This window comes from Ovis aries, chromosome 17 (genome assembly GCF_016772045.2).
Source record: "Ovis aries strain OAR_USU_Benz2616 breed Rambouillet chromosome 17, ARS-UI_Ramb_v3.0, whole genome shotgun sequence".
Lineage (NCBI taxonomy): Eukaryota > Metazoa > Chordata > Mammalia > Artiodactyla > Bovidae > Ovis > Ovis aries.
The window spans coordinates 9706585-10860017 of record NC_056070.1 but is presented as its reverse complement, the minus strand read 5'-3'; the positions used below and the strand labels follow the sequence as shown (position 1 = coordinate 10860017).

The 1153433-nt window shown below is 41.8% G+C and overlaps 5 protein-coding genes, 5 long non-coding RNA genes and 3 other non-coding genes across 21 annotated transcripts; 9 read left to right on the top strand and 4 right to left on the bottom strand.

Moving 5' to 3' along the window:
• Nucleotides 1-53096: 53096 nt before the first annotated feature.
• On the top strand, nt 53097-126234 carry EDNRA (endothelin receptor type A). 3 transcript variants are annotated; one of them, XM_015101366.4, is made up of 9 exons: nt 53097-53452; nt 54682-54955; nt 57813-58313; nt 92504-92631; nt 107670-107868; nt 113636-113788; nt 118568-118701; nt 119105-119213; nt 123710-126234. In XM_015101366.4, the coding sequence occupies exons 3-9, from the start codon at nt 57894-57896 to the stop codon at nt 123848-123850; spliced, it is 1284 nt and encodes a 427-aa protein (XP_014956852.1). In that variant the 5' UTR covers nt 53097-53452; nt 54682-54955; nt 57813-57893; the 3' UTR covers nt 123851-126234.
• Nucleotides 63545-63648, bottom strand: LOC114108928 (U6 spliceosomal RNA). Its single transcript, XR_003585654.1, has one exon. It is a non-coding gene; the product is annotated as a U6 spliceosomal RNA (small nuclear RNA).
• A 4720-nt stretch (nt 126235-130954) lies between the features above and the next one.
• LOC132657983 (uncharacterized) lies at nt 130955-141952 on the top strand. The gene is made up of 2 exons (XR_009596834.1): nt 130955-132816; nt 138617-141952. It is a non-coding gene; the product is annotated as an uncharacterized LOC132657983 (long non-coding RNA).
• A 57366-nt stretch (nt 141953-199318) lies between these two features.
• TMEM184C (transmembrane protein 184C) lies at nt 199319-232715 on the top strand. Of its 2 annotated transcripts, XM_042234954.2 has the most exons (11): nt 199916-200009; nt 200089-200195; nt 207765-207895; nt 208025-208061; nt 208758-208963; nt 225383-225457; nt 226951-227044; nt 229617-229729; nt 230955-231054; nt 231577-231748; nt 231972-232715. In XM_042234954.2, the coding sequence occupies exons 2-11, from the start codon at nt 200115-200117 to the stop codon at nt 232235-232237; spliced, it is 1275 nt and encodes a 424-aa protein (XP_042090888.1). In that variant the 5' UTR covers nt 199916-200009; nt 200089-200114; the 3' UTR covers nt 232238-232715. The 2 variants fall into 2 exon arrangements, with proteins under 2 accessions (XP_011952783.1, XP_042090888.1); XM_012097393.4 differs by lacking the exon at nt 200089-200195 and having other exon boundaries at nt 199319-200009.
• A 608-nt stretch (nt 232716-233323) lies between these two features.
• Nucleotides 233324-270768, bottom strand: PRMT9 (protein arginine methyltransferase 9). Its single transcript, XM_012097392.3, has 12 exons — nt 270401-270768; nt 267991-268139; nt 265590-265826; nt 264918-265085; nt 262039-262141; nt 260922-261028; nt 253707-253899; nt 251077-251260; nt 247382-248099; nt 241495-241648; nt 234726-234848; nt 233324-234437 (listed from the first exon to the last, which is right to left on the bottom strand). The coding sequence occupies exons 1-12, from the start codon at nt 270587-270589 to the stop codon at nt 234222-234224; spliced, it is 2541 nt and encodes an 846-aa protein (XP_011952782.3). The 5' UTR covers nt 270590-270768; the 3' UTR covers nt 233324-234221.
• A 4533-nt stretch (nt 270769-275301) lies between these two features.
• On the top strand, nt 275302-311238 carry LOC105602721 (uncharacterized). The gene is made up of 3 exons (XR_003591975.2): nt 275302-275387; nt 309787-309895; nt 310355-311238. It is a non-coding gene; the product is annotated as an uncharacterized LOC105602721 (long non-coding RNA).
• A 14425-nt stretch (nt 311239-325663) lies between these two features.
• ARHGAP10 (Rho GTPase activating protein 10) lies at nt 325664-701407 on the top strand. 5 transcript variants are annotated; one of them, XM_060400982.1, is made up of 24 exons: nt 325924-326020; nt 367224-367745; nt 368868-368959; nt 418799-418894; nt 418968-419029; nt 447548-447619; nt 464091-464192; nt 473237-473347; nt 475817-475921; nt 484391-484520; nt 489572-489678; nt 492388-492482; nt 525710-525791; nt 527714-527759; nt 529834-529899; nt 555157-555231; nt 561615-561702; nt 570614-570672; nt 582382-582487; nt 583855-584014; nt 643803-643950; nt 674397-674556; nt 694008-694160; nt 695453-701407. In XM_060400982.1, the coding sequence occupies exons 5-24, from the start codon at nt 419027-419029 to the stop codon at nt 695835-695837; spliced, it is 2253 nt and encodes a 750-aa protein (XP_060256965.1). In that variant the 5' UTR covers nt 325924-326020; nt 367224-367745; nt 368868-368959; nt 418799-418894; nt 418968-419026; the 3' UTR covers nt 695838-701407. The 5 variants fall into 5 exon arrangements, with proteins under 5 accessions (XP_014956856.1, XP_060256963.1, XP_060256964.1 ...); XM_015101370.4 differs by lacking the exons at nt 367224-367745; nt 368868-368959 and having other exon boundaries at nt 325664-326020; nt 695453-695544; nt 700751-701407; XM_060400983.1 differs by having other exon boundaries at nt 367224-368959.
• TRNAG-GCC (transfer RNA glycine (anticodon GCC)) lies at nt 411352-411424 on the top strand. The gene has a single exon. It is a non-coding gene; the product is annotated as a tRNA-Gly (tRNA).
• LOC132658033 (uncharacterized) lies at nt 530025-554003 on the top strand. Its single transcript, XR_009596987.1, has 2 exons — nt 530025-538519; nt 539164-554003. It is a non-coding gene; the product is annotated as an uncharacterized LOC132658033 (long non-coding RNA).
• On the bottom strand, nt 690739-690810 carry TRNAC-ACA (transfer RNA cysteine (anticodon ACA)). The gene has a single exon. It is a non-coding gene; the product is annotated as a tRNA-Cys (tRNA).
• A 6661-nt stretch (nt 701408-708068) lies between the features above and the next one.
• NR3C2 (nuclear receptor subfamily 3 group C member 2) lies at nt 708069-1142865 on the bottom strand. 2 transcript variants are annotated; one of them, XM_060400978.1, is made up of 9 exons: nt 1142650-1142865; nt 1132959-1134723; nt 932668-932807; nt 847388-847504; nt 802107-802451; nt 799665-799809; nt 756009-756139; nt 749080-749237; nt 708069-710810 (listed from the first exon to the last, which is right to left on the bottom strand). In XM_060400978.1, exons 2-9 carry the CDS (start codon nt 1134719-1134721, stop codon nt 710655-710657), a joined length of 2955 nt encoding a protein of 984 aa, XP_060256961.1. In that variant the 5' UTR covers nt 1134722-1134723; nt 1142650-1142865; the 3' UTR covers nt 708069-710654. The 2 variants fall into 2 exon arrangements, with proteins under 2 accessions (XP_060256961.1, XP_004017255.1); XM_004017206.6 differs by lacking the exon at nt 1142650-1142865 and adding an exon at nt 1140307-1140543.
• On the top strand, nt 710607-729637 carry LOC121817001 (uncharacterized). Its single transcript, XR_009596986.1, has 3 exons — nt 710607-714471; nt 715166-715339; nt 720831-729637. It is a non-coding gene; the product is annotated as an uncharacterized LOC121817001 (long non-coding RNA).
• On the top strand, nt 1140859-1142533 carry LOC121817000 (uncharacterized). Its single transcript, XR_006056768.1, has 2 exons — nt 1140859-1141114; nt 1141962-1142533. It is a non-coding gene; the product is annotated as an uncharacterized LOC121817000 (long non-coding RNA).
• Nucleotides 1142866-1153433: the final 10568 nt, after the last annotated feature.

The window sequence follows — 1153433 nt, the reverse complement described above, 5'->3', positions numbered from 1 at the left end:
GGCCTTATGTTTAGATCTTTAATCCATTTTGACTTTATTTTTGTGTATGGTGTTAGAAAGTGTTCTAGTTTCATTCTTTTACAAGTGGTTGACCAGTTTTCCCAGCACCACTTGTTAAAGAGTTTGTCTTTACTCCACTGTATATTCTTGCCGCCTTTCTCAAAAATAAGGTGTCCATAGGTGCATGAATTTATCGCTGGGCTTTCTATTTTGTTCTATGGATCTATATTTCTGTCTTTGTGCCAGTACCATACTGTCTTGATGACTGTGGCTTTGTAGTAGAGCCTGAAATCAGGCAGGTTGATTCCTCCAGTTCCATTCTTCCTTCTCAAGATTGCTTTGGCTATTTGAGGTTTTTTGTATTTCCATACAACTTGTGAAATTATTTGTTCTAGTTCTGGGAAAAATACCGTTGGTAGCTTGATAGGGATTGCATTGAATCTATAGATTGCTTTGGGTAGTATACTCATTTTCACTATATTGATTCTTCTGATCCATGAACACAGTATATTTCTCCATCTATTTGTGTCCTCTTTGATTTCTTTCACCAGTGTTTTATAGTTTTCTGTATATAGGTCTTTTGTTTCTTTAGGTACATATATTCCTAAGTATTTTGTTCTTTTCATTGCAATGGTGAATGGAATTTTTCCTTAATTTCTCTGTTTTCCTATTGTTAGTGTATAGGAATGCAAGGGATTTATGTGTTGATTTTATATCCTTCAACTTTACTATATTCATTAACTAGCTCTAGTAGTTTTCTGGTGGAGTCTTTAGGGTTTTCTATGTAGAGGATCATGTCATCTGCAAACAGTGAGAGTTTTACTTCTTCTTTTCCAATCTGGATTCCTGTTATTTCTTTTTCTGCTCTGATTGCTGTGGCCAAAACTTCCAAAACTATGTTGAGTAGTAGTGGTGAGATTGGGCACCCTTGTCTTGTTCCTGACTTTAGGGGAAATGCTTTCAATTTTTCACCATTGAGGATAATGTTTGCTGTGGGTGTGTCATATATAGCTTTTATTATGTTGAGGTATGTTCCTTCTATTCCTGCTTTCTGGAGGGTTTTTATCATAAATGGATGTTGAATTTTGTCAAAGGCTTTCTCTGCATCTATTGAGATAATCATACAGTTTTTATTATATAAATAAGCATTCACTGTACAGGGAACTGTACAGCACAGGGAATTGTATTCAATATCTTGTAATCACCTGGAAAAGATCTCTAAAGCTGTATACCCAAACCTAACACAACACTGTACATCAGCTATAATTAAATAAAAATAATGAATTAATTTAAATTAAATGGCCAGCTGGTGTAGTGCTGAAGTGTCACCTAGTGTCCGTAAGTGCAAGAAGGCTGTGCTGTGCCTTAAGGGAAAAGTACATGTGTTAGATAAGTTTCATGGAGACATGAGTTACAGTGCTGCTGGCTGTGAATGTTAATGCCTCAACTATATATGTTAAATAAGGTGTTTTTAGACAGAAGCACATATAAAACAAGATGACATGTACTGATTAACTGACCAAAAACTGCATGACAAGAGGCTTCCAGGAATCTAACTTTGTACCTTCCCTAGAAGCAGTGCTGTTGCTAATGTGTTAGTCACCCAGTCCTCTTTGCAACTTCATGGACTATAGCCTGCCAAACTCCTCTGTCCACTGAATTTTCCAGGCAAGAACAGTGGAGTGGGTTGCCATTTCCTTCTCCAGGGGATCTTCCTAACCCAGGGATCAAACCCACATCTCCTGCATTACAGGCAGATTCTTTGCTGTCTGAGCCACTCTATATGTGTCAATCAGTTGACAAAAAATGTATGACCAGAGCTTCCTAGGAACCTAATCTTGTAGTTCCCCCTAGGAGCAATGCTGTGGTATTTGTGAATTTACTGTTCACAGCAACCTTATAAAGACCATAACTACCACGAATAATGAGAAGCAACTGAAGATAGGATTCGCTCATGCTTTCTACAAATATCATATTAATTGCATCATGAGCTAGACTTAACACAGTATCTAGGTGAAGAAAAATGGGTAATAAATATCTGTTGAATAAACTTAATGTTGCCTTAAATGGAAATAACAGATGTCATAATAAACCTGTTTTTAATCCAATATTTACGTACACTTTCTGAAAAACCTCAAGCATAGTAACTTTATAAACTTCCTTTTCCCGGGCTATCTTTGTTTGCAATGGTAATTAAACCTCCATTTCTTACAAGCCAACTCAACACTTTGATAACCAAATATTCTTACGGAGGAGAACATCCAAAACAGCTTCACAATTGCATCCTGGCCTAAAGGTAACTGTTGATTCTCCTTGAGGAGAGCTTTCTATTCATTTAAGTTATTTCTTCAAAGGGCATTTAGTTTTTCTCTAGCCCAATCTATTCTCCTCCTGAATAGGGATACAATTGCAATGTCCTTTTCATTTAATAATGGAGGTACAGTGATTCTACAACATTCAATATCCACATTTCCAAAAGAAAAGGGAAGAAGGAAACAAACTGTTCAAAGAGAAAAGGAAATATCCATAACCTCAATCTGACCATGAAGAAAGATCAGAAAAATTCAAACTGAGGCACATTCTGCAAAATACCAGTACCCTTGAAAAGTTTCAAGGTGACAAAAGACAGAGGAGTTGCCACAGACTTGAGAAGACTAAGGAGGAAGGACATGTAAATGTATGATCCTAGGTTGGGTCTGAAAACAGAAAAAGACATCAGTGGAAAACTGAAGAAATATGAATCAAGTCTTTAGCTTAGTTAAGAATATTGTATCAATGTCATTTCTTAGCTTTGCCAGTTACCTCTCAGTTATGTTTAGTCTTAACATTATAGGAAATCAGGTGAAAACTATGAGAAATCTCTGTAATCACTTTGCAATTCATCCCTGAGTCTAAAATTAAATTTGAAAAAAGATTTTAAAAGAGAGAGGAGAGGGCAAGAGAAGAAAGAGATGGCTCATCCTATAGTCCAAGTATAAATGTTGAGTTGAAGCCAGGATGGGGAGGAGGGAGGGCCTGACTAATAGTTACTTTGATTAATCGGGCAAATTCCCTGGAGCCCATAGGGGCCCATCATTTTCTGAAAAAACTGACCAGAAGTAGTTCCTTACTAATACAACATGGGAAGCCACTTTCTCCAGAGCCCTTACCTTCCTGTCCCCCAGAAGATTTCTCCAGGCACCCTGAGTGCTAAGACATGTTCTGGACTGGAATGATCCAGACAGAGGAGAAACCTGGAAAGCTGGAACTCTGCAAATTCAAGGCACTTTGGGAACCTGTATCTCCCCTGAAATTGTAACATACAAGGCTCTTCATGGCCTGGCAGTGTTTCCTCTGGGCATGAACGCTATGTCAGACGGACAAGTGTCTTCAGATGTCCTGAGAAAACAGAGGCCCTTGAGCCCCAGTATCATGCCGTCACAGGACCTTGATGATTCTGGTTCTTAATTATCACAGGCTACAATTTCCCCCAAGTTCTTTTGGAAGTCTGTTTCTGTGTAAACCTTTGCCTTGGTGTGATTACTAAAAATCACAATGGGCATGATCCAAAGAGAGGGTAGGGAACTACACAACCCCTTCCTGAAAATATATCAAAGCTGGAAAGTGTTCATCTGCAATACTGGGAAATTTCTTAATTTTCATGAGTTATATGAGCCCTGACGCTGGGAAAGATTTGAAGGTGGGAGGAGAAGGGGACAACAGAGGATGAGATGGTTGGATGGCATCACTGACTCAATGGACATGAGTTTGGGTAAACTCCTGGAGTTGGTGATGGACAAGAAGGCCTGGCGTGCTGCAGTCCATGCGGTGACAAGGAGTTGGACACGACTGAGCAACTGAACTGAACTGAACTGATATGAGCCAGTCTTTCCTGACAGTAGCTGGTGAGTAAAAGGCACTGATCCCTGAGACTAGAGATCTGACCATCCATGGGGCATCTTTCCAACTTTAGAACCATCTTCATGATCATAACCTACATCTAGCCAGGAAACAGGACAGCTCAGAGCTATGCACCAAGGTCAGTCTATCAGATGCAAGAAATCCAAAATACTTGCCCGAGAGTGTCTGTCCATGAGATTCTCCAGGCAAGAATACTGGAGTGTGTTGCCATACCCTCCTCTAGGGGATCTTCCCAACCCAGGAATCAAGCCCAGGTCTCCTGTATTGCAGGTGGTCTTTACCATCTAAGCTACCAGGGAAGCCCAGGAAATAGCAGAGCTCAGAGCTACACCAAGGTCAGTTTATCAGGGGCAGGAAATCCAGATACTCGCCTAAGAGTGTCACACTTCCTTTCCCCAGAAAAATTCAAGGCCATAAACTTTGAGTCTGCTTGGAAGAAATGCTTAAATTCTGGGATATATCGAGGCATAGATGACCCAAATGTGGCGGCAGTAATGACAGGGTAGAACTGTAACACAGCAGCAGTAATAATAATGATGGGGACTTCTCTGGTGGGCCAGTGGTTAGGAATCCACCTTGCAATGCAAGGGACACGGGTCTGACTCCTGCTCGGTGAACGAAGATCCCCCATGCCACAAACGAACTAAGCCCCTATTCCACAACTACTCAGCACACACACTCCAGAGCCTGCACACCACAACTAGAGCTCATGCGCCAAAACTAGAGAGTTGGTGCACCACAATAAAAGGTCCTACGCGATGTGACAAAGATCCCGCATGCCACAACTAGCACCCAATGCAGCCAAATAACTATTAAAAAAAAGAATGATGGTAACAAAAATGCCAACATTTACTGAGCATCTACTATGTCCCAGGCACTGTATTACACACTTGATGTGTGTTATCTCATATAATCCTCTCCATAACCTTCTGAGGTCAACTGGATTATTGTCTGCCATTTGAATGTAAAGCAACCAAGGCTTTACGAGATTAATAATTAGTCAATGATCGCAGAGCTAGTAAATGCAGCAAATGAACAAAACTGCTGTGACCCAAAGCCTACCAGCTTAACCACTACACTGCACTGAACGCTGTGTCCGTGATAAATTCCAGGGTATCCTGTCAACCTAATTTCTGTAACAACATGGCCTCTATGAGATGCTTCTGGGAAGAGTAAAATGCTGAGAAACCATCTTTGGTCCCTTCCCACTCCCTTCTGCCTCCCTACAGACACACCTTGCTCAGGCACTGAGGCTTCACTCTTGAAACCATCTGTACAGTCCCAGAGGCTTTGACTCACAAGGGAGTTTCCTACCCAGTGTTTGAATGCTCCCTGGTCCTCAGGGAAAGCTCTCCTCTAGCTGATAAGGGAAAGAGCCAGGAATAAGGCCTGTTTTCTGATCCTACCTCTGTCCCTAACCATCTCCTTTGTCTTGATTAAATCTCTATTTCTGTGGGTTTACCTCTGGGTGCATATTCACATTTACTTCATGGAGATGTTTCAAGACACAAGAATTTATCTTCTCAGGAGGGAGGGGATATGTGTATGCTGCTGCTGCTGCTACATATAGCTTATTCATTTTGCTATACAGCAGAAACTAACACAACATTGCAAAGCAATCATACTTTAATAAAAAAAATTTATCTGGGCATGAAAATACTTATTACTAACCAAATTGATTTAATACTGAAAAATCCTGAGAGTTTAGAGTCACTCTTTGGGATGTAAAAGTCATCTCACTGCTATATTACATATCTATATCACAGCCTCACATTACAGATGAGGCTCACCATCTACATTACAGATACCACCCAGTCTCTTTAGCGGAATCACTGTCACAGCTGCAGGCAGGCTGGCAGTGTGGCATGGGTTGGTTTTTTTGTTTTGTTTTTTTTTGGTAAATTTCCTCTGGCTCTCCAAGTCATTCTGTTGAGTCCATCCATCAAAAAGCTCTACATCCCCTGCCATGAATGGTAGACATATCACCCAAGATGACCAATCCAAAAAAAATGTATCTTCCTCACTGCTGAACAGCCCAAGAAGGGTTCACCCAAGTCCTTTCTGACAGATTGACATGAATGTCTCTGTTGCACTTTGATCCCAAGCTGTAAGAATGTGTGTGTCCACTGGGGATGTGTTGCCATAGAGAGAGCCTAAGAATAAAACAGAGTAGTGAAAAGTAATACTTATCACTCAGAGACATGCGAGTCAGACAAACAGAGACTGTGATGGAAACAGCAACAGACAGAGAGCTGATGAGTTGGTCTGAAGCCCTGGATTCAGCCATGTCTGAAACCAGACCTACCACTTGAAGTTCCCAGTTAAATAAACCAAAAATGTCCCCTTGTATATTTGGTTTGTATACGGAATTGTCTCTCACTTGCAACGTATTAATTCAGTCCTAACATACATTACAAGGTCACTGATACCAATGTCTCCTAGTAAGTCCTTTTAATTTAACTGTTGAGAAAGTAGAAAAGTATAAAATAGTAAATTTCCTCTTACAAAATAGAGAATCATAATTTTTCATGGACTAGCGGTTCTAAAGTTGAACAGAAAAATTACAGTAGTATGTTTGGGAAGTTAAAATAATAAGCTAAAAATGCCCAGAGGTTGTTAGCTTCAGAAATAGTGAATAACATTACACATAAATTAAATGTGCATATTAAAACCACATTTAATCTAGAAAACTGTGTGTGTGTGGGTGTGTATGTGTGAACGTGCTAAGTCACTTTAGTCGTGTCTAACTCTTTGCAACTCTGTGGACTGTAAACTGCCAGGCTCCTCTGTCCCTGAGATTCTCCAGGCAAGGATACTGGAAGGGATCTTCCTGACCCAGGGATCGAACCCCTGTCTCTTAAGTCTCCTACATTGGCAGGTGTGTTCTTTACCACTAGCACCACATGGGAAGCCCATGTATGTGTATATGTACATATGAATGACTTCCAGCACCTCGCCTCTAAATGCAAGACTCATTTGTCCATTTGCCAACTGGATATCTCCTCTATGATGTCACTAGGCATCCAATGTCAAAAAAACAATTCTGGATCCCTCTGCAAAACCCGATCCTCTTTAGAGCTTTCTTTTTCAATAAAAATCTTTAATTCACCTAAAGGCTAAGGTACAATCTTCAAGTTATACTTGATTCTATTCCTTCTTTCACCTCACATCTAATCAATCTATAAATTCTGTTGTTTCTGCTTGAAACCGTATCCTGAACCCAACTACTTCTATCTCCACCAGTATGAGCCCGGCCCAACCCACACCACCTCTCCTCTGGGTTACTGCCACAGTCTCTTAACTAGGATTTCTGCCTTCATTCACAACCCCTTCAAGCTGCTTGCTCACACAGTAGTCAGGGGTATAATTTTTAAAATATAAATCTTATCATGTCACACCTGTTTAGAACCTAACCCCCCACCCCACCATGGCTTCCCATTACATTCAGAAGAAAAGCCCAAGTATTTACCATCATCTGCATGATGACTTGGCCCCTGGCAACCTATGATGTCATCTTTATTCGTGCTTACCTCATTCATTCTGCTCGAGTAGCAATCACTACAATACAGCCAGCATGTACTCACAGCAGTGACTTTGCACTTCCTATTTCTTCTGTCTAGAATGCTCTATCCCTCAGCTATCCTCACGGCTTGTTTCCCCTCTTCATTCAGGTCTTCACTCAAATGCCACCTCAACCAAGAAAACTTCTTGGCAGCCTGAGCAAATGCACCTCTCCTTTCAGCTGCTGCTGCTGCTAAGTCGCTTCAGTCGTGTCCGACTCTGTGCGACCCCACAGATGGCAGCCCACCAGGCTCCCTGGTCCCTGGGATTCTCCAGGCAAGTACACTGGAGTGGGTTGCCATATCCTTCTCCAATGCATGAAAGTGAAAAGTGAAAGTGAAGTCGCTCAGTCATGTCTGACTCTTAGCGACCCCATGGACTGCAGCCCACCAGGCTCCTCCATCCATAGGACTTTCCAGGCAAGAGTGCTGGAGTGGGGTGCCATTGCCTTCTCCGTCTCCTTTCAGAGGTGGCATTAAATTCCCCAACCTCTACCATAAGAGTAGGCTGCATGAGTGACTTGTTCCTGAAGAATAGAGTATGGAAAGTGAAAAAATAGTAATTTCACAACAGAAAAACCTGGCAATCACCACCAGAACACAAAGATCAAGGTTAATATCCCAGCGCTAAGTCATGCTGACAGGCATGTGCCCCATGATAGGATGTGATGAAAAAGGCCTCTAGCCTCTGTGGTATTCTTCCCAAATACCTACCTTCCCAATCGAACCATGAGAAAACATCAGACAAACCCAAAGTGGGAGATACTCCACAAAATATCTGACCAGTACTTTGAAAATGTCATGGTCATGAAAAAAATAAGACTGAAAAACTGCTACATATTACAGGCAACTAAAGATACATGAAGATTAAATGCAATGTGATACCCTGGACTGGATCCTAGAATAGAAAGAGGACATTTGTGGAAAAACTAGTGAAATCTAAATAAAGTCTGAAGTTTAGCTGACAGTGATGTACTAATGTTAGTTTCTTAGTTGTTAGACATGGACCACAATGAGGCAAAATGTTATATGGGAGACACAGGAACTTTCTGTACCACCTTTGCAGCTGTCCTGTAAATGCAAAATTGTTCCAAAATAAACACCTATTTTCCTTTAAATGGACAAGGAGAATGAATAGGCAAATCATTAAAGAAATACATATGATCAGAAATCTATGGGGACTTCCCTGGTGGTCCAGGGGTTAAGACTTCTTTCAGTGTAGGTAGTATTGATCCCTGGTTGGGGAGTTAAGACCTCACGTGGCTCATAGCCAAAAAACCAAGACATGAAGCAGAAGCAATATTGTAACAAATTCAATAAAGACTTTTTAAACGGTCCACATTAAAAAAAAAGACTTTTTAAAAAAACTATGAAAATTATGTATAATACAGATAATCAAAGACATTTAAATGATAATAATGAGTTTTCACCTATCAGAATGATGATTATTTTCAAAAAGGATAATACCTAAAGTTCCTTAAAAGCGAGGGGATTATGAGTGATTTATTTTTCCCTCTACATAATTTTTGCATTTTCTGATTTTCTGCAATGAAAATGTATAATTCTGATTACGGGAAGCACACAAATCTTTTTAAAGAAAAAATTCAATACCAAAAATATGTAATTTGCCAATGGAATCTAACATCTTTATCAAATACATACCTCAATTCATTTCCCAAGGAAAAAGGCAAGTACTCAATATAATAAATAATATTTATTGAACACTTACAATGTGCCAGACACTGTGAGAAACAGTACACAAGCATGGGATCATTTGATGCTGCTGCTGCTGCTGCTGCTGCTGCTAAGTTGCTTCAGTTGTGTCCGACTCTGTACGACCCCATAGACAGCAGCCCACCAAGCTCCTCTGGCGATGGGATTCTTCAGGCAAGAGTACTGGAGTGGGTTGCCATTGCCTTCTGATGACAGATCTATGAAGCAGATACTCTTATGATCATCTACATTTCAAGGAAGAGAAGCCTAAAGTGTAACCTTGCTAGATTATTCATTACAACAATGGCTGTTCCACTAGCCATGCCTCACTGTGTCTATGGCCTGGCACGGCCCCTCCCAAAGCAACTCTGGGTTTGTCCATCTCACTTGTTTGAGCCAACAAGATATAAAGCACACACTGCAAATAGAGGATCTGCTTTTGAAATCTTGCCTCAATGTTAAAAAAATTCTCAGCCACTGACGATTCAAGGTCAGCCAACAGCCACCACCAACCACCAGATATGGGAGAGAAGTCAGTTGAGACCATCCAGCTTCTGGTGAGTGCTCACGTGATTTTAGCCATGTTAAGGGACTCCAGGTGAGAGAAGCTGAAGATCCACCAAGCTGAGTCCAGAACACATACATTCATGAGCAAATAAAACGCTTATTTCAAACCACCAAGTTTGGGGATAGTTTGTTCTGCAGAAATAGATAACTAGTCACCTTATGAGAATTTGTTCTTTCTAGTTTATACCTGAAGAATCTAAGACTTAGGAATTTGTCTAGTATGTGGCTTTACAGAGACATAGTAATTCATTTTTTTGTTTGTTTTTTTGGTCACACCATGCAGCACCCAAGATCTTTGTACCTCAACCAGGTATCGAGTCCACATCCCCTGCATTGGAAAGGCAGAATCTAACCACTGGACTGCCAGGGAAGTCAGGGACATAGTAATTTTAATTTTAAAAGTCAGCATTCTTTCACTCTGTACTGATCCTCCCATCACTCAATGCAGTAAAGTTTAAAAATGAGAAATTACAATTGAAGGACTGCAAAAGGGGGTTGTTTCAGTAATCTATGATACAGATACAACAGGTGATACAAGAAAGTATCACTAATGACAGAATGGAAGGTAGTTATGCTCCTAACCATATAAATCTATTGTTGAGATGAGAAGATAATGAAAGCTCACTTTTGCTGGCTGTTACTATGTATCAGACATTATTCTTGGAGTTTTTTACATTCTCTATTTCATTTGTTGTTCATGACAATTCTGTGGATAGATTGTAAATTATTAATTATTATTCTCAATTATTTCAGGTCCTCACTTCCCTAAAAATAAAGAAACAGATTCAGAGTAATTAAACAACTTGCTGAAGGTCACAGAGCCAACAAGTGGCAAAGCTGAGATGCAAACCCAGGGACAAATGGCAAAGCTGAGATGCAAACCCAAATGTCCAAGGCCAGGTTCCTAATCACATCATGCTATTCTTTCCACGATGTATTTTTCTGTGAGAAAGATCAGATTACAAAAACAATAGGTGCTTCCATTTTGGTAACAGAAAAGAAAGGGTGGGTGGTCGTGGTGTGGCTTTACATAGGCACAGAAAAGAATACGAAGGAACTTCTAAACATCAGGGTCAACCGCACTGACTCCTGAGTGGCTTGTGAGTGACTTATTTCGTCTATACTGTTTTCTGTATTTTCTGATTTTCTGAAGTAAAAATTTATAACTCTGATTATAGGTAACAGACAATTCTTTTTAAACAAAAAATGCAATACTGCAATATTTAAAAATAAGAGATTTACAAACTCACAGAATAACTATCAAGTCCCACATGACCATGTAAAGAAATACAAACAGTTTTGTACCTATGTCTGGTGCCAGATGTTAACCAGACTTATTTTGGTGAACTCTCTGCAATATATACAAATATGGAATCATTATACTATACACCTGAAACCAATATAATGTCATATATCAACTATACTTCAGTTTTTAAAAAGAAAATATGGTACAAACTAAAACAATCAATTAAAGTAATTCTTCAGTTACAATAATTAATCTTTTTTCATCAAATGGGCATCTTTTAAATGTCAATTATAAGTGCATGTTAGGGTTCCGGATGCAGTCTTCAGCTGCTGTCACTGGGAACATTATTGACAGAATCTTTCTGGAATTAAATTTAGCAACATATATCAAGAAGTAATTCATATCACATGAAATAGTAGTAATGAAGTACTACTTAAAAGGCAACAAATTTTTGAAAAAAAAACCTAAGTCTGAAGATAAGAGAATGGCTCACAAGGTAATGCAATGTTTATCTAATAGGAAAGAATACAGCCATTAAAAATGCTGTTTTCAGAAAATATTTGATAACATTCATTATCCCATATTGCTTTACTTATCATATTAAAGAGTAAAATATTGGTAAATATCAATATAATTCATATGAAAGTGAATATGTATATATGCATGTGTAAACGCCCTCCCCAAAAGACCTTTGAAATCAAATACACAAAATTTAAAGCATTATCTCTGATAGATAAACTTCAATTTTCTGCTGCAGAGGTGTCAAGCACCCATGATAAGCCCATGTTGAAAGCAGTGGATCCTAAGAGGCACAGAGGTTACTTACATTCAAGGTCAGGCTCTCTGGGCCGGTTCTGGGTCTGGGCAGCCACTGCACATTTGAATCCTGGCACATGGAGGACCACCACAGGGGCAAAGGCTGGGGGAAACTTTGTGTGCATCAGTAGAGCACACACGGTACAGTTAGAGAACCTACACACTGAAATTCTCAAGAAAGGGAACTCACAAAGCTGCAGTTATTTCAAGGGAGTCAGATACACACTGGATCCCCAGTCAGAGCACAGAAGGGTCTTCTCAAGCTGCTTTGGCTTGTAAGTCATTTTGGAATTGCACCTGTTAAAGAATAGCACCCATAAGCACCTGCCACTGGTATGTGGACCAGTTCAGTTGAGTTCAGTTCAGTCGTGTCCGACTCTTTGCGATCCCATGAATCACAGCACGCCAGGCCTCTCTGTCTATCACCAACTCTCGGAGTTCACCTAAAGTCATGTCCATCGAGTCAGTGATGCCATCCAGCCATCTCGTCCTCTGTCGTCCCCTCCTCCTCCTGCCCCCAATCCCTCCCAGCATCAGGGTCTTTTCTAATGAGTCAACTCTTCGCATGAGGTGGCCAAAGTACTGGAGTTTCAGCTTCAGCATCAGTCCTTCCAATGAACACCCAGGACTGATCTCCTTTAGGATGGACTGGCTGGATGTCCTTGCAGTCCAAGGGCCTCTCAGGAGTCTTCTCCAACACCACAGTCCAAAAGCATCAATTCTTCAGTGCGTAGCTTTCTTCACCAGATCACCCCAAATCATAACATCACATCTTGAACGCAGCCACAGTAATCAGAATCTTCCATTGTGAGTACTACTAACCTGCCAAGCCACCTTGTAGGAGGAGCAGAGGAGACCTCAGATCCTTTCTGAAAGACAGAGAGCTACCTCTGAGTCAGTGTTGTCATCTCATCCATACAAATAAATGAACAAGCCAGGATTCAAACTGTCAGTCTGCAAAGCCCAGGATAAATCTTAACCTGGGCTTTCAGTCTTCTCCCCATCTGCTCCCTATTAAGATCATGGGAGGAAAGCACTGTACTAATACTTGCATACAGTGTGGGCTTAACCTAATGGAATGGATGAACTCATGGGTCTGATGGCAATTCCTAAGTTTGATCCAAATTAACTAAATCTTGACTTGTAGTTCAAATTATTATTTGTTAATTTTTATCCCCACTTTATTACCAAAACACAGCTTAAAAAATACATAAAGTAAAATGAATTAGAAGTAGATGAAAAAGAAAAGTGAACGCAGATAGGGGCACGTAAAGGTGCCAAGATTGATGCTAAGACAAAATCACAGAACAACAATGTCCTTCTATGTACTTGAGGGTTCATTCTTTTGTAAACATACATGGCATTTTAGAGTTCTGCCAATAAAACTCCAAATCACATGATTTACCACCTAGTACCTAGTTACGTCCTAAAAAGACAGGTCAGCTTTGGTATAAATGGCTTTACGTGAACACTCATCACAGGTCAGAAAAGTTTCATAGTTCAGAATTGCTTTTAGAAACTAAGACATTATCATGGATTGTGGATCAAAAGACAGTGAGGGACTCGTCACACCAGTGTTCCAACTTCTCTATCATACAGGTTGTGGTTACCAGTGCCTACAGGGGATAAAGATTTAATTTAAAATCGGGTAAATATTACATTCACTACCCACTATCATAAGCCTCTATCATATGCTACAACTTTCATTCCCCCAAATAATGATAGAACGGTGCTATCTAGAACAATGATAGAACAGTATACAGCAGTCATAAACATACAGCATTCAACGTTTATGGTGTTTAATGCTATTAAGATATTAATAATATCTTGAAAAGTGACTTACTTGATAGGAAACAGAAAACAAACGCAGATGTTCATTTGCACTTTGAAGAGTTATCAGTGAACTACACTGCCTATCACAGAGCACAAGTAGGCACTTACTTGGAAGCAAAGATTTTTCACTTTAAGATAAAGTCCTAAGATTCAAACATGGTACCCTTTTACATCAAGAGAGCAAGGAAAAAGGTTTAGAGCAGATGGGTTGCCGTTGTTGTTTAGTCGCTCAGTTGTGTCAGATTCTTTGTGAGCCCATGGACTATACATAGCCCATCAGGCTCCTCTGTCCATGGGCTTTCCCACCCAAGAATACTGGACTGCACTGCCTTCTCCTCCAGGGGATCTTCCCAACCCGAGGATCAAATGTGCACCTCCTGCATTGGCAGGTGGATCCTTACCACTGAGCCACCTGGGAAGCCCAAAGGGATGTGTAGAGAGCTAGAAAAACATCACTCTGGGGTGTGTCTGTGAGCACTTTTTCCAGAAGAGATTATCATCTGAATCAGTAAAACTGAGTGACGATCACCTCTCACCCCTGCAGGTGGCCATTGCCCAATCTGTTGAGCACCTGGATAGAACAGAAAGGTGGAGGAAGGACAAACTTGCTCTGCTTATGACAAGACATTCATCTTCTCCTGCCCTCGAACATCAGTCTCCAGATTCCTGTGACTTTGGTCTCAGACTGGATTCCACCATTAGCTTCCCTGGTTCTCCAGCTTGCAGACAGCAGATCATGAGACAGCCTCCATAGCTGCATGAGCCAATTCCTACAAGAATCTTCTCTTTTCTGTCTCCAGCTCTATCTCTTATCTGTATTTCTCTCTCTTACTTCTATTTCAAGCTCTTAACTCCATCTCTATCTCTCTTTTCTCTATCTCTATTTATCTCCATCTCTAATCTCTGCTTCTTCTTGTTGTTGTTCAGTTGCTAAGTCTTGTTCAGCTCTTTGTGACCCCATGGACTGCCGCATGCCAGGCTTCCCTGTCCTTCACCATCTCCCAGAGTTTGCTCAAACTCATGCCCATTGAGTCAGTGATGCCATCCAACTATCTCATTCTCTGTCGCTCCCTTCTCCTCCTGCCCTCAATCTTTCCCAGCATCAGGGTCTTTTCCAATGAATCAGCTCTTTGCATCAGGTGACCAAAATATTGAAGCTTCAGCGTCAGTCCTTCCAATGAATATTCCGGGTTGATTTCCTTTAGGATTGACACGTTTGATCTCCTTGCAGTCCAAGGGACTCTCAAGAGTCTTCTCTAGCACCACAGTTCAAAAGCATCAATTCTTCAGTGCTCAGCCTTCTTTATTGTCCAACTCTCACATCAGTACATGACCACCGGAAAAATCATAGCTTTGACTATTTCTACCTCTCTCTCTCTCTATCTCTGTGTGTCTCTATCTCTACTTCTACCTCAGTCTGAATATCTATATCTCCTATTGGTTCTATTTCTCTGGAGAACCCTAACTAAAACACGCGAGTAAAAACAAACTGGACCTTGTATGCATAACTGACTCACTTTGCTGTACAGCAGAAACTAACACATTATAAATCACCTATACTGCAATAAAAAAATCAGTTAAAAAAAATACTGGATTTCACAGACTTCTCAGATGCTCTTCCCCAGTTATAATCCTCAAATTTGGCTCACATAAAAATTTCCAATTCCTACTCAAAAAAAAAAAAAATACTGGAAATCGATATTTGGAAACAGCTGGATCTGTACTATGCAATATGGTAAATTCTAGCCTTGTGTGGCTATTTCATTTTCAGTGTAAATGACTTCAGATGAAATAAATCTTAAAATTTAGTTCCTCAGCCACATTAGCCACATGTTTAAGTGCTTACAGACACATGGGTCTAGTGGCTACCATACTGGGCAGCATGGAAGTACATTTCCATTACCACAGGAAGTTCTATGGAGCAGTGAGATGGTTCCATTACCAAGCATGAATTTAAAGAATAAACTACCAAGTTTACTCCACTGTAAAACAAATCAAAAAGTGACATCTTACACTGTCATCTGTAAAATTCCAGCCACCTTTGCTCAGGGGGGAAAAAAAACAAGCATGGGTCAGGACAACATGAAACCCATTAATAAAAGCAGCTTACATTCCTTCTTCCCAGCAAAGAGCAGTACAGCTCAGCCTCAAATGGAACATGACATTAATGGGCTAAAAGAGAGAGATGGGTAACAGAGAACAGCTGAAGCTAAACAGAACATGCCCCAGACTCTGCATACTTCATTCCAAAGTCATTCTTAACTGTTATCAGTCTATCTCGTGACCTGATGAGGAAACTAATACCAGTGAGAAAGTGGCTAGGTAATGGGGAGCATCATTCTGTGTCCGGCTCTCTCACAAGCAACAACAGCCAAAAAAAGAAAAAAGAACGTATTAGTCAGGGTTCTCCAGAAAAACAGAACCCATAAGAGACAGATAGGCAGACAGATATAAAGATAAAAAGATAGATATAGATAGAATTATATATATATAATTTTAATTTTATAATTTATTGTTAGAGAGAGAGGATTTCTTTTAAGGAGTAGGGGCATGGGATTGTGAGGACTGGCACATCTGAATCCAAGGGGGGGCCCACAGACTGGAACCCCAGGGAAAGCTGATATTGTACTTTTGAGTTTGCAGACAGTCTGAAGGCCAAATCCCTTCTTCGTCAGGCCTACACTTCTCATGTAAGACCTTCAACTTATTGGATGAGGCCTGCCCACATAGAGGAAACACCTGCTTGACTCAAAGGCTACTTATTTAAATGTCCCATCTAAAAAATACCTTCACAGAAATATCTAGACTGGTGTTTGACCCAACAGCTGGGCATCACAGCCTAGTTAACAAAGGAAATTAACCATTACAGGAGCACAGAGGTGATAAAAATCCTTGGCTCCAGGTGCCTAGTATTTAAAGGCTACCTACCCAGAGTCCCTGATGGCTCGGCTGGTAAAGAATCTGCCTGCAGTATGGGAGACCTGGGTTGGGAAGATCCCCTGGAGAAGGGAACAGCTACACACTCCAGTTTTCTGGCCTGGAGAATTCCATGGAATATCTATAGTCCATGGCGTTGCAAAGACTGGGACACGACTGAGCAACTTTCACTTCACATTCTACCCAGATCCTTTCCTTGCTTCTTTCCTCCAACTCAGCAGCCACATCAGTGGAAACTATAATGATATTGATGTTATAATAAAGGCAGACTGAGCTGTGGGGACCCCTGTCACCAGTCCCACTTAAGTTTGCTGACAAAGTCACCATGAGCCTTCAGAATGGAACACCTGATGTCAACCCTGAAATTGTTCCAGGACAAGGGAAGAATGGAAAGCGTTGGCATTTCTCTTTTCCCCAAACTCTCCCTTGCCAAGGCCCACCTAAGATAGTGAAAATTGAAATTGCATGTCACTTATTACATAATCACTTGGGAAATCTGGAAAATGAATGAGATGTTTGTCAACTATGTTGAATATTTCAAAAAAACAAGCATGGCTCAAAGGGAAAAGGGGCTTTCATTAAAACAGCCTTTCTAACCTGCTAAACACAACTTGAATTTTTCCCTGGATTAGGTAGGTGGAGAAGGTAATTTGCTCATCTTCTAGGAAAAGGGAAAAAAAAAAATTCTTTCAGACCATGGATTTCATGGTCTATGAAGATTATCAGTTTCTACTCCCACTAGAAAGTTCCTTCTGCCTTTCATTATTCCTAATTTTATATTCAGAACTGATGAATATATAGCCTGCAGTGGTGTTATCTGAGTGAGAAGAAATTAAGTTATAAATCTATAGAAAGCCTTCCTCCTCACAAATGATATTAAATACTGAGGGAGCAGGTTTATGGATTGATTTCTTTGAGCACTTATTTCAAAGTCTAATCATAAACTTTGTCAATCACAGATACTAATATCCAACTATACAACCTGGAATCTAACTGCAGCTCTCTGCCATTGCCTTGGCATAATCCTTGGGGTGTTTTTTTCCTAAGCATTTTGGTCAGAGACAGAGCCCCCCTTGGAATATCACAAGCCACATTATCTGCAGCTGCTTAATCCACAAGACACCGCTAAAATCCACGATTACCAGTTTCTCTCAGTTGTTGGTGAGAAAAGATTAGCAAAAACACAATTATTTAAATCCATAAAAGTATCAATTTATTTCCACTCCATGCAGACTTTGAAAGATTCCATGGACCAAACGCCACCATAATTGGGTTTCACAGGAAGTAGAAGGATTCTATATGACTAAAAGGACTTGTTTCCACAGTCAATGTAAGTTCAAGGAACTAGCAAACTCATTCATATGGGATGAAAAATTAGAGTGAGAATATGTCCCTTCTACAACTTGGCCTTCTACCCACCTTTCCACACTCCAGACTTACTTCTTGCTACCCTTACCTACCCTGTCTTAAATCCCACCTTCTCAAATTCATCCTTCCCTTTGAATTAATCCAATCTATTCCCATTTATTAGACTCACTGAAAGTCTCATTTGAAGAACCCAGAAAAACAGTATGCTGCTGCAAAGTCGCTTCAGTCGTGTCCGACTCTGTGCGACCCCATAGACGGCAGCCCACCAGGCTCCCCCGTCCCTGGGATTCTCCAGGCAAGAACACTGGAGTGGGGTGCCATTTCCTTCTCCAATGCATGAAAGTGAAAAGTGAAAGTGAAGTCGCTCAGTCATGTCCGACTCTTAGCGACCCCATGGACTGTACCCACCAGGCTCCTCCATCCATGGGATTTTCCAGGCAAGATTACTGGAGTGGGGTGCCATTGCCTTCTCCAGAAAAACAGTACAGATGATCTTACTTGCAAAGCAGAAAGAGAGACAAGAACAAATGCATGGATACCAACGGGAGAAGGGGGGTAACTGGGAGGTTAGGACTGACATATACACTATTAATACTGCATATAAAATAGACAGGGGCTCCCCAGTGGCTCAGCAGCTACAGAACCCACCTGCAATGCAGGAAACACAGGAGACGCAAGTTTGATCCCTGGGTTGGGAAGATCCCCTAGAGGAGGAAATGGCAACCTGCTCCAGGATTCCTGCCTGAAAAACCTCATGGACAGAGGAGCCTGGCAGGTTAGAGTCCAGAGAGTTGCAAAGAGTCGGACACAACTGAGCCACTAAACACACACATAAAACAGATAACTAATGAGAACCTAATATGCAGCACAAGGAACTTGGCTGTATGCTCTGTGGCGGCCTGAATGAGGAGGGGGTCCAAAAGAGGGAGGGGATACATGTGTGGCTGGTTCATTTTGCTGTACAGTAGAATTTAACACAACATCGTAAAGCAAAGTTAGTTGTTTTTTTTTTTTAAATCCCATCTGCTAGGTACTTACCATTCATATCTCACATCTTTCATAAGCCTTCTAGTTCACGTCTCTAAGCACTGAGAATTTAATCTCTCCACCTCCATACTCTCAGAATGCACTGCCTTCACCAGAATTAAAGCCTTTAGACATTTCAGATTGGGGTTCCTCATGTTTCTCTCTCATTATTTGTGAACTCTGATTCAAAAATTTACTGTGTATCATTTTTCTAGCATTTAACACAACCATTTGCCCAAGTAAACGGTGTGTTTTATTTAAACAGAATGGGAGAGAAGGGAATGGAAGTAGTTCTAAGGGATAGCTTTGCAGGACCAAGTTAAGTTGCCAAAACAGCTTTTCTGAAGGTCCAGGAATTCTGTAATATAATACAATGTCTTTAGGCCATGGGACCCTAAAAACAGGGGACAAAATGTCCTTAGAGAAACTGACACAGAGAATTAGAAGAGGACAGAGTATCCAGTAAAGGGGATACTTTAGCAAAAATCAAGGTGTACTCACTCTTCCGGAACTGCCTTAAATTCCTTCTTCTTGCAAGAAGAATCTCCCAACTCTGCCACTGAATCTTCCCCCATCAAGGTGAACTATGACTCCCTGCCGCCACCCCTACACCACAGACCACAATAACAGAGTAAGTGCATTAAAAGCTCCTCCATACACACTGCCACGTTCCATTCCCTTGTACCTTGCGAGGGCAGTTTTCCTCATTTTATAGATGAAGAAAGAGAATCACAGAGATTCAGTCATTTCCCTGAGGTCCCATAAGCAGTTTATGGCAGAGCTGGGACTGTCAGCCAGGTCTTTTTTATCCCTGTTTGAGAACTGGAGTTGCCGTCTACCCTCCCACTTTGTAGGAGTAAGATTTCCAAGCCGTGGCTACAACTGAACCTTTGGGGGTTGCAGAGGGAAGAGTAGCAAGCAGTTCCAGCTGTGGAAGCAGGGGGCTCAGGCAAGGCAAGGAGGGAAGAGGGTGAGCCCTGAGGCTGCAGTTTATTGGGAAGTTCAGAAGCAGAACCTTCCTCTAGCAGCATACTCTTTGTTCTATTCAGTTAAGATAAACCCTTCAAAGAGAAGCAGTAATTCAAGTCAAGTTCAAGGAAAGGACTCTATTCCTGCTGGCAGGCTGGGATGAGAGAGTGCTTGTGACCCACTCAGGAGTCGTAGGTCCAGTTAGGGTGGAAAGGATGAGAAAGGAAAAGGCAGGATCCTTTGAGCCCTGAAAATATGCAAACTTGAGACAACCGATCTTCAGAGACAGTGCAAATACCTCCTTGACTAAAGTCCATGACATTCAGCCACAGGCTGAAGTAGCCACTTCTCATGGACAAGAGTTGCTGACAAGGATGCCAAATTCAATGTTGTGACATTTCATGGCAATTAACCCAACACCCATGGTTATATATTAATGATAGGCTGGATAGAAAAGATGGTCCACAATTCAGGGCAAGTTTCTTCAAGAAAACTTTCTGACTCTTTGACATTTGGTATGAAGCCAACATTAACATATTAAGTCAACACTGAACTAATGCAAACGATACATCTAGTAATGAGAGGAGAAAAGCAAAACAAGATGATGGAAAGAGATAATTTAAAATGGAGATAGGAAATAAGCAAATCTCTATAAATATGAACATCTGCTCATCATAAAAAGATTTTACATTGTAACATAGGTTGTATGAGTACGAATTTATAAATTTATTTTAAATATTATTCTATCTTGCTTCAGTAGGTTTAAGATATGCAAAAAGAATCTGAAATTATAAAAGTGTATGTGTATATACACATACACACATATATATACACACACACACATATACATACATATATACCTATATACACATACATATATACGTCTACACACACACGTATATATATATACACACATGTACATGCTACATGGCTTCCCTTGTAGCTCAGTTGGTAAAGAATCTGCCTAGAGTGCAGGAGACCTGGGTTCGATCCCTGGGTTGGGAAGATCCCCTGGAGAAGGAAATGGCAACCCACTCCAGTACCCTTACCTGGAAAATCTCATGGACAGAGGAGCCTTGTGGGCTGCAGTCCATGGGATCATAAAGAGTTGGGCATGACTGAGCGACTAACATTTACTTACTTACATGCATATATACTTTCCTTTAAGATACTGGCAAAGACACAGAAATCTTAAGCAGGTTGTGAACTTTGGGTTCACTAGGCTAAACAGAATAATAATTGAGCTAAACAAACAAATTTTAAATGTCCATCAACAAAGGCGTGGATCAAGATGGTGTGGTACATATATACAACAGAAGATGGCTCAGCCATAAAAAGGAACAAAGTTGGGCCATTTGCAGAGACGTGGATGGATCCAGAGCCTGTCATACAGAGTGAAGTCATAAAAAGAGAAACAAATATTGTATATTAACTCATATATATGGAATCTAGAAAAATGGTATAGATGATCTTACTTGCAAAGCAGCATAGAGACACTTATGTAGAGATCAAACATATGGATACCAAAGGGGACAGAAAGGCGGGTGGGTTGGATGAATCAGAAGATTGGGATTGACATATACAGCCTACTTATACTATGTATAAAATAGAAACTTACACAACACTGTAAAGCAACTATACTCCAATAAAAATCAACTTTAAAAAATAAATTTCGAGAGGAATGAATGACTGTGCTGATAAGGGAATTTTCTCCTGGCTGGTCCAAAAAGCTACAGGGAAAGACTGAAAGTGGGAGCTGTCCTCACTCCCTCCCACACTCACAACTCCCAGATGTCAGCCACTAGGAAGTGAAGCGGGAAAGAAAAAGACTCAGTAGAATAGTCTCTGGAGAGCTGGAGACCATGAGAAATTCAAAGAACCAAACAGAAAAACCACTTCCTCCTTTCCTGATCTAGAGGAAGAAATGTAAGACTCAGTTACAGCATCGCTATAGAGTGTGTGCGCATGTACGTTCTAATGCAAACTGAAACCAAGTTCTAAATGACTGTCAGATAAGCAGAACTTACAAGCCTAGGAAAAATCCCAAAGAACTGTATTTTATCTGAAGAAGTAAATCCATTATTATTTATGTATTATGATTTCTTGCCTAATTAAAAGACGGTAGGGGGATTTGATATAGCTTTTTGCTAAAGTCAGGCATAAATACTGTTTGAATAGAAATTAAAACCAGAAAAGGAGTAAGAAACAAATATCCTAACCACAAAGGATAATACGGTTACTGTGACTGAACGCCACGCCTGGCCCCAAGCTTCTTGGCAGTCAAGACCAAAAGGAAAACACAGTGAGTTATACAGTGCCAACGAAGGAAAGCCTACAAATGCTTCAAGGGAGAAAACCTTTGTTTCTGGTAATAAATTTTCCAAAAAGCATTCATCACTAAATTAAACAATAATTGATAACAGTTGAGGCCTTGCGGAAGGAGCTTGCATTTGTATTTCTGAAAGAGAGCCATTTTTTATCATGGCATAAATGTATAATTCATCTCTTACTTATGAGAGGTTAATATGTCTGTGACTGATGCTACAATTAATTGTATACCTATACAAAAATGTCTAAGATCATGGACAATATGTTAAAAGTCTCTCTTGGTTTTTTTAATTAGCAAACTTTACCATTTCAATCACAGCCAAATGCCAGTCCATGCTGGCACCCAGGAGAACTGATTTTAATCTTCAAATCTACTAAAAGATACAAGGCACCATCTCTAGCTTCATAAGTGAGTGAGCATTCTAGTCCCAATGGGATTTTTAAATAGCTTGGATATTTTACTATAGTCCAAAGTTTTTTTTTGAGTACAGTGGGTTTGTTCTCATTTGGATTTCAGAAGTGGCAGAATGGTTTTCTGCTTCTGCGTTGGAACACTGACACGTGGAAAAGGGTTATAGAAAAGATTAAGAAGTGAAAAACAAAGTTTCAAAACAAGAGACAAAACAGGAAGTTCAAATATCAAGGAAAAGAGTGTCAGCTATGAAGGACACAAGAAACATTTGCAGGTGGATTTTCAAGGAATAGGTAACTTTTAGAAAGGATTGAAAGTCACTGAAAATCTGCTTTAAAAGCAGAACTCATGAACTAATAGGAAGAAAAACTTACAAAGACTACAGACATTTTGGAAATCCAAGGGGTTACTTCAGAGTTCAAGGGGCCTTATTCTAGAATATATATCAAGTGTAAGAACAGAAATAATCACATCCACATGGGGATTTAAAGCCTGTGACTATTGCTAGCAGCGTTGAACAAAGTGGAACGAAGAGGGTAGACAGGATAGGAGATTTGGTACAGAAATAAGAGAAAGACCACCTACAGAGCAGCAGCATAGAAGGGCCAGTAGAAAGAGGCTGGACTGGGAGCTGGACGCACTTGGATGTGACTTCTCTTTTACCACTCACTGTCCTGTCATATGAGTCAAGTTACAAAACTTCTCCAAGCGTCGCATTCTTCATTCATAAAAATAAGGATAAGAACAGAGTTATCAGGCAAGGTAAGTGGCATCATACACAAAATACCGAGCATAGTGCCCTCCACAAAGACTGCTGCTGCTGCTGCTGCTAAGTTGCTTCAGTTGTGTCCGACTCTGTGTGACCCCATAGACGGCAGCCCACCAGGCTCCCCCATCCCTGGGATTCTCCAGGCAGGAACACTGGAGTGGGTTGCCATTTCCTTCTCCAATGCATCAAAGTGAAAAGTGAAAGTGAAGTCACTCTGTCGTGTCCGACTCTTCGGGACCCCATGGACTGCAGCCTACCAGGCTCCTCCGCCCATGGGATTCTCCAGGCAAGAGTACTGGAGTGGGGTGCCATTGCCTTCTCCGCCACGAAGACTACTGAGGCATTTACAGGGACTAGAGGTGGGGTCAGAGAAAGAGTGAGAGGTGAAAAAGGAAGGATGGGGAGAGAGAAGGGAAGGATGAGAGAAGGAGTAGGGAGGGAAGGGAGGAGAGGAAAGGAAGAAGACCCAGAGGAAGAAACGAAGGATGGAAGGAAAGGAGGGAAGGAGGAAAGAGAAAGAGGGAGGGAGGAAGGAAAAGAGGCAGGGAGGGAGAAAGAGGGAAAGAAAGGCGAGGGAAGAGGAAGAAGGAAGCAAAGAAAGAGAAGACTCTCTACTCAGGGAGCCTGGAAAAAAATACAGACAGCCAAGTAAAATAGCGAAGAAAGCCCATGCTGTTATACACTACTGGACGGAGTTATACTGGAGTAGCTATGCCTCAGAGACTGTGGTCCATGGGGTCGCTTAGAGTCGGACATGACTGGAGTGACTGAAAGCAAGGTGCCTCAGAGATGAGTTCAACTCCAATCTCATAGAAAGTTAAGTCGTGTCCAACTCTTTGTGACCCCGTGGACTATACAGCCCATGGAATTCTCCAGCCAGAATACTGGAGTGGGTAACCATTCCCTTCACCAGGAGATCTTCCCAACCCAGGGATCGAACTCAGGTCTCCCACTTGGCAAGCAGATTCTTTACCAGCTCAGCCACCATGGAAACCCACAGATAGTTAAACTGATGCCCAAAGTAGTTCTATCTCAAGATCTCACTGTGAGTTTGCAATAGATCTCTTCTCTGGGGGGAAAAAAAAATCTATTATACTCATTTTAGAAAATTAATGTCAGGCAAGGTTGGGTGATTATTTACAATCATAAACAGGGGATGAGCATAGCCCTGGCTGACCTACATTTCCAAAATTTATTGCCTGAATTTTTTTACTTGCTTTTGGCCTAGTCACTTGAAGACATTCTCCTAAGTTTAATGAATAGTGTCTCAGATTCTACTTAAGTATAAATCTAAAGAACCTACTGTACATTTTATTCATTATAAGACTGCCAAGACTGAGCATGTTGCTCTTTGGAGTAAATAATTATTACCTCTTTGTTACTGTAACCACTGTCTCTGAAGGCAATTTAGCCCAGACATGTCAATTAATACCAGAATCATTAGTTCTTGGCAGCCAGTGCCCCTTGATACCTTCTCCCTTATTCTAGCCAAATCCTAGCAGCTATAATAACAGAGATCCTTTTCAGTGTCCTGTACCCTTGGTTGTTATTTTTGAATTGTAGCTAGAAAGTGTGTTTCTGAAAGATTAAAAAAAAAAAAAAACTTTTGTTTTGAAAAAAACTTACATATCCCAGCCAATGAAGCCTATTGTTGAATACTTATAGGGAATACAGGAACACGTTTCAGTTCTTTCTTTCATTGTTTCAAAGTCCAAACTAAAAAGTCACTAAAAAAATACTCATTGGAATGGGATTTGGGTTTATGCTTATTTTTGACATCAGCATATGCCCCAGGATCTACTCAGGTTGAGTTCATCTTAGGAAAATGGCAGAGGGACTTGGTTCCACCTTTTAATCAGATTTCACTTGGTGACCGCTATCAATCTCTTTTCAGGGATCAGACGTCAGCTCCGTTTTTAGACTCCTACATCTTTACAGAAAAGTACCAGGCAGATCCCTCATTTCCTGAAGAAGCTTAGCACCTAAAAGGGGAGATAATACTTGAAAAGTTTAAAAGATGATCCCACGAGTTGGTAAACATATTAAAATTTTTATTGCATTCTAAACACAAAGGTAATTACCAACCAAGAGAAGACATCATCCTGTCAGTTACTAAATGTGTGTGTGCATGCTCAGTCACTTCAGTCATGTCTGACTCTTTGTGACCCCACAGACTGAAGCCCTCAAGGCTTCTCTGTCCATAGGATTTCCCAGGCAAGAATTCTGGAACAGGTTTCCATCTCCTCCTCCAGAGGGTCTTCCCAACCCAGGGATTGAACCGGTGGCTTCTGCAGCTCCTGCATTGGCAGATGGATTATTTACCACTGAGCCACTTGGGAAGCCCAATTACTAAATGAGCAATTATTAAATGCATAATTTAGTCAATAAATGCTCAGCTGAGAGGGGTAAGATGGTCAAAGAAGACCTACTTTCTCATCATGTCATCATCATCAATATCAAAATCACCATGCATCTAACATGAAAATTGCTTATCATGTGCCACTGGCTAGTTTAAGTACTTTATGCACACTACCTCATTTAATTTTTATAACAACTTATGAGATCAGGGATATTATCTTCATGTACAGATGAGGAAACTGAAGCTCAGAAAGGTTAAGTGACTTGTCCAAGATCACACAATTAGTAAGTACCAGAGCTGAGACTTGAATCCACACATTCTGGCTTCACAGTCTAAACCCAAAGGAAGTAAGGTTTGATCTCGGTCTTGAAGGACTGATAAGATTTCACTAAATGAGGAGGAGACTGAAGTGGGAAAGTATGCGCAAAATCAAAAAGGTGAGAAAACTCAGTGGAGAAAAACTCACTTTCGCCAAAGTGGAGAAATATGATTGGAGAGTTGTTCTTAACAACAACAAAACAACTGAGACTTCTTAGCAAGAAACAGAAAAATCAAAATGACATTTTAGGAAGATGACTCTGACAGTAATGTGCTTCAATTCAGTTCAGTCACTCAGTCGTGTCCAACTCTTTGCTAGATGGATTCAAACAGCTAAAGGACTAGTTGACAGACCTTCGTTATAAGTCAGGCTTGGGGATGTAAAGACTTGGAGAAGCAGTAATGAGAAGAACAAAATCAATGAGAAACATTACAATAAGAAGTGTCCGTCTCAGTCACTGAATGAGCCTAAGGGGTCAGAGAAAATGGAGCCCCAAAGATGGCTCTGAATTCAACCTGGACAAATAGGAATATGGTGTCATCCTAACAAATTTGGAGAGTTGATTTTGCAAAGACACGGATGAACTAAATTGATAATTTCCCTGAAGTCTCTGGTTTTCCTACGCAACTCAGTTCTTCATTGCTTACTTCTGTCTCTGACACGCCATGTTTCTATTCCCCAAGGCTTAGTCTTTGATCCTCTTGTCTTCTTTCCCATCCATTAACCTACACTTTCACAAGCACTCTTGACAGAAGTGTGATAGAAGATCACCCTTCTCACGATCACTCTGAAGGTTTGGATAGGTTTTCATAGGGACAGTTGTGATAATATGGATTGCCTAAAATATTTTGCTCCCCCTTTGCATGAAGATGGCCTGAAAGTCTGGCATACCCTGTAGCCTGCACACTTTAGGATAGCACCCTTGCTGAGATCTCTGTGTCTAGCTTTGAATTCAGAGGATCTGGGCTGGCTGAATGATGCCTCTAGAATATTGTCACGTTTGCCTTAATGATATTTCCAAACAAGCTGTGATCAGAATGCCTAAAAGTGGACTAAGATTTGAGATTCGTGTACCCTTTTGTGCCTGCTTGCTAGTAAATGTCGCACGTGTGTTCAGATGTGTTCCAAAACTTGCTTTCGTTGTAACCTGGTAATTAGGTGGTGAAGGAATGGCAAAACCTTTCTGGCCTCTCTTGATGGCTGTACCCAAAGGAACAGAATAATCATACATAACCAATTAGTCTGGGCTAGTTCATATTCTGTGGATTTAAGAGAGAACAAGGGAAAATAGAAACTGGGGACAGTAAGTACAGACAATTCTTTCAAGACATTTTGTAAATGAAACAGAGATTTAGGACCATGATGTGGTCAGGCTGGTGGAGGGGGGCAGGGTAGTAAAGTCAAGAAGGATTATTGCATTCTTTCTGAGTCGTCAATAAACTAATCCTCCTTTCTAACTTCTTAAAAAAATATTTTCCCAATACACGAAAAGTATCACAAAGAAAAATAATTGAGAGCATGTGATGCTCAAAGGTGTTCTAAGTTAATTCACATCTTAATAATTATTGTCTATATTTGAATGCACACATATGTGATCTATTTATTATTCCAAAGAGTTTGGCAAGTTAAGCAGTTTATTTAGACCAATAAAATCCGTTTTTAAGTTTTTAACATTTTAACCACTGAGAAAGAGGACAGTCTTGGGCTTTCCAGAAGGCATCTGTTATTCTGTTCCATTTCTGTGGAATGCCATTCCCCTTCAACCACCACAAACAAACATTCAACAGTATTTGTTCTTTGGAGCATTTTGTTTCCATAACTTCAGGTCACAGGAAGGTTGGACAGAAGAGAGGGACTTCTTGTTAACGAATCCTTCTCTTTTTCCAAAGGCTTAACCCTGATCCATTAGAATGCTTGATTTTCTTCTACAATAAATATACCCCAAGGTTATTTTCCTTGGTGAATTAGCTGGGCACAAATGAATCCTGAATTTTCATGGCCTGACTTCAATTTTTTTTTTTCTTTTACAATTCTCTGCCTGGCAGAATTCTCAGATTAAAGACTGACTCACACAGATGGCCAGATTAGGCATTCTGATTAAAAGAATGAGTCTCTTCAGCTGATGCTAGTTATTGTAAGGAACTAACCAAGGAAAGGTGAGTCCTAAATATCCATTCTAGAGGAAAGACTTAGTCAGCCAAAATAAATTAAGTACATTTAGACAAGGCACATTCTAAACATTTCTAACCCACTATCCAGATGTTTCTATGCAAACATCTCCAAATTGGTTCCTTTTGGGAAGCATAATTTTGAAACACTGATGAAAACAAATGTCCATTTTTCAACAGATCTAATGAACTGTTCAACTTTATTAAACAGAGAACTTATTATTCTGCATTTTTCTTTCTATATAAAAAGTCTCATTTTCATAATCAAAAAATAATAAATACTTGAGTTCAAGTTGTCCTCCACTTGAAGGAAGCCATGAATTCTATCAATCTTAAAAATCCATCTTTGAAGAGATATCGTTGGTAAGGTATGAAGACATTAATAACTGACACATTTATTTACTTTAATTTCTTAAAGAAACTTCAGATTCATTCTCTCACAACCTATGCAATACAATAGAGATAGACAGGCATTATCATCACCATTTTGCAAATGGGTAAACTGAGGCTCAGAAATTTAAGGGACTTACTTGAGGTCCCAAAGCTTGGAATGCTAAAGGCAAAACACAATTATATGACTTCAAACTCCAACCCCACAGCTTTTCATGACATCACTTATGTCTTGTTTCAGTATCTGAGAAGACAGTGAATCTACCAGTACAGTTCCTATTTCCAACAGGTTTCATAACAACCATTTCTCAGCTGATTTAGTGACTGAATTCCATACGGGCCTTTCTGAATAGATTGCTATAAAGATCATAGCTTCTATAGTTTAAAAAAATTTCAGCCACAAAATTTGTAATGCTCAAATAAGCTGATGGATCAAACATAATAAGGAGTCTAAAGATTCAGAAGTGATTGAAATAAATATTTCTAGTTAATACTGCATTCATACTATAATGTTAAATAATTTTTTAACTCTAATATTAACTCAACAGTTAGAAAGAGGGAAGGAAAGAGTGTATGTTTGTTTAAAAAGAGACTAAACAAGATCTAATAAAGTCATAAACAATTGCTGTACAGAGCTCAGGAAGTTTTCAGTTCAAGGTGGCAGAAGAAACACATATGTTTACTTTTTATTCCTTCCCAAAACCCATTTGAAAATAAGAAGTTCTTTTTAAAGAATAAACCCCTAACAGCAATGGAAACAAGAAATAACATAATCAGTAGACCAGCAACTTTGAGGAAATAAAAAGCAGATGAGATCAAACTGATGGAAAATCCAAACCAGAGAAGACTGCAACACACAGTAGGTGTGGGAAAGACAGCCGTGAAAGAGACATTCATCTCTAAGGACTCGTCACAGAGAAACTGCAAGTTCTGAATCCACAAATGAGAGGGCAGAGTGGATGAGGAGGAGATTACCAAGATAAGCAATCAAAGAAACACCGATAGAACAGGTGAGCAAGGGTGGCCCTGGATCTCCCCATCTATGGAAATTTTCTGGCTGGGTATTGCTTCCATAGGATCCGACTAAGAAGGGCTCCCAGCATAGGGCATGAAATGGAAGCATAGCCAAGGCTGGGTTGCCATTCCCTTCCCCAGGGGATCTTCCGGATCCAGGGATCAAACCTGGGTCCCTGCATTGCAGGCAGATTCTTTATAGCCGGAGCCACCAGGCAAGCCCAGAGGTAACTCTAGACACCCACAATGGACACACGCACAAAAGGAAGCAATTTCCACACCCAAATATTTCTTGCCCTGGAAATCCTGCAGTCTCAGCCTGAACAGCTGCTCCCAGTATGTAGTCTAGAAGAAACCATGTCTGCTTACACAGAAATTTTAAAATTCTCAATGAAATGCTATGTTCCTAGAAAACATAAATATACACAGTTCCAGAAGAAATTGTAAACCCAAACTAGATAATAATTTAGGGGCAAATTAAGTACATATGTGTGATCCCAAAAGGGTACTGGGTCCAGATCATTTTATGGGTGAATTTGTCACACAAAAAAATACATAAATGAAATTAATTCTATTTTATTTAAATTGTCCCTTGACATTTAAAAAGAGAATAGCCTCCTAACTCATCCTGTGAGGCTGGCACAAATACATACACAAATATACTAAATGCTACTAGCTGGGTTCTCTGGGCCATGCCTATCTTGCCAATGATCATACTTAGCATTTTTAATGCTGAATATACATGTTATAGGAGAAGGAAAAGGCAACCTACTCCAGCACCCTTGCCTGGAAAATCCCACGGATGGAGAAGCCTGGAAGGTTAGAGTCCATGGCATCGCAAAGAGTCAGACCTGACTGAGCAAACATATCAAGAGACCCAATATCCGTTCTATTATCACACTCTCCACTTCTCTTTGTGACCCTCATCTACTCTACTTAAACTTTTTAGACAAATTAGCTCCTCTAGGCATCTCAGTTTATAGATCTTACCATAAACTAATTTCACGTGTGGGCGGCAATTTTAACTTCTTTTTAAAATATTAGCAAATTAAGACTATTCTTTAACTAGAGTAAAAAGAATAGAGCCTTGTAACTAAATACAGCTTTACAAGGCCTCATTTAACGTTGGAAACTTAATTCACAGAACTCACTCTGTTAACATAATAAAGAACCATTTGATGGATGGACACACATACACAAACTGGAACACTTTATATCCATTCCTGACTCTTTCATAATTCTTAGTAAGTTAAGAATAGAAGGAAACTATTTGAAAACCATTAAATTGATAAAAAGAATGTATCTGAAACATGGGGCAAATAACATTCTTAAGGGTAAAAGATAAGAAAGAATTAAGAAAAAGACAAATCACCACTATTACTCAAACTTATCTTGAAGTTACTAGACAAGAAAGGAAATGAAGTATAAATATTAGAAAGAAAATAGACAAGTCTATGAATAGTTATAGTTCAAGATAATCAATTGAAAATTATTGGAACTAATAGTTTCCTGAGGGATCAAGATGTAAGATACATCAAATAATTACATTACCATAAAGCAATAATACCATTAAATGAAATTTAAAAATCATATTTATAATAATTTAAATATTTATATATTTAAGAAAAACCAAAAGGTGTAAAAAAATGTTTAAATATTTCTGAGAAACTTTTTCAAAAGTCTGAATAAATATCAAAATGCATAAATAACTATATCAGTATTCTTTTATACATAGGACTATCCCATTGGTAAATGTATCAATTTTTGGCAAATCAATAGCTACAAATTCCAGGTGACTCTGATAAAAATCCAAACTATTTTTAGTGGAACTTGAAGAGTTGATTTTAAAGTTTATTTGTAAATGTGACCAGAAAAAGAGCTTAACGTTGAAAAGAACAATTGAGACATTTTTCCCCAGCAAATAATAAAATGAACTATAAAATCATTCGAACTAAAACAGAATTCATAATAAAAATATGTGGAGATGACACAGTAGTAAAGAAGCCTACCAATGGAGGACACCCAGGTTCAACCCCTGAGTCAGGAAGATCCCTGGAGGAGGAAATGGCAACCCACTCCAGTATTCTTGTCTGGAGAATCCCATGGACAGAGGAGCCTGGCGGGCTACAGTCCACAGGGTCACAGAGTCCAACACAACTGAGCAACTGAGCACACGTATATACATAGATACACACACACACGAATCTCCAGAATATATCCACAATAGTGAAGAAAACACATGAAACAAGGAAATAAATGAATCTTACTAAGCTCTGCCCTCTCAGTGCAGCAGGATCAGCCAGAGAAAAGTCTATGAGACTGTGCAGTTGATAAACACTTTAAATGCAGTGTGGAATAGCTGTAAAGACAAAATGCCAGTAACCTGTTAGTGATATTATATATAAATGTAACAGTGATAATCTGGTTAAGGGTGAGCATTTTAGTTATTTTTAATCATGGGTCACTGTTGGCTTTTTCTTTGAAATACATGAAGTATGACCCAGTAGCAAAAGAATGGATGGAGGAGCCTGGGAGGCTGCAGTCCATGCGGTCGCTAGGGGTCGGACACGACTGAGTGAATTCACTTTCACTTTTCACTTTCATGCATTGGAGAAGGAAATGGCAACCCACTCCAGTGTTCTTGCCTGGAGAATCCCAGGGGTGGGAGAGCCTGGTGGGCTGATGTCTATGGGGTCGCACAGAGTCGGACGCGACTGAAGCGACTTAGCAGCAGCAGCAGCAGCAGCAAAAGAAAACACTTGTACTTGGAAACATGTGGACCAAGGTTTCTCAGCTGACGTTATGGAAATCTGCAGCATCTAATCCTCGATTGTGGGCATGTCCCTGTGCATTTTAGGATGTTTAGCAGCATCCCTAGCTTCTACCCAGGCCAGAAAAGCATTTGTTATAAATAAATCAGAGCACCTTTCTCCCTTATTCAAAATTCTCCAATGACTTCCCATTCAGTTCAATCACTCAGTCATGTCCAACTCTTTGTGACCCCATGAACCGCAGCACACTAGGCCTCCCTGTCCATCACCAACTCCCAGAATTCACCCATATCCATGTCCATTGAGTCAGTGATGCGATACAACCATCTCATCCTCTGTCGTCCCCTTCTCCAGACTTGGCAAAGTAATGTCTCTGCTTTTAATATGCTGTCTAGGTTGGTCATAACTTTCCATCCAAGGAGTAAGCATCTTTTAATTTCATGGCTGCAATCACAATCTGCAGTGATTTTGGAGGCCAAGAAAAATAAAGTCAGCCACTGTTTCCACATCTATTTCCCATGAAGTGATGGGACTGGATGCCATGATCTTCGTTTTCTGAACGTTGAGCTTTAAGCCAACTTTTTCACTCTCCTCTTTCACTTTCATCAAGAGGCTCTTTAGTTCCTCTTCACTGTCTAACATAAGGGTTGTGTCATCTGCCTATCTGAGGTTATTGATATTTCTCCTGGCAATCTTGATTCCAGCTTGTGCTTCTTCCAGCCTAGCATTTCTCATGATGTACTCTGCACAGAAGTTAAATAAGCAAGGTGACAATATACAGCTTTGATGTACTCCTTTTCCTATTTGGAATCAGTCTGTTGTTCCATGCCCAGTTCTAACTTTTGCTTCCTGACCCGCATACAGGTTTCTCAAGAGGCAGGTCAGGTGGTCTGGTATTCCCATCTCTTGAAGAATTTTCCCCAGTTTATTGTGATCCCCACAGTCAAAGATTTTGGCATAGTCAATAAAGCAGAAATAGATGTTTTTCTGGAACTCTCTTGCTTTTTCAATGACATTACTTTACAGTAAATTCCAAGTTCTCCTCTGCTCTGTAGCTGCCGGAAGAATACACCACACAGGTCTCCAACCCTAGATGGGGAGAACCCTTCTCCCCACTCACCCACCTTCACAGCTGTGAAACCAAAAAGGTCTCCAGACACCACCAGATGTCCCCTTGGGGACAAAATTACCTCTAGTTGAGGACCACTACTGTGAACAATTGAAATCAAGTCTCTTCCTCCTCCGGGTCTGAAGAACACCCCCCAGTGGGTTTGGCCTCATTTCACGAGTATTGTTAACACTCATCTCTGACCATCCCTCTGTATTGCCTGGACTTCTGACACTGCACACTCATGGGTCACTCTCCCAGAGTCCAGGACCAGAAACAACAGTTTCATCCCTTCTCTTTTCCTCAAATCTCCATCATTCTCCACCCTCGCGTTCAACTAATGGCTTTACTTCCTATTTTACTGAGAAAATAGAGGCAATTTTAAAATACCTTTCTCATCTTTCTATTACAAATCCTACCAGCATCCATGTGTCTGTACCTCTACACTCAACCTTTCCTCTTATAAGAGTGGGTGATTCCTCCCTGCTCCTAGCTACACTCATATAATGAGAGGTAGCACACACATTAATTTTCTAGCCATTAATAATGCATATTTGCCACCATCCAAAGTATATGCCATACGTTAATCAAGATACTACCTTATTCCAGTTGTAGAACTATTTTGATAATGCTCCATTTTTTTATATCTGATTCTATAGCCTGGTAACATTATTTATAGACATCAATAAAGTGTGAGGAAACTTGATATACGATAGCTATTGACAAACTGTTTGGAGGCCCAGTGTCTTTTCAAAGAATGGATGACTCCATCCATCTGGTATCAAGCAACCACATTTATAAGTTTGAATAAATTGAGGATGTTGACGCGAGTAAAGGTGAAAGTCATTGGGTGTTATTTTTAAGAACAATTCAGTGAGGAAAAAATATGAAAGCATTTTGTCAGGTATTTCATTGAGAACCTACTATACTGCTTTTAGACTACCTCTAAGGTAAGTGGAAGTCTTCGGTAAGGTAAGTAACCTCAAAGGTTGACTTTTTCTATTTGGGGGGAAGAGGATATCCTTACAATGATTCACCTTATGGTGCAGTTTCCTGAGAAACTCTGGTAATAAAATAAGATTTCCCTATTCCTGCCCCACTTTTCTTATAGGGATGCTATGAGGCTTCACAAATGTTGGTTATACATGCAATTTGAAAAAGTTAAGTGAATTAAATGCAAACTATTACCCCCTTCAAAAAGTTTCACTCCCCACCCTGGAAATATTCCATCCTAAGGTAGGCAGAATGATTGCTCTACGTTGCTCTATAAGCTCCTTTTAGCTTATAAAATTTGCAGAACCAGGGACTATTGTATTCTTTTCCATTATGAAGCCTAAATAAGGGGGGGAAGGGAATACAATTAAATAAGCATTTAAGTTATCTAGAAGACAGAGGAAATGGACATATTCTAACTTCTGGAGTGATGAGTATAAATGAACTCAGCTGGCCACATCTGGAAAGAGCTCACAGGTGAAATGAGTCAGAGGTTGTGATGGAAGAATGAGTGTGTTTCTGAAAAGGACCTGGGAGGGTGCTCTGGTCATGGTGGGTGGCAAGTGCCAAGGCTAGACATCAGGACAGGGCGGAACTGGAGAGCCTTGCTAGAGAGTTGTCAAATGTATCTGCCCAACTAAATTCAGAGAACATGTAGGCTTTAAAGTTAGTGCCTATGGAGTAACACATTAAGTGAAATAAGTCAAAGACAAATATCATGGTATCACTTATATATGAAGTTTTAAAATGATACAAATGAACCTATTTATGAAACAAATAGACTCACAGACACAGAAAACAAACTTATGGTTACCAAAGAGGAAACACGGGGGAAGTGGGGGGGGGAATACATTAGGACTTAGGGATCAACATATACACACTGCTGCTGCTGCGTCGCTTCAGTCGTGTCCGACTCTGTGCGACCCCAGAGACGGCAGCCCACCAGGCTCCCCCCATCCCTGGGATTCTCCAGGCAAGAACACTGGAGTCGGTTGCCATTTCCTTCTCCAACGCATGAAAGTGAAAAGTGAAAGTGAAGTCACTCAGTCGTATCCAACTCTTAGCGACCCCATGGACTGTAGCCTACCAGGCCCCTCTGTCCATGGGATTTTCCAGGCAAGAGTACTGGAGTGGGGTGCCACTGCCTTCTCCCATATACACACTATAATATATAAAATGGATCACCAACAAAGACCTACTGTATAGCACAGGAAACCATACTCAGTATTTTGGAATAACCAGGGAAAAGAATCTGAAAAAGAACAGATATATACATATATATTTATAACTAAATCACTTTGTTATACACCTGAAACTAATACATCGTAAATCAACTATATTTCAGTTCTTTTAATGGTTAAAAATAAAGCTTAAAAAAAAGGTAGGGCCTGACCTGTAACAAATTATAAACACAGACTAGTAGGATTTCAGTTTGCAAAGCTGTGGAGAGATAAGACAAGAAATAAGGTGTTTAAGTTTTACATAGTTCAAGGTAGAAAATAGTGAAATACTGGCAGTGTCCTAGCAAGAGAGTGTACATGTGACTAAATGTGGTTCTAAGGATGTAGAGTTGGCTCTGAACAAAGACAGGAAGAGGGGATGGGGTGGAGTCATTTATACAACTCTTAAGTTAGTTCCTGCTGCTGCTGCTAAGTCGCTTCAGTCGTGTCTGACTCTGTGCGACCCCATAGACAGCAGCCCACCAGGCTCCCCTGTCCCTGGGATTCTCCAGGCAAGTACACTGGAGCGGGTTGCCATTTCCTTCTCCAATGCATGAAAGTGAAAAGTGAAGTGAATTCACTCAGTCGTGTCCGACTCTTACCGACCCCATGGACTGCAGCCTACCAGTCTCCTCTGCCCATGGGATTTTCCAGGCAAGAGTACCGGAGTGGGTTGCCATTGCCTTCTCCAAAGTTAGTTCCTACCAGGTATCAAATTACCAGGTATCAAAAAGAAAATTTTTTTTTAAATGTTTTGAGGAAATATTACCATGTCCCAAAAATGAAAAAAAGAACATCTCCAAGGATAAAGTAGGCAATGGCTCAACATAAAAGAGCTTAAAACGCTTTTTTTTAAATGTCTAAAATGTAATATCCTGGAGGCATGATTTTTTTTTTTAATCTCATATGGACAGAAATCACAAAACTAGAGCATGAATAAAGCTTCTCTGTAGTGACTAACAGCAACACAGTACAGCTAAAATGGTGACTAATAACATCACCACATCCTCGAGACTCAGCTAATACCAGCATTTCCTAACATTACTTAACCACAGAACACTTTGTCAATGATAAAATGTGGATGAAACACCAACCTAGAAGATAGTCTGCACACTTGACTAAAAGGGGACAGCAAAATATAAGTGCTTCAGGAAGATCTCAAAGTTGAATTCATACGTTTGAAAAGAAACATTTAATAAAATCACAAGTGAATTCAATACCAAAAGATTCTTATGGGACTTCCCTGGAGGGCTTGTGGTTGAGACTGTGCCTTCCATCGCAGGGGGTGTAGCCAACGTACCTCAGGGCAAAAAACAACCCCAAAACATAAAACAGAAGCAATTCTGTAACAGACTCAATGAAGATTTTTTAAATGGTCCACATCAAAAAGTCTTTAAAAGAAGAAAAAGTTCTTACAGTTGAGAAATAATCAAATATCTAGACATGAAGCTTATAATGTCTGTGATTTACTTTAAAATATTTCCACAGACGCATATATACTTGTGAAGCACCTATAGCAAAGGGCGGTACACAAAGCCGCAGGCAGGACCAGACCCTGGAGCGCGGGGTCCATGGATGCTGCCGTTTTAGACCCAGAGTGCACGTATTAGATGCAGTCATGGCAAATATCGTATATTAACGCATATATATGGAATCTAGAAAGAGAGTACTGATGATCCCACTTGCCAGGCAGCAAAGGAAACACATCTTGGACACAGTGGGGTAAGGAGAGGGTGGGATGATATGAGAGCACAGCACTGAAACACATACATCATCATATGTAAAGTAGGGCGCCAGTGGGAGCTTGCTGTATGTTGCAGGGAACCCAAAGGCAGTGCTCTGTGGCAGCCTAGAGGGGTGGGGGCTCAAGAGGGAGGGGACACGTGTATACCAGTGGCCGATTCATGTTGCTGCATGGCAGAAACCATCACAGTATTGTAAAGTAATCATCCTCTAATTTTAAAAATTATATATATATATATAAAGTTGTAGTCACAGAGGAGCTGTATCTCCTCCAAGATTCCTATGTTAAACTCCTAACCTCAATAACTGCATGCGGAGACAGGGCTTTTAAAGTGCTAATTAAGGCAAAATGAGATCATGTGGTGGGCCCTAAACAAACAGAATTAGTGTCCTTGTAGAACGTTAAGACTAAAAACAAACAGGAACTCACATGAGCAAAGACCAGATGAAGACACAGCAAGAAGGCTGCCATCTACAAGGCAAAGAGAGAGGAAATCTCAGAGTAAACCAAACCTACTAACACCTGGATCTCAGACCTACAGCTCCCAGAACTGTGAGAAATCAATTTCTGTTGCTGAAGTCACTCAGTCTGCGGTATTTTGTTGCAGGACCCCTAGCAAACGAATACAGGTGCCTGCCCAAAAATATTCAAACCAGAGAGCTTGTCAACAAATGTCCTTGAGATGCTGTCTAATCCACCCATCCTCCTTTAGGCAAAGCCACCTCTAAGTCTTCCAGTTGAGAGATAAAAAGTGCCTGGGAAGGAGACTTCATTCATGGAAGATGGTTGAGCTGTTGGTAATGGCACATTGAAAAAATTCTGAAATCTATATTTTAAGCTCTATAGAGCACAAAACCCATCATCAGTTTTGGACATCTAAGTTGTAGTCCTAAGGCCCTGGTTGACAAATTAATATGAAAAACATTGGAAAGCTATGTTACAGAACTCTGCATTAAACATTACTTTAAAATCACCAATAAATAAACATGAAAAGCCAGAAGTCTTGATTTTTCTTGTATTTTTTTTGTTTCATTCTTTACATTTAAATTCTTGATTCATCTATTTATTTAACAAACAAAACAGAGGTAAAGCCCATCCCTAATGTTTAGTCATTTCTCAGATAGTCTTTTTCCCACCGACCAATGATTTGTAACAGTTTATTGATACCACTGAGACTTCTGGAGTCAGACTGCCTGGCTTAAACACTTACCAGTGATGGCTTTAGGTAACACTATAAAATCAAGATAGTAATTGCACCTATCGGAGGGTCAAAAAAAAAAATCTGGGAAAGGGTTCCAGTAGTTGACATGTAAGCCCTCAACAGACGTGAGCTACTATGATTCTATTAAGTGCTTATACATACACCGCAGTTTATTTCTGGATTCTATATTCTGTTGACTGGTAACTCTCCCACATCGAGGTGATCCAGCCATAAACACTCCATAACCCAACTCCCTGCCCCACCTAAAAGCTCCGCTTCCCTCATTTGGAAACCAAGGAGGACATGTGGGGCTGCTGGGCACAGGTCTTTCCGTGTCCCTGATTTCTTTTTTAGACACACTGCACAGCTTACAGGATCTTAGTTCCCCAACCAGGGATTGAACCCAGGCTCTGCAGTGAAAGCACCAAGTCCTAACCACTGGTCTGCCAGAGAATTCCCTCCAATTTCTTGATTATAGGAGATAGGCGTCCTTCAGCCTCCATGACCTTCCCTGAGTTCCAGTGAGCAGGTTCAAACAGTTGCTAATCAGGGAAGGGAGGCGAGGAGGAGACAAGGGAGGAACAATCAATAAACAATCAATCAATAAACAAAGGACTTCCTTGGTGGCTGAGTGGTAAAGAATCCACCCGCTAATGCAGAGGACATGGGTTCCATCCCTGCTCCAGGCAGATTCCACATTCCTCGGAGCAACGAAGTCCCTGCACTGTTAACTACTGAGCCCACACTAGAGGCCACGCTCTGCAACAAGAGAACCCACTGCAACGAAAAACCTGAGCACCACAGCTAGAGACAGCCCAGGTGTGGCAACAAAGACCCGGGGCAACCAAGAATAAAGAAAGAAACAATAGAACAGGCTTGGGGCAAGGTCCTGGTTCCCCCTCAAAGGATACACAGAACTCTACCTTTGAGCTGTTTTGCAGATATGGAAACCCCTACCAGGTGGGAGAAGTTAACCGTGTGCCGCCCACAAGCACAGAGACCTCAGACCAGTTGAAACCAGAGGTTGATGATACTGACTCCCATTTACCGACCACCAACCAATCAGAAGGTCTAGGAGCTGGTCTCAATCACGCCTTCTTTGATCTATTACAATAAAGGCACCTCACTACCCGCTCCAGGTGGGGACACACAGTCTTGACAGCGTTAACCCACTGTGGCCCATTTTGTGTGGCAAAGCAAAAAAAAAAAAAAAAAGCTATTCTTTTCTAGTTCACTCAAAACGCTGTCTCTGAGGCTTCATCCTGTGTCGGGGTACCGAAGTCAGATTCAGCATCCATTTCAGCAACAAATGTCTTATCTCAACTGCCTTTCTAATTGTAACTAGAGCCTGAAACTGTGAACCTTGGTGAGGTCTGGGTGGAAATAAGCCCCTGCTTCACAAGAGAGCAAGAATCAAAATCCAATCAAGGAACCAAACTGGCAAGGGAAGGGGCCAGGTTGGGGGCAGGGGGCGGTGAGCAAGTTCTCCTGCCTCATTTTCTGGAAGGTCTCAGCCCTCACCATATAACTGAGGTTCTCAAAAATCAGTACCTGTCTTCCTACTCTAGTTTGCAGCTAGGCAAAGTCATTCACCTTGGTACCCCAGTGGGCCCTGAACTAGAGGTCACAAGTTTGAAGATTTGGAGCCACCGGCGTGAGGAAGGATTCCTACCTGGGCCTGGGTCCTGACCTGGCCATTTCCTCTTGGTTGATGGTGGGCAGGAGACTTCTGGACCTCTGAAATGTGCAGGGTCCAGCACAAGGGCAGGCAAGACAGGACCGCCAACAGAGCCCTCACAGAGAAGACGGCGGGGAGAGGCGGCAGGGAGGAGAAACGAGGGACTGGGAAGAAACCCTGAGACCTTGTCTAGGGGAGGAGCCAAGGGAGAGCCGCTTCCTGCTCAACTGCACAGGCGTGACTGGTGCCTGGAAGCTGGTGCGGTCCCTGGGCTGTGTGTCCGCCTCAGCTCCAAGCATCCCTGCTGTGCGCCAGTAACCCCATACTTCACTGATCGCTTGCTTCTCCTGCCCTAACCTGCTCACTTCCTGGGCATGCGTGTTAAGTCGCTTCAGTCGTGTCCGACTCTTTGTAACCGTATGGACTGTGGCCCTCCAGGCTCCCCTGTCCATGAGGTTCCCCAGGCAAGAATACTGGAGTGGGTAGCCATTTCCTTTTCCAGGAGACCTTCCCGACCCAGGGATCAAACCTGGGTCTTTGACATCTCCTGCACTGGCAGGCGGGTTCTTCACCACCAGCACCACTTGGGAAGACCACTCACTTCCTGCCTCTCTCCATGACTGCTTCTTTCCTTTTTTTAAGTTTTAAATTTTATATTGGGGCATCATTGATTTATGGGCTTCCCTCGTAGCTCAGTGGTAAAGAATCTACCCGAGATGCAGAAGACACGAATTTGATCCCTGGGTCAGGAAGATCCCCTGGAGGAGGAAATGGCAACCCACTCCAGTATTCTTGCCTGGGAAATCCCATGGACGGAGGAGCCTGACAGGCTACAGTCTGTGGGGTCGCAAAAGAATCCGACAGTACTTAGCAACTATCCAACGACAACATAATTGATTTGCTATGTTGTGTTAGTTTCAGGAGTACCGTAAAGTGGTTAAGTACATATATCTATTCTTTTTAAATTCCTTTCCCACTTAGGTTATTATAGAATATTCAGTCGGGTTCCCTGTGCTACAGAAGAGGGTCTCGTGATGATCTATTTTATATATATAGCGTGTACATGTTCATGCCAAACTCCTACTTCATTCCTCCCCACAACCTCTCCCCTTTGGCAACCATGAATTTGTTTTCTTAGTCTGTGTTCTGTCGTGTAGGTAAGTTCATGGGTATCCTTTTTTTTTTAGATTCCACATACATGCTGTCTTTCTCTGCCATACATCACTTGCTATGATCATCTTTGGGTCCATCCATGTTGCTGCAAACGGCACTATTTCATTTGTTTTAATGGCTAATATTCCATTGTGTGTGTGTGTGTGTATCATACATATATAATACATATAAATACACACCACATCTTCTTCATCCATTCATCTGTCGATGGACACTTAGGTTCCTTTAACTCAGCATTCAGATAAAGCCACGGAAAACATCTTCACTTTTTAAAAATGTAAATTAGAAATTAGGAAAAGGCTTTGCTTCGAGCTTTACTTTACAAGCAGACTTCCTTGTCACTTGTTCCCCTCCATATAAAAGTAGAAATGGAACTATTTCCCAAGAAAATTATTTTCCAAAAGTTACCAAGCAGTTTTGAAAAAAAGCTTAATGTAGCACACACTAATTGTAGATGGTGTTGATTTTTCTTCCACCTATTACAAAAATAAACTTAACAAAAAAGAGTAATACTCGATATTTAGCAAAGTTTCCGCATGTCTTTCTGCACTGTTTCTAATTACTAAGCTATTTTGAATGCGTGTAAAGCAGAAAAGTTTCCCTAAAGGCTCGACTTGGCAGCCTTAGAACAATATCCCCCTTATTGCCCATCTCCGTGACCCGTCTCCACTCTTCATTCCCTTTGACCTCTCTTGACTACTCATTCATTCCTGAAACCCTCTTCTTTCTCTGTGCCACCAGCACTGCCCTTCCCTGGTTCTTTCTCGGATATTCTCTCCGTTTGACCAGCTTCTTACTGAATGCTTGGTATGAAGCTCATCCTTGTTTCTTTGCCCTTTTCTTTTACACATTCTCCAAGTGAAATGCATCCAACTCTTGGCTTCAGTTACTGATAACTATAGTTCTATTTCAAGCCTGAAGCTCTCCTATGCCCTTAGATTCAAGCTGTTTAAAAACTGAATTTCTCTTCTTCCCACATAAACTCCACTGGCCCCATCAAACCTGGTTTCCCTTTCCAGGCACCCTAATGGATTCACTGTCCCTCTTTTTCACTTGGTCACTTTGTTACATGTATTCTAAGGCTCCTCTCAAGTGATCACAGCAGAGTTCACTGGTTGTGATAGAGGCTATTGGGTTCACAGAGACAAAACTATTTACTAGACATCACTTTACAGAGAATGTTTCCCAGCCCCTTATCTAAGGATATCTAAGACCCAGATAGGTCTAATCCTAACACTTACTGGATTGTTTTTAAGCTGATTGCATAACTTTTCCTCATTAGATTCAAGGCTTCTTTAGGATAGGGTCCTATCTTATTTGTTGTTACTTTTTCAAATCTCTGTTCCTAGCTGAACCTAATACAGCTTTCGCTCAGTAAATATTGATGAACAGTTCTGAAGTCCCTCCAGGAAATTTTAGTGTCATTCGTTAGACTCTTCTCACTTCATCCTATAGATCCTATCTGCACTCCTTCATCAAAAAAAGAAAAATGCTGGGTTGCATTAGCTGATTTGCACAAATGACTAGTATAATTTCCTTTCTCTTTTTTCATGTCATTATCTAGTCTTCTTCAGTTCTGACCCTGGGGCTTGTGTCACTTGCTTTAGCCAATAGATTAATAGCAAATATGAAGTTCTTAAAAAGTACTTGTTCATTGGGGCTTACCCTTCCTCGCTGCCCTGGGAACCCTGATACCACTAGATGAATGGGCCAGGAAAGCCTGCTGGATGATGGAAGACACATGACCCTGATAACTAACCCCTGACTCCAGCCAAGAGCCAAATATGTGAGCAAGGCCATCTAATGCTAGCTGACGGCATTATGTGAGCCGTCAGCATACCTGACAGCAGATATGTGAGCACACTCTACTGCGTGAAGGAGCCTAGGCAAGGCCAACAAAAAGAACCACCCAGATGACCGAGCCCACATTTCTGATGTACAGAATCTTGAGCTAGGAAACCACTGTTGCTTTCAGCCAATATGTCTTTGGTGGGGGGAGGGGGAAGGATTGGTTTATAGAGCCTAAGCAGCGTAAGCTAGCTGCTACACCAGTCTTCTTCATTTTAAATGTCTCCAGGACTTTTGCCTTAAACATTACCTCCAAACCACCAAAGCGGTGACCATTACCACTTTATTCTCTGCCTCCATGCTTCATACTAAGATACACCAACCTAATCTGTCCTCTTGCCCCTAGTTACTACTAAGACTTGTAAAACACTTTTGCCAAATTAATCTTCCTGAAACTTTTCTTTCACATATCCTGATCAATGATAAATAAGGACATCTTTTTCCTAAACACAAGGTCCATTTTATCTCCTGAATATCTATTTTTATATTCAAAATATCCATTTTGATCCTAAAGCCAAGGAGCTTATACGATAAGCTCCATGCAAAAGAAATTGTAGAATTATAAAGCATCAAAAAGCCTAAAGTTAATACGACTTTACAACTTCCTGTTACATATGAGGAAACTGTCTATCCTATGACTATCCCACCATTGTTTCTGTAAGCATATGGCTTGTCTGGTTTCACAGGTTCACAGCAGGAGAGAAATTTTGTCTCAGGGTGAATCATACCTTGAGTCTACTTGTATCTTATTTAGATAATGTTTAAGTGAAACTTTTGGACCTTAGACTTAAGAACTGATGCTGGAATGAATTAAGATTTGGGAGATGTTGGACCAGAATGAATGTATTTTGGGAGTTTTTATTAATTTGTCTATTTATTCATTGGCCATACTGTGTGGCTTGTGGCATATTAATTTCCCAACCAGGGACTGAACCTGGGCCCTTGGCAGTGAGAGTGCAGAGTCCTAACCACTGGACCACCAGGGAACACCAAGGAATGTATTTTGCATGTGAGAACATGAATTCTGGTGTGGAGTGATATGAACTGAATGTCTGTATCCTCCCCTCCATTCATATGTTAAAGACTTAGCCTCCATTGTGATGGCATTTCAAGATGAGGCTTTGGGAGGTAATTCAAATTAGATGAGGTCATGAGAGTTGGGCCCTGAGGACAGGATTCAGTTCAGTTCAGTCCCTCAGTCATGTCTGGCTCTTTGCAACCCCATGGACTGCAGCATACCAGGCCTCCCTGTCCATCACCGACTCCTGGAGCTTACTCAGACTAATGTCCATCAAATTGGTGATGCCATCCAACCATCTCATCCTCTGTCATCCCCTTCTTCTCCTACCTTCAATCTTTCCCAGCATCAGGGTCTTTTCCAATGAGTCAGTTCTTCACATCGGGTGACCGAAATATTGGAGTTTCAGCTTCAGCATCAATCCTTCCAATGAATATTCAGGACTAATTTCCTTTAGGATGGACAGGTTGGATCACCTTGCAGTCCAAGGGACTCTCGAGAGTCTTCTCCAACACCACAGTTCAAAAGCATCAACTCTTCAGTGTTCAGCTTTCTTTATAGTCCAACTCTCACATCCAAACAAGACTACTGGAAAAACCATAGCCTTGACTAGACGGACCTTTGTTGGCAACGTAATGTCTCTGCTTTTTAATATGCTGTCTAGGATGGTCATAGCTTTTCTATGGGATTAGTGCCCTCATAAGAAGATACCAGAGTACTCTTTCTATCATCTCATTCTTTCTCCCTGCCATGTGAGAACAGAGCAAGAAGGTAGTCATCTGTAAGGCAGGAGGAGAGGACGCTTATCACACCCTGAGCATAATAGTCCCTGATGTTGGAATTTCAGGCCTCCAAAACAACAAAATTTCTGTTGTTTTAGCCATCCGGTTTGTGTATTTCATTGCAGCAGCGCCAGCTGACAATATCAGCATCCACAAGGCACTAACTAGTCAGGACACCTACCAATCTTTTCTGTCAATGTCAAAGCCTACCATGTTTCCGTGATATACCTAAATAACAATTAAAACCTAATTGCCTTTCCCTCTCCTGATATGAAGTTTCTACATATGAGACCTGCTATTGCCTTGTATGGCCAGACCGTTCAAGATGGCTGTTCTCTTGCTCTCTGCACATTCCCTGCTTGTCCACAACCTACGAACATAAGTGACCTTCTCACGTAATCAGAGAGCCCAATCAGCAAATACCTACATATTTGCCCCCTGCCTTAGTTGGTGATTTTTCTAATCTTTAGATCAGAATGGCTCCCCTACAATAATTTATCAAATGGAAGACCTCTGCCCCTTAAAGATACTTAGATGAAGGGGCTAAGAGGGCTGTAACTCTCTGCTGGTTTCCTTGGTAAATGATGAATCAATTCCCCTTATAACTGATAGTCTTCCTATTTGCCTCAGGAGTGAAGACTACTGCTGTGTCCTGCCGGCTGTCTGCTCTCCACAATGGGCTGTCAGTTCAGGACACTTTTGCTTCAGACGTGTAAGATCTCCCATCTAAGAAAGCCCCAATGTGTCTGTCACTGACTCCAGGCTCTTTCTTCAGTCTTAAGGCTGGGCAATACAGGGCCTGCAGGTCTGTGGGGTGCAGCCCAACACACCTCCTTTCACTAAGTCTCCTTAATTCGCAATCAGGCTTTTTGTTTGTCTTCTTTGATTACAAGCGCAACTCACAATTCTCAAGCCCATTTCAGCCTAAGGCTCATTCAAGAGCCAGAGACACAGTGATGTCATGAGAGGACCCATCTTGGCCTGTCCCCACTAACAAACTCTGGAACACTTAGGCCCCTCCATCTCTTTTACTTTTAATTTCTTTTGGCCACACCACGCAGCATGTGGGATCTAAGTCCTCCAACCAGGGACTGAACCCTTACTCTCTGCCGTGGAAGCACAGAGGCCTAACCACTGGACCACCAGGGAAGTCCCAGGCCACTTGCGTCTTGTTAAGGATTCCTGCCGCAGTGTTGGCATCAGCTCTGCTGTGGATAAGTATTCTCCTCCTGACCAACTCAAGGCAGCAGAGCCCCTGCCAGCTTTTACCTGGCGGCTCCTCAGATGCGCTGGTCTCCCTGGCCTTAGTCCCTCCACTGTGCCCCCTTCCTGAAGTCACCCAGGCCATCACATGCTGCAGTTTATTCTGCTCCACCAGCCACCATGCAGACAGACCAGGAAGGGACCCATGACCGCGAAAAAAAGCTATCATTTATTGCCATTACTCCTGTCACGTGCCAAGACTGCAGGTATTAACACTTTCTTCTTTTTTTTTCCCTTAACTCTTATCTTTTTCATTTCTTCTTTGGTAGTTAAAAGTAAATTCTATCTCTCCTAAGAGAATCTTGAAAAGATAAGACATTCTTCTATATGCCTCTCAAATAATGTCACTGAATAAATTAATAATTTCTTAATAACGTCTAATACCTTGTGGTGGTTGTTGTTCAGTCGCTAAGTCGTATCTGATTCTTTGCAGATCCCTTGGGTTGCAGCATGCCAGGCCTCCCTGTCCTTCCCCATCGCCCAGAGTCTACCCAAGTTCATCTCCATTGAGTCAGTGATGCCATCCAACCATCTCATCCTCTATCACCCTCTTCTCCTCCTGCCCTCAGTCTTTTCCAGCAGCAGGGTCTTTTCCCATGAGTAGGCTCTTCACATCAGATGGCCAAAGTATTGGCACTTCAGCTCTTCCCTGTTAGCTCAAACAGTAAAGAATCTTAAAAAAAAAAGAAAGAAAGAAAGAAAGAAAGAAAAGAAGCAGAATATTCTCAAAAAAAAAAAAAAAAGAATCTAATGCCTAGTCCAAATCTAAATTTTCCGTTCTCAAAAAAATGTCCTTTATAATTGGTTTATGAAAACCAGGATCCAATCCAGGACAATGTAACTCCTCTATGTTTCTAATCTAATCCTTTTTTAATTGATTAATTCATTGAAGAGACAGGGTTAATTGTCCTGTAAAATGTCATAGTTTCTGGATTTATCTATCTGCTTCTCTATGGTATTTGTTTAACTTGTGTGTTCATCTTCCATCTTTCCTGGAAACAAGAATAGCTAAAGTTTTGATTCAGGTTAAACATTTCAGGCCAGATGGAATATGTCATAAGAGGACACCTAATATCTGCTCAGCCAATCATGAATGATGCTTGATTTTTCAGCCCTCCAATGAGGCCACCAGCAGTTTACAAAACACCGGGGCTACATTCTACCTTCAGTATATTTGGATGAGATATCCTGCAGTCTTGACCACCAGGTGCAAAACACTGTTGCAATGAGAAAACACTTTAGAGGGACTTTGCTGGCAATTTAATGATTACGAATCCGCCCTCCAAAGCAGGGGACAATCCCTAGTCGGGAACTAAGATCCCACATACTGCAGGATAACTAAGCCTGAGCATTGCAACTCCTGAGCCCGCAACTACTGAGCCCCCATGTGCTACAACTAGAGAGCCCACGAGCTGCAACTTAGACCCAATGCACCCAAATTAAATAATCAATCATTTATTTATTTGAAAAGCAACAGTTTAAAATACTTCCTTTTGTGAATTTAGATTAAAAATGGACCTTCAATTCCCAGGGCTTGCTTTTTCGCCTCCAGACCAGTGACACTCACTGCCAACAGCAAGTCTCAGCTCTGATAATGCCTAGTGCTGCTCTAACAGCTTCAGGATCTGGGGTACGCTTCCCCAATCTCTCAGTATCTCTCTTCTCACAACCAGCTGTCCAGCCTTTATCTCTGTGGTTCACACTGTGAGAGTCAGACCTTTTATTGCAGTTCAGATTTGGGGAGCAATTGTGGAATGGGTCTGCACATTTGAATCAAGGAACTTAAATTCATAAGAACATTTACCCCAAGGACACATGAAAAGTTGCTTTTTAAGTGCTATCTTGAGTATGTCTTAATCTGCAATTATTCTTCAGGAGATCAATGATAATATGACACTGAGAAAAACCACTGTAACTGCCATTACAGTAATTCTCCACTTAATGAGCAGCTTGAACCAGAAGTCAAGTACACCTGAGAAAGACTCCCTGCAACCTAGAAGATCTGCATATTGCATCCAATCTACCTTCCAGGGAAAATAAACAACCTTTGGGAGCTGAGTTGAAAAACTTGGTCGAAATATAAATTATATGTTTTTTAAAAGTATAAAGCAGAGAATACAGAAGTGGGGCAAGTATTTAAAGTCTTGGCTATGGGGAGAGGGTACGTAATTTAAATAGCTGGTTTAAAATCCACTGAAGTCATTTTCCTCAAAGTAAAGCAGAGAGGATGAGAAAATAAATCTCCAAAAACTAAGGAAGGTTTCGATTGTTCTCACCTAGAATGAGGCAAATGTCTTACAAAGGCAGATCTATGCTGGCGATCCATATAAACATATTTGTTTGTATCTGAAGATCTTTCCAGAGAGACAGAAAGCTCTTTAATGAACTTATAGAGCAGGTCAAAAGATAATATTATAGGTGAGAAGATTTCATCTTAATGTCAGGAAGAATTTTTTTTATTGTGGTAAAATATACATAAAATCAATTTCTCATTTTAACCATTTTTAAGTGTATGGTTGTGGCATTAAGTGCAACTGTTACCACTATCCACCTCCAGAACATTTTCATCATCCTATACTGAAACTCTGAAGCCCATTAAATAATAAATCCTCCTTCCCAGAGTCCCTCTTAACCACCATTCTACTTTCTGTCTCTGTGATATCAACGACCATTTCAACTACCTCATATAGAAAGAAAGAAAGTGAATTCGCTCAGTCGTGTCCAACTCTTTGCAACCCCACAGACTGTAGCCCATCAGGCTTCTCCATCCATGGAATTTTCTAGGCAAGAGCACTGGAGTGGGTTGCCATTTCCTTCTCCAGGGGATCTGCCCAACCCAGGGATCGAACCCAGGTCTCCTGCATCGTGGGCCGACACTTTACCCTCTGAGCCACCTACCACCTAAATGAGCTGCCATGCCTCTCCTTCTGCATTTAGCTTATTTCACTTACATCATGTCTACAAGTTTCATCTATGTTGTAGCATGTGTCAGAATTGTACGCCTTTATAAGCCTGAATAATATTTCATTTACATGTATATACTACATTTTATTTGTCCATTCATCCACAGACGGACATCTGAATCGTTTCCATCTTTTGGCTATTATAAATTATGCTGCTATGCTATTGTAAAATATGCTGCTATGAATTATGTGTATCTGTTTAAATTCCTGCTTTCAATTATTTTGGGTATGTACCCAAAAATGGACTTACAGTGATTTTATGTTCAATTTTTTGAGGAACGGCTAAACTGTTGTCCACAACTGCTGGGCTGTCTACATTCCCACCAGCAACACACACGGGTTCCAATCTCTCCACATTATTACCAGCACTTGTTGTTTTCTACTTTTTGATAATACCTATCCTAATGAGTGTAAAGAAAAAACTTTGAATAATTAGACCTGTACCACAGCAGGATGAACTGTTCCAAAAGGTAGGGACTGACGGATGTGCTCTACCAGAGAATGAACAGACTGACAGGTTCAGTTGTGCAAATATCCAAGTCATGCAGATATCCAAGCGCATCTGGTCACAAAGTAAATAAAGGCTGAAAATTAACACATGTTTTACATGCCAAGGTTTGAGCCCTGGTATAGAACATTTTCTTCCCTAAAATATTGTCAGCTTGCTAAGCCATGTGCCTGAAGTGGCACCTTTTATAATGCAAACAAAGGCACTTATAAAAGCTGTTAATTATTCTGACTGACTGACTCTTCATCATGAGGAAGATGCAGATAGAACAGATTAATGCACAGGCTAACATCCAGTCTATTGGACTAGATGACTATTGAGGTCCTTTCCAATGGTGGTATTCTGTGGATCTCTTCGATAGTATTACAAAATGAACCTTGAATCCTTTGGCACGCCTTGCCTTGACAAGTGAAGTGGATAACCCCTTACCTTGACTCTGTGATCCGTGACTGCTTCACTAATAGGAGTAACTGGAATAGGAACAGGAATTCTGCAGGAGGAACAGTGTATCAGTTTCTAAGCCCAGACTTTAAGAAACTGGCAGCTACCATTTCCTGTCTCTTGGGACACGCCTTCTTGGAACCCAGCCACCACTCTGTGAAGAAACATAAACCACTTTGTAGGGAGACACACATGGAGCAAACCCAACACTCATTACCAAGAAAGCAAACTATCCTGGAAGTGGAGCCTCCAGCCCCAATAAAGAGGATGATCTGTCCCAGCCAAACCCTGCCCAAATTGCAGATTGATGAGTAAGGTATGTTGTTCTAAACCACTACCATTTTAGGGTGATTTTTCTTTAGCTGCAGCTGATAATCAGAACAGTCTGGAATATAATGTGACCTGTGCTCCAAACTCACATTTCCACAACATGCCTCACACCAACAGTGCACTGAAGGATTCCCGGGTGAGGTCTTCCCTAAGGAGCCCTTGATTAATTTTTTTCCATAGAATGTTTTATTTTGATTATTTACTTGATATTAAACAATCAGATTATTAAATATTCTCTCATGATTTTTATCAAGGTGTAGTTAATTTACAATATGATGTGAGTTACAAGTATATAACATAGTGGTTCATAATTTTTACAGATTATACTCCATTTAAAGTTACTATATTCCCTGTGCTATATATCTTTGTAGATTATTTTATACATAGCAATTTATACTTCTTAACCCCAATTCCTGTCTAATCTCTTCCCTCCCTCTCCCCACTGGTAACCACTATTTTCTATATCTGTGTGGTTTCTTTTTGTTATATTTATTGTTGTTTAGTCACTCAGTCATGTCTGACTCTTTGCAACACCATGGATTATGGCCCACCAGGCTCCTCTGTCCATGGAATTTTCCAGATAAGATTACTGGAGTGGGTTGTCATTTCCTTCTTATATTTATTAGTTTGTTTTATTCTTTAGATCCCTCATATAAGTGATTACATACAGTACTTGTCTTTCTCTGCCTTATTTCACTAAACATAATATCCTTTGAATCCATCCATGTTGCAAATGGCAAAATTTTGGGGTTTTTTATGGCTTAGTAGTATTCCATAATATATATATGTACTTTATTAAAAATCAGAGACATTACTTTGCCAACAAAGGTCCATCTAGTCAAAGGTATGGTTTTTCCAGTAGTCCTGTATGAATGTGAGAGTTGGAACATAAAGAAGGCTGAGCGCCGAAGAACTGATGCTTTTGAACTGTGGTGTTGGAGAAGACTCTTGAGAGTCCCTTGGTCTGCAAGGAGATCAGACCAGTCAATCCTAAAGGAAATCAATCCTGAATATTCATTAGAAGGACTGATGCTGAAGCTGAAGCTCCAATACTTTGGCCACCTGATGCGAAGAGCTGACTCATTAGAAAAGAGCCTGATGCCAGAAGTCAGGAGGAGAAGGGGACGACAGAGGACAGATGGTTGGATGGCATCACCGACTCGATGGACATGAGTTTGAGCAAGCTCAGGGAGATGGTAAAGGACAGGGGAGCCTGGTGTGCTGCAGTCCATGGGCTCACAAAGAGTCAAACATGACTGAGTGACTGAACAACAACAACTTCTTTATCCATTCATCTATTGATACATACTTGGGTTGCTTCCAAATTTTGGTGATTGTAAATAATGCACTGGGGTGCATGTATCTTTTTGAATTAGTGTTTTCAGTTTTCTTCAGAGATATACCTAGGAGTGGAATTGCTGGATCATATGGCAGCTCTATTTTTAGTTTTTCAAGAACTCTCCCTACTGTGTTCCACAGTGGCTGCACCAATTTACATGCCCATCAAGAGCATATAAGGGTTTCCTTTTCTAAGGAGTTTTTATTTCTTTTCCTCATCTGCCTCATCTCCTCTCCCATATTCCCATTTAAGATAAAACTGTTGAAACCCACCTTTGGCAGCATCTGCATCCTCCCTGATTGGATTTCGTGAGGAATCATAGGTTTCTCAGAGCCACACACTGGACCCCTCCACAGTCTCTTCAGGAGCTCCTATTTCACCCTGAGCCAGTAGTATATAGCCTTCACGGGACAACATAGACACAAAACGTCCTTGAAACAGTCAGCTGCTGTGCACACTGGCTCTTTGTTGTTGCTGTTCAGTTGCAAAGCTCTGTTGGACTCTGCCACCCATGGACTGCAGCACACCAGGCTTCCCTGTCCTTCACTATCTCTTGGAGTTTGCGCAAATTCATGTCCACTGAATGGGTGATGCAACCTAACCATCTCATCATCTGCCGCCCCCTTCTCCTTTTGCCTTCAATCTTTCCCAGCACTTTAACTTGCTATAAACTTAAGAGGGAGCTTAGAAGCAAGCAAAGGGGCAGGGAACGCAGAGCATAAACCGCTGGTTCCAGACCCTGACTCTCTGCAGCTGCTCCAAGCAGAAAAAATCTGCTTGCACTCACTGGGGAGGGAAAGGTTTCTCAGCAAGCCCTTCCGTAGTTCTGGGTCTTGTTTGTTAAACTACCCTCCTCCTCGACGACCGCCCCCTCATCACCACCACTTTCATTTCAGGAAGGAAATAGTTAAAAAGACTCCAGCCCTTCAGGGCCTGGGAGGGGGCGGCCGCCTAGTGCTTATAGTGGCTGCATCCCTGGAGGGCTGGAAGGCTGGGACTTTCTCGCCGCCCTTGAGTGGACTAGATCTGGGAGCTTTGCGAGGAGAAGTGGAGGACAGACGCGAGGCGCGTTCCTTCGGAGTTTTCTTTTTCTCGCGAACCCTCGCGCGCGCACACAGCCAGCCCTTTGGTCTGGCGATTGCGGACCAGAGGTGGAGAAGCTCCATCCCCCCAAGTGGCTGAAGCCTGGCGGCTCGGGGAGGACCTCCCCAGAGAAGCTGTGCCCAGGAAGTTTTCCGAAGCGGAGGCAACGGTGCAACCGGGGCCGCCGCCGCACCGGATCCCGGGACACTCGCTATTCACCCTCGCCGGTTCGGCTTCAACTCGCCCGGGCGCCGCACACGGACCGCGCAGCCGTCTGAGCCCGCGGAGCTCCACGGTCGGTGCCAACTCTTTACTCTCCGGGTCCCGAGTCGGGTGGGGGAGACGCTGGCGGGCCCCTGCGCAGGGAGGAGAGGTGACCTCCGACCGTTGTCGCCCGGCGCCGGCACCTCCTGCACCGGGGCTGGTATCACCTGCCCGCGGGGGCGCGTGGCTGCGCGGGCGCCTTCCTGGGCGGGTGCGCGCCCGCGAAAGTTTGGGGTTTGGGAAACTGATGCAAAGCCCCTCCGCCTTCCCGGGCGGGCGGCGTTTTCGTCAAAAGAAAACCTGGGTCTCCCTTTTCCAGGCGTGCGAGAACTTTGCGGACCATCACGCCCGTGTCGCTGGCTCCAAAGCCCGCCTGTGAAGTTTGCCCCGCAGCCCGCTGCTCCCGCACGCCCGGGACGTGCCAAGGGTAGCCAAGGGCACCGGGTGTGAGGGGCGGATGTGTTCGGGAAAGATGTTTTTGGAGAACCCCCAGGTCAGCTACTTTGGAAACCTGCCTGTGGGGGTCTGGGCGTTTTGATCTGTGTCCTCCTTTTAAAGGACACTTGTCGCCCTTCACGTGCGGTAAACGAGGGCCGTTCCCACATAATAATCAGCCTCTGTTTACGCCATCCTAATGGCGTTCTGGGTACTTGGCGGCAGAGGAGGTGGGCTGGGAGGCATATTAAAGACAGGCGTTGTCAGTCAAGAGAGTTACTAATTTCTTACTCAGTGAGCAAAACCCACCAAAGTGGGGGGAGGGGGGCGGGGCGGGAAACTTATTTAAAAGTTCCTAGTTTATCTGTTTTTTTTTTTTCTCTTGTAGATTATTTATGTTCCCTCGCCCCCACCCTCTGTTTTGTGTTAACTAATTGAGAAATACCCTGGCAATCATTTCATGTAAATTACCTGCTCTAAACTCATGCCATGTGGGTAAGGTTGGAATTTCCAAATCACGAATTTGATGAACTTTGATCTGGAGAGTCCCCAGATGTGAAAAGGTTTAAGCATCAGGATAGAGTCCTCTTGCTTCATAATAGCTTTTGAACTCCAGCAAATCCTTAGACCCCAAATATGAAGAATGCTTAATCTGTAAACCAGGTTCCTCAGGTCTGAACCTGAGAGGCTTCACTAGAGCTATGACTGATGATGAGTGATGATCTGAAGCCAGCGTGACTTAGATCCATGGAGATGAGCTAAGACTCATCCTTGGAGGAACATGCAGTTCAGAGGGTTTTTTCCCTTTGGTTTTGTGTCTTTCAGCCAATGATGATATGGCAGTCACATGCCTTTGCCAAGTATACCTTAGCTCTGCAGCTTCATGTGTGAACAGACAAGGCTGAGCGAGATGACTTCAGAAATGGTGGTGTCACTGTTGGAGGAGGGAGACAAGTGGTTTTTATGGGAGCCAGCTCACACTATGATAACAACCCACAGTTTGATAAGACTCCTCAACTCTTGCGGTAATCAGCTCACCAAGCGAACTGAAGTGCTGATGTTCAAACAGTAGTGCTGCTTTTGTGAACCACCTAGCCAGGTCTGTTCACAAAATATCCTCCTAGCAGACTATGATGGGCACAGAGCCATTCCATTTCTGAGAAAGGCCTTCTTGTCTCTTACTTTGAAGAAAACTCATTAAGGTTCATTCCCATTGGGAAACTGGAAGGCATTAATCACTTAAATAGCATAAGATATTGAAGAATTTCCTTTTTTCATCTCTGATCTGAAGAGGAGGGTGACGATATGCTTTATTCTTGGAGCGGTGTGGGGTGGAGTCCTGATCACCACTGTGTAACTGAAATAGCGGCGTTTCATAGGTCTATCAATATTTTGTCAGATACTCCAAACTGTAAGCAAGGGAAAAAAGAAAAACAAAACTGCATACTATTTGACTTGGTCAAAAAGTTCATTTTGTACCAGCTTTTTCCATAAGCTGGTACAAAAAACCCAAATGAACTTTTTGGCCAATCCAATACTTGCAATTGTCTAGGCAGAACCATGTGCCCAGTATGCTTGTAGCTTAGAAAAATTGATATTTGAATCATTTAATCAGACTGAATCAAGTCCTATGATTAATTAGACTGAAGGGTTATACTTGGCCTACCACTTCTTGGTCACAAAAACGTAACTTCTTCAAGGCTGTTTCCTCTTGATATTCTCCCTGCCTACCTAGAGCTGTAAAGCTCAAGTCAGATAACAAATAGGTGTAAAATAGATTACCATAGCACGTAAACTTTTTTTGGCCTCGTGGTATAGTTGCCTGACCAGGATTGGAACCCATGCTCCCTGCAGTGAAAGCACAGGGTCTTAACCACTGGACCACCAGGGAAATCCCAAACTAATTCAGGTTCCTGGGGAAAAAATCTCTGGGGAAGGCAGAAGTATACAGTATTGCACCTTACATTTGCTTTAGACCTGTACACCTTGCATAAATCTCATTTCTTCATGTATTAACTATGCCCTGAGCTTTATTAATCACCAAGATAACTGTCAAACTCCTAAACATGGTTGATATCAACCGTGGATAGACTCAAAAGGACACAATTCTTAAATTGTGACCTGGGTGTGTTCATCCTATACATACACTACATCACAAATGAAAGATTCACAAAAACTCACAGAAAATATCCAAAAGATCAAAATGGGAAGCACCATTTTTATATATGATTGTTGTGTAATCACCAGCCTCCCTCATTTCCCAGCATCTTTTCTTTAAGCACTGAAGTAGAAATCTAGACTTCCTGAACAAGAAGGACCACTTGCTCTCTGCCAGTGACTAAAACAAAACAATGAAATGGTCTTTTGCAATCATATCTAAGCACCCTGCAATGTCTGTTACTTCTTCAGAATGCTTGAAACATTGTTGAATGTTTTAAGTGCTGAGTGTACAGTCTAGCAGTTGGGAGCTCAGACTCAAAGTCAGACTCACCTGCCTCGGTGTCATAGAAGGGCCACATCAGCTATGGTCTTGACAAGCTACTTGACCTTCCTGAGCCTGTTTCCCTGTGTTTATAATGGAAACAGATATACAGTTCTCGTGGTCATTGTATGGATGAGATGACATCACACGTGTGAAGTGCTCAACGTGGTGAATGGCTGGTCAGAATCGATGTAGCTATAAAGGATGTTTAAAGAATGTATAAAGGATATTTGGAAAATCCAATAGTACACCTGGTCTGGGAAGGTCCGTTACTCCTAGTTCTACTCATTGACAAATATTCTTACAGTAATTTCTGATAAATGGAAGAGCAAAAAACTCCTGTCAGAGGATATAGATTGGAATTCCCTGAAGGTTAAGACCTGTGGTTAAGACTTCCTGTGGTTACAACTCCATGCTTCCAAAGCAGGGGGCGTGTATTCAATCCCTGGTCAGGGAACTAGGATCCTACATGCCGTGCAATGCCCACCCCCCAAAAAAGAGGTAGACTGTACACATTATTCATCCAAGTTTTTAATAAAATAAATATTCTGTCTTTATCAACTATCTTATTTTTAATTGACTAAGATTGTTAAATGTATTGATGGTTTACTCACAGTTCTGATTTTCAGTGAACATAATACTTAATAGCACCTGAGCTGCACTTTATTTCTATTTTATTAAACACATACATGTGCCTTTTATTTCTATGTTCATCATAGAAATAAACACACACATGTTAACAGCACACGTGTTGAAATACTAGATTGTTAATTATAAAATTTGGTGATCTTATGCCTTACTACTATATGACTTTCACTCAGTATGTAATGTCTTTTCCATTAGTAAATAAAATATTGTTATCTCAACTCTTGAAGATTTTCTGTAATTCAGGCTATCAGTCTAAGTGTAAGGGAGAAAAGAAAGTAACTTCTTCTGTTCTACCTAAAGAGGAAACTGTCAAGGCCTCATTCATATTATCATCTAGATGTAGACGTGTGCATGCGTGTCCAGTTGCTTCAGTCACGTCCGACTCTGTGCAATCCTATCGACTGTAGCCCGCCAGGCTCCTCTGTCCATGGGACTTCCCAGGCAAGAATACTGGAGTGGTTTGCCATGCCTCCTCCAGGGGATCCTCCCAACCCAGCGACTGAACCGGAGGCATCTCCTTCATCTTTTGTATTGCAGGCGGTCTCTTTACCACTGAGCCATCCAGGAAGCCCCAGATGTAGGTATAGCTATGGGAGAAAGGTGAGAGAGACAGAGGCAGTGGCAGAGTAACAGAGATATAACTTGCCCTGATAGAGAGCTTTGATCTTGTCTGCTTTTGTTCTCCCATGGGGTAACCTGACACAGATGTTATCTACTTACCAAATAAATCCTGCTTTTTAACTGAAGCAGTAAATTATCATCAATTGCAATCTTACTGGCAGCTGGATTTGTAACCAAAATCATTTTTTCTCTTTTCTTTTTCCAGGTGGAGAAAGGAAGGAAAAAAAAAAAAAAAGAGGGTGTCAAATCAACAGATTAAGTGGCATTTCCTGAAATTTGCATCGAGATGGAAACCTTTTTGCTCAGGGTGTCCTTCTGGGTGGCGCTGGTTGGAGGTGTCATCAGTGATAACCCTGAAAGCTACAGCACAAACCTAAGCATCCATGTGGACAGTGTCACCACTTTCCGTGGGACAGAACTCAGCTTCGTGGTTACCACACATCAACCCACGAATTTGGCCCTCCCCAGCAATGGCTCAATGCACAACTATTGCCCACAACAGACTAAGATTACTTCAGCTTTCAAGTACATTAACACTGTGATATCATGTACTATTTTCATCGTGGGAATGGTGGGGAATGCAACCCTGCTCAGGATCATTTACCAGAACAAGTGCATGCGGAATGGCCCCAACGCGCTGATAGCCAGCCTTGCCCTTGGAGACCTTATCTATGTGGTCATTGATCTCCCTATCAATGTATTTAAGGTAGGAAATCACCGCACGTGCATTTGCAGGTTGGAATGCATGCTCTGGTTCCATAGTTGAGAGAGGTGCTACAGACCTTTCTGTCCTTTGGAATTCCAGTCTGTGCTTTTACTGAGAGCCATTTCTGCTGTCTTGAAACTGGGTGACATTTCCTATTTTTATTATTTCTTCAATGTGACGCTGATTTTCTGACTTATTGATTAACAAAAGAGTATCTCAGGGATGACTCTTCAAAGTTATGGTCTTCCATGAATGGGGTTCTCATGCCAGTCCTAAGCTGGCTGAGTGGATGGGCAATATGGGAAAAGAGCAGTGGATGTTTTTGAGATTCCATTTCTGGGGTGAGACCTACTGAGCCCAACAAGTATTTAAAATAAATGTATCTTCAGTTTTAGTTACCTTTTCAGCGTGATGCTGTCTGGGAGCCAGATATCCACAGTGTGACTTGAAATGAGAGGGCTTGTTTTATTTTGGCTGTCTGGCTGATTGAAGTCAAAGGTCATGCTGGCTTCTGCAGTTATCTGGGTGACTTAGAGATAACAGGGTGCATGTGATGGCAAGCCTGGTGACCACGTTGAGCAGCGTTGCTAAAACCATTTAAAACAGGCATCGCTTTACCACTGCCTCCCTCCTTGTTTCAGCTTACATTTATGCAGCACCCACCATGTGCCTGCGTGCACCCACTGTCCAGAGCTAGGCAGGAGGACCCAAGGTAGTGCCTCAGTGGGAGAAAATGGTAACGCACCCATTGTTGGTGTGATCACCTTGCTTTCAGGACGGCTGCTGCTGCTAAGTCACTTCAGTCGTGTCCGACTCTGCGCGACCCCATAGATGGCAGCCCACCAGGCTCTGCCGTCCCTGGGATTCTCCAGGCAAGAACACTGGAGTAGCTCTCGGGTTTAGTTAGTACCAAAACAACCACAGCCAAAAGGAATTAGTCATTCCATATTTGGTTTAGTGGTTGTGAGGGGAAAACTGCTGCAAGAATTCAAATGAGCTAAAATTCAAATGAAATTTCATGGTCTTTGCCAGATGTTTCGGAATGTCTTTATTCCTAGCCCAGGGAAAGCACGTTCCTCAGCCTTCTTTTTTTTTTTTCCCCTTCTATGTATTATCTGTAGAAACAAAACTATTCTGAGCAAGAATACTCTGAAATATGACTGAGAGTGGAAAGTTTTGTCAGTTACAGACATGATTAGTTTTACGAGAAATAATAGCCTCTCGGTTTTAAGTAAATAGACTGCAACCGTGGTGAAATGACACTGGCCTACTAGAAGAAGCAGTGGTCTGACAACAAAGATGAAAACACTGATGAAAACTTTGAACATTACAAGGAAATAAATCATCTCACAATTATTCCAGTATTCTGTTTGCCAAATTGGGGGAATTAGACAACAAAAAGTTAAAAATCACATACCATCTCTTTCCACAGAAGGGCATGAACACATGTGTTTTCTATTTGAACTTAAAGCAGAATTTCAGAACCAAATTAGGAGGCAAAATTGTAAATAGGCAAATGTGTAAATAATTTAAAATATTTAACATATGCTACAGAACTTTATTTTTTTTCTTTTCAAAGTTTTTTATTTTCTCTTTGTGAAATAGTATATGTACTCAGCATAGCTTCCTCAAGACATCTCTTTAGTAAGAGATTAAAAAATGTCAACATGACTTATTCACAATCATGGTGTAGAGTATTAAATAAACATTGATTATTCATATTTATACAGCTAGTTAACCAACCCATTATGGCTCAGGAAAACAACAGAACTGTCTCTGAATAATAATCCCTATCTGACCATGTGCAAAAGCAGCTTTTTGGCACATCAGTATCTGCTGAGAAGGAGACTTCTCTCTTTGAGGTGCTACCTGCCACTCACCAGACTAAACTTCATTTCTATTCCATAATAACATTTTAAGTCAGATCACATGGAATAACTCCAAATTTGGTGAAAATTCAAATAAATCTTTGTTTTACATTCATACAGCAATGCGTGAAAACTAGCACTTCCTTATTTGACTTTATAAGTCTTCCATCTTGGGAATCCAATACTTCATAGTGCCGTTTTCAACAATGTGGACAGTTTGATGTGTTTCTTTGTTGTGGGAGTACTTTCATATAATTCCTGTTTTTCTAAAACTCATGTAATGAGTCATTTAACCAATGGTTATTTTAGAAAGTAAACCTTTGGGGTTAAAAAAAATTACTCTTTAGTCATTTCAGTCTTCTTTCAGGGGAAAAGAGAAAAGCACTGGAGTGAGCATAAAAGTCTCACAATATTCAGGAGTTATTTCTACTTCCTCCTGGCAGTCCTCTTGTCTGGATTAGGGAACCATAAGTTGTTACTGTTTCTTTGACTTCTGCCTGAGAGGGTCAAGAGAATTCCTTCTAAGCAAGCTGCCTCCTGCTGTAAGAGTCTGATGCCTTGAAGTCTCACACATCAGACCTATGGATTCCTCTGACCGTGTCGAACTGTCTCTGTATTTCAGGGCAAAATAGTAGCCATCTAGTTTCACTGTGCCATTATGTTTAGGTACCAGTGAAAAGTGCACAGACTTGAAGAACATTCTGTTGAAGAGATGCATGAAGCTTCTTTATCTCCCCTACTATTAGAATTAGGTTGAAAGAAGAATGGTTGAAAGGACGTGCCATGTTCTTCAAAGAAAGATAAGTTTTCAAATCTCACATGTGGTCATTGTGTTTAAGAGTTCCATCACTTGCTTTTAGACTCAGTTCTAAGGTGTCTCCAGAGGGCAGATATTGCCCTGAGTTGGGTTAGAATCAGAATAAGTGAAAGCAGTGTACAGGCGGCAAGCTAGACTTGCTGATTAGACTATTACAATAAAAAGGAGAGTACGTGACAAAGTGTTCTTTCTATTCGCATTTTGTTATCTTTCTTTCACTTTGAAAGAGGTTGCACTGAAACTGTCTCATGTACTGATGTGCTGGAAGAGCAGAGCAGCCAGTCTCAGACGACTAGGCTGTTTCTGTTCGGTCATCATCCCGTGCAGCTGGTGTTGGGTGGCTTGGGATGCTCTGTGGGCATGGAAGAGGCGTTCACTACATATCTGAATTTCCAGGTTTCCTTGTTGATGTCTGTCATGTCAGGATTTCTTCCTCCAGGCTGTAATGGACATTGCCTGCACTTATCATGTGCTTCTCTGTTTGGACACCCCCAAGAGCTCCTGCTTCTTCCTAACATGCACGTGCAGCTGTTGTGCGAATGCCTCACTCCCCCTAAGTAACATTCTCCACCCTGAGGCTGGATATAGTCACTGAATTGCCTCTGCTGAAGCATGTACAAATCCTGAATTTAAAACTGAATTAGGTCTTAAGTTATATACATTGCATGGAGAAGAAATAACCCAAAAAGTGAAGAGAAATTCCTCTGGCCCTGTTTACACTTGTGCGAGTACACACACACACACACACACACACACACACTCACACATTACTTGATAATAAAAATCAAACAGTCTGAGACAATAAACTATAAAGTAGAAGGAACCAAAGGATGCAAATAATGCCAGTTACCTTGTTGGCTTTCAAATGGCAATGTTGAAGAAACGCTATTGTTTATCAAGGGATTACTCTAATTTTGAATTGTACAAAGAAAACACACATATCATTAGCTTCATGAGAAGACTGACAAAAATAAGAGAGAGGAGAGAAAAGGAGTTAGTACACCCTTCTAAATAGTCACACTTATAACCAAACTGATGATGGATTCAATCTGTCAAGAATTACACTATCTGATATCCTGAATTTTCAAGGAAGGTAAAAACATAGCAAAATAGATCAATCTGTATATAAAATATTTACATTCATTACAATGACAAAGCATCATATCTGTGTTGCGAATGCAAAAATACCCCCTAATGACTCAATGACAATATAGATTAGAAGTATAGAATTTAATAATTCTATATATTTTTAATAACTCATTTATGTCAACTTTAGGGAGAGAGGTTTTAAACTTGAATAGAGTGGAAACCCTAAAAGTGATGTTGGTGCATGGGTGGGCCAAAGCTTGGTATCATGTGCTCTCAGTTCAGTTCAGTCGCTCAGTCGTGGCTGATTCTTTGTGACCCCACGAACTGCAGCATACCAGGCTTCCCTGTCCATCACCAACTCCTGGAGCTTACTCAAACCCGTGTCCATCGAGTCGGTGATGCCATGTGCTTTCAGAACAACAGTAACTCAGATGTACACACAGATATGCCCATATGCCATTGCACCTCAGCCTCTTAAGTAGAAGCTGGAATGTGGGGAGATTTTTGTAGGCAGGAAGCAGAATGGAGAGGATGAGATTGGCAGCCATGGGAAGAGGAAAGCAGGTGAGCCCAGGGACTTGGCATGGAAATGTCATCACAGGGGGGAGCTGGAACCAGTGACGTCATAGACAGTCCTGTAGGTGAATCACGGCTCCACGCGGCATGTAGGTTAAGGCAGATCTCTGAGAAGGAGCTAAGCGGCCGGTGACACATCCAGTAATTAGTTGTTGACTGATTGGGTCCACTCCAAGCAACCACCTCTTCCTGAGGACAACAAGGAAAAATAAACAAAGACAATTTCTGTATGAAATTATCAAGGATATTTTGCAATGAAAAGCCAAGGTTCCCAATATGTTGCTCTGGCAGAGGATCTGAGCAATGTGGAAACCAGAGACGTTCACACAAAGCCAGTTTATCTCCATATTCACACAGACTTTGACATCTTGTGCAACTGAAATCCATCTTGTTTGGGCAGCCATACAAGAGTTGTTTCCGGACACATCAAATCACCAGGGCAATATCTGTGTTGGAAACAAATTGCCCCAGCATATAAGGCATATGCCTCAAACATAGAACCTGTTCAATAAGTGCTTTTTAATACAATTTAATGAAACCACGTCAAAATGATGCGATTAAAATTAACTTCTTTTTTTTCCCACTGAAGTAGAGTTGATTGACAAGGTTGTGTTAATTTCTGCTGTACAGCAAAGTGATTCAGTCAAACAGATAGATCCTTTTTCATATTCTTTCCCATCATGGTTTTTCACAGGATATTGAATCTAGTTCCCTGTGCTATACTATACAGTAGGGCCTTGTTATTTATCCATCCTATAGATAAGAGTTTGCATCTCCTAATCCCAAACTCCCAGTTCTTCTCTCCCACCCTACTTCCCCCTTGGCAACCACAAGTCTGTCTTCTATGTCTGTGGGTCTCTTTCTGTTTCTTAGATAAGTAAAAAATATAGGAACACTTCGCAGATTTGCATGTCATCCTTGCCCAGGGGCCTTGCTAATATCTGTATTGTTCCAGTTTTAGTATATGTGCTGCTGAAATGAGCACCAAAACACACTTGTAATCTGATTTTTCTGAGCGCTTCAAATTAAAATATTGATGATGATAAGGACGATGATGTTGATCTGTCAGGGGGGTCTTCATTTACGAACAGGGCACAGTGTATTCTCTGTGGTCTGCACATGCTACTCTCCCAAGTTGATCAAATTACCCACCACTGCATGTATAATCATGATGTTTGCCTTTTACTCATCATCAAGCAAATAAAAACTGGCCTTTCTCATATATTCCAGTAATAGCCCTGGAATCATAAAATTAGGTGTGCCCTAAATTTTCAGAAAGAGAACGTGTCCCTTCACTGAGCTTTCTGTCTTCTTATTGGTACCCCATACCCCAGCTCATCATGTCCTGTTAGGTGTCTCTGATTTGGCCTCATCTCTCCATGCTTCTCATCTGCTCCTCTTTATCTAGCTAACCAAGCTAAGCAAGATGATCCTTCTGCCTGAAGTGTTCTCCCTCATGCCTCCTCTGGTTTATTCCACTGTATGCTTCAGATCTCAGCTGCAGCATCTCTTTGTGTGGCAGGCGTGCCTGACCTAGACTGGGTCAGGGCCTTTCTCCTGGGCTCCCATGATGCTCTCTGTTAGCCCTGTAAGATCACGGAACACACGCTCTATTGTCTCTGACAATTCCCTTGCCTGTCTGCCCCTTATAGACTGCAGGTCCCCTGAGGCATGCTGCCATCATCCTCATTTATCACGGTTTCTCCACATCCCACAGTGCGCCCAGTTTCAAAACTACTTGATGAATGAGCAAAATAAGAAAAATGTACTGTATTTGTCTCTATAAGAATGTTTTTCTCCCATGCAATTCCAGATCTAAAGACAGGCTTGCTTTTTGAATTTATTGAATCTCTACTATGCCCCTGCAAACCAGGATAGCTCAAAGTCCATAAATCTAGGAGATAAATGCATGCACTATCACAAGATTGTTTTCTGTTTGTCTTTAGAGGTCAAGAGTTCTTTTTCTATGGTTCTGCCATTATATTGTTTAATTTCCTCTCTCTTGAGTGATGTAACCAATTAAAGAATCTTGTTTCAAGATTTTGTGCAATACACAGTCCTTCAGCGTAGTTGTAATTGTGGTTTCAACTGAAATATTCAACCTACAAGTGATTTAGAATATCAAAATGAACATTCATATCACCAAACATTTTATTTGCTCTTTAGAGAACAGGAAACAGATTGATTTTCTGGCATAGCTGAGACACAGGAAGATTGTAAAAGTTCATTATGCTAACTAGCTGACCTAAGGATATATGTACATATTAAATGACAGAGTGATAAATTTGTTACCCAATTTGCTGTTTATTATAAGGAAGTTGCTGTCTGCAAAGGCTTCAGAACCCTTTCCAACTCTACCTCCCCTTCTGGCTTTTCGTTTCCTGTGTCTGGGAATCTCATTGCTTTCTGTCATGGTCCTGTTAAGTAATTATTCTCATGTGAGGTTACTCAGCTAACCCTCAGCATTTGGCTCACAGCACAGTTACTCCCATTTCGCTGATGGGGGATGGAAACCATGTATCACGGCAGGATTGTTCCCAGGGCTGAGAGGAGCTTTCAGTCCCCTTCTCCCTGGGAAGGTGTTGGGATGTACAGAACATTGTGACGTATACTTCTCCATCAAACAGGACAGATCACGGAAGAGGGTGCTGTGTTCTAAACTGAAATAGTGATGCATAAATGCTTTACTTTTGAGAAAAGAATTTTCTCATATATACTGTGTGTGTGTGTTGCAGTAATTCCATCATTCTGTGTAGTAAAAGCAGATGTCCTGGCTATTGTATTCTGAAATATTTCTATAGTGTCTTTGTCCCATGAGTTGCTAGCATGGAAGTGTCATTTCTTTATTATCAAACAAAATTTACACAGTTTGTATATAGAGTGTATGAACTAAAATGAAAGAGGATGGGGTATGAAGTTTCTGTCTCTGAAGCTGATTTGAAGGCTAGAGTGGTTAAATAAGGAATGTTCTTAAGCAACTCTGTCAAAATAAATTTGATACCCAGCCAGAAATTCTACTACTGCTTTCTGGATCTACCATAATCTCTTGGGAGCTAGAATTATTGCTTTCTATAGCTACCATTTTATTTTTAACTAGGTCTAGTTTTTCTTGGAAAAACTTTCCTACATTATAAAGGTAATAGTTGATATTAAACTGTAATAGAACTGAACATAAGTCTCATTCAGTGTTACTATTTGATAGCCTTATTTTCAAATTTGAACATCAAATTTTACAAAACCACATACTCTAAAATATTTATTTAAATTTGGGAGGTTTGATGTCTTATGTTCCTGAACTCAAGAAGCAAAAATCAAGTGTGCCCTCAGATTTAGTATTATTTTTGTGAATGTGCAAATTTAAATTTCTCAAAAATTTAGAGAATTTAGAATTTAAACTTCTCTAAAAGTTTCATCAGCATCATTTGCCATCATGACTTACTTGGCAAATGGGATAGACAACAGAAGTTACTCAAATCGTGCTTCTCATAAAACTTACACATGGGAGTCCTATAATTTTAGATCGAGTTTTATACTAGAAAGTAATGGAGGTGGGCAACTGTTGGCCATTTGGTTACTCAGTTACATCAGATCTCTCTTCTCTAAATATTCTTTATCTATTTATTCATAAATATTTATTGAGCTCCTCCTATATGTCAGTTATTGGGGAAATAGCAGTGAACAAAAGCAATCCTTGTCCTCAAAGAGTTTCCATTCTAGTAGAAGAAAAAGACAACAGTCAAGTTAAGTCTGTGAAATAGCAGCTAAGGAGAAAAGCAAAACAGAGAAGAGGAATAAAAGTGGGAGGAGTGAGCAAAGAACTCAATAGAAGCCGATGTCAAATAAAAACTAAAACTTAAAGGAGCAAACCATCCCACTGTCTATAAAGAAAGAGCATCCAGCCAGTGGAAATGGCAAGTGCAAAGGCCCTGGGGCAAGAATGTGCCCAGAGGGTCAGTGGAGCAGCAAGGAAGCCATGGTGGTTGATTGGAAGGAAGAGAATAGTAACACATGATGTCACAGAAATACTGGGGTAGGGTAAGCGATGCAGGGAAGCAGATAACATAGGGCCTAGCAATAGATGACCATTTAATTTATTGTCCAAACCAAGATGCTTTAAGGGTAAAAGGAGACACTATCAATAATTGCATCTGGACAATAGGCATTAAAGGAGACACTCAATAATTGCGTCTGGACAATTTGTAGGCATGAGAAAAGTAGGAAGCCTAGTCACCCTACCTATACACCTTTATAAAACCTTTAGCTTCTTTCTGTGAGATAGGAAAGTTTTAGAAGGTTATGAACAGATGAGTGACATGATCTATTTTACATTTTAACAAGAACTTGCTGGCTACTGGGTTGAGAAGCATTTCCTAAATCGACGAAGGAAAAATATACAATGAAAATACATGATGTGTACCGGTTTATAGGGTTTCCCTGGTGGTCCGTTCAGCAAAGAAGCTGCCTGCGATGCCAGAGAGGCGGGTGTGACCCCTGGGTCAGGGAAGATCCCCCTGAAGAAGAAAATGGCAACCTGCTCCAGTAGTCTTGTCTGGAAAATCCCATGGACGAGGAGTCTGCTGGGTCACAGTCCGCAGTTCACAGAGTTGGACACGACTGGGCAACTAAACCAGCACCACCATGCCAATTTATAACCGGAGAATACTGCCCCCTAAAGCTTAATTAGTGTTTACTCTGTACCAAGCTAACTCATTGGATCCTCACAGCAAACTGACTGCACTGCTATTGCCTGAAAATGAAGACTGAGGCGCAGTGTTTCAAGAATGTTCTCAAGGTCACACAGTCAGCAAGTTGCAGAGCCAAGATCAGGATCCAGCCTGATCTCAGAGGCCATGCTGTTAGCTGAGCCGCCACACCGCTTCTCTTCCATATGCCTCGGAAGACAAACTTGATGGGCGTCCAGATGTCAGCCCTAGTACAGAAATAAATTTCCAAAGACTGTGTTCAAAAATAGTCATCCCCTTCCTTCCCTGCATTAAATCCAATATTTCTTTAGTTGTTTATTTAGGACAGAAGTCACACACTACAAAGGACGGATGTATATGAAACAGAGATTGCTCTCCAGAATAGCATTTGTGTTCTAAGTCTTGCAGATTGCATTGGAACATCTGGTAAACAGATTTTTGTATTCTATACTCATTGTCATGCTGGTGAGATCAGCTGACAGAAGGAAGCCAGAAAATAAAGATAAATAAACTGTAAAAAAAAAAAAAAAGGTTAAGTCCTTTGATGGTCTGATTGCTTAGACATATATATCTGCTCAGAGGAACATGTTTTGCCAAACTGATGTCTCATCCAGTTATTACAGGAACGGCTAGGCAATCTGTAGGCATGAGACAGGAACATGAATGTCTATGGCTTTACCACAGTTCCAGGTGGGATATGAACACCTGATTTTATTGATAAAACTAAATGTTGCATTTCTAGGCCCTCCTCCCCAGGAGTTTACCAAATGCATAGGAATTAAATGGGGAATATGAAGGAATAATGAATGACATTTGGGGACATGTCTCAAATTATATTTAAAAAGAAGCTAGAAATAAAATGCCTAGGAGTAAACTTAACCAAGGGGGTAAAAGACCTATACTCTGAAAATTGTAAAACACTGACGAAGGAAATTGAAGATGATATAAAGAAATGTAAAGATACTTCATGCTCTTGGACTGGAAGAATTAATAATGTTAAAATGGCCATGTTACACAAAACAATCTCCAGATTTAGTATAATTCTTATCAAAATACCCATGTCATTTTTCACAGAACTAAACAAATAATTCTAAAATTTAAATAAAACCACAAAAGATCCAAATTGCCAAAGCCATTTTAGGAAAAAGAGCAAAACTGGAAGTATCACCCTTCCTGACTGCAGGCTATACTATCAGTTCAGTTCAGTCACTCATTCGTGTCTGACTCTTTGCCACCCCATGGACTGCAGCACACCAGGCCTCCCTGTCCATCACCAACTTCCGGAGTTCACCCAAACTCATGTCCATCGAGTCAGTGATGCCATCCAAACATCTCATCCTCTGTCATCCCCTTCTCCTCCTGCCTTAAATCTTTCCCAGCATCAGGGTCTTTTCCAATGAGTCAGTTCTTCTCATCAGGTGCCCAAAATATTGGAATTTCAGCTTCAGCATCAGTCCTTCCAATGAATATTCAGGACTGATTTCCTTTAAGATGGACTTGTTGGATCTCCTTGCAGTCCAAGGGACTCTCGAGAGTCTTCTCCAACACCACAGTTCAAAAGCATCAGTTCTTCAGCACTCAGCTTTCTTTATAGTCCAACTCTCATGTCCATACATGACTACTAGAAAAACCATAGCTTTGACTAGATGGACCTTTGGTGGCAAAGTAATAGCTCTGCTTTTTAATATGCTGTCTAGATTGGTCAAGCTTTTCTTCCAAGGAGCAAGTGTCTTTTAATTTCACAGCTGTGTCACCATCTGCAATGATTTTGGAGACCAAAAAAATAAAGTCTGTCACTGTTTCCACTGTTTCCCATCTATTTGCCATGAAGTGATGGGACCAGATGCCATGATCTTAGTTTTCTGAATGTTGAGTTTTAGGCCAACTTTTTCACCCTCCACTTTCACTTTCATGAAGAGGCTCTTTAGCTGTTCTTTGCTTTCTGCCATAAGGGTGGTGTCATCTGCATATCTGAGATTATTGATACTTCTCCCAGCAATCTTGATTCCAGCTTGTGCTTCTTCCAGCCCAGCGTTTCTCATGATGTACTCTGCATAGAAGTTAAATAAGCAGGGTGACAATATACAACCTTGACGTACACCTTTCCTGATTTGGAACCAGTCTGTTGTTCCATGTCCAGTTCTAACTGTTGCTTCCTGACCTGCATACAGATTTCTCAAAAGGCAGGTCAGGTGGTCTGGTATGCCCATCTCTTGAAGAATTTTCCTCAGTTTATTGTGATTCACACAGTCAAAGGATTTGGCGTAGTCAATAAAGCAGAAATAGATGTTTCTCTGGAACTGTCTTGCTTTTTCAGTGATCCAGCGGATGTTGGCAATTTGATCTCTAGTTCCTCTGCCTTTTCTAAATCCAGCTTGAACATCTGGAAGTTCACAGTTCACATACTGTTGAAGCCTGGCTTGGAGAATTTTGAGCATTTGAATGCAGAGTTCCAAAGAATAGCAGGGAGAGATAAGGAAGCCTTCCTCAGTGATCAATGCCAAGAAATAGAGAAAAACAATAGAATGAGAAAGACTAGAGATCTCTTCAAGAAAATTAGAGATACCAAGGGAACATTTCGTGCAAAAATGGGCACAATAAAGGGTAGAAATGGTATGGACCTAACAGAAGCAGAAGATATTAAGAAGAGGTGGCAAGAATACCCAGAAGAACTATACAAAAAAGATTTTCACAACCCAGATAATCACGATGGTGTGATCACTCACCTAGAGCCAGACATCCTGGAGTGTGAAGTCAAGTGGGCCTTAGGAAGCATCACTACAAACAAAGCTAGTGGAGGTGATGGAATTCCAGTTGAGCTATTTCAAATCCTAAAGGATGATGCTGGGAAAGTGCTGCCCTCAATATGCCAGCAGATTTGGAAAACTCAGCAGTGAGCAGTGGCCACAGGACTGGAAAAGTCAGTGTTCCTTCCAATCCCAAAGAAAGGCTATGCCAAAGAACGCTCAAACTACCACACAGACTATATATAAACCTACAGTGAACAAAATACATGGTCCTGGCACAGAAGCAGCCACATCATTGATCAGTGGAACAGAATAGGGATACGAGAAATAAACCCATGCACCTATGGTCAATTAATCTGCAACAAAGAAGGCAAGAATATACAGGGGAGAAAAGACACTCTCTTCAGTAAGTAGTGCTGAGAACTGGATGGCTACATTTCCTTATACCATATAGAAAAAAGAAGAATCACTCCAAATGGATTAAAGACCTAAATGTAAGACCAGAAACCATAAAATCACCAGAAAACTCTTTAACAAAAATCATAACAATATGTTTTTGGATCTGTCTCATAAGGCAAAAGAAATAAAAACTAAGAGGAATAAATGAGACCTAAATAAATTTAAAAACTTTTGCATAGCAGAGGAAACCATCAGCAGCAAACCAAAAAGACAACCTACAAAACAGGACAAAATTATTGTAAATGATATGACTAACAGGGCTTAATATTCAAAATAAACAGTTTGTAGAATCAATATCAAAGAAAATTAAACAACCCAATCAAAAAATGGCCAAAGACCTGAATTTTTCCAAAGACAGCATACATATGGCTAACACACACATAAAACAATAACTTGACTAATTATTAGAGAACTGCAAATCAAAATAATAATGAGATATCACCTCATACCTGTCAGCATAGCTATCATCCAAAAGTCTACAAATAACATATGTTGGCAAGGATGTGGAAGAAAGGGAACCCTTGTACACTGTTGGTGGGAATGTGAATTGGTGTAGCCAGTGTGGAAAGCAGTGTGAGAGTTCCTCAAAAAACTAAAAATAGAAATATCAAATGATACATTCTTGGGTATATATCTGAGGAAAAAATGAAAATACTAATTTGAAAAGATACATGCAACCCCATTGTTCATAGCAGCATTATATACAGTAGCCAATATGTGGAAGTAGATGAATGTACAAAGATGTGGTATATTCCTACAATGGAATATTACTCAACTATAAAATAAAGAATGAAATTCTGCCATTTTGTAGCAACATGGTGGACCTAAAGAATATCATGCTTTATGAAGTAAGTGAGAGAAAGGCAAATCATATATGATATAATTTATTTGAGGAATCTAAAATATAAACCAAATGGATGTGTATCACAAAACAGTAAAAGGCTCATGGATATAGAAAAAAAACTAGTGGTTACCATTGGTTTAGGGGAGTTAGTATAGGAGATAAAGAGATACAAGCTACTGTGTATAAAATAAACAACAAGTATATGTTGTACGGAACATGGAATTATAGCCACTATTTTGTAGTAACTTTAGTGGAATATAATCTATAAAAACACTGGATCGCTATGCTGTACACCTGAAACTAATATGATATTGTACATCAACTATGCTGCTGCTAAGTCACTTCAGTCGTGTCCGACTCTGCCGACCCCATAGACGGCAGCCCACCAGGCTCCCCCGCCCCTGCGATTCTCCAGGCAAGAACACTGGAGTGGGTTGCCTTTTCCTTCTCCAATGCATGAAAGTGAAAAGTGAAAGGGAAGTTGCTCAGTCGTGTCCGACTCTTATAAAAATAAGCTAGAAATTCTCAATTTTTAAAAATTTACATATGAAATATAATGAAATGATTTCATTAAATCTGAAGCTATTTGAATAGGAACTTTATTAATATCCCTAAATTTGTTTTTTTTTAATTTTTATTGAAATATAGTTGACTTATAATATTCAGGTGTACAGCAAAGTGATTCAGTTCTTTTTACATTCTCTTCAATTACAGATTATTACAAGATATTGAGTATAGTTTCCTGTGCTACACAGTAGGTCTTTGTTGGTTATCTATTTTATCTATAGTGATATATATTTTTTAATCCCAAACTCCTAATTTACCCTCCCCCTGCTTCCCTATGGTAATCATAAATTTGTTGTCTATGTCTGTGAGTCTATTTCTGTTTTGTAAATAAGTTCACTTGAATCATTTTTTGGACTCCACATGTATCATATGTTATTTGTCTTCGTCTGGCTTACTTGACTTAGTATGATCTCTAATATCCCTAATTTTAAAAGCAACCAGTAAAGCTAACAATATTGAGCATGTCCGAAATATCCAGAATCATTCATTTCAAAATAAAAAGTAATGGCGCATATGTCTTTGCCAAATATTGAATAATGTAGTATGCCCAGTCCCGCATGAGTTTTATGTCACATAAAGCAATTCTATAGAATATCTGCCTTCTAAAGAATATGTGAAGTTTAAACTTAGTTTCAAAAACAAAAATGTCTAGAATACTCCAGAATCTGTCTTTTGTGTCATGTATATCACAAATGCTGTGTCTCTGCCTATTTCCTTTGTTTCCGCAAATTTGATGTTCTTATAAAAGCTAAACCTAAGAAGGTTAAGGTAGTGTTATATCATTTAAGACTTCCCTGGTGGCTCAGACGGTAAAGCGTCTGTCTACAATGCAGGAGGCCCGGGTTCCATCCCTGGGTTGGGAAGATCCCCTGGAGAAGGAAATGGCAATCCACTCCAGTACTCTTCCCGGGAAATCCCATGGATGGAGGAGCCTGGTAGGCTACAGTCCATGGGGTCACAAAGAGTCGGACACGGCTGAGCAACTTCACTTTCACTTTCACTTATATCGTTTAAGAGCCATAATACTTCATAAACTTTTTGACATTTTATTGAAGTATAACATACATGCAGGAACAAAAAATGCACAGAAGTGTCAGCTCTGTGAATTTTCACCAAATGAACTTGATCCTGTGTACCCAGGATCAAGAATTAGGACATTACCTACACCCAGAAGTCCCTCAGTCACTAACTACCCAAACTCCCAAGGCAACCACTTTCCTGGCTTCTAACAGCATGAATTTGTTTTCCTACTTTTGTGTTTTATATAAATGGAACCATACAGTAAATATTCTTTTCTGTCTGACTTTCTTTGATCAACATGATGTTTGTGAGAGTAACCCATGCTGTTGGGTGTAGCTCATTCATTCTCATTATTGTATAGCACTTCACTGTCTGAATATATCACAATTTATTTATTCATTCTACTTAAGTAGGAATTTGAATAGCTTCTGATTTTGAGCTCATACAAATAGTGTGTACATATATATTGCTGAAATATATAGATAGATAGATATAAAGACAACATCTTATAATTTGTATATACTTAAACATCAACATATATATCTGTACACTAAATATGCTTTAAATATAAATCTTGAGCATAATCCTTTTATATTTTGATCAGAATTTTAGAGACCCACCAGGGCATGCACAGGGAACTAGGCAGAATTTCCTAGGCAGAATTCTTTTCTAAACACTTTAAAGACTTGTGTGGCTTATGTCTGAACTTTGTTCATTATAATTCTTCTTGGCATTTCAGGCAAATCCACTATCTGCCTTCATATTGGATAATCCCCAAATCAATTCACACATTTACTAAGTGTCTACAAAAAGCACAGAGAAATCTGGGACAGACATGCCTTTGAGTGGCTGGCATTCCATGTTGAGGATACAAACATATATTCCATCAAGTTAGCCTGACTGCCAGGGGAATTTTATATTCCACTGTTTTGTTAAAATTTGGAGGATCACTGAACACAATTTTACTGGAAAAAAAAATTACATTTTGAATGTGAAATACCTATTAACATTTTCTTTAAAAACAGAGAAACTGTCATTTCTCCTTCTAAAGTAATATATACAGCTATACTGAAATTAATCAAATTACTCCCAGAGACACAAAGATAAAATTAGGTTTCAAGCCTTTTCCATTAATGTTACAGTTAATGGTCATTTATTTTAAAACTTTACAATGCCCCATGAAACACAGATTAAAAAGCACTGATTTCAGACAGTAAATGTTATGAGAGTTTAAGTTGGATTGATGAAATTTTCCAGACAATCTCTCTGAGGTTATTTTTGTTAAATGACATATAGGGTATGCCAGTTGCTCGGTAAAACTTGGAGGTTTAGTTGTAATCTGGTTGCTACATTATTCTAAGACAAGATTGGTAAGAGAGGGTTGTTACAGAAATTTACCAAATCGTAGCATATGAAGACAGATCTATTAATATCATGTAAGAAACAAATCGCCAGTCTAGGTTCGATGCAGGATACAGGATGTGTGGGGCTGGTGCACTGGGATGACCCAGAGAGATGGTATGGGGGGGGAGGTGGGAAGAGGGTTCAGGATTGGGAACTCGTGTACACCCATGGTGGATTCATGTTGATGTATGGCAAAACCAATACAGTATTGTAAAGTAAAATAAAGTAAAATAAAAATTTTTTTTAAATAAAAAGAAAAGAAAATCTTCCTAATATCAACACCCAAATTTGCATTGCAACATCCCTAAAGAGAAATTTTATTTATCAAAACCACTGACTAGATTTAAATGGAACACAGCAGTGGTCTTACAAGGCACTTAATACATCCTCCGAGAAGGAACTGCGTGAACACTGAGTTTTGGAGTCTTATGATCATGCTTTTATCTTTAAAGGTAGATGATTAGTTGAGACTTTTCCTGCTTTTTGTTCTGAGGAAATTGTATCACAGGAATATTTTTATTGGTTTTATGGTGTAACCTTAAAATTGCCTCCAGCTCCTGGATTACCATAAAGGAGGGAAGTAAATCCACAGGGAGTCTGGAAGCATGAAGGTGATATTCCAGGGTCTAACTTGCAAGCAGTGAGTGCTCACCACTTCAGCTTAATCCTGTCTGATTCTCTGACCCAGGGATGGGTAAACTACAGCCATGAACCAAATCTGGCCCAAAGCCTATTTTTGTAAATGAAATTTTATTGGAACACAGCCATACCCATTGCTTACATAAATGGTTTCAACAGATACCAGAGGATCTGCAAAGCCTAAAATATTTACTATCTAACCATTTACAGAAAAGTCTATCAACCCCTGCAGCATCTCACCAACTGCCCTGGCCCTGCCTTTCATCTCTGTCTCTCATCCTCCTCCATTTTGTCCCATAGCAGCTCAGAGCTCAAGAACTGAACCTCAAAATATGAGTAAGCCTTCATCACCTTCGCTGTTCTTAAGTGACTGATGCCCACAACCACCAAAATAGTAGATGGCATAATCCCAAGAGATCAAAGTACGTTTCTTTTTTAAAATATTTTTGTGACTGATCTGAAATAAATCACTGATCTTTCAAATCACTATCTTTTTTCAAGATTTTTTTTCCTTAATATGGACCACTTTTAAAGTCTTTATTGAATTTTGTTACAGTATTTCTTCTGTTTTCGTTTTTTGACCACAAAGCACGGGATTTTAGCTCCCCAGCCAGGGATTGAACCCACACCCCTTGCATTAGAAGGTGAAATCTTAACCACTGGACAACCAGGGAAATTCCTTCAAGTCATCATCTTTGTATGAAGAAATAAAGAGAGGTCATCTCATGGAATCCCACAGTCAGCCTGTTCCTGAGGTGACTGCTGACATAAATGAGTCGAATAACCCAGGGCTATTACCTTCCCTCTGTCTTCCCCATTTATGTTAGCAAACTTCCAAACTTCCTGAAAGGTCTTAGCAGCTGGGTATCCATCAAACTTGTTGGACAAAACAGTATGTTTTCTGATCAAAATTGAAGAAGTTTTCAATTCTTTGTCACACACTTAGAGACATTCATTCCATTATCTTTCAAGCAATAGGTAGTAGTTCTGAACCAAGGGGCTTAATCTTCAAGCAGCAATTCATGTTGCAGTTAAAAAAGAACAAAACAAAGTTTCCATTTATTTCAGGGAAATTTCACACAGAAGACAAAAAGAGAGATACTCTCCAGAGATCGTAAAGATAAAAGCTTTACATACTTAAAGTTATTTGATCTCAAAAATCACTGCATTTTATATTTCTTTGATAGACCAATTAAACTTTATGGTCATAATTAAACATAGATGAATTTTTATCTCTGGGCTATAAAATTCAAGGAATATGTCTTTGGTAATGGGCAGAACTATTCCAGTAGAACTATTCCAAACGCTAAAAGAGGATGTCATCACGGTGTTGCATTCGATATGTCAGCAAATCCGGAAGACCCAGCAGTGGCCACAGGACTGGAAAAGGTCAACATCCGAATTCCCAAGAAGCATAGTACTAACAAATGTGTTAGCCATCAGACAGTTGCACTCCCATGCTAGTAAGGTCATGCTTAAAATCTTGCATGCTAGGCTTCAGCATTGTGAGAACCAAGAACTTCCAGATGTCCAAGCTGGGTTTAGAAAGAAAGAGAAACCTGAAATCAAATTGCCAACAGTTGCTGGATCATAGAGAAAGCAAGGGAATTCCTGAGAAATATCTTTTGCTCTGTTTCATCAGCTATGCCAAAGGTTTTGACTGTGTGGATCATAATAAACTGGGGAAGCTCTTAAAGAGATGGGAATACCAGACCATCTTACCTGTCTCCTGAGAAACCTGTATGTAGGTCAAGAAGCAACAGTTAGAACCCTGTTAGGAACAATTGATTTGTTCAAGAGTGAGAAAGGAGTATGACAGGGCTGTCTGCTATCACTCTGTTTAATGTATACACTGAGCACATCATGAGAAATGCCAGGCTGGATGAGTTACAAGCTGGAATCAAGAGAGGCAGGAGAAATATCAACAACCTCAGATACGCGGATGATACTACTCTATGGCAGAAATCGAAGAGGAACTAAAGAACCTCTTGAGGTGGGTGAAGGAGGAGAGTGAAAGAGCCAGCTTAAAACCAAATATTAAAAAAACTAAGATTATGGCATCTGACCCCACTACCTTGGCAAATAGAGGGAAAAGGTGGAATTAGTGACAGATTGCCTCTTCTTGGGGTCTAAAATCACCATGGATGGTGACTGCAGCCATGAAATCAGAAGACATTTGCTTCTTGGCAGGAAAGCTGTGACAAACCTAGACAATGTGTTGAAAAGCTGAGACATTACTCCTCCAACAAAAGTTTGTATAGTCAAGGCTATGGTCTTCCCAGTGATCACATACAGTTTTGAGAACTGGACTGTAAAGAAGGCAGAGTGCCGAAGAATTGATGCTTTCAAAGTGTGGTGCTAGAGAAGACTCCTGAGAGTTTCTTGGACTGCAAAGAAATCAAACCAGTCAATCTTAAGGGAAATCAACCTTGAATACTTATCAGAAGGACTGATGCTGAAGCTGAAACTCCAGTTTTTTGGTCATCTGATGCGAACAGCTGACTCATTGGAAAAGTCCCTAATGCTGGGAAAGATTTGAGGGCAGAAGGAGAAGAGGGCATCAGAGGATGAGATGGCTGGATGGCATCACCAATGCAATGGACATGAACTTGGGCAAACTTCAGGAGATGGTGAGGGGCAGGGAGGCCTGGCGTGCTGCAGTCTATGGGGTCACAGAGAGTCGGACATGACTGGGTGACTGAACACAGTAACAATGGACAGAAAGGCCTTGTCACAGACAAAGGGGAAGGTGGGGAAACAAATGAGACCTACTCCAAGTTCCTTCTTTTTAAAAACTATGTATGTATGTATGTGATTTTGTGGCACAGGTATTAATCTGTATACAACAACCTCTAAAAATTATTGGGGAAGGAAGGGGGAGCTACAGGGGATGGAAGGAAGAAGACAGAGTTGGGTGATGGAGAGTCATCCTTGAGGCCCCACTTTTAGCCACTGTGTAATTCAGCAGTCACACTGAAGACTATCGGATATGTTTAAGAAAGGGGGGAAGTGAAGGAAGGAAGAAGGAAGAGAGGGAGGGAGCCTAGACTCTCAGAATGTGAGAAGTCAACGTTTGTAGTTCCAATTATGTGAACCAGAACTTGGAGCTATTTATAATTTTACAAACACTAATCCAAATTGGCCCTGCTTGCAGGCGATAGAATATAGGCAGTCTCTCAGCTGATGGCCCAATTCTACCTTTACTGTGGTTTTGAAATTTTTTACTTGTTTGCAGTAACTGTGATGAACTCTGATGAAGTGATAAATACTGAGTTTGCGGAAATGGCCCAGAAGAAAAAGCTGGTACTAGAATTGAACATGTCTAATAAAGTGTCACATTTAATTCCATTCATCTTGAACTGACAGAGTTATTGAGATGGAGGGCAGATTAATGGTTGCCAGGGATGAGGGAGTTCAAGAGAGAGGGCAAAGGAGTGTGATTTTTATCATCACACTTATGAGGTCATTATCAGGGATCCTTGTGGTCATGAGTTTGTTCCATATCTTGACTAGAGGTCAATACACAAAACTATACCTGTGATAAAATTGCATAAATACAAACAAATAAGTAACAATGGAGACATGTGAATATCACTGGATCACACCAATGTCAAAAAATGGTTGTACCAGTTTGCATTCCCACCAGCATTATATGCGGCTCCAATTTCTCCACATCCTCACCAACATTTATTATTGTCAGTCTTTCTTATTATAGCCATTCTAATGATGTGTGGTGGTAGCTCACTGTGGCTTTAATGTACATTTCCTTTAATGATGAATGATGTTGAGCATTTTTTATTTTCATGTACCTAGCTATTTGTGGAGAAGGCAATGGCATCCCACTCCAGTACTCTTGCTTGGAAAATCCCATGGATGGAGGAGCCTGGTAGGCTGCAGTTCATGGGATTTCGAAGAGTCAGACACAACGGAGCGACTTCACCTTCCCTTTTCACTTTCATGCATTGGAGAAGGAAATGGCAACCCACTCCAGTGTTCTTGCCTGGAGAATCCCAGGGACCCGGGAGCCTGGTGGGCTGCTGTCTATGGGGTCACACAGAGTCAGACACAACTGAAGCGACTTAGCAGCCCCAGCAGCAGCTATTTGTATTTATACTCTGGTGAAATGTCTATTCAGGTCTTTTACTCATTTTAATTATGATATATTTTAATTGTAGTTCTTTATCTTTTTTAACTGTAGGAGTTTTCATGTTATTGTTGTTTTGCTTCTTTTTTAATAGAGTGAAGTTGATTTATCACACACATGTCTGACAATGGACAAAATGTTGTTTACATGAAACATCATAGATTAAAAATATATAGTATTTATATTTTAATAGATAATATTTATCCTGGACAGAAGTCCTTCATCAGATATATGATTTGCAAATATTTTCCCACTCTGTGGCTTTTCTTTTCATTTTATAAATATAGCTTTTGAAGAGCAAAATTTTAAAATTTTTATTAAATCCAATATATCAAGTGTTTCCTTTGTGGATCACAAGTCTGGTGTCATATCTATGAAATCTTTGCCTCAGCCTAGATCACAAAGAAACTTTTAATTTTTTTCTGACAATATTATAATTTTAGCCCTCAATTTAGATCTATAATCACAAGTAATGTTTTTGTAGTATGTAAGGTAAGCATCTAAGTTCATTTTTTTGCATAGGCATATCCAGTTGTTCCAATGCCATTTGCTAACAAGACTGTCCTTTCCTTACTGAATTACTTTGGCACCTTTGTTAAAATTCAATTGATAATGAATATAAGGGTTTATTTGTCTTTTCTTTCTTAGTCCAGTGACCTCTGTGTCTACTGTTGTGCCACCCTGCCTTGATTACTGTAGTTTATAGTAAGTTTTTAAACAGGTACTATAAGTCATACTTTGTTTTTTTTTCCTCCAAAAAATTTTTTGGCTATTCTAGGCCCTTTACATTTCTATACAAATTTTAAGATCAACTTGCTAATTTCTTTGAATTTACATAGGGATTGTATTGACTGTTTGGATGAATTTAGAGAATATTGCCATCTTAACAAGGTTGATCCTTCCAATCCATAAGCATTAATATACATCTTTGATTTGTCTAGTATTTGGCAGCTTTCAGCATACGTGTCTTATACTTCTTTAGTTAGATTTATTCCTTATATTCTAAGTATTTTCTTCTTTTTTGATACAATTTTGAATGGAATGTCTTAATTTCATTTTTGTAGTTTTCATTTCTAGAAAAATAAATTGGTTGTATAAATATAAATGCAACCAATATCTGTCTGTTGCTGTTGTGGCCTAGGACCTGGCTGGAGTCTTCACCATTTCTCTTGCAGCATAAGCTTTTTTCCCTGCTAGTGTGTGATGGGTAAGAATGCAACTAGTGTTAGAACAGTCTGGTGCCACTGCTTGATACATGCTAAAGCACCAACAGTTTTACCCACTGTCACTTTTACACCAACAGTGCAAAAGTCAACCGGTGGAAAAGGCAGCCATCTCAGTGGTTTCCTGATCTTGCAAATGCTGTGGAAGGTTCCCCTGAACCTTGACAGGGAATCTCCAGGGCTCCAAGGACAGCGCTTAGAGAATCACTGATCTAGATGATCTCTAAGCACTTGCCTAAGTCTAAAATGCTGTCGCTTTTCAGATCTAAGAGAAATATCATTTACCAAACTTACAATAACATTTGCTTAAGTGACTGATTTTCATGAGTCAATATCCTTAGACAGTTGCTGCATGTAGAAAAATGTGCCAAGTCTTTTGAGAGAGGTTAAAAGGAAATAGAACTTTGGCCCTAAATCTCAAAGAAATAGCACAAGCCTCTCTCAGTACTCAAGGGTCTATGAAAGGAAACCCAGCCACTGTAGGCTAGTTACATTCGACCCCAGATTTGTATGTTTTCTGTTCTAGGTAGCACTAAAAATAAACAAAGTGCTTACAGTGGAAATACAGCATGTGTCAAATATCAACACTGAGAAGTAAAACTAGGTTAAACTCTATTATTATTGACTCATACAGTTTAGTATTGTCTCATTTCCAAATGTCTGGAAAAAAGACAAAACAGGATCAAACTAATTTTCAAGGTTTTTTAAAATCCTTTATTTTACACTATGATTTATAACAAGCCCTTGACTAGAAGCTTAAAATAGCCATTAACCTACTGTTTTTTCCTACATTTTATAGTATGGTGCCTATTATATTCACTGGGCAAATTTTCCATGTATTTTAACTTCTCCCTGGAGAGGAATAAAATACTATTTATATAGTCAAGGTAAATAAATAGTCTCAGGGCTTCATCTGTGGGATTCCATAATATCTGGCATCCTTCATCTTTTGGGGTGGAAAAAGGACAAAGAAAAGGCAAAAAGAACTAAAGAAAAAGGCAAAAAGGGCTAAAAAGAAAAAAGCAAAAAGGACTAAAATATTCATGGTTGGGAAGAATAAAAGAGAAATTGGGAAAACAAAATTAACCATATAAAATTAAGGGACAGACTTTCCTAGTGGTTCAGAAGTTAAGAATCCATGTTTCCACTGCAAGGAGCACAGGCTTGACCCCTGGTCAGGGGACTAGATCCCACATGCTACACGGTGCAGCCATAAATAAATAAATATATATATAATAAATAAAGTGAAGGGAGGGATTGAGGTTAGACTAGGTTAGGGATAAATGGAGCTGATAATAGTTTCAGAGAAACTACTTACAGATTGGAGTTGTGATTTTTTTTTTTTTAATCATGCAATCTAAGAGCTGGAAATATTGGGCAAGAACAAGATTATACGGCAGAAGAGGAAGCCACAGCCCAGAGATTTTCGACAGGGCTAGAGCTGGAAGCCAGAATTTCTCCTTCCCTGCAGTATGGTCCATCTTTCCCTCTTCTAATATTTAGTGGGTGAAGAAGCACACCATTCTTAAGGGAAGCATGACAGTTACCTGACAGGTAACTCAGACGTCTTGAACAGGTCTTCCTAATTCACTTTATGCCTCAGCTATTGCAAATCGTGAAGTCTTATTTCCCAATGAATTTCTGTTAAGTATTCAAAATCACCTCGACCTTGTTTACTGTACTACATCACCTTTAGCATCAACCATATTCTTTGCTCTCCACAAGACACATATGGTATCATTTTCTTCACACCACATACCGTATCTTAGTTGGGTCATCGTTTCCAGCGACACAGGATAATTGTGAACACGTGACATACTTTACAATGAAGAACGAACCCCAGTTCTTAAGATTTTACATATTACATTGTTCAATATGCTGCATGCTCTAAAATATGCCGTTGGTTTTTGCTTTTTGCTACTTATTACCACCTTCCTGATAAGTTTTTTGGGACTACTGCCTAAAGCTACATGTAGAAATCTCTGCCGGTTATTTCATTTTGTTTTATTCTGCTTCATTTTCACCTTCATGTTTCTTTTAAGTAAGCACTAGAATGGCACCCCACTCCAGTACTCCTGCCTGGAAAATCCCAAGGGTGGAGGAGCCTGGTAGGCTGCAGTCCATGGGGTCACTAACAGTCGGACACGGCTGAGTGACTTCACTTTCGCTTTTCACTTTCCTGCCTTGGAGAAGGAAATGGCAACCCGCTCCAGTGTTCTTGCCTGGAGAATCCCAGGGATGGGGAAGCCTGGTGGGCTACCGTCTGTGGGGTCGCACAGAGTTGGACACGACTGAAGAGACTTCGCAGCAGCAGCAGCAACATGTACTACCATAAAGAGTGCTTAAGATAAACAATAACATTTTTTCAATAAGTTTTGAGTCTCACTGTGTGTCCAGGTCAGAGCACTTATTTTATATAATTAACTATAATTATATAATTTCTATAATTGTATTTTCTCCATTCAGGAAAAGTCGACTTCATTCTTTCCAATGTAAAGCTTCTCTCCATTATGAATTAAATCGTAAAGTACTGACAGGAAACTGTACAATCTTGATATTGAGTGCTTCTCACTTTTCTTTTTTAGATAATTTAATTCTTCTCCATCCAAAGATCCTTTGGTTTAGGTATACTGACAAAGTGGAAGTCTGAAGTCTCTTGATTCTAGATTGGCATCCTTACAGCAGAGTTATCTAAGAGAGATATTTCTTTTCATCCCCAGCCTCTGAGAATGAAACTCTTGGGTGACTGAGATTCTTGGAGATACTAAGCCCATATCTTGGGTGAACCATCTTTCCTCTAATGAAATAACCTTCCTGGGTTTGGAATTTGGTTTTTAAAATATTTTTTCCTCCTTCTTATTCTCTCCTTCACCTGGTTATTAACATCTATGTATTTCAGATTCTAAAAAGTGAAGGCCTCATCCAAAACCAAAACACTGAATATTGAATAGTTAAATAGATGGATAGCAGGTAGTAGCAACAACTTCAAGTTTCTGATCTAAGTGCAGAGTAGCCGGAGCAGTTCCTCAAAATCCATGTTTACAGGCACTCCCAGTTATGATCTTTGATGAGTCAGGCCCTGTTCTAAGGGGCTCTGATTTCCTGTCCACATCAACCATATATGGCGCAGGTTCTCTTTCATCTCTGGTTTTCACTGAGAAAGACTTCCATTGCATGAGTCACGTAGGTCCAAGGCCTTCATCTGCTGAGCTGCTACAGGATGCCGCTTGCAGCTTCCTTAGGGACCATTGCATCTGTTCCTCTTCTGGGTAGACAACTCCTGGTCAGTGGGGGCCTTTGTGCCCGTGGGGTCTGCCGCCACCCTGCACCTGGTAACTGGGATGACCCTCCTTCACAGTCTCACTGGAAAAAGCAGACACAAAGCGGAGACTGATAAAGGTAGGCTGTGCAAATAGCTCCCATTGCCAGATACTTACTTCTGCTAAGCACTTTCTCTGGATCGTCTCTTCTGTCACCCACAGTAAACTTGCAAGGTAGCTGCCTTCACCGTTTCCGTTTTCGAGAGGAGGAAACTGAGAAGTGTGAGGTTAACCAGCATGCCAAGGTCACGTGATCTGGATTATAGAGGAGCTGGGATTTGGTCCAACCCAGGAAGTTGAGCTTCAGGGCCCACGCTCTTTATAACGCTAAGCCGCTTGCTCTCATTCAAAGGAGTGCTTCTCCGTTCCCCCTTACCCCCGACCCCCAGCCCTCATCACAGAGAGCACCCAGCACCAGAGTTGGTTACCTTTATGGAGTTTCTGCTCTGTGTCTGTCATGCTCTCCAAATTCTAGGGCTGGCCAGGAGGTATGAGAACCCTGTCAAAGGAAAAATCGTAGGAGTAGGGCAGAAGCCATTGGTTTTGCTTTATTGATTTGATTTGATTTCATTTGACTTCTGTGAAAATTCTGCCTCAATTCTGAAGCAATTAAAGCCTCCGGGAAGAGCAAAATTCATTCTCAGTCACGCACAGTGATTTATTTTATTACAACCAATTTGAGATTTGCAACAGCCTGAAAACATGTTCTCATGAAAGGCCTCAGCATCACAGGCTTTATTACCATGCCAGTCTGTATTGTTAGAAGATGTAAAACATCTTTACTGCTGGTTTGATGATGTACCAACTTCTAGAATACCTCCTAGCCCCACTCCCAGAAAGGAAAAACCTCAGAACCCTACTTTTTCAAGACTATACCTGGTTCACCATGTCCAACTTCAAGTGACCTGCGTAATCCATGTTGAGGGGAAGAAAACATTGTATTTACTTTGAGGTTTGCAGCTATTACAAAGTGTACTCATAAATCTCTCATTCCTCCCTAGGATGGGTGGAGTGGGATGAAGGGAAGGAGGAGAAGCCGTCAGCCTCACTGGATGGGCTGGAAGTGAAATTAGCACAAAGAAAAAGGCACCCCTGGTTTTACTTATCCCATTAATAAGATGTCATGACAATAACAAAGATAATGTCCAAATAGTGGCATTAACATCTGCAATGGATTTTAAAAGGGGGGATAAATTTATTTTTATTATCCTTTTCTTCATGGTCATGAATAATTGGTATGTTTCGGTTTATAATTACAAACTATAGCCGTTCAGAATAACTAACATCTGTGCAGTGTACATTCAGTGTGTGAAGTTCCGGCCCTCCGGATGATTCTGATGGCAGCCAAAGCTTGAGAACAAGTACGCTAAAGCAGTAAGTCTCAACCTTGGCTCTACATTGGAACCGCCTGGAAGCTTTACAAACTCCTGGACATGGAGGAGAGAAAGAGGCGAGTAAGATGGAAGAGGAGAAGGTCACTGGGGGTTGGCGCAAGGGTTTGGGTGACCCACCAAGGACTCAGAGTCATGAGTCAGACCGTGCCGCTTGGCCACTTGCGGTCAGCAATAACAGTTTATCATGTTCATTAATTCATTATTTGGGGATGTCAAAACACAGATGAGAACTCCTGACCACCCATGCTCAAGCACATGTCTTCATCATGTAAAAGCAAGTTCCATTTAAAAAAAAAAAATAGGAAAACTGCTGGCCTTGTGTCCCAACTCAAGAGACTATGGGGCTTCCCCAGTGGCTCAGCGGTAAAGAATTCACCTGCAATGCAGGAGACATGAGTTGGATCCCTGGGTGTGAAAGATCCCCTGGAGAAAGGGCTCAACAACCCACGCCAGTACTCTTGCCTGGAGAATCCCATGGACAGAGAAGCCTGGTGGGTTATAGCCCAGGGGGTTGCAAACATTCATACATGACTGAAGTGACTGAACACGCCCGAGATTCTGATTTCATTGGCCTAGGACAGGATTTTCAACCTAAGCACCATAGATATTTTGGGCTAGATAATTGTTCATTGGAGCGCCTGGCCTATGCGTTGGATGTTTATCCTTGTTTATCCTTGGCCTCTGCCCCCAGATGTTAATAGCCTCCCAACAAGCTGTAAAAATCAAAAATGTCACAAGATGTTGCCAAATGTCCCCTGAAGGACAAGATCACCCCAGGATGAAGAGCAGTTGTCTAAGGGCACAGCCTAGACACTGGAATTTTTAAAAACTCCTTCAGTCATCCTGATGTACAGCCAAGACTAAGAACCATTCATCAGGAGGGTTCATATTAATAAGTAGCTTTGTATGTGCAATGATGAATAATAAAACAATAAACTTGTGTGTAAAGTAAAAGTAAATCAACTTGTGTGGAAGACTCAGGCAGTCTGCCCATAAGTAAAGGACAAGAGCTTTGGGGCATAAGTTTCACAGCAAGCATTTGGCGCCTTACATTTTTGCTTACTTTCTGGTTGTCAGGTATGTTCCAGAAACCTGACATAAACAGGTACACTGCATTTATCTAAAAGGTCACAATCACATAGAAATTGCTTTGTACTAAATATAGTAGTGGCTGGACAGCCTGCTTTGGGACCTACTCATTCTAAAACCAGGGTGCTTATCAGTGGATCATGTGGTACAAGTAGTTAAGTAAGTCTGTGTCAATGGGTTAAAAAATGCAGCCTGTCAATTGCTTTTTTGATGTATTTCTAATGCAAGCATTGTATTTCAAGTGGGTATACCTTATAGAAGACATTGAGTATTTATAGGGCACTTATTGGAGAAGGAAATGGCAACCCACTCCAGTGTTCTTCCCTGGAGAATCCCAGGGATGGGGGAGCCTGGTGGACTGCCGTCTACGGGGTCGCACAGAGTCGGACACGACTGAAGTGACTTAGCAGCAGCAGCAGGGCACTTATAAAGGGAAAAAATTACTTCTCTGGAAATAGAGGAAAATAGAAAAAAATCACGGAGAAGGCGATGGCAACCCACTCCAGTACTCTTGCCTGGAAATTCCCATGGATGGAGGAGCCTGGTAGGCTGCAGTCCATGGGGTCGCTAAGAATCAGACACGACTGAGCAACTTCACTTTCACTTTTCACTTTGATGCATTGGAGAAGAAAATGGCAACCCACTCCAGTGTTCTTGCCTGGAGAATCCCAGGGACAGGGGAAGCCTGGTGGGCTGCCATCTATGGGGTCGCTCAGAGTCAGACACGACTGAAGCGACTTAGCAGCAGCAGAAAGAAATCTATTGCATTTATTTTTAAAACTTTTTATTTTATATTGGAGTATAGGCAGTTAGCAAGGAGATCCAACGAGTCCATCCTAAAGGAGATCAGTCCTGGGTGTTCATTGGAAGGAATGATGCTAAAGCTGAAACTCCAGTACTTTGGCCACCTCATGCGAAGAGTTGACTCATTGGAAAAGACTCTGATGCTGGGAGGATTGGGGGCAGGAGGAGAAGGGGACGTCAGAGGATGAGATGGCTGGATGGCATCACTGACTCGATGGACGTGAATCTGAGTGAACTCCGGGAGTTGGTGATGGACAGGGAGGCCTGGCATGTTGCCATTCATGGGGTCGAAAAGAGTGGGACATGACTGAGCGACTGAACTGAACTGATAGCCAGTTAGCAATGTCATGATAGTTTTAGGTGGACAGCAAAGGGACTCAGCCTTTGGATCCTTTACATGAATATCCATGTATCCATTCTCCTCCAGACTCCCCTCCCATCCAGGCTGCCACATAACACTGAGCAGAGTTCCCTGCGCTATATAGTAGGTCCTTGCTGGTTATCCATTTTAAATATAGGAGTGTATACATGTTGATCCCAAACTCCCTAACTATCCCTTCCCCCGTCCTCCCTCTGTGGTTATTTTCTAAGTCTGTGAGTCTCTTTCTGTTTTGTGAATAAATTCGTTTGTATCATTTCTTTTTAGATTTGGCACATAAGGAGTGTCATATGATAGGTCTTCTCCATCTCACTTTTTTCACCCGCCATCCATGTCGTGCAGCCTGTCAATTTCATAATGTTGATTTTGACACCATCCAAACCAGCCACACAAATACAGAACTTCTACACGAATTGTGCTGTTTAGTAGTTCTTTAATTTTCAGGTGGAGATCAGGACTTTAACTACTTTTTGACTGAAGAAAATTCCCCCGTACTAGAACCACAGCAGGGGGTCCTAAAACGAAATCCATATTCAGCAGATTGCCCTCTGCTGCCTCAGTGACCCTGGACTCTTCCTCTGCAGCCCACTTGAGTGCTTGATTGGACCACAGGACGGGCGTCCTCTCAGGCGCTGCACTGGGTCTCTCATCCAGCTGGACAATCTCAGCGCAAGGGGAGGGCTCCCCACGCAGAATCTGGCAGCTCCTCTCCACTGCGGACTTTTCAGCAGAGCTCTGATCTCCCGCCTCCTCCAACAACTAGTTGAAACGGTGCCTTGTTTGTTTCCACATAAAGAGTGGAAATACGACTTCCGGATACTGTTAAACAATGTTCAAATAGTAAACTATAAGATGATTGCATTTTCTGAGGCAAATTGGTACTGTCAGATTTCAAAATGTGAAAGTACTTTCCTGAATTAGTGAATTGAAATCATTCATTGGTTTCCCTGGTGGCTCAGACAGTAAAGTGTCTGCCTGCAGTGTGGAAGACCTGGGTTCAATCCCTGGGTTGGGAAGATCCTCTGGAGAAGGCAGCCCACTCCAGTACCCTTGCCTGGAAAATTCCATGGATGGAGGAGCCTGGTAGGCTATAGTCCATGGGGTGGCAAAGAGTCGGGCACGACTGAGCAACTTCACTATTGGTTCAACACCTACAGGGTACTAGGTACCGTGTGATGCTCTCCCCACTTCATGTGACGAGTTGACTCATTGGAAAAGACTTTGATGCTGGGAGGGATTGGGGGCAGGAGGAGAAGGGGATGACAGAGGATGAGATGGCTGGATGGCATCACCGACTCAATGGATGTGAGTTTAAGTGAACTCTGGGAGATGGTGATGGACAGGGAGGCCTGGCGTGCTGCGATTCATGGGGTTGCAAAGAGTCGGACACGACTGAGCGACTGAAATGAACTGAACTGAACTGAGAACCAGTTCTCAGAAATCTGCTCTAGGAAAAAAAGATCATAGAAGACTGCTGAAAGGTATTATTTCCATATGCTCTCACTTTTTTTTAAAATGGCACATGCTTTTAAGTACAGAGGGAGTTTTCTGGAAGAAAACACACTGTATAATTAACTCTGACTGCCTTTGGGCAGGGAATTTAGAGTTCTTGAATAGAAGGGTGACTTCCTTTTCATTATATAAGTTTTTATACAGCTTAACTCTTGCAATTTTAAATACTGTATTTTCCATTTTATATGCTAGTAAATAACAGAATGTGTGCATTTCCAGTAGCCTTTTTTAAGCTCCAAAATGACTCCTCTAAATAAGAGAAAAATAGGTGGGCTACCCTTTATGTCTCTTTGCCTTCCTCTTGTATATGTTTTCTTGCTAAGGCAGAGTGGTCTGAAAGGAGTCTTTGAGTATAAAATTACACCAACATTGGTGCCATGAAAGAGGTTAACAGGCAGATCCTACTTGAGGTTGAGCAGGTAAGGTCATGGCAACCCACTCCAGGATTCTTGCCTGGAGAACCCCATGGACAGAGAAGCCTGGTGGGCTACAATCTGTAGGGTCGCAAAGAGTCGGACACGACTGAAGCAACTCAGCACAGCACAGTACAGTTAAGCAAGCCCTGCTTAAGAAAGCCGCTTTAACCAGAAAGAGAAGTTGCCTGCAGGCAGGGACCTAATTTCCTGTTGGCAGCATTAGAATAGTCACTGTCCATACATCCCTTGAGAAGAAAGTGTAGATGTACATCAGGGATGTCTACACTGTGATTGGACCTAAAATTTTTTTCCAATGATTTCTTTCATTCACCTCTGTCTATAATTCCCAGGAAGAATCAATGCTGGCAAAGAAAAAAAAAAAAGAAAAAAGAACAAAAATAACCAAACACCCATTTGTGTCAAAGAAAAACAGTTCTGTGATCTTTTTAGTGCCCATCAATGGTGGCTCAGCGGTAAAGAATCCACCTGCAATGTGGGAGATGCAGGTTCAATTCCTGGGTCAGGAAGATCCCTTAAGAAGGAAATGGCAACCCACTTCAGTATTCTTGCCTGGAGAATTTGATGGACAGAGGAGCCTGGAGGGCTTCAGTCCGTGAGGTCACAGAAGAGTCAGACACAACTTAGCGACTAAACAATACCAGTTCCATGGTGCTGGAGAAGACTCTTGAGAGTCCCTTGGACTGCAAGGAGATCCAACCAGTCCATCCTAAAGGAGATCAGTACTGGATGGTCATTGGAAGGACTCATATTGAAGCTGAAACTCCAATACTGTGGCCAACTGATGTGAAGAACTGACTCATTTGAAAAGACTCTGATGCTGGAAAAGATTTGGGGGCAGGAGAAGGGAACGACAGAGGATGAGATGGTTGGATGGCATCACCGACTCAATGGACATGGGTTTGGGTGAACTCCGGGAGTTGGTGATAGACAGGGAGGCCTGGCGCGCTGCGGTCCATGGGGTCGCAAAGCGTCGGGCACGACTGAGTGAACTGAACTGAACTGATATCTTTCTCTTGAGCTCTTCCTTTACTCCTAACCCTAATTAAGAGTTTAAGTAAGCATTGTTGTCTCCTGTTGTTGTTGTGCTCAACCCTATGGACTGTAGCCCTCCAGGCTCTTCAGCCCATAGAATTTTCCAGGCAAGAGTACTGGAGTGGGTAGCCATTCCCTTCTCCTGGGGAATCTTCCCAACCCAGGGATCAAACCCAACTCCCCTATGTCTCTTGCACTGGCAGACAGATTCTTTACCATCAGCCCCATCTGGGAAGCCCCAAATCTTTTTCAGTTGAGACTGGAAGAGCATGAAACCATGCACTGTGGGGTTTTCCAGATCATTTTCCTTAGCCCTTGTTACGTAGACTTTCACAGGATTTCAGAGTCTCCCTTGTTAAAGCCAGAAACATCCTTTTCTCTTGTTGTTGGATGTATGAATTGGAAAATTTGTTCACATGGATTTCAGGATCCTCTGTCTCCAGGAATGAACCAACCATCCAACCTTAACAGTTCAACTGTTTCAAACCTTATCCTATAACAATTCCTACATGTTTAAATTACATCTCTCTAGTCTTTACTGGAGAATTACTGTTGTGGAACAAAATACTAAACTCTCATTCTATAAAAAGTAATTTTCAGGTCTTCTTTTTAGGGGGTGATTCATCCCAGAAATAATGTTTCGTGTCTTTACTTGCATCAGGCCCTAATAACTAGCAATCAGCAATGGTATAATTATTTTTTAGCTTCATGAGAACTGAAAGTGTTTAGGGAAGTGTTTCTGTGAAGAGTTCACTGGTTATCCTTGGACAGGAGTTTACATGGAAATTCTGAGAAGACACCAAGCAAAACCAGTAAGAATGAGAGGGAAAAGATACCTGAGACAGGACTGGATTGAAGGAAAAGGCCTCTCATAAAACAATACAGAAAAAGGGGGGAAATATGTTTAAAAGTCATACAGGGTCTTAGCCATAAAAAATATAATTATAGAGAGCCCTATGTTATTAAATTTTCAAAATGCATACGTTCTGATTTTGTATTTCTGGAGTAACAGTTTCCCCGCCTCTTTCCATGGACTCATATTAATGACCACACCAGCCATGAAATTAATCCTCAATATTTTAGGCATGGTAGAACAACACTGGAAGGTCAACTTAGAGTTAGTATGGCAATGGGTGCTTTGAAAAACAAGAAAATTTTGTCAGATTAGCATGGTATTATTTCCTATTGAGTAGAGTAAGTTTAAGTTCTGAGTCACTAAGCAAACATTAGAAAGGAAATCAATGCCATTTTTACTCTTGAAAAGGCATCATATATTCAGTTGGGACTTCCTCCATTTATGTGGCTGCGCTGTTATTTAAGCCTATGCTTCTAGTACAATACCTAAGTAGATGAATACCAGCAACTCACAGAGGACTTGTATTCTTGCTACTTATCACACACAGCCTCTAGAGGGTCATCACCCTCTCCTTAGAATTTCAAAGATTTCAAACTGTCAACATGGAAGAATAGACATTCCTGCAAACACTACAAACAGATCATAGTAACCACATTTTCCTGTGTGATAAAGAGAAATCTGAGCCTAAACAAAGATAGGTCACTGGTGTCATCCCTGCTAAAGCAAGGCAGCCTGTTAAGCACAGAGGAAAGTGTGAGTTCCAAGTGATTTTAGGTTGGCAAAGCCAGTATATCCTAAACCACTTCATTTTCCCAGTATTCTCCATAACATCTTATTCAGAGCTTTGGCTGCTTGTCAGGAGTGAATATAATCTCCCAATGCCACTGGTTGAAAATGACTCATTTAACTCATGACTTGGTAAGAACTGATCAAAGATGACTTCCTGCTTCTTGGTTAAACTGTCATCCAAACCCCCAACTTTTGCTCTTCTGAAAAGTGGGTCACGTGACCACTTCCTATAAGATCAAAGATTTATCTCTTGTTATTATATTTATTTATCATTCTCCACATCTTTCAGGGATAGAAAAACTCGCTGAAGCATTAAATTATGAAAAGATAATGTCGATGACAATCTCCTGCTATCACTCCAACTGAAAATCATCGTAAATGATAAAATTTAGAAGTTCAGAAGTGTGATTAGAAATGTGTGTCCAAGTGTCCCATGCTGGCTCTGCCATCTGTCTTACACGCTCTTTCCCTTTTTCAGCTGCTGGCTGGGCGCTGGCCTTTTGAACAAAATGACTTTGGCGTTTTCCTCTGCAAGTTGTTCCCCTTTTTGCAGAAGTCCTCAGTGGGGATCACCGTCCTTAATCTCTGCGCACTAAGCGTTGACAGGTAATGTGGCTCTTTCTCCTCCCTCTTTTGTTGGATTTAGAAAACTGTTTTTCTCCGAAAAAAGAGAACTCAAGGAGTTTTGAGAGCGGATGCCCAGGACAGTGGTTCACTAGTTCCCAGGAATTAAACTATTATCAATCTTGCTGTACTGGTCACAATTACTTTCCACAGTTGCTTATTACTAGCCATCTTTGGTTTAGGCAAACTTGCACCTAGAGCATTTTGCCAGCTATATCCATTTGATATCCTTATGGCGATGAGCTATCAGAGAAGCCCAAGGAATATATTAGATGGAATGAATTTTGGAAAAGGAAATTCTAGGACATCCAAACTCTATATTTTCAGTGGTAGATTTCTCATTGGAAAAAAAGAAGATATGGCTCAATTATGTTTCTAAAGCTTGATTCCTTGAACTGAAGAATGAGTACTCAGAATTACATTCTAATCTATGCTTGAAAGTCTTCCTAAAAAGAGGACAATAGAAGTGCCCTTTCATCCAGCTCTGAAAAACCCATCAAGTGTCTCAAAGTCTTTCCAGAATTCTTCTCAAACATGGATGTCAAGACTTCTTTAAAGAGGTCTTTCTAAATTCCATGAATTTCTAGGAGGTATTTTATATATCTTCTAATTTTCATAGTGGGAATTTTATAAAAAAATGAAATTAGGAACTCTGGTGCTCTTTTTTATATTGAATACAGTCCTTTAAGGGCTTCCCAGGTAGCTCTAGTGGTAAAGAACCTGCCTGCCAGTGCAGGAGACATAAGAAATATAGGTTCAGTCCCTGGAGCAGGAAGATCCCCTGGAGGAAGACATGGCAACCCACTCCAATATTCTTGCCCGAAGAATCCCATGGACAGAGGAGCCTGGCGAGCTATGGTCCATAGAGTCACAAAGAGTCGGACACGACTGAAGCAACTTAGCATGCATGCATAATCCTTAGCAAACACTGTTTAATGGCCTATTTAAGTGGTTTACCTACAATTTAGAAGGTCTTCATTTTTCCTTTCACACTTTAACAGTCACTTTATCAGAGCACCCAAGTCCCATCAACATAGAAATAACAGGCCCACTTTCTTAAAGAACAATGTAAGTGTTTACAGATTCTGTTATTTATCATTTACAATTAATTTTCAGGACCAAAACTTTTATTGTTAAACCATAAGGATACTCATTCCATTGGTAGTAGAAAACTATAATAACATCCTTATTTTAAATGTATGGTTATAGTAATTGTGAAGCACTGAAACAAAATGTTTAGTGGTATTTTAAAAAATAAATTTATTGCTGAAACCAAAACAAAGAACATTTCATTAGCATTTAAGTTGCAGTAAGGTATTGACAAAAATGATAAACACAGCAATGGTAAAAACAAAGATCATAAATAAAATCATGAATAATTAGGATTCGCAGTGATTCTCAGGAAAACCTGAGGCATAGGTTTCTTCTGCATCACATCAGATGTTAAAGGCTGTTGCATACAAATATTTGCATGCCATAAGTAGCTACTATATCACTTCAACTTAATGAATAATTATTATTTGTGACCATGTCTCAAAATATGAGTAAATAATCTGGATTTTATTCACTAATGAATTCTCACTCTGCTGTTCCCACTCCTAGCACCCCAATAACATCATTTTTAGATAATACAGTACTTATGATCGGAGAAGGCAATGGCACCCCACTCCAGTACTCTTGCCTGGAAAATCCAATGGACAGAAGAGCCTGGTGGGCTGCAGTCCATGGGGTCGCAAAGAGTCGGACACGACTGAGCGACTTCACTTTCACTTTTCACTTCCATACATTGGAGAAGGAAATGGCAACCCCCTCCAGTGTTCTTGCCTGGAGAATCCCAGGGACGGGGGCGTCTGATGGGCTGCCGACTATGGGGTCGCACAGAGTCGGACACGACTGAAGCGACTTAGCAGCAGCAGTACTTATGTAAAATAATCATGACAATTTTTTTAATTGTGTTTCCTATATGCAAATTCTTCCTAAATGGTATTCTTAATTGTTACAAAACTACAATTGTGAAACAACATAGTATACACCCATAAACACGTTGACAAATAAATGGGAAAACAGAAACAGGTTTCAAAGTGTACAAGAATATAATAGAGGCTGAAATTACTTTGATTGTAACAGGAAAAGGGAAGATTCATCAACAAATAGTGTTATGTACCATCTGGGGAAAAAACATGTTAAAGGCTTATCTTGTGCTACATATCAATAATATTAGTTACAATTACTCAGTTCAGTTCAGTCGCTCAGTTGTGTCCAACTCTTTGCGACCCCATGGACTGCAGCACGCCAGGCCTCCCTGTCCATCACCAGCTCCCAGAGTTTACTCAAACTCATGTCCTTTGAGTCGGTGATGCCATCCAACCATCTCATCCTCTGTCGTCCCCTTCTCCTCCTGCCCCCAATCCCTCCCAGCATCAGGGTCTTTTCAAATGAGTCAGCTGTTCGCATCAGGTGGCCAAAATGTTGGAGTTTCAGCTTCAACATCAGTCCTTTCAATGAACACTCAGGACTGATCTCCTTTAGAATGGACTGGTTGGATCTCCTTGCAGTCCAAGGAACTCTCAAGAGTCTTCTCCAACACCACAGTTCAAAAGCATCAGTTCTTCGGCACTCTGCTTTCCTTATACTCCAACTCTCACATCCATCCATGACCACTGGAAAAACCATAGCCTTGACTACACAGACCTTTGTTGGCAAAGTAATGTCTCTGCTTTTGAATATACTATCTAGGTTGGTCATAACTTTCCTTCCAAGGAGTAAGCATCTTTTTATTTCATGGCTGCAATCACCATCTGCAGTGATTTTGGAGCCCAAAAAAATAAAGTCTACCACTGTTTCCACTGTTTCTCCATCTGTTTGCCATGAAGTGATGGGACCAGATGCCATGATCTTAGTTTTCTGAATGTTGAGCTTTAAGCTAACTTTTTCACTCTCTTCTTTCACTTTCATCAAGAAGCTCTTTAGTTCCTCTTCACTTTCTGCCATAAGGGTGGTGTCATCTGCATATCTGAGGTTATTGATATTTCTCCCAGCAATCTTGATTCCAGCTTGTGCTTCCTCCAGCCCAGCGTTTCTCATGATGTACTCTGCACATAAGTTAAATAAGCAGGGTGACAATATACACCCTTGATGTACTCCTTTTCCTATTTGGAACCAGTCTGTTGTTACAATTATTACCATTTATTAAGTATTAGTATGTACCAGGCCCTGTTACAAATACTTCCCAGAAATTATTTTATTTAATCCTTATAACAGCTGTGATGGTGCTATAGTTATCCCCATTTTACAGGTGAGGAAGCTGAAGTTGAAAGAGCTTAATCAAGGTCACTCAGCTACTAAGTTTTGGAGCCAGTCAGCAAATAAAAGTAGTGTGTGTTCTTAAACACTATGCTTAAGCATGCAAAAACTCAAACCATCAGGCAGTAGAAGAAGATAAACCAGTATCTTTTTGGTCTCCAGAAAAGGAAGACTTTTTAAACCTAAAAGGGATGGTAGAAAATCTGGGTAAAACTATAAATGCATTTTAGGACATAAAATTTTAAAAGAAGATCAAAGATTCATAAAATTAAAAACCGAATAAAGCAATAATCTGGGGAATATATTTGCAGCAAAACTACATGTTAGTATTCTTGATATTTAAAGAATCCATACAATTCATAGTTAAAATGATAGTACTTTCATATTAAAAGGCATAAGTATAAAAATCACCAAAGAAAAAATCAAAATGGCTAACATTAGTCACTAACATGAATACTGTTCATGTAATCAGAGAAATTCTCATTAAAAAGCATACTTCTCTGGTAATGGTAGAAACCTGAACAGCCCCTCCAGAAAGTAAAGTCCTACAAGTACTCTTGCGCTCTGTTTTAAATTTATTTATTTATTGACTGTGCTAGGTCTTTGTTGCTGTGTGCAGGCTTCTCTTATTGCTGAGGACAGGCTCTAGAGCACTCAGACTTCAGTAATTGCAATTCCCAGGCTCTTGAGCACAGGCTCAATAGTTGTGGCTCACAGGCTTAGTTGGTCCAAATGGATTCTCATCCATTGAGCCATCAGGGAAACCCTGCTTTTGCCTTCTGACCCAATAATTACAATTTTTAGGATAAGTCCTATGGAAATAATCTAAAATTTGAACAAAGAAATTAGGTACATAAACAAGATAATTTACAGAAAATGTTGAAAGCAACATTTTAGGGAAAAGGATAGGGATGTTAAATGCAATTTAAATGTGTAGGTTTGTGAATATAAAATTCCTTGAAAGTAATATGATCAGTATTATTAGTAGTTATGTCAAAGGATAGAATAATGGGTTTTCATCATATTATTAGTAGTTGTTCTATTAATACAAGCAGAAAAAAGCTCTGAAAGTTTATTTAGTTTTATTATCTGTGACCAGTTTTCCTTATTTACTTCATGCTATTCTTTACGTTTTATTTTTCTCATTTGCCCAGCTCATTCCTATGACTTTTTTTTTATATTAACACTAATTTCCTATGACTCTAGCTCTAAAACACAAATGTATATAGGCCTTGTATGGAGATACATGTATATACTCAGCTCAGAGATATTTCCACGCCTACACTTGCCTTTACAGAAGCACCATCAAATTTGGGAAAATAGCATTTTATTTTAAAACTGACTTTTTATTTAGAAAATTTCCCAAACTTTAGGTAAAAACTAGGATGATAACAAGTGTTAGGAAAGAGCCAATCAGTGTTCTAAGAAAGCTGCACCTCTGAGGAAACATCTAACCAAACCCAGAAAAGAACAGCCTATGACCCAAGAATGAGAAAGAAACAGGAGAAAAAAGGCAAGGAAGATGCTTGGCTCCTATAAATAGTAAAACCTTTTTAAGGCAGCTGGGTATAATCCTCTGAGAAGAGAGGCATTGATGAAAAGAGAGACCAAGGAGAGAAAAGAATTTGCTTGGTTTGATAAGAAATATAGGCAACTTTTCATCTCTCCAGAATATTTTCGTGTTACAAAATTTACAGTATGTGCCCTAAATAGTGTTATGTGCTATAGTTTAGTGGTCCGTTTTGCAGTTCATATGAATCTTAATATAGAAAATATACATTTTTTTTCTTGGGACTTACTTGGCAGTTGGGTTCAATTCCTGGTCAGGGAACTAAGATCCCACATGCCATGAGTCACAGCAAAAAAAAAAAAAAAAAAAGAACAGTATAAAAAACTAATTTTTTCTTGATTGAAAAATATTTTAGGACACTTATTCCTCAGTGATATACTATATCATGAATTATCCCTAGATTGAGAAGCATAAGTCATCGTTTAGTTCAACAGAACAACTGGAGAGAAGAGTATGAGGTACAGACATGAGGAATCAGGCCTGGCTGCTGCTCTTTAGAGTTTCAGTGGTTGTGAGCATATGGACATGGGAACCAGGAAGAATGAAATGCACAAGGGAGATATTCATGCAGTGGGATTCCCAAAAGTCCTCAGTCATCAACAACTTCCAGTTCCTTCCTTATTTCATCTTGTTCTGCCCTCTCTCAGGGGACAATATTGCTTCACCATCCCCAGTATAAACCCTACCTGTAAAAAAGAAAAATACCCTACCTGTAGATGGGAGGAAGAAGGGAGCTGGGAGGAGATGATGGGGGAGGAAATGGAAGGACTGGGTCATAGGCTCCTGGTTCTGGCATAGGCTCACCTCAACCACACCCTTTCCTCCCCTGTCTCACGCAGGGAGAAAAATTAACGCAATGGTTCAGTCACCAGTTATCAGTTATGTATCAAATAAAATGTCCTTGGTTTGAAAAAAGAAAGAAAAAAGAATGCCAAGCATCTCGTTCATTAAGACTTGCTCTCAGGTGGTTTTTTTTTGTTTGTTTGGCTTCATCAGATCTTATTTGCAACGTGGGGGATCTTTAGTTTCAGCATGGGAACACCTGACCGTGGCATGTGAGATTCGACTCCCTGACCAGGGTCCAACTGGGACCCCCTGCACTGGGGGCTTGGTGTCTTAGCCAGTGGACCACCAGGGAAGTCCCTAGTCTCCGTTTTAGAGCAAGGAGATGAACCATTTTAAAATTCCACTTTCTCAGAAATCTGCCTTATTCCAGGTTTTTCCCTGGTAATCAGTTCACCATCCTGTGTTCCCTCGCCCTTTCTTTATAAACTGTTGCATTTCACTTGGTACTGACTCAACTTTGAGATCTGTATGGAAGGAATCTTTTTTGACATTTCTGTTTCAAAAGCTTTCACACTGTAAAATGAATCATTCACACTTCATTCCTGAAGATTAGATACCATTTGCTTTGCATCTTGATTTGGTTGCATTATATTCTACTAAAAATAAGAAAATTTCTTCCTTTTTTAAAAAAAAAAAATAAAAGCAAGGAGTAAAAAGAGGGAATTTGGATTCTGTTATGAAACAATTTGCAACTTGGGAATCTCTGCTTTCCGTTTATGAGCTGAATCAAATTATGGCCCAGGAAGAGTCTGTGATTTTTTTTTTTTATATGTTGCTTTTGAGGGAAAATAATGAGAGTAACTGGGCTCAGTAGTAAAGAATCCACTTGACAAAGCAGGAGATGCGGGTTTGATCCCTGGGTCAGGAAGATCCCCTGCAGAAGGAAACAGCAATCCACTCCAGTGTATTTGCCAGGATAATCCCACGAACAGAGGAGCCTGGAGAGCTACAGTCCACGGAGCTGCGAGGAGTTGGACACAATTTGTCAACTAAACAACAATTCATCCAAGCTCTATAACGATTTATCACTTCATTGATTGCTTAGTGAATACTAATACTGGAGGATCAAAAAGGAAAAAAAGGCCTACCTTTCTCAGTCTAGGTATTTGGTTTGGGTTTTTTTGTTTTTCTTTTTTTAATATTTATGTATTTATTTGGCTGCCCAGGTCTTAGTTGCTGCATGTGGGATGGATGAGGGATCAAAACCCGGCCCCCTGCATTGGGAGCGCAGAGTCTCAGCTACTGGACCACCAGGGAAGCCCCCTCCCTAGAGGTTTTTTTAATCCAAATAAGGTAAACAAAACAGAAAAAGCTGATCACTTATACCAGCCATTACCAATAATTTGAAGAAGTAGTCTTACATGCTTTAAGTGGCAAGCACTCTATGTTACTTTGTTTCAGGGAAAAAAGGAGGGGCAGGGATTGGAAAGAGGAATTAAATGTTATTCTTTGTAAGGTTAACAGTGGTGTTTAAAGTGGGAAATGATGGGGGTCAGACCAGTAGAGGTCTGGTTACAGCTCCAAATTGTAGTTAAAAGCTGCCTGGGAAAGGAAGCTATAAAAAGATAAAACTCCTTTAACAACTACACCAGATGATGTGTAATTAGATACCTGGGAAAGTTGCAAGGATCCATTAATAAGGCAACTTTGATTGATTTGCGTCAGTTCCGCATCCCTCATTTCAAGTAGTTACTCCGTGGTTTCTGTGACAGTCTCAGAGATTGACCATAACTCAAGAAGCATGGAAGTGATTTTCTAAAACACTTCATTTTTACTTGGTCTTGGTTTCTCTTTTTTCCTCCTGTGTTTTGATTTTTCTTTTACCCTACATGTAATGGGTTTCCCTTGTGGCTCCTATGAAGTGGTAAAGAATCCGCCTACCAAAGCAGGAAATGTAGGTTTAATTCTTGGGTCAAGAATATCTCCTGGAGAAGGAAATGGCAATCCACTCTAGTATTCTTGCCTGGGAAATCCCATGGACAGAGGAGTCTGGCCGGCTACAGTTCATGGGGTTGCAAAGAGTTGAAGACAACTTAGGGACTAAACCATAAAAACTGTGTGTGGTGCAACTCAGGATCTCATTTTGGAGTCTGTTCCCCATTGCAAAGTTTCTCACTCTTAATTCTCTTGTCAAGACCAGGTGACTGGTTAATCTTGCTGCCGCATTTTTCTTTGGTAAGAAACTACCCCCAAACTGAGTGGTTTAGAACAATCGTCATTTTCTTACAGTCTGACCATGTTGCAGGGCAGAAATTGGGGCAGTTCTTCCACTCCTTGTTACTCTGACTGGGCTCTCCTGGTGGATTTCAGGTGGCTCCTGAGCTTGTTTCATGGTTCCAAGACTCACATGACTGGCCCTTTGATAGGAACAACTAGACATGTGAGCTCAGTGGAGCGCATCTCCCTCCCCACGAGCCCAGGGCTGCTGAACCCTGCTCCAGCTGGCTCGGAGCTCCAGGGTAGAACCTGCTGCTCCATGGAAAGGACAGGTGTGAAACTGATAAAGCATGATTCCAGCTGTGCTCAACTGGTCAAAGCAGCCACAGGCCAGCCCAGATGACACACCCAACCAAAGAAGTGTCCGAATATCTGCAGCTAGATTCCGCATGTATTCGTTAATATACAGTATTTGTTTTTTTCTTTCTGACTTGCTTCACTCTGTACAACACAGATAAGCCTATTGGCAAAGCAGAAATAAGAGACACAGAAGCAGAGAACAAATGAATGGACACCAAGGGAGAGGAGATGGCGAGATGGGATGAGCTGGGAGATTGGGATTGACATTATACGCTATTGATACTATGTATAAAATAGATACTAGTGAGAACATACTACATAGCACAGGAAACTCAACTCAGTGCTCTGTGATGATCTAAATGGGAATGAAATCCAAAAAAGAGGAAGCAGATGCATCAGTTCAGCTCAGTCGCTCAGTCATGTCCGACTCTGCAACCCCATGAATCGCAGCACACCAGGCCTCCCTGTCCATCACCAACTCCTGGAGTTCACTCAGACTCACGTGTCGATCGAGTCCGTGATGCCATCCAGCCATCTCATCCTCGGTCGTCCCCTTCTCCTCCTGCCCCCAATCCCTCCCAGCATCAGAGTCTTTTCCAATAAGTCAACTCTTCGCATGAGGTGGCCAAAGTACTGGAGTTTCAGCTTTAGCATCATTCCTTCCAAAGAAATCCCAGGACTGATCTCCTTCAGAATGGACTGGTTGGATCTCCTTGCAGTCCAAGGGACTCTCAAGAGTCTTCTCCAACACCACAGTTCAAAAGCATCAATTTGCTGTACAAAAGAAACTAACAAAATATTGTAAAGGAATTATACTCCAATAAAAATTGAATAATATATATATACACATATCTGCAGCTGTCTTTTTGGTTTTTAATTTTTTAATTTTATTAATTTATTTTTTCTTTTTGTTGTTAAAATATAGCTGATTTATAATATTGTGTTAGTTTCTGGTGTATAGCAAGGTAATTCAGTTTTACATATATAAGCATTATTCTTTTTCAGATTTTTTCCATTATATGCTATTATGTGATATTGAATATAGTTCCCTGTGCTATACAGTAGTTCCCTTGTTGTGTATGCTGCTGCTGCTGCTGCTGCTGCTGCTGCTAAGTCGGTTCAGTCATGTCCGACTCTGTGCGACCCCATAGACGGCAGCCCACCAGGCTCCCCCGTCCCTGGGATTCTCCAGGCAAGAACACTGGAGTGGGTTGCCATTTCCTTCTCCAATGCATGAAAGTGAAACTGAAGTCGCTCAATTGCGTCCGACTCTTAGCAACCCCATGGACTGCAGCCCACCAGGCTCCTCCGTCCATGGGATTTTCCAGGCAAGAGCACTGGAGTGGGTGCCATTGCCTTCTCCGTTGTTGTGTATGTGTTTTATATATAGTAGTGTATATCTGCCAATCCCAAACTCCTAAATATCCTTTCCCCCAATTCCCCTTTGATAACCATAAATTTGTTTTCTATGTCTGTGAGTCTGTTTCTGTCTTATTAATAAATTCAGGTATCATTATCTTTAGATTCAATGTGTAAATGACATCATACAATATTTGTTTTTCTCTGACTTCACTGAGTCTAATAATCTCTAGGTCCATCCATGTCACTTCAAATGGCATTATTTCCTTCTTCTGCAGCTATCTTTTAATCCATCTCACCTGGCTTCTCTTTAACATTCTTTCTGCTGCTGTGTTGCCCCCAAACCTCTACATGGCAATTAGTTTGCCAATCACATAGGAGACACAGATCATAAAAAAATGTTACAAATGGTCATATTTGTTGCTAGTTAATGATGTACATAAAGATGTAAGTGCTATTTTGCCTTATGAAAGTGGCAAAATTGAAAAAAATAAATTCTAATGAAGGAAAACAGGCAGGCACTTAGCAGAAACATTTTTTAAATGTACTTTAACTATTTTTTCATTCCTTTGATTCAGTAACCTCAGTTAAGATTATTAACCCAGGAAAATCACTCAAAAAACCTTATGCAAACATAATTATAGACATGTTTTTTACAACCTTGGAACACTAGAAATAATGTAACCATAGGAGGAAGATTTAGGTAAATTTTCTCGATATCTTATTATACTCTGTAGCCATGAAATTAATAAATGCCATGCCTATGTAGAAACATTAAAAAGTGAATACAAAATTGTAGCAAAATTGACAAGATTATAATATATATTTAAATCATACTTATGAGAACAGAAATGGGCAAAGGATAAGGAGAAATGAAAATAGATTTTGCTGAAGTGATCCTTTGAATTTAAATTTTATTTTACATTGTTTATTGAATAATATTTACTTTTATTTGAATGAGTTTCCCAGATCATAAAGATTCAAAAACGTGTATTAATGACTCTAGCCTTGAAAACATGTGTAATAACTATTTATATACATATACAGTAGCACACATGTTTTGCATAAATATAACATGTAATTTATTCTTTTATTTTGCATGCCACATGACAGGGCTCAAGGTGGTGTCATGAGAAAAGACTGCCCTGGAACCTGGTAGACCAGAGCCCTAAGCCAGGTGCCCCACGCTCACTGATGACCAGGCAGAAGACTTGCTTACACACCCAGAACACAAAGAAAGAAAGGTCAGAACAGGTTCCCAACCAGAACACAAAGGAAGAAAGATCAGCCCAGAGTTCCCTCTTGGTTTTAAATTATTTCATGTTAGGATTCTAAAAGTATTAGCTGTTTATTTGTTGCCTAATTCAAGTCTGGCTTGAAAAATAAGAACACATTGGGATTGTAGATTGGCTTTGCCCAGTAAAGCCAAATGCATGGTAAGGAAACAAAGATGCTTGATTCAACAGATATTTATTTGGCATCTACTGATGTAGGTCTTGTGACCAACACACGAGATGTCTGCCCTATGGAGATTATATTCTAAAGGAAGAGGTTGACATAGAGAGTAAGCAAAATAAATAAGTAAAATATTGCGTTGCTGGCAAAAGTGTTTGTTTGGGTTTTCCATAACATAGAAAAACCTGAACAAACTTTTTGGCCAACCCAGAATTTATCACACCTAATAAGAACATATTATGTGTTATGTTTTTCTCTCCAGATAGAAATCATTTTTGGAACATCCAGTATTTCTTATTTTCCACATCTTTCTACACCTCTGTCATCACAAATGATTATTTGTAATTGCTCTTGTTTTCTCAAGAAACAAGATCAGTGCGATTAAAAATAGAAAACATTCTAATTCTTAGTCCTGAGGGTTAAGGAAGGAGCAGACTGATTATGAATCATTTGCTCAACTAGATATGAAAAATTACTTCTACTTATTTTTAAATGTTGAATTTACATTGGATTATGGATATGTAATATTCTGGCAACTCATTGGTGCGTTACAAAATGAAGCTGCTCTGTGAATATATTCATCATTAGAACATGTAGACCACATTTTCTTACTAAACCACCTTCTATCTCTAATCCTGCCTAAGAAATCTGGCTCTCTGACTCTCTTAAAAGATAAAGTGTTTTATTTACATCACCTTTCCTGATAAGAAAAAGGGAGAAGAAATAGATAAAATTTATCAGCAGCCTCAAGATATAGACATCCCGTCTCCATTCCTTTTAGCTTTTACTGGACATCAGCCTGCCAGTCTAATAAGGCAGCAAAGTCAACAGAAGCAGAAAGCAAAATAGATTGCAGTCTTTATTCCACTGGTAATAACCATAAATTTTAAAATGCAATGTTGGCTATATCGTAAAAGGATTTTCTTGGTCTGTTTGCATAGCTGTATTTTATCCCATTCTGGACTAGTCTGGACTTTTTCAGAGATTCTGATTGTACACCAATCTTATTTACCCTAAAAATCTTTTGCAAAACATTTCTCCAGCAAATTGAGCTATATATATGCCAAGTGGCATCATTGTGTGTACCAAACTCCAGGTTCTAACCTACAGTGAAGAACAAGGTAGGATAATTCCTAGGAGTTGTGTTTTCACACATGTGCTTTTTAGATGCGCTGAGACAGAACACTAACTTAGGTGATCAAGGGCTCATTTCAGTGGCGATGGCTATTTTGTATCTTGCCTTGGTGTTGCTGACTAATCCTTCCGTTAAGTTGCCTGGCCTGCAAACCCACGTGCACCTGTCTCCAATGCCTTGGTCTGTTTTATGGCCTTCTTCTGGCACTCTCTAATGACAGCTATAAAAAGAAAATGTTTCCTTTCCATTACAACAGCAGCAAAAATTTCGAGAATGAAGCCACAAAAATACTGTACCACATCCCAGGTCCTTTCTTAACTGTAAATCTGAAAGCAGTTAGCACCAGACCATCACATCAGGTCAAAGAGCACAGAGTTTCTGAAAACAAACTTTCTTTAGACTTAACATTTAAATGTGATTATTATGATAAAGTATTAAGGTACGAAGTAAGGCAAACACAATTTTTTTATGCCAGTTGGTGTTTTGATTGGCAAAATTGTTCAGTTACATTTATATCCTGTGCTTCTATATGAACTATTCTTTTTATATTGTAAACCCTAAAGATTAGGAACCAAGGTATATTTAGTTCAGTTTTGCATAGTCTGGCACCAGGCCACATGGGAGAGCTATAGTCATTCTTTTACATTTTTAACTATTATGATTTTGTTGGTGTTCGGTTGCTCAACCATGTCCAACTCTTTGCAACTCCATGGACTGTAGCACGCCAGGCTTCCCTGTGCTTCACCATCTGCCAGAGCTTGCTCAAACTCATGTCCATTGAGTAAGTGATGCCATCTAGCCATCTCATCCTCTGTCGTCCCCTTCTCCTCCTGCCTTCAGTCTTTCCCAGCATCAAGGTCTTTTCTAATGAGTCAGTTTTTCACATCAGGTGGCCAAAGTATTGAGCTTCAGTTTCAGCATCAGTCCTTCTAATGAAAATCAGGATTGATTTCCTTTAAGATTGACTGGTTGGATCTCCCTGCAGCCCAAGGAACTCTGAAGAGTCTTCTCCAGCATCACTGTTCAAAAACATCAATTCTTCGGTGCTCAGTCCACTTTATGGTTCAACTCTCACATCCATACATGACTACTGGAAAAACATAGCTTTCACTATATGGACCTTTGTCAGCAAAGTAATGTCTCTGATTTTTAATACACTGTCTGGGTTTGTCATAGCTTTTCTTCCTAGGAGCAAGCATCTTTTAATTTTGTGGCTGTAGTCACCATCTGCAGTGATTTTGGAGCCCAAGAAAATAAAATCTGTCACTGTTTCCATTGTTTTCCCATCTATTTGCCGTGAAGTGATGGGACCAGATGCCATGATCTTAATTTTTTTCAATGTTGAGTTTTAAGCCAGCTTTTTCACGCTCCTTTTTCACTTTCATCAAGTTCTCTTCACTTTCTGCCATAACGGTGGTGTCATCTGCATATCTGAGGTTATTGATATTTCTCCCGGCAATCTTGATTCCAGCTGTGTTTCATTCAGCCCAGCATTTCACATGATGTACTCCACACAGAAGTTAAATAAGCAGGGTGACAGTATAAAGCCTTGATGTACTCCTTGCCCAATTTTGAACCAGTTCCAAAAGTTCCAGAGAATAGCAAGGAGAGATAAGAAAGTCTTCCTAAGTGGGCAATGCAAGAAATAAAGGAAAACAATAGAATGGGGAAGACTACAGATCTCTTCAAGAAAGTTAGAGATACCAAGGGAATATTTCATGCAAAGATGGGCACAATAAAAGACAGAAATGGTATGAACCTAACAGAAGCAGAAAATGTTAAGAAGAGGTGACAAGAATACACAGAAGAGCTGCAAAAAAGATCTTAATGACCTAGATAGCCACGACAGTGTGATCACCTACCTGGAGCCAGACATTTTGGAGTACAAAGTGAAGTGCGACTTAGGAAGCATCACTATGAACAAAGCTAATGGAGGTGATGGAATTCCAGCTGAGATATTTCAAATCCTAAAAGATGATGCTGTTAAAGTGCTATACTCAGTATGCCAGCAAATTTGGAAAACTCAGCAGTGGCCGCAAGACTGGAAAATGTCAATTTTCATTCCAATCCCAAAGAAAGGCAATGCCAAAGAATGTTCAAACTACCACACAATTGCACTCATTTCACATGCTAGCAAAATAATGCTCAAAATTCTCCAAACCAGGCTTCAACAGTACATGAACTAAGAACTTCCAGGTGTTCAAACTGGATTTAGAAAAGGCAGAGGAACCAGAGATCAAATTGCCAACATCCGCTGGATCATCAAAAAAGCAAGAGAATTCCAGAAAAACATCTACTTCTGTTTCATTGACTACACTAAAGTGTAATGATTAAAAATATTTATTTACTAAAATGGCCACTGTAACCATAATTTGAGGGTCAAAGAAGGGAGAAAACAATGGAATATCTATGGTCATGATTCACTTAAAGATATCTAGATCCACTTCATATATAATATTCCAAGTTTTTTTAATATAGAAACAGAAATAAGATATTACCGTAATAAATGCCAGCAGTTTTCACTACCCAATTTTCCCCACGGCTTAAAAAGCATAGTACACCTGTCTTAGTGGCCACATCCTAAACTCTCACGAGATTTTACTAAACCCCAAGTGAAGATCTCAGACTCAGACCTGCCAAATGGGTGGAACTTTTAATGGCCCCAACTGTTTTTCACACACAGAAAATTCCTAGAAAGCCATGGTTGGTCAGTGGCCAGTGGAAGGGTTTTCCAGCATTTATTAATAGAATTTTTATTGAATTGAAATAACAAAATTTCCTAACAACTTGGTTCCATCACTTTCCTCTTTTTTTTGTTGTTGTTTTTCCCCCCAGGTACAGAGCAGTTGCCTCCTGGAGTCGTGTTCAGGGAATTGGGATTCCGTTGGTCACAGCCATTGAGATTGTCTCCATCTGGATCCTTTCTTTTATCTTGGCCATCCCTGAAGCCATCGGCTTTGTCATGGTACCTTTTGAATACAAGGGTGCACAGCACAGAACCTGTATGCTCAATGCCACGTCAAAATTCATGGAGGTATGAATGGTCTGAAGGAAATTAATTAGGGAGCGGGAGAGGTCTTCGTTTACCATCACCAGACTTGATATCACTACACTGCCCAGCGTGATTTACGATGTTGTGTGCTGTGTGTGCTTAATCGCTCAGTCATAGCTGACTCTTTGCAACCCCATGGACTATAGCCTGCCAGGCTCCTCTGTCCATGGGATTTTGCAAGCAAGAATACTGGAGTGGGTAGCCATTCCCTTCTCCATGGAATCTTCCCAACCCAGGGGTTGAACTCAGGTTTCCTACATTGAAGGTGGAATTTTTACTGTCTGAGCCACCAGGGAAGCCTGGTTTACTCTGTTAGTTCAGTCAAATACAGTAAGTCCCCTACAAATGAGCCCTCAAGTTGTGAACTTTCAGAGATGTGAACATGTGCCTGTATGCCAGCTGTCATACTATACTACTGTGCTTTTTCAAGATACTACGCTGTAAGATTAAAAATATTTTCTTTATATTTTTTATATATCATTTATTATTTTTATATATTATTTGTGTGAAAAGTACAATAAACCTGTTACAGTCCAGTACTGTATAACTTACTGTGTTAGTTCGGTACCTAGGCTGACTTTGTTGGGCTTATGAACATATTGGATTTATAAACGCTCTTGCACAATGTAATTCATTCACATGTAGGAGACTTACTGTATTATTCAATTTCATGAAAAGTAGATGTTAAGCCAGGGCTTAGCTTCTTGACTAGAACAACTACTCTGTTTTCCCTTTTGTAACTGTAGACAATTGGCTGCTCTGTGCCAAACAACTCAGAATTCTGAAACTAAGAGAGATTGATGTGTATACATGGAGTGCTATTTGTTTTGAGAATAAGGAATACAACACAACAATTTCCCTCTGACAGACACGCTGACACTTATTTGATGCTACTTTGGGAAATGCACGTTTCTCACATGTTTTTCAAAGATAGATGTACTAATTAAAAGTAGGAAGTCATTCTCATGTGTACTTATCTTAGTTCAGATTCTAATATGATATAAATTTTCAGAACTTTTTAAAAAAGCATTTTAGTGTAACAAATTCAGTTGCTGTTTATTATACCTGACCACCGTAATTTTTATCAACAGCTTACTTACATAGCCTAGCGTGTAAGGAAGCGTTTCAAATGCATATTTCCTCTGCAAAACTAGTCCCATGCAGACCAAGGAGAAAAACCAAGAGTAACTATTTCTATTTCTCTTAAATCAGCATAATTCAGTGCTTTGATGTAAGTTTCACAAAGTCTGGTTCCACCTTTAATCATTTACAGACAACTTATGGTATGTTTTCTACCTTGGAAAATTCACAAAAATTAGTGGAGATGAGTGCAATTGTGCAGTAGTTTGAACATTCTTTGGCATTGCTTTTCTTTGGATTGGCATGAAAACTGACCTTTTCCAGTTTTATGGCCACTGTTGAGTTTTCCAAATTTGCTGGTATATTGAGTGCAGCACTTTAACAGCATCATCTTTTAGGATTTGAAATAGCTCCACTGGAATTCTATCATCTCCGCTAGCTTATGCTTGTCACTACACATAGTGACCAGTAAGGCCCACACATAGTCAAGTAAGGCCCACTTGACTTTGCATTCCAGGATTGTCTGGCTCTAATTCAGTGATCATACCATCGTGGTTTTCTGGGTCATGAAAATCTTTTTTGTGTAGTTCTTCTGTGTATTCTGAGAATTTGGGCAGTGTGAATGAGTGATCTGGATACCTCTGACTAAAGCGTTAGAGAAGAGGCTCAGTGTAACAAGGAACTTACTGATGGATCTTGCTGGGTAAAAGGAAATGGGTTTCTTCACAAGAAAGCATCTCCTTGTTAGCAATGAAGCTAAGAGTGGCTGCCCTTCAGGCAGGGGCGGGGGTGCCTGGAGGGTTGCATAAGGAGCACTGAGTTTGAACTGATAATTTTTTGGTCACACCCTTCAGCATGCGGGATCTTACATGCATGCATACTAAGTTGCTTCAGTCACTTCCAACTCTTTGTGAGCCCAAGGACTTGGAGCTGCCAGGCTCCTCTGTCCATGGGATTCTCCAGGCAAGAATACTGGAGCGGGTTGCCATTTCCTCCTCCAGGGGATCTTCCCAACTACGGGATCAAGCCCACGTCTCTTACAGCTACTGCATTGGCAGGCAGGTTCTTTACCCCCAGTGCCACCTGGCTTCCCTGATGGCTCAGCCTGCAGGATCTCAGTTCCCTGATTACAGATCCAACCAGGAACCTCTGCATTGGAAGCACCAAGTCTTAACCACTGGACTGCCAGGGAAGTCCCATGAACTGATGATTCTGTAGATTTCTTTTCAAGTCTAAGGTTTTAGGCTTCTCTTTCCCCCTGGTCTCTTTTTCTAATTTGATTCCCCTTCTGTTTCCAGTCTTTCCTCCTCAGCTTTGCTCTAACCTAGACTGGAGGGAGGGGCTTCCCAGGTGGTGTTAGTGGTAAAGAACCCATCTGCCAATGCAGGAGACGTAAGAGACACCAGTTCAATCCCTTGTGGGAAAGGTGCCCTGGAGTGGGCATGGCAACCTCTCCAGGATTCTTGCCTGGAGAATCCCCATGGACAGAGGAGTCTGGCAGGCTACAGTCCATGGGGTCACACAGACTCGTCCACAACTGAAGTGGCTGAGGACTTACCCAGACTGGAGGGAGGCCCCTCTGTACCCTTGTTGATGACATCAGTTCAAAAGAAATGTGTGATCCCGTTCTCCACTGGCCTCTGCCATGGAAGGGGCAGGGGACTCCATCCAGCCTCCTCCAGCAAGGGCTAACTCCCAGGACCCCCACAGCTGCTTCTGGGCAGTCACACCCCCACCCGCAGTGCACCCAGAAGGAGGGGGTACAAAGGAAGGGGCTTCTTCAAGAGGTGTGTGCATTGTGCTTAAATGAAGAGTTCTTCTGAATTTTTTGTTTGTGTTTTAAGTTCAGTACTAAGATCTTTCTACAGTGGGATGTGAATAGGAAAATATTTGTATAAACAGATTTGAATACGCCAGCTCCTTTGAGATTCTGCACTTAACCTGAGGCTACAATTCAGTGGTCTGTGAACTTGAAGGAAGAGGAAATTACATGATTATTTTCACTAACTTCTAACTGAAATTTATCATTTCCTTCTAATTAATGTGGATGTAGGCAACAAATCACAGTAGTGTTTAACAGTACCATGTTATTTTTTTTTTCACTAAATGGAAATAACAGACATTTTCATACCATATAACATATAATCTGGAAATGTCATTTACATTCATCATTGGTTCCACATTCTGATAGAACTCATTAGACCTGTCATTTAATTTGTTAATCAACCCTTATATTGTGATATTAGAATTTTCTTTCTCACATTTTTGTTAGCTATGTTTTGATGTAATTTGTTTCCATTGTATTGGTACATATTTTATTTCGTGCATTTAAAAGCATTATTCTCAACAAACTTATGGTTGCCAGGGGGAAAAGAATATGGCAAAGAGATAGTTAGGGACTTTAGGATCGACATGTACACACTGCTATATTTAAAATGGATAACCAACAAGGACCTACTGTATAGCACATAGAACTCTGTTCAGTGTTATGTGGCAGCCTGGATGAGAGGGGACTTTGGGGGAGACTGGATACATATGTATATGCATGGCTGAGTCCCTTCATTGTTCACCTGAAACCATCACAAAATTGTTAATCAGCTATACTCCAATATAAAATTAAAAAAATTTTTAAGTATTAGTCTCAGAAAGAATTATAGTCTTCACCAGAAATCCAAAGGGGTTCCTGACATAAAAATAGTTATGAACCCCTGCCCAGAACTTTTTTTCCTCAGGAACCATTTATAGCACATTTTAATAGACATGTTATAAGTGCAGCCTACTGGGCCTCTTTCTATATTCAGAAACTCTCCAGTTTTTCACAGAGCAGTGTGATTATTTTTTACTGTGGGAACTGAGATATTGCAGGAGGCTGCATTATCCTTAGTAAATAAACTATCTGGAGAAACAGCATTAGGAAAGGGAAAGCGTTCTTCCCAAGTTGGTGATTAATTTAGTGGGAGGAAGAATTTAGCTATAATTTTATTTCCATTTTTATTGGGTATTATATTTTCTCCTTTAAAAAGACATAAAATTGAGTAATCCTAGTATTTACAAATGCTGTCCACAGGGAAATCAGGTTCAGCATGCCTTCAGATAAGCTACTCTGCCTCGATAGTTTCCAGGTGGTAAGTATTAAGAGAGAGAGGAAGGACATGGTTATTGATGGCTCACACTGGCTGGCTGAGGTCGCATAGCAGACATACCAGACAAAGGGTTAACTCCCAGTAACCAGGGCTCCACAGATAAGCCATTCATAACCTTCGCTCTTTCCAAACAAGACAGGCACATTAAGTACACTTTCACCACAACAGTCAGAGGTAAACCAGGCACTAGCAAAATGTTGAGAATCACCAATAAAGATACAGATTCTGTATGTCTCAAAAGCATGTTTCATGAGCTTTGAAAGGGAATTCTTTTTATTGGTGAGGGTTCTTCCACTGTGTAATTCAAACCAACTTCAGTTTATTAAAAATGTTAATAATTGTTAATAATTATTAAAATTAGTTAATAATTTGGGTAATTTTAAACTTATTGTAGCTGATTTACAGTGTGTTAATTTCTGCTATATAGTAGAGTTATTCTGTTATGTATTTTCTTTTTCACATTCTTTTCCATTATGACTTATGAAAGGATACTGAATATAGTTCCCTGTGCTATAGAGTAGGACCTTGTTGTTTATCCAGTCTATATATAATAGTTTGCAGCTGTTAATCCAGAACTTCCAACCCATCCCTCTCCCACCCGGCCTCCCACTTGGTAACCACAAGTCTGTTCTTTGTCTGTGCATCTGTTTCTGTTTCATGGATAAGTTCATTTGTGCTATATTTTAGATTCCACATAAAGTGATATCATATGTTATTTGTCTTTCTCTATCTAACTTACTTCACTTGGTATGATAATCTCTAGGTCCATCTTGTTGCTGCAAATGGCATTATTTCATTCTTTTTATGGCTGAGTAATATTCCATTGTATATGTATGTATAAGTAAGTGAAGTCGCTCAGTCGTGTCCGACTCTTTGCAACCCCGTGGACTGTAGCCCACCAGGCTCCTCCGTCCATGGGATTCTCCAGGCAAGAATACTGGAGTGGGTTGCCATTTCCTTCTCCAGGGGGTCTTCCTGACCCAGGGATCAAACCCAGGTCTCCCGCATTGGAGGCAGACACTTTAACCTCTGAGCCACCAGGGAAGCCTCTATGTATGTATGTATATATATACATACATATATATACATATATATAATATACATATATGGTGTGTGTATATATATGGTGTATACTGTATATATATTTGGGGTGTGTGTGTATATATATATGGTGTGTGTGTATATATATATATATACCACATTCGTCTGTCAATAGACATTTAGGTTGCTGTTATGTCTTGGCTATTGTGAACAGTATTGTCAGAATAATATTAATGCAATTTCTTTGTGTGCTGTTATAAAAAGCAACACACAGCACACAACACACAGCTAAACCAGAAATTACATGTTTGGAGTTTTCAGTTTAGTTGAGTTTTGAGCACGACCTCCAAGCCCATTACTGCCAGCAGAGAGCATGAGTATACAAACATAGCTGTAAGCATGAAGACCTTGAAGCCACCAGACGCTGTGCAGCGAACTTTCCTTATAATGCTTTTCCTCCTCTCTCCCTCCTCTCCTCTTTGCAGTTCTATCAAGATGTTAAGGACTGGTGGCTATTTGGGTTCTACTTCTGCATGCCCCTGGTGTGCACCGCGATCTTCTACACCCTCATGACTTGTGAGATGTTAAACCGAAGGAACGGCAGCCTGAGAATTGCCCTCAGTGAGCATCTGAAACAGGTAAACCTGATAATATCATGACGGTCTGGCCAAGACCGGTTTGTCCTTGACAACGAAAGGACTGTGGATATTGTGTTTTGAATATTTAGCCTGATTTCCTAAAAATTAAAATACTGTCTTGCTTGTCTGTATGCCTTGTTTTCTTTAGAGAATTGAGCATTTCTCCAGTGAAGTCAGGATCCGACCTGTGAAACAGATGGCCCTGGGGGCAGGGCCCAAACAGAGAGGAACTATTCGTTAATTTTGCCAAGAGTATCTATCAAACGTGTGTTTGTGATTAGTAGCACACTGAACTGGGCTTGGAATTGTGCCAGGACTATAAAAAAAAAAAAAAAAGAAGAAGCACATGACTTTCTCCCCGGCAGGCTTTGCAGTCCTGTTGTGTCTGTTGTGGAAATAAAACACAAACATGAGATAATTGAAACATGGAATCACAAGGTGTGGTAAAAAGTTGCTTGTGCTGTAGAAAGCGGAGGAGGATATGAGATCAAGTCTTGGAGAAACTGTTCACGCATGAGGAGGATTGAACTGTTCCTGATGGGGGTCTAGCTAGAACACGCATGAGTACCATGCATTTGAGGAGAAGGGAAAGGAGGCAGACCTCATTAGAGCAACATCTAAGGTATAACTCATGGAAAGAAATGGGACTGGGTACATAAGAAGTCACATTTTGGAAAGCCTAAAGTCCTAGAAGAAATCTGAACCTTTCAGTAGGAGGCTATCTGTTTCTCCCAGGCAGCAAACAGGGCAGATAAAGCTATGAAGCTTCTGTTTGCTGACCCTGTGACACTGGGCAATTTCTTTCTCTCTCTGAACTTTTAGTTTTTTTAAAAATATATAAAATAATATCTGCCCTTTAAAATATTTATTTATTTGACTGTGAGATCTAGTTTCCTGCCCAGGGATCAGACCTAGGCCCCTTGTATTTTGAGAGCAGAGTCTTAGCCACTGGGTCACCAGGGAGGTCCCACCTGCACTTTTCTGTACAAATACTAACTCAATTTTGAGTCTTAAATATTTTTATTGAAATGTATATAATAGTACATCAAAGGGGTTATGTAATGCATGTACGGTGTCTAATAGAACCCAGCAGATACTAAGTAGTCAGATACTGTTGATATATATTAATTCAAAGAGTAAAACTAGGACTGGGTAACTGTTCAGTTTCAACAGACAAGTATGTAAAGACGACCAGCCACACCGAAAGTCAGTGTGAGTTGTTGATGTAGCCTGGATAACTGCCCTGTGTGATTGCCATACACAAGCATCAGTCTTCATCGGCAACTCTTTTTGACCAGAGTACCGATTTTTTTGAGCCTCAATTCATTATCTTAAACTAGACATAATAATATATGAATCAGTATTATTATTGAGAATCAAAGGAATTAACATGCATTCACATACTTCATAAAAATCTAACATGTTATACAAATGGTAGCTATTATCCTTTATTAAAATTTAACAGGAAACTTATCTTGAGAAACTTTAGCACGACATCATCCAGGCATGAAAGTTCGGACTACTCCAGATGTGAAACAGATTAAGCTGTTATTACCTTTCATTCCTGCAATAGAAGTAACTAATTAGAATAGATTTGTGAAAAACAGTGTTTTTGAATGTCGATTTTTGCATTAGCACCACAATTGAGTCTATTCAAGCTATGAGTGACACCTGCTCTGAAAATAATTAAATACGGATTGGGAGCAATAAGATGCTGCTGCTTCACATTTTCATAGCATTTTTTAAGTTCCCAAAGAGCATTTCCATGTCATTTTGGTATTTGATTCCTCCAAACACGCTGTGAGATAAGCTAGACAGGCATGCACCCTTATTACACAGGTGTTTAAGAGACTAGCGCAACCAAATGGACATTAGAATCCAAAACTTGGTCCCCATGCAGTAGACATTCCCTTGAGTCCCACTCAAAGATCGAGCAGGTTCTGACTGCAGGAGAGCAAGCCTAGCTGGGAGGCCTTTGGGGGTGGAGGGTGGCAGGGGAGCTAGCTTAGAGTGAAAACCCTGCCACTCCATCCAAGTCCAACATGATGCTTGATCCTGCTTCTGGTATGTTTTTCTAGAATTTCTCTTCACTATACCGACAACATCTTTATCAGCTAGGGCTTGTGTTTGGATGCTGGTAGCAGAAAATCTTCCCAGGTGGCTCAGTGGTAAAGAATCTGCCTGCCAACACAGGAGATGTGGGTTCGATCCCTGGGTCAGGAGGATCCTCTGGAGGAGGAGATGGCAACTCTCTCCAGTATTCTTGCCTGGAGAATCCTATGGACAGAGGAGCCTGGCGGGCTACAGTTTATGGGGTGGCAAAGAGATACAACTGAGCGAATGAGCACAAGGGTGAACAGAAGACCCAAAATAACAGGGAGTAGGCCAGTAGGGGCTTATCTGTCTTGCGTAGCAGAAAGCTTAGATGTCATCAGCTCAGTGGTCAAGGGACTCAAGAAGCCAGGGTTCTGCTGCTGTGCTCGCTCGCCTTTCCTTTATTGTTGGAAGACGGCAGCTACAGCTCTGCCCTTAGACCTCCTTTCCAGGCAGCCAGAAGGGGAAGAATACAGCTCACATTAGTGTGTGCACCAAAGGAGGAGCCCCCACGTTTAAGTAGCTTTTCCACTCTGGACACGCTTGATCTCGTCAGAAACCCCACACAACGGCTTCTGCCTAGTGTAACTGGTAAGATCTGTGTGGATGAGGAAGCCAGGCTCCTCTGCTGCCATGACAAAATCAAGGATCTGACTGATAGTAAGGAAAATTCAGAAGGATGGATATTGAGTAACCAAATAGCTGTCTGTCATGTGGCAAAGTATTAATATTACATTTAAAAAATTATCCTCTTGCAGACTTCCCTGGAGGTTGAGTGGTTAAGAAGCCGCACTTCTGTGGCACGGGGCATAGATTCAATCCCTGCTGAGGGAACTAAGATCCCACATGCCATGTGGCATAGCCTAAATAAATAAATAAGTTTACTCACTTTGAGGATGTGTTCCAAAGAGATAGCCTCTCCCCCAATACGCTTTCTACACTGTCTTTCTGTGTACACAAAATAGCCCTTTAAAGTGATCCCCCATTCCTATAGATTAATAAAGAATCCTTCATTGTTCTCAAGCATCTTTCGGTTTATACATTCTCTGAAGCCATAGCCAGCTAGCTAGCTAACTCAAAGATTAAAGAAATCCCAGTTCTTGGGGCTAAAGCCACAATTTGTGACAACTGCCCTGAGATCTTTCTAAATAGCTCTATCAATCACGTAGGTTTATTGCAGGCTTCCCCTACTTAATGCTGTATGCTTTGGATTGGACCAGCCTTACCCTTCCAAATCCTGTTTTCAATCAGTTTTATTTTGACATTAAGTGATCCCAATTACAGACAAGTTGTATTTTATGTTCCCAGTTGGGCTTCCTAATGCCATGCCCTGTAATACTCAAATACAGGGCACCCAAATGACTGGCTGCAGATAATTCCTAACCTATGATTTTACTGATCCTGTGCAGACCCCAAAGCATGTAAACCTGCCATTGGAGTCAGGCCAGAGTCAACATGTCCCCGTTTTTCCAATTGTCTGTGCTGATAATCCTTTACCCTCAGGTGGTGCTAAGTGGTCAAGAACCCGCCTGCAAATGTAGGCGACAAGAGACGCAGGTTTGATCCCTGGGTCAGGAAGAAGGAAATGGAAACCCACTCCAGTATCCTTGCCTGGAGAATCCCATGGACAGAGGAGCCTGGCGGGCTATGGTCCATAAGGTTGCAGAGTCGGCCAGGACTGAAGTGACTTGGCACGCACGCACTCTATGTTTGCAAACAATGTATCTTTGGAAGCTACCTGTCATTAATGAAAGAATTTTAAAAGCCAAAAAAGTCCGAATGCCAGCTTTCTCCAAGATCAAGAAATGGAGAAAACATGTTGTTCTTCCTTTTCCTTTTCTGTTCCGTGCTATTTTGTTTTCCAAACATCTTTGTAGACTTATTCATTGTTTTGGGGGTGGGCCATGCCACACAGCTTACAGCATCTTAGCTCCCCAACCAGGGGAACTGGTTTCAGGCTAGACTGAACCCAGACCCTCAGCAATGAAAGCCAAGAATCCTAGCCACTGGACCACCAGGGAATTTCCTAGATTTGTCCCATTTTGTTATTATGGTAGGGTCAGTCACCTTGACTACCATGCTATCATTAATGCAGGTGAATTACCTGCTATGGAGACTTTTAACTAACCTTCCCCCCATATGTTCGACAGACATGCAAATACACAGACATACAGACCCAGTCACAGTGTTGGCTCAACCCCAGCCCGTCCCCCACTCTGCCCACCATCGAACCTTTGACCTGGCCCTAATAACCAGCCTGAGGCTACCATGCTTCCTGGCAGCTGCCCCAAAAGAATCACTAACAACTCCTTGCTTAAGACAATTGGACTCCAAACCTTATCTATTTTTTTATTTGGCCGCACTATGCTGCATGTAGGATCTTAGTTCCCCGACCAGGGATCGAATTCACGCTTCCTGGAGCAGAAGCTCAGAGTCCTAACCACTGGACCAAGGGGGTTTCCTGGACTCCAAATCTTGACGAAGTAGAGGGTGGTGAGGTGGGCTGCTCTGGCTCTTCTTCGAGTACCCTGTCCCAATCTACTACTCGTTTTTTAATTGCAGTATAATTGCTTTACAATGTCGTGTGGAAACTAACATGACATTGTAGTACTTCTTTTGTGTATCTCCTTTCTCTAGTAGAAAAACACTGAACTTATTGTATTTTTTTCTCTCACTTTTCTTTAGCGTCGAGAAGTGGCAAAAACAGTTTTCTGCTTGGTTGTAATTTTTGCTCTGTGCTGGTTCCCTCTTCATTTAAGCCGCATTTTGAAAAAAACCGTGTATGATGAAATGGACACGAACCGGTGTGAATTACTTAGGTATGAGCCTTTGTACTCAGAAGGAAATTGGAGTTTCTCTGATCTCACATTTCTAAGACTTTTACAAAACCACCTCTTATATACTCATGTTAGCCCTGAAAATTAAATCTTCTAAGTTGATTGTTTTTCTTTGCTGTCACAGCCCATAACCAACCTCAAAATTTTGTGCAAGCCCTATCAATAATTTTGCTGCACCCCTCCTGGGTTAAGCAAGTGGTGGGTATATCTGCACATGTCCTGCAGAACTGAAACTGCCATTTAAACAAGGGCTTTAAAAGTAATTTTGACTGCTACCTCTGAGAAATGTCTCCTGGGCAAGAAAAATGCTTATTTTAGAGATAAATGCTAATTAGGTTTTAAAACATGATGTTCTAATTTATCTCTTCTATTTCCATTGCTCAAGTTTCTTGCTGCTCATGGATTACATCGGTATTAACTTGGCAACCATGAATTCATGTATCAACCCAATAGCTCTATATTTTGTGAGCAAGAAATTTAAAAATTGTTTCCAGGTAAGTATTTCTTTGAACAAGAAGATCTTTTTCATAATAATTATTGGCATTAATGATTGATTATGTGTGATGGTCGTTGCTGTTGTTGTGTAGTCACTCAGTCCAGTTCAGTTCAGTCGCTCAGTCGTGTCCAGCTCTTTGTGACCCCATGAATCACAGCACGCCAGGCCTCCCTGTCCATCACCAATTCCGGGAGTTCACTCAAACTCATGTCCATCGAGTCAGTGATGCCATCCAGCCATCCCATCCTCTATTGTCCCCTTCTCCTCCTGCCCCCAATCCCTCCCAGCATCAGAGTCTTTTCCAGTAAGTCAACTCTTCGCATGAGGTGGCCAAAGTACTGGAGCTTCAGCTTTAGCATCATTCCTTCCAAAAGAAATCCCAGGGTTGATCTCCTTCAGAATGGACTGGTTGGATCTCCTTGCAGTCCAAGGGACTCTCAAGAGTCTTCTCCAACACCACAGTTCAAAAGCATCAATTCTTCGGTGCTCAGCTTTCTTCACAGTCCAACTCTCACATCCATACATGACCACTGGAAAACCATAGCCTTGACTAGACGGACCTTTGTTGGCAAAGTAATGTCTCTGTGTAGTCACTCAGTCATGTCCAATTCTTTTGTAACCCCATGGACTGTAGCTTGCCAGGCTTCTCTGTCCATGGGATTTTTCCAGGCAAGAATGCTGGAATGGGTTACCATTTCCTACTCTGGGGGATCTTCCCAACCTAGGGATCAAAATTGCATCTCCTAAATTGGCAGGTGGATTCTTTTTTTTTCATCAGGGGATCATTGCTTTACAATATTGTGTTGGTTTCTGCCATACATCTGCCACAGGTATCCGTATGTCCCTGCCCTCCTGAACCACCTCCCACCTCCCTCCCCATCCCATCTCTCTAGGTTGCCACAGAGCCCTGGGTTGAGCCTCCTGTGTCACACAGCAAATTCCTACCTGGCAGGCAGATTCTTTACTGCTGAGCCGCCCATAGACAATAGTATATAATAGCAAATTCAATTGTTTTCATTTAATTGGATTTTTTTTCTCTTCTGTCTTTTCTTTATTTTTATTTCTAATAGAGTATAATTGCTTCAGAATGCTTTATTAGTTTCTACTGTCCAGCAACGTGAATCAGTGATACATATATCCCCTTTCATATATATATATATATATACATATATATATACACATATATATATCCTTTGGAAAAGGCGATGGCACCTCACTCCAGTACTCTTGCCTGGAAAATCCCATGGATGGAGGAGCCTGGTGGGCTGCAGTCCATGGGGTCGCTAAGAGTCAGACACGACTGAGCGACTTCCCTTTCACTTTTCACTTTCATGCATTGGAGAAGCAAATGGCAACCCACTCCAGTGTTCTTGCCTGGAGAATCCCAGGGACAGGGGATCCTGGTGGGCTGCCATCTATGGGGTCGCACAGAGTCAGACATGACTGAAGTGACTTAGCGAAATAGCAATAGCAATATATATCCTTCCCATTTAGGCCACCACAGAGCGCTGAGGAGAGTTCCGGTAGATTTTCATTAGTTCTCTATTTTATACATGGTATCGGTGGTGCGTATATGCCAATCCCAGTCTCCCAGTTCATCCTACCTCCTCCCTGTCCCCCTTGGCATCCTTAACGTTTGTTCTCTACATCTGTGTCCCTATTTCTGCTTTGTAAGCAAGTATTTTTTAAGAACAGCCAACTGTGTGTATTAGATATCCAACAGGCATGGCTCATTCCAGTTGTAAATAGCACTTCATCTGCTGAACTTTTCAGATGAGAAGTGAAAATCACAATAGTACTTTCATCAGCTGAACTTTTCAGAAGAGAAGTGAAAATTACATTTTGTTACCTAGAAAGAGCATCAAATTGTCAGCGTAACAGAAAAGCAATATATATTCAAACAACATACTCAAAAGTTAAGATAAAAAGAACTAATTTAGTAGCATGCCAAATTAGTATCATGCTTTGAAAAGAAATAGTCCAAGTTGAGCTCCAAGGCTAACAGAAGAGATTAAGCTTATTCATGCCTTACATAGCCTTAGACTTTTAACCATAGTCTCAACAAAACATAAACTCATTGTTAAGAAAGCTCTTGCTAAATGCTACTTAATAGTATACTTCATAATAGTCTTTTCAAGAAAAGTAAATGTTTATGGCTCTGGAAATCTGAACTAATGTAATTTAATTCAAAATCAGTTTCCTTCCGTTCTTCAGACCTCCTTGTAGCTAAGCCAACGCATTTTCTCCAGAAGTTCCAAGCACTTCTTACTGAAGTATTATTTTTCCAGTTCCTAGAGTGATTTTAGCATGGAATTAGTCCTAATTGGAATCCACTAACTTTGGCCAGGAAGTTTAACTTCATTTTATGGTACATATTAGGAAGAGTAGCACAGCGTTTAAGGGTGCAGGGTCTGGAAGGGAACAGTCTTGGTTTACATCCCAGCTCTGCTGCTGCTGCTGCTGCATCGCTTCAGTCGTGTCCGACTCTGTGCGACCCCATAGATGGCAGCCCACCAGGCTCCCCCGTCCTTGAGATTCTCCAGGCAAAAACACTGGAGTGGGTTGCCATTTCCTTCTCCAATGCAAGAAAGTGAAAAGTGAAAGTGAAGTCGCTCAGTCGTGTATGACTCTTAGCGACCCCATGGAGAAGGCAATGGCAACCCACTCCAGTACTCTTGCCTGGAAAATCCCATGGACGGAGGAGCCTGGTAGGCTGTAGTCCCAGCTCTGCACTAGCTGTCTAAAACCAGGTCCAAGTGGGGCCACTCCTGCTTCCTCAGTTTGTCCGTCAGTAAATCTGGTCCCATCACTTCATGAGAAATAGATGAGGAAACAGTAGAAACAGTGTCAGACGTTATTTTTTTGGGCTCCAAAATCACTGCAGATGGTGACTGCAGCCATGAAATTAAAAGACGCTTACTCCTTGGAAGAAAAGTTATGACCAACCTAGATAGTATATTCAAAAGCAGAGACATTACTTTGCCGACTAAGGTCCGTTGAGTCAAGGCTATGGTTTTCCTGTGGTCATGTATGGATGTGAGAGTTGGACTATGAAGAAAGCTGAGCACCGAAGAATTGATGCTTTTGAACTGTGGTGTTGGAGAAGACTCTTGAGAGTCCCTTGGACTGCAAGGAGATCCAACCAGTCTATTCTGAAGGAGATCAACCCTGGGATTTTTTTGGAAGGAATGATGCTAAAGCTGAAGCTCCAGTACTTTGGACACCTCATACGAAGAGTTGACTCATTGGAAAAGACTCTGATGCTGGGAGAGATTGGAGGCAGGAGGAGAAGGGGACGACCCAGGATGAGATGGCTGGATGGCATCACAGACTCGATGGATGTGAGTCCGAGTGAACTCCGAGGGATGGTGATGGACAGGGAGGCCTGGCATGCTGCGATTCATGGGGTCACAAAGAGTCGGACACGACTGAGCGACTGAACTGAACTGAACTGAACTGAAATCAGATGCTATCTGTATCTGTATCAGATACTGTATCTATCTCATAAGGTGGAATAAGTGGGTTCGGTGCTTGAGACAACAGAAAGTGCTCGGTATGAGTTTATCAGTCTTAGGGATAGAAGAGAGGAAAAACACAAGTGACTGCCTTCATGACTCCTGCAGTCTAAAAGGAGACAGACAGATATTAACCAGAGAATATGGGAATCAATAAAACTTGGTGTGGAAGTTCTTACTGCCACACTTTGGCAGTCTTTGGGGTCATGTTTACAAGTCATGAAATGCCCTAAGAAAGATTCTGCCCTAAGAAAGATTGACTAAAATGCAGGTCATAACAAATACATTTATGTAATCTGGAGTAAAATCAGTTGCTAATTAGTTTACATATTTTACATATAAATTAAAATTATATGTTATATATAAAATTATATTACATATAAAGTTAGTTTACATATACCCCCAGAGGGTAAGGGGGAAAAAAATCCAGGTGCAAACTCTCAGAAATTAAACACAATTTTGACTGATATTCATAAAAAGGCAGCATACCCAGGGGAAAGAGTCCAACAGAGAGAGTCCTGGGTTCTGAGCTCAGTTCTGCCTCTTCTCTAAGCCTCCCTGTTCTCATCCAGGAAGAAAATAGCACCTACCCCTAGGGCTGTTTAAGAGCCTCAGGTGAGGTGCCCGATGACAAGAGACACGCAGGCGGTGCAGTCAAGACATGCCAGGCCCTTCCCAGTCCTTCCCACCCACGCCCACCCCAAGTCATAGAACAGTCTCCCCCCACCGACACTGCCTTCCTTTCCTGTTTGACTTGGTGAATCAATTAAAACAAGAAACACAGGATCTGTCTCTTTGCACTAGAATAAACCATTCAACTTCTCCCTAGAGCTTACAAACTCCCTACTCCAGATGACTGGCAAGGCCCACGCTCTCTCCTCCGGTGCCTCTGGACTGTTCCCCCTTGTTGGTGAGCCTCTGTGCTCTGCTGGGAACAGGCTGGTGGCCCCTCTTAATCTGAGTCTGCTCCTTCTCCCAGTCTTGCCTCTGCTGCTGCTGTTACCAGTCCAAGAGCCTGATGACCTCGGTGCCCATGAATGGCACCAGCATCCAGTGGAAGAACCCTGAACAAAACAACCATAACACAGAGAGGAGCAGCCACAAGGACAGTATCAACTAAACTGAAGGAACAGTCATCAGTGTGCTTCAAGCCCGACTGGAGGAAAAAAATCAACACAGCAACTGTGTCTCCAGGAATCTGTTCCATCCTTCTCTTACGACTCAGACCCACCCCCTGGAAAAATGTTTTCCCAAACGTTGAAGGGTTGACTGGTTTATACCCACAAATTCAATGAATCTTACTTCTTTTATTTATCTGATTTACCTATTCTGCATGTTATATTCAGCCCTAAAAAATGGTGGGAGTTGGCAGGGGGAGCGGAGATGGTTCAGTTAAACCAGAAGGATATTTACTACCTTTGCATGAAAATAGATTTTTTCAAGTACATGGCAAACGTTCATGGTGGTTCTGTAGAATGTTCAATAAGAGCAGTCACCGTGAAAAAGTTATAGAGATTGTAACAAGATTTTCTATTTTTTTTTAAGTAATTTTGTTTTTTTGGCCAAACACAGTATGGGTTGAAGTCTCCTTTATTTGAAATGTCATTCAGTGCCAGTATTTTTTAACTTCATAGTAGCCTACAGATGATAATTTGAGCTCATTTACACATATTTCCCCCCCCCCCCAAAACAAATAAAGTGGAATTCAGGTGAGAAGTTAGGTTAGTGTTTCTCATGTCACTGGCTTATTTTTTAAAACATAAATTCTCAAGCTTCAGGAGCTTACAGGACTTTAAAGCACAGACTGATATCCATATATGGCAGTTTAATAGCTGCTATGCAAACTTTTTAAGAACCTATATTTTCTTTTTTAATGGGGTTTCATTTTAGGAGATCTTGTGCCTATTCTTCTGTTAAATTGAAAAATAATGCTTGAATCAAACAGTTCTATTTTTCACAAGCCTAGTTTTTTAATGGAAGAATTTTATGTAAAAGCAAAATACCATTTACTAAAATTTAAATGTATGTATCATTTAACTATGCCCAAGACTTTCAGTGAAATGCATAGAAGTCCAGAATAAAGCAAGCAAGAAAGAATTGCATATTTTTAGAAAATTTGGAAATTCTCATTGAGGTTTATTTTTGGTAATAGTAACATGTATATGTGTGTGCAAATATACACATATGTATCATGTATGTATATACATGCACATACATATACACATGTATGTATATATTCCTTTGCTTGCTTTTAAAATGTTAACTGGCAGTGAGACTTTTTTGCTCATTCCTTTTCCACATAGGAATATGGAAAACATAATTTCAAAGTGGCCAGCTGAGTTTATTGTGTCAATGAAATATAATTACTCCCAGATGCTGCCATGAACTTAAGGTTCTTCATGTCCCTGGGTTTTCAGCCTAAATGCCTTCCCTACCAACACTCCTCACACGGTCCCCATTTCAAAAGGCCCTCAGTGACTTCTGCTGGGCATTTTCCACGATGTTTACAAACTGTGATTACAGCAGCAAATCTTTTACTGTGTGTATATAAATATATGTGTATATAAACAACCATAAATTTCTTTCAGCCAATTTTTCTATGATCGTCTCTGTGGAATGTATCCGTGTGTGTGGTATATGCATGCGATCAGATGGCATGTATGGATTTCATGTAATCTAATATTAATGCCTTGCAGTTGTGCCAAAGCACACACTCCAGATGGAATCTGTTGTCCCTCACAACAACCAACCTGTCAGTTTTAATCTATCCATGTTCATAAATCTCACGACCATGTTACCATTACAGATGGAATGTGAGAGGCCTCATGAAAAAGGATGAGCCATGGGTTGACAATGGATTTTGGTTTCTTGGTTGGTTGGTTAGTTGGAAAAAGCAGTATTTGGGGTTGTATTTTTTCCTGTGCTAGAGTAAAATTCATTAAAGTCTGAAGTATTATATTGTCCCAGTCCTCAACATGGTGATGAGACTGACAAGTGGGCAAATGCTTCTATCAGATTTCACCAGAAAAATGTCTGATGATAAATTAGCTCAGCTGATTCCTTGGGCTGCATTTTAGAACAGTCATGTATAAAATGATATCAGGTGCCAGCAGGCACCCAATTGCAGGGTTCCTTTGTGTGTTAGCAGTCAAATTCCATTAGTCCGCTGGTGCGTTACATACAGTGATATAGCCCCATAATATAAGCCATAGGTTCACACCATTTTGTTTAGACAGTGGTCTTTTTCTTTAAGATGCTTTGTCTCTTTCATATCAAAAATGCATTTTACAAGTTCAGAAAGTCATAGATTTCTGAATAACCACACGGGCTTCCATGTGCATTTTGTTTATGGACCAGTAAGTGACTGTGGTTGATAAGTAGGAATACTTTCAGTTTCTACGTTTATCACATCTTTCCAAGTAAATCTGTAGAAATGAGCCAGAAGCCACGGCCCTGCACTGGCAGTGGCCCATAAGTACAAAATAAAAGTTTACAGAAGCCTTGTGAGTGTCTCTTCATTTGTATTAATACATAGTTCAATCTAGGAAATGTTTGCTACACAATGGTTGCAAACCACTCCTGACTAATAGCCAGGTAAGTGGTTTTCAAACAGATAATTCCTAACTGTACTGTATTCCCAACCAACTTTGTTGTATTGAACACTTAAGGCTCCCATTCAATCCTTCATTCACCTTTCCTGTAAATTTTACTGAGCATCTACTATGCACCAGGGGTTCTTCTAGCGACTGGGGGTATAGCAGGGAACAAAACAGGCCAAGTGCCTGCTCTCATGGAGCTTGCATCCTAGAAGAAGCTAGAAAATAAAAAACTATCATCAATAAGCAATATGTCAGGTGGATACCTGGACTCGTGTATATATAACTGGTTATTTGACATTTTCAACTAGGGAGCTAGTCAATGGGGTTTCCCAGGTGGCACTAGTGGTAAAGAACCCATCTGCCAGTGCAGGAGATGCAGGAGATGAAGGTTCGATACCCAGCTCAGGAAGATCCCCTGGAGGAGGGCGTGGCAACCCACTCTAGTATTCTTGCCTGCAAAATCCCATGGGCGGGGGAACGTGGCAGGCTACAGTCCATAGGGTCACAAAGAGTTGGACACGACTGAAGCGACTTAGCATACATGCACACAGCTAGTTCACAGATATACTGCATCTAAAACCAAGCTTCTAGTGGCTTTCTAACCTGTGCTGCCATATTATTCCTCTGCTCATGTATTACGCAAAATTCTCCAGGGCAACAGAACCAATAGGAGAGATAAATGTTAAACAGATAAAGAGAAGACTCTGTGGCTGCTGAGATATGTATGCTATGCTGTGCTGTCTACAAGCTGCAGAAACAGGAAATTCAGAAGCATAATTCAATCCAAATCCTAAGGCCTGAAGAACACAGGAGCTGATGGTAGAACTCCTAGTCTGAGGCCAAAAGCCTGATAACCATGGATGGCTCGCATAAGCCCCAGCGTCCAGAAGCCAGAGATCCAGGAGCACCAGTGTCAGATGGATGTCCCACCCCAAGGAGAGACAGAGGGAATTCATTCTGCAGCCTCCTTATTGTTCCTTCCAGGCGCTCTACTGATTCCCGATGCCTGTCCCCACTGGTGAGAACAGATCTGCTCTAGTCTTCTGATTCAAGCGCTGATCTCTTCTGGAAACACTCGCACAGATACACCCAGAGATCACATCTTCCTAGCTACCTGGCTATCCCTTAGCCCAGCCAAGCAACACTGAAGATGCCCCATCACAGCTCAAAGAGCCCCATCCTTTGAGTTGTCACGACAGAGTCATGTCCCACTTCTTTCTCTCAGTGCTTATACCCAGCCCATCCTCAGATTATCTCCAGAATCTGACTGTCTCTCTCCACCTCCCTTTTCTGAGCCACCACTCTCTCCTGATCTCTTGCCAGGATAACTGCAATTGGATCCCAAATGCCTACTTTTTTCCAGCCTTGGAAACATCATACTCTAATGGGAGCCTATCTCTTAACCCCCGTAGTGGTCTAAAGGTGCTGACATTTCCAAGGTAGGCGAACCAGCGATGGGGAGTTTTCTAATAACAGCTAAAGTAAGAAAAACCCCACTAGCGCAAGCCTGGAAGGTTGTGAGCTGAGGAGGTGCGAGCCACCGCTGGTGTGGGCGTTCTGAAGAAGGTTAGTCTAGAGCGTAACAAAGATGAAAAAGAGCATTTTAAGTCCTGGCTCTGGTTTTCCCTGATGCTTTCCCACAGCTTGAGCAAGCAAACTAACATATTTACCTCCGTCCCTCACTATTTACATTTAGTTTTCTCTTGCTTACAATACACATATTCTAAGAACATCTCAGCTGATTTATCTTTTCTTACTGCTGTTTTTAAACTAAGAGACCATGTGCTTTAGACTAGCTTTAGTTTTACCACCCCCCCAAAAAATTGATTGGCAAATCCAGAGAGCTCCCTGTGCCCGCTTCTCCCAGATTTCTCATACACAGCTCCCTGCTATTATCTACTCCTTGTGTTAGTGGGGTATATATGATGAACCAATAATGAAATATTGTTAACTAGAGCCCATATTTTACATTAGGGTTCGCTCTTTTGTGTTGTACATTCAGTGGGTTTTGCCAAATGGAGTGTCACAATGATCCACCATTGTGGTATCTTTCAAAAGAGTTTCACTGCCCTGAAGCCCCTCTGTGCTCCACCTTTCCTCCCCTCCTCCTCTCCCTCTTGATTTAGCTTTTCATTCAACACAGATGTAGTAAACACACACCATATTACCCTGTGCTAGTTGCCGGGAATGTGAGATCGGACGCACAAATAAATACATGCCCTGACGTGCTTCGTGGAGACTCAGTAGATGTCAGCATCCAGGACAGTAAAGGCACAGAGGCAAGAGCAGTCCAGATTCGTGAAACTTCAGCTGGTGGCATCAGTGAACACACTGAGAGGACTCTTCTATAACTCTTCTTTTTACAACTTTAAAAAAAAAAAAATCCACATGGCTTGCAGGATCTTTTTTCCCCAAAACAAGGGATTAAACCCTGGCCCCAGCAGTGAAAGTGCTAGTCCTAACCACTGTACTGCCAGGGAATTCCCTGAAATCCTTCTTTTGGTGAGTATAATCGTGTCACTGCTACAGAATTACATAACACGAAGCAATATAGCATTGTCTCTACAGTAGAAGCTTTTTAAAGGTCTGTAAAGGGAATTCCATGGCGATCCAGCACTTAGGGCACCACATTTTCACTGCCAAGGACCCAAGGGCCTAGGTTCCATCCCCTGGTCAGAGAACTGAGACCTAGCAAGTGGCATAGCCCAAAAAAAAGAAGTAAAAATAATAAATATCTGCAACTGTATGTTATTCTCCATCCAAAAATAAACCTACCCAGGATAATTCAAGTTATTATGGGAGCAAAACAAATTGGAGATTAAGTCTGGGAAATAGCCAAGACAAATGTGAATCTTTCATTATTACCTCTATTGTTATTTTCAATGGTATTGTCAGTCCACGAGAGTGTATTAAACACTATATATGTGCAGAGTGAAGAAAATGCACTGTCTTCCAAAACCTTTCCAGGCCTGAAATTCTGATTCCTGTGTTTGAAATATAACCTAGCACCATACTGAATTTACTGACATTTCTCCATACTTCAAACAAGCAGAGTGAAGTCAAGGCACAAATCAACCATATGCAGTTGAATATTTCTAAAATTCCAATGGAGTCTTCACACTGAAAAACCTCAGGGGTTTTTAACAATCCTTCACTAGAGAAGCTACTGTCACTCTCTTCTATAAGTAGTCACAAAAACAAACTAGAACCTATATTTGGTCAGCACTGATACGCCTGCTTTTTCGTTTCTAAAACTGAAAGGAGACAAGCCACGGTCCTTAGAATCAGGGAATGAGGAAGTACTGGAAGTTATAACTACAAAGTCAGCTTTCCCTATGAAGCATGCCAGCAAAGGTCACGTGATTTGACCTTTGGTCACTTGATTTGATTTGATGAAGTCAGAAATCCGAATATCTTACAGTTTCCCAACCCTTTAGCATCAACATTATTCAGTTGACTTTCTATTTCTTCCTGGGAGGTAATAAATTAGGAACAGCAATACCAACCTAGATAGAATCAGAAGAGTCATGGAATCTTCCTAAGGGAACATAGAGAATTCCACAGATTTTTCCTTTTTGGTCCTCATTCACAGTCCCCTTACCTAATTTAAGTACATGGAACTGATCATCTTTTACTTGAATTTGATTCCGTGACGGTGTAGGCAATTGTGTACTTGATGTCATGTAACAGATTTGTCCCAGATGGGAGAGGGCAAGAGATGCTGCCCAGACCACACAGGATCACACGATCGGCCAAACCACAGGCCCCAGGCATAGCCTATCTCCCTCCATCGACATGCATTTTTACAGAATAAGACATTTCTTCATGAACTATACCTATTTCTCTCAGAGTGTAACAAGTCTGGCTAAGTAGAGTTAAATTCTTGTATTTTAAAAATATCCTGAAATGAGAAAATCTGCTAAATGTGATCAAGTAAGGGGAACATATGTGCCTTTTAGCTTTTCATGGCAAACATTCATGCATAATGAAAATTTGATCTTCCAGGTCCAGGCTTTTGTCTATTTTATGCAACCCAGTGGGGTTCGGCCTGGATCACTTGTTCTCAATCAAGACCGTGATGGGAGGGGTAGAAGTCTGTGGACCAGCTTAGGCCAAGATGGGCCAGTTCCTGGAACTGGAGGTGGGGAGCAGGGTGTGCGGAGAGTAACGTCTCAAAGGAAAATCCACATCGCCTTAGAAAGGGAGAGACTAGCTGAGCCACTTCTCTACTCCATCTTTAAGGAGATTTCTCCATCTATAAGGATATATTCCACTCCTCCTATTTTCTGCTGCTTTTTCACATTTTTCACAGTTAATTCCTCAATTTTTATTATTTTCTTTAAAAGTAACTTTTTGCCTTCAAATTATAAAAAATAAAATAGCTATAGGATATATTCAAAGCCAATGCAAGCAAAACAATAATGAATGAATGATCCATGTATGCAAAGAGAGGAAATTCCTCTACCTGGGACATTTATATATATATATAATATATACTATGTATGCAATATATTATATATAGTGTCTTATATTTTAATATATTGCATTTGATTTATCCAGTTCCTTTGTTATCACAAACAAGCTACATTGACTGTACATCTTTGTACGAGTCTCCATGGAGATGTTGGAGAAGGCAATGGCACCCCACTCCAGTACTCTTGCCTGGAAAATCCCATGGACTGAGGAACCTGGTGGGCTGCAGTCCATGGGGTCGCTAAGAGTCAGACACAACTGAGCAACTTCACTTTCACTTTTCACTTTCATGCACTGGAGAAGGAAATGGCAACCCACTCTGGTGTTCTTGCCTGGAGAATCCCAGGGTTGGGGGAGCCTGGTGGGCTGCCGTCTATGGGGTCACACAGATTCAGACACGACTGAAGCGACTTAGCAGCAGCAGCAGCAGCCGTGGAGATACGTGTGATTTCTCTAGGAAAATTAAAGAGGAGCAGGATTGCAGTCGATTCATACATCCTGCCAAACGATCTCCAGAATGGCCCACCAGTCCTGGGTGATCCATTACTAAAGATTTCCGGGCGCTCGGTGCCTTGCAATTGCTCCTCTTTGCGTGGGTGCCATCACACTGGGGGACCCTGCCGTTAGGTCTCTGTAGCCGACAGCTGGACGCCTGACCAGATCCTCCTGGATCCTTTGTACTAGCTCTGTTCACCCATGTCCACTTTCGGTGTTTTTGCTACTATCTGCGCATGTCGGCGGCCTGCCCTTGGACACTGGAGCCCTGTAGCTTGAAAGGAGAAGAGGAGGAGCCTGGGGATTTTACACCCCCCTCCATCGCCACCATGACCTATGGCCAAGGACTGGCCAGTGTGGGAGTGTAAAAGCCCAGCTCTTGTGTCTGTGGGGGGGTGGTAAACAGCAAGCGCCCCCAGAGAACAGGCTGAGTCTGCAGCCTCACCTGAAGCATCACCTTAATGAAGACGAGGGAGCGTCTTCCCTTTCCCTCACTGGTTTCTGCTGCGGGACTGTGCCTTAACAAACCACAGATACCCAGACACCTGCCTTGAGGTCTTCTAGAAGAATCTGACCAAAGACAGCACACATTTCTATCTCACTGCTGAACTTAAATGGGAAATTGCAAGACACTGAACATGTCAGATTCTTTAGCATACCAAATGATAACTGGTATTTGAAACCGCTTTTGATTTTTCTCTGAGGCATCTGCGTATGCATGAGAGCTCTCTGCTAACTAGCACTCCAAACTTCCTCAGCCACAGTCCTATTGGCTATGGAGACCCACTTAACCACTCTAGGACCTCCATTACAGGCTCCTTGGAGCATGGCAGTTAAGTTTTCCTGTATATCCAAACATCCCTCATATAAGAATTCAACTGCAATTTCTCTTAGGAGGACATGTCTCTCCCAAGTGGCTGCCAAATGAAGGTGTAGGTCATTTGTGTATGAAGCTAGAAATGTGTGAAGCTAGAAATCAATGAGAAGGCAAGCGAGATTACTCGCCTGTCAGTTGGGAAGTGCTGGCCACAAGCAATAGTTCACTCTTTCAAAGGGTTTGCCCACGAGTGTACTAAGAGCCAAGATGACAAGGTGAGGAAGGCAAGGTCAAAGGAAAGGTTTTCATCTCTTCAAGAGAAAGACAACCAGGGACTTCCCTGGCGGTCCAGGAGATAAGACTCCACACTCCCAATGCAGGGGATTGCGCCTCACCCTGATTAGGCAACTAGATCCCACATACTTTAACTAAGAGTTCACAAGCTGCAACTAAAGATCCTGCATGCCTCAACTAAGACCCAGTGCAGCCAAAAATATAAACAATTTTTTTTTAATGAAATAGAAAAACAGCCTCAGCAATTTTAAGACAGTAGAATTAGGCCAGTGATAGGAACAGATCATGCATGGATGAAAAAAAGAAGAAAATAATTGATGGATCAAGCTCCCATACAAGACAAAAGAAGACGCAAATGGCAGCCTTGGAAAAGAAGTATTCTTCTTCACTAGTCAGTGAGGAATCAAGGTAAGTAATCAACAACATCTTCAGTTCAGTTCAGTTGCTCAGTCATGTCCAACTCTGTGCACTCCCATGGAATGCAGCATGCCAGGCTTCCCTGTCCATCACCAACTCCCAGAGCTTACTCAAACTCATGTCCATCAAACTGGCGATGCCATCAAACTATCTCATCCTCTGTTGTCCCCTTCTCCTCCTACCTTCAATCTTTCCCAGCATCAAGGTCTTTTCAAATGAGTTATTCTTCACATCTAGGTGCCCAAAGTATTGTAGCTTCAGCTTCAACACCAGTTCTTCCAGTGAACACTCAGGACTGGTCTCCTTTAGGATGGACTGGTTGGATCTCCTTGCAGTCCAAGGGACTCTCAAGTGTCTTCTCCAACACCACAGTTCAAAAGCATCAATTCTTCGGCGCTCAGTTCTTTAGTCCAACTCTCACATCCATACATGACTACTGGAAAAACCATAGCTTTAACTAGATGGACCATTGTTGGCAAAGTAATGTCTCTGCTTTTTAATATGCTATCTAGGTTGGTCATAACTTCCCTTTCAAGGAGCAAGCATCTTTTAATTTCATGGCTGAGGTCACCATCTGCAGTGATTTTGGAGCCCCAAAATATAAAGTCTCTCACTGTTTCCATTGTTTCTCCATCTATTTGCCATGAAGTGATGGGACCAGACGCCATGATCTTAGTTTCCTGAATGTTGAATTTTAAGCAAACTTTTTTACTCTCCTCTTTCACTTTCATCAAGAGGCTCTTTAGTTCTTCTTTGATTTCTGACATAAGGGTGGTATCATCTGCAAATCTGAGCTTATTGATGTTTCTCCCAGTTACCTTGATTCCAGCTGTGCTTCATCCAGACTGGCATTTCACATGTTGTACTCTGCATATAAGTTAAATAAGCAGGATGACAATACACAGCCTTGATGTACTCCTTTCCCGATTTGGAACCAGTCTGTTGTTCCATGTCTGGTTTTAACTGATGCTTTTTGACCGGCATACAGACTTTTCAGGAGGCAGGTGAGGCGATCTAGTATTCCCACCTCTTTCAGAATTTTCCACAGTTTATTGTGATCCACATGGTCAAAGGCTTTGGCATAGTCAATAAAGCAGAAGTAAATGTTTTTCTGAAACTCTCATGCTTTCTCAATGATCCAGTGGATGTTGGTAATTTGATCTCTGGTTTCTCTGCCTTTTCTAAATCCAGCTTGAACATTTTCAAGTTCACAGTCCACATACTATTGAAGCCTGGCTTTTACAATTTTGACCATTACTTTGCTAGCATGTGAAATGAGTGCAATTGTGCTGTAGTTTGAACATTCTTTGGCATTGCCTTTCTTCGGGATTGGAATAAAAACTGACATTTTCCAGTCCTGTGGCCACTGCTGAGTTTTCCAAATTTGCTGGCACATTGAGTGCAGCACTTTCACAGTATCATCTTTTAGGATTTGAAATATCTCAGCTGGAATTCCATCACCTCCACTAGCTTTGTTCATAGTGATGCTTCCGAAGGCCCACTTGACTTCACATTACAGGATGTCTGGCTCTAAGTGGGTGACCACATCATCATGATTATCTGGGTTGTGAAGATCTTTTTTGTATAATGCTTCTGTGTATTCTTGCCACCTCTTCTTAATCTCTTCTGCTTCTGTTAGGTCCATACCATTTCTGCCCTTTATTGCGCCCATCTTTGCATGAAATGTTCCCTTGGTATCTTTAATTTTATTGTAGAGATCTCTTGTCTTTCCCATTCTATTGTTTTCCTCTATTTCTTTGCATTGATCATTGAGGAAGGCTTTCTTATCTCTCCTCGCTATTCTTTGGAACTCTGCATTCAGATGTTCCTATCTTTCCTTTTCTCTTTTGCCTTTAGCTTCTCTTCTTTTCTCAGCTATTAGTAAGGCCTCCTCAGACAACCATTTTATCTTTTTGCATTTGTTTTTCTTGGGGATGGTCTTGATCACTACCTCCTGTACAGTGTCACGAACCTCTGTTTCTTTAGGCATATGATTGCCTATTTCTACTCATGAATGTCCTCTGTCTATATTAACGATAAGAGGCCTGTTTGTACTGTAGGTATAAGAGTGCCCTTTCAAAATCATACCCTCAAGAATTTCCTGGAAAGATACCCACGCAAGTATAATGTGAATGAACTCTTCAACTCCTCACTGGAGGGACTCAGGGAAGACAGACCCACAGGTAGAGTCGGAGGTTCCCATCCACACTCAAGGCTGTCCAGAGATGCCAGGGAAACATAACTGTATGACTTTCCTATAATGAATGTGTTTTAATCTGTAAACAGCATACATAAAAAAAGAAAGTTTATCTAATTTTTGGCGATGATAGTGTTAAAGTTTCTTCAGTTTACCAATTGTGTTAGTCAAGCTTCTTCAGAGAAAGAGAACCAACCGAATATACATATATAGCTACATATAAGAGATTTGGGCTTCCCAGATGGCTCAGTGATAAAGGATCCACCTGTAAAGCAGGAGAGACACAGGTTTGACCCCCTGGGTCAGGAAGATCTCCTGGAGGAGAAAAAGGCAACTCACTCCAGTATTCTTGCCTGGGAAATCCCATGGACAGAGGAGCCTGGTAGGCTATAGTCCACTGGGTCACAAAGAGTCAGACATGACTTAGTAGACATGACTAAACATAAGACATAAGAGATTTATTACAGGAATTAGCTTGCATGGTTGGATGATGCTCTCCTGCACTGGTGAGAGCAATCTTTATTCAGTCTATCAAATGCCAGTCCCCTCTCCCAGAGACACTTTCACAGACACACCCACAAATAACATTTTAGGAATGTCCCTGGTGGTTCAGTGGCTAAGGCTTCATGCTCCCAATGCAGGGGACTAGATTCAATCCCTGGTCAGAGAACTAGATCCCACACGCCACAACTGAAGATCTCGCATGCTGCAACAAAGACCAGGCAAAGCCAAATAAATAAAATAAGCATCTTTTTAAACCAGAAATAACATCTTACCAACTATCTGGACTATCCCTAGTCTAAATCAAGTAAAAATAAAAATAGCTCATAAAGTTAATCATCACGGTGATGTAACCAATACTCAAGATAAATCAAAACCTTTTCGTGATATGCTTCCTTGGAGAATCTATCAGGGAAAAAAAATTTTCATAAATAATACTACCCACATAACTATGCCTTAAAGCCTTTATTTTCCAAACATCTCCTACTCCCATAGCAATTCCGTGCTAAAGAGTCTTTCTCCGTCTTCCAAATCTATCAGTCGGGGTGGCTGGTGGAGATAAAGCCCTGCAGTGGTCCAACATGTTTCCCTCCCCTTCCTCTGTGTATCCGTAGAGAATCTATAACATGCTAGACCATTTTCTAACTCCTCCCTCTTCACTGAGGGCTCCATTTCAAAATTTAATCAGGCAGAAGGAGCCTGAGTTGTACTTCCTCCACTGTGGACCCTCCATTTCCCACATTCCACATTATTTTCAGGTATTCAGCAATTGCATTATACTGTAAATTGCACAATTCTTTGGGCTTGGTTGCTTGGTGCAGCCACGCACTTGCCATCAGTCCGACATCCCAGGGTCTCTTTCAATCAGAAAGCAGCAAGGTCATGGGAAATTTGTATTCTATTGAACCATGAATTAATTCAGGCAAAATAATGGCGTAACTTCTGACCATGCTGGGGATCACTCGTCATTCCACCAGGTTGTCCCAATACTCCAGGGAATGCTGTGTGGTCACAGCTGAATACTCTCATCCGGAATTTACACTGTATGACTTATGATCTTACGAGCTCTTGACTCTGTGGATTAGACAGTGTGCAACACGTAAAAGGTTGTCATCCTGATTTCAGCTTAAAGGTCACTTCCTCTGAGGGCCCTTTCCTGACCACATAATGTAAATGACTCACCCATTCACTCCATCATTTCACTCTGTTTTAATTTTCTGCATAGCACACATGGCTACATGACATTTTTCATGCTCATTTGAGTTGGTCTACTGTTGGCTCCCTTCCACTAGATAAAGGACCTGTTCTATCGTGTTTCAGTTCAGTTCAGTTCAGTCGCTCAGTCATGTCCAACCCTTTGCAACCCATGAACACCAGCACCCCAAGCCTCCCTGTCCATCACCAACTCCCAGAGTCCACCCAAACCCATACCCATCGAGTCAGGGATGCCATCCAGCCATCTCATCCTCTGTCATCCCCTTCTCCTCCTGCCCCCAATCCCTCCCAGCATCAGAGTCTTTTCCAATAAATCAACTCTTCGCATGAGGTGGCCAAAGTACTGGAGTGTCAGCTTTAGCATCATTCCCTCCAAAGAAATCCCAGGGCTGATCTCCTTTAGAATGGACTGGTTGGATCTCCTTGCAGTCCAAGGGACTCTCAAGAGTCTTCTCCAACACCACAGTTCAAAAACATCAATTCTTTGGTGCTCAACTTTCTTTATAGTCCAACTCTCACATCCATACATGACCACTGGAAAAACCATAGCCTTGACTAGACGGACCTTTGTTGGCAAAGTAATGTCTCTGCTTTTAATATGCTATCTAGGTTGGTCATAACTTTTCTTCCAAGGAATAAGCGTCTTTCAATGTCATGGCTGCAATCACCATCTGCAGTGATTTTGGATCCCCAAAAAATAAAGTCTGACACTGTTTCAACTGTTTCCCATCTATTTGCCATGAAGTGATGGGACTGGATGCCATGATCTTAGTTTTCTGAATGTTGAGCTTTAAGCCAACTTTTTCACTCTCCTCTTTCACATTCATCAAGAGGCTCTTCTTCTTTGCTTTCTGCCATAAGGGTGGTGTCATCTGCATATCTGAGGTTATTGATATTTCTCCCAGAAATCTTGATTCCAGCTTGTGCTTCTTCCAGCCCAGCATTTCTCATGATGTACTCTGCATATAAGTTAAATAAGCAGGGTCTATCTTGTTTATTGTAATATTATTCCCAGTGCCTGAGAAATAATTCTGGGCTTCCCAGGTGGCTCAGAGGTAAAGAATCTGCCTGCCAATGCAGGAGACAGGGGTTCATTCCCTGGGTTGGGAAGATTTCCCTGGAGGAGGAAATGACAACCCACTCCAGTATTCTTGCCTGGAGAATCTCATGGACAAAGGAGCCTGGCAGGTTACAGTCCATGGGGTCGCAAAGAGTCAGACACGACTTCCTGACTGAGCACACAGGCACACTAGAATAATTCTGAATGCACAGAGGAACCCCAGTATGTATATGTTAAATGAGTGAAACCAAGGTAACAATAAAAATGGCTAGGAGGCTACCTGGAGGATACTTTTAATATAGGATGGTCGAAGAAGGTCTTTCTGGGGCGACAACTCTTTAGTTGAAATGTATATAATGACAATTAAAGAAGAGTACAGGATTTTGATTATTACATCAGCCTGCATGTTTTTACACTGATATGAGACTGCTCTTGTGAACAAAACCTTTATAACTATTGAAGAGTGACCCCCAAAATTATGGACTTGACCCAAGAATTCAACAGAACAGGTATAAGACTGAACCTACAGAGTGGGTTTAAAGGAGGTAATGAAAGGGACTTCCCTGGTGGTCCAATGCGTTAAGACTTCATGCTTCCACTGCAAAAGGTATAGGTTCAATCCCTGGTCAGGGAACTAGGATCCCACATACTGGTGGCACAGCCAAAAATTTTTAAATAAAAGAGGTAATGAGAGAAATCAGTTCATGGGGTCACAAAGAGTCAGACACATAGTGACTGAACAACAAGAAAAATCATTGTCAGGGCTTTCCAGAACATGTTCCCTTTCAATATTGCAGATTTTTTTTTTTTCTCTGAAGGTTCATCCATCACTGGATCACCTGAGGGAATGGGATGGCAGAATACCACCTAGAACAAAAATCCACAGTGGAAGACATGATGAGAGAAGTATCCTCCAGAATCCGCCGGAATGGAAAGAACGCACACTCTTCTGATGCACAGTGGGACAGCCTCGTGGGAACACCATGCATATTCCACCTGGATTCTTTAGGGTTTCACGACTCCGACCTACACTCCTAAGATTTGGCCAGTTGAGGTGCTGGTTGACTGTGGAGACAGAAATCAGACAAAGAAAGACAAGATGGAAGCCTCGGGATGGCGAATTGCACCCTTTGTAGCAAAAGGCCCTGTGCACTACAGTTCCTATTTAGAACACATGAGCAGACCACCTCAGCTGACCTAAACCAATGTGGTTGTCTTCAGCTAAAGACAAATAAGTATGAGTGACTAGAGAGAGAGGATTGTGCTAACTATCCTCAAGTCTCCCATGTAGTACAGAAAGGATATAGAATAGAAGTTCCAGTCGCTCCCAGAGAAGGTCACGGAAGCTCCTTTGGGTACTAGAGAGAGAGCTGTGATGCCACTGAAGTCCACAGGGGAGACAGGGGAGGTCAGAGAGCCCAGAGAGGACAAGGCTGGACATTTCAGCAGTGGAGACAGCAAGAACAGGTTACTCCCTGCAGAGGGGAGGGTGTATCTTGACCGGTGAGCAACAGATATTACATAAGCTCCCTTTTGCACCCAGACACCAACTTGGGCATAAGGAGGAGGAAAGGAAACTCTTCAGAAGAAAAACAACTCTGGTGCATGCGTGCTAGGTCAGTTCAGTCATGTCCAACTCTTTGCGATGCTATGGACAGTAGTCTGCCAGGCTCTGCTGTCCAGGGGATTCTCCAGGCAAGACTACAAGTAGGTTGCCATGCCCTCCTCCAGGGGATCTTCCAGACCCAGAGATCGAACCCGAGTCTCCTACATCTCCTGCATTGGCAGGCAGGTACTTTACCACTAGTGCCACCTGGGAAGCCCCAACAACCCTGGTAGGAAGTTGGAATTTTTAATTGCTTGAATATGAGTATATAGACACCCACACAAATGAACCTATTAAACTGGAATAAGCTAAATTACCTGTTAATCATGAGCTTTAAAAAATGACTTTCTACAATCACCAGAAATTTAACTAGGTGCAGAGGAAGAAGTCAAGTATAGAAACAGAGAAGTTAAACTTATCTTATAGTCACTGTAGATTGATTCTGGCTTTATCGTACTCTGTACATTACAGCACAAGTGTCTGCTTCTAATGTTCCAAACTGAGATACTCAAGAATGCCGAGTTCAACTCACAAATCTCATCAGGTGTCCAAGGATCTCCTTAATCTTTAGTCGTCCTGGAGGCAGAGGTAGGGTACCAATAAGAGAGTAGCTTCCTCTACTTGCTGCAGAGTCATGGAGAGTGGAGACAGGTAGGCATTGCTTCCACACCCACAGTGGCTGTATCATTTGTGGGCAGGACACGTGAGGCTGGCAAAACGAAATTCCCAGTAAAGATCTGCAACATTGCTGGCGTAACCTTGAACTGCCCTGGCAGTGACGCCTCCCTCCAAGCCCTGTGTTCACCTCCACACCCAAGTATACACCACTTCTCCCTCAGCCTCTTCCAATTAAACCTATGTCCTTCTTCTTCTGTTGCCTATTTACTCTTGTCCTAACATAGTAGCTATTAATGACTGGTACGTAGAGCTGTGACCATCCGGTAAACCTGGATGCCATGGCATCCATTCCTTCTGTTCAGGAGTAGGAAGCGTTTTCTCCAGAAGCATTATTTCCAGATCTCCCATTCCTGGAAGGAAGGAGAGAGCTTTGCTTCCCATGCTTCAGAAGGTCACCCAAACATTCTCCATCCCCAGTAAGAAAAATGACTTCTATTACTACCAAAAAGAAAAGACAGACCTGAGAGAGTTTGGTGGACAAAGAGATTGACTCTAGTCAAAACAAGAGGGTTAACCAAAAAAAGAGAAAGTGTGAGATTCAGAAAAAACAGAGGCTCCAACACAGGAGAGAGGCAAGGAGACTTCCCAGAATACGAGTGAAGAGAAGTCTCAGGGTGACAGCTGAGCAGCAGCTGGCCTAGAGCAATCAGTCCAGATGGGAGCAGGAGGATAGAAAGTTCTGGAAAGGGGGTATTGTCTTCAGAGAGAAAAAAAAGAAAAAAGTAGTAGATGATCTAATGTTGTCCAAATTATGACTTTGCTCCGTTGGGGTAATTAGAGAAGGGAAAGTGTGTGTGTGTGTGTGTGTGTGTGTGTGTGTGTAAGACAGAAGAGGGCAGTGGGATTGATTGAGGTAAGATCTCACTTACTCTGAAAAGAAGCCAAAAAGTAAAGCATAAATTTGACAAATCCACAGAAATGCAGTGCAACCATTGTTCAAAAATACAGAGTTAAATACCAGTAAAAAACAGTTAAAAGTTTAAATGGTTGCGAACTATGGTGCTGGAGAAGACTCTTGAGAGTCCCTTGACAGCAAGGAGATCAAACCAGTCAGTCCTAAAGGAAATCAACTCTGAATATTCATTGGAAGGACTGATGCTGAAGCTGAAGCTCCAATACTTCGGCCACCTGATGCAAAGAGCCGACTCATTGGAAAAGACCCTGATGCCAGGAAAGATTGAAGGCAGGAGGAGAAGGGGATGACAGAGGATGAGATGGTTGGATGGAATCACTGACTCAATGGACATGAGTTTGAGCAAACTCCAGGAGACAGTGAAAGACAGGGAAGCCTGGTGTGCTGCAGCCCATGGGGTCACAAAGAGCCGGGCAGGACTCAGCGACTGATCAACAACTGGGGAGTAGGTCTCAAGAGAGGAAAAGGAGGGGCAGGGGGCTTCCTTTCTTTGTTATTAGCTGTGGTGTATTAAAGACCATCACAAAGTCATTGACATTCTTCCCACGGAGGGCTGGGATATATTTTGCCTCCCCATGAATGAATTCGGACTGGCCTGTAACTGCTTCCCAGTAATGGGCCTGACACTCTACCATTTCTGGTCCTGGCTTTTAAGATTAGAAGTTTCCAGTGTGGGCTCATGAATCCCTGAACCAACACCTCCCTCAAGAAACCACACAGAGAGGCCCTGAGACAGCATTGAGAGAGAAATAACCAACCAAGCCCAACCTTCTAGTCACTCCACCAAGACACCAGACATCTGAACAAGACTGTCTTCAAAGAGCCAGACCGAACCAGACACCGGCTGATCACCACCAGTCACTACCACGTGGAACTGAAAAATCACCCAGCCAAGCCCTGCTTGAATTCCTCATCTGCAAATCATGAGAATAAAATCACAGTTGGTTTAACCATTCATATATTGGAGTACTTTGTTGTCCATCGATAAATAACTAGAACCTAAGTCTTTTAGTATTGATACTTAAGAGTAGTACGTTTTTAGTACTAATCTTTTAAATGTACGTGAATCATTTTCATTAAAACAGAAATTAATTTGAAATTCTTCGATCTGGCGACTTTCCTGGTGGTCCAGTGGTTAAGAATACGCCTGATAATTCAGGGGACACAGGTTTGATCCCTGGTCTGGGAAGATTCCACACGCCTAGGGGCAACCGAGACTGTGCACCATGACTGCTGAAGCCCACAGTAAGAGAGCTCCAGAAGAGCAGCCACTGCGATGATAAGCGTGTGCATCTCAAGGAAGAGCAGCCCCCACTCGCGGAAACCACAGGAAGCCCAGGCACAGCCACGGAGACCCAGCACAGCCAAAAGCAAACAAATGAATAAAACGTTAAGGTTAGTTTGCTCTGAGTAGGGTCAATATACTGCATTGATGTCAGTGTCATGGTTTCAACATTGCACTGTAGTTACACAACCTGTTAGCATTGGGGGAGACAGGAGGAAGGGTGTAGGAGGTCTCTATTTTTTACAACTGCACGAGACTCTACAGTTATCTAAAAATGAAAAGTTTACAAAATAACAAGTTTGAATGTTTATATCTCCTCACATTTATATATTTTTAACAAAAATCATGTCATACTTTACATATCATCTACATTTTTCCATTTAATACATTTTATACCTATTTCCAATCCAGCACTTACAGATATAGCTCACTACTTTAAGTGACTGCATCATATTCCACTGTGTGGATTTACTAAAAGTGGTTAGCTAGCAATTTACTGATGGATATTTAAGTTATTTCTCTTTCTAGAGACTACATATTCTAACAAATCAGAATTTTACATTCCCTTTGAGTTACAAAATCAGAGGCTGGGAAATATGACAATATTCACCCTACTGTAAACTGAAGGCACTTACTTCTATCCTTCTTATGATAATTCCTTTCTTATCTAGATATCTTCCACAATTATAGAATCATTAATCCTTTTATATCCACATAGTGTCCACATATATATGTATAACTAGCTCAGCTTCTGGCTAGCAGATTGCAACTCAAACTGCTAGATGTCTGGAAAAAAGCACAATAATTAAAACTCAGAACCTGAGCCCTGAGTCACCCTGCATTTGAAGGGGTTTCAGAAAAAAATGAAACCGGGAAAGAACTGATCTTGAAAACTAGGTCTCAAATCTCAGTGTTTCCAACATCCATCCTCCCCGAATAATTATTTAATCTGATTAGCATGTTTTATATTAACAACATCATTAAGATCTAAAGAAAAGTAAAAAGGATGTTCTAGGTGGATACACCCATGAATTTCTGGGCAAGAAGAACTCTTGCATTAAAAGGTTAAAGACTCTCTGTGCTTTTAAGAAAGTGTGTCTGAGCTGCACTATTCACTCATTCATTCAACAAATATTTAAGAGCCTAATAGTGTGTCAGGAGCAGACAAAGTCAGCTATTGCCCTGGAGGACCTCATCCGCTAGTGGAGGGACAAAAAATTAGACAGACAAGTATAAACAATGTGGCAGAGAGGAATAAGAATAATAAGCACTTTGTACTTGTGTGGCAGCCTGGGTGGGAGGGGAGTCGGGGAGAACAGATACATGTATATGTACGCTGTTCACCTGAAACTGAATCTATCACAACATTGTTAAGTGACTGCCAAAACAAAATAAAAAGTTTAAAAAAATAAGCGCAGTGTAGCATGGGGTTACACAGGAGGGCACCCAAGGCCTCTATGAAGGAAATTAACAATTTTTTTTTTTTTTTAAGGCCAGGCCCTATGGCATGTGAGATCTTAGTTCCCTGAACAGAAAACAAAGCTGTGATCCCTGCATTAGGAGCATGGAGTCTTTACACTGGACCACCAGAGAAGTCTCAACACAATCTCAAAGTAGGAAAAGGCATCGTTGTTGGGTAGAAAGAGGTCATTCCAGGAAGGGAGGCGCAGGGGCAGCCCCAAAGCAAGCACTGGGTTGAGTATAGCTTGCAAGTGGGGCTGGAACATGGTCAGAGATGGCTCTATGAGCAGTTACACGATGCCCAAGTAGGCTCTGGAAGCGTGGAGTGACACAACAGGGCACCCTGCCTGGGGCTATCACACTGGGCTGTGTGCCTTTCTGAAGAGTCTGACATTTATTCCTCAACTAAGCCCAATTCAGTGAAGAAGAGCTTTGCTTAGAGTGAACGGATGTCCCTGTTCAATCAAACCTATTCCAGTTTATGCCTGTGTCCCAGGATAATTATTCATTAATAGTGCTCATTTTCACATTCAAATAAATATGTCCTGCTTAAGATGACAACCCTAGTTATCACTGTAGTTATGCAGATCTACTTCCAATGGTACTCAGGTCCCTGAAAATCTGCTTAAGGGGAAAACAGCAGAGAATTTAGAGAAGGAAGGAAGGATAGAGGGAGGAGAGAGAGAGGGAAAGAGAGAAAGGAAGGAAGGGACTAGTTCCCACTCTGAGAGACTGATCAATGCTTAATAGCATCAAAAATCAGATGCAAAGTTTTCCTCAAAGACACACAGTAGCAATTTTTATGAAGACTTTTGCAGTGAGAAACCCTAAAATATGGATTCTACAAACTTTTTCTTTGTTTTTTTTCATTTGCAAGATTATCTTTTCCTTGAAATGATACTTATTAATTTAGAAAGTAATACATGAACATGATAATAATTATAAAAGTATAAAAGGAAAAATTAAAGTCTATCTTTCCTCTGCAACTCAGGCCCATTACTCAAGTGACACCATATGAATGCATCAGCAGGATAAACCCAATTAGATAAAATAAAAGAAATATTTTTTCATTCTTCTCCTACTGCCTCTTTTGTTGTTGTTTAATCACTAAGTCATGTCCAACCCTTTCATGACCCCATGGACTGTACCTCTCCAGGCGCCTCTGTCCATAGAATTCTCCAGGCAAGAATACTGGAGTGGGTAGCCATTTCCTCCTCCAAGAGATCTTTCTGACCTGGGGATTGAACTCACGTCTCTTGCATTGCAGCTAGATTCTTTACCACTTATCCACCAGTGAAGCCCCACTGCCCCTTTTTAGGATTAGCTAATTCCTAAGATCGGAGAAGGCAATGGCACCCCACTCCAGTACTCTTGCCTGGAAAATCCCATGGATGGAGGAGACTGGTGGGCTAAGATAGAAAACAACTGACCTGCAAAGCTCACCTTTCATATGTAAACCAACTAACCTAGAGCCCACACCATCTTTACCTGGCTCTCACACTCAGTGATACTAATCCTTTGCTCTAATCACCCGAGAACCAAGTACCAAACAACTTGGAACAGCCCCTAAGTTTCAGAGCTCTCCAAAATGATTCATACTAGGAGCGACATCAGCAAGATGGCCAAATAAGACATCCCCCACTCATACTGCCTCCCTCAAAGACAATGTGGCATTCACCCACAGACAAAAGTGCCTTTGTTGGAGCTGTGGGGTTCCGCATCACATGCCAAGAGACCCAGGAAAAGTCTTGGCCCGCCTCCCACTCTGTGCATTGGGTAATAGGCTTGCAGATCTTGGACCTGAAGTGGCCCATGAACCAGCTCCAACTACTCTCAACCAAGGACTGGGAGCCCCTGGGGAACACTGTCTTAGATAGTGATGACCCCATGCCATCCATGGAAGTCCAAGTTTTCAGCAGAGAAGTTCTAGCACAGCCCTGAAGGAAAAAAAAAAAAATCTATGTCTGGACACGTGGGAGAGGGTAAGTGGAACAGCCTGGCTTTAACTACACAACTCCTTCCCGAGACAGCAAAGCCTAGGGCCAGGAGAGCCCTTCTCAGCTGTGACTCCTCCCATGGGGGGAGGTGATGGATGGTGCAGGGAAAGGGAACATGTGAATGAGCACCTGGCTTCTCCAGCTATGCAGGGTGCTACCAAAGAGGCCCACTTCCCTCTCACACCAACAGAGTACTGAATCCTCAGAGGCAAGACTGGAGGCAGTAGAGAATGATGGAGAGAGAGGCAGATAAGACTCTCAGAGGGCATGAAAGGGAAGCAGATCCTACTGATATGTCACAGATTTCCTTCGAACAGCCTGTTCACAAGGCCTGGGGGACAACTTGCCTCAGATGTCCCCAAGTGGCCCTCAGACACCCCCAGCATGCCCCATGCCACACGCCTCACCCACACACGCTCCACCCCATTGCCAGCTGCCTTGCATGCTCATAACATGCTGAGCACGTTGTGAGAGTGAGCTTTGGCAGATTCAAATAGATAAAATCAGAGATGGAAGAGGCGACATCACAACCAATACAACAGTAATGTGAGGGATCATTACCGATGAATATGAAGAGTTATATACCAAGAAACTGGATAACCTGGAAGAAATGAATAAATTCCTAGAAACATACAACTTACCATGAATGAAACATGAAGAAATAGAAAATTTGAACAGATCAGTTCTGTGTAAGGAGCTTCAATCAATAATCAAAAACCTACTAACAAAGGAAAACTCAGGATCAGATTGTTTCACTGGTGAAATTCTACTAAACATTTAAGGAATCAACACTATTTCTTCTCAAACTCTTCCAAAAAATTTGAAGAGTGGGGAAAACTTCCAAACTTACTTTATGAGGCCAGCAAAACATTGATACCAAAGCCAGACAAGGACACTACAAGAAAAGAAAAGGTACAGGTCAATATTCCTGATGACTATAGACACAAAACTTTTCAACAAATAGTAGCAAAATCAATTCACTTAGGCCATGAATCAATGAGCATTCTCCACTCATCATCAATGAGTATCCAGTTGCAATAATGCTCATCAACCTTTGGAGACTTTAACACTTTGTGGAATGACAGTAAGATAATGAGAAAGCCTCATCTTCCAGCCAAGATGGGACCAGGCAGAACTACCTAGAAATTGCTCTACAAACCAAAAGATAAGTAAAATTTGCTTTGGTACGTATTTGGACTATGTATGGGATAAAGTATTTTACTTTCTGTCTTCCATTTATTTTTTTGACAACTGAAGAGAAATATGCTTTCATGATATGAAGATGCTGTGTTCTTAATCATACCAGTTGTGGTTGGAAATAGCTTGCTTCTTAAAGACACTCTTTACAGAGCTGCTGTCATCCTGTTCTGTTATGGGTTTTGCTTTCTGAGCCTCTATAGACATGCCATCCTGCAGTCACTTTGTTGTTGTTGTTTTAATATAAATTTACTTATTTTAATTGGAGGCTAATTACTTTACAATATTGTATTGGTTTTGCCATACATCAACATGAATCCACCACGGGTGTACACATGTTCCCCATCCTGAACCCCCTCCCACCTCCCTCCCTATCCCATCCTTCTGGGTCATCCCAGTGCACCAGCCGTGAGCATCCTGTATCATGCATAAAACCTGGACTGGTGATTCATTTCACATATGATATTATGCATGTTTCAATGACATTCTCCCAAATCATCCCACTCTCGCCCTCTCCCACAGAGTTCATAAGACTGTTTTATACATCTATGTCTCTTTTGCTGTCTCACATACAGGGTTATCATTACCATCTTTCTAAATTCCATATATATGGGTTAGTATACTGTATTGGTGTTTTTCTTTCTGGCTTACTTCACTCTGTACAATAGGCTCCAGTTTCATCCATCTATTAGAACAGATTCAAATGTATTCTTTTTAATGGTTGAGTAATATTCCATTGTGCATATGTACCACAGCTTTCTTATATTTGTCTGCTGATGGACATCTAGGTTGCTTCCATGTCCTGGCTATTATAAACAGTGCTGCAATGAACATTGGGGTACACGTGTCTCTTTCAATTCTGGTTTCCTTGGTGTGTAGGAGTGGGATTGTTGGGTGATATGGCAGTTCTGTTTCCAGTTTTTTAAGAAATCTCCACACTGTTCTCTATAGTGGCTGAACTAGTTTGTATTCCCACCAACAGTGTAAGAGGGTTCCCCTTTTCTCCACACCCTCTCCAGCATTTATTGCTTGTAGACTTTTGGATAGCAGCCATTCTGACTGGCATGAAATGGTACCTCATTGTGGTTTTGATTTGCATTTCTCTGATAATGAGTGATGTTGAGCATCTTTTCATGTGTTTGTTAGCCATCTGTATGTCTTTGGAGAAATGTCTCTTTTGTTCTTTGGCCCATTTTTTGATTGGGTCGTTTATTTTTCTGGAATTGAGCTGCAGGAGTTGCTTGTATATTTTTGAGATTAATTCTTTATCAGTTGCTTCATTTGCTATTATTTTCTCCCATTCTGAAGGCTGTCTTTTCGCCTTGCTTATAGTTTCCTTTGTTGTGCAGAAGCTTTTAATTTTAATCAGGTCCCATTTGCTTGTTTTTGCTTTTATTTCCAATATTCTGGGAGGTGGGTCATAGAGGATCTTGCTGTGGTTTATGTCGGAGAGGGTTTTGCCTATGTTCTCCTCTAGGAGTTTTATAGTTTCTGGCCTTACATTTAGATCTTTAAACCATTTTGAGTTTATTTTTGTATATGGTGTTAGAAAGTGTTCTAGTTTCATTCTTTTACAAGTGGTTGACCAGTTTTCCCAGCACCACTTGTTAAAGAGATTGTCTTTTCTTCATTGTATATTCTTGCCTCCTTTGTCAAAATTAAGGTGTCCATAGGTGCATGGATTTATCTCTGGGCTTTCTATTTTGTTCCATTGATCTATATTTCTGTCTTTGTGCCAGCACCATACTGTCTTGATGATTGTGGCTTTGTAGTAGAGCCTGAAATCAGGCAGGTTGATTCCTCCAGTTCCATTCTTCTTTCTCAAGATGCTTTGGCTATTCAAGTTTTTTTGTGTTTCCATACAACTTGTGAAATTATTTGTTCTAGCTCTGTGAAAAATACTGTTGGTAGCTTGATAGGGATTGCAGTGAATCTATAGATTGCTTTGAGTAGTGTATTCATTTTCACTATATCAATTCTTTCAATCCATGAACACAGTATATTTCTCCATTTATTAGTGTCCTCTTTGATTTCTTTTGCCAGTGTTTTATAGTTTTCTATATATAGGTCTTTTGTTTCTTTAGGCAGATATATTCCTAAATATTTTATTCTTTTCACTGCAATGGTCAATGGAATTGTTTCCTTAATTTCTCTTTCTATTTTCTCATTATTAGAGTATAGGAATGCAAGGGATTTCTGTGTGTTGATTTTATATCCTGCAAATTTACTATATTCATTGATTGGCTCTAGTAATTTTCTGGTGGAGTCTTTAGGGTTTTCTACATAGAGGATCATGTCATCCTGCAGTCACTTTGCATTGAACTTCTGGCTGGTACTGCCTCTGGATTCAGTGTCATCCTGTTAAGGTTTTTTGTGGGTTTTTTGTTTTGTTTTGTTTTGTTTTCCCTGGTGAATATCCTTAGGTAATTTTTTCAGATGGGAGAAAATGTCTTCCTTTTGAAAGTATTGAAAATGCGGGTTTTTTTTCTCCTTTAAATGGAAATTATAATTTTGCTGCATAACAAACAAGGTACAAAATCATTTTCTCTTAAAAAATTTGAAAGTATTGCTTGTGTCATCAGGATCCACAGATACTGAAGAGACATTTCAATTTCTATCAATATAATCACTTAGTCGTGTCTGACTCTTTGCAACCCCAAGGACTGTAGCTCACCAGGATCCTCTGTCCACAGGATTCTCCAGGCAGGAATACTGAAGTGGGTAGTCATATCCTTCTCCAGAGGATTTTCCTGTCCCAGGGATTGAACCCAGGTCTCCTGCACTGCGGGCAGATCTTTACTGTCTGAGCCAACAGAGAAGAGACATTTTCTAACAATCAAATGCTTATTCTTTTGAAGTATGCTGTTCTTTTATTCTCTCTGGTTACATTTGAGATTTTTCTCTTTTTCTTTGGTTTTGAGGCTTCATGGGAATATTTTCATCTGTTCATTTGTTCATTCAGCAAGTTTTTACTGAACAATTGATATAAGTGCAAGTGACAGCTGTGAACAAAACAAATTAATGCTCTTTTCTGTTTTGTTTTAGTTTTTATTGTTATTTGCTTAGAACTCTGTGAGCCCTTTCCATTTTAAGATTCAGGGAACTGTATTAATTATTATCATATTTTTATTTTACTCAAGGAAGCAAGGTATAAGGAAAAGATTTCTCATGTTTTTTCATCTTTTTTTCTTTTCAGCTCTAAATTCTAAGAGATTACCTCATTTTATCCTTAAATTATCAAATTTATCTTTTCCCCCATTAATTTTATAACTCAGCTCATCTGCACAAATTTTTAAAATTTTACCATTCCTTCTTAAATTTCTGTCTATTCTTTCTTGAAATCCACTTTCTCCCTTTATATAGCAGCCTGGTTTTTGATGGACATAATAGTTTCTTTAATATCTCTGAGGATAGTCTTCAGAATTTTAGAAATTCTCTTCTGTTCTCTGAATTATCTCTTTTGTCCAGGATCGATTATTGATTCCACTTTAGTCTTCCATTTCTGTCTGCTTTCCTCCTGTGTCTACTAAGCTGCTATCTGTTCATATCCATCAATGATGGACAATACTAGTTAACACAGTATAACTGAGACAGTTTTTCTCTCTAGTTGTATGGGTTCCTTTCTCCAGTGGGCTCTCCCTTGAAATCTGACAGTGGGTAAGTGGACAGCAGTGTGTTTCCAGGCAGCCGGTATGGGCGAGGAGCCGAGTACTCTTTTAAATATTAAATTATGAAGGACTTCTTAGTGCATTCTACCCCCTGGAAAACTTCTTCCTTCTTCCTCTTCCTTCCATTCCCTCTCTTCCTCCTCCTCCTCCTCCTCCTTCCTCCCCTCCTCCCTCTCCTTCCTCTCCTTCTTTTTCTTCTTCTTCTCCTCCTCCTTCTTCTTCATTTTGTTTTGTTTTAGAAGTCGACAATTATCTTAAATCCTGTGCTACTTTTTTGTTCAGAGTAATCTCTCCAGGATCCTCATGCAAGCCCGTTGTTGACTAAAAACAGTTACTGTGGGCCTAAGAGTAAAATGACTGTTCCTCACCACCCCAATTTAGGGGTAGAAGAAGAATACTGGTAGGACCCAGTATATAATTTGCAGGTCTTGGTGCAAAATAAAAATGCAAGATTCTTCATTTTAAAATTAAGGATTTCAAGATGACAACAGAGCATTAAACCAAGTTGAGGCTGCTTCTAAGCACAGGGACTTCAGCACTATACAGATCACATACCCATGGAAACAGCCCTGGCTTCCCATTGGGCATTTCAGCATGTTTTTCCACCAATGAAAGTGGAAGTGAAAGTCACTCAGTCATGTCTGATTCTTTGGAACCCCACGGACTATACAGTCCATAGAATTCTCCAGGCCAGAATACTGGAGTGGGTAGCCTTTTCCTTCTCTGGAGGATCTTCCCAACCCAGGGATCGAACCCAGGTCTCCCGCATTGCAGGCGGATTCTTTACCAGCTGAGTCACAAAGGAAGCCCTTTTCTACTAATGCTGCTGTTAAGTCACTTCAGTTATGTCCAACTCTGCGACCCCATAGATGGCAGCCCACCAGGCTCCCCCGTCTCTGGGATTCTCCAGGCAAGAACACTGGAGTGAGTTGCCATTTCCTTCTCCAATGCATGGAAGTGAAACTGAAGTCGGTCAGTCATGTCCAACCTTCAGTGACCCCATGGACTGCAGCTTTCCAGGCTCCTCCATCCATGGGATTTTCCAGGGAAGAGTACTAGAGTGGGGTGCCAGTAAATATCCTTAAATTCCTTGCCATACATTCTTATGTTTTTCTACTGCTGTGCTTTTTCCATCAATACTATGCCTTCTGCTTTCTATCAATCTGAAACTCTCCAGATCTTCTGGTTTGCTGCTGATAGTCCTCTTCACCTTCCAGTGATTTTTTTTCTTTTGGTCTTATTCTTTTATGAAATATATTGTTATTATTTTGAGACTTTGAGAAGAAGAGGAAATAGATGTCTATCTGAGCCAAAATCTGGTTTCTTTTAATCACAAATGTTTAAATAAAATATGTGAGCTGTATGAAAGTGAAAGTGTTAGTGGCTCCGTTCTTCCAACTCTTCATGACCCCATGGACTGTAGCTCACCAGGCTCCTCTCTCCATGGGATCTTCCAGGTAAGAATTTTGGAGCATGTTGCCATTTCCTTCTCCAGGGGGTGTTCTTGACCCAGGGATCAAACCCAGGTCTCCTGCATTGCAGGCAGATTCTTTATCATCTGAGCCACCAGGGAAACCCTGTGAGTAGTATACTGACTTCAAAACAACCCAGTCCACTATAATTTGTTTACCTTCTAGCCCCCAGAGCCTAAGCTAAACACTAAAATAATACATTTCTGGGGCACTTGTGAACTTCTCCTTTAATATTCCACAATATTTCTTATGTGATCTTATTTTAAAAACAAACTTTGGTATCAATTACGTTCTCAGTCTTCAAAGTTAGTGAAGTTTCCCATTGCACAAATGAACATCACTTACCAGGAAAGTCAACTATTTTTAAGGTCTATTTTTCTTGAGCCAAAGGATGTGGTTTATATAGTGAAAGATAAATGAACACTAAATTTGAGAGGGGAGAAAGTAATTTTCTGGTTTAGCTTATTATTTTTTGCTTTCTATCTGTACATCTTCATAAACTCCACCCCCATCAAAAAGACAAAAATTTAGGTGATACTTTATTACCTGGTAGAATTGATGCTTTTGAACAGTGGCATTGGAAAAGACTCCTGAGAGTCCCTTGGACTGCAAGGAGATCCAACCAGTCCATTCTGAAGGAGATCAGCCCTGGGATTTCTTTGGAAGGAATGATGCTAAAGCTGAAACTCCAGTACTTTGGCCACCTCATGCGAAGAGTTGACTCATTGGAAAAGACTCTGATACTGGGAGGGATTGGGGGCAGGAAGAGAAGGGGACGACAGAGGATGAGATGGCTGGATGGCATCACTGACTCGATGGACGTGAGTCTGAGTGAACTCCGGGAGTTGGTGATGGACAGGGAGGCCTGGCGTGCTGCGATTTATGGGGTCGCAAAGAGTCGGACACGACTGAGCAACTGAACTGAACTGAACTGAACTGAAAGCCCTTAAGGGAAGAACTTCCCTCATGGCTCAGTAGTAAAGAAGTCATCTGTCAACGCAGGAGATTTAGGTTCAATCCCTGGGTCAGGAAGATCCCATGGAGAAGGAAATGACAACCTACTCCAGTATTCTTATCTAGGAGATCCCAAGGACAGAGGAGCCTGGTGGGCTACAGTCCATGGGGTTGCAAGAGTCAGATACAACTGAAGCTACTAAAGAACAACAAAGCCCTTAAGGGAGAAGAGACTTTCATTTGTTTCTCTAAAATACACAGCAGTTTTATTGAAATGACTTATCAGAAGGTATTCAGAGTCCTAGGACTTTCTTGTACCTGAACATTTTTTTTTCTGAGAATTTTCTTTTGTGAAGGACAACTATATTTAGTCATCTCTTGCTATACTGTCAATTAGTAAGAAGTGGATTTGATTAATGACACATGACATGAGAACCATTATTTAAAGTCACTCCTACTTGATGACTTTTCAAACAAGCCACTGATTTCCTAAGCTTTTTTCTGGCAAATTCAGAAATGATAATTGACAAGGAAAGCAAGACATAACAGTATTCAGTTTTTTTCTAGAAATAACACTGTGTTCAATGGACAGAGCAAGAACGTTCTCTAGTTCAACAGTTTTTAAACTCCTTTACCCACAGAACCCTTTGTTCAAGTGAAGTTATACTAGAAGTGTTCAGATAAATATATAATGGATAAAAGCTTCTCTTGTATAAATGGAGCCAGAAGGACCAGGATCTCCGCTTCCTATATCAGATTATAAGGATAGGAGCTTCACAGAATATTACTAGAAATCTCCTTATCTTCTTTTCTGTTTAATTCAGGGAGTAATTGATACGTACCAGGAACATGGAGAAAATAGGTACATAAGGGCTAAGAGGTAAAGGAAGAAAAAAGTGAATTTTTGAAGGGCTGGAGAGGAGATGGCTATGGCCATCTTCAGTATTTAGAAGATGGAACATCACAAAATAACCAATCTGTGACCTCCTGGAAATACCAGGAGAGAGAGTAAAAAGATGAAGAGAAAAGGAAGGATGGCCCTTTTTATACAATGATTTAGAGTAGCAGTTAGTGTTTTTATGGCCCTAACATGGACTCATAGATGAAGCTCTAGAGTTTCCTGGGTCAAGTTTGAGGCAATTAGCTACATAGTGCAGGCAAGTTTATACTAAATGACTTAGAGATCTTCAGTTTCCCAAATAAGTAGATAAACAGAAGACTTCAGTCTCCAGTCTCATTAATCTAATACCTTCTGTGAGCACTCAGCATGCATACAAGGCCAAATAAAAGCATTCAAGATAAATAAATCAATAACAATTTATATCTTTTGATCTCTCCAAGGAGAAATGTTTATATGTGGAGAAAAAATAAATAAAATGACATTTAGGAAGAAACATCCCTCCACACAAACCCACAGGACATTAAAAAAAAAAAAAAGTGAGACACTAAGCCATTCAATGCGTCTTTAGAATCTTTACCAAAGGGGGGAATTATCTGTCGAAACGCCAAGGCCTATGAGGCAACGGGTCAGCTAAGTTTTTCTGCAGTCCTGCTCCCAAGAAAGCACTTCAGTTTGTTGTCCTAGATAGTTTAATAGTTTAATGTATTAATTATCGTATCTTAGAACTTGCTGAGTCTGATATTGGACAAATAGCCAGTTGGGAACAACTTTTTTTTTTTTTTTTTTTTTGGGAACAACTTTAATATCAAAATATTGCTAAGTGGTATTACAAACATTATTGTGAGAACTGAATACGGGATATTTCACCCAACAGACACTGTGCCAACAACTCCAACTTCACTAGTTCTTGGTACGAGGGGCTGTCTCTCTCTGAGCTCCTTCAGGATACCATAGGCTCAATGGCTTAAAAAAAAAAAAAAACTATTTCTCATGGTTCTAGAGCTGAGAAGGCTAAGATCAAGGTACTTGCAGACTGGGTGTCTAGTAAGAGTCACTTCCCGGCTTGCTGATGGCCATCTGTCTGCTTGCTGTTTCCTCACTTGGTGGAGAGAGAGAGAGAGCCATCCTCCTTTTCTTGTAAATGCATTAATTTCATCACGGGGGCTGGACTCTCCATGCCTCCTGTAAACCTAGTTACCTCCCAAAGGCTGTACCTCCAAAGGCCATCACATTGGAGTTTAGGGCTTCAACATAGGAATTTGGAGGGCCACACAAACTTTTAGACTTCAGCAGGGGCTCTTAATATCTTAGGGGTCATGCACCCTTTTGGAAGGCCAGTGAAGAGTATTCTTAAATGCATTTTTTAAAACGTATGGAATGTATTTCTAGGGAAAATATAAAAGCTCCAACAGACATGCCTGTGTATGCGTAGGCACATGTATATCCTCACCTCCATATATGACAGTGAACATTACTTGGGGGTCGAATTCTGCTTTAGGGATCAACTCTGCACCCTCTAAAAAGAAAAACAATAGTATAATACATAGAACTATAAGAATACTAATTACATTAAAATACATTTATCAGAATATTTTTAAATAATTTTATTCATGTATTTTTGTCTGTGCCACGTGTGGGCTTTCTCTAGTTGCGGCGCTGCAGGCTCCTTGTGGTGGCTTCTCTTGTTGCTGAGCTATGTGGGCTCAGCAGTTGCGGTTCCTGGGTTCTAGAACACACTCTCAATAGTTGTGGTGCACGGGCTTAGCTACTCCAGGGCATGTGGGATCTTCCTGGACCAGGGATTGAATCTCTTTACCCCTGAGCCACCAGGGAAGCCCCAGAATATTTAATTGATTTACAATGTTGTGTTCATTTCAGCTGTACAGCCAAGTGAATGTTATATATATTTTTTATATATATATCCACTCTTTTTAAGATTCTTCTCCCATATAGGCCATTGCAGGGTAGTGAGTATGGTTCTCTGTGCTATGCTGTAGATAACTACTAGTAAGTAGTTATCTATTTTATATAGAGTGGTGTATTAGTTATGTATTTTATGTATAGTAATGTGTCTATGTCAATCCCAGTCTCCGATACTCCAATTAAAAATTTTTAATAATTTTTTTAAAATAAAGATACTCAGAAGAAAAGAATATTTTTTAAAAATGAATTTGTGATATGGCAATATATGTCTTCTGTATTAGCACATTAAATAATAAGATCTAGTGGCAGGTCAAGTAACTATCATTGTTTCAAAGTAGTGATGAGTATAGGTGATAGTTTGAGAGACCTTCCAATAACTGTAATATGACATGAAAATACTCGTGATTTTTACTGATCACAAAATCATAGGTTCTGCTAACTGCTGAGGTATGTTGCCTATGTTCATAATTGAAGGAAATGCTAATTGTCCAGTTGGAAGTGAGTGACTATAAAATTGCAGTTTTTTTCCCATTCACACACTTAGCCCCCCAGATTCAGAAGTCCACAAGGTTCTCTTTGATTTCCAAAGTGCTACCAGTTTTCTTTAGTTTTACTTGGGGCAGAAAGACCAGGAGGGTGACCATCTCAAAACAGCACAGACAAAACATCAGGAATACATAAATACTTCATGAGACATGATACATAGTCCTGGTTCTAGAAGCAAAATACCTCAACTCAAATTAAAGCTCTACCGCAGAACAGTTGAGTGAGCTTGGGTAATATCTGATCTTCTCTGAAACTCAGATTATTCACCTAAGATGTAAAGATTCTGTAACACTTGCTTTACCTGAACATAAGGTTGCTGTGAAAAAATAAACAAGATACTGTATCTGAAAATACACTATAAATTATAACGTGTTCTATAAATCAGTTATCATGATAGATATTTAAATACAAAAGCCAGAAAAGTGGTTCCAAAAGTCACAATAATGGGACTTCCCTGGTGGTCCAGTGGCTAAGACTCCAAGCTCCCAATTGATGGGGCCCTGGTTCCATCCCTGGTCAGGGAACTAGATCCCACATGCCGCAACCAAGAGTTTGCTTGTAGCAACTAAAGATCCTGCATGCCACAGTTAAGACCCAGAACTGTCAAGTAAATCAATAAAATCAATTTTTTTTAAAGGGCCAGTTAATTTTTTTAAATAGAGATGCAAGACTCAAGACTCAATGGAAGAATCTTGCAACAAATGATATAAAGCCTGTCTTCTTTAGTGGTTGGTCTCAGGCTGTCCCTGTCATGACTTCATCAATATTTGTGCTAATTCCTTTTGCCCTGTGCTGAAAGCAGACTCAATTCAATTAGAAGTCTCAAAACTGATGAAAATGGTCCAGAAGTGGAAAATGGGAAGCAATTACTGGCAAATGAATTTTTTAAAAAATTTTTTAATGAATGAACTAGAAAAAAATTACAAAGCGTTCTCCTTTCCTCAGGGCTCACAAGGAGCAACAAGCCTGGATGAAGAATCATGCCCTCAGAAACACCTCCTCTTTCAGATCCTGCTCATGGCTGTTCAAATGGAGGACGTTCATATCTATCCCACCTCTGCCACCATGTCAAGGGGCTACCACTCCTGGGGTATGGGAAAGAGGGCTGTTGTCACCAGCATCAGATATTCAATTAATAGAAAGGGAAACCTGATCTCTACTGGAAAAGCAGAAAGCAGGCAGAAAGGAAGTAGGGGTGCTTCACGGGCCATTGTGCAACTAACCAACCAAAGCAAACTCCTACGTGGGTCAGGCACCCTAGGATGTTCCAAGTGCTGTGTCCAGGAACCAAATGTGCTTTGGCTCAATAATTCACATAACAAATGTGCATCGAGGACCTATGGGCTAGGCACTGTGCAAGGTTCCAACAGTGAGCACCCTGGTTCTCCTGGGGTCCTGGTCTACCAGACTGTGAAGGTGCCGGAGTTCATCAGTATGATTAGCAAGAAAGCACAGAGAGGCCACACAGGCCATGACCAAGAGCTCCATTTCCCAAATGATGCTTGGAAACCAGGATACAGGTGGTAGAAGGAGAGAAGAAGGAGAACTAAGGTTTATCGAGAAACTGCTCTGTACCTGGCAATCTACTGCAGGCACTTAACATTCGTTATCTCAAGACATCCTTAGGAAAGGGGAAGAAAATGGGTCTCTAAGTGCAGAAATGGTTATTTGCCAGTTAGTACATACCTGGTCTTGGTTTTGAATCCAAGTCTGTCTAATTCTAACATGTAGGATCTTTTTTGAGTCCATAATGTGTTGCTGACTCTGGGCTGACCTCTTGATCATTCAGAATCAGTTTCCTTATCTGGACATAAAGCTCTTGTGGATCATTTGAGAATACGTACACAAGTGCTCTGTAAACTGTAAAACACTAAGCACGTGCTACTGCTGTTGTAATCACATGTCACTGTTGTTAGTATTATCATTATCATCTTCATAAATTTGGTATACAGTAAAACTGAGCTTACCAGAAATCCTGGGCACCTAGACAATTCTACAATAGATGGGCCAAGGCAAGAAAGATTATGTCACAGTAATGAGGGAAATAATATATGCTGCTTTTTCCTGATAATCACTTTATTATTCAAGGAAATTGGGTCCTTTCTAATAAGGAAAATAATTTGCAAACCAAGTCTCACTTAATACAATATTTAGCTTCTAAGAAGTTATGAAAAGCAAAACAAAGTAATAAAATTAATAACATTCTAACTGCAATAAGGAAATCTCTTATTCAACAATGAAGTGAGGTGTAAGCTTTACCGAAGGAGGCAGAATTTTCTGCAGTTCTTGGGCTGAAGTTCTGTGAAAACAGACACTCAATATCTTCTCAAGTGAAACTTGCTTTGATTTTGTTTCCCAGAAGATTTCACTGTGCTGGTGTTCACTGATGTGCATTTGCTTGAAATAAAATGGCTTGTTTTGTAAACGTTTTAATAGTTTTTTCCTGTTTACAAAAATAACACTTGCTCATTACTGGGGGGGGGCAGGTAAATGTAGATGAAAATTAAGATACCAAAGACAACCATTACTAATACACTGTGTAAACTTTTCAATAAATTCAATATTCTTTTCTGAACTCTGACTCCTTTTGGCAATCAGGCTTCCTTTAGCAGATTTAGCAGCACTGACTTTCTATATATGGGCATAAACATCTCTCCTAATAAAGGGAATCTGTTCCAGTGACCCAACCATGCAGCAGTGTTTAATAATATAGGAGAGCCATGGATCTATTTTTTAAAGTTAATTTCGCATCTAAAATTCAGACTAAAGGAATGTTGTATCAGAAAACACAAAGCATATCTGAGGACCTTGGGGAGAGGCAGGGGAGGATAGAGTCGGTTAAAAGAGGAGGTTCACTTGTCCCGTGGCTCCCCCACCGGGGCGTGGCTCCCCCACCGGGGCGTGGCTCCCCCACCGGGGCGTGGCTCCCCCACCGGGGCGTGGCTCCCCCACCGGGGCGTGGCTCCCCCTCCGGGGCGTGGCTCCCCCTCCGGGGCGTGGCTCCCCCTCCGGGGACAGCAGGTGGTGCTCTGGCGTTCCCACCAGCGCTCTAGACCTGGCTCCTCACCCACCCGATCCCAGCCTCACTGTGGGGCTGTGGAAAGCGGGGGAAAGCTATGCCCCTTTCCTTCTAACCTTGCTTATTCTCATTCTGCAATGTAAAACTGGTATTCGGGTCTTCTTGATCCATTGATTTAAATAAAATGTGAATTCTGGAGACTCCAGTGTTCCACATTTTCTCACCAGTTTACTAATACTGGCATTTCTTTTAAAGACCAGGGCTGAGTCTTCAATAAAGGAAATGACAAGATTAAATTCCCACAGTCTGGCTGAGGTAATACTGTGACATAATTCGCTTTAATCAAATCTAATCAGGTAAGGTGTGAAGCCATTTCAGATGAGGGCAGATTAATCTGGGCAGGAAGAAGGTTGGCGTGAGGACATTCATGAAGAAGACATGATATTTCCTAGAATAAACTCTGTTTACTTTCCATTGACTGGGAGCAAATAAAGGTCAGGAGGAACTATTTTTGTCATTGAGTTGCAAACATGGGCAATACCACACACACAGCGTTGAGGGTGTGTATGTGACATTGTCGGCTGGCACACAGGACTTCCCTTGCAGTTTATTCATTCAAGAACCCAAGATCCTGGAGCTGCCAGTGATTTTTTAAAATTATAGAGGGTCTTGGGTTATTGTGGTTTAGTCGCCAAGTCGTGTCCGACTCTTTTGTAACATCATGGACTGTAGCCCGCCAGGCTTCTCTGTCTATGGGATTTCCCAGGCAAGAGGACTAGAGAAGGTTGCCATTTCCTTCTCCAAGGGATCTTCCCAACCCAGGGATCCAGTCCACATTTCTTGAATCTCCTGCATTGGCAGGTGGATTCTTTACCACTGTACCACCACGGAAGCCCATGGGCTTGAAGGGAGGGATAAATTAGGAGGATGGGATTAACCAATACTCACTACTATGTGTGGATAGCCAACAAGGACCAACTGTATAGCACAAGGACTTCTACTCAATATTATGTAATAATTATAAAGGAAAAAGAATATATATGAATATATATACATATATATAAGTGAACCGTACCTGAAACTTATACAATATTGTAAATCAACCATACTTCAATAAAAATTTTTTAAAAAACAAAATAATTTTAAATAAAAAATAAATTGATAAAATGGGGATAAAAAAATTAAAAGTCATCTAGCTTTCAAAAGAAAACAGCCAATTCTCAAAAGATAAAATAAATTGCTAAAGACCAAATCTCTAATTAGTAACTAGAATGCAGTTTCACAGTCTTGATTTTATTTTGCTTATAGTCTCTCTTGCTAATTTCAGTGCTGAGCCTTCACACATACTCTAAATAGAATTTACCTACATAAAATGGGCTTCTCTAGTGGCTCAGTTGGTAAAGAATCTGCCTGCAGTGCAGGACACATGGGTTTGATCCCTAGGTTAGGAAGATCCCTTGGAGAAGGGAATGGCTACCCACTCCAGTATTCTTGCCTGGAGAATTCCATGGACAGGGGAGCCTGGTAGGTTACAGTCCTTGGGGCAGCAGAGAGTTGGACATGACTGAGTGACTATTTTTCTTTTTTCTAAAGTAGCTGACCTACATCTGTTTTTACTCAAGATTTTGTTGCCCACTATTTTCTTTACAACAGAAAATAATTAATGGTGGATATAAAAGAGTGACTTTGATGGCTAATTTTATGTCAACCTGATTGGGCTATAGGGTACCCTGATATTTGGTCAAACATTATTCTGGGGGTTTCTGTGGGAGGGCTGTGGATGAGATGAACATTTAGACCAGTAGGATGAATAGAATACATGGTCCTCCCTCGTGTGAGTGTCCCTAGTGTGGGTGGGCCTTACCCAATCAGTTGAAGGCCTGAATAGACCAAAAAGGCTGACCATACCCCAAGTAAGAAAAGAATCCCTGTCTGGAGCCTTTTAGCGGGGACATTGCCTTTTTTGCTGCCTGTAGACTTCAACTTAAACATCAGCCTGTCTGGTTCTCCAGCCTGTCAGCCCTCAGACTAGAAAACTATACCATTGGCTCTCCTGGGCCTCCCCATTGTCAACTCACCCTGAAGATCTGGGGATTCATCAGCCTCCATAAACATGTGAACCGATTCCTTATAATAAACACATAAATAATCTGTTTCTCTGGGAAATCCTAAAAAGGAAGCTTTCCTAATATTTAGATGTTCTGTTTCTCTGGTGCCTCAAAACATGCTTTCTAGGTAATTCTGCAAGCTTTTGCCCAGCTTCCATAGAAACCATCTGGTACCACCACCCCATAGTTGAGATACATTAATGGACAAAGAAGCGGAATAAATATGAACTTCTAAACGTCACTCCTAACTTGAGTACTACAATATTTTGGCTGTCTTCTGTTGATTAGCTGGGAAATTTGGAGGTTAAGTTTCTGGACTGGTAAAAAAATGCTAATATTAGGTCAAAAGTCCTCTGGGAAAGCAGGTCAGCTTGTGGGGAGCTGGCCAGGGAAAGACAAAAGAAAAGCCTGACTAAAAACTAGCGATAACTAGCATTTATTTGGTGCCTACTATATGTCACATGCTTTGCAATCATTCATACATCCAACAGATATTACTGAGCACTTTTTAAATAACTTTTTAAAGTTTTTTTAACTTCTTAATTTTTGGCTGCTCTGGGTCTTCTTTGTTGCATGGGCTTTCTCTAGTTGAGGCAAGATGGGAGCAGCCGTTCAGTTTGGTGCTCGGGCTTCTCCCTGTGGTGGCTTCTTTTTTTGTAGAGCACAAGCTCTAGGTGCATGGGCTCAGTAGTTTAGGCTGGCAGGTTTACTTGCTCTGCAGCGTGTGGAATCGTCCAGCAGGGATTGAACCCATGTGCCCTGCACTGACAGGTGGACTCTTAACCACTGGACCTCCAGGGAAGTGCACTGAGCACTTTTTTACATGCCAGACGTTGCTCCGGGTGCTGGGGATAGGGCTGTGTAAACACAGACTTGTCTTCCTGCTCTTGCAGATCTTAGGGTTTAGAGAAGGCAGACAGACAAGTAACACATGTTATGGAGAAAAAGGAAGCAGGAAGAAGGGAGAGGTAGTACTAGGTGGAAGGAATTATAATTTTCAATAGTGTCGTCAGAGAAGGCATGACCGAAGCCAAGGTGACATTTGAGAACAGTGCTGAATGAAGAGGTGAGGAAAGAAATGATGCGGGTCTTTAGTAGGAAATAAGTGTCTCTAATAAGACATATTAAGTCAGCATGTGCAAAGGACCTGAGGCAAGGCGGTGTTTGTGTACTCAAAAAACAAGGAAGCCAGGAGGGCTGGAACAGGGTAAACAAGGGAAGAGCAGTAGCAGATAAGGTCATAGAGACAATGGACCAGAGGCTGCAGAGTCTTGAATATCTGTGAGATAGATAGTAACAGTAACGTAAAGGGAATAACTGGAATTCAGAGTGGTTTGTAACTTTTTCACAATAACTTAGCTGGTAAATGGTGGAGCTCAGCATAGACTGAAGGTGCATCTGGGTCTAACGCCCTTACTCTTGCCACTTCGTTGTGTTAGCTTTCTCCAGAAAAAGCTTAGAGCCTCTTCAATTGTTTTGTGTATCCCTAGTAAAGTAACTGCAGTAAATATTTGCCTTTTTTTAACTACTCAACATACCACATATCCTTCCTATTTGGAGCCCCAAAGTGTGAGTCTTGGCTTGCCAGAGTAAAACCAAATGACCAGATAGTCCTTTTTCCTAGGCCAAGACAGCTGGACTGAGAGTATGGGACTTGGGCCAACTTGATGCCCCTGCCCTAGACTTTGAATAGTGAGGGAGTAACCCAATATGGGACACAGAGCAATGCAGGGGACACGTGTCTGTCAGAGTTGGTGGCAGCAGCAGCACCCTGGCCACAGGTGCCTGCAGGCAGGCCCTTTACTGAGCCACTGACTCCTCCCATTTCATCAGCTGCGTTTCATCCCTTTCGTGAGCCCAAAGAGATGAAGGAGCATCTTTTTCAGCTCCAATTATGCACTTCCATTGGGAGAAATTATGCAAGACTTTTTGGACTAGAAAATAAATAAGATTATTGTGTATCCTCTTCAGCATACCCTTCCTGATCGTATCTGCCTTTTATTGTTTCTGAGCTATTTTACAATGCTATAATTTGTAGACAGCTGAAAACAATGCAAATGATTCTTGTCCATACAAATGCAAATTAGTTGTGTCAGATAGAAGCAATTGATTATTGCCTGTGGATAGATTCATATTGCATATGCTTTTAATGTTAAAATTCATTTCAGCATTCCTTATGTACCTATGTAAGTGTATGGTTCTTTGAATTCTCCTTTCAACCAGTTGTAACTTCTTATCAAGTTCCCTTAATAATTAATGAGTTCAATAAAATCTATGTCTTGTTGCATTTATTTAATTCATTTCAGGATTCCTTGTCTGTGTATGTATGTTATACATATATATGTGTGTGTTACTTTGAATTCTTTCAACCTATAACATTCTGCTGGTTCCCTCAACAATTAATGAGTTAAAATCAGTGATGCATATTCATGTTATATTTGTATCAGAGGCATGATTTTGCCACTTAAAAATACTATTCTCTAACAACAGTGAACAGGAAAATCATATCACTGTTCTGTCTTAGCTCAGAACTCTCCCCCACCCCCTGACCTCCGCTCATTGCACATAGCCATGTACTTCATAGGACAGGAGACAAAGGTACTGGTTTTAGCTCTGACCTTAACAATTCACTAATTCACATAGCCTCCCTGGACTTAAGTTCCCTCCTCTTTGAAATAAAGAGGACGGATTCGATGTTTTTGAAGATCCAGCTCTGCTCTAACTCCTTCTGATTGACTGTGTTACATACCTTTATGCTTTCTTCCCACTGTCCTTTGTGAGTTCCTCGTCCCTTTGCCCGGTTCTGCTGTATTTATTTCTCTTTATTTCACTTTCCACCACAGCATGCCTTGTTTTCCTTCTCGCACTTTCTCAAGGCTCAGTTCCCCTGTCTTCGCTTCCTGTCTCCCCACTCCCAACACACACGCACACACACACACACACACACACACACACACACACACACACACACACACACAGAATACAGACCTCTTTGTGGGAACCAAAAGACTACAACAAACTTGTAGTTATTACAGGATTACATGGAAGAAACGAGTCATCTCCACTCTGCTTTGCCCTAAATCCCCCCAAAGAAACTACCCCAAAACAAAACAAACAAGTACTTCACTAAAAAACAAACTGAACAAAGAAATCATTTTGATCTCACTGTTCAGTTAAACCCAGAGGTAGATGAGTAATAGCACCCATAATTCATTTTTTTCTTCTCCACCATTTCCCTTTCCCAGCTGGGTCAGGAGAAAGCTCACCCCCGAGGATCTCTTTGTAGGTGACTCAGGCCCCATATGGCAAAGACTCGGGAGTTCTCGATTCTTTTCCTGCATTCCACACAACAGACCAAGAGTCCTCAAGGTCAACCACCCTCAGGGAATCTGCTCTCACAAAATGCTTTCAGTAGATTTTTCTACCGAGTTCAGTTAAGAATTCAGATGGTATCTTTTATATCTAAAAGAAAAGACACAAGAGGAAAGTCAAAGTGGATTCTCCCAAGAGTTGTTTCTAACATTTAATTGCAGGCCAATGTGATGTGATATCTAAGGTTTCTCATAGCTCATAAAATATCACAGAGTGTTTGGAGGTTGGAGGATTTGCACCAAACGAAGAAGGCAAGAGAAACGGCTAGGCCGAGGATATGCATTTGCAAAGCATGGACTCTTCGAGGTTCCCAGTGCTCTGGGCATGCAAGTAAGCAGTTCAGTGTGGCTGCAGCAAGGAGCAGTATGGGGTAAGGGAGAAAGAAAGGGAGATTTGTTGTTATTGTTTAGTCGCTCAATCATGTCCGATTCTTTACTATCCCATGGACTGCAGCCCGCCAGGCTCCTCTGTCCATGGGATTTCCCAAGCAAGAATACTAGAATGGGTTGCCATTCCCTTCTCCAGACAATCTTCCTGACCCAGGGATTGAACCCACATCTCCTGCATTGGCAGGCAGATTCTTTACCACTGAGCCTTATGAGAAGGTAAGTCTTCAAAGATAAGTGAGAAGCAGACTGCAAGGGCCAAACTGCCTCTGCACTGCCAGGGAGCTCACCAAAGGAGACCTCCCCCAGATCAGCTTCTTTATAATCCAACAAAACATGGAGATGTGACTTTGGAAGCTTTCCCTTTCAGGTACTAAAAGCGTTTCCCCATACGCAATACCAAGAAGTCATTGGACCCTCATGTTTGCTGAAAAGTACAACTATGAAAAATGATGTGTAGTCGAGAGCTTTGTTTTTCTCCATCAGACACATGGGGGTGATGATCTTTCCCTCCCTACGCCCCACCCTCCCTCCAGCATCAAGAAGTCATTGAGCAATCATCAGTCGAAGTAAACATGCATAGTTGCAGTAACTCCAAATATTTTATGGAGTGTTCATGACTTGGGAATCTGGGTCAAAGAACATGACCGTTCTCCATCAAAGTATTTCAAGTACATGTTCACTTTGATTTTGGCCTCCTGAGGGACATAGGGACAGGTAGTGCTTCAGGCACCTTGTTTAACAGCCTGCACTGGGCTCTCTGCTGAGGCCTGCCTCCCCAGGCCTGGTGAACTTATGATGAGAACAAGGCTGGTAAGAAGAACTGCTGTTTTGAAAAACTCACCCGGTTGCCTGAATCTAAGATCTCCTGCTCCAAGCTGCGACCAGCCTGGAACAAACAATAAAGCAGATCTGCCTTCAGCATGAAGTGAAGTGAAGTGAATTCGTTCAGTCGTGTCTGACTCTTTGCAACCCCATGGACAGTAGCCCACTGGGCTCTGCCGTCCATGGTATTTTCCAGGCAAGAATGCTGGAGTGGGCTGCCATTTCCTTCTCCAGGGGATCTTCCCAACCCAGGGATTGAACCCGGGTCTCCTGCATTGCATACAGATGCTTTACCATCTGAGCCACCAGGGAAGACTGCTCCCACCTTATTTTTTGGCCTTTTTCTTTTCCACTGAGATTCACTGAGTGTCTTAGGCAGGCCAGGCTGCCGTAACCAAATAAGACTGGATGGCTTAACTTTCTCACAGTTCTGGAGGCTGGAAAGCCAGGATCAAGGTGCCAGCAGGGTCACTGTCTGGGGATAGTTCTCTCTCCATGGGTTGCAGACAGCTGCCTCCACTGCATCTTCATATGACCTTTCCTCTGTGCTTGCGCAGAGAGAGATTCACTGTCTGTTGTCCTCTCTTTCTCCTCTCCCTTTCTCTTTATAAGGGCACTAATCCCATCATGAAGGCCTCACCCTCATGACTTTATCTAATCTTAACTGCCTCCCAACCACCCCATCTCCAAATACCATCACACTAGAGGTTAAGGCTTTAACATATGAATGGGAAGGACAAACATTTAGACTATAACATTCTGCCCCTGGCCACTCCCCACTAATTCATGTCCTTTTCACATGCAAAATGCTTTCATTCTATCCAAAAAGTCTCATCAGTCCTAACTCATTCCAGTATTAACTCTAAAAGTCAAAGGCTCATTTAAACATCATCTAAATCAGATACAGGTGAAGCTTGAGAGAGGATTTGTCCTGAGGCAAATTCCTCTTCAGCTATGAACCTACAAAAACAGAAAAATCATGTGCTACCAAGATACAGTGGTAGGACAAACAGAAGACAGAAATCCCATTCTGGGAGGGTGTGCTTAATTGCTCAGTCGTATCCAATTCTTGCATCCCCGTAGACTATAGCCTGCTATGCTCCTCTGTCTATGGGATACTCCAGGCGAGAATACTGGAGTGGTTTGTCATTTCCTTCCTCAGGGGATCTTTCCACCCCAGGGATCAAACCCAGGTCTCCTGCATTGCAGTCAGACTCTTTACCGACTGAGCTATGAGGGAAGCCCTCTGGGAGGGAGAGACAGGACAAAAGGAAAAGGCAATGGGTCCTAAGCAAGTCCAAAACCCAACAAGGCAGACTCCGTCAGATATTGAAGCTTGAGAAACATCCTCTGTGGTTTGATGCCCTTGCCTTCAAGACCTGCTGGGGTTCCAGCTCCAATGCCTTGACAGACAGGAGTTACACCATCAAGGCTCTAGGAAACTTGGCCCTTAAGTTTCTTCCAGGCAACTGTACTCCTAAGGCACTGTGTGAGACCTTCCTGACCCACAGAAACGGAGAGGTGGTCCTACCCTTGGTAACTGAGGAAGAAACAGCCTTGCCCCCAGGAGTGGGAGCGCAGTCCTCAAGAACTCAGAATCCTGTTTGGTATCATTCTTCCCTTTCCTTTAGGAACAGCACAAGCTCACAGTCATGTAGGTCCCTGGTCCTGTCCTGCGGAATCCAAGAAGCCCAACAGCCTTCCTTCATTTTGCCCCATCCCTGTCCCCTTCCGTTCAGCTGGCGCTGTCCCTGCTCCTGTAATCCCATAGGCTTTCCTCTACTGAGTGGTAGGGCAACCACACCCTTGGTGTTCTCTTCAGGACAAGCTTTCTCCCTTTTCAATATGGGCGGGATGAGAATTTTCCAAGTCTTCAAGTTCTGGTCCCTTTTTACTCAACAATTTCTTTCTCAGTTCCTCTCTCTCTTCTCTCTTCCTCTGTCAGAAGGAATCAAGACACTCCTTCAACACTTCGCTCAGACATCTCCTCAGCTAAACGTCCAGTTTCATCAGTCACAAATTCTACCTTCCGCAGAACACCAGAACACTGCTCAGTCAAGTTCTTTGTCACTTTATAACCAAGATCACCTTCCCTCCAGTTTCTAATAATATGTTCCTCATTTCCATCCGAGGTGTCACCAGAATTGCCCTTAATGTCCACATGTCCAGTGTGCACTCCAGCCTTACAGCCTCTGCCCATCACCCAGTTCCACAGTTTTAGGTTTTTCTTACAACAGCACCCCACTTCTCACTACTGGTACCAAAATCTCACTTGGTCTGAGTTCTCCAGAGAAACAGAATAGGATATATATATATACACACCCTATGTATATATATGCATATATACATACAATAAGGCATTGACTCACACAATTATGGAGGCTGAGAAGTCTCAAGATCTATAGTCAGCAAACTGTAGGCCCAGGAAAGCCACTAGAGTCCAAGTTCAAAGGCAGGAGAAGACCCATGTCCCAGCTAAAGATAGACAGAGAGAATTCTATTTTACTCAGCCTTCTTATTCTATTCAGGCCTTCAGTGGGTTGATGAGGCCATTCACAGGGCGGGTGGGCAGGGGAGAGCAATCTGCTTTACTCAGCCTACTGATTCAAATGTTAATCTGCTTCAGAAACATCCTCACAGACACACCCCAAAATAATATTTAACCAAATATCTGGGTACCTCACAGTCTGGTCACTTTGACACATCAAATTGACCATTACACCAGGTGGAATCTCCCTTGACCCACTTTCTTGTTTTTTTGCTCAAAGTTTAACCCTCAGCTCAGCTTAGCTGTTGATCACAATTTTCTGATTTTGTCCAATAATCAGAATCTTTCTAAGACACTGTTTGATTGCTTTAAAAATTACTACAAAGATATTGGTGAGTGCAAATGACTTAGCAATTATCCTCACTAGTGCCTTTGACCTGACCTTTAATTAAGGAAGAAAAAAATTTTATCGTGATAAGATACACGGAGCACAAAATTTGCCATTTTAACCATTTTAAAATGTAGAGTTTAGTGGGATTCAGTACCTCCACAGTGTTGCAAAACCATTACCACTATCTAGTGCCAGAACTTTTTCAACACCCGGAAAGGAAACCCCATACCCCTTGAGCAGTCAGCCCCCACTCCCCCTCCCCCTCCCCCAGTCCCTGGCAACCTCCAAACTGCTTTCTGTGGAGTTGCCTTTTCTGATAGTTCATGTAAATGGATGCATACACTATGTGGCCTTTTGTGTCTGGCTTCCCTCCTTTGCTAAGGGAAGGTGGAAAAAAAAGGAAAGTAGAATATCTTTTGTGATGTTAACACTTTGAAGTATCTTTAAAATCAGCTTAACTCCCTATTTAGTTGTTTCACTAAGATTTGGGACACCCGGCTGTGATGCCTGTGTCCTAGACATTCTGCTTCATGTTATTTATTCTTTCTGGGAGTCTAGGCATCGGGACAGGGCGGCAAATGTGAAGACACTTCAGGGGGCCCACTCCCCAACCCCAACCCCACCCCATCAGCCTCTTCCTTGCCTGAAAGTGACCAGCAGGACTATGGGGTCAGAAGGTCATTCATCCCTGAGAGCCACAAAAATGTTGTGTCCCGGCACTGTAGGGTCTGAGGAAAATAAAAGCAAGCATGTGTCTGGCAGAAAGGTATACCGTTTAAGGGCTTTCTCCACCCCCGGAGCGCACAGCACAACTACGGAGCTGCGGAAGGACCCCAGGTTTGCCGAGATGCCGGTTTCTACCGTGTGGGGGACTGTCTTGCTCAGCCAGCCAGTCCAGGCTGCGAGCCTGCTTGTGGGAAAGGAGCAACTCGGCAGGCTTCAGTCTAAAGGGTCAGAAAATGAAAGCCAGAAGGGCACAAGGGGCCACTGCAAAACATCTGTGTCCCCTGGTGCTTTTCTTTGTTTGGGCCAAACAGGGCAGCATGCGACCAAGGGTTGAACTCACGTGCCCTGCCGCAGAAGCTCAGTCTTGACCACCGGGCCACTAAGGAAGTCGGTCCAAAATGCCTAAACCTGAGAATTCCCTGACTGTCCAGTGGTTAGAACTCCGCGCTTCCACTCCTAGGGGCCTAGGTTCAATCCCTGATAGGGCTGCGAGGTGCTGGCAAAATTTTAACATAAATAAATATATTTATTTTTTAATGAAAACTTCCAAACTCTGGAGGTCCTCCTCAAGTGCTTCAGCTTGAGGTACATATTCCATGTGCTGTAGACTCTCCAGGTTTATATGACCTGACGTTCCTAAGTACTTACGTTGAAGCTTCACTTTTCCTTTTCAGCTCTTCCTTTTTTTTTTTAACCCATCCGCATTTTTATTAATAAACAAACACAAAGAGATTATAAATATTTTTAGTCTTTCTATCCTGTTACTATTAATATTTTTGCTAAGACTAAAGTCTAGAGTCATCGTAAAATGAGTTCGAGTTGTTTTTAGCCTTCTCTTCCAAAATATGGACCACACATCTTCATCATTTTATTCCCTAGGGACCAGCTTAGATTTAATCATATACGCAGAGCTTCAGCAACTCGATACACAAATCCACATGAGGGTAAAAGGAAGACCGTATGCTGGACTGGGCACAAAAGCCTTTATATTACTCCCCTTTTCAGAAGCCTCTGAAGTCTACAGCTGAACATGGACTCCGGTTAAAAATCCACAATGCTTCCTTTTTACATAATAGCATTTGTCTATGCAAGGTCCATTCACCCAAAATGATCCCTGTTTGAGTCCATATATATTTACATTCAAAAGACTTGACTACAGACAAGGCCACTAGATTTTAACAAACACTCCTGAATTTATCCATACAAATAAATGCTTTCCCCTCAAATAGGTAGCAATATTCCAAGGACTTTGCTATTGCTTGAAGCAGCTTTGGGACTCCAGTTAGGACCTGCCTTTCTCCTCACACTGAGGTTGCCAGCCTCCTGAACAAAGCAAACTTTCCATTCCTACCAGCACTTATCACTCTAGTACTGGCTTTTGACCAGTGAGCAGACAAACCTAAGTTCAGCAACATGAATACTATGCACAACAGATAAACACATGCTATATGTACATATAAATATTAACAAAATGTTAACATACTAAATCTACCTACTAGAATTTATACTTTTGGTCTCAAAGTCCTATTTCCAAAGCTAATTTTAAACATGTCTATGGATTGCAGAACAGCACATCCTGGAATGTCAGGTACTGTGCAAATTAGTTTAAACAAGTTTTGTATTTGACCCCCTTAGAGATGTTCAATATGCGGATGAACGTGTTCTGCTCTTTGTGTTCCTGTTGATGATGAAAGGCAAAGGGAAGTCATCACACCCTGGGCTCCCACTGTGCACGAAAAACTGAACACGGTACTGATTTAATTCTCTCAACATCTCTGAGCTAAACAGCTCATCCCCATTTATGGATGAAGAAACAGATATGGGAAATGTAAACAGCTGGCACACCACTGGCAGGTGGGGGCAATGCACTCAGAATTACCTAATCACTGAGAAAAAAGTCAAAGACTTTTGGAGAATGAAATGCAATTATCTTCCCACAGAGAGCCATTTTTTCCCCCCAAAAAACCTGATGTTAGCATAGCCCCTAATGATTTTTTTCATTAATCTCAATATTCTTTTGGCCATAATTTTCCCCAAAATGAAAGTGCAATTATCTCCCAATCTGGGAAAATAAAACGTACTATGAATTTTTATCTTGTTATTTATACAGGAGTCTTGGATACCAGTTAAGTGTTTGAACCAGTTAAGTGTTTGGGTGGGACATAGAAAAATAAAGCAAGCTAAATAAAGAATTGTTTAAATAAATAGATAAAGGGAAAAGAAAAAACCATGAACCCTAGTTAAAAGATATTAAGAGACTTAACCACCTATGAAAGTAACAGGTTAAAGATTTGAATTAGAAAAAAAATAAAGAAAGAAATGACCCTTCAAATAAAACAAAGAGGAAGTTGGGAATCAATGTCAGGGCATTTCAACTGACCTTAGAGACATATTTTACTGGTGACTTTTTTGTTTTTAAAATGTTTCTGATTTTTTTTTTCATTTGTTAATGACCCCAATTTTCCAGCTTATTCCCTAGTTTATTGTGCCTAGTAAAGCTTGTTCATTTTCAGCTTTATTTTCTTGTTCAGCCCCTAATGACTGACAATTTGAAAGGAAGCAAACTAAAAGAAGGCATTGGACTAAATAATGAAGTATTTTCATCATCTTGATGGATGACAACTCAACTTTAAAATAAATATAAGCTCCAGTTTCCTAATGTTTTCTGAGATTATTTCTGTGAAGATTTCATTGTCATTGCCTTCTGTTTAAAACTAACGCTACCCAAATCCTAAAAGGAGTTAAACCTAAAGTGACTGATGTTTTGACAGTGACATGGCAAAAAAGGTCTTATCCAGAAAAAAAAAAAAACAAAAAACTTTTAACTGAATAAATTTGACAAGCAATATTCGGAAATTTAGACTTGTAAATATGTTATCTGAGAAGTTTGCAAAAATCTCAAAATTGCTTGCACAATCCTGGGCTTTTTGTTTTCAGTAAGTCTGCATCTGTTTTATACCACAAGGCTATAACAGAAACCTGTATGCATTGCTCAGCTTGAGCTGACATCTTACGAAGCACAGCTGAGTACAGAATTTTCCGTCACTTCAAAGGACATACCACAGGGCGCAAAGAAAGAAAAGATTGGGTCCTTCCAGCCAAACGTTGCCCTCTGGCACTCATGCTCAACTCCTCGGGGAAATAAGAGGGCAAACTCTGGCCCCTTGCAGCTCTAGGTAGCGTTCCCATAACCCCTGACTCATAAATATTGACATTTGGGAAAAACAAGAGCAGAAAAGAAAACGGGAGGAGGAGGAGGTGCTTTTTCTTTTTTTTAAGTTGTTTCAAGTTGGAATGTTCATATATTTTCCAAAGCCTGATTTATATCAAAGATATGACTATGATTTTAAATTAGATATACCTTATCTTGGTATCTTAAAAAATAGTCTTATCCATCACCAACTAGAGAAAATAGAAAACAAAACTTTCGACAGAGTTTTGTTTTGTTTTGCTTTGCTTTGTTTGCCATCAGGAAAATAGTTTTAACTAATAAAACTGAGTTGAATGCAATCTTTTCTAAAAAGGGTTATAACAATGTCTTCAGAACTTTTGTTGTTGTTGTTGAATACCACAGTTTTCAATCAGAGTGAATTTGGAATTCTTTATTTTCAGCAAAATCTTTTCTGTTTCATTTTAAGTATTTATCTCTACCCTTCTTTGCTTCAAAAAACAGAAATAATACGGTTTAAAGAAGAACTCGAGAAATCCTCCGATCACAGACTGCTTCCATTGTGGAACTACAGCGCAACCTGGTGGTGACTATTGTTATTACCATGGTTTGCGCCTGTGAATGGCCAAAATTACGAACAGAAATTTAAAAATACCTTATATCTAGGCTTTTAGAAAATAAACTACCAAGAAAAAGAACAGTGGAATGGCTCTCTTAAATCATAATTATGAGTAGAGCTTTTTATTTTTTTAATATAATATATCTTTTAAGTAGTTTATAAGGTTGCAGATGAGTGACCCAAAATTTACCACGCTTTTATGTTTACAATAATCCTCATCATTTTTGAAATTATATGACCAACACTTCAGAAGCATTTAAGAGGCTAAATATCTTCAATGAGTGATAAAGGAAAGTAAATTAAATAGTTTATCAGCCTTTTGAGGATTCTTTTCCCCTTTGTGCCTTGGATACAATAAGCGCGTTTAGAAGGAAAAAAAAGATGCATTTGTCATAAGACTTTTTCCCCCGCCTTGAAATTTCAGCTAACAAAAATTTAGTTAATTAAGTTCATCTCCATTCTTAAAAAGAACATGTATTTTTGATATTTTTTCCCTAAAAGAGAAGACAGTGTTCCTCACTCCTCTTTCACATCTAGCAACACCACTGAGGCGGGGCCTGATACGCAAAATGGTGACTCAGCATCTGTCCTCTTTTTTGTGTTTATGGTACTTTATTCTCATTCTCTTACCTAATCATGTCAACAACCCTATAAATTAAGGATCGGTGTGCCCATTTTACAGATTAGAAAACTGAGGTGTAGAGATATGAAACAACTTATTCAAAGTCACTCAGCTGGTGAGTGACAGAGGGGCTGGACCCTTCTCCAAAACCCATGCTGAGTCTGGTGGACGGTCAGCCCTCAGTAAACCATTGTGGACAGTGGGAAATGCACTTGTTGCAGGGATAGTACAGGTAAGTTTGGACTGGATCCGAAGTCCTTCGACTCTACACCCAGTAATTTTTCCATCAAGGTTTAGACGTGCTTTGACTTTCTCTTGCTTCTGCATGCAATTATACTCTTCTGAGCCTGCTAAGTGTCCCTTAGTTTCCGTAAAAGAACAAAGAAGTAAAATCAGGCAGGAGTCACCTGCGCCTCAACCCGAGGCTATGCCACTCATGAGGCACTCTCGGGGCATCTTTACAACTTTTATGCCATAGATCCCTTTGGACATCTGGTGAAGTTTCTAGAACCCATTACAAAAAAAATCTTTTAAATATATTATAAGGGAGTCAACTTTTTAAAAATGAAGTTTTCAAAATATTTTTTAAAATCTAATTTGCAACATATGTGCTCATTTATTAATGCATTAAATGAGATGTAACAGTAGATTTAATAACTATTCTTAAAGCAACAATGAGTATGAATGATATTTTGAGATACCTGTAACCCTTATAATGTGACTCCAATATATCTTTGATTTCTATTGTTAACAGCAATACAGTTAATGTTAATATCTGACTTATATCCATAAGTAATGAAAATATCAAATTTCAGTCACTATGAAATTAATGAAAATAAAAATTTCTTCTCATCAAAGTTCATGGCCCCCTCATCCTCTTAAATTAAAAAGTTAATTGAAGTGAATTACTACTAGATAAATCTTTTCAAAACCTAAATTATAAAACAGAATTTAATTCAAAAATGCCCACAGCAAATATATATATCATATACATAAAATCCATTGATTCACACATGAAATATTCACTTCAATGTGAATGATCCAATGTGAGGCAAGGTTCTGGTTAGATAGCATCACCAACTCAGCAGACATGAAGCTGAGCAAATTCTGGAGATAGTGGAGAACCGGGAAGCTTCCCATGCTGCAGCCCATGAGGTCACAAAGAGTCAGACATGATTTAGCAACTGAACAACAGCAAAACTCAAAAAATAAGCACGTGTAACACCTGGTTCCAAATTGGGAAAGGAGTATGTCAAAGCTGTATATCATCACCCCACTTATTTAACTTATATGCAGAGTACATCATGTGAAATGCCAGGCTGGATGAAGCACAAGCTGGAATCAACATTACCAGGAAGAATATCAATAACCTCAGATATGCAGGTGACACTGCCCTTATGGCAGAAAGTGAAGAAGAGCTAAAGAGTCTCTTGATGAAAGTGAAAGAGGAGAGTGAAAAAGCTGGCTCAAAACTCAACATTCAGAAAACTAAGATCATGGCATCCAGTCTCATCACTTCATGGCAAACAGGTGGGGAAACAATGGAAACACGGACAGACTTTATTTTCCTGGGCTCCAAAATCACTGCAGATGGTGACTGCAGCCATGAAATTAAAAGACGCTTACTCCTTGGAAACAAAGCTATGACCAACCTAGATAGCATATTCAAAAGCAGAGACATTACTTTGCCAACAAAGGTCTGTATAGTCAAAGCTATGGTTTTTTCAGTAGTCATGAATGCACATGAGAGTTGGACTATAAAGAAAGTTGAGCACCAAAGAATTGATGTTTTTGAACTGTGGTGCTGGAAAAGACTCTTCAGAATCCCTTGGATTGCAAGGAGATCCAACCAGTCCATCCGAAAGGAAATCAGTCCTGAATAGCCATTGGAAGGACTGACGCTGAAACTGAAACTCCAATACTTTGGGCACCTGATGCAAAGAACAGACTCATTGGAAAAGACCCTGATGATGGGAAAGATTGAAGGCAGGAGGAGAAGGGGACGACAGAGGATGAGATGGTTGGATGGACATGAGTTTGAGCGAGCTCTGGGAATTGGTGAAGGACAGGGAAGCCTGGCGTGCTGTAGTCCATGGGGACGCAAAGAGTCGGACACGACTGAGTGACTGAACTGAGCTGAATTTTATTAGCTTTTTAAATGCGTCCTGTCTGCACCAGCAGCCCACACAATGTTAAAAATCATTTTACTTTCCTTGTGTTCGGTAGTTAGAATAAGAAAAAAAGGAGTCCGAAACGGCGGTAGTTAAAAGACAAAGAAAGGGAAAAGCCTGCAAAAATGGAACAAAAGAAAATCCACAGACAAGTGTGAGAACCTCAGGTGAAACAAACATGCCCCCTTCTTGGATAGCCCAATTTGTACAGGGCAGGATCAGTGGGGAGGAGACAAAACGTATAAAAAGAGGAAGCCAAGACTCTCCTTTGGGATCAGTCCACCCTCACTCCTGGAGGGTGTTTGCCAAATAAAACTGAGCTGTAACTGAACTATCACACTGGTCTGCCATTTTCAAATCTTTGCTGCCACGAGACAGAACCAAGGAAATTACACTCTCCTGACACTTGGCCACCCAGTCCTCCCCTCTCTCTGCCTCCCACATCCAGTTTATTTGATTTACTTAAAAAAAAAAAATCTAAAATTGGCCCTAGAAGCACACCCTCCCTTATGTGGCCACTAACAAAGGAGGACCTCCAAAAAGAGGAGAGCAGCAAATAACCAGGTCCAGATGACAAGTGAACTCTGAGCCAGACCTTGATTTCAGCCCAGTGAATGCTCAGCGGAGAAACTGACCTACTGAAACCATGAAACCCAGCAGGACTCTGTGGGGCTCCTGTGCACTGAAGTTTTCTATGTCTCCACCATCCCTCTCCCACCCCTGGCCATTTCCTGTGTGTAGGGAATAAATAGGCTTTAGCCTCCAAGACCTTCCCTGAGTGCCAAAGGGCAAGTTCAAACAGCTGCTGATCAGGGAAGAGAGGAGATGCAGAGACCAGGGAGGAGCAGCCAAGAAACATTAGAGCAGCCTCGGGGCAAGGTCCTGGTTCCCCGGCAAGGGATGCACAGAACAGTATCTCTGAGCTCTTCTGGAGAACTAAGTGAAAGTGAGAGTGAAATCGCTCAGTCGCGTTCGACTGTCTGTGACCCCATGGACTGTAGCCCACCAGGCTCCTCCATCCATGGGATTCTCCAGGCAAGAGTACTGCAGTGGCTTGCCATTTCCTTCTCCAGGGGATCTTCCCAACCCAGAGATCAAACCCAGGTCTCCCGCGTTGCAGGCAGACGCTTTAACCTCTGAGACACCAGGGAAGCCCTCTGAAGAACTAAAACCCTCAACAAGTGGGAAACGTTAACGTGATGACGCATTCTTCATTCCAGACACAAGGTCACAGTTTGATAACCTTGAGAATCACAGAAGCTCATCGGGAGACCATCTGAGCCCACATTAAAGGAGGGCTGCCCCTGCGCACACCCTGATCCTTCTCAGCAACCTCCCCTCCCTTTGAACCATATCTATAAAACTCCTCACCAAGCCCCACCCACCCACCTCCATGGTGGGACACATGTATTTATTTGAGGGCGTTAGCCCACTGTGCTCCCCTCTGTCTGGCAAAGCAGTACACCCGTTCTTTTCTACTTCACCCAAACCTCTGGCTCCCAGATCCAATTCAGTGTTGGTGCACAGCGGCTGAGTTTTGACATCAGTCATGAGATAATCAGTCTGGATTGTCGTAAGCCACTAAGTTTCTGGTAATTTGTTACCCAGCAACAGAAAACAGACGCAACCACTTGCCCTTCACCTTAGGAGGGATGTCTTGGCATGTCCTAAACGACTAGACCTTAGGAAATACACAAAATGATGACCCAGTCCACACTGGAGGCAGAGTTCTCCTCCCTGTTCAGTACTGGCCCTTGATCATCCACGGCAGTAAATATGGTCAAAGCTCCTTCTGATTTCTTACATGTAGCAAGAGAATAGTCTGTGTTCACTCTCAAGTACATTTAGTTTAAAAATAAATATTAGTCGCTCAGTCGTGTCTGACAGTTTGCGACCCCATAGACTGTAGCCCGCCCGGTTCCTCTGTCCATGGGATTCTCTAGGCAAAAATACTGGAGTGGGTTGCCATTTCCTCCTCCAGGGGACCTTCCCAACTGCACATAAAGGAGACGTCATTAATGTGCATTAGAGGATACCCCAGGTTAACTGTCTCTTGAGCCTTTAAATTCTATACCAATTCTATACCATTTCTACACCTCTGGTTGGCAGACTGTTTGTTTCTTTACTTAGGTTTAAGGTGAATGACCTGGGGCTATTTGTTTCCATCAACCTAACTGCGAATCTAAAGGAGCAGTTGAAATGTCTATTTTTCTTGCCATCCTCAGGAGAAGACTGCTGCAGCTCTACTCTGATTCTCATTCTTTTCAGCTTACAATACGAATAGCTTATTATTTTTTGCAACCTATGTCTTATAATAAAGCAAGTGATAAAGAATTTGCCTGCAATGCAGGAGATGTGGGTTCAATCCCCGGATTGGGAAGATCCACCAGAGAAGGAAATGGCAACCCACTCCAGTATTTTCGCCTGGGAAATCCCATGGGCAGAGGAGCCTGACAGGCAACCATCCACTGGGTCACCAAAAGAGTTGAACATGACTTAGCGACTAAACAACAACAACAAATCGAAACGAACACCCACACTTGATAAAAGCATGCAAAGTGCTATTGACGCTCTTTCAGACTTAAGAACCTTCAACTAGAGAGAAAGGTCAAAGCAAAGTGGAACAATGGCTTGGAAGTTTATTGTTTCTTTTCCTTCCAGAATTTCAACAACAACTAATATGTATTGAGCATGCTATTATAAGGCACTGTACCAGGCATAATAGAAAAAGTTGGTGTATAATACACAGTCCTAGCCTTTTAAAATTTGATTGAGTGTTTAGAATACAAACACAGAATATAACCAACTCTTTATGATAGCATATTCTAACTACTAAATGGAAGATACAGAATAAAGAATAATCAGGAGGCCCAAACAGTCAGGAAAGATACTATAGGGACTTCCCTGGTGGTCCGGGGGTTAGGACTCCACACTTCCAATGCAGTGGGTACAGGTTCAGTCCCTGGCCAGGCAACTAGATGCTACATGCCAAAAAACATAAAGGTGCTCTATATATCTGAATCCCTTTGCTGTATACTTCAAACTAACAGAACACTCTAAATCAACTACACTTCAATAAGGGTAAAGAGCAGCAGGGTACAGACTGGATAAGAGGTATCAGAGAATCATGAAAGATATTATTCCACTTGTCAACAAAAGTTAGTCAGTTGATCAAAGAAAGAGATGGAAAATTTTATTTCGACCAATTTGAGGATTATAACCCGGGAACAGCCTCTGTCCATCAGAGGTCAAAGCAATTATACAAGTCTTTGAGACAGAGGGCTGTACATTAAAAGATATACTCATCTTTTTAAAAGTTTTTAAAGTTTCCTCAGGAAACTCAAACAAGGGCTCTCTATCAACCTAGAAAGGGTGGGATGGGGAGGGAGATGAGAGGGAGGTTCAAAAAGGAGGGAATATACATATACCTATGGCTAATTCATGTGATGTTTGACAAAAAACAACAAAATTCTGTAAAGCAATTATCCTTCAATTAATAAATAAATATTCTAAAAAATGTATTATTCACAGTTTATACAATCTAGTGAGCAGTAGGTTATGGGTCATCATGGTCTCTTACGAGATTTGGAAGGAGGTTGTAAGCTAAGGATACATGAATATTCATGAGGGGTGTGGATGATATATGCATATTCATCAAGGGGCTTAAGCAAAGGAGAATTCGGTATAGAACTAGAGCAACAGGCTGACAGAGTCCAGACGTGGGTTCACTGGAGTCACGAGGGTCAGAAAGGTCAGCAGCATCATTCCTTAGGTTCAGGTTAATCTGGTGGTTGAGTGGTTTGAATTCTGCAAAACAGCTGAAGAAAGTGCTTCTTGCCAATCTCTGCTTTTGGAACAGAATTGGGAGTCTTTACTACTGATATATTGTCTCCTGGGACAGTTGTCTCCCTAGCCTGCTATTAACTGTTTTTATTTTCCTTGGTTCCCTTAAAATCTTTTAATTCCTAAGGTCTATTCTTCTACAATGGCAAGAATTGTCTTAGATCACAAAATGACTTCGGCCTAAAATAGCTTCTCTTATGTTAGGAAAACTATGTCTGGTCCTCCTCCCCCTGACCCCATCCCAGGGACTCCTTGCTCTATCTGCTTACAAGTTCCCCTTGAGCAAAAGTTAAAAAAAAAAAAGGGTAATGAGAAAAGCAGCTGAGAGGTAGTAAGTTGTAACACTGATAACTCTTCTTGAAAGTGTTGCCAGTTAAGACTAGAGAAATCCTTTTCTTTCAGTCAGCGCTGAACTGGATGATGTGGCCTCCTCAATAAATATTATTCTACATTACTTACATGTAATGCATAATATGAGAATTTCCCAGGTGGCTCAGTGGTAAAGAATTGCTTGCCAATGCAAGAGATGCAGGTTTGATTGCTGGGTCAGGAAGACCCCCTGGAGAAGGAAATGGCAACCCACTCCAGGGTTCTTGTCCAAAGAGCTCCATGGACAAAAGCGGGCTATAGTTCATGGGGTCTCAAAAGAGCTGGACATGACTTTGAAACTAAACAACAATATATAACATATTTGTAATAAATAAATAATATAAATATTAGATATATGAGTTCATATCAGTAGGCTTCCATAAGACAGTGTCTAGCTTTACAAACCATCTATGGGGAGAAAACAAAAACAAAATCTTGCTCTATCTAACAATTTGTAACTGTACACACACACACACAGACACACACACACACACACACAAATCTCCTAAAATCAAAATAATCTGATTAAGAAACTATAGCTACCCCCTTAGAGCTGAAATTTTTTATAAGGCCATTAGTGATGATGACAAAGATATAGCTATTGTAATATACCATGATAGTTCTTTATTCGAGATTTTAAGGGTTAAATATAATTGAAAAAAAACTAAACCAACCTCATTTCGGTATCATATATTTTAGCATAAAATTTTAACTAGTCTTCAGTTGCAGATTTTGCTCTCACTCTGCTTGATTTCAACCTCTTTTCAGAAAATATATGTCATGTAGCTCTGGGCTCCCTGAGGATAACCAGTATGGTCGGTTCAGTGTTGCTGTAAACTTCAGATCTAGATATTGTCACCCATTTGCTCTTTCCAAAGACAGGGCACTTATTTCAGGACACCTGTCCTACTGTATTAGCTATTAAAAAAATGCTGGTGACAGTGTAGCTGAAAACTCAAATGGAAAAGAATTGGAGAGGGTCAGCATCTTTCCTTCTGCTGATTTTTAAAAACTGATTCTTGAGAAGACTGTTTCCATGCAGCATGACCAGGCTATAGCACTGCTGATCCTATCATTTGCATGCAGGTCCCTTCGTTATCAATATAGATGGCCACACAGTTCATTCCACCTGTAGTGATGAGAATCAAACATGAAGATGGCTGAAATAATTGGGTCAAATCTGCAGCAGGCCAATTCAGTGGTCACATAAAATTGAGGGCATATTAAAAAATTATAACAAGTCACTCTCTGCTGGTAAAAGAGGAGTGATGCTAGTGAAGTATCAGCCCGTTTCAGAAGGACACTAACAGGTAAAATGATGTAAATGGTGCACTTACATTGGAGCAGAATGAAAATAAACAACACTGTTTACTATCAAAGAAATGTAGGCAGACTCACGTCCCAAACATCTGATTTCCAGTTCATTCCCTCTCATAATAAAAAAGTTAGCCAAGTAATGGAAACATTGAGGAGTCAGGATATTTTATTTCACATCCCTTCCCTGCTGCGGTCCCCAACATTTTGGGCACCAGTGACTGATTTCGTGGAAGACAACTTTTCAGCAGACCAGGGAGGAGGGGCAATGGTTTCAGGATGATTCAAGGGTGTTACCCTTATTGTGCATTCTACTTCTATGATTATTACTTCAGCTCCACCTCAGATCATCAGGCATTAGATCCTGGAAGTTGGAGACTGTGAGTTATGTTAGGCTGGGTTGGCTGTGTCACTCCAAATCCATCCTCTAACCTTCTTTGCTGCATCCTGTACCCTGGGAGGCTCATGTGCTTGGATTACATCAACAGGCTCCTTTGTCCTCTGGTTCTCAGTTGGGTTGGGTCAATAAGGGACATGAATGCAAGATCAGGGAAGGCAGGAGGGTGGGGTCCTGCACTAATGGTTTCTGCTCTCCTTGAAGGGACCATCCCTCCACAGACAATCATAACTTTTCTTTTTTTTAATTCTTAGCAAGATTCTGACATTTTTACTTGAATAAGCACTCCTAGGATTGTTGCAAGCCTTTAGTTAATACCCAGAATTCTGAAAAGGTAATTTTGGCAAGTGTTGGCCAGTGTTTTTATCGCTTTTATGGAGGAGCAGGTTTGGGACAGCCATAACTCTTGTCATTCAGATGTTAACCTCCTTCTGATGTTGCAGGAAAAAGAGTGAGATGCAAGAGGATGGTCAGATCCCAGGTAATGTCCAAGTCTCTGGGACAGCCCCCAAGCATGGATTTTTGGCCTCGCACAGGGAAGAATTCAACAGCAACCCATAGTAAAGAGAAAGAAGGTTAATTCAGGAAAGAAACACACTCCATAGACAGACAGTGGGCCATCTTGGAAGGAAAGAGGCCCCAGGGTATGCGATTGTCAGATTTTATGGAGGTGGGTAGTTAATTAGGCTAATGAGCGGAAGGAGTATTCTAGCTATTTTGGGGATGGGGTGGGGATTTCCAGGAATTGGGCCACCTACCATGGGATCACTTTATGACCCTTTGTGGTCACTGTCCATATAGTCAAAGCTATGGTTTTCCCAGTAGTCATATACAGATGTGAGAGTTGGTTCATAAAGAAAGCTGAGCACCAAAGAATTGATGCTTTCAAATTTGTGGTGCTATAGAAGACTCTTGAGCGTCCCTTAGACTGTAAGAAGATCAAACCAGTCAATCCTAAAGGAAATCAACCCTGAATACTCATTGGAAGGGCTGATGCTGGAGCTCCGATACTCTGGCCACCTGATGTGAAGAGCTGACTCATCGGAAAAGACTCTTATGCTGGGAAAGATTGAAGGCAAAAGGAGAAGAGGGTGACAGAGGATGAGATGGTTAGAGAGCCTCGCTGACTCAAAGGACATGAATTTGAGCAAACTCTAGGAAATAGTAGAGGACAGAGGAGCCTGGCATGAAACAGTGCACCGGGTTGCATATGACTTAGCAACTGAACAACAACAAGTAGAATCATGGCACCTGGGGTGTGTTACAGTGAGCACATACTGAGGCTCAAGGTCAAGTGGAAGTTGAGCTCACCGTCATGAACCTAATTGGTTCTAATCAGTTTATGTCATGTCCTGGGGCTATGTCATTCTCTTAAAGGTTGTGCCCTGCTCCCTTCCAGTCTCACTAGGACAGCATTTTTGAGATTCATTTAAGGTGGATTCGGAATTTGCTCTTTTTTTTATTCTAAGTAGTATTCCTAGCATATCACAGTCGTTTATCTATGTATCTGCCAACATATGTGTTTCTTTGTGAATATGTCTTCTTTGTTCTTGAATAAAATCCTAATACTTGCTGGGTTATAGTTTTATAAGGAAGTAAGACATTGTAAGTAATTTTAGAAGGAACAACTAGCTTTTCAAAATAATTGAATTATTTTATACTCCAAGTGATATTATGAAAGCCACAGTGATTCACTTCATTATTATCATGTCTTTTTTGGTCAGTCTTTTTTTAAGTGATTTATAGTTGATTTACAATGTTGTGTTAGTTTCAGATGTACAGCAAAGTCATAGAGTTAGATACATATATGTATCATATACATATGGCACATACATATCAAACATATCTCAGAGCTCTTTTTAGATGACCCATTCCTTCCACACAGCCTCCCAGCCTTTGTGTTCCAGTAACTGCATCCTCCTCTTTGCTATTACTGCACCATCTCAAGGGGTTTCTATGCTCCTTGAACAAATCTTTGTAAATAGTCCCTGGAGTGGGAATGGATAAAAAAAAAGATGTGGAACATGTATACAGTGGAATAATCCTCAGCTGTAAAAAAGAAGGGCTTCTCTAGTAGCTCATATGGTAAAGAATCTGCCTGCAATGCAGGAGATCCTGGTTTGATTCCTGGGCCAGGAAAATCTGCTGGAGAAGGGATAGGCTACCCACTCTAGTATTCTTGAGCTTCCCTGGTGTCTCAGCTGGTAAAGAATCCACCTCCAATATGGGAGACCTGGGTTCGATTCCTGGGTTGGAAAGATCCCCTGGAGAAGGGAATGGCAACTGACTCAAGGATTCTGGCCTGGCTTCCCCAGGGGCTCAAGCGGCAAAGAATCTGTCTGCAACACAGGAGACACAGGAGATGCGAGTTTGATCCCCGGGTCAGGAAGATCCCCTGGAGGAGGAAATGGCAACCCACTCCAGTATTCTTGCCTGGAAAATTCCATAGACAGAGGAGCCTGAACGGGTACAGTCCATAGGGTTGCAAAGAGTCAGACATGACTGAGCACACACTGCTGCTGCTGTTGCTAAGTCACTTCAGTTGTGTCTGACTCTGTGCAACCCCATAGACAGCAGCCCACCAGGCTCCCCCATCCCTGAGATTTTCCAGGCAAGAACACTGGAGCGGGTTGCCATTTCCTTCTCCAGTGCATGAAAGTGAAAAGTGAAAGGGAAGTTGCTCAGTCGTGTCCGACCCTCATGACCCCATGGACTACAGCCTTCCAGGCTCCTCCATCCATGAAATTTTCCAGGCAAGAGTACTGGAGTAGGGTGCCATCATGCTCTAGGGCTATAAAAAAGAATGAAATGATGCCATTTGCAGCAACATGGACCTAGTGATTGTCACACTGAGTGAAGTAAGTGAGACACAGAAAGACCTTATCATATGATATCGCTTAGATGTGGAATCTACAAAACAGGCTCAAATGACCTTACCTACAAAACAGGAATGGAGTAACAAATGTAGAAAACAAACTTATGGTTACTAAAGGATAAGAGAAGGGGAGGGATACAACAGGAGATTGGGACTGTCATATACACAGTGCTATATATGTAACAGATAATATGGACCCCCTGTGTAGCACAAGGAACTCAATACTCTGTAACAGCTTACATGGGAAAAGAATCTAAAACAGGGTGAATATATAATATGCATAACTGATTCGCTTTGCTACTATACACCTGAAACTAAGACAACACTGTAAATCAACTATAAAGTGAAAGTGAAGTCGCTCAGTTGGCCAAACTCTGCGATCCCAGACTGTAAACTACCACGCTCCTCAGTCCGTGGGATTTTCCAGGCAAGAGTACTCAAGTGGGTTGCCCTTTCCTTCTCCAGAGGATCTTCCCAACCCAGGAATCGAACCCAGGTCTCCCACATTATAGTCAGACACTTTACCATCTGAGCCACCAGGGACATCCATAAAAATCAACTATACACCAATAAAAAAATTTTTTTAAGTCCTTCCATTGAACACTCTTCAGATTATCTAGTTTGACCAACCATGACTGAATTGCACAATGGTAATCATTATTTAGAATCATTTTGTTATGCCCAAGTCACGAAATCTCCCAGTGACCACCAGGGAGCCAATATCTGATGCAAAAGCAAGAGAGGTTTTATTATCAAGCTCAAGCTGGGGCTCCCACCGTTACCGTTGCAGCGGCTATAGGGAAGAGCTCTGGGTTTTGGATTACATTGCTTATATAGGGAGTGTTCATGAAAAAAAAGAATTTCTAGGTAGGGGGACATCTGGTTGGTCACTTTCTTTTGAAGGGTTGTGTGTTGGTTTTTGATTGGTCCCTATTACCTAGGTAGACCACAAGTTCCTGAATGCTAAGTCAGGAGATTCTGGTCTGGGGTCAGGTCGGCTCCTGGGTGGTGGGGTGAGGTCAGGGGATTTCCGAAGTCTCTTTTCCCGGAACCTTACAAAATGGAGTTTTTCTGTTAACAAAATGGATAGCTTAGATTCTTCATTTGCCAACTAGTGTTAATTCAAAACAATTTGATGATAATAAAAGGTGTGGCTATTTCCCTTTACCTTGTGTATACTTCCTTTGATAAATCCGAGACAAGATTCACGGAATGTATCTTCAATATTATCTCAGACCTTCCTCAGGGGTATGTGGCCTCACTTTTATTAAAATGGTTCTAGGTCTAAAAACTGCCTTGGAGAGGGAAATCAAGTAATTCCATCAGGTCTACTCAAGTCAAGCTTCCATTCACCAAATGTGTAATTTTGGTGATACAAATCACCTGGTCATCCAGTTTAATCTTTGCTGCTGCTGCTAAGTCCCTACAGTCGTGTCCGACTCTGTGCAACCCCATAGATGGCAGCCCACCAGGCTCCCCCATCCCTGAGATTCTCCAGGCAAGAATACTGGATGGGGTTGCCATTTCCTTCTCCAATGCATGAAAGTGAAAAGTGAAAGGGAAGTCGCCCAGTCATGTCCAATTCTTTGAGACCCCATGGACTGCAGCCTACCAGGCTCCTCCGCCCATTGGATTTTCCAGGCAAGAGTACTGGAGTGGGGTGCCATTGCCTTCTTCAAGTTTCACCTTTCAGTTCACTTCAGTTCAGTCGCTCAAGCGTGTCCGACTCTGCGACCCCATGAATCGCAGCACGCCAGGCCTCCCTGTCCATCACCAACTCCCAGAGTTCACTCAGACTCACGTCCATCGAGTCCATGCTGCCATCCAGCCATCTCATCCTCTGTTGTCCCCTTCTCCTCCTGCCCCCAATCCCTCCCAGCATCAGAGTCTTTTCCAATGAGTCCACTCTTCGCATGAGATGGGCAAAGTACTGGAGTTTCAGGTTTAGCATCAGTCCTTCCAAAGAAATCCTAGGGCTGATCTCCTTTAAAATGGACTGGTTGGATCTCCTTGCAGTCCAAGGGACTCTCAAGAGTCTTCTCCAACACCACAGTTCAAAAGCATCAATTCTTTAGTGCTCAGCCTTCTTCACAGTCCAGCTCTCACATCCATACATGACTACTGGGAAAACCATAGCCTTGACTAGATGGACCTTAGTCGGCAAAGTAATGTCTCTGCTTTTCAATATGCTATCTAGGTTGGTCATAACTTTTCTTCCTAGAAGTAAGCGTCTTTTAATTTCATGGCTGCAGTCACCATCTGCGGTGATTTTGGAGCCCCCCAAAATTAAGTCTGACTCTGTTTCCACTGTTTCCCCATCTATTTCCCATGAAGTGATGGGACCAGATGCTATGATCTTCGTTTTCTGAATGTTGAGCTTTAAGCCAACTTTTTCACTCTCCTCTTTCACTTTCTTCAAGAGGCTTTTTAGTTCCTCTTCACTTTCTGCCATAAGGGTGGTGTCATCTGCCTATCTGAGGTTATTGATATTTCTCCCGGCAATCTTGATTCCAGCTTGTGTTTCTTCCAGTCCAGCGTTTCTGATGATGTACTCTGCATATAAGTTAAATAAGCAGGGTGACAATATACAGCCTGACGTATTCCTTTTCCTATTTGGAACCAGTCTGTTGTTCCATGTCCAGTTCTAACTGTTGCTTCCTGACCTGCAGACAGATTTCTCAAGAGGCAGGTCAGGTGGTATGGTGTTCCCATCTCTCTCAGAATTTTCCACAGTTTATTGTAATCCACACAGTCAAAGGCTTTGGTATAGTCAATAAAGCAGAAATAGATGTTTTTCTGGAACTCTCTTGCTTTTTCCATGTCCAGCAGATGTTGGCAATTTGGTCTCCGGTTCCTCTGCCTTTTCTAAAACCAGCTTGAACATCAGGAAGTTCACGGTTCACGTATTGCTGAAGCCTGGCTTGGAGAATTTTGAGCATTACTTTACTAGCATGTGAGATGAGTGCAATTGTGCGGTAGTTTGAGCATTCTTTGGCATTGCCTTTCTTTGGAATTGGAATGAAAACTGACCTTTTCCAGTCCTGTGGCCACTGCTGAGTTTTCCAAATTTGCTGGCATATTGAGTGCAGCACTTTCACAGCATCATCTTTCAGGGTTTGAAACAGCTCAACTGGAATTCCATCACCTCCACTAGCTTTGTTAGTAGCGATGCTTTCCAAGGCCCACTTGACTTCACATTCCAGGATGTCTGGCTCTAGATGAGTGATCACACCATCATGATTATCTGGGTCATGAAGATCTTTTTTGTACAGTTCTTCTGTGTGTTCTTGCCACCTCTTCTTAATATCTTCTGCTTCTGTTAGGTCCAGATCATTTCTGTTTTTTATCGAGCCCATCTTTGCATGAAATGTTCCTTGGTATCTCTAATTTTCTTGAAGAGATCTCTAGTCTTTCCCATTCTGTTCTTTTCCTCTATTTCTTTGCATTGATCACTGAAGAAGGCTTTCTTATCTCTTCTTGCTATTCTTTGGAATTCTGCATTCAGATGCTTATATCTTTCCTTTTCTCCTTTGCTTTTTGCTTCTCTTCTTTTCACAGCTATTTTTTAGGCTTCCCCAGACATTTTTTGCATTTCTTTTCCATGGGGATGGTCTTGATCCCTGTCTCCTGTACAATGTCACGAACTTCATCCATAGTTCATCAGGCACTCTATCTATCAGATCTAGGCCCTTAAATCTATTTCTCACTTCCACTGTATAATCATAAGGGATTTGATTTAGGTCATACCTGAATGGTCTAGTGGTTTTGCCTAAATTCTTCAATTTCAGTCTGAATTTGGTAATAAGGAGTTCATGATCTGAGCCACAGTCAGCTCCTGGTCTTGTTTTTGTTGACTGTATAGAGCTTCTCCATCTTTGGCTGCAAAGAATATAATCAATCTGATTTCGGTGTTGACCATCTGGTGATGTCCATATGTAGAGTCTTCTCTTGTATTGTTGGAAGAGGGTGTTTGCTATGACCAGTGCATTTTCTTGGCAAAACTCTATTAGTCTTTGCCCTGCTTCATTCTGCATTCCTAGGCCAAATTTGCCTGTTACTCCAGGTGTTTCTTGACTTCCTACTTTTACATTCCAGTCCCCTATAATGAAAAGGACATCTTTTTGGGGTGTTAGTTCTAAAAGGTCTTGTAGGTCTTCATAGAACCGTTCAGCTTCAGCTTCTTTAGCATTACTGGTTGGGGCAGAGACTTGGATTACCGTGATATTGAATGGTTTGCCTTGGAGACGAACAGAGATCATTCTGTCGTTTTTGAGATTGTATCCAAGTACTGCATTTCAGACTCTTTTGTTGACCATGATGGCTACTCCATTTCTTCTGAGGGATTCCTGCCTGCAGTAGTAGATATAATGGTCATCTGAGTTAAATTCACCCATCCAGTCCATTTTAGTTCGCTGGTTCCTAGAATGTTGACAATCACCCTTGCCATCTCTTGTTTGACCACTTCCAATTTGCCTTGATTCATGGACCTGACATTCCAGGTTCCTATGCAATATTGCTCTTCACAGCATCAGACCTTGCTTCTATCACTAGTCACATCCACAGCCTGGTATTGGTGTTGTTTCATCTTTACTGGGGGACAATTCTCCATGACATTTCTGTATGCTTTTGTTCTGGAATATCTTTTCAAGGATATTCATATAGCAAACAGGCTTGCACATTAGGAATACTATGGACCTCAACCAGAGCTTCCTCTGGCTTCTCCTTGCCCAAGGATAGTTCACCATATTTCGGGTCCCAATGAAATCTAGCAATACATATATATATATATATATATATTTTTTTTTTTTTTTTTTTTTTTTTTTTTCTTCCCTGGTGGCTCAAACAGTAAAGAATCTACCTGCAATGCCGGAGACCCAGGTTTGGTCCCTGGGATGGGAAGATCCCCTGGAAAAGGGAATGACAACCCACTCCAGTATTCTTGCCTGGAGAATCTCATGGACAGTGGAGACTGGTGGGCTACAGTCTCCTATAAGTCCATGGGGTTGCAAAGAGTCAGACATGACTGAGCGATTAACACTTCTACTTTGAAACAGCCTTGCGAAAGTGAAAGTGAAGTTGCTCAGTCATGTCCGACTCTTTGCGACCCCATGGACTGTAGCCTACCAGGCTCCTCCATCCATGCGATTTTCCAGGCAAGAATACTAGAGTGGGTTGCCATTTCCTTCTCCAGGGGGTCTTTCCCATCCAGGGATTGAAACCAGGTCTCCCACATTGTAGGCAGACGCTTTACTGTCTGAGCCACCAGGGTAGAGATACCTTTCCCTGTTAGGGCAAAGAACACATGTGTTTCCCGACTAGGAGGATAAAGACAATGTCTCTCTCCAGGGCAAAGGTTGATGGGTTTACTTTCAGGTCATTATAAAAGATGAGGGTTTACTAAGCTCCGAGTTCCTCAGCTGCAAACTCCTTCCAGAACAGCATACATCTGGGTGACTTGGGAGGCAACAGGAACCAATGAAACACGAAGCTCTGACTGCCTGCTGCACTGTTCATAGAAAAGTCCTTTGTCTCTGTTCCAGATGTCTCAGGTTTTGTCTGTATCTATGAAACTGTAGCAGGCAGACCTGTTCACTTGCAAATGGGTAGAAATCTCAGACCCTTCACAGTTATTAACAGCCTAAGGACTCCTAACCCGATGACCCAGCATCCTGAAGCCTCGTGTTTCTACATCAGTCACTAACTTTGTGGTCATTTGTTATGGCAGCAACAGAAAATACGTCAGGGAAGGTATTTTTGTACTAAGTCTTCCTTCCTGGGGGCACTGACCACACACCCAGGGTTCCTGAGAATAAGGAAAATTGAAAAGTTTAGTTCTGGGACGCTTGCTTGATTCTTACATCCTGACTTAGCAAGGATCCTAGGAAGAGTGTCAAGGAAGAAGGGAGAAAACAGACACTGCGCCCCTGTTTTCCTCTCCTCTTCAAGTGAGAAAATTGAAAAGTACAAATCATAAGGTTTACACTCTAGGAATAAAACCCAAAAAAGCCTAGTACTACATCCACAAAGTAAAGAGGATACAAAAATATCAATACAAGCACCAATTACACAGGCCCTAGCCTGGTGAACTCCACACAGAGCTATGCGTGGAAGAATAAGGGCTTCCCTGGCGGCTCAGACGGTAAAGAATTGACCTGCACCATGGGACACCCAGGTGCAGTTCCTGGGTTGGGAAGATCCTCTGGAGAACGGAATGACTACCCACTCCAGTGAGTCTGGCGGGCTACAGTCCATGGGGTCTCCAAGAGTCGGACACGACTGAGTAACCGATATGCACAGAGTATCACTCTACAGGGCAGGAGAGGAATCAATTCTCACCCCACCCCTATGTTCAACCCACATAAAATCACGCAGAACATGTGCTCACGAGTTTACACAGGGAACCAATATAGCCTGAAATACACGAAAAAAGCAAGAGGTAAAACTAAAGCTCCATAGAGAGCTCTGCTCACATGTGAAAAAGGAAACTTCTCCCACCCTAGGGCAAAATCCTCCCATGAATACTCCTTACCTCACGAAGAAAGCCTTCTTTCTGTGGGAATCAGCACAGCATCTAGAGTACACTAAATGACACAGGGGTTTGTGCTTAAATCCTAAAAGAATCTGTCTCCATAGAAAATGTGTTTCTCTAATACACAGAATCTTCTTCCTAACCAAACACACCTTTTTTCCTCCCAAATCTCCTAAATTATCTAGCTGTGAATCTCAAATTATTAAAACTTTTCCACACAGCTTTTAGCCTGTGACTTGATATTCAAGTGTCACTTAAACCAGTCTGAAAATAAAAAATCAATTAAAAAAGAAAACGTCCCCATCAGATAGAGCTACTGGAAAGTTCGTCTCATGAGTAATAATTTATAGACAAGGTAATGTATTATTTACCAAGCAAGTCATTTGCACCATTTACAGCGTCTTCTTTGCTTGAGCAAAAAACAACAACATATACCACACTAAGGATTATCAGGTGGCTTAAATGGCAACGCACTCCAGTATTCTTGCCTGGAGAATCCCACGGACAGAGAAGCCCGGTGGGCTACAGTCCACGGGGTGGCAAAGAGTCGGACACAACTGAGCAACTTCACTTTCACTTTCACTTTAAGATACTTTATCACCTTTCTTGTGAGGTAATTGGAGCTCCTGACAGTCATTAATCCCGTAATTCCAGTAACATGCTTTTGAAGAAGACAGCAAATGTGCTATTTAAATATTTCAGTAGTTTAAATAAAGAGCCTTTCTAAAGAAAAGCCAACATGAAAGTTAATGTACTGATGGAATAAACCTGGATCAAGAATATGACAATTAGGGACTCCCCTGGCAGTGTAGTAGTTAAGACTCCACACCTGCTATGCAGGGGGCACAGGTTCGATCCCTGATCAGGGAAGTTAGATGCCAAATGCTGGGTGACCATAAAGCAAAACAAAAACAACAACAAATACAAAAATAAAAAGTCAGGAGAGTGATGGGAGAGTTTAAATTTTTGAGAGACATCTGGTCAAACACTATATGAATGTCTACAATTAGGTTGTTTGGACTCTAATTCCTTAATAAATGGAGCTATTAGAAATTTCATTGGCCGTAAGAACACCATGACAAAATTACTACATTGTAATAGTGCAATGAAACAAGAAGATTTAGGGACAAACTGAGATTTAAAGGACATTTAAACCTGCTCAGAGTAGAATCAGAAAAGTATCCATAATTACACAGGTGGGGCCTTTTGATTCACTCTGACATTCCATGTATACAAGGTGGGGCCTTTTCATTCATCTGACCTGACTCTAAAGAAAAGGACTGTTGGGACTTCCTGGCAGTCCAGGCTTAGAACTTCTACTTTCACTGCAGGGGCCCAGATTCTACCCCTGATTGGGGAACTCACAGCCACAACTACTTGTGAGATCTTGTGGCTTAAGATCTCACAAGCCACATAGTGTGGCAAAAAAAAAAAAACCAAACCCAAAACCTTGTGTCCTGGATTTACTTAAACACAAAAACAAATCCTAATAACAACAACAACAAAAACATGATTTTTCAATGTTGATTTGGAGACAGAACTACACAGCTCCCTAAATATTAAGTGTGAGAAAGTCTGCTGAAATTTAAATACACTCCTCGTGAAGATATGGCAGAACTTTATGTTGAGATTCATTCAGCAACTTCATAACAGCCCACTATAAACTTTTTGAAATTTATTCTAAATTAGGAGTTGGAAGACTATTACTATAAAAGGCCAGATAGTAAATATTTCTAAATATTTTCTTTACAACTTAAAAAATGTAAAAGCCAAAAAGAAGTGAGTATATTCACATTATCCAGCCAATCTCCAGATCACTTTACATCTTGCAAAACTGAAATTCTGTCCGCACTGAACTGACAATCCCCCATTTCCCCTGTACACCAATGTATTGGACACTGTTAGTGGATAGGAAGGAGGATTCTCTGACCAAGGTCAAAAGCAGCAGAGAAGGGTCATATCCATACCTCCTCCTCCAGGTATATACACCAGTGTTCACAGCAGCATTACTCAAAATGGGCAAAAAATGGAAAGAACCCCATTGTCCTTCGACAAACGAATGGATAACCAAAATGTGGTTTATACATACAGTGCAACACTGCAATAGTGCTCAGCTGCTCAGCCGTGTTCAACTCTTTGAGAACAAAACCAGTATTCCATTGTATGTATAAACCACACTTTATCCACTCATCTGCTAACGGACAACTGAATTCTTTTCCACTTTTAGCCGATTTTGAATAATGCGGCTGTGAACATTGGTTTCCACTTTTTGCTTGTTGTGAATAATGCTTCTGTGAACACTGGGGAATCTCATTCAGCCTTAAAAAAGATGGAAATTCTGATAGGTGCTACAACACAGATGAACCCTGAAAACATTATGCTAAGTGAAGTGAGACATAAAAGGACAAATATTCTCTGCCTCCACTTCTATACAGTATCAATACCTAAAGGAGCCAAATTCAAAGAGGGAGGAAGTAGAATAGTGGTCACTTTTAGTAACATAGGGTCTGGGGCAAAGGGGAATGGAGACTTAGTGTTTAATGAGCACAGAACTTCAGCTGCTTGATGAAAAAGTCCCAGAGGTGGACAGCGGTGACGGTTGCGCAACAATGTGAATGTACTGATCACCACTGAATTGCAGCCTCTTAAAAAGAGTCAAAATGGTAAATTTTACGTTATGTGTATTTTACCACAATAAAAAAAAAAAAGAAACGAAAAAACTGTTCTAGGTCAGAGTCATACAGAAGCAGACTGCTGGCCACAACTGGGTCGCATGCTACAGTTTGCTCTAAGTCATTGAATGAAATGAAGCCACTCAATGAAATGAACAAAATGACAGAAAATAATTTTTTAAATTATACTTCATTTTCCTTTCAACGTAAACATGTTACTATTTCATATTTAATATATTTGTTGTACTTGCCAAAACTTATAAATGCAACTACAGTATTTATGGATCAAAAACTATTGAGTCTCTTTAAGATGAGGTAGAATGTATGTAAAGACAGGGTGTAAAGACAGGGTGATACGCACAAGTATCCACAGCTTTACCTGTTAAGAGATGTAGGGAGGTACAGGAGAGGTAGAGATGAATTAATTATGGTGTCTGCAACAAAGTGTAAAACTTAGCCGGAAAGATGTGGTGGGTAAAGCTGAAACAATGGGTGAAAATACCCAGTCTCAAAGTTCAGATTTCAAAGTCTGGTATTACAGCCTATACCACTTTTACCTTCTTCCCCACTCACCTGGTTGCAGAATAAACCATTTTCCTTCCATGGGGGAGTGACACATTACAAAATTAAGCATACTGCCGGAGATCTCCCCTGAGCTCCCCCCTGCATTCTTGCAACATTTAAACCTAAAACTCACTCAATTCTTTGGCTGGTTGGCACAATCTCAGACTGTGAAGGCAACATATTCCTAAAGGAGAAAAGCCTGAGGCAATCTTTCTAGTCTTCAAGTCAGCTCAAAGCAAAAAAAAAAAAAAAAAATCAATAATCACTTTCAGACTAGGTAGAGAGTATATACATACATCGACAAAAGATATTGTTTCAGTTATTGATTCACTGGAACAAATCCAACAAAGAATCCTAAACTCAGTGAGGGAAAATTATTTCATTTTACTCGTGGACTTTTTTTAACTTCATTTTTCTAGAGCAGTTTTAGGTTTACAATAAAATGGAAAGAAACGTACAGAGAGAATTCCCACATCCCCTCCACTCCCACACATGCATGGCCTCCCCCCATCATCAGCATCATTCACCTGAATGGTACATTTTTCATCAAGGACGAATCTAAACTGATACATCATAATCACCCAAAGACCATAGTTAACCATCCAGAGTCCACAGTTTAACTTACGGTTCACTCTTGGTTTTTGTACATTCTGGGTTTGGACAAAATTATAACGACATATATTCATCATTATCATATCATATAGATATTTTCACTGCTCTAAAAACCCTCTGGGCTCTGCCTATTCATCTGGCAATTACTGATCCCATCTGACAATTATTCATCTTTTTATTGTTTCCATAGTTTTGCCTTCTCCAGAATGTCATACACTTGGAATCATACAGTATGTAGGCTTTTCAGATTGGCTTCTTTTACTTGGAAATATGAATTTAAGATTCCTCCATGTCTTTTCATTGCTTGATAGCTCAATTTTTTTTAGTGCTGAATAATATTCCATTGTCTGAATGTATCACTGTTTATTAACCTGTTTATCTACTGAAAGACATCTTGGTTGCTTCCAAATTTAGGCAATTATGAACAAAGGTGCTATAAACATCCATGTGCAGATTTTTTTTTTATGGACATAAGGTTTCAACTATCTTTGGATAACCAATAAGGAGTGTGATTGGTGGATCGTATAATAAGAGTGTATTTCATTTTGTAAGAAACCACCAAACTGTCTTCCAAAGCAGCTGTACCATTTCTCACTCCTACTAGCAGTATGTGAGAGCTCACATATTGGTGAAAATCTCAGCAGCATTGGGTGTTGTCAGTTCCAGATTCCGGCCACTTTAATAGGGATGTGGTGGTATGTCATTGTTGTTTTAACTTGCATTTCTCAGATAACATATGATGAGGAGCATCTTCCCACTACGCTTATTTGACATCTGGATATCTTCTTGGGTGAGTTCTGTTAAGGCGGTTGGCCCATGTTTTAATTAAGCTTTTGTTTCCTTACTGCTGCATTTTAAGAGTTCTTCGTACATTTTTGGATCACAGTCCTTAACAGATGTGCCTTTTCCAAATTTTTCTCCCAGTCTGTGCCTTTCTCCTAGTTCTCTTGAGCTCATGGGTTCTTCAAGTCAGGAATCAGGGTAAGGCGGAGCTGGAATGGCTTTCTCTGGTCCACAGGTTTAGCACCTCAGCTTGAAAGATGCAAAACGCTGATGGGTGACTCCAGTTCTGGGAGGCAGAATCAGCTTCTCCACTCGTGGGGCAGGCACCTGGGCTGGCTACCTGGAGGGCTGGGCTCAGCTGTGACTGTCACTCAGCATACCTTCAGGGGACCTTCTGATGTGTATTTGGCTCTTCAGAGCACATCAGCCTCTGGCAGTCAGACTTCTGCATGATGGCTGACAGTTTGGAAAGCAAGTGTTCCAACAGACAAGGTGAGTGACCTAGCCCCTGAAGTCAAATGGTAACTATGATCACCTTTCACTATACTCTAGTGGTTCAATCAGCCATGCCCCACCTATATATAAGGGAGGGGATAGAGAGTCTATATCTTTATGGGACAAGTAAAGAAATTGCAGCTACATTTTAAAACCATCACAGACATATTTACACAGAGAAATGGGAGGATACAGGCCAAGGGCTTAACAATGTGCACCTCTCAGAATTCCTCAAAGCGAATTTTGTTAACCTATTAAGTCAGACTAATCCAAACATACCCTCCCTGGATGGCAAAATTTCACCTGCTTATTCTCATATGACACAGTAACATATCAGCAGAAATTCATTTTCTCTATGTACACTGCATCAAGAATGACTAACAGCTTGCTTTTGACCCTAGAACCACCTGCTAGTCATAACCATTTACTTTTCAAACACAATCAAGTTCAGATCCACCCTCAAATTTAGGCTAAATCATATCCAGAAAGAATACAGACAATACCTATACCAAGTCAGGAGAAGACACTGCCAGCCCACTCCAGTATTCTTGCCTGGAGAATCCCATGGACAGAGGAGCCTGGCGGGCTACAGTGCATGGGGTTGCCAAGAATTGGACATGACTGAGCAACTAAACATAGCAAGTAAAGGAAGGAGATGAGGATCAGGCCAACACTATGGTTGCTGAAATCAGAGGCCATTCCCTGTCTCACTGATTTCATGGGCCAAGAATAATTTCAGAAGTAAACTAAATGGGAGCAAATAAAGTTACTAACTTCTTATTTTCCAAAGTAAAAATATTTAGAAAGCAACTATTCTATTCCTGTCCTCACATGAAAGAAAAATAGAACGAACAATTTCAAAATAAAGCATAATCACTTAGAAAGAATAGATTAAAAACTACACAATTTTTTTTTTTCTCATTTCTCTGCTGACCTGCAAACTTCACCGTGGATGAACCTCAGTTCACATACTGGGGTGGGAAACCACCTGTGCATCTGACATTCCGGTCCCTTCCCTCACTCCCTTGCTTTATTCTAATAGTTCTAGAACTTCTGCTTGCTCCTAGAAATTCAATCTAAAAGACAAATAAGGAAATGATTTATAACACACAACAAGTGCTATAAGCATATGGGGAGCAAGGGGAATCAAGGAAAGTTCCACAAATTATGTGAAAAAGATTTGTCCAAGAGAAAGAACGGGGAAGATTACTATGGATGCCAGTGACTGTAGCTGAAAGGCACAGGGACAATCTATGTATCCAAGGCAACCATACTGTGTACCAAAAAAGTAAGTAGTGATTATACTTGGTTGTAGAGTAAAGGTTACTTTTCTTTCATTTTTCTATTTTCCAAAATTTAACAATGGAGCACGCATTAATTTAATGATCAGAAAATTTTAAAATATGATTTCAATTTTATGTGTTAGCTTAGGAAGAACAAATAAAAGGCCCATTTCCCCTTAAAAAAAGCAGTCTGTATTAAAAGAGGCCAGGTTGTAAAAAGGACAGATGACACTAGGGAAGACGACATTCTGTCAGTGCCTCCGTCAGAATCCTAGGCTGGGTATATTCAATACTGTAGGCCTTCTTGTTCATAGATGGTCATTATCAGAAATTCTCAGGTGGTAGGTATGGACAGATCCAATGCTTGAGTCAGATACTAAGGTTAGAATCCTGGCTCTACCACTAACAAGTTCAACGAGTTCCTCAAACTTTATCCTTAAATACTTGAATCTGTCTTCTCGTCTGTGACATGGAAAACTGCCTACCTTTTAGGAATTTTGCACAGATCAACTGATATAATGTAAGAAAAGCGCTTAGTACAGTGCCTGACCCTCACAAAATAACAGCTACAAGACATATTTGTTTATCAAATTGAGAAGTAGATAATTTGTTTGCTCTATTGGCTTAGAAAGGCTTTAAGATCCCACCATTGTTTGCCTCAAAGCTTTGAGCACGTAAAACTTGTCAGTAGTAACGTAAACCTTTTGAAACTTAAATATATGCCAGTTTTTACCAAGTTCCAAATACGGAAAAGATATTCAGTACTGCTTCTAAAGTTAAGCTTTCCCTAGAATGTTCTTTCGGAGGATCCCGAAATAACTAAGTGGCTCCACCCCCAGATTTTAGCAATTGACACAAAACTAGGCGGACGTTTCCCATTTCCTCTTATTCCAGCGGACTCCCCTATCCACTCCCTGAGAGAATCGCAGATCTTTGGGTCAGAGAAAGGTTCAGCTCTAAGGTAATGGCTTCTTACACAGCCTTTCTTAAAGCTGGAATACAGTCAGCAGAACAGTGTAGTAGGAGTTCCTCAAATGTTTTCAAAAGACTTGTACAGCTTGCAGAATCTTCCTGGGCCACTAAGCCAGCCGGGACCAGCTGCACAACTTCCGAATATTTCGACTTCTTCCACACTGGTACCTAGGTACGTGCCTAGAAGCCCCGCCCCCGAAAAGTGACCAATCACAGAACTAGAAGTGTGCCGGATGGGGCGGGCCTATCTTGCGCAGTCCTCGAATCACCAACCTCAGACAGCGAGGGCGGAAACGGAAGCCCTGGTTTGGCCTTGGGTTCCGCCTTGGGGGAATGTCCCGAAAGAACAAGTGAAGAAATCCTGAGGCTGGTGGGTTGGCGTTCTCGTCTGTTATCTATCCGCGGAATCATCACTGACGCCTGCAGCCGCCGCAGGGAAGGGACACCACCACCCAAGAAAAGAGCGAGCAGGCCGGCAGCCGCGGGGCAGAAAAGAACTGAGTGCAGGGTCTTTACAGGCTGGTCCCTTTCGGCGCCGCTCCCCTTGAGGCCATGGTGCCGGCGGAGCTCTGGGCAATCCCCAGGTGAGGGCAGCGGCTCTGCCGGGGATTCCACCGCGGAAGAACTGGGTCGATGCTTTGTGGGGAAGAAAGAATGTTGCCCGCACTGCTCCCCGGTAGCCCCGTGAGCGGCCGCGTTTGTGGCAGCAGCAACAGTAAACACAGCGTGGGCCGAGGAGGCGGTTCAAGCTGCTGGTAGAGTCGCTTGTCGGCTCTTTTTCCGTAATATGCGAGACGAAAAAACAGCCCAAGAACAGGGCTCCGCGTTACCATCTACTTCGAGCTTCTTTTCCTTCCTACTCGGAGCTGATTTATGCGGAAACATGCCTTGCACTTGTACCTGGAGGAACTGGAGACAGTGGATTCGACCTTTAGCGGTGGTTCTCTACCTGTTGTCCATAGTGGTTGCGGTTCCCCTCTGCGTGTGGGAACTACAGAAACTGGAGGTAAGAGGGTCCCGCACCATCAGGCACCTACCCTTTTTTCTACCATCCTGTCCATCTAAGGTAGCCTGTTTTTACCCAGATGCTCCGGGCTTGATAGCCTGAAAAATGTCATGTAACGAACCTATAGCAGAACCGACGTCTGGCTTCTGGTTGTTCATGGTGTTTCAGAGCGTGCCACTGGTGGAGGTAGGAATGAGAAAATAAAATATATTACTATAGCAGCTTCGGAGAGCACTGTTTTGCAGGCAGTCATCCATTTCCGGAAAGTAGTAACTTTATTACTGAAATCTGATCTGTTCAAATACTGAACTTAATTAGATCTACCTTAAGGACCAGGTGTAGAATTTTATTAGCATTTAACTAGCTTCTTGAGTTGGAGAAGGCAATGGCAACCCACTCCGGTACTCTTGCGTGGAAAATCCCATGGACGGAGGAGCCTGGTAGGCTGCAGTCCATGGGGTCTCTAAGAGTCGGACACGACTGAGCGACTTCACTTTCACTTTTCACTTTCATGCATTGGAGAAGGAAATGGCATCCCACTCCAGTATTCATGCCTCGAGAATCCCAGGGACGGCGGAGCCTGGTGGGCTGCCATCTATGGAGTCGCACAGAGTCGGACACGACTGAAGCGACTTAGCAGCAGCTTCCTGAATTAAAGGATTGAGTTGGTTCGACTTTGTTCTTACTTTAAAGTTGAACTCTTAGCCAACAAAGTTTGCAGGGAAAATGCCTTGTATGTTTTTTGATGTCATATTCTTATTATGACATCAGGAAAGTACTATAAGCTGAAAGACCCCAAAGTAAATGCTTAACTAAGCACTTTGTAAAAAAGTTGAACTTTCAAGTTTGACGTTAATAAAACCCAACGGACTATTTTTACTTAGAAACAACTGTTTCACAAGAGTTATGACAAGACTCTGGCAATTTGGGGCCTTTTGTGTGGAAATATTTTTATATAATTAAACAAATTGTATTCAATATATGTTTGTTTTCTGTATGTTCACTCAGTTTTTTTGTTCACTTGCCCATACTAGCATAGTCCATATAGTTATTTTTAATGTTACTAGAATATTACACTACATTAAGTATTTCTCATCCATTAGAAATTTAGGTTATTTCCATAATTTGTCTTCCAAACTTCACGTATAGACATCTTAATACTAATAGAGATTCCTTACTTTTAAGTATTTCTCTAGAGTATTTCTTACTCTGAAATATAGGAACTATTTTAAAGATTAATTCTGTGTATCATAACCTAATTTAAGACTTCTCTTATTTGTTGGTGTCAGTGACAAATAGTCAATCTAAGAAAGAGATGGAAAATTGTATTCAAGACAAACTGAGAATTAGAGCCTGGGAGACAACCTCTCAGAGAGCTCTGAAGCACTGTCCTGAAGAGAGACAGGGGAAGCCCGTGTATGTGTGATTCTGGCTAAGGAGGCAGATGCAGTCAAGTACTCGGTAGAAGATCACTAGTCACAAGGAACAGGTGTGAATTTAGTGAGTTTCTAAGTATGAAAAGGTGCAAGAATCCAGGTTCATAAAAAATTTCTCCTGAAAACAGCCGACTGAAGGCCAGATTTGCCAGTTTTCACAGTCTGCCCCGCCCCCCTCACCCCGAATTCCTTCCAGGGTGTATTGTAGGTCAGCGCCCACAGTGGCTAGTGACTTAGTTCTCAAACAACTGGATGGGCAGTATTTATTATTTTACAGTCCTTTCCCTTTCGCTCTTAATTTAGACCAAATTTTGGGAGGCATTTTGCGACCAATTTGTCCCACGGGACTGGGAATGCTTGTTCTCAGGTCAAATGAGGATTTTCAAGTTAAGCCATTCAGTGTACTGTTACTGAACTAAGTCCTGTCAATAGTAACCAAAAGCCTCTGGGCCTCTGTCTTGTGTCCAGGAAATGGTTCCCTCTTGTTGCTTCTTCCCACAAGAAAAAGTTACACTGTCACAGTCATGGATCTTATATAACTGTATATTGGGTCAATCATTTCAAGTGGCTTAATCATTAGTTTTATCGGAGATTCGGACACATTTGGTAGTGCCAGAACCAATAACCATAAACAGGCATGAATGCAAGTAATATAGTTAGTAATATTACTGAGGTTATAAGTTAAGTATTTAAGTTTGAACTTCATTACAGCCCAACATCTCCCCATGTCTGACCACTCTTCAGCTCCAGTCACCATCTTTAAGGGGAGTGATAACGTTGGCATTGTACATAAAGCTCAGCAATGGACATGAACTTGGGCAAACTTCAGAAGATGGTGAGAGACAGGGAAGCCTGGTGTGCTGCAGTCCACGGGGTAGCGAAGAGTCAGACACGACTTGGCGACTGAACAAGTACAATAAAGCTCACCAGAGATGTCTGCGCTTACAAGTCAGGTGCTGGGTCATCATGACCCCTTTCAGAATCGAGAAAGGAATGCTGTCTTCTAAGTAGAGGCCGGAAGGAGGGAAAGTGATCTTTATGTTTGAGCAAGTACTGCTGCCGCTGGAGAGGTCTGGCTAACACAGTGCAGACCCACATTGCACCCCAGGCGGCGGGGGGAGGGGGGCGGCGGACGCCAGAAGGCAGAGAAAAAGTTCTGTGTGAAAGTGTTTCTTGTTTTGCCTTAAAGTGCAAATTTTTATTTCATCATTGATGTCAACTCTACTTTTTCTGTACCAGCTTTGAAGGAATATTTTAATCTACAATCTCCACTGCTACAATCTCCACTCATCCTGTATTGCCTGGACTATCCTGAGCACACCAGCCAAACTACCTAGTGAAAACATAAGTCACGCTGTGTGTGTCCTCGTGAAGTTTTCCAGTCACTGCTAGTCCCGGATTAAAACCCATTATGTCCCTGACTGTGACACCAAGCCCCAGCATGATCTGAACCCACCCCCACCCCATCTCATCTGACTTTCTCTCCTTAGTTCCTGAGCCTCCTCCATACTTGTTTTGCTCAAACGTGTAGGGCATGCTCCCTCCTTAGGGCCTTGGCATGTCATAATATGCCTTTCCCTAGATAGTATTTTTGTTCCTTTGTGTCCTTCAGGTTTTTACTTCAGTGTCACCCAGCTCCCCTGTTTAAAAATAACAAGTTTCTTTTCCTCAACTCTTCATATCCTCTTCCCTTCTTTATATTTCTTAGGACTCAACCAGCATCTAACACGATTTATGGTTTACTTGTTTTCTCCTTTTGCCCAAATGTCTGATACTTAATAACTGATTGTTTGAGCCCCACTGCTGCTGTATTCTGTATAGTTAGAGAGAGAAACATGGCTCCTGCTTTCCTGGAACTTAGTGATAGAGGCAAATACAACCAACACAAACAGATCAATAAATGATGTGAAGTGCTATGAGGAAATTTTAAAAGATCTAAAAAGTGAACAAGTGGGGCAGCATTGTTGCACACCTTCCAAAAACAACTCTACCGGCCTGTGGAAAATTAAGTGAAAGTGGAAAAAAGTTAGAAAGCTCTTCAAGGTGATTCAGAGGTAATGGGTGCCCAGGCTATGATGACTTACAGCCCAAGTCAGGATAGCAGAAATAGAGATGGAAAAGTGAATTTTAAGCATCATGGAAATTGAAGAAACAGAGCTTGACAGGGGATATGTTGGGGAAGAGAGGCAGTGAGAGAAAGGGGGACGTCAAGAACCACTCCGAGGTTTCAGTCTTGAACAACAAGGTAAATGGTGATGCCAGTTCCCAAGATGGAAACTCAGACTTGAGAGCACTTGAGTTCTGCTTGGGACACACAGTTCAAAGTATGTGAGAGACATTTACATGGGCTCGTCAGATCTGCATGTGCGAAGCTGCTTCAGTCGTGTCTGACTCTGTGTGACCCCATGGGCTGCAGCCTGCCAGGCTCCTCTGTCTATGGGGGTTCTCCAGGCAAGAATACTGGAGTGGGTTGCCGTGCCCTCCTCCAGAAGGCACGGTGAGAAGTGAGAAGTCTGGTGCTGCTGCGCTGTCCATTGGTCTTCACAAGCAAGGGGGTCCTTTGTGAGCCTCGTCCTGGTTTCGACGGAAGCATCGGTGGTGGTGGTGGTTTAGCTGCTAAGTTGTGTCCAACTCTTGCGATCCCCATGGACTGTAGCCTGCCAGCCTCCTCTGTCCATGGGTTTCTCCAGGCAAGAATACTGGAGTGCGTTGACACCTCCTTCTCAGGGGATCTTCCCGACCCAGAGATTGAACCTGGTCTTTTGCATTGCAGGCAGATTCTTTACCGACTGAGCTATGAGGGAAACCCTGGAGGCATCCGGGCAAAACCTAAAAATAAGTGTGGAGTGAGGAAGTGGTATCAGTATATGAAGACAGGTTTTTGTTCATTTTGTTTGTTTTGAGTATTTTTTTACTCAGGGGAATGAATGGCACAGTAGATGGAAAGGAGTGTGGATTAAGGGGCAGGCTGCTACTGTCCATGGGGCTGCAAAGAAGCGGACACGACTGAGCGACTTCACTTTCACTTCCCCTGCCATTGTGTTTTGTTGTTAAAATGTTAGAAACACTAACTACAGCATGTCCCTAAGATAAGGTATAATTTTCTTTAATCTTCATTAAAGCCCGGAAACAGGAATTATCCCCATTTTACAGATGGGAAAACTGAGACTCATAAGTGGATAAAGTGACACCGTGCTAAGTACTTATTCATCACTCATTCTCATTATTTACTGGATGAGTTTATGTCTTTAAAATGCTTCGCACTGTCCCCAGCACATAGTAGGTACTCAGTAAGCCCCGAATTACCACTGTTGTTTTAAAAATAGCACTGTTGTTATTGCTGTTTATTTGATATTTATTTGCTGTTGTTATTGTTATAGTGGGGCAGCAGTATGATAGCGTTTTTGGATAGCATTTTCATTGGGATTAGGTTCACAACTGAGCACATAAAGCAAAGTTATTTGCATCTGATTAAGCACTGGAAAAAGTAGTTGACATGTTTAGAGCCAGTATTGTATGAAAAAAAAAACTTACCTTTTAAACACTATAGTCAAAATGCTCACGCTGTGAGAAGCCAATGGGGACTGAGGTTGTAGAAAACTGGGGGTTCGGCTAGCCTGTCCCATGCCCATGAGGAATGCACTCAGGACTGGAGTGGCCAGGCCACTCTCTGCCGCCATCTGTGGCACTCTTGCTGGGCTGAGCGTGTATTAACATATATAACGGTCATGCAAGGAACATGCCCCCGGGACACCGCACTGCCCTGCTAGTCTTTTGTGTCACGAGTAGCCACTCTCTGGCAGTGCTCCCTGCTTCTCCCTGAGAAGTGAGCCCAGAAGAAGGCCGCTGGCTGAGGGACAGCTGACTCACTGCTGGATGCTGGTCTTTAATGGTTTTTTCTTTCCTCTCTGCTTTCTTCAAATTACCTTAGGAAAAAATCTACACTACTTGTCTCCTTTTTTCTGAGCCCAAAAGTGGCTGATAGTTTAATATTATTAATTACATCCTTCTACCAGTGTCTCAAGTGTGAATAATTTATTTAGAGAGAAATGTAAATTAAATGTAATAATCATTAATAATTTGTGCAGATACCTAGAGTAAGATCTTATTTTATAATATTACTTTAGTAGAACATATATCATTTTGTTACATTTTATTATAACATTACATAAACATGTATACACATATGATAGGTTCAATTTCTTAGGCATACAGCTTTTTAAATAGCTCAAAAACCAAAACAGTTCTAAGACCAGTGATTCAAATTAGTAGCATTGATGTGGATGGATGATGCTTTTCTAAACCGAAATTACCACTTGCAGTGTAAAACTGGTACTAACTCTCCCATGCAAGATTTCTAAAGTTTGGAATCACCATACTGAAATGAATCAGTTCTCGAGTTACTTGTTTTATGATCATTTGAAGAAGAACTTTCTCCTTTATAGCACACTGAGGGTGCTTGGCTTTCTTTAGTCATGAGCACATCAGTTTTCTCTCAAGTCTGCCACCAAGTCCTACCTTTTAGCACTAAAGCAGTCATGAAAACAAATGTAGGTGTTAAAAGTACTTGGCAATACTGTTCTTAATGATCACCTTATAATAAAGAAAATCTAGGGTATATTACTGTTATTGCCATCACTAAAATGAGTGGTTGTTTAATTGCTAAGTCATATCCAACTCTTTTGTGACCCCATGGACTGTGTAGCTCTCCTGTCCCCTCTGTCCTTGGGATTTCCCAGGCAAGAATACTGGAGTGAGTTGCCATTTCCTTCTCCAGGGTGTCTCCTTGACTCAGGGATCGAACACGAGTCTCCTGCATTGGCAGGCAGATTCTTTACCACTGAGCCACAGGGAAGCCCAGTACTGAATTTTAAATGAAATTGAGCCAAGCAAAAATCTCTGGAAAATTATTGCTCAGACATTCTTTTTAGAATCTGCACCTCTGCATATTCACTTTTGACTTACTGCTTTATTAATTTCCAGCATTCAGCAAGACTTTTTAATCTGCTTTTCAAGTTTTCCATACAGTTGAATGTAGAAATTCATTGTTACAAAAATACATTTGTTCTCTTACTTTGCTGCCTCTGTAATCTTTGACTCTTGATGAAAAAAAAATCTTGTTCAAAACAGCAAAAGATAGAAGTTGTGGACTTCAGTTCTATTTCCATTAACTACTCAAACTCCTCAAATACTAAAAATAAATTCCCAGCTTTTTTGCTTTAAAAAGCTAGCATTTGCTTTTTTTTTTTTTTTTAATTAAAAGGATTCACATTCAGGAGTACAAGGAATAAAATTTATTCTGGAGGGCTCCTCAGATAGAACAGGGGTTCAAATAAAATTTTTTTTTTACCAGAAAATGAGGGGACTACTTTAGCTCTGCCTTAGGATGAAGCAGTTCAAATTATATTTTTAGACACTGAGCTTTTAAAGGAAAAAAATATTGATCAGATATTGACCTTAAAAAGAAATTAGATCTTTTGAAAATGTCTTGTCCTGAGTTGATAATATTGTGTATAAGAGACATGGACGTGTGCTTGGTCGTGTCCAGCTCTGCGACCCCATGGACTGTAGCCTGCCAGGCTCCTCTGTCCATGGAATTTTCCAAGCAAGAATACTGGAGTGGGTTGCCATTTCCTCCTCCAGGGGATTCACCCTATTCAGGCATCAAGCCTGCATATCATGCACCTCCTGTACTGGCAGGCAGATTCTTTACCACTGCGCCACGTGGGAAGCCCTGTGTGCTCTTACAGGGGCAATCTGTGTTAGCATGGGTCCTCTGGACGGGTCCCTTGGACACTGGCAGTGCCTTAGCCAATGGGAGGATTAAAAGACATGATGCATGTAAAGAACTTAGCAAGGTTATCAGGCAAACAGCACTCAATAAGTGTTCTGTTCATATTTTGAGTAACAGTAAAATTTGCAGAAAACTTTGGTAAATTTTATCCCAACATAAAAGCAGAGGAATAAACCAGAAGAGTTTTAGATTTGACTTCTAGAAAATTCTAAAATTTCTATACATCCTTAATCAGAAAAATATAAAAGACCAATAACAGTCTGAGGGAAATGATATGGGATTAGTATGCTTAATCTATGCAGTGCTGTATAACTAAAGACCATATGATGAAAAATCCACCCCCTCTTTCCATAAAAGCACAAATAGGCTGTCATTGAAGAAGAAATAAAAATACCCACTAGTTATTTGGAAAATACTGAGCCTCAGTAATAAGTAAATTAAAATTTTAAAAAATACAGAAATCATATTTACCTGTTTAGCTTTAATATCAGAGAATTATACTAATATGTTCTTTGCTTCCTAAAGGTTGGAATACACACCAAGGCTTGGTTTATTGCTGGGATCTTCTTGCTGTTGACTATACCTATCTCGCTTTGGGTGATACTGCAACACTTAGTGCATTATACACAGCCTGAGCTACAGAAACCCATAATAAGGTAAGTCCTTACATGTTGGTTCTACCAGTGTTGTGTTGGCTAATCTCATAAAATGTAAGTTATATAAAATGTAAAATTTTTGTAATCATGTAAAATGTTTTAAACTTATGTTTTTTGCTTTCTAAATAGGATTCTTTGGATGGTACCCATATACAGTTTGGATAGTGTAAGTATGCTTCATTTTAACTCATTAACTAAAAACTTGTTTTATGATACTAACTATAATTAACGTAATAAAAGTAATGTTATTTGGCAGTAAGGAGTTAGGTTAATAAGTGTTTTTAATGTTAATAAAGAAGATAAAGTATAACCATAGAAAAGGCAGATGTTTTTAAATTTCAAATGAGTTGTTCTTATTCCTCTAAAGATTATAATACTTAAAATTACCTTATCATCCTTTTTATTTATTATAATTTTATTTGGACCAAAACAGAAATCTTCCCCAGTGGATCCTGGTATAGGTAATTGTTACAAATAACTGCTTTAATATGATTAAATATAAAGAAAATGTCTTTAACATCATTTTTCTATGGTCATGTCAAGAAGTTTTGGATTATATTCATATTGAAGAACTCAAGTACATAATATAACTTTTCTCTTCATATTCATTGTTTACCCCCCAACACAAATGTTTTTGTTTACCAATATGCAAGATGTTTATTGCTTTTAAAATTTCATTTCACTGATTGCCTGGTAGCCCTCATAATGATAAAATTTGGTAAGTTTGATATAAGTATGTGACAAGACAACTCAAGTTTTAAAATAGGCCTATTGCGAGTACTATGAATTGCAGTAGTAATTCCTTTTATTGTTTTTAACATCTGTTAAAACAACTGTTTTTAACATCTGTGCTTCTTCATAGTGGATAGCTTTGAAATATCCCAGCATTGCAATATATGTGGATACCTGCAGAGAATGTTATGAAGCTTATGTCATTTACAACTTCATGGGATTCCTTACCAATTATCTAACTAACCGCTATCCGAATCTGGTATTAATCATTGAAGCCAAAGATCAGCAGAAACATTTCCCTCCTTTGTGTTGCTGTCCACCATGGACTATGGGAGAGTAAGTATGTCTGGTTTTAATTCTTTAAGTTTGGTTTTACTTAAACAGATGTAAGTGTCATTTTTCTGCAGTGTGTTAAGTGCTATATGCAGGACAAAAAGTATAACACAGAGTCCCTACCCTCATGTAGTTCATAGCCAAGTTTGAATACTTAAAAAACACATTTTTATAATCCGCACATAAGAGTTAGTTTCTTTTACATTATTTACCCTAAATAGAAAACTGGTAAAGTTGTAGTTGCGGGAGGGGGGGGGGGGGGGGGGGGGGGGGGAACCTTAGAAATCATTTAATCAACATTCTTTTACGATTGGAAACCAGAGTCTGCAGAGATTAACTTCCTCAAATCACATAGCAAGTTAAAGGCAAAATCGGATCTAAGACTTGAGAAGATAGTCTAGGTGGGCAAACAGCATTGGACATGAAATAAGAGCAACAAATAGCAGTGTTTATTCTAGTTATATGTAAGTTAGTTGGCCTTGTTATTCATTCATGTAGGACAGAAAGGAAATAAAGCCTGCAAAGGTATGTTGAACCTAAGATTTCATTTACTCTATGAATGAACCACTGGATGTTTTTCAGCAGGAAACATTTGAAGACTGGCATTTTAGGAAGATTAATTTTAAAATACTATGCAGGATTCATTAGGAGAAGAGTCCAGAAGGGGAAATAAATTATGTTATTAGAATAGTTTGTTTGTGAGATAAGCTGAAAAAGAGGGGTGTGGAATTGAAATAGAAAGGAAAGATAATAAGAGAATCCAGTGGAGAATCAACAAGACTTGACTGCTGATAGATGGGGATGTAGATGGGTGGAATGACTTGGAGGATCAGTGTAGACATACGCCCTAGGGTTAGCTATGTTGCCTTTCATGCAATACAGAACCACTTAGATGACATCGGTACCAAACGAGTCTCTCCTTAACACCCTTGCAGTAACAGGGAGCTGCCTGGCTATTTGAAATAATAAATTCGTGAGGTGTTTATTTGACAGATATGTAGTGAACACCTAGTATGTGCTAGTAGATAGGTATATCATAATACATGTAACAGATGTAGAACTCATGGAACTTACAGCTTGGTTAGGAATTAAATGAAGACACAAATATATAGTTAGTTACTTCAGGAAACACTATGAAGGAAAAACAACTGGATCCTATGAAAGAGGATAGTGAGAATAACGGTTGGGGGGTGGAAGGATGTTGTACTCAACTCCAAGTACAATAAGAACAAACAGGGATTTATAACCAGAGAGATTGGGGTGGTCACTGGGTGGAAAATTACTAAGAGGAGACATCAGGGTAGGGGAATTCTCTCTAAACTGCCCTAAAAAGAATGTTACTTAAGGCAGACCAAGAAGACATCAAGAGTGACGGATGAGGAGCTGGATTCGATATCAAGGGTAATCAGATATTGGGGGGTAGGGTGAGATGATGGAGGGGCGATGGTAATAGGTGTCTTAGCAGGATTTTTTGCTTAGACTGGTTTCCCAGGCCAAGGACAGGGCCTAGCTGATGCCTAGTTGAAAAGAAGGCTAAGAGGAACCCTGCCTGTCTAAAGCTTGGTCCAGGAGAGAGATTGTCAAGTGAGAAGCCAATATAGGATGTTAAGCAAAGGGCTGATATCCAAGATTCTTTCTCAGAGATTACTGTACTCTTTGTGTACTGAACTGGAAGTGGGCATAGATGCAAGAGATTGCAGTGGTCTAGTAAATATGATGATGGTGGTGGAGGTGGCAATGGCAGCTTGGCTTTGATCAGGACTCCTCTGTTAATACAGAACCTGAGATGCGGTCCTAGCTGCCTCTTCCGGCTGGCTCATCCCAGTTAGTAGGTGGTCAGCTAAAATCCAGAACCTTTTTGAAGGCTTCAAGGCTGTAGACCAAAATTTCCCTTTTCTGTGCTTGTTCAATTTGTTTGTTCCTAACTACACAAGTAGTTACATTTATTCTTGTTTACATTTTTCTAAGCATCACTTTTATTCAGGGATAATTTTACATCAAATTTTTAATTTTTATATTTAATCACATTTTCTCTTTTTAAAAAACTGTGTTAAAAGTTCCTGAGACTCTTGAGATCCAACAGCTACTACCTGAATGGTATCAGCAGTGCATCCGTAACTATAAACGAGGTTTTCTCTCCTTTGAAGACTTCGAACCTTGCCAAAGCCATGCAGTTTGGGGATATGGCTTTAGTGACATAAACCCCTCATTCTCTGTACATACATGCAGCTTAGGTTACCAGTCTCCTCCTGTTGGATTGCTGGTGTTACATGTCTGATCATTAATCAGCCTGTTGCTGTTGAGGATAACTCAGTGTGATGCTTTGGTTTTAAGCATTAGACTGAATTTAAGATGCAAGTTTCCAGTCTTTAGATGTAAAACTGCATCTGCTTTTTAGACTGTGATTTATGTGACATATGCAGTGAGCGCAGTGAGTTTTCTTTTAATGAATGTTAGATTTTATGTATGTGAGTTTATGAGAGGAGGGGAACATTTCACCTAGTGAGTTAATGCTGTTAGGAAACAAATGTTTTCATGAAACAGTACTAACTCTTGCTGTGTATTCCCTTCCACCCTCTTGTTTTTAAAACTGAGTCATAGCCCACCATGTTGAATTTACCACACTTTGAGAAAATTCACTGTAGGGTGTATACCTTGGAGTGGATATGCTGCATCTTTGGCTTTTGTGTGATTTTGTGATAAATTATTTGCTGAAGTGACAGTACCAAGTTACTCTCCCATTACCAGTAGAAAAGATTTTATAATTACCAGCACTTCTTTATGTTTGCCTGTCAAGAGGTCATCAAGGTTTTTACTGATTAGGAGTGAGATTAAATAAGTTTTCATATGTTTATCAGCCATTTCTGTTTTCCTTCTGAGAAGTGATTATTTCTGTTCCTCATGTTTTAATGGGTTGTCTTCCATAAGGGATCTTTATAGATTAAGATACTAATTATTTAATGCATGTTAAAAATACCGTTTTCTAGTTTTTGGCATGTTTTGGCGCTTCATTGAGGATGTTTATATTGTTGAATATAGTCTTATTTCAGGCACTTTTCGTCTGGTTCAAAAAATTCTTCCTGACCCCAACATTATAAAAACAACTCTCCTGTGCTTTTCTTCTAAACATTTTACTTTTCCATTAAGACTTATAAATGTATATTGATTTCTTTTTCATATGTTATATGAAGTAGGAATGCAGTTTCACTTTATTCGATTGACTTGCTATCCTAGCACCATTCTCTCTCCTGCCTCACTGGTCTATGTTGCCATCTCTGTCATATAAAGGTTCCATATATGTGGGTCTATTTGTGATCTTCCCTTTTTCTGTTTTATTGATTAACTTTTCTATCCCAGGACCATTTCCATACATTGACTACTATATGTTATTAATAAGTCTTAAATGGGCTATTCTTAACTTGGTGCTTTTATGTATAAATTTCTGATTCAGCTTGTCGGGTTACTTGAAAAACTTTATTGGGACTTGTTGATTGGAATTGAATTCAGTCTTCAATTTATTGAATTCAGTCTTCAATTTATTGACATCTTTATGGTTATTTGAATCTTCTTATCTGTGAATATGGTCTACTTTCTGCTTACCTAGCTCTTCATTTATCTTTCAGTAAAGTATAATTTTCTCATAAAAGTCTTGTACATCTTTTCTGACTTTTTAAATGTCTTATATTTTATTTCTATTGTGAATGACATATTTTTAAAAAGTTAGTTTAATTACTACCAGTGTATAGAAAGGCTATTGGTTTTTGCATATGGAGCCTATATCCAAAAATCTTGTTAATTTTTCTTATTCTGTAGATCTTAAATTCTCTGTGTAACCAGTCACCTTCAAAAGGATTTGTTTCTAGTTTTTATACATATTTTTCTTCTCACTGTGCTGAGTACCTATAGACTTTCTTATATCATTCCTGGTTTTAAAGGGAATTCTTATAAAATCTCACATTTGAATATAATGTTTCTAAAGATGTTTTGTAGGCATCCTTTATTAGCTTAAATAAACTCTTTTTTTATCCCTAGTTAAGAGTTTTTAATCATACCTAAGTGCTGAATATCATCAAATACTTTTTCTATCCCTGTTGAGATGATCATCATTTTTTGCTTTTGACTTGTTAATATAGTGAATTAGACTAATGACTTTTCTAACATTATAATCCACTTGCATTTGAAAGACAAATTTTAAGTGGTTATGGTGTATCATCAACTTTTCTACATTATAAGTTTTGGATTGCTAATATTTTGCTTAGAATATTTACATCTTTGTTCATGAACAAAATGAAGTTATGATTTCCCTTTCTTATACTGTCACTGTCTTCATGTCCAAGTTTTACTGCCTACACAAGAGTTACTACCTTTGCTTACATATTACAGGAAGAAATGGGGTATTATATACCTTGAAAGATTTGCCCTGGACTTTTCTTTCTGGGAGGACAAGTACAGAACTATTTAGGCTTCCTGTTGTTTCTAGAACAAAAATTTTCTCAACTACACCATTTAGGAATTAGGCAGACTAAATGAAGTTTTTAAATGTATGGACATATGTTTGAACATAGACTTCATTTTAAAGCAAATGAACATGATCTTGGTTCACGTCCAAGGCAAACCATTCAATATAATAATAATTCAAGTCTATGCCCCTACCACCAATTCCGAAGAAGCTGATCAGTTGATCAGTTGAGAAGCTGATCAGTTCTGTGAAGACCTAGAAGACCTCCTAGAACTCACACCAAAAACAGATGTTCTACTCATCGTTGGGGATTGAAATGCCAAAGTAAGAAGTCAAGAGATACCTGGAGTAATAGGCAAGTTTGGCCTTGGAGAACAAAATGAAGCAGGGTAAAGGCTAACTGAATTCTGCCAAGAGAATGTACTGGCCATAGCAAACACTCTTTTTCAACAACACAAGAGACGATTTACAAAGACATCACCAGATGGTCAATACTGCAATCAAATTGATTACATTCCTTGTGGCCGAAGATGGAGAGGCTGTATACAGTCAGCAAACTGGAGCTGACTGTAGTTCAGATCATCTGCTTCTCATAGCAAACTTCAGGCTTAAACTAAAGAAAGTGGGGAAAACCACTAGGCCAACCAGGTACGACTTAAATCCCCTATGAATATGTAGTAGAGGTTATAAATAGATTCAAGAGATCAGATCTAGTTAAACAGTGTGCCTGAAGAACTGGTCAGAGGTCTGTAATATTATACAAGAGGCAGTGAACAAAACCATCCCAAAGAAAAAGCAAGAAGGCAAAGTGCTTATCTGAGGAGACCTTACAAATAGCTAAAGAAAAAAGCGAATAGCAAGGGAGAAAGGGAAAGGTACATCCAACTAAATACAGAGTGTCAAGGAACAGCATAGAGAGGCAAGAAGGCCTTCTTCAATGAACAGTGCATAAAACTGGAAAAATACAACAGAAAGGAAAGACTAGAGATCTCTTCAGGAAAACTGGAAAATCAAGGGAACATTTTGCCCAAAGATGAGCACAGTAAGGGACAAAAATGGTAGAGACCTAGTAGATGCTGAAGAGATCAAGAAGAACTGGAAGGAATACACTTAAGAAATGTACAAAAAAATCTTAATATACTGGATTAATAGGATGGTGTGGTCAGTCACCCAGAGCCAGACATTCTGGAGAGTGAAATCAAGTGTGCAAAAGGAAGCACTGCTTTTATTTTATTTTAATATAAATTTATTTATTTTAATTGGAGGCTAATTACTTTACAATATTGTATTGGTTTTGCCATGCATTGACATGAATCCACCACGGATGTACATGTGTTCCCCATCCTGAACCTCCCACCCACTTCCCTCCCCGTACCATCCCTCTGGGTCATCCCAGTGCACCAGCCCCGAGCATCCTGTATCATGCATGGAACCTGGACTTGCGATTCGTTTCACATATGATAATATACATGTTTCAGTGCCATTCTCCCAAATCATCCCACCCTCTCCCTCTCCCACAGAGTCCAAAAGACTGTTCTATACATCTGTGTCTCTTTTGCTGTCTCACATACAGGGTTATTATTACCACCTTTCTAAATTCCATATATATGCATTAATATACTGTATTGGTGTTTTTCTTTCTGGCTTACTTCACTCTGTATAATAGGCTCCAGTTTCATCCACCTCATTAGAACTGATTCAAATGTATTCTTTTTAATGGCTGAGTAATATTTCATTGTGCATATGTACCACAGCTTTCTTATCCATTCATCTGCTGATGGGCATCTAGGTTGCTTCCATGTCCTGGCTATTATAAACAGTGCTGCGATGAACATTGGGGTACACGTGTCTCTTTCAATTCTTGTTTCCTTGGTGTGTATGCCCAGCAGTGGGATTGCTGGGTCATATGGCAGTTATATTTCCAGTTTTTTAAGGAATCTCCACACTGTTCTCCATAGTGGCTGTACTAGTTTGCATTCCCACCAACAGTGTAAGAGGGTTCCCCTTTTCTCCACACCCTCTCCAGCATTTATTGCTTGTAGACTTTTGGATAGCAGCCATTCTAACTGGCGTGAAATGGTACCTCATTGTGGTTTAGATTTGCATTTCTCTGATAATGAGTGATGTTGAGCATCTTTTCATGTGTTAGTCATCTGTATGTCTTCTTTGGAGAACTGTCTGTTTAGTTCTTTGGCCCACTTTATTTTTCTGGAATTGAGCTGCAGGAGTTGCTTGTATATTTTTGAGATTAATTCTTTGTCAGTTGCTTCATTTACTATTATTTTCTCCCATTCTGAAGGCTGTCTTTTCACCTTGCTTAGAGTTTCCTTTGTTGTGCAGAAGCTTTTAATTTTAATCAGGTCCCATTTGCTTATTTTTGCTTTTATTTCCAATATTCTGGGAGGTGGGTCATAGAGGATCCTGCTGTGATTTATGTCAGAGAGTGTTCTGCCTACGTTCTCCTCTAGGAGTTTTATAGTTTCTGGTCTTATGTTTAGATCTTTAATCCATTTTGAGTTTATTTTTGTATATGGTGTTAGAAAGTGTTCTGGTTTCATTCTTTAACAAGTGGTTGACCAGTTTTCCCAGTACCACTTGTTAAAGATATTGTCTTTTCTTCATTGTGTATTCTTGCCTCCTTTGTCAAAGATAAAGTGTCCATAGGTGCATGGATTTATCTCTGGGCTTTCTATTTTGTTCCGTTGATCTATATTTCTGTCTTTGTGCCAGTACCATACTGTCTTGATGACTGTGGCTTTGTAGTAGAGCCTGAAGTCAGGCAGGTTGATTCCTCCAGTTCCATTCTTCTTTCTCAAGATTGCTTTGGCTATTCGAGTTTTTTTGTATTTCCATACAACTTGTGAAATTATTTGTTCTAGCTCTGTGAAAATACCGTTGGTAGCTTGATGCTGCTACTAAGTCGCTTCAGTCGTGTCCGACTCTCTGCAACCCCATAGATGGCAGCCCACCAGGCTTCCCCATCCCTGGGATTCTCCAGGCAAGAACACTGGAGTGGATTGTCATTTCCTTCTCCAATGCATCAAAGTGAAAAGTGAAAGTGAAGTTGCTCTGTCGTGTCCGACTCTTAGCGACCCCATGGACCGCAGCCTTCCAGGCTTCTCCATCCGTGGGATTTTCCAGGCAAGAGTACTGGAGTGGGGTGCCATTGCCTTCTCTGGTAACTTGATAGGGATTGCATTGAATCTATAGATTGCTTTGGGTAGTATACCCATTTTCACTATATTGATTCTTCTGATCCAAGGATTGCAAGCACTGCTTTTAATAAAGCAAATGGATGCTGTGGAATTTTGATAGAACTATTCAAACCCCTAAAGGATGATGCCATCAAGGTGTTGCATTCAATATGTCAGCAAATCTGGACAACCCAGCAGTGGTCACAGGACTAGAAAAGGTCAATCCTCATCCCAACTCCTAGGAAGAGTAGAACTAAAGAATGTTCTAAACATCAGACAGCTTCACTCATTCCCCATGCTAGTCGGGGCTTCCCTGGTGGCTCAGCAGTAAAGAACTTGTCTCCAGTGCAGGAGACTTGGGTTTGATCCCTGGATAGGGAAGATCCCCTGGAGGAGGGCATGGCAACCTACTCTAGTACTCCTGCTTAGAGAATCCCATGGACAGAGGAGCCTGGCAGGCTGTAGTCTATAGAGGTGCACAGAGTCAGACGTGACTGAAGCGACTAAGCAGCAGCAGCCCATGTTAGTAAGGTCCTGCTTAAAATCTTGCATGCTAGGCATTATGCAAACCAAGAACTTCCAGATGTCCAAGCTGGGTTAGAAAAGGAAAAGAAACCAGAGGTCAAATTGCCATCATTCGCTGGATCATAGAGAAAGCTAGGGAATTTCAGAAGAACATCTACCTCTGTTTCATTGACTGCGCTAAAGCCTTTGACTGTGTGGATTATAATAAACTGTGGAAAGCCCTTAAGAGAGATGGGAATAGCAGAACATCTTATCTGTCTCCTGAGAAACCTGTATGCAGGTCAAGAAGCAACAGTTAGAACCCTGTATGGAACAACACATAGGTTCAAGATTGAAAAGAGAGTACGAGAGGGCTGTCTGCTGTCACCCTGTTTGTTTAACCTGTACGCTGAGCACATCATGAGAAATGCTGGGCTGGATGAGTTACAAGCTGGAATCCAGATAGGCGGGAGCAACATCAACAGCCTCAGATATGTGGATACCACCACTCTAAAGGCTGAAAGAAAAAGGAACTAAAGAGCCTCTTGATGAGGATGAGGGAGGAGAGTGACAGAGCCAGTTTAAAACTAAATATTAAAAAAACTAAGATCATGGCATCCGGTCCCATCACTTCATGGCAAATAGAAGGGGAAAAGGTCGAAGTAGTGACAGGTTTCCTCTTCTTGGGCTCTGAAATCACTGCAGATGGTGACTGCAGCCGTGAAATCAGAAGACAGTTGCTTGTTGGCAGGAAAACTGTGACAAAGCTACACAGTGTGTTGAAAAGCAGAGATATTACTCTGCTAACCAAGGTCCGTATAGTCTTGGCTGTGGCCTTCCCAGTGGTCATGTACAATTGTGAAAGCTGGACCGTAAAGAAGGCAGAATGCCAAAGAATTCATGCCTTGGAACTGTGGTTCTGGAGAAGACTCCTGAAAGTCCCTTGGACAGCAAGGAGATCAATCAATCTTAAAAGAAATCAGCCCTGAATACTCGTTGGAAGGACTGATCCAGAAGCTGAAACTCCAGTGTTTTGGTCATCTGATGCAAACAGCTGACTCATTGGAAAAGATCTTGATGCTGGGAATGAGTGAGGGCAGAAGGAGAAGAGGGAGTCAGAGGATGAGATGTCTGGATGGCATCACCAGTGTAATGGACATGAACTTGGGCAAACTTCGGGAGATGGTGAGGGACAGGGAGGCCTGGTGTGCTGCAGTCCATGACGTCACAAAGAGTTGTACATGACTGGGCGACTGAACAACATATACCATAAATGAAATGACAACCACAAGAAGTCTATTTAAAATCTTATTGCCCCATGAATCGGTTTTCATATTTAACATTTATTTCATCCAGTTTAAGGTTTGTAAACTTCCATTTGGATTTCTGAAGTATATTTTAAAAATTTCCAAATATAAAGATTAAAATTTTTTTTTCATTTTATATATTTGCATTGTAGTCAGAGAATGTACTATGAGACAGTCTTCAAACGTGGTTAAGGTTTATTTCATGCCCACTAGTACATGATCAGTTTTTGCAATGGGTCTCTGTACACTTGAAGAGAATGTGTATGCTATGCTAATGAGTGGCTCTGTTATATTTATGTGCATGAGGTCAGTCTTATTGTATTATTCAGTTTGTCTACATTTGTGTTGATTTTAGCTACTTGTTCTGTCAGCGAAAGAGATGTTGAAATTCTGTCACGGATAATTTGTCAGTTTTTTTGTGTACTTTTGTCAGTTTTTGCTTTATATTTAGACGCTGTTTCTGTTCAGGAGGGCTCACACAATGGCTCAGTGGTAAAGAATACACCTGCAATTAGGAGACACAGGAGATGTGGGTTCAGTCCCTGCGCTGGGAAGATCCCCTGGGGGAGGAAATGGCTTATCACTCCAGTATTCTTGCCTGGAGGGAGAATCCCATGGACAGAGGAGCCTGGCAGGCTACAGTCCATGGGGTTGCAAAGAGTAGGACATGACTGAGCATGCACGCAAGTTATCTGTTCTGGACCTGTTTTTTGGGGTTTTTTTTTTTTTGGTCTTAAAGTTATTTTGATATTAACAGATATCCTGTCTTTCCTTTGTTTAGTTATTTGCCTGGCTTAACTTTCTCTGCCTTTTATTTTCAGGAGAAGATAGAGAAAATTAGGTGTACAACTTTGAGCGTTTTTAGGTGTATTACTTTTTTTTGGGTGAGCCTACACGGCATGACTCATAGTTTCATTGAGTTAGAGGTTAAAGCGTCTGCCTCCAATGCGGGAGAACCGGGTTCGATCCCTGGGTCGGGAAGATCCCCTGGAGAAGGAAATGGCATCCCACTCCAGTATTCTTGCCTGGAGAATCCCATGGACTGAGGAGCCTGGTGGGTTGTAGTCCATGGGTTCTCAAAGAGTTGGACAGTCGGACACGACTGAGTGACTTTACTTACTTACACGGCATGACTCATAGTTTCATTGAGTTAGAGGAGGCTGTGTGGTCCATGTGATCAGTTTGATTAGTTTTCTGTGATTGTGGTTTTCATTCTATCTGCCCTCTGAAGGAAGTGACAAGAGGCTTATGGAAGCTTCCTGATGGTAGAGACTAACTGTGGGGGAAACTGGGTCTTATTCTGATGGGTGGGGCTATGCTCAGTAAATCTTTGATCCAATTTTCTGTTGATGGGCAAGGCTGTGTTCCCTCCTTGTCCTTTGACCTGAGACCAAACTATGGTGGAGGTGATGAAGATAATGGTGACCTCCTTCCAAAGGTCCCCTGCATGCACTGCCGCACTGAGTGCCCCCGACCCTGCAGCCGGCCACCACCCACCCATGCCCACCGGAGACTCCTGGACACTCACTGGCAAGTCTGGGTTAATATCTTGTGGGGCCGCTGCTGCTTTCTCTTGGGTTCTGCTGCATACAAGGTTTTGTTTGTGGCTCAGATCATGAACTCCTTATTGCAAAATTCAGACTTAAATTGAAGAAAGTAGGGAAAACCACTAGACCATTCAGGTATGACCTAAATCAGATCCCTTATGATTATACAGTGGAAGTGACAAATAGATTCAAGGGGTTAGATCTGATAGAGTGCCTGAAGAACTGTGGATAGAGGTTCCTGACTTTGTCCAGGAGGCAGTGATCAAGACCATCCCCAAGAAAAAGAAATGAAAAAAGGCAAAATGGTTGTCTGATGAGGCCTTACAAATAGCTGAGAAAAGAGACGCCGAAGGCAAAGGAGAAAAGGAAAGATACAAACATCTGAATGCAGAGTTCCAAAGAATAGCAAGGAGAGATAAGAAAGCCTTCCTCAGTGATCAGTGCAAAGAAATAGAGGAGAACAATAGAATGGGAAAGACTAGAGATCTCTTCAAGAAAATTAGAGATACCAAGGGAACATTCCATGCAAAGATGGGTACAGTAAAGGACAGAAATGGTATGGACCTAACAGAAGCAGAAGATATTAAGAAGAGGTGGCAAGAATACATAGAAGAGCTATACAAAAAAGATCTTCATGACCCAGATAACCAGGATGATGTGATCACTCACCTAGAGCCAGACATCCTGGAATGTGAAGTCAAGTGGGCCTTAGGAAGCATCACTACAGACAAAGCTAGTGGAGGTGATGGAATTCCAGTTGAGCTGTTTAAGGCAGAGGAAGTGAAGTCGCTCAGTTGTGTCCGACTCTTTGCTATCCCATGGACTGTAGCCTACCATGCTCCTCCATCTACCGGATTTTCCAGGCAAGAGTACTGGAGTGGGTTGCCATTTCCTTCTTTAGAGGATCTTCCCAACCCAGGGATCAAACCTGGTCTCCCGCATTGTAGGCAGATGCTTTACCATCTGAGCCACCAGGGAAGTCAGGAAACAGAGATCAAATTGCCAGCATCTGTTGGATCATCAAACAAGCAAGAGTTCCAGAAAAACATCTACTTCTGCTTTATTGGCTGCACCAAAGCCTTTGACTGTGTGGATGACAACAAACTGGAGAATTCTTCAAGAGATGGGAATGCCAAACCACCTTATCTGCCTCCTGAGCAATCTGTATGCAGGTCAAGAAGCAACAGAACCGGACGTGGAACAACAGACTGGTTCCAAATTGGGAAAGGAGTACATCAAGGCTGTATATTGTCACTCTGCTTATTTAACTTACATGCAGAGTACATTATGCGAAATGCCAGGCTGGATAAAACACAAGCTGAAATCAAGATTGCCAGGAGAAATATCAATAACCTCAGATATGCAGATGACACCACCGTTATGGCAGAAAGTGAAGAGGAGCTAAAAAGCCTCTTGATGAAAGTGAAAGAGGAGAGTGAAAAAGTTGGCTTAAAACTCAACATTCATAAAACTAAGATCATGGCATCCAGTCCCATCACTTCATGGCAAATAGATGGGGAAACAATGGAAACAGTGATAGACTTTATTTTTCTTGGGCTCCAAAATCACTGCAGATGGTGACTGCAGCCATGACATTAAAAGACGCTTGCTCTTTGGAAGAAAAGCTGACCAACCTAGACAACATATTATAAAGCAGACATTACTTTGGCAACAAAGGTCCGTGTAGTCAAGGCTATGGTTTTTCCAGTAGTCATGTATGGATGTAAGTTGGACCATAAAGAAAGCTGAGTGCCAAAGAATTGATGCTTTTGAACTGTGGTGTTGGAGAAGAGTCTTGGACTGCAAGGCAATCAAACCAGTACATCCTAAAGGAAATAAGTCCTGAATATTCATTAGAAGGACTGATGCTGAAGCTGAAACTCCAGTACTTTGGCCACCTGATGCGATTGGGAAAGACTCTGATGGTGGAAAAGATTGAAGCCAGGAGGAGGAGGGGCCGACAGAGGATGAGATGGTTGGATGGCATCACTGACTCCATGGACATGAGTTTGAGCAAGCTCTGGGAGTTGGTGATGGACAGGAAGGCCTGGCGTGCTGTGGTCCGTGGTGTTGCAAGGAGTCAGACATAACTGAGCGACTGAACTGAACTCTTTTTTTAAATTTAGTGTTATTTTTAATTCTAATCTGACAATCCATCACTTGTACAAGATATACTATTTATATTTTTGTGATTATCAATGTATTCATTTATAATTTTGCCACTTTTTATTTATATCTGTCTCCCTTTTTCTAATTTCCTTGTTTTCAATGATTACGTCTTCAAAATAAACTTTTAATTTGGAATAATTTTTAAATTTACAGTAAAGTTGCAAAGACGAGACAGAGATTTTCTATTACCCTTCATCCAGCTTCCCCTAACATTTTGTGTAATCCTGGTACGTTCATCAAAAGGAAGAAGTAATAATGGTATAATACTATTAATTGCGGACTATTCAGATCTCTTCACATTTTCCACTAATGTCCTTTTTCTGTTCCAAAATGCACCCCAGGAATGTGGATTGCATTTAGCCTTTTTTTTAAAAGTACAGATTTTCATTAAATTCTTTAAAAATGTACTTAAGAAGTTTGAGAAGATCCTTCTAATTATTTAATAAAGATTCTGACAATTTTGAAGTTTTTCAAACATGTGTGGGATACCTATGTAGTAAAATGTAATAGACAAGTCTATTTTATACCACTCACATTTAATAAAAATATGTTACAGGTCTGGGACTCCTTATTTCCAGTTGTTTATATGTATATCTGCATGTGTGTGTGTGCTAGGTCACTTCAGTTGTGTCCAGCTCTTTGTGACCCCGGGGACTATAGCCTGCCAGGCTCCTCTGTCCATGGGATTCTCCAGGCAAGAATACTGGAGTGGGTTGCCATTTCCTCCTCCAAGGGACCTTCCCCACCCAGGGATTGAACCTGAGTCTCATGTCTCCTGCATTGACAGGTGGATTCCTTCCCACTACCACCACCTGGGATATTTTATTATATGTATATATATATGTATATATATATATATATCCTTAGAAACCAAAGCTTTCTCGTAGCTTTGCTGCTGCTGCTGCTAAGTCGCTTCAGTCGTGTCCGACTCTGTGTGACCCCATAGACGGCAGCCTACCAGGCTCCCCTGTCCCTGGGATTCTCCAGGCAAGAACACTAGAGTGGGTTGCCATTTCCTTCTCCAATGCATGAAAGTGAAAAGTGAAAGAGAATTCGCTCAGTCGTGTCCGGCCCTCAGCGACCCCATGGACTGCAGCCTACCAGGCTCCTCCGCCCTGGAGATTTTCCAGGCAGGAGTGCTGGGGTGGGCTGCCATTGCCTTCGTTCTCATAGCTTATCTGATGCTAAAACTTTATAGTCTTTGAATATTTGTAGTTTGAATGTGGCTGTCTTAGCAGTGCTGCTCCACATGCCCCTGCTAGTTGTTTACCTGTTTCTGTTGATGTTTTTCTTATGGCTTTTTTTTTTTGCCCTCATGACTAGTTTGGAAGTTATACTTTCTGTTTCTAGTCTTTAATCTTAAAAAAATAGATATCAGTTTGTATAGAATGTTTTTGTAATGTTTTTATAGATTTCACTGCAGTGTAACGGTTTGTTCATTACTCCCCCTTGCATCTCAGATCTTCTATCTGGGATCATTCGCTTCTCTCTGTGTGGTTCTTAAAATTTCTTGCAGCATCAGCATAGCAGTGGCAAATTTTCTCAGATGCACTTAATCCAAAAGTGTCTTTATGTTGCCTTCATTCTTGAAAGATTGTTTTGCTGGATGTAATTCTTTGTTGACAGGAGTTTTCTACAAACTTGGGGAGATTTTATTCCACCCTACACTGGCATCAGTTGTTACTGTTAAGTCTCTACTTTCAATCTAGTTGTCATTCTGTTATATAAGCAGGAGACCTGTCTTCAGCTGCATTTTTAAGACCCTGTCTTTGATATTTCGCGGTTTCGCTACGAGGTTTCACCACGAAGTCTCTAGGGAGGTTTCACCACGAAGTCTCTAGGGTTTTTTTGGTTTTAGTCCTGTTTAATTTACACCGTGCCCCAGTCTGTAGCTTTGCGCTTTTGACTGGTTCGGAAAAGTTCTCAGCCACGATCTCTTCTGCGTTTGCTCTTCCCCTGCTCTTCCCTCACTGCGTGTGTGTTAGACCTTCTGAGTCTGTGCTCTTTGTGCCAGCATCATTGCACTCTGGAAAAGGTCTTCAGGCCCCATCTTCCAGTTCATTAATCCTCCACAGCCTTCAAAGGCATCTAACTGACCGACGCATTTGCTTAGTCATCCTAGTGGTCTCGAGTTTGATTTGACAGCCAGTTTACAGAGCACTACAGGTCTAACTCAGCTCCTGCTTGGTTTAGCTTTGTAGGGGGCACAGCCTGTGTGGCCCAGACGTTGTCATCCAGAGCTCTTGCTGCACCCCCAGGTGCAGCTCCCGGACCACCTCCACTCGGTTGTCAGTGGGAGTGAACTCGCTCGGCACGGAGAAGGCTCTCAGCATGTGGAACCCCCTCAGTTTCTAATTCAATCCTGGTAACCCCGGGCCTCAAGATGTGTGTGTCAGACTCATTCTTCTCAGTCTGGATGTCATTCTTAAACTAGGGGACCTGTAATACATAGACTTGATAAAGGAGTGTTAAATAGACATTTGCCCTTGGAGCATCTTGGTCTTTTTAAGAAAGTTCCACAAGGCTCTCAGGTAGCTGGCCTTTTTGTTTTGGTAGTAGCTGTTTGGGGACTTTTTTGTTTTGTTTTTCTTTGTGAATTTTCCCCTACATTAAGTGAGCTCAGTGATTAAAAACTGTTTTATGTAGGATCTTTGTTTTGTTCTTTCAGAGTATCTAGTCAGTGATACTGTCTGGAATGATACATATATATAAAGGCCAAGCTTGAAAGGAGACTGAATCCTAAGTGTGAATATTATTTTCTCAATGCACTTCCATATATGCAAGCCTGCATGTAATTTATTTGTTACTTGGTTTTTCTTCCAGAAACATACAGGGACCCACTTCCATTCTTTTTGTTCCTGTTCTGTGCTGCACTACTCGGGAATTTGGAATTAGACATAGAAAGGGAAATCTTTCAGATGTCATTGTTAAATAATTTAAAAAACAGTATTTAAATAATGTGTTTGCTTCCATCCACATTCTTCCCCAGTAGCCATTTAGAATAACTAAATTTAAAGAATTACTCTAAAAAGGAGTAGATGTATGTACATGTATAATTGACTCGCTTTGCTGTACAATTGAAACTGATACAACGTTGTAAATCTACTACAATAAAAATAATTTTAAAAAATTAAATATAAATATGGCATCATTTGTCAAAATGATTTTAATTTGGGGGCTTTGGAGAAAACCTGATAGTATGAAATGAGTAATTCAAATGCTAAATTATTTTTCTTTGACAGAGTATTGCTGTTTAGATGCAAACTGGGTGTGTTACAGTATACAGTTGTCAGACCATTCACCACCATCATTGCTTTGTAAGTACACAGAACTTACATTATTTTGGTTTTTTTTTTAATTCTCATGCTCTTACCTAAGTGAGACAACTGAGTAGAAGGCACATAACACTTGTTACTTGTTTATAACACATCTAGTCTTAAGTATGTATAAACCCTACTATGTTAGAATAAATAAGGTAACCATAGGAATGGTCTAAGGAATCACCATGTAATTTTTCTAAATAATATTCCCTGTAGAGATTTCTCGAAAGCATTTTCAAAATAGTCTTTTTCAAGTATTAATATTCACACAGCGTTACAGAAACATCTAGTATATGAAGTATGCCACTTCAGATTCATTACATGGCTTTATTTTCTTATGAATACTGTATTTTAAAGAAGAAAACACATCTTTCCTTTTTAAAACTTCTGTCAGGTCTTAGCATTTGAGGTAAAATGGGGCATCATTAAGCTGCCTGGTAACAACTATTCCCTAAGAAGCTAAGAGCATCAGATAGATTGTGCGTCTTACCTGCTTGTCTTGCTAGCATGCTGTCTGCTCACAAGAATGGGGAGAAAGCTGAGACAAGCATCCAGCTCTTTGTTCTGCTTTTGTGCCAGCAGTTCTTTAGCAGCATTTGCCTTGGAATTAAGATTAATTTAATTTACCTTTTTTTAAGGCTACTTTATTTCTCTGCTGTTTAGAAATTGGATAACCATACACGTAAATACTTAGATCTGGGTTATCATAAAAGTTGCCTGCAAAACAGTTTGGCAGAAAAAATTATAGTTTAGTTATAAACCTGCATTACATGTTTTTAAAATTAGGCAGCATCATTTTTTTTAATCTAATAATTACCCCTTCTAATTCAATGTTTTTGTCTTTTGGATTTATTTCAGATTGGAGGGATAATCATATGGTAACATCTCTAGAAAAATGTTTTTAATTTTTGAACCACCTCTATGGCCAAAATCAAGTGATTATCTACAGAAACTTTGAAATAATCTTACTTCTAAATTTAAGTATTGGGGCTTCTTCTAAGTGGGCCAGTGGTTAAGACTCTGCACTCCTACTGCAAGAGACATGGGCTCAGTCCCTGGTCAGGAAACTAAGATCCCGCATGCCATGTGGTAGGAGAAGGCAATGGCACCCCACTCCAGGACTCTCGCCTGGAAAATCCCATGGGCGGAGGAGCCTGGTGGGCTGCAGTCCATGGGGTCGCTGAGGGTCGGACACGACTGAGCGACTTCACTTTCACTTCTCACTTTCATGCACTGGAGAAGGAAATGGCAACCCACTCCAGTGTTCTTTCCTGGAGAATCCCAGGGACAGGGGAGCCTGGTGGGCTGCCATCTATGGGGTCGCACAGGGTTGGACACGACTGAAGCGACTTAGCAGCAGCAGCAGCAGCAGCAGCCATGTGGTACAGCCAAATTAATTAATTAATTAAAGTATTGCTGTCAATGTTGTATTTTAAAATATATTTTTGACTTAGTTGTTCATAGAGTCTCATTTTTACCATCTCTTTTAGAGTCTGTGAGTTACTTGGTATATATGATGAAGGGAACTTTAGCTTTTCAAATGCTTGGACTTACTTGGTTATCATAAACAATATGTCTCAGTTGGTAAGTAAATATTCATCTTAATTGTACTTCATTTACATCTATGACTAAAATTTTCCAGGGAAAGTTTCTTCTGGAGTAAAGTTTAATTGTAACTTTAATATTGAATTTGATTTGTAGGAAGAACTTGAAGAAACTTTCATATAAATCTTTATACATATGTAAAGATATAATATGTTAATTATCTTGTGACTTATACATTGAATTGTTTATGTAATGTGGCTCAAGGGCACAGTGTTTTTTTTTTTTTAAACACCGAAACGTTTTGTATTGGGGTATAGTCAGTTAACAATCTTGTGATAGCTTCAGGTGAATAGTGAAGGGACCCAGCCATACATATGCGTGTATACATTCTCCCCCAAACTGCACTGAATTGTTGATTGTATTTTTTCATTGATTCTGGTATTCATTGCATAGTTCTGTGGATATGCCATTAATAAAAGCATAATGCCTCTCCTTAAAAATCCTAGGTATATCCAATAAAAAAATCTTACTGGTATATGACAGCATAGGGTTTTAATAAAAGTGGGAGAGTAAAATTCTCTCCTTTATTTGGAATTGAAAATTGAGAATGCCAAGTGTTTTAAAATGTTATAGAAACTGAAATGAAATGAATCCTTTCAACTTAAGAATGTGTACTTTATTGAAAATCTATTAATATAGAGATTTTTTAAACTGGAGGATAATTGTTTTACAGTGTTGTGTTGGTTTCTGCCATACAACAGCACGAATCAGCCATAAGTTTCAGATACATACACACACACCTTCCCTCTGTCTAGAGCCTCCCTCCCGCTCCTGTCCCACCCCTCTAGGTCATCACAGGACACCATACTGTGCTCCCTGTTACACAGCAGCTTCCCACTGGCTAATTATTTTACACATGATTATGTATACATGTCAGTGCTACTTTCTCAGTTCGTCCTAGCCTCTCCTTCCCCTGCTGTGTCCACAAGTCAGTTCTCGACATCTGAGTCTCCATTCCTTCCCTACAAATAGGTTCATCAATACTTTTCCTAGATTCCATATATATGCATTAATATACGATATTCATTTTTCTCTGACTTCACTCTGTATAACCGACTCTGGGTTCATTCAGCTCTACAACTGACTTAAATTCTCTCTTTTTATCGCTGAGTTATGTTCCATTGTACATATGTATCACATCTTCATCCATTTATCTGTCGATGGACGTCTAAGTCGCTTCCATGTCCTGGCTATTGTAAATAGTGCTGCAGTGACCACTGGGATACATGTGTCTTTTTGAATTGCGGTTTTTCTCAGGGTATGCCCAGGAGTGGGATTTGCTGGGTCATGTGGTGGTTTTATTCCTAGTTTGTTAAGCATTCTCCATAGTAGCTGTATCAATTTACATTCCCATCAACAGTGCAGTAGGATTCCCATTTCTCCACGTCCTCTCCAGCATATATTGCCTGTAGTTTTTTTGATGATGGCCATTCTGATTGGTGAGAGGTGTGCTGAAAATCTTTAGTGCTTTCTCCAAAATAATAGTTTAGGTACAGTGGCACGCATGTGAGTTATTAGAGATTAATAATAAAAATTAAATGTTTGTGTATTCAAAGCTTTTCCACGTTTGTATTTGCTGGAACCAGTAATTCCATTTTGGGGAATGCCTCAAGAAATGGCCAGAAGTATTTTTGCTTTCAGTATGTTTGTATAGAAGGCCTGTTGTTTGCAAAAGCCTGGAAACAGTCCAGAGTCTAGTGATGAGAACTGGTTAAATATTCTGTGTCCTTCCATTGGTCAAAACAGTAGGCAGTTATTTAATCAAATATATGGAAGGGGGTACTTTAAGTGGAAAACCGTAAGACAACAAAATTTTATATTTATGATACCTGTTAAAAACCACATTATGTGTAGAAAGGAATGGTTGGATGATGGGACTGTGAACAACTTTATACTTTGCTGCTTTCATATTCTAAAATGTTTTAAATGAGCATTTTATGGTGGGGAAAAGTAAGCTTTTAGAAAAATGTTTATGCTGTGCAATGCTAATTACAACTGATTTTTTAAAATAATTACTATCTTGAGCACTTACCTTTAAAAAGTAAATTCAGCAGGATTAACATACCGCCCTCAAGAAAAATGGTCTCCCTGATTCCTTACTTTCTGATTTCATGGGCATAGTTTTACTGAAATAGTACTTATTGAATGTATTCACTTACAAATAATATATGTACAGTTAGTAGTAAGCTCAGCCCTTATAAAATGAATGGTAACTTGTATATAAAAGCTGTTAATAAGCAGACAGATGTTTTTATTTTGCTTAAATGAGAGCCTTTTCTTCCATTCACAGCAGTCACTTCTTACTGTGTTTTTTGTGGGCCCTGTAAATGAACAATTAAAATCATTTTCAGAGATTATGTTACACGTCTCTTCTGAGAAGTTTCATATTGGATATTTTCATCCATAGTAAACTATTTAAAGCCTCTTGTTTATCTAAAAGGAGCATAATAAAGCCTAGAGAATTTTGCCTGAAAAATCACTCTTTGCCTTTGGCATCCCTGATACCGTATTTATCCTTACTGAATATGCATGGTCGGTTGATTGTTTCCAGTTCGCCATGTACTGTCTCCTGCTCTTTTATAAAGTGCTGAAGGAAGAGCTGAGTCCAATCCAACCTGTTGGCAAATTTCTTTGTGTAAAGCTGGTGGTGTTTGTTTCTTTTTGGTAAGTGTTGCTTTCTCTTGCATGTTGCCATTTTCTAAAGGGCAGTTTAATGAAAATTTGTAAGTCTTAATATGGAAGAGGAATTAAAATGTCTGCTTCCCTTTTAAAAAGTTCATTCTTTTAGCCATCCTTGGTTTTTCATAAAGAAATAATCAAATGGCCACATAACATTTATAAGAAGAAAATAATTTGAGACACTAAATGTCAACACTAAGGGAATCATTAAAATAAATCATGGTTTTTTCATATAGTAGTTTGGAAGATAACACATGATATAGAATACTTAATAATGTGAGAAAATGTTCACTAGTAAAAATTTTTAAACAGATGACAAAACTGTACATGGTCCCAGTTTAGTAAAGCGGGGGTGGATGATAGGGGCCTGGAAACAAATATACCAAATATAACAATATACAAATAATACAAAGTGGGGGGAAATCCTTGCAATCCCACCACCCAAAATGAACGACATTGTGGTCCACATCATTTATAAAACCACAGAAAGAGCGTCATACTATAAAAACTTGTAGAACTCAATGTTTAGTATACTGTAGTTCTTTGTAAATACAGGGAGAATGTAATTTTGTTGTTACTGGGTTTTCTGCTTTTGCCACACACAGTATTCTAATGTATGGATACAATTTTTTAATCAGTTTCTTATTGACATGTAGGTTTTCCTAATTTATTTTTTTACAATTACAAGTAATATGGAAGTGAATATTCTTGCATATAGATATATGAAAACGCATCTCATTTTAGCTGTTTAACAAGACTGGTTCCAAAAAAAAAAAAGATTGGTTCCAAAATGTTCTTTAAAATAATCTAAATAACCAATTAATATGTGTATAAATTAACATTTAAGTATCTTTTATTTCATTTTAAATTCCTATTGTGTAAGGTGTTAGGCATGGTCTGTGTATGGGACCAACTTAAAATATAATGACTTGTGCACACTTTCAAAACAAAAAAAGACTATAAACCAAGTACCGAAGTTCTAAGAATACATAGTCAAAATTCGTATGATCATACTGTACTGGACGAGTCAGTGTGTAAAGCAAACGTATCTAATACAGTTATACAGTCTCTTCGGGAATATGCTGTAAAGGCAGGGTGGTTGTGGTCCACAGGTTGTGCTGGGGTTTCACTTTTTAAATGGCATATTTTTAAACAACTGTTGGTTTTATGCTTGATATAGATTTGGCGTTTACCTTTTCCTAACATATAGGCAAGCAGTAGTTATTGCTTTGTTGGTAAAAGTTGGCGTTATTTCTGAAAAGCATACATGGGAATGGCAAACGGTAGAAGCTGTGGCCACAGGACTCCAGGTAAGCAGTGCTCTCTGACTCCCAACAGAACTTTGCTGTTTGTTGAGCGTTCTTACGTACTCTCTCCTGAGCCTGACAGCATGTGCATATGCAGGCTGAGGGGCTACTGCTCCCTCACTTTACACGTGAGGAAATGAGGAGCCCCACAGAGATTGGCCATACTTCCTGGTTCTTCTACAAACTAGTAACAGAACCTAGATTTTGTTATTCCTGCTCAGTTTCTCTTTTCTGCATTTCTCCTCTAAGTCCTTGGATAGTGGAAGAGAATACATTGTACTTGGCCAAGAAATACTTGTGGTGACTGAAGTAGTACAAAATTGAGTTAAACTTCTGGCATTTTGTGTTTTTATGAAGGGGTCAAAAATCATTATTTTGGAAAATGAAAATATGAGGACAGTCTTGTGAGGGAACAAACAGCTGTTGATACAAGTTATTTTTGAAGAGAGACATAGTGCTTTTTGCCTGCAAAACTAGATGTAAAATCCAATATGGCTGATGATGATGTTGATGTTGTTGTTGTAGGACTTTATTATCTGTATTGAGATGTTCCTTGCTGCTATCGCTCATCACTACACTTTCTCATATAAACCGTATGTCCAAGAAGCAGAAGAGGGCTCATGCTTTGATTCCTTTCTTGCTATGTGGGACGTTTCAGACATTAGGGATGATATTTCTGAACAAGTGAGGCATGTTGGTAAGTACCAGCCATTTTATTTATTCGAATAGCCTATTGTAGTTCTCCTGTCCAGTCTGTAGAAGAAGTTTTTGAAAAGATTTTGTGTAAAACAGTACCACAGTAAGGCTCTCCAAATTGGGAGTGGGGGGAAAGAGCTTAACGTTTAGCATGGCAACATCATAGTAAATTTCAAAATAACCTAACTTTTGGCTAACTCGGACACTTTTATTCTACTTTAAAGGAAGGACAGTCATGGGACATCCTAGGAAAAAGTTTTTTCCTGAGGATCAAGATCAAAATGAACACACAAGCTTGTTATCCTCATCATCACAAGATGCACTCTCGGTTGCCTCTTCAGTGCCGCCCTCACCTGTGGGCCACTATCAAGGGTTTGGACACACTGTGACCCCCCAGACTACACCGACCACAGCTAATGCACCTGACGACACAGGGAACGATGCTGCAGAAGCGAGAGAAGAGCCGTCAGAGAAGTCCGTGGCCTCCTGAGCAGTGTGCAGAAGCAGGCTCAGCTGCTGCCGTGTTACTTCATTACCTGGTGTCCCGCTCAGGATTTTGTGCTTAGGACAAGCCATTAATGATGGAAAATTTGAACACAACGGCGCAAACCAGGTACAACCACCGGATTTATACAACTAGGTTTTGTATATCACAAATAATCAGTCTAAATATCCTAGACTTAGACTTGACTTCTTAACACTACAGAGTATCACATCCTCAAATGGTAGACAACGACTACTAACCATTCCTGACATTACAGTACTTTATCAAGAGGAGGACATTTTAAAAAATCAGTGCTTCCTACCACTGCTGCATGAATATAATGCTCTGGAACTAGCAGAAAGTATAATTCAGAAATGCGAATTAGTGGACCTCAATCATAATCATGTGCCATATATGCTTACCTAACAATTATTTCTCTATTTCTCAAATGAATGTCTTTCAATAAATGAGAATTTATCATTTATTTTCTGCAACCTTTTATGTCTCTTGTGATTAGAGGCACAGCAGAAAAACTTAAGCCCCCAAAATTAAAGGGTTGAAAATCATATACCTACAGTGAGAGATGCCTGTGTCTTAACATTCCTACTAGGAGAAATGTCTAGGACCTAATCTATTAATCTTAAAACAACTACTGTCTAAAAAATCATTATTTGCACCAAGGCGAACAGATTAATAGGTTATCTAGGACTTGGAGATGAAAAGAATAAACTGGACAAAAGAGTGGAAGAATAAGAAACTTGTGATAGAAACAGAGTCTGCTTTTCTTTAAGGCTACTAAAGGTGTCAGCAAATGTAAATCTGGGCTGAGTAGTCCTAACTGTTTATCAAACCACAGTCACAAGACTTGCAGATACTCTCTGGGAGAAATTTACTACTTAGGTTAGAGTTCCTCTAATTGTTAATCACAACCCCTTGCACCTAACATTTTACACTGAAAATAAATATAGAAAGTGCCAGAGCAGTATGTGGCAAATAGCAAGGGTAAGTATTTATTTCTCAAAATCTATGCTTTATATATTTAAGCGCGTGCGCGCACACACACACACACACACACACACAGGTACACAGTAATTAGGTACAAAGTTTTTATTGTCTATTATAAATGAAATGTTTCTACTGAAAGTAAAGTTGGGCAGTATAATCCTAAAGGCAAGGTGAACAGGCAGTGTGGAGAGAAGGTACATCTTATTTTCTGCGTGGCTTACCTACAGAGCACACAGTATACATAAGGCATGATAATCTGTATTAATCTCCCTATTTCAGGTCTGGATTTTTTTTTTTCACTATGTATTCACATCAAAACTTTGAAAAATACTGGTTTAGGTTTAACTTTCTGAATTTATCAGCTTTAAAATTTTTCTTTCCCAAAGGCAGACCAGGAAAATTTTTGTCCTCCTTTTATTCTTTAATTACATTTAGTCTGTAGCTTAAACGTCTTATTCAGATTTGCATTCCCAAAACACAAAACTGAGAAGGTGGTTCAGAAGTATTTCAACATTTACAAGAAGCAAGCTTAGAATTTACAGGTAAACATAAACCCTCAATCTTCAGTGGAAACCAACTTTTTGGTGAGGTATCCTCACCAAAAGTTCAGATTTAAGGAAAATAGCCAAGATGTCTAAAAACTGAATAGGAGACTCAAAATTCCTTATCTTTACAGTTTTAGGGTACAGACTAACAAGTTTGGCAAATTTTAATAAGTAAAAACAAGCAATAAAAAGTTTCTAATTTGAAAAATTAATGACAGCCTTTGCCAGAAAGGAAGTCTACGGCAAGATTTTTATAATAATGCTACTCTTTAGTTAGGGTCTTTAAATATACTTTATTAATGTCAATGTTTTAAAACTATTTGACCATTTCAAGGACCTAAATACACCTCCATCTTATGGTTGCAATCCCACTACTAATTCAGCCTAGAACTGGAAACCCACTGCTCTACTTGCACATTTTTTCATTAGAAATCTGCTCTTCATTGCTTTATGGTGATGCTGACGTTGCTTTTGTGGTGCTGGATGTTGAGTACAAGTTCGTCTCCCATTTCCACTTGGATGGGGTTATCTAAAACAACTGCAGCCTGTTTCCAGTGAGAGGCTTCATTCGAAGTATCTAACCTAATCTCATCGTCGAGGTACATATGATACCAAAACGGAATGGCAGTCACTTGTCCAGATTTACAAATGCGTACCTATGAAAATTAAGAAATCGCAAGAATTTCATCAGATGGAGTAGACTTGGATAAGTCTTTGTCTTTTTAGTAAGTTTTAGATCCAAATTTTATAAAGAAATACATTTAATCACCCAATTCAGATTAATACCAACCTATTCTAGAAACTGATATTTACGCAAACTCAGGTCTGGATACTGTTTAGAAAGTAACATTTAAATTCAAAGAAAGTGGCTAAAGCTATTTTAAGTATGTAAAGTATTACATAATTTCAGATAGTTCTGAATATGACAAGAATAATCATTTTACCTTTACTTCTCGGTTAGAGGTGTTCAGATAGGGCGTCATTAAGTCTAGTCTTAAGAGTTCCACTGGTTTGCTTAAAGGTATACAAGGCAATGAGGACAGGTCCAAAAATACACGTATAGGTACCTAAAGAAAGTATAACATTTTTGCTTTTAATTCAGTACTTTTTGTGACCCAAGTTTCTTGCTTTGTACTTAGCTCAATGATATGGTACTTTTTATATCAATTACCTCACTTAATTGCCACATCAACCTTAAAGCAAAAAAAGACTTCCACGATTCCAGTTTTACAGGAAGAATGAACAAACCAAGTTTTACATTTGTTTAATAATTTTCTATGATTTCAATTATCTGTAGATTCTTTGCTTGGATAAAAGCAGATTAAACAGCTCCCCAAATTGTTAAACAAGGATGTGCTTATGTGTGAAGATGAACTAATAAGCAAACACCACAACATTAATTATTGTACTATTTAAGAAAATATGCCAAATTCTACTGAACACTTAGTAGATTTCATTTTGAAAATTGTTTATTATCTAGAAGACAGCGGTTCTCAACTTTGCAAATTATAATTAAAAAAAAAAAAAAGTCAATCACTTCCTTAGTGGCTCAGACAGTAAAGAATCTGCCCACAACGCAGGAGACCCGGGTTCTATCCCTGAGTCAAGATCCCCTAGAGGAGGGAATGGCAACCCACTCCAGTATTCTCCTAGAAAATTCTACGGACAGAGAAGTCTGGCAGGCTACAGTCCATGGGGTCACAAATAGTCGGACATGACTGAGCAACTAACACTACAATAAAATCTTGCATCAGTTTTAGTAACAACTGAGAAAGTGAAAGTTGCTCAGTCGTGTCCAACTCTTTGTGACCTTATGGACTATACAATCCATGAAATTCTCTAGGCCAGAATACTGAGTTCAGGGTTCAGTTCAGTCGCTCAGTCGTGTCCGACTCTTTGCGACCCCATGAATCGCACCACGCCAGGCCTCCCTGTCCATCACCATCTCCTGGAGTTCACTCAGACTCACGTCCATCGAGTCCGTGATACCATCCAGCCATCTCATCCTGGGTCATCCCCTTCTCCTCCTGCCCTCAATCCCTCCCAGCATCAGCGTCTTTTCCAATGAGTCAACTCTTCGCATGAGGTGTCCAAAGTACTGGAGCTTCAGCTTTAGCATCATTCCTTCCAAAGAAATCCCAGGGCTGATCTCCTTACAGTCCAAGGGACTCTCAAGAGTCTTCTCCAACACCACAGTTCAAAAGCATCAATTCTTCGGCATTCTGCCTTCTTCACAGTCCAACTATCACATCCATACGTGACCACTGGAAAAACCATAGCCTTGACTAGACAGACCTCAGTCAGCAAAGTAATGTCTCTGGTTTTGAATATGCTATCTAGGTTGGTCATAACTTTTCTTCTAAGGAGTAAGCGTCTTTTAACTTCATGGCTGCAGTCATCATCTGCAGTGATTTTGGAGCCCCAAAAAATTAAGTCTGACACTGTTTCCACTGTTTCTCCATCCATTTCCCACGAAGTGATGGGACCAGATGCCATGATCTTCGTTTTCTGAATGCTGAGCTTTAAGCCAACTTTTTCACTCTCCTCTTTCACTTTCATCAAGAGGCTTTTAGCTCCTCTTCACTTTCTGCCATAAGGGTGGTGTCCTCTGCATATCTGAGGTTATTGAGATTTCTCCCGGCAATCTTGATTGCAGGTTTGGTTTCTTCCAGTCCAGCGTTTCTCATGATGCATATAAGTTAAATAAGCAGGGTGACGATATACAGCCTTGACATACTCCTTTTTCCTATTTGGAACCAGTCTATTGTTCCATGTCCAGTTCTAACTGTTGCTTCCTGACCTGCATACAGATTTCTCAAGAGGCAGGTTAGGTGGTCTGGTATTCCCATCTCTTTCAGAATTCTCCACAGTTTATTGTGATCCACACAGTCAAAGGCTTTGGCATAGTCAATAAAGCAGAAATAGATATTTTTCTGGAACTCTCTTGCTTTTTGCATGATCCAGCGGATGTTGGCAATTTGATCTCTGGTTCCTCTGCCTTTTCTAAAACCAGCTTGAACATCAGGGAGTTCACAGTTCACGTATTGCTGAAGCCTGGCTTGGAGAATTTTGAGCATTACTTTACTAGCATGTGAGATGAGTGCAATTGTGCGGTAGTTTGAGCATTCTTTGGCATTGCCTTTCTTTGGAATTGGAATGAAAACTGACCTTTTCCAGTCCTGTGGCCACTGCTGAGTTTTCCAAATTTGCTGGCATATTGAGTGCAGCACTTTCACAGCATCATCTTTTAGGATTTGAAATAGTTCAACTGGAATTCCATCACCTCCACTAGCTTTGTTCGTAGTGATACTAAGGCCCACTTGACTTCACATTCCAAGATGTCTGGCTCTAGATTAGTGATCACATCAAGATTATCTGGGTCGTGAAGATCTTTTCTGTACAGTTCTTCTGTGTATTCTTGCCACCTCTTCTTAATATCTTCTGCTTCTGTTAGGTCCATACCATTTCTGCCCTTTATCGAGCCCATCTTTGCATGAAATGTTCCCTTGGTATCTCTAGTTTTCTTGAAGAGATCTCAAGTCTTTCCCATTCTGTTGTTTTCCTTCTACTTCTTTGCACTGATCACTGAGGAAGGCTTTCTTATCTCTTCTTGCTATTCTTTGGAACTCTGCATTCAGATGCCGGCGGCCGGGAGGAGCAACCCGAGGAGTGGTGGCTGCGCAGCACAGGAGGGCCTAGAGGAGCTATCCCACTGAGTGGGTAGCCTTTCCCTCCTCCAGGGGATCTTCCCAACCCAGGAATCGAACCCAGGTCTCCTGCACTGTAGTCGGATTCTTTACCAGCTGAGCCACAAAGGAAGCCCAAGAATACTGGAGTGGGTAGTCTACCCCTCCTCCAGTGGATCTTCCTGACCCAGGAATCGAACCAGGGTCTCCTGCACTGCAGGCAGATTCTTTACCAACTGAGCTATCAGGGAAGCCCTTAGTAACAATGAAACCTTCCTATTAACTTTTAGCCTTCTCATTTGAAATGGAGAAGGCGATGGCACCCCACTCCAGTACTCTAGCCTGGAAAATCCCATGGACAGAGGAGCCTGGTAGGCTGCAGTCCATGGGGTCACGAAGAGTCGGGCCCGACTGAGCAACTTCACTTTCACTTTTCACTTTCATGCATTGGAGAAGGAAATGGCCCGCTCCAGTGTTCTTGCCTGGAGAATCCCAGGGACGGGGGAGCCTGGTGGGCTGCCGTCAATGGGGTCGCAGAGAGTTGGGCACGACTGAAGCAACTTAGCAGCAGCAGCAGCACTTGAAATAGAAAGGAAACTTGTTTTAAAAGTGCCCTCTTAGGGGTTCCCTGGTGGCTCGGGGTAAGGAATCTGCCTGCCAATATAGGGAACACGGGTTCAATCCCTGAGCCGGGAAGATCACACATGCTGTGGAGCAGCTAAGCCTGCGTGCCCCGACTACTGGGCCTCTGCTCTAGAGCCTGTGCGCCACAGCTATTAAGCCTACATGCAGCAGCTGTTGAAATCCAGGCACCCTGGAGCCCACGCTCTGCAACCAGAGAAGCCACCGCAGTGAGAACCCCACACCCTGCAACTACAGAGTAGCCCCCACTCTCTCGCACAGCAGTGAAGACCCAGTGCAGCCAAATAAATAAGAGGGCCCTGTGTGACTTGAGTAATGTATTAGAGAACAGCTGTTTGCAGGGAAACAGGACACAGATCCACAGACCGTCCCTACCCGTGAACACGCACAGCAATCCCAGGCCCCTGCCAGGACTGCTGCCCTGTGTCACTCCCATAACCTGCACGCTAACCCTCCCAAGCGGCATCCATCCCTCCTCTGTCCTCACTGCTGCTTCTCCAGCAGCCTACTGGCTTCTCCTGTCATCACTCCTCATTCCTTCCTAGGTTTCCAATCCAGAGCTCATCACCTTGGGAGTTCTCTAGAACTTCGTTCTCGACTCTATATTCTCTTTCTACACATCCCCAAAGTGATCTCATCCCAGTCTTACGGCTTTAAACATCATCTCTAGGCTAGCTATTTCTCTGAATTCTTACCCTGACTGTCTAATGACCCCATAAAAACACAAGCACAGCCTGACCCTCCTGCTGTTTCCCCCTTATCAGTATACAGTAACTGTCCTTCCAGGCGCTTTCTCATACCCCAGGTCCAGTCTGTGACAAAGCCTCCCTTCAGAGTACGCCAGCGGTCTCAACTGTGCACCAAGCCCATTGCTACCACTCGCCTCTCTCAAGTCTCCCCTGGATTACGGCAGTAACCTCGTGCCTTTGCCTGGTGGCTACAGCGGTCTCCAACACAGCAACCACAGCAAGCCTTTCAAAACAAGTCACACCTTATCCCTCCTCTGGCCAATACCCTCCAGTTTTTCCCCACCCCTTTCACAGTAGAAGCCAAAACCCCACGATCCCTATAGGAGGCTCCACAGGATCTGGCTCCTGACACTCTCCTTAGCGCATCCTTCACCTGACTCTTCCTCATGGTTTCTGCCATTTCTGAGAACTCCAATCATGCTCTGGCCTCCGATCTTTGCACTTGCTGATCTTTCCTGATTTCTCTCTGATCTCTGCTTGCTGCTAAGTCACTTCAGTTGTGTCCGACTCTGTGCGACCCCATAGACGGCAGCCCACCAGGCTCCCCCGTCCCTGGGATTCTCCAGGCAAGAACACTGGAGTGGGTTGCCATTTCCTTCTCCAGTGCATCAAAGTGAAAGTGAAGTCGCTCAGTCATGCCTGACCCTCAGCGACCCCATGGACTGCAGCCTTCCAGGCTCCTTCATCCGTGGGACTTTCCAGGCAAGAGTACTGGAGTGGGGTGCCATTGCTTGAATATCACTAATTATCCATGAGTCCTTTCCTTAGGCATTTTACATAAATAGAAGATCCCATGCCTCCAACTCCATTATCCTCTAACCTCACGTCTCATTACCTATCATACTAATCTTTTCACTCCTTTGTTTACTGTCTGTCTCTCGTTTATTTACAATCAATTTGAATATTAGCTCCATGAGGACAGAAACTTCTCTTTAATTTCATGACTATAATCCCCAAACCTAAAAGAGCACATGGAGAAGACATTTGTTGAATGAATAGATTTCTGCTGTTTTCTGTATAACTTTTTTACAACCTCTCATTGTGTATCATTGGCTCACTCGGTTGTCAGTGTAGTAGTCAGCTAATCATCACATCAGATTGGAGAAGGGCATGGCAACCCACTCCAGTTCTTGCCTGGAGAATTCCGTGGACAGAGGAGCTTGGTGGAGTCAGACACGACTGAGTGACTAACACATTCAAAGAGAAAGTGGGGCTTTCCAGGTGGCTCAGTGGAAGAGAGTCCACCCGCCAATGCAAGAGATGTGGATTTGATCCTTGGGTCAGGAAGATCCCCTGGTGGCGGAAGTGGCAACCCACTCCAGAACTCTTGGCAGGAAAATCCCATGGACAGAAGAGTCTGATGGGCTCTAGTCCACGGGGTTGCAAAGAATGGGAAAAGCCTGAGTGACTGAGCACACCACAGAGGCGAAGACAGGACGACAGCTCAGAAAATGAGCCAGCGGACTAGGAAAGGTAAAACTGCCCAGCAAGTTCATGGAGCCTCTTGAGATGCCTGGTCATATGCTGAGGTGAGGCCACAGTCAACATGCTCAGCTGCAGGGGTACCGGTGTAGAGAAGGCAGAAAGCTGAGTTTAACCAAGGTGGGACTGCCCCCAGGCCAGCAGAAAAAGGGCAGGGAAAGATACATGAAAAACGTATCGACCGTGGAATATAAGCTGTTCAGGAAAGGAGGATATGAGGTGGGGGGCAGGGGGAAAAGACGGCAGGATTAAAATATTGTAGATTGTGATGGAATCAAAGAACTGTTGACGTCAGGATCAAAGAAAAGCTAGACAGACAGTAGAATGTGGTATTTCTGGACTACAAACATGTCTTCTGGTAAGTACATTTTCTTTATTAAACTCTCCAAAAAACTGAGATCATTAAATAAACTCCAAAACTTTAGCCTGCTCTGAAAAAAATCATTTCCTCAAAAAAATTATATTTGTTGAGCAAATTCTGCTCATGGAAGATCTAATAATGCATATTCAAGAGCTTACTACCACCTACAGGCTCTAGATATCACTCCTTTAATTCAGTACTCAACACCCCACTTCCCAAAGTGCTGTTCTGGCTTACTCAGCAGATTCCACCTCTTTCCAACCCCAAGCCTCTTCCCTAGATATTCCATCTGTTCCACAGTTACAACTGACAAATTCTACTTGCTGCTGGTACTTTCGCCAGCACTATACCCTTGTTTTCCAAACAGTGAGTAACCCCTTTTCCTTGCGCGCCTACACTCACTCCTGCTCCCTGCGGTCTGAATGCCGGGAGATGAGCTGCTCCCGCCTTCCCCCGCCAGCCTCCAGCCTCAGTGTGATTAAGGGCTCCTGTTGAGAACAGAGGTCTCCTGGTGGCTGCTTTTTTAGACAAGGATCATAATTTTTCATAAGACTAAACCCGGTACCCTATTTTTCATTTACAACAGTGGTTCAGAACAAGAGTCATAGACTTCTGTCAGGAACAACAGAAATCTTGGCTATACTAACCCCAAGGTTTGATTTTTACCACTAGTAAGTTCCTTGGCTCTAAAAAACTGAGTACCAGAGCAATCCAGTTAAACGCAGTGACTATAAACCTGGAGAGAGACTGTGGGTGACAGCCACCGGGCTGAACTTCTCTTCTAAACGCTCACCTGAAACTGGTTAATGAAAGGCGCTATGTTGAAGCCAAGAGTTCGTTCTGTGCCCTGCACGGCACTCTCCTCCAACAGAGTCTGCGATTCCACGAGCAACCCAAACATCAGCACATACTGGGGAAAAATCTTGCCTCCAGACTGTAGCAAACACCTGGAGGAAGGACAAATGCTTTAAAAAGTATCTTGATGCCCTACATTTTATAAATACCAGTAACTAAATTACTGGGGATCTAAGACAGTATACAGTGTAATGGTCTTTAGACTGGTAGTTGGCTGGTAGTTCACAATGGCAGACTGGTGGACCCCCCGAAAAGTAACCAGTGAGCTGGATGAGTACAAGTTTTCAGGTTCGGGAAGAGTCATCAGTGGCTATTAAAACGAGAGGCTGAAAGTTTAATTAGGACAAAGATATTTAAGAGTCTCAAAGTTTCACCCCCATAAAGGACTTATTACAAAGGAAAAATAGCAACTTAAAGAGTGGAAAAAACCTGATGGATACAACTTAAACCAACTGATCTACATTCACATCCACAGATCTAGGGTAAAGCAACATACATGCCTCCTAACGTGACCAAACTTCTGTGGTCTCTCAGATGAATAGTCCGACTCCTCTAGTAAGAAACATGAGGAACATTCTACAAAATAAAAGGCCTCCACTTTTCGAAACTGTAAATGTCATGAAAGACTGAGGAACTGTTGCAGAATAAAGGAGACCAAATGCAATATGTGACCCTGGACTGAATTCTGGACCTATGAAGGGCATTCCTGCCACAAACGGTGGAATATCTGAGTAAGACTGTTTCCCTTAGATATCAGTACTATGTCCATAGAGATTTCCTCGTTTTGGTAAGTGTGTGATGATTACAAAATACACAAGGAAGTATTGAGGGGTACAGGAATATGGTATCTGAAGCTTAAAGTGTTCAGAGAGAATACTAAAGCGTGTGTGGCAATACGGTAACAATCTGTGACCCTGGATGTAAGGTTCATGTGTGGGTTTTTGTACTGTTCTCTAACTTCTCTGTAAGCTTGAAGTTATTTCAGAATAAAAAGTTAAACACTCTGAAAGGAAAAAAGTGATTAAAAATCCAAATACTGTAGAGTAACGTGTATGAATAAAGGGCTAACAAAACACCTTCTCTTCCTATACTTATCTTGGATTCACTTTCTGTTTCCCTGGAAAGTCTATAAAGGTGGAATGTCAGCTGTTATCAATAACACTGCTTATGGTTTAAAAAAAGAAGTTTTTACATGTTTCTTAATGGGTAGATGCACGTGGACTAAGAACCGTGAACTACAGATGCCTGATGGGAAGGACACCACCTCTGGGCTTCCCTGAGTCAGGGGTAACTTGTAACCACCTGTTCCTATGGCTAGAGCTTGGAAGCTATGCCTATGGGAGAAGTTCCCATGTGAAATATGAGGCGCTTAGGCCAAGGCAGCTCCCACGCCCACATATACAGTCTTGTTTCCACAGCCCTGAGCTCTGTGCGAGGTGTGAGAGCAGTGTGGGGTGGGGTCCGGGGCAGGTGGTTGGGGGCGGTGGGAGAGGGGGTGGTCACCTCCTGCCCTCAAATGAAACAGACATGGAGGATAGTTTAAGGCCCTTTAATCATGTGCCACATTTGAAATCAAACATTAAGTCCCTCATTCTTACTGAACAATCCAAATTGGTTTCCATCTGAACTTCTAGACAGGCTGCTACTATAGACAGCTGGACTTCATACTATCATATATACCTTTCGTAGTAAGCTTTTACTCTTAAATATTTCTAGTCAGTAAGGATTTATTTATAAAAATACAAGACAAAGTTTTTGACCAATATATTTGTGCATACCTAAAAAATTAGTTCCTGTAAGTTTCTAAAATTGTTTGCTATGCAGTTTTCCTGAATAGATCATTAAAATCTTGACAAACTATAAAACATCACATTCTTCAAAACCACTTTGGCACTTCGGCTCTTAGTTTAAAATTATTTTAATATTAATTCTGTTTTTACTAAACTGATTATCTCAACCATTTAAAATGATCTAAAACCAGAATATCAACTGAATAACAGTCAAAAGACATGGCAATTAAATGTAATACCCCTTGATTAGAACTCGACTGGGGAGGAAAAAAAAAGCAATGGAGTATTACTGGCATAAGCAGGGGAAATTTTAATACAGACTATCTGTTAAATAATAGTATTTGATCCGTGTTAAGCTTCCTGAGTGTGATCATCTTACTATGATATGTAGGGGAAAGCCCGTGTTCTAAGGAGACATGTGCTGAGCTGTTAAAGTTAAGGGGGAAGGTTAGGAGGCCAACAACCATCATATGGTTCAACAGAGAAAACAGTCTTGTGTTTGCTGTTCCTTTTCTTGCAATTTTTCTTACGTTTGAAATTTTTCAAAGTAAAAAACTGACACAGAAGTTTACAAAAGTTAAACAGGCTGCTCTCATAATAACTTTCCCTAAAGACTAGCTGATAGGAAGTCAAATCATAACTAGGTCATTTCATGAGCAAAGAATCAGCGTAGAAAGAGAGGAATCCTGAGTGTAATGGCATCAGACTGACTGAGACAAGTCTTCATCAGAAGTCAGGAAGATCTGTCTTCACTAAATGTAAGTACGTGATCATTTAAGTTGTGATAAGCTCTTACCTAAATTAGCCTAAAAGCGGCCCCCACTGACCCCAATGCTTTACTCATTTTCATTATTCCTGTCCTACCAACTTTTTTTAGCATTTTGGTAAAGTCTAGTAGAAACTGAATCTCACACAATTAGTAAAATTACATACATACCTCAAAATCACACAGCTCTTAACAAAATTCCAATCTATGCCTTTACCAAATCATAGACAATTTTAACATCTCCCTGAAGAACTGAAAATACTTACCCATTTCCCTCAAATGGATCAAGTTTAATCCTGACAACTCACGGTACTAAATTTTCTGAACTGAAGTTATCTGCTGATTGTGATCCATTTAAAGGAAACCAGATCTAATTTTTCTTAAGATCACCAAGTCTTAAATGAGATACTAAGCCACAGTGCTGCCGATGCTTGACGAATTCCCTCCACCCCTATACAGCCACAAGAGGGTAGTGCTCGATGAAATCAGTAAACAAAAAGCACACAGGTTAATAACAGCCAGCCTTCTAGCCATAAAATCTATAGGAGAGAGAACAGGAGGGAGGGTAATACAGTTAAATCACTTAGGGAGTAACCAGAAAATCAGGCTAAACAAAGTGAAAACTATATCAGTTTTGATACCTAAAAAGAAAGGTTTGCTCATGTACTAAAGCCATGCCAGAGATAAAGACTCCACAAAAGCAAGTATGCAGATTATTTTAAAAGGCCATGTTCACACTATTTTAATCTAAAATCTTGTACAAATCCTTCTTTACTCAGTGTTGCCATTACTAACTGGAATGCGTCTTAGTTATGTGTAGATAAACAGTAACTCCCTGAAGCTCTGCTTGGCTTTACTGACACAGTTTTGTCGTCACACCAAGGCAGCTGCCAGACTCCTCAATGGAATCCTCTGCAAAGCCAATAATATTTCTGAACCATCTGTGCCTTCAAGGAAAAAAATTAAAATTGTTCCAACTCAAAAGTCTAACCATAAATGGCAAAAATTCTGAAGAAACTCTTCACTGTTTCCTTGTGATCCAACACAAAAGTGTTTTAAAACGGGTTTAAATTTAAAAAAAGTTCACCAAGCTTTTAAACTGTCTCCTGTATTTTAATCTAGTGGGACTGAAAAAAATAAATAAATAAACATTTTAAAACAGTAACAACAAAGGAACTTAATAGTTTGTGAAATGGCTTGTTTCCTCCTTGACCTTTCTTCGGGAGGGTTGGTATTCAGTGATGTGACAGACGCCTTTTATCCTTATCCTAAAAACAATCTCTCCTCCCAACCCTGAACTTCATTCTCTTTGACCGGTCCTGAGGCCTCTCTGCTGTCAGTAACTAAAGATGATAATGAAAGGCCTGGGGCAGAGTGTGCACACCACTGGCCCCAGGACCAAGGGAAGCTGTGTCCACCTCCAGAGGAGCTGGTAAGGAACCTGTTGTGCACAAGCTTAGGCTGAAGGGGCGGAGCGCTGGTTCTCTCCCCTACTACTCAGGAAGTGTCCTGAGGGAAGAGCGGGAACACTGGCTAACACGCTGATCAAAGGGCTGCGAGCTTTTTTTTAACTGATGTATGTATTCTCGGTTGTGCTGGGTCTGCGGCACAGGCCTCTCTCTAGTTGCAGACAGCGGGGGCTGCTCTCCAGCTGCAGTGAACGGGCTTCTCTTTTTGCTGAGGGTGAGCGCTCGGGCTCACAGGCTCTCGAGCACAGGCTCAGCAGATGTGGTGTGCGGGCCCAGATGCTCTGCTGCATGTGGGGTCTTCCCTGACCAGGGACTGAACCCGTGTCTCCTGCACTGGCAGGCGGAGTCCTGGCCACCGAACCACCAGGGAAGCTCGCTCCTAGCACTCAGTTCCCAGAGGTGCCAGCCTTCCCGCAACACACTGTCCCCATCCCACCTCTCCCAAAGAGCTGTCCCACCCAAACCATAGTAGGACCCCTCCCTCTACTGAGAGACACACCGAAGAGGAATTGTAAGCAGCATGTAAGTTGTTTCCCACTAAAATAACTCATCAGTCCATCTATGCGTGGATAAGCAAAATGCGACAACATAATACATACAAAGGAACATTATTCCACCTTAACAAGGACAGAAATTCTTACATCTACTACAATATGGATGAACCTGGAGGATATTATGCTAAGTGAAATAAGACAATCACACACACACACACACACCCAAAACTGCATGATTCCAGTCATATGAGGTAGAGCAGTCGAACTCACAGAAGCAGAGAGTAGAATGGTGGTTGTAAGCAGCTGGGGGGAGGGTGGAATGAAGAATTATTGTTTGATGGGTATAAAGTTTCAGTTTTACAAGATGGAAAGAGTTACGAGAATGACGAGCTAATGACTGCACAATATTACTAAAATATTTATAATAATACCATTGAACTTAGAGATGGCTAAGATGAAAAATTTCATGTTATGTTCATTTTACCACAATTTAAAAAAATCAGAAAAAGAATTAAATCAAAACTAAAAATAAACCGTTAGGTAAACAGTACAGTGATTCCACAGTGATTCTGCCAAATAAGTCAAACCTCATTTGTGTGACAAATTCAGAGAGCTAAAATGCCTTCAAAGGCATCTAGTCCAGCACCCCTCATTTTATAACTGAAGACAAGAGGTATTAAATGGCTTACGGAAAATTTTACTACCTTAGGAATTCAGGGACAAATTTGAGACTACTAACCCACTCAGCTCCTTGTTCTACCATCTATCTAAAGTACAGCTGTTTAAAATTTTGAGAGAGAGTATGAGTGTATATTTCTATGTATGCATGCATGTCAGACCTCTATATCCCCATAATCTAGGGTATGCACAAGTTTGTTTTAAAGAATAGAAAATGGTAGTGATTTTTACTGGTTACCTCACATGAAAAGGTAAGTGTGGTTAACAAAAGAAAATGTATGTGAAACCTAAAATATAGTTCACTATATACGCAAATGCTTTTTTCCTAACAATCTGCCTTCTGCTGCCACAATCTGGTCTGTGTTCTCACCAGTGCTCCTATACTGTTTGTGTAACACAGAAGTTAAAACCTATAAATTCAGGGGGGATTCCTTTAGGGGGAAAAAACACAACTCAATAGTAACATGCACAGAAAAAGACAGACATGAAGCCACAGGCCGTGAAACGCAAAGCTTCAGGAACACACAGTGATCGTGGCTCATTCACGCAGCTACGCCATTAAGGAACTGAAAGAGTTCACACGAAGTCTGAGCTCACACAAACCACAGGTTGTAGTTTGGTGTTTTACCTGGATATTGCAGCCTTTTCCATTATTTCCTGCTGAATGAGTCCAGATGGCTCAATGACATCCAATATAATTATACTCCACAACTTGTCTGATTTGGGCCTTTGCAACACAGCAGATTCGTCTTCCACATGTCTCAACCAAAACTCAAGTGTGTCTTTAGGAAAGCGACTGGCTTCACATATGAGGTCCAGGGCCGCACGATGCTGGTCCTTCTCCACAGAACTGTAAGGTTTGACCCGCCCGAGGGTGCCAGCAATTACAGGGAGAAGAGAGAAGCCCTCAGACACATCTAACACATACAAAGGCTCAGGGGTACTCTGGTGAGAATTACTCGGTCCACTTCCACAGCTCATCTCGTTATTCTGACACTGAGTGTCCATGGCCTGACCCAGCTTCTCCGGAGTCAGTGAAGACAACACTTTCTCCATTGCCATTTTAAAGCCTTCATGGTATGGGATGTTATTAAGCAAAGCAATTTCTGTGGATTCCAATACACATATCTGCTCCACAACATGTGGCTTACTGGTCTGAAGGTTGGCCAGAGCACTACAGAGTTCAGCCTCGTTTCCGAAAGACAGCAAGTCTTTATTCCTGGTAAAACTTTTCCCGACCTCCATCTCATGTTCTGAATGGTAGACACTGATACTCTGGATTCTTAAGTAACAATCTTGACAAGACACTTCCATCATCACCTGGTCTCCAGGCTTTATCCAGTAGTCTTTGTAAAACAGGAAGAAAGAAAAAGAAAAAAATGTAATCAATGACTATGAGTGTTTATAAGCCCGAGGATCACACAAACACCTTGGTTCTCCCCTCATTTTTTAACAACTACAGGAAAGACTACATTTATGGACTTAATTACAATTAAGTGAATTAATCTATGTTTTTAAAAAAAAACCTAGGGAGACACCTTCAGCTTTACATAAGGAAAAAGTGAGGTTTGAAGAGCCAATTAACTTACAGCAAAACAGATTCTACAGCTCATTATTTGACCCTAACTAATGAAGAATTGATGCTTTTGAACTGTGGTGTTGGAGAAGACTCTTGAGAGTCCCTTGGACTGCAAGGAGATCCAACCAGTCCATTCTAAAGGAGATCAGCCCTGGGATTTCTTTGGAGGGAATGATGCTAAAGCTGAAACTCCAGTACTTTGGCCACCTCACGCGAAGAGTTGACTCATTTGAAAAGACCCTGATGCTGGGAGGGATCGGGGGCAGCAGGAGAAGGGGACGACAGAGGATGAGATGGCTGGATGGCATCACCGACTCGACGGACTTGAGTTTGGGTGAACTCCAGGAGTTGGTGAGGGACAGGGAGGCCTGGCGTGCTGCGGTTCATGGGGTCGCAAAGAGTCGGACACGACTGAGCGACTGAACTGAACTGAACTGCATTACTGTGCTTTTACTGTAATCACCACGGATCATCAATGACCCCAAAATAGAGGGTGGGGGAAGGACTACAAGAGACTCCCAATCTTCTTTGTTAATGAAGCCAGAAATAACAAAGATAAATGAAATTCAGAAATCAATACCAAACCTCAGTTTAGCTTAAAGGGACATTCTTTTCTCTAGAGAAATTTCTGAAAGAACAAGGCAGCCTTCAATAGCACCTTATCAGTAATATTTCTTAACTGTAAGTATTTAGATACCCTTGAATGTTTAGAAATTTGAAAATGTAAGGAAGGACTAAGTCCTACAATAAAAACTACATCGTGGACTTCCCTGGTGGTACAGCGGTTAGGAATCTGCCCGCCCATGCAGGGGACACAGGTTCGATCCCTGAACCAGGAAGATTGCACATGCCGCCGGCTCTAAAGTCCACCACCACTGAGCCCACACTCTAGAGCCTGTGAACTGCAGCAACTAAGCCCACAGGACGCAACTCCTGAAGCCCGTGCATCTGGGGCCTGTGCTCCGTAACAAAAGCAGCCACTTAAACGAGAAGCCTGGGCGCTGCCAAAAAAGAGTAGCCCCCTCTCACCACAACTAGCAGCGAGGACCCAGTGCCACCAAAAATAAATAAATAGAAGTAATAATAACAGAAAGACCATATTGTCCATCAGCTTTCACATGTGGCAAAGCTTCAAAGTGTAAACATATAATTGCTCTTCCTTCTCAGCCATAGAACCAGCTGAAAATACAAGTTACCTTTCTTGCGTTTACACTTAAAATATCCTTTCCCTAAGGATTTTTTTTGATGCCATCTAAGTTACTGAGAGTTAGAATAAACAAACAAAATGTTTAAATGTTACTCACTCAGCGCTGGTCACCATGGCAGGTATTTTACACGCAGTATGTCCATGAAGTTTCCTAGCACTACAGACTAGGCATCTCACACGCAGTGTGTCTAATAACTCCTACAACAATCCTGCAAAGTAGACAGCACTGGCATCCCCCTCACTTTTCTTTTTCTTTTTTAGCACGGCTGCAACACAGCTTACAGGATCCTAGTTACCTGACCAGGGATTGAAACCGGCGCCCCCACAATGAAAGCTGGGAGTCCTAACCCCTGGACCACCAGGGAATTCCCAGCACCCTTCCGTTTTTATAAATCACATAACAAAAGCTCTAAGAAATAACCGGCAAGACCAGCGAAGGAGTCAGTATTAGCAAAGATTCGATTTCTAATTTACCCGACTGACTCCAGAACCATACTCTGCCACGATACTATACTGATTCATGACTTAATGGCCTTGCCAAATTAGATCCTTGGTTGAGAGACTATACAGAAGTAAATATTACCTTCCAGTTATAAAACAGTAGAATTTTTCTATGTGATACAGCTGCTGTAAACTATACTGAACCACATCAAATTACTAGTAAATCCTTTCTTTATAAAAAAGTTATCTTTGGGACATCCCCTGGTGGTCCCGTGGCTAAGACTCCACGCTCCCAATGCAGGGGGCCCAGGTTAGATCCCTGTTCAGAGAACTAGATCCCATATGCCACAACTAGGAGATCCCACATGATAAAAAATAAATATATTTTTTAAATAAGTAAATAAAAAGTATCTTTAACGTAAGACTTCCCTAGGTAAGTCCATGGATTCATGAACTCTAAACTGCAAGATTTTGTATTTATATGAGTGTGCATATTTTTAGGGCCTGGGGCTCCACAGATGCCGTCAGATTCTGTGAGCGATAAGAACTTCTGCTCTGTAAGCAATATTTCTCCACTGTGTTCCAAAAAAGTGGACTAGCATTTCTCTCATCTACTCATAACAAGAGTGATCAGAGCTGAAGAAATGATTTAATGATAGATATTTTTGAGTGGTCTGCAGCAGATTTGTGTTTTCACCTTTTTTTTTTTAATATTGGAGTATAGTTGATTAACAATGTGTTAAAGTGTACAGCAGTTATACATACACACCTATCTGTTCTTTTTCACGTTCTTTCCCCATTTAGGTTATTCCAGAGCATGCAGCAGAGTCCCCTGTGCACTACAGTGGATCCCTGTCGGTTATCTAGTTTAGAGCAGTCTGTACATGTCGATTTTAGTCTCTCTTCTTAACCATACATATTACTTAAAACTACTTTTAAAAACCAAACAGAAAATTCTGAAAGATTTAACCAATCTCCCTTGACTGGAAACTTCATATTCAAAGTGAACTTTTGACACTGACTCAAATCCTCAGAGGATTAAGACAACTTTTTTTTTTTTTTAAAGAAAAACAATAAAAAATTAGACAAGATATACCTGCAAGATCATGAACAGGGTATACAGCCTGTTCCCAGCACGTTTCCTCACTAGGACTTGTGGATAAACTGTGTTCGTCATCAAGCTGGAGTACAAACCAAACCACGATGGCATCAAGTATGCCTTCTTTAGTAACGGGGACACCAACCTTATCAGGTTTTTTAGTTGCAAGGCTTTTTAATTCCTGACCAAAATGTAGAAGGAATAAGAGGATTTTAGACATTTAATACATGCATGCCCCAGTGTCATACCACTTCCCATCAGCCCCGCCCAGAACCCTCAGGGGATCAATATCACAGCACAGCTACAACCAAATAAACACACTGAATGGGAAAACGTGATATACAGTATATGGTAGTGAATACCGTGAGTTACTACAATGAGGCAGATACATATTACTGATGCAGAAAAAGTCCATAACATACTGCTGAATGAAGGCAAGTGGTGAAGCAATCGGGATTATTCTATTCTAAAAAATGTGTGTGTGCATTCGTCTGTGTGTGTGTGTGTGTGTGTGTGCGTGCGTGCGCGCGTGCAGATTAGAAAAGCAAGTCTGAAAAGATATATTTCAAGCTGGTGACCTGGGGAAAGAAGGAGCTCGATTTTAAAAAGCAAGATATATACTTTTTTCTTCTTCCTTTTTAATGTATTACTTGAAAATATTAAACAGGCAGATATTACTTTCAAATTTCGGGTCTTAATAAGGTGGTTTTTTTTGGGCGGGGGGCTGTTGCGGAGAAGAAACATTAAAATATTGAAACACTTGGTGAACACCTGGAGATTCGAGGAGCATGATGTTCTTGGGGACAGCACGGGAGCCCTGATCGCCTTTGCTCACCCCTATGCCTATGCATCTCCTCCATGTGACTGTTCCCAAGATACATCCTTGTCTAATAAGCCTAATAAGTAAAATGTGTAATAAGTAACGCTTAAGAGCCTAATAAGTAAAATACTTCCCTGATTCTGTGAGCCACTCTAGAAAATCAATAGAACTCAGATCACTGGAACTTAACAATTTATGGACTATCACTTTGTAAAGAATCCACCTGCAATGCAGGAGACCCCGGTTGGGGAGAGGTCAATTCCTGGGTTGGGGAGATCCACCGGAGAAGGGATAAGCTACTCACTCCAGTATTCTTGGGCTTCCCTTGTGGCTCAGCTGGTAAAGAATCCACCTGCTATGAGGGAGACCTGGGTTCGATCCCTGGGTTGGGAAGATCCCCTGGAAAAGGGAAGGACTACCCACTCCGGTATTCTGGCTTAGAGAATTCCATGGACAACATAGTCCAAGGGGTCACAAAGAGTCAGACCTGACTGACTTTCACTCACTCTGAAGCACAGATGTTAACCTGGGTTTGTGTCTGGAGACTGAGGTGGGATGGGGGGAGGGGTAAGGACTGAGGAAGGGAGGTTGTGTAGTCATGCAGGGATGAGGACTTAAAAAGAACAAAAAAAAATTGTAACACTGTTATATCAGAAAAGAAATACTGGCAAAGCTCAGCCTCAGCAATGCCAAAGTATTAATTTAGTTCCAGATCACCTCAAAACAAAACAAAACAAAAAAACCTATTAACAACTAATAGGGGAAAGCTTTTATTAAATTATAAAGATCTTAGGTGAAAATGACACTCACAAAGTCTTCTGTCCCCTGGCAAGTTTCACCTCAAAATCTTAATGTACTTAAGGTTAATATACTTAAACATTTCTGGTGATCCTTACTTAGATCACCAGAGATGATGATCAGAGATTATCACCAGAGAAGGACTCGATGTAACTTTCTCCAGCTCCCTGGGCTCTTTCTTTGCTCAGCACAGGGCCCTCACACACACACAGATACATCAGGATGATACCAGCTGGTCCTGTTTTGCCCAAGACCATTTCTCAGGAGCCGCTCAGTCCTGGGCAAGTCAAGGTGGCTGGTCACCCTAACACACAGACAACCTAGAGATCTGAGTTGTTTCATTTCAAGGAATATTACTAATCTGAGATGAAAAACACAGAGAAAGGCTGGAAGACCTAGGTTATAATCCCTGCCCTGCATTCATATCTGGGGAGGGGGGCGGGAATTAACCTAACAGCACAAGGATAATTGTAACTATTGCAATGCTGTTCTAAGGGCAACCTCAGGACTTCCTTGATGTTACAGTGGATAAGAATCCTCCTGCCAACGCAGGGGAAACGGGTTTGATTCTTGGTCTGGGAAGATCCCACATGCCACGGGACAGCTAAGCTCTCACGCGGCAACTACTGAGGCCTCCAAGTCCTAGGGCCTGTGCGCTGCAACGAGAGAAGACACGGCAATGAGAAGCCCATGCTCTGCAACAGAGAGTAGCCTCCACTCGCCACAACTAGAAAACGTCCACGCACAGCAACGAAGGCCCAGCACAACCAAAAAATAAACAAAGAAGCGGGCCACCTAAGAATACATGTGAAAGCACCAGGTACACTGTACAGTCCCCAAAACCTTAAGGATTTTTTTCCTGTGTATTTAAAAGTAAAGCAAATAATCATTTTCCTTACATACAGGAAGTGGAATTCCATGCCTACTCATAAGACTGTCCTATGTATTAACTATTTTAAACAATGCGTGAAATTTAACACTTAAAACCAAACTAAATTTTTATTTTTACCTGAAGATTGTTGAAATCTACTGTCATAATTTTAAAACACTCTGTCAAAGCCAAATATCCTCCAGGAACTCGACTCATCTTTTCGGTTGTATAAGGTTCAATTGTTTCTTCTCCATCTACAGAAGAATATGCTGGGCTCTGAAATTTCACATTGGTTGGCAAACAGATTCCAGCAACGTCCTTAACACCCACCCTGGTGAGGAGAATGAGAGAGGAAAGGGAAAAGGGAAAGGGAAAAAGATGGGTTGGTTTCTGTTTTTTTCTTTTTCTTTTTAAAAAATCAAGTAACACCGTCTAATACTGAATCCAGCAAAAATTAGCATAAAAATACAATAAAACATCATAGACAAAGGTTTCTTAAACACACTGACATACACAATCACTAACTATAAACGAAAACAAATAACAGGTGAACATTAAAATTAAGAACTCCACTCATCAAAAGATACCCAGGAAGAATGTTAAAGGCAAGCCACTGAGCAAAAGAGATTTGTAATACATCTACTCAACAAAGGACAAATATCCAAAATATATTTTTTAGTCCTCACAATAAAAGAAATCCAAAAATGGGCCAAAGTTTCGGACACTTCACCAAAGAACAAATAGCCAATATGAAGAGTCAGTCAAGAGGGAAATGAAGTTAAAGCCATGCTACCCGACGAACAGAACGGGGAAAATAAACAGCCCATACCAAGTACTGATAAGAATACAATCTTATATACTACTGGTAGGAATATAAAATTAAAAAGACCACTTTGGAAGAGTTTCATAGTTCCTATTCAAGCGGAACATGACTATTATTTTAGATTCAGTCTTAATATGGGAACCTCAAGGTGTCTGGCATTTGCAGTTCCAGAAATATGGCTGAGGGAAATTCATATATACAACCACCAAAAGAATGTTTAAGAATGTTTACAGCTGTGCTATAAACACAATACTCCCCAAACTGGATATGACCTAAACATCCATCAGCAGCAGAATGGAGGAATGCACTGTGGAGTATTCACACAACAGGCATGCTCCACAGCAATGAGAACCAACAAACTACACACAAGAGCACAGACGTGTTGGAAGGAGGCAAGCATGAGCATTCATACCGTATGATACCATCTGCATGAAATTCAAAGCAGGCAAAATAATCTATGGCGTCAGAAGTCAAGACAGTAGATACTCTTGGGGGTGTGGGGCACTGGTAACTGGAAGGGGTTTCTTCCTAAGGACCTGTTGGGGTGGGGCCTTGATCTGAGCACTGGGACACACTACATCAACTTCATGAATCCATCAAAAATGTGTGGTTTATGTGCTTGCTCTAACAATGTTTGATGTCAGTAAAAATTTACACTGAAAAAAAACATTTCATGAGCATTTAAAAAACACCATCTTGTAACAGGAAACACTTTGACCTCCTCTCATACACACTCATTTATTAGCCTATCTGTCTTTACTACAGAAACAGTCTACTACTAGAAATTATTTTGTTATATTCTAAAAAGATGGATTATCAAATGGAAGTATTAACGAGTTTAACAATAACCAAATGAGAAATCACAAGTTACAGAAACAAAAAGAATGTGACAAGTTCCCTTTCAATTTCTTACCAAATACATGAACATAAACTTACTGTCCAAACTTCAAACAATGTAGTAAAAAGTGCAAGTCCACCTCCACAGCATCCATTTCCGCCCTGTTAGAAGTCTGGTGTCTGTCCCCTCCCACTGTTTTCTTTACGTGTGCGGTATCTGTGTATACTGCCTCAGACCCACTGTACTTATTTTCCTCTGCTCTTAACTCTTTATTTTGAAAATGATTTCAAATTTACAGAAAGGCTTCCAGCGTCGTCTAAAGAGCTCTCACATTCTCTAACCACATTCATCAAGTTTTTAATAGTCTACCATATTATTTTTATCACATTCTCTCTCTCTCCACATATATTCTTTCTTCTGAACCATTTGAGAGAAAACTGCATTCATCGTACCCATTCATCCTTTCATAGATATACTTCAGTGTATCTTTATTAGAAACAAGGGTATTTTCTTAATCATAAGTTATCAAATGCAGTGTTATTTCATCTTCATATTAGAATATAGTTCATATTCTATATTAACTGAATCAATAAATCAAAACTAACTTCCGCCCACCAGTCCCAATACAGGATCATGATTTCAATTTAGCTGTCCTATCCTTTAATTCTCTTCAATCTCTGTCTCTCATGATGCTGACAATTTTATTTTGTTTTGGCCATACCATGTTGCTTGCAGGATCTTAGTTCCATTTATTAATCTATTTGTTATAAATAGGAATTTATGGATTCTTACTTTATTCAATGGAACTGCCCTTATATATCTTGGTGCTGAAACTGTCCAAGATTTGGCCAGCAGGAGACACTTCCAAACATGCTTCTGTGACCTTTAACCACCCACATCATTTTCTTCAGCAGCTCCTTAAATTTCTGCCCCAAGTTATTTCACAGTCAGCTTCAGTCTGTTCTGCCCCAGTCTGGGAAGCAGCCATTTCTCCAGAGTTATAGTTCCCCGTGGTGAGGAACGGTATTTAAGAGCCAAGATCTGAGGGCTAGGTATGCTCACTGCTCCTAGAATTATGGCCTGTCTTTTTCACTAACCGTCATTAACTTCCTTCCCTCTCTACATGTGCACCTTGACTGTTTCCTTTTGCCACCGGCAAAGTACTGCACTGGGTGAATGTTTTATCAGACTGCAGTAAGTATGCAGATAGTTTTCTGTTTGGGTTTTTCCAATTACAGTGTTAGAGTAAGCATCCGTGTACACGTTTATTATTAGGACAAACTATCAGAAGAAGACACATCACATGAAAGACTATGCACACCTTTGGCTTGGTTAGTTAACGCCAAACTGAGCTACTAAAATGATGCACCAACAGGGTATACAGTCTCCCATATCTAAAACAGGCTTCCCTGGTGGCTCGGTGGTAAAGAATCCATCTGCCAATGCAGGAGACCCAGGTTCAATGCCTGGGCCAGGAAGATCCCCTGGAGAAGGGAATGGCAACCCACTTCAGTATTCTTGCTGGGAAATCCCACCAACAAGGAACCTGGTGGGCTACAGTTCATGGGGTCTCAAAATAGTCAGACACAACTCAGCGACTAAACAACAACATGAGAAAGTAGGATCTTATCTCTTTTCTGGGCCACACTGTGGGGCTTGCAGGATCTCACTTTCCCGACCAGGGATCAAACCTGGGGCCTCGGCAGTGAAAGTGTGGAGTCCCAACCACTGGGCCACCAGGGAATTCCCCTTATCAATCATTTTTAATGTTTCAGAATGTAAACAGTTAAAAATGTTATCCTATTTATTTAATTTCCATTTCTCTCATTAATAGACAATTGCAAATATGTTTCAGTGCAGTTCAGTCACTCAGTCGTGTCCAATTCTTTGCAAACCCATGGACTGCAGCATGCCAGGCCTCCCTGTCCATCACTGACTCCCGGAGTTTACCCAAACTCATGTCCATTGAGTCTGTGATGCTATCCAACCATCTCATCCTCTGTCATCCCCTTCTCCTCCTGCCCTCAATCTTTCCCAGCATCAGGGTCTTTTTCAATGAGTCAGCTCTTTGCACCAGGTGGCCAAAGTACTGGAGTTTTAGCTTCAACATCAGTCCTTCCAATGTACACCCAGGACTCATCTCTTTTAGGATAGATTGTTTGGATCTCCTTGCAGCCTAAGGGACTCTCAAGAGTCTTCTCCAACTTAACTTTATTCTAAAAGCTGGAAATTTTGCCTCAGATTGTCATCTGCCTTTTAACTTTATACTTTCATTTTTTTTTTTAATGTGTTAAATTTGTCAATCTTTTGTGGCTTCTGGATCCTCCCTCTGTTTTGCTTGGAAAGCCTTCACCACTTAATGGATTTTTTTACACTTAGATACTTAATTCATCTTGGAATTAAAAGTAAAGATCTAACTTTAACTATTTGAAGGACCGGGAGGCTGGCGTGCTGCAGTCCATAGGGTTGCAAAGAGTCAGACACAACTGAGCAACTGAAGAACAACAGCGTTACCCCAGTGAAGCGCTTCATCTCCGCTTCCTGAATAGTTTATCTTTTCTCCACTCATCTAAAATACCTCATCTGTATCACATACTAAATCCCTATACATTCAAAGGTGTATCTAGAGTCTTTATTGTATTATACTGATCTATGTTTTCTATTTCTGCATCAATAAATTACTATTTTTTACTTCTAGTTTTTATAACTAATAAACCAAGCTTCTTAAAACTTAAAACCTCTAAACTCTGGGAACTGTAACACTAGGAAAGTGACTTTTAAGAAATCATGAAGCACATCTATTAACATGAAGAGGCTCACTAAAGCTAATTATTTACTAATATTTTAATATATTTACCGCTACTGATCATTTTTACTGAAGCAAAATTAAATTTATACACACACACATTTGCTTACACAGAGCTGCCAACCAACTAGCTCACTCTAATCCAGCCAATCTGCGGGCAAAGGCCACTTTTTGGTTAATGCCTGTGCCCTGCTGCTGCTAAGTCGTTTCAGTCGTGGCCGACTCTGTGCAGCCCCATAGACAGCAGCCCACCAGGCTCCCCGTCCCTGGGATTCTCCAGGCAAGAACTCTGGAGTGGGTTGCCATTTCCTTCCCCAATGCATGAAAGTGAAAAGTGAACGTGAAGTCGCGCAGTCATATCGGACTCTTAGCGACCCCATGGACTGCAGCCGACCAGGCTCCTCCATCCATGGGATTTTCCAGGCAAGGGTGCTGGAGTGGGGTGCCATTGCCTTCTCCGTCCTGTGCCCCACCAATCACTAACTACTTTTATTTATCACCCTGTAGCATGCACTGAGGAGTGTAAGAAGATAAACTGTAAAGGTGAGCATTAGTTATCTACCAGTGGGGCGTTCAGAATGATTACTTTCTTCTTTTCATCACCAGTATTTCCTGAAATGTTTATGTGTAACATTTACTACTACTGAGTTATCAGATGGAGGGCCTCCTTAAGAAGTCCTGGAACAATATGGATCAATACTTTAGCAAAATAAAAAATTCATTAATGTTCAAGAAAAGGATGTAACCAATAAGTTTTTCTAACTAAAAAAAATTTTCACCTGTATCACACTGCAGAAATCTCAGAATCTCAAGGGTACAAAGATTATGAAATTTCATCCCACCTACCAACAAAACATTACAATGTCAACAGTTATTAAGAACAGAAAACTGGGAGAAGTAAAATTATTTTCACATGGAAATTTTTATTTCCCTCTAAAATTAGTCTGAACTTAGTATTTTTTCTCAGGAATCTGCCAGGGGCCAGCGTGAGGAATTCCGCCCATGGCAAAGGTCATGAGGAAGGAGGCTTGGCATACGCAAAGGCGTGATCAAGCCTCAGGAAACCCCCTGTTCCCGAGCATCAACCCCAAAACCAGAGTCTGTTTTATGCTCTCACCTACACCTCTGACTTTACGGGGGCTCTCCCCCATAACCGTTTCTCTCTGAGAAGGAGTAAACGTGCAGCTCCAAGGCAATAAAAATTCTTGGGCGTGACAAGAGTGTTTCAGCTTACGGACTCCTCTGAAGGTTATCTAGCCCACCTGTATAGGTTTGTCCAGCCACATGTGATTGTTTACAGCCTCCAAACCTGAGAGGCATGAGATGTTTTAGACTTACTAAAGGCAAAATCTTTTGGGGAGTTGGAAATTATTAGTATAGTGTGTTGGTTAGGAATTATTTGGTGAAGGGTTTTTCATTTGTTGTGTCAATAATTGCTGCTAATTCCCTGCTCTGGGTGGGACAAGGATGTCTCAGGTCAAACCTCTCTGCTGACAGACTAGCTTGTGTGACAGCATTATCCATACTCCTGCCACATGATTGTTTACTACCTCTCAACCATAAACAGCACAGAGAGTTTTGGAGTATTTTGAGAGTCTTAATTAGCATAGGATTTTTTCTTCTTGTTGAGTCAATGATTGCCGCCAGGCCTCCATATCCTTAGGCACTTGGGTATATATTAATCAATGTATTTGGAGTATAGCAAAGGAAATATAGTAGTTTTTGATGTTAGCAATACTAGACTTTTTGAGTTAATGGATTTTCTCTTTTGTAATAGATCACTGTACTTATAAATCGCTGTGTCCTTGCTATGTAAAAATGTAACTTTATCATATCTTAAGACTAAACAGATCTTAAGGGGAGCATTGGTGAAAGGATTTTCATTTGTTAGGCTGATGTTTGCTGCTAAATCTCCATATTCCCTCCCTTATAATGAATATAACTAACATATAGGAGAAATAAGTATTAACCTTTATGCATATAGGAGAAATAAGTATTAACCTTTAAGGCTAATCATGTTAACCTTGAGTTAAATACATTCCTTTCTTGATTGTAACTCACTATACCCTCACCCTATAGGAATGTAACTTTATTTGGAGGGTGGTGCCTGGTTTAAAAAAAAACACCCTTGGAAGAAATAAGTTTTTTGGTTATCAGAAAGAAAGGATCATAAAATGTCAGCAGGTCTCATTCATGGCCAGAAGATGATGTAATATCCCTAAGACCTTTTTTTATACATTTATGTGAAGCACCTGATTTTGACAAAGGTCAGGACTGCTGACTCCCACGTGACTCTGTATTCATCCCTATGTGTAACAAAAGGTATATAAGCAAACCCAAAAATAAAGAAATCGGATCAGTTTCTGGAAAGACTGATTCCCCCATTTCGCTTCTTTCTTGCTCCCGTTTTTCTGGCTGAATTCCCATCTGGAGCATGGATGCTATTCCACGTAATCCAAATTATTCAGCCTCCTTTTCTCCACTAATCTTCCTACAACACTATCCATTTCTAATCTCTCTATATCTGTGATTAAATATGTATTTTTCCAAAGACGCCGACTCCGTCCCCCCACCTTCGAATCACCCTGGATCCACCGGGGCTGGACCCCGGCAGGAATCTATCACACATCAAAAGGATACTATGTTGTATCAAAATTAAATTTTCCACTAGGAAATTGAAAGCTGATTGTTAATCCAAGAGTCTTATTTTTGAAGAAAGTTTTAAAGGCAAAAATTAAATTAAGACTGGAATAAATATCATGAATTTAAAGGTCAGAAGATGATACATTCTCATCCGAATGTCCACTAAATAACCTTTTAAGTACAGGCAACTCCTCAAAATTACTGAAATATTTTTTAATATTTACTATTTAAATAATCACTTACCTATGATGTCTTCTTATCTCTGCACATTCTACTGCCATCCCAAATATAACAGCACTTGCTGGTATAACTTTCCCATATTTTTCACAATTACCGTTTTCACCTTTGGTCTAAAAATATAACAGTAAAAATTATACTCTGCTACACTGATGTCAAAATATTTTTGTCAAAATATGTGTGTATGACGGCAAGCTATGAAAATTTATCAGAAAGCTTAGAAAAACAACAGTTAATGATAAGCAGATTAAGGTTTTTTTTCCTTTACAAAGTTTATTTCCATTTATATATATATATGAATATATATGTGTAAGTATACATATATCATATATACGTGCATGTGTGTGTATATATACGTATAAATTTTTTTCTTTTTTTAAGTACTAGTAGGAAGAAAGGGAGGGAGGGAGGTGGGAGCTAGAAGCCTCTAAGTTTGCACACAAGAAAAGATCTTTGAGTATGACTTTACTGAAGAGGCCAAAATCACCATTACCTACTCGAAAAACAAACTGCTCTTCTTTCAACCTTTCATTAGCTATTTTAAATCCAAATAATTTTCTGTAAGTAGTCGATTCTTATTACATGTTAAAATCCTTTCTTTCATAATCCATATATCAATATATACATGAAAGCTACAGTTTACGGGCCAAAAGTAGAGGATTTCAATGTAAAATACAACTTGGCAATTATAAGAGTCAATTATGTCCAGCCTAGGTCCAAGTGGTATCTTAAAATCATAACATACCAGTTAACCCACTACATTCCCTTTTGGTAAATTTGCCATATATACAATATGAGCAGTGAAGCTGTAAAGCTCAAAATATTTCCATTTCTCAACCTCACTCAAGAATTCCAGAGTCAATCCCTTCATCACATAATCTCAATTGCTAAGAACTCCTTCCTGGAGTATTTTTTGCCTGTATACCCCATTTGGGCACACAAGAATACACTGCATTATGTTATTAAATGTTTTTTCTTCGCACGGATTTCTTGCCAGCTAAATAGTATGTACCTCAATAGTGAGACGCATCTCCTATTGCTTTGCAATTATGCTAGCGGCTCAATGAGCCATCTACTGAATAATGAATTCTTAATCAAATTTAAGTGTTTTCATGCTGCTTACCTTTGGCTGCAAAAGTAAATGCTCCCATGCATGAATCAAACTCTCCACAATTCCTTCTCCAAATAAACCTGCATCGACAGTTTCTGTTACAACTAGGGACACTCTATAGAATGATTTTTTAAAGATATATGTAAGTAAAATATCATGCTATTTATGTAAAAGATGTCAAAGCTGAGAGAAGGAAGAATATATTATAGACAGCACAAATATAAAATTTTCTCATACATTTCATGTTTAACATCTACCCTTGAATCCTAAGGAACTCTAATGTTCCTCTAAGGCTCCTCTGTTCTCCACTAGCAGCTTCCTGGCGGGGACAGTAGGGGTCACAGACAACCTTCACTTTACCCGCTGCCTCCTGGGTTATTCTTTCACTGCCTAAACCCTAAGGATTTGTTCATATCCATTACTTTTACCAGTCCCCCTCCTTAACCCTGAGTAACTGGACATCTATCCCCAATATTCTATGAAAATACTTTCTACTATCAGTGACTCCCTACAGACAACAGGTAGTGCAGTGAGAAAGCCTACCCCTCCAAGCCCTCCCTCCACTTCCATTATCCGTGTTTATCTCTTATATGTTCATTGTCCCTCTCCTGTCACCTCTCGTGCTTTACCCACACCTGGAGTTTTCACCAAAGCCTAACCCACAGGGTTCTGGTCTCTGTCCATTCTTTCTAGAAAATCCACTCAAAAACACACCAAAAAAAATCTCTCCCTTTGTCGAACTTCTTTAGTATTCACTGCCAGTATCATTCATTTCTGTGGTTACAAGAAAAAGATATTTTCAAGAATAATCCTATCTTCCTATCTTGACTACAGCTGCCTTGATAACAGAAAGCAACTTTAGTATCCTCTACTGTGCCCATGAGCTTCCCAGGTGGCACTAGCGGTTAAGAACCACTTGCCAATGCAGGTTAAAAGTAAGACATGTAGGTTCAATCCCTGGGTCGGGAAGATCCACTGGAGAAGGGAATGGCAACCCACTCCAGTATTCTTGCCTGGAGAATCCCATGGACAGAGGAGCCTGGCAGGCTGTGATCCATGGGGCTACAACTTCAGCTGGACACGACTGAAGCACAATATGGCACTGTGCCTAAACCCAGTATTGTATATACATACACAAGATTTTCAGTATTTATGACTGCATATATTTAGAATGCAAAAAGCATCTCAAATCATCTGATATCTCCAAGTCTCTAGATTTGCCCAAGGTAAAAATAAATCATTATTAGTTATTATTATTGGGCTTCACTGGTGGCTCAGCAGTAAAGAATCCGCCTGCAATGCGGGAGACATGATTTCGATCATTGGGTGGGCAGACCCTCTGGAAAAGGAAATGGCAACCCGCTCCAGTATTCTTGCCTAAGAAACCCCAAGGAGAGAGGACCCTAGCAGGCTACAGTCCACAGGGTTGCAAAGAGTTGGACACAACTCAGTGACTAAACAACAAATTATTATTATTATAACCATATCTCTTCATTCAAATCCAATACATCCTTTCTATAATACTATGTGTGAGAAAAAAGTGGATTACAGTAATGAAACTTTGATTCACACTATGTACTACATCCTTTCTATAATACTATGTGTGAGAAAAAAGTGGATTACAGTAATGAAACTTTGATTCACACTATGTACTGAATTGGGTACTGACCAAAAATCACACTGAAGCTCTAACCCCCAGTATGATTGTATTTGGAGATAGATCTTTACGAGGTTATTTAAGGTTCAATGAGGTCATGTCCTAATCCGATGGGACCTGTGTCCTAATAAAAGTGGAAGTGATCACAGCAGTGATCTCTCTCTCCTCGCAGCTATGGAGGAAAGGCCACTTAAGGACAGAGCAGGACGGCCATCTGTAAAGCCAGGAAGAGAGCTCCTGCCGGAAACCAAATCTGCCAGCACCCACAATCATGGACTTCCAGCCTCCAGAGCTGTGAGAAGATACACGTCTGTAGTTCCAGCCACCTAGTCTGTGGTATTTTGTTAACAGCAGCCTGATCAGTCTAAGACAATTGAGGATACTAATTCTATAAAATGTATTTAATACCTGCCTAAACAATCCAACAGGACTTCACGAAAACAAAGCCAGAGACAACTGAAAAGCGTAACCATCATGCCAATCTAAATATTCTTATACATACACGGAAGAAGACTTTTCAAAATCATAGTCCCACGTATGACAGAGTGTAAACAGGCCCCATTTCAACGTGAACTGAATCTCAGTGAGATGGAAAGAGAGACGACCCAGGGGAAGTAGTAACACGAGCGCTACACAGAGGAAACTGTGCCTAAGAATGATAGTTTGTTGGACCAGACAATGTTTAAATCCCCTCTAGCTCTAAAATTCCATCCCCTTGTGATATGGATCAAAACGAATAACACTAAAAAGCTGAGACTTACGACATAATATTCAAAGCAATTGAAGTAGGGAAGTGAAAATACATTGACAACTGATGCTTCCAAAGCTTTCATTTTAGCCAAGAATATTAACACCGAATGTGATTAAGTCCATCAAGCTTAATCTACTCACGCATTATGTTTACAATTTTTAAACAGCTATGGACCATATAGGAGGTATGATCCATTTTCACAACTAAAATACTAGAATGAACAAAGATAAAGTAACCTGCTAAAGCTGAAGTTTATTGATTAAATCCCTTGCTGCATATTTTTCTCAAGATCTTTAAATCTTGTCAAGAATATGACCTTATTATGAAAATCCATCTTATGCTGAACTATCCTATATCTGTACCTTTACAATATAAAGGTTTCAGTATTTCTATTTGGACTAGAAGCTAGAAATGTGAATATCTTAATTCTTAAGAAATAAAATATTGGAGTATAAACAGCAAAATTAGTTCATGGCGTAATACCTTTCAGGAATGTGTTTTGGAATTTTTATGTCAAGCGACTTCATGTGCAAGAGTTTGACCCCTTCTTCCATCTTGTTTGCTGCCACTACATCACAGGCCAGTTCATACATGGTCTTGGATAACTCACAGGCATACACAGAATGTGCTCCAGCTTTCCTAGCAAACATGCTGCAAGGGGAAAAAGTGCTCCATCAAAAAAATAATCTACTGTTTTCAAATTTCAGTGAAATTATGAAATGTGGGGTTTTCCTTTTATTCTTTACCACCAACATTATTCACTCTACATTTGGGAAAAAAATGAGCTAATATTCTCTCCAAGAAACAAATAAGACAATGAATCATAACATCCACCTTACTAAGACAACTGTCATGCAGAATGCTAACAGACTTTTAAAAACTAGACTCAATCAGAATGTTAATGTAAAACCTACTCGTAAAAGCATTATGCAAAATCTCAATAACTCTGAATGTTTCTTGGTGGCTATGTCAAATTCTTAATAAAGTAAGTTATAGTGAAATGACAATAATAATAGTTGCATGAATAATCATAACAAGATTATGAGAAATAATCTCTATTTTTAAATTTCACTGTCAAAATTTTCCACATTTGATAAAATCTTTAATTTACATTAGTATACATCTATACATAATTAAAACACCGTTCCAACAAACCTTAGTATTCCAGTTCCTGCTCCAATATCCAAAACACTTTTGGAGCCCGAACACACTGCCTTTTGGATTGCTGCGTTATAAATCGTATTCCTTTTGGTGTCATTAAGCATGATAAAGTGCCAGCGTTCCACCAACCAGTTTGCAACACGATAAAAATTCTCCTTTGCATCATTGAAATCAGGGTTTAGCTTCACTGCTTTATGAAAATACCCAGCTGCTTCATCTCTAAAGCCCATTCTAGAATGAAAAATGACAAATGAAACATTCAACTCTACACCATCAATGCCTTGGTTCATGTCACTCATCTAGCCTGAGAACCCCTCTCCAGCACCCCAAATCCTACCCAACGAGAGTGTCGTCTCCTTGGGAAGCCTTCGGTGAGGACTGTGGGTCTCATTTACTTCTCTCCTTTCTGAATCCCTATTATATTTATGCATTCCAGGACACTAACAAGGAACCTGACTATGAAATACTACTCTACTATCGTGTAGTAGAAGCTCTCCTAGTCATCGTCCATTTAAGCAACTTTCTAGAACACCAGGATTCTAAAAACCACTTCCACTGTAAAAGATACTAATGCCTATGGCTAGCCTCTCTACTGTGCTTTCAACTGAGCAGAACGGTCATCAAGAGTTAGCCATATTTGCAGCCAGACCAATTTACACTTGTTACTAAAATTATATATTTTGTTGTACTTGTTACTAAAAGTATATATTTTAATTAAAAATAACTAAGTGAATATGACTGCAAAAAGAGAGTCATTGTGTCCAAAGGAAAAAACATCAAAGGTGAGTCACCAAAAAATTACTACTGAATTATATGTGAGCAAATCAACAATAAAAGACAGAAGGAAAAAACTATCAAACCACCCTGCTTCTTAAACCATCCAAAAACTCCCTCTCTTTGTAAAATAGCTCCCCATCTGTAGACCAATACACTTGTACTGCACAGAGTTAGCCGCTGTGTAGCTCCCATACCAGATTTCACAGTGGCCCATACTCTCCTCAACGAGTGGGTTACCCAACCACGTGCTTGGATTTACTGCAAACTGCTATTCAAACTTCTAAATGTTTACTCACAATTTCTATTTTTATACCTCACTGTTCAGTTCAGTTCAGACGCTCAGTCATGTCTGACTCTTTGCGACCCCATGAACCGCAGCAGGCCAGGCCTCCCTGTCCATCACCAACTCCCAGAGTCCACCCAAACCCATGTCCATTGAGTCGGTGATGCCATCTAACCATCTCATCCTCTGTTGTCCCCTTCTCCTCCTGCCCTCAATCTTTCCCAGCATCAGGGTCTTTTCCAACGAGTCAGCTCTCCGCATCAGGTGGCCAAAGTATTGGAGTTTCCGCTTCAAAATCAGTCCTTCCAATGAACACCCAGGACTCATCTCCTTTAGGACAGACTGGTGGGATCTCCTTGAAGTCCAAGGGACTCTCAAGAGTCTTCTCCAATACCACAGTTCAAAAGCATCAATTCTTCAGCGCTCAGCTTTCTTTATGGTCCAACTCTCACATCCATACATGACTACTGGAAAAACAGCCTTGACTAGACGGACCTTTGTTGAAAGTAACGTCTCTGCTTTTTAATATGCGATCTAGGTTGGTCATAACTTTCCTTCCAAGGAGTAAGTGTCTTTTAATTTCATGGCTGCAATCACCATCTGCAGTGATTTTGGAGTCCAGAAAAATAAAGTTAGCCACTGTTTCCACTGTTTCCCCATCTATTTGCCATGAAGTGATGGGACTGGATGCCATGATCTTAGTTTTCTGAATGTTGAGCTGACTGGTAATTTACACACCACACTAGTGTATGGTCCACACGATGAAGAGAACTGAGTTAGTAGAACCCTTTCATTCTCATACTTCCTTGCAAGCACCTCTAAGCATTCCACCAATTTTAAAGAAACGGAATCAGACTATTCATTTATGGTATAAGCAAAAAAAACATTCTAGAACCCAAACAGTGAATGGCACTCTTACGAAAGGAAATGGCAAGTTTCCAGGAAGCTCTGGAGAACAGGTTTACAAGAAGTTTCCCGAGCAAGGGACCACAGTGACTTCTCTGCCACCCTGGGAATCAGGCTATGTCCTCTCCAAAAAGGTCTGTATATCTCAACCCAGGGAAAGGAACTCTTTCATGGATACCTGATCTCGGCCCCAAGGGCAGCAGCTATTACACAGTATATGATGTAAAATTATTATATAATGTATCTAATACTCCTATATGCTTTTGAGTTCTCTTTACTTCTCACTAGCCAACTCTCTAGTCTGATCCCTTTAAAGTTAATAATTCTTTGGAGTAAACTTTCCCTGCTCAAATTACTGTACTATACATTTATCCAATCCAGACAGATCCAGAGTAGTTCTGAACTTGTAATACTGAAACCACTGCATACCTGAAGAGATGCTCCCCCATACTGTTGCAAATCACTTCATCATCAGGAAACAGTTCCAAGGCTTGCTCATAGCAGCCAAGTAGGTCTTGTGTTCGACTGAGAGCATCGAGTTCTTCAGCCCATCTGAAGAGCGTATACTGAAAAGTTTCCTTCACAAAAGAGAACATAAATCAGTCAACAACATAAATGATGAAAGAATATTCAACACGGGTTGAAGAGTCCACAGAAAATAAAACTTAATGACAATTGAAAATCACCTGAAGTCTTATTTGGCTTTAATAGACCCTGTTTGCAGAATAAACAAATGCATAAATGAGTAAATTTTATCATCTACATGGTAGTAAAAGGCAAAATTAAGACAGTTTGACCACTCTCCAAACTCTCTCCAGACTTGGCCTCCACATCACATTCTCCACTGACCCCTTTTTTTGAGGATTCCTATGTTTAGGAGTAAGGCCTTGACCCTCTTTTCTTCTCATTCATCCCCAAGGCATCACCTACATGTTGATGGATGCCACATCTATATCTCAAATCAAGACCCTCTCTTCTGAACCTCAGGCCCACAGATACCACTCCCTAGTAGTCATCTCAACCAGGGGCTGTACCTCTACCCAATCTCAAACTCAGCTCAACCCAAACATTTCCTGACCAGTGCTCAGAGAAGAGCACTGTACATCAATCCTGTTCCTATCCCGACAGAGGCCTCCCAGAGAAAAATTCAACATTCAATTTTGAAAAAAATTCAAAATGTTCTAAACTGAACCCATAACATTCTTCTCACAAAGGTTAAGGCACCACCCAACCTCAGGCCATTAAGTCACCTTATAATGCTACCTTAACTCCAAAACAATTAATTTCAAACCCAGCCAATTCTCTCTCATTATCTTTAAATCTATCACCACCTCTCCCCACACTGTTGGGGGCTTTTCACTCATACTTCATGGCCCTTTGCACCCAATACAATGTGGGCCTTATGACCACTTGTGCAACAATAGCAATTGCCTTCCCACAGACACCCTCACTCCAGTCACATCTCCCTCCCAACATTCTCCACGCTGCAAACCAGTGCAGACAGAGAAGCCTGCAGTCATTCCAGCTTTATTACTGACAACATTTATATCATCTTCACATATTTTCCACAGGAGAGTTAAACCTGAAACAGAATTTTAATAGAATTCACTAGAGAGACGAGGATAGGATGAAGACTCTATGTGGGAGAAAAAAAAACACAGATTATACTAAATGGACTGGGGAATTCATAGGTAAGGAGCTTGGTGTGGCTGAAGTGTGAGGATGGGAAGTAGAAGGAAATAAGACTAAAGAAATAGATCTTTCACAGAGGCCCATGAAAAGAAATATGGGGCTTTGTTTTACAGGAAATAGAGCTAGTTACTTAGCCCTACTGAACATCAGGAATTGAAATACAAACTTTATATATATTTGTAATACACACTGTCCCTGTTTTACCAGAGGAAACTAAGGAACAAAGCACTGAGGAAAAAAGCACTTGGACAGATCCATTATTTTACATCTGCCTACCTAGAAGAGCAAACTCAATCTCAAGGTAACACTTTCTCCTCCTTGAGGCTAGCTGGTCCTGAAATTTACACTAAGTTTTTGTGAACTACAAATGTCTATATAAAATTGACATCTATTGGGAAGAAGCTGGGGATTCTAGGATCCTATCCAAAATATCAACAGTCTTGAGGTTGAGAAACCTTGCATGAAATAAAGCGAAGTAGCTTCAGGTTGAAAACTGAATGCAAAATTAAGCTAAATCATTTTTCGAAATTTTTCTAAAATAACCTGGGGGGGTGGGGGGGGAGGAACATACAGAACTTCAACAGAGTAACTCTCACAAATAATCTAATAATTGAAACTTAAAAGAATGCATCACCAAATGATTACTTCAGGCAAATTCCAATTTTAATTTAGCATTCTCTCCACCCAAGAGTAGAAAGGAAAGACAAGTGCAAATGTCCTGGGGCAGGAAGGCCTCCTGTGCAATAACCTTTGGAATTTGAATGAAGTGAAAGTTTTGAAATAGAGGAATGACACCATCCGGCTTTTGTTATGAAGTGCTCACGTTGGCTGTGTTGCAGAAGACAGTCTAGTCTCCCGAGCCAAAGCGTACTGCAAAAGTCAACAGGAGATGATTGAGGCTTGAATCAGGGTAGTAAAAAAGAAGGTGGTGAAAAGAAATACGATTCTGGATGTAAATTTCGAGGGTCACCAAACAATATTTTCTAATAGGCTGGTGTGGTTGCGAATAAAAGAGTCAACGGTAAACAGTAAACAATAATAACAACCACCAGGCACTTAGAGACCACACTCCCTCCTCCAACTACCTACGTATTCATTTACTTATACAGAACAGAGGATCGACCTGCGAGAGAAGGGCCCTCCTCACCTTCACATCATCTTTCAGCTCCGGCGCCAGGCTGAGCACGAGGAGGTAGTGGGCATAGGCGGTGCCGAAGTCCTGGGAACCCAGGCAATGCTCTGCGCTCTGCAAGGACCGCGACACCAGCTCGTCCCGCCCAGGTGCCCCGGCGCCACTCCCGGCGCCCCGGCGGGGCCTGGGCCGCGAGTTCGGCATGACAGAGTCACCGGCCGAAACCTGCGCCACTATCACCAAAGGGAAGATGCTCTGGTAAACGGAAGGAGCAAACAGTCTCGGTGACACCACTTCCACGTAACTAACCGGAGCGCCAGAACCTGCGCAGGTAACCTATTCCCGGGCCACCACAAGCTCGCCCACCTTCGCCAGGCAGAAGCGCAGGAGGGGCGGGGTCCCATTGGCTGGCGGCGCACGCTGCGCTAACGTCAGCACGCCCGACGTGAGCACGTCGCCCCCTCCCCCGTTTAGGCGATAAGGCGCGAGGCGTCCACCGCGCGTGCGCTTAGGGGACCTTCGTTAATAATTTCTTTCTTGTTCGGGCGTCTGACGAGAAACAATAATAGCTTTCTCCCTGTTTTCTGACGTCAGGAGTGTGTAACTTCAGCTGGGACACCCAAACTCGGCCGACCCAACCAAGCCGAAGCTGCACCTTCCTGCGAGGGAGGTGATAACGTATGAGGAGAGCAGTCAGGCGTTTATGGTGATGTGTAAGGCATTTGAGTTGTAATCACCAGATCGCGAAGTGGCGAAAGTGAAAATAACTCGGAAATAGCAAAAGCACCCCAAATAGGGTAGAGGAAATGCTTTCACCGACGTTTTAAAAATCATCCCTCACAGAACCCTGTGAAGTATACCTCTGGATTATTCTCATTTTACAGACTGGGAGGGATATCCTGAGATGGTACTTGCCCAAGAAAATCACACACAGGCAGGGCTCAAATTCGAGTCCCTGGCTTCCTGTTCAGTTTTCTCTAAAACGAACTTAGGATTTATCTCAACTCTTCGGGGTTATCACTGCTGTATACTGGGTACGTTATTACATTTTAAAAGTTTTTCTGCATTCAAGTATGGACCCTAAGGGGTAAATTCAGAACTTTTAAACCTGAGGGAATCAGTTCACTTCAGTTTATTCGCTCAGTCGTGCGACCCTATGGACTGCAGCACGCCAGGCCTCCCTGTCCATCACCAACTCCCGGAGCCTACCCAAACTCACGTCCATTGAGTTGGTGATGCCATCCAACCATCTCATTCTATGTCGTCCCCTTCTCCTCCTGCCCTCAATCTTTCCCAGCATCAGGGTCTTTTCAAATGAGTCAGCTCTCCGCATCAGGTGGCCAAAGTATTGGAGTTTCAGCTTCAACATCAGTTCTTCCAATGAACATCCAGGACTGATCTTTAGGATGGGCTGTTTGGATCTCCTTGCAGCTCAAGGGACTCTCAAGAGTCTTCTCCAACACCACAGTTCAAAAGCATCAATTCTTTGGCGCTCAGCTTGCTTTATAGTCCAACTTTCACATCCATCCTAAACGGAGGGGGTGATGTATAGGAATTACAGCTGAAAAAAGTCATTCTTTTCCCTAGTTTCATACATGCAGATGGTGAATGATTACTTAAGGAACAAAAAAAGGAAACATTTTGCATGTCAAACTGACAGACTTTGGGGACTCCAGTTCTCAGAAACACATCATTTACCTGCCTTTTTGCCTTCTCTTTTGACCTGGTTTTCTGAACCACCCTTCCTCACAGCACACAGGTAAATTCCAATCAATTCTTCAAAATCCGGGTCACTAGATTGTGGCTTGCTGTGGTAGTCAGAAAATGCCTCAAGGACAGGATTATTTTTAATAATTTTTTAACTGTGTACCTGACAGAGTCTGGCTCAAAGTAAGAAATTAGATTTTTTTTTAAATTTTGGTGGAAACTACATCACCCCACTCCTCGGTTTTGCACTTTAAGACTTTACCAACCATTTAAAGTCCTTATTTCTCTCTCAATCTCAATTGCTACTTTCTGTACTAAATTTAAGATTGAACTGTATTTCAGTATATGGGGGAATCATCAGTAACTGATCTATAATAAGAATAGAGGAGATTTTCTTTTGAACCAAACAGAATTAACTGCCTGGGAAACAGGCTGTTGGATAGCTCTGAGGAACTGTTTCATGGAAACATGGTTTCAGGACAGTTTTATATATTGTCAGAACAAAGAGTATCAAACATGACAGAGCTGCATTCTTTCAGGTTTCAAAAGAGACAGAGCAGCACATACACAGTGAATCAGTATGGCCTTGTGCTCGGGGAAGGGAGCCTTATAATCGATAGAGTACAAATACTGACCATTGACGTTCCAGGAAGAGAGAGGCATTTCTATTTTAAAATGGACATTTTTCCTCTGGACATGGCCCCTTTTCTTTAATGGTTACAGCAAATGTACAATGTATGTTTAAATAGGCCGGAAAGCAGGCTGTTCTGTTTAGCACAAAGTTCAAGTTAAATCATGTATAAGCAAGAAGGACTTCCCCATACCTCAGTATGTGAACATTTTTTTCCTTCATCACTTCATGCAACTGAAATGCTAAGGGCTCTTTTGTCCCAGTAGGATGTAGAAGATGAGAAGACTACTAAACTGAAAAAAAAAGTACATTCTGGTCCAAGCTTGGTCCTTCCTGGCCCATTCAAGAACCATTCCTTAAGAGCATTTGAAAAAAGACCTAACAAAGCTGCTTCTACTTTGCACACAAGATGGACTGGACCATCACATGAGATGGTATATGTATCAGCGTTATGTATATAATATATATTTAATGCTATGCATTATTACTCTTATATAGACTCATTTAAAACGTAGCTGGGTTATTAAAAATTAGATCACTAATACCTTTGAGCATTTGATCAGAAGTCTAGACAACTCATATCTTTTAAGAGACCATTGTAATAGACTACTGGGACCATGCTCTAGAGCCCGTGCTCTGCAACAGGAGAAGCCATCATGATGAGAAGCTCTTGCACCACCACTACAGAGTAACCCCCACTCACCACAGCTAGAGAAAGCCCACTTGCAGCAACAAAGACACAGCACGGCCAAAAAATTAATTTTAAAAAAGAGCGCTTGAAGCTTAAAAATGATTGCTAAAACTAAGAAAAGTGTCACAGGTAAAAAAAAAAAAAAAGTCAAATGTAATTGGCTGGACTCTCTCTCCAGAAAGCAGAAGGAGACCTCCTAACCGTTCTCTTCAGAGATTTTGGTTTGGGGGAATCACTTTAGACTTTATCATTCTGTCAGCTCCGTGAGTCCCTGCTTCTGCTGAATTAGACAGTACTTCATTTTATAGATGATCTTGTACCCCAGGGTATGCTTTCCCATTCCACAGGGCAAGATTTCTTTTCTCTTGTTTTGCTTTGTTTTGTTTTTTTGGTCTGTTTGGCTTGTTAAGATAACCAAACTACTTAAAACATTTAGACCACATGAAACTCAAAGTGGACATATTATTACCAAGTCAATATAGGTTGAGATGGAGGGAAAACTTGACAGGAAGTGAGAAAGGGCAGAAAAGAAAAAAGCCAACTTCAGTTGTTTCGTCATCTCCTATAGTATCAACCTGTGGGCAGTGACTACTGCCAAAAAAAAAAAAAAAAGCTAAGGATGCTTCCTGTCCCTTCTGAAAAACCTCAGATAACTTTCTGAGCTACTAAGACGCTTACTCCTTGGAAGGAAAGTTATGACCAACCTAGATAGCATATTGAAAAGCAGAGACGTTACTTGGCCAACAAAGGTCCATCTAGTCAAAGCTATGGTTTTTCCAGTGGTCACGTATGGATGTGAGAGTTGGGCTGTGAAGAAAGCTGAGCACTGAAGAATTGATGCTTTTGAACTGTGGTGTTGGAGAAGACTCTTGAGAGTCCCTTGGACTGCAAGGAGAGCCAACCAGTCCATCCTAAAGGAGATCAGTCCTGGGTGTTCATTGGAAGGACTGATGCTGAAGCTGAAACTCCAATATGTTGGCCACCTCATGCGAAGAGTTGACTCTTGATTCTGGGAGGCACTGGAGGCAGGAGAAGAAGGGGACGACAAAGGATGAGATGGCTGGATGGCATCACTGACTCAATGGACATGGGTTTGGGTGGACTCTGGGAGTTGGTGATGGACCGGGAGGCCTGGCGTGCTGTGGACTGAGCGACTGAACTAAACTGAACTGAAGTCTAACTTACACTGAGTGTTCTAGATAGAGAAATCACAGGTTATTTGCGTTTCTTTGTGGTTTATCTTTAACTCAGACACTCTCTTAGACACTAGGGAAAGTCAGTTGAAAGAAATGGAACTGACGCAAATAGCATGGGGCATTTGCTCACCACAAGAAACTGAGATAGAAAATATACTTCAAGTACTATTTTTTCTTCCTTTATTACCTCATTCATGAGACTTAGAATTCCTCAAGGCTATATATGTTTATTGAAGGCTAACTATATTTATTGAAATTACTTTTCAGTTGTTTTGAAAGAACTGAAAGAACTGTGAAACATAGTTTGAAAGAACTATCTATGTTTGATCACAAAGAACCCTGAAGTATGATGAGAATCATATGCACAATGTACATTTTACTTCTTGGTTCTTAGTCAAAAGTTTCTTTGAAAATATTGAAAGCATCATTCCTTTGTTCACAATAGCCTTCCTCCTCTCCAACCAAAACTGTAATCTTTAACGACTCTTAAGAGTCTGATTCCTTCATTTATATGTTCTTTTTTGCACCCTCTTTTAAGGTTCTAAGAAAAACCTCACTGATGGGGAAAACCACTGCTGACTCAGAAGCAGGTTTAATTGTGGTTATCTTTCACCATGTTCTAGGCAGCTTGTCAACAAACCACATATGCCAAACAAGGAAGCAAAACCAACTGAAGGGCTCTCAGCTTTCCAGTGTGCAGCAGTTGAAGGTTAACAGGGGGAAGAAAGCTCACAGGAACTTCATTAACAAGGGATTAAACAGTTTACTGGACACAAGGTATCTTGGGTTTATATCTTCAGAGGAGACTCGTATGTTTTTCGCACGATCTTGTATGTTCTATGATTTGGAGTCTTGTTTTCAGCTCTGCGCATTTTAGGGTCATTTTGGCAGCTTTTAAACAATACCCACACCTGGGCCTCATTTCCAAAGATGCTGATTTAATTGGCCTGGAGTGGAGTCTGGGAATGAGTCTTTTTAAGAGCTCCCTGGAGAGGCTAATGTGCATACCAGGAATGCAGGGTATGGGGCAGGTTGTCTTCTTTTTTGAAACTGGAGTATAATTGCTTTACAATGTTGTGTTAGTTTCTGCTGTAAACTGAAGCGAATCAACTATGTCTATATACATATATCTGCTCCCTCTTGAACCTCCCTCCCAACCACCCCCATCCCACACCTCCGAGACAGGGCACCGAACTGAACTCCTTGTACTGTGCACTGGCTTCCTGAAAGCTATCTGTTTTACATATGGTAATGTATAGATCGGAGAAGGCAATGAATGGCACCCCGCTCCAGTACTCTTGCCTGGAAAATCCCATGGACAGAGGAGCCTGGTAGGCTGCAGTCCACGGGGTTACCAAGAGTCAGACACAACTGAGTGACTTCGCTTTCACTTTTCACTTGCATGCACTGGAGAAGGAAATGGCAACCCACTCCAGTGTTCTTGCCTGGAGAATCCCAGGGACGGGGGAGCCTGGTGGGCTGCTATCTGTGGGATCGCACAGAGTCGAACACGACTGAAGCGACTTAGCAGCAGCACAGCAGCAGTGCATAGATGTCAGTCTTACTCTCCCAGTTCATCTCAGTCTCCCGTTCCTTGGGGAAGGCTTCTATAGGGTTGCTGGTGTGTTTGAAGTACGTGGTGTAGGCAGTATAGGCATAAAGGCAGTTTGGGGAGTGGGAAATAATCTGTTTATGGCTTAACAAGAATTGTGAAGAGCCAACTAAATTCTTTGGAGTTGAAGTGATTGTTGTATGATGAAAAACAAAATGTTCATCATATTGAATTATTTGTTGGAGAGAAAATTTTATAATTGAATCAACGAAACACTGCAGCCATAGTATAACTGCTTGGCTATTAAAATTTGCATAAATGGATTCTCACTAAATATTCCCAGTTTCTTCCATTTTTCAAAAAGCTTTTACTGTAGTTCTTGTTGCTGTTGTTTACATAACCCTTTCTAACTGCTCCCTGTACATTTCAAAATCTTGAACTCAAAGTTAGATGTAAAACTAACAATGGCAAAACCAATGCTGAATTGAAAATCTGAGTGTACAGGGGCCTTTAGTAGTGTGACAACAGTGTCCAGAGGCAGTGAAAGAGAAAATCCATGTATCAACCATGCTTGGTTCTGGAGAATCTGCCTGAGTCTCCTGCTGGAAATACCAACCAAAATGTTGGTGCCAGAGATGGATTCCAAGTAATCTGAATAGAGTATGTCCTGACAAAGCATTCATAAAAATGCTAAAAATCCACTTAGAGGAAAAAGCTAAATGTGGGAGTCACCTCGACTCTTTGCACTCCTCTCCCTCTTCCCCATCAATCATGACTAGTCCAGGTCCCAGCAGGAGCAAACTCAGAGGGCTTATCAATTAAACAGAGTTTAATCAAAGGACTGTTGACAGAGGTCAGGGAGGTTCAGGGAATCAGCAAAGCTTGTGAGGTGTCCAGAGACCAGCAATACCTGGAAGCTACTGCCATCCTTTGTCCTGAAGAAGCAGAAGGAGAGGACTACATTACCCAAACCCAGAAAGAGTTGTAAGTATGGAAGAGAGGCCACCTAACCGGAAGTATCGCCGTCAGCAGAGGAGAGAATTCCCTGACCTTTTTCTCCCCCTACCTACCAATCTCTTATTGATGCCTCCTACTAGCAGAACCCAATCCAAAGGGAGCTAGTAAGGAATCTTAGATGACACAGTCCAGAGAGTCAGTCACCCTCCAGGGCACAGAGAAGGACAAAGAAAGGTAGAAAATGGTTCTGTAGCAAATGGAGGATAATCAGTGAAATTACCAAGTTTTACCTCTTGACTTCCTAAATTAAAAAAAAAACCTTCCCCCTCCTCTGATTGCTTGCTGCCCTTGCCTGCATTCATCATTTTAACCTTTCCCCTTGTCTGTTATAATGGCCTTTCATCCCCTAGGCTTCGGTCATGCACCTCTTAAATTCATCTTTCATCTTCATTGCTGTAGCTGAAATTATCTAAAAAGCAAATTTCGCAATTCATTGGCTCCCCAACACCTAGAGCTGTGTGTTTAAACTTTTTAAGCAAATAAGTAGCGTAGAGAATAATTCTAAATCCTAATCAAAGTTTTCCCTCAGGAGAGGAAAGGCAAGAGTCATGTTGAGCATGTAACTTTCCACACTGAGATTGTACTAGATTGTACTAAGTGTGGATTGTACGTTCCACACTCAGAATGTACTATTTGAGAATGCATTAAAGATCTGGGTTTCCTTAGTAGCTAAAAGCCCCAAGAATGTCTACTTATAGTGTCCTCCCTGAGCAAAATAATAATTCTTGCCTGGAGAATCCCATGGACGGAAGAGCCTGGGAGGCTACAGTCCACGGGGTCGCAAAGAGTTGAACACGACTGAGCGACTTCTCTTCACTTCTAGAGCCCTGGAGCTGCAACCACTGACTGAAAGGGAGAAGGCACCGCAGTGAAAAGCCCATGCGCTGCGACTAGACAGTAGCCTCCACTCGCCACCACTAGAGAAAAGCCCATGCCGCAAGAAGGCCCAGAGCAGCCCCAAAAAAGGCCAACCCCAGGTCCCAGGCTAGGCTTTCTGGTGTTGGCTTTTTATACCCTTTACATCACAAGGCTCTCTGTAAGGAGGTGTTTTAGCTCAGTCATTGTCAGGGCACGTAACAGGAGGCTATTGTCTGAATCTGAATCCTAGCCCTGCCATATACCACTGAGGCATCTTGAACAAGTTAAGTTACTTAACTTCTAGACCTGAATTTCCTTATACATAAAATGAGGATCATCCTGTACCTATCTCTTAGCTTTGTTGTAACGATTAAATAAGTTAATAGTAGTACTAGTAATGTTAGTCTCTAAGTCAGGCCTGACTCTTTGTGACCCCACGGATTGTAGCCCACCAGGCTCCTCTGTCCATGGAATTCTCCAGGCAAGAATACTGGAATGGATAGCCATTCCCTTGTCCAGGGAAATCTTCCCGACTCAGGGATTGAACCCGAGTCTCCCCATCATGGGCAGATTCTTTACTCTCCGAGCCACCAGGGAAGCCCACAGTTACAGTACCCAGATCATGTTAAGCCCTCAGTAAGAGTTCCGGAGAAGGCAGTGGCAACCCACTCCAGTACTCTTGCCTGGAAAACCCCATGGACAGAGGAGCCTGGTAGGCTGCTGTCCACGGGGTCGCACAGAGTCGGACACGACTGAAGTGACTTAGCAGTTTAGCAGCAAGAGTTACTTGTTCTTACTCCAGCTTCCTCTGAAGGGGAACTCATGGTTCTCAGAAGAGTGAGGCTTCCATCCAAAAGGAGCTGTAGCGCCTGCCAGTTACTTGAGTCTTACTTGGACCTGGAGACCTATAATGGGGGTGGGGGGGAAGGGGGAGAAGGGAAAGGAGACAAGAAGTCTTTCCTCCTCTTCCTACTGCCTCCCAAATAAACTGACATCTGCCTTAAGAGCTGTAAGTGCTTAATTCAGTTTTTTCCCACGATTGAATTTAGGAAAGGAAGCAAATACAGTGTTTTTCTTGGTGCAATATAAAGGATAGATCTTAAATTGTGGTGACAAACCCACAGGTTTTTTGAACTTGGTGGAAAGTAATGATCACAGAAGATTCCGTCTTCTGTGATGGAAAACCTAGTCTTTGTGCAAGGTACTCACTGGATGTGAACCAGACTATTACAGGCTCTGGGGAAATAGTAACTCATCTTGTGATCTGTCTTCAGAGCAGTTGGCTTAAACTATTCAGGATTCATGCTTTCCAAGCCAAAGATACCCTCTCCATCCCCCTTACATGTAAGATTTTGATCAATACCCAACACCTTTAGGTCAGGGAACTATTTTGCTTATGATAGGATAATGGTTAGGAGGCTTCCTATGTGGTGCTAGTGGTAAAGACTCTGCCTGCCAATGCAGGAGACTCAAGAGACTCGAGTTCCATCCCTGGGTCAGGAATATTCCCTGGAGAAGGGAATGGCAATCCACTCCAGTATTCTTGCCTGTAAAATCCCATGGACAGAGGACTCATAAAGAGTAGAACACGACTAAGCAACTGAGAAGAGCAGCAGAGGGATAAAGCTTAACTGAGCTGGCCCCATTGAAATAGACGTCAGAACCGAAGCTGTGACACCCAGTTGGCCTCCCATGCCCTCTTCCAAAGCCTAAGGGGCTTTGTTGAGCCCAGTTTGAAGCCACTCCCCTGTAAGGTTAAGTCTAAGCTCCTTAAGTAAGCCCAGGCTACATGAGTTGGCTCCCGCTTAACCCCTCTAGCCTCAGTCTCCAACATTTCCTGCTTCACTGTCCTCATTCACATTTTTGCTAAGGTAGCCCTCCCCCCTTCATATAATGTGTTCCATCCTAGTATGTTCTGCTCACGCCATATCATCTTTACTTAGTGCAAAATTCTCCACTTCTCCAAATTGCTAATTCAGGCAAAGTATTCTTTCTCTGATTTCTCATAGTCACCAACCCATAACTCAATTTTAGCACATTTGGTTTTGGTTTTAGTCACTAAGTTGTGTCCAATTCTTCTGCAACCCCATGGACTGTAGCCTTCCAGGCTCCTCTGTTCATGGGATTTTCCAGGCAAGAATACCATTGCCATTCCCTTCGCCAGGGGCTCTCCCCAGTCTCCTGCGTCTCCTGCATTGGCAGCTGGATTCTTTACCACTGAGCCACCAGGGGAGCCCCAGTTGTATAAATGAAGTGATGTGTTTATCCTCTTGACTAGAAAGTGAGTTCCTGGGACTCGGGAAGTATGCCTTATTCATTCTTTATCTGAAGCATTCTGAATAACAACTAGAATTAATGAAGTCATTAAATGTCTGATGAGGGCTATCCTGGTGGCCCAGTGGCTAAGACTGCACTTCCAATGAGTTGCCAGGACCAGCTGCTACTGCTGAGTTGCTTCAGTCATGTCCAACTCTGTGCAACCCCATAGATGGCAGCCCACCAGGCTCCCCCGTCCCTGGGATTCTCCAGGCAAGAACACTGGAGTGGGTTGCCATTGACAAAACTGGAATGGCTTCAATGCAGAAACCAAGGGGTTTCCAATGCCCATGGATAAAGATTTGCCCAAGCAGATTCTAAAGGACATGTACATAATTTCAAGAAGTGAGCTACAAATGCAAGAGAGTTTGGGTCCCGTTAATGTGTACCTTAGAAAGAGAAGTTTCATAAACATTCTTGAAAAACATCTGCTTCTCTTTTCCATGTACTTGCAACCTCAAATAAAGCAGCACAGAAACACAGTGCAGGAAGAGTTTTCTCTGAAAAGATACCTGGACCAGAAAGTCTTGGTTCTACCCTATCTGCCAGAGACTCACCTAAATCCAATTAGGGTAGCAGCATACAGAATAAATAGAATCCGAGGAATATGAATAAATTATGTTTTCTCAGTATATTGTAATTTACCTTTATAATGAGAAATTTTTGTGACTCACTGAAAGTGGGAGTTGGACAATTAGATTTTTTTTTTTTTTCCTGGCCGCACTGGGTCTTTATTGCTATGTGGACTTTATCTAGTTTCAGTGAATGGGAGCTGCTCTTCCTTGCGGTGTGAGGGCTTCTCATTGTGATGACTTCTCTTGTTGCAGAGCACAGGTTCTAGACCTTGTGCTCAAGAGTCATGGCCCATGGGCTTTTGACTGTGATGTGTGGGATCTTCCCAGACCAGGGATTAAACCCATGTCCCCTGCATTAGCAGGTGGATTCTTAACCACTGGACCACCAGGGAAGTCCAGAAAGTTAGGATTTATTGATACAGATACAGGGGTGTCTGTATTGCATGCATTCTATATTGTAGGGACTGTTTTAAATAATTTAATGTTTCATCAATCAGCATCTTCCCTCTCTTTTTCTGGGACCTGTGTTAGCTTTCACCAGGTTATTGGGTTTCCCAGGTGGCTCAGTGGTAAAGAATCCGCCTGCCAATCCTGCAAGAGACTCAGGTTCAGTTCCTCAGTAGAGAAGATCCCCTGGAGGAGGGCATGGCACTCCACTCCAGTATTCTTGCCTGGGGAATCCCATGGACAGAGGAGCCTGGCGGGCGACAGTCCATGGGGTTTCAAAAGACTTGGACACAGCTTAGTGACTAAACGACAACAGCAATGCAATTTACCACACTTTTCCTCTATTGTCTTGCTTCCCTGGTAGTTCAGCTGGTAAAGAATCCACCTGCAGTGTGGGAGACCTGGGTTTAATCCCTGGGTTGGGAAGATCCCCTAGAGAAGGGAAAGGGAATCTTTCCAGTATTACGGCCTGGAGAATTCATGTCTCAATGAGTTGGACACAACTGAGCGGCTTTCACTTTCACTTTCTTCTATTGTCTTAAGCCCCGTAGATCCTGTGGGAAAATTGCATGTTCTTTCAAGTTCCCAATCCTTTGGCCACAATTGATTTCTTCAGGCTTGAGGGTATAACCCAAACATTTTCTAATAGGAAGTAAAAATGAAAGGGGGAAAAAGTAGACTCTGATAGCCAACTTCTAAGATGTAAAACCTGGGAGTTATCAATGACCATGTTCCTCATCATATGGAGGAAACTAGGCTACAGTTGCAGGGGACAGAGCTAATAGAGTAAAGCTGAACAGGGACAAAGAGGAAGGCATTATGGGTTGGTTGTTCAGTCCTTCCTTGGATCCTGTGAATCATGAAGTTTTCCTTTGTGTCTAAGCTAAAGCTGAATTTGTTTCTGTTATTTGTAATGAAATCATGATTCACACACCTGTGTAACTGCACTTAATCCTAACACCAATACTTTTAAGCAGTGACCATAATTGACATTTTACAAATGAGTCCCAGAGTTAGAGATGGACGTTCTCCCTGGTACCCTATCTTGAAGAAGTATTTTACAATAACACCCAACTACATTATTCTCAGACCATCAGCTCCTTATTGCAAAATTCATGCTTAAGTTGAAGAAAGTAGGGGAAACCACTAGGCTATTCAACAACAACAACAACGTGCATGCTCAATCATGTCCAACTCTTTGCAGCCCCGTGGACTATAGCCTGTCAGTCTCCTCTGTCCATGGGATTTTTCCAGCAAGAATACTGGAATGGGTTGCCATTCAGGTATGACCTAAATCAAATCCCATATGATTATACAGTAGAGGTGACAAATAGATTCAAGGGATTAGATCTGGTAGACAGAGTGCCTAAAGAACTATTCGCAGAGGTTCATAACAGTGTACAGGAAGCAGTGACCAAAACCATCCCAAAGAAAAAGTAACGCAAGAAGGTAAAGTGGTTGTCTGAGGAGCCTTTACAAATAGCTGAGAAAATAAGAGAAAGACAAAGGAGAAAGGGAAAGATACACCCAACTGAATAAAGAGTTCCAGAGAATAGCGAGGAGAGATAAGAAGGGCTTCTTAAATAAATGGTGAAAGGAATAGAGGAAAACAGTAGCATAGGAATAACTAGAGATCTCTTCAAGAAAATTGGAGATATCAAGGGAATATTTCATGCAAGAATGGGCATGGTAAAGGACAGAAATGGTAAGGACCTAACAGAAGAAGAGATTAAGAAGAGGTGGCAAGAATGTGCAGAGAACTGTACAAAAGAGGTCTTGTCGACCTGAATAACCACGATGGTGTGGTCACTCACCTAGAGCCAGACATTCTGGGATGTGACGTCAAACGGGCCTCAGAAAGCATTACTATAAATAAAGTTAGGGGAGGTGATGGAATTCCAGCTGAGCTATTTAAAATCCTAAAAGACAATCCTGTTAAAGTGTTTCGCTCAGTATGTCCACAAATATGGAAAACTCAGCAGTGGCCACAGAACTGGAAAAGGTCAGTTTTCATTCCAGTTCCAAAGAGGGGCAATACCAAAGATTGTTCAGACTTCCATGCAGTTACACCTATTTCACATGCTAGTAAGATTATGCTCAAAATCCTTCAAGTTAGGCCTCAAAAGTACACGAACCAACAACTTCCAGATGTGTAATCTGGGTTTAGAAAAAGGCAGAGGAACAAGAGATTAAATGGCCAATATTTGTTGGATCATGGAGAAAGCAAGGGAATTCCAGAAAAATATCTACTTCTGCTTCATTGGCTATGCTAAAGCCTTTTGACTGTGTGGATCATGGAAAATTCCCAAAGAGATAGGAATACCAGAACACCTAACCTGTCTCCTGAGAAATCTGTATGCAAGTCAAGAAGCAATGATTAGAACCAGACATGGAACTACTGACTGGTTCCAAATTGGGAAAGGAGTATGACAAGGGTATATATTGTCACCCTACTTATTTAACTTCTATGCAGAGCACATCATGTGAATTGCTGGGCTGGATGAATGACAAGCTGGAATCAAGATTGCTGGGAGAAATATCAGTAACCTCAGATATGCAGATGATACTACTCTAATGGCGAAAAGTGAAGAGGAACTAAAGAGACTTTTGATGAGGGTGAAAGAGGAGAGTGAAACTGCTGATTTGAAACTCAACATTCAATAAACTAAGATCATGGCATGCAGTCCCATAACTTTAAGCAATTAGAAGAGGAAAAAGTAGATGCAGTAACAGACATTTTTCTTGGGCTCCAAAATCACTGTGGGCAGTGACTATAGCCATGAAACTAAAAGACGCTTGCTCCTTAGAAGGAAAGCTATGACAAGCTTAGATAGCATATTATAAATAAAAAGCAGAAACATCACTTTGCTGACAAATGTGCATATAGTCAAAGCTATGGTTTTTCCAGTAGTCATGTATGGATATGAGAGTTGGACCATAAAGAAGGCTGAAAAAAAAAGTGTAGTCACTCAGTCATGTCCAACTCTTTGCAGCCCCCTGGACTGTAGCCCACGAGGATCCTCTGTCCATAGAATTCTCTAGGCAAGAATACTGGAATGGACTGCCATTCCCTTCTCCAGGGGATCTTCCTGACCCAGGGATCAACCCTGGGTCTCCTGCTTTGCAGGCAGATTCTCTACCGTCTGAGCCACCAAGGAAGGCTGAGTGCCAAAAAATTGATGCTTTCAAATTGTGGTGCTAGAGAAGATGCTTGAGAGCCCCTTGGACTGCAAAGAAATCAAACCAATCAATCCTAAAGGGAATCAATCCTGAATGTTCATTGGAAGAACTAATGATTAAACTGAAGCTGAAGTTCCAATACTTTGGCCACCTGATGTGGAGCCAACACTTTGGAAAAGACCCTGTTGCTGGGAAAGATTGAAGGCAAAAAGAGAAGGGGCAGCAGAGGATGAGATGGTTGGAATGCATAGCCAACTCGATGGACATGAGTTTGAGCAAACTCCAGGAAATGGTGAAGGACAGGGAAGCCTGGCATGCCTCAGTCCCTGGGGTTGAAAAGAGTCAGACACAACTTAGCAACTAAACAACAACAACAACATTATTCTACCTACCCTGCTTGCCAAGCAATTTTTCAGCTTGCTCTCTTCCAAAGGTACAAACACACTGGGAAACAGTGACTCCAAAATGATCAGATGTTGATTGTCTTGTCAGTAACAGTTCACATTATGAAATAATTTGTTGATATTATTATTTATAAATTAGGCTATTATGAGTTTGGTTAGTATGAATCATTTCTGAGAATTGGACGTAATGCTTTAGAGTTTAAGAATCCGAAAAGTTGAGGGTGATATTAGACTAAACCTTCTTAGGGACTGGTTTTGCCTAGAACACTTGTACAAACTCTTTCTAGACATCTTAGCTGCACAGCTGCCGTAAACTAAGATTCCTTAAGATGTCAAAGATAGAGGTTCCATCAACAATTGAGTCCTAGCCACAAAATTGAACTCTTTAGTCAGCTGTATCACAACAAAGATTTTTTTTTAATTATTAGTTTCCTACAGTGCTTTTTGTCTCTAGATTAGCTATTATCAAGGTTTAAAATGGGCTGAGGTGACGTCAGTGAAAATAGTAAAATGAGGAACTCCAAATTCCACCCCTCCATAAGAACAACGAAAACTAGACAAAGGACTGTCAGAATCAACTTTCTTTGAACCCTCGAAATTAGCCAAAGGCCTGCAACAACCTGGCAAAAATATTTTTTCAAGGAAAATAGCTAGTTCTTAGTAAGTACTAATGGGATTCCAGTCCCATCACCCACTCCTTGTATCAGCGGTAGTTGGGAAAATAACAGCCTGCATTTCTGGTACCAGAGTGAATAAAGAGTTGTTATTAGTTATTTGTTCTGATCTGCCTGGTGGCTCCCTAGAATGGTGACTCAGAGGCATATATCTATTTTGCCTAACTCCAACTTCCCTGGTGGCTCAGTGGCAAAGAATCCATCTGCCAATGCAGTAGACACAGGCTCGATCCCTGGGTCAGAAAGATCCCCTGGAAAAGAAAATAGCAACCCATTCTAGTATTTTTGCCTGGGAAGTCCCACAGACAGAGGAGCCTGGTGGGGTACAGTCCATGGGGTCGCAAAAGATTCAGACACAACTTAGTGATTAAACAAGAACAACAGCAACTAGCCTAGTAATAAAGCTCCTTCCCAAGGGTATTTGTTGAAAATCCTTGTAGTCTGCTGTCTTAGGTTGCTGCTACCAAGGTGATCATTAACAACTGGGGCAAACAGTAGACCAAACAAAAAGCTTGTGAGGAAAATGAGTGTCCTGTAAGGACAAAATCTTGAGAAGGTCAAAGGCCAAATGCATGCATAAGATTGTATGCATGCTCAGGAAGCCCCCCAAAAAACTCTGAAACTCTCACCTCCTACTGACTTTACAGCTCTAAGGCTAGTGTTGAAAGTAGGCCACAATAAACACCTATGGGTCCTCTGCAAAGGCTGGAAGATTGTTTGGTTCCAGGTACAGGCATACCTTATTATGTTTCACTTCATTGCACTTTGCAGACATTACATTCTTTGCAAATGGAAGGTTTGTGGCAACCCTCCATCAAGCAAGTCTACCAGCACCATTTTTCCAGTAGCATTTGCTCATTTCATGTCTCTGTGTGTCGGGAAGATCCCCTGGGGAATGGAATGGCAACCCACTCCAGTACTCTTGCCTGAGAAATCCCGTGGACAGAGGAGCCTGACAGGTTACAGTTCATGGGGTCACAAAGAGTCGGACATGACTGAGCAGAAGGCACCCTGATGTCACATTTTAGTAATCTCACCATTTTTCAAACCATCTCATTATTATTACGCTTCTTATAGTGAGCTGTGACCAGTGATCTTTGATGTTACTATTTTAATTATTTTGGGGCTCCATGAACCAGGCCCATATAAGGCAGAGAACATAATCAATAAATGCTGTGTGTGTTTTGACTGTCCCATCAGCCAGCTGTTCCCTATCTTTCTCCCTTTCCTAGGGCCTCCCTTTTCCCTGAAACACAACAATTTCAAAATTAGGACAGTTAATGACCCTACGATGGCATCTAAGTTTTCAAGTGAAAGGAAGGCTTTGTCACTAAGTCATGTTTGACTTTTTGCAACCCTGTGGACTGTAGCCTGCTAGGCTCCTCTGACCATGGGATTTCCCAGTTAAGAATAAGGGATCGGGTTGCCATTCCCTTCTTCAAGGGATCGTCCCAACCCAGGATTGAACACGTGCCTTCTGCAGCTCCTGCCTTGGTAGGCAGATTCTTTACCACTGCACCACCTAGGAAGCCTCACATGTCTCTCAATTTAAATGAAAAATTAGAAATGATTAAGCTCAGTGAGGAAATCGTGCCAGGGTGAAAGCTAGGCCTCTTGAACCAGTTGCCCAAGTTGTGAATACAAAGGAAAAGTTCTTATAAGGAAATTAAAAGTGCTACTCCAGTGAATACATGAATGATAAGAAAGCAAAACAGCCTTATTGCTGATACGGAGAAAGTTTTAGTGAATCAAACCATCCACAATGTCCCCTTAAGCCAAAGCCTAATGCAGAGCACAGCCCTAACTCTTCAGCTCTATGAAGGTTAAGAGAGGCACGGAAGCCACTGAAGAAAAGTTTGAAGCTAGCCAAGATTGGTTCATAATGTTTTAAAAAAGAAGCCATCTCTATAACATAAAAGTGGAAGGTGAAGTAGCAAGGACTGTTCTAGAAGCTATAGCAAGTCATCAAGATCTAAGATGATTAATGAAAGTAGTTACACTAAATAACAGGCTTTCAATGTAGATGCTGCTGCTAAGCTGCTTCAGTCGTGTCCGACTCTGTGCAACCCCGTAGACAGCAGCCCACCAGGCTTCCCCATCCCTGGGATTCTCCAGGCAAGAACACCGGAGTGGGTGGCCATTTCCTTCTCTAATGCATGAAAGTGAAAAGTGAAAGTGAAGTCGCTCAGTCATGTCTGACTCTAGTGACCCCACAGACTGCAGCCCACCAGGCTCCTCCATCCATGGGATTTTCCAGGCAAAAGTACTGGAGTGGGGTGCCATTGCCTTCTCCCAATGTAGAAGAAAAAACCTTAAATTGGAGGAAGATGCCATCGAGGACTATCACAGCTAGAGAGAAGTCAACGTCTGCCTTCAAAACTTCAAAGGACAGGCTGACTCTTTTGCTGGGGCCAGCACTGCTGGTGACTTTAAGTTGAAGCCAATGCTCACTTACTATTCTGAAACTCCTAGGACCTTTAAGAATTATGTTAAATCTACTCTGCCTGTACTCTGTAAATGGAACAATGAAGCCTGGATGACAGCCTATCTGTTTACAACATGGTTTACTGAATATTTTAAGTCCAATGTTAAGAGCTACTGCTCAGAAAAGAGTTTCCTTTGAAAATATTCCATTCACTGACAATGAACCTGGTCATCCAAGAGTCTCTGGTATGGATTTACAATGAGATTAATGTTATTTTCTTTCTTTTTCAACAAATTCCTAAAATTATTTATTTATTCTTATAATTTATTTAAATTTATTTTTATGAGCTTCCCAGGTGGCGCAGTGGTAAAGAATCTGCTTGCCAATGCAGGAGATTCAAGAGAACTCATGTACGATCCCTGGGTAGGGAAAGTTCCCTAGAGAAGGAAATGGCAACCCACCCCAGTATTTTTGCCTGGGAAATCCCATGGACAGAAGAGCTTTCGGGCTACAGTTCATGGGGTCACAAAGAGTTGAACATGACTGAGCACCACCACCCATTATTTATTTGGCTGTGATGGTTCTTAGTTGGCACTTAGAATCTTTAGTTGTGCCATGTGGGATCTAGTACCCTGATCAGGGATCAAACCCAGGCTCCCTGCATAAGGAGCAAAACATCTTAACCACTGGGCCACCAGGGAAGATTAATGTTGATTTCAACAATGTGCTTACTAACACATTTATTCTGCTGTCCACGAATCAAGGATTAATTTTGACTTTTAAGTCTTATTTTAGAAATACATTTTGTAAGGCTATAGCTGTCATAGATACTGATTCCTCTGATTCATCTGGGCAAAGTAAATTGGAAAACTTTTGGAAGGATTCACAGTTCTAGACGCCATTAAGAACATTTGTGATTCATGGAAAGAGGTCTTAATGCCAACATTAACAGGAAGATAAAAGACGTTGATTCCAATCCTCATGGGTAACTCTGAGGGAATCAAGACCTCAGTGGAGGAAGTAACTGCAAATGTGGTAGAAACAGCAAGAGAACTAGAATTAGAAGTGGAGCCTGAAGATGTGGCTGAATACTGCAAACTCACGATAAAACTTTAATGAATGAGGAGTTGCTTCCTAAAGATGTACAAAGAAAGTTTTCTTGAGATGGAGTCTACTCCAAGTGAAAATGTTGTTTGAACAACAAACTATGAAGTTTGTTGAACAACAGGATTTAGAATAGTATATAAACTTCATTGATAAGGCAATAGCAGGGTTTGAGAAGCTCGATTCATTTTTTAAGTTCTGCTGTGGGTAAAATCCTATCAAACAGCATTACATGCTGCAAAGCAATTGTTCGTGAAAGGAAGAGTCAATCAATGTAGCAAACTTCATTGCTGTCCTATTTTAAGACTTTGCCACAGCCACCTCACCTTCAGCAACCACCTCTCCAAAAGGTCAGCAGCCACCAACAATGAGGTAAGCATATATACCTGCACCAGCGAAAATATTACAACTTCCTGAAGGCTCAGATGATGGTTAGCATTTTTTAGCAATAAAGGTTTTTAATTAAGGTATGTACATTTTTGGTTTTTTTTTAAGACATAATGCTATTGCATAATTAATAAACTACAGGGTAGTGTAAACATGACTTTTATATGTACTGGAAATCAAAAAGTCTGTGACTAGTTCTTTTGAGATATCTCCTTTATTGCAGTGATCTGGAACCAAAGCTGCAATATCTCTAAGTTGTGTATATATTGAAGGAAGCTCTGCCCAATCATTAGCTGACCACTAAGATACTATAATGGAGACTCCAGGGGCCACATAAAGCAAAGAACAGACTATAGAATTAGTCTGTTTAGAAAAGTCACTAACCAATAGCAACTACAATAAGCAGCAACAGCAAAAAATCCTCGGGAATGGAGAATTAACACAATTATTATCACCCAAAGTCTATAATTTACAGTAAGATTCATTCCTGGTGCTGCACATTCTGTAAGTTTTGACTAATGTATAATGACATGTATCTAAAATTACAGTATTGTGCAAAATGGCCCTAAAATTCCTCTGCGCTCTGCCTATCCAAACTTTCCTCCCTCTAACCCCAGGCAGTTGCTCATCTCTTTATTGCCCCTATAGTTTTGCCTTTTCTAGAAGGCCATATAGTTGAAATCATATAAGATATAGCTATTCCAGATTAGCTTTTCTCACTTAGTAATATGTGATAAAGTTTCCTCTCTGTCTTATCCTGGTTTGATAACTCCTTTTCAGTGCTAAATAATATTCCATTTTCTGGATGTACCAGTTTATTTATTTGTTTACCAACTAAAGGGCATATTGGATGCTCCCAAGTTTTGGCAATTATGAATAAAGTTGATATAAACATCCACGTGCAGGTTTTGTGTTAACATAAGTGTTTAACTTCTTTGGCTAAATATCAAAAGCATGATTGCTAGATTTTGTGGTAAAATTATGTTTAGTTTTTAAGACACCACCAAATGTTTCTAGAGTGCCTGTACTATTTTTCATTCATGCGGGTAATGTATGGGGCTTTCCAGGTGGCACTAGTGGTAAAGAACCCACCTGCCAATGCAGGAGGCATAAGAGACGTGGGTCAGGAAGATCCCCTGGAGGAAGAAATGGCAACCCACTCCAGTATGCTTGTCAGGATAATCCCGTGGATAGAGCATCCTGATGGGCCCATGGGCTTGCAAAGAGTTGGACATGATTGAAGTGACTTAGCACACAGGCAAACAATATATGAGAGTTCTTGTTGCTCCATATGCTCGATAAGTTTTATTGTTTTCAGTACTTTGAATTTTAATTATTCTAATAGATGTATAGTGATATCTTGTTGTAGTTTTCAAGTTCCCAATGAAATATGATGTTGAGCATCTTTTCATATGATTGTTTGGTAACTGTACATCTTCTTTAGTAAGGTATCTTTTCATGTCTTTGGCCCATTTATAATCGAGTTTTGTATTGTTGGGTTGTAAGAGTACTTCGTATATTTTGTATAAAAGACCTTTAACAGAGTTGCCTTTTACAAATATTTTCTCCCACTCTATGGCTTGTCTCCTCCTTCTCTTCACAGTGTCTTTTGCAGAGGAGAAGCTTTCAATTTTAATGAAGGCCAGCTTATCAGTTCTTTCATGGATTTTGCCTTAGGTGTTATATCTAAAAAGTCCTCACCATACCTAAGGTAACACAGATTTTTTCCAGTGTTATCTTCTAGGAGTTTTGCAGTTTTGTGTTTTACTGTTAGATCTGTGATGTATATACTTTAGTTAATTTCCATAAAATGTATAATGTCTGTGTCTAGATTCATATTTTTATATATCGATGTCCAGTTGTTTCAGCACCATCTGTGGAAAAATTCATCTTTACTCCATTGTGCTGTCTTTGCTTCTTTGTCAAAGACCAGTTGCTTGTATTTATACGGATCTAATTCTGAGCTCTCTCGGCTCTTCCATCAATCTACACGTCTTTCCTTTTGCCGACACCACACTATCTTGATTACTGTAGTTTATAGCAAGTTTTAAGTTCAGGTTGTGTCATCCCTCTGATTTTTTTTTCTTTTCCTTCAATATTGTGTTGGCTATTCTGGATCTTTTATCTGTGTACGTTTATTTACTTAAGTTTCTTAAATTTTATTTCATTTATTTATTTTGGCTGCACTGGGTCTTTGTTGCTGCAAGCAGGCTTTCTCTAGTTCTGGGGAGCAGGTACCACTCTCTCGCTGTGGTACACGGGCTTCTCATCATGGCGGCTTCTCTTGTTGCTGAGCACACTCTCTAGGCACATAGGCGGCCGTGCAGCATACAGGGCTTAGCAGTCCTGCAGCATGTGGAATCTTCCTGCAGCAGAGATCCCCTGCACTGGCAGGAGGATTCTTATCCACTGGACCACCATGGATGGCCTCTGTGTACATTTATAATCAATTGTTGATATCCACAAAGGAACTTCCTAAGGTTTTATTAGGATTGCATTGACTCTATAGATCAATATTGAGTCTTCCTGTCCATGTGTATAGAATATCTCTCCATGTATTTAGGTCTTTGAGTTCTTTCATCAAAGATTTGTAGTTTTTTTAGCTAGATGTTGCACATATTTTGTTAGATTTATACTTAAGTATTTCATTTTAGAGCTATGCTAATGTATGTGCTATTTTTATAAATGTTAAATTCCACTTGTTCATTATTGGTACATATATACTTCTGTATGTTAACCTTATATCCTGCAGCTTTACTACAATTGCTTATTAGTCCCAGAAAGATGTTTTTTGCTATTATTTCAGATCTTCTGTATAAACAATCATGTCATCAGTGAACAAAGAATGTTCTATTTCTTCTTCAAACTCTATAACTCCCAACTCCACTCTCTCCTCCGCTGCTGGCAACCACTGTTCTCTCTCTGCTTCTGAGTTCGACTGCTCTAAGTACCTCATGGAAGTAGAATCATACAATATTTGTTTTTGCGTGTGTGTCTTTAGCATAATGTTGTTCAGATTAATCCACGTTGTAGGATATGTCAGAATTTTCTTCCCTGTTAGGGCTGAATAATACTCTATTGTATGTATATTTCACATAGCATGTATTCATCCATTACTGGACACTTGGGTTTCTTTCATGTTTTAGCTGTTTTGAATAACGCTGCTATGAAAATGGATACAAAACATCTCTTTGAGACCTTGCTTGCGGTTCTTCTGCATACATAACCAGAAATGGAATTGCTGGGTCATATGGTAATTCTATTTTTAATTTTGTAGGGAACTACCGTATGTTTTCCACAGCAACTGTACCACTTTACTTTGTCACCAACAGCACCCAAGAGTTCCAATCTCTCCAAATCCTTCCTAGCACTTTTTAGTAACTGTTCTATCGGAGGGGAAATGGTATCTCATTTTAGTTTTAATTTGCACTTCCCTAATGATTAATGTTGTTGATCTTTTTTTAATGTGCTTATTGGCCATTTATTTATCTTTTTTGGAGAAATATCTATTCAAGTCCTTTGCTGATTATTGTATCGGATTATTTGGGGGGATTTTTTAATGAGTTTTAGGAGTTCTTTATATATTCTAAATATTAATCCCTTACCTGATATAGGAGTCCTGGGCTTGAATTCCACATCTACCACTTACTAGTAATCAAGCAGAATTTTGAAACTTGGTTTCCAGATTCCCTGAAGAAGGGAATGGCAACCCACTCCAGTATTCTTGCCTGGAGAATTTCATGGACAAAGGAGCCTGGTGGGCTGTAGTCCATAGGGTATCAAAGAGTTGGACATGACTGAGCAACTAACACTTTCCTCATCTGACAAATGGATAATATAATAAATCCCACTTTGTGTGTTCTTGTGAGATTAACAATACTCTATATGAAGCACCTGGCACACAGAAAGTGATTATTACTTTATATTATTTTAGTGTGCTTTTTTCCCTTTTGAGCTGTTTTAGTTGCATAATTTAGTGGTGTAGGGTGAGATAATTCTAGAGTGGTTTTTATCCCAGTGAAAAATAATGAGACCACTTAGTGCTGTCCCAAGGGATAGAGAGAAGGAATAGGGGATGGGATACAACTTCATGGGATGCTTTATCTAGCTTTTTGATAAAAGAAGAAGAGAAGAAAAAGACAGAAGAATCAGTTATGTTTAATTTTGGTTTAAAAGTTTCCTTCTTGGTCCAACATGTATGGTTTTAAGCCATATGTTTGAGGACACTGACAGAAGGAAGGAGTAGAGATTCCAGACTGTTCTTCGCAGCAAACGGAAATATAGTAAGAAGAATAACTTACTAGCAAGTCTTCGTCTTTCTCTATGGCATATTTGTTTTTTGTTGTTTAGTCCCTGAGCCGTGTCTGACTTTTGTGACCGTCATGGACTGCTGCTCTCCAGGCTCCTCGGTCCATGGGATTTCCCAGGCAAGAACACTAGAGTGGGTTGACATTTCCTTCTCCAATGGCATATAATAAATATATTAATATATATGAATCTGAAATATTTATTGGATGTTCAAATGTATAAAACTATCAAATTACCCTTGAGTGTGAATGTGGTATACAAATAAAATTTTAGAAAAATATTAAAAACTACAAATATATATAAACAGAGCTGTAACAGTTGTCCCTCTGAAAGAGATGATTAAAAAAACAACCTATGGGGTGGGGTGAGGTAGAAAGTGGGAAGGAGTTTCAAGAGGGAGGGGACATACACATACCTTTGGCTGATTCATGTTGATATGTGGCAGAAACCAACACAATATTGTAAAGCAATTATCTGCTAATTTAAAAAAATAATTTTTTTAAGTAAAAATTAAAAAGAAAGTATAGAGCCTTGTTTGATAACCCATCATGTCCATTTTACTCCTAAAAATAGTGAATATTTTAAAGTATAAAAAGTAATATTTATATTCCATAATGAAATTTTTGGTAAAAATGGATGAAACCAAAGAAATCAGATTATATATACATATATATATGTATACAGGATATACATGTATACCGGATTAAATGCTGTTACTTAATAATGCATTTAAGTTAACAGTGATAAATTCATTAAATATCACCATGTATAACATATTTTTATGAAAAATAATTGTATTTTCAAAAAAATTGCAAAAACAGTGGCATTGTTTTACTTTTTTTTCCCCTTATTTTTGGCCTTGCTGTGAAGCATGCAGGATCTCAGTTCCCCAACCAAAGATCAAACCCGCACCCCCTACAGTGTAATGGCAGAATTTAACCACTGGACTGCCAAGGAAGTCCCTGTTTCACATTTTCAAATCTCATTAATATCTGATATAATCAAACATTCTCATATCTTCCTATTTTATGAATGCAATATGTTGCTTTAGTAGAGTTTTATAAAGAAAACCCAGTCTGACAAAAATATGTTGCTATAAAAGTGAAGAGTAATAACATTTTTGTATATTTGAGGATATTTTTCTTTGAAACAGTATTCAACCAGGAATAGTTTCTTAAGGCTAGTTACAGCATGAAGTCTGAAAATAGATCAATGACCTTAAAAAAAAAGTCATCTGGCTAGAACCATTATCATTTCAGAAATAAGCATACTATGTAATTTGAGGTGACTAGCATAGTTATATCTGGATTACTATAATAAATATCTGTCAGAAGCAACAGTCATCATCTCAATAATCATACACATTTATTTTATTCATCAAGAACTTGCATGAATAATTCTTCTGCATCAAAAAACTTACAAATGTCACAAGAGAGGTAAGTAATGGTCTACACAGGAGAAAAGGAAAACTCTGTCAAGGAAAACTGTGAAGAAATTTTTTTCCCCATTACGTTTTTTAATTGGTATAGTTGATGAAGAAAGCCTAGTTTTGCCTTCCTTTTTAGGCTTCCCTGGTTGCTCACATGGTAAAGAATCTGCCAGCAACGCAGGAGAGCTGGGTTCAATACCTGGGTCGGGAACCGCTAGAGAAGGGAATGGCAACCCACTCTGGTATTCTTGCCTGTAGAATCCCATGGACAGAGGAGCCTGATGGACTAGAGTCCACGGGGTCACAAAGAGCTGGATGTGTGTGTACTTGCATGCGTCCGTGTAAAGTGGCTTCCATAGTGTCCGGCTCTGTGTGACTTAGGAGCCTGCCAGGCTCCTCTGTCCATGGGATTTTCCAGGCAGGAATACTGGAGTAGGTTGCCATGATGAGCAACTAACAGTTTGGTGCTTAGTCTGAGAAGGAACACAAGAAACTAATTCTTAGGATTAAAAACTGCTTTCAAAATCTCAAATGTAAGCCACAAACAAGCCTTTTTATATTTATTTTTATTTATTTACTTATTTGGCTGTGCCAGATCTTAGTTACTAACATGAGGGATCTAGTTTCCTGACCAGGATTGAACCTGGGCCCCTTGCACTGGGAACACAGAGTCTTCACCCATGGACCGCCAAGGAGGTCCCACAGACAGGCTCTTTGATAGAAACATCAAAGCTTAAAGAGAGGAGAAAGACAAGTGTGTATTCTATAAAGTATTTCCAAAAATTCAGCGATGATAAACACACCATTTGTATACTTGAAAATACAGTTTTCATGTTTTGAATATTTATCCTGAGAAAAGTATTGACTATTTTGTTCTAAGATTCAGAAATAAAATTTACACATATATATTATGTATCCAGGACTATGGATATATTATGTACATCAGGAATTCTCCATCTGATTAACATTCTGGACTGTATAAACAATGTCAAACAATGAGAAACCAAACATGACCACAGTTCAGTTCAGTTCAGTCGCTCAGTCGTGTCTGACTCTTTGCGACCCCATGAATCGCAGCACACCAGGCCTCCCTGTCCATCACCAACTCCTGGAGTTCACTAAGATTCACGTCCATCGAGTCAGTGGTGTCATCCCACCATCTCATCCTCTGTCATCCCCTTTTCCTGCCCCCAATCCCTCCCAGCATCAGAGTCTTTTCCAATGAGTCAACTCTTTGCATGAGGTGGGCAAAGTACTGGAGTTTCAGCTTTAGCATCATTCCTTCCAGAGAAATCCCAGGGTTGATCTCCTTCAGAATGGACTGTTTGGATCTCCTTGCAGTCCAAGGGACTCTCAAGAGTCTTCTCCAACACCACAGTTCAAAAGCATCAATTCTTCAGCGCTCAGCCTTCTTCACAGTCCAACTCTCACAGCCATACATGACCACTGGGAAAACCATAGCCTTGACTAGACGGACCCTAGTCGGCAAAGTAATGTCTCTGCTTTTCAATATGCTGTCTAGGTTGGTCATAACTTTTCTTCCAAGGAGTAAGCGTCTTTTAATTTCATGGCTGCAGTCACCATCTGCAGTGATTTTGGAGCCCCCCAAAATAAAATCTGACACTGTTTCCACTGTTTCTCCATCTATTTCCCATGGAGTGATGGGACCAGATGCCATGATCTTCGTTTTCTGAATGTTGAGCTTTAAGCCAACTTTTTCACTCTCCTCTTTCACTTTCATCAAGAGGCTTTTTAGTTCCTCTTCACTTTCTGCCATAAGGGTGGTGTCATCTGCATATCTGAGGTGATTGATATTTCTCCCGGCAATCTTGATTCCAGCTTGTGTTTCTTCCAGTCCAGCGTTTCTCATGATGTACTCTGCATAGAAGTTAAATAAGCAGGGTGACAACCTACAGCCTTGACGGACTCCTTTTCCTATTTGGAACCAGTCTGTTGTTCCATGTCCAGTTCTAATTGTTGCTTCCTGACCTGCATGCAGATTTCTTAAGAGGCAGGTCAGGTGGTCTGGTATGCCCATCTCTCTCAGAATTTTCCACAGTTTAGTGTGATCCACATAGTCAAAGGCTTTGACATAGTCAATAAAGCAGAAATAGATGTATTTTCTGGAACTCTCTTGCTTTTTGCATGATCCAGCGGATGTTTGCAATTTGATCTCTGGTTCCTCTGCCTTTTCTAAAACCAGCTTGAACATCAGGAAGTTCATGGTTCACGTATTGCTGAAGCCTGGCTTGGAGAATTTTGAGCATTACTTTGCTAGCATGTGAGATGAGTGCAATTGTGCGGTAGTTTGAGCATTCTTTGGCATTGCCTTTCTTTGGAATTGGAATGAAAACTGACCTTTTCCAGTCCTGTGGCCACTGCTGAGTTTTCCAAATTTGCTGGCATGTTGAGTGCGGCACTTTCACAGCATCATCTTTCAGAATTTGAAATAGCTCAACTGGAATGCCATCACCTCCACTAGCTTTGTTCATAGTGATGCTTTCTAAGGCCCACTTGACTTCACATTCCAGGATGTCTGCCTCTAGGTGAGTGATCACACCATCATGATCATCTGGGTCGTGAAGATCTTTTCTGTACAGTTCTTCTGTGTATTCTTGCCACCTCTTCTTAATATCTTCTGCTTCTGTTAGGTCCAGACCATTTCTGTCCTTTATCGAGCCCATCTTTGCATGAAATGTTCCCTTGGTATCTCTAATTTTCTTGAAGAGATCTCTAGTCTTTCCCATTCTGTTGTTTTCCTCTATTTCTTTGCATTGATCGCTGAAGAAGGCTTTCTTATCTCTTCTTGCTATTCTTTGGAAATCTGCATTCAGATACTTATATCTTTCCTTTTCTCCTTTGCTTTTCGCTTTTCTTTTCACAGCTATTTGTAAGGCCTCCCCAGACAGCCATTTTGCTTTTTTGCATTTCTTTTCCATGGGGATGGTCTTGATCCCTGTCTCCTGTACAATGTCATGAACCTCATTCCATAGTTCATCAGGCACTCTATCTATCAGATCTAGGCCCTTAAATCTATTTCTCACTTCCATTGTATAATCCTAAGGGATTTGATTTAGGTCATACTTGAATGGTCTAGCAGTTTTCCCTACTTTCTTCAATTTCAGTCTGAATTTGGTAATAAGGATTTCATAATCTGAGCCACAGTCAGCTCCTGGTCTTGTTTTTGTTGACTGTATAGAGCGTCTCCATCTTTGGCTGCAAAGAATATAATCAATCTGATTTCGGTGTTGACCATCTGGTGATGTCCGTGTGTAGAGTCTTCTCTTGTGTTGTTGGAAGAGGGTGTTTGCTATGACCAGTGCATTTTCTTGGCAAAACTCTATTAGTCTTTGCCCTGCTTCATTCTGCATTCCAGGGCCAAATTTGCCTGTTCCTCCAGGTGTTTCTTGACTTCCTACTTTTGCATTCAAGTCCCCTATGGTGAAAAGGACATCTTTTTTGGGTGTTAGTTCTAAAAGGTCTTGTAGCTCTTCATAGAACCGTTCAACTTCAGCTTCTTCAGCATTACTGGTTGGGGCATAGACTTGGATTACCGTGATATTGAATGGTTTGCCTTGGAAACGAACAGAGATCATTTTGTCGTTTTTGAGACTGCATCCAAGTACTGCATTTCAGACTTTTGTTGACCATGATGGCTACTCCATTTCTTCTGAGGGATTCCTGCCTGCAGTAGTAGATATAATGGTCATCTGAGTTAAATTAACCCATCCAGTCCATTTTAGTTCGCTGATTCCTAGAATGTCGACGTTCACTCTTGCCATCTGTTTGACCACTTCCGATTTGCCTTGATTCATGGACCTGACATTCCTATGCAATATTGCTCTTTACAGCATCGGACCTTGCTTCTATCACCAGTCACATCCACAGCTGGGTATTGTTTTTGCTTTGGCTAAAAAGAGCACTGAGAAGGAACACTGGAAGAATTAATCACCTATGTCTGTGTTTTCTGCTCAATGCTTTTGATAAGTTCAGTGGACAAATGTAAAAAGAACAATGACTTTTTTGTTTCCAGATAGCCAGGCCCCTCTCACTGGCTCACCACAATTATACAAGTTGTTGTTCAGTCACTAAGCTGTGTCTGACTCTGGACTGAAGCACGCCAGGCTTCCCTGTCCTTCACTATCTCCAGGAGTTTGCTTAGGTTCATTCCTGTTGAGTTGGTGATGCTGTCCAGCCATCTCATCCTCTGTTGCACCCTTCTCCCCCTGCCCTCAATCAGCATCAGGGTCTTTTCAAATGAGTCGGCACTTTGCATCATGTAGCCAGTGTACTGGAGCTTCAGCATGAGTCCTCCCAATGAATATTCAGGGTTGATTTTCTTTAGGATTGACTGGTCTGATCTCCTTACAGTCCAAGAGACTCTCAAGAGTCTTCTCCAGCACCACAATTCAGAAGCATCTAATTCTTCCGTGCTCAGCCTTCTTCATGGTCCACACTCACATCTGTACATGACTACTGGAAAATACATGACAGTGAAAGTGGTAGTCACTCAGTCGTGTCTGACTCTTTGCTGTCCCGGGGACTGTAGCCCACCAGGCTCCTCTGTCCAGGGCATTCTCCAGGCAAGAATGCTGGAGTGGGTAACCATTCCCTTCTTTGGGGGACCCTCCCCACCCAGGGATCAACCCCGGGTCTCCTGTACTGCAGGTGGATTCTTTACCATCTAAGTCACCAGGGAAGCCCAGAAAAGTCATAGCTTTGACTATACAGACCTTTGTTGGCAAGATGACGTCTGCTTTTTAATACGCTGTCTAGGTTTGTCATAGCTTTCCTTCCAAGGAGCAAATGTCTTATAATTTCATGGCTGTAGTCACAATCTACAGTGATTTTGGAGTCCAAGAAAATAAAATCTGCCTCCGTTTCCACTTTTTCCCCTTCTATTTGCCATGAAGTGATGGGACTGGATGCCATGATCTTAGTTTTTGAATGTTGAGCTTTAAGCCAGCTTTTTCACCCTCCTCTTTCACCCTCATCAAGAGGCTCTTTAGTTCCTCTTTACTTTCTGCCATTAGAGTGGTATCATCTGCATATTTGAGCTTGTTGATATTTCTGCCAGCAGTCTTGATTCCAGCTTGTGCTTCATCCAGTACTACATTCTAAATATTTGAAGAAAGTCTGCAGTTGATGCTTTACTCCTCTCCGGTCTCTATGTCACTCAGGATTGTTTCTTAATATACTATGTTCCAAAAAAAAAATTCAGGTAAGCGCAAGCTTACTAAATTTCACTTAACCAAATACATTTTAAAATAGAGGAAACACTTCACTTCTCACAACACAAACCTTAGTATCTATATTCACTAAAAATTTTATAATTACCAAACATGAGAACTGGGGATGTGTTTGTTTATTTGGCTGAGAACTACTAAGTTTATTTTCTGAAAGAAAACCAGGCCTGAAGTATCAAGTTACTGGAACATTTGAAACATGTTGAAAAGTTCTTTTCATACTGTTACATTAAAATTTCATGTCTGTCTCACAACTTTAATGGATCTTTAACATATGCATGATTTTGTAGCATCATGCATTGGTCATTTGGAAGACAGTTCACTGAGCTATATAGATCTTCCAAATGTTGGCACACTTCATTACACAACATTGAAAAATCACATTTGCTAATATTGCCACCAATCTCATCAGAATTTTTGTGTTTTGGGAAGCTATCAAACTACAGATTTTTTCAAAATTCTATTTTTTGCTTGCAAGTTTGAATTTTATCATTGGCAACAAATACTGCCAGTTATTTTCCTGGAGGTATCAGAATTACTTGGCTCATTTCCAAAAAAAGTCTGCCCGTTTTCAAGTCTAGGAAACCATAGTTCATCTTTCAGCTGTTCTTTCAAGGAAAGATGAGATTTCATTTAAAAAATTGACTAGTTTAGCATACAATTTCAAATAATCACATATGATTTCCTCAAGACAACCATTGTATATAAAAGTTAATAATTTGTGAAGTGAAGTGAAGTTGCTCAGTCGTGTCTGACTCTTTGCAACCCCATGGACTGTAGCCCAACCAGGCTTCTAGGCCCATGGGATTTTCTAGGCAAGAGTACTGGAATGGGTTGCCATTTTCTTCTCCAGGGGATCTTCCCGACTCAGGGATTGAACCCATGTCTCCCGCATTGTAGGCAGACGCTTTACCATCTGAGCTACCAGGGAAGCTCAATAATATAATATTATATATTATTAATAATAGAAATAATAAATTGTATTGTTCTGTAAATGACTGCTTAAAGGAAACTGGCTTTTCTTTTTTCTTTCAAGCGTGCAGTGTGGAGAATACAGTAACTTCTAGCAATTGGCACCACAACCTTGATTCATGCTAAGGCACTTAATTTAACCCACCATTTTTTTGGTACCATCAGTGCAAATGTGAACACACCGAAAAAGTCAAATAATGCTTTAGTATTATTAATAAAATGTTTTGACCTTTTGGATACTCTGAGATATTTTTCAGGGGCCACACATTGAGAACTGATAATCTAGAATGTGAGCTCTGTGAGAACATTGAGTTTATTTTGTTTACTGTTATGTTTTCAACACTGTTGTATCTAGAATAACGCCTGACACACAATAGATGATTATAAATCTTTCCTTAATGTATTAATAAAGCAAGGAAAAATGAGAGATTGATCCTTTGTGAAAAACAGAATAACAAAATATATGTGTATATATTTTACTGTATATAGCTCAATAATTAACCAACACTTGCCACAATGACATGGTAATCTAGTTTCATTATTGCCATCTCCTCTGAAGAGTCCACTTACTTCTAAATTATGAACAAAAGAGGCTAAAGGACTTTTGTCAAGAAAGAAATGTAAAGTGTGTCCGAATTGCAGAACAAATGCTGTCCTTTTTCTGTAGAGGCACAGAGCTGACATGCCGTTAGAGACCATTTAGCCTCAAGCTTTCATTTTCACAAATGAGAAAACTAAGCTGTGGGGTTAAAAGACTGGCCCAAAATCATGCTTAGCGACGAGACTAAAATACAGGCTGTTTCACATTTTCTCTTGCACATAGCAGTAATAGGAGTGGGGATGAGAAGCAAGAGAAGAACTTTGGTAAATTTTACATGTAGGAGACTGGTCCAGCAAGCTCAGAGACAAAAACTCAAAGCACTACACTGGTGGAAGAGGAATGGGAAATTAAAGGGTGAGATAGCTAACTGTACCTCCCATCCAGCATCTTGCTTCTCCCCCAAACAGCTCAGGTCCGAGAGATGCAAGGACTACCTGAGGACTGTGGGCAAGAAAGGAGTCAGGCTCTCAGAGGTGAGCAAAGAGGGCCCTGGAGCCTTCCTGTAGGGTAAGAGAGACGGGGCCAGAGGCTGGAAAAGCCCCCAAAGAATGTCTTTGGCATTTTTCAGCAGGGAACTATTGGTATTTTGCATGGCATTGTCCTGCGATTGCAGGATATTTACCGTCCTTACCCTCACCCACCAAATCCCTAAGTCACTGTGACCACTAAAAATGTCCTGCACGTTTCCAAATGCCCACTAGGGGGTTCCTATCACTCCTGATTACCTGTTCCCCCTTTACTTAATCAATAGCAGTCATCACTCTAGAATGAGTGCTCATAGCCCAGGATGAAGAGAACAACTAAATTTCCAAATAGGATTTTAACATCAAAGCTGAAATAGTAGGCTTTTCTTATAGGGCAGGTTTCTTGAAAGAGGAAACATGTGTTCTTGAGTTCTACATGAATAAACACTTGAGAGGACTCAGGACATTTACATCATAAACCAAAGAGGAAGTATGAAGTTGGCTATGGAAAGGAAACAAAAAGAAGAAAATCTGAGGGCAGGTGACTAGAATTTAGAATCTGATAGGGACTTCCCTGGTGGCTCAGATGGTGAAGAATCTGCCTGCAAGGCAGGAGTCCCAGGTACAATCCCTGGGTCAGGAAGATCCCCTGGAGAAGGAAATGTCAACCCAGCATTCTTGCCTGAAGAATCCCCATGGACAGAGGAGCCTGATGGGCTACAGTCCATGGGGGCACAACTGAAGTGACTAACACTTATACTTTGGTGCCTAAGAAAAGACTGTACCCTCTGTCCACTCTCCTCAGTCAACTGAGAAGATGAGAAATCCCCTGCAGGAATACAGAGGGTAGAGAGGATCCTCAGCTTGCTTCTAGCAGACCTCCGTGGATGACTAAGACATTTCCCAGCACCCTGCAGGACAGTGAGCATCCAGCAGTTTTCTGAGCTCCCCAAAGCACCCAGGAGTGGCTGAGAGAGGGATGGCAGAACGGGAGGGGCCCTGTACTCAGGGCAAACTTGGCAGAGGTGTATGGAGACATGAGGCAGCAAAGCACAGGAGCTGGCGACCAGACCAGGGAATCACCCAGCTCAGCAGATCCTGGATCAGGGGCCTCTGAGGTCGGAACAACATGTAAACCCCTGGAAAAGAGAAGGAAAATGGAGAGGGGGAGAAACCCTGGATTGACTGAGTTTAATCTGTAAATTGCAAAGTTCACACAAAAGGTTAAGTTTAGGTTTTTAAGTGGAAAGGGGACTCAGCAACTAAGTGCAGTAATAAGGACAGAGTCCAAGAAATTCTCTCTCTCTATTTTCTTTGCCAGTGTGGCATGCAGGGTCTTAATTCCCCAGTCAGGAATGGAACCCATACCCCCTGCAGTTGAAGAGCAGAGCCCTAACCGCTGACATGCCAGTGAAGCGCCCCCCTGCCCCCAAGAAATTTATTTTCAGTACATTAGTGAATATTCCAGAGACTAGCAAGGAGAGATAAGAAGGCCTTCTTAAATGAACAATGCAAAGATATTGAAGAAAACAATAGAATAAGAATAGTTATCTCTTCAAGAAAACTGGAGATATCAAGGGAATATTTCATGCAAAGATGGGCACAATAAAGGACAGAAATGGCAAGGGCCTAACAGAAGCAAAAGAGATTAAGAAGAGGTGGCAAGAATACACCAAAGAACTGTACAAAAATGTCTTAATGACCTGGATAACCACAATGATGTGGTCACTCACCTAGAGCCGGACATCCTGGGGTGTGAAGTCAAGTTGGCCTTAGGAATCATTCAGTTCAGCTCAGTTCAGTCGCTCAGTTGTGTCCGACTCTTTGCGACCCCATGAATCACAGCACACCAGGCCTCCCTGTCCATCACCAACTCCCAGAGTTCACCCAGATTCACATCCATCGAGTCAGTGATGCCATCCAGCCATCTCATCCTCGGTCGTCCCCTTCTTCTCCTGCCCCCAATCCCTCTCAGCGTCAGAGTCTTTTCCAATGAGTCAACTCTTTGCATGAGGTGGCCAAAGTACTGGAGTTTCAGCTTTAGCATCATTCCTTCCAAAGAAATCCCAGGGTTGATCTCCTTCAGAATGGACTGGTTGGATCTCTTTGCAGTCCAAGGGACTCTCACGAGTCTTCTCCAACACCACAGTTCAAAAGCATCAATTCTTCGGCGCTCAGCCTTCTACTATGATCAAAGCTAGTGAAGGTGATGGAATTCCAGCTGAGTTATTTAAAATCCTAAAAGATGCTGCTGCTATAGTGCTCCTTGGAAGGAAAGCTATGACAAACCTAGACACTGTATTAAAAGTAGAAACATCACTTTGCTGACAAAGGTCCATATAGTCAAAGCTATGGTTTTTCCAGTAGTCCTGTACAGATGTGAGAGTTGGATCATAAAAAAGGCTGAGCACTGAAGAATTAATGCTTTAGAATTGTGGTGCTGGAGAAGACTCTTGAGAGTCCCTTGGACTGTACAGAGCACAAACCAGTCAATCCTAAAGGAAGTCAGTCCTGGGTTTTCACTGAAAGGACTGATGCTGAAGGTGAAGCTCCAATATTTTGGCCACCTGATTCGAAGAGCGTACTTATTGGAAAAGGGGATGCTGGGAAAGATTGAAGGCAAAAGGAGAAGGGAGTGGCAGAGGATGAGATGGTTAGATAGCATCACTGATTCTATCCATTCATGTCCATGCATCAGTGAACATGAATTTGAGCAAAGTCCAGGAGATAGTGGAGGACAGAGGAGCCTAGGGTGCTGCAGTCCATGGGATGGCAAAGCATCAGATACAACTTAGCAACTTGACAACAGTAAGCCTTTTTAATTTCAGGATGTATCTAGGGGCCAAATAAGAGTTATTCAGTTTGTTTAGGGTTGATTATTTGTGTGGCTTTGATGACTGTATATTGGCAGATGGGTGCTCCTTTTACTCCTCTGTGACTGTAAATATCACTGAAGTAGCCCCTACCTACACAGAGGGTGCAGATCTGTTAATTTTGCCATAATTGATGGATGAGAGACTTGAGCTGGAATTCGTTCATTTTGTAATCAGTGAAATATTGATTCTCTATTTTGTGCAAAGCTTAATTTTAAAATTAAGCGTTGGGACTTCCCTGGCAGTCCAGCGGCTAAGACTCTGAGCTTCCAGTGTCTAGGTTCAGTCCCTGGGCAGGGAATTAGATCCCACACGCCACAGCTCAAATGTCAGAACAAAATACTTGGCACAGGCAAAAAGTAAATACCGTTCACATTTTAAAAGCAAATAAAATTAACTGTCATGAAGAAAACAAGCAACTTAGACTTTAGGATAGTTTTCTTGTAACACCCTCCAAAGCATTATAATTCCTAATTGAGAACCATAGTAAATTCAGGGAGAGAAATTCCACCTTAGATCTGACTAAATATCTAGGAGCAAATTGGAGAAGGCAATGGCACCCCACTCCAGTACTCTTGCCTGGAGAATCCCATGGACGGAGGAGCCTGGTGGGCTGCAGTCCATTGGGTCGCTAAGAGTCAGACACGACTGAGCGACTTCACTTTCACTTTTCACTTTCATGCATTGGAGAAGGAAATGGCAGCCCACTCCACTATTCTTGCCTGGAGAATCCCAGGGACGGGGGAGCCTGGTGGGCTGCCGTCTGTGGAGTCGCACAGAGTCAGACACGACTGAAGCGACTTAGCAGCAGCAGCAGCAGCAGCAGCAGCTAGGAGCAAATGATTTTCTCTTTGTTCACACTCTTAGAGAGGTTTTTTTTATTGATGTCATTACCATTTTTATTTTTTTATTTGCTAGATACACTCAGGTAGCTCAGCATTAAGAAATCTGCCTGCAATGCAGCAAATGGGGGTTCAGTCCCAGGGTCGGGAAGATCCCCTGGAGAAGGCAATAGCAACCCACTCCAGCATTCTTGCCTGGGAAATCCCATGCACAGAGGACCCTGGTGGGCGACAGTCCATGGGGTTGCTAAGAGTCGGCCATGACTGAGTGACTAAACAACAGCAAAAGCAACAAATGTGCTACACAGACTCAACCCGCCCATGCAGATGAGCAAAACAGGCACCCTTAGCCTACTGCACACATTCACTCCAGCTAAGCCTGGAGCGGATTTCCTTGTTTTGATACAGGTAGAAGCTCATATTCTACATTAGGTAATTTCTACCTCTCTCTCTTTCTCTCCAGAGAACAAGAGAATTTTAGTTTGTTCTCAAAGAATGCCAGATGAAAAAAAAAATAAAAAGAAGAAGAAAGCCTTAAGCTCATAAGCACAGAATCAGATCTTCCTGCCTTTCATGCAGATGGTTGTTTGGTAAATTTCTGCTCTATGTTCCAAAAGAACAAAGTGGCAATGTTCTCACACAATTCTAGTTTTGCAACAAAGTCTGGTGAAATGTCATGTTCTCAGTATTCAATATGTGGGTTTTTAAGGGCAGTCTCCTTGCCTTAATGTCGAAACCAAGTGTTAAAACAAAGGAATGTGCTGAAGCCAGCCTATTTTATTGCATACCTGACACCTTTTGTGGTTGACCTTATTACTTAATTCGCGAAAAAAATTGCAAGCTTGGCTTTCGGGTCATTTCTGATCGCCTTGTGGTTTCTTCTGCTACTTAGGAACTTCGTATTCTGCTTTTCACTTGTTTGTTTTCCTTTTCAGTGAAAATGTGTTGGTAATTTGAATGGTACCTATGCTTCAGTTATGTAAAGAAGAAAGAGAGATGACTTCTTAAGCTTCTGAATGGTATCAATGTGTTCTTGGGTGAAGATCTCTGAGACTGAATAGAAAAGAAATGCAGTGATGAATGTAGAATTTGTTTTCCTTTGATTACTTCATTCCATAACTAACAAGACATATGAAACGTAAAATTCTAAGAACTAACTTTTAAGCTCAACGTTTAAAAGTCAAACTGTAAATTAGAAACGGGATATTAGTCACCGAGCTTGCCAAGCATCTTACTTCCTGCACTTGTAACTAGTTTTTTCAAACAGGTTAAAAACTGATAAGAAGCTTAGGAAACTCTTATCAGTCATTGCAAAAAAAAAAAAAAAAAAAAATTTAACCTGTTCTAATCTGGCAAGCCTTAAAAGGCCTAAATTCCTTGAAGTATTAGGGGATTTATTTTTGTTTTTTCCTACTTGCTAAGTATGCAGTATAAGAATCATTTTTGTTACCATAAATTCAGATTTGAATATCTTCTTATTTATGTGATATACTGTATGAATGCATCTAGAGGCTATAAACGGAGAAGGCAATGGCACCCCACTCCAGTACTCTTGCCTGGAAAATCCCATGGATGGAGGAGCCTGGTAGACTGCAGACCATGGGGACGCTAAGAGTCGGACAGGACTGAGTGACTTCACTTTCACTTTTCACTTTCATGCATTGGAGAAGGAAATGGCAACCCACTCCAGTGTTCTTGCCTGGAGAATCCCAGGGACGGAGGAGCCTGGTGGGCTGCCGTCTATGGGGTCGCACAGAGTTGGACACGACTGAAGCGATTTAGCAGCAGCAGAGGCTATAAAAGAGATGGTTGCTTAAGCTGATACAGTAGAATGTGCAGGAAGTGCTGATTAGAATTTGCACATTTGCTCTGAGTTTGTGAATTCCAAGCAGGTTTGCTAACAGGAAGTAGCAGCCCTTCCACGGCTGTGTAGCTCTAGATCACGGCCACCACCTGTGTCTGTTTGCCATGGATGACGCCCATTGATATTTTGGTGCATATCCTTAGTGTCTTTTTCTCTCTTTTCATAGACATTTTTTAATTTGCAAAGTCAATCTCAGACTGTACTGTTAGTTCATAATTGTTTTTCATTAATAGTGTGTTACTAATTAAAAAAATATATATATATATGGTCAGGGATTTCCTGGTGGTCCTGAGGTTAAGAGTCCACCTTGAAATGTAAGCGACGGAGGTTTGATCCCTGGTCCCACCTGCTGTGGAGCAACTAATTGAGATCACACCTTGACTACTGAGCTCGGGTTCCACGACGAAAGACCCTGCAGTGGAAGATCCCACATGACGCAGCGGAGACCCCACGTGCCTCAACTACAACCCGGCACAGCCAGATACATAATAGGCAGATAAATTTAAAATTTAAAAGACAAGGTTAGCCATGCCAGCTAACACATCATTTGCTATAATAAATCTGTATGCAGGTCAGGAAGCAACAGTTGCAACAGTTAGAACTGGACATGGAACAACAGACTGGTTCCAAATAGGAAAAGGAGTCCGTCAAGGCTGTAGGTTGTCACCCTGCTTATTTAACTTCTATGCAGAGTACATCATGAGAAACGCTGGGCTGGAAGAAACACAAGCTGGAATCAAGATTGGCAGGAGAAATATCAATAACCTCAAATATGCAGATGACACCACCTTTATAGCAGAAAGTGAAGAGGAACTAAAAAGCCTCTTGATGAAAGTGAAAGAGGAGAGTGAAAAAGTTGGCCTAAAGCTCAACATTTAGAAAACGAAGATCATGGCATCTGGTTCCATCACTTCATGGGAAATAGATGGGGAAACAGTGGAAACAGTGTCAGACTTTACTTTTTTCGGCTCCAAAATCACTGCGGATGGTGATTGTAGCAATGATATTAAAAGACACTTACTCCTTGGAAGAAAAGTTACAACCAACCTAGATAGCATATTGAAAAGCAGAAACATTACTTTGCCGACTAAGGTCTGTCTAGTCAAGGCTGTGGTTTTTCCAGTGGTCATGTATGGATGTGAGAGTTGGACTGTGAAGAAGGCTGAGTGCCGAAGAATTGATGCTTTTGAACTGTGGTGTTGGAGAAGACTCTTGAGAGTCCCTTGGACTGCAAGGAGATCCAACCAGTCCATTCTAAAGGAGATCAACCCTGGGATTTCTTTGGAGGAACTGATGCTAAAACTGAAACTCCAGTACTTTGGCCACCTCATGCAAAGAGTTGACTCATTGGAGAAGACTCTGATGCTGGGAGGGATTGGGGGCAGGAAGAGAAGGGGACGACAGAGGATGAGATGGCTGGATGGCATCACAGACTCGATGGACGTGAGTGTGAGTGAACTCTGGGAGTTGGTGATGGACAGGGAGGCCTGGCGTGCTGTGATTCATGGGGTTGCAAAGAGTCGGACATGACTGAGCGACTGAACTGAACTGAACTGAAATGATTAGGCTTCACTTGACCCTTGACTAACACTGATTTGAATGGTTCAGGTTCACCTATATGCAGAATTTTTAAAACAGGAAGGACCACAGTACTACCTGATCCACTGTTGGTTGACTCTGAGAATACCGAACTATGGAGATAGAGGAGCCGTGGATGTGGAGGAACCACGCGAGAGGGGGGTCAACAGTAAGTTTTATTCGGATTTTCTACTGCAAGGAGGGTCAGCAACCCTAACCCCATAATTAGTCAAGGTCAACTGTACTTCCCTATTGTTAGCCACTTAAGCTATTTCCAATTTTTACCTAGTGTAAATATTGTTGTGACTAGCATTCTTGAACATATATCTTTGGGCATATCCTATTATTTCCTGCAGACAAATTACTAACAGTAATATTGTTGGGTCAAAAGGCAAATAGTTTTAAATAATCACATGTAATATTACCACCCTAGATAACCCCTGGCAACAATTTGATGCATATTTATACAGTCTTTTAAAAAATGAATTATGTGCAGGAATACATATGTAGTTTCTGAAAAGTTGTTATTGTGTTCTGTATGGGAGGGGACCTACTGAAGAATTTTAAGCAGGGGAAAGATACAACTTGATTTTTTTTTTTTCTTTCGGCCACTCCATGTGGCTTGCAGAATCTTAATTCTCCGACCCTGGATTGAACCCCAGCCCTGGCAGTGAAAGCGCTGAGACCTAGCCACTGGACCACCAGGGAATTCCTGGTTTTCTCTTCAGAAGGAGCAATCTGGCTGACCTGTTGAAGACCGACCATCAGCAAGCCAAAGCAGAGGCAGAACCCAGGTGGAGTCTGTGGCAGTGACCCCGGAGAGAGGCCGCAGTGGCTTGCAGCAGGGGGCAGCGCTGGGGGAGTGAACGGTGGTCAGATTCTGGATCTCTCTGCAGGAACACAGACGGAACGTGGAGGGCGAGAGAAAGAAAGCAGTGCAGGTTAACTCCACGTTCCGGTGGTCTGAACACCTGGGAGGATGGTGTAGATGTCGAGTGACCGGGGAAAGGTGTGGGGAGTCCATCTGGAGAGAGTGAGTTTGAGATGTCTAGTACATAGCCAGGTGGAGAGGTCCAGTAGGCTGTTGAGTATGAATCTGCAGTTCCAGGGTGAGCAGGTGCTGAAAATGTATATTGGGAATCATTGGCACATAAATGGTATTAAAAGCCAGGAGAGTGGGTGAAGATGACCAAGGGAGTGAGTACAAACCAAGAGAAGAGGAAGTACAGACCGGTGAAGGGGAGCGGGGCAGCATGGGAGCCCTTCTTCTGCACCGGGCACTTTTCTCCATGTTTTGCAGAGATTACAGGGTGACTCGTTTAATCTCAAAAAAAATCTCAGCGAAGGGATATGATTATTATCCCCATTTTACAGAAGAGGAATCTTGAGGTCCCGAAAGATTGAGTCAGTAAATCAATAACTATTTCCTATTATGAACTGATGAAATAAGTTTTAACTACCTTTTTAAATATTGCAAACATTTTGAAATAAATCATGTGAACTTTTTCTGCACAGGCTGTGTTCATCATGTCTTAAAAATCTTAGCAATTATACATTCCAGTTATACTTTAAAGAATCAGCATGACTAATCTGTTCAAAGGTGCTTTTCTTTCCATTCTTTCCAGCTGACAACACATTCTAGAGTGGAATATTGAGAGATCGAAAGGAGAGAAAAAAAAAAGCTTCTGTTCAAAGAGGAGAATCATTTTTCGTGTCCAACATTTCTTTCTCTTTTTGTTTTGTTATTAATTTTTGGCTGCACCTTCTAGCATACAGGATCCTAGTTCTCCCACCAGGCATCAAAGCCACGCCTCCTGCAGTGGAGGAGAGTCCCAACCACTGGACCACCAGCGAAGTCCCAGTGTTCAGTATTTCTTAAGGATATTTTCTTTGCGTTCATGTGTTTCTCCCTCAAGGATCATGCATTCCCTAATTATATTTGAAGATGGGAGAGGCAAGTTGATAAAGGAAAATTGTCATCATTCCTACCACCTCACCTCAACATATTCAGAATATCTCAATGGGACAGTTTCTAAGGCCATTGTTACTTTTAACAGAAATGTGCAAAAGACAGGGAAAAACAAAAGCACTATGGTGAGTTAATCATTACAGAACGCTTCCAGAAAATATATTTGAAAATTTCCCCAGCTATCCTGGAGAATCTTACATCTCAGAACAAGGATGCAGATGAACGAACCTGCAGTATGATTTTATACCTTCTCTTCTTCTTTGGGAAAAGGATTATTGTGAATGGGGAGGTGGGCAGAAGAACTTGTAAGATAGCTTTTCAAACAGATCAATTTTAGGCAAAAGACCAAATGGAAATTGTGGACCTGGAAATAAAATTTTCTCCGCCAACAGTAATTTTTGGGAAAATTTTACATACATTTGGGGTTCCTGTAAGTCAAGTTGAAGATGCTTGCCTTGAATAATTCCAGTAGGGGGATTTCCCTGGTGGACCCATGGGTAAGACTCTGCACTCCCAGTGCAGGGGCCTGGGGCCCACCCCTCGTCAGGGAGCCAGTCCCCATATGACACAGCTTAGAGTTCTCGTGCCACAGTTAAGACTGGGCACAGCCAAATAAATGAATACTTACAAACATAACAACTGCAACAGGAAAGAAAGAGCAATATCTTCAAAAAACCAGGAGTGTGAGCAGACGCATTCCTCTACTGTGCCAAAAATATGAGATAATGGATAGATGTGTACATTTATCTAAATACCAGTGAGCAGTATGTTATTTAAGCACGACCCTTAACTAGCAATATCTGAAAAAGCAGATCCAGAATGAGCCTAAGCTCATTTCATCTCTAAAGATGTGAAAAATAGCAGAAAAACAAAAAGGGTCCTTTTAAGGTCATGTTCATAGCAAGAACAAAAACATGAAGACTCTGGGGAAAGATGATGTAATGTGAAAAAGATAACAGAGAAGGAGAACTAACGAAACACTCTTTTCCTCCATTCTTCTCTAATAATTACCTTCAGATGGAAAGAGGAAAACGAGTTATGGCAGGACAGAACCAAAATGCAAGAAAGGTAAGAAATAGGAGGAGATCTTCTTAAAATGTATTGTATCCTGAGATATTTAGAGAACTTTTAATTATAATCATGCAACCATGGTTAACAATCTTGGTAAATAATTTCATGAACAGAAAGTCAGCATACGTTCATTAAAAATAAATACTGGGACTTCCCTGATGGTCCACTGGGTAAGAATCGCCGTCAATGGAGGGAACTCAGGTTCAGTCCCTCGCTGGGGAACTAAGATTCCACATGCCACAACTGAGAGTTTGCATGTAATTATGGAAGCCCACATGCCACAACTGAGACCCAAGACAACCACATACATAAATAAAATTAAAACCAACAAACAAAAATCAATACTGTCAAACTAAACTTATATTTAGGAACTCACTGCTCAAGAACAAAGATTTGTATTTTTTTCACTTAATATTATATTGGAGCAGTTCTCCAGTATTCCTCATTAAACATTCGTCTGTACTACAGTTCTAAATAGGTACATCAGTTCAGTTCAGTTCAGTCGCTCACTCATGTCCGACTCTTTGCGACTCCATGAATTGCAGCACGCCAGGCCTCCGTGTCCATCACTAACTCCAGGAGTTCACTCAAACTCATGTCCATCGAGCCAGTGATGCCATCTAGCCATCTCATCCTCTGTCGTCCCCTTTTCCTCCTGCCCCTAATCCCTCCCAGTATCAGGGTCTTTTCCACTCAGTCAACTCTTTGCATGAGATGGCCAAAGTATTGGAGTTTCAGCTTTAGCATCAGTCTTTCCAATGAACACCCAGGACTGATCTCCTTTAGAATAGCCTAGATGGATCTCTTTGCAGTCCAAGGGACTCTCAAGAGTCTTCTCCAACACCACAGTTCAAAAGCATCAATTCTTTGGTGCTCAGCTTTCTTCACAGTACAACTCTCATATCCATACATAACTACTGGAAAAACCATAGCCTTGACTAGATGGACCTTTGTTGACAAAGTAACATCTCTGCTTTTTAATATGCTATGAAGGTTGGTCATAAATTTTCTTCCAAGGAGTAAGAGTCTTTTAATTTCATGGCTGCAATCACCATCTGCAGTGATTTTGGGGCCCCCAAAAATAAAATCAGCCACTGTTTCTACTGTTTCCCATCTATTTCCCATGAAGTGATGGGACCAGATGCCATGATCTTCATTTTCTGAATGTTGAGCTTTAGGCCAACTTTTTCACTCTCCTCTTTCACTTTCATCAAGAGGCTCTTTAGTTCCTCTTCACTTTCTGCCATAAGGGTGGTGTCATCTGCATATCTGAGGTTATTGATATTTCTCTTGGCAGTCTTGATTCCAGCTTGTGCTTCTTCCAGCCCAGCATTTCTCACGATGTACTCTGTATATAAGTTAAATAAGCAGGGTGACAATATACAGCCTTGACAGACTCCTTTTCCTATTTGGAACCAGTCTGTTGTTCCATGTCCAGTTCTAACTGTTGCTTCCTGACCTGTATATAGGTTTCTCAAGAGGTAGGTCAGATGGTCTGGTATTCTCATCTCTTTCAGAATTTTCCACAGTTTATTGTGATCCATACAGTCAAAGGCTTTGGCATAGTCAATAAAGCAGAAATAGATGTTCAATTATATGAATATACCTTAAATTATATGACCAATTCCCTGTGGCCCACTGTTTCACATTTTTAGCTTTTAAAAACTGTGCTGGGGCCATGATAATTTTGTATAAAACTTTGTAAGTTATTTTCTTAATTTTAGGTCAAATTTCCAGAAGAGGAATAAATGAATCAAAGGGCTTCCTATCGAAGGCCTTGTTTTTATCACCAAAATTTCATCCAGAAAGAAGTACCTATTTATTTTCTCAACAACAATATATGAATGCCTATATTTCCAACCCATAGCATTACTGGAAGATTTTGATAGAAAAAATTTGGAGTTATTTTCTAATTGTGGCAAAATATACAAACATAAAATTTATCACTGAAACCATTTTTAAGTGTACCACTCAGTAGCATTGAGAGCATTCACAATGTTGCTCAACCATCACCACTATTGCCAGAATTCTGTCATCATCCCAAACACATCTCTGTACCCATTAAATAAAGAAAACTAAACATTTTGAAAATTGGCCTTCTCTTGCATATATTATTCAATGCTGTTAGTGACATTCTTCCCCCTTCCTAGGATCTTGGAATTCCTCTATGTTAGGATAGGACAGGCTATACCATGGTAACAGTCAACTCCCAAATCTTGCTGCTTACCGCACAAAAGTTTATTTCTTACTCAAGTTACTTAATCTATGCAAGTCAATGAGTGTATCTGCTTCTCCTGGTCTTTCAGAGGTTCAGGCTAGTGGAGGCCCAGCCATCTCATTTCTTCACATTTTGGAATATGAGGGCTTCGTGGTTAACAAGGCAGAGCAAGAAAGCCTTGCGCCAGTAATAAAATGCTCCAATAGATAACTGGGCTTTTCTGGTGGTTCAGTCCTTACAGGATTTGCCTGCAAAGCAGGAGACCAGAATTCTGTCCCCATGCTGGGAAGATCCCCTGGCAGAGGAAATGGCAACCCACTCCAGTATTCTTGCTGGAAATATCCCATGGACAGAGGAGCCTGGGAGGCTACAGTCCATGGAGTTGCAAAAAGAGTAGGACACAACTGAGCAAGTAAACAACAAACAGTTTTCTATTCTAGCTCAGCCAGATAACCAATTCCAAGTGCCCGACAATTTCCCTGAAGGCCCATTGTCTTCTATTGCCAATGTAGGTAAATACCGTTCTTCCTGGGTTGCAAAAAACAAAACAAAACAAAAAAACCCTGATTTTGGCAACTTAGGCAAAGTATGTGGGGTGCTAAAGGAAGACTGAAGAACCATCCTGGGAGTAAGAAGCTGGGTAGCCTGCCAGGCAGCAGGTCTCTTTTGACACTCTTGGCTGGACAGACAGTAAAGCCGGTCTGTGTTTTACTAGGCTCAAGAGTCAAAGTCCTGGGAAAGAGAGTGTGGTTGGCTGAGGGCAGTCATGTGCCCAGCCTTTGGCAGTGGCAGGCCTGACAGGAGGGATTAGCAGGAGCCTCCACAGCTCTCTTTGGGTTTCCTGGTATGAAGTAGGCACACGCATTCTACTGAGACACCATGTTTTGTGGGAAAATGATCACCCAGGTGGAAATCAGAGTGCTTTGGGGAAGTGGGAGTGAAGACAGCCTTCCAGTGTCCACTACCCAGAGCAAAAATGTGATCATATCAGTGGCATCAAAGCCCACAAACACATGAGTCTGCTGAGCTGATATCTGCTGCTTTAATATTTTCTATTATTAGATTGATTCCTTCTTTTCCTCTGCAACAAATAGCCCTAAGTGTATATATCTAAAAAAGTTATTTTGAGACTTCCCTGGCAGTCCAGTAGGTTGACTCTTTGCTTCCACTGCAGGGGGCACAGGTTCAATCTCTGGTCAGGGAACCAAGATCCTGCATGCCACATGGCAGAGCCAAAATAAATCTTCTTTCCCCTTGGGACAAGTTGCCAGGTCTGGAATCATTGCATCCGAAGACATGAGTATTTATATGTTCTCATTTTTTATTTCACTGAAGTGCCCATGGACTCTGAGAATATGCCCCTATTCATGGCAGATCAGCTTTCTAGCGACAGAGTAACTGCCTGGTTGAAGGTCACCCTGCGGAAAGCTCTCTCTGGGTCATGCCAGGATCACTTGGGCTAGTGGGGAGAAACATACTCTTTAGAGCTCTTCTTCTTCCTTCCACATTTTTTTTTAATAACCATTATCCTCTGGATAAAAGATACTGCAAGGCCACTGGCTTGGGTCATTTAACCCACATGTTATAGGAAATAGGGCAGCATTTGCCTGAGGGGCCCAAGGGCAGTGGGGTGCCTCCAGATATTGCATCAGCAAATGCAAGATGGTGTACCCAGCTCCCTTTTCTCCACAGCAGGCCTCTCCAGAAGCTGGGGCAGGGGAAACAATGATTACAAAAGGGCAGGGCTTGCCACCTGGGGAGGGTACTGCCTGTGTGCCTTGACCCAGGTCTCTGAGCCAGCCCAGTTCTTCTAACTCCAATCTTGAAAAGATAATTGTCCCAGATTTCTTCAGAGGATTGTAACTCCCATGTGACAGAATTGGAAAATCTCTCTCCCTTCCCTGCCAACACACTAATTTCCAATTCCCCCATCCCAGCTTCACTAGGAACATCCATTTCTCAGCCAGACCACCATGCTGCCTGGGCCAAGCAGTGGGGTGCTTTTTTTTGTAATTACCCATGGGTCAGCTCGAGCACGTTAGATTGTAAACATCTTGAGACTGGAGGCTGTCTGGCTTTAGTATTCCTTGCAGGACTCTCCACAGTGCATTGCCCATTCCAGGTGGTTGTTCAGTTTCTCAGTCGTGTCCGACTCTCTGCAATTTCATAGACTGCAGCACCCCAGGCTTCCCTGTCCTTCACTAGCTCCCAGAGTTTGGCTCAAACTCATGCCCACCGAGTCGGCGATGCCATCCAACCATCTCATTCTCTGCCGCCCCCTTCTCCTCCTGCCCTCAGTCTTTCCAAGGAGGAAAGATGCTTTTTCCAAATGCATCGGGGTCTTTTTCCAATGAGTTGGCTCTTCACATCAGGTGGCGAAGGTATTGGCGCTTCAGCTTCAGCATCAGTCCTTGCAATGAATATTCAGGGTTGATTTCTGTTAGGACTGACTGGTTTGATCTCCTTGCAGTCCAAGGGACTCTCAAGAGTCTTCTCCAGCACCACAGTTCAAATCAATATTTGCTGACTGAATATCCTTAGTTAACTAGAGTCATTCTAGAACTTCCTTGGGATTCCAAACTCTTCCAAGTTATGATGTCTAGGAGTGTTGGGAAAATTGAGCTCTTCCTAGAAGCAATCAGGGAACCCTGGAGGGGTTCTGAAACCCAGGCTTAATGTTGTTGAGTGAAGAAGAGAGCCTGGTGCAGGAGCCGAGGGGAAGGGCCTTCGTGCCATCTTGGGGCGGCTGTAGCTAAGCCCATGGTGCTTCAGCCCCAGGGCCTTTCCTGTGGCCAAAGTATTGGAGCTTCAGCTTCAGCATCAGTCCTTGCAATGAATATTCTGGGTTGATTTCCTTTAGGACTGATTGGTTTGATCTCCTTGCAGTCCACGGGACTCTCAAGGGTCTTCTCCAGCACCACAGTTCAAATCGATATTTGCTGACTGAATATCTTTCCCTGGGGACGCTTCTTCCCTCTGCAGGTCTCATCCATGTCACGTCTATCCATTAACTCCTCACCCCACAGTTGTCAGCTCAATCGTTAGTTCCTCAGTACCGTCTCAGAATAGGCCAAGTTACCCTGTTTAACACTTGTGCATCTCTTCCTCAGCACTTATCATGATTTTCATGAAGTATTTATATTTGTGTTTGTAATTATTTGATCTATGCTTTCTCTCTGACTGGAGACTGCTGCTCCATGAGGGCATGAACTGTACTTCTTGTGTTCACTGTTGTCTTCCTGGTTCTAGCGTATTTCCCAGCATAAAATGGAAGGACAGTTACTACTAGAGGCAGGAGTAATCATTTTTCTATACCACGTGGGTTTACCAGCTGCAATCCTGGAAGATACAGAGTGTATTAGTCAGGGTTCTCTAGAGAAGCATAATCAACTAATAGAGATAAGATATATCTATGCCTATATACAGGCTTCCCTGGTGGCTCAGCAGTAAAAATCTGCCTGCCAATGCTGGAGTCACCAGTTCCATCCCTGGGTCAGAAAGAGCCCCTGGAGGACAAAATGGCTACCCAGCCCAGTACGCTTGCCTGGAAAATCTCCATGCACAGAGGAGCCTGGAGGGTTACAGTCCATGGGGTTGCAGAGTCGAATAAGACTTAGCGACTAAACAACAAATACCTAGCTATCAATAGATATCACTATACTAATATCAGTGTATTCGTATAGATGGGCTTCCCCAGGGGTTCAGTGGTAAAGAATATGCCCTTGTAATGCAGGAGATGCAGAAGACATGGGCTTGATTTCTGGGTTGGGAAGATCCCCTGGAGGAGGTCATGGCAACCCAGTCCAGTATTCTTGCCTGGAGAATCCCATGGACAGAGGAGCCTGATGGGCCATAGTCCATAGAGTTGCAAAGAGTCAGACATGACTGAAGTGACGGAGCACTGCTCGGTATAGACATAGATGTATATGGAGAAAGGGAGAGGGAGAGGAAGGCGCATTGACTGATTGTGATTTACTATAGGAATTGGCTCATGCAGTAATTACGGAGGTCAAGAAATCTCACAATCTGCCATTTGCAGGCTGAAGATCCAGGAAAGCCTCGGTGTGAGCCCCAGTCCAAGTGTGAAGCCAGAGAACAAGGAGCATCAGTGTCCGAGGGCAGGGGGGGATGGAGGTCTCAGCTCGAGAAGGAAGAGAGGGTATTTAGCCTTACTCTGCCTTTTGTGTTCAGCCCCTCAGTGGGTTGGATGATGCCCACCTGTACTGGTGAGAGCCATCTTTCTCACTCAGTCCACAGATTCAAATGTAATGACACACCCTGAAGTAATGTTTGCCAGCTCTCTGGGAAGCCCTCAGCCCAGGCAAATTGACACACAGGGTAACATCACACAGAGAGCCTGGCTGGACTCTCAGCGAAGCTTGTGCAATGTGCTGCTCTCAGAATAGAATTTCTCAAATTGCATTACCCACATTGCTGGTTCACGAGCTCTCAACAGCGTTCTGTGAAGAAAAAAGTTCTTTAAAAAACACAGATGTAATGAAAATACCAAGCGCATTTAGACAGCTATTATTCTGTGATAACTTCTCTTTAAGAAAACATACACTCCAAACTGCTAACATTGGTTACATATGGGAAGGGGCCTTTCACTTTCCCTTCATTATGCTTTATTATTGTTGTTGTTGTTTAATTGTGGGGAATGCACATTACAAAATTTACCATTTCAGCCATTTTTAAGTGTACATCTCAGGGTACATGTCAATAGATTAAGCATTTTCATATTATTGGGCAACCATTGCCATTATATTTTGTAGATTACTAGTTCACAAAATTTATTGTGTACTATTCTGATATCTTGGTGAATTAACCCACCCCCAACTCAAAGGGTGGCCTCTGGGTTGTCTGAAGCTACTTGGAATTACTCCCACATTTGCCCCAGTGGTTAGTTGAAGGACAAGCCTCCAGGTTTGCTTTTTTAAAACATTCATTTATCTTATCCGCTTTGTCAGGTCTTAGATGTTGGCACACAGGCTCAATAGCTGTGGCGCATGCGCCTAGTTCCGCCTCGCCACCCCCCACCCCCCTACCCCCACCCCCCTACCCCAACCCCCAAACCCTTGTGCCCTGCACGCAAGGCAGACGCTTAACCACTGGACCACCAGCAAGCCCCTTGGCCTACAGGCTTAAGTGAGTGAGGCTTGGCAGGCTCCTAAATTCGTTCGATGTCCAGATTGAAGTAGTTACGATAGGCAGCATCTTTCTAGCACTGGAAGGAATACTATTTTATAGGTAAACCTGGAAACTTTGAGGCGTTTTGGTTCTCATGAAGGAAGCTTTCTGGAGACTGAAGGTAACACCAACAGGGGGGAAGAGCTGAGAGAATCATACAAAAATAAAGTTGGAGTGCTGACAACTTCAGAAGCCTATACCCTACTTCTCCAGGGAGGTTTTCTATGTTATGACTCAATTATGTCTTGTTTATTTTTGCATTTTCCCTCATTAATACCTGTGAGAGAAACCAGCTTGGAATATATAGCTTGGAAGATACTCAAAAGATTAATATTCTGTTTCTTCTCATCATATCATTTATGTTTTGCCATAGCTATAATCTATGTACCTCACTGACAAAGTGTCAGCCTGAGCCAGAGGCTCCCAGGTTCCTGCTCAAAATTGGTTGTCTCTTTGTAAGAAAATTCAGATTTCATTTAGAGTGGCGGTGTACCTGGACAAAAGACCACACTTTCCATTTTCCCTTGTAGGGAAGTGTGGTCATGTGATTAAGTTCTGGCCTGTGAGATAAAAAGCAAAATGTTGTCTAAGATGTGCAGAAAGGCTGAGAAAAGATGCTGATTCAGCTGGGGGAGGTGGGAGGGGTACCTTATCTTTTCCCTTCCTCCTTCACAACAGGAACTCTAGGAGACTGGGGACTATGAAATCAGGTTAGATTATTTACTCATGGATGCAAGAGAGACATAAATTTCTTATTAGTTAAATCACTGTTACTTTGGATTTTCTGTTATAATGTATCTGAACCTAACTGACTCACTGCCTGAAACATATTCAAAGGTTCAGGAGAAGCCATATTTGACTTTACAGGTAGCAACTTTGTGACTCATCAGGGGACACTATTGTATGTAGCGGAACCTAGGGAACCTACATAAAAGGAAGGTTTCAAGGAACCTGCATAAAGGGAAGGTTTCATCTGAGTGAACCTCTGTTTTATCTAGACAGAGGAACCTGACCAACTTCCATTGATTCAAATCCTTTACTCAGGACTTCCCTGGTGGTCCAGTGGTTAGACTCCACATTCCCAATGCAGAGGCTAGATTCCACATGTCTCAGCTGAGTTCAGATGCCGCAAGGAAAGATCCCGCATGTGGCGACTAAGATGCAGTGCAGTTAAATAAATAAATAAGAAGTAAATAAGACTTCCCTGGTGGCCCAGTGGCTAAGACTCTTTGCTCCCATTGTAGGGGGCCTCGGTTCGATATCTGGTAAGGGAACTAGATCCACACACCACAACTAAAGATCCCACGTTACAACTCAGACCTAGCATCGTCAAAGTAAATAAATAATTTTTTTAAAAAATTAAAAAAAGACAAAAGTCTTAATTCTTCCAGGCACTGAGTGAAGCGTAAAAACGCCCAGCTGACATACGTACTTGAGTCTCTCTCAGGCACCTAATGAGTCTGAAATTGAAACTGGTTTTGCCCATCCCAGTCACCACCACCACGTGAACTTCTGTCTCTGGTTTTCTTTGCAGTCGATGTTCAGTAGCGTTCATAGCCGTCCACCTAACTTATCATGCCAGGAGCCTGGGGCCGTCTTTGTCACTTTCTTCCTCATTTCTATATCCAGGCTGCAATCAGGTCCCAGTGTGCTGTGCGCTAAGCTGCTTCAGTTGTGTCCAACTCTTTGCAAGGACTGTAGCCCGCCAGGCTCCTCTGTCCATGGGCTTCTCCGGGCAAGAACACTGGAGTGGGTTGTCATGCCCTCCCCCAGGGGATCTTCCTGACCCTGAGTCTCTAAGGTCTGGTGCATTGGCAGGCGAGTCTTTACCACAAGCACCACCTGGGAAGCCCTATGAAGTCTCGGAATCTCCCTCTAAAATACATTTTGATCTACTGCTCTCTGTCTCCACTGTCACTTGGCTGACAGCTCTACCATTTCCTGCCCAGACCACTCCAAAAGCCTTCCCTCTGGATTCCCATTCCCCACATAGCACCCGGAGAGGAAACCCAAACCAGATCACTTTACCACCATGCTGAAAACTTCATAGGCTCCCCATAGCATTAGGATATAATCCCAAATCCTACTGGTGATGAAAATAATCAACACACGATCTACAGTAGGAAAAGAAAAGAGTTTTATTTGAGCCAAACTGAAGAGTACAGCCCAGAAGACAGCCTCTCAGATAGCCCTGAGGAACTGCTCCAAAGAAGCATGATGTTCAGCAGTTTTATGTCTTGTCAGAACAAAGAACATCAAATAAGTCAGGGATACATTCTTTCAAGGTCTCAAGAAAAATGAAACAAACCAGATCAGCACAACTCGATGAGTCAGTATAGCCTTGGCCTGGGAAGGGCGTCTTATCATCGAAGGAGTACCAGCACAGGCGTCCCAGAAAGGGAGGTGTTGAATCTTGATTTTTTTTTTTTTTTGCTGTGCCGCCCAGGCATGTTGGATCTTAGTGTCTCGACCAGGAATCATCCCCTGCATCTTTCAGTTGGAAGCACAGTCTTAACCACTGGACCTCCAGGGGAGTCTCCTGAATCTTTATTTTTAACATGGACATTCTTCACTTCTGGTCAGTTCACTCTTTTCTTTAAAAATTCAAGCAGATGTACAATGTACATTTGATAGGCCACAGACAGGCTGTTTTAGCATAAAATTTGAGTTAATTCATGTAAAAGCCAGTATGACTCCCCCATACCTCAGTATGTGGAAATTTCATCACTGTATATGGCCTGTGAGACTTTGCCAGGTCTGACCCCTGCTCACCCTCCAGCACCCAGCATCGTCGTCAGCTAGTTTCTCTCACTTACTGAGCTTGATGCCTGATTTTCTCTTTCAGTCTCCAGAATGTACCAGACTCCCAACCCAGGGGCTTGCACAGGCTGCTTTCCTGCCTGGATTCCTCTGCTCCCATCTGCTATTTTGCAGCCAACCCCTACTGATTCTTCTCTTCACTGTTTAATGACTCCTTCAATAAGACCTTGACCCCACTCCCGACTTATATCCCGACACTTCATATTGAATAATATTACATGTGGTGTTTTGTGGCTGGCTTCTTTCACTTAGCATGGTGTTTTCAAGGCTCATCCTGTTGTAGCATGCCTCAGTACATCACTCCTTTTTATTATAGATGAATTATTCCATTGTACATGCATGCCTGCTGAGTCGCTTCAGCCATGTCTGACCCTTTACGACCCCATGGGCCATAGCCCGCCAGGCTCCTCTGTTCATGGGCTTCTCCATCAACAATACTGGAGTGGATCTTCCCAACCTAGGAATCGAATCTGTGTCTCTTAGCCTCCTGCATTGGCAAGAGAGTTCTTTACCACTAGCGCCACCTGGAAAGCCCATTTCACTGTATGTCAAAGTGTTTGTGAAAGTGTTAATCGTTCAGTCCGTCTCTTTGTGACCCGATGGACTGTGGCCCACCAGGCTCCTCTGTCCATGGAATTTTCCAGGCAAGAATACTAGAGTGGGTAGCCATTCCCTTCTCCAGGGGATCTTCCCCACCCAGGGATGGAACCCAGGTCTCCTGCCTTGCAGGCAGATTCTTTACCATCTGAGCCACCAGGGAAGTCCATTCCCTTGTATAGATACAGATTTATCCACTCGTCAGCTGGTGGACATTTGGGTTGAGCCTACTTTTTGCCTATTATGAACACTGTTACCAAGAACAAGCATTTGCGAGGACATATGTTTTCATTTCTCTTGGTTATAAGCCGAGGGAGTGGAGTTGCTGACTCAGATGTTAACTGGGAGGTGTCAGCAGCCCCTTTTTATGAGGAAGGGTTTAGGATTTTGTCCAGAGGATCCGGTGCCTGTCAGTGTTTGGTTGTTTGGTTAACAGCCAACTGTTTACATCCCTCCTGTTCTTGTCTTTCCCTTTTTTATTTGCCTCTTTTCTTTTCTGTAGATTCCAGCTCCCCTGCAGATTGTAGCCAGCACCAGGATTTTCAAGGGGTAAAAGTTGTTTGTAAAACATTTTGAACTCTCTGTAGGATGGACATTAAAGTAATAATGTTTATCTGTTTAATCTGTGGGCTAGCCATTTGCAGGCTGTTTTGTAACAAAAAGAGCTTATTGAGTAGGAGGCTTTTAAAACTAGTTCCTGAGGGTAACACTCCTACAACAAACTGCTCAGAGTCTCAACTACCCAGCTAGCAATCTGCACCTTTTAAAGAACCACTTTGAAGTCCCTTGGTGATATTAACATCACAAGTGAACCTATACATGTAAACATATGTTGTTCCCGAGCTTGTAAAAATGTATACAGAGTTCCTGGTGTGTGCCTGGCAGATAATAATTGCTTAATAAACTGTTGTTTAGTCGCTAAATTGTGTCCGACTCTTGGCGACCCCATGGACTGTAGCCTGTCAGGCTCCTCTGTCTATGGGATTTTCCAGGCAAGAATACTGGAGCGGGTTGCCATTTCTTTCTTCAGGGGCTCTCCCCCACCCAGGGATCGAACCTGGGTCCCCTGCATTGCAGGTGGATTCTGTACCAACTGAGCTACCAGGGGCCCCTAATAAACTGTTAGCTGCTATTATGAACAGTTACTCTAATGAACAATCGGTTTCTTTGAGGTAAGGATTTCAGTCATTCAGAATGCCTATTAACATTGTGAGGACACACTGAATTGTTTGAAGACACATTGAAAAGTACCCCTTTTCAGGGTGCGCTGACAGATTCTCATTCGATCGTCACGCCCATCTGGTGAAAACCACAGAGAACCTGGCAATTGTTCTCAGGTGCTCATTTGTGGTATAATAAAGATCGACTCAATCTACCCTGGCAAATTTAATCTGCTGACTACAGCAGAAACGACTCTACCGTGATCTGACACCCTCTCCCCTACAGCAAGTCGTTCGGTGTGATTACACAGAAGAGTGGAAGAGCAGCTGCCCGCCGCGCAAGAAAATGCTCCTTGCCCTTAAAAAGCTTTCTATCTAAGGTGTAGATTTACAGGCATTTTACTCTAGTCGAGGGCCGAGAATGGGGGGAAAGAGCCCTGCGTGTGCGTCCATTCACAGTTCAGGGTCCGTCCCGGGAGGATGAGACCTAGAGGTCAAACCTTTTACCCCAGCAAGCCAGACCTCAGAGTCGAGCCGTCCGGCTGCGGAGTATTACAGATGCTCCGAAGACACCCCTTCCTGGTCCCGGTCAAGTGCCCCCGCATCAGGGAGCCGACGGTGAGTCACTCCGAAGAGGGGAGCCAAGAAAAGGGGAGGCGCTCGCGCCTGGGGCTGGAGGTGAGCCGCAGGGCGAAATTATACACCAAGGAAGCCTCGGAAGGAAGAGGAGGGGCCACTGCGCGTGGGGAAGAGAAGGAAAAGAAGGAAGAGACGTTCGGGGAAGGCAGGGAGAGGAGGAAGGAGGAAGGCGGAGGGACGAGACAGGGGCGCGCGCGGGCCCGGGCGGGGCGCGCCTCCGGGAGGGCGTGCGGCGCGGGGCCGGGCGGGGCGGGGCCGCGGCGCCCGAGCTCCGGCGGGGGCTGCCGGGATCCCGGCGCCGCGCTCTCGCTCGCCGCTGCCGTGCTGCTGCGTGCGGCCCGGCTGCCCTCCGCGGGGCATGTGCGCGCTGCGCTCGCCGCGCGCCCGGGGCTCCTAGCTTCTCCGGCGCTTGCTACGCTTGCGGCCCCTCACCTCGGCCCGGCGCCCGGCTCGGGCTGTGCGCGCGGAGCGCCGCCGTCATGGGGCTGCAGCCTCTGGAGTTCAGCGACTGCTACCTCGACAGCCCGTGGTTCCGGGAGAGGATCCGTGCCCACGAAGCGGAGCTGGAGAGGACCAACAAGTTCATCAAAGAGCTCATCAAGGACGGCAAGAACCTCATCGCCGCGACCAAAAGTAAGCGGGGCCCCGGGGCGAGGCCAGCAGGAGCCTCTGCCAGAGGGACACCGACCATCCCGTGCCTGGGGCCGGCAGCCGGAGGGTCAGGGGATTCATCCGGCCCCGCGAGGCCCCGCGGTCGTGCTTCCTCGGCTCCTCGGGCAGCCGGGGCGAGTCCCTTTCCCGCCCCTGCCCCCGCGCGGCGGCCCGAGCCGGGAGCCATGCGCGTAAGCTTGCTGCCCGCCAGACCCGCAGCTCCGGCCGGGCGCCCTCGGTGCCTGCGTTCTCCGCCGGACCCGTCGGCAGGCAGGTTCTCTTGCCCCCTAGAGCTGCTCTGTCTCGTCTGAAACACATCAGTTTCACGTCTTGTCTCGTGATCCTTCAGAAGAACTTGCCTGAGGATTCTTTGCAAACCTGCTGAGTTGGTCAGAAGTCCCTTAAGCCGTACCCTTTCTGTGTCTTTTTCGGATCCGCTGCGACAGTCTCGTCCCAGGCGCCTTACTATGCTAAACCCGAAAGTCCACCTGGCGTTGTGAAAATTCCTTTCCTCCTGCTGCGCCGAGGAGGGTTCACAGATCGGAGCTTGTGAGGCTGAGCAGACAGCCTGCCCTCTAGCCCCAGCGAGCCCTGCCTGCAAATAGGGAATTCCACCCCGGCCAAGCTTGCTGCCTTCCAACCCTGTTCGTCTCTATCTTTTGAGCAACTCAGAAGTGGCCACAGGAAAATAAGAGATGTATCCGCTTATAGCGTCTGAAAAGAGTCTAGGAGGGAGGTGGCCTGAAATGCATGCTGAAACACTGAGTTGGTGATGCAGCTGGAAATAGGAAAAAATTAGCTTGAGTGAGGAGCCGGGCCTCCTGAGCACACATGTAACCTATACCCCATCCTGAGGATACCGGTTGAGTGTTGGCTTTTCCCTCTTAAAAAGACCTATCCACGCAGCAGACTGGGAAAAATATCCCATGTCACCGCGTGCCCCCCACCCCAGTTCCCCATTTTGCATTAAGGAAGATGGAAATGTACTGACTGAATTGTCTCAGGTACCCAGCCCAGAGCCTGGAACAGTGCAAATTCAATGAATGAATGAATTGAAAGAAATATGATTTCATGGAAAGAATTCAGTGAGTGAGCCATCTCTAATTTTGGAAGCAAGTCACTCAGCTTCTCTAGGTGATGACCAGGGTTCGTTTTGATTCTGTGACCTCTGGTGTTGCAAAATGAGGATTGGGAATCACTTCCCAAAGTGACATGTGGCTGGTGGGCTATTGCGTTAGTGGCTCTCCAGTGTCTTGGTGTTGTGTGTGTGTTGGGATGGGGATGGGGAGGGGTTGTAAATATGTAGGTGTAAACGGAGAGAGGAGGAGATGAAAAGGACGTGGGATGTGTGTGTGTGTGTGCGCGCGCGTGCAGTGGACATGAGAAAGACTTTCCTTTTGTAGCTTGGTCTTCACTAGTGTCGCTGGCTGGGGGAGTGTCCTTTCTCACTGACTCTAGCAGCTCCCTCTGGCTCGAGGGGTGTGAGGAGGGAGGCTCTGGTGTGGAGAGAGGCAGATGGCAAAGCCAGTCTGGCCACTGGTGGAAAGCTATTTATGTGACTGCATATTCGCTCTTCTGCCAGCAGGACACACGCCTGTGTTCCCGCAGCAGCCAGTGCATCTGGGGGCCCAGCTGTCAGCCCTCCTCTCCAGAATGTAGACTTTCTGGCACTTGCGAATTGACTCCTTACTCCTTTTGATTCTTATCCTTTACTGTAAGACCCATAACTTATGCTTATGCTCTAGAGAGCAACCAAAGTTTCTTTTTTCTCCTTTTCCAGAGAAGGACAGGAACACAGCTTTAGCTCACATGCCTTTGGCAAGTTAGGAAGGACCTGGCCTTTGCCCAGCTTGCCCCATAAAGTTCACATGGAGTTCATATCAAGACTAAGATCGAAGGATGTATCTTGGGACACCTGAGTGTAATTCGCTTCACTGTTAGGGCCTGGCTGCAGGAAAATTAGTCAGGTCACTTTTGAGTTCTGTTTCTCTTGTTCTTTTTTTAAAAAAAATTTTATTTATTTATTATTTATTGTTATTTTTTAACAACTGATTATCGGTTTATTAAAAAGGTTGATTTACATGAGTTCCCTTCTAAGAGGCATCAGTAAGATTCTGCAGTGTTCAGCAGTGACTTGATTAGGTAATTCAAAATTACGGTCGAGGTCAATCATTGGCATAATCAGTTGAGCTTTTCTAGAATATCTGAATCAAGAGGTCGAGGAGAGACCTGAGATAGAGGGAGTAGCTACGGAACGGGGACCAGTCAACTAGCTCAGACTGTGTTTTCTGACACTTTAGGGTTTGTTTTGCAAAAATGGCATTTTCAGAATTGTGCCTTTAAGGGGTTTCCGCTTTTAATTGCCCTGTGTGATGCCTCCTGCATTCACTGAATACTTGTCAGGTTTATGTAACTTTGTTTTTGCTTTTTTTTTTTTTTAAATGTCTTGGTCGTTTGTGAAGGTGTAATCTCTGAAAATTATGAAAACACCCCTATTACCAATACGTTTCTAAATACAAAGCTGACAGCCAAATTGTTACTTCTGTGAAGAATGTATTGAGGCTTTGAATAACCCACAGATTATTAAAGAAGTTGGAGATGAGTTCTGTAGGGCCTGAATGTTTACTCCTGAGTTCAGTTAAGTAGCCAATCAACAAGTGCTTCGCATCTACAGTTTGAGGATCGGGCTGGAGACACAGAGAGGAAACCAAGCGGAGGCCCTTGTCCCTGAGGTTACTGTCCTGTGGTTAAAGTTCAGCTCGATCTAGGAAATGGATTTGAACTCCTGTACACATTGTGCTTAGTTCTTGAAGAAACAAAGGATACACAGACACACAGGTTAAAAGATTCAGAGGATTCAGTGACAGGTTTTCTAACTTGATCAGAAACAAGAGCACGTTGCAAGTTAGAGTGGAAGTTTGGGAATTCTGGTGTTTCAAGGAAGGAATAGAACCTGGTCAGATTGGAAACAGCTGGGAAGAAACCAGACCCCTGTTTGAGTAGGATGAGGAGACCAGTTTGGCCGGAATGGCAGTTTCATTTGAGGGAGTAGATGAGATTGGTGGAAAGGTCAGTTTCAGATGATTGAAGCCGTAAAAGTGGGCTTGGAATGTGGGCTTCATCCTGTGGCGAATCACTGACGGTTTTGCAGCAGAAGCCTGACATAATGGGAAAGAGCTGCTTTAGAGGGATGGTTTGGTGTCTGTCTATGCATGGGGAGTAATTTTGGAGAGAGCAGTGGGGGTGGGTAGGAGCAGAAGAGAGGAGAGTCTGGGATCATTGATTTATGTGATGGGTTTGGAGATCTTTCATTGAGTTCAATGGACTCTTTGTTTAGATGGCTTTTTTTTTTAGCACTTTTCCTTTTTTCCACTCCTTTCTAGAATAATCAGTGTCTTCTTTCAATACAGTTTAAACTTTTGTAAGCCATTCCTCTGATGTCTGTGTAGTTTCAGATGCTTATGTTTCCTAGTGATGTGTATTTATTAGAAATGGCAATAAACCTTATATGCTTTTGCTGTAAAGTTTATAGTTAGTCATTCTTGAGAGAATATGTTCTGTGCTAGAGGAAGACATGTATGTTTTAAACAGATAGTCCTTACAGTCCTTAAGCACTTACATAGCTGAGTAGCAGGCTCCTTAGTAAACTCAGATTGTCTGGGGGTGTGTGTCTGTGTGTGTGAGCTGGAAGGGCCCTCATTAGTCTTCTCTCATCACAGACCTGGGGAATCGTGTTACTGGTGGCCAGAACTAGAACTCGAGTCTTTCAAGTCTTTGTTTTGGTACTTCTTTTAGGCCTTGATATTTTAATGATTTTTACTTTGGTTTTCTTAGGAGCATAAAAGTTCCCCTTTGCTGTCTTTGTGTTTCTTGCTCCAGAGACACGGTTCACGTGGTAATTCCTTTTGGGGAAGTTTGTCAAGTTGCTATTGCATGGAAGCATAGGGAGATTTGGAGGACTTGAAAGAATTTCATTTAGTAAACTTGAGTCTTAGTCTCATTTGTAAAACGGGGTTGTTGCCTATAGCCTTGAGCTTGAACCACATGTGCAAGTGTTTTGAAAACACAAGTGTGAAGCGGTTGTGTAGGTGTTATTGTTTGCCCAGCTAATGTTTTTTCCCTCTGACAATCCAAATTTTGTCCAGATGTCTATGCTGTTTCCCAGATGACTTACAGAAAGGTGTTTAGGGATGATTCTGGTTAGCCTGACTCAGTGGTTCTCAATCCTAATCCTGGTTGACCATTAGGATCACCTAGGGAGCTGTAAACACGCGCGGTCAGGGTTGAGAAGTGCTGAACTCTTAACAACTCAGCATGGTACACCTGTTTTCTGGGCTGGTAATTAGATGAATGAGTGATTGGTATCTCACTTCTGACCAGGGAGACCTGTTAGGAAGTCTGCTGCAGACACTGGGAAAGGTTTTCTTTTTTGAGAGGGGAGACTCGTATGAAGGGTTCTTGCCTTCTGCGATGTGTGTCTGTGTTGCCTGGAGCTGTTCCCGCCATCTCGGGAGGGCGAGTAGAACCAAGATAAGGAGTGGTAACTGAATCTGGAGTTTTGATGCTGTAATGAGAGCCACAGGTGGTCCTGTGCCTGCCTCTCTGGCTCTTCAGTCGCTCGCTTGTGTCTGACCTGTGCGATCACATGGACTGTAGCCCACCAGGCTCCTCTGTCCCTGGGAGTCTCCAGGCAAGAATCTTGGAGTGGGTTGCCATTTCCTTCTCCAGGGGATCTTCCCAACCCAGGGATCTAACCTGGGTCTCTTGCACTGCAGGCAGATTCTTTACCGACTAAGCTACAAGGGAAGTCCAGCAAAATGACGAGCCAGTTTCAGTTGGGTTTTCTGCTACTTAACACTCTTTTTTGTGTTTTGGTTTTTTTGGGCTGCTCCTCATGGCTTATGGGCTTCCCTGGTAGCTCAGCTGGTAAAGAATCTGCCTGTAATGCAGGAGATCCCAGTTCAATTCCTGGGTTGGAAAGATCCCCTGGAGGAGGGCATGGCAACCCAGTCCAGTATTCTTGCCTGGAGACTCCCCATGGACCGAGGAGCCTGGCGGGCTACAGTCCTTGGGGTCGCAAAGAATCTTATATGACTGAGTGACTAAGCACAGCAGCGTACATGTCTTGCAGAATTTTAGTTCCCCAACCAGCGATTGAAACTGGATCCTAACTAAGCTTTGAAAGCATGGACTCCTAACCGATGGACCACCAGGGAATTTCCAACATCCTGATTTTGATGAAGTGGGATAACTGTAAATTGTGGGCTGATGCTCTGATTAAGTGGAATTTCATGAGGCCTGGAAGTAAAATGCTATTTAAGAAGTTAATAAAGTAAATATAATTTTACCGTGAATGGAGGATACTCATCTATATTCTTTGCCCCAAGGGAATTACTGTGGATCCCCTACAGTTCAGGGCATCACTTGGGGGTAAGTCTTAAACTCTCACTTGGGGTTTTACTAGTGACCTGGTCTCTAGTGCTAGGGTAGACTTGCCATGAAAAGAATTCCTATCAGTCTTGACCTGGAATGTGGACCCAGACAGGCTTTAAAGGCTTTCAATACTTTATTCACTGCAAAGGTGGTTCTTGTCTCCATTTAGAGTAGTTCCTATTAATATTTAGCGCTCTCCACCAGCCAGCCCTGTTTGTGTAGAATGTCTGCCAGGTCAGTGCTTGGGGTCTTCTGCTGGGTCATCTGCTGCTCTGGGTCTTCCTGCCGAACTGCTTTTTCCCTGCCCTCCCATTTGCTGCCTCCTACTGAGCTTTCTTTGACCACCTCCTCTTCACTCTGTTTTTTGGTGGTGGCGGGGGTGGGGGGGCACCAGAGAGCATCGTTGACTTCCGGAAGAGGGAGAAGGCAGAGGAGGACGTTTTTGTGTTTTAATTTTTAATATAGCTGGTGAGAGAGTATAGTATAGGAGATAAAGAGCATGGCCAAGGCGCTGCTACTCATTCACCGTGGGACCTTAGTCATGTTGGTTAGCTTTTCTGTATCTGTGTTGTCATCCATAAAATGGAGATGATGAGACTTTCTGGGGAGTCGGGTGGTTAAGACTCCGTGCTTACACTGCAGGGGGCGCAGGTTCAACCCCTGGTCAGTACACTAAGATCCCACACGCTGCAAGGTATGGCCAGAAAGTGAAAAGAAAAAAGAAAATGGAGAGTGTTTCAAACAAGCACACGAACGTGAACAATTATGATGTATTGTCTAATTTGCAGGTATACATTTTTTAATATAAATTTATTTAATTGGAGGCTAATTACTTTACAATATTGTATTGGTTTTGCTATACATCAACATGAATCTGCCACGGGTGTACACGTGTTCCCCATCCTGAGCCCCTTCCAACCTCCCTCCCCATACCATCCCTCTGGGTCATCCCAGTGCACCAGCCCCAAGCATCCTGTATCCTGCATGGAAACTGGACTGGTGATTCGTTTCACATATGATATTATACATGTTTCAATGCCATTCTCCCAAATCAACCCACCCTCTCCCACAGAGTCCAAAAGACTGTTCTATACATCTGTGTCTCTTTTGCTTTCTCGCATACAGGGTTATTGTTACCATCTTTCTAAATTCCATATATATGTGTTAGTATACTGTATTGGTGTTTTTCTTTCCAGCTTACTTCACTCTGTACAATAGGCTCCAGTTTCATCCACCTCATTAGAACTGATTCAAATGTATTCTTTTTAATGGCTGAGTAATACTCCATTGTGTATATGTACCACAGCTTTCTTATCCATTCATCTGCTGTTGGACATCTAGGTTGCTTCCATGTCCTGGCTATTACAAACAGTGCTGCGATGAAAATTGGGGTACACATGTCTCTTTCAGTTCTGGTTTTCTCAGTGTGTATGTCCAGCAGTGGGATTGCTGGGTCATATGGCAGTTCTGTTTCCAGATTTTAAAGGAATCTCCACACTGTTCTCCATAGTGGCTGTACTAGTTTGCATTCCCACCAACAGTGTAAGAGGGTTCCCTTTTCTCCTCACCCTCTCCAGCATTTATTGCTTGTAGATTTTTGGATCTCAGCCATTCTGACTGGCATGAAATGGTACCTCATTGTGGTTTAGATTTGCATTTCTCTGATAATGAGTGATGTTGAGCATCTTTTCATGTGTTTGTTAGCCATCTGTATGTCTTCTTTGGAGAAATGTCTATTTAGTTCTTTGGCCCATTTTTTAATTGGGGTGTTTATTTTTCTGGAATTGAGCTGCAGGAGTTGCTTGTATATTTTTGAGATTAATTCTTTGTCAGTTGCTTCATTTGGTATTATTTTCTCCCATTCTGAAGGCTGTCTTTTCGCCTTGCTTATAGTTTCCTTTGTTGTGCAGAAGCTTTTAATTTTAATCAGGTCCCATTTGTTTATTTTTGCTTTTATTCCCAATATTCTGGGAGGTGAGTCATAGAGGATCCTGCTGTGATTTATGTCGGAGAGTGTTTTGCCTATGTTCTCCTCTAGGAGTTTTATAGCTTGTGGTCTTACATTTAGATCTTTAATCCATTTTGAGTTTATTTTTGTGTATGGTGTTAGAAAGTGTTCTAGTTTCATTCTTTTACAAGTGGTTGACCAGTTTTCCCAGCACCGCTTGTTAAAGAGATGTCTTTTCTCCATTGGATATTCTTGCCTCCTTTGTCAAAGATCAGGTGTCCATAGGAGCGTGGGTACAGGTATACATTTTAGTATGCAGGCTGTTTTCTTGCCCCACAGAATGGCTGCTCTGGCCCAGAGATGAGTGTCTAATCTTTAGTGCCTGTTATCCCTAAGAATGTGTTCGTCCAAATCATTGTGACCAATGGCCAAGAAGAAAGACTTAGTGGTCTAAGGTTGGTAAGGCTTCCAAAGCTTGAATGGAGCTCAGGATGCTAAGAAATCTGGCAGGTTGTGAGTGGATGAATTAAAGCTAAGCGGTGTCTTGGGAGAGTATATTCCAGAATTTGTTTCTGATTCAGAAAGGCCTGAGGGTGATGTGGAAGGTGTCACTAAGAATGTTGGCGATCTAGCCCAGTTGTCTGCAACTAAGGCTCAGGCAGGCAGCCCCAGGCTTGCCATCCAGGGGATTGATAAGACAGAGCCCAAGAGGGCAGGAAGAGCTCAGCTTGAGAAGATAGGGTAACATCGTCAGAGGTTGGAGCCCGCAGATTCTTGAAAAAATCACAACGGTGTTTTTAGAGGATATTCATCTTAGTGTCTAACATGCAGGAGACCCTAACAATTTAGTGGATAGTGTTTGTGTTTACTGTGGGAAATCCACCAGGATTATACAGGGCAGCCAGAGACAGTCTGGAGGAGTTGTTACATAACCTCTTTTCTGCCAAACGATACTCCAAGTCCCCTGGACAGATTTCCAAAGAAGCTGTTTTGAATTCTGACTCCAATAGCTATTTATCACCTTTTGATTTTATTTTTTGGGGGAGAGGTTGAGAGGCAAGAATTACGAAGGAGATGGAAGTACTGTGTAGTCCTCTAGGTACTGTAAGTGCTTAAATGATTGCTGAGTGTGTGTGGTCGTGAATAGGTCCAAGTGTTTACCTCTGACCGTGGGGCTTCCCTGGTGGCTCAGAGTATAAAGAATCTGCCTGCAATGCAGGAGACCTGGGTTCAATCCCTGGGTCAGGAAGATTCCCCTGGAGAAGGGAATGGCTACCCACTCCAGTATTCTTGCCTGGAGAATTCCACGGATAGAGGAGCCTGGTGGGCTACACCGTCCGTAGGGTCACAAAGAGTCAGACATGACTAAGTGACTCACACTGTCACTTTACGTCTGACCATAGTTAATATCATGTGGTGTCTGTTGTCACTTTTTAAAAGTTTAGTGTTAGAAACGTAGCTGTGAATGCACTGCTCTATGGGGTTCAGTGTTCTCTTGTATTGCCTTTGATTTTTCTACAACTTGTTTAGAGAAAACTTGTCAAGTTGGCTTTCTTCACGAGTTGTAGGAGAGTGTTTAGATATTTGTAGATTATGATTCTGATTGACTGTCTTAGATGTTTTTTGCTTGGTTCCTTTTTTTTTTTTTTTTAAGATTGCTTATTTTTGACTGCGCTGGGTCTTCGTTTCTGTAGTTTCTCTATTGCATCGCATGGGGCTTATGGCGCTGGCTTCTCTTATTGTGGAGCTCAGACTCCAGGCCCGCCAGCTTCAGTAGTTGTGGTTACTAGGTTATTTTAACAGAATTACATATCAGAGACTAACAGGCAGTTTACAACTTCAATCAAAAACTGTTATTTGAAATGAACATCATTTAAATGATTTTAACAATGGTAGCTAACCTTTATTAAGCATTTACAGTTTGGTTTCAGTTCAGTCTCTCAGTCATGTCCGACTCTTTGCGACCCCATGAATCGCAGCACGCCAGGCCTCCCTGTCCATCACCAACTCCCGGAGTTCACCCAGACTCACGTCCATCGAGTTGGTGACGCCATCCAGCTATCTCATCCTTTGTCGTCCCCTTCTCCTCCTGCCCCCAATCCCTCCCAGCATCAAAGTCTTTTCCAATGAGTCAACTCTTCGCATGAGGTGGCCAAAATACTGGAGTTTTAGCTTCAGCATCATTCCTTCCAAAGAAATCCCAGGGCTGATCTACTTCAGAATGGACTGGTTGGATCTCCTTGCAGTCCAAGGGACTCTCAAGAGTCTTCTCCAACACCACAGTTCCAAAGCATCAATTATTTGGCGCTCAGCTTTCTTCACAGTTCAACTCTCACATCCGTACATGACTATTGGAAAAACCATAGCCTGACTGGACGGACCTTTGTTGACAAAGTAATGTCTCTGCTTTTGAATATGCTCTCTAGGTTGGTCATCACTTTCCTTCCAAGGAGTAAGCGTCTTTTAATTTCATGGCTGCAGTCACCATCTGCAGTGATTTTGGAGCCCCCCAAAATAGTCTGACACTTTTTCCACTGTTTCCCCATCTATTTGCCATGAAGTGATGGGACCAGATGCCATGATCTTCGTTTTCTGAATGTTGAGCTTTAAGCCAACTTTTTCACTTTCCTCTTTCATTTTATTCAAGAGGCTTTTTAGTTCCTCTTCACTTTCTGCCATAAGCGTGGTGTCATCTGCATATCTGAGGTTATTGATATTTCTCCAGGCAATCTTGATTACAGCTTGTGTTTCTTCCAGCCCAGCGTTTCTCATGATGTACTCTGCATAGAAGTTAAATAAGCAGGGTGACAATATACAGCCTTGACATACTCCTTTTCCTATTTGGAACCAGTCTGTTGTTCCATGTCCAGTTCTAACTGTTGCTTCCTGATCTGCAGGCAGATTTCTCAAGAGGCAGGTCAGGTGGTCTGGTATTCCCATCTCTTTCAGAATTTTCCGCAGTTTATTGTGATCCACACAGTCAAAGGCTTTGGCATAGTCAATAAAGCAGAAATAGATGTTTTTCTGGAACTCTCTTGCTGTTTTGATGATCCAGCGGATGTTTGCAATTTGATCTCTGGTTCCTCTGCCTTTTCTAAAACTAGCTTGAACATCTGGAAGTTCACAGTTCACGTATTGCTGAAGCCTGGCTTGGAGAATTTTGAGCATTACTTTACTAGCATGTGAGATGAGTGCGATTGTGTGGTAGTTTGAGCATTCTTTGGCATTGCCTTTTTTTGGAATTGGAATGAAAACTGACCTTTTCCAGTCCTGTGGCCACTGCTGAGTTTTCCAAATTTGCTGGCATATTGAGTGCAGCACTTTCACAACATCATCTTTCAGGATTGGAAACAGCTCTACTGGAATTCCATCACCTCCACTAGCTTTGTTCGTAGTGATGCTTTCTGAGGTCCACTTGACTTCACATTCTAGGATGTCTGGCTCTAGGTGAGTGATCACACCATCGTGATTATCTTGGTTGCGAAGATCTTTTTTGTACAGTTGTTCTGAGTATTCTTGCCACCTCTTCTTAATATCTTCTGCTTCTGTTAGGTCCATACCATTTCTGTCCTTTATCAAGCCCATCTTTGCATGAAATGTTCCCTTGGTATCTCTAATTTTCTTGAAGAGATCTCTAGTCTTTCCCATTCTGTTGTTTTCCTCTATTTCTTTGCACTGATCGCTGAGGAAGGCTTAAACAGTTTGGTTTACTTTGTGGTAAATCCTCTTATTTACTGTGAAAACTTCCTCAATGAGGTATGTTGTTATTTACCCCGTTCCAGATTTGGAAACTAATTTAGCGAGGTTAACAGCTTGTTCCAGTCACACAGTTCGTCAGTGGTGGAGCTGGAATGTGAACCCACATTTGTCGGACTCCAAAACCCTTAACCACAATAGTAAGCTGTCTCTCTAAAGGGATGTAACTGCGGTCTTCCGTTAGGAGAAGTTACTACAGTAAGACCTGCTTATCTGGCAAGCGTTATACATTTCACGATCTAGTTAGGAGACTGTGCTTATTAGCTCAGTTCAAGGACCATGATTTAGAATTTAAGGCCACCTGGGATGGCTACTGTAAGTAAAACTGATTGTTAATTTGTGTAGTAAGTGTGGGTATTCAGAGATTGGGTTGATTTAGGATCAGTTGCTAGTTGGAGATGTCTCTCTTCCTGCCTCTTAATCTCATCTCTTCCTTTCTCTTAGTGTCTCTTTTCCTCTCCATTTCTCATCCCAGCTTTTAGAAGCGTAAATTTCAATTTTGTTATATATATATACATATATATACACGTGTATATATATGTATGTGTATACATATGTGGGTTTCCCTGGTAGCTCAGATGGTAAAGAATCCACCTGCAATGTGAGAGACCTGGGTTCAGTCGATCCCTGGGTTAGAAGATCCCCTGGAGGAGGGCATGGCAACCCACTCTAGTATTCTTGCCTGGTGAATCCTCATGGACAGAGGAGCCTGGTGGGCTGCAGACCATGGGGTTGAAAAGAGTCGGACACGACTGAGCAACTAAGCACAGCACACATATATGTATATACATATATGTATTTATGTGTGTGTATATATATTGTTTGGCCACACCACTGGGCTTGCAGGATCTTAGTTCCCTGACCAGGGATTGCACCCTCAGCAGTGGAAGTGTGGAGTCCTAATCACTGGACTGTCAGGGAAGTCCTTTGTTCTCATATTTTAGTATTAGGCTTTTTCCTAATGTCGAGTCAGTTTAGAACTGTAAAATGATACAGAGAGTCTCATCCTAAACCACTCTGTATTTGCCGTTCAGCTTTGAAATAAAAGCTTCTGTCTGCCTCTTCTCAATGGCACCCTTTCCCTGAAGAGGTGCAACTATCTCAAATCTGGCATGCATTATTCCCAGGTATTTTAACTCATTATTGACTGGAGGATTTTTGTGGAAACTAATGCTTGTGGCCATCGTTTTGTTACATAAGTGATATTGGTATGTTTCCAATCAATAATGTTCTGGTAACAAAAGATGTATTAATACGTTTCCAGTTAATAATGTGTTAATACATTTGCACACATTCCTAAAGACAGTATGTTTTGCGTGTTTTTAGCACTGGGTGTTCTTTGGAAGGAATGATGCTAAAGCTGAAACTCCAGTACTTTGGCCACCTCATGCGAAGAGTTGACTCATTGGAAAAGACTCTGATGCTGGGAGGGATTGGGGGCAGGAGGAGAAGAGGTCGACAGAGGATGAGATGGCTGGATGGCATCACGGACTCGATGGACGTGAGTCTGAGTGAACTCCGGGAGTTGGCGATGGACAGGGAGGCCTGGCGTGCTGCGATTCATGGGGTCGCAGAGTCGGACACGACCGAGCGACTGAACTGAGTCATCATATAATGGATTCATACTACATGTGTTCACGTGTGCTTAGTTGTGACCGACTCTTTGCAACCCTGTGGCCAGGCTCCTCTGTCCATGGAATTCTCCCAGCAAGAATACTGAAGTGAGTTGCTGTTGCCTTCTCCAGGGATCTTGCTGACCCAGGACTTGGACCTGGGTCTTTTCCATCTCCTGCATTGGCGGGTGCATTCTCTATCACTGCACCACCCGGGAAGCCCATATGGGTTCTTCTGCAGCTTTTTCCCCTTGACATCCTATTTGTGAGATTTATCCACGTGGATGCATGTAGCTCCGTTTCATTGAGTTTGACCTTTTTCCTACAAGTGGCATTTAAAAAGACTTGGTTAATTGAAGTTAATGTAGATACTCTAAGGTGTTTTGTGAGGTACCTTATTTACATGCAGTTTTTGGATTGTGAGACAATATATTTGGAGAATTTATTCAGTATGAAAGCCCTGGTGTTATTTTTATAAACTTTGAAACACTATGTCTGGGGACTTCCTGGGTGGTCTAGTGGTGGGACTCTGTGCTCCTAATGCAGGGGGCCTGGGTTCAATCCCTGGTCAGGGAACTAAGATCCCACATGCCGCAACTAAAGATCTGCATGCTGTGACTAAGACCCAGTGCAGCCAAATACATTAAAAAAAATCCAAACACTAACTCTAACAACCAGCAGATAACGAAGTCGTGAATTTTAAAGATATTTAATAAAATGTCTGTTTGATATTTAATGTTACCAGCTTGGCATGGGCAATCAGAACAAATCAGTTTAAATTTCAAGATTGGAAAAAATAACTGGCCTGAGTCACACAAAATCTTCAAGGGCCTTTTTGCCTTACTGAAATTAGATTTTCAGTATTAGCATGTGAAAAAAAAATGGTCATCTTCATAAACACAGTGCTCTTTAAGCACTCTGGAAACTGTCAGTCTGGTTAGGTCAGATGAGCATGATTTTTAAGGCAGGGATTGGTTGGTATTTTGATAGGCCTCTGTGCAAACAGCCTGTTTATTTAATTACCCTAATGTAGGAAATGTAGGGACATAATTTATGGACTTGCTAGGGGGATGTTTTTCCAATTAGAAAGCTTTGACATCCTTCTCTTTAAATAAACAGGCACACTGAAAAAAAACCCTGACACTGGACATTTTAAGCGCAGACATCTCTTTAAGCCCCGAGATCTGCTGGGATTGCTGCTGGAATGCTGCTGCTAGGCCTGCCTCTCTGGTCAGACTAGAATTTCCTCCCTGCGCTTCCTGAGGAAGATGTTAATCTTGTGCCACTTAATATTTCAACAGGGAGTGTGAGTTTTCTTTCCTTGTTGCCTGGTTCACCCGCAGGCACTGTCTGCCCTTTGCTCCGAGGTTCCATCACCTTCTAGTAGCGGACGAGTCACGATTGGGTATGTGACTGGAGGAAAAATCAGTTTGGCCAGAGTGATGTCACCTCTGGCCTGAATACTGGATATATTTAGGATTCTCATTAAAATGTGCTTTTAAAAAATTTTTGACTATAAAGTTAGCTCCACCACTGATTAGGTGACCTTGGGCAAGTTAGTGAAACCCTCAGTGGCTAATTTTCTGTTTGTTAGTAAAATGGAGATACCAAGAACTCTACCTCAAGGGATGGTGATATTTAATCCTCATGTTACTTATGAAAGATCTTAGAGCTCTCCCTGGCCCATGGTAGGTACTGTCATCATCACCATCATCCCCCTGCTCCCCACCATCATGTTCATTATTGGAAGATGACTTCCTTAGACTGAACTTGAATATGGTTGTGGCTTTCCCCGTAGTAACAGTGGAAATCATCTGTGAACACGTATTCTTTTCTGTCTTTGAGGCTCACGATATTTTGAAATTCAGGGCTGATACAGGCCTCTCATTTATTAAGCAGGAGAAACCTTCTGTAACAGGTTGTTGAAATCCAGCATATTACTGAAGATCTTGGCTTGAAAGTTTTGGAAACAAAGCCAACAAAGTACAAGGGAGCGGAGTGTCATTGACACGTCATCTCTTATATTTGAGAACCTGGCAGATAGTACTTCTATCGCTCTGACAGATAGTTTTGTTTTTCTTTTGTGAAATGCAGGTCAAAGGCAGCCCAGCCAAATGTTAAGGATCATGATGTTTGAAGTCAGATCCATTTACTGTGGATGACCTTGGGTGACTTTGCTTAACTTCTTTGTGCCTTAATTTCCTCATCTGTCAAATGTGGATAGTAATTTTATCTCCCTGAATGTTGCTAAGATTAAATTAATTATTTGTAAAGTGCTTAAAAAGACAGCCTGGTCTATAGTGAGCCTTATATGTGTTTTCTTAAGTCTAAGAAAAAAATTTAAAAATCTGTTTACTATTTAGTTATCACTATAATAATCTCATTTGTCACAGTGGAAGAAAGGCGTCATCTGAAGCCACTGAACCCAACCTGTTGTGGGGTTAGTTGCTAGAGGGTTAGGGGCTTCCCTGGTGGTGCAGAGGTTAAAGCGTCTGCCTGCAATGTGGGAGGCCTGAGTTCGATCCCTGGGTCGGGAAGATCCCCTGGAGAAGGAAATGGCAACCCACTCCAGTATTCTTGCCTGGAGAATCCCATGGATGGAGGAGCCTGGTAGGCTACAGTCCACCGGTTGCAAAGAGTTGGACACAACTGAGCGACTTCACTTTCACTTTCACAGCAATAAGGAGAGCTGGTATATCTATGCCGAAGTTAGCCTTCTCATGGGGGAGATAGATTAATTAAGCATTGTCATTCACACTGTTGAGTGACAATGGAGAATGGGGTGCTGTAGCCATAGTTAATAGGACTAACTGGTTGAGGGGGTCAAGGAGGACTTTAAGAAATTAGAAACTTCTCAGAGACTTCCCTAGTGGTCCAGTGGTTAAGACTCTGGTTTTCCACTGCAGGGGGATATGACCTTGGTCCCTGCTTGGAGAGCTAAGATCCTACATATGCAAGGTGCAGCCTATAAAAAAACAAAGAAGTTGGTAACTTCTACGCTGAGACCAGAAGGAGGTCTATGCTGCGGGTAGGGAAGAAGGATGTTCCCCAGGTAGGGTAGGAGGATGTTCCCCGTAGTGAAATGCAGGCGGGTGGCCTGGAGGCAACAGCGAGCACGTGGGTGTGGCTACGGGACCAGCACGGATGGGGTGGGGCCTGGAGGTGGCGGGGGAGCAGGAAGAGGGGGCTACGGTGCAGAGGCAAGGGCGGGAAGGGTCTGGTGAAGCAGGTTGGGGACTTCAGACCCCTTATCCAAAGGACGGTAGAAAGCTATGGTATGTCACCCCTGTCTTTGAGCAGGGGATCGGCCACATCCGAGTTGTGTCTTAGAAAGGTTTAGGAAGCCTGCAACCGGGAGAATGGATTTGAGGACCGCGGGCCTGGAGGGTGGGCGCTCACTCATTCAGGCCAGAGACTTTGGTGGACGAGGCAGGCTGTTAAGGGGCCGGGATTCTGGGGCTTTGGTGGCCGCTTGGGTCGGGGTGCTGAGGAAGGATGCCTTAGAGATGACTCCTGGGTGCCTGGCCTGGGCACAGTGAGGGCCGTGTGCTGAAGTGGGCCAGCCAGAGGAACGGGTTTGGTGGGAACGCGGAGGTGTTCGTGGTTCCGGCTGCGTAGGCGGCGGTGCTTCCGGGTTCTCCTCTGGCTGTGCTTGAGAGGTATTTATTTCTTTTATGAGTGCGTGTTGCAGAACATCTGCTTCTGCTTTATTGACTAGCCAAAGCCTCTGACTGTGTGGATCACAACGAACTCTGGAAAATTCTTGAAGAGATAGGAATATCAGACCACCTGACCTGCCTCTTGAGAAACCTGTATGCAGGTCAGGAAGCAAGAGTTAGAACTGGACATGGAACAACAGACTGGTTGCAAATTGGGAAAGGAGACCAACAAGGTTGTATATCGTCACCCTGCTTATTTAACTTATATGCAGAGCACATCATGAGAAACACTGGGCTGGAGGAAGCACAAGCTGGAATCAAGATTGCTGGGAGAAATATCAATAACCTCAGATATGCAGATAACACCACCCCTTATGGCAGAAAGTGAAGAAGAACTAAAGAGCCTCTTGATGAATGTGAAAGAGGAGAGTGAAAAAATTGGCTAAAAACTCAGCAGTCAGAAAACGAAGATCATGGCATCTGGTCCCATCACTTCATGGCAAATAGATGGTGAAACAGTGGAAACAGTGTCAGACTTTATTTTGGGGGGTTCCAAAATCACTGCAGATGGTGACTGCAGCCTTGAAGTTAAAAGAGCTTACTCCTTGGAAGAAAGGTTATGACCAACCTAGAGAGCATATTCAAAAGCAGAGACATTACATTGCCAACAAAGGTCCATTTAGTCAAAGCAATGGTTTTTCCAGTAGTCATGTTACAGTTGGGCTATAAGGGAAGCTGAATGCCGAAGAATTGATGCTTTGGAACTGTGGTGTTGGAGAAGACTCTTGAGAGTCCCTTGGACTGCAAGGCGATCCAACCAGTCCATCCTAAAGGAAATCAGTTACGAATATTCATTGGAAGGACTGATATTGAAGCTAAAACTCCAATACTTTGGTCACCTGATGTGAGGAACTGACTCACTGGAGAAGATCCTGATTCTGGGAAACGTTGGAGGCAGGAGAAGAAGGAGATGACAGAGGATGAGATGGCTGGATGGCATCACTGACTTGATGGGCATGAGTTTGAGTGAACTCCAGGAGTTAGTGATGGACAGGGAGGCCTGGCATGCTGCAGCCCATAGGATCACAAAGAGTCAGACACGACTGAGCAACTGAACTGATTGCAGAACAGGGATCACAGCTGAAGAGACTGAAGACATAGCATCAAGATAGGAAATGACGCTGGCAACTGGATCACCAACCTGCTGGAGAGAAACTGTGGAGGAAGAGGCAGGGTGGCTCAGGGCAGGTCCTGGAGAATGGAACTGAAAAATTTTTTTTGTTTGGCTGTGTTAGGTCTTAGTTGAGGCATGTGGGGTCTAGTTCTCTGACCAGGGATTGAACCCAGGCTCCTTGCATTGGGAGCTCGGAGTCTTAGCCACTGGACCACCAGGGAAGTCCTGAGAATGGAATTTCTAAGGAGTGGGTAGAAGAGGCTGAGAAAGACATTTGAATAGTAGCTGTTGAGAGGGAGGCAGCGGGTGGAAAAGGCCAGACAGGATTGCACGAGCAGAAAGATAGTTTTAGAAAGTAGGGAGTAGACAGGGCCGTGCTGTGGAGATGTCAGGTCCCAGGGGCCCAGGTGACACTGTGTTAGCAAGACAGCGGTCATTGACACGCCTCTGTATGAGATGGCTAAGTAACAATGACTGCAGGATAGCGTGGGGAACTCTGTAATCACCTGTATGGAAATAAAATCTGAAAAAGAGTAGATACATGTATAGCTGATTCACTTTTCCGAAACCAGCACAACACTGTAAGTCAACTAGATTCCGATAAAAACTTTGAAGAAAACAACAGCAATTTTTTTTAAAGTTTATTTTTATTTTTGCTGTGCTGCGTTTTAGTTGCAGCATGCAGGATCTTTTTATTAGTGGCATGTGGGATCTAGTTCCCTGACCAGGGACCGAACCTAGGCCCTCTGAATTTGGAGCGTGGAGTCTTAGCCACTGGACTACCAAGGAAGTTTCAATGGATGGGATTTGAACAGGCCAGCGTAAGTGTCCAACAGAGAAGAGGAGATGGAAGGTTCAGGGGATAGTCCAGCAAATACAGTGCTTCGGAACAGTATAGAAGTTGGGATTCAGGTTCCGGGTGAAGGGGAGACGCATCTATTTCAGTAATAGAAGGGGCAGAAATGATGGGTGCAGACCCAGCTCTATTTGTAGCTTTGTGTCAGGACATTGAGGAAATGACGAACTGACGGATTTATGCTCTCTGTGAGGTTGACAGCAACATGGTTTCAGTAATGAACTGTGTTTTAATTTTTCCCCACCACATTCTTTTTCTGCTTAATAAATAGTAGACAACTTGTAAAAGTTTTCTCTCTTTCAACTGGATATGATGGAATACAGTTGTTAAACTGAGGGGAAATGATGAGAGGAGAAAAAAATAGGAATAAAATGTCTGGAAAAACAGTCCTCAAGACATGTGTCTGTTTCAGAGTTCTTTTGGCACCTCAGGTTGAGTACTTCATTCAAACACTCTTTAATTTTTTTAAACACGCTATTGACCTGGAAATTGTTGCAGAAACTAATGCCTGTGGCTGGTGATTTGTTATGTAAGTGACTATTGATATATCTCTGGTCAATAACGTTCGAGTAACAAAAGATGTATTAATATGTCTCTGGTTAATGAGTTGTTAAGCAGTCAGTGGAGATGCCTTTTTTCTTTTTCACTGAGGACCACTGCTGATGTTTCGATGTGATTGCAGTGGAGTCATGCTGGTTCTCTTTGAATGTCTGCAGAGAAGAAATTTCTCTTGACAACATTGGAGAAGCGATTCTAGGACTTCAGGTTCAGAAGAGAACCTGTAAGAATTAAAGGTTGTAGTCAGTATCAGTGATCGGAACATTTCTTTTCCAGTTAACTGCTTAGTTAGGTTCTAACTAGTTTAAGAAACAATTTATGGCCATCCCCTTCCCTTAGGCCCCTGATGAATAGTCTCTGGGCATCTGGTACCATCAAGGTTGGGAAATGTGGAGACTTTCAGGTTCTTCAGTGTGAGGGCTTCTAGGACTTGGTGAAGTTCATTGCCTGTGCCCCTAGAGCTAGAGTTGGTGGCCTGTTCTTGTGGAAAGCAGTAGGATAGGGTTCTGATTCTTTTTTTTTTTCCCCTCTTCTTGACAGTTCAGAATTTTGGCATAAAACATGCTGTGTATCCTCATGTGTTGCCTTCCGTAGCAAGTGAGAGAAATCCAACTAAAACTAGTTGAGGCAAAAAAAGACTTTCTGGTTCATGTGAGCCAAGTCTCAGGAGTGGGGCTGCTTTAGATACATAGGCAGCCAAGGCTTCAAGCAGTGTCATCTGGTCTCTCTTTTTGCATCCTAGCACTTGCTGCAGTTGGCTTGATCCCAGTGGGCGCTCTTTCCCTAAAGTGGTGATAGCTTAGGGTTACTTGCTCCTTAAGGTTACTTTTTAAAAGAGCTTTCTTTCTTTGTTGGCTGTGATGAGTCTTCATGGTCGGACGCAGGCTTTCCCTGGGTGAGGCGAGTGCAGGCTACTCTTACTGGAGCACGCAGGCTTCTTGTGGTGGCTTCTCCTGTTGCGGAGCACAGGCTGTAAACTCACGGCTTCAGTAGTTGGAGCATGTGGGTTCAGTAGCTGTGTCACATGGGGTTAGCTGCCCTGTGGCATGTGGAATCTTCTGGGACCAGAGACAGAACCAGTGTCCCTTGCATTGCAAGGCGGGGCGAATTCTGAATCACTGGGCCACCAGGGAAGCCCCTGCTTGTCTTTCTCATTGCTCTGGGGGTTCCAGAGAACAATGCCTCCTTTTCCTTAGGGCGGATGTTCTCAAACAGATGATTTTGTGATGCCCTGGAGACGTTTTTGTTGTCATAATTGGCATAGATGGCTGCTGGCATCTAATATGTAGAGGCCAACAATACCCTGAGGCTGGAATAGCCTTTGATGCACAGGGGCTACTGCCCCTGCTCTCCCTGCCCCTGCCCCAAGAGCTTTCTAGCTCAGAGCTACTTGCACTGAGGTTGAGAGAGAGACTATGTATTGTGTCTATCAGGATGCTTTGGGGCATAAAGTTCTGCCAGTCCAACAGGCATAAACTGATCTTGTCCTAGGTGAACCTGAACATGTGGTTGCCTTCCCTGAAGGCCCTGTCTCTCCTGGGTCACTTGTCCAGCCTGGAGCCGTCACTCGGTGTGGGGGGTGGGACACCTTGGCCAGCTTGAATCCCATGCCTACCAGTGGGGAGAAGAAGCAGGTGACCAGTGATGATCTGCTTCACCAGAACACCATGGGTCCTAACGAGAGATGTACAGACTGTAGAAAAAAGCTCTGTTCAGTGTGCAAGAGTATATGCATTTTCTAGAAGCTTTCTAAGTTCTTTTTTAAAAAAATTTTATTTTTGTTGTAGTTGATTTACAAAGTTGTGTTTCAGGTGTATAGCAAAGTGTTTCAGTTATACGTATATATGTGTGTATATATATATTAGATTCTTTTCCCTTATAGGTTATTACAGAATATGCTATTATAGTAGGTTCTTGTTGGGAACGTGCATCTTGGAAAGTATCTTTACTAAACCTGGCTTTTCTGGGCCTAAGGGTATGTATGGTGATTGCAGCCATGAAATTAAAAGACGCTTACTCCTTGGAAGGAAACTTATGACCAACCTAGATAACATATTAAAAAGCAGAGGTATTACTTTACCAACAAAGGTCCGTCTAGTCAAGGCTATGGTTTTTCTAGTGATCATATATGGACGTGAGAGTTGGACTGTGAAGAAAGCTGAGTGCCTAAGAATTGATGCTTTTGAACTGTGGTGCTGGAGAAGACTCTTGAGAGTCCCTTGAACTGCAAGGAGATCCAACCAGTCCATCCTAAAGGAGAACGGTCCTGGGTATTCTTTGGAAGGACTGATGCTGAGGCTGAAACTCCAATACTTTGGCCACCTCATGCAAAGAGTTGACTCATTGGAAAAGACCCTGATGCTGGGAGGGATTGGGGGCAGGAGGAGAAGGGGACGACAGAGGATGAGATGGCTGGATGGTATCACCAGCTTGATGCACATAAGTTTGGGTGAACTCCGGGAGTTGGTGATGGACAGGGAGGCCTGGCGTGATGGGATTCATGGGGTCGCAAAGAGTGGGACACGACTGAGCAACTGAACTGAATGGAATCGAAGGGTATGTGGCAAAGGGCTCTGTGAGATTAGCCAGTCAAGATAAGAGTGGCTTCTCTTTTTTTCCCCATTGCTTGGTTGATTCATTTTAACCAAAATAGAGAAGGATGGGAGAGATGAGAGGGTGGAAACAAAGACTCTGGTCTGTGCAGCTCCTCTGGATACAAAGTCAAGGTTGTTGATTCTCTGCTGTGCTGAGTGTCTGTACTGAGCAGCATTTAATCTCTGACCTCCGGAGTAGCTCAGATACTTGTGGTCATTGTGGGAAAGCTGAAAGTAGTTAACATTTACAACGTCTTGTTAGAGTCCAAGGAAACATTTTCAAGTTAAATAGTGATTTTTCTGGGATTGTTTAGATTTCTGACACTCATAGTGTTCTTGTTTAGTTTTGGAGAAGGTATTGTTAAAAAAAACAACAACAACTGATCTTTGTGCGTGTAATTCATCTGGCAAAAGGATTGAGTAATTTTATGTTCTGTTTTCCTTTTTAAACAAAATTCTTGAAGAGAAACGAGGGCAGATTTTAAAAACTTCTGATTTTCTGTATTGCTGGCTTAATTTTAATTTTGAAACCATTTGAGAAATCCTGTAAACACCTAGAAAAGTTGTCCAAATCAATTTATTTTCTTTTGAAATTGTGTGATGGTCTTTGGAAATACTTTCCTTGTCTCTGTTTTACTGTGCGTGTTGCTTAGTATCTAAAACAAGACTTTGGAAGTAGGTAAGTGACCTATTTGGACTGTTTTCTTAGTAGTCTGGGGAGTTGAGATGGTTAAATGTTTAGGATGTGAACTCTGAAATCTTTTAGAATTGACTGCCGTGTCTTGATGGCTGAAAGGCTTGCAAATTAACCTGGTAAGGAGCAGTCCGGCGTCCACACACTGAAAGTATCACTTAACCACAGTTAACAGGTTTTTGTTGCTCTGGGATGGTCCAGTGCCTTTTGACAGTGTCTCCGGGACTGATGTATCTTGACACTCATCAAACAAAATGGTTTTTAAAAGTGCTCCTCTGTCCAGAGACAAAGAGGCAACTTTGTAAAGACCTTCACATTTTGTGACTTGGAAGCTTTCATTTCCAAAAGCTTTAAAGCTGTAAGTAGAGTTTCGAGTTAAAGGCACTTCCTCAGTGTAATGTCTGGTGAGAGCGTAGCTGGCGGGGGTGGTGGTGGGGAGTGGAGATGACTGGGTTCCATGGTGGGAGCTAGTGCACTGGTGAGCATTTGACCTTTGGAAGGTGTGGGAGGGCACGGTGGAGCAAAGCCTGCTAGACTGTGGCATGGTTAATGCCTGTGAACCCAAACCCAGAGTTTATATTAGGAAGAAAAGATGGAATGGAATGGAATGAGTGCACATCCAGCTCTGTGGGTTTACATGGTGTGTGTGTGTAATCTAATCACTCTTTAGATGTAACTAAAAAAGAGGGATCAGAGATGGTTCCTTTATTCACTCCCAGCCTCCTTTTTGTGTGTCTGTGAGTATCCATTAAATTTTTAAAATTGAAATACAGTTGGTTTACAGTGTGTTTCAGGTACACAGCAAAGTGATTCAATTTTATCAGGTTCTTTTCCATGATGGTTAATTACAGGATGTTGAATACTGTGCAGTAAACCTTTGTTGGTTTTCTAATTTATGTATAGTAGCATGTATCTGTTAACCCCATACTGCTAATTTACGCCATCCCCTTCTTTGGTAACCATAACTTTGGTTTCTGTGTCTGTAAGTCTGTTTCTGTTTTGTAAATAAATTTGTGTCTTTTTGGTTCCATGTTTCTCAGTTCGGCTTCATTTACATGATCTTCTCTCGGTCCATCCATGTTGCTGCAGATGGCATTCTTTCTTTTTTTTTGCTTCTGAGTGATACTCTGGAGTGTAAATGTGCTGCGTCTTTATCTGTCTGTGTCTGTCGATGGACATTTAGCTTGTTTCCATGTCTTGGCTCCTGTGAATCATGTATGATAATCCATTTTTATCCACTGCTGCTGCTGTTCAGGTGCTCAGTCGTGTCCGACTCCTCGCTACCCCATCATCCGTATCCTAACAGGCTCCTGTGTCCATGGGAGTTTCCAGGGAAGAATACTGGAGGGGGTTGCCATTTCCTTCTCCAGAGGATCTTCCTGACCCAGGGATTGAACTTGTGTCTCTTGCTTGGGAGACGGATTTTTTTTTTTTACCACTGAGCCACCTGGGAAGCCCTTTGTATATCTTAGTTGGTTAAATGAAGGTGCATATAACGTATCTAACGTTTGAAACAGCAATGGGTAGATTACTACAGTCTCTCAAATTAGAAATATTAGATTTTATTTTCATTTGCCTTATAATCTATTTATAAGTTTAGCTCTTGGTAAACATCTGAGACGTACTAACACAAAGTTTAAGTTTCCTAGAAGTCATGATAATAAGTGGTGGTGGTTGTAGTCTTGGCAGCAGTCAGCAAGGTTTAAAAATTTATTTTTTAACCCCAGTGTAAGGGGACAAACCTTTACGTTCATTAGCATTTGCTTCTCACAACAGTCCTGTTTGGTGGTTTCTCTTACAGTAGATATTATTTTGCAGTACAGGAACCTGGGTTTGGATGTATTAACAAGTTTCTCTCCCCAGGGCCCTAGCCTGGGAAGCCAGGTGGCCTCCGCCAGTTTCACACTGTCTCTAAGACCTTTAGTTTTCTAGAAGAACAAACATTATTGCTGTTGGTATAGTATGTATTTCACAAGCCTTATTTGTGGTGTTATCTTGTATAAAGACTTGAGGGGGCGTTATATCTGCAAAGCACACTTTAGGAAATTTAAAAATTTCCCATGAAGGTGATAAAAGCTTCCTTTAAGCTATTTAAAGTCGCAGGAGAGGAAGTCATTTTCAGATGGTCTGAAATAGTGGCTGTGCGATTCAGTTAGTATTGCATAAAATGAAAAGGATTTTGCCATTGTTTGCTCTTTAGCCAAAGCAGAATCTAGAGAGTAATGCCATTGTTCATGATCCAAAGGGCACGCTGGGTCTGAAAGGTGCTGACAGACGGATGCTGCCATTTTCAGCTTCCATGTCTTACCGATGATCAACAGAGCATTTCTCTCCTTAAAGGAAAACACCTTGCTTGTTTTGTGAAATGCATGCTTTGCTGTCAATGCCAGTTTGGACTCTTGTTAACATTTGCTGCTTATCTTACACTCCCAAACTGTACTGCTATTTAATTTTCTTCACAAATAACTGTTCCCTTTCTTTCTAGATGCATTTTCATTCTTTTTGGTGATGGTGTTCTGCACGTGTTTACCCTGAAATAAATTTTCTCCTGGTTCACTGGGGAGGAACTTGCTGCCCAGAAGATTAAGAATTTTGCCCAAAGCCAGATGGCAGAGTTGGAGACAGTGTTGATGAAGACATCGTAATTGATTTTAAGAGTTTCAGGGTTTGTCTGATCTTCGGTTTAGTAAATCTCAGTTTCCCCGTAGGATGCTGGAGTGTGAATCCTGCTCTCCTGACTCTTGTGGAGTGGGGAGGACTGCTCAGTCCTCTTCCTCTAAGACTAGGAGACATGACCCACGTGCCCACTCAGATAGTCTGTTGGTTTCATGAAGCTCATTTGTAGTGTTGAGTCTCCATTGAGCTCATTTTTCTTCTCTGTGTATCTGCAGTATTAGTGAACAAATAGGAAATCCTATTTAAAGGGTGTTTCCTGCCCCCTTTGGAAACAAATTATTTCCATGATGCTTATGTTGTATTCATGTTCATCAAAAATTTAAGATACGGGGACCTCCGTGGTGGTCCAGTGGCTAAGACTCCATGCTCCCCGTGCGGGGGTCCGGGTTTGATAGCTGTGTGGGGAGCTAGACCCTACATACTGCAGCTAAGACCCGGTGCCCCCAAAGAAATAAAACAAAAATTAAATCTGGAGGAGAGAAAAGACAAGGTCAAGAGGATGGTTACAGCATGCCAGTAAGGTTCCTACTTCGAAGGAGGTTTGGAGTAAAGCCTCTCATCTCTCTTTGTGACCCCATCGACTGCAGCCTACCAGGCTCCCCTGTCCATGGAATTTTCCAGGCAAGAATACTGGAGTGGGTTGCCATCTCATCTCTCAGGGTCTCATAAAAGCTCCTGACCTGACCATCACTGTCAGGTATTTTGCAAATATTAATTATACTTATGTCTCCTTCTATTGAGGTAAGAGATACTGATCCCGATTCTCTGATCTATAGGAGTGCATAAACTACCTTAGTCCCAAGTATTAAGCCTAGTTCAATAATATATGCTGTTTTAAATCTGAGGTTCATAAAGACCTTCAAAAGGAATCCTCAACCTTCCACCATTGAATTATTCCTGTGAGTGAGAGCCCTTCCTCTTGACACCTCCTTTGAAGTTGAAGTAGAGAAATCAATGAGTTGGACAGAGATGGTGCAACATGGCATTGTTTTGTGCTTGAGGCGTCCATTCACCTGCTGCGAGTGGCTGTAATAAAGCCTAGCCATTCCTGAAGATGCCCTGCCACCCACCTTGCTCCTGTTCCAGGCCCTAGTAGATGGCGAGCCCCTTGAGGGCAGTATCTCATTTTGGTCCCCCACTAGTGTTGAGAGCTATATCTGGCTCTGAGGTTTGGGATTCATACTTGCTGAGTAGATTTCTGTCTGGCTCCTTGCATGTTGGAAGCCTTTGAGGTTCAGAGGTTGGATGATATCAGGAAAGACGCAGAGGAGAAGATGAGAATCCAGGGCCTCTGATGGCAGGCCTGTTCTTGAGCCACAGATGAAAGTGGAAACAGCCTTCTGTAACTTTGGACCAGATGTCACCGTCTCCCATCTCAGCTCCTCCACAGATTCCTGCCAGGATACTTTACCTCCGATGAACACAGTCAAAATCAGAACTCTCAGGTGGCGAGAGTTAGAAAGTTGTTTTGACCTGAGTTGAACTGATAAATCTTCAGAGTATGAAGACAGGTCTAGAAGAAGTTAGGGCACGGTTTGGGACAGCATTCAAGGTTCCAAACTGCCTCCAGATGGAAAGAAAAGCTCAGAGTGTGGTTAGTGCTTTATTTCTTTTGGCTGACTTTCTACTGTCACTCCTTAATAGCTGTTTATATTTAAAATGCTGCAAGTTGTATATTGTATACAAGTTATTCTTTAGCCTGGCTCCGTATAGAGATAAGTAGCGTTGGTAAATTTTCACTGTTGCACACAAGTGAAGTAGGGTGTTAATGTTTCATTTGTTTCACATCAAGTTAAAAGAGAAGAACACAAATAAAAATAGTGATTTTCCTACACAGTCCAGTTGTACATTCTTTTGTTAGATTTAACAGAACAAGGTCCCTGAAGGAATGTTAAAATCCGTTCAAAGTGATAGCTTTAAAACGTTCGCAAGCAGTCATGATAGAATACAAGCAGTTACACTATTGAACTGTGATATGAGAAGTCCTTGTTATTTTCAGTAGAGCGCAATGTCATGTTTTTCCTTACTAATTCTTTTTTCCTTACATAGCGAGCTCTTGTGATAAACTTGGTCTGGATGTTCTGTGTTCGTGGCATCACTTTCCATTTGATTTCTTCTAGAAAATTAGGGTGCATTCCATTCCTCTAGCTGCTCTGTACTTGGTGACGGCTTAGCGTCGAGACTGGTGTCGAATAGGGGCAGGGCCTCTGGTCTCAGCGGGCAGGGACTCTGGCTGTAGGAAGGGACCCCTGGACCGTGTTATCCAAAAGAGAGAGGGCTCTTTTTGGGAACAGTGACATCACTGGCCTTTTCCTTGGTAAGCTGCTGGTAAAATATTGTAGGGAGTGGCTCTCCTTTTGCTCACATAGAGGAGAAAGAGACCGCCCTCTTGTGTGGGTCTCCTGGCCTTATTAAAGAACAGGGGATATTTTTCTCTGTCTCCATTAGAAACTAGACTGTCACTGAAGACGGTAGGGCTGTGTGTGGGTGTATGTGTAGTATATGGTGAGTTAGCCTCTGTGACTGTTTGCTGTGTATTTTGCCCTTGGTTTATAGTATGTCTTTTTAAAACAATCTCTTTTTTAAATGCATATATAGTGAGTCCAGAAGGGTGGTACTGATGAACCCATTTGCAGGGCAGCAGTGGAGATAGAACAGACTTGTGGTCACAGTTGGTTAAGGAGATGTTGGGATGAATTGGGAGCATGGCATTGAAACATACACGTTACCGTATGTCAGATGGATGCCTGGATGGTGCAGGGAGCTCAGTGGTGCTCTGTGACAACCTAGATGGGTGGGAGGCTCAAGAGGGAGAGAACGTGTGTATACTTATGGCTGATTCATGTTGATGAACACCATATTGGGAAGCAGTTATCTTCCAATTAAAACTTTTCTTTCTTTCTTTTTAAAATTGAAGTATAATTGATAAACAGTGTTCTGTTAGTTTCAGGTATACAGCAAAGTGATTCAGCTACACATATATACATTTTTAAAAAAATGCTGTTTTCCAGTATGGTTTACCATAGGATATTGAATACAGTTCTGTGTGCTATACAGTAGGACCTTGTTGTGTATCCATCCTGTATACTGTTGTTGCTGTTCCGTTGCCCAGTTGTGTCTGACTCTCTGCGACCCCATGGCCTGCAGCACGCCAGGCCTCTGTCCCTCACCATCTCCCGAAGTTTGCCCAGGTTCATGTCCGTTGCATCAGTGATGCTGTCCAGCCATCTCATTCTCTGACGCCCTCTTCTCCTTCTGCCCTCACTCTTTCCTAGCATCAGGGATTTTTCCAATGAGTCAGCTGTTCTCATCAGATGACCAAAATACTGGAGCTTTATCCTCAGCATCAGTCCTTCCAACGAGTATTCCGTGTTGACGTCCCTTAAGACTGACTGGTTTGATCTCCTTGCTGTCCAAGGGACTTTCAGGAGTCTCTTCCAGCCCCACTTCGAAGGCAAAGATCCTTTGGCACTTTGCCTTTCACAGCTGTACATGACCACTGGGAAGACCATAGCCTTGACTATACTGACCTTGGTTAGCAGAGTAATGGTCTCTGCTTTTCAACACACTGTCTAGGTTTGTCATAGCTTTCCTGCCAAGAAGCAGTCATCTTCTGATTTCATGGCTGCAGTCACCATCCTTGGTTATTTTAAAGCCCAAGAAGCGGAAATCTGTCACTATTTCCACTTTAAAAAAAAAATATTTAAAAAAATTTTTATTTTTACTTTATAATACTGTATTGGTTTTGCCATAACTATTTCTGCTTTTCCACCTTGTATTTGCCATGCAGTAGTGGGGCTGGATGCATCGATCTTAGTGTTTTAACATTAAGTTTTAAGCTGGCTCTTTCACTATCCTTCTTCACCCTCATCAAGAGGCTCTTTAGTTCCTCTTCACTTTCTGCCATTTAAGTGGTATCATCAGCATATCTGAAGCTGTTGATGTTTCTCCCACCTGTCTTGATTCTAGCTTGTAACTCATCCAGCCCAGCATTGCTCATGATGTGCTTAGCGTACAGGTTAAACAAACAGGGTGACAGCAGACAGCCGTGGCATAGGCCTTTCTTAATCTTGAACCAATCAGTTGTTCCAGGCAGGGTTCTAACTGTTGCCTCTTGACAGGCATACAGGTTTCACAGGAGACAGGTAAGATGGTCTGACATTCCCATCTCTTTAAGAGCTTTCTACAGTTTGTTATGATCCATACAAAGGCTTTAAAATAGTCGATGAAATAGAGGTAGGTGTTTTCCTGGAATTTCCTTGCTTTCTTTACGATCCCACAAATGTTGGCAATTTGATCTTTGGTTCCTCTGCCTTTTCTAAACCCAGCTTGGACATCTGGAAGTTCTTGGTTCGCATAATGCTGAAGCCTCCCATGCAAGATTTTAAGCATGACCTTACTAGCATGGGAGATTAGCGCAGTTGTCTGATGGTTAGCGAAATCTTCAGTACTACTGTTTTTGGGAATTGGTACGAGGATTGACTTTTCCAGTCCTGTGACCACTGCTGGGTCTTCCAGATTTGGTGACACATGGAATGTAACACCTTGCTGGCATCATCTTTTAGGGTTTTGAATAGCTCTACTGGAATTCTATGGCATCCATTAACTTTATTAATAGCAGTGCTACCTTAGACCCACTAGACTTCATGCTCCAGAAAGTCTGGCTCTGGGTGACTGGCCACACCATTGTAGTAATCCAGTTCATTAAGATCTTTTTGGTACAGTTCTTTGTGTCTTCTTTCCATCTCTTCTTGATCTCTTCAGTGTCTACTAGATATCTGCCGTTTCTATCCTTTATTGTGCTCGTCTCTGAGTGAAATGTTCCCTTGATTTTCCAGTTTTCCTGAAGAGATCTCTAGTATTTCTGCTTCTGTTGATTCCTTCTAGTTTGATGCACTGTTCATTGAAGAAGGCCTTCTCAGCTCTCCGTCCTGTTGGTTGGAAATCTGCATTTAGGTGAATGTGCCTTTCCCTTTCTCCCTTTCTTTTTGATTCTCTTCTTTTCTTCAGCAATTTGTAAAGCCTCCTCAGATAACCACTTTATCTTCCTCCTTTTCTTTTTCACTTGGGGTGATTTTGTTCTCTGCCTCCTGTTCAGTATTACAGACTTATACCCATAGTTCTTCAGGCACACGCTGCTAGATACAGTTCTTTGAATCTATTTGTTACCTCTTTGTGTGTTCATAGGGGATTTGATTTAAGTCATGCCTGACTGACCTAGTGGTTTTCCCCACTGTCTATAGTTTAAGCCTGAATTTTGCTATGAGGAGCTGATGATCTGAGCCATAGTCAACTCCAGGTCTTGTTTTTGCTGACTGTATACAGCTTCTCTGTCTTTGGCTACAAAGAATGTCATCAGTTTGATTTTGGTATTGACCGTTTGGTGGAGTCCGTGTGTAAAGTCGTCTCTTGTGTTGTTGAAAAAGGGTGTTTGCTATGAGCAGTGCATTCTCTTGGCAGAATTCAGTTAGCCTTTACCCTGCTTCATTTTGTTTTCCAAGCCCAGACTGGCCTGTTAACTCCAGGTATCTCTTGACTTCCTGGTTGTTGCATTCCAATCCCCAGCGATGAACAGAACATCTGTTTTCGTGTTATTTCTAACAGGTCTTCTAGGTCTTCACAGAACAGATCAACTTTAGCTTCTTAAAATGCATGGTAGGGGCCTAAACTTGAATTACTGTGATGGTGAATGGCTTGCCTTGGAAACACACCGAGATCATTCTGTCATTTTTGAGGTTGCACCCAAATACTACATTTCAGACTCTTTTGTTGATTATGAGGACTATTCCGTTTCTTCTATGAGATTCTTGCCCACAGTAGTAGATATAATGGTCATCTGAACTAAATTCACCCCGTCCTGTCCATTTTAGTTCACTGGTTCCTAAGATGTTAATGTTTCTTCTTACTGTCTCCTGGTCGACCAGGTCAAGTTTACCTTGATTCATGGACCTGGCATTCCAGGTTCCTATGTAGTACTGTTCCTTGCATCAGATTGTACTTTCGTCACTAGACACACCTGTAACCGAGCATCGTTTCTGCTTTGATCCAGCCGCTTCTTTCTTTTCTGGGGCTATTGGTAGTCATCCTCTGTTCTTCCCCAGTAGCATATGGGACACCCTCTGACCTGGGGAACTCATCTTTTGATGTCGTATCTTTTTGTCCTTTTATACAGTTCATGAGGTTCTCACGGAAGGCATACTGCGGTGGTTTGCTTTTCCCTCCTCCAATGGATCACGTTTTGTCGGAAATCTCCACTATGACCCGTCTGTCTGGGGTGGCCCTACACGGCATGGCTCATGGCTTCGTTGAGTTAAGCAAGCCCCTTTGCTACAACAGGGCAGTGATCTGTGAAGAGGGGATCCATTGTGTATAGAACAGCTTAAATCTGCCAACCGCAAGCTCCCATTCCATCCTGCCCCCATTGCAAAAGGAGGGCCCTTGTGCAGTGACAGGTCTGTTCTCTGTAATTTCGGTTTGTAGGTAGGGTCATCTGTGTCATTCTAGATCCCACATATAAGTGATATTACGGTATTTGTTTATCTCTTTCTGACTCACTTCGCTTAGGATGGTGCTGTCTGGTTCATGCATCGTGCTGCAAATGACGCTATTTCGTTCTTGTTCTGAGTGTTCCCTTGTGTGCGCCGCATCTTCTTTACCGGTTCCTCTGTTGATGGACATTTAGGTAGCGTTCAGGTCTTGGCTCTTGAGGACAGGGCTGTTACGAACATAGGGATGCGTGTATATTTTTGAATTAAGAGTTTTGTCTGGATATATGCCCAGGAGTGGGAGTGCCTGATCACACCATCATTCTATTTTTAGTTTTCTGGAAACTTCCATCCTATTTCCCATATCGGCTGCACCAATTTACGTTCCTTCTAACAGTGTAGAAGGGTTCCCTTTTCTACACACCCTCTCCAGCATTTGTTGTTTGTAGAGTTTTTAACGGCGGCCATTCTGACCAGTGTAAGGTGGTACCTCGTTGTAGTTTTGAGTTGATTTCGCTGATAGTGATGTTGAGCATCTTTTCCTGTGTCTGTCTGGCCTGACAGACTGCTTGGCTGCTCTTAGATCTGGTGCCAATCCCTGTCTGGCCAGTTGTTAGCTGTCATAGAGAACAGGTTTGCTCAAGACTGCCCGCCTCACCCGGGCCTGGGAGAGGAGGACTGGGCTGGCTAGGGGCTTGCACCGCGCAAGTACAAACCTAGTCTGTGTGCCAGAGCTGGCTTGGTGTTTTGTAATTATTTCTGTATCAGAGGGAGCTGTTTTTCTTCTTGCACTATACAGAGTGTGGTGCAGTTACATATGAATAAACTTTGACTAATCTTTTTTTTTTTTTTTTTGGTATTTTTTAACAGCTTTTCTGGGACATAATTCACACACCGTATGATTCACTCACTTAAAGTTTACACTTCAGGGACTTCCCTGGTGGTCCAGTGATTGGGACTCTGCCCTTCCATTGCAGGGTCACAGGTTCAATCCCTGACTGGGGAACTAAGATCCCACATGCTGTGCAGCTCGGCCAGTAAGTAAGTAAATGAATACTAAAAGAAAGTGTACAATTCAGTGTTCAGTTTCTATGCTCCGATTTGTGTAGCCATCCCACGCCAGTTTAAGAAAACATTCATCGCCCTGAAAAGAAGCCCTGTATCCCTTGGCATAATATTTTTTGATGCTGATAACGGGTATCATGCTTGTCTACTAGCATGCTGTTCTAATGAGGCTGCTGATTTTCCGTATTCTCCCTTCCTCATTCTTCCTCCCTCTTGCTGACTGTTCTGTACCATAGTACATAGCACTTTCTGTGTGTTTTTACATTTCTTTTTTTTTTTTTTTAAATATAACCTGGAAAGTCTTTTTTTAAAAACCACTGTTAATTCTGTTATTTTTAATTTATTGTCTTTGGTGGTGCTGGATCTCCGTTGCTGTGTGCAGGTTTCCTCTAGTTGCAGTGAGCAGAGCTGCTCTTCCTCAGGGTACATGGGCTTCTCATCTCCGTAGCTTCTCTTGTGGAGCGCAGACTCTAGGGCGCTTGTGTCTCAGTAGTTCCGGCACATGGGATCTTCATGGACCAGGGTTTGAACCCATGTCTTCTGCAGTAGGAAGCGGATTCTTTACCACTGAGCCACCAGGGAAGCCCTTTACATTTCTATTTTAATGTTTGTTTTTCTCAGAATGTAAGCTTTATGGAGGCAGGGATTTCTGTCTTGGTTCAATTCAGTCGCTCAGTCCTGTCCAACTTTCTGCTGCTCCATGGACTGCAGCACGCTAGGCTTCCCTGTCCATCATCAACTCCTGGAGCTTGCTCAAACTCATGTTCATTGAGTCGGTGATGCCATCCAACCATCTCATCCTCCTTTGTCCCCTTCTCATCCCGCCTTCAATCTTTCCCAGCATCAGGGTCTTTTCCAGTGAGTCAGATCTTTGCATCAGGTGGCCAAAGTATTGGAGTTTCAGCTTCAGCATCTGTCCTTCCAATGAATATTCAGGACTTGTTTCCTTTAGGATGGGCTGGTTGGATCTCCTTGCAGTCCAAGGAACTCTCAAGAGTCTTCTCCCAACACCACAGTTCAAAAGCATCAATTCTTCAGTGCTCAGCTTTCTTTATAGTCCAACTCTCACATCCATACATGACTACTGGAAAACCATAGCCTTGACTAGACGGACCTTTGTTGGCAAAGTAATGTCTCTGCTTTTTAATATGCTTTCTAGATTGGTCATAGCTTTTCTTCCAGCGAGCCAGTATCTTTTAATTTCTTGGCTGCAATCACCATCTGCAGTGATTTTGGAGCCCCCCAAAATAAAGTCTGTCACCGTTTCCACTGTTTCCTCATCTATTTCCCATGAAGTGATGGGACCAGATTCCATGATCTTAGTTTTCTGAATGTTGAGTTTTGAGCCATCTTTTTCACTCTCCTCTTTCACTTGCATCAAGAGGCTCTTTAGTTCTTCTTTGCTTACTGTTCTTGCCCACAGTAGTAGATATAATGGTCATCTGAGTTAAATACACCCATCCCAGTTCATTTCAGTTCACTGTCTCTTAAAATGTTGATGTTTACTCTTGCCATCTCCTGTTTGATCACTTCCAATTTGCCTTGATTCATGGACCTAACATTCCAGATTCCTATGCAATATTGCTATTTACAGCTTTGGGCTTTACTTCCATCATCAGTCACATCCACAGCTGGGTGGTGTTTTTGCTTTGGCTCCTTCTCTTCATTCTTTCTGGAGTTATTTCTCCGCTGAACTCCAGTAGCATATTGGGCATCTACTGACCTGGGGAGCTCCTCTTTCAGTGTCCTATCTTTTTGCCTTTTCATACTCTTCATGGGGTTTTCAAGGCAAGAATACTGAAGTGGTTTGCCATTTCCCTTTTCAGTGGACCACATTTTGTCAGAACTCTGCACCATGACCCATATGTCTTGGGTGGCCCTACAGAGCATGGCTCATAGTTTCATTGAGTTAGACAAGGCTGTGGTCCATGTGATCAGTTTGATTAGTTTTCTGTGATTGTGATTTTCAGTCTGTCTGCCCTCTGATGGATAAGGATAAAAGGCTTACGGAAGCTTCCTGATGGGAGAGACTGACTGAGGGGGAAACTGGGTCTTGTTCTGATGGGCGGGGCCATGCTCAGTAAATCTTTAATCCAATTTCCTGTTGATGGGCGGGGCTGTGTTCCCTCCCTGTTTGACCAGCCCAAACTATGTTGGAGGTAATGAAGTTAATTGGGACTTCCTTCAAAAGGTCCTGTGTCTAGGTCCCATTTTAGATAGTTTTTTGTCTTAAAATATCTAGAATACCATAAGGATTCAGATATTTGCTGAATGAGTGATGAATGATCAGTTTATTAATTTGTGCTAAGAACTTGCTTGAGAGCTACTGTCTTTATTTTATTCCCATAAGAATTTCAGCTCAGAGGTGAAATAACTTGCCCCAAGTAGGTAACTGGCAGAGCAGATTGGTGAATCAAAGTTTAGCTTATTGCTGTCTAGTGACGGTGTAATGTCAGCCACCCTTGGGGCTTCCCAGGTGGCTCAGTGGCTAAGAATATGCCTGCCAGTGCGGGAGATGAAAGAGACACAGGTTTGATCCCTGGGTCAGGAAGATCCCCTGGAGGAGGGCGTGGCAACCCACTCCAGTATTCTGGCCTGGAGAATTCCATGCATAGAGGAGCCTGGCAGGCTACAGTCCCTGGGGTTGGAAAGAGTCGATCACAGCTGATCACTGCTCATGGACTCCACACACATGCAAGCCAGGCATATAATTTACATTTTGTTAGTAACATAATTAAAAAGTTAAAAGAAACAGGTGAAATGTATAGATTTCATTAATCTAGGACATTCAAAGTATTATCATCTCAACATAAACCTTGTAATCAGTATACAAATTGTCTTCTGCTTTTTTTTCAAAGCAAATCTTTGTAAACCATTGTGTATTTTATGCTAATGGTAACTATCCATGGAGACACATTTCTGGGACTGTTGCACCTGAGTAATAACTTTTCTGTTGGGACCCCAGCTCTAACTGACATCAAATCTCATGGTCCTGCCTCTGTCCCTTGCTGCTTCCCAGTGTTTGAGCTGACAGTCTTTTCCAGTTTGGGAAGACGACAGCAGGACCCACACCTGACGTTTCTCGAGGCTGACCTCACGCAGAAGGTTTGGGTCACATGCTTATTAACTCCTGTGGTTTTCAGAAGAACTCAAGGAGGTCAGTGTGTCAGGTTCCAGATTTTGGCCAGTCAGCAGAGATCTTTTACAGATAGTGGTATGGAGATCTAGAGGCTTAACAGCTTGTCTGAATTTACAAGGTTTCCGCTTGGCAGGGTCAGGTGTTGAATCCAGCTGATGTGCTGCTTGGGATAGTGCTTCAACATAAAGTCTGTCTCCCAAGTCTGTAATTGGCCCAAGGGTCTCTCTCTGAGAAACCCAGAGGTTCTGTGTTGCTGGTTTCAGTCTATGTACATTTGGACCCCTCCCATTTTTTCTCTTAAAAAAAAAAAAAATCCTTATTTATTTGACTGTGCCAGGTCTTAGCTCTGGCATGTGGGATCTAGTGCTATGCATGAGCGCTCAGTCGTATCTGACTTTGCAACCCTGTAGACTGTAGCCCAGGCAAGAATACTGATCAGGGATTGAACCCAGGGTCCCCTGCATTAGGAGCGAAGAGCCTTAACCAGTGGACCTCCAGGGAAGTCTTCTCTTGTTTAAACAGTCCCTCCTTCTGTACTGTAATCCACTTGTTGGATTTCCTTTTTCAGACTGGGTTCCTGGTAAGGCTTTCTTATTTCCCCAAATTCTCCCCTGGAAGTTCCCTGCCCTGTCCCTTTCATGACAAATAACTTCAAACAGTCTTTTGAGAAGAAGATATGTTAATTTGCAGCCTTGACTCTCTGAGGGCCCGTTCATTAGTTGGCAGCACAGAACTAGGTGGAAGAAAGATTTCTCCTTTGTGGCTGGTTCCCTGCCCTCGCTGCTGGAGGGGGCTCTGTGGATGTCTTCTGGGCGGGAGGGGCGAGCCTGCAGCTGTGTGGGCGCTGGGTGGAGTTTTAGGGGTTGAGAGCTGGCAATTCTTGCCAGGCTTGTGGAAACTATGTGGATTGGAACAAAAGGCTGGGTGTAAAGTTAAGAACCCTGAGCTGAGAGCTGGCAAAGAGCTGCCTGTGGGTGATTGTGTCTGAGAGTGTCTGACACGTTGAGGTTTCCTCTTTCCAGTATCCTGGAGTTAAATTTGTTGAGCACAGTTTAAGTCTTCTCTTGGGTTTTCCCTTTTAATAAGTAGTTTCTTCACTGACCTCAGATGAGTTTTGTGTATGTGGCTGGGGTGGGTGGGGCAATAGCATTTAATTCAAACCACATGAATCTGCAGCCTGACCCAGTAGTTCCTCTCTGATTGAAAACTTGGTGTTTGGATTTATTCCACCTGCTCTTCATTGGAGAAGCAGCAGTCTTTCATGAATGGAAGGAACACTTTGGGGAGGGGGTTAGTCATTGCATCAGACTTTTGAACAAATCCACTATAAAATGGAATTGCATGGATTTCTGGAGCATATAAAAGCAAGCAGCATGAATTGGGAAATTGGTCCATTTAGGATGTGTGGATTAGTTTGTCTTAGTGGGCTCTTACTAAGATTTTGTGTTGATTAGTGCTGATTTTAAGCAGTTTCCTAGGACAGAAGGAACAAAGCTGAGTGGGTTCATTCGTAAGTTGTGTTTGCTTCAGTCATTTGAGCAGCGGCATCTTTTCTTGGGTCCATTCCCTTGACTGTGAATTTCATGCTGATGCTTAGATTGGAAACTGCCAGATTCTCCTCTTTGAGAAATTCATTCCTTTTGAAATAGAAAATGATACCAATTAATGCAATTATCTTGTAACAAATTACACTTTTTAACAATGGTATTTTTTCATTTTCAACTTCATTGAGGTGGACAGTATTGAGCAACCAGTCTGACTGCATGAATCCACTTATACACAGGTTTTTTTCTAATATTTACTACAGTACTGAATGGTCTGTGATTGGTTCTGAATCTGGGGATGCAGAGTCACCTGTGTGGAGAGCTGACTAAAGTCACATGAAGGTTTTACCTGCATGGGGGTTGGCATCCCAAATTCCCCATACTGTTCAAGGGTCAACTGTAATTGACAAATAAAATTATAAGATATTGAAAGTGTGCAACACAATGATTGATATATGTGTACATTATGAAGGATCCCCCCTCTGAATTGATACATTTTATTATGTAAAATACAATATTTTAATATGTATAACACAATATTTTATATAATATAGTATATCTTATATAATATTTTATATTATATGTATCTGCTTCAAGTGAAGCAGAATGGTAACCTGATACGTGTGTCAGTTCAGTCTCTCAGTCGTGTCCGACTGTGACCCCATGGACTGCAGCGTGCCAGGCTTCCTGTCCATCACCAACTCCTGGAGCTTCCTCAAACTCATGTCCATTGAGTCGGTGATGCCATCCAACCACCTCATCCTCTGTAGCCCCCTTCTCCTCCTGCCTTCAGTCTTTTCCAGCATCAGGGTCTTTTCACACGAGTCAGTTCTTTGCAGCAGGCGGCCAAAGTATTGGAGTTTCAGCTTCAGCATCAGTCCTTCCAATGAAAATGGAAAAGGAATGTCAGTGGGGTTGGTGAGACCGCACCAAAGATGAATGATTTTTTCATTTCTTCAGTAAGTGAACTAGGGTGGGGAATAGAGGGTATTGTTACTAATCGAAGAACCGATCTGTGCTACTCATCTCTTCTCTGTTGCATTCCCTGGGAATGCTAAAGAATAACAATAACTTTTAGCAATAAACCTTGACAGGACACAAGCACAAAGAAAGTAAAATTAGAGTTAAGCTGTTAATGATATTATATAAAAAAGATCCATATGTAAAAGAAGATGCATATAAGGATGTATAAGAGTTATTGCAAGATAAATATTACAGAACAGTGGCTTTCAACCTTCACTGCATTAGAATCAAATGGAAAACTTAAAAAAGCCTGATACCTTAAAACAAACAAACAAACATTGAGCGATTGTATTCAACTTGTTTTGGGATGAAGGCTGGGCATTTTTGAGAGCCTCCGAGGTGATTGAGAGTAGGGTTGAGAATAACTGGGATGGGGCACGAATGGAAGCCTTATATCGAAAGTGGTTCTTGACATTTAGGGAATCGGAAACACTGAGAATGCAATTTCCTGGTCTTTGTTCAAGTTCTGTCCTGGGTCTTCTCTGTTTGAGAAACCCTCTGGTAGGTGTAGACTGTTGGGTTATGAGATCACTGGGCACTGAATGGGGTTGGACAGGTTTCACGAAAAGTGGGGCATGAACAAGTGTCTGAGTAATGTGTAGAATCCAGGAGAGTGGGTGGGAGAGCGGAAGGTATGTTTGGGGCATTGAGAGAGTTGGTTTCGGTGGAGGAGTCATGTGAGATGAGGTTGGGAAGGTAGAGGGCCTTCAGCGCTGTTTTCGGCAGCTTAGGTTTTACATTGTTAGGCTTGGGGAGACTTGAGTTTGGAGGGCCTAGCCAGATCAGTAAACATGCCCAGAGGGTAGGTGTCCTTGACACAGGAAGTAGCGGTTATATGGTAGGTGACTTGGAAAGGACAGTCTTATTTCACATTAGCTCCCAGGATGCCATAAAATGGTGACATGTGAGCTAAAACTCTCTAAATTTGAAATAATTCAGCAAGCATTAAAAAAAAATTTTTTTAATGGGAGTATTTTTTAAGTTTTAAAAAAAGTTTTGGCCATGCCATGTGGCATGTAGGATCTTGGTTCTCTGACCAGGAATCAAACCCGCACCCCCAGCACTGGAAGTGTGGAGTCTTAACCACTGCCCCACCAAGGAAGTCCTTCCACAAGCATTTATTAAGTGCCTGTTGTACAGCAGATATGCTGAAGCACTCTAAGTTGTTTTCTGAAAGCATGCTGGAATGCTCTGTTGGTAGCATATTTATAAATTAATTCCTGCAGACTCATCAGACCCTAGTCCATCAGACCAGGGAGAAAAATAGCAACTGTGACTTTTATTTGTGCAACAGTTCTAATGTCACGGTCATGGCTCATTGGAAATGCTTTACTCAGGACATTTCACAGTGGTTTGAAGATCTTGACACATACAATTGTGTCAATACAATACAATATAACTAGAAGAAAGCTAGAAGACCGCTGGCCTATTGGGACTGTTTTAAAACTATATTTAGGGCCATGAATCCTTTGAATAGCCAGTAAGAGCAAGAGCTGCCTTTCTCCAAAAACGCATGGAGACATGTAATCTTGCTTATAGTTTTAGGACTTTTAAATGTTCTGAAATTAGTGCATAACCCCTGAAGGTCTCATAGACTCCAGGGTAAGGCTTGGAATAGACTGTGGAGTAACTGATGTCACTTACATCTTAGGGTAGTGGAGTGGTACAGCTGTCCCAGTCATTTTCTTTTCTTTGATTATTTAGCCATAATTCATCACGATCTATGAGTAATTCAATAACTGTTTAAGAAATAGTTTTTTGATGAAGCTGGCATAAGCTACAACCAAGAGTTTCCATAATGGCAACCCACTCCAGTACTCTTCCCTGGAGAATCCCATGGAGGGAGGAGCCTGGTAGGCTACTAGTCCATGGGGTCCCAAAGAGCCAGACACGACTCAGCGACTTCACTTTCACTACTATAATTAAGTATATGTCAGAACATCAAGGGTGTGTGTGTGTGACTTACGCCATAACCATTTTCACTGACAGGCTGCCGAGGAAGGGGCATGTCTTTTGTTAGGCCTTTCGAAGTAACACACGAGATAAGAGCTAGTCCAGCAATTCCCAACATGTTTTCGGGGGTGGGACGGGGGAATGCTAGTGCTGTTAGAAAGAAGCTGCTTGAAATCAGCATCTGAAGTAAACATCGTCCTGTAACTCATGACACGTGGTGTCCTGTCCTGGGGCTACGTAGTACATGCGATTATATTAAAAGAAGTCTGGCAGTAAAGAAGCCTGTTTAGTGTGGTTTAAGCTTATTGATTCTTAACTTTATTTTTAGTACCTCTCTTCTCAAACCTGTCTAACTTCTCAAAGATAAATATCGCAGAATATTATTTTAACTTATTATAATTAAAGTCGACTGCATGAAATACACATGAAGCCTTAACGTTGTGTGAGCTATATCTGTTTTTTAACCCTACAGGGAAGGAATTATGTAGACGCTCTGGATGATAACTTTGTCTCTGTGCAAATCTAGCGTCAGAATTTCGAGTAATGTGAGATGACTGAGACCTGCCTGTCACTACTTTAAAAAAAGCTGTATTTGTTCCTGTAAAGACAGAATATTGCAAGCAATTACCAAGAGTCATGTTAAAGATAAAATGAAAAACCTGACAGTTTTCTTCTTCTAACCTGTGGCTTCTGCTCACCTGGAGTCTTTTCTTTGCCCAGCATGAGTTGCAAACTTGAAAGCAGTCATAATGGGGGTAGGCGAACTGGAGAATAATATATTTGAATGCTCAAGAGAACTGGTCTTAAATAATTAAGACCAATAAATTAGAGTATTTTATTTATGAAGGAGCCCAGATAAACGACGATTGAATCATGAAGTGTATTATTTATGAATATACTGGGGTATGACTCCTCCCCCCAAAATGGTGTAAGTCTTAAGGCACGAAAATTACAGTGTAATTAATGGATTATTCCTTTTTTTATTATGGTTTTTCTTAAATGTTTGGCTGTGCAGGGTCTTAGCTGTGTCCTGTGGGATTTTTCCTCGTGGTGCGTGGACTCCATGCCTGTGGCTCTCAGACTTAGTTGCTTCATGGCACATGGAATCTTAGTTTCCTGACCAGAGGTTGAACCTGTGCGACCCCTGCATTGGAAGGCGGATTATTGACCACTGGATCAACAGGGAAGTCCCCGGTTATTTCTTCTTAATAGTTTATTTATCAACTATTTCAGGATGATTTTCAAACATCTAATGGATTAGATCACGTATCAAACACTGGATAAACATCTGTAATTGAGCTGCTGAATATTAAGGGAAGGGTAGGATATGGCTCCTACCCCCGAGAGGCTCAAAATTTTGGTGGAAGTTGCTTTCTCCATGCAGTTTTCCTCAGGGTGGTGTCTTTTTCCTCTCCAGGCACTCTCTCCTTCAAATCCCTCCTAACCGCCTGCCCCCTGCCCGCCACGTGACTGTTGCTCCCAACTGTTAACCAGCCTCATTTCAGGCTGAGCAGGTTATATAGAGAGGAGCGTGGCAGTAAGTATTTTGCCTTCTTGTATTGTCCAGCATGTCTTGATGGTTTTCAGTGTCTGGAAACATTGTGAACCTATGGCCAAATAATCCTAAAGTCCTCTATTTTAACATCAGTGCACAGACGTGTCAGTGACCTACCATGGATTCCTATCACAGCAGTCTCCCTATTTAAGAAAGTCTTTCCAGTTTTGGATTTAATGAATTTTGCTTACTAAGTTTTCTCAAGAAGAAGAAACTTGAGCATATTCTCATTATGAAAGTGTTCATTCCAGGAATCTTCTCTGCCAAGTTTTCTGTTTTTTTCCAAACATACGTTTGCCATTTTTGAGTTGAAATGGATGATGGAAACTGTGGAAAATAAAAGAATGAGATGTCAACTTTTATGTGTTGTGAACACTTTGATTTAAATATTGTATCAGTACTTAAGTACTTAAAAATAGCGGAAACTAAATTATGCAGTGGTGATACCATCATTGCTTTCAGAAACTGCAGAGCAGCTTAAAGTACCACCGATCTGTTTCAATGATGAGGCATTTTTCTCACCAGGATAGTAGTTCTGGTCTCCAGGGGAATTACTCAGTAAATGTGCTTGAGGAAGAAAGGGAAAATGAAAGTTACCCATCATGGCTTGTAATTTTAAAGTTAAGGTAAATCCCTAATTAGAAATTAAGTATAGATTTTATATGGATCTAAGTCTTTATATATGTGCTTATTCTGTATTGTTTTAATGATAAAAGTGAAAATGAAAGCTGCTCAGTCATGTCCGACTCTTTGCGGCCCCATGGAATACAGTCCATGAGACAAACATTAAAAACAAACCATGCATCAAGTCTTTTCTTTTAAATGCAAACCACGGAGCTTTTCTTTATATAGTAAAGTCCCTGTTGGCTGGCACTCTGTTACCCTGGAATTTCCCTGAGTTGAGGTTCTTTCTGTAGTGATGATTAATACTTATAGTAATTACCCCGAGGATGCGTGAAAACCTCTTTGAGTCATCAAAGATTAAATTGTATCCAGCCCTAGCTGTCATGTCACACATTTAATGCCTTCCAATGGTTTGAAAATTGAAAATCTGTTTGTGATATTGTTTTCTCCTGTTTGAAATGCCCCATTTGCTCACATAAGAAACCATAGGATGGATGCCTCTGGTGGAACCTGTTTTCCTTCGTTATTCTGGTGAAAAAAAAGCAGTGGCTGGAATTAAGAACTGTTCTGAGGTAAGAGAATATGAGGAAACGAGGAACCTGAAGTGCCTCCCACCTTTCCCTGACCGTGGTTTGTGGAGTACAGCTTTGGACTAAGAATGATTGAAAGGAAGGGTAGTGAAAAGTCATCCTGTCTTTTGTGCCCACATTCCAGATCACACGGTCCTGAAGAAAGCAGGGAAAATTATTGTGCAGCTTTGAGCGTGCGGAGATGGAGGTGCGCAGCAGCAGATACTCTGCCCTCTCTGCTCACCTCATGCACTGGGCCTCACCCGTGCCACCTCATCAGTCGTGTGATTGGGGCATCTCCCTCAGTTTTGAACTTAACTTCAAGCAATAGAATCACGGATGCAGTTGTTGTTTAGTTGCTAAGTTGTGACTCTCTTGTGACCCCATGGACTGTAGCCCTCCAGGCTCGTTTGTCCCAGGCAAGAGACAGAGGTTCTCCAGGCAGGAATACTGCAGTGGGTTGCCATGCCCTCCTCCAAGAGATCTTCCTGACCCAGGGATTGAACCTGCATCTCTTGCATCAAACCTGGGTCTTCCTGCATTGCAGGCAGATTCTTTTCAAGATACTGTACTGCAATATTAAAAATGTTTTCTTTATTTTTTTTTAAATGTATTATTTCTGTAAAAAGTATTATACAGCTATTACAGTACCTTACTAAATAGCCTGTTGTATTAGTTGGGTACGTAGGCTAACTTCGGACTTAAGAACACATTGGACTAATGAACACGCTCTCAGATCAGACCCCATTCATATGTAGGGGACTAACTGTACATGTGGATAATGAAATCATTTTTCTGTATACCTGAAACTAATACAACATTGTAAAAAAAAAAAAAAAGAGTGGCCAGTATTTATGGAGCACTTTGTGCCAGGCGAAGTGCTCAACTTGAAAAGAGTGGTCTGAGTTTTGACCTGTACTCAGATTCCAACTTTGCTCTGTGACCTTGTCCAGGGACTCTGCCTCCCTGAGCCCTGCTGTCATTTCCTGGAGAGCAGTTGCGTTGGCTTACTTGGGCTGCCATCGCGAAGCACCACGGACCGCCTGGCTAAAGAAGCGCAGGTTTGCTTTCTCCCAGGTCTGGAGGCTGAAAGTTCAGGGTCAAAGTGCCTGCGCAGTTGTCTGTCCTTGGCTCTTGTGTGGCCGCCTTCTCCCCATGTCTTCAAGTCTCTTCTTTCTCTGTGTGTCTTAGGGGCAGTTGTCTAAAGACCCCAGCCATACTGTTGGGTTAGGGCTCAGCCTGATGATCCTATTTTAACTTAATGTCCTTTAAAAAGCCCCTGTCTGCAAATAGACAGTAGTTGCTTTCTGGGGTACCGGGATTTAAGTCATTGGCATGCATTTTGGGGGACACAATTCAACGGACCACAGCAGCAGTGAAAGTATTTATGTGCGAGTGTCGAGGTATTGTTGTGAGGATTAAATGAAATAATATATTCAAAGGCCTGGCCCAGCAGCTTAGCGCCCACTCACTATAAACTTTTTCGCTCGCGGTGGGGGTGCAGTCCTGCTTTCTTTAAATTCCATCCAAGTGTGAACTGTACACGTTGCTGAGGTTGTGTTTTGAATGCCTCGTGGCCTTTTTTCACTGGATTCTTTGTCTTTTCCCTCCATTCCTGAAGTCAAATTGGTGTTGTGCTCCACGGCTGCTTGCCGTCTCTCCTGTGTTTGTGCGTGTGTTCTGATTCGCTTCAGTCACGTCTGGCTTTTTGCAACTCCGCGGACTGTAGCCTGCTGGACTCCTCTGTCCATGGAGTTCTCCAGGCAAGGATACTGGAGTGCATTGCCATGCCCTTCTTCAGGGGATCTTCCCGACCTAGGGGTTGCACCAGCATCTCTCGCAACTAACTCCTGCATTGGCAGACGGGTTCTTCTCCACTAGCACCACCTGGGAAGCCCCTCTGGTCTCTCCTAGGACGTTAGTTCTCTCTACCTAGTTAGTTCTGCTCCCTGTCCACCCGGGCAGCATTGCTTCCACTTTCGCACCAGGCTGGGCTCTTCTTTCCTTGCAAGTTGGCAGGCGCGTCCGAGACTTTTCTGGTACTCAGCACTGGGCTTTAGTTCCTTCTCTCCCTGGATTCTTTCACCATTTCCTCCTGGCAATAGTGTGTACCTGCCAGGGGACACTTTTCAGATCTCGTGGTTTGTGTTTTTTGGACCCTACTCTGACTCCCTCTACCTCACTTGACTGTAATTTTCACCCCCTCACCTTAAAGCACACAGATTGGAAGTTTAAGGCGAGGTGTGGGGTGGAAAGGAAAATGAGCCCCGGGCTCCGGATAACTTACTGGTTTAGTTCAGACCTGCATCCGGTGGCCCGGGCCTCATGGTGAGTGAGCTGTAATCCCTCTGGGAATGTTCCCTTGGAGGATAATGTTTGACCAGGCATTAGCAAACCATCATCATCCCAGGAATTCCAGATAAACACACATGAGTTTAAAATCCCAGGGTGTAAATGGTCCCCAAATTTTACAAACCATTTACTTCTAGGAGAGAAAATGTATTTTATAAATGTCACTTAAAAAGCTTTTGCGGGCATTTTCACTATTACCTAAAGGGAGTTTCCCATGCTGTGCCCCTCTCAAGTTGAGAAGGGTTAGTACTCAGTGTAGTTTTCCAACTGGAGCTTGGTTTCCTGAAAGCTATTCTTGGTGTGGTGTCCAAGTGCAGCTGTTCACATCTCTTAATATTTCACTTTGAGTCTTTGGGTGGGCGGAACTGATTAGAATTCCAAAAGCAATAGACGCAGGCAGTTAGCGGAACTCTCTGGGAATATACTTGGAGAGATTTTTGAGGGAACCCCTACGTTCTGAAATTAGTTACGTGGTCAAAAGAAGACTTTCTGTACAAATTATCTGAGGAAGTGTCTTTTGCATTTTGCCTTGGTTTTCTTCTTAGATTGGTGGGACACTTTTCTTTGTATATTAAGGAACTGTTAATACGTTGTCAAGAAGGTATTCTCTGGGACTTCCCAGTGGTCCACTGGTTAGGATTCTTATGTACTCACTGCAGGAGGGCACAGGTATTATCCCTGGCCAGGGATCTTAGGTCCCACAAACTGCACAATGTGGCCTCCTGCGCCCAAATAATAAAAAATAAAAGAGTTTGTATTATTAAATAAAACATTCCTTGAAATTAACTGAGAATAATGTTTCCCTTTCTAAAATAGGCTTATTTATTGTGGGTTGTTGGTGGTGGTTTAGTTGCTAAGTTGTGTCCGACTCTTGCAATTCCATGGACTGTAGCCCACCAGGCTCCTCTGTCCACGGAGTTTCCCCAGCAAGAAAACTGCAGTGGATTGCCATTTCCTTCTCCAGGGGATCTTCCTGACCCATGAATTGAACCCGAGTCTCCTGCATTGTAGGCAGATTCTTTATCAAGTGAACCACCAGGAAGGAGGGTTATTGTGGGTTAGTATGACCTTGTTTTCATGAATGATCCTGTGTACATACAAAGCATTCTCATTTTTTCTTTTAAATACTTAACAGAGCTTTTATAGTTATTCCACCCCGCTTATCCCAGGTTTGAATTTTGCTCTTTCCCAAGTACTACTTGAGAAGTTATATTTATCGGATGGAAAGTAACTGTGGAGCTGGCTAGTATAAACATCCTTCTGGACCGTTATCCAGAATAATAGAGACAGGGCCGCAGAAGGCTTCAGAATGGAGGGCTCCAGCTGGCCAGGGACAGCTTGGGAGGCGGTGTTATTTTTTAAAGTTTGCCTTCGGAATCAACTCAAAACCATATGTGGGCTGGAAGATTGCTTTCTGAGTTACGACATAAACTGACATTGTAGTGTTTTCTAGTGTGTGGTTTCCAGGGTTGCTCTGATGTCATCAGTAAGGCTTTAAAAACAGATCTGTTTTTCACAGGCAAAGTTTAGAACAGTGTATTCAGAAGCGTGTGCTCTGTGCAATACAAGCCATCCGTCAAAAGTATTGCGTTGGCCAAAAGCTCGTTCAGGTTTTTGGTCCCATCTTACAGAGAAACCAAGATGAACTTTTGGGCCAACCCAGTACAATGTTGGGGAATCCCTGGGGGCTCATGAGGGGAGAGGGTTCTTGCTTCCCCACCCCAAGTCTTCAGGATCTGAGCACGTTAAGAACCTGGGCAACAATGAAACAGGCACGTTTTAGAGACTGTTGGTAGGATTGAAAGCCCCTTTGTGGGACTGGTGCCTTCTCTCAGTCCTCCAGTCTTGGCTCACTTCTAGAGCGTGGCATGAGATAGGTCTTGAAGCTGTTGATGAAGCAGCACTTCTGGTTAGGAGCACAGGCTGGAGAACCTGCTGGCCGGCTGGTGCACACCTCCTTCTGCCCTGCGGCCTGGGGCGAGTTACATACGTGTCTCCCATAGTTGACTCTCATCACATCAGGTCGATTCTCCATTCCTGATCTAATTTGTCTTGGGTTCTCCACTGAAATCTAAGATCCCCAGGCTAGGCAAGTATTGTCTTCTTCTCAGTGGAATCTCTGTGGCATCATTCGTTTGTGCAGATGTCTGAGGTCATTTGACAAGTTTGGTTTGTGTGGACGGGTCTTCAGTGGAGAACCAGCCCTGGGTCTGTGCTGTAGGGTGTAAAGTATGTCTTTAGGATGAGGGATATTAGGGCGATTTTGAGATTAAAGTTTTCTGGTTTTTTTTAAAGCTTTTTCCTTCCAGTGCTCTCTCTTCTTTGACATACTTAATTTGTCTTTTTTTTTTTTTAAAACTTTAAGGCTCAGCCTCTTTTTTTCCTATGACTTTATTTTGTGGCACAGTGACCATCTGGGACTTTGAGAGCTTGGGGTTTGTGTGTATCAGATTGTGTAACATTCGGGTAATGCTTTTAGCTAGCCACTCGTGTGTGTTTTATTTCTTCACTTGGCCTTGTGTGAAGAGGCAGAGGTAAGGTAAACATTTTGGCATTGCCTGAGCCCCAGCAGGACTCGGAGCTGGTGTCAGCTGCAGTCCGTGGGATCTTCTCCATGGTAATACTGTGGTTCTTTCCTCCTCGATGGTCCTTAACTGCTCTCTGAGTCCTCATTTCTTCATGGAGGTCAGGTGCAAATCTTCCTTACATCCTCCCAGCCAGTCCTGAGCCGTACAGAAATAGATGGGCCTGCTTTGGGCTGCTCCAACTCCATCTCGGGCTGACAGAGATGGCCTTTCTGCAGAGACTGAGCTGGCAGGTGGGAGCTTTTTGGAAGAAAGCACCGCCTGTTGTCTCAGCCTGTGTGAGGGCCAGTGATGGTTAAGACCTTTTCTCAGAGCTGTATCAGGGTTCTGGTCTAAACCTTGTTTTCATGTGAACTGAATCAGCATATTATAATGTGGCCTGGCCTAATGGAGAAGAACGGTGATTAGCATTGATTTCAGCGATCCCCAGCCTTTTTGGCACCAGGGACCGATTTGAAGGAAGGCTGTTTTTCCACGGATGGCAGCGGGCTGTCGTTTCAGGGTGATTAAAGTGCATCGCCTTTATTATGCTCGTGTGAAAATCTAATGCCGCTGCTGATCTGATGGGAGGCAGAGCTTAGGTGGTGATGGGAGTGATGGAGAGCAGCTGTAAATACAGATGAAGCTTTGCTTTCTTCCCTGCTATTCACCTACTGCTTCCTAACAGGCCATAGACTGGTTAACAGTCCACGACCAGGGGACTGAGGACCCCCTGGTCAGTTCCCATGGCTTCTGGCTCCTTTCTGTTTGCCCGGGAGGCAGACTGGGAATATGGGAAGATGACAGGCAGACGTGGGTTTCAATTAAATAGAGACAAATAATAACTCGTACTGAGCCTGTTTTCTCCCCTGGAGCAGAAGGCTGGTTTCTTATTTTTCTCACGTATATCGTGTAGAAACTCCTAGAACATGCAGCCCACCTGGGTAGTGGCAGACAGCGATGCTGGTGGTACTGTGGATGTTGATGGAGGGCTTGCTTTGTACCAGGTATTGTCCTCAGATGTAACGTGTTTTATCACTTGAGCGCCACCAAAACCGCACCTCCACTTTGCACATCGAGGCCCTAGGGCACAGAAGATGAATACAGCACATTGGCACTGAGACTCGGATTTATTTCCAGGCCCTCAAAAGTTTGCTCCTGCCGTTGTCCAGGTGTATAACTTCTTTTTTAAGTTTATTTTTGGCTGTCTTTGTTGCAGCAAGTGGGTGTTTAAGTTGTGGCACGTGGGTTTGATTGTCCCACGGCATGTAGGATCTTAGTTCCCCAACCAGGGATCAAACCCACGTCCCCTGCATTGGAAGGGGAATTCTGGACCACAGAGAAAGTCCCCAGATGTATAACATTTTGATTATTCAGAAGGTTTTTTTTTTTTTTTTAAAGTATTTGGCTGCATCGGGGCTTAGTTCCTGCTTGAGGGATCTATAGCTATGGCATGCGAACTCCTAGTTGAGGCGTGTGGGATCTAGTTCCCCGACCAGGGATCAAACCTGGGCCCCCTGCTTTGGGAGCGCAGAGTCTTAGCCACTGGACCCCCCAGGGAAGTCCTCGAAGACTTTTGATATTAGAAACTAGAGTGACTTCTCAATTCTCGGTCACCAGATAACACTTCCTTCGCTGCCACGTTCACCTCCTGGAGACCCCACTGAGGGCCACAGACAGCCCACTGATGAGAAAACAGCCCTGTTGCAGAGCTGATGGATGTGGTTGAAAGGGCTGTCCCTGTTCAGTGGGAAGCATTCTCCTCCCCTCAGAGACTGGGGGGCGTGCCCCCCACCCTGCCATGGATGGCACACAGGCTGGGAACCATTGTCCTTGAACTTTTGATGAGTCTCCAGAGCCTTCTGGTTTCCCTAGGCATCTGTGCTTCATCCAGGATGTGTTGGGGCTCCGCCGCTGCTTGGAGGTGCGGCTTGACAGGGAGCAGCTGGTCCGGGGATGTGCCCGGGGCCTGGACGGTTTCTTATCTCCTGTGAGGCTTGGATGACATGTGGTTCGTTCTGCTCCTGCTCAGCTTTGGGGGGACTTTGGCCAGGGCCTGGTGACAGCTCTAGGGTGCCTCCTCTGTGTGTGAGAGCCAGCGTCCTCTCTCTCTTCCAGTGCCTTCCCCAGGCTTTAGGGGAAGATGTTTGGCTGTCTTCATCCCCGGCCAGTCTGGGAAAACGCTGGCTGGGCTTGAATCTGGCAGTGCAAAGCCCTGCAGTGCTCTTGTAAGCTGTCCTAGTCGGTTCTCTTCTTCCAGGCCCAAGTGTGTGTTTATGTCAAACTGTTGGATGGTCTGAGTCTCAACTCCGTATCCGTGTCTGTTCCCACACCATTAGGAAATTGGATTTTCTTGCCTTTGGCCAATTGAATGAAGGTTTGTGTGGCTGGAAAGAGTTGTCTGGCTAGGGTGTGTTGTTCAAACTTGGCCTTGTGCTGAACCTACAGCTTAGAGATGGAACCTTCCTGTCAGACAGGCAGATCTGTGAATCACACTGGCTGGGCTGCAGGGGTGATTCATGAGCCTGTCATCCCCAACTGTGTCTTTACTGCACCCCAGGTAGGGACATTTTGCTTCTGTAAACAGTGAATGGGGAGCAACTGGGAGAGTGTTCTCTGCTTTTGATTATCTGAGTGACATACATGAAGTTATACAGTGGAATTCTTATTCCATAAACAGTACAATAATAGTAATATGATGACCTAAGTTTCTTTCTCTTTTTTTGGCTGTGCTGGGTCTTTGTTGCTGCTCAGGCTTTTCTCTTGTGGTGGTGAGCTGGGGCTGCTCTCGCCTTGCGGTGCACAGGCTTCTCATTGTGGTGGGTTCTCTTGTTACAAGGCATAAACTCTACCTGTACGGGCTTCTGGAGTTGTGGCGCACGGGCTTAGCTGCTCTGAGGCGTGTGGGGTCTTCCCGACCCAGGGATGTAACCCGCGTCTCCTGTGTCTCCTGCATGGGCAGGCAGATTCTTTACTGCTGAGCCACTGGGGAAGCCCCCTCTGAGGACATGTAAGTGAGGTTAAAAACAACATAGATTTGTAACAGGGAAGACTTGGTTAGAAATGTTTGCTAACATTGGCACCAAGAGGAACACATGGTTCGAAATAGATGGAACTGTTACCTCTTAGCCTGACTTAGACATGGTATTTTTGTGTGGCTTTCTTTAAAAAAAAAATCTTTATTTGGCTGTTCCAGATCTTTGTTGTGGCATGCAGGATCTCTAGTTGTGGTATATGGGATCCGATTCCCAGACCAGGGATATAACCCTGGCCCCCTGCATTAAGAGTGTGGATTCTTAGCCACCAGACCTCCAGGGAAGTCCGTGTGTGGGTTTGTTAAGCAGAGGGAAGGTGGTGTCATCTGCCAATGACAGATGTTACTGTTATTGATAGGAAATTTCTTTTTTGTTTTTGGTTCCTCATGTCACCCAGGGTAGCACACCTGTGGAATTCTGGAGAACATTTAGATATGCGTGGCGTTTACGGTGTGCTTTATCCTGGGGCATCACATGCTAGGTCCGCAGGCCCTGGGCTGCTCTCTCGCAGACGTATTAGAGTCAGGCCTGTCTGTTACGAGCGCAGGCAGGGGACTGTGCCCCCTGAGTGATGCTTACTGCAGTCTGTTTTGTCTCTGAGTCTTTGACAGCCCTTTCCCCCATCTCAGCTTGGGCTCAAATCCTAGAGCAGGAAAGAGAGGTAGTAAATACGCTATTGCTCTCCTCCAGCCCTCCCAAAGAAACCGGCATGTTGCTCATCGAAATAGCGTTTTCCTACCTGGGTAGAGCATCAGAGTCTTTCAGCACACGTGGTTCCTGGCTGCAGCTTCCAACTTGACTTAACATTGGCACATTTTATGACGCCTGTAATCCCTACCCTAGAGGCTGGAGGTGGCGTCATCTTTTGGCTGTGTTGAGCAAGATGAGAGTCACATGTTAGGATCGTATGTTAGGGTGATCAGGAAAGAGCTGCTGGTGGAAGAAGGGCTGGAGAGAGGGTTGAGATGTATGCATAGTGGGGAGGAAGTTGTCCTGTGAACCTCGGGACAAGAGCCGGAAGGAAGAACAACTGCTAACCTGGAGATGGTGGATAAGTGAGACTTTGAGAGGGTTTCTGTGGGGCAGTGGTTCTTGGTTTCAGTGCATCAGTCCCCTCTGGGCCCCATCCCCAGAGTTTCTGGTTTAGTAGGGTCGGCAGGAGGGCCCGTGAGTTTGCATTTCTACCATCTTTCCAGGTGATGGTGATGCTGTGGATCCTCCCCAGCATCCAGGGAGATCAGATGCTGCTGGAGGAGTCACCTTCCAGTGGTGGTGATGACTGGGGCTGCATTGCTCCCAACTCCGGGGAGCACCATTCCCATGCTCTGTTCCAGGGTGGCCCTGGGCAGCAACCTTGTTGCGGTCTGGAGCGCCAGCCTAAGTGTAGGTTATGAGAAGCCAGGGGAGGATTATATCAGGATCTTGTTATTGGCATTAGCTTTCTGTTAATTTGGTGGCAGACGGGGAAGTGGCCAGAGATGTTTAGACAAGCTGAAGGGCAGTGCCATGTCCAGTGGGTGGGCCACTTCAGCAGTGGACTTGGGAGGAAGCTCTGGAAGGAAAGAAAGAGGAAGAATGCAAAGGTGACCCAATGTTTCCTTCAGCTTGGGAGCCTGGCAAATGGTGCTCACATTGGCATAAAGGGGAAATCAGAGCCTGGGCTGCTGTGGAGGAAACCTCTCAGCTATTTTAAAACGGAGTTGAAATTGCTCATCTTTTCTTCCAGGAAGATTGTTGTCTATTCAGTTTTCAAAATGAAGGATCTTTGTCATGTTCTGTGACTTCCAATTGTCTAAGCATTCCATGAGCTAAACATGCAGTCACTTGTCTCCTGGAACAATTTGCTCTTATACCAAGGTTTAAATGGAAAATTGCTTAAAAATGTCTTTGCCATTCCAGTATAATTTTATTTTGATTTTTATACCCTTATAGTCTTGCCTCTGGGGTTCTCTGGTGGCTCAGCTGGTAAAGAATCCTCCCACCAGTGCAGGAGATGCCAGAGACATGGGTTTGATCCCTGGGTTGGGAAGATGCCCTGTAGGAGGGCAGGGCAACCTACTGCAGTGTTCTTGCCTGAGAAATCCCGTGGACAGTAGAGCTTGGCGGGCTATAGTCCATGGGGTTGCAGAGTTGGATACAACTGAGCACGCACGCACACACATAGTTTTGTCTCGAATATAAGTAAAACAGTTGTTAAAAGTCACTTGTGTTATTAGCAATAGAGCTCTGATTACATTGGGTTGCATTGTATCTGTTTTATTTTTCTGTAAGTTATCAATTTCTTGTGATCCTTGTGATCTTATGATCTCCTGTGATCCTTGTGAACACACAGACATGACGTTACTTTTGGATCTTTTCTTTTTTCAGTCATGTTCCAAATTGGAGAATTTTTGGAACATAGTTCAGTTGCTCAGTCATGTCTGACTCTTTGTGACCCCATGAACTGCAGCACACTAGGCCTCCCTGTCCATCACCAACTCCTGGAGTTCACCCAAACACATTTCCATTGCGTCAGTGATGCCATCCAACCAACTCATCCTCTGTTGTCCCGTTCTCCTCCTGCCTTCAATCCCTCCCAGCATCAGGGTCTTTTCCGAGGAGTCAGTTCTTCGCATCAGGTGGCCAAAGTATTAGGGTTTCAGCATCAGTCCTTCCAATGAATATTCAGGATTGATTTCCTTTAGGATGGACTGGTTGGATCTCCTTGCAATTCCAATGGGATTCTCAAAAGTCTTCTCCAACACCACAGTTCAAAAGCATCGATTCTTCGGCACTCAGCTTTCTTTATAGTCCAGTTCTCACATCCATATTAGTAAGAGTTTAATTAAAGAAGAATCAGCCGTGAATTCTTAAGTCATGCCTTTGCGCTTGTCCATCCCAGTCTCTCCATGGCTGTGTGTGCGTGGCGGCCACTGTGACCTGCATTCTCCTGCCCCTCCTCTACCCCATGACCTGGCGACCCCGGCATTTTGCCTGGAGCCACATGACAGGGAGCGACAGTAGGAAGCCAGATACTGACCTGGACAAGAAAGGGGTCTGGGGAGCAGGCCTGGAAGTAAAGAGGGCCGTGCTTGGGGCTCTGATGGGGCCGGGGAAAATCAGGCTGAAGAGACTGTTGCGGCAGGATTCCCCCCACCTTGTCCACAGAGAGGGATCCAAGAAGGGGAAGTCCCTTACTGATCATGCGGAGAGAGAAGGCAACATTAGGGGTTGGTGACCAGCCAGCCTTGGCTTCCCTGCTGGTTCAGACAGGAAAGAATTCGACTGCAATGCAGGAAACATGGGTTCAGTCCCTGGGTTGGTAAGATCCCCCGGAGGAAGGCATGGCAACCCACTCCATATTCTTGCCTGGAGAATCTCCCATGGACAGAGGAGCCTGGTGGGCTATAGTCCATGGGGTCACAAAGAGTCGGACACGACTCAGGCGACTTAGCAAGCATGCATGACAGGCCAGCCCCAGCCCGGAGTGGCTCTGGTGGGACAGTGGCCACATGCGGACCAGCACAAGTGACAGTCAAGTCAGGTGGTGACAGAGCTGAAGGTGCAGCTGGGTGAACAGATGCCCAGGGGGCATGCTGAAGGCGCAGCTGGGTGAACAGATGCCCAGGGGGCATGCCTGAAGCGCTCCGAGAGGGGGTCCAGGGCTGAGTCAGCAGCCTGGCTTCACCAGGGTGAGTCCCGTCCTCTCCACCTCCGCCTTTGGGAACTCCGGAGAAGAAGAAAGAGGAAGAGCTCAAGTCTGTGTGGTCGCAGGAGCCATTGACCCTGTGGACTTAGGGAATTCCGGAGAGTGGCCTGACGTAGGGCCCCGCAGCTGCTGGGGCTTGGGTGTGGTGACCGTTTAATCTGCTGACCAAACTGGGACACTGTTAATATTTTCACTGGGACTGGACCTGGTAGGCTGGGGTCACCCTAGATGTCAGGGCTATTCAGGTCACACCGACACAGTCAGAGACATGTAGGGACTGCTTCTATAGCTTAAGTACCTCCTTCCCAGGGCCCTGAACTATTTTCATATGTTGGCTTTTTTGTTCTGTCTTAAATAAGGATAGCAGTACTTTATTATAACTATTTTGCTGTACTAAATATTTTACCAAAAATATTGTAATGACTAGTTGGGTTTTGTGTCCTAAATGTATCACCATTTTATTAATTTTATCATGCTGTTAATCCATTTCAGTTGTTTGCTACTCTGAATGATAGCAAAATAAACAACTCTTTGTATATGTCTGAATATTTCCTTAGAAGTCAAATTCTTAGAACAGCTGGGTCAGATTGTACAGTTCTTGATATGTGTTGCCACTTCTAGGCATTTATGTTAAACCTGAATTTTTCAGTTGAAAAATTCTGATGGTTGAGCCACCAGGACTTGGAAATACTATGAAATACATGATTTTTTAAAAAAGTCATTAAATAATTTTTGCCACTTTGTAGTCCCGGGTCACAAGAGAGCTACTAAGGGGTAATTCAGTGAAGAAACAGCTTAAATAAAGAAAACATTTTTGGGAAATTCCCCGGTGGTCCAGTGGTTGGGACCCAGCACTTTCACTACCAGTGCCCAGGTTCCATCTCTGGTTGGTGCTGACTTAAAGAAAAAAAGCACAGTGTGAGAGTTGTGTGTGAGTTGTTTTATTTGGGGCAAACATGAAGACTATGGTCCAGGAAACAGCATTTAAGATAGCTCTGAGAAATTGCTCCAGAAAGCTAAGGTCAGTGTAGACGTGGTTTTGGTGATGGGGAAGTACGTGTATTCAAGCAGGTGATTTTTTTTTTTTTGCAGAAGATTGCTGCTAGCCATGAGGAGCGGTTGTCACCAAGAAGGATTTTAGTGCTTTTCTAGATATGAGGAAATGCAAGAGTTGGACTCATAAACTTGTCTCTTGAAGATATCTAGCTCTGTGAAGACCTCTTCTGCCTGCTTTTCCCAGAGCAGAGTGCCTCATTTCTACTCTCGACTCTGAACTCCTTTCAGGGGGTGTTTAAAATCAGCAGCTGCAGGGACTCCTAGTGGTCCAGTGGTTAAGAATCTGCTTTCCAGCGCAAGGGACGTGGGTTTGATCCCTGGCTGGGGAGCTGAGATTCCACACGCCACAGGGGAGCTAAGCTCCCAGGCTATAACACCACCACAGCGAAGGCACAGTGCAGCCGCCTGCCACCCTCCGCCCTCTCCCCCACTCAGCCAGCAGTGGCAAGCAGCACATGGTTGCATCCTGACAGAGGCTGACGTGTGTATATTCAGTCACTCAGGCGTGTCCCTTGGGAATGTAGCCTGCCAGGCTCCTCTGTCCATGGGATTTCCCAGGCAGGCGTACTGGAGTGGGTTGGCATTTCCTTCTCCAGGGGATCTTCTGACACAGCGATCAAAACCGCATCTTCTGCGTCCCCTGCGCAGGCAGGAGGGTTCTTGACTGCTGAGCTACCGGGGAAGCCCTATAGCAGTAGATGGCAAGTGCCAATCTGTAGTTAACATTGGGGAAATAAGATCCTGCAAACCTAGTAGTGTGGCTGAAGAAAAAAGGCGAAAAACACATTTGTGGGGAGGGGCCTGGATAAATCAGGAGTTTGCGATTAACAGAAACACATTACTACATATGAAATAAATAAAGAACAAGGGTCTATTATATGGCACAGGGAACTATATTCAGTATCTTAGAATAACCTATAATGGAAAAGAATCTGAAAAAGATATGGAGACACACACACACACACACACACACAGAGTGAAACTCTTACACACACACACACACACACACACACACATACACAGTGAAACTCTTACATACACAGAAGCTAACATAGCATTGTAAATCAGCTATGCTTCAAAAATGTTGTTTTGGGGGAAGACATTTCTGTGGACAAAAGTTAACATTTTTTTCACATTGTGAAACAAAATGGCTCCCACTCCCACTTTGATTGCTAACGCAACCTCTTCTCATGGAATGCAACTTGCCATGGAACAGAAGTCTTAGAGAGACTGGATTATACTGAATTAAACTGTGATGTGTGTGTGGGGGGGTGTGGGCAGAAACATATTATCCGGTGGGAAATCCCTCCTTGCTTTATTGACAGTTGGCACACCATGGTTGAAAGATCAAGTACTGGCTGTGTTGAGCTCTGTGTCGTTTTCAGGAGGAACATGATTGTCTGTATCTGCTCAGTGGGTAAACAGTCTGCTTGCAATGCAGAAGACAAGGGATGGAGGTGTGATCCCTGGGTCAGAAAGATCCCGTTGGAGGAGGAAATGGCAACTGACTGCAGTATTCTTGCCTGGGAAATCCCATGGACAGAGGAGCCTGGCGGGCTGCAGTTCAAAGGGTCAGAAAGAGTTGGATAGACTGAGTACGCACGCACACACGTGATGACAATTTCAGAACATCATGGGGATGCCAGTGACATTTCCTGTGTGGCACGTGGATCATACCAGCATGAAAGTAGTGCATTTTCAGCAACGGGTTCTTCCATTGTGAATCAGCCACACAGCTGACAAGTCAGCTACTAGTTATAGAATAATGGTGGTCAGCAAAAAAAAAAAAAAAAAAAAACAAAAAAAACCCGAGTCTGCCTGACCTCAGCAAGACCTAAAGCTGGAAAGTTGGGTTTGAGAGAACCATGCATGCCGGTCATGGGGTTGGATGAAGTGAAGGCGCTTTGTGGAGGCTGCCTGGTAGCTGGTTTAGTCACTGCTTCTGTCTCTGTGCAGCCCGCCAGCCTGTGTCTGGGGTGCACATTACCGACTATGTTACAGCTTGCTCAGAGGGGTCAGATCAGTTTGCAGACAGGAAAGAAGAAGCGTCTGCAGAGTTCAAATGTGAAGACATCCTGGTTAGTTTGAAAGCATTCCTGAGTTGTTCCCAGCTCAACTAGTCTGTAAAGAGTCAAAAGGCCCAGGAAAGATGTCCTTCAGTTTTAAATATGAGAGACTGTAGTCCATTCCAGAATGATGAAGTGTGCAGGTGATTATGTGCTAACAGTCTGGAAAATAAAATGTTACTGTGTGTGTGACACTCAGATAATACCGCCTAAGTTAAAGGGGTCAAATAACTTTGAATTTTATTAAAATGACACCACCGTTATGGCAGAAAGTAAAGAGGAACTGAAGAACCTCTTGATGAAAGTGAAAGAGGAGAGTGGAAAAGCTGGCTTAAAACTCAACGTTCAAAAGACTAAGATCATGGTATCCGGTCCCATCACTTCGTGGCAAATAGATGGGGAAACAATGGAAACAGGGAGAGACTTTATTTTTTGGGGCTCCAAAATCACTGCAGATGGTGACTGCAGCCATGAAAGTAAAAGACGCTTGTTCTTGAAAGAAAAGCTATGACCAACCTAGACAGCATATTCAAAAGCAGAGACATTACTTTGCTAACGAAGGTCCGTCTAGTCAGAGCTATGGTTTTTCCAGTAGTCGTGCATGGATGTAAGAGTTGGACTAGAAAGAAAGCCAAGTGCCGAAGGATTGATGCTTTTGACTTGTGTTGGAGAAGACTCTTGAGAGTCCCGTGGACTGCAAGGAGATCCATCCAGTCCATCCTAAAGGAAATCAGTCCTGAATATTCATTGGAAGGACTGATACTGAAGCTGTAATACTTTGGCCACCTGATGCAAAGAACCGACTCATTGGAAGAGACCCTGATGCTGGGAAAGATCAAAGACAAGAGAAGGGGGTGACAGAGGATGAGATGGTTATATAGCATCACTGACTCAATGGACATGAGTTTGGGCAAACTCTGGCAGATAGTGGCCGATAGGGAAGCCTGGCGTGCTGCGGTCTGTGGGGTCACAGAGAGTCAGACACAGTATAACAACTAAACAGAACTGCCATTGATGGGCTTTCCCGGTGGCTCAGTGGCAAAGAATCCGCCGGCTACTGCAGGAGATTCAGGTTTGATCCCTGGGTTGGGAAGAACACTTGGAGACGGAAATGGCAACCCACTCCTGTATTCTTGCCTGGGAAATTGCATAGACAGAGGATCCTGGCAGAGTACAGTCCATAGTGTTGCAGAGAGTCAGACACGACTGAGTGGCTGAGCCTGCATGCACTGTCATTGCTAACTGTGACTTTGGTCAAGTACTATGGGCTTTTAGCAGTCACTTCATATAAGGAAGATTGGACTCTGAGATTTTGTTACGCTAGGCTTAAAAATATCTGTAAAGGCTTGGCTCATAGATGACTGTTAGCTGACACTCATTTACTTAATCCTTTAGGTATGCAAACCACTCCCTATTTTCATAATCTAATCATGGAATACATTTTTTTTTTCAAGGTCCCAAGTTAGTAGTGAGAAACTGAACCTTTGAATTCCCTCTATAGGATAAACTTAATTTCTGATCTTCAGAAAATTGAGGTTGGTCTGTTGATGTTTATTGATAAGAATTTTATGAGGGCTGGGTTATTTAAAAATTGTTGGTTTCCGAATTTTCCGTGTGCGAGGTTGGTTTTGTTTTTGATGAAAGATAAGGGAGAGGGAGACCCTAGGCAAAGGAGCTGTGACAGTTTAAAACTACCTGAGAGTCGGATGTTAGTGAAACTAGGGCTTCTCAAGTGGCTCTAGTGGTAAAGAACCCACCTGCCAGTGCAGGAGGCATAAGAGACATTGGTGTGATCTCTGGGTGGGGAAGGTCCCCTGGAGAAGGAAATGGCAACTGACTCCAGTATCTTGCCTGGAGAAACCTGCGGACAGGGAAGCCTGGTGGGGCTGCAGTCCGTGGGGTTGCAAAGAGTCAGACTTGACTGAAGCAGCTGAGCACAGCACACCTTTAAGGTGACTGGAGAGCCTCGAAGCCTTTCTTAAACAGCTGATTTGCATTGATGTTCGTACGAAAAGCAGACCGAGTAGGGTGTTTAGATGTTTTATGAATCTGGCAATATCACCATTAAAGTTGTGTGACTCCCTGAATAATTGTGCTGTGGGCGTGGGAAATCCAGCACTCCACTGAGGGATCCAGAAAGTGAAACTGTGTCCCTACCTGTGACAGGGAAAAGGGCATCTCAAAATATATACGAAAGATTTTTTTTTGCCTCTTTCCCATCAGTGCATTTTCCTTAACCTAGATGCTGTCCCACCTGCAGGAACAGAAAGGAGAAAACATTCCATGAAAACGTTTTGGTTTGTGGGATGATAGGAAAAACATTGTAATATTTCAAAAGACAGCTAAGGATAAAGTGGAAAGTCTGCTGCAGGTCTGATGTACTGGGTGGCACAAGTTAGTTTTTGTGTTTGAATTCATTTATAGCAATAATTACTGTCCTTTGATTGTGACTGCGCTGGGTCTTCATTGTGTGCCCCAGCTCAGTAGCTGGGGCAAGTGGGCTCCAGCTGCGACTCATTGCATGTGGGATCTCAGCTCCCCTACCAGGGACTGAACCTGCATACCCTGCATTGGAAGGTCGGTTGTTAACCACTGGATCACCGGGGAAGTCCCAATAACCACTATCTCTTTACACATAAGACCGCTTGGAGCTCTTTGGGGGTGCGGATGGCGGAAAGCTGGGATGATAATGGATCCACATTCAGCCCCCATTTCCTTCTCTGCCTCCTCTCTTTGCTCAACTCATTGTGTGTGCTTTGCTCTCTCCACTCTAGTGATAGTTGTCCTCCCCAAGGTCGTGCCTCTGATCTCCTTGGACTTGGTGTAAAACGGATACTTTTTGCTTCTTATCTTCACCCCTTGGCAGCATGTGCTGTGTTGAAAGTCACTTCTTTGTTCTTGAAGTACTCCCTGCCCTCTTCGGAAGGACCGCTTGGTCCTTCTGCAGAAAAGTTTATCTCTTGTTTACTAGTCTTATCGCCCCAACACATACTCCAGGTGGAAGCTAGGAGATTGGCATACGCACATATAAGGTGCTGCCAGGCTTTATAAGACAGGAGGGAAACGGGGGGACTAGGTATGAATTCCTGGTAGAAGCAGCATTGACTTTTTTCCCCTCTTGTTGAAGTGGGCTTTGAGAGGCACTCGGCACTGTGGGGGCTCATATTTGAATGAATGAAGGCAGGGTTTAAACAAACAGGTTGGACCTGGGAAGAGTAGTTTCAGTGTAGGAAACAGCATGAGCGAAACAGTCAGGTGAGGGAGACGATGGAGTCTGTGAAGGTGAAAATGAATCACTCTTGGCTGGAGGCGAGGCGCTGGGAGGGGACGGGGCAGGGGAAGGGCAAGGCTTCGGATGCCAGCTAGGGAGTTCCGGGCTGTGCTTGCAAGGCAGTGGGTGGAGTAGAAGGACTCTGAGCCGGAGCGGCTGGAGGCATTGGGCAGATTAATTCTGTAGCAGTGCATTGGAGGGGTTAGGATGAGGAAAACCGCGTTTTGGTTTCTCACCTCTGGGCTCTTCTCAGGCGTGCTGCTTTGGAGGGGCAGTCCCAGCCACTGCCTTCCTGCCGCCCCGGCTCAGCCCTCTTGTCCTTCGGCCACTGCACCTGAGCCACCTGGTCCCATGACCACTGACTTCCTGTCACCTTGTGCCAAGCATATCAAGAAATAATGGCCTTCACTCTGATTTGAACACTAATGCAGTAACCTCAGGAGCAGTCTTGGTGCCTGGTGGGAAATACAGCAGGGTGTCAGTGAAAGAGGCTCTGTGATGTAGGAAAGAGCGTGTGAAGGGCGTGGGCCGTGTGAGCTGGGTGCCTTGGATGGGAGTAGGGATAAGGGGCAGAGGGTGAGATCAGGCCTCAGTGTTGGTCTTAACACCCTAATTGGTAAATAAATGGGATTCTCAGGTGGCTCAGGGATGAGGACTCCACCTGCCAATGTAGGAGACACAGGTTTGATCCCTGGGTTGGGAAAATTCCCTGGAGAAAGAAATGGCAACCTACTCCCATATTCTTGCCTGGAGAATCCTATGGACAGAGGAGTCTGGCGGGCTCCTGTCCATGTGGTTGCAAAGAGTTGGACATGTCTGAACACAGATGCGCAGACAGGGAACTGACTTTCCTCTCTTCCTCTGCAGGACTCCTTTCCCCACAAACCAAACACACCTTCCCCCAAACGTCATGTTGACATCATAGTAGCTTGGTTTTCCTTTCCTTTAAAAGAGTAAGTACTTCTGAGGGTAAATGGAAGTGTGAAGAAAACATGTAGAAAGCCCTTCATTTTGTCCAAACCTTGGGGTACATGGGGGCCATTACCAAAGGTGGAGTGGCCTGTGCCTTGGGCTGGGAAGGACAGGTTTTCCCCTCTTCTTCGCCTCCACCAGCCTCTCTCTCCCTGTGTGCCTGGGAGTGTTCTGTGCGCATGACTTGAGCAGTGAGTGGCCAGCAGCCTGCCTACCTTATCTCAGTAAGTGTAATCTATGTTAGGTTTTTCTGCTGGGTAAATATGAAAAAAAAAAACAAAACAAAATAGTGTCATTCAGAGATATTGGTGAACTGTGATTATAAGGGTTTTGGTGGATTCCTGTGACACCAGGAACGTGAGATACTTAATCTTACACTCAAGAGAATATTCATGTGTCATTGATATTTATTTCATGCATTGTTGGTATTTATAAGCTATGAGACAACATCTGGAAAATCCCTCAGATGGAATAAAGCTGAAATAGGTTAGAATTTCAGTTAATGTTGTGATCATCAATATGATCCCGATGTCATAAGTTGATTTGATTCTTGGAGCAGCAGGTTTGCTCCGCTACCTGGAATTTTCTCTGATCTGCTGATCTGAGTGCAAAGGGGTGGCTGTGCTGGTGAGAGCAGATTTCCCTCTTAGCAGTCCCAGCTGTCTCTGAGGTTGAGCCCTGGAAAAAGAGGCTCCTGGGATAAACATTACCTGTGTTCTATTTGTGGAAGTCAGTTTAACAATAATCTTAATTCAGCTTGGTAAATCTAAGCAGTGTTTTGTTCAGGTATATGTCTGTGTGTGGATTGAATGCCACTCAGTTGCCACATTTTAAGCAAGAGAGTCAGAAATTCCTAATTAGCATAACATCCTAACTCTGAACCTGAAGAGACTCTGGTCCTTTGGACCACTCTGGTGCTTTAGATGAGTGTGTCCGATACAAAGAGATGAACTGAGTTGCCCAGTGTCATGCAGGTAGGTGGTGTCAGATCTCAGACCTCACATATTTTCACTTCCTAGTTAGGGCTTTCTCCAATAACCTGCTGTTTTCCTTTGTAAAATGGTGATGGGAATCGTTTAAAGTCAGAGCATTCCTGTTGGTTCAGGGAGACAGGACCCACATGAAATATGGGCATCTTATCAGCTTCCCTTGGTAGGGATTTATGAGCTCTTGGATTTGATGCTTTTCTATTAGCAGTTCAGAAGGTGTGTTCTTCATGAGCAGAGAGGGTTTCTTTTTTGCTTGTTTTTAATCCTACTGTCTTAGCTTGGGTTGCTGGAACAAAATGCCATAGGCTGATTGGCTTAAACAACAGACATTTATTTCTCAGTTCTGGAGGCTGGGGAGTCCAAAATTGCAATGCCGGCAGACTTATTCATGGTGAGAACTCTCTTCCTGAGCACTTAAGCTCTGGTGTCTTCCTCTTATAAGGGCACTAATCCCATCAAGGGCCCCACCCTCATGACCTCATCTCAACCTAATGACCTCCTGAAGGCCCCAAATACCATCACTTGGGAGGTTAGGGCTTGACCATATGGATTTAGGATAGACAGAAACATTGGGTCAGTAACAGGCAGTAATAAATACTGTTTTTGAAATAAGCCATCTGGTAGAAGATATGTGCTCTAGAGGAGATGCAATGTACCAGTAATTATCATTCAGACTCATAAGTATTCAGCAATTAGATACACTATATTTGAAAGTCTTCAGAGATGACTGGATTAACAGTTTGACCTTTTTCTACCTGCTGGTCTAGTTATTGAGCAAATATTTATTTACGCACATTTTATGATTCAGGCCCTGGGCTGGTTTCTAGGCTGAAGGGATAAGAAAGCTGTAGATATCGGAGCCCACATTTGGTAGCTGGTATTAAAGGTGTTTACAGAGTTGTTTTCATCCAATCTTCTTTCAAGTAAATTTTATTAAATTGCAATCTTGTCCTGTTTTTTCTGTGTAAAATTGTGAACATACGTATTAATAATATATGAAAGTGAAAATGTTAGTCGCTCAGTTGTGTCTGACCCACCAGGCTCCTCTATCCATGGAATTCTCCAGGTGAGAATACTGGAATGGTAGCCATCTCTTTCTCCAGGGGGATCATCCCTACACGGGAATCGAACCCAGGTCGCCTGTATTGCAGGCAGATTGTTGACTGTCTGAGCCACCAGGGAAGCCCATTGTAATATGTTGATAATATAACGAATACCTAAGTACTCACACTTGGCTTTGCCAGATCTTAATATTTGAAGGAAACATGCCAAAATATTTTTTAATATGAGAAATGAATATCACTTGGAACTCAAGACCCCTGTGTGCCCCTCCCTGTCCTGCGTGTCTCTGTCCTCTTTTAGAAGCAACCACTCTGCTGCATTTGGGGTATATCATTGCTGTGCCTGAATTTATGCTTTTATTATGCATATATGAATTTAGGAGCAATATAAAATGCCATTTTAAAAACTTTATGAAAGAGATAGCAAACGTGTAGAAATTTTTCTGTGCTTCGAGAGAGAAATAACCATAACGTTATTTGTGAGTTTTATTTGTATGAAACATAGCTCTAGTTCTTTTCAGTGCGCCTTTGTATGGTTGGTCTGAGTTGTAGCAGTCTGTTCTCCTGTTGTCAGAAACGTCTGGAATGTTTCCGGATTTTCCGGATTTTAAGCATCGTTGCTGTGGACATTCTTGTTGACGTGCCCTGCTGTTTGCGTGTGCATATTCCTGGGGACGCATGCGAGTGTGGAGTTGCTGAGTGAAGCTTGACTCCAGCTTCGCCAGAGAGCATCACCTTGCTGTCCTCAGGAGCCAGTTTACCGTTCCTCTCAGTGCATCTGTGATCCTGTTGAACCGCATCTTCTCCAGGACTTGACATCATCAGATTTGGAACTTTTGCTCATCGGTGGGGTGTAAAGTGATACCGTACTGTTTCTAGCTTTCACACTGCCTTTCCCTGATGGCGGTGAGGCTGATTATCCCCTGTGACGCATCTGTTGACTTTGCAGGCTGCTGCTTCTCTTAATTGTCTGTTCATAAGGCACCCCCTTTCTTTACTGGTGATGGGACTTGGCTGCAGAGAAGCAGATCGACCACAGTCTTTATCGTGACATATGACGATCGTTGGGCTTTCTGTGACTTTGTTGTTTATTCATATTTTTAATGGAATGGATACCTGTGAATGCATCAGTGTCTGAAACATTACCTACAATTTCCGTCTGCCTGCGTTTCTTTCTGCTCCATTCCTCTGCCTCTCCTTTCCCCCCATTTTTTTTTTTTAAATATATTATCCTGAGCTTTGTGATTGCTTCTTATCTAATTCTGGGAATGCTGTTTGCTCTGGGCCTTGCTTTTCTCATTCCTTGTTATTAGGATAGTTTATCCTGGCTGTTGCCTTGACTTTGTTTTGGTCCATTCATTTTCACTGTCCTATAACATTCCCCAATGTGACTGTTTTTCTGTCATTTCACCTTTGAGTAGCATTTGAGTTATTTCCAGTTTTGTTGTTATGAACCATTCTTTTATGATTTTTGATTTATGTGAGTCTTGCCGGCTGTGATCAGGAAGGCCTCTTGAATACTATCTGGGATAGGGAATGCTGGATTAGATATTCTAATTCTAACTTGGTTAGCAAATTCCAATTCTCCCCCCTCTAAATTGTACCATTCTTGTTCCCACAAGCAGTGAATCAGGTTATTCTAGAGCTTCTTCTCAACTTACAGTTCTTTTGGTGTGTGTAATTCTCTTGAACAGACATCTGTTGGTTTGGTAGAATTGGTAGTAAGATTTGATTTCCTTGTAACACACGAGCTGCTGTGAAGCAGGCAGAGGAGGAACCCATCGACCTCCTTGGCTCACTGCTGGGGTCTCCCATTATTTGTGAAAAGAACCTGAGGTTGGGCGGCCAAGTGGACTTTGGTCATTTGCAACATTTCTCTTCCTGTCTCACAGATCTGTTATTTAAAGTCGAAGCAGATTGAATCCCTGCAGTTATTTATTTATGGCTGTGCTGCGCAGGGGCTTTCTCTCCTTGTGGTGCCTGGGCTTCTCATTGTGGTGGCTTCTCTTGTTGCGGAGCACAGGCTCTAGGGCACAGGCTCAGTGGCTGTGGTGCGTGGACTTCCTTGACCCAAGACATGTGGGATCTTCCCAGACCAGGGATCGAACCTGTGTCCCCTGCATTGGCAGGCGGATGCCTAACCACGGGACCACCAGAGAAGCCTGAGTCCCTGCTGTTTTGTGGTATCTGCTCTGTTTTGTTCATGGTGGATTTTTTCCCTTGTGTGTTTTAGTTTTGGATTGTGAGGTCCTTTTTGGTTGAGTTTTCTCTGTGAGAGTCCTAGGAGAGCTAGGACTAAGGTGTATTACAAATATAGAGGAGGGATTTGATTGACAAAATACTTTGCAGTGTTGGGCAAGCTATAATAAACATCCTTTAATGCATAGCTGTGATTGTTTGAAAAGTATGGGAAAATCCCTTGAGTCTGACATTGAGGAAAAGGTGATTCTGGACAGTATATTAGGTATATACTGAACTTTCAGCAGAGTCAGAAGCAAGATGCTTGATAGCTTCACACCAACACAAGAAGAGAGCAGGACGCTTTGGGCCAGGAGTGGGAGCTGTGGTCTTCCTCCCAGTCTGGTTTGTCAGGACTGTCCTGTGGCTGCAGCCTTGGTGAAGGAATGGACCGAAAACTCCTGCCTGCCAGCGTAGAAGTTCAAAGTTTACCCATCTCAGCCCAGACTCTGGGTAGGAGTTTCACGTGCTCTGGTCGCTACCTAAAATTAGAAAGCATAGGTGGTTCCCTCACCTCTTAGAGTTCACAGGTATGCTACCCAGGTTTTCTAGGAGTCACCAATTCAGAGAATTAGCATAAAATCCAAGGAATCACCAACTCAGGGATTTAGTCTAAAATCCCTCTGCAGAGGTACCTCCCAGAAACAAACTATGCCTGTTTACACATCTTCTTCCTGAGCAGTGAGCTTCTTGGAACGTGGACACAGGATCCTGTGTACCCGTGTACATCAGTGTGTTTGTGGAATAAATGAATGAGTGAACAAGTGGAAACGTGGACATTATTAAACCTACTTAAGGTTTACCTAGTAGGCAGGTTTCCAATGTGTTCAAAAATAAAGCTTAGCTACTGTGTGACCCTCCAGTCCCACTCCTGGACATGTATCTGGAGAACAACACCCGAAAGGAGGCATGTACCCCATTGTTACTGCAGCACTGTTCACAACAGCCAAGACAGGGAAGCAGCCTCGGAGGCCATCGGAAGAGGAATGGATTAAGAAGATGTGGTACGTATATACAACGGAATATCACTCAGCCGTTAGAAACACCGAAGTAATGACATTTGCAACTACATGGATGGACCTTGAGACTGTCATACTGAGTGAAGTAAGTCGGACAGAGGGGAAATATTGTATGACATGGGGCATCTGAAAAGAAATGATACAAATGAACTCACTTGAAAAACGGAAACAGATTCACAAAGAGATTCACAGACTTAGAGAGGGGATTTATGGTTGCTGGGGGGGAGGGATGGTTAGGGAGTTTGGGATGGACATGTACACACTGCTCTATCTAAAACGGATAACCAACAAGGACCTACTGTATGGCATATGGAGCTCTAGGCTCAGTGTTATGTGGCAGCCTGGACAGGAGGGGAGGATGGTGGAGAATGGATACACGTATATGAGTCCCTTCATTGTTCACCTGAAACTGTCTCAACATTGTTAATCAGCTATACTCCAAGAGAAAATAAGTTTTTTTTAAATAAAACTTAGAAGGGAGGATATTTTGCAGTTTTTTTTTAAACAATTTTAAAATAATTCTTCCATTCAGAACTGTCTTCAGATCCCAGAATCAGCAGACATTTATTGAGCATCTGTGCTGCTCTGGGCGTTGTGAAGGATACAAAGATGACAGTGTGCTCTGCCCTTAGGGAGTTACAAGTGTAGGGAGTGACAAGCTTGAACGTAAATTGTTATGTGCCAAGTGCAGAGTAAGTGCTGTAGTAAATTTTTACTGTAGTTTTGGGATGGCAGAGGTTGGCAGTGTTTCATTTCACCTTAGGGATTTGTTCATTCAGTGAACATTTACCGGAGCTTCTCATGTGGTCAGCACTGGGAAGATTACAGGAGTACCTAAGATTTAATGTACTCTCACCCATGTATTAGGTCACAAGCACTTTATAGACTGTTAATGTTTACAACATAGTTAAATTCTCACAACATCCTCTTGAGGAGCCTATAATTATCCTCATTTTAAAAACTTTTAATTGAAGTTTAGCATATATGGAGATAAATACACATTTTTATTTTTTTGGCTGCATGGTACAGCATGCAAGATCTTTGTTTCTTCACCAGGGATTGAACCCACATCCCTTGCAGTGAAAGCCAGGAGTCTTAACCACCGGACTACTGGGGAAGTCCTGAGAGAAGTATACTTTCATCTGTATACATCTGGATGGGTGTTCATGAATTGTATACATCTGGGTAACCAGCACCTAGAGCGAGAACCAACCACACGTTACAGACACTTCAGAAGCCCCTCTGTGCCTGCTTGCCTTCCAGCAGCAATTTTTTCCTCTTGTATTTTCTAGAAATGAAATCACGTAGTATGTATTCTTTTGTTGTGCTGTTCTATCGTATGTAATTTTAGATTATTTTTTTCCATTTTTGCTGAGTATTCCATTAGCCCCACATTCCAGATGAGGAGACAAGGCTGAGAGGTCAGAGTATCCCCAAGATCATGCAAGTAGTAACCAATGTATTACAGTAGCATTGTTTTTTTGAGACATGAATTTTCATTTTCCCACTGTTGCGTTTCTGTCATGTAAGTTTACCATGGTAAATTTAGCCCCAGTGAACCGATGCTCCTGATGACTGTGTGGGTTCTTTCCAGCATATCATCTTTGTGTGTCATGCCTGCTCGGTCGTCTCCAACTCTTTGCGACCCCATGGACTGTAGCCCGCCAGTCCTCTCTGTCCATGGGATTTTCCAGGCAAGAATACTGGAGTGGGTTGCCATTTCCTTCTCCAGGGGATCTTCCTGACCCGGGGATCGAACCCGTGTCTCCTTCATTGCAGGTGGATTCTTTACCGCTGAGCCATTCAGTGGGGAAACCATCATCACTGATATTTAACCATGAAAGGAAGTATGCATTTCAGTGTTTTAAGTATCCAGCCACTTTGCCATTGACAGTCAGGTCTGTGTAAGTGCAGAGCTAACAAAGCGCTGATTTCCCCCATGGCCTTCTTTGTGAGGTAGCAGCTGCCAGTCGGGTGGCGTTTGCCGTTTTTGTGGCCTACTTGCCTTTCGAAAGTGCCTTTTAAGAGGATGTAGTGTCCTTGCCTTATTCCTTTTATCCTAGCTATGTTGTTTTCTTCCTACTCCCATTATTTTCCCTTTAAAACTTACTAGATCATCTCAGTTCTGTTGCAGCCCCTAATTACATTCCTTTGCCTGAGGGCCGGCTCTCCCTTTGGCCTGCTCATGAAACCTTCAGGGGGCTTTCCAGGAGTTATGGGTCTTCAAAGGACAGAATTTTCTTTTTCTTTTTTATTGAAGTTTAGTATTCATATATATACAGGTATACATGCATATATAATATGTACACTGTATTTTGTAGTTTTTCCACTTTAGTACAAGATAGAGTATAATTCCTTTTCCATACAGTTGGACCTTGTTTATCTGTTTCGTATGTATTAGTTTGTATCTTGTTTATCTGTTTTATACATAGTAGTTTGTATCTGCTAATCCTTAACTCCTAATTTATCTCCGCCAACCCTTCCCTCTTTGGTAACTATGTTTATTTTCTGTCTGTGAGTCTGTCTGTTTTGTCAGTAAGTTCATTTGTATCATATTTTAAAATTCCATCTATAATGTCATATGACTTCCTGACTTCACTTAGTATAATAATCTCTGGGTTCCTCAATGTTGCTGCAGATGGCATGATTTCATTCTTTATGGCTGAGTAATACTCCATTGTATTATATATTCATTCATTTGTTGATGGTTGTTTAGGTGGCTTCCATGTCCTGGCTGTTGTAGATAGTGCTGCAGTGAACACTGGGGTCAGTATCTTTTCAAATTAAGAGTTTTGTCGGGGTTATATGCCCAGGAGTGGGATTGCCGGATCATGTGGTAACTCTCATTTTTAGTTTTTTAGGACACCTCCATACTATTCTCCTTCCTTAGTGGCTGTACCAATTTACATGTCTACCAGCAGTGTAAGAGGGTCCTCCTTTCTTCACCCTTCTCCAGGGTTTACTGTGTGTAGATATTTGATGATGGCCATTCTTCCTGGTGTGAGGTGATACTTCCTTGTAGCTCTGATTTTCGTTTCTCTTCTAATTAGCAGTGTTGTTTCCTTTCATGTGCTCATTATAGACATTTCTCTGTGAAGCATTGTTTACTACTACGACCGACAGAGGGAACTTCCGGAGTGTGAGCTCCTGGAAGGTGGGAGCTGGGTGGTCGTCACCGTGGCACCTTGCCTGTAGTTGATGCTCGATAAATGACTCATGGAGGACCTGCTGGAACCCCAGGCTTGTATTCTTTTGATTGAATGTTATAATGCCGTCCTTTATGTTTTGAGGGAACATGAATAATTTTCTCAGACTTTTCAGTCACAGATAGAATATCCAGAGCTGTTTATTTAAATATTTTTTCTCTATTCTGATAGTAGAGGAGGAGTGATTTAAGAATGCACTAGGAAGCAAATATACAGTGGTTTTGCTACAATATGGAGTTTCCTATATTTTCTCCACTTTTGGATGTTTACTGAAGCCCTACCTACTGACTGGCATTCAGTAGACGTACAAAGGTACATATAAATTATTCCATGCCTTTGGGGAACCTACTAGGAGAGACTGACGCATATATTAACATAATACATTATGGTAAAATCGATCAGGATAGCTATGAGTAGATTTTGGTTTCTGAACACGGTGGAAGGGGAGACCTCAGCCTAGTGAGTGGCGAGGCTGTCTCAAGGGTCCTCTTGGAAGAGATGCTGCCAGAACAGATTCTTAGGGAATCTGTTTTTACTTAACCTTCTACCCAAACCCTACTCCACCTTTTTCCCCCTCTATTTCAAGAGTGGAGATACTGCCCACTTTTTCCCCTCCTTAATGTAAAAACCTCATTTTTGTCTTTTCCTTCTCATCATCTGGCTCTTCTCTCACAGGGTTATGCTGATTCTTGCTTTGAAATGAGTTTAGAATGTGGTTTCTGCCTTCTTGTCCTTTCTGTCCTACCATGGATGCTCTGGGTTTGGAAGAGAAGAGAGAGAAATCAGTTGTCATTGTGTTTTAAGCCTCTGACCTGAGCCTTGCACATCGTGCATCCAAACTTCCGTTGGATCAGAATGAACTGCGTGATCTCTAACTGATCTTTCTTCCCCTTATCTCTTTTCCTTCCCTTTGATTCCATATAGGGTCCTCAAAATTAATATACCCCCCTCCCCAGTATTATTCCTCTGCTTAAAAGTCTTCTGTGACTCCTTCTCACCTTCAAGATGGAAACCCAGTTTCTTGGCCCAGGTCCTTGCCGCTGACCCTGGCTGCATGAGGCGTGCCTCATCCTTCCACTGCCCTGTCATACTGCATATCAGAGCACACCTCAAGATCTTAGCCATTTCCTGGCCCCATGCATTTACTCTCTCTTTTTTTTTCTTTTCTGATGTGTCATTTCTGTGTCAGGCATTAAGATCCAGCTCAGCTGTTACCACCCCTGCAAAACCTTCCCTACCTTTCCCAGGAAGAATTAGTCGAACCCTCTGCTGGGTTTCCTGATGACTGTCCAGGCAGTACTCCTGCAGCACTTTCTGCTACCCTCTGTTTCCCTGTGCATTGCCCCCGCTACACTGAGGACCAGGAATTGTGCCTAATTCTTCGGTCCCCTGGTCAGGCTCTTGTTACATGTCAGACAAATAGATCCTCCCTGTAAACACACCTGCCACTTCCCACCTCTTTAGTTTTGCTTGGGTGATTTTTTAATGAGGGACACACCCTTTCATCAGCTCTATTTAAATATAGTGCATTGTTCAAGGGCCATCTTCTCATCCCTTGGCTGTGAAATTTTTGTCATTATGGAAGCCCAGAATATTGTCAACTACCTCTGAACTGTGTGTGTTAGCCATCGGCTGTGGCATTTATAGAACATCTTCAATTATCTGTTGTGTATGAGTCATCTCTCCCGAGTTAGATTATAAACTCTGAAGGCAAGAGGTGCTCTTATAAGTAATTTTGAATCATCTCTGTTGAAAAATAGAATTCCTTAATCAACCCTCATTTGCTGTTTAAAAGTAGGTTAGTGACACATTCTTTTGGTTACCTTTGAGACTGTCTATTTGCCATTCGTCCCTGAAGGGTACTTTTGTTGGGTATAGAGTTTTCAGTTGAAAATTCTTTTGTTTCAGCACTTAAAAAGTGTGCTACTTCCTTTAACCTCCATGGTTTCAGATGGAAAGTTCATTGTCACGTGAGTTGGGGTTCCCTTCCTGATAGCGTGTCATTTCTCTCTGGCTGCCTTCCAGATTTTTTGTCCTTAGTTTTCAAATGTTTATGTAGGATGTTATAATATTTTACCATGGACCCCAGCTTCTGTGTAGGTTTCTTTGGGTTTATCCTGATTAAAGAATTTGCCCAGCTTTCTTAAATCTGTATGTCTGTGACTTTCACCACATTTGGGATCCTTTCAGTCATCATTTCTTTGAATCCTCTTTCAGCCTCACCCCATTTCTCCTGTCCTCTCTGGGACTCTGATGATACAGGTGGTAGTTAGCTCTTTTGTTGTTCCCTGAGACTGTGTCGGTCCCTGAGACTGTGTTCATCTTTTCAGCATATTTTTGCTTTTCTGCAGATTGTGTTAATCCTATTTGTTTTTTCCTCAAGTTCATAGATTCTGTTCCCTTTCATCTCCACTCTACTACTGAGCCTATCCTGTGAGCTTTTACTTCTGTTACTATATTTCCCAGTTATATAATCTCTATTTGGTTATGTTTCTATCTCCTGTTTATTTGCCAAGAATTTCTATTATTAAATTTGTTGTAACAGAAGTTGTAATAGACTCCTGAAGCACTTTTATGACTTGTTGGCCTTAAATCCTTATTAGGAGCTTCCAACAGCTCATTTATCTGTGGATTGGCTTTTGCCATTCAGCTTGTGGTTTTCCTGGTTCTTGGTCTGACGGGTGATTTTCTGTTGTGTCCATCCATTTTGCTTGGACGTAGTTGAATATTCTGTGTCCCACTTTTGTGCTTTAGCCTGTAGTCACCCTGTTTAGTTTTAGCACATTTGTGGGCTGTGGTTCCAATGATGGGTTAATTTTCAGAGCCTTTTCAGTGTTAATTTAATCTCCTTGGTTGACCAGGTATCACTGGAGCTCCTTGTTCTTACTGGTTGAGGGGGCAGACGGGGTTTCCCTAAATGGGGCCACTGAGCATCTATTGATGGAGGAAGGTAGACTCAGGTGTCTGGGGACTAGAAGCTTCCTTGAAGGTGGTGGATCTCCCCTGCCTGTGGGTGAAGGGGGATAGATAGCTTTTCTTGATCTAGTGACTGTTGAGGTGAGACATCTGCAGTGCTGCGTGGCCCCTCTGAGGTCTCTGGGGAGGGGAAGTGGGGTGTCTGTGGAGCCAAAGAGGCTTCCTGGGCTGGGCTGTGTGTGGCTGGGTTCGTTGTGTGTCTGCTGTTTTTGTTTCTGTGTCTTGGCTCCCTGAGTTGCTTATTGCTGGTGGGGCTTCAGATGGACCCCCTTTTGGATGGTGTGGGACTTGCCTGATGTTGCTGTAGGGGGCTCCTTCCTTGGGGTAGGACTGAGCCTCCGTGTGTGGCCTGCTCTTGTTAGAGTCGGGGTTGGGACCTGGTGGGTCCGAGTGGCCACCTTCTTCAGTGCTTTGTTGTGTGGCTCCTTGAGTCTTGCAGTCACAAACTGATTTGCTTTCTTCCTGCCACCTTTCAGAGTTCTCCTCTGGTTTTTCTTCTGTTATTTCCAGGGTTTTTATTTTTGTTCATTTATTGGTTGCCCAGGGTCTTCATCGCTGCTCAGGTTTTCTCTCTTTGTGGAGAGTGGGGGGTTGCTCACTAGTTGTAGTGTGTGGGCCTCTCTTCAAGGTGGTTCTCTTGTTGTGGATCACAGGCTCTAGGGTGTGCGTGCTTCAGCAGTTGCAGCTCGTGGGCTCAGCAGTGGTGCGCAGGCTCAGTTTCTCCATGGCTTGTGGGATCTTCCAGGACCAGGGATCAAACCCCTGTCTCCTGCATTGGCAGGCAGATTCTAATCCACTGGACCACCAGGGAAGTCCTCTAGGGTTTTTAGAATTTTAGCTGGGAGGATCAGGGGAAGTAAGTCTATGCTATTTTTATCCCTAAGCATCCATCGTTAAGTGTCGGATTTTTTCAAAGGAATTAAAAAATATCAGGAAAATTAGCATTGCTTTTCCTGCATCGGCCACAACATATCATTGAGCGCTTTCATTTTATATTAATAATAGATCAGGAAACTTGAGACCCAGTCAGGTCAGGTGACTGATTTCAGGGGTGCTGTTGCGAGGTAATTGCATAATCCAGATTTGACTCAGGTTCTTAATGAGAAAGCCAATATGTGTTTCCTTGTAGCAAATCAGAGGGTTGTCTGGAAGAGAAGTGGGCCTTGCGGTGCTACAGGGTTCTGGGCATCAGAACATTAACCCACCAAAGAATTTATTGCCCAAATGAAAAACCTGCCTGAACACAAGAGGAAAATAAGCTAGTCTTACATCACACTGATTGAGGTTGAATGCCGTGCTGCATATTTGTCCCCATTCTAATAGTAATCATTTCTTACAAAGTCTAAGGTAAGCATGGGCTTCCCTGGTAGCTCAGCTGGGAAAGAATCCACCTGCAGTGCAGAAGACCCCGGTTTGATTCCTGGGTATACCTTCTGTTTTTACTATAAAAACATCTGAGTAACCTTATAAAATGTTCCTTCTTGCAAAAGAAAAGGCTTTTGCTAGTTATCACCCTTTATATTCTACTTCAAAGAAAGTGGAGAATGTAACAAAAATCGAAGGTGCTGTCCAAACAAGTTAATATCATAGTTTAGCATTCTGTGTGGCTTGTTAACATGTAATCGCCGTATCCTCCATCGACATTAGATACTTCTCCTAGTGTTTCCCTGGGAAGCTTTTTCCTGTATGGCAGAGTTGGAGAAATGGGTAAATTCAGACGTTAACTCTTTGGTGGTTTGCAGTTTTTTTTTTGAAGACTCCAAGGTTTTGCAGATTATAATCTGTATAATACAGGGTCAGAGATGAACTGATGCCGAAACTCTTTGGAGCTCTGAGAAGGGAAGCATTTACTTTTTCCCCTAAGACTTTCCCCGAGGGTCCACAAGAATGAGGTATGATGAACAGGATTAAGTGCTGGCTCTGTTTAGTGCTGCTTGGGTAGCAATGACTGTGGAAGCCTGAAGAAAGGGTGGCACTCTCTGGGACCCGTGTACTTGTTTCTCTTTTTCTGCTTTTTTCCTCCTCTTTCCTACTCACGGATTTTTGATGAAAAGGTGAAACCTATGATCCCTACTGAAGAAAGAATTAAACATATTGTGCTTTGTAGAATTTTTCCAATCACGTATAACGCTTTCCTCAGCAAGCCATGTGCTAAGATCATTTGCTGGGAGTTTGGAGTAAAATTTCATTAAAAATTCCATATACCGTAACCATTAAAAAAAAAAGCCTGTGCAGTATAATGGTTAGGTTTCCAAACCTGCTTCTCTGATCCATGATGCGTGCACTGTATTAATAGTTGAGCTCTGATGCCACTGGTGAGACAGTAGTATGAATGCTACTAGCTCATTGATTGACTTAGAATCAGAAAATGTTAGCCTTGGACAGGGACCCTTTTGGACCACTGTTCTGACCTCCCACCCTCAGCAGTATCTCCACGATACAAAAAAGTGATGAGATCTCGTAATTGTTTTCAGCGAGGAAGCCCATTGCATTACAGTTGGCAAGTTCTGCTTTATCCTAAACCAGATCTGACTTCCTTTAGCTTCTTCCTATATTGGGTTTTTTAGATCATGTAGGGTGAATCGAAGAATTCATAATTAACACCCCCCACAATTCAGGAGGGGGCCCCCAGGTGGCTCAATGGTAGAGAATCTACCTGCCAATGCAGGAGACGTGGGTTAAATTCCTGGATTGGGAAGATCCCCTGGAGAAGGAAATGGCAACCCCCTCTAATATTCTTGCCTGGGAAATTCCATGGGCAGAGAAGCCTGGCGGGCTGCAGTCCATGGGGTCGCAGAGAGCTGGACGCCACCTAGCACTGAGCACACCTTCACAGTTGCGAAACAGAAGTTGTGATTCTGCCTGTCTAACAGTGAGTCTTAAGCAGTGGCGTTTTTGGACTCATCATCCTCTTAACTTTTTTTTGGATGTTCAGTTTTGCCAGTGTCCTCTTCAAATGTGGTCCAAACAAAGCACAGTGCCCCAAAGTTTTCTTACTGAGGCAGGGGGTATGACTTCCTAAAACCTCCCACTCCTGGGCATATGTCCAGAGAAAACTGTTAATTCAGAAAGACACATGCACCCTGGTGTTTATCGCAGCACTATTTACAATAGCCAAACTAAATGTTCATTGACAGATACGTGGATAAAGATGTGGTTCAGATATACAATGGAGTATTATTCAGCCAAAAAAGAATCAAATCATGCTATTGGCAGCAGCGTGAATGGACCTAGAGATTGTTATACTGAGTGAAGTAAGTCAGAGAAGGAGAAATATTGCATGGCATGTGGAATCTAAAAAGAAATGATACAAGTGAAGTTACTTCCTGAATCACTTTGCCACACACCAGAGACTGACATGGCATTATAAATCAACCATGCTTCAATTAAAAAAACAAATCTACTTCCTCTCTCAACTTCCCTTTTTGTTGTGTCACCCAGACAGGATAACTTAGTAATCTTTGATTCATTAACTTCCTTTGCTGCGATTTGTTATAGAAAATCCAGCATTATTCCCAAGTTGTCAGTGTTGACACTGAAGGTTGAGCGGGTGGTCGCTTGCCCAGGGTTACCCAGCGGGTCACCATTGACGCTGTGCGTGAGCCCCGGTCTGTCTGACGGCAGAAGTCATGCTCCCGGTCACTGTGCTTTCCTGTCACCAAGGAGCTTTGCGACTAGACTTTTTCAAGGAACAACTACCTGTTCTTCGTAGACTGTCAAATGTTGGGAGGTGGGCATATCTGCTGTCAGTAGTACTTACACTGGCTATCTGAGTGTTTGCGCTGGAAATGCTGCTCATATGATATCTCTTTTGTGGATGCAAAAGAAATGTGTCATTTTGCCGTGCCAGGTTGTCTACATTCTCCCCTTTAGGGGGGAATAAGGGAGATGTGGCCGTAGTGGGCTGTAGGTTCTCCATTTCTGTATTTCTACCAATATACGAAAGGGCTCATCCATATACTTACAGAGCTTGACTTCTATGGGTTAAAATAGTGTTGGCCACCAAGTGTAAAAGCTGTGATTTAAAATTTCCTTTCATCACTGGTGACATTGAACTTGTGTCTGTGTGTTTATTTGTGGATGGGTAATATCCACCCACACGGGGGAAGGCCATCTGCTCTGCTCAGGCTGCCAACTGGAATGTAAGTTCTCCTGCAAACACTTCACAACGAAACCTAGAAGTGAGACTTGATGTGCTAACTAGGCATCCCCAGGCCCGGTCCAGGTCGCACGTGAAATAAACTGTCATAGACAGGCACATTGAGATCTCTGCCCATCCTGATGATCAGCTGTCAACCGTTCTTTGGTTTTGTTTGACTTCAACTTGCTTTTTTCTGATCATAAAATGAAGTATTGCTAAACGAAGACTATTTTGAAACTGATGAAAATCACTGGTTACGATTTGGGTGGGGGGCTTACCTTCCAAACTGTTTTGTGGGCACGCGGGTACCTTTCTCAGGCTTTACGCAGCTTCACGGGTGCGTGTGTCTTATTTCCTCCTGTAGCCTCCCTCTGTGAGCAGGGCGTTTGTGGGAGGTCCCTGTGCGTGGCAGGATGGCCCTCGAGACCTGGCTTGTGTGGGGTCTGCTGCCCGGGGTCCTGGCGTGTCTGCTGCCCTCCTTGAGGAAGCCTGAGCTGAGAGGCAGCCTCGCAGGCCTGGCCGCCAGCCTGCACACTGGTGTCCTCACAGCTTTTCCACTGTTTGCTGTTTCCGCCTTCCTGTGGGGCTTCCTCTGCAGAGCCTGTTCTCATCCCGGGAAGCTTTCCTCTCCTGGGGGCTGGCCCCAAAACCTTTGCTGGAAATTCCCGACCTCTCCTCAACATTTCGGCACCATCTAGACTCTTTGATCGTCTGTGTGTGTGTCGTAAGGGCATTGTGAGGAAAGCGTCTCGTGGCTGTGCTGTGGTGGCCTCTATAGTTTGTGTTTCCTGCGGTGAGGTAGCACATGGTGTGTGTGTGTGTTTTCTTTTCCCGGTTTTTTAATAAGTTTTTGGCTGTACCTGCTGCCGTGCCAACCAGGGATTGAACTCGTGCCCCCTGCATTGGAAGCACAGAGTCTTAACCACTGGACCTTCAGGGAAGTCCCAAGGCAGCAGACTGGGACGGCTTAAAACGACAGCTGGCTCCTGGGTTCAAATCCTGGCTCCATGACTTAACATTCTGTCTTCTTGTGCTTGTCCATAAAATGCCATGGGAAATGCTTACCAACCTGGATGTAGGGAGGACTGAAGGAGCTAATAACTTGCAGTCTTTCCTTGGAGCAGTGACCAGCACATCTGAAGTGCTCAAGAAACACTTGATGGTGAGGCACACACCTAGACCATTTGGGCATGCTGAATTGCAAATGGTTTTCTAGTCAGTGATGGGTGTTGACATTTCTGTATGTTGAGCAGAGTCCCTTACATGAAAATTGCCCATCTTATGGCCTGCCTTTAGGGTCTTTTTTTGTGTGTGTGTGGAGTTTTATATGATAACATAGAATAACCTTCAGAATTAATTTTGGCCTTTAAAGATGTGGTGTTTTTTCTGTTTTTTGTCTGTTTATTCTGTTGATGGTTGTACCATGTGACATTCAGGGTCTTCTTTCCCCAACCCAAAGATTGAATGCCTACCCCTTGGAGTGTGAGCATGAGTTTTAACTGCTGGACTGCCAGGGAAGTCCCAAAGTGGTGGTTTTTTTAAAAAAATTATTTTTTCAGAAAAAATTGAACTATTCATTTATAGTATTATATTAGTTTCTGGTATACTGCAAAATAATTCAGTTATATATACATATACATACAGTCTTTTTCATATTCTTTTTCACTCTATTTTATTATAAGATATTGAATATAGTTTCCTGTGCTATCCTGTAGGACCTTGTTGTTTATCAATTTCATATATAATAGTGTGTATCTCCTAATTCCAAACTCCTGGAGGTTCGTGACATTGTACAGGAGACAAGAATCAAGACCATTCCCAAGAAAAAGAAATGCAGAAAAGCAAAACGGCTCTCTGAGGAGGCCTTACAAATAGCTGTGAAAAGATGGGAAGCGAAAAGCAAAGGACAAAAGGAAAGATAAACCCATTTGAATGCAGAGTTCCAAATAATACCAAGGAGAGATAAGAAAGCTTTCCTCAGCAATCAGTGCAAAGAAATAGAGGAAAACAATAGAATGGGAAAGACTAGAGATCTCTTCAAGAAAATGAGAGATACCAAGGGAACATTTCATGCAAAGATGGGCTCAATAAAGGACAGAAATGGTCTGGACCTAACAGAAGCAGAAGATATTAAGAAGAGGTGGCAAGAATACACAGAAGAACTGTACAAAAAAGATCTTTGCAACCAAGATAATCACGATGGTGTGATCACTGACCTAGAGCCAGACATCCTGGAATGTGAAGTCAAGTGGGCCTTAGAAAGCGTCACTACGAACAAAGCTAGTGGAGGTGATGGCATTCCAGTTGAGCTATTTCAAATCCTGAAAGATGATGCTGTGAAAGTGCTGCACTCAATATGTCAGCAAATTTGCAAAACTCAGCAGTGACCACAGGACTGGAAAAGGTCAGTTTTCATTCCAATCCCAAAGAAAGGCAATGCCGAAGAATGCTCAAACTACGGCTCAACTGCACTCATCTTACACACTAATAAAGTGATGCTTAAAGTTCTTCGAGCCAGGCTTCAGCAATACGTGAATCATGAACTTCCAGATGTTCAAACTGATTTTAGAAAAGGCAGAGGAACCAGAGATCAAATTGCCAACATCTGCTGGATTAGCCAAAAAACAAGAGTTCCAGAAAAACATCTATTTCTGCTTTATTGACTATGCCAAAGCCTTTGACTGTGTGGATCACAATAAACTGTGGAAAATTCTGAAAGAGATGGGAATACCAGACCACCTGACCTGCCTCTTGAGAAACCTGTATGCAGATCAGGAAGCAACAGTTAGAACTGAACATGGAACAACAGACTGGTTCCAGATAGGAAAAGGAGTACGTCAAGGCTGTATATTGTCACTCTGCTTATTTAACTTATATGCAGAGTACATCATGAGAAACGCTGGGCTGGAAGAAACACAGCTGGAATCAAGATTGTCAGGAGAAATATCAATAACCTCAGATATGCAGATGATACCACCCTTATGGCAGAAAGTGAAGAAGAACTAAAGAGCCTCTTGATGAAAGTGAAAGAGAAGAGTGAAAAAGTTGGCTTAAAGCTCAACATTCAGAAAACGAAGATCATAGCATCTGGTCCCATCACTTCATGGGAAATAGATGGGGAAACAGTGGAAACAGTGTCAGATTTGATTTTGGGGGGGCTCCAAAATCACTGCAGATGGTGACTGCAGCCATGAAATTAAAAGATGCTTACTCCTTGGAAGGAAAGTTATGACCAACCTAGATAGCACATTAAAAAGCAGAGACATTCCTTTGCCAACAAAGGTCCATCTAGTCAAAGCTATGGTTTTTCCAGTAGTTATGTATGGATGTGAGAGTTGGACTGAGAAGAAAGCTGAGTGCCTAAGAATTGATGCTTTTGAACTGTGGTGTTAGAGAAGACTCTTGAGAGTCCCTTGGACTGCAAGGCGATCCAACCAGTCCATCCTAAAGGAGATCAGTCCTGAGTGTTATTGGAAGGACTGATGCTAAAGCTGAAGCTCCAGTACTTTGGCCACCTGATGCAAAGAGCTGACTCATTGAAAAAGACCCTGATGCTGGAAAAGTTTGAGGGCAGGGGGAGAAGGGGACAAGAGAGGATGAGATGATTGGATGGCATCATCAAGTCGTTGGACATGGGTTTGGATGAACTCTAGGAGTTGGTGATGGACAGGGAGGCCTGGTGTGCTGCAGTTCATGGAGTCGCAAAGAGTCAGACACGACTCAGCGACTGAACTGAACTGAATCCTCCCCCATCCCCTTTCCTCTTTGGTAACCATAAGTTTGTTTTCTGTTAGTCTATTTCTGTTTTGTAAATAAGCTCATTTGCGTAATTTTTTCCAGTTTCCACGTATAAGTGGTCGATGATATTTGTCTGTCTCTGACTTCACTTAATATGATAAATCTCTAGTTGTATCCCTGTTGCTGCAAATGGCGTTATTTCATCTTTTTTTTTTAATGATTGAGTAATATTCCAGTGTGTGTGTACCACATCTTATTTATCCATTCACTTACCGATGGACATTTAGATGGCTACTTCCGTGTCTTAACTATTATAAATAGTGCTGCTATGAACACAGGGCTGTATGTTTTTCTCTGAATGAAGAGTGTTTTTCCCTGGGTCTATGTCCAGGAGTGGGTTTGAAGGATCATACGGCACCTCTAGTTTTCAGTTTTTTAAGGAACCTCCGTACTGTTCTCCATAGTGCCTGCACCAGTTAACATTTCCCCCAGGCTAGGAGGATTTCTAAAGGAAATGTTTTGTACTCACTGGCCTTCCATGTGAGTTGTCACTCATGTCCTCTGCCAACTACCGCATAGCGCTTAGTAGGGAGAGAGGCTCCGCCTCTTGAGGAGGTGTCTCCCTGAGGACCTCGGGCTCTCCCTCCTCTCCTGTCCCTGGGCTGGCTAATGTCGCTGGGGAGGGGCCCTAGACAGCTACGTGTGTCACGTCCTTCCGTGGGAAAGAAATGAGCAGGGCCATTTGGAGTCTCCTGAGAATTTCACTTTGGGAACGAAGATGGGAAAATCAGTGGGAGCTGAAGCTGAAAGAACGCATCTGAGCTGATGTGAGGATGCTGGAAGGGCCCCAGCCTTCCAGGCACGGCCAGGCCTCGGACCCTCCGAGGCAGCAGCAATTCCGACAAGAGGAGTTGTCATGAAATAGAAGAAAACACCCGATTTCAAGTGGGAGGAAAGTAAACACTCGGAGAGAAGCTGCGTGGTATTAACGGCAGACAGAGGGTCCCAGGGCAGACTGTACTGCAGGTTCTCAGGACAAGTTGTTCACTGTTTTCCCCCCTGGCTCTTTGCAGTTATGTTCTCATGACTTTATTGCTTACATTCAAAGGCCCTAACTTACACAGAGCACAGAACAGATGGAGCCCTCTTTCCATTGCGAGGACTCACCTCATTTTGTTCCTGGTACCTCACTGTCTCCCCTGTGGTTTATGATATGAATTTAACTCATTTTTGGGGAACCCTGTTCACCCCCCGCACCCCATTCTATGCTGTGTTTTTCTGATGACTTTAATTTTTTTTTTTTTAAGTTTGTCTTCTGCTGAACTCCAGTGGAGTGTGTCATTTTAACTCTTTGCAGAGTGGGTGGTGATCGCCCATCCAGTGGGGGCCGTGGACTCCCTTGGTTGGTGGTCATGCCCTCTTCTTCTTTTATCCCGTGCCCTGGGCCGTGCCGAGTGAACGGGCAGTGCAAGTCATTGGGCATTTCTTGTGAAATGCTTAATTTGGGGTACAAGTGGGGAGGTTTTAGCCCTTCCTTAGAGTGAGTCATGTTTGATTCAAATAATTTTATTTTAAAGGAAATGAGAACCTTCACTGATGGTCCAGTGGTTCAGGCTCTGGCTTCCAGTTCAGGGCTGTGGGTTCAGTTCCTGGTTGGGGAAATAAGATTTGACATGCTGTATGGCGTGGCCAAAAGGTAAAAACAAAAAAGATGAACGATAGTAAAGGAAATGAGTATTTGTTTGTGAGAAATTAGAGACCTAAACTGCAACTCTTGGCTTTGTTCCGCAGCCGAGTTTCTGGTCCGCGCAATGAAATGGTGGCACAGGGGCTGAAGGGTGGGAAAGCTTGTATTCTTTCCGTCAGGTGAACACTTTGACATCTAAATCCTGGCTGATATTTATTTTGGACCTTAAGCATATGCTGTGGTTAACAAGGCAGCTTGTCTTGACATTATCCCCTGTATGTGGTTTGATTTTTCTTTTCTGTCTCCCCTTCCTTAAGATATTTTGGAAACTACTTTGTTTGCCAAGTTACTATATTCAGTTCCGAAATGTTTGAGTAATATTATGTTTTGTCATTGAGCTTAAATCCTCGATCTGAGAAAACAGTACTTGCAAAGAGTGTTCTTGTCTTCTGTATATTACCTTGAACCTCAAGGTTACCTGTTTTTCTCAAGAAAAAATACCATGGAGTATTTGTTTCCTAGGGCTGCCGTAGCAGAAATCCCACAGATGGGGTGGCTGAGGCAATGGCAAGGTACTGTCACATAGTCTTGGAGGTTAGAAGTCCAAGATCAAGGTGTCAGCAGAGGTGGCTCATTCCCGGGGCTGAGAGGGAAGAGCCTGGCCCAGGCTGTGCTCCTTGGCGGTGGATGGACCTCGTCTCCCAGCGTCTCTTCACCTTGTCTTTGTATGTTTCTGTGTCGTTTTTTTTTTTTTTTAAAGGACACCCGTCACTGAACCAGGACCCACCATAATGACCTGGGGACCCCCCACATGGTACTATTGGTAAAGGACCTGCCTGCCAGTGCAGGAGACTTAAGAAATTCGGGTTCAATCCCTGGGTCAGGAAGATCCCCTGGAGGGGGCATGGCAACCCACTCCAGTGTTCTTGCCTGGAGAATCCCCATGGACAGAGGAGCCTGGTGGGCTACAGTCCATGTGGTCACAAAGAGTCGGACACAACTCAGCGACTAAGCACCGCACAGGCTTAGTTGCCCTGCAGTATGTGGGATCTTTCCAGATCAGGGATCAAAGCCATGTCTCCTGCATTGGCGGGCAGATTGTTTACCGCTGAGCCACTAGGGAAGCCCCTCCGTACTGGGTCTCGAGTCCTGGTTTATGCATTTGTTCTGAGGCATCTGCATCTTTGTGGGCTCCGCTTGTGTTCCTTTACCCTCAGAATTTGTCAGGTCAGGCCATTCTATTACTAGTGACTTGAGATGGGGTTTATTCTGTGATTAAGAAGAGCTCTACACAGGCACTCCAGTTGGGTTGGAATTGGAGAGTTAGGGCTAGGAGGGCTTTAACATAAGTTGGACAGATGGTACTGGCCCTTGAGCTGCTCGAAGTATAGCCTGTGATGTGGCCTTCAGGCCATGACTAGCCCCGTAAGGCATTTTGGGCTTGAGAAACATTTGCACCACTTAAAAAATCTATCAGGTGAGTTGTTTTCTTTCTTTTTTGACTAATATAGAGAGGCCAGGCTGCTATTCTTGTACATGGTACAGCAGTCAGTTATGTAAATCTGGAAAAACACGAAGGAGAATGAGAAGCCAGTCCACAGTCCTGGAGGAATTTTGTTTCAGTTCCAAGTTCCTTGGATTAACATCAGCATTATTTCCTTGGCATGAATCTGACGTGAAAGAAATGAAGTTCTTAGAGCCTGCACCCTGTTCTTCTCTAAATAAAACGCAGAAGAATTTGGGGACGTGTTTTGATGTGCAAAATGGGTGGTGGCACTTCCCTTGGCAGAGCTGGTGCATATTTGATAATCTGGTGATTTCAGTCTCTACATGCCGAGGAATGTGAGCTTCTAGGTGCAGTTTGTCCATTTGGAAAAAGAGTTTAGAATTTGATATGGCTGGTGAAGCATCCTGAGTTTCAGATTTTGTGAGTGCGAAGGGTACATTTATTGGTTGCTTCATTTTCCATCTCAAACCCAGAATTAGAGAGCAGGCCACGGTTCCTCAAGTGTGCCAGCTAGTGGCTTGGTTGATGGGACGGGAAGTTGTGGAGATAGTCCTGTAGTTACTTCATTCCCAGGGCCAGGCTTGTCACTTCCAGGGCTGTCATGTGCCCAGAGGGCTGCCTGGCAGTGGCGTAGAACAATATGAATAGAGAGGTTTCCCTTCCTTCCAAGTGTCTGTATGTGTCTAATGGTTCAGAACTATTAGGTTCATAGGTGGCTATGCTGTAAGAAACAATCTTCTCGTTTGTCAAACCATCAAGGATGAGTGGGGCAGTTCCAGCCAGCATCTGGAGGCTCTCCAGATCTGGATTTAAACTGTGGTTGGGGACTTCTCTGGTAGTCCAGTGGCTAAGGCATTGCACTGCCAATGCAGGGGACCCAGGTTCGATCCCTGGTCTGGGAACTGGATCCTACATGCTACAACTAAAGTGTGGTTGGATCTCTTCATGTGGAGGCCTGCATCTCAGACTGAGTGGGTCTCAAATACAGCTCCTCATCTCTCAAATGTCTTCCAACCCCAGGGAGAGTTTTGGTGCCTGTATTTTTCTCTTCCATTGGTCTGCAGATTGAAGACCTAAAATTTCCACTCTGGGAGACTCTGGAAGTGGCAAGTTCAGTTGAAAGAGTGCAGATCCCTTTAATTCTTTTAAGTCAGCTGTGCTTTTTGTGCACACGCAGGGATCCTATTGGGCTTTCCAGGTACCTCAGTGGTAAAGAATCCACCTGCCAAGGCACGGAGACACAAGAGATGTGAGTTCGATCCCTGGATCAGGAAGATCCCCTGGAGAAGGAAATGGCAACCCACTGCAGTTTTCTTGCCTGGGAAATGCCATGGGTAGAGGAACCTGGTGGGCTGTAGTCCATGAGGTTGCAAGAGTCAGACGTAACTCAGCGACTAAATAACACCACCACCAACAAAGGCTTTGTCTTATCCAGTAGTATGTGCCAGCCTTGAAGGTGTTGCTGGAGAGTAGTGCTAATTTACCATCCTTGGGAATTAGCATGCAGGAGAGGATGAAGGACATGGAAGCATATGGTATATGAATTTTCCATTTAGTTCAGCTCAGTTCAGTCACTCAGTCGTGTCCAACTCTTTGCGACCCCATAAACCACAGCATGCCAAGCCTCCCTGTCCATTACCAACTCCCGGAGTTTACCCAAACCCATGTCCATTGTGTCGGTGATGCCATCCAACCATCTCATCCTCTGTTGTCCCCTTCTCTTCCTGCCCTCAATCTTTCCCAGCATCAGGGGCTTTTCAAATGAGTCAGCTCTCCACATCAGGTGGCCAAAGTATTGGAGTTTCAGCTTCAACATCAGTCCCTCCAATGAACACCCAGGACTGATCTCCATTAGGATGGACTGGTTGGATCTCCTTGCTGTCCAAGGGACTCTCAAGAGTCCTCTCCAACACCACAGTTCAAAAGCATCAATTCTTCGGCGCTCAGCTTTCTTCACAGTCCAACTCTCACATCCATACATGACCACTGGAAAAACCATAGCCTTGACTAGGTGGACCTTAGTTGGCAAAGTAATGTCTCTGCTTTTTAATGTGCTGTCTAGGTTGGTCATAACTTTGCTTCCAAGGAGCAAGTGCCTTGTAATTTCATGGCTGCAATCACCATCTGCAGTGATTTTGGAGCCCAGAGAAATAAAGTCAGTCACTGTTTCCACTGTTTCCCCATCTATTTGCCATGAAGAGATGGGACCGGATGCCATGATCTTAGTCTTCTGAATGTTGAGCTTTCAGTCATCAAGAGGCTCTAGTTCTTCTTCACTTTCTGCCATAAGGGTGGTGTCATCTGCATATCTGAGATTATTGATATTTCTCCTGGCAATTTTGATTCCAGCTTGTGCTTCCTCCAGCCCAGCGTTTCTCATGATGTACTCTGCATATAAGTTAAATAAGCAGGGTGACAATATACAGCCTTGATGTCCTCCTTTTCCTATTTGGAACCAGTCCATTGTTCCATGTCCAGTTCTAACTGTTGCTTCCTGACCTGCATATAAGTTTCTCAAGAGGCAGGTCAGGTGGTCTGGTATTCCCATCTCTCTCAGAATTTTCCACAGTTTATTATCCATTTAGTTAGAGGCATTCGAGAGAACTAGTTGAGATCTGTGCAAAGGCCCTGGGAATCATGTCAAATCTCCCAAAAAGTCAGAACAATGTGAAGGAGAAGACATTAGCAGAAGCTTGAGAGACCAAGCTTGATCCTTTGCCTCCAGGACGTAATATGAGCAGTCTAAAGAGGTCTGTGCCCTTGATCAGGTCACTACTTAACCCGTTTGTAACATAAGGTAACAACACTCACCCTACAGGCTGGTTATAAGAAATAAGTGAAATATTACTTGTAAGTCCATTAGCACAGAGTAAGCACTCAACAAAGGTAGTCGCATCTAGTGGGCTCTTCATTGCCTTCCCCTAGCAGAGGAGTGCTGCCAGGCATTGTAGCAGACTGGTTGAGTTTCATGGGCTATGATAAACCTGTATCTTTGGCACAGAGCATCTTTGCACTTTTGTAATGGACTGTGTAAATGTAGAAAAGTGTCTTATGATTTTGTTATGTCTGAAAAGGCAGCAGAGATGTCTCAGAGTATGAACTACATGGGAGAGTGTGCTGTGCTTAGTCACTCAGTTGTGTCCACTCTTGGCAACGTCGTGGACTGTAGCGCACCAGGCTCCTCTGTCCATGGGGATTCTCCAGGCAAGAATACTGGAGTGGGTTGCCATGCCCTCCTCCAGGGGATCTTTGCAAGCAAAGGTTCAAACCCAGGTCTTCCGCATTGCAGGTGGATTCTTTACTGTCTGAGCCACCAGGGATTTAAAATGTACTAAAGAGACTTCCCTCGTGGTCCAGTGGTTAAGAATCCATCTTCCAATGCAGGGGACATGGTCGGGGAGCTAAGACCCCACATGCCTCAGGGCAGCAGTGCCTGGGAGCCACAAGGAAGACCTCATGTAGCCAAAACCAAATATTTTAAAGAATGTACTATTTAACAGAAAAGGTGATAAATTTGTGATGATTAAATGGAACTGGAGTTTGGTGTGGTGAAATTTTTAAGCAATAAGAAGTTTTTGTAAAGAACCCTGTATAATACTGGAAAGAAGTCAGTGGAGGGGAAAAATAATTATATCCTAAAATAAAAATAGACGTAACTATAATACCTAGCAGAGAGGTAAGAGAGAAAAGTATGGTATTTACATAGGAAGAAATGTATCATATTAGCTGTGCAAATATGATTCAGTTTAATTCTGCTGTTATAATATTTTCAACTAATGAGATTAGGAATTATGAAATAAATGTTGAGAAATGGATGCATTTAAATTATAGCTTTCTGGAAAGTATCTTGCCCTGACATTATGAAAGCATGATTCTTGAAGTATTTTTTGACATGGCAGTTTTGGATAAAATACTCAAAGGAAGAGACTCCAGAGGGGAAAAATAGATTTTATACCAGCATTTACGGTTCTGTGTGCTTCTCTGGTGGCTCAGATGGTCAAGAACCTGCCTGCAGTGCAGGAGACCCGGGTTCAATCCCTGGGTGGGGAAGATCCCCTGGAGAAGGGAATGGCAACCAACTCAACTGTTCTTGCCCGGAGAAATCTTTGGACAGAGGAGCCTGGCAGGCTAGAGTCCATGGGGTCATAAAGAGCCTCTGACACGACTGAGTGACTAACACATGGTTCTATATGTATAATATAAGCATTTATATGTTGTTTATATATGGCATATATAAATAAGTACATAGAGGTTTCCATAGATAAACACACAAATGGAGCCAATTACATGCCCCTGTTGAGAACTGGCAAACATTAGCAAAATGGAATATGATAAAGTTATTAAAAATGATAATAAGCCCACACACTCACTATTTGGAAACAGCTGCATGAACTAAAAAGCAAAAACGGTGTGGTCCCTGTTTCAAAGATAGAGGGAAGCACGAGGATGCCCGCTGCTGCCTCTGGGCCCAGGTAAGCTGAGGCAGGAGGAGAGAGAACCCCGAGAAAATGCTGACTAAATGAGGCAGATTCAGGTAAGCAGCGCTGGGAAGGTCGTGCACTGTGGGACAGAGCGGAGTGTAGGGCACAGGGGCGATGATTTTGGGGAGGGTGGTGCGAGGGGCAGGTTTCTGTGAAGGAGCCAGCCAGACAGGGGTGAGGGCAGGGAAGGAGCCCTTCCAGGATGGGACAGCACTTTGAAGCCTGGTAGTCTGGAGTGAGTTTGGCTTGTGTAAACCAAGAACAGGCTGGCACGGCCAGTCCTAGGGAATAATCATATGTCTGCCTGGATTAACTCTGGAGTGGCCTCGATAGCCAGGGTTTATATTTTTTTTTAGAAGATATATACCTTTATTATTTTATTTATCATGCCCCTTGGCATGTGGCATATTAGTTCCCTGACCAGGGATCAAACCCGTGTGCTCCCCTGCCGTTGAAACGCATAGCTTAACCACTGGAATACCAGGGAAATCCCCAGGCTTTACATTTTTATGATTTAAACATTTTTATTGTTTAGTTGTGAAATTTTGGTGGAAATACAGAAATATGGGAGCCAGGTGTATCTTTTAAAAAAGAATGAGGAAGCAAATATCCGCAGACTCCCCACTAGGTTCTGAACTAAAATAACCTTTGAATCCCCTCGTAGCGGTCTGTTACATCCTCTGCCCTCGTCCCAGGTGGTGAACGTCATGTGGCTTTTGCGAGAATGATTCACTTACCGTTCTTAATTGTTCTGTAATTTTGTGACCTGTGTGTGCAACCTAAACATAGGGTTTAGTGGAGCTTGCTGTGAACTTTTTGTGAAACAGCCATACTGTGGGTTCCTTTGGGACTTCCTTCTTTCTCTCCACATTGTGAGATTAGTCTGTGTTGATGCGTGAATGTATGTTGTAGAAAGTACACATCTGTAAGGGCATGTGTGCTGAAGTTTATCTTAGGGATTTACCTGGAAGGACAGCTTTAGGTTGTAGGTTCTCATCAAACTTGTTAGATAATGCCAGAGTGCTTGAAAGGTGATTATATCAATTTTTGGGCCTCCCAGGTGGCTCAGTGATAAAGAATCTGCCTGCCCAGCAGGAGATGTGTATTCTATCCCTGGGTCAGGAAGATCCCCTGGAAAATGAAATGGCAACCCACTCCAGTATCCTTGCCTGGGAAATCCCATGGACAGAGGAGCCTGGCAGGCTGCAGTCCATGGGGTCACAAAGAGCTGGACACGACTTAGCGACTAAATCACCGCCACCACTTACCCATTCTCACCCTTACTGGCAGTAAGTGAAAATTTTTGTTGCTCCGCATACACCAACTCTTGAGGTTTCCAGACTTACGGATTTTTGCCAATCTGATGAGTGTACTGAGCTATGTTGAGGTTTTCTTTTCACTTTTGTAATCACTAATGAGTTTGAGCACCTTTTCATGTGGTTTTGGGCCATTTGGATTTCCTTCGTTTCGTTTTGCAAAGGGCCTATTCAACTGTTTTGCCCAACTTGTTATGGGACTTGCCTTCCTCAGTGATTCATAGCTGCTGTTTGTACCTTTGTGGTGCGTGCTTTTTCTTTACTCTTTAATGTCTTCAAAATTTTAATACAGTCAAATTTCATTAACCTTTCTAATTAGTCTATTTATTACTTAGTAACTAATCACCCCCCTGTCAGTGGCCTAAGCAGCAGTCTTTATTTCAGTTTGGACTCTGCCCATTGGGCAGTGTGATCTCATCTGGGCTGCCTCCTTTAAGGCGGGAAGCTCTGCTTCTATGGGTGGGATGTCTGACCGATGGGGCAATAAGTGGGGGGCCTGGGCCACACATCTTTTACTATTCAGGAGGCTAGCTGGGGCTTGATCACATGGCGGCCAGAGGCTTTCCATGGACCGGAGCAGGGATGTGCGAAGTTCTGAAGCTGGAGGTTCCGGATTAGCAGTGCCGCTTTCATCACATTCTTCTGGGCACAAGACCAGCCCAGATTCAGGGGGCGGGATAGAACTCTCCCTGTTGCCAAAGGAGCTGAAGAGTCCCACTGACAAGAGAAGCCTCCTGCAAAGGAGGGCTGGAGAAGGGGACCATGCTTGCAGCCCATCATGTCTTACATGACGGTTGTGCTTTTGTGCTGTACTCCAAGGGTGAGAAGGTTTCTGGTTTAGCTTTGGAAGAATGAGGTTTCCGAATCCGTGACAGTGGAGGCTGTTGACAATGAGGGAAGCTATGCATATCAGGGCAGGGGTTCTAGGGAAAACCTTCTACCTTCTCCACAATTTGCTGTCAACCTGAAACTGCCTTAAAATAGAATCTGTTAAGAAAAAATTAAGAGGCCTTCTCTGGTTGTCTGGTGGTTAAGGATCCACCTGCCAACGCAGGGGACACGGGTTCCGTCTCTGGTCTGAGAAGATTCCACATGCCACGGGGCAGCTAAGCCCGTGAACCACTGCTAGAGAAAGCCCACATGCCACAGTGAGGACTCAGCGCCGCCAGAAAAAAAATGGGCAACCAGATCATGAGAGCGGCTGGAAGAACTGGTGAGGGTTCTTAGGAAGTTTAAGAAGTGAGCAGCAGCAGCTTGTCAAGGAGGGCATTGGGGAACCATTGTGCTTAATGAGTGGAGGTAAAGAGTGGGTTAGAAAGTTTTTTTTCCAATGTAAAAATAAGAAATTTTTTCTTTCACTCCTTGCTTGTTAGCTATAATACGATGACTAAAAAAGAGAAGCTTTTTGCTGCTACCATCTTACACCATCTTATTAAAAACAGCCCTCAGCGCTCATGCCCAGTGCTCCGGTTTCTTGTCCGAATTAATTTTTTGTGTAAGTGCTCTGATCAACAGTTACGGACTGGTGTTTTGCGTTTTCAGCTTTTCTGTTTGCTTGACAGGAAGGTTTACTTTAACCCAGTCTGTCAGTATTCATTGCAGTGAGCCAGGAGCCGTACAGGGTGCAGGTGTCAGGGAGCAGCGGCTGTTAAAGTGCTTTAGAAACAGGATTGCACCCTGGCAGGGGCGTGGGTTTTATACAAATAACTTTGGAAGCAATCAGACCTTTGCTGTTGTAGTAGCTGTGTGACCTTAGTGCTAATATCTCCATGGTAAAATGGGGATAACCTTTATTTTGAGTATTGAGTGAGGTGCAAGAAATACGTATCCTGTAGCATGGTGTGTGGCCTGTAACATAACTGTTAGCTTGCTACAGAAGTAGAATTTTCCACTATTTTCTGTGAATCATCAATTTAAACAGAAAAAATAGATGCAGCCCTATAGGTCTTTTGGAGAATGAATTTTTTCTGCCATTTAAGCTTGGCCTTTGGCTTACCTCGCTGTTGCTGTTTGCTTTGAAAGCTCTTTGAATCCTCTGGGTTTCTCCACCCAGAGCTGGAGCGTCAGTTCAGGGCTTCTGGTGGGCTGACTGGGCTTTGGGATGTTTATACTGGAAATCTCGGCACCTATGTGGATATCCCAAGCCTCGGGAGACGCTGTCACGTGTAGTGTGCCCCTCATGATAGCTGGAACTTGAATTGGCCCACCTTCTGACCTGAGTGAGCAGAGATCGGGAGAGTGCTTTTGGGAGCAATATAGATATTTCTCCAGCAACTGCTCCATCTTAGAACATAGCAGACAAACTCCCAGGGAGTGCCCAGGTGGGATGCCGGGCCCCTTGGCTGAGGAGCTGGGTTGTGTCTCATCACAGCTCATGTGGAGGAGAGCTCCACAGCTCTGGCATCTGGGGAGGAATCAGTTCATGCTAAACCTCGACTGGAAGCAAGGACGCCCATGGTCACTCCATCTGTCTTTCCAGGTCTCTCGGCAGCCCAGCGGAAGTTTGCGCACTCCCTCAGAGACTTCAAATTTGAGTTTATCGGAGATGCAGAGACTGACGATGAACGCTGCATAGGTACGTAAAGATGAGGTTTTCTTTGGCTTTCCTTTGCTTTGGCCACAAAATAATGATGCCTTTCTCCTTACAGATGCTTCCTTGCGTGAATTTTCTAATTTTTTGAAGAATCTGGAAGAGCAGAGGGAGATCATGGTGAGTGGTGGGGTGTTCATGGACACATCCGTCTTTAAATGGGGGGAAATCTGAGTGTAGAAGCTGGTTCTGGAGGAGGTTTTGGTGCATATATCTGTGGATGAGTAGAACCTGGTAATGGAAGCAAGCCTGGGTGAGGTTTGGGGAGCCTGGACTTCTAGTTCCGCAGTGGTGCTGCTCATGGTGAGATCTTGGACAAGTTTCTGAACCTCTCAACCAAAGCCCTGTGTCTTCATCTGTAAAAGGGTGTTTTGAACTGTATCAACACTTCCTAGATTTTTGTTAGGCCTGGAGCAGTTGCATTGAAATCAAGTCTCATGAAGAATCATCTTAACATATCACAAAGACAAAAGCAGGAAACTGATGGAAGGACTTCCATGCTGGTTTGGTGGTTAAGAATCCATCTGCTAATGCAGGGCACTTGGCTTTGGTCCCTGGTCTGGGAGCTAAGATCCCACGTGTCTTGGGGCATCTAAGCCTTTGAGCTGCAACTGCTAAGCCCACACCACAACTACTGAGCTTGTGTACCCTAGACCCTGTGTGTCGCAACAAGAGAAACCACTGCAATGAGGAGCCCACATGCTGTAACTAGAGAGTGGCCCCTACTCACTCCAACTAGAGAAAACTCATGGGCAGCAACAAAGAGCCAGTGCAGTAAAAAAAAAAAAAAAACAAAAACAACCAACAAAAAGGACAACAACTTATGGAGAGGCAGAGGGGTAGCAGGGCAGTGTTGGAACTTGCCTCATTCTGGGGGTTTCTAGGCTGTGTGCAGAGGAAGAGAACTTGAGCTTGCAAGACTTTAAAATCCCACTTTGCCTTGAAATACACTCTCCCAATAGGAGTAGTAATAGCCCCCCTCTGTGGAATGCTCTCCTTGTGCCCAGGGCTCTGCTGAGTGAACTGTGTGCATGATCTCATTTCACATGAATTCTGAGTGCATTGAATAGTATTTACCAACATTTCTTAAAAACTTGTATTTGTCTCCTGACATTCATTCACTCAACAGAGATTTACAGCAGAATCCCCATTGGATTATGATACACTGTACTGTCACCAGGTTTTTCAGGCCTTAAAAAAAAAGACAGTCTATTTTTTCTGTGTTCTCAAGAATGAGTACTTCTTAGAATTGTGTTACAGTGTAAGTGTATAAGCTGGAGGAGGAAATGGCAACCCACTCCAGTATTCTTGCCTGGAGAATCCCATGGACAGAGGAGCCTGGTGGGCTCCAGTCCTGGGGGGTGCAAAGAGTCAGATGTGACTGAGCAACTGAGCGTGCACATGTTAAGTGTTTGAGAGAGTTCAGCTGTGGTGGTCATACTCCTGAACGTGACAGCTGAGAGAATTGACCCTCACCCTGTGCCTGGTGCTGGTCTAGGCTGTGTACCTGTTACTCAGCCCTTTAATTCTCATATCAGCCTTGTGATATAGACCCTGTGATTGCCCCCGGATTCACAGATGCGGAAACAGGTGCAGCGCCTTGCCCAGGATCACGTGGCAGCTGAGGGCCAGAGTCAGGTCGGGCTAGAACCATACGCTCTGATCCGCCTGCCTGCTTCCTAGATGTTGCTGTCACAAGGCCAGCTGCTGGTCGGGATTTCTAGCTGGTAGAATTATAGTAGGAGAAGGAGGAGCAAGGCGCTGATTGTTTTTACCCCAAGTTGCACAACCAAATGTTGTTTCTTTTTAAAACCTATTTTTAATTAAAATTTTTTTATTGGTGTATAGTTAATTTACAATATGGTATTAATTTCAAGTGTACATCAAAGTCAATCAGTTATACATACACCAATATATCTACTCTTTTTAAGATTCTTCTCCCATATAGGCCATTACAGAGTGTTGAGTAGAGTTTTTGGTGCTTGCTATACAGGGGGTCCTTATTAGTCTATGTTATATACAGTAGAAAGCACTTATATTTTACTTAAAATAACCAATACCCATGGCCTCTAAAGGGTGTAACGTAATTCACACTGCACCCTAAATTCTGAGATGATTTGTGTCTGTTGTAAATACTGAAGTGGGCATGTGAAGGTACTGTGCTTGCACTGGGTTCTTTTCTGGCACAAACTGACATATTCAGCTATTATTAATATGCCCCTGTAGTCACTGATTCTTCAGCTCTTTAGAACAGTCTAAATGTCAGAGTGGATAAAAGTAGTGCCATGAAATCACCCTGTTAGGGCATGGAGTGGGTGTGGGCGTGTGGGTGGGGAAAGCGCATGTTCTTAGTTAATGTTAATAGTATCAGTGTTTTGTTCTCAACCCTCTTTGACCTTTAGTCCTATTTTCCTGAGCATTCTGCATATGTGTTTGATCTGCTTTTATGCTTCAGTTACTGTTGAGAATCTGAGCACACAGAGGCAAACCAGGCAAAGTCCCTGCCCTCAGGGAGGTTATAGTTTGGAAAGGAGAGGTGATAGACAAACTTACTGTCAAGTAGCAGTAAGCTACAAAATAAAACTGAGGGAATTACCTGGTAGTCCAGTGTTTAGGACTCTGCTCTCACTGCTGAGAGCCTGGGTTCAATTCCTGGTCTGGGAACTAAGAGCCCACAAGCCACCTGATGAGGCCAAAGAAAAAAAAGAAAAGAAAAACAAAATTGAGAAGGGCAAGGAGCCAGGGAGCAGGTTGGGGCACCATTACCTCTAGAGTGGCGTGGGAAGGAAATCTTTGCAGTGGAGAACCATGACGGCATCTTGGTACCCGGGGGAGAAGTTTAGGCAGAACGGTGCTGGAGTTTAACTCTACAGAAACACAGGGTGATATTCTGTAGCTGGTGCTCTGCATTCGTGGAGTTTGCCTTGGCAGATCAAAAATATTTGAAAAAAAAAAAAAAATTCTGGCAAGTTCCAAAAAGTAAAACTTGCATTTTCTACATGCTGAAACCCTTTGTCTATCATATACTATACATTGTAGTCACAACTATTTACATAGTATGTTCATTAGGCCTTATTGTGCTTTTCAGATATTGTGTTTTTATTGCAGGTTTGTGGCGACCTTAAGTTAAGCAAGTCTTTAGGTGCCGTCTTCCCAATGACATTTGCTCCCTTTTTGACTCGGTCTCATTTTGATAGCTCTTGTTAAAGTTCAAACTTTTTCACTGTTAATACATTTGTTGTGGCCGTCTGTGACCAGTGATCTTTGATGGCGCTGCGGCAAAGAGATCACGACTCACTGACGGCTCAGGTGATGGTTAGCATTTTATAGCAGTAAAATATTTCTAAGTTAAGGTATGTATATTGCTTTTTAAAGATATAAGGCTACTGCACACTCCGTGAACTGGTGGCTCAGATGGTAAAGAATCTGCCTACGATGTGGATGACCCAGGTTTGATCCCTGGGCTGGGAAGATTCCTGGAGAAGGAAATGGCAACCTGCCCAAGTATTCTTGCCTGGAGAATCCCATGGATGGAGGAGCCTGGTGGGCTACAGTCCATGGGGTCACAAAGAGTCGTACATGACTGAGCAACTAACACTTTCACTTCGTATTAAAAACATAGCTGTGTATACTGGGAAATCACAAAATACGTGTGACTTGCTTTGTTGCAACATTCGCTTTGTTACAGTTATCTGGAATTGAGCCTGCAATTCCAGTTTTCTAAAATTGAACCTCTAAGGTCTGTCTGCTTTTATTATGTATTGCAAGTCATCTAGAGATGATTTAAAGTATATAGGAGGATACGTATAGGTTATATGCAAGTATTATGCCATTTTTATGTAAGGGACTTCAGCATCCTTGGATTTTGGTGTCCGTGGCAATCCTTGAACAGTCCCCACTGGATTCTGAGGGACAACTGTATCTCTGGTTTCTGTGCCTTGAGACGAATTGGCTGGAATGTGGTCTTAGCTCCAGGCTGTCTGATAAAGAAAAGTGTGGGTCTCAGAGCTGTTGGGGAGCTGACCTGTTGATTGAATCTTCAGCGGCGCCGGGGGTTGATTGAGCCTCTGTCTCAGGCAGAATGAAGGTGACAGGGCTGGGTTTCCAGTGCAGGGTAGAAGTAAGAACGGGATGGTGTCTGTATAAGGCCATGAACCTCAGAAAGGAATGGGACAGCATGTCACAGCCCCTGTGTGGGGATGGTAGCTCCCAGATGGCAGGAGACAAACCAGAGCCAGAAAGCAGTGGAGGGCGGCCGCCACCGACCAGGGAGTGCAGCGGACACCTAGTGCTTCCTTAAAGTTAGTATCTAAACTGTTTAGTTTGGAAAATTGTGAGCATGTGCAGACGGAGAAATAGAATTAAACTACACATCCTCAGTGCCCGCCTTCAGTGGGCACTGCCGCAGAGGCAGTCCTGTTTCTCCTGAACTCCTCACCACCCCACCCCATTATTTTGACAGAGAGTCCAGTATTATATTGTTTTATCATAACTCTCAAAGAGAATGCTCTTTTGAACTACAGTATCCTTGTCAAAGATGGGCTCAATAAAGGATAGAAATGGTATGGACCTGACAGAAGCAGAAGATATTAAGAAGAGGTGGCAAGAAAACACAGAAGAACTGTACAAAAAAGATCTTCATGACCCAGATAATCACGATGGTGTGATCACTGACCTAGAGCCAGACGTCCTGGAATGTGAAGTCAAGTGGGCCTTAGGAAGCATCACTATGAACAAAGCTAGTGGAGGTGATGGAATTCTAGTTAAGCTATTTGAAATCCTGAAAGATGATGCTGTGAAAGTGCTGCACTCAATATGCCAGCAAATTTGGAAAACTCAGCAGTGGCCACAGGACTGGAAAAGGTCAGTTTTCATTCCAGTCCCAAAGAAAGGCAATGCCGAAGAATGTTCAAACTACTGCACAATTGCACTCATCTCACACACTAGTAAAGTGACGCTTAAAATTCTCCAAGCCAGGCTTCAGCAATACGTGAACCGTGAACTTCCATATGTTCAAACTGGTTTTAGAAAAGGCAGAGGAACAAGAGATTAAATTGCCAACATCCACTAGATCATCAGAACAGCAAGAGAGTTCCAGAAAAACATCTATTTCTGCTTTACTGACTATGCCAAAACCTTTGACTGTGTGGATCACAATAAACTGTGGAAAATTCTGAAAGAGATGGGAATACCAGACCACCTGACCTGCCTCTTGAGAAACCTGTATGCAGGTCAGGAAGCAAGAGTTAGAACTGGACATGGAACAACAGACTGGTTCCAAATAGGAAAAGGAGTATGTCAAGGCTGTATATTGTCACCCTGCTTATTTAACTTCTATGCAGAGTACATCATGAGAAACGCTGGGCTGGAGGAAGCACAAGCTGGAATCAAGATTGGCAGGAGAAATATCAATAACCTCAGATATGCAGATGACAGCACCCTTATGGCAGAAAGTGAAGAAGAACTAAAGAGCCTCTTGATGAAAGTGAAAGAGGAGAGTGAAAAAGTTGGCTTAAAGCTCAACATTCAGAAAACTAAGGTCATGGCATCCAGTCCCATCAGTTCATGGGAAATAGATGGGGAAACAGTGGAAACAGTGTCAGACTTTATTTTTTGGGGCTCCAAAATCACTTCAGATGGTGATTGCAGCCATGAAATTAAAAGACTTTCCTTGGAAGGAAAGTTATGGTCAATCTAGACAGCACATTAAAAAGCAGAGACATTACTTTGTCAACAAAGGTCCATCTAGTCAAGGCTATGGTTTTTCCAGTGGTCATGTATGGCTGTGAAAGTTGGACTGTAAAGAAAGCTGAGCCCCGAAGAATTGATGCTTTTAAACTGTGGTGTTGGAGAAGACTCTTGAGAGTCCCTTGGACTGCAAGGAGATCCAACCAGTCCATCCTAAAGATCAGTCCTGGGTGTTCATTGGAGGGACTGATGTTGAAGCTGAAACTCCAGTACTTTGGCCACCTCATGCGAAAAACTGACTAATTTGAAAAGACCCTGATACTGGGAAAGATTGAGGACAGGAGGAGAAGTGGATGACAGAGGATGAGATGGTTGGATGGCATCACCAACTCAATGGACATGGGTTTGGGTGAACTCCAGGAGTTGGTGATGGACAGGGAGGCCTGGCGTGCTGCGGTTCATGGAGTCGCAAAGAGTTGGACACGAGTCAGCGACTGAACTGAACTGAATCCTTGTCACACCTAAAAATAAACAGTAGTTCTTTGAGATTACAAAAGATTAGGCCATATTCATTTTTACCCATGAGTATCAGGGGAAAATGTAAATACGCCCCTGAGTATTTGCATTTTGTCTCTCCTATTACCTCCTTCCCGTAACAGTTGGATTTGTTGGAATCTGGATCCAAAGACACTGCATTTGATTGATAAGTTTCTAAGTCCATTTAATATATAGATTTTTCTTCCTCTCTTTCCCTCTTGACTTGAATTCTTGATATTGTTCCATTTGTTAATAGCACTACTACCTGAGTTATCAGTGAGTTATAATAATAAAATGAATAATGATGAGTGTTAAAAAAATGGCATTTAACCCATGTTGACATTATTTAGTGTTTCTTTCTAACTTTATAGTCAGTGATTGCTTGTTTTTAAACCATGAACATCGCATGGCATTATTATGGCTACTTTTGTTACATAACCTTGATCACTTAGTCAACAAAAAATCTTTGATGCTTTACCAGAATCCAGCCTGAAACTTTTGAGTAAGAAAAGAGAGGTGCCTCAACAAGTGTCCAATGTGGTCTTGAGTAACTGGTAAAAAGTGAATTAAAATTTATTATAGTAAGTGCTAAACAGAAGTACAGGGTGTGGTTGCCTGGAGAGGGGAATAGTGGAGCCTGTGCTTCCTGGGAAGGGCTTTATGAAAGAAGCTGTGTTTGAACCGGAGTTTGTGGGGTAGAACCTTGGGGGTGGGGTTCTTTGTATAGTTTAACAAACTCATACCCGCAAGCACAGTGACAAGGAAGTTTTTTCAGGAGCTAAAATGGATGCTAGTACTTTCTGAGAACTTTGGAAAACTCGTTTTTTTCTTAAAGTTGTTACAAAACAGCAGCATATTAAAAGTCACATATTAAAAAAAAAAAAGCATGGAAAATGACAGCTGTGAAATAGAGGTGGACACACTCTGAAATTGGTTCCAAGAGTTTAGCAAAATCTTCATGTCACTTAACCTTTAAAAGTGATTAGTCAGTAGATATGTGAAAAGATGCTCCACATCACTAATTATTAGAGAAAGGCAAATCAAAACTGCAGTGAGGCAACATCTCTTTCTGAGCAGAATGGCCATCATCAGAATATCTACAAATGAATGTTGGATAGGGTGTGGAGAAAAAGGAACCATCCTGCATGGCTGGTGAGGATGTAAAATGGTGCAGCCAGTATGGAGAGCAATATGATGGTTCCTCAAAAGAATAAAGATAGAGTTACCATATGATCCGGAGATCCTACTCCTGAGCATGTATCTGGACAGAACTATGATTCAGAAAGATATATGAAGCCGTATATTCACACAGCACTGTTTGCAGTGGGCAGGACATGGAAGCAACCTAAATGTCCACTGATGGATAAATGGATAAAGAAGATGTGGTGTGTAGACCCCCCCGCCTCCATACACTGGAATATAACTCAGCCATAAAGAAGAACAAAATAATGCCGTTTGTGGCAACATGGATGGAAATAGAGGGTATCATGCTAAGTGAAGTAAGTCAGAAAGAGACAAATACCGTATGATGTCACTGATGTGTGAAATCTAAAACAGGGCACAAATGAACCAGTGTGTGAAACAGAAGCAGACTCGTGGACATCAGGCTTGTTGTGGCTGAGGGGAGTGGGGGGAGGGATAGGCTGGGAGTTTGGGATTAGCAGATGCAAACTCTTACATATAGACTGCTTAAACAACAAGATCCTACTCTGTAGCACAGGAACTATATTCAGTATCCTGAGATAAACCATAATGGGAAAGAATATGAAAAAGAATATGTATATATAACTGAATTACTTTTCTGTTCAGCAGAAATTAACAGCATAAACCAATTGTACTTCAGTTTTTAAAACAGTGATGAGTATTTCCTGAAGTCCTAAATTAAATGATGGTACAGCATAATACTTATATATTTACAATTAAGTCATTAATATAATCTGTGTTTTAGAAGGCAAAGACTGGTACCACATATTTTTAAAGAAGCTTTCCATCTCCTAAATAAATGTTAAAATATGTTTCCAGGCTTTAAGGGATAAAGACATGAGCCTGGACGCTCAGCCATCAGGAACACATGCTTCTCTGTTTTGAGGCTCCAGGTGTGTGTGATTACACGCCTCATGTATGCCTCAGTGGGCTGGATACATGTATGTAGTTCGGCAAACACTCCGTGTCAAGGGCCATCAAGACAAAGGCGTAGTTCTGAGCCTTGAGTGGTTAGTGCTGCACTGGGGAGATTGCCTAATGTGTGCATTGTGGAAAGTTATTGGGGAATTCAGGGAAGGCACTTTAGAGACGTTGTTTCTTATCTGAGTTGATATATTGGAGTTAGCATGGGAATGAAAGATGGAAATGAAGCCCCAGTTTCGTTTCGTTTCTTTTTTTTTAACATTTACTTATTTGGCTGCACTGGGTCTCAGTTGTGGTATACAGGATCTTTAGTTGCTGCATGTGGGATCTAGTTCCCTGACCAAGGATTGAACCTGGGCGCCCTGCATTGGGAGCGCAGAGTATTAGCCACTGGACCACCAGGGAAATCCTCAGTTTCTTCCTTAAGGGAAAGTGGATTGAATGTGGGGAAGAGGGAAGCTGTGTTTGTATATCCTCCCCCCACCAATGGTGTCCGGCTCTGTAGCTGTTAAAATGAAGTGTTAGAAAGTGTAGAGAATGCCAGTCTAGGAAGTCAGTGGTTCCCTCCATGCGTGAAAGTCAAATTTCTATGAACGGATGTGCCATGTCCTTGAAAAGGCCAATATTGCCCTCTTTCAGGACAGTGTTTCCAAGTGAGTAGTTTTTTCCTGATCACGTTGCCAACTGTTGAGGTGGAGAGCCAAGTCCACGGGATGCCTGTGTCACTTCCGTACATATCCCCTGAGAGAAGTCCTGTGTGGTGTTCCCCTGCCAGAATTCCGGACATGCTCTCCCTGGCGGGGCAGGACATGCCGTACTTATCTGCAGTGGGCAGCTGGCCAGGAATTTAGGGACGTTTAAAATAGTGCTGTTGTGTTGATGATGATCTTTTGAAAGCCCTTCATGTTGTATTTACTTCTCCATGTGAGTCCTGTCATCCTGCCTTTTTAATTTTTGTCCATTGCTGTAAATCGGGGATTTTTCAGTGATGCTGAGTATCTGGGAGTTCTGGTACATCAGGGCAGTTGCACGAGGCCCAGAGGTGCAGGGAAGCTTGGGGGAGGCGGGTGTGTCTGCAGAGAGAAGCGAGAGCTTGCCCAATGGTGTCCAGACGTAGGCGGGCATCTTGTCCCTCAGTTGCACCTTCTCCCTCTTGAGCTGTCTGTGTGTGCACAGAATCTTCAGGCTTTTGAGACCTCTTCCTTTCTGTTTTTTCTTCGGCATGTTTTTCCCCACCACGGATTTTACTTTTGTGAACACACTGGGCCAGGAAACACTTGCTGGGTGATGGACCCTGAGCTTATGTCCTGATAAAGAAAGCACTAGGTTGAGTCCTGAAGACTTTAGTTAATATTGGGTTGGCCAAAAAGTTAGTTTGGGTTTTTCTGTACACTCTTACAGACCCAGTGGACTTTTTATCTAACCCAGCAGTTTGGATGCTTCCAGGCAAGGCACGATGGGTGTTTCCTCAACTCATTCTGACATGCTTCACTGCTTTCTCATCATTCTTATATTGTCTCAAGGATCTTCTGGAAGCATTTGCTTATGTGATTTCTGTATCTTTTGGGGGTTTTGACCCTGATTTTTGTTTCAAACTTTCTATGACAATTTTAAAGTTTCAAAAATGCTTCATGGTGTTATTAAAACAATATATGTGGGTTGTGTGTGTGTTGGTCTCTCAGTCGTGTCTGACTCTCTGTGACCCCACGGGCTGCAGCCTGTCAGGCTCCTCTGTCCATGGAATTTTCCCGGCAAGAATACTAGAGTGGCTTGCCATTTCCTTCTCCAGGAGATCATCCTGAGCCAGGAATCAAACCTGGGTCTTCCGTGTTGCAGGCAGACTCTTTACTGATTGAACCACTAGTGAAGCCCATGCGTGTTAATGTGAACTAAGTATCGTTTACCACTGGGAGAAATTTCCATGACATTCGATCTTTACTACCACTTTAGGTGGTGCTTTTCCAGGCGGGGTCCCTGGACCAGTGGTGGAACTGGGAACTTGCTGGAAATGCAGACTTCTCGGCGCCTCTCCAGACCTACTGAATCAGGAACTCTGGGGTGGGGCATGGCAGGCTGTGTTCTAATAACCCCTCCAAGGTTGTTGTGCGGCATTTCTACCTCTGCACCACTGGCCTGGGGTGCTCGAGAAATCTCCACTGGCCTTCTTAGTCTTGGGGCTGGATCTGTCTGAAAGTTTCTGCTGTTGTTGAGTCTCTCAGTTGTGTCCCAGTCTTTGTGACCCTGTGAACTGCAGCAAGCCAGGCTTCCCTGCCCTTCACTATCTCCTGCAGCTTGCTCAGACGTATGTCCACTGAGTCGGTGGTGCCATCCAACCATCTCAATCTTTGTCACCCCCTTCTCCTCTTGTCTTTGATCTTTCCCTGCATCAGGGTGTTTTCCAGTGAGTCGGCTCTTCATATCAGGTGGCCAAAGTATTGGAGTTTCAGCATCAGCCCTTCCAATGAATATTTAGGGCTGATTTCCTTTATGATTAACTGGTTTGATCTCCTTGCTGTCCATGGGACTCTCCAGAGTCTTCTCCAGCACCACAGTCTGAAAGCTGGAGCCACTGTGAATTGCTTTTTGGTGACTTTGTGCCTCTCAGGAGGTTACAGTAGCCTTTATGACCCTAAGTTTTAACGTGTCATTTCCAAAGTATTTTGGACTATATCTAGTTTGCTTTAATGGAACGGATTTCTGCTGTTAGAAATTTTACATATTTATGTATTTGCATCAGGTCAGTTGCAGCACGCGAGATCTCTGTTGCGTCTTGTGGAATCTCCTGTTGAGGCACGTGGGCCTCGTAGTTGTGGTGCAGGGGCTTGGTTGCCCCTCGGCATGTGGGATCTAGCTCCCTGAGCAGGGATCTAACTCAAGTCTCCTGTAGTGCAAGGTGGATTCTTAACCACTGGACCACCAGGAAAGTCCCTCTGCTGCTAGGAATTTACAGTGTTCTTTAGTTTGTGTTTAGTAATTGCTTCCGAATTCCTGTAAAGACATTACATGCCATTAGAAATACTGCCTTTCATGTCATCTATTTATATTTTATACAGTATATCAAACCTAATTTAATTAGTTCTGTTACAGATAAATGAATCCCTTGGCAGGCGCAATTCAGGTGGGAAAGAATCCACCTTCAACTTATTTATGAAAACTTTTCTCAGTTCAGTGTAAAAACTGTCAGTGATCTATATTTATGAAGAATTTTTCTCATAACTGACCTTTACAACTTGACAACACTGTTTTTCTGGGAAATCCACTATAATTCAGCCACATGCAGATGTCATGGTGAACCTTGTTCTTCAGGAATGCACCTTTTGAGAGTTGGATTTTTTTCTGACCTAGAATCCTATAGAGCTGGGGTCCCCAACTTCCGGATCTAATGCTGCTGATCTGAGGTGGAACTGATATCACAATCAAAGCAGAAACAAAGTGTACAATAAATGTAATGCGCTTGAACCATTCTGATACCACCACTGCGACTTGTGTGTGGACATCCCCGGTGGGTGGCCTGGGCTCCTCCCTGGCCCTCTCGCGTGAGGCCTGGCCTCCTGACTCAGTGTTCTCAGTGCTGGTGACTCAGGGTCATCCGTGGCCTTGCAGCCCTGTCATCGTCAGATACTACTTCCCTTGAAACTTGCGGTTCCTGAATTTCAGCTGTTTGGGCTTCTCCTCTGCTTCGGAGGAATCAGCCAGCTCTTGGGATGAACCAGTTAGTACTGACGTGAAGGAGTAAAAAGCAGGCCTTGACCCTTCCACCTGCCCCCGCCTCCCACAGACACACACACAGACACACACACTCACTACACACATTCTCCCCCAGCAGGACCAGAATGTCACCGGCCTGCTCAGTCAGCCGTCTCATCCACATTAGTGGGAATCCGTTCAGCTGCGGCCACAGTTTCCTGAGGCAAAGACTTTCATTCAGGTCCTGTTGTGTAGCACTTGAGCAGTATGGCTTTGGCTCCTAAAACAGAGACGAGGGAGAGCTTAGGGGAAGCTTGGGTGTAATCCCATCATTCCAAAAAAGGAGAGGAACAGGAACTGGAAGAGGTGGAATGATTTGACTTGGGCTCCCTGGTGGCTCCGACGGTTAAGAATCCGCCTGCAATGCCGCAGACTCAGGTTCGATCCCTGAGTCAGAAAGATTCCCCTGGAGAAGGGAATGGCAACCCCACTCCAGTATTCTTGCCTGGAGAATTCCATGGAATGATTTGACTTGTATCACAAAGTAAGTTGGTGGCAGAGATACAAAGAGAATCTTTATCCTGTCTTCTGGTAGTCCAGTGACAGTATTCCTTGCCTTTCGCTCCTCATGAGATTGAATACCCCCACCTCCACCTTTGAATATGGGTCAGATGTATGTGCCTTCTTACAGCTGCTGCCCCTCCCCAGGCAGCGGTCAGGAAGAAACATGAATTTGTTACCTGGCCTGGACAATAGTAACCTCTCACTAGTTTAGTCAACAGACCACTTAAGGACCACTGAAGGAAGAAATATAAATTCTGCGGGTGGTTGGAACACCATTGAGGCCTTCTGGGTGGGTCAGGGAAGTGCCAGTATTATTACCTAAAGATCAGGTGCCATCATTTTCAAAGAAAATCCGAGTACCACAATGGAGCATTCCTTAAAGAAATGATTCAGCTGTGGGACTCTTGATGGCACAGAAGGAAAACACATACGTGGGGAAAACCAGATATTGGTGACTAAGCTGAAACTGACTGAGAAGAGCTGGACTCTGAAGAAGCTTTAGAAATATCTGTGATATATTCTGCCTATTGTTGTTTTAAAAATGTACGCCCAGGAAGGGAACATGAGGGTCTTCCCTGTGGTTCGGTGCTTAAGACTTCCATGTAGAATGTGCAGGTTCGACCCGTGGTTGGGGAACTAAGATACCATGTGCCTCACGGCCAAAAAGCAAAAACATAAAACAGAAGTAATATTACAACAAACTGAACAGAGACTTTAAAAATGGGCCACATCAAAAAAAAAATTAAAAAAAAAAGATGTATGATAAAAATGTATTTGACTCCCAAAGATCATTTTCAGTAAATATGAAAGTTCTTAGAGTTGATAGTGAATGATGTTACTGGCAGCATTTCTTTTAATAGTATAGGAAAATATGGAGTGTCTTCGTTTTAGTGGCTTGTTAGATTTAATGAAACACAGTAGTACCGTTGTGGTGGGGACTGTTAGAGGCCCAGGGGAGAAGTGGAAGGAATATGGAATTGGGAGCAGAGGCAGACTTGATCTCCTGTTGCAGGAAGTGGAATCACCACTGGGCCTCATTGCTTCGAGGTTCCATCGCTGCATTAGTGTGGAGACCACGGTTCCCACATCTGCCCCCAGCCTGTGAATGAGCAGAGCAGAGGTACGAAAGCAGGCTCGTTCCTGTGGACTGGAGTCCTCCGGCAGGCAGCCATGGCTCGAGCAGTCCCTGATGGCCTAGTCCAACTTTCTCTAGGACTGCACTGCAGTCTAACCCCACGGGCACCCGCCCCACGTTCCTTCCTTCCTTGTCTCCTTTCCCTGGGGCCAGACGTTCATGGACATCTAATGACTTCCGGCCTCCCCTGGCTCCTCCCCACTTTTCTCTCATAGACGTTTCTCAAATACCTTGTCCTTCTAATCCAGTCTTGGTGTCTGCTTTTTAGAGGACCTGGTCTAACACTGTTCTGAAGGAGAGAGAATGTGTCCATATGTTGCAAGAAGGGGGGCCCCCTCTAGGACCTTAGAATGGGTTCTTGTTTAACACTCAGAAGTGAATTATTCAAGACACCCATACTGGCAAAGCAAGAGACTTTATTGGCAAGGGGCACCTGGGTGGAGAGCAGCAGGGTCAAGGAACCCAGAAGGATGGCTCTGCCACGTGGCTCCCAGTCTTGGGGTTTTTAGTGATGGGGTTAGTTTCCAAGTTGTCTCCGGTCAATCATTCTGACTCATCAGTCAGGCAAGATGGGTTCCAAACAGGAGGATTCTGGGAGGACGTGTGGACTAGCATCTCCTGTGTCTTTTTACCTTTCCTGAACTCTTCCAGTTGGTGGGGGCTTGTTAGTTCCATGTTCCTTACCAGGAACTCCTGTTGCAAATGGTCACTATGGTGCTTGGCCAGGCTGAGCGGTTTCAGTCAGTGTTTCCCTTAACACATATGGGAAACTCAACTTGGGCATTCATGGCGCCTTTATCACCAGCAGCAGGCAATTGATCCATAAATGCTGTTCTTTATATTATATAATTTTGTGAGAGACTCCTGCTTCGTAAAACAAACACATTTGAATGCCATTATGAGCTGGGCAGAGTTCTAGCACCTGAGGATACAGAGAGAACCTAGGCCCTATTCCAGGATGAGGTGCTTAGCTCGTGGCTACGCAGCAGAGAATGAATTATCAAGGGCCCTGCTGCCCCAGGCCTCACAGAAGGGGTGGACAGCTCGCCTCTTTGTCTTTGGTCAAAAGTGTAGGTGTTCTTTTCTGAATAGTTCTCCTTTCTACCTCTGTCTGTCTCTCATATTTTCTTTATTCAGCAATTTATTGTCTCCTTGTTCATGACGTCCCATTTCTAGCTATGCCACTGAGTTATACTGTTTACCTCAGAAATTAACTTTTCCTTATTTACAGTTAAAAAAATCCCTCTAATTTTCTCAAGATACTTTTACAGCTTTGTGACAGGTTTAACTTTCACTCCTGTGGCATTTTATTCCTCCTCATGATGTTCTGCCCAAGTATTTATTTTGTCTAAAAAATAGAAGCCAGGTTTTCGTGGTCCCTCAGGCACAGAGGGAATGAGGCTCAAGGTTAAACATCCACACATCCTTATTAGGTTGTGCTAAGTCGTGTCCTGCCCTTTGAGACCCCGGGGGCTACAGCCCGCCAGGCTCCTCTATCCATGGAATTTTCCAGGTAGGGATACTGGAGCGGGTTGCCATTTCCTCCTCCAGGGGCTCTTCCAGACCCAGGGATCGAACACGCATCTCCTGTTTATCCTGCTTTGCAGGCGAATTTTTTACTGCTACACGACTGGGGTAGCCCCTTATTAGGTAAAACCCAATAGGAGAAGGCAGTGGCACCCCACTCCAGTACTCTTGCCTGGAAAATCCCATGGGCGGAGGAGCCTTGGTGGGCTGAAGTCCATGGGGTTGCTAGGAGTCGGACACGACTGAGCGACTTCACTTTTCACTTTGATGCATTGGAGAAGGAAATGGCAACCCACTCCAGTGTTCTTGCCTGGAGAATTCCAGGGACGGGGGAGCCTGGTGGGCTGTCTATGGGGTCGCACAGAGTCAGACATGGCTGAAGCGACTTAGCGGCAGCAGCAGCAATAGCTTTTGTTGGAAGATTCTTGATTTTTCCTAAGTATAAAAAGCAAACAAAAAACACTGAAAAACCTTTCCTGGTGGGCTCTGTTTGACTTAAATAATTGAATAAAATTGGTACTTTTATTTTGATTAATGCCCTTCAAAATTGATGCTTCCCTCCCCCCACCCCCAAGCAGTCCCCAAACAAACCCTAAGATATTTGTTTTTAGAAAATAGGCATTAAGTGCATCTTAAAATTTTGTCAAAGTCACTCAGTTGTGTCCAACTCTTTGCGACCCCATGGACTATGCAGTCCAGGGTAGTCTCTAGGCAAGAATACTGGAGTGAGTAGCCTTTCCCTTCTCCAGGGAATCTTCCCAACCCAGGGATTGAAACCAGGTCTCCCCCATTGCAGGCGTATTCTGTACTAACTGAGCTATCAGGGAAGCCCTTTTCGAGGGTGAGGTGGCCAAACATCAGGGGCACTAACTCAGAGCAGAAGTAGTCAGACCTTGAGCTCAAATCCTCTAGCTTTGTTAGGTTTCAAGCTGTTGAGAATTAGGACTGAAAGTTGAAGAACTTTTATTCCTGAATTGTCTGAATAAAAGCACAAGCGTGGTAACTGAAGTCATGCATTTGGAATATATATATCAATATTTTACAAATTATGGTCCCTAGGTTTTTAAGTGAAATTGCCATGGTCTGAAAGAATCAGACGTTGAAGGAACCATCTCCTATTAATTGGCTTCTCATTTTCAGGTGCAAACCCTGCAGAATTAATGTGCAGACCCTCTGCACCTATGTCCCAATTAGAGCTTATTTTACAGGTCCATTAAAATGCTCTCCAATTCTTAGCTGGTGAGTTTGAGCTATTACCACTAGAAAATTTAATTTCATATTTTTCCATTAATTCTTTTCTCTGACCAGGAGGGATTAACTTAGCTTGTACTGTGCTTAGAAATAAAATTACATCCAAGGATTTATTTATTTTGAAGTTAAAATTGTTTCTAGCATGATATACTCTTCCTCTTTTTACTTAATGGTATTAAGTAGGCAGAGAGCAAGTAATGTCCTGTGTAGTTGAGAATACACAGGCAACAAAAGAAAATTGTTTTTCCTGTGGTCTAAAAACAGAACTAGACAGCATATAAAAAAGCAGAGACATTACTTTGCCAACAAAGGTCCCTCTAGTCAAGGCTATGGTTTTTCCAGTAGTCACGTATGGATGTGAGAGTTGGACTATAAAGAAAGCTGAGCGCCTAAGAATTGATGCTTTTGAACTGTGGTGTTGGAGAAGACTCTTGAGAGTCCCTTGGCCTGCAAGGAGATTCAACCAGTCCATCCTAAAGGAGATCAGTCCTGGGTGTTCATTGGAAGGACTGATGTTGAAGCTGAAACTCTAATACTTTGGCCACCCCATGCGAAGAGCTGCCTCATTGAAAAGACCCTGATGCTGGGAGGGATTGGGGGCAAGAAGAGAAGGGGACAACAGAGGATGAGATGGTTGGATAGCATCACCGACTCAATGCACATGAGTTTGGGTGAACTCCAGGAATTGGTGATGGACAGGGAGGCCTGGTGTGCTGTGATTCATGGGGTCGCAAAGAGTCAGACGTGACTGAGCAACTGAACTGAACTGAAAAACAGAGCCTAAGTGAGGAAATGCTGGCCTAGTATTTGTCTCTGTGGCAGGACTCTTTCAGCAAAACCAGCTGTGAAACTGTCATTTTTTGCCAACATTATAGCCTTAAAAAACAAAGGGAAGGAGGACTTTAGTGTTCATTTAAAATTTCCCTTTAAGATTTGAGCCTTGATTGATAGGGGGAAGGTATAGTTCAGAGGGAGAAAGAGCTAGCAAAGGAGCATGTGGATGGGGAGTAATCTAATTAAAAGAGAATTGGTTTAATCAGGAGAAAAATCTTGTTTCGGAACATGGAGAAGGATAGCACTGAAAGCAGTTAGACAAGACGGTTTCAGGTTCTGAACTTTAAAAAAAATATTAGTCTAGATGCTCACTTTGGTGGTCTAGCTTTTCTGAACAGAAAGGAGGTTCGCTGTTTATCTGGCTGCCTTGGGTCTTAGCAATGGCACACGGGGTCTTCATTGCATCACGAGCGATCTTCCTTTGCAGCACGTGGACTCTATAGTTGTGGCGTTCGGGCTGAGTGGTTGTGCTGGGCAGCCCTTAGTTGTCCATGACCTGTGGGGTCTTGGTTCTCTTAGTTCCCTGACCAGGGATTGAACCCGCATCCCCTGCATTGCAAGTAGACCACCAGAAAGGGAGTTTATTAAAGAATAGTGCTAGCTTGCAGTATCTTTTTGGGAACTGGGAATAATGCCGAGGGTTGTACCGCAGAGTTGGGCTTGAAGAGTGCCGCTGTTTCCACCACGTGTGCACCAGCAAATCCACTCCCCCTGGTGGCTGTTGGTGGAACTGCTGTGCCTGGGAGGGAGGAGTTGCTCCCACCACCAGGACTTGGTTTCCAAAGTACTGTTGCTCAGATGCTCAGTCGTGTCTGACTCTTTGCAACCCCATGGACTGTAGCCCGCCAGGCTCCTTTGTCCATGGAATTCTCCAGGCAAGAATACTGGAGTGGGTTGCCATTTCTTCCTTCAGGGGATCTTCCCAACCCAGGGATCGTACGAGTTTCCAAATCAAATTCTTGAGTGGGGGGTCACTGACTAGTGGAACTCTGGACAGGTGCCAGGACCTCAGGCAAGATAGCAGGGAAAGCAAGTGTCTGTCATTTTGGGTTTTGTCCTATTTGGGAGGAGAATTTCTCAAACGTAGAAGGGAGGTTTCAAGTATCCAGTAGCCAAAAAGACAGATATCCGCTACCTATATGTTTATGCCTGATGGTAATGCAATACCATTTTCCCATGAAAAGATTATACCAGAAATTTTTGGATAGCTGAAACTTCCTTACTTTTAAGTATGCATGTATGTGTCTGCCAGATAATCAGATATGTATTATCATGATTTAGTTGATTAAATGTGTGTCTGTATTTAAAAATTAAATTACCAGTGTATACTTTACGAATATTTCCCATATTTCATGAAGTTATTCCAGCTCTTGACACCTTTGCCATTAATGTGATTATGGCATTCTAAATGCCATAATGATGCATTCTAAATTTTTCAGCACAGCTTTCCTTGTGGCCACATCAGTCTGAGTTCTTTGAGATACAGACTTCTTTAAAATGTCTTTCTGATGCTTTCACTGGAAATTTTATCTCAAGCTACAAGTACCGCCTTATAGCATGTTTGGATAGTCTCACTTTAAAAAATTATTCCTGAGATGTATTTTCATGGCTTTCTGTTTTTAAAAATTTACTTTATTGAGGTGTAGGTGATTTACAGTGTTGTGTTAATTTCTGCTTAACAGCAGAGTCATTCAGTTATGCGTGTATGTTCATTCATGACTTTCTTAATGTAATCAATCACTTAGCTTGTTCTTCTAGAGTGGTTTTTATGAAATTACTGAGCATCTCCTGAATGATAAATAAATCTCTTCAATTTCTTAGCTTCCCCTTGTGTTTGTAAGTCAAACCTCTTTGTGATCTCTATGCAGCTGAAACTAGGGGTGTTCAGGGCTATTTTAGGCTAAGAGTCTTGAAACAATTCTGTGTTCATCAAAACTTTGGAAAGTGCACTCCTTCAGGAGGCTAAGAATTCTTATATAGGGCTAAGTCTCTTTTTTCCGGAGGGGAAGTTTGAGAAGCATAGTCCTTATGTTCAGATATATATGAGAGTTCCTTGACACCTTTTCTCAAGGTTCTGTTCAAGGAAAAATAATATGTCTTTGCCAAAAGATTTCTCTGCCACTCTTCTTGACCCTGGAGTTGGAAAATTGAGTTTTTGCTTCAGTCTAATGAAATGGAAGTCTCTGGAAGGTCATGGGAGAAAAATAGTGGAAATCTCCCTTGCTCTCAGATTATGCATTCCTCTGGGGTCAAGAACACTTGGAATCCAGGCTTAAAATAACGAGAGCCATGGGGAATGGTCATAATTCCTTCTGTTTCATTAGAATCAGTCTGTCCTTGTTAGAGTTGAGTGATTAGGAAGGCAGGGCGTGGTGAGTCTACTGGCTGATTCATTATTTGAGCTGGACTGAGACTTAAAAAAAAAAAAAAATTACCAAAGATATCCTGGGATGCAGTTCTGCCTTTGTTGCCTTTTTACTGAATATGGGTTTCTGGTCGTAAATCCTCTTCTCTTTAGAATGTACATCAGAACTTTGCCTTGAGAGGGATAGTTAGGGAGTTTGGGATAGATATGTACACGCTGCTCTATGTGAAATGGATAACCAACAAGGACTTACTGTTTAGCACATGAAGCTCTGCTCAGTGTTATGTGGTAGCCCAGACGGGAAGGGAGTTTGGGGGAGAATGGATACATGTGTATGTATGGCTGGGTCCCTTTGCTGTTTGCCTGAGGCTGTCACAACATTGTTAATTGGCGATACTCCAATAGAAAATAAAAGGTTAAAAAAAAAATAAACTTCACCTTTGGTGTCATACGTGAGGGAAATTTAAAGAGTGGCAGTGGATCTTCCCCCGTAGAGCCTGATCTCTCTGGGTCAGCTAGTATTGGCAAGAGAGTCTCAGCTCTGGCTTAAACTGCAGAGGCAGATAAAGATACCACCCTCTCATTCCTTTTTGAAAATGCTGATTTATTTGGCTGTGCTGGGTCTTAGTTGCAGCATGGGGGCTCTTTAGTCGTGGCATGTGCACCGTTAGCTGTGGCATATAGGATCTCCTTCTCTGACCAGAGATGGAGCCCCGGCTCCCACCCTGCACGGGGAGCCCACACTCTCACCTCGGACCACCAGCGAAGTCCCATCTTCCCTTTCCTTTTTAGACGTTTAAGCTCTCAGATCCAAATGGCTTACAAAAAGGGATTTCAGGCTTAACTAGTGAGAAAAAATTCAGCCCTCCGCACTGTTACCTAGTAATCTGGCTCTCCTACTTTGGATTGTGGGGTTCTGATGGAGTCTGTGGTTTGTCACCATAACACAGCACTGAGATGTGGTGTGTGGTGCTGCCTCCAGCATCTCATGCTGAATCCCAGTTGATAGACATGGGGAGGACCTCAGAGGTCTCTTGGCAGAATCTGTGGTAGTGTCTTAGGTCACGGGCCAGCTTGCTTCAGTGAGTACTTGTTGACGGGGAAGGAACCTGGGTGTCACACTACCTTGTTGGGTCCATCGTAGTTCGTATTGAGTTCCTCTTGGGGGTGAACCCAAATCTGCCCTATAGCTTTTCCTCGTTAGACCTGGTTTTGTCCTCTTCAAGCATATCGAAATGATTTTTCCTTCTCTCGTATTGTACCCTTTTAAATATTTGAAACAGCCTACATCTTGTTCCCTCAATGTTCTTTTTCTCCCTAATCACATTAAACACGGTTTCTTTTTTAACCTGTTTTTCTAAACATTTTTAGCCTGCTCATCTCAGATTCCTCCTATGCGCCCATTAGAGAATGTCTGTCTCTCCTTTTTTTAAATTTATTTTTTAATTGAAGGATAATGGCTTTACAGAATTTTGTTGTTTTCTGTCAAACCTCAACATGAATCAGCCAGGTATACATATATCCCCTCCCTTTTGAACCTCCCTCCTACCTCCCTCCCCATCCCACCCCTTTAGGTTGATACAGAGCCCCTGTTTGAATTTCCTGAGACATACAGCAAATCTATTTTAGGAGAATGTCTCTCTTCAAATGTGAACCTGCTGTTGAGATAGCTTCTGATCTTACAAGACACAATTGAATGATTATCTTATTTGGATTTGACCAATATATGTAATCTATATATGTGTTCGTTATCTTCTAGGGCACTTTATGACAGCCTCAGTTCATGCTGAACTTTTAGTTCACTCAAACTTTCAGGAGCCACAGCCCCTGTTAAAGTCCACTATTAAATTTACATGAGCTGTTGTTAAGACACCTTTTACACTTGAGCATTTGGCTTTCAAGATTGCCTGCTTGGTTGCTTATCTCAGGCAAATACTGCCGCAGCACTTTTGGGTCCTTTTTAACTTGAGAGCTTCTTGAGCTGTGATTTCCTTATCCAGCATTCAACCTTCCCTCCCAACTTTGGTGCCCTGCAAGTATGACAAATGGATATTTTAAAAAAATATATAATCAGTTAAGAGTAAGAAGAACACCTTACGCTCAAGGTGATTCTCTGAGGCAGGGTTGAGTCAACCGGGGTCCATAGGCCCAACACAACTTGCCTCTTGTTTTGTAAATGAAATTTTGTCCGATCACAGCTACACTTGATCATTCGTATACTATGTGTGGCTGCGTTTGTACTGCATGGGGCAGAGTTTAATATTGCATAGATTATTTACTACCTGACCTTCTATAGAAAGAGTTGTCTGATCCCTGCTCTAAGATGAGACCAGCTTATTTATTAACATACTTTATGTTCATGTAGATACATTCTGTTTCTAAGCAAGACTATCTCAGACTCTTCCCATGGCTCATTAGCAAGGCTTCCTAGGACATTTTTTGTGTGTCTGCTTCAAGTATTTTATGTGAAAAATACAGTTTTATATACATGATTGTAAAATCACATTCTAAATTTGCTTTCTCTGTTTTTAAATTATCTGATTGATTTTTAATATTTTAGGATTTGAAAACTCTTCTCCATACTATTACTTCAGCTGTTTCTTTCAAATTTGGTAATTTGCCCATCAGGAATTGCCTTAGAGTTTTAGGCACAGTCCCTGGAATTGGTATATGTTAATCTCTAGGGAAGAAGACTCGCTTTGGCATTAGAAAACTTCCGTAACATTTATTACTCACAAATATTATATAGTATTTTTGTGAAATTTTAGAAGGAACAGAGAGATTTCATGGAGTCTCTATCTTTAGAAAAAGAAGAAAACCATCTTTGTTGTTCAACCCACATTGCCTTACTCCGAAGCATTTAGCAGCTACTTTAGGATTTTGCCTTTGAATAGAATTGTTCAGTTCAGAAGTTACATAATCAGGCTTTTTTTTTTTTTTTTAAGTTTGTGTATTTTTGGCTTTGCTGGGTCTTCGTTGCTCCTTGTGGGCTTTCTCTGGCTGTGGTGCGCAGAGGCTCCCCTTCGTTGTGGTGCGTGCACCTCTCTCCTTCCAGAGCATAAGCTCTTGGCACGTGGGTGTCAGTAGTTGCATCTCGAAGGCTCTAGAGCACAGGCTTAGTTGCTCCGTGGCATGTGGAATCTTCCTGGACCAGGGATCACACCTTTGTCCCTGGCATCGGCAGGTGGAGTCTTAACCACTGCACCACCAGGGAAGTCCAGACTTTATTAAAGAAGAAAAATGATAGTGGAGTTTAAGTTAAAAAATTTTAATCAAAACACTTTTTTCAAAGAATTGGGTTGTAGTGATGCCTGCCGTAACTACTATTTCTGTTATTTTGGAAATATGCTTGTTGATCTGCCAACAGTAAGGTGGAAGCCCCTTATAATTTTTGTCCACACTGGTGCTAGCCCTTGGAAGTTAGATATTGCATCAAATTCTCTTGGTGAGGGATGGATATAAAATTGCTCATGTTGAATCTTTGTGGCATGGTCCTTTTGTGAAGGACCGTGCTTACTCCACAGAGTACAGGGTTTCGGGGTTCTGATTTTAAAGGGTCTTCACGTAGCTATGTTGTCATTGCCATATTTACTGTTGACTCCAGTGGTCATGTATGGATGTGAGAGTTGGACTGTGAAGAAGGCAGAATGCCGAAGAATTGATGCATTTGAACTGTGGTGTTGGAGAAGACTCTTGAGAGTCCCTTGGCCTGCAAGGAGATCCAGCCAGTCCATTCTGATGGAGATCAGCCCTGGGATTTCTTTGGAAGGAATGATGCTAAAGCTGAAATGATGCTAAAGTAAACCCTTTACTTTGGCCACCTCATGCGAAGAGCTGATTCATTGGAAAAAACTCTGATGCTGGGAGGGATTGGGGGCAGGAGGAGAAGGGGACGACAGGATGAGATGGCTGGATGGCATCACTGACTCGATGGACGTGAGTCTGAGTGAACTCCGGGAGTTGGTGATGGACAGGGAGGCCTGGTGTGCTGCGATTCTTGGGGTCGCAAAGAGTTGGACACGACTGAGCGACTGAACTGAACTGAACAGCATCTCTAGGTCCCATCCTGGTGACTCCTGGAGCCCGTCAGACCTCTCCAGCCTCCTCCCCTGATTTCTGATTTCTTCAGGGGCTTTAGTGACGCTGAATTGCTGGTGGTTGCATGCCTAGAATCACTGGTTTCCCCTCTTTCTTTTACTCTTCTCCTTTGACCGGAGAACTCCCATGCCTGTTTCAGGCTGAGTCCCTTCAGGAAGTCCTCTCTCTCTTAAGCATCTGTTCTGGGCCTCACCCACACTGCACACACTGCATTATATCATCTTATGCTGATGGGCTCTTGGAAATAGTCTTACTAGGATGAACCCAACTGCTCACCTTCTTCATGCCTCACTAGAGACAGTCTCACAAGGCCCAGTGGAGGTCCCATAAACTGCTTGCTTCTCAGCCAGGAAGCCCTGTCCCCACTGTTGGTAATGATTCCTTCTTTCATGCTCCTCTTTATTCACACTTTTCTCCGCACCCCAAATCTTGATAACTGACCTTGCCTTGTATGGAAAAAATAACTCTCTGGTAGCAAATCCCTCCGCTTCTGTTCATGAAATCTACACACCCATTTGTGTGAGCCATTGCTTGCTCCTTGTATCCTGTCTCCGCCCCCATTAGAGATTTTGGACCATCTTTTCTGTATTCCTAACAGGGGAACAGAGATGTGCTTTGATCTTTTTAATTTATTTCTTTGGCCGTGCCGGGTCTTAGTTGTAGCGCATGGGACCTTCACTCTTCGTTGTGACATGCAGGATCTAGTTCCCTGACCGGGGATTGAACCCAGGCCTTCTGCTTTGGGAGTTCAGCATCTTAACCGCTGCACCACCAGAGAAGGCCCTACTTTCACCTTTAAAATGTTGATCTTACTAAGAAAACAAACAAACACGCCTTTGCTTTATGTGGTGTTCCCTTTCGGCCGTCCTCCTCTCTCATCTCTGTCCTTCTTGGCCATCCTTGTGAAGAAGGGCTGTTCCTACAGATGTCCTCGCTTTATAATCATAAGCCAGCTCCAGTCTGGGCTTTTCTCTCTCCTTGCTTTGGGTATTGCTAAGGCCTTTGTTCCTTATTTAATTTCTCTGCAGCTCACGCAGTTAAAACCCCGTCTTCATCATCAGTGCCCCAGTAGCTTCTTTCCAGCGTCCCTTGTCATCTCCTCCTCCTGTTTGTCCCTTCCTAAGCCTCCTAAGTGCCTAGTCTGAGACCTCTTGTTTCAACCCTCTACCACATCCTACTTCAGTTCTGTGGCTTCCAATACCACCTACTTGTAAACGACTCTTGCCAGATGTATGTTTTTGATCTAGATGTCTTTCCTGGACTTTGGACCAATGTCTCTGGCAGCCTCTTTTACTCATCTTTTGATTGTCTCTCAGCATCTCCAATGTAACATAACCCTGTAGTGCTTCCTCCCAATTGCCTTTCCTGAAAAGTTTCCTATTTCAATAAATAAATGAATAATATTGTTGTCCATTCAGTTGCACATGGCAGAAATCTAAGAGTCATCCTGGAAACCCCTACCTTTTCCACATTCAGTCCATCACCAGTTCCTTTAATTCTGCCTGTAAATATCTCTGCAGTCTATCTACTTCTCTCTAGTTTTGTTGTCACTGCCTTCAAGCCATCATCTTCTGTTGCCTGTGGTGTTCTGGAAGCTTCCTAACAAATCTTTCTCCTTCCAGTTTTCCTCACCTCTAATCCCTCTTTCTCAGAGACCCGGAAAGAGCCAGAATCTCGTGATTAAGACTTCACCTTCCAATGCTGGTGCTGTGAGTCAGTCACTTGCTGGGGAGCAAAGATCTCACAAGCCTCGTGGCCAAAAAACCTAAACATAAAACAGAAGCAATATTGTAGAAAATTCAATAAAGACTTTAAAAGTGGCCCATATTAAAAAAAAAAAAAAACCTTAAATCGGAGTCATCTTTGAAAAGATCATTGTAATAATTCTGATCTTGAAAGATCATTGTAATAATTCTGAGCTTAAGGCCCCTTAGCGAGTTTCTATTTCTCCCAAAATAAAATGACCCTTTCCCTGGACCCACAGGCACAGCTTGTTTGGGTCCCTTGCCTTCTCTCATCTCTCTGTTCGCTTGCTTGTTCTCTGTGCTTCAGCCTCACTGGTCCTTTGCTGTTGCCTGTGATCCTCCGTCCTTTGCCTCTGCTGGCTTCAGGCTGCAGTTCCAGCCTTGTTCTTTGCACCAACTCTGTCTCATCGTTCAGACCTCAAGCTTAAATACCACTTCTCTGAGGAAGCCCTCCCAGAGCTCATTCTCCCTCTATCTCCTCTAATAGATTTGTCGGCCATGGCCCTACATTTCTCTGTTGGAAGGAATTACTGGAGCTCCTTCTGCACATTTGCTCATGTGTCCACTGTCCATCATCTCCCCACCTAGACAGGAAGCTCCACAAGGGCAGGGGCTGCACTTGGGCGGTATTGTTCATAGTTGTGTCTTTAATACATGGTACTTGGCACGGAGTTCTCAGCACGTATGTGTCTCATGAGACAGTTAATTGATAGTTAATATGGCAGCTTGGAATGAGGAGGTGCCCATTTGGTACTTGTGTTGCAGTATTGTGTGGTAGTTAAGGCTAGGCTAGGCTCATGCTTGCTTGATTTCGAATCCTTGTTCCTCTGTGAACTTGAGCAGTTATGAGCCCCTGTGATCCCAGCATGCAATTCTGGGCTGACTTCTTTCTTGAGTTGACCAAGCCTCCAAGGATGATGTATCATATCTGGGTTTACTTAGGACCACCAGGAGGCTAGGTCCAGATGTGAAAGCCTAGGAGATGGTATTTTTGCTAAGAGAAGTGAGCCTTAAATTATTTTGAGATGGGACTTCCCTGGTGGTCCAGTGGCTAAGATTCCATGCTCCCATTCGGGGTCTGGGGTTTGATCCCTAGTGAGGGAACTAGATCCCAACTAAGAGTTCATGTGGTACAACTAAGAGCCAGCTCAGCCAAAATAACTAAGTGAATGAGTGAATGATTTTTGAGCTGTTGTATGTTGGTTGAATCACCTTGAAAATGTATGGCAGAGCCTCTGATCTGCTTTCCCAGTGGACTTGGGGCCTTCCATATTGTTTAGAGTCATCAGGGTTTCTGGCATGACCTGCTGTTTCCCTGTTCTGTTCTTTGGTTTGGTCTTGTTGCGGATCACGTGGCCTACTAAGTGGACAGGATGAGATTATCATGTTTTAAAAGTGATCCCTTTCCCTTGACTTGTGATTGCTCTTAATTCTGTCTGTTGCCTAAACTCTTCAACACCTAAGTAACAAATTGTCAGGGTGGGAGTGAGTGGAGCCCAGTAGCTGGCCTGGGGAAGAGAGGTTGAGCAAGCTCTAGGCATCTCGATTGTGGATAGGGTCATTTTTTTGAGGATTCTCCAGGGGTCTTCCCTAGTGGCTCAGACGGTAAAGAATCTACCTGCAGTGCAGAAGATCTGGGTTCGATCTCTGGGTCAGGAAGATCCCCTGGAGAAGGGAATGGCAACCCACTCCAGTATTCTTGTCTTTTTTGATTCCATATATAAGGGATGTGTAGATTCTGTATTAAAATGACTTTCCACTTACACCTCACTGGATGAATGGTCTCTGGGAGAAACCCTTACATAATGAATGCAAAGGAGCCTAGGGGGTTAAATGAAGATTGCTTTCCTATTCTAAGTCACTTTTTTTTTTTTTCTGTAATCTTAAGTTTGGATTTCTGGGGACCTTTATTGTAATAGGAGGGGGTGATACATTGTTGTAAAGTGTCTTGAGGTTCTACTGAGATTCTATTCTGGACCTTTCTGGAAATGGTGAGAACACTACTCAGTAGTATATTGTGGTTAAGTACATTCTCCTTAGGTAAATATTCCCTTGTGCATTTTCAGCATTGTTGTAGATTTTTTAAAATTTTTATTGAAATTTTAAAAATTGAAATATTGTTGATATACAGTGATATTATATGTTACAGGTATATAGTATAATTTACAATTTTAAGGTTATGTTTCATTTATAGTTATTAAAACGTACCGACTGTATTCCCCCATATTGTATAATATGTCCTTATAGCTTATTTTAAACCTAACAGTTTGTACCTCTTAATCCTCTAAGCCCTTTGTGGCCCTACTCCTTTCCCTTGCCCTACTGGTAACCGCTGGTTTGTTCTTTGTATCTGTGAGTCTGCTTCTTTTTTGTTTATTCACTAGTTTATTGTCTTTTGATTCCACATATAAGTGTTGTATAGATTCTGTATTAAAATGACAAGCCCCAAATCAGCCAATGTAAGAATGAGTGAGGTTGTGGGTAGTATTTATGTGTGGTTCCTGTCACCGTGACCTTGCCAACTCCCCTAATATTTGGACGACTGACTGTCCTGAGCTCCAAGTGACTCTGTCTTGCTGGCACAGCCTAAAGAGACATTTTCAGTGATGAAGGGCAGTCTGAGTACATTTAAACTTGCAGCCACAAACCTAGCCCTCTGTGTAATGTAGTCTGTTCACTAATAAAGGAACGTCATTGACTTTTAAATTTCTGAGCAGAGGGATAAAAAAAAAAACCAAACCCTCAAACAGAAGTGTTCTGTTAATGAATGTGATAGACCCCTTTGTTGTTTGAAGCCAACCCTCTTGCTGTGTCTCTGAAGAAAGGGCTGTGTTGGGGCTGGGTTGCACATTTCCCTGGCGCTTTGCCCCACCTCCTCTTCCCTGAAAATATTTATGGAGATCTGGTGTGTTAATAAATTCAGAAGTGATTTAATGGCTGCATTGGCAGGGTGAGATAAAGCTGTTCAGTATGTTGTTCGTTTTGTTTCTGGGCGGGGTGGAAGAGGGGAATGGAAAGCTCACTTTTTCCCATGTGGAAACCTAATCCTCTGCTCTTTTGTTATCGCTCTTGTTCTCTAGGCATTAAGTGTCACCGAAACCCTGATTAAACCCTTGGAAAAATTCAGAAAAGAGCAACTCGGAGCTGTCAAGGTCAGTGTCCAATCTGAGCACACTTGTAAACAGCCAGCGTAGACACTTCTGGCGCTGGAGCACATATTCACTCCACACTCGACAGCCGGGAAGGGGCTGTTGGAGACTAATGTCTGTTGTTGAATGTTTCAAATGTGTTGTATCCCCTTTGGGGGAATCTGAAAGCGAAAACAAAGGAAAAACACCTGGACTAATGGTAAAACCCTCGTACTCGTCTTTGGCTACACCTTTTCGTATAGAGTTTTAAAAATACCTTTCACCAAATAGCACATTTACGCTGTGCCAAGCGTCTTATCTCTATCAAGAGGGCACTGATTTCCGTGCCCGCCTCAGTCGGGTGTCAGAGTGTAGCATCATACGAGGGTTTAAGGTTAGAGGTGCTGCTACACTGGCATGCCACTGAAACTAGAAAGAGACTACTCGGTTATTCTGATATACTTCCTGCCATTTAATACAAATTTCTAGCGCTTCTGTTATGTGCTAATGTTGTTATGGGTGCTGGGGATTTTAAAGTGAGTGCATCACAGACTCAGCTTTCAGAAGCTCTGAGATGTAGCCAGGATTTCTGGGAGTACTGCAGCAACTTTGCCACTGGGAGCCTGGGATGTATTTAGCAACTTGTAAGGTTTGCGAACTGATCTTTGAAATTAGTTCAGAGAAATAATATCCACCAGCCTCTTCTGAAGGTTGTGCATGTACTTGAGGGAGGAAAAAGTAGCATCTCTGTGTTGTTGACCATTTTTGGCTTGGCCCAAAGAGAAGGGAATAAATAACATCAGTTTAAAGTAGAAAAGAGAGTTTTTATGTTTGTATTGTTTTTTTCCCTCATACCTTGGGGATGTGAGGTTTTTTTTTTTTTCCCCTTCGTGAACAAACTATTAAAATTCTTTTCTGTAAATAAACATTGTGGTCTCCATGGTCATAGCTATACAGATGGGCCCAGAAAGGGCCAGGTTTTTATGGACTCAGTTCTTCAAGTGACCTGTTAACATACTAGACACTGCTCTTCAGCATAGTTTTCAATGAAGGGCTTTGTGTGTTGAGTGGAGGTCAGTGGGGATACCCCCCAAATCCTCAACCTAGGATTGTTTGCTAAGCTGTGCAAAGCTGCTAACTTGCAGCAGGACTTTGGGGGTCTGGCTTCACATTTCTGTCCTTGGGCAAGTAATTGGCTTTAGTTTCTTACTTGTAAAATGACAGATGAGGGATCTGACTGCTCTTCTTTGCAGTTTAATGATTCTGTTTTCTCCAGTCTTCTTAGACTATTTTAAAACTTGAGTATCTTGGTACTTTCTCTTTGAACATTTCATGGGCAGGCACTGAGTGTAAATGGTGGGTGGTGGTGGACAGATATTATATTATGGAAATGAAAAGTGAATGTGACTTTATTAATAAATATATTTCCTTTCTATTTATTTACCGATCAGATTTTTAGAAATTTCTAGCCTCAAATTTTCTCTTGATTCCTTCTCCACCACAAACCTGCCCAGCTTCTCATGCTGTGGTCATTCAAGGTGTGGTTGACCCTTGAACAGCTCAGGTGCGGACTGTGTGGTTCTACTTGGATATTTTTCACTAGCAAATACTACAGTATTACAGGATTTGCAGTTGGTTGAATCTGCGAATGTAGAACCTTGTATACTGAGGACCAACTATAAGTTACATTTGGAATTTTGGCTGTTCCCGTGTTGATGTCCTTGACCTCCGAGTTGTTCAAGTCTCAGTTGTATAGTCTGCAAAGCAATTTGCAAAAATAAATTGCCATATTAAATGATTTAATTATTTTAATGCTTTTAGTCTATGTTTTGAGCTATTTAGTGGCCAAAGTCTATCCTGAAGTCCTATTTCTTTCTTTCTTTGTGTTCCTGGCTTCAAGTTTGTGAAGGGTGTACCCTACACTCTTGTTCAGTACAGTGTGTGTGTTGACTGTCAGTGATGGAGGTCCCATCATTGTGAGTCACAGGGAGTAACCTTTTTTTTTTCCACTGGCAGTTTTGCTTATTATAGTAAAAAGGGAAGGATAACTTTTTAGGTTATGTAGTGACATACACACATCTGTCTTGTTCATCATGTTGTTAAACTTTAAGAGAAAAGACTATGCTTATTTATTTTCTGTTTCCACTTCCCCCCATCTATTTTCCATGAAGTGATGGGGCCAGATGCCGTGATCTTAGTTTTCTGAATGTTGAGTTTTAAGCCAGCTTTTATACTCTCCTCATTCACTCTCATCAAGAGATTCTTTAGTTTCTTTTCACTTTCTGCCAGTAGAGTGCTATCATCTGCATAGCTGAGGTTTTTGATATTTCTCCCTGCAATCTTGATTCCACCTTGGGATTCATCCAGCCCAGCATTTCACACAATGTGCTCTGCATATAAGTTAAATAAGCAGTGTGACAATATTACAGTTTAAATGTGTTCCTTTCCCAGTTTTGAACCAGGTCATTGTTCCATGACTGGTTCTAAAGGTTGCTTCTTAACCTGCAAGGTTTCTCAGGAGGCAAGTAAGGTGATGTGGTATTCCTATCTCTAAGCATTTTCCTCAGTTTGTTTGATCCACACAGTCAAAGGCTTTCACCTAGTCAATGAAGCAGAAGTAGATTGTGTTTTTTTTGAAATTCCCTTGCTTTTTCTATGATCCGGCAGATGCTGGCAATTTGATCTCTGGTTCCTCTGCCTTTTCTAAATCCAGCTTGTACATCTGGAAGTTTCCAGTTTATGTTCTATTGAAGCCTGGCTTGAAGGATTTTGAGCATTACCTTGCTAGCATGTGAAATGAACTAAGATTGTGGCATCTGGTCCCATCAGTTCATGGCAAATAGACGGGGAAAAAGTGGAAACAATGGCAGATTTTATTTTCTTGAACTCCAAAATCACTGTAGATGGTGACTGCAGCCATGAAATTAAAAGATGCTTGCTCCATGGAAGGAAAGCTATGACAAACCTAGACACCCATTTTAAAAAGCTGAGACATCAGTTTGCCGACCATAGTCAAAGCTGTGGTTTTTCTGGTAGTCATGTATGAATGTGAGAGTTGGACCCTAAAGAAGGCTGGGTGCTAAAAAATGGATGCTTTTGAATTGTGGTGCTTGAGGAGACTTTTGAGAGTCCCTTGGACAGTAAGGAGCTCAAACCAGTTAATCCTAAAGGAAATCAACCTTGAATATTCATTTGAAGGACTAATGTTGAAGCTCCAAAACTTTGGCCACCTGATCCGAAGAGCTGACTCAGTGGAAAAGACCTTAATGCTGAGAAGGAAAGAGGACAAGAGGAGAAGGAGAGGATGAGATGGTTGGATGGCATTACCAACTCAACGAACATGAATCTGAGCAAGCGCGGGGAGACGGTGAAGAACAGGGGAGCCTGGCATGCTGCAGTTCATGGAGTCGCAGAGTTGGACACAACTTAGCGACTGAACAACGATTCCTTTGTTTTCTACCAGCCTCCACTCTGACTGACTTTAAGTTATCTAATAAATAAACCAATTCTACCCATAATTCTTGGCTTCTCAGGTGGCTTAGTGGTAAAGAATCCGCCCAGCAATACAGGAGATGCAGGAGACGTGGGTTCAATCCCTGGGTCGGGTAGGTCTTCTGCAGAAGGAAATGGCAGCCCACTCCAGTATTCTTGCCTGTGAAATCCCATGGACAGTGGAGCCTGGCAAGCTGTAGTCCATGCAGGTCACAAAAGTTCGGACACAAATGAGTGACTAACACTTTCACTTTTACCCTTTATTCTAGAAGAACCAGACAAGGATTTATAATCTGGATATTTCATTTTCTCCATCTGTGCTTCCTAAACACCAATCAAGAACAATCACATGTTCTTTTTCCATTGGTTTGTTTACTTACTTTGGATACTTAAAAAATAACTTTATTCTCTTAGCATAAAGATCTTTTAGAAAGTACCTTGAAGCAGTTTTCATGTGGGGGAGAAAAAACAAAAGTCTTTAAAAGCTGACTGCAGCAGAAGTTTTTGGATATCCTTGTCAAAATGTTCATCTTCTCCTCCCTATCTGGAAAGGTTGCTACCCTTTGACTTTATATGGAAGCTCTTTCAGTTCCCTGTGCTTCCATCTCCAATTTCCAGAATCCCAATGACATGGGAACTTGTGGTTTTAATGTAATCAAAACTGTCAGGTGGCTTTTATAAATAGGGTTTTTTAGGAGTCACTGGATCTTTCTTTTCTACTGTTTTCTCTTCTGTTTGGATATGTTCTCCATCATTCGTGTCTGTTTGGTTTGAGCTTCAACTTCCATCCTGTAGGTTCTGCCACTTTTTCTCATGTGCTTGCCAGGTTCTTACCTCTGTGTTTCAGTTCAGTTCAGTCACTCAGTCATGTCTGACTCTTTGCGACCCCATGAATCACAGCACGCCAGGCCTCCCTGTCCATCACCAACTCCCAGAGTTCACTCAGACTCATGTGCATCGAGTCGGTGATGCCATCCAGCCATCTCATCCTCTGTCGTCCCCTTCTCCTCCTGCCCCCAATCCCTCCCAGCATCAGGGTCTTTTCCAATGAGTCAACTCTTCGCATGAGGTGGCCAAAGTACTGGAGTTTCAGCTTCAGCATCAGTCCTTCCAATGAGCACCCCGGACTGATCTCCTTTAGAATGGACTGATTGGATCTCCTTGCAGTCCAAGGGAGACCTCTGTGTAAAGAGACCCAATGCCCACTGCAGGATGCGGGTGGTTCTGTGCTGTGTCCCATCAGTTTGGAGTTTTCCTGTTGGCTTTCCTCAGCTTTATATCCTCTGAAACTCTTCTCCCTTCCCTAGAAGCTTGTCACTTATTCCCAACTGTCTGCATACACTTTATCTATAACCGTTGCTCATTAACTGTCGGTTTATCCACAGAAAATTAATACAGGCACCAGACAGCATCAGAGCCAGAGACAGACTCAACTGAAATGACTTAGCATGAAAAATTTCCTGTTTTATTCAATAGAATAAAAAAAATTAACCTCAAGAGTTAAAAAATGTTTATGCTGCTGCTGCTGCTGCTGCTGCTGCTAAGTCGCGTCAGTCATGTCCGACTCTGTGCATCCCCATAGACAGTAGCCTACCAGGCTCCCCTATCCCTGGGATTCTCCAGGCAAGAACACTGGAGTGGGTTGCCATTTCCTTCTCCAGTGCATGAAAGTGAAAAATGAAAGTGAAGTCGCTCAGTCGTGCCCGACTCTTAGCGACCCCATGGACTGCAGCCCACCAGGCTCCTCCGTCCATGGGATTTTCCAGGCAAGAGTACAGGGAGTGGGGTGCCATTGCTTATATCATAAATTAAAACTTAGCAGCCCAGCCATTACCAGACTCTCACCTCTTTTCAAGGCTCTGTTTAGTGAATAAACATTGAATAGAAATCGACCTCCTGAGATTCTGTAAATGACTGCAAAATATAGGTAAGAAAGCAAATCTGAATAATTTCTCAATTATGTTTGCTAGAGCAGAAAAAGTGTGACTTAATCACATTTCTTCATTTTAGTATTACAATAATAAAACCACTTTTTAGGCCTCTTGTATGGCACAGTATGAGATAGACTATAAGTATACCTGGGATATACATTAGGTCCCCTACTTACGAACCTTTAATTTGGAAACTTTCTGAGATGTGAACGTGCGTTCCATCAGCACGAGGCGTGAGTGCACTTGCAGCGTGCCCTCCATCTCGTGTTGCTGACGATCCTTCAGCACTACCATCTCCCACCACCTCTGTCTGCTCTGGTCTGTAACACTTTTTGCCTGCTCACTCCATGCCAGCCTCCGTATACCAGCCAGGGTCCTGTCCTTCCGTGCTTTTCAAGATACTGTACTGTAAGATTAAAAATGTTTTCTTTATTTCTGTGTTTTGTTTTCTACATATTTTTTGTGTGACAAGTATTACAAACTTAGTACAGTACTGTTCAGCCGATTGTGTTAGTTGGGTATCTAGGCTAACTTTGTTGGACCTAGGGACAAATTGGACTTAGGAGCATGTTCTTGGATAACAGCTCATTTGTTTGTAGGGGACTTACTGTACAACTGTGAATTAAAACACTGTCCAGTCTTCAAGAAATCGGCGAGTCTGTGGGGAAGATGTTAAAAAAATAAAATAAAAATGCACTGTGAAAAGTGCCTAGGGCTTCCCTGGTGGCTCAGTGGTGGGGAATCTGCCTGCCAGTGTATAGGAGATGTGGGTTTCGATTCCTGGAAGGGTCCCAAGAGCCACGGAGCAGCCAAGCCCATGGGCCGCATGGTTCCATGGAGCAGCCAAGCCCATGGGCCGCAACTAACAAGCCTGTGCTCTCCAGCCGGGAGCCAGAACTGCCGAAGCCTGAACGCTCTAGAGCCCGCGCTCCACAGCAAGAGAAGCCGCAACAGTCAGAAGCCTGTGCGCCGCAGCTGGACAGTCACCCCCACTCTCGACAACTAGAGAAAAACCCGTGTAGCGGTGAAGACCCAGAACAGCCGAATATAAATCGATGTTAATAAATAAAATGAAAAAAGAAAAAGTGCTGTAACGAGAGAAAGCATCAGTGCTCTGTATGGGTGGCCTGTCATCTCAGTTTTGGGTCTGATTGTCCCTTGTTTTGAGTTGGATTTCTGCCCCTTGAATATCTCTGTGATTTGGGGCAAGTTACTTAAGGCCTCCAAGCCTCAGTTTCCTGATCTTTAAAATGGGACCCATTACACCTGTCCCCGAAGGTGATTGCAAAGCTTCGGTGCATTTGATGGCATATTTCTGGGGTCTAGGGCAGGGCCTGGCATATACACGGTTGCAGTTCTTTTATGATCCCCTTTGTGACTTGCTCTGTATCGGCTTGCTAACGACAACTTCTTAGGTTTTACTCCACTCTTTGCCCACCAGGTTCAAGCACTGTGGCTTGTGACTCCTGCTCAGACAGTGCTCAGGTGGTGGGTTGGTGACTGGGGAGCAAGTGCTGAGGAGCCAGCAGGGACAGCTTTTCAGTGTTGGAGCCCCTGCAACCCTAGGCTTCTGCCTTCCTGTGTTCTCTGACCAGTGTCCCCTGGGCATCTACCAGGTGCGGGGATAAAGGCTGACTTCCCAGCGCTTTGGAGAGGCTGAAAGAGCTTAAAGGCAGGAGAGGGCGTGCGTTGGATAGGGCGAATGAACGTCAAGGAGGATGGTTGACACTGGTGCAGGAGTTGAGGGAAGGGGCCGTTTCCCCACTGGCAAAGTCAAGGAGTGCTTCATGGAAGAGGTGGCATTTCACCTGGGTTGTGAGGTGTTGGTGGACCAGTGGAGAAGAGTGGGGATTTCAGAACTATGGTTGGCCTGGATATGCAGGAGGAAGTGCTCCTGCCGAGTGTGTTGCATGTGCTAGGAGTTTCATTTCTTGTGAGTGTGGGCACTGCCGTTGTGCTAAGTTGCTTCAGTCGTGTCTGACTCTTTGCGATCCCATGGAGTGTAACCTGCCAGGTTCCTCTGTTCATGGGATTTTCCAGACAAGACTACTGGAGTGGGTAGTCATTCTCTTGTCCAGAGGATCTTCTGAACCCAGGGATTGAACCCAGCTCTCCTGCTCTGCAGGCGGATTCTTTACCATCTGAACCACCAGGGAAACCCACGTGTGGGCATTATTACCCCCACCTTTTTATTTAAACGAAAAGAGAGTTGGAATCTCTAAGACGGTATTTAAGCCCTTGTCTAGACTAGTTGGGCCTTACTATTTGCTGCTTATAGTCTGAAAATAAATCTTTTCATTTCCTCATCCTAGAAAATTTGTAAAATACCAAAAATACGTAAAAAGGAAAGTTACCTGGTAATTTAAAAATTTCCCCTTTTTCTAAGACGAAACAAAATATTCTAGTAAATGTGGATAGTTTACAAGTATTTTCAAACTTTTGTGAATTTTCCGTATTCTTTACTAATTTTTCTGTGGAAGTGTAATGTATGCTTTGGGCAAAAAAATTGCTTCATAAAGAATATTTTATGTGTTAGGAATGTTAACTCCCTTTCTTCCATATTAATTGTATCTTTTCCCTGCCAGTTGTTGGCCTTTTGCCTTATTTATTGTATAGTTCTAATATCTAGAAGTTCTTCCATTTCTCTTTTCCTCATAAATTCCTTCTCTGTTCTGAGATCTGATGAAAAAGCTCTGTTTTGGTTTCATTTTTCACTTGTGACTCTTTCGGTCCATCTGGAATTAATTTTGATTTGAGACATGGTTCTCTTTTTATTTCCAACTACTTAACCAGTTATACCACACCATTAGTTGAATAATAGTTTTTTATTCCATGATTTGTTATGACACCTTTAAATATATATACTATATATATGTTTTTGGCTTCCCTGGTGGCTCAAGTTTTGAGGTAAAGAATCTGCCTGCAGTGTGGGAGATCCAGATTTGATCCCTGGGTCAGGAAGATCTCCTGGAGGAGGTCATGACAACCCACTCCAGGATTCTTGCCTGGAGAATCCCATGAACAGAGGAGCCTGGTGGGCTACAGTCCATGGGGTCACAGAGAGTCAGACAGGACTGAGTGATTAATGCTTTGACTTTTCTTTTCTTTCATATATATGTTTATTTCTAATAAAACCTGAGTATTTAAGTTCTGTTTCTTAGCTTTAAAGATTTCTATTTACATAGTGTGCATCTTATTTGACTGGCTATGCTGTTTCAAGTAACAGCTGTTCTTCACTGTTTTTTATTTTTTTGCATGTGTGATTTTGTAACAGATTACAAACTGACTTCCCATGAGCCATCTTTAACTTGTAAACATTTTGTTTGGCTTACTCATGTTTGTTTGGCTTACTGAAGTTGAATGCTTTTATGAAGACGTATAAAACCTTCTAGAACTAACACCCCAAAAAAGATGTCCTTTTCATCATAGGGGACTGGAATGCAAAAGTAGGAAGTTAAGTAATATCTGGAGTAATAGGCAAATCTGGTCTTGGAGTACAGAATGAAGCAGGGCAAAGGCTAACAGAGATTTTCCAAGAGAAGCACTGCTCATAGCAAACACCCTCTACCAACAACACAAGAGATGACTCTACACATGGACATCACCAGATGGTCAACACCAAAATCAGATTGATTATATTCTTTGTAGCCAAAGATGGAGAAGCGCTATGCAGTTAACAAAAACAAGACCGGGAGCTGACAGTAGCTCAGATCATGAGCTCCTTATTGCCAAATTCAGACTGAAATTGAAGAAAGTGGGGAAAACCACTAGACCATTTAGGTATGACCTAAATCAAGTCCCTTATGATTATACAGTGGAAGTGACAAATAGATTCAAGGGATTATATCTGATAGAGTGCCTGAAGAACTATGGATGGAGGTTTGTGACATTGTATGGGAGGCAGTGATCAGGACCATCTCCAAGAAAAAGAAATGCAAAAGGCAAAATGATTGTCTGGGGAGGCCTTACAAATAGCTGAGCAAAGAAGAGAAGTGAAGGGCAAAGGAGAGAAGGAAAGACATAAACATCTGAATGCAGAGTTCCAAAGAATAGCAAGGAGAGATAAGAAAGGCTTCCTCAGTGATCAATGCAAAGAAATAGAAGAAAACAATAGAATGGAAAAGACTAGAGATCTCTTCAAGAAAATTAGAGATACAAGGGAACATTTCATGCAAAGATGGGCTCAATAAAGGACAGAAATGGTATGGACCTAACAGAAGCAGACGATATTAAGAGGTGGCAAGAATACATAGAAGAACTATACAAAAAAGATCTTCATGACCCAGATAACCATGATGGTGTGACCACTCACCTAGAGCCAGATGTCTTGGAATGTGAAGTCAAGTGGGCCTTAGGAAACATCACTATGAACAAAGCTAGTGGAGGTGATGGAATTCCAGTTGAGCTGTTTCAAATTCTGAAAGATGATGCTGTGAAAGTGCTGCACTCAGTATCCTAGTAAATTTGGAAAACTCAGCAGTGGCCACAGGACTAGAAAAGGTCAGTTTTCATTCCAGTCCCAAAGAAGGGCAATGCCAAAGGATGTTCAAACTACCACACAATTGCACTCATCTCACACACTAGTAAAGTGATGCTCAAAATTCTCCAAGCCAGGCTTCAATTGTACATGAACTGTGAGCTTCCAGATGTTCAAGCTGGATTTAGAAAAGGCAGAGGAACCAGAGATCAAATTGCCAACATCCCCTGGATCATAGAAAAAGCAAGAGAGTTACAGAAAAACATCTACTTCTGCTGTTTGATTATACCAAAGCCTTTGACTGTGTGGATCACAACAAACTGGAAAATTCTTAAGGAGATGGGAATATCAGACCACCTTACCTGCCTCCTGAGAAATCTGTATGCAGGTCAAGAAGAAACAGTTAGAACTGGACATGGAACAACAGACTGGTTCCAAATCAGGAAAGGAGTATGTCAAGGTTGTATATTGTCACCTGCTTATTTAAGTTATGTGCAGAGTACATCATGTGAAATGCCGGGCTGGATGAAGCACAAGCTGGAATCAAGATTGCCGGGAGAAATATCAATAACCTCAGATATGCAGATGATGCCACCCTTATGGCAGAAAGTGAAGAGGAACAGAAGACTCTCTTGATGAAAGTGAAAGAGGAGAGTGAAAAAGTTGGCTTAAAACTCAACATGAAAAATACTAGGATCATGGCATCCAGTTCCTATCACTTCATGGCAAATAGATGGGAAACAGTGGAAACAGTGACAGACTTTATTTTCTTGAGCTCCAAAATCTCTGCAGATGGTGACTGCCGCCATGAAATTAAAAGATGCTTGCATGTATTTTTGTATGGAAATACAAAAAACCTCGAATTGCCAAAGCAATCTTGAGAAATAAGAATGGAACTGGAGGAATCAACTTGCCTGATTTCAGGCTCTACTACAAAGCCACAGTCATCAAAACAGTATGGTACTGGCACAAAGACAGACATATAGATCAATGGAACAAAATAGAAAGCCCAGAGATAAATCCACACACATATGGACACCTTATCTTTGACAAAGGAGGCAAGAATATACAATGGAGTAAAGACAATCTCTTTAACAAGTGGTGCTGGGAAAACTGGTCAACCACTTGTAAAAGCATGAAACTAGATCACTTTCTAATACCGTACACAAAAATAAACTCAAAATGGATTAAAGATCTAAATGTAAGACCAGAAACTATAAAACTCCTAGAGGAGAACATAGGCAAAACACTCTCTGACATAAATCACAGCAGGATCCTCTATGATCCACCTCCCAGAATTCTGGAAATGAAAGCAAAACTAAACAAATGGGATCTAATTAAAATTAAAAGCTTCTGCACAACAAAGGAAAATATAAGCAAGGTGAAAAGACAGCCTTCTGAATGGGAGAAAATAATAGCAAATGAAGCAACTGACAAACAACTAATCTCAAAAATATACAAGCAACTCATGCAGCTCAATTCCAGAAAAATAAACGACCCAATCAAAAAATGGGCCAAAGAACTAAATAGACATTTCTCCGAGGAAGACATACGGATGGCTAACAAACACATGAAAAGATGCTCAACATCACTCATTATCAGAGAAATGCAAATCAAAACCACAATGAGGTACCACTTCACACCAGTCAGAATGGCTGCGATCCAAAAATCTGCAAGCAATAAATGCTGGAGAGGGTGTGGAGAAAAGGGAACCCTCCTACACTGTTGGTGGGAATGCAAACTAGTACAGCCACTATGGAAAACAGTGTGGAGATTCCTTAAAAATTGCAAATAGAACTACCTTATGACCCAGCAATCCCACTTCTGGGCATACACACCGAGGAAACCAGAATTGAAAGAGACACATGTACCCCAATGTTCATCGCAGCACTGTTTATAATAGCCAGGACATGGAAACAACCTAGATGTCCATCAGCAGATGAATGGATAAGAAAGCTGAGGTACATATACACAATGGAGTATTACTCAGCCGTTAAAAAGAATTCATTTGAATCAGTTCTGATGAGATGGATGAAACTGGAGCCTATTATACAGAGTGAAGTAAGCCAGAAAGAAAAACACCAATACAGTATACTAACACATATATATGGAATTTAGAAAGATGGCAATGACGACCCTGTATGCAAGACAGGAAAAAAGACACAGCTGTGTATAACGGACTTTTGGACTCAGAGGGAGAGGGAGAGGGTGGGATGATTTGGGAGAATGGCATTCTAACATGTATACTATAATGTAAGAATTGAATCGCCAGTGTATGTCTGACGCAGTATACAGCATGCTTGGGGCTGGTGCATGGGGATGACCCAGAGAGATGTTATGGGGAGGGAGGTGGGAGGGGGGTTCATGTTTGGGAACACATGTAAGAATTAAAGATTTTAAAATTAAAAAAAAAAACAAAACTAAAATAATAAATAAATAAAAAATTTCAGTAAATTAAAAAAAAAAAAAGATGCTTGCTCATTTGAAGAAAAGGTATAACCAACCTAGATAGCTATTAAAAAGCAGAGATGTTACTTTGCTGACAAAAGCCTGTCTAGTCAAAGCTATGATTTTTCCAGTAGTCATGTGTGAATGTGAGAGCTGGACCATAAAGAAAGCTGAGCACCAAAGAACTGATGCTTTTGAACTGTGGTGTTGGAGAAGACACTTGAGAGTCCCTTGTGCTACAGGGAGATAAACCAGTCAATCCTAAAGGAAATCAGTCCTGAATAATCATTGGAAGGACTGATACGATACTCCAGTACTTTGGCCATCTGATGCGAAGAACTGGCTCATTGGAAAAGATCCTGATTTTGGGAAAGATTAAAGGCAGGAGGAGAAGGGGATGACAGAGGATGAGCTGGTTGGATGGCGTCACCGACTTGATGGACATAAGTTTGAACAATCTCTGGGAGTTGGTGAAGGACTGGGAAGCTTGGTGTGCTGCAGTCCATGGGGTTGCAAAGAGTTTGACAGGACTGAGCGACTTAACTGACTCATGTTAAACCTAAAACATAGTTGTTGTGGTTTTTTTTTTTTTTTTTGTCACCGTTTAAAAATCTTTGGGTCTTTCAGTTATTCCAGAAAAATCAATGGAGTGGCCTAAATACTGGGCTTGTAGTTCCACATGGCAAAAGTCTGCTGGGGCTCTGTAACGGCTGCCTGCCTCTCTCTGAAATGTAGATGTGGGCTGGCTGGCGAGCTCTTGCCTCCACTTTTCCTTACTGACTTTACTTCCAGCTTGACCCAGACTCACTTGAGTAATGCTGTTTCATAGAACAGTTTTCGTTGTAATAATTTGATCCTTGATAGAGCCTTTTGTCTCATATTACTCTATTTTAGTTTTTTATTGGCATATGATTCCTTTACAGTGGTTGTTTCTGCTGTACAGCATCATGAATCAGCTGTATGTATACACATATCCCCTCTGTGGTGCCCCTCCCTCCCCTCTCTAGGTCTTCACAGAGCGCCGGGCTGGGCCCCCTGAGTTATACAGCAGCTCCCACAAGCTGTGTGTTTTACGTATGGTGGTGTATATATTTCAGTGCTAGTACCATCCTCTCCTTCCTTATCTGACTCCACAGGTCTTGTCTCTGTCCGCACTTCTATTCCTGCCCTGCAAACGGGTTCATCAATATTTATTTTTCTATTTTCTATATATATGTGTTAATATGCAACATTTGTTTTTCTGACTTACTTCACTCTGTATCACTTCAACCGACTCAATTTTGTTCCCTTTGATGGCTCATTTATTTTATATTTGGGTGTGTGTATATATACATGTACATATATATATATGTATAAATCCATATGTGTATATGTATCCTATATTGCAGTGTTGAAGAAAAGACTCCGTTCTTTATTGAATGCTACTTGAACACAGCCCCTTTTAAAATTCAGAATTAAGTGCCCAAAGTCATATGAGTACAAAGAAACAGAATATTCTATAGAGACACTGAGAAAAAAATGCAAGGAGAGACAATTATCTGAGTTTTCAGATTCAAAAGCAAAACACAGCAGCATTTGTATAGTATCATACCAGAGATGAACAAATGTATTTTCACTCAAATTGGTGGGCGTGATGTTGTTTTCTTGGCTAGATTCTTTCTTCACAGAGGCTTGATAGCACCATTTTCTTTCATTCCAGATTTAACCCACATCCTCATTTGCATACCCCACTATTTCCGCATGTGCTGGGTGTTTTGACTGTTGACTGTAGCATCGTTGCTTCCTTTGTCCCCTTGTGTGATTCAGATGAAATCAAAGGAGTAAACACGCTTTCAGTATTCTCTGAATACTAACCTGCAAAGATAGTAGGCATTTTTAACCACATGATGTGTGTTGCCGTGTGCTTGTGGTAAATGCAGCTGTGTTACCTCCATTCCTGTCTGGTTTTAAACCTGAGAAACTGATGCTCAGGAAGGCTGTGACCCCGGGGCAGAGCCACAGGGTCATCGCAGCCACTGGAACCTGCGTCTTCTGACACCTAAGCCAGTGCACACTCTACCGTATGAACTTGTAAAAATAGTGGAGATTTAAAAGCAGTGGCCATATGTTCCATTTAGTTTATTTTCTGTTAGTCATTAAAATCGTTCAGGAAGTGCGTCATAATAAAAAGCAGAAAAGAGAGAGTAACCATGTAATATCAATGCCTTAAGTATAAAAAAATAGTTGTAAATTAAACCTAGGGCATAAAGAAAAAAAAATGCCTCCCTTTCAGTGAAAGTGTGACCATTCTTATGTGTAGGTGACTTGGAGAAGGAAATGGCAACCCATTCCAGTGTTTTTGCCCGGAGAATCTCAGGGCTGGGGGAGCCTGGTGGGCTGCCGTCTGTGGGGTCGCACAGAGTTGGACACGACTGCAGTGACTTAGCATGTATAGGTGAACGGTAGGATTACAGAATCTTAGGACTGGTTCTAAGAATGAACTAGGACAAAACTGTATTCCTGATTTGTTTTTCTAATATTTTAGGTTTTATGACAGTATTTTTTTTTGGCCACACCACACAAGGGCATGTGGGGGCCATGTGGGGTGTTCGTTCCCAGACCAGGGATGGAAGCTGCACCCCTGCTGTGGAACTGTGGAGTCCTACCTAACCACTGGGCCACCAAGGAAGTCCCCTGATCTTTTAAACAGAAAAACTAAGGTTTTATTCTGTTAAGTGTTCTGTTTCTTTTTGGCCCTTGAAGATGTGCGGCTAGTTGGTAACTAAACTTGAAGTAGAAATGGGAAGAAGCATCGGTTCTGAGTCTTGTGCCTTTGTTAACGTGGGGGTTAACTTAGCCTTTGGTGGGCGTGATGTTGTTTCTTGCCTAGATTCTTTCTTCACAGAGGCTTGAGAGCACCATTTTGAAGCGGGCAGAGCTCCGTTCCCAGTGTCTCACACGGTTTGTAGTCCCGTGGAGTGAAAAAAATGATGATAAATGCAGAGAAATACAAGTTTTGTGCTTCATTTACCCCTTTTGCTTAATAGGAGGGTCATGCCAGAAAAAGCTGGGACAGTTCCTTATTTTTGACTTTATAAAATAGAAGCTGGGAAATAGGGAAGGGAACGTTCCTTTCTAGGAGGCCTTGGAGAGTCGGGGAGAGTCTGAAGTTAATAGAAACATTTTGACAGAAGGAGAACATCACGTGAGCTCATCGGTGCTCAGAAATGTTTATGAAAAATCTACTTACGTGGGCAGGCGGTTTTAGGGGAGCTTGTCGCCTCTGTATTAAGAAAAAAATTGGTTCTTGTTTTCTCTAAAAGCTACTCTAGCGAAAGGGAAGCAAATACTATTTCTTGGCAGTGCCTGAGAAATGTTTGTAATGTTAACCAAAGGATCTCAGTAGAAGTATGTCAGTATTATTTTAGGCCCTGTGGACCTACTGATAAATATTCTAGACAGTGTTACAGAAATCACTGTTGAAATTTGGGTAAGTAGTTGACATTTCTGGTCAGAGGATTTTATTGTTATATTTACACTAGACAATTAGGGAAGTTTTTTTTTTTTCCCCCCAAGATGTAGTATTTTTTTCCCCCTCCTCCTAATGGCGATTGTAAATAATTTTTAAACGTAGATCAAAACTTACTCAGTTTTATGTGAATTCCATTTCTATGCCAAAATCTGTAGCAAGTTTGCTTTTTTAAGCTTTATGGTCTTATTATGTTTTCATCCTAAATTTTTTTTTTTTAATGGACAAGTGAATGGCATTAATTCCAAACACTGATAGGTATAAGGGGTTGAAAATAACAAGCTAGAAATAAAGTTCATTAAAGGAAAAAGCGAAAAGGTAAGTGACTCTTCAGTCCTAATGCGGTCTTTTTTTTTAATTTTTATTTTTACTTTATTTTACTTTGCAATACTGTATTGGTTTTGCCGTACATTGACTTGAACCCACCACGGGTGTATATGCGTTCCTAATGCCATCTTGATGATTAATAGTGGTCTGGCTGCAGATAGATTTTCCAGATAGCTTTTTCACACATCATGGTACTTTCTTTTCTTTTTGGATATTTTTCATATTTTGATCTTCCCAGTCGATTGACTATATATGCCTTCCCCCCCCCACCCCCCGTTTAATCATACTTGTCTATGTTTTTTTTATTTGTAGGAAGAAAAAAAGAAATTTGACAAAGAGACTGAAAGGAACTACAGCCTAATTGATAAACATTTGAATTTGTCAGCAAAAAAGAAAGACTCACATTTACAAGAGGTATTGTTTTTATTTTTCTTTTAATTTGTTTGTAAAATTTAATAATCAGTGCATGTCTTTTTTTTTAATGAGCTTTTCTTTTGAAAACGTTTCATCTAGGTTTATTAGAGATGGAAAAAATGACTAGGTAGCTCCATGAATTAAAAAAGCTCTTTTGGAATAAGACAAAATAAGACCTCATAGAGTGATTAATGCAGTGTGGGTTCAGAGTATTAGAAGTTTTGGTTCTGAGTATATTTTCCCAGGAACAACCATTTTAACTAGCATAACTGAGAAAAGATATATTATTTTCAGGAATAGATTATTAGCTTTCAAGATGTGTTGAAAAAGTGAATTGAATAAGCTCCTATATCATTTGGCTTTTATGTGAAGGCAGAATTAATCTTACCTAATGCTAAAGATTCAGGAGGTTTTCAGCTTCTTTGGAAAGAGAGCATCTGTTTTACTTGTGTTAATAGACTTGTTTTTTTTGGAGGGAGCCCTATGTAAGGAGAAAGGAATTTATATCTTCTGTCTCATTTTCGCTTTCTTTCTTTCTTTTTTTTTTTCTAAATTCCCTGCCGCTTGTTTTTCCTCACTCACACCCTTGAATGGAAACTCAGTTGTTTACAATTTGGAACATATGCTTTCCTTAAACATAATGCTGTTTTCAGTTGTAAAGATCTTGATTCATCCCACAGAAGTGTGACTTCTTCCCCGGGCATTTGTTTATTTTTAAACACATAAGGGATCCAGGCGTAAGGTACCACTATAATACACACTTGGTGAAGAGTCATCAAAATGAGCATGTTGTAGAGTAAACCTGGGTTGTGTTTAAATGTTACAGATTTAGTTGCAAACTCTGTGTGTATGTGTGTGGTTATTTTGACATTAACCACAGGGTCACATCTTCTTTCATCTCTGCAGTGGGATTGGCTGGTGTTTACATGGTGTTTGATGGTCTGTGAAAGAGAAAGGCCCTTTTGTACCCTCTAATCCTGACTACAATACTAGCTGAAGGCGGGGCTGCATTCTCTCGTTTTCCGTATCGTATAGAAAGCCATGCAGTTGTCACCCGTGCTCCCTCACCTCCTAACCTCTGTCAGTTTTGAAGTGACAGCTGTTGCTCGTAGAGGCTCTCTTTATGCCAGCAGTTTTCCGCTTCCTGTTCTACTTGATCTCTGCTTCCAGGTATCCTGATGGGATTTCCATGCCCCAAGTCAATTTCCATCTCTGCCTCACTCTCTAATTAGGTGTCATTCTGCCTGTTGCTAGGGCAAAATCTGCAGCGTCGTCCTTGGCCTTTTCTCTCTCAGCCCATCTAGACCCTCAGCCTAGGCCTTCTTCAGCTTCAGGGTATTCTCAGAACGTGGCCAGTTCTTCTAGCCTGCAAACCTGCCACCCTGGCCCAAGTGGTGGGCATTTCTCGCATAGATGACTACAGCAGCCTCCCTGCTTTTTACTCAGGGATCCCTACAGTTTATTTTCTTTTTCAAGTTATTTTGCATTTATAATGGCACCCCACTCCAGTACTTTTGCCTGGAAAATCCCATGGATGGAGGAGCCTGGTAGGCTGCAGTCCATGGGGTCGCTAAGAGTCAGACACAACTGAGCAACTTCACTTTAACTTTTCACTTTGATGCATTGGAGAAGGAAATGGCATCCCACTCCGGTGTTCTTGCCTGGAGAATCCCAGGGTCGGGGGAGCCTGGTGGCTGCCGTCTCTGGGGTCACACAGAGTCGGACACGACTGAAGCAACTTAGCAGCAGCAGCAGCAGCAGCATGCATGTATGAGTGCAGCTTTCCCCATGGCTCAGACTGGAAAGAATCTGCCTGCAGTTCAGGGGACCCCAGTTGGATCCCTGGGTCTTGAAGATCCCCTGCAGAAGGGAATGGCTCCGCAGTCCAGTGTCCTTGCCTGGGAAATTGCGGGGACAGAGGAGCCTGGGTGGGCTACAGTCCTGGGGTCTCAAGGAGTCAGACATGACTGAGTGAATAACACTTCATTCATTTTTTATGCCTGTCACTCTGTGTCATGATGTCCCCTGCACTGGGAGCATGACTGTTTGTTAACCACTAGCCTGCCAGGGAAGTCCTCTTCCGGTTTATTTTCTCTATGGCAGCGGAGTCAGCCCTTGTGCTGCTCTTCTCCAAATGCTCCTTCCTAGAAGCTGCCGTCAGAGGCCCCCAGTGCACCCCGCCCTCTCGCACCCCACATGGCGGCCTCATTCTGGCCTGGCTCCGTGGCTGAGGGCCTTGGTGCTCATCCTCCTGCCAGATCCGCATGACTCACTCCTGCAAGTAGTCTTCCAGATAGCCCCCTCTCAGACTTCCCCGAGTGGAGATGTTGTATCTTGTTTAGGGTGCCTTCCTTACTCGGCCTTTTTTTTTTGTTTTTTTTTTGGTTTTTTTTTCCCCTTGCTCTTACAACCATTTGACTCATCACATATTCAGATGTGGTCTTTCCAGGTGGTTCAGTGGTAAAGAATCCACCTGTAAATGCAGGAGGCACGAGAGACTGAGGTTCAGTCCCTGGGTCAGGAAGATCCCCTGGAGTAGGAGGTGGCAACCAGCTCCGATGTTCTTGCCTAGAACATTCCATGGACAGAGGAGCCTGGGGGGCTGCAGTCCACGGGGTCGCAAAGGGTTGGACCCGACTGAGCGCACACAGCGTGCAGTGTACGTTCGGTTGTTTCACGGCTTCTTTCCATGGGATGGCAGCTCCTTGCAGGCAACAGCCTAGTTCTCTTCGGCACTCTGTCCACAGCGCCTAGAATAAGACCTGTCAGGGAGCAGGCCGTAATAAATATTTATTGAATGAACATGTGTGAAGATTATGAGCTAGACCTTCAACAATATCCTTATTCCCAAAGATAATTAAACATTAGATTGGAAATTTGAAGAGACCCTCAAGAGGAATCATTTTAGTTTGCACTTAAATTATATATTCTTGGGTCTTCTCTAGTGGTCCATGGTTAAAAGACTCTATGCTTTCCATGCAGGGGGCATGGGTTCGATCCCTGGTTGGGCATCTAAGATTCCTACATCCCCAGTGGCATGATCAAAAGATTAAAAAAAATTACATTTTCTTTCCTGTCTTGATCTGTGTGCTCTTTACAAATATACAGAATCCCACTTGACTGAGCTTTCTGTTGCAAGAGCGAATGCCTTAAGGATGGGGATGCTCCTTAAAGGAAAGAAGGTTAGATGTGGCTTTGGCCACTTCTGGCAGTGGCTAATACATTGCTGATCTTCAGTGAATTGAGTTGAGGTGCTTGCGAGATTAACAAAGGTTGCTGACAGTGGTACTGAACAAAGGCGTATGTCCTTGTTATCAGCTGTTCTTTCCTCTGGTTTCCAGTGAAAATCACAGGAGAAAATTGGGGCAGACAGCAGGCTGGCAATTTTTGTTTATGCGGACCTTTGCCTCTCACTCTGTACTGAATGGACACACTAGCTTCTGCCTCTATCACACCCCCAGATTCTCAATATTACTATTTGTACTAGAACAGTAGTTGGATATTTGAGAAAATTCTTTGACTGCTGATATTTGAAGTATATTTTTGTTTCCAGCTAAAAATTAGCACTTGCCATCTGTCTCTTTACATTAAATTCACTAGGCAACCTTTGAGGACCTGCTCCCAAGTTATATTCTACATTGTGCCCCCAGTAAAACTTGACTCACAACTCTCACCTTGTGCATTTTTTTTTCAGTTGACACTGAGTAGTCATATAATTATATTTCCGTAAGTATGACCAGAGAAATAGATCCCTTGAAGATCTTTGTGTGAGTGATCTGTTCCTGTTATGCGTGTTTACAGCAGGCATGGTCAGAAGTGAAATTGATAATCGATTTGAAGTTATCTGTTTAAAAAAAAATGACTTTTGCTTGGTATAGTAAAAAGTATAGTCCAGTTGTGTGTTTTTCAGTTGCCACCAAGCAATGAATTCAGTTCTGGCACTCCCTGGAAATAGCGTCAGATCCTGCAGGTTAAGGGCTAGTCCTACAAGACTGCCCTGCTAATGACTGGCAGAGGCAAGCTATTATATGTACAATGGATAAACGACAAGGCCCTATTCAGTGTCCAGTAACAGACCATAATGGGAAAGAATTTATGTCTGTAACCAAATCACTTTGTTGTACGGCAGAAGCTAACACATTGTAAATCAACTGTACTTCAATTAAAAAGAGAGACTGCCCCACTTCTAACACCAAATCCTGGTGTGCTTCTGATTAACTGACTGCAAAGAAAAGGTTCCTGTGACCCCGCCCCCCCCCAACTTCCTTGGGTTTGATTGATTTGCTAGGGCAACTCACAGAACTAGGCAACAGTTACTTAAGTTTACCAGCTCATTATAAAAGGTAATTCAGGGGATTCAGATGAGCAGCCAAGAGGAAGAGGCGCACAGGACTGCGTCCAGAAGGGTCCCAAGTGCAGAAACTTCTGACCCTGTGGAGCTGGGCTGTGTCGCTCTGTGGGCCTGTGGATGGATTCACTCGTGACCTGAAATGAGTAGTCTGCCAGATATTCTCCAGTAAAGACGGGTTTATTCAGGATCAGAAGAGAGTTGCTGTTTGGGGCCTTGCAGCCATGGTGAGCTAAGGGCACGTTCCCACCTGAAACATGAAGGAGACCCCCTTGATTGTGAGGGACAGGGAGTCTCTAGTCAACAGGGGCCATGGCTTTTCTTGGGCTGAGTCCTGGCCAGGCGAGAAGAGTCATCTTCCTTCTTTCTCGGGCTCTGTGTCGTCGGAAGCCACGAGCGCTCCCACTCTGGTGACCCAGCTCTGTTTAATTGAGTTTTCTGTTTACTGATTTTTTACATTGCCAGCCTGGAAGCTTATGAACCCGTGTTCAAGAGTTGCTATAGAACTTAATCCGTAGCGCTTCTCGCTTCCTGAGGGCCAGTGGGTGGGGCCAAGGTTCTGACCTTCTGATCAGTGCAGCCTTGGGCCCCCCACAAAGCCACCTTATTAGCACAAACAGGAGTGTTCTCACTCGGGGCTCCTTACAAATGACAGCAGACACTTCCCTCAGTCAGGAAATTCCAAGGGTTTTAGGAGATTTGTGCCAGGAACCTGGGACAAAGACCAAATACATTTCTTCTTATGCCAATTATATAGTGATTGCCTTTCAGACGGAGTCAAGCCAAAGGACTGTGCTGCTGGGTGTAATTTGGACGTCTGTGGTGGTGGCGTAAATGATGGGTTATCTACAATCCCAGGGATTCTGGTGATAAGGTCTCTCCGTGCCTGGCACAGCAATTCTGAACACTCAGAACATTAGGAGGCTGTGAATAGAAGCTGAGCAGCAATACAGGAGCACAACCAGGAGAGAGAATCCACTCAGAAAAAAGAAAAGAAAACTACATTGGTAAATCTGATCCTGGTGAAATTTTCTTGAAAGGCATTTCCCATTAACAATAACATGAAAGATTCACCCTTAAATCCCCCATAGCTCCATTGATTTTCCTGGGAGTTGTGCCTGTTAACTGCTTCTGGCTGAGCTCAATCTCTGGTCATTAGAGGCATAAAAAAGTCATGATTTCTATGAGTAGTAGGTAGAAAATTTGGCTTAATAAGAAACATTTTGACTTAGTCACGTTGGCTAAACAAGTAGTCACAATCTGAAAGTAGAGTTCTTTTTTCAGTGGGAATTACAAGGATTTCCAGCAAGGAGAGAGCATCTCAAAGTGATCCCAAGAGATTGCTCCGAGGAGGCGGGGAAAGGAGTCAGGATATATAGAAGTTTGTAGCAAGGTGGGGGTGGCGGAAGGCAGTCTGTTAATTAAGGAAAGCCAGATATCTCAAGGAATTTAGCGTTCTTATGTGTATGTTGTTGCTCAGTTGCTAAGTTGTATCTGACTCTCTGCAACCCCATGGGATGCAGCAAGCCAGGCTTCCCTGTCCTTCACCATCTCCCAGAGCCTGTTCAAACTCTGTCCATTGAGTTGGTGATGCTATCCAACGGGCTCCTTGTCTGACCCCCTACTCCTCCCGCCTTCCATCTTTCCTAGCTTCAGGGTCTTTTCTAATGAATCAGCTTTTCACATCAGGTGGCCAAAGTATTGGAGTTTCGGCTTCAGCAGCAGCCCTTCCAATGAATATTCAGGGTTGATTTCCTTTAGGATTGACTGGCTTGATCTCCTTGCAGTCCAAGGGACTCTCAAGAGCCTTCTCCAGCACCACAGATCGCATGGATCACAGTCTGGTCTTCTCTGTATGGGAAGATGCAAGTGTCTGCACTCATTGAATTCATTCTTTTCATGTACATCTCAGCTGTCTGGGGCCGAATCCTGCTTCGTGACTGCTCATATCCTTAGTGTTTACCGTGTGTGTGTGTTAGTCACTCAGTTTTGTCCAACTCTTTGCGACCCCACGAACTGCAGCCCACCAGGCTCCTCTATCCAAGGAATTCTCCAGGCAGGAATACTGGAGTGGGATGCCATTGCCTTCTCCAGGGAATGTTTACCGTAACAGGTGGAGAATGTGACGGTGGCTGCCTCCTATGCCTTCCTGGCATCCCCCCAAGCCCCTCAGCACACTTACCTGATGCATAGCTGATATTGCTTTCCTGGGCTCAGAAATTTACATTTGAAAGGCTGATGTTAACACATACAGCAGAAAGTATTTTATTTCACAGTAAGACACATTTATTATATTTAAACAATTAAAAAATGATATGATGCCAAAAAATTATTACCTGTTACTTTTTTCCCCCAAAACTTAAAATTTTGTTGTGGTAAAATATAGCAGGTGAAGTGAAAGTCGTTCAGTCGTGTCTGACTGTTTGTGACCCCATGGACTGTACAGTCCATGGAATACTCCAGGCCAGAGGGTGGCCTTTCCCTTGTCCAGGGGAATCTTTCCAACCCAGGGATCGAACCTGGGTCTCCTGCATTGCGGGCCGATTCTTTATCAGCTGAGCCACAAGGGAAGCCCAAGATATAGCAAGATACGATTTTAACTATGTTCAAGGATATAATTTGTTCAGTGTCATTCAATACAGCCACCCCCACGTTCCAACTCCTAAAGGCTTAGGTACGGAAACTCTGTGCTTCCCACTAAACTGTAACTCCCCAGCCCTCTTCCCTCCAGCTCCTAACCCCCTTTCTACTTCCTGTCTCTGTGAATTTCACTCTTCCAGGTACCTCATGGAAGAGCAATCATATGGCACCTGTCCTTTTGTGATTGGCTCATTTCATTTAGCATTGTTGATGAGAATAATTGTACAACGTTGTGAGTTGAGAGTTGTGAGGAAGTTTTATTTGGGGCAAAATGAGGACTATGGCCTGGGAGACAGCATTTCAGATAGCTCTAAGAAACTGCTCCAAAGTGGTGGAGGGAAGGTCAGTATATATGTGATTTTGTTGAAGGGCATTGAAGCGTGCATTGAAGCCTGTGTTTTTTTGTGTGTATGGAAGGTTTCTGGTAGTTTTGTGAGGGTGACTGCTAGTCACGAGGAGCAGACACCTCCATGAAGGATTTTAGTGCTTTTCTAGATAGGAAGAGATATAAGAATTGGGCTCATAAAATCAGCTCCTGAAAATATGCAGCTATCTGAAGACCTGTCCTGCCAGTTTTTCCCAGAGCAGAGAGTGCTTCATTTCTGCTCTCCACCCTGAACTCCTTTTCAGGGGGTTTTGAGGGTCAGCGGCTACAGCAGCTCATGATTTAATCCTTGCAGAGGTACAAGGCAAGTGCCAACATGCAATTGACATCTTAATGTCCTCAGGCTTCATCCGTGTTGAGCCAGGTGCCAGAATTCCCTTCCAGTCTGAGGCTGAATAATATTCCATTATCTGCGTAGAGCAGGTTTTGATTAGCCCTTCATCTGTCAGTGGGCACTTTGGTTATTTCTACCGTTTCGCTGCTGTCAATGTGGGTGAGCAAGTATCTGTGTGAGGCCCTGCTTGCAGTTCTTGTGAGTGTGTACCCTGAAATGGAACTCTTTAGGGCATACGGTCATTCTGTCTTTAATTTTTTTGTAGAGAGCAGCCATACTGTTTTCCATAGCAGCTGCGTCATTTTGCATTCACGTCGGCAGTGTACAAAGCTCACTTCTCTGCATCTTCACCAGTACTTTTCGTTTTCTGTTTTGTTCTGGGGATAGGTCTGTTTTGCTATTTTCTGGTTTTTGTTTTGTTTTTGATAAGCGTGAGGTGAGTGTGTACACCACAGTGTAACCGGTGGTTTTGATTTGTAGTTCCCTGATGGTGAGTGATGCTGAGCATCTTTCCATGTGTTTAGATATGGCCTCTTTGGAGAAATGTCCAGGTAAAAACTACATGGTGCCGTATAGGAATTGTTCTGAGGGCCAGAGTCTTCCCCACCGTTCCTGTGTGGAGCCGTCGCCTCTCCCAGCGCCCTTCTAGTTAGACAAGAGAACCTGGGCCCTCCTTCTGGAGTAGTCTGCCGGCGATCTGGTGCCTGCTGGCCTCCAAGGGCTGGGCGTGCTGTGGGCGTAGGAGTGCGGCTCCCTGCAGCTGGGCGTCGAGCCCGGCCTCGCCTGGGAGCCGAATTCTTGCAGTGGGGCTGTTGCCACTGCTTCACCTGCTGTTTCCACTCAGGAGTGCTGTGGCGACTGGAATTTGTGCAGTCCTCCTTCCCAGGCCGCTTCATGCTTAGGCAGCTTGTCAGTGGAAACACTGTGTAGTTCAGAGTCTGTGTATGGTTCCAACTTGTGTGTCAGTTGTGGTTGGTGGGAGGGTTTCTCGTGAAGAGCAAGACTGCTTGATGTTCGGTCCTTAGGAGTCAACCTCATCACAGAGATGAGCAGGGGTTGGCAAACTACTTCTGTAGACAGTCAGATACTAATAAGTATTTTAACATATTTGAAGACCATGAGGTCCCTCTTGGGACAGCTCAGTTCAGCTGTCGTAGCCGGGAAGTCTGCGTAGAAGATACGGCACGGAGTGGTCATGGCTATGTCCAGCACAACCTGGTTTAGGAGAACAGGCAGCTGGCCATATTTGGCCCACAGATGGGAGCTTTGCAGACCTCGGATAAAGAGTTTCACATCACACCATCTCTAATCTGACCACCTCCTTTGTTTTAACACAGGCGGATATCCAAGTGGAACAGAATAGGCAACACTTTTATGAACTGTCTCTTGAATATGTGTGTAAGCTTCAGGAAACCCAAGAAAGGAAGAAGTTTGAGTTTGTGGAACCCGTAAGTATAAACAGCAGGTTTCTCTGTGAGTCGCATGTCGTGATCGAGAATAGGAATCTGTTTCTTTCAAGGTCTCATTTACGGTTGCTACAGGCCGTGATGCGTAAACACGACACAAGATGTTGTAAACTGTACACAGCGCGCCCAGGCCCCCGTGGAGTCAGAATCCCCCCACTGGGTCGCGGTTCGTGGCCCTGTTTGCGCAGCAGTGGAATGAGTATTACCCCTTTTGCTGCATGGCCTCAAGGACACTGTGGTCAGGTGCAACTTCTCCCATCCTAGTTGTGACTCCACCCTTAACAAGAATTCCCATGAAGTTACTGGAATGTGAGTGAGCATGGGGGTGTTTATGGGATAATCTTTATTCTACTTAAGTTTGTTTCTAAGACAAGTACATCCATCCAAACCTTGGTACTTTCAACAATGACAAGTTATTTCTAATACAGTTCACAATACTTACGCAATAGCTCAGTTGGTAAAGAATCTGCCTGCAATGCAGAAGACCCCGGTTCAATTCCTGGGTCAGGAAGAGCCCCTGGAGAAGGGATAGGCTACCCACTCAGTGTTCCTGGGCTTCCCTGGTGGCTCAGCTGGCAAAGAATCCACCTGCAGTGCGGGAGACCTGGGTTCTGTCCCTGGGTTGGGAAGATCCCCTGGAGAAGGGAAAGGCTACCCACTCCAGTATTCTGGCCTGGAGAATTCCATGGACTGTATAGTCCATGGAGTTGCCAAGAATCAGACACTACTGAGTGACTTTCACTTTCGTGCAACCTAAATTAAGAACCAGTATGCAGAACATTCGAAACTACTTTGTGAGTTACTCTGACATTCTTTACCCTTATTTTAGAAACACGTGATTTTCATTGGGGTTTATGTAGGTGTACTCTGAGAGCTTCAGTTATTTTTATGTTAATATATCTATGAATATATATCTTCTGAAGCAGAACAAAGGATATTTCATAGTGTGGGTTTTAGCAAAAAAAGCAAACAAACAAAAAAAAAACCCAAAAAGCAGATATACACTGAGATCCATGATTCTCAAGTCACTTTAATTTTAATATAGGCTATACTGCATGCGATTAAAAAAAAAGGCTTTACTGAGGTTTAATTCACATGCCACACAGTTTACTTATTGTATGTATGATGTTGAAAAACAAACTGAAGGACCAAGTAAGTGTTAATGAAAATTAGCATTGTGGAAGCTGTGGTCCAGTGGAGTCATGGAATTACCCTAGGTTAAACAGAGAAAACCTCCTTCGAGCTTTCTTATGAGCAACCATAATAATGGCCTACTCTGTGTGTGTGTGGACATTTACAGTGCTCTGTCATTGTTTAGGTCACTCTAAGCACTTTTCTGTGATCGTGCATGGATCCCACATAGTACTCTATTAAGGAGATATTTTAATTATGCCACTTAGCAAATGTAGACATGGAAGTGGAGAAATGTCAGTAATTGGCCTCAGTGGGGAACTGACCTCTGCTGGCCACTGGACGTCAGAGTCCCAAATCCCTCAGCACTACCCGATGTGACATTCTGCAGGCGGTGGATCCCTGAACTCTCACCTCCGATCATTCTCATTATAGATTTGCACAGAGGCGGCTGCCCTCTGGTCAAGAGGGTCGGGGGTTTGTAGGAAGCTTGGGGTTTGATTACTGCCCTGCCTTTGCCCTCTCTGCCTCAGCCACAGAGCATCTTTGTCAACAACAGAGAGGGTGCCCTACACTGGGTGCCCTTTGAAAGAGCTTTTGACTCTGATCTGTATTTCACTTTCCTTATAGGTTCTATCGGCCTGTAGGGATGAGGTTTCATTTTAAATGAATATAGGGATTCTCTTGATTAAAAAGGACAAATGGGGGCTTTCCTGGTGGCTTAGTGCTCAGGAATCCACCTGCCAGCGCAGGAGACATGAGTTCGATCCCTGGTCTGGGAAATGCTCTGTGCCACGGAGCAGTGAAGCCCGGGGGCCGCAGCTGCTGAGCCCACGTGCTGCGGGTACTGGAGCCCGTGCACTCTAGAGCTGGTGCCCTGTGACGAGAGGAGCCTGCACCCCACAGCCAGAGAGTGGTCCCCACTCACTGCAACCAGAGAAAAGCCCCACAGCAGCAGAGAACCGGAAATAAATCAATAAAGATGTTTTTCTTTTTTAAAGAAAAAGGACAAGGGGTGATGTAGAATTCCATTTCTTCTCTACAGCTATCTAATGGCTCTGCTATTGAGGGGAAAAGCACAGATCCTTCATTCCTTTTTTATAGGGAGCAATTAATGAATAAAATGCAGTTAGATTTAGTTGAATTCTAGTGACTTGCTTTGAATTATTTTACATTAGTAGAATCATAATGAGATGTGGGGACATGTGGCTGTTTTATTTTTCCCCTTCGAGGTGTGTGTGTGTGTTTGTGTGTGCGTGTGCGCGCGCGTGTGTGTGTGTGGGCACACGCACTAATATTACCTTTTCTCCTTTGTTTTAGATGCTGTCGTTTTTTCAGGGAATGTTTACTTTCTATCATCAGGGCCATGAACTTGCCAAAGACTTCAATCACTACAAAATGGAACTACAGATCAACATTCAGAATGTAAGGAAATGAAAGCTCTGTCTTAAAAAAAAAAAAAAGACGTTTGAGAGATGTAGTTTTCTTTGGTGTATGGAAAGCCTTAAGGCTGAGCTGTTGGTACTGGGAAACTGAGGCTATGCTGCCACCTTCTGGTCAGTTCTCAGTATAACAGCTGCTCTCCAGCTAACGGAGGCTCAGGACACTGCCACCTGGCGGCTGCTTTTTTTTAAAGACGAATTCATTTTCTATAATTAATTTTCCTCTCTTATTTTCAGTCATGAGCTATGTTGTTATAATAAAATTTCACATATTTTGCCTAATCCCCCCATTTTCTTGTGATATAATTGACACACAGCACTGTATAAGTGGTACAGCTTAACAACTTACTAATTGCAAGATTATTTCCACTTTGGTTAACATCAGTCCCCTCCTGTAGTTAAATTTTTTTTTTCTTGTGACAATAACATTGAATGCCTCCTCTCTTAGCAGCTTTGAAACATGCCGTATGGTGATGTGACCTAGTCATTCCACATTTTGTAAGATGGTTCTAAGGATAACTTTTGTTGTGTAATTCTAAGTTTGATCTGTATGAAAGACAAAACTGTCCTCCAGTTAGATTTAAGGCATTTCAATTGAAATCTAAATTTCTTCTGTTTCCTGTATGACTTATTTGACGTTTATTCCCACATAGGCTCACGGTTCCAGTGGGATTTCTTTCCCGTGTTTTGTGCATGTTCACTAATACACTGGTGTTCACAGTTGCTGTTGGTCTTTTATTGTTTTCCTGGAAGAGGTATACTTTCTGTGAGGTCTTGAATAGAGATTTTTAAAGAACCTGATCTGTTAAATGGGTTTCCCAGGTGGCACCAGTGGTAAGGAGCCTGCCTGCCAGTGCAGGAGACTTAAGAGACTTGGACTTGATCCCTGGGTCAGGAATGTCCCCTGGAGGAGGGCATGGCAACCCACTCCAGGATTCTTGCTTGGAGAATCCCATGGACAGAGGCGCCTGGCGGCCTACAGTTCACAGGGCTGCAAAGAGTTAGACACGATTGAAGCGACTTAGCACAGCACAGCATAATGTTTTAAACAGTATAATATGTGATTTGATGAGAAGGTAGTAGATGTTTACCATTTCAAAACTTTATAGTTGATTTTGGAAGTTGGAATCTTTTCCTTGAAAAGCTATTCAAGTTATGTTTAGTATAATTTCAAATGTTGTTGAGAGTATAGTGAGTGAGTCTTGGGTCAAACTCCTAGCTCATCCTGAAAGACATACCAGGAGAAAGATGGGAATCTCTGTACTGTTTGCTACCTGACCTTCAGCTTCTTACAATCTTAGAAATTGAGAGTGAGGGGTTTTTGTGTAGATCTGGTTTCTAGGTTATTTTGGCATAGTTCCCTACGCTTGGAAATACAGATAATGAAATCTCTCATGTTTTGTAATTGGCGTGTCAGTTTTTGAAGATTGTTCATTCTGCTGAGTCATATGACTAATAAGAGTCGAGTCCTCCCTTCACCCCCCCCCCATATCAGTGACATAACGTGACACAGCTTAAAAATACGTCACGGTGTCTCTACGTGGGTTAGTCCTAACTTCAAAGCTGCCTCTGCCATCCTTAGTCTAAGGATGCTGTGATGTATCAGAAGACTTCTGCAGACGGCGGAACACAGTGTTCTCAAAAGCATGTTCCATAGTTAGTTTAGAAGATGAGGTGATTATCTTGATTTTTTTGCTTGTTTTTTCTCCACTACCTGACTGTGTAACTGTGTCTGTAGCTCACCTGTCAAGGGCAGGGCTGGCTGGTCTGGATGAGAGCCTTCAGGCAGAGCTAACCTGTAATTTGTGTAAAATGAGGAGGCAGGCCCCCTTATTCAAGAATGAAGAATTTCAGGGCGGCCACCGCAGAGCGTTAAATCCAGCGCCCAGCCATCTGCGTGTGGGCCTGGGTGACAGCTGAGGCGCCTGCCTGAGGAGCCGCGGGCCCTCCGGGTCTGGGGCGAGGTGTGGGGACTCGTCAGCCTCTCCTGGGGGCCCCGGAGGAGCCGTCCCTGGATTGCTCGCTTGTGTGGACCTCTGGGGTCCGGGGGCAATAGTTACCTTGTTGCTGTGTAGGTGCTAAGCAGTGTCTGACTCTTTCGCGACCCCATGGCCTGCCTTACATACCCCAGAATAGCTGGAGAGAGAGAGTCAGGATTTCAGTGGGCATGAACAGTACTCAGACCTGAACTACTGTGAGCAAAACTTGAAGCCAGGCTGCTGGCTGAGATGGTTCGCCTGGCCTGTAGCCTTAGTCTGCTTAGAACTTAGCACACACGCTTGTAACCTTAGTTTCCCACAAAGAGAGGGGCAGAGAGTAAGTTACTGAGAAGAAGCCCTCTCCCGTGTCCCCGGAGCGTCGGGATCGCCCTCAGTGAGCCGCCCGAGTGCCCCACCGTCCCTGTGAGTCCTCCGCTGCCTCCTGCTCGGGCTCTTCCCGAGGCCGCGCCGCCTCCGCCCACCTTCAGCCTGGGGACACCCGGGAGCCGCCGTGCTCTGCGCCGCTGCTTCCAGCTCATTCTCTCCCTTCAGCAAGACCAGCGCCCTGGAAACGCAAGCCACACGCTGCCTCAGTGAGGTACTGGTCTCAGCCGTGTGCCCCATCCTCCGATGATGCCAGCTCACAGTGTACTGAAGACTGCACGATACAGAAGGCCCAGCTGGGCGGGGGCACAGGAGGCTGGGGCAGCGCCGGAGAGTGGCACCGGCTGTGCCGCCGCCACGTGGGAGACAGCAGGCTGGTGGGGAGCGCCCAGCCCGGCGCCCTGTGACTGGGGAGTGGGTGGGGGCGCAGGGCAGGGCGGCTCCAGAGGGAGGGCATTTATACGTGGTCATGAGTGATTCGCTTTGGACGGCGGAAACCACCGCAAGATCGTAAAGCAGTTACCCTCCAATTAAAAAATAACCCAGCTGTGTGTGCCTCTTTCTGTTTGTTTAAGAATCTGGTTTTGGCTGCTCTGGGACTTCGCGGCTGCACACTCACTTTCTCTGCTTGCTGTTCGTGGCCTTCCCGTTGCAGTGATTCGTCTCGTTGTGGGTCCCGGGCTCTGGAAGTCGGGCTCAGGAGTTTTGGCGCACAGGCTTAGTTGCCCCATGACGGGTGGGATCTTCGCGGACCGGGAATTGAACCCGTGTCCTCCGCACTGGTAGGCCGATTCTTATCCGCCCGCACCACCAGGAAAGTCCCTGTTTGGTTTTAACGGATGTATGAGCTGTGCTCAGTCACTCAGTAGAGTCTGACTCTCCGCGACCCCGTGAACTGCAGCCCGCCAGGCTCCTCTGTCCGTGGGATTTTCCAGGCAAGGACGCGGGAGTGGCTTGCCATTTTCCTTCTCTTGGTGTGTAGCGGATTTAAAATGCAGTGCTAGTTTCCGGGGTACAGCAAAGTGATTCATACATAGATACAGGTGCAGTCTTGCTCAGGTTGTTTTCCTTTATACATTATTACACGACATTGAATATAGTTCCTCACGCTGCACAGTAGGTCCCTGGTGTTCGCCCGTTTCGTGTGTGCACGCTAAGGCGTTTAAGCCGTGTCCTATGCAGCCCTTGGACAGTAGCCCGCCAGCCTCCTCTGTCCCTGGAACTCCCCAGGCAAGGATACTGCAGAGGGTTGCCATGCCCCCTCAGCGGGTCTTTCTGACCCAGGGACCGAACCCACATCTCTTACGCCTCCTGCTTTGGCTCTTTACCGCGACAACCACCTGGGAAGCCCTTTATGCATAGTGATGTGTATAAATTAGGATAAATTCCTAATTTATCCCTCCCCACTTCCTCTTTGGTAAGCATTAGTTTCTTTTCTATGTGAGTCAGTTTTATAAATAAGTTCATTTGTATTATTTTTCAAGGTTCCACATTTAGGTGATAAGATGATAGTTGTCTTTCTGTGACTTACTTCTTTGTGATACTTTTTATACTGTGTGTGTTTATATATTGAAGGAAGTATACCTAGGTGTTGACACCAAATCTTAGAGTTAACTGTCTCTGTTCCATAGTGTTAGAGACAATTTTGGTCAACTTTTAGGTATTTCCCTGTAGTAAAAAATGGAAAAACAGTTTTATAATCAGAAAAAAAGGAAAAGTTACTTAAAAGTAGAGCAACCTGTTTTCCCCCTCCTGGTTTCACCTTTTCTGTTGTGAAATGGTTAGGCCTTTTTTTGAGAGAGAGACTCGGTCTTTTTTCCAGGTCCCATAATCTAGAGTAATTGATGGGCAGCAAAAAAGAGCAAGATGGTTTTTAAAAATTACATTTTTTCCCAGAAGAATGTAACTTGCATAAAAATTAAAGGATATTAAAAAAATTAATTAAAAACATTTTCTGATGTCTATCCCCAGAGAGACTAGAATAGAATTCTTCTGGAATAAGTAGAACCTGAGAAATTTTAGGGTTCTGGAGTCCCTAGAAGATACTAAGAATGGTTAATAAGAATTTATGGATATACACACATACGTGTTTGTTACAGTTTTGTGAGAAGAGCAGAACACCAAAACAAACTCTGTGACAAAAAGAGAGAGATTGGAAGTGGCTGTGAAACACGGGCAAAATGGTTTCTGAGGGTGAGCCTGTCTGTGGCCACTTTGTAATCCTGTTTGCTCCTCTTCTCACCTCCAGACAGCACTGTTTCTGCTCCCCTCTCTGTTTATAGGGCCATGATTAGCCTTTATAATCCGCCCCCCCCAAAAAAATTGAAAATGTACTTTTTCTTTCACTCAGATGTAAAATAATACAATTTTAGTTTTATACTGAAGATTCTCTTCTTTCCTTTGTTAGAGACTAATTGTCACTATTGAGAGGCTTCGTTGCAATTAAAAAATAATGACACTTACTTTGTTATCACATGCCACGTGTTACCTATGTGCAATTTGTTTACTCTACAAATGTGTCATAACATGTAGTCTTCAGAAATGTCCTGTGATGTAGCTTTCAAATTTCCACTTGCGCAGGTGAGGAAAAGGGGGAAAAATAACTTCCTCAAGTCATACCGCTTTAAAGCCGGGTGGCATTGGAACTTGGGCAGGCTTATTCCAGGGCCCAAGGTCACTGATTTCAGATTAGAAATAGGTTCACTCCTGAAACATCTGGGGTCAGTGAACACAGGAGTTGGGTAACATCTTGCCATGGCCATTTGGCTTCCTTGGACCTTAACAGTTCCTGGGTGACCTGGGCGTCCCTTTAGTGGTAAGACCTCAGACTTGAGTACGGGTGGGAAGCCTCAGCTCATGCCTGCCTCTCAGCAGTTCTAACCTGCATTCCCCTCGTCCCTGTGGAAGCTGTCCTTCAGGTGTTTAGACCTGATCACCTGTCGGTCTGGCGTCCATCCCATGCCCCTCTCCCCCTTTGTAAGGCTCTGGAGGGGGTGAGTTGGGGCTGCAGGGAGGGGTGTGTGTGGAGAGCCCTGCCCCTTCTTTTCTGTTTTATTGTTTGGGGAGGTTACTAAAGCAGGCTGCGGGGGACCTACCCTTGATGGTTTACAGCTCCTTCATGAAGCCCTCCTGGTACTTTTAATTATCCTCTCTCTTCTTTTGCTCCCTGGATGAGGTCATAGGGCCAGGATGAGAAAGCTTGAATGAAAAATGGCAATCTGAACTTGAGATCGGTCTTTGTTATCTGCCTGTGTGTGCTATGTGTGTGGTCAGTCGCGTCTGATTTTTTTGCGACCCCAAGGGCTGTATCCCCCAGGCTCCTCTGTCCATAGGATTTCCTGGGCGAGAATACTGGCGTGGGTTGCCGTTCCCTCCTCTGGGGGATCTTCCCAACCCAGGGATTGAACCCGAAGTCTCCTGTGTCTCCTGCACTGGCAGGCGGATTCTTTACCTCTGGTGCCGTCTGGGAAGCCTTGCTGTCTGCCTGTTAAGCTGTATTTCTGGGTCAGTGAGCAGTGCCTTCTCTCCCCTCCCTGCCAGTTTTGTAAATATGCCGAAGTATTTGAATTCCTGCTTAGTCCCCACTTTGAATCCTCCTCCCCACAACAGCTAATGTAATAATATATTTCTTATGAGACTTAAGACTCACCGATTTGGAAATGTGTTTTTTTTTTTTTTTTTTTAACCAAAGCATGCAAGGAAAGGAAATACGGCAATGGTGTTTTATAAGTATTAGAGATGCTAAACTCTCTCTAGGTTATTGTGAGGATTAAAGCACCGTAAACTGATTTCACAGCCTGGTGTGCTGTAGTCCACGGGGCCGCAAAGCATCAGAAACGACTTAGAACTGAATGACCAAAGTCTCAGTGTAAACCCTCTCATGTGACCTAGTAACATTTATAGTCTAACATTATTATTATTTGATGATCTCTTCCTGTACACCTGGAATTTAGAACCAGAAATTGCTAGATTCCAGTCGCTGTTCTGTTGTTGTTGCTAAGTTGTGTCCAGCTCTTTTGCAACCCCATGGACTAGAGCCCACCAGGCTCCTCTGTGCATGGGATTTCCTAGGCTAGAGCACTGGAGTGGGTTGCCACTTTCTTCTCCAGGGGATCTTCTTGACCCAGGAATTGAACCCACATCTCCTGCATTGCCAGGTGGGTTCTTTCCCATTGAACCTCCAGGGAAGCCCAGCCATTCTATTATTTGTGCTCTGATTTTTTAAAATGTAAATTTTGCCCTCATACATAATTTGCCTAAAGTGATACATTAAAAATACAGCTAACCTTTTCCCTTCCGGGTGCAGAGTCGCCAGCCTTGGAGGCAGGAGGGCAGTGAGCGGGGAGTACAGAGGCAGAATGCAGAGGAGGGGCTGGAAGCTTGAGAAGGTTGGCGACATCAGGTGGATGTGTTTGTTGAGCAAAGAAGTAAATGTATCGGGAATCGCGAGAGCCAGGTTTCTTACTGTCTGAAAAGAAACGCGCAGAGTTGGAAAGGGGGCTTCCCAGTGGTGAGGAACCTGCGTACCAGTGCAGGAGATGCCAGAGACCTGAATTCGGTTCCTGGGTCAGGAAGATGCCCTGGAATAGGAATTGGCAACCCACCCCAATATTCTTGCCTGGAGCATCCCCATGGACATCCCCATGGACAGAGGAGCCTGGCGGGCTGCAGTCCAATGGGGTCGCAAAGAGCTGGACACAGCTGAGCCAGTGAGCACACACACAGGAGAATGAAACAGGAGGTGGCCAGAAGGGGACCCTGCCGGTCAGATCCAGGACAGTTTGAGCATTAACTTCAATCAGGAGAGTTTGGGATGCAACTCGTTAGGTTAATGGCAGTGTGTGTGTCTGTGCACACGCGGGTGTGCTAGCATTTGTGTATATATAGCATGTCCATATGTGTGTGCATGTGTATATTAGACACACAGAGATGGAAAGAAGTGAGCGATGGGGAGAATCTCTGTAAAGTGACAAAGAAGGTGACTAAAATCAGGGTATAATTAGCTTTAAGATGCAGACCGGAAACCCCAGAGCATAAGAAATGGGAAGGCAAGAGATGGCCACCAGCAAGTGAGTCCCACCCTCTCTGCAGCCCCGCACATTTTTAGAGTGCATAAATGAATTAAAAACAACCTCTCAGCTTGTGTTTAAAATAAGCCTCTGTGGTTAAGTTTCTCCTTTACAATCTTCGTTTATCAAACTTTCCATCCCTTTCCAAAAATGGGCCATTCTATCATTTTTCTGCATTTAGAACCCTTGGTAACCCCTTTCATTGTAGGGAGGAGAGAGGAGGAATTTCAATAATAATTTTTCATCTCGGCTCCTCCACAGTTTCACATCAGCAGTTTTTCGGTACTAATACAATTATTTTCGAGTGTAGATGAAAGAGATGTCCGGAAACTTGGTGGTGCTGACTCGTCAGGTTTGCCTGGGTAATTTTGTCACTGCACCTTGCGTTTCCGTTTGCAGTCTAGCCGTTTGACAGAGATATTGACATCCCGTCTCCAGCGCTTCAGAAATGTGATTTGCCTCTTTAGATATCAAAGACATTATTCGTAGGTGAGATTTCCCTCCCCCTTCTTTATTCTGTGAAGAAATGTCATTTCCAAGTGCAATTACCACAGCCTGGGAAAAATGACACTGAGTTTTAGTAGTTTGCAAAGTAGAAGTAAGTTTTTCAGATTCTGAATACTTAGTTATATTGCTGGTAATGAGTCAGATTGATTGTTGCAAAGGAAAGACTTCCTTTTATGGCCTATATCTATGTTTTGTAAACCTAAGATTTAATAATATTGTGAGACATGCAGGCATGAATTCTTATGTTGAATAATGGAATTATTCTTGGTGTTAGACGTCTTCAAAGTAAATAACCTCTAGTAACCTTTGTTTCTATATGTCTATTAACTACTTAACCACTAATTTTTTTTCTTCGCACAATAATCTCAACAAAGAAGAGAAAATGGAAAGGATGGGCACGTTTTGAGAAATTGGTAGAAAAATGCTACAAATTTAATTATAGCTCTCCAGAGACTTGAAAATGTACTTAAAAATGAACTTAAGACTTATATGTGTTTCTAAAATCCATTTCAGACACGGAATCGTTTTGAAGGAACAAGGTCAGAAGTGGAAGAACTTATGAACAAGATCAGACAGAATCCCAAGGACCACAAACGAGCAAGTCAGTTTACAGCGGAAGGCTACTTGTATGTACAGGAGAAAAGTAAGAGACTCCCCCGCGGTGGCGACTAGCTCGTTGAAAATTATTAAAAAGTCGCACTGTCATCACTCTCTGATATTTTGGGAGCAACTTTTCCTACCCCTTTATTTGCTGTCTGAAGATGTAGGTTGCAGTTTTGGGGGGAAAACACATGCCTTCCCTAGGGAAAGGATGGTGAGATTAGGAACTCTGTGAGCACCCTGCTTTCCAGCCACAACCCACCGATTCTCCATCACACTTTGTTAAAGTTTGCTTGCAAGGGAGGAATGACTTGGTAACATCTGGAAGTGAGGTGGGTATTAGCTTTTCCTTCTTTTCTTCTCATCCTCGTCGTTAACACCAAAACCCAGCCACCCGCATACTCAAATGCACCTGCACCCCTTCCCAGAGCCCCGCTCTTCCATGTTGAGGTCAAGAAGGGCGCATGTCTCTCCTGCTTCCATGTCATTGCTTGTATGCTTTGTCTGAGATAGTTTTCTGTCCTTGTTAAAATTATCAGGGCAGTTGCATATGACTATGAAAAAAAAATCCTAGATGACATGCTAACTTACCTCCCTGAGTTCACAGCATTGTTTTTCTCTTAGTGAATGTGCAGTGTGTCAGTCAGCCAGTTCAGTCCCTCAGTCGTGTCCAGCTCTCTGTGACCCCATGAATCGCAGCACGCCAGGCCTCCCTGTCCACCACCAACTCCCGGAGTTCACTCAGACTCACGTCCATCGAGTCAGTGATGCCATCCAACCATCACCTGCCCCCCGTCCTTCCCAGCATTAGGGTCTTTTCCAGTGAGTCAACTCTTTGCATGAGGTGGCCAAAGTACTGGAGTTTCAGCTTTAGCATCAGTCCTTCCGATGAACACCCAGGACTGATCTCCTTTAGAATGGACTGGCTGGATCTCCTTGCAGTCCAAGGGACTCTCAAGAGTCTTCTCCAACACCACAGTTCAAAAGCATCAATTCTTCGGCGCTCAGCCTTCTTCACAGTCCAACTCTCACATCCATACATGACCACTGGAAAAACCATAGCCTTGACTAGATGGACCTTTGTTGGCAAAGTAATGTCTCTGCTTTTAATATGCTCTCTAGGTTGGTCATAACTTTCCTTCCAAGGAGTAAGTGTCTTTTAATTTCATGGCTGCAATCACATCTGCAGTGATCTTGGAGCCCCCCAAAATAAAGTCAGACACTGTTTCCACTGTTTCCCCGTCTATTTCCCATGAAGTGATGGGACTGGATGCCATGATCTTTGTTTTCTGAATGTTGAGCTTTAGGCCAACTTTTTCACTCCTCTTTCACTTTCATCAAGAGGCTCTTTAGCGCCTCTTCACTTTCTGCCATAGGGGTGGTGTCATCTGCATATCTGAGGTTATTGATATTTCTCCCAGCAATCTTGATTCCAGCTTGTGCTTCTTCCAGCCCAGCGTTTCTCATGATGTACTCTGCATATAAGTTGAATAATCAGGGTGACAACCTACAGCCTTGATGTACTCCTTTTCCTATTTGGAACCAGTCTGTTGTTCCATGTCCATGTCCACTGTTGCTTCCTAACCTGCGTATAGGTTTCTCAAGAGGCAGGTCAGGTGGTCTGGTATTTCCATCTCTTTCAGAATTTTCCACAGTTTATTGTGATCCACACAGTCAAAGGCTTTAGTATAGTCAGTAAAGCAGAAATAGATGTTTTTCTGGAACTCTTGTGCTTTTTCCATGATCCAGCGGATGCTGGCAATTTGACCTCTGGTTCCTCTTCCTTTTCTAAAACCAGCTTGAACATCTGGAAGTTCACAGTTCACGTACTGCTGAAGCCTGGCTTGGAGAATTTTGAGCATTGCTTTACTAGTGTGTGTGATGAGTGCAATTGTAGAGTAGCCTTATTTTGAAATTGAAGCACCCATGATGCTTTCAGACTTCTGACAGTTTGGTCTTACTTTAATGGTGAGGCTTTTGCGCTTTACCTCTTCAACTGTGGAGCCTGATTGCTGGTTAGTAGGAGGGGTAGTGGGCTTCCCAGGTGGTGCTAGTGGTAAAGAGTCCTCCTGCCCGTGCAGGAGATGGAAGAGACTGGGCTTCGATTCTTGGATCAGGAGGATCCCCTGGAGGAGGGCATGGCAACCCGCTCCAGCGTTCTTTCTGGCATAATCCGATGGCTAGAAGGGCCTGGCGGGCTACAGTGGGTGGGGCTGAAAGCCAGCCGTGACTTGGGGACTAAGCATGCACACACGGAAGGAGTGGTGTGGAGAATCTTCCTTTATGTCCTGTTTCCCTCCACCCTTGATGTAGTTAGGGTGCTTTAATTTGCCAAGTGTGACTCTTGCAGCAGGATTTCCAAACTGACCAGTTTTGTAGCAGAGAGGTTCAGGGAGCAGAGTGGTGGTTCTTTTTCCATGTGCCCTTCTTTACCGTGGGCTTAGTCTTAGTGTCTCATGAAGGACCGTTACTGGCATGGCAGAACTGTAAAAATTTGTTTAAATTTTTTTAGTCTCCCCACCCCCCCCGCCAAAAAAAAAAAAAACCTGAGAGGTAATTTATTTTTACAAATTTTGGTTGAATGGCAAAATCATGTCATTTCTAATGGTGCTGTTAGGAACAACAGCTACTGAGCTGTGTGTATAGAGTGAATGTTTCATTAAAAATTTTTTTTACCAGAGTATAGTTGATCTATAATGTGTTAATTTCTGCTTTACAGCAAAGTGAGTCATTTATACATATATTTGTTTTCTTTTTCATATTTTTTCCATTGTGATTAATCATAGGACATTGGATATAGTTCCCTGTGCTATACAGTGAATGGGACCTTGTTTATCCATCCTATGTATTACTAGTTTGCTAATCCCAGGTTCTCAATCCTTTCCTCCCCCTCTAATTTTTTTAATCTTCTTAACAGTCAAGTGCAACAAATCACAAGACTCTTTTTTTAGACTTACAGTTGTTGGTTAACTTACTGACTTTGAGAGAGATGGGGCTGAAATTGGACCGAAAAAACTACAGTGACAGAGGTCTTCACTTATTAGCTGTATGCCAGGCGCTGTGCTAAACTCTTGATCCATCTTGTTTTATTTAAAGCATTAAGAACCCCTATGAATTGTAAGGTGCTGTTGTCACCCCATTTACCAGTGAGAACACAGAAGCACTGAGGGGTTAACAACGCTCCTTCGATCACGATCACACACCTCTTTAATACTGGAACTGTCCGAGACTCACGTCTGTGTTGGGCCTCCTGTGTGGCTCAGCTGGTGAAGAATCCACCTGCAATACGGGAGACCTGGGTTCGATCCCTGGGTTGGGAAGATGGCCTGGAGGAGGGAATGGTTATCCACTCCAGTATTCTGGCCTGGAGAATCCCATGGACAGAGGAGCCTGGCAGGCTGCAGTTCATGGGGTCACAAAGAGTTGGACACGACTGAGCGACTTACACACACACACGAGTCTGTGTTGCACCCTCTCTGTCATATTGCCTGAAACTTGGACGGTGTGAAAAGCCGTCACTAATCTCTGTGCTTAGGGCTGGTTGAGTGGGGTCCGGTGGAGTCAGGGGGGGATGGCAGCTTAATCAGTGAAGCACCTTGATATCTGGGCAAGAGATTCTGAGGTTTGGCTTTGCCATTTGGTCTAAGTCTAAGATTTTTTAGATTAAAAAGACAGTAATATACTTATCGTCTCTTGAGGTATTTTTCTTGGTGTTGAATGAAATACCCAAGCAGTATTTTTATGAATCAGAGAACAGAGTGCACATGCTTGCTGTTAATCACACACACACACACACACACACACGCACACACACACACACGCACACACACACAGGCACACACCCCCCCCCCCAGGGGTCCCAAACTCTGGCCCAGCACTGAGGATGTTTTGAGGTGAGATTTATTGTGGTCTAGTAACCCCTTTCTTATCTCCCCTCCACCCAAGGTGATGTAATTCATTTTTCCAGAAGCTAAATGCATTTCTTTTAAATGAGTCCTTTCCCCCCCTCCTAAGTTTGCTCTTTTTGATTTTTAGGTATAAAACTCTATATTTTTAGGCTTTATTTATATTTTCAGCTGGGATGATGTTGATAATAGGTGTTGACTTTTTTTAAATTTTAATGTCCTTTCTTGATAAAAGAAAAAATTAACCTGAATGGGACCTCGCTTTTCCTTTGCTGTGTTGGAACCGTTCTAGGTCTCCCGACTTGGGACCATTTTCTTTTAAGAGCTCTGATGGGTGTGATACTGACTAAGCAAGAGGTAGAAACTGGTTCCAGAAATGTTCTGGTGCACATGTGGATGTCTCTCTCTTCTGTTCTTCACACGTCGTTTAACTTTAGTTTTCCTTTCGGCTGCTCTGGGTCTTTGTTGCTGCGAGCGGGCTTTCTCTAATGATGGAGAGTGGGGGCTGCTCTTTAGCTGTGGCCCACAGGCTTCTGTCACAGCACGTGGACTTAGTTGCCCTGAGGCATGGGGGATCTTTGTTCCCGGACTGGGGATCACGCTCTTGTCCCCTGCATTAGCGGGCAGATTCTTAACCGATGGACCATCAGGGAGGTCTCATACTTCACTTTAAAGTTTAACTTTGACATCGTTAGGAAGGATAGCTGCTTACAAGGTGCTTTAGTGGGCTTAAAGCACTGGATAGATTTATAGTCTACGTACTTTTCTGCACTGTGATCCTACAATTCTATTATTTTGAGAGGCCAGAATTGAATCCAAAACCATCACACATATCTGGTGGCATTCTTGGAATTCTCATGAGCTATTCATACCTAGACAAAAACAAAAAGTACAGTTTACAATTAGGAGATTTTCATGTATGAGATAACAGTCTAGCAGATCATGTGAAAAATATGTCTTTAAATTATTTATTTGTTGCAGAGAACTGTTAGGACCTTTTCTCAAACTGTCTCCATGAGCCCTCTTATTTCCCCTAGCTTTTCCCTTGTCTTAGATGAGCTGTGTTGCTGATTTGTTTCCTTGAGCTGTATTAGTTGCCTTTTCTTGGGTTTTTTCTCTTGAGCAATATAGAGTTCTGCATATCTGTTTGTTTGTAAGGAAACATGTAAAGTTCTGTTTCTTGTTGCAGGGCCTCCTCCATTCGGTTCCAGCTGGGTCAAACACTACTGCATGTATCGGAAGGCAGCCAAGAAGTTCACTATGATCCCGTTTGAGCACAGATCCGGGGGGAAGCTTGTAAGTGTTTCCTTTTTATGCTTTGTACTGTCTGTGAGGTCTTTGAGGGCATCATTTTAATGTTGTTTTCATTCACTAATGATAAATACCTTCTGTTTTGTTTTTAGAATGAAAAGATTGTTTTTTTTTTTCTAAATAAAATTGGCTGGAAAATAATTTCTGTATTTCTGGCATGTGGTTTTAAGAAAATATTTTAAAAATGTTTATTTGGCTGCCCCAGGTCTTAGTCCTGGCATGCTGATCTCTTATGGGTGGGATGTGGGCTCTAGTTCCCTGACCAGGGATTGAACCCAGGCCCCTTGCCTTGGAAATGCGGAGTCTTAGCTACTGGACCACCAAGGATGTCCTGTTGGCATGGATTTTTATGGTCAGGTTTTTTTTTTTTTAAAGAAAGAATTATTTGACGTCCCTGTTACTGGAAGATACAGTTCATACCTTCAGCATGCTTTCCTGACTCAGGGGGCTGACTGCTCAGGATTTACAGGGGAGGCCTGACGTTGTACATGGTGATGGTGGTTTAGTTGCTAGGTCGTGTCCAACTCTTGCTATCCCCACCATGGGGATGGCCCTCCAGGTTCCTCTGTCCACGGGATTTCCCGGGCAAGAAGGCTGGAGTGGGTTGTCATTCTCCTCCTCCAGGGGAATCTTCCCAACCCAGGGATTGAACCCACATCTCTCTCAGATTCTTCACTGACTGAGCCACGTGCACACATATATTCACATAAATGAAAAGATTACAGAGTAGGTGATCTGTAGTGAGGTTGCTGCTTTCCATTCAGACTTGAACCTTCTCACTTGGACACTCACCATCAGTTTACACCTCCTGTAGAAATAAACACCACAGCAGCTCGTGATACAGGAAATGTATGTGAGAAGCCCGCAGGAGCTGTCTGGGTGGAAAAGGTGGTCTTTGTTTTAAAGCAGAAGCTGTAGCTCTTAGCAACAATAATAGTCAACACAGAGCTCCTCTCACTAACATTGAGTGTAACTGGTGACACATTTTAAGGTTAATTCATTGCTTGCTGGGTGGATGGGCATAATTTAGCTTCTGTGAATACAGAATTAACCCAAGTTCACTTCTGTTTACACATGCTTTGCATCGTCCTGAAAACTGTTTAAAGCTGCTTATAATAGAAGCACATTTTCGTGATATCAAAATACACATGCAAGATTGTGGCCCTGGTAAAGAAGAGGAAGCCAGGATGTCACCCCTGGAGGGGGATGGGTTTTGTTGTTTTTGTATGCTTTTTTTTTTTTTTAAAGATCACAGTCATTTATTTTTGTCAAATGTAACTAAAGTTTAATGGATACAATCAGGAATAATTTGTTAAGAACATATCAGACTCAGAGAAGGCAAAATTTGTTGTTAAGAGAAGCATCAAATCTAATAAGAGAGCAAACTCCGGGAATGATCAGCAACTGTGGGCAACTCATTAACCAAATGCTCGTGATTACTTTATACCTCTGAGGAGCACTATATGATCAGAAGTTGTGGTGAGAGGATAAATATGGACTAACTTCTGTATTTCTGTACACTTCTTCCAGGTTTTACAAATTTTATATTTAATGGGAGGATAATTGCTTTACAGTGTTTGTTGGTTTCTGCCATACATCAACATGAGTCAGCCATAGGTATATATAGGAACCCTCCCTCTTGAACACCGCCCACCCCCCATACTCTTTAATGACAAACCGAGCATGGGATTGGAGTGTGAGTTTCCTATCAGAGCCGACTCAAGACCCAAGACACACCTGCTTAGTGGTGTCTTTCTGTTTTAGCCCCAAATAATAAATACATTAAAAATATGATGACTGTGATATTTCAAATGTTTTTACATCTGAATGCTGGTGTAATATTAGAGATCTTCACATTCCAGAAAATACTAAAATATTCCAGAAGTGTTTCTCAGACTCTTATTAAGTTTCTTACTGAGAACCTGTTTTTGCATTCTTCTATCTCCTATTTTCTGCTGCTTTTTAAAGCTCTTGGAGAGGGTGGTTAACTGAGATAAAATGGTACCATCTTTAACTGAACACTCAGTAAAGGTAAATTCAGGGTGATTCACTGAGGAAACAGCAAAACACATAGATGTGTTGGGAAGATCCCCGGGAGAAGGAAATGGCAACCCACTCCAGTATTCCTGCCACGCGTGATCCCCTGGACAGAGGAGCCTAGTGGGCTGCAGTCCATGGGGTTACAAAGACTTGGGCACAGCTGAGCACACACACACATGAATGGCATGGTTCTAGCTTGAGATGATCACAATGGCTGATCCAAGGTCCTTCGTGTACTTTTAGGTAGATTCCTATGGAATTGAAGTTTCTGTAGGTCAGAAATGGTTACCTGTGGGCTGTTTCATGTGGTATAATGTAATGTGAAATGCAAATACATTATCATTTTTTTTAACAAGAGGGCAATAAGAATAACAAATGTAGACATGTGGAAACTATATTGTTAACCCACCTTTTAGAATTAGCACTCATAAGGTCTGGTTTAACGTTACTGTAACTGAAGCAGGGTCTAAAACATCTTAAGAAAAGGTCAGTTACAGAAATGGCTATGGTTCTAAATAAACTGGTTCAAAAGAGAATAGGATAGAGGAACCTAAAATCTGAACCTTGCCTCCTCTCCCCGCTTCAAGTATAGGATACTTAACTCTGTATGTTCATCCTGTAGTGTTTGAAAATGCTTAAAATGATTCTTTGCAGGGGGATGGAGAGGTCTTCTTTTTGAAAGAATGTATCAGGAGACATACTGACTCCATCGACAGAAGGTTTTGCTTTGACGTGGAAGCTGCTGACCGGTAAGTTATTGGAATTACTGGACTTCGTGGAAGGAGTCGTCTAAGAAAATGTTCTTAAAAAATAGTTAATTGCAGCTCGGATTTCTGTGGCCTGGGAGGCTGTTATCTTTCCATTTTTCCAAGCTGTGTATTCGCTGTGGGCTGTCCTGTGTTGGTCACTGGGTTTGGCTGTGGAATGAGAGGTTAGTCTTGGCCCCAGTTTGCAGTCACTTTAACTAGTGTTGTCGCTTAAACAGTGACCTTGGGGCGTTTCATTGTTGATCCAAGCCTCCTTTTCTGGCACTAAAAGTGTGAGGCGTGAAGATGAGGAAGTAGGCGATAGAGCTGGAAAGAGGTGGTTGTGGCTGTTCACATGCAGTAGTAGTCGTTTTTCTGTGTGGGAATTTTCCATATATATATATGGAAAGGTAATAGAAGGTCACAGGCAAACTCTGTTTATTCAAAGACTAGTTATTTATTTTTTTTGTGTGTGATATAACTTTCAGTTATTTAGTTAGAAAAGAATCTTTGCTGGAGGGAAAGAAGTGAAAAAAGAAAAACAAAGCTCATTTGTCAATATTACTACCTGCCTGGCATTTATTTCTGTGTCCTTTCATAGTACTAAGGAAAATCATGGTGCGCATAGAATATTTCTTTTCTGATGACTGATGGTGTGAAGGTTTCTTGCCAGCCTTAGTTATGGGCAGCAATGGTCTCTAGATAATGATGTTTCATATTTGTATAATAAAAGTTTACACTATGAGATTTTTTAAACACAAGTTCATTTCAGATCAGGACCCAAGAATACAAAAATAATTGATGTTTCCTCTTCCATCAGATGATATAACTGAGTCTATGGGATTCATTCAGTAAATGCATTGAAGACCAGGTACATAAAAATGTGTGTTTATGTACCATGATAATATGGTAATACAATAAAAAGGACAAATGGTTTAATAAGCCTTTTGCCAAGATTATAAAAAAAGAGAATGTCATTGTAAAAGAGGTTAAATTTCAAGCCAGTAAGGATAAGTTAAAAAACTTTAAGAGATTCGGGCTGTATAATACCACTTGAGCGTAAATATGTATGTACACGCCCATTGTAAGCATTGACTGAGTTTTCTGTAAGTACCAGACAGTGTTCTGAATTCTTCTCTTCTTTACCTCATTTTATCCTCAGCCCAGCTCTGTCAGGTAGACATTATGCTTCTCATTTTATGATGAAAAACGGAGCCTTATGTGGTTCTCCTAAGGTCGTGTAGCTAGTAAGTGGAAGAGCTGAGATTTGAACTGCTGCATTTGCCCCTGGAACCCAGGCTCTTAACTGCTCTGCTGCAGGCATCAGAGTATAACTGTGTAAGTGTGTTGCCTCTGAAACAGTTGACAGAGGTGAGTCAGCACCTCTTACCAGGTGCTTATTTTCTGATGTCTTATCAGAAAATCTGTCAAGTGAGGTTAATCTGCATTTCTTTGAAAGGGTAATTCTAGTACTTGGATTTATTGGTTTAATTTTGTATTATTTTAATTTTGTATTAATTTTTCCCAGTCCTGTGTTTTCTCTAAGACCTTGATCATGCCAAATGCTCTTCTTCATTGAGATCCTTATTACAATAACCATTGAATTGACCAAAAAGTTTGTTTCGGTTTTTCTGCAAGATGTTATGGAAAAACCTGAACAAACTTTTTGACCAACCCAGTACTTTCCACCCCTCACAAAGGTTGACAAGTAGTTACTATGGAGGTACTTTCATAATGATGGTATTTTGTATGGAGACCCTCAGAACGGGGGAAGACGTTAGAGGTGATCTATTTTAAAGCAGAGACATTACTTTGTCAACAAAGGTCTGTCTAGTCAAGGCTATGGTTTTTCCAGTGGTCATGTATGGATGTGAGAGTTGGACTATAAAGAAAGCTGAGCACTGAAGAATTAATGCTTTTGAACTGTGGTATTGGAGAAGACTCTTGAGAGTCCCTTGGACTGCGAGGAGATCCAACTAGTCCATCCTAAAGGAGATCAGTCCTGGGTGTTCACTGGAAGGACTGATATTGAAGCTGAAACTCCAATACTTTGGCCACCTGATGCGAAGAGCTGCCTCATTTGAAAAGACCCTGATGTTGGGAAAGATTTAAGGCAGGAGGAGAAGAGGAAGACAGAGGATGAGATGGTTAGATGGCATCACCGACTCAATGGACATGAGTTTGGGTAAACTCTGGGAGTTGGTGATGGACAGGGAGGCCTGGCGTGCTGTGGTTCATGGGGTCACAAAGAGTAGGACACGACTGAGCGACTGAACTGATTTTAGTGGTTTTCAAACTGCTCTGTAGGGATATCTTCTTTTCAAGTGAAAACTTTACACTTAGGCATATATAAGTCAGGAAAAAAGAGAGTTAGTTCCTTTATTAAAGTGAGGAGGGGGCCTGGAGGGCTTCCTAGGTGGCATTAGTGGTAAAGAATCCAGCTGCCAGTGCAGGAGACATAAGAGATGTGGGTTCAGTCCCTGGATTGGGGAGGTCCCCTAGAGGAGGGCATGGTAGTTCATGCCAGTATTATTGCGTGGAGAATCCCATGGACAGAGAGGAGCCTGGCAGGCTGCAGTCCATGGGATCACAGAGAGTCGGACATGACTGAAGTGACTTAGCATACGCGCATGCTGGGAACCTGGATCCTTACCCTCTCAGCTGCCTTCTTCTTGAAGAAATCACTGATTTACTTCCACTGATGCCCAGAGCTGCTTTCTGGGAACTGGGTGGAGGCGGACCAGTAATCTAGGTTATGTGATTCAAGAAAGGCATAGAGGATCTAACATCGAAATGATAACTGAAGGTGTATTTGGAGTCAGCTGGGACTGATTGAGACACATTCCAGGCAGAGTGATTAACATGTGTAAAGTTCTGGAGACAAGAGAGAGCGTGGTCCATGTGAGGTTCCCCTGGGGATGGACACCCAGCATCACTGGAGCAGAGAGCCAGGGAGGATGGAGATAAGGCTGGACAGTGGGGGTCAGGGCCTGACCTTGAGGTTTTGAGCTTAATGTATTAAACCTTGAGGTTTTAAGCAGGGCATTGAGTGATACGTTCATATTTTTCAAAATCCACTGTGGCAGAGTAGAGAAAGTTTAGAAATGGCAGGAATGGTTGGAAGGGTTATGGATTGGTGTGGTTGTGGCAGAAATGGAGGCCAGAGTGTCTGCTTGAGGAAGACTTTTAGAGAGAAATTTACAGAAACATTGGATATTAGATTCCAGGGTGAAGGAGGGAAAGGTTTCTGGCTTGAGCAACTAGGTGGTGCCGTTTGCTACGATGGGAGAAGCAGAAGGCACGAGGATGGAGGAAGCTGGTGCCTTCAGTGGTGGGCCTGTGGGGTCAGCTTGCTGTGGGCCATTCAGTGGCACACGTAGCAGGCAGTTAATTGGGTGTAGCCCTCGGCAGCTTCAGCAGCACCGGACTCGAGCTGACCTTGGACCTCCTGCAACTCTCCATCCCGTGACTGTCACCGCAGGGAACCAGGCTGGTCCTCCCCCAGTTTGGGCAGCCTGTCCGTTTTCAGCCGTGCACCTTATGGTGCTATTTCCCACTGTGGCGTTTGTTTCTCCATCCATTCACGTGGTTTCACCCTCAAAGTATCTCTCTCTACAGTCTGTTCTCTTCTTCCTTTTTTCCGTGTTTGGAACCGCATGCAGACTTCTTAAGTTCCTATGTCGGTGTGCCTTCCTTTTACGCTTTCCTTGGTGATTTCAGTGTCACCTCAGGTAATTCGTAGGACTTTGCTGCTTTCTCCTTGGACGCCTCTCCTTCAGTCCTCTGTTCCTCCCCTTCCCTCAGTCATTTCCTGTCATGCCCACTCCTTAGATCTTATCACCAGGATGGGCACCCTGTCCGCCATCTCAATTGTGAGGCTTCCTCCTTCCAACACCGCCTACTATTCTTCTCTGCTTACCCTTCCCTAGTAAGTAGCCTTCGCTTGCAATCAACTGATCCTACTTTCCTCAGCCCCTCACACCCTCACTTCTTTCCATGTGTGAATGGAATTTCAGTGTGTGAATTTGTCATTTGTTAAAGTCACTCTTTTCAATACACTCAGCTCCATTGCCCTTCTCTGCCTTGATGAGACTTGTTTGCGCAGCTCCAAATTAAGGAGGCTTCACCTCTGCCTTCTCTCTTCCTGAGAAGGTATATTCAGTCATGACCACTGACCTCAGATAGGCCATTAATCCTGACCACAAAACATCTTTCATTTCTTAGTTCCTTCATTCTCCTGGTAGATGAGTATTTTAGATTTTCCCCTCTCTCTAAGCTTCTGGGACTGCCTCCCTTTCCGGATGATTTTGTGTCCTGTTTTGCTGTGAACTCTATGAACTTAGAACTCATTTGAAGAGCTCCTCCACTGAAATGGACGCCCCTCCCTTCGTCAGCGCTGGTGCCCCGCCTTCCCTCTGCTGCCCTGCGGACCGCGTGGCCAGCCTCTGTCCAGCCGTTTCCATCCCCTCTTCGCCTTCCCTCCTTGCTTCTCCAGGATGTCGGGCAAGTAGTTTTTCCTTTGCTTTCTTATTGACACCTGTTTTGCCCTTTCTACTTTGCCCTTTCATCCATCTTAAAAATACCACCACCATCACCAGTGAAAGAACCGTGTCTTCCCTTTAGTCTGCTGCCCATGTTTCATGTCTCATATGCAGCAGAAATTCTTTAAGAAGCTCCTATATTCAGGCCTCCCGCATATTCAGGGCCCCTGTCCCCTTCCTCCTGTCCTCGTCGGGGCCCAGGGCCCCCATCTCCTTCCTCCTGCTCTCAGTGGGCCCTCTCCTGTCGGGCCCTCGCCTCCACCCTCCGCTGCGTGTTCCGTGAAGGTCATCGTTGTCTCGGAGCGCCGCCTCCACCGTCAGTTCTCAGTCTTCCTGTTCTTTCCTGGCGGCAGCGTCTGATGTGGCCGTTCACCTTCCCCTCTGTGATACCCTTGCTCTACTTGGCTCAATAGCCCCACACCTGCTTGCTTTTTCTCCCACCCCACTGGCTTTTCCATTTTTAGCTTCCTTTGCCAGATTTCCACATTTCCTGGACTTCTTGTTGTTAGAGTTGTCTGGAGCTCAGTACTTTTTTTTTTTCCCTTTAGAATTTTCTTGTTTATTGAAGCATAAATTTATAATTATTATTTAATTTGATTTACAGTGTTGTGTTACTTTCTGCTATACAACAAAGTGACTCAGCTGCACATGTGTGTGTATATGTGTATAGTTCCTCTGTCCATGGAATTCTCTAGGCCAAGAATACTGGAGAGGGTTATCATTTCCTTCTCCAGGGGATTTTCCCAACCTAGGGGTTGAACCCAGATCCTCCTGCATTGTAGGCAAATTCTTTGCTATCCGAGCCACTAGGGAAGCCCCATATATATGTATGTATGTATCTCTATCTATCTATCTATAAAGATCTTCATGACCCAGATAACCATAATGGTGTGATCACTCACTTAGAGTCAGACATTCTGGAGTGCAAAGTCAAGTGGGCCTTAGGAGGCATCAGTATGAACAAAGCTAGTGGAGGTGATAGAATTCCAGTTGAGCTATTTCAAATCCTAAAAGATGATGCTATTAAAGTGCTGCACTCAATATACCAGCAAATTTGGAAATTCATCAGTGGCCATAGGACTGGAAAAGGTCAGCTTTCATTCCAGTCCCAAAGAACAATGCTAAAGAATGTTCAAACTACCGCACAATTGCACTCATTTCACCTGCTAACAAAGTCTTGTTCAAAATACTCCAATCCTTTAAGCTAGCCTTCAACAGTATGTGAACCGAGAACTTCCAGATGTTCAAGCTGGATTTAGAAAAGGCAGAGGAACCAGAGATTAAATTGCCTTCATCCACTGTATCATGGAAAAAGCAAGAGAATTCCAGAAAAACATCTACTTCTGCTTCATGACTATGCTAAAGCCTTTGACTGTGTGGATCACAATAAACTGTGAAAAATTCTTAAAGAGATGGGAATACCAGACCACCTGACCTGCCTCCTGAGAATCGGTATGCAGGTCAGGAAGCAACAGTTAGATCTGGACATGGAACAACAGACTTGTTCAAAATTGGGAAAGGAATACATCAAGTCTGTATATTGTCACCCTGCTTATTTAACTTATATATGCAGAGTACATCATGAGAAACACTGGGCTGGAGGAAGCACAGGCTGGAATCAAGATCGTGGGGTGAAATATCAGTAACCTCATATATACAGATGACAGCACCCTTATGGCATAAAGAGAAGCAGAATTAAAAGAGGCTCTTGATGGGGTGAAAGAGGAGAGTGGAAAAGCTGGCTTAAAACTCAACATTCAGAAAAGGAATATCATGGCATCTGGTCCCATCACTTCATGGTAAATAGGTGGGGAAACAGTGGAAACCAGAATCACTGTGGACAGAGACTACAGCCATGAAATTAAAAGATGCTTGCTCCTTGGGAGAAAAGCTGACAAACCTAGGTAGTGCATTAAAAAGCAGAGACATTACTTTACCAACAAAGTCCATATAGTTGAAGCAATGATTTCTCCACAGTCATGTGCGTATATGATATTTGGACTATAAAGAAGGCTGAGCACTGAAGAATTGATGCTTTTGAACTGTGGTGCTGGTGAAGACTCTCTAGAGTCCCATGACTGCAAGGAGATCAAACCAGTCCATCCTAAAGGAAATCAATCCTGAATATTCATTGGAAGGACTGATGCTGGAGTTCCGATACTTTGGCCACCTGATGCAAAGAGCTGACTCATTGGAAAAGACCCTGATGCTAGGAGGGATTGGGGGCAGGAAAAGGGGACGACAGAGGATGAGATGGTTGGAGAGCATCACTGACTGGATGGACGTGAGCTTGAGTAAGCTCCAGGAGGTGGTGAAGGACAGGGAAGCCTGGTGTGCTGCAGTCCGTGGGTTCCAAAGATTCGGACACAACTGAGCGACTGAACAGCAGCGTATATATTTATATAAGCCCCATATACACGTATCTGTATACATTCTTTTTTATATTCTCTTCTGGGTTATCACAGGATATTGAATGTAATTCCCTGTTCTATATAGTAGTACTTTGTTGTCTCGTCTATCCTATATATATATCGATACTAGTTTACATCTGCTAATCCCAAGCTCCCCATCCTCCCTTCTGCTTTGGCAGCCGCAGGTGTATTGTCTATTTCAGCAAGTCTGTTTCTGTCTCATAAATATGTTCACTTGTGTCATATTTTAGATTCCGTGGAGCTCAATCTTTAGATCTCCTGTCTCGAACCATCTTGTCCAGCCTGTATGTCTGTAAAAACTTCCCAATTTATCGTCTATACCTGGATCTCCTTTGTGAACTCCAGGTTTTATAGCCATTTTTATAGTTGCTTCTGGGGTGTGTGCTAGGCATTTCAAACAGTGCCAGAGTGGGAGTGATTGACTGGTTTTTGTAAAGTTTCCAAGAATTCATGGGGGAGACAAGGTATATACTCTGTATGGGCCCAGCATTTTATATAGGTATGATAATTCAACCTTATTGTGTAAATACTAATAATATTAAATTATTTTTTTCAAGTAGTGTATTCTCACTGTAGCCTTTTTCTCTAAAGCTTTTGGTTTAACTTAGAAGACTTTCCCATGTGTATCTCCTTGAGTCTCTGGGGTCATGTGACTCTTCAGTTGCATATAGAGCTCTATTGCCTTTGGTCTGTTCCCTCATTCCTGAGCCTCAGTCTGTTCAGCTTGGATATTACCAGTGGGTAGTGTCTTTGTGGGGCCCTCACTTTCCTTTTACCCACTACTAGTGTGTGGCTGTTGGTCTTCTACTTCTAGAACAAAATCAGGAAGGAGGGAGAGAGAGTCACTACCCTAATTCTGGGGATTTTTAAGGCATAATTTAGCCAAAAGTTGGAATGGGACTGGCTCTTCTTTTGTCTCTTTCCCTGATTTGCGGCCAAGCAGACTATTGGGAATTAGAAGTAATTTGTTCCTTGTCTGTTAGATTAGGAATTCCTTGAGGATAAGAGTCTCATCTCATGAACTGCAGTACCCAGTGCAGTGTTTTATATGTGGTGGGCATTCACCAAATTTGTGCTGGATTAAGTGAAACTGAATTGTTGCTTAGCAGTGACAGGACCGGGATTAGATTCGGTCAGGCAACAGTCAGTGAACGGGCTTTTTCTTCTGTTCACGCGGCAGCATTGTGAGTGCCCATGTTTGCATTCTGCTCAAAGAAAATACACTTAACCCGTTTTGGAGTGTGTGGGTATTGCAGATAGGTTTCTAATGGGGTGTGCACCTACTGTGGACCTTCATATACAGCATTTCACCACTGAGTGCATGGTTCACGTGAAGTTATCTTGTCTTTCCTGGTTTCAGTCTTCGCTAATTTTTTATTCTTTATGTTGGAAAAGCAGCCAGGTTAACACTGTGACAATAGGAAATACTTCATAAACTGCAGGATGGAGCCTGGCCTTGCACTTGACCTGTGTACATGTAAATCAAGAGCATGCACTTCACTGTCACATGAGTTCAGATCAGATTTGATTGCATGTAACAGAAAAACTCGAAATATAACAACATACATTAAACAGTGTAGAAGATGAGTTTCTTCTCTTTGTTAGTAAGCCTGAAGGTGATCAGGTCAGAGCTGATACACTTCTTGGTGTCAGACATGCCCCCTCTTGTGCATTTACCGTGCTAGTCACCTGAGGGCAAAGATGCCGACTCACTTATACTATGTAGCCTCGTCTCTTGTAGTAGGAACGCTTTCCAGAGGAAGCACAGGCTGGTTTTGCTCATATACCATTGGCCTTGATGGAGTTATGTGGTTATATCTAGCTGCAAGGGGAGCTGGGAAGTACTGAGACAAGGAAATGTCTGGGAACAAAAGAGAGCAATCCTGGACTTACGTGGTGGTTCCGTGGTTAAGAGTCTGCCTTGCAGTGAAGGGAGTGAGTTCGATCCCTGGTCAGAGAGCTAAGATCCCACATGCTGTGTGGTGTGGCAAAGAAAAAGATCAACACTGCATTTGCTGAAAATAAGAAAAATAATTATTTAAAAAGAAAAGAGCAATCCATGTGTTGTTCTAATATTAATACTTGGGAAATCTCTTGCTAAGAATGAAGGGGAGAATAGCTGGTGGGTTGGTTTCCAACTTGCTGTTATTGCTTTATCAATGGTTAGGAGGATGTGTGGTTCATTTTCTTTCCCTCTGTTCACTGAAAGCTTACTTTAACTACTTTAGATAAGAGGTAGTTAAGAACACATATGTTAAGAACAACATTAGCAAAGTGAAAAGACAACCCACAGAATGGGAGAAAATTCTTGCAAATGACATATCTGTAAAGCAAGTGGTCCCCACCGGGGACTGGTTTTGTGGAAGACAATTTTTCTATGAGCTGGGGATTGTGGGGATGGTTTCAGGATGATTCATACACATTGCATTTATTGTGCACTTTATTTCTAATCTAATGCTGCTGATCTGGCAAGAGTATGGGTCCACAGCCCAGGAGTTGGAATCTCCTGCGATAAGAGATTTGTATAGAGAATATATAAAGAACTCCTAACTCAATAATAAAAAACAACCCAATTAAAATGGGTAAAAGTTCTAAATGAGACATTTCATCAAAGAAAATATACAGGTGGTTGATAAGCATGGGCTTCCCTGGTGGCTCAGAGGGTAAAATGTCTGCCTACAATGCGGGAGACCCGGGTTCAATCCCTGGGTCAGGAAGATCCCCTGGAGAAGGAAATGGCAACCCACTGTAGTATTCTTGCCTGGAAAATCCCATGGACAGAGAAGTCTGGTAGGCTACAGTCCATGGAGTCACAAAGAGTCAGACATGACTGAGTGACTTCACTTTCACTTTCCCTGGTAGCTCAGCTGGTAAAGAATCCACCTGCAATGCAGGAGACCCAGTTCAATTCCTGGGTTGGAAAGATCTGCTGGAGAAGGGATAGGCTACCCACTCCAGTATTGTTGGGCTTCCCTTGTGGCTCAGCTGGTAAAGAATCCACCTGCAATGTGGGAGACCTGTGTTCGATCCCTGGGTGGGGAGGATCCCCTGGAGAAGGGAAAGGCTACCCACTCCAGTATTCTCACCTGGAGAAGTCCATGGACTGTATAGTCCATGGGGTCACAATTGGACATGGCTGAGTGACTTTCATTAATAAGCACATCAAAAGATGCTTAACATCATTAGCTAGTAGGGAACTGCAAACCTAAACCACAGTACGATATCACCCACTAGGGTAACTATAACTGCTGCTGCTGCTAAGACGCTTCAGTCGTGTCCAACTCTGTGCGACCCCATAGATGGCAGCCCATCAGGCTCCCCCGTCCCTGGGATTCTCCAGGCCAGAACACTGGAGTGGGTTGTCATTTCCTTCTCCAGTGCATGCAAGTGGAAAGTGAAAGTGAAGTTGCTCAGTCGTGTCCGACTCTTAGCCACTCCATGGACTGCAGCCTACCAGGCTCCTCCGTCCATGGGATTTTCCAGGCAAGAGTACTGGAGTGGGTTACCATTGCCTTCTCCCAACTATAATTGAAAAGTCAAATAAAACAAGTATTGGTGAGGATGTGGAGAAATAGGAACTCTTACATACTGATGGTGGAAATTTGAAATGGTATAGCTGTTTGTCACTTCCATTGTATAATCATAAGGGATTTGATTTAGGTTATACCTGAATGGCCTGGTGGTTTTCCCTACTTTCTTCAATTTAAGTCTGGATTTTGTAATAAGGAATTCATAATCTGAGCCACAGTCAACTCCTGGTCTTTTTTTTTTTTTTCTTTTGCTGATGGTATAGAGCTTCTCCATCTTTGGCTGCAAAGAATATAATCAATCTGATTTTGGTATTGACTATCTGGTGATGTCTTTGTGTAGAGTGTCTCTTGTGTTGTTGCAAGAGGGTGTTTGCTATGACCAGTGCATTCTTTTGGCAAAACTGTTAGCCTTTGTCCTGCTTCATTTTGTGCACCAAGGCCAAGCTTGCCTGTTACTCCAGATAGCTCTTGACTTCCTACTTTTGCATCCCAGTCCCCTATGATGAAAAAGACATGCTTTTTTGTGTGTTACTGCTAGAAGGTCTTGTATGTCTTCATAGAACCCTTCAATTTCGGCTTCTTTGGCATTAGTATTTGGGGCATAGACTTGGATTGCTGTGATATTGAATGATTTGCCTTGGAAACGAACAGAGATCATCCTGTCATTTTTGAGATTGAAACCAAGAACTGCATTTTGGACTCTTGTTGACTATGAGGGCTACTCCATTTCTTCTAAGGGGTTCTTGCCCACAATAGTAGCTATAATGGTCATCAATTAAATTCATGCTTTCCTGTCCATTTTAGTTCATTGATTCCTAAAATGTCCACATTCACTTTTGCCATCTCCTGTTTGACCACTTCCAGTTTACCTTGATTCATGGACCTAACATTCCAGATTTCTATGCAATACTGTTCTTTACAGCATCAGACTTTACTTTCACCACCAGTTACATTCACAACTGGGTGTTGTTTCCACTTTGGCTCAGCCTCTTCACTTCTTCTGGAGCCATTTCTATGCTCTTCTCCAGGAGCATATTGGACACCTGCCAACCTGGGAAGTTCATCTTTCAATGCAGGCACAATGAAGGACAGAAGTGGTATGGACCTAACAGAAACAGAAGTACTGAGAAGAGGTGGCAAGAATACACAGAACTATGCAGAAACATCTTAATGATTCGGATAACCAAAATGGTGTGATCACTCACCTAGAGCCAGATATCCTGGAGTGTGAAGTCAGGCAGGCCTTAGGAAGCATCATTGTGAACAAAGCTAGTGGAGGTGATGGAATTCCAGCTGAACTATTTAAAATACTAAAAGATGATGCTGTTAGTGTGCTGCTCTGAATATGCCAGCAAGTTTGGAAGACTTAGCAATGGCCACAGGTCTGGAGAAGGTCAGTTTTCATTCCAATCCCAAAGAAAGGCAATGTCAAAGAATGTTCAAACTATCACACAATTGCACTCATTTCGTGTGCTAGCAAACTAATGCTCACAATCCTTCAGGCTAGGGTTCAACAGTGTGTGAACCGAGAACATCCCAATGTACAAGCTGGATTTAGAAAAGGCAGAGGAACCAGAGATTGTATTGCCAACATCTATTGCATCATAAAAAGGGCTAGGGAATTCCAGAAAAACATCTGCTTCATTGACTGTGCTAAAGCCTTTGACTGCGTGGATCATAAGAAACTGGAAAATTCTTAAAGAGATGGGAATACCAGATCACCTTAACTGCCTCCTGAGAACCTGTATGCAGGTCAAGAAGCAACAGTTAGAACTGGATATGGAACAACAGATAGGTTCCAAATTGGGAAAGGAGTACATCAAGGCTGTATAGTGTCACCCTGCTTATTTAACTTATATGCAGAGTACATCATGCAAAATGCTGGACTGGATGAAGCACAAACTGGAATCAAGATTGCCGGGAGAAATATAAATAACCTCATGTATGCAGATGATTCTGCTCTTATAGGAGAAAGAGAAGAGGAACTGAAGAGCCTCTCGTTGAGGTGAAAGAGGAGAGGGAAAAGCTGGCATAAAACTCAACACTCAAATAATGAAGATCATGGCATTTGGTCCCATCACGTCATGGCAAATAGATGGGGAAGCAATGGAAACAGTGACAGACTTTGTTTTCTTGGGCTCCAAAATCACTGCAGATGGTGACTGCAGCCATGAAATTAAAAGACGCTTGCTCCTTCGAAGAAATGCTATGACCAACCTAGACAGCCTGTTAGAAAGCAGAGACATTACTTTGCCTCCAAAGGTCAGTGTAGTCAAAGCTATGGTTTTTCCAGTTGTCGTGTATGGATGTGAGAGCTGGACAATAGAAAAGGCTAAGCCTGAAGAGTTGAGGCCTTAACACTGTGGTGCTGGAGAAGACTCATGAGAGTCCTTTGGACTGCAAGGAGATCAAACCAATCAATTGTAAAGGAAATCAGTCCTGAATATTCTTTGGAAGGACAGATGGTGAAGCTGAAGATCCAAAACTTTGGCCACCTGATGCTAAGAGCCTGTTGCTGCTGCTGCTGCTGCTAAGTCGCTTCAGTCGTGTTCGACTCTGTGCGACCCCATAGACAGCAGCCCACTAGGCTCCTCTCTCTCTGGGATTCTCCAGGCAAGAACACTGGAGTGAGTTGCCATTTCCTTCTCCAATACATGAAAGTGAAGAGCGAAAGTGAAGTTGCTCAGTCATGCCCAATTCTTAGCGACCCCATGGACTGCAGCCCACCAGGCTCCTCCGTCCATGGGATTTTCCAGGCAAGAGTACTGGAGTGGGGTGCCATTGCCTTCTCCGGCTAAGAGCCTACTAATTGGAAAAGACCCTGATGCTAGGAACGATTGAAGACAGGAGGAAAAGGGGGCGACAGAGGATGAGATGGTTAGATGGCATCACTGACTCAATGGATATGAGCTTGGGCAGCCTCTGGGAGTTGGTGAAGGTCAGTGAAGCCTGCTGCGCTGCAGTCCATGGGGGTCACCAAGAATCAGGCCTGAGTGAGTGAACTGTAAAACAACAACAAATAGCTATTTTGAAACTTATTTGTTAGTTCTTTCAAAAATTAAAGTTACATGACCTGGGAAATTCTGCTCCTAGCAATATAAAAAAGAGAAATGAAAACCTAATGTCTAACTAAAAACTTGCACATGAATATTCATAGAAACATTATTCATAATAGGCAAAAAGTAGAAATGATGGAAATATCCATCAACTGATTGATAGATAAAGGTGGTATAGCCATATGATAAAATACGGTTCGACAGTAAACAGAAATGAAGAGCTAATACATGCTATGTTTTGTTTTTAGACAAATTTAATTTAGAGCCTGAGACTGTCTTTGCTTATATTTTATTTAACACAGGTTCATTGTGGGAATAATTTCACAAGGCAGTAGCATGTGGGATGCATAATGTCTCTTTACACATACTGTCTCTAATGGTGTACATGTTGTCTCTTATCAAGTTAATACAGAAATAACATAACCCAGACCAGTGACAGATGAACTAATCTGTCATTCCAGGCAAGGGAAGATGAAGGGAATACATGTAGTTGAGGGGTACTTTTTACAGGTCGGCTCTTGGGATGGGCTTGACCCATTGAGAGCAAATGTGGAAAGTACGTGGTTCCTGGGGAACGAAGGTGCTGGTGTGGATGGACAAGATCTTCTTTGTGGGGCTGCTGTTAGGTTTTTGCCTCTGCTGGTAAGAGTCCCCTTCACCACTGCAGGCGTTAATGCCCCAAGCTCTTCAGAAAGCTACTTAGATCAGTGGAGGGTGTCCTTGCCCAGACCTCACAAACTGCTTGTTGAGTTCGAATCCCCACCATCCCACGGCTCCTTCTTCATGTGTTCTTACTGAAAACCCCCAGCAGTGCCTTTCACTGCTTGAACTACTGAGTGCTTTCGGTGTCCACAGATGTGGTTGGTTGATGCCCTCCGGATTCACAATTTCACTTTTTTTTTAAATTAAAATTTTTTTATTGGAGTGTAATTGATTTGCACTCTTTGTTTCTGCTGTAGAGCAAAATGAATCTGTTATGCATGTATTACATATATCCACTTTTTTAAAGACTCTTTTCCCATATAGGTCATTACAGAGTATTGAGTAGTGAGTGTTCCCTGTGCTGTACAGGGAAGATTCTTCTTATCTATTTTAATTTAAATTTTCAATTGGAGGATAATGGCTTTACAATGTTGTGTTGGCTTCTGCTGTTTAACAAAGTGAATCAACTCTACACCAGGGTCTTTCCCAGAGCAGTGTATCTCCCAACTTCACTCTTAAAAACTTCATTTTTGTCATGAACAAGAAGATTTGAAATTATATCGAACCACTACCATGTGGATGAACCTGGAAAGCAGTCTGCTGAGTGAGACCAGCCAGTCATGGAAGACTGCATACCGGATGGTTCCATTTATATGACATGTCTGGAACAGCAAAATCTGTGTAGGTGGAAAGTAGAGCAGTCAGTGTCCAGGGCTGAGTATTTGGAGGGAAATAAAGATGAATGGATAATGGGTGTGGGTTTTTTTTTTTTTTAAGGTGGTGATGAAATATTCTAAAATTGATTTTCGTGATTGTCGTACACCTCTATGACTGTATTAAACGCTATTAAACTGTATGCTCTAGGTAAATCTTACAGCCTGAATTATATCTCAGTAAAGCTTAAAAAGGAACAATGCTGAAAATAAATACTGTAACTAAAATCAGGCTTTTAAATGGCTATAAACATTCACTACTTCACGCCCAGCCGCACATCAAGTATCATGGGTTGTGAAATGGTCACGTCACTGATTTTAGGTTGGAGAAGAGCATTTTGTATAGTTACCTCCCCCATGGCAAGCTCTAGCCTATCAGGAGAGACAGCTTTCCTTCCCAGAGGGTGAAATAGCACCTCCCGCCCACACACAATTTTGTTATATAACGTGCTTTTCATTTTCACTGGCATGCTTGCCATATGCTTCATTGTGCTGTGACCCTATACCCTTGCTTGGTAAATAATTACCATTCCGTGCCATTCTCCCCCACGTCGCATTCAGGCACCACTTAAAGAAAGCACTTGCTGTTTTGCTTTCATTAATCTAACATTTCAGATATATATATATATATGTCACTATATATATATATTTGGTTTGATGTTGCCTCATTCCTAGTGTATTGTGCCTGAGAGGATGCAGGCAGGATACTTCTTGTTTTTATAATTCACCCACTTATATTTTCATGATGATGATAAGATGAAATCACCCCTGTATCTGAAGCAGTATGCATTTATACCAGAGACTTTATTTAGCATCTGTGTGCATGGCAATGTACTCTTTATCACTTCAAACGAGGGAGTTAAGAAGCCCATGTCATTGGACTAAATAATAACAGAGATGTTTCTGTAGCACATCAATTGGCATAATATTTGCAAGTATTTTTCTAGTGCGTGTCCCTCAGGCAACTAAATAGACTTTGACTGTGTTTGATGCTGAGGATGGGAGGGACAACCAGAGACTAAAAGACCTAACCTTTAGGGAACTCACAGCCTGGGAGTGTTTGCAAACAAAAAGCAGTTTAGAGCTCTGTCCAAGGTGCTTAGGGAGCTGAGAAGCAGCAGGGAATAGGGCTGTCTGTAAAAGTGTGTACTAGAAAAATTGATTGTTAAAGATTTGGTCAGTTTGGAAACTCGGAGGGAAAGAGACCCAAGATAAAAGGAATCATAGAAATCTTGGGAGAACATGTTAAGATAATCCTTGGAGTCTGAGGTGCTCAACAGTGAGTAACTTTATATCTGGGGACATTCTGATTGTTGCAGATGGAATGAGGAAGGCAGCAGGGGTACAGGCTGTTGCTTCTACTGTTTGGTGAGTGGAGGCCAGTAGTGATGCTAAATGTTCAGTGCAGGGCAGCCCTCCCCAAGAAAGCACCGTCTGATCTAGCCTGTCAGTATGGTAACTGTTGAGAAGCCCTGTTCTAAAGCATTTGAGAAGACAACGCCAAGAGTTGGTGGAATTGAATGGAGTTGTACTGTTTTCCATTACATGTTTACAGGAATGTATTTATGAGGTACATTTCAATTAACAAGTGTAACAGCAGCATCATTGGCTGTAGTGCAGGGGATGAATAAAGACACAGTGTGCGTTTCAGGCATTGCACATCATTTAGTGATTCTGCTCGGATACCCGCGTAGAGAGAAGAGGAACGGAAGTAACTTTTAAAGAATTTTGGTAGAACTGGTAGAAAATGGAGTGGGCAGAATTATAAGCAGCATTTCTTGTATATAAGCTTCAGTGTTTTTCATAGAATGTAAGATTTTTTTGTTTTTACCCTAAGGATGGTACTGTTAATAGTGGCATCTGAAAGCCAGTTTTTGTACTGGTTCCAATATTTAAATGGAAATCTGAACTGACAGTCATCTGAATTTATTCATGGCAATGCATGCTGAAGGACACTGGAATGTGGATCGTTGAAAAGTTTTTTAGGTTTGTAAATAAAGTTGTAAAGAAGAGTTGTATACAAGGGTTTTTGCAGACACATGTTTTCATTTCTCTTGGATAGATATTTCTGAGTGGGATTGCTGGGTCTGTGGGCTGTGTGTGTGTGTATGATTTCAGAAAACTGAGAGTTTCTTCTACCAGCCATGTATGAGAATTCCAGTTTCTCTATCCTCTTACCAAGCTATGATTATGTTCATGTTTTTCCTTTAAGCTGGTCATGACTAGTGGTGTTGATTGAATGCTGTTCTATATGCTCTCTGGCCATTTATATTTCTAACGTTGTGAAGTGCCTTTTAAAATCTTTTTTTTTTTTTTCGTGTAAAATATATTGTTCGTCTTCTTGTTATTGAATTGTATGATTTTAAGTTTTCTGGATACTCATCAACCATATTGTGAATATATTAATGTGAATATATTAATGTGAATATTTTCTGGGCCCTATGGTTTGCCTCTTCATTTTAATGAGAGAAGAACTTTGATGAGAAAAACATTCTTATTTTGATGAAGTTCAATTTATCAGTTTCTCGCTTGGTCTCATCCTTTGGTTTGTCTGTTCTTTTTGCTGGTTCTGTAGGACTATTATTACTGTAGCTTTAGAGTAAGTCTTGAAGCCAAGTGGTATGATTCCGCTGGTCTTTTCAAATTTGTTTTTGCCATTCCAGATCCTTTCATATAAATGTTGCAATCTGTATATATTTGTAGGAATTATTTTAAGTATTCTGGATACTAAGCCTTCATCAGAATCCTTCATCTAAAAACCTACAGGCCAATATTATCAATATGGAACCATAATAATTCACAAGTCTGACTTTCTATTTATTTAGTCTTAAAATTTCAGCAGTGTTTTGTAGTTTTAAATATCAGGTCATGGATATCTTTTGTTAAATTTCTGTATTTTATGCTTCTGGGTGCTATTCGTAAATGCATTTTATTTTTCATTTTATTTTCCCAATATACTATTAGTATATAAAAATGCAGTTGGTTTTATGCCCTATGATATTGCTGAGCTGATTTATTGCTTCCTATGGTTTCTTTAAGGATTTTTCTTTTGTGTACAGTGGTATCATGTATGAAAAAGACAGCTTGCTTTTTTTCTTTCCAATGTGAATGTCTTTTATGCCTTTTGCTTGTCTCTTTGCACTGCCAAGACCTCCAACAATATGTTGAATAGAAGTGGTGATAATTGGGCATCTTGCCCTGTTCTCATCTTCAGGGGAAAAGCATTCATTATTCACTGTAAAGGATGAAATTTGGTTTAAGGCTGTAGATGCCTTTTATATTGAGGAGATTTTTTTTTGTCTGTTCCTATTTTTAATCATAAATAGATGTTGACTTTTGAAATAAATGTCGGTATCTGTTGAAATGATCCTGGAATATTTTTCTCGAATCTGTTAGTAGGTGAATTGCATCGAATTTTCTGAGTTAAACTGACTTTGCATTTCTGAGATCAACTGTACTTGGTAGAGTGATGCATTAACTTCTTTGGATATTGCTGATAATTCTTATGCTAATATTTGGTTGATAAGCAAAATAATAGTGTTAGTTGCTCAGTCATGTCTGATTCTTTGCAACCCTATGGACTGTAGCATGCCGGGCCCCCCACCCCCCAGACTCCGATATCCTATTTTTGTGTGTCATTTTTGATAATTTGTTCTTCAAGGGATTTGTTAATTTCCTGTAAGCTGTTGACTTTATTGGCATGACCTTCTTCATAATATCCACTATTTTCAAAGAGGATCTATAATGATACCTCTTTTTTAATGTTTCATATTGAAGACTTATTTTTTTCTCAGTAAGTTTGCCTAGAACTTTATTGTTACTTTTTTCAGATAACCCATATTGTCAATATGTCATTGGTTTTTGCTTCTATTTTTATTTCCTTTGGCTTTTCTTTTTCTTTTAAACATTTAAGATGGAAGCATGACTTTACTGTTTTATTTTGAATACAGACATTTAAATCTAAATTTCCTTCTAAAACTACTTTAGCTTGCATCCCACGAACTTCATTGTATAGTGTTTTCATTGTAATCCAATTCCAAAGAATTCAAATTTTTTATGTGATTAGAATGTAGGCATTGAGTTTTAACTCAGATGTTATTTAGAATGATGTTTTAGAAATTCTCAATGGATGGGGAATTTCTGTGTACATGTTATTTTTTTTTTTTCTACTTCTCTTTTGGTCTGATAACATAGTCTGTATTTTATTAATGAGCTGAAGTTTATTAGACTTGTTTCATTGTCTTCAGTGTGGCCTGTTAGTAAATGATTCATGTGCATGTGAGAACAGTGATTTTCCTGCTGTTGCTGGGTGTGATGTCCTGTAAATGTCAATTAGATCAAGTTGTTACTGTTGCTCAAATCTTTGGTTCTGTCTTGATTTTTGATAATGTTCTATCAATGACTAAACTAGCGATGTTAAAATTTCTAACTACTATGAGGACTTGCTTGTTTTCCTTTGATTTTGTAGTTTTTGTTTCCTATACTGATCACTATTCGTGAACTTTTCCTTTGTGTATGCACATTTAAGATTGTCTTCAAGTGACCGTTTTATCATTATGAAATGTCTATTCTGGGATAATCTTTGTTGTGGAATCTACCTTGTTTGATGTTAATCATAGCTACACTAACTTTCTTAGTGTTACTTGGCGTATTTTTTTCATCCTTTTTCTTTTATCCCTTTGTGTCTTTATGCTTAATTTTTTTTTTTTTGTAAGCAACATATAATTGAGTCCTGCTCTTAAAAAAGTCCAGGGTATTAGCCTTTGCTTTTTAACCAGAGTTTTAGCTAATGTGTATACAGGGTAGTTATGGATATGCATAGGTTTAAGCCCACCATCTGGGTTTTGTTTTCTGTTTGTCCTTTTTGCTCTTTGTTTTTCTGTTCCTCCTTTGCGGAACTGAGTCATTTTTAGTATTCCATTTTATCTCCTCTATTATATGATTTTTAGTTATACCTCTTTGTACCTTTATTTGAGTATGAGGTGAATTTTCAAGTTAACCTATTTTTTACCTTTTCATAAGCAGTATAAGAACCTTGCAACAGTAGACTTCTAATGACCACCCTTTTGCCCTCTGTACCCTTGTTTTATATATTTTAATTCTGCATGTACTCTGAGCCTAGTTGTATGTTACTGCTTTCACTTTATGAGATCAATGATCAGTAATCTTTTGAAAAAAATTTAATGTTTCATTTACATATATAAAGGTGTGTGTGTGTGTATGTGTGTGTGTGTGTGTGTGTGTGTGTGTGTGTTTTGTCTTTTAGTATCAGTGTATTTATCCATTCTGATTTTCTTCATTCGTTTCTGCAGAACTAAGTTTCTATCTTGTGCTATTTCCTTCAAGTCCCTTAGGGTAATTTAATTTGAACATTACTTATAATGCAGATGTGCTGGAGACTTCTTTAATGTTTTGTTTATCTGAAAGTATCTTTATTTTGCCTTCATTTTTGATGAATGTAGAATTCTGGATTCATCATGTTTTACCCCCAGCACTTCTAAGAAGTCATTTTGTTTTCTTTAGCTTCCATTTTTTTTTCCTCATGGCAAGTCATCTTTCTTACTGTTATCTTATATGTTGTCTTTTCCTCTTGCTGCTTTCAAGATTTTCTTTTTATGACAGGCCTAGATGTGTTTTTCTTTGTTTTATCCTGCTTGGTGTTCTTTGAAGTTATTGGATATGGGAGTTGATAATTTTCTCAGTTTTAGAAAATCTTACCCATTAGCTCCTCAAAGACTTCTTCTGCCCCCTCTTTCTCTTCCTTCTCTTTCTGGGATTCTGATTGCATTATGTTAGACCATTTGAGACTGATTTCAATTGTACCTGCAGGATTTTAATTTACAAAGGTGGAGAATGGCATTGAAACATGTATACTATCATGTAAGAAACGAAGTGCCAGTCTATGTTCGATACGGGATACAGGATGCTTGGGGCTGGTGCATGGGGATGATCCAGAGAGATGATATGGGGTGGGAGGTGGGAGGGGGATTCAGGACTGGGAGCTTGTATACACCTGTGGTGGATTCATGTCAATGTATCGCAAAACCAATACAGTATTGTAAAATAAAGTAAAAATTAAAAAAAAATAATTTATAAAGGTGGCTGAGGGCTGACATGGAGAGGCTAATGCCACTGAAGAAAATTTTATCCTTACAGTTTCCAAGGGCAGAGAGCAAACATGCTGTGTAGGAGCACATGGGGAAACACCAGGGTTTGGTCAGGAGTCTGGAAGGAGCAAGGGAAAATCCTAGACCCTCTTTACTGGGGTTTCTAAGGGAAGGGCCAGGCATAAAAGGGAAAAGCATAGGGTTGGCTGCTTTGAGTTATGTTGGTGGGCTCTAGGCTGTAGGGGTGATTTTCAGTTGTCTGGCCTGGGGGTGACTTAGGGCAAGAGAAATTCTGGCTGGGTGTGTGAGAATTAGGGATATAGACTTGAACTTGTTGCTTTGCCTTTGGAAGTGAGCTCTTCACTGCTGCTGCTGCTGCTACTAAGTCGCTTCAGTTGTGTCCGACTTTGTGTGACCCCTGAGATGGTAGCCCACCAGGCTCCCCTGTCCCTGGGATTCTCCAGGCAACACTGGAGTGGGTTGCCATTTCCTTTTCCAATGCATGAAACTACTGTGGTTTTATTTTCTGTTTCTTGCATATCCACTTGACTCTTTTTAATAGTTTCTATCCTTTTGGCAAAATTCCTATCAATTTATGCATGTTGGCCAGCTTTTTAAAAAAAGAGTTTCATTTATTTATTCATTTAGCTTCATTGTGGCATCAGGGTCTTTAGTTGAGGCATGTGGGATCTTATATTCCCTGACCAGGGATTGAACTCGGGTCCCCTTCATTGGGAATGCAGAGTCTTGGCCACTGAACCGCCAGGGAAGTCCCTTGGCCACCTTTGACACTGGATCCTTGAACATATTCAGAGTGGTTTTTAGGTTTCATTTTGACAGTCTCCCTCAGCCCCCACCACCTGAATGCCTGGGCTGTTTCTGGGTCTCTTTCTTTATGATTTTGAGTTACTTTTCTTTGCCTCTTTGCATGCCTTGTAATTTTTTGGTGGAATACCAGAGATTGTGTGTAAGAGTGCAGTAGAGACTCAAGGAAGTACTACCCATACCTGGTGAAGGGCACACCCATCCGTCAAGCTACACATATGTAGGACTGTCAGGGTGGCTGGCAGCTGACCTGAGATTGGGCATGGTTGTTAGTCACAGGCTTCCTGCGATTTGAGGATGCTGTCAGAAGCCCGTCTGGAAGCTCGTCCGCCCTGTCCCTTCCTCTTATGGCACATACCTCTTAGCTCTGTTCTCAAACTGCCCCTGAGCATCTGGGGACACCCTGTGGGAAGGAGGGAGAAGGTGGACCCACATTCTTCCCTTGTCCGTGTCTTCCAGGGACAGGGTCTTTAACCTCTGGGTTCTAATGCCTAATGATCTGAGGTGGAGCTGATGTAATAATAATAGAAATAAAGTGCACAGTAAATGTCAATAAATGGAATGCACTTGAATCATCCTGAAGCCATTGTCTGCCCCCATCCACGGAAAAGTTGTCTTCCATGAAACCGGTCCCACTGTTCTAGAGGTTTAAACCATCACACCAGCTCGTGCGCTCAGCCTCTTCAGTCGTGTCCAACTCTGTGCCACCCATGGACTGTAGCCCGGCAGGCTCCTCTGTCCTTGGGAAGAACCCTGGAGTGGGTTGCCGTGCCCTCCTCCAGGGGATCTTCCCGACCCAGGAATTGAACCCATGTCTCCCGTCTCTTCTGCACTGTGGCAGGCTCTTTACCCACTGAGCCATCTGGGAAGCCCCCCACCAGCTCATACTCTACCTTTAAAACTTTGTTAAAATCCAGTTTTCCTCCTCTTACAGCTTCCTCCTTGTCCTGCTCTTCCCGAAGGATGAGACAGCTGTATGTGTGTGCGCGTGCGTTCTCTCTAGGAAAGGACGCATTACTTCCTGTGTTTTGGTGTGGTTCTTTTTTTTTTTTTTTTTTTGGCATCTTCAGTTCTCAGATGTTTATTTAAAAAAACCAAACTACTGTGATTTTGTAGGGATTTTATAGGTTCTACATCTTGTTCAAGTCGTTAAGGTAAAAATGATGTTTCCTGTAACTTCTGGAGTCGGAGCAGAAGCAGCCGTCCTCTAATGAGAATGGGTTGAATTCACTTTTACTGGAGAAAACAATTTTACTTGTGACTATATCCCTGCTTATTTGCTCTGTTTGAAACACCTTTTTGGTGGACCAAGGAAAGTTGTCATTAAGTCTTCCCCCTTAGTAAACTCAGGTTACGTGCTTTAACCGTCTCTGGAAAAATTCATAGATTTATATTTAAATTTTTTTCCCCCAGCATCTCTTGTGAGAAGCCGATTATGACTGCTACATTTCTAAAACTTTTAAAAGTGTTTTACTTGGCTTTGGCACTTTGCTCTTAGAGTAAAATTTAGTGCAGGACTTGTAATATGCTGGGATGTTTTGCCCCCCCTCTTCCTTTTCAACATTCCTCTTACAAAAGCATTAGAATATTCCTGATTTATTTCCATCATAAGTTTTGGTAGCTGCTGCTTAGTTTTTTTTCCTCTTAACTTCTCCGTTTACAATAATATGTCATTAATTGACATCTTATAAATGTGAATGTTTCTCTCCGTGCTTAAGTTGTTTTATATTTTCTTAATTCACAGGCTCATTGATCTATCTTGTAGAATCTAAGAAAAACTCATGTCTTCCGCATGCTTTGATAGGACAATAAAAATGCAGTTGGAAGAGGATTAATAGATAGAAGGTCAAATGGAGAATATAGATACTAGCTTTGTAAGGCCGTGTCTCATGCATCAGTCTTAGGTTGCGTCTGATACCTGATAGTCCATATTTTTTTTGAATGAATGAATGAAAAAAGATTGAGATGGTAATTTAAGAATAAGAACCTGTTCAACCTGAGTGTTTCTTTCTTCAAGTTTCAGTTCTCAACCTTCGCTGTATAACAATTTCGGTTTTAAGTAAAGACAGACTATCCCAGCCAAGGGCTCTCTTTGGTCTGGTTCAGTTTTCCTTCATGAAGTTTATCCAGTTGCCTTTGTTTTCACCTGGAATCCGCTTTGCCTTGCTGGGCATGGAGTAATCTGCAGACCTTAGCACACTGTCTGGCCCACAGTACATACCAAATGTTAATTTGGTTGAATTGATTATTTGATGAAGGAAGAAGAGGAGGCTATGTCCTCTCCTGAAAACACTGCAGCAACATCTGTTCTAGAAAACCAAGTTAGAACATTCTCAATCCTGGTTTCTGGCTCCAGGGAAGTCACTAACATTCTTCCCTTAGCCTGTCCATGAAATGAAGAGATAATGGCTGTTTCTGTCTTTGTGTGGGCTTTCCTGGTATCTCAGATGATGTAGAAGCTGCCTGCAATGCAAGAGACCTGAGTTCGATCCCTGGGTCGGAAAGATCCCCTGGAGACGGGAATGGCCACCCACTATGGTGTTCTTGCCTGGAGAATTCACTGTTTCTCTCTTGATGTAAATGTGAACAATCCAGCACTTTGTTGTAAAATTTTCTGTTCTTCACTAGCCTCATGGTCACCAAGTTGTTCTATGTGTCCACTAAATTTTATTAAAAAATCATGTTTTATCAGTAAAACATGTCTTTCTTTTGAAAACTGGAGAATTTTTATATTTTGTTTCAATGATGAGATCCTGTTAATACTGTAGTTTAAAATGTGTCCTGAAGTCTCAGTTTTGGTTAATGATTTCATGGCAATGTATTATTACAAATAAAAGGAAGAAACTTGAGAAATTTAAAATGGTTGAAATGTATTTTAGTGCCTGATGTTTTATTTGGAGGTAGAGCTGTAGTGGATGGCTTTGGGCAGCTTGTGTGATAGGATGGAGCTACTTTCTATAAGTCTGGTGACTGTTCCCTTTAAGAAGCATGTGACGAGTGTGAAGTATTCTTGGGAATCACTGCAGTGTGATGAATTAATTCTCTGAAGTGGAGCTGTCGTGAGTTACTGTGTTATTATTTGTCAAAATGGAAACAAAAATAGAATTCTGTCCTTGTAGGCAATAGATCTCTACTTAATCTCTCGTCTTTCAGCAGGTAGGTTGGTTCGTTCTTCGCTGTATTCTGTGATGAGCCAGGGGGCTCAAGTCTGGATCATGCCTTGGAGACAAGGAGTAGAATAGTATTTTCATTTTTATGCCACATTGGATTTCTATCCAGACAGAATGTGGCTGTTTGATCTGAAGCCTGGCAATTGCTTTTTTATTTACTTTAGTGTCTGTAATTCTAATTTCATAACTCTTCATCATTCAGCACTCTTGTCGTCACTCCAGGTGATCAGAACCAGTCATTGCCTCTCTTATCTGTTGCTCTTGCACAGTTTGGTTAAGAATATTCAACAGTCTATTGGTAGTGAATGTTATCTCCCCTCACGTCCGAATGGAGAACCTTCCGTTCAGTTCAGTCGCTCAGTCGTGTCCGACTCTTCGTGACCCCATGAATCGCAGCACACCAGGCCTCCCTGTCCATCACCAACTCCTGGAGTTCACTCAGACTCACGTCCATTGAGTCAGTGATGCCATCCAGCCATCTCATCCTCGGTCGTCCCCTTCTCCTCCTGCCCCCAATCCCTCCCAGCATCAGAGTCTTTTCCAATGAGTCAACTCTTCGCATGAGGTGGCCAAAGTACTGGAGTTTCAGCTTTAGCATCATTCCTTCCAAAGAAATCCCAGGGCTGATCTCCTTCAGAATGGACTGGTTGGATCTCCTTGCAGTCCAAGGGGCTCTCAAGAGTCTTCTCCAACACCACAGAACCTTAGGGGAGAGCAAAAAGAGACTAGTAAGTACAGGAAATTTGATCACGATGCAAGTCTGATTTTGAGTGTTTGAAGTATGAGATTGTGCTATGCGTGCATGCTCGGCCTCTCAGTCATGTCTGACTCTCTGAGACCCTAAGGACGTTAGCCCTCCAGGCTCCTCTGTCCGTGGAGTTTTCCAGGCAGAAATACTGGAGTGGGTTGCCATTTCCTCCTCCAGGAGATCTTTCTGACCCAAAGATTGAACCCGTGTCTCCCGTGTCTCTTGCATTGGCAGGCGGGTTCTTTTTCATTGCGCCACCTAGAAAGCCCATTCTAAGTGTTGGTTCGGTTGACTCATGTCCGACTTTTCCCTGCCCATCACCAACTCCTGGAGCTTGCTCACACTCACGTCCATCGAGTCAGTGAGGCCATCCAACCATCTCATCTTCTGGTGTCCCCTTCTCCTCCTGCCTCCAATCTTTCCCAGCACTGGGGTCTTATCAAATGAGTCAGTTCTTCACATCGGATGGCCAGAGTATTGGAGTTTCAGCTTTAGCATCAGTCCTTCCAATGAATATTCAGGACTGGTTTCCTTTAGGATGGACTGCTTGGATTTCCTTGCAGTCCAAGGGGACTCTCAAGCGTCTTCTTCATCACCACAGTTCAAAAGCATCAGTTATTTGGCACTCAGCTTTCTTTATAGTCCAACTCTCACATCCATACATGACTACTGGAAAAACCATAGCTTTGACTAGACGGACCTTTGTTGGCAAAGTAATGTCTCTGCTTTTTAATAGGCTGTCTAGGTTGGTCATAGCTTTTCTTCCGAGGAGCAAGCATCTTTTAATTTCATGGCTGCAGTCACCATCTGCAATGATTTTGGAGCCTGCAGAAATAAACTCAGCCACTATTTCCACTGTTTCCTCATCTGTTTGCCATGAAGTGATGGGACCAGATGCCATGCTCTTAGTTTTCTGAATGTTGAGCTTTAGGCCAACTTTTTCACTCTCCTCTTTCACCTTCATCAAGAGGCTCTTTAGTTCTTCTTCACTTTCTGCCATAAGGGTGGTGTCATCTGCATGTCTGAGGTTATTGATATTTCTCCTGGCAATCTTGATTCCAGCTTGTGGTTCAAGTATTCTAAGTATCAGTTCAGTTCAGTCGCTCAGTCGTGTCCATCTCTTTGCTAAGTATAGAGTGTCTTTATTTGCTATGACTGTTTTGGCTTTCACTGACTCCCTTAACTAGTTCCTAATGGTATATTGTAAATGATCTTTCATTCTTTACTCTTGGAGTGATAGCTTTCTTCCTCATTATTTTGTTGCCCAAAGCATATTGAAGGACCTCTTGAGTATTTCTCAGATCCATTCACTTATTTCTCTTTATTTTTGTCATTTCTGTCTTTTCCTCTGAATTGTCTAACACATCTTTTTAACCACCCCTGCTCAGCTTCAGTCCATTTGTCGCTGAGCAGCCATTGTTCATGTACACATTTTTTTTTTTTACTTTACCGTAAGTTTTTTAATTGGAATATCGTTGCTTTACAGTGTTGTTCCTTTTTGCTTTAGAACAAGGTGAATCAGCCACAGGTATACATATATCTTCTTTTCCTCGAATTTTCTTCTCATTTACATCACCACAGAGCCCTGAGTAGAGTTCCTTGTGCTATACAATAGGTTCTTATTAGTTATCTATTTTATACATAGTAATGTGTATATGGGGCTCCCCTGATGGCTTAGATGATAAAGTGTGTATATACCAATCCCAATCTCCTATACGTTTGTTCTCTACATCTGGGCCTCTATTTGTGCTTTGCAAATAAATAAGTTCGTATGTACCATTTTTCTAGATTCCACATATATGTGTTCATAGATAATATTTGCTTTTCTCTTTCTGACTTACTTCACTCTGTGTGTTAGTCTTTAGAACATGGAAGCAACCTGAATGTCCATCAGCAGAAGAATGGATAACAGAGGATGTGGTGTATGTATGCAGTGGAATATTACTCAGCCGTGTGAGGGAACGAAGCTGTGCCATTTGCAGAGACATGTACATGTTTAATCTGATCATGTTAACCCCATACTGAAAACCTTCAGTGACATGTAGGATTTGTTTATGTTGTTAAGTCACTTTTAGTTCTGTCTGACTCTTTGGGATCCTATGGACTGCAGCATGCCAGGCCTCTTCGTCCCTCACTGTCTCCCGGAGTTTGCCCAAATTCATGTTCATTGAATTGCTGATGCTATCCAACTATCTTATCCTCTGCTGCCCTCTTCTTCTTTTGCTTTCAATCTTTCTCAGCATCAGAATCTTTTTCCAGTGAGTCAGCTCTTCAAACCAGGTGGCCAAAGTATTGGAGCTTCAGCTTCAGCATCAGTCCTTCCAATGAATATTCAGGATTGATCTCCTTTAGGATTGACTGGTTTGATCTCCTTGCAGTCCAAGGGACTCTCAGGAGTCTTCTCTAGCACCACAGTTCCAAAGCATCAGTTCTTAGGTGCTCAGCCTTCTTTATGGTCCGACTCTCACATCCATCCATGACTACTGGAAAGACCATAGCTTTCCCTATATGGACCTTTGTTGGCAAAGTGATGTCTTTGCTTTTTAGTACTCTCGTCTAGGTTTGTCACAGCTTTCCCTCCAAGGCACAGGCGTCTTCTAATTTCATGGCTACAGTCACCATCTGCAGTGATATTGGGTACATAAAGCCTCAGCATGACCCAGGAGGCCCTGTGTGGTGGGACCCCATCTTTCCATGGAGTTGCTCTGCAGCTGGTCTGTGGGACCCGTGACGAGACTGCTCCCAGCTCCTCCAGAGAGTGCTCTGTCCTTGCTGTGTGCCTTCTCAGCCTAGGGAACGCCATGGCCCTCTTGCTTCTATTTGTACATGGCTCGTTTATCCTTAAAGCTTCAGATTAAACCCTCCAGGGTTAGGACAGGCTTTCCTTTCTTATGGGGCTTCCCTGGTGGCTCAGATGGTAAAGAATTTGCCTGAAATGCAGGAGACTTGGATTTGATCCCTGGGTCAGGAAGATCTCCTGGAGAAGGAAATACCAACCCACTCCCAGTATTCTTGCCTGAGAATCCCAGTGGACAGAGGAGCCTGCTGGACTATAGTCCATGGGGTTGCAAAGAGTTGGACACAACTGAGCAACTAACACTTTCACTTTCTTCACTTCCTTTCTTACTCCCAGATCACCCTAAAAATCCTGAAGTTGCCCAAAGAGATTGGCAGGTTCACTGATAAGTCTCCTAGACCACAATGATTTAGCATAATTCTGTTTGGGCACGTATCTCCTGATGTCCTTCTTACTTCCTCTTTTCCTCCTAGGGAGCTGGCTTTGCTCATTTACACTCACCTGACTCCCTTGCACCATTCTTTGTGTGTGCTAAGTCGCTTCAGTTGTGTCCGACTCTTTGCAACCCTGTGGACTGTAGCCCGCCAGGCTCCTTTGCCCATGGGATTCTCCGGGCAAGAATTCTGGAGTGGGTTGCCGTGCCCTCCTCCATGGGATCTCTCTGACCCAGGGATGGAACCCTCATCTCTTAACATCTCTAGCATTGGCAGACAAGTTCTTTACCACTAGCGCCCCCTGGGAAGCCCAGCATTCTGTGTTCTTGCAGTTAATTGATTATTTATGATTTATCTTCTGCTTTCTCTGCTAGACAGTGTGCTGAGCCCAGAACCTAGCACGTGGTAAGATATTTAATAATTCCTGACCTCCTGGGACAAGACAAAGCATAATAGCTCATCATGTGGTGGTTGTTGGAAGAACTGAGTGGTTGTAAACCCTGTCTTTGTATCCCATGACAGACTTTGCCGTTTTTGGCCTGGAGTCTAATTTTCTCTGCTGGTTTTGTCATTCCTGGATTAGAAAATCTGTTAGCTTTCTTTTATGTATTTGATGTAGCTCCTCCCTGTCCATTTTATATTTATTTCTTTTAATGATATAGTAAGTGTTTGAATCCATATACTTTTGGGAGAGGTCTTTAGATATTTTTTCTGCTTTGCAAGAATGGAGCATTCATGTAGACCTGAGACCCCCGTGTGTAAATATTGTTTTATCACTTAACCGATGTAAAGAAAAACACGCCTGCCATCTGAAGTTTTCCCTCACAATTTTAATTAACTCCCCTGAGCCCAGTGTGGGTTACTAAGAATAAGGGCCAGAATCCCCACGTCCCAGTCGAGGCACTTCTTAAAACAGCCTGGTTTTCTGGGCATCTTGCCTCGATTCTTGCTGCAGAAGGATGCTGTGCATAGCAGAGCGAGAGGAGGTGGGCTCTTGGTTGTGAGCTCCGTAGTGCCAGGGTGGTGGCAACCCTGGGCCGTTGCTGAAATGTTTAGGGTAGACCAGTCAAGAGTCATGTTGCTGTTCAGGAGTGCACTTGGGGGTTGAGAATTGATTTTTAATTTTTAGGATTTTTTTTTTGACATGGTCCATATTTAAAGTCCTTTAAATTTGTTACATATATGTGTGTATGTGTGTGTATATATATCTGGGGGGCCGTGTGGCATCTGGGATCTTAGTTTCCTGACCAGAGATTGAACCCCCACCTTTCGTATTGGAAGGTGAAGTCTTAATCTCTGGACCACTAGAGACATCTACAAGTTGCTTTTTTCCACAAAACTCATAGCCTGGAGAAAGTGGTTGAGGAGGCAGACCCATCAATTGTAGAGACTTGGTAGTGAAGTTGAAGCAGATAACTGCTCAGGCTTTGTAGCCATCATGTGGGGAGAAAGCCTAACACCTGTGGGTGTGAATTTTGGGAACACAGTGTATTTGCCTTGGGTGGTATGGTGCTTTTGGAGTATTGCATGCTTTAAGTACTTTATAAAAATTGTAGTGGTTATTGAGTTACATTTGATTCTTGCCACTTGCTTTACTTGTAAAAGATTACCCAAAACTTGAAAATGAGGTGAAATACTGTTCCAGGAGTGAAAACTTCAAAAAAATATTGTATATTCAGTATTAAATGGGAATGGATATTTACTTTCCATTTCAACCATCTATTTTCATTTCCAGTTGTCTGTGGTTTGGAGTATTCTACCTTTTCATCCCTTTCCCAAAAGTTTATTTTTAATACTTTTTTATCAAACATACAAAATCTGTTTCATTGGAGAAACCACCAAAGTTTAAGAGGAATTATTAATAGCTTTTCTACCTAACACTCCTTCCCAGCATGAAGAGTTTTCAGGCAGATTGTCTGAATATCCAAATAATCTGAACTAAGAAAGATCAGCCTTTGGCTCTGAGGACCAACCCAAGGCTCTGAGAAAACACTGAGGAAACCACCCCCCGCCCCCCACCCCAAATGGTTGACAGTGCTGGGACGGGATGAAAAATGACTTTCTGGTTTCATTCGGCCCATGCCTGGGTAACAGTAAACGCGTGCCAAGTCACTTCAGTTGTGTCCAACTCTGTGACCCCATGAGCTATAGCCCACCAGGCTTTTCTGTCCGTGGGATTTCCCAGGCAAGAGTACTGGAGTGGGTTGCCATTTCCTCCTCCAGGGGGTCTTCCCCACCCAAGGGTTGGACCTGCGTATGACTCCTGCACTGGCAGACGGATTCTTCACCACGAGAGCCACCGGGGCAGCCAAGCGACGTGTGTATCTTTGTAAATAAAAATGCAATCCTCACTACCCTCCCACATCCACTGGATGGCTACTTTCAAAGAGAAGGAGAGAGGAAGAAAATTAAGTGTTGGTGAAGATACGGAGAAATTGGAACCCTGTGCAGGGTTAGTAGAAATGCACAATATTAAAAAGAATTAAAAATAAAATTACCATTTGACCCCCCCCCCCCCACCTTGTGATACAAAAAGGTTTCTCCCTAATTACAGAGCACACCTGTATTCCAAATGTGTGTCTCTAAGCAATTCTCTAATTCTCTGTGGAGAGCAAGTGTCCTAAGATTAAACTCAGCTTTGGCACTAGGTGGAGTTCAGGAAGACCCCACGGATCAAGGCCTCAAGGCTGCCCCCTGCCACTTCAGATGACAGTCACCAGTCCAGACTGCCATCTGTGCTTTCGGCTGTAAATCAGATGTTCCCATGACCCTGTCCTTGAGTTTGAGAATTTGTTAGAATGGCTCACAGAACTCAGGAAAATAGCTTACTGACTCTTGTTGATCTCTCTGTGTGTGTGTGTTCAGTCATGTCTGTCTGTCTGTGACCCCTCAGACTGTTGCCCACCAGACTCCTCTGTCTGTGGGATTTCCCAGGCAAGAATACTGGAGTGGATTACTATTTCCTCCTCCAGGGGATCTTCCCAGTTTACAGTAAAGGATATTTTAATGAGAATAGATGAAAAACCCATAGAGAGATAATACGGGCAAAGTATGGAGGAAAGGACTTGGAGCTTCCGTTTCTGCTGTTGGGGTACTCTCCCTTCAGTGTCTCCATGGGCTCACCACCCTGCAAAGTCACTTGAACCCCAGGGATTCTCACGCAGGCTTCATTATGTAGGAATGATTGATTGAATCACTGGCTGTTGGCGTTGGAAGTCTCCCCCCGGTCCCTCCCCACTCTTGGGAGGTGTCTGGATGAGATGGAGCTGAAAATTCGAATCCTCTAATCACGTGGTTGGTTCCCCAGGCAACCAGCCCACATCCTGAGGCTTTCCAGGAGCCTCAGCTCATCAGTATACAAAATGACACATCATTTTAAAGACTCCAAGTTTGTCCTTCCTGCTTAGCTCCCCTTCTCTATTCTTCCCTTCCTTCCGCACCGTGTGTCATGTGGGATCTTAGTTCCCCAACCTGGGATCGAACCAGTGCCCCTGGCTTCAGAACTTCAGGGTAGTCCCTCTAAGAGTTTTTGCAGCTGTGTGCTGGAAAATGGGGTCAGAAATTAAACATATATTTATTATATCACATCCTACAACTCTACTTCTGAGTATATACCCCAAGTAATTGAAAGCAGGACGTAGTGGCAGCACTGTTTACAGTAACCAGGTGGAAACAAGCCATGCATTCATTGACGGGCGCATGGATAGAAAAATGTGGTATAGTCATACAGTGGAGTGATACTCAGCCTTGAAAGGAGAGGAAATTCTGACACACGCTACAGCATGGATGAAAATGGAGGCTACTTTACCAAGCAAGGCACAAAAAGACAAATTCTGTATGAGTCCGCTTGCAAGAGTCGCCTAGAGTAATCAGGTTCCTTGAGGCAACAGGTAGAAGGGTGGTTGTCAGGAGCTGGGAGGGAGGGGAGTGGGGACTTGTTTAATGGGTACAGAATTTTAGTTTTACAAGATGAAGGGTTCTGGAGTCCGGACTCAATACTGCTGAACCATGTCGTTAAAAATAGTGTAGATGGAAATTTTATGTTCTGTGTATTTTATCTCGATTGAAAATTTAAAAGAAATAATGACCGCAATGAAACGTTAGAAAGTGGAAACGGAGGTTTGTTTTTTTTTAGCAGTCAAGGAATAACCTGATCTGTTCCTGGTGTCTTGCAGGCCTGGTGTTTCCTTGACCATGCAGGCGTTTTCGGAAGAAGAGAGGAGGCAGTGGTTGGAAGTTCTGGGTGGAAAAGAAGCTGTAAGATATAACCAGTGGTTGAGTTTTATTTCAAATCCTTTAGAATTGACTTCTGTTCATTTGCATGTTATTTTTGCTTTATAGTATACGAAAAAAATTTCCCTGCTGAAGCTGGTGTCTGAATTCCTCTTGGAAGCATTTGGTAGTCGAGAAATTTGGTTTGAGATAGCAGCGGCACACTCGAGACTGGCATATCGTTATTTTTTATTTTTCTTGACTTTGTCGCTCAGGTTCGCTTTGCTTGAGGAAGTCATCTAAATTCTCAATTTCTTCTTCCCTACCTGTGAAAGTACTTTGGGTGATGAACACTATAAATGCTTGCAATTCATTTTGATCCCAGTGGAGATGAAACGATAAATATGAGGCTGTGCAGGCAATATTACAAGTGACTGCTGTACTTATTTGCTTGATTTAACAATTTCTGGTTTAGCCTAATGAGCCACAGTGTGCGGTGTTAGGTAGCCTTAGCGAATGGGCCTCTGTGTGCAGATTGGTTTGAGGAATAAGTTAAAGGCAGTGATAGCAATCCAGAGGCATGGGACTTCAGTCAGTCTGCCATTTTACTCAACCACTACCTTCCTCTCAGAGGACTGGTGGCATCTGGGAGTTGAGAACTGGGCAGGTCATGTATTGAACGGGGGACTTAGCAAGGATAATTATAGAAAACACCAGAGGACTGATTTAATCAACTCTACTTAAAGTATTATGACTCATAACCAGCTGCCCATGCAGGTACCAGGTATCTGGCAAGCATTTGGCGTTTCAGCAGGATTTAAAAAGATAGAGCCCAGTGGAAGAGGGGTCATATGTAATAAAAAGAGGTGTCAAAATAGAGCTTGTGAGATGGGCAGAAGATAATGTTATCTGATGGCAGTGGGCAGTCCCTGAGAATATAAGAAGTAGGGCAAAGAGGATGGGCAGCAGTACATGAAGCAGTCTTGACATGGTGTTTGAAACATGGAAGCCCAAATTACATCCTTTAAAAATAGATCCTGTATAAGAAAATGTATCATCCTTGGAGGAAAAAAGCAGTGATCAGATTTGTGTATCGTTTTTTTATACTTGATTTACATTTAGCTTCTGTGATTTTAGTTCTGTTTATTCTTAATGTGTCCTTGAAATTTTTAGCTAGGAGTCAAGAGTACTTTCAACATTGGTAGCCGCTGAGATTCAAAACGGTTTGTCCTAATCCTCTCTAGTAAAGACACTGACCTAGACTTGTCCCCCCAGAGATTCAAGAAATGCTTTGGAAAGTGAGTTTGCCTATTTGCATAGCAAAATGGTCAGATGGCTAAGTCATGAGGAAATAAGTCTGTTGCCAAAGGCAGTGTAACCTTGACACACACATCCTCTCCTTTAGAGTAAAAAAGCCAGGTAATTAATTTGAGATATACAGATAAAGGCAAGCCTGCATAAGAAAATAAATATTCAGCTATGTATTTAGGTAAGGGCGCTGAAGGCATTTCATCATTTTCTCCAGGTGACGTATGTGCCTTGAAGATAATGGGGCAGCATTAGAATTCTCAGAGGCAGCCTGGGATCATCACCTTGATATTTCAGATGTGGTTATTGAGATTATGGCAGGAGTCCTGTCTTTAAGTAAACAGCAGATTTTAGCGATGGTGAATAAATGAGCTTCATCTTCCTAATTAGAATGCAGCAATTTGTTTGAGCATTACAAATTTACGTGAGCTTTCAGTCCTGGCCCTTCGTATTATTTTTGCTACTTTGGCAATGCCTTGGTGAGAGGCCAAGGAGACTCAGAGCTCTCCTTTTTGTTACCTGTCTTTGCCTTGGAGCCCATGATAGTGATTAACCAATGTCAGTGTATTTTTTGGACAGTCCCTAGGTGTGCCTTCTACAATAGAATCATTTTTATGGATGTGCTGAAAATACTGTTTCCCCTTTTTCTCTTTTACTAGCTGTTCCCTAGTTTTAATAGAGCCATCATCCCAAGACCAGAAGGAAGTAAGTGCTAATGTATAAAAATGACTGTTGTCTCCCTTTCTCATGAGTTACTCTGTTTTTATTACTGATGTCAAACTGTTGCTGGGTGCTTGCTCTCTGTACTCTGTCTGTGTTAGTCTGCTAAGTGGTAGGTGTCTTATCCACTGAGGACCTCTTCCGACTTTTCTTCACTGCTGAAACTCTCCTTGATCTTTCCCGTCTCTGAGCCTTTTTCTTTCTCGTCTTCCTCTACAAAAACCAAAATACTCTATCAGTGACTTTGGTATTTGTTTTTATAGCCATAAACGAATACACAAGAGTTTCAGGCATGCATCTGTAAGCTTCCTAAGTTATAAACTCCAGTGGGTATAAACACCAGTTCCTTGACTCCCAGCCCTTCTCACCTCCACACGTGGTATCCTTTATCCTTCCAGTCCCTCAGGCATGGGCTGTACAAATAGTTCAGCATTACACCTTAGAAAATAAACAGCAACCAAATGCGCTCAGATATTCTAGGACAGTGATCTTCCCTTGCCTTGTATGTACTAGAGGAAAAGGAAATAATCTCTGACTGGAGTACTCTTGATTTTAGCTGAGATAAGAGGAAGATGTGATGAAATTTGCTGGATTCTTTATGAATCTACTTTTCACATCTTTGGAAGAATGAAGCCACATTTGTCAGATGTCCACAGTTTGGAGACATTGTTAAATGAGCCACGATTTCACAGTGATTATGGTGTGTGTATCACTTAACCTGGCTCTGGAAATTCACCAGGTGCCTTGCAAGGTTGTCAGCCACGGAGGCCCCTGCTTGACTTCCCTCCCTCGTCTTTCTCTTCTATTGTCCTTTCTCCTCCTCCTTTCCCTTATCCCCCCTTTCTCTCCTCTCTTCCTTTCTTTTCTTGTTTTTACCTGAGAAATGAAAACAACATTTTGGAAAAGTAGTTTTGCTAAGCAGAAAGAAACGCATTTTATATAAATGTTGTGAATAGTAGATCCGTAAAAAAGTACACCACTGCCCATTTTTCCTCATTAAAATGCTCTCTAAGCTTAGCTTTAAACCTGCAAAGTTTTTGTCCATAAATTATTCCATGCTATCCCTTCTGAGAACCAAGGGTTAATATTCCTGCTTCTGAGTTCTAAATACAGAATAAAGCATTCACTTTCCCTGAGTGCATTTTTGAAACAAGAATTGTCTTTTATTAGGGTCCTCAAATATATCAGCCTAATCAATGGCAAAGTATTCATATTAGAAAAAATATACAATTGTATTTACAAAATAATCTTTTTTTGCTCCATGAATCATCTTTTAAATTCATTATGTAAATAATAAAATATTAAACATTTAGAGCATGGTATAAAATGTGAAAAAAGTTTCTAGCTCATCATTCAAATACTACTTTTAAGAGTGTCTACAGATTTTTTCCTCCTAGGTTAAAAAAGAGTTTTGTGTTATTTCCCCAGCTTGTCAAGTAATTTAAGAACTTTGACTCATGTCCATAATTAAAAAACAAACCCGAGTTGTTGGAATTTGGGCAAAACATTAACTATTTCTAGATAGCTTCCTCTGAAGATTAATTGTAATCACTTTCTTTTTCACTATTTAAAACATTATTTTTGTTAACAGCTAGTTTAAATTATAAATTTATTTATATATATTGGTAATGTTAGTCATATATTGGTAACGTTAGTTGTGTCCAACTCTTTGCGACCCCATGGACTGTAGCTTGCCAGGCTTCACTGTCCATGGGGATTCTCCAGGCAAGAATACTGGAGTGGGTTCCCATGCCCTTCTCCAGGAGATCTTCCCACCCCAGGGATCGAACCCAGGTCTCCTTTCTGTAGGCGGATTCTTGACTGTCTGAGCCACCAAAGAAGTATCTGTTGTTAATGAAGGTCCTGACACTACAAATGCTCCTCTTCTATGAAATTCTGATTTATGTTATTTAAATAGGGAGTGCATGGCCTTTAGTTTTCTTTTTTTGAAGAGGAAAATAAAAAGTATATTGGACCTAAATAATTTTGTCTTATTTTTGTCAGCAAGAAAAATGTGAGTATTTGCACCTTTAATATTTTACAACTGTATTTCTTTTAGGTGCACAGTTGGATAAGATGGGATTCACAATTCTTAGAAAATGCATCCATGCAGTTGAAACACGAGGTAACGTGATTGAATCATTTTATTCATGAGAGGCTATAGGTATGTAAAATCTTAAGGTTGTTTTAAATGCTTTTTGCTTGGTTAAGTAGAATGAAATATTTTAATGCAAAACGCACCTTCTAGGCAGGATAGGGAAGGAGGGTGGCGGGGGTTCCTTTTTATTTACATGTTTCTTCCTTGTGTCGAAACCTGGTCAGTAGAAGAATCAGCAGTGCTGGACTTGGACAGTCAGTCTTAATCACTTTTTGTTTACACACTAGTAAGGTATTTCCATCTTCACTTGTCTTGTTAGCTTCCAGTTTAAAAATTGGCATCATTGAGATATCTTTTATGTATGGTAAAATTGACTGATTTTAGCTGTAAATTGATAACTTTTGATGAATGTGTTATAGTTGCGTAGCTACCACCACTGATATAGAAGATTTCTATCTCCCCCCAGATTCCTTTGTGCCCCTTCTCAGCCTGCACACCATCCTTGGCCCTTGGCAACTACTGAACTGCTTTTTATCACTTTCGTTCTTTTCATTTTTTTAAAAAGCTTTTTATATGAATGGAGTTATGCAGTGTATACTCTTTTGAGCCTGGCCTCTCTTGTTCAGCATAATGCTTTTGAGATTCATCTTTTGGGTGTACTCTTGTGTGCTCTAAGTTGCTTCAGTCATGTCCGACTCTTTGCGACCCTATGGGCTGTGGCCAGCCATGCTCCTCTGTCCATAGGATTCTCCAGGCAAGAATAATGGGGTGGGTTGCCATTTCCTTCTCCAGGGGATCTTCCCAACCCAGGAGCTGAACCCGCACCTCTTGCATCTCCTGCACTGGCCCGCAGGCTCTCCACCACCAGCAACACCTGGGCGTACACTTAGTGCTTTTGTTTTATTGCTAGGCAGTGTTTCATTTTATGGATATGCTGCAGTGTGCTTATTCATCCACCTGTTGGTAATTTTTGAATTGTTTCCACTTTAAACTTCAGGAAAGATAATCCCTCCCCATTCTGGTTCCCTGACTTAAAAATTCAAGGGTCTTTTCTTTCTAGTCCTTAAGGAGAAACAGGGCCTTGGAGCTTTGCAGCCATTGTGGCGGACTTTGGGGAAGCTAAATACAATAAATTTGCAAAACAGGCTGTTTCTGGGGGCTGGATTTCTCTTTGTTTAGAGTCTAGTGAAGTATGGATAAGTTGAATATTTAATTCCCTCTCATATATTGTTTATCCCAGTCCTACTCTGAATGACTTAGTGGAATGAAGCATTGCACTCACGTTTTCTGTCAAAACAAGGTCTTTGTTATAAAGCCAGGACTGCCACCTGTGAAATGAGAGTGTTGGCTAACAGATGAATACGAGCTGTTTTATGATTTGGGGATTTGCCCATTGATAATAAAAACCCAAGCCACAGAAAGCTTTTCTTCCATTTTCCCTTACAGTGGCAATTCAGGCGGTGACACATTTTCATTCATTTCAACCTGCAGTGAGGTTGAGCTGACAAATTTCTTCTTTTTCCTAATGCTTCAAAAATTTCCAAAATGGGGATACTGTGATTTTTCATATCTCTCACTTCATCATTCATGTTTTCTTTTTTTTCCTGAGCTTCTTAAGAGCCTTTATGGTATCACTTACATGGTTATTCTTTTTTTTTTAGTAAATACAATTCTTTCCACAAAAGATATAATTTATATCTACTTGTCTGTGCCTGGGCAGATAAAAATCTGTCTAGAATGCTTTCTGATCAGTTTGTAGTTTTTCGGAGTGTCATGTTCGTTGGCCTCCCAGGTGGCGCTGTGGTAAAGAAAGTGACTGTTAGTGCAGAAGAGGCAGAAGTCCTGGGATAGATCCCTGGGTGGGGAAGGCCCCTGGAGGGGGGCGTGTCCGTCCACTCCAGTACTCTTGCCTGGAGAATCCCATGGACAGAAGAGCCTGGTGGGCTGCAGTCCATAGGGTCGCACAGAGTTAGATACCACTGAAGCGACTTTGCATGCGTGCACATGTTCGTTGAATGGAATATGTATAATAGAATCTGCATGTATTGAATGTATTTTATTATAAACATGTACTTTTTTAATAGAAGAATGAGTCTATATCTTTCAAGTTAGATTTTTCCCATTTATGATGAAAAACAAAAATGCATAGAATATTCTTTTCCAATCTTTTGTCCCTCAAGGTCTTTCATTACTAAAGCCTTTTGTTTTTCATAGACTAATAGGCTAAAAATAGAGTTAAAAGGACCAACTGTCAGATCATGTTACTCAGTATGATGAAGAACCTTGTGGAATCTCTGAGGATTTTATCCTAAATTTGGAAGTTCCCTCAGGGAATATTGCTCTGAATGATCTCCCCTAAATCAGCTATCATGGCTATTGATTTTTTTTTTTTTTGCTACCAATGTTGTTACATCACCTTTTTTCACCAGTCAAGATAAAGCTAGTTTATGTTCCTGTAACAGGAAGCTGGAAATTCTATGCGGGTTAAGACAACAAGACTTATTTCTCACTCAGGTAGTTGGTAGGAGGGCTTTGCCCATCACTGCTACCTGGCTTCCAGGTTCCTGGTTGCCTTGCCTGGAGGACTTTGGGCTATCAAGTGAATATTCTGGCTTTGACGTGAGTTTCATTTGCTCACAGCTGATTGGTCAGAAATGACCACATGGCCTCACTCAACCCCAAAGAGCCTACATAGCACACCCCTACCAGGAGCCTGGAAAGCAGGCAGAGAGCCAGGAGTATCTGGTGGTGGCATTAATGCCCACTGTGCGAACTTTGTGGATCTACGTGCTCATAGTCCAGAGGCATTTAATGAGATCAGTATGAGGAATTATTTCTGTCCACATTTTTCAGCATTTTAAACAAAGACTATCATTTTCTCTGAAAACTACTGTTTCATATGTTTTGGTTGAAGCAGTTAGTGTACCTTGTACCTAACATATCTTTTAAAAATGACACCTGGCATTTTTATCAACTTTTGAAAGTCACTTGGTTGTGTCTGATTCTTTGCAATCCCAGAGACTGTGGCCCTCTAGGCTCCTCTGTCCATGGGATTCTCCAGGCAAGAATACAGGAGTGGGTAGCCATTCTCTTCTCCTGGGGGATCCTCCTGACCCAAATATTGAGCTCAGGTCTACTGTGTTATGAAAGGTTCTTTACTATCTGAGCCACAGGGAAGTGGCATCAACTTTGTGTTGATTTAAATATGTACAAAGCATCAGACAAATGCCTAAAACTTACTGTAGTCCTCAGCCCCCTAAGAAAAGGGAACACTTTTACTGATTCATCTTCAACACGTAGTGGTGTAGGTAACATATGTATTATGTGACGCATACGTAGTATACTATATATTGTCCGGGATGGGACTGTTAGCATTTAGCATTTACTGTCCTTTTGGCATCTGACAAACCCCATTTCACTGTGATATCAGCATCAGTTAACAGATCCTACTCTTCGTTTCTGTAGAGTTGTTCATGAAGCTGAGGCACATGAGAGAGTCAGGTCAACGGATCTTCCATCCGTTTACTGAGTATTTGTTAATGATCTGGTGCCCGCTCTTAATGGATCCAGGTCATCTGACCACCACTGGGAGCATATTGCTTATGTTGTCCAAGTTGAAGGACTTCCTGAAGCATCTGTTCTCAAACACTGCTGTGCCGTGGAATCACCTGAGATCTTTAAATAATGCTGCTGCCTAGCTCTCACCCCCCAGTCAGTCTGATTTCATTGCTGTTGGGTGTGAACTAGGAAGCTGGCGTTTTCAATGTTTCCCTGGTGATGCTAATATGTAGTAAAATTTAGGAGTCTTAATGGAAGAGTTTCTTATTACTGGAGCAACGGGATACACAGTTGTTATCTTTATAGTGTCCTGCTACATGGGGGACTTTCAATTTCTTTTTTAAAATAACCCAACCTAAACCCAGAAAAACAACAGAAAACTTCCAAAGAAAATAGCTCCATGTTTGTTTCCTTCCCTCAGTAACAAGTGATTTTGTCGTAGTTAAGCTGTGGTTCTCATGTGAAGCCAGTATTTATGGAGCATTCATGGGGTGACTGTAGCCTTGCTCTAGGCTTTTGGGATTCATATTAAAGGTTGGTTACATGTAATGCTCAATCCATGAATGGTAGACAAAGCATAGATTTTTGTAAGTAATTCAAGTATTTCAGGTACTAAAATAAAACTGTTGCAAGATTGTGTGGATGAAGAGAATTTGAATAGACAGATAGATTGCTGAGTGTGTGTCTCTGTGTGTATGTTCAGTTGCTAAATCGTGTTTGACTCTTACGATCCCATGGACTGCAGCATGCCAGGCTTTCCTGTCCTTCATTATCTCCTGGAGTTTACGCAAATTGATGTCCAACCAGTTTTGATGCTATAAACCATCTCATCCTCTGCCTCCCTCTTTTGCCTTCAGTTTTTCCCAGCATCAGGGTCTTTTCCAGTGATTCAGCTCTTTGCATCAGGTAGCCAAAGTATTGGAACTTTAGCATCAGTCCTTCCAGTGAATATTCAGGATTGAGTTCCTTTAGGATTGACTGGTTTGATCGCCTTGCAGTCCAAGGGCCCCTCAAGAGCTTTTTCCAGCATCACAATTTGAAAGCATCAGTTCTTTGGTGCTCAGCTTTCTTAATAGCCCAACTCTCACATCCATATGTGACTACTGGAAAAGCCATAGCTTTGGCTGTATGGACCTTTGTTGGCCAAGTGATGTCTCTGCTTTTTGATATACTGTCAAGGTTTGTCACGGTCTTCCTTCCAAGGAGCAAGCGTCTTTCAGTTTTGTGGCTGCAGGCACTGTCCACAGTGACTTTGGAGCCCAGGAATGTAAAATCTGTCACTGCTCCTGCTTTTTTTCCCTTCTGTTTACCATGAAGTGATGGGACCAGATGTCATGATCTTAATTTTTTGATTGTTGAGTTTTCATCTTAAATGAAGTCTGTGTTTTGGAACAGCCTTCTTTGGATTTAAAGGAGTGGAAAAGTATGTTTTAGCATTTAGAGAGACCTCACCAAAGATGTGGAGACAGAAAATAGCCAAATGGGAAGGGAGGATGAAGAAGCAGAATAAAGGAAATACTCAGGTGTTTGCATTTTATTGAGAAGAACCTGAGTAAGCACTAGAGGGTGGTGGATAGCAGAATAGCAGGCTTAGAGAGGCAAATATAAAAGCTAGTATTAGTGACCACATGTGGGATAGAGGGGCTGAAGAGGACTTGGGAGGGAGGGGTGAGCTCAGGTTACTCTGGGAAAGAGTTGCTTTCTGTGAGTGATGAGATAGGTTCCAAAGTGGTACAATAAAGAGGCCTTTCAGAAGGTTACAGGTGGGTACAACTTTTTTTTACCCTTTTGGGCTCTTAGTTTCTAAAAGACTCACTAGGAAGTTCACTCATCCTGTCTACTCCCGCCCCGCCTGTGAAGGTCAGAGAGCTAATTTTTCTATGCAGTAGATTTTACTGCTCATTAAGTGGATCTGTTTCCTCTTTCTATCCTTCCCCTGGGTTGTTATATTTCTTTTTTAAACTTTTTATTTTGCACTGGAGTATAGCCAGTTAACAGTGTTGTGATAGTTTCCAGGTGGACAGCAAAGGGACTCAGCCATACGTATGCATGTCTATCCATTCTCCGCCAAACTCCCTTCCCATTCAACCTTTGGATTGTTTTAATCCTGAGATGTCCATGTTCCTTCATTTGGCACTTCTGTTGCCTGGTATTGTTAATTACATACTTATTTTGTTTCAGAACATGGAGAATAACTTTCTTTTGTAAATAACTTAAGAAACTGCCTCCCATGCCCAGTACCTGTTTTTTTTTTTTTTTTTGGAATTGGATGATACCACATTTTTCAGGTGCATGCGCTATAAAATATGCAAAAACAAAGTATAACGCTTGCTGAAAAACTTCAAGTTGCTATTTTTTAAATAGTCATAATTTAAAACTGAATTCGTATGCCACTTTGGTTTATGAAGTTTCTCTTAAAAAATTCTTCCATATGTGGATAATTTGAATATTCACTTTAATTTCTAGAGCATGGCATTAAGACGTCAGTCTAGGCAAGCTGTCAGTTATCAAATTCAGCTTTGTAACAAGCTGTGAATTCATGGGATAGAAGTAGGAAGCCACATCTAAGATATGACAGTCTTTGAATTGTCTCACGTAAAAGTGAATTTCTCTTCCTTTCGAAAGCAAAGTTTTAGGTGTTTGGAAAAATATCCTAAGTTGGCTTGAGGACTTTTCTGCTTCCAGAGCACTTGTAGAGCTGTATGAGCCTTAGGATGGACCTGGTAGAAGATGATGATGTACAATTTCAGTATTAATCTTTGTAGGAGGGAAGATGCCCGAAGTGAACTTGCAACATACTTTACCAGGGTTGCATATTAATCTTAAATTGCCACGGGCCATTTACGTGCAAAATGAAGAAATAAAGGACAGCTGTCCCTGGAAAATTTACAGCAAGTCAACTAGACTTTCTTGCTCACTGTCTCTTTTTTAATCAGAATGGGTGTGAGATGCGTGTGGGTGGAGAGAGAGGACAGTTTTCTGTGGGAGGGAGCTGGAGTCTTGGGGTGTCTGCACAATGCAAATACAGAGCTGAAATACTAACTCCAGGCGAGTCAGGACTGACTTTTCATTTTCGAATTAGTAATCTTAATTGTTTTAAGAACAAGTACGCTTCCAAAGCTATTAGCTTCCAAATGAGTGGTTCTGTAAAATTAATAGGGACAAATGGTTAAACCATCTTGCTCCTGAGTCGGCACGCGAGGCTTTGTGTGTTTGACTCACGGTTCGATGAGGTCCGTGGGCATTTTCTCGTGAGCCTGTCTTGGCACTTGGAGACCAGGGGCTCAGAAGTCAATCCTGATTAGGATCTCTTTCTCCACTTTTCTCTTTAGCTCTGCAGCCCTCTAAGTGAGCTTGTTAACCTGTCTCAATTTTATCATGAGTATGACAGGCTGACAGGAGCCACTCCCTCGTAGTGCGGTTGTGAAAATTAGCAATGGAGATTCTTGGGATATTGGCATACAATGAGCGCTTAGTAAATGTGAACTGCTTAGAAATAAATCTGTTAATTGACTCCAGTCATCACTAAGTGGTCCCATCATTGATGCAAGGCTCTGGGCACACTAAGGAACTTTGTGTTTTTTTTGATGGTAATTTATATATGGAAAGAAATCACCTGAGTTCAGCTTGCCAGGTAATGCTGTGTGACTTTTTTAACAAGCAGCAAAATTAACTGGCTTCACTTTCAACCTCTGTCTCTCAGTGCCTTGTAATGGACACTTGAGCAGTTAGATGGCTCGAATGCAAGGAAGAGACCTTGCATATGGAAAAAGAAGAAGATGGCTTTAGATTATCTCAGCTTTCCAAAAAAGAAAGACAAGAGAGACTGTTCAGGGTAGCCGAACATTGTTATTCAGTTGCTAAGTCATGTCCTACTTGTTTGCAACACCATGGACTGTAGCCCACCAGGCTCCTCTGTCCATGATACTCTCCAGGCAAGAATACTGGAGTGGATTGGCATTTCCTTCTCCAGGGACCTTCCTGACCCAGGAATTGAACCTACGTCTCCTGCATTGGCGGATTTTTTTTTTTTTTTTTTCCACTGCTGAGACACCAGGGAAGCCCATACGTGAGAATAAACCCACAGAAATATGGATATAAAACTGTGGTGATTTTTGACTTATCCCTGATGGCACAGCTGCTCTGAGGTGGTGAGGCAGGTGGCAGCAGAGAGACACCACTAGACCTTTTGCAATAATATTCTGATCTCTGTAGAGGACTGATTAAAAAAAAAAAGAGCCTTCCTGGAACTTGCCCAGTGGCCCAGTGGTTAAGACTCCGAGCTCACATGCAGGGGGCGCAGGTTCAGTCCCTAGTGGGGGAACTAAGATCCTGCATGCTGCATGGCACAGCCTAAAAAAAAACAAGTGTCTTGAAAATAGCAACTGCCAACTTTTGCTTTAAATCTGAGTCTCTTTTTTAATTTATGTAAGTAAAAATTTGTAGCTGCTTAAACTTGAGCTACATGAGTGCTGAGTTTGAAAAGAAAATGACTCTTACTTAGCAGCCCATCCATTCTGGCTTGCTCTAGTACTTATCCACTCCTGAGTGTGCACGAGTTAGATGGACTTTACTCAGCACTTTTTGGCTATTAAAAGGAAGGTATCGGGTTGGGGGGGGTAGTTAGAGAGATGGTAGAGATATGGTTCCTGTTCTTAATTATCGCCTTTAGTTTAAGGCAGTGAAGGCTCTGAGATTTTATCTAACTTTCATGTGAACAGGTTCCCCTGTAGAGTTTCATGGATGCTGGTAGAAAACTCAAGACTCCTGGATCAGGGATCAAGGACAGTTCATTACTCTCAGTAGGCAGTGTTCTACATTTTGTGTTGGCGTCCCGAGCCCCAGTTGCCAAGGGCATGGCAAAGAGGGTGAGACATACCTGCACACGGTACATTGTGCGTTGTGTTGTAGGAGACTAACTCTGAACTTGAGAAACGCGACTGTTTTGAAATGACTGGCATGTGTGCCTGCTGTTTGCTCTAGATGGACACGAGCTCTTATTTTCCAAGGCTGCAAGCAAACCTGTTCTGTGTGTCAGAGGAAGGTGCGGGCACAGTTGGTGTTCGTGTACCCTGGGGTGCTGGCGGAGGTGAGTGGGTGGGGATGGCTTGAGAAGAGGCTCTGTAAGCAGTGGAGGCCAGCGTGTGGCAGATCCTGGGTGCTGGGCTGCGTATTTGCCTCAGTTGTGCAAACACTGTTGACACAGTGACAGATTGGAGCAGAAGGGGCCGACAGAGGATGAGATGGCTGGATGGCATGACCGACTTGGCGGACGTGAGTTTGAGTAAGCTCCGGGAGTTGGTGATGGACAGGGAGGCCTGGTGTGCTGCAGTCCATGGGGTCGCAAAGAGTCGAGCACGACTGAGCGACTGAACTGAACTGAGAGTTGATGGTGGGGAGGGGCACAGAAGCAAAGGTGGCTGGTTGGATTTTAGAAATAATCCAGGTAAGAGGTGATGCAGGTTTAAACTTTCCATTGGCAAAGGGAACGAGACAATGGATTGGAAGAGGGACTCGAGAGAAAAATAGGATCTGGTGACCTTTTGGATGTGTTCAGTTCAGTCGCTCAGTCATGTCCGACTCTGTGACCCCATGGACTGCAGCATGCCAGGCTTCCAGGTCCATCACCAACTCCCGGAGCTAGCTCAGACTCAATGTCCATCAGGTTGGTAATGCATCCAACCATCTCATCCTCTGTTGTCCCCTTCTCCTCCTGCATTCAATCTTTCCCAGCATCAAGGTCTGTTCCAGTGAGTCAGTTCTTCACATCAGGTGGCCAGAGTATTGGAGCTTCAACTTCAGCATCAGTCCTTCCAATGAATATTCAGGACTGGGAGGTAACAAAAGTGAAAAGTAAAACAGAAAACCAAAAACTTGACTCTGAGTTTTCCACCCTGGTAGATGAAGATGTCTTTAGCCAAGACAGAGAATGCAAGAGAAGCAGTAACTTTTGAGGGAATATGAATTGGTTTGGGGCATCCCAAATTCAAGGTACCTGTGACATTTCCATCAGAAATGGGTTGAAGGCATCCAGACAGCTGCTGGGCATCCATTTTCAGCGAGGCAAAGCTTGGAGAGTCAGAAAGTCATTCAGGCAGATGATGAGGTAAGAAGAAAATGGGGCAAAGGGCAGGCTCTTTGGGGATCTTTGTATTTAGAGAATGAGAAGAAGCAGAAGGATGAAGGAGACATTCAACAAAGGGGTAGGAAGAGAGTCGAGAGAGTGAGATGTGAAGTAAGCCACAAGGGGAGTTACTTTATTTTTTATTGGAGCATAGTTGCTTTATAAGATTGGCTAGTTTCTGCTGTGAAAGTGAAGTCACTCAGTCGTGTCCGACTCTTTGCAACCCCATGGACTGCAGCCTACCGGGCTTCTCCGTCCGTGGGATTTTCCAGGCAAGAGTATTGGAGTGGGTTGCCATTTCCTTCTCCAAGTTTCTGCTGTACAGGAACGTGAATCAGCTCTACAGTAGACATATAATCCCCTCTTTTTAAAATTTCCTTCCCAGTTAGGTCATCACGTAGCACTGAGTAGAGGTCCCTGTGGTATGCAGCAGGTTCTCATCGGTTTTCTATTTTATAGATAGTATCAATAGTGTGTGTGTATCTTTCCCAGTCTCCCAGTTCATCCCATCCCCTCTTCCCCCTTGGCATCCATACGTTTGTTCTCTATGTCTGTATCTATTTCTGCTCTGGAAATAAGGTCATCTATACCAGTTTTTTTTTTTTTTTTTCAGATTCCACGTATATGTGTTAATGTACAGTATTTGGTTTTGTCACAAGGGGATGTTTGAAAGAGGAGGAAGTCAACAATGTCAGGGGTTCTAGATAGCTCAGGTGCGAGAAGGACCAAGAAACAACCTGTGGAAGTCAAGATGTTACGAAACCAGAGACGAATGAGGTTGTACTCCTTATGTGTTGTTCTCACAAATCCCCCATAAGACAGTGTATTTCTCCATTTTATATGATCAGCGGAAGTGCAGAGCCATCGTTTGACTTGTATAACCCTCAGAGCTAGGAAACTACAACTTAAATCCAAGACCAACTTTTTTTTTTTTTAAGAGCTGCTGCTGTTAGCCACAGTGAACATGAGGAGATTGGGGATTCCCTAGGCTGATCTTCTGAAGTTGTTGGAGGTGAATGAAAAAAGTAGAAGACAGATTTTTTAAATATTTTATTTTATTGGCGTATAGTTGATTTATAATGCTGTGTTAGCTTCGTGTATACAGCAGAGTGATTCAGCTGTACATCTACATGTATCCATTCCTTTTTAGATTTTTTTTCTCAAATAGGTGATCACAGAATATTGAGTAGAGTTCTTATGCTGTACGGGAGGTTGCTGTTGTTCTTTAGTTGCTAAGTTGTGTCCAACTCTTTGTGACCCCTTGGATTGTAGCCTACCAGGCTCCTCTGTTCATAGAATTTTCCAGGCCAGAATACTGGGGTGGGTTGCTATTTCCTTCTCCAGAGGATCTATCTGACCCAAGGATCGAACCCCTATCTCCTGCACTGGCAGGTGGGTTCGTTACCACTGAGGCGCTAGGGAAGCTAATTGCAGTAGGTCCTTATTGATTATCTATCTTACATATAGTAGTATGTGTGTGTTCATTCCAACCTCCTGATTTATCCCTCTGCCTTTGGTAACCGTAAGTTTGTGTTTGATATCTGTCAGTTTGTTTCTCTTTTGTAAATATGTTCATTTGTATCTTTAAAAAAAAATTGGATATCATCTATGAGTGATATCATGATACTTGTTTTTGTGTGATTCGCTTAGTGTGATAAACTCTAGGTCCATCCATTCTGCAGCAGATGGCATTCTCATCCTTTGTATGGCTGAGTAATATTCCGTTGTATATCTGCTCCGTATTGTCTTTATCCATTCCCCTGGAGTCCGTGAAAGCTGATGGACTTTTAGGTTGCTTCTGCGTCTTGGCTATTGGAAACAGTGCTGCAGTGAGCGCTGGGGTGCATGTATCCTTTCAGATTATGGTTTCTCTGGATGTATGCTCAGGAGTGAGATTGCTGGATCACATAGTAGTTACAGTTTCAGTTTTTTAAGAAACCTCCAGCGTGGATGCAGCAATTTACATTCCCCCTCACAGTGTACAAGGGTTTCCTTTTCTCCACACCTTCTCCAGCATTTATTGTTTGTAGACTTTTTGATGATGGCTATTCTGACTGGTATGAGATAACATCTCATCACAGTTTTGATTTGCCTTTCTCCCTGGTGGCTCAGTGGTAAAGAATCCACCTGCAGGGCAGGAGACGCAGGAGACCTGGGTTTGATCCCTGAGTTGGGAAGATTCCTTGGAGAAGGGTATGGCACCTCACTCTGGTATCCTTGCCTGGAGAGTCCCGTGGACAGAGCAGCCTGGTGGGATACAGTCCAAGGGGTTGCAGAAGAGTTGGACGTGACTTAGTGAGTAAACAACAGCAATAGCTAGTGATGTTGAGCGTCTTTTCACAAGACAAATTTTTAAGGAACAGAGGGAGTTTGAAACTAGACAGTAGGAAAGGGAAGTGGGGAGACAAGATTTGAGTATCTCTCTATGAAGTGCTCATCTCGATTTGGGATAAGGCATTCTGAAGTTACACCTGCCCTCTTTCCAGATCAGCTCCATCATGGACCCCTGCGGTACATCGTCAGCCCAAGAAAGATATGTCCCCTTTGCTGAGACTCTCTGCAGTGCCTCAGAAAGTCTCTTAGTGGCAGACTTCGTGTCGGTGTAGAAGCTGCATCTGACAATGTTTAAAATGCTAATGAACAGCAGTTTACATTTGCTAAGTATTTCATGTATGCTGCTACACTACTTCACCCAACCCCTATAGAACTCAGTCGGTAGTTGACCAGATATGTCGTCTTTCTTAGGCTCAGGTGCGTAGCTCAGGAGACACGTTGAAAGCAGCAGAGCTGGAATTCAGATCTCGGTCTCTGATCTGATCCTGCTCTGGGATTCTTAGAAATGCTGTGTGGTGTAAAGTAAAGTGAGGGGAAGAGTTGGGTGACGGGGCATCTTAATGGTGGTAGGGATGCTGAATTCTGCCACAAGGTCCAGAGACTGTGCGATGCTTCTTTTCCCAAGGTTCACACTGTGAGGAGAGACGGAAGGTGCCTTGAATGAGTTGAAGCTAGATCTCTTAGATCTGGGACAGCTGGACACCTGACCTCTGGGCAGTGTGTGTGACCCTGAGCAGGTTTCCTGGCCATACCCTGTGGCTTGTGTTCTCTTTATTCCCTGATGAGGGATCAGGCCTGTGCCCCCTGCAGGAGAAGCACGTGCTGTGTGCTAAGTTGCTTTAGCCCGCTCTGTGCAACGCCATAGACTGTAGCCCACCAGGCTTCTCTGTCCATGGGATTCTCCAGGCAAGAACACTGGAGTGGGTTGCCATGCCCTCTTCTAGGGGAACTTCCCAACCCAGGAGTTGAACCTGCACTTCTTAGGTCTCCTGTATTGGTAGGTGGATTCTTTACCACTGACACTACCGGTTAGAGTCTTAACCACTGGGCCACCTGGGACACACTGTCCCCCTGCGCATTTCTAATGAAATAAGAAACTTCTGTTACTTTGCAGCTTTCTCCTGCTCCCTCCAGACATTCTGCCTGCTGGTTTGGGTGGTTGTACAAGGAATGCAACAAGTCGAGGGGTTTTCTTGTCTGAAACAAACATTCTTTCTGTTGTTCTCATTACAAACTCTAGCTGAGGCCAGCTACTTGGAATATTGGGAATATTCTGTAGTCCATTTGGGCCCTAATACAAAGTTAGGCCTAAATAAACCAAACACTCTTTATATTCGAGACTTGGCTTTGAGAGGATGAGACTCATGGTCAGACCTCAGTGTGCTGCAGAGTCTAGAAATTATCAGCACTTCCAAAGAAGTTGGCTTGGACCTGGAATTGGATACTTGCTTGTAGTTTTTTTTTTGAACATGTCCCACCCCTGCTGGAATGGGTGTGCCTGTGATGGCTGGCCTCAGGAGTGCCAGGCTGGCAGGGTTCTGAGCTCAGCCTTGGGTTGGTCTGGGTGTGAAAAGAACATGTGAGTGAAATCCTGAGACCTCTCCTCCAGGTGCCTGCGGATAGGGAGGCACCTTGATCCCAGCCTAGAAGTGGATTTATATGGAAAGAGTGTGGGAAAGGCTACATGAAAGCAAAAGCAGGACTTCACAGGAGAGGAAAATGCAGATCAGCTCCTGGCAGGTAGTAGGTGTCTGTAATACTTCTCTATCTGCCGCCCAAATAATTACCGTCCAAGGGAGAAATTCCAAATGTTATTGGTGAACAGGAATTTTATATTTTCCATGAGTCATTCATATTAAATAAACTTTGACTCTCTTCCCAGCATATGCTTTACTTTATGACAGTGGGCTGCAGACTATAAGCCTTCGTTAGGGTGACTATTTATATGCATCATGCCAAACTATTTTGATATTAATCTTGAATTTTATGTTACAGTAAGAGATTTTTCATGACTGTTATATAAGGCTTATGCAAATGCTTTATAAACATCATCTCTTTTATTTTCGCAGCAACTCCATCCGATCATTAACCTCGTTTTCAGATAAAGAATTTGAGACAGAGATTGAGTAACTTGCCAGGTTATACAGCTGGGAGAGGGGAGAGCTGGAAGCTTTCAGAATCCCTATACCATTAATTTGTAATAATTTGTATCTGTAACCCTAACAAGTTTGTTTCCCAGATGGTTGTATTTTTTTTTTTAAATGAGGGAACCAAGATCCAGAATGAATGTTACTCAGTATCATTTTGAGCTTCTCATCTTTATAAAGCTGTAGTTAATCCTCTGTCCCAGTGCTTAGGAATGGTCTCCTACCCTGCTTTTTTGCAGTATTTGCTACCTAGTGTTAAAATAATGGATTCGTCTCCTAAAGTTTTAGAATTCTTCAGTTTTATACATAGACCATCTTAAATTTATGATGTTGAATATGTATGTTCCTTTGATGGAAGAGTGAAGCATTCTTCGTTTTATATGCTTTTATTTAAAACTAATTTCATATAGACATGTGTTTTTGACAGAACCTTAAAGTATTATGAATGACACTGTATCTTGGAAGGGTATCTGTGTATGAACTTGTTTATGTAACTCAGTGTAGTGGATGGCTTGAAAAGCGTTTACTATACTTACACAGACATTTAAACATAGTGTTTACTGGGACTTAATTGTAAATGTATGTAAGAAACACATTGCCAAATTTTTGTAATTCACCTGTGACCCAAAACAACGTTCATGAGCCTTTTCTTTGAATGACTTTAATAACATCTTATTTATTTATTTATTTTTAGAATTGAAGTATAGTTAATTTATGGTGTTGTATTATCTTAGGTGTACAGCAAAGTGATTTGATCATATATATATATATATATATATATATATTATATATATATATGTATAGTATATAGGGCTTCCCAGGTGAGTGAGTGGTAAAGAGTCTGCCTGCCAATGCAGGAGATGCAGGAGACATAGGTTTGATCCCTGGGTTGGGAAGATACCCTTGAGGAGGAAATGGCAACCCATTCCAGTATTCTTGCCTGAAGATCCCATGGACAGAGGAGCCTGGTGGACTACAGTTCATTGGGTTGCAAAGAGTCAGACACAGCTGAATGCGCACACACACACACACACACACACACACACACACACACACGTGTATATATATATACTGTATACTTATATATATATACACATGTAATATGTATATATACACTTTTTCAGATTCTTTTCCACTATAGATTATTAAAAGATATTGAATATAGTTCCCTGTGCTGCACAGTAGATCCTTGCTGTTTATTTTATTAATCCTATACTCCTAAATTGTCCCTTCCCCTCCTTTCCCCTTTGGTAACCATAAATTTGTTTTCTGTGTCTGTGAGTCTGTTTATGTTTTGTAAATAAATTCATTTGTATCACTTTTTTATAGAGTCCACATATAAGCAATATCATATGATATTTGTCTTTGTCTGACTTACTTCACTTAGTACATGAATCTCTCGGTCCATCCTTGTTGCTGCAAATGATATTATTTCATTCGTTTTAAGGCTAAATAATATTCCACTGTGTGTGTGTGTGTGTGTGTATCACATCTTCTGTATCCATTCACCTGCTGATGGATACTTAGGTTGCTTCCACATCTTGGCTATGGTAAATATTGTTGCTGTGAACAGTGGAGTGCATGTATCCTTTTGAATTAGAGCTTTTCTCTGATATATGTCCGAGAGTGGCACTGCTGGATCATATGGCAACTCTATTTTTAATTTTTTGAGAAATTTCCACACTGTCCTCCATAGTGGCTGCATACATTTGCCTTGCACCAGCAGTGTAGGAGGGTTCCCTACTCTATACACCCTCTTCGGTATTTAGTATTTGCAGACGCTTTGATGATGGCCATTTTGATTGGTGGGAGGTGGTGCCTCACTGTAGTTTTGACTTGCATTTTTCTAATAATTTGTGATGTAGCTATCATTCTTAAGCTTTGTTGCTAGGTATTTCCTCACAAATTTTTCCTAACCATTTCACCTATGGTATTCTTTCCCTTTTATTTTCAAGAATCAAGAAGATATGTAAGATATAAAACATATGCGTGAATATTTATCCTTATTCATTACATAGCCCACAGGGAAATTTGTCGTTGCGGTGCTGGTGGGATATGTAAATGTATATTTGTATTTATGCATGTCCATACATGTATATGCACCTGAGCCTTGTTAATAATGGCAGTTTAGACTTTTGATGTGAATGCGAACATGGACATTAATGACCTTTCACCCTTGTTGTCAGCAGGCACAAATGCAAATAACTGTTTCACTTCCTTTGTAAATATTGATCAAATATCTCAGTACATGCCAAGCACTCTGCTTGTTACTCTGAATAGGTGAGAACTGAGTGAATGTTACTTTGTAGATCCATGGAACCTGATCTTAGGATCATACACCTGGAAAGGTCTTTTCAGTAACTTTTTGCCTGTTAACCATCAAAAGTGTTGATGTTTCAGTTTGAGCCTTACTTCTTTGTACAGTTACATCTATTTTTTCTTCCCTTTAAAATTTTTTTGTCTGTTTTACATTGGAGTATAGGTGATTTACAGTGTTTTTAGTTTTTTCTCATTATAATCTTTTTCGTCTCCTTCTCTCCATGTCTTTTTACTAGCCAGTCATCAAGTTATCAATCACTGGTTCAGTGTATTAGTTGATTCTGTTTCTTTGTTAAAGGTACGCCATGTGCTCTCAGGCGCAGCATCTGCTGCTGAAGCCAAAGAAGTGCTTTTCAAAAGAAAAGACTTTATGACTGTGTGGGTCCCAAGTTACTCTTTTAATTTGAATGCCTTTTTAAATTTTACCCTGTGTCTTCACTGTATTCTGCATCAGTGCCTAAAGTATAGAAAGTCCTCAACAGTGGTTATGAAATTAACAGGAAACTAAATGCGATGTAATTTCTGGCCCGTGCGCCTCTCATTTCTTCCCACCTTCTCCTTCCGTTCGTTTTATAGTCGTCTGCTCCGTCTGCCTTTCCTGTGTGCGTGCTTTGATTACCTGTTTTCTGTCTTCTGCTTCCATGACTCCAGACACCACTGTGTTTTAGTCTTACCACGTTGCCTTGTCAGGTCACCCCTTCCAGCCTTTACTGCTAACCTCTGTTTTTTAATGGAATTTACCAAGCCTTGAAAGTTTCCCTTTTCCCCTTTTGCATGTAATTTTCTTTGTCCTTGACCTTCCCTTGACCTTTTTGTCAAGTGAAGCATCTTCTTTTCTCATTTGATTCTCCAGCCCACCTCCAGGGCTGCTGGGTTGCCCTCTGGGGTTCCTGAGTTCCATGTGAGTGTTTGCTGGAGCTGCCCATTTGGAGAGGGAAGCAGTGAGACAGAGAGGATGATGAAGCCTGGCTCATGCCTGCTGCTTGCTCCTCTTCTTCAGGAAGATGTGGGCAGTGCTCGGCGGCAGCACTGTGTGAGATTGGAGAAGGCAGCTGGGGGAAGGAAGACGAGTTTGATTCCACCGCGGCCACTGTGCCCGGGGACAGCTGTCATCAGCTACTCATCAGTGGACTGGAGAGCACTCTCCTTGTCTTTACTACTGGTCAGAACCAATCTGATTTATTTAAAAAAAAAAAAAAAGCTGTTGGCCTGTAAATACTTTGATGAGATTACAGGTTTTTGTTAAAAGTTAGAAAGGATTATGGTGATGACAGCTGTCAGGGAGCTTTGATATGCTGGCAAAGTTGTAATACCTTGGGTTTTTCTTAAGATTTTTTACTGGAGTATAGTTGATTTACAATGTTGTGTTCAATTCGGGTGTGTAGCAAAGTGAATCAGTTATGTATATATGTATAGTCACACTTTTTTAGATTCTTTTCCCTTATAGGTCATTACAGAATATTGAGTAGAGTTCTCTGTGGTGTACAGTAGGTCCTTATTATTATTGACAATTATTTATTTTATATATAGTACTATGTATAGGTCAGTCCCAATCTTTCAATTTATCCTTCCTCTCACTTGCCCCTGGTAACCATTAATTTGTTTTCTACACTTAGAGCTCTGTTTTGTAAATTCATTTGTACCCTTTTTAAAGATTCCACATGTAAGCAGTATCGTAATGAAATTTGTCTTCTTCTGGCTCACTTCACTCAGTGTGACAATCTCTAGGTCCATCCCTGTTGCTGCAGATGGCATTATTTTGTCCTTTTTTGTGGCTGAGTAATGTTCCATTGTGTACCGCATCTATATCTGTTCCTCTGTTGATGGACATTTAGGTTGCTCCCATGTTTGTCTGTTGTAAACAGTGCTTCAGTGAGCATCAGGGTACATGTATCTTTTTGAATTATGATTTTATCGGGATATATGCTGAAGTGGGATTGCTGGATCATATGGTAGCTCTAAGTTTTGTTTTTGAAGGAACCTCCATACCTGCTGTAACAATTTACATCCCACCAATAGTGTGGGAGGGTTCACTTTTCTCTATACATTCTCCAGCATTTATTGTTTGTAGATTTTTTTTTTTTGAAGATGGCCATTCTGACAGTGTGAGGTCATACTCATTGTAGTTTTGATTTGCTCTTCTCTAATAATTAGTGAAGTTGGGCATCTTTGCACGTGCTTTTTAGCAGTCTGTATGTCTTCTTTGGAGAAGTGTCTATTTAGATATTCCATCCATTTTTTGATGCTTTTTTGATATTAAGCTTCATGAGCTGTTTATATATTTTGGAGAATAATCCCTTTTCAGTCACTTCATTTGCAAATATTTAGTTCCATTCTGAGAGTTGTTGTTTTATTTATTAATACCTTGGATATTTGAGTTTTTAGTTCCCAAGTGTAATGTCTGTTTTAGGCCAAGTCCAATCTATATCTGTAATTCAAAATTAATTTCAAGTCAAATCAACCTAGGTATACTATTCTATCCTCAACTAGTCTATGCAAGGCACTGTGAAAGCTATTGGAAAGAAATACACCAAAAAACCCCAAACCAAAGCCAACCTACTATTTTTCCAGGTAATATGCCTCCATATCTGGGGAGAGATGGAGGAACACAGGTCCACGGTTCTTAATCTGAGGATTATGAGGTGGATGTGTTTGAGAAAAGGTGGTATGGGACATGCATTGTCGAGCATATAACATCTTTAGCCAGGTTTGGTGTAGAAACTACTTTTAATATAGTGACGTATGAATGTTCATACTGACCGGGGAAAAAGCAGACCGAAATAACCTGATGTCAGGTCAGGCATTCAGATGTTTGATTTTGGGAATTGTGAATGGGAGCATTTGGGTTTGTTTTAAATGTAGTCAAATGTTAAAAGGAATTAATTATGAGTCAAATTCAGAAAAAGGGAATGTCAGAGGGTGTGGAGAAAAAGGAACCCTCGTACACTGTTGTTAGGGATCTAAATAGGTGCACCCACTATGGAGAACAGTATGGAGGGTCCTTAAAAAAACTGTGACTAAAATTAGAGCTGCCATATGACCCATCAGTCTCACTCCTGGGCATATGTCTAGAAAAGACGAAACTCTAATTCAGAAAAGACGCATGGACCCCAGTGTTCATAGCAACACAGTTTATGATGGCTGACACACGGAAGGAGCCCTAGTGCCCGTTGACAGGTGAATGGATAAAGGAGACATGGTTCATATGTAGAGTGGGATATCACTCAGCCATGAAATATGCCGTATGATGCCGTCTGCAGCACCGTGGCTAGACCCAGAGATTATCATACTCAGTGAAGCAAGTCAGTCGGATAAAGACCACTATCATCTAATACCACTTATATATGGAGTCCAAAATATGCAAATGAACTTATTTACAAAACAGAAAAAAATTCACAGACATAGAAACCAACTTTATAGTTATCAAAGGAGATGGTGGTGGTAGGGGAGATACATTAGGAGTTTGGGGTTAACAGATACACATTGCTGTATATAAATTAGATGAGCAACAAGGGCCTACTGTATAGAACAGGGAACTATAGTCAATATCTGGTAATAACCTATAATGGAAGATAATCTGAAAAAGAATGTATATACAAACACATACATGCACATAACTGAATGGATTTGCTGTATGGTTGAAGCGAACACAGCAGTGCAAGTGAACTATAACACAATAGAAAAAAAATGATGGAAAAAGAATATGTAAGTTCAAAACATTTGAACATTTTTAATTAAAGGGAATATCACTATGGGATATTTTTTTTCTAGTTTGAAGTTCTGGATGGGACTTTATCTTGCTCACTGTTGACTCTTGGGCAGCTAGAATTTCACCTGCCGTGTATTTGATGAATAAATATTTGGCAGATGAGTCATTAATGAATAGGAAGGGAAGAACTTCCCCCTCAGAGGGGACTTGGGCCTGAGGAGGGGATGAATTTGGTTTATGTGGGTGATACTGAGGGATCTATTTTGATTTAGGTGAATACTCTACAGTAAATTATGGGTTGGTGAGGTGAGGCTCATTATGAAGAGTTATGTGTCTATGCCTTCCATGCTTGTTCAGCTGAGGAATTTGGACTTGATTTGATGACTTACTCTTCAGTGTGGATGGGAAAGACCTAAGATAATCAAAGTCACTTGAAAAATAAAAAGTAGAAAAAAATGATGGTGTTCAGAATGGATTATGGTTATGTGTGTGTCCCTATTATGGGTGCTCAGTATACAGTCATCAAATTCAAGGCCATGTTGAAGAAGCAGAGATTAGTCTGAAGTGTGAAGAAAATGCAGACATTGGTCTGTTGAATTCGGAAAGTGACAGGGAAGAAGTTAAAGAAAAATTTCAAAATTCTAATACTTGGTGATGAGAAATAGTGATCCCTTTGGCTGGAAGAGGGAAATTTGGAAAGAAGTTGCAGAGGTTGTAAAAATCCTATGACTTGACATTTGGATCGGTAAAGAGCCTCTTGATGAAAGTGAAAGAGGAGAGTGAAAAAGTTGGCTTAAAGCTCAACACTCAGAAAACTAAGATCATGGCATCCGGTCCCATCACTTCATGGGAAATAGATGGGGAAACAGTGTCAGACTTTATTTTAGGGGGCTCCAGAATCACTGCAGATGGTGACTGCAGCCATGAAATTAAAAGACGTTTACTCCTTGGAAGAAAAGTTATGACCAACCTAGATAGCATATTCAAAAGCAGAGGCATTACTTTGCCAACCAAGGTCCGTCTAGTCAAGGCTATGGTTTTTCCTGTGGTCATGTATGGATGTGAGAGTTGGACTGTGAAGAAAGCTGAGTGCCAAAGAATTGATGCTGTTGACCTGTGGTGTTGGAGAAGACTCTTGAGAGTCCCTTGGACTGCAAGGAGATCCAACCAGTCCATTCTAAAGGAGATCAGTCCTGGGTGTTCATTGGAAGGACTGATGCTAAAGCTGAAACTCCAGTACTTTGGCCACTTCATGCAAAGAGTTGACTCATTGGAAAAGACCCTGATGCTGGGAGGGATTGGGGGCAGGAGCAGAAGGGGATGATAGAGGATGAGATAGCTGGATGGCATCACTGACTCGATGCCCATGAGTTTGTGTGAACTCTGGGAGTTGGTGATGGACAGGGAGGCCTGGCGTGCTGCATTTCATGGCGTCGCAGAGAGTCAGACACGACTGAGCAACTGAACTGATAGTCTTTAAATTTATTTATACGATGTGTGTTGTATGTCATGCGTGTGCTCATAGGTGTAGTGTTTCTGATTATTTAGTCCCGAGTTTTTAAGGACAGTGTGACAAGAAACAGAAAATTCTGCATGACTGGAGTATACGTGGTCCATGTGCTGTTTCCAAGTTCCTTTTGTACAAGGTTTATTTAAATTTATTTTAAAAAAGTAAAAAAATGTTGAGTAGCATTAATTCCCCCATGCACCTTTCATTATGCGTTAGCAATTAACTCTCCTTCTCTTGGGTTGATGAATGTGAACTTGATCAATTATCTGATCGTAAATAGCAGCGCAGAGTGAAGACTATCGCTGAAGTAACATTCTTACTTCATTTCTCTACGTTTGTCAGGTGCTTCTCAGAGGGGCATGTTAGTCTGCAGAATATGACTTGCTCTTTTGGCTTCTGGCTTTGAGGCCAAACTATTTTAAGTTTCTTAAATAGAGGAGTGTTGAAAAAAAATGCTCTGGTGTTTCAAACTCTCTGGACATAGCCTTCTAGCCTCTAGGAGAAGGAAGGAGTGAGGCCTGGTCTTTTTTCCTCTAGCAGGCTCGAGCTCTGACTTTTGTGTTTTCGGACAGTGTTTCTAACTCTTGGCAGGGCTGACCTGCATTTTTCTCCCCTCTCAGCACTTCCCATCACAAAAGTGCCTCTCAGCTACTCTGATTCTTGAGCCTTCTGAACAGCTGTGTATAGATGGAAGGGCCAGCCTTGGCTGCCCTGGTTCTTTGAGCTCTAGAGAAAATCCAGAAAGGTGTGTCTGCTTGCTGGGGCTGCCATACTCAAGGACCACAGACTGGGGGTCTAAGCAACAGAAATTTCTTTTCTCATAGTTCTTGGGGCTGGGGGTCTGGGACAGCGTGTTGGCTTGCTGGGGTCTCCTGAGAGCCCCTCCTCTGGGCTTGCAGATGGCTGTCTTCTCCCTCCGTTTTCACGTTGTCTTCCTTCTGTGCGTCTGTGGCTTGACCTCTGCTTATAAGGATACCAGTCTTATTGGATTAGGACCCGCCCTCATGACCTTGTTTTAACTTACCCACCTCTTTTAAAGACTTTAGTTACCAAAACTGTCACATTCTGGGATACTGGGGTTTAGGACTTCAACATATGAATTTTGGGGAACACATAACAGACAAACAGGACATTCAGAAGTTTGAAGCTGAGTGAGGAGACGTAAGGGTTTCCCAGATGGCTCAGTGTAAAAGAATCATCTGCTAGTGTAGGAGATGCAGGAGACTCAGGTTCGATCCCTGGGTCGGGAAGATATCCCGGAGGAGGAAATGGTAACCCACTCCAGTATTCTTGCCTAGAGAATCTCAAGGACAGAGGAGCCCAGGGGACTACAGTTCTTAGGGTTACAATGAGTTGGATATGACTGATCAACTGAGCATGCACACAAGGAGAAATAAAAGCCAAGAAGGGAAACAGAGGGAACAGAAATCCTCATTTTTGTAAGGAGTAATGAAGCGTAGTATATGTGGTGTGTTATAATAAGCAGGGCACATGTAGATATCATTTGTGTTCTCCCAGTGAGACAGACTGGGATGTGGGACCCTTTGTTGCAATGCTTGTACCTGGACAAACGTCTCTTTGAGACAAAGAAACATTGTATTTGTCTTTGTCAAATACTCGGAAACTGTTGTTGTTCAGTCACTCAGTCGTGTCCAACTGTTTGTGACACCCGGGACTGCAGCACGCCAGGCTTCCCTGTCCTTCACTGTCTCCAGGAGTTTGCTCAAACTCCTGTCCATCAGCCAGTGATGCCGTCCAACCATCTCGTCCTCTGTTGTCCCCTTCTCCTCCTGCCTTCAATCTTCAGGGTCTTTTGCAATGAGTCGGCTCTGTATTAGGTGGCCAAAGTATTGGAGCTTCAGCTCAAAGAAACTGTAAGGGACTAAAAATAACTGCATGCATGCTCAGTTGGTGCAAATCATGGCCAACAAGATACAGAAAGACCAAAAAAATCCAACTGCCACTTCTGAAGAGCCAGGAAGCAAAAGCACGTGCCCCTCTGCACACATGGCACCAAAAGGGTGGGCAGACCACCTAAGCCACCCCTCCAACCCAACCTCTGTGTCCGCCCCTACCCTCACCCTGTGTAAGGAGCCAGCTCTCCCCCCACCTTGGGCAGTGAGCTGGGGAACCTGTTATTTGTTCTTGCTCCCCCAAACTACAGCAGGGGCCCCAGTAAAGCCTTGCCCAAATTTCTTTTCTGGCCTTAGTCAATTTCTTTTAATTAAGGAAGGCCAAGAGACCTGGCCTGTATCACCATGCTAGTACGTGGGCAGAGATACTGTCCTGACCTCAGAGGCAGTGTCGAGACTCAGAGAAGGTTCCTGGACTGCCCTGGGTCTCAGAACTCAGGAGTGACTGGGCTGTGACTTGAATCCAGTTCTTTAGACACTGGCTGGTACACTTGTCACCGTTCCATACAGGGAGGCCCCCCCCCCCAAAAAAAAGGGAAGTTCCCTTGGGTCCCTTGGCCTTTTTGGTGCGGTGTTTTGTTTTGGAAACTCTGTGGATTAGAGTCATGATCTCCTGGCCAGCCAGGCCCGTTCTTGTTAGTTTTACCATTTGTGGTGCAGAAAATAAACACAGTTTCACCTCTTTTAAGAAATAAAGATATTAAGTCACATTTTTTGGAAGTCGTGGTTTTATCATGGAAATTTCAAGCACAGAAAAGGTAGGGGGTACAGTGAACTCGTTCGTGCATTCTTGTGCAGACTCAAACGTTTTCAAGATTTTGCTAGTCTCCTCATCTCTCCCTTCCTCTTCCTTCAAGCAAATCTAAGATAGATTACTCTTACTCCTTTCAGTATGCAACGTAAACAATAAAGACATTTTCTTACATAACCCTAATGCCACTCCAAGTTTCCCGATTGCTTAAAAAATGTCCTTTTTCAGTTGGCTTGTTTACATCAGAATTCAAACAATCATGTGTCCAACATAGTAACATTTGCTGATACATTTTCTTGCCTTTATTTCTTGTCTGTTGTACTTTGAGGTACTTTGTTTCCAGGTCTCCACAGAGAGAGAGAATGCAATGATTTCATTTTGATGTATAATTTTGATGTGATCCTCATTTGGAGTTTTAGTGTTTCTCTGGACAATGCATATACTGCCCTTAAACACAAAAGAAAACAAATTTTGCCTTACTTTTGATTAAGTGATTTCCTTGGTCTTCAAGAATCATCCAAACAATTTCTTTCTATGTACCAGTCAGCACCATATTATTTTTAAAAGGCTAAAACTTGTCAAGAACAATCTCAAGAATACCTGAACATAAGAAGCGTGAAAGATACAGTGCATCTTTACAAATTGCATTGGCATATGTGACGACTGCTTAACCAGTGTTTTTTCATTACTGCTTACTCCTTACGTTTTGTCCACATGGAACTTTATTTTTTTCCAGCTGTACCTCTTGAATACCAAGCTGCTAAGACAAGTTGGTAAACACTCTTGTCAAACATTATTTTTATAGGCAACAGGAATGCTATTAATGTGAGCTAGCAAGAATTCTGTGTGCAACTGTGTGTCGACAGCTTTTCAGATTTGAATGTCTGTATTTTGCTAACATTTTTTTCTCTTCCAATAGGTATAAATGACCAAGGATTGTATAGAGTTGTGGGGGTGAGTTCAAAGGTCCAGAGACTTCTGAGTATGTTGATGGGTATGCCTCTTTTCTAATCATTTTCCATGCGTTATTTGTTGATGTTCGTTGACTTTACGACTTCATGTTTCGTAGTAACATAACTCAGAAATCCATTCTGTTCTGCTGCCTCCAGGAGTTTTCTCCTGAGCAGAGACTTGGCTCAGAAAAGTCGATTAGTGTTTGCTCAGGCCTCTCTTACTAAGAAAGGGAGGAAGGAAAGGAGACAGCTCACGGGTGAATGTCTTCTGCTTGCTTCTCCCAGGGAAGGAAAAGCCAGGCTTCTCATTCCCCTGGCTTCCAAATTGCCTGCGCAGTCTTGACAGTACATTTGGTTGGACAAGACCGCTGGGACCCGTTCGTTCTTCTGGAGCTCCCCAGCTGTCACTCGGCAGCGAGGGTCTGATTCTCAGGGATTCATTGGTATTCACACTAGCTTGTTTGTATCAGGCTCTTCTCCAGAACCATGCCTTCTCCATCTGTGCTGATAACACAGTGTTCTTTGGCATCGCAGACAAGAGGAAGCCAGAAAGTGAATTCATTTCGTTACCCCAGACATTATGCGAATGACAAAGTGCTTTTACATTGCACTCTGCTGTCAGCTCGGTGCCACCTGTAAAAGGCCTCACTACTTCCTGCACCCCGGCCCTAAGCAGGCTACCTCCTGGGGGGGTGACGAGAACTCATCAGGCTTGAGGGCCCATGTGTCAAACCGACCTGTCATTATGACCTTGCTAAATATTAATTAATTTGCTGTCTCACTTTAGTCAATATTAACAATACCCTCAGGTGTTCTATCAATGCATTTAAACCTGTCTGCCTCTTAAAGTGTTGTTGCAAAGGCTCACTCTGAGGAAGCATGAACCGAGCTGCATAAAATCAGCTGGGGTGTTCAGACAGCATTGCTTGTTTGGCTGTGTTTGAATCCAGGATTTAATAAGCAACAACCCTTTTTTTAGATATTAACCGCAGGAAAAATGGCTCGTCATCACTTGGAAGAGCCTTATTAGAATACATTCGCTTTTCATGAGCTGTTTTCATTTTCTGCCTCTCTGGTTTAACTTGGGTGTGCAGTTTTGGCAGTCAGATTTTCCTTTTTACCATTAGTGGGCTCCAAATTAAATAGACTCAGGTTGCCAGTGGTTCAGTAGCAGCTGGCAGAGTTTAATGGGACAACAGCATCTGCTTTTAGTTAATTTTAAAATTAGAAACACTTCTCTCATTTCCAAGATGGTGTTATAGTGATTAGAACTGGAAGACTTTGTTGGTATCAGAAAGGGAGATTTGGCTGAAAGGCCCACTTGGCAGTGAATGGGTCATAAGGATCCTAGGGTTATTATTATCTTCTCGTTCATGTTCAAGGGCAGTTCGAACAAGTGGGTGTCCCTGTGGTTACCCCGAGGTGTTAAGCTGCCTCCAAATTTGTTCTTAATCTCATAAAAGCCCACATGATCATCGGCATCCCTAGACCCGGGTGGTGCTTTGCTGTGCTTGTGGGAAATGCCCCAAGACAGCCCTTAACTTGCAAGGTGTTTAAAATATCTAAACCCTTAAAAATTCATGACCTGGAAAACTGTTTTCACTTTCCGTGAGACTCAGGGTAGAGAAGGCCAGGACACAAGCGTGACACCACCACATTTAAGTTGCTGGCAAAAGAAATGCTGTGTTTTCAGTAATATTATTCTGCCATCAGAGGAAATCAGAAAATTAACACAAGAGAAAGATACTGACTTGTTATTTTTCTTATTAAGTAATGCATTTAAGGGAACAGTACTGGATAAATTTATTTTACGTCATCTCTAAGTAATTCCTAGTGTGAATTTTAAGTTGGTCAGTCACAAACTTCGGATTTGTATTAGCATTAACATCATTTTTTGTTACTTTATGTTACCAACTCGAACTTCAGTTCTTAGATTCATTCACTGTTTTCAAATGAATTTCAAGACGGCCTTAAGTTGTTTCCTTTCTTCCTGATTCCGCAAGTGTGCAAATTGAATTCATTTGTACTTTTTCAGAAAAAGAATTTTGAATAGTTGTGCACATTCTATCCCATAGATGTTTTTTCTTTCCAACTTTTCCCAACCTCTCTACACTTCAAAGTTATAGGTGTTAAAGAGAAAAAATTAAAAAAAAAAAAAAAGAGAGAAAAAATAGGGCGAGTCTGCCAGATTTTTAACTTTGTTCTATTGTACCAATCTGTTTTTCCCTCCTATAACTTATTATGTTAATTTTTCCTGTTTGTGATATTAGGTAGTTGTTTTTAAAAAATATGTATCTATTCATTTATTTTTAAAAAACATTTTTTTTAAACTTTGAAATAATCTCAAGCCTACAGAAAAATTGCAACTATTGTACAATGGAGTCCCATGATAACCCTTCCTCAGATTTACTAAGTTTTAACATTTTTAGGCAGTTATTTTTTTAAATTTCTGTTCTTCTAGATAATGTTTATTTCCAATTTGATTGTTTTCAAAGTGTTTTTGTTGACAGTGCATTTTTTTTTCTTTGCAGAAATGAAGAATAGTATAACTAATTAAGAATCTGAGAAAAAATTCTAACTTGTTTTATATTTTCTGACAGGAATTTCTGTAGTTTTTTTTCCTTTGGCCTGGCTCTTTGTTGTTCTTAAGAACCAGTCATATATTTTGCTATCATTTGTCTATTATTGCCATTTCTACATCAAATATTTTTGTGTTTAAAATATTTTCTGCACTTTTTAAATATTCCTGCGTTACACGTTTGTGATGATTTCTAAGAGAAGGGTGCATGCTTAATGTCTTGCATGTATTTCTCTGCTTGTCTCTCTTGGGTGTGCTTGTACTCTTCACATTCAAGATTGGGAAATATTTCTCTCTTCTTCCTCCTCCTCTTCCTTCCCCTCCTCCTTTTCCTGTGCATCCTCCTCTCCCCATTCCTGTCTGCCCCTCCCCTTCCTTCTCCTCTCTCCGCCACCCATGAAATCCTCATGGCAGGATTAGACGGCCCTCTAAACAGACACATTATTTTACTTCTCCAGGTGAGCTGTTGGGGCGGTGGGGAGCTGCCTTCCCCCCTGGTGAGGAGAGTTGTTTGTCTTGGTCATTCTCCATCCCCCGGGCAGAGGGTTGCGGGCTGCGGAGTTCTGCAGCAGCCTCCCAGCGTTCCCTCGGACCATGCTTCTTAAGCTTCCACAAACACGTGCCTCAGGGCCTGCCTTCCCCTTACATGTGTTTTTCTTTTCCTTCTTCTTCCTTCTCTCTTTTTCTAATAGAGGGCACACATAGTCTGTTAGAAGTTGTTTTTTTTTTTTTTTTTTTTTTTAATGAGAAACTTGAGGCAGTTGGGAAGGGCAAGGAGAAACAGCAGATGAGGTGTCTTTGGGTGAGTCATGGTGTTTTAGTAAGTGGGGTGAGAATGTAACAGATGAGCTGCAGTCGCTATTGGGAGGTTGGCACTGAGCTGAGTTCCAGCTGTCCTGTGTGTTTCCTTCTCCACTGTGGAGGGAGAGCGTCAGAGCAGTGCTGGGAAAATTCAGTGGTAGCTTGTGTGTGCGGGTGAATCTTCTGTCGGTTTCTAAATTTAATTTGCAGAAACAGCTGGATGATTTTATTTATTTAAGACACAGAACCACAGAAAGCCAGGAATCAAATGGATTTAGAGTTGTTTTTACCATAAACCTATTATGTTGTTTACTTTGTTTGTAGGACAACTTTTCACATAGATTGAGGGGAAGAGCAACCTAATGGAGCTGAAAAAGATTCTGGTTTTGGATTATAAAGAATGTTCTCAAAACTCATTCAGTCACTGTGTGTCTTCAAGTACTTTAGGACCCAAGTCAGTATCCAGTAAGATGGCAGCACTTCGGGCTGGGCTGAAAGTTTCCAGTTTCAAAAAGAAAAATGACCACTGGTTATGTAATTATGAAACATCTATCCAAATAAAAAGTCAACTCTTTGTGTCTCTGCTCACTAGTGTAGGTTTTAAACTAATCTCTGTGGTGTAATATTCCTTGGCCAGAGAAGAAACAGAATTTCTACCTTATTTATAGTAGAGCATATATTCTAATTGAACCCTCTAAATGCATTTTTAAGTTTGAATCCCAAATAAGTCACCAACAAATTTATCTAGTTGCAGTGCATCCACAGATTGTCAAGAGCTGCTAGGGATGGATGATTGAGTTATTTGAAAACAGTGAAAATTTAATGGAGGAGTAATACCATGGACACCATGTAGTCATTGGTTTCTATTGTGACAGCTCCTTTTTATTCCATAAATGCAAAAGGTGGCTTATTTTCCCATAGAAAGACTATGATTCTCAAAATATAGAATAATCGTCAAAAGCTGAAAGTGAAAGATTTCCTCTAGAAGCCTCCTGGATTATAAAATGGTGATTTGCTGGTAGCAAGTTGATTGAAAATGTTATCTGACTTGTATGAGATTTAAATAATTGATTTAATGAGAGAGAGAATATTCAGTTACTGCGGTAATTGGTTGGCAAAGCCTTTAGAGCAGAATTATTTAGTCCTCGTTATAAAGGATTGCACCTTTAATCAGGGTGCTTAATTTGATTTCTTGAATGTATCTGTGGCTTGTCTGACAAGCGCAGTAACAAATGAGTTCTGAATTGTAGGAACCGATCAAAATGTAATCAGTGTCAATTGCCATTGTTGTAGTTTATTGCATCTCGCTGTCAGTTGCTGTAATCAAGAGCTGTTGAAGTGCTTTAAAAAGTCTCTAGACTTTTGAGTAATTGACTTTATATATCTGATGTTATGGCTGTGAAATAACCATCACTTCCTGTTTTACTTCGAAAAATTTGAGGATAGCATTGTGTTGTCACGCGTCCTTTTTCTTTTAAGGGGCATGCGTGACTTAATGCACTGTTCCGTTTGAACAGGATTTTCTTCTTTGAGCTTTAATTTGAAAAGGGTATGCCAACAAAGTGTTTCCTTGCATATTTAGACAAATATAGTACAATGAAAGGAAAAAACCCTGAGACAACTAGTTTTTTGGGGAGTCTTAGTTGAACATTCTGGAATGAGGGAGAAATAAGTCTCTTTCACAAATCTCTTAGTTTCTCCTTTGCATGGTCAGAGTGTAGAAACTCAAAGCAGTTTCTGTTGATTGACTGATGTCATTCATCATAACCCATTTACTGCTTCTCTCTTTGGGTAGAATGCTTATACTTTTGGTGACTCAGCTGTGGTGATTACCTGCACATTTAGTGATTCATGGAAGTCTGTATACAGCCCTGATTGACTTTGATGCTCTCAATAGAGCGTTTATGTCACCTCCATTGTGCACAGGAAGGGCTGAAGTTCAGATAGGTTAGAACTGGCTTGGAGTGATGAAGCTGGTCAGGTTTGCAGCGGGACTTAAGCCTAGGTGTGTGATCCCTTGATGCATTCTCTTCCCTGCTACTGGGTCACAGCCTTCCAAGGCTCGGAGATGCCACCACACTCGGAATCCTTGCTTTGCCCACCATCCTTTTTTTTTTTTTTTTAAATTTCAGAACTGACTTTCCTTTTCAAAATCAACTGTATATTCCACCCCCTCCTCCCTCTCCTGCCCCTTCTTCTTCAGCTCTTCTTGTTCTTTTTTTTAGTGCATGTTTTACGTCTTCTCTAGAGCTTACTAGGTATTTGAAAGGGCATTTGGAAGAAACACATTATTAATTTTAGGACAAAGAATACCAATTTAGCATGAATGTCAGAAATGTTTTATAGCGGCTTCTAATAAATACCTCCTGGATGAGAGTATGAATTGTAATGTTCATAGGAAAGATTACTCATACAAGACTTTATAAGTTTATGTGTCATCATATTTCTGTTTTGGTTGATCATGTATGAGTCTTTGGAGAGAGAGCATGATGAGCGCAAACCTTAGAAGTGTGGGACCAGACTTAGCTTCCTTCTTCTCCACTGAGCTGTTGATCTTCTCATAGTAATTTTAACATTAAGGGTGCTGTTTCCCCTGTCATAACACAGTGTGATAACAGTAAAGCCACCCACAGCAAGTTCAAATACATAGGCACTTCGTGTGTCGCATGCTGTAAGCCATGGCTGCTGAGTAGTATCTTGTAACAGTAGTAGTAATAGCGATCTATGCTTTGCAGTTGTGAATACTGAAATGTTTTGCAGTTGTGAATACTGAAATGCTTTTTTAAGATCTTCCATACTCCTAGCCCAACCCCTACCCTTTTACTTTGATCTCCACTACAGATTTTCTGAAGTGCTAGAAATGTCTGAGAATATACAACATGGCTTGTAATATGATGAGAAATTGTATGTAATGTTTTTTATAGGAAACCACAGAATTCAATATTTGTGGTTTGGCTGTTTAAGAATCTTAAGCATTGTCAGCCAGTCAAGAGGGCCTCTGAATGGCAGGTTTTAATAATTGTTTCTTCTTTGCTTGCTCACTAGATGTGAAGACCTGCAACGAGGTGGACCTGGAGAATTCCATAGATTGGGAAGTGAAGACAATAACAAGTGCCTTGAAACAGTATTTGAGGTGAGCTTCTCTTGGTAGCGGGGGAAGAGCAGACTGGGTGTCTAACGCACAGCCAATGCTGACTCTGCACGTGCGACTCAAAAGTCAGTTTATGTGAAGGTGTAAACTATGAGGTACCCAATGTGGTGCTCCAGGAGGTGTGGTCCATAGTCAGTGAACATCAGCTGACAGATCAATTGCAACTAAAGGGGACTGGAAGAGACTTGGGTTTTGAAATGCGGATGTGAGTTTTCGGAATTAAATGCTCTGAAACAGTGAGGAAGAAGGCTATTTATTACTTTCATTGAATCTTTTTTTGTGTGTTGTAGGCTAAAGTGAAGATATCTTAATTTAAATGTAAACCTTATGAAGTTAAACACTGAAGATAATGACACAAAGATACAGAGCTATTTGAAAAGAAGTTTAATTGATGAGGTGTTTTTTAAAGATGAACTTTGAGTTTCACATATTTGCTATAGAGTTCAAAGAAGGTTCAGCATTTCTATGAGCATTCACCTTTCTTGAAAAAATAAAGGAACTGAATGATCACAAAACTGGAGGTTAGAGGAAGGACAAGTACATGGAGCAAAGGAATGGGAAATAGTCACAGCTGCACTCCTCGGCTGTGGGTCTGCTGGGGACTTTGATTTTTGTCTGGTAGTCAAATGGTACTGCCTCCCCAGTGCAGGTTCTTTTTAACCAACATGCAGGATTATTTTTCAGGGAAATGCTATTTGGGTTCCAACAAGCACATTAGAGTCAACTGTTAGGACATATTTTATATTTTAAAAATTTCAAACAAATAGGCAGGAAGATGAATATGATGACTTCTCATCGCCCCAGCATCCTGCTCCTTCACTTCTCAACGTTCGACGCTTCTTGTTTCGTCAGTGTCCCTACTGCCACGTTTTGGCAATTATACTTTAGAGATTTTCTAAACCATCATACTGCTGCACTTAGAAATATTTGAGTGTATCTCAGAAAAGATAAGGACGTTAAAAAAGGGACCAAATAGAAAAGACAAACTGTATCATGCCTGTGTGCTCAGTCGTGTCCAACTCTTTGCGACCCCTTGGACTGTAGCCTGCCAGGCTCCTCTGTCTGTGGCATTCTCCAGGGAAGCATTCTGGAGTGGGTTGCCATTTCCCCCTTCAGGGATTTCCAGTAATTCCCAAAACACTGGGACAATGAGAGGGCCTCCCCTGCCCCCAGGAGTCCAAAATGTCTCACGTTGGATGAGAAGCTGACTGATGTAGTGGCTCAATATAATGCGTTGTATATGGGAATCTTGTCATTTTTATTACTGCTTCCCCAGTGTTAACAGTAGTTAAGGGATTTCTGTGGTGGTCTAGTGATCAAAAATCCGCCTTTCAATGCAGGCGACTTGGATTCAATCTCTGGTCAGGGAACTAGGATCCCACATGCTGCAGGGCAACCAAGCCCATGAACAGTGATTACTGAGCCCGTGTGCCACAGGAAATAGCCCATGAGCCACAAGGAAGACCCAGAGCAGCCAAAATTAAAAAAAAAAAAAAAAACCTAAAAAAACCCAATACTTAATTCTTATTTTTTTATGCCGCATTGCTTGGCTAGACATACAGCAGTGATGTGAGTAGCATGAAGATATTTAGATACAAATTCATTTTTATTGGAAATGAAACACTCTCTATGGGATTTCTAAGCGATCTCATACCCCACCGAACCCCTTCCTTGTCGGAACCCTTTAACTTTCATTGCCTGACAGATGGACAGCTTCCTTTATCACTCCTTCCTGTTTGATCCCTCTTTGAAACAAAACCAGAGCTTTGAGTTTTGATTGTGTCTTCTTTTTCTTTATTTAGTCTGGTGTAATTCGTGTTGTTTTTCTTCTTTGAGTATAGGGGATGAAGGGGAGAGAGAGGAAGCAAGAGAACAGCTTTTCTTCACTAGTGCTTTTCCGTTTAGTTCCACTGTCTCCGGCTGTGTGCGTGTGCGTGTGTGTGTGTGTGTTCTGCAGCATCGTACATTGTATGTAAGATAAAACAGTGGCTGCAAGGGCATGGTGGAAGGATGAGACTGGTGTTAAAGGGGATGGACCTGTAATGGGCAGTAAACAGGCCACAGAGATGTAATGCCCAGTATAATAACTGTAGATGATGACAGTGGACTGTAATTAGGTAATGTGATAAATACTGCTACATTGGTTATCACGTCACAATATATAAATGATCAAAATAACACACTGTACTCATTCCATGTATCTAATGTTCCAAGTGAAATTTATTCAGTAAAAAATTAAATGTAGGTGGAGCATAGTCTGTAAATATATTTTTGCATCTGTCTTGTTAAGCAGTTTTATTGAAGTGTAATTGATGTACAGTAAACTGCATGTATTCATAGAATATACTTTGACAAGTTTGATGTGCCTGTACATCTGCGAAGCCATCAGCAAAGTCCGGATGGTGAACGTGCCGTCAGGGGTTCCTCAAGCTCCTTTGAATTCCCTCTCTCTCACTTTTCTCTTCTCATTCCCTCATCCCTGGGTAAACACTTGGCTTGCTTTCTGTCACTATACATTAATTGACATTTCCTGTAATTTCAAATAAATAGAATTATACAGCATGTACTTTTAAAAATCTGGATTCTTGGACTTCCCTGGTGGTCCAGAGGTTAAGACTCAGCTCTTCCAACACAGGGGGCACTGGTTCCATCCTGGTCGGGTAACTAGGATCCCACATGTTGCATGGCCAAAAAAGTAAAAAAAAAAAAAAAAAAAAATCTGGGTTCTTTCACTTGGTATAATTCGAGATTCACCTATGTTTTGGCAAGCACTAATTGTCCATTCCTTCTTCTTCTTTCTTTTTTTAAAATTTTTATTTTTACTTTATTTTACCTTACAGTACTGTATTGGTTTTGCCATACATTGAAATGAATCCACCACGGGTGTACATGCAATCCCAAACATGAACCCCCCTCCCACCTCCCTCCCCACAACATCCCTCTGGGTCATCCCCATGCACCAGCCCCAGGCATGCTGTATCCTGCATTGGACATAGACTGGTGATTCGATTTTTACATGATAGTATACAAGTTTCAATGCCATTCTCCCAAATCATCCCACCCTCTCCCTCTCCCTCTGAGTCCAAAAGTCCGCTATACACAACTGTGTCTTTTTTGCTGTCTTGCATACAGGGTCGTCATTGCCATCTTTCTAAATTCCATATATATGTGTTAGTATACTGTATTGGTGTTTTTCTTTCTGGCTTACTTCACTCTGTATAATTGGCTCCAGTTTCATCCATCTCATCAGAACTGATTCAAATGTATTCTTTTTAATGGCTGAGTAATACTCCATTGTGTATATGTACCACAGCTTTCTTATCCATTCATCTGCTGATGGACATCTAGGTTGTTTCCATGTCCTGGCTATTATAAACAGTGCTGCAGTGAACATTGGGGTACACGTGTCTCTTTCAATTCTGGTTTCCTTGGTGTGTATGCCCAGCAGTGGGATTGCTGGGTCATATGGCAGTTCTATTTCCAGTTTTTTAAGGAATCTCCACACTGTTCTCCATAGTGGCTGTACTAGTTTGCATTCCCACCAACAGTGTAGGAGGGTTCCCTTTTCTCCACACCCTCTCCAGCATTTATTGCTTGCAGATTTTTGGATCGCAGCCATTCTGACTGGTGTGAAGTGGTACCTCATTGTGGTTTTGATTTGCATTTCTCCAATAATGAGTGATGTTGAGCATCTTTTCATGTGTTTGTTAGCCATCCATATGTCTTCTTTGGAGAAATGTCTATTTAGTTCTTTGGCCCATTTTTTGATTGGGTCGTTTATTTTTCTGGAATTGAGCTGCATAAGTTGCTTGTATATTTTTGAGATTAGTTGTTTGTCAGTTGTTTGATTTGCTATTATTTTCTCCCATTCAGAAGGCTGTCTTTTCACCTTGCTTATATTTTCTTTTGTTGTGCAGAAGCTTTTAATTTTAATCAGATCCCATTTGTTTATTTTTGCTTTTATTTCCAGAATTCTGGGAGGTGGATCCTGCTGTGATTTATGTCTGAGAGTGTTTTGCCTATGTTCTCCTCTAGGAGTTTTATAGTTTCTGGTCTTACATTTAAATCTTTAATCCATTTTGAGTTTATTTTCATGTGCGGTGTTAGAAAGTGATCTAGTTTCATCCCAGCACCACTTGTTAAAGAGATTGTCTTTACTCCATTGTATAATCTTGCCTCCTTTGTCAAAGATAAGGTGTCCATATGTGTGTGGATTTATCTCTGGGCTTTCTATTTTGTTCCATTGGTCTATATTTCTGTCTTTGTGCCAGTACCATACTGTCTTGATGACTGTGGCTTTGTAGTAGAACCTGAAGTCAGGCAAGTTGATTCCTCCAGTTCCATTCTTCTTTCTCAAGATTGCTTTGGCAATTCGAGGTTTTTGTATTTCCATACAAATCTTGAAATTATTTGTTCTAGTTCTGTGAAAAATATGGCTGGTAGCTTGATAGGGATTGCATTGAATTTGTAAATTGCTTTGGGTAGTATACTCATTTTCACTATATTGATTCTTCCGATCCATGAACATGGTATATTTCTCCATCTATTAGTGTCCTCTTTGATTTCTTTCACCAGTGTTTTATAGTTTTCTCTATATAGGTCTTTAGTTTCTTTAGGTAGATATATTCCTAAGTATTTTATTCTTTTCATTGCAATGGTGAATGGATTGTTTCCTTAATTTCTTTTTCTACTTTCTCATTATTAGTGTATAGGAATGCAAGGGATTTCTGTGTGTTGATTTTATATCCTGCAACTTTACTATATTCATTGATTAGCTCTAGTAATTTTCTGGTGGAGTCTTTAGGGTTTTCTATGTAGAGGATCATGTCATCTGCAGACAGTCTTGATGCTAACTGGTGTTGCTTTTTATGGATATACCACAAATTTCTTCTTTTATCGATTTACCTGTTAATAGATACTTGCATTATTTGTTGCTTTTGGCTGTTATAAATACAGCTACTAAACACCTTTGTGTATACATCTTTTGAGTGAACGTAGGCTTCCCAGGTGGCGCCAGTGGTAAAGAATCCTCCTGCCAGTGCAGGGGATACAAGAAACTGGTGTTTGATCCCTGGGTGGGAAGATCTTCTGGAGAAGAAAATGGCAATTCAGTTCAATAGTCTTGCCTGGAAAATTCCAGGCACAGAGGAGCCTGGCAGGCTACAGTCCATGGGGTCACAAAGAATCAGACACCACTGAGCACTGAGGCTTTCATTTCTCTCGGTGAATCCTAAGAGTATAGTGCCTGGGTCTTACAATAGGTATATATTTAACTTTTGGGGAAATGGACAAGCTTCTTTCCAGAGTGGCTATGTTTTTTTACATTCCCACTTACGGTATACAAGAGTTCCATTTCCTTTATATCCTTGCCAAATCTTGTTATTTTGCATACAGATCCTTAGATAGCTGCTTTGCAAATGTTTTCTTCCTACCTTTGTGGCTTGTCTTTTTATTCCCTTCAAAGTGTCCTTTAAAGAGCATTTAAAAATTTTGATGATGTTGCATTTATTTATTAGTAGTTATGGACTATGCTTTTGCCTAATGCAAAGTCACAAAGATTTTGTTTTCTTCCAGAAGTTTTATAGTTTTAAGTTTTACATGTAGGTCTATGATCTATTTTAAGTTAGTTGTTGTATAAGATATAGAGTATGGATCTGAGTTCACTTTTGAATGTGGATATCCAGTTGCTTCAGTACCATTTGTGGGAAAAAACTATCCTTTCTCTTCTAAATTGTCTACTGAGATGATCTTACAGTTTTTCTTCTTTAGTTTGCTAGAATGGTGGTGGTGATTGTGAGTTGCATAATTTTATTTTAATATTAAGGCAGTTACGTTTCTGTGATGAGCTTTCTTGGCGGTAAAGAATCTTGTCTGCCGATGCGGGAAATGTGGGTTCAGTCCCTGGGTTGGGAAGATCCCCTGAAGGAGGAAACGGCAACCCATTCCAGTATTCTTGTCAGGAAAATCCCATGGACAGTGGAATGTGGCGGGCTACAGTCCCTGGGGTCACAAAAGAGTTGGGCATGACTTAGCGACTAAAAAAACAGTAATTTCTGTGATAAACTCAACTTAGTCATGATGTATTATCCTTTTATTTATCTTACTGAATTCCAGTTGCTAACACTTTATGTAGAATAGTTGCATCTACATTCATGAGTAATATCAGTCTATAGTCTTTTTGTCTTTAATTTTGGTATTAATATAGTATTCCCTCATTTTCTGGAAGGACTTGCATAGAATTGGTAGTATTTCTCATTTAATTGTTTGGTAGAATTTATCAGTGAGTCATCTGGGTCTAGAGTTTTCTTATTGGCAGGATGTTTACAAATTTATTTTCTCTAACAGACATGGGATAGCTGTTTCTCAGATTAAGTACTTCTTATGGAGTGAGCTTTGATAGTTTATGTCTTTTAAGACATTTGTCCATTTCATCTAAACTGTTGAGTTTGTGGGCATGAATAGTTTCATAATATTTTATTTTCTTTCTAATACTTTTAGAGCCTGGAGTGATTCTTCAGTCACCTCTGTTATTTGTGCTTGGTGATTTGTGTTTTCTTTTATTTCCTAATTATTATGGCTAGGCTTCCCAGGTGGCGCTAGTGGTAAAGAACCCATCTGCCAGTGCAGGAGGTGTAAGAACCATGGGTTCAATCCCTGGGTGGGGAAGATCCCCTGGAGAAGGAAATGGCAACCCACTCCAGTATTCTTGCATAGAGAAGCCCATGGATGGAGGAGCTGGTGGGCTGTGGTCCATGGGGTCACAGAGTCAGACACGAGCGAGTGAGCAGCTGCAGAGTACCCAGCTTTATGGATTATTTAGAACCGGTTTTTATATTCACTTATTTTCTCTGTTGTGTTTTGTTTTCTCTTTGACTTCTGCTCTGATCTTTGTTTCTGTTTTTCTGCTTATTTTCAGTTTAATTTACTTTGTTTTTTTTTTTTTTTTGGGCTGTTCAGGGCAGAAAGTTTAAGACTTTTTTCTAACATAAGTACTTAGTGGTATAAAATTTTCCCCAAATACTGTTTTACCAATAAGGGATATTGGTAAGGGTAAATTCTGATATATCTTATTTTCATTTTAATTCACAGTACTTCCTAGTTTTCCTTTCTTTGAGGTTTTCTAGATATCTCTGTTACTGATGTCTAATTCAGTTTTTAATTGTAAACAGAAATACCCTGTATAAATTGAACCCTTTAAATTTATTGAGGTTTGTTTCATGGTCCAGGATACCTTTATCATGATGAGTCCTCCATACGCACCAGGAAAGAATGTGTTTTCTGTTGATTTTGGATACAGTGTCATTTAGGTGACAGGCATTCCAGTTAAATGGGCTTCCCTTACAGCTTAGCTGGTAAAGAATCTGCCTGCAGTGCAGAAGACCTGGATTTGATCCCTGGGTTGGGAAGATCCCCTGGAGAAGGGAAAGGCTACCCTCTTCAGCATTCTGGCCTGGAGAATTCCATGGACTGTGTAGTCCATGGGGTTGCAAAGAGTCAGACACAACTCAGAGACTCACTTTCGCTTTGATATCAATTAGGTACATTGGTGGTTAGTAGCTTTGGTCAAATCTGTATCCTAATTGATTTTGTCCACTTGTTATTTATTATTTTATTTTTGTCTACTTGTTTTTATCAGTTACTGAAACTGAGAGATGTTTAAATCTCTGGTCACACTTGTGGACTTGTCTTTTTCCTCCTTGTAGTTCCATCGGTTTTTGCTTCATGGATTTTGAAGATCCTGTTATTAGACCCATTAACATTTATGATTGTTGGAAATTCCCTGGCAGTCCAGTTAGGAGTCTGTACTGTCATTGCCGAGACTGAGGGTACAATCCCTGGTCGGGGAACTAAGAACCTTCAAGTCATGGGGGCACAGCCAAAATAAATTAATAAATTTTAAAAACTCATTTAGGATTGTTTAAAAAATTAGGATTGTTATGTCTTCTTAACATAACAATGAATTGACCTCTTTGTCAGTGTGAAATGACCTTCTTTATCCCTGGCATTTTGAATGTCATTGGAATGTGTTTTAAATTTTTTTTTCTGTGTATATAAATATATATATATATATATATATGTCTTTAGTTTTTTAAAAAACATTTGAAGAGGCATTTCTGGGCTTCATGATCTAAATGTTTTAAGAAGTTTTTATCTTTTATGTTGCCAGATTGCTCTCCAGAAAGTGAGTGCAGATTGATAACTCAACTTAATGTTCTTTAAGTGTTTATAGCGTTTGAAGATCTGGTCTTTTAAAATTTAAGATACATATAAATGTTGATTGAACTAACATTCTGTTGACCACAGTATGAAATCTACTATTTATTTAATCTGCTTTGTAGAAAATTAAAATGATTTTTTTAAGTTGTCATCAATTTTATTTTATATCTTTATTGTTTCATAGGTATATATCAAAATTGAGTATTATATTTTTATAAGAGATGTGAGAGGAGGGGGCTTGATCTTTAAGTTTGTTTAATCTTCTCCATATATTTTTTGTGGTATCTTCAATGAATGCCCTAGGGGTGATTGTCAATATTATGTTTATATTTGGTTGGATAAAATGTTTGACTTTAAATAAGTTAGTCTGTGGAAGGAAGTTTTATATATGAAATCAGATGTTTGTAAAGGTACTTTCCTACATTAAATGTGAAATACTATGTGCTTAGATCTGATAGGAATTTGTGACTGCTTAAGCTTTTGATAATGCCTGGTGCAGATAACACTTAATAAAGGAATCCATTTGAATGATGTATCTTTTTTGATATGTAAAAGTATTTCTTGGAGAGTTTTGCACATAAAGAAATGCATGACATATTGAATATCCTTTTATAAAAAGTGCAAAGAGAGGTGACCTGTTTGTCTTTGGTAATTCTGAGCTGTCTTTTCCATGTAGGAGTCTTCCAGAGCCGCTGATGACCTATGAGTTACATGGAGATTTCATTGTTCCAGCCAGTAAGTATTGTGTCGAGGTGATAGAAAGAATTCTGTGGTTAACTCTGTATACACTAAAATTTCCACTAAATGGAAACCGAACTTTGATTTAAATCTCCCTAATTTAATTTCCATTTAAATTTCCACTAAATCTCATTTCCACTAAAATGAGAGATTTGTTTTTGTTATAATCTGTATTAAAAATGGAAATCACTTTAGGAGGTGTTTGACATTTTCCTCATTTTCATCTTTTAGAAGATGAAAAAAGGAACAATTAATATATGCATTCATACATTCACAGACGTTTATTTACTGCCTACCGTGCACTGGTCTCTGGTAGATAATGAATATATTGAGCTGTGAAAGGATTTCTGCCCCCAGGAGTGATTCTGTAGCAAATATTGGGGTTCACACACTTCTCCCTAAACCATAATATGTGTAATAATGTCATGAGCACAATGTGATGGGAACACAGACATAGTTAACTTGCAGAAGGTTGGGGAGATTAGCAGATTTGGAGAGATTAGCAGGTTGGAAATGACTTCACATAGAAAGATATTTAGATGGAAACTGCAGGCAGAAGGAATATTGTGAGCTCATGCCAGAAACCCACACAATATTTGGTAGAGAGTGAATTCTATGTGATAAAACGTTAAATGAAAAAGGCTTATAGTTGGTAGAATTTTAATTTGTGATTGCATTTTTTTGTGAGTCCTAACTCATTTCTTTTTTTCTTTCTATTATACACTCAATTATACTGTTATACACACTCCGTTTTTATATTTGATACATGATGTTTAATCATCATAGTCCTCCTAAATGTTCTGGTGTTAGGTATTTAATAGTTAAGGAAAGCAAGGTTGGGATATGTTAAGTACCTTGCCAGGTTATAGAGATCTTTATTTAACATTTAAAACCCCAGTTCTGTTGGCTAAAACCTGCAGTATTGGTTTTCACAGGTGCACTGACGGTAGCTGTAATTGTATTTTCATTTCCGTTTATTTTTTTCCCTTGGATGTATTCCATAGCTTAATCTGTTGAAAACCTTAGAGCAATCCCTTTGGGTCCTATGTTACTGCTGCCCAAACATTGCTTTAAATGTTATCTCCTTGTGAGGTCCCTGCTCCAGCCAGCATGAAGGTTCCTGGGAGGTCGCAGAAGGGAGTAATGGGTCAACCCAGTTAGATTCTGCATATAAAACAGGTGTTTGCAAAAGGCAAAAATATGGTTCTATTCACTTGTTTTCACATGGAAGAGGACTATTTTAAAAAAGGGAATCAGTATGATCAAGGAAGTGGGGGAAAGTTTTCTTGGCAAAAACTCAAGCAAATGCTTAGTTGTTTTGAATTCTTCCCTGTGGCATTTCTGGCAAACTGGGGAAAGAGAAATTAAACTCTCGTTGGAGGACAATTGTTTCATGTTGTTTGCCTCCGAGACTGGAAAAAGCAGAAGAGTGCCAGTTTTAATCTAAAATCCTTTGAGAACTGGAGAAAGATAAAGTGATTATGGAATAAAGGTTTCAGTTACCATAAGTTAGTATCGTTATCACGCCTTGTAACTGAAGCCAGTATGTTTGAAATTCTAACATCAATGTATTTTTACCAGATGTAGAGGTAAGAGCTCACAAGTGGTTGCTAAGTCCTAGGAGGTGAGTTTCAAGGGTTGTTGAGGCTGTCCTTTAACACTGTGAAGGAAGAGATTGTGTAAGTACAAAAGGTAGCAAGCATCACCTTCTAGACCAGTGCCGTATTTTTTTGCTTCCGGACTTTGTGAGGATCTCACACAGCGAGCTCTCAGTTCCTGACCAGTAATCGAACCCGTACCCTCTGCTGTGGAAGCTCAAAGTCCTAACCACTGGACTGCCAGAAAAATCCTTCCCTTCATTTTTTTCCTTGTCAGTTTCTTTCCTGTAGAGGTCTGTTGAGAACCTGTGAGTTCATTTCTGGTGTATTTAAGACAAATAGAAATTTTTTCCTCTCTGTTGTCATCACAGAAAATAATTTTTTTTCTTCTTCATTCTTAACAAAACCTACTGATCCATGTTGAATGCATCAAGAAATTAAAAAAAATTTTTTTTCTTAATAAAACTAAGAGCATTTCAGCTGATGGAGTTAACTTAAAATTGCTAAAGAAACTGGAAACCATCTGTGTAGGAAAATCACTCCTGTGTGTCTCCTGCACACACACAATACTTCACTTCTGGTCACCAAATGTGTGGGTTTCCCCACATACCAACCAATTCTGTGATGCCAGCTGAGTGGCCTGCAGCTGGATTCAGTTCTGATTCTGTCTACCTGGAGTTGACCTCTGATCCCACAAGTTAAGGACTTGGTCCTACAAGACTGCCTTCCCATTAAGATACCAGTCCAAAGTCCCAGGTTATTCCTGGTACTTTTGACTGACTGGCTAGAAGTCCACTTTCTCATAACCCCCGTCCTGGACATGAGAATTTGTTAGAGTGGTTCATAGAACTTGTGAAAATACAAGTGTCCATTTATTTACCAGCTTATGGTAATGCATTTCATAAAGGATATGATGAAGAATGCAGGTACACGGTCAGGTTCATAGGGCAAAGTCCAGATGTCTCCTGACTGTAGGAGTGTTAGACCCATGAAGCTGGGACGTGCCACGCTCCTGGCATTTAGACATGTTCATTCACTTGGAAGCTCTCTATACCCTGTGCTAGAGGGACTTTGTATGAAGTCTTCATCCAGTAGGCATGATGGATTATTAACTCCATCTCTTGGCCCTCTCCAGAGAATGGTGGATGGACCTGAAAATTCAAGCTTCTTTCTGGTAACTACCCGCCACCTAGAAGCCCACCAAAAGTCACCTCATTAAAACAAAAGGCATTCTGATTACCCCCAGATTCAGAGGGACTTGGGAGCTTGGTGTTAGATGTTCTTATCACTCAGGAGATTGTGGAGCTCCTAGGAATTCTGTCAGGAGCTAGAGATATTAGAACACAAGACTCTCTGAGCACCCCCCAAAGACAAGGGTTTTACGAGCTCAGTATCAGGAACTGTATCAGGAACTCTCAGGCACAGAGACCAATATATGTATATTTCTTACCATCCGTCTTGTGAGAGAATATAAGGGGATTTTAGTATAGAAATTTGTAAGGCGAAAATACAGTTGGCTTGGTCCTGCTGGAATCAGGAGCTTACCCAGCTGGGGAAGACTGGTAGGCATTTACCTGGATCTGTTGCTGCGCATGGGGTGTATTTCCTTTGAGAAAGTTGTAGTCCTCAATGTGTGTCTCAGCCTTTCAGGCTCACAGTCTTCGATAGATCATATTGGTAAGAACTGGACCCAGGCTTCAGGGTTGTACTCATGCTAGACTTAATTTGAGAATGAGAACTGAAGCCTGGATGCCTAAGACAGCATCACTCTAAAACTTCCTGTCTCCCAAGTCAGAAATTGTCATCTTTAGTCCGTGCTCTTGAGTTCAATATGTGTTGTTCCTGTAGTCAAGTTACCTGGGAAGTAAAATCATAAATCACAAAGTTCTTGAGTCATTTGTAATGAAAACTATCACAGGAAAGGCACGAGTGTTTGCCTAGCTAGATCGTTCTATCCTTGTTTCTTGTAGGGGAAACAAGACAAAGTCATGTTGTCTTGGTGAAGAGGGACTCAGAAATCTGGAAATTAAGGAAATTGGATGCTTAATGACATCAAGCTCTCTGAGCCTCATGTATTCAATATCTGGTAGATAGGGTCTCCCCCAGAAGAACTGGATTCCTTGATGTCTGTTAATTGAAGCCCTTTGTCCCGTGGAAAGTACTTGAATGGTTACTGCTAATGGTTTCCTAAAATTTCAGTATTATTGACTTACGACATTTAAATATTGAATTTAAGTTTATCTGTCTGTGTATCTTTGATAAGCTCCAGTAAGCTACGTTCGCATCTTTTCCAGTCTCCATTAGTTGGCACAGCAACGTAAGCAGATTGACATTAAGTGTTGTAGATGCTGATTTGTAGTTTCACAATTTAAAATGCTTTTGCTATTACAGTAAACTCCTGTCCCTGGCAAATGGCAGGAATTTGGTGTTATGATGAATTCAGTATCTTAGATTTTTTTTTAAAGTTATGTCTTGCCTTCTTTGTTAGTTTATATTAGTTAAAATATAATGAAATGCACGTGGCATAAGCGGCTAAGGACAATTTATCTCAGAAAACTCCTTTTGAGTACCTGAAAGTTATTATTATGTTGTAGCCGCATGAAAATGCCCATCAATATAAAAATGGAACAAAACGGAGAAAAAGTAGTTTCACTTTAAAAACTTTGTATCCACAAAATCTTCTTTTTGGAAGAAGGAAAATCAAACTCGGGAAGAAAATGTGTGTGTGACTTCAAATGAGATGGGTGTGAGCTGGTGGGAGAGGGACTCAGGAAAGGACGTGGAAGGTTTTGATTCCGTTTTTTAAAACTGGTTATAGTATTTTTAGAAATGAAGAACCTTGTCCTTAGAAGGCAGGAAAACTGTTTTCCTATCTTGCATTTCTGAATAAGTGATAAATCAAAAATATTAGAATTAGATTTTCTTTGAAGAAGATGATTATTGACAAGATACACACATGCATTAGAAGTAGTGTTTCAGTGCAGAGTTTTCAAACATTTTTAGTTTTTGAAACTGTAAAATTTTTATTGCAGGCAATTTGCCTTTCTTTCCCTGGGAATTTTTGACTGTTTTTGAGAGTCCCTGCTTTAATTTCATTTTTAAAATCAAAGCTGTGAATTGAAAAATGCTATTATATTTTTATTGCTTTCATTTCCTTCCAGCTTGGATGTAGTAAGGTGTTATCTTGGTTTTAACTCCAGATTAAAAACTTGATTATAATTTATCACCTAACTCTTTAGAGAGTTGTACTTTTACTTTTGATGACAAATGTAGTCTGTATCTAAGAGTCTTTTATTATTTAATAGTATTTGATTAATACTCCTTTATCCTTTATCATGTGACTTTTCATTTCTTAGCCTTTTTTACTTCCTCTTGCTCTATCAACAACATGTCCTGTGTTGTAAAATCTCATTCCTCTTCTCAAACAGAACAAACTCAACTTTACAAACATTGGAAGCAACCTAAATATTCATGAAATTAATGGTATGCAGTCCATTTAATGACCGAGAGATGTCTGTTATATATTAAATGAAACAGAATATTTGAATATCTCATTGAAAAAAAAGAAGGAAAACCCTGAAAGGATTAGATTTAAAAGTTACTAACACAGCCACTGTGGAGAACAGTATGGAGGGACCTAAAAAAATCGAAAACTAGTTACATATGATCCTGCAATCCCACTCTTGGGCATACAGCTGGAAAAGGTGAAAACTCTAACTCAGAAACTTGTATGTACACCAGTGTTCATAGCAGTATTATTTACTATAGCCAGGACGTGGAAGCAGCCTAAATGTTCATCAAGAGATGAATGGATAAAAATGTGATTTGTGTGCATATACACACACATACACACACAATGGAATATTAGCCATAAAAAGAATGAAATAATGCCATTAGTAGTAACATGGATGAACCCAGAGATTATCATACTAAGTGAAGTAAATCAGAGAAAGACAAATACCATATGATATCACTTCTGTGTGGAATCTAAAAAAAAAATGATACAAATGAACTTATTTACAAAATAGAAACAGACTCAGACATAGAAAACAAATTTATGGTTACCCAAGGGGAAGAGGGGTGAGGTGGGATAAGTTAGGATCTTGGGAGTAACATATCCACACTTGTTGTTTAGTCAGTAAGTTGTGTCTGACTCTTTTGTGACCCCGTGGACTGTAGCCTGCCAGGCTCCTCGGTCCATGAGATTCTCCAGGCAAAAATACAGAAATGTGTTGCCATTTCCTTCTCCAGGACTATTCCCCCCCGAGGGATAGATCCCGAGTCTCCTGCATTGGCAGGAGGATTCTTTACCACTAAGCCACCAGGGAAGCTCATAAACACACTACTATATCGGGTCGGACATGACTGAGTAACTTCACTTTGACTTTTCACTTTCATGCATTGGAGAAAGAAATGGCAACCCACTCCAGTGTTCTTGCCTGGAGAATCCCAGGGACGGGGGAGCCTGGTGGGCTGCCGTCTGTGGGGTCGCACAGAGTCGGACACGACTGGAGCGGCTTAGCAGCAGCAGCAGATATTAAATAGGTTAACAACAAGGACCTGCTGTATAGCACAGAGAACTATATTCAGCATCTTGTAATGACCTAAAATGAAAAAGGATCTGAAAAAGAATTTTAAAGATTACGATTTTATCTTAGGGTGAGATAAGTTTTATGAGTGACTTGGACTTCTCTTTGAAACATAACAGAAATGTGCACAAATAATCACTGTGCAGTTAATGATTTTCAGTGCAGTGGAGATAGCCGTGCAGTTAGCCCTCAGGTCAAGAAACTGAACATCGAGGAATTGCCTGGTTTCCCAGTGGTTAGGACTCTGCCCTCACCACCGAGGTGAAACAGCCACCCCTGGTTACTGTCCCCCATCCCCCATGCTCCTGTCTCCTGACATCGTGGGTGAGGGTTGCTGCATTTGACCTGTATGTGGATGGAATCATACAGGATATACTGACGTGTCTGGCTTAAGCTCGTCTAACGAGATGTCTTCCTGTGGAGGGAATCGGCACATTACTCTCACGGCAGTGCAGCGCGCCATTGTGTGAATATGCCGTCATCCACCTGTTCCAGTCTTGATGCATACTTGAGTTGCTTCAATTTTGGACTATTCCCTAAAGTGCTGCTGCTGCCAAGAGCATTCCACTGTGTGTCCTTTAGTGAGTGGTCCTATGGTGTCTTGGGATCATCGAGAATACGTGTGTTCAGCATCAGTGGATTTTGCCTAACTGTCCTCCACATTGGTTGTGCCATTTAACTATTCCCACCTAGTTCATGCATGACAGTTCCACTTGCTTTGTGTCCTTGTCAAAGCTTATTATTCACTTAAAGCCATCCTGACAGGTGTGTAGGAGGTTTTATTGTGGTGTTAATTTCTATTTTCCTGATAACTAATGAGGTTCAGTGCTTTTTCCATGCATCATGCATGTGTGGGTCATTTAACCGTCCTTTTTCATATAGTTTTGCTCTGTGCTTTCCCATTTTTCTCTTGGGTTGTCTCTCTCCTGATTGTAGGAGTTCTGTGTACTCTGATCGCATGTTCTTTTTTACCTATATGTATTTCTGATTTTTAGTGATTTTTTTTTTTTTTTACTGAATTTTCACTTTATCTGTTTTCTAAAATTTTAGCAGAACAGACTTTTTTTTTTACAGTGATAAGAAGGTGAAACTATTATTTTGAAAAAGCATATTCCCTAAGTCAAGCAGAGAAAGACAAATCCTACATGATCTCACTTATTTGTGAACTTACACAAAAAACCTTCAAGTTCACAGACACTGAGATCAGACGAGTAGCTGACAGAGGTAGGAGGCAATGGGGTGGGCAAAATGGGTGAAGAGGGATAAAAGGTACAGATTTCCAATTGTAAGATAAATGAGTCAGGAGGATGCAATGGCTACAGCTTGATGGCTCTAGGTGATAACACTGTATTGTATGTTTGAAAGTTGTAAGAGTAGATCTTAGAAGTTCTCAGCATGAGGAAAAATTTTGTAACTATATGTGTTGACAGATGTTAACTTGTTCCGGTGATCATTTTTCACTTTGCAGTGTATCCAGATATTGAATTATGGTGTTGTACACCTGAAACTAATATAGTGTTACATGCCAATTATTAAACAGTTAAAAAAATAAAAACACATACTAGATTCCCCTTTCTTAATCGGCTTTGCCTTTCTTTTCCCGTCTTTGTCCTTTGTCCCACCACCCCCCTGTCCCCACCTTTCTTTCCTTTTTTGGCTCAGCCTTTTGGCATGCGGCACTTCTCTGACCACGGATCAATCTCGTGCCCCCTGCAATGGAAAGGCAGAGTTTAACCGCTGGACCACCAGGGCAACCCTCTCCTATTTTGAAGAGCTGGTTGGAACCCCACCCTCCCTGTCCCCTTCAGCACCTCACTGTTTAACCTGCTGCTTCCGTTAGGTAGATGTTGCCATCTCTGCGGCTTCTCCTTTGTGTTTCGATTCCCTAGGCTCTCCTTAACTCCCGGTGGTGTGAATGGTCCGAGCTGCCCAGTCTTCACAGGTCTCTTCTCCTTTGACTGTGATGACGCTGAACCTCCCGGGTCTTCTGTCTCTTCCTCCTCCTGTGTGTTGCTTGGCTCCCTGCTGGCCTCTCCCCTGTACGTCTTTGGAGCTCTTTTCCCCACCATGTCCTTGGTTGGCCTCTGGAGCAGTTGGGCAACATTGGCCACGTGCCAGAGGTCACACGCTTTGTTGAGTGTGGCTAGTCTTCAGCTCTGAAGCATCTTCCCCTTCACAGATACCTGTTAGAGTGCCAGCCCTTGAATGTCACTTTCTCCATCACTCACCATTGTCTTCCTCCTCAAACGTGCTTTGCCTCTTGGGTTCCTGTCTGTCCGTAGAACTGACTCTTACTGCCAGATAACCCAGCTGAGGAACGTCTTCATCTCTGCCTCTTCCTCTGACCCACAGCCGAGCTGAGGCTGGATCCTGTGAATTCTGCCTCTTGTGTAATAGCTCTCACATTAGAGGAACACAGACCGCAACAGTCACACAGATGACATCCGTAATGTTTGCTAACAGTTTGAGTGCCTCTCCATGCCAGCCACTGGGGCTCAGCACTTGACATTGGTCACCTCACTGAATCTGAGTGGCCTTCTGAGAGAGTGCTGTCCACTTCATTTTGAAGGTGAGGAAACAGGCCTAGAGAGCCTAGGCAACTTGCTTAAGGCCACTTTGCTGTTAGTTGGGAGCAGTGATTCTGCTGTCTGACTGCAGACTACACTTCTTTGCTCTATTTTCTCATTTGTAGTTCAACCCCTTTCCAGACTTCCCTGGTGGTTCAGATGGTAAAGACTATGCTTGTAATGTGGGAGACCCAGGTTCCATCCCTAGGTCAGGAAGATCCTCTGGAGAAGGAAATGGCAACCCATTCCAGTGTTCTTGCCTGGAGAATCCCATGGACAGAGGAGCCTGGCGGGCTATAGTCTATGGGGTTACAAAGAGCTGGACACAACTGAGTGACTAACACAACTGCTTTCCCCATCTGCCTGCCCCTTCCTGCCTCACTACTTCTTGCCCACATAGCATCTCCCTCTTAATTTGTCCTTTTCCCCATTCAGATTCATCCTCCAAAAATTTCAGCTGTATCTTCCCCTCTGCTCATATTCTTTCTTGATTTAATTTCAGTGACTGATTTAGAAGCCATCAGTAAAGACAGTTCTTATTAGAGTGTAGTTGATTCACAGTGATGTTAGTTTCATGTGTACAGCAAAGTGAATCAGTTACACACATACATACACACACGTATATATATATTTACTCTTTATTAGATTCTTACCCATATAGGCCATTACAGAGTATTAAGTTGAGTTCCCTGTGCTACAGAGTAGGTTCTTACTAGTTAACTGATTTCTGTATAGTGTGTACATGTCAGTCCCAGCCTCCAATTTATCCTCCCCGTTACCTTTGATAACTACACGTTTGTTTTCTACATCTGTCATTCAGCTTTTGTTTTGTAAATAAGTTCATTTGTACCGCTTTTAAAAAAGATTGCGCATATGAGCAATATGATATTTGTCTGGCTTCACTCAGTGTGACAATCTCTAGGTCCATCTGCGTCACTGCAGGTGGCGTTATTTTGTTCTTATGGATGAGTAAGATTGGTCTTTACAGACCAGAGTTTGGTTCTGACCACCTTTCTATAAGTTGAAGCTGCCCTCTGTGAGGAGGCTGTGTACTTTCTCACACTGTTTGCTGAATGAAGCATGTACCCCTCACCTCCCAGTTCCGCCTGTCCCTGAAACCCTTCCTGTTTTTCAAGCCCCTGCTTCAATGCTCTCCCTTACGTGAAGCCTTCCTGCGTGTCCCTGCCAGCTCTCTGTGAACTTCCACAGCAGTTTGCAACCTTCCTTCCTGATGTGGTAACCTGAGCAGCTAATTCTCGTTAGCCACGTCTTTGACACCTCTGAAAACTCAAGCATAATTTTCAATATTAAGTGTTTTTTTTTTTTTTTTGATGTGTTCCATAATTTTCCATCAACACAATAAAAGGAATTTGGGCACATTGTTCATAAGAGCCTTGGATGATAAGACCGAAGTCTAAGGTATTAAGGGACTATATTTGTTCCCTTAAGCTGCTGTGACAGAGAACCGCAAACTGAATGGCTTGAAGCAGGAGAGGTTCATTTTGTTACAGTGCAAGAGGTGAGGTCCCAAATCCAGGTGTCAGTGGAGCCTGCTCCCTTGGGAGACTCTAGGGTAGGGTCCTTCCTTGCCTCCTCCGCCTTCCGACGTTTCCTGGCAATTCCTGGTGACCCTTGGCTTGTAGCTTCGTCGATTGACACCTGATGGTCTCTCCTGTGTCTGCCTTCATGGGGGTCGTCTTCCGCCGGGCCTTTGATTTCTTATAAGGGCAGCAGGCGTCTTGGATTCGGGACTTCCCTGGTGGCTCAGCTGGTAAAGAGCCTGCCTCCTAGTGCAGGAGACACAAGAGACCTGGGTTCATCCCCTGGGTTGGGAAGATCCCTTGGAGAAGGAGATGGCAACGTGCTGCAGTATTGTTCCCTGGAAGATTCCACGGACAGAGGAGCCTGGTGGGCAGCACCGCGTTTCTCCACTGTTGTCTCATCTTAACTAATGACATCTTCAGTGACCTGTTCTAAATAAGCACTGTGTCAGGCACAGCGGGTGATCCCAATGTTTTGACATCTGGGGTCTGACTGACCCTGGGGAGACTGTCCTTTCCAGGGCTACCCAATTCCTAGAGATATTTAACCTGAGCACACTTTCCGTGTGTGAACTAACCAATCCAGAGCCTACATTCTCTCCCTAACCCCATCTTTCAGGTTCTGACATTCCAGGCCAACATTCTCCTGCTTTAATCACCCCAGGGCCAGGTGCCAGATAATCGGGAACAGTCTTTATATCCCTGAGCCTGTTGAAAGATTTACACCAACCAATCCTAAGCCTGCTTACCCTGCCTTGCCTGTTCCTTCAGAAAGATAGCACAGTAAAGCATCTTGCCCTCACCTCCTGACCACCCCTGGTGCTTCACCGCGTGGCCCTGCCTGGCATTGCATTTCCCCTTTTTTCTAGGATCTGTGAGGATCAGCTTCTTCCTTCATGGCAGTTTTCATGCCTGTGTGTCTTACCACACCTGATGAAAATGAGATGATACATTTTAAAAACATTCACGTTCTGTGATACCGGGAGTTAGAATTTCAGCATATCATTTTGGGGGATAAAATTTAATGCATAAAAGGAAAGAAGCCACTTGGTGAGATTTTATTTGCATTCCACTGTGAGGTGGTGACCCATGGCTAGAGTCAACAGGTAAGTGAGGAGCAGACTTGAGCAGCATGCCAGAGAGAGAGGTCATGGTCCCTTTCTGTTCTTAAACACCTGCAAAGGGAAAGGCGTTATTTGCCGCTGCACTGAAATTACATCATAGGGGAGGCACAGAAGATTCATAAGAGGGAGAAAGATGGATTTTCTTTTTCTTTGAATGGTGGCGAAATACGTGTAAATTCTGTGCTTGGAGATTTAATGGATGAGCTGTTGCAATTGTTTGTTTTCAGGCCTATATTTCATTCTGAATTCTCTGCTAACTTTTCTGTTTTTCTTTTTTTTTTTTAAAGAGAGCGGCAGCCCGGAATCTCGTGTTAATGCCATCCATTTCTTGGTACACAAACTGCCAGAAAAAAATAAAGAAATGTTGGATATTTTGGTGAAACACTTAACGAAGTAAGCCTCTTTCTCTTCCTAACTTGCTTTGTTTCGCTCTGGGTGCCATGTGGTGGTGTGAGTCTGTAACGCTTTGAACTGGGGCTGCGGACACGATACCAGGGACCACACCTGCAAGGGCAGGCTGGGCGCTTGCCTCGTTGTGTGTGTTTTGGACAAGGGTGGTGAAATGTGATGCGTTCATGAAGTCGCGTAATTATTTGCTTAACTTCACTGCCAGCAACTCAGGGTTTGATTAGAAGTAAGAAAAGAGAATCTTAAACATTTCCCTATGCACTGATTCTAGCCTGTTAGCAAATTTAGCTTGGTTTCACACCTACCTAACTCTGAGTCTGCATGGATGTATCCTTGAAATTTGTTTAATCCAGTAATAGGTAGTTATTTCATTCAATCCATTCCATTTTTTTTTCACTCCCTCTTTACAAAGTAAGCAAAAGCTAATAATTCAGTGGGGAAATTAGCTCTTTCTTCATATATAAATGACTCCTAGGTCATTATAATTGTAGAATTTCAGAGGTGAGAGGAAGCTGAGGAACACTGTGTTTTATAACCTGTATTTCACACACACACACAAAATAAACTGAAGGTGAGAAAATAGTGTGTGCTTCCAGGGGTTCTGCGGCTGTAGAGCCATTCATTCATGTGGCCTGCCAGTATTTTCTGAGTGCCTTAGGAGGTGTTAGTTGGACACATAGTTGAACAACATAAAGTCCCTGTCTTTGTGAAGTACCTTCTTTCTGAAAGGGAAAAGATAATGAACAGACTACAGATAAAAATCATGTCAGGTGGTAAGTGGTAAAAAGGCTAAGTAAGAGTGAGGGATAAAGGATATGTATTGGGTTTGGGACTATAAAGAGTTGTGATGGAGGGTCTTTTCAAGGATAAGTCCTTTGAGTTGAGACTTGAATTGGGTGGTAGGGCTGCTGAGAACAGTCGCCCAGGTTGTTGGCTGCACAGTGGAGTATGGGTGTTCCGACCAAGCTCTGTGTGCTTGTGATGGTGCTTCTTACAAAGGTGCCAGGTGGTCTGGGAGTCTTTGGAAACAAGTGTATAATGACCAGGGGAAAGATGGGGTGTTCTTAGCAGAAAGGAACAGACAGTAAATGAGGGCCTTCAGGGACGCAAGCTTAGCATAGACATAGAATTGTTAAGAAGGGTGCTGTGGTTGAACAGAGCATCAAAGCAAAGGAAGGAAGTGGGAAGGCAGGTGGGGTCCCCACCTGTGGTGCCTTGCCAGGTGTGGCCATCACAGTGGCAGACACTGAGTCTGGCTTCTTGCGTGTAGGGAAAGGCAGAGTTGCAGACATCCCACGGTCACTGCCCCTTATTTTAACCAGAGACCTTCTTACCCCCTTTCATCTTACTAGTGTTTCAAATCACTCCAAGCAGAACCTCATGACCGTGGCAAATTTAGGAGTGGTGTTTGGACCAACTCTCATGAGGCCGCAGGAAGAGACTGTTGCTGCCCTCATGGATTTGAAGTTTCAGAACATCGTTGTGGAAATTTTAATCGAAAACCATGAAAAGGTAAAAGTGCCTTTTTCCTCCTTTGCTTAGGGTAGTTCCTATTTGGGGCTTATTTCTGTGTGAGGTACGTCTGTCCTCTTAGTTTTTTATGTCATGATCTTATTCTCATGATGGTAAGCCTGGCTCTGAGAAGTCCTCATGGAGTTTGTGTCTTTGGTGGAGTTCCATAAATCTGAAGCTTACCTAGGCTTCAGTTATTCCACTGGTTTAAGGAAGCAACATTTACTCCAGATGCAAATAAGGATCGGCCATGTTGTAGGCTGTTTCTTGCTGCCCTTGCTCCTCTCCTTGGATTTCTCATGCAGGGTCTGTTTTCTATAACACAGGGAAAACATTTGTTGTTGGTCTGTTTCACACTTCCCCCCAGAAAAACACACGTAACTCCCCGCCTCTCTTCACAGCTATGCCAACAATTTCAGGAGATCCACATGCATTCTTGAACCTGGGGCCTCCAGGTTGAGAATCTCTGGCTTGAAATGAATAATCTCTTGGGTGACATATCCTATTGTTTGTTTCTCTGTGTTCAGAGGAACATGTGAGTTTTCAAAATAAATGGACTCTTTCAAGATCTTCTAGGATTTTTTCCTCCTCTTCTGTTCATAAAGAGCAGGACCTAACTTTCCTCATTCTTCTTTTATTTTTTAAAATACTTTTTATTGAGGCATAATTGTCTTACAGTGTTGTGTTATTTTCTACTCTACAGCATAATGAATCAGCTGTGCATACACGTATATCCCCTCTTTTTTTGGTTTCTTTCCCATGTGGGTCACCACAGAGCCCTGTGCAGAGCTGTCTGAGCTATACAGTAGGTTCTCACTAGCTACGTATTTTATTCATAGTGTCAGTAGTGAATATATGTCAGTCCCAATCTGCCAATTCACCCCATCCCTCTCCCCCCTTGGTATCCATAAGTTTGTTCTCTACATCTGTGTCTCTGTCTTTGCTTTGCAAGTAGATTCATCTATACCATTTTTCTAGATTCTACATATATGTGTCAATATACGATACTTGTTTTTCTCTTTCTGACCTCCTTCACTCTGTATGACAGACTCTGGCTCCACCCATGTCTCTGCAAATGATCCGATTTCGTCCCGTTTTATGGCTGAGTAATATTCCGTTGTATGTATGTACATCTTCTTTATCCGTTCCTCTGTTGATAAGTTGCTTCTGTGTCTGACTATTGTGAACCGTGCTGCAGTGAACATTCGGGGGCATAGGTGTTGTCTGAGTTACAGTTCTCTTACTTCTAAGACAGGGAATTGGAAAACGCTTAATGATTGGTCAACAACTTGAATTGCTTACTAAATTTTCTAAAAAATTGGGTTTGCGTTATACGGTAAGCAAGTATTAGGTGCTGAGAGGCGAAGACAAACATTACAGCCCCAGATGGAAAGTAAGTCACCATCTGGGGGGTTGGAGTCGTGTTTTGGGAACTGTACCCCACCGCTCACACCCTTAACATCCTGTGGAAAGGTGCTTACTTTTCTAATTGTTACCCGTTTCTCTCTTCTAGATCTCTGAGGACAGAGATCTTTTTGCACATTTAGAATAAATCCTGGTACTCCTTAGGCACTCTGTTAATATTTATTTGATGAATTAATGGATTCAGTAAAATATATGGAGGTCAAAGAAGTGGAAGGAGACAGAGAGAGGTGTAGTCCCTTTGAACAAAGCCTGGGGGGAATATTCCTTGGATTCTTGCTGTGTCTTCTGCTGGCTGGAGCAATTCTAGCTTATGCGAATATCACTTCCCACTGAAAAGTAAGGCTTGAAACCTAGTTAGAGATTCACTTTATGAGGTGGCAAAAGCAGCTTGCTCATGGGTGTCAGACACTGGTGGGGTTTTTTTTTTTGGTTTTGTTTTTCGGCAGCTCGTGGCGCATTTATGCCTCCTTTTATGGTCCTGTCAAACAGTCATTAAACCTCGTTAGCGTGTACAGTGAGCTATCCAGTAAGACAGCTTCATGGCACAATGGCTACTATTCGTTTTGTGGAAAAGAAATAATTAGACTCTAAGCTTCTAGAAAATATTTAGGAGCGCAGCTCTCATTAAGTTAAATCCCAATTAGAGAACTTTTATTCAATTTATTTGTGAAAATATCCACTCTGGGCCTTGCTCTTGGATAAAAGGCTTCCCCCACCTAATGCTGCAGCTTCCCATTCTGTTCTCTTATTTGGTGCTGGGGAGATAAGTACCTGATTCTGTCCTTCTGGGAAGTAGTGAGGGCTACTTTCACCCTGTTAACAAATCTTATAGGAACTTCCAAGTGGCGTTGTCGAGCCAATTACAATAGTTACCGCAGATGGGACTGGACCCATGCGCAGAGATGGAGCTTTATAGAAGTAAGTGGAGGGCTTCTGGTCTGCGCTCTCCCCCTTGCTGTGGCCGAGCTAGATAGTGCTGTGAACGCACAGCTGATATTGACTGAAGTCCTAAGGCCTCCTACCAAGAGGAGATGAGATACTGAGTTTCAGATTTTTCCCTGAATGTGTGGGCTCACGTCTGGGGCACCCTAAGGGTTGCTTGGGGTGGGGCGGTTCAGTTCAGTTCAGTCGCTCAGTCATGTCCGACTCTTTGCGACCCCGTGAACTGCAGCATGCCAGCCCTCCCTATCCATCACCAACTCCCGGAGTCTACCCAAACCCATGTCCATCGAGTCGATGATGCCATCCAACCATCTCATCCCCTGTCGCCCCCTTCTCCTTCTGCCCTCAATCTTTCCCAGCAGCAGGGTCTTTTCAAATGAGTTAGCTCTTCACATGAGGTGGCCAAAGTATTGGAATTTCAGCTTCAACATCAATCCTACCAATGAACACTCAGGACTGATCTCCTTTAGGATGGACTTGTTGGATCTCCTTGCAGTCCAAGGGCAGTTAGTTTGGATTAATGAACATTTTTGAGAACTTAATTTCTCCATTCTCTCTTTTCTGCCCCCCACTTCAATTTCACCTTTGTGCACTTTTTTTTAAAAAAATGATTTTTTTTAATGTGGACCATTTTTTAAAAGTCTTTGTTGAATTTGTTAAGATATTGTTTTATGTTTTGTTTTTTGGGCCCTGAGGCATGTGGGATCTTGTCTCCCTCACCAGGGGTTGAACTGCAGCGCCTCCCATTGAAAGCACGGAGTCCTAACCACTGGACCACCTGGGAAGTCCCATCCTTGGCCACTTTCACTCTGACTCCCAGCTTTTTGTTTCTGTTTGGGCTTCACGTAAGAGTCTGTGCTCTGCTATGGGGAAGAGTATTTCTGCCGACAAGGGTGGTTTTGTAGAAACACTTCCTGTGGATGTCTGGCCCCACCTGAGCCATGTGTTTCCTTGACAACTGATCTCCATACACCACCTAAAGTAAAGAGGCTGATGTTTGTCTTGAATGTGGTGAAAGAGGGATATGTTGATAGTTCCTTTTAATGTTTGAGAGCAAAGAGGAAAATGAGAAAGGATAGGAAATGTGAGAAAGAATAGTCTCGTGAGGAAGGAAAAATAATTGTAGTTCAAAAAAGAGGGGAAACTAGCAGTGAAATGAAACGGCCAAAATGACAATAGAAAGAAAATGTTTTCTTTTCCTTAGTTACTTATTTTTCTTCCCTAGGAATGTGAAATATGTTAACTCTGACCAGGAAAGTTGCTAAGTCAGAAAAGGAAACTTTCAACATGTAATTAAAGCAAGAGAGCTCCAGATTAATTTTGGAGTTGGAAAAGGACCCCTGGTTAATCTTTGGAGATCACATTTTATCCAAGCCTCTTTGCTGTTTTCATAAAATCCATATGTACTTTATAGGAAACCTAATCCATATGTTTTGGCTTCATTTCCACTCAATACATTAAGATGTTGTTTTAAGAAAAGTGTTCATGGGCCAAAAATATTATCAAGGTCTTTTTTCCTTTGCAAACCAGAAAACTGCATTTCCCAAATGGAAAGGGTACTGTGAAATTCCCAAGGATTTTCAAATAGGGGTTTCACCTTAGAATGTGTGAGTTTTGCATTTGTTTTGTTCTTAAAGTATACAGTTGTTCCCTTGATATCTGTAGGGAGTTGGTTCCAGGATCCCCTGCAGATACCAAAATCCACAGATTTTCTGGTCCCTTATATAAAATGGCATAGTATTTGCACATATCCTATACACATTTTCCTGTGAGACTTCCCTGGCGGCTCAGATGGTAAAGCATCTGCCTACAATGCCGGAGACCTGGGTTCAATCTCTAGGTTGGAAAGATCTCCTGGAGAAGGAAATGGCAACCCACTCCAGTATTCTAGCCTGGAAAATCCCATGGATGGAGGAGCCTGGTGGGCTATAGTCCATAGGGTCACAAAGAGTTGGACACGACTGAGCAACTTCACTATATACATTTTCATGTATTCTTTATATCATCTCTAGATTACTTGTACTGATAATACCTAATACAATGTAAATGCTGTGTAAATAGTTGCCAGTGTGGGGAAAATGCAAGTTTTGCTTTTTGGAACTTCCTGGAATTTTTTTCTGAATAGTTTTGATCTGCTGTGGGCTGAATCTGCTAATGGGGAACCCATGGAGGGCCAGCTAGTTGAGGATGAATTCAGTACATCTGTCAGGAGCACCTGCTTTGCGTCAGACACAGTGTGAGATTTGAGAGAAGTGAAGACAGTCCTGTAGGGAAAAGAAGAAATGGAGTGGTGGAGGGTAAGTGTGCTCAGACAGAAGAGGGAAAGCTGCCGGGAGTTTATGAGCAGAGTTTATGTCCAGCTGCGGGGAATCTGGAAGGCTTCCTGCAAAGGTGACTTGAATAGGTTGTAGCATGGAGTTTGAACAGGTGGAGGTGTTTTAAGGGGACATTTCAGGTATGAGGCATCATGTAATCAGAGAAGCAGTGAGTTGGTGTGTGTTCTGGGAACGCACCTCTTGTTGGAACGCGGGCGAGTGGCACGGGATGAGATTGGAAAGAGATTCAGGCCAGGTGTGGAGAGGTTGAGACTGCCACCACAGGACTTGGGGGTTAATTTTGGAGGTACCAGGGCCTCTCATCGTTTTGAAGTGAGCTGCTTCATCTGGCAGCAAGGTTTGCCATGAAAGAGGAGGCGTGAAGGACCAGGTGAGAGGTCTCATGGAAAGCTGGTGAGAATGGGGCATTTCCGGGGGAGAGCATTAGTTTGTGAGGTGGAAGAGACAAAATCCAGGTGCCGGATTTGTGGGGCGCCTCAGGGGACGGGGCTTTAAGTGATGCTGGGTACTCCATCTCAGGAGAATATTGGTGTTATTAATCAAAGAAGGGAAAAATGTGTTCGGGGCAGAAGTAAGATTGAGTTTAGTTTATAACATGCAGGATTTTAGTGGTTGTCTGGATATCTAGCAAGATCAGCCCAGCATTGGAAAAGACCCTGATTCTGGGAAAGACTGAAGGCAGGAGGAGAAGGGGGCGGCAGAGGATAAGATGGTTGAATGGCATCACTGACTCAATGGACGTGGGTTTAAGCAAACTCACGAAGGGCAGGAAAGCCTGGCCTGCTGCAGTCCATTGGGTTGCAAAGAGTTGGATGCGACTTAGCGACTGAACAGCAAAGCCCGGCAGACAGTTGGGCTTTGTTTTTCAGTGATGCCAGTTGCTCTCAGGAGACAGGCAAGTTTGAGGGCTAATGGAAGACATGTTTTCTCCAAGAGTAAGAGGTCTGTTGAGAGCAGCTTCTAAGGCCGTAAGTGCATGAGTGTTCAGGAGTGGGTAGTTAGTCTGGGCCTACTTTGAGTGTTTCCCATGTCACAGAAGAATGTACAGGAGGAAGAGTCAGAGCAGGCTTGCCAGGGAAGGGAAGGATGATGTGGGCGCCTTCACCTGCATTGTACGTGGTTTGGTCATTCTCATACCTGACCTTCTGTTAGCTCTCAGCTGGGGTGGGGATGATCCTCAGAGGAGCTTAGCTAAACTAAGTGTAAAGAACCCTCTTGAGTTATAGAGTCTATTTCAGTTGAGCATGTTCTGTTATTTTATACATTTTTAATGTCATAAAAGAAATTTATGTTTATAATGTGACTCCCTCCATGCCTCTGCCCTGATCTGTTCCCCTAGGGCCCTTGAACATTCAGAAGAGCCTTTGAGGCTCTTCTGGGAAAAAAAAAGAAAAGCAAAAATCCTATTTCACAGTGGTTTTCTTTTACTGTCTGCTTCATTTTATGTTCCTATTGAAAGCGGCAATTTCTATCAAGTGAGGTTTATAAAGTTACTGTCAAGAAAATCACTTCACAAAGTATGTGTCATACTATAGTTATAATCCAAGTTACATGTATCTTGTTAAGGATTTTGGTTGGATTTTCAGTGTGATGGGTTTGCTCTCAAGGTCATTGATTCTGAGGAACAGCAGGTGATGAGGTTTTTTCCTGGTTTTAACTTGTGTTCAGTACAATTTCTGGGGACCACACGGTGCTGACCAACAATCATGTTTTGTTTACATAAATCTTTTCCTCTATGAGGATTCCTGTAACTTTGCTAAAAGAAGCATTTTTGCCTTTGGAATAGGCTCAGAGTCAGCTGTGTCTTTTTTTTTTTTTGATTGTGCTGTGTGGCATGCAAGATCTTAGTTCCCTGACCAGGGATTGAACCTGGACCCTGGCGGTGAAAGCATGGAGTCCCAACTACTGGATCACCAGGGAAATCCCTGTGTCTTTTTCTCTTGCTGAGAAAACAGAAGCTGTTGGAGATGGTCATGCATTGTGGTAAAGGCTGATGTCATGTTCCTGTTCATGACTTTCTTCAGTTGACTTCCTTTATCCTTCTTTTTGTGTAACACGGGTTGCAAAGTTCTTGACTAGCCTATATCCCCGTCACAGGAACCTCCCAGGTGGCTTGCGGTAAAGAATTCGCCTGCCAGTGCAGGAGATGCAGGTTCAGTCCCTGGATCGGGAAGATCCCCTTGAGAAATGGGATGGCAACCCACTCCAGTATTCTTGCCCGGAGAATTCCATGGACAGAGGAGCCGGGCGGGCTATAGGCCATGGGTTGCAAAGAGTTGGACGGGACTGAGTAACAGAGCAGGCTTGCTGTTTATCACAGAGCATTTAGTAGGAATAAAGGTGAGACGGGCGCACATGTTTCCCCTCAGGTGTGCAGCGTAATCCCCAGATGTTAAATTATACCACGTGGAGAAGGGTATCCAACGGAGGTGGGGCCAGGGATGATTCACTTCTGCTAACCTTGGGACTGACTGTCTGACCTTGCATCCAGTGGGTTTTCCCAAAGCTAGAAGAGTCTGTCCGCGACTGGTGGGATGGATGGCGGGATGGATTCCCTGTTTGGGCCCCACCTGCAGGCCAGCAGCAGCCGTGTGAGTTCTGTTTGGGATACAGGGAGCCCGGCTCCATTCCTGTAGATACAGAAACCGCACACCCAGGCTGGGCGTCTCCTAATCTCCTGTCATCCTTTAACGTCACTGAGACCCAAGTGAGCAGCATGCAAACCATTTTCCACTGAGTATGAGGAACCTTCCAGTCTTAGCACACGCTTGTTGTTTAATGGGAGAAAGAGTCTTTTTCAAAAAGAACCCAACCTAAAATGCATCTTGATTTAGCTTTGCTGGCATTGGGTTGCTAGGCAGCACCAGTTTTCATGTGAGAGAAAAAGAAATGTCTGAAACCCCAGCAACAACAATAAAACTCCTAAGTTTCTGAAAGTTGAGTCTGCCTGAGTTGTGATCACTCAGGGTAGAGGTCAAACTCTGTGGCAAGATTATTTTGAGAACTTTTCAAAGGTGTTTTTTTTTTTTTCTTTCTTTCCAGTTTTCATAAATGTTGACCTCCTTGGCATAGCCATGAAAACATACTTTACTGCTGGGTTTTTTTTTTTTCCTCTCAACAGGGCAATGCATTTTCTGGAGTGTTTAGAAAGAAGCTTTATTATTCTTTTTAATTGGAGGATAATTGCTTTACAATATTGTATTGGTTTCTGCATATAAATGTATATTCAAGAGAAAAAAGTGTTAGTCGCTGGGTCGTGTCTGACCCTTTGCAACCCCATGGACTGTAGCTCGCCAGGCAACTCTGTCCATGGAATTTTCCAGGCAAGAATACTGGAGCAGGTAGCCATTTCCTCCTCCAGGGGATCTTCCCCACCCAGTGATTGAACCCGGGTATCCTCCGTTTCAGGCAGATTCTTTACCATCTGAGCCACCATATATATATAATGTCTTCTTTCTTGAACACCCCCTCCCCACCAGCCCACCCACTAGGTCATCACAGGGCCACTGAGCTGAGCTCCCTGTCCTGCACAGCAGCTTCCCACCAGCTCTCTGTTTTGCACGTGGTACTGCGTATATGCCAACGTTACTTTCTAAATTCGTCCCACCCTCTCCTTCCCCACTGTGTCCACAAGTCTCTTCTCTGTCTGTGTCTCTATCTCTTCCCAGTAAATAGATTCATCAGTACTGGTTTTCTAGATTCCATATTTATGCGTGGATATACGATATTTATTTTTCTCTTTTTGAAGAAAGGAGCCTTAGAAGCGCAGGAAACTTGCTTCTTCCTTCCTTTAAGGTGAGTTGGAAAATAATAATGACGTTGTCTGCTGTCCTTTTCCTTGGGCTCCAGCATGAGGTGTCTCTCCTGTGTTGTAACTGTGTAGACGGTAGGCAGTATTTCCCCAGGAGCCTGTGGAGTGGCTTGATGTGAGAACATTTGCGATAGGGGCCTTTCCTTCTGGAGCATTTTTGTGTCCAGTAGAGACGAGGCGCTGGGACTGTCTCAGGAGGATGGAAGCGCTTCAGCACAGAAGAGGGAGATGGGGGAGATGATTCTCTCTTGTCTAAGAAACGAGTGGAACTTGCCGGAAGATGAGTTTTTAATTTAGTAGAAGGAAGAACTCCATAGTGTTTTGCAATTTACTTGTTTATCTCTTTGGGCTGCGCTGGGTTTTTCTCATCAGGGGGTTTGCTCTGGTTGCGGTGGGCGGGGGCTGCTCTTCGTTGTGATGTGTAGGCTTCTCACTGTGGCGGCAGCTTCTCTTGTTGTGGAAGCACGAGCCCCAGGGTGCGAGAGCTCGGGAGTTATGGAGCGTGGGCTTAGCTGCTCCTCAGCATGCAGGATCTTCCCGGACCAGGGATCGAACCCATGTGCCCCAGAGTGGCGGGCGGATTCTTAACCCTTGGCCCACCAGGGAAGCCCCATAATATTTTTAATGATGAGACTATATTCTTGGTAGAGATGGGTCTGAGGAGTGAAGAAAAGCTGGCAGATGGCCGAGGTCTGGCCCAATCTGGAAGTCTTGGCCAGAGACTCTGGAGATGCAGAGCTGCAAAGGCAGGTCCTCAGAGTTTGTCTCATTGCTTGGAGCTTGGCACTCAGTCAGTATTGAAATAGTTAAAAATAGCAAGAAGGATTCTGATCCTTTTGTTCGCCTCCGTTTTAGGTTGTTTATATTCCCAGCATCATCCAAAAGTCATGGAAGGGAAGATAAGGATCCAAGAGCTGGGTTTGTGTGGTAGAGCCCTGGAGGAACCACCATCAGTGCCTTTTCTTAGGGGGCAGCAGAGTGTGGGGTGTTTACTGGCTTTTGCATGGACAAATCTCCCCCTACCCTCCTTTAAATTTTCTTTGTAAAATCAAGAAACCAGCTTTCTGAGCTGGCTCTTCCGTATCTCTCAAGCTCAAATTTGGTTTGGTTGAGAAGTCATCTCTCTTGTGACCCCATGAACTGTAGCCTGCCGAGCTCCTCTGTCCATGGGATTTTCCAGGAGAGAATACTGGAGCGGGTTGCTGTTTCCTTCTGCAGGGGATCTTCCTGACCCAGGGATCGAACCTGGATCTCCTGCATTGCAGGTGGATTCTTTACCAGCTGAGCCACCAGTGAAACCCCAAGCTCAAATGGAGAACAGTAATAATTCCAGTAGGAGTATTAACAGGGGGGTGATGATGTGCTGGTACCAGGCTCCGCTCCTGACATGACATTTTATTGCTGTAGTCTGCAGACCGGGATCACAGAGTGCAGCAGAGTGGGCTCGAGCACAAAAGTCCTTGGGTTGGAATCTTAGCTCCACCAGGTGTGTGACTTTGGGGCCTCAGGGCCCCCCACTGACCTTCATTGTCAATTTTCTCATCCGTGAAAGAAGAAAAGCTAAAGTATCTATCCAGTCAAGACCTATGCAGGGATGTTGAGAGCTATTTTACAGATGAAGAAAACGAGGCTCAGTGACTTGCTCAAGGGGCTGAGCTGGCGTTTGAACACAGTCTTTCTGCCTCCAAAGTCTGCTCCTAACATCTGTGCTGTAGCTGTCTGATGAAGTGTGCATAACTCTGTGCATTTTATGTCAAACAGCTGTAGTGACTTATTTGTATTTTTGAACAGACTGCATTTTTTAGAACAGTTTTAGGTTTATAACAAAATTGAGAGGAAGGTGCAAAGAGTTCCCATACCCGTCCCTCCCCAACCCCGTCCCCACACATACACAGCCTTCCCGACGCACACACAGGCTTCCCGATGCACGCACAGCTTGCTCCATCGTCGCCGCCCGCCACCCTAGGGGTCCATCTGTGAGAACTGAGGAACCCACCTGGACATGTCATTATCACCAGAGTTTATTCAGGGTTCATTCGTGGTGTGGTTCCTTCTTCAGTCAGTTCAGACACTCAGTCACGTCCAACTCTTTGCGACCCCATGGACTGCAGCACGCCAGGCCCCCTGTCCATCACCACCTCCTGGAGATTGCTCAAACTTAGGTCCATCGAGTCAGTGATGCCATCCAACCATCTTATTCTCTGTCGTCCCCTTCTCTTCCCGCCTTCAATCTTTCCCAGCATCAGGATCTTTTCCAATGAGTCTTCTTCACATCAGGTGGCCAAAGTATTGGAGCTTCAGCATCAGTGCTTTCAATGAATATACACGACTGTACCTTCTTGGGTTTGGCCAAACCCGTTACGAGCTTTATTCATCATAACCATCAGCGTGTTTTCATGGTCCTGGATATCCTGTGCTCAGCCTGTTCATCCCTTCCCTCCCGGACACCCTCCACCCCGAGCCCAGCCAACACTGATCTTTTATTGTCTTCACAATGCTGCCTTTTTCAGAATGTCATGTAGTTAGACTCATACAGTATGAGCCTTTCCAGATCGGTTTCTCTTACTTAGTACTGTGTGTTTGAGGCTCCCCCAAGTCTTTTCATGGCTTGGTAGCTCATTTCTTTTTAGTGCTGACTTGTTTGTAGTTTGAGAGAACCAGGATGATTGTTCTGTAAATGACTCTAAGGACCAGTGGGTAAGGACTCCTCTTCCCTGACCTTCCCACCCCTAGGATAGCTTTCCTGTGACATACACCCCAGCGGACAGCGTCAGGCCTCTCAGCTTCACTGCTGATAAAAGCTCTAGCTAAGCCCTGGAGGTCATTCTCCTCCTCCTCTTCATCACCATCAAATTGAGAGGAAGGTAACAAAGGTTTCCCGGACCTGTTTCCCAGCCACAACCCCCACGCATGCACAGCCTCCCCCATTATCAACACCTGCCACCCAAGGGGTCCATGGTTAGAACTGCGAAACCCACCTGGACACATCATTATCACCAGAGTTTACTCAGGGTTCACTTGTGACTTATGGGAAACAGCTATGCTGGGATTTGAACTAAGGACTGACTGGCTTAGAAGGTGGGGCTGTCCCATCTTCTTCTCTGCTGCTGCTCCTCCTGATTTAAATCACTTCCAGTGGAAGGCTTTGTGTTCAGGACTGCTAACGAGCAGGACCATGATATTCTGATGCTCAGAACCAGCAGATCTGGAGGAAATCTGGGATGGTATGAGAAAGTACATAGCGCAAAGTGCTGGCAGTGTGGTGAATTCCCAGATCGTTTAGTCATTAGCTTTGATTTGGCTCAATTTATGCTTTGGTAATCTCAGGTAGTCCCTGCATGTCCAGCTGCTCCGTGGGCCCAGTCCTTATGAAAACAGATCCAGTGGGTCTGGTCAATGGTAGAAACTAGTACTTTGAAGTTACCCAGATCAGAACCTGTTGGTCTCTTCCCAGAATTTTATGACTAGACCTTCTTTAACTTCCTTCTTTAGTTTTCTCATCTTGGACCAAAGTAGAAACCAGAAGTGACTTTCTTCTCAAATCTCACACAAGGTCTTTTTTGCCAGGTTAATTGATTTCCTAGGGCTTGCTCTCCAGTATCATGTACCTGTTCTTCCTTGCATTCGCCACTGCATGTGTCTCCCAGCATGATGGGCCTCTGGTCTACCTTGAGGCAGCCGGTTGGCATCTTAAAGTCTACTCATGTCTCTGACATCCTTTCCCTCTGCTGCTGCTGCTAAGTTGCCTCAGTCGTGTCCGACTCTGTGCAACCCCATAGATGGCAGTCCACCAGGCTTCCCCATCCCTGGGATTCTCCAGGCAAGAACACTGGAGTAGGTTGCCATTTCCTTCTCCATTCCCTCTATCTGTTGAAGGCATATTACATTAAGACCCACTTTGAAAATTTAAGGAAAGCTTTGGGTCCTTTTCCCAGAAAGTAGTATAGTATCTATACACAAAAGAGACATATATACAGTTTTAGGAATTTTGGAGACTCCCAGGTCAAGAACCTAGAACCATAGGGAAAGCAAGAGCTACAGTATGATCCCCGAAGAATTCGGGTCCAGAGCATTTCTTCATGTTCAGCCTTTCTCCTCTTTTGCTGGTGACTTACTTCCTCTGCTTCTGCTGAGGAACCGAGGTGGGGGCAGGGTATGGGTAGGTAAGGATTCATACTCTGTTTCGTCAGTGACACTTGGTTGTTCCTGTCCTCTGCCTGGGACCAGCCACTGAAGGAACCTTTCGTGAGGATGCTGGTTGCTCAGGTGGGCCACTGGCAGTAGGGACCCCCAGCAAGAGGCGTTTGGCTCCAGTAATGAGAGAGAGCCTCTGCATTATTTTGAGGTATGCTGGTGCTCAGATTTCTTCCCCTGGGGGTACAGGGAGGAAACCAGGAGACATCGCAGAAGGCCATTCTGTGCACATCGGGTCTTCCCAGAGCCAGCCCTTTTATCGCATTTGAATTCTTCCACATTTCCTTGACGTTAAGCCTGCTCTGGAACCCCACTGCTGCATTTAGTCAGTGATAGCTGACCGCATGCTGGTGTCTCAGCTTTTGCATCTTCAGAATGGCCAATAGTGTCATCCTACCCAGCTGATAATGAGTGGTAGCCAGGAAATGGCTAAACGAAGGGTTGACGGTCTTAGCTCGTGGATCCTGGGTCACAACTGTTGTCTTTCTGCCAGACTTCTTGTTCTGATCCTCCTCCAATTTCCCCGGGAACTACAGGTCACAGTGGGTAGACTGCCTAAGGAAGCAGACTGCCATGGGCGGGGGGGGGTGGGGTGGATCCTCTAAATCGAGGTTAGCGCCTGCCTCCCTGGGTGTGTCTGGGGTCTTTAAAACCATCCCTGTGCCTGGGGATTTGCTGGAGGGACTCTTGGGACTCAGCTTGTGGTTGTACTCACAGTGTGCAGTAAGGACATGCAGTGGAGAAGGTGACACCAGAGGCGTCTGGAAGAATCACGTGGAATCTGCTGTGTGGTCTCACCTCCCAGAGGCGTCCCGCACAGCAGACTTTCCCCCAGCCCTGAAAATGCAGCCACTAGCATAGAATGTGTCTGTTCAGGGAAGCGCCTTAGAGACTCGGGGCCTGTCGGGAGGTCGTCACGTCTGCATCCTTTGCCAGGCGGGTACCAAATTCCAGACTCCCGGAAGAAAAGCCAGTGTTCCGCATCACACCTGTATGTGTGTATTTCTGTGTAGATAGCTGAGGCATGGTGGGCCATCCTGACCATTTTGGAATTTTTTTTCTTTTGGCTGCATCATTTCAGGAATTTGGCAGGGGAAGGGGCGGGGCGGTGCACCACGCAGCTTCTGGGATGTTAGTTGCCTGACCAGGGCTCAAACCTGGGCTCTCAGCAGTAAGAGTGTGGAGCCCTAACCGCTGGACGGCCGGGGAATCCCCTCGGGAATGCTGTATCGCAATGTAGAGAACTGTTAATTTGCCACGTTTCTAGATGCCAGCCAGAGGCCAGCCTTGCAGACGGGGCTTTCTCAGGATGGCCGGCTCAGCTTTTCTGTTCGCTGGGAATCTTCGACCGGCCACGGTGAGGAACTTGCAGGGCAGCTGTGAGGGTGAATTCCTGTTTCGTCTGTAAGGATGTTCTCTGTCATCGGGATTCAGAGCCCTTCCTCTTTTGCTTTGAAAGCGTCTTCCCCATTCAGGCAGGGAAGTGCCCTGTGATCAGCCCTGTTGAAAGTGCAGGGCTCGCTTTGCCGAGGAGTGGAGGAAGGGTGTGGTCAGTAGGAGTGGAGGAAGGGTGTGGTCAGTACCGGGTAAGCCGCGGCTGCTCATGTCACTGGATGAATTTGGCACAGGATGAAATGTCCCTCAAAAATCTCTCTGTTTTGACTTTCCGGTTGGTTGATTTCTCCTTGAGAGTGACCCCAGCAGGCAGGAGCCAGCTTTGTTGGGCGTGTTTGTTTTCACCCTTCAGTTCTATGGAGTCGGGACTTTGGCCACCCCTCCCCACCCCACCGTGTCCTCAAGGATCAAGGTGCTGCCACGTCTCTCCTGCCCCCCTCCCTCTACATCTGGTCAACCCCCCCTTCTTGTCTCAGCCTGGCCTTCCTCAGATATGCTCCTGCCTCTGTTTAATCTTCTGGATTTTTCTCCAAGAAACCTTCTTATTGCCAACTTTGATGAAATCCCTGCAGCCTTTCGTCAGTATTCCTCAGTGAGCTTTCCATCCAGTATTAACACTGTCTTCTTTCTCCCATGACATGTCTCAAGGTCATTGTTTCTTTTCATGAAGATATTTGTAAAATTATTATCTAATTCTTTTGGGGGAGCATATCTTAATCATATCCATATTGTAAGTACCCCCTGATCCATAGTGGGGCTTCCCAGGGGTTGCTAGTGGTAAAGAACCCTCCTGCCAGTGCAGGAGACCTTAGAGACATGGGTTCGATCCCTGGGCCAGGAAGATCTCATGGAGGAGGGCATGGCAACCCACTCCAGTATTCCTGTCTGGGAAATCCCATGGGCAGAGTAGCCTGGCAGGCTATAGTTTTTGGTTTGCACAAAATCTTGGACACAACTGAAGTGACTTAGCACTCACGCACACACTGACCCACAGCAGTTTAGGAGGATGGTTCTTTACTTCTTGACCACGTGGTGGTGAATTCTACTGATCTTGGTGCAGTAGTGTATGTCTCTTTTTACTCTCGAGATACTAGTATCTAGAATTCTGGAGTTAAGCAAAATTTAGTCCCCTAAAGCTTCTTCAAGACCTGGACGTACAGTCCTTAGCCTAGAATCCTCTTCAAAACAATCTGGGGATATGGATGAACTAAGATTGGTCATCAGTTAGTGACTTGGTGTAGCTTGATGAGGTGGACAGAGGAGTTTGTTATAGTATTCTTTTTACTTGTATATACTTGTGTATATATCTGAAATTTGTTGTTGTTCAGTTGCTCAGTCATGTCTGACTCTTTGTGACCCCATGGACTGTAGCACCCTAGGCCTCCCTGTCCTTTTTCATCTCCTGGGGTTTGCTGAGTCTCGTGTCCATTGAGTCGGTGATGCCATCCAACCATCTCATCCTCTGTCGTCCCCTTCTCCCCCTGCCTTCAATCTTTCCCAGCATCAGGGTCTTTCTTAATAAGTTGGCTCTTTGCATCAGGTGGCCAGAGTATTAGAGCTTCAGCATCAGAAATGATTGATGATAAAAGTTAAATGATCTGATATTTAGTGCTGACATCATTTCTTTTATTGCAGTTCGTTATCTGTTCAATCAGTTGTTAAGCTGCTCCTTGCCTTGTACTGTATGGACAGGTGCGCGTACACGCACGCACACACACATACACACACACACACACACACACACACACACACACACCCACACGAAGGCAGGTCTTGCTGGATGGCATTTTAGTGAGAAAGAACAGTGAGACTAACTTGGACACAGCTGAAGTCTAGTTCCCTGGCCTCGGGTTGTATGTTTGAGTTTGGACCGATGAGAAGCTACTTACTTTCTTGGTCCAAAGCCAGGTTGAGACCATTTCTGCACTTGAATTCTTTGTACTGGGCATCCCTTATTGTTTCTCCAGAAGGTATTTACGCCTTCCATTTTCAGCAGCAACAGAGACCTGTAGGGGTGATAGTGTGTGTAATTATGAAATGTAAGGTTCCTTAGCAGACTAGAATGTTCGTAAGAGGCTGGGCTCTGAGGGCTTCTCAAGCCCCTGGTGCTCTAGACACTAGTCTGGCTCTAGGTCAGAGCAGAAATCAACCAGCTAATGCTGAAAGGGCAGGGAGTGTAGATTTGTTTGCAGATTATAGACTTGGGCAAGAATCTGGAGCTTGGGGAGTTGAAAGTAACCAACCGAAGGTCACACAGCTTGCTTTATTCATTTACAGCCTGCGTCGTTCCAAAAAGGATTTCAGGCCGTGAAGCCACACAGTTAGAAAGTTCCTTGTGGTCCTTCTACTATCCCAAGAAAAACAAGGCTGTATTTTTTTTTCCTTTTTGAGCTTAAATGATGCATAGTGTTTCAGTGAATATTACTGCACGGATAGCTCCAAGTTTAAATTGTGCAAAAGTGCTTATGCATGTCTCTCCTGGAACGTGTGGGAGTCAGAAAGGAAGTCTCTGTATTTGGTTTCATAAAGTCATGAGCTTTTCATAGTCGCCTGAGCCACACATGCCAGCGCCTGGTTGTACGCACGAGAAAGTTCTTATTCATCACTGTACAGCTGGTGTGCCGTTTGTCATCGTTATCCCTTATTCTTAATTACCAAAAGTGCGCACGGCCTGCAGACTGCCGATCATGCCAAACGAAACCTCTGAAGTGGTTGGATTAATAGGTTTGGGGGGAGATTTATAATCCTTTGTAAATGATAGTAATTTTGTGTATGTTCATGGAAAGAAACAGCACACATCAGAAAGTCACTCAAAATCTGGATCGAAATCTCAAGTGTATAATTTTCTCTGCATCTACCTCCCATTTTTTTATTTGTTGCTGAATCCACTTTTCTTTTCTTTTTCTTTTTTTTGTGTATTTAAAATGGAATGTATTTACAGGCTGTGCTTTTCTTTGGTAATTTTTTTTCGTCTACCTCAGCAGTAAGTAAAAGTGGAGACATTCTTCCTCCAGGGAAGGCTTCAAACACTTGGTTTTTCTGGAATGTCATTTCTCTTTAGGTGGAAGTGAAGGCAATGACCACTAAGAGGATTAGTTGTCATTTTCAAAACTTAATGAAGGAATTAAGTCATTTGTGATTAATGTGCTTATAAGCTCAGAGTCAGCTGTACTTATGGACAGATTGATGTGGAAAGGTCCTTGGAGAGAGAACTGTTTCATGTGTATAACCATTTCATTCCATGATTGCTGCAAGACTGTTTCCTGCAGTGTCCAGGGCCACAAGCACATACTCAGCAGTTAAGCTTTTTTGGAAGTCTGCTGTGGCTTTAGCCAAATTCCATGTATCTTAAAAGAAAATTCTTTTAGTTGCCTTTATTATTCAGATGAATTCAACCTTTGGTAAATTATCTCTAATTTTCCATTGTTTCCCATTCTTGGCAGCTTTCCTGTTCATTACTCTAGGTCAGTGATTCTTAGCTACTCTTTCTGTTTTATACTGCTTTGAGACTTTGAAGGGTCACAGACCCACTTTCTGAAAAAATACAGCTGCCTATGTGGCATTTGCGTGTGACTTTAGGGCATGTACTAACACTGGAGAGACCTCGGTTAAGGAACCCCTGCTCTAGGTGAAATGAACTTGAGTGATATTGAAATAATTTAATAACAGCATGTGACCCCTTTAGGCAATGTGCAGAGTGGAGAAAGTGAAGTTATAGGTTTCCACATGAGATGGTATATTACTTTTTACTAATATATTTACCTGTATTATTTGTCATCCATTTATTATCTAAAATAGGCATCTCAAACATGTGCTTCCTCATGGCATAAAAGTAAAGACTAGTCTTTACGAGCAAAGACAAGTCTCATAATCTTTCAATACAAATAAAAACAGATTAAAAAGAGAGAAAAACTGTGGTATCAACCAAATGGAGGGAAAGGCCTGCTGCTGCTGCTGCTAAGTCGCATCAGTCGTGTCCGACTCTGTGCGACCCCATAGACGGCAGCCCACCAGGCTCCCCCGTCCCTGGGATTCTCCAGGCAAGAACCCTGGAGTGGGTTGCCATTTCCTTCTCCAGTGCATAAAAGTGAAAAGTGAAAGTGAAGTCGCTCAGTCTTGTCCGACTCTTAGCGACCTCATAGACTGCAGCCCACCAGGCTCCTCCGTCCATGGGATTTTCCAGGCAAGAGTACTGGAGTGGGGTGCCATTGCCTTCTCCAGGGAAAGGCCTAGAGACCACCAAATGGAGTTTCCAAACATTGGTGTGGGCCATCTTCATTTTTATCCCAACTTAACCTTCCACGGACCACGACGTGGGGCAGACATGTATGCAGTCCTCAGACACCTCCCTTTGGAGTAAGGGGGTAGATTGTTTGGGCAGCTTTGGGTCAAGATGTGCAATTTCCACAGAGGCTGAAGCTCCTCCTGAGCATCCAGCTCTTCTGCTAGACTAGCTGGGGCTTTGGCAGATCATACTCTGATTTCAGAGATACTCCTGGATCAGTGATCTCCAGCAAGAAACAGAAAGAAAACTTCAGAGGGAAAAGAGCTTCTGCATAAGGAAGAGCAGGGACCCTGAGAGTGGAGGAGGGTCATTTCCCACTCTGGTAAATTCCAGCGTGAGCACCTGGAAGTCATCATCTCTTACGTGGTCCACCTCGTGCCTGCAGAATGACAGGAAGTGTCTGACAAACTGGCCACCTAAGTAAGACTGATGCTCCTGGTGGGGGCTGAAGGGCCATATCCTCTGCAGGAATCTTGTGCAGCCCAGACGGGGAGTGAACACAGACGGGGAGTGAGCACATACGTGGGCATTTTGGCCAAACCACAAAGGTGAGGTCAGAGGCTACTGCATCCAGTCCTGGCTGAATCCCTGTCCTCTCCATGCCTGTTGTTATGGACTGAAGTGTGTGTGTGTGTGTGTGTGTGTGTGTGTCAGTCAGTCATGTCAGACTTTTTGCAACCCCATAGACTGTAGCCCGCCAGGCTCCTCTGTCCATGGAATTCTCCAGGCAAGAATACTGGAGTGGGTTGCTATTACCTTCTCCAGGGGCATCTTCCTGACCCAAGTGTAGAACCTGGGTCTCCTGTGTTGCAGGTAGATTCCTTACTGTCTGAGCCACCAGGAAATTATATGCCCTCAAAATTCATATATTGAAGTTCTGGCCTCCAGTGTGAATCTGTTAGGCAATGGGGATCTTTAAGGAGATAATTGACATTAAAATGATGTCAAAATGAGGGGCCCCTGGTTCAATAGGACTGCTGTCTTTATAAAAAGAGAAAGAGGCACCCAGGATGTGCGTGTACAGAAGGAAACAAGCAAGAGGACACAGAAAGAACCACATACAAGCTAAGGAGACAGGCCTTGGAAGAGGCCAGCCCTCCCAGCACCTTAATCTTGGACTTCCAGCCACCAGAACTGCTGTTAAACCACCTAGCTGTGGTGTTCTGTTGTGGCAACTCTTGCAGAGAGATCCGCCATTCTCAGGCTGCAGACACCGGGGCAGGCAAAACTAGAGCATGCAAGAAGGACATCCAAAACATGGGACAAGAATCAGGGAGATGTCACCCCAAATGTAGTGGTGTGAAGAGAGAGTGTTGATAGAGCTGCCCATTCAGAGCATTCGTATAATTGAAATAAACCCAAAATACCCAGTGTGGAGTCTGTGTGAATCTGTTGCAGCAAGAGGGGAAGACATACAAACTGTGGATGAGGGATTTATTTTGATCTAAGGAAGAGCAGTGACTTTACTACAATTTATCTCTCTGGGAGAACTAAATATTCAGTAAAATGGGAGTTCAGAAATAGTGATGAGAATTTTTTAAGAAAACAGACTGATACCTCCAGTGATATTTCAAAACAAATGAACAAATTTAAAATGGAAATGAATAGAATCAAAAGTTAAGAAAGAAGGGATCAACATCAATGACGCAGACCTGTTCAATGAAAGGAGAAAGACAAATGGAAGCAGTCAGAGTGGGAAACAAGGTGGAGATGACCCAGGGTAAGATGTGGTCCCGGAGCTACAGGAACACATGCACAAATAAGAATAATTTTGCACATAAAAATAAGAGTCTTTTTTCCTGAATCAGAGTGAAACCTTTATCTGATCAAAGCGGCACTGAATTGGAAGAAACCAATTCTGAATTTTAAGTCATTAAGAATTATTCATATAGAGCCAGAGTATGGCTCAGTTATTGGATTTTGGAGGAAAATTCAAAATTCCAATGGGGATGGTACATCTGGTTGCCTCATATTTTTCTATACCAACTCGGAAGGTAATAAAGCAATGTTTATAAGTCTTGAGTATCTATTTTTGGCAACAAACTAAAAGTATAAATTTCAGAAGGCAGAAAAAAATATTGCTTTTTCTGAGCCATATCAGGCTCAATCCAGGAAAATTTTAACATTTATAATTATAGAAGTAAAAAAAATTCTCTGGTCATTTGGAAATTTAGAAACTTTCATGATTCTTGGATCAAAATAGAAATTTAAAAAAATCATACAATGCCTAGAAAACTATTATGAAGACAAGTGCATTGGAACTTGGTGGATAAGGCACAAATTATGTTCTGAGGGAAATTATAACTTTAAATAACTACATAAGACAGAAGGAATGAAATATGTCAAAAGCTTCCACTCACCCAGTTCAATTTAATCACTCAGTCATGTCTGACTCTTTGCGACCCAATGGACTGCAGCACGCCAGGCCTCCCTGTCCATCACCAACTCCCGGAGTTCACTCAAACTCATGTCCATCGAGTCGGTGATGCCATCCAACCATCTCATCCTCTGTCATCCCCTTCTCCTCCTGCCCTCAATCTTTTCCCAGCATCAGGGTCTTTTCCAATGAGTCAGCTCTTCACATCAGGTGGCCAAAGTATTGGAGTTTCAGCTTTAGCATCAGTCCTTCCAATGCACATTCAGGACTGATCTCCTTCGGAATGGACTGGTTGGATCTCCTTGCAATCCAAGGGACTCTCAGGAGTCTTCTCCAGCAGCACAGTTCAAAAGCATCAATTCTTTGGCACTCAGCTTTCTTTATGGTTCAACTCTCACATCCATACGTGACTACTGGGAAAACCATAGCTTTCCACTCACCCACCTCCCCCTAAATTTGAAGAAAATAATAAATATAAAAGATAAAATTAATAGAGAAGAAAAAAGTGGCTTTTGTAAGTATCTCCTACTTGTGGAGGGATTACAGAGCATGAACTAAAACAGCTAAGCCATGGGCTAGGTTAGTCAAGAAGAAAGGAGGGGAGAGCTGCTTGCATGTGCGAGTGGAAACGTGGAAATGACCACAGCCACACAGGGCACAGAATTTTAAAGACCTGAATGAACTTAGTGAGCTAATGATAAACCGAGACATTTTTCGACGAGCTACCATACATTCTCTGAGAAGTAGCAGGCTTAGATATTTCCACAGGTGAATGCATTTAAACTTGCAACAAACAGTTACTGGCATTTGCACTGGTCCACAGAATAGTGAAGAAAAACTTCAAATTCTTTCTGTGATGTGAGGAGGGCATTAACAAACCCTGTCAAAGATAAAGTTGTAGATCAATTTTACTTATGAATATTTACTCAGAGATCTTAACTAATACACCAGCAAATAACAGCAGCACTTTAACAGTATAATATTTCAGTCTAAGCTGAGTTCATCCCTGAAATGCAAGGGCGTCTCAATATTGGGGACTACATTAATATAATATAGCATATTGCTAGGGCAAAGGAGAAAATCTTTCAGCAGATGCCTAAAAGTTCTTGAAAAAAAATTTTCATAATTCCTAATAGTTCAGTTCAGTTGCTCAGTCGTGTCTGACTCTTTGCGACCCCACGAACCACAGCACACCAGGCCTTCCTGTTGATCACCAACTCCTGGAGTTTACCTAAACTCATGTCCATTGAGTCGGTGATGCCATCCAACCATCTCATCCTCTGTCGTTCCCTTCTCCTCCTTGACTTCAGTCTTTCCCAGCATCAGGATCTTTTCCAATGAGTCAGCTCTTTGCATCAGGTGGCCAAAGTATTGGGGCTTCAGCTTCAACATCAGTCCTTCCAGTGAATACCCAGGACTAATCTTCTTTAGAATGGACTGGTTGGATCTCCTTGCAGTCCAAGGGACTCTCAAGAGTCTTCTCCAACACCACAGTTCAAAAGCATCAATTCTTCGGTGCTCAGCCTTCTTCACAGGCCAACCCTCACATCCATACATGACTACTGGAAAAACCATAGCCTTGACTAGATGGACCTTTGTTGGCAAAGTAATGTCTCTGCTTTTGAATATGCTATCTAGGTTGGTCATAACTTTCCTTCCAAGGAGTAAGCGTCTTTTAATTTCATGGCTGCAGTCACCATCTGCAGTGATTTTGGAGCCCCCCAAAATGAAGTCTGACACTGTTTCCACTGTTTCCCCATCTATTTCCCATGAAGTGATGGGACCAGATGCCATGATCTTTGTTTTCTGAATGTTGAGCTTTAAGCCAACTTTTTCACTCTCCTCTTTCACTTTCATCAAGAGGCTTTTAGTTCCTCTTCACTTTCTGCCATAAAGGTGGTGTCATCTGCATATCTGAGGTTATTGATATTTCTCCTGGCAATCTTGATTCCAGCTTGTGCTTCCTCCAGCCCAGCGTTTCACATAATGTAGTCTGCATATAAGTTAAATAAGCACGGTGACAATAATATAGCCGTGACATACTCCTTTTCCTATTTGGAACCAGTCTGTTGTTCCATGTCCAGTTCTAACTGTTGCTTCCTGACCTGCATACAGATTTCTCAAGAGGCAGGTAAGGTGGTCTGGTATTCCCATCTCTTTCAGAATTTTCCACAATTTATTGTGATCCACACAGTCAAAGGCTTTGGCATTGTCAATAAAGCAGCAATAGATGTTTTTCTGAGTTCAGAAAATGTAGTCCCCATTATTGAGCCACCCTTGCATTTCAGGGATGAATTCTCGCTTTTTCGATGATCCAGCGAATGTTGGCAATTTGATCTCTGGTTCCTTTGCCTTTTCTAAAACCAGCTTGAACATCTGGAACTTCACAGTTCACGTATTGCTGAAGCCTGGCTTGGAGACTTTTGAGCATTACTTTACTAGTGTGTGAGATGAGTGCGATTGTGAAGTAGTTTGAGCATTCTTTGGCATTGCCTTTCTTTGGTACTGGAATGAAAACTGACCTTTTCCAGTCCTGTGGCCACTGCTGAGTTTTCCAAATTTGCTGACATATCGAGTGCAGCACTTTCACAGCATCATCTTTTAAGATTTGAAATAGCTCAACTGGAATTCCATCACCCCCACTAGCTTTGTTCGTAGTGATGCATCCTAAGGCCCACTTGAATTCCTAGTAAAACACTTTAATAAAGTAGAAATTTTGGATACTTCCTTAACATGATATAAAATGTATATTTTAACCCAAAAGGTAGAGTTTTCATCATGAAAATGCTCAAAATGTTGAAATTCTAACTTGACATGCTATTTAATTAACTATTATCCTAGGATTACTAAAGAAGAAAAGAGAAAAAAAAAAGAGTTGGTATGAAAACTGGAAGGGGAAAATGTTAGATTATTTGCAAATTAGATTGCATGCATGGGTGGCCCAGGAAAACAGATTGAAGAACTATTACGTACATCAAATGATTCTTTGAGATGAAGTATTAAAAGTTATCACCCCTTCAATAACTTCCTTATATACAACAAAAATCAGTAAATACAGTGAGAGAACAGGCTGTATCATTGATGTCCTTGAAAAAGATACATTATCTGAGTATAAACCTAACTCAAGAAAATATAAAACACCCAGTTGTAAGCGTAAATCAGTAGATGAAGAACACCTACTTGATAACAATTGTAAGGTTCCACTAAGGAATGTGAGAGAAGTACACCTCATTATTATCGTTCAGTTGCTAAGTCATGTCTGACTCTTTTTGACCTCATGGATTGCAGCATGCCAGGCTCTTCTGTCTGGAGTTTGCTAAAATTCACGTGCATTGAGTTGGTGATGCTATGTAACCATCTCGTCCTCTGCTATCTCTTGGAGTTTGCTAAAATTCACGTGCATTGAATTGGTGATGCTATCTAACCATCTCGTCCTCTGCTGTCCCCTTCTCCTTTTGCCTTCAGTCTTTCTCAGCATCAGGACCTTTTCTAATGAGTTGGCTCTTCGCATCAGGTCGCCAAAGTATTGGAGCTTCAGCATCAGTCCTTCCAATGACTATTTAGGGTTGACATAAGTGGTCTCTCTGTGGCTGATGTAAGTGTGAGTTGGCACAGCCTTTCTGAAATGGTTTGGCAGCATCCAGCAAAGATTAAAATGCACTCCTACTTTGAAGGCAATCTCTGCTACAAAATACTCTACAGATATTCCCTCAAAATTTTGCAAATATCTCGAACATGTTCGCTGCCATGTGTATATCTTAGTGGAAAAAGTCAGAAACAGATAGTCTTTAATGACAGGGGAGAAAATTAAACTATATGCTCCCAAGAAGAAACATGGGTAGCTCGTTAAAAAATGAGGTAGATTTGTAAATGCTGATACTGGTTGTGGTGGACACATTCTAAGGTGACCCAGTGTTCAAGGCCCTTGAGCACTGGTGGGACCTGCTTGATTCTAACCAGTTGGACCCAAGCTGATGGATTCTTTCCCAAGAATGTTTGGTTTTATAAGACTCCAGTGGATCAGACTGGAGAGAGGTTCCCCTGCTGGCCTGAAAGAAGCAAATAGCCATGTTGTGAACTGCCTATGGAGAGGCCCACATGGCAGGGAACTGCAGGCAGCCTCCAGCAAGAAGTCAGGACTCAGTCCTCCGACTGCAAGGAAATGAATTCTGCCAGTCACTCAAATGGGCTTGGAGGCAGAGTCATCCCCAGTGGAGCCTCCATAATTCAGGTTGGTGGACCGCTTGATGACAGCCTCGTGAGCTGAGGACCTGGGCAGGGGCCCCAGTTAAGATGTGCCTGGAAGCCTGACACTTGGAAACTTTGAGATAATTCTTTTCTAGTTCTTGTTATATGTAGCAAAGTTATAAAATGTATATTTAACTTTGTTATATAGCATAGAATTAGAAAACACAATAATAGTAGCTGTATTATTTTCAGCCTATAAATTCATAGTCTTTTGTTCTGTTCAGTTCAGTTCAGTCGCTCAGTCGTGTCCGACTCTTTGCGACCCCATGAATCGCAGCACGCCAGGCCTCCCTGTCCATCACCAACTCCCAGAGTTCACTCAGAGTCGCATCCATAGAGTCAGTGATGCCATCCAGCCATCTCATCCTCGGTCGTCCCCTTCTCCTCCTGCCCTCAATCCCTCCCAGCATCAACGTCTTTTGTTAGTAATAGTAAATGAATACACTGAAATTGAATGGTCTCTAAGACTCTGACATCCTGTCTCACAGTGAATTAAAAGCAAAAACACTCATGCTGTTTACTGATGCAGCTTCCCTCATGCACTGCATTCCAGTCACCTGGCCTCTTTGGTTTCCTTGGAACACACAAGGTATGTTTCTACGTTAGGGCCTTTGCGCTTATTCCTCTATCTCCAACGTCCAGAGTGTTGCATGTCCTATAGCAGGCATTCAGTTCGTATTTGAATGGATAATTAAAAATTGAAGTGATATACTGTATCTCTGTTATGATCCTTTGTGTGTTAAAATACATACATAGAAATGACTCATGTAAGCAGGCATATACATAGGCAACTTTTAAAATTTTCTTAGGAAAAAAATCAAAGAAACTATTGATAACGATTACCTTGGTGGGGAGAAAGGGACTTTGTATTTTTCCAATGTTCTTTGTCAATATTATCATTACAGTGGTGGGGTGATTATGACTCATTTGTAGTTTTCTTCTTAGACTTAAATAATAAGCCAAGGAAGTCTGCTCAATGGTATGTGGCAGCCTGGCTGGGAAGGAAGTTTGGGGGAGAATGGATACATGTACATGTATGGCTGAGTCTCTTCGCTGTTCACTTGAAACTATCATGACATATTAATCGACTATACCCCAATACAAAATAAAAAGTTTTTAAAAAATTAAAAAAGAGAGAGGGGGGATATATGTGTACATGTGACTGACTCACGTTATACACAGAAGCTAACACAAGATTGTAAAGCAATTATATTCCAATAGAAAGAAAGTAGAAAAAAAAACTAGCAAGCTAAGTACCACAGACTTAAATTTACATTACAAGGTAAATAAATACACTAGCCCTCAATCTCAGTGCAAGAATATCTGTCAGTTTGACTAATCTATTGGATAAAATTGGAAATCACTAGAGGGATCAGGTGTCAGTTTGAAGAACCTTTTTAAAAAAAGTAAGTCTGAACCTTTTTTGAGTTTGAGCTCCTTACAATCTCCCATATCCTTTGTGATAAATGGAGCTCTTGTGTGGCTGTCTTGTCCTCAGATGACAAAGACTTGAAGCAGTCGTGAAAGAAGTATTGGTATTTATGACGTATTTAGCACATTATATTTATTGTAAAGTGCGTCTGTCTTGAAGTTACTTTGGGGACGGTTATTTTGCTCATCTTATATCTGGGCCTGCACATGATACCGGAATGAAACCTGAAATAAATGTGTCTCTTGGTGGCCTATCACATTCTTTCTGACTGTTTTTGTAGAGACAGGAGAGTCTGTGTCTCCTTCTGTTAAACCTCAGTGGACTTTGAAATGACTTTCAGCATTAGACTGTGGCAGAAGTGCCTCAGAGGGCTGGGAGAGACCGAGCCCTTCCTTCCTCTTGCTCACCCGGAAGTCCACCGTATGGAGGACATCCAGCCTCCTTGAGAATGGCGGGCTGCGAGGAGGCTCCTGCTCGCCACAGGCAGAGGCTGTCAAGCTGAGAGAGAGAGAGATGCCCAGCTAGCCCCAGGCCCTCCAGCCTGTCCATCCTAGGCGTTATCGCAGACTCCAGCAGACCAAACTGAGGAACCCCACCGACAGCCAAAACTGAGCTTTCAGACTCTGGGCCCAGTCCTGGTCATAGCCATGTCCAGCCCCTTGCCAGATCACTGCAAGGCTGATTGGGCCTGATGTACCAAGTCCAGATCCCTGGGCCAGAGAATTAGGAGCATAATTAAATAGAGATTGTTGGAAACCATTCACTTTTGCAGAGCCTGTTATGTTGTAATAAATAGGAGTATTCCACTATTTTGGTGGAAATGAATTTTGGTTTAGTATCTTTCCCTGTTGCCTTCTAGAGCTGTGTGCTTCTACATGGAAAATGGAGGTGTTTGGTTTTTTTTGTTTTTTTTTTTTTAAGAATTTATTTTTATTGGAGTATAGTTGCTTTACAGTGTCGTGTTAGTTTCTGCTGTTTGGCAAAGTGAATCAGTTATATATACGTACATATTTCCCCTATTTTTCGGATTTCCTTCCTATTTAGGTCATTAAAGATCATTGAATGGAATTCCCTGGGCTATACGCTAGGTTCTTATTAGTTATTCATTTATACATGCTGCTGCTGCTAAGTCGCTTCAGTCGTGTCCGACTCTGTAGGACCCCATAGACGGCAGCCCACCAGGCTCCTCTGTCCGTGGGACGTTCCAGGCAAGAACACGGGAGTAGGTTGCCATCATTTTCTCTGATCCGTTTAGACATAGTAGTGTATATATATGTCAGTCTCAATCTACCAATGCATCCCACTCCCCATTCCCTTCTTGATATCCATAAGTTTGTTCTATATGAGTCTTTTTTTCTGCTTTGCAAGTAAGTTCGTCTGGACCATTCTTCTAGACTAGAGTTCACATATGTGCATTTGTATATAATATTTGTTTTTCTCTGTCTGACTTCACTCAGTATGACAGTCTCTAGCTCAACATTCAGAAAACTAACATCATGGTATCTGGTCCCATCACTTCATGGGAAATAGATGGGGAAACAGTGTCAGACTATATTTTTTGGGGGCCCCAAAATCACTGCAGATGGTGATTGCAGCTATGAAATTAAAAGACACTTACTCCTTGGAAGGAAAGTTATGACCAACCTAGATAGCATATTCAAAAGCAGAGACATTACTTTGCCAACAAAGGTCCATCTAGTCAAGGCTATGGTTTTTTCCAGTGGTCATATATGGATTTGAGAGTTAGACTGTAAAGAAAGTTGAGCGCTGAAGGACTGATGCTTTTGAACTGTGGTGTTAGAGAAGACTCTTGAGGATCCCTTAGACTGCAAGGAGATCCAGCCAGTCTATTCTAAAGAAGATCAGTCCTGGGTGTTCTTTGGAAGGAATGATGCTAAAGCTGAAACTCCAGTACTTTGGCCACCTCATGCAAAGAGTTGACTCATTGGAAAAGACTGATGCCGGGAGGGATTGAGGGCAGGAGGAGAAGTGGACGACAGAGGATGAGATGGCTGGATGGCATCACTGACTTGATGGACATGGGTTTGGGTGAACTCCAGGAGTTGGTGATGGACAGGGAGGCCTGGCGTGCTGCAATTCATGGGGTTGCAAAGAGTTGGACAGGACTGTAACTGAACTGAACTGGACTGAGGTTACCCGCATCTCTATGAATGGTGCTATTTCACTCCCTTTCATGGCTGAGTAATATTCCATTGTATATATGAACCACATCTTCTTTATCCATTCCTCTGCTGATGGACACTTAGGTTGGATGGATACTATGTCCTGGCTGTTGTAAATATTGCTGCAGTGAGCATTGGAGTGCATGAACCCGCTTTTTTTTTTTTTTTTGCATTTTGCTTAATTTTATTTATTTATTTCTGCCTGTGCTTTTAAAAATTATTTTTATTGAAGGATAATTGCTTTACAGAATTTTGTTGTTTTTTGTCAAACCTCCATATGAATCATCATAGGTATACATATATCCCCTCCTTTTTGAACCTCCCTCCCATCTCCTGCCCATCCGACCCCTCTAGATTGATACAGAGCCCCTGTTTGAGTTTCCTGAGCCATACAGCAAATTCGCCTTGGCTATCTATTTTACATATGGTAATGTAAGTTTCCATGTTACTCTTTCCATACATCTCACCCTCTTCTCCCCTCTCCCCATGCCAATGAGTCTATTCTCTCTGTTTCTCCATTGCTGTCCTGTAAATAAAATTTTTTCCCAGTTTTACTTATTTATTTTACTTTACAGTATTGTATTGGTTTTGGCATACTTGACATGAATCTGCCATGGGTGTACATATGTTCCCTATCCTGAACCTCCCTCTCACCTCCCTCCCCATCCCATCCCTCAGGGTCATCCCAGTGCACCAGTGCTGAGCACCCTGTCTCATGCATTGAACCTGGACTGGTGATCCATTTCATATATGATAATTTACATGTTTCAATGCCATTTTCTCATATCACTCTGCCTTTGCCCTCTCCCACAGAGTCCAAAAGACTGTTGTATACTATACATCTGTGTCTCTTTTGCTGTCTCGCATACAGGGTTATCATTACCATCTTTCTAAATTCCATATATATGTGTTAGTATATTGTATTTGGTGTTTTTCTTTCCGGCTTACTTCACTCTGTATATAGGCTCCAGTTTCATCCACCTCATTAGAACTGATTCAAATGGATTCTTTTTAATGGCTGAGCAATTTTCCACTGTGTATATGTACCACAGCTTTCTTATCCATTTGTCTGCCGATGGACATCTAGGTTGCTTCCATGTCCTGGCTATTATAAACAGTGCTGTGATGAACATTGGGGTACATGTGTCTCTTTCAATTCTGGTTTCCTCGGTGTGTATGCCCAGCAGTGGGATTGCTGGGTCATATGGCAGTTCTATTTCCAGTTTTTTAAGGAATCTCCACACTGTTCTCTATAGTGGCTGTACTAGTTTATATTCCCACCAACAGTGTAAGAGGGTTCCCTTTTCTCCACACCCTCTCCAGCATTTATTGCTTGTAGACTTTTGGATAGCAGCCATGCTGACTGGCGTGAAATGGTACCTCATTGTGGTTTAGATTTGCATTTCTCTGATGATGAGTGATGTTGAGCATCTTTCCATGTGTTTGTTAGCCATCCGTATGTCTTCTTTGGAGAAATGTCTGTTTGGTTCTTTGGCCCACTTTTGACTGGGTCATTTATTTTTCTGGAATTGGGCTTCATGAGTTGCTTGTATATTTTTGAGATTAGTTGTTTGTCAGTTGCTTCATTTGGTATTATTTTCTCCCATTCTGAAGGCTGTCTTTTCTCCTTGGTTATAGTTTCTTTTGTTATGCAGAAGCTTTTAAGTTTAATTAGGTCCCATTTGTTTATTTTTGTTTTTATTTCCAATATTCTGGGAGGTGGGTCATAGAGGATCCTACTGTGGTTTATGTCGGAGAGTGTTTTGCCTATGTTTTCCTCTAGGTGTTTCCTCAAGTTTCTGGTCTTACTTTTAGATCTTTAATCCATTTTGAGTTTATTTTTGTGTGTGGTGTTAGAAACTGTTCTAGTTTCATTCTTTTACAAGTGGTTGACCAGTTTTCCCAGCACTAGTTAAAGAGATTGTCTTTTCTCCATTGGATATTCTTGCCTCCTTTGTCAAAGATAAGGTGTCCATAGGTGCGTGGATTTATCTCTGGGCTTTCTATTTTGTTCCATTGATCTATATTTCTGTCTTTGTGCCAGTACCATACTGTCTTGATGACTGTGGCTTTGTAGTAGAGACTGAAGTCAGGCAGGTTGATTCCTCTAGTTCCATTCTTTTTTCTCAAGATTGCTTTGGCTATTTGAGGTTGTTTGTATTTCCATACAAATTGTGAGATTATTTGTTCTAGTTCTTTGAAAAATACCATTGGTAGCTTGATAGGGATTGCATTGAATTTATAGATTGCTTTGGGTAGTTTAGTCATTTTCACTATATAGATTCTTATGGTCTATCAACATGGTATATTTCTCCATCTGTTTGTGGGATCTTTGATTTCTTTCACCAGTGTTTTATAGTTTTCTATATATAGGTCTTTTGTTTCTTTAGGTAGATATATTCCTAAGTATTTTATTCTTTTCGTTGCAATGGTGAATGAATTGTTCCCTTAATTTCTCTTTCTGTTTTCTCATTGTTAGTGTATAGGAATGCAAGGGATATATGTGTGTTGATTTTATATCCTGCAGCTTTACTATATTCATTGATTAGCTCTAGTAATTTTCTGATGCAGTCTTTAGAGTTTTTTATGTAGAGGATCATGTCATCTGCAAACAGTGAGAGTTTTACTTCTTCTTTTCCAATCTGGATTCCTTATATTTCTTTTTCTGCTCTGATTGATGTGGCCAAAACTTCCAAAACTATGTTGAATAGTAGCGGTGAGAGTGGGCACCCTTGTCTTGTTCCTGACTTTAGGGGAAATGCTTTCAATTTTTCACCACTGAGGATACTGTTTGCTGTGGGTGTGTCGTATATAGCTTTTATTATGTTGAGGTATGTTCCTTCTATTCCTGCTTTCTGGAGGGTTTTTTTTTTTAATCATAAATTGATGTTGAATTTTGTCAGAGGCTTTCTCTGCATCTATTGAGATAATCATATGGTTTATATTTTTCAATTTGTTAATGTGGTGTATTACATTGATTGATTTGCAAATATTGAAGAATCCTTGCAATCCTGGGATAAAGCCCACTGGGTCATGATGTATGAACTTTTTAATATGTTGTTGGATTCTGTTTTCTAGAGTTTTGTTAAGGATTTTTGCATCTATGTTCATCACTGATATTGGCCTGTGGTTTTCTTTTTTTGTGGCATCTTTGTCAGGTTTTGGTATTAGGGTGATGGTGGCTCATAGAATGAGATTAGAAGTTTACCTTCCTCTGCAATTTTTTGGAAGAGTTTGAGTAGGATAGGTGTTAGCTCTTCTCTAAATTTTTGGTAGAATTCAGCTGTGAAGCCATCTGGTCCTGGGCTTTTGTTTGTTGGAAGATTTCTGATTACAGTTTCAATGCTTGTGATGGGTCTGTTAAGATTTTCTATTTCTTCCTGGTTCAGTTTTGAAAAGTTGTACTTTTCTAAGAATTTGTCCATTTCTTCCACATTGTCCATTTTATTTGTATATAGTTGCTGATAATACTCTTATGATCCTTTGTGTTTCTGTGTTGTCTGTTATGATCTCTCCATTTTCATTTCTAATTTTGTTGATTTGATTTTTGTCCCTTTGTTTCTTGATGAGTCTGGCTAATGGTTTGTCAATTTTATTTACCTGCTCAAAGAACCAGCTTTTGGCTTTGTTGATTTTTGCTATGGTCTCTTTTGTTTCTTTTGCATTTATTTCTGCTCTAATTTTTAAGATTTCTTTCCTTCTACTAACCCTGGGGTTCTTCATTTCTTCCTTTTCTAGTTGCTTTAGGTGTAGAGTTAGGTTTCTTCCTTGTTTCTTGAGGTAAGCCTGTATTGCTATGAACCTTCCCCTTAGCACTGCTTTTATAGTGTCCCATAGGTTTTGGGTTGTTTTCATTTTCATTCGTTTCTAAGCATATTTTTATTTCTTTTTTTTTTATTTCTTCTGTGATTTGTTGGTTATTCAGCAGCGTGTTGTTCAGCCTCCATATGTTGGAATTTTTAATAGTTTTTCTCCTGTAACTGACTTCTAATCTTACTGCATTGTGGTCAGAAAAGATGCTTGGAATGATTTCAGTTTTTTTAAATTTACCAAGGCTAGATTTATGACGCAGGATGTGATCTATCCTGGAGAAGGTTCCGTGTGCGCTTGAGAAAAAGGTACAATTCATTGTTTTGGGTTGAAATGTCTTGTAGATATCAATTAGGTCTTACTGGTCTATTGTATCATTTAAAGTTTGTGTTTCCTTGTTAATTTTATTTTTAGTTGATCTGTCCATAGGTGTGAGTGGGGTATTAAAGTCTCCCACTATTATTGTGTTATTGTTAATTTCCCCTTTCATACTTGTTAACATTTGTCTTACATATTGCGGTGCTCCTATGTTGGGTACATATATATTTATAATTGTTATATCTTCTTCTTGGATTGATTCTTTGATCTTTATATAGTGTCCATCTTTGTCTGTTTTCAAAGCCTTTGTTTTAAAGTCTATTTTATCTGATAGGAGTATTGCTACTCCTGCTTTCTTTTGGTCTCTATGTGCATGGAATATCTTTTTCCAGCCTTTCACTTTCAGAATGTATGTGTCCCTTGTTTTGAGATGGGTCTTTTGTAGGCAACATATATATAAGAGTCTTATTTTTGTATCCATTCAGCCAGTCTTTATCTTTTGGTTGGGGCATTCAACCTATTAACTTTTAAGGTAATTATTGATAAATATGATCCCATTGCCATTTACTTTATTGTTTTGGGTTCAAGTTTATACACCCTTTCTGTGTTTCCTGTCTAGAGAAGATCGTTTAGGATTTGTTGGAGAGCTGGTTTAGTGGTGCTGAATCCTCTCAGCTTTTGCCTGTCTGTAAGGCTTTTGATTTCTCCTTCAGATTTGAATGATATCCTTGCTGGGTACAGTAATCTGGGCTGTAGGTTATTTTCTTTCATCACTTTAGGCCATTCTTTCAGGCCATTCCTTCCTGGCCTGAAGAGTTTCTGTTGAAAGATCAGCTGTTATCCTTATGGGAATCCCCTTGTGTGTTATTTGTTGTTTTTCCCTTGCTGCTTTTAATATTTGTTCTTAGTGTTTGATCTTTGTTAATTTGATTAATATGTGTCTTTGGGTGTTTCGCCTTGGATTTATCCTGTTTGGGACTCTCTGGATTTCTTGGACTTGGGTGATTACTTCCTTCCCCATTTTAGGGAAGTTTTCAATTATTATCTCTTCAAGTATTTTCCCATGGTCTGTCTTTTTGTCTTCTTCTTCTGGGACTCCTATGATTTGAACGTTGGGACATTTAACATTGTCCCAGAGGTCTCTGAGGTTGTCCTCATGTCTTTTAATTCTTTTTTTTTTTTTCCTCTCTGTTTCATTTATTTCTACCATTCTGTCTTCTACCTCAGTTATGCAATCTTCTGTCTCCCTCATTCTACTGTTGGTTCCTCCAGAGGGTTTTTGATCTCATTTATTGCATTATTCGAGTAAAAATTGGTCAGTGTGTCCGACTCTTTGCAACCCCATGGACTATGCAGTCCATGGAATTCTCCAGGCTAGAATACTGGAGTGGATAGCCTTTCCCTTCCCCAGGGGATCTTCCCAACCCAGGAATTGAACCAGGGTCTCCTGCATTGCAGGCAGATTCTTTGACAGATGAGCTATCAAGGAAGCCTATATTCATTATATGTTGACTCTTTTTGTTTCTTCTAGGTCCTTGTTAAACCTTTCTCGCATGTTCTCGATCCTTGTCTCCAGGCTATTTATCTGTAACTCCAATTTGTTTTCAAGGTTTTGGATAATTTTCACTATCATTATTCGGAATTCTTTATCAGGTAGATTCTCTATCTCTTCCTCTTTTGTTTGGTTTGGTGGGCATATGTCCTGTTCCTTTACCTGCTGGTATTTCTCTGCCTTTTCATCTTGTTTATATTGCTGTGTTTAGGATGGCCTTTCTGTATTCTGGCAATTTGTGAAGTTCTTTTTATTGTGGAGGTTCCTCGCTGTGGGTGGGGGTGGACAGATGGCTTGTCAAGGTTTCATGGTTAGGGAAGCTTGTGTTGGTGTTCTGGTGGGTGGAGCTGGATTTCTTCTCTCTGGAGTGCGATGAAGTGGCCAGTAATGAGTTTAGAGATGTCAGTGGGTTTGGTGTGACTTTGAGCAGCCTGTATATTGAAGCTCAGGGCTGTATTCCTGTGTTGCTGGAGAATTTGTGGTATATCTTGCTCTGGAACTTGTTGGCCCCTGGGTGGTGCTTGGTTTCAGTGTAGGTATGGAGGTGTTTGATCAGCTCCTGTTGACTAATGTTCCCTGGAGTCAGGAGTTCTCCGATGTTCTCAGGATTTGGACTGAAGCCTCCTGGCTGGGTTTTCGGTCTTATTCTTACAATAGCCTCAAGATTTCTCCATCTATACAGCACCGATGATAAAACATCTAGGTTAATGATGAAAAGTTTCTCCACAGTGAGGGACACCCGGAGAGGTACACAGAGTTACATGGAGAAGAGAAAAGGGAGGAGGGAGATAGAGGTGACCAGGAGGAGGAGAAGGGGAATCAAAAAGGGAGAGAGCAAGCTAACCAGTGATCACTTCTCTATGTGCTCTCCACAGTCTGGACTGCTCAGAGATGTTCACGGAGTTACACAGAGAAGAGAAGAGGGAGGAGGGAGACAGAGGTGACCAGAAGGATAAAAGGGGGAATCAAAAGGAGAGAGACAGATCCAGCCAGCAGTCAGCCAGTTCCCTAGGTGTTCTCCACAGCCCAGAACACACAAAGAAATTCACAGAGTTGGGTAGAGAAGAAAAGGGCGAGGGGGGAGATAGAGGCGACCTGGTGGAGAAAAAAGGAGAGTCCAAAAGGGGAGAGAGCAATCAGTCCAGTGATTTCGCTCCCAAGTAAAAATGGGTACTGAAGATTGGGTTCCTAAAGGTACAAAGTTGATAACAAATACCAAAAAGCAAAGATTAAAAATCTAGAATAGAGGTTAGATTCTAAAAAATACAATATTTAACAAAAAACCAAGTCACAAAAACTATAAAATATATATATATGAAGTTTGCTTTAAAAATAGGGTCTTTTTTTTGCAAGGTACCTCTTGAGAAATCTGTATGCAGGTCAGGAAGCAACAGTTAGAACTGGACATGGAACAACAGACTGGTTCCAAATAGGAAAAAGAGTATGTCAAGGCTGTATATTGTCACCCTGCTTATTTAAGTTCTATGCAGAGTACATCATGAGAAACGCTGGACTGGAAGAAGCACAAGCTGGAATCAAGATTGTCGAGAGAAATATCAATAACCTCAGATATGCAGATGACACCACCTTTATGGCAGAAAGTGAAGAGGAACTAAAAGCCTCTTGATGAAAGTGAAAGAGGAGAGTGAAAAGGTTGGCTTAAAGCTCAACATTCAGAAAACAAAGATCATGGCATCTGGTCCCATCACTCCATGGGAAATAGATGGGGAAACAGTGGAAACAGTGTCAGACTTTATGTTTTGGGGCTCCAAAATCACTGCAGATGGTGACTGCAGCCATGAAATTAAAAGACACTTACTTCTTGGAAGAAAAGTTATGATCAACCTAGATAGCATATTCAAAAGCAGAGACATTACTTTGCCAACAAAGGTCCATCTAGTCAAGGCTACGTGTTTTCCAGTGGTCATGTATGGATGTGAGAGGTGGACTGTGAAGAAGGCTGAGCGCCGAAGAATTGATGCTTTTGAATTGTGGTGTTGGAGAAGACTCTTGAGAGTCCCTTGGACTGCAAGGAGATCCAACCAGTCCATTCTGAAGGAGATCAGCCCTGAGATTTCTTTGGAAGGAATGATGCTGAAGCTGAAACTCCAGTACTCTGGCCACCTCATGCGAAGAGTTGACTCATTGGAAAAGACTCTGATGCTGGGAGGGATTGGGGGGCAGGAGGAGAAGGGGACGACAGAGGATGAGATGGCTGGATGGCATCACTGACTCGATGGACGTGAGTCTGAGTGAGCTCCAGAAGTTGGTGATGGACAGGGAGGCCTGGCGTACTGCGATTCATGGGATCGTAAAGGGGTGGACGTGACTGAGCGACTGAACTGAACTGAACTGAGTAGTTTATAAAAATGAAAATTAAAGGAGTAGTAGGGGACTTAAAATTTTTATTTAATTAAAAAAATGATAATAGTAAAAATATATCTAGGACTTTCTCTGGAGCTATTGCAGACAGTGTGGGGTCAGTTCATTTTCAGATAGTTCCTTGGTTCAGCTTGTACTTCTCAAGGTCTATAGGCTCCTTCCTATGTAGTCAGTGCTAACTACAGGATTTTAATCTATTGCACCTGTCGCTTCGAAAGCTATTCCCTCTGTTTATTTTAGCTTCTTCTGTTTGCTGGTCTGAAGTTCAGAGTCTAATTTCCACCCTGACACAAGGAGGGCGGTGGTGGTCACTTTTTTAGGCTCACTTGTTCAGTTGTGCTGTGGGGAGGGAGCAACACTGCAAACAAGTATCACTATCGTGTGCTCACTTGGTTCAGCCACACTGGAGTTGCCCCTGCTCATGGCGTGCGTTCCTTCCCGGTCTACACTGCTCAGGCTCTATGTTGCTCTGCCAGGAACTGTCTGATGCTGGCCCTGGGTTGCATGCACTCCCCAGGTATAAGCCGCTCAGGTTCAGGTTCTCGAGTATTCCACAAAGGCGCAGACTTGATTGGGCTTGCATTTTGTGCCTGTCCCAGGTCCGAGCAGCTTAGGTGACCAGGCGCTTGGTGAGCACAGTCGCTCCCAGTTGAAGGCTGTGACTTGTCGCCTTCCCAGTCCCAGCCGCTCAGTTTTCTGGGTGTACAATGGACGTGCCTTCTCAGGTGTGCCGTGTGTCTCCTCTGGGGAGCTGGTCTCTGGCTGTGACCCTCCTGGCGGATGTCGACCATCCGGAATCCCAAGAAGTCTTGGGAAGTTAAACTGCAGTCTGGTTGGTTTAGTATAGGATGCCTCTCTGGGGCTGTGATTGGCCCCATCGGCTCTGGCTGCCCTCACCTGCCTGCCTCTGGCTGGAGATGGGCCCATCCACAGCCAGCTAGCTTTGCTCAGTCCTTTGTTCTGTGAGCGGGCCTGGCAGTGTCTTAGGTTAGGGCTTTTCGCAGGATAGTTATCCCACAGTCTGGGTTGCTATCTCCAGCTAGTTCCCTCAGATTGCCTCTGGGGCATTCAGGCCCAGTCCTTACCCTAAGCGATGGAGCCTGTACCTCCCTGTCCAGCCCCCGCTTGCTAATGGGGGGTGTGAGCATCTGGGCTGCTGCTCTGCTGGAGTTGCTGTTAGGCACGTAATCTGTGGGTTTTAATTACTTATTTATTTTTCCTCCCGGTTATCTTGCCCTCTGAGATTCCAAGGCTCACCACAGACCCGCTGGAGAGAGTGTTTCCTGGTGTTTGGAAACTTCTCCGAAGTTTGGATCTTCTTTTTTAAGACTCCCTCCCCGGGACGGATCTCCGTCCCTACCTCTTTTGTCTCTCTTTTTATCTTTTATATTTTGTCCTACCTCCTTCTGAAGACAATGGGCTTCCTTTCTGGGTGGCTGATGTCCTCTGCCAGCATTCAGAAGTTGTTTTGTGGAATTTGCTTAGCGTTCAAATGTTCTTTCGATGAATTTGTGGGGGAGAAAGTGGTCTCCCTGTCCTATTCCTCCGCCATCTTAGAACCGCCCCCTAAATAAATTCTTCAATACCGTTTTTTCTAGATTCTGTATGTATGTGTTAGAATACGATATTTATCTCTTTCTGGCTCACTTCACTCTGTATAATAGATTCTAGGTTCATCCTCATCAGAGCTGACTCAAGCGCATTCCTTTTTGTGGCTGAGTAATATTCTATCGTGTATATGTATCTCATCTTCTTTATCCATTCATCCGTCAGTGGACATCTAAGTTACTTGCATGTTCTAGCTCTTGTAAATAGTGCTGCAATGAACAGTGGGATACATGGGCCTCTCTTAGTTTTGGTTTCCTCAGGGTATATAGCTAGGAGTGGGATTGCTGGGTCATATGCTGGTTTTATTCCTCATTTTTAAAGGAATCTACATACCGTCTTCATAGTGGCTGTATCAGTTTACATTCCCACCAACAGTGCAAGAATATTCCCTTTTCTCCACACCCTCTTCAGCATTTGTTTGTAGACTTTTCGATGAGGCCCATTCTTACCAGTGAGAGGTGATACCTCATTGTAGTTTTTATTTGCATTTCTCTAGTACCATGTACCTTTTTGAATTAAGGTTTTCTCTGGGTATATGCCTGGTAGTGATATTGCTGGGTCATATTATAATTCTGTTTTTAGTCTTTTGCAGAACCTCTGTACTATTCTCCATAGTGGCTACACCAATTTACATTCCCACCAACAGTGTAGGAGGGTTCTGAAAAGGGAATATTTTTAAAGATTATGTGTTTATAGACCAATATGTTGTCTACATCTTTTCATTCAATAGAAGTTGTTAAAAATGAAAATGCAGTGCAGGTTCTGCAGGTTATATAGCTTCTTCTCATACCATTCTCCCCATATTAGCAGCACTTTTAGAGCTCTGGTCCCCTGGCTGAGATGTCCACCTCCTCTGCCCTTCTCTCTTTCATCCTTTTGCCACACATGTACTTGACTTCTCAGTTGAACTCTCAGGTCTTTGGGGGAATAGTAACAGCGGGACTGTAACACATGCATACTTTTGTGTGTGTGTCTGCATAGTTTTGTGTACTGTGATATAGGAAACTCAGGTTAGAATGCCAACAGGTGCTGTGGCTCTTAGGAAACTTCTAAGAGGCTAATTATTATACTCTTGGATATGTCTGTGGAAGAATTATAGAGTAAGTATTTCAAGGGCCAGATAAGAGTGACTTTATTGACGATGAATATATTTATGAATGGTAACAGTTTACAAAGCCTTAGCATTTACTTGTTAATATTTGGCCTGTTCTTCTTTGGGAAAGAGAAAATCAGATTAAAAGGAATATTAAGATGGGTCTGGGTCAGCCCTTTGGCATGTTGATATCCATGCACTGCAGATGAAGTCAGAACCCTGAGTATGGCCAAGTTGGAGTACAGAAAGAAAGTTCAAGTCCTTACATGGCACAACCTGTGTTTATCAGGGATTTGGTAAGGTTGCCCTGTCCTGCAGAAAAGGGTGACAGGTCAGCTTGACAGGATGGCTTCTGTACTGAGAAGAGTGAGTCAACTGGCTCAAAGAGCTTGGTGAATGAGACTGTCTTAGGGGATAGGCATGTATTTTCTTGCCTACAGGTGCATGGGTCAGCTATTTGAGCCCTGTGTGTAGTATTTGAACCTCTTTTGGAATGCCCCAGTCTTATCTTATAAAACTTTTGTGACATGGAACTCAGTATCTCCCAAATTGACCTGCCCAGCAGTTGTGGAACTTCACCAACCCAGAAAGTTGTTTCCCCTCATACTCAGCTGACATGTGCCTTTTTATTTTCTCAGCACATTAGCCCTGGTTAAACCTCTGGGTCAAGTACAAAGTGAATCCCTCTTCCACAGAGGACGAGTTTTAGAATCTGAGAATTGGTACAGTGACCTGTTGAGTTTCTTTCTGGGTCCATCACTTGTATCACTTCAGTTTGAATTTCTTACCTTCCTGGTTACATTCTGTAATGTACTTTATTAAAAAAATTTTTTTTTAACTTATAAAAGTACGTTAACACGTTTGTAGAAGACTTGGAAAATACAGATCAAGGTTATATATAGTTCCACTACATATTACAGTTATTTTTTAAGTAGATAAATTAAGATTTTTAATTGGAATTTCAATATCAAACTCTCAAAATTAATAGAATGAATATAGACCTGAAAAGTACTGTGAACCAATTCAACCTAATTTTATGTTGATTTTACATACAATTTTCTCAAAACAGTTTTCACACGACCATAGGGTACAAATTCTGTTGAAGTTCCCATAGACTGTAAACTAGCAGACTCTAGAACATATCCTAGGACATAAAACAAGGTGCAGAAGTTTCATGGTCTAAAGGTTTTGAAATCATACGGAGTTTGTTATCACGGTGGAATTATGTTAGAAATGAATATCAAAAGAACTTGAAAATAACCCACATATTTTCTGGTGCAGTGTGACATTTACCAAGAGAGATCTTTGACTTAGCCATTGAAAGCCTCAAAAAAGTTAGACTGATTAATGTCGATGTATGGCAAAACCCACCACAATATTGTAAAGTCATTAGACTCCAATTAAAGTAAATTAATTTTTTTTTAAGTTAGACTGAAAAAAACAGAGGCTGACTGACTGCAGAGGAGAAAGCATTTAAATGAGAAATTAGTGTCAAAATGAGAAATTAAAGATACTTTAAACAAAATCCCATGTATTTGGAAATTAAATGTCCCCTTTTAAATGATGGGTATATCTAAGAAGTCATAACAAGGAAAATTAGAAAATATTTGTAATTGAATAAAAACCGAAAAGAGAATCTACCAGAATTTGTTGCATGTAACAAGTGATAGAGTATTATTAACTAAAGTACAGGTTATATTCCAATTTCACAGAATTTTAAGCTAGTATCCATTATTTGCTTTGATGTACTTTATAATAAGAAATATATGTTTGGTTTTCATCCACAGTACCTGGCACACAGCTCCCCAAACACTTGGAATTTCCTGAGTAATAAGAGTGTTAGGAGCGTCTTTGTTATATTTTGTTTCTCATCCACAGTTCCTCAAGTTGCCTCAGGGTCATGAAGATGAAATGGGTATCTTTCTTTCATGAGAATTCCCTTTGCACCATGACTGAGCTTATGTGATTAGGTGGCTTTTGGAAAGTGCATAAGTGTGAGGGCAGATTGCCAGAGAGCCAACCATGAATAAAGGATTGGAACTTTCAGTCCCACCCCCTGATTTGTGGGGAGGTGGGAGGGGCTGGAGGTTGAATCAGTCATTAGGGCCCGATAGTGCCTATGTATTGGAGCCTCCATAAAAACCCAAAAGGAGGGACTTCAGAGAACATTCAGATTGGGGAACCAGAAAGCTTCTGCATGCTACTCTGCCCATCCCCAACTCCCAGAAGGTGGAAGCCCCTTCAGAACCTCCTGCATATATCTCTTCATTTGGCTGTTGATTCATACCCTTAAACGTCCTTTGTGATAAATTGCTGAACTAGTGAGTGTGTGGGTTTCCTGAATTCTCAGAGCCACTCTAGAAGATTAATTGAACCCAAGGAGAGGGGATCTAGGAACCTCTGGTTTATAGCCAGTCTATCAGAACCAGATGTTCTGGTTCCAGAAGTTCAAGCTGGATTTAGAAAAGGTAGAGGAACCAGAGATCAAATTGCCAACATCCGCTGGATCATAGAAAAAGCAAGAGAGTTCCAGAAAAACATCTACTTCTGCTTTATTGACTATGCTAAAGTCTTTGACTGTGTGGGTCACAACAAACCGTGGAAAATTCTTAAAGAGATGGGAATACCAGACCACCTTACCTGCCTCCTGAGAAATCTTTATGCAGGTCAAGAAGCAACAGTTAGAACTGGACATGGAACAACAGACTGGTTCCAAATCAGGAAAGGAGTACGTCAAGGCTGTATATTGTCACCCCACTTATTTAACTTAATGCAGAGTATATCCTGTGAAATTCTGGGCTGGATGAATCACAAGCTGGAATCAAGATTGCTGGGAGAAATAGCAATAACCTCAGATATGCAGATGACACCACCCAATGGCAGAAAGTGAAGAACAGCTAAAGAGCCTCTTGATGAAAGTGAGAGAGGAGAATGAAAAAATTGGCTTAAAATTCAACATTCAGAAAACTAAGATCATGGCATCTGATCCCATCACTTCATGGCAAATAGAAGGGGAAACAATGGAAACAGTGACAGTCTTTATTTTCTTGGGTTCCAAAATCACTGCAGATGGTGACTACAGCCATGAAATTAAAAGATGCTTGCTCCTTTAAAGAAAACCAATGACAAAGCCAGACAACCTATTAAAAAGCAGAGACATTGCTTTGCCAACAAAGGTCCGTCTAGTCAAAGCTATGGTTTTTCCAATCATCATGTGTGGATGTGAGAGTTGGACTATAAAGAAAGCTGAATGCCAAAGAATGGATGCTTTTGAACTGTGGTGTTGGAGAAGACTCTTGAGAGTCCCTTGGACTGCAAGGAGATCCAACCAGTCAATCCTAAAGGAAATCAGTCCTGAATATTCATTGGAAGGACTCATGCTGAAGCTGAAACTCCAGTACTTTAACCACCTGATGTGAAGAGCTGACTCATTGGAAAAGACCCTGATGCTGGGGAAAGATTGAAGGCGGGAGAAGAAGGGGACGACAGAGGATGAGATGGTTGGATGGCATCACTGACTCGATGGACATGAGTTTGAGCAAGCTCCGGGTGTTGGTGATGGACAGGGAAGCCTGGCATTCTGCAGTCCATGGGGTGGCAAAGAGTCGGATATGCCTGAGCAACTGAACTGAACAATCAGAACCACAGGTTCTGGACTTGTGATTGGCACCTGAAGTAGGGGTTAGTTTTATGGGATTGAAATTTCAGCCTGTGGGGGCTGATCCTGTCTTCAGGTAGATAGGGTCAGAATTGTGTCAGATTGTGGGATACCGAGTGAGTGTCAGGAAATTGCTTATTAGTGGGGGGGAACCTTCACTACTAGCTGGAATTGGTGACTGGAATCCTTGCACTCCACCAGGGACACTTCTGTTGCTTCCTGTCTCTCACCATGCGACAGCATGTAATGCCCTCTCCTGGTCTAGTCAGTGAGGAGTACAGTTGGGATGACCATCCCTCCTGTCTAGGTGTATTCTGTGTCATGTAACGCATCTGTGATGTTATCAGCTTGCTAGCCATGCCCTGTGGTAGCCTCATCATGCCCTTACTGTCCACAGAGCTGACTTTTACCTGGTGGTTGTTGAAGTAGCTAGTCTCTGTACTATAACTGTGGGACTGCTTTGTAGGCATGTAGGTACTGCTCGATAATTTTTCCCTTTAGATCCTGCCTTGCTTGTTGGTTTGTTTCCAAACTGCTGAAAGTTTTGGGCACATTTCTCGCTCAGAAAATTATTCAGTACCTTTCCCGATTTTGTGTTGTCTGCTGATGAAGATGAAGCCATGGATAATAGATATTGAACCAGCGCTCTGAGACAAACCACTAGAAATGTTTCTTGGGCTTAAAGTGGTGGTTCTCAATCCTTAGGGGACATTTAGCAAAGTGTGGAGACATTTTTGATGGTTACATCTGGGGTGGAATAGAGTCTGGGATGCTGCTAACAGGCACAGAATAGCTGCTACAAAAGTGATCCGGGACTTCCCTGATTGTCTACCGCTTAAGACTCTGTGCTTCCAATGCCGGGGGAGCAGGTTCGATCCCTGTTTAGGGAACTAAGATTCCACATGCTGAGTGACCAAGAAAAAAAAAAAAAGAGAATGATCAGACCCAAAATATCTGTGTTTCTGAGGGTGAGAAACTCTCTGGACCAATGTAATTTTCCTACAGAGTGTCTGGTGGGGATGATATTTTTAATTTAGTTAAGCACACTTATTATATCAGCATGTAAGATAGAGATTCTCAAAGTATGAACTGGGGTCCCCCGAGACCCTTTCAGAGGTCTGTGAGGTGACTGCCTTTTTCACTTATTCTTTACAACTGTAGAGTGGAGTTTTCCAGGGGTGATGTGACATCTGGTGTCAAAACAAATTGAATGCAGAAGAGAGATGAGAATCCTGCTGTCTTCATCTAAGTCTGATAAGAAATAGACTTAGAAAATATAAAACAATGCCATTTTTTTCACTGCATTATTTTTGTTTTGGAAAATAGTTATTTTTTCTTAAGACAGTATGTAATGGTTGTTTAATCAACGAATATGTCTTTGAAAAATTTTTAATTTTAATTCCTATTTCTAACACTGGGAATATCATTAGCGAGAATCCACACACAAAAAAGTTCTTTGTAACCTAATCATTTTTAAGAGTATAAAGAGGTGCTGAGATGACAGATTTTTAAGTGCCTTTGACTGGTCTGTATTTCTTCATTTTCTGTGCAGCGATACCCTATCATGAGCAACAGTCTCTAAGGCCTTGTTAGAATGTAGATACAGACTCACAGACTTAAGAGGGTGGGCTTGTGGTTGACAAGGGGAGTTGAAGGGAGGATGAATCGGGAGGCTGGGATTGGCATATGCACACTACTATATATAAGATAGATAACTAACAAGGACCTACTGTTTAGCACAGGGAATTCTCCTCAATACTCTATAATGATCTACATGGGGAAAGAATCTAAAAATGAGTGGATATATGTTTGTAACTGATTTTACTTTGCTGTTCACCTGAAACTAACACGAGATTGCAAATCAACTATACTCCAATATGAAATAAACAGGTTTAGAAAGTGAGTTCAAAGAATAGGGAAGAAAAAGAATGTAGATGTACGAAATGTTGATCTGAAAAGCCTGAAAGCCTTGGACTGAAGGAAATTAATTGGCAGCTTCCTAGTTAACCTGCACAGTCCTGGAAATTCTTTCTGCTTTTCCAGCTGCTCACCATTCCTTTAGAAATCAGTCCAGAGCCCAAGCTGGAATCTCCATTTTTCAGAATTGTCAGTTTCGGGCCCCTGGTCCCATTCGCGTATACCATCTCTTGGTTGCACAGTTAAGGTTGTTGTTATCCAGTCACTAAGTCGTGTCCGACTCCTCGTGACCCCATGGACTGCAGCATGCCAAAAAAAGGCGGAGTCAAGATTAAATTTTTGAAAATATCTTTGGCCCTTTGATTCCTGGGTTGGAAAGATCCCCTGGAGAAGGGATAGGCTACCTACTCCAGTATTCTGGCCTGGGGAATTCCATGGACCGTATAGTCCATGGGGTCGCAAAGAGTTGGTCAGGACTGAGAGACTTTCACTTTCACTTTGGCCCTTTGAGCGGGCTTTCCTTTCAGGCCCTAAAGCGTTGGAAGCATCCTTAACCTCATGCAGAATATTTTGAAATCTGCTCACATGAAAACTAAGTCTGGCATCTGAAGAAGGGATAATACTGTTTCATAGAGTAAAAATGGGGCTTAACTCTTGCACTTTTGCTAGTTTTTGAAATCATGGCTACTCTGGTTAACTAATTCAAAACTTCATAGAGATCTGTGATTTGGTCTAGCTTGGATAGATAAGCTTTCCAGTAATGTTTGCTTTTGCCCTTTCATTCTGCCATGGAGGTGGAGGGAGAATCAAGTTCTGCCATCGTGAAGTGTGGGAGGATAGAGTGATTGAATGGGGCATTGACTTGTGTTATTGCGTGGTGTGGGAGTTGCTCGAAGTCACTTGGTCTGGTACAACCCTTCAAATCAGGAAACTGAGGCTTAGAAGGCTGAGTTACTCTGCAAGGTCGGAGTTACTTTGCAAGTTGTGACAATCAAATGGCAAGTTATTAACAGTACTTGTCAAATAAGCAAGGTCATCATTTAACCTTCATGGCCTTGGGGCCCTTTATTAGTAGCATGATTACACACAAATTATTTAATTTCTCCAAACATCTGTTTCCTCAGGTATACCATTGAAATCGAAAATAGCAACCTTATAGGGTTGTTGATATCTACCTATTTACGTAATACCCTTTCTGGTCCAAAACTGTCTTTTGAAAATTTTCATCCCATTAGCAAGGTTGCAGCAATAGTACAGTAAAGGTTTGTAAACCCTGTACAACGTAATTATTATAGCTATTGTTGTGGAATCCTTTGAGACTAAATTCCCTTACATCATGAACCCTCATTTCTTCAACATTTGTCTTACAAAAACAAGGACAAGTTCAGGAAGTTTCGCATGGACACTGTATTGAATATATTGTGATTCTAAGTGTGGCCATAGTCCAGCATGTCAATACAAATTGGGAATTTCTTAGAAATTAGAATTTGGGCCCCCACCCCAGCCTGAGAATTAGAATCTGTGTTTTCACAAGACCTCCAAGTGAGTGAACATGCATCAGTGTTTGAGAAGCACTGATGTATGGGTTATCCATATTCATGCTTCACCAGTCGTCAGATGATAATTTATTACAGAAAAATTGCCCTCAGTGCAGGATCCAATCCAGTGTCGTGCAGTGTATTTAACAATTGTCACGTCTCTTTCATCTCCTTTCATTTGGAACTGGTTTCTCCGTCTTTGTTTTTCATGATGCTGGTACTTTTTTTTTTTTAAGATTTATTTATTTTTGGCTGTGCTGGGTCTTCACTGCTGGCAGGCTTTCTCTAGTTGCAGCGAGTGGGGGCACCTCTCTAGCTGTGATGCGCAGGCTTCCCTTGTGGTGGAGCACGGACTCTAGGCGCACAGGCTTCAGGAGTCGTGGCACCCAAGCTTAGCTGCCACATGGCATGTGGGATTATCCTGGAGCAGGGATTGAACCCATGTCCCCAGAATTGGCACGTGGATTTTTAACCACTGGATCATCAGGGAAGCCTGATACTGGTACTTTTCAAAGTGTGCGAGCCAGTTATTTTTCAGAATGATCTGTTTTGACTTTTTCTTCACAGTTAGATTCTGGTTATATATTTTGGGGCAATAGACAAATAATGTTGATTGTTCAGAATCCTTCTGCTGGAAAGTCTTAAATGGCTGGGGACTGGAATCACCTGGAGGTTTCTGTAGTAACTCACCTCTAATGCCTGGGCTGGGGTGACCTGAGAGTGGGCTCCTCTCAGGGGTCTCAGTGGGTCTGTTGAGCAGAGGATGTGCACACGAGCTTCTTCCTGTATTTTGAGCTTCCTTGTAGAGTGTGGCAGCCTCAGGGCTCTGAGCGAGGATCTCAGCCAACAGGGCAGAGACCAAAGGGCCTTTTGTGATTTAGCATCAGAGACCACAGAGCATCACCGAGCATGTGCTGTTGACTGACTCAGTGGGCAGCCTGCCCAGGCTCAAGGGGAGGGGACAGGGACACCGCTTCTTGTTGGGAAGAATGTCGAGGGATTTGTAGCCATGTTTTAAGAGTGGGGTGCCATATGTACACCTGTGACTGATTCATGTTGATGTATGGCAGAAACCAGCCCAATATTGTGAAGCAGTTATCCTCCAATTTAAAATAAATAATAACAACAACAACAAAAACCCTTGCTATGGGTGGTGACTGCCAGATTTCTCAATCGTAAATGCATTGATCTCTTTGTAATTGATGATAATTGATCCATTAGGAGATATCCCAGAATAGTTAAGAATCCATTCCCTCCAGCAGGTTTTTACCCTTTTAAGTTAATATTCATTGATGTTAAGATTTATGTTACATAAAAATCTTAAACATAAGGTGCTCATCTCTCAGTAAATAAGCATATACATAATGATACATTGTTGGAATCTTTTGTGATAAGGATAATCATGGGTGACCCAATTTGACAGGTTCTAAACCTATGATAGCAAATAGATGGGGAAACAGGGAAACAGTGACAGACTTTATTTTCTTGGGTTCCAAAATCACTGCAGACAATGACTCCAGCCATGAAATGAAAAGACGCTTGCTCCTTGGAAGAAAAGCTATGACAAGCCTAGACAGCATATTAAAAATCAGAGACATTGCTTTGCTGACAAAGATCTGTATAGTCAAAGCTGTGGTTTTTCCAGTAGTCATGTATGGATGTGAAAGTTGGACAATAAAAAGGGCTGAGCATCAAAGGATTGATGCTTTCAAACTGTGGTGCTTGGATAGCAAGGACATCCTAAAGGAAAGCAACCCTGAATATTCATTGGAAGAATTGATGCTGAAACCGAAGCTCCAATACTTTGGCTACCTGATGCGAAGCTCCAGTACTTTGGCCACCTGATGCAAAGAGCTGACTCATTGGAAAAGACCCTGATGCTGGGAAAGATGGAAGGCAGGAGAAGAAGGGGACGACAGAGGATGAGATGGTTGGAAGGCATCACTGACTCCATGGACGCGAGTTTGAGCAAACTCTGGGAGTTGATGGTGAAGGACAGGGAATCCTGGCGTGCTGTAGTCTGTGGGGTGTCAAAGAGTTGACATGACTGAGAGACTGAACAAGTAAACAAAAACATTTCATACTGATGTTAAGTGATACTTGATAATTAGAATATCGACAGCAAAACAGGAAAGGGCTCTGCTCTCTTCAGTGTGTGGTTCACTGGCTGTTTTATCCTGACCGTTCTCTCTCCTTCCAGTTAAAGGAATATACTTAACGCATCCTCGCAGCCTTTGTCATTATTGGAAACATGTATGTCAAAGCTGGTCCTAGGTGAAGTGAGCTCAGTGGAGGGAAATCTTCCCTTTTTCACTTCAAGCACAGCTACTAAATAAAGATGGAGGATGCACAAGTTCCAAGCTGAGCTGGAATCCAAGCATCTAAGCATTAACCTTCTGAGATGTTCCCTGTAAGAAACAGGAACTAGGTAGAGTGGATGCTTTCATCACAGTTAATGTTTAAGAAGATGATTTCTGCATCCGCACTGAAGGAAAGACTACTTTTGGTCTCCAGTATGTATGCCCTTCATGTAGCCTTGAGTTGGCAAAGATGAAGGTCTAAAACATTGGGTTGTTTGGAATGTTCTTAAAAAAATGTACGCCTGGTTTCTAAACCCTTAGTTAGAAACACGTTTCACTTAGGAGGTTAAAATCTAGCTGGGTCCTAATGTGTTGAGAAATCGAATCTTGCCCAAAGCTTGTTTCTAACAAATGCATACAGCAGAGGTCACCTCTCAAGTACAGCTAGGGACTGTGTTCTGGTAAACTCTAGGAACCTGGGCTCCACATACAGTTGTCCTGATGGGTTGATTCTTTAAAGAGACAGGTGTTGCATGGGAAGAAAAGGCTCTGAAGAATAGTCATCAGCATTTTAGCAGAAATGGTTTTGTGTGTGGGCTGAGGGGTGGTTTCATCTTTAAAGAGATTTTTTTTTTGAGTGTTTATCAGAATTTCTGCAAGGAATATAATGTGTATTAGTTATCACTTCTGTAACAAATAAATTGTAATTTGAAAGAAACTTGCTATTAAAAACTGACAACCTAGTCCCGTAAATTTTAGAAGCAGTGATAAAATATAAAGGCTGAAATCACAACTCACCTCTCCCCTTATGCAACTTCTCATAAAATCCCACCATTGATCGCATACAGAACATGGTTTTGCTTTAGGCATTTTATTCTGATAGCTAAAATGGAAAAAAAAAAGTGTGTTGCATTATCTCTTAAATATGTGGGCCATGCCTGGAGGCGTGCATATTTGGGAAAAGATTTCAGATGATTCTGTTAAATGTAATCATATGCAGGTCTTCAGGAGATGTTTTCTTCACTGATGAAAATTCTCGCATTTCCTTTTGTAGAATTAGTAGGTCCAGGGCTTATTTTTCTTTTCAGAGAAATGGTCATTGCTGCCTACCCAAATGAGTAGGAGTCCTGGCTTACATGCCCAAAGAAAAAAATGTCATTTACCTTGATGAGTCAGTTCTAAATGCATTTACTTATATTCAGTTTAAAGCTGCGCAGGTAACATTGAGGATAAGTCCTACTTTTGTCATAGCCAGAGCTAGGCCTGGCTGGCAGAGATCTCTTTTTGCAGACGCTAGGCTTCCTGTGTCCTGATCTTCTGTGCCGCTGTTAGGACCATGTGATTTCTAAGGGCAGGCTTGAGTCCTGGAAAGAGGCTAGAGTAACAGAGAAGTAAAAGAACCTCAGGAGAAGTTGTACACCTAAATTGAAGGAGGAGGAAGAGAAAAACAAAGGAATATCATGTGTGGAATACGCTGTATTGTTAACATGGTGTATGTTTCTTCAGTGTTATTCTAGGCTTCTGTAGGAGAAGTATAAGCTTTCTGTTTGCATGCGAGCAGAGGACATAGTGATCAGAAAAAAATTCTAGCTAACCACTGGCTCTTTATTCAGTTAAGAATATTTGTAGACATTTGGGTTATGAAAGTCAGGTTACAGCTGTGTTTGGGAAAGTGTTTTCTTCTGACTTCAGAAAGTGTATGCTTCTGTTTCCCAAATGTTTGCAGGTGCAGATTGATTAAAAAAAAATGCACTTGGAGTGTTTTTAAAGGTTTGTAAACTAGAAAACAACATTTTAGAACTGGGAATATGTGTTTGCACCATGAATGTAAGAACGATGCAGTTTTGGCTTAATCAGGAGGGGTTCCCCTCATGAACTGATCAGGGAGAAAGTTATTTGGTGAGCGTATGTGAATTTCTTTAATACCAGTTGGTTCCCACATGTTACCAGTTTTTCTTCTTCTTGCCTCTTTGGGTCTTTGTGGAACACTGGGAAGACCAAAGCACTGATGTTGCATCTGCAGTTTGTGTCACTGAAAAAATGCCTATGGTTTGGGTGGGTTGTTTCCGGGTACGTTCCATTTTATAAAGCTTGTTGATAAAGGTGGTCATTTACTGAAAGCTTGAAGGCAAGATCCAGAGTCAGCTATGTATTCTCCTCTATTTGGAGCACAGAGAGCTGCAGAAATCAAAGTATACATTGCCCTAGGACTTGCGAAAAGGTTGGAAAAATGCTACTGGATCGCCAGGGAAGTCCCCACAGTTGGAATCTTAGAAAAAAAAACAGCTCTACCAATTTGATAAATCCCTCCCCACCCCATAGTGGGGCTTCCCAGGTGGCACTAGCGGTAAAAAACCCACCTTAATCCCCGGGTTGGGAAGATCCCCTGGAGGAGGGCATGGCAGCCCACTCCAGTGTGCTTGTCTGGAGAATCCCACCGCCACAGGAGCCTGGTGGGCTACAGTCCATGGGGTCACAAAGAGTCAGACATGACTGAAGTAACAACGCGCATGCAAGGACCCCCCCCACCCCCACCCTCAGTACACTTTTTGCCTTTCTTTTCTTTTAGGGGAGATTGTAAACCAAAACTGTTGCTCTTCAAACATTCACACTGAGTCAGGACCACTGTCAGAGCCGGGGTCCGGGGGATGGACGCCCCGGGGCTTGTCGTGTCTCCCGCTCCTTCCTCCTGCTTGTCCTTCCTGGACGCCCCCTCCCGCTCCTCTGTGACAAAACGGAAACAGCCTCATGCTGGTGGGTGTCAGCAGAACTGGGAGCAAGCCCCTGCACTGGGCTCCCATGTCAGCCTCCTGGATCTGTGTGTTGAGGCTTGTGTCCAATAATGCATGTGAAAGCACTTTCAAGAATTTCAGCTACTGAGCAAAAATTTCCCCGGTGAGGAAGTGCATGCATAAAGGATAGTCTATTGGAAAGAAAGGGCCGGTGCCAGCGTGATGAGAGCGAGCAGTGAACGCTGAGACCTTCATCTGGGAATGAGTCCGCTGTTAGCTGGTGGTGTGAATAGAATATGAGGGAATCTTTAGCCACAGGGCCTCAGTCTGTTCCACTGAGATGCAGGCGTGAGGGAAGCGATAACTAGGAGCCTTTGCAGCTCACCGATTCTGAGTTTATTCTCCAACCAGAATAAAACTCGAAGCCTTAGACTGTTTCCCGGGTCTAGTCTTACTGTCAGTTGCTATTATCAGTGCTAGTTAAATTTTCTGTAAAATGCACATTTAGTCTTGGGGTAATGTTGATTCCAGAACAGACAGTAGGATGTTTTCAGAGCTCTCGGTGTACTATTCACCCCCCAGCTTAACTCCGCAAGTATGTTGTAGATGGATCGGTCAGGGTTAGAGTCACACTGCCCCTAGGTAACAAGTGTTCGTCTAGAGACACTAGAGACTCTGAACTGAGACAAGTATTTGGCCATTTTGTAGTTACGTGTGTTATTTAAAATTTTTTATTTTTTACATGATTGTTTTTGCTGGGAAAGATTGAGGGCAAGAGGAGAAGGGGTTGACAGAGAATGAGATGATTGGATGGCATCGATGGACATGAGTTTGAGCAAACTCAGAGCAATAGTAGAAGGCAGGGAAGCGTGCTGCAGTTCATGGGGTCGCAGAAGAGTCGTGCACAACTCACCGACCAAACAGCAATACAGTTTTCAAAGATGAACTTCCCTTTACAGTTATTACAAAATACTGGCCGTATTCCCTATGTTGTACAGCATGTCTTTGTAACTTATTTTACACCTAATATTTTGTACCTCTTAATCCTTTACCCCTGTGTTGCCCCTCCCCCCATTCCCTCTCCCCACTGGTAACCACTGGTTTCTTCCCTGTGAGTCTGCTTCCTTTTTGTTGCTTATTTGCCCTAGTCTGTTGTATTTTTTATTTTTTATTTTTAATTTTCATTGGAGTATAGTTGATTTGCAATGTTGTGTTAGTTTCAGGTATATACCAGTGTAGTTTTGTATTAAAAAAAAAAGAGATTGGATATCTTATTTGTCCCGCCTTTCTATATTAAAGGCTTACTAAGGAGAATGTGCGCTGATTTCCAATGTCGTCTTCTTGAACCTGTTTACAGATAGATGTAGTTATATGAGATATGGCATCACCAGAAAGGACATAAGATGAATGGGGCCTGATATAACTGGGTCGTATTGGAGGTGGACGGGCATGGTGCTGAAGACCGGCATGCTGGCATCAGGAAATCTGGGCTCAGATCTTTGTGAGTTAAGCATCGGCCACAGTGTCAGTCATACTGCAAGTACCCAGTAGTTGCAGCTGTTACTATTCAAGGTGCCAGGAATATACAAACATATTAGTAATCTCCCTGTCACAAGAAAGACCACTGAACTCTTCTAGAGAAAGAACTTTCTTAAAAAGAATGACCTCATTCCCCTTAACTTCCTTTACCCATGATGGTGGTGTTTAGTTGCCAAGTCATGTCCGATTCTGAGTGACCCCATGGACTGTAGCTCCCCACGCTCTTCTGTCCATGAGATTTCGGCTGAACCAAATGCTCTAGGCTCGAGTTGAATACTAAAGTGACATTTGTGGAAGCCCATTCTTGTTTCCTCTTCTCTGCAAAGTATTTCCGGCAGAGGTCGCCTGGTCGTTTCCACTCAGGCCCCTGGTAGCAGAGCGTGAGCGACCCAGGGAGGTATTTATGTGTATCCCTTGGGTATAAACATCCAGTTTGTTAAGTCTGAGGACTCTGTGACTCTGAGCAGTCGTGCCAGACTTCTGTTTGTGCTAGCACTCTTCGAGTAAGCGCTTTTTTTACCTGATAGGCCTACGTGTGGATTTTTGTTTTTTTATCATTGGATTGTGTGGTTTGAGTTTTTCTTATGTCGTAAATACATAGGTACTATGGAGAAATTTTCTACCCTGGAAAAAACAGATTTTGAGTAGGCTTGCCCTAGAGCAAAGATGTCATGATGTGGGGAAGTTGGGAGAGTCGCATGATTTTGGAATGAGACTTGGGAGGTAGAGGAATTTGCATCTGTGCAGTGGTTCTGGAATTGGAAAATCAATGTTAAAGCAGACAAATTTCTTGACTGTATAGAACAAGATAAGCTAAATTTTAACTGTTAGAATCAGATTGCCAGGAAAGAAGACAACACTTTAAAGGAAATAATTTACTCTTTCTTCCTCTTTTGAATTTAAAAAGAATATCTTTTAAAACTAAAAAAAAAGTATCTTTTAAAATAATTTCTGAAGTTTCAGAGAGAACCATGAGAGCATAGATTTGCAGCCTGAAAAAAAAAAAAAAAAAAGAATTGGGACCTGTGGTCGGTGCATTGGCAAACAAGGTTAAATACACATGAAAGGTAATGTATTCTTGAAATGTCTAGGAGAACAGAACACAGTGATGGTAACTCTGTGTAGATCATCTCCAGATGTACTTTCCTGAATAGATATAGGACAGTATAATTGGTGGTTTTTTTCCTTAAGAATTAAATTTATTTGTTTTTTAAATGGGCAACAGGAGCTTTGAAATCAGAGTTGAGAGTTCCTATACCAACTCTGCCGTCTGGGCCGAATAGACTATTTAATCTTTGAGCTCTTATCATTTTAAAAAACCATGAGGAGTAATACTTCTCTCAAAGGTCCTTGAGTTCCTTGAGAATGTTAAACTGTTACAGAGAGAGCCTACCACCTAGTAGGTGTTTATTAAATGTGAAATGTATTGAATGATAGAGGAAGTAATTTAAATTTTAAATTTCAGTGCAAAAATACAAAAGTAAATATTTGAAACCATTGTGTGATTCTAGGTGACTTGGCAGTTTTGAGGAGGTGCTGTTCATTGCTTCCTTTTAGTCCGTTGCTTGATGAGCTTTTCTATAAACACTTTCAACTAACTAAACTGAATTTAAGGGATTTTCAATACCTCAAAGAACTAACAACCTCTTAAAATGGCAGTTGAGTAGGGCAATAAGGATCTGCCTTCATTTTTATTACCATTATTTACTGGATGTGATCCCATTGTAAAACAGTAGTTACTATTTATTTCTGTTACTTAATGGTGCCAAATACTGTACCAAATGCTTTATAAATATCTCATTAAATCCCTGTAATAACTTGAGATGTACATATTATGGCTTTTACTATGTAAATGAAAAGATGAGGAAACACTCTTTTAATAATATGTCTAAATCTCAGTAACTGGGAAGACTTAAAAACCAGGGTAGTACCTTCTCAGGTTATCATCTGTGTTTTGGAACCCCGCAATCTGATAATGGGCTTCCCAGGTGGCTCAATGGTGATGAGTCTGCCTGCCCAGCAAGAGACATAGGTTTGACCCCTGACTCTGGAAGACCCCTTGGGGAAGGAAATGACCTGGTGCGCTGCAGTCCATGGGGCTGCAAAGAGCTGCACACAACTTAGCGACTAAGCCACCACCCGTCCAGTCGCTCAGTCTTGCCCAACTCTTTGCCACCCCATGGACTGCAAAATGCCAGGCTTCCCTGTCCGTCACCAGCTCCCAGAGCTTGCTCAAACTCATGTCTGTCGAGTCAGTGATGCCATCCAACCATCTCATCCTCTGTCGTCCCTTTCTCCTCCTGCCTTCAATCGTTCCCAGCATCAGGGTCTTTCCCAAGGAGTCAGTTCTTCGCATCAGGTGGCCAAAGTATTGGAGTTTCAGCTTCAGCATCAGTCCTTCCAATGAATATTGAGGACTGGTCTCCTTTAGAACTGCCTGGTTGGATCTCCTTGCAGTCCAAGGGACTCTCAAGAGTCTTCTCCAACACCACAGTTCAAAAGCATCAATTCTTCGGCACTCAGATTTCTTTATAGTCCACCTCTCACATCTGTACATGACCACTGAAAAAACCATTGCTTTGACTAGACGGACGTTTGTTGGCAAAGTAATGTGTCTGCTTTTAATATGCTGTCTAGGTTTGTCATAGCTTTTCTTCTTAGGAGTAAGCGTCTTTTAATTTCATGGCTGCAGTCACCATTTGCAGTGATTTCGGAGCCCAAAAAAATAAAGTCTGACACAGTTTCCATTGGTTCCCCATCTATTTGCCATGAAATGATGGGCCTGGATGCCATGATCTTATGTTAGGTTTGAAGCCAGCTTTTTCACTCTCCTCTTTCACTTTCATGAAGAGGCTCTGCAGTTCCTCTTCATTTTCTGCCATAAGGGTGGTATCATCTACATATCTGAGGTTATTGCTATTTCTCCTGGCATTCTTGATTCCAGCTTGTGCTTCACCCAGTCTGGCATTTCCCATGATGTATTCTGCATTAAGTTAAATAAGCAGGGTGACAGTATACCGCCTTGACATACTTCTTTACCAATATTGAACTAGTCTGTTGTTCCATGTCCAGTTCTAACTGTTGCTTCTTGACCTGCATACAGATTTCTCAAGAGACAGGTCAGGTGGTCTGGTATTCCCATCTCTTTAATAATTTTCCTCAGTCTGTTGTGATCCACACAGTCAAAGGCTTTGGCATAGTCATTAAAGCCCAAGTAGATGTTTTTCTGGAACTTTTCTTGCTTTTTTATGATCCAGTGATGTTGGCAATTTGATCTCTGGTTCCTCTGCCTTTTCTAAATCCAGTTTGATGTCTGGAAGTTCACAGTTCGGGTACTGTTTGTTGAATCCTTGCTTGGAGAATTTTGAGCAAACCACCACCACCACCACCAATGTGCTAATAGGTTAGCTCTTTGAAAGCTAATTCACATAGAGTTTATAGAGAATGGTGGGTCATTAGAATCTTTGAAACATTTCATGCCTAATTAGGAATTGGGAAGATCCAAGGAATTGATTGCATATGTCCAGGGCCAGTTTTTCTGAAACAACTTTTCTGGTGTTTCAATATAGATTTAGTCCATCCAAGAAAAGTGGAATGACTGTGGAATGACCATCTAAATAATTGTTTCTCAGCCTTCACTACACAAAAGAATCACCTGGGGAGCTTTAAAATGCAAATCACAGAAAAACAGAACCACCCCCACCCCACCCCCAAAAGCCCAATCCCCATTCTTAGATATACTCCCTCCTTCAGTTTTATAATTGACATATAATGTTGTTTTAGTTGACGGTGTACAACTAATTTGATAAGAGTATATATTGTGAAAAATTACCCCAGTAAGTTTAGTTACCATCCAACATCACGTCACATAGTTGCACAATTTTTTTTCCTGTGATGGGGACTCTCTTAGCCACTTGCAAGTATATGATGTAGTACTGGTAACTATGGTCACTATGCTGGACTTTACACCACCAGAACCTATTTATTTTATAACTCAAAGAAGTTTGTACATCTTGACTACCTTCACCCGTTCCCAGAGCTGCCTCTGGCAGCCACCAATCTGTTCTTTGTTTCTGTGAATTTGTTTTTTTCTGAGATTTCTTTCTTTTTAAGATTCCAATGTAAGTGAGATCATGAGTGTCTTTATCTGTCTGACTTATTTCACTGAGCACAGTGCCCTCACCCACACTGTTGCTTGTAGCTGGGCTTTCTTCTTTTTTTATGGCTGAGTAGTATTCCCCTTGGAAGTACTGATGCTGAAGCTCCAGTACTTTGGCCACCTGATGCAAAGAACTGACTTGTTAGAAAATACCCCGATGCTGGGAAAGATTGAAGATGAGAGGAGAAGGGGACGACAGAGGATGAGATGGTTGGATGGTATTGCCAACTCTATAGACATGAGTTTGAGCAAGCTCCGGGAGCTGGTGATGGACAGGGAAGCCTGACTTGCTGCAGGAAAGGACTGAGCGACTGAACTAACTGAATATTCTCCTAGATGCTCTGATGTAAACTGAACTGTTTCGTATCATCTGGATGCCCAGCCCTGGGATGTCTCGGATCAGCCCCCCAGGAATCTAGGAGTCACACGCCTGGGCCCTGATTTGCTTGGCCGTCTGGCTCTGCAGGCTGGGACTGCTCTCACACCGCACTCCCCACCCCTCACCCTGTGTGGTGGGGGAGGAAGGGGATGCGAAACGGGTCAGCATTCACATCATTCCAATCAGTGTGACCTTCTAGGAAGGTCTGCTTAGAAGGTTATCAGCTCTCCAGCACTGTTTCTTCATATATACCCTTTCCACTGTTTATGCTTTGGGGATACTGGCTCTATGTTGTTTGATTTCCTGTTCCAGTAACGTCCCAGAGGCAGGTGCCATGTTTGCAAAGACTGAACATAAGACCTCAGGCTCTTCCCAACGTTGGTTGCACGCAGGTGCTCATTTCTTTTCATGGGATCAAGTTTTCCCGTCTTTTCTTCCCTCTTTCACCACGGTCATCCTCTTCACCGCCTAAATTCTCTCCTGTTCCTGTCACTCTGCAGCCTTCCTCAATTGCAGTGATGACACATGGTGGTTAAGCCAGCTGTGCACAATAGTGTACACAGAAGGGGATTTTTTTAAGGCAGATAAGTAGTTGCTATTTGCCAGAGCACCCTATTGGAGCACAAAGTCTGTGGAAATATGGTATTAGCAGGTTACCAGTTGGAGCACAAAATTAAATTTTCACAAGCAAATATTTGTCCATAGTAATTTAAACCATTTTTTATTCCATTTACACATGAGGGGGCAGTATGGTACTATAGAGCAAAAGCTCTGTTGAAATTGTTTATTTCTGTTGGTATATGATAGCTTTTAGATGAGAACTTGTAGATTGTGAATATAATTCTGACATGTTGGTTAGCCAGTAAATGTGATACGTATATGTGGTACCCTCACTTGTATATGTAGGTCGTACATCTATTTTTATTCAGATGCATAAATGATAATGCCCGTGCAACAAGAGGGCTTTCACTCAATGCCTTTTATTGTGAGTTTTATATTTATGGTTTATTTAATGCTAGCTGACTTTCTCCAAGTATCTACATTTAGAACGTCAGTGCTCTGGAGATACAGTGTCAGTTAGGGTGATGTCTAAATATTTTATATTAGGACTTCATTGAAGGCTGAAAGGACTCCAGTGTTGGGGATGGGAAGCTTCTGAACTCAGGTCTTGGCAGCAATGGAAATTATATTATAAATCACCTCTATGATATGCTTCCCTTTATGGCACAGTTTGGAGCTTCCCAGGTGGCGCTAATGGTAAAGAACCCTCTTGCCAATGCAGGAGACTAAGAGACATGGGTTTGATCCCTGGGTAGGGAAGATCCCTGGGTAGGGAAGATCCCTGGAGGAGGGCAGGGCAACCCACTCCAGTAGTCTGGAGAATCCTACAGACAGAGGAGCCTGGCAGCTACATGCAGTCCATAGGGTCACAAAGAGTCAGACAAACGACTTAGGATGCATGCATTGTGCAGCTTGCGATTCTCAAAGAAAAAAATTTGCTAAGAAAAGAATCAGCACATTTTAATTAATGTTGTTGTTGCTGACAGATGAATGACACTGTAGATAATGAAGGTGCTGATATTCTAGATTTCAAAAATAGAGGGGAAATATTTAAGGGAGGTTGGAGGATATTAAACAAATTGATTAAACATACAGAACATTTTATGAAAAATGTATGTGGACTCCGAAAGGTAATTTCACAAGCACTCGCTATTTTTAAATGTGTAAAAAATATTTGCAGTCGTATGTTTCTGTTTATGTAGTTTGAAAAAAAATTGAAACTAGCATTTTGGCATAAATATAACCCTGTGTGAAATTGAATGGGATATTTGTTTTTAGTGTTTTATCCTGGTTACTTCCTTTGTGGATGAAGAGCTGTGGTATTGTCTACATCTGGTGGAGATAATTAGACTTTGGGCATGACTCTATTTTGAAATATAATGATTTGATGTTGCTTTTACTTACTGTTAATGAGAAATTCTATTTTGAAATCTGTTAAAAAATAAATACAAGATTTATGACTTATGCCCAAAATTTAAAGGCATGGATATTTGGCTCCAGCAGCCCATTTTGGATGGACTCCAAATCAAATGTTGTTTGGGATTGGTATATTGTTGCAAAACCCAAGTTTCTGTTCATGGAAAACAATTAATGTCCTTTGTGTTTCGATGGCAGATTTTTAGGACCCCGCCTGATGCCACATTGCCTGAGCCAGGCCCCCTGTCAGCACCCCCAAATGCTCCGCCAAGACAGTCGAAGAGGCAGGGCCAGAGGACTAAGAGACCGGTGGCCGTATATAATCTCTGTCTTGAGCTGGAAGATGGTAAGATGTTCCTTACATTTTTCTTCTTGCCTTTGTCCCCAGGGCAGGCCATGGTTTCCCATCCTTTGTGTTTTTAGCTTCCTTCCACCCTTAAGATTATAATTTTTTTAGATTAACGGGGAGGGTAAAGCTTTGGTGTCAGGGAGAGCAGGCACCGGTTCAGCTTGTGTTTGTCTTTGTTATGCGTGGTTCTTTTTCTACTTTGAAAAAGACAGCTTCCGTTTCTTTTTTGGGAGGCTTGTGTGACCTCCTGTGAGGCTACATAACCCTGAGACAAACGGAAGAGGAGCTAAAGTGAAAGCAGGTCTTTTGCGAGAGGAGCAGATCCATCTGATGTTCAGTGTGTTGAGATCAAAGGCGCAGGCTGAGGTTGCACCAGCTCTGCGCCTCTGCGCCATCCTTGCCCCAGTTTTCTGACTTTCTCCAGACGCAGGTGTCTTATCCTGTGGCAGGGGTGGCAAATTGACCACGGTCGGGGCGCGACTGAGTGGACCAAGCTGCACTGGGACTCTGATCAGTGGAAGCCCTCACTTTCCATCCAAACCACCCTGTTCCAGCTCACTGTTGTCCTCTGGTTGCCACCTGTCTCAGAATTGCCACCTGTCTCAAATTGGAATTTTAAACAGTGATCCTTACAAAGCAAGGCTGTGCGCTCATTGGACACCCCAGTTGCTGATTGGTAACCATGTGGTCATTGGTGTGGAGAATAAGATTGAAACTACCAAGATTTTATTGGTTTGGAGGTATGAAGTGATTGTGAAAGGGAGGGAAGAAATGAAGATAGAAACAAATCCAGTACCTCCATCATAAGCAGCTGTATAGCTGATATCCAAAGATCCAAGCCAGCAAGTGACATGTGTCCTTAACTCCCACGGGGTCTGTGCAGGACTGCTTAGAATGCCTCCTGTAATAACAGTGAGGGCTAAGGCGTTCCAGTATTCTTTTAAAGTATTTAAGACATAACGTGCGCGTGATACAAGTGTTAGTTTTACAGTCACATCCACATTTTCCAGAGTAAGGGCATGATTTGCTGTGTATTCCCTTAGTCGTGTCCAGCTCTTTGCGACCCTATGGACTGTAGCCCGCCAGTCTCCTCTGTCCATGGGATCCTCCAGGCAAGAATACTGAAGTGGGTAGCCGTTCCCTTCTCCAGGAAATCTTCCTGATGCTGGGATCGAACACAGGTCTCCCACATTGCAGGCGGATTATTTACCATCTGAGTCACCGGGGAGGCCCTATGATTTAAGGCAACCTCTGATTTCAGAGCTGCCTTTTAGTCCTTAGTTTCAGCTTCTGAGCCCAGCTAACTTTTTATCCTCTCCCCTTTTCTTTTTCCCTCACATTCACTGTCTCTACAGAGTTGCTAATAAGGAGTAAAGCTGACTGGTTTGAATTGCACCTTGACTTTTATCTCACTTGTCCTCCGGTGGAAGTGTTAAAAGATTAGTGAATGAGGCAAATGTTGGAAAGTAGGTGGGGGAAAGAAATCAAGGAAACAGTACCTACGCAGGCTTATCAACTTTGAGCAAAATCGAATTGACTCTCATTTCACAAAAGAAATGACCAAGGAGGGACCTTTTGTTTTCAAGTTGCATCTACTTGGGGGGCAGCTATTTTTAGCAATTGAATCAGAGTATCCAGTCGTGTGAATATAGTTTACTAACCTCTTCATCTTTGGGTTGCTGAGTGATTATTATTAATGGGTAAGAAACTGCTGAAGTGGTATTTAGCATATTTTTTATGGATATATTCAAAATGGTGTACAATCACAGCTTTTCTGATTTTTAGGCTACATAATAATTCTCTAAAATTTTTAATTATAAGGAAAAGAGATTGACGGATTTTTAATTCCTTTAGTCTGTCTTTATAGTCACTACTTATATGATGTTTTAATCTACATTTTGACTTTTTATAAACTTTATGTTAATTCGTGATTTCAGCCTTTGTTTTATTTTATTTTTTTTGAATGTTTTTACAATCACAGAAGTTTGTGATTTTGGTCATGGAGTGATCTTATCTCACGGGTCGTAAGATAAAGCAACTAAAAATTGTTATTTATCTTCTCCCCTCACCCCAACTATTTGTAGCTCAGCTTTAGTGAAACTCAAGTTGTGTAAAAAAGGATTATTTCAGAGAGAACAAAGTGGGAGCCATATTCCGCATATTCTGAAAAAGGAAATGAACGAAGAGGTGGTGAAAATGCTTTTGAAAGGAAACACAGAAAAAGGATACTAAAGAGCTTCGTTATTGATTACTTAGCATACTGAAAACTCTACCCTTTCAAAACGAAATCTCTTATCACCAGGACTAAATGTTTTTCAGTAGTCTGAGTCATCTAATTGTCAACTCTATTTGGAATTTTCAAAAGTTTAATATTTTTATGCATCTTTTCTTATTCATGGTCATTGGGTCACTTCTCATGTTTATCTAGTTTTGGTTAAAGTATGCGTTATAGCCACCTTTGGTTGAATTATTTTTCCAAATTATTTGGTTTGAGTCTAATAGAAAATTTAAATGCAAGTGTGTTTCCTCCCTCCCCCCCCCTCATTTATTCACTGTAGCACAAGTTAGATTTAATGAAGTCCAGTACAAATTAATTTTGTTTAAAGTTAGGTAATTTATTTGCCGAGATTCAAGGAATTAGTTTGGATGACTAGAGATTTTCTTTCTTTCTTTCTTTCTTTTTTTTTAACTGTTTACTGGAGTGTAGTTGCTTTGCAGTGTTGTGTTCTTTGAGGATTTTCTTAAGCTTTTTTGGTCACAGATTTGGTATTTGAGTGAAGTGGTTTGTAGTATGTTATTTCTTCTCCTGCATGCAGTAGGGTGTGAAATTATAATATGTGATGTACGGAACAGCCAACCCTGGAAAACACTTAGAATTAGTTTTAGTTTAGCATGTAGTAAATCAGAAAGTCATGATTAGCAGTCTGCAAGCCTGATGGCATGAGGGGAAGTAGGGTAGGCTTGAAAAGCGGAGAGGCCTCGCTTCGCCTGTGTGCACTGGGAGAGACACCCTCTGCTGTTACACGTGGTTCTTATTATGTTTTTTTAATACCCGCCCCGCAAATTTAATTAAAGAGACTTAGTATCTTTACTTTAGCAAAGGTTTAATTGGCCTTGGCACATTTAGCCATACTGCATAGGCAGGCTCACTGTTTTCCTTTGTTAATATGTGATTTAATGGTATTAGACTTGTTATTTGCAGAAAACTTTACAATTTAGTTTCCTAAGGATCTCTGTTGATGATTAATATGAACTGAAATGGATATAGTATCTAGCTAGATTTCTGGAGCAACTGTTAAATCTTTTCTGAAATTCTTATTATTTTGTAGAAGCCATATTGTTCACTTTAATATAGTGTTTTATAGTCTCAAAACTTTAAAGCTGAGTAGCTTTAGCTAAGTCAGTTGTGAAATAGTGAAATGTAAGGTAAGCTGCTCAATGCTAAAAAGTAGATGAAAAAAATCAAAGGCTCCCTTTCATTTTATTCTCAACTTATGTTCCTGTGTTTTTATTTCCTCAGAAGTGGTAGTAAAGGAACTTTTAAAAAGTTAGTGTATGTTGTATTTTTGATTTCACCTGCCCACTCCAAATCTATGTCCTTACTACCTCTTTTTTAATTATATGGATTCCAGATGGACATTATAACTTGACATCTATATACACTAGAGGTTAATCACCACCACAAATCAGTTATCATCCGTCACCATACAGTTGACCTTCAACCCTTTCATCCACTTCCCAACCCTCTTTCCCTCTGATAACCACTAATCTGTTCTCCATATCTGCGTATTTGTTTTATTTTGTTTATTTGTTTTGTCTTTTAAGATCCCACACGTGAGTGAAATAATATAGTATTTGTCTTTCTCTCTCTGGCTTACTTCATATAGCAAAATACTTCCAAGGTCCTTCTTTGTTGACACGGATATCAGGATTCCATTCTTTTTCGTGGCTGAGTTACATATATACATATGCAATATACATGGAATATATATACATATCCATCCATCCGTCAGTGGACACGGGTTGTTTTCCATATCTTGGCTGTTATACATAATGCTGCAGTGAAAATTGGGCTGCATGTGTCTTTTTGAATTAGTGTTTTTGTGTTCTTCAGGTGAATACTCAGAAGTGGAAGAGCTGGGTCACGTGGCAGTTCTGTTCTTCATCTCTTGAGGGACTGTTTTCCCTAACGGCTGTAGCAAGTTACTTTCCCACCAGCAGTGCCCCAGGGTTCTCTCTTCTCCAAGGCCTCTCCAGCGTTTTCTTATCTTTGATAATGGTCATTCTGACAGGTGTGTGGTGGTACCTCATTATGCTTTTGATTTGCATTTTCCTCATAATGGATGATGTTGAACGTCTTTTCCTGTGTCTTTTGGCTCTTTCTATGCCTTCTTTGGGAAGTGTTCATATTTGCTGCCTGTTTTAAAGTTTTGTTGATTGATTGCCTTGTTTTTGGCTGCCCTAGGTCTTCGTCGTTGCCCACGATCTTTCTGTTGTTGCGCTGACTCCGGGTTCCTGCCCTCTGTGGTCCGTGAGCTTGTCATTGTGGTGGCGTCTCTGGAGGACCGCAGGTTCTAGGGCACGTGGGCTGCAGCGGCTGTGGGTCAGGGGCTTGGTCGCCCCACAGCATGCAGGATCTTCTCAGACCAGGGATCGAGTCTGTGTCCCCTGCATTGCATGGAGGCTTTAAGCCACCAGACCACCAGGGAAGCCCTCAGCCCATTTTTAACATGAGTGGGTACTTTTAACATGGGTGGGTTTATTTATTTTTTTGTTTTCATTGTTAATTTGTGTGAGTTCTTTATATATTTTGACATTTTAAAGCCTTATTGTATATGTGCTTTGCTAATATCTCCTTCCATTCTGCAGGTTGGCTTGTCATTTTGTTGATAGTTTCTTTTGCGGTGCAGGATTGATACAGTCTCATCCATTTATTGTGCTTCTGTTTCCCTTGCCTTTGGAGTCAGATCCACAAAAAAATTAGCTATGGCCAATGTCAGTGAGTTTACTGCCTATGTTTCCATCCAGGTATTTTATGGTTTCAGCTCTTACACTCAAGTGTTTAATGCATTTTGAGTTAATTTTTGTGTCTGGTCATTCTTTCACATGAGGCTGTCTAGTTCTCCCAGGGCTGTTTATTGAAGAGACTGTCATTTCTACATTTTATGTGATTTGTTCCATAATTTAATTGTCCATGTGTGTGAAAGTTTATTTCTGGAATCTCAGTTCTGTTTTTTTGACCTGTGTGTCCATTTTTGTTCCAGTACCATACTGTTTGGATTACTATAGCTTTGTAGTATACTTGGAATAAAGGGAGTATAATACCTCCAGCTTTGCTGTTCTTTCTCAAGATTGTTTTGGCTATTTGGGGTCTTTTGTGGTTCCATACAATTTTAAGAATTATTTGTTCCTATTCTTTCCCCTTCCCTTTATTTTATGGAATGTGCCATTGGCATTTTGATAGGAATTTCATTGAATCTGTAGATAGCATGGATATTTTAGCAATATTTTTCTAATCTGTGAGCATGGAATATCTCCATTTATTTGTGTCTCCTTTGATTTCTTTCCAGTGTCTTATAGTTTTCAGTTTACAGGTCTCACCTCCTCGGTTAACTTGATTACCAGGTATTTCATTATTTTTGATGCAGTTTTAAATGGGATTGTTTTCTTAATTTCCGTTTCTGGTAGTTTGGTGTCAGTGTATATAAAAGCCACAAATTTCTATATATTGATTTTGTATCTTGCAACTTTAATGAATTCATTTATTCTAACAGTCTTTTTTTTTTTTTGATGGAAGCTTTAGAGTTTTGTATATATGGTATTATGTCATCTGTGGATGGTGACAGTTTTGTTTCTTCCTTTCTAGTTTTGATGTCCTTTATTTCTTTTCTTAACATAATTATTGTGACTAGGACTTTCAGTACTGTGTTCAGTAAAAGTAAGGTGAGAGTGGGCATCCTTGTCTTGTTCCTAATCTTCAGAAAAATCTTTCAGCTTTTCACTATTAGAATATGATGTTAGCTGTGGATTTGTTACATACGGCCTCAGTTATGTAAAGGTTCATGCCCTTTACACGCACTTTGTTGAGAGTTTTTACCATAAATGAATGTTGAATTTTGTGAAATGCTTTTTTGGTCATCTATTAAGATGATCATATGGTTTTTACTCTTTAGCTTGGAATGTGATGTATCTTATTGATTGATTTATGGGTGTTGAACCAATCTTATATCCCAATTGATAATGATGTAAGATCCTTTTAATCTGTTGTTGAATTTCATTTGCTAATATTTTGTTGAGAATTTTTTTCATGTATATTCATCAAGGTATTGGCCCATAATTTTCTCTTTTTTGTGGTGTTCTTATCTGGTTTTGGCATCAGGGTAATTCCGGCTTCATAAAACGTATATGAAAGATTTCTCTCCTTTTCATTTTTTTTTTTTGGAAATGCTTGAGCATGTTGGGTTTTAAATCTTTGAGTGTTTTGTAGAATTTGCTAGTGAAGCCATCTGCCTGGGTTTTTGTTTGTTGAGAGATTTTTGATTACTGTTTCAACCTCCTTACTAGTAATTGATCTAGTTTAGATATTCTCTTTCTTCGTGATTTAGTCTTAGAAAATTGACTGCTTCTAGGAATTGATCCATTTCTTCTAGGTTGTCCACAGTTTGTTAGTTTATAATTGTTTGTAGTAGTTTTTCATGATTCTTTGTGTTTCTCTAGTTGTTACTTCCCGTCTTTCATCTCTGATTTTATTTAGTTGAGTCCTCTCTTTTTCTCTGGGTAAGTCTAACTAAAGGCTTGTCGGTTTTTGTCTTTTCAGAAAACCAGCTTGTAGTTTCATTGATCTTTTCCATTGTTTTTTCATCTCTGTTTCGTTATTTTCACTCTATTATTCCCTTCCTTTTTGGACTTTGTTCTTCTTTTTCTAGTTTCTTTAGATGTGAAGTTAGGTTGTCTAATTGGAAATTTTCTTATTTCATAAGGTAGGCCTGTATTGCTGTGAACTTTCTTTGCTGCAACTCATTGATTTTGGCATGTTGTATTTCTGTTTTTACCTCTAAATATTTTTTAATCTCTCCTTTGATTTCTCTGATGCATTGGTTCCTCAGTAGCCTACTTACCATCGTGATTTTGGGGATTTTACTTTTTTGTTTCCTCTTGTGATTGTTTTCTAGTTTCATACCACTGTGGTTGGAATAAATGCTTGATGTATAATTTCAGTCTTGAAACTAGCGAAATAACATGTAGCCTATCTTGGAGAATGTTCCACGTGCACTTTAAAAGAGTATATATTCTGCTTTTGGATGGAATGTTCTGTATTTGTGTTAAGTCCATCTGATCTAATGCATTGTTTAAATTCAATGTTTCCTTGTTGACTTTCTGTCTGGATGACCTACCCACTGATGTAAGCGAGGTGTTAAAGTCGCCCACTATAATTGTATTGCCTTTATTAATCTCTTTGCATGTCCATTAATACTGGATTTTGTATATCTTGTGCTCCTCTACTGGGTGCATATACGTTTATAAATCGTATCTCTTCTTGCTGTATTAACATCTTTATCATTATATAATGCCCTTCTTTGTCTTTTATTACAGTCTTTGTTTTAAAGAACGTTTTGTCTGATATGAGTAGAGTTTTCTCCAGCTTCCTTTTATTTCCATTTGTGTGAAATGTCTTTTTTTATGTCCCTTCACTTTGAGTTTGTATGTGCCCTGTCTTCTGAAGTCTGTCTCCATTCAGCCATTCTCTTGATTGTAAAATTTAGTCCTTTTACATTTAAAGCAATTATTGATAGGAATGTACTTATTGCCTTTATGTTGTTTTCTGGCTATTGTTGTAGTTCTTCTCTATTCCTTCTCTGTTAATAGCTTCTTTTGTTTTGGTGGTTGTGTGTGTGTGGTATATTGACATGTCTTCATCATTTTCTTCTTTGTGTTTACTGTAAGCTTTTTCTCATGGTTTCAATGAGATTCACATACAACATTTTCATAGTAGCCCATTTTAAGTTGATAGCTGCTTAAAGCGTTGGAATGTGTCCAAATTTATCTTTTTACTCCCCAATCACATTTTATACCATTGAAAAAAAGCTATTTTAGTAACTTTTAATTAATTAATTTGTTTTTGGCCACACTGCACATCATGTGGGATCTTAATTCCCTAGCCAGGGATCAAACCCATATTCCCTGCATTCAGACACAGAGTCTTAACCACTGGCCCAGGGAAGTCCCCACATTTTATACTTTTGATGACACATTTTACATCTTTTTATTTTGTGCATCTTTTAACTAATTATTTTAATTTTAGTTAAGTTGACTACTTTTCGTCTTTTAACCTTCATCTTTGCGTTTTAAGTGGCTGGTTCATTATTATATGTTTACCTTTTCCAGTGATCATTTTACTTTCATATGTTATCTCATTATTAGTGCCATTTCTTTTCAGCTTGAAAAACTCATTTTATCATTTCTTACAGGGCTGATTTAGTGGTGATAAATTCCTGTAGCTTTAACTTATCTGGGAAACTCTTAATTTCTACTTCAGTTCTGAATGATAACTTCATGGGTACAGAATTCTTTTTTCTTTCAGCACTTTGAATATGTTGTATCACTCCCTTATGGCCTAAGTTTCTGCTGAAAAATTTGCTAATAGCCTTATGGGGCTTTGCTTGTATACAACAAATTGTTTTTCTCTTGCTGCTTTTAGAATTCTCTCTTTATCCTTAACTTTTACCGTTTTAACTGTGTGTCTTTGCGTGTGTCTTTTTGGTTCCATCTTGTTTGGAACTCTTGGGCTTCCTGGACCCTTGAAAAGTCTGTTTCCTTCCACAGATTAGGGAGGTTTCTTTCTGCCCCTTTCTCTCCCTCTTCTCCTCCAGGCACCCCTGTATATGAATATATTCTTCTTGATGTTGTCCCAAAGGTCCCTTAGCTTATCTTCACTTAAATTTTTTTTTTTTTCTTTTTGCTGCTTTGTCTGGGTGAGTCCTATTGGTTTGTCTTCCAGCTTGCTGATTCATTCTCTTGCCTCATTTAGTCTCCTGTTGAATTCCTGCAGTGTATTTTCAGTTCAGTTATAACTTATGTTTGGTACTTTCTTATCTTTAATGTCTCTTTGTTGAAGTTCTCATTGTATTCATCTGTTCTCCTCCCAAGTTCAGTGAGTACCTTCTTGACTATTACTTTGAACTCTTGACAGGTAAATGGCTTATCTTTGCTTTCTTTTGTTCTTTTTCTGAGGCTTTGTCTTTTTCTTTAGTTGGGACATATTCCATTGTCTCTTCTTTTTGTCTCATTTTGTGTTTGTTTCTATTATTGACTTTAAAAAAATGCACAATGTGAAAGTTGTGAGTTTTATTTGGGGCAAAATGAGGACTATAGCCTGGTAAACAAAATTTCAGATAGCTCTGAGAAACTGCTCCAAAGAGGTGGCAGGGATGGAGAGGGGAAGGTCAGTATATATGTGATTTCAGTAAAGGGGGAGTACATGCACTCAAGCACATAATCTTCTTTTCAGAAGATTTCTACTAGTCACAAGGAACCATTGTCACCATGAAGGATTTTAGTGCTTTTCTGGATGTGAGTAGATATAAGAATTGTGCTCATAAGATCAGCTCCTGAGAATATCTAGCTCTCTAAAACCCTGTCCTGTCAGTTTCCCAGAGCACAGAGCGCCTCATTTCTGCTCTCCACACCATGAATTCCTTCCAGGGTGTATTGAAAATCAGCAACTGCAGCAGCTCATGATTTAATCCTTGGAGAGTTGGATGGCAGGTGTCAATTTGTAGTTGACATTATGTATTAGGTAAATCAGTTCTCTCTCCCTGAATTGAAGGAATGGCCTCATTTAGGAGATTCCCTGTGGGGCTCAGAAGTGTTTTCCTGACTGGCCCACCAGAGCTAGGTGCTCAGGGAATATTCATGGTGTGGGCAGCGTGAGCTCTCCTACGGTGGGACTGTCGCTCCCGCTGTGGTGTCTAGTGGATGGGGCTGGCCCCTCAATCCTTAGTGCCCTTTCATATAAACAGAGACTTTGTTTGTTTTAATGTCGTCATGTATAAGGAAAGTTCATGAGGCTATATGAAGTATATTCTTTGCTATTTTCTATTCAAGGCAGAAGAAACATTTTAAAAGAAGGTTGGGAGTGAGTGAGAAGATTATCATCTGAATTTTGACTAAGCTCTCCAATTCTTCCTGTATGCTAGCTCTAATTTTAAACAGAACTAGACATTCACAGGACTAGTTTTTATTTGTATCTTCTTGGGTAATTAGGTATTCTCTGCCTATCTTCTTTTGTACACGATATAGCAGTTTGTTTGTTTAGACAACATAAAAAATATGACTTATAATGAGTTGAAAACAAAATCGTCTTGCAAGCCAATTGGCAAGATTTGATATTATTTTAGAGTAGTTCTTACTTGGGTATCGTTAGGTTGGCACGTTCCCACTTGGATCCCCAATGTGCTAACTGCGGCACATTTTGTTGAACATGTATTATAGTCCTACACTGTGGTGGGGAGTATGACGACAGTGCAGAGCGTTGTAAGCAGAAATGTGAAAACACAACTGCTGAAGGGGAGATGGATTAACAATGAGACGGGACCGTTTCTCTCCTTTCTTAAAGGAGGGAACCTCTCCTGATGCGCATTAGTCTCTAAAATCAGATTAGAACAAATCTGTCAGTAGGAATCAAGGAGGCTTTTGAAAAACCCTGGGTTGATAATTTAAGCTTAGGTTGCTTGGGCTTGAATCAGCAGTAGGAATTGAAAATAAGTAGTTGCCTGGTAGAGATGTTAAAGCAGGTTTGTGACTTCTGCACTGATCAGGTGTGGGAGATGAAAGCAGGTCATTAAAATAGACGTCATCAACAGCAGTTTAGGCTTATAGGTAAATCTATTCCTTGTGTTTATATTTTAGTCTGGTTCTGAGGCTTTTTTTAAATAAAAATATTTAGACCATCTTCTCATCAAAAGGAAGAAATGATCTCATTTCGTTAGTGTCATCAGTACATATTGTTGTGTGTGACTGCTTTAGAAAATGGGTTTGGTATAAGTAGTGTATATAAAAACCGGTGGATAGAGAAATATTACATAATGCCTAAAATGTTATCTTCCTAGAGAAAGTATAGTGTCGTAAATTATGAACAGTGTATTACAGAACTCAGTTTTCTCCTACTTTGCCTCACAGACATATCCATTCATTCATAGGCTTTTGTAAAGGACAGGCAGCACCCACCACACTCAAAGATGGTTATTTCAGTAGATGTCAAGGATGGAAGGCTGGCAGTCATGGCAGCTATGCACTCCCCAGTCTCAGGCCCAACAGAGTATCTTCAGAGGGATAAATGAGGAGTTTGGGATTGACGTGTACAACTGTTAGAGTTAAAATGATCAACAAGGACCTACTGTATCGCACAGGGGACTCTACTCAGTACTCTGTAATAACTTAAATGGAAGAAGAATTTGAAAAAGAATAGATACCTGTGTATGTACAACTGAATCACTTTGCTGTACACTTGAAACTAACACGGCGTTGTTAATCAACCATGTGTGTGCCTCTTTGTGACCCCGTCGACTGTAGCCCACCAGGCTCCTCTGTCCATGGACTTCTCCAGGCAAGATTACTGGAGTGGGTTGCCATTTCCTTCTCCAGGCAATCTTCCCGACCCAGGATTGAACCTGAGCCCCTTGCATCTCCTGCATTAACAGGCAGATTCATTACCCCTGCGCCACCAGGGAAGTCCATCTATAAGGGCTTAATCAGCTATACTCCGATATTTTTTTAAAAAATGACGGTCACGAAAGCATGCTTTTGTAAGTAAATTGTTACTACCCCATCCTCTCTCAAATTGTACCAGGGCCCTTATGTGAGAGAAGAACCGGTGTAAAACCTTGGTTGATGTGGACTTTCAGAGCTATTGGCATTTCCTTGTAGACATATCTGTTCAGTTTGCATAGAAGGATGACCACTCCAAGTAACTGGTCCAAGGTAGGTCTTTGTCTTAGGCTTGGTCATCTTCTCTTGATTCTTATCATTTTTATTTTTTGCATGACCCTTCACGGGTGGACCCTGGATAATAACTTCCCCGAGGATCAAGACCTCTTGTCACCTTCTCAGAGCAAAGTCACGGTTCCGTAGCATGGAATTACCGTGTTGTGAAGTTAAATCTAAGCCCGCACTTGACTCAGTGACAGCCAATGTAGACAGATTATGTCTCACTATTACAGTGATTAGATCAGTGGGTTGGAAAAGGCAGCTGGAATATCAGGGCTGTGACTGAATTGTGGCCTGCCCGTAAATCACGCATGCGGCTTCCTCTGCATGGCCGTCTCCCCAGATGCCTCCCTGAAGCTCAGCCCCCAGCGTATTAGCGACAAAGCACGAGGCAGCTTCTTATATGACTTCCTCTATAATCTTAACTGTGCTTCTGTGTGGGATGAACATGGAGGGGGGGAAAAGGCTTATTTAATGCCTTAAAAAAATACATAGCTGCTTCTGTGGTGAAAATAAGTTCATGGCAGGTAACTTGAATTTATAGAAGAGAGAAGAAGTCTTTCAAGCTTGTCTCCCTGTGGTGTGGGTTTTTTCTTCACTTCTAATAGCTTTTATTTTAATTTCTAGTTCTGAATTCAAGCAGCTGTCACTCTTTATAGCCCCCTTTGAAACACTTACAGCGTAGGAGGTAGCTGGGCTGTCTAAGACATGTCTTTTCAAACCAACCAAAGTATTGTTTATCCTGAATGAAATAGATTTTTTAAGGCTTTCAGGAGTGACTGATTTGAAACATTTCCTTTGGTAGCCAGGAAGATGAAGAGAAATCTTGAAGGGAAAGGTATTATCTCAATGTGGCCAAGTCCAGATGACTTTGATTGCTCAGAAAACTCTTATGGACCATGATAAAAATTACCAGGCACCCAGGACTGCCCTGATGGTCTAGTGGTTAAGACTCTGCACTTTGACTGCTGGGTTCCAGGTTCAATTGCTGGTCAGGGAACTAAGATCCCCAAGCTGTGCAGAGGAGCAAAAGAAAAATGTTACCCAGAGTAAAGAGTGCCATATACAATTACTATAACCAAACAAACCTGTGGCCAGTTAATTTGTACTTACTAAATCCTTCCCAGCTATTGAAGAAAAAAAATGACTTGGGGTTGAGTCAACTGTGGAGACTACTCCTATAACCAATTGTCTTCACGTTGCTTTTTGTGAACCCTGGGTCGCAACTTAGCAGCCTGGCTCCTCCTAAATGCTCATTCTACTTGCCATGGCATTCCTGCGTGTCTTCTGAGCCAGTATTTAGAAGCCCAGTGTCACCCTTGGATAGGGGAAAAAACAAAATCCTCAGTGAAGATTTTTACAGTGAATTATACGTCTAATATTTTGTGGGTACTGATATTTGTTCTCTGAACTCAGCAGTATGAGTTTTTGAGCTTGAAATGTGATGATGGTCATGGTTTTATTTTTCTCTTTGGGTATAAATAGAAATAGTGACTCTTTAATTCTCTGGTTATTGTCTTAATTATTTCAAAGGTGGACTCTTAACATTTTTAATACTTACTGTGAGAATAGAATATACAATTGAGAGGGTAACACTACTGCATAGGTATAGATAGCATATTATATGCCAGCTACTGTTGTTAGCAATATTTGTTAAACTTAGGTAATCCTTTTAACAATGCTTTAGGTAGTACTATTGTCGGTATTTTATAATTGAGGAAACTGAGACTCAGAGAAGGTGCAGTAGCTTACTTCAGTCTCCCAGCTGGTGAGGGACAGACCCAAGATTGACCAGTCAGATCCCACAGTCTGGACTCCTTACCACTCTGCTCAAGTACAAACCCAAGTGCCTCAACACAGCATCTTCTCTTCTCTGGAGTTTTCCACGACCAATCTTTCTTGAGCTATCATGTGCCTTTCAAGTGCTATGTTGATTTACTTTTTTAATTTTAAGAATAATTCTTAGGTTTTTCATTAGAAACAGTGGCTTGTTATAAAGAAATCAGAGTGATGGTTGAAAGAGATGGAGAAGAAAGGACCAGAAAAACATCTACTTCTACTTTATTGACTATGCCAAAGCCTTTGACTGTGTGGATCACAATAAACTGTGGAAAATTCTGAAAGAGATGGGAATACCAGACCACCTGACTTGCCTCTTGAGAAACCTGTCTGCAGGTCAGGAAGCAACAGTTAGAACTGGACATGGAACAATGGACTGGTTCCAAATAGGAAACGGAGTACGTCACAGCTGTATATTGTCACCCTGCTTATTTAACTTACATGCAGAGTACATCATGAGAAACACTGGGCTGGAGGAAGCACAAGCTGGAATCAAGATTGCCGGGAGAAATATCAATAACCTTAGATATGCAGATGACACCACCCTTATGGCAGAAAGTGAAGAGGAACTAAAAAGCCTCTTGATGAAAGTGAAAGAGGAGAGTGAAAAAGTTGGCTTAAAGCTCAACATTCAGAAAACTAAGATCATGGCATCTGGTCTATCACTTCATGGGAAATAGATGGGGAAACAGTGGAAACAGTGTCAGACTTTATTTTTGGGGGCTCCAAAATCACTGCAGATAGTGATTGCAGCCATGAAATTAAAAGACACTTACTCCTTGGAAGGAAAGTTATGACCAATCTAGATAGCATATTCAAAAGCAGAGACATTACTTTGCTGACTAAGGTCCGTCTAGTCAAGGCTATGGTTTTTCCAGTGGTCATATATGGATGTGAGAGTTGGACTGTGAAGAAGGCTGAGCACCGAAGAATTGATGCTTTTGAACTGTGGTATTGGAGAAGACTCTTGAGAGACCCTCGAACTGCAAGGAGATCCAACCAGTCCATTCTGAAGGAGATCAGCCCTGGGATTTCTTTGGAAGAAATGTGCTAAAGCTGAAGCTCCAGTACTTTGGCCACCTCATGCAAAGAGTTGACTCATTGGAAAAGACTCTGATGCTGGGAGGGATTGGGGGCAAGAGGAGAAGTGGACGACAGAAGATGAGATGGCTGGATGGCATCACTGACTGGATGGATGTGAGTCTGAGTGAACTCCGGGGGTTGGTGATGGACAGTGAGGCCTGGCATGCTGCGATTCATGGGGTCGCAAAGAGTTGGACACGACTGAGCGACTGAACTGAACTGAACTGAGGATGGTTTTAAACCTAGGATACAATACACTGTTACAAAAATGGACCCCCAAGGAAAAGAGGGATGCTCATTTCTATGGGCAAGGAGGAGGGAAAATAGTAATTTTATTTCAGTATTATATGTGTTTTATCGTGATGCTTGTACCCATTTACCTCAGTGAACCAGTGTCTGGTCTTATGTTAGTTGTAATAAAGTGAAAAGTCTCCATTCAATTCCAGTACTTCAGTCCCTGCCCCCTAGGTGCATCTGCAAACCAGCTCTGTAGCCACTGCCATTAGCAGGTGGAGCCATGCCTAGTGCCATCTCTCAGTTCTAGAGTTATGTAATATCCGCACCGTCACACTTTTTTTTTCATTTAGTGCTTCAAAATAGTAAAGCAACATTAATTTCCTGTCATTTCAGCCTGTAGTTTCTTAAGTCCTTTGAAAGTTAAAATTCCAAATTGGATTACTAGCCACTGTTATGAGTAGGGTCGTTCCATGTGAAACTGCCCTGCTGTTTGTGTCAAAAGTGATTGAATAGCAGCCGTTTGACATGGTTCAACCTATAATTTATTTTTTTCTTCTAGAATCTTTCATATATATATATATAAGCATATATATAGTTGAGTCCTTTATTTAAAAAAAGAACCACAGTGTATCTGGTGTTACTTTCATGCCCGTATAGAGAGCTCTCTCCTTTTATATTGCTGTGTATTATTCCTCGTGTTCTCTTGTGTGGGTGTGCTCCTAGAAGCCTTGTGTTGTACAGCCAAACACAAGCAATGTACGTCCCTTACTAACCACACACAGGCTCCTCAGCTTCCAAGGATCACACACACACACACATAAAAATGTGTCCAGAGAAATAATACACATAGTGTGTTTTTGAGTGGCTAAAGTAAGTTATAAAACAGAATTTCAGAATCACCTCCATTCTCAAAGGAAAACTAAGTGAATAAATGTATAAGCATAGAAATAAACCTGGAAGAATATTAGTCAGCTATGACATAAGTTCTCCTTAGAAAGTGAGAATCTGATTTTCATCTTTAAACGTACCTCTTTCTTTTTCCTTGTCATTACATACGTATATAAAGGCACGTATACACATAAAACATGCATACCGACATGTGTACTTAAGTTACAATAGTTTCAGCCTAACTGATGTAAGCTGTGCTTACTATTTTGTGTCTTGGGTGTAATTTGAAGATTTTGAAGTAGAAAACACGAAGCAAAGCCCAAGGAGAAACACATGGAGTCCCACTCTCCTGAGCTGACCTGGAGAAGCTTCCGTGGCCGCACATTGAGAATGGGGAGCCCTCCCTGCTTAGTGTTTTCATGTTGGATTTAGTGCATCCTTCATCTCCCCCCTGGGCTGCTCTCACAGTCTCATTGCCCTGGCATTTTGGGGATCAGTGTTACTGGAAATCCATGGAGAAAGAAATGGCAACCCGCTCCAGTGTTCTTGCCTGGGAAATCCTGTGGATAGAGGAGCGTGGCAGGCTACAGTCCATAGGGTCACAGAAGAGTTGGACACAGCGACTGAGCTCAACATATTTGTGGAAACACTTAAGACAGCGATGAGTTCTATTGAATGGCAGCATTATTTGTGGCTAGGTTTGGGTGTAACCTAACCTGGATTTCAGTCCCTGTCTTCTTCTTGTCTTTTATGACCTAGGCAAATTCCCCTCCAAGCCTCATGAGTTTGGGTTAGTAAACTTTCACATGGCTTTTGCCAAGAACAAATGAGTACTTTGGCCACCTCATGCGAAGAGTTGACTCATTGGAAAAGACTCTGATGCTGGGAAGGATTGGGGGCAGGAGGAGAAAGGGAAGATAAAGGATGAGATGGCTGGATGGCATCACCGACTCGATGGACGTGAGTCTGAGTGAACTCCTGGAGTTGGTGATGGACAGGGAAGCCTGGCGTGCTGCGATTCATGGGGTCGCAAAGAGTCGGACACGACTGAGCGACTGAACTGAACTGAAGCACCCAACATTTAGTACATACTCAAGAATTTTAGCTTATATTTTCCTGAGGACAAATAGAGGAACTATTTGTACTTTCTATATAACTTTCCAAGAAAATGTAACTTAGTCATGGGGTTTTGGTTATTTTTGTCCAGCTTAGTAAGGAGACTTATTGGTAGCTATTTAAGGTCTTCATCTGGCAATTGATAATTTATATTGTTCAGGGGAAAAGAATGGAGGGGAGGAGAACAGGTAAATAGCTAGGAATCCAACCACCCTCCTTTCTCAGCTGGACTGGAAGGTGTTCCGAGCATAGTGCTCTAAATTTCCTGAGCTGTCAAAATGTCAGGCTTCCTCAGAAGTTTATGGAAGACAGCTTGATTCAGTATCTGATTACTTTTTGGTTCCTAAGGACAATAGTAGATGGCGGTCATATTTTTTGTTTGTTTATATAGGCAGAAATCTCAATCTGTAAATAATGTTTGAGGACTGTGATTATGATATAAAAATGTTCTCTGCTTTACAGAGTAAAGCAATTTGCTTTGACTTCTGTTGACATTGCAACTGAACTGGTCTTACTCACTTTGTAATTGAATTGCTGCAGACTTCCATTGACCTTTACAAGTAGCAGAGGTGGTTCCTGGAGTGGTAACCTAATGCCTATTAGCTGCTGCTCTAACATTATAATTGGGTCTGTGTTTTATGTCATGTGATTAGAATACAGCTGATTCTCTCATCAGCTTTTCCCAGCTTACACTTTTGGCATATCTTAGCCATTCGGTAGCTTTTCAGGCAACCATTATGTTCCATTTTTAACATCTTCAGGCAGTAGGAAATAAAATCTGCTTTATAATTGCATGGAAATTTCATTACATCTTTTCGTGCCTTAATGTGACAGGAGTTTACTATTATTCAGATTTGCTTTGTGTGTCAGTGGGGAGGATGCGTCTCTATGTGTACTTTTGTGGTTTTTTTTTGACTTTGGGGACTGAGGGTGGGAGGCTATTCTATTAGAGTCACATTTCGCCTTTTTAGACACTATTTCAGATAAAGAAATTATATTGCCAAAGTGCATTTTTCTTAGCTAGACCCTGAGTGTCATTAATTTGCATGTTATTAACTTTATCATGGTTCCCATTGTGGTTTGTTTTGTTCCATGAGGCAAAGTGAAATGCGAGGAACTGAGACATCTTGCCCCCCACCCAGCATGACATTGCACTGACTTGCAGCAGAGCCAAGAACTGGGGTCACGGGGACTTTAGGAAGCTTTCTTTCCACTTGACAATTAGAACTGGTCTCTCACTGCACCTTTCACAGCTGAGAAGTAAATTAGTGTTCTTTCCTTAACGGACAATTGGCTGGGTTAATTTCTTATAGTCCCCTCCCCTTTCTTTCCCTAATGGAAGACTTAGGATAGATTTTCTAATCAGAGAATCCAGACTGTTTTCTCATAGTAGTCGTTTACTACCTACTGATCTATGGATAGCAAAGGAGAATTCCCTTTGCATGGGAGGGTTGGATTTGCTCTTTTTAAAGAAATGTACCCCATCATATTAGCCATTATAAAAGTTTAATTTTAAATTCAAACTTTGAGTTTCCTAACCCGCCTTTATTATTCTAATTAAGACAGAAATTGCATGTATGTGCAAGTATCCATGGGGTTGTGTGCTTGTGTGTGTACACTTTTTCAGTTAATTAAAGCTACTGTTTAAGATGTAGCTCTTTTGGCCTATGTTTTGAGAAGGATATAAGAATACCTGGCCTGGAAACTATATCAGCTTTAATTTGTGTCCTGCTTTGGACGTCTTTTTCTCTCTGTTGCTCTTACCTGTTTAATGCCACTATAGGCAAATTCTCTTAATTCCTTGGCCATTTTAGTTGATATGGACTAGCACACGCAAAGCTGTGAAGGCAGCGCTGCGTTTTCTTTGGCTCTTAGGTGTTAATGGAGTCTGGGACCTGATCCTGTCACATCTCAGCCATGCTGCTCACAGACAGCTCTGCTGTACGCTGGTCATTCTGTGTGTGCGCTGCAGCTTTTAGTTCTAGAAGCTCATAGAACTCCATGAGGCTCTGGGTGAGTGTTTAAGTAGGTTATGAGGAAACAAGCCTGTTCACTTTCTTTCACCGCCTAAGAGTGGACCACTTGACAAAACCAGGCCTAGATAGTCCAGTTAGGTAAGACAAGCTGTTCTTCTGTGTTATTGGACTGTATGTAGGCTTTTCCCATTTCCCTCAGTCTCACAGTAAATCTGAATGTCTGGTCATCCTCGTATCTGCATGTTAGTTTTTATGGTGATGCTAGCGCTCAGGACCAGAGGCAAAGCCAAAATGCTGGACAAAACTGTAACCCCCGCTTTGGAGCCGTAGTTGTGCTCCAGCCACTGCTGTGAAAGTCATGCTCTGTTACTCAGGGTTGGAACCCTTGGATATTCCATCGTTTACAGCAGTCTCACCCAGTGATTTGAAAGCAAGCAGACATTACGCTGTACTTTCAAGACTTAGGTGGGAAGAGTAAGGCCGTGAATGACTCAAGTATTCTTGAGTGTCCTTGTTAGAAGTGGAGTGCTATCCTAGGTGGGTGAGTATTCTGATCCAGCATGATAATTCTATGAGGTCTCATTCTTCATGAGTTAAGTAGTATACTTTGACTCTTATTAACCACATTTCAGGGCTTCTGTGGTGGCTCAGACGGTGAAGATTCTGCCTGCAATGTGGGAGACCCAGGTTCGATCCCTGGGTCAGGAAGATTTGCTGGAGAAGGAAATGGCAGCCCACTCCAGTACTCTTGCCTGGAGAACTCCGTGGACAGAGGAGCCTGGCAGGCTACAGTCCATGAGGTCCCAAAGAGTTGGACACGACTGAGCCACTAACACACGTTCACGGCTGCATTTCGGGGACTAGCACTGCTTGGTGCATGCCGCTCTTCCTTGCACGAAGTCATTAAAGAACCAGCTGTGGCTAAATCCTTTGATGTCTGTCGGCCTTAAAACCCCACTGTCGGTCCACATCCCATGTGTTATATTGGCCTTATGAAGGTTGATGGGGGCATTGTTTTCCCTTTAACGGTGCTGGGTCTTCACCGCTCTGCGCGGGCTTTCTGTGGTTGCAGCAGCGGGGGCCGCTCCTGTTGCAGTGCCTCGGCTTGTCCCTGCAGCAGCTCCTCTTGTTGTAGAGCGCAGGCTCTAGGTGCGTGGACTTCGTGTTGAGGCACACGGGTTCAGTAGTTGTGGCTCGTGGGCTCCATAGTTGTATTTGTGTGCTCAGGATTGGCTGTTGCGCAGCATGTGGAAACCTCCCAGACCAGGGCTCAGACCTGTAGCCCCTGCATTGGCAGGCCGACTCCCATCCCCTGTGCCACCACTGAAGTCGTGTCTTCTCTGTACTGTCTCGTATAGCTGAAGCTTCACACTGGCTCCTAGACAGATCTAGCGTTATTTTTGGAGGTCACTTCCATACTGGTTCAGCATTAGGTTTTGTTTACAAGGTCAGGTCTACTGCATATTCATTAAAGGGGAAGGTTTGGTTTATTCTGCTTTACACTAGTCAGTGCAGTTTTAGAAACTAGTTTTTGACATGATGAAATACGGCACCTCAGGCTTCTTTTAGCAGAGTAAGAATTATTTAGTCAGAGCATCTGTGAAATGAGTCTGGGAGTACTGATCCTGATACCAGGCACCCCTCTCCTTTTCAGTACACTGTATGTCCCGGGTGACCTTAGGAGGAAAGACCACTGTGGCTCGAAGGAGATTTTATTGATGTCATAATATCTACCGCATGATGGAAACTAGGGCAGCATGACTATTTTCTGCTTAGTTCAAAGGTCGTGGTTTGAACAGGCTTATATAAGTTAGCAAAACAAACAAAACTCTCCTCCTGCACCATTTCATCATCCCCTCCCGGTTTCAGCCTCTTCGCATTTAGCTTCATTGCAACTGTTAGTCTGTCTGCTCCTGTGACTTGTACCCAGACATGTCTTTCCTTGGGGGTAGCCTTTCTCAGTCTCCCAATGCTGCGTGCTCTTCAACTTAAGACATTAAGCCCAAATGTTTGGCACCCGAGTCTTCCTTGGGAGCGGCATCATGAGAACACACCCACCAAATGGACAAAGAAGATGTTGCCACTCTAAGCAAGACATTATTGGTTATTATTGGGAGGCCCTGTTTAAAAGGTAGAGAATGCAGAATGACAGGAGGGTGGATGTGATCGCAAGGGGAGAGCGATTTGAGGTGCCTGTTACCACATCAGCTCCTCACCCCCTGCTGCGGGAGGGGTACACCTAGCTTTGGTAGAAGCCTCCCGACAGAGGAGCCTGCTGGGAATACGGTCTGTGGGGTCGCAGAGAGTCAGAATTGACTGAGCATGCACGCTCACACGTGCACACTCCAAAGTAAAACAGGTTATTTTAGCCTTGAGATTTATTTCTCTGTTCCTAGGTAGTGAATTTTTATATGTCTGATTATATTTTCTAGTCAGTTTCCATTGTGATTTTGGAGATTTTTTTCCCCCCTAAGGAAGTCATACGTACCAATCAGTAATAAAAATAGCAGTTAAGAGTATTAGTTTTTTACTTTAAGGGATAGCCTGTGTATATTAATTATAGTATACAAGCAATCCTTGTTGAGTGAGCACAGCAAAATATAAAGTACATCAAGTAGATTTTAATAAATTCTAGTTTTCAGGGTTTACTGTGACTGAATTTAACTTAAATATTCAGTCATGATGACCCTTTCGCTAGCAATTTTTAGGAAAACTGCCAATTTAAATATGGCATAGAAAATGTTCTGAATCTTCTTTTTTTCCTAATAAATATTTTAGAGCTCTAAAATTCTTCTTGGTATTATTGTGCCGTGTTTCACAAATTTTGATATGAAATGTCTTTATCGTTGAGTCCTAAATCTTTTAAAATTTCGACTACGATTCTCTTTTTAACCATATTTAGTTTAACAGCATATTGAAATCATAAAAATCTATCCTTTTATTAAGTTCTAAATATTTTACAATTTTGGCATGAGACGAGAGTATGTATAATTTCATCCTTCAAAATATTTCCTTCAAAAGCAGTTGGTTCTTATAGAATATTTATCCTCTGTTTCTTTCAAAGTATGTGCGTACACGTGTGTATGTATAAAACAGAATGCTTGACATTATTGATTACAGACACCTTAATTTCTCTTTCTTTTTGTCCTGGCTGATAGCACTGCCCGAGAAGAGTATGTTAAAATCTCCAATTACAGTAGTTGATTTTTTAACTTTTCTGTACAGTTCTATATGTTGCTTGAGGCATATTGTTAGGTATTTATCTTCTTGTTCCATAATCTTATCTCTTTATTGATGTAAAATGACCCTCTTTGTGTTTCATGTAGTTTGCTAAGGTCATTAACTTTATTTTGATTTATATTTGTCCAGTATAGCTTTATTTTTTGATTTTCAACCTTTGTCTTTTTGCCTTAAGTGTCTTGTAGTCAACATATTGTTGGATTTAAAAAGTATATTGGAGAATCACTGCCTTTTAACTTGTGAGTCTAATCCATTTATATATAATATACTGCAGTTACCATTATGTTAGGATTTCTGTGATTTTACAGTTTTTACTTAATAATTATTTTTGATACCTTTTGCTTTTTATTTTTTTTTCCTCTCCTCTTTTCTCTCTACTAAAGCAATTGTTCTTCTGCTGTTTCCACTAATGTATAGTCTGTCTTTGTTTCTAAGGTAGCTGTGAGATTTATGCTCTCATTTATCTATTGGCATCTTAAACTCGATGGCTGAGGTGGTAAAGAATCTGCCCACAATGCAGGAGACCCAGATTCAATCCCTGGGTTGGGAGATCCCCTTCAGAAGGGAATGGCTAGGCACTCCCATATTCTTACCTGGAGAATTCATGGATAGAGGAGCGTGGCGGACTACAGTCCATGGTATCAAAGAGTTGGGTGTGACTGAACAACTTTCACTTTTTTTAAACTCAACCATGTTTCTTTTTCCATCTCTAATAAGATAAATAACTAAAGAACTCTACGTTTCCTTTTGGGGCTGCCCACCCCGATCATGTTGATACGATTCTAGGTTCTGGATCAATTTGGTTATTTTTTCCTTTTTGTCTTTTATCTTAAAAGTTTTCAGAAGACAACAGTAGACATTGAAAATCTCATAGCGCTTCATTTATTTAAACATTTGAAAATTGTCTTTTAAGAGTGTTATCGCTATAGTTTTTTATGTCCTAAATTTTGGGTGTTTGTATGTCTGATATGTTTATTATGCCCTCACATTTGAATGGCAGTTTGAGTATACAGTTGAATGCTCAGAATTCTCCTTCAGTACTTAAAACATATTGCTGTGAATTCAGTTTTACTGTTGAGAACTCTGATGTCATTCTGGGTCTTTTTAAAAAATATCTTCCTCGTCAGGATGCTTTTTATTTTCTTCTCAGTATTTGATATTCTCAGATTCCTCAATAACATATCTTATGAGCACCACTTTCTTTATTTCCCTGTTTGGTACTCTGAGTCCTTTATTAAATAGATTGAAGTCTTTCGAGGTCTTTCAGATTCTTTAATTTTGAGGAATTGGTCATTATTTCTTTAAATATTTCTTCTTCTCAGTGTAGTTCTTTTTCTGGGGTCTGGATGTGGGCAATCTCACTTCCCTTTTATGTTACAGATCCCTAAATTGCTGAATTTTTGTTGAGTCTGCTATCCTAGCTTTCTTGTGTTCTTAGACATTGTAGGTACAAGTCCCTTGTGCAGGAGGGTTGTGTGTGTGTGTGTGCCTGTGCTTGGGATGGGTTGGAGTTTCCTTCTCTTCCTTCTTTTTTTCTCTCTTTTCCATTTCTGGCTTTGCCTTTATCAGGTTCACCGGGCTGAACCAGGTGCTTTGGTTCAGAACCAGCGATTATTTGCGTATATAACTCATTCCGGAGAGGGGAGCAGACAAGCTTACTAAATCCACTTCACAGGCAAGCAGGGCACTTAATCATAGATTTTTGGCCTTCACTTAGTGTGGTGTCTCCCAACTCCTAATTCCACAGCAGGGAGCCCGGTTCTACCCCTGAATCACGCCTGGTGTATGGCAGGTGTATTGGTCTAAGGACACCTCAGGACTGGAACGCCTGCTGGCTCTGCTGGTTTTGATGAGTCCTGGAGCCAGTGGGCTTCTGCCTTGAGCTCCCACTGATTTCTGAAACAATTTTCTTTTTATTTCTAGTCACAGAAATGTGAAGCAAGTTTTCAACTACAAGTTTATTTTTAAAAAATAGAAAAGAAATCATTTCAATTTTGTTGTTTTGGGGATATGTGGGGAAAAAAATGTGGGTGTCCTTTTAAAATTTCATTGTCTTTTTGACTGAACATTTCCTGACTGATCTTTATTGTTAAAGTGTTACTGTTGCTACAAGTACAGTTAGTGTTGCTATAAGTACAGCTACTTTGTTCTCAATAAATCTTTCTTTGATTCTAGTGACTAGCTGTTTGATATTCAGGAGCATCTAAGTTTATTCTGATCTGTCTTGTAAAAGTGTTAACTGTGTGGTTTTAAGTATAGTTACTTTGTTCTCAATAAATCTTTCTTTGGTTCTCCTGACTAGCTGCTCAATTCAGGAGCATCTAAGTTTACTCTGATCTGATGGAAGGGGTGTTTGTGTGCCAGGGTAACTACAGAGGGAATCTACTGTTGTCTTCCAATTAACCAAACATGTAACTGTGGGCTTTGTCAAGAGTTCAACTAATGCATTAGCGCTTTTCTTTCTTTCTTTCTTTTTTGCTTTCTTTCTCTCCTCTTTTCTGTCCGTTTTCCTTTTCTTCCTTATTTCTGCTAATTCATCAGCCAGGATATTTGAGAGGGGGCACATGGGCCAGCCTTACTAGTGCAGATAGCCTGTCTCTGAGAAGTAACAGAAACCTTCTACAGTTTCAGCCCATGCCCAAACATTCTAGGCTAAGTCGGAAACAGCTGGAAAGAGATTCAAAGGGAACCATCTCTGACTTCTTAACAATTAGGAAGTGTCTTTGAGAGGCGAACAAAGAAGAAATGAATGAAATGGGAAGGATAACTCATTCCCTCCAACAGTGTAACAGCAATTCTGTTTAAGGGAAATTAGCAGAAGATGAGTGGAGAGTTTCACTTTGTCATCATCAGAACAAGAAAGTTCAATTGACTAGAGTAAAAGTTGATCAGTATATTAAAATATAGGAGATAAACATCCTCTGTGTTGTTCACTGTAGTAGAATTATAGAGTTATTCTTCCCTCTTCCTGCTGAGTTCTCTGCCAGTCATTGACGATTATTTTAGTTGCTCGTGAGAACAAAGCACTTCTGCATGTGCTCAGGGTCATAAAGAAATCAGAATAAGTAATGAATCTATTGGGTTGGCCAAAAAGTTTGTTTGAGTTTTTCCAGAAGCCATAACAGAAAAACTCAAATGAACTTTTTGGCCATCCCAGTACCTGGCATGAAAGGCATGTCCTCGTGAATATTGTTTTTGGTCCATTTTTTAATGCGAGTCAATGTCTAGGGGAAAGTCCTAAATACTTATAACTCTTCTCTCTCTTTACCAGAAGGATAGCAATAACCACCACCACCACCAGTAAGGAGAAGCCTGCTGCTCACACTAAAGTTCCTCCAGGGTTCGCTTCCATTTTTACATCTTCTCCATTGCTCTCTCCATCCAGTGCTAGGACTTCAACTCCGCCCACATGCCTCTCACATCAACAAAACTGTCCCAGACCTCTCTGCAGGGCTCTGGAGCTGTTTAACCAGAGCCCCTGGATCTGTTCCTCATCCCTCAAGCCTAACATGTCCACAGCTGGTTTGATTTATGTCCCACATCCACCTCACTTGCTCCTTGTTTTTCATTCCCTAGTTCAGTCAATAACTCTACATTCACCCTGTTATCTAAGGCGAGAACTTGAGGGTTGTGTGCCTTGTACTGTATGTCCTCTACATATGAATGAGTTGTGTTCCGAGAACACATTTGTGAGTCCAACAAAGTTAGCCTAGGTATTCAACCAACACAATCGGCTATATAGTGCAGTGATGCAATAGGTTTATCATATCTTTCACACAAATAACACATAAATAAACACAAAAATAAAACATGTTTAATCTTACAGTAGAGTACCTTGAAAAGTACAGAGGTACAGTACAACCGCTGGCATACAGGGGCTGGCATCAAGAAGAGTTACTGACTGGAGGAGGGGGAGGAGGTGGGAGATGGTAGAGCTGAAGGACTGTCAGCAATCAGAGGGAGCAAGCAGCACTCTGACTCACGCCTGACGTTGACGGAGCTCACTTTTGCATCTTAGAAAATTTGCAACTTGAAGGGTCGTATGTCTGGGACTTACTGTATGTAAGCAGAACCTCAGCAAATTGAAGAAAGAGGATGACTGATATCTGTGGCTTCAAAGGGGAGAGGACAATCCTCAGAAACTGTGTGCAGATTTTATAACAGGACTACTTTGAGGTTTGTAGGCTTTTTTCCTTGTGAATTCCTGGAGGTGTTGGCTTTGCAGTATCATGATCTCTTCTCTGGCAGTGAGTCCACAGTATTGCCTGAAGCCTCCTGATTTGCCTAGCACTGCCTTGTGGTCTGTAAGGGTTACCAAGATGAGAGGCGGTCTCCACCCTCAGAAGATGTGTAACAGTGGTGGGGAGCTAAAATCAGGTCGTGGAAGCGTTGACGGTGCATTGTAGACTTGACTGCGGCTTGCTGTTGTGAGAGGAGAGAACAGGCCAAAAATGTGGTTGGCAAGAGCTTATGGAGAAGGTGGGAATTAATCCAGGGTTGATGGTGAGGACGTCATTCTCTCTTCGAGATGCTGGTGGTTCTTTTCTAGTGCCTTTCTCATCTTGGAGTCTGTTGCTAACGAAAGCCCTTCAGCAGCATTCTTGTTCACGTACCCAGCTCAGCCTTGTTACTTGTTGGTGACGTGTCTGTCTGGAGATGCCTGTTGACGGGTAGCACCTAAACAAAGAGGTTGTGTGACACTCTGAAGAAATGCAAGGTGAAAAATGATGAGGGTGTCTGACTTTGATTCTCAAGTACAAGTGAGCTAGCTTCACAGGATTTAACGTCTTTATTCCCGATATTGTCGAATGTAGAATTTTTTAAAGCTTTATTATTTTCCTCCTGTTAATAGTTACAATGAAGTCATTTGGTGTTGGTAAACTAAAGTTTTAGAATATTTAAGTTTTCATGCCTGATATTAATGTTTCCTCAAATTCAGTGATTCTTAAGTAGAAAAGCACTTTCCTAAACAGCGAGAGAGAAGGGAATTTTGAGGAAGCTCTTTGATCTGTTTGTGTACACCTATGCTCTTGTATCAATGTATTTTTTTTCACTTGAGGGTTCAGATTGCCACCATTTGGCAGGAAGGAAGGGAGAAATTCTCTTCCTGGCGTGTGATTTAATGTGCTGAGTGACGGTGTGTGCTGTGTCAGTCTGCTGGAGGACAGAATCAGAGGGGCTGGCGATGAGCTAGGGTCTGTGGCTGTGCCAATGTTTTAGGCATGTACTTTTGGAAAGGAACTTGGGACTTTGGGCTCCACTTCCTTAAGCTACTTCTCAATGTCAGCTTTCTTCTTGTAGGAATGAGGCAGGGAGTAATAGGCCCGCTTGCTGCTTTTGCTGGGTCAGGCCCTGCCCTGGAGACAGGGCCCGTGGCCCAGAGAGCAGAGGGCCAGCGTCCAGCCTCCTGCCCCCAGGAAGCTGCTGGCGTGTGACCCACTGTGGAGGTTACCCTGTCCTACTGCAGAACTGGTCCCCGTTTGCACCTTCTAGCCAAACCCTGAGTTGGCAACTGTCATGCCAGAAAACATTTCAGAGTTTGCTTTAGACTCTGTGCTGTGGTTACACAAGAGGCCGTCCTAGTTTTAAAGGGAGTGGTTGCCCAGAATGACTGAGCGTTACCCGGAAGGGCCCGGGAAAAGCTGGAGCTCCAGGTCTCATTCGCAGAGAACTGGATGGATGGAGCTCTCCGGGCACAGAGGGAGGCAGCCTTTGCTGCAGAGTGGACTGTATCCCAGAACGAAAATAAACCCAAAGGAAATCACAGAAATCTAGCAGTGGGTTTCGGTTCATTTGCCTGAAAATGAGCCCTTCTCTTTGGGGCTGAATTATCCCAATTAGCTAAATGTGTTTGTGGTGAAGGGCTGTAGGAAAAGGAAGCTCACTGGAAGAGGAAGCATATGGTATTTATTCTGTTGTTTTTTTTTTTTTAATTTATTGGAGTATAGTTGCTTTACATTGCTTACACAGCAGAGCCAGAAGCTGTGCATATATCCCCTCCCCTCTTTTTTTTGATTTCCTTCCCGTCTAGGTCATCACGGAGTGTTGAGTAGGGTTCCCTGGGCTATGCAGGGAACCCTAGTTTTCTTTAATTATCTATTTTATATGCAGTATCAATCATGTACCTAGATCTCCCAGTTCATCCCACCCCCCCTTCCTCCCTCAGTACCCATATGCTTATTCTCTATGTCCATGCAGCATTCTGGACCGTGTGTTTGTGAATGGGGAGAGAGAACAAGGCTTTTATAGAGAGACTTTGCTCAGGGAGAAGACCTGCCCACAGAGATCACATGATGTTCACCTCTAGCAAGAGGTATCTCTTGTATCTCCTTCCCCAACCATGCATTTAAAAAAGGAAAAAAGCTCAGAAAACTCCCTCACCAGAGTCTTCTGCCCAGGACATGCATCCCCCTCATTGCTTCCTTAAGGGATCCCTTCTTCCAGCCATCACCATCTCTAATTCCTTCTTGCCTGAATTCTGCTTTTCCAGATATTTGCTCCTCAGATCCTTTTAGCCTTTGTTGTAAGCTGGGTCAGAGTTAAGTAAAAATTTTTTACCTAGTCAGTTTTCAAGATTCGTATTCTGGGAGTGAGCCTAACCAGAGGCCAGGGATTTTGCTTGTGCTCCATGATGAGTAGAGCTGAAGTCTGTCTAAGATGCTTTTCTGAGAGTGGGTTCCTGGCGTTCATACATCCTCTGTTTCTGGGACTTAGGCCTGAGGAAGAAGGAAGCTTTAATCAGCTGGAGGCGGTTTGTGGCTAGGGTGTGACCTTCCACACTGTGTGTCATCTGCTGCCGTGGCAGTCTGTTGAGCAACTCTCGTGACCCATTATTTATAAAAGTCAAGGCCAGGTCATTGCCATCTTAATAGAAAGTTGCTGCCTCTGGAGGACACCCTCGAGGGGTTACGATTTAATGTGGTCCATGACTGTGGCCGAAGGGGCCAAGCTGTGATGGGGGCTGAGAGTACCACGGAAGTGAGGAGACCAGTTGGGAGAGACAGAAGCGCTTCTGAGCTCCTACCCACCTTCTGCATTTTCCACCCAAGCTCATAATGTGTACAAATGATGCTAGACGTATTTCACCAAATGGTCCTCTCTGCGTGAGTAAATCATGGAACCCATTTAAGAAACGCGTCTTCTGTTTGAGTGTAAGGTCACCTCCAGGGACTTCCCTGGTCTGGTGGTCAAGTGGTTAAGAATGTGTCTGCCAGTGCACAAGATACGGGTTTGCTCCCTGGTCCAGAGGATCCCATGTTCTGCAGAGCCACTAAGCCCGAGCATCCCAACTCTTGAGCCTGTGCTCCGGAGCCCGTGAGCTGTAACTGCTGAAGCACCTGGAGCCAGAGGAGCCGCCTCAGTGAGGAGCCCGTGAATGAAGAGGCCCTCTACTTTCTGCAGCTCGAGAAAGCCTGTGGCAACAAGGACTCGGTGCACCCAAATAAATAAATAAATCTTTAAAAAAAAAAAAAAAGTCATCCCCTGTAGTCACTGCCTGGGCCTAGTTCTTGTAGAACATCTTCATGTTCACCAGCAAATGGAAGTTTCTCCTTGTCCACGATTTAATCAGTTGGGCTGTTAAATTGCAATCTAAGATTTCAGCTCAGAAAACAAGGTCCCTTGCAAGGTGTTGAATTTATGTGGTAGTTGGCGATTGGCAGTAGCTTGAGGAGTCATCCCATGGCTGGAAAGAAAGAGGCTGGACCCAGCAGGGCTGATGTGCTGTTCTGCATTGCTCTTGAGGTTATCGCTGATTTATGCCTGTGTTCCTTAGAGACCAGGAAGTCATCGTGGCCGCCATTAAGGCTTTCATCTTCCATCTTTTTTTCTTGTGGGGAAAACACTCCTCATTTTGTATTATATGTGATTTATTTTAAGAATCTTTGATTAAAAACAAACAAACAAACAAGAAAATCCCTGAAGACAGGGCACCAAAATACTCTTCAGACTTCATTGTAAATGTAATTTTGGATATAACTGGATCGACTCATCAAGTGAGGCCATGTAGTTATTAGTGGAGTTTTTTTTCTCCTCTGAGCGTTTGTTTGAAAAAAGTTACTGCCTTTCTCTCCTCCCTAGGTGACCGTCCCAATCTTCCTAAGGAGGACACCCCTCCCAGCAGCCTGGACTCGCTTTCCTCTCCGTCTCCCATGACTGCCGCTGCCCTTGGGCCCCCTGGACCAGACCGGAACCACCTGCTTACAGACGGGGGCAGCTCTGGGGACTGGGCATCCACTGCGTAAGTGGCTGTGCTGTTCTGTTGGGTGGAGGGGAGGTGGGTGGTGGTTTTTATTTTGAAGTTTTATGTGCTGGGTCAGTCCTATAGCCTTAGGCCTCAGGACCTTTGTGCTCTTAATCTGTGGGGATGCCACAGAGGAGAGGGTCCATAAACCAAAGGGAATAGGGTCTGTGTGTTCCCAGTATGGAAGGGGTGGGTGGATGCTATTTCAAATCTGTTTTAAGTTCAAGTTGTGGACGTCTGGGGTTGCATAAAGGAAGTTTGTTATTGTCCTGTTCGGGAGGTTTCCTCAATAGTTACCACAGACTTTTAGAAAGACGAAAATGCTTGCCTTGTGATCAGTAGACTTTTAAGTTTTCTATAGGATGATATCTTAATGATAGGAATTTTATGAGCTTCATGCTAATGTCTTACTCTGTTTACTCTGTGGGAACATGTATAATTGACAACTGATGGATGAAATATCGGATTTTGTCTTCGCAGTTTGGTTGAGTGCCAAGCATATGCAGATGCTCATGTGTATTAGGGCAAATAATTCCCATACAAACAAAATGCCATGCGTGGACCTGGCTTGGCTACTTGAGGATGTGTCTTTCTCTGTTTCCTGAAGTTGTGGAGTAAATGCACCAGTAGTGGTGTGCAGCCTCAGATTTCAAACAGATGCTCAGAGAAGGGAAAATAAAACAACTCCACTAATAATTACATGACATTACTTGATTAGTCAATCAAATGACATCCAAAACTACATCTGTAATTTAACAGATGAGAGTATCTGGTATCCTGCCTTTAAAGTGAAAAAAAAAATTAAAAAAATCAAAGTTGCTTAAAATAAGTCATAGATAATGATGTCATTTGACCCTAGCCGAGCATTCTTGGGACTTTAAATGGAATTGAAAACTGTTCCTCACAGTACTTGGCTTTTTATAGTTACTGCTGGATTCACATGAAATCATTATGAACTTATTAAGTATTAAAAGAGGCAGGGACAGATCTGGTATGTTATCCTGAAATTTGGGGGTGACCTAAAGACTTTGCAAAATCTCACTGAAAATCCAAGTGGAACTCAAAATATGGGTACACGTTCTCCAGAGGAGTTTTTTCCCCCAAAGATTGTCACATATATATTTAAATGCTAAAGACTGTATTATGGATTTAAACTACATGTTACTGAAATGGGCCTATCATTTTTACTGTTCTGTTTTAAAAGTAAGAATAATTTCTCACTTTTGTGCTACAGGCAAAAGTGATAGTGGCTGTATCGGAATCCAGAATCTGTAATGCAGGGCACTCCAGCGGTGGGACTTGGCGTGTATTTGTGTGTGTGTGTGTGTGTGTGTGTGTGTGTGTGTCTGTGTGTCTGTGTGTCTGTGTGTCTGTGTGTCTGTGTGTCTGTGTTTCAAAGCACAGACCAAGCTCCCAGTCTTGTATCAGAATCCAGAGTCTGTAATGCAGGGCACTCCAGCGGTGGGACTTGGCGTGTGTATGTGTGTGTGTGTCTGTGTGTGTGTCTGTGTGTGTCTGTCTGTGTGTGTGTCTGTGTGTGTCTGTCTGTGTGTGTGTCTGTGTGTGTGTCTGTGTGTGTCTGTCTGTGTGTGTGTCTGTGTGTGTCTGTCTGTGTGTGTGTCTGTGTGTGTGTGTCTCTGTGTGTGTCTGTGTTTCAAAGCACAGACCAAGCTCCCAGTCTTGTCAGTAACTATCCCAGTCAGTGCACAGCAGTTCAGTCGGTTCTTCGTGGTGGTTCTGTGGAGAAGTGGCATTCTGAGCCACAATTCATAGCACATCCGCTGCTGAAACATGAAAAGCTTGATATTTTTGGTTGTCAATCAAATGCAGAGTGAATCCCCCAGCTTCTTATTCATACAGATTAAAAAAAAAAACACAAAACTTTAGTCTTTATTTATCTGCTTTATGTCTCAGGCCAGGCCCTGCTCAGCATGTGGGATCTTAGTTCCCCAACCTCTGCTCCAAGCATAGAGAGCACAGAGCCTCAACCCCTGGACCACCAGGGAAGTCCCCATACATGTCTTAAAATGTCACAGAAAGTACTCCAACCTTGAGAGGCCTGAAAAGAACAGGGCAAAGTAAGTAGATGAATCCAGTCTGGAAAGGAGATTTCTGTTACATTGGACACTTCCTGCTATTTGAAGAACTTGATCTTTTTCCCTGGACACTGGACAAAACTCATCTCTCTCTTACATTCATAGAATGTTTCCTGTGTATCTTTTAAAGGATTTACTTGTAAGCGTGTTTCAGTCTAGATTTCTCATTAAGTTGGGGAGTGCTTCTCATACTTGAGCCCAATGAGGATCCCCTGCAGGGCTTGTGAAGCCCACAGTGCTGGACCCCACCCAAGAGTGACGCTTAGGGTTAGAGGGGAGCCGGAAAATGTGTGTTTCTAATGTATTTCCTGATGGTGTTGGCAAACCCGGATATATCCTCCTGCCTGCCCCACCCCCATGGTTCCAGGCACGTGCTGATGTGCATCTCTGAGGATTACAGTTCAGAGAAGTGACCATGCAGAGTGCTTCCTTTTTTTTTCCTTTTCTTTTCTCTTCCTAGGATTGTGTGTTTGCTCTCTCCCAGCAGCTCCTGGGTGCTCACTTATTGAAATGCACTCACTTACTGCAAATGCTGATTCCCTCTGCCTGAAGTGTCTCCGTTCCTTTTTGCTCAAGACAACCCTGACCTGTCTTCAGGGTGTAATTTAGTTTTCACTTTTGGGAAGCCTTCTCGAGTATTCAGAATGATACCTTTCTCTGTATGTGCCCAATACTTGATGTTAGGAAATGATTTCCTAGTTAATGTTGTTCGGTCGCTAACTCATGTCTGACTCTTTGTGGCACCACGGACGTCATGCACACCAGGCTCCTCTGCCTTCCACTGTCTCCCAGAGTTTGCTCAGACAAATGTCCATTTCTCCTTTTGCCTTCAGTCCTTCCCAGCATCAGGATCTTTTCCAGTGAGTCAGGTTTTCGAATCAGGTGGCCAACTATTGGAGCTTCAGCTTCAGAAACGGTCCTTCCAAAGAATATTCAGGGTTTATTTCCTTAAGGATTGACTGGTTTGATCTCCTTGCAGTTCAAGGGACTCTCAAGGGTCTTCTCTAGCACCGCAATTCAAAAGCATCAGTTCTTTAGTGCTCAGCTTTCTTTATGGTCCATCTCTCACATCCATACATGATTACTGGAAAAACCATAGCTTTGACTATGTAGATCTTTGTTGGCAAAGTGATGTCTCTACTTTTAAATACACTGTCTGTGTTTGTCGTAGCCTTCCTTCCAAGGAGCAAGTGTCTTTGTTTCGTGGCTGCAGTCCCCATCAGCAGTGATTTTGGAGCCCCCCAAAATACAGTCTGTCACTGCTTCCCCATTTTCCCCACCTATTTACCATGAAGTGATGGGACCGGATGCCATGACCTTAGTTTTTTTGAATGTTGAGTTTTAAGTCAGCTTTTCCACTTGCCTCTTCTACCCTTATCAAGAGGCTCCTAAGTTCCTCTTCACTTTCTGCCGTTAGAGTGGTTTCTGCCATTTTGCACTATGTACTCTGCATGGAAGTTAAATAAGCAGGGTGATAATATACAGCCTTGTCATACTGCTTTTCCAGTTTTGAACCAGTCAGTTTTTCCATGTCCAGTTCTAACTGTTGCTTCTTGACCTACATACAAGTTTCTCAGGAGGCAGGTAAAGTGGTCTGGTATTCCCACCTCTTTAAGAATTTTCCACAGTTTGTTTTGATCCAGACAGTCAAAGGCATTTGCATAGTCAATGAAGTAGAAGTAGATATTTCTTTTAGGCAGCTTTCTGTTAGGCAACTAATCTCAGCCCTCAACTCAGTCATTCTTGATCTATTAATTATGATACTAAGCAACACTCTTTGTTGGCTGTCCATCTGCCTTGCCTCTAGAAATACCGTGATCTGTTAGACATTTCCAGAAGCCCCCTCACAGTCAGAATTTCCTGCTTCCATTCTGACATTGTTAGGGAGTTAAAAAATTTAGCTCTTCCCGTCGCCTGTCCCCCCAGCTTTCTGGAATCCTATTATCCTTGTTACTGCTGTAATAGTATCTCCTAGGTCAGCCTCCACGACGAAGGACAGACATAGGGAGGTTAATTCTCTGCCCCGTTGCTCGTTTATTATTGCCTCATATATGCGTTTCTTTAGGAAATAGTTAGCTGGGTTTTTTTTTTTTTTCCAGTTTTGTTTTATACCAGCATGCCCAGTTCCCCATGCCTTTTCATGTCTTCCTGTACAGTCACTGTGGTGGTTCTGGCACCAATGCTTCATTTAACGTGGCCCATAACTTTTGTTAGAATGACTTTATTGATATATAATTCACCCATTGAAAAGAATGGATTGTGACATCGTCCCAGAGAGGTGTGAGCATAGCCACAATCAGTTTTGAAAGGTTTTCATTACCGAAAGGCAAAGCTGAAGCTCCCATAGTTTGGCCACCTGCTGTGGAGAGTCAATTCAGTGGAAAAGACCCTGATGCTGGGAAAGATGAGATGGTTGGATGGCTCATTGATCACTGACTCAATGGACATGAGTCTGAGCAAACTCCAGGAGATAGCGGAGGACAGGGAGGCCTGGCGTGCTGCTTTCCATGGGGCCGCAGAGAGTCAGACACGACTGGACGACAGCAGCAAAGGCGTTTTGAGAACATTGTCAGCCCCAGTACCCGTTCATTCCTGTGTGGTCAGCCTCTGTTTCTCTTCAACATTCCCCTCGTCTGTAGACAAACAGTAATCTACTTTCTGCCTGAATGGATTTGCTTATGAATCCTGTAAATAACATCACACAATCAAAAAAAAAAAAAAAAAGAAAGAAAGAAAGATGGCTGCATCGTAGAATAGCTGTTCATAACTGGGGATGTTGACACCCTGAGGTGTAAGTCAGTCTGTGTTCTGGCAGGCTGGGAGGGCAATAGATGCGGCTCTTCCTTCCACCTACTGTGAGGCTCTTCGTTTGGTTTCTCCTGAGTGTGAAAGGGTTCCTGGCACATCTGTCCTCGGAGCTGCCTGGAACTGCATCAGAGGTTCATGCCTCCCCAGACTTGGTGCTTGTTAGTTAAAGTCGTCACATGGTAGACTCCCGTGCCCGTTGTAGACTCTGTGTGCACTCACTGGGGACCATCTTTATTCTTGTCAATGAAATAACTTGCTGCTTTTAATGTGGGCCGACAAATAGAAGTTTCCCATAGACAGTTACGTGGCATTTGAAATTCCTTGACTTTTGGTTACTTGATTGCTTTTCAGGGAGTTGATAAACTTTGCTGGGAGATAGCAAAGTACCGCTTCAGTTGTATTCGTGTCTACCACAACAGTGATTTGTCTGAATCAGAAAAATAATCCTCTTAAACAATTTTTAACCGGATTTGGTGAAATTGGGTGCACACTTAGAAGGGATCAGGTAGCTGTCTTAGCAGACTTTGTCTCCGCTTCTTCCCTTCCTCTCTCTTTCTTTCCCTTTCTCCCTCCACTCCTTCAGGGAGGGCTTCTTCAACCCCGTTGCTCTTGATTTTACTGCTCTCAACCCTGCCAGGGGCAGTCAGTTCACCCTAGAAGTTGATGTCTTAAATTTTTATCTCTATTACTATGATTGTTTAGAAAGAAAATAGGGAATTCATCCTTTTTTTTTTTTAATGTAGACCATTCTTAAAATATTTATGAAATTTGTTATGGTATTGCTTCTTTTATGTTTTGGTGTTTTGGGCTTGAGGCATGTAGTATCTTCACTCCCCAACCGGGGATCGAACCCATACCCCTGCAAGGCAAAGTGCCAGCCACTGGGCCACCACGGAATCCTGGGAATTTATCTTTTAAACGTTCTCCCCCCCCCCCTTCTTCGTTTTTGCATATCTGTATTTTGTTAAACTTGACTAAGATGAACACAAATGGCTTTTATAACAAGGGGAGAAAACCAATGCAGATTTAAAAAAGAGATCAAGAGAGGGTAGTCTTTAACTCTCCCAAATGAATTGCCCATCATAGGAATTTCCAGAATCTTTATTGGCTAATCAGGTGATCATATCCTTATAATGGGAGCACCTTGTCTTCTCTGCTTACCTGAGGGTGGGCCCTCGGTACAGAAAGTGGTGGGCCCCATTGACCGTGGTCTCTAGTAGAGCTCGTGCTGGGGGCAGTAGTGTGTGTGCGAGGATGTACCCCCCGGTGCTATGGGGAGTGAACCGGAAGCCAGTGTCCCGTACCTAAGTGAGCAGCAAAGTCCCCGGTGGGTTCAGAAAGATCGACGTGTCTGATAGCCCGTAAGGAAACACAGGGCAGTGAGCAAGAGGAGAGAGTTGCCTTGCTGCGAGCCCCAGCAGTCTTGTGACGTCTGCTCAGATGTTGAACCCTTCTGGACCTATGTGGGCTGGGGACTTAGAACAGGACGAGGCTTATGCTTCAGCAGGGGCTGGTGGTGAGAGGCTGCAGGGAAGGTTTGACGCAATAAATCACCTCTTGCATTTCTCAGAAAGAGAAAGATTGTAGAGCATTGACTCGCAAGGGCCACAGACTTTGTTATAGATTCTTTATAAATATTTCATGTTGAGCCTCACATCAAACCTGGTAAGGCAGAGAGATATTCTTTTAAAAAATATATGTATTTGGTTTCTCTGGGTCTTTATTGAGGCAAGTGGGATCTAGTTCCCTGACTAGGGATTGAACCGGGCCCCTGCGTTGGGAGCAAGGAATCTTGGCCACTGGACCACCAGGGAAGTCCTGATGTATTCATTTTTTGGAAAAAGTCTTTATTGAATTTGTTACAATATTGCTTCTGTTTCATGGGTTTTTTTTTTTTTTTTTGGCTTGGCAGTGAGGCATTTGGGATATTTGCTTCCCAACCAATGATCGAACCTGCACCCCCTGCCTTGGAAGGCAAAGTGTTAATCACCAGGGAAGTCCCGATATATTCATTTTTAAACATAGGGAAATGAAGGCACAAAGATGGTCAGAATCTTGCCCTAAGTCACGAGACTAGTAAGGGCAGAGGTTGTTTTCGACCCTGATCTGTCTGTCCCTGGGATCTGTGGTTCCCTTGCCTTGTTTTACTGTCAGCATGGAGATTGTTTGCAGATGGGGCCACCGTCGAACTGAAGCTTTCCCCTGATTCTGAGACCCGGTGAACTGGCGAAGGGTGGCTGTCTGCTGGCCGCTGCCCTTGTTTTGAAGTGGGAGCACTGACCCAGTGTTAGGTCATGTGGCTGCGGTTTATAATTATCTATGCGGAATAAACACTTGATCGGCACATTCACCATCCAACACCTTTGGCTGAAATCTGGGAGGGGGGAGGGCATTTTCCCCTACCCCACCCCACAGCAGAGCTGGGAGACTTGAAAATTTGATATTTTGCAACAGAGCAGCATCCATAATCTTTTGATGAGTAATATGATATCTGGTAAAGCTCTTGAAGCTAATCTCAGAGCCCACATTCTTGGCCTTCCACCATCAGTCTCTGCATGTTCATTGGTGGAGAGGGTGGGGTAATATAATAATTTTTGTCCTGTATATTTTCTTGGCTCTTTTCTCTATCTTGGTACAGAAATTATGCTGCCCTTACCTCCTAGCTTCCTCGCAGCCTTCCATACATGTCCCTTGGGTGTTGCTAGGTGTTTTTGGTATTTGTATTGTGTACTTGGCACTTGCCTGTGGCCTGATTCATTTCTTCCTTTCCAGTGCTGTAACTACAGGTTCTGAAGTTCAGAGGTTTTATTTTCAAGCCAGATTGTTGGTTATTCTTGTAACTTTAAAGCCTCGTAACGAAAAGCTGACTTTCCAAAATAAAGACACTTGTCTGAATTTTTATAGTAGCTTCTCTACTACTTAAGGCTCAAAAAAAAAATTGTCTTGAGACTTATTGTGTTTTTCATTTTCATTTTATCAGTTTTTGTTGTAATTGGTCACTGGCTGTTCATGGGTTGGTTGGCTGTATCTCAGTACTGAAATGCAGGCAGGGCCTTGTGAGCTTTCTCTGAGTTGGAAGACTGTGGTGTAGACTGCTGAACCACTGACTTTTATCATTTATTTAACTTATCAAATAATTTTTTTTCCTTAAAAAAATTTTTTAAATTGGAGTATAATTGCTCTACAACACTGTGTTGCTTTCTGCAGTACATCAGTGTGAATCAGCTGTATGTATACATGCTGATATACAGCTGATGGGCTACAGTTCATAGGGTCGCAGAGAGCTGGACACGACTGAAGTGACTTAGCCCGCATGCATATACCTCCTCCTTCATGAATGTCCCTCCCACCCCCATCCCCCATTCCGTCTCTCTAGGTCACTACTGAGCACTGAGCTGAGCTCCCCAAAGCACTGATTTTACAGTCAAACAAGCCTAGCTTTGCATTCTTTTCTTGCCACTTAAAACCTTGGAGGCCTTATATAAATTATTTGAGCAAACTAAGACTTAATGAGATTACCTGCAAAGCGGGAGTGCGAGCACCTACCCCTCTGAATTGTTGTGAGGTTTCTAGGTGCCAAGTGAAATAAGACCCCACTGCTCCCCTGGGAGCCCTAGGTGGCCACCTGCTTGCATTTTGCTTTCCTCTGAGAACCTAACTTGATAGTCCTAGTTGAACTTGACCTGACTTCTTGGTTCATCAGTTATATAATCTCCCCACCAAATGGCTTAGGAAAAATGCCCTCTCTAGTCCTGCAGGAGCCTTTGGCGTTGACCCGAAGTTATGTTGTTCCCAGCAGTTACAGTAGTTATTCCAGGAGAACCCAGGGCTCCTTTCCTAACCTTGCTGTACAGGAACCTTCTCTGGAGAAACTTCTGAGAAAATGGCCCTTGGGTATTGCGTGACCAGGGCATGGGGTTCCCATGGCCAGTGAACTCCCTCAGCTGTTCTGAGCAGTTTGGGAAGCTCACCCATCATGACAGGTAGCCTGTAAAACAGCTTGGGGAGTAACCAGAGGCTCTTCATAGCAGAGAAGCCCCTTTTAAGCTGTGCTTGGGAGCTCCCCTGTTCTATATGTTCCACTCTTGTGTTGGGTGGCGGCTGTTTTCACATCCAGATTGAGCTAGTAGAAACATTCCTGTCAGTTGCCCTGCAGGACCATAACTCTGAGACCCCTCCAGCCCCGTAATTCTCTGAAATGCAGCTGCAGCTCCTTTTCCAGTGAGCTAGCAAGCCCTGTCCCTGATTCCACAGATCATCTGGAAAGAAGAGAAATGCGATTCAAGGAACACTTTGAGCAAAAGATTGGTTAATCACTCTCAGATAGTTCTTGGAGTTACCACTCTCAGATATTTCTTTTATAGTGAAACCCAAGTAAATGATCCTCCTGGGAGTGAACTTCATAAGATACTGGCTGACTCAATGGTGATGTCCTATGTTGTCAAGGGAGGAAAGCCACCAGCCGCCTTAGCATCCTGCAGGGTGGGGACTGAGTGTTCAGAGTGGTCATGTCCAGCCTCATAGGGTTCTGTCTTACCTGTGTTTGAGAGCTTTCCTCCCATTCCCTTCCTTCTCTCACTGCTCATCTCCCTCCTGTAGAAGACTTTTTTTTCTCAAGGGGGAGCAAGTTCTGGCTTTTAAGTGCTGGCTTGATCTATGGGCTGTCTCCTTCCTTCATGGCAGGTGATCTTGAGCAATTTGTCAAGAGAGCTGCTGCTGCAGGAGAGGCCTGGGTATTTGCACATCGGCTTCTAACACACACAGGAGCCCCATGCCACAAAGCCCAGGAAGATGGAGGAAGGGGAGTGGGCTTCTTGAGCCCTGGGGAGTTTTCCATCAGTGTCTTCATGTCTTCCAACTCTCCACTACAAAATAGATTCACATCTAATCCATCTCATTCAGGAGTCTGAAAACTGCATCCCGCTGCTGCCTGTTTTTAATATATAAATAAAGTTTTATGGGAACACAGCCACCCAGACACTGACATTCTGTGACTGCTTTTGTGCGGCTGTGATAACAACTGGGTTAAGAGGGTGCAAGACCTACAGCCTGCAAATCCCAAAGCATTTACTGTCTGGCCCTTTGCAGAAAAAGTTTGCCAACTTCAATCTATCATATAAACAAAACCAATCTTTTTGGAAAAGCCCACATTCCTTAAAAACCAGTTTCAACAATTGTGGTTATTTGCCACCTTTCAGATGGGTGGTCTGGGTGATTTTTAAATAGAACCCTTATGAATTTTTTCTTATTATTCAATTAGCCAAAAGGTTTCCTGCAAGTGTGTGTTAATTTCAAAAGGCTTTTATTGTTCCAATGATTTAAAAAATTATTTGGGGTTATTCTTTTTAAAACCTATTGTTAAAAATATCTCTTTAACAAGTGGTGCTGGGAAAACTGGTCAACCACTTGTAAAAGAATGAAACTAGATCACTTTCTAACACCGCACACAAAAATAAACTCAAAATGGATTAAAGATCTAAATGTAAGATCAGAAACTATAAAACTCCTAGAGGAGAACATAGGCAAAACACTCTCAGACATAAATCACAGTAGGATCCTCTATGATCCACCTCCCAGAATTCTGGAAATAAAAGCAAAAATAAACAAATGGGATCTAATTAAAATTAAAAGCTTCTGCACAACAAAGGAAAATATAAGCAAGGTGAAAAGACAGCCTTCTGAATGGGAGAAAATAATAGCAAATGAAGCAACTGACAAACAACTAATCTCAAAAATATACAAGCAACTTATGCAGCTCAACTCCAGAAAAATAAACGACCCAATCAAAAAATGGGCCAAAGAACGAAATAGACATTTCTCCAAAGAAGACATACGGATGGCTAACAAACACATGAAAAGATGCTCAACATCACTCATTATTAGAGAAATGCAAATCAAAACCACAATGAGGTACCACTTCACACCAGTCAGAATGGCTGCGATCCAAAAATCTGCAAGCAATAAATGCCGGAGAGGGTGTGGAGAAAAGGGAACCCTCCTACACTGTTGGTGGGAATGCAAACTAGTACAGCCACTATGGAGAACAGTGTGGAGATTCCTTAAAAATTGCAAATAGAACTACCTTATGACCCAGCAATCCCACTTCTGGGCATACACACCGAGGAAACCAGAATTGAAAGAGACACATGTACCCCAATGTTCATCGCAGCACTGTTTATAATAGCCAGGACATGGAAACAACCAGATGTCCATCAGCAGATGAATGAATAAGAAAGCTGTGGTATATATACACAATGGAGTATTACTCAGCCGTTAAAAAGAATTCATTTGAATCAGTTCTGATGAGATGGATGAAACTGGAGCCGATTATACAGAGTGAAGTAAGCCAGAAAGAAAAACACCAATACAGTATACTAACACATATATATGGAATTTAGGAAGATGGCAATGACGACCCTGTATGCAAGACAGGGAAAGAGACACAGATGTGTATAACGGACTTTTGGACTCAGAGGGAGAGGGAGAGGGTGGGATGATTTGGGAGAATGACATTCTAACATGTATACTATCATGTGAATTGAATCGCCAGTCTATGTCTGACGCAGGATGCAGCATGCTTGGGGCTGGTGCATGGGGATGACCCAGAAAGATGTTATGGGGAGGGAGGTGGGAGGGGGGTTCATGTTTGGGAATGCATGTAAGATTTAAAGATTTTAAAATTTAAAAAATAAAAAACTAAAAAAAAAAATAAATAAATAAAAATAAAATAAAACCTATTGTTAAAAATAAACATTTTATTTTGAAATAGTTTCAGATTTATAGAAAATATACAAAGATAGTATAGAGAGTTCCTGAGACCCTTCACTCAGCTTCTCCTACTGGTAACATGTTACACTGAACCACTTTGGTTAAAACTAAGAAATTGGTTGGAATTATCACTCTCGGACAGCTTTACTTTTAACTAAACTTACTTTGGTTAAAATTAAGAAATTCACGTTGGCACAACACATACAGAATGTATTTGTATTTCACTATATATATATTTTTAAAAAATTCAGTTTATTTGGAAATTTTCTATATGTTTGAATATTTTTCTAAATTTTAAAATAACTTATGAATAAAAAAATAAAAAAGAAATCATGACAGAATTTAGGGAAGTCATAGAAACAAATGTAAGTGAATATATTATGTACTAAAATGTGTGATACAGTTAAAATGGTAAAGAAATATATAAGAAATAAATAAGTAATAAAGACATATATAAGAAATAAAGAAATATATATATATTTTAACTCATGTCCTTTTGTTCTAGGAACCAGTCCTAGATCATATATAGTCATATTGCATTTAACAACTTTTCTTCCCCAGTGATGGCATTTCCTTAATGTTTAGAGTTTTCTTTCTTTAACATAGTTCGTTTCTTTAGGTGAAGAAGATGATTCATTAGTGAAGAAACAAGTCTGAAAAGCAGAGGCTAGAATACATAACGGTCATAAAAAGTGAACTTGGGGCTCCAGTCACTCCCGGATGCTTTCTGCCATAATTTTATTCATATCTTACTGCCAGGCAGCTTCTTAACAATTACTCTCACTTTAGCCACGGAAGCTGAGACCAAGGAGATTGTTAGCCGCCTGTTTGAGTTGTGGCTGACCCTCAGCCACGGCTGATAATGCCAGCTGTCTCCCAGCCTCCGAGAGAGTGAGAAGTGTCCTCCTCTGTTCCCCACCGGCCTCATTTTTTTTTTTTTTCTTTTTTTAACAAAAAGAGGAAGAAGCTTAGGGAGATTACGAAATTGCAGATGGGCACCCAGCCAGAGCTGTCTTGGAACCCAGGTGTCTCTGTAGAGTAGCAGCGTGTCATGGTGTGAATGAAATCCTTCAGTTGCCCTGCCTGTGAGCATTTGACTCCGTGGTCTTGTCCCCTGGGCACCTCTGCCTCCCCTCTCTCTCTCCATTCGGCTCATGTTTCAGTCCAGCCACTCACTGGTAGGGACCTGAGACTCTGAGGCCTTGCAGTCTTGTCAGAACGCGGCTTTGACCCAACACGACCTTGAGTAAGCCACCTTCGCCTTTCTGCTACTGGCTTGTCATGAGTCACGTCGGAATGGGCGCAGTTACGTGTGTGCGTTGCAGAGTGCCGACGGCCGGGGTGTAGGGAGGGGTGGGGATCCTGATGAGCGAGGCGTCGACGTGGGGCAGAGGGTCTCTCCGGATGCCCACGTGACGGCTGCCTCTGTTCTGCGGCACCCTGGGCGCCTGTCCGCATGGCCCTCATCACGCTGCGTCGTCATCATCAGTGTGTCCTCCTCTCGCCTGAATGGGTGCTCGTAGAAAACAGATGTCGTGCCCTGGGTGTCCCCGGGGCAGGCGTGGGGCCTGGCTGGTAGTTCTCAGATCCTGAACGATGAGTGAACAGGGTGCGTTTTGAGCCCTGCTAGTGGTCAGCGCTGACCTCCCGGCCCACCACTGAGGTTTCTGGTGAGTTCTCACAGTGCCTCTCCCGACTGCCGTGCCCTCACTTGGAGCCAGCAGGGTGCTGGCTGGGGAGTTCTCCTTCTCGGGCACTTCAGGAAGAGCAGTGGCATTTATTTGAACAGAGATTTCCCATAATATACAGATCGACAGTATTTCCTTCTGTCTTCATTAACATTTTCAAACACTGTTGCCCAGGACAGCTGTTCTAGACTTACGCTGTACGCTTCCCGGACTGGAATGAAAGATCATTTCACTAATGTGTTAGCTTCTGCTCGGAGACCTAGAAAATGAGGTTTTAAAATCTATCCTTCCAGTGCAAACTTCTGACTTGATGCCGACACGACAAAGGCCATCTTCAGACATCTTGGTGCTTGGGGGATTTAATCACTTTAGAAAAGCAGTCATTTCTTTCCTTGAAATGTATTCTCCCTTGAATGTTACCTTATGCCCTGTGCTCCCAGAGCTTGGGACTGGGTGCTTGTACTACCAGCACTGCCCAAGGCCTGACCTGCCTCAGCTATGCAAGAAATATTTGTTAGAGAGAGACAGGCTCTGGTGACTGGTGCAGCTGTTGTCGAATTTCAGCAGCTAAAAGCCTAAGTCCCCTTCCCTATTTCTGAAATGTTTGTGCTGTTTTGCTGCCAAAAAGTTTCTTAATATGCACGGTGCGTGGAGTCTGGTATCGGAGATTGGGTCGCCGTTGGAATCCCAAGCAGCATCTACTGCTGATTTGTTACGTTTTCAGAAAAATAAGCTCTGCAAAGCGTGCGCATATACAGCTACGGTCATAATTTTGTGTTCAGGGTTTATTCCTCTGCATGGTGAGAGCTACAGGGTCTTTCCCTGGAGTACAGACCTGTTTTGCCAAAGCAAAGATGTTGATTTTTGTTCCTGGATAGAATTTTCTTATCATTTTCACAAATGTGAGTTCCATTCCCTACCCCCTTCCCCTCCCCAAAGCAGGAGACATCCCTGTCCTCTTTCAGTATCAGAAAGTTTTCCAGCATGAGTTTCTAAGTTAGCAGGGGGAAACTTCTGTGTTTTTTGGTGAAACCCTTTTGTTTCCATTTCTTCCTTTTCTCTGAGAAGGAAACATTCCTCCTCAAAAGAAGGTTGGCTCTTCTGCCCTGAAAATGGAGAAGAGTCACCACGCTTTCAGTTTTGTGTGAGAAGTTGGGAAGAGAGCAGAGACGCACATTCATCTTTCTCTGTAATTTATTTCTCTTTTGGTAAATGTGGTTTCTGAGCTTTTCAGGAAGAGTTGACTTCTGCCTCCGATTTTTGCAGACCACAACTTGGCTTTCAGGAAACAGGGCACTTGAGGTGCTCTTTTATAATTGGTCAGCGGCTTCTTACTCAATAAAATCAGCGGTTTATGATCACTTCAGTCTGGTTCATCAAAAATCCATTGTTAAAGGGGTAGCAGGAGGAAGGAATTAAATAGTTTGTTTTTTTTTTAAGTGCTGAAACTTTGGGAAGTGAAAAGAGAGAACATTCAAAATATTTCATTTCATTCTAGCATATTTGTTTTATTATGTTAGTATTTTTTATTCTTGGATCAGCTGTGAGCTTCGATCTTTCACCTGAGGATATTTTTAACCAGAGTTCTCCTGTGAACCGCAGACTATAAGAAATGACCTGAGTATTTTCTCAGTGCCCTCAGGGATGCTGGCATGAAGAACTGTGACATCGGAAATTTGACTCTGCTTTGCAAGCTCCCACGTTGGCCCGCCATGATTCTGAGAATGCTGGCACAGGACATGGGACTCCTGGTCAGAGTTGAAACTGTATTCAACACAGATAGAGCAGCCCTCAGAGGATTCCTTTGAGTCACATTTCTCATAGGGTGATGCCCTGTGGGCCAGATAATACCTGCCTGTGGAGTGCTATAAGAAAGAATCCAGAGCTCTGGAATGATGGTGGTAAAGCCTGTTCTTCACTCCAGGAGAAGACACAAACTTTATCTTCCAAGGCTGTATGTTCCATAAACACCTTTCAAAAGATAACCCAGCCTCTGCTCACTAGAAGTGCATAAACAGCAGAGATTCATGTAGAACTGTCTCCTAACGTGTACGCAGCCAGAGAACTTCCGGACATGCAGGAGAGACGTTCGTTCACTAGGTACATGGGTGCCTTAGGGCTTCCTTCTCTCCTAGAGCGCAGGCTGAGAAAAACTGCTAGACCTTTGCTATGGGTACCCTTTCCCAAGTGCTTGAAGTCAGAGTGTTAGTCGCTTCAGTCATGTCCAACTCTTTGCCACCCCATGGACTATAGTCTGTGGGGCTCCTCTGTCCATGGAATTCTCCAGGCAAGAGTACTGGAGTGGGTTGCCATTCGCTTCTCCAGGGGATCTTCCCAACCCAGGGATTAAACCTGGTTTTCCTGCATTGCAGGCAGATTCATTACTGTCTGAGCTGCCAGGACAGACACCACCCTGCCCCAAATGCCTAGAGTTCCTCTAAAATGTTTTAAGTCAAAGAAGAGAAAGAGAATATCAGACATCCTTTCTTAACACATTATCAACTGGAGACATATTAATGTGATTGGTGTTTGTTTCTATAAAAATCCCCTGGTCCATAAGATATTAAAAGTAATACTTCACTGCTTTTTGAGAAGATATAAGTATTATATTTAAAGATTTAAATACTTAAAAATATTTTTTGATGCTTATTGCCAAAACAAAACCAAACCCAAATTCTGAAAAGTAGTGAAAGCGAAGTCGCTCAGTCATATTCGACTCTTTGCAACCCCATGGACTGTAGCCTACCATGCTCCTCTGTTCATGGGATTTTCCAGGAGAGAGTACTGAAGTGGGTTGCCATTTCCTTCTCCAGGGGATCTTCCTGACCCAGGGATTGAACCTGGGTCTCCTGCATTGTAGGCAGACGCTTTACCATCTGAGCCACCCGGGAAGTCCCTGAGAAGTAGGGAATGGTTTATATAAAAAAGCTCACGTTTACTATTTCTTGTCTTAAAAAAAAAAATTGGGGGAAGATTGTTTTGGAGACACCTGTGAAGCATCTTCTAGCCTCTGCTAGCTGAGGTGAGAAATCAGGTCTTCAGTCTTGAGTATATTTATGTAACTGCTTCCTGCCTCGTCCCAGCTCCTTCCCAGCAGGAAGGCCAGTGGAAAGTTTCTTGTATCCTTGAGACCACTCGCTATTTCCCGAACTTTGTTTTGCTGGGCCGGTCTCACAGGACTTCATTTCTCCGTACAACGATGCTGCCTCCTTCCAGTGGAGGCTGTTCCCAGACTTGTGTCTTCTCACCTCTTACAAATACCCCAGCCTGCAAAGTTCACGTCCACAGAGAAGTCCTCAGCTGAGGCTTCTGAGATGTGGAGAAACCCAGGGACTCACATAAAGAAGGACTTCCCAGGTGGCGCTAGTCATAAAGAATCCCCCTGCCAATGCAGGAGACTCAGGAGATGGGGCTTCGATCCCTGGGTTGGGAAGATCCCCTGGAGGAGGAAATGGCAACCCTTGGGGTCACAGAAAGTCAGACACGACTTAGCTACTGAACATACCGCACACAAATAAAGAAGTTTAGGCTTCAGTGGGAAGTCTGGAAGGCTCCCTTTATGAATCAGTTAGTGTGGGATTGCCAGCACATCTCTGTGTTGATAGATAGCGGAAAAATCACAGAGAACAAACCAAGAAGCAAAAAAGGCTCATGGTGAGGGCTTGACTCTGGACAAGTTGGAGAAGCCAAGCTAGGGATATGCCCTTGCCTTCTGCATCTGCTAATCCAACAATTCTTTCACTTTCTAGAAGGCGTATTTTCCCTTTACAAGAAAACAAAACAGTTTTCTTTAAAAAAAAAAAAAAAGATATGAGGATGAAATAGATAATAGCTATAAAATTTATGACTTTCACTTTGAAAGAGCCTTATAAATATACACATTGTTACTCTGTCTTCATCTCGTGACTGTCCTCCCCTTCAGCGGATGGATGGCCATCATTTTATCGCTTGACTATTTACGACCAGGAAGAGTTGATGGGGGTGGGGTTGTACACTTCATTCTCTGCCGCCGCCACCCCCGAGCACCTTGAGTGATTGCTGGGAGATAAAATGGCAATTGTTTGGCTAAGTGTGGTCTTAAATTCTCTGTTAGAGCCTCACTCCCGCTGTCCTTTTCCTGATTAGTAAGACACCATTAAAGGTTCCTTTTCTGCTAAAGAATGGAGTGACTTTTGCTGTTGGATATACGGACCCCTTTGGGATTTATAGAATGGTATATATTTATAGCTTGGTATGAAGTAGATTTGATGACTTCCAAATGAATGGCTGGATAGGGGGATTGTAAAGAAGTTGTTCAAAGAATAACTTGCCATCTTTCGGCTGTGCTGCATGTGGGGTCTTAGTTCCCTGACCCCTGCATTGGCAGGGTGGAGTCTTAATCACCGGACCGCTGGGGAAGACCCCCAAAGTATAAAGTTCTTAAAACGTGCATCCCTCATTTTTTTTTTTTTTCCTTCTGATGAAGAGGACAAGAACCTTTTCTGTACTAAAAGCCTATCAAGTCAGTCATGCAACATTTCATGTACTTGATGGATAAAAGCCAGGGATAGTGTTAGAATGTCTGGATTGAGTTCCCAGATGTGGCTTGAAGACTTCCCGTGCCGAGCACTCTGCCTGGCTTTATGCACTCTACAGAAAGGATTATAAACCTGCTGTTATCCAGAGGCTAAAGAAATCCCTGAAACCATCACAGACGACCCATGCTCATCTCCCCTCCCGTTTATTGGTGTGATGGGCCTGTAGAGAAGTTCTGTGACTTAGGCCGGAGGAGAAGTAGTTGGTGGAGTGTGGGGCGGGGGGTGGCAGCTGGAGCTGAGCCGGGGGACGGGCTGGATTGGAACAGGCAGAGGAGCGGGAGAGACAGTGGGGTGGAGGGGAACGTTGGGGGCCAGACCGTGGGCAGAATGGCTGGGCTGCTGGGGCTGCTGGGGGAGCTGCTGGAGGGCAGGTGGGGGAGTGCACCAGTTCTTGGGGGAGGCAGATGGGGTAGACTGGGTCTTACCTGGTTGGCTGATGGAGCTCGCTGAGTGGGAAGCATGGGGCTGGGGGCTCGGCTAGGAGACCACAGCAGCAACGCAGGCGTGAGCAGGAAGAATGGGATTGCCTCCTGATACGACGAGAGGGTACAGAAAGGAACAGCCTGGGAGCTTTTGCAGAAAAGATGGACAGAACGTGAGGTGCATTCTCGTCTACAAGAGGAATCAAAGAGAAGGCTCTGGGACGTGGAAGGACAGAAGCTGCTTGTCGAAACTGGTTTTAGCCAAAGAGGGTGAAATTGAGGTGAAGAGCATCTGGGTGTAGCCGTGCTGAATACCCATGTGTTGAAAATGTCCTTGAATGAAACGAGCAGCTTTCAGCGCATTACTTTTAAAGCAAGCTTTATTGACCATAGTCTCAAGCCTCCAGTTTTGAGACCATTGAAGAATAATTTAATTCAGATCCACATATATTTATTGAACTCTCGATGTCTAGAGGCCCCTCCATGAGTCTGTTTACTCATCTGTTTACATTAACTTATTTTCAGAATTGGCAAATACTAGGGAATGTTCAGGTTACCAGGGGTTTGCTATTCCCTGGTTTCTCCCTTAAATGCTGGCTTTTTTGTCTACTCTAAAGGAATCTCAATTTCCAGTGGCATTTTGTTCTGAGTTTCCACATGTATAGGACCAGGTGAAAGAACATGAGACATGAAAAGGCCACTGTTGACTTTTTAGAGGTATAGGTCACGGGCTTAACTATAGATTCTTGTGACTTTCCTTCTAAGCAGAAAACACAAATACTTCGCAAGTCCAAGCAATTTGTTTTGGCCATTGGATTCTGGTGTTCTAATTAGTGAATCAGTATGATGCTAGGTTGGACAAGACTAGATCTTCTCCGCAAACCTGGAGAAGCTCAGTAAGACATCTCTAGTTCTGAGGTGTGGCTCTTGGGGCTACAGACCAGGGAGGGTGGGGAGGATTCTGTCCCTTTGGATCATCCGGAGAAAGAAAGAAGCTCTCATCCTAGCTGTTGAGGAATGGCGCGTCATGTATTTGGTGTCCTATAGCCTTTATACTATTAATTCTATTCTTCAAACTTCCACCCTTAGCCCAAGCCAGGCCCGATCATCCACAGTCCAGTGGCTTAACCCTCAGTCTCCAACCACACCGAGCTGCAGCCCAGCTGTTACACCTCCTTCACCCAAGCTGTCACCGTTCCCCCTCTCTCTTCCTGCCGCTGTCGTGGACAAGCCACCTGAAAGGTATGTGGTTTTCAGTGTGATGTAGAGTACTGTGGTGGTGCGCAGAGGGGCTTGATCAACCTGAGCAGGTTCTTGTGCTCCCTGCATGGAAAAGGCTTCCCATCTCCTGGACTCTGGACATTTATAACCTTATCTTAAAGGTTCAAGAGCAAGCACATTCTTGCGAGAAATTTGCCTTATGTGAGACCTGCTTGAACCTACCCTTTCTGGTTCTGATCGTGCATTTATGAAACCATATTGTTTGGAAGAACTCCTTATCCAGAAGGAAATGTTGTTCAGTAGCTCAGTCGTGTCTGACTCTTTGCAACCTCATGGACTGGCAGCATCCCAGCTTCCCTGTCCTCTACTGTCTCTTGGAGCTTGCTCAGACTCATGCCCATTGAGTCGGTGATGCCATCCAACCTTCTCGTCTTCTGTCGTCCCCTTCTCCTCCTGCCTTCAATCTTTCCCAGCACCAGGGACTTTTCCAGTGAGTCAGCTGTTTGCATCAGGTATAAATGGGGCACTGGACACTGTAATTAACATGGCCCTTTGATGCGCTCGTGATGCAGAGCCCAGAGTGCTTTAGCAAAGCCCATCCTCTGGGCCAGCAGACTGGCCATCCCCATCAGTGGCCTCCCCTCCTGCCGAGAGATGGGATGCTGCCTTCCGCCCTGGTGTGCAACTGGCTGGCAGCCTGGTTTCCATCCTTCCCCACTGGGTTCTTTTCCCACGAGAACACACAGGATGTTTTGACAAGCAGAGAGAAGTTGAGCCTGATGTGCCTTTTGGGGGCGAGAGTGAGGGGGTCAAACATAGAAGACCCAGTTGAGAACAACAAGCCGTTTCCGGCGGGGGCGTGGAAACAGACTGTCAGTGGAGGATTGTGTCCTCGGCGCATGCCTGGAGCCACTGAGTATCTGTGTGCCTCTGCCCTTAACTGACTCGCCCCCGTCTCAAGACACTGGTGCTTCTCCTTAAGAAACTGAAATGCATTGGAAATAAACATGCCGCATGGTTCTAGTAACACTGAATGAGAGGAAAGGGCATCCCGCTGAGTGCAGAGGAGAATTAGGTGAAGAGGTTCAGGGTGAGCTTTTCAGAGAGGCTCCCTAAAAGGAAGATCTGAATTTGAAACTCGCCGGTTACTTGCAGGCGCTATGGTTTCGCCCGATGCTCACTTTCCCGCTAATCTCTCTTTTGGAAGGCACTGCTGCGCGGGTGTCATAGAAATGAGATTTGGGCGATGTGGGTGGGGGAGAGGTGAGGTTTCTCACACTTCGATCTGTGTGTCTCACGTGTTCCCTCCTCAGCGTCATCAGTCGGAAGGCCCGGGCGGTGTACCCCTGTGAAGCAGAACACAGCTCGGAATTGTCCTTCGAAATTGGAGCGATTTTTGAGGATGGTAAGTGTCCCATGGGAGCTTTGCGGGAGGTTGCCTTCTGCCCTCACAGAGGATCTGCAGCCCAGAGCAGGCAGGCAGTCCCTGGCTGTGGGGTTGTCAGGAGCTTGTTGCTTTGGATGGGCGAGGGCCAGCCCACGTGGCTCCCGGGAACTGAACACCAGGGCCTGTGCGTGCCCACTTCTGCTTTAATCTTGGTTTTTCTCCAAACTTTAACTCTCAAGGTCTTTCATTCAGGACATTTTTGTCCCGATGTAGAGAAGCTGGTGCAATGTGAAATCAAGAAATGTTTCTAATTTGCACCCCTGTTCTCTTCCCAGAGTCCCCAGCTCTCTTACATGCTTCGTTTGTCAGCCCTGAGTTACAGGCAAGTGCTGTTGTCAGCCGATTTTGGTTTATCGTTCCCTTCCATTCTGAGGCTTGACACGATTTTTGCTCATTGGAATTGCGTCTGAATCTCTCGATGTGGGTATTGACTTTGCATATTGAAACCAGGGTATAGATCTTATTTGTGTGTTTAATAGTCACACGTAAGCATTTTAGGAGCTGTGCCCGGTTTCAGATTTCACAAATTCCGCCTGTGGTTCCATGTGTATCTCTTCCCTCCCCCTTGATTTCTTCCTTCCCAGTCCTCCTCATTATGAAACTCATCGGTTGCTATGGAAACAGCGATGCTGTGTGGGGGTGTGGCTGCCCAAAAGAGTTCTGGGGAAGCAGCGAGACCCTTTGATGCTTGGAATGGAATGGTTGATTAGCCAGCATGCTTGGAATATACGGAGTGTATCAACACAGCGCCTGGTGCTATATTGTCAGTGATGTGGCATGGGCCGACGATTGTGTTTTAGAACGCAGGCTGCCTCATTTAGAGGAGATTTCTGTATCTGTGGGATCCGTACTCTGGAGAGCCAGAGACTGCCGACAGTGTCAGCAAACAAACAACAACAGAAAACCCCACGTGTGACAGAATTAAACTCCGTGGAGAAATTTCGTTCTTCAGAGTGGAAGCTTTTGCCACTGCAACATACACGGCACACGGTTTTGCCAGGAGACGGTGGTTGGCTAGCTGCCCTGCTCCAGGCCTGTCGCATATTGACGCCCATAGAGCAGAAGGGAGAGCTGAGAGCATTGAAACATGTCATTTAAGAAATGAAGATGAATTCTTTTTTTTTTTTTTTTTTGCTGTACCCTCATGTATGGTACTGGAGAAGGCAAAGGCACCCCAGTCCAGTACTCTTGCCTGAAAAATCCCATGGACAGAGGAGCCTGGTGGGCTGCAGTCCATGGGGTCGTGAAGAGTCGGACATGACTGAGCGACCTCACTTTCGCTTTTCACTTTCATGCATTGGAGAAGGAAATGGCAACCCACTCCAGTGTTCTTGCCTGGAGAATCCCAGGGACGGGGGAGCCTGGTGGGCTGCCGTCTATGGGGTTGCACAGAGTCGGACACGACTGACGCGACTTAGCAGCAGCTGCATGTATGGCATGGAGTTTCCCAGGGGCTCAGATAGTAAAGAATCTGCCTGCAATGCAGGAGATGTGGGTTCCATCCCTGGGTTGGAAAGATCCCCTGGAGAAGGAAATGGCAACCCACTCTAGTATTCTTGCTTGGAGAATCCCATGGACAGAAGAGCCTGGCGGGCTACAGTCCGTGCGGTTGCAAAAAGTCAGACACTTGGTGAGTCAGCAACCACATGTGCAGCATGTGGGGTCTCAGTTCCTCACCAGGGATTGAACGCACCCCCCCTGCAGTGGAATCATGGCGGCTTAACCACTGGACCGCTTTTGACACTGTGTGATTAGATTTGTTTGGGAACCCGTGAACACAGCATGGTTCATGTGATGTTTACGTTGGTGGAAGATGTATCTCTTAGGGTGCCTTTGGCTGCAGGTAACAAAAACTGATAGAGCTGGTGGAAGCAGTCATGAAGATGGGTTCCCTCACGCAGTAAGAAGTCTGCAGGTGGGGAGCTCCAGGGCTGCTTAACCACAGCCACAAGGGTGTCACCAGAGCCCACAGTGTGTCCATCTCAGCCTGAATACAGGGGGCCCTGGCTGCTTCCCCAGCGGGGGTGGGAAGGCTGCCCCAGTTCTGGGTATCATGGCCACGCTCAGCCACAGCAGAAAGGGTGTGCCTCATCCTTGTGTTCTGTGTTTTAACTATGAGAAAACCTCTCCCAACTTCCTTCCTGTGTTGTCTGTTCTCATGTCTCAATAGCCAGAATGAGGTCAGGTGCTCACCTTAAACCCACTGCTGGCCAGGACTTCAGACCACACTTGGTCCAGAAATTCCTCCTCTCGGCACAAAGATATAGGAAGGGGAAGTTAGAATTTCAATCAAATCTAGTTATGCCAGCACGGATGATATTGGGAAGGGTCAGCAGATGTCTGATGCAGGAGATTGAAGACCTCCACTTCTAAAGTCCCTCGGTGGCTTGCGGGAGTCCTTCTAAGAAAAATAGTGTGTGCACAGGTGTGTGTGTGTCTTTCTCTCTCTATGTGTGTGTGTGTGTGTGTGTGTGGGTGTACACAAACACATCCATGTATACATGTACACGTATATGCACACACACGTGCATCTCAGTGTGTTTTGGGAACAGGAGAGTGATTGAGAGCAGAGAGCTAAGGATTGTCAACCCTGCACTTACCTGCCCGAGGTCAGTTGGCTTTTCCCCTTTACGTGTGACCTGGACAAGTTCCTTAAGCTCTCTCTGCCTCAGGTCCTCCATCCTGATGCACAAGGATGTTCTCACGGGGGGTGATGTGTCAGGGCAGCATTTGGGGCCCGAGTGCAGCACAGACATCTGAGGAGGCTGTTGCTGACCACAGAGCCTCGCTTGGTGCCCTGTGGACCCGGCTCCAATTTGAGCCAAGGCACAGAGCCCTCAGATTGGGCGGTCTGTGATGCTGGTCTGGATGGCTGGCTGGGGCACCCAGGGAGTATCGGGTGTTCCTCAGGCCTTCCCCCAGGCCAGCTACCCCAGAGGTGCTTACTGATGTGTTGACACCCTCCCTGTCCATGAGCATACTCGCCTGTCATTTGATGTGAACTCCATACCGTGCAGCTCTGCCCCCTCGTTTTGCAGCAGCAAATACACATGGGGACTGTGTTCAGAACCCATGCCCCCAGACTGACTGTTTCTTAAGGAGGTTCTCAAAGGTCACAGACAGTGGGAGACCCTTTGTCTTTGCTGTTCAGTCGCTGTCATGTCCCACTCTTTGTGACCTCATGGACTACAGCCTACAGCCCGCCAGGCCCCTCTGTCCTTCACTATCTCCTGGAGTTTGCGTAAATTCATGTCCATTGAGTCGGTGATGCTCTCTAACCATCTCATCCTCTGCTGCCCTCTTCTCCTGCCCTCAATCTTTCCCAGCCTTGGGGTCTTTTCCAGTGAGTCGGCTTTTTGCATCAGGTGGCTAAAGTCTTGGAGCTTCAACTTCAGTATCAGTCCTTCCAATGAATATTCAGGGTTGATTTCCTTTAGGATGGACTGATTTGATCTCCTTGCAGTCCAAGGGACTCTCAAGAGTCTTCTTCAGCACCATGGTACAAAAACATCAATTCTTCAGTGCTCAGCTTTCCTTATGATCCACCTCTCACATCTGTGCATGATTGCTGGGAAAACCATAGCTTTGACTGTATCGTATGATGTCTTTGCTTTTTAATGTGCTGTCTAGGTTTGCCATAGCTTTTCTTCCAAGGAGCAAGCATCTTTTAATTTCACAGCTGCGGTCACTGTCTGCAGTGATTTTGGAGCCCAAGAAAATAAAATCTGTCACTGCTTCTGCTTTCTTCCCATCTATTTGCCATGAAGTGTTGAGACGCCTAATGCTTAAGCTGTTACTCTGGGGCGGTGCTTCCCATCTCCCATAGTGGGCGCTGTGTGTGTAAGGCCTCAGGGCAGATGACGTTCTCATGAGACACCCGCCCCCCTCCCAATACACACATGTACACGTGCGTGCCTGCACACACACACATACACAAGGCACGTGTAGGGGTTATTTATGAGGCCTCTGACCTGGTCTGAAGCATTGAGAGTGGTCTTGGAGGGCAGGTGGGGTGCCAACATCTGAAGGCTGTCCAGGCGTAAATGGGAGCGGGAGCAGAGGTCCAGCCGTGTAAAGCTCAGACTGTGGGTGGCTACACAGGAGTAGTTTATGGACTCCATTTGCTGAGTTGCAGTCAGCATTGAAAAACAGGAAACCATGCATTAAAAAAAAAAGTGCATTGAACATAGTGAGAAGCATTATCCCATGAAGCTTTTGTGTGTTGGGCACATGTCCGCGTGTGCTGGGTTTCAGCTATTCTAATGGCTTGTGGTCACGGCTGCTGTGCTTGGCCAGTTCCTGACCTGGTCTGCTGGGCCGGGACATACCTCCCCTTCCTTCTGTGGACATGGCTCCATGTCTGCTCCTGGTCTGGCCTGAGCTGGGATCGCCCCATGGCTGTAGGGGGACCAGATGCTTCCAGACCCTGGTGATGAGCCTTAGACCCTGTGCTGTCCAGCCTGTGGTCATTGTCCTGCATATCGTTATGGCTCTGTGGAACCTGGAGTCGCCCGACACTGGCTCAGGTGTGGAAGGCCTCCCCCTGCCCTCAGGGACGCCCTACGCAGATGCCAGTCAGACAGGGTACCCAGATGATGCTGGTGAGGCCTGGCGACTGCTGAGAATGGCCGAGGAAGACTCCCCAGAGGAGAGGGTGTCTGGGGGTCTCTGAAGAGGAAGAACCCCCCGTGAAGAGGTGGGGGAAGTAGACGTCAGCGGAAAGCACTGCCCGTGCAGAGGCCTGGAGACTCACTTGGGGGCTTCTCTGGGCCATTCCCTGTGGGTGACCTGCTGCGGGCAGAGTCGGGGCGGGTGGGGAGGTGGCCGGGCCAGGTGCCTATGGACGCTTGGGTTTGTTCCTTCGGAACGTGGAGGGTTGTGCTGTGATCAGCCGGGTGTTCTGGAAAGTTCACTGAGCTCCCTGGTGCACCGTGGTTTAGGAGGAGCCCTACCGATGGGTTAGGAGGCTGCCGTAGGGAGGAGGAATGGAGGCTGGGGTGACTGGTGGGAGGGGGGCCCTGTAGATAACTCTCATGCAGACTTGTAACCAGACGACCCAGGAGTAGCCCCCGTTGGGTTTGATTGACACACTGCGGGGCAGGGAGTTCACTGGTGGCAAGTACCTTGGGTATTTTGGTAACGAGTGATGTCTCTTCCTTTGCAGTGCAAACCTCAAGGGAACCTGGCTGGCTGGAAGGGACTTTGAATGGCAAGAGGGGGCTGATTCCACAGAATTACGTCAAGCTGCTGTAGCGCCCGGCCGCAGACCCTGGCCCCAGAGCACCTTCCTGGGAGCGGCGAGCCCCGTCCACCTCCCGGGCGGAACCCACGGCCACCTGGACACTCCAGGGTGGGGAGCGGGGACAGATGGCTCGAGGTGGGGGGTGAACCGTGTTGGGCGGTGTGGATCTGAGCAGCAGGAGAAGGCTGTCCAGATGGACAGGAGAGACTCTGCATCTGGCACGCCTTGGGACCTGTGGTTTTAAATTATCTGGTCTCCAGAGCAAGGGGGAGGGCGCCTCACTGGCAGCCCCGTCACGGGACACCTCCCTCACACCTGGAAGGGAACTGTGCTGCGAGATGTGCCCTGAACGCTGGTGTCATTGAGGGATTGCAGCAGGCCGGCACAGGCTGCACAGCAGACCGAGGCTCCTGCCCGGACGCACGGCCACTCTCCCCGGGGACCCACGCTCGCTGACTTAGGGCGCCTGCGGGCTCACGACAAGCTTCTCTGTGCTGCTCACCAGTGTGCTGTTTGCCCGATATCCCCTTTCCGCCCCGAGTTTTCTGTACGTGAAATAAAGTCTAATTTACTATGGGATTTGTGTCCTCACGTGGGGAAGAGGTGGTGGAACTCACTCGCTCTGTATCATCTCCTGGTGTGGCTGGTGGGTGGGCTCGCACTCTCTCCTGGTGTTGGCATGCACGCGCTCACAGGCAGGATGGATTAACCAGCAGCCTGGCTGCTTGGGAATGGGGCGTGTTTCTGGGGACAAGGGGTCCCCTCTCTGACAACTGAGATCCTGGCGGGTCCCCTCCAGCTACCTCAGAGGGCCTTGGGGGACCCCAAACAGGATGGAGCTGGGGCACTTTCCCCAGAGCTTTGTGTGAGGGCAACCTCCTGATGAGCTGCTGTGTACAGTCCTGTATCACGACCCCCACCCCCCAGCCTCCCCCTCCCAATCCCATTCCTTCTCTTCTAGACTGCAGTGCCCATCTGTCTGTCTGGATTAAGCCAGGCTGTAGGGCTGTCTGGGCTCTATGGACCCAGAGCCTGCTTGGAGGAACTTCTGCCACATCCCTGCACACAGGGTACTCCAAGTGATGCTTCTGTGGTCTTCCCAGCCTCTGACTCCCAGGCACAGCCTAAACCAACCTCTCCGGGAAGAGAGGACCTCTCTGTCCCCGGACCTGGAGTCCCTGGAGTGTGCAGCTCATTAGTAGGGGCCTCAGGACTGTGAAGCCAGCCCTGCTCCAGGGTCTGCTCGGGGGGCCCGGCATCTCTCTTCTTCCACAGAGGCTTCCTGGTCTGTTACAGTTCTCCCCTCAGATTGTCCCTGGAAGGGTGTGTCTGGCACCCTCTTCCCCAGGTGAGATGATCCCAGAGTGCTGGTTATCAGTGTGGAGCTCGCCTCCCCTGAACCATGTAAAGTGTCAAGTTTGGGGTCAGGTGTGTGTAGAGAGGCAGGCCCATTGAGAAGTATCCATTTTCTGACCAATGTGTTAAGTCGCTCAGTCATGTCCGACTCTTGGCAACCTCACGGACTGTAGCCCACCAGGCTCTTCTGTCCATGGGGTCATCCAGGAAGAAATACTGGAGTGTGTTGCCATTAGTGCAATATAATTGAAAATGCTGAACTGTGGGCCCAGTGGAGAGTATTGGAGCTACCAGGGGCCCAGGGCCCCAGACAATGCCTGGCCCTGGGGCTGCAGGCCAGGCTGGCAAGAAGGTGGGGGTGGCACCTGTTCTGAGTTCTCTCTTCCTGCTCCTGCCTGCTGGTTAGAGGTACAGGAGAGAAGCTCGGCCGGGAGCAAACGTCCCCATTTCTGTGGGAAAGTGCAAGCTCGTGGGCAGTCAGGGTGAGTGGACTCAGATGAGCACTGGAGCGATTTCCTAGCTGTATTCTTCACTGGAGTCCACCCATCGGCAGTGGACAGAGGACCTACCGAGTTGCGACTGGATGCCTTTGCTCTCTGCTGTTGCCCCCAAGCTGTTGTTAGCTCGCAAAGTATATTTCTCACCACTTCCTTGGGCATGGAAATCTCTGTAAGGTCTGGCTACCGGAGTGGGCTTTCCAGATGGCACTAGTGGTAAAGAAACAGACGTGGGCTTGATCCCTGCAGTGGGAAGATCCCCTGGAGAAGGGCATGGTAACACACTCTAGTATTCTTGCTGGAGAATCCCCATGGACAGAGGAGCCTGGTGGGCTGGAGTCCATAGAGTCGCAGAGTCAGACACGCCTGAAGTGACTTATCACACACACTGGCTACCTGTGTGGTTTAGGGCAAATTAAATAGACTCTGATTCTGTTCCTGCCTCCTCAAAAGCCAAGGATACTCTGAGATTTGGGGTTGAAGTGATAGTATCTGCTCAGCAGGCAATGCTAGTCCCGGTACTGATGGAGTCACTTGCTTCCAGCCCCCGTTGCCATGGGCCACCGTCTGGTCACTCCTGCCCCCCGTACTGATGTTAACTGATGTGAGTCGCTTGCATCTTTGTTGTCGGGGCGTCTGTGCCCTGTAGGATGACAATGTAACAGTAGTGAAGCCTCAGGATAGCGCTGGCTACAAGGGTTCCCCCAGCCCTGCAGACTCCTCTCTGGCTGTTCCAGGAAGAACAGGGTTAGGCCAACGGGGAGCTGGAGTGTTGGGGTGTCTTCCTCTGGGAATAGGTGGTGCCAGGCGGCCCCCGGCCGGGGAGCTTTCCTCTGGGCCTGGCCCAGAGTACGCTTAATAACGGGACCAGGAGGTATTCTCTTCCACCTGCAGATCTCTCCCCAGAAGAGACAGGAGTGTGGTGGTCTGTGGGAGTAGTTCCCTGAGCATCTACTGAAGGCTGGCTGAGCAGCGGCCCTGCCTCCCTCAGGACCCAGGCCCCTCAGCCCACCTAGTTCAGCACCAGCTGCCTCCACCAGCTGTCATCCCGTGTTCTTTCAGAAGCATGATTGGGGGGAGGTGGGCTTTGAGCAAAAGAGGGCACTCAGATTGCTTACTTGCAGTGGAGCTTGCATTCTATGAGGTCACTAAAAGGCTGGCCCTGGGGGTCCCTGCACCCAGAAAGGACATGCCAGATGAGAACAGAGCCAGGTGGCCTGGGGGGTTATAACCCCCTCTTTCTTTGTAGCAACAGAAGCACCTATAGTTGGGGGTGGCGGGGTGGGGGGGACACTGGACTGTTTGTGCTGGTGGTGGACATTCAATGCATTCGTACTCTACCCGGCCTGACTCAGCCAGGGGCAGTTATTTTAATGAAGGGTGTCAAGAGCAGAGAGCTTGGTTCAAGTTCAGTAAGCTGGTCACACTCTTTCTCCTTTATTGTCTTACTTCTGGGGGCTGGTAGGGGGTAAGGGCTGTTAGGAGTTGAATTGTGTACCCCCTTCCAAAATTCATATGCTGGAGTCCTAACGCCGGTACCTGAATGTGACCTCATTGGGCAACAGGATCGTGGCAGATGTCATCAACTCAGGTGAGGCTGGTGGGGCTGAACTGGTGTCCTTAGAGAAGGGGGCAATTTGGACAGAGACAAGCGTAAGGGAAGACAGTGTCAAGACACACAGGGAGACAGTGGCCACGTACAAGCCAGGAGGAGAGGCCGAATCCTCCCTTAGAGGGACCTAACCCTGATGACCTCGCGATCTCAGACTTCCAGGCTCCCAGATGGGGAGATGAGACATCCCTGTTTTAAGCCCCCCCGTTTGTGGTACCTTGTGACATTTCTAGGAAACAAACATGGTGGGTAAAAGTACATGTTTTGAGTTAAAAAAATATACATATATACCTATTTTGAAATTCTATTTTCCCTATTTTGTACCTTGCTGATCTTGAATGTATTCCCTTGACCTCTTATGCGTCAGTTTGCAGCCATGAAATGGAGAGAGTGGTACCAGCCTCCTTGGAGGATCTGACAAACGATGATGTGAAGCGTCTGGAGGGCACCCAGCAAGAAGCGGGGTTTAGTAAATGCAGAAGATGGGAGAAGGCAACCACAGAGGTACCTGGGGGCTGGTCTCTGCCCCCTTCTCCTCTCACAGCCACACCCTGCTTCCCTCGAGCCTGCACGCTCCAAGGCCATGCCTTGCTCTCTCCCTCTGCCCTACACTGTCCCGCCTTCCCCTGCCTTCCCAAGGGCACTCCATGCCTTTATTTTTAAAGTAATTCATTTGGTTTAGTTGAGGCTGTTATTAGTTGTGGTGTGCAGGCTTAGTTGCTCCAAAGTATGTGGGATATTAGTTCCCCAACCAGGAACTGAACCCATGTTCCCTGCATTGGAAGGCTGATTTTCAACCGCTGGACTACCAGTGAAGTCCCCCCATTCCGTTTCCCACTGGACCCCTTATCACCTGCTCACTGGTTGTCCCCTCAAGACTCACCAGCCTGGGTGGCTCTTTCCCCAGCCAGATGTTCTACGTGACTCTGAATCTTCCAGAGCCACCCGACTTTCTTCCCTCCCTCCTGTGGGAGGAAGTTATTCCAGGAGCGTGTCCTCAAACAGCTTTCTGGCTTGAGCTCTGAGAACGTCTTCTCCGATGCTTGTCAGCACTCTTTATCCTTGACTGGCCTGGGTGGTAATTTATTGCTACCCTGTCTGGGTAAGCTGGCACATTCTCCTGATGCTTTCATGTCTGGCTAAAAGTGTCTCAATCTGCTGAGTAGAATACCTTGGAGAATTCTTTCCTATCAGAAGATCAACTTGATTGGAAAGAAGAGTTTTAATTTTTGCCCACCAAGAGACTTGCACTTTGGACTTAGGCAATAAGTGCATGGGATTCATTGAGGCTGCTCAATACCTTGCGTTATAGTTTCTGGATTTTTCCTTCCTTCGATGGGTTAACAGCTGCAGGTGGAGCAGCTCGGAGTGTGGGCAGAACATGATCTGACTCAGTTCAAGCAAGTTTTCACCACAACCCTCTCTGGATCAGGCTGGACCAGGGCATGAAGATCCAAAGAAATGGGTTTTTCTGGCCATGGAAAACTTGAAAATCACTGTCTTGGCAACATAAATTCTATGAAAAATACCTAAGTTGTGCATGGTGCATTGGTTGAATTATCCCAAATTCCATCCCTCACTGGATGCATGCCCTTTATGGGCAACCCTCCCGTGTGAACTATGGGAGTGACTGCGTAATTTGCTTTGGCCAACGAAACAGGCAAACTTGATGCGATTAGAAGCTTGAAAAGTGCTAAACGTTTCCCCTGCCCTAGAGCCTTGCTTATACCGTGAAAATATGCCCAGATGGCCTGCTACAGGAGAGGCTGCATGGAGCAAAACTAGCTCAGACCACTTGGCTACACGACCAGTCCAACCAAGCCCAGCCTGGCCCAGACCAGCAGCACTTCCCCCGCTAGCTAACTTAGGAGAATAATGCATGATGGCTGCTTTAAAGCACTCAGTGTTTGGGTGGTTTGCAGCAAACTGCGACTGTGCTCCTTCATTCACTTTGCTTTGGATTCAGGTTTGGTCTGAGAGTCCCTTGGCCAGCAAGAGATCAAACCAGTCATTCCTAAAGGGAATCAGTCCTGAATGTCCATTGGAAAAGATCCTGATGCTCGGAAAGATTGAGGGCAAGAGGAAAAGCAGGTGACAGAGGATGGGTGTTGAATGGCATCACCAACTCAATGGACATGAGTTTGAGCAAACTTCGGAAAGTAGTGATGGACAGGGAAACCTGGAGTGCTACAGTCCATGGTGTTGCAATGAGTTGGACACGACTTAGCAACTAACAACAGGTTTGGTCTGTGTTGAATGTTAAAATCCTATTTTACTCTTCTCTTATCCAACATTATTTTCGGAAGCCGCTGCTTTATATCCAAGAAAATTGCTACAACAGCAATTGGATGATTTGAAATTAAGGTGCTGGAGATACTTGTAATCAAGTCATTTTAGTCTGTGGACATTTGCAGTTTATCAAAAAGCATGTGGAGCTGTCCTGAAGAAGGAAATGGCACCCCACTCCAGTGTTCTTGCCTGGCAAATCCCGTGGATGGAGAAGCCTGGCAGGCTGCAGTCCATAGGGTTGCAAAGAGTCCAGACACAACTGAGAGACTCACACACATGTGAAACTGACTTTAAAATAAGGGAATGTTGTTTTCTATTTGTTTGAGGGACACTTATAACAAACCCTTAACTATATATGCATCACTATGCATAATTTTTACTGCTTTGGCGTACAGTAGGGCTGGCTGGCTCGCTCAGCGGCAGAAACTTAGTTGTTAGCTAATGATTCCTAAATGTGCAGGTGAATCCTTTGGGTCTGAGAGCACTTTAAGACCTTCCTAGAAATACAGGAAGGTTCCTGGCTCATTGACCCAGGAACAAGCCTGCTCTATGAAGAAAGAGCACTCACTTTAACCAAAGGTGCACATCCAAGGGGCCCCATGTCTAGTCATGCAGACTCACAGACCATGATGGCTTTTGTTTAAAGTTAGAGGCTCTCAGTGAGAAACCCTGTTCCCTCATAGGTCAGACTGCATACATTCTAAGATGTAAAATTATCTTCGTTTTCAATAAATTTTTACAAACAAATCTGTGCACAAAGCTCAAAAGTTTTTTTCCTGTGCTATGTCTCATGGCTAATGTTGTGTTTCAGAAATAGATCAGTTGTATTAAAGCAAAGTTGTGTTTAACCGTCAGTCTTCTAGTTTGACTGATCCGTCACTTAAATGACACATTCAAAATGACACATGAATTTCTCCTGTGGGAAATACGTGTTTTCTAATTTTCAGATGAGCTGATAATTCTTAACTGCTCTTTTGTAGTCTGTATTGCTCAATGAGGTCCAGAGGAGCAGCCTGTAAGGAATGTGAGGAGCATTATGACTGATGGCTGATGGAGTTTCTTGACAGCCCAAGAGGACCTGGGGTGAGAATAAGACTCCACTGTGTGGAGGAGGACCTGGGAATGAGACGGGGCATCTGGTGTACTCAGGTGAGTCTGTAAACAAGCTTCCATGTGGTTGTGAAGATAAATGAGGCCATGTATGTATCGAATTTAGTGGCTACATCAGCAGTAATTATTGTTATAAAATTGTCATGGGGTATATTTCCGTGAACCAAATATTAGCACTAAGAAACAAAACATTTCACCAGTCCCCCAAAAGAGTAATTAATATGTGGATAACACAGGGCTTCCTAACATGGGTAGGGCGTGGGCATAGTGATTCCATCTTGGATGTAGGCAGAGGGGCATATGATCCATATTTAAAAGGCCACAAAATCCATGTATTCCTATAGACGTTCAAATGAACTGTTTCCAAAACAACAGGTGATTAAAGTAAAGGATTTATTGTAATCTGCTTACAGTCCTTTGCAAAGACAGACATATGTTTTTGCATAAAGATATAAATTGCTTCATTTTAAACTAATTTAGTGTGGTTTTTTAAATTATATGAAGTTTTGGTGAATTACGAATTGTACCAAACCAAGATTTTAAAGAGCAATATGGTACAAAAATAAGAGCAGACAGACAATTTGGACTGGGACAGGCATTCAACAGTGGATTTAGAATATGGCTTTGCTGTTTACTCAAGCAAAGTTACCCGGAGACACACAAAGAGTCAGTAACTTTGTTAATACAAAAAGCTGATGCAGACTGTCTCCATCCCAAACCCGGTTACATCGAAATTCTGATTTCATGAAAAGTTAGTCTGAGCTAAAAGCTGCTCTTATGAAGCCATTTCTTTCCCAGAAACCCCCAGTCTGCATGCGGTGTATTTATCGCCTTCCAAGTGTGGCTTTCATATTGCTGTGCATGTAAGTTGACTGTATTGAGAGATCTGCCTATAAATTAAATTCCTGAAATTGCAAATTATGTAAGAAAAAACTCCTCTGTCTGAGTGCAGCTTTCACAGGTTTCCCCTTGCATAAGGCAGGTGTCTTCTGAGAGACAGGGTAATGTTGCCTGCATGGTGAACCCTGGAGAAAAGGGTTGATCCCAGCGCTGCCATCTCCCGGCCTTGGGGTTCCCCAGCTCTAGCTTTTAGGTTTTGGAAAAGAATACGATTTCACTGAGTACCTGTTGATTATCATCACTTTTCCAAGATTAATTTGGCCTCTATTCAAAGCAGTTTATTTAGTGCAATCATATTAAGTTTCCCCAAAGATATATATATATATGTTTGTGATTTGGGGCAAGAGAAAAAGCCATAAATTGCCTCAGTGCCAAACAGATTAGTGAATTAAAAATTTTAGTGTCACTGTCTTGCTTTTATGATCTGTAGTGTTTTTTTTTTCCAAAACTGTTTACATATAAAATTTTATTTTTAAAACCTACCTTTTAAAAATCTAAAAACCCTCTAATTATCGTGCGGTCTCCACGCTGTTCTGACTGAACTGTGCCCAGGGGCATCTTCCGTGGGCTTCCTGCCATGACCTACGTGTTCCTGTGACCAGTTCCAGGAGTGCAACACCCCCTTCTGTGACCGGAAGTGAACATTTCACCTTTTGCAGACAGAGAGAGTGCATGGAATTTTTCCCCGCCCCCCTGAAAGCAGAAAATTCAATTTCTAAAATGGGATGAGGATGAGCACTCTGAGCCACAGCCTTTCCAGTCTCTCTCCTAAAGTGGATTCTGCTTCTTGAGGGGAAAGAGGCAGCTTTCCTAGAGCCACAGCACTCCTGGGACATCCTCTCACAGGGGTGTCGTCGAAGGACGCCTTCAAGGAGCTGCAGACAGCACGCTGCTCTGTCCCCACTGGAAGGAGGATGGAGCCGAAGCTGGAAAATGCACTCTAGTCCCACGAACACCCCAAGCGGGAGACCAAGGACGAAACGAAAGTACAGAAGAAGTAGAAAGGCTTGGAGACAACCAAGAGGTTTAAGTGTGGTTATTTACAACAGAGACTGTAAAATGGTAAATTAGATATGAAGCTAAAAAAGGCACAGCTTTCCCTTTCTTAAATACACTGTAAACGGTTCATGATGCATGCAGAACATTTCACTTTACAAAAAAAAAATTTTTTTTTTACCTTGTTGGTTTAGACAAAGATAGTACTTAAATAGTCTCCAGCAAAATAGAATTCTTTCAAAAATACTTTCCCATTCATCCTATTAACCATTAAAGTTTTTTTTTTTTTGTATGTGTCTCATTTACAAAAGTTCCTTATACCTTATTTTAGGTCCTTCACAATTTATACATACAATAATGTACAGCACAGCAAAAGACTGCAAAAATTATCTGTAAAGCCAACACAATAGATACTAGAAATTGAAACCAAGGCATTTTTCTGAACATCTTATCCATTCTAATTAAATAATAAGTGGAGAGGGTGTGGATACCAGTGATGCAGAAAGACGTGGGTGAAGACGCACCCCGAGGGAGCTGCCAGTCCACTCCACGTGCTCCGTTATTACACAACAGGAATCTGTATATGTTTTTTCTTTTTTCGTTTTTTTAAATAACAAAAGAATATTAATGCCCCATATTGACTATACGTTTTTATGTGCAAACCAAGGGTGAGCTTGAAAAAGTTCGTTAGTTCTTGAACCCTTTTAACACAAGCGAACGATCCCAGAAACGACATGGCATAGTTAAAACTTCCATCTGTTAAAATATCAAAATCAGAAAGTTATTGACTAGATATGGCTTTTCATCCAGAGGAACAGGAACATGTTTCTAAGCGCTGGGGGTTGGAGAAGGAAGAACCTTCCAGACTGTGCAGGTCTCGCCAAAGCCACGTCACCCTGCCTGCCCGCCTCCCAACCCTTGACATGATTTTCACCTTGAAAAACTGCTGAACAAGTGGGAATAAACCATCATGTGTGTCAAAAATAGGATTTTTCTTGGGTCCTTCGTGGGTGTGGAACAACACGGGGAAACTTAAGGCAAAGTTCTTCTTGTGAGACGTCTGCCGTCACTTCCTGTGAAAGTAAAGGGTCTTGGCATTCCCGGACTCCACCTTTGGCAGCTGGTCACTGATGATCTCCACCAGCATGGCTGGGAACTCCACTTTCAGGGCCTGGGACTCCCGGAAGGTATAGAAGCAAAATTCCAACAAGTCGCTCACCAGCTGCAACAGACAGACAGAGGGCCGTGACGTCAAACCCTGATTCCCACTCTTGCCTGCAGCCGGGGCAACGTTCACAAACCTGTGTCTACGAAGCCGCCCGGCTCATGTGGCTAAGTCATCCATCTTGGGGAAGGAAGGAGGATGTACCTGCTGCGTGGAATATGTGCAAAACAGATTCCAGTGGAGCTGTGTCAGGGTTGACTCTTAAACATTATCAGTGGCTCAGGGCCAGTAACAGAGTCCAGAGTGGCTGCAAACATCACTGCCTCTCACTTGTAAGTGTGGAGTTGGGTGGGGCAGGTATTGGTATATGTGTGTAGCTCTGGACCCTGGCACTAAGCCTTCCCCAGCCTGTAAGACCTGGCCGGGCCCTGCCAGTGGAGTTGTGGCTGCTGGGAGGGCCAGACTCCTTCCTTCAGGACCCCAGTCCTGAGCTGAGCGCTGAGAGATCTTGTCTTAAGGTGGAATTGACATGTAACTTGGTGGGAGTTTAAGGTGTACAAGGGGCAGATTTGACACACTTATAATATTGCAACATGGACACCTCTATTAAGGCACATCGTTACCATTTTTTTATGGTGAGAACTTTAAGGTCTCACTCAGCAGCTTTCCAGTGTATAATACAGCATTATTACCATAGCCACCTTGCTGTATACTAGACCCCAGAACCTGTTGCTCCTATAACTGGAAATGTGTACTCTGACCGTTACCTCATTTCCCCCACCTTCTGGTAACCACCATTCTACTGTCGCTATTCGTTAGCTTTTTAGGTTCCACGTGTGAGTGAGGTTGTACAGTAGGAGTTTTCTAATTTATCTCACCGAGCATAAGCCGCCCTGGGCTTTCCTGGTGGCTCGGATTAGGTAAAGAATCCACCTGCAATGCCGGAGACCTGGGTTTGATCCCTGGGTCGGGAAGATCCCCTGGAGGAGAGCATGGCAACCCACTCCGGTATTCTTGCCTGGAGAATCCCCATGGAGAGGGGAGTCTGTGGGCTACAGTCCATGGAGTTGCAAAGAGTCAGACGCGACTGAGCGACTAAGCACAGCACAGTCTTCCCTAGATGCATCCATGTTGCTGCAAACAGTGGCGTCTCCTTGTTTCTCACGGCTGGACAATATTCCTGTGTGTGTATAATATATATTGATGTATTATATATTATAATATTATCTCTATCCATTCATCCATTCTCAGTCACTCTGAGAACACGAAAGCATCAAGGGAAACTGTCTTGCCGCCTGTCCAGCCATCTTCCCTCCTCTGTGACCCAAGGACTTTGCTGTCCTCCTGGATCTGAACTACTCCCAATTCTGTCAGGTGAAAAAAAAGACAAACCCACAAATGCAGTATAGCATTACTGGTTGCTTACTAGGAATATAATTTCAAATGAGAAAGTGCATATTCTAATTTTTCTTGAGTTAATTCCATACCCTATTATGGGGAAGATGACCTTTGGTCATTTCCCACTGTATTAAAATAGGCAACATTAACATAACGTCTACAATAACGGCCATCTTAATAAAGTGATTTTCACTTTATTAAGTGAAAATCTGTAACTTTCCCTCAAGATTTTTTTAAAAAAAGGCAATCTGCAGGCTTACACTGAGTCAGGTAGTAAATAATTGTGGTAAAGGACTTCAAAACAAACCAGGAATCTCAGAAAACCCAGTATCTGACGCTTCTGTTTGTGCCGGAATATGCCCTCAGTCTGCAGACTGGTATCTCCCTAGGCAGGTTCCAAGGACTGAACTCTCTGTACCCACAGAAAGTTGAGGCCTCATAGGCTGTGAGACAGCGTGAGGCACTCTCTGCTCTGGCTTATTCAGGCACACATGTGCTTGCTTAGTGAACGGTAGGCTTCAGCTTCCCCATCTGTCAAATGGGGGCAAGACGAGTATCCTGCGGCTATTGGGACATCCCTGCTGGTTCAATGGTTAAGACCCCCCCATGCTTCCAATGCAGGGGGCATGGATTTGATCCCTGGTCAGGGCACTAAGAGCCCACATGCCGTGTGGCACAGCCAAAAAAAAAAAGAGTATCTGCTGCATGCGGTTGCAGGAGTGACTGAATCTGAACTGGCATGGAGTAAGCACTGCACGGGTACCAATTCACGATCATCCTTTCCCTCTTCCCAAACTCCGGAGGTGGTCCTAAGATGGCGGAGGAATAGGACGGGGAGACCACTTTCTCCCCACAAATTCATCAAAAGAACATTTAAGCGCTGAGTAAATTCCACAAAACAACTTCTGAATGCCAGCAGAGGACATCAGGCACCCAGAAAAGCATCTCATTGTCTTTGAAAAGAGGTAGGAAAAAATATAAAAGACAAAAAAAGGGACAAAAGAGGTAGGGATGGAGCTCTGTCCCAGGAAGGGAGTCTTAAAAGAAGTTTCCAAACACCAGGAAGCACTCTCCCTGCCGAGTCTGTGGCGAGCCTTGGAAGCACAGAGGGCAACATAACAGGGAGGAAAAATAAATAAATAACTAAACCCCGAAGATTAGGAGCCCAACGGTAACTCCCCCAGCAGAGAAGCAGTGCAGACGCCTGCATCCACCACTAGCAAGTGCGGGCTGGGGCTGCACTGCTTAGAGTAAGGATCGGGCCGGAATGCCCCGCGGGTAACCACAGGAACTAACTTGGGCTAGCAAACCCTGTTCCCAGACTCCTCCCACCATCTTTTCTCTGCAAACTAGGACACAGTTTGCAAGACCTGCTCTGGAGCATCTTTGTGTAACTTGGTTCTCAGGCCCCCCCTTCTATAAAATGTGAGATGTGGGAACTTTACGTTTTGGCCTTTCCTGGATAGAGACTCTTGAACGAGATCTGCAATGGCAAATTGCTTGATTGTTTCAGGTGGTGGGCCAGTGGCTGCGAGAACTAAAAGCCACGCTGGGTCTTGCTCACCAGACTTGGTGCCACGGAGAAGTCTCACCGTGGGTGGCAAGGCGTGCCTGTCGGTGGTGCCGGCCGAGGGCACTTGGGGCCTAGTTTATGTTCACCCTGGTCTCCGCCCCTGCTGCTCCCGAGCAGGACAGCAGAGCTCTGCCATAGCCGAAATGTCTTTGGGGATGGGACGGGCTCACATCCACAGAGAAAGGCTCCCCGTGGCTCAGAGCGTCTGGGGAGGGCTGAGGTCTTACCCACCTCTCATCCATCCATCCCAGCGAGGGCATCTACCCCAGACCAGGTGCTGGGACCCTCAGTGGACATGACAGAGTCCTGTTCTACTGCGAGGAGACATCAGCGCAGGAGGTCAGGTGTGGACGGCGGCCAGAGTGAAAAGGGGACCTTGGTATGTGGCCCAAGGACGGTGTAGTGGGGTCTCTCAGTGGACTCAGAGCAGCAGGAAGATTGTGGGCGGCACCTGCTGGCCGACAGACTACACCCCTGACGCGTCAGCAGAGGGCCAGGGCCCCTTAGGGGTTTATGTTTGCAAATAGGCAACAGCACTGGTGACTTCTGTATGCAATGAGAGACGAGGAAGCAAAGGCAGCCAGTCCATGAACCTGAAGCAGCATGCAGGGGAGTGCCTCTGTGAGTCTGTAAATGGGGACAGGCCCCCTGTCTTTACCAGCCACGTGAGCATCACCTAGGAGATGCAGAGCAACTGGACCAGATGGAGAGACTGCAGGCCTGGGGCTCGGCGGGCGTTCCTGACAGGTTGGTTGGGGACAAGTGTCCCAGGTGCTACTTGTGACCCTGCATATTATAATGAGGGGCTGGCATTTCCTGCCCACCTCTGGACCATGGGCAAGGAAAGCATCTCGCTTCCAGGCATGAGCTATACCCAGGGCTTCTGTTCAAAAGAGATGGCAGCTGCTGAGGGAGTGGGGCTCACGTGGGGTAGCCTCTGACCCTGAAAACACCTGGAGGGGGGCCCCCATTAGCACTAACCACTCTTAGGAAAGGGTTCACTGCTTGCTCTTGGGGTGGCCAAGATGTCCAGAAGCCCCTAGGAGCTACCAGAAGGTGCTAGCTGCCTCACAAGCCTGCCTGACTCACTGCCCTCAAAGGGCTACAACGCTCTGAAGACCCCAACCCAGCAGAACCTGGGCTGGTGGCTGCAGTTGGTGGGGTCAGGGAACATCTAAGAATAAAAGCCAGGATCCCCTGGTCCAGGCTGTAGGACCTGCCTGCCAGGCACCTGCTGACCCACAGTGCCCTCCCACAGCCAGAGCACCAGGTGTCCCTGGCCCTTCAAAGATGCTGAGGCGCCTGCTGCTGCAGTAGGTACAAGGGACCATCCCTCCTGGAGAAAAACAAGGCACAGGAAGAGCGAGGCTGCAGATGCTCAGAGCAGGAGGTGGGGACTAGATCCTGAGAGCTAGGGATTCACGTTTTGTTGCATCGGCAGGAGTGCTGACCCAGCAGAACGTACACCAGTTCCTGGACAAACTGCTGTGTTCTGGCAACACATCTACTGGTCATGCTGCACACAAGCACGAGTCTCCTGGGTGTCAGCCCCCACGTGCAGCGCGGGGCTTCTCTGTCCGAGCCCAGAGGAGCCAGAAAACTCAGGGACAACGAGGTATGTGTGATGCACGTCCCTCACGAGGCACCATCCTGCCCTCTGCCCCAGGCACAGACAGTTGGTGGGGGCGGGCAGGCCACAGCCAACAACCTGGAAGGTCAGTAAGTACAAGGCTAGAAGGGGTCATGAAGCCCAGTTATAATCAGCAATGAGAGTCCACACAAACTCTGCCAGCCAGAAAGGAATGGCACGGTATATTTAAAGCACTGAAAGGGAAAAATCTACAACCAAGATTATTGTACCCAGCAAGGATCTCATTCAAAATTGATGGAGAAATAAAAAGGGACGTATATAGTCAAGAAATACAAGAGAAGAAAAAGATCTACAAAATCAACCCCAAACAATTAAGAAAATGGCAATAGGAACACACATATCAATAATTACTTCAAATGTAAAGAGATTAAATGCTCCAACCAGAAGACACAAACCAGCTGAACAGATACAAAAACAAGACCCATATATGTGCTGTCTATAAGAAACCCCCTTAGAACCTAAAGACACATATAGACTGAAAGTGAGAGGATAGAAAAATATATTCCATGCAAATAGGAAGCAAAAGAAAGCTGGAGTAGCAATCAATCCTCATATCAGACAAAATAGACCTTAAAGAAAATTACAAGAGATACGGACACTACACAATGATCAAGGGATCAATCCAAGAGGAAGACATAAGTATTGTAAATATCTATGCACCCAAAATAGGAGCACCTCAATACATAAGACAAGCACCAGCAGACATAAAAGGAGAAACTTACAGTAACACATTAATAGTAGGAGACTTTAACCCCTCACTCACACCAATGGACAGATCATCAGAACAGAAAATTAATAAGGAAACACAAGTCTTAAGTGATACATTAGATGAGATGGAACTCATTGTTATCTTCAGGACATTCCATCCAAATGTAGAAAAATACACCATCTTCTCAAGTGCACATGGAACATTCTCCAGGATAGACCACATCTTGGGTCACAAGTCAAGCCTCAGGAAATTTAAGAAAATTCAAATCATATCAAGCATCTTCTCTGACCACAATGCTATGAGATTAGATATCAACTACAAGAAAAAAAGCTTGTAAATACACAAACACATGGAGATTAAATAATGTTTCTAAATAACTAACAGGTTACTGAAGAAATCAAAAGGGTAATCAAAAAATTTCTAGAAACAAATGACAATGAAAACACAACTCAAAACCTATGGGATACAGCAAAAGCAGTTTTAAGAGGGAAGTTTATAGCAATATAACCCTACCTCAAGAAACATTGAACAGACAACCGAACTTTATACCTAGAACAACTGGGAAAAACAAGAATAAAAATCCCCTAAAATTAATAGAAGGAAAGAAATCATAAAGATCAGAGCAGAAATAAATGAAAAAGAAATGGAAGAAACAATAGTAAAGATTAATAAAACTAAAAGCTGGTTCTTTCAGAAGATAAAATTGACAAACCTTTAGCCAGACTCATCAAGAAGAAAAGAATCAAATCAACAAAATTAGAAATGAAAAAGGGGAGGCTACAACAGACTATGTAGAAATACAAAGGATATTAAGAGGCTATTATGAACAACTCAATTACAAGCATGGAAGCTGAAGCTGTGATCAATAATCTCCCAAAAAACAAAAGCCCAGGACCAGATGGCTTCACAGGAGAATTCTATCAAACATTTGCCTATCCTTCTAAAACACTTTCAAAAAACTGCAGAGGAAGGAACATTTCCAAAACTCATTCTACAAGGCCACCATCACCCTGATACTAAAACCAGACAAAGCCAACACAAAAAAAGAAAACTATAGGCTAATATCACTGATGAACATAGATGCAAAAATCCTCAACAAAACTTTAGTAAACAGAATTCAGCAACACATCAAAAAGCTCATACACCATGATCAAGCTGGGTTTATTCCAGGGATGCAAGGATTCTTCAATATATGCAAATCAATCAATATTATACACAGTATTAACAAATTGAAAGATAAAAACCACATGATAACCTCAATACATGCAGAAGAAGCCTTTGACAAAATTAAGCACCCATTTATGATTAAAACTCTTCAAAAAATGGGCATAGAAGGAACCTACCTCAACACAGTAAAGGCCATATATGATAAGCCCACAGCAAACATTATTCTCAATGGTGAAACAGTGAAAGCATTCCCCCTAAGATCAGGAAGAAGACAAGGGTGTCCACCTTCACCACTACTAGTCAACATAGTTCTGGAGTCCTCGCTACAGCAATCAGAGAAGAAAAATAAACAAAAGGAATCCAGATCAAAAAAAAGAAGAAATAAAGCTCTCACTGTTTGCAGATGACATGATACTGTACGTAGAAAACCCTGAAGATAGTATGACTAGAGCTAATCAGTGAATTTAGCAAAGTTGCAGGATACAAAATCAATACACAGAAATCACTTGCATTTCTATATACTAACAACAAAAAATCAGAAAGAGAAATTAAGGAATCGATCCCATTCACCACTGCAACAAAAAGAATTAAATATCTAGGAATAAACTTACCTAAGGAGACAGACAAACTACACAGAAAAGTATAAGACACTAATAAAAGAAATTAAAGACAACAAACAGATGGGGAGCTATTCCTTGTTCCTGAGTAGGAAGAATCAATATTGTGAAAATGACTATACTACTGAATGCAATCTATAGATCAAATGTGATCCTTATCAAATTACCAATGGCATTTTTCACAGAACTAGAACAAAAAATTTCACAATTCATATGGGAACATAAAAGACCCTGAATAGCCAAAGCAGTCTTGAGAAAGAAGAATGGAGCTGGAGGAATCAACCTTCCTGACTCCAGATTATACTACAAAGCTATAGTCATCAAGACAGTATGGTACTGGCACAAAGACAGAAATATAGACCAATGGAACAAGATAGAAAGCTCAGAAATAAACCCATGCACCTATGGGGTGGGTACCTTATTTTTGACAAAGGAGGCAAGAATATACAATGTGGCAAAGACAGCCTCTTCAATAAACGGTGCTGGGAAACTGGACAGCTACATGTAAAAGAATGAAATTAAAACACTTCCCAATACCAAACACAAAGATATACTCAAAATGGATTAAAGACCTAAATGTAAGACCAGAAAGTAAAACCCTTAGAGGAAAACACAGACATAGAAAAACTCGATGACGTAAGTCAAACCAAGATCCCTCTATAACCCACCTCCTAGAGTAATGGAAATAAAAACAAAAGTAAACAAGTGGGACCTGATTAAACTTAAAAGTTTTTGCACAGCAAAGGAAACTATAAGCACAGTGAAAAGACAAACCTCAGAATGGGAAAAAATAATAGCAAATGAAACAACTGATAAAGGATTAATTTTCAAAATATACAAGCAGCTTATGCAACTCAATACCCCCAAAAAAACCCCAGCTCAAACAAAAGTGGAACAAGATCTAAGCAGACATTTCTCCAAAGACGACATGACACACACATGAAAAGATGCTCACCATCGCTCATTATTCGAGAAATCCAAACTACAATGAGATATCACCTCACACTGGTCAGAATGGCCCTCATCAAAAATCTATAAACAATAAATGCTGGAGAGGTTGTGGAGAAAAAGGAACGCTCTTGCACTGTTGGTGGGAATGTAAATTGATACAGCCATTATGGAAGACAGTATGGAGATTCCCTAAGAAACTAGGAATAAAACCACCATATGACTTGGCAATCCCATTCCAAGGCATATACCCTGAGGAAACCAAAACTGAAACAGAACACGCACTGTTCACTGCAGCATTATTTACAGTAGCTAGAACATGGAAGCACCTAGATGCCCATCGACAGATGAATGGATAAAGAAGCTGTGGTACATATACACAGTGGAATATTACTCTGCCATAAAAGGGAACACATTTGAGTCAGTTCTAATGAGGTGGATGAACCAAGAACCTATTATATGGAGTGAAGTGAGTCAGAAAGAGAAAGATGTCGTATTCTAACGCATATATACAGAATCTAGAAAAATGGTACTGAAGAATGTATTTACAGGGCAGCAATGGAGAAACAGAGAGAATAAACTTACGGACATGAGGACAGGGGAGGAGAGGGTGAGATGTACGGAAAGAGTAACATGGAAACTTATATCACAATATGGAAAATAGACAGCCAGGGGGAATTTCCTGAGCTGTATGGCTTAGGAAACTCAAACAGGGGCTCGGTATCAATCTAGAGGGGTGGGATGGGGCGGGAGATGGGAGGGAGGTTCCAAAGGGAGGGGACATATGTATACCTATGGCTGACTCACACTGATGTTTGACAGAAAACAACAAAATTCTGTAAAGCAATTATCCTTCAATTAATAAATAAATAAATTTATTTTTTAAAAAGGGTCCATATTATTAGGAATCAAAGAAAGCCCTCTGTGTTGACTTTTCATTCTGTAAAAAATACATCTGGCTGGGAGCACAGAAGTTTAGCTGCCTGCTCAGCATGACTGACCGAGAGCCCATGTCAGGGCCACAGCTGTCGGGGGAGGGAGGCGCAGAGAAGCCTCGCAAGGTCACAGGGGGACTAGTGGCTCTCTGCTTGCTTGCCTTGGATGCTACCGGGCTTGGTCAGTGCCTCTTCCCCACTGTCTCCAATGAGTCATCATTGCCTGTGGCAGCCTGATAGCTGGGCCCTGCTCCCACCATGAACTGAGGTTATTTGTTGGGCGGCGGTACACAAGGAGGGTCCAGCCCTGCTGTTCTAAGGTTACAACCAGCGAGCAGTGATGTAGCCCCTGAAAGATACAGTTTCTCTGCAGAAGGGTCCCCTGCATTTTCAGCAAATAAATTAGCTGCTGACTCCAGACTTTCACCTAATTAGGATGGAGCTTTTGCTTGAACTGAGCATTGGGTGGGTCGGGGTGGGGTGGGTGGTTAAGCTTTATTTGCAAAGATCAGAATTCTAGCCATATACACTGATAGGGGGCAAAAGATACACAGCTTTAGCTCTCAATATTGCAGCAGTAATAGAAACAGTCAGCAACCGTTTACCCTCGCTGTTCCAGCAAGAGCCTGTGAGTGCTGGACAATGATGCAAGGAGTCTGGCCCTTGTTCAAAACCCCCCAACCTCCACCCAGCATGGGCTAGTGTGGGAGATGCCAGGGTGTGCACAGGTGGGGCCTCTGCAGCTAGGCAGGACTGCTTCTCTCTGGCCGGTGATGTCTTAGCAAAATGAGATGGTAACAAAGCCCCCTCCTACCCTGATTTAGTAGCATTTGCTTCTACATCCAGAAAATATAACCTTTAACAACAAGATTAGACTCTTTACTCGTGGGTTCCCATGGAAATCCCAGGCCCTGCTGTGAGGCTACCCTACTGAGTGTTCCTGGCAGGGTCTCCTAGAGGCTGAGTGTAGGAGAGTCCTAAAGGGCCTCCTAGATGCAACTGAGAGAAGAAGTATCAGAAAGAGAGCATCACAGAGTATATCCGCATCATGCATCCTCCTTTTTGTCTCCCCTTTGCAGCAAAGAATTAGTCATCCGTTTGTGAACAAAAGCTCCTTTGTGGAACTCTGGGACCCTTGGGAGAAGGCCTGCCCACCTGTGCGTCTGGTAGCAGGCAGGCGTATTTTGGCAAGGACTACGAAACCAGTGGAGCAGTGGGCCTGCCTGGAGCCCTCCTGCCATGGTTGAGAAAATACCCGGAGATGGCTGACCTGGCCAGATACCCACCGACAAGGAGGAACTGCAGAAAACCAGCCTTCCCAAGGGGAGATGCCAGCATACTGCTGGAGCAATAAACACAAGTGAGTTTGTAAGTACTGGAGATGGAAAGAAGTTTACTAGCGTTCCTCCAACCCCTGGCAACACTGCATGGGGTCAAATTATCAGGTGGCAGTGACCTATCCCTCAGGGGAAAAGGTGAGTGAGTGCCTGGCTACCTTGCTGTTGCAGGTCACAGCTAGAGAAACCTGTTTCTTTACAGTAACACCCAGAGAACTGAGGTGGACCTCCATGACTGGAAGGAGGAGGGAGGAGACTGGGAAAGAGACAGGTAGGAATATCAAAGGACATTAAAGGCACACATTCTTTAAAGTCCACTCATGAGCTTCTGTGAACACCACACCTGGAGATCTCCCTAGAGAGTCCACAAGGACCCCCAAATCCCCAAGTGCTAAACTCACAACTCCCCCGACTCTGTGGCTGGCATCTTGTGCACAGTCCCAAACGTGGTGCGGCAGGAGGAAGCTCCAGTAGACAGGAAGTGTGCTCAGGAAACAGGCCAGGATCTGTGGGCAGGGGAGAACCCGCAAACTTCTATAGCAGCACCACCTTCTGGAAACAAAAGAACGGTCTAGGAGTCAGCCTGTGGTGCTGTAAGAACAAGACAGAAAAGCTGAAGAATTCTGCCACCATAGGAAGCAAAAGGAGTGGAAAGATGTATCCACACAAAGGCAGACAAATTTCAATAAAGAGCACCAAAGAACAGAATATCCCATCTGAAGGCAACCAGCAGTACTTTAAGGCAGTATCTGCCCTTTCAAGTGCAAAAAAATGCAATGTAGAACTGCAAGAACCATGAAAAATCGAGAAAACGTGTCATCCTAAAAGACAGTCATTCCCTAAAAACTGAGATCAAAAGCATGGGCTTTTGCAATCTAGCTAAACTCAAGAATAGCTGTTTTGGACAAACTCAGTGAGCTATAAGAGAACTCAGGCAATTTAACAAGATTATGAAAAAATACAGGTTAAAAGTGAGTAATTTACCAAAGAAACATAAATCATAAAAAAAGAACCAGGCAGAAATTCTGGAGCTGAGGAGCTCATGGAATGAAATAAAAAATGCAACAGAGAGCATCAGCAGTTGAGCAGAATTAAGGAAGAAATAACAAGTGAGTCAGAAGATTTCAAATACCTATGTTAAAGGAAAACAAGGGAAAAGAACGAAAAACACTGAAGAAAGCCTATGGGATTGGGATTCCATCAAAAACCTAACATTAGAGAAATCAGGGTTCCAGAAGGTGCAGAGAGGGATATGGGGCAGAAAATTTATTTAAAGACATAGCTGAGAACTTCCCAAACCTGGAGAGAAAAACGGACGTCCAAGTTCACAAGGTTACTCTAAGACACATTATAATGAACCTGTCAAACACCCAAAATAATGAATTCTAAAAACAGCTGGGGTAGGGGGCGGGAGTAGACTGTAACCTGCAAAGGAACTTCCATTAGGCTCTCAGAAGATTTATCAGTAGAAACCCTACAGGTCAGGAGAGAGTGGAATCACATATTCAAACTGTTGAGAGAAAAGAATTACCAGCCAAGACCTACCCAGCAAAATTATCTCTCAAATATGCAGGAGAAAAAGACTTTCCAAGACAGACAAAAACTGAGAGAGTTCATCACCACGAGACCCACCCTGCAAGAAATGCTGAAAGGAGTCCTTTAAGCTGAAGTGAACAGATGCTAATCAGGGACATGAAAACACATGACTACAGAATACACTGGTAAAAGGTTAATTTACAGTCAAATTTAGAAAATCCCAATTCTGTAAGAGGATGGAATGTCAACCACTTTACTGTACAGGTCAAAGGAAAAGTAAATATTAAAGTAATTATTATAGTGACTACAATGTGCTAAAGACACAATGTAAGAAGAGGTAGATGATGACACAAGAATATACAAGTGGAGTTAGGCTGCTATGAACTTAAAATGAACTGTTTCATCTACGCAATGTCTTATGTAAGCCTCATGGTAACCACAAACCAAAAAACCTACAGCAGATGCCCAAGAGATAAGAGGGAAACAGCACACCAAAATGGAAAATTACTGATTTACACAGACAGGCAGAAACAGTGAAAGAAACAACGGAAATACAAACCGACCAGAAAACAGCGAACAGGAGGGCATTACCAAGTCCTCACATTACCAGTAACAACGCTAAGCGTAAATGGACTGAATTTACCATCACAAGACAGAGCGGCTAGATGCGTAAAAAATTAAGACCCAGCTATATGCCGCCTACATGAGGCTCACTTCAGCTTTAAGGCAGCATTCACACAGGCGCAGAGTGAAAGGATGGAAAGAGATGTTCCATGCAAGCAGCATCCAAATGAAAGCGAGAGTAACTATCCTCATAATAGACAAAATAGACTTTAAGTCAAAAATGGTAACAAGAATCAAAGAATGTCAATATATAATGAGAATGTGGCAAATTCATCAAGAAGACATAACCACTGTGTACGTATATACTTACATATGTGATATCAGAGCACCTAAGTATATTAAGCAAATATTAACATATCTGTTGTACATATACAACAATCCAATAATAGTAAAGGACTTAAACATCCTACTTTTAGCAATGAAGAGATCATCCAAACTGAAAATTGGTAAGAAAACACTGGACTTGAACCATACAATAATCCAAATGGACCTAAGAGAACATTCCCTCCAACACAGGTAGGATGTACATTCATCTCTGGGGGACACGGGACATTCTCCAGGATTGACAATATGATAGTCACAAAACAAGTCTGGGCAAATTTAAGAAGAGCGAAATCATACAAAGAATCATTTCTGACCATAGAGTTATTAAACTAGACATCAGTACAAGGAAAGTCAGAACATCTACAAATCTGTAGAAATTAAACACCACATTCCTAACAACAAATGTGTTAAAGAAGAAATTAAAGGGAAATTAAACTATATCTTGAAGCAAATGAAGATGGAAACAATACACCAAGACCTATGGGATGCCGCAAGAGCAGTTCTGGGAAGACTGTATGGTGATAAATGCATATATTAAGAAGACAGATCTCAAATCAATAGCCTGACTTCACACGTCAAGAAAACAGGGGGAAAAAAAAAAGTTCAGCAGAATGAAAGAAATGACAAAGATCATAATGGAAATAAATGAAATAGAGCTCAGAAAAACAGTAAGAAAAAAAAAAACCTAATGAAACTAAGAGCTAGTTTTTTGAAACAATAAACTGACAAACTTTAGCTAGAGTTGAAAAAAAAAATAAGGCTCAAAACCTGAAAGAGGAGACATTACAACTGATACTACAAAAATACAATGGATTGTAAGAGACTACTGTGAAAAATAATATGCTAATGAATGGGATAACTTGAAGGAGACAAATTCCTAGAAATACACAACCTAAATTAATCAATAATAGGTAAAGAGACTGAAACAGTAATCAAAAATCTCCAAATACAGACAACCCTGGACCAGATGGTTTCACTGGCAAATTCTACCAAACATTTAAAGATTAATGCCAATCCTCCTCAAACTCTTCCTAAAACTGAAGAAGAGGGAATACTTCCAAATTCCTTTTGCCAGGCCAGCATTACTAACATGAAAGCCAAAGATACTACAAGAAAACGAAACTATGGACCAATATCCCTGATGAATATAGATGCAAAAATTCTTAGCAGAATATTAACAAATAGAATTCAACATAATAGTAAAAGGCGTATCACAATGAATTGGGATTTATCTCTGGGATTAAAGACAGTTCAACATAGACAAATCAATAAACGTGGTCCATCCATTCTAAGTCACTTCAGTCAAGTTTGACTCTTTGTGAACCTATGGACTGTAGCCCACCAGGCTGCTCTATCCATGGGATTCTCTAGGCAAGAATATTTGAGTGGGTCCCCATTTCTCTCTCCAGGGGATATTCCAAACCCGGGGATCAAACCCACATCTCTTAAGTCTCCTGCACTGGCAGGTTCTTTGCTGCTAGTGCCACCTGGGAAGCCCCTAAATGTAGTACACTACATTAACAGAATTAAAACTTATATAATCATCTCAATAAATGCAGAAAAAGCATCTCATAAAATACAACATCCCTTTGTTAGGTAGTTAGAATAGGAAAAAGGAGTCCAGAATGGCAGTGACTAAAAGACAAAGAAGGGAAAAGCCCATGAAAACAGAACTAGTAAAACAAACAGCCCTCCTGGCTAGCCCAATTTACATAGCACAGACCCAGGGGGAGGAGAAAAAACATATAAAAAGAGGAGCCAAAATTGAGTTGGGGGCTTCTCTTCCCTTTGAGGTGTTTGGGTAGGCACGCCCTCACACCTTGAGGATGTATTTCCCTTTGCTTTCTAAATAAAACTGAGCTATAACACAGAGCTGTAACACTGGTCTGTCCGAGAAAATTACACGGGGCTGTAACACTGGTCTGTCCGTTGCTTCAAATTTTTGTTGCAACGAGACAGAACCGAGGAAATTACAAATACCCCTGACACCTTCATGAAAAGTCTCTCAGCAAACTGTGTATTAAGGGAGAATACCTGAACAAAATAAAGGCCACATATGACAAACTCAGAGCTATTGTTATACTCAATGGAGAAAGACAAAGTTTTTCTTCTATTATCAGGAGCAAGGCAAGAGTGCCCACTCTCACCCCTCTTAATCAGTATACCACTAGAAATCCTATCCAGAACAATAGTTGCTGATGTTCAGTTGCTAAGTCATGTGTGACTCTTTGTGGCCTCTGGACTGCAGCATTCCAGGCTCCCCTGTCCTTCACTATCTCCTGGATTGCTCAAATTCACGTCCACTGACATCAAAAGCACAAGTAACAAAAGCAAAGTTCAACAAGTACAACTACATCAAGCTGTAAAGCTTCTGCAGAGCAAAAGAAACAATCAAAAAATGAAAAGGCAAACGACAGGACAGGAGACAATATCTTCAAATCACATATAAGATAAGGGATTAATATCTAAAACATATTAAAAATTCATAACTCAATAATAAGCAATTTAATTGAACAATGGGTAGAGGAACGGAATATACTTTGTTTTTCTAAAGAAAACATCCAAATGGCCAAAGGTACAATGAAAAAGATCCTCCACCTCACTAATCAGGGAAATATAAATCAAAACCACAGTGAGATACCAACTCCACTGATACCAGATAATGACACCTGTTAGAATCGCTGTCACCAGGAAGAGAAGAGATATGTGTTAGTGAGGATGTGAAGAAAATGGGACCCAGCACACTGTTGCTGGTGGGAAGGCAAAGCGGTTCAGCCACTATGCAGAACAGTACAGGGTTCCTCAAAACATTAGAACGACCCTATGATCCAGCACCCTCACTCCTGGTTATGCAGCTGAAGGAAAGGAAAACAGGACATGAGAGAGAGATATACCCACTGTTGTGTTTACTGCAGCAATACACACAGTAGTCAAGACACGGAAATAACCTGAGAGTCAAGAGACGAATGGATGAAGAAGATGTGATACACACACACAAATAAGAGAGATTTTTCAGCCACGAGAAAGAAGGAGCTGTGCAGCAACTCTGATGGACCGCAAGGGCGTTATGTTAAGTGAGACATGCCAGACAGAGACAAACACTGGACGATCCCATTTATATGTGGGATCTGAAAAAGCCAAACTCTTAAAAACTGAGATTAGAAGACTGGTTACCAGGGGGAAGAGCGACGTTGGCAAACAGATGTTGTTTAAGGGTACAAACTTGCAACCAGCAGGTAAGTCCTAGAGATCTGATGCACACCATAGTGATTACAGACAAGAATACTAGTTTATAAAGCTGCTACTCAGTTTAAACTCACTATAAAGGTGCTAGTCACTCCACAGTGCCTGACTCTTTGCAAGCCCATGGACTGCATGGATTGATTGGATCTTAACTGTTCCTACCACAAAAAAGAAATGGTAATTATGTGACATGATAGAGAGGTTAGCTAACCCTATGGTGGCAATCATTTCACAATATATAAATGTATAAAAGCAGTATGCTGGACATCGTAAACTTTTATAATATTATATGTCAGTTATATCTCAGTAAAAAAGTACTCGAATCCAATAACACATAAAAAAGATCATACACCATGAGCCAGTAGAATTCTTGCCAGGTTCACAAGAATGTCACCATAAGCACATCGATCAATGTGGTACACCACATCAACCGATGACAAAACCACACGTTCATCTCAAAAGGTGCAGAGAAAGCATTTGAAAATATTCGAGGATGCATTCATGATAAAAACTCTCACCTAGGTGGCTTCAGAAGGAACATATACTCAAGACAATAAAATCTACTTATGACAGATCCACGGCCAATATAATACTCGGTGGCACTGAAGGTAAAAGCCTTCATGCTAAAATCTGGAACAAGTCGAGGATGCCCATTATCATCTCTTCTATTCAACATAATACTGGAAGTCCTAGCCACAGCAATCAGGTAAGAAAAAGTAATAAAACGTATCCAAATTGGAAGCAAAGAGGTAAAACTGTCATATGAAGATGATACGATATTACATATAGAAAACCCTTAGGGGCTTCCCAGATTCCACCAAAAACTAGAGCTGATCAAGAAAATCAGCAACGTAGTAGGATACATGATTAACATACAGAAATTTCTTTACACCAACAATGAAATATCATAAAGGGAATTAAAAATAAAACAATAACTTTTAAAATCACACCACCCGAAATACTCAGAATAAACCTGACCAGGAAGTGAACGACTGATGTGCTGAGACCCATAAAACTGATGCAGGAAGTGGAAGATGATTCAAAGGAACGGAAAGATACGCGGCGCTCCTGGAAAGATACGCGGCGCTCCTGGAAAGATATGTGACGCTCCTGGTTTGGAAGAATTAATATTGTTAAAATGAACATGTTACCCCAAGCAATCTATAGATTTAATGTGATCCCTGACAAATTACCGATGACGTTTTTCACGGAACTAGAATAATCCTAAAATTCATATGGAATCATAAAAGATCTAGAATTGCCAAAGGAATCCTGAAGAAAAGAAACAAAGTAAAGAGACATAACTGTCCCAGACTTCAGACAATACCATAAGGCTACAGTAATCAAAAAAACGTTGTACTGGCACAAAAACAAACATATGAATTGATGGTACAGAATAGAGACTCCAGAAATAAACACACACCTTTGATCAATTAATCTTCAACGAGAAAAATAGACAATGGGGAAAAGACAGGCTATTCACCAAATGGATGTGGAAAAGTTGGACTGTTGGATATAAACCAATGAAGTTAGAACACACCCTCCCACCATACACACACACAAAAAAACTCTAAATGGCTTAAGGGCTTAAACATAAGATCCGACACCATAAAACTCCTAAAAGAGATCATTGGCAAAACGTTTTCTGAAATAAATCATACCGTAGGTCAGTCTCCCAAGGCAACAGAAATAAAAACAAACAAGTGGGATCTAATAAAACGTACAAGATTTGCACAGCAAGTGAGACCATAAACAAAATGGAAAGACAACCTACAGGATGAGAGAAAATATTTGCACATGATGCAACTGACAAAGAGTTTCATTTCCAAAACATACAAACAGCTCACACAACTAAACAACCAAAAACTAACAACCCAATAAAAAAAAATGGGCAGAAGGCTTAAATCAATATTTCCCAAAGAAGAAATACAGACAGCCATTAGGCATAAGAAAGCTGTTCAACATCTCTAATTATCAGAGAAATGCAAATCTAGACTACAGTGAGGGCAGTTAATACCTCCTCACACTGGACACAACGGTGATCACTAAAAAGTCTACAAATAACAAATGCTGGAGAGTGGGTGGAGAAAAGGGAACCCTCCTACACTACCAGCGGGAATATAAGTTGGTGCAGCCACTGTTGAAAACAGTATGGAGGTTCCTCAGAAAATTAAAAACAGAATTACTGTGTGATTCAGCAATCCCACTCCTGGGCATATATTCAGAGAAAACTAGAATTCAAAAAGATAAATATACGCCTATGTTATAGCAGCACTATTCACAATAGCCAAGACATGAAAACAACCTAAATGTTCAACAGAAGAATGGATCAGGAAGTCGTGGTGCATATACACGATGGAATATCAGTCACAAAAAGGACAAAGTGATGTCATCTGCAGCAACCTGGATGCAACTAGAGGTTATCGGAAGAAATTAAATCAGAGAGAAAGACAAATACCATATGATCACTTACGTGTGGAATCTAAACTATGACACGAATGGGCCTATCTGTGAAACAAAAGCAGAGACACAGAGAGCAGACTGATGGTCTCCAAAGGGGTGGGGGTTGGGATGGGGCTGCAAGCTGGGATTAGCAGGTGTAAACTTATGTATGTGCGCGTGTGTGTGTAAACAACAAGGTCCTACTCTGTAGCACAGGGAATTCTATTTGATATTCTAAGATAAACCATAATGGAAAAGAATAAAAAAAATGTGTGTGTATATATATATATATATATATATATATATCTGAATCACTCTGTTGTATAGCAGCAATAAACACTGTAAATCAACTATACTAAAAAAAAAACAAAAAAAACAAACCAGGTATGGTCAGAAAAGTATCTAGAAAGGCTATTTTCACCAAAAGGCATTTCCTGGCCAGTTTATAAGTGAATATACTCAGGATATCAACTAAATTCTTGGCCTACAGGAGGCATTTGGGGAACTTAGCAGGAGGTTCTGGGGTTCTGAGTTACCACTGGCAGGAAAGCTGCCATCTAGAAGAGGGGTATCTGGATTCCCTATTTTAAAAAACTGCCTTCCTCTGCCAAGGGCCAGCCTGCATGGACACAGGCATCTGGGTTCAAGTGTGTCCCAGATGCAGGAGATAAGCCTCTATGCGGCTGCTTGCTCATGTGAGCTCTGCCTGCAAATTCTAGACAAGTGGACCCCCTGTGAGGGTGACTTCAGGCCAAATGGGCACCTCTGGCTCTGCTTCCAGAGGCCCAGCTGCCTGATGAGGGAGAGAGGCAGGGTTGTCCCACGTGGCCTCAGAGGGCTGGCTCCCGAGCCTAGGCTGGTACCGGCTCGAGCAGCTGGGCCACACCAGGTGCCCAGGAATGGGCTGGCTGCGGGGGTCAGAATCAGGTCATGAAAAGCCAAGGGCATTTCTGAGCACTCCCCGCTGCTCCCATCCATTAGTATCTGACTGTTATCTGAGGCTACATCTGAATTCACTTCTCATCACTGTTTTTATAATAAATTCAACACCAGGAATCCAACTTTGGTCAGTGATGAATATTCAATCTTCAAAATATGTTATTTGGATGCTGTGCTATAGCATGATGGGTTCAATTTCCTTCCGATTTTTTTTTTTTTTTTTGGTCCTTAAATTTATTTAATTTCCACCCTGTTTAACTTTCCTTGCATTACTAGCCTCGTTCTAGATCACGGCTCCGCCTTCTTGTGAATAAGGTCTATTGTACGTGTGGAAACCACAAAGAAAAATGACACAATGGAAAAGCAGAAAGTAGAGCTTAAAGATAAAGGGGTAACTAGAACATTGCTGAACAAAGGAAATCTAATGAAAGGGTTGGGTGTGAAGTGCATTGGCATGTCACTGTATATAGAAGTATGAACTTTTGCTACTTGCGTTTTCAGTATTTCCTAGATCCCTCTTGCAAATGCAGGCTCCACGGAGCAGTGTAAAAATCTAAACCAATTCATATTTATAAGTTACTAACTTTAATATCTGGTTACAAGATGAAGCAGTTAAATCCTTATTTCAGTCTCTGAAAGCAAAGGATCACTGAGTAACAAGAGGCAGACACCACTGGCTAAGGACCAAAGGCCTCTTCTAATTCAAATAGGGACTCTCCAGTAGACACCAAGGTGGCTGAATTTATCCCTTTAATTCTATGAGGCCACTGAATGAATGAGGGGTCGGTAATTACGGCCTCCAGGGTAAATCTGACCTAATAATAGTTCTGTAAGAATTTTTCGTTTTGTTTTTTATACTTTTAAACAGTTGGAAAAACAAAACTAAAGAATATTTGTGACATGTGAAATTTATATGAGAAAGTTTTACTGGAACCCAGCCATGCTCCTTCATTTAGATATTATCCGTGGCTGACTGGCTGTGGCAAAGGCCACAGGACCCACAAAGCCTGTGACATTTATTACCTGGTCCTTTATGGAAAAAAGTCTGCTGGCTCTGGACTGGAAGGAGCACCAGGGATTCAGCAATGGCTCTGGGAGAATGGGCTTTGGTTGTTAGTTATATAAATCCAGTATAAGATGTTTCCTGATTTCAGAAATATTAAATGTGGGGAGAAAAGTCTGTGAATCAAGTGATATGGTTCTGGCTGGATCTGGTGTTCCAAGTATTATACAAATTCTCTAAGCCTTTAAGAAATGCTTTAGGAAGAATCCTTGTCCATAAGGGGGCTAAACTAGGCTAAGACAGGGCCCAGCTTAAAGGATTCAGAATTTTGCATGTAAGTGGAGAGCTGCCATCACTCATGTCATGTGGGTTACACACATTTACAATTGATTCTCATTGTTCTCAGTAGTTATGCCCTATAAAGTCACTGCCAGGCCAGGGAAATAGAGGATCAGGTTTCCATAAGCTACTGGTCACAACATCAAACTCTCAATACATAACCTTGTTTTATGTATGTCTCTGTGTGTGCACTCAGTTGTATCTGACTCTTTGAGACCCCATGGACTGTAGCCCATCAGCCTCCTCTGTCCACGGGATTTCCCAGGCAAGAATACTGAAGTGGGTTGCCGTTTCCTTCTCCAGGGGATCTTCCCGACCCAGGGATCGAACTTTTGTCTCTTGCATCTCCTGCATTAGCAGGTGGATTCTTTACCACTGTGCCACCCAGGAAGCCATGTAACTGTTTAAAGACAACTTATTCCATGTATATTGCTGATTCCTTGACACTGAACTCATGGTCAAGACTACTATTATAACTCACGCCTGAACAAAGCCTGGTGGACACACTTACCATCTCCATAAGGCATATGGCAGACTCCTTGTACTGAGAGCCACACAAGACAGTGTGTGAGCAGTACATCTGGGGGCAACTGTAGACAGCAAGATCACCAACCAAAATGCAAAAAAGCAGTGGCATTACACAGTCCACCCAAAGGACACTCACTGACTGTACCAAGAGCTGAGATAAGAAGGCAGAACGTCACCTTGTTTGGCCTTGTTGGGAGCATGCTCCTTGGGGGTGACCTGAAGTTTCCACTGCATGTCTGTGAATGACTGTGAAAGCGCCCTGAGAACTACTGATTTGAGGGTTAAAAATACATTTTAATTAGTAGGCAAATTCATAAATACAGAATCTGCAGGAAAGGATGACCGGCTGTGTGTGTGAAACACTATACACTTTCTAGTCCCACGAACCGTGACCTTCATAAGTAAAAGTGACCCAACGGCACCCTCCCAGCTTTTAAAGTGATCTCAGGTTTCCTGTTTGTTTTACTTTTTGACCACGGCCCTCAGCATGTGGGATCTTCATTCCCTGACCAGGGGCTGAACCTGCACTCCCTGCGTTGGAAGGCAAAGTCTTAACCACTGGACCACCAGTGAAAGTCACTCAATTATGTCCGACTCTTTGCAACCCCATGAATACTGGAGTGGATAGCCATTCCTTTCTCCAGGGGATCTTCCCAACCCAGGGACCCGCGAGAACCTAAGTCTCTCACACTGCAGGCTGAGGTTAGTTTTAAGGTTCCTTTCCCGTGCACTGGTTTCCCTCATTCCCTTCAGTCCTCACGCCCTGCTTTACTGACATTTTCTGCCTCTCTGACCCTCACTCCCTTCACAGACACACGTGCACAGTTCACCACAGGCTGCAAAATTCTCTTCACACTCAGCATCTCCTCTGATCAACAGGATCTTAAACAGATTCTATTATGCCCGGGACAGGCTGCACTGTTTGCGGAGGCAGTGCCAGAAAACTCGGGGCCCCTTGTTCAAAGTTTGCTAAGAATTTCAAGATGGCAACAGTAGACCATTAAGCCAAGATGGAGGCCCTTTTTTGCATGAGGGCCCCAAAGGGAGGGCGAAGCTACCGGGGGCGGCAGGGCTAAACCAGGTGCAGGGCTGGCTCTGCACTCCTGTCCCCCGGGGGCTTCTCCTCCCTTCTTTCCTGCCTTCTGGGCCTGCCTCTCTCATGAACCAGCCAAAAACCCACTTAATCACTCCTTGCCTTCTTTTCTCTATAAAAAGGGTAAAAAAAAATTGAGTAAATATTACTATTATTTTCTTTTCATAGAGAAAGGAGTTAAGATGAGGTAATTAAGTGTAAATAGTAATATTTACACATCCTTGCCTCATGGAGTTATTAGAAGGATTTATAGACAGGACTGAGGAAGAAAGGCACTAGGTAAATCCCAGGCATTATAGAATTATTTTATATGTAAGAAGAGGGATTTAGGTCGCCTAAGAGGGGGGGATTTATAGACACAGGTGTTAGACAATGACACAGTTTTCCAAAAAACTTCCCTACGTAGATTTCGGATTAGGACAAGATTCCTGCATGTCAGATGTGATTTTCTATGAGGAAATTTTCCCAGACCCTCAGTGGCTCTTTCTAGCTGAGGTTTTCTCCTCCTGAAAGCTTACCCTATAGCATCATAAATCTCATGGGGTCAGGCGGAAATGGAATGCACAATTCCCTAACCTCTCTAAACAAGGCAAGGTCTGCACTTATCCCCAGCATTCCTACAGGATGTTCTTCTCTTATGGAGTTTCAAAACTAGCTGTGAACAAGGGCGCATGTTCTGTGGGTATACTTGGGAAATGTATGAAATGAATAATGAAGCCAAAGAAATGGTTATCATAAGAAAAGTGCTTTTTTCCCCCTCTCTTTAAATAAATTGGTATCAGACATAACCTTTAATTCTCCCAGTCAAGGATTAATAAGCAAACTACTGTCTGTTATCATTATAAATTTATAGGAGAAAGATTTCTGACACCAAGACAAAAAAAAAACAACAAAAAACAAAAAACCATGGAATAGTAGAAAACATTTGCAAACAAGCTATAACCTAGACTGCTGGGAGAATTATCAATAACCTCAGATATGCAGATGATACCACCCTTATGGCAGAAAGTAAAGAAGAACTAAAGAGCCTCTTGATGAAAGTGAAAGAGGAGAGCAAAAAAGTTGGCTTAAAACAACATTCAGAAAACAAAGATCATGGCATCCAGTCCCATCACTTCATGGCAAATAGATGGAGAAACAATGAAAACAGAAAGAGACTTTATTTTCTTGGGCTCCAAAGTCACTGCAGGTGGTGACTGCAGCCAAGAAATTAAAAGACACTTGCTCCTTGGAAGGAAAGCTATGACCAACCTATGATTTGGGAGAATGGCATTCTAACATGTATACTATCATGTAAGAATCGAATCGCCAGTCTATGTCTGACGCAGGATACAGCATGCTTGGGGCTGGTGCATGGGGATGACCCAGAGAGATGTTAAGGGGAGGGAGGTGGGAGGGGGGTTCATGTTTGGGAACGCATGTAAGAATTACAGATTTTAAAATTTAAAAAAAAAGAAAAAAAATAGCATAATAAAAAGCAGAGACATTACTTTGCTAACAAAGGTCTGTCTAGTCAAAGCTATGGCTTTTCCGGTAGTCATGTATGGATATGAGAGTTGGACCATAAAGAAAGCTGAGTGCTGAACAATTGATGTTTTTGAACTGTGGTGTTGGAGAAGACTCTTGAGAGTCCCTTGGACTGCAAGGAAATTCAACCAGTCCATCCTAAAGGAAATCAGTCCTGAATATTCATTGAAAGGAATGATGCTGAAGCTGAAACTCCAATACTTTGGCCACCTGATGTGAATAACTGACTCATCTGAAAAGACCCTTCCCTGGTGGCTCAGAGGTTAAAGCATCTGCCCGCAATGCAGGAGACCTGGGTTCGATCCTAGGGTTGGGAAGATCCCCTGGAGAAGGAAATGGCAACCCACTCCAGTATTCTTGCCTGGAAAACCCCACAGAGGAGCCTGGTGGGCTATATTCCATGAGGTCGCAAAGAGTTGGACACGACTGAGTGACGGAGGAGGTGATGCTAGGAAAGACCAAAGGCGGGACGCGAAGTGGATGAAAGAGGATGAGATGGTTGGATGGCATCATTGACTTGATGGACATGAGTCTGAGTAAACTCAGGGAGTTGGTGATGGGCAGGGAAGCCTGGAGTGTGGCAGTCCATGGGGTTGGACACGACTGAGTGACTGAACTGAACTGACGCACAATATATAAAGAATCCTACAACAGAAAAGCAACCAGTTTTTAAAAAATGGGTTAAAAAAAATGGGCAATTCACCAAAGAAGACATACAAATGGCCAATAAGCACATGGAAAGATGCTCAATACCACTAACCATTAGGGAAATGCAAACCAATACTACAATGAGATACTACTTGAAAACCTGTTAGGATGACCACTATATATATATATATAAAACAACCAACAAATAACAAGTGCTGGTGAGGAAGTACAGAAGCTGGAAACCTGTGCCCAGTTAATGGGAAGATAAAAAACTGCATAACAGTGTGGCAATTCCTCAACAAATTAAACACAGAATCACCATATGACCCGCAATTCTACTTCTAGGTCTATACCGCCAAAAGAGCATCAAAGAGATACCTGCACACCCATGTCTACGGTGGCATTATTCATAACATCCAAGAGGTGAAGCCAGTCAAGTCGTCTGCTGGTGGATGAGCGGACAAAATATGGTTTATATACAGAGCAGATTATTATTTACCTTAAAATGGAAATTCTGACACATGCTACAGTGTGTATGACCACGGAGGATATAATATTAATACTAGGTGAAATGAACCAGTCTCAGAAAGACCAAGGCTGTATGAGTCCACATAGAAGAGGCACCCAGCCAGGTGCAGAGAGGAAGTGCAACGGTTGTTCTGGGGTGGGGAGGGGAAACAGGAGTTAACAGGTACAGAGCTTCAGTTTTGCAAGGCGAAGAGTTCTGGAAATTGGCTGCACAACAGCGTGAATGCACTCAGCATTACTCAGCCAAACAGTTAGAAACGGCTAAAGCAGTAAATTTTATGTTGGTGTATTTTACCACAGTTTTAAAGATGGGAATAACAAGCTCTTATATTGAAGATAATTTCCTCGTTTCTCTACAGTCAAGTACAACTGCCTCAGAACGTTGCCAGGCGATTGATCGGCAGTTGGTAAGCACTGTCTGAAATAGTCTAAACTTAGCTACTGAAAATATTTAAACATTTCACATCATTAAATTAAAACATTCACACTGTTAAACCACATTATTTGGAAATCACCAAGATTTTGCATTAAGTTAGCCACTGAAAGGCATGAGCAAACACAAATGACCAAAGGAGATGAAGTTCTGTGACTGCAAGTGGAAATTAACTGTTATTATAAATACGGGGAGATGTGAAAGTGACGGTGAGAAAGGACTCAGGACTAACCTTATGATAAAATCATGACTTGAAGGACAAGACCAGCTCCAAAGCATCATGGATGCCTTAGGTGCCAAATTCTCACATGTGTATCTATAGCTCTTCAGGGCCGAACACTCATCCATCCATCTACCCATGTACCTACCTGTGAGTCTGTCCCTCATCTATGGGTATAAATAGTACACATACATGTATATGGTACATTATATATATATATATTATATATATGTATATGTATATAATACATAATACAGCTTTCACTAATTGAACATTTTTCAGACATGGGTCTAGGTCCATAATCGTTTGTTTGGGGGCTTTTTATAAAGTTTGCTAAGCTACTGTGATTTCTTCGCTGTATTTAAACACGTAGATTCAACCTTTGCAAGTTCTCTCAACCACATTCAGAAACGCTTGTCTTACGTCCATGCCATCACAGCAGAGAAAGACTCAGAGTCCCGTCTTCTTAAAGCAGTTTTATTAAAGAGCTTTACCGGTGTCACCTCGACCTTTTCCCGAGTTTCCTGGAGTCCCTGTTTGCTCTGTGGTTTCTGAGAGGTGAGTTACTGGAAACCTAGTTGAATCAATCAGCTATTCCTCACAATAACCTTCCTGTTGCTATGGCTACTGAACAGTTTTCAGTCTGTCTGCTGACTGGCCCGTCGGCACCTTCTGCCCCCACCCCCCGTGTTTGCACAGTGAGGGACACACTCTTCTGGCTCCGGTCGGTATCTTTGCCTCCTTATCTCACTTCAGCAGCAGCTCCTGCCCAGACTCTCTGCAGGCGCCCTCCTGGTTTTGGTCCCTTGGTGGGTCTGTTCCTCGGGGTTTGGTTCTGTCCATCACACAGCCACACCGATGCCTGGGCAGCTCCACTGACACCCGGGCTGCATGGACAGCCATGCGCTGTACCTCCCGAGGCTGTATCAGCACTCATCCTCATCTCCACAGAGCCCTGAACTCACCTGACATCTCTCCTGGGATTCCTCAAGGCACCTCAACTTAGCACGTCCAAAACGCGCCCATCACCTCTCCTCATAAAGCTCCTCCTCCACATCTCCTCACTCAGCGCTGCCGCCCTACAGCAAACTATGCCCAAAGCCTGGGCCATCTTAGACCCCTCCCTCCCCTCTCCACCCCTCTGTCCTATCCACCACCGAGAACTGTCTGTTCCGCTACCTGAATATGTCCGCGGTCCCCCTGCCCCTGCTCTACCTTAGCGCCCAGCCTCCATCTCTTACCTGGACCACCAGCTCAGCATCCTTACCGGCCCTCTGCTTCTCCTCCAATAGACCCTCTAGATCAGCACTGTCAATCAGCATCTGCCCTCCCAATGTGATGGTAACTGGCCATACATGGCTGCTGAGCCCATGAAATGTGGGACTCAATTTTAAGTTATATTTACATGTCAGTAGCCACTTGTGGCAGAGAAGGCAATAGCACCCAACTCCAGTACTCTTGCCTGGAAAATCCCATGGACGGAGGAGCCTGGTAGGCTGCAGTCCATGAGGTCGCTGAGGGTCGGACACGACTAAGTGACTTCACTTTGACTTTTCACTTTCATGCATTGGAGAAGGAAATGGCAACCCACTCCAGTGTTCTTGCCTGGAGAATCCCAGGGATGGTGGAGCCTGGTGGGCTGCTGTCTATGGGGTCGCACAGAGTCGGACACGACTGAATTGACTCAGCAGCAGCAGCAGCCACTTGTGGCCAGTGGTTACCAGACTGGAAGGAACAGCTTTAGACTCTACAGATGTGCTCAAAATCCCTCACTAGCTACCTCAAGGTGGTTTACAGATCTTTTCACTGTCCCCATCCTTAATCCTCTCTGCTCCTCTTTGATGCTCTTGGATACAGTGAATTCTCTATTTCTCAAAATCACCATGTGCTGTCTCCCTTGGGATAGGAACTCCTTTGGCTTGGGTTAACTTCCCTCTGTCTGTCTGGCCAACACCCTCTTTGCCTTTGGGACTGAGCTTAGCAGTCACTTCCCTCATCTCATGCCCTGAACCACCTCTACCCTGCCACTTCCCTTCAGGACACCTACCCTGACACACGTGGGCCTTACCCATAGACCTCAGGCACCCAGCATGCCACATTCTAATGCCCAGTTTACTTGTCTCCTCTCTTCCCTATGAGACTACACACTCTGCGGGCAGGGACTGAGTCCCCCTCGGCTGCTCGTATATCCTCAGGATTAGCACGGTCCCTTGCCCAGTGGAGGCTTCCATACACGTGCCTACCTGTCAATTCCTCGACCTTGGTCTTGGCAAATGATTTTTTGGGATATGACACCAGAAGCACAAGTGGCAGGAGGAAAGTTCAACAAGTACGACTACATCAAGCAACGCCTCCGGGGGCATCCAGAGGGGAGCCTGGAGAAATACGACAGTGATCATCGAGCACCAGCACCCTTAACCATGAACATGGCGAACAAAGGAGGTGCAACGGGCATGGACTCCCTGTGTGTCCATGGGGACTCGCATCTTCCAGCTGTGCCTCGTGGCCCCAGCTACCAGCACATGAAACACACCCATCCTGAGGCCACCCAGACCTCTCCACGTCATACCCGAAGTTATCCTTTCCCTATTTATCCACAATATTGAAAAAAAAAAACCCAGAACATTCTGACCTATTTTATCCCACTTCCCTCATTTTAATGTTTAAATATATGTGATACATGTTTTTTCAGTCACGCAAACATAAAATAATTTTCTTAGAGGAAAATAAGCACTCATTGGTACAGTGCACCCAGGGCAATGTAGTCTGAACTCCACCGCACCCTTGAAACAAGAAATCTGTAAAGGCAAACTCAAAAATAGGGCTGCAGAAAGAGGTGCCACGAACCATTAATAACTGTCCTGTTGGTTTCACTGAACAGGCAAAGAATGTTAATTTGAAATCGTTACCTATGATGATTTCCTTCCCAGGAGGAGCAGGTCTGGGCCCCTCCCTGGTGCCCTCGAAGATAATGCTTTGCTCACTTCGCTGACTCTGGCATAAACAACCCTGCCTTTATTTAGACTCTTTCTTGGTCATGGTCTCGTCAAAGAAGGTGGCAGTGTAATATGGCTAACGATTGTATTAAATGGTTGTTTCACCTGGGAGACAGAGTAAGGCTTTAAATCTTGATTGAGCTCTCTTACATACACACACACACACACACACACACACACACACACACACACACACACGGCGGGGGGTGGTGATGGTGTTGTCCATACTTTAGCTTATTACTACACATGTAGTATCATACAGTCTCATTTCCTTGTCACCTGAACAAGGGGCAGAGAGGGAGGTGTCCCCCCAGGAGCCAGGGGCAGTATGGCCAGGCTTCACTTCCTAGCAGCATCCTGACCATACCAGGCCAACGGTTGCCCTTCAGCAATGCAGATCCTCACAGCAATCCTCCCTTATCTCCATCACCAGCACCTTTCATCTGGTCGGTGAGTCAGGAAGCATCTCTAGCACATTCAGCATGTTTTAGCAACACCAGCCTCCCCTGGCCCAGGGCAGGACGCACAGAGCACTGTAGCAGTCACGAATGGATCTGGGAGTTGGACCATGAAGAAGGCTGAGTGCCAGAGAACAGAGGCTTTCAAACTGTGGTGCTGGAGAAGACTCTTGAGAGTCCCCCGGACAGCAAGGAGATCCAACCAGCCCATCCTAAAGGAAATCAACTCCGAATACTCACTGCAAGGACTGAAGCTGAAGCTCTAACACTTTGGCCACCTGAAGCGAGGAGCTGACTCATTGTAGAAGACTCTGATACTGGGAAAGACTGAAGGCAGGAGAAGAGAACATCAGAGGATGAGATGTTGGATGGTATCACTGACTCAACTGTCATGAGTTCGAGCAAACTCTGGGAGATACTGAAGGACCAGGAAGCCTGGCGTGCTGCAGTCCATGGGACTGCAGAGAGTCAGACGTGACTTAGTGACTGAACAACATCAGGGCACTGGGAACCGAAGCACCTGGAAAGGCTTCTATGCTGACCTGAGTCTATGGGATTCACCACCGGAAGACTGCCCCCAGTGCAGAATGGCTTTTCCTGCCCGTGTCCCTGCCGGGTCTTGCCGACTTTAGACTGTTACCCCCTTGAGGGCCCTGCCATATGCTTGTTTGTCTCTGTTTACAGTTAACAAAAACAGCCTGATGGATTTTTTTTGGTGGTGCAGAGATATGGTTTGGGGAAATGCAAGCCCAATCTGGGAAAGCGGAAGCAAAACAATGAACATTTGTTCGGTGCTTGTTACCCTGTGGCTGTGTCATTTCACACACTTCAAAAATTCCCGTATAGTTAAGATGGGTCTTATTCCCATTTTACAGCGGAAGAAACTGAGGACCAAGAAATGTAAGTGGAGTGCCCAAGAGAAATGCTGGTGGAGGAGCAGAGGCCACGCTCTATTGTTGTCCCCAGCGGTCATCGTTTTGTGGCAGATTCCGATGTGGGCCTCAGAACCTTTCTGGAGGGGACACTGACTGCGAAGATGTGGAACAGAACCGGACAGGAAAGCGGCAGGCAGCTCACATGGTGGATCCAGCCGGCTGAGGGCTGGCATGCTTCAGCATGCAGGAAGCAGCGGGCCTGCACTGCTCTCGAAACCACCTTGAGGGCAGTCATGATGGAAATCGCCACTATCGCTGCCTGACATGAAAGCACCCACTCATTAAAGGAGCAACGGGGCTCTCACAATAATTTAATGCACATGGCTGCTTGCAGCATCTCTTTTGTTGATGATCATAAAACTGAAATTCACACCCTCTCCACATAAAGAAGGGAGCCTCCTGGTGTGCACGTGTGGTGGGTCCTGTATCGCTGTGTCTGCTCCCATCGTGCCCGCCTCCCCCCGTGCAGAGGAGCAGCTTAGCTCTGAGAGCCACCTGGGCTGTGCAGCCTTCCTTCTGCCACCACAGAAAGCAATCACAGGGGAGAGGACCTTCCAGTCCAACCCAGGGAGTCGCCAGTGCCCGCCCCGGCAATGCGTAGGTCCTTAGCCCGGTTTACTGTTTAATGATCATTAGCGCAGATGAAAACCTCCCCTCCGCCCTGAAACCAGCTCAGCCTCCGGTGAGGCAGACCCTACATGTGGTTTTGGGAACTGCTAAACATACGTGATGTTTTAGTATAACACCAGGTTCACTGCCTTCAGATGCAATCCCGGGCCTCACAAAACAATGCATTCCAGAAGCTGCCGGCGAAGCGCAAATGCGTCTGAAGAGTCAGAGAGCAGTGCAGCTGCCCTTTGCAGTATTCCTCCCGCTTGTTCTCTGAGCTCTGGAGACGCAGCCCAGCCTGGGACCCAGCGGCAGCCAGCAGTCTGAGGCCCTCCTGCATCTCATGGGGGGTATGGGGAGCACCAGACAGTCAAAGAGGGTTCCAGCTGCCACTGGCTCCCTAAGGACCCCGAGAAGTCACTCTCTGGATCTCTGCCTCATCTTCCACGAAATAAAGATTCTCTGAGACACCCCTACTCCACTTCCAGAAGCCTTCCATGACCCCTGCCCAGCATGACTGGCTCCTAGACCTACCCGACAAGGTTTTCCAGCAACTCAGAATAAACATCCATGAGCACACAATGCCCAGTGTGCTCATGTCTGCAGAGCTCTCAGCCCCTACCCTATACGGTGCTGTTAGGTGGTCCTGAGCATGCGGAAAGCTCCCCGAGGCCAGATTTGAGTCTCTTCCTCCATTGCACTGCCTGACGCTTTTAGAGGCTAATGTATTTGTTGAATCAGATGAACCTCTTCCTCTATCAGAGCAAATGGGAATCCTAAGGACAGGAATGGGAATAATGAGAATAATACCCATCTTATAGGGAGTTTTTAGAAGGGCATGAAATAACACAGGTACTGAGGCATCTGAACAGATCCCTCTGCTTCCGCTTTTGAATGGGATGCTCTCCCTTAAGAACAAGCGGTATATCTGAAGACAGGTATTCTGTCCCCACTTGTACCTCTTGTCCTGGCACACAGGAGGGGCTCGCAGACACGTGAAAGAATGAGCAGCGTGTGTGCTCTCAAAGATTGCTTTGTCCATAGTTACCTTCTGCTTTGTGGAATGTTCTAGTTGCCTCTTTTAGACTCTAAGCAGTTTGAGGGGTAGGTTGGTGTCCTACAGGTATTTTGTATCCTCTGCAGTCACAACAGTTTTGCTAGGCATGAGGCAACATATCATATACACGGAAATAAAGTCAATTACAATACTATGACCTTGATATTACTTAACAGAGAAAGGGTAACATTTTTGCTTCTGAGAAATTCTATTACTATCATCCTTTAATGTTTACTAGCTGTTCATGCACTGGAGAAGGAAATGGCAACCCACTCCAGTGTTTTTGCCTCAAGAATCCTAGGGACAGGGGAGCCTGGTGGGCTTCTGTCTATGGGTCGCACAGAGTCGGACACGACTGAGGCGACTTAACAGCAGCAGCAGCAGCAGCAGCAGCAGCAGCAGCAGCAGCAGCAGCAGCAGCAGCAGCAGCAGCAGCAGTTCTACAACCTGATCATAGCATAAATAGGCCTCAATCTCCATGAATGAATAGAAGTTGCCAATAAATTCATGAGAAATGTGCCTTCTTCACTGATAGGAAATTAACTGCCACTCCTAGAAATACCTAGAAAGTGCCTGTGTGTACCGAGTTGTTCAGCCATGTCCAACTTTTTGCGACCACATGGACTGTAGCCCACCAGGCTCCTCTGTCCATGGGATTTTCCAGGCAAGAATAGTGGAGTGGGTTGCCATTTCCAGTATTCCTCCAGGTGATCGTCCAAACCCAGGGAGTGAACCCGCATCTCCGTCTCCTGCACTGCAGGAGATCTTTACCTGCTGAGCCATCAGGGAAGAAAGTGACTAGTAATTCTCAATTCTCTCTGGAAGAATAAGGAATCTGTGTGCTTTATATATAACACCCATTTAGAATGCAAAAACACACCCATCCCTAGAAGCCTGGCCACAACTGCTTTCTTTGAACCTTTTTTGGGAGGGAGACTGGTGTTCGGAGGGCTTGGGATTCATTTAAGTTGCTGACCAGTTCAAATACTTGACTCCCAACCTGATCTTTCAGACACTGTTCCTTCACTCACCCTGGCCCTGTTCTGCCAACACACATGCGCACCATTTGGGAGAAAACCATATGTCCCGAGCATTGTGTACACGTGTCCCCAGATAAGTGTGTCCCGAGGCCAGGCATACTAGGCATGCTATTCAAACAGAACTTGGATTTACAGGCACAAGGTTCTTGTTTGTGTGACTCTCAAGAACACATGCTCTTTTTCCACCAAGTGACCAGAACGAGGCTCTGAGTACAGAGCCAGTCCTCCTGTAGCTCTTTGTTCCCTGGAAGAAAATTCCACAAACGTTGACTCACTAATTTACTCTAATGAAAAAGCTGCAGGCAGTCTCAAGTCTGAGTAAGCGTGAATGTTAGAAAGGTCCCTCCAGACTTACAATGCGTTTTTCAATGTTCTGTCTGGGATGGGAATATATTAATAAATAGAGCATTGAAGATGCTTCTGTTAAGCTACTTCTAAGGGCAAACATCTCTGATTGTTTAAAATTAAAGGTTTCAGACTTAAAGTGACTCCAGTGGTTCCCCAAAGAATATTCTCCTTCCAGCAAAAGTGGAGTCAGGTGGATTAGATCTACCCTTCCACCAAAAACAACATAAAAATGGTTTTTGAGATACTACGTATCAGTCAATGAAGGACAGTGACCTCTAGAACAAAATAGAAAAGCTTTGTGATGTTGGCGTAGACAAGGAATTCTTAGCTACACCAAAAACATGATTCATGAGAGAAAAAATAATCAACTGAACTTTCTTAGAACTGAAAATCCCTGCTCTTCAAAAGACATTGATAAGAGAATGAAAAGATAAGCCACAGAGAAAAAATACTTGCAAGTTATACGTCTTACAAAGGAACTGTATCCAGAATATACAAAGAACTCTCAAAACTCAACAATCCAATTACAAGCAAACATCCTAGTTTTTAAAAATGAGAAAGAGTTGGACAGATATTTCAGCAAAGAGGACACAGAGATGGTAAAGAAGCATACGAAAAGATCATTCATTAATCATGAGGGAAATGCAAATCAAAACCATAGGGAGACTCTGGGGCTTCCTTGGTGGCTCAGACAATAAAGAATCTGCTGCAGTGCAGGAGACTCAGGGTTTGATCTCTCTGGGTCAGAAGATCCCCTGGAGAAGAAAATGTCTATCCACTCCAGTATTCTTGCCTGGGAAATCCCATGGACAGAGGAGCCTGGCGGGCTAGAGTCCATGGGCTTGCAGAGAGGTGGACATGACTTAGTGACTAAACCAACCACTATTGTTATCTTCGCAACAACTCTATCCTGGAATAGAAAATGGTAACCCACTGCAGTATTCTTGCCCAGAAAATTCCATGGACAGAGGAGCCTGGAGGGCTATAGTCACAAAGACGGGTCCTAAAGAGTCAGACACACGACTGAGCGACTAACACTTACTTTCCAGGGAGACATCACCACACAGCTATTAGAATGCTAAAACTAAAAAGACCAATGATACTGCATGTCAGCAAGGATGTGGGGCAATCTGTATTCACACACACTTCTCAAGGGAATGCACAACTATGCAGCCACTTTGGAAAATACCATATGACCTACCATGTGACCCAGGTCTTCCACGGCCGCTACTTACTCACTCAAGAAAAAGAAAGCAGTGTCCATATATCGACACACAGACGGTGCACAGCTTTGTGTGTGTGCTTAGTCGCTCAGTTGTGTCCGACTCTTTGAAACCCCGTGGACTATAGCCCGCCAGGCTCCTTTGTCCATGGGGCTTCTCCAGGCAAGAATACTGAAGTGGGTTGCCATGCCCTCCTCCAGGGGGATCTTCCTAACCCAGGGATCGAACCCAGGTCTCCTGCATTGCAGGAGGATTCTTTACTGTCTGAGCCACCAGGGCGGCTCGAGAATACTGGAGTGGGTAACCTATCTCTTCTTCAGGGGATCATCCCAACCCAGGAATCGAACCGGGGTCTCCTGCATTGCAGGTAGATTCTTTACCAGCTGAGCTATCAAGGAAGCCCAACTTACTCTGAAATTGTCCCTAATTTGGAAACAATCCAAATGTCCATCAGTGGGTGACGGGACCACCAAACTGTGGATTATCTTCACAATGGGAGGTCAGTCAGCAATAAGTAAGAATGAAGTACTGCTATATGGCAACACTGTGGATGAAACCCCAAATAATTATGCCAAGTGAAGGAAGTCAGATACAACAGGCCACATACTATAACACTGTATGATCCCATAACATGTATCACTAACATATGTCCACTAACATGATTCCACTGACATGTACCACCCAACCTACACTGCCGGAAAGCAACCCAGAAAGCAACTGGGGAGGGGCGGCAGCAGGACAGCTGATGGATGAACACCAAAGTCTACTGTAGAGCACAGGGGATGTGTTCAATAGTCTGTGATAAAAGATAGCAGAAAAGAATATATTTATATATGCATAACTGAGGCACTTTGCTGTACAGCAGAAATTAACAACGGTGTAAATCAAGTATACTTCAATTTTCTAAAAAGGCGCAAGAGAACTTCTGGAGTGATGGGGATGCCTGCTGTCTTGATTTCAATAATTGTTTCATGGGTGTATACATGTCTCAAACATCCCAAATGGTACGCTTTAAGTACATTCAGCTTATTTTGTATCAATTTCACCGTAATAAAAAAAATACTAAAAACATATTCATAGGGAGGACTGATGCCAAAGTTCCATTACTTTGGTCACCTGATATGAAGAGCCGATTCATTGGAAAAGATCTTGATGCTGGGAAGGCAAAAGGAAAAGGGAGGAGCAGAGGATAAGATGGTCAGAGCATCACCGACTCGAAGGTCATGAATCTGAGCAAACTCTGGGAGGCAGTGAAGGCCAGAGGAGGCTAGCATGCTGCAGCCCACGGGGTGGCAAAGAGTCAGACATGACTTAGTAACTGAACAAGACACTGATTTGCTCTGGGGGGGGGGGGTCTGGCAGGAAATCATCAATTATGATTTAGACATTTGGCAACTGCTTACTGAGTAGCCACTGGCAATCAGCTGACTGAGCTGGTGCTAAAAACAAGCCAGCAGAGGACGGTTTGACACCTTGACTACTGGTGTGGCCTCTGGGGGTTTTCACCATCCCACTGGGCACTGAGATTCCCAAAGGCATTGAGATTCTTTAAGGCTGTAGATAAACAAGTTTTAACTTTTGTTGTTAAGTCTCATTATATGCAAAGTACTTCAAAGCGTATCACTTTTTTCATGAGATTACATGGTGCCAATTACACACTCATTTTACAACTGCACTTGTGCCTGCCCAATCATTTGCATGAATAACATAATTCATCAAGAAAGAATCACACCTTCTGCTCCCCGGCCCCCTGCTCCCAGCCCAGGTCTGCTAGGAGAAACAGTGACTGACACTGCCCACCCTGGCAAGCCACCATAGTAACTATCTGCATGAGTTATTTTACAACAGGAGGTCCTGTGGAACACAGAACTAACAAGCCACCACCGACTGGAAGCGTTTGGGAAAGGTCTAAAGGAGATGCCACGTGTCCTAACAACCTTCCAGAATCCTGCTAGCTGGAATCTATCTTGGCTGAATGAGGCACACGCCACCAGGAAGGACTCTGAGTCAGAATGAAGAATAACTGGCCAGAGACAACCTGGGAACTGACCCCATTACTATAAAACCTGAGACTTCAAGCAACGTGGCAGAACAGTCCTCCTGGCTCCCTAGCCTCCTGCTCTCCACCCAGGCGCCCTTCCCAGTAAAGTCTTTGGCTTTCTCAGCATGCACGTGTTTTTGGATAATTCATTTCTGAGTGTCAGACAAGAGCCCACTCTTGATCCTGGAAGGAAGGAAGGAAGGAAGGGTTAGTCGCTCAGTCGTTTCTGAGTCTTTGCGACCCCATGGGCTACAGCCCACCAGGCTCCTCTGTCCATGAGATTTTCTCGGCAAGGATACTGGAGTGCGCTGCCATTTCCTTCTCCAGGGGATCTTCCCAACCTAGGGATTGAACCCAGGTCTCCTGCATTGCAGGCAGATTCTTTACTGACTGAGCTGCAAGGGAAGCCCCTCGATCCTGGAAGGGGTGCCCCTTTCTGCAACAGCTCCACTAAGAAAGGCTTTCAACAAAACCAACAGGAGAGAGTAACAGTGCTCCTGATTCCTGGGTGGACGACCCTGCCTCATGCTCTACTTTCCTTTCCTTCCTTTTGTGAGAGTTGTGGACAGCATTGTTGGCTGTGTTCCCCAAAGTCTTGTGGCCCATCATTCATTATCCCTGAGATTTTCCAGTAAGTCATGCTTTGAGGCCACTGATAACTAGCCCAACTATCTATCACTGAATTCACCTTGTGGGAATTTGACTCTTATCATGGGAAATGTTCAGAGAAAATAAAGGCCAGTGTGATACGTACTGGGTCTTCAGTGTAAAAACCCTGGAAAGCGACATTCTTTTATCAACCAACCCCAAAAGACATACCATTCCAGTGGCATAGACAAATCTCTAAAGGATGAACCATTATTTCAGTAGCAACACAATTATAATATTGGTCATCAAGCCTGTCAACACTGTCCTCAGCAACACAGAAATAGTTGAAAAAGGATTTCTTATCCAAATCACATGGACTGAATTTGGGCAATAAATGTTCCAAAAGAAAGCAAATATAAAAATGTTAAATTAGCATGACCCTGTACAACATTTTTTGAACCAGAACTGAAGAAACTGCTTGCAAAATGAAATGAGAAGCACATTTTAAGTGACATGACAAACCAAGTTATTCGAATCAGTATTTTGTAGAAAGTGCTAACACCTTGACTACATCTGTAATTCAGTAAATTAGAAACAAGCTCAAGAGTTTACTTTGCATATTTACACAAGACAGGAAAGGTGACTCCTATGAAGAACAGTGAGTATAAGATTCTGAATCTGGCAAAGAATGTGATGATCCCAGCTGGCCCTCGACCACTAATAATGTTTTTGAAAGATTGGGTTATGAGATGAACAGTTGTAGAAGATGGACATTATTTATGCAATGTTAAAGCAAACATTCCCATTAACCAAACATTTCCTAAGTTGCCAGCAGAAATGAGAAACTCGATCAGACACCTGCAGCAAATCTGAGGCCCTTCCTTCTCTGGCCCCAAGCTCAGGGTTTTGCCATGATGGCGCCCATTTCTCTTACACTCTGCTCAGGAGGGGAAAGAGCCACACTTTTCACTTTAAATGAAGTTTGTTTCAAAGGTATTCTGAAAAAAAAATTTTTCTTCCTAATCAGTTTTTTTTTTTTAAATTAAAAATGTTGGGATCCTAGTCCCCTGATCAGGAATGGAACTGTATTGGAAGTATAGAGCCTTAATCACTGGATTGAAAGGGAAGTCCCCTAATCAGTTTTTAACCTCTCGTTGCCTCCTGTGGATAATATACCCGTGTTCTTCCCAAAGCCTCAAGAACTTTCTCAGCTCTCCGGTTTCCCTGGGTCCAGTGTGTGGCTGACAGACGCCAAGAGGCTCTACTTACGTCATGCATGGAGTCCAGAAGCTTGGTCAGTTGGTAGAACCTCTGCCAGCTCTGCCCAGAGTTGCTGGGGCACTTTGTTACCATCTTTCTCAGCTCCTTGATGTAATTTGTCCTCATTTCTTCAAACGCAGCCTGGCTTTTGAGGCCATCCTTTGGAACTGTGGTGAAGGAATACAGACATGTAAGTTCTCAAAGTGGAAATCAGCTTTAGCATCTTCGTGGTTAAATGGCTTAGGCTATTTTGAGGTCGTGAGGCTCACACTTTGAGACTGACATGAATCTTGCTTACTGCATTTATGAATATGTGTGTGGGTTCAGTTGTGTCTGACTCTGTGTGACCCCACAGACTGCAGCCTGCCAGGCTCCTCTTCCTTTGTCCATGGGATTTTTCCGGCCAGAATACTGGAATGGGCAGCCAGTTCCTTCTCTGGGGGATCTTCCTGACCCAGGGATTGAACCTGCGTCTCCTGCATCTCCTGTACTGCAGGAGGATTCTCTGCCACTGAGCCACTGGGGAATCCCTTATGAGTGAACATGGCAGCTATATAACGGTTAACCTCTGTACACACACATACAAACAAGTAACTGGCTTAGCAGGTGTATGTTAGAATGCACTTTGCTTATATTAACTTGCTTCATCTTGACGTCAATCTTATGACACAATCATTATATTATCCTCATTCCACAGATGTGGAAGCTGAAGATTGGAGGTTTAATCACTAGCCTAAGGACACAATAAATACATGGCAGAGAAAGAGTAGAAACCTAGGCCTGCTTCCCATGCCTGTCTCTTAACCACAATGCTACACTATCCTGTGGCCTGTCATCAAAGGCTTTATGAGCCCTTACTTGCCAATACCTCTGATGTAGGAAAATATACTTTGATTTTTCAGGACAACTGGAAGAAACACAGACAATCTAAGCTGGAGCTGAAATTAGAAATTCAAGTTCAAATGTCAAAGACACTTGGGGAAACTAGCTGTCTATCGGGGGAGGACATGCTGCAAAGAAGCACTTCCTATTCTTGTTGCGCTAAGATCACATGGCCACTGAGGCTCTGTCACGTGACCACCCAGACAGCCTGCTGGCAGGTCTGTGCCCAGATTTGTGTGTGTGATGGGTAACAGGACAGTGCTCTACATACAAAACAAGATCAAAAACTCCCGAAGTGGAGAAATCACATTCACCTTTATCTTCAATAAGAGAAAATTGAGAAGTATGTTTTCTGCTTTCCCTGTATACAGCATCCCTGTGTGCATGTGTGTGCACACACAGTCATGTCAGACTTCTGCGACCCCATGGAGTGTAGCCCACCAGGCTCCTCCGTCCATGGAATTCTCAGGCAGGAATACTGGAGTCGGGTGCCATTTCCTTCTCCAGGGGATCTTCCCAACCCAGGGACTGAACCTGGGTCTCCTGCATTGCAGGCAGATTCTTTACCATCTGAGCCACCAGGGAAGGCCTATGGAGTTGCTGCTGCTGCTGTTGCTAAGTCACTTCAGTCGTGTCCGACTCTGTGTGACCCCATAGACGGCAGCCCACCAGGCTCCCCCGTCCCTGGGGTTCTCCAGGCAAGCACACTGGAGTGGGTTGCCATTTCCTTCTCCAATGCATGAAAGTGAAAAGTCAAAGTGAAGTCGCTTAGTCGTGTCCGACCCTCAGCGACCCCATGGACTGCAGCCCACCAGGCTCCTTCGTCCATGGGATTTTCCAGGCAAGAATACTGGAGTGGGGTGCCACTGCCTTCTCCATAGAGTTGCTAGTTTTTTCTAATTAAATGAGAAACATCTCACTGAAAATAATACTTTGAAATTCAGCACCTGTAAGCATAATGAGTGCTTCTGGGACCGGAAAGGAGATGATCTTTCCCAGGACACACGTGAACACGGTTTATGGAGACAGGGGAGCAACCTGTGCCTGCATTCTGCGAGGAGATGGAGGGCAGAGCGTAACCTACAGAGGCTCCCTCTGAAAATCTACCTATGTGTTTGCTTTTGTTCACTACAGCCAATAAGCACTTATGCTTTAACCCTGACAAACAGTCACTGAGGACTTCCATTTTTGGAAGATGAAGATGAGAAAAATTCATCTTGTGATAGTAATAGTCTGAGTATGAAATTGCTCTAACTTTCATTTCTCAATTGCACATGCTATTTGCTCATTTATCGTAAGTGGCAGCAATAAAAATTCACTTGGGTCATCAGCTCTTCAGAACCGCTAAGTATGTTTTTGAGTGTTACATGTAACCCCAGGAGTCAAGAACACCACTGCTCCTAAATAAACCCTGTTGTCCTATATAAAGATATGGATTATCTTGCAAATTAACTTCACACATGATGTTAATGACCTCCTTGAGTTTTAACTGTTGAGGCTTTTGGTTTGTGGTTTATCTTAACTCTATTTTTGAGGGGAAAAAATAAATCCCTTGTAGGCACTGCACACATTTCTGAGGCTGCCACAATATTAGTTGTGGTTTCAAATATTTGACATTCACAATCAGAATTAAATGTCCTTCATTATGTAACAGTTTTTTTTCTTTCAAATTAAACCCTTGTTTTAAAAGTATTTAAAAAACATAAAGAAGAATGGTAATAGGTAGAATGTTAACTGTGAAACTATAGATTCACTTTCTACCAAAATTTTATGGTGAACCCAAAACTTTATAAAAGAGACTGAGAGTTTATATATAAATGCTTTCACAGCCCACTTATTGATACACATTTTTTTTTAAGTTTCAAAATGTTATGGAGTAAACCTTTCATTTTTCAATACAGATACTTATGGATATAACACATTTAAAAAATTACCTAAAATTAGAATGGAGTGAGTACATTTCATGACTATATTTCAGTGCTATTTGGTGCAGCTACTGAGATCAACCAAAAGCTTTCATATTTCTGACAGTTGTGTTATCAAAAATTCTCAAGAGTATGATCAACTTGTGTCAAATATTACTGGTGTTTTACTGCTGTGACTGAAATATATTGTACCAGTTTCCCAGCCAGATATTTTAGAAGTTGAAACAGACCCACAAATAAAAGAGAACTTAGGCAAAACCTCAAATTTTGGAGGTCTGCCTAGATTCTCTGAATTTACTTATTAAATGCAGCCGGGCTCATGGAAACCATCCAGAATCCATGGGCTGGAGAAGAGCAAAGAGACAGCTGGGTGGGAAGCTGGTTTGCTTTCCTGTATGAGCAAAAAGAACATGATCTTGATGTCACAGCTTAACTTTCCTCATATACTGGACATCAGGTGTATAATGTAACCTTCTAAATAAGAAGAAAAATTTTCATACACTCTATCAGAGATTAGCAAGATAAGCTTACTAGAGCCTGAAGTTTTCATGATTTATACAATTCTTTACTTCTGTTCTCCTGGTTTTTTATTTTGCTTTTTCTGCATCAATAAAAATCAGCCTTGAATGTACTGAATTACCTGGAAGCTAACAAATTAATCTGGGGAGCTAAATGGTATCAGAATTGATTGTAAGGTTGACTGATTAAATGGATGTAAAAGGACAAGACACCAATAACAATTGAGTGGCCAATGTTTACAAAGGATTATTATCATGAACATTTTTAGAAAAAAATTTAAATTCTATCACCCATCTGATATTTTTTTCCTTTTTTCTTTTTAAAAATTTCTTTTAACGGTTAATGATACAGCTTGGAAAGGGGACTAAAATCACTGTTGCTGAATTTAAAGAGTACATTTCCAGGGGATTCTGTGGCAGTCCAGAGGTTAGGACTCTGCTTTCACAGCTGAGGGTGCAGGTTCAATCCCTGGGCAGGGAACTAAAAGTACATTTCCCAAGTTATGTTCTAGAAAGGATAAGCTGGGAGCCTCAGAAACCTTGAAGAACAATGGAGCAGGGAGAAGAGCTTGGTTCTACTGAGCCTGTGGACAGAGGATTGCAAACACAAGCTCCTGAATGTGGGCTGAGCATACAGTGAGGAGCGGTGGGTACTGAGGACTGGTGGGGCCTGCGGTAAACTGGGGAGAGCACGGGCTACCTGTGCAATCAAAGTCCATGAAAGTCAAACACGACAAGAGGCCGAAAGCAACCTGAAAAGCCTTGCTGGCCAAGCGAAACACAGCTGAGACACGGTGAACCCACCGCCCTCCCAGGCTGCTGGTCCGTCTCGCTGCTGGAGTGCAGCCCAGCCGGCTCACCCGCCCCCTCCCTGCGGCTGTCCCCTGTTGCCAGCCTGCTTTCCACCCTTGCATCCGGCTGGAAGGGAAGGCCAAAGCCCTGGGTCTGAGTCCTAATTCACCAAGAAGGCTGCACAAGTCACACCTGCATACCTGTTTTGTCCACTTTAGACAAGTTAGCAGTCTTACAGCGTTAAATCAGATGATGGATGGAAAACCTCTTTGGAAACAGAGAGACGCTAGGTGTGTGTAGAGCGGATACTGACACATCAGCCCCTGCCTCCCCGCTTCCTGCCCTGCTAGGTGCAGGCTTCACTCTTCCCCAGACCCCATCCCTCTGTGCTGGGATCAGCATCTTTTCTTATCCATTCTATCCAAGATGCTTGGCTGCTCATACCACTCACTTCCAAATAGCTCTACTGAAAACCCTTCACCGCAGCCACTAACTCCTGGGCCCTGGGGTGAGGGCTGGGCATGTCTCAGATGCTGCTTTCAGTTTCCCAGGGGTCACGCAACAGCCTCTCCTCCTCTGAAGTCGGCGCCACTCGCCCTGGTATCCTGGCACCCAGAACACTTCTCCTTCTCTTCAGTGGTCACGGCACTCAGTTCTGGGATTTCCTCTCCAGCCTGTCTCCTGCCACCATCCCAGCCTCACCCTCCTCTGATGAGAGCTTCCTCAGATTCCTTCCCCTCTGTTTGGAAAGGCTTGGGCTGCTGTCAGGGGAAGAAGCGTTCAGCATCCCTGCCAAGGCTGACCCTGCCTCCCTCGCCTCTTCTGCCTCCTTCTGCCATTGTGGTCTCTCCTCTCATGCTTGGCTCCAGATGTCCGAAGCAGCTTCCCATCGATCTGCAAGTCCCTGGCCGCCTGGCACCTGCCTGATGCCGCATGGTCAACCCCAGTGGGCTTCTGTCAGCATTCCTGGCTTCTACTGGAAGCTCTGCCACGAGTCGCGCCTCTGGGAAGCCTTGAACTCTTGGCCCTCTGCCAGCTCCTCTGCCTCCCTGATGGCTCTCCCCATCCCTCAGCACTGCGTTCCTCCTTTCCAGCACCTCAGTGGGTCTTCCCGCTTCTTCCCGTGCCTCGGCAACCCCACTTGCCATTGGACTTTCCTGTTCAACAAGGATCATGTCAAGCTTATATGTCAATACCCAAATTTGTTTCCTGAGTTCGAGTCCCCCAGTTTCCCCCCTCTTTAGGCCTCTCTCTGAGGCTATGCACGCTCAGTCACTCAGTCATGTCCAACTCTTTGCAACCCCATGGACTGAAGCCCGTCAGGCTCCTCTGTCCATCAGATTCTCCAGGCAAGGAGACTGGAGTGGGCTGCCATCACATCCTGCAGGGGATCTTCCTGACCCAGGGGTGGAACCCACATCTCCTGTAACTCCTGCATTGGCAGGTGGGTTCTTTACCACTCAGCCACCTGGAGAAGTCATTTTACCTCCGTAAAATCCGCTCCAATCCCAACAAGAACGCATTTCTCCTCACAGTATCACTACCACCTCACAATCATCTCTGCCCTCAAAACCCGGGTTGCTTCTGATCCAGACCATTTTGTGCCCCGTTCTCGTCAAGGCTGACTCTGCAGTGTGTCTCGAATGCATCTGGTGCTGTCAGCAAGCTACCCACCACCATTAAGAAAGTGAAAGTGTAGTCGCTCGGTCATGTCTGACTCTTCGTGACCCCGTGGACTATAGCCCGCCAGACTCCTCTGTCCGTGGGATTTCCCAGGCAAGAATACACCAGTATTCAAGCTGTTATTTCAATAGCTTCACAGCAGGTCTCTGGGCTTCCAGTCTGGCTCAGTTCTCTGTCTGACTTGGCCTCTCTCTCTCCTCATCCCATTCCCTTTCCTTCAGTCTATCTACTGCCAGACACATCTTCACAAAGCCATGAAGGACCCCTTGGGCCATGTCAGCCCGCTGCCCAGAGCCTTCTGGACCACACTCCCCTGCTTGCCTAATAGACAGCAGATGTCTTCAAGAGGTGGGAATCTTCCGGTTCAATCTACAGGGCAACCATGCCTCCCCAATCCAACAGTACCCGATATGCCTTGAAAAATTAGTGGATACATAAATGAGATAAAAAACAAAAATCATAAACAGGCAAAACAACTCCCCAGAGCTAAGCACTATTATGTGGGTCTGCTTCCCACACCACCATGCTCTCTCATGCTCCCCAGCAGGGAGGTCAGCTCATGCCTCGGACTCAATCCCTCACCTTGGTAAAGCTCTCTGAGATGAAGCTTCATCAAGAGTCCTCCGATGCCAAGAAGTGAGCATGTGCTTCCCTCCTCTGAGTCCCCAGGACAAGTCTTTATCATGGCAGACAATCACTTTCCACAGTGTATTAAAATTACCTTGAATTTATCTTACGGGAGATAGTGAAGGACAGGGAAGACTGGCGTGCTACAGTTTATGGGGTCGCAAAGAATCGGGACATCACTCAGCGACTGAACGAGAAAAACAAAAACTCCCCGAGGGTTGAGACTGTGCCTCATTTATTCTGGTAGTTCCTGAACTGCCCAGTCTGACCATACACATAACAGACACTTAACGAATCCTTAGTGGCCAGATGGGTGAAGGGATCAAGGCAGATGCACCACCCAAACTCTGCAAGTAACTTAATTCATCCTGCACCAAAGCCCTCTGCCCACCTCCTCTTTTTTTTTTTTTTTTCTTTTAAATACTGACTACCTGGCCCTAGAAATAGGCTAGTCTCCGAAAGGGAAGATGATGTGACAGTGTAAAAAAGTGCCAGCTGGACATCAATTTACTTGTGCTCAGCAGCAGCAACACTTTCATTACGGTGTACTCCTCGAAGGTGAGCTGCAGCCGGACAAACTGAAGGCTGATCTGGTGCATCCCCTGGCAGAGCTCATACATGGCAGACTGGTGCATCTTCTCTCTGCAAAGGAAAAGCAAAGACGTCTGAGATTGGGAGGTCCAGGACCAGACCCAGACCAGCAGCCCCAGGGAGCCCACAGGGAAATCTGAGTCTGAGTTATGCCTTTGGCTTCAATGCAGAGCAGGCGTGTATTTGCAAGAGAAGTCAGCTGCCTCACACGGTGACTGGTAAACTGCCTCTCGACCAACCTAGCCAGGCTGTTTATTCGTCCCCTGGGAGAATGTCAGAAGCACCGAAACCAACCTTTTTCAAAGTGTGCCATGACTCCACTTTACATCAAGGGTGATAATGTGTGATGGTGCTGTGTGTGATCCTGAGATCGTCCACGGAGTGGAGACGCTGCTGTGACGTGGGGTGAAGCCCAGAGATTCCAAGCCCTTACTGTTTGGAAGAGCTGTGTTGGATGCTATGGAAACATGACAAGGATGACCAGTCTCATTTCCACATGGACCTCCATTACCCTCCCATCGAGGTCGTGAAATGTGCCTGCTAATGCTTTGCGGCAACACATTTAAGAAGACAAACCAGGCACTTCCCTGAAAGTTCAGTGGTTAAGACTTCACATTCCAAGGCAGTGGATGTGGGTACAACCCCTGGTTGGAAAGCTGAGATCCCACAGGCCTTGTGGCCCAAAACCCCAAACATAAAATAGAAGCAATACTGTAGCAAATTCAATAAAGACTAAAAAAAAGAGAAACCGAATTTTGAAAAATGAAGGGAAATCAGACAACATTTAAAAAGATTCCTCAAATGGAACCTCTCTGGTCCAGGAGAAGATGATTTGGGAATCTGTATGAAACATACACATGTCCATTCAACCAACCAACAGAGCTTACTCTCTATGCCCAAATCCAGTGTTTCCATAAAAATCCACAAGATATACAACAGAAGTCATGATTATCTCTTTCCATGAGAAGGCAGGCAGGCATCATTTAATTGCTCAGATGTTTTTCCTCAAAGTGATAAATCCTCTGGGAGGCCCTGGGTAAGTACCAAGTTATGATGACCAGAAAGAAATGAGTGAAAAACAGTGCCTGGAAAATTCCATGGACAGAGGAGCCTGGTAGGCTGCAGTCCATGGGGTCGCCAAGAGTCGGGCACGACTGGGCAACTTCACTTTCACTTTTCACTTTCATGCATTAGAGAAGGAAATAGCAACCCACTCCAGTGTTCTTGCCTGGAGAATCCCAGGGACAGGGGAGCCTGGTGGGCTGCCATCTATGGGGATGCACAGAGTCGGACACGACTGAAGCGACTTAGCAGCAACAGTGAGAAACAGGCCTGTTGACTCAGGCCATAGACACAGAGGAGTTGATGATGGCTGATCCACTTCTACGAGTGACTGAACGCAGGTGAGTGTCTGTGGCAAAGCCACCCTGGGATCCCTCTTCCAGAGTGCACTCTTGGATTCCAATGGCAAAATTCTCTCTAAAAGCCATTTGTAAAAAACTCGTCATTTTCTTGGTATTACTGCTGTATGTTTTTCTTTCCCCGTAATAAGCCAGGAGATATTTTTAACCATTAAAAATTAAAACAATTTTTTTTAATTTATGAAATTTTGAATTTAATTAAAATTTTAATAAAAAATGCAGCATGTTGGATCTTATTTTCCCTACCAGGGATCAAACCTGTGACCCCTGCATTGGGAGCACAGAGTCTTAACCACTGGACTGCCAGGGAAATCCTTTTAACTGAAGTATAGTTGATTTACAATGCTGTGCTAATTTCTGTTCTGCAGCAAAGTGATTCAGTTATACATATCTATACACACACACGTTCTTTTTCATATTGTTTTCCACTATGGTTCATTGTGGGATATCGAATATAGTCCCCTGTGCTGCAGTAGGACCCTGCGGTTTATCCATTCTATATAGTATGCTTTGCGTCTGCTAATCCCAAACTTCCAGTCCTTCCCCACCCACCCGGCCTTGGCAACTACTAGTCTGTTCTCTCTATCTGTGAGTCTGCTTTTGTTTCACAGATAGGCTCACTTGGGTCATATTTTAGATTCCGTATATAAGTGGTATCACTTGGTATTTGTCTTTCGGGGAGCCATTTCTAATTAAGGAAATATTTTCAAAACACTTGCACACACATCCAAACCCAAACACACAGAGAAAAACAGCAGGAGACTACGGAGCCACCATGAAGAATTAAGAATGCAAATATATGCTAATATCTTTGCCATATTTGCTTCAGATCTTTAAAAAGGGAACGCGGCCTAGTTAAGTCCTGCTCTGCCTCCCTCCTCGTCCCAGTCATCTTCCTCACTCACGAAGGGAGCCACCCACCTTGGGAGATTCCCATTTCCTCTCAGATACGTACACTGTACACACACGTATGTATTCATAAAAACAGCGCCCAGTACCACTTTGTTTTATGTAAAGTTAAAATTAGGTATGCACCTCCTTCTGCAACTTATTTTTACTCAACATTGTGATTCTGCACTGTATCTGTTTTAATACAGGTAACTCCAAGTGAAGTCATTTTCTCTGCAGCGCCTTTCATTTGTCTGAACACACCACAGTTTGCTAATCCCTTCCACTCCGGATGGACACCGGGGTTGTTTCCGCTTTATGGCTATTACAGATGAGGCCCCAGGGACATCCTTGGGTGTTTCTCTAGGATATAGGATGAAAATAGAACTGCTGAGTCATGGATGTGTGCACAGCTGCTGCTTTCATTCCAACCAGGAGGAGATGAGATGTCCTTTTGTTCCAAGTCCGGCCAACACTCGTCATTAACCCGTTTGAATTGTTTCTGCTACCTGATGAGGGCTGAAAGGTTAGGCCCACTATTGCCTTTATTTGCAGGGTCATGATCACCAGCAGGCTGAACATTTTTCAAATGTTTTTTGACCATTTGAGTTTCTTCTTTTGTGATTTGTCTTTTCATATCTTTAAATACCTTAAGCTTTTTTCCTCCTTCTATCACCAATCTTTATTCATAATTTTTTTGCCTTATAATTTTTGTCTGATATCAATATTGTTTCTTCCTTATTCCCTCTGGCTCTTTCTTTTGCTCTCTCTTTAGAATTTGCCTGGGGACGTCTCTAGTGGTCCAGTGGTAAGGACTCTGTGCTCTCACTGCGAGGGCCCAGGCTCCATCCCTGGTCAGGGAACTAGGATTCCACAAGCCACATGGTGCAGTCAAAAGGAAAAAAAAAAAAAAAAAGAATTTGCCTGGAATGCCCTTTAAAAAAAAATCCCTTGTTTACAAAGTCCCCACATAATTATATTTCACACAAGTTGCTTACAAACAGCAAAAAGCTGAATTTAAAAAGTCTGAGAGTCTCTGTTTTATAATAGCTTGGTTTAATCTGTTTTCATTTATCATGATTATTGATTTATTTGGAATTTTTTCCTAACATTTTAACTTCCTCTCCTCCTTTCCTTCTTTCTACTTCGTTTCCTTTTATTAAATGGGTCCAGCTTAAAAAAAATTTATTTGCTCATCTACTGGATTTAGAAGGTTCACATTCTATTTTTACTCTTAAAATAATTAAGTTATGATAGTACATATTTAAAAATCTAAAGTTAATCAACAGCTTTTCCATGAGGAACAGAAAAAATGTACAGTACTTTATCTTTGGTTTACTGCTTCCCATTTTCATGATATCGCTCTTCAGAATTTAAACTTCCACTAGTTTTCAAATTACTGCCGAAGTCTCTCTCTCTCTCTCTCTCTCTCACATCCCCACCTCATGTCTGTTTAGAGTTACAAATGTTATTTCCTTGATCACCGCTGTTAACTGCACTTCACTCCTTACTAGTGGGTTGGTTCAATTTCTTACTGAAGAATATATATATACACATATATAATTAAATTCTGCAGCAGTCAATCACTCAATACTGAATCTTTCAGTCTTGCTATGCCTGAAAGTGTTTTTTATTTCACCTGCATTCTGGAATGATAGTTTAACGTGTTATAGATTTCTAGTGTGGTAATCTCCTTCGGTACTTTGAAGATAGTATTCCACTACACCTGGATCTTCACCACTTCTAGGAAATTTCTTGTTGGTCTAATTATCTTTCCCTTATAGGGAGAGAACTAGTACTTTCTCTTGGTAGCTTAATAAAAATTTGCTGTTTATTTTGATGCCTGCAGTTTCAATATGAGGAACTGAAGTATACACTTATTTTTACTCCTGTTGCTCAGGATTCAGTGTCCTTATTTGATTTGACGATGCAGTTATTTCTTCAGTTCTGAAATGTTCTTAGACTTTGTTTCTTCAAATATCACTCCATCCCCCCATTTTTCCTTTTTGAACTCCTACTCGTGGGTTAGGCCTTCTCACTGAATCTTCTGCATTAACCACTGTTTCATATTTTCTATCTTCTCATCTCTTTGTACTGCATCCCAGGTGGCTTAGTGGTAAAGAACCCGCCTGCCAATGCAGGACACAAAAGAGATGTGGGTTTGACCCTGGGGTCGGGAAGATCCCCTGGAGGAGGGCATGGCAACCCACTCACATACATATTCTTCCCTGGAGAACCCCATGGGCAGAGGGGCCTGGCGGGCTATGGACCATAGGGCCACAAGGAGTCTGAAGCGATTCAGCACGCACACCCGCATGGCATTCTAGGTGGTTTTCTCATCTGTTTTCTAATATTTTTTTTTTATTTTTCTGTGTAATCTGTTTAATGTCTACAGCGTTTTGATTTCAATGTTTTTCCTGTCTTGGGCTTGCTTGCTGAATCGTGTCTGAGTCTTTGCGACCCCACGGACTGGAGCCTGCCAGGCTGCTCAGTCCCAGGGATTTCCCAGGCAAGAATATTAGAGCACACTGCCATTTCCTCCTTCGGAAACGGCAGGCTAGGTGCCTAGAAACACTTTAGTCTTTCCTCAAACATTTCTGTTATTTTCCATGAGATACTTTGTACTTTATGGTTATTATATCTCCTTTCTCTAAATCATACCTTATCTATTATATCTCTAAATACTTTCAACATGTTTAGTTTATAGTTGGTTTAAAATGTTTTAAATTCATTTTGGGGGGATGCTCATAAGCTTGCCCAGCATGTTTTATTAAGGCATATACTGTTTTCTGGGTGAGTCCCAGGGGCATTGTCCTGTGGAAGGGACTCTACAGGAAGTTTTAGCATTTATAGCTATCAGGGGTACAGGCATTTCACTTGATCTGGACCAGTTTGGATGCTAAATTTTCAGCTTAATTGCTTTTTGCAAGACTCGTGTAGTTTAAATTTGGACTCCGCACTTGACGTGATGCAGGACTGCGGCTCTTGCTTCTTTCAGCTTCCTTGCCACGTCCCTGGGCTGGCGGGCTGGCCGGGCTTACTGTCCCTGCTTGTCGACAGTGAAGTCTTTTCAGAGCCTGGGGGCTCCCTTTCAGGCCCAGCCTTGCTGGACCGTACATTCTCCTGTCCTGTTCCTGTTGTCTTCTAACACCCATCCCTAAGGCGTTTTTCTACATCCAGACGTCTGAGGGCCATGTGTAGCTAGCTTTAACTCCAAGCTGAACTACTCTGGCTGTGAATTCTCTGTTCTTACACCTGTTTTTTTTTCCCCTTTTGAGCTTTGTTATATATTTAAGATCTTTTAAAATACAAAATTTCTATGTATTTTGTACACAGAGGGGGAAAAAAAGGCTCACTTCACTCTCACCATTCCAACTGCTAACTTTAAGCTTCTTAAAGGCAAGATCCATGTCTGACTGACGTCTGTGAAGGTCTAAGAGAGTCAGATAGGCAAGTGCCCTGTGTCCATCTTTATGCAAAAGTGTTTCATGAATGAATGAGAGAGAAGGAAAGCCAAAAGGGAAGAGGACAAGCGAAGACAGCCAAATCAATGACAGACACACAGATGGACATGTGATAGTGATGATTAGAGAAAGGTAACACTGAAAATTCACAGAAAGATCAAGTGGCTAATAAACTAGATACTGCTTTTGTTAAGTTCTTGAAAAGTTTCTAAGAACAAAAGGGGAGATATAGGTTGTAAAACGGGGTGAAGCGGATAGCAAATCTGGATGTCTGTGGAATATAATGCAACACATATTTGATGACATGCAGTTTAAAAAGGGCACTCCTAAGCACTTGATCCCTTCAGCTTCCCTGCGCTGGAGGCAGAACAGACATCCTTGGCTTTGCCCCAGTAGGGGGTAGGAATGCATGGCCCATGGGCCCCTGAGTGTGCTGGTTTTATGAGCCTAGCATCATGTCACTTCTGAGATCTAGGCTTATCATATGTAAAACTGGGAATTAACACTAAATTCCACTGTGCAGAGTTGTAGGGAGCAACTGTATGGAAGTTCTTAAATTATAAAGCCCTCTATGAACATTAGCTTTTGCTGCTGCTGTCATGGGGAGAACAAAATGCTTCTTGAGAGACCAATAATCATTTTGGTTAAAATAGACCAAGAAAATATCAAATTCTTAAAATTACTTTTCAGGAAAATAAGACTGCATTCTTGTTGTTATTTCTACACACAGCATGGTAAATAAATCAGGAGAAAAACCAGAGAGGATGCAGATTTTCAGGAAGGCAGACGTGACTTGCCCAGGGTGGAACAGGAGGATGAAAGGTCTCATGCCAAAGTGTTTCTGTTATCAGATGTGTTAGCAAAACGTCCACACACAGAGTAAAGACTGCTTACAGAGAGACCTCAGATTCTTCTTGAAAAACAGATCAGAATGTTAATGTGTAACAACACACCTAAAAAAAGCACTTTTTTTGGTCACCTGTATAGGAAAAGCATCTCTTTAACTCTTTCTTGAGGCATTATTACCTGAATAATCCCCGCCGTTTTCAGAGCTATCACTTACGGAATGCCTACCATGCCAAAATTTCGTCTTGTTAGTTCTCCTAATGCCTTGTGCAGACTCATTCTCATGTTCATGACAAGGAAATAATTTAGGTACACAATCGAGCCTTGGACTTAAACCCAGGTTTTTTTCTTCAAAACACAGGCCTCTGCATGTGAGCCAAGCAATTCCTGAAGGACCGGCCCCCATGATGCAGCAGTGGAAAAGACTCGCAGTGAAGAGTACAGCACTCTGTATCCATGAAACTGGGGGAAATCTGTACTGAACTGGTCACCACAGCAGTGACTGGAATAAGAGATAAAGCCAAAATGATCCTAGATTATGAACAGAGTTCCTCAAAAGACAACTTGAAGAGGCTAATGAGGTGAAATGAAAGTCACTCAGTTGTGTCCAACTCTTTGTGACCCCATGGACTGTCCATGGAATTCTCTAGGCCAGCATACTGGAATTAGTAGCCTTTCCCTTCTCCAGGGGATCTTTCCAACCGAGGGATCAAACCCAGGTCTCCGGCATTGCAGGCGGATTCCTTACCAGCGGAGCCACAAGGGAAGCCCTGAAGAGGTGAAGATGTTCTTAAAATAGACCTCCAAGAGATGAACTCCCTTCTGACAGACATATCCTCTCCACTCTACTTAAGTCCATGCCATGAGACGGCGGGAACTGGATTACTTTCAGGCTCCTGACTCAAGAGAACCACCTGAAGCTGTTTCCAGCCAAGTTAACATCCCAGTCGCACTGACTTCACTCTTCTTCACTCTCTAGTTCCAATTCAGAGACTCTTATGGCTGAGCGATTCAACCACCTCCATCGCAAACACGGCTCCCCAGCTAAGCCTGCACGCCACAACTGCTGAGCCCACGCTCTGCAGTAAGAGAGGCCACCACAATTAGAAGCCCTGGCACCACAGCCAAGAGTCGGCCCCATTCGTCACAACTAGAGAAAGCCGGCATGCAGCAACGAGGACCCAGTGCGGCCACACGTAAACAGAAAGGGGAGAGTCCCTCAGGCCACCTCCTCTCTCCACGCTGCTGGCGCAGTCATTTACAGCTCTCCCTCAGAGCGTCTCTTTACAACTATAACGAGGTATTTGGTGCCTCAAATGTTTTGCTGTTGCATTCGCTCACTTGTTTATATTTTGCTCCCCATTATGTGGGAAGATTTTGTTTTTCCAATTCCATTACTGCTGCCACTGCATGAAATTGAGCTCTCTAAATGAAGAGTGCTGTGTACTCAATATAGCTTGAAATTTCAAGAAAACAGGCCATCTTAAAAACACATTTTACATCACATCATTTTTTGCACAATTAGATTAAATGCACAGAAATTTAATGTACATCCAAAGAAGTTGAAACAAGGACAATCTTTTCAGCATGATATGCGGATTAATTTTACAACAACATAAAAATTATCTCTGCTACCTGCTTTTATTCATTAGATAATCTTACCTCATTTTGACTAAAAAAAAAAAACGTAAAGATACACAGACTACTTTGGGAAAGAGATGAAATTTGTATAAATTTGTACAAAAAATAAAAGTAAATGCAAAAGTTACCTGTGAACAGTGGGGCTGATATACAGCCAGTAGGAGATTTTTTATGTAGGAAGCAGCCCTGTATTAAGGTGAACATCAGACCCGACAGTCACTGGTCTCTACTTCTAAATGTGGATACAACATCATTTATAAACATCATCTCATTTGTAGGAATAGCACAAACTCCAATTTTAAATAAACACAATAACAAAATAGTCACAGAGACCCAGTTTCAATGCAAAGACCTTAGGCTTAAATCCATGAGAATGACAGTTCTAAAATATTCTCAAACTCTTAAAAAAGAGAAAAAGAAACATTTCAATTGTCTTATTTTCTCAAACTAGGAAACCAATTTTATTCACAGCTGTAACTTTATCTGGTCCTTTCTTAGGACACCTATTATACTAAATTGAAATCATATGATCATTTGGAAATAGTTTTAAGATACTATATTAAAATAATCTAATGTCTCTAAACTTGATTTACTTGGAACAAAAGTGAAGAATCAAAGAATGAGAAAATACTTTTTTTTCTTTTGAAAGAATTCTGAGTAGGATATAGAATTTACTCTCATAATAAAAGGGGGAATTAGAGGGCCTTCTCTGCTCATCCAGTGGTGAAGAATCTGCCTTCCAGTTCAGGCGACTTGGGTTCAATCCCTGGTCAGTGAACTAAGATCCCACATACCTTGGAGCAACTGAGCTCTCGTGCCACAGCTACCGAGCCTGCAAGCTGCAACTGGAGAGGAGTCTGCACGCCACAATGGAAGAGCTCATGTGCCACAACCAGGACCCAATGCAGCCAAATAAATAAATACTTTAAAAAAGAGTGGGATTTAGAAAAAGGCCCATTTAAATCAGAGTGGGAAGGGCTTCACAATTTAAATGATTTGCATGGTAGTTGCCTGCTTTTAACTTAGTGGCTAAATGATGTGAACAACTGTGTGTCTACGGGATCCATGTGTTCTTGCCATTATTATATGATAATGGTTTTGCCCTATTTCACATTATAAGAATAGCCCATTTAACCTACTGTCCAATGGCTGCCACAAGGAACACTCTTGTTTTGGTATTCAAGTACTGGTCTACTAAAATATTACCAGAGATGTGCTTGAAAATCTTATTCAATTATCTGGAGGTCCATATTGGACACAGCTGACTTAGGAAATTATTGTCCTAACTAAATACATTCCTGGAATCATATTCATGTTCTGCTCTGATAGAAACAGACAGTTGATAAGCCCAAACCACAAAATAATCCAGGCTACAGGTACCACAGGACTCAGAAGCTCTAAGTTTTAGCCTGAACAGCTACAGGCATTCCTCAAGGAGAATGCAAGCTAACTTCAACTTACAGAATCTCTGCAAGAATTGAAAGCAGGGTCTTGAAGAGATACTGGTACACCCATGTTCATAACAGCACTATTGAAGATACCCAGCAAGTGGAAGCAATCCAATGCGCATCGACAGCCGAATGATAAGAGTGTGCCACATACATATGCTGAAGTATCACTTAGCCTTAAAAAGGATGTTCTGACATGTGCTACAACATGGATGAAACCTGACTGCATCATGCAAAGTGAATAAGGCTGTCGCAAAAAGACAAATACTGCGTGAGCCCACTTCTCTGAGGTACCTAGAGTAGTCAAATTCAAAGAGACAGGAAGCAGAACGGTTGTCAGCAGGGCTGGGAATAGGGGGGAGTAGGGACTTGTTTATACAACAATGTGTCAAGGTATTTAACATCATTGAACTATACGGTTAAAACTGGTTAAGACAATAAATTGTATGGTACAAGTATTTTATCACAATTAAAACTGTTAATTAAAAAAGAGAATATTTGCAAATTATGACTTATAAGGGGTTAATGTCCAAAATATATAAATAGTTCATATAATTCAATATCAAAAACAAACAACACAATTAAAAAATGGGCAGAAGACCCAAATAAACATTTTTCCAAAGGAGACCATCAGGCCATCATGTACAAGAAAAAATGTTCAACATTGATAATCATCAGAGAAATGCAAATTAAAACTACAATGAGATATCACCTTACACCTGGCAGAATGGCTATCATCAAAAAGACCACAAATAACAAATGTTGGCGAGAACACAGGAAAAATGAGAACCCCGGTGGGAATATAAATTGGTGCAGCCACAGTGGAAGACAGATAGAGGTTTCTCAAAAAACTAAAAACAGAACTACCACAAGACCTGGCAATTCCATCCCTGGGCATATATATCTGAAGAAAATGAAAAGATTAATTTGAAAAGAAACACGCACCCTCATGTTCACAGAGGCACTGTTCACAACAGTCAAGGTATGGAAGCAACTTAAGTGTCCGTCAACAGACGAGGGAGTAAAGAAGATGGGGTATGTATACATACAATGAAATACTACTCAGCCATATAAAACAATGAAGTTTTGCCATTTGCAACAGCTAATGGTGGACCTGGAAGGTATTATACTTAGCGAAAGAGAGAAGAAAATATACTATATGATACTATTTAAATGTGGAATCTAGAAAAAAAAACAAATTAGTGAACATAACAAAAAGGAAACAGATTCACAGATATAGAGAATAAACCAGTGATTACCAGTGGGGAGAGGGAAAGGAGGAGGGGCAGGATACGGTTAGGGGAGCAAGAGGCACAAACTGTATGTATAAAATAGGTAAGGTACAAGGGTACACTGCACAACAGGGAATAAAGCCAGTATTCCATCAAAACTATAAATGGAGTGACGCCTTTAAAAATTGTCAATCACTGCGCCGTACACTGAATGTTATGTAATACTGTGCATTAACCAAGTGAGTGTGTGCTCAGTCGTGGCCAGCTCTTTGCAACCCCATGGACTGTAGCCTGCCAGGCTCCTCTGTCCATGGGATTTCCCAGGCAAGATTACTAGAGTGGGTTGCCATTTCCTCCTCCAGGGGATCTTCCTGACCCAGAGATCAAACCATCTTCTGTGTCTCCTGCACTGACAGGCAGATTCTTTACCACTGAGCCACCTGGGGAGCCCACATTATCTATACAGTAACAACAAAAAAATCTGCAGCTCACCATACTGCTATACTTTGATGGAGATTAGAAATGAAGATCTGTGTTTAATTATGTAACTTCTTTTATGGTTTAGGCTTTTTATTCATTCTTCTTTTATAATATAGAAATAATTTTCCTCCACTTCTTTACTATTTGCCTTTTGTGTTTTGCTGCATTTTTAGTCTTACTGTATTGGTGTTTTTATTATACGCTGCACTACATGCTTTTTGAAAGCAGGAAGAGTGAAAATTCTTTCAAAAGCCATAGTTTTAAAAATTAGAAATGGTTCTCTAAAGGCCTGTCTGCTGTTGTTTTTGTACCCCAAGGAGGAACGGAAAATACAGCTACCTTTATCACTCCTTTCTCTTTCCAAGAACTGACAGTTAATACATGTAATTACTTTACACTGGCTGATTTCATAAATGCCAAAGCGAAGGTCCCAACCCTTCCACCTATGGGAGCCAATGGATGGTACAGTGACATTTTAAAACTTAATATCCTTTAGCGATATTGCAGCAAACTGTACCTTCGTCACCGAAACACCTTTTCAGTGTGTAAGACATCACCTGACTTAGTAAGAGACTAGAAAACAGTTTTTGAAATATTTCATTTTCACCCTTGACTCCAACTGAATCCTACTGTTTAATCAAACAACAAGCAACTCTCATCACCTGGAAAGTCTGTATCCTTCTTCTGGATACTAAGGCACAAATCATTTTTTAAAATCTATTTTTAGTTGGAGGATCACTGATTTACAACATTCCGTTGGCTTCTGCCATACAACAGTGTGAATCAGCCGTAAGTGTACATGCGTCCCCTTTCTCTTAAACCCCCCTAACACCTCTGACCCCATCCCATGCCTCTCGGGTGTCAGAGAGCATGGGGTTGGGTTCCCTGTGTTATACAGCAACGTTCCCATCAGCTATCTCCTTACACATGGCAATGCATATGTTTTGATGCTGCTGTCTCAATTCTTCCTGCCCTCTGCATCCCGTGCCGTGTTCAGAGTCTGTTCTCTATGTCTGTGTCTGCATCCCTGCCCTGCAAACAGGTTCATCGGTACTATTTTTCTAGATTCCATAGATATGCACTAGTATATGAAATCTGTTCTTCTGACTTCACTCTATATAGCAGGCTTTAGGTTCATTCACCTCATTAGAACTGACTCAAATGTGTTCCTTTTTATGGCTGAGTAATATTCCATTGTATATTTGTAACACAGTTTCTTTACCCACTCATCTGTTGATGTTCATCTACCTTACTTCCATGTCCTGGCTATTGTTAATAGTGCTACTATGAACACTGGGATACATATGTTTTTGCAATTATAGTTTTCTCAGGGTATCTGCCCAATAGTGGGGTTGTTGGATCATAACGGTAAGTTTATTCCTAGTTTTTAAAGGAATTCAGTTTACATTCCCACCAACAGCGCAAGAGGTTCTCTTCTGTCCACACCTTCTCTAGCGTTTATTGCTTGCAGATGTTTTGACGATGTCCCTTCTGACCAGTGTGAGGTAACACTTCACTGTAGTTTTGACTTGCATTTCTCTGATAATGAGCAACGTTGAGCATCTTTTCGTGTGACGGTCGGCCATCTGTATGTCTTTGGAGAAATGCCTGTTTATGTCTGCTGCCACTGTTTGATTGGGTTGTTTTTCTGGTATTGCTGCTTATATATTTTGGAGATGGATTGAAGCACATATCTTTATATGAGTGTGCCTTTATATCTTTTGCACAGTGCACAGGTCCAAAATTACATGAGTGCTAAATACAAATCTGATAGCTGCAGAGAACAGGTGAATCCGACAAATTTCACAGACTTTGCTTGCTTCTCAAACATAGATACAAAGTCAGTGCTCACTCAGGGCTGAACTCCTTTAAGTCTCTGAAATCTCCAGAAGTTTCTTAATAAACTTGTTTGCTAACATACAATTACTTCTATCAATTGCTCCAGCTGTATGCACGCTTGCGTATGTGTATGCTGAGTGCTATGTTAGAATGCACTCATCAGTAGTGCCAGTCTTACAGCAGAGAGTTAAATAATTTGAGTGGGGTAGTGCACACAGATAATTACAGCAGATCTGAAGGACCAGACCTTATATCTGATACCAAACCACATCATTATGTCTGAATAAATCTAACATCTTGTTACATGGTCAGTCTAACAGATGGTCCCTGTCTCCAGCTTGTTATTTTCCTAAAAACAGCATGCAGAAACAGTTCTTCTTTTTCAAATCTTAATTAGAATAAAAATGACCTCAATTTGAGCATTCAAATGATGCCAGTTTATGGTTTTTATTTTTTTCATAGTCTTACTAGATTTTTCCTTAAGGGACAAACAGAATATATCTGTAGGAGGACCATTTTGCTAGCTGCAGTTTTGATGTCTGTTTGGTTTTACAGTATTGACATCATCTGTTAACAGCCAGGGCAGAACTCAGCTGCTCAAGAACTGCTGGACAGTGTTGCTTGTGGTTTGCTTTCCTGGACAGGTGTGCCTAAGGGAGTGGTCTCCCCACTATCTCTATAACATTCACATATTCCCCATTAATTTTACATGGTGAAAGCCCAAGAACAGTTAAAAGCTAGTTCAGTGTTTTGCTTGTTACCTTAATTGATATTCCAGGAGGGATGTGTTTCACAGAACTGACCTTGACTTAACCATACAATTTCACTGACTTTAATGGATGTTACACAGATCAAAAGAATATGTGCCCATCAAAAAAATCTAGAAGGGGCCTGGTTATACGATGGTAACTGTAATCGATCACCAATGGCCTTAGAAATCTACAAATGTTTTATTTTTAACCATACATTCTATAGATAGTTTTTAGTAAAACATTCTTTTGTGTCTTATATTTTAAAATACTTATACAGCATCATTTCTTTGGGGTACAGGACCATGTTTTTTGGTAGAGAAAGAAACATGTAGCCATAATCCACTGTGAAGAGGTCAGATTCTAGAGCAAGTTAATTGCAGGTACCTGCATGACAAAAATGTTTTGGACTGACCAAGTCAATCTTATATTCACTGCATTGTGAATTTCCACAGACCAGTTATGATATAATTCATTTAAAAAGTCCTACTGCATAGCACAGGGAACTGTATCCAGTCTCCTAGGATAAACCATCATGGAAAAGAATATAAAAAAGAATGTACGTATGTGTATAACTGGGTGACTCTGCTATACACCAGATATGAACACAACATTGTAAATCAACTATACCTCAATAAAAAATAAGCAAAAATAAAAAAGTGATTTTGAAGCAACTTTTGATGACATTCTTGTCCCTGAGATGTGTGACTAATACTTCACACTAGAGGAAAGTCAGGAACACAGCAAACCGCAGAATATTTACAAGAATGATGGCTCACTATCTATTACCTATAAACTTTGGCACAGGAAACAGGTGAACACTGCAGGCACTGCCTTCCTCCTGACATCATAGGGGACTGGAATGCGAAAGCTGGAAGTCAAGAGATACCTGGAGTAACAGGCAAATTTGGCCTTCAAGTACAGAATGAAACAGGGCAAAGGTTAACAGAGTTTTGCCAAGAGAACACACTGGTCATAGCAAATGCCGTCTTCCAACAACACATGAGAAGACTCTGCACATGGACATCAGCATATGGTCAACATGGGAATCAGACTGATTATACTCTTTGCAGGCAAAGATCGAGCAGCTCTATGCAGACAGCAGAAAAAAAAAAAAAGATGGGGAGCTGACTGTGGTTCAGATCATGAATTCCTTATTGCCAAATTCAGATTAAATTGTTTAAGAAAGTAGGGAAAAACACTAGACCATTCAGTTATGACCTAAATCAAATCCCTTACAGTTACACAGTGGAAGTGACAAGTAGAGTCCAGGCATTGGATCTGATGGACAAAGTGCCTGAAGAACTACAGACGGAAGTTCATGACACTGTACAGGCGGCAGTGATCAGGACCATTCGGAGGAAAACAAATGCGAAAAGCCAAAATGGCTGTCTGAAGAGGCCTTAGAAATAGCTGAGAAAAGAAAAGAAGTGAAAGGCAAAGGAGAAAAGGAAAGATACACCCATTTGAAAGCAGAGTTCCAAAGAACAGCAAGGAGAGACAACATGCCTTCCTCAGTGATCAGTTCAAAGAAACAGAGGCAAACAACAGAATGGGAACGACTAGAGACCTCTTCAAGAAAATTAGAGATACCAAGGGAACATTTCATCCAAAGATGGGCTCAATAAAGGTCAGAAACGGTATGGACCTAACAGAAGCAGAAGATATGAAGAAGAGGTGGCAAGAATACACAGAACTATACAAAAAGATCTTCATGATCCAGATGACCATGATGGTGTGCTCCCTCACCAAGAGCCAGATATCCTGGAATGCAAAGTCAAGTGGGCCTTAGGAAGCATCACTACAAACAAAGCTAGTGGAGGTGATGGAATTCCAGTTGAGCTATTTCAAGTCCTAAAAGATGATGCTGTCAAAGTGCTGCACTCCATATGCCAGCAAATTTGGAAAACTCAGCAGTGGCCACAGGACTGGAAAAGGTCAGTTTTCATTCCAATCTCAAAGAAAGGCAATGCCAAAGAATATTCAAACTACTACACAACTGCACTCATCTCACATGCTAGTAAATGCTCAAACTTCTCCAAGCCAGGCTTCAACAGTCTGTGAACTATGAACCTCCAGATGTTCAAGCTGGATTTAGAAAAGGCATAGGAACCAAGATCAACTTGCTAACATCCAGTGAATCACTGAAAAAGCAAGAGAATTCCAGAAAAAACATCTATTTCTGCTTTACTGACTACACTAAAGCCTTTGACTGTGTGGATCACAATAAACTGTAGAAAATTCTGAAAGAGATGGGAATATCAGGCCACCATACCTGCCTCCTGAGAAATCTGTTTGCAGGTCAGTAAGCAACAGTTAGAATCAGATACGGAACAACGGACTGGTTCCAAATTGGGAAAGGAGTACATCAAGGCTGTATACTGTCACCTTGCTTATTTAACTTACATGCAGAGTACATCATGTGAAATGCTGGGCTGGATGAAGCACAAGCTGGAATCAAGATTGCCAGGAGAAATATCAATAACCTCAGATACACAGATGGCACCACCTGTACGGCAGAAAGCAAACAACTAAAGAGCCTCTCGATGAAAGTGAAAGAGGAGAGTGAAAAAGCTGTTGTAAAACCGAACATTCAGAAAACCAAGATCATGGCATCTGGTCCCATCACTTCATGGGAAATAGATGGGGAAACAATGAAAGACTTTATTTTGGGGGGCTTCAAAATCACTGCAGATGGTGACTCCAGCCAGGAAATTAAAAGATGCTTGCTCCATGGAAGAAAAGCTATGACCAACCTAGACAGCATATTAAAAAGCAGAGACATTACTTTGCCAACAAAGGTCCATCCAGTGAAAGCTATGTTTTTTCCAGTAGTCGAGTATGGATGTGAGAGTTGTACTATAAAGAAAGTTGAGTGCTGAAAAATTGATGCTTTTGAACTGGATGCTAGAAAAGACTCTTGAGAGTCCCTTGGACTGCAAGGAGATCAAACCAGCCACTCCTAAAGGAAATCAGTCCTGAATATTCATTGGAAGGACTGATGCTGAAGTTCCAATACTTTGGCCGCCTGATCGATTAACTGACTCATTGGAGAAGACCCTGATGCTGGGAAAGATTGAGGCAGGAGGACAAGGGGAAGACAGAGGATGAGATGGTTGGATGGCATTACTGACTCGATGGACAGGAGTTTGAGCAAGCTCCAGGAGTTGGTGATGGACAGGGAAGCCTGGCATGCTGCAGTCCATAGGGTCACAAAGAGTTGGACATGACTGAGTGTCCAACTGAACTTGGCAAAGGCAAACAGGTGCCAGCAGCCACTCTACCAGGGGCAGAAAGTGGCCTGATTATTTCCTGGACATTTTAAGAACTAATGAACCAAATATTTTGATTTTTTTTTCTGCACAATGGCACATGTGGGATGTCAGTTTCCTGACAAAGGATCAAATATGTCCCCTGCAGTGGAAGGGCAGAGACTTAATCACTGGGCTGACAGGGAAGTCCCACAAATGTTTTGATTCTTGATTTTGGTAATGAAGTGTATACGTCTTTGACAAAGGAGCAGGCTCTAGTTCTTGATCAGATAAAAATTCTAAGTATAAACGAGAAAGGCATCCCTCACTGAAAATCGTATTCTAGGATTCGGATCCAAGCAGTTGGGTCTCAGAGCCTGCATTCAACTGTTACATTCAGGTTAAAACACCCAACAGTGTGCTTTGAACCTTATGAGACTTCATCAGAGTTAACCATGTTAAGAGTCATCACCAGAATTGCTCTGCACGCAGAATGGATACAAAAGAACAATTATTAAGCCTCATTTTTGTAGGCTGTAGATTTTAATAGTAAAGTTCTGGAAATGCAACAGTATGAAGACGACAGGTGGTTCAACAGAAGACAGAAAACCTACAGTGAGCTATTTCCTCAAACAGGGGCATTTCAGGTACATACTTAAAGACACTGCTTCATTTCAATAAATGACCAGCATTTCCTGACTTGCTTGCTAACCACTGAATTTCAAGAAGATAAACAACATGAATTGCTGAATTTAGAAATGTCACTGGACTATTACTTGAGTAAAGGGTGATAGCAAATCATTTTTTCCTAGTTTGATACAAGTTGTGTATTAAACTGCAAATTCTGGAGTCATTTTCTTCCTGGGGCAAATGCCACAGTCTTCTAGTAACCAGAACCTGTCATGGGTTATAAAGGACTTCACTCTGATGAAGCCCAGGTGTGCAGCTGTGCTTCCAAGGCAATACTTGAGCAGCTCACCATTGCAGAGGTGGCCTTAGCAATGTGTATGCTAGGATGGGGATGTAGGTGTCGGAGGTGGGGAGCCACTGGATCACAGAGTCCTTCTTCTACCTTCAGAGTCTTGCTTTGGAAAAAGAAAGCAGCTTAGCCTCCAGTGCCAACTTAGATAGCATATTCAAAAGCAGAGACATTACTTTTCCGACAAAGGTCCATCTAGTCAAGGCTATGGTTTTCCAGTAGTCATGTATGGATATGAGAGTTGGACTGTGAAGAAAGCTGAGCACCGAAGAATTGATGCTTTTGAACTGTAGTGTTGGAGAAGACTCTTGAGAGTCCCTTGGACTGCAAGGAGATCCAACCAGTCCATTCTGAAGGAGACCAGCCCCGGGATTTCTTTGGAAGGAATGATGCTAAAGCTGAAACTCCAGTACTTTGGCCACCTCATTCAAAGAATCGACTCATTGGAAAAGACTCTGATGCTGGGAGGGATTGGGGGCAGGAGGAGAAGGGGACGACAGAGGATGAGATGGCTGGATGGCATCACTGACTTGATGGACGTGAATTTGAGTGAACTTCAGGTGTTGGTGATGGACAGGGAGGCCTGGCGTGCTGTGAGTCACGGGGTCGCAAAGAGTTGGACATGACTGAGCGACTGAACTGACTGAACTGAAACCTCCAGTGATCATTATTAGAGACCCGCTTCAACTCATTAACGAAACAGGGACCTAGAAAACATTTTCCATAGTGCCATAATTCTGGGGGAATGGTAGTTTCTTCTGTTTGACTCATCTGTTTGACTCATTCTAAAAGCCAATAAATCCATTTGCCTAAATTTATTTATATTTATATTAACTTACTTTTTATTCAAGTATAGTGGATTTACAATGTTGTGTTAGTTTCTGGTGTACAGTAATGTGATTCAGTTATACGTATACCTATATCTTTCCCAGATTCTTTTTCCATATAGGTTATTACCGAATACTGAGTAAAGTTGCCTGTGCCGCACAGTAGGTCTTTATTGATTATCTAGTGGTAATGGTTTTCCAAGGTGGCTCAGTGGTAAAGAATCTGCCTGCCAATGCAAGAGATAAAGGAGACACAAGTTTGATCCCTGGGTGGGAAAGATCCCCTGGAGGAGGAAATGACAACCCACTCTACTATTCTTGCCTGGGAAATCCCATGGACACAGGAGCCTGGTGGGCTGCAGTCCATGGGGTCGCAAAGAGTCAGACCTGACGGACTGAACACACGGGCACACACACAAATATTGTATTGACAGCATGTATCTGTTACTCCCTAATTTCTAATTTACCCCTCTTCTGCCACCCTTCCCCGTTTCTCGTCTTCATCAGTTTCTTTTCTATGTCTGTGAGTCTCTTGCTATTTTGTAAATAAGTTCATTTGCAGCATTTTTTAATAGACTCCACATATGTGTGATATCATATCATCTTTGTCTTTCTCTAAGTTACTTCACTTCATATGATCATCGCTAGGTCCATCCATGTTGCTGCAAATGGCATTATTTCATTCTTTTTTTTTATTCTGCCGAAATTAAAAAACAAAAGATGTTCGACTTGATTAATTTAGCGGAGATTAGCCATGTGTCCTTTCTTATTACCGATTCTGAACATCTGTCACCAGGCAGGCTTTGTTCAGGACACTGTGAACACCTGCATCATTCATGATGGGGTGGGGTCAGCACCACACCCCAGGCCACCCCACCAACAGCACAAATGTCAACACCGGGACACACACACACACACACACACACAGACACGGAGTGAAAGGAGCACGATGCTTATTCAACGGGGAGCCTCAACAGTTCTCTTCTTTTTTAATCTGCTTGTAGAAAGCTGCTAGTCAAGATAGCCAAGGACCATAGCTAACATTTTCTAACCTCTTTCACTCAGAAATTCTTTGAACTTCTGAACTTCCCCTAAATCAAAATGAAGGGCCATGAAATCTCTCTTTACTGACAAACAAATGATTCTTTGGGGTTTTGTGTTCACTGCCTAGGAGCAAAGAGAGTTAAAGCTCATATTTCACAAGTTTAGTGCCCTGGGTTCTCTGGAGGAGGCAAACTTTGAATGAAGTGTCCTGAAAGACAAGGAAAATCAGAGCCTGGGCTGTGTTTAAATATCACCTAGACTTTTGTTCACTCACTCAGTCACGTGTGACTCTTTGTGGCCCCGTGGACTGCAGCAAGCCGGGCTCCCCTGTCCTTCACTATCTCCCAGAGTCTGCTCAAACTCATGTCCATCGAGTCGATGATGCCATCCAACCATCTCATCCTCTATCACCCCCTTCTACTCCTGCCCTCAATTTTTCCCAAAATCAAGGTATTTCCCAAGGAGTTGGCTCCTCACATCAGGTAGCCGAAGTATTGCAGCTTCAGTTTTTCCAAGGAATATTCAGGGCTGACTTCCTTTAGAACTGACTGGTTTGATCTCCTTGCTATCCAAGGGACTTTCAAGAGTCTTCTCCAGCGTCAGTTCTCAAAGTATGGTCTGAGGACCCAGGAGTACCCCCAGGACCTTTCCCAGGAATCTGTGAAGTTCCTTCTCTGACTACACATCTGGGTGAAGCAAAATATTTTCCTACACTTTGGCCAAACAACCTATCACAACAGGCTGGATGTAAGAAGCAGGTAAGAGGGTGAACTATCTTCCTTTAAGTCAGATTGAAGGAATTTGCCAAAAGGCAAAAGAGTCCGTCTAGTCAAGGCTATGGTTTTTCCAGTGGTCATGTATGGATGTGAGAGTTGGACTGTGAAGAAGGCTGAGCGCCAAAGAATTGATGCTTTTGAACTGTGGTGTTGGAGAAGACTCTTGAGAGTCCCTTGGACTGCAAGGAGATCCAACCAGTCCATTCTAAAGGAGATCAGCCCTGGGATTTCTTTGGAAGGACTGATGATAAAGCTGAAACTCCAGTACTTTGGCCACCTCATGCGAAGAGTTGACTCATTGGAAAAGACTTTGATGCTGGGAGGGACTGGGGGCAGGAGGAGAAGGGGACGACAGAAGATGAGATGGCTGGATGGCATCACTGACTTGATGGACGTGAGTCTGAGTGAGCTCTGGGAGTTAGTGATGGACAGGGAGGCCTGGCGTGCTGCGATTCTGGGGGTGGCAAAGAGTCGGACACGACTGAGCAACTGAACTGACTGACTAATTTCTTTGGTTTTAGGAAAAAGTTATCTTTCATAAAATATGTATTGCTATATGTTTATGTTGTTATTTATGTAATATGTCCATGTTATTTCAAAGTGAATAAATCAAAATTTTAAAAAACATTTGCTTTAATTTCTGATACAGGTGAACACAAATAGCTATAACTTATATAAACAAAAGGTCTTTGGGGTCCTTGATGATTTTAAGAGCGTAAAGGGAGTCCTGAGAACAAAAAGTGCGTGAGCCACGGATCTGATCCAATTCCCTCCTTCTGTTGATGGGAGAAGAGGGTCTTGTGAAGTGAGTCACTCACCTGACAACATTGTGGGACTTAGCAAAGTCAGGGACTGGGCCCCCGGTCTGCAACAGTGGAGCTCCTACATACTGTGGCAATGTCAAGAGGACAAGGAAACAGACTTGGAGGACTAAGTCACACTCCAAATCACAGTCCCAGTTTTTCTAAGAATACTTTATTTCCCATTCCTGTTCTTTATACCTTTGGCATGGTCTCACCTATTTTAGATAGAAACTCTTGTGAAAGATGACACGATTGGTCAGTAAAGTTTCCAAATATACACAGTCTCTGAAACCATCTAATGAAACCAATACTAGCACCAAAAGTCCTGCCTGAGAAATAAAGTTCCATGGTCAAGGAATAAGCCTTGATGTAGCTGAAAAATTCTAAGAGACATCTGGGCTTGAAACATTGAGCCGCTGTCCCCTCTTTGAAAAAAGGGTAATAACTTCCCATGTCATGGCTGTAAAGATAAAATAGGATAACGTGTGGGAGATGGCATGTATTATAGCATAATGCCTTTAACCAGCTCTCAGCATCAGCTTATCACCCTTCAAACTCACCTTCTAAACTACTTGATTCTGAATAACTTTTGCACTCTAGTGTCCTTGTGAATGGGCAGTGTTATGGGCTGAATGTTTGTGTCCTCCCCCTTCATATGCTGATGATGCTCTAACCCTGAATGTCATGGTATCGGCAGGTGGGGTTCAGGGGAGGTAAGTAAGGTCGGATGAGGTCATGTAGGTAGAGCCCCCAGGATGGGATTAGTGCCCTTCCAAAAAGCAGTGGAGACCCCAGAGCTTCCTCTCTGCACTATATGAGGGCAGTAAGAAGGCTAGGAAGAAGGTCTTTACCAGGCCTGTCCACGTAGACATTCTGATCTTGGACTTTCAGCCTCCAAAACTGTGAGAAAAAATGCCTGCTGTGTAAACCATCACATCTTTCTTTTTGTTTTTTTTTTTTTTAATAGAAACCTGAGGTGCCAAGACAAAGAGGGATACCATGCCTGTAGCAGGAAGGGAATTATTCGGGTCACCTCTAACTCCCTCCTCCCTCTTCTCTTCTCTTCTCCATGTAACTCTGTGAACCTCTCTGGGTGTCCCTCACTGTGGAGAAACTTTTCATCTTTAACCTAGATGTTTTATCAATGGGGCTGTATAGAAGGAGAAGTCTTGAGACTACTGTAAAAATAAGTCTGAAAACCAGAAGCAGGAGGCTTAAGTCCAAATCCTGAGAACATCAGAGAACTCCTGACTCCAGGGAACATTAATTGACAGGAGCTCATCAAACACCTCCATACCTACACTGAAACCAAGCACCACCCAAGGGCCAACAAGTTTCAGAGCAAGACATACCATGCAAATTCTCCAGCAACACAGGAACACAGCCCTGAGCTTCAATATACAGGCAGCTCAAAGTTACTCCAAACCCACTGGCATCTCATAACTCATTACTGGACACTTCATTGCACTCCAGAGGGAAGAAATCCAGCTCCACCCACCAGAACACCGACACAAGCTTCCCTAACCAAGGAACCTTGACAAGTCACCCATCCAACCCCACCCACAGCGAGGAACCTCCACAATAAACAAAACTCCACAAACTGTCAGAAAAAGGAAAGGCCACCCCAAACACAGCAATATAAACAAGATGAAGACACAGAGGAATACCCAGCAGGTAAAGGAACAGGATAAATGCCCACCACAGCAAACAAAAAAGGAAAAGACAGGGAATATACCTGATAAAGAATTCCAAATAATGATAGTGAAAATGATCCAAAATCTTGAAATAAAAATGGAATTACAGATAAATAGTTTGGAGATAAGGATTAAGAAGATGCAAGAAAGGTTTAACAAGGACCTAGAAGAAATAAAAAAGAGTCAATATATAATGAATAACACAATAAATGAGATCAAAAACACTCTGGAGGCAACAGATAGTAGAATAACGGAGGTAGAAGATAGGATTAGTGAAGTAGAAGATAGAATGGTAGAAATAAATGAATCAGAGAGGAAAAAAGAAAAACGAATGAAAAGAAATGAGGACAATCTCACAGACCTCCAGGACAATATTAAATGCCCCAATATTCAAATCATAGGAGTCCCAGAAGAAGAAGACAAAAGAAAGACCATAAGAAAATACTTGAGGAGATAATAATTGAAAACTTCCCTAAAATGGGGAAGGAAATAATCACCCAAGTCCAAGAAACACAGAGAGTCCCAAACAGAATAAACCCAAGGCAAAACACCCCAAGACACATATTAATCAAATTAACAAAGATCAAACACAAAGAACAAATATTAAAAGCAGCAAGGGAAAAAACAACAAATAATACACAAGGGGATTCCCATAAGGATAACAGCTGATCTGTCAATAGAAACTCTTCAGGCCAGGAGGGAATGGCAAGACATACTCAAAGTGATGAAAGAAAATAACCTACAGCCCAGATTACTGTACCCAGCAAGGATCTCATTCAAGTACGAAGGAGAAATCAAAAGCTTTACAGACAAGCAAAAGCTGAGAGAATTCAGCACCACCAAACCAGCTCTCCAACAAATGCTAAAGGATATTCTCTAGACAGGAAACACAAAAGGGTGTATAAACTCGAACCCAAAACAATAAAGTAAATGGCAACGGGATCATACTTATCAATAATTACCTTAAATGTAAATGGGTTGAATGCCCCAACCAAAAGACAAAGACTGGCTGAATGGATACAAGAATAAGACCCCTATATATGTTGTCTACAAGAGACCAACCTCAAAACAGGGGACACATACTGACTGAAAGTGAAGGGCTGGAAAAGATATTCCATGCAAATAGAGACCAAAAAAAAAAAAAAAAAAAAAAAAACCAGGAGTAGCAATACTCATATCAGATAAAATAGACTTTAAAACAAAGGCTGTGAAAAGAGACAAAGAAGGACACTACATAATGATCAAGGGATCAATCCAAGAAGAAGATATAACAATTATATATATATATATATGCACCCAACATAGAAGCACTGCAATATGTTAAGACAAATGCTAACAAATATGAAAGGGGAAATTAACAATAACACAATAACAGTGGGAGACTTTAATACCCCACTCACACCTATGGACAGATCAACTAAAAAGAAAATTAACAAGGAAACACAAACTTTAAATGATTCAATAGACCAGTTAGATCTAATTGATATCTATAGGACATTTCACCCCCAAACAATGAATTTCACCTTTTTCTCAAGTGCACACGGAACCTTCTCCAGGCTAGATCACATCCTGGGCCATAAATCTAGCCTTGGTAAATTCAAAAAATTGAATCATTCCAAGCATCTTTTCTGATCACAATGCAGTAAGATTAGATCTCAATTACAGAAGAAAAACTACTAAAAATTCCAACATATGGAGGCTGAACAACACGCTGCTGAACAACCAACAAATCACAGAAGAAATAAAAACAGAAATCAAAATACGCCTAGAAACGAATGAAAATGAAAACAACCCAAAACCTATGGGACACTGTAAAAGCAGTGCTAAGGGGAAGGTTCATAACAATACAGGCATACCTCAAGAAACAAAAAAAGAGCCAAATAAATAACCTAACTCTACACCTAAAGCAACTAGAAACGGAAGAAATGGAGAACCCCAGGGTTAGTAGGAGGAAAGAAATCTTAAAAATTAGGGCAGAAATAAGTGCAAAGGAAACAAAAGAGACCATAGCAAAAATTAAGAAAGCCAAAAGCTGGTTCTTTGAAAGGATAAATAAAATTGACAAACCATTAGCCAGACTCATCAAGAAACAAAGGGGGAAAAACCAAATCAATAAAATTAGAAATGAAAATGGAAAGATCACAACAGACAACACAGAAATACAAAGGATCATAAGAGACTACTATCAGCAATTATATGCCAATAAAATGGACAACGTGGAAGAAATGGACAAATTCTTAGAAAAGTACAACTTTCCAAAACTGAACCAGGAAGAAATAGAAAGTCTTAATAGACCCATCACAAGCACAGAAATTGAAACTGTAATCAGAAATCTTCCAGCAAACAAAAGCCCAGGTCCAGACAGCTTCACAGCTGAATTCTACCAAAAATTTAGAGAAGAGCTAACACCTATCCTACTCAAACTCTTCCAGAAAATTGCAGAGGAAGGTAAACTTCCAAATTCATTCTATGAGGCCACCATCACCCTAATACGAAAACCTGATGAAGATGCCACAAAAAAAAGAAAACTACAGGCCAATATCACTGATGAACATAGATGCAAAAATCCTTAACAAAATCCTAGCAATCAGAATCCAACAACACATTAAAAAGATCATACACCATGACCAAGTGGGCTTTATCCCAGGGATGCAAGCATTCTTCAATATCTGCAAATCAATCAATGTAATTCACCACATTAACAAATTGAAAAATAAAAACCATATGATTATCTCAATAGATGCAGAGAAAGCCTCTGACAAAATTCAACATCCATTTATGATAAAAACCCTCCAGAAAGCAGGAACAGAAGAAACATACCTCAACATAATAAAAGCTATATATGACAAACCCACAGCAAACATTATCCTAAATAGTGAAAAATTGAAAGGATTTCCCCTAAAGTCAGGAAAAAGACAAGGGTGCCCACTTTCACCACTACTATTCAACATAGTTTTCAAAGTTTTGGCCACAGCAATCAGAGCAGAAAAAAGAAATAAAAGGAATCCAAATTGGAAAAGAAGAAGTAAAACTCTCACTGTTTGCAGATGACATGATCCTCTACACAGAAAACCCTAAAGAGAAATATACCATGTTCATGGATCAGAAGAATCAATATAGTGAAAATGAGTATACTACCCAAAGCAATCTATAATTTCAATGCAATCCCTATCAAGCTACCAATGGTATTTCTCACAGAGATAGAACAAATAATTTCACAATTTGTATGGAAATACAAACAACCTCGAATAGCCAAAGCAATCTTGAGAAAGAAGAATGGAACTGGAGGAATCAACCTGCTTGACTTCAGGCTCTACTAGAAAGCCACAGTCATCAAGACAGTATGGTACTGGCGCAAAGACAGAAATATAGATCAATGGAACAAAATAGAAAGCCCAGAGATAAATCCACGCACCTATGGACACCTTATCTTTGACAAAGGAGGCAAGAATCTACAATGGAGAAAAGACATCTCTTTAACAAGTGGTGCTGGGAAAATGGTCAACCACTTGTAAAAGAATGAAACTACAACACTTTCTAACACCATACACAAAAATAAACTCAAAATGGATTAAAGATCTAAATGGAAGACCAGAAACTATAAAACTCCTAAAGGAGAACATAGGCAGAACACTCTCTGACATAAATCACAGCAGGATCCTCTATGACCCACCTCCCAGAATATTGGAAATAAAAGCAAAAATAAACAAATGGGATCTAATTAAAATTACAAGCTTTTGCACAACAAAGGAAACTATAAGCAAGGTGAAAAGACAGCCTTCTGAATGGGAGAAAATAACAGCAAATGAAGCAACTGACAAACAACTAATCTCAAAAATATACAAGCAACTCCTGCAGCTCAATTCCAGAAAAATAAACAACACAATCAAAAAATGGGCCAAAGAACTAAATAGACATTTCTCCAAAGAAGACATACGGATGGCTAACAAACACATGAAAAGATGCTCAACATCATTCATTATCAGATAAATGCAAATCAAAACCACAATGAGGTACCATTTCACACCAGTCAGAATGGCTGTGATCCAAACGTCTACAAGCAATAAATGCTGGAGAGGGTGTGGAGAAAAGGGAACCCTCCTACACTGTTGGTGGGAATGCAAACTAGTACAGCCACTATGGAGAACAGTGTGGAGATTCCTTAAAAAAACTGCAAATAGAACTGCCTTATGACCCAGCAATCCCACTGCTGGACATACACACTGAGGAAACCAGAAGCGAAAGAGACACATGTACCCCAATGTTCATCGCAGCACTGTTTATAATAGCCAGGACATGGAAGCAACCTAGATGTCCATCAGCAGATGAATGGATAAGAAAGCTGTGGTACATATACACAATGGAGTATTACTCAGCCATTAAAAAGAATCCATTTGAATCAGTTCTAATGAGGTGGATGAAACTGGAGCCTATTATACAGCCAGAAAGTAAGCACCAATACGGTATACTAACGCATATATTTGGAATTTAGAAAGACGGTAACGATAACCCTGTTTGCGAGACAGCAAAAGAGACACAGATGTATAGAATAGTCTTTTGGACTCTGTGGGAGAGGGAGAGGGTGGGATGATTTGGGAGAATGGCATTGAAACATGTATAATATCATATAAAAAACAAATTGCCAGTCCAGGTTCGATGCAGGATATTGGATGCTTGGGGCTGGTGCACTGGGACGACCCAGAGGGATGGTATGGGGAGGGAGATGGGAGGGGGGTTCAGGATGGGGAACACATGTACACCTGTGGTGGATTCATGTTGATGTATGGCAAAACTAATACAATATTGTAAAGTAATTACCCTCCAAGTAAAATAAATAAATTTAAATTAAAAAAAAAGAGTTTATAAACCAGTCATTACACTGACTATGGAATAGACAGTATCTTTTCCAAGGTGGATGGACCGAGATGGGCCCAGTTAGACAAAGCTTGTGACACCTGTAACTTGTATGTTGTCTGAGATGACATCTGTGCCACAGTGCAGGAGCACGTGACCCAGATACATGGCTGAGCTTTCAATAAGGAGGCAGAGGGTCTCCACACATGGGGCTTTTTTTGACTTCTCTTCCTTCTCCACTTGTTTGTTTCATAAAAGTATCAATCTCAAAACTTAAGACAACTTAAATAACTTCTCCAGAGCCCTCTATAAACAACTGCATTAAATTAGTTTATGACTTTATGGGTGGAAGTGAGGATCTAAAACCAAAATCATCGCTCAGTGTGATACAATAAAAATAGCTAATCACATGGCTTGGGTTTTAAAAGTGTATAAAGACGCAAGTTCAGAAAATACTTTATTTATCAAGACAAGATTGTTTTCCTTCAATGACAGGTGCACAATCAAACTAACATCTTTGTATCTTATGACCTGTGTCAAGGGAGGAAGCCTGGAGCCCTCTTTAACTGTGTTAATTAATTAATCCATTCCTTGTCATCTGCCCCATCTTGCAATAGAATCACTGCATCAAAACTTTCTCTTTTATCTTTTCAATAAAGAAATTAATTCTAGTGCTATTATTTTGTGTGGAAAAGGAGAGTATTTTTAGCCAAAGAGACCACAGTCCTTGAGCACATTAACTGGAATAAAGGACAACATGCTAATATTAGCCACACTAAGCCTTTTAAACATAACATATGATCTTAAGCTGATTCTGATTTTTATTCAAAATGAAAAATAGCTCCCTCTAGTTAGCCACAGTAAAGCTGGGACATATTTCCTGCATCATCACTACTCTGTGATTTCAATATAGTTAAAAATAGCTTAAACAGTTCATTCCATTTGCAGTCTATTTGTTTTGCTTTAATTTCATACTATACTGACAATTACTCAGCTTCATTAACTACTTAGGAAATTTCTCAAGTATACTACAAGAAACATCAGGCAAGAACTAATAAATTACAGCATGTACTGTTCTTGAAGTCAATCCTGAAAGAGCCTTTTCATGAAATTCACATGCTAAGCCCTTAAAGCACTGTAGGGTCAATCCACATCAGGATTCTTGCTTCTGACCCTTGTATTGGAAAGAAGATTCATTACGAACCTAAACATCACCACTGTGTGTCAATTATATAGAAAGCATTTTGCCAGACGTTAAAGACAAATTTAAAAATAATTCCTGTACTCTAGGAGTTTACAGTATACTTGGAGTAAAAGCGTGTATGTAAAACACAGGAAAAAACTGACAGAAGAAAAGAGGTTTTTGGGAAAAGTCACTCTTGAGTTTGATGGTAAGAGAAGTGATCAGAGGAAGCACCTTCTGGCTTGGGCTTGGGGCAGAGGGGAAAGGAAAACAGGAGCACAGGCATGGCAGTGGCAAGACAGGATGAAGGGATGTGGAAGGGTCATTTGGCTGCTACAGAGTTTCTGTGGGGAAATAATGCTGCACATAGTATTTAAAAACTAATTCCTGTGATTTTATATAGTGCAGTGTGTATATGTCAATCCCAACCTCCCAATTTATCCTCTCTCCTTCCCCTACTCCGATAACCATAGCTACTAAGGACATACTGTATAGTATAGGGAACTGAATTCAATACTCAGTAATGACCTACATGGGAAGAGAATTTTTTTTTTAAAAAGAATGGATATATGTATATGCATAACTGATTCACTTCGCTGTATACCTGATACTGATACATTATAAATCAATTACATTCCAATAAAAAATTTAAAAAACACAGAAAAAATAAAATTAATTAGCTCATCAAGCACTTACTAATGCCAGACAGTATCCCAGGTGCTGGCCATGGTGAACTACACAGGTCAGACTCCTCCCCTCCCTGAGCCTACATCATGGTGTCAGGGCACCTGCTCTGAAGAAAATAAACATGGGACATGATGGGAGGGATTAGGCAGGGTGGGTGTCTACCCTAGATCTGGGGGTAAGGCAAAATCTGTCTGAAGAGGAATACTTTGAGCTAAGACAAGGTAAGAAACCACCACCGTCCTTCACAGAGGGGACAGCAGGCACAGAGGGCCTGAGTCAGGAATGACTTTGGATCTTTCAAAGCACCCAAAGGTCATCGATGGGGCTAACCAAAGGTACTAGCAAATCCTCTGAGAGAGGATTCCTTCAAATTGCCCCTATTTTCAGAACCACTTTTTCATGGTCTTCTATGAGGATGATGGTATGTTAGCTAAGCCATATTCCCTGGGGATATGGCAGGCAGGATTTCTGCCCGACACTGCCCTCATTTTCTCCACAGCTCCACCCACCTGGCACCAGTAACGGAGCCCCATGTTTTGTTCACTGTTGAATTCTCAGTGTCTTGAACAGTGCTCGGTGTATTCAAGTTGCTCAGGAAGTGCTTGTGGAATGAATGCACTGAGTATCACTTATCTCTTCCTCCTCAGAGTGGTCCCAAACGAGAGGCAGGGATAAGGAAAGACAAGACGGGCCAAGAAGCGAATCAGAATGCCTAACTTCAGTTCTACTTGAAGAATGGATAAAGAAGGCGTGGTGTATTTATACAATGAAACAATCCTTAGCCATACAAAGGAACAAAGTTGGGTCATTTCTGTAGAGACATGGATGGACCTGGAGACTGTCATACAGACTGAAGGCAGTCAGAAAGAGAAAAGCAAATATCATATATTAACACATTTATGTGGAACCTGAAAAAATTGGTAGACAACCTTATTTACAAAGTAGAAATACAAACAGGTGTAGAGAAAAAATACGTATGGATGCCAAGGAGGAAAGGGGGAGTGGAATGAATCAGGAGACTGGGATTGACATACATGCATTATTGATACTATATATAGAACAGGTAATTAACGAGAACCTGCTGTATAGCTCAGGGACCTCTACTCAATGCTCTATGGTGACCTGAACGGGAGGAAAAGAAAATACGGCTTTTTTTTTTTTTTTTAAGGAAATTCAAAAAGGAGGGAATATATGTACACGTGTAGCTGATTCCCTGGGCTATACAGCAGAAACTGAAAGAACACTGCAAAGCAACGATATCCCTCAAAAAACTTTAGAAAGTAAAACACAGACTGCTAACCTCAGTGTACTCATCTTTCTCAGGTGAAGGGGGTCCCTGGCCCTTGCACACTCCTCTCAGGAACTTTTCTTTTTTATTGAAGCGGAGTTGATTTATAATGTTGTGTTCCTTTCTGCTATACAGAAGTAATTCAGTCATACACATCTTTCTGTTCTTTTTCATATTCTTTTCCATTGTGGTTTCATACTGTTATCCATGACAGGATATTGCTTATAATTCCCTGTGATGGACTTTTCTTGATGTGAGCAGCTTACCCATTCCATCAGGAACCTTCCTTCCTTCGCTTCCTCCGCTGAAATACCTGAAAGTAACTTTTGATTGCAACTCTACCTCTCATTACCCTGCTTGTTTGATAAAAGGGAAGAAATACTTTATTTTTTTAATTTTTTTTAAATTTTACTTTACAATACTCCGGGAGTTGGTGATGGACAGGGAGGCCTGGCGTGCTGTGATTCATGGGGTCACAAAGAGTCGGACACAACTGAGCAGCTGAACTGAACTGAACTGTATTGGTTTTGCCATACATTGACGTGAATCTGCCACAGGTGTACAGGAGTTCCCAATTCTGAACCCCTCTCCCACCTCCCTCCCCATATCATCTCTCTGGGTCATCCCAGTGCACCAGCACCAAGCATCCTGTATCCTGTATCGAACCTAGACTGATGATTCGTTTCTTACATGATGGTATACATGTTTCAATGCCATTCTCCCAAATCATCCCACCCTCTCCCTCTCCCACAGAATCCAAAAGTCTGTTCTATACATCTGTGTCTCTTTTTGCTGTCTCGCATACAGGGTTATTATTACCATCTTTCTAAATACTTTTTAAAAAAGAAGAGAAATAAAGAAGAAATATTGTTTTTTAAAAAAGAATACAGTCCCTTCTGTTTTGGAACTTTACCTACATTTCCTTTGTCCTCATACATAACTGAGTATTTTTTAAAATGAGTATCTTTCATTTGTTGGGTATACAGTTCAATTATTAAAGTAAACCTTATTAACTATATTAACCAATCCTATACAAATGTGGGAGGGGGAAGAATAGTATTTAAATATGTCAAAGACAGAAGAATGTTAGGCCTCCTCCAGCATTTTTTTTTTTTTTGCCACACCAATCTTCCTCTGGGATCTTAGTTCCCAGACCAGGGACGACCGTGACCCCTGTAGTGCTAACCACTGACCACCAGAGAAGTCCTCTAACTTAACTATTTCTTGTTTGTTGCTTACAAATAAGACCCCACTACACCCTCCTTGCAGCTCCCTCTGCCTGCCTGCCTTCCAATGGCAAGATGTCCTTTACGCCTTGTTGTTGTTGTTTAATCACTCAATTGTGTCCAGCTCTTTGCAACCCCATCAACTGCAGCACGCCAGGCTTCTCTGTCCTTCATTATCTCCCCGAGTTTCCTCAAACTCACGTCCGTTGAGTCAGTGATGCCATCCGACCGTCTCATCCTCTGTCACCCCCTCTTCCTCCTGCTCTCGATTTTTCCCAGCATCAGGGTCTTTTCCGATGAGTCAGCTCTTTGTATCAGGTGGCCAAAGTATCGGAGCTTCAGCATCAGTCCTTCCAATGAATATTCAGGGTTGATTTCCTTTAGGACTGATTTGTTTGATCTTCCTGCTGTCCAAAGGGCTTTCAAGAGTCCTATTTCTTCATGGCAAATAGATGGGGAAAATGTGGAAACAGTGTCAGATTTCAATTTCTTGGGCTCCAAAGTAAATGCAAGATCGTGACTGCAGCCATGAAATTAAGACTCTTGCTCCTTGGAAGAATAACTATGTCAAACCTTTATGCCCACTTTTGTGCAAAACAAGCTAGTTCCATTCTGCAATGTTTCTGTCCCTTGGAGACGAGGAATTATCACTTACTATTTGTGAAACTGTTTTCCTTTGTTCAGGAGTCTCACACTCGACCATCTACAGAGGCTGGGCCTGGGTGAGGAGGACAGACGGGCATGTGGAGGTGGACACGTGATGAGATGAGCGGCTTTCATACTATCTAAGTGGGGGTCCGAGTCCTGCTTGGCAAGCCAAGTGCTCAGATCGTTCTACCGACGGCCTTGGCCCTCCAGCTTCTGGTCCAGGGCCTGGGGCATGGGAGGGGCTAATGGAGACAGAGGAGGACTTTCTTCTTACACAGTTTATTCCCCTATACTGCCGCAGAAGTGAAAGGTGAGGAGGGAAGAGATGAGTAAGTGGGGAGGGGAGGGGGAAAAGGAGGTGGTCAGAAGCCGGAAACTACCGCAACTCCACAGTTCAGTGGAACAGAGGGAGGGGAGAAATCAGACCTGAAAGCAGGAGCAAGGGAAGAGGGGAGGGGAGGAGAGGCTGGGCACAGAGGGGGAAGCAGAGGGAGCCAGTGCTGGAGGTGTGAGCCAGGCACACCCCATGCCCTGCCCGCCCCAGCCTGGCTGGATCAAGGCCCAGGCACCGAAGTCACCTCCTATGGCTCAGGAATATTGATCAGCCCCTCGGGAAGCAAGGGTGGGGCATGTCTCAGTCTCACTCCAACCCTCCGGGCTCCTGTGGGGACACCGATTCCAGCCTGAACAACCTGGACAGGCCCGCAAGATGCAGCCCCTCTCAGGCAAGCCTCCTGGAGCTTTAGGACTTTAGGTGCAGAGGGATCTTGAAGGGACGGTTCCTTGGGCAGAGCGGCCTGGGGAGAGCCCCTCACTGAAGTCAGCTGGACTATGGCGGCCCTCAGAAGGGATAAAACAAGGGCAGGCAGCCCTCCATGGTCTGAAGCGGCTGATAACTGCCTCCTGCACTTCTCTACGGGCACTGCCATCAGATGAGCAGCTCTGAGCCCAGAGGGCAGGGTGGGTTGAGCTCACAAGCTGGTCAAACAAGGTCCCCCATGTAGTCGCACTCAGCTCTCACCTGAGAGACTCAGAAAGGGGCACGGAGACTTAAACTCTCTCTTACCAACAGTCTCTGAACCCAAACAATTAAAGGTTCAGAGCTACAAAGTCAGTGAAAATTCATCCAAAATGCATTAAAAAAAAAAATTGGGCTCTGAAACAATACAAACATGCTTTTTAAATACACTTTTCATTCTCTATTACTCAACCATTAAAAAGAATGAAACAATTTCATTTGTAGCAACATGGATGGGCCTAGAAATTATCATACTAAGTGAGCTAACTTGGACAGAAGACAAATACCATACAATATATATACATGGAATCTAAAGCACTGATTAGACACAGCACAAATAACCTATCTATGAAACAGAAAAAGACTCAAAGACATAGAGAACGGACTTGTGATTGCCAAGGGGGAGAGTGAGTGGAGGGATGGATTGGGAGTTTGGGACTAGATACAAACTAGTATATATCGGATGGAGAAACAACCTTCTATTGTATAGCACAGGAATCATATTCAATATCCTATGATAAACTACAATGGGAAACAATATGAAAAAATAGATCAATATATTTGTATAACTAAGTCACTGTGGTACAGTAGAAATTAACCTAGCACTGTAAATCAACCATACCTCAATAAAATTAATAAATATATATACTTTTAATTATAAAATATTCGGTTCAGTTGCTCAGTGTCCGACTCTTTGCAACCCCATGGACTAAAGCACGCCAGGCCTCCCTGTCTATCATCAACTCCCAGAGTTTACCCAAACTCATGTCCATTGAGTCTGCAATGCCATCCAACCATCTCCTCTGTCATCCCCTTCTCCTGCCTTCAGTCTTTCCCAGCTTCAGGGTCTTTTTCAAATGAGTCAGTTCTTTGCATCAGGTGGCCAAAGTATTAGAGTTTCAGCTTCAACATCAGTCTTTCCAATGAACACCCAGGACTGATCTCCTTTAGGATGGACTGATTGGATCTCCTTGCAGTCCAAGGGACTCTCAAGAGACTTCTCCAACACCATAGTTCAAAAGCATCAATTCTTCAGCGCTCAGCGTTCTTTACAGTCCAACTCTCACATCCATACATGACTACTGGAAAAACCACAGCTTTAACTAGACAGACCTTTGTTGGCAAGGTATTGTCTCTGCTTTTTAATATGCTATCTGGGTTGGTCATAACTTTCCTTCCAAAGAGTAAGCATATTTTAATTTCATGGCTGCAATCACCATCTGCAGTGATTTTGAAGCCCCCAAAAGTAAAGTCTGCCACTGTTTCCACTGTTTCCCATGAAGTGATGGGACCAGATGCCATGATCTTAGTTTCCTGAATGTTGAGCTTTAAGCCAACTTTTTCACTCTCCTCTTGCGCTTTCATCAAGAGGCTCTTTAGTTCTTCTTCATTTTCTGCCATAAGGGTGGTGTCATCTGCATATCTGAGGTTATTGATATTTCTCCTGGCAATCTGGATTTCAGCTTGTGCTTCATCTGGCCCAGTGTTTCTCATGATGTACTCTGCATATAAGTTAAATAAGCAGGATGACAATATACAGCCTTGACATACTCCTTTCCTGATCTGGAAGCAGTCTGTTGTTCCATGTCCAGTTTCCAGTTCTAACTGTTGCTTCCTGAGCCGAATACAGATTTCTCAAGAGGCAGGTCAGGTGGTCTGGTTTTCCCATCTCTTTCAGAATTTTCCACAGTTTATTGTGATCCACACAGTCAAAGGCTTTGGCATAGTCAATAAAGCAGAAATAGATGTTTTTCTGGAATTCTCCTGCTTTTTCGATGATCCAGCGGATGTTGGCAACTTGATCTCTGGTTCCTCTGCCTTTTCTAAAACCAGCTTGAACATTTGAAAGTTCACAGTTCACTTATTGTTGAAGCCTGGCTTGGAGAATTTTAAGCATTACTTAATTCGTGTGTGAGATGAGTGCAATTGTGTGGTAGTTTGAGCATTCTTTTGCATTGCCTTTCTTTTGGATTGGAATGAAAACTGACCTTTTCCAGTCCTGTGGCCACTGTTTAGTTTTCCAAATTTGCTGACATACTGAGTGCAGCACTTTGACATCATCATCTTTCAGGATTTGAAATAGCTCCACTGGGATTCCATCACCTCCACTAGCTTTGTTTGTAGTGATGCTTCCTAAGGCCCACTTGACTTTGCATTCCAGGATATCTGGCTCTAGGTGAGTGATCACACCATTGTGATCATCTGGGTCATAAAGATCTTTTTTGAACAGTTCTGTGTCTTCTTGCCACCTCTTCTTAATATCTTCTGCTTCTGTTAGGTCCATATCATTTCTGTCTTTTATTGAGCCCATCTTTGTATGAAATGTTCCCTTGGTATCTCTAATTTTCTTGAAGAGATCTCTAGTCTTTCCTATTCTATTGTTTTCCTCCATTTCTTTGCACTGATCACTGAGGAAGGCTTTCTTATTTTTCCTTGCTATTCTTTGGAACTCTGCATTCAAATGGCTATATCTTTCCTTTTCTCCTTTGCTTTTAACTTCTCTTCTTTTCACAGCTATTTATAAGACCTCCTTGACAGCCATTTTGCTTTTTTGCATTTCTTTTTCTTTGGGATGGTCTTGATTCCTGTCTCCTGTACAATGTCACAAACTCTGTCCATAGTTCATCAGGCACTCTATCTATCAGATCTAGTCCCTTAAATCTATTTCTCACTTCCACTGTATAATCATAAGGGATTTGATTTAGGTCATACTTGAATGGTTTAGTGGTTTTCCCTTGCTTGCTTGCTAAGGCACTTCAGTCGTGTCCGACTGTGCGACCCCACAGACAGCCACACACCCTACTTTCTTCAATTTCAGTCTGAATTTGGCAATAAGGAGTTCATGATCTGAGCCATAGTCAGCTCCTGGTCTTGTTTTTGCTGACTGTATAGAGCTTCTCCATCTTTGGCTGCAAAGAATATAATCAATCTGATTTTGGTGTTGACCATCTGGTGATGTCCATGTGTAAAGTCTTCTCTTGTGTTGTTGGAAGAGGGTGTTTGCTATGAACAGTGCGTTCTCTTGGCAAAACTGTATTAGCCTTTGCCCTGCTTCATTGTGTCCTCCAAGGCCAAATTTGCCTGTTCCTCCAGGTGTTTCTTGACTTCCTACTTTTGCATTGCAGTCCCCTATAATGAAAAGGACATCTTTTTTGGGTGTTAGTTCTAAAAGGTCTTGTAGGTCTTCATAGACTTCTTCAACTTCAGCTTCTTCAGCATTACTGATTGGGTCATAGACTTGGATTACTGTGATTGAATGATTTGCCTTGGAAACGAACAGAGATCATTCTGTCATTTTTGAGACTGCATCCAAGTACTACATTTTGGACTCTTTTATTGACTATGATGGCTACTCCATTTCTTCTAAGGGATTCTTGCTCACATTAGTAGATATAATGGTCATCTGAGTTAAATTCACCCATTCCAGTCCATTTTAGTTTGCTGATTCCTCGAATGTCAACGTTCACTTTTGCCATCTCCTGTTTGACCACTTCCAATTTGCCCTGATTCATGGATCTAACATTCCAAGTTCCTATGCAATATTGCTCTTTACAGCATCAGACCTTGCTTCTTACACCAGTCACATCCACAACTTGGTGTTGTTTTGCTTTGGCTCCATCCCTTCATTCTTTCTGGAGTTATTTCTCCTCTCTTCTCCAGTAACATCCTGGGCACCTACCGACCTGGGGAGTTCATCTTTCAGTGTCCTATCTTTCCGACTTTTCATAATGCTCATGGGGTTCTCAAGGCAAGAATACGAAAGTGGTTTGCCATTCCCTTCTCCAGTGGACCACATTTGTCAGAACTCTCCACCATGACCCATCTGTCTTATTGGTTGGACTTAAAAGAGAACAAAACACTGAACCTTCATTTCAGAAATTACAAAAATTTGAAGAAATTTCATTACAGGCTTAAATGGGAGTTTTAATATATGTATTGAAATCGATAAGAAATTTGAATACTTGCAGTGATTTGAAGCCATATTTGATAAGCTGTTTCAAGGCAAAATTGAATAATGAATCATTTAATACATATTTGAAAGTTTTGAGTTTATAATAAAAATTCTAGTATTCTAATTTAAAGTATTAACTCATATCTTCACCCCAAAGTTTAATAAAAACTTTAAAATAATGTTCTCCTTATTCCCTACTTTGCATCTTTCCTTTAGCTCCAATAACAGCTGAAGGATAAGATCTTTGGGAACTCTCAGAATCATTTCACAGTTGAAGGCAAACACACAATCAACTATTCAAGTTTTCTTCTCCATTTTAAATATAGCTACACCTCTATTGGTGAAAATAAATCATTTCTGCATCACAGTCTTGGTCATAAACTTTAACCTCATAAATAGCAATGATAATTAAAAATCTCTCTTGATGAACAGATTATTTGGTGCATTTGCTCAATACTTCATTCATTCCACAAATATTTATGGAGAACATGCTATGCCTTGGACACAATGCCAAGGGCTGGAAATTAACAAATGATTAAGACAGAGTTTGTGATTTCAAGGAGGAGGTGCTATCAAACAGGGGAGGGATACGGACACTGACAAAGAGCTGCCAACACAGGTAAGAGGGGTCCAAGAAGTTGAGGATGAGTGGGAGAGCAAGGGTGGGCCCCATCAGTGCATTCTATCCTCAGCTGAATGGCATGCATTACTCCCTGCACAAAAAGGCACCTTCTCCCCTTCTCTTTGGTAAAAGGTATGGGCACTGACTGGGGGGAAAGCGGGGGCATGTTCAGAAGTTGTTGGCAGGCCTGGGAGAAGCATGTTCAAGCCTTCCAGCCCCCATTTTACTGGGACTGTGACAGCATTTAGCACTGGTCACCACAGCTCCTTTTCCAAAGTTCTCTCTTTCCCTGGAATCTGTGAGATAACACTCTCCTATCTTTCTTTTTTTATCCCCCACCTCTAAGATGTATTTGAAAATTTCTCGCTCCAGCAGGACCTCTCTTTAGGCTTCTGATCTGTACAGTTAACTGACCGTTTGGCATCTCCTCTTAGACGATGAGTCAAAGGCAATTCAATCTTAACACATCTAAAACTGGCCTCATGCTCTTCCCTCTCAAGCCCTGGTCCTCTAATCCAGCTCTTTAACCCAGTGAGTGGTGCCATGTCTTCCCTGGTACTTATGGCTGAGGCCTGAAAGTCATCTTGCCCACCTACTTCCTCTTCCTCCTCTCCAATTTCTATCAGAATCCAACCACCCACAACTCATGCTGATTCTGCCACTGGGCATCTCTGTATTGTATCCAGGTCCATTGTGATGCTGCCTTGCATTCAGTGCTGGTCCCTCAGCCTACATCAACTTTCCTCCTCCTGTACTTCCTGGCCCTGGATGACACTAGCTTCATCAATCCCAGGGAATCCTTCACTGTCTAGACCAATACCTCTCCTTAACTGCTCTCAAAGTACTCTTCTTTCCGTACTTATCACAATTATGATCTTAGAATTTTTTGATAATGTCTGTTTCTTCCATTAGACTATATATTCCATGAGATAGGGTATATTAATATATTTCACAATTCAAAAATCACTGCTTAGAAAATTGATGAGTGTTAGTAAATATCTCCTCAATAAATGCAGGATGAAGGACGCATATACAAACTTCAGCTGTACCCCATACTCTGCAACTTATTAATTTCCCTAAAATATATAGGGTCTGTGATAGCAACCTTGTGACTGAGTCACCACAACAACTCTATTTGTTGATGGGATCTGACCAAAAGGCTTTATGCCATTTCCAAATGTTTACTGGGAGTAGGTTTTCCTTCCAACTGTGAAAAATGCAAAAAAAAATTTTTTTTCTGCCTTGCTCTTTCTACTTGAGAGAAAACATAGTAAGTCTAGGCTGCAGTTGAGGTCAGAGCTTTTAAGAACAGGGAACAAAATGTTCATTCTAGTAATTATTCAATGTCATATTATTTAATTACTTATAATGTTAGAAGGGAATTTTTTGGTTATTTCCATTTTATTTCTATGAATATTTTCTAGAACAAATAAACACATAGACCTTATATGACCTTTTCATCTGTATTCGGTTTCTTGTCTACTTCTAAAAAACCTTCAATGACATTAATTTTATCAGTGTCTGTGAATGGATAAAATGTGGTCAATTCTACTTGGTAAAAATAAAAGAAACAAATATGGTAATTATGTTCTATAAAGTTACAGCAGACACAAAAATAATTGTGAGCTAATACTGAGCTATGTCTCCTTCAAAGGGACATACAGGGTGAGGTTCCTGGGAGCTACCACTCATAACATTTTCATCAACTGATCTACACCTAATCTTGCTTTGTGTGTACTTCTGTTTAAAAGACACCCTATTAACATATATTGTTGATTCATTAATACTGAGCTCATAGCGAACAGTACCTTTACTCATGCCTGATAGAAGCTTATCGAACATCTTTATTTTTTCCCTAAAAAATACATCACACCCCTCACAGCCTTCTTGCACTTAGGAACACCAGAACGCACTACAGCATTCTGTTCATGGGTCATCTTAGACAGTGAAATCATCAGAAAACAGCACAACAATGCAAAAATGGTACTAAATAGACCATGTAAAAGATACTTGTTTACCGTATGAGAACTGAAACAAGGCGGCAGAATCTCAGCTGAAATGCACACGTCAGGCACCTCAAACTTACTGGGTTTACAGATAAATGTGCCAGAAGACCAATGCACAAATACAGAAGCTGCAAATAATGAGATAAAGTCTACACACATACAATGTGGAACATTATCCAGCCGTGAAATGAAACTCTGATACCTGCTACAGTAAGGATGACCCTTGAAAACTTTATGCTAAGTGAAATAAGCCAGACCAAAAAAAGGGAATCATATTACATGGTTCCATTTATATGAAATATCTAGAATAGGCAAGTTATCAGGGCTTTGGGGGAAAGGAGGATGCTGAGTTATTGCTCAACGGGTCTAGAGTTTCTGTTTGAGATGATGAAAACAGTACTGGAGATGGGTGGTGATGGAGCACAACGAAGTCAATGTAATGAATGCTACTGTTGTACCACGAATGGTTAAAGAGGAACACTTTATATTAAACACATTTTACAATAAAGAATCAAAAGAGTCACTGAATAAGATTAAATGGATTATTTGAATCTTCTGTTAAAACCTGAAGGAGACATCTGGATGGAACTAAGAGATTCTAATTTACCCACATGTCCTCTTAAAGCAAAGACCCTCCTTAATATGCTTTCTTTTTTTTCTTGGCCACAATGAGCAGCTTACAGGATCTCAGTTCCCCAGCCAGGGATCAAACCCAGGCTCCCAGCATTGGAAGCACAGTGGCCTAACCAGTGGACCCTCGGGGAATCCCAAAATGTTTTCCTTTTGGTTTATAGACCACATTGAAAAACAAGCTTCCTATTTAATAATATCAGCTGATTATTGAGGAAAACAAACAAATTAAAACATGCATGTCAGTTGTTTGGCCTCACTTCATGCTTTTGGTAAAAATTTATGTACTCATAGAATTATTTGTTCTGATTGCCAAAAGAAGGGTCACCCCAGGAACCAACAACTGATGCTCCTCATTTATCTTGAACTAAAATTGCCTCTCTGGTCCGCTATATTTGGGTGAAATGATTTTCTCAGGAAAACTACCACCAGTACAGTTTAGGTATTTAGGCACTACGTGTCCACCGTGAATGTTTCATGTCCCTTCTCTCTCTTACCTCACCAATCTAATTCTCATCTGCTTCCTCCCCTATTTTCTTATCTCTAGAGAGAGCCATCTGTTAGAATATGGCTGTGGTTACTATCATCATTCAAATGTTCCTTTTTATTTTAAGTATTTCTTGACCCAACAATTACAAAGAAGCATGGCTAGATATAAACATAAACGGAATGTGCTAATGTAGAATGCAAACAATATTAAAATGTTAAACTTAACATAGTGAGGAATTCATGGCCAAAGAAAAGTCTATTACAGTTCTTTCCATCTTTTTAAAATGCATGATAAAACTAAAAATGTTTCACTACAGAATAACATTTTGGCTTCTCTTACGATTGCAAAGAAGGGTAATTATGATTGTCATGAAAACACATTGAGCAGCTGTATACTGTTAACAAAAGAATCATTCTATGAACGTGCTCAAAAACTGGCACTTTATACACTCACATTTCCTAGAAATTAGACAGTCTTCCCAACTGGAGCAGACAGCAAAAGAGATGCCTTTCTATTAATTGTGGCTTTATACCAACCAAGTTTTGGGAGCCAACTGGATTGTCTTTCTTTGGGACAATTTCTTACATATACTCAGACATGTGCATTATAATTTTATAAAAAGTAATTTTTAAGTTCTCAAATGATAGCTTTTTCTATTTGCTTTTGTTTTTTAATTTTTAAAATTTTTTGGCCTTGCTGCATGGCATGTGGGATCTTAGTTCCCCAGTAAAGGATCAAACCCATACCTACTGCAAAGAAATGTGGGAGTCTTAACCACTGGACCACCAGGAAAGTCCTGATAGCTTTTTAACTCTTGAAAAATATTGGTGGGACTTTCCTACAGTGGATAGGAGTCCGCCTGCCAACACGGGCGATATGGGTTCGATTCCTGGTCCGGGAAGATTCCACATGCCACGGAGGAGCTAAAGCCCATTTGCCACAATTTCTGAAGCCTGCACTCTAGAGCCTGTGAGTCGCAACTATGGGGCCCATGTGCTACAACTGCTGAAGCCCACACCTAAGCTCTATAACCAGAGAGGCCACTGCAAGAAGCCCACGCACTGCAAACAGAGAAAGTCCACGCGCTGCTCACCACAACTAGAGAAAGCCTGCGTGCAGCAATGAAGACCCAGCACAACCAAAAAAACCACACACACATTATCAGTGTATTCTTTCATAAAGGTACATCTGTTTAGAAATCATTTGGAGTCTTTTCTCCTAACTGTTACGGTTGTTTGGACGGATGCGTGTACTTTCCTTTTGAGGCAAAGTAGTGAAATGTTTTCACATTATCAGGAAAAGAACTGACTGCTTTTGAGTCCACCTTACATGCTGGACCCCCATTCACACACAGCACGAAATAAGTCAGGGTCTTTACAAATGGTATTTTGATAGAGGCTGGATTGTTATCTGTGCCATATTTGTGTCCGCTCTTTTAAGAACAATGTAGCATTATGTTCATCTGGATAAATTGTGATTTGACAACTGATTTCAATAAAACATTTGCTTCACTTAAAAAAAGAAAGCATAAAAAAGCATAATGAATAACTCTTCAGTTTATTTTATGAAGGCTAATGAATAGGTACTTACTCATTAAAGACTAGGTCTGGTGCAAAATAGAGATACTGGCTGTTTGTATGTTTGTACGATCTCCAGCTCAAGGCAAATGATGACAGACACATCCAAGAATACTGGATGAGGGTTATTTGGTCCTCAAGAGGCAGGTTTTTAAATCCTGAAGAACAGAACAATTTACCACAGAACACACTTAGCATTTAAGTACATCCCAGGAAAAAGTTTAAGTCCACCCCCATTGCCCCCTCTCTTCTCATCGACTCAAAGCAATTCCACAGTTCCTTCCAGAGTAGCTATCATGGACCTGGCCTTGTTTAACATTTTATGTTGAATTCACTCTAAATTCTCAAGAAGCATAAACTGCCAGGGCAAAGAAAACTAAGATATCCTGGACGTTTCACTGTGGATGGTGGTCTACCACCCTTCAGCTCAGTTCAGTTCAGTCGCTCAGTCGTGTCCAACGCAAGATGGAAAGAATGTGTGTTAACCTGTGCCATTTGCTTCAGCCTACTCACAACTGATATCTTCAAACCAAAGATAATTTAATGACTGTCTACTACTGCATACCTGCAATAGTGGTGGAAAATTTTAGTTTTCATAAAGTGAAGTCAAAGTTAGTCACTCAGTCGAGTATGACTCTGTGACCTCATAGCCTGTAGCCCACCAGGCTCCTTTGTCCATGGAATTCTCTAGGAAAGAATACTGGAGTGGGTTGCCACTTCCTTCTCCAGGGAATCTTCCCAACCCAGGGATTGAACTCAGGTCTCCCACATTGCAGGCAGACTCTTTACTGTCTGAGCCACCAGGGAAGCTTGGTTTCCTGGTTAGTTTTCATGAGTTTGCAGAGATTTAAAAAGTCTTATTCCTTGCTTCCCCTAGTCGGGAATAACCAGACTTTTGAGGCAGAATATGCATCCTTGGCAGGGCTTCCTCAATAGCTCCATGGTAAAGAATCTGCCTGAAATGCAGGAGACGCGGGTTCAGTTCCAGGGTCAGGAAGATGCCCTGGAGGAGGAAATGGCAACCCTCTCCAGTATTCTTGCCTGGAAAATCCCTAACACAGAAGAATCTGGCAGGCTACAGTCTATGGGGATCTAAGAGTCAGACACGAGTGAATAACTGAGCACGCGTGTCCTCAGGCATCCTTGGCGCTGGTCCTGCCTCACTCAGTCTCCCTTTCTGGGCCTCAAGTCCTTCATTCGTTTCTTTTTCCACCCTCCGTACTCCGAGGGGTACCAGGGCATCCTTCTGTTCATGTAGTTTCACCTGGGCAAGCCTCCCTTCAAAGAACTGGGGCTTCTGATGATCTTCTGTTTCATGGCTGCTGGATGACCACGGGTCATCTAAGAAATGGCTTTGGATTAACGAACTGGGACAATGTGAGGGCAATTCTAAGCGATGTTTCCATAGATTAACAGGGACCTTATTAATAAAATTCTACAGCATAAAAAATGACTAAATTAGGAATTTCAAGGACAATTTAAAGGGTGCTCGAAGTAAGATGGTATTTTCAGCAAGATGCAGAGTCCCCTAAAGCTTACTTGACTGGTCTTTTTTAAAAATTAATATTTATTGGCATATAATTGATTTACAATATTGTGTTAGTTTCAGGTATATAGCAAAGTGAATCCGTTTATATACAGAATATATAACTTTATATATATACAGTTATAATCAGGATATATATATATATATATATATATATATATATATCTCCATTCTTTTTTAGACTCTTTTCCCATAGAAGTCATTACAGAGTATTGAGTCGAGTTCCCTGTGCTATATATATTTTATATCTAGATACATATAGTATGTGCGCGCATGCTCAGTTGCTTCATTCATGTCTGACTCTTTGTGACCCTGTGGACCATAGTCCATCAGGCTCCTCCATCCATGGGATTCTTCAGGAAAGAACACTGGAGTGGGTTGCCATGTCCTTCTCCAGAGAATCTTCCCAATTCAGGGATTAAAAACAGGTCTCTTACATCTCCTGCACTGGCAGGTGGGTTCTTACCACTAGCACCGCCTGAAAAGCCCATATATAGTATATATAACTATTTCATATACAGTAGTGTGTATGTCTTAATTAACCCGGTTTAGGCTTAGATTAGCTCTTGTTATGAGCTGCTAATAATGGGCTTATTTGGGGCTTTGACACCTAGAATGTGTTTCACCTTATTAATATTACTGGGATGAAATGTTCCATTTCAATCCTCAACATAAGAAATGCATACATTATATTAACACTAGAATACTTAACTCTAACTTCTCAAGAGAGATGAGCACACTCACCAGACTTTTTCTACACACTGAATTTGACATCGAGTTAAAAACAAAAAGCTGGGTCTCAGGATTGAGACGAACGCTAACTCAACCGCACCGCTGCATATGGCGCACTCTGTGGCCCTGAGGCGCCCAGTCCAGGATGGAGCCCCAGAAAGGAGAGCCCATCCTTACCTGGAAGTACCTTCGCCCACTTCACAACTTGGATCATCTGCTTGCCGGCTAAGCGGTTGAGGGTGGAGAGCAGGTTTTCGGCCGTGTCTGGTTTGGAGCCGTCATAGCCTGCATACACAATCTCGGGCTCGATGGTTTCAAGGATCATAGAAGGCGAAGGTGTGAGCGCTCGCGAGATTGTGGAGAGCTGCGGGACCAGCGCCGAGTTGACCGAGGGCTCCTGCGCAGGCGCGATGTATGTAGTGCCTTCCTCCGGGCTCTGGGGGGGCGGGGGTGGGGGAGGAGGCTGCTGCGCCTGTTCCTCGTGAATCCCTTTCAACTTCCCCAACTTCTTGGACTTTCGAGCTGTAAAAACAAAGTGATAAACAATAAGGGCAAATTAAGATTATGTTTGGCCTGATAAATATGTCAAGTACAGCATTTCCATATGTTACAGATAAATGAATGCTGTTAAGAGTTACAAGGAAAAATTTTTATTTTTTCCTTTTGTGTCCATATGAGGGTCTGACTGTTCACTAAACTGGGATAATCATTTCATAATGTAAAGTCATCAAAATCATTAAGCTGCACACTGTAAACTTATATATAGTGCATGTTGGCCTTCCCTAGTGGTAAAGAATCCGCCCTCGATGCAGGAGACCTGGATTCTACCCCTGGGCTGGGAAGATCCCCTGGAGAAGGGAAAGACTACCCACTCCAGTATTCTGGCCTAGAGAATTCCATGGCATGGGGTAGCAAAGAGTCAGACAGGACTGAGTGACTTTCACTTTCTTTCAGGTCACTTTAGTGGTGTCCCTCTCTTTGTGACCCTGGACTGTAGCCCACTGGGCTCCTCTGTCCATGGGATTCTCCAGGCAAGAATACTGGAGTGAGCTACCATAGTGCTGCTGCTGCTGCTAAGTCGCTTCAGTTGTGTCCGACTCTGTGAGACCCCATGGACGGCAGCCCACCAGGCTCCCCCATCCTTGGGATTCTCCAGGCAAGAACACTGGAGTGGGCTGCCAGTTCCTTCTCCAATGCATGAAAGTGAGAAGTGAAAGTGAAGTCGCTCAGTACCATAGTGCTATATGTCAATTAATACCTCAATAAAAATGAAAGGAAATAAACAGTACCAAAAAAGAGAGTTAAATAAAAGGTTATGTTGGGGATACTGTCCATGAGGTAAATTGCAATCAAATATTAACTTATATGGAGAAGGCAATGGCACCCCACTCTAGGACTCTTGCCTGGAAAATCCCATGGACTGAGGAGCCTGGAAGGCTGCAGTCCATGGGGTCGCTGAGGGTCAGACACGACTGAGCAACTTCACTTTCACTTTTCACTTTCATGCATTGGAGAAGGAAATGGCAACCCACTCCAGTGTTCTTGCCTGCAGAATCCCAGGGACGGGGGAGCCTGGTGGGCTGCTGTCTATGGGGTCACACAGAGTCGGACATGACTGAAGTGACTTAGCAGCAGCAGCAACATTAACTTATATTGATGAAAACGTATTTTTTCTCTAAAGATGTCTTGTTATATTGGTAGGAACAGTCCTTTTCCAACATTTTTCTGATACCAGGCATTATCCTCTATGCTTTCTATAAATTAACCACTTTAACAACTTAGTTTTATGACTAGGTACTATCATAATTCTCATTTTATAATGAGGAAACTGAGACCAGGAGGGCTGAGACATCTGTCCAAGATCACACAGCTAGCATATGTAAAATAGATGTAAGAGTTCAGAGGAAGGATAAGTTACTTCAGATGTTATCAAGTTATACAAGCCACAACCACATCTTTTATAAATAAAAAATTCCCATCTATTATCCACCAGAGTTGGCAACAAGAGCTAGTCTGACTTGAGTGAACTTACTGTCTGAGCCCTGTCTCTGCTCCCTCTAATTAGCTTTCCCTGGCCCTTGACTTGTTCCCCTTTGGTGCTTCTCTGTCACCTGATCTTCTTGCTGTGGCCTACATGTAACCAACTGCTTACTTGGAGTAGTAATTTTGTGCAAATGCTGTTAGACCAGGATCCCCAACTATACTGTGAACTGCCGAGACATAAGGGTTGGGTGTTCCTCCTCTTTGACAGCCCCCACGTCACCCTGGTAAATGTTATGCCTGCACAAGTAATTCACACATTTCCACTGAATGAATGGGGTTGCAACCAACCCCAAAGCAAGACAACAGAAGGGAAGAAATGAAGTATCTAGACAATTCCAAATTGGAGTGCTAACTAGTAAATGTACAGGAAATTAATGCTATTAAAAAAGGCAGGTGTGAGTTATACCATTACACAATCTTTAAAAATCTCTATTTTTTTTTACTATAAATAAACAATTCACATATCACATGGTCTATAATTAAAAGAGATCACAAAATACTGTACAGGAATACCACTTTAGAGTTCCAGGAGAATATATGTACAAGAGACCATGTTCTAATTTATCTAGAACAGTCCTGTTTTAGATCAATTTGGTTTATGCTTATTTTCCAGCATGATTATTAGTAAGTGCCCCCTTTTACTCCTAAAAGTACCACATTTTGGACAACAAATAATGCGTTCATCTTAATTAAAACCAAAGAATAAGTACTAACTTTAAGCAACTGCTTACAAATTTTTTATTGACGTATAGGTGATTTACAGTGTTAATTTCTGCAGTACAGCAAAGTGTCTCTGGCATACACATACATATTTCATATTATTTTCCACTATGGTTTATCACAGGATGTTGAATATATTTCCCTGTGCTATATAGGACTTTTATTTATCCATTCTATACATAGTACTTTGCATCCACTAATCCCAAACTTCCCTCTCCCCAACCCTGCCCCCTTGGCAACCACACGTCTGTTCTCTACGTGAGTCTGTTTCTGTTTCATAGATAAGTTCATTTGTGCTGTATTTTACATTCCACATGTAAGTGGTATCATACGGTATCTGTCTTTCACTCTCTGACTTAGTTTGCTTAGTATGTTAATCCCAAGTTCCATCCATGTTGCTGCAAATAGCATTCTTTTGTTCTTTTTAATGACTGGGTAATATTCCACCATATATATGTACCACTTCCTCTTTGTCCACTCATCTCTCGATGGACATTTAGGTTGTTTCCATGTCTTGGCTATTGTAAAGGCTGCAACAGCAACTGCTTTTCATTCACATTTCTCTTGATGGCTCAGTCATGCAGAAGAGATCCCTCTTTGCGTGACAAGTGAGTCTTCTCTCTGCTCTCCATGGGGTACTCCAGTTTTGTCCAGGAAAATGTACTGATTCAATAACAGAAGTCTATCTTTGTTTGAGTGGATTTTTTTCTTCTGTGATCAATGGGATGTTAATGTGGATTTCCGGTTTTGTATTGAACTTTGGGCTTCCCAGGTGGTGCTAAAGAATCTGCCTGCCAATGCAGAAGATGCAAGAGATGAAGGTTCAATTCGTGGGCTGGGAAGATCTCCTGGAGAAGGAAATGGCAACCCCCTCCAATATTCTTGCCTAAGAAGTCCAAAGGACACAGGAGCCTGGTGGGCTAGAGTTCATAGGGTCACAAAAGAGTTGGACACAACTTAGCAACTAAACAATAATAGCAACAATGATAGAGATGGTAAAATAAAGATGGGGGGTGGGGTAGGAGAACTGGAAGGTAGACGAGAGGGTTGGTGGGTGGATAGCAGGTGGGTGGGGTTGATGAAGAGCTTACTAGATAATGGGAAAGATGGGTGAATGAGTGAATAAATGAATAATAGAGAAAGCTCAGAAATGCCAAATGAGTTTCATTTCAATTCAGTTCAGTTGCTCAATCATGTCTGACTCATTGTGACCCCATGGACTGCAGCACGCCAGGTTTCCCTGTCCATCACCATCTCCCAGAGCTTGCTCAAACTCATGTCATTGAGTTAGTGATGCCATCTGACCATTTCATCCCCTGTGATCCCCTTCTCCTCCTGCCTTCACTCTTTCCCAGCATCAGGGTCTTTTCCAATGAGTCAGTTCTTTTCACTGAGCTCCAGCATCAGTCCTTCCAATGAATATTCAGGGCTGATTTCCTTTAGGATTGACTAGTTTGATCTCCTTGCAGTCCAGAGGACTCTCAAGAGTCTTCTCCAACACTGCAGTTCAAAAGCATCAATTCTTCAGTGCTCAGCTTTCTTTATGGTCCAACTCTCACATCCAAATGAGTTTAGAGCTCTGGTAATAACTTGCTTTGCAACTGTAAGCTTTTCCATTTTATTAAGTTATTTATTTTTAAACTCCTGAAGTACTAGACATCTTCAACTTAGTTCTAACATGAATGAGGAACTTACAGGATACAAATTTAACACATAGTAGAGCTTTGCAACCTAGACAGCATATTAAAAAGCAGATACATTACTTTGCCAATGAAGGTCTGTCTAGTCACAGCTATGGTTTTTCCATTAGTCATGTATGGATGTGAGAGCTGGACTATAAAGAAAGCTGAGTGCCAAAGAACTGATGCTTTTGAACTGTGGTGTTGGAAAAGACTCTTGAGAGTCCCTTGGACTGCAAAGAGATCCAACCAGTCCATCCTAAAGGAAATCAGTCCTGAATATTCATTGCAGGACTGATGCTGAAGCTGAAACTCCAGTATTTTGGCCACTTGATGCCAAGAGCTGACTCACTGGAAAAGACCCTGATCCTGGGAAATATTGAAGGCGAGAGGAGAAGGGGATGACAGAGGATGAGATGGCTGGATGGCATCACCAACTCGATGGACATGAATTTCAGTAAACTCTGGGAGCTGGTGATGGATAGTAAAATAATGCTCAAAATTCTCCAAGCCAGGCTTCAGCAATACGTGAACCGTGAACTTCCTGATGTGCGAGCTGGTTTTAGAAACGGCAGAGGAACCAGAGATCAAATTGCCAACATCCGCTGGATCATGGAAAAAGCAAAAGAGTTCCAGAAAAACATCTATTTCTGCTTTATTGACTATGCCAAAGCCTTTGACTGTGTGGATCACAATAAACTGTGGAAAATCCTGAAAGAGATGCGAATACCAGACCTCCTGACCTGCCTCTTGAGAAATCTGTATGCAGGTCAGGAAGCAATAGTTAGAACTGGACATGGAACAATAGACTGGTTCCAGATTGGGAAAGGAGTACGTCAAGGCTGTATACTGTCATCCTGCCTATTTAACTTCCATGCAGAGTACATCATGAGAAATGCTGGACTGGAAGAAACACAAGCTGGAATCAAGATTGCCGGGAGAAATATCAATATCCTCAGATATGCAGATGACACCACCCTTATGGCAGAAAGTAAAGAGGAACTAAAAAGCCTCTTGATGAAAGTTAAAGTGGAGAGTGAAAAAGTTGGCGTAAAGCTCAACATTCAGAAAACGAAGATCATGGCATCTGGTCCCATCACTTCATGGGAAATAGATGGGGAAACAGTGGAACCAGTGTCAGACTTTATTTTTTTGGGCTCCCAAATCACTGCAGATGGTGACTGCAGCCATGAAATTAAAAGACGCTTACTCCTTGGAAGGAAAGTTATGACCAACCTAGACAGCATATTCAAAAGCAGAGACATTACTTTGCTGACTAAGGTCCATCTAGTCAAGGCTATGGTTTTTCCTGTGGTCATGTATGGATGTGAGAGTTGGACTGTGAAGAAGGCTGAGCGCTGAAGAATCGATGCTTTTGAACTGTGGTGTTGGAGAAGACTCTTGAGAGTCCCTTGGACTGCAAGGAGATCCAACCAGTCCATTCTGAAGGAGATCTGCCCTGGGATTTCTTTGGAAGGAATGATGCTAAAGCTGAAACTCCAGTACTTTGGCCACCTCATGTGAAGAGTTGACTCACTGGAAAAGACCCTGATGCGGGGAGGGATTGGGGACAGGAAGAGAAGGGGATGACAGAGGATGAGATGGCTGGATGGCATCACGGACTTGATGGACGTGAGTCTGAGTGAACTCCGGGAGTTGGTGATGGATGGGAGGCCTGGCGTGCTGCGATTCATGGGGTTGCAAAGAGTTGGACACGACTGAGCGACTGGACTGAACTGAACTGAGGGAGGTCTGGTGAGCTGCAGTCCATGGGGTTGCAAAGAGTTGGACACGACTGAATGACTGAACTGAACTGAGCTGAGACCTATGCCACACCAATTAACTTGATTTTCAAAATAACCATTCGTGCTTGTCATTAATACCACTTTCATCACAAAAGCACTTACTGACACAGATAAAAGACAAGTCACTATCCAACCACAGACATATCTGCCACCCATTCATTAAATGTTGAAGCTGGGCTTAAGAGATGAATAAGATGTCATTCCTATCTTTAAGGAGTTTGAAATTAGCAATTAACAGTTTAAAATTTTCAATTATTTCAGATCATTTCATTTCTCATGGACTGTCTCCTTCAATAAAAGAGGCAGGAAAATCTGAGTTTTAGAACTGTCTGAATGAGCAGCAGATGCAGTCTATTTACATATGGTAAAGGAGAGCTGCTGACAAAGTACTGCCCAGCAGTTCTGAGTGTACAGCAGGGAACCAAGATGCTTCTGATGGAGGAATGAGTGAATGAACTGAAGAAAAAATCATCACTAAATGCCTCAAAACCTAGGCCAAACCGAGAAGGAGAAGAGAAGAATCAAACATGCAGATAATCCCAAATGCTGGCCAACGGATGACTCTGTAAGAGCTTGAGAAAATCCTCGATTGCACAGATTAGCCATTTGAGGAGTCAGATATTTGGAACTAACTGTTTCTGTGTCACATAAAGTTCTCTCTAAGCCTCAGCTGATTCATCCAGAAAATGAGAATGACAGTGTTTCTATCCCTGATTTCACAGAGGGCTACATGGATAAAAAAACTAAAACAATGCTGAAAATTATTATTAACCTCTGAAAGAGTGCTTCAACATTACTTTCATTCTTTCACATAATTTCACAGATATTAAAACTATTCCAGTTCATTAAAATGTCCTTACTCTTTAGAAGACTACATCTAATGATAGCTAACATTTGATTGACAAGAAATAGCTAAGGGTGGTATTCTGAAATTTTATTAAAAGTTATATTTGCTTGCAAATTAATTATGAGATTCATACTGGTTTTAGGCCTTCAATCTATAATGCTGCATCTATTTTCATGACTGATTTAAGGTCAATGTTATGAAACATGAAGAATGCTTAATGTTTTCTCTAGCATTTATACACAAGGTTGTGGCCTGTAGCAGGACCTATTGAGACAGTCTATAGATTGTTTAGCATTTCAGCTACATTTAATTTTATGTTATGATCTTATATGTGGGACACCTGTAATTGAGTAATTATCTCTATGTCCTTAAATAGTTCAAGAAAATAAATATTTTCAGTGTGTAGATTCTTCAGCCAAGTGTTTCATCCAATATCTTTTTCTAAAAGAGTATAGTTACATAATAATATTACTCAAAGTAGCCCTTCTAAAATGCTTGAAAATTTTATACTGTTCTGCAACACATGCTGTGTTCTAAAATTAAAGTTCCTGAAAGTTGTTAATGTCTCATATATTCCTATAACATCACTGTCTGTGATGCTTGTGGGTACTCAGTAATATGTTTGTTGACTAAATTTATTTCATTTTCACCTTGCAACACATTTGAATAAACTATTACATATATAATGTATTAATTTACTTCTGTGCAGGAAATGCAGACAAGTTTCTGAGATTTTAGGATAAAATTCCTGAATTATTATTCCTTTTCAATCTATAGAGTTATTACTCTGAAAATCTCACAACTAAAATAATAATGAACTCAATTTACTGAGCACTTATGTACCAAGTACAGTTCAAAACACCTTCTAATGGCCTTAAGCATTCCAATGCAAACCAGGACCCTATGGTTAGGCAATTATTAGTTTCATTTTACAGGTGGAGAAACTGATGCACAGAGATAGTGTTTCTTTAAGGTTGCAGGGTTGCTGAACAGCAGAGCTAGGTTTGGAATCTGTTCATAGCTCAGAGCCCACACTCTTTAAGTTTTTTTTAAAAAAATAATTTATTTATTTAAATTGGAGGCTAATTACTTTACAATATTGTGGTGGTTTTTGCCATACATTGACATGAATCAGCCATGGGGGTCCATGTGTCCCCCTGTCCCAAACCCCCTCCACGTCCCTCCCCATCCCTCTGGGCTGTCCCAGTGCACTGTCTTTGAGTGCCTGTTTCATGCACAATCAAACTTGGACTGGTCATCTATTTCACATGCTGGAGGAGACGCTTGAGGGTCCCTTGGGCTGCAAGGAGATCCAACCAGTCCATTCTAAAGGAGATCAGTCCTGGGTGTTCTTTGGAAGGACTGATGCTAAAGCTGAAACTCCAGTACTTTGGCCAACTCATGCGAAGAGTTGACTCATTGGAAAAGACTTTGATGCTGGGAGGGTTTGGGGGCAGGAGGAGAAGGGGACGACAGAGGCTGAGATGGCTGGATGGCATCACGGACTCGATGGATGTGAGTCTGAGTGAACTCCAGGAGTTGGTGATGGACAGGGAGGCCTGGCGTGCTGTGATTCATAGGGTCGCAAAGAGTCGGACATGACTGAGCGACTGAATTGAACTGACTATACATGTTTCAGTGCTATATCATCCCACCCTCACCTTCTCCCACAGAGTCCAAAAGTCTGTTCTTTACATCTGTGTCTGTTTTGCTGTCTTGCATATAGGGTCGTCATTACCATCTTTCTAAATTCCATAATATATGTTAGTATACTGTATTGGTGTTTTTCTTTCTGACTTACTTCACTCTGAATAATAGGCTCTAGTTTCATCCACCTCAGAACTGACACAAATGCATTCTTTACAGCAGCTGAGTAACACTTCATTGTGTATACATACCACAGCTTTCTTATCCATTCGCCTGCTGATGGACATCCAGGTTGCTTCCATGTCCTGGTTATTGTAAACAGTGCTGTGATGAACACTGGGGTACATGTGTGTCTTTAAACTCTATAGTTTCCTTGGTGTGTATGCTCAGCAGTGGGATTGCTGGGTTGTATGGCACTTCTATTTCCAGTTTTTAAGGAATCTCCACACTGTTCTCCATAGTCGCTGTACCAGTTTGCATTCTCATCAACAGTGTGAGAGAGTTCCCTTCTCTCCACACCCTCTCCAGCATTTATTGTTTGTAGATGTTTTGATAGCAGCCATTATGACCAGTGTGAGATGATACCTGACTGTGGTTTTGATTTGCATTTCTCTTATGATGAGTGATGTTGAGCATCTTTTCATGTGTTTGTTTGCCATCTGTGTATATTCTTTGGAGAAATGTCTGTTTAGTTCTTTGGCCCATTTTTTGATTGGGTCATTTGTTTTTCTGGCATTGGGCTGCATGAGCTACTTGTATATTTTTGAGATTAATTTTTTGTCAGTTGCTTTGTTTGCTATTATTTTCTCCCATTCTGAAGACTGTCTTTTTACCTTGCTTATAGTTTTCTTTGTTGTGCAAAAGCTTTTAAGTTTAATTAGGTCCCATTTGTTTATTTTTGATTTTATTTCCATTACTCTGGGAGGTGGGTCATGGAGGATCTTGCTGTGATTTATGTCAGAGAGTGTTTCGCCTATGTTTTCCTCTAGGAGTTTTATAGTTTCTGGTCTTATATTTAGATATTTAATCCATTTTGAGTTTACTTTTGTATATGGTGTTAGAAAGTGTTCTAATTTCATTCTTTTACAGGTGGCTGACCAGTTTTCCCAGCATCACTTGTTAAAGAGATTGTCTTTTCTCCATTGTATATGTTTGCCTCCTTTGTCAAAGATAAAGTGTCCATAGGTGCATGGATTTATCTCTGGGCTTTCTGTTTTGTTCCATTGATCTATATTTCTGTCTTTGTGCCAGTACCATACTGTCTTTATGACTGCAGCTTTGTAGTATAGCCTGAAGCCAGACAGGTTGATTCCCCCAATTCTGTTCTTTCTCAAGACTGCTTTGGTTATTCAAGGTTTCTTGCATTTATATACAAATTGTGAAATTATTTGTTCTAGTTCTGTGAAAAACACCACTGGTAGCTTGATAGAGATTGCACTGAATCTATAGATTGCTTTGGGTAGTATACTCATTTTCACTATATTGAGTCTTCTGATCCATGAACATGGTATATTTCTCCATCTACTTGTGGGATCTTTGATTTCTTTCATTAGTGTTTTATAGTTTTCTATATATAGGTCTTCTTCTGTCTATATATAGGTCTTTTATTCTTTTCATTGCAATGGTGAATGTGATTGTTTCCTTAATTTCTTGTTCTGTTTTTTCATTGTTAGTGTATAGGTATCAAGGGATTTCTGTGTATTAATTTTATACCCTGCAATTTTACTATATTCATTGATTAGCTCTAGTAATTTTCTGGTGGAGTCTTTAGGGTTTTCTATGTAGAGGATCATGTCATCTGCAAACAGTGAGAGTTTTACTTCTTCTTTTCCAATCTAGATTCCTTTTATTTCTTTTTATTCTCTGATTTCTGTGGCTAAAACTTCCAAAACTATGTTGAATAGTAGTGGTGAGAGTGGGCACCCTTGTCTTGTTCCTGACTTTAGAGGAAATGCTTTCAATTTTTTGCCACTGAGGATAATGTTTGCTGTGGGTTTATCATATATGGTTTTTATTATGTTGAGGTATGTTCCTTCTATGCCTGATTTCTGGAGAGTTTTTTGTTTAATATTAAATGGATGTTGAATTTTGTCAAAGGTGTTCTCTGCATCTATTGAGATAATCATATGGCTTTTATCTTTCAATTTGTTAATGTGGTGTATCATGTTGATTGGTTTGCAAATACTTAAGAATCCTTGCATCCCTGGGATAAAGCCAGAGCACACATTCTTAACCTCTATGATAAGCAGTCTCCTAATCCTTTTCTCTTTATCTAATTTTTTTTCACACTTAAAGATTAGCACCAGCTTCAAATCCAAGTGTATAATTAAGATGTATGCCAATTAAACAGGAAAATTTTGGCCAAAGATACTTAATGAGCATGTTTCTATTATCCAGAGCATCCGTGAACATAAATTTGGGGTCTTATCACTACCTACCACCTTACTAAATTAACATGGAGTTAATGACCTCTGGCCTTGGGAACTCATGTTCCCAGGTGGCCACAGACACACTTCATTTCTTAACTGCCAGCAACAGTTGCAGGGTGGGTGGGTGAGTATTAATATGTCTGTGAACATCTCTAGTCCCACATGGGCCTAGAGGAATTTTCATTTGTTTATCTGGATGTCACAGTAATGTTATATACTTAGCAATTGCCCCCACTACCAAGTCCTTAATTATTAGCAGCATCTTGGCAGCCACTTTCTCCTGGCATGGCTGGGGGACAGAATGCTATAGACTGCCCATGAACTATTCCCTCAGGAGCTGTGAAATGGAGGCCCTGCTTCTTATCCAGACTGATAAGCACAACAGCAGGCAGGAAGCAGCTGATAGGACCCTATAAAAATTGTGAAAAGTTCCTGATGGGGTCTCAAGATGCACAAAGGTCCTGAAACATGCCCTGACTTCCTTTCTGGTTTGCTCTGCCTCCTGAGGCCCACCTGGCCTGCTACACATCCTTTTGACCAACTATCAGTGTGCAGAACAATGGCCGGCTAGGAATGATACAGACAGCTTCTGCATCTGCCAGTAAAATGATGCGGTAATGGGGCTATCATGGTACTTTCGTCGTGATCTTTGTCAAGTGTGTTCAATTACAGGTTCTTTACAGACTTCTAGGTGGGTCGTCAGGACATTTTTTTTCTTTGGTCTCCCTCCAATCTAATGTAGAATAAAAGACTGATGGGGCGCTTTTTCAATCACAACATTGCACTGGAAACATTTCAAGGGAGAATTGTGTCATTTTAGAAATGCTTCATGTCATGTCTTGAAATTTTAGGTCTTGGCAGTAAATATTAGAGAGGATATATTGAGGTTATATGAAAACATGTATTTTTCTGTTCACAGGCCAAACGTAATTACTCGTTTAAACCCACAGGACAATACCAGCATCCAGCCCGTCTCCTCTCTTTCATAGACCCTGTTTCTTGCTACTTTCCTCCTGATCGTGCTTACCTATTTTCCTCATCCTCTTCATCCACGTGATTTCTCCCTTTCTCCCTTGGGTGGAGGAAGATGCTCCGAGTTAAGGGGAAAAAAACTAGGTATTTTTATGTCATGATATCAAATGAAGGAATGTCATCTTCCTACAGATTTAACTGTTTGGCAGAAAAACTTCTCTGGTTTTTACCAACAGAAAAAAGAGCATCGATGTTTCTCAAAGCCACACACATGAACAGAACTGGTGTGAGGGTCAGGGGCATAAATAAATAAATCATTAGCTGCTCAAGTGATAATAAGGAAGTGGCATTCCAGTTGCTTGTAAATCTCTTTGAGTGGTTAAGGAACCTGAAAACCGAGTGTTCTTAAAAGCATCCCTAGATATGCTCACATTAATATACATAATTTAATAAATCATGTATATCACAGGCATTATTGATTTTTATTAGTATAAAAAACATGCTAAGGCAAACTCAAACCCAACCTTGGACCACCATACACACACACCAGTGGTAACTATGTGAGGTGATGGGCACATTAATTAGCTCAATTGTGGGATTCATTACACAGGTATATTGCTGCCATAATACCACACTGTCCATGTTAAATATATATAACTTTTGTCAATCATAACCTCACTAGATCTGGGGCAGAGACAATCCAGATTAGTGGATCTCCATATGAGTGAGTGAGTGAAAATTGCTCAGTCATGTCCAACTCTTTGCAATCCCATGGACTGTAACCTACCAGGCTCCTCCATCTGTGGAATTTTCCAAGCAAGAGTATTGGAGTGGGTTGCCATTTCCTTCTCCAGGGGATCTTCCCAACCCAGGGATCGAACCCAGGTCTCCTGTGTTGCAGGCAGACACTTTACCATCTGAACCACCAGGGAAGCCCAGAAGATACACGTATATATAGAATCCCCATATATTACCTTTTATTGTGTATATAAAGATAACCATAGCTAGCTCTAGCTCTAATAAACGTAATTTTGTCACTATTGTTGTAGCATACATTTATCCATCACTTCACGAGTAACTGATATTCACCCACTGTGTAGAAAGTGCCCTGGTTTTGTGAGCAATGCAATGATAAATAACAAAAATAACAAAATCTGAGCCCAGACCATCACTTACCATCTTGGGGAAGCTGGATCAATACATAAGAAAGTAGTTATGTTTATAAAGCAGGCTATGAGAAGTGTGGGGTCAGTGTTCCTGATTATACATGTGTTGAGTCAGACAATGGCAGGGAGATGTTGGTTTGCGTTTTATGAGCATTCCTACTTTCCTGCATCCCTCTGTGTTAATTCCCACTGTGCCTTGGCGCGCTTTAGGTGTGATTCACAGGAGGGCCCGCTCCATTCCACGTTAAGCACGGCTGACACACTCTCAGAGGAGAGGCCCTCGGACCAGAAGCCAGATCCGAGCAGAGACGCAAGGAATCTGAGCGAGACTGAGTAAGGGGCCACTGATTTCACAGACACGGTGTCAAGGTTATAGAAAACATATTCTGATACCTTCCCTGCTGGAGACAGGGATTCAGAAAGGGGCAAAGCCAGCAGCTGCCTGTGTGATACTCCCTGGGCGAGATGGATGATTAACATGATGGTTTTCATGGCATTTATATTTTCTGTGATTATACGCTTTTATTCTCCTTTAATACTTGGAAACATCTTTTTACCTCCCATTTTTCCTTTCACTGCCAGTCAGAACCAGGAATATTTGCACATGAAAGGATGTGTCAGGGTGGGGGTGGGTGGGTTTCCATCTCTGGCCAGAGTTCTGAAGGTGAGGCAACAAATCTCTGAGGCTGGCAAGGCCGGGACTGCATGAAACCAAGCAAATATCTCAGAAGATGAGACAGAAGGTCTGAGAAGTGGCCTCTTGGTGATAGCTTCTAAATAATGGAGAAAATTTCCAGTACTTTCTTCTGCTGAAACCTTTGCTGGTTTGGTACTAATATGAGAGAGAATGCCCCTGGACTGAGTAGCAGGGTGCTGAGCCACTGTAATTCCAAAACTCCTTTGAGCACAGTCTTAAAGAACTGCAGGCAGTAGCGGGGAAGGGAGGTAGCTAGCGCCCCATGGCCAGGTGAGGTGGACAATAGGTTTATTACACAGAACACCTCCTACCTGGGCCTTGTTACTGCTGTGTTGATATCTACTACCAGGAAGTATCAGAAGGGATTGACAAAATGACAAAATCTCCATGCACAAAAAATTTTGGGTAAAAAATGCTTATGGAAAAACAATGTGAGAAAAGATGAGGATTAGGTTATCCTAGTGGAGAAAGTAAGCTGACCCATGTCAATGTATGGCAAAACCAATACAGTATTGTAAAGCAAAATAAAGTAAAAATAAAAATTAGAAAAAAAAAAAAAAAAGAAATACGAGAAACCAAGCAGCAACTTCAAACACATGACATTTGCCAAATCATGGTGAGCATCTATTTTCTATTTCTGCTGGGGTCAAGGTAAGATCTAAAGGGCTTAAAGGGCAGAAGCAGGGATTTAGATGAGACAGTAGGAGAATTTCCTTCAAGTTTTCTGGAATGTGTTATGGAGAGAGCCTGGAATGCATGACCGGCAAGAACATGTAATATTCTTTTCTAAAAACTCTAAAAGTAACAAACAGGTAGGCAGGTTCCCTACTTGCCTGAGTGCAGCCCTGCCCTGCGGGGGAAGGATGATAGAATGAGTTACCGAGACGCCGTGGCCCTACAGTGGAAGGAATTACGGCCTCCCATGTACCTTCCAGCCTCTGTCTGAATGGACCTTCTCTGTCTCATACGTGTCTGAAAAACAGGACTAAATCCTTTATACTTGTAAGTGTGGTGAGAGATAATTTTAGAAAGATTTTTCCAAAGTATACTTCCAGGGCAAACACTGTGATCTCTGAACACAGGCTTGGAAGGACATCCAGACCCATGGGAAATCCCCTAATGTTCTATACACTCCCTTCTACCCTATGTTCACACGCTTCTTCCCCCCCCCTTTTTTTTTTCAGTTTTACCATCTAAGGTACAAAACTATTTGCTCAAGTCTGTATTTAAAATGGGCTCTGTGGTTTCTCCTAATCCTGAGATTAATTTTTTTTAAGGTGGGGAGAAGAGTTCATGGTAAAGAGCTCTCATTAATTGAGAATCTGTATGTCTAGGATAAAGAGAATCTTTTAAAAATATCTTGCTTAATCCTCATAAGTGCCCTGCGAGGTAGGTACTGTTGTTAGCACCATTGTGCACAGGGGTAAACAGTTTGTACAGGGTCACAAGGATGGTATGTGGTTAGGGTGGCAGGGTAGGAGAAGGTGAGTTATTGTAATGGCATGCTAAGTCGCTTCAGTCGTGTCCGACTGTGTGACTCCAAAGACGGCAGCCCACCAGGCTCCCCCATCCCTGGGATTCTCCAGGCAAGAACACTGGAGTGGGTTGCCATTTCCTTCTCCAATGCATGAAAGTGAAAAGTGAAAGTGAAGTCGCTCAGTCGTGCCCGACTCTTAGCGACCCCATGGACTGCAGCCCACCAGGCTCCTCCATCCATGGGATTTTCCAGGCAAGAGTACTGGAGTGGGGTGCCATTGCCTTCTCCATTGTAATGGCATAGGAAATAAGAATAGAGAAATCCCATCACATGTGCAGACGGCATCAACTCGACAGGTCAAAGGGGTGTGAAAAGGACCAAGAGCCCAAGTGACTTTTTAGCTGATCAGCAAGGTAGCCACTGTAGCATCTCTAGTAAAGAGATCAGACTTTTCAGCGGACGGCACAGGACAACCTGTACCAATACGCGGGAGCTTTCTGTCCTAATCCCTTGGGCAGGACAGTCAACTTCTGGGTACTTGGGGGCTGTTGCCATAGCAGATAAGCCTGTCTTTTTGCTTTTGCATCTGGTTTGGACACCTTAACTCTAATGGGAGGAGAAATCAAATGCAGAAATCAAACCAATCCATATAATAAAAACAGGACCTGTGTGGGAAGGACTTACTACTTCTGATTAAAAATAAAAGTTCCTATGTTCAGGAATACTGAAATGGTTAGTAGAGATGCATTAATCAACGTACAAACCAAAATGTCACCTTTTATAAGGATGAGTTTAGCTAAACTTCACACATCACCTTATTTTATTTCTGCAACATCAAAAAAACAGAATTCTTAGGTAAAACATAAATTTCCTACACTCCACTGCAACTGATATCTGAGTTCTGAGTTTGAACAAATATATTTTTAAAAATCAAATGAGTATTCTTTAGAAAATACACGTTTGTTTCTGTTAATTCTTATTCATTGGGAATAGGGATGCCACACTCAAGACTGAGATATGTGTGTTTTAAAAAAAACAACAACACAAGCGAAAAAGCAAAAAAGAAGAGAGAAAATCTCCCTCTAGCTTTACGATCTACTTAAATTGAGAAAAAGAGCACTCTGAGAGCTGTGGCCACCCAGCCAAAGGGCCGTCTCTCAGTTAAAAAGTTAATTCTTTAATAGGTCCAAGAGTTGCCTTCTTGGCATGTGTTTGAGCAGAAAATTTATTACATGAAGTACGAGCTCACTGGGTATGCACGGTAAATGGTCTCATTAAGAATGTTTTATAAAGAAACGTGACTGTTCTAACAAGGTCAAAGGGTGAGCAAGGTATGAGAAAGAGGCAAAAGGCAGTGACCTGGAAACGGATGATGGCACCCAGCTTAATTTACTGTGCTTCCCCCCAGGCCTGGCGTGACCCTCCATAAGCTCAGACCTAAAAGAAGTGGTCAGAAACTGGAGCACATGCCATGCAGAAAACCCACACGGATGGTTCCAAGCAAGCCGTCTCACCTGGCAAGTCGGCTAAGCAGATCTACCTTAAGCAAAATTATATATAGGAAAATAAGAGTTTACCCAACAGATATATTAGGAGGGTATTTATACTGGGTAATGCCATTTTCCTATATAAAAATATCAATGGAAGACTCCTCCCATAAGCTCTCAAAGAACATACAAAATATAATGCATGAATGTTTGTCTGCACATCATTTTTAGGTATTTTAAAATTTTTATTTGTTTTTAATTGGAGAATAGTTGCTTTACTATTGTTTTGGTCTCTGCCATGCAGCAGCATAAATTAGCCACAGGTACAGAAATGTCCCCTCCCTCCTGAGCCTCCCTCCCATCTCCCACCCCATCTCACCCCTCTAGGTTGTCATAAATTATCTTGTTTTTCTCTCTCGGCATTTGCTGCTACTTCACTGCAGTGGTTTCCTCACCTTGGTCCCCTTAATTGTAGCCTTACACTTGATCTTACAATTTGGAAGAGTCCAAGAATTCTAATGTAACCAAGGAAGTTGCCTAAATTCAGTTTCAGGATTTTTAAAATAATTAGTATTTGTGTATATGAGACATAACAAACCATGACGTGAAATGAAAAAATATATAGAGGTCACACAGTTCTATTTCCAGGACCAATTTTTTTTCAAAATATTTCATCCCTCTTAGGTCAATATTCTTACTATAAAATAATTACTAAGAGCCACATTACAATTATTCTTCCAAAGACTATTCTTTAACAGCATGTTCTACATAAAAATCACCTTCAGTTTTCAAATCAAATTATAAGTAATGCCTTACCTTATTTAACTGAAAAGTAAACTGATGAATTTTAGTTGAGACTACTAATGCTGAGATTATAACTGAAGATTAAAAATGATTAAAACTGTCTCAGAAGAACAGGTGAAGCAATTGTAAAATAGTAATCCCATGAATTGATACAAAAACGTTTTTCACAGCTGGTATAACACAGAAAATATTCTGCATTTCTAAATATTATCACTCTAGTATTAAGAACATTTTACAAATGCAAGACCAAGCAGGTCAGCAGAGTCAGAAAAAATCCTCATGTTAAACACTAATATAAAAAACAATGAGTAGAATGAGGACATGTTAATGAGTTAACAGGCTGCCACTTAAGTTTGGGGGAAAAATTAAATAGGCCTGAGGAAAAAGAAAACAAACGCCAATGTTGCTAGCTCTTATGCATTTTTCAGTAAATATTACTCCACATTCTATTTTCTCCTGACATTATCAGAATGCATTGACTTTAAGAATTAATAGTCGCCAATGATGTGCAGGCTTAGAACACAATTATTTTTCTAGGCTAGGATCTCTTCAGGATACAGGCAGAATTGGTTTGGAAACTCCCAGACAAAGCTGAGCCAAACCAAATGGCCTTTTGTGAATAAGTGATTCTTTCGCATTCGCTTCTCGCGTTTTCATTCCAGCCTCTCTGTGCACACGGAGCTTGTGCCGGAACATCCAGAGGCCCTTCGATGATGTATGGTGTTGGCAGGTGCAGGTCACTGCTGGGGAGGAGCCCTCTCAGCTGCCTGGTGTTGAGCGGGGTGGTGCCAGGGTAGGGCCGATGCCCAGGTCTGACCTCTTAGCTCTGTTGAAAAGACACACTGCTCTTTTTTTTCACTTGGTATTTTGCCACAGTGTAAATTCCAAAGCTTTTGGTGACTCTCTCAAACCTAGCTCAGCAGGCCGAGAAAAAGCATTTTTTAAAAGAATATGCTTTCCATTTAGGTTTCAAAGGACTCTTTAAATTTACAGCATTTAGCTGTGCTTAAAAAAAAAAAAAAGTCCAAGAATTTAAGTTCTGAATATGAAGCTAACTCGTTAAAAAGAAAGTTTTAGGAGAAGTAAATCTTAAATGTCCTTTTACTTTCAGTGATTTCTTATCTGTATTTTTCCTTCACATATAAGACTGAACCACAGACTGGATGGGAGCAAGTGAGCTCTTCTCCATCAAAGCTGGAAGATGAGCTGTCTTCTGGAGATGATAGAAGTAGTTCAAGAAGGAGGGATAACCGGGCCATTTCTGCAAGTTTTTCCTAAGTCACTGTTAGTCACTCAGTCGTGTCTGACTCTTTGTGACCTCATTGTCTATACAGTCCATGGAATTCTCCAGGCCAGAATACTGGAGTGGGTAGCCTTTCCCTTCTCCAGGGGATCTTCCCAACCCAGGGATCAAACTGGTATAGAATCTGCCTGTGATGCGGGAGACCTGGGTTGGGAAGATCCCGTGGAGAAAGGAACAGCCACCCACTCCAGTATTCTGGCCTGGAGAATTCCATGGACTGTATAGCCCATGGGGTTGCAAAGAATTGGACACAATTGAGCGACTTTCACTTTGACTGTTAGTAATTTTTAAAGTAACATCACATTTACAGTAGAGCGATTTAACAAAGCACTCAGCTGTTTATTCTCACAAATGGATCCCCCTTTTCCTATTAAAATTCTGCTTCTGTTCCAAAGATAGGCTTCCCTTCCTTTAAAACAGTCTGTTAGCATGGTGTGATGTTAGCGCCCCATACGTAGCTCTGGAGAATGGATGCTGCCATTAAGGGATTTCATCGATGGCTTTGCTAGTGTTCGAACAGCCTCCTCTGGAGTCACAGGGTGGCCCATGGCTGTCACCCCGAGCAGATGCCTTGACCAGGAGTCAGTTCTTCACTGCTGACTTGGGTTAAGGCCAGGTTTATGCTAAGATTTTCAAATGGATGATGTGGGTCTAAGTCACATATTAGGCAAAACGCAGTTTTTAACCCCATAATGACTTCACTTCTGCAGCTGCCAGAGATGACACAAGCCTGTGGGCTTTCCCAGTGGCTCAGGGGTAAAGGATAGCCTGCCAAGGAAGGAGACATGGGTTCAATCCCTACCGGGGAAGATCCCCTGGAGAAGGAAATGGCAACCCACTCCAGTATTCTTGCCTGGAAATCCCCATGGATAGAGGAGCCTGGTGGGCTACCGTCCACGGGTTCACGGAGTCAGAGATGACTTAGCCACAAACAACAGTGACAACAAAAAGCTGTGCTATAGATCTGAAAGCCCTACTCCTGCCTTCATCTGGACAGAAGTCACGTTTTCCTTCTTAAAAGATACGGCTGTTTTCTCGGTTAGTAGGTACAGATCTCATACATTTTTTTTATAAGCTGAATAATGTTAAGTTTAAAAATGTGATTTATTCAGCCATTTTATTTTATAATAAGCTTTGTCATATATTGAAAATATTTTCTCCCAGCCTATTTTCGAGTTTTGATGGAAAGTTTTAATTTGTATGTACTCAAATCTGCTGATACTTCTCTTTATGGATTCTGGGCTTCACAATGTTTTTTAAAATTAATTAATTTATTTTAATTGGAGGATAATTACAATATTGTGATGGTTTTGCCATACAGCAACATGAATCGGCCATAGGTATACATGTGTCCCCCATACTGAACCCCCGGCACCTCCCTCTCCACCCAGTCCCTCTATGTTGTCCCAGAGCACAGCTTTGGGTGCCCTGCTTCACGCGTAGAACTCACACTGGCTGCCTATCTTACATATGGTAATGTTCACAAGGAATGTTCAATGCTATTCTCTCAAATCATCCCACCCTCCTCTTCTCTGAGTCCAAAAGTCTGTTCTCTATGTCTGTGTCTCCTCACAATGTTCTTATCTTCTGTTCTCATAGTTAAACATGTATCTCAAATATTCTACTATTAAACTTTTTTTTGGCATTTAGTTTTTAAAATGTAGGATTTATTTATTGTACAGTATTAAATACAATATAATTTATTTTTTCCAGATGGATAGTAATTGAATAAAGTGCACTTTATCCCATATATTATAGAAACATATTTATTATATTTAAAATTCACATGCACTTGGATAAGTTTCTAACTTAATATTCTATTTGACTATTCCTATGCCACTGGGCACGTGACTAAACAGCAACAATAATGAATCACATACCAGAGGATGGTCGTTGATAAATGACCCAGTCATTGCTATGTATCATTCACGCTGTAAATTTCAGGAAGACATTGAATTCCTGACTATCAAAGCCCTGTGATTTCAATACATTAAAACGCACAGAATGTGAGACATGAGTTGAAGCCTCTGAAGGCAGAGACCTATAGGGACATAAACATGCAGTCTTTCTAAATGCCCATCAGGGTTTAGAGGAGAAGCTCTTACGGAACTTACAACTGCCCTCACCATTTTGCCTTCGTGGAAAAAGCACACAGCATAAAGTAATACTTCTTTGGTACATTCTATACGCATAAGTGTGGTTAAGAAATCACTAACATGAATTATTTTCAACATTTTCAGCCATCATGTCCATGCTTTTGACTAGATCACATGTTTAAAAATATTTAATTTTATTTTAAAAATATTTCTTTTTGTTGTTGTTGCTTAGTTGCTAAGTTGTGTCCAACTCTTCTGCAACCATAAGGACTGTAGCCCACCAGACTCCTCTGTTGATGGGATTTCCCAGGCAAGAATACTGGAGGGCGTTGCCATTTCCTTCTCCAGGGGATCTTCCTGATCTGCTGGGTTGGGTCTTAGCTGATGCATGCAGGAGCTTTCCTTGTGGTGCATGGACTCTAGCTATGACATGTAGGCTCCAGAGCACATGGAGTTCAGCAGTTGTCTCATATGGGGGCTTAGTCGCTCCCCACCATGTGGGATCTTAGTTCCTTGACCTGCATCCCCTGCATTACAAAGCAAATTCCTAACCACTGGACCACCAGCAAAGTCCCCAAACAGATTTTTAGGGAACCACTCTCAACGAGTATCTTACAGGGAAAACATAAGGCATAAGACAAAAATAGGGAAGAGATTAGAAATTTGGGGAAAAACTCTAAGATATATTACCCAACTACTTGGATAACTTGTAAGGACCAAATACGATTATGCATGCGTGTGTACGAAGTCCTGTCTGACTCTGGAGACTGCCAGGCTCCTCTGCCCATGGAATTCTACAGGCAAGAGTACTAGAGCAGGTTGCCGTTTCCTTCTCCAGGGGATCTTCCCAACTGAGGGACTGAACCTGCATCTCCTGCATTGGTGGGCCAATTCTATACCACTGAGACACATGGGAAGCCAAATACAATTATACTTTCAACTCTTTATCAATAAATACATTGAAGTGTACTTATTTCCCAAAGTTTAAACGTTAAAAGCTATGTATATCTTAAGGGCTTAATCAAAGCAATAGGGCGTAATTGAGAACTTCAACTACTAAAGGATTTTTTAAATGAAGAAAAGAGCAAGGCCAGAGATTATGAGAACAAAGATCATCTTACTACTTCTCTGTGGTCTAAGGATGGTCTTTCTTAGAATCACCTGAGGGCTTTTTCAAGATGCAAAATCTTGAGCCATCCCAATTCTGCATGTCAGCATGTCTACAAGTGGGGGCTGGGACTCTTCATTTTTAAATACTCCCATGTGAGTATATTTCTGTATTCTGAAAATAAGAACTACTGACCTGAATAAGATTAGAGAAAGATGGAAAAACAGTATCTGCGAAAAGATTCTTTAGAAGAAATACAGAAGGGAGGGAGGAAGGGAAGGATAAACAGGGATAAAAATACAGCCTATATCAGAGTTCTCAACCTCATGACTATGCATTCTATGGACCATATAATTCTTTGTTGTTAGGTTCTGTCTTGTGCAAACACAGAATATTTAGCTGCATCCCAGGCCCTCTAATCCCTAGATGCCAGCAGCATCCTCCCACTGCAAACTGTGACAACCCAAAATATTTTCAGACTTTTCCAAACATCCCCCTGGGGGTATAATTGCCCCTGATTAAAAACCACTGGTCTACACGAAGGAAACTGATAAAAACAAGAACAGTAAGCTAGGAAGATAATTAAATCCCTAGACTATATTAAAACAAAAACAAAAACAATCAAGTGAGCACTGAGATGAGAAGCATGCTAATTCATTACACTCCGAAAGTTAGTTTCCTTGATAGCAGAAGTCATAAACCAGAAAGTGAGCTGAAGTTAATTTTAAAACTCCTTTTCATCTTTCAGAATTTGGCATATTTTGCATAAAAGTTTGTATTTCTGATATCTCGAAAAGAAAGGAAAATCTTGCCGTATCTGCCTGATCTCCCCTATGGCAACAAATAGCTGAAACGGATAGCTGGCCATTCCCTTCGAACGGAGCACTAAAGTTTTCCCCTTATGCTTTACAGAGGTAAATTCTGCATAAAATTTCTGATGTAGGTTATGGGGTTTGTAAAAGATGAGAACCTATCCATATGGTTAAAAATTACATTTAGTTTCTTAGAAATACAAATTTTACAATCAGCGCCACACTTTTAAACTACAAACGTAATTTGCAAGCAATACTGGCACACAGCTACAGCACGCCAGAAAGGGTCCTGCAGTCTGGTGTAATCACAGCCAACGGGTGTAGGATTCACAGGCACGGCCACGCCACTTGCGTGTGTCCACTGACTTGACAAGCACACAACCTGTATGTTATTGCACTCGGTTAAAAAATAAATGAGTAATGGCTCAGCGGTTTCGACATTCTTACATTATAGTTCAAGCTGGGTTTCCTACAATAGGTGTCCTTACTAACCATCCATCAAAAAGAATATGTGTTCCTGGAATCAAACGCCCTCCCCAAACATAATATTCCTTCAGCTGTGTGGCTGGCACTGTTCCCCATGGGTGACTTCCTGCTGACACCACCTGGAGGGTAAAAAGTCCACAACTCCAGGTTTACAACTTGTTTATCATCTTGGAAGTTGCACCTTTTCCAGCTGCACCTCACCCAGGAATGGCAGCCCTGTACTCACCAACTTAAGTGCAGAATTAAACACGACTACAGTGTAAAGGGATTTTCAGTGAAGTTTCATGCTGTTCAGTTATGTAGGCACTCATCTTTCTCAGGAGGAGGGCATGGCAGCCCACTCCAGTATTCTTGCCTGGAGAATCCCATGGACAGAGGAGCCTGGCAGGCTACAGTCCATGGGGTCACACAGAGTCAAACACGACTGAAGCAACTTGGCACGCACACAGCTATCTCAAGAAGGAAGGTCTTATGAATGCTCCCTGATAACACTGTCTTTCTTTAGATGATAGACTTATTTCCCAGAAACGGGGCTGAAAGACTGTATTTACAGCTATGGACACAGCATCGCTTATTTCTACTTTATTCAACTGGCCCCTCAAATATGGGTGGAGCGTTTCTGTTAATCTTGGCTAAGTTCTTGGGGAGACAAATTCTTCTCTTCTGAAACCAGCACTTCCCCCTGACGCTGACCTTGTATCACACCTGAATTCATTCCACTGATTTAGTTAATGATCCTTGGAATACACTCCACTAACCTCCTCAGTCAAATCTTCGTCTTAACCTACTCTTGTGTTTGCCTCACTCTTTTTTGTCTTCTTTTCTTTGTATTCCTTCGCATTCTTGTGTTTTCATTTATTTTGGAGGCTCCTTCCTCTAGCTCTTTTACCCTTGGTCAATTCATCCTAACTTGCCTTGACTTTGAATTTAACAAGTCACTATGAACTATTGGATCAGAGCTAGAATGCCCACCTTAACAACAACAACAGCTGTCCCCAAATGCCACCCTCCCATGCTCGTGACAAAAACTGGGGTTCAACAAGCATAATCAAGACATCACTTAAAAATTCTCATTAGGGAATAAAGAGATTTGCCAAGACTTTTTCTTATTTAAGAAGTTGCTGAGTTAAGGTATATAAGTCAATATAAGCTCAAGATGTAAATTGCACCTTCCTGGTACAAAAATGGAAAATAATATTTATACAGAACTTTCTTAAAATACCATCCTTGGAATCTTTGTTATAGTTATGAGTTTGTTTTAAAATTAAATCCACTGTGCCTTTAATAACAGTATAACCAAACAAGAGTTTTTTTTCCTAAATTCAGCTTACTAATGTATGGCCACCTGATGTGAAGAACTGACTCATTTGAAAAGACCCTGATGCTGGGAAAGATTGAAGGTGGGAGGAAAAGGGGATGATAGAGGATGAAATGGTTGGATGGCATCACTGACTCAATGGACATGAGTTTGAGAAAACTCTGGGAGTTGGTGATGGACAGGGAGGCCTGGTGAGCTGCAGTCCATGGGGTCACAAAGAGTCAGACACGACTGAGCAACTGAATTGAACTGAATGTATGAACAAGGTTTGACTTCCTACTCATGTATTCATTCATTCATTCATTCAATAAGCATTTATTAAGAACCTACATGTTAAATGCTCTGGATATGAAGACAAAAGGGTAACTCTGTTCCTGAGAAACTCAAAGACTGGTTGGCAAGAAATACCTGTAAACAATAAGTACAATAAAATATATGAAGTGCTACAATAGGAACTCTGGAAGCACAGAGGAGGCACTAATGAATGTGGCCTAAATAAGCCATCAAAAGCTTTACAGGAGACATGTCAATACAGCATATACATACAGGGCTTCCCTGGCAGTCCAGTCACTAAGACTCCATGCTCCCAATGCAGGGGGCCTGGGTTCAATTCCTGGTTAGGGAACTAGATCCCACATGTACAACTAAAGAACCCAAATGCTGCAACTAAGACCTGGCACAGTCAAATAAATGAGTAAAAATAAAAACTGAAAAACAAATGTATATACGCACATAACATCTTAGAACTGGGGGGAGTACAATTTAAGTAGAGGTGGAAGTGATGAATTTTTTGAGTTCAGTCTGGAATGGGTAACAGGGACTATCAGCGCAAGGGAGGGATATGCAGGCCATTTAAGAACTGTGCAGACAAAGGCACAACCAGAAGGCTGTGAACCAGTGACGCGAGTGGCTTTTCAAAAAGGAAGGGGAAAAAAAAAAAAAAAGGAAGGGAAGTGTCAGGGAGTAAGAAGAGACAGGGATGAGGTGGGTGAGCATGTACAGGGCCAAAATCAGCAAGGCATCCAAAAATTCCAGAGTGATGGGCACATATCTGGAAAAGACAGAAAATCTAATTCATCCATGTCATTTGCAGCACATGGATGAACTTAAAGATAACCATACTAAGTAAAGTAAGTCAGAGGAAAAAGAAATACTGTATATTATTATATGTGGAATCTAAAATATAATACAAATGAATCTATATACAAAACAGAGAGAGACTCATAGACATAGAAAACAAACTTCTGGTTACCTAAGGGGAAAGGGAAGTGGGGAGGAAAAATTAAAAATACGGGACTAACTTAACTGATACAAACCACTGTACATAAAATAGATAAGCAACAAGGGTTCCCTGTATGGCAGAGGGTATTATATTTAATATCTTGTAAAAACCTATTGTAGAAAATAACCTGAAAATCTATATAACTGAATCACTTTGCTGTATACCTGAAGTTAACACAATAATGTAAATCAACTATAATTCAATTTTTTAAAATGTTCTTCCCCTAGAGTAAGGAAACATCATTTTTCTAACTCATGATGTTACAATCTATCATTTTCACTGACTCTTTGTGTGTGTATATATCTTCCTTAGGAATAGAAGTCTACATATTTATGAATAAGCATGTAACTATATGCACATGATAAATGAAAAAATAAGATTTAATTACTAAAAAGAGAAAAGATACATGCACCTCAATGTGCACAGCAGCACTACTTACCAAGACAGGGAAGCAACTTGAGTTTCCATGGACAGATCAATGGATAAAGAAGACGTGGTACACGTATGCAATGGAATATTACTGAGCCATGAAAAGGAATGAAATATGCCATTTTCAGCAACACGGGGAGACCCAGAGATCATCATACTGAGTGCAGTCAGATAGAGAAAGACAAACATTATATGGTGTTACTTACATGTGGGATCTAAAAACTAATATAAACAAATGTATATGCAAAACAGCAGCAGACTCACAAGGGTAGAAAACAAACTTCTGGTTACCGAAGAGGAATGGGCAGACGGAGGAATAAACTAGGAGGGCGGGATTAACTGATACCCACAACTAGACACAAAAGAGGCAAACAGCAAAGACTTACTGTATAGCACAGGGAACTATAGCCAGCATCTTGTAGTATACATCTTACCTATAATGGTTAGAATCTGGGAAAGAGTACATATATCCGAATCTCTTTGCTGTACACTTGAAAGTAACATAATGTTGTAAGTCAAATACACTTCAATAAAAATAAAAAAAAATTCCAGAGTTTTGTTGGATATAGACCATAACATAGGTGATGGGCAAAATAATGGTCTCCCAAAGATGTTCACCTCCTCATCCCCAGAACCTGTGAATGTGTTACCTTACAGGCAAAAGGACCCTGCAGGCTTAACTGAACTAAGAATTTTAAGATAAAGTAATTACTCTGAATTATTGACATGGGCTGAATATAATCACAAGGGTCCTTATAAATGAGAGATGGAGGAAGGACAGGCAGAGAAGATGCGACGGCAGAGGCAGAATGCACATAATATGGCTTTAAGATGGAAGCAGGCCAGGAGCCCGGGAACGTGGGCAGCCTCCAGAAGCTGGAAGAGCCAAGGATATGAATTCTCTCCTTGAGCCTCCACCAAGGAACACTGGCTGCTGACACACTGATTTCAACTCAATGAGACCCATTTTGGACCTCTGACCTTCAGAAATGTCAGGTAACAAATTTGCCTTATTTTAAGCTCGCACTGCTTTGTCACAGCAGCAAGGGGAAACTCATACACCTAGGTGCATAGGTTCTTCCCTCTCAGCATTCCTATGTTTGGTGCAAATGAGAGGCCTTTGTTGGGCCTGAAAAAGGGAGCTGAGAAAAACCCAAGAAGGAGTTGGCAGAAACTGTCCACAGCACTGAACCAGAAAGAGGAGTCAGGGGTGGAGAAGTCACTGACCATGGGTGGGCACAGCAGAGCAGGTGGCAGGATGGGTCACACAGGACGACACCCAGAAGTGGCTCAGAACCTTCCAAAGAGCAGGGGAGCAGGTAGAAGCAGAGAGGGATGCGTGTGGGGGGAGTGGAGGCAAATCAGCATCGCGTACACTGCTTTATGATGAGTCACGGGATCTCATTCCCGCTGAATTTCAAATAGCCTAAGGAGCTTTAGATTTCTTTCTTTTTAAATATGTCAAATATATTGAGAAAAATTGACCTACTGTAAAAGAAAGCCTGTTTGGGAACACAGCAGTTAGTGAGCCTTAGAGTAAATGAATCAAGTAAAGCTAAGCTCTTTTAAGTTTTATTTTGAACCTGTTTTCAATTGCAATAAAAGTCTTGCAATAGTCTTTTATATCATATTTTGAGCCTGATAAGAACATTTTGTTAACCACAAAACAGCTGGAAAGCCAACCATAGTGTCATCACTAATATTATTTGAAAAAGTTTAATGATGTGGCCCAAACCAAGTTTACTAAGTAAAGACAGGGACATGGGTCAAGAGGTTACTTACTATGAAGAACAAACATTGGGCAGAGACTTTCCTGAGGGCTCAGAAGACACCAGATACACAGGGGTTTCCTTCTAACCCACTGACCACAGCATGAGAGAAGGCCACCATGGTGGGGCCTGAGAACTATGCATGCGGGGGGTAAGCTGCAGCCCCAGCTTCCTTCTCGCCTCTCCTGCATCTCCACAATGGATACAGATGTCTGCACACGTCGAGGGTGTGTCCAGGTGGGAGCACGTGAGCAGAAGTGCAGCGACATGGGGTGGCATTTCTAAATTTGTTTCTTCTCTTGTAACAAATCATAAACCTCACCAGGGACCCCTCTTCCCCACTCCATTTCCCTCCTGGGATTATTCCCAACCCTCTCTTTCTTACCTCACTTTTCTCTCCCCGATATGGAAAGTCAGAATCATTGTTTCAGTACATTTCTCTCTGGGGGTGGTGGCAGGGAGGGCTTCCCAGGTGGTGCGAACGGTGAAGAATCTGCCTGCCTATGTAGGATTCACAAGAGATGAGGGTTCAATCCCTGGCTTGGGAAGATCTGCTGGAGTAGGAAATGGCAACCTGCTTCAGTATTCTTGCCTGGAAAATTCCATGGACAGAGGAGCCTGGTGAGCTACAGTCGATGGTGTCACACAACTGAGCGACTGAACACACACACAGCTCTCTGGGGATAAGGAACCTACCTTCATCTTTGAGTTCTGAACAATCTGCCCCAGGGATGTGTAGCATTTAAATGTGCAGCTTATCAACTATGTTTAAAGTTACTGCTTGGTAAGGCATAAAACTAGTAAAGTTAGTGGACTAAAAGCTAACATGGCCCTTTGTAAGTTTTTTTTGGGGGGGGCAAGAAAATTTAAATATACTAACTTAAGATATTTTTAGGGGCCTTCTCCTAGTGAGGAAATATTTATCAGATGCCAGTTAGTGATTTACTTGAGAAAAATAGAAATAAGATTAACTAGGGAAAAAATTAAAGGGTTTAAAAAATGAAACCAATGAAAGGGTTTTCTTATCCTAAGAAAAATGCTCCCAATGTTATAGCAAGCTCTTGAATAGTCGTTCTTAGCTCCGGTGAGAGGCTGTACACTGTCTAGAGTTTTATAAAGGAAAGATGCTGCCTCTGCTCCATCTAGATTTACGGCATGAGAGTCTCCAGGCACAGGGCATGGGTGAGTGTGTTTACAACAAAGACGTGACATGCTAGAGAGGGTGCAGAGAAAAGGGAACCCTCTTACGCTGTTGGGGGGACTGTGCATTGGTGCAGCCACCATGGAAACAGTATGGAGCTTTCACACAAAAAAATAAAAACAGTTGCCATATGATCCAGCAATGCCATTCCTGGGATTGGTTCTATCTAAACCAAAACTATAATTCAAAAAAAAATGCATGCACATTTATGTTCATAGCAGCACTGTTTACAGGAGTCAAGACATGGGAGCAACCTGAATGTTGACACACGAATGGATGAAGACGATGTGGTACACACACACACACACACACACACACACACACACACACACAATGGAATATTACTCTGCCATAAAGAGAATGAAATAATGCCATTTGCAGCAACATGGATAGACCTACAGATTATCATACTAAGTGAAGTAAGTCAGAAAAAGACAAATACCGTACGATATCACTTATATACGGAATCTAAAATATGGCACAAATGAACTTACCTATACAACAGAAACAGACTCAGACACAGAAAATAGACTCGTGCCTGCCAAGGGGCAGGCGGTGCTTGGGGAGGGAAGGATCAAGACTTTGGGGTTAACAGATGCAAACTACTATATACAGAAGAGAAAAACAACAAGGTCCTACTGTACGGCACAGGGAACTATATTCGGCGTGTGTGCTGTGAGCTCAGTCGCTTCAGTCGTGTCCAGCTTTTTGCGACTCCATGGACTGTGGCCCATCAGGCTCCTCTCTCCATGGGATTCTCCAGGCAAGAGTAGTGGAGTGGGTTGTCATGCCCTCCTACAAGGTATCTTCCTGTTCCAGGGATTGAACCCATATCTCTTATGTCTCCTGCACTAGCAGCTGGGTTCTTTACCACGAGTGCCACCTTAGCTTCCCAGGTAAAGACGCTGCCTGCCAATGCAGGAGATGCAAGGGACACAGGTTTGATCCCTGGGTCAGGAAGATCCCCTGGAGGAGGGCATGGCAACCCACTCCAGTATTCTTGCCTAGAGAATCCCATGGACAGAGGAGCCTGGTGGGTTACAGCCCATAGGGTCACAAAGAGTTGGATGTGACTGAGTGCACGCACACACACACACACACACACACACACACACACACACACACAGTATATTCAACATCCTGTGACAAATCATGATGAAAAAGAATATGAAACAATGTATATATGTATATAACTGAATCACTTTGCTACACAGTAGAAACACGACGTTGCAGATCAATTATACTTCAATAAAATAAATTTAAAAAAATAAAACAAAGACTTGAAGATGAGTTGGAGAGGCAGCGAGAACTGAGGAACAGTAGCCCCACAAGACAGCTAATCGTACAGTCCTCCTAATTCCCATCATTCTTATAAGTCACCTTTAGAAACTGGCCTAAAATTTCTCATCTGACTCAACTTTATCTAAAAATATGAGTATTTACAAATGTAAAAAGTGTTTTTACTTTATGGGATTTAAGTTTTGGCTTTAAAAATGTAGCTAATTAACATATGCAAATGTTTCTAACTAATTAACATGAAACTCCTGTCACTTACGCGGCAAATGAAGATGTAACTGTTGGAAGTTTCACTTGTGAATTAGTCTAATTTTAGAATGAAGAACGGCTTGGTTTGAAGATTGATAGACTAAGAAAACTGTGTTAAATCTTCAATCATAAATATTTTACAAAACTGCTCATCAAGGTATCTCTCAGTTTCTCTGGTGGCACTGAAGTGAGCTCTGAAGAGTTTCCAGGGGGACAGAGAGGTGTTGGGGCGGGTCAAAAACTGAAAGGAGATGTCAGGAGGTCGGCTGGCACCAAATGGCTCGCAAGAGTCACAGCCTATCTTTACAGGTGTTTCTTAGCGTCTGTTACAAGAGATACATCCATTCTTCGGTGTTCAGCTTTCTTCACAGTCCAACTCTCACATCCATACATGACCACTGGAAAAACCATAGCCTTGACTAGATGGACCTTAGTCGGCAAAGTAATGTCTCTGCTTTTGAATATACCATCTAGGTTGGTCATAACTTTTCTTTCAAGGAGTAAGCGTCTTTTAATTTCATGGCTGCAGTCACCATCTGCAGTGATTTTGGAGCCCCCAAAAATAAAGTCTGACACTGTTTCCACTGTTTCCCCATCTATTTCCCATGAAGTGATGGGACCAGATGCCATGATCTTAGTTTTCTGAATGTTCAGCTTTAAGCCAACTTTTTTGCTCTCCTCTTTCACTTTCATCAAGAGGCTTTTAGTTCCTCTTCACTTTCTGCCATAAGGGTGGTATCATCTGCATATTTGAGGTTATTGATATTTCTCCCAGCAATCTTGATTCCAGCTTTGCTTCTTCCAGCCCAGCGTTTCTCATGATGTACTCTGCATAGAAGTTAAATAAGCAGGGTGACAATATACAGCCTTGACATACTTCTTTTCCTATTTGGACTACAAGGAGAACCAACCAATCCATCCCAAAGGAGATCATTCCTGGCTGTTCTTGGAAGGACTGATGCTAAAGATGAAACTCTAATACTTTGGCAACCTCATGCGAAAAGTTGACTCACTGGAAAAGACCCTGATGCTGGGAGGGATTGGGGGCAGGAGGAGAAGGGGATGACAGAGCATGAGATGGCTGGATGGCATCACTGACTCAATGGACATGAGTTTGGGTGAACTCCGGCAGATGGTGATGGACAGGGAGGCCTGGTGTGCTGCAATTCATGGGGTCGCAAAGAGTCGGACACAACTGAGCAACTGAACTGACTGACTGACAAGAGATATAAAAGATAGATAAGCCACGCATTCCAAGGACATCGACCAGAACTGCCTCAATCATCCCCAGGCTAGAAATGATTTAAAAATCTCTGTGTGTTTCTGTGTTCAGTCATGTCTGATTCTTTGCGACCCCATGGACTATAGCCTGCTATGCTCCCCTGTCCATAGGATTCTCCAGGCAAGAATACTGGAGTGGGGTGCCATTCCATTCTCCAGGGGATCTTCCAGACTCATGGGTCAAACCTCCATCTCTTGCACCTCCTGCAGGCTGATTCTTTACCACTGGAGCTACCCGGTAAGCCCTAAAAATCCCTAAGATGGCCAGAAACTTTAAGTCAAGTTGTATTCAATTTTTGGTAAGAATGGGAAGGGTTAATTTTCATAGTCCTAGTTCAGAGCACCAACATCAAATGAAGAATGTTGTCTATGGATGGATGCTGAGGTCAGAATGGAGGTGGTCTGCAGGTAGGGAGAAGCGTGGGTCTTCTGATTTCATGATGCAGAACTGCTCCTTTCCAGATGACATCCCACATAAGCATCAGTTCATGCCATAGGACCATTTGATCATTTCGATGCACAAAGTATGCAACCAGGATAAACGCCCTCCTCTCCAAATATTGAGGGACAGAGTCAGAGAAAGGCATCCTGACATGCCACTACTTTGAGTAATAGACAGAAGTCAGGAGGCTGACACTACTCTAAAGCAAGGAGAAAGATCTGATGCGGGCTATCATCAACACAGAGGGTGCTCTTAAGTACAGTGCTGTACATTTCCAATGCTTATCTGGCCCATGATAAGTTTCCTCTTCCTTAGAGATTAGCCCTTTCAAAAAAGGCTGGTGCCTGCCTTCACCTGGCTACACTGGCAACATCATGGGGAACATATGGAATTTAGGAGGCATGCAATGGATATCTGCTGGATGAAGAATCAATGGATGGCTTCAACAGAGATGCACTTTGTTTTGGCCGTGTAGCAAGCGGGATCTTAGTTCCCTGACCAGGGATTGAACCTGTGCCCTGTGCATTGGGAGTATGGAGCCTTTTCCACTGGAGCCAGGGAAGTCCCAGAGGTACACTTTTTGAATCCTATGATCCCCTCCTATACAGGCTAGATTAATTTTAATATAAAAACAATTAAGTGATAGCAGAGTAACTGCTTATCTTCATCACTATTAAACATAATTTACATCATTATGCTCTCAAAACAAATATCATATAAAATCCCTGAAGGAGGAATACAGAACAATTACATTTTGGAGTTTCTTGTTTTCATTACCTGACTCAGCAACTGGCTTTACACTGTTGTTGACAGATCTCCTTTTCAAAATAATGAAGCACCACATTCAGAAGAAACTTTTTATTAGCTCCTCTAGTTCAGGTTTTAAGAGCCTCTTCATCAAAATGTAAATCATTATTTTTTAATTAGCAAGTCTTGGCTCTTCTTTCACCTTCATTCCCCCAATTTAATACAAAGAACTTTTCCTTTCCCTTATTAATCACCGTAATGATTAAGTATTTTATCACTTGATAATAAAAATATTTTTAAAATCTGTTAGAATTGCATTAGCTGTTAAAAGTTATGCTATCTGTCCCAGAAAAATCATCATCTATGATATTAAATATCATACTTACTTATTCCTGAAGACTGGGGGGCTGATTTCTGTTTTTTAATTTATTGAAGTATAGTTGATTGACAGTGTTGTGTTAATTTCTGCTATATAGCAGAGTGATTCGTTATATATACATACATACATTCTTTTTCATGTTCTTTTCCATTATGGTTTATCACAAGATATGAAGGATTGTTTTCTAAGAGTTACATATTAAGCAGTTGAATGGCTTTCTGTGTATCTTAGAAGTAAGAACAGAGACTTTACTGGAATATAAGCAGGTGAAGAGGAGAGAAGAGGATATTTATCAAGAGGGAACAAGCTGCAGATCACTGGTCTCTAAGATTTTTCCAATGCAAGAAAAAAACCTAAGTTATATTCCTTAAAGTGCATACCTGTAAATTGAAAGTAAATGAAATAAATGATTGCAACTTTGAGAAATCAGAGTCTGTGAGGTCGATGATACCTGTAGAATAGGTGGGACTTTACCTGGCATGATATTTCAGCTCTTTCTAACATGACTGAGTGCAGACAACCTATGACACTTGGTTTTATGTGGGCTGTCCCTCTTTCCAAATTACCTCTGCCCCTACTCTCCCACGAGCCCCGAGCTCACCCAAAATTCTAGAGCCTGGCATTTAGGGGCAGAGAATAGTTCAGATTTAGAGAGGTATTCTATAAGACAATACCCATCTTATACATTGAATGATTAAAAAGAATTAACATTTGTTTTCCTTATGCTTTTTGTGTTATGTCTTGGTTTGTGTGTTTTCAAAGCCATGTCAAAAAGTCTTAAACTCCAAAATGAAGCCCTAGCAGTTCTGTTCCAAGAAGCATAGAAAGCTATTATTTCCTTTTGTCCATCAGTTTTCTAAAAATGGACACTTTTTACTTCTAAACATATAGATAGCTCAGAGTAAAATCAGGGTGTTGGAGAAAGTGCTATGGTTTAAGAGATGCTCCACAATGAAGATGCTCCACATTGAGCATCCACATTGAGCACAAAGAGATGCTCCACATTGTAACGGCTGGGAGTCTGTCTTGCATCCACAGTATTCGGATCGCTAGCTACACTTGCGGTTCCTTTTTGAAACATGGGATCAAAAGGCTCCTTGGCACAGGCTGTCATGCTTTGGACCATAGCGACCTGTAACTGGCCATGCCGGGCTGGGTAAGGTGGGGCAGCAGAGTCAAAGGCAGCCATCTGTCTTCATCTCAACCCAGTGAGAAGCTCTGTTCTGCATGGTGACCAGGCAGTTGGCCGGGCCTTCTTTGGGGAATTTTGAATACAAGATACTCAGGTGACAATGAAGCTGACAGAGAGAAGATCAGCAAGTAGAAACAGGTGTAGTAAAATTTAAAAAAGCAAACAAGGGAGGGAGGAGAGAGAGTGGCAGAAAGCAGCTGGTAAAAAAAGGGAAAAAAATCAAAGAGAACAAGTTCTAAAAACCAGAAACCTATTATCTCCTAAATGACATCCTCGTATTTCCCAAAGATTAAACGTGAAACTAGCAATGTTTTTATAATAAAACTCCATCATCTGAGGTAACTTGAAAGAGTGTAACAATAATATAAAACACCCTGAACAAAACAAAAACAAAACAAAATCTCCACTATTTTCCCAGAGAGTCAGGAAAACAACTGTATTACAGAAAATATGGGCGAGCGTGCACACTGTAGGGCCGCTGCAGATCAGCTTACAGAGACCTGCACGTCTGAGACGCGTCTCGGAAGGACAGTTCTGACTCAGCCCTACCGAAACCACATACGTTAGATACCCTGGACCCTAAAGGTAGACAGGTTTAAGCGCTCAGGCCCACTGGCCGGTTAAGTATGACTGGGATGATGACCTACCAGGACAGACTGCAAATGAGAAAGGAAACAAAAGCAAAAATGGGCATCTGGGCTTCCCAAGTGGTACTAATGGTAAAGAACCCACCTGCCAATGCAGGAGACACAAGAGACAAGGGTTCAGCTCCTGGGTTCGGGAGATCCCCTGGAGAAGGACGTGGCAACCCACTCCAGTGTTCTTGCCTGGAGAATCCCACGGACAGCAGGCTCAAGAGAGTCAGGCATGATGGAAGTGACTGAGCATGCGTGTATACCCAGTGGAAGGTTTCCAACATCCCTGGATTTCATATTTAAAAAGACCCAAGATAAGCTCAACAAGGCTCAAGTGAGCACCTACAAGTATATATATTCTTGGCAGGGATGAGCATTTATACTGAATGTCTGTATTGCTTCTGTTCTAAGACCCCATCAGTGACAAAATAAGACATCAATTTTCCCCCTTTTGCTTAGCTTTGATGTTTTTCTTTCCTTTAAAAAATTTTATTTTATCTTGGATTTCCAATGTTGTGCTAGTTTCAAGTATACAGCAAAGTGATTTAGTTATACATATACAGAAGTCCATTCTTTTTCAGATTCCAATTTAATTAGAGTTTTGAAGGGAACTAATAAAAACTAAATGTACATATTGGTTACAAATTATAATCCAAACAGTTAAAAGCCTACAAAAAAATGCCTTAGATTTGAAGAAATATAATAAATCTTGAAATGCTGCCTGTTTCAGAACTGATCCTGAACTCTCCTTTGGAAATTTCACAAGGTAAAAATACCAGTTGTTTAATTCAAGTTGTATTACTATGACAATGAATAAGGCTTCACTTATATATGAAGGTTCAGAAACCACACTTTCACTGATTTATAGAAATGTGTCATTTTCCTCTCCACTTTCCTGCTCAGAAGTCCCACTGAAATTCTTACTGTTTACAAGCAAGAGGAACGGAAAGGGGAAAAAAACCCAAGGAATGGGATTTCTTCATAAAACTCGGTACACTTGGGTTTTCTAAACTTCTACAGACTACTGCCTATCTGGCCTCAGGAGACCCTTAAAGATACAAAAATTGTTTTTCTTATTGGATTTCAGATATTAAACCTTCTCTCTCACTGGCACTGATCCTGTGATTTCTCTCCCCAGACCTGCACTGTGTGGGAATTTTGCAGGTGACCAGATGAGCTAGTTGGAGCAAGCTGCTGGCAAATAAAGCCAATTTTCCTCAAGTAAAAAGATCTCTCTCTCAGGACTCCCATGTCAGTCATGGTTCTGTCATTTTTTGCTCTCTGGGTCTTTTGTTTTTCACTCACTTTTCCCTTTCAGTTTTCAAAGCATTTCCCAGTGGAAGACTTACTGATGTCTCTAGGTATTTTTTTTTCTCTCTCCTTTTTACCTCCTTCCTGATCGTCACTCTGTATGTCGAATTCTTTTACCTCTTCTGCTCAGTAGCACAATTAATCTTGTTTCCCTTCTTTCTAGTTCAAAATTGCGAATGCTATTTTTAAAACATGTTATCTCAGACACGTTCATCAGGATTGATAAACTAGAAAAGAGGCAAGAAAAGCCTTATCTGTCACTTTACTTCACACATATGAGCACTTTTCGTATCCTTCCATTTCTTCCCGGTCTCCTGACTCATGCAAATCTTTTCCTATAGAGCTGTAATCACATAATAGGAACCTAAATCATTTCGCATACTCATTTTTCATTATTACTTCTGTGCAGAAAGAATTCTATTTTGTTATGAATTTTCATAACCATAATTTTATTGCCTGATTAATATTGCATTATGTGGATGGATTTTAATTTAAATATTTTCCTCTGTCTCTGGTTCCATTCTCATTAGGAATATGAGAGTATCTGTTTCTTTGAATAGTTTCCAGAATTAACCCATGTCTCCCTTCCTTTCTCACCTAGCTGCTTTAACAGCAACCATAGATCTGCGGTTGCTACTGCTCCCTGTGTCTGAGGGTCTTTTCTCTTTTCACATGACATGCTCCATTCCGAGAGAAAAAGGTGGACCTGAGACAGCAACCCTTTAAAGGGTCCTGCTCAACCACATAAAATGATGGCTGCAGGTAGCCTTGGAAGTAAACTGAAAACAGAAATGGGACTATTCCGTGATCTGTGAAATTTACATTTTTAAAGCTCCAGGAAGCAAGATTTGAATATTTTAGAGTCTTCATTAAAGGAATATGAAACTGGGCTTTAGCATAGATGATGAAAAATGAATCAGGGTGGTGGCTTGAAAAAGAGGAAAGACAACTGCATTAGAATCCTTAGGTTGCATTTCTCAAGCCTCTGATGATATCATCTTGGATTCCAAGTTCCTCATCTGTGAGTGAAGGACCGGGAGAGGAAAACCTCCAAGATCCCCTCTATCTTCTACAGCCAGAGTACAGTCAAGTTAGAAACACCCAAAGGACTCATTCCTGGTCTGAGGGCCATGGAGCCCTAACGCCGTGCTTTATATATTTTAGGGGCAGCTCGAAAACACACATACATCATCCTCCTTAGATCACTGGCAGTAAGAGCAAAGTGATGGATTTCTTAGGAGGAGGCTATGCAAAATAGTAAATTCTCATGGAACCAGAACCACACCTTTTTTAGATCTACTCTTAGGAGCTAAAGTGTGTGGCCCAGCGTGGGGGCAGAAAAACTGTTATTTTCCTTCCCGTTTCTCTGGTGATATTCTTGCATCTTCTGTTCTATTCTCCTTTGCATGAAGCATAAACATCAGCAGGATTTTAAAGAAAAGGGATAGAGCTTGTAATAAGAGGAAGGAAGTGGAGCCAGAGAAAGGGGAAGAGGCACATTTAATGGCTTTGGTTTCTGATAAATATAAACCTACTCTTTCTTCCTCCTTCCTTCCACTTTCTAACAGAGAGGCTGTTTGGGGACACGGTTAGGATTATATGCTAACCAGCTGATAGGATACAGGAAAAAGAAATTCTGAAGTATTTTGAACTGTCAATGTCTTTAGAAGTGTGTTAGAAAGTGTTAGTCGCTCAATCGTGTCCGATTCTTTGCGACCCCATGGACTGTAGCCCACCAGCCTCCTCTGTCCATGGAATTCTCTAGGCAAGAATACTAGAGTGGGTAGCCACGCCCTTCCCCAGGGGATCTTTCTGACCCAGGGATAGAACCCCGGTCTCCTGCATTGCAAGCAGACTCTTTACCATCTGAGCCACCAGGGAAGCCCTGTCTTTAGAAGGGGAATGACTAATTTTGTTCCTGGGGTCACAATCATCCACTAAAGAAAATGTCTTCAAGTATTACATGAGGTTGCATCTGCCTTATCTCAAGAGAGGTAACAGGAAAGAAGGGTGAATAAAGAGAGACCCGGCAGGCCTGCTCTGCTAGGAAAACAGGGGTGGGATTGGAACATGTATTATAGGTTTTTATTTAATTCACATATTTCATTTAAAAAACTGCTTCATACTAAAAGATTAAACTTTTTAATCTATTTTGTTATTTATCTATTAATTTTTTAATCTATATAATTAATACAATTTTATAGTATCTCTTTTAAAATAATAAAATTGTTTGCATTTCTTTTTGCCTACATTGAAACAGAAAGCAAGGCTTCTAAATAAGTAATAAAAGAAAAATGACAATGTACGTTACATCGACTGGATAATTAATAAAAGTTAATTATTTAACCCAGGAACCAGAAGGAGTTATATTATAACTTGAACCTAAAGAAAGTACTACTCTTATGAATATTAATTTCCACTCTACCTATTTTCGACTCACGACTTTCAATGACCTCAGGATTCAGGTAAGCTTTTTCTCTAGGAAAATGTTTTACCGAAATCCATAAAACCTATCCTGCATGTATACAGAAACCAACAACAAAGTTAGGTGAGCCTGGATTGTGTACTGCGCCAAGCCTCACTTAGAGACCATCATAGACACAAGTAAGAAGCCTGGTGCCACAGCTGCCACTAACAGATAAGCAGGCCTATTTTTAAATATCAGTCTATAAACAGTGGACCCATGTCATGCAGAAGAATGACGCTGGGGATGAGCTTTTGTGCCAGGAACAGAGATTTCAGTTCTGGCGCTGCCACTCCCTGGGCTGCGGCCTTGGGCCAGCGCTTCAGCTTCTGTGAGCCTCCATGAACTCACTTCTTAGGAAGTCCAAAAGGGAGGGGATGTGTGTATATTTATAGGGCTGATTCATTTTGCTGTACTGTAAAAACTAACACGACACTGTAAAGCAACTATACTCCAATGAGAATCGATTTAAAAATAAAATGGGCAGATTAACAGTATGATCACATAACGTTATGTGAGGTTTGACACATATAAAGGGCTTAGACGAATGCTCACAATACAGAACCCTTAAAACGGCCAGTTAATCATGCATTCACTCAACAAACAACTGCTGAACACCTGTTTTGTGCCAGGCACTGTTCTAGTCACTGGTGATAAAGCAATGAACAGACCAGACCCAAATTCTCCCTCTGATGGAATATATATTCTAGCAGGAAATATCTCACAGTTAAGCAGCTTACAATTATTTACTATTACTGGTAAACCACTGGATTCCAATGCCACCCAGGGGACACTTAGCAAAGTGTGGAAATATCTGTGGCTGTCACACTGAGGGAGCAGGGATAGCTAGACTGGCATCTAATCTGTAGTATTGAAGGATACTGATAAACATCCTACAGCACAGAGATGGGCCCCACAACACAGACCTGTGACGTGCTGTGCTAAGTCGCTCAGCTGTGTCCAGCTCTTTGCAATCCCATGGACTGTAGCCTGCTAGGCTCCTCTGTCCATGGGGATTCTCCAGGCAAGAATACTGGAGTGGGCTGCCATGACCTCCTCTAGGGGATCTTCCCAACCCAGGGATCAAACCCAGGTCCCCTGCACTGAAAGCGAATTCTTTACCACCTGAGCCACCAAGGAAGCCCAAGAATACTGGAGTAGGTAGCCTATCCCTTCTTCAGGGGGTCTTCCCAACCCAGGAATCCAACCGCGGTCTCCTGCATTGCAGGCGGAGGGATCAGGGAAGCCCAACAAAGGTCTATCTGGCCCCAAATGTCAACAGAGCAGAGACTGAGAAACTCTGTTCTAGAGGTTATATATGGACTCAGTTAATTCTTAACACAGCCCTATAAGATATGGATTATAAGTATCGCTATTTCATAGCATTTTATGGTAAACAATGGTAATGGTATTTTTAAAAAGACTTTTCTGATGTGGACCATTTTTAAAGTCTTTACTGAGTTGGTTACAATACTGCTTCAGTTTCATATTTTGGTTTTTTGGCCCCAAGGCATATAGGATCTTAGCTCCCCAACCAGGGATCTAACCTGCACACCCAGCATTGGAAGGCGAAGTTTAAACCACTGGACCACCAGGGAAGCCCCAGTAATGGTACTTTATATAAAGTGTGATGATACAGTATTTATACTAAAGTGTGTGTGTGTGTGTGTGTGTGTGTGTGTGTGTATATATATATATATATATATATATATATATATATATGCTAAATCATTTCAGTTGTGTCTGACTCTCTTTGCAACCCTATGGACTACATAGCCTGCCAGGCTCCTCTGTCCATGGGATTCTCCAGACAAGAATACTGGAGAGGGTTGCCATGCCCTCCTCCAGGGGATCTTCCTGACCCAGGGATTGAACTGCATCTCTTAAGTCTCCTGCCTCAGCAGAAGGGTTCTTTACCCCTAGTGCCACCTGGGAAGCCCCATATGCATAGATATATAGAATATGTAAATATTAATATATTAGATTTATATACTTATACAAAAATTACATAGGGATACACATACTTCAGGCAGTGTGTATACTTAAAACTCAGATGGCAGATTTTACAAAAACTGATTTCGAGTTCATTTTCTGACCCACAGCTGTACCCTGGCGCCATTTAGATTTTAAGTTGCTGATATCTTGCCAGATTTTCGCTCACAGGCTTCAGAATGTGATCTTTTACACCACATTTGCACTGATTGGGATGTCAGACAAGAGAGCAGAAACTCAGACCAGGAGTCCAGAGATTCAAGACGTAGCTTCATTGTTTCACTGGCTGTGGCATCTTGGGGCATGTTTCTTAATTTCCCTGGACGTCACCGACACATGGGGCAGTCATGTCCCTCAGATCATGCGTGAAAGTACTATGGAATGTGCCGTGAGTGATCACTCCAGCGACATGTACTGAGTGGTCACTCCACACTGACATTTACTTCTCACTGCAGCCTGGGAGGCAGGCGTGCTGATCAAGGCGAGCTGAAGGAAACAGGGGCTTGGAAAGGTGGCAGCCTGCCTTTGAGGCTACAGGTCAGGAAGTGGCAGAGCAAGGGGTCTCACCGTGCAGTGTGGCTCCAGAGCCTGTCCTCTGGACCAGCGTGGGCTGCTCTGGCTGAGGCCAGGACACCCAGGAGGCTCTCACAGGAGCAGTTCTGGTTGGCCACAGCTCATCCTCCTCTTGATTCCCAAGGGTTGCTCTGCTCTACGTGCAGCCACGTTCCTCCCCAGGCCTAACTAGTCAGCCAGTTGGTTCATTCATCAAAGAATGAAGTCTCTTTGTCTTTTTATTTACTGGAATATAATTGCTTTACAATGTTATATTAATATCCCATAGAATGGAGTGAATCAGCTATACGTATCCAAATATCCCCTCCCTCCTGAGCCTCCCGTCCACCATCCTTGCCATCCTACCCATCTGTGTCATCACAGAGCACTGAGTTGAGCTTCCTGTGCTATACAACACGTTCCCACTAGCTACCTATTTTGCACACAATAGTGTATGTTATTGTTGTTGTTCACTCGCCCAGCTGTGTCCAATTCTTTGCAATCCCAAGGACTATAGCATGCCAGGCTGCCCTCTCTCTCACCATCTCCCAAAGTTTGCCTAAGTTCATGTCCATTGCATCGGTGATACCATCCAGCCATCTCATCCTCTGATGCCCTCTTCTTCTCTCCTCCATCTTTCACAGCATCTGGGACTTTTCCAGTGAGTCAGCTGTTTGCATCAGGTGACCAAAATACTGGAGCTTCAGCTTCAGCATCAATCTTTCCAATGAGTATTCAGGGTTGATTTCTTTTCAGATTGACTGGTTTGATCTCCTTGCAGTCCAAGGGAGACTCTCGGGAGTCTTCTCCAGCACCACAGTTCTAAAGCATCAATTCTTTGGTGCTCTGCCTTCTTTATGGTCCAGCTCTCAGAAACATACATGACCACTGGGAAGACCATAGGCTTGACTATATGGACCTTGACTATATGGAGATCATGTATGTATGTCAATCCTAATCTCCCAATTTGTCCCACCCTCCCCTTTCCCGTGTCCACACGACTGTTAAATTCATGTCTGCATCTCTATTCCTGCCCTGCAAACAGGTTCATCTGTACCAAAAAGACGTATGTACCTTGACGTTCACTGCAGCACACATTAAAGCCAGGACATGGAAGCAAGCTAACTGTCCATCAACAGATGAATGGATAAAAAAGACGTGGTACATATACCTAATAGGATATTACTCAGCCATAAAAAGGAATGAAATTGGGTCATTTGCTGTGATGTGGATGGACCTAGAGTCTGTCATATAGAGAGAAGTCAGAAGGAGAAAAGCAAGTATCATATACTAACGCTTATCTATGGAATCTAGAAAACTGTGCTTCTTTTTTGGATTACTTTCCTTTAAGAAGGTAACTGGAGTACACAATAGACACATTAATCCAATACAAAATTCAAAAGCGCAGAATAGACAGTGACAATTAATTTTCCTTCCTATTCTTGTCTCCCAGCTATCCGTTCTTTTCCACTAAGCTAACCACCATTTCTGGCTTCTTGTATATCATTCCAGAAATATGCTATACAATATATATGTATTCTTTTTTGAAAGCAGATATACTACGTGTAATATACAAATCATACTATTTTGCAACCTGATTTTTTCCCTAAAGAGTATTTTTGATAATCAGACCATATAGAGCTCCCTTTATTCTTATTTGTGTCTGAAGAGTTCTCTGCAATTTATTTAATCAATTTTGAACAGATAAATGGCTACTGTATGCCTGATATTTAACAAGGCTGATATTTAACACTGGACATATTATGCATACATCACTTCTTACATTTCCAGAACATACTTAGGATAAATTCCTAGAAGTGGAACTGGTGAGTCAAAGGGTATGTGCCTTTTTAACATTTAATTGAAATGGCTAAATTGCTCTCCATAGGTGTTATATCAATTTCTACTTCCACCTAAAATGCATGAGATTAACATTTATTTTCACTTTTATTGCTATACTCAAACAATATATTAGAAAAATGTTTTCTCTTTGCCATTTGTAAGAAATCATATCTCACATTTTAAATTTACATTTCTCTTACTGGGTTTAGATTGAGAATCTTTTCATGTGTTTCAAGAACCAACTGCATTTCTTTTATTATTCTTTTACCTATGAATATTTTATTCATATTCTTATTCAGTCTCATTTTTCTAATGAGTTGGTTTCTTTATCTTATGAAATTACAGAAGTGCTTATCTACGTGAGAAATAAACCCTTTGTCTATAAGTTGCAAGTATTTTCCCCCAGTTTTTTTAATATGTTTTTGTGGTGACATTTGGTTTGTAAGTAGGGTTTATTTTCTCAATTCTTTTCTCTTATAGCTTCTGGGTTTATTTCATACTTAAAAAGTATAAAATAATATTCCACTTGCAGAATATTAAAAAATCCTTTAGCACTTCTGTGTTATATCTCAAAGTTTATTATCTTTGGAAGAGCAGAATTTATCTTGGAGGATTGTTAAGAATTCGGATTAACTTTCTTGTTTCCTAGCTGTCACAATAATTCCTATCAACTAATCTATCCTTTCCCCACCGATCTGAAATGCCAACTTTATTAGGAGCAAGCTTCTCACATTATTTGAACTCATTTCTTGACTTTCTGCTCATCTGACAATCAATTAGCAAATACATAGACCATTTTAATTACTGTAGCTCTCACACGCTTTACTACGTGGCAGGGCTAGTTGTCCTCATTATATACCCCATTTCCAGAATTTTTCTGGCTGTTCTTTAAGAACGTAGAATCACCAAGTGGTACTTTTGTTAGACTTATGTTATATTCATAAATTAACTTAGAGAAAACTGACACTTTCAGGATGTTGAATCTTCCCATCCATGGATATTGTATACTTCTGTGTTACAAGTCTTTACCTCCCCCACTCTTTTGGTGAATTTCTGTAACACTAAAAATTTTTTTCATACAGCCTCTACTACTTTTACTCCTAGAGTTAGCAATATATTCCTATCTGGCTAATGTCAACACAAATAGGTCTTATTTCTAAACACACATGGTAAGGAAAACTATTAGCTACAGTTTTGTACAAAATGTCATTCATTTTTGTTTTGGTTTTGTTTAGGTACCCAGTTCTTGAAACCTTTGCAAACTCAAGAGTTGAAAACTTCACTATGACCACAGCCACATAACATACTTGTTTCTAACTCCTTCTAAGAAATATTTTTCTCCTAAAATATTTTAGCATGAATATAGAACTTACTAGATTTTTAAAAATCTTTGCTTCATGTTAGCATAGATTCACCTTCAATTTTGGGAGTACATAGAGTCTAGTAGTGTTACATTACATATTAACAGTTCTTATTAAACTAATACCCACAGACCTTACCTCCTAAATTCATTCCAGCCTGAAGACACTTCTGAAGTCTGCACGCAGGACAATTCTTCCGCCGAATCTTATCAATTATGCAGTCATTTCTTCCCGCACACAAATAGTTGTGTTGCCCTGAATAAAATAATAAAGAATAATTGTTAAAATAAAGACTACTATATTAATATAAAATACTAATATGTATAATCAGATAATGAAACATCCTCTTTCCTGCCTTAAAATCTCTTTGTCAATAAAAGTAGAAGAGAAACATGATCTGCGAATACTACAGGCACAGGAATGGTCAGCTGAATACAGGTGAGACTTCAGGTTGCAGATGATAAACTTAAAACTATGTTTACTTCCAACAGGTTTCCAAAGAAATAAAGCTGCACTGCCCACTGTTTGACTTTATTGGCATGTGTCCTTTCAGGAGATGGTGCACATTTTATCCAGCCATCACCCAGCACCAAACTAAACAAAGGCCATGCTTCAGCTTTTTTAAAAAGTGTACTTTATTGAAGTATAGTTGATTTACAATGTTGTGTTAGTTTTAAGCGTACAGCAAAGTGATTCAGCTATAAATCTATATACATTCTTTTCACAATCTTTTCCATTATGGTTTATCACCGGATACTGAACATAGCTCTCTGTGCCATGCAGCAGACCTTGTTGTTCATCATTCCTACATACACTAGTTTATATCTGCTCATCCCAGACTCCCAGCTGCTGCTGCTGTTTAATGGGAGCTCTGCCTGCTCCCATTTATACATGTCACTCCAATGGGAAGTCTTTCAAACCATTTAACTAGAAATGTAGAACAATTTCATTTTGCAAGTCAAACTGGCACCAAAATAATTCAGATGTGGAATATGCTTGGAGGGTGGCATCTACTGGCAAAATGCTAAACTGTACCCTAGCTCTATTATTCATTTACATATCCAAATTAGCATACCATATTTACTGAACCTCCACTAGAGATTAGCTCTGTTGGAGAGAGCAATGAAAAAGACCAAAGTCTCCATTCTTGTGACCTTTTAATGAGGGAAAGAGAGTCAACAGACAAAGTACTTAGGGATAATGGTCAACTGCTGGACAGTAACAGGTGCTCAGGAGAAAGAAGGCAAGGGCATAGAATGTGGTAGAGGTGAGGAGGGTGTGGACATTTCAGAAAGAATGAAGGGAAAACTCCACTGGAAAGCAACTTTAAAATAAAGGTCTGAAGCAAAGGAAGGTGCTAACTGTGTGGACATCTTGGGGAGAAAATACGGTAGGGCAGAGAGAAAAGCAAACGAGGGTTGACAGGGGCCTGAGGGTACCCGGCGTGTTTAAGGAACAGCCAAGTGTGAAAGGTGGACAGGGTCAGTGAACATTACCAGGGGATGAAGGAAAAGAGCTAACCTCAGTCAGCCCATGTAAGGAAGGCCTTATCAATCATGGTCAAGACGTGGGCTCAGTGAGATGGGAAACCACTGGTTTCCAGGGCTTTGAGATGAAGAGTGACGTGACTCATGGTTAATAGGACTGCTCTGGCCACCGTGTAAGAAACCGACTGAAGTGGACAGAGGACAGGGTCAGAGGGAATGGGTGGCAGGCTGTCCCTATACTTCAGGGGACAATGATGGAGGAGCAGTGATGAGAAGTGGTCAGGTCCAAGGTACACTCCGAAGGCAGAGCTGCTAGAATCTGCTGAGAGATCTGAGAACAAGGGCATCTAAAGAAGCATTAAGACTCCTGGGCTGAACAAACAGAGAAATGGAACTGCTGTAAATTCCAATGAGGCAGACAACTAAGAGCCATGGCTTAGGGGGAACTACTCTGGCTTGGTCTTGGACATGCTAAGCTTGAGACCCCTGAGAGGTATGTCAGTGGAAGCATGGGGCGGGGTAGGGGACAGTTAGATACAGAGACCTGGAGCTCAGGAGCAGTCGGGGCTGCAGATGTAATCAGCTTGTGGTTATTATTTTAAGCTATGAGACTGGATGAGATCATATGGAGACTGGAAAGGGAAGAGGTGTGGGAACTGAGTCATGGGTCTCTGAAAATATGCAGACTAAGCAAACGGAATCTGAGTGATGCTTGTAAAGCAGGAAACAGGCTCTAAAACCCCCCTTCAACCCAGTACCATCACATTCCCTGGGTTGATAATTACTAAGTAAATTACAGGAAGTACTCAATAGATATAATGTGTATTGCTAATGGTATTAAAATAATTTAACCTAGAGCTCATTCTCAGTAACATTATGGTAAATTTTAGTAATGGCGATCGCAATAAAAGAACAGTAATAGAATAGGGAAATCTATCAAAGGGAAGAAATGAAACTCCATCATTATAATAATCTAATGACTTCTTAAAAAAAAATGAAAGGCTCTCAGTCACTATAGGTAGGTGTAGATAATTACAAAAAGGCAATCAACACCCACAGGAAAGACTAGAACCGATTAGCATAACATTTCACAATGCTGCACAATATCTTAAGAAGTTAAAAATAAAATTTTAAGGCCTATTATGGCACTATTTTATTTGTCGTACAACAACCCTACGACATAGGTAAGGCAATTATTACTGCTATTGTTCACAAGAAGAAACTCATACTAGAACTGATCAGGTGACCTCCCCAAAAGGTGGAACTGGAAGCAGAATTCGGACAATGCTGCTGTGTCTCAAGGTCAGAGTCTTTTCTAAATGTCGATTTTGAAATATAATTTACTGGTGGTCCAACAGGATGCTGAATGCTCTTTGGAAAGAATAAGCAAAGGAACATTATTTGAATGAGGCATACTTTACTTTATCACCCAGTATTTCCACTGGCAATCAGCATTATGTGCCTTTTTTCATGATGTGAAATTAAAGACAAATTCAGAAATTTCATCTCTAATGTACATTGAGTTGAATAAATGTCAATGTCCAAACAAATAACTAAATGCAACTTTGGTTTCAATTCAACAATTATTTATTGGGAACCTATTATGTGTGCAAGGCCATAAGCCATTTGCATCAGGGGCTGGGGTGTTCTATGGTTCCTTCCATTTCTGAGAATCCATGATAATATATGACAAAGTCTCTTAGCTGTAAGCATACAATAATGCAAAGAAATGGCCACTGTCCAATGCACACACTATTTCTGGGTGTTCAAAAACAGACTTCTAAGAGTTAGGATTGTACTACAGGGATTTCTTTTTAATGAACATCTTTTAAAAATTCATGTTACTGTAACAGCTGCAGAAAATGTCCTTCCGTATACACTGAATTATTGTATCTGGTTTCTACCAGTTAGTAGAAACCAGACATTGGTCACAATCACCAATTCATCTCCCATCCAAACAGCATGGGAGAGTTTAAAGGCCAGCTGTGGGGATGTCATACTAGTTTTATCTGCCATTTATATTTTTAAATCTGTAAACATGAAAGATCTGAATCACACCTACACAAATAGGCAATATGTATCCTGTCCATTAATCTATGATAAAATAAACAACCAAAAAACCACAATGAAAATGAGAGAATGCATTTAGAAGACTTAAAAAACTTTTGATCATGTCTTTTAAAAAACACTGTGCTCTCCTGGTATAAAAATAGCTAATCCAGTATAAGTCATAACCCAGGGTTTCAAAGTTAAGTAATTTTCTACTACGTTAACATGGGCCGGACAGTGGAGGCTTTGAATGAAACTCATTTTATTCAGCAGGTGATGAGATTCTTGCTTACAGGATGTGAAGTCCAAAGGTGTATTTTAGAAATATGAATCTGAAGGTTATGTCTTTATTTTTTTAATTCTTATTTTTACTTTATTTTACTTTACAATACTGTATTGGTTTATGTCTTAAGGAGGTAGAAAAGAAGTAGCAGACACTACTACTTTCAACTGGAGGTTCTCTGAGATGGCCTCTATGCGAGTTAATAGCTCTATTTTAGTCAGAATATATAGCCACAGGAATAATCCTATGGATAAAAAATGTTAGTGGTAAAGGAAACAAAGATTTCTCATTCCACTTATATGTCCATTGGAGGAGGAATTTCAGTTTTAGTAGTAGAATAGCTTGAATCAGATAAACGTCCTATAGAGGACAATTATAACTGTCCACAAAAGGGGAGAAAAAAGATGTGAAGGCACTGGGGAGCAACCAAAAGCAAGCAGAAGCTGGGAGAAGACTGACTGTGGAACAAAGAGAACACCAGAGACTGCCTCATGGTTGAATGGATTTTCTTCATGAGGGTCTTGGACTCATGTCCTTCAGGGTAGGCTGAATGGAAGCAAAGCAAAATCCTAAGTCCTAGTTGCCAGAGAAAGCAGAGAACAGCCTTTGGATTGTTGTAAATGTGTGCACCCTTGCTCAGTCGCTTCAGTCGTGTCTGACTGTTTGTGACCTATGGACTGTAGCCTGCCAGGCTCCCCTGTCCATGGGATTCTCCAGGCAAGAATACTGGAGTGGGTTGCCATTTCCTCCTCCAGGGATCTTCCTGACCCAGGGATCGAACCCGCATCTCCTGCGTCTCCTGAATTACAGGCAGACTCTTTCCTGCTGAGTCCCCAGGGAAGCCCCTTTGGAAATTTAGGAACAGCCGGAAACTGACAAGGGCTTGCCAGGTGGCTCAGCGGTGAAGAATCTGCTTGCCAAGCAGGAGACGTGGGTTCAATCCCTGGGTCGGGAAGATCCTCTGGAGAAGGAAATGGCAACCCACTCCAGTATTCTTGCCTGGGAAAATCCCATGGGCAGAGAAGCCTGGTTGGGCTACAGTCCATGGGGTTGCAAAGAGTCACACATGACCTACCAACCAAACCACAAAAATTAAAGAAGGATAGATAGTCCAGAAAGGAGGGGATATCATGAGGTGTGGATATATTAACTCCTCTCACATTTGCAGCTGACCTCTGAATCGAGCATAAGACTCCAAAGAGTCAAAGGGTGAAAGAATTTCATGCTTTAAACAGTTAAGCAGGATATTTTAGTTACTATCAATCACAAGGAGAAAGAATTTGAATCTCACTAAATTAGAAGGACTCAATCTTTCCATTTCCTTTGGCTTGCCATGTCAATTCCATTTCAATTTCCTCCTCCTTAGGAGGAAATAATGTATCCCAGGATTAAGGCATTAATTTTAGGGTTAAAGGTATAACAAAAACAGATCATCCCTGAAAAATCGTACAGCAAAGGCCCCGTAAGTTCAAAATGATCTGTCAGTAATTTCACTACTAGAATAAAACACAATATTCTTCAGAGAAATGTAACAGAACCCGGAGTCTCCAAAATGTAGTAATTACTGGAAAAATGCAAACCAGAGTCAAAAGAAAACTGAGTCAGTAGAAACAGACTCACAGATGATCCAGAGTGTGAAACTAGCAGATAAGGATTTTAAAATTGATATTTTAGACAAGTCAAGAAAATATGAAAAAAGAAAAGAAAGAAATGGAAACTCTCAGAAGAGATATGCACACTATAAAAACAAATTGAAATCAAAGAACTATAAAATATACTATTGAGGACACAACATTTTGGGTTGAAATTAACAACATATTGGACACAAAACTCAGTGAAATTAAAGAAACAGAAATAGAATCATAAAAATTAAAGCACAAAGACAAAAGAATTAAAAGATAAAAGAACAAGGTACTTGTGGCCTATGTGGTGGCAGTAAGTAATTTAACATACTCGTAGTAGGAGTCCCAAAAAGAATGGAGAGAATAGGTCAGAAAATAATATATAGAAATTTCCAAATTGACTAAAGCAACAATTTTATCAAATGCCCCAAGAGATAAATACAAAGAAAACCACTAAGGTACAACATAGTTAAATTGCTGAAAACAAATATAAAAAAAATTTTAAAGCAGCCAGAACAAAGCAAAAACAAAAACAAAAACAAAAAACCCCACAATTACAGTATGTAAAGGAGAATAAAGGTAACAGCAAACACTGATTGTTTATAACAATCAAGGCCAGACAACAACATACAATTATTTTCAAATTCAGTAGCAGCAGTGAAAACATTCCTCAAAATGAAGGTAAAATAAAGACATTTTTGGATAAACTAAAGTGAATAGAATTGGCTTATAATAAATCACATTATAAGAAATAAAAAAGAAAGTTCTATGCTAAAGGGAAATGATATCAGAGAGAAATGTGAAATCTGGATGTACAGAAAAGAACTAGAAATGACAACTAAATTTTAGAGAAATTTTCTTTCTTTTCTTAAATTCGAAAGTCAAATGTTTAAAACAAAGTAAATGTGTATTATGGGATTTATAAAATATATATAAGTAAAATATCTAAAAACATAGCACAAAGTATAGGAAAAGATATAAATGAAATTTTACTGTTCTAAATTTCTTACATTGTACTTGAAATGGCATAAATTATTCCGGGTAGACTATGATAAGTTAAGCGTACATCTTGCAATCCCTGAAGCAATGATTTTCTTGCTCTGGGCAAGCAGCATCAGCATTACCTAATAATTTATCAGAAATTAAAATCCATAAACCCAATTTCAGACCTGCTAGTTCAGAAATTTTGGAGTGGGACCTAGAAATCTTTGTTTTATGTAACCCTTCCTGTGATTCTGATGTATACTAATGTTTGAGAAATACTACCATAAGCAGCCAGTAGAATAAAAACACGAAGTGTAATTTAAGGGACAAAAAAGATATGGCATACTAAAAATACTCAATCCAGAAAGGACAGAAAAGAAAAAACAGAGGAACAAGTAAAGGAGGAAACGCAAAGAAAGCAAACACAAGGATAAGAGAGAGAAGTTCAAGTACAGATTCAAGTACAGAAACAGTTATACTAAACGTAAATGGTTTAAACACTCCAGGTAAAAGTCAAAGACGGTAGACTGAAGTTTCTAAAAAAGACAATATTTCAGTGTGTGTTATGATGCATTTTAAATAGAAAGGTACATATAGGGTGAATGTTAAAAAATGGAATATATATACACAATGAAAAATGTAAGCATAAGAAAGCTGATGCAGCTACATTAAAGTCAGACAAAGTAGACTTCAAGAGAAAAGCACCACGAAAGATAAAAACTACCACTCACAGTTATCAAGCTGGGATATAAGCAGCCCTAATATCAACGCACTTAACAACAGAGGTTCAAAATTCACCAGGTGAAGACTGTCAGGATTAAGGCAAATAAAGCTTAGTCCAAAATCATAGTTGGAGATTTAAAAACCCCTCTCTCAGCAATTGATAGAATAACCACTGTGTAGAAAATTAGTGAGGATACAGGAGATTTTCAAACATCTTGGATCAATTAACACTTAGGCACATAACTGAACAACACACATCTTCTTTTCGAGTATACATGAAGTATTCACTGAGACATAGTCTGAGCTATAAAACAAATTCAAAATTCTGAAAGGATTGAAATCACGGACAATATATTTGCTGGCCACAAAGGAACCCAATTAGAAATCACACAACAAAATGATATATAGACAAGTCCCATATTTGATAATTAAGCAACATACTTCAGAAAATTAACGGGTCAATGAAGAAATCACAAGTGAAATTAGCAAAGATTTCAAAATGAATGATAACAAAAACACAAAACTTATTAAATATGTTTAAGCAGTCCTTGTAGAATTTTTAGCTTCATATACTTAGTCTAGGAAAGGAGAAGGTTTTAAAATTGATGATTGAGGATTCTAGCATATAAAACTAGAAAAAATAAAAACTGAATGCAAGTCAAATAGAATGAGTGAAATTATAGTGTAGAGATCGATGAGAAAGAAAACAGCAAGAGAGAAAAATAAACCAAGCTAAAAGTTGGGTTTTGGTCCAGATGAATTAGGCATCAGCAGACAGGCTGGGAATCCTGTCCTCTGTGTACCCACCCTGGGCCCCAGGCTGACGGGACTAGCCACCACAGTGAGTGCTGAGAGTCGGGGCAGAGGAGCTGTGGAGCCTGACTTAGGAAACCCACCGCTCCAGCCCAGAGGGGCAACTCACTCTTCACTGCTCAGATTTAGTCCAATGACCCCACTCAAGCACAAGGAAGACTAGAATTGTAACCTTACCTCTTGTCAGAACTCAATGAGCTAGAAATAAATGAGGAACCTCACTGAAGACTACCTCCATAAAGGGAGATGAGAACATAAGATTCAACCTTCATATTACTTCCTCTCAGAAGTATTAAACTACTTACCTTATTGCTTTCTGAGGGACAGATTTTAATGGGTGAAGGTGAGGGCCCTTTCTATAAATAGCTAAACTTTTCAAAACATGATTGAGAAGCTACCAGTAACTAATGTATTTTTTAAGAAAGAAATCAACACCTCTGGCTATTTTAATAAAGAATATAATCCAGTGACCACTCCATCCGTAAGCCCTGAAATCCATAACCTATTTTGTCAAGGTCAGTACCCTAATAATATGCATACATACTCAGGAATCTGTACCCCCCAAAATGGAAGGCAAATAAATTAAAGCTTAGAGGGGATCATTTTTCCTCATAAAAATTTAGAGAAAGTTTGGTCTAGCTACCTGGTAGCAAGCACTGTAACAGATACACCAAAGGGAAAAAAAATGCATATTTTCACAACATGGAGAGAAATAAAAGCTTAAAATAAATGGGATATGACTGAAGAATTCCAAAATATTCCTTTAAAGTAAAACTTTTACACAAATGGGCTAAGCATCCATCCGCAGGCACTAAGACACTCTAGGAGAAACACTATGGAGTATTGGTCTACAAACTAATCGAGAAAGCAGAGATATGGTACCAACAGTATCCTGCTTGACAAACAGAACTTTTACGTTCATTTGGAATGTTGTATACAGACACAAACATGCAGTAATGAATACTCACACAAGACCTACTGGCTAATAACGCACTGGTTTACAAAAGACCCATATAATACACAAATCATTTCTGTCCCGTCTCCAGCATCATACCTTTCACATATAACAATTCAGAGGGCAAGTCTACACACATGAGAGTTTAGAAAAAGACCTCTGAGGGCTTGCAAGAAGGCAGTAGAGGATTCTGTGAAAGGCAGAAACAGCTTAGAGCAGAGTCAGAATCCCAAGCCAGACACATATGCCTTCCTGGTGTCCTAAGTCTTAAATACTTTTCCTGTAAGGCTCACATCCCCTCCACTGACATTGGTTAGGTTGCCTTAAATTACAGCCATTGCGGAGTCATTCAGATGTAAAAACATCTTGTTTAAGAAACAACTCTGTCCAGCAGGGCTCAGGGAACTTCAGTCACTTATCCATCTGTTGTACCAGTTCAAGGTACCTCCTGCCTGAAGGAGTGGTTACTTTTAGGAGAAAAGGAAGCCATTCTCGAAAACAGAAGGCTGCAAAGGTTAGAGTAAATTTGGACACAGCACCAGGAAGATTAGTTCGTGCAATATTAATTTACAGGGAAACAAGTATTCATATCAAAGGGGAAATACTTACAGACTTAAAAAAACCAAAATCCCAAACAAACCAAAGTTGAGTTAAAAATTAAAAAAAGTATCAACTTTCCTGTTTTTTCAACTATGATACTGCTTTTAATTGTAGAATAATTCTGCTTTTTTTCAACAATGATACTGCTTTTAACATTGTTTAAATTTTATTCTTTAAAAAATTACCAAACCCAATACAGTGTCTTTAAAAACTGTCAATTACTTTGAAATCAAGAAACAAATTTTTGTTATACTTGGGCTGATTCCCTATGAGAAAATACAGATTGTATAACATAGGGACCTTGTCTCAAAGCATCAATAATGCTAGAATGGAAAAGGTAGAAACATGGAAGGCAGCAAGGAGAAGACACAGGGGGAAGGGATGACTTTGTAACCAGATACACCTGGGTACCAATCCCACCTCAGTCAACAGGGAACTATGAGCTTCTTTGCCAAAAACAGTGGAATGGCTCTGAACCTCAGTTTCCTGATCTATGAAATGGGCACAGTAATGCCTACTTTACAGGTTGTTGTGCTAAGCCACTCAGTTGTGTCCGACTCTTTTGCAACCCCATGGACTATAACAGCCCATTAGGCTCCTCTGTCCATGGAATTCTCCAGGTAGGAATACTGGAGTATTGGTTGCCATTTCCTCCTCTAGGTGACCTCCTGACCCATGGATCAAACCTGCACCTCTTACCTCTCCAGCACTGGCAGGCACATTCTCTACCCCCAGCACCACCTGGGAAGCCCTACCAGGCTGTTAAAGTGAAAGTGAAGTCGCTCAGTCGTGTCGGACCCTTTGCGACCCCATGGGCTGTAGCCGACCAGGCTCCTCTGTCCATGGAATTTTCCAGGCAAGAGTACTGGAGTGGGGTGCCATTTCCTTCTCCAGGGGATCTTCCTGACCTGGGGATTGAACCTGGGTCTCCCGAATTGCAGGCAGACGCTTTACCATCTGAGCCACCAGGGAAGTCCTGACTACTAGGTTAGATGGATTCAAATTAATATACAGAAACAAGAAGGGCAACGCCTGGCCTGAGGTAAGGACTCAGAATAAAAAGGTGATATTTATCATCCACCATTCATTTGGTTAGCTCAGTCTTTCAAAAAAAAAAATGGTATGAGAAATTCCAAAGAACAAACACAGTCAAATCTTAATTAAATATAAGTAAGAAAAGAATTTCCTGTTGGAAACAAATATGACCACTGAATTAGGAAGGTTTCTAGATGAAAAGTGTCCACTTGAGACAGGACAAATACTACACAGCTCTGATCTCATCTTCAAGCCTTAACGTTTTCTAAAGGCTGGCAAGGGTGTGAGAATGGAGAACTATATCCTATAAGGTCAGCACAGGACAAAAAGCTGGACTCTCTGAGCTGTCTGCAACTCAGCTAAGAATTTTAGAGCAGTGCTCCAAACTGCAAGAGCTGTGTAAGATACTGGAAAGTTATAGCTCCCTTGATTATTGATCCTCATCTCCCCTGCCTGTTTTCTGTTATGACTTAATGCCCAAACTCAGTAGGCACACATGTTCGGGGGCAGACGAAAGGTGAATCTGGGCGACTGAACTCCATTCTGCCTGGTAAGGATAGCAAATACTTCCGTTCAGTTGCTCAGTCGTGTCTGACTATTTGCCACCCCATGGACTGGAGCACACCCTGTCCATCACCAACTCCCGGAGTTTACTTAAACTCATGCCACTGAGTTGATGATGCCATCCAACCATCTCATCCTCTGTTGTCTCCTCCTTCTCCTGCCTTCAATCTTTCCCAGCATCAGGGTCTTTTCAAATGAGTCAGCTCTTCGCATCAGGTGGCCCAAGGATTGGAGTTTCAGCTTTAGCAACAGTCCTTCCAACGAATACCCAGGACTGATCTCCTTTAGGATGGACTGGTTGGATCTCATTGCAGTCCAAGGGACTCTCAAGAGTGTTCTCCAACACCACGGTTCAAAAACATCAATTCTTCTGCACTCAGCTTTCTTTATAGTCCAACTCTCACAACCATACATGACTACTGGAAAAACCATAGCCTTGACTAGACGGACCTTTGTTGGCAAAGCAATGTCTCTGCTTTTTAATAGTCCTTCCAAGGAGTAAGCGTCTTTTAATTTCATGGCTGCAGTCACCATTTGCAGTTATTTTGGAGCCCCCCCAAAATAAAGACCTTTGCAAAGAACAAAAAGAGGTTCTGGGATTGATTGATTTTATTGGAGTATAGTTGATTCCCAATGTTGTGTTGGTTTCAGGTATACAGCAAAATGATTCAGTTATACATACATATATTTATTTCTGAGATTCTTTCCCCTTGTAGGTTATTGCAAAATACTGGGTATAGTTCCCTGTACTACACAGTAGGTCCTTGTTAGTTATCTGCTTTATATATAATAGTGTGTATATGTTAATCCCAAACTCCCCTTTGGAGACCATAAGTTTGTTTTCTATGTCTGTGATTTAAAATGAGTTCCCAGACCATGATTTAATTCCATTCAGCAAAGATAGCTAAACCAAGATAAAAAGAAGCAACACATGGTCCATTTCTTCCAAGACCTTACTTTCTAATGGCTGGGAAAATTTAAATGACTAAGAGGAATCATACGGTACTCTTGTGACTTTAAAGGCAGAAAAGATTATACCTGAATGGGGAGATGAGGAAGGTTTATAGAGGGGGAACGCATCTGACGTAAGCCTTGAAGAATGTTGTGGATCTGAGACACGGAAGAGGACAGACATCAGGCACCCCCAGCAAAGGGTGAGCACAGGGAAGGCAGAGACACAGCTCCATGTTCAGGGAGCAAGTGGTCTGGCGGGTGGACGCCCAGGAGGGCAGGGGTTCAGAGGAGGAGCCAGCGGCATCTAGGCACGCCAGTGACGAGAGGACGACCCGGGGCTGGCAGTGCCCCTCGGGCTCCTGAGCCCTCTCTTGCCGTCTGGGGTTCAGACCCACACAAGCACCTACCTGTGGAATATCCCACCCGAATGCCCAACACCTTAAGCTTAACAACCCTACCACTTACACAGCCCCCTTCCAGCCTCCTCAAATCCTTATCCTTCAAGCTTCAACCAGTGGTCACAATCAGGACCCGCCTGGGTTACACCCCGCTCCCTGAGATCCTCACAAGATCCCCACGATCCTTCCCTCAAGCTTTCCTTGAATCCTCTCCATGTTCACCAGGACCTCCGCCCCTTTCCTCAGGCTCTTTTGGTTAAACTTCTGGAGTTTGGATTCTTGCTTACTATTTGTATGACCTCAGACGAGTGACTCAACCTTTCTGCCCGTCAGTTTCCTCCTCTGTTAAATGGGAAGCATCCAGGTGTCTATCTCATGAGTTTCCCCCGAAGATGAGTACCCCACACGTGGCACTGGGAACTGTCACAGGCCTCCAGTAAGGGTGCCATGACTGGTGGTAGCTGTTCAGTTCAGTTGCTCAGTCGTGTCCGACTCTTTGCGACCCCATGAACTGCAGCACACCAGGCCTCCCTGTCCAACACCAACTCCCGGAGTTCACCCAAACTCATGTCCATCGAGCCAGTGATGCCATCCAGCCACCTCATCCTCAGTCGTCCCCCTCTCCTCCTGCCCCCAATCCCTCCCAGCATCAGAGTCTTTTCCAATGAGTCAACTCTTTGCATCAGGTGGCCAAAGTACTGGAGTTTCAGCTTCAGCATCAGTCCTTCCAATGAACACCCAGGATTGGTCTCCTTTAGGATGGACTGGTTGGATCTCCTTGCAGTCCAAGGGACTCTCAAGTGTCTTCTCCAACACCACAGTTCAAAACCATCAATTCTTCTGCACTCAGCTTTCCTTATAGTCCAACTCTCACATCCATACACGACCACTGGAAACACCATAGCCTTGACTTGATGGACCTTTGTTGGCAAAGTGATGTCTCTGCTTTGAATGTACTGTCCAGGTAGGTCACAGTTGTTATCACCGGACTATTGCTATTGTCACGGGTTACTGCTGTCTTCATCCATTATTCCATATTATCTTCATTATCTCAAGGGACTAGTGATGAGTCTACCTGCCTCTACTATTTCCCCATTTCTAAATCAAAGAAGTCTTAGCCTTCAAAAGCTTTCTAGAAAAAAAAAATTAATTCTTACGCAGACCTCAACTTGTTAAAACCAGAAAAGAAGAGCTACTCTGGTTGAAATGAATGCCAGGGAGGCTCCCTGGTGCTGTCCTCCACTTTGTACCCAGCAGTGATCCAGGAGGCACCCCCTGGACCCCCAGGTCTCCTCTAAGCAGCCACTCGGGGCCATGAGCCCAGTCTGAACAGTGAGCCTTCTGAATCACAAATCTGATTAGCTCATCCTTCTGATTAAAGGTCTTCTTGGGCCCTTCACTACTTAAACTCTTAAGTCCAAACTCTTACATATTCAAAGTGACACTGAGCCTCTGGAGCTCGGAGAGGGGAGAGAGGTAGGGAGGCAGGGCTCAAGGATGTGCTGAGCAAAATTGACTGCCATTTGGGGAAATGCAAGCCTCAGGGGCATCTGATACAGTAACACTGGGTCATTATCTTCACTGGTGTCTTTACTATTGGTGTTTTACTGTTATTATTGGGATTAATGACAATGTATTTCGAGGCTTAAGAAAGTGGAAAAAGTCAGAAGATGGGTCACTGTTTATATCTGTATTCCACTTCATATGTACAGACATGTAGGTCAGTCCTGCATCACAAGCACCATCCTTAGAGAGGTCCTAAGGCTGCAGGCATCCTAAGGCGGGCTGACCCAGGCGGACGTTCAGCCCTAGTTTGGGACAGCACCTGTGAATCGTCATGCCCCTCCCAGCTCTTTCTGAGCTCAGGAAGAAGTCCTCTTTTTGCTCTTCTCTGGCTTCACTAATCTCATATTTAGCACCATCTATGTGTACGCACACCTCTTTCACGTCCCTAGCAATGTTCTGTGCCTCTAACCACCTCATCCAGGAAATACTCCATCTCCTTTTCTTCCACGTGGGAGCTACGCAAGGCTGATAATCAAGACTGTCCCCTTTCACCAAGTAAAATACTGAAGTTCTCAGGTCAGATTAGATATGGAAAGAACCGTGTTCTAGAAGCTTGAAAAACAACAAAATACCTTTTGGTGGTGGTGGTGTTTAGTCGCTCAGTGGTGTCCAACTCTTTATGGCCCCATGGACTGTAGCCCTGCTAGGCTCTTCCATGGGATTCTCCAGGCAAGAATATCATGGTTGCCATGCCCTCCTTCAGGGGATCTTCCCAACCCAGGGATCAAAGCCACGTCTCCTGCTTGGCAGGCAGATTCTTGACCACTGAGCCACCAGCAAAGCCCACGAATACCTTTTAGAATCTTTAAAGAAAGAGGCACGGAGAAGGTGGTTGAACTCAATCTTAGGAGCAGGCATTGCACCAGGCAGAGAATAAAAATGATTTTCAACTGAACAGGATGCCCCAAATTCCACATCTTGAAAAACAAAATGACTTCTCATCACACTGAATATTGCTATCTGGCCCTGCCTAGCATGCCAGGTCCTCTCCCATCCTCCCAGAAAAGCCATGCCTGGGGATTAGACTGGGCATCCCAGAGGCGATGGCCTCTGCCCAAGCCCCCGGCCCACTGTTTCCTTCCAGGCAGAGGCAGCTCCGCGGGAGCCACACCTAGGGCCCCTCTCTGTCTGCCTTACTCTCTCTGCCTTGACTAGTGCATCTGAGAAGGTCTGACTTGCCTGCTTCAGCACCATTCTCCTCGTCCAGGAGGACTCCCTCCGGGAGCAGCCACGGCCTCTAATCCTGGGGGCCCTGCCATGACCCAGTGCTGCTGCCTGTCCCTGCATCCAAATCTGGGACACAGGCAGGAGGGCCCTCCCTCGGTTTTCGTATTTTTCCCGCTCTTACCATTAAGCCATATCCTTCAAGTTATTTACCAAACAACAAAAAAAGTTTCTATTTTCCCTTCTACCCACCACTTCTTTCATTTTCGGTTTGCTCAGAATCCAGGTGGGGAAAATGCAGGGCTATTTCGCAGGTCCCTTCGAGATGACGAAAGAACCCCAGAGAGAGGCTCTGAGACCCAGATCTCAACCACAGGGACAGATACCCGGGGCCTCCCAGGTGCAAATTCTGCGCCCAGGATTCCATGGGCCCCTCTGCCCACCTCCTGGGAAGCCTGCTTCAGGATCTCTGCCCCTCCCAGATCCACAGCTTCTTAAAAGGCAGGCAACCCAGTGGATGCGATCGCTGCGGGAATCCACATCTTAGGGTGCAAATTCTTGATGACAGTTAAGGCAGATTTTAAACCTTTTTCTGTTGTTTTTGTTTCCCTTAAAAAAAAAAAAAAAACCTGTCAACTACATTTCACCACAGAATCTTGTTTTCCTTTAAAACCTATTTTCATGCTTACTGTGCTACGTGAAATGTAATTTTCTTTTTCACACCTTGAAGCTACCACAGAATTTAACTAAGAGGGACAGTAACATGAAATAGTTTAATATTTATCAGTCTCTGAATGAAATAGTGCTCAATAACTTTGTTATACGCCCGAAGCCGTGAGCAAACCTGATGGTTTTGTTGTTGCTATTTCTCAAAACATAAGAACATAAGCATTTTAATGGCAAACCAAACTTTTAAAGAATCCTTTTCACTGATCTACCCCTGATGGATGCTTTTGAATAATCAGATCTTGAAATGGCAACCCACTCCAGGGTTCTTGCCTGGAGAATCCCAGGGACGGGGGAGCCTGGTGGTCTATGGGATCGCACAGAGTCAGACACAACTGAAGTGACTTAGCAGCAGCATATGCTTTTCCAAACATGTCATGCATTTTCAGCCTCAGAAAGGCACTTTGACCAAATTCCTTTTTAAAGGAACTTCTTGCTTAAATCTCCTTTTCACATTTAGAAGTCAGAAAGAGAAAAACAAATATTGTATCTTAAAGCATATATGTGGACTCTAGAAAGATGGTACTGATGAAGCTATTTCAGGGCAGCAATGGAGATGCAGACATAGAGAACAGACTATGGACAAGGGCGGGGGGAGGAAGGAGAGGGTGAGACGAACGGAGTGAGCAGCATGGAAGCATATCCGCTCCCATATGTATTTGCTGGATGACTCAGGGAACTCTAACTGGGGCTCTGTGACAACCTGGAGGGGTGGGAAAGGGTGGAGGAAGGCTCAAGAGGGAGGGGACCTATGCACACCTATGGCTGATTCATCCTGATGTACAGCAGAAATCGATACTGTAAAGCAATTATCCTTCAAGTAGAAACGAAAATTAAAAAACCTCCTTTTCACGTTCAGAGGTCCATTTGTCGTCCAGCTGGAGGACTTCTTTTTCTTCAAAGCAGTCGACAACTGCCCAGCAACAGCAGCCTGTGTTTGCAGTCGCTATTTTGGGCTACATCACATGACACTTACATAACCTTGTTTAACTGCTCCTGAACTGGTTGGAGCAACCTGGGAAACAGATTAGGGCAGTCCCAGCAAATTCCCGCAGAGCAGATTCTGATGGGTGAGTTCTCATCCCCCCCAGCCCCACCCCCATCTTATAATGTTGCCTGGTGAGCCAGAGGGTGTCCAACAAGAACTGGTTACTCATTGTTCGAGCCAGCTAAAACATTTGATAATTAACTTCCTCTGCTCAGTTGAAACCAGTCTGGTCTGCCCATAATAAACCAATGAACAATGATCCCCCACTGCTGAGCTTTATGAGGGAGCCTGGATTAACAGGCTTTAAAATGCCAGAGAAGGGAAAAAAAACTCACTTGAGAAGTAAGTACAGGCTGCCTTTGCCACCTTTAAACGCAGATCTTTTGAAGCTGTGATCTGGGGAGTCTAAGATTTTAATTTAGAAGTCAGAATGGACTTATATTTTTCCCTGTGGTATTATAAGAGCGCTTCCCATGTGGGTCAGCACAAGATTCCCGGATAAACACTTTTCTCAGTGTGAAAGATGTTAGTTTTTCATTAAAAAAAAAAAACATATATATATATATATATATATATATATATATATATATAACTTTTAATTATCATGATTTAAATTTTAGGCCTGCTGCCTATTTCAGGAAAAGATAATCAAAGAAAATACTGTACGACAAAAGCCAAGTGCTATATGCTTTTAACCCTGAGAAACATGTTATTATGATGCGTAATAAGAAAAGACAAGTAACTACCATGGAACAAGGAACATTTTTTTTCAGGAGGCATGACTTGCATCCTACACATTTAACAGTAGGAATTTAACCTAGTTGTATTTGACTATGCAAAAACATCTGTTATCTAGATAAACTAATATGCTATTCAGGGCAGTGGGCAGGGAACTAACATTTGTTGAATTCCTATTATGTGACAGGTGCTTTCCCAATCATATAATTTAATCCGTGATTTAAACTCCTGTGGGGAGGAGGCCCTGTGAGATTGGTTCTATTATCTCCATTTTGTCACTAGACACACAGAAAGGTTAAGTCATGCGACCAGGGGCTTCCCTGGTTGCCCAGTGGTTACGAATCAGCCTGCCAATGCAGGGGACACCAGTTAGACCCCTGGTCCGGGAAGATGCAAAATGCTGTGGGGCGACTAAGCCTGCGCCCTAGAGCCCATGCTCCACACCAAGAGAGACCACCGCAATGAGAAGCCCACGCACCACAACCAGCAGGCAGCCCCCACTTGCTGCAAGTAGAGAAAGCCCCCACGCAGCAGCAGTGATCCACCACGGCCAGAACTAAATAATAATGAATAAATAAAAACACGTTAAATCACGTGACTAGCTTGGCTGGGATTCATACTTGGAATTCTTTTGTTACGGCACTTGCTCTTTCTATGACTTCGTACATATCAGTAGTATCCTCTAGATATTTATACCTAGAGGGTCATACAGAACAGAAACAGGATCTCTGCAGTGGAAAACACTTAGGCTGTCTTGTAATGCGTACGTCTTACATGGAAACATCACTAACCACTCTGACAGATGGACAACACACTGCATGAAGATAGGGGTACCTGCAAGTCCAAGCCTCAGCTGAAGGATGGCAAGCTTACATACTTACTGCATAATCCACCTCTTTTTGCCTGATCCAAACATACCTCTAAACCCCAGACTTCAAAGCATCCATGTGCCCAGCCCTGTGGCAGTGAAAACTCCTGTGTGCTAGGTTTTTCGTGATCAGATTTCATTCATTCTGTTGGCTGAGAATAAGAGAGGCAGGGCAGGATGATGAACCCACTCCTAAGAGTGGGCGGCAGCCATGAAACGCGACAGACAGCACAAGACAGAATTGAAGAAGACTACTGCTTGTTGGTATCTCTATGTTCCAAGCTCCCAGGCTGGGAAAGTTATACGCTCTTCTTATTTAATGTTTCTGATAACCTTCCTAACAGGTAATACTATCCTCCTGTCCTGGACAAGGAAATAAGTTAAGCAGCTGTCTTCAGTGCTTCACATGGCGGGAGGTGATCCCAGGATTGAAACCCAGGTCTTACAAGAACCCGTGCTCATCTGGCAAATCGTCCAGAAGCAATCTGGAAATCTCAACACGCACAAAAATATCTCAATTTGCTTTCTGAGAAAGCTTTGTACTTATACATTATAACTTTGTACATGTCCTCATTTGAATAAATTGCTTAAAATAAAAAAATTTCCCATTTAGCGGACAGCTTACTCCTTCAGTTCAGTTCAGTTCAGTCGCTCACCATGTCTGACTCTTTGAGACCCCATGAATCACCACACTCCAGGCCTCCCTGTCCATCACCTTAGTCCTTACTTACAGCCAAACTTCAGGACAGGGAAGCCTGTTAACTGTATTAACAGTTCCTAATGTAGTGATGGGGTTTGGAGTCAGAAACATGTGGCGAAAATCCAGACTCTGTCACTTATCAGCTGTGTAACACCGAGCCAGCCATTCAGTCTCGTATTTTCTCATCCATAAACGGAGAGGAACAAAACTGATCTCCCTGGGGATTATCAAGAATAAATGTGGTGGTGTATTTAAAAAGCCTAGCACCATGCCTGAACAAAGCTTCTGGTCTTCCCCAAGGTCATGCCTTTAGGGAGATCAGGAAGTGGAGTACTGCTCTTGGAGCAGACTGCTGGGTCCAGCTGGTCTCTCCAAACCCTGACTGCAAGACCCGGGGTTAGCCAGCCTCATGAAGTGTTAAGCCTCCCCATCTGTAAAATGGGGGCAGTAACGAAGCCTCTCTCCTCCGGCTGCATTCAGCCCTGTCCACTCCAAATCTGACTTTGAGCAGCAAGGATCCCCCTACTCTAAACCTGGGATCTCGGAGTTAAGCCACTTTTCTTCTAATTATGCTTGTGCTTCAGGTTCGCTTTCTGTTTCCTGGGTTTATGCCTCCTCCCATATGTCCCACTGCCTGTTCTGTAGCCTGCAATGTACCCCCAGCTCTTACACACTCACACTTCTGCAGGGCTTCCCTGGTGGCTGAGGTGATAAAGAATCTGCCTGCAATGCAACCTGGGTTCCATCCCTGGGTCAGGACGATCCCCTAGAGAAGGGAATGGCTACTCACTCCAGTATTCTTGCTGGAGAATCCCAGGGACAGAGGAGCCTGATGGGCTACAGCCCGTGGGGTTGCAACGAGTTGGACATGACTCAGTGACTAACAGTTTCAAATCCCTATAACCCTGGATCCCTCTAAAGTCCAGCTGAAGACTGGGGCTCTGACACTTGCCTTTCTCAAGAGTCTACCTGTCCCTTAATGATCCTAAGACCACCATCGACGTCTCGTCCAGATCACAGGGGCCTCTGAGCTCTGCCTCTGGACTGTGTTTCTCACAGCACCTGTGCCCAGGCCCCATCACTGGCCTGGGGTGTAGGCATGGTTTCAAAGCCCAGGACTTTCCAGCTTGCTCCATATGTCCTTAGTTAATTTCAAAAGATATATGTACTTCCTCTAATTCTCATCACCATTTCTCTTACACAGAAGAGATAAGACATATATAGAAATACAGAACAACATTTAGTTTATCTTTTTTCTCTCTCGAAAAACAAGAGCTCGTCATGAGGAACGTACCAAAACTGTCATGAGGAAGATACCAAATTGCTTTACTCAATCATAGAGTGTACAGATTCACAAGCTGATAGCCATCACTGCAGTCACCTGTAAATGAGACACACATTCATCTTAGTAGCCTACGTCACTAGAAACTGTCAGATGATTTTCAGCTCATTGAGAGAATGTAAAGAGGCCTGGGACGATTGTCTCTATCTCCAGGACTGTCTGGGTCTTCCCCTGATCCTCCAGAACTCCTACTTCCAGGTCTCCTGAAGCTTCAGGTCCTGGGTTGATCCTGCTTAAGGCGAGAAGTTTCTAACATTTCTGCCCTTCCCCACTTCTACTTCCAATCCATGATGCTGCCCCCCTGGGTTTGCTCTGAGCTGCACCAGTGTATGTGTGTGCATGCATGCTAAGTTGGTTCAGTCATGTCCGACTCTTTGTGACCCTGTGGACTGCGGCCCTCCAGGCTCCTCTGTCCATGGGATCCTCCAGGCAAGAACGCTGGAGTGGGTTGCCATGCTCTCCGCCAGGGGGTTCCTGACCCAGGGATTGAACCCATGTCTCTTATGTTTCCTGCACTGGCAGGCAGGTTCTTTACTATTAGGGCCACGTGGGAAGCACTGTTGTATACTGCTCTTAAAGTGGACCAGGACCCTGTGGGGTTCCTGGACATGGAAGCCTTTCTGACCCCTCTTTCTTGTTTGTTGGGCAAAGACTCCAGCCTCCATGACCTTCCCTGAGTTCCAAAGGATTCAAAAAGTTGCTAATCAGGGAAGGGAGGAGAGGCAGAGACAGAAGAGGAGCAGCCTAGAAACAGTAGTGCAGCCTTGGGGCAGGGTCTTGGTTCCTCCTCAAGGGATACATATAACAATACCTTTCAGTTCAGTCTAGTCGCTCATTCCTGTCCGACTCTTGGCAACCCCATGGACTGCAGCACACCAGGCCTCTCTGTCCATCAGCAACTTGTGGAGTTTACTCAAACTCATATCCATTGAGTTGGTGATACCATCCAACGATCTCATACTCTGTCGTCCCCTTCTCCTCCCACCTTCAATCTTTACCAGCATCAGGGTCCTTTCAGACGAGTCAGCTCTTTGCATCAGGTGGTCAAAGTATTAGAGTTTCAGAATCATCATCAGTCCTCCCAATGAATATTCAGGACTGATTTCCTTTAGGATGGACTGGTTGGATCTCCTTGCAGTCCAAGGGACTCTCAAGAGTCTTCTCCAACCCCACAGTTTAAAAGTATCAAGTGTTCAGTGCTCAGCTTTCTTTACAGTCTTAACTCTCACATCTACTGGAAAAACCATAGCTGACAAAGTCAGATGGACCTTTGTTGGAAAAGTAATGTTTCTGCTTTTTAATATACTGTCTAGGTTGGTCATAACTTTTCTTCCAAGGAGTAGGCATCTGTTAATTTCATGGCTTCAGTCACCATCTGCAGTGATTTTGGATCCCCCAAAACTAAAAACCATTACAGAACTATAACAAGACCTCAAGTAGGCCTTAGGAAGCATCACTACAAACAAAGCCAGTGGAGGTGATGGAAATCCAATTGAACTATTTCAAATTCTAAAAGATGATGCAATTAAAGTGTTGCACTCAATATGTCAGCAAAAACAAGACCAGGAGCTGACTGTGGCTCAGACCATAAACTTCTGATTGCCAAATTCAGACTTAAATTGTAGAAAGTAGGGAAACCACTAGACCATTCACGTATAACCTAAATCAAATCCCTTACGATAACACAGTAGAAGTGACAAATAGATTCAAGGGATCAGATCTGATAGAGTACCTGAATAACAATAGACAGAGGTTTGTGACACTGTACAGGAGGCAGTGATCAAGACCATTCCAAGAAAAAGAAATGCAAAAAGGCAAAATGATTGTCTGGGGAGGCCTTACAAATAGCTGAGAAAAGAAGAGAAGCGAAAGGCAAAGGAGAAAAGGAAAGATATATCCATTTGAATGCAGAGTTCCCAAGAATAGCAAGGAGAATTAAGAAAGCCTTCCTCAGTGATCAGTGCAAAGAAATAGCAGAAAACAATAGAAAAGGAAAGACCAGAGATCTCTTCAAGAAAATCAGAGATACCAAGGGAACATTTTATGCAAAGATGGGCTCGATAAAGGACAGAAATTGTACAGACCTAACAGAAGCAGAAGATATTAAGAAGAGGTGGCAAGAATATATGGAAGAACTGTTAAAAAAGAACTTCATGACCCAGATAACCATGATGGTATGGCTTCACCATACCATCTCACCTAGAGCCAGACATCCTGGAATGCAAAGTCAAGTGGGCCTTAGGAAGCATCACTACCAACAAAGCTAATGGAGATCATGGAATTCCACTGGAGCTATTTCAAATCCTAAAAGATGATGCTGTGAAAGTGCTGCACTCAATATGCCAGCAAGTTTGGAAAACTCAGCAGTGGCCACAGGACTGGAAAAGGTCAGTTTTCATTCCAATCCCAAAGAAAGGCAATGCCAAAGAATGTTCAAACTACCATACAATTTTCACTCATCTCACACGCTAGCAAAGTAATCCTCAAAATTCTCCAAGCCAGGCTTCAACAGTACATGAACCATGACTTCCAGATGTTCAAGCTGGATTTAGAAAAGGCAGAGGAATCGGAGATCAAATTGCCAACATCTGTTGGATCATCGAAAAAGCAAGAGAGTTCCAGAAAAACATCTACTTCTGCTTTATTGACTACACCAAAGGCTTTGACTGTGTGGATCACAACAAACTGTGGAAAATTCTTCAAGAGATGGGAATACCAGGCTACCTTGCCTGCATCCTGAGAAATCTGTATGCAGATCAAGAAGCAACAGTGAGAATTGGACATGGAACAATAGACTGGTTCAAAATTGGGAACGAGTACGTCAAGGCTGTATATTGTCACCCTGCTTATTTAACTTCTATGCAGAGGACATCATGAGAAATGATGAAACACACGCTGGAATCAAGAATGCCGGAAGAGATATCAATAACCTCAGATATGCAGATGACACCACCCTTATGGCAGAAAGCGAAAAAGAACTAAAGAGCCCCTCACACTCCTCTAAAGTGAAAGAGGACAGTGAAAAAGTTGGCTTACAACTCAGCATTCATGGTATCCAGTCCCATCACTTCATGGCAAATAGATGGGGAAACTATGGAAACAGTGAGAGACTTTATTTTGGGGGGCTCCAAAATCACTGCAGATAGTGATTACACCCATGAAATTAAGAGACACTTGCTCCTGGGAAGAAAAGTTATGACCAACCTAGACAGCATATTAAAAAGTAGAGACATTACTTTGCCAGCAAAGGTCTGTCTAGTCAAGGTTATGGTTTTTCCAGTAGTCATGTATGAATGTGAGAGTTGGACTATAAGAAAGCTGAGTGCTGAAGAATTGATGCTTTTAATCTTTAGGGTTGGAGAAGACTCTTGAGAGTCCCTTGGCCTGCAAGGAGATCCAACCAGTTACTCGTAAAGGAAATCATTGGAAGGATTATGTGGAAACTGAAACTCCAATATTTTGGCCACCTGATGTGAAGAACTAACTCATTGGAAAAGACCCTGATGCTGGGAAAGATTGAAGGTGGGAGTAGGAGGGAACAACAGAGGATGAGATGGTCGGATGGCATCACCGACTCGATGGCCTTGAGCTTGAGTGAGCTCCAGGAGCCTGGCAGGCTGCCATCCGTAGGGTTGCAAAGAGTAGGACACGACTAAGTGACTGCACTGCACTGAACTCACGGAACTACAGCTGCCAACAAATGCCAGATGCTAGCATTCTTCATTCCAGAGAAGATCAGAGTTTGATAACCTCAAGAAGCTTATCAGGAGACCACTGGAGGCCAAAGCAGAGCAAGTCCTGCACACGCCCTCATCCTATTAGCAAGCCTACCCTTGAACCATTGCTATAAAACTCTTCACCAAGCCCTCCCAGGCTGGGACAAACAGTTTTGGAGCCACGAGCCTACGGTGTCCCCTTTTGCCTGGCAAAGCAATAAACCTATTGTTTCCCACATCACCAAAAACCCTGTCTTTAAAATTCAATTCGGCATCTGAGCACAGAGGCTGAGTTTTTTTTGGCATCATTGTCTCACTGGACAAGAGTTTCCCAGGCCTCAGTTTCCCTGCTGGGCCTCATGTCCTAAGTGAGCATGGCCTCTCTGTTTCCCATCCTCTTCTCCTCAGAGGAGGGTCTGGTAGTCAGTCTAGAAGATGGTCCCTTTTTTGCTAGCAGAAAGTGGGCACAGAGACGACTGCTTTGGGGGGGCTGCCTGACTAATCCTGACTCTCTTAAAAGAATTTTCTCCTGCAGTGTTTGGACCCAAGCCCAGTGCACCGTAGCAAGATAATTTGAGGGACTTCCCTGGTGGTCCAGTGGTTAAGATTCTGCGCTTCCAACACAGGGGGCATGAGTTCAATCCCTGGTCAGGGAAGATCCCATATGCCTTGTGGCCAGGAAAAAAAAAAAAAGGTAATTTGCTTCCCCACTGGTCAGTGTCCCTATGCATACTCCTAATGGGAGAGAAAGGACTAGGGTCTGAGGCAAGGTTGAGCCTTGGTGGTAGTGCCCATCTGAGCCACTTTCCCTGAGATCTGTCTGTCGTGGCTGTTGCGCCCTTAGTGGTCCCCATTGCTTACTCCTGTATCCTACACGTGGCTTAAGCTCCACAAACCATGGGTAAAACTCCGACACTGTCACTGTCTACCTGGATTCTTCCTCTTAAGGCCTACTCGTCCACTCCGCAATCTCCCAAGCATCACATCATCCATCGTCCTGGACTGAGCCTGGGAACTGCACACCCCTCCACTCTCAACCTTTTCAATCTGTCCTAAGATGTGTTAGAAGCGCACGGTCATGCTGCGAGGACGAAGAAACCCTAAGCTATAACAAGGGCAAAGCAATCATGATGTGGCTTTGAAGCCTTTATTACCCACAAGTATCAAACACTTATGGTGTTACTACGTTCAGAGTTTTCATACATAAGTTCCTCTGGCGGTATCTGTGAATCACTACCATGCTGGTTACGCTGGTCCAGTTATAGCCTTTCTACACCCCTCCTCTTCTCTGTAAAGTTGTGGACATGGCATTAGATGGATTCCATGGTCTCTGTCCCTCTCTCTCTCGGCTTCTATGGTCCCAGAGAACAACTGCTGAGGGAAAGATACAATGTCAGCATTGGAATGAATAGGCAGTAGACAGGGCTACGGGGTCACACCCTGTGGCCCGTGTAAATACAGACAGTAGCTGGCAAAGCCAACTAAGAGCAAACTGCTAAAGACAGGAGAGGGAGCCGCAATCAGCATCCTTACCCCACAAAAGAGTCTTAGAATTGCAAATGAATTAAAAGAATTCAAAAGCAGTCACTATGGCCTTTGATGAGAAAGGCAGTCAAAGATATGGGAAGTTACTTTTATTTTTGGAAAATAACTTCTAAGCAAAGTACTCCAGGAGATAAAATAAAACCAACAAGGTTGTAGACATTCGTGTACAGGTATCTATTCATACATATATTTTAAATAACTGCAACAGGGTTGAAAGTTAAAAAGACATCAAACTTGAAGCACTGTTCTTAAATAAAAAAAAAAAAAGCTAAACATTTTTATTAGGTATTCCATGATGAAAAGAAAAATACAGAAATGGAAGGTCACTCCCCTTTTCTTCCCTGCTTGCTGAAGTCCTAGAATTTTTAAGGAGGCTATTTGTTTACGTATTTACATATACATCTATGTGCTTTAGTTTCTTTCTTATATTACAATTACAAAAATTGATAAAAAAAAGTGTTGAGAAGTCCAGCAGTACTATTTCAAGTTAAAGAAAAATGAGAGACTGTTATACTTGATGAGCTGTGGCTTTGCTGCAAGAATATTAAAGAAAAAGGTGCTGTGGTTAACACCTGAAATCAAGTTCTGTGAGAGAATGTGCCTCTAAGAATCAGGATGGTGATAAACAAAATACAGCTTGTAGGCCAAAAATAGCCTAGTTTTTCCCAGCTCTGAATTCCATCTGTCAAAATAAGGTGGATGGCATTCACCAGATACCAGCAGTGCAAATGTAGCTGGACTGAGTCAATCTTTGGGGGGACTTGGTTTCATTATCCATAATAAGAATCAACCATCATCAGTTGGTAAAGAATCCACTTGCAATGCAGGAAACCCTGGTTTGATTCCTAGGTTCGGGAAGATCCACTGGAGAAGGGACAGGCTACCCACTCCAGTATTCCTGGGCTTCCCTGATGGCTCAGCTGGGAAAGAAACTGCCTGCAATGTGGGAGACATGGGTTCGATCCCTGGGTTGGGAAGATCCCCTGGAGAAGGGAACAGCTACCCACTCCAGGAATCTGGCCTGGAAAATTTCATGGTCTGTATATGGGGTCACAAAGAGTTGGACACGACTGAGAGACTTTCACTTTCATTAAAAAAAATGGAATTCGTATTAATATAAATGTTTATGCAAAGGAGACTTTGGCCATTAATATCAGCTCATTCTTTCTCCTTTTCTAGAGACAAAGGTCAGAACGCTTTCACCCCCTTTCTATACATGACCAACTAACCCTCAGCTTTGTCTGAAACCTTCACTGACCTTGGACAGATATACCTCCTCTTTCTAAAACACTCCCACACTTCATTTCAACCTCAGTTCAGTTCAGTCACTCAGTCGTGTCTGACTCTTTGCAACCCTGTGAACTGCAGTACACCAGGCCTCCCTGTCCATCACCAACTCCTGGAGCTTACCCAAACTCATGTCCATTGAGTCAGTGATGCCATCCAGTCATCTCATCCTCTGTTGTCCCTTCCTCCTCCTGCCCCCAATCCCTCCCAGCATCAGGGTCTTTTCCAATTAGTCAACTCCTCGCATCAGGTGGCCAAAGTACTGGAGTTTCAGCTTCAGCATCAGTCCTTCCAATGAACACCCAGGACTGATCTCCTTTAGGATGGACTGGTTGGATCTCCTTGCAGTCCAAGGCACTCTCAAGAGTCTTCTCCAACACCACAGTTCAAAAGCATCAATTCTTTGGCACTCAGCTTTCTTCACAGTCCAACTCTCACATCCATACATGACCACTGGAAAAACCATAGCCTTGACTAGATTGACCTTTGTTGGCAAAGTAATGCCTCTGCTTTTTAATATGTTATCTAGGTTGGTCATAACTTTCCTTCTAAGCAGTAAGAGTCTTTTAATTTCATGGCTGCAATCACTATCTGCAGTGATTTGGGAGCCCAGAAAAATAGTCTGACACTGTTTCCCATCTATTTCCCATGAAGTGATGGGACCAGATGCCATGATCTTAGTTTTCTGAATGTTGAGCTTTAAGCCAACTTTTTCACTCTCCTCTTTCAATTTCATCAAGAGGCTTTTTAACCTCCAGGACCCAGCTAATCGGCTGATAACTATTATGAGTTGGGCCCTACAGCATATTATTATCTTAATTAAGCTTTGCAAGAACATTGTACACTGTTAAACTTACCTCCCATTTCATGTTGTTCTTATTTCTCTGGCAAGTTCTTACTAGCTGTTGTTGCTTTCCCTACTTAAAGGCTGGGTGTCTGTACATCATTTCTTCATCTCTGTGTGTGTGCTCAGTTGTGTCCAACTTTTTGGGACCCCGTGGGCTGCAGCCTGCCAGCCTCCTCCGTCTAGGGGGATTCTCCAGGCAAGAATACTGGAGTGGGTTGTCATTTCCTCCTCTTGGGGATCTTCCCAACCCAGGGATTGAACCTGCGTCTCTTGCATCAGCAGGCGGATTCCTTACCACCAGCACCACCTTTCTTCATACCTGTATCAAAATACCTTCAAGGAGGGAGCGTGCCTTATGTATCAAGAGAGGCCAGGGCCAGGGTGCCTAGAACATGTGTGTGGGTCTGTGCTCAGCTGCTCAGTCATACTGGACTCTTTGCAAGACCATGGACTATAGCCTGCCAGGCTCCTCTGTCCATGAAGTTTTTCAGGCAAGAATATTGGAGTGGGTTGCCATTTCTTCTTCCAAGGGAACTTCCTGATCCAGGGATTGAACCCACAATCCTGTATCTCCTGCATTGGCAGGTAGATTCTTTACCACTGAGTCACCTGGGAAGCCCCTGCTTAGTACATAAGTGTTAGTCGCTCAGTTGTATCTGACTCTTTGCAACTCCATGGGCTGCAGCCCACTAGGCTCCTTGGTCCATGAGATTTTCCAGGCAAGGATACTGGCGTGGGTTGCCATTTCCTTCTCCAGGGGATCTTCCCAACCCAGGGATCGAACCCAGGTCTCCTGTGCTGCAGGGAGATCCTTTACTGACTGAGCTACAAGGGAAGCCTAGTACATGGGGAGTATTAAATATACATGACAGGAGTTTATATCCTCGCCCTCTTGAGGAGCATGTGCAGTTCTCTTGTTTAGCAAGGGGCTCATACCTGGGGCAGGAATGCCCCCTCTTCTCAGCTAATGCACCAACCCTGTGCTGTGAACTGCTGTTTCCTCCCAAACCTTGCAATGCCCAGGCTGGCAGACTGCTGCTGCTACTGCTAAGTCACTTCAGTCGTGTCCGACTCTGTGTGACCCCATAGACTGCAGCCCACCAGGCTCCCCCGTCCCTGGGATTCTCTAAGCAAGGACACTGGAGTGGGCTGCCATTTCCTTCTCCAATGTATGAAAGTGAAAAGTGAAAGTGAAGTCGCTCAGTCGTGTCCGACTCTTGGCGACCCCATGGACTGCAGCCTACCAGGCTCCTCTGTCCATGGGATTTTCAGTTAATATTTAAAACCCTGCCCTGGAGGAGTCATTAGTTATTGTATCACCATATAATAAGGCTAATACACACAGGAAGACAAGAAAATATCTGAAACTGAAGAAGTTCATTTGAATCAAACGAAAAAAAAGTTTTTTTAAAGTACATTTTGACTATTTTCAGTGGTCTGCAACAAAATGAAAAGATTCTCATTTAATCAAAGTTTAATCTTAGGATACAAAATGATTTCTGATAAAACAGAAGTATTTTCTAATTGCTTGGGTTTAGCCTCTCTCTCTTTATATGCACCTACTGTGTGACAGATATCATCTGTATCAAGCACACAATGGTTGTAAGGAAAAATACCTACTCACAGTACACTTACGATTAAGGCATAAAAGGTGCTATGAATCTCATACCTATTAGAACGGCTATCATCAAAAAGATCAGAGATAATGAGGAGCAGAGAAAAGGGGACCCTTGCGCTCTCTTGATGGGACTGCAATTGGTACAGCCACTATGGAAAACTGTGGAGTTTCCTCAAGAAATTAAATAGAAGTACGACACGATTAGCAACTCCACTTCCAGGTATTTATCCACAGGAAATGAAATCCCGATCTTGAAGAAATATCTGTCCTCCTATGTTCACTGCAGCATTAGTCACAAGCCAAGGTATGGAAACAACCTAAACACATGGAATATTATTCAGCCTTATGAAAGAAGGAAATGCTGCCATTTTCAACAACACAGATGAACCTAGAGTGCACTGTATCACTATGCCACGAGAGAACTATCAGAGAAAGACAGTTATTACATGGTATCACTTACACATGGAATTACAGAAAAAATAAACTCATAGATACAGAAAGTAGAATGATAGTGGCTAGGGGCTAGGAAAATAGGGAGAGTCTGGTAAAAGAGTACAAAGGTTCAGTTATAAGATGAAGGAGGCCTAAGGATTTAATATATAGTATGGTGACTATAGAGGAGGGCATGGCAACCCACTCCAGTATTCTCGCCTGGAGAATCCCCACGCACAGAAGAGCCTGGCGGGCTACTGTCCATGGGGTCGCAAAGAGCTGCACATGATTGAGCGACTAAGCACATGGTGATTATAGCTGATAGGACTGTATTGCATAAATGAAATTTGCTGGGAGCAGAACCTAAGAAAAGAAAAAAAATTCTTACAAGGGTAAGTATTCAAGGTGATGCAGGCGTCAATTAACTCAGTGGTGGGAGTTCTCTCATAATGTATACATCCAACAAATCATCAAGCTGTTCATTTTAAATAATTTTAAATATATTACAAATTCATTTGTCAGCAGTGCCTCAATGAAGCTAAAAAAAAATGTTAGGAGATCACAGAGGAGGAAGAACGTAATGAGAGGAGGAGGGGATACAGCAATATGGGGGCAGAGAGGCTTGATGAAGAGGTCATTTTTTATCTAGACCTTAAAGAAGAAATGCAGTTTGCCCAGGCTGAGAAGAGAGAGGGTGACGCTTTCTTTCAGACAAGATCATATATCCCCAGACAGGGTCACAGGGGCTTCGCCACGGGCCCACAGCACAGGTACAATGCCCTCTACCCGGGACGTGGAATGAATCAGTAAAATAACCAGATGGTGACATTCAATGACATCACGGGATTAACTTTAACATCAGTATCATAAAGATAGCCACAAAATGTGAGTATATGGAGACAATCATATTGCCAAATCCAAGGGAAAACAGAAATTGTCACTGACATGATTCTTAAGTCTAAGGAAGGCAAACGGAAGGTGAGACACCGAACCGCTAAACTGATAGCGTTCCTGGCAGGTCTGGAGTTACAGGATGACTTGCTGGAGAATCAGTCTTCCACTTTAATATTTACAGTACTCTGAACTGAATATGTTTCTCTCACACAAAAATAAAGCTGAGCCTTATTATGCAGCAGTTCTGAAGACTATGGTCTTTCACATGTAGTCAACCTTTAAGTCAATACAATCTAATGCTTACAGAAGATAAGTTTCAGACAGCCATTCTGCCTAAAAATACCCTAAATTATTTAAATTGAATTCTGATTAAAGATAAAATAAAATCTTCTTCAATAGGGCATGCCAGGGTCTCAGAATTTTTTGCAAATGAGATCTCTGTAATCTGATTCTGTTTCACCCAGTAAAACCATAGAATGAATATGCTATGAAGCCACAGTCACTGACTGTGAAATACTTTTCAACTCACTTAGCCCTCTTGTTCTTGAACTCTTAGAAGGCAGAAGAAAATGGTACAAATGGCTCTCGTTGAAGCTGGAGTCCCAGGTACTACATTCAATTGTTGAACTGAAAGTTTTGTTTCTTATTAAAGAAAATAGAGAGCTTTGGTCTGTTTATTTTAGAAAATGATATCAGTTTAGAGCCGGAGGGAAATAGTTCACTCCAGCCGAGGGCTTACCCAAGTCACAGAGATAACGAGATGTGTGTGTGTGTCGCTCAGTCGTGTCCAGCTCTTTGTGACCCCATGGACTGTAGCCCGCCAGGCCCCTCTGTCCATGGGATTCTGCAGGCAAGAACACTGGAGTGGGTAACCATTCCCTTCTCCAGAGCACCTTCCTGACCCAGGGACTGAACTCAGGTCTCCCACATTGCAGGTAGATTTTTTTTACCACCTGTGCCACCTGGGAAACCCACGCTGGACTTACTTGCTTTTTTAAAAAAAATCAACTCAGCTTCCTCCATTGATTTAACTGCATCAGTCTCATTTTACTCACCAGTAAAAAAAAAAAAAAAAAAAAAAAAAAAGATAGTAATGCTATCTTCATAGGGTTGCAATGATATAATGCAAGCATATGCCTAAGATGCTAGACTTTAAATCCAGAGACCTGAATTTGAAATCAAATTCATCCGGTTACTAGCTATGTGACTTGAAACAAATTACTTCACTCCTTAAGGGCTAGTTTCTTTATCTGTGCAACTGTAAATATATAATCTACTTTGCTACTGCAAAGGACAGGAAAAAAAAAAAAGCATATTTAAGGTGTCAAGTCTAGCACTTACCAATAAGTTTGCAAATAGCATAGCTATTAATATGGATTATAAAGTTGAGGCCAGAACCAACCAAGATCTCCTGGCTTCAGTTCACCAAATTGCCTGGGCTGTTTTTATCCTGCTTTTCTTTTGAGAAGTTAAAAAAAAAAAAAAAAAAAAAAACTACTGTGTAATATAAGCATGTACCCACTTCCTACAAGTTGAGCTGTTTTTCCAATCTGAGAAACAAAATAAAACAAAAACGTTTCCCACATGACAGTTTAGGTCAAAATGAATGGATCTGGCTTCATGACTCTTTAGCATGTTAGGTGACAAGTGAAAAATTCCCTGTAACTAAGGAATCAAGGACTCTGCAAAGGGCTCCCTAAACCACATCTAGGAAAGGTGTGGCCCAGCAAGTTGCAAGGAGGCAGTGGCTGGGGGATGGCAGGCCTCGGCCAAGCAGAGAGCAGCTGCTACAGCTGCTACTCAAGGCATGCCAACTGCTGGCATGTGGGAACACAGGGGTGGTGATGCCAGACCATCACTGCTTTGAGAGAGGCTAGGTATCTGGATTTTGCATGAAATTTCCTGATTTTTAAATGCTGGCAACTAACTCAAAAAAAAATTTATATAGGCCAAATCACACCTCGGCAGGCTGGATTTCAGTCACATTCAAGGCAAGCCTTGAAAGGACAGGCATATCCAGGTGTGGGGGCCAGGGCTGCCTGCAGCCTTTAACAACCAGATGGGAGCTTGGAGAGAGGAGTGGATTCTCTGCTGAAGCACTGCAGGGCAGTGGCCTTCTGTACTTGGATTTGTATTTTTCTGGCGAAGAATTCAGAGGAAACCCTGGAAACTGGTATTAGGGTAGATAACACAAACCCTGTTCAGCGTATGAGAAGGGAAAACAGGGTATCTCCAACATAGGCACGTCCCTGAATTTTGTTAGCCTTATGTCCTTGGGATCCACTGCTATATGCCTCTGGTGTTTCAAGGAGTATTGGGAAATACATTCAAATCGAATCTCAGTTCTCTGGAAAACCATTTCAGTTCACTAAGCTGCAAATGTTATTAAATGCCCTTGAGCCGTTTATCCCTGGACTGCTGTGTGTTGGTGGTGACTGTGCTTGGCATGCTTCTGGAAGCTGAGCCAGGCCTTCCTTGTGAGACAGCAAATGCTGTGGATAAACAAGATGGAGGAGGTGGAGGTAATTTATTAACTCAGATCACAGCACTGTCACACGTGACCCAAGATATGCATTTGTAACCTCAGGATCAAAGTAGCTATTGAATCTGTTATTCCTTCAACCCACTCTGGTAAGTAACATGGGGCTTCAAAAACACAAGAACATCAAGGCAAAAAGGCTTCCTCACTCTCTGTCCTGTTAGATAGAGGGTATATGGCACCCCGCTCCAGTACTCTTGCCTGGAAAATCCCATGGACGGAGGAGCCTGGAAGGCTGCAGTCCATGGGGTCGCTGAGGGTCGGACACGACTGAGCGACTTCACTTTCACTTTGATGCATTGGAGAAGGAAATGGCAACCCACTCCAGGGTTCTTGCCTGGAGAATCCCAGGGACAGGGTAGCCTGGTGGGCTGCCGTCTATGGGGTCGCACACAGTCAGACACGACTGAAGTGACTTAGCAGCAGCAGCATGATTAACCCAATGGGCTCCGAGCACTGCAAAGATCTAGAGGAGGGGTGGACAAGTCTTCTGTAAAGGGGCCAAACTGTAAACACTTTAGGCCTTGCAGGACGAAGCCACTGGAGTATGAAAGCACCTATAAAGGATGTAAATGAATCCAATTTAATCATGTAAATGAATGAACATGACTGTGGTTGCAATAAAAATTTTTGTTTGTGGACATCAATGTGTGAATTTCATGTATTCTTAATGTATCACAAAATATTTTTCTTTTAATTTCCCGGTCCTTTCCATTCTTAGCTCAAAGACCATACAGGACCCATTAGTGATCCAGACCTGGCCACTCATCTAGAGGAATAAAACAAGAGGAAACGGCATTTTGTGGTCAATTACCGTAAATCATTTAACTATGACGACAACCCTCTGAAGCACTCTCATTCTATTTTACATAAGAATGCTAAGCCTTGGCACAGTCAAGGAACTTGCCTAAGTGTATAGGGACACAATTTGAACCCAAACACACTGGTTGTGGGCTCCATACTACATGCTGGGGCTACATATGCTCACAGTGGTTCTCAACCCTGGCTGAGCAACCTTCCTGGAGAATTTTCAAAAACACAGATACCCGAATTCCCCCAATGTATTAAATCACTGGATTTAATAGAATCACTAGACATGGGCGTCAGACATCTTCATTTTTTTTTTCTTTTTTTAGTTTCCCACTAGTATTTCTGGAATTACAAAGAGGACTACTATCTGCCTAGACAGTTGCTTTGTGGCACCAAGTATTATCAAACATGTTCTTACTAATAAAGAGTTTATGTCTAGTATATCTTGAATGGACATCACTGCTTTTTGGATCTGTTACTTAATTCACATTCACAATCATAGGCAAGCGTTTTAAAGGTACAGGCCAGGCTCACAAGAAGTTAAGTCTTACATTCTTCTGGGCCTGGAGTCTTCTTGCCAAAGACCTATTTGCTGAAAACTACTACCACGGTTGTGGGGATGAGCCAAAGCTGACTAAAACTGGGATGCCTGAAGCATATCAAGAGCAAAAAGCAGCAATACGTCCAGAAAAGGCAATACAAATCACATAAGAACGTTAAATAATACATTTCAACAGGATAATCGTATGCACAGATAAACAGATCACAGATAGACGCTTATTTGCATGACAGCCATGGGTTCCCAATGGTCAGAACTTTCTCTTGGACTCCAGGAAGTAATCAAGTCTCTGGCTCAGCAAGAAACACACCTTAAGAAGCTCTTGTGATATCCCTGCTAGATTTAACCCAATGGAAATCACAAAAGAAAGCAGTCAGCTCAGGGAATAGATACATAAAGCTTCCAAGACATGCACAAAAATCCCTCATGGTCCACAGAGTCCAACCTGGTACCATACACCTCAGAGATTTTCAACCTGGGGTCAGGGCCAGTCATGTCTTCCTGAACTGCCCTTTATCAGAGGTCATTCATGCAACGGACTTTTGGCAATGCACACAAATGACGTGACTGTCTTTACTGAAGCCCTCCTGGGGCAGATCCACACTCATACTGTGATGGAGTTTCTGCCTCCTTCCATCTTTTCTTTCTGATGACTTGTGCTGATATGGCAGCCACTGTCTCTGTTGACACCAGTCAGTCACTCTTTCCTACTAACAAGTCTCTGGCCCCAAATATAGGTTCAGGGCCTTGGGACCCAGAGTAGTTTTAACTTTTTCACCTTCTCACTGGGACTGTGTGAAAGTGAACGTTGCTTAGTCGTGTCTGACTCTTTGCGATCCTATGGACTGTATAGTCCATGGGATTCTCCAGGCCAGAATACTGGAGTGGGTAGCCTTTCCCTTCTCCAGGGGATCGTCCCAACCCAGGGACTGAACCCAGGTCTCCCACATTGCAGGAGGATTCTTTACCAGCTGAGTCAGAAGGGAAGCCTGGGATTGTGTGCTCCCTGCTTATCAAGTACTCAAGAAGCTAAGAGCAATAAACAGAGAAGACAGATATGGAGAATAACTACATATCTAAAGGGGCAGACAGATTCCACGTATAATGAGCTGTGGCTCTTATAATGAACATCTGTTGCCATCAGCAAGAAACTTCAACAATGGCACCACTGAACAGAAAGGACAATGAAAACCTCTGAAAACGAGAGCAAATCTACCGCAGCTACGTGTTTTGCCTTGCTGGGAGGGTTTACTCAGATAAGCAGTTTTGCTGTCTTCTTTTGATTTTTAAGGGGTAAAAGATCCTGATGCTGAAAAAGACTGAAGGCAGGAGAAGAGGAAGACAGAGGATGAGATGGTTGGATGGCATCACTGACTCGATGGACATGAGTTTGAGCAAGCTCTGGGAGTTGGTGATAGATACAGAAGCCTGGTGTGCTGCAGTCCATAGGGTCACAGAGAGTTGGACATGACTGAGTGACTGAAATGAACCCTGTAACTTCAGCAGAGTGGTACAAAAGAAAATATTACCAATATTTGATCTTAACTTCTTAAGGTACTAGGAACCCAATGTGTGAATTTGCTATAAGCTCAAGTACAAAAACAATGGTAAATGTTGTATTGCAATAATGCCTATTACTAATGCCAATGAAAAAATGGAAATAAGACAAGATGTTAATGATAAGAGTGCATGGCATCACTGGAAACTGGTATCTTGAAAACAAGATAATATCTTGAGAGTGTGGCTCAAAGAGAATCTTCAGGCAAAAAAGACACAGTAGTACAGTCCATTAGACTAAAGCACAATTGGACAGAATCACAGGAGATGTTCCCATTCTAGCGGATCCAAAAGGTTACAGGATGTAATCACATACTCTCTCATAGGTAACAAGAGTTCATGTTAGTCTACAGTAGTTTTCCTGTTTTATTTTCGTTAAAATGTTGGTATATTTCCCATGTCATATTTTTCAAGTACACATTTAATACCAACAGGTTTTTTCTCACCCATTTTAAGTGTATGACTCAAATGTTTATTAGTTGATTGATAGACTTGAGCAACCATCACCACAATCCCGTTTTAGAGCATTCCCACCACTCCAAAAAGGTGTCCTATGCTCACTTGCCTTTTCATACTGTTCATGGGGTTCCCAAGGCAAGAATACTGAAGTGGCTTGCCATTCCCTTCTCTGCTGGATCATGGAAAAAGCAAGAGAGTTCCAGAAGAACATCTATTTCTGCTTTATTGACTATGCCAAAGCCTTTGGCTGTGTGGATCACAAGAAATTGCAGAAAATTCTGAAAGAGATGGGAATACCAGACCACCTGACCTGCCTCTTGAGAAATCTGTATGCAGGTCAGGAAGCAACAGTTAGAACTGGACATGAACAACAGACTGGTTCCAAATAGGAAAAGGAGGACGTCAAGGCTGTATATTGTCACCCTGCTTATTTAACTTCTATGCAGAGTACATCATGAGAAACGCTGGACTGGAAGAAGCACAAGCTGGAATCCAGATTGCTGGGAGAAATATCAATAACCTCAGATATGTGGATGACACCACCCTTATGGCAGAAAGTGAAGAGGAGCTACAAAGCCTCCTGATGAAAGTAAAAGAGGAGAGCAAAAAAGTTGACTTAAAGCTCAACATTCAGAAAACAAAGATCATGGCATCCGGTCCCATCACTTCATGGGAAATAGATGGGAAACAGTGGAAACAGTGTTAGACTTTATTTTCGGGGGCTCCAAAATCACTGCAGATGGTGACTGCAGCCATGAAATTAAAAGACGCTTGCTCCTTGGAAGAAAAGTTATGACAAACCTAGATAGTATATTCAAAAGCAGAGACATTACTTTGCCGACTAAGGTCCGTCTAGTCAAGGCTATGGCTTTTCCTGTGGTCATGTATGGATGTGAGAGTTGGACTGTGAAGAAGGCTGAGTGCCGAAGAATTGATGCTTCTGAACTGTGGTGCTGGAGAAGACTCTTGAGGGTCCCTTGGACTGCAAGGAGATCCAACTAGTCTATTCTGAAGGAGATCAACCCTGGGGTTTCTTTAGAAGGAATGATGCTAAAGCTGAAGCTCCAGTACTTTGGCCACCTCATGCGAAGAGTTGACTCATTGGAAAAGACTCTGATGCTGGGAGGGATTGGGCACAGGAGAAGAAGCGGACGACCGAGGATGAGATGGCTGGATGGCATCACTGACTCGATGGATGTGAGTCTGAGTGAACTCTGGGAGCTGGTGATGGACAGGGAGGCCTGGCGTGCTGCAATTCATGGGGTCGCAAAGAGTCGGACACGACTGAGCGACTGAACTGAACTGAACTGAACTGATGCTCACTTGCAGTTAATTCTCATCTCTGCTACCCTCATAAACCGCTAATCTGTTTTCCGTTTCTTTAGAACTGTCTAAAGCAAGTATAATGGAATAATATAATAGATTGTCTTTTGTTTTTGGTGTTTTTTATTTAGCACACTTTTGAGGTTCTTCTGTGTTGCAGCATGCAAGAGAAGTTAATTTCCTTTTGTTGCTTAAGAGTATTCCATTATATGGATATATCCCACAGTGTGTTCCTTCACTGACTGGGTGGTTTCTACACTGGAGGGTTTCTACATTACTGCAGTACTGAAGAATGCTCATATGAACATTTGTATATAAAACTGTGCGGGCATAAAATTTCATTTTTCTTAGACAGAAAATTAGGGAGTAGAATTTGGGGGTTCTTTTAAGGTAAGTTTCTGTTTATTTTTCTTTTTTAAGAAACTGGCAAATTGTTTTTCAAACACCATTTTAGAGTTCTACTACCAACATATGACCAGGTTCTAGTTTTTATACACCCTCACTAAACTTAATATATCATCTGTTTCACTTTGCACTTTTATTATAGCCATTCTAGTGTGTGTGAAGTGAACTCTCACGTTTCCTTGACGATTAATGATGTTGAACACCTCTCCATGGAACTGTTAACCACCCATGTGTCTTCGTTAATGCATATCCATTCTAAATTTTTGTTCATTAAGAAAAAAAAGCTATTTCTCATCTTACAAACAACTAGGGGTAGTTGTTCTAAGTGGGGTTCTAGGTTCCAAGTATTCTCATAACTATACTGAGACATTCCTTGCCTTTTTCATTCTCATTCTTTTATGATTATGCAATGAAGTTTTTTAGAGACTTGAAGTACCTACAATTATCTGATAAGGTTCTTAAACACTGTTCCTTTTTTCAACTATACATCTGGGTAAGGCCACATTGCCTCTATATACTGCAAAGAAAACGGTCTGGTCATCCAGCTGTCTAATAGTAAATCAGACAGTAGAGATTTACAGAAATGTAAATCAATGCCCTCCTTCTCGCTTCTTCCAGAAGTTATTTTTGATAAAATATATAATTAAATATATACTTAATGTTAATGTGGAATGGGTTTTATTGTTAAGAGAATTAATATTTTTGAAATGTCTGTTTTAATTTCTAACATGAAAACTATAAATAGCTATAACTTACATAAACGAAAGCTCTTCCACATTTTCAAGTGTATCAAGGAACTCTGCAACCAAGACTTGAGAATCACTGAGGTATAAAAACCATTAAGTGAAGGACATGCTGGAGTGGGCTGTGATTTTAGCAACTACCAGAAAGCATTTCGGTGAAACCTATCATCAAAGGAAAATTTCCTCATGGAATCCAGCAGGAGGTGCAGCAGACAAGAGAGGCACAGCTCTGGAGAGGGTGAGTGCTGGGCGGGGTTGGTGGTAAGGTTCTCTGCTCCGGCTTCTCACCTGGACCAGGGTGGGCAGGATGCGGGGCTGTGGGCAGAGAGCAGCGCATTGATGGAAAACACACAGAGTGGACTCTGGTTAATCCCAGGTTTTTTACATCTGCTTCTTTACTTCAGATTCAACTAACATTTCTGAAGGCTCCGAGGGTTTTGCCATTACATGCTGAGGAGGAGAATATAGAAGCTGGCAAACAGCAAAATACAGATAAAGACTATCTGAAGGTGAGCCCAAATTTCTGATGAGATTACTGTTGAAGCCTGTTAATGTGATGTTGGTCCCATCTACCTCCTGGGACACTGCTATCAGAAACAGCGGCTGAGGAGTTTGAAAGGTACATTGTAAATCTATATTATCATTTGAATCTACCAATCATATTTTTTTAATACATCTGCTAAATCTCAAACAAGCTTTCCCAACAGTGTAGTAACACTATACAGTCATATGACGTAGATGCACAAGTCTTAGAGTTAAGTCTTTCTCAATCACTGCACTTTATTGTCACACATCCTTAAGTTCAAAGGGGATTATCCGTGTAATAGCTGGTCATCATATGTCATGAAGTATTATAAGTGAAACAGTAAATAGACAATAAAAATTGGAAGAGGAAATTAGATAAGCTTCTTCTAAACAAATTGATGAAAGTTTATCATTTTTCCTCTTTATTGAGACTAGGAAAAAACCTCCAATAACTACAGATTTAAGTCTAATGCAAACCGTACATTTATTAGGTTGTAAGGCCAGTTTAAAAATAGTACTATAATCTTATACTCTAAAATGGAATAATTATAGTAACCTAACTTACAGATTTGTATGTATGTGAACATGTTTATGAGGATTAAATGAATTAATATAATATATAAAGAACTAGAACCATGTTTGGCAATCACTAAGCTTACTTGACTATTCAATCACTGATTAAGTAGGCAATCAATAAGTGTTCACTATTATCATTGTTGTTATTGATACAAAAGAAAACTCACTGATACCAAATAGGATTTTTGTTTATTTAATCTGAGGAACACTGTCATTATATTGTCTTGAAATGAAACAAAACGTCACTGGAATTAGGACGTATCTTATGAAGTGCCATAAGACATCATCTAAAGTGACAGATTTTCTATTCTTTGTAGTAATGACCAATGAGGAGAGCAAGAACAATTGAAACTCCCCAACAGACTCTTATTTCTGTTAAGGTGCTAAGTACACAAAAGCTTGTTGATTTAGTCAATGAACCCAGAGCCCACTTTAGCCTACAATGTTTACCTGAAAGAAATTCACTCTGGTTACCCAGTGCTACTAACAGCTGGACAAATTCCTATTATCTGAACTGCACAGTAGAAAGTAATATGACACTGTAAAGCAATACTCAAATAAAAACTTAAAAAAATAAAATAAGGAATTAAAAAGTCACAAAAAGACAAAAGATCCTATTACCTTCAATAGCAGCTCTGCTCTCTTTCTCTAAAAAAGGGACAATTATTTTAAAAAATTTTAAATAGTTGAAAGAGAAGCAATGTACCTGGTAGGGTAGACTCTGATTTATTGACCACTGAAAGACTGAAAACTTCCAGTGCACTTCTTTTCCATGACAAATGGCAGCATTTAGGAAATTAAGAAAACATAACAAAGAGCAGTACAATTTAAAATGCAGGACATACCCTTTTACCCTCTGTTTGACTGAGAGTCCTTAATTTAATTCAGATAATTTTATAGCTTGCCATTGGAAACACTCACTAGGAAGAAGCAGAGAAGGTAGAAATTTTGGTATTTCCTTTGCCACAATTCATTAAAGTGTTTACTGATCATGTACGGTGTGTCTACCAGCTTTGTGGATGTTACGGGACTACAGAGATACTTCAGACAGCATGTTACACCTTTGCAGTTCATAGAATAGACTGGCTGTGTCACGATCTACACACAGTCATCATTTGGTACCCACAGGGGACTGGTTCCAGGACTCCCCTCGGCAAACAAAATCCACAGAGGCTCAAGTCCCTTATATAAAGGGGGTTTACTGTACCTCAACATGTGGGAGGGGAAGAAAATAAAAGTGGGTGGGCAGGAAGAAAAAAACTATAGGGGGTAAAAATGTACAGTAAATTCATATGGGCATCTGGGTAAAAGGGAATAAAAATAAGTGAACTGGAATTCTTTAGAAAGACTTAAGAAAGCATTTTAAAAAGGGAGTAGAAACTGAATAGCTAGAGAAGCCCAAGGCACCCTGGTTCCAGCCCCACTTTCTAACCTGATCGTCCACTCCACGCTACACCAAGACTCCCTGGAAGCAATGTTCCAGAGCTGTGCATTCAGCTGCTAGCAGTCCTTACACCCCCTTGCAATTTCTACTGAGTCTCTTGCCCCAGTCTCAAATGCATTCCCACTTCCTTGCCTCTATAACTTCCTTGCTTGTATAACTCTTATTATTCTCCAGGGCTCAGCTTTAAGCCTCACAATGAAGCCCCTACTCTGGTCCTCAGTAAACCCTCCCATGTAGCTGTTAGTGTCGTTTTCACACACGTGTTTTATCCTCCACCTAGACCGTAAGACTGCTTGAGCACATGGCCTGTGTATTATGTAAATCTGTGTATTCCCCATAGTGCTTGGCAGGCTTTTAATAAATATCTGGTAGTTGATTAAGGTAGAATCTGGTTTAGGAGCAAAGTCAGACTGTTACTGAGCTACGGTAAGCTCTTATTGAAGGAAGGCTCAAAGCAATCAGCATTGGATAAATACTAGTTGAGCAGTGGTCCACTTGGTTTGGGGACAGGGTGGAGTCTGCCAAGGGATGGAGGAGAAATACTTGGATAAGTGGAGGAGGGAGAGCAGAGACACTGTGAAGGGAGAATAGTTAAGACTTGGAGACTGATCTCACAGGAAGAACAAAAGCAAGAGGCAAATCCAAACGACTTCAAGATTATAAACCTTGGTGTCTGGAATAATAATGGCGTTATCATTAACAGTAATGTGGAAGTTGGGAAAAAACTGCCACTTTTGCAGGAGAGTTCAGAAGTTAAAATTTCCTCTTATATAAGATGCTTAAGCATCTCTTGATGAGAGTGAAAGAGGAGAGTGAAAAAGTTGGCTTAAAGCTCAACATTCAGAAAACAAACAGCATGGCATGTGGTCCCATCACTTCATGGGAAATAGATGGGGAAACAGTGGAAACAGTGTCAGACTTTATTTTTCTGGGCTCCAAAATCACTGCAGATAGTGACTGCAGCCATGAAATTAAAAGACATTTACTCCTTGGAAGGAAAGTTATGACCAACCTAGATAGCATATTCAAAAGCAGAGGCGTTACTTTGCCAACAAAGGTCTATCTAGTCAAGGCTATGGTTTTTCCAGTAGTCATGTATGGATGTGAGAGTTGGACTGTGAATAAAGCTGAGCACTGAAGAATTGATGCTTTTGAACTGTAGTGTTGGAGAAGACTCCTGAGAGTCCCTTGGACTGCAAGGAGATCCAACCAGTCCATTCTAAAGGAGATCAGTCCTAGGTGTTCTTTGGAAGGAACAATGCTAAAGCTGAAACTCCAGTACTTTGGCCACCTCTTGCGAGGAGCTGACTCACTGGAAAAGACTCTGATGATGCGAGGGATTGGAGGCAGGAGGAAAAGGGGACGACTGAGGATGAGATGGCTAGATGGCATCACCGACTTGATGGTTCACTCAGAGTTTGAGTGAACTCTGGGAGCTGGTGATGGACAGGGAGGCCTGGTGCGCTGTAATTCATGGGGTCGCAAAGAGTCGGACACGACTGAGTGACTGAACTGAACTATCTTTCCATAAGATGTTATTAAAAACCTGGATGAACTTTTTGGTCAACCCAATGTATAAGATAGGGAAGTCTGGCATGCTTCAGTCCACGGGGTCACAAAGAGTCGGACACGACTTAGTGGCTGAACAACAACAAATGTATAAGATATATATAAGATGCTTACATGTATAGCTTATGCTTATATACATATATATTAGCAACTTATATATGTCGTAACCGTCTGAGAAATATAGGCATAGGAAAATTCTCCAAGCACATGAACTTAAAAAAACATAAGTGAGAACTGAAACTGGAGAGAGAAATAGTTTTATAAACATACACTGACTGGATTTGCCAAAGGGATTAAGTGAAAAAAGGGTAAGACCACAGAGTCAGAACCTCAAGTTAGGTGGGAAGAATATGTATCGGAGGAAGAATGGAACTCCCCTGAAAAAAAGTGGAAGAAAAGGGAACTAGCAGAGACAGCCTGAGAGAGCCTATACTCAAGAAGAAGTAGGTTATCTTGCAATCAATATAACGAACTGTTGCAGTCAAGAAGTTTGACTTGACTATAAGCCAGCCTCTCCGGACGGCTCAGTGGATGAGAATCCATCTGCCGATGCAGGAGATACAAGGTTGATCCCTGGTCTGGGAAGATCCCATGTGGTGTGGAGGACTAAGCTCCTGCGCGACAACTTCTGAGCCTGTGCCCTGCAACAAGAGGAGGCCCTGCAACGAGGAGCCACACACTGCAACCAGGGAGGAGCCCGGCTCGCTGCAACCAGAGGAAAGCATGCGCAGCAGCAGTGACTCTGTATTTATATTCCATAGCTGGAGAACAGTTCAAGCGGTATCACACTTGACAGATTTCAACATATTCCACACTTCAAGCCATAATGTGGCGTGTGGGAAACTACTTCAGTTGGGGAGGTGAACAAAATGGGTCAGTTCCCAGCTCTGCCATTTATTTGAAAACTCTGAAGCTTCTGGAAGTAACAACTTCAATGTCCTCATTTAAAAATGGTAGTAATATTTAAAAGGATTGTTATGAGGAGTAAAAGAGATAAAATAAGTGAGAGGACCTGGCTAAAGGAAGGAAATTTGTTTATTTCCCTCTCATCTGAGTCAAGTTACTGTCAGAAACAAAACAAAACAAAACAAAACCTCCTGGAGTTGAGGTTCCAGCATCTCATTTCCATTTTAATCAGATTTTTCCTCCTCCTGCTGAATCAAGGCAAAACTGATGAACAATGAGGAACATATTACTAGGAATTAAATATTAAGGAATTATAACTTGAGTAAGAATGTCATGTATAAAATTGGAACCTTAAATCTTCACTGGGAAGACAAGAAACTATGATGATATATAGTATGTTGTTGACAAAACATCTATTGATTTTCTCTCCCATGAAGGGCTTCTCTTCTAAGTGGAATCCAATCTTAACCCACTACCCCAGCTGACACAAGATTCTAGAAAATTCTATCACCAAATACATAGGGTTTCGGTGGACGACAGGAAACGCACTGAGGCTTGACAACCAACAGAAATCTTCTGCTGAATGATCAATAAACAACAGTCTATAAAAATACTATGTGAGTTTCTAGCAAAGCTTGTTCATCTACATATTAGAAAATATGAGTTAATGTTTGCAAATATAATTCACTATGAAACACATCAAATCATGCCTCAAAAAACAGATAGAAAAATATAAACTCCCTCATCTCCAGAACTTTGTTTTCAAAAGTTTATACATAATAATTTTATGAATTCTGTAGGAGTTTTAATTTTTTTCTCTGCTGAAACTGACACAAATATTCATTTAGAAAATATTCATTCCCATCAGCTCCTAATGAATTACATATAATTTGTGAATATTAAAACTTGACTAATTTTGAAATAATTAGAGCTCTTCTGAAAAGAGAATTTCAATATCACTTCTATACTATTAACAGATTGACTCAGTTCCAGAAAAATGCCACTGACATAACGTGAAAAACATTCTTATTAACAAAGTCAACCTCCTGAGGAAATAAAGTGGATGCAAAGAATTTAACAGCAGACTCATCTGGCAGATTATAAACCTAACATTCTTATACTCTTCCTTAAGCCGAACTCAGACATCTGGCATTCTAGTCTATTATTCATTGGGCCATTTTACCTCTTTCAAAAAGGATGTTTATGACCTACTAATAAATGTCCTAGCTTTATACAGAAGTTTACTGAAGTGAGAACATTTTCAGATGTTTGCAATCCATAATGTAAAATAGATTAATAAAATTTAGATATAATGTCTTTATGCTTTCCTAAGATATACCTAATCAAAAATAATACAGAATAAAATTTCCTACAGTATCTAGCACAGAATAGTTACTGAAAGCTTTATCCACATGAATATTAACTTAAGGTTCCAGTTTTATACATGCCATTCTTGCTTAAGTTATCATTCCTTGCAAATTGCACTAAGAGCTTATTCAACATCAGGTATTTTGCTCCATTCTGTGCTTTGGGTTTAACTGAGATAAAATTGACTGTTCGGTTCAGTTGCTCAGTCGTGTCTGACTCTTTGCGACTCCATGAACCAAAGCATGCCAGGCCTCCCTGTCCATCACCATCTCCCGGAGTTCACTCAGACTCACGTCCATCGAGTCAGTGATGCCATCCAGCCATCTCATCTTCTGCCATCCCCTTCTCCTCCTGCCCCCAATCCCTCCCAGCATCAGAATCTTTTGCAATGAGTCAACACTTCGCATGAGGTGGCCAAAGTACTGGAGTTTCAGCTTCAGCATCATTCCTTCCAAAGAAATCCCAGGGCTGATCTCCTTCAGAATGGACTGGTTGGATCTCCTTGCAGTCCAAGGGACTCTCAAGAGTCTTCTCCAACACCACAGTTCAAAAGCATCAATTCTTCAGTGCTCAGCCTTCTTCACAGTCCAACTCTCACATCCATACATGACTACTGGAAAAACCATAGGCTTGACTAGACGGACCTTAGTTGGCCAAGTAATGTCTCTGCTTTTGAATATGCTATCTAGGTTGGTTATAACTTTTCTTCCAAGGAGTAAGCGTCTTTTAATTTCATGGCTGCAGTCACCATCTGCAGTCAATAAATTTGGGTAAAAATTATACACCCATCAAATCAGATACAGAATATTTTCATTATCCCAGAAAACTCCTCTGCCCCCTCTTCCAGCCAATCCCCACCTACCACTGGGCAGTAACAATTCTGGTTTCAATCACCATAGTTGGGTTTTTGCCTTTTTTGAATTTCATATAAATGGAACTGCACAGTCAATATTCTTTTGTGTCTGACTTCCTCAACATAAATTGTTAAGATTCACCCACAGTACTGTACATATCACTAGTTCATTCTTTTTCACTGCTGAGTAGTATTTCATTACATGAACATACATAGCTTATCATATTATGAACAAAAATGCTATGAATATTGATGTACATATTTGTATGTATATGTGTCTTCATTGCTTTGAATAAATATGGTAGGCATAGGGTACATGTGAATTTTATAGGAATCTAAAACACTGCTTTCTAAATCAGTTATACTATTTTATATTCCCACCAGCAAATATGAAAAGTGAAAGTGAAAGCGTTACTTGCTCGTCGTGTCCAACTCTTTGTGACCCCATGGACTGTAGCCCACCAAGCTCCTCTCCTTGGAATTCTCCAGGCAAGAATACTGGAGTGGGTTGCCATTCCTTTCTCCAGGGGATCTTCCTGACCCAGGGATTGAACCCTGGTCTCCTGCATTGCAGGCAGATTCTTTACCATCTCAGTCACAAGGGTTCCAGCTAATACATGTCCTTGATGATATGTGATGATGTTCATCTTTATCATCAAATCTTATAGGCGTAAAATCGTGACTTGAGGTCTTAATTTTCAATTTGTATTTCTCTGTTAATGATGTTATCATCTTTTCATGTGTTTACTGGCCAGCATCTTTGGTGGGGTGTGTGTTCAGGTCTTTCTGCTAGTATTTTTAACTTTTAATTTTGAAATGCTTTCAGACTTATAAAAATGTTGAAAAAATGCAGTTGGCCCTTCATACCCACGGACTCTACATCTACGGATTCAACTAGCCATAAATCAAAAATACTTGAGGAAAAAATTTTTTCAGAAAGTGCCAAGAAACCAAAACTTTAATTTTCCATATGTTTGCAACTATTTACATAGTATTTCCAGTGAATTTACAACTGTTTATATTGTGTCGGGTATTTGAAGTAATCTAGAGATGAATTAAAGCACAGAGGAGAATGTACCTCAGTTCAGTTCAGTCACTCAGTCGTGTTCAACTCTTTGCGACCCCATGAACCACAGCACGACAGGCCTCTCTGTCCATCACCAACTCCTGGAGTCCACCTAAACCCATGTCCATTGAGTTCGTGATGCCATCCAACCATCTTATCTTCTGTCATCCCCTTCTCCTCCTGCCCTCAATCTTTCCCAGCATCAGGGTCTTTTCCAATGAGTCAGTTCTTTACATCAGGTGGCCAAACTATTGGAGTTTCAGCTTCAACATCAGTCCTTCCAATGAACACCCAGGACTGATCTCCTTTAGAATGGACTAGTTAGATCTCCTTGCAGCCCAAGGGACTCTCAAGAGTCTTCTCCAACACCACAGTTCAAAAGCATCAGTTCTTTGGCACTCAGACTTCTTCACAGTCCAACTCTCACATCCATACATAACCACAGGAAAAACCACAGCCTTGACTAGACGGACCTTTGTTGACAAAGTAATGCCTCTGCTTTTGAATATGCTATCTAGGTTGGTCATAACTTTCCTTCCAAGGAGTAAGCGTCTTTTAATTTCATGGCTGCAATCACCATCTGCAGTGATTTTGGAGCCCAGAAAAATAAAGTCTGACACTGTTTCCACTGTTTCCCCATCTATTTGCCATGAAGCGATGGGACAGGATGCCAGGATCTGTAGAGGGTCCTGGAAGCAGTCTCCTGCAGATACTGATGGACCACTGTATCCTGCTTTTTATAGCTTCATCCACTAATTTAGCATCTTTAGCTTGCAATAATTATTACTGCAGTGTCAGCTTCCAGGTGGTGCTAGTGGCAAAGAACCCGCTTGCCAATGCAGGAGACATAAGAGATGTGGGTTTGATCCCTGGGTTGGGAAGATCCTTTGGTGGAGGGTATGGCACCTGACTCCAGTACTCTTGCCTGGAGAATCCCCATGGACAGAGGAGCCTGGTGGGCTAGAGTCCACGGGGTGCAAGGAGTCAGACACGACTGAAACAACTCAGCAGCAGCAACAGCAGCAGTGTCGGAGTAATAGTGGTGATTCTCTATTTCCCTGTTTTCTTCTACATGAATTAATGGAATTTTACTGTCAAGAAGAATTATTTATTTTACCTCATTTCCATATAGTATATATGGAATATGGATATTTTACTTATGCTATGGGTTATAACCCATTACTATCAGTCATTTTTTCCTCAAGTCGGTAATAATTTGCCACCGGGAGCTCCTACAAATTGGCTCTTGTGTGTTTTTGACATGTTCCCATCACTCTTTTTGGATCCCTTCAAACTGTGGTTCTGGAAAAGATTCTTTAGAGTCTCTTGGACAGTAAGGAAATCAAACCAGGCAATCCCAAAGGAAACCAGTCCTGAATATTCACTGGAAGGACCGATGCTGAAGCTCCAATACTTTGGCCACCTGATGCAAAGAGTTGACTCATTAGCAAAGGCCTTGATGCTGGGAAAGACTGAAAGCAGGAGGACAAGGGGACAACAAGGATGACATTGTTGGATGGCATCTCCGACTTGATGGACAAGAGTTTAAGCAAACTCCAGGAGATGGTGAACGACAGGGAAGCCTGGCGTGCTGCAGTCCATGGGGTTGCAAAGAGTTGGACATGACTGAGCAACTGAACAACAACAGCATCATATATTTTTAAAGACTTCCTTACTTCTTAGTAGCTCAGCTGGTAATGAATCCTGCTGCAATGTGGGAGACCTGGGTTTGATCCCTGGGTTGGGGAGCTCCCCTGGAGAGGGGAAGGCTACCCACTCCAGTACTTTGGCCTGGAGAATTCCATGGGCTGTATAGTTCACGGGGTCACAAAGAGTCGGACAGACTGAATGACTTTCACTTCACTTCACTTACTTCTTAGTGCCACAAAGTGTTCCGGGATTATCTTCTGTGCTTTGACCCCAGCCTAAATTCAACCATTCCTCCAAAGATTCAGACCCTTTTGTGGGAGAATGTATTTATTAGAATCAAGATCTGGATGGTGTGCTCATTGCTACTGGTGTCATTGCTTTGGGCCTTCTCAGGAGACAGAACAAGATAGCATGTATGTGTATATAAAAAAGACAAATATATCTGTATAAAGATTAAAAATCATGAGTTCATACTATTTTCTGTTCCAGTCCAACAGTCTAGGGTTCATCCCTTATTTGCAACCACTTTCATTAATTTCTGGTTTATCCTTCCAGTACAAATATGCAGATACTTTTATAGTAAATCTTGTATTTTCATTTTTCTCAAATAAACAGCATTACATAGATGTACTTTTGTACTCTGCTTTTTCCAATCATCAAAATGTCCTCCATGTCAATTCTGAGATCTTTCTCATTCTTTCATGAAACTGTATAATATTCCACTGTATTGATGATGTACCATGACTGATTTACCTACTCTATGTATGGCGGAGAAGGCAATGGCAACCTACTCCAGTACTCTTGCCTGGAAAATCCCATGGACAGAGGAGCCTGGCAGGCTGCAGTCCATGGGGTCGCTAAGAGTCGGACACGACTGAGCGACTTCACTTTCACTTTTCACGTTCATGCATTGGAGAAGGAAATGGCAACCCGCTCCAGTGTTCTTGCCTGGAGAATCCCAAGGATGGGGGAGCCTGGTGGGCTGCCGTCTAATAGGGTCGCACAGAGTTGGACACGACTGAAGCGACTCAGCAGCAGCAGCCGCCTATGTAAGGACATGTAGGTTGTTTCCAACATTTTGCTATAATATGCAAAGTTGCAATTAATTTTTCCATTAAAAATTTTTTTCTTAAAAAAATATATATCTTATATAAACAAGCCCTCTCTCAGATGTATAAGATGTATATTGTAAATATTTTCTTCAATCTCTATTTCCTTTGCATTTTCTTAATGGTATCTTTTGATGAACAGAGTTCAAAATTTTGATGAGGCCCCATTTTTTTATGAAAAGACAGTAAAGCAGGAGAGTCTGCAGAGTTACTGAAATCTAAATACCTATTTAAAAAAAATGGGTCAGCTATACACATTGTAAATATGCAGCTTAAGAAACCTTATATTCAAGCCTATATAATAACAGCATTCAGAGAAACAGAATCTTTCCATTGCAGTCAGACTGCTGGCAGGAGAGAAAGGCAAGGACATAGTCCAAACCTCTGCATAACACCAATAAAAGGGTTGGCAAGCACAGAAGAGATGAACAATTGCAGTGAGAGATCTGAGTACTAAGAGAAACATGTGGTCCAGACTCCATGAAAACAGACTCCTGACAAAGAGACAAAGTCTAGGCTGAGAATCCAGCTCTCAGCCTTTTGCTGAAAGTAGACCAAATTAAGCTAGATTAGAGCCCAGTATACACGCCAGTTCTGGGGCTGGAGGGGATCCCAAGAACCTGATTCTAAAGAAAGAAATGCTATCTGGCCTGTGGCTCTCCTGGCAGAAAGGGATAAGGCCTGGTTAGAGACTACTGACGTTCTCCACTCATAAACGCACGTTGTGACAGGTCACAGACACTCCTATGCTACTCAGGTTTCCCCGTTCTACGATCTACAGCAAAGAGGAAAGACACCAAAGGGAAATCACCAGGGTGACCCCTGGCCACAGGTCCCAACTGAAACAGTCAGAAGAGCAACTAGAGATTATCATACCAAGGGAAGTAAGTCAAAAAGAGCAAGATAAATACCATACGATATCACTTATCTGCGGAATGTAAAATACGCCACAAATGAACTTATCAATGAAACAGAATCAAGGACATACAGAACAGACTGGTGGGTGCCAGGGGGAGGGTGTTGAGAGACAGATGGAATGGGAGGTTGGGGTTAGCAGATGCAAACTTTAATATACAGCATGGATAAACTACGAGCTCCTACTCAGGCACAGGGAACCGTATTCAACACCCTGTGATAATGGAAAAGAATATATACATATAATCACTTTGCTACACAGCAAAAATGAACACAGCACCGTAAATCAACTAGACTTCAATGAAAAGAAGCGAACAGAAGAAAGTGGACTTTTCCATAGGCTGTTTGAATCTGAACAGACCTAGTAGGGGTCACTACTGTTGCCCACAGAGCCTCCCGCATCTCCTTTCCCCTTCCTATCTCTAAATATGCCCCCTTTCCACCCCTTTCCACACAGAGATGTACACCAAGATATCCACCTCCCATCTCAGCCCCAGGAAAATTCTTAATCCTACAGGTTATACCAATTCCCATGTGGAGAATGGTTCACCAGTTGAGTGTGCAACTCTAAGGCCAAAGGTTTGCTGAGGACTTTGGGAAAAACAAAGCAGTCTTACTTATTTTCTTAATGAGTTCTATCTCCCTTTGTACAGAAATGAAAAGCACATAGCTCCAGTTGCTTCTGGGGGTAAAACAGGCACTAAGCATCTGCTTGCAATGCAGAAGACCCGGGTTTGATCCCTGGGTCGGGAAGATCCCCTGGAGAAGAAAATGGCAACCCACTCCAGTATTCTTGCCTAGAGAATCCCATGGATCAAGGAGCCTGGTGGGCTACAGTCCACGGGGTCGCAAACAGTCAGACACAACTGAGCGACTTCACTTCCCTCACTTAGTGGGGAGAACGAAGGGAGGATGATTACATGGATCCTGATCTTGTTACTCTCTATTCACCAATCCTGATGCCTTCCTTTCTTCTGAATTTTCAAGAATGTGAGCAAGTAATATTTTGCATTATCGAAGTCTCTGTGTGTTGGACTTTTGAAAATTAATTATAGCCAAAAGCATTCTAAATAATAGAATATACTACTTAATATCCAATACTTTTGCCTCAGTTAAGGACTTTCTCCCTTCATTTCACTTAAGCTTGCCTGCTCAGTCCTAACCACGCAGTAGGCTGGGACAGCAGTGAGCACAAGTTCCACAAGAAAAATGTGAGAATATAATTATGCTGTAAGTCTTAGTCCTAAATTCAACAGACCAGGTGATTCCTAGGATTGTAGTAACGTTTAGCAAAAGCTAAAGAATGAGAAAGATGGGCTCAGTGAATTTTCAACATTTAAATATCAGTTACTGAAAATAAGCTCTTGCAATACAAACTCCAAATAAAAATTCTAAGATGTGAAATTCATAAGTGGGCAGGCACAGTGGTGGTCTTGTGTACATGCTTAAAAGGTAAGACATATTTTTATTTTTAGGACCATCTAAAATCTTAGAACCTATTTGTCAAGTTGATTTTCACCCCTTGGTGAGAATTCCAATTCCTAGACAAATTAATCATCTCAGGTATTAGACAGTATTCAGTTAGAAGCACAGTGCCTTGAAGAGACAAGAAACATAATTCTCTGTGGCAAGAAAGACCTGGATTCTAAGCCTAGGTAAACTGATAATGATTTTGCATGACTAATTAAAACTTTCTGAACTCAGCTTTTTTGCCCCCTCCCCATCCCAAAAGTAAACAACACTTGCTACAACAACCAATAAATATTCATTTATTACGAGGATAAAATAGCATACTGACAAATCACTTGAAATAAATGGCCCATATTCACTCAATAATTATGAGGCTGACCACCATCCACAAGCAAGCCACCAGAAGCAACCTCCATATGCAAGCTTGGTTTCTGTCCTATATGGTGAATCATCTGTGTACTGAACACACTGTATCAATATATAGCCCCTCCACATTAGATTTTAGGAAGGTGACGTTATAATGACTTTTATTTTTTTTTTTTCAGATTATCTCAATTTTATTGTCACTACTTATAAGTCCCAGGGGATGGGAGTATTTTTTTAAACATATTTTGTAAACTATTCATTCTATCATTTTACATAAGAAAAATTTTAGATCAAGATGTATTTTTAAATATCTTATTATGTAACTTTCAAAGTGTTTTCAAAATGACAGTCCAGTTAAGGTAATACAATTTTATATCTGCTCTTTGATGAAAAGACAAGACAGATGAAAGGTACATAAATTAAAAGATGTGATTTTATAGAAACTTCAACTGCAATATTCCAATTTTAAACTAAAATCATAAGATAGAATTAGATTTGTTTAAAAATATATTTTATATTCTTTTTTTTTGCATTTATTTTTTTTTATTTTTCTTTTTTAAATTTTAAAATCTTTAATTCTTACATGCATAATGATCAAAGGAACAATCCAAGAAGAAGATATAACAATTATAAATATATATGCACCCAATATAGGAGCACCACAATATGTAAGACAAATGCTAACAAGTATGAAAGGGGAAATCAACAATAACACAATAATAGTGGGAGACTTTAATACCCCACTCACACCTATGGACAGATCAACTAAACAGAAAATTAACAAAGAAACGCAAACTTTAAATGATACATTAGATCAGTTAGACCTAATTGATATCTATAGGACATTTCACCCCAAAACAACGAATTTCACCTTTTTTTCAAGTGCTCATGGAACCTTCTCCAGGATAGATCACATCCTGGGCCATAAATCTAAACTTGATAAATTCAAAAAATCGAAATCATTCCAAGCATCTTTTCTGACCATAATGCATTAAGATTAGATCTCAATTACAGGAGAAAAACTATTAAAAATTCCAACATATGGAGGTTGAACAACACACTTCTGAATAACCAACAAATCACAGAAGAAATCAAAAAGAAATCAAAATATGCATAGAAACTAATGAAAATGAAAACACAACAACCCAAAACCTGTGGGACACTATAAAAGCAGTGCTAAGAGGAAAGTTCATAGCAATACAGGCATACCTCAAGAAACAAGAAAAAAGTCAAATAAATAACCTAACTCTACAACTAAAGCAACTAGAAAAGGAAGAGTTGGAGAACCCCAGAGTTAGTAGAAGGAAAGAAATCTTAAAAATTAGGGCACAAATAAATGCAAAACAAACAAAAGAGACCATAGCAAAAATCAACAAAGCCAAAAGCTGGTTCTTTGAAAGGATAAATAAAATTGACAAACCATTAGCCAGACTCATCAAGAAGCAAAGAGAGAAAAATCAAATCAATAAAATTAGAAATGAAAATGGAGAGATCACAACAGACAACACAGAAATACAAAGGATCATAAGAGACTACTATCAGCAGTTGTATGCCAATAAAATGGACAACGTGGAAGAAATGGACAAATTCTTAGAAAAGTACAATTTTCCAAAACTGAACCAGGAAGAAATAGAAAATCTTAACAGACCCATCACAAGCACGGAAATTGATACTGTAATCAGAAATCTTCCAGCAAACAAAAGCCCAGGTCCAGATGGCTTCACAGCTGAATTCTACCAAAAATTTCGAGAAGAGCTAACACCTATCCTCCTCAAACTCTTCCAGAAAATTGCAGAGGAAGGTAAACTTCCAAACTCATTCTATGAGGCCACCATCACCCTAATACGAAAACCTGACAAAGATGTCACAAAAAAAGAAAACTACAGGCCAATATCTCTGATGAACATAGATGCAAAAATCCTCAACAAAATTCTAGCAATCAGAATCCAACAACACATTAAAAAGATCATACACCATGACCAAGTGGGCTTTATCCCAGGGATGCAAGGATTATTCAATATCTGCAAATCAATCAATGTAATTCACCACATTAACAAATTGAAAAATAAAAACCAGAGAAGGCCTTTGACAAAATTCAACATCCATTTATGATAAAAACTCTCCAGAAAGCAGGAATAGAAGGAACATACCTCAACATAATAAAAGCTATATATGACAAACCCACAGCAAACATTATCCTCAATGGTGAAAAATTGAAAGCATTTCCCCTAAAGTCAGGAACAAGACAAGGGTGTCCACTTTCACCGCTACTATTCAACATAGTTCTGGAAGTTTTGGCCACAGCAATCAGAGCAGAAAAAGAAATAAAAGGAATCCACATTGGAAAAGAAGAAGTAAAACTCTCACTGTTTGCAGATGACATGATCCTCTACATGGAAAACCCTAAAGACTCCACCAGAAAATTACTAGAGCTCATCAATGAATATAGTAAAGTTGCAGGATATAAAATCAACACACAGAAATCCCTTGCATTCCTATACACTAATATAATGACTTTTAAAACAAGTTGGACAGATCTGCTCTACATGAAAATATTTTCACAGGATATTTAGGCTAAACTACATCTGCTGTTTTGTGAAATGATGAAAATATGTGCAAGACCTTTGGTGTGGTTCCTAAATCACATTTAAAATTATAGCTCCTAGCTTCTAAAATCCTTGGAGAAGGCAATGGCAACCCACTCCAGTACTCTTGCCTAGAGAATACCATGGACGGAGGAGCCTGGTGGGCTGCAGTCCATGGGGTCGCTAAGGGTCAGACATGACTGAGCGACTTCACTTTCACTTTTCACTTCCATGCATTGGAGAAGGAAACGGCAACCCACTCCAGTGTTCTTGCCTGGAGAATCCCAGGGACAGGGGAGCCTGGTGGGCTGCCAAATATGGGGTCGCACAGAGTTGGACATGACTGAAGTGACTTACCAGCAGCAGCTGCTAAAATCTTAGTTAAATGCTGTTCAGGATGTTAAAATCTATGTAGCTTGTTTGATTCTTGATTTCAACAATTATTAAAAAAAAACCATTTATTTCCTCTTTGCAAAAAAAAAAAAGAACTAAGGAAATTTTCAATGATTATTCTTTTAGTGATAATTACATTTCACAGTTTAAATGACAATTAAATTTTAGTTCTATGCTTAAAAGAATCCTATCTGTTAAAGATACAAATTGAAGAACTTATGGACACCAGGACATGCTTTAAAATAATCCAGAAAGGCAACAAAGGGAATATACTGATAATGGTTGAACCCGTTGGTTCATTACACTATTTTATCTACCTTTGTATATTTAAAAAAATTCTCCATAATGAAGTTAAAAAACATTTATTTTAAAATATGAGGAATTAAGAGCAGAATGGTTCAGTGGATTTTTTAAGACACAATAAAACTGTTCTGAAATTGGATTTTTTTTCCACTTTTAACTGCTTTATTGAGGTACAATTTATATCCATACAATTCACCCACTGTAAGTGCACAGTTCACTGATTTTCATTTAGTTTTTACAGTTGTACAATCATCAGAACAATGATCTAATTTTAAACTAGAGAAATTTTTTTGCTTTTTTAATTTTTAAATTTTTGAGAAAAAATTTTTGAGTATTTTTTTTGTTGTTGCTGAGAAAAAGTTGTACTTGAATGATGGCTGGCGTAACAGCTTAGTTATGCTTTAGAACCCTGCTTGTTTCCCTCTTCTTGAGATGCTGATGATGATGACGATGAAAGCCACTCAGTCGTGTCTGACTCTTGGCAACCCAGTGGACTATATAGTCCATGGAATTCTCCAGGCCAGAATACTGGAGTGGGTAGCCTTTCCCTTCTCCAGGGGATCTTCCCAACCCAGGGATCAAACCCAGGTCTCCCGAATTGCAGGCAGATTCTTTACCAACTGAGCTTGAAATCCTAGTAATCCTATACCAACAGCATTTATCAGCAATTACACTTTGAGACTACGACTACAGCTATCTTTTCCTTCCTCTGTCTTTACTGATATATTTCCTCCTGGCCAAGTTATGAGGAAGAAATACACATTTCTCCCTTTTCTATGTAACTTCTCTGTTGGCAGATGGCCAGGGCCAGTAGCGGTGGGCAAACAAGAGATGTGAACTGACTTCTGTGTTGTAAGGCTAGACCAGGGTTCCCACCCCCACTTAGGTTCTCTTGCGAAGAGCAGAATATAATTTATCTTTCCCACTTCTCAAGAAGCAGGAAAAAACTGAATACGCTACAGCAGGTCTGACTATAATGGTACCATTACTTCTCCACCATCATCCCCACTCAGGTCGTAAAGGATGAGGTAAACTGTCACCTAGGAAACTATGGTTTCTAACATTCATTTCTACACAAACAGTTCTGTGTTAGTATCCATTCTAGAAATTCGCATTTGTGCTCTCACTTTCAAATTTCCAGTCTCAACCAAAAAAGAATGGTTGGTTTGTCTAATGAAATCCTATCGGCTTTTCATATAGGTGAAAAGATAACTTATTAATCTTAGCAGTATTAGGACAATTCACTTTGGACATATATTGTTAATATACACAACTAATGATAGATATTCTGTAAATTAAAAATAAAATTTCAGAAGACTTTTATTTGAAGGTTTAGGAAACACCATAAATAAAATATATAAGATTCTACCATGAGTAATAACGTGGGCTTCTGAGGTGACTCAGTGGTAAAGAATTTGCCTGCCAAGCAGGAGGTGTGGGTTCTATCCCTTGGTTGGGAAGATCCACTCGAGGAGGAAATGGCAACCCACTCCAGTATTCTTGCCTGGGAAATCCCATGGACAGAGGAGCAAGGCGGGCTATAGTCCGTGGGGTTGCAAAGAGTCGGACATGACTTAGCAACTAAACAACAGTAATACTTATATTTCATTGTTCTGAGCATTTAAGAAAATGAAATTATTTGGGGGAAGTGTGGTACACAGACACTCACAGTCACAACTACAATGCATCGTACATAGAAAAAGCATATCATTTATTATCCAAACACTGCTGAGTGTGAAACGAGATGCTATTAAAAATTACACCAGGAAAACAGGCTTAATTCAAAACTATTCCAGGCAAACTGGGACATACGATCATCCTAGTTACCAGTTCAACATACAAACATTTAAGATTAATGAGACTCATCTACAGCTCTCAATTCTTTGTGGGTTATAATGACGTCTCCAATAGTTATTCTCAAGTTTCTACCTTTGGAAAGCTTAGCCGTCAGAAGTGAAGTGAAAGTTGCTCAGTCATGTCCAACTCTTTGCAACCCCATGGACTATATGGTCCATGGACTTCTCCAGGACATAACACTGGAGTGGGTAGCCTTTCCCTTCTCCAGGGGATCTTCCCAACCCAGGATCGAACCCAAGTCTCTGGCACTGCAGGTGGATTCTTTACCAGCTGAGCCACAAGGGAAGCCCTTAAAAGGAGAAGGTAAGTCTTCTTTGGAGAAATGTCTATTTAGTTCTTTGGCCCATTTTTTGATTGGGTCGTTTATTTTTCTGGAATTGAGCTGCATAAGTTGCTTGTATATTTTTGAGATTAGTTGTTTGTCAGTTGCTTCATTTGCTATTATTTTCTCCCATTCAGAAGGCTGTCTTTTCACCTTGCTTATATTTTCCTTTGTTGTGCAGAAGCTTTTAATTTTAATTAGATCCCATTTGTTTATTTTTGCTTTTATTTCCAGAATTCATTCTCCAAAGAAGACATACGGATGGCTAACAAACACATGAAAAGATGCTCAACATCACTCATTATTAGAGAAATGCAAATCAAAACCACAATGAGGTACCACTTCACACCAGTCAGAATGGCTGCGATCCAAAAATCTGCAAGCAATAAATCCTGGAGAGGGTGTGGAGAAAGGGAACCCTCCTACACTGTTGGTGGGAATGCAAACTAGTACAGCCACTATGGAGAACAGTGTGGAGATTCCTTAAAAAATTGCAAATAGAACTACCTTATGACCCAGGAATCCCACTGCTGGGCATACACACCGAGGAAACCAGAATTGAAAGAGACACATGTACCCCAATGTTCATCGCAGCACTGTTTATAATAGCCAGGACATGGAAACAACCTAGAAGTCCATCAGCAGATGAATGGATAAGAAAGCTGTGGTACATATACACAATGGAGTATTACTCAGCCATAAAAAAGAATTCATTTGAATCAGTTCTGATGAGATGGATGAAACTGGAGCCGATTATACAGAGTGAAGTAAGCCAGAAAGAAAAACACCAATACAGTATACTAACACATATATATGGAATTTAGGAAGATGGCAATGACGACCCTGTATGCAAGACAGGAAAAAAGACACAGATGTGTATAACAGACTTTTGGACTCAGAGGGAGAGGGAGAGGGTGGGATGATTTGGGAGAATGGCATTCTAACATGTTTACTATCATGTAAGAAACGAATCGCCAGTCTATGCCCAATGCAGGATACAGCATGCTTGGGGCTGGTGCACGGGGATGACCCAGAGAGATGTTATGGGGAGGGGAGGTGGGAGGGGGGTTCATGTTTGGGAACGCATGTAAGAATTAAAGATTTTAAAATTAAAAAAATAAAAAAATAAATAAAATAAAATAAAATAGGAGAAGGTAAAAGGGTTTCTTTTTTTATCTTATCCCTTGATTCTGATATTTTATATCTGTACTATTAACATCTTTATATTTATAATATATGTCACTGAACTATGAACTTTAATGAACCTTACTGAATATAGTAAAATATAATTTATCAAATGAGAATTATGACAGTCACCTAATTGTAATATTTTGAAAACAACATCAAATTCCAGGAAGAATACTTTCACTTCCCAATCGGACAATTTAATTGTTTAAGAAATACTACCCAAACCCAGTAGGACTATCAAATACCAACGACAATTTAGAGATTCAGAATGTATGCCTAAGTTAGAAATCTAACACAAAAAAAGAATGAACTTGGAGGTGTTCCCCACATTTATCTCATTTGGATAACCTTAGAATTTGAATAACATTTCAATTTCTTTTAAGGTTGCCTCACCCTAAAAGTGTCATAATTAAAATTCTCAGCAGTACCTGTATCCATGAAAGTTAAAATCAAAATCAAAATACAAAATTAAAAACAGCTGGAATTTATAAACCTAAAGGTCTTTCCACTTTGGTAAAGAGATTATAATGAAGTGTGACACAATTTTATGAACTTATTAGTTCAACTAAGTGAATTTACATTCTGCAGCACTTCAATAACTTTATAAGTTGGAGCACTGCCCAAAAACAAAATGATAATGTTTTTCTTGTTGTTTTTTTTTTTATGTAGAAATCAAAATCATTTACATTCAAAAATTCAATTACAAAAGAAAATACATGGCATTAAAAAAATCAAGTTAAGAATACTGATATGTGAAGCTGATGCATTTTATAGAGTAGAATAGGGTGCCGCATTTCTTTTGTGATGCTGAAATTTTTTTCTCATAGATAAGTAATAGCAATGTGAATTTACCTGTCACGAAAAAGGCAACACATAGGCCAAAACTATTTCCAAATGAATGTCCAAAAGTACTACTATCATTCATTTAAATATTCTTGACAGTAAGATGATAGCGGTTTAGATATGGATTCTGACAGTTTATTCCATCTCTACAAGATATCAGAAGGAGAAATTTAGATACAGTCTGAGGATCCCAAATGAGAAACCTCAGTGTCACTTTTTGACTAATATTTAAAAGAGACCATCTGAGGACACCATCGAATGTATTTCCCTTTCCGTCACTGATCACGATAATTACTGCTAGCATTATTTTATATTTCTGTTTAAAATTACACACACTATTTGCAAAAGTATCAACTGTTAGGCATCCTCTCTTGGTATGCCCAGTACATGGGTCAAGATGAGAGAAAGGCAACTACGATTCATTTAAAAAGCTTAGGGCTGGTGCACTGAGAGGACCCAGAGGGATGGTACGGGGAAGGAGGAGGGAACGGGGTTCAGGGTGGGGAACACGTGTATTCCTGCGGCGGATTCATGCTGACGTATGGCAAAACCAATACAATATTGTAAAGTAATTAACCTCCAATTAAAATTAATAAATTGAAAAAAAAAAAAGCCTCTCAGCAGGAAGGGCTACCTAGTCACAGGTGGAAACGACACTCAGGATTTTCCTTTGTTTCCCAAAGCCAAAACAATGTTTCCCCTCAGCTGAATTTTACTGCTGGACTGATCCTGTGAGTCAAAAGGGAGTTAGTTTCTTAATGTCATCTGTAAGAATGTGAGAAATTGGAGTCAATTCTCTGACTGATGCTGGCAACAAAAAAATGTCATTTTGCTAGACAAAGGAGAAGCCAACACAGAAAAGGAACCGAAGAAAGCCACCAAAAGTGTGAGAACAATTGAAAGATAGTAACAGATATCAACGGCATCAAATGATCACCATGGAGGATTGAGAGACAGTGCACCGCAGAGACCCTACTCAAGATAATCAGCTCCCATTTTTCTACCACAGTTAAAATTTTAAATATTGCATTTTCCAAGATCTGAGACACACGTTCAAAAACTACATATGACTGTGAGGAGACACTGGCGTCTGAGTTTTCAGCCCATTAATTCGCTCTCCTGCAACGCCCTAGGTTGTCGTTCAGTCACTCGGTTGTCTCCGACTCTTCCCGACCCCATGGACTGCAGCACACCAGGCTTCCCTGTCCAACACCAACTCCCGGAGCTTGCTCAAACTCATGTCCACTGAGTTGGTGATGCCATCCAACCAATGCACTAGATACTGTGTAACTTATAGAAATAAAAGATGAAACCAGGTGCATCCGTACCCTTCAGGTTACAGTGGGAAGACATACGCAGGCCACTTTCAGATCTGTGATGGGGCGAGCTCAGTGCGACGAGACGCCCAGGAGTCAGGGAAGCCTCCCAGAGGCAGCCACCTCTCGTCTGAGAACTGAAGCCTGGGGAGAAGCCGGCTGGCACAGATCAGAGACAGGGAGGATGAAGGGGTGATCAAACAGAACCACGCACGCAAAGCCTGCGGGGTGGGACGGGCAGCCAGTCACACCCACAGGAGGGACAGAGGCCTTCAGACTCTGAGCACAGGTATGCAACGGATCCTGAGGCATAAGCAGGAAGCGACCCAGCTACAGAGGGAGGCAGGCTGCGAAGCTCAAGCACAACGCTGAGGAATTCTGAGGACTCTTGCAAAGTCAAGCCACGTAGATGACTGCATGCCAGGCAGGCTTGTCTGCTCTCCCTGTTCCCTGTTCCCTCTCCCCAGTGCCCACTTCCCACCCAGGGAGCCAAAGGGGTGCTTCTGCCTTGTTACTAAATATAACAGACCTTTCAAACTAAGGCCAGATTCTCAGCCTGGCCAGATGAGTTTGGTCAACACAATTCACGCGCGTGGGACCTGTAGGCCTTCTGCAAGGCACGGGGTCTTTGGTTCAGCCGTGGGTCCCATTTCCTTTAACTGGCTACTGCCACTCCTTATCTACCCACCGCTGAGGAAGTCCGAGTCCACCTCTGGTTTAGACTATTCGGAGCAGCACTGCAAGTGAGCCGAGAGTGATCTCCAAGTTCCTCTTATGTGAAGAGCACCAGGATGTCCCTGGCGGCCCCGTGGTTAACACTTTGTTTTCCAATGTTAGGGGTGTGTGTTCGATCCCTGGTCAGGGAGCTATGATCTCACATGATTTGGGGCCAAAAAACCAAAACATAAAACAGAAGCAATATTGTAGCAAATCCAATAAAGACTTAAAAACGTGGTCCACATCGAAAAAATTTTTTAAAAGGAGGGTACCATGACAACTACCCAAATACAGAGGATGGCAACTTGTTAGTTGTCAGGAAGTGCTGCTCAGGTCTCGAGGAGTTCTCTTTCATCATAGAAAATACATTTTTATTGAAAACATTTTGCTAGGTGAAATAATAAGCCTGTCACAAAAGGACAAATCAAATGCCTAGAAACAGAAAGCAGAATGGTGGTTGCCAGGGGTTACGGGGAGGGAGGTGAGGAGTTAGGCTTTCTTGGGTAGCATTTCAGTTGGGAAAGATGAAAAGAGTTCAGGAGATGCAAGGTGGGGATGGCTGCTGAACTGTACACTTAAAACGGTTAAGGTGGTAAATTTCATATTACCTGTATTTTACCACAATTAAAAAAAAATAACAGTGTGGGCCTGTATTTTACCACAATTAAAAAAAAATAACAGTGATACCTACTTGTCAAACTAGCAGTTAAAAGTGAAAAAGTGCAAATAAAAAGTGTGGCAGTATCTGTTGGTGGTGGGGATGAAAGAAGGGTATTCGAATAAACTATGAGTGGACATGTGAATGATTTTAGCTTTATGGAAAGCAATCTGGCAACATTTCTTAAAATTTAAAATCCTCATTTGACTCAGAAATCTTATTCTGAAAGCCTATCAAATATAAAAAAAAATATATAAGGACATCTATAGGAAACATCTTTGTGGAAACAGTCTCCCTCCATGTGAGAAGAGAGCACATGTATTTCTTTGCATTCCTGTGGGCCATACATTTACTGGGCAGGAAAGCTCACATCACAACACCAACCGACTCTCATCGAATTCCCTGCCAAGCTCAAAGCATAAATGTTTTCTGTCTTTCTCATTCTTTTCCTTCTAAAATTTTACAGAAAATATTCTCTTACATAAGCAGAAGAAAAGACTACTTGCCAAAAAGCTGTCTAACCAATGCAATTTTATCATCATAATTGACTTCTTAAGGATGAGAAGTTTAAAAGTCTATTACAAAGTAAGAGAAATAGTGAGAACATATAAGAAGCTGAGAAACGAAGGTGAGTGAACCACATTAAGCTTCAAACATTAAATTTTCCAAAATATTGTGTCAAATCAAAAATTTTATGTCTCCTCAATGAGACTAACTTAAGGCAAAAATGAAATACTATTAAAATGATCCTAATAAAAGTAGGAACATTAACTGGTCACAAGAAGGTTACCATATAGGTAGCATGATTTCTCTGGATTTTTATTCATTTAAAATAGGTAGTTGGCTCTTTCTTCCTATACAGCATTTAAAAAAAAATTTTTTTTTTTACTTTATTTTACTTTACAATACTGTATTGGTTTTGCCATACATTGACATGAATCCGCCACAGGTGTACATGAGTTCCCAATCCTGAACCCCCTCCCACCTCCCACCCCATATCATCTCTCTGGATCGTCCCCATGCACCAGCCCCAAGCATCCTGCATCCTGCATCAAACATAGACTGGCAATTCGTTTCTTACCTGATAGTATACATGTTTCAACGCCATTCTCCCAAATCATCCCACCCTCTCCCTTTCCCTCAGAGTCTAAAAGTCCGCTCTACACATCTGTGTCTCGTTTGCTGTCTCGCATACAGGGTCATCATTACCATCTTTCTAAATTCCATATATATGTGTTAGTATACTGTATTGGTGTTTTTCTTTCTGGCCAATTATAGAGAGTGAAGTAAGCCAGCCTTTTTTTTTTTTTTTAAAGAAACTCTGAGAAAGATGATCCCATGATAAATAGAATCTCCTCAAGTACCACTAATCAGCTGATACAATTATAAAAAAAGAAAACTCAGAGCAAAGTTACTTTTACTTCATTTCCCTGCCTCAATGGTTAATTTTAAGAAGGTTTTCTAGTATTCACTTAATGTTCTGAGTTCTGTTTGAGACCAGACCTGTCTCCTTGAATTTCCAAAGGCTCTACCCATCTCCTTACAACACTCAGAAATAGCATATACCAACTGAAGACTCACTGATCATTTCTATCATTTCCATGTCAACAGATACAGACTTCTACAGAGCAGGCGTTCTTGAAACAGAATATACTTGAACAGTTGAGAAAAGTAATCCTGACCAGTTGTTGCCCTAAATACCATCCCCCAAATCTACAGTGACATATTTACAATTCAAGCCATTCTAACTTCTTATGACGATGCAGAGCACTGGGAAATCTTGGAAAGAAAATCATCTGTTGCTCTTAACTGTGTGCCAATTTCAACGTCGGTACCAGTTCATTGAAGAAGAGTGCTGAAAACTTCTGCAACAGAAAAGTTTCCTGCAGTTTCATCCTTTACAACTGGCACTATGGACAAAGTTCTTAAGGTGGGTTAGTTTCCAGGACAGTCGCTGACATCAGAGAATGAGGTTATAGCACAATAAATTCTTGCTAACATGTACCAGGAGACTGAGCCACATGTAGAGGCAAGAGCTGACAAACCACCAACCTTGATAGATGTTCTGAGATATTTATTGACTTCCATGGTTTGAGAGGTCAGCGACACAGACAGCATCCTCAGCTAACAGAGCTCTCAATCTCCGTTTACCTATTTGTCTCTCAAAGGTCAGCTACAGGTTTAGGCTGAGAACGGTGGGCATCTCAGGCTGTTTTCAGGGAAAACCATTAGAAGTTTATGAAAGCATTTTGGGACAATGGAAATCAACTCCAGCTTAAAAATTTTAACCAAGGAACACCCCTCCTCTTTCCGCTTTTCTCCATAAACCATGCTAACAGCGTTAGCTACTTAGTCAGGGCTTTGAGGTCAGAGTTGGGTTGAGTCTCAGGTTTGTCACTGATGTGGCTCAGGAATAAAGAATCCACCTGCCAACGCAGGAGATGCTAGAGATAACGCTGGGTCAGGAAGATCCCCTGGAGAAGGAAATGGCTACCCACTCCAGTATTCTTGTCTGCAAAATACCATGGACAGAGGAGCCCGGCAGGGTACAGTCCATGGGGTCGCAAAGAGTCGGACAGGACAGAACAACTGAGCACACACACAGCCTTTGTCACTGATTAGCTGTGCCACTTGCTGCAGCTGCTCAGTGGCAAGTGTCTGCCGGTGTGACGATGTGCACAACACACTGTTATTATCTCAATGGTACACACACATATGGAGGTGAACCTCCCTGTATATTTCTTTGCAGGAGCAGAGCCTCCAGGATCTTAACTTTGGCTGCCCGTGTATTTTGGTTTCTGGAGATCTGGTCTTGAATGGAGAGAAACTGCCTAGCATTTTCATCAACTTACTGCATTCCTTGCTTTTCCTTCTAAAAGATTTTTAATGGGTACTTCCCCGCTAGATGTACGTGGGCAGAATTTTAGTAAACTTTTGTTTCAAGTTAGGATTTAGGTTACTTCTTTGAGAAATCTAACAGTTTAGGACTTTTGATCTCTGCCCACACCTAGTATCATGCAGCGAATCTCTTCTACAAAACAGTATTACAGCTTTTAATGTCATCAATCACTGACTTGATAATAAAACAGAGCTATTTTAACAATTGGAAAAGCTGCTCACCTTCGGTCTACATCCAATTTCAGTGGCATTTATTCTCACCAGGATTCAGAGCAGCCCCTATACTGGTTTCAAACACACACGTGTAGGGGTTTTTGGCATCGGACACATAAAATTATGGGCCTCCTGACGTCTAGACACAATTCCATCAAGTAACCACTTAGGGAGCTCTGCCTACTCTGCAGGATGTGTTCAGTCTGACAAGTAATGAGAGCACTGTGAACAGCTATCATTTCTTTCCCGTTGACAATGTGCCGGGCAATCGACATATACCTCCCACCTCCCACTGCCAAAACATCACGATATGCAAGGTGCTTCCCCATCTCCATTCTACAGCAAGGAGTCAGGGAGAACTTGCCCAGCATATGGTGAAACTGGACAATGGGGAGTCGCGAGACAGGAATACCCAACTGCCATGCCTACCTCTGTCTTTCACTGGGTGACTGTGGATGCATGATTTAATTCCTCTAATTAACTTCCTCATCAAAACACAAGGATACCACTTCACACCTACAGACACTACAGAAATGAAACCAGAGACTGTCCATTTCAGTGCCCGGATCATAGCTGCATTTAATGCATGTTCACCATGATCAACACCAGAGACAGTGATGGGACTTTGAACACAGATTCCTAAGGTTAGGGTTCCAGCTATAGCATGGGATATCTACACTGGACTAGAAAATGAGATACCATCAGTGTAATTTCAGTTACACTTAAAATTAAGGAAAAGCAGATGTGAGAAAGACAAAACCTATGCAGACAAAGTAAAATCGTGGTTGACAGGCTGGGGGAGGGGAGCCTGAGGGATGATGGTTTAACGGACTCAGTGTCAGTTTCACAAGACAAGGAGAGTTATGAGGATGAGAGGTGGTTACAGCTGCACAAGTATGTCAATGTACTTGCTACCTGAACTGTACATTAGAAAATGGGAAGATGTACATTTTTATGTCATGTGTGTGTTTTACCACCGTTAAAACCAAAATTAAACAATAAGCTTTATGAGACCGAATCTGGAAGTACGGTCTTTGCTGGAAATTTTATATAAGGAAATAGAATTATGATCTGTTTTAAATATAACAGATTTGTTTTACTATGAGATCTTAGTAGAATGTTAAACAGTGGGAAGAATATTTATCCTATGATTTACCTGTATAATATGAATACATAAATAAATAAGTAACTGCCAGGGATTAATTCCCAACTGATTTCTTAATTAGCTATTTGATAACAATAAGTGGGTACCTGCAATGTGTTCTAGAAACTTGAAGGTAACAAAACGGTCAGCATTGCCTTATCAGATGTGATGACAGAAGGCAGAGGGCCCCTTCCGTGATTCTAGACACAGCATTTTCTATTTTAAAAGACCTGGTCTATGGTAGTACCACGATTGCAACACAGGTACACCCCTCCCTGCAGAATGACATTGTTCTTGGTAACTGTTTTTCCCAAAACAAATCTCATAGAATATATAGCAGAATGATGTCATAATGCAATTCCTAAAGGAATAACTACGTACATGTGAAGAAAGTTTACTAATGTTTCAACTTAAATCTTAAACATATTTCAGTACCTATAAAAGTGTTTAATACAGAGTTGATTTTTTAAAAAAATCTTTGCTGAAAGCAGTAATCACAAGTATCTAAAATGGATACTTGTGATTATCTAAAACAAGAAGAATTACAAAATTCTTCATGTAATCCAGCTAGCAACTGATGATTTTCAAAAGATCGTAATCAGATATGTTGATTAACATCTACTGAATACCGTTTTAGATTACTATTCTTTTATAAGCCATAATTTCAGGTCATATTGAATAGTAAAAAATATTACTCAGCCGTTAAAAAGAATTCATTTGAATCAGTTCTGATGAGATGGATGAAACTGGAGCCTATTATACAGAGTGAAGTAAGCCAGAAAGAAAAACACCAATACAGTATACTAACACATATATATGGAATTTAGGAAGATGGCAATGACGACCCTGTATGCAAGTCAGGAAAAAAGACACAGTTGTGTATAACGGACTTTTTGGACTCAGAGGGAGAGGGAGAGGGTCGGTTGATTTGGGAGAATGGGAATTCTAACATGTATACTATCATGTAAGAATTGAATCGCCAGTCCATGTCTGACGTAGGGTGCAGCATGCTTGGGGCTGGTGCATGGGGATGACCCAGAGAGATGTTGTGGGGAGGGAGGTGGGAGGGGGGTTCATGTTTGGGAACGCATGTAAGAATTAAAGATTTTAAAATTTAAAAAAAAAAGAAAAAAAAAAGAAAATAAAATACAATATTAAGACACACACACACAAAAAAAAAGAGAAAAAAAAATGAATAGTAAAAAAAAAAAAAAAAGGAGAATTAGTACTTATGTAATGGAAAGTTACACTAAAGACAAGAGAGACGGCCTAGTCTGTTTTATTACATAAATAAAGAAGTATACTTTTTAGTTACATTCCTAACAGTCTTTCCTCACTAGAAGAAAGACAATTTGCTTGATTTTCCAAGTAATTTAAAAATCACTTTAATTTCCTGGCTTGTGTGACAAAGGAAGTGTAGTGGCTCAATAGAGGTTAATTTTCACTACTAAAATAATTTTTTTTTGTTCCCGTCCTCTCCCTGTGGGTCATGACTGTAAATTATAACTTACTCAGCCTATTAAAGAAAATAGCTATCAGTACCTGAAAACACCAATTTTCTGCCTAGAAAACAGTTTGACAGTGAGAAACTTTATAAAAAGGGAAATCGTTCCTAGTTCCGGTTCCCTAGTGCGCAATTTGCACTGCTTCACCGAAAAAGACAAGATTAATTCCTAAGGCTTGATATGATTATTTTTACTTTATAGAAATTTTTATATGGTAGAGGACATGACACCACCCTTATGGCAGAAAGTGAAGAGGAACTAAAAGCCTCTTGATGAAAGTAAAAGTGGAGAGTGAAAAAGTTGGCTTAAAGCTCAACATTCAGAAAACGAAGATCATGGCATCCGGTCCCATCACTTCATGGGAAATAGATGGGGAAACAGTGGAAACAGTGTCAGACTTTATTTTTCTGGGCTCCAAAATCACTGCAGATGGTGACTGAAGCCATGAAATTAAAAGACGCTTACTCCTTGGAAGGAAAGTTATGACCAACCTAGATAGTATATTCAAAAGCAGAGACATTACTTTGCCAACTAAGGATCGTCTAGTCAAGGCTATGGCTTTTCCAGTGGCCATGTATGGATGTGAGAGTTGGACTGTGAAGAAAGCTGAGTGCTGAAGAAGTGATGCTTTTGAACTGTGGTGTTGGAGAAGACTCTTGAGAGTCCCTTGGACTGCAAGGAGATCCAACCAGTCCATTCTGAAGGAGATCAGCCCTGGGATTTCTTTGGAAGGAATGATGCTAAAGCTGAAGCTCCAGTACTTTGGACACTTCATGCGAAGAGTTGACTCATTGGAAAAGACTCTGATGCTGGGAAGAATTGGGGGCAGGAGGAGAAGGGGACGACCGAGGATGAGATGGCTGGATGGCATCACGGACTCGATGAACATGAGTCTGAGTGAACTCCGGGGGTTGGTGATGGACAGGGAGGCCTGGAGTGCTGCGATTCATGGGGTTGCAAAGAGTCGGACATGACTGAGCGACTGAACTGAACTGAGAGGATAAGAACTTGAGAAGGAAATGGCAACCCACTCCAGCGTTCTTGCCTGGAGAATCTCACAGACAGAGGAGCCTGGCGGGCTACAGTCCATGGGGTCACAAGAGTCGGACATGACTTAGCAACTAAACCACCAGCACCAGAGGCTAAGAAGATATACTGCTTAGACTTAAAAAGTGTGGTATCTAGGATTCCACGCCTTTCTGTTAAAAAGAATGGACGGTAGCCTATACCTAGCCCAATACCTAGTTTTAAGTATCCAACAGATGCTGGTTGAATTGAAGGAAAGTGCCTGCTTTCTGAGTTTACACTGTGGGCACATATACGGCATTTTCCTTCCCATTTTCAGTGACTGCTTTACCCCACACTGGCCCTGGCCCTGTTGGTTCCCATGCTCTTCACTGTCTACTTCTTTTTTCATTATTATTTTTTGGATGTGGACCATTTTTTATTGTATTTGTTACAATACTGCTTCTGTTTCCTGCTTTTTGATTTTTTTGCTCACAAGGCATGTGGGATCTTGGCTCCCCAACTAGGGCTTGAACCCACACCCCCTGCTTTAGAAGGCGAAGTCTTAATCACTAGACCACCACAGAAGTTCCTCCACTGTCTTCTGAGCACCTGCTCCTGGTTTGATTCTTCAAGTTCTGAACCAAGTTCTTCATGTTTCACTGATATCTGACCTTAGTCATGAGTACAGCTCTGTTCTGTGAAACGCTAGTTAAATTTGGTGCAGGTCAGCTATTTCAATCTTTGGGTGATGTCATATGAATAATCTGAATTTTAAGTATCCCAGTGATAGTAACTAATGGTCTTCAAATACACCTTAATCAGATGTGTCAGAAGCACATTTAATTTTTAATTGGAGGATAACTGCTTTGCAATGTTGTACTGGCTTCTGCCTATAAAAACAAGGTGAATCAGCCATAAGCATACACACGGCCCTTCGCCTCCCTCCCACTCCACACCCCAGCGCACTCCTCTAGGCCATCACAGAGCAGCAGGCTGAGCTCCCTGCATCACACAGCAACCTCCCGCTAGCTGGCTATTTTACATACGGTCATATGCAGACTGCATTGCTACCTGCTTCAGTATGTCCCACCCTCTCCTTCCTCCACTGTGTCAGCAATTAATTCTGAATACTGAAATCAAAGGTTGTTTGAAGGACCTTTTCATCTATTATCATTTAATGACATTTCAGTAATGGTTTACCCACTATTCTCCTTGAAAACAGTGATTTTTCTATTCATTTTATTAAAGTGAACTCTAAGGTGAACTGTGGACTCTGTTGATTATGATGTTGCAATGCAGCTCATCTTCAAATTCAACTCAAAAAAAAAAAGGTATCATGTATCACTCTGTTAATAATGACTATTAATGTGAGCAGAGGGAGTACATGGGGAATTTCTGTACCTTCCTGTCAATTTTGTTGTAAACTTAAAACTGCTTTTAAAAGAAGTCTCAAAGAAGAATTAATATTCAGGGTAGACACTTTTGGTTAAAATTTTGTTTACTTATAAATATGTATATATATCATATGCATAAAATTTTATATAATATTATATTTGTATATAATATATAAAATCACATATTTTATTTATATATATAAACATACAAAATACAGACCATATTATGTATGTTATATAATTATATATTATATAATATACAATATTGTATACGTTTGTTGTATTGTGATGAAAAATGTTTTTTTAGATCTAAAAAGTTTGTTGTCCACTGTAGTTATGCTGGCAGAGAAAAGCACAAATTAACCACAAAAAATAAATAAAATAAAAAATGGTGATTTTTATTTAAGATTTCTAATTAATAGCTACTAATAATCCTCATTTCTATTCTCTTTCTTAATGCAACTTCAATTCATATTGGATAATAAAAAAACAGGACAATTAGTGCTCATGTAATGTAATATCATATTGCTGAGCCTGGTTCAACTGGGAAAATGCTTGGTACAGGCCGGATAGAAAACAATCAACCCAGACTAATTCTGTACTGGTTTTCCAATTAAGCTGGTGAGCATGGGTGGGAGGGCAGGAGAAGGCAGCATGTTGTAGAAATCCTGGTGCAATTAATTAAAATAGGAAGAAAGTAAAAAGTAGTTGTGATCTCCAAAATTATTTAAGATGAAGAAAGACTGTGAAAACTCTCTCTGTTCTTTGTCTGATTAGGCAGATTAAATTTAAATCCTGATCTTACAATGAACTAAGAATTTGAAAAAGAATAAATACATGCACAACTGAATCATTTTGCTGTTCGCCTAAAACTAACATAACATTGTTAATCAACTATGCTAAGTTCTTCAATCGTGTTGGACCCATGGACTGTAGCCTGCCAGGCTCCTCTGTCCAAGGGATTCTCTAGGCAAGAGCACTGGAGTGGGTTGCCATGCCCTCCTCCAGGGGATCTTCCTGACCCAGGGACAGAATCTGCGTCTTTTATGTCTTCTGCATTGGCAGGAGGATTCTTTATCACCAGCATCACCGGATACTCCTACATAAAATAAAAAGTTAAAAAAAACCCTGATCTTAAATACAAAGGTTTCCCCAGTACTACCTTTCAGTCCATGAGCAATATGGACCTGCCTAAGTCTTACCTAAAGTGAAATATGCTTTTCTTTAATTTTTACGGTTCTTCTCCCTTCAAAGCAAATATTTAACATATGCAAAAAGTAGCTGGAATTAAATATTCTACAATTTATTGAGAACCCAAGCATTCTAATGTAATGACTTCAGAAGGGTATACTGATTTTTAAATGCAGTGTTTATAAAGTAACCCTTTATAAACCCTTTACACTAAAGCAGTTTCAATACAGGTGAACTAATTTTTACCCTCCTCACTCTGAGACATGGGTAGGACAGATAGTTTCAAGATTTATTTTCTCTTGATTACAGAAGTGGAAGCAGAAGTTCGTATTTGCTCAAATCATTCCAGACTCAAGGCAGATTGTCTGACCCCAGGGTCTATTCTCTCTCTCTCCTAACGTTATAACTTAATATAAAGATGACCCTAGAGCCTGTGCTGGTGATGTTTTATCACACAGCTTCTAGACAGGGGACTCCGGCATGCTGCAGTCCATGGGGTTGCAGAGTCAGACGTGACTTAGCGGCTGAACAACAACTGGAGAACTCTTGCAGGGTTTAAACTTTTGGATAATAGCCAAGGAGCCTTTCACTAAGACATTAAGTGGTCATTGTGGCTTCTAAGAGGATGGTGTCAATCTCCAAACTTAAGCCCTGGTTATTCCTTCAGAATTGTAGAAGAAAATAAAAGAAGGGATTAGGAGGGAAGAAGTAATTGTGTCCCCCTGCCAGTTATACAGTTTTGACTCCTTTGAAACAAATATAATATTGAGTCTATATATTTGCTTAGATGATAAAGAATCTGCCTGCAATGCAGGAGATGCAGGTTCAATCCCTGGGATGGGAAGATCCCCTGGAGAAGAAAATGGAAACCCACTGCAGTATTCTTGCATGGCAAACCCTGTGGACAGAGGAGCCTGGTGGGTTACAGTCCATGGGGTCACAAAGAGCTGGACACGGCTGAGAGACAATCATTTTCACTTTCACTCATCTACAGTGCTATGTGTGTGAATTTCAATTAAACTTTCTAAAAGCTTCATCCCATTTATGCCCCCTAATTTGCTACAAGGGGCTTTTCAATTCTTGTTCACATTTATGATGACCCTCTAGAATTTTATTCTTTCATTTCATTTGCTTTATTGTGTGGTCTAGGGCTTCCCTGGTGGCTCAGACGGTAAAGAATCTGCCTGCAATGTGGGAGGCCCAGGTTTGCCCTTACCATTAAAAAAGGAAACAGAACCTTTCTGTGAAGCTGCATCTGGTTGTCAAAGGCCAGTGCTTTCACAGAGCCTTCAGCCTGATACTTATAAGGAGAAAATATGTTGGCCAAAATGTTTGTTTGGGTTTTTCTGTAAGATGTTATGAAAAAACCCAAACAAACTTTTTGGCCAACCCAACACACTTCTCACTCTTCTGGAGGGATTGGGCTTTCTTCTATGTGGTGGAAGAGTTCACTATTAATCAGCAACACAGCATGGACAGGAAGGCGATGCTTCTGTAAATCTAATGTCATAGTCAACACATTCCAAGTGCTGACACTGATGGAAAAGAGCTTCAAATAGGGCCAACCTGAGGGCCATTGGCAACAAGCTGCTTTGCTGAGAGGGGTGAGCTTCATTCCTTGGGGGTGACCTACCCAGAAGTGGATTTGGCCTCAGATATCGGAGGGAGGAGGTAGGTAAGCATGAGAGATTCAGAGAACATGACCATGCGCACAGATGCTTTTGTGATCATTTCAACTGGTTCTGGAGTCTTCCTGCTGGTGTTCAAGCTTTCCCCCGCCCCTTAGCATGCCTATCACAGGGTGAGGTGGAGCAGAGCTCTGAACACACCATGTGCTTGCACGTGTAACATGTCACAGATATCTTTCTAAAAAAGGTTTTATTGGAGTGGAGTTGCTTTACAACACTGTGTTAGTATCAGACGTTCAGCAAAGTAAATCAGTTAAACATACACATCTATCTACTCTTTTTCACAGGTATCTTCTCTCTCCAGACATCGTAAGTCTCACCCTCTTCCTGACCTAAGAAGTCAGGATGGGCAGTGAACAAAATTACCCAAGGAATAAGGGTAAAAGAAAAAAAAAAGTCACTATGCTGGATATGTCTGTCTTTAAAGAGCAAAAAATTAGAGCAAAGCTTTTGGAGACCTGAAACATGGGCATTTTGTTTTGGCTACAGAATTTTTCTGCCTTCCTTGTCATTAAGATCTCATGCTGTATTTTCCTGTGATGCCATGAGCTGCTAGAGTCGTCATTTAGTGCCTCCGATACGGGCAGGAACAGTGGCACAAGTCCACCCGACGGTCATCGTACCCCACAGGGCGGTTTCTGCAGTGCTGAGCACCCAGCACCTTCACCAGGCTTTCAGTCCCACTAGCTTCCCATGTTCTGCACCAAATCCAGCAGTCGCTGACATCTTGTCGCCTAAAACCAGGCCCATCTGCCAAACTACCCAACACCTATTGGGCACTTTCAAATGCACAAGGAAATATCTCCAGGGAAAAATTGAACTGCTTTAGAATTTTGTCTCTGCTTTTCCATACGGACTGCCTTATCTCTTTGGGTGATTCAATGTCAACAGTTTTAAATGCTTCTCATTCTCTCCATTCTCCAAGTGTTTTCTTCCCAAATCTCCATCAGAGACCTCCAACATTGCTCAGAACTAACCCATCATGAGGTCCTGCCCCTTCTTCCTTCTCACCTCTCCCATCAGGCTTTCTGTTCAGTTGCCTCAACTCCATCCCAAGCCAGGCCCTTTCTACTTTCCATCAGCCACAATCCCATCCCAGTCATCTCTTCCTCCAGGTGGTGCCTGCCACGAGCCGCTGCTCAGACACCAAGGGGGCAACCCTGCCTATGCTGTGTTACTGTTGTTCAGCCACTCGGTCGTGTCCCGCTCTTTGCGACCCCGTGGACTGCAGCATGCCAGGCTTCCCTGTTCACGATCTCCCAGAGTTTGCTCAAACTTATGTCCAAAGAGTCAACGATACCATCCAACCATCTCATCCTCTGCCACCACCTTCTCTTGCCTTCAGTCTTTCCCAGCATCAGGATCTTTTCCAGTGAGTCAGCTTTTCACATCAGGTGGCCAAAGTACTGGAGTTTCAGCTTCAGCATCAGTCCTTCCAATGAATATTCAGGGTTGATTTCTTTTAGGATTGACTGGTTTGATTTCCTTGCTGTCCATGGGACTACTGCAATTTTTTTCGTGATAGAAGACTCACGGGCTTTAAGAAGGTCTAAGACTTCTCATTGCACCATGACAGCCTCCACCTGGCCCCCGTGTCTTCGTTCAGCCACCTTCTCCATTTCTGGGCACTGGCCAGGCCCTCACTGAACTGCCTAACTGAGCAGACTCAGGTTCAAGCCCCCATCTTCCCATTCCTCCACCACTGGCCTCCACTTTAAAGCCTAAATGCCTCCTCATCCTTCCCATCTTCCAGAGCTATGTTTTAGTATTGACTGCAGCCAACTGAGCAATTTTCATTTTCGATGTCAAATCATTCTCAGGAGGAGAGACTCGCAGAAGCAGTACGATCCTAATCACATCCTGAGTTGGGTTCTGCGAGAGCAGCCCTGCGTCCTCCAGCTGCTGGGTCCGTCTCTGAGCTGCCAGGCATCAAGTGGACAGCAGGGCTGAAGGGTTTGGGGCTTGCAGCTTTCGGGAAGAAAGGTTCTTCCTGCAGTGGCTCTCTGAGCCTGATAGGCTACATCTAATTTTTATCACACACAGGAAATGAAACACAGGAAGATAAAACTTTTCCATAAGGCTTCAGATTAATATCAAGATGTTAAAGAAGTACTTTAGGGTGGTAATGGTCATTTTTTTAAAAAATAGGGAGTTCATCCCTTAAGAAGAAAAATAGAGACTACCCAATTTCTTTCTCATTAGGGCAACAGAAATTCAAATGAGAGTTTCAACTTGGAATGGCTAGGAGTTAATTATTTAGGGTATAGCGAGGTAACTGTTAAATTATAATGTACTCTTCCTAAGTGTTCTAAAGCCAGAAATGTTGCCCTACTTTTCAAGGCGTAAAAATAGTTGGGCTCTGATATGACTCTGTGAGGGGCAGTACAGCTTGTGTGCTAAGTGGACAGAGTCACCATGTCTGGGCTTCCAGGGTTCAAATCCCAGTTCTGCCACTTCATTTGATCTGGGTGACCTCGGACTAACTTACTCGCCTCTCACCTGCCTCAGATGACTGACTGCTAACGTGGGGGAGATAATAATCATACCTATTTAATAGGATTATCATGAAGATTAAAATGATAATATGTAATAAAGTTCTTAGCATAATAGGCACAAAAGAAGTTCTCAAATATTTACTACTGAGGCTATTAATTTTAAGAATTGAAGGATCATACCATTAAGACTTGCTAAAAAATAGTCACTGCCTTCCTTGTCATAAAGATTGCTTAGAGGGCTCAGTTTTAAAGATAGAACCATGCAGAACCCACAAAACTTTCACTCTGAATTTTCACTCTTTCACTCTGGAGGACTCAGCACAGTTCCTGCCTGGATTGAGTAACTGCTCCACAAATAAATAGTGATTATTATAGGAGCAGGAAGTTGACAGAATAAAGCGTGTTCCTAGCAGTGTACCTTAAGATAAACCAAACAATTCCATGAATACCAATGGGAGAGTTACTTAAAAAAAAAAAAAAAAAACCTCAGGTTATTGCTGTTGTTCAGTCCCGAAGTCGTGTCCAACTCTTTGCAACCCCATGGACTGCAGCACACCAGGCTTCCCTGTCCTCCACTATCTCCAAGAGTTTGCTCAAACTCATGTCCATTGAGTTCGTGATGCTATCTAACCATCTGGTCCTCTGCCATCCTCTTCTCCTTTTGCCTTCAATCTTTCCCAGCATCAGGGTTATAATTCACATGAAAAGTAGAGGGACATTACAACCAAAGCAGCTCATGAAAACTTTCTTCTAAACAGGTGGTTTCCTAATCTAGTCTTTAAGGACATTGTAAGTCAGGTGAGTCGCCACTGTCTGTGGGCTTGGGATGAGAAAGCGAAGCATGTGGCTGGTCTCTGCCAAGGTCAAAGGGCATATCTTCTCTATACTATCCCAATTCTTGGTTCACTCTCCTTTCTCTTGCTCTCATCTTCCCTTTGTCCTGTTTCTCATTTCACTTATAAGAAATTTCATTTTGTCTCATGGAACCCTGTGAGTTGCTTTAGAACTAGATAGATGGGTTGCAAACAAACACAGATGCATGGGAAATACTCGAAAATTACTGTGCTTCTAATTTAGACTTTTCAAATTTACTATTTGAAGTGCACCTTCATTTACATTTTTTTAATTTATTCATTTTTTAAAAATTTTTTGGCCACAGCACAGGGCATGTGGGATCTTAATTCCCTAACCAGGGTTCAAATCCATGCAGTCTTAGCCACTGGACCCCAGGGAAGTCCTTCATTTAAAATTTTAAACAACAAGCTCTTTTTGGAATACCACTTTAGTTTTGGTTTACATGTCCCTACTCAAAATCATTTTCAAATAAATCACTTCAACATGGTTTTGATTTCAGAGAAACCATGACAGAAACAAGGGGAATCCTACACACACACACACACACACACACACACACACACACACACACACACTTTGGTGATCACTGATCAACAAACTGGCTTGAGCATCTGCTACATATGTGGCATTATTTTTGTCCAGAGTTGGCAAATCAAATTTCCTTGCTACCATGTTTGGTTGTGGGCTTTGGATTGGCTGAGATTCAAAAAGAATCAAGCTTAATGATAAATAAAGAGCAAAAACTGGGACTGAAAGTTCCACAGATGCCATGATCTGAAGTTCAGCTTAACTTGGAAGAACCAGAGATAAAGTAACTGAAAATTTTCTGTGCACAAGTTGGAAGGCATTATTGACACGTGTGTCTCACACACACACACACTGCCCTAGATTTATTTACGTTCTCTGAGGTTCTAATCTTGCCTTATTCCCTGTCTATTTCTTGGGCAAATGCATCTATTTTCATGGATGAGGATTCTATAAACTTTTATTCTCTATCCTGCCCTACTCCCCAAGCTTCCAAATCACAAACGCAACTTCCGGTTAGACACATCTGAAGGTTTACTGACATTTCAAACTCATTGTCCTGAACAGAATCTCATTCCAACCCCCTTTATTCTGGCAGTGCTTATTTTCCTGAGCAGCTATCACCTTTTCATATGCTACACAAATAACTCATTTATTATGTTTAATCTCTCCCCTGCCTCTCACTGGAATCTAAGCTCCACCGTGGAAACGATCTCGGCCTATTTTGTTCGCTTGATCTTCATCCAAGAAGTCCTTAGGTTTGTCTAGAATCCTGCTGCTGCTAAGTTGCTTCAGTCGTGTCCAACTCTTTTGCAACTCCATGAACCATAGTCCGCCAGGCTCCTCTGTCCATGGAATTCTCCAGGCGAAAATACTGGAGTGGGTTGCCATGCCCTCCTCCAGAGGATCGTCCCAATCTAGGGATTGGGCCTGGATCTTTTACATCTCCTGCATTGGTAGGTGGGTTCTTTACCACTAGCACCATCTGGGAAGACCTTGTCTAGAATAGTGCCTGCCATTCAGTGAATACAGAATATATATTTGTTGAATGAATGACCTTTGCCTCCCATAACCCCAAAGCTGCTCCCATTCCAGGTCCACAATCTCAGCAGAGGGCAGAAGCAGTGAAGCTTGGGGAACCATCCCAAAGCTTTGCTTCTTTACCTCCAATACAGACCCACCAGTGTTACTTCCCGGCAGTCTGGCATGCTGTCCCCTCTTCTCTACCCTTAACACTGTTCTATCTCTTGTCATCTCTCATGAAAATGATTTGAAAGAGCCACTGTAGCTGACCCTGTTTAAATAAGCATACCTCCCTGCAGCCAGATCTTACATGGGAACCTGCGCTCACCACTCTGCTGCATGGAAACACTGAGAGGGTCTGTTTTGTTCCAGGAATAAATGCAGGTCCCTCCTTAGAGTCCAGGACCTCGGTCCAATCCGCACCTTAGTCTCCCCTCCTATCTCCTTGCATCTCACACATTCCCAGGGGTAACACGGAATTGCTTCTGGTGCCCTGTGCAGACAGCCTGTCCTTTCTCCCCCTCAGCACTGCCAATCTCAATCCTTCAAGATTCAGTTTGGGGGTCAACTCTTTAAGAAGCTTCCCTGACCTTCCAGGTTGGCCTAAATGTCTTGGCTCTGTGTGTTCCCATGGCAACCAACTGAAAGGATATTAAAAAAAAAAAATCTGGGCAAATATTTGCAATTAACACTAAAGCCTTGGCCTATATGGGAAAATCATCTAAAAAAGAGGGGATATATGTGTAACATTCACTTTGCTGTACACCTGAAACTAACACAACATTGTAAATTGACTCTACTCCAATAAAAATTAAAAACAAACAAAAAACCACTAGAGCCTTGGGCTTAAGTCAGGAGGAAAGAAGTGTCTATAAAAGTCCTAGATATGATCAACCAGGTAGGTATTTATTTAAGTGCTTAAGTAGCTAGAATCGGGTTACCTGGTTCCTAATTTCTGGTAAAAGGAAAAAAAAAGACTTAATCTTTAAAGTGTTTCATGAGAAAACTCTAAACAGTTTCTGGTTTGCAACCTCCGACAGCAGTTTCACAGGAGGCACAATGGCCTCTGGTGTACACTAGATTCCCATATGTGGCACACGGAGAAATATATCACACCATGACCCGAGACACCTAATAAAGTATGTGTTATTTCCTGAATTTTATACTGCCAATTATAAGGCAATAGCTGATTACTATGTAATACCATCCTAATCCCGTGTCAAACTCAATTTAAGTGCTCTATTTTGCAGGATAATCTCACTGTCAATCAATTGTCCAGCCCCCAAGACCTCACATTTGCTCACACTCTCACTTGCTGGTCCTTTTGCTCAAGAGTACACAGCCTGACGGGCATAACTTGGGTCCATGAAACAGTGAGACACACTTTCCTCTGGACCTATTCAGTTTACTCGTTCAAGTTTAGAAAACTGAAGGAAATTAACTCTCAGTCAACCATTACAGGTCCTTGAAAACATTTTCACCCCAAAGGATATTGTTAATGATATGAAAGATTTCTCATCTATATGCTGTGAAGTACACAGGCCGGGGATGAGGAGTACATGTCCAGAGTTGTGTACCTTAAATACTGCAAATCTGAGGACTCCAGAGATAAATCTGCAATTAGGTCTTTCAAAGCCGTGTCATTTCAGGAAACAGATTTATAAGTCTCTTAACTTAAAGGGAAAGGTCTGAGTGTTGAAACAGGCATCATATAATTTGACTGGCCATACCAAGATATGGACTCTTTAGCCTAACAGGTCTGCTTACAAAAATATAAATCCAGCTGACTTCACATAATAATGAGCTCTCTTCTTTTACAACACTGCAACTCTTCAGTGATTTGTGGCGGCTGTGTCTTCCAGACACTACCTGTATACTGAGCATCCAGAAACAAAATTAGGTTATAAAATAGCCTGCTGAATGTAGTCAGCTCTATTCATTGAGGGATCGCAAAGTAAAATACACATGTGATGAAACCAATGGCAATTTACAGTTGAAAAGAGACAAAGGCAGTAAAAACTCAAGAGTAGAATTAGAAGTTGCAGGTTAGATGTCAAAAGGCCTGTGTAAACTCTTGGGCCAGGTTTGCTGCTAATCTACTGACTTGCAGGGAGGAGGAGCCATTTAACCCGGAATGCTCTTATGTCATGCAGGTCCATTCATGTGTACATTCAAACATTCTTTCAGCGGCTAATAAATATCTGCAGTGTTGCTAAGTTCCAGAGATAAGGTCCTCTCCTGTCCTAAAGACATCGAACCTGGACGCTGAAATTTCACTTGGTATCTCTCAAAATTTTCTCTACTGTGCAGCCCTCACAGGTGGCACTGATCCAGTCAGCTCTGAAGGTTCATTACGGGAGTGAATGTTGGTAGTTCAGTCCATGTTGGAAAATGTGGAAAAGTCCCTCGAGGGAAATTTGAAAGACCCTCCATTCCCCCACACTTGACCCTTGGCCTCTACATTCTTTGAGAACTGCTAGTCTGGAAAGATCTTACAATTGCAAAGCCCAGTTCTATGGGCAAAAAAAAGTACTATAGGAAAAATGAAGCTGCGATGACAAAAAAATGCAGACCTAACCGTGCAATGTTACTGAATCACTTACGCGGTCCCTGTGTACAGACATGGCCGAAGAACTTCAGCATTTTGTTTTTAAAGAAGAGTCAAGATCTAATAGTTTGATGATTTATAAAATCGGCAAAAAGATCTTGTTTTCGTGCAATTTTTCAAAGCATTAAGTAGGGCAATGTTACCTTTTCCTTGTGTATATAAAGAAACTGAGGCCCAGGTAAGCTCCATAATTTGCAATAATCTCACATCTAGTGAGTGGCAAATCCGCAAATTAAATCAAGTCTTTTGACCCTAAAGCCAGCTCCACTTTCCACCACTAGGGAGAACCCTGTTTAAAACATATGTGTCGGGGTGGGTAATCATGAGTGTGTGTGTGCATGCGTGCCCACGCACGCTCATTCTTTCTCTTTTGTCGGAAAGGAAAGGTCCTAACAAACATTCAAGGCAAATAAGCAATTCAAATTAAAAAATGAAATGATACATTTCCATTGAAAGGTAAAGTAATATGACTCTGAAGTGACATTATTGGCCAAAAAAAAAAAGGTATTCCAGGTGAGGCTTCTAAGGGTTTTTATATTAAATGTTTATGAATTAAAAACAAAAAAACCCCACATCTATATATCCCACTAGACAGAACACAGAGAACATAATTTACACTTAAGTGGTGTGCAGTTCTGCTAGGTAGTCACCACTATACTATCAGACCAAGCTACTGAGAGGCATGTTCTAGCACATAAAGTCTTAATTAAGCCAACAAGCTCAAAACTCACACTGTTGGGTTTCCCCCCGTTCTCTCTCAAGTGGCCCTGGTATTGGCAGTTCCTTTAGACTTTTAGCAGACTCCCCTTCTCTCAGCTCCCTCTACGCTTAAGTGCTTAGAACCCTGTTTTTATATTCTAAAGAGGAGCTTAAGGTTAAAACCAGAAAAAAACTAGTAAATATTCAAATATAAAAGCACATATACACACTTGCAAATGTGTGTGTGTACACACACTGGGACAGTTTCTCAGTGTTTACATCACTGCCACCACGGTCACCAAGCAGGCATAAAGCACGACACACAGAGTAGGGTTTTCACAAACTTGAGGATTATGAAAAGTGGAAACGACAGATTATGAGATTTAGTTATGAGGCCTTTGGCTGGATCTAGCTTTGGAGTTGGAAGTCTCTAACATGGGTTTAAGTTTGATCTTATGATTCTGAACAGGTTAGTTGACTGGGTCTGATCCCAAATGTCTTCATTTGTAAAAAGACGAATAGAAATAACACTCATATACCATAGCTTTGTGAAATTAATGCCCTGATAGATATAATATTTTTAAAATATTTTCTTATTAAACCAAAACCCTCCGATTCAAAGATGGTCCTGTTTCTTTCACATGCACCCACGATAAGAGAGTAAGCAAATACAAATTACAAAGCAAAAGCAAGTCATTACTCTCATGAAGTTTATGTTTAAAATATATAGCCTTGTTTCACACAAGTGAGTGATAAATTATAATTCCCTAGTAAAGAGTAAATATGCTATATTAATAAAAGTTTTGAAAGGCACGCATCTAAGTTCATTATCCATTATTACTGATCGGCATTCCAGTGAAACAAAAGCGTATCCACATTTAGGCTTTTCCACATTTATATGTCCCTCAGTTATAAAAACAATTCTTTCCTTAGCTACTTCTAGAGAAACTACTTAAAGCAACAAAAACTAAGCAAAAACACCTAGAAAACCTTTTTGCAGAGAAGGGTAGCCTTTGTAAATAGCCAAAACATGGGCTCTGATAGGAAAGCTGACCTGTAGGTAGGGTAATACAGGACACTCTCTCTAAATGTCCTTCTCTCACTGCCTTATTTTTACTTATCACCTTTGTTCACCCATTAGTGAGCCTAGGGGGTAACCCTTATATTGGAAGGTATATAGTGACATTAGAAAGATGTCAGAGTCAAACCTTATTTATTTTTCTACTACTGAGTCAATCACAGAGTTAAGAAAGAAGAGGGTGGCAGAAAGACAGTCTTAAAAAATTATATTGATTTCAGTTTTATACATACTTCTTTCCGCTGTTTTCTAGAAATCAGCCTTCTTGTAACAGACCCCACCTTTTTCTCCAGGAAACGCTCATCCCCACGGTTGGTCTAAGTGGTTCAGGTTGGCCAGAACCAGCCTATCAGATCGCTGCCCTCCCCTGCCATGGTGACTGGTTTGGAGGGGGTCGTGTGAGTCAAGTCAGACTATGGAGATTCATTTGGAGGTTTTTATAATAACTCCTGGGAACTTCAAACCTCTTTCTAAAGGAGGTCTGGTGGCTGTCTTATCACCATGAGAGAAAATACATGAAAACAGAGCCAGGGCAAAGTCCAGCGATGGAGAGAATGAGACAGCGTGTGAAGGACCCGGATTAAGACCATGGCTTGCCCAAAGCCACACCCGTAAGAGTGCTTTCCACTTATGTGAGCCAATGAATTTCCATTTGTTCTTAACCCAGTTTCTGTGGAATTTTTTGTCACCTGTAACAAAAGTGCATCTCCTGAGAAATAGATACAGAACTCCTATTATCAATTCAATGCTGGGATTGGGGACTATTAAATAATTAATTGTGTAAATAACATGAATCATGTGCTATCAATTAAATAATGCAGAATCAGTCTCAGAAGCACAGAAATAACTACTCAGTCAGCTTGCTTCATCTGAGAACTAAGGACATTTCCTGTGGTCATCAGCAAAATAAAGATGAAACATTCAAATCATTTACGCTTAAAAGTCTCTAAAGCACCAATTCATCTCTCAGAAAAATATTCTGAGAAATACACCTGCAGCTATCTTAAGGCTGAACTCTTTAGTGAGAATAAGTGTCGATAACACAATACTTCTCCTGATAGCAAAAAAATTCTACACTTTGACCAGTCTTAGTACTCATCATTAATTAAACCATCTGGCCTAAATATGATGTTAATTAACTGCTTGGAAGTGAGGCTGGAGTAAGGCAGAAACAAACCAAAAGACCATTTCTTTTTAGGAAGTATGATTACTTGGACAGAAGCAAAAGGTATCCTACATATACGTAACTCTCAGGATAATTTTTCATTTAATATAGTGGTTTGAAAACTTTCAGTAAGAACAAAGCTAGGACTAAAATGGAGACATGGAATCTCAAACAGCTATTAAATGACATGATTCTGTAAGGAATACAACTTAAATTACACACATGATCCTGATATGTTTTAACTTGCCACAAACACGTATATTTATATAGAAACACAGACAAGGCAGACATACTGTTTAAAAAACGCCCTTTCAGATCATGCAAATTAAATTATGGTGACATACAATTATTTTTCTAAGTCTCAGTGAAACACAAACTCAGATAAATCAACAACCAAAAAACCAGAGTTTCTGACTGGTTGTTTCCAATTCACAATTTCAAATTTTGGCCATTAAATATTGTTCAGTGAAAAATCTCCAAGTGATTTTCAGGCAAGGCGTTATTATTATTTTTCACTGACAGATTATATCTAAAAACATTTTTGATTATTTCTCAATAATGCTATAGAGTTAACTGTGCAAGTAAACTATACACTAGGAAAAAAATGTGTAAAAGGAACACCCACGTGAACATTTACCTTCCACTGCTCTTTTGAAGAACACTTTGCAGCTGCCACAGGTTACTACCCCATAATGACATCCTGATGCCTCATCCCCACACACCAAACATATTTTGGAAGGTCTTGAGGATCCAGTAGAAACACTTCGTAAAGTAGAGCTGGGGAAAGAAATCAAGATTTAAGTAACTACACTGCAGTGGCACATTTGACATGCTGTACAGCTCACCTCAATATCTGTCATTCATCTTGGTTTCATCAATAAATTCAATAAGGTCCCATACCACATAGGAAATGAAGCCAAAACCTTCCTAAGAGGAGTAATGTATCAAGAATCCCCTATAGCAAAGCCTCTTCTCAGTACTAGGAAACCATAAACAGTCTCATGTAAACTTTTTCTTCCTTCTCCTAATTTTGAGACTGCATACCAAAAATATTATTTGCATTCTAGGTGAACAGGGAGGAGAGAAATCTTGAACCAAGTCATCATGAAAGTATTTTTGGCATCAAAGGACTATTGCAATACTTCTCAACTCTATTCACTTGGACTCAGATTGTATCTCAATTATGCTAGGTGAGAAACTCTCCCCTCTCCAAAACATTGCACAAATTAAAATTAATTCTTGTCTCTATTGCCAGCAATTTCACCCTCTAAGCTCCTGCATTTTTTCCATGTTAACTTACCTAGGCATGTTCAATTCAGTTCATTGCGTTTACTGATTTAAAGAGACATGCGTGTGTGCTAAGTCGCTTCAGCTGTGCCCGATTTTTTACAACCCTATGGACTGTAGAGCACCCCCCCTCCCCCGCCCCAGATTCCTCCATCCATGGGATTCTCCAGGCAAGAATACTGGAGTGGTTGCCATGTGCCCCTCCAGAGGATCTTCCTGACCCAGGGATCGAACCCACATCTCTTACGTCTCCTGCGTTGGCAGGCGGGTTCTTACCACTAGCACCACCTGGGAAGGGACACAGTCAACACTAAAAACAAGCCACATATGTAACTATCTAAGGTGACTTTCATGGTTACAAACTGAAGGATTCCGTTTTGAGGGATAAACTTAACCCCTGAAACAACAGTATACATGGAATACTTTTTAAGGAGACTCTTCTCAAGATATATTACATATTCCTGTACTGGTTTATGGCACAATCTGAACAAAACAATTTTAAATTCTAATAAGGTCTCATGGCTCAGTGGCAGATGTGGACCAGGCAGGTAATTTTTTTCTTTCCTGGTCTACATGCATTTATTGAATATCTACCCACAGGTCCTGCGAAAGGTCCCGAGGAAATAAATGAACTGCCCAGCTCTTGTCATCAAAGCTGGTGAAGGCGTGGAGTATTATGGTATGTGCTTAGGTGTGGGGCACAACTTTCCATACCAGCAAGGGTGGGAATACACCAGTCAGAAGGCTTCCCCAAAGCCTTCTGAGTTTTGAAGGATGATTAGACCTTAGCCAGACAAAGATGGGGCAGAGGAGGCAGAATGTGCAATACAAGCTGGAAGGCAAGAGAAATTTGAGCTGGACGTGCTGAGGAAATGTTGGGTAGATTTGTTGTATGTCACTACCATCACCTTGCTATCCAAGCTTTTGTCTCTATGTTAAACAGCAGGAACATGAAAAAAAGACTCAAAGAAAACATATCAAAAGGGTAGAATGGTTAAGTTACTGTGATGATTTCTCTATTTTCTGAATTAGCTAAAATGTGGTACTATTGCCTTGATGATTTTTTTAAAAATGATTTTATGTGTTTTAAGTACATTCTCATCAAAAACAGATGAAGGAGCAAACTGCCACTGCTCAGGCACTGCAGCATGACGGACTTTTTAGAAAATGACTTCTTAAATCAAGGGCTGAGATGATGTTCTCCAAAGTTGTTTCTCCTTCTGAGAAAAGTGCTCTTTATTATTTTTATTAGTGTCCTTTGACTTCTTTATGACATTCAAAACATTCCATTTCAGCACCAATAAATTCTTTGGCATATTAGCCAGTAAGACTCAATCCATACCCTGTCTGACTTTCCTGTGCTGCACAGGGAAGTACCAGGAAGCCATGAACAACGAGAATATAGCTTAAAAGCCATCACTAGCATGCAAGTGCTTTTCCACAACTGCAAGCATACGTGGGATTTGCACTGAACACTTTCGTGAACTTTGGTCTGGGTCCTCAAACTTAGAAGCCTCTTAACTTTAGTCTTCGGAACTCTCCTCTTCTCTCCAAACACATTTTCTTGGCAACTGCTATGCACTGAACTGTGTTCCCTGCCCACCACAAATCTGTAAGTTGAAGTCCTGGCCCCTAGGGCATCAGAGGGCAATCTTTTTTTAAAAATTGAAGTACAGTCGGTTTACAATGTTGTGTTAACTTTTGCTGAACACCAAAGAAACTCAGTGATACACGTATATATATTCTTTTCCACTATGGTTTATCTCAGGATATTGAATACCATTCCCTGTGCTATTCAGAAGGACCTTGTTGTTTTTCCATTCTACACGTGATATTGACATCTGCTAACCCCACATTAACAGTTCATCCTTTCCCTGCTGCTGCTAAGTCGCTTCAGTTGTGTCCAACTCTGTGCGACCCCATAGACGGCAGCCCACCAGGCTCCGCCATCCATGGGATTTTCCAGGCAAGAACACTGGAGTGGGTTGCTATTTCCTTCTCCAATGCATCAAAATGAAAAGTGAAAGTGAAGTCACTCAGCTGTGCCCGACTCTTAGCGACTCCACGGACTGCAGCCCATCAGGGTCCTCCATCCATGGGATTTTCCAGGCAAGAGTACTGGAGTGGGGTGCCATTGCCTTCTCCTCATCCTTTCCCTAGCCCCCTCAAACCACAAGTCTATCCTTCATGTTTGTGAGCTGGTTTCTGCTTTGTAGATAGGTTCATTTTTTGTCATGCTTTAGGTTACACATATAAGTGGTATCATGTGGCATTTGTCTTTCTCTTTCTGACTTACTTCATGGAGGATGATAATCCCTACTTGCATCCATGTTACCACAAAAGCATTAGTTTGTTCTTTTTTATGGCTGAGTAGTATACCACTGCATATATGTACCACAACTTCTTTATCCATTCATCTCTCAACTGGCATTCAAGTTGCTGCTTCCATGTCCTGGCTTTCATCAGCAGTGCTGCTATGAACATGAGGGTGCAGAACACCTTTTGAATTACAGTTTTGTCTGGATTTATGCCCAGGAGTGGGATTGCTAGACTGCATGGTAATCTTATTTTTAGTTTTTCACCTAAAACTAAACCTTATTTGGATTTAGTGGAATCTTATTTGGGAATACGGCCACAGCAGACATAGTTGGTTGAGATGGGGTCCTTCTGGAGAAGGTGGGCCCCTAATCCAGTTTGATTGATTGTTCTTACTAGAAAGAGGACATTGGGGCACAGACACACACAGGCAGAATGCTATGTGAAGATGAAGGCAGTGATACTCTTATAAGCCAAGCACGGCCAACAAACCACCAGAAGCTAGGAGAGAGGGATGAAACAGATTCTCCCCTACAGCCTTCAGAAGGAACCAACTCAGCCTACACGCTGAGCATGGCCAAGCCTACAGAACCATGAAAGGCCACATTTCTCTTATTTCAGCTACCCGATGGTGGTGCTTTATTACGCAGCCCTAGCAGACCAATACAGCAACTTGGACTCATCCCTGACTCTTTACCTCCGTTTTCGTTCTCAATCTGTTATTTCTCTTTACCCTCAGAAAGCATACATATTTGGATCACTTCCCATAGTTCCTCTGGGACCACTCTAGTCCATGCCACTAACACCTCTTCCTGGGATGTGCAGAAGCCTGCTCACTGATCTTCCTGTCTGTCCTTGTCCCCCTCCTTCTCCTATAGCTGGAATGATTCTTATTTATTTCTTTGCTCATCCAAGGGTTTTCGCTTATACTCGGAGGAAAAGTCAGGGCCAACCTATGACCACAGGGCCCCAGTATGGTTCCTATAACTTTACTAACCTTTCTCACATGCCTGCTGTCCTTCAGGAACACTGGTCTCCTTGCCAGACCTCAAACACACCGGGCATGCACCCACCTCAGGGCCTTTGCACGTGTTGTCCTCTGTTCACCTAGATATGTATGTCCCCTGCTTCTTCCGGGTTTCATCCCAATGTTATTTCCTCAATCAGTCCTTCCCTGACCTCTCTACCGAAAACACTTGTTCTTCTGAACCCCCTTCCTCTTTGGCTTTACTTTCTCCCTAGCACACGTCACCACTGAACATGTTGTCTATTTCCCTTCTTTGGTCTGTTTATTTTCCTCTTTATTTTGCTTCACTCACACAAGAAGGTAAATTCAACAGGGGCCTGGATCTGTGTCTGTGGTTCTTTGCCACTGTGTCCCCAGAGCATGGCACAGTCCTTGGTACATATAAGGCTCCTGCTGAACACTTGGGATAAATGAGTGGTCTAGGATGACTGGCCTTTTCACAACCATCATCAGTTTTGAGCTCCTACTGCACTCCTTACATACAAGAATGTGCTTGGTTCTTAACTCTCTTGAGAAAAGTATATAGTGGAACTGAATTAAGATAAAATCAAACAGAAGCATCAAAAAGATGCATTATGAATCCTAATTAAAACAATAACTTGGCCAATGATAGAATTAAAGCAAACCTGGGTTATTTTCCCTTCTTGTCTGCTGACATCTCTCAATTACAAGAGGGCCTCCACATACCTCTCGGCGGTGCTCTGCTTCTTCGGTGTCTGTAATAGTCTACTGAGCTCACTCTCTATTTCTGAGGCTCTTTTCTCACTGTCTTGATCACCAGTGTAGATTTTCTTCAGTGTTCTACCTTTGAAGGTGAAGGTGAAGGTGAAGTCGCTCAGTCGTGTCCGACTCTTTGCGATCCCACAGATTGTAGCCTACCAGGCTCCATCATCCATGGGATTTTCCAGGCAAGAATACTGGAGTGGGTTGCCATTTCCTTCTCCAGAGGATCTTCCCAACCTAGGGATCGAACCCTGGTCTCCCACACTGTAGGCAGACGCTTTACCATCTGAGCCATTATTCTCATTTCTACAGTTTATCTCGATGATCTCATCTACTTATCCCAGCTCAGACAGCTCTCCTAATGAACGATTCCTGAATTTTCACATTCAACTCCACTTTTCCCCGATGTGCCAATTTTATGTGTCCACTCCACTTCCTTTATAAAACTGCACTGCCTCTGTCTTCTTCTGGCTTCAGGAAGGATACTGCCATCTGCGAGGCACCCAGGTTGAAACATCCACTATCACATCTACTCAGTTACCAAGCCCTGCTGGTCCAGCCTTGACCCACTTCCATCACTTCCCCGCACTCTGTTGGGAAGCCCACTTCGGACCCTCATCACTTCCTCAGGGTTCTCCCTCAACCCCAGCCTCCCTTCCAGTTCATTCAACGGTGGCTGACAAATGACACTTCCTGTTACAGAGCTCTGATTCTTTCCAGGTTAGAAATATTCCACCATGCCACCATACACGATAATGCTTGTGTGACTCTGCCTTCTCCTGCAGGTCCTCTCACGCTTGTGCTCACCACACTGCAATCTCCCCATCCACGGGCTTGGGCACCATCATCTGTATACCCACCCCCAGTCCAACTCCTGGAAAACCCGACCATCCTTCAAGGGTCCCTGATGTTCTCCCGGCAGGACACACCCCTCTCTGTTCTCATGATTTGCTTTTGCATTTTGCTAATCCCCCTGCCTCAGCGGTCATCACTTCTGCCCTGACACTCTTGATTGGAGCACTCATTTTAAACCCTCGAGGGCAAAGACCTTGTCCTCTGCCTCTCCATGCTCTATGCTGCCATTAGTGTCATGCTGAGACTGCTTATTGAATGAATGAAATCACACCCTTAATCTCATCACAGCAGAACATAAATTTCCAAAAGGAGATTTTTACAGCAGGTAAATTAATGAGGCCAAGGTTATAGGTTCAATTCCCCTATGGTTCATTTAGCTTTGCACAGAGCAGGGAAAAAGGCATCCAGGGAGACAGACTACCCTCAAAAGCTCAGCAAGCCATCCCACAACCAAGTGCATTATTAACACATAAGACAGGCCATAATGGGTGGACGGGTCAGGAAAACTCCTGTCTCCACTGACATCCTATCATGTGATATCTCTGAAACTGAAAGATGGTACATGGTTGGGAGGGTATCCATCCAGTTTTAAGAAATGCATTACCACATTTTTTAAGTGGGAACAGGGAGGAGAGAAAGTTTTTATCAGAACACAAAGCTCACTGAGTGACTCTGAACGTCAGAATTTCTTTATAGTATGCACAAGACATTAACATCTTATTACAGCTAAGCATCTTCATTGGATGTGAGCTCCAAACATACAGGGGTAGAGGCAGGAACAGGGACTTAGCAAGAAAGCCTCCTGTTCTCGGTTCAGCTTAGCCGCTAACTGCTAAAACCTTAACAAAGCCGCCTTTCCTCTTCGGGCTATACTTCTCACCATAAAAAAGGTTGAATAGGTGATCTCTAAGATCTTTTTTAAGATATCCTTTTAAGATAAAGATGAGCACAAAAGATAAATGGAACAGCCTGTCATAATAAAGTTTTATCCAAAAAATGGACTTCAAGTTCAAATTATAGACAGTGTCCTATACACAGCCATTCTTTGCTCTGGTTCAGCAGAAAAACGTCTACATGTAAAAACTTACTCTTTCTAGAATAGCTAATCCTATGGCACTTAAAATCTTACTTGCAGCCATATGAGTGCTATGCTGATTTTGCTTGAAATTTCTGTAGACATGTATGTACTCAAATGGTACTCCACCTGCTAAAAACCATTTTAATATTAAAGAGTTGGGAAAATTTTCCCAACCCGGTCATTTTTTGTCTTGGTAATCAAAGAAATATTGTTCTCAGAAAGAATTTTATAATCAGACAAAGGTAGTTCATAGGACTGAACACATACGTTAAAGTATCATTAAAGCAGAAATGAGTGAGCATTGTATTTCCACTTGTAAAGACAAGTGTCTCTCTTTGGGAAATACAAGAAAGATGCAAGTATTTTCAGCACCAAAGAGAACAGTTCTAATGATTCAGTGAAGAGTTGAAGAGGTTAATCAAAGGTTCATGCTGATTTTTGTGACAACTGGAGGGGGCTATACTAACCCATCATTAAAAACACTTACTGGGCTAGCTTTCTTCCCCAAATGGCTGGATGTTTAGGGAGAAGCAGTAAGAAGCTGTGCAAGAAAAAGGAACTTTTACTGATCAAAATATAACTGGAGGATCTGGCTGTGAATGCTAACGCACCACGTTCTGCTTTCCCAGGAACCACTGTGTTGTTTCCCATCTTCAGAACAATTACTGAACAATACTGCAGTGATTGGCCCACTATTCAGTGACCAGAATTCTTCATACAACAAGAACACTCTGTCTCATTTCTGAAGCCCACTCAGTAAGAATTAAGCAAACCTGTCTTTTGTACTTTCATTTAATCAGATAGATGCTTTTACCAACATCCCTAGCTGCTGAAAAGTTTCTTTCCACGTGCAATCAATTCAAGCATTCATTCAGCAACCTAGAGCAAAGTGAGAATTCAGAGGCATATGCAAATAATACTTCAGGAAACATCCTTCTATTGCTGGTGTCTAAATTGTTCATTAATGGAGCTATTCATTGAAAGCCTGACATGCTCCTCCTTTTTTAGGCACTCGGATGAATGAGAAAATTCCTATTCGCATGGAGTTTTTACCACAGTAGGAGAAAAAGGCAATACAGAAATAAGGAAATAAATTCAGATAGTGGTAAGTGCTTTGAAGAAAATGACAGAGGTCAAGATTGGATGGGGCACTGGAGGGTTAGGATTCTTTAGAAAGGTAGCCTGCGAAGGCTGCTTTGGGGAGACTGAAAGGACACAGGAGCCGACTGTGCAAAGGTGACAAAGAAGGGAAGAGAAAGTGTAAATTCCCGGAGGGAGGAATGAGCATGACATGGTCCAGAGATGGGAATGTGGCTGCAAGGAGGCAGGGAGATGGGAGGAGGCAGGAGTGGGCCCAGGAGGACAGAGAGGGACCACACGGGTCTCCAGGGCTGTGACGATGACTCAGGGTGCTATTTTCAGCACCGTCACGAGGGATGTGAATATTGAGATGTTTTAAGCAGAAGGGTAACATGATCTGAGTGACATTTAAAAATCAGACTTTGGCTGCTGCCTGGAGAATGGACTACAGGAGTGGGTGATGTTGGAAGCGGGGAGACCAGCTACAACGACTCCGGCAATTATCCAGGCAGGAGATGATAACAGCTTGGATTCAGCTTAAAGGACTGAAGACAGTGAGAAATGGCCTTTTCATTCTTAAAGTAGATGGTACTGACCAGACTTACAGAAAAATTATATGCTGGTGCTACTTATATTTACACAGTGGAGTGAAGAGCAGTTTTGGTGGTTCAGGGGAGTTTGTTTTGGACCTGACCATGGTAAAACAGCATCAGTATGTTCTGTTCCTATTTTTGTAAATAATACAATAGCAATAATATCAAATGATAATCTACCCATAGAAAAAACTGCGAGCAAGCATATCAGGTTACTTAACCATTCTGGGCCAGTTCTGTCATTTGATAAGCAGTGATAACAAGTTGTACCTTATAGGGTTCTTATAGATTAAATGACTCAAAACAAACATATATATATGTGTGTGTGTGTATACATATTTTTTTAGGAATCCAATTTTTATTGTAAAAAAACAAAGTATTTTCTTTTCCATCATGGTTTTTATTACATGATAACGAACATAGTTCTTTGTGCTATACATTAGGACCTTGCTGTTTAGTTTGCGCATACTAGTTTGTATCTGCTAATCCCAAACTTCTAATTTATCCTTCCCTCACCCCCTTTTCCCCTGGTAATCGTACATTTGTTTTCTAGGTCTGCGAGTCTATTTCTGTTTCATAAATCAGTTCATCTGTGCCATATTTTAGATTCCACATATACATGCTATCATATGGTATTTGTTTTCCTCTGATTCACTTCATTTCATATGATAATCTCTAGCTCTATCTATCTATGTTGCTGCAAATGGCATTATTTCATTCTTTCCTATGGCTAAATTAATCAGTATACTCAAGAGCACTTACAACATTGTCACACATTTAGTGATATTTAAATTCTGGCCAGTATGAATCGGTATTACAGAGACATTATTACTTTGCCAATAAAGGTCCATCTAGTCAAAGCAATGGTTTTTCCAGCAGTCATGCATGGATGTGAGAGCTGGACTATAAACAAAGCTGAGCGCCGAAGAATTGATGCTTTTGAACTGTGGTGTTGGAGAAGACTCTTGAGAGTCCCTTGGACTGCAAAGAGATCCAACCAGCCCATCCTAAAGGAGATCAGTCCTGGGTGTTCATTGGAAGGACTGATGTTGAAGCTGAAACTCCAATACTTTGGCCACCTGATGTGAAGAGCTGATTCATCTGAAAAGACCCTGATGCTGGGAAAGATTGAGGGCAGGAGGAGAAGGGGACAACAGAGGATGAGATGGTTGGATGGCATCGCCGACTCAATGGAATGAATTTGAGTAATCTCCGGGAGCTGGTGATGGACAGGGAGGCCTGGCATACTGCAGGCCATGGGGTCACAACAGTCGGACACGACTGAGTGACTAAACTAAACTGATTACTGACTGGCACAGTAACAGAACCACAGACAGTTCTACTCTTCTATATCGTATTTTTCTGTTATGCAAGCATGCATAACATTGGTTAGCAGCAGGAAAAAAAGGTTTTTAAAAATACAGCGTAAGAGAATGGTACAACAATAACCATACTGATTATTTACTGTATAGGCAGTGTCCTGTGTGAATACAGACTCAAGCATCCGTTTAAAAAATTCCGGTTCCTCTCTTCCTGTACATGTAACTGGGAACAGCCCCATAAGGTTGTTAGGATAAACAATTATTGAGATTCAAACATATACTTTTTTATATAGAGAAAAATAAATTTAAGAATCTGGAGGACACTCAGTATACAAAAAATACATTTCAAAAACAAATCAACTCTTAATAACTAGTGTACTAAAATCCTTATTTTCATCTACACACAAATCAGGCAAAAAACCCACTTTTTTTTGCTATTTCCTTTCGTTTTAATAAACATATATTTTGAGTCACAATTTTTAACCTGAGGTATCTCACTGTAGTTTTCCCATTATTTAGGAGGAATGTTTGGGAGTGATTCTTGTGGTCTATTTTCTTTAATGGTTTTATTTTTGACAATAAGATCATTAATGTCTCAGGAGATGATTCATCACTAAATAAGATTCCTTCTCTTAAGATGCTATTCATAGTGTATTCATATCAGTTCAGTCACTCAGTCATGCCTGACTCTTTGAAACCCCATGACCCACAGCACACCAGGCCTCCCTGTCCATCACCAACTTCCAGAGTTCACCCAAACTCATGTTCATTGAGTTGGTGATGCCACCCAACCATCTTATCCTCTGTCATCCCCTTCTCCTCCTGCCTTCAATCTTTCCCAACATCAGGGTCTTTTCAAAAGAGTCAGCTCTTCACATCAGGTAGCCAAAATATTGGAGTTGCAAGCTTCAACATCAGTCCTTCCAATGAACACCCAGGGCTGATCTCCTTTAGGATGGACTGGTTGGGTCTCCCTGCAGTCCAAGGGACTCTCAAGAGTCTTCTCCAAAACCACAGTTCAAAAGCATCAATTCTTCTGAGTTTAGCTTTCTTCACAGTCCAACTCTCACAACCATACATGACCACTGGAAAAACCATAGCCTTGACTAGACGGACCTTTGTTGACCAAGTAATGTCTCTGCTTCTTAACGTACCATGAAGTGTACCACAAAGTGTATCATAGACAGGAATTAAATAATTGGTTCACATCTTTCAATCTCAGGTACATAAATAAAATTTACAGATACAGTTACCATACAGCTACCTGATACGGAAACTTCAAGGATATGAATAGTTTGGAAAAGAAAATGTAAAGCACAACAATGGCTGATTAGTCTTTTCAATTTACTTTAGTTTGTTTTCACAACAGTTTACACCATTAGTAACATTCATTACAGTGGCTCTGTTTAATAAGGTAAGTATTTTCTACATACTAAATTTCATTTAAGTGAATGCAATTTTCCCTTAAAAAGATTTAAAATAATAATCAACAGAGGGTAGCTTCAGCACAGCAGGGAAGTATTTTGGTAGAGATCTAAAAGGAAGAAAAAGGCAAGAATATGCTGGATTATAGGAAGCTTAAGCCCACCCTAATATGTGCAAAATTTCATTTTAAAGATAAGAATCTATGCTAGAAGGGCATTCAAGTGACTTTTTATCCTTCAATTATGGCTAAACAAATTCACATTTGATCAAAATATGCAAAATCTATTTTTTTGGGAAATAGGGCAAACATTTAAATCTAGCTGAAAATGTATGTTTTAACAAAACAAATGATCAAGTGCAATTACTGGCCACTGTACAGTTAATGAATCATTTTATTCAAATGATTTTTTTTTACTAAACAAAAGCTATGTGAAAGTACTTCTGAGAACACAAAGATAGCAAATGGCTTTTATTCTCAACGAATTTACACTCTAGGTAAGACCTGGAGACTGATAAATATTAAAGTCACTGCGTAATAGCAGTCATCCATAGCTTAAAAAGGGCTTCCGAGATAGCTCAGTTGGTAAAGAGTCTACCTGCAATGCAGGAGACCCTGGTTTGATCCGTGCGTCAGGAAGATCCACTGGAGAAGGGATAGGCTACCCACCCCAGTATTCTTGGGTTTCCCTTGTGGCTCAGCTGGTAAAGAATCCACCTGCAATGTGGGAGACCTTGGTCTGATCCCTGGATTGGGAAGATCCCCTGAAGAAGGGAAAGGCTACCCACTCCAGTACTGTGGCCTAGAGAATTTCACGACTGTCCATGGGGTAGCAAAGAGTCATACATGACTGAGCGACTTCCACTTTTCATGGCTTGAAAAGAAATCATAATCCACAGAGAGTCCAATAACTTGCAGTTGGGTTGAAGGAAAACTTCATGAAGAAACTGGGCAAGGTGAAAATGAGCTAGACCAAGAAAAAAGTCCAGACAAGGACAAATGCATTGGAATCCAGAACTCGAGTTATTGTTATACCCTGACAAATGTGGAGAAAGGCCCAAATCATGCGTCTCTAAGACCAGATTCAGTAGCTAGAGATGGTTCTAGGATCATGAATTGAAACACCTGGTAGACAATTAAAATAGTGACATGGAAAATAAAGAGAGATGGGTACAGAGATCTACCACGCTGACAGACACTAATTGACGACAACTTTAATACATTCAATACAGACAATGGCAGCAAAAAGGGCTGATAAATTGGAAGAAAACTAAGGACCACTGAATGGAGGAAGCAGTTGAAGAAGAGAAAGGTTGGGACGTACTAAAGAGGTAGTGACTTTTTGAGATTGGGAACTCTAGATTATATTCATGGAACAATGAATGAAGTCACCCAGGCAAAAGGTGAAATTAGGAGAAAAGGAGGCCACAGATGGAAACCTGCAGAAAACACATTTCTGGTTAGGCAGGGAAAGAATTTGCTAACAAACCTGAGGAAGGAAGACCAAAGAGGCAGGAAGGAGAGGATACAGCGTCTTGGAATCAAAGGCAGGAGATCAAGAAGGGTGGACCAACAGTGTTTGATGCCGTCAAGGGAACAAGACTAAAGGTGGACAGCTGGGATGTGGTCACTGTTGACCTTAGTGACGGTGGTTTCTCCTGCATACATAAGATACACATATAAGCCTTATGAAAGAGAATCTTCATCTTCTCTGCTAAGAAGTTTCCACATTTAGGGAAATTGTTTTTTTCATAAAACTATTACCTGGTAACTTGAGCTCATAAAAAGTCTCTAAAGCTCTAACACCAATCATCTCCAGAAACACTTACTGAGCATATATATGCCAATCAGTGGTTGCTAATACAATGACCAAGTATATGTGCTAAAGAATGCGTCCACATTTTATTTTGCCTCTGTAGACACTGGCATGTGTGTTTATTTACATTATAAGTTAGTAAATGTATTTAGAATCCCCACAGAAGGAATCATGAGCTAATCACACAATCAATGGGTCAGTACTTTATAAAGTATGTTTGAAGGAGATTACCATCAAATACTTGCTTGAGTGTAAAGTTATTATTTTAAGAAGATTATCACAAACTGCTTGCTTGACTGTTTGTAATGACATGACTTTGCTTTTGAAACATACTATAAACAGAAACAGCCTCGCAGACTTAGAAAACAAACTTATGGTTACCAAAGGGGAGGGATAAATAAGGAGGTTGGAATTAACTATATGCTGTATATATAACAACAGATAACCAACAGGGACCTACTGTATAGCACAGGGAACTGTATTCAATATTCTGTAGCAATCTATACGGGAAAAGAATCTGAAAGAGGATGAATATATGTTTACATACAACTGAATCCCTTTCTGCACACGTGAAACTGATCCAACACCATAATTCAACTAGCCTCCAATATAAAATAGAAATTAAACTGAAAAAGTAAACAGAAATAAAAATTGTGAGAAAACAAACACACCATAAATATTAAACCTGATATAAGTTTTTTCCCTGAATTTCGCTAAGACACGGACTTAGAGGCTGTTGCAGCGGCCTGAGACACTGAGCTCTGATGGGCACTGGGCCGAGCTATGGGTCCTGAGTCTGAGTCAGTTAGAAATTACTGAGTTCAGTATGCTTATCACAGTTGCAAGAAGTTGATGGAAAAACATGCTTCACTGTGGCCTTTCTGAGCAACAGAATATGGCTTCTTTTTATAAATTTAAGTAATGAGTCCACAACTCCAGCTGCTTTTTCTCTGAGTTGCCTTCAATTCTAGACATAATCATTTTCATCGCCACTGGTATTGCTCTCTGACCGCTGCGAAGTAAGACTCATATGTAAGTTCACAGAGGTTTTGCAAATGGCACCTCGTATGCTACCTGCCTCATACTCAGGATTCTCACATGGGGTAGAGAGGTAGCCTTCATTATTTCAACAGCTTACATGTGACCGATTTAGAGAAGCTCATTGCAAAATCTATAAATTAACGACAATATTCTAGCACTTTTCCTGATGGGGCACCATGCCATATTTACTTCAAATCTACTCAATATCTGATTTTGAGCAGCGTTATCACCCTTGAAATATTAAAAATAGCATCTTTTTTACATTTAATTTTTATTTTATATGATTTACAATTTTTGTTTTATTTTGATTTACAATGTTGTGTTATTTTCAGGTGTAGAGCAAGGTAATCGATTCAGATATACATATTCATATATCCATTCTTCTTCAGACTCTTTTCCCATATAGGTTATTATAGAATATTGAGTTCCCTGTGCTATACAGTAGGTCCTTTGTTATTATCTATTTTATAAACAGTTATGTATATATATTCATCTCCATCTCCTAATTCATCCCTCCTACCCACCTTTCCCCTTTGATAATCCTGAGTTCGAAAACAGCATCTTAGTACAACATCAAACGTCTGAAGAAATGTTTGTATCAACTGAATCAAATAAATTCCTTCTTTACCATCTCAGTGTCTGAATAATCAATGAGGTATCATCATTTGAGAGTTAAGGGGAAAAAATGAAAAATAAATCCCCAATAATAAGCTTATTTTCTTAGGGTTAATTCTATAATTGTGAAATGACATCACTGCATTCAGATAAGCTTAATACCTGAAACGATCTTTCAATAAAGGTATAAGGAATCTATCAGGAAAAAAAAAAAAAATCCTTCCCATTCATACCTTAGCTTTTAACAGGCAAAAAAATATGTCCCTTTTCAAAACACTAATGAATTTTTCTAGTTACGAGGGTTTTCTTCATGGGAGCCTAAGTCTAACCACACACAAAAAGAGCCACTCTGTCCTCATTCTGCTTGAAGGCAGGGTGACTAGGGGCTGCTCCTGTCTGTAGACAGCACCACAAAGAGAGGTTTGGTCAGAGCTGCCAAATGCTGATCAGGGAAATGACCGACCTCACCGATAAGCTCTGAAAAGAAGGCACGCGTGCTCAAGAGGAACACACGTACCCTTGAACATGCAGGAATTTTCTGCTGTGCAGGTATTCTTCATTAGCAATGCCCTCGGAAGAAAATGACAGAGGCTTTAAGTTGGAGTCAGCATAGGGCACTAGTCAGTAGACTTGGTGACTGCGTCTGCAAAGAAATTCAGAGGCGCCCCGTCGACCCCGCCCCCACAGTCTTCAGCACCCAGGGATCAATGCTATACTGTTCCATCAAAAGTTGCCTATGCTCGCCTTGAAGCTCCCTACAGAGCTCCCTTTCAAATTTCTCCCACTCAAGCACAGTTTGCAGGATTAACCCATGTGAAATTGCTGTGCTCCTATGTTTTTTACCTGCAATTCAGGCATTTCTTACAGTTTCATTTAACACATTTCTGCCACAGGCTTTAATGATAAAACTAGGGTCTATCACAGTACAGCATTTCCAAATCAATAAAATGATCATCTGCTCTTATGTGGGCAACAGCATTCTATTAAGCTTGGTGGTCTCAGGTCTTCAAAGCAACACACGCACTATTGAAGTGAACTTTAATACTGCTTATTCCAATTGCTTACTGCTTATTCCACACCCAGACCACTGAGTTTCCTTCCATTATCATGTAACCCAGCAATTTTGACTATAATTTAAAAAAAAACGTTGTGTCATACTTTGTTCATTTTTGTTCTGATCAATTTCATCACTTTTACTTTTTTTCAGGTGAAACGCTAGTTTAAAAAAGTTAAATAAAACTGCATGCTCATTTCCTGACCTAACATGAACAGAACAATGACAGAATCCTGTATACTTTCTTCGGGGATTTATTATTCTTAGGGTTTGATGTTTGGGGCTGTTTCTTTGATTGCCTCCCTCCAAAAACACGTGATGCCCAAGGTTTCAGAAAGGCTGCCTTTTGGCTAGCAAAGATCATACGCACCCATGTGCTGACTCAATGTTGCTCCACGAGGTACATAAAAAAACAAAGGTACATAAAAATGCATGATTTATTTATTTCATGAGCAACCATTTTGTTCAGATTATCTTGTAAGCTACTTTAATCCTAAGAAAAAAAAAAAAAAAGGAAAATATATCTACCAAATACCCTGCTTGTTCTTCCTTTCCTTTCTAGCTCTGTCTTCTGTCTCACTTCCTCTGCCTAACCCCACTATCGTACATATTTTGGCTTTGAGAAAAAAGCTACTATCATCATCAGAGATGTAAGTATATTTGGCCTTCATAGAACAGACGTTAGCACTTCCCTGGTGGCTCAGCGGTAAAGAATCCACCTGCCAATGCAGGAGACATGGGTTCAATCCCTGGGTTGGGAAGATCCCCTGGAGAAGGGAATGGCTACCCACCCCAGTATTCTTGCCTGGAGAATCCCAAGGACAAAGGAGTCTGGTGGGTTACAGTCCATGGGGTCACAAAAGGGTCGGACATGCTTAGCAACTAAACAACAATGCAAACACTAAACGTGCTTAAATATTTACATTGAGAGGGTCATTTAGATATTTGTCAGTAGTGGGCCCAGCCTTTCCTCTAGCTACCTCACTTATCCTTTCCTCATTTCCTCCAGGTCTCTTTCCAAGCCCAGAGGTCATGCGCTGTGAGCAATAAGGTGCTGAACAGCTGATCTGTCCCTCCTTTCATTCACTTGACACCGTTGCTAAGCACCTAGCATATGCCAGCATTGTTCTAAGTCCTTGACCAGTTATCAAAATCCACTAAAATCCCCACAATTTGAAGTCATGTTCTTGGACAGGAATGAGGGTGGGGTGGCCAGGGGAGCGGACAAATCTCTACTGGAAAGCAGAGGAATACTGATATATGTATTAACTTCTGTGTCCATGTGAAATTATTTTCCTCACTCTTACAAAATATATCAAGCTTGCTTGAAAGAGTGCTTCCTCAAACGCAAGAAAAATCAAAATGAAAAGTCTAGATTCAGTTAACTCAGTGTAACTTCTACTTCTTAAAACTGAGATGAGAGATGTGAGATTAAAGAAAGTGCCCCCAAGAGTACTGAATCAGGATTTAAAGACACACTTTCACTGTTTAGTCATGGTGTGTGTGAGAAAATGCCTTTGGAATTTAAGTAAATATGCAAGTCTTTCTTGCTTTCAGTAAAATGTGGTTGTCCTTCAAATAAAAGGTACTCATATTTTTACAGTTGGCATTAATACTCCATTTAATTATCTTCCAAGGTTGTGAAAATCTGTACTTAACAAAAGACAACTGTTAACTTGCCCCAAAATAACTTTGATCATTTTCCTGATGTTCTTAAAAGCAATCACAGAAGTATTTCCCAAAAGTTAAAAAAAATCAAGTTAGGCTTTTGCTTTTGGAATGGATCTGAGAAAAGATGAAGGGGGTTTTTAAAATGAGGCAAATGGCATTGCTATCAAAGCAAATGTGACATTGTTTAGTGGTCAGAAGTAGTTCCACCAGAGCTGGTGAAAAAAATTTCAGAATGCCTAAAAATAGTGAGGAAAGGTGGTGATGCTGAGGAAGGGCGTTCCTCTAGTTTTAACAGCAACAAGGCAAGAGGCAGTGGACAAGTCGCTTAGGTCTATCTTGCTTCAAAAATGTCTCCATGTCAACTACTGCTGGAGGAGGAGAAACAGCCGGATGGCCATGATACCACGCTGATGACTGATTGTCAGAGGTCTGAGGCAATGAGTGGCCTTTCTCTATTACAGGGAATTCCCTAAAATAAGCTTTACTAAGCCTCCTATATTTTATCTCAGTGCCATAGAACTAGGATTGCTAGATGTCCCAACTTGATTTCAAGGACACTGCATATATCCTCTTTCAAAACTGGGCCATAAATACCTGTTTGTAATAAAAATTTAAAAATCTGAATCCGCATTCCCTTTCTAGAGCTTGAAACACTCTACCAATCTCTTTGGTAAAGATTAATATAAAATATTTTCAAATAGAGGGAACATAATACAGATGTTTTTTTCATTTTCTTTATTTTCAGTTTTTTTTTTTAATTTTAAAATCTTTAATTCTTACATGAAAGTGGAAGTGTTAGTCACTCTGTCAAGTCTGACTCTTTGCAATCCCATAGACTATAGCCCTCCAGGCTCCTCTGTCCATGGGATTCTCCAGGCAAGAATACTGGAGTGGGTTGCCATGCCCTTTTCCAGGGGCTCTTCCCCACACAGGGATTGAACCTGGGTCTCCTCCATTGCAGACAGATTCCTTCCTGTCTGAGCCATTGGGAAGTCCATCACAGTGTTGGGACAGGTAAATCCTGTGGTGTCAAAGTCTGCCTCACCTAGGGAGCCTCCCCAGCTTCCCCAGGGGCACTGGAGCCCTGCCTGCCCTCCCTCAGCCCAGACCAACAAGCAGCAAAAGACAGGCCAACATGCTCAAGAGGCAGGAGGAAGCCGGTGCACGGAAAAACGACAAGTTAATGCAGGTAAGAAAATCAGGAGAGAAAAGCTCTAAAAAAATAAAAGCATGGAGCATAAACTTTCCAAATATGTTAAGTGTTTGAAGGGAACTACAGTTAAGAACAGATGGACGGCCAAAGAGACAAGGGAAAATAATTTATTGGAGTTCTAGAAGGGTGGGTATATACAAGTTTAGTCAGGATAGTTACCCAGACATAGTCTGTATTTCCAAGGGAAATAATGGTAGGAATTGATCTGAGACAGAGGGAAACATAATTCTGAAATATGTGTTCAAGTTCACTGTTTATCTTCTGGGCAGAGAAGACTATTTGTTTATTGAAATAATTATAGCCATACTAAATGGAAAGATCAATGATAAAGTGATAATGTAAGAAGTTAAAAGCAGAAAAAAGGATGTGTTAGAAGAATTTTCCACCATGTTTGTAAAATATTATAATTTTGTGAATTCTAAAATAAAGTTAAAAATTTGGTTCACTTTTATTTTCAAGATTTAAATTATAGAAGCACATAGGAGTTTGAGGGATTAAAGTTGCTGTAAAGTAGATTATGCTAACCTTATATCATAAACCATATGAAAAATATAAAATATTTAAAGTAATGTATGTATGTAAAATGTACTTACCTATATAAAATTAAAATGAAAATAATTACAAGCCATTCATACAACTAATAAGAAGAAAATCTGGATTTTTATAAAAGTCAACAGAATCCAAGCAATTCTGAACAAACTTCTAATTCAATTTATAATCCCTAAAATAGGGAAAAGTATTTCAACAGGCTTATTTAAATAAACCATTATATATTAATAATATAAAATCTGATTGTAATGGACATGGGATAATTTGGCTTGTGGGATTTCACAGTCCTACTTGATTCTTATTCATAAACTTTTCCCTTAAACAAGTATGAAAATCATCCTAAAATAAACAGAGTGTAGCGAACTCGATGGAAAATTTTCACCTCACTCAGAACCTTGCAATCCTTACTGTAAACATCTGAGGAGAGCCTTAATGTGTTTCACCTGGGGACAGGGAGTGGGGAAGGAAGCGCACGGGAGTGAGGTGCTGTTTGGTTGGTGATTTCCTGTTAACCACTGAAATTCTGCATACAAATTAGTAATTGGGGGCTCTGATTAACTTGGATCTATTTAACTGTGTGTTTTGGGGGTGTGTTTAAAATGCACACAACTGTGACGTAACGGGTCCTGTGACACGCATTTTATAGATCCTGAAGTTGACCCAGAATCTAGTAATGAGAGTCCAAAGATAGGGGAGTTTACACTTATTACTCACAGTTGAAAAAAATTTAAAGATCTAGTTTTAGAGAGCTAAACAAATAACGACATTACAGTAACACGGGGACAAGTACTTCCCCTTCCTAACAATAGGTACAGTCCTAGCAAACCTCACCCAAAACCAGAGGAAAGATCACCGTATGGTAACGCTTTTGTGACTGGATGTGTGACGGGATAAAACAGATAAGGATGGACACCCCCCCTCTCCCCACAATTAGTAATATAGGCTGTTCCTGAGAAACAAATGCCATTCATTCACAAGGGTACCACAATTTCCTATTATTTGTTCAAGAGAAACAGTGGTAATATTGTAAAGAGTTACTATATTTCTTTTATGTCATGAAATGACTTACTGCTGAGTTATAACATTAATATTATAACCCAGTGATAAATTTCTCTTTTATAAACAATTTCAAGGATACTGACAGCCATTTTTAACTCTAGTTAAAATAACTAATTACATGTGTTTATACATTATTTCAAGTAAGATAAAGACTCATTGTAATTTACTATGTGTTCATTGACTTGATAATACCATCTATTAAATTTGTTTCACTTGATCTTTAGAAGTAAATATCCAATTTCTAAAAGGAACGAAAATATTCATTAATAATAGTTTTTGGATTGTTCTTTAATAATCAAACGTTTTAGGGGAATTAGATACTTACTAGAAACTTAAAGATCAGTATTCACCTCACTTTTTGATAAGTATTAGCATAAAATCCTACAAAATGGAATATTTTCATATTAAAAGTTTAAATTTCAGTTCTGAAAGAATTCTAGTCTGTTATAATGTTGTAAAATTAAGCAAAATAACGAATACCCAAAGAAGACATTTAAAGACTATTAAAACAATATCAATCATCACTATACGGAAAATAATATGTCCTGGAATCATCGTGGCTATGGGTCGTCCTCATAGGCATACAAGGCATACCACATGGTTTTAAATGTTACAATAAAGTGTCTAAACATCCTCAAACTAATCGACATCAAGACCGTATGTGTTCTTTTATTTAGGCCATAAAGTTCAAGCAAGTAACAGGAAATAAAAGTTTTACAAATGGAGCTGAATTTAGCATAATCCCCACCTTTGGAAGCCTGCCGCCATTCCCTACCACCCCAGCACTCAGGCTACAAATCCTGTGAGCTTTGTGACAGCGGCTTCCCTAGTGACCCAAAGCCTATTGGAAAGGTCAAGACTTGAGAAGGTAGGAAACACCTCTATTCCTATAGAACCTCATAAAATAAAAGTCCACAACGACAGTCATTCTCTAAATTACCTTCCTGGGAGCCCAGGTGTATTTTCTAAAAGGAAACGAAAAGAAAGATTCCTAGCATCTCAGAATGGAATTCTATGCTACGGATTAACATGTGGTTAAGGTACTATCTTTAAGGACACGCTCCAAAAGACCTATGGAATCAAGTTTTGAGATATACCTTATTTTATAAGTTGAAAACTGCTTGCATTCAGATTGGCTAAATAATGCATAAAAATTTCAGAAGATCCTGGTCTGATTACAGACGATGTCTTGGGAAGACTGAAAATGCACCCATGAACATAAATAAAACACATGTTTTTTTTTAAGTTTTGGATAATACCTGGCTCTTCTCCCCTACCACAGCCCAAACACTTCACTTCTCAAGAAAGCTCAGTATTTCTTATGACCTTGTCAGGAAATAACTCCTTAATAAACCTGATGCCTATTGAGAACTACACTGAATTTTTAAACATAAAATACATGTATGCACATATATAACACATGTAGATTACCATATTTCATGCTACCACGTAAACAAATGTATTCTCCAAAGTGAAAACTACTATATATATTTAAAACATTCTGGCTTTATCTTGAATTTTAAACCCAAGTGCTGTCAGATATGCAGATGACACCACCCTTATGGCAGAAACTGAAGAACTAAAGAGCCTCTTGATGAAAGTGAAAGAGGAGAGTGAAGAAGTTGGCTTAAAGCTCAACATTCAGAAAACAAAGATCATGGCATCTGGTCCCATCACTTCATGGCAAATGGATGGGGAAACAGTGGAAAGAGCGGCTGACTTTATTTTTTGGGACTCCCAAATCACTGCAGATGGTGTCTGCAGCCATGAAATTAAAAGACGCTTGCTGCTTGGAAAGAAAGTTATGACCAACCTAGAGAACATATTAAAAAGCAGAGACATTACTTTGCCAACAAAGGTCTGTCTAGTCAAGGCTATGGTTTTTCCAGTGGTCATGTATGGATGTGAGAGTCGGACTATGAAGAAAGCTAAGCGCCAAAGAATTGATAATTTTGAACTGTGGTGTTGGAGAAGACAAGATCTTGAGAGTCCCTTGGACTGCGAAGAGATTCAACCAGTCCATCCTAAAGGAGATCAGTCCTGGGTGTTCACTGGAAGGACTGATGTTGAAGCTGAAACTCCAATACTTTGGCCACCTGATGCAGAGTGCTGACTCATTTGAAAAAGACCCTGATGGTGGGAAAGTTTGAGGGCAGGAGGATAAGGCGACGACAGAGGATGAGATGGTTGGATGGCATCACCGACTCAACGGACATGAGTTTGAGTAAATCCCGGGAGTTGGTGATGGACAGGGAGGCCCGGCGTGCTGCGGTCCATGGGGTCGCAAAGAGTCAGACACAACTGAGCGACTGAACTGAACTGTCAAAGGGGGAAAAAAAAAAATCAAGACTGATTTCTTGGCTTGTAAAGTAACTAAATTTTACCCTACCATGTTGGTGGAAATATTTCAGAAATTGCTATGCTAAAACAAAAATTGATCACATTAGACCAAAACTTGGTGGAGAACGGAACACTAAATGAGCAGAATCTTTCATTCCTTTTCTTCCTATTACTGGAAGTACTATAATGATCAAGAATGTGTACTGTATGCCAGACTCATGGAAAGAGCAAACAATGCAGGCTAAAGACTCGCGACTGACAATCAGAAAATAAAACATGAGTAGCGCCTGGCTCCACATCTTCCAGCTCAGACTATCAACCGTAAAGGGGGCAGAGCATTTACAAAAAGGTAATGTACTTGTTGACAACCATGTACAGAAACGTAAACTGTGTCTGCTTTCCTTGATATAGGATGAACCAAGACTTTAATTGGAGTCAAATCAAGCACTGCCTCCATTACCTATCATACTCTGTAAAGGAGCAGATTTAGCTGGCTTCAAACTGACAAAAATATCTTATTTTCACCTTAAAACAATCAGTTTACGTCAGAAAAAATGAAAACTTAGTAACAGGAGATAAGTGTATCCTTTAACAGAATTTCACGGAGTTCCTATAGGAGACTAAATCTGGTTTTCAACAACTGTTCAAAGAAATTTTAAAACATAAGTGTATCCTCATAGTTTTTCTGAAGTGTACTTTTTGCTAACTACTGTAAGAGTTAATATGATCCTACTTCCCCAGAGAAATAAAAATGATGTGTTCTGCGATTTTTCAGTTTATAAATATAGTTATCTGTTCAGCTAGAAGGGTTAACGTGGGGAGAAAGTTATGAACAATTCCAAACAGAATGCTGGTTATAGCAAAGAACAATTCAGTGTACTTCGAGATGCCGAGAATGGGAAAGACCGTGCTTTCAGGCCTAGTATATCCAGAGACAAGTAAGTCTGCTTGAGGGTATATGTATGATACTTTCTCTGATAAACCATTTTAAGGTAAGAGAAACAGATTCATATGCATTAATTCTCCTCTGATGATAATTTTGTGGAGGAGGAAATGGCAACCCACTCCAGGATTCTTGCCTGGAGCACTCCACGGACAGAGGAGCTCAGCGGGCTATAGTCCATGGGACTGCAAAGAGTCAGACACGACCGAGTGACTAACACAGACAGATGCTGATTTCTGATGGTAAAATGTGTTTGAGAGAATGAGTAGAGGCCAGCTGGGAAAACACTGAGCAGAAATGGAGTCCCAGGACACCCGTGCTCTCGGGGCCAGAGCTGCAGGCACCCCAGGAGCCACCTCCTTGGGAACGCCACTCAGCCTGACCCTCCCTCTCATCTCCACTGACACTTCATCCTCTCCTGCTCCCCAGCTCTCTGAGCCCAAGCTGTCCTGGCTTTGACATTATCTCTGCTTTCCTTTTATCCCTTTGTTTAATTACGATCCTCAAAGGAGAGGAGACAGACGACGACACTACCTAGTTAACCCCATGGGGAAAAAGTGGGGAAAAGATGAGAGAGATTTCATTTTCCTTTATAAAACTAGTGCCCCTCAGTGCATGAAGATGCAGGGATAACTGCTGAACTGCAGTGAACCGTGTGTAAATGAAACAAAAATTTCAATTCAGTCAAACATTACTGAGCACATTCTATAATTCTCTATATTATAATTACTCTGTCTTCTTTCCTTATTTTTTAAAAAATAAACATTTTATTTACATTTGGGTACTTTCTGTCATTACCAAATATTCTAATTTACATTTTCTTCTTCATGATGGAAAAAATTCAACTGCAAAAAGTTCAAATATTTGTGTATTTTCAACCATCAAAAAGCAGGGTTTCCTCAGTTATTTCCTATACTTTGCGCTTTCTCAATGTACTAAGTTCCAGTCCTCCCTTAGAGGCACTGCTTCTTTCTGCTTTATGCCTTATGAAGAGATCTGGTTCAGTATTAACGTTCTCTGGATTTTCACCTTCTTTGCTCTCTACACCTCTCAGTTCAGTCTAACATATTCAACAAGCATCTATGCTATGTCGGGCATGGTGGTAGATATTCTGGGAGATGGAAAAGTGATTGTCTTTTCAAGTAACTAACAGAAGTACAAATATGTGTAAAGGTAATTATATACAATATTTATTAATTCTATATAATTTATAGAAATTGTATCACAAAGTAGGAAGAGATTAATTCATTTAGAAGCAGAAATACCTGAGTGGGCCTTAAAGCATATTTTCCTTAACTGATCTGAATCTCTCTCTTAGATTATTTGTTTACTGCATGGTAGATTCAGACAACAATTAAAAACAGAACCATTTTATGTAACAGGAATATTAGAAGAAAGTGTGTTATTTTCAAAATACTGCAGGCAAGTCTAACATATACCACAGCATAAGAGATGTGCAGTAGAGATACAAGTCTAAAAGTCAAATAGGTTATTCCTTCAACAAACATTCACTGAACAGATGAGCAGGATACAGAGAGGATGGTGACAAAGTCCCTGTAGGGAAGGAGCATGGACACAAAGAGAAAGCCCCAAATTAAACTCTGGGAATGTGCATGTGTGCAGAGAGGTGTAGATAACCAAAGGGACAAAAATATCAAGGAAACTGCCTAAAACTCATTTGGCAAGAGTAAAGAATTCCAGGAGTGGAGATGAAGGAAGGAAAAGAAAAGTCAAGGTAAGACTGGGGTAGGTGAAAGGGCAGAGTAACAAAGAAGAAATACAAGGCAGATGCTGTAAAAGACGGCAGTTAGAGGAAGAGCGGAATTTACAAGACTGAGAAGAGAGACAGAGGGAGATCTGGAAGGATGAGCGTTAAGGACTCTGTAGGGAATGTGATGGCACCCCGCTCCAGTACTCTTGCCTGGAAAATCCCAGGCATGGAGGAGCCTGGTGGGCTGCAGTCCATGGGGTCGCAAAGAGTCGGACACAACTGAGCGACCTCACTTTCACTTTTCACTTTCATGCATTGGAGAAGGAAATGACAACCCACTCCAGTGTTCTTGTCTGGAGAATCCCAGAGACGGGGGAGCCTGGAGGGCTGCTGTCTATGGGGTCACACAGAGTCGGACATGACTGAAGTGATTTAACAGCAGCAGCAGGGAATGTGAAGAACAGAAAACAACAAAGGAGAGAGAGACAATCTTAGAAGGAAAAGGAAACACAGAGCTGGGAAGGAGAAAAGACACACCTAGCGATCTTTCAGAAACAAATCAGATATTTTATGTGCTGCCAGTGGAAATATATCACACAGGAAAGAAGTGAACAGAGGAAGTGGGTCATTTTGAAGGTAAGAAGGAGCATATGAAGGAAGACAGCTATAAGCGAATAACAATTAAAATAACATTGCTTCAGAATATGGTCAGGTAAGCCAATTTTAGTCATCTGGAAGGATCAGAAAAATACAAACACCACAGGTCACTCTCAATTTTATAGAAATAACATTACAAAATGGGTAAGGCTTTTCAAAAGAATACTAAATTTTAAGTAGATGATACCAGCTTTATAAACAGCATTTCCTTTATGTCAAGAGATATTGTTATCAAAAATCCATTAATAAGGGAACACGTGCGTGGCCACGACCCCACAGCCCAGGGTATTCGTCCTCATTGTGACTGATGCTGACAAGTGTTTTGGGATTCCTGAACGACTATCAAGAAATTTTAAGAGTATTAAAAACCTTAACTGCTGCAGATGACCGTCGTTTTTCAGTTGAACTGCATACCTAGTCAGGTTCAGTTCCTTATCTACCTTGTTCTGTAAAGTAACTGGCGAAAGGTACTGTTAATTTCCCTCCATTTTCAGAATACAGAAGAAAAGTGCTAAAAATGATGTCATCTATAGCAATAAGAAACCAGCGACTTACAATTCAATTCTTGGTTAATTCGTAACTGTGGCCAGGACAACAAATAACTTAGTTCATTAATTCATATTTGATTACATCAGTTTTGGGTAAATCATTCTTCAGTGAGTCAGGACAAAAATTCAAAAGCACCATGAGCCTCTTCAGGCCAGTGAGGATGGTTACCAGCCCAGCTCTACCCACGTGAGTAATTATGACTTCCAAGGTGTTCCTGTATCAATCCGATTCATTTTATTGATCTTCTACTGCATGAGAAACAACACTGTAGAAAAGGACGGGGCCACGCAACAGTACAGGGATGGAGCAATACAGGGGCCCCTAGGAGGGCTCAGCGAGGACACACCTCCCTCTGTTGGTTTAGTCGCTAAGTTGTGTCTGACTCTTGCGACCCATGGGCTGTAGCCTGCCAGGCTCCTCTGGCCATGGGGATTCTCTAGCCAAGAATACTGGAGTGGGTTGCCATTTCCTTCTCCAGGGGATCTTCCTGACCCAGGGATTGAACCCAGGTCTCCTGTATTACAGGCAGATTCTTTACTGACTGAGCTATGAGCAAAGCCCAAAGATGACTCTCTGCGACCCCATGGACTATACAGTCCGTGGAATTCTCCAGGCCAGAACACTGGAGTGTGTAGCCTTTCCCTTCTTCAAGGGATCTTCCCAACCCAGGTCTCCCCCATTGCAGGTGGATTCTTTACCAGCTGAGCCACAAGGGAAGCCCAAGAATACTGGAGTGGGTAGCCTATCCCTTCTCCAGCAGATCTTCTCGACCTAGGAATCAAACTGGGGTCTCCTGCATTGCAGAAAGATTCTTTACCAACTGAACTATCAAGAACCCATGTTTCCCGCTACTGACCCTTATTTCTCTGGGTTCTTCTTTGCATACACATGGCTCCCAGAAGCCTCATGACTTCTTCAGCGTACAGGCTAACCTTCTCATCTTTGGGGCCCCAGCAAAAGGTCTGACGTTATCTTGATCCGCAGTACATGTTTCTTTGACATAAAAGCGTGAACAAGTGCAGCAAAGAATCATGAACACTCTTCACATCTTTATGGAAGAACCACGTCTGGGTCCTGCCTAAATGATCATTACTTTTATCTAGAGGAATATTAAATTTGCTTCTTGTTGTAACAACATCAGGTAGGTGAATACGTACATTTAGGTTATTTCCATAAGGATCCCTGCTAGTTTGTCTTGGTGTCCAGAATCTTCCTGCGACTGCTTTTCGACCAGCTAGGAAGGTGAAGGCAGCCGTGCCTTTCTGTCTCGCGAGCCAAGCTTCATTTGATTCTGACACACAGAGCTCCAGTGAGTGCCTGCGGCCATCAGATGGCACACGAGCCCACCGCTCTGTGATCCCAGCCCAACTGCCTAAGCCTTCTGACCTTCAAGGGGAGGAGGAAGGAAATTCACACGTGCTGAACTGAAAAGCACTGAGGGGCTGGAGTCAAAGCACAGTCTTTTATTTTCATCCTACAAACAAGTCTTTCTGCTGTAGACAGTGGTTCTCATTTTATAGATGAAAATCCCAGGCTCAGAAAAACTGAAATATAACTGCTCTGTGGTTACAGAGTGAGTACCTGGAGGAGACAGACTTGAACGCGGGTGGGTAAGACTAAGAAGCCAGAAGTCTCTTGATATCTCTCTGGACTGTACAACATAGAGCTCATTTCCAAAGTCCAGACTGCTTGATCTCAGCTATGGAAGCTCTGAGAGCCCTGCTCTAGGGCTGTCGTGTGTTTATTTCATAGTCCCCACAGTGAATTGAGAACGTCAGAAGGGAACAGGGTCCAGGATGTTTCCTGCTCCAAGAAGGTAGTGCTTTTCTCTTTGTTGCAGCCTTTTGCATGGGGCGAATGCATTATAAAAAAAAAGTGCTCAGGGCTTCCTGATCTGTAACTTACATCACGGAAGACAAAGAAAAAAAAAAAACAAAAACAAAAACAATGGACTCTCCCTGAAGAATGAGGCTGAAGTTGGGCAGATTCTGGGGGTGCCAATGAGAGAAGCAACACATCGGTTTTATGGAGAAGTCAAGAGAGGAAGCACACTTCATCTTCTGGAATTAAAAACGCCCTCCGTGGCTGCATCCTACAGCGGCTTTCTGCCCCTTACCTGCGGGGATAGGACGAGGCACCAGAGTCCCACATAAACTTCGGCCACAGTCAAACTGAGTGACAGTTAAGAAGTATGATGCTTTCTCATGTAATCTCTATCCATCTACTGCACACATGTGGTATGCTATAAAATACATTTATCTTCCATAGAACTTATTCCAGAGGAACAGATTAACTTGTTAACTCTACTCAAAGAATGATTTTACAGTATGTGTTTAAAAAGAAGATTAAAAGTAAATGAAGTTTTATGTATCATTTGTTTCATAATTAATATGACTAGGAGAGTGTGGAAGCAATGGGTTAAATAGGGACAATTGGGAAATTAAAAAAAAATTTATTAGAGTTGATTCCCAATGCTGTGTTAATTTCTGCTGTACAGCAAAGGGATTCAGTTATACATAAACATACATTCTTTGTCATGTTCTTTTCCTTTATGGCTTATCACAGGATACTGAATACAGTCCCCTATGCTACATAGGACCTTGTTGCTTATCCATTCTCTATATAATAGTTTGCATGGGAATTTTTTTCTTTACGTGACACTGCAGGATAAGTCTGGGTAAGTGGCACAAATAATTCTTTTATTAAATTTTTTGCCATCAAACTCTATGAAAGATCACAATGAAGAGGAATGCAATCTTCTTGGGAGATGTTGAACTGTAAGGATATTACAACGTTAGGCAGACGGTTGATAACAGTTACAGAGTAAACTAGGCATCACTGTTAAAAACCCAGTTACTGTGAATGGCTTTTAAGTCTGTCTGTCTTCTTAAGCACTTCCACTCAACTGCTGGTGAACGTATAGACCAGTAAAAATCAGGATGTACCAAAGCTGAGGAAAATAACCTAATTATATGAATCAACTGTTCAGATTCTATAGCAACGTAATTTCTCTGTGATTCATTTCTACAAATAACGTCATGGATCTTCCCAATGACCATATGGTCACTGGAAAAAGAACGTTCAGTCAAATCTATTACTTCATGAAATAAAATAGCCTGAAACATCATTCTTGGGCTCACTGAAGAAATCCTGATGAAGGAGAAACATACCTCTTTCCTAAATAAATCTGAGAGACAACCACAGGTTATCCAACTGAGATAAAGAAATCACACAGGGGGAGGTGGGAGGGGGGTTCGGGATTGGGAACACACGTACACCCGTGGCGGATTCATGTTGATATGTGGCAAAACCAATACAATATTGTAAAGTAAAAATAAAATAAAATAAATCATGCAACAGACAAATACATAGTTTTCTCAATAGAGAATAAGCCTTTTCTAGGGATAAGATGGAATGAGGGCTAGTCTATGTCCAATCATAAAAGCATTTTAATAAATCCAACCTTTTATTTCACAGATACAACATAAATCCACCAATTGAGCTTGGGTGCAGCACAAATCGAGCAACAATTTCTGCTCATCATTACTTTACAACCATGTTCAGAGGGAGTCATGATTTTTGTCTGAATGGCAAAGTTGTTAGAGAATCAAGTGCTCTAAACTCTCCTGCCCTCAACCGCATTCTTATTCTGCATCTGTGTTTCCTGCTCACTTGTGGCAGAATACTAATGTCAACTAATTTCAATGAAAGCTCCACATAATGTAGCACTCTCATTTTATTTAAACAAAAACTAGCGATAAGGAGCAAGGCAGGGATGGCCCACCATACTGCTCAAGCCAGCTTTCCATTATTTAACACAATTATTAGCTGCGCATGGTGTCCATGTTTTTTTATTTCTCTGATGTTTCTGCATTCCGATCAGAGCTGTTACTACTGTTTCTAACTTTGTACCCTCTTTTGCAAGCTTTCACAAGCCCCTTATTAAAGCACTGGGAAGGCTTCCTATCTGATACCCTGCCAGGCACTGTCCTTTTGGACACAATGCATTCAGGTTATTAGCTTGATGGGCATCATTCAGCAGGCTGTCTTACAATTTCCCTGATGATCATCTAGTAAGACTGAATTGCTGCCTTGCCCATGGCTTTTAGATTTATGTAATTAACCAAAATTAGCTTGATGTTTAAGACACAATGCCAGCCTACTCATTTATTTTTGGAGGAACACTTTGGTGAACACAATGAGTGGGCTGCTTTGGAATTGCCAACTTAAACTCTCAAATTTTTCCTATAAAATTACTATACTTAAAAAATTGAAATTCTATTAAGGCAAATACCATTAAAAGAAAAGTATGTGATAAAGCAATCAGGTGCCATATTATTTGCATTTCAGTTCACTATTATGTTCAACTAAGTTCCAGTATAAAATATTTGACACAGTTCCTTGGATGTGTGTTGCAAATAGTATTTTTACATAGTAACTCCCAGAAAAGAGTATAACGGCTTTGGTTACACAGTCCTAAAAACACAGCATGCACAAAATGACATGTATACACTCTGTCATTCAGAAGTTATTAATGTCAGACAAAAAATTTAAGTGCCAACCACGTATTAAACATCGTAATACAGTCAATAATACCTTAGAGTGTGAGTTTTTTTCTAAACTACTTTTGTACTTCCTGATATTAAATTTACCTTCATAACTGATCCATAAAACATATTTAATTACCTATATTTTCCATAAAGGAACTGAAGAGCAAAAAAATCAAAATTTTTTCCATAAGACAAAACTCTCTGTCAATAGCATGAAGAAATGCTGAAATTAAAATCTGATTCTCTTGTTTCTAGTTCCACTAAAGCCAGTAATAGATATGTTAGAATCTGCTGGACCTTACTCTGGGTAACTTGAGAGAAATTTCTCTCTATATGAAAGTTGGTGACAATAATACCTACCTGATAAAAATCTAGTAATACATGAAAATCTTACTAATTATATGACCAGCATGAAGCATGGGTGTGCGTGGTTAGTCGCTCAGCTGTGTCTGACCTTTTGCGACCCCATGGACTGTAGCCCACCAGGCTCTGTTAATGAGATTTCTCAGGCAAGAATACTGGAATGGGTTGCTATTTCCTGCTCCAGGGGATCTCCCCAACCCAGAAATTGAAGCTGTGTCTCCTGTGTCTCTTGCATTGTGGGCAGATTCTTTACCCACCGGGCCACTGAGGAAGCCCCATCACTGGTATAAAATGTGCTCTCTGTGAACGGCAGTTCACACGTAATTCATTTATAGCTAGATTTATTCAGCCAGTATTAACTGAGCATGCTGAAGAGCCAGGCATTGCTCTAGGCAGTGCCCACGTGGAGCCATCATCCTAAGCAGGACTAACCGGGAAGATGCGAGCTTGTATTAACAGCATAAATGCCGACAAGTGGCCCCTCAGTCAACTTGGCCTCACCCCTCCATTCACCACAGGGTTGCTGGGTACCAGCCAATGGCTCGAGAGCAGACAGGAGGCTGAAGATTTGAATCTGGGCCGGCTGCTTCACTTTTTTGCTCTTGTTCTCTCAGGCTGCTTCTTTCTACTCTTCCTCCTCTTTTCAGTCTCAACCACCTATGATTTAAACTACAGTGCTTCAAACTGTGCCAAACACAGGAGGTCAGCCAGGAAGGTGGCCGGGAGTAGGGATGGGGAAGCTAGGGAGAAAGGTCTCTCTGCTCTGCCTAAATAAGTGCAGATTTTATCTGCTTTATGGTTTCTACTTAACATACTAGACTTCCGGTGCAAGATTCTGGTATTAATAAACAACTTTGGCACTAAGGGAATACAGGCTTAGGAAAAAGGAAATAGCACTGATTTAAAATATATCCCATTCTTTATCAAGTTGATGTACAGAAAAAAAGAAATGAGTATGGGACAAAGGTTCTAACGCAGTAAAAGAAATTTATGAGACATAAAAACCAAATGGAATACTGGTTCTTGACGGACTCCTGGTTTTGAATAAGTCAGCTGTACGTAATAATTTTGTCATATATTACTACAATACTATGCTATGTTCAAAACACGCTTTTTAAGAGGGGACTACTGAAATACTTAGAAATGAAATGCCATATTATAATTTTATTTCTAATACAGCCAAAAGAGAGCGAGATAAACATGACAATCAACAACTGTTAAATCCTGATGATGAGTATGCACTGTATACTTCTCCTTTCTGTACATTTAACATTTTTCATTAAAAAGTTTCAAAATATACAGTATGTGCAATGCCTATTGGCATTTATTGACCCTAACAGGCCTTAAACCTCCTTTGAAGACACAAGAGTTAACACTATATACAAGTTGTTAGTCTTGGATGTAAAAGTTATATAATCCAATTAAAGCATATTTTAAAAATATCAAAATGACTTACCACTATAAAGAATAGATGGTTTACAAATTATATAGAATTATTACCATGTGATGGATCTCTACCATGCTCTGATTTTTTTTTTTAATGATTATGGATAAACTTAATGGCAAATGTATACTTATGCGGGCTGTAAAACCCTCAGACAACCAGGTATGGTAGGCGGCCCCAATGAGGCCCATCTCCTGGTGGTCAAACGTTATATAATCGTCTCCACTTGAGTCTTGGGATGGACCTGGAGACACCTTCTAACCATTAGAATACAGCAAAAGCAACAAGACGTCACTTAGGAGACTGGATTATAAAACACTGGGGCCTGTGGACTCCCCTCCCTTGCTTGGTCTTTCCCCTTTGCTGGCTCTGATATAGCGGCCGCCATAGTCCCTTGGACTGCAAGGAGATCCAACCAGTCCATTCTGAAGGAGATCAGCCCTGGGATTTCTTTGGAAGGAATGATGCTAAAGCTGAAACTCTAGTACTCTGGCCACCTCGTGTGAAGAGTTGACTCACTGGAAAAGACTGTGATGCCGGGACGGATTGGGGGCAGGAGGAGAAGGGGACGACAGAGGATGAGATGGCTGGATGGCATCACAGACTCGATGGACGTGAGTCTACGTGAAGTCTGGGAGTAGGTGATGGACAGGGAGGCCTGGCGTGCTGCGATTCATGCAGCACAAAGAGTCGGACACGACTGAGCGACTGAACTGAACTGAACTGATGTTGTAAGCGAGCTGCCCTTGGAGGCTTCCCACAGATTCCCTCAGAACAACAGCTTATGAGGAACTGGGGCCCCCAGTTTAAAAACCTGCCAACCACTAAAAGCATTCAGACATGGATCCTTCCCCAGCCACACTTTGAGAAGGCTGTAGCCTGTGAGACTCTAGGTTAGTTTGTTCTAGGCCGCAGTCATAAAAGTACTGCAGACTGAGTGGCTTAAACAACACTGCGTTTGCTCACATTTACAAAGGCGGTGCTGCTACTGCTAAGTTGCTTCAGTTGTGTCCGACTCTGTGCGACCCCACAGATGGCAGCCCACCAGGCTCCCCCGTCCCCGGGATTCTCCAGGCAAGAACACTGGAGTGGGTTGCCATTTCCTTCTCCAATGCATGAAAGTGAAGTCGCTCAGTCGTGTCCGACTAGTAGCGACCCCATGGACTGCAGCCTACCAGGCTCCTCCATCCATGGGCTTTTCCAGGCAAGAGTACTGGAGTGGGGTGCCATGGCCTTCTCCGGTTATGAAGGTAGCAGTATGCAATCAACTATGCAGACTCAACTAGGCCTGGTTGAATCTGAGGCCTCTTCTTGGCTTCCATACAGCAGCTTTCTCTCTCTATCTTCACATGGCTTTTTCTCTTTGCATACACATCTGTGTCTGAATTTTCTCCCCTTCATCAGTCATATTGGATTAGAACTCACTGTAACTGCTCCATTTTAAACTTAATTACTCTTTAAAAACCTCATCTCCAAATACAGTCACATTCTGAGGTACTGAGGGTTTGGGCTTCCACATACAAATTTTGAGAGGGACACAATTCAGCCTTCAACAGACCCTAAAGTAAAGGACTTCACTAAGTTATTCTTAGATTCTTGAGCTACAGAAAACATGAGATAATAAACGTTTCAAGCCACAAAGGTTTGGAATGATTTGATATGGGTGACATAAACAATATACTAGGTAAAATAGTTATTACCATTCGCCATCTGGGCCCAGTAAAAAACAACTTCGTTAAAACTTTTCATATGAACGTAAAACTAACAAACCCCCATTTTTTGTTTCACATTTTCCTGGCTTTAAAGGTAAATGTATTTTAAATGACAAATGTCCTTTGAATGCAAAAAACTGCTTACCTAATGTCACGCACAAATCTGGAGCATTTCCATCTGGTAAACACCAATTTCAGATTCAAATTCCTCTCTAAGAGGTTGAAGTTTATTATCACTTCTGGTACTTCCTGCACTTACACCATCAAATGCAATATTTTGAAAAGTTTGAATTTCATCAGTTTCAAGAGAGAAGAGTCATTTTCTATGCTGTGTTTTTGCAAAATATTTTCAGTTTTAGATTTATGATAACCCATTAGAATGTACTGACCAGCAGAATGAGCAATAACATGATTTTTATCATCTCTGTATTATTAATTGCCTTTCAGTCTATTTTGTGTAAAAAACTTCCTTCACTGCTTATCCACTTACAAACCATCTCAAGTAAATTAGCGTTTTTATTGCAAGATGGTACAAATTAACATCAGGTTTTTACGCTGACATCCACTCTTTATTCTGTTTGTTAATGAAAATGAATGGTCAACATTACTTAAAGGCCAAGAAAACACACTTTTCAATTCAATTTAATTTCCCCCCTGCTAATTGTAAGCCTGTAACTAGATTATGACTTAGAATTTTTTTTTTTTTTTTTACTAATGATTTCAAGACAGTCTTTATTCATTTAAACCTTTATGCCAGGAATTTCCAGTCTGCTACAAGGAAAGACTTATGGGTCATATCTTTAATTTAGTCTTTGACAGAGTATTTTCCAAAAATGCTTCTGTGCTTAAGTTCTAGGCAATAAAATCTATCATAGAGGACTGCTTTGTATACTAGTTGGTATATGTATTATTTTCACTGATCTTTTCTTTGAGGGTCTGAAAAGCATTTATTGCTTTTCCTGTGACTACCAATATTTCAGTAGGCTACTAGTCAATGAAACTCAATTCATGTCTACAAGCATCATCCTCTATTTAGTTCTCACCTGTATTTGTAAGGGATTTGACTTAGACCGTACCTCAATTATCTAGTGGTTTTCCCTACTTTCTTCAATTTCAGTCTGAATTTTGCAATAAGGACTTCATGATCTGAGTCACAGTCAGCTCCCAGTCTTATATTTTCTGACTGTATAGAGCTTCTCCATCTTCAGCTGCAAAGAATATAATCACTCTGATTTTGGTATTGACCATCTGGTGATGTACATGTGTAGAGCTGTCTTTTGTGTTGCTGGAAGATGGTGTTTGCTATGGCCACTGCATTCTCTTGGCAAAACTCTGGTTAGCCTTTGCCCTACTTCATTTTGTACTCGAAGGCCAAACTTGCCCATTTTCCAGGTATCTGTTGACTTCCTATTTTTGCTTTCTAGCACCCTATAATGAAAAGGACATCTTTTGGGGGGTTTAGTTCTAGAAGGTCTTGTAGGTCATAATGGAATCATTCAACTTCAGTTTCTTCAGCATTAGTGGTTGGGGCATAGGCTTGGATTACTGTGATATTGAATGGTTTGCCTCGGAAACAGAGATCATTCTGTCGTTTTGAGATTGCATCCAAGTACTGCATTTCAGGCTCTTTTGTTGACTATGAGGGCTACTCCATTTCTTCTAAGGGATTTTTGCCCACAGTGGTAGATATAATGGTCATCTGAGTTAAATTCACCCATTCTAGTTCATTTTAGTTCGCTGATTCCTAAACTGTCGATGTTCACTCTTGCCGTCTCCTGTTTGACTACTTCCAATTGACCTTGATTCATGAACCTAACATTCCAGGTTCCTATGTAAAACTGTTCTTCACAGCATCAGACTTTACCTCCATCATCAGTCACATCCATAAAACTGGGCGTTTTCACTTTGGCTCCATCTCATCATTGATTCTGGAGTTATTTCTCCACCTATGGGCACCTACTGACTGGGGCGTTCATCTTTCAGTGTCCTATCTTTTTGCCTTTTCATACTGTTCATGGTATTCTCAAGGCAAGAACACTGAAGTGGTTTGCCATTCCCTTCTCCAGTGGACCACATTTTGTCAGAACTCTCCATCATGACACCACCTTGGGTGGCCCTACGAAGCATGGCTTATAGTTTCACTGACTTAGACAAGGCTGTGATCCATGTGGTCAGTTTGGTTAGTTTTCTGTGACTGTGGTTTTCATTCAGTCTACCCTCTGATAGATAAGGATAAGAGGCCTGTGGAAGCTTCCTGATGAGAGAAACTGACTGTGGGGAAAATTGGGTCTTGTTCTGATGGGCAGGGTATTGTTCAGTACATCTTTAACCCAATTTTCTGCTGATGCTCAGCGCTGTGTTCCCTCCCTGCTGTTTGGCCTGAGGCCAAACTATGGTAGGGGCACTGACTGTACTGGCGACTCCCTGCAAAAGGACTTATGCCCACGCTGTTCTGTTCAGTGCCTCTGAGCCTGATGTCCTTCAGCAGTACGTGAACTGTGAACTTTCAGATGTTCAAGCTGGACTTAGAAAAGGCAGAGGAACCAGGGGTCAAATTTTCAACATCCGTTGGATCATAGAAAAAGCAAAAGAATCCCACAAAAAACATCTGCTTTCTTGACTACGCCAAAGCCTTTGACTGTGTGGATCACAACAAACTGTGGAAAATTCTTAAAGAGATGGGAATACCAGACCACCTGACCTGCCTCCTGAGAAATCTGTATGCAGGCCAAGAAGCAACAGTTAGAACTGGACATGGGACAACAGACTGGTTATAAATCAGGAAAGGAGTATCAAGGCTGTATATTGTCACCCTGCTTATTTAACTTATGTGCAGGGTACATCATGTGAGATGCCAGGCTAGATGAAGCACAAACTGGAATCAAGATTGCCGGGAGAAACATCAATAGCCTCAAATATGCAGATGACACCACTCTTATGGCAGAAAGTAAAGAGAAACTAAAGAGCCTCTTGATGAAAGTGAGAGAGGAGAGCAAAAACAGTTGGCTTAAAACTCAACATTCAAAAAACAAAGATCATGGCATCTGGTCCCATCACTTCATGGCAAATAGATGGGGAAACAATGGAAACAATGACAGACTTTATTTTCTTGGGCTCCAAAATCACTGCTGATAGTGACTGCAGCCATGAAATTAAAAGACACTTGCTCCTTAGAAGAAAAGCTATGACCAACCTAAACAGCATATTAAAAAGCAGAGACATTACTTTGCTGACAAAGGTCCATCTAGTCAAAGCTAGGGTTTTCCCGGTAGTCCTGTATGGATGTGAGAGTTGGCCTGTAAGAAAGCTGAGTGTGAAGAACTGATGCTTTTGAACTGCATGTTGGAGAAGACTCCTGAGAGTCCCTTGGACTGCAAGGAGCTCAAACCTTGGAAATCAAGTTTACCACTGAGCAAACAGTAGCGCTGTCAAGCTCAGCTTTACTTTGTAGTCTTTACTCCTATGTATCACTTTTCTTTATTTGAAATAGCCTTAACTTTCTTCATATACTTTCCTATTACCTCCCTTTCTTTCTTCCTTTGATCTTTATTACACTCTATCACCATTATTTCTGGATGTCATTCAAAGCATCGAAAGGGTAAACGTGCTTGATTCATGTAAAATCGGCTGTCACCCTGATATTCCCTGCAAGAGCTGTCACTCTAGCTCTAGATATTCATCTCACAGTTATTTAACTGAAATGCTGTCTGGCATGTATTAATGCCCAGTAAATATCTGCTGTTTATATATCCTTCTTTAAGAAGACTGATGTATAGATATAAAACGCCATGTTAATATTGCTAAAATCCTGATTATGACACACAATGCATTGTAGAAGGATCTAGAACAGAAAATCTAGTATTTTACACATTTTGCTATACTGATTTGTAAAACTGGAAAGTAAAGACCTATGTATGAGAACACAGCAGTTCTCCTTGCCCTGCCCTACGACAGCTGCCGTCCAAAGTAACCCATTTCAGGTTGGTGCCCAGGGTCTGAGGCGTCCTTCAGATTGTGGTTTGAATGAGCGTGAAGGATTATAATATAGAGAATTTGAATAAGGACTTTTCAAGAGTCAAACAGCTGAGTTCTTGAATGTTTTCCCAACCCTGACTCTCACAGGTCTTTAGACCAGTCAGGGCTGTTGCCAGACTCTAGGCAACGGAACATAATTTTGATATGATAGGTTCAAGTTTATAAAAATAGGATTCAACAGCTAACCTTTTAGAATGTATTTATTTTTATACACTCTGTTCAACAAGCAATTCAAAGCATAGTCACTGCCTTCCAGGCACCAGGGCTGTGATAGGTAAAAGGGATGCAGAGATGATATTGAGTAACAGCTGTACAGAACACTAAAATATATATTGATGTAGAGCTTTTGAAAGAATGCACGATATGAAACAAGGTTAACAATTAACTTAGTGGTTAGAAGACCTTGAAAAAATCTCAAAATACGAACATCTGAACTCACAGCAATCATTTCTGTGTTATTTCACTTAGAATTATAATAAGTAAAAATCTATACTCTTTTCCAACAAATACAATATGTATTTCTAAAAAATATTATTCACTTATAATATGTGTAATACCAGAACACGGGCCATAGAGAAGATCGAATAGAAACATTTTCCCCAAAAAGTTGAGCTAATTTATAACCATTTATTTAGAAGATCAAATTCCTTGCTTGGGTATGTGCAGGGGACTAATTTTGTTAATAGTTGTTTTCAAGCCAGATTCAGGTATCAGAATTCACTGGAGAGAAGGGCATCTTATCAGACTCTGCTATGAACATTTAGGAAATTTAGAGACAAAGACTGCTCAGAAACTCCCAGGCACTGACAGTGCCAGGGGTGCCAAGGCTGGTGTTGGTCCCTTCTCCAATCCATTACTGATCAGAAATGCCTAATAATAATATATTGGGTTGGCCAAGTTCATTTGGGTTTTTATGTTACATCATACAAAAAAATCAGAACAAACTTTTTGGCCAACCCAATATAGTCACCTAATATGCTCTCACTCAAATTTTGGGTTTTGTTCTTCCCCTGTAATCATAATTAGTATTGCTCTTTATGCCGCAAAATCTGAGCTACCCGTGAGTGCTTTCTGTGTTTGCCCTAAACCACCTGGAGGCTGGCCTATATGCCCTTATGAGCCAGGAGAATTACTGATAGTTACCAGCACCAGCTCTGTGGGCAAACAGAGCCAGGTTCACCCTGCAGCGTCCCACCAGTCATGGGAGATCGTGAGTTAAACATGTGCTGCCTCTGAGCCATAGTTTCCTCACCCAGAAGATGGGGACAGTACTTGCTTTACCGGTTTTTAAGAAATTTTACTGGAGTATAGCTGATTTACAATGTTGTGTTAGTGTCAGGGACAGCAAAATGATTCAGTTGTATATACAGTCCTTCTTTCACATTCTTTTCCCATTTAGCTCATCACAGAGTGCTGAGCAGAGTTCCCTGTGCTATACAGCAGGTCCCTGTTGGTTGTCTAATATAGAGTAGTATGTATATGCTCATCTCAAGCTGCTAACAGTCTGGAGGACTAACCAAGACAAACACTTAGAGTACGACTACAGACACGGTCGGCACTGGCTATTGGATCTCCAATTACATGTCCTAAACTTGAACAAGGCTTGCCTAGTACTGCCAGCCTCTAATGAAGTCCAGGTGATTTCCGCTGTATTATACATACAGCTACTCTGTGTTTTCCACACACAACCTGTGCAAAGCTAGTTTTGACAATATTGTATTTAAATTGTCTTGAAATATTTTAAGCCTATCATGACCCACTCTTTCACAAAATAGCCCTGTTTTCTACTGTAATTTAATGCAAGTACATCAACAGTGGGTAATCTGAATTTTAATCTAATACTACAGCACTTGTTGGAGAAGGCAATGGCACCCCACTCCAGTACTCTTGCCTGGAAAATCCCATGGATGGAGGAGCCCGGTAGGCTGCAGTCCATGGGGTCGCTAAGAGTCGGACATGACTGAGCAAATTCCCTTTCACTTTTCACTTTCATGCATTGGAGAAGGAAATGGCAACCCACTCCAGTGTTCTTGCCTGGAGAATTCCAGGGACGGGGGAGCCTGGTGGGCTGCCATCTATGAGGTCGCACAGAGTCGGACACGACTGAAGTGACTTAGCAGCAGCAGCAGCAGCAACATAACACTTGTACCTTCATCCTAGTTCAAGAATTCCTTTTGGAGTTCCTCACTGACATAAAACCGTGTTGCTCTGTAATACTGTTAATCAAATGACAAAGAAATAAGCATTCTCATGTGATCTAAATACTGACAAAAGGTAAAATATTCAGAAATCTATTTCAATACATTCATTAGAAAATGAAAACTATAGAAGAGAATGGCAGGATCACCAAATTCTACTTTATTTTAAATATCCCACCAAGTGAAAGTTTCTCTTTGAAATAGGTTGTAAGATCTTTTTTTTTTTCTGGAACCTAGTATTTTTAAAATGCATGGACATAATCAGAAAAAAGTGGATAAAAAAATTGTGAGAAAACCAAATGAATTGAGAAGTACATTTAAGTACGAAAATAAGCCCTGTGCCCCCACCCCAAGCCACAGCCCTGACTGGAAACTCACAATTAGACTCCAGCTCTATTTCCTAACTCCCTCCATCCTCATGCTAATTCCTGTACCCTCTACTCCAGGACAGACCTTTCTGATGTTTCCAGCCTTTGAACTGTTTTCCGTATCATGCACTCCATCTAAAATGCCAACTCCTGCCATCTTTGCTCATCAAACATCCTGCCCATCCTGTAAGGCTATGCCCAGATGCCAGCACCTGCAGAGGCCAAGATAGGCGGTTTCCCTCTCCCTCCCACCCTTACTGCTGGCACCACCCTGGATTCATCTGACCCCCATCTGCCTTACTCTGTTTGAACCTCAGCTGATTTAAGGACACAAAACAGTCCTCTTAACTAACTCATCCCCACTTCACCCCATCCCCTGGCAAAAGCCCCAGCAGAGGCACCCAGAAGGGGTTTGAACAATGGCAGGTGACGTCGCCCTGCCTGCCCAGGTCACTGCTCACCTCCGTGCAGCTCAGAGCACAGACACTGGTGCTGACAAGGAGCTAGGAACGGTGCACTTTAAGTCTCAGCATCAAGCCACTTCATCCGGAAACACAGCAAGTGTGGAAAACAAGGACTCTTTTGTTCAAGTTAATACTTTTCTTGAAACACAGAGATACTTAATATCAGCTGAGAGGGAGAAAAGGGAAGAATGGAGGGACAGGCAGACCTAAAATGTGTTTAGCAAGGTCGCAAAATATATTAGACTCACATCCTCCTTAAATCCATTATCAAAGCAAATATCTCTTATTCTAAAAGATTATTTTGAAGAATGAAAAAGTAATATTTCTACTGTCAACTTATCTATGATACAGCATCGCTTAAAATGTTACCACATTTCTGGGAACTGACCCAAAAAGGTAGTCTTCCTTAAAAGCGATGAAAGAATCTAGATTGGGGAAAAAAAAACCAAGTAATATTTTATTTTGTCCCATTATATTCAACAGTAAAAGAGAGTACTAATTAGGATTTTTTGTTTTCTTTTTTCATACCAAGACATTATACCTTTCAGAAACACATCATCACTGAAACCAAATGACTTCATTCTTAAGAAGACTGGACTTTTTAATAATTCATTGTCTTTATGACCTCAATCTGCTCAGTAACCATCTGACCAATTAAAAAAGCATGCCTAAAACATAAAAGGGACATGTGAAAAGTGTCTCACAGTATAAACAGGAGGGGGTCTGAATCAGCTATTTCATTTTAGACGCAGGGACAACTGACCAGCAGAATGAGAGCTTATATAGGCTGTTACTGTCCTAAATAAACTAAGCTTTATCAAATACACATAAAACATACCTTTGTAGTACTTGCAATTTGGGGTTTGTCTGTATCTTTGCATTGATGTTCTGTTGTACTATAGTTCTACAAAATGTGAGGAAAAGTGGATGAAGGGCATTTAGGATCTTTTTGTTTATTGATGTATAGTTGATTTACAATAGTATATTAGTTTCAGGTGTACAGCACTGCGATTCAGTATTTTTATAGATTATACTCCATTAAAAGTTATTATAAGATAATGGGTATAATTCCTTGTGGTATACAATAGAGCTTGTATGTTGCTTATTTCCTAAATAGTAGCTTGTATCTCTTAATTTCATATCCTCCTTGATTTACCCCTTTTCCATTCCTTCTCCCATTTGGCAACCACTAGTCTGTATTCTATATCTGGGAGTCCGCCTCTGTTTTGCATATAAATTTATTTTTTTAGATTCCACATATAAGTGATATCATACAGTAGCTGTCTTTCTCTGACGTATTTCACTAAGCATAATATTCTCTAGGTCCATCTACATTGCTGAAAATGCAGAATTTCATTCTTTTTTAATGGCTGACCAATATTCCATTGTATACATATACAACACATCTTCTTTATCCACTCAGATGTTCATGGGCGACTGGTTTACTTCCTTTCATATGCTGATTATTATAAATAGTGCTACTATGAACGCTGGGGTGCATATATCCTTTCAAGTTAGTGTTTTCACTTTTTCCAGATGTATATCCAGGAGTGAATTGCTGGATCATATGGTAGCTCACTTTGTTGACATAAGTCCATAGAGTCAGAGCTACGGTTTTTCCAGTAGTCATGTATGGATGCCAGAGTTGGACCAGAAAGAAGGCTGAGCACCAAAGGACTGATGCTTTTGAACCGAGGTGCTGGAGAAGACTCTTGAGAGTCCCTTGGATTGCAAGGAGATCAAACCAGTAAATGCTACAGGTAATCAACACTGAATATTCATTAGAAGGATTGATGCTGAATCTGAAGCTCCAATACTTTGGCAACCTGATACAAAGAGCCGACTCTTTGGGAAAGACCCTGATGCTGGGAAGGACTGATGGTAGGAGAAGGGGGTGACAGAGGATGAGCTGACTGGACAGCATCACCAACTCAAAGAACATGAGTCTGCAGTCTCCGAGCAAACTGCAGGAGATGGTGAAGGTCAGGGAGGCCTGGCATGCTGCAGTCCATGGGGTCGCAAACAGTCAGACACGGCAGCGACTAAACAACAACAATGGTAATTCTATTTTTACTTTTTTGAGAAGCCTCCATGCTGTTTTCTACGGTGGTTGTATCAATTTACATTCCCACCGACAATGTACAAGGGCTCCCTCTTCTCCACACCCTTGCCTGCATTTGCTATTTGTAGATTTCTTTTTGATGATGGCCATTCTCACAAGTGTGAGGAGATACCTAGTTTTTTTCGTTCGTATTTCTCTAACAAAGTTGAATAGCTTTTCATGTGCCTGTTGGTCATTCATGTATCTTCTCTGGAAACATGTCTATTCAGATCTTCTTTCCATTTTTTCATTGCTGTTGAAAGTGTTAGCCGCTCAGTAGTGTTCAACTTTGCAACACTATGGATTGTAGCCCATGAGGCTCCTACGGACAAAGAATTCTCCAGGCAAGAATACTGGAGTGGGTTGTCATTCCCTTCTCCAGGGGGTCTTCTCAACCCAGGGATTAAACCTGGGTCTCCTGCACTGCAGGCACATTCTTTAACATCTGAGCCATTTTTCTTTTTTTTGGGGGGGGGAAATTAAGTAGTCTGAGGTATTTATATATTTTGGAAATTAATCCTTTGTTGATCAGAACATTTGCAAATATCTTGTCCCATTTTGTACATAGGTTCTCTTTCATTTTGTTAATGATTTACTTTGCTGTGCAAAAGCTTTTAAGTTTAATTAGGTCCTATTTATTCTTGCTTTTATTACTTCTGCCTTAGGAGACAGATGCAAAAAATAATTGCTATGATTTATGTCAAATAAGTGTTCTGCCTACATTCTTTTATAAGTTTTATGGTTTTAGGTCTTACATTTAGGTCTTCAATCTACTTTGAGTTAATTTTTGTTTATGGTGTTAGAAAATGTTCTAATTTCATTGTTACATGTAGCTGTCCAGTATTCCCAGCACTACTTATTGAAGAGACTATTTTTTCTTCATTGTATACTCTTGCCTCCTCTGTCAGTTGACCTAGGTATGTGAGTTTATTTCTGGGCTCTCTGTTCTATTCCACTGATCTCTGTGTCGGGTTTTGTGCCGATATAACACTGGTGTTTTGACTACTGTAGCTTTGTAACACAGTCTGAAATCTAGGAGCATGATACCTCCAGCGTTGTCCTTATTCTTCAAGACTTCTTTGGCAATTCAGAGTCTTTTGTGGTTCCATGTGAATTTTAGGCTTACTTATTCTAGTTCTGTGGAAAATGCCATGGGTATTCTAATAGGGACTGCATTAAATCTATAGATTGCTCTGAGTAATATGGCCATTTTAATAATATATATATAATTGAAGCATAGTTAACTTACAAGGTTTTAGGCACACAGGTAGGTGATTCAGTTATACGTATACATATATTGTTTTTCAGATTATTTTCCATTATAGGTTACTATAAGATATTGACTATAATTCCCTGTGCCATACAGTAAACCTCTGCTGCTGTGTATCTATCTTTTTAAAATAAAGTAGAAATCTAGCATTCTATTCATACTAAGTCAAACAAGTAGAAACAAAATGTCATAATTTTTTTAGCAGAGCAAAAATTCATAAGTTTTTTAAAATAAATACTTTATATATATGTGTGTGTGTATATATATATGTATACAAAGGCATTTCTACTACACTTGATAAGGCCTTGGAAAAAAGCATAACAAAAAAAAAGAAGTAATGGAGTAATTCAGTTCAGTTCAGGTCAGTTCAGTCGCTCAGTCGTGTCCGACTCTTTGTGACCCCATGAATCGCAGCTCACCAGGCCTCCCTGTCCATCACCAGAGTTCACTCAGACTCACGTCCATCGAGTCCGTGATGCCATCCAGCCATCTTATCCTCTGTCGTCCCCTTCTCCTCCTGCCCCCAGTCCCTCCCAGCATCAGAGTCTTTTCAAATGAATCAACTCTTTGCACGAGGTGGCCAAAGTACTGGAGTTTCAGCTTTAGCATCATTCCTTCCAAAGAAATCCCAGGGCTGATCTCCTTCAGAATGGACTGGCTGGATCTCCTTGCAGTCCAAGGGACTCTCAAGAGTCTTCTCCAAATTGGAAAACATAAATTAAATGAAATACAAGCACTGTGTATGAACAGAAAAAGTGAAACAAACTTCATAAAAGTAAAAGATCATCATATAGTCCAACTGTTTTTAAACATGGCTGCAAGAGCATGGGATATCTTTCCATTTCTTTGTATCATCTTCAATTTCCTTCATCAATGTTTTACAGTTTTGGGAGTATAGTTCTTTCATCTCTCTGATCAAGTGTATTCTTAGGTATTTTATTCTTTTTGATGAAACTTTTAACAGAATTTTTAACTTTCTCTTTCTAATATTTCATTATTAGTGTACAGGAAAGTGACAGGTTTCTATATATTAATCTTTTCTCCTGCAACTTTGCTGAATTATTAGTTCTAATAGTTTTTGGGAAGAAGCTTTAGGGTTATCTATACACAGTGTCATGTCATCTGCAAATAGTGAGTTTTACTTTCTTAAATGCCTTTTATTTATTTTTCTTGTCTGATTACTGTGATTAGGACATCTAATACTATGTTAAATAGAAGTGGCAAGCGTAGGCATGAGAGGAAAGGCTTTTAGCTTTTCACTGTATGATGTTAGCTGTGGGTTCCTCATAAATAACTTTTATGATGTTGAGATATGTTCTCTCTTTACCCACTTTACTGAGATTTTTTTTTAAAATCATGAATGGGTGTTGCTGCTGTGCTGTGCTAGGTCACTTCAGTCGTGTCCATCGCTTTGCAACCCTACGGGCTGTAGCCCACCAGGCTACTCTGTCCATGGGATTCTTCTGGTAAGAATACTGGAATGGGTTGCCATGCCCTCCTCCAAGGGATCCTCCTGACCCAGGACTGAACCTGCATCTCTGAAGTCTCCTGCTTTGGCAGGCAGGCTCTTTACCACTCGCACCACTTAAATTTTGTCAAATGCTTTTTCTAAGTCTGTTAAGATGATCCTGGATTTTTATCCTTCCTTTTGTCAATGTGAAGTTTCACATTAATTGATTTGCTCATGTTGAACTGCCCTGTGTTCTAGAAAAAAATCCAGCCTATCATGGTGTATGATCTTTTTTATATCATTGGATTTGGTTTGCTACTATTGTCTTGAGGATTTTTGCATCTATATTCATCAAAGGCATTGGCCTATAATTTTCTTTTTTTGTAATGTCTTTGTCTAGTTTTGGTATCAGGGTTGTGATGGTCTTGTAGAATGAATTTGGGAGTGTTCAGTACTCTTCAATTTTTTTTTGAACAGTTTGAGAAGGATAGGTATTATTTCTTCTTTATATATTTGGTAAAAAGGACCTTTATTAATTTTCACAGCTACATGTGAATCAATAATTACCTCAATAAAAGTGTTCAATAAAAATAATCTTTAAAAATTCCAAATATAAAAATGTAAGTGACATTAGGAGCAATGATTACAGCCAGGCTTGCACTTCCAAGTATGTAAATAAGGAAGACATTTTCTTTATTTTACAATATAAGATCAGATAATACTTGAATACACTTGCTTGGACATGTACTATCCAACATAGTATCCACTTGCCATAATTAAAACAAAAATCCACTGCTCAATAGCACTTAATGAGCCAGTACTCAGTCGTCACATGTTGCCATAACAACATAGAATGAAATGTCCATCCATCAGGACACAAAGTTCTATCAGACAGCACTGTCACACACTCATGTAAAATATTAAAAATAAAAAGTGATTTATGAATGAGTGAATCAATGAATAAATGACTTAGCTAATGAACAAACAGACCTATAAAAACATAAATTTCCACATTTCATGTGCTAAAGATTCATAATTGCCTAGTTATCTTTCAACATCTTTTATCCTTAATTATTATCTATTATCTCTGCTGAATATCTCAACTCAAACCAACTAACAAAAATATCTGTGCCAATCTGAAAAGAGTCCATGTAGTTTCTAATTCACAAAAATATGTAGATAGTATAACTTAATATTCCTATACATATATTAAAAAGTTATAGTCTATATCCACCAGAATAGCTGAAATTAAAAAGTCAGATGACACAAAATGTTGGTGAGGATGTAAAGAGGAAAAAAATAACTCTGATGCTGGAGGGAGTGTAAATGTTATAACCATCTTAGGAAAATGGCTGGCAGTTACTCACAGGACTAAACACTTACCTGCCTTATCACCCAACAATTCCCCTACTAGTTATTTATCCAAGAAAATGAAAACGCGTCTACAGAAAGCCCAATACAGGACACTGACAGAAGCTTCGTTCGCAACAGATAGACTGGAAACAGCCTAGGTGTCTATTAACAGAAGAGATAAACTATTGGTATATTTGGACGGCGGCGCTGTTTAGTTAAGTCGTGTCTCTCTTTGCGACCCCATGGACTGTGGCCCGCCAGGCTCCTCTGTCCATGGGATTTCCCAGGCAAGAATACTGGAGTGGGTTGCCATTTCCCTCTCCAGGGGCTCTTCTTGACTCAGGGATTGAGCGCACGTCTCCTGCAACGTCAGGCGGATTCTCTACCACTGAGTCACCCGTGAATCCCTTGGACAATGGCATACTATGTCGCCATAAAAATCTATTTTTTTTACACAATATGAATATATCTCAAAAACATTATGATAAGTGGACCAAGAACATACTGTAGGACTCCACTGATACGAAGTTCTAGAACACACAAAGCTTATCTATGGTGAAACAAAATAAAGCAAAACAAAACTCAGAGCAGGGATTGCCTTTGGAAGAGAACAGAATGGGGAAAAGAATGACTGAGGCGATGTATGCTGCCTGTTACTTTTAGAATTTCTAGGTGTTCTTTTTAACTGAAACAAAGAACTGGAATAAAAGAAGAATAAATTAATTACTAATTGAGTTTCCTCTTTACTGGCAATCACACAGCTAGTTTAAAAATCAGTAATAGAGACTTGAGATACTGAGATATGACAAGATGATCAAAAGATTTGTGTAGATGTCTTAGAACAAATGTGTCTCTCCTCACCCACTGTCAACTTATCAGACTTCAGCAAGGCACAGACATTCCAGTTTTTCTGCGGCAAAGAAATTACAAATGCTTTCACAATATGTTACATCTCTCCATAAGGGCTTTCATATTTAGAATTAATCCATAATGCCTAAGCAATCTGTATATAATATTGCCATTAATTTAACATTTCTTGCAGGTCTTGGGTACTCAGTGAAATGATAATAGAAAAATTTTCTCATTCACAAAAGAGTGAAAAAAGTGCAAAGTATTTTTGGTGTCACTGCTGCTGCTGCTAAGTCGCTTCAGTCGTGTCCGACTCTGTGCGACCCCAGAGACGGCAGCCCACCAGGCAGCCCCTTCCCTGGGATTCTCCAGGCAAGAACACTGGAGTGGGCTGCCATTTCCTTCTCCATTGGTGTCACTGGCATAATTTAAAATTCTGGTACATATACACTGAAAAGAGAAATAATGTCATTCATTTTCCATCTAATTAATTTGGATTCTTGCTTAACTTTTTTTCAAGTTTTGTTTTAGACCAAATATCCCTGGAATCTGGAATGAAATAGTTTTTCTCCTCCAATCCCCTCAATTGTAAAAACCAATAAGAACTCTCTGTATAGCACAGGAAGCTCTGCTCAGTGTTCTGTAATAACCTCATTGGGAAAAGAATTTGAAAAAGAAAAGATGCATGTGTATGTATAACTGAATCACCTTGCTGTACTCCTGAAACTAACATAACATTAATCAATTATGCTCCAATATAAAATAAAAATGAAAAAAAAACCCCACAGTTTTCTTTTATAGCCATTGAGTAGAGACAGACGCCATAGTCAAAAGAGGCTGGCAGAAGCTGAAGAGCAGCTTTTCCCAGGGGATCTAGATAGAGTCCCACCTGTTGCCCCCTACTCGCAGGCCTGGGTACACTGGGATGGGTGGTCAGGGGTAAGGTTGCAGATCCATGCAGAGCCCACTTGATCCTTTTCACGGGTCTCCCATTCTTTCTTTAAACATGTTACAACTTCCAAGACTCCTCTGAAAATCTCCAAAATGAAGAAAAGGCTATTTGGAGGAACTTGAGGACAACCTTGATGTATAATTGTCCACATAAGAGCTCCTTGCTAATGGAGCAAAACAGCACATTGTTTATACATGAGCACGTATGCCTCGGAGCTCGGAAAAAGCTGGTGCTTACAGGCAGTTAACTCAATTTGAGGATGTGAAATTAAAGACAAGTTACTACTATGAAAACAGGTGAACATTCTTTTAAGATTATGAATATTTTATAAAAATTCATGGAAGTTATAGATTCAATATGTGTGCTGACTATTCTAGACGCTTTATTTTAATGCTAAGTGAGCAACTGCTCTCACAGTTCTTAGAGAAGACAGGTTTGCAGGAGCTGGAGGGCCAGGGAAGCGGTTCTGAGGATCGACTAACAACAGGACAGCAGCGGATTCTATTTTACAATGAAGTCCATGAGAGCCGTCTGGCCCACAGTGCATGCTCTATCACTGCCCTGCGTTCGTCTGGGCAGCACTTTATAGTTTAAGGGGCATTTTCACAAGCTGAGCTACTGTTCTGCTGCCTATCACCAACTATTCTGGGCAGTATCACCTACATTGTCCCCCAAAAGGGGACATAAATTAAGTCCAGAAGCAAGAGGCAGAATAGAGACTCAGACTGAAAGACTTTTTCTGGATTCTAATGCATTTGACTCAGAATGTTCTTCCTTCTGTTAACTTCTTAAGTCCCTCTTGCTGACATGTTGGGACTTAAGAGAGAAGACGATTCTTTCGATGTTTTTCTTTTTTTTAAGAAATGACTTTTTTTGTTTGTTTGTTTTGGTGATGTCTTGCAACTTGTGGGATCTTAGTTCCCCAACCAGGGACCCAGGGCCTCGGCAATGAGAGGGCAGAGTCCTAATCACTGGACCACCAGGGAATTTCCTTTTTCTGGTTTATTTTTAAGATAGACACCTGCGGCACCTTAGCTTTTCTGCCTGCCAGATTTGTAACTGGGGTGACAAGATGCCACAGGTATCAGGGAGCCTAGATCACAAGAAAATTTTGGGACTCCTCTAATCAGCTGAAATCCTGAATGCAACGAAAGACTGACTTCCCTTGAGCGAGAGGGAACTCTGCCAGCCTTCAGACTTAAAACTGCAACCTTAGCTATGCCTGGGTTTCCAGTCTGATTTTGGATTTAATAGTCTATGTAATCATACCAGCTAATTCCTTAAAATCACCCAACCAATCAGTACACACACCCACGCCCATACCACCCCCCCATCTGTTTCTCTAGAGAACCCTGATGAATATACAAAGTGTTTCCCCTCTGCTGAAGTGTGAAAATACATGCAAACATAATAAATTCATACCTCATATATATCAATATGTATCTTCTACGATTAAGAACATTCCCCTCCATAAATATGATTCTATTATCACACCTAAGAGAACTGGGTTTAATTCAACAGTATCTAACATATAGTTAATATTACAATTCTCCCAGTTGTCCCCAAAGTGTCTTTTGTACTTTATTTTATTTAGGACCCAACCAAAAACTATTCACTGCATTTGGAAAAAGTCATCTTTTTTCAGGAAACAGACTTAGTAAACAGGGTCTAAAATCCGGTCTACAAGCTGTTTTTTACGAGAATTCTACATACGGTGATGCTGGGCATTCTTTATTGTGTCACGTCAGGAAACATAAAACATATCAGGTTATTTCATCTCTGATGATAAGCATTAACAATTTTAAACAACAACAAAAAGATCAATACCAAGGATACCGCCCTTCTGGTCCAGATTCTGTTACAATTATTTACCAAATACTTTTAAGGAACTTGCATTTCATACAACCTACAGAAACAGCAGGCCAGGATCCCATGATTAAGACATGGGTGTGAGCTAAGTCGCTTTCATCACGTCCGACTCTGTGACCCCATGGACTGTAGCCCGCCAGGCTCCGCTGTCCATGTGCTTCTCCAGGCAAGAGCACTGGAGCGGCTTGCCATACCCTCCTCCGGGGGGTGTTCCCCACCCAGGGACCAAACTTGCTTCTCTTACATCTCCCAGGTCGGCAGGCAGGTTCTCGTACCACTAGCGCCACCTGGGAAGCCCCCAAGAAAGGTAAAGAATCTGAAAAAGAATGTGCGTGTCTGTGCATAAGGCGTAACTGATTTGTTATCCACCTAAAACTAACACAGCACTGTAAATCAACTATGCCCCCCCAAATTAAAACGATCTTCAGACTTTAAAGTAAGAATTTGCAAATAAAGATAATTCACCTCAAAGGCCTTGCTTATTCAGTTAATTGTTGGGGATGGACCAGGAGCAAGGTTAGTCTGTCACCCCACTACTCACTCTAAGAAAACCAGATCCCCGTCACTTCCCTTCTTTGGTTTTCTGTACAATCCTTACTTTGTTTTTGTTTGTTTTTTGTTGTTTGGAATTTTTTTTCAAAGCTCAAGAACAATTTTATATTCCAGATCTCCTGGGAAATAAAATTCCTAAGTGGAGCTTACTAAATTTTGTAGCGGAAACTAAAGCCCAACCATCTCTTTCTTAGGATGCCAATGGGTTTTCTGTTTGTTTTTCACTTTTTAAAAATAACAACATGACTGTTTCATACTCTGATGCAAGTAAAATGAATTTCTATATTCTACCTTCCTTTCTGCTCATACGTGAAAATCCAGAAGAAATTCAGGAAAAATGTTAAGTGAAGTAGAAAATGAAATGACTGTTAAATGAAACACTCTGAGACATAAGCTTCTTGGTTTTAGTGAACTGAAGAGGGTCTGCTGGCCCAGGTATATTTTGTCATCCCTTTCTACATAGCACCTCTACACATGTGTTTCACTTACACACATTTAAATATGAACTTGAAATACAAGTACCAAGATGAATCAGAGGTGTCTGTCTCTCCCTCTTGTTGGCTGTTATACAGCAATGATGAGAACTATACCTGGAGGCCTCTCTCCTTATTCATCCTTAACTTTTTACAGTAAGTCAACGAAATATTTGCACTTCCAATTCTTGAGGGAGTATATTTATTTTAACACTGGAAGTTATCCATAATCATTTCCACAACTGGGGGAAGGGAGGGATACAACTGGGGGAAGGGAGGGATTTAATATACTTTCAAAACAGAGATAAAATTTCCCAGTTAATAAAAAAGAAAAATTGAGAGAAAAGAGAACACATCTGATTTTTTCCAAAGGGATCAAAGTCAAGAAAAGGTAAGTAGAATACTTTTCTTAGCATCATTACCTATACATTTACTGATTACGTTGAAACAAACTGTGTCAATTTGTACAAAATTCTTAACAGCTGTCTTTTGAGACATCATAACTCTTGGTTATAAAGTATTATGCATATTTTATAGCTCAGTTAAACTTCCTTAAAATCAGGGACTCTGTTGTATTCATTTGTGAATCCACCCCCTACTGTACCCTCTCTAACTTAGCTAAGAGAATTTTCAAATAAATCGATTTATCATTCCTACATCTGAGGACAAGTCTATTATGAATATTCCCTCCAACATATCCTGAACTTTAAATACCAAATCACTATTAACCAGTCACACTTTTTTTTCTGCTTTGGGAAATCATTTAAGAGTTTATTTTTATACAATAATGATTATGAAATATGACTGAACACAGAGCAATTTGAATCCCCTTATGGGGAGGACACAATATAACTCATTTTCAATGTTTCTCATTTTCTCAGTTCTGGCCTAGAAGTGTGACCTTGTTAGTTACTCAGTCATGTCCGACTCTTTGTGACCTCATGGACTTTAGCCCACCAGGCTCCTCTGTCCCTGGAATTCTCTAGGCAGGAATACTGGCGTGGGTAGCCATTCCCTTCTCCAGGGGAAATTCCCAACCCTGGGACTGAACCCAGGTCTCCTGCACTGCAGGCAGATTCTTTACCATCTGAGCCACCAGGCGAGCCCAATGTTTAAGCCCCCCAAATAAGGAAACACATTAATAAAAGAAGTTTATAGTTTCCAATAAGTTCTAACAGATGCTTTCAGAACACATACCATAGCTTTAAATGCATAATTTCACCCTATAAATATGCTGTAAAGCATTAAAAATAGATCACAGCACATACGCCTTACGGGGCAAATGAAATGATAAAAAAGATTCTGTAGTAGATAAACTCTTAAGAGATAATATTTGTTTACAACTATGTGTCCCTTTCAATAAAATGAGTGCATTAAATATGATAGCTTTTGACATAGTTCTATTCCAAACACAGTAAAAGAGCAAAGATTTTCCTTTTAACAAATATTTTTGTGACAGATTAGGGTTTTTGAACTTAAATTTTTTATATTGCTCCCTCACTAATAAGAAACCAAGTTATATTTAAACACTAGGAGAATTTATTATTGTATTATATTAGGTTAAAAAATAAGATAAAACTTGGCAAAGCCAAATGACAACTATCTTTGAAGGAATTTTCCTTCTTCAGATAGTTTTTTCTGTTGAATTCTCTCTTGCAGCATTTTTGACAATTTCAGATCTAACTTATGATTGCAGTTAAAATGTATTCTACTAGAATGCAAAAATTAAATAGCAAGTGAAGAAATTAATCAATTATTCTGTATTATATTTCTATCATACTTTATAATTTTCAACATAATTGCCTGAAGTTTTAACTTACAGATTAACAGGAGGATGAAAAAAGAGACTGGTAGGTAACAGTTGACAAATGAAGAGACTCAGAATGTGAAATCTGTGCATGACAAAGAACAACTACTAAAATACCTTTTACATGAAAATCACCTAAATGGATAAAGAAGAAATGGTACATAAATACAATGAACGGTAACTCATCCATAAAGAAAGAATGAAATAACGCCATTTGGAGCTACATAGATGGACCTATAGATTACCATATTAAGGAAATATGTCAGAAAGAGAAAGACAAATATTAATACCATATGAGATCACTTATATTTTGTTGTTGTTTAGTCGCTGAGTTGTATACGACTCTCTGTGACCCCATGGACTGCAGCCCACCAAGTCCTCTGTCTATGGGATTTCCCAGGCAAGAATACTGGACTGGGTTGCCATTTCCTTCTCCAGGGGATCTTCTTGCCCCAGGGATCAAAGCCACGTCTCCTGCATTGGCAGGCAGAGTCATTACTGCTAAGCTACCAGGTGGCTCGTCACTTTTACATGGAATCTAAAATATGGCACAAACAAACCTATCTATGAATGAGAAGCAGACTGACATAAAGAACAAGGACACGGGGTTGGGGAGGTGGGATCAGGAGTTTGGGACTAGCAATTGCAAGCTACTGTATACAGAACGGATAAACAGCAAGGTCTTGTGTAGCACAGGGAACTGTATTCAATATCCTGCGGCAAATCGTAATGGAAAAGAACATGAAAATGAATGTGTGTATATATATGCACACACATATATACGTGCATAACTGAATTACTTTGTTGTGCACCAAAAGCTAATACAACACAGCGAATCTACTATACTTCAATTAAAAAAAAAAGATGCAGTGTTTAAAAGATACAGTGTCTAATGGGTACACTGCAGGTTTAAAAGATGAAGAATTCCGAAGATGGATTGTGGTGACAGAAGCATATTGCGAATGTGTTTAATACCACTGAACTGTACATGCAAAAATGGCAAAGATGATAAATTTTATGTTTGTGTACTTAACCACAATAAAGAAATTTGGGGGAAAGGGTGTAGTGTTTTTATAAGCAGGAACAGACTTCAGAAATCTTCAAACGACCTTGGAAGACCATGGGAATTGTTCAAGTTCACATGTAGCGATGCGGTATGTGAATTTAAATAATCTGACTCCCTACTGATCTCTTATCAGAATGATTATGGAACTCACAGAATGTGTCAAGTGAACACCTAGATGACACTCCTCGACCATCACGGGCATTTAATCAATACAAGTTTAATGGGCCAGAAATGAGCAAACAGAAATATTAGGTTGGCCAAAAAGTTCATTGGGTTTTTTTCCATACATCCTTGGGAAAACCAAACTAACATTTTGGCCAACCCGATATAAAGATTTTGCATGGTAGGGTGGCAGGTGGGGTGGAGGAGAAAATTAGAAAAGGGATCACAGGGCTTATAAAAATACTGTCTTTGCCTCTAAGAACTATAAATAAATGTGATATGATTCACCCACATTAATAACTGCAATGGTTCTTTTAACAAAAATTGTTTTGAGCTACCTCCTAAAATACCAGCATAGACTTATGCCAGAATTATATTATTTGATTCCCATACATTTTAATCTCTTCTATTGCATAAATCCTCAGTTCCTCTTACTATCTCATTTCATCATACTTGCCTAGCAAAACCCTAACCCCGCTATAAACCAAGTCTCCACCCACCAATTCCACCCCTGCATCCACGCTGCTGAACACGGCTAGATAAAACTCCAAGAAGATGGATCTCATTTTAATCTCAAGATTGACAAATGCATGTGAACCTTCAGTGCAGCCCCCAATCTCCTCAGATGCCCAGAGCAGTTTCCTGTTCTAGTTGCTCTTACATAGACATTTACTCACCCTCTCCCTTTAACTGAGAAGACATAGGCATTTGGAAGAGACCTCTTGCAGGTGTCTGCCAGGGCATCTGCCCACCTGCATTCACGGACTCCACGTCCGCTCATGTTTCCATAGAGGCCCCAACGATGCTTCTAATGAATGCCGAGTGTCAGTGGCCCCTGGAGTCCCAGCTCCCCCCACCCTCAGGCCTGCTCAGAAATGGATCTGAGCCTCAGTTTGCACCTATAGGTTCACTGCCATTAGCACACAAGGATGCAATTATTTTTCTTTTTAAAGAAACATACTCCGACTCCATTTCCCCAGCCAGCTACCACCCATGTCTCTGCTTGCCTTCACAGCAAAACTAAGGAGAAAAACACGATGCTCTGGTCTCCAAGTTCTCTCCTCCCATATTCTTGTGGCCTCTCTGAACATGATCAGTCATGCTCTCACCATGCTCACCAATGACCCTCACATTCCAGGTCTACCAGAGGATTCTCAGTTCCTACCTTATCCAACCTATAACCTGCAGCATATTTGATCACTCTCTTCTTGAAACGTTCACTCCACCTGCTTTCCCACACCAAGCCCTTTAACTGTCTTTTTTCCCCCTTATTATTATTTATTTGGATGTACCGGGTCCTAGTTGCAGCACACAGCATCTTTGATCTTCACTGCAGCGTGTGGGATCTAGTTCTGTGAGCAGGAATCAAACCTGCACCCTCTCCATTGGGAACGTGGAGTCTGAGCCACTGGATCACCAGGGAAGTCCTTTATTTGCCTTCTAATGCCAGGCTATATAGCTTGGGCTACTTCATCAGCTCCCCAGCTTGCCCTCTGTTAGATTACTCCTGACCTTTTCTCTATTCCCTTAGTAACCTCACCCACCTCTACTCTCAGACTTCTATCTTCAAAGCCAATCTCTCTGCAGATCCTGAAATCCAACTGCCCGCTCAATGTACCTACTTAAATGCCTGACAGCTGCTTCAAACATACCAAAAGAAACAAAACAAAACACTTTCCCCCTCCAAATCTGCAGCAGCCTTCCCCACCTCAATGAACTGTATCTCTATTCTTCCAGGTGCTGAAGGACAAGCCTCGGAGTCGTGGTCTCTCTCACACCCCATCGTCAGCAAATCCAATCAGCTCTACCATCAGAACAGACCTGGAATCTGGTCACTTCTTACCACCTCCATCAATACCACCACGTCCAGATGATCATCCAAGCAATTACTGCAATAGTGTCCTAACAGGTTTTCACACCTCTGTTCTCGTCCCCTAGAATCAGGAGCAGCCAGAGTCTTCCTGCGACACCATCATTCATTTGCTCAGAAGTTCCCAATATTTTCCTACCCTGCCCAATTACCTGTCCAAGAGCCTGTGCGCCGGCCCATCACTTAGTCTGCAACAGCCACACTGGTCTCCATCACGAACGTGTTGTGTGCCAAGTCACTCCTGCCCAAAGCTTTTGGACTCACTGTTCACTCTGCCTGGAGTGTCCTTCCCTAAAGGTTACGTGACTGTCTCCTTCACCTCCTTCAGGAAGTTGCTGCAATGGCCATTTCTCGATAAAGTCACTAGTGACCACACTTCCTAAAGCAGCACACGGCCACATGTGCACACACACATGTTCGGCAATCACTGTTTTGAACATACCATGTTTTCATTTTTTATTTGGCTTGTCCCTCTGCAGTACATTGAGACGGCTTTCCCTGCGTCATGAAACCAAATTGTAAAGTTTCAGGAATTCTGCCAATTGGTTGTTACCAGACAGCTATTATTAAAAACTACTGTTTATCAACTTAGAAATAATTAACTGCATTTAAAAAACTAATTCTCCAGGCAAGAATACTGGAGTGGGTTGCCATGCCCTTCTCCAGGGGATCTTCCCAACCCAGGTATCGAACCTGGGAACCTGGGTCTCCTGCATTGCAGGCAGATTCTTTACCACTGAGCCAGCAGGGAAGTGCAAAAGAGTAGTAAGTACTCAAAACTCATTGCTTCCTAAACAGTAGATTCTACCTGCTAAATATTTCTGGAATCAAAAGATGTCTTTCCATCATGAGTCCTAGCTATCATCATTTTCCCCCCATACTATATAAGAGCTTTCTACACACACACACAGACACAGACACACACACACACATATATGTACATATTCACACACAAGAGCTTTCTACACATACACACACATCTCTCACCCACAAGATATTTATTACAATGTAAAGTGTATGGCCTGTAAGTCTTTAAAATACATTGCTAGATTCAACAATCTGGACCACCCTTTGTGGCTTTAGCCACCACAATCTTTCCCCTGTCCCAATGCAAACAGCTCCTCCCAACTTAACACTACCTTTGTGTACTTAACTCATACATGTCCTTCAGGAGCAGAATTCCTATATGTCCTTGGAGGCTCCAATTAGGAGGCTCCAATTCTTCTAATGCACTATTTTTGTAGTAGTCTAAGCTTTATAACTCTGATAAACCAAATGATGTTGATGAGTATTTATTTACCATATAATTTTCTTTCTAAACTCTTAAGTAATAAGCACAGAAATCTTATCTGTCCTGTTCAAATCTATACTCCCAGAAACTAGCCCACAGTGTGGAACATCACAAGTTCTCAATAACAGACTTTCAATCACAAAAATGTAACATTTTTCTGTTACCAAAAATAAAAAATAGCTTTCAAGTTTTATGAGCTTCCCTGGTGGCTCAGACAATAAAGAATCCACCTGCAATGCAGGAGATCTGGGTTCAGTTCCTGGGTTGGGAAGATCCACCGGAGAAGGAAATAGCTACTCACTCCTGTATTCTTGCCTGCAGAATTCCACGGAGAGAAGCCTGATGGGCTACAGTCCATGGGGTCGCACAGAGTTGGACACGCCTAAGCAACTAACACATACTTTCACTTTCAAGTTATATACTGCTATTTATAAGTAAAACTTCTATATAAAACTTAGAATCAGCTAAATATGGCATCGTTTACAAAGCAAGAATCTTAAAGCTACTAACTTTCCACAAACCATATAATAAGCCACAAAGATAGAAGTGCTATCTTTTCAGTGCTTAGTCTTCTAAAACGGCTAGCTTTTACTTAAGCACATCTTACACATAAACAGAGAAAAGAAAAAGAACAAAACTCATTGCTTCCTGATTATTTTACTCCATTTTCCTCTGTGTTCTTTGGGTGGAGATATTACATAACCACATGCTACTCAGCCCCTTTTCTCAACCTGAAATTCAGTAACATCACATTCACTGCTTGAAACCAGCTACGGTGGGAGTATTTACACCACAGAAATCAGCAAACACTAGAAATCAGGACTTCCTTCACCCCCAGAGAGCCAGCTGTTAAACACTCACCATGATGAGCTCTGCACTAATTGCCTGACTCTGCTACACAATAGTTCAGCAGCTAGAACAGTGCTCGGAACACAGCAGGCATTAAAATACTGAAGGGACACTAGAACGAGCTTGCCTGAAAGTCATTTGCAAAAGTATAAGAAGAAGAAATAAATTGCAAAACTACAATGTATTCTCTTTGACAAGTTATATACAGTTTTATATGTACTCTATTAAATAACATCCCATTAATTCAAATAAATGTCTCATAAAACGATGATTCAACTTAGCTACAGTTGGCATTTTTCCAAACAAATAATCAGACTTTTAAAAGAAATATATTCTTGCCTCAGAGTTTTGTTTAGTTTGCATTTCAGCAAATTTATAAAGAAATTTTTCTATAAAAAAGCATGTTTAGGTAGATATATTCCTAAGTATTTTATTCTTTTCGTTGTAATGGTGAATGGAATTGTTTCCTTAATTTCTTTTTCTACTTTCTCATTATTCGTGTATAGGAATGCAAGGGATTTCTGTGTGTTGATTTTACATCCTGCAACTTTACTATATTCATTGATTAGCTCTAGTAATTTTCTGGTGGAGTCTTTAGGGTTTTCTATGTAGAGGATCATGTCATCTGCAAACAGTGAGAGTTTTACTTCTTCTTTTCCAATTTGGATTCCTTTTATTTCTTTTTCTGCTCTTATTGCTGTGGCCAAAACTTCCAGAACTATGTTGAAGAGTAGCAGTGAAAGTGGGCACCCTTGTCTTGTTCCTGACTTTAGGGGAAATGCTTTCAATTTTTCACCATTGAGGATAATGTTTGCTGTGGGTTTGTCATATATAGCTTTTATTATATTGAGGTATGTTCCTTCTATTCCTGCTTTCTGGAGAGTTTTTATCGTAAATGGATGTTGAATTTTGTCAAAGGCCTTCTCTGCATCTATTGAGATAATCATATGGCTTTTATTTTTCAATTTGTTAATGTGGTGAATTACATTGATTGATTTGCGGATATTGAATAATCCTTGCATCCCTGGGATAAAGCCCACTTGGTCATGGTGTATATATGCGTTCCCAAACATGAACCCCCTCCCACCTCCCTCCCCATAACATCTCTCTGGGTCATCCCCGTGCACCAGCCCCAAGCATCCTGTATCCTGCATCGGACATAGACTGGCAATTCGATTCTTACATGATAGTATACATGTTTCAATGCCATTCTCCCAAATCATCCCACCCTCTCCCTTTGAGTCCAAAAGTCCGTTCTACACATCTGTGTCTCTTTTGCTGTCTTGCATACAGGGTTATCATTGCCATCTTTCTAAATTCCATATATATGTGTTAGTATACTGTATTGGTGTTTTTCTTTCTGGCTTACTTCACTCTGTATAATTGGCTCCAGTTTCATCCACCTCATTAGAACTGATTCAAATGGATTCTTTTTAATGGCTGAGTAATACTCCATTGTGTAAATGTACCTCAGCCTTCTTATCCATTCATCTGCTGATGGACATCTAGGTTGCTTCCATGTCCTGGCTATTATAAACAGTGCTGCGATGAACACTGGGGTACCAGTGTCTCTTTCAATTCTGATTTCCTTGGTGTGTATGCCCAGCAGTGGGATTGCTGGGTCATAAGGCAGTTCTATTTGCAATTTTTTAAGGAATCTCCACACTGTTCTCCATAGTGGCTGTACTAGTTTGCATTCCCACCAACAGTGTAGGAGGGTTCCCTTTTCTCCACACCCTCTCCAGCATTTATTGCTTGTAGACTTTTGGATCTCAGACATTCTGACTGGTGTGAAGTGGTACCTCATTGTGGTTTTGATTTGCATTTCTCTAATAATGAGTGATGTTGAGCATCTTTTCATGTGTTTGTTAGCCATCCGTAAGTCTTCTTTGGAGAAATGTCTATTTAGTTCTTTGGCCCATTTTTTGAGTGGGTCGTTTATTTTTCTGGAATTGAGCTGCATAAGTTGCTTGTATATTTTTGAGATTAGTTGTTTGTCAGTTGCTTCATTTGCTATTATTTTCTCCCATTCAGAAGGCTGTCTTTTCACCTTGCTTATAGTCTCCTTTGTTGTGCAGAAGCTTTTAATTTTAATTAGATCCCATTTGTTTATTTTTGCTTTTATTTCCAGAATTCTGGGGGGTGTGGTGGATTCATGTCAATGTATGGCAAACCAATTCAGTATTGTAAAGTAAAATAAAGTAAAAATAAAAATTTTAAAAAGCATGTTTTTAGTTAAAAATATATAATAATTAAATATTACAGATTTTTTCTTAAATGTTGGAATGATTCACCTTTGAGCTACTGACAGCTATAAGCATAGACAATAAGTGCGTCATCAACCCAAAACAAATAAAATTAACACATTTCAAAGGCAAAAAATAGTAAATGGTCCTCTAAATTACCTGTTTAAATGACCTGGGACTTTCTTTTACTACCAACTGCGAGGAATAAGCCATACCAAATTAAGATAAAATATGATGGATATATTACCAAGAAAAGGGAAAATTTCAGTCTTTAGAAAGTCCTTGGGCTATATTCTAATGACATTTATCTTGTGATTAGTAAACAGATTTATTATGATCTATTAAAGAAAAAACCTATAAAACACGGTCACTTTTAACATACCCATACTTAGTCCCAAAGAAGTCCAAATGTATAATAAGTTCATTTCACTCAGTGAAAGCTTTGATACATAAAAGTATTTTTAAACCATCCAACATGTTACATTTGCAAGAAAACTGACCTAGAGGACAACAATTAAACACGGGTATGGCTCCTACTAGACTTTGCACTGATTGAAAAATCATTCAATGTACATTTTGCACTAAAAAGAACCAGCAAAACACTTATATAAATCTAGCTAAAAGCTAAAATCCTTTGAAATCTGAGGACAAACCTGGGGTTTATTCTCGGTTTTAGAAATAAAAGAACAATGAACTTAAATGGCGTGGCCAAGACTACACCATAAGGTACAAAAATGGGACACAGTTTCAGCCCTGAATTCTCTGCTGTTTCTACTATGCTATGCTGAGTTTTCAACTGTTTTTCATATTCCTGTTTTTAAACTTTATTTGCTTTGACCATCCTTGCTGCAGCCTGGACTTCCCCTTCTTCTGTGTACTCTGTTTTGCAAAATGGTAAACAAACCCCCAGGCAAGGCAATTTTCTTGCTAAGCTCAATGGTAAAAACTCAGATCCTGAAATTCTATGGCTGGCTTTTTTTTGCTAGCACATTCTTTTAGGTTGTATGGAAATAGCTAACATACCCTGCATCTTCCATCTTTCCTAGGAGGAAAGCAGGTGACGGAAGGGTCTCATGTACAGAAGCTGCAAATATTCTGAGTTCTACTTGAAAGATGTAGTACTTTGTTATAAGAGCAAATGCCTGGCATCGCAGTTCCAAATCTGACTTAGGAAGCAGACTCTACTGAGAGCAACAGAGCAGATTCAGTTAAAAGTAAGAACTGAAAGAACACGTGGGGAGAAGATCTTCCAAAGAAATCTCACATAGTTTGAGGTAGAGATGAAAGAGCAAGGCTATGGAGGGAGATGAAGCATCCATCTTGCTACATGTCACCAGGAATCAACAGTTTCAGATGTAAGTGCACAATTTTCAGCATGATATTAAACTGGGCCATTTTTTAGTTCCATAAAAAATATTATGATCCTTTCAGGCTTAAAATACGAGACCATTTTACATTTAAGAGTTTTCTTCAGTATCAGTCATGGAAAAGATGTTATGGGCTCATTACGTACATGGTTTGGGGCTTCCCTGGAGGCTCAGTGATAAAGAATCTGTCTCCCAATGCAGGATACATGGGTTCAACCCCTGAGTCAGGGAGATCCCCTGGAGAAGAAAATGGCAACCCATTCCAGTATTCTTGCCTGGGAAACCCCTGACTAAAACAACAATGAACATTATTCTACATGTTTTCCCACAAATGGCCTATAAAACTATATTTTACATCTATGTTTAAAATGTATACAGTAATGACCCTTGAGTACCTAAAGCCTTTATTCTGTACAGTATTTTACAGAAGTATACTACTATAAAACTACATGTCCATATATTTTAAACATGATCTTGGGGTTATTAATAATTACTTGCAAACAGTTCTGTACTTTCCTAGAAAGGGTAACTGATTTTTAGAGATAATGTCCACATTGGTTCTAAAGCAAAAACATAAGTTTCTGAATTCCTAATAATCCAGGAGATTCTAAAAGAAAAATTAAAATTCAAGCCATCTATTGCCACTCATTCGTAAAAACAATAGCAAATTCTGTACCTATTTCTTTTTTTGGCCACACCAAATGGCATGTAGGATCTCAGTTCTCTAATCAGGGATGGAACCTGTCTCCCTGCAGTGGAAGCTCAGAGTCTTAACTACTGGACTGCCAGGGAACTCCCTCTATGCCTATTTCTGACATCAAAATAAATCACAATATTCTCACAACTAAGGAAACAAACATCCAGTAACGACACAGAATCTTCAGTGCACACGGTAAATACCTTGAGTGCTTTATACAGTGAAAAGGATGCAAAATCTCTATTATGGAAAATTCTAACACTGAAAACAAGCATTCTCCAAATACCCTAACAATAAATGACAATGATGTACTTTTTAATGTGGAAAACTTGATTATCTATAACTCAGACAAGTCAAAGTTTTAAATAGCCAATGTTTTGACAGGATCAAAGTTGCTGTGAGAATTTATTTTTACAAAATGGCTTTGGCAGTATGTCATAGGACCGGAATAGTTAGGGCCGGCGCTGGATCCCCTCCTACATCCTGGCTCACTCTTCACTCACTCTGATCAGCCAGTTACTTACAAAGCCGGACAGGGTCCCCTCGGGGTTGGCTGCGCCCAGCTCCCAGCCACTGTGATGTCTGCTCCACGGGAAGCCACGGGCACCCTGAGGAGCTGACACAGTACCCAAGCCCGCCTGTCGTGCAGAATGACCTGCGGTATCATCCCCAAGCTACCACGTTTGGGTGTCAGCATTCTCAACTACCCAACACCTAGCTACAATCTGAGATAAAAACAAACTCTCCTGGAAAACTCCGAACCCCTTACTCTATAACTAGTAAGTAACGTTTCTTCACAACGATGCTTTGTGGTTGTAAGATCCCGCAACAGCTCCTGAATATTTATTCTTGGTGCAGCCTCTTATAGGGATGTTTTGCTCTCAGAGAACTCTGAAAAGTAATGCTGATGGTAATGTAAGTTGTACTACATTTATAAAAACAAGTTGATGACGTATACCTTCAAAAATTCTCACTCTTTGATCTGGCAAGACCCCTTTTGGGAATTTATCTTCAAGTGTCAGAATTCAGGAAAGACTGAAGTGCAAATGTGCACTTTTTACAAGTTATATGACGGAACAAACCAAACGTGAAATTAAATGGTCAAAAGGTGAAAACTTAAGTATGGGATGCATGTGTGCTACAGGCTCAGTGGCCAAGTCACGTCCGACTCTGCGACCCTCTGGACTGTGGCCCACCAGGCTCCTCTGTCCACGGGATTCTCCAGGCACGAATACTGCAGTGGGTTGCCATTTCCTCCTCCAGGGGATCTTCCCAACCAGGGATCAAACCAGCGTTTCCAGGACTGGCAGGCAGATTCTAAAGGCTATATTAGTTTTTATTCAAGCACTAAAAATATTTTTAAATTGAAAATGCTTATGATGTGGCAATGGACAAAAAGTAGAAAATGACTAAATATAAAACTCAATCACAATTAGATTCAATATATATGTTAATATACACAAAACACACATACACAGGAAGAAGAGACTGGAAGGAATTTTTAAAACAATTTTAGTGGTTGTTTCTGGTGTGGCTGAATAATATTGGCTTGTTTACCTTTAGTTATCTATCTATGTATATAGTATGAGTTACTATATATAACAATTTTCTAAAACTATACTGAATTGAAACATTTCAAATTATTTGAATTTCTATTGTGTTTATTACCTCTTTAAGAGGGGAAATTACCTTCTGGGAATTTCAATCCATGTAAATGTAGCTTTTAAAAAATATTTATTTTTGTTTATTTATCTGGTTGCAGCAGATCTCAGTTGGGTCATGCGGAATCTTTCCTTGCAGTGCAGGATTCTCTAGTTGGACCTCAGGCTCAGCAGTTTGGTCGCATGGGCATAGCTGCTGCCCAGCATGCGGGATCTCAGCTTCCCTACCAGGAAGTCCTGTAAATGTGGCTTGAATTTGCTGTGCACAAATTTCTAAAGGCACTGACTTATTACAAGTGCTAATTCATATGGAATATGAGAGAAAAACATCTTACACATTTTTACAAAAGGGATAGAGTGGAGAAACTGGCATAATTTAACACAAATGTATTCATTAGAATTTTTAAGAAACAAAAATTAATAGGTATTTGTGAAATTCTCTTTTTGATTTAAGAAGGATACATTTATAATTATGCTTAGAATTATATAGGTTTTTTTATTTACTGATGTGACTCCAATTTGATATATTATACACTTCACATTAGGAAAATGTTCATTTTGAGTCCTGAGTTGTACAACTTAAAAGTCAAATGTTCTCTATCAGCATTTTCAAAAGAAAAATCATAGTCTTATGAACACTTAGGAATTTACTGACCTAAGATACTAGAAATTCAGTTCATATATTAGAAGGATTTTCATGAAAGATCTTTTTCTGAGTGGAAAAAAGAATACTTCAAAATTTTCCAGTTATAAAAATTGAGACAGTATCATCTTATCAGTTTTCTTTGTAACTGTGGTAGCCCAACTAAATATAACTAAACAAGGTTGCTTTGTACCTATTTTGAGTAACCCATAAAAAGTTCAGAAGCTAAATAAAAGAAAATACAATGAATGTGGTTATAATAAAGTTGCAGAGAAAGCACGGGGGGGGGGGTTAAGGATGATAAACATATTAACACAAACAAGCAAAAAAAAAATTAAGAAACCAGAAAATGATCTTAAAGAGAAATGGTATTCAGTTTTAATTTTTCCTTGAAATATACATCATAAATCATTTTGGCATTGTTTTAAATATATGAACAAATGAAGGAGAAGTGTTAAGGTAAAAAAATGAAAAATAATGGACCTATAGGAAAAGTCAGAAAAAATAAAATTATGTCTCATTTTTTTAAAAGAAAGTCTACAATCCTGAGATTTTTTCTAAACATGATATAATTTTCAAATGCCTACATTTGTTTTCATTTCACAAATTACTCATTTCAAACCTCTATATGGTTCTATCAAAGATAAACATAAATCCCACTGCAGAATGACAACTAGCTGGTGAGACCAGCATCATAACAGTCGCATTAATCTTCCTATATGCTCTATTATTAACCAGAGAAGACAGCATACCTCTAAGAAGGACTAGCTCTCTTTAATTGAATAAAGAAACATTCTACGTGCCTTAACAATATGGAAGCCTCTCTTTTTCAGAACTGTTCACAAGCTGGTAAATCAAAGACATAAATAAATATATGGCAAACCTCTGTGGCAAAAGCCAAATGCTATTTCAAAACGGACATGGGCATGAGAGAAAAAGTCAGAACCACGTTACAGGATCAATGAGTACAGTGACTTGATGAGCAGAGTGTAAGGTCATGAGTATAAAAATAAGATTCAGATCACTAGATCATTTGTATAACCATGCATTCACCAAGACAGTTCCCTAAAACAAGCACCACAGAGTCTGCCGCTGTGATTAAGCCAGGAGAACGGGGGTGAGCGTACATTCATGGGGAGGGGGCACCACCAGGAGTGCCCTTCTTCACACCCAAGTCTCTCGGCTCTGCTGCCAAAGAGCCTGGTAACCCTGAGCAGGCCATCCTGCAGCGTGGAAGCCTCATCTGTAACTGATGTCTTCCCATGACTAGGTATGATGAGCCACCAAATCACAGGAGGTGGGAGAAAAGAAAGCTGACTAACGTTGCACAGCAGTCTTCGTCTATATGTGTGTTCTAACGTCTCTCTTTTCTCTCTCCACTATACTGTCCCCGCGGTTTGCCTTCCCTGTAAGAGCAGAGATGTTACACCACGTCACTGTGCTACAGATCACTGAGAAAGACAGGACTGGACTTACAGTCATTATCAGGAAGTTATGACATGTAAAGCACAGTAACTCTGCAAGAAATATGGGTATTCTCTCTCACAGGGGTAGAGGGGGCCGTTTCACACACATGACTGTCCTCTACCAAGTGCGCTATAGCACAAAAAGGGTAAGATCAAAACAGATGTACTCATTAGGGAGAGAGAACCCAGAATTTCCCTACTGCTGTTAAGTAAGCAAGGGGGTAGTGAATGGCTTCCCCCAAAGACTATGTCATCAAAACACCTCCCCCTGCCTATGTAATAATCCGAGTGAGCAACTTTAATATATTCAAAATGAGATTCGTACAGTATAAGATCCTTACAATGTAAGATCTAAGATCTTAGTTTGTCTGTTACGTAGGACATATACACGCATGTGGTACTTTGGCTGCACGGATTCAGATTCTGTAAGCTTTATTTTCCTTTTGCTTCCTGATTATGTAATAATCAGAGTGAGCGACTGATCTCCTTTAATATATTCAAAACAAGATCCCCACAATATAAGATCTTTACAATACAAGATCTAAGATCTTAGTTTGTCTGTTAAGTAGGACATATACGTGCATGTGGTACTTTAGCTGCATCGATTCAGATGCTGTAAGCTTTATTTTCCTCTTGTTCCATGAATCATAGCACTATTAACAAGTCTATGGATGGATTAGTTTGATCCTCCAAAATACACTTAATCTCTAAGTTACAATCAAGGTTAGACATAAACTCCAAATAGAAAGATCACTGAATTCAGATTGTGATAATAACTATATACGTTTCATTTCTAAAACTATGTATTTTTCAAAGCATCTTTATAAGTTTTAGATAAAGCCTCAAGCTTGCCAGTGTTAGGATTGCAAACTGAATGAGTTCTTTAAGGAAAAGAACTAAAGAGAAGGCTGCTGCTGCTAAGTCACTTCAGTCGTGTCCGACTCTGTGCGACCCCATAGATGGCAGCCCACCAGGCTCCCCCGTCCCTGGGATTCTCCAGGCAAGAACACTGGAGTGGGTTGCCATTTCCTTCTCCAATGCATGAAAGTGAAAGTGAAATCGCTCAGTCGTGTCCGACTCTTTGAGACCCCATGGACTGCAGCCTACCAGGCTCCTCAGTCCATGGGATTTTCCAGGCAAGAGTACTGGAGTGGGGTGCCATCGCCTTCTCTGAAAGAGAAGGCTACACACAGCCAAAGTTGGTCTAGGTAATAGTGTTTTATTATCATCCATTATTTTCATTGTCTTAGCATGGAAACTGTCAGTCTTTGAGACTTGAGCTTCTCAGGCTTTTTATTTTAGGGCTTGAAAGATTTTGACCCCAACTGCTTGTATAACACACAGATTTAAACAATACATTTAGAACAAGGACTGATAAACTTAACCTTTGGGACAGTGAGGCTTCACCACAACTAACAATATTTACTTTTCACGAAAGGAAATTGTGCCACACTGCTGAGAAAGCGTGTAATGCTTACAACTAAATGTAAATATTTGAATTTTTCTTCTAAATGAATATCTGCTTTGTAAATTAATACAAAGGCAAAAATGACCAGAAGACATAAAAGCTCAGTAATACTACTACCAAGAATACATTATATTTATAAAACACAATTAAATAGATCTTAAATCCTATTAAATACTTCTTTAGAGATACACCATGTAAGATAAGTCCATAGTTGAGTAAGAATTATTTTGTCTGATAATCCCAGTTCTAGATTTTCTGTGTAAGGAGAAGCTACATAATGGGAAGAAATGAAATTTAAACTGGAAAAAGATGCCAGTAGGATTAGGACAATGATCTTTAAGAATCAGGGGTAAGAATATAAATTTAAAAAGTAAGAATATAAATAAAAAAATCAAATTTCCTCAATTCTAAGTCACTATCAATGGTAAGAGGGTAACACTGATTTATCTGGAAAGAAACCTATGCAACATGTTTCTACTGATTGAAAGAAACACCTCAATTTCTGAAAGTTCAAAACAGGACGGGAGAAAAGAATACTTTAAAAATCAAGGATATGAAGCTAACAGTTGAAAATCTGTGAATCTTCAAATTCAAGCTCAATCATGTACAATCCCAACCTAAAAACAAACAACCAAACACGCTAATCATGGACATCCTCAGGTCTTCTTCAAGCTCACCCCAGGGGCCCCTTAGGGCAGCAGTCCCCAACTTCTTGGCACCAGGGACTGGTTTTGTGGAAGACGATTTTTCCATGGAGCTGGAGTGGGATGGTTTCGGGATGGTTCAAGCACATTACATTTATTGCGCACTTCATTTCTGTTATTATTACATCAGCTCCACCTCAGATCCCAGAGGTTGGGGACCCTTGTCTTAGAGTATCATGGGATCCATCCTGGGGGCTATTACTGTGGCAAAAACATGTCTGCAGCATGGAGCACCTCCAAATATACAATCATCATGGGTTTTGGAAGGCCTGTTCTTCTCCACAGTCAGTAATCAGCTGACATGTCACTACACTGGAGCTCCCAAGACCCTGCCTATGACACCCTCCCAATGATTTTACCGAAGTGAGTGGAAAGAGTCAAGGGATAGGAGTGAATATGCTTGGTCAGTGGGACAAGGTGGGCAGGCTCTGTTACAGAAGTCAAATAAGACCTGTTGTTTTTGCTAGGGGTTTGGCAACTTAGTATTACTTCTTGGTAATTTCTCTTGATAATGAGGATTTGGTAACGGGATGAAACTCTATGGTCTCATCTCCATGGCACCTGCTGGGCCTCACCTTGTTCTCTCCATTCCTTAGGGTTGGCCCCTCACATATACACCCTTACCTGCTTACAGCTATACAGCTTAGCAAGACAGACACACGGGAGCCCAACCATTAACGGCAAAGTATTTTCACATCCCTTCCCCCTACAGCCTCTTCCTTCTTGTAGAGGGCTTTCAGTCTCTGCAGTTGCGCTTTCTTGCCTCAATCCTATGCCCCAGCTTGTCCTTTTATAGAGGCAACATCAAGAAACTGTGTCCAGCTCTTTGCAACCCCTTGGACTGTAGCCCACCAGGCTCCTCTGTCCATGGGATTCTCCATTCAAGAATACTGGAGTGGGTTGCCATTCCTTTCTCCAAGGGATCTTCCTGACCCACGGATCAAACTCAGGTCTCTTGCATTGCAGGCAGATTCGTTCCTGTCTGAGCCATCAGGGAAACCCAAGGCAGAATTGGGATCCATCAACTCTGGGTATTCATTTTAAAACTGGCTTCCTGCCAAGGCTCCACCCCTGGTAGCCAGAGCTGCCCTGGCTGTAGAAAGGACTGGAGGGATGAGGAGAGAGGGGGCAGCGGCAGGGGGAATGAACTGCTCTACTTTCCTTTCTTTTGCCTGCAGCAACCCAAGCCTGCACAGGGGGGTGGCGTGAAGGGGCTGTAGATGGAAGGTCCTGGTTCCTGCTGTAATAAAGGGAGGCGAAATTAAAGGCACAAGAGTCAGTGTGTGTGTGGGTGGGGAGGTGTACCTACAGCAAAGAGCAGCATCCCTGTGACCTGCTCCCCACCTGCCCTCTCTGCAGCTTCCTCTGTGTAAGGTGGACACATACATCCACAGGGAGAAAAGGTACAGAGCCAAAACCGGGCCTGGAAGCTAGGTCTAAGCATTTTCCTTGGTCACGTTCTGCCACAGAAACAGAAACGATGGCTAATTTTGCACAATTTAAGCGGAGTGAGAGTAGACCTCCACCTACCGAAAGAGAGAGAATAAAAGAAAAAGGCTTCACCCCAGTAAGAGCAAAGAAGCTATTGGTTCTCAGTTTTCAGGTGTTACCTGCCCAGTCTATCCAGTTTCTTAAGTTTGTATTCTTTAGTCTGAATCGTAAAGAGAGTGTTCTCACTGCAGAACTATATTCAATTTTTAATCAACAAAGGGAAGACCCCAACGACAAGTTCACCGCCACCCAGAGCCAGGTTCTGTGCTGGCTCCAAGAGTTTATCCAAGGCCCTGTGACTGATAAATGGGGGAGTGTAAATTCTAACCCTGGGTTTTCTGATTCCAGATGAATTCTGTTATTTCAGAATCCATGAGAGGTACACATTCTCCACCAACCTCCGACCCGCTCCTGCCAGATTTCTTGATGATACAATTTGTTTTCCCATTCTTCCCTTTTATACGCTATACTCGTAGAAATTGCAGACCTTTAAATTCACGAAAGACTACACATCAGAATGATCTCAGATGAAGGCGTAAAGTACAAACACCTTCTGGGGTCTGGTGGCCCATCAGGCAAATGTGGTCCCTGGACTGAGGGATGATGCTCCAGGGTGTACGGACCTGTGTTACTGGAGAGGCGCCAGGCCCTTCCTCTCAGCATCCATGGACACAGGTCTACAGAACCCTTCCACTGAAAGGACCCTTGGGTGTTGTAAATTTACCCCTTTCTCTTTTCTCACATTGCTCTCTTTTCTGTTCTGCCTCCCCTACTGACTGTAATATGATTCACCCTTAGAGAACTCTGTACTACAGAAAATCAATATTCATCTATATATACACAGGTATTTGGGCTTCCCTTGCGGCTCAGCTGGTAAAGAATCCGTCTGCAATGAGGGAGACGTGGGTTTGATCCCTGGGTTGGGAAGATCCCCTGGAGAAGGGAAAGGCTACTCACTCCAGTATTCTGGCCGGGAGAATTCCATGGACTACAGTCCAGGTGGTCGCAAAGAGTTGGGCATGCCTGAGGGACTTTCACTTTCACACAGCTGTGTATGTTCCATATCAACTATTTTTCAATATACTTACATCTCAACTAATTTTATTTGAATTATCTAAAATGGGACATCTTCATTTTCCAAGGTCTTCAAAGAACAACTAGGATTTCTTTCATTAACACTACTTACAGATTCTATACTTTTTGATTCTTTCTTCTAAAATTTTGAGTTCCTTTTCCCCACTATACCAATTTGACATCACAAGAGATTATCTCTGTGAGATGGCACTTCTTTTAAGAAAAAAGAAGGGAGAAAGACAACTTGGCGTTTCCTGAACATCTACCTTGCACCAGGTGGGACCACAAGTAGATTTACATACAACAGCCTCAAGCAACTCCGGGAGAAGCTACGAAAGTTTGTAGGATGGTCTATATTTTACATGCGAGGTAACTGAGGTAGAGAAAGCTCAAGGAACTTGGCCAAGGTGGTGGATACTTGGATCGAATTCTGACCAATTCTAAACTCAACAGTTCATTCAGATAAAACTATTGAGTGATTCTTCTATGAAATTAGAATCTGTTAACTGGAAAAAAGTTTTATTTAACTGTTAGCAGCACTTGTTCTTTGGAAGGAATGATGCTAAAGCTGAAACTCCAGTACTTTGGCCACCTCATGCGAAGAGTTGACTCATTGGAAAAGACTCTGATGCTGGGAGGGATTGGGGGCAGGAGGAGAAGGGGACGACCCAGGATGAGATGGCTGGATGGCATCACCGACTCGATGGACGTGAGTTTGAGTGAACTCCGGGAGTTGGTGATGGACGGGGAGGCCTGGCGTGCTACAATTCATGGGGTCACAAAGAGTCGGACACGACTGAGGGACTGAACTGAACTGAACACTTGAAACCTAAGTCACAGATTTTCACTCTGGGATCACCTGTTATGCTTATATACCTGGCCACTGAGCATCTTTTTTTAAATGTTTAAAATTTATTTATTTGGCTGCATTGGGTCTTAGTTGCCCCCACGGCATGTGGGACCTCAGTTCCCCAACCAGGGATCGAACCCGTATCCCCTGCATTGGAAGGCAGATTCTCAACCACAGGACCGCTAGAGAAGTCCCTCTTACCTATTTTTGACTATCCAGGAAGACCGTGTTTCAACAATGTAAACATTTCTACAATACTGGTTTGAGGGTGAGTTTAGGAAATGCGTGACTGAATTGGAAATTCAGCTGAGAGTTTCTAAGGTTAACCTCTCCGAAGAATGGAAAAAAATGATCATAGTATGCCTCTGAGCACCTACACGTGCTTTTCAACTTCATAAAGCTTAGCCAATATTAAGTAATTAACCCTGCAATATGCATAAGGTCAAATTCACTCTCAACAGGCATTGATAAACTAGACAAGTTGTGGTTTCAAAATTTATGAGGTCTTCAGCTCAAAAACATTATGAAATACAGCCTTAGATTCACAACCGGCCCATCTAAGTCCTGATAAAATAACAAGCTTCACTGACTTATAAACCAGTGTTTCACAAAGATTCCATTCCCTCCCCTCTGATTACACAGCATCCCAGAAAATAACTCATGTGTCACAAGCAGAGGTGATCCAACTTAGACCACAAAGTATAAGTTTTTTATTGTGCTTAATCTTTTTGTACCTTACTAATAGTATTTTTCTTTCTCTGATTCTGGCAATTAAAGATTGAAAATAAGCCACACACTTTTTTTCTTTTTCTTTTTAAACTCCAACCGTTAGGTACATACATCCCTTTGTGAGACATACCTGGATACTCCTATTCTCCTACTGGACTCTGTTTTCAGAAGTTCACTCATGGTATATGAATGAGATATACATATTCTCCAAAACTGGTCAACAGAAGTAAATCTAATCTTAGCCTTTGACCCTTATAAGATTTCTCGGAAAGGTGCAAAGGGAAAATAAAAACTCATCCTACTAGTAGCAAAACTTATACCTCGAAGCGTTTGGAATTTTCTTCTTACAGGAAAAAGGATGGGTTAAAAGACAACAACAAATGATTGAAAAAGAGACTGTCCCATACATGGAAAGAAATCAGTTGAATAAGGGTTTAAAGTCCCCTAAGTCAACAACAAACACTGACAAGAGGGGGCAGCATGGAGATGGTAGCCTGTTTCCACTGGGAATGTTACATTTAAGATCCAAGGGAATTCTCTCATTCAACAAATACACACACGACAATTAGAAAACATATGCCTATTAGAGGCAAGTCCAGGATGGAAGTTACATATAGGACATTTCTACAAGCTTTCTAAGCAACAGTTTAAACCTAAGCTTTCTCCCACAGTCAGCAAAAGTCCTATGAACCCAATGAAAAACTGCCTTTATCATAAACACAGAGATACACTTTGATTTTAGAACAAAAGAAGGCAAAAGGTTTTCTAGTAAAAGAGGAATAGTGACTTGCAAGGAGACATAATAATAGCTCTGTATTAGATATACTACCATCTGTATATTAGATTCAGTGACACCTCTATTTTAAATATAGTAATACCTATACTATAGATAATAATGTTTATAAACTAAATGTGTATCATCTGTGTATTTTGATATCCCACACCCAAGTGAACAAAGGGTGTGAGAAAATGAAGCATGACACCTCACAGAGGACATCTGACCTTGTCACATATGAAATACCATCTTTTATTACTAAGTAATAAGTTCAACTGTCAACTCTTCCCTTGGGGCTCATCCATTCTTCCTCATAGCTCCATTTCATGAGGGAGGAGAGCTGGGGTAAGAATTTCTGCTTCACACATTAGTTGCTTAAAAAAAAAAAAACAAACCTGAAAGCTCGATGATTTATAAAAGTGTCAGAGAAAATTTAAGAGAACTGTTCTATGAACTTGGGGTTAGAAAGAACTTTGCAAATCTGTCACTAAAACCAGGAATCATGAAGGTTGACAGCTATTATATTTTAGAAAAAAATACACTTTAAAAATATCGACAACTTACGAACTTGAAAATAGTAAAAATGCAACAATTGTGATAATTAAATTCCAGACTCTTTCATATCAGATTGAACAAGAAACACAAAGGTTAAAAAAATTATAAAAAGAAACGTTGTGATGATGTCTGTGAACAGACTAAGAAACACTGAATTATATACCTTAAATAGGCAAATCGTATGATATGGAGATTAGATCTCAACAAAACTCTGCAGAGAGAGAAAAGGGAAGGAGGGGAGGGGTGAGGAGGGAGGAAGGCAGAAAAGGAAGGAAGGGGAAAGACGCTTAATAAATCTAGGTAAATAGATAATCACAGCAAGGAAAAAACCACAAATAAAAACACTTTTTCTTTTGCCCAAGATTACAATATTTATAATGCCTACTGCCACTGGTAAAGTAAATTAATTCAGTCTCTTAGAAGGCTACTTTTTAAAATGCTTTATTATTTAAATAATTACAACTTTTAAGGCAGGATTCCACCGGAAAAGTCTTTTTTTTTCTTACAAAAAATGAATATACTCCCCTATATGAATATACACACACCTCCCCATTTATCAAGCTTGGAAGACTATACACAAATACTTGTTAGCAGTAGCTATCACTGAAAGATTTGTTTGCTTTGCTGAATTTTGTCAAAATGCCCTATATTAAAATGACCAGCAGACTGGGGTACAGCAGTATACACTGCATATATGGCTTACATTAACATAGGGAAGATCATTCAAACAGCAATGACAATAGACAGTGATCGATATTATGAAAAATAATAAAATAAAATCTAAAAAGACATAATTTTATAACATTTTTAAAAATGGTCAGCAGACTGTTCTCAGTACACTAATGTCTGGCGTTTGACCTCAGTGAAAACATCACACCTCTATAGTAAGTTGCTACCTGACCTTAAAGCCTTGCTTCTCACATGGGGCTGCCGGTGTCTCAAAGCGGAACATTGAGACAGTCATGGGAGATGGTGGTGTGCCTTCATGGAACACTGATTTTATTCAGTTTCAGAGGAAGTTTTAAATCTTTTCCAAATTAAGAGTTTGTTTTGTATGTGGGTTCCCCCCCCTCCCCCCACCACACAGAGCTTCCTTCTTGGTATTTTGTGTTGTCTTATTTACTGGACATAAGAATCCAACTAAAATTTATAGAAATTTATTTTTTCATATGACTTTTGTCTATTGCTTGCAAAAAAATAAATCCCAGGGTTTAACAAAACCATTCTAGGCTGTAAACAGCTACAAAGGCTGGTGTTTTGCACCACCAATGGATATCTGATATCTGGTCTCCCATCTTAGTAAAATAACTCTGAGTTTAGCTTGGGCACACCGTTGCTTCCCAAAGGACTCGACTTTCCAGTCTCTTCTGCAGCCGATGTGACCATGTGAGTAAGTTGTGGCCAATGAGATACTAGCTGAGCTGCTCATGGAGCTCCTTAAACTCTCCCTAGTGGTAGAAGGAAGCGTTGGGAGGACCACAAGTCTTCGATAACCAAGTACAACCAACATGATCTCTCCAGACGGCCACCCCCGAGATTCTTTTACATGAAAGCAACCTTATTTATACTGCTATTTTTGTGTGCGTAGTCAAACCTAACCCCTGCTGATATAAAATAAGGACAAGCAAGGCAGTATTCATATAAGAGTTGTTTTAAAGTGAAACCGGTATTTTTGCTACAAGAACAGACTGTCCCGGGTCCCCGCCCACTGACCCACTCCTAGGAATGGGCCAAAGGAGTCAAAGAGCTGGAAGGAATGACTTCAGAACTGATTTGAAGACGCCCAGGCAGCTGTCTTTGAAACTAGCTTTGAAAAACTGCCTACAAAGCAGTGATTGGCTTCTACTTTTGATTGTCCACTTTAAACATCAAAAGAATTCTAAATGTGGTTTCACCTGGCACTCTGGCTTGATCATTAGAAAACAGAAATTGTGACGTGGAAACAGAAGAATACACAAAACAGTAACATGTGTTTGCAAAACCTGGAAGTCATGCAATGCCATGATTGGTCTGAACACAGTGATCATACAAGCCTTCAGGAAAATGATGAAGATTACTAGAGACATTTATGGCTAAAATGAGAGTTTTGTGTTTGTTTTTTTTTTTTGGGGGGGGGGGGAGCCCAAAGCACAGAAAAACGTGCTTAAAGCATCCTTCAAGAATAGTAACAGAATAGACATAAAGGGAGGATAGTACAACAAAAAGAAACTTTAGAAACTTCATCATTGATGTGGCCATAATTTGTCCTAGATGACAAAGAACAGGTACGACCAACTTAAAAGGAGAAAAAATGACCTATGGTTATCAAACAGAGGTAAAACATTCTTGAACAGGTGTATTAGTTTGCTAGGGATGTTGTAACAGGAACCATGAACTGGTCTGCCTTAAACAACACAACTTTACTGTTTCACAGTTCTGAAGGATATAAAAATAAGAGCAAGCTTTCATCAGGGCCACAGAAGGGAATCAGTCCCAGCTTCTGGCCTGATCTCAGCTAATTACTGACTATCTCAAGTGTTCCTGGCCCCTTTTGTATCACTCTGATTTCTGCCTCCATCCTCACATGGCATTTTCCTGTGAGAGTCTATGTCTCAATTACCCCAGGATATAAGGATGCTAGTCACATTGGATTAGAGGGTCCACCCTACTCCACCTTAACTAATTACATCTGTGGTGACTATTTCCATGTAAAGTCACATTGTGATGTGCTGCGGGGTTAAGGCTTCAACATGTGGGTTTTAGCAGGACACAATCAGACCTGTAACACTGGTAAGATGCTATGGTCATTCTTATTCATTCCCGGAACAGCTGGATGAAAGTGAGTGGATGAGAATTACTCGAATACTCATCATTTTAGAAAACCTTGAAGAAAGACTTTGAACGCCTGTTCTACTCATTATAGAGCTGTAACCCTCAGAATGTTCTACTCAGTTTTCAAACCCAGCACTGGAAAAACTTTTGGCTTTACAGTATCTTAAAAGGTCATGATTTTTTTTTTTTTTTCATAACCAGAAATGCTCCTTCTGAGGATTTAACCCCGAAGAAACCACAAATAGCAAAGTAACTATATGCACAAAAAGTTCCCTGCAGTGTTACTTACCGCACTGGAAACATAATGGATGACCACTGTCTAAGACGATGAGGGGAACGGTTAGCAAAGTACAGTACGGTCTAGGTAACACCCTGCAACTGTGACCGGCTAACACCCGAGCGCCATCTTCTGTCCCTCCCTTGCCTCAGAGCCAGAGGCAGTTGTTGCTGGCAGAAAATGGGATTTCCTTACATCTTCCGGAATCCTGCACTCCTCAGTGGGATCAGACTCTGTGCTCCTGGGGGTGGTAATGGGAGAGAGGTGCATGACTCTGAGAGCAGTGAGGTCAGGAGGGAGACCTCTGCCAGCCAGAGCAGGCCTCTGGGAGAGGGCGATCCGCTAGGAGAAATGGTCGTCTGATGGGTCTACTCGGGCAGAGCTCCAAGATCCAGAGGGCGCAGACCTGGTGGGATTTCCATGCCCAGTGAAGATGCAGATCCGTCAGCTGTTGAAGGGGCATGGTGGCTCGCATGACAGGCCTTTGAGTGGGGAAGGCGTAAGGACCCCTAGCTGGGGGACCTCCACAGGACTATGAGAGACTCCACACACAAACACCACAGGGTCTCTGCCAGGACCCGGGAGGAGAAAGCAGCAGGCGACAAGCTGATGCCCCTCTCTCCAACCTGTCAGAGCGGAGTCTACACAAATCAAAAGAAATTATGTCCAAGGGTCTTCTATACCCTAGACTCAGATGAAGAATCCTCTATTTACTTAACCGTTTAAATGGCACAAATGTACATCTAATTATGGGATCTTCCTAGTGGCTCAGGTGGCAAAGAATGTGCCTGCGATGCAAGAGACCAGGGTTCCATCCCAGGGTCGAGAAGATCCCCTGGAGAAGGGAATTGCTACCCACTCCAGTATTCTTGCCTGGAGAACCCCACAGACAGAGGAGCCTGGCGGGCTAGAGTCCATGGAGTCACAAAGAACCGGACATGACTGAGCGACTAACCCAACTACTACTACAGTAATTATGCCAAGAAGTGTTGTAAAACACCATGGGAAACAAAGGCAAAATAAAAAAATAGGTGAAAGTCTTATGACGTACACACAGGAAAAATGCCTGTGAGGAAATATATCAGAATGCTAATAGCTGCTGTTTCCTCTTTTTCAGTGGCCTGGGAAGAGGGAATATTCTCTTTCTTTTCTATAATACAGTTATATTACATTTAAAACGGAAAAACCATTCAAGATAAACACGCACGATTAGGATACTCTTTCCTCTCAAACTTAAATTTTTGGTTCACCTGGTATTCTGTTGATTATTTTTACGATCTCCAAAGTTCATAGTATCGCTTGTGGATGTAGAAATTATAGTTTAGTGGTTAGTTTGCTGGTTTGGTTAAGTGATTGTTTAAGCAGTACACGGTAAAGTAGAAACATTAAGAAGAAAGGTCTTTTAATTAAGGTTTTATATAAACTTATGTGAATTTTCAAAGATATTTAAGATTTAGGATTTGCTATTGATAACAAGTCTAAATATAATTTATCCGTTTTCATAAAGAATTTAATTTGATCGGAAAAGCTTTGGTTTCAGTACTGGCATATGTTTGTTTGCTACCTCTGTTTTAAACAATGCAAAGGAAAATCAATGTTAAAAATGCTCTTTCAGACAAGACATACATGGCACATTTCCAACATCAAGTTAACATTTCAGGCCGAAAATAATCAGTATTTTCATGAATACACTTATGATGCAAGGATTTCAGCATACAACGGGGGAATTCACCTTCTGTTTGTTTGTTTTTGGTGGGAGAGGAGCCAAAGGAAGGGTGTCTCTCTTGTCAATTTTGAAAAACATCATGGTGGTTCAATGCTCACAAAGACAGAAAACCTGGATGTGTATCTTGGATTTCTAATCAGCTTTGTGACCAGCTATACATTTTCTGAACTTTCCTTCTCTCATTTGTCCCCCATCTTTAGGGTTGGGATAATATAAGAACTGACGTCATTGAGATGCAAGAGTACTGGAGTGGGTTGCTATTTCCTCCTCCATCATCGAGATACTATGAGGATTAAAGACAATATCTAAATCAAATTAAATACAGTATCTTTGTACGTAATGTACATGGGCACAAAGTGAGCACCAATATGACTCCACTGTTACTGCTACTTTTAGGAAGCGGACTTGCTCTCAAAAAGGAAAGCTTCTCTTCATTATGGGGAACAGCAGAACTACTATGAAACTCACAGAAGTCACTTTCCCTTAGAAATTTAGGTTGTTTCTTATAGTATTACTAACTACTTTAGAAGGAAACACACTAAGGTATAAACTCCTTTTTACTGTACTACAGTATTGTCCAATTAATTAAGGAAGAAACCGTAAATGACAAATTAAGCAGGTTCTGTGCTCTAAAGTTAAGGCATCTGCTCTACTAAAAATCTTTTAAGTTCAAACAATGCATTTACAGACTAAAAATCAAAAAAGCTATCTAAGAGTGAAATGTAATATGATTTTTAGAACAGTGTTGTTTTAAAAAGATCATTTCGATGTTTTTATTTTTAAATAGTGATATGATGGAATTGTCTATAAATTTTCCTTTGCTCATGGTACAAAAACCTTTTTCATGATTTATCTAGGATTGGCTTATTCATGTCAAAACCAGGGGTCAAAACTCAAATGGCTATAGGAGTTAGGTAAAATAAAGGAAAAAGGTGTCAGATTGGGGCAGGGCAAGCCTGTTGCTGAATGACAGCAAACCAGGCCCTGATCTTAGCAAGAAGGAGCAACAGGGGCAAATGCGGTGACCTGGTGACACGGGTCCCCTCAGAAGCAGGCAGGTGCGCTGGACAAGGCAGAATCCAACACCAGCAGCACCAGACAGTCTGGTCTCTGCTGTTCCCCCACCCCTGCTGGGAAGAACCAGAAATAACTCAATTTTTAAAAGTTGGGAACTCATTTAATTTCTGCAACGCAGAGGCAAAACAAAACACATTGCAGGGCCAAATTTGGTGAGTGTGCCAGTTTTGGGACATCCGCCCTGAGTGTTCCCAATCACCTTAAACATTTCCAGTACATCCTTTTTGGAGAGCTTGAAATAGAAAAATATATACATTTTTAATATTTTAAAGTTGCACTATATGTGTACACATCTCTTTTAATATAAACACTTTTTTCAAAAAAATCTGGAAAAAAGTATCTGAAAACTAAAATAATAAATCATGTCTTTATCATCTAAATACCCCCAAACATTGCCTGTTTGCAACACAGTCAAAAGCCAACCAACAAACAAAAGGACTTCTGAACAGAAAATGTGGTCAGTGGACTTACACGGATATCTTGGATGCCCCTTGCTAATTTTTCTTACTCTGGTTTTACATGTTTTGTAAGCAACCTGGGAGGAATGGGCCTGCTGAAGGCAGACCCACTGATTAACAACAGACTTGACGCTAAAGAGTCCAAAACAACAGGAAGAGCCTCAGAGAGTGACAGCCAGCAGCAGTCAGAGCCTGGGATCCTTGGGGAAGGGTCACCCTGCCCAACAGGGCCCACAAAGCTCAACGTTCTGTAACACATTTTACCAAAGGGCCCTGACGGCTCTTCTACGAGCATAATAGTTCAAACCAGTGCTGCAAATACGACACTGCTTGTGCATACGCACACGTGCACACGCACACACTGCCCTGGGGTCTTAGGACACAGGTGCGTGATGGTTAGCATTACATGCCAAGCGATATCTGCTTAACTCAACAAACATTTATAAGAAATCTATCACGTGCAAGGCCCTGGGCCATTATATAAATACTGGATAAGAATTATTTTAAAAGCTCATGTTTCATTATAGGTTAGACTACATCTCTGAAGGACCTCACAATTCCAAAACCGGCCCGTACTTTTCTCCTAAGCAGTTAAACACTCAAACTTTCCAGAAAATCAGATTTAACCTGTAAGAGTTCCTAATGGTAGTGATAAAGGGGTTGGTTTTGTTTTCAATCAGAATCATGACTACAGATACCAGGTTAAATTAAAAAAAAATAATGACTCTCTCACGTTTAAGGATTTTAGCTATCACCGACCAGATCAAAAACCAAGCCCGCTCCCATTAGGCTGTGTCACTCCAACTTTGCCCTGTAACTACGATCAGACCTTTTCTGTGGCTAGGCCAGATCCTAATGCCTCCTCTGTCACTGCTGAGGGCACATTCTGACAGCAGGAGGCGGGGCTAGGCTTTCCCTCTTAGCTAACAGGGTCAGGGGAAGAAGCAGCAGCAATTAACCTCCAGCCTAGAGCGCCCAAAGAACTGTAGCAAACAGGCCCGGTGTTGTCTTCCCCTACTCACCGCGAGTTAGCATTTAAGAACTGATGCCCTCCATTTTGCTGTTATTAGGCTACAGTTATTTATCTCTCTGAGATATACAATTTCTAAGTGTGGGAAAAACAAGAGATACCAAAAATGTTGAATAAATAAAACATTTTTGTGTGTGCTCAGCTGCTTAAGTCATGTCTCTGACTTTGTGTGATCCTATGGACTGCAGCCTGGCAGGCTCCTCTGGCCACAGGATTTCCCAGGCAAGGATACTGGAGTGGGTTGCCATTTCCTTCTCCAGGGAGTCTTCCTGACTCAGGAATGGAACCTGTGTCTCCTATGACCCCTGCATTCTTTACCACTAGTGGTAAAGGCATGTTCTTTATCACTAGTGACAACTGGGAAGCCCCTAAAGCATTTCTAAGTGAATTTTTAAAGAAATTATTTCTAAATCTTCACTTCTCAACATTATTTAGTATGCTGTTTCATTTAAAAATTTGGGTTCTTTTTATTTTTTAACTCCAAAGATTTAGATTTCAAATACATTGAATAAGGTGAGAAAAGCCTGCATGTCTCATATCAGAATAACTCCAAATTTCACTTTTAGAAGCATAAGAACAAAGGTTACAGTTTATACCAAGTAGTTTTTCCTAAAGAGTCAAGCTCTGTGACATAGCAGCCATCAAGGGAAATAATAAAGACTGCAATTCAAATTAGAAAGAGGCTGCTGCTGCTGCTGCTGAGTCACTTCAGTCGTGTCCGACTCTGTGCGACCCCATAGATGGCAGCCCACCAGGCTCCTCTGTCCCTGGGATTCTCCAGGCAAGAATATTGGAGTGGGTTGCCATTTCCTCCTCCAATGCATAAAAGTGAAAAGTGAAAGTGAAGTCACTCAGTCATGTCAGACTCTTCGCAACCCCATGGACTGTAGCCCGCCAGGCTCCTCCGTCCATGGGATTTTCTAGGCAAGAGTACTGGAATGGGTTGCCATTGCCTTCTCCAAAGCAATGAGGGGAATTTCCTTTTTCTTTTTAAAGTATAGTTGATTTACAATAGTGTATTAGTTTCAGGTGTACAGCAAAGTGGTTCAGTTCTATATACATATTTTCAGATTATTTTCCTTTCTGGGTTATCATTACAAGATACAGTTCCCTATGCTACGCAGTAAATCCTTCTCGCTTACTTATATTATGCACAGTAGTTTGGCCCTGTCAATCCATTGCTCCTAATTTATCCCTAACCCCCCCACCCTTTTCCCTATGGTAACCATAAATTTGGTTTCTATGTTTATGAATCTTTTTGTTTAACTTATATTACTCATTTGTGTTATTTTTTAGATTCCACATACAAGCGATAAAAATACAATATCTTTCTCTGACTTACTTCACTTAAAGTGAACGTTGCTCAATTGCATTTGACTCTTTGTGACCCAACAACTATAAAAATCCATAGAATTTTCCAGGCAAGAATACTGGAGTGGGTAGCCGTTCCCTTCTCCAGGGGATCTTCCCAGCCCAGGGACTGAACCCAGGTCTGCCGCATCGCAGGTGGATTCTTTACCAGCTGGGCCAATAGGGAAGCCCTTACTTCACTTAGTAGGCAATTATTCTCTAGGTCCATTGATGTTGCTGTAAATGGCATCATTTTGTTCCTATTAATGGTTGAGCAATATTACATTATATTGGGTTGGCCAAAAAGTTCATCTGTGTTTTTCCATAAGATGCTATGAGAAAATCCAAATGAACTTTGTATGTATATATATTCTTAAACCACATCTTCTAAAACCAATCGTCTATCAATGGACCCTTGAGTTGATTCCCTGTCTTAGCTATTGTAAATAGTGTTGCTATGAAGACTGGGGTGCATGTATCTGTTCACATTAGAGCTTTCACGTTTCCCAAATACATGCCTAGAAGTGGGATTGCTGGATCATACGGCAGCTCTATTTTTAGCTTTGTAAGAAACCTTCTCTATAGTGGCTGCACCAATTCACATCCCCACCAACAGTGGAGGAGGGTCCATTTTAAGAGAAGAAGTTTCAACGAAATAGGATACATTAGCTGAGAAAGTGCAGAAAGAGAAAGGCTTATAAGAAAAGCTATCATCCTCTCTAACATCATGGCTACCTAAAAGCACCAACTATCAAGAGACTGAACAATTAAACACACATTAGAAACTTCTTTATTCGGCACTCCAAACATGTGCTGTGATGGGTATCGAGTGGCACAAAGTAAAATAGCTCGGAGAATGCACCTGTACTTCATACCTGATGAGGCTCTGGTTGCTGATCCGTAATAAGCCCCTTATGAGCTAAGCTGTGCTTTCACGATAATCCTTCCCCACATATCCGAACCTGCTGCAGGATTTTTTTAAACTGCTATTAGCAGTGACTAGAACTTCTTATCCCCTGCTATACCTTTACTAGTAACACGTACAATTATCATGCTGTACCATTAAAGAACTGCCAAAAACCTTATTTCTAAATCTCACTGTTTAACAAAGAAATCACAGTACAATTTTCACGGAAATCCTGTTTCAGTCATTTCGTCTGTATTTTTACTGTAAATTACTTTGGCTATCAGGTTAATTGACATCTTTCAAAGGCTCTGAGAAAACTTCAAAGAACTTGGAATGAATCCATTACTAATGCCACTACTTAAGATATAAAGTAATCTTTCTGGAGTTTACTAAAGACAAGGGTTGATTTTTAGTCCATTCCTGGAACATAAAATAGAACCCAATTTGGAGATTCATGTGGTGGTAGGGGTTTAGTCGCTGTCGTGTCCGACTCTTTGCAACCCCAAGGACTGTAGCCCATCAGGCTCCTCTGTCCATGAGATTTTCCAGGCAAGAAAACTGGCGTGGGTTGCCATTTGCTACTCTAGGGAATCTTCCCCACCTAAGGATTGGACCTGGGTCTCCTGAGCACTGCAGGTAGATTCCTCACTTAACTGAGCCATCAAATCCTGAAACAAAAAATAGAACCCAATTTGGAGATTTATATGATAGTTTGATACAGAATGAAGTTCATCTGACTCCATGTGAAAGTTGTTCGGTGGTGGTCAGCTCTGCGACCCCATGGACTATACAGTCCACGGAATTCTCCAGGCCAGAGTACTGAAGTGGGTAGCCTTTCCCTTCTCCAGGGGATCTTCCCAGCCCAGGGATTGAACCCAGGTCTCCTGCACTGCAGGTGGATTCTTTACCAGCTGAGCCACAAGGGAAGCCCACGGTAATTATTAAAATAAGTATCATGGCTCTTTCCCTAATCAGACTTAGGAAAGATTCCTGAGTAGCTCCATCTCTGGAAACTGTAAAATGGACACATCCACCCCTCCAGCACCTGCAGGATCTAAGGGCATTTCCAGTCCTTACTGCCATGCTGCTGTGCTGTTCATTTGCTAAGTTGTGTCCAACTCTTTGCGACCCCATGGATTGTATACAGCCGGCCAGGCTCCTCTGTCCATGGGGTTCTCCAGGTAAAAATGTTGAAGCGGGTTGCCATTCCCTTCTCTGGGGGGTCTTCCTGACTCAGGGATCAAACCCACGCCTCCTGCACTGCATGCAGACTCTTCACCACCGCGCCCCCTGGGAAGCCCCCTTACTGTCACGGCCAAGTACTCATACCCCATCCCCGTCTCTGGTTCTGTTAATACTATTTTATCTCAGGTTCAATCATTTCACCTTCATCAGTGTCTATGTTACTGAATGACAACTGCTAAGCAACGAGAGACTGTAACTCCTTTCAGTTCAGCTCAGTCGCTCAGTCGTGTCCGACTCTTTGCGACCCCATGAATTGCAGCATGCCAGGCCTCCCTGTCCATCACCAACTCCCGGAGTTCACTCAGACTCATGTCCATCGAGTCCGTGATGCCATCCAGCCATCTCATCCTGGGTCGTCCCCTTCTCCTCCTGCCCCCAATCTCTCCCAGCATCAGAGTCCTTTCCAATGAGTCAACTCTTCACATGAAGTGTCCAAAGTACTGGAGCTTCAGCTTTAGCATCATTCCTTCCAAAGAAATCCCAGGGCTGATCTCCTTCAGAATGGACTGGTTGGATTACTCTGGACCAAATTCAGACTCTCTGCATCTCTGTTTCAAGCATCAAGGCAGGAGTGGGGCATTCCAGGGCTGCCTCCTTCCTACCAATACCCATGCTGTTTGGCATGCTTTCGGTCCCTGGGATTTTACCAGGTTCATTTTTGAATTCTCAGCATTTGGGATGGAACTGGATGGTATGAAGCCCTGATTTCTCATTTTGTTCGTAGCCAATTTCCACCAAAAACCAGTGAGTAAACCTTTCTCTCAATGAGAAAATTCTCCCCGAAGAACTTTAGAGATATCTCTGAGAAAAGTCAAAGTCAGATGAGGAAACAAAAGTCCCTGAGTAATATAAACCTCTCCCACACACAAACACACACTCAAAAAAAAAAAAAAAAGAAAGAAAAAGAAAATCTAAGAATTATTAGCCTTCGGAGATCAGGACATTCAGAATTGGGGGGGCATTAAATTATGACTTCTACATAGAAAAACAGGTTGCAGGGACTTCCCTGGTGGTCCAGTGGTTAAGAATCTGCCTTCCAAAGCAGGGGACGTGGCTTCAATCTCTGGTTGTGGAACTAAGATCCCACATGTCACGGAGCAGCTAAGCCATGGACCACAACTACTGAGCTTTATGCCACAGCTAGAGAGCCTGTACGCTGCAGCAAGAGGTTCAGACTGCTGCAGCTGAGATCCCACGCAGCCATAAACAAACAAGCAAAGGTCCCCATCAAAGAATCTTAATAGAAAAAGAAAGCAGGTTGCAGAGTGGTTCCTGGTTGAGCCACAGAACTTACAAGGCTGGTTGCATTCTTGTTTGCAAAGCCTCCACTGAACTGAACTGAAGAGTGATAAGCAAGACGGAAGTTGTTGCCAATTCCCGATATAGCTTTAAATTGGTTGCTGAATGCCAACAGAGGCATAAGCTTTATCTAGAGAAAGGATAACAGACTCAAGTTTTATTTAAAACTTCACAAAGAATAGTTCTAAAGCCCATATTCTTTTGCCTATACTCCAACAGGGAAAAGAAATTTCCATCCAATTTCTCCTTAAGGAATGGCTCCTTGCAGGTCAGTATCTTCAGAAATATTAACAACTACAGATTTTAAACTTTCTGAATAATACTCAAATGTGTCCCTTACGTTATGCTCAATTAAAACACAATGTTGGTACTGTAAGTGATGACAAAGTGAGTAACTCAAGAAATCTAAACACAAGAGAGTATGGCTGGAAACAGCTTAGGCTTTAAAGCCGGACACCAGGATTAGAGGTCAGACTCCACTTGGAGCTTCATAGACCTGGCAAGTGACTGAACCTTGGTAATTTATGAAATGGGTATATGCCCCCATCCTCAATGAGAAAACGCACCTATGGTACCTAGCACAGTGCTCTGCACCACATCAGCCTTTGGTGTGTGTTAGACGCTCTCAGCAGAGTCTGCATCTATCCACCTTCAAAGCCTGAGTTTTTCCACTGCTTCTCTGTTATTAGTCTGAGGTCAGCACTGCTACTCTTGCTCAACATGCTTAACATTATTAAGAGGTTTAGAAATTCTTAAACCAAATGATGCAATTTGAAGTCCCTTGAGGACGAACTGGGGTAATACACATGACCAAGATTTGCTTCTCCGCTGGATTTGCATCTGATTCTAAGGGCGGAGAGCAGGACAATTAACCCAATAAACTACCTGGTTCTTTAACATCGTTCCAGGGCCATATAGGATCAGCAATTCTGCCATAACCTGGCAGAAGGTAAACCTTTCCACTGATCAGCAAAAGATTAAAGATGTATGAATTCAGACTGGTTTTCAGATGCACAAAGTTAAAGACTGAGAAAAGTTGGCATTTCCAAAGCATGTGCCAATGGAGGATTTCCTTTTAATTTTAATTGTTCTTTCCAAAACTTTTAAACATTCAGTGAAATAATCTCGATTTGCTTTGCTTTGTTCTTTGCTTTCAAATACTGTATATGGCTGGATTCCAGATAGAGTAGTTATCCTCAAATGCCTTCCAATGAGGCCTGCCAGATTCTGTGGTTCAGAAGTAATTTAAAAGCAGAAATGTGTAACAGATGAGACCTAATGGAAAACACTGGATGCTTTATAGTTAGAACAATCACTTTTTTTTTTCTCCAGGGAGCAACAGACAATACATACACAGACATATGAACACATACACAGAGACATGTAAACAAGGCAGAAGATGAATTAACGTGTTTCATTTCTCTTCCCTGCTGACATTAATTGGTGAGAATAAAAAAATACATATATACATTGTTCTGTTTTTCAATGGAAAATGAAACTCATGATGCAACTTTTACCCAAACTCAACAATAATACTTAAGTCAAAACAGAAAACTGAGGATAATACAAACTTTATCGCACAGTTCTCTTCGGAGGGGTATAATGTTTCACAGTTTACAGAAAATTTACTTATAGAAGACAAAGTCTTTCCCTATATAATGAAACAACTTTTAAATAATGACTTGTTCAAAAGAAGAAATGCCCATCTATTTAGTTACATTTGCATTGCCAGTATTCAAGCAGAGGCTGGGATGCCCCAAAGGTAATGCATGTAGTGGGTAAAGGTTAAACTAAACCTGGAAACCACTACACTGCGTTCTTCTTGGGTTTGTTCGTTCATTCATCATTTCAAATATATACACTTTTTAATTTACTGAAGCCCAGTTGACTTACAATATGATATTAGTTTCAGGTGTACAACATAGTGACTGATATTTTTATAGACTACAGAAAGTGACTGTAAAATATATGGACACAAAGTTATAAACTACTGACCCTATTCTCTGGGTTAGACATCACCTCCCTGCAACTTATTTTACAATTGGTAGCATACGTATCTCACTTCCCCCACCCCAGGGCTAGTAACCACTTCTTCGTCTTCTGTATCTGTGAGTTTGCTTCTGTTTTGTTACATTTGCTTGTTTCATGAATTCCTGGCTAAACGTCGGGTAACTTACTACACCCTTTACAGATAGCAGAGCAAAGGCCAGACCTCGTCCCTCCTGTCTCAGAGCTCAGAGTCCAACAGGGAAGATTAAATACAAGAATTTATTAACAACACAAGGGCCCCCGGGATGTTCATGAGAGCCCTAGGCCTGGGGCAGGGAAAGACTTCTCTACCAAACCCGTCTGAAGACAAACTGGAGTTAACTGCCCAAGACGAGAGAGCAGAATTCTCCAGGCAGAAAACTGTGAGTGAGAAGTGAAGAAACATCAGGATGGCTGAAATGGGAGGGCGGGTGTCAACGCCTGCAAAGGGAGGCAGGAAGTGACCTTGATAGACACAATAAAAATGTTTGGATTTTATCCCAAGAGCAAGGGAAACTATGGAAAGACCTTAAACGGCGAAGGGATGATTAGAATCAGGCAGGAATTCTGGGCAACATGGTGCCACAGCAGGAACTGCAGCAGGAAGACCAGGTCAGAGGCCCTTACGAAAGCCCAGATGGGAAACGATGGTTCTGTGGCCCAAGCAGCTGGCCTTGACGATGAAGGGTGAACAGATTCAAAGACCTTTGGTGGTTGTTACTGTTATGATCATTACTACCTCTGCCACTACTACCAGCATTCCCAAAGTACTTATGCAGCCAATACTTTTTGAGAACCTACGCTGTGTCGGGACACAGCAGTGAGCAACACAGAGGGCCCGTCTTCGCTGAGTTTATCATCTAGTGGCACAAAAAATAAACACCACTGCTTCATAGTAGTAACAGTCGATAGAGAACCCTCACAGCAGCAGTGGTTTAGAAGGCTTACAACTGGCAGCAACTGCACCATTAAGCCCTTTACACCTATTACGTATTTAATGCTTGCAACTAATTCATGAGTTAGGTCACTCTTTGAGCCTATGAAAAAACAGTCAAGACAGAGCAGCCGGCCCTCAAGCCACACTCTGCCTCTTGGTTGGGGACCTATGTGACATTCCCCTGCCAGCTATATTCGCCATAAACCTGATGTTACAACATGCTTTGTCTGCCCAAAGCTGCACCCACCACGGTGATAACTTATCCTACGTGATCTACATCTGATTCACTGACTGTTCTGTACGCTCCACAAAGGCAAGGACTGTATCTGAATCAAGGATTTATATCCTTAGCACTTAAAAAAAACCAAAACACAAAAAAACACCTGGGACATAGGAGGTGCTCAGAAACCATTAGTTGAATGAATGAAAGTAAATTTTCCAAATGTAGGAAATTTATTCATGTATAGGCCTAAACTTGTATTTTTACCATTCTAAGAAAACTTTCCGTGTCTGCCTTGATGTACTGTGCAGAATGGATATAACTGTATCTTCCCAGGGTCATCACCGTGGACTCTAGTTTTTGTTCTTGGTTGTAAATGCAGTGATAACATCGGGAGCTAACGAGGTCTATAGGGTCGTTTGCCTGGATAACAAATTGCTCCCTAATTGCTGTGCTAAGTGCTTGTATGGGCTTTAATGTCCTGTCCTACCACTTTCAATCTGTCTGTTCTCATCCCCTAATTTGCTGCTCCTAATACACGATAATCCAAGAAACCTAATACATGTTTACTGGCCTTATCACTAGGACATGGAATATAGTGTAGGGGGTTTGTGATATATATTTTAACTATTAGAATGATTTTTCTTCCTTTTTCCTTCTGACTTTTCAACCTTTCTCACGCCCTAAGGTTAACTTGTTACCTGACTTTTTCTGCATTCAAAGCAGTATTACCAAAAACACAAGGAAAACAATTCGAAAGAAAACAGCATAGCTGAACACGTACTGTTAATTTATCCACTTAATTACACAGATGTGGCAACAATTCTGAAAGGCACGAAGGAGATGCTTTCCAACTTGGACCCTGACTTGGATAACACAATGAATTCGGAACATGTCACTTTTTGGTGTAGAAAATTCCATTACACACTGTGCAAAATAAGTCATCATATTCCTGGTATTAAAAAAAGTGTTCTCTCTCACAAGAGCCTTTCCTTTTCACTGATTATTTTGTTTGGCTGTCTCTACAGTTGTTTTTTTTTTTTTCTGGTTTCATTACGTCTCACTTGTACTATAACTTGAATCTGAGATATAGCAACATTCCAGGGACAGCTCACGATTTTGCCTGTTGGAAAGGCTGTTAACGTCAGCTAGAAAGCAGACTGGAAAAAAAAAAAGAAAGAAAGAAACTCAGAGAAGGGGAGGCATATGACAAACGTCTAGCATGTTCTTATGTGGCCCCATAAGTGTGAAAGTCGCTGCGTGCCCGACTCTTTGCGACCCCATGGACTATACACTCCATGGAATTCTCCAGGCCAGAATACTGGAGTGGGAGCCTTTCCCTTCTGCAGGGGATCTATCCAACCCATGGATCGAACCCAGGTCTCCTGCATTGAAGGCAAATTCTTTACCAGCGGAGCCACCAGGGAAGCCCAAGAATACTGGAGTGGGTAGCCTAGCCCTTCTCCAGTGGATCTTCCCCACCCAGGATTCAAACCAGGGTCTCCTGCATTGCAGGCAGATTCTTTACCAGCTGAGCCACCGGGGAAGCCCATGTGACCCCATAAGGGTTCCTTCAAACAAAACAAAGCAAAACACAACAAGGGTTCATAGATGCTTCCTGGTTTAAACACTGAGCAAAACTTTTTTAAACGAGAATTATTTCCCTTTTATGAGGCTCTATTGGTTGCTTGGGAAAACAGTTCATAATGACCACTTTTCTTAGTGTTTATAACGCATTTGATTTTTTGCTGTTGATGGTAACGTATGACATGCAATATCCTAATTTCATGACTTTCATGTCCCATTAGACAATTTCTCATTATTTGCTAAATTTCTCTGAGCCCCCAGAATAGTGTAAAGGAAAGGCTGATGGTGTATACTGTTGGTATCAAGTAACACTACAGTGTACTGCTCCCAAGGTGACGTTATGAGACTGAAGGAAAACATTTGCAGGAAGAAGAAAAGATGTATAAACATAAAATTGAGGAAATATGCAAACAAGGGTCCTATTATACAAGTGGCAAAATAAACTCAGCGGCCCCAAATTACAACACAGTTGTCTTTCCTGAAAGACAAGTACCTTATTATAAGTAAAACCAAGAAGCACTTGCTTGTTGCTTAGAAAGTGAGCTAGTATTGTGCCAGATGCTCTGTGTTCATCATCATCTTAATACTGACTCATTCTATACACCAGGAAATAGCATTGTGCCCATTTTATGGAGGAGAATATTGAGGCTGAGAAAGATTAAATTGCCCAGGAAATACAACTGCCAAGTAGGGAAGGTCTGTTTGACTCCAAAGTTAGTGCCCTTGTATGCTGACTATTTTGATAGCACTCTACTGTCACCTCCCACTGCTGAACGTGGGAATTTCTAGGAAATTTCAGGTGGTGGGATTGAAACTCTGTGTTCATACCCACAGCATACAAATAAGACTTTAAATACTATATATTTCAATAGAAAAGACCAACTACACACCCCCTACTCAACTTTTCAAATAACTGGCATTAATACTTTAATGGAAAAAAATCAAAGGTTTAGAAATAGCTCTAATAGACTTTTTTTTTTTTCATTCTTAAATTCAATTTCCAAATTACACCCTTGTTCAGGCCATGCTATTATATTGAGACTACTGGATTAGTTTCCTAAAAGATCTCCTTTTTTTTTGTTTGTTTTTTTTCATAGCCACCACACTAAAACTCAAATTCAAAACTACTTCTCCTCTGCCTAAATGAGGCAAGAACATTTACATCTAGACAATTTCTGTCAACAAGAACAGCTCATTTTAAACTTAAACTCATCATCAGAACACACTCCTGTCTCCTTGGCATGGGATATAGAGTGCTTATTGGGGGGCACTCATCACTTATCTGTCTTAAAATGGCTGTGAACTCAAGCGCAAGAAAAAAGGTTTATTAGATCAATAAAGGTTTACTGACACAAATTAAATTAGCAGCCTTAAGCTTGGCACAAAATATTCTTTTATCATTCTTTTTTTTTTTTCTTGTCTTATTCCTTGGTTTCCATCCTGAGAATTAGAAACCATGCATACATCTCTGAACGCACGAGTAGTTGGCGTGTTACAGTAGGTGCTCAACTTGAAAAATAATTAATTATAAATATAATGCCCTTACCAGACTCAGGTGGTTGTTTTTTTTTTTCTCCCCTGAACATTTAAAAAGTGTTGCAAAGGAAATTCAAGTCTCCTGTTTTAACAGCAACTTCATATTCTGGGCCACTTCGTCTTTCCTACCAGGTAACCTTTGTCTGGTTTTCTCACTGGCCAGGAACGTCTACCGCTGCCCTTGCCCATGGCCGCCCCTCCCTCTGCTTTCTTGGCTGTGCCATGGAGACAAGAGCCCCACACAGGCCCCGCTTGTTAGTGACAAGCTTGGAAGGCTTTCAGCCACCCAAGGGCAAAGTGGCAGGCATTTCCTTCCCAGGGCAGCTGGGAGGTGGTCAGCAGATGCTTGTTGAGTAAATGAGTGAACAAAAGCAAATGAATTGACTCACAGTGACCAGTTCTGAGTCCGCGTTTCTTCAGTGATAAAAAGGTAATAAAGGCTGCCTATCATATTAGATATTACCATTGATATGACTGCCTCAGGAGGCAAAATTCAGCCTCTGTTCTTTTATTTGTTTTAATTGAGATATAACTGACATGACATTCTATTTGCTTACATATGATATAACTGTTTGACATAGGTATACCCTGCAAAATGATTGTTAGAATTAAGTTTAAATACATTCATTTCCACATGCAGTTCCAAAAATTTTTTTTCCTGTGTTGAGAACTTTTAAGATGTACTCTTCTAACAACTTTCAAATGTGCAGCACAATATTGTTAACCACAGTCACTAAGCTGTACATTATATCCCAAGAATACTGGAGTAGGTAGCCCGTCCTTTCTCCAGCGGATCTTGCCAACCAGGCAGATCTCCTGCATTGCAGGCAGATTCTTTACCAAGTGAACTATCAGGGAAGCCCATTACATCCCCAGGATTTATAACTGGATGTTCATACCTTTAAACCACCTTCACCCATTCCCCCTACCCCCGCCTCTGGTAACCAACAATCTACCCTCTGCATCTATGTCAGTCTCCATCCTGGTTTTAAAGCTTTAGCAGCTCAAGTACCATAAGGTATTTCCTCAGTGTCCTATACTCGGGATACCACAAGGATGAATGGTCTTGTTGAAAAAGGAAGGAATTATGGGATTATTAAATGAACAATGGAGGCAGAAGTTATTTATTCTTCCTGCTTTGCTGGAGGAAGGAGGGCTGACGAGAGATCAGACCTGCTCCTTAAACCGAGAATGGATTCTGCAATACTGGTCCTGGGACAACAGAGTCCTACCCATTTTCCAGCAGTAAAACACGTGAAGATATTTTTCTAGATTTCTCTTTCAGTTTTTGGAAGTCATCTTGAGAAAGGGTGATGTGTGGGGTGCTTCTTATGGGATGCTACTTTTTTTTGAGGTCACTTAAGAGTATTTTATTTCTCTTGTCTGTGTTAATTAAAATCATAAATCTTAACTCTACATAGAACTATGAAGATATACATAGTTGTTCATCTGGCCAAAATGCTGCTTGGCATCTCAGATTCTATTCAGCCAGAGGTGCCAACAATACAGTGACTCATGGAGGCTGCTGCTCAGATGAAATGAAAGGCCTCACCCCAATACTGCATCACAGATGGTCCCCTCCTGGCATCTCTGGGCAATCAGGAAAGGATGTGAAGCTGTGGCCCTTGATCTCTTATTTGTCTTATCAGCCAACTAGCTCCCTTCACAATGAACCCAACAGCGAACAACTATAGACTCTTCCTATTTAAAAATCTTATCTTACTAAATATCTTGGAAATGCCCAGCAAGTATAGATATATAAATAATGGGAATGCTAAACAGAAAGCAAATGCCTGAAAAATAAAGATTCTTATATAAATGTGGTTTAAAAACATAGAGCAGCTAACAAATTACTTAACACATTTTCTGAAATAACATAAAATATAAAGTCAAATGGTGAGTGAATAAACATTAATGAGATCCCCAGAGATGACAAAGCAGGTCTTAACATTTTAAAAAACTCCTTAAAAATTTTTTTGCATAGATTTCAGGTAGCAAAAAAAAACAAAGTACTCACTATAAGGCATGTATCCATTTTCACAAAAACAGAGAGATCTCTTCTGCTTAAATAAGTGAAATTAATCTCAAAATGCTCCCAAGATATAATTAAACCAGATATTGTATTTTAATATATGTATTTATATCATTTATACACTGCTTTATTCCAAAAAATTTTAAGGAGGCTTAACAATAAAAATCCTAGTTAAATTAATTACAAAACCTGGTAAAATATACAACTGCAGCACCAATATGTTCTCTTAATACAAATCTATCATAATTTTAAATTATGGAAAATATATCAGAGTCAATGCTAAATTTAGTTTGCCAAAATCACCATAAGAAACAGCTTATTTATCAACAGGGGATTTTTAAAATATACCAAAATAAGTATAGCTATATCTCCCATACATATGTATATACACACACATATATACATATATTTTAGAATATATAACAACACTGAATAACTTATATGAGATACAGTAAATGCAAGTGGTAATGAAAAGACTACATAAAAGTAACCTAAAAAATATATTTTTTGCTATAAAGCAGAAAACTATACTTTTCAGAAAAATGCATACTATTCCTATAGAAAAAGACCATCCCTGCTACTCAAAACCACAGACTTCCTGTAGATGAGTTATAGTAGAGGATTGAGTATCAGTCTCCTTGCTGACTTAACATGTTTTATTAAGTTTTTATTGTTTTATAGGACAGAGTTTCACCCTAGGCCAACCCATGTACTGTAAATAAGGAACCATATCCTAGTGATGTTTCACTATATATAAAAGGATTCAACTTAATGGCTCTTTCACTTAAGGATGCAAACCTCTTTTCCCACCCCCCTAAAATTAGTATCATACAGCTTGAAAAATTATTACACAAATCACAAGTTATCAGTTATACCCCTGGACATGTAAAATTTATTTTAAACCTACCCAACCATGCAAATAGCCACTCACCCAATGAGGAGAAATAACTGAAAAGAATCAAAAAATGAAATACATTTTTAGAGTGTATGTAGAATGCATTATAAAACATACTACATTTTTCTATAGGAGGCACGCACGTTTAGTCGTGTCCCACTCTTTTCAACCCCATGTACTGTACGTAGCCCGCCAGGCTCCTCAGTGGAAATTTCCAGGCAAGACTACTGGAGTGGGTTGCCATTTCCTCCTCCAGGCGATCTTCCCCCCTCAGAATCAAACCCGTGTCCCCTGCATCAGCAGGTGGCTTCCTTGCCACTGAGCCACCTGGGCAGTCCATTCTATAGGATAAATGATTATAAAGGCATATTGACTTTTCAAACCTATGCTTGGTATTTAAAAAATTTTTAAATCCTGACAAAAAATGATGATAGGAAGCTAATAGTTATACTCAAACAGTTTTTTTTTTTTTTCCAATGCTTTGGGTATACAAAGTATCTCCTAAAAGAAATACAGTTCATGAAGCTGTCTGTAAGGAAAATATCATAAAACTGCCCCACACCCAATTAAAAGTGATACAGGTTTGCCTCACCAAGGTTAGTTTCACTTTAGCAGCATAAAATTAAATCTTTTGTAGCTAGGATAAACATAAAACAAGAACAAAACCATTCAGCTTCAAATTAGCAAAGGAAATGAACTGATTTCATGATTGTATACTGAGTTCACACTATATTTTTTAAAATACCTTCATCACATAATACCATTAATTATTTCAATGAAGGGGTCAATCAAATAACAGCTTTTAATGGAATTGAGTACAATTAAACTATCACCTGGGGCTTCCCCAGTAGTTCAGCAGTTAAAGAATCCACGTGCAGTGCAGGAGACAGGGATTTGATCCCTGGGTAGGGAAGATCCCCTGGAAAGAAATGGCTATCAACTCCAGTATTCTTGGTGGGGAACCCCACGCACAGAGGAGCCTGGCGGGCTATATAGTACATGGGGTCGCAAAGAGCTGGACACGACTCAGCAACTAAACACCAACCAACTATTACCTATTTCAATAACAGAGTGTAGCGTGCTGTTTTGTCAGGAATTGTCTAGATGTCATTGTTCTGCATAGACTAAGGAGCTGTCTCACTGTTCCACTCCCTAAGCAATTTATCAGTAAGATATCTTAATATCAACGTTCTCAAGGTAAGGTCCACAGACGTCTTGGGGTGTGAGGGGCGCCAGAGATTTAAGTCCCAAGAAAACTGACAGCATGTTACCTTAGGTTGTTATACTTTAGAAGCAGAATATTTTCAAACAAAAGCATCTCAGACCAAAGTCTCAACCTGCTGATGGGCCCTGCATTCACCGCAATGCTCTCTCTTGATCGGTTTATTCTTTTTTTTTTTTTTTTTTTAACATTTATAAAGTTTGTTGTTCAATACATCAACATGAATCCGCCACGGGTGTACACGTGTTCCCCATCCTGAAGCCCCCTCCCTCCTCCCTCCCCGTACCATCCCTCTGGGTCATCCCAGTGCCCCAGCCCCAAGCATCCTGTATCCTGCATGGAAACTGGACTGGCGATTTGTTTCATATTTTCTTTGTCCAGAACACCTTCCTCAACTCGCATCCCCATTCTTTCCCAAATCAATAACTGGTGAACTTCCACCCTGGTGTAGAGCCAGAAGAAAGCTTTCCTGCCTTGCCCAGGCAGGGCTCCATCTGGGAGGCCTTCCCACATGGCATCATTGTAAAGAGTCTGCCTGCCAATGCAGGAGACGCGAGTTCGACCCCTGGGTTGGGAAGATCCCCTGGAGGAGGAAATGGCAACCCATTCCAGTGCTCTTGCCTGAAGAATCTGGTGGACAGAAGTGCCTAGAAGGCAATAGTTGGACGTGACTTAGCAACAGGACTTGCACGCACATGCCTACACCATCTGGGGCAGTACTCCCGAAGCCCCTGATGACCTGCAGCACAGCCTTACAGGCAGCATCCTTCCCAGGGGGGACTGGGACCCTCCCAGCTCCCTGCATTCATCCACCGTGAGCTGGCAAACAAGAAACGTGGTACAAAGTTCTCTAACGTGTGGACATCCACTGTGATCACCAGGAGGAGACCAACAAGCTGCCAATGAATAAAACTAATGGTAAGAAGAACACTTTGAATAGACGAGGCTTCTTGTCAGAAATCCAAAGAGGAAAAGGAAAGTTTCGGCTTTGGAGATCAAATCCTGGTCCTGCTACCTCACCTGACCAAGTCAGTTCACCTTTTGGAACTCACCTGTATTTCCTTGTTGTTAAAATGGGGACAGGGCAAATTCCCAACACACGGGGTTAAGTGTCTATTACATGACTCGTGTACACGAGGTTCTGAGAATAGAACCCGACATAAGCTGGTGTTTCCTGAGTGCCCCTGATACCACATAATGTTCACACACAATCCTCAGACACACAGGATAAAACTCTCATCACGCCAGTTAGTAATAGCATGAAAAGAGACACCTCAAAGTATTTTATATATTATACTCATCAAACAATGGAAGCTACTGTTGCTATAATAAGGAAAATATGCTCTCTGTATATGAAAAAATTCTATCCAAAGTACTTAAAATATTGATGAAACTAAACTCTCTCATAAATGTACAAATGATTTTGCTAAACTGTATTAAATTGTATGTGTCCTGTATTTACACGTACATTATATAATTCTGAAGAAAACTACATGAACTTAGAAAGAGCAATGTCTCATTTGAAGACAGACACCTGTGAAACAGACACCCCAGGTAAAAAAAATGGATATTTTTTCCCAGTAGTTTCATCCATAAGTAGATCTAGGCTGTACGTTATTGAGGCACAATTTCCTACACGTAAAGAGAATACATCGGGAATGTAATATAAACCTATCCATTCTAAATTGGCATTTTCTAAAAGAGATACTTGAGGAGGGCATGGCAGTTCACTCTAGCATTCTTGCCTGGAGCAACCCTTGGACAGAGGAGCCTGGCAGGCTACTGTCCATGGGGTCACAGAGTCGGACACAACTGAAGCAACTTAGCACGCATGCAAGAGAGATACTTAGGACCTCTACAGCACTGTAACATTATTTCAAGACAAAAAGACCACTTCTTCAAGTCGAAGACCACGTCTTCCTTGCGTGTATAGGACATTTCCCAAGAACAGACATTTCTGTTATAATGCTGTCGCAGAAAAAAGTCTTGTGACCCTAATTAAATTTCACTTTCCCACAACTTTCTGCTCATGACTTTATAATTCTGGGAGAATCTTAGCTGTAAATCTTTAAAATTAGCGTATATAATAAAAGACAAGCCTATTTACCTACTGACAAAATACCTATGCTTTCAAATATCATAGCCTTCCTCCTCATCCTCCCCTATAGTGAGAGGACTGAACTCTAAGGTACCTTTCTAAATGACTAGACTGTAAGTATTTTTTATATGGCACTTATAACACGGAAGGCCCCCACAAGTCATAACTTTATCAAAGTTAAACAAATGTCATGCACATATGGCTCCAAATATAAAGCACTTTTGTAATATCTAGAAAAAAAATTAATTTCTCTCTAGATGAACATAGGAAAATGCTAACAAGATAAACTTTTATGACAAAACTTTTATCAATGGCTCTTTTTTTATTTAGCATTAATTATCTCTGTTAAACTGCAGCATATTGATGGTTAATTTTTCTCTGTTTATCAAGCCTCATGATATACTTTTGTTTTCAATTTCCACTTAAAATGAAAATAGAATAGCGGTATAACCCACTCAAGTTTCTGGCGTGTAAAAATCCAAAGTAAGGCAAAGGCTATGAAGGTGAAGGATGGGTCAAAAAAGGGATAAACAGGGTCCCAAGATTAAGAATTCATGTTCCAGTGCTGGGGTCCTGGGTTCAGTCCCTGGTCAGAGAACTAAGATCCTACGCGTCATGAGGCAACTAATCCCTTGACCCACAAACACAGAGATGCCCATACAGTGCAATGAAGATCCTGCTTACCACAACCAAGACCCCATGCAGCCAGATAAAGACATAGATAAATAAATATAAAAAAGGGAATAAACACATAGAGGCCAAAAATTCTTACTTCTCGGCTTATAGAGTATTATTATAAGAGAAAACCAAAACCAAGTATCCTGAAATTATGAAAACACACTGAAAGTACTCTCTTTCAAAAGGGCTATATTTATTCAACTATGTGTTCCCAATACAAGGTAAACCCCTTATTAAAATGCCATGCCTCAGTTCTTTGTTTCCTAAATTTAAATTATATGAAACTGCTTAATCACTGAGGTTTCTAAAAGTAGTAGGTTCCAGAATCTCAAGGAAAAAAAAAAGCTTCCATTTTCAAGACACTTAGAGCTGTGCTTATCCTAATCCATTAGAGTACTTGGCCAGTAAGTTAATATTTAATTGGCAAGTTCCTTTAAATAGGATAATCGCATATGAACAACAGCATTTCTATAAACTAAGTTTAGTCTAGGAAAATGGGGAGCAGGTACAAAAATGCTAAGTAGAAAAGATAAAATAAGCTAAACCACAACTCACAAAAAAAACATAGACTGCCAAAACAATCCAAAATGATACATACGTGATTCACTTGCTGGGTCATGAAAGTAACCTATTTTTCAAGCTCCATGCCTTTGGACTATCATGCCAGAGTAAAGCTACATAAAGGAAAAAGTCAGGCTGGAATGAAAGAATAAATGAACTGCTTTTTCTAATCTGTAATTTTGGGCCAGCTTCCTTGCACAGTTCTCTCACTTTATTAATCTTCTTTTCTGGACCAGTGAACTCGGCTATCATTCGAAAAGATAAGCCTGCAGAGCAACTGCACTCGCCATCTGACCAAAGGTGTTGAGTTCTCTGGCTTGTCCTCACCATAGCTATTAAAAAAAAGAAAAGAAAATCTAATAATTTAATACCTCACAACCAGAATTTATTGCACCACATGGTTCTCATATGGTTCGTCTATTCCCGATAGGAAGTAGGAACTTTATAGCCTCTAATTTCTCACATCCCCTTGGGGTATATGTAAGACCTATACCTCCCCTCCCCGCCCAGCAAAAGGATTCCAGTTACCTTCAGTTTTCCCACTCGAAAATTGCCAAATACAGCTATCAAACTAGATGAGAAACAAATAAGTACCAATAAAATTTACAGGTGCTAAAATAAATGAATCATCACTACAGCTTTTCACAGTTGCTCGCGATCCACAGTTTATTATTATTATTTTTAAAGAGAATATGGTGGTGTTGGTGGAGGTGGAGGAGATCTAAGTGTCAGCTCCTATTTTTTCCCTATGTTTTTGGGGTTCCAGCCCTTTGAGGAACAGCTAGGCACCCACTCCTCTCACACAGGTAACACAGAATGTCAGATATAACTTCAAGAAGTTCATAGAGGCCCCCAATTAACAATTTGTAAACTGTAAAAATGGCAGTGACAAATGCATAAGGGGAGCTAAGTTTCTGCACACACACACAACCGACTGGATTACCCTGTGCACTTGGCTACCGGGCCAAGACTGAGCTCCCCGGGCAAGGACCGTGGCAGGTAGGTGTGGACGGGAACCTGAGGCCCAGAAGTGCAGCACGGGGCTGGCTTCACACAGCTCACTCTCACACAGGAAGCACAGGCGGAAAAGCGAAAAGGAAAGGAAGCGTTCAGTGACAGGGACAAGAAGAAATGGAACTTCCTCGGGCAGCCTGTTCAAGCACAGAAATACAGAAAGGATATCACAAGTCATTTAGAAAAATCTTGGCAATACAGAGGCGTTTTTCATCTCCCCCTGCTTGTTCTCATTTTGCTTATTTAGCACCAAGCACTGTGGAGAAGTTTATAAAAATAAAACTAATTATATAATTAACACTATTAATTTATACACACACGCGCTTAAGTATACTGTATGCATGTTTTTCTCCACATGACAGTGTGTTTCTTCTTTAAACAAAACCAAAAATAAGCTGTAACTGAAACTGGATCATAGTAACACAGGCCAAGATCTATATGCTATGTAAATGCAGTAAGTATGCTCATTGATGTCTTACTATACACTATGGGTATTAAAGGATCTTATTGTGAGGCTCATAGGAAAGGCAAACAACTCAGCCAAAAGCATCACAAAAACTCTATTGTAATTAGAAGTATGCGTTCTTCAGTAACAAACCCACTTTTCCCTAAAGAACTTTTTAAATGTATAAGCATCTGACATATTAACTAACGATTAATCATTCCTGGTTGGTTTTAGGATGTGTTTGGGCTATAAACAGAATCATGCATTTGAATCACTGTTTGGTAGAATTGTCTCAGACTCTGGAATATTCCAATCCACACAGTAACTGACTGGGTTTATAAAAGAGATTTTTTTAACAAGTCAAAATGCTATGTGCCAGTTATTTCAATAGGAGTTTTCAGGTAAGTTTTCATTTTAACTATACAATGCTAACATCTTTCATGGGGGCCTTCCCAATGGCTCAGCAGGTAAAGAATCCGCCTGTCATGCAGGAGACACGTGAGATGCGGGTTCGATCCCTGGGGTCAGGAAGATCCCCTGAAGCAGGAAATGGCAACCCACTCTAGTGTTCTTGCCTGGAGAATCCCATGGACAGAGGAGCCTGGTGGGCTACAATCCATACGGTTGCAAAGAGTCAGACATGACTAAGCACTCACACACACAACATCTTTCATGACACACTACTGAATACAGACTGACAAGAAATTACACTTTAAACCCACAACGTATGGGACTCCCTGGACAATGGAGTACGTGACTTGGGCCACAGCTCTCACCTTTGCAGACAAGCCTCTTAGGATGACACTCAATCCCTGTTGTGGAATCAGGACCCCAGGATTGTAAATATTATGTACATGTCTTTCTCTCTCTCTGGCACATAAGCTCCTACAAGGCCGAAGCCATATATTAACTGGTACCTGATAATAAATCTCTGATGATTTTTTTTTAAAAAATGGAATGTTTGTTTACAGATAACCTGTTGGGGATTTAAAAAATGCAAAGATAATACAAATCAAGAATGAATTTTAAATGAAAAGGAAGAACCTCTAAATTGATGGCCCACATCAGTTACACAGGATCAATTTCTACATGAGTTTCTTCTGTAACAGAATTAAAGTGCTAAAACTTCAATCACTTTGAAGAAAAATCCCTATACTACGATATAGTTTTCCTTCTCAAATGTAATACAATTCAACAGTCTGCCCATGACTCAGTAATTATTGTGAACATCACTTATTATACAGAACTCAAGGGGTTTTCCTGATGGCTCAGATAGTAAGGAATCTGTGTGCAATGCAGGAGACCCAGGTTCAAGTCCTGGGTCGGGATGATCCCTTGGAGTCGGGAATGGCAATCCGCTCCAGTATTCTTACCTGGAGAATTCATGAATAGCGGAGCCTGGTGAGCTACAGTCCACAGGGTAGCAAAGAGTTGGACACAACCGAGTGACTTTCACTTTCACTAGGGACACCTTTAAGTACAGACAGTGTAAGCCAAGGAAGGAGAGGACCACACTGCAACTTGACCCAGCAGCAGCTCTGCAAGCCGCCTACACTGTTCTCCATCCTCCTCAAATATGATACAATTCATGGGAAACCACGGACTCCAGTTCCCATCTCAGCTTTCACGCCTAGTCATCTGAATCTTAGACAAGTTCAACCTCTCTGGTCTACCATCTCTGAAACGATCAAGTTTGTGATAGATTACCCACTGAGGGCTATGGCAGAGCTTGAATGAACACTTGTTCCAGCTTCAAGGCCCTTCCTTCTCCTCCTTCCTTTCAAGGTGCATCCCCCCCTCCCCACCTCAAGGCACTAACATATAGGTAAACATGCTTTCTGAACCCCAAATGTGGGTACATAACCACACAGCTAGACTAATATTTAAAAGATGGATTTCCTGAAGAATTCAGGGTCCAGGGCATTCCCCAGCATCACAAGCTGTCTGCACTTCTTTTCATCAAAAGTCCTTCCGAGTCTTTATCTCCACACTGGCCCCTCTTTCATTTCCACTCACTGACAATATCCTATATATCCATCTCTGCTTTCATAAACGTTTCAGTATACCAGACATTATGCTGTGAGACTACAGCAGGGAAGAGATGATTACCATTCTCACTGTTATGGAATTTACAAGCTAGACTCCTGAGGGAGGAAGAAGCTTTTTTTTCTGTTTTTGAAATATAGTTGATTTATAGTATTAAACGAGCTTCAGGTATACAACAGAGGGAGTCAATACTTGCACAGATTATACTCCACTCAAACTTATGAAATAATGGCTATATTCCCTTCCTGTACAACATATCCTTGTAGCTGATCCATTCCATATATTGTAGTTTGTAGTTCTTAGTTTCCTACCCCTATGTTGCCCCCCTTTCCCTCTCACCGCTGGTAACCCTTGGTTTGACCTGTCAGGACGCCTGTTTCTTTTGTTGTATTCATTATTTTTCAGATAAAGGAGACATCTCTCATCACACACAGAGGAAAGAGGTATTTCAAGAAACAATTACTCAAATGAATAATTACAAATTGGGATAACTGCTGGGGAGTACAAGACTGCATCACCTCCCAGAGAAACCAGATCCAGCAGAGGGGAGGGCCGAGGAGCCTTGGAGACCGGGAAGCATCTCGGAGCAATGTGCGAGTCAGCCAAGGGCTGAAGGAGACCCCTCGGTCCCCACAGCAAGGTTCCCGTGGCGTGTCTCTCTCACTCCTGTATTTCTTCCTATCGCTTTTCATTCTGCCCACAGCCCCTCTCCCTTCTCACAGCGCAGCAGGAGGATAGGTCTACACACAGCCAGACTCAGTCGGGAGACCCAGCTCTGCACCTCACCTGTGAAGCTGACAGGTGCCCGAGGGGCTCCTCCAGAGACCCCGGGAATGAGACTGGATGTAAACGACACAGGCCAGAGATCCTGGGGACTCAGGGCTACTTAACTGTGCGTGGGTATCTCTCTCGTTACATTTCTCCTTTCTTTTTTCTTCTGATCCTCTGGTCTCTCCACTATGTTAGCTTTCTCTGAATGAAAAAACATTTGAAATATCTCCAAGTCAACCTCCATCACAACACAACATCTCTTCCTTCCAATCACTCACTCACTTTCCAGACCTTTAAAATATGTTCTTTATGCACCGAAGTCACAGGCATGAGAGGACAGGATTTGAAAAGTGAAGATGTGGTGCTAATCATAATAACGAAAGTTAACTCTTCACATATCTCTATTGGGTTGGCCAGAAAGTTCATTTGGGGTTTTTCCATAAGATGTGACGTTATATTATAGAAAAACCCCAAATGAACTTTTTGGTTAATGTAACATATCGTCTCCTCTATAACTTCAAAGAGGTCAAAATATCCTCCTTCTCAAACTGTGTAATCAATCCCACGCATCAGTGAAAAAATGGATGCTATATTAGAGGGAAAAAATTCTAAAAGAAAAAAATCTCACATTTCAAAATTAATGTCTAATTAGTTTTACTCAGTCATTACATTCTATTTCAGTTAAATAGCTTTACAGTTAGTCTTGAACCATAAGCTAAGTTAGGTAACTTCTGAGTAACATGACCATTTAATAAGCTGATACCTATTTGTTTGTTCATTTGGTCACCATAAAAATGAAACTTTTATAAAACATTAAATATCATTCCCATACCTTTGTTCTTTCCTCTTTCCACGTCTTAGATTTCTTGATTAATAAGACCGAGTAAATACTGAGTCAGTAGAGGAACTTCACCAGGCTGCTACCCTCTGGCTTGCTGGCAAGGAAGCACGCACTTTTCTCCCGTCATCTGCTTGACTGACACACTGCAGCGGGGAGCACTGAAGCCCGCTGGTTCGGATTAGAGGATTACAGGAATCAATTGAAAAAGAAATATTTAGGGGGAAGTAAGTCTCTTTGCTTCCATGGATGGTAATGTTTCTGGAGCTACAGTGAAACCAGTGTGTCCCTGTAGCTGTTCACTCTAAAGTGTAATGATGCTGAGCTATCCTGTGAAATGGGAGAGTGAACGCAGAAATGCCATGAGATGCCTCATTTGTGCTCTTAACAATAATAATACGCACATGTACAAAGGGAAAGATACCCAATTCCACTTAATAAATCTTCCATACACATACACTAAAGATTTTCAAAACAATCTCCCTTGTTCCCTCTCTACAGTAATTTCCCAGGTTGACGGGTGGCATCACTACATGGCACACATGCAAGGCTGGCAGAGATCACACAGTGAGGTGCTGGTAATACCGGATGTGAAAGTCTCTCTGCTGGGCTGTCCTGCCCAGACGGTTTTATTGGCACCATGGATCCTTCTGCAGTTTGTTAAAGTCTATGGACCCCCTTCTCAGAATAATGGACTTTTTTTGTTGTTGTTGAGTGTATAACTAGATAACATAAAAAAAAAAGATTGACAGTTACCAAAATATTTTAAAATGTGACAAAGTAACGTGCTGCTATATCAATCTATTAAATAACAAGGGTGGCTCTAATATGCAATTTTAAAGTAGCGACACGCTATTCTGAAATATCGTCAACAACTATATGTGATAGGAAACTATCTGTGACTTCTTTCAGTGGCAAAGTCACTGGCTGTCAATATAACTATGGTTTATTGCTTGTGTTCGTAATTAACAGAAATGCTCAATTTCGGTTCGCTATTAATGAAAATGAAAGCATAATTATTTTCCCTCACCCAAGCTCACAAACTCTTGGAAAATTCTACCCACTGATGCCACTTGGACCCTTGACAACTGTCGCAACAAAGTTCACCAATTTATAGTATGACCACAGGCGTTTCAAAGCATTTCAATACATGACAGAAAAGTTGTCTAAACCAAAAAAAAAAAAAAAAAAAGCCAGAAAATTCTATTTTTCATAAATTCAAAGTTTTATTTTCTAACCCTCACCAATCTTAATGTTTCTGACACTTTACATAAATCTCTAAAACAAATTTCACGAAATATGGAATTTCAGCATACCTAGTGTGCTGAAAACCTAGCTGGATAAATGTACTTGAGCTTCCAAATCAAAGAAAAAGTTAACAGAGCAAGTGTATCTAAACACAAGGACGTTAAATATTATGAAGCAGGATGTATTTGTGTGCCTTTTTCCCAGGTCCCCTCCACTGATGACCCTCCCACATTGTTTGTACCTTTCCCCAAGACTTCTGTTACACATTCCTTACTCGCCAATTGCAATATCATCCTGTACAGCTCTACCAAGACATCCTTGGAGAGAGACCTCGCAATAGCCCCAAATTCATTCCTTGTAGATATAGAGACCACAGCTTCTAAACTCAAAATAAGCAGCAGAAGTGTAATTGTGCGGACAACTAGACAGAACACTTGCTATCAGAAGGCTCCTGGAAAAGCCCTAAGGGATGATTCAATGCACGCACATGCAGGGTCTTTTCCCCCCTAAAGGGAATGGGTGACCTTCCTGTACATACACCTGCAAATACACCTGTTGTATTCACACCAAAGGAACATCTCTGTTCTTCTTCATCAGTTCACAAGCCCCCTCACCTAGAAGGCAAAGATAAGACCTAACAAACCATCAAAAAAATTCTGATTTCCTCTTTCTCCCACATAACTTAAATCCAGAGTGATCATGATCTACCCTAACACCCAAAACTAAAATTACAACAACAAAACTCTCCAAGAACTATAATAGAAATGGAATCTTCTAGAATATCAAATCAGTGAAACGATCATTCTTGGATTTTATAATAAAACAACAGCTAGATGTACAATTACACCAGCAACACAATTTAATGATGCCAATCTACCAAAAAAAAATTTCATTCTAATCTCCTGCATTGCAGGCAGGTTTCTCTGCCAGCTGAGCCACAAGGGAAGCCCAAGAATACTGGCGTGGGTAGCCTATCGCTTCTCCAGTGAATCTTCCCAACCCAGGAATTGAACCGGGGTCTCCTGCCTTGCAGGTGGATTCTTTACCAACTGAGCTTTCAGGGAAGTCCTAATATTTAACGTAAGGTATTGGTTTTCTACAATGCTATGCTAACACTGACTTTCCAAGTGGCGCTAGTGCTAAAGCACCCACTTGCCAATGAAGAAGACATAAGAGATGTGGGTTCGATCCCTGGGTTGCGAAGAACTCCGGGAGTTGGGCATGGCAATCCCCTCTAGTGTTCTTGCCTGGAGAATCCCATGGACAGAGGAGCCTGGTGGGTGTTAGTCCTTCGGGTCACAAAGAGTCAGACAGGACTGAAGTGACCTAGCATACACATGCTAATATTGCCTGATCTGTTAGTAAGAAAAAATAGTCCTTAAAAAGTTCACAAAATATGCTACATTCCATGAACCCAGTCTTGAATTTTAAGTGTTGAGTTCAGTACAGTCGCTCGCTCAGTTGTGTCCAACTCTTTGCGACCCCATGGACTGCAGCATGCTAGGCTTCCCTGTCCATCACCAACTCCTGGAGCTTACTCAAACTCATGTCCATCAAGTCAGTGATGCCATCCAACCATCTCATCCTCTGTCATCCCCTTCTCCTCCTGCCTTCGATCTTTCCCAGCATCAGGGTCTTTTCCAATGAGTCCGTTCTTCACATCAGGTGGCCAAACTTCACCTTCAGCATGAGTCCTTCCAATGAATATTCAGGAATGATTTCCTTTTGGATAGACTGGTTTGATCTCCTTGCAGTCCAAGGGACTCTCAACAGTCTTCACCAACACCACAGTTTGAAAGCATCAATTCTTCGGTGCTCAGCTTTCTTTATAATATAACTCTCACATCCATACATGACTACTGGAAAAACACAGCCTTGACTAGACAGACCTTTGTAGGAGAAGTAATATCTTTGCTTTTTAATATGCTGTCTAGGTTGGTCATAGCTTTTCTTCCAAGGAGGAAGTGCCTTTTAATTTCATGGATGCAATCTTCAGTGATTTTGGAGCCCAAGAAAATAAAGTGTGTCACTATTTCCATTGTTTCCCCATCTATTTGCCGTGAAGTGATGGGACTGGATGCCATGACCTTAGTTTTCTGAATGTTGAGTTTTAAGTCAACTTTTTCATTCTCCTCTTTCACCAAGAGGCTCTTCAGTTCTTCTTCACTTTCTGCCATAAGGGTGGTGTCATCTGCATATCTGAGGTTATTGATATATATATCTCCCGGCAATCTTCATTCCAGCTTGTGCTTCACCCAGCCCATCATTTCTCATGATGTACTCTGCATATAAGTTAAATAAGTAGGGTGAAAATATATAGCCTTGATGTACTCCTTTCCCAATTTTCCACCAGTCCACTTTCCATGTCTAGTTCTAAACGCTACTTCTTGACCTGCACACAGATTTCTCAGGAAGTAGGTAAGGTGGTCTGGTATTCCCATCTCTTAAAGAATTTTCCAGTTTGTTGTGATCCACACAGTCAAAGGCTCTGGCATAGTCAATAAAGCAGAAGTAGATGTTTTTCTAGAATGTTCTTGTTTTTTCAATAATCCAATGGATGTTGGCAATTTGATCTCTGGTTCCTCTGCCTCTTCCAAATCCATCTTGAATATCTGGAAGTTCACAATTCATGTACTGTTGAAGCCTGGCTTGGAGAATTTTGAGCATTATTTAGCTAGCATGTGAGATGAGTGCAATTGTGCAGTAGTCTAAACATTTTTTGGCATTGCCTTTCTTTGGGATTGGAATGAAAACGGACCTTTTCCAGTCCTGTGGCCACTGCTGAGTTTTCCAAATTTGCTGACATGTTGAGCGCAGCACTTTCACAGCATCATCTTCTAGGATTTGAAATAGCTCCACTGGAATTCCATCACCTCCACTTGCTTTGTTCGTAATGATGCTTCCTATGGCCCACTTGACTTCACATTCCAGGATGTCTGGCTCTAGGTGAGGGATCACACCATTGTGGTTATCTGAGTCATGAAGATGTTTTTTGTATAGCTCTTCTTTGAATTCCTGCCTCCTCTTAAAAGTATCTTCTGCTTCTGTTAGGTCCATACACTTTCTGTCCTTTATTGTGATCATCTTTGCATGAAGTGTTCCCTTAGTATCTCTAATTTTCTTGAAGAGATATCTAGTCTTTCCCATTATACTGTTTTTCTCTATTTCTTGGCCCATGGCATGTGGAATCTTCCCAGACCAAGGTGTGGAACCCACGTCCCCTGCACTGGCAGGCAGTTTCTTAATCTCTGGACTGCTAGAGAGTCTATTAGTTTCCTCTATTTCTTTGCATCGATCACTGAGGAAGGCTTTCTTAATTCTCCTTGCTTTTCTTTGGAACTCTGCATTCAAATCGGTATATCTTTCCTTTTCTCCTTTGCCGTTAGCTTCTCTTCCTTACTCAGCTATTTGTAAGGCCTCCTCAGACAACCATTTTGCCTTTTTGCATTTCTTTTTCTTGGGGATGGTCTTGATCCCTGCCTCCTGTACAATGTCATGAACCTCAGTCCATAGTTCTTCAGGCACTCTGTCTATCAGATCTAATCAGTTGAATCTATTGTCACTTCCACTGTATAATCCTAAAGGATTTGATTTAGGTCATATCTGAATGGTTAAGTGGTTTTCCCTACTTTCCTCAACTTAACTCTGAATTTTGCAATAAGGAGTTCATGATCTGAGTCACAGTCAGCTCCTGGTCTTATTTTTTACTGACTGTATAAAGCTTCCCCATCTTTGGCTGCAAAGAATATAATCAATCTGATTTTGGTGTTGACCATCGGGTGATGGCCATGTGTAGAGCGTTCTCTTGTGTTGTTGGAAGAGGCTGTTTGCTACAACCAGAGCATTCTCTTGGAAAAACTGTTAGCCTTTGGCCTGCTTCATTTTGTACCTCAAGGCCAATTTGCCTGTTCCAGGTATCTCCTGACTCCTACTTTTGCATTCCAGTCCCCTATAATGAAAAAGATATCTTTTGTAGCTGTTAGTTCTAGAAAGCCTTGTAGGTACTCATGGAACTGTTCAACTTCAGCTTCTTCAGTGTTACTGGTTGGGGCATAGACTTGGGTTACTATGATACTGAACGGTTTGCCTTGGAAATGAACAGAGATCATTCTGTCATTTCTGAGACTGCATCTAAGTACTGCATTTTGGACTCTTTTGTTGACCATGATGGCTACTCCATTTCTTCTAAGGGATCCCTGCCCACAGTAGTAGATGTAATGGTCATCTGAGTTAAATTAGCCCATTCCGGTCCATCTTAGTTCACTGAGTCCTACAATGTCGATGTTCACTCTTGCCATTTCCTGTCTGACCACTTCCAATTTGCCTTGATTTGAGGACCTAAAATTCCAGGTTCCTATGCAATGTTGCTCTTTAAAGCATCGGACTTTACTCCCCTCACCAGTCACATCCACAACTGGGCGTTATGTTCACTTTGTCTCCATCTCTTCATTCTTTCTGGAGTTATTTCTCCACTCTTCTCCAGTAGCGTATTAGGCGCCTCCCGACAGGGGCAAATCATCTTTCAGTGTCCTATCTTTTTGCCTGTTCATGGGGTTCTCAAGGCAAGAATACTGAAGTGGTTTGCCATTCCCTTCTCCAGTGGACCACGTTTTGTCAGAACTCTCCACCGTGACCCAGCTATCTTGGGTGGCCCTACACGACATGGTTCATAGTTTCACTGAGTTAGACAAGGCTGTGGTCCACGTGATCAGTTTGGTTAGTTTTCTGTGACTGGGGTTTTCATTTGGTCTGCCCTCTGATGGAGAAGGATAAGAGGCTTATGGAAGCTTCCTGATGGGAGAGACTGACTATGGGGGAAACTGGGTCTTGTTCTGATGGGCAGGGTCATGTTCAGTAAATCTTTAATTCAATTTACTCTTGATGGGTGAGGCCTTGTTCCCTCCCTCTTGTTTGACCTGAGACCAAACTATGGTGGAGGTGATGAAGATAATGGTGACCTCCTCACAAGGTCCCTTGAATGCACTGACACACCTAGTGCCCCCGACCCTGCAGCAGGCCACCGCCGACCCACGCCTCTGCTGGAGACTCCTGGACACTCACTGGCAAGTCTGGGCATCACCTGAAAAGGGCAAAAAGGTTCCAGCACCTCTACATTTGAGAGTCACTCTGCTATATATAAATATATATATATATACACACACATATATATACATTTCAAAAGCTACCTAAAAATTAAAAAGTGATTTTCAATGACTGCAACTGTTTGAGCTGATATGGCAATCCAAATATTAGGCAAACACTTTCAACATACTGTAATTGTTCTGTTGGTCTAGATCTACATACCATCACAATATTAAATCAACAATGCTATCATTTAACTGGAACCTATAAAATATAAAAAGTTTAAAGGCACTCTGCAACTGAAAAAAAAAGTTTATTAAAATTCAGCTGGGGTTTAATATGAAAAATGTTAATGTTCCAAAAGAATGCTAGCTAAGCAATCATGTATAGATAGATATTAGCCTGAAATTTAAGACACATTGCTGGATTGAATGATGAGACTATCAGCCTGAGTTCTTCAGTTCATTAGCTTAACTGCAATACCAACCTAATATCCATAAAGGCACAAAGGCAGATGTAACGTACCTCGTAAGTGTAGAGAACTACACAAATTTTTCATTATCTACATCACAAGGATTTATGTTCAGTATTACCTTAGTGACAGTGAAGAGAAACCCAGAAAAGCCTTTGAGGAAGAAGCTAACTTAAAAAAAAAAAAACCAAAACATTAAAACCTGTTTTTCTTATGTTCAGTGCCAACATACTGAAAAACAGAAATACACCCTTCTTTAAAAAAACAGAACCCAAAAAAACAACAAACGGAAAATGACCCAGTAGGTATCCACCCAGTGACACACCAAAGCAACTGGCCATCTTTGTCCCAAACCTGCTCTCCTCCTGTATTTCCTGAGCCGTCTACCCAGATACAAAGCCAGTGCGAGTATCATCTGACCTCCGCTATCAACCACTCACCAAGCCCTGCTGACTCCATGTCACTGGCCCCCAGACCCACCACCTCTCCTGGGGCCCTGCCAGGGGGGTGGCCATGCCTCTGCCCAGGTGAGCCTGGGCGCCTCTTCTCCACCCTCCCTCATCACCACTCCCCTCGCTCAGGGCGGCAGCTTCTCTCACCCTCGAGCCTCCGAAGACTTCAGTTTCCCCTTAAAGTCACTTACTGTGGATGGCAGAAGAGCTCTAACTTCTCAGGTGGGGATGTGCTTTTAATATGAAGAAAGGCTTTCAATGGGATTACTACCTCCTCAAAGAGGACAACCCCAGAGAGGGAGCAGAACCCTGGACTGCGCAGCCCCACTCTGGACGCAGTGGTGGTTTAGCTCCCTGTGGGCCCCCACACCATCTCTGAGACGGCTGTTACATCGCTATTCTTACAGCATCATTATTTTTGATGATAATAATAAGCAACCAATAGTGGAGTATTTTTATTATTCGTAAAATTAACATGGTACTTTAACATACACAGTCGCAAAGCGCATCTTTCCCCGGTCCTGGTTACACTGAGGACAATCAGAATCCTATACATTCTATCAATGATAATGGTTCATTAGCTGTGGGTGAGGGAGGAAGCAGCAGAAGAGATCTGAAGACTTGAATGGGTATGGTAACTGGCATTGGAAAAAAGAGTGTGAGGGAAAGAAAAGACAGGTTTGTTCTCTCCCTCTGTGTTTCTATTTCTGTTTTGCAAATAAGATCATCTATACCACGTTTCCCTGGTGGCTCAGTGGCAGAGAATCGGCCTGCAATACGGGAGACCCGGGTTTGATCCCTGGGTTGGGAAGATCCCCTGGAGGAGGGCATGGCAACCCACTCCAGTATTCTTGCCTGGAGAATCCCATGGACAGAGGAGCCTGGAAGGCTGAAGGCCTTAGGGTCGCACAGAGTCAGACATGACTGAAGTGACCTAGCAGGAGCAGCAGTAGCATACCACACCGAATGGCGAGTAGGGAGCAGCATAAATTGGGAGATTGGCATTGACATATATACACTACTGATACTAAGTATCAGTTCAGTTCAGTCCAGTCGCTCAGTCTTGTCTTGACGTTTTGCAAACCCATGGACTGCGGCATACAAGGCCTTCCTGTCCATCACCAACTCCCAGATTCTACTCAGACTCATGTCCATTGAGTTGGTGATGCCATCCAACCATCTCATCCTCTGTCGTCCCCTTCTCCCACCTTCCATCTTTCCCAGTATCAGGGTCTTTTCCAATGAGTCAGTTCTTCCCATCAGGTGGCCAAAGTATTGGAGCTTCAGCTTCAGCATCAGTCCTTCCAACGAGTATTAAGGACTCATTTCCTTTAAGATGGACTGCACTCGGCTTTCTTTATAGTCCAACTCTCACATCCATACATGACTATTGGAAAAACGACAGCCTTGACTAGATGAACCTTTGGTGGCAAAGTAATGTCTGCTTTTTAATATGCTATCTAGGTTGGTCATAACTTTTCTTGCAAGGAGCAAGCGTCTTTTAATTTCATGGCTGCAATCACCATCTGCAGTGATTTTGGAGTCCCCCAAAATGAAGTCTGTTTCCACTGTTTCCCCATTTATTTGCCATGAAGTGATGGGACCAGATGCCATGATCTGAATGTTGAGTTTTAAGCTAACTTTTTCACTCTCCTCTTTCACTTTCATCAAGAGGCTCTTTAATTCCTCTTTGCTTTCTGCCATAAGGGTAGTGTCATCTGCATATCTGAGGTTATTGATATTTCTCCCGGCAATCTTGATTCCAGCTTGTGCTTCATCTATCCCAGCATTTCTCATGATGTACTCTGCGTATAAGTTAAATAAGCAGGCTGGCAATATACAGCCTTGACAGACTCCTTTCCTGATTTGGAACCAGTCTGTTGTTCCATGTCCAGTTCTAACTGCTCAATATGCTACTAGAGAAATTAGTCCAGAAGGAATGAAGAGACAGAGCCAAAGCAAAAACACCACCCAGCTGTGGATGTGACTAGTGATGGAAGTAAAGTCCATCACTTTACTGTAAACAACAATACTGCCTAGGAACCTGGAATGTTAGGGCTATGAATCAAGGCAAATTAGAAGTGGTCAAACAGGAGATGGCAAGAGTGAACATTGGCATTTTAGGAATCAGAGAACTAAAGTGGACTGCAATGGGTGAATTTAACGCAGATGATCATTATATCAAGTACTGTGGGCAAGAATCCCTTAGAAGAAATGGAGTAGCCATCATAGTCAACAAAAGGGTCTGAAATGCAGTACTTGGATGCAATCTCAGAAATGACAGAATGATCTGTGTTCATTTCCAAGGCAAACCATTCAATATCAGAGTAATCCAAGTCTATGCCCCGACCAGTAATGCTGAAGCTGAAGTTGAATGGTTCTATGAAGACCTATAAGACCTTCTATAACTAATACCCAAGAAAGATACTAAATATAAAACAGGTAATTAATGAGAACCTATTGTATAGTTCAGGGAACTCTACTCAGTGCTCTGTGATGACCTAAATGGGAAGGAAATCCAAAAGGAGAGGGGATATATGTATACTCACAGCTGACTCACTTTAGTGTGCACTAGAAATTAACACAAATTGTAAAGTAACTATACTCCAATAAAAATTAATAAAGAAAAACAAGTTAAAGCAGGCCATCACCAGAAAAAAATATAAAGAAAACACAGGACAATATAAAAGATGTGCTGTGCTGTGTTTAGTCGCTCAGCTGTGTCCCATTCTTTGAGACCCCATGGACTGTAGCCTATCACGCTTCTCTGTCCATGGGGACTCTTTAGGCAACAATACTGAAGTAGGTTTCCCTGCCCTCCTCCAGGTGACCTTCCCAACCCAGGGATCAAACTCAGATTTCTCGCACTGCAGGCAGATTCTTTACCATATGAGTGACCAGGGAATCCCAAGAATACTGGAGTGGGTAGCCTATATGTCCTCCAGGGAACCTTCCCAACCCAGGAATCAAACTGAGATCTCCTGCATTGCAGGCTGATTCTTTACCAGCTGAGCTGCCAAGGAAGCCATATAAAAAATACAAATGACTATTTAGGAGGTATGTCTACAGGGAGACCTGGGGAAGTGGGCATCTCAATTCCTAAGTCTCCAGCTTCACTCTGTCTGGGGTGATTTAAGACACAGCCCTGTGCAGACAGTTTTTCCCCTGCCATAATCAGGATATCTTCTGGGTATTTCCTTCTCTGCCTTTTCTCAGCATGTTACATGCAGCTTCTCTCTGGGTCTGCGTCTCCTTCACTGCTTGCTGCCATTAACCCCTTTCTGTAAAAATGGAGTCAGCACTTTAGAGTTCCTTGCAAGTCATGGGACTGTTCACATTTGGCAATTACCTGTTATCCGGGGGGGGGGGGGGAAATAGTTCCCTTAATAGAGTTTGTACAAAAATGATCCAGAATGGATTACAAAAGCAAGTATTGAAACTGTGATTCCATATGTGGCATTGCATTCCTGAGTTTATGTGGTTTAAAAGTGTTGGCAAAAAATGGACAGAATCTAGAGCTATTTTGTAATTTTGTCTAAGGTGCCCATGATGCGAATTAAAAATAAGTTACAATACAATTTCACACTGAGATTTACAAGTCACCATCTAATGCCCCTCTTTTGTATTCACCCGCCATGTTTCACGACTATAGCATTTGCCCATAGAAATTTAAATGTCCCAAATGGCAGCATTATCAGAAACATACGCTAGACTTGAAGCATGAAAAATTAAGAGTTGGACTGAAAAAAAAAAAAAAAAAAGATCGACAGACAGAACCTAACTGGTAACAGATCAGAAAACTGAGAATTATTTGCTCAGCACAAGTATAATCACCATGATCGCCATCCCTCTTAAATCCTTCAGCTTCTCTAAATGTTAAAGCGTAAACTGCCATTTCTCTACCACAAATGGATTGTGCCCACTTGAATGTCAGTAAAGAAATTCTTATCCAGAGACATCTTTTCCCCGCCTTGGCAGGATCTTACTGAGGAGAACAAGACCAAACAAGCACAGCAACGTAGCAGGAGGAAAGGCGTGGTGAGTTACAGTGCAAAGAGCAACAAGGCATGCCTCTGAGCGCAGGGTTAGCCGTGCTGGCTGTCGGTATCTCCACGTGCCACACAGAATCAGACGCGACTGACGGCATGGAAGGGTTGGAATCCAGCAGTAGCTTTCTAAATCAGTCACAGCCCACTTTCCCAGCGTCTGAGATGGTGCGGCCAGTCTGTCCGCAGGGAGGCATGCGCTGTGAAGTGTTTTGCTAGCATTGGTGATGGATGGGCAGATCTGTCCCGTGGGGATGGATGGTCAGGGACAGGTGCAAGACAACTGGCCAGACTGGGCCGTGCAGCCTGACCAGACAGCAAAGCAGAGTTCCTGCTCCTTCTGGAAGGAAGACCTGGACCCCACGCACTGCAGAACTGACCTGCTCAAACAGGTCAGACAGGAAGCACAGGAGCTGACCTCAGAGTTCAGAAGACAGTTTTTCCATCTACCCAATACTTATTTTCCTATGGCGCAACATATACTTCATTCAAACCAATAATTCAACAGTTAAAAGCAAAAAACAACAACCAACTCTACTAAGCAATGCCAAGGTTGCTACTCAATTTATTTTGCTCAAATTTTTCATGTGAAGGTAATCCTGAAAGCTGTACCGTTAGAAGAGTCAAATAATTAGTCTTGTTATGTAACTCTGTTTCAACATGTATGTACCAGTGTAAGCCTACATGTGAAAGAAAAAGATGTGTATGACTTTGGGTAAAATTACATGGCATGTTTTCAAAAATCAGGAAGTCTAGGTAAGAGTCTCCCTAACTACGTCGTTTTTAAGAAATATAAATGAATGAAGGGAAGCGCGTGCTGAAATTTGGGAAAAAAAAAGACACACTCACAGCCAGGTTTACTTTAAAATAAAACACAAAGAGCAACCCTACCAATAAGTTATTATTTAGAAAATAAGTTGTGAACGTTAAGTTCCCTTCATTACCTTTATTCTTATACTCGTAAGAGGAAAAGGACAGCTGGTAAGAACTTCTCTGGACCTGTCTGCAAAGGGAACTAGATAAACGCCCAAGGACCCACTGGTTTGGCAACTTGATAATTCTACAGTTTTATGAATAATATAAATAGAGACAAAAGAGGCTCTCAAAGACACTATTACAGCACAGAATTAAACCCATATAGGCATATAACCTGTCATATAGCAAGTGAAAATTTTATAGCAATAATCTTGTGTAGTAACAGTCCCTTTAAATGCAGTCTCCAACTCACCAGACAGAAAAAAAAAAAAAAGAAGGCAAGAAACATTCAAAGGCGCTCAGAACTTCGGAGGGTGCCAAACAAATTTATACGGAACGTTTTCCTTAAAATTTTGCTGAAATGAAAACATGATCTAACTTAACCCTCACACACCCGAGAGACAGGTACTATGAGAGAGAGAACACAAATGGAGAAACTAAAGATTAGATACATTAATAAGAGCATTGCTTATGGTCATAAGCTAGTGAGGAACAGCACCCGAAAGGGACAAGATTAAAAGAACGAGGTGGAGAAAGTCAACTTTTCGACTCTTTCCATGAAAATCATTATTTCTATGCCCTTGATTTTTCACTTATTCATTCTGTAAACATTTTACTACTGTTGGTGCCCTGGACAGCAAAGAAATAAGGGGTGAATACTGCTCAGGTACCAAAAATTCACGGTCACAATTTTAATACACTGTATCTAAACCCAGAAGCAAATACACCTGTATCATGCTTTAGCAAAAGAAGACTAATCTTTCAGCCGTAAGGCATATAAATTAAGATCTAGCCTATGATAAAGCATAACATTAATATCATACTCCACATTAAAAGGTGTTCTATGGATAAATAAACCAAAGCAGAAAGATGTCTCATTTTCTGAAAATATCCTAATGAGTTAATGACAATGCGGAAATATAATTCTAGGCATGACACTGTGATCTCCTCTTTTTAAAATATGCATATGCTATATTCCCTTTATTTTTATGTCCTGTTAATATATTCTTCAAACAAAAGACCTGGCCTTGACCACTTCTTCTAATTCTACTCATATCCTTTAAGATGATGTGACTGATAATCTCAGCATTCCCAAAAGCTGAACAGATGTAATCAAACAGTAAAGAAAATTTCTTAACATGTAAGAAAATAACCTAACTCAAGGTTTCAGAAAAACAGTTCCTATGGGCAATTAGTAATACAATGTATCTATAAACAATCTATATTTAGAGTATCTTATTTTAAAGACTAGATTTTATAGTATGTTTATTATATATTTTATAATATTAAGAATGGCTTATTACCAAAAGAAGGTATACAGAAGGAAAAAGCTGATAACTTTTTAATTCTTCAAAATTAGTAACATGTAAACTCAGACACTAACTAGATCAATTCCAAAGAAAGTGATTCAGTCATAGCTGAAGTGATAATAACCAAGATTAAATACTCCAATCCTTCCTCTGATTTCTGAATATGCTTTAGATGGTTTAATCCCTTTAAAGCACTTTTTTCATCCTAATTAGTTAAAAAATATCAGGAGTATAACACTCTCCTGCTACAAGAATTTATATACCACTTGTAATTGAAAGATTTTTCCGCAATACCCAATTATATCTGATTATATATATATATATACACACACACACTTGTTACATAATTGGCAAAACTATCCAGAAAAGACAAATATCTTTCATAAGACATTAGAGTAAACCAGCACTTTATAGAAGTTTCCAGTTCCTAAGGAGATTATGTTTTCCTACATAAAGTAATGATTACATAAGGTAAAGATTATGTTTTCCTACAGAAAGTAATGCTACTGTTGATTTCCTCCTGAACCAACTTCTATTTGGCCCAAACCGACCTTCTCATGTGGTGCTGCACAATCTTACTAGCTGTAACTACTGTCCTCTACAGTACTTTACTCTCACTCATCATTTCACAACAAACTTTTCCGTATTTTTATCTAGGCACAAACACACTTCCCCCTGAACATGGTAACTTAGATATTCAACAAAAATTTGCTGACTTAAACTGAAAGATGATATTTCAAAAATGTTAAAATTGAAGGGTAGTCACACACACAATCTAATTTAAGACCAGTTAATACAATGTATTTATGGAAATATCATTGATATCCTCATACTGCAGACAAGAAAATCTCAGAAATTGCAGTATTTTAATAAAGTATGCCAGAGCCTCAAATTTCAAATATCAAAACCAGGATTCAAACGCAGGGTCCAGACTCAAAAGTCTCATGGCATGGTGCTCTGAGGCTGCCGCTCAAAATAAGAAACGGTATGCCCCACCTGGAAGTATTAACATGCACTAGAGCTCTTCAAAACTACCAGTTACCCCCCATCTGTGAGCCACTTTGCTCACATTCTCTGTATAAATGACGTCAAATGACAAAGGGTTATCATAAACAAAAGGGATTCTACAATCAGTAGGAACTAAGGAGATAAGAAAAATTGCTTCAGATTATACATTACAAAATTATACACCTACATTCTATGAATGTGAATTAAATTTTCCCTACATTAGCATACCATGTTCTCGTTATTCACAAATTCCAGTCTATAAAGAAGGCAAAATGATCACAGAGAGTTATCTAGACTCTTCATGTTAGAAGACACATCTAAGATCAACTAGTTCTCCCGATTATTTCACAGATGATAAAACCAGACCCAGAATGAGTCAACTGCCTCAGGGTCATATTATTATTAATAAAGGCCCAGAGAAGACCTGGACCCTTTGAACACCAACCCAATTACTCTGTCCACTGGTTATACTATAATTACACTGGCTGGTATAATTATATACCGCATTTCTAGAGGAACACTGAAAGTAAGAATTACTCATTACATATGTCAATAGCTCAAAGAAACTGGATCCTTAAACTTTAGTATAATGATCTAAATTTTCATATGAGAGAGCTGATGCACAAATAAACTGATATATTTTGCCTAAACTTTAAATGTATTTTTAATCATTCCAATGAAGACCTCCCTCAAACAGTATATCCTGGGGTATAGAGAAACTTCATCACAGTGACTGAGAGTCTCTTCGTAGAAGCAGTTTCCCTCTCTCAATCATTTATACTCTCTCGTGTCTTCCACAGATTCTAAAAAGATGTCATAAAATCTGATTATCAACATAATATCCTCCACTGTGAACTGTATCTAGAAATAAGACAAATAGCCTCCAATTACATCCCAGTGAAATTTCTCTTTTTTTAAGGAACAAAGACTAATGAACAAAATGAAAAAAGTAAACATGTTGAATATTTTTATTGTCAGTGAAGTAGGCAAGGATAGTACATTCACTCTTAGCTTCACTGTTTTCAAAAAAATAATCACAATATACATTTAATTTTTACTTAGGTCTAGAAGTTTCTATGTGAAAAATCAAGAAAGCTGCAAAATTTTCATTTGACAAGATGACATTTATATCAAAAAAAAAAGGAGGAGGATATCCACTTCTTTCTGGCACCTTGATTTTAATATCATAGCAAATAATCCTTTCAAAAATACATTCCCAAGCTTTTACTTATATTAAAAACAAAGTTTCAAAAGGGGCACACCCTGTAGTTGAAAGGCAGAACTCCCCACCCTTCACTTCCCTCCACCTCGTTTCAATTCAGCTGCAGCCACACAAATTCCAACACAAGGGAAGGCAACTCGGTAACGTCAGAAATATAGCAGGCCCTTGAAAACGAGAATCGTAAACAAAAAACACTCCAGGACGACAGCTAAAGCCAAGATGCCAAGGAAGCAGGGAAACAGCGACGCAGGATCCATTTTTAAAGCGGCATGATGTTCAGCAGTGGTCTGCCTTCAACTCAGCTCACCCCGCTCCACACTTCCCATGTGTCATCAGAGGACACTGTTCTTTTCAAAGTTAAGGGCAATGAAAGGATTCCACTTGTTTCATCAGAAATCTACCCGACATGAAGAGGAGGAAGGCAAGAGGAAAAAAAAAAAAAAAAGGATTGTTTGGGCATTTCCACCACACCCCCGCCCCCCGCCCCCACCCAAGACCAGACCACAACAAGTATTTTTCTATCTCCCGATAGATGAAACTCTTCAGTAAAGAAGGGGAAAGTAAATAGGAGGAAGAACTGTAATTCTTGACCTGGTGCCAGTTTACAGTATTTAAAAAAAAGAATCTGCGCCACAGCTTGGCAGCCAGCCATATTTACAGTAAGCTATCTAGTGTTTTGCCCAACGGGAAGAACAAAGGACTCACTGTAGTGCTGCTGGGTTTGTGTGTTTCAAATATTGTGGAGAGAAGGAATGTCTCCCCACATGCAATAGACCCTCTCCTCTTTACAGCTCTCTCTCCTCAATGACTCTCAAATTATAGTCACAAGAGCCTCTAAAAGGGCAAGAGAAAGCTTCCTGGGCTAAGAGTTTTTGCTGAAACTTTAAAGAACCAATTATTTTATTTGCCAAGATAGCATATCTATTAAATAAATAGGCTGAACTTTCAAATTTCGAAAGCTTACAAGCACATGATGTTTAACAAGATAGGGGGGCTCTTGTCTTTTGAGAACAGTTAAACATGAAACTTAACTATGATTTTCTTTGTGAGATTGAGTATCTATATTTTCCATTATATTATGACACATGTTTAGCTGATAAAATGAAAGGAATGACACCAGGAAAATTACATATAGGGACTCAACATCTATTTTAATAGAGAGCTTTCCTACTTTGTTTCCAGAAGTAAAAATTTAAAGTGACAGTTTTATGACCAGCATAAAAATCAACCACAACAAAAACTCTTCTCCCCCAAAGTGACACTTCTTTTGAAACTATGCCCAAATACAACGTAAGCAAATGAAGATGAAGCCAATTTCTATTTCTTTATGTCTATGGTTACATATTTGCTTGAGCCAAAAAAAATTTATTTTAAATATCAATGTAATGGGACTACATGTCTGATTTAACTTTTAGTTTCCTTATTGACATTCTAAGTGGAAAAGGAAGACGAGAAAGTTGAGTAAGTGTGATAGACAGACTATTAGGTAATGCAAACTGCTGAAGAGAAAGCTCAAAGAAGGAATGGGAGCCAGGAGTCGGTGGAGCAGGAACAAGAGGGGTGCAATTTTAGGGTCGGTGTTTGGGAGCTGTAAGAGGGAATCAACCCTCTGGGTATCACCAGCACACAATGAGGTTTCCGAAAGAATCAGCAGTCTTCTGGAAGACTGTGAAGCTAGCTCTTCCCAAGAGGAGGAGGGAGAACAGTAGAGAGCCTCTTCTTTAAACACAGTGCTGTTCCCAAAATGAGACAAAGGAGCTCGTGCAGGGACCAAAGGAATTTACAGGAAAAGAAAGCAGATGAAAAAGGGAGAGGAAAAGCCATGGACAGCTGCGAATGATGTGCAGAGAAAAGGTTTTGAGGCAGTGGCCTAAATAATAATGATAATAATCAGTAGAATAGCTGGACATTAGACATTTGGAAAGAGAGTCTGTATAAACTCTTGCTGCCTGGAAGAGGCTTCTCAGGAGAGTATGAGTAGCTACCAAGAGGAATCACCAGGATACGTCTACAGCAGGGTAGTTTACTGAGATTTTAATTTTTGTTCTGTTTCCAGTATTTTGTTTTGCTTCCTTCCTTGTGGGGACAGATCGGGGAAGGACATTCTCTGGGACACAGGCTCTCGGGCTTCCCAGGGCCCAGGAAAATAGCAGGCCACAAGAGATAAATGTGTGTGTGTTGCGATGTAGACTGTGCTGACCTGGCACGGAAATCCTCACGTCACCTTTAAGGGGTGATGTGGATCTGGACGAGACACACCAGATACATGAGGGGACTGCATAGACTTACAGCTGGAGGACCTCCCCGTATGTCCTAAGCGGTAAAACCTCTGGGTCTTTCACATCAGCCATGGAGAAAGTTACAGGAATAATACTGAGTAGGAATGAGGAGGATCCAACTTCCTTCCAATCTGGCTTGTTTAGGAGCTCTTGGGAAAGAGAAATGTAACTTTAAGGCAACAATAAGAAAACACTCATACCCATCATAGTAGCAAAAATTTTAAACTCATTAATAACAGTGTGGGCAAGAATGTGAAACTGGGAGGACCCTCATACACAGCTGGTAGGGCTATAAATTGTCAAAGACCTTGGCAACAACTAGAATATAATGAAGACAGGCACAGTCCATGTCCTGTCAATTTCTTTACAGGAACAGATCCAGAAAAATGGCTGTGTCTCTGTACACAGAAATGCATAAAAGTATTCATTGCATCATGGTTTAAAGAAAAATTACAAGGCATTTTCGTCAAAAGGAAACAAAAGAAACAAATTATGTTTCTATTAATGGGATATGAAAGAGCAATAAAAACAAATTCATGGGATCAATCTGCACCAGCAAAATCTGAAGAAAAAAAAAGAAGAAAAAGGAAAAGATGAACAAACAATGCAAGTTACAAAAAAAACCTTTTTTAGTCCATAAATATGGACTTCCCTGGTAGTCCAGAGGTTAAGAATCTGCACTTCCACTGCAGAGGCCATGGGTTTAATCCCTGGTAGCAGATCTAAGATCCTGTATGACCTGAGGCGCAGCCAAAAAAATAATAACAATATATAGTATAATACAAAGAGTAAAAGTTGGAAAATGACATTAGTGGGAGAGTAAGCATCTAATGAAAAAGGATTGGGAATTAAATTTTATTTCATAATTTAATTATCTGTCTAAATTTAACTGCAGAAATCTAGATTTCTCTTTTGGAACATGCATATTATTATTTTTATATAATTTCTATTTAGGAATTCGATGTAAATCAAGTTTTCTTTATGCCAGTCTCAGATAGGGGTGGCCAAGAATTCATCAGGGAATCCAGGCAAGTTTATAGGGTCTCTCCACGTTTGCATGAGGAAGGGAAGGAGTCAATACTGGTAGTGCAAATGGGCAGAGCAGATCCTCCTGCATAAAAGCAACATGCACGGGAAGCTCACCCTCCCACCGGAGACAGGCTGTCTCTACTCTGCAAAACAAGGTCCTGTACCAGTGAAGTACCAGCAGAATGCCTAGGTGCAATTTGTAAAAAGATCTAAGAAACCGTCCCTTTGGAACAACTATCTGGGCTTCTATTCAGAAACAAGAGTTGACAAGAGATGACAGGCCAATTCTGAAATAAAAGAAAAACAGAACTGTATAGCATCCTCCCATATTATCTCCTAGACAAGCAACTTCAATTTTCTCTGGATGCCAGTGATAAAGAGAAAGATGAGATGCCATGAAGGGTTCAAAGAATAATTGGAAAAAATCTATTTCAAAAGCTTGAGGATATTCAGAAGCAACATAACATTAAGCTGGGCCTCTGTACTTAAGTCTTCCTCACAGATGCACACTTATTAAGTCCATATTTCAGAATGAATACACTTTAATACCAACTAATCCTCTCCTTTCACCTAATTTAGAAAACAAAAATTAAAGATTATGTGAAAAAGTTCATAAAAAAGATTTAGATGATTTTTATATTATTTGAAAAGGCACATGGGAAATTTAGATATCTTTTAAAAACACAGTGATTTAGGGTAAATATACCACCAGTCCTACTCGGTATACACATAAACATTTTCCTTTGTTTTTATTGAGATATAATTCATATCCCATATAGCTTGTGTTATTATAGTATGCAATTCAGTGATTGAGTATATTCATGAAATGATACAATCACTGCCTCTAATTAATTCCAAAATATTTTTAACACTCTCCAAAAAACCCTACACATTAGCAGTCCCTCCCACACAGCCTTCCCCACCCTTCCACTCCCTCTCTGCCATCCATCTGTAGCCCGACAACCACGGACCTATGCTCTACGTCTGTGGAACTGACGACTCTGATCACTTCAAATAAATGGAATCACGCAATATGCAGCCTTTGTGCCTTGCTTCTTTCATTTGGCATAAAGACTTCAAATTTCACACATGTTGTAGCAGTATTAGTACTTCCATTCCTTTATATGACTCTATAATATTCCACGGCATCACTATACAACATGTGTTTATTCATTTCTCAGCCAATGGACTTCTTGATTATTATGAAATAACACTACTAGGAACACTCATCTATAAATTTTTGTGTTAACATAAATATTTTCACTTCTCTCGGAATTGCTGGGTCATATGGTAATTCTACGTTTAACCTTTTGAGGACTGCCAGATTTTTTTCAAGAGTTTCACTATTTTCCATTCCTACCAGCAAAGCATGAGAGTTCCAGTTTACCACATCCTCAGCAACATTTGTTATCCTCTGTTTAATTGTAGCTGTCTTAGTGGCCACGAACTGGCAATTACTAATAATATTGAGCATCTTTCAGCACAAAGATTTTTAGAAGAATGATATAGCTTATACTGATTTAACAAGTGCTGTTAACAATAATCAGAGAAGGCAATGGCACCCCACTCCAGTACTCTTGCCTGGAAAATCCTATGGACGGAGAAGCCTGGTAGGCTGCAATCCATGGGGTTGCAAAGAGTCGGACACGACTGAGCAAATTCACTTTCCCTTTTCACTTTCATGCATTGGAGAAGGAAATGGCAACCCACTCCAGTGTTCTTGCCTGGAGAATCCCAAGGACGGGAGAGCCTGGAGGGCTGCTGTCTATGGGGTTGCACAGAGTCAGACATGACTGAAGCAACTTAGCAGCAGTAGCAGCAGCAGTTAACAATAATAAATTAGTTAACTCTTACATAATAGTTTCCTTTCATAATTCAGTTCAGTTGCTCAGTTGTATCCGACTCTTTGTGACTCCATGAACCTTAGCACACCAGGCCTCCCTGTCTATCACCGATTCCCAGAGCCTACCCAAACTCATGTCCATCGAGTCAGTGATGCCATGAAACCATCTCATCCTCTGTCATCCCCTTCTCCTTCTGCACTCAATCCTTCCCAGCATCAGGGTCTTTTCCAATGAGTCAGCACTTTGCATCAGGTGGCCAAAGTATTGGAGTTTCAGCTTCAACATCAGTCCTTCCAATGAACACCCAGGACTGATCTCCTTTAGGATGGATTGGCTGGATCTCCTTGCAGTCTAAGGGACTCTCACTCTCAAGAGTCTGCTCCAACACCACAGTTCAAAAGCATCAATTCTTTGGTGCTCAGCTTTTTTTATAGTCCAACTCTCACATTCATACATGACCACTGGAAAAACCATAGCCTTGACTAGATGGACCTTTGTTGACAAAGTAATGTCTCTGCTTTTGAATATGAAATCTAGGTTGGTCATAACTTTCCTTCCAAGGAGCAAGTGTCTTTTAATTTCCTGGTTGCAATCATCATCTACAGTGATTTTGGAGCCCAAAATACTAAAGCCAGCCACTGTTTCCAGTGTTTCCTTTCATAATTAGACCTCACTAATATTTACATAGTCAATGAGTATTTTTTGTGAGTAAGGAAACTGTTAGAAGATCAAAAAGTAAATCTTTAAAAAGTACACATACTGATATAAGACTTTAAACATTTATATACTTATGAAATGTATACATGTATACACTATAACATGCATACACTGTTATTCTTTAGCAAAAACAGTTGATCAAAGGAACACTAATGTAAGAATAAAGTTTGAAAAAAACAGTTTAATATGTTGTATCACAAAGTAGAAAATGGTTATAAGTAGCTAGACTAGTTGCTCAAACGCCATTTATTATTTCTCTAGAAAAATTATGATTCTAAACGATCATGAAAAGTTTCTTTCACCAGTGTTTTATAGTTTTCTATACGTAGGTCTTTAGTTTCTTTAGGTAGATATATTCCTAAGTATTTTATTCTTTTCGTTGCAATGGTGAATGGAATTGTTTTCTTAATTTCTCTTTCTACTTTCTCATTATTAGTGTATAGGAATGCAAGGGATTTCTGTGTGTTGATTTTATATCCTTCAACTTTACTATATTCATTGATTAGCTCTAGTAATTTTCTGGTGGAGTCTTTAAATACTTAGGAATATATCTACCTAAAGAAACAAAAGACCTATATATAGAAAACTATAAAACACTGGTGAAAGAAATCAAAGAGGACACAAACAGATGGAGAAATATACCATGTTCATGGATTAGAAGAATCGATATAGTGAAAATGAGTATACTACCCAAAGCAATCTACAGATTCAGTGCAATCCCTATCAAGCTACCAGCAGTATTTTTCACCGGGCAGGAACAAATAATTTCACAGTTTGTATGGAAATACAAAAAAACCTCAAATAGCCAAAGCAATCTTGAGAAAGAAGAATGGAACTGGAGGAATCAACTTGCTTGACTTCAGGCTCTACTACAAAGCCACAGTCATCAAGACAGTATGGTACTAGCACAAAGACAGAAATATAGACCAATGGAACAAAATAGAAAGCCCAGAGATAAGTCCACGCACCTATGGACACCTTATCTTTGACAAAGGAGGCAAGAATCTACAATGGAGAAAAGACAATCTCTTTAACAAGTGGTGCTGGGAAAACTGGTCAACCACTTGTAAAAGAATGAAACTAGAACACTTTCTAACACCATACACAAAAATAAACTCAAAATGGATTAAAGATCTAAACAGAAGACCAGAAACTATAAAACTCCTAAAGGAGAACATAGGCAGAACACTCTCTGACATAAATCACAGCAGGATCCTCTATGACCCATCTCTCAGGATACTGGAAATAAAAGCAAAAATAAACAAATGGGACCTAAGTAAAATTAAAAGCTTCTGCACAAAAAAGGAAACTATAAGCAAGGTGAAAAGACAGCCTTCAGAATGGGAGAGAATAATAGCAAATGAAGCAACTGATAAACAACTAATCTCAAAAATATACAAGCAACTTATGCAGCTCAATTCCAGAAAAACAAATGGCCCAATCAAAAAATGGGCCAGAGAACTAAACAGACACTTCTCCAATGAAGACATACAGATGGCTAACAAACACATAAAAAGATGCTCAACATCACTCATTATCAGAGAAATGCTAATCAAAACCACAATGAGGTACCATTTCACGCCAGTCAGAATGACTGCGATCCAAAAGTCTACAAGCAATAAATGCTGGAGAGGGTGTGGAGAAAAGGGAATCCTCTTACACTGTTGGTGGGAATGCAAACCAGTACAGCCACTATGGAGAACAGTGTGGAGGTTCCTTAAAAAACTGCAAATAGAACTGCCTTATGACCCAGCAATCCCACTGCTGGGCATACACACCAAGGAAACCAGAAGTGAAAGACACGTGTACCCCAATGTTCATCGCAGCACTGTTTATAATAGCCAGGACATGGAAGCAACCTAGATGTCCATCAGCAGATGACTGGATAAGAAAGCTGGGGTACATATACACAATGGAGTATTACTCATTCATTTGAATCAGTTCTAATGAGGTGGATGAAACTGGAGCCTATTATACAGAGTGAAGTAAGCCAGAAAATAAAAAAAAAACACCAATACAGTATACTAACACATATATATGGAATTTAGAAAGATGGTAATGATAACCCTGTATGCGAGACAGCAAAAGAGACACAGATGTCTAGAACAGTCTTTTGGACTCTGAGGGAGAGGGAGAGGGTAGGATGATTTGGGAGAATGGCATTGAAACGTATATCATCATCTATGAAACGAATCACCAGTCCAGGTTTGATGCATGATACAGGATTCTTGGGGCTGGTGCACTGGGATGACCCAGAGGGATGGTACAGGGAGGGAGATGGGAGGGGGGTTCAGGATGGGGAACACATGTATACCCGTGGTGGAGTCATGTTGATGTATGGCAAAACCAATACAATATTGTAAAGTAAAAAAAAAAAAGAGAGAAAAGTTTCATTACTTGAAACAGTTTTAAAATTGCTTTGAAATCACTTCTGTGACCTATGTGCTAGACCAAAATAAAACATTAATGTAAACTATATTCAGAAACATTCAGTATGAATTCTAAGTACTAGAAGGTATACTTCCTCATATGACACAATACATTACTGGCCACACTCATGACATTTAAGACCTCTGTACAGTAAAAGCTAGGAGGGAGATTGATGTTTAAAGCATGGAAACTAAAATAAAAATGTGATTTTTCAAAATCTAAAATGAGAAGTTGAAAGCTCAAAGTACCACTGATGGTCACAAGTAACTCATTCAAGCTATGATATTTAACTCATTCAGGGTATGCGCTCTTGATCATTCAGCAAATGATGCCATAATTTTCCCCAGTGAAGTACCAAACCATTCAGTGAACACTGTTAGTATTCCGTGTATATGTTTCAGGTGTTCAGGTCTAACCACTAAATCCCCCTAATATATCTTGTGTTTCTAGCCTTAATACATCGGTTCATGTAAGTTTCTCTGCCTGGAATTTTCTTTTCTCCAGTCTTTTTCCACACCATTGCCATCTAACTGCATCCAATACAAACTCCATAAAGTTTACATAAAGCTGTTGGTTTAACTATTTCCTCCACTGAACAGTTAGATATACCAAATATCAGTTGGGGCAATTAAACTCACAGGTAGGTAAGAGGAGCTGGGTTTTGGAGAACCAAGGATGACTTCTACATTTCTCATTTGTTTGACTATGTAGGACACATCCCTTTTTCCATAAACATTTATGAAGCTGGAAGCAAGACAAAGAGAACAGCCTCCAAATTAGAGGGCACAAAGGTAGCTGCACAAAGGACCTGGAAAAGGTCCTTTTCCAGACCTCTGAATGAATTCACTATTATGTATTCATTCATTTAGTCAACATTTTTTCCACCTCTTCCTAAATGGACCCTAAGGATAAAGATGGGGCTTCCCTGATTGTCAGTGATTAAAGAATCCACCTACAATGCAGGAGACGCAGGGGATGTGGGTTCCATCCCTAAGCTGGGGAAATTCCCTGGAGGAGGAAATGGCAACCCATTCCAGTATTCTTGCCTGGAAATCCCATGGACAGAGGAGCCTGGTGGGGTACAGTCCATGGGGTTGCAAAGAATCAGACGTGACTGAGCATGCATACATGCAAGGATAATGATAGGAAGATGGAACATATATTTAATAAATATTTAATATTAGCCAAAAACTTACCATGTAACAGTTGTTCCACACCTCCACTGTTACAGTTGTACCTTGGAGATACTGTGGGTTCAGTTCAGATAACCCAATAAGTGAGTCATACGAATTTCGGGGTGTCCCAGGGCACATAAAAGTTATGTTTACACTACAGTTTATAAGTGTGCAATACCATTTTGTCTAAAAATATGTACATTTCTTAATTTTAAAATATTTTACTGCTAAAAAATGCTAACCAACATCTGAGATATCAGAGAGCCATAATCTTTTTGTTAGTGGCAGATTTTGCCTCAATGTCAGTGGCTGCTGATTGATCGGTGCTGTGGCTGCTCAAGGTTGGGGTAGCTGTGACAATTTCTTAAAATATTACAACAATGAAGTCTGCTGGCTTAAATTGACTTTTCCTTTCATGAATGATTTCTTGGTAGCACGCAATGCAGTTTGATAGCATTTATTCACAGTAGAACTTCTTTCAAAACTGGAATCAAGCCAACATAGTATGTCTGCTATATTTCAGTTAAGAAATGAAATCAATCCTTTCAAACCCTACCACTGTTTTATCAACTAAGTTTATGTAATATTCTAAATTCAGCGTTCCCATTTCAACAATCTTCACAGCATCTTCACCAATAATAGACTCCCACTGCAAGAAACCATTTTCTTTACTCATGAATGAGGCAATTCCTCATCCATTAAAGTTTTACCATGAGACACTTTTATTTCTCCTGCTATTTCTATAACATTGGCAGTTTCTTCCTTCACCAAAGTCTTGAACCTCTCAAAGTCATCCATGAGGATTCAGAATGAACTTCTTCCCAACTCCTGTTAATGTTGATATTCTGAACTCTTCACACAAATCACAAACATTGTTAATGGCTTCTAGAATGGTAAATTATTTCCAGAAGGTTTTCAACCGACTTTGCCCAGATCCATGAAGGAATCATTATCTATGGCAACAAAACGGCTCCTTGATCCATGGGCTGCAGAACAAAACTCTGTTCAGTTCAGATGCTCAGTCGTGTCTGCCTCTTTGCTACCCTATGGATTGCAGCTCACCAGGCCTCCCTGTTCATTACCAACTCCCTGAGCTTACTCAAACTCATGTCCATTGAGTCGCTGATGCCATCCAACCATCTCATCCTCTGTCGTTCCCTTCTCCTGCCTTCAATCTTTCCCAGCATCAGGGTCTTTTCAAATGAGTCAGCTCTTCACATCAGGTGGCCAAAGTATTGGAGTTTCAGCTTCAACATCAGTCCTTCCAATGAACACCCAGAACTGATCTTCTTTAGGATGGACTGGTTGGATCTCCTTGCAGTCCAAGGGACTCTCAAGAGTCTTCTCCAACACCACAGTTCATCAGCAGATGAATGGATAAAGCTGTGGTACATATACACAATGAAGTATTACTCAGCCATTAAGAAGAATACATTTGAATCAGTTCTAATGAGGTAGATGAAACTGGAGCCGATTATACAGAGTGGAGTAAGCCAGAAAGAAAAACACCAATACAGTATACTAATGCATATATATGGAATTTAGAAAGATAGTAACAATAACCCTGTATGCAAGACAGCAAAAGAGACACAGATGTCTAGAACAGTCTTTTGGACTCTGTGGGAGAGGGAGAGGGTGGGATGATTTGGGAGAATGGCATTGAAACACGTATAATATCATATAAGAAATGAATCGCCAGTCCAGGTTCGATGCAGGATACAGGATGCTTGGGGCTGGTGCACTGGGATGACCCAGAGGGATGGTACAGGGAGGGAGGAGGGAGGGGGCTTCAGGACGGGGAACACGTGGACACCTGTGGCAGATTCATGTTGATGTATAGCAAAACCAATATAATATTGTAAAGTAATTAGCCTCCAATTAAAATAAATAAATTTTAATTTTTAAAAAAGCATCAATTCTTCAGCGCTCAGCTTTCTTTATACTCCAACTCTTACATCCATACATGACTACTGGAAAAACCAAAGCTTTGGCTAGACAGACCTTTGTTGCCAAAGTAATGTCTCTACTTTTTAATATGCTGTCTAGGTTGGTCAGAACTTTTCTTCCAAGGAGAAGGCATCTTTTAATTTCATGGCTGCAATCACCATCTGCAGTGATTTTGGAGCCCAAAAAAATAAAGTCTCTTACTGTTTTCACTGTTTCTCCATCTGTCTGCCATGAAGTGATGGGACCAGATGCCATGATCTCAGTTTTCTGAATGTTGAGTTTTAAGCCAACTTTTTCACTCTCCTTTTTCACTTTTGTCAAGAGACTCTTTAGTTCTTTGCTTTCTGCTGTAAGGGTGGTGTCATCTGCATATCTGAGGTTATTGACATTTCTCCTGGCAATCTTGATTCCAGTTTGTGCTTTATCCAGCCGGGCATTTCTCATGATGTACTCTGCATGTAAGTTAAATAGGCAGGGTGAAAATACACAGCCTGGATGGACTCCTTTCCCAAATTGGAAGCAGTCTGTTGTTCCATGTCCACTTCTAACTGTTGCTTCCTGACCTGCGTACAGATTCCTCAGGAGGCAGGTCAGGTGGTCTGGTATTCCCATCTCTTTCAGAATTTTCCACAGTTTGTTGCGGTCCACACAGTCAAAGGCTTTGGCATAGCCAATAAATCAGAAGTAGATGTTTTCTGGAACTCTCTTGCATTTTTGATGATCCAACGGATGTTGGCAATTTGATCTCTGGTTCCTCTGCCTTTTCTAAATGTGTTAGCAGATGTGAAAACATTAATCTTTCCCTACATCTCACCTTCATCACAGTTCTTGGGTGACCAGGTACATTGTCAGTAAGCAGTTATATTGTGAAAACAACCTTTTTCTTCCAGCATTAGGTCTCAACAGTGGGATTAAACACCTCAGTAAACCACGCTGCAAACAGATGTGCTGTCGTTCAGACTTTGTTGTTCTATTTATAGAGCAAAGGCAGAACAGATTTAGCATAATTCTTAAGGGCTCTAGGATTTTTAGAATGGTCAGTGAACACTGGTTTCAACTAAAATCACCAGCGGCATTAGCTGCTAACAAGAGTCCATATACACTCTGAGGCTTGAAAGCCAGGCACTGACTTCTCCTCTCTAGCTATGAACGTTCTAGATGGCATCTTCTTCCAAAAGAAGGCTGTTTCATCTCCCCAAATCTGATGTCTAGTGTAACTACTTTCATTACTTATCTTACTTAGATCTTCCAGATAACCTGCTGCAGCTTCTATATCAGCACCTCTTGCTTCACCTTGTACTTTTATATTAGAGCAGTGCCTTCCTTCTTTCCCTAAACTTCACAAACCAACTCTGCTGGGCTTCAACCTTTTCCTCTGCACGTCCTCACCTCTCTCAGCTTTCAGAAAATGGAAGAGCATTAGGGCCTTGATCTGAATTAGGCTTTGGTTTCAGGGAATATTGTGGCTCGTCTGCTTTTCCAGCCAAACCATTAGAACTTTCTCCATATCAGCCATAGGGCTGTTTCACTTACTGCACGTGTTCACTGGAGGAGCAACTTTAATTTCCTTCAAGAACTTTACATTCACAACTTGGCTGTTGGGCACAAGAGGCCTAACTTTTGGCTTTCCTTGGATTTGAAAATGCCTTCTTCACTAAGTTTCATTATTTGCAGCTTTTGATTTAAAGCGAGAGATGCGACTCTTCCTTTCACTTGAACACTGAGAGGCCGCTGCACAGTTATTAATTGGCCTGATTTCAATACTGTTGTATCTTGGGGAACAGACAGGCCTGAGGATTTGAGAGAGAGGGGCATGGCTGGTCTGCGGAGTCGTCAGAACACACACAACATTAAGTTCACCATCTCATATATGCGTGGTAGTAACCCTTAGTTACTAGTGATAACTAAGATCGTTGACCCCAGATCACCATAACAAATATAGTGATGAAAAAGTTTGAAATGTGAGAATTACCATATGTGACCCAGAGACAAGGAAGTGAGGAAATGCTGTCGGAAAAATGGTGCTGAAAGACTTCCTCCATGCACGGTGCCACAAACCTTCCATTTGTAAAAAAACACCATAAAAGTGAGCAATAAAAAGAGGTACGCCTATATTTTTAATCTTCACAAAAGACCCTACTGTTTTATCCACTGCAGAGAAAAAACAGCCTTAGAAGTGAAATTGCCCAAACTCATAAAACTAACCAGTACTCCAGCCAAGATCAAAAGACAAATCTGAGGAAAAAACAATCCGTCCAACTCCAAAGTTACTCAGTCTCAGTGTGAAGCAACTCAGTTAGTGAGGAATGTATTAGAGTATAAAATGCATGTTATATAGATGCAATCATATGCATTTTATAGCACATAAAATTAGTATCCATAATTAACATGATATTATACAATAAATATGCTAGTCTAGTTTTAATACTATAAATTATACCCTAATTTCTTTTATAAAATACTTCATAAAAATTATCAGGTTTTGAAAAATTATAAAAATATGCTATGAATGGCAGTAATTAGTAAAATTTTTAAAACATCATGTATTTATAGGTTACTAACGTCTTACTGCCAATCAAGAGATCTGTTGTGGAAAAAAACAGTCCAATATTAAAACTGAAAGTCACTCCAATACTAAAATAAGGAGATAGTTAGGATCTTATAACTGAAGTAGGACCACACATAAAGCAGTAAAACAGTATGACCTCTTCTCTCCCAAAAAAAAAAGACCTGCTCCCAACCCATATCCTTAAAAAAAAATGTAAATGGTAAAGTCTCCATTTCCTCAGAGACAATATTTTCAAATCTAGCTTGTCACCACAAGATAAAGACAATTTACTCAAAGTGTAAATAAGAAGGCCTATAAATGAGATAATAAGCAAACAGAATATTCTCAGAATTAATCTGTGCCAAGAGTTAAAATATTCACAACTTGATTACTTTAATGCATGATAACATGCGAATAGCATGAACTATCACGCTGCATGTTTCATAATACTGTATAAAAAGTGGCTACATTAATATAAGCTAAAGTAGCCCTTTTCGACGATTTTCTTAGCATTCTCCTTTCTGAGCTGAGCAAACCAAGCCTTAGGCGATCGGGGTGGAGATAAATCTGTATGAAGAGGCACTTTACCTTCATGTAAATCAAGACAGCGTAGCTGTAATTTTGTTATGCTCCAGCATACAGCAGCAGAGAAATCTCGTACATCTTTGTTTCTTTTAGGATGACTTCATGCTTGAGTCTTTGGTTAACAATTATGGGATTTCTATATTTTGTATGTGTCTGAAATTAAACATGACAGCTCTGCCGCAATTTTTTGAAGTTTTATAAATGTTAAACAACAGCTGTTTGACTAGGGATTTACCATACCAAAATGTAAACGAACATCACCAGTGCAAAGGGTCTAAGTTTACGACTTTAACGCCATAATCCAAGGACACAGTTTGACTTCACAGGGTCTATAAATAAGCACCTTTTAAAGCTGAATGACAGCAATAAGGAACTACACACTTAGTAAAATGATAGGGTTTTTCTTTCTTTCTTTTTTTTTTTTTTGTCTTTTAAAAACCACGATTCACTGGCAATTTCTGGGAAGGAAACAAAATAAATTTTATGTAGACTATACTTGTCATCTATTGTTCAACATATTCAAAATAGGATTCAGATGATCACATATGATCATAAATAATACATGTTTTCTATTACCCAAAATATTAAGAATATAAAAACAAATTTTTTTTACCTGCAATAATTGAAGCTAAATTTTTTCACAGTATCATGAGAAATTTGTTTCAAATTTATTTTTTTCTAAATGTTACTGACAAAAAGACATAACATATGACCCCATCAATTGAGTTTTTTTATTCAAATATCTTACATAAAACCTACTAATATTCTGTCCTCCAACCCCACGTGGTTTTGAACTTACTCCTCAAGCCTATACAACTCAATACACATTCTAAACAAATAAGAAACTCCATCTGCTAAAGGTAATTCCCCAAACTGCATACAACAGGTTCATCTTATTCTATCTGGTAAAAACTACAGATTTTTGCTATGCGTAAGTCAATTCTACAGTCAACTATTACCTGTTCTTCCTAAGAAGTCCTATAAATGGCTTCAAAAGATGTCATATAAATGGAGAACTGTGAATTAGTTTAACAATAAAACATTTAATTACACTGTATCACTTCTTTTCAAAGACATTTCTGAAAATACTGGCAACTAGGCATATTGGTAAGCCCTTTGCAATCTTAGGTCCTATAGTGACTGCAAAGGAAGACCCCATAGTGACCAAGAGTCATCAGGGCAAAAGTCTGCACGACCCTATTCCTGGAAGAATGACCTCCCAGCACAACAGGATGCTGAGGGTAGAAAGCAGATTCTAGATCTTCCTGTGTCTATTTTATCAAAGTGGAGGGTCATGCCTCCGGTTGTTTGCAGGTCCATCCAAGTAGCCAACAGGCCTCTAAGCACCGATACGACTTGGCTGCAGTGGAACCACGAAGATCCTCCTCTAGTTCAGCAACACAGATGGCCAAGGACAGGGGCCCAAGAAAGAAGCCACCACAGAAATGAAAGAACAAATCCTGAGGGAAACAGGCTTATCACATCAGCGTTATGTAATAGGAAGACTCCTGATGCCTCATGCGGCTTGTGCTAAAACGCTTGGTGATCTCACTCTTACCATAACAAATTATCTGCCAGCAAAGACCTTCAAGGTCAAACCCTGGCAACAATTAAAAAATAATGAAAAGCATTTATCCCAAGGCAGAGTTAGAATGTTTTAGTTTGAAGCAATGTGCTGTATATTTTATTAGCTATAACTTGTTTAATTATTCATCACAACTCTGCTTACATTCCATATAGAAACCTCAGGTTGCTCAGATTTCTATCTGAAATCCTGTTTCTTTCCCCCCTTATTCAAAGGCAAATGCCTTAAGAGACCAAAATTTCTATGATTTTCAACAGAACACAAAGATCTATTTGTTCAGCATGCGATACTAAATTAAAGCCCGAAAGAAACACATGGAAACAGAGGGGGGAAAGAAAGGAGAGAAAAAGAGAAGAGACAAATGCGTCACGTCATCACTGAAAATCACACGAACCTCTCAACCAGACTCTGCCCCAGGGTCCCTCCTACTGCACCCTGGCTGCGCATGCTCCCAGCCCATCTGCATTCCCCAGCACCCGTGCTCTTCTCAAGGTCCAGGGCCCTCTGCAGCCTCAAAGGCTAACTGAAGCATTGCTAGGAACTTTCCAGAAGCTTCCACATGGCTGCCCATCCGTGATAATGCCACTGTCTCCTTGAGTTGCTTCTGGGCACATTTTGTCCCTAAAGACAGAGCTACTGCCACCAGTTTAATCATCTGCCTATTTCTGATACACAGGTGAGTCAAAGGTGTTCTCTGCTGGAGAAGCGGACAGAGGTATGGAGATACAGGGCAGGGCGGCAAGGGGGGGTGGTGTTCTGCTCTGGTGTCTGCACTCTTGATACCAGTCTAATGCTGCTGCTGCTGCTGCTAAGTCGCTTCAGTTGTGTCTGACTCTGTGTGACCCCATAGACGGCAGCCCACCAGGCTCCCCCGTCCCTGGGATTCTCCAGGCAAGAACCCTGGAGTGGGTTGCCATTTCCTTCTCCAATGCATGAAAGTGAAAAGTGAAAGTGAAGTCGCTCAGTTGTGTAGACTCTTCGTGACCCCATGGACTGCAGCCTACCAGGCTCCTCCATCCATGGGATTTCCCAGGCAAGAGTACTGGAGTGGGCTGCCATTGCCTTCTCCGACCAGTCTGGTGAATGCCTGCGAATTAGGTCCTCTCACTCACGTGACATTGAGGACTCCCCACCTCTCTCTCCATGGCTCTGAACGTGAGCATCCAAGTAGGAGAATTCACGTCTTAACACCGAAACACACGGGGCCACTCCCTGGTGTGGACCCAGGTCTGAGCCCCAGAGGAGTCTCAAAGGGGTGACAGTCTGGACCAACAGCACACCTTGGCTTTCCTTTTCACACAAAGGCCTTAACAAGTAACCTGATGGTAATGCTTCCTAAAAATGGCCACCAGGACTATATACAGTTAATCAACCTCATGTGAGGGGATGTAAAAGCAAGCTAGATTTGGACTCAAACTGAGTAAGGTATCAGCAACAGACTGAGACAGTCAAAGCATCTTTTAACTTTGGAGGGATCACAGCAATTCATTCCACTCCCTCATTTTAGAGGCCAGAGGGAGGAAGCCCTCATGCTAAGAATGAAGTAGCTTCCTGAGCAGATATAAGACATGGGCATTCACACGGTGAGACCCCATGTTCCCCTAATCCTGGGTCTTTAGCATTTTTACTGGGGGCTTCCCAGGTGGCGTGGAGAAGGCAATGGCACCCCACTCCAGTACTCTTGCCTGGAAAATCCCATGGACGGAGAAGCCTGGTGGGCTGTAGTCCATGGGGTCGCTAAGAGTCAGACATGACTGAGCAACTTCCCTTTCACTTTTCACTTTCATGCATTGGAGAAGGAAATGGCAACCCACTCCAGGGTTCTTGCCTGGAGAATCCCAGGGACGGGGGAGCCTGGTGGGCTGCCATCTATGGGGTCGCACAGAGTCGGACACGACTGAAGCGACTTAGCAGTCCCAGGTGGCGTAGTGGTAAAACATCCACCTGCCAACGCAGAAGAGGCAAGGGACATGGGTTCGACTGCTTGTCCGGGAAGATTCTCCAGGAGGAGGAAGTGGCAACGCACTCCAGTATTCCTGCCTGGAGGATCCTATGGACAGAGGGGCCTGTTGGGCTGCAGTCCACGGGGTCACCAAGAGTAGAACACGACTGCACATGAGCACGAGAACTGCTATTACACTACCGATTGCCGGAATTCGAGAACTTCCTGGGGTCAGTTTCCAAAGAAAGGACTCCAGAATGTTAACTTCTTCTACTCTAGCATTCTTTAGAGCTTGCCCCTGTTTCTAAAGGAAAGATTAAATTAAAATGTAGTTCCCTCTTAGATGCAGTTTTCCGGGGTTTTGTCTTGACCTCTCTGCCGTGACACTGCTGCACACAGGTGGTGGGGGGCAGTTCTTCCACCTGCCTATCTAGTCTTCTCTTTTTCTTCAGAGACACAACCTCTGTTACATTCAGAGCAGCAATTCCCAGATAAGAAACTACATACCCCAACCTTTGGTTCAGCTACAGATGGCAGGGACCTAGCTCTGGCCAATGAGATACAAGCAGAAGCTGCCAGTCAGAGCTCCCAAGAAAGTTCTTTAAAAGGGAGCAGACTTGACTGGCTTCTGCCTTTTGCGCCTTTCCTTTCAACTTCTTCATTTCTAGGAGGATCCTGGAGGTGTGGCAGCCACTTTGTCACTATGAGGCAACAAGCATGATGATGAAAGCTGGACGACCGAAAGGAGGGCTGAAAAGAAAGTCAGAAAGATCCTCAGATCCGATGACACTGTAGGGTCACCTAACCTACCCTGGGCTGCCTTTCTCTAAATCAAAGAAAAAGACGTCTGTTTGATTAACCCACTGTGGCTTGAGTTTTCAGGTACACCCAGATGAAATGAAAAGATGTCACCATGAACAAGAAAAAAAATCACAATTGTATATTTTCAATTACATAGTTCAAAAAAAACTCTTTATGTTCGAATGTTTAGACCAACCACTGTTACTGTTAAGTCACTTCAGTCGTGTCCAACTCTGTGCAACCCTATAGACGGCAGTCCACCAGGCTCCCCCGTCCCTGGGATTCTCCAGGCAAGAACACTAGAGTGGGTTGCCATTTCCTTCTCCAGTGCATGAAAGTGAAGTCGCTCAGTCGTGTCCGACTCTTTGCGACCCCATGGACTGCAGCCCACCAGGCTCCTCTGTCCATGGGATTCTCAAGGCAAGAGTACTGGAGTGGGGTGCCATCGCCTTCTCCGAGACCAACCACTGATTAAGTGCTATCTAACTTACTGGAACTAACATGAAGTTCTCAATGTGTCCCACTGTTAATAATAATACAGTCATCTGAATGCAGAAAGTGCTAAATATGGTTGTATCCTGAGAAAAGTCAAGGTAAACTGGGTCAGTAATTTACGGTAATCTCATAACTTACGGTAATCTCTAAGAATTTTTTACAGTGACACAACATCCCCTATATGAACTGGGGATGCTGTTTTCTCAAAAGGATGTGTTTTTATTCTAAACAGCTGATTTCTCAATGTCTGAATTCTGAAATTTAAAGCAAGCAATATATTCTAGGTGGTGCAAAGAACATCCAAGCAGCCAGTTACCCACATCTTATCAAATACTGTGTAGCCAGAAACACAATCAGAATATGAACATTCCCCTGAACATCCTGCTTCCTGCACTGCATTTTTAATAAACCATTTTCCGCGTCCAGATTCCTTCTTGAGACCTCCCCAAAATTCTCAGCTGCTACCACCTCTGCATCTGCCAGACACATTTTAATTCTTGTCTCACTTGCAGATTCTAATAAGCTGAAAGGAGAAGATGGCTTCGGAAAATAACTTATATGCTACAGTAGTTTACTTCTCAGAATATTAGCCAAGTAAATAAAAGTCCAGTACATTAGGGTAAAATGATAAGGTCCTGCAAGGCTACTTCAGCCTTAGACAGTCACTTCTAAATTTTAAATTATACCAATTTTACTCCTCAGAAAGTGTATTTGTATCACATCATAGCTTCACATAAAAACATATCAAGTGTCAGCCCCTTTTTCAATGTATAAAACCGTACAGAAAGTGACAAAATGCCCAGCTATACGTAGGAAAACATTAAACATTCATTTATCTGGAAATAAGTAATCCTATTATTTAACAATGCGTATCATTTAGTCACATGTGTGCTGTGCCAAGTCGCTTCAGTCATGTTCGACTCTTTGCGACCCTATGAACTGCAGCCCGCTAGGCTCCTCTGTCCATGGGATTCTCCAGGCAAGAACACTGGAGTGGGTTGCCATGCCCTCCTCAGGGATCTTGCTGACCCAGGAATGGAACTCGCATCTCTTACGTCTCCTGCACTGGCAGGCAGGTTCTTTACCACTGGTGACACCTGGGAAGCCCTTCACTTAGTTGCTGTCTTGCCTAAATATTGTAAGGGGAAGGACCAGGAGGGACAGCTGCAGTCCCAGGCCTTGCAGGAGACTCAAAGGAGAAAGTGCAGTTTCTCGGACTCTCTTGAAGCCTGGCCATCCTCAGGCAGAGGACTTGGGTGGCTTATACCTCTGGCAAGCAGGTTGGAAAGCGACATATGGGCTCATAGGCATTGCCTTGGCAGGCACTCTACGGCACCCTGGCTTACAGAGGAAGCTTTGCTCGGCTAAGATCATAACTACGGTATGTTACAGGTCAATAACTTTAAAGACATAGGTTATATCGCAACTGATTCAATGTTGAGATCTAGCTGTTATCTAAGAGTTCCACTTTCATCTACCAAAGCAACACATGTGGCTCTTCCTAAGACACCAGGAAAGCCTCTCTTAGCCACACCCCCAGGTCTCTGAAGCCACCCAGCTTGCAATTAAATGCACTGAGGGGCTTGGCCAGATCCTACAGAAAGAGTGGAGCCCCCAGTGAAAAAGAACTCACTGCAGAGAGAACCTGGCTCACCTATACTTGAAAAGAAATATGGCAGGGGCTTTGCTGTGATTTTACAATGAACAGCTACAGTGCCTCAGCTGCAGGATTTAAAAATGGGTATTTCCACTGTAAATGCACCATTTTCAGGATATTAATTTTGTAAATGTACCTGTATAGTGTATTTTGAAAATATACTTTTTCACAGTTTTAGAAATCTTCCTGCCCTTTGCTTTTTTCTTTCCCCATTTATCTCTTTAGTTTTACTTTTGTAAAATATGAGGCTCTCTTCCCAATTACAGGAAAAATCCTTCATTTAGAGAGTGTCAGTTTAACTTTTAATAAGACCATCTATATAGATAAGAATTTTAAAATCTCGACTACACAAAAAAGTACATTCTTTGGACTGACAGATAAATATCTTGCATCCTCTATGCATTTTACAGTGATTACATTATATAAATATGTTATAAGCAAGTCTTAGTTGTATATTATTTCATTTAAATATACAGAAGACATGCTATTGGTTACCAACTATACCAGAACTTTAAGAGCAAAAATATTTAGAGAAAAAAGGGTACAGCTGATGGTAAAAACTTACGTTCACAAACTATTTCTCATGTTTTAAATGAATTAAGAAATTTAAGGGCTTCCCAGGTGGTGCGGTGGTAAAGAATCCGCTTGCCAACACAGGCTACACAGGAGATGTGGGTTTGAACCCTAGGTCAGGTAGATGCCCTGGTGGAGGGCATGGCAACCCACTCCAGTATTCTTGCCAGTAAAAACCCATGGACAGAGGAGCCCAGCAGGCTGCAGTCTACAGGGTTGCAAAGAGTTGAACACAACTGAGAGAATGAGCACACACACAAGAAATTTAAACGCTAAGCAATATAATCATATTATTAAAGGTTTTCACCTGAACATGATACGTCATCAGGAAAATGCAAATTAAAAGCAGGAGACAAACTACAGAACTATTAGAAAGGCCAAAATTTAGAACACTGACAACATCAAACGCTGGCAAGAAAGTGGAACAACAGGAGCTCTCATTCCCTGCTGATGGTAAACCAGATGGCACAGCAACTCTGGGAGAAAAGTTAGGCAGTTTCTTACAAAACTGAACTACTCTAAGCCTATGATTCAGTGATCATTCCCTTTAGTACTGACCCAAATGAAAATTTATATCCACAGAAAACCTTTCACAAGAACCTTTATAGTATCTTTACTCATAATTGCCAAAACTTGAAAGCAACCAATATGTCCTTCAGTAGGTGAATGAATAAACAGTGGTACATCCAGACAAAAGAATATTACCCAGCACTAAAAAGAAATGGGGTCGCAAAGAGTCGGACATAACTGAGCAACTGAACTGAAAAAGAAAGGAGCTGTCAACCCATGAAAAGACACACAGGAAGCTCAAGAATGCATATAACTAAGAGAGAAGCCAGTCTGAAAAGGCAGCATACTATACGATTCCAACTATGACATTCTGGGAAAGCCAAGACAATGGAAACAGGAAAATGATCAGTGGCTGCTACGGGTGGGCTGATACGGGTGGAACAAAGAGGGTTTTCAGGGCAATTACAATACTCTGTATGATACTATGATGATCCCAACACATCATTATACATCTGTCCAAATTTACAGAACATGTAACAACAACAGCGAACCCTAATGGAAACTACCAACTGTGGGTGATGAAGATGTCCGTGTAGGGCTACTCTGGTGGGGGATGTTGGTAATAGAGAAGACCAGGCGTGTGAAGAGGAGCAGGGTGTGTGGGAAAGCACTGCACCTTCCTTTTAACTTTGCTGTCAATCTAAAACTGCTCTTTTAAAAAGTCTTTAAAAGTCCATCTGTAATGTAACGGCTCCATTTGTAAAATCAGAATCTTTTATAGATGCCAGATTATGAATATGTAATGCGACAGTTCACACCGTGTATTCATATTGCTCTTGTCTAGTCGCTAAGCTGTATTGGACCCTTTGGGGACCCCGTGGACTGTAGCCTGCCCGCCAGGCTCCTCTGTCCCCATAATTTCCCAGGCAAGAATACTGGAGTGGGTTGCCATCCCCTTCTCCAGGGGGTCTTCATGACCCAGGGACCAAGCCCACGTCTCCTGCACTGGCAGGTGGCTCCTTTACCACTGAGCCCCCTGGGAAGTCCTTGTGGATACACAGCTCTGTGCTAAAGGCATAAACTGTGCTAGAAAGGGGGACCACCAGTTGAGTGGTAACATCTGAGAAAAAGGAAAGGAAATGTGATTAGGCATCTTTCAATTATACATTCCTTAAAAAAAAAAGACTGCAGTAAAATGCAGAATGTTGACAAGCTGGAAGCACAATTTTGTGAGTGTGTTTCTAGTTTCTTCAGCATGGAAAAAAGCCTTGGGAGTGAATTTGCAATATTCTCAGGTGAAAACATGACCCAGTGGCATCTGAGGGCAGGTGAGAAGTGCCAGACTTACAGGAAGGATTCAAAGGTTTGAGGAGAGAGGCGGGCAGGGTATTTAGAAGGATCGAAGAGCAGGGCCAGTCTCACCTGAAAAGAGGACAGAGCAGGATTGTATCGGGAGACAGAAGACTACGGGCCCAGTGTGAATGGGAAACACAAGGTCCCATTCAAGCAGATGCTGTTCACCTGGTGATGTGTGACCCCAGAACTTAGAAATGGTTACACCGGCTTACGATGAACCAAGTAGGAAGATGCCTGATTTGCCACATAAAACGCAACCTCAAACACAGAGGAAACCACTAAAATATTGTTAGAAACAACCATCTTGAGCTAAGATGTTGACAGCACACAAAAAGCTGTTAGCAAAGACATGCTTACTTAGAAAAGTAAAAGATGATGCCTGCTCGTAATAGTACTTTTAAGAGTGAAGTCAGAAATTTATTTTATCTGGTACACACAGTAATTTGCTATAAAGCTTTATGAAATAGCTAAAGTAATGTTACAGCCAGAAACCAATGGTTGCTAAAATGCACTCAGTTAAAATGGAAAATATAGGGAAATAAAACACTGTAATTGTCTCTCAACCCACATTGTATATTACATTGCCAAATTATATACTATTATATTTTCTACATTTTAATAAGCTTTCCCATAGAGGAATTGATAACATAAGGAAACCATTCTCTGCTTTTATTTCTGAAGACCTAAATAATATCCCACACGTATTTATAAACCAAACAGGGCCTGGGCCTCTCATTAGATCCCAAAGCTCACAAAATCTATCTCACAAAACCATGGCATATAACAATACATGAAATAGCTAACACAAATGGTTTTCTTATCCTCCTCCTTACTTTTGATTCACAGTCAGGGAGTTACATATGTAAAGTGAGCTATAATAGTTTGCAAGGAAAATAAATCAAGGTTTTCTTAATTTTAGAAAAAATCTTAATAGCATGTTGTATAATTCATAAAATATTGTCTTTGGCCTTGATAATATTTTAAATTTGTCCATCCACCAGTTAGTTGGTATCAGTAAACATTTAGTGGGTGTAAGCAAAATGGAGACTTCTCCCCAGAGAGATCAGAGTATTTCATGGCCCTGATCCCAATTTAACAGGATCCTGACAAACCATATACTAATAAGTATTACGTCCAGTACTTAAATAAAAGGTCACATGTCTTCAAGCTATGTGAGAATTTTTAAAATAATAAATCATCATCATTAATACAATGGTAGAAAACTTTTGGGGAAGTAAAAGAAATTCGCACGTCTCAGGACAGTGAATAATTTTCTAAATGCAAAGTTGATTATAATATCAGGTGCTTGGGTTAAGTAGAGTACCAAATCTGAAATCTGAAGCAATATTCCTAAGGTCCAAAAGGATCTAGTTAGCCAAATATACTGAGTACACAGAGCTCCAAAGATCCGGACAGGACAAATTACAATCATTTACCAAATATTAACAGAGAAACTTCAATCAGAAGAGATGCACTTTGGTAGAAATTTTAAGGAAAACAATTTATAAGTCTTTTCAGGTAATATCATCAACTCCGATGTTCTATAAACACCTTAAAATGTGAAGTAGGAAACAAAGTTCTATGCTTACCCCCTTTTAAGGTTCAGATCGCATTGAGTTCATTCTAGGGAACTAATGTGTTTCTGAAATGTTTGCTATCAGCAAGAGGTAAATAGTGTTTTTCCTGTTGACTCTCTTTTAGGGTATTTACAACACACTCTAATTTCCTGCTGCCCTTGTTCTGGCGGCATATCTGGCCACTGTCCCTAGAATTTAGCGCAGCACTTGCTTATGACTCCATGGGTATGTATGATACAGAGAAGACAGGGCTGACAAAATGAGAAGGCAGGTCAAGGAAAACAAAAGCCGACCTTCAAACCTGCTTCTCTTTGCAGAGAAAATGAAGACGGCCCCTGCACAAGGATAACATGCAAATTCATGAAGTGTTTCATATTGTTTAAAAAATGAAAAGAAAAAAAAAAAAACATGGTTCTTTTGAAAGAATCTCAAATAAGCACTGACCACATCCAAAACACTGTAAAATTTTATTATGGTATATGAAAAGTAATTTATGAAAATAAAATGCCCTAGAAGAAGCTGCCTTCTGAGACACAGAGAAGAGATAAGATAAAGTCTGCATGCCTGCTCATCCCTTTAACATAATTTAAGGCTTTACCTTCATTTCAAGGTGAGTAGTACTATCACCACGGCATCTTCTTTAGGCAATCAGCATCTATTTAACATTCACAACTCTCTCCCCTCTTGGTCTCATCTATATCATTCTCTTGTCCCCTCTTTTTAACAGTAGGTACTTGCCGGGTATATATTTTAAATATAGCAGCGTGTACATGTCAATCCCAAACTCCCTAATTATCCCTTCGCTCTCAGGTAACCATAAACTCATTCTCTTGGTCTGAGTTTATAAAGGTATTTCTCAACAGGTAGAGATTCAGGTGCTAATAGTAATAGAAAGATCACTACTAAAATTTATTATCTGAATTTCCTATAAGTGGAATATCTCTGAAGCTGCAATAAACGCTGACTTTTTTTTTTAATATGGAGAAGGTAGACAAAATTAAGTTTGCCAGCAATTCACAAATTAATTTCCCTATCTTATGTTCATCAGAGGAATTACGAGGAAAAATGAAATAAATGTGAAAGCACGTGACATTTTTTTTAGTAGTTCAGTCGCTCAGTCGTGTCCGACTCTTTGCAACCCCATGAATCGTAGCATGCCAGGCCTCCCTGTCCATCACCAAATCCTAGAGTTTACTCAAACTCATGTCCATTGAGTCGGTGATGCCATCCAGCCATCTCACCCTCTGTCGTCCCCTTCTCCTCCTGCCCCCAATCCCTCCCAGCATCGGGGTCTTTTCCAATGAGTCACCTCTTCGCATGAGGTGGCCAAGTAGAGAAGTAAACGTAAAGTACAGTCATTTCTCATTAAATATGATTCAAATAGGTGGGAGCCTTATCTTGAGTCAGTGGTTCTTAATGATGGGGGGATATTCGGATCCCTAGTGAAGCTGGGTGAGCGCACATATATTCAGGCTCTGCTTCCCAGCACATCTAATCAGAGGGTGTTAGGTTCAGTTCAGTCACTCAGTCGTGTCAGATTCTTTGTGACCCCATGACCCACAGCACGCCAGGCCTCCCTGTCCATTACCAACTCCTGGAGTTTACCCAAACTCATGTCCATTGAGTCGATGACGCCATCTGACCATCTCATCCTCTGTTGTCCCCTTCTCCTCCTGATCTCAATCTTTCCCAGCACCAGGGTCTTATTTCTAATGAGTCAGCTCTTCGCATCAGGTGGCCGAAGTATTGGAGTTTCATTTTCAACATCAGTCCTTCCAATGAACACCCAGGACTGATCTCCTTTAGGATGGACTGGATCTCCTTGCAATCCAAGGGACTATCAAGGGTCTTCTCCAACACCACAGCTCAAAAGCATCAATTCTGTTAGGTGGTGCTCTGGAATCTGAAGTTTGAAAAGCTGCCCAGCTGGTTCTGACGCAGCCCTGGTTGATGATGAGGTGTCACCGGTTCAGATGCCTTAGCCGCTGGGTGGGTCACGTCAACCAGAAGGGTCAGTGGTGGGGATGGCGACAAAGTGCAAGATACCACCTACTGAGCTCCGGCTCCCTGGGAATTTGTAGATGCAAGCCTGTATAATCAGGGCTTCTGTTTTACTAAAGAGAAGACAGAATCCAAGACTTTGGTTGAATAATACAATGGAATTCTATTTTCTGTTCAGCAAAACAGAAGCCCTGGCAGGAATAGACACAGAGAGAGAGTGGACAGGTGGACTCAGGGTGGTAAGGGGGAGTGGGGACGAATTGAGAGACTAGCAGTGACATATATACGCTACCACGTGTGAAGCAGAGAGCTAGTGGGAATGCTGTGTGGAACAGGCAGCTCAGTGCTCTGCGATGACCTAGAGCGGCGGGATGGGGGAAGAGGTGCGAGGGAGACTCAGTAGGAAGATGCATGTATACTGATAGCGGATCCACTTTGCTGTGCGGCAGAAACTGATACAACACTGTAAAGCAATACAAATATTTTTTAAACAAAGATTCAGCGGAATGGAAAAGTTTCTTGAATTTTAACCGTTGAAACATGCCAACGATCACACTGAGGTCCTGGCAGTCTGATCTCAAGTTCAGAAGATCCACAGTATTGATTAAGTTTTGCTCCTCAGCTACAGTGCTCTGAAGGGATGTCATGGCAGGGTGTGGAGGGGAGGAGGCTGGAAAAACACGGCCACAGTACTTTGCAGCTCTTTCCGTTAAGCGACTGTGGTCTATTCCCCACCCCTTGAGTCTGGCTGGCTTTGTGACTTATTTTCACCACTAGAACACAGTAAAGTGACACTGCGTGTGTTCCAGATGTGGGGCCTTAAGGAGCCTTGCAACCTTCCCCTCTCCCTGCTTTGAATGCTCCTGTTGCCAGGTAAGGATGCCTGGGACAGGAGACAGTGAATGAGAGACCCCCTGGGGAGAAGCTGGCTCAGCACCCAACACCAAGGCCCTCCCCCCCCCACCACATGGCTGCAGTCATTTGAAGCTCTCCAGCCCCAGCCAGGCAAGGCATCAGATGACCACAGCCTCCTGAAGGGGTCCAGCTATGACCAGAAAGCTGCCCAGCCAAGCGCACCCAAAAGGCAGAAATGTGAGCAAGTAGCTATTGCTTTAGCCATGCCACCTTGGGGAGGCTGACTCAGCAGAAATGGACAACTGATACAGAAGCTGTACTGAGAACAGAGTGCTGCCATAATAAAATGGGATAAGAAAAATCCATGATCAACACAGGAAACATGTGGAGTCAGTTTTCGGACTGGGTGGTAGACAGAAGCCAGGGAACTAATAAAGAGGTAATTAAAGGTTGGAAAAACAGTGGCCTGTTGTGGCAAAACAACCGATGGCATTTTTGCCTGCGATAATGTGGCAGATAAAAACCTACCTAATGAACTGGTTGATCTGGCCAAGAAAATCTCTAGAAAGAATGTTGAAAACATAGTTTGGTTTCCGTAGCTGATAAAGGACCCTAGTGGGCTGCCATCTATGGGGTCGCACAGAGTCGGACACGACTGAAGCGACTTAGCAGCAGCAGCTGAGAAAGGCACAGGGGAAAGAAGAGCAGCTAAAATAAGGAATTGTTCAGTTTGCAAGCAGAATGTAAGGGAAAAAGAGCTCGGATTTGGTGGGCTGAAAATAAACCTCTCATCTTGAAAGTTTTCGACGTGGTAGATGACCTCTGTGACGCAGTGTATGTATGTGTGTGTGTACACGCATGCACACGTGCTAGGGCAGAGTGGGCATGTAATACTTAAGAAAACCACATACTTAAGTGTTCACACGTGTATGTAGATGTAAAGGGTTTTTTTTACTATTTATTTAAAATAGTGCTTTACATTAAACAAATATGAATATACTATGTATAGATTCTAAATCGGCATCAACTTTTTAAGATAAAATGTAAGACTGCAAATAAATTTTATTCTTGTGGCTGGTGGTTTGGGATACACCATTAAATCTTCCAAGATGGGCATATTCCTCTTCCACATGAGGAGTACCAGACGGAAAAGGGGGGCAGCAATGAGATAAGCCACCCAGGCAAGTCCTCCCTTCCCGTCTTAGAAACTGGGCATCCGTTTAAAGTTCCCAAGCAACACGGAGCCCCAGAAAGACAACTGGCCCCAAGGGTATACAAAGGATATGACTGTATTCCAACCCTCACAGATCCATTTCTCCAAAGCAAAGGACCCTGGGGCACACTTGTCTTTTTCAATTATGGCTTCCTCCGGGTATGTGCTCAGTAATAGGATTATTGGGTCATACGGTAGTTTCCTTCCTAGGTTGTAAGGAATCTCCATACTGTTGTCTATAGAGGCTGTACCAATCTTACCTTCACACCAATAGTGCAAGAGGGTTCCCTTTTCTCCACACGCTCTCCAGCATTTCCTGTCTGTAGATTTTTTTTTTTTTAATGATATGGCCATTCTGATTGGTGTGAGGTGATACTGCACTGTAGTATTGATTTGCATTTCCCTAATGATGAGCAATTAAATCAACGAAAAGAAAGAAAAGGATGGAAGCAAATGGCAGAAAAGTTATGAAGAGTAGACCTCCGTGATTAAAACTGATGACTGCAAATTTATGTGCCAAAAGCACTCATGCAGAGTGACAGACACCTACTTACAGCGTATTTATTCTCACAGTAACTGAAGGATACTCAGTTAAATTTTCCAGACTCATGCCAAAAGGAAAAGGTATCTAGGATGAGCTAGACAAGATTACAGCCCTCAAACAGGAAGCAGCGAGAGCAGCCCGAGCTCATTTATTTTATGGCAGAGTACCCTCAATGTGTCAGTTGGTACTGAGGGCACTGTATTTCGGTACTAGTTTCATTAATTCAACTAAAAGCACTGCCCGTGTGCCATGCTAGGTGTCCGGCCCAACGTTAATCCTACCCTCAGGGACCGTCACATACGAACAGGTCCAGCAGACATGAGGATAAGGCATCTTACTACCCTGCGACAGCAACTAAGCTTCCAAGGAGCTCAAAATAAACCATCGTTTGATCATTCATCAAGGAAAGGTTTTTGCTCAGTGCAATCTATTTAAGAAGACAGGAAAACGGGCAATTTATTTTAGAAAGACTTCCATTCCAAATGTCTAAAACAAAACAGTGTTGAATTTTAAGCAAACTCTCAGCTCCCTGGAACAATCCCAACGCCAAAGTTGTACTGAACATATCATATGCAATATTTCACGATACATCATATAAATATAAAGCAGCACATGAAATAAATTACATATATAAACAGAGACTAAATTCGTATGTTAGTGCTTATGAGTAATATAACTTGAAACGGTTATGCTTTCCCTGGGGCAGAGTTTCTTCATTTTATCCATTAAGAGTTCAAGGCAATTTGAGAAAAATTTATATCCAGCCATTCTGTATACATTTAAATTACCCTCAACGCCGTATAACTAAGCACCTCTAACTAACAAAGGCTTGAGAAAAATAATTGAAGCCTTATTTGAATTTAATTGCACAAAAAGTAAAGAGATCATTTTCCTTCCATAGTCAACTGAGTAAGTTGGTAGAAAGTTTCATTAAACTATAAAGAATAAGCACAATTTTCATACCATGAATTTGATATTTTTCAACCTAAATGATAATACAGGGACAGAAAAATCTAAGTCCCTGGAAACAGGTTCGCATAAAATTACCTTCTTAGAAAACACTGTAGGCACTAAAAGATATTTTTTAATTCATTTAGAAAGTACACAATAGCTCATCTGAGCATATTCCATGAAGTAAAACTTGTTCTTGATTAGCTGAAAACTTAATATACTCTAATAAACTTTGAATAATTTTAAAGCAACTTTTAATCTTTTCATTACCTTTTTAAACTTTTCCTTACAACATAAATGCACTACAAAAAGGAAGTGATTTTCCGCAAGCCTCATGTCGGCATAAAGGACAACTCAACTTAGAGAAGGCGATGAATATTTTCTTCTTAGATGTTAGACATTGAAGAGTTTCTTTTTGAGGGATTCAAAGTTTTTTACGTATTAAATGTAAACACTCATTTACAAATGTGCTCTGGAAGTTCCAATATAAAAATTTCCCACGTGAACCCTGTTTAGGTTTACAGTTTGAATAGCTACTTCGCTATTTTACGTCATAGACTATACACCATGTTACAAAGCCCTGCTTTTCACGGAACAAACCTCCTGGAAGCTACCGTAGGAAACACCAGAGAGGACCAGCCTCCCCCACAACCTCAGTCCTTGATGGGCTGTTCTGAGCACCAGGCTGGGCCCTGTATCCCCCAGGGTCAGGGGGCCCACTCCCAACCCTGGGGAGTCATGCGCTTTCATCACCATCCCTTTCAAGGCAGGACTGTGCAGTGAAAAGGTGGACAGTCCTGGAGCCGGAGTGCCCTGGGTTCTCATCCTGGCCGTGCCACCAAAGAACCACATGGCCTGGGCCTGTCAGGCGACATCAGGGCCATGGATACACGAGCCTCGTTCTCACAGAGGCTACCAAGACATACTGTCACACTGGCAGTCCCATGATGTAACCTTTGACACCATGTCATCTGAGACCAGAACCTAAAGTATAAGTATACTCCGAATCTGTACACTAGAGACTCACAGCAAGCAAGAAACGGTCTGCGGAGAGACTTGGAACTCCTGATTCATTCATTCAGAAATATTTACCAAATGCTCCATATGGAACAGCCATCGATCTATAAATGGAGATAGTCTCTGCTCTCATGGGGTTTACATTCTTAAAGGGAGATAAGCCAGAGAAGGCAACGGCACCCCACTAGATGGAGGAGCCTGGTAGGCTGCAATCCATGGGGTCGCGAAGAGTCAGACATGACTGAACGACTTCAGTTTCACTTTTCACTTTCACACACTGGAGAAGGAAATGGCAACCCACTCCAGTGGGTTGGATTCTCCAGTGCCTGGAGAATCCCCGGGATGGGGGAGCCTGGTGGGCTGCCGTCCCTGGGGTCACACAGAGTTGGACACAACCGAAGCGACTTAGCAGCAGCAGGGAGATAAGCAGTTAAGAGATTCTCGATGATGACCAAGTATGATAAGCAAAGAAAGACATACCCACCATGGCAGGAGGGAGGGAGGGAGGTTCTGAATGTGTGTATTGGATGAGGGTGAGGAGTTCAGGGTGTGTCTGGGGAGCCCCTTATGAAGGGGCCTGTAGAGCCACAGTCTGAAGCAGTCACAGGAGAAGACAGGGGAGAACCTTCTAAGAAGAGAAACAAATGCATGTTTAGGATGGCACAGGCAAGACTCATTATCAACCAACTCCTGCTTATCTCTGCAGGGTCATACTTGCCACACTGTGCAGCTCTAACTCAATGCTTCAGTCTTCCATTCAGAACCACTTTCAGTCCCTTAAAACAGCCCACCTTCTCTTCCCCTTGGCCTCTGTGTACGTGTCCTGGTATGACTACTTTTACTCAGAAGACATACAAGATACTTCCGTGTGATACACAGTGAACATTCACCACACCTGTATGAGGTTCATGACTGTTAAAATGGCACCGTGATATTCCCCTGAATGTCACGCCATCACTTACCATATTATTATTCACTTCCATTTTAATACCTAAGATTGCATTTTTCAAGTGTGGAAGTATCCAAAATGGGGCACAGGTGTCAGGCTCCTGCAGGTGTTTAATCTTGGACCAGGGCAGCAGTCATTGTTACATGTATAGTCATAAGCTTCATGAACAGCAGACAGACGCAATTACTTTCTGGTCTTTGAATTCTTCACAATAAACAGCCAGACTAAATTGTATTTCAGTAATTATTCTGAGAGTTCCAGAATGACATTTACTTCTGCTTTATTGATGATGCCAAAGCCTTTGTGTGGGTCACAATAAACTGTGGAAAATTCTTCAAGAGATGGGAATACCAGATCACCTGACCTACCTCTTGAGATATCTGTATGTAGGTCAGGAAGCAACAGTTAGAACTGGACATGGAACAACAAATTGGTTCCAAATCGGGAAAGGAGTATGTTAAGGCTGTATATTGTCACCCTGCATATTTAACTTATATACAGAGTACATCATGAGAAACTCCAGGCTGGCTGAAGCACAAGCTGGAATCAAGACTGCTGGAAGAAATATCAATAACCTCAGAAATGCAGATGACACCACCCTTATGGCAGAAAGTGAAGAACTAAAGAGCCTCTTGATGAAAGTGAAAGAGGAGAGTGAAAAAGCTGGCTTAAAACTCAACATTCAGAAAATTAAGATCATGGCATCTGGTCCCATCACTTCATGGCAAACAGATGGAGAAGCAATGGAAACAGTGAGAGACTATATTTTGGGACTCCAAAATCACTGCAGATGCTGACTGCAGTCATGAAATTAAAAGATTCTTGCTCCTTGGAAGAAAAGCTATGACAAACCTAGACAGCATATTAAAAAGCAGAGACATTACTTTGCCAACAAAGGTCCATCTAGTCAAGGCTATGGTTTTTCCAGAAGTCATGTATGGATGTGAGAGTTGGACTGTGAAGAAAACTTAGCATCCAAGAATTGATGCTTTTGAATTGTGGTGTTGGAGAAGACTCTTGAGAGTCCCTTGGCCTGCCAGGAGATCTAACCAGTCCATCCTAAAGGAGATCAGTCCTGGGTGTTCACTGGAAGGACTGATGCTGAAGCTGAAACTCTAATACTCTGGTCACCTGATGCAAAGAACTGACTCATTTGAAAAGACCCTGAGGCTGAGAAAAATTGAAGGTGGGAGGAGAAGGGGACGACAGAGGATGAGATGGTTGGATGGCATCACCGACTCAATGGACATGAGTTTGAGTAAATCCCGGGAGTTGGTGATGGACAGGGAAGCCTGGCGTGCTGCAGTTCATGGGTTCGCAAAGAGTCAGACACAACTGAACGACTGAATTGAACTTGAACTGAATTATTCTGAGCCAGGAATAACTTGAGACAGGAGAAAGAGGCGGAGCTAATCAAGGTGAAGCTCGTAATAATAAAACTATCTATCTGACATGGAAAACATCATCAGTAATCTGTATTATAGCAGATGGTATGTGAACATGAACTATCTTGCCAGGGCATTATCTGCTATATTCAAATCAGTAAGCTGTATTCACCAGCTTTCAGGTTTTGCGATAGACATAAATTTCACATGAAGTATCTGGGAACAAAGCACCTCAGAGACTAATACAGCGGCTCTAGACTCACTGGACGTCTCAGGGTTGTTAAACTTGCAGTTAGAAAGTATTTCAATATTTATGCTATTTACATGCACAGACACAAGAATTCGCTATCTAAGTCTGTTTTGAGGTCAGGGAGCTACATCTTCATTCCTATGTCCAGGCAAACAATAGGTAGTCAATAACATTTATTTTACAAAGAAATAAATGCCTTAAGACTGAGACGTAAAAACAACGGGAAAGAAGTTTATGAGGCTTTCTTGATATGGAAATAAGTCCAAAATTTACTGTTGAATTAAAAATGGTAGTTGCAGAAAAAATAAGTAACTGTTAAATGGACCAACAAATCTCTGAAAGGATATAATACCAAATAGGGGCTCTTCTGATTTTGAGGGTATTTGTTGTTGTTGTTAATATGGATCAATAAGGAAGTTTCTACTCTATATAATTCCGCATTATCTTATATATACATATATAGAGGGCTTCCCTGGTGGCTGAGTGGTAAAATATCTGACTGTCAATGCAGGAGATGTAGGTTTGATCCCTGGGTTGGGAAGACCCCCTGGTGAAGAGAATGGCTACTCACTCCAGTATTCTTCCCTGGGAAATCCAATGGACAGAGGAGCCTGGCTTCAGTCCACAGGATTGCAAAAGAGTCAGACATGACTTCGTGGCTACACACCACCACACCTATATATACGCTCATAAACGTACATGCACATTTTACAAATGTATTCTATAATTATGCACTTAAAATAGGTTTTTAATCATTTGAGGAATCTAAATGAAAAGATGGGTATTACTCAGTTTAATCACAAAATTGAAATAAAAACAAAAAATAAGAGTATAATATGAAATCCTCACATTTCCTCTCTCATACTACCATAAAGCTTCGATTGCATGTTTCAATAAATGACTATTTTAGATCCAAATAAGATACTGGCTGCTGAAAAGGAAATAGAAAGAGGTCTCTCTATTTCACTAGCTCTTAATTTTTTATTCATTGTTACGGTCTGCTTTCCATTTACTGGGTAATAATATCATTATTACAGACTAAATCCCCTCCTGGCTTTAAAAGGAAATCTTCCATTAGAAAGTAGTCAACTGTTGAAAGGAAGGTGATCAGGCCTAAAGAAAAATAGAAATTTAGGGAGACATTCTATTTTCTCACAACTTGGGAGGAAAATATCTACTTCTAGCAGATTTCAATGCCTGCCCTCTTTACATAATGTTACTCAATTTTATTTAAGAATATTCTTTACAAATTACTCTCACTCTTCAGGAAACACATTTTTTTTTTTTTTCTTTTTCACCGAGCCAGATACTGGTGGGAAAATGAGGCCATGAAAATAAGATAACCTTTTTACTAGACTTGATCAGGTGTGTGCATGCTCAGTCATGTCTGACTCTTTGCAACCCCAAGGACTGCAGCCTGCCAGGCTCCTCAATCCATGGAATTTTCCAGGCAAGAATGCTGGAGTGGGTTGCCATTTCCTTCTCAAAGGGATCTTCCTGACCCAGGGATTGAACCCACATCTCGAGTCTCCTGCATTAGCAGGTATATTTTTTATCACCATGCCTCCTGGGAATCCCCTCTAAATAATATAGAGTGGAAAATAAATACCAGTAGAAGCTCAAGATTCTAAAAGTTAGGAGCACATTTCATACTTCCTTTGATAACTAGTTTATGTTTCCAACGAAGGTATATTTTCTAAGTCTTTTCGGAATCCAAATATTTTTACATACTCTTTTATATACTCATATACCAGGGGAACTGTTTACCACGAAGAGACTAGTGATAATTTGTTAAATTTATAAAGTTTCACATTCTTCAACAAACTTACATATTTATTTGTCTACTCTTTTCAGTAAGTAATATCCTCATTTCTTGGTTGGACATACAAGAGTGAAAGCAGTTACATATTTTGCTCAGGCTGGGTTAGAATTTAAAATCAATACATCTGACTTCTAAAATCTTTGCCTCTGATGCTTCTGACTTGCAATAATTTTGTAAAGTGTAAATTCATGTCTGATTTGTCTTCATTTTATAGCTCAGGCTTAGAAACCTGGTACCCTTGCATAAAATAAGGGAAAATGCAAGTTTATAAAAATTTATATAAATCAGTGAGTCACAAATGATTCACTGATTATTTATCTTAGATAACATTTTCTTTAGCATATGATTTTAAAGATTTTAGAAATTAAATTCTTCTGAATAAAATTTATGACACATGGAACTTAAATTCACAGAAAGGAATAAGAACTCATTTATTAAATGGTGTACACTAAAATTTAACAGTCAAAATTCTGTTCATGGCCAAAGATTATCTCAAGGCTCCCAGAGTCTTCATTTTTTGGTTTGGTACAAGGGTGTGTATGTGTGTTGTGGGATGGAGGGAAACGTATGCACACAAAAAAGCAAACAGAAAAGATTTCATATTTCTTGCCACAGCATAAATATGATGCTATCGTAATGCTCTTGTTAATTTCAAGGAATCATTTTCTAACACTTATGATCTAGCAGCTCATCTAGAAATTCAAATTCAAACTAATATACATGGATCTTGATGAATTTTTGGAAGGAAAATGATAAAATGATTTTAAAACATAACACCAAAGCATAAAAAAATAATTAAAAAGGAGGAAATATACTTAGGGGCATATTTTCGGTAATGATGGAAGTCTGTGTAATGTTTTTCATTTACATTCACAATTTATTTGTAATATTTGCTTCTCAGAATGTTACCTGAAGGAAAAAATTATAATCAAATTTAGCTGCTTTAAAATAACAAGAAATAAAAGCGTGTATTTAGCAGAAACTCTAAGCTTATAAAACTAAAATGCATGTGAGGAACTAAATGGTTCCAACTTTATATATTGGATCTTTTGGCAAATTATTTCAGTGTACAAAGTCAGTGGACTGTGACATTCCAAATATTTTATATTCTTGAAGATTAATTTCTAATGAGATAGTAATGTTTTAGAAGCTGTCATCTGCTCATGTAATATCCAAACCCAGACCAAACTTATTTTTCTTAAAGAAAATTCAGTACATGGAAATAACAAATCATATTTATGACAATCTGATATGCAATATGCCTCTGACAGAGAGATACACCATTCTCACCAACAGCCTATGGGAAGGGCATCACTTACAGCCACCACCTTTCTATATCCAACTCCCGAGCGAAAATACCTTGCAAATCTTTCACCAACTGCACACATGTGCAGCACACAAATCTGTCTCATATTTTCCAACTGGGAGTAGCCAAGACAGCAGGTTCAGATAGATCTGTCAACCCCCAGAATCATCAACTCTTCTTACAGACATTCATAACAGAGGCAGAAAAACTTCACTCACTTCTCACTGGTGAGGGACTTACAGGTTTTACTGCAGTATCAAGACGTAAAATGTTATATTAGTTTCAGATGTACAACAGAGTGATTTGATATTTTCACACATTACAAAATGATGACCACAGTGTCAGCTTATCACCTGTCACCATACAAAGTTATCACGGTATTACTGACGTTACCCTCTATGCTGTGCATTACATCCTCCTAACTAATTTTATTGCTGAAGTCTGTACCTCTTAATCCCCTTCACCATTTCTCCTATACTACCACCCCCTTCTCCTCTGATAACCGCTAGCTTGTTACTTTATATCGACAATTCTGTTTCTCTTGTTGTTTGTTCATTTCTATTTGCTTTTTGGACTTTTACTAATAATTTTAGTAAAATCATTCATTATTTTTCTCTGAGTCATTTCCCTTATCTTGATACTCTCTGCTGCTGCTAAGTCACTTCAGTCGTGTCCGACTCTGTGCGACCCCATAGACGGCAGCCCACCAGGCTCCTCCGTCCCTGGGATTCTCCAGGCAAGAACACTGAATACTCTCTAGCTCCATCTATGTTGACACAAATGGCAAGATTTCATTCTTTTTTATGGCCACATAATATTCCATTGTAAATATATACCACACCACCTTCAAAAGGATTTCACTTTTGGAAGCTGTCAAGTTTTAATAAAATTCCCACTGCAACAAAACATTGACTAGTCCTTGAATGAGTCATAACTAGATTTTATGAGGAGTCTGCCTATTTCCAGCAAGGTTTGTATGCTCTGAATTAATAAACATTTGAGAGCCCTTTGATATTACAAACCATTTTACAAATGCAAGGTCTCCAATGCTAAGTTAGAGAAAGTTTTTTAAGGGAAGTTCCTGCTTCATACAAGCGCAGGCAGCAAGGCGCCTGTGTGCACAAGCACCCACACAGCAGCTGCCTGCCAGGGGCTGAGTGCCCCATCACTGCCAGCAGCTCTTGCTACTATTCTCCACCTCCGAGGTTTGCAGCCTTCAAAGGCTAAACACAGTAAGAGAAGAGTCACAGCACTGTCCTCACGTGGGTATGCATTCTACACCGAAGACAAAGCAGTTGTTATTAGGAGCACTAACAATCACAGTACTGATAATGCATTAATGTATCCTTGATAGAAAACTATGAAGAACAGTAAGAATACCCAGAAGGGGAATCTAAGATCATAGAATTTGGAATGCTTGTGCCGGGCAGAATGCAGGATCTTAGTTCCCTGACCAGGGACCGAACCCACAACCCTTTGCAGTGGAAGCGTAGAGTTCTCACTACTGTACCACCAGGGAAGTCCCCTGGAATGCCTTCTTGATGGAGAAATGGTATGCTGAGCCCTGAAGTCCTATGAGGTAAGGGGCAAGGCAGCTGTGGGGTTGAGAGGCACCCAGAGAAAACTGGCCACTGTTGGAAAACTGGGAAGAAATTCAGCCCAGAGACACTTGTGCTGTGAGAGAGAAAGTAAGACAGGAGAAAAGAGAGCTCGACTGGATCTTAAAGGCCATGATAGAAAGTCTGGACTTTTTATCTTAATGGCAATACGATGCCACCAAAAAGGTTGAAAGAGATCCTGACCAACAGGATCCTTTCAAATCTTAAATTCTAAGAACATTAAAATAAGACAATTCACTATCAGACAAAATAACTGTTAAGGAAAAACTGTTTTTCAGTTTCTTGACCATCAGGAAACGTGATCTGGAGAACATGAAACAGATACATATCTCAGTGTTGAAATCAGACAGTTGGCAGTTTCAGAGAGATGTGAATTTAAGTTGCATGATTACCAGACTTACATGTTTTAGTCTAAGAAAATGTGATACCAAGTGGTTAAAAACATGTGTCTTGATAACAGGATCTGTTTGCAGAGTGAACACTGATGTCAGTGCCAAGCACTGTGCTAAGGACCATGTGTGTATTATTCATTGATTCCTCACAATCCCAATGCATTAAGCAGATTCTCACAACTGAAGAAACTGACGCTTACAGAACCTAATGACTTTCCTACAGTCACAGCACTAACAACCATCCAAGTGCACGCATGCTCAGTCATGACCTCATGGACGATACAGCCCACCAGGCTCCGCTGACGATGGGATTTCCCAGGCAAGAACACTGGAGTGGGCTGCCATTTCCTCCTCCAGTGATCTTCCCAACCCCAGGATTAAATCCACGACTCGCGCACTGGCAGGTGGAGTCTTTACCACGCAGCCACCAGGGAAGCCAAATAGCCATCCAGAACCAGAACGCAAATACAAGTCAGCGCAATTTCAACTCCCAACACCGCACGGCAATCAGAGTCAAAGATGTCTGCTAGGAAGATGATATCTACAATCGAAGAGAAGTATAGCTCATTAGCAACAACAACGAAAATGCTGTAACATGCAGAGTTCACTCAATTATATTTTATTTAACCAAACAAAGTCTTCAAATCAAAGTATATGGCCATAAACTGTATAGAGGGGTCATAAAAAGCTCTCTTTTCATATAGTTTCCCATATTAAAATGATTTTATCGTGCCTCCCAAACATATAATTAGTTTTGATTGAATGGTTTACTTTTGTGAAACTGTATTGATCCATTCATTAAACAGCTTATTCTGCAAAGAAAACAGTGTTAAAGTCTGCATAAATTACCACTGATAGACAGGATTTCACTAGACTGGCAAGCACGCCAAATATCTTTTTTCATAGTTCTAGAATATGATTTGCAAGCATATGCACATAATGAATCTAAATGAATTGTAAATCACTCAAATCTAACAGAAGTCCCACTTCATTAGGAATACATCCTTCTAAAGACATTAGTTCACCATCGCATTTTTACATTAGTTAGGAGCTCTTTCGACTATTTTAGTATTAAAAAATGCCACACTTCTTTCAACAAAAGAGCAGTATCCTTTGCCCCATTACTGTTTATGACTACAAGAACGTCCAATCCAGAATATTAACACGAATAGCAGGTTGCTTTGTGCTCAGTCGCTCCAGTCACGTCTGACCCTTGGCAACCCTATGGACTGTGTGCAGCCTGCCAGGCTCCTTTGTTCATGGGATTCTCCAGGCAAGCTTACTGGAGGGGGAGGATTCCTCCAGGGGATCTTCCAACCCAGAGACTGAACCCGCATCTCCTGCATTGCAGGTGGATTCCTTACCCACTGATACCTGGCTAGCAAATGGAAATAAAGAGAATTCCAACCACTTGGTGACAGGCCCTCAGCAATGCCTGCCTGAAAATTAAAAGGCAACAATCTTTAGATAAGAAAAAAACTTAGAAGAATCCCCCCCCAACCTTCCTCCTTTTGCTATTGTGCTGAGTAGCAGGCAAGCCAACATGTGGCCACATTAATATCCTTAGCTAAAAAATAAGAAGGTTCCTTTATTATCAGTCACACATGAACTGGCAGGGACCCAACACTTGAAGGAAAAGATATTTTATGTTTTAACCTAAATATGGAAAGGGGAGGGCGGCAGGGTGTAACATGTAACCACAGGTGGGCCAAACCAGGCCTCAATTAACTACATAATCAAATGAATACTTCTATTAATCACTGCTGGTTATCTGGTGGTTGTAAATCCTTTTATTTCACATAACTATATATACATAGAAGTAGGTTCTGAAAACTCAGAGCACTTGTAGGATTTTTAGCAAAGCTTTATCTTGCTTCTCCTATATTTTAAACTGCTGGCAGATGGATAGCATACTATATCTCTTTATACTCTGCAGCATCAAACTCAATCATTTGATGAAATTTCAAGTGAAATAACCAAATCATCCATTAAAAGTTTACAATTCAAAGCATATTTTTCTAAATGCTAGATGGTTTGTCTTCGCTTATAAAAGGGCAGTTGTTACTATTTACAACAGCTAAGACATGGAAGCAATTTAAATGTCCATTGGCAGATGAATGTATCAAGAAGAAATGCTACATATATTCAATGGAATACTACTCAGCCATAAAAAAGAATGAAATAATGCCATTTGCAGCAACATGGATAGACCTAAAGATTATCATATTAAGTGAAGTAAATCAAGAGACAAATACCACGTGCTATCACTCATATATATGTGGAATCTAAAATATGACAGAAATGAACTTATTTACAAAACAGAAACAGACTCAGAGACACAGGAAACAAATTTACGTTTACAAAAGAAGAAAGATGGAGGGAGGCATACATTAGGAGCACGGCATTAGGAGAAACAGATTACACATAAAATAGATAAACAGCAAGGTCCTACTGTATAGCACAGGGACCTATACTCTATATTGCATAATAAACTATAAGGAGAAAAAATATATATAAAACCAAATCACTTTGCTGTACTCCAGAAATTAACACTATAAATCAACTATATTTCAATTGAAAAAAACTTTAAATGAATAAAAGGGAAGCTGTTTTAACTTTCTGATTATAAAAACAATAGACTGGAGCTTCCCTGGTGGCTCAGCGGTAAAGAATCCACCTGACGGTGCAGGAGACAAGGGTTCGATCCCTGGTCCAGGAAGATCCCATGTGCTGCGCAGTAGCCGGGTGTGTGTGTCACAATTACTGAGCCCGTGCTCCAGAGCCCAGGAGCTGCAACTACTGTGCCCATGCGCTGCAGTTACTGAGACGCATGCGCCCGAGAGCCTGTGCTCTGCCGCAGGAGAGGCCGCTGCAGTGAGAGACCCGTGCACTGCAGCTGGGGGGTGGCCCCCACTTGCGGCAACTACAGGAAAGGCCACACAACAGCAGAGGCCCAGCAGAGCCCAAAATAAAAGAGACAAAAAATTTTTTAAAGGGATCACTTTAAAAATAAATAAATAAAATGTACAGGAGCACGTTCCTGTCCTCTAAAAAAAAAAATTATACACTAATTATAGATAATAGAGAATACAACAAGTGTTAAGAAAAGGGAAACCATAATGTATCAGCACCCAGAGAAATAATTACTGTATTTCATCTATGAATAAAACTGTTTATTTTACCTATATAGATACATGAAAAGGTCATGCTGTAACTCTGCTTTTTCATTATTTTCTGTTTTCTTGAAAGTTATTGGAAAATATTTACAGCTATAAAGTCCCAAATAATAGGAATGTACCAAACTTTGTTGATGAATTCCCCTATTAGTTGTTTTCTTGGTCATGCTAATACTGCAATAAATCACTATAAATATTTGTCCACATTTTCCCCTAAGGATAGTTTCCTAGAAGTGGGGATAATGAGTCAAAGGGTAAACAAAGCAAGGCTATTAACATATTGCCAAAGTGCTTTCCAGAAAAGACATCCCAATTTGTAATCTCATTAGAAGCATATGTGTATCACTCATTTCAAAAAATACAATGTAAAATTTTTAGCAATATGGAAAGCAAGCAAAGATGTTTAGTGTCTCAATTTATGTTTCCCTAGTAGTGAGATAAAACAACTTTTTGTGTGTTTATTAGCCATTTATATTTTCTCTTTCTGCACAAAAATTGTTAGTGTTTTTCCTTAGTATAAGCCATGAACTGTTAAGAACTGTAAAGTATTCAGAGCCTAATTTCAGTAATCCATATGTTGACATCTTCAAGGTAACTGTGCATTCTCCAGTTATAGTAGGTATATTTTAACTGCTATTTTTATCTTCCTGAGAATTACCTAAAAATTGCCCCTGATTATTAAGTCAATAAGTCAGTTTCTAGCTTGGTTCTTTGTAAATTAAGATGATAAAATGTTGAAACTAAAAACATATATTAGTAAAATTGAAATTTTGTATGGAAACTTCATATAAAGATGTGACTATCTAGGTGGTTCTTTCAACTATCATAGCTTTAAATAAGTTCACAGTAAAATGTTCTAAGGAAAGTAACTTACTTAGTCCTAAAGTCTGTTTTTAAAAAACAGAAATAGACTGACAAAAAAACACTGAATTAGTTTCAGGTGTAAAATGCTTCTATACACACTGCAAAATGATCACCAGAATAAATCTAGTTAGTACCCATTACCTTACATAACCATAAAATTCTTGTTCTTATGATGAGAACTTTTAAGACCTACTCTCTTAGCAACTTTCAAATATAACTATAGTGTTATCAGCTACAGACACCATGCTACACATTACCTCCCCAGAACCCAGTTATTTTATGGCAGGAAGTTTGTGCCGTTCGACCTCCTTCACCCACTTCACCCACTCCCACCCTCCTATAGTCTGTTTTTACCAGTGATTTTCCTTCGGAATTTAAAGAAAACATACTTTCTCTTTGCTAAAAATTCTCCTTTATATAATAGTGGGTTTAAGAACGACACTTTAATCAATCACAAGAGGATACGATGACTCTAAATAACAGCGTGAATAAAAGCCTTTAAATTATCCTATCTTTTAAAAAACTTGAAGATAAATTCCATAAACTAGCATTTCACGTGTTTTTTAATAAAACTGTCAAGTAAAAGTCATATCAAAATGTAGGTACTTTTTGCCAATAGGAACACACATATCAATAATTATTTTTTTATTTTTATTTTTTTATTTTTTAAATTTTAAAATCTTTAATTCTTACATGCATTCCCAAACATGAACCCCCCTCCCACCTCCCTCCCCATAACATCTTTCTGGGTCATATGTAAATGAAATAAACACTCCAACCAAAAGACACAGACTGGCTGAACAGATCCAAAAACAAGACCCATATATGTGCTGTCTACAAGAAACCCACTTCAGACCGAGAGACACATCCAGACTGAAAGTGAGAGGATGAGAAAAGACACTCCATGCAAATAGAGACTCAAGGGAAGTCAGAGTAGCAATTCCTCTATCAGACAAAATAGACCTTAAAATAAGGAATACTACAAAATACGAGAAAGGACAGTACATAATGATCAAGTGCTCAATCCAAGAAGAAGACATAACAACTGTAAATATCTGTGCACCCGACATAGGAGCACCTCAATACACAAGGCAAACACTAACAGACAGAAAAGGGGAAGCGGGCAGTAACGCAGTAATAGCAGGGATTTCCACACCCCACTTACATCAATGGACAGATAGTCAATACAAAAAATTAATAAAGAAACACAAACCTTAAATGACACATTAGACCAGAGGAACCTAATTGATATTGTCAGGACACTCCACACAAATGCAGAAGAATACATTCTCAGGTGCATGCAGAATATTTTCCAGGATAGATCACATCTTAGGTCACAAATCAAATCAAGCCTTGGTAAATTTTAAAAACTTGAAATTGTATCAAGCATCTTTTCTGACCACAATCCCATGAGATTAGGTATCAGTTAGATATCAGTTACGGGGGGGAAAAAACTATTAAAAAAAATCCACAAACACAAGAAGATTAAACAATATATATAAATAAACAAAAGGTTATGAAAGGGGAAGTCGAAAAACACAAGCAAATGACAATGGAAACACAACTCAAAACCTATGGGATACAGCAGAAGCAGCTCTAAGAGGGGTATCTACAGCGATCAAACCCTGTCTCAAGAAACGAGAAAGACATCGAGTAGACAACCTAACCTGACACCAAAAGCAACTGGAAAAAGAACAAAGAAGTCCCAAAGTTAGTAGAAGAAAAGAAATCAGAAAGATCAGATCAGAAATAAATGAAAACGAAATAAAGGGAGAAATAGCAAAGATCAATAAAACCAAAAACTGTGTCTTTGAGAAGATAAGCAAAATTGACAAACCATTTGTCAGATGCTTCAAGACAAAGGGAGAAGACTCAAATCAACAAATGAAATGAAAAGAATTGAAAAGCGAGAGGCCACAACAGACAACATGGAAATACAAAGGATCACAAGAGACCATTACAAGCAACCACATGCCAGTAAAATGGACAGCCTGGAACAAACGGACAGATACTTAGAAAAGTTCAGCCTTCCAAGACTGAACCAGAAAGAAACAGAAATCATAGACAAGTCAATCACAGGCACTGAGATCAAAACTGTGATCCAAAATCTCCCGAAAAACAAAACCCAGGCCCAGATGGCTTCACACGTGAGTTGCATTAAATGTTTAGAGAAGAGCTAGTATCTACCCTTCTCAAATGCTTCCAAAAAATTTCAGAGGAAGGAATACTTTCAAACTCATTCCACGAGACCACCATCACCAAAATCAGACAAAGAAATCACAGAAAAAGAAAATTACAGACCAATATCCCTGATGAACATAGATGCAAAAATCCTCAACAAAATTCTAGCAAGCAGAATTCAACAACACATAAAAGGATCATGTACCATGAACAAGTTGGGTTTATCCAAGGGATGCAAGGATTCTTTAATATATGCAAATCAAACAATGTGATACACCATATTAACCAAATGAAAGCTAAAAATCATATGATAATCTTAACAGATGCAAAAAAGCTTTCAGCAAAATTCAACACCTATTTATAGCAAAAAAAAAAAAAACAAAACACCTCGTCAAAAATGGGCACAGAAGGAACCTATCTCAACATAATAAAGACCATATACGGTAAACATTCTCAGTGGTGAAACACTGAAAGCATTTTCTTTAAGATTAGGAACAAGAAAGGGTGTCCACGCTCAGCTCTATTCTTCAACATGGTTTTGGATGTCCTAGCCACGGAAATCAACAAAGATAAAGAAATAAAAGAAATTCAGATCAGAAATTTCACTGTGTGCAGATGACATGATAGTATGCATAGAAAACCCTAAAGATGCCGCCAGAAAATTATTAAAGCCAATAAGCAATGAGTGAAGTTACAGGGTATAAAATTAACACACAGAAACCCCTTGCATCCCTGTACACTAACAATGAAAATTCAGAAACAGACATTAGGAAAATAATCCCATTCACCACTGCAACACAAAGTAAAAAAAATGCCAGAATAAATCTACCTTAACAGACAAAAGTGTGCAGAAAACTAGAAGTCAATGATGAAAGAAATCAATGACACAGACGGAGAGATGTACCGTGTTCTTGGATTTCAAAGAGATCAATATTGTGAAAATAACTATACTACCCAAAGCAATCCCTATCAAACTACCGATGGTATTCTTCACAGAACTAGAACAAAAAATTTCATAGTTCGTATGGAAACACAAAAGACCCTGAAGAGCAAAAGCAACCCTGAGAAAGAAAAGCAAAGCTGGAGGAATTAACCTTCCTGACTTCAAGGCACACTACAAAACTACAATCATCAAGACACAAGAAATGAAATATAGACCAATGGGACAAGACTGGAAGCCCAGAGATAAGCCAACACCCCTATGGGTACCTCATCTTTGACAAAGGATGCAGGAGTATAAGTGGAAAAAAGACAGTCTCTTCAATAAGTGATGCTGGGAAAACTAGACAGCGACATGTAAAAGAGTGAAACTAGAATACTTCTTACTGCCATACATAAAGATAAACGCAAAATGGATTAAGGACCTAAATATAAGGCCAGAAATTATGAAACTCTTAGAGGAACGCATAGACAGAACACTCTTGGACATAAATCACAGCAAGATCCTCGATGACCCATCTCCCAGAGAAATGGAAATAAAAACAAAAGTAAACAAAGGAGAAGACCTAATTAAACTTAAAAGCTTTTGTACAGCAAAGGAAACCACACACACGAGGAAAAGACAACCCTCAGTCAGGAGAAAACAACTGAAAAGAAGGCAACTCACTAAAGATTACTCTCTGAAATACAGAAGCAGTTCATACAGTTCAATGTCAGAGAAACAAATAGCCCGATCAAAAAATGGGCAGAAGACCTAAACAGACATTTCTCCAAAGAAGACATACAGCTGGCCAATGAACAGATGAAAAGATGCTCAACATCGCTCATTACTAGAGAAATGCAAATCAAAACTACAAAACTCACACCAATAAGAATGGCCATCGTCAAAACGAACAAACAAAAAACTACAAACAGCGAATGCTGGAGGGGATGTGGAGAAAACTCCTACTGCAGTGATGGTGGGAATTTAAACTGTTACAGCCACTATGGAGAACAGTAGAGAGATTCTTTAATAAAGTAGGACTAAAACTACCATACGACACAGCAATCTCACTGCTGGGCATATTCCCTGAGAAAACCTGGGCATATTCATGTTTAACTGAAAAAAACATATGTAACCCCAATGTTCACTGCAGCAGGATGTAGAACAGCCAGGACATGGAATTAACCTAGATGTCCCTCAGCAGAAGAACAGATACAGAAATCGTGGTACATATATAAATGGGATACTATTCAGCCAGAAAAAAGAATGAATTTGAGTCCATTCTAATGAGATGGATAAACCTAGAGCCTGTTACACTGAGTGAAGTCAGTCAGAGAAAGGAAAACAAATATCATATATGAAACCTATACATATGGAATCTAGAAAATGGTATTCATGAACCTATTTGCAGGGAAGGGATGGAGACAGAGAGAGAGAGAGACTTTTGGACAAAGTGGGGGAAGGAGAGAGTGGGACGGATACAGAATATAGCATCAACACACACACACTACCACGTGTAACACAGACAGCTGGTGAGAAGTGGCTATGAACACAGGGAGCCAAGCACGGCTCTGCGAGGATCTGAAGTAGGAGGGGAGGGAGGCTCCAGTGGGAAGGGATGTACGTATACCTGCGGTTGAGTCACACTGTTATGTGGCAGAAACCAGCGCAACACTGTAACGCAATTTTCCTCTAATTAGAAAACAAAATTTCTTAAAAAATAATAAAAAAGAAAAAAATACCAAAAAAAGGAAGTTTTAGTACATATATATGATGGAATATTATTCAGTCACAAAAAGAAACAAATTCGAGTCCGTTCTAGTGAAGCTGATGAACCTACAGCCTGTCACAGAGTGAAGTCAGAAAGAAACAAGTATCGCATATTAATACATACAGATGGAATCTAGACAAATGGTACCAATAAACCTACTTGCAGGGAAGAAACAGAGATGCAAAGAGAACAGACTTGTCGACACAACAAGGGAAGGAGAGGGTGGGATGAATTAAGAGAGTAGCATTGCAACATACACATCACCATATGCAGAACAGAAAGCCAGCGGGGATTCGCTGTAGATGCAGGGAGCCGCGCTCTGTGACAGCCTAGAGGGGTGGGACGGGGTGGGAGCTTGGAGGGAGTTTCAAGAGGGAGAGGACATATATATACCTATGGCTGATACATGTTGGTGTATGGCAGAAGCCAACATAAAACTATAAAGCAACTGTCCTCCAATAAACAATGAAAAATCAGGTAATTTAAAGGGCTACCGTATTGTTAACATAAAGGAAAAGAAAACTCTTTAAAAAACAACTTATATTTATTCATTTCTTAATCTATGGGTTGTCCAGTTCAAAAATCTTGTCAGAGGTCTTAGAAAATATGATAATAATCTTGTATGTGTAAATTTCCTATTATTAAATATAAGAGAATTGCCTCTGGAACTAAGCTCATCTTAAACCAACTGGCTGTTTCTCACCCATGGTTTTCCAAATCAGGTGACCTATGCTTCCAATAAATGAAAGTCCTTAAATGATCTACTAATAAAATTTACAATAAAAGTCCATTGTGAAATTGAGGCCAGGGACAGAGATTGCACCAAGAAGCCAGACCATCCTCTGCAAGATAAATCAGATTCTCTCACATCCTGGAGTTCACAGCATCCCCCACTTTACTGGAGCAATAACTGGAATTCACGAGCTTCCAATTTTGAGAGACTTAAATTCAGAGAACTCTTAATATCACATTGCAGTTTAATTGCAGAAGTTTAAACAAAAATTTAAGATAATAGAAATAAAATTAAAATACGAATGAGTGTCTTGGGACCTTACCTACATGGTTGGAGACCTTTTGCTCTCTCAGAGAAACGATTTTTCTTGCCTATCTGGAAGTAAACGTGACCATCTCAGGCTCTAGGGGAAAACTGACTCCAAGCAGTGAGTACGTACAGACTGGTCATCCAAGTTTCCTTCTCGCCTATAATAATGGAGGTTGTGCTTCCATCACTTCTGGGTCCACAGAGCAGAGTGGTGTCACACACCATTCGGCCAGAAGCAGTGACAAGGTGTGCTCTGCAGCCCACTGCCCGAGTTCCCAGAGATACAGAACAGATACAGCCACCAAAGCCACAATCCAGCACATTCAATGATGCCCTGGATAATCTTCAGTCACCAGCTCTCAAGTCAACGTCACCTTGACACAATTTGGGGGCTTGAAGTACAGTTTATTATCACGTTCTAACGACATACTCTTAGTTTTGGCAAGAGCTCAAAGTCTCTCCTTTCGGCTGGCCACAGCAGGTGTCTCTTTTCTATAGCCCAAACAAGGAATCAAAGAAATTCATTAGTTCTGGGTCCCAGAGAGTTTTGTTTAGGGGCACGGTTATCAGTAGCTTCTCATCACGTTTTGTGGTGGTGGTTAATGGGGGGAGGAAATCCAAATACAGAGAAGTAGGAGCAAGAATATAAACATGTAAAAGGCTTATAGACCTACCACCTTTAAGATGTTAACATTCATAAAATCCATCTCAGATCTTTTCCAAACATAAAATGAAAACATCAGAGACAAGAGTGATGTCTCTGCGTGTCCCTCTCTCTCCCAAAGCAAGCACTAATAAAAGGCCGGTTTTTGTCCCATATGTTTAAACTTCGCTATGAACACACACATATGAATGATAAATGGTGGATCCTATATGCTTTAAAATTTTTACACAAATGGCTTCGTGTGTACTGCTCTATCACCTGCTTTTGTTTTTCCCTTTAAAAAAAAAAAAAAAAAACTCGACACAGTGCCATTGAGACCCACCCTCCAATCTTTTGGACAGTGTAATGCTACTTATGTTGTCTTTAGACACCACCACAACATGAGACACTTATGGAGGTTACTATCTTCATCCAGATCCAAAATAAGCACTAAGATGAATGACTAAATAAGCAAAGCTGAGTCTTCAGTGTTGCAGGAATACATAAGCTCTTTCCCCTCACCTTGCCTCCTCAAAAGAATCCCAAGGATCTTGCTCTCCAACTCCGCCTCTTCCCAAGCAGGAATTGGGGAAGCCACTCACACCAAGGCTCAAAGTCATACAATTCTAAAACCTCTGCTCATTTTAATTAGGAAGAGAGTACAAACAAGAATTTTTTTTTTTTTTAAAGAGTCTGTCAGAGCGATGTTGTCAGCCCAATTCCACGTTTACTGTGTGATCCAGGTCTCATAGTCTACGCAGCCCGGTAAAAGCATCTCTCGACAGCCACACAGCACACCTGTCTCTAGGTGTCGCCACAGAGACCCATGCACAAGGCAGCTGGGAAGGGTCCACAGGCAACACTGAAGGGAGGGTTGACTGCAGGCAGTGTGGACAGGCGGGTGTGGCGATGCCCTTCGTACTGCTAAGGAAGCAATGAATCCCTCATGTTGAACCATTTGATTTCTTGAGACTGACTTCTTCCTAAAAGCGTAGTTCAACTGAGTTAAATTTCAGAAGGCTCCATTTGTGTTAGAATATATAAGTGAAATTAAAAAAAAAAAAAAGATCGAGCTGGAATTCTAACTTGCTTCTTGGCTAAGTAGTCAGTTTGGGGATTCAGATTTAGCCCTTCGACGATAAAATGCAGGCAGTGTCTATCGGTAATTTAAATTGAAGAGAGAAGCAGAAACAAGAGAAGTAGAGAAAGATGGTTTAAAAAGACACGTTCCTTCCTTAGAAAGGAAAAATAGGTTCGTCTGAGAGCCTTATAACAGCAACGCCAACTGTAGCCTCGAAAACTCAACTGCCAGCTTTTCAGTCTCATGAACACTCTTTTACTTACGGTTTCTAAAAATGAGTCATTTTTCAAATTTGAGTCTGTGACAGAGCTCCCCTCTCTGACCCAGGCCACCCCACTGTGAATATAAGTTGTCTGAATTAGGGGTCATGCCCAAAGAGCTCCAGGTCACCTCTACCCTCCATCTGATGACAAAGTATATTGGGAGAAGAGAGCCCATATTTACATCATTTGTGCTTTTCCAGTCTGTGTTGCCTTAATGTTCATTTCCCAAGTAATTTAAGATAATGATCTAAATCTACGCTGAACTGGAATCATCAAAAGTAGAAGTTTCCTCTATTTCAGCTTCCCACACCCATGTATTATTTTCACAAATATTTGAACCTTCAAACCAAATCAGAAATAAACACAGTCCTGACTTCTGTTTTACCTTGCGTTTATTGAAAAAACTTCTAAATAGCTATGTAGCTGTTGCTCTTCTAAGTCAGTGAGTAAGTGTTTTGTTCTTAGCTCCTTAAATATAGTAGGAAATTATCTTTATTGCTGTGAAAATTATTTTATAGGATGGTGGTGGCCGTGGAATATTTTCTAGAATAACCACATTTCTGAAAAATAAATTCTATTGTCTATTACTACATGAAAAGTTTTGAGACTTAAATCAGAAATATTGCAGAAAACCCATATTAGAAAATATTTTTATGAATGTAAGTTAGGTAAGGATTTCCTGGGTAAGGCAGAAAAAGCACAAACCTTAAAAAAAATGAATTTTGTATCAAAATGTAAAGCATTTGCATGAAAAAAGAATGCCATAAGGTCAAGCACAGGTCACCGACTGCAAGTTCGTATTTTCAATTTACATAACCAAAGGGTTAATGTACAGATGAATCACTTTTATAATCAAAATACAGAAGACTAGCCAAAGAAATCTGGGTAAACAGGAAACAAACAGCAATTTACAGAAGAGGAAACTCAGTCCGATATACCTAGGAGAATATGCTAACCTCGTTAGTTATGGGGAGATAACTACAAATGAGATGCTATTTCCTACTCACGATACAAAGTGTCACCAAGGAGGTGAAGAGACCAGGACCCTACACACACTGTTGACAATGTAAGCCAGTATAAACACACTCCCCTGCATCATGAAAGACTTGCAAAATTCAAGATATACACATTCTCCATTACTCAGAAATTCTACTTCCAGCTGTCTATCCGACAGAAATCTCGGCTCATATACATGTCTTTGTAAGGAGACATTTACAAAGCTGGTCCTTGCAGCAGAAACAACCTCAATGCCCAGGAACAGCCAGGTAAGCCACAAGTAATGAAAGTGGAAAGAACTAAATCAAATGCATCATCACACATGGAGCTCACAAATTGTGCAAGGGCGAGATTCCATTTCTATAACATTGTTAAATGTATACATATGTATATGTGTAGAGGATAAAAATATGGGCAGACAATACATATGACGTTCTTGACTCAACTGTCTCTGCAAAAGCTCGGGTGAGGCGGAGGGATTCAAACAGGACTTGAACTTCAACTGTAACATTTTATGTTTAATAATTTAAAGACAGATCTGAACCAATGACAAACGAGCATGTATTAATTCAGTGGTAAAATATGGATATTATTATTGTCCTTGGTGGCTTAATTTTTAAAATAAAGAAAGGGACAAACAAGGCATGAAGTGCAAGTTCCTAATCCCCATGTAGATGAGCAAGGTTTTGGTTCAACTAATTCGCTTCCAGGGAGGTAACTGTAATCTACCTTGACTATTGCCCACCTTAAGTAACTAGGTTCTGAACGTTATGCCACTTCAGAAAAATACACCCCAAAATTACCAGTAGGTCAAACAAACACATTAAGGTCTTTTGGAAGATATAATTTGTCATACGTACTGATGTTAAACATGAAGGATTCTGAAAATTAATTTAGGTATAAATTACATTTCCTGTAATTTATCTCATTAAAAATCTAGTTTTTACTACAAAGAAACACTAGTTAACAGTAACAGCTTAATAACTACAAATATAAATCTAGACAAGTCAGTACTTCCATGGGCATTAGAGCCCCCATGAATATACCATCTAGTCAGCAGAACAACTCCAAACCATGACATTATTCATCTCAGGAGTGTTTCAAACAATAAGAATTTCATACTTATACATAAAAGTCAATCTTTAAAATATTTATCAACCGATTAGTCTACCCCTCCCAAATCTATGAGGCTTACAAAGTTCCACAGATCACCTAATCCCAATTAATAAATATCACTTTTCCCGTTCATTCACATTTAACTTTTCTTCATATTGGTAAGCTAAAGGAACATTACATGAGAATAGCACAACTTTACAAAACTGGAAAGGACAAGAGAAATCAAAATTATCTAGGTCCCTGAAAGAACCATTCTTACACAGTCAAAGGAAATGAAGGGGGTTGAATTTCAGGCCTGATAAAACTGGGACCCTATGATGGAACAAGAGGGAAGATCATTACGGTAGAGGAGAAATAAATGTGAGGATAATGGATTTTTTTATGCAACATTTTTATTCTGCCCTAATAGCTCCTAAGTTCCTTTATTAGCTTAGGAAATAAACTGTGTTATGGAAAACTTACTTTATTCATCACGCTTGCTTATTCAGATAATTATAAATGTAACAATTTAATTTACTCTCAAGTAGTTTTAATGGATGTTACAACAAATGGTCCTACAACCTTAGAGAATCTGGAAGCAGGTAAAACCTGCAAGAAACAGCAACATTTCTGATGGCCGTGTGCAGGGCCTGTCCACCTCTCTCCCTCCAGTCTTCCTCCCACACCCCCTGGGTCTTCTAAGGCTGGTCTGGAGAGCAAGGCACACATATCCATCAAACACAGGGCAGGAAGAAACAAAATGCCCATCAGTGGGGAACTGTTTACTTCTCTGTGAAAGTGGTAGTGCCATCTGGAGGCAGAGACGATCTTGCTCTTATATGTGAGAGATGTATTATACTCTCAAGATCATTCCCGGTGCTCTCTTAGTAATCTTTTTGCTGTAGAAATAATACATTCTTATCGCAAAAAATTGGGTAAATACCAATTAGTGAAACAGAAATTCTATTATTCAGTGATAACACTTCTGATTTTGAGACTTTTCTTTCCACTGAGGATGAAATACACACATTTATGCCCACTGGGAATGAAAATTTGCGTGGACACAAATGTGCACAAATTCTGTAAATACAGTTACATATACAGTAAATGAAAAAGTCAGATGTTAATGATTTTCCAAGTTATTAAATTTGCTCCATAGAAATGACTGTATGTATTACATGATAATAATAAAAATAAATTTACCATCATTCTGCTAATCCCCAATTAACTGGGGGGAGGGGAGCTATTAAAACTTGTATAAATTATGCTAAAAGGAGCACCATTATAAACTAATCTTTGTCCATATGTATAATTTCCTGATGATACAGTCCTAGAAATTGGACTTTCTTAGGTATATAAAAGCAATGATGATAACAACACTAAAGCAAACATACTTATATAGGGCTTGTTCAGTAACACTAAAGCAAACATACTTATATAGGGCTTGTTCAGTTGCTGAGTCATGTCCGACTCTTTGTGACCCCATGCAGCATGCCAGGCTTGTCTAACCTCCACTATCCCAGAGTTTGCTCAAATTCACGTCCACTGAGTCAGTGATCCTATTTAACCATCCTCTGCCATTCCTGTCGCCTTCGGTCTTCAATTTTTCCCAGCCTCAGGGTCTTTTCCAATGAGTCGGTTCTCCACATCAAGTGGCCAAAGTATTGGAGCTTCAGCATCAGTCCTTCCAATGAATATTCGGGGTTGATTTCCTTTAGGATTGACTGGTTTGATCTCCTTGCACTCCAAGGGACTCTCAAGAGTCTCTTCTAGCACCACAGTTCGAAAGCATAAAAACAGGGCTTACTATAGGCCAAGTGCTTTTCTAAGCCCTTTACATATACAAACTCAATGATCCCTTGTAACAATTCCATTTAATAAATTCTATAATTATCTGCATTTTACAGGTGGGAAAACCAAGTTTAAGTAACTTGATCAAGGTTAAGTAATCAAGACCACAGAGCTAGTAAGCTGAAATTCATACAAGGCCTTCTGGCTGAAGAGTTGATGCTGTGGAATTGTATCAAGCTGCTTCCCATGGTGCGTGCATGAGTACGTGCGTGCTGAATCACTTCAGGCGTGTCTGACTCTTTGCAACCCTATGGACTGTAGCCCACCGGGTACCTGCTGCCAAATTACTTGTCTCTTGACACTAACTCCCTGTCGACATCCTTCACAGAGGTATCAATTTACCCTGCCATCATTTGCTCTTCTCTCTGAAGATCTGACAGATGAAAAATAACTGCTCCTTTCTTTCCCTCTCTCTACTTACTAGCATGACTAGACAGTTTAGAAGTCCACACACTCCCTTTGCGTTTCTATGAGCTGTCTGTTCATGTACTTTGTCGGTTTCTTCCAATCCCTCCTGGAAGTATCCATGGTCTTTTTATTGGCTTGTATTAGTTCTTTTTAAGATTCTTTTTTTATGTGGGTCATTTTGTAAGTCTTTATTGAATTGCTTACAATATTGTTTTCTTTTCTTTTTTTTTTTTTTTTTGGCCACAAGGCAAGTGGGATTTTAGCTCCCCAACCAGGGTCAAATCCCACCCTCTGTATTGAGAGGGGAAGTTTTAATCACTGGATCACTAAGGAAGTCCCTGTATTAGCTCCTAATACAGAGATAATTAACCTAATCACCATTTCTCATTTTTATCTTAACTTTATTTGGTACGTAGGCAATTTGAATTTTTATATAATCAAAATGCTCAGTTTATATGTGTATGCTTTCTTCTATTCCTCTAGTCTTTTTTTAAAAATTACATTTATTATCAACACGTTAACCTTGGAAATTCCTCTAAGTCCACAACTGAGACCTGCTTAGAATAGCAATAATTAAGGCTACATAGATATGTAAACTGATTTGTCTAAATTTGTATTTATAAATGACAATTATAAGGAACTGTTAAAGTCAAAAATATCAATTTTTGGTGGGTGGTGGGGGCCGCAATGGGTGAAGGGGGTCAAAAGCTATGTATTTTCAGTTACAAAAGTTATGATATATATAGAAACATACTTACACATCTGAAAATTATAATGCTATGCCAATTATACCTCAATAAAAATATGTATAAAAACATTATTTGTTCAACATGTTTTGTGAAATATAGTCTCAGTCAATAAATAAGACCTGCATACAAACAGCGAAAACCAAAGCACGTTAATAAAACCATACCACGCCCCCCCTTAAAAACAGTAATCTACTGGATTAACAGATTATTGCACCAACATTCCTGCATTTTTCAATATAAAAATGATTCATAAATTATAGTCTATCTTTTTGAGACCTGAAACCTAAAGTCAAACTAAAATCAAACTAAATACACAACTTCTCCCTCCAGGATTCAGATATTTGTTCAAATATTTTTTCTTGAGTGAGGCTCTCTTTCAGAGAACCTGGAAATTAACTAGTGTGTGGTGCTGGCATTAAATCTTCCACAGAGTGGAATTGAGAGAGACTTGATACTATGGATGGTTTTACATAATATGTTTTTATCCTCATGTAGTTTTTAGACTAGACGGCAACATATGCTGACTTATTACAGCAGAATTATCCAATCTGAGGAAAAGTTATAATCTAAGACACTTCTATTCTGGTTACAGCCACATCAAAATCATCTCAAACGTGAAAATGATCCTTACCTTTAAATACTGCAGAGTAAAAGCTGTCACGGATCTTCTCCTAGCAATAATTCAATGTTTAACAGTAACGACAAAGTCAGCAGATTTTCATAGTTGATCTCAATCCCTAACAGGATTTCTTCTTGTTTTATTCTGTTGTCCAAAGAAGACAGCAACTATATATCTATCATCAATTTAATGGTTCTCTGATTTGAATAGCATTATTTTAGTGAGTGATTTTAACTGCGTGTGTGTGGTGATGGGGGGCGGGGTGGGTGGCAGATTGCGGCAGTTTTACTGATGTCTCAGACTCTCCTTTATACCAGAGTACCATACAATAGGGCATGATCAGCTGTGAGCAGCGTGCCAAGTAAGTTGTTAAGAATAATGAAACTGATGTTTATGAACTATTTACTTTTAAAATAGAAACACACAACAGGTCCACAATTCTTCTTACAATATAGCTATGTACTCATTTGCATCCTAATGCTTTCACAGGTGGGAAGAGATGAAAGTTAAAAACCATCCCAGTATATCACCACGCAGCCTGTCTGATCTACGTTACAGCCCACAGTAAGCAACTCTTCGTGAATAATATCTTTATGCCGAGTATTGATTTTTATGAATACCACAAAACAAAAAGCTCATGGTGCTATTTGCTTTGCTTCCCACACACACATACCCACACAATGCTTTTAAATCAAATCTGCCAGGGAGTATGTGATATGTGTGAATATTAATCTTAATTTGTATTGCTCTAAAAAAGCATTGAGAATCACTAGTCTAAACTATCTTCATAATAATCTTTATTTTTGGAATTCAGAGAAGAATAGAGTTCTCAGTTAAGGATCTCATGAGGGCACAAAGAAGTGGAAGAATTTCTTCACTCTAAAATAATGTTTTGTGGTTGAATTTATTAAGCCTACATTGCTAATTCTTTTCATGATGGAATCTCTTAGGTCATACTTTCACATGAGCAATTATTTACACATGGGCTTCCTATTTGTTCCTATTCCTCAATTTCCATTATAACTGAAACTATTAATAATAACAATAATGGTAAGAACCAGGATTTCCATTGAGCACTTGCTGTATGCCAGCACTTTACATGGACTTGTTCAGATATATCTCCCATAGCCACAGTCCTTAATAGTAAGGACTTTATTGTCATCCTTTTAAAGATGTAGAAACTCACTGTTGGAGAGGGTAGGTAGGTTGCCCACGGTCACACACCAAGCAAGTAGAAGCGTGACCTCAAAGCTGGTCTTTCTATCCACCACCATTCTCCTATATATTCAACTCCTACATTTCCTCTCATTTAACGAAATGACTCTGGCTTCTGATCATTTTTCCTAAATGATACTATCTTTACCTGTCAGTATCTGCAAGCTTATCGATCCTCATTTTTTTCAACTTGTCAGATGTCAACTAATCAGGTCAACTGATACCTCTGGCCTGTTTATACCAGACACTTAGGATTCCCTATTTCATGGGATTCTTTGGCCCAGATAGCCATCTTGCATAAATATTTAGTGCATAAGTTACAACCTGGCACTAATGTTGAACACGCGATTCCAACTGCATTTTCAACTGTACAGGTCCGATTGGTAATTGATCACTACAGTCCTCATTCTGTAATTATGGAATTATGTTTTAACAATGACCAAGAGAAGTAGTTCCTAACCTGCAGTCCATAGGTTCATGAGCTGATCCAGTCTTCTGAAGCCATATGCAAAGTTCCATGTATAAGTAAGTACACACGCATACTGTACTGGTGAACAGGTATAAATCCATTTTATTAGTAATCCTCCCACACTAAAATATATATATAATTTATACCAAGAATGGCAGACGCTCTCAACGAACAAGCCAAAGAAAACACAATCTAAGGCACTTCTTAGGTGCTCCTACGTGGGTGATAATAAATAGTTCTGAATGGTCTAGGACTGTATTTATTAATGCGGCCAACTCAATGCATTTTTTGGAGTTATATTACTGCCAATCTTCCCTCTGTATCAGAGGGTAGGATTGAATCTGTAGTATACTGGTTTTGGAACACATTCTTGTTGCTGCTACATTTTCTCATTATCAAAGCGTAAGTAAATGTATTCCATGAAAGAGACCATCAGATCTTCTCTCCCTCTAAAAAATAATGCATTGGCCCTTTCCAATCATTATTTTTCTATCCTCCACAAGTTCTCAACATTACTAAATAGTTCACTTCAATACTAGTAAAGCTTCATCAATGATAAAGCTCAAAGAATCAAACACTGTGCTTAACAGTTCTGTGTCAATAAGAGATCATGAGTAACTGACTACATCGTCAGTTTCTGAGAGCACTGATCTAGAGCACACTCTCTGTTAGCCCAGAACACTCTGGAGACCCATTCTGCTGTGTTCTCAGACCACAGTGCTGCATGAGGCCAAGCATTTCACTCCACTGCCCGCACACATGTACACACGCACCACCTCTACTCAAGGCTGGACACGAAATCCCAGCCAGGCCAACGAGAATCTATCAAGAAAGGGGCTGGTCCTTTTCCCACAATCAGCAACCAACGAAAATGCAACAGCTCCCCAAAACAAAGTTGAATGAAAAGCGAAAAACTCCAATGGATGGAGGAACAAAGGAATTTTCATGACATCATCATCTGAAACCTGGGATCCAGCCAAGCCTGAGGCTTACCCCTTGAACTTCTCCCATTTTGCGAGCCAAGAGATGCTGTTTTGTTTAAATTAGTATGAGATGGTTTCCTGTGCTGTTTACAAACCAAGAGTTCTGACTAATCACATTCAATTCACTTGTGGCCATCATGTCATTTTATTAACGAAATGAATATTTGCAAAGTGTTCCTTCCCCACATTCTCAAAACATTACTTGGTATGTCCCGAAAAGGACTCACCACGATCTACTCGGCGATAGGATCTTGGCTGGGTCCAGATGGGGTGTTCCAAAGGCTGAGGAAGTTCCCATTCTTGCTCTGACCATACATACACCCAGGACTCTGCCCTCACAGAATCGCATGCTTAATAAAGGCTTGTCCAGTGGAAATCGGTCCTGAACACAGCACACACGTGGCACTCCACATATAAGTGTAGAAAAGTCAAAGCTTTGTGTGATGGAGTCCCTCTCCTGCAGGAGCTCCCACACTGGGCCTTCAGGGCAGCCGCAATTCTTTCACTGTGTGCTAAACTGCATCACAGCAAGGCACCCCCATTTCTGTTAGGACTAGGTGCTATTTTTGCTGTGATAAAATACATACATTTACTAGCTTGGTCATTTTTTTTAATATAAATATATTTAAATTGGAGGGTAATTACTTTACAATATTGTAGTGGTTTTGCCATACATCAACACGACTCTGCCATGGGTATACACATGTTCCCCATCCTGAACCCCCTCCAGCCTCCCTCCCCGAACCATCCCTCTGGGTCGTCTCAGTGCACCAGCCCCAAGCATCCAGTATCATGCATCGAACCTGGACTAGCAATTCGTTTCATGTATGATATTACACATGTTTCAATGCCATTCTCCCAAATCATCCCACCCTTGCCCTCTCCCTCAGAGTCCAAAAGACTGTTCCAGACATCTGTGTCTCTTTTGCTGTCTCACATACAGGGTTATCATTACCATCTTTCTAAATTCCATATATATGCGTTAGTATACTGTACTGGTGCTTTTCTCTCTGGCTTACTTCACTCTGTATAATAGGCTCCAGTTTCATCCACCTCATTAGAACTGATTCAAATGTATTCTTTTTAACGGCTGAGTAATACTCCATTGTGTACATGTACCACAGCTTTCTTATCCATTCATTTGCTGATGGACATCTAGGTTGCTTCCATGTCCTGGCTATTATAAACAGTGCTGCAATGAACATTGGGGTACATATGTCTCTTTCAATTCTGGTTTCCTCGGTGTGTATGCCCAGCAGTGGGATTGCTGGGTCATAAGGCAGTTCTATTTCCAGTTTTTTAAGGAACCTCCACACTGTTCTCCATAGTGGCTGTACTAGTTTGCATTCCCACCAACAGTGTAAGAGGGTTCCCTTTTCTCCACACCCTCTCCAGCATTTATTGCTTGTAGACTTTTGGATCGCAGCCATTCTGACTGGCGTGAAGTGGTACCTCATTGTGGTTTTGATTTGCATTTCTCTAATAATGAGTGATGTTGAGTATCTTTTCATGTGTTTGTTAGCCATCTGTATGTCTTCTTTGGAGAAATGTCTATTTAGTTCTTTGGCCCATTTTTTGATTGTGTTGTTTATTTTTCTGGAATTGAGCTGCAGGAGTTGTTTGTATATTTTTGAGATTAGTTGTTTGTCAGTTGCTTCATTTGCTATTATTCTCTCCCATTCTGAAGGCTGTCTTTTCACCTTGCTTATAGTTTTATTTGTTGTGCAAAAGCTTTTTAAGTATGTTAAGTACATTCACGTAACAATCATTACCACCATCCATCACCAGAACTTTTGCCAAGTAAGTAAAAAAAGTACATCTATACTTTTTTTCAGATTCTTTCCATTACCGGTTACTACAAGATACTGAATATATAGCAGGTTCTTCTACATAGCAGTTCTTGCCATTTATCTATTTCATACATCGTAGTGTGTATCTGTTGGGGCTTCCTTGGTGGCTAAGCAGTAAAGAATCTGCCTGCAATGCAGGAGACCCGGGTTTGATCCCTGGGTCAGGAAGAGCCCCTGAAGATGGGCATGACAACCCACTCCAGTATTCCTGTCTGGAGAATCCCATGGACAGATGAGTCTGGTGGGCTACAGTCCATAGGGTCGCAAACAGTCTGACGTGAATGAAGGGACTTCACACACCATGCACGCACGGGTATCTGTTAATCCCAAACTCCCAATTGAGCCCTCTCTGCCCCCTACCTTTCCCTTCAGTAACTGTAGGTTTGTTTTCTATGTCTGAGTCTATTTGTGTTTCATAAATAGGTTCATTTGTATCTATGTTCAGATTCCATATATAAGTGATACATGGTATTCATCTTTCTCTGATTTATTTCACTTACTATGATAATCTCTAGGTCCATCCATATTGCTCCAAACAGCATTATTTCATTTTTTATGGCTGAGTAATATTCCATTGTATATATGTACCAGTCTTCTTTATCCATTCATCTATCAATGGACATTTAGGTTTTGCCATGTCTTGTCTGGGGCTTCCCTGGTGGTACTAGTGGTAAAGAACCTGCCTGCCAATGCAGGAGATGTAAGAGATGCTGGTTCGATGTCTGGGTGGGGAAGATGCCCTGGAGGAGGGCACAACAACCCACTCCATCATTCTTATCTGGAAAATCCCATGGACAAGGAGCCTGGTTGGCTACAGTCTATAGGGTCGCAATGAGTCAGACATGACTGACGTGACTTAGCACGTACGCACACAGGCACATGTTTCGGCTACTGTAAATGGTGCTGTTATGAACACCGGGCTACATGTATCTTTTTCAGCTAGAGTGTTCTTTGTATACATGCTCAGAAGTGAGATCGCTAGATCTTATGGTTGCTCTATTTTTAGTTTAAGGAAACTGCATACTATTCTCTATAGTGGCTGCACTAACCACTAACCTATATACCCACCAACACTGGAGGAGGGTTCCTCTTTCTCCATAACCTCTCCAGGCTTTATTACTTATCGACTTCCAAGTAAGTGCTTTTAATGTGAGTTATTGTTATAGACTCCTTGGTGTTCAGTGAACAGACTGGTATTTCATTTAGTTACTTAAGGCAGCACTGCATGCCTCTTTAAAAAATTCTCCATGTTTTTTGACTTGCACAGTCTCTCTTGGGCTAAGGACCAGGGAAGGGCGCCCCCTTTTAAAGCCAAGCTGCTGAAATATCAACACTGTCTAAGAATAGTATGACAAGGACACTCTAGTCATTCTTCATTGATTAAGAGCCTTAAATAACTCGGGGTTAGCCTGCTCTGCATCAGTTCCATGGCTGGAGAAGACCTACTATGTAGGGACTCTGACACTGTCTTGGAAATGTAGTCATTTTCCCCATTAAATAAAACATTGATTTCTTAACATTTGTTTTATGTCTACTTTCCTTAAAACCCTCATGATACTAAATTTGATTATTTCTGCTAGAGTAGAATTGGCAAGAATCAAATTTCTTAAAAAAGCATATTTCATCAGTGTTATGAAATTTTAGAGGCTAGATCGCATTCGACACTTAGATTTCTATTCTTTACTTCTTCCATCCTCGGGTACTGGCGACAAATTCATCCTTCAAAAAATAAATGCACAGTTCAGGCAATTATACCCTCTTATAAAAATCTTTGGCTTTTAATGAACATTAGCTCTAAAATTGGGGATCCCCGCCGATGAACTTTCAAGAACCACCCATGGAGCTAAATGTTTCTGAAGTCATGTAAATGCAAGAGCTATCAGCTCCAGATTTTCACCATGAAAAGGTTGCTGTGTCTGTAACTCCTCTTTCCCCCACTTCAGGCCTCTGTCAATTTCTTCAGTTCCTTAAAAAACAGTACTTAGAAGAGGAAAAAAGTGCTGTTTTCACCTGAATCATAGCAACCAAGTCCAAAATACAGGGTATATGTCAACAAAATTATCATATTTCTGCCACATACAGAAACTCAAATGCTTCCAGAGGTCTCAAAGGAATACTTCACATGAACACTTTTACCTCGCCTGAGTCTGAAAATGACAGAGAGATGGAGGAAAAAAACACTTTGTTTTGTACAACCACAAATTCTTCGGTCTACCTTAAAGTTTCCAAGGACAAAAGCCTCTCTGAACACAATTTCCATTTCAAAAAAAATACAGTGAGAATACAAACCAGAGTAAATAAAAGAATATCTGCTCCCATCACATCCCTACACTCCCAAACTTTGCACTTGGAATCTCATCTCAAACTTATCAGAAAAGTATTTTTTAAGTAAATACAAACTGTACCATGTGATTGAGGAAAATCAGCACGTTTCCACTTTTGGAAAGAGCCCTGTGAATTCAAACACCAGTTACTTGAGGACAAAATAAATGGACTTTCCAACAAGCTGAGATTCTTCTGTTCCTTTATATCCTTGTACGCATATCAGAATTCCATATGTCACTATTTCTAATTCATTTACATAACCTGTCACCAGTATGCTTTCCAACTTCGTCAAGCCAGGAGTTGGCTCTTCCTGTCTCCATTCTCCAGGGGTATTTTTCCATAGTCTAATAAAAAAGTATTCTATTTTGGTATGGAAATGATCGGTTTTACCTTCATCCAAGTAAGCAAGGGCATGGCAGCCCACGCCAGTATTCTTGCCTGAAGAATCCCCACGGACAGAGGAGCATGGCGGGCTACAGTCCACGGGCTGCAAAGAGTCGGACGCGACCGAGTGACTGGGCACCAACAAAGCACCAGTAAGCAAACCGTCTCATGCTCCTTTGCCCTTAACAGTTACGATTATGCAGAAATCCTCTCCTCATTACTGTAAACTGCTTCTCTCTTCCCTAGGATCTTTGGCAATGCACTCTTTGTCAGGCTGTTAACACACATGGCTGGAGAGGAGTAGGTGGAAGAAACAGGCTTTGGGACAGATAATCTGATCTTCAAAGACTTCTTCACATGAACTGACTAGTATTTATCCCATGTTCACCACTCCAACAGCTCAGTCTAAATTACCAATATGTCTCTCCTTTGCTTTTCTTGTCTGTCTGATGTGGACCATTTTTAAAGTCTTTATTGAGTCTAACGCTGCTTCTGTTCTACATTTTTTTGGTTTTTTTTTTTTGACCATAAAGTATGTAGGATCTTAGTTCCCCGACCTGGGATCGAACTCTCACTCCCTGCTTTGGAAGGTGAAATCTTAACCATTAGGAAAGGGACCACTAGGAAAGTCCCTCCCTCGCTTTTTAAAATTTGTTTCTGTCACTATTTTCTATCCCCCTTTCCAGATGGACCTTTCTACCCTTTTATATTATTTCTAGGTTTGACCAAAAAAAAAAAAAAAGTTTACTAGTACTATATTAAACTAGTAAGCACTTCTTTTTCACCCTCACAGATTTCTGCAGTCAGTTTCCCCCACTGCCAAGAAACCCCTCCCAGCAGGCTTTGTTTGCTCTGTGCCCATACCTGTGACTTGTGCTGCTACTTCTTCCTATGACATCTCTCTGTGCGGTGCTGAAGCCACTTCAGTCCTGTCTGCCTCTCTGTGTCCCGTGTCCTGTAGCCCGCCAGGCTCCTCTATCCATGGGGATTCTCCAGACAAGAACACTGGAGTGGGTTGCTACGCCCTCCTCCAGGGCATCTTCCCGACTCAGGGATCAAACTCGGGTCTCCTGCATTGCAGGTGGATTCTTTACCATCTGAGCCACCAGGGAAGCCCATATCACCTCTCTACTCCTAACCAAAGACCACCAGTCATCAAGCTTCAACTGAACTCTCACCTCCTATAGGAAGGAGGCTCTCCTCATCAATTACAGCCCACATAAGACACTTCCTTTTCTAATTTTTGGTGACATTTCTTTCTTAAAATTTTTATTTTGCATTAGGGTATAGCTGATGAACCACGTTTGTTAGTTTCAGGTTTACAGCGAAGAGATTCAGTTATCCATATGCATGTATCTATTTTTCAAATTCTTTCCCCAATTACATTATTACAGAGTACTGAGTAGAGTTCTCTGTGTTATACAGTAAGTCCTTGTGGGTCATTTTAAGTATAGTACTGTATACATGTCAATTGGGAGTTTGGGATCAATAATGCTTCCTATCTGCATCACATAACCAAACACATAATTAGGGACGCACAGGAAGAAGGGCTGCATAAACTCACATGAGTCCTCTCCCCCACCGAGATGGGATTACAGGGGTATACCTGGTTTGCTCCACATTCTTTCGGTTTGCTCACCCATGTTAAGAACACAGTACACGCTAAATAATTTGAGAGTTGCCTACTACTTTTCTCCACTGCCAACACAGAGATTTTTAAAAGCTACTTTTCCCTTAGTTTTAGGTCTTCTATGGAAAAGCTTATCTTAAAAAGATACTCACAACAGAACTCAAAAGGAAGAAAACTACCCAGTAAAAATGGGCAAAAGAGTTAACAGGCCTGGAAGTAAGGTACGTGCATGGCAAGTAAGCACATGAAAAGATGTTCAGAATCATGTAGATGTTAGAGAAAAGCCAATTCAAACCACAGTGAGTCATGGGTACTCTAATGTCTAAAATGAAAAAGACCGACTCTCCCAAGTGTTGGCAAGGATGTAATGTAAGCAGAACTTGCCTGCAGCTGGCGGGGATGTAACATGGTGCAACCATTTTGGCAAGAAACACTTTAATAGAGTCTTAAAAATTAAAACCCCACTCTAGTACTCTTGCCTGGAAAATCCCATGGATGGAGGAGCCTGGTGGGCTGCGGTCCATGGGGTCGCGAAGAGTCGGACATGACTGAGCGGCTTCACTTTCACTTTTCACTTTCATGCATTGGAGAAGGAAATGGCAACCCACTCCAGTGTTCTTGCCTGGAGAATCCCAGGGATGGGGGAGCCTGGTGGGCTGCCGTCTATGGGGTGGCACAGAGTTGGACACGACTGAAGAGACTTAGCAGCAGCAGCAGTACTACATGACCTAGGTATTTTTACTTGTAGGTATTTACTGAAGAAAAAAAAATGCAGCAAACGTCGCTTCAGAGATTTGTATGTGACCATGTATAGCAGCTTTATTTTTAACAGTCCAAACTAGAATCAACCTAAGTATCTATCAACAGGTGAATGGATGAGCAAACAATTGTGTGGCCATAGATGGAATATCACTCAACACTGAACAGAATCTAATTACCGGTGCCTGCAACTCTACCAACGACTTTTAAATGCACTATGCTAAATGAAAGGGCCAAGAGATTTCTCTTTTTCCAACAAGATTTACTATAAAATAAATACACATACACACATATTAAAATATGTGTTGAAAAATTAATAAGCAACAGGATATATTGTACAGCACAGACGAACAGAACCATTAGTTAGTAATAGCTTAAATCAGAATATTATCTACAAAAATACTGAGTCACTATGGTGTACACCTGAAAATAATATAACATTGTAAATCAACTATACTTAAATATTTTTTAATAGTACAAAAACAACAACAAAAAGAACGAACCAACAATTAAAATGCTGTATAAAGTATGACTCCATTTATATGACAATCTAGAAAACAATGAACTACAGAGAGGGGCTACATATAAAAATGGTCAGTGGGGTTTGACAGTAAGGAGAGGGCCTGGGCTCTGAGGGGGCAATGCAAGGGAATTTCGGAGGGTGATAGAACTATTTTGTATCTTGAGTGGGCGGTGGTTACATGATTCTGCATTTGGCATAACTCAAAGAACTGTACACCCAAAAGAGACAATTTTACTGTTCATAAATTAAAGTTAAATAAATGACCTCATAAAGAAGACTAAGAATGTCACCAGAGAGCCTGGAATACATCCTTACCAACTCCTCTATGATGCCGAGATTAGAAAAAATAAGAACAGCATCTGTTGATTATTTTCTGAAAGTCCTTAAAAATATGCTGAGAGAGGTCACAAGAATTTTTGCTAAACCCAGCAGAACTCACTGTTATGTAACAATAATCGTATCCAATCACCCACACTCAACTTGTCACCCCATGCCCCTCTGCTAATCAAGGCATTCAGTCCAGTCCCTCAGGGTTTACCGAGCATCCACAGCACCCCTGGCTCTGGTGCAGCTATGGCGAAAGTGAAAGTCGCTCAGTCGCGTCCGACTTTTTGAGACCCTGTGGACTATGCAGTCCATGGAATTCTCCAAGCCAGGATACTGGGTAGCGGTTCCCTTCTGGATCAAACCCAGGTCTCCAGCTTTGCAGGCGGGTTCTTTACCAGCTGAGCCACAAGGGAAGCCCAAGAATACTGGAGTGGGTAGCCTATCCCTTCTCCAGCAGATCTTCCTGACCCAGGAATCAAATCAGGGTCTCGTGCCCTGCAGGCAAATTCCCTGCCAACTGGGCTATCAGGAAATCCCAAGCGTGGCAAAGGTATTCGTAAAACAGAGCAGCTAAGGAAGGTCCCTGCTTGCAGGAAGCTGCCATTCTATTTAGAGAAGCGAAATAAACACAGATAATTTCTGAAAGGTGTGTGTTCTGAAGACAAGAAAAGAGAGTGAGGAAGGAAGCAGGGCTTACCGCTTTAAACAGAGTGGTCAGGGAGGGCCTCTTGGAGAGGGTGACATTTGAGCTATTACCTTCTCCAGGGAATCTTTCCAACCCAGGAACCGAAACCGGGTCTTCTGCACTGCTGGCAGATTTCTTACCGTCTAAGCCACCAGAGAAGCCCCTCGGTGACAAGAGAGGGCAGCCAACCCAAATCTGGAGGCAGAGCCTTCTTGCCAGAGGGCCAGCGAGCAGAGGCCTCCAGAGGAAAGGGGCTTGGGTGACTGAGCCCCCAGAAAGGTCAGTGTGGGAGATGAGCACGGAGGAAGCACCTTAAATCAGGCTGTCAGGGGCCTGGTACCTCAGTGCTTTGCAGACCCTGAGTTAGTCTACTCCAGGCTGCTTCTAGTGAGATGGGGCCTGAGGGCTATACATCGGCCACCCAATCTGATCTATGTAAACGGCAGATAGCCTATTTCTCCCAGACAGGCAGTTTTCGTCTTCTCTAGCTCAAGGGTTTGTTTCTTCATCCTCCTTAGCTCTGCGGCCTTAGGCGGATCATGTTTACAAGCTGAGTCTCAGTTTGTAGGTCTGTAAAATGGTGATACCAGATACTATCGACAGCCTCCACCTATTGGTTCAAGCTGGCAGTTAAAATCTGACTCCCTGGCTAACCGTAGTCTCATTCCTATCCTCACCTTCCCTCCAGGACATGGCCCCCATCAAGCACCTTCCCTCCCTCTGACGTTTTCAACCTCAATCTCAGCACAGGTCCACAGCCCACTTCAGACCTTACCTGTCCAGCAAACCCTTATCCTGATCCTTCTGTTTCTTCATGCCACCAACTCTCCCCTCAACCCCTCTGCCTCCACCACCAGACAGACGCTTCCCAAGAGTAAGCACTGTCCCCTCGCCTCCAGGCTTCTCCTCTTCATCCCTAACTGACTCCTCAGCCAATCAGTCTGAGTCCCAGTCCTGCCTTTCTATAGAATTCCTTCCCGAAAACCCATCAGCCCCAACTACTCAGCCTAATTCCTGGTCGTCTCCACCCTCTCTCTGGGCTTTGAAACACCATCTCCCACTGGAAGGAAAGCTTTGTTACTAACTGCTTTGAATAAGACTGCAAGAGGCATGCATCTCTCTGGGCCTTAGTTTCATTATTTGTGCTGGTAGAGGGTAGATTAGAGACAGCCTTGGGTCCCTTCTAATTTGGAAATTCTGCGCTGCCATGATTCCTCCCTTTGGTATCCACAATGCAGCACCTGATTGTCAAAACAACGCCTGTGTCCTTTAGTAGCATCTTTAGTAGCATCTGTTGCTCATCTCCTCCATGGCGTTCGATTCCTCCGAAATCCTAGCAAAGGCACCTCACACTAGACTGAGTCGTGTACACCTTTGCTCCTTGGATCGCACCAACGCTGCCCCTCGACGGCCACGTCTGTAAGGAGGCCTTGCACACCCCCATACCAGCATTTCCACCTCTGCAAAGAACTCCCCCAGTTAGAGGTGGTCTGGAACATAAAACTCAGGTAACCAAGATAAATTCATCACTTCTCAACCTCTCCATTTCTCTTTAACTGCTCATCATCCTCCATGATGGTCAAGCTCATAACCTGCGAGTTTTCACTGATTTTCCACAAATCTTTCCCATTGTACTCAAATATCAACTCCTTTACTGAAAGTGTGTGCTAGTCGCTCAGTCGTGTCTGACTCTTTGGGACCCCATGGACTGTAGCCTTCCAGGATCCCCTGTCCATGGAATTCTCCTGGAATGGGTTGCAATGCCCTCCTCCAAGGAATCTTCCCGACCCAAGAATCGAACCTGGTCTCCCACCCTGCAGGCAGATTCTCTAACGTCTGAGCCACGAGGGAAGCCTCAACTCCTCTACTATCCATCCTTAATGATTTAATTCTAATGTCATTCGGTCATACACAGCACAGCAGAGACCTACAGTGTGGGGGTAGGGGCCCACGGCGGGGCAGCAAGCCCCAGGCAGAGAGTCAGAGTGCCAGCAGGAAGGGGGAAACCCCACGCTCCCTGGTCCAGCGCAGGGCCTCGGAACTCAAGGAGTGTGAGGACATCCCAGTAGGGGGAGTCAAGGCCCGAGTTTAGACGAAGGGCATCCGGGGAGGGCGGAGGGTGTGTGGCCCTGTGACCTTGAACATGGAGTTGGACTCCAGTCACAGGCAGGAAGGTGTCTGCGGGCATGGGGGAATTCCCTGAAGAAAGGGGTGAGTCCAGGCCTGAGGAAGTAAAAGGACAAGGTGGGCCTAAAGCAAGGCAGCCCTCAGAGAAGTGATGGGAATGTGGCAAAATGGTCACAGAAACCAGCCTGGATGAGTCCCCACTGGCGAAATCAGGGACAAACCGAGTATCAAAAGTAAGGGCAGTAAGAGGTTATAACTCACGGCGCAAAAGAAGAAACAGTGATGCCCCAAAGCGAAAGCTGCCATTCGTATCTGACTCTCTGTGACCCAGGCCACATTCTCCAGGCCAGAATACTGGAGTGGGTAGCCGTTCCCTTCTCCAGGGGATCTTCCCAACCCAGAGATGGAACCTAGGTCCCCCGCATTGCAGGCGGATTCTTTACCAGCTGAGCCACAATGGAAGCAACAAAAGAAAGTGAAAGTGAAGTCACTCAGCCATCTCCAACTCTCTGCAACCCTGTGGACTGTAGCCTACCAGGCTCCTCCGTCCAAGGGATTTTCCAGGCAAGAGTACTGGAGTGGGCTGCCATTTCCTTTCCCAGTGGATCTTCCCAACCCAGGCATCGAACCTGGGTCTCCCGCATTGTAGGCAGACGCTGTACCGTCTCAGCCACCTATGGCTAATTTAATGAATACAAAAATGAAATGAGGATTGGGATGTGTATACAACTTCAAAATACTGCTCCTCCAAATAGCTCCTAATTGCAAAGGGCAAAGAGTAACTTGACTGCGGGGGAAGCCTGTCAGACAACACCTGGATGGAGCGCTGCAGACGGGCAATAAAGGCACAAAGGGAAATGGCTTGGCACGTGGCAGGAAGCAGGAGAATACAGCCTGCTGTCTGTGGCGCTCTTGCCTAGGGGGCAGCACCAGAACAGAAACCTGGGGAAATAAGGGCAAACCCAAACCGAGGGACTTTCTACTCAAGGGCTGGCCTGTCATCCCCTAAAGTCAGCTCATGAAATCTAGAAAAAGACAGGGAGCTGTCCTAGACTGAGACAGACTAGAGTCCTGACAGCTGAACGCACAAAAATTCTGCACCAGGGTCCTTTCACTGCGAAAGATATTATTGGGACAACCGGCAAAGCCAGAAATCAAGATGTCAGTAACGTTTTCATTTTAAAAGCATCTTTATCTGGCTGCATGGGATCTTGAGTTGCGGCATGCGGGATCTAGTTCTCTCACCAGAGATCAAACCTGGGCCCCCTGCATTGGGAGCTTGGAATCTTAGCCACTGACCACCAGGGAAGTCCCCCAGATATCAGTAATTTAATGTTACTTTCTGGTTTCAGTGGGTGTATTGTGCTTATGTGAGAGAACTATCCTTGTTCATCATTCTTTGTAATGGCCTCCCAATTTTTTTCTGTGTCTGCGACTATTTTAAAAAAACGCCGTTACATAAAAATCAACTGCTACAGAGTCTTCTAAAGTACATCACATATACCCCTTTCTTCCACCAGCTCCGACATCCTCACTTCAGAGATCCCAGTTCCCATCCTCCAGCACTGTTACAATAACTTCTTAACAAGGCTCCTTACGCTCCAATCCACCCTACAACCGCTGCCTAATTAAGGTTTTTCCCAAGTGCACTTCAGCTCAGGCCGTCCCCTGCGCCAACATTTCAGTAACTCCTCATTACCTGCCAAATCAAGTACAAACGTCTTCATGTGACTTTCAAGTTCCACGGGCTTCTAGTTCCAACTGAGCTCTTCCGGGCCGTCTTTCCCCGAGTCCCCCGTATCACAGCCAGCCCTACAGCTGGGCCACACTCAGGGCTTTCTGCCCATCCTGGCTCTGCTCATATCACTCCCTCCACCAGGAAGTGTCCCCCTGCTCAATCCCGTGCAAATTTCTCAAGACTAATGATAAATACTAAGTCTCATCCTCCCATCTCCCCATTTTCCAAATCTCGCCCAGATCCTTTCCTGTTGGAACACTCAAAGTTGGGTTTGTCCATTACAAGCCTTATTTAATTCTATTTTAGGTTATGGATTTTTGTATATTTATTTCGACAATTTTTAAGATATTAAGGTGGAAATACACGTCAATGAAAGTACGCATCACTGATAAACTAAGTCATGGTCACAGCTGTGAATTCAAGGGGCCAGTCATCAGCTCACATCAGTCCCCCTAGGGTATTAACTTTATAAGTATCCATATTACTTTTTGTTTATCCTCTTTTCCTTCCTTGGACTAGAGTGTTCTAGTTCTTGCATAAATAACAATTTCTCCCTATTTTCTACATAGAAATTTTGGCCTTGGCCATACTACTGACAAATCGTAAATCCAGAGGTTTCCAGAGTATTAATTAGGTAATATGTTCACATATATATTTACATTTTCATCGTTGCCTTATTATATAAAACACAACATAAAACTCTTAAAACTGAAAACAAAGCCTATACTTGACAAGTTTAAAACTCAAATTTTTTAAATTTAAGATTAAGACACTATCCATTTAAACGCACTTATATTTCCTGGATACTAATAAACTTTGCAATGCAGTCCACAAAGACATACAATTTAATGACTATATTTAAACGGATTCAAGAAACCAACTTTTTTTTCCTCTCAATCTAAATTCAGTAAATGAAAGAAAACAATAAATTACTTAGCAGCAGAGATGAAATTTTATCAGTTGTATGAAAGTACAGCAACAGTTGAAAGTCTGGGAAGGCAAGCCTTATTTTGGAGAAAAAAATTAACGATATCAGGGGAAGTGAAGTAACACGCCTAAATTACTGGTGATCAATAGAACATCTGCTCTTACTCTAAACATTAGAAGGACAGAAAAGATCAGGCACACCCAGAATTTCAATATTGTGAAAGGAATCAAATCCATAAATGATACATATCTAGGTCCCAGATTCAGCATGTCACTGCTCTGTATGAGAACTGAAGTTGAATAATTTGAGTTTATTTAACTGAAACCAGGGCTTTTATCTTCACTTTACGTATGAAGTAAACAGCTTTAAAATAATAACACTTTAGATGATAAAAGGTGAACGCATTGACATAAATCTAGGATACTTGTGAAAAGCAAAATGTAAGGAAGGACACTGCATCGTGATTTGCTTATTAAAGAGGAATAAGGGGGTTTTCCCCAATAAAATGATCGCTACTTCTACCAGAAATACCATAAATGAATGAAAGTGAATGAATCATCAGAAGAAGCAAGTCTCCCTTTAAACCATTTCTAAAAATACTATTTAGAACACTAACCTGGAGAAATTCTAAGCACACTAGCAATTTCAAAATCAAAACATTATGAGACAAATAAGAAAAAGAAAGTTTCCATGCTTTCATTTCCAAATGACCTAAGTTATTCTGTAATAGATTTATTATAGAAATAAGCACCAATAATTATTCTCTCCCTTCCAAAACCCACCGTTTATCATACTTTGCATTACATGAAGATACTTCTATCTCAATGGTTTATTTACAGAAGTTTACTGACAGACATGGCAAACTGCAACAAACTCCTTGAATTCTGAAGCTTTTAGCTCATTATGGAAGATGGGTATTGAAAAACTTCAGGGATCACTGGGAAAAAGAGAAAACCAACCGGAGGTTATCACTGAATTGTTTCCTTCTATCATGGAAAAAAAAAAGTGCAGTACATATTAAGATAAATTCCTGATTACGTGTCTTGAAACCTATGAGAACGTGCCCTTTGAAACGGTGAACTTTATATTCGAACGTTTAAGTCAATGTTAGCACTGTGTTATGATGCTATCAAAGTGACCATGACCATCGCCATAAACACCCAGTGTTATGTCAACAGACCAACCCCGTTTCCAAAAGGAATATTGCAAATTTAAAAGAACCAGAAACTCATCATGTAAGTGTCAAGTTTTATGAAAGGAAAAGTTCTGATTTGAAAATAAAACAAAACGGCTTTTCCAAGCACAATGATAGGTCACCCTCACTCATCCTTACTTTTAAATGATAAATGGTAATGATATTTTCCTATCTCAACTACGCTGGAAACTACAGAGCTGAACTGGTGATTAAGATAAACTTGAAACCAGACCAGTAAATATGTGAAGGGATGTTTCTATTTTCATTCTTAACATACACGACTCCAAGGAAACTATACAGACACTCAGAAGTGTGGCTGGCGGTCCTCGGAGAGCTTCTCGGTCAACTTACTTTTTCTCAGATGACGAAACGGAGGCTAAGAGACACTGCCACTCACTCAAGCTCACAGCTCCGTCTGTGTCCAAGTGGGCAGGGGACCCTCCATCTGTATGATCAAAGCGGGTCCAGTGTCTACCGCAGAGCTTCATGTCAACTTTCGTCATCATATACTGGGATGGCCAAAACGTTAGTTTGGGTTTTTCCTATAAGATGGTACAAAAACCAGAACAGACTTTTTGGCCAACCCTATCCTTCCCTGTGTGGCACTCAAGACAATCCACCTGCTGGAAATTCTGAGAGCTGCCTCTGGCCACCACTCTCACAGAACACCCACAGGCTGCAGGAGATACACTCTCTGTGATCACTCACCTCAATCAGCTTGAAAAATTCACCTGGATGAGAATCACTGTCCTTGCATGGACGAGGCACCCTTTCTTCAGCATAACATTCAGGTAAGCTAAGGTAAATAACATAATATCCTCTTTCTGCGTGAACCACCAAAGTTTTATAGGATAGACCGATAGTTCTCAATTTCTGAGTCTCAGGATGCCTTTCTACTCTTGGAAATGTGTTGAGGTCAAGATCTTTTGTTTATGTATAATCTATCTACTGATATTTACCTTAGTACAACTTGAAGTGAGTACTTCTTTTAAATCACTTAAAATAAGTCATCACAACTTAACATAAACATGCATATGTGAAAAAAAAAAAAAAAACCCAACTTGTGTTTCCCAGAATGAAAAACTTCAGGGAGAAGAGTGGTAGGTACTATTTTACATTTTTGCAAGTCTATTGTCTCGTCTAATAGAAGACCACCGGAAGTATCTCGTATCTACTTCTGTGGCCAACGTGTGATGATGTGTTTTGGTTCAAGGATATGAAGAAAATCTGGCTTTACGCTGGTATGTTGTTGAAAAAAGGAGAAGCATTTTAATGGTCATCTCAGATCAATGGAGATATGATCCTTCAGTACACTGGAAATGGACAGTCAGTGGTTTCTTAAAAGTTTAGTTGCCACATGGAATCCGAAACCGTATCAGTGAACTTTTCATGCACTATTTTAGTAAAACCATTGGTCTATCTTCCATTTTGCATGGCTCGTCTACCAATGCACAATTTTTGAGTTTGTGGCCCTCCTGGATAAAGTCTCAGAAACCCCAAACCATACTTTGACATTTACTAGAAAACAAGAGCTCAACCTAAAGATAAAGAATGTTATGAAACTTAGAAGCAGTTACACACTGCCTTGATCCTTTACAATCTTTAATTCATTGATCTGACATTACCTGGAATGGGGTAACATCATCATAAATTATGAAGTAGACAGAAAAGTTGGATTTTGGTCCAAAAAACACAAAACAAGAAGCCAATAATGAAGGTTGGATGAGATTAAATTAAGTATTATAAAATGTAGACTAAAATCCAGAAAAAAAGTCTGTATTCCTCTGAGAATGATCAAAACAAATAGATTTGGATAATATTCACAAGGAAAAGCTGCAAGGAATTACTAATCTAATCTAATTAGATCAGTAATCTAAAACTTTGAATAATATTAAAGCTTTGATAGTAAAGTTTGTGGAAAACATTAACTAACAATAGTATATATGTAAACAAATGAATCCCCTCTAGCTATGTTAACAAGCTTATTAAGAATTTTGGAATGCTCAAGAAAAGACACTAGACTACATCCCAGTTTCCCACAAAGGCACAGGAGGCTCAAAGTCACTGATTCATAGGAATGTGTAAGGCTATGGGTCCCAAGACCACCAAGAGGGGCATCGTGAGTTGAGTCCGGAAATGACAAAACAGTATAAATAGGATACAGAACAAACAGAAGAGAGTTAATGATTTTAGCTAGCATCTGTCTAGTGTTTCTACCAGAAATATCATTATCCAAAGCAACGGTCTTCAAAACTACAATAACATAAATAGAAATGTAGAGTGCCTAGCTATAAAACGGTAGAAATCAATCATAGGAATTTATCAACAACTATTTCCTTATACTTTGTACATTTCTTTAAAAGACTGTATGGAATTTCATTTAATGCACAAAAGAGAGCACGAAAAGAAATGGAAACTAAAGGCTATGAACACTCCCATTAAATGCTAAGAGCAGCTGCTGAAATGTATATAATACTCTGTGATGCATATTGTATTCCAGATGATAATCAAGGGGCTTCTCATCATTTAACTCATTGTCTTGACTACCCTTGAGATGGGTACTACTGAATTCCATTTTTATAGATGAGAAGCCTGAAGGCCAGAGGGGTGAAGAGATGTGCATGGGGTCACAAAGCAGTTAAGGGGCAGAGCTGGGGATTTCAACCAGGGTAGCCATGCTCTTAACAACCAGGTTAAACTCCCTCCAACTAACCCACTACAAACATCACTTAATAAAAGTATGTATAGTGTGTGCAAACCATCCTTATCGGAAAGTAAAGCAAAGCACCTGCTGAGCTTGGTTCTGACGAAAGCTATGCCATTTCAGCATTTGTGCAAAGAGTTTAGAATTTAGGAGATGGCAACAGTGTGAGTATAGGATTAACCAGTCATGCTACTGAGAACTGTACGAGCGTGTAAGTCTCCTTTATGGAATGTGTGTGTCCATAAAAGCAAGAGGAGCGAGGTATGAGTCAATGGAGAGGAAAAGAAAGCACAAATGAAAAGTTTTTGCGTTTGCTTCAGTAAAAAACAAAAGGAGAAAACACAGAATGCACGTCAATCTTACGTTTTGTTGATGGGAAAGGACATTTTCACCACCAAACAAGTTTTTAAGGAAAATAGCCACATCTTCCTAGAAGCCTCTGTGAACTATATCTAGGAAATCTATTCTTTATATGTTCAATAAAGGGATCATTGACCACATCCAGGTAATAAAAACAGTGCTGAAGCAAAGTCCAACATAAGTATTCACTGTATTACTTAGAACCACCCTTTACAGTCATATCTGAAACCTCTTCCTTGTTTTTTCTAAATATATACAATATGCTATCTATAAGAAGGAAAGCCAAGAAGATATTTTACAGTAAGTAAAGTATGTCTCCTTGCAGATCTTAGAAGTTATAAATATACCAATCTGAAACGGCAGTGACATACTTCACTTCCAAAGAGTAGGAAAGCAAAACGGGCCACTTAGTAATTTTAGATGTGCTGAGTCTTTAAAAAGCTCTCCAGAGTTAAGGAAATGATTTATTTGTGCTGAAGACCACAACTTACATACAATTAACCAATCTAGAAAAAGATGAAAAGGGTGGGGAGCTTGTGGGTAACAGATTTGGGGTTTCATTTCACTTTTCACAACCAATGAAGTGATTAATAAAGAAAACTCAGGGGGAAAAAAAAAGACTTATGACCACAAAGAAAACAATTTTAAGCAATGTCAGTGGACCAGTATACAGCTAAAGAAAAGAAAAGAAAAAAAAATCCTAGCACTAGTCTGCTAAAGCATACATAATAGCAAGGCATTAGGAAACAAACCTATCTTAAACCTACTAGCGGCAATGCAGAAGGGGAAGACTTACGCACAACACGTACACACGCTCCTTCCAAATCGATGGAACCAGTTGAGACTCAAAATGTTTGGTTTCTTTATAGTGAAAGACAGGGGAGCCTGGAGTGCTGCAGTCCATGGTGTGGCAGGGAATCGGATACAACTTAGCGACTCAACAATACCTTCCTAACACACCAACAAGCTAATGGGTGAGCACACAGTGACTATGCTGAAAAGGAAACAGGAGACTGAAATGTGTCTGAATTTATCAACAGCAAAGATAACGCTAACCTTCAGCATTTCACACAGCCATGGTTTTTCAAAACTGGAGGAAAAGGCCGACTTACCTTGATACGTTTTCTGGAATGTATTCTAGGACCGGATATCCATCACTTCTTCTCGACGACAGGTCACTGTGTGATTTCCACGACTCCACCAAGGTATTGACAGGAGGGAAGGAACTCAGGTGTTGGAAAGATTGGTCTCTAGCTGATCGTGATAAAGATATTGTACCTTGAGCACCAATCCTATAGTGAAAGGACTGTCCACCTGAATTCACGCCAACGATGGCAGATGGGGGGATGCTGGCCTCTGGGTAGAAGCTCCCATCATCCGGTTCTTGTTTTATCCCCATGGGGAACCCGCTGCCTTCACAGTTACCATCAAAGCCCGGCACAGGTGGTCCTAAAATTCCTGATAGAGAATAATAGTCTTTATCATCCATAAAGGAAAAGTATGAGCCATCCATGAACGGAAAGGGGTTGATTGCTGGATTCCCTTTAAAAGAGGTGCCAGAACATGAATGCTTAGTTGACTCTTGTTTTATTGGTACTGAGAAGGGGGAATCAGAATTTATTTTGCTGTTTCCTCCTAGACACGAGCTGCTGAAAGCTCCGTCTGGCTCCGGCTTTATGTACTGGACGATGTTAAGCTGGCCAGCCACACCATGGGAGATGGCGTTCTCTGTCTCCTCAGTCTTAGGAAAGGGGACCTCTTGAGCACCTTTCTCCTGGGTGTCTGGACTGGGAACCACATCTCGGGCTGCGCTGGACCCCACTGGGGTGCCCGAAGCGGTGTAGCTGAAGGCGGTGCTTCCAGGGCTACAGATAGACCCCACAGTACTAGCGGCTGGGCTGGACAGCGTCGATCTGTTGTTTGTGTTGGAAGGGCTGGAAACGGAGCACCTTGAGTTGTTGATGTTTGCAGGGCTGGATACGCAGGATCGCAGAGTGACGTTATTAGGACTGGAGACCGGAGACTTCACGCTGCAGTGACTCGGGGGGCTGGAAATCGGGGATTTCATGCTACTCAATGGACTGGAGAGAGGTGAGCCCACGTTGCTGGCATGCGCTGGGCTGTGTGACCTGGAGCCCCGCGTCTCCACATTGGGGGAGCATGGCAGAGGGGTGCCCTGGGCGATGGGGCTGTGCACTGGGAAACTGCCGAAGCTGGCTGAAGTGGAGGACACACAGCTGATGCTGGCGGGGCTGCAACCCGAGGATGACAGGGTCAGAGGGCTGCAAACTGCCGGGCCCTTCTCGTGCCCTAGGATGGGGCTCTTCACCACATTGCGCATGACCCCGCCATTAACAGAGCCCCCAGAGTCAGGCAGGAAGGACCGCAAGGGCCTGCTCGCACCCCCCAGCGTGGAAGGACGGTGGCCGTTCTCTTTGTAAAATTTCACAAGCTGTTCGACGTTTTGATACATCTTTGCTGGACTGCCGCTTCCCTGTGGGTTCTGCTGATCATAGGCGTAGTCGGCCTCTCTCACGGAATCCATGTACAAGCCCATGGACTCGGCCACCGTGGCCGAAAGTTCCTTTGATTCCAGCTCGGTTTTTATATCAGATGGTAAAATCCCGGACCGGCTGCTGTCTTGCTGGAGGCAAGGGAGTAGTTCGTGTTTTTCTCTGCTGCTTCCTTGAGTACTGCTGTTTGGAATAGCACCGGAGACGCAGCGTACGTCGACGATCTCCATGTAGTTATTCTCATCTGACTGCTCCGTGGGTCCGGGTCCCAGGGCAGGACGCTCTGCAGGCTGAGAGACTTGACCCCACCGTCTTTCCATTTCTAGACCTTCAGGGAGACTGTGGTAGCCTTTGGTCTCCATAGCTAACATAAAAATTTATATTAAAAAAATCGAATTAGAGTCATGGATAGCACAGTTACTCTAAAAGACATTCTGAAATTGTACTAACTGAGCTATAAGCACATATACTCCTGATGATAAGCAATACTTCCAGTTATACTCAAGTTATTACCTTTTTAGGTGCTGATACAACAGAGTCCTGACTATAATTTGTCCAGAAGCCAGAATATAAGCAGCAATATAACTATTTTCCATCTAAATAAAAGCAACATGTTTGCTATAATAGAGCAAGCAATAAAATCGTTTTGCATCTGAGTAACATCTTTACTATACTACAGCCTTTGGAGTTTGGAGGAAATTTTACATATAAAACATCTTTGCTATAATACAGCCTGTAGAGTTTACAAAGAATATTTACAAATGTTAACTTATTTAATATGCAAAGTAATCCTGGGGACTCCTGATGCATCCAAAGAGGAAACTGAGGGTTTAACCAAGTGGGCAACTTGCCCAAGGTCAAAGACACAGTAAGTGACAAAGTCAGGTTTAAAACTAAATCTAATGCCAAAGTCTTTGGAGTCTTTCCAGCATATGGAAGCTGCTTTTCATAGCTAATATGTGACTTGATTAAAAAACAATGAGGAAATGTAAGTAATGTTACCATTTCCCAATGTAAAGTCATCCCGTGAATGATCACGGGCAAGATAACTTGAGGATTATTTTCAAAACAGTAAGATTTTCATAAAATAGATTTTGGTGGAGATAATTTAATGTCAGTTCTGAACAGTGAAGAGTCATATATCCTGATTAATTAAGCTCGTCCATAACTCAGAGGCTGAATGACAAGCTGAGAATGTCAGGACTCTGGTCTGTATTTCAGTCCTGCCAAGGACTCTGACATGCAGCCTGACCTAGCGGCAGCTCTGCTGAAAAGACTCCAGACTGCCAGTTTCATTCTCCACAGTTAATGGAGGAAGTTTGAGATGGGTCCTGACAATTTATGTGTTCATTCATTCAACAAATACTCACCAAGTGTGTGTTGCATCCTGGGCCTACAACTAGCCACAGAATCTACAGTGATAAACAAAACAGGCTCAATTCCCATCCTCAAGGAGTCCCCAGGATTGTTTTAGACATACTATCTTATCTACTGGCTCGCTCTATAAATTTATTCCATAGATAATCATAACAGGCTGTATTTATAGAATTCTTATGCCTGATATGGTTCAATGACCTATTACAAGCCTTTCACAGATATTAATGTACATACCCTTATAAATTACCCTACAAGACTAGCAAAAGTACGGTCCCAAATGATACAACTGGGAAAACAGAGTCAGAAGCCACACAGCAGAGCTGGAATTTGATCCCAGGTGTCTACACCAAGGTCTCTCAACCATGGCCCTACTGGGGGCCTGATAATGCTTTGTTGAGATCTCTCCTGTGCATTGTAAGATGTACAGCCGTATCCCTGACCTCTACCCACTAGATGCCAGTAGCATTCCTCCTGCCCCACTGTGACAGCCCCAAATGCCTCCAGACTTGCCAAAAGCCCCTAGGGGTGGGGGGAGGGGGGCCAAAATCACCGCTGGCTTGAGAAGCACCACTCTAAAGAAACATCTCTCAAAGAAAATTAATTCACTCAATAAAATTTCATTTGTGCATTTTCATGCATAGAACTCTTCAAATCTTTAACTATGCATTTTTCAAATCCTTTCAGGTGTATAAACAATCTCTGACCCAAATAAAGGTCCTGACCTAAAAGCTGCAGCTTCTGCAGTGGTGAACACAGATATTACTTTAGACCTCTCAGTCCTTTCCCCTCCTCTGCCACTCACGATTGTCAACCACCCTACCTTCTTCTCATTAAAAAGAAACTAGAAAGACTTTTTGCTCCAGAAATTACATTAACATGGAAAAAATAATATAATGACTCTACTAAATAAATTGGCATCAGATATCACAGGGCTCTCTGGCAAAATTTAATGCCCAAATTGTCCGAAGATCATAATTACTTCTTATTTTTCTGTATTCTACACTAGGCTTTTAAGTTCCCAGAAGGAGGAAACTTTATCAACTTTACCATTGCACCCCAAGACGACAGCATAGTGCAAATAAAATAATGTTAAACTATTATAAAACAATCAATACCCAGTAATTTGTGAACATTAAAATCTCCCAATTATGTAGCATGCTTTTGTTTAAAGAACATTATTCTATAAATTCCTAATCACAAAACAGTAGAAAGTAAGCCAAGTTATGAAGTTTCAGAAGGTAATCTGATAATTCCAGCAGGAAAAATTAGTGTGGATGAAAGCCAAGAACTGAATATAGTGAAATGGGACCAAAACAGCTAATACTGGCCTTTTGTACCTTACTGAAAAACCATTTAGTAATAGCCATGGGTTGAAAAATACTAGTAAATATGTGCTGCTTCTACTTCTGAGAATATTCAGCCTTCCCCATACCAAACTGGAACAGTACAGATAGATACTTCAGTCCCAAATTCATCAAACCAAAAGAAATGTGTCTATTCCTGTTTAAAACTGAACACCTTCCGTGTATCATCCTCCCACACCCCAATCCTATTCCTAAATCCACATTCTCTGTCTTGGTGAATTGCACCACCATCTATTCAAGTGCCCAGAAATCACCCCTGCCTTGGCACCCTAACTAAAGGTCTCCACAAATTCACCCCTCCCCACTCCCACACCTACAGTCTCCCAGACAACAGGACCATCTGCCTTGAGTCTGAAGGATCACCATCATCCAGACTTCTCTCCAAAAATTCTTTCTCTAAACTGTCTTTAGGAAAGGATGATCACTCACTGCCTGTTTTGAAGCTTCAGGGTGGAAATTCACATGCTAAAACTCTTGAAAGTTCTAAGGAACAGAAACCCATTTCCTTTTTAATTCAGAGTTCCCTAAATAATTTGGCCACTGCACCTTTTTTTCACACAACATCTACTAATATGCTGAGGGACACTTTTCATCACTGTGCCTCAAGCCAGGAGCCCTGTCTTAGATACATAAGGCTATATGAAGATTTGAAGAGAACCTTTACGTGAGTGCGGATAGGCAAGAACCATCTTAAAGCACTCTACAAGGAAGTACCTTATCAGCTAACATCATGTAGCTGATCACAACTTTCCAAGTTCTGTTTGGCTAGCCTTGAACTCTCTTGACAATAACACGAACCAGCCTGCATTTCACCACATTATTGACAAGGCTATCATTAGAGAATTTGCAAAGGCTTTGCTGAAATCTACATTAGCTTTAAGACATTTTGATCTGTCAACCTAATACACCCCTCAACAAAGAATATAAAGGCTGGCAACCAACAAGAAAGAATGGAAGATATCTAGGACCTGCATGGCTTCCACTGGAAATATTTTTAAGGATCAGGCTTTTAAAAAAATACGATTATTGAAATATGTTATGCTGAATTCTCCCTATAATCTTTTCCTTTTTTTAAAAATGTATTTATTTTTAATTAAAAGATAAGTGCTTTACAATATTGTGTTGGTTTCTGCCATACATCAACATGAATCAGCCATAAGTATATATATATATCCCCTCCCTTCTGAACCTCCCTCCCACCTCCCACCCCTCTAGGTTGCCACAAGAGCCCTGCTTTGAGTTCACTAAGTCACATAGCAAATTCCCACTATGTTACATATGGTAGTATATAAGTTTCCATGCTATTCTGTCCTATATTATCTTAATTGATCTTCTCTATAAAACAAATGGATCAGTTAGGAAGTTATTTCCAATGTCGTCCAGGAAATCCAGGTTGTCTTTTTGAAACTGGCATAAGGTCCATGGCTTGAGCAGATTTTCAGTCAATCACTAGTGAATACTGAAAATATTAATTGATGAATATGATCCTCATAGAACTTAATATCCAGAGGGTAAAGGTAAAGTTTTTGTTACTAAAGTATAAGATTAAACAGATACTGATATACAAATCTACTTATGTAAAATCAGGCTTGTCTCCCTTAAAATGGAAACTATAACAGATACTCCCCTTCGGGCAAAGACAAAAAACATGAAGGTCCTTTAATTTTCAGGCAAATGTCTCCCCTCTTAAAATAAAGGAATTTTCACACAGGGAAAGTAAGGAAAAATATTGACAGTTCTATCTTGTCATAAATATGCTCGTAAATGTTATTTTTGCAAAGGGAAAACCTGACTTTAAATTTTTATATTTTACAGACTCTGTTAAATTGCTGTTTCCCATAAGGAAGTAGTTTTGTTTGTTTGTTTCAGGAATATTAACAAAGAATCTTGCAAATTTATATATTTTATCCGAAAACAGTTTCACTTTTACAACTTCCCAAACACAGTTCCATTTTAAATGCATCATTTTCTATAGTTATCTGACTCTAATATTACATCCTCAAGACAGAAACTTCAGAATTTTATAATTTGTATTGGTTGCACAGTTGTAAAAGTTCACTGTAACTCTTTTCCTGTCATCCCTATTACTTAACTATAACCATGTTCCTTGTTTTACAGATGAGATAAATGATAGAAATCAGCCCAAGGTCACCTAAGAGAGCCAGAGAACCAGTTAGAACTGAACACACCTGATTTCTATTCACTCACCTAATTCACTGAGCCACCTGATCGTTCCAAAAGCCCCAAACTAAACTATGTCTTCCTTAAAGGAAAAAGCTTCCCTTTTATTATTTTAAAAAACTTCTTTCCTCAAGCATTTCCATGATAGCCTGTCATGAAGTCAAATCTAAAATGAAAACTTCCCATAACTTCACAGATGGAGAATGCTGTTAGCATTACTATGTAAGTATCATCAGTAACAGCACCTAGAGAAATGCCAATTCAAATATTAAAATGCAATTTACTGCCTTTGAAATTCAGTGGTTTCCAAACTTGTCTGGTATCAAAGTTTTCCTAACTTCTATGCTATACCAAATAATTAAACCTTTTGGTGCCGTAAACCATTACGATTTAAACCTGGTCTTCTAAAATTCATTAGGAAAAGCTGTGCACCTAAATTCAGTAGCAGGGCACGGATGTCACCGAAAGAAGCTTCATCCTTTCTCTCCTGCTTTTAGAATTCGAACTGATGCCACAGAAAGCATAATCTCTTTCAGGAGTTTCGTGAATCCTAAGGCACGGGAAATGCACGAATTTCCAGAGCCCCTTTCCTACAGAATCTGTCGGGATTTGTATCTCCTTCAATTGCCCTTTTTTCCGCTACACCTCTGGCTGAGATTTGGGTGCTTCCGCAATTTATAAAGGAAAGAAATATTATTCAAACGTTCTTTAAAAGCTGTAGAAGAAAAACGACCCGAAATTCATCTTTGGGGAAAGGGAAGGGTGATAGACCTCCCACTGCCAAAGGCGGTAGAAAGCTGCTCGTTAGAGGGCATTTATCCAAAGTGGCCAAACTTTCCCAAAATAGTCCTCTGGCGGCCAAAGGGGGGGAAAGTGGAAAACCAAAACAAAACAACAAGCACACAGCACCCTACTGACAGTGCCTCCGGATTACGCAGCCACTTCTCCCTGCAAAGTGCACGCTCCCGCGCCGCGGCCACACGCAGAGCCGGGCAAGCGGCGCCCAGCCGCGCACCCCTACACACCTGCCTCGGCCGGGGTCCGTCTCTCCGCGTCTACCTGTTGCAGCGCTCGCCAACGCCACGACACCCCTGCTGCGGAGCCCCCCTAAATCCAACCACATCCAGGCCAGCGAGTGCAGCTCTCCCTGCAGCGGGAGAGCCCGAGGCAGCAATGCTCTTGCACCCAGGTGACTGCACGGGTTTCCTCGGAGCAGCCTGAAGTTGGCTTGCGTCTCACCCGTCCAATGACACCCCGGGCGCGGGGGGGTGGAGAGGAGGGGGCAGGGGCAGGGCTAGAGCGGGCGAAGCTGGGAGGGAGAGAGAAGGAGAGGGCGGGCGAAAGCCCGGAGGGGGAGTGGGCCAGCTTCAGGGCCGGCCCTTTTAAAAGCGGGTCACATGTCCAGATAAAAAGTTCAGGTTGCTATCCCGCCCCCTTGGGCCCTTTCCATTGGCCCGGGGGGAAGCAAGGCTCCACGCTGCACGGGTCAGGCGGGCTTCTCATTGGACAATACAGGCTGTCAGTCACCAGGAGGACGACATGACTGATACAAAGTTGCTGCGACACAGCCTGGACTCGGCAGCTCCCTTAAAGCCGCAGAAGCGGAGGCTGCTCGGGGTGCAGGGCAGCGGCTACGCCACTAGGTACTCACGACTCGCTGCCCCCCACGCCCCTCGCTCCACTACCCCAAACTTGCCCACGCCCACCTGGCTCTCCTCCTGGCCTACCCCAGAATGTCTGGAAAGACGCGAAAAGTCTGGGGACGCTGAAGAAGTCGGTTTTTAGAAAGCCAGTCAAGGTGTCCTCCCTGATGCTCTCCACCTGCAGCGCCAGGTGAGCGGCAGCCCTAGCCCAGGCACCGCCCACAGCGTCCGTGCGCAGGGAGGGACCCTCAGTGGGCTTCTCCCGACCCTGGAGGTTCGGTCCCCGCCCCAGTAGTCAGTCTGCAGAGTTACCTCTCAACACAGCAGCCGCAGCGTCCGCTGCCAGCAAGCAAGAGGATCACGTTCCCACTCGATTTGAATTTCCTTGTTTTAACCGTGCGCGGAAAGCGAGTGATTTCAGTGCAGCCAAAGCCCTTTAAACACGGCTTCTCTCCCACCCTCCTCCCCATCCCTCCACCTCTAGGGTCAAGAGCTGCAGCACTCCTTCCTTATAATTTTGTGGCTGTATTTATTGCTTTCGTATTGGATTTTTCCAGTAGTTCAATTTGAAAGAAAGCTGACCATCCAGGATAGCCACTTTTTAATAATGCGTGGGAGGGGTGCACATCATTGGGAGAAACAAACAGGAGCGGGGAAGGAAACAAAACTGTTTTCTAAGGATCAAGCGTCTGCAAGAAGAAATTTCGGTTTCCCTCCAGCCGCCTCCACCTCGGCTCTCCTCCCGCCCACCCCACGGCTGTAGTTACTAAGCAAAAGGATGGGCTTCTTAACTTTGATTTCTAAGGACTTTGAGGCTCGGAGTATGAGGCTCCGTTTTATATTCCTGGCTGGTCCAGAGTCAGCACCGGTGACGTACACACCTAAATCTGGTCCCCGGGCCCTTGGCGACCCGCAGCCCGGCGGCGGCAGCTGTGCGTCCTCCCGCCTCACCCGTGCCCCGCACCAGCCAAGCTCGGAAGGGGGTTGGGGAGGGAGGGAGTTCACCCTGTGCCCAAAGGCCCCTCCTCTCCTTACAGTTCATTAAGCTTCGGGATTCCAGACCCCGAACCGAGGAAGACTCGAACTCTCAGTCGCTCCAGGTAGGGAACTCCCTGGCCGCGGGAGAGACGGCGGCGGCGCACAAGAACTGGTTGCGACCCTCCGACTCCTGTGCTCAGCAGTCCCCCGCTCGGAGCGGCTCCCGGCGCCCCCGCAGCCGGGAGTCCCCGCAAGTCTCCCAACTTTCCCGCGGGGCCCGAGGTCCTGCGCGCTTTCCGGGCCAAGCAAGCAGCCGGGCATCGATAGCTGCCGGGCCCGAGCGCAGACGGCGGTCAGGAAGGAGGGGAGTCCCGGACCTAGCGCTCGGGCAACCGAGGAGAAGACGGCTCCGCCTGCGCTGCCAAATTATTCATTATTAAAGGAATGGACGTGTCTCTTTTACTAAGTTTTTACCACCTTTATGGAGGGCCAGTCTTGCCCTGGATCTCAGTTTCTTGCAAAATCTAGGTTAGAATCTTGCAGGGACTGGCCGCCACGATTGCTCGCTCGCCGCCCAACAACCCTGCCCGGAGGCGGCCGGGTGGGAACCTCGTCTCTTGCCCTCAGCCCACCTCGGCTTGCCAACCCGCGCCCTCTGCGCGGAATATGCCTTCCCCGGGGTCGCCCTGCGCTCCCCGGACCCCTCCCGCCGCTGTCAGCGCCAAGTGACTGTCGCTGCACACTCACCTTTTCTAGGACATGGTGGGGAGGCTGGGGCGCGGGGCGGGGGTTGGGTGGGGGCAACCAGGCTCCCGCCGCCGCCGCCGCCGCTGCCTGCAAGTCCGATATTAGCAGATCGGCGGTAAGGATGGAGAGGAAGAGACTCCCGGCAGTCGTCCTACTGACGGTGGGTAGAGCAATAGAGCCGCAGTGTTGTTACCCGGCAGGAGGAGACGAGGCGGCGGAGCCAAATCGCGCAGAGGGGGACGCGGGCGCCCGCCCGCCCCCAGCGGCGGCGGCGGCGGCCGGGCCTTAAGCGGCGGGCCCTCTCGGGGCTGCCGATCTCCCGGGCGGCGGCGGCGGCTGCCTGGGGAGCCGGGAAGTTAGGGGGGTTGACCCCGCGCCGGCCGCCCCGCAGCGGGCTCTCCGCGCCCCCTCCCCAGGCCTGGGGTGACCGGTGACAGCTCGGGCGCCAGAGCGTGTGAGTGTGTGTGAGTGTGTGTTTTGAGGGGGGTGGCCGCAGGGGGAGCCCTCTGTGCCGCGGCCCCCTCCCCGGGTCACACCCTCCGCAGAAGGAGCAGGCAGCCGAGCGTCCGGCCACCGTCTGGGGGGGAAGCCGGGCTGGGGGCGCCGGCGCCCCCTCCCCAGCCTGGCCACTGGCTGCGAGGAGGCCGATGGCAAACGGAACCCCAGTGCACGTCACCCCGCAGCCCTCCCCACGACTCCCTGAAGTCCAGCCCTGACCTCGCGCCCCCGGCCTCAGGTGCAGTTCCCAGCCGCCGGGAGGGGAGACGCGGGCTAGGGACCGTGCGCGGGGGGCGGGAGGGAAAAGTTTCTTTTCCTGCTCCTCCGCTGCCCACCCGGCGAAGCTGCTCCCCTCTCCACCCCTCGCCTTTTCTCCCGGGCTCGCCGCGCCTCTGCCCCACCCCCGCCGTGGCGGGGGGCTCCGAGGAAGGACCGGGTGTCTGCGCGCGGGGGAGACCGGCGAGCAGCGGCGGCCGCCGGCCGTCCCCTCGCTCTGACAGCGCCCGGGCCGCCGCCGCCCGCTCCGCCGAGCGAGCCGAGGACGCGGCCGGGCGCCAGGCCCCCTCCCCCCGCCGCGCGCCGAGCCCCGCGCGCCCCCGCGCCGCCCCGCGCGCCCCCGCGCCCTCCCGCCGCTCCGGCGGACACCTACGCAGACGCGAAAGGGAAAGGGGGGCGACCGAGCCCGGAGGGCGGACGGCGGCGCCCGGGAGCGCGGCGCGGGGCGGGGGATGGAGCTGCGCCCCGCGATCCCGGGAGCCTCTGGCTCCGGCTGCCTTGCGGAGCCGCCTGCGCCTCCTGGCTCTGGATTCTCCCCAAGTCCCACATCCCCGCACCGCCCCCGCCTCCCGCCGCAGACCACACAGATCACCCCCATTAGGGCAAATGTGTGCGTGTGTGTGTATGTGTGCGCGCGCGTGTCCACGAACTCTCACGCGTGGGAGGGACACCAGCCCCAGATCTTCTATCTCACCGTTACACTTAGCCTTAGTGGAAGATTTTGGGTAGAGGGGACCCACTGTGAATATCACAACAGGCTCCCCTTGTCGTTTATCACTCAGTTAAACTCCAGAAACTGACCACACTGGTCCTTGTCCCGGCTTTACACTCCTTTTCCTACAGGTTTTATTGACTCCTTCCCCCTGCCCTTTCGCTGTGCTCCTTCCCGGTTTTCTTCCTAAGGAACTGTGGAAGTTGGTAATCCCTTACCACCGTGTTAAACGCGGAACTGCCCTGTTAAAACAATCACAGCCCCACAATCCCACTGCCCCAGTCTAGCTGTCCATTGCGGCGTCACCCACACAGTGCTGGCACTCCCCTGTTCTTAAAGTGGCATTTGGCCTGTGGCGAACCACCTTCTGCTTGTTTCCTTAGATGTAGAGAAGGTGAAATTCTTAAGATATTATGTTTAGGTGAAATCAAGAAAATAATTAACATAGTAAATATTCAATGAACTTTAAAAAGAACCACCATGTAGAAGTATACTGACTGAAAAAAATGAATTCTGAACTGCATCAAAAATAGGATGGATTGACACTCATGAGTTCATAAAATGGACAGAAGGATGGATAGTTAATGTGATTAAGGCATTATATACTAGTGGTAGAATCTTGGTAGTGGGTTTTTTGTTTTTGAAGTTTTTCCTAATGAAATGTTAGAGAAAACGAACCCTCCTTTAAGGTAATCTTTATAATGCAAATTCAGGTTACAAAATTGATAAATCTGGCATTTGATTATTCCTTTCCCCTTTATAAAATGATTTTCATTAAACTTTCTTTACCTAGGTGCTCCTCCACTATTTTAATCAGTAATTTTGTTACGGACAACTTATCAGGCAGCAGATTCTGATGTAAAGTGGGGTTATTGTAACTGCAACATTTTAGACATCTAGATTTCTTCCTGCCTTTTCTTTCTGTCCGATCTCAAATTTTAATCTTTCATGCTTTAAAGCAGTTTGGTATTATAAAACTGAGACTGAGTTTTTAAGCATTTACGTATATTCTTTTGAAACTTTTGTACACCACACTCGCTTGTGGGGACATCCATATGCCCATGTATATCAATTTCTCTTATACTTCAACAAGAGATATTAGGGGATCTTGCCATTACTATTAGGCAAACCTTTATTTTTGGATATTTGAATATTTGCCCAAACTTTTGAACAATTATTTTCTTTTGCTGGCTGTAAGAGGTGGTCTTGTGCCACCCTAGAAGGAAAACAGCTCCAACATAAAATCTTTGGCTCCCTTATCTGAAGAGAAGGTGGCACTGGTGTTAACTGGGAATCACCCCACAAGTGATGTCTCTGAGAGACTCCATCAAAGATGGAGATGCAGGGTTTTTTGGTTATTCAGAATACTCTTGGTTCCAATGCTTGATAATAAAGAGTCCTATCAACTTTGAAAATGTACGTCTAGGAAATGTCATTCCTTGCTGATTTTTAAGCTCACAACAAACTTTGTTCTTTTGATCCTTTTAGATATATTTTTCTTTGCAAAAGGATAGAAATGTGTTTTTAAGAAAAATGAATATTAAGGAAGTAAAAAGAACAGAAAAGGACCTTAACTTCATCTCCAAATTATTGGAGACTACTTACATCTGCCAAATAGTCTGAAACCTTGAAGCAGCATCAGTTCTCTTCCCTTTTGACAGTTGTTCACCCTCATTTCACAGTCCTGTACCTCAGGACACTTTCCTCCCTCAACCCAGTAGCATCAAGTTCCCTGAGGTTTGCTACCTAAAATGCACTACTCAGCGTTTGCAATTTACATATGTGACATCACATCCTCTATTATATAACTTCAGATACAAAGCCTAATATCATCTAAGTTTGCGTTGGAAAAAAAATCCTCCCTTGCTCTTTATTTCAGCTTTAGCAGAGCAACCCCTTAGATCTCTGATCCAAATCTCACTTCATCCAACAGCTGACACTGGGGGGAGAAAAAAAAAATGCATGGAGTTGTTTAAGCCATGAAATGATAAGCAACCCACCCCCATGAATGTATTTTGAAATGTATTAGATCTCCTTTAGATCTGTATTTACTGGTAGGAAAGTAAAGCCTGCTAAATAGCATATAACTTAATTGTATTCAATAATCTTAAAAAGTTAAAGGCTAAGCATTTGGACATAGATAACTTCATTAATAAGCCTAGTCATGCTGGCACTTTATTTTTTTCTTTCAAAAAAGCTAAGCTGTTTTTCCCCCTGTTACCAGCTGTTAGGAAGAGTTGAGAAAGACAGAGAGAGTCAGAGAGAGAAAGGCGGGGCTCGGGCAGGCGGTGTTGGAGAGAAAAGATGGGTAGGGGAATAATATAAAATAGAATTTCTTCTTTGTTTATTGCAAAACACACATGTTACAGTTTATAAACATTGCAAGCAAATAAGAAATTGTGGACCAGAAGAGAAATACAAAACATATCAGAGTTTGTTAATACCCAAAATAGACCCAATTCAAGTTTCTGGACTACTTGGAATATTTTTATTAGCTTTGCTTATTCATTAATTTCCATATTTGTTTACCTAACTATTCATCTGTCTACCTTAATTTCATTTGCAGTCATTTTAAACAGAAAACACACAAACCTCATCCATCTCGATGACCAGATTTTGAGCTGACAGAGCACCAAACAGAACATGCATCACAATTAGCGTGCCACATTATTAGAGGCAAATCAGATTGCACTGTGCCTACACTGATGTTCTAAATTTAGAAATAATGTACAGTGGTTGAAAAGGGGAGGGGGACTCAGAGCCATGTATTTCAATAAAAGTAAAGATATTTGCAATTCCTTCTCTTCTCTTTTTCTTGGTTTACTGCAGGAAATTCATCACCTTTAAATAACTGTGCTAATCTTACATAAATAACTGCATGGTTTGTGAGCTCATTAGAATTATGCATCCGGCTGCTTTTCTGATATTATGGGCAATAACAACCACAGAAAAGTGAAACAATCCAGTGGGTCAGGTGTGGGAAATATGAGTCTCTGCTGAACTTGATGAAAAACTCATTTAGAATTTCTCATTAGGACTTCACAGGAGCAGTTAGCTTTTCAGTAGTCGGCGCTGTATTTTTAGCAGCATTTTAACAGCTGTCAGTAACAACTAAGACAACATTTTGATCAACACTTCTTTTTTTTTTTTTAATTCTAACAAAGATGTTTGCAAAGAAACAAAATGCTTCAAGATTTAAATGTTTAGCTCTGAAAAACAAACCAAAAAAGATACTTTCTTGTAACATAAAATATTAATGCCTCAAGGGCAGGCAGAAAGGTATCTACCTAAAATGAAGCCCAGTGGATTTTTAAGGTTTAATTTTCTGATGCCTAGGTATGTATAATAAGATGATATTAGGCTTGAAAGGTGTGTTCAGAGTCAGAAACGGAAACCTCAGTATAAGAGAATGTGCAGTGGATCTTGTCATGTATTTGCAAGTAGGTCAAGAATAGCCATGTGGGCACCTGAAATGAATAAAATCTTGTCCCTAACATTTGAGTTTATAAAGGGAGGTTATCACATGTCAGATATATGACACTGGAAATAGCAGATAGAAAAAAAATGTAAGAGGCTTCATGACAGATGTCATCTTTATTTCTAAAGATAGAGGTAAATTTGCTGTGGGTAATGTATTACAAAGCAAACTTAAACTAAGCTCTGCAAGTGTCAGATTTCCCTTTCACCTGCAGTCTCCCCAAACTGAGTGGTTTCTCTTCTAAGGGAAGGCATGGTATATTACTAAAGCAGCCTACTGAATCATCCTATCCAGGGGTCATGTGCTCATTTCGAGGACCTAATCCATGTTTTGAGTTTGTCCCAACTAAGGCAGCTGAGTATTTCCACTTCATCTAGCTGGCACGGTGGGGAATGAAGGCATTCTTAGATCAAATGATATTTTTATTATTGTTAGGTAGTTAGAATAGGAAATAGGAGTTCAAAATGACAGTGGCTAAAAGACAAGGAAGGGAAAAGCCTGCGAAAATAGAACAAAGGAGGTCAAAGGAAGGTCTGAGGACCTGAGTGAGGGCTTCAGGTACAACAAACAGCACTCCTGGCTAGCCCAGTTTGCATAGGGCAGGCCCAGGGGGAGGGAAAAACATATAAAAAGAGGAGCCAAAGGGCTCTCTCTGGCTCCTCCATTCTCTTCTCTTCACGTCTTTGGGTTGGCATGCCCTCACGCTGCGAAGATGGATTCTCCTGCTATCTTCTAAATAAGATAGAGCTGTAACACTGATTTGTCTAAGAGCTATAACACGGTTTGTCCAAGACCCGAGAGCTGTGACAAGCCAAGGGCTTTATGTCTGTCACTCCAAATCTTTGTCGTGACAAGACAGAACCGAGGAGCATACACTCGCCTGACAATTATATTGCAGTTTTTAAAAATCCTAATCCTTGTGGTGGTACCAGTTCACTACCACTTCCTTGCTTGGTAGGACTTTTTTCAACAAAATGTGCAGAAGTCATAAAAATTGAAGTAGATATCCTTTCTTCTCGCCCTGCACAAACCCCTGCCAGATGCAAATCCTTTAGTGTTGATCGTTTTGCACAGAGCACGACATGGTTTTCTTAGTTCATACATTTTGGACATTAAATACCCATGTGTAAAAATGAAACATGTTTCAACATCTTGTATATGGAAGGTACAGGTCACATCAATTATTAATATTTAAACCACAATCTATTTTGAAGTGCCTAGTGCTAATTATAGCTAGACTTTAATATTTTATCAAAGTAAGTGGAAATTTAAGCTAGTTCGTTACTTTAAAAAAAAAAAAAAAGCTTTTTAATGACCTTCACTATAAATGTGGTGGAACCATCTCCTCTTAGTAAAACTGTGTAGATTTACAATGCCACTTTTTGCCAGTACAGATTGCTAGCTTACATAAAGGATCAAGGAAGCACCTAAGTAAAGTCTTGGGATTCTTCTAATATATTTATATATGTAAATTTTATGTTGTTTTGATTTTTAAAAGTACATATTTTCATAATAATTATCTATCTCAAAAGAAAAAAAATCCAGGAAAATTATTTTTATCACTACATCAATTCAATATATGCTATTACTCTGTTCTTTTGTAAATTATATGGCTCTATTTCTAATTTGAATATGACACAAACTGAAGTTTTGTTGAAAATAAAATTTTTTTTAATTACCTTTATTTGTAAACAAATATTATTGTTAAAATTCAATAAAAACTGCCAAGGAACAAACGGTAAGATCATATACACATATTTTTTTAATCTATTTTATGTTACTTCCACAGTACCAGATGATTATACTCCTAGGATACAACTACTAGTATGTTACTAAACAAACTAGGGATCCAGTAGGGAAGTCAAGATTATTAATCACAACAATTTCTCACCTACAGGGAGAAATTAAAGCAAACACTAACTTCTACAGATAATTCAAAAAGCCCACAGTAAAAGCAAGAGCTCTGAGGCTCAATCTCCTTGAATGAAATGTCTAATCAGTACCTTTCAGCCTGGAGCTGTATTTCATTATCCTTTTTCACAGATACAGCGAATCAAACAGTACAGTAAAATTCAAAGCCACTTGCAGGGCTTTGAATCCTGGCTCCATTGCTTATTAACCATATGACTCAGGGCAAATTGCTTAGTCTTCCTAAATTTAGTTTCCTTATTTGTAACAAGAGACAACTGATACTATGAGTGGATATGAACTTAACACAGTACCTGGATGTGGTAAGTGCTTCCCAAAAGTGTTAAATGTGTACCTCCAGAGTTTTGTCATAGAAAACTCAAAGTTGATTCTTCTGAAGATTCAAAATCTTTCTTACACTTCAAATGGGTTTTGAAGTCCCTCAAGAATCAGAGCTTTAACCTGAGGTCTTCAAGGGCTTCAGACTTCTAAGAATTCTCTTCGCTAGAACAGTGATTCTCAAGTTTTATCATGCATCTGAATCACTGTGAGAGTCTGTTAAAAGTTTTCTAGGCCCCGTGCTTAGAGTTTCCTGTTCAGTAGGTATGGGGTGGAACCTTAGAATTAATATTTCTAACAAGTTCCCAGGTAGATGCTGCTGGTGCTGCTCTAGGAACTACTCTTTGAGAACCAGATATGGTGCTAGTGGTAAAGAACCCACCTGCCAATGCAGGGGACATAAGAGATGCAGGTTTGATCCCTGATGAGGCAGATACCCTGGAGGAGGGCATAGCTACCCACTCCAGTATTCTTGCCTGGAGAATCCCATGAACAGAGGAGCCTGGAGGGCTATGATCCATAGATCCACAGGGTCACAAAGAGTCAGATAAGCCTGAAGCAATTAAGCATGTTGCCACACACACCCTAGAATATGGAAAAGAAGCAGTTGCCCCCAGGCTGCTTACTTTGCAAGGCTAAGTTACTGCTGGCAGCAGCTGATGCTGTGGGCAGGGAGGAGAGGGGGGTGGGCCCAAGGGAGAGATGAAAAGCAGGAAGTAGGAGCCGAAAGAAAGGAAGTGTCAGTTATTGTCGAAAGGGGCAGGGGTGGGTCTTCACAGTCCGGCATCACTGGAATCCAGAGCCTGGCTAGCTGTTGCTGAGTGAGAACTCTGTCTCCACAGCCCTTGGACTATATGTTGATCTACCATGGCCTCCTTTTTTTTTCTTTTAATTGGGATACAGTTGCTTTACAATGTGGTGTTGGTTTCTGATGTACAATGAAGTGAATCAGCTGTATTTACACATACGTCCCCACCCTCTTGGACCTCCCTTCCACCACGGCCCCATCCCACCCCTCTGGGTCATCACAGAGCACCTAGCTGAGCAACCTGTGCTTTTCAGCAGCTTCCCACTGGCCATCTATTTTACACGTGACAGTATGTGCGCCATTCCCAATCTCTCACTTCATCCCACATCCCCCTTTGCCCCCCATGTCCATGTCTGTTCCTTACATCTGCATCTCTATTCCTGCCCTGAAAATAGGCTCACCTCTACCAATTTTCTAGGTTCCACATACGTGTATTAATATGTGATATTTGTTTTTCTCTTTCTGACTTACTTCACTCTATGACAGACTCTAGGTCTAGCCACATCTCTACAAACGACCAAGTTTCTTTTTTTTCGTTTTTTTTTTCCTTTTATTGCTGAGTGATGTCCCATTGTATGTGTGCACCACAGCTTCTTTATCCATTCTTCTGCCAATGGACATTTAGGTTGCGTCCATGGTTTGGCTATTGCAAATAGTGCTACAGTGATTTTTCATGACCTCTAAATTCTTACTCTGAATAAGTATTTGGGAAGTACTTTACCACTTTCAGGCTCTTAAAGTACCTATTAGTTTACTATTGTACTATCTTAAGGCATTAACTTTGGTTATTTGGGAGTGCGAGGGAGGGGAGTCAGAATTGGCAAAGCATGTTCCTTCAATTACCTTTGCACATAGGTAATTGTCATGTCCATGGTCAAGTTCAGATCAGCTTTCTCCCTCTGTTCTGAGTGTGTCATAAAGATGAACCCCTGACTCTTGAGTTAGATTTTAACTGATGCTTTTTCTTTTTTTCAGGTTTCATCAGTTCAGAAGGGAACATTAGTTTAATCAGATGTGATAAGCTTTTGACAAAGTCATAGTGGTTGTTCCGAGTTTTGAACCAACAATTATGTGAGGCAATTTCCTGTATTTTTGTCAGGAGTCCAGGCTTTCTGGGCTTCCCTGGTGGTTCAAATGATAAAGAATCTGCCTGAAATATAGGAAGACCAGGCTTCAATCTCTGGGTCAGGAAGTTCCCATGGAGAAGAGAACAGCTACCCACTCCAGTATTCTTGCCTGGAGAATCCCATGGACAGAGGAGGCTGGCAGGCTACAGTTCATGGGGTCGCAAAGAGTCAGACATGACTGAGTGACTAACACTTGCCTTGCCAGTCTTCCTGTTTACTTCTATAACAGTTTCATTGCTTTATTAAGAAATGATGTCAACATTGTACGATTTAATTTCCTTAAGAAGAGGTGGCAAGAATACACTGAAGAACTATACAAAAAAGATCTTCATGACCCAGGTAACCACAATGGTGTGATCACTCACCTAGAGCCAGACATCCTGGAATGTGAAGTCAAGTGAGCCTTAGGAAGCATCACTATGCACAAAGCTAGAGGAGGTGATGGAATTCCAGTTCAGCTATTTCAACCTAAAAGATGATGCTGTGAAAGTGCTGCACTCAATATGCCAGCAAATTTGGAAAACTCAGCAGTCGCCAAAGCAGTAGAAAAGGTCAGTTTTCATTCCAATCCCAAAGAAAGGCAATGCCCAAGAATGTTCAAACTACTGCACAATTGCACTCATCTCACACACTAGCAAAGTGATGCTCAAAATTCTCCAAGCCAGGCTTCAACAGTATGTGAACCGTGAACTTCCAGATGTTCAAGCTGGATTTAGAAAAGGCAGAGGAAACAGAGATCAAATTGCCAACATCCGTTGGATCGTTGAAAAAGCAAGAAAATTCTAGAAAAACATGTACTTCTGCTTTATTGACGATGCCAAAGCTTTTGACTGTGTGGATCACAGCAAACTGTGGAAAACTCTTCAAGAGATGAGAATACCAGACCACCTGACCTGCCTCCTGAGAAATCTGTATGCAGGTCAAGAAACAACAGTTAGAACTGGACATGGAACAACAGACTGGTTCCAAATCGGGAAAGGAGTACATCAAGGATGTATATTGTCACCCTGCTTATTTAACTTATATCCAGAGTACATTATGGAGAAGGCAATGGCACCCCACTCCAGTACTCTTGTCTGGAAAATCCCATGGATGGAGGAGCCTGGTAGGCTGCAGTCCATGGGGTTGCCAAGAGTCGGACACGACTGAGTGACTTCACTTTCCCTTTTCCCTTTCATACACTGGAGAAGAAAATGGCAGCCCACTCCAGTGTTCTTGCTTGGAGAATCCCAGGGATGGGGAACCTGGTGGACTGCCGTCTATGGGGTCACACAGAGTCGGACACGACTGAAGCGACTTAGCAGTAGCAGAGTAAATCATGAGAAATGCCGGGCTGGATGAAGCACAAGCTGGAATCAAGAATGCCAAGAGAAATATCAATAACCTCAGATATGGAGATGACACCACCCTTATGGCAGAAAGTGAAGAACTAAAGAGCCTCTTGATGAAAGTGAAAGAGGAGAGCAAAAAAGTTAACTTAAAACTCAACATTCAGAAAACTAAGATCATGGCATTCAGTCCCATCACTTCATGGCAAATAGGTGGGGAAACAGTGGAAACAGTGAATTTCTTTTCTTGGGCTCCAAAATCACTGCAGATGGTGACTGCAGCCATGAAATTAAAAGACACTTACTCCTT

Excerpts from the sequence above, each read along its gene's own strand:
- EDNRA (XM_015101365.4), top strand. The coding sequence starts at position 57,894 with ATGGAAACCTTTTTGCTCAGGGTGTCCTTCTGGGTGGCGCTGGTTGGA. Across the intron at positions 92,632-107,669 it reads TGCGCACTAAGCGTTGACAG|GTACAGAGCAGTTGCCTCCT; the intron begins GTAATGTGGCTC and ends TTTTCCCCCCAG. Across the intron at positions 118,702-119,104 it reads AACCGGTGTGAATTACTTAG|TTTCTTGCTGCTCATGGATT; the intron begins GTATGAGCCTTT and ends CCATTGCTCAAG.
- TMEM184C (XM_012097393.4), top strand. The coding sequence starts at position 199,791 with ATGCGAGACGAAAAAACAGCCCAAGAACAGGGCTCCGCGTTACCATCT. Across the intron at positions 208,964-225,382 it reads CCACCATGGACTATGGGAGA|AGTATTGCTGTTTAGATGCA; the intron begins GTAAGTATGTCT and ends TTTCTTTGACAG. Across the intron at positions 229,730-230,954 it reads GTGGTGTTTGTTTCTTTTTG|GCAAGCAGTAGTTATTGCTT; the intron begins GTAAGTGTTGCT and ends CCTAACATATAG.
- PRMT9 (XM_012097392.3), bottom strand. The coding sequence starts at position 270,589 with ATGCCGAACTCGCGGCCCAGGCCCCGCCGGGGCGCCGGGAGTGGCGCC. Across the intron at positions 251,261-253,706 it reads TAGATTTCAACAATCTTCAG|GAATTAAAAAGCCTTGCAAC; the intron begins GTAAAAATAAAA and ends CATTTTGGTCAG. Across the intron at positions 234,849-241,494 it reads CTTTCATTAACCAGTTTCAG|GTACCTATACGTGTATTTTT; the intron begins GTGAGCGTTTAG and ends TACTTTCTTTAG.
- ARHGAP10 (XM_060400980.1), top strand. The coding sequence starts at position 325,867 with ATGGGGCTGCAGCCTCTGGAGTTCAGCGACTGCTACCTCGACAGCCCG. Across the intron at positions 475,922-484,390 it reads TACAGATCAACATTCAGAAT|ACACGGAATCGTTTTGAAGG; the intron begins GTAAGGAAATGA and ends AATCCATTTCAG. Across the intron at positions 527,760-529,833 it reads CATCCCAAGACCAGAAGGAA|GTGCACAGTTGGATAAGATG; the intron begins GTAAGTGCTAAT and ends TATTTCTTTTAG.
- NR3C2 (XM_060400978.1), bottom strand. The coding sequence starts at position 1,134,721 with ATGGAGACCAAAGGCTACCACAGTCTCCCTGAAGGTCTAGAAATGGAA. Across the intron at positions 932,808-1,132,958 it reads ATTCCAGAAAACGTATCAAG|CTCTACTTTACGAAGTGTTT; the intron begins GTAAGTCGGCCT and ends TTCTTTCCCCAG. Across the intron at positions 710,811-749,079 it reads TTCTGGACTCCATGCATGAC|CTGGTGAGCGACTTGTTGGA; the intron begins GTAAGTAGAGCC and ends TGTCTGTTGCAG.